The 1,153,433-nt window shown below is 43.2% G+C and overlaps 15 protein-coding genes, 13 long non-coding RNA genes, 1 other non-coding gene and 2 pseudogenes across 107 annotated transcripts in view; 17 read left to right on the forward strand and 14 right to left on the reverse strand.

Moving 5' to 3' along the window:
• Positions 1 to 25,571: 25,571 nt before the first annotated feature.
• LOC143270261 (putative Polycomb group protein ASXL2) lies at positions 25,572 to 105,229 on the reverse strand. 8 transcript variants are annotated; one of them, XM_076559545.1, is made up of 6 exons: positions 84,579 to 84,909; positions 69,949 to 70,057; positions 64,690 to 64,837; positions 54,681 to 54,796; positions 41,242 to 41,366; positions 25,572 to 28,554 (listed from the first exon to the last, which is right to left on the reverse strand). In XM_076559545.1, exons 1-6 carry the CDS (start codon positions 84,632 to 84,634, stop codon positions 28,542 to 28,544), a joined length of 567 nt encoding a protein of 188 aa, XP_076415660.1. In that variant the 5' UTR covers positions 84,635 to 84,909; the 3' UTR covers positions 25,572 to 28,541. The 8 variants fall into 8 exon arrangements, with proteins under 8 accessions (XP_076415660.1, XP_076415661.1, XP_076415657.1 ...); XM_076559542.1 differs by lacking the exons at positions 25,572 to 28,554; positions 41,242 to 41,366 and adding exons at positions 47,545 to 53,839; positions 105,093 to 105,229 and having other exon boundaries at positions 84,579 to 84,661; XM_076559543.1 differs by lacking the exons at positions 25,572 to 28,554; positions 41,242 to 41,366 and adding exons at positions 47,545 to 53,839; positions 93,315 to 96,159 and having other exon boundaries at positions 84,579 to 84,661.
• Positions 29,280 to 52,350, forward strand: LOC143270258 (spermatogenesis-associated protein 31H1-like). Of its 5 annotated transcripts, XR_013047384.1 has the most exons (3): positions 29,280 to 39,439; positions 51,072 to 51,351; positions 51,499 to 52,350. XR_013047384.1 is itself a non-coding variant. In XM_076559527.1 (2 exons), the coding sequence occupies exon 1, from the start codon at positions 38,342 to 38,344 to the stop codon at positions 39,407 to 39,409; it is 1,068 nt and encodes a 355-aa protein (XP_076415642.1). In that variant the 5' UTR covers positions 37,663 to 38,341; the 3' UTR covers positions 39,410 to 39,439; positions 51,072 to 51,391. The 5 variants fall into 5 exon arrangements, 1 of the variants encoding a protein (XP_076415642.1); XR_013047383.1 differs by lacking the exon at positions 51,499 to 52,350 and having other exon boundaries at positions 29,807 to 39,439; positions 51,072 to 51,391; XR_013047385.1 differs by lacking the exon at positions 51,499 to 52,350 and having other exon boundaries at positions 30,851 to 39,439; positions 51,072 to 51,391.
• On the forward strand, positions 105,097 to 109,854 carry LOC143270267 (uncharacterized). 8 transcript variants are annotated; one of them, XR_013047407.1, is made up of 5 exons: positions 105,287 to 105,427; positions 105,621 to 105,770; positions 105,936 to 109,361; positions 109,516 to 109,571; positions 109,657 to 109,854. It is a non-coding gene; the product is annotated as an uncharacterized LOC143270267 (long non-coding RNA). The 8 variants fall into 8 exon arrangements; XR_013047405.1 differs by having other exon boundaries at positions 109,681 to 109,854; XR_013047406.1 differs by having other exon boundaries at positions 109,520 to 109,571; positions 109,681 to 109,854.
• Positions 109,855 to 110,425: 571 nt separating this feature from the next.
• LOC143270272 (uncharacterized) lies at positions 110,426 to 111,541 on the reverse strand. The gene is made up of 2 exons (XR_013047415.1): positions 111,198 to 111,541; positions 110,426 to 111,065 (listed from the first exon to the last, which is right to left on the reverse strand). It is a non-coding gene; the product is annotated as an uncharacterized LOC143270272 (long non-coding RNA).
• Positions 111,542 to 112,976: 1,435 nt separating this feature from the next.
• LOC143270270 (uncharacterized) lies at positions 112,977 to 114,092 on the forward strand. Its single transcript, XR_013047413.1, has 2 exons — positions 112,977 to 113,320; positions 113,453 to 114,092. It is a non-coding gene; the product is annotated as an uncharacterized LOC143270270 (long non-coding RNA).
• Positions 114,093 to 115,018: 926 nt separating this feature from the next.
• LOC143270264 (uncharacterized) lies at positions 115,019 to 144,248 on the reverse strand. Of its 3 annotated transcripts, XM_076559562.1 has the most exons (6): positions 144,109 to 144,248; positions 120,934 to 121,165; positions 120,791 to 120,835; positions 119,823 to 119,874; positions 118,494 to 118,565; positions 115,019 to 116,979 (listed from the first exon to the last, which is right to left on the reverse strand). In XM_076559562.1, the coding sequence occupies exons 4-6, from the start codon at positions 119,868 to 119,870 to the stop codon at positions 116,749 to 116,751; spliced, it is 351 nt and encodes a 116-aa protein (XP_076415677.1). In that variant the 5' UTR covers positions 119,871 to 119,874; positions 120,791 to 120,835; positions 120,934 to 121,165; positions 144,109 to 144,248; the 3' UTR covers positions 115,019 to 116,748. The 3 variants fall into 3 exon arrangements, 1 of the variants encoding a protein (XP_076415677.1); XR_013047395.1 differs by lacking the exon at positions 144,109 to 144,248 and adding an exon at positions 127,101 to 130,208 and having other exon boundaries at positions 115,019 to 118,565; positions 118,731 to 119,874; XR_013047394.1 differs by lacking the exon at positions 144,109 to 144,248 and having other exon boundaries at positions 115,019 to 118,565; positions 118,731 to 119,874; positions 120,934 to 126,909.
• On the forward strand, positions 140,769 to 451,309 carry LOC143270260 (dual E2 ubiquitin-conjugating enzyme/E3 ubiquitin-protein ligase BIRC6-like). 12 transcript variants are annotated; one of them, XR_013047387.1, is made up of 14 exons: positions 140,771 to 141,180; positions 316,532 to 316,614; positions 331,130 to 331,238; positions 335,005 to 335,098; positions 336,351 to 336,498; positions 346,322 to 346,437; positions 372,492 to 372,717; positions 443,372 to 443,563; positions 444,315 to 444,638; positions 444,849 to 444,891; positions 447,174 to 447,389; positions 447,551 to 447,718; positions 449,441 to 450,518; positions 450,914 to 451,309. XR_013047387.1 is itself a non-coding variant. In XM_076559537.1 (13 exons), exons 8-13 carry the CDS (start codon positions 372,610 to 372,612, stop codon positions 451,088 to 451,090), a joined length of 903 nt encoding a protein of 300 aa, XP_076415652.1. In that variant the 5' UTR covers positions 294,266 to 295,908; positions 316,532 to 316,614; positions 331,130 to 331,238; positions 335,465 to 335,576; positions 336,351 to 336,498; positions 346,144 to 346,240; positions 346,322 to 346,437; positions 372,492 to 372,609; the 3' UTR covers positions 451,091 to 451,309. The 12 variants fall into 12 exon arrangements, 5 of the variants coding, with proteins under 5 accessions (XP_076415651.1, XP_076415655.1, XP_076415652.1 ...); XR_013047388.1 differs by having other exon boundaries at positions 447,177 to 447,389; XR_013047390.1 differs by having other exon boundaries at positions 140,773 to 141,180; positions 444,791 to 444,891; positions 447,177 to 447,389.
• LOC143270251 (uncharacterized) lies at positions 156,192 to 183,713 on the forward strand. The gene is made up of 5 exons (XM_076559494.1): positions 156,192 to 156,964; positions 164,995 to 165,043; positions 165,642 to 165,693; positions 166,459 to 166,554; positions 167,570 to 183,713. The coding sequence occupies exons 1-5, from the start codon at positions 156,830 to 156,832 to the stop codon at positions 183,477 to 183,479; spliced, it is 16,242 nt and encodes a 5,413-aa protein (XP_076415609.1). The 5' UTR covers positions 156,192 to 156,829; the 3' UTR covers positions 183,480 to 183,713.
• Positions 183,846 to 500,595, reverse strand: LOC143270259 (putative Polycomb group protein ASXL2). 8 transcript variants are annotated; one of them, XM_076559533.1, is made up of 10 exons: positions 497,780 to 500,595; positions 464,541 to 464,769; positions 462,542 to 462,627; positions 275,294 to 275,376; positions 260,663 to 260,771; positions 255,403 to 255,550; positions 245,456 to 245,571; positions 239,869 to 240,028; positions 194,034 to 194,211; positions 188,678 to 190,245 (listed from the first exon to the last, which is right to left on the reverse strand). In XM_076559533.1, the coding sequence occupies exons 3-10, from the start codon at positions 462,542 to 462,544 to the stop codon at positions 190,101 to 190,103; spliced, it is 942 nt and encodes a 313-aa protein (XP_076415648.1). In that variant the 5' UTR covers positions 462,545 to 462,627; positions 464,541 to 464,769; positions 497,780 to 500,595; the 3' UTR covers positions 188,678 to 190,100. The 8 variants fall into 8 exon arrangements, with proteins under 8 accessions (XP_076415645.1, XP_076415643.1, XP_076415646.1 ...); XM_076559535.1 differs by lacking the exons at positions 188,678 to 190,245; positions 194,034 to 194,211 and adding an exon at positions 203,125 to 207,816 and having other exon boundaries at positions 497,780 to 500,590; XM_076559530.1 differs by lacking the exons at positions 188,678 to 190,245; positions 462,542 to 462,627; positions 464,541 to 464,769; positions 497,780 to 500,595 and adding exons at positions 183,846 to 188,243; positions 295,985 to 296,119.
• Positions 200,904 to 227,066, forward strand: LOC143270248 (uncharacterized). The gene is made up of 5 exons (XM_076559491.1): positions 200,904 to 201,650; positions 207,359 to 207,407; positions 208,006 to 208,057; positions 208,845 to 208,940; positions 210,545 to 227,066. Exons 1-5 carry the CDS (start codon positions 201,516 to 201,518, stop codon positions 226,830 to 226,832), a joined length of 16,620 nt encoding a protein of 5,539 aa, XP_076415606.1. The 5' UTR covers positions 200,904 to 201,515; the 3' UTR covers positions 226,833 to 227,066.
• Positions 347,990 to 357,155, reverse strand: LOC143270274 (uncharacterized). Its single transcript, XR_013047418.1, has 2 exons — positions 349,775 to 357,155; positions 347,990 to 349,627 (listed from the first exon to the last, which is right to left on the reverse strand). It is a non-coding gene; the product is annotated as an uncharacterized LOC143270274 (long non-coding RNA).
• Positions 393,231 to 404,937, forward strand: LOC143270266 (uncharacterized). Its single transcript, XR_013047399.1, has 4 exons — positions 393,231 to 399,015; positions 399,114 to 399,158; positions 400,075 to 401,234; positions 401,400 to 404,937. It is a non-coding gene; the product is annotated as an uncharacterized LOC143270266 (long non-coding RNA).
• LOC143270072 (uncharacterized) lies at positions 407,958 to 409,317 on the forward strand. The gene is made up of 2 exons (XR_013046967.1): positions 407,958 to 408,545; positions 408,678 to 409,317. It is a non-coding gene; the product is annotated as an uncharacterized LOC143270072 (long non-coding RNA).
• LOC143270071 (uncharacterized) lies at positions 409,899 to 411,173 on the reverse strand. 2 transcript variants are annotated; one of them, XR_013046966.1, is made up of 2 exons: positions 410,390 to 411,173; positions 409,899 to 410,233 (listed from the first exon to the last, which is right to left on the reverse strand). It is a non-coding gene; the product is annotated as an uncharacterized LOC143270071 (long non-coding RNA). The 2 variants fall into 2 exon arrangements; XR_013046965.1 differs by having other exon boundaries at positions 409,899 to 410,237.
• LOC143270276 (uncharacterized) lies at positions 411,649 to 413,028 on the forward strand. Its single transcript, XR_013047420.1, has 2 exons — positions 411,649 to 412,256; positions 412,389 to 413,028. It is a non-coding gene; the product is annotated as an uncharacterized LOC143270276 (long non-coding RNA).
• Positions 414,199 to 449,444, reverse strand: LOC143270265 (uncharacterized). 3 transcript variants are annotated; one of them, XR_013047397.1, is made up of 7 exons: positions 449,067 to 449,444; positions 444,082 to 448,883; positions 443,318 to 443,521; positions 420,132 to 420,363; positions 419,989 to 420,033; positions 417,899 to 419,072; positions 414,199 to 417,733 (listed from the first exon to the last, which is right to left on the reverse strand). It is a non-coding gene; the product is annotated as an uncharacterized LOC143270265 (long non-coding RNA). The 3 variants fall into 3 exon arrangements; XR_013047396.1 differs by having other exon boundaries at positions 443,318 to 448,883; XR_013047398.1 differs by lacking the exons at positions 443,318 to 443,521; positions 444,082 to 448,883; positions 449,067 to 449,444 and adding an exon at positions 439,988 to 440,123 and having other exon boundaries at positions 414,207 to 417,733.
• On the forward strand, positions 455,404 to 482,835 carry LOC143270250 (uncharacterized). Its single transcript, XM_076559493.1, has 5 exons — positions 455,404 to 456,183; positions 464,201 to 464,249; positions 464,848 to 464,899; positions 465,606 to 465,701; positions 466,689 to 482,835. The coding sequence occupies exons 1-5, from the start codon at positions 456,049 to 456,051 to the stop codon at positions 482,599 to 482,601; spliced, it is 16,245 nt and encodes a 5,414-aa protein (XP_076415608.1). The 5' UTR covers positions 455,404 to 456,048; the 3' UTR covers positions 482,602 to 482,835.
• LOC143270327 (U6 spliceosomal RNA) lies at positions 488,877 to 488,980 on the forward strand. The gene has a single exon (XR_013047470.1). It is a non-coding gene; the product is annotated as a U6 spliceosomal RNA (small nuclear RNA).
• Positions 500,596 to 500,845: 250 nt separating the features above from the next.
• LOC143270262 (putative Polycomb group protein ASXL2) lies at positions 500,846 to 565,666 on the reverse strand. Of its 7 annotated transcripts, none has more exons than XM_076559556.1 (4): positions 565,435 to 565,651; positions 560,176 to 560,323; positions 550,155 to 550,270; positions 500,846 to 501,291 (listed from the first exon to the last, which is right to left on the reverse strand). In XM_076559556.1, the coding sequence occupies exons 1-4, from the start codon at positions 565,510 to 565,512 to the stop codon at positions 501,274 to 501,276; spliced, it is 360 nt and encodes a 119-aa protein (XP_076415671.1). In that variant the 5' UTR covers positions 565,513 to 565,651; the 3' UTR covers positions 500,846 to 501,273. The 7 variants fall into 7 exon arrangements, with proteins under 7 accessions (XP_076415671.1, XP_076415667.1, XP_076415666.1 ...); XM_076559552.1 differs by lacking the exon at positions 500,846 to 501,291 and adding an exon at positions 536,098 to 536,648 and having other exon boundaries at positions 565,435 to 565,658; XM_076559551.1 differs by lacking the exon at positions 500,846 to 501,291 and adding an exon at positions 540,971 to 541,093 and having other exon boundaries at positions 565,435 to 565,662.
• On the forward strand, positions 502,016 to 505,658 carry LOC143270268 (uncharacterized). 2 transcript variants are annotated; one of them, XR_013047408.1, is made up of 2 exons: positions 502,016 to 503,154; positions 504,368 to 505,658. It is a non-coding gene; the product is annotated as an uncharacterized LOC143270268 (long non-coding RNA). The 2 variants fall into 2 exon arrangements; XR_013047409.1 differs by having other exon boundaries at positions 502,016 to 502,757.
• On the forward strand, positions 527,198 to 547,817 carry LOC143270254 (uncharacterized). Its single transcript, XM_076559511.1, has 2 exons — positions 527,198 to 535,132; positions 546,539 to 547,817. Exon 1 carries the CDS (start codon positions 527,216 to 527,218, stop codon positions 531,476 to 531,478), a length of 4,263 nt encoding a protein of 1,420 aa, XP_076415626.1. The 5' UTR covers positions 527,198 to 527,215; the 3' UTR covers positions 531,479 to 535,132; positions 546,539 to 547,817.
• A 5,131-nt stretch (positions 565,667 to 570,797) lies between the features above and the next one.
• LOC143270257 (protein Red pseudogene) lies at positions 570,798 to 576,936 on the reverse strand (annotated as a pseudogene). The gene has a single exon (XR_013047382.1). The product of XR_013047382.1 is annotated as a protein Red pseudogene (transcript).
• Positions 576,937 to 605,501: 28,565 nt separating this feature from the next.
• LOC143270256 (protein Red pseudogene) lies at positions 605,502 to 640,173 on the forward strand (annotated as a pseudogene). Its single transcript, XR_013047381.1, has 3 exons — positions 605,502 to 605,649; positions 626,101 to 626,183; positions 634,280 to 640,173. The product of XR_013047381.1 is annotated as a protein Red pseudogene (transcript).
• A 5,141-nt stretch (positions 640,174 to 645,314) lies between these two features.
• On the forward strand, positions 645,315 to 674,901 carry LOC143270263 (putative Polycomb group protein ASXL2). Of its 5 annotated transcripts, none has more exons than XM_076559557.1 (4): positions 645,315 to 645,541; positions 650,658 to 650,805; positions 660,717 to 660,832; positions 670,092 to 670,238. In XM_076559557.1, exons 1-4 carry the CDS (start codon positions 645,464 to 645,466, stop codon positions 670,197 to 670,199), a joined length of 450 nt encoding a protein of 149 aa, XP_076415672.1. In that variant the 5' UTR covers positions 645,315 to 645,463; the 3' UTR covers positions 670,200 to 670,238. The 5 variants fall into 5 exon arrangements, with proteins under 5 accessions (XP_076415672.1, XP_076415673.1, XP_076415674.1 ...); XM_076559558.1 differs by lacking the exon at positions 670,092 to 670,238 and adding an exon at positions 674,351 to 674,901 and having other exon boundaries at positions 645,319 to 645,541; XM_076559559.1 differs by lacking the exon at positions 670,092 to 670,238 and adding an exon at positions 662,395 to 668,168 and having other exon boundaries at positions 645,319 to 645,541.
• LOC143270253 (uncharacterized) lies at positions 664,330 to 702,761 on the reverse strand. The gene is made up of 5 exons (XM_076559510.1): positions 702,592 to 702,761; positions 687,447 to 687,495; positions 686,800 to 686,851; positions 672,262 to 684,902; positions 664,330 to 664,649 (listed from the first exon to the last, which is right to left on the reverse strand). Exons 1-4 carry the CDS (start codon positions 702,724 to 702,726, stop codon positions 679,520 to 679,522), a joined length of 5,619 nt encoding a protein of 1,872 aa, XP_076415625.1. The 5' UTR covers positions 702,727 to 702,761; the 3' UTR covers positions 664,330 to 664,649; positions 672,262 to 679,519.
• Positions 702,762 to 705,455: 2,694 nt separating this feature from the next.
• Positions 705,456 to 708,772, reverse strand: LOC143270269 (uncharacterized). Of its 3 annotated transcripts, none has more exons than XR_013047412.1 (2): positions 708,384 to 708,772; positions 705,456 to 706,746 (listed from the first exon to the last, which is right to left on the reverse strand). It is a non-coding gene; the product is annotated as an uncharacterized LOC143270269 (long non-coding RNA). The 3 variants fall into 3 exon arrangements; XR_013047410.1 differs by having other exon boundaries at positions 707,987 to 708,772; XR_013047411.1 differs by having other exon boundaries at positions 707,553 to 708,772.
• A 45-nt stretch (positions 708,773 to 708,817) lies between these two features.
• Positions 708,818 to 890,442, forward strand: Ttc27 (tetratricopeptide repeat domain 27). 17 transcript variants are annotated; one of them, XM_076559521.1, is made up of 23 exons: positions 708,818 to 709,106; positions 710,225 to 710,397; positions 713,681 to 713,742; positions 741,203 to 741,298; positions 756,077 to 756,254; positions 759,172 to 759,301; positions 764,978 to 765,118; positions 769,803 to 769,905; positions 782,496 to 782,660; positions 785,774 to 785,907; positions 788,582 to 788,694; positions 791,374 to 791,440; positions 808,268 to 808,381; positions 816,576 to 816,671; positions 819,940 to 820,062; positions 837,222 to 837,449; positions 853,447 to 853,545; positions 860,223 to 860,275; positions 865,332 to 865,497; positions 882,898 to 883,095; positions 884,921 to 885,032; positions 888,738 to 888,838; positions 890,137 to 890,442. In XM_076559521.1, exons 5-23 carry the CDS (start codon positions 756,124 to 756,126, stop codon positions 890,257 to 890,259), a joined length of 2,397 nt encoding a protein of 798 aa, XP_076415636.1. In that variant the 5' UTR covers positions 708,818 to 709,106; positions 710,225 to 710,397; positions 713,681 to 713,742; positions 741,203 to 741,298; positions 756,077 to 756,123; the 3' UTR covers positions 890,260 to 890,442. The 17 variants fall into 17 exon arrangements, with proteins under 17 accessions (XP_076415636.1, XP_076415637.1, XP_076415632.1 ...); XM_076559522.1 differs by lacking the exon at positions 713,681 to 713,742 and adding an exon at positions 739,030 to 739,090; XM_076559517.1 differs by lacking the exon at positions 713,681 to 713,742 and adding an exon at positions 739,030 to 739,090 and having other exon boundaries at positions 741,203 to 741,288; positions 890,140 to 890,442.
• On the reverse strand, positions 720,759 to 748,739 carry LOC143270249 (uncharacterized). Its single transcript, XM_076559492.1, has 5 exons — positions 748,568 to 748,739; positions 739,553 to 739,601; positions 738,900 to 738,951; positions 737,943 to 738,038; positions 720,759 to 736,905 (listed from the first exon to the last, which is right to left on the reverse strand). Exons 1-5 carry the CDS (start codon positions 748,700 to 748,702, stop codon positions 720,993 to 720,995), a joined length of 16,245 nt encoding a protein of 5,414 aa, XP_076415607.1. The 5' UTR covers positions 748,703 to 748,739; the 3' UTR covers positions 720,759 to 720,992.
• Positions 890,443 to 918,265: 27,823 nt separating the features above from the next.
• On the reverse strand, positions 918,266 to 918,794 carry LOC143270297 (uncharacterized). Its single transcript, XR_013047438.1, has 2 exons — positions 918,687 to 918,794; positions 918,266 to 918,406 (listed from the first exon to the last, which is right to left on the reverse strand). It is a non-coding gene; the product is annotated as an uncharacterized LOC143270297 (long non-coding RNA).
• An 88,932-nt stretch (positions 918,795 to 1,007,726) lies between these two features.
• Positions 1,007,727 to 1,153,433, forward strand: part of Ltbp1 (latent transforming growth factor beta binding protein 1) — a 399,391-nt gene continuing 253,684 nt past the window's right edge. For 3 of the 7 annotated variants that reach the window (XM_076558653.1, XM_076558655.1, XM_016003424.3), the window contains exons 1-3: positions 1,007,989 to 1,008,571; positions 1,009,577 to 1,009,647; positions 1,067,462 to 1,067,753. In XM_076558653.1, the coding sequence (XP_076414768.1) occupies positions 1,008,096 to 1,008,571; positions 1,009,577 to 1,009,647; positions 1,067,462 to 1,067,753 (839 nt within the window). In that variant the 5' untranslated portion in view covers positions 1,007,989 to 1,008,095. Of the gene's footprint in view, positions 1,008,572 to 1,009,576; positions 1,009,648 to 1,067,461; positions 1,067,754 to 1,153,433 lie in introns of all 7 variants that reach the window. The other 4 variants (XM_076558654.1, XM_076558656.1, XM_006984834.4 and 1 more) reach the window with 3 other exon arrangements.
• On the reverse strand, positions 1,151,061 to 1,151,877 carry LOC143270057 (uncharacterized). The gene is made up of 3 exons (XR_013046930.1): positions 1,151,743 to 1,151,877; positions 1,151,567 to 1,151,638; positions 1,151,061 to 1,151,197 (listed from the first exon to the last, which is right to left on the reverse strand). It is a non-coding gene; the product is annotated as an uncharacterized LOC143270057 (long non-coding RNA).

Raw genomic sequence — 1,153,433 nt, forward strand, 5'->3', positions numbered from 1 at the left:
TGTGTGTGTGCGTGTGTGTATGCGCGCGCGTGCGCGCATGCGCGCATGGAGTTCAGAAGACAATATGAGGAAATTGTTTCTCTCCCAACATGTGGGTCCTGGGGATGGAACCCAGGACAGCAGGTTGGGCAGCAAAGCACCTTTACCTGCTGAGCCATCATACTAGTCTACAACTGATGTTTATTATTATTATTATTATTATTATTATTATTATCATTATCATTATTATATTTTAAAGAGTTGTTATTTTTATCCATGTATATGTGTGTTGGCACACATCTATATGTACCATGTCCATGCAGATACCCAGGAGGCCAGAGGGCATCAGATTTCCCAGCACTGGAGTGACGGGAGATTGTGAGCTATCTAATGGGGGTACTTGCCTCCTGGACCTCTGCAAGAACAAGTGTTTTTATCCACTGAGACATCGCTCTTGCCCCACAGCTGGTGCTCTTGACCACTGAGTCCACGATGCAGTCTAGCTTAAGAAAAGTCTAATGTGTGCTTATTTTAGTCCCATGGCTGTTTTTCTTACAGTGTGGTTCAAGGGCTACCTGCAGTGAAATGATTAACTTCAGTAGGGCACAGTGGCCCACACCTGGAATCCCAGCATTAGGAAGGCAGAAGCAGGATCATTGCCAGTTGAGGGTAAAACTGATCTACATAGCGAGTTGCAGGTGAACTGGAGCTATACAGTGAGACCCTGTTTCAAGAAAACCAATCAGTGTGGGGCTGGAGAGACTGTTTTTGTGGAGGAGCCAAGTTTGGTTCCCAGCACCCACATCAAGTGCCTTACAACTTACAACTTACAACTTACGATTCCAGCTCCAGGGATTTTGATATTTTCTTCCCAGGGCACTTGCATTCACCTACACACAGAGAGATACACACCCATAAACACGTGTAGCTGGAGTTTTCTCTCCGGGTCCCGCCAAGCCCCGGCAGTCCCTTAACCCACTTATAAAATAAACATACAGACGCTTATATTATTTAAACTGCTTGGCCATTAGCTCAGGCCTATCATTGTCTAGCTCTTACTCATATTTAGCCCATTTCTATTAATCTATACTTTGCCACGAGGCTCGTGGCTTACTGGTACCTTACATCTTCCTTGTCCTGGTGGCGGCTCCAGACAGTCTCTTCCCTTCCTGTACCCTCAATTCTCTTCTCTGTTAGTCCCGCCTATACTTCCTGTCTGGCTACTGGCCAATCAGTGTTTTATTTATTAACACATTTGCCTTACAGAACATCCCCCAAGGAAAGAAAGAAAGATGTCAGAAAGCTATCTAGGGCTGGGAGGTGGTTCAGTAGGTAAACTGCTCGGGCAAGCATGAGGACCTGAGTTTGAGTCTCAGTGCCCGCATAAAAAAAGCAGGCATGGCTACATGCACCTGTAATCCTAGAGTTGGGATTGGAGAAAGGAGGATCCCAGGGGACTTCCTGGCCAGCCAGGCCAGCCCATCAGTCAGCTCCAGGTTCAGCGAGATCGCATCTCAACCACTAAGGGTGGCGAGTCAAAGAAGGAGGTACCCTCCAATGACCTCTAGCCTCCATGGGTGCACACCCATGCCTCCTGCATACACACAAAGGAGACACACGCACATGCACACGCACACGAAGGCTATCTAGAGAGTCACACACAAACTGCATCTCCGAGAAAGGACGTTGCACAGAGGAAAGTGGAGTGGCCTTGGATTGAGAAAACGCTCAGCAGGAGGAAGTCGGGGTTCAGGGGCCCCCACTCCAGGCCTCCAAGACCTGGCAGCAAAGCTAGTTAAAACTGACCTCCAAACTCTCTTGGCTGATGCAGGAATTTCATGAATGTCATCTCTAGAAAGAAAGAAAAAACGTGATCTGCTCTTATTATTTATCTTGCTACTCAGTGGCAAACTCCCTCTCTCCACGGGGATTCTGGATGTTTTGCTCACCCTGGAAGCAATGATTCCTGCTTCAGATACCCTCTTCCACACCTCATGCGCATCCTCAGTTGAGGGATGTGACGGTCCCCTTTGATGTGCAAAGCAGACTGCTCTCTCTTCTTTGTTACCGCAGACATCAAGGCTGCTAGCTGCCGCTGTTGTGACAATTTACAGTTGTTCGTGGCCCTTTCTCCTTGTCAAATTAAGTACATATGTTGATTGCGTTTTGTTCCAGTTAGGGCTGAAAAAAAAAAAAAATGAAAAAGGAGTCGGGGCAGAGCCTGAATGGGATAAAGTGATTATGGCTCTCCGTGTCTGGTGCCCTCATCACTCAAAGCACGCACGGTTCACCTCTCCCACCAACTGGAGGCCCTGGATATCAACCAACCCTACACCTCCAGTCTCCAGAGCGAGGAGCTTGAGTCCACCACCACTCAATTTGCTTTACAAAGGAAAATTATTCAGAGGAGCTTCTGGAAAACTCTTCCATTACTCTGGGTGGGGATGAAAGAGGGTGAAGAGGGAGAGGGAGTAAGATGTTTAAAAAGTGAACTAGAGAATAAGGGTGGGATATAATATTAAACACACATGCGTACACGCGCGCGCACGCGCACACGCACACGCACACGCACACACACACACACACACACACACACAAGCAAAAACCCCCAATGAACATATCCACCCACACCCAGAAGCACCTATACAAAAGACTTGTTATCAACTAGAAAATGGAATCCAGTTGCAGAGAATGATTTACAATATTCCTCATTTCATCAGTAGAGTGAAAGATATGATCATGGCATTTCAGCAAGGAAGGGAGCAGCATTCATTCACTGATTATTAAATGACCACAATGTGAAAGGCCTTGTATTTGTTAACAATGCTTTAGGCAGCAAGTCCTGGAGTAACTCGAGTCCTAAGGCAGATTCCACTCTGGGGGTCCCAACAAATCGGGTCCAGACCCAAAACAAAACAAAAAGAATAATGGTGAAAATTAGGGGGGAAAAAGCTGAGAGGTAACTTAGTATGTTGAGTTGCCTGGCATTCGCAAGGCCCTGGGTTTGATCTTCAGCGGCACATAAAACTGGGAGGGATGGAACACTTAGACAACACAGGCAGAGGATCAGGAGTTCAAGACCATCCTTGGCTACATAGTGAACTCAAGGCCAGCTTGGGATACCTGAGATCCTGGCTTGACAATAAACGAGGAGAGAGGAGACATCACTGTGTGGGGAATAGATTTGTCTTGTCACAAGACACTTGGCCATCAGACCTGTTCCTGGGATCCAAGGTGATTGCTGGAGTGAGTGAATGACTCAGAGCAAGGGAGACATACAAAATAAAGGTATATGTACTCATGTTTTTAATCTTTTTTTTTTTTTTTTTTTTTTTTTTTTTAGCTACTCAGATATTTACAGGGCCCAATGAGCAGCCTGCTTTTAGCAAAAATAGTCTCCATGTCTCAGTTATACTCACTCAGCATGGCTATTTTTCACCAGGTTCACAGCCAACTACCTTTTTTTCCATTAATTTTTTTTTTCTTTTTTCTTAAAAAATTTTAAAAAAATAATTTATTTAACTTTATTTTATGTGTGTTGGTACGAAGGTGTCAGATCCCCTGAAACTGGAGTCAGAGATAGTTGTGAGCTGCCATGTGGGTGCTGGGAATTGAACCCAGGTCTTCTGGAAGAACAGTCAGTGCTCTTAACCACTGAGCCATCTCTCTAGCCCCTTTTCCTTTAAAACTTTTTAGATATATTTATTTTACGTTATGTGTATGAATGTTTTGCCTGCATGCATGTATGTGTATGAACCTGTTGAATCCTCTGAAACTGGGATTAAGGACAGCTGTTAGCTACCATGTAGATGCTAGAAATCAAACCTGAGTCCTCTTCAAGAGGTCTTAACTGCTGAGCCATCTCCCCAGTGCCCCCAAAATAGTATTTTTTTTTTTAAAAAAATAATGTCTCAAAAAACCAAAATAATAATAATAATAATAATAATAATAACAACAACAACAATAATAATAATGAGTCCTCCATTTACAGCCTTGGTTGGTATGGCATTTTTTCCTATGTAGACAGGCTGGCCTTGAACTTGTGATAATACACTTGCCTCTGCTTCCCAGGTGCTGGGATTAGTGTGCACCGATACAGTTGACTTCCCCGTTAAATCTTGAGCAGAATACTGCAAGAACCTCCTAAATGGTCTCTTAGCGTCTACTGTTGCTTTTACTCCCTGGTCTGTCCCTCTCATTCAGCCCATCAATGCTGTCCTCCATAGAATAACACACTATAGCTAGGCACTTGGGAGGCAGATGCAGGTAGATCTCTAAGAGTTTGAGGCTAGCCTGGTCTATGAGTTCCAGGCCAGCTAAAGCTACATAGTAAGATCCTGTTTTTCTTCTTCTTCTTCTTCTTCTTCTTCTTCTTCTTCTTCTTCTTCTTCTTCTTCTTCTTCTTCTTCTTCTTCTTCTTCTCCTTCTTCTTCTTCTTCTTCTTCTTTTCTTCTTCCTCTTTTCTTTTGAGAACCAATTTCAAAAAGGAAAAAAAAAAGGAGATGTTATAGCAAAATATATTTAAATTGTGGACTATGGGCTGAGAATGTCGTTCAATTGGTAGAGTACTTGCCTAGTTTGCATGAAGCCCTGGTTTCCATCCCCAGTACTGAGGAAGCAGAGGCAGGAGGATCAGAAATCCAAGGTCATGCTTGGCTAACATATCAAGTTTGGGGCTAGCTTGAGCTACATGAGATCCTGTATAAAATAAATAAAATGAAACACAAGCCATTTATAATGATGGTACAAATGGGAGGCTGAGGGTAGAGGATCACAGTAAGTTTGAGGCCAGCCTGGGCTACACAGTGAATTTCAGTTTAGCTTGGGCTATCAAATCCTGAAGGGGGGAGGGAAAAAAAAAAGTCTGGGCATCATGGTATATACTTGTAATCCCAGCATTCATGAGATAGAGGCAGAAGGATTGGAAAAGTTGGATGCCAACCTGGTCTCCACAGTGCATTTGAAGCAAGCTTGATCTTCTCTGGGGGAAAGAGAGTAAAAGAAGGTCTTATGATTACCTTGCTTAACGTTCCCCAAGACCTCACTGTATTTGATTTTGTGCCGGGGTCACAGGTGAGCAATACTTTGCCCAACAAAGAAACAAACAATGGTTGTCAAAAGACACTTGATTCGGGTTAGGTTTGTTGCCAGTGATAAGCAACTGAAATATGTATGTCCACAGAAGCTCTGGGCATTGTTTATTGCTTGGTGATTGCTGTTGAGGACATTAACACCTTGGCTCTTCTGGTCTGCCCTGTGAATGAGTCCAACATTCTCTGGTCAACAGGGAACCCTTTCAGACAGAGCATTCATGCTTTCGGGAAGGGGTTGTCAGCAAATACAGGAACTTGGGTGCTGGGCAGATATGACTGGGACCTGACACATTTGCAACAACCTCAGAACCTCTTTTTCTGCAGCTTAGAAACATGTGGACTCAGAAGTCTGAGACAGGAGGACTGCTGTGAGTTTGAGGTGAACCTGGACTACCTACTAAGACTTTGTCTTGAAACAAAACAAACAAACAAACAAAACCAAAAACCACTGTGTGGAGTGAAGACTGGAGAGAAAGAGACCCCTGTGAGGAGCCAAGAACTCTGGACGGATATAGCTCCAGGAGCCATGCCACCCCTGGGGGCGGGGAGAGGGGATAGGACAGACGCGACAATGTAGAGCGCCGGGGTGGGTCTATCAGAACCTCTGACTTTGGGTCTGATCTTGTTCTTTCCCACCTCGCTACCTGTGTGAGAGCAAGTGCTCACAGCTGATGGCCTGTGGTTAGATCCAAGTCTAGCTCTCCCCATCTCCCCATATTGCTTGAGCTTGTTGTTGCTCTCTGTTCCCTGGCTGCTGTGGCCCCTCTCATCCCTTCCCAGACTCCTCACTAGTCTCTCTCCCTCTCTCTGAGGATTTGTTGTAGTTCTAATTCTGGGTATGTATGTGTGTGTGCCTGTGTTCATGTATGTGCAGGTGTCCCAGGAGGCCAGAGGTGTCGGATCCCCTGGAACTGGAGGGACAGACAGTTGTGAGTTAACTGGTGTGGGTGCTGGGCATCGAACCCAGGTCCTCTGCAAGAGCAGCACACACTTTAACCTCTGAGTTATCTGGCTGGTCTGGGTCTTGCTATGCGGATCAGGATGGCCTTGAACTCAGAGATCTGCCTGTTCCTGCCTTCTGAGTGCTGGGGTCAAAGGTGAGCACCACAGTACCTGGCTTTATACAGATTTTTATTTTATTATTTTTAATTATATATGGGTATGTGCACCTGAGTGCAGGTGCCCAAGGAGGCCAGAGGTGTCGGATCCCCTGGAGCTGGAGGGGCAGGCAGGAGCTGCTCAGTATGCTGGGAACCGAATTTGAGGCCTCTTCAAGCACGACAAAGGCTCTTAACCGGTGAGCCATCTCTCCAGCCCTGATGGAGAGCTCTTGTCGGGAGTGAAAGGGACAGTGTATGAGGAAGAGTTTGGTATAAACCTGGACACCAAATAGTGGCAGGCCCCACCTCCAAGCAGACAAATTGGGTCAGCAATGCCACTGATCACAGTCTGCTGGCCCGAAGGTTTTAGACAGTTTCAGGACCAGGTCTGCCTAGAGACCCAAATGCGGAAGGCAGCTGAGAGGGAACCTCGTGATGGTGATGACATGATTTATGTTCAAGTTCGTCCTGTTCTGCTCACACCGACTTCGCTCTGCTCCAAATCAATGCTTTCCTGTTCTCAGGACTTCCAAAGCTTAGAGAAGGATTTTTCTTTTCTTTTCTTTTTAGAAGATTTATTTATTTATTATGTATACAGTGTTCTGCCTGCATGTATGACTGCAGGCCAGAAGAGGGCACCAGATCTCATTACAGATGGTTGTGAGCCACCATGTTGTTGCTGGGAATTGAACTCAGGACCTCTGGAAGAGCAGTCAGTGCTCTTAACCTCTAAGCCATCTGAGAAGAATTTTTCTAAAGACATTCAATGAGATGGAATGTCAGGACCTCTCGGGGTGAATTCCTCCATTACCACTTTATAAGGGAGAGTACAATAGATGTGCTGTCCTAGGGTCCAGACTTGTTCCCTGGTACCAAATGTTGTGAACTGACATTTCAGAGTATCTTGGAAGGTTACCAGAATACATTTTCTGAGCACTCAAAAAAAGATAAAAAGAGAGGCCAGGCCTGTCAGCAGCACACGCCTTTAATCCCAGCACTCAAGAGGCAGAGGCTGGTGGATCTCTGTGAGTTCGAGTCTAGCCTGGTCTACAGAGTGAGTTCCAGGACAGAGTCAGGACTACATAGTAAGACCCTATCTCAAAAAATGATTAATTAATAATTAATTAATAAAAATATTAGCGGCGTGGAGGACTAGGTAGATAGCATAGTTGCTCAAGGTTTGCCACAAGCATAAAAACTTGAGCTCAATTCTCAGCACTCACATAAACAAACCAGGCCAGGTGACTGTGGCGGCTGAGACAGTGTATCCTTGGGGCGCTGGCCAACCAGCCTAGCCTAATCAGCAAGCTTCAGGGCAATGAGAGACTCGGTTTAAAAAACAAGGTGGATGGCACTTGAGGAATGACCTCTGATCTCCACAGGAACACACACAAGCACATATACCTACCTGCATGCACACACAGGAACACACACAAGCACATATACCTACCTGCATGCACACACAGGAACACACACAAGCACATATACCTACCTGCATGCACACACAGGAACATACACAAGCACATATACCTACCTGCATGCACACACAGGAACACACACAAGCACATATACCTACCTGCATGCACACACAGGAACACACACAAGCACATATACCTACCTGCATGCACACACAGGAACATACACAAGCACATATACCTACCTGCATGCACACACAGGAACACACACAAGCACATATACCTACCTGCATGCACACACAGGAACACACACAAGCACATATACCTACCTGCATGCACACACAGGAACACACACAAGCACATATACCTACCTGCATGCACACACAGGAACACACACAAGCACATATACCTACCTGCATGCACACACAGGAACACATACAAGCACATATACCTACCTGCATGCACACACAGGAACACATACAAGCACATATACCTACCTGCATGCACAAAAAAATGAAGGGCTATTTCCTGTAGTCCCAACGTTCAGGAGATGAAGGCAGGAAAGTGAGGAATTAGAAGCAATCCTGGGCTACATCGCCCATTCTAAGCCACCCTGACCTCCATGACAAAACTGTCTCAAAAGGGGGGAAAAAAAAAAAAGGAAATTTTGTGGACACATGAAGATGAGCCAAGTTCCTGTATTTGAAATACAAGGAAGTGGGTCTACCAGAGACTGAATAGATTTACTTCCAGTTTATTAGACCACAGGAGCAAAACTTAGAACATTTTGTATCAGGTGTGCAAAGATACTCAGGTTACAAATATCCAAACGCACAAATGCACTTTCAAAGAAAGCCTTAAGCGGGCCGGAGAAATGGCTCAGAGGTTAAAAGCACTGGCTGCTCTTCCAGAGGTCCTGAGTTCAATTCCCAACAACCATGTGGTGGCTCACAATCATCTATAATGAGATCTGGTGCCCTCTTTTGGCCTGAAGGCATACATGCAGACAGAACATTGTATACATAGTAAATAAATAAATCTTAAGGGAAAAAAAAAACAAAACCCTCTTGTTTAGGGAAACAGTCTATGCTTGCCTAGCATCATAAAGCCTAGGTTTGATCCTAGCACTACATAATACTGGGCATAGAGGTACACACTTGCAACCCCAATGCTCAAGAGGTTGTGGGGCGTTTACCCACCACCCCCACGGTTCCCTAGAGTTTTCTTGAGTGCAATCAGCAGGAAATATTAGATAGAAGGATTTATTGCGGAGAATTTCGCAGAGATAAACAGATAGAAAATAAAGGATAGTCTTGAGAGGGCCTGGAACCTATTCCAACGGGCCCCGACTGTCTCTGGCCCAGGGTTTTTATAGAGACGCCAAGGGGGTGGAGCAAAAGACCTCCTCCCCCAGCACAGCCAAGTGCAGACCATCTCAGACACCTGCACTCAGGCCCGTGGTCCTGATCATCCTCTATTCGGACCTGCTGGGTAAAGCCACGAGGAACCCGAGAACGGGCTCCCACAAGAGGTGGAGGCATGGACATCAGAAAGAAGTTCAAGGTCATTCTTTGCTACAAAGTGAGTTCAAGGATGTCCCGAGACTCTATCTAAAACAAAACAACAAACAAAAACCAGGCAGCAACAATGAAAACAAAACAAAGACAAAAAGAAGAAAGGAGGAAAGACCTTTCAGTCAGGGATAATGCCCCACGCCTTTAGTTCCAGCACTTGGGAGGCAGAGGCAGGTGAGTCTGTGAGTTTAAGGCCAGCCAGTGAACTCACTGGTCTATATAGAGAGTTCCAGGACAGCTAGAGCTATATAGTGAGACCCTATCCACCACCCCAGCCCTCCCCTCCCCCCAAATCAAGCAAACAACAACCACAACAACAACAAAAAAACCCAAACCAAAAATCCTTTCATCTTAAATCAAAGATTAGAAGACGCGGTGTATGGCTAAGGGATTTTTTGTATATGATTTTTTAACCCTTTTTTTCAGTGTGTATGTATGTGTGTGTATACATGTGCCCATGCCACAGCATGCATATGATCAAAGGACAACTTGCAGGAATCAGTCCTCTCCTCCCATCATATGGATTCTGGGATCGAACTCAGGTCAACAGTCTTGGTGGCAAGCACCTGTACCTACTGTCCATCCCTCCAGCCCCACATGGTATACTCTTGGTCTCTCCTCTAGGTTGCCAGCTGTAGCAAAAGTAAACAAATTGCCTTAATTTTCTTTATTCCAATATATTCTGCCTGTTATGATAGGTAGTTAATTTTTTAGTATCCACATCAGAAACTTCCATTCATTTTATTTACCCTTGGAACGACATCCACCATGCCAGCCCGTAGTTTAATGACTACACAGCTTAGGTGGCTCTGTATGCTGCTAAGCAACCTTGATACACTCTCCCCGTATGCTTTCTCCTGTCTCTAAGACAACTGTGTCGTACGTTCTCTGTTCTCCCCAAAACCCATCTCCTCCTCTTCCTCAGGCCCGCCCCTCTTTATCCGATCTTCCCAGATGCCCCCTTCCCTTTGCCCCCTTGACTCTTTTTCTAAAAGCTTCTCTCTGTTCCATGCACATAGGGACTCTCTGCTCTGCTGTGAGACCTTTGCAAGTCCCCATCCCTCTACGCAAGTGGTTCTCAATTTTCCTAATGCCGCGACCCTTTAATACAGTTCCTCATGCTGTGGTGATCCCCCTCAACTGTAAAACTGTTTTCATTACTACTTCATAATCGTATTTGTGCTACTGTTGTGAATCATAATGCAAATATTCCTGGAGATAGAGATTTGTCAAAGGGATCTCTACCCACAGGCTGAGAGATGCTGAAATGTCTTCATGGATAGAATCTAGCTGGGATGTTCCATGCCTTGCTCTTCTTCTAGTTCCTTGCCTTCTCTGTCTTCCTCCTAAACCCGATGTCAAGTTCTGAGTGGTTTTCTTTGTGATTTATACATGCTCACACCCAGTCACAATCGAGCATACTAACTAGCGGGGTTTTGAGAATGATTTTTAAAAATCTGTGTGTGTGTGTGTGTGTGTGTGTGTGTGTGTGTGTGTGTGTGTGTGTGTGTGTGTATGTATGTTCCAAATGCATGTGGATGACCAGAGAAGCTTGTAGAGGGCATCAGAACCCCTGGAACTGGAGCTGTAGATAGTTGTTGGTTGCCATGTGGGTGCTGGAAAGCGAACCTGGGTCCTCTGGAAGAGCAGCCAGTGCTCTTCATGCCCAGCCATGTCTCCAGCCCTTGTAATCATTTTTTGAGGAATGGCCTCATGTGGCCCAGGCTGGCCTCATGTGTATGTGGCTGAGGCTGGCTTTCACCTCCCAACACTACTGCATCTGGCACCACACATGTGGTTCTCCAACACCAGTTCTCATACTGCCTCTTCTATTAATCACTCCCCAATGTTCATTCGAATCAAGTTTCATAACTATAGGGCTTCGTGCATCTGGCATATTTCTAAATTCTTAATATTTAAATCATAGTCTTTCACAAAATAACCAGTAAGCACTCCCTTTTTTCTTTTCTTTCCTTTTTTCTTTTCTTTCTTCCTTCCTTTCTCTCTCTCTCTCTCTCTCTCTCTCTCTCTCTCTCTCTCTCCCTCCCTTCTTCCCTCCCTCCCTCCCTCCCTCCCTCCCTCCCTCCCTCCCTCCCTCCCTTCTCCTCCTCCTCCTCTCCTTCTTCTCTTCTTTTTGGTTTTTCAAGATAGGGTTTTACTGTGTAGCCTTGACTGTCCTGGAACTCACTTGGTACACCAGGATGCAGGCAAAGTTTCTCTCCACCTACCTGTTCCCAAATACCCAGCTGCCACTTCCCAAATAATTGACGCAGAGGCTTAATATTACTTATAAATGCTCAACCAGTAGCTCAGGCTTATTACTAACTAGATCTTACACTTAAATTAACCTATAATTCTTATCCATGTTTAGCCACGTGGCTCGGTACCTTTTCTCAGTGTGACAGTCTCATCTTGCTTCCTCTGCCTCTGGCTGGTGACTCCTGACTCCACCTTTCCTCTTCCCAGAATTCTCCTAGTCTGGTCACCCCACCTATATTTCCTGCCTGGCTACTGGCCAATCAGCATTTTATTAAACCAATTTAAGTGACAAATCTTTGCAGTGTATGAGAGCATTAGCCCACAACACCAGTGTGTCCTTAAACTCACAGAAATCTGCCTGCCTTTGGCCCCAGAATGCTAGGATTAAAGGCATGGGCCACCACTACCTGGTTTCTTTTTTTTTTTAAATTTTATTTTAAAAAGTTTTTTTTTTTCATTTTACATACCATCTTTTTTCTCTTTTTAAAATTATTTTAACCTGGTGTGGTGTTGCACACCTCTAATCCCAGTACTCGAGGCAGCAGCAGGCAGGTCTCTGTGAGCTTGAGGCCAGCCTGGTCTACATAGTAAGTTCCAGGCCAGCCAGTGCTACATAGACGAGACCCTGTCTAAATATATATATAAAATCATGTGTCTCTGTGTGGTTATACACACATAAATGCAGGTGTCCCTGAAGACCAGAAGAGGGCATTATATCCCCTGGAGCTGGAGTTAAAATTGTGTATTTGTGAACCACATGATCTGGGTACTGGGAATTGAACTCAGGTCCTCTGGAAGAACAGCAAGTACTCTTAACCATCTAGCCATCTCTCGAGTCCATTCCTTTCTTTCTTTCCTCCTTCCCTCCCTCGTACCCTCCCTCCCTCCCTCCCTCTATCCCTCCCTCCCTCCTTCTATCCACGGCCCCAACCCATTCCTCTCTCCCTTTCTTTCTGTTTTTTGAACTTTTAATTCTCCTGAAACCTTCCTAGTGTTGAAATTCAAGTTGTGTGCCACCATGTTTTGTTTTATTTACTGAGACAGGGCCTTGAAAATCCTGGACTCAAGCCACCCTCCTGAGTCACTAGGACTTGAGGCATGCATCACCATGCCTTACTAAAGATACATCTTTGTGGTTTTATTTGTTTGCAGACAGACCTAGTTATATAGTGCGCACTGTTCGGAAACTTACTGTGTAGGACAGGCTGGCATGGAACTCATAAGAATCCTTTCTCCTCCACCTCCCTGAGTACTAGGATTGCAAGCATGAATCATCATGCATGACATAAAATTGAGTATTCATTGGGCAAGTCAGTCTATCTTTTTTTTTCTTTTCTTTTCTTTTTTCTTTTTCTTTTTTCTTTTTTTTTTTTTTTTTTGAGACAGGGTTTCTCTGTGTAGCTTTGGAGCCTGTCCTGGAACTTATTCTGTAAACCAGGATGGCCTCAAACTCACAGGGATCTGTCAGCCTCTGCCTCCCCAGAGTGCTTGGATTAAAGGTGTGCACCACTACTACCCAGCCTCAGTGCATCTTTTAAGAGATAACACCGAGGGCCTGAAAAATCTACATAAATTGCTCTCCGACCCTTACTGAGGAACAATGGCCTGGGCGGGGTGTGTGTGTGTGTGTGTGTGTGTGTGTGTGTGTGTGTGTGTGTGTGTCAGTTTTCTGTGAGGGTATGGCTTCTTGTAGTCACCCAAATCCAGTGGATGGCCCCACAGGCAGAATTATATGGTCAGCACATGTTTATGCTAAATGAAATTCTCAAAGAATTTAAAAAAATTAAAAAAATTTCTTATCAATCAGTAAATGACAATGTCAGGAGGAATCGAAACCTATTTAGGTCCTGGCTGCGTCTCCCCTCTATGTAAAAGATCTCTTGTTATAATGAGCATGTAAGGATGATTTGAGGACCAGATGGTGGTGGCACATAACTTTAACCCTAGCACTTCAGATGCAGAGGCAGGTGGATCTCTGTGAGTTCGAGGCCAGCCTGGTCTATAGAGTGACTTTCATTCAGGACAGCCAGGGCTACACGAGAAACCCTGTCTCGAGAAACCAAAAATAAATAAATAGATAGATAAATTAATTAATTAATTAAAAAATAAAAGAATGATTCGAGGGGTAGAGATATAGTTCAGTTTAGAGCACTTATCTAGTATGAGCAAGGCCCTCCATTCAATTCCCAGTACAACAAAAATTAACAAATTTGAAAAATGTATTCGGCCTCTGAGGAGTCCGTGTGATTATGAGGAACATTTGAGACAACTTCAGAATGAATAGTCAAATTCCTCGGGGGGGGGGGGGGGGGCGGGGGGGGACCAACAAGATGCTGAGGACATCTGGCTGGACAAAGCCTGTGCTAACTAAAGAGTCACACAGCTGGGCTGTTCCCAGATACTTCTGGCTGGCCTCCAGTTCCTCTGCTTTCCTTCCTGTTTCCTCCAGGCCCGCAGCATTTAGCCACCTGCAGCCCAGCTCAGCCCAGTCAGCTCTAGTTTTCTCTTCGTGCTCCTGTGTCTAGTTCCTCCTTATAAATAAGCAGTCAATAAAAAAAAAATGCATCTGTGGTAGTGAGACCATGTCTCAAAAACTAAAAACAATAGCAACCACAAAAACAAACAAAAAATGCATCTATTGGCCAATGAAATGGTTCAGCAAGTGAAGGTACTTGTTGCTAAGACTGATAACCTGAGTTTGATCTCTGGGACCCACAAGATGAGAGGAGAGAATTAACTCCTAAAAGCTGTCCTCTGACCTGCCACACGTTTGCCATTGCATACATGCACCCACACACATATAGAACAAATAAAATACAATAAAATACATAAATAAAAACAATGCAAATATAATAATGAAGACGCAGACATGTCCTTGTTCTCTTCCAGTTTCTGGTATTTAACTCATAGTTGAAAACGACTCTAGGGGAGACACTGCAGCCACCGCCATGACAAGCAGCATGTGAAGACGCCGAGTCCCAGCGGCGGCCCACAGAGGTAGACAGGCCCGGCGGCAGAGACAAGCAGACGCAGGTAGGCCTGCGGCGGGGGCCGGTGGAGTTAGAGGGGCCCAGCGGCGGCAGCCGACAGGGATATTCAGACCCAGCGGCAGCCGGCAGAGACATTCAGGCCCAGCGGCGGCCCACAGAAGTAGACGGGCCCAGCGGCGGCCCGCTGAGGTAAACGGGCCCGGCGGCAGCGGCCGACAGGGACATTCAGGCCCGGCAGCAGCCGGCAGAGACATTCAGGCCCAGCGGCGGCCCACAGAGGTAGACAGGCCCGGCGGCAGAGATAAGCAGACGCAGGTAGGCCTGCGGCAGCGGCCCACGGAGGTAGACGGGCCCAGCAGCAGCCCGCTGAGGTAGACGGGCCCAGCGGCGGAAGCCGACAGAGATATTCAGGCCCGGCGGCAGCCGGCAGAGACATTCAGGCCCAGCGGTGGTCCACAGAGGTAGACAGGCCCGGCGGCGAAGACAAGCAGACGCAGGTAGGCCTGTGGCGGCGGCCTGTGGAGGAAGACAGGCCCAGCGGCATCCCGCTGAGGTAGACATGCAGCGGCCGACAGGGACATTCAGGCCCGGTGGCGGCCCCCAGAGGCAGACAGACCCAGCGGCAGCTGACAGGGACATACAGGCCCGGCGGCGGATCGCAGAGGTAAACAGGCCCAGGGACGGAGACAAGCAGACACAGCTTGGAACAGGGACGCCCCTAACCCCAACATCTGGGGAAGAAGCTATCTCCGTGGGTCAGAACCAGAATGAATCTGAACACTCCGTCTGAGGACAACCCAGGGCCCAGCTGCTGATCCTGTGAAACCCAACAACTTGGAGGTGTTGGTGAGACTACCCTGCTCAGCTGAAACCCATCTGGGAGAGGATTCAGATGCCTACAGTTTAAAGTCTGAAGAAACAAGATCAGCTGAGGAGTTGACAAATGAACAAAAAGTGACCTGAGAACACAGAAGAAGGCGCTACCCAGACACCAAACCAGATCACCAGAATCATAAGTATATAATTCACCGATCGAAATCAGCTGCCCCTGAAGAAATAGCCCAAAAGCACCAATTTAACCAAGAACCCCTACTAAACCAAGACTAAAAATTAGAACAAGAGAGGCACTCTCAGACACAGACACCACCTGCACCTCACAGAGGAAGAGATGAATAGGCGCCAGTGCAAAAATACAGGCAACAACATAAAGACCTATATGGCAACATCAGAACCTAGTGATTCTACACCTGCAAGACCTAAACATACCATGACAGAAGAAACAGAAGAAATCAACCCTAAAAATGACATTAAGAAGATGATAGAGGCCCTTAAAGAAGAAATAAAACATTCCCTCAATGAGGAAATAAAAACTTTCCTTAAAGAGGAATTGAAAAACTACCTTAAAGAGGAAATAAAAACTTTCCTTAAAGAGGAAATAAAAAACTCCCTTAAAGAGGAAATAAAAACTTCCCTTAAAGAGGAAATGAAAAACTCCATTAAAGAGGAAATAAAAAACTCCCTTAAAGAAATGGAAGAAAAAAGGAACAAAAAATGGGAAGAAATCAAAGAAAGCCAAGAAAAAGCAATTAAACAGATGAAAGAATCATTCCAAGATCTGAAAAGTGAATTTGAGACAATAAAGAAAACACATGCTGAGGGAATGCTGGAAATAGAAATCCTGACAAAACGAACAGGAACTACAGAAACAAGCATAACCAACCGATTGCAAGAGATGGAACAGAGAATCTCTGACACTGAAGACACGATAGAGAAAATAGATTCGTCAGTCAAAGAAAACAATAAAGACAAAAAAGTCCTAACACAAAACGTCCAGGAAATTTGGGACACCATGAAAAGACCAAACCTAAGAATAATAGGGATAGAAGAAGGAGAAGAATACCAACTCAAAGGCACAGAAAATATATTCAACAAAATCATAGAAGAAAACTTTCCTAACCTAAAGAAAGAAATACCTATGAAGATACAAGAAGCTTACAGAACACCGAATAGGCTGGATCCAAAAAAAAAGTCCCCTCGCCACATAATAATCAAAACACTAAACACACAGAATAAAGAAAAAATATTAAGAGCTGCAAAGGAAAAGGACCAAGTAACATATAAAGGCAAACCCATCAGAATAACACCAGACTACTCAATAGAGACTATGAAAGATAGAAGATCATGGACAAACCTCATGCAGACACTAAGAGACCATGGATGCCAACCCAGACTATTATACCCAGCAAAACTCTTAATCACCATAGGCGGAGTAAACAAAATATTCCAGGATAAAACCAGATTTAATCAATACCTGTCCACAAACCCAGCCCTACAGAAAGCACTAGAAGGGAAAATTCAACCCAAAGAAGCTAAACACATCCATGAAAAATCAAGCAATAGATAACCCTACACCAACATACACCACAGAAGGACAACACAACACAACCAAAAAAATAACAGGAATTAACAATCACTGGTCATTAATATCCATCAATATCAATGGTCTCAACTCACCTATAAAAAGACACAGGCTAACAGAATGGATTAGAAAACAGGACCCATCCATATGCTGCATACAAGAAACACACCTTAACTCTAAAGACAGACACTACCTCCGAGTAAAGGGCTGGGAAAAGGTTTTCCAAGTAAATGGACCTAAGAAACAAGCTGGTGTAGCTATCCTAATATCTAATCAAATAGACTTCAAACTAAAATCAATCAAAAGAGACCAGGATGGACATTACATATTCATCACAGGAAAAATCCACCAAGATGAAGTCTCGATTCTAAACATTTATGCTCCAAATACAAAAGCACCCACATTCATAAAAGAAACACTACTAAAGTTTAAAACGCACATCAAACCCCACACATTAGTAGTGGGAGATTTTAACACACCACTCTCACCAAAAGATAGATCTACCAGACTGAAACTTAACAAAGAAATAAAGGACCTAACAGATGTTATGACTCAAATGGACCTAATAGATATCTACAGAATATTCCATCCTAACACAAAAGAATATACCTTCTTCTCAGCACCCCATGGAACCTTCTCAAAAATTGACCACATGCTTGGACACAAAACAAATCTCAACAGATACAAAAAAATTGGAATAACCACCTGTATTTTATCAGACCACCATGCCTTAAAGTTAGAACTCAATAACAACAAAAATTATAGAAAACCCACAAACTCATGGAAACTGAATAATACCCACCTGAAACATCAATGGGTCAAGGAAGAAATAAAGACAGAAATTAAAGAGTTCCTAGAATTCAATGAAAATGAAAGTACAACATACCCAAACTTATGGGACACTATGAAAGCAGTGCTAAGAGGAAAATTCATAGCTCTAAATGCACACATAAAGAAGATGGAGCAATCCCATACCAATGAATTAACAGCACAACTGAAAGCTCTAGAACAAAAAGAAACAAACTCACCCAGGAGAAATAGACGCCAGGAAATAATCAAATTGAGGGCTGAAATCAACGAAATAGAAAACAAGAGAACAATACAAAAAATCAATGAAACAAAGAGTTGGTTCTTTGAAAAAATCAACAAGATAGACAAACCACTAGCCAAATTAACCAAAAGGCAAAGACAGAACACCCAAATTCACAAAATCAGAAATGAAAAGGGAGACATAACAACAGACAATGAGGAAATCCAGAGAATCATCAGATCATACTTCAAAAACCTGTACTCCACAAAAATGGAAAACCAGGAAGAAATGGACAATTTTCTGGATAAATACCAAATACCAAAATTAAATCAAGACCAGATAAACCATTTAAATAGACCAATAACCCCTAAAGAAATAGAAACAGTCATCAAAAGTCTCCCAACTAAAAAAAGCCCAGGACCAGATGGTTTCAGTGCAGAATTCTACCTGACTTTCAAAGAAGAACTAATACCAATCCTCTTCAAAGTGTTCCACACAATAGAAACAGAAGGAACACTACCAAACTCTTTTTATGAGGCTACAATTACCCTGATACCCAAACCACACAAAGATGCAACAAAGAAAGAGAACTACAGACCAATCTCCCTCATGAACATTGATGCAAAAATACTCAACAAAATATTGGCAAACCGAATCCAAGAATACATCAAAACAATCATCCATCACGACCAAGTAGGATTCATCCCAGGGATGCAAGGATGGTTCAACATAGGGAAATCAGTCAATGTAATACACCATATAAACAAACTGAAAGAAAAAAACCACATGATCATCTCCCTTGATGCTGAAAAAGCCTTTGACAAAATCCAACACCCCTTCATGATAAAGGTCTTAGAAAGAATAGGAATACAAGGAACATTTCTAAACATAATAAAAGCAATTTATAGCAAGCCAACAGCAAACATCAAATTAAATGGAGAGAAACTCAAAGCGATACCACTAAATTCAGGAACAAGACAAGGCTGTCCACTCTCCCCATATTTATTCAATATAGTACTAGAAGTTCTAGCTAGAGCAATAAGACAACAAAAGGAGATCAAAGGGATACAAATTGGCAAGGAAGAAGTCAAACTTTCACTATTTGCAGATGATATGATAGTATATATAAGTGACCCCAAAAACTCTACCAGGGAACTTCTACAGCTGATAAACTCCTTCAGTAAAGTGGCAGGATACAAGATCAACTCAAAAAAATCAGTAGCCCTCCTATACACAAATGATAAAAGGGCTGAGAAAGAAGTCAGAGAAACATCACCCTTTACAATAGCCACAAATAATATAAAATACCTTGGGATAACACTAACTAAACAAGTGAAAGACCTTTTTGATAAGAACTTTATATCTCTAAAGAAAGAAATTGAAGAAGATATCAGAAAATGGAAGGATGTCCCATGCTCATGGATAGGTAGGATTAACATAGTAAAAATGGCAATCTTACCAAAAGCAATCTACAGATTCAATGCAATCCCCATCAAAATCCCAACACAATTCTTCACAGACTTGGAAAGAAAAATACTCAACTTTATATGGAAAAACAAAAGACCCAGGATAGCTAAAAGAATCCTATACGATAAAGCAACCCTTGGAGGCATCACCATCCCGGACCTCAAACTCTACTATAGAGCTATAGTAATAAAAACAGCTTGGTACTGGTATAAAAACCGACATACGGACCAATGGAATCGAATTGAAGACCCTGACATTAATCCATGCACATATGAACACCTGGTTTTTGACAAAGGAGCCAAAACTATACAATGGAACAAAGAAAGTATCTTCAACAAATGGTGCTGGCATAACTGGATGTCACTATGTAAAAGATTACAAATAGATCCATATCTGTCACCATGCACAAAACTCAAGTCCAAGTGGATCAAAGACCTAAACATAAATCCAGTTACACTAAACTTAATAGAAAAGAAGATAGGAAGCACTCTTGAACGCATTGGCACTGGAGACCATTTCCTAAATAAAACACCGACAGCACAGACCCTGAGCACAACCATTAATAAATGGGACCTCTCAAAACTGAGAAGCTTTTGCAGGGCAAAAGACACAGTCAATAAGACAAAAAGACAGCCAACAGATTGGGAAAAGATCTTCACCAACCCCACATCTGACAGAGGATTGATCTCCACAATATATAAAGAACTCAAGAAACTAGACATCAAAGCACTGAACAGTCCAATTAAAAAATGGGCTAAAGAGCTAAACAGAGAATTCACAAAACAAGAACTACAAATGGCTGAAAGACATTTAAAGAAATGCTCAACATCCTTAATCATCAGAGAAATGCAAATCAAAACGACTCTGAGATACCACCTTACACCTGTTAGAATGGCTAAGATCAAAAACACCAATGACAACCAATGTTGGAGAGGATGTGGAGCAAAGGGAACACTCCTCCACTGTTGGTGGGAATGTAAACTTGTACAACCACTATGGAAATCAGTATGGCGGTTCCTCAGAAAATTAGGAATCAAACTACCTCAAGACCCAGCCATCCCACTCTTGGGCATATACCCAAAGAATGCTGATACATACCATAAAGATACATGCTCAGCTATGTTCATAGCAGCACTATTTGTAATAGCCAGAACCTGGAAACAACCTAGATGCCCATCAACGGAAGAATGGATGAAAAAAATGTGGTACATATACACAATGGAGTACTACTCAGCAGAGAAAAACAATGAAAGCATGAAATTTGCAGGCAAATGGATGGAACTAGAAAAAATCATCCTGAGTGAGGCAACCCAAACCCAGAAAGACAGTTATGGTATGTACTCACTCATTGGTGGATTCTAGATATAAAATGAACAATCAGACCACAACCCATTGAACCATAGAGGCTATATATATAGCATGGAGGTCCCTAGGACGACTGTGGCATATAATAAATTTCAGTTTTACTCAATTATTGAAAAAAAAAATAGCCAAATGAATGGAAACACATGAACTATGAACCAAAGACTGAGGGGCTCCCAGCTGGATCAGGCCCTCTGAATAGGTGAGACAGTTGATTGGCTTGATCAGTTTGGGAGGCATCTAGGCAGTGGGACCAAGTCCTGTGCTCATTCCATGAGTTGGCTGTTTGAAACCAGGAACTTATGCAGGGACACTTGGCTCAGTCTGGGAGGAAGGGACTGGACCTCCCTGGACTGAGTCTACCAAGTCGATCACAGTCCTCGGGGGAGGACTTGTCCTGGAGGAGATGGGAATGGAGGGTGGGCTGGGGGTAAGGGGAGGGCGTGGGAGGGGGGAGAATAGGGGAACCCATGGCTGATATGTAGAACTGAATGGTATTGTAAAATAAAAAATATATATCACAAAAAAAAAAAAAATTAAAGGTGGTCTGATTAATCTTCATAGACCTGTTACTCAATCATTTTGAAGCAAATTGGAAATAATTTCATGGAAAATGTTTTATTTTTATTTTTAATTAATTTATTAAATTTAATTTTACATATCAGCCACGGATTCTCTTGTCCTCCCTTCTCCCCCCTACCTTCCTTCCAGCCCCCCCTCCCATTCCCATCTCCTCCAGGGCAAAGGCTCCCCTGAGGATTGAGTTCAACCTGGTAGATTCAGTCCAGGCAGGTCCAGTCCCCTCCTCCCAGGCTGAGCCAAGTGTTCCTGTATAAGCCCCAGGTTCCAAACAGCCAGTTCATGCACTGAGGACAGGACCCGGTCCCACTGACTTTTTGCCTCCCAAGCAGATCAAGCTAATCAACTGTCTCACTTAATTCAGAGGGCCTGATCCAGGTGGGGGCTCCTCAGCTATTGGTTCATAGTTCATGTGTTTCCTTTCGTTTGGATATTTGTCCCTGTACTTTTTCCAATCTTGATCTCAGCAATTCTCACTCATACAAACCCTCCTCTTTCTCACCAATTGGACTCCTGGAGCTCCACCTGGGGCCTGGTCGTGGATCTCTGCATCCGGTTCCCTCAGTCATTGGATGAGATTTCTAGCATGACAATTAGGATGTTTGGCCATCCTTTTGTCAGAGTAGGTCAGTTCCGGTTGTCTCTCTACCATTGCCAGTAGTCTATTGTGGGGGTATCTTTGTGGATTTCTGTGGACCTCTCTAGCACTTTGTTTCTTCCTTTTCTCATGTGGTCTTCATTTATCATGGTCTCTTATTCCTTGTTCTCCCTCTCTGTTCTTGATCCAGCTGGGATCTCCCGGTACTCTAAGCTCTCTTTCCCTCTCTTTCCCTTCCTTACCCCCACTCACGTCCATGTTGTTCATGTAGATCTCATCCATTGCTCTGTTATTGGGCGATCCCTGTGTCTGAGATACATCACCCTTTACAATAGGCACAAATGATATAAAATACCTTGGGGTAACACTAACCAAGCAAGTGAAGGACCTATATGACAAGAACTTTAAGTCCCTGAAAAAAGAAATTGAAGATGTCAGAAAATGGAAAGATCTCCCATGCTCATGGATAGGCAGGATTAACATAGTAAAAATGGCAATCTTACCAAAAGCAATCTACAGATTCAATGCAATCCCCATCAAAATACCAACACAATTCTTCACAGACCTGGAAAGAATAATACTCAACTTCCTATGGAAAAACAAAAAAACAGGATAGCCAAAAGAATCCTGTACAATAAAACAACCTCTGGAGGCATCACGACCCCTGACCTCAAGCTCTACTATAGAGCTACAGTAATAAAAACAGCTTGGTACTGGCATAAAAACTGACATGTGGACCAATGGAATCAAATTGAAGACCCTGACATTAATCCGCACACCTACGAACATATAATTTTTGACAAAGAAGCCAAAACTGTACAATGGAAAAAAGAAAGCATCTTCAACAAATGATGCTGGCATAATTGGATGTAAACGTGTAGAAGGCTGCAAATAGAGCCATATCTGTCACTGTGCACAAAACTTAAGTTCAAGTGGATCAAAGGCCTCGACATAAATCCAGCTACTCTGAACCTGCTAAAAGAGAAATTAGGAAGTAGTCTTGAATGCATTGGCATAGGAGATCACTTCCTAAATATAACACCGGTAAATGTTGTAGTATGTATATTTTGAGATAATGCCCCACTCCAGAAAGAAAAAAACAAACAAAAGAAAAACAGGTTAATCACAATATCATTATTACACCTAAAAATGTAACAATAAAATCTGAATAATTCCTTAATACCTCAAATACCCACCAGCATTTAAATTCAAATAGTCACACAGTCACTTAATGGCATAAATTAATATTTAGCCAAACTCAATATTGAATGTTGAACAACATATTGAATGTTGAACAATATGTTTCTGTATTCTACTCTACAGAGTCTCTCTTCTTTTATTAGTTTGATTCATGTATTGGATAAAAGGGTCATTTCTCTAGATTTCACAATCAACATTTTGTTGATCAAATACCCATGCTGTGTAGCCATACACATATAGGCAACACTAATTGGACTTAGTGGGTTATAAAAGAGAAAAGCATGAAGTTGGGAGGTGGATATGTTGTGAGATTATATGGGGGAAGTTGGAGTGGGGAGGGGTGGGTATGATTATATTTGATTGTACAGATGTCTAAAATATTCTGAAATTAGGAAAAATTATAATGCCCCCTCCATGTTGTCAGTTCACACACTGCTGTCTCTCATGCTTCATGTGAGTGAGTTGAGGTTTATCCAGAACTCCTGCAGAAATGCATTTGCCAGGGGAGCAGGGTTGGAAAGTGCGACCTTCAAGCGGGTTTAATGCCATTCTTTCTAGACTGAGTAAGGTTTCACAGGCATGGCTCCTCACTCTCTGAGGACTGGGTTCGCTGCCACAGGAGTCAGGACCCCTTTTGTCTTCCACACACATCCACTTGCTCCTCTGCCTCTGTCTGCTGTGAGTTGAAGCTACGCAAAGACCTCAGGTGAAGCTAAGGACATGCTAGCAATAGGACCTTAGACATCCTCAGGTGAAGGAAAGGACATACTAGTACTAGGCTCTTAGACATCCTCATGTGAAGGGAAGGACATGCTAGCACTAGGCTCTTAGACATCCTCACATGATTCTAAGGACATGCTAGCACTAGGCTCTTAGACATCCTCACATGATTCTAAGGACATGCTAGCACTAGGCTCTTAGACATCCTCACGTGAATCTAAGGACATGCTAGCACTAGGCTAAGAGACATCCTCACATGAAACTAAGGACATACTAGCATTAGGCTCTTAAACATCCAGAACCATGGAGCCAACTAAATCTCTCTCCCTCATAAATGAGCTGATCACAAGTATTCTATTTCAGTAACTCAATATGAACTAGAACCATGAGGAAGTTGGTTCTAAGATTTATCAGAATTTGTTTTCTGCTAGGGAGAGATGACATAGTTCATAGGTAATGATAATCATCAGGAGGCACATAATGTGTGATTTGGCATGGCATTTTATTATCTATCTATCATCTATATTTATCTATCTTTCTGTTATCTATATCATATATCTATCTACCCATCTACCTATCTATCTATCTATCTATCTATCTATCTATCTATCTATCTATCTATCTATCTATCTATCTATCTATCAACTATCTATCTATCAGCTATATCTATCTATTTACTTATTTTATTGCTAAGGATCAAATCCAGAGTCTTGTGCTCTCTGCAAGCAGTCCACCAAAGAACTACATCCACAGGCCTGGTATAATATTGTAAATACTGTTCTTTCTTTCTTTCTTTTTTTTTTTTTTTTTTTTTTTGGTTTTTCGAGACAGGGTTTCCTGTATAGCCCTGGCTACTCAGGAATCCATTTTGTAGACGAGGCTGGCCTTGAACTCACAGAGATCCACTTGCCTCTGCCTCCCAAGTGCTGGGATAAAAGATATGCACCACCACCACCCCTTGTAAATACCATTTTATACAAATGATGCCGAAACCTGAGAATACAACAGATCTTTTCATATTGAGCTGCTTAGAGAACCCTGCTAAGTGTATCATTTTGACTTTATTCTCCTGTAGGAATATTCTCTAAATTATGTCATGTGTAAATAACAACAGTTTTATTACCTCTTTTCTAATCTTATGTCTTGGTTCACCTTGCCTTCATATGATTATAACTTATGGGTACAATATTCAGTAGCAATGTGTTGTGGGCATCTGTCTCTTTACTAAGTCAAGAAAATTTTTCAATAATTCACCAGTTATGTATGTTTTTCAAATATTCTTTCCCAATTTAAGGAAGTTTTTAGCAAGAATTAGTGTTAATTTAAAAAAATCTTCTAAAATTTTAAATTAAATCTCTTTATACTGTGTGCTAAATATTAAGTATATTTCCTGCCTCTGTTTAGATGGTCATATATTTTTTTCTTGTTTGTTCAATCAATGTACTGAGTTGTTGAGAATGTAAGATAATAAACCAGCTGTGAATTCCTAGGATACGTATAACACATTTGTATGTTGGTCCCAATACTTTAATTAGATTCATTAGATTCAGTTTGCTGATATTTTGTTTGGGATTTATACATCTATGCATAAATATATTGATTGGTCAGGTCTGAATTAGATTTTAGAATGATGATTGTTCCAACTTCCTCAATTAAAAATCGAAGCAAATCCGAATTTCCATCTCATTAATGTAACAAACACCCTCAATACTCATGGAATTGCAAGGGTTTTTGGAGTTTGGTACCAAGAATCTGGACCAAAGACCAGGTTGTTCTTTATCACACACACACACACACACACACACACACACACACACACACACACACACACACCACACACCAAAGAGGATATACTAAGGTTAAGAAATAGGCTCTCATAGCTCCTCTGAAATTCATAGACAAACTTGGGTAAGAGTTAATGTCATTGTCCCAAGCCCAAACTCTGCAGGACAGGACAGGCTAGAAAAATGGGTACACTTTTGTGTGCTTCAGCCTGTGGAAGGATTCTTTCCTCTTCAGGGAGTTCTGGCCTCTGCTCTTAAAGCCTTCCGCTGATTGGGTGATGCCCACTCACAGTATGGAAGGCAATCTGCTTTAAAGTGTACTGATTTTAAATGTTAATCATATGTAAAATTACTGTCAAAGAAATGTTCTAGACTAATATATGGCCAAACAACTGGGCTCCATAGCCTAGCCAAGTCGGCATAAATTAACCATTACACTCCTTTCTCTTGCTTAGATTTATTATTATTATTTTTTAAAGGGGTGTGTGTGTGTGTATAAAATCATGTACTTGTGTAATTGTGAGTGTGAGCATGAGCACAGGTGCCAGCAGAAGCCAGAGGTGCTGGATCCCCCTGGAGCTGGAGTTACAGGGGATTGTGAGCCGTGTGATATGGATGCTAGGAATCAAACTTGGGTCCTCTGCAAGAGCAGTATGTGCTGTTGTTAACCGCTGAACCATCTCCCCAAGCCTAATTCTTCACCTCTTTTTAATCTGGAAAGAGTTTCATAACTTAAATTGTTCTTACATTTAGGTTTTTACTCCATCTCCAGTTCGTTTTTAAATATGATATGAAGTAAAAGGCCCAACTTCATTTCTTTACATGTGGTTATCCAGTTGCATCAGCACCACTGGTTGAAGCTTATTCTTTTTGCATTGAATGGTCATAGTGCCTATGTAGAGAATCAGCTGACTTTTAATATTAGATTCCTTTGATCCTATAGGTCTATTTTTTAAATATTTTTTTTTGTTTTGTTTTGTTTTTAGAGACAGGGTTTCTCTATGTAACAGTCCTGGATGTCCTGGAACTCACTTTGTAGACCAGACTGGCCTCGAACACACAGAGATCTGCCTGCCTCTGCCTTCCAGGTGCCAGGATTAAAGGCGTGCGCCGCCGCCAAAAACGCACCCTACTCTATAGGTCTATTTATTCTTAAACCAGTACCACAACTATTTTTGAGTATTGTATTTTTTTACACAGTTTTTTTTCTTTTTCTTTTTCTTTTTTTTTTCTTTTTTTTTTTTTTTTGGTTTTTCAAAACAGGGTTTTTCTGTGTAGCCTGGCTGTCCTGGGATTCATTTGTAGACCAGGCTGATCTCAAACTCACAGAGATCCCACCTGTCTCTGCCTCCCGATGCTGGGATTAAAGGTGTGTACCACCACTACCCCGCTCTGTACAAAGTTTTAAAATCAGAAAGTATGGGTCCTCTGACTGTTCTTTTTTTTTTTTTTTTTTTTTTTTTTTTTTTTTTTTTTAGCTATTTATTTATTTAGTTAGCTAGCTAGCTAGTTAGTTTATTTATTTACTGTGCACACAATGTTCTGTCTGCATGTATCCCTGCAAGCCAAAAGAGGGCACCAGATCTCATTATAGATGGTTGTCAGCCACAATGTGGTTCCTGAGAACTGAACTCAGGACCTCTCTGAGAGCAGCCAGTGCTCTTAACCGCTGAGCCGTCCCTCCAGCCCTGACTGTTCTTTATCAAGGTTGTTTTGGCTCCTGAGGGATTTCTGTAATTCCAATGGGATTTTTAGGACAGGGTTTTCATTTATGCAAAAAAGGTCACTGGGGTTTGGGTAGGGATTACACAGCATCCCTAAAGAATCTATAGATTCTGTTGGTAATGTCATTTTACCATCAAACCTTCTGATCATGAACAAAGGATGTCTTATTTACTATTTACTCTCTACAACAGTGTTTTGTAGTTTTTCCATCTCATGATATAGCCACCTCCCAAACACCCCATCTACTAATACCATTACCTTGGGGTTAGGATTTCAACATATCAAGTTGGGGGATAACATTGGATCCAATGTTGTTGGGGGGAGTTCCCAGGTATTTCTATTTAGTTGAGTGTCTTAAAAACAAACAAACCATATGAGTACATGTTTGGTTTTTCTGCACCACTGCTATGACCATAGCAACCCCACTTTGTTATTAGTATGGAATAGTGTGTTGACCACTGTGCTATGTTGAAACGGTCCTACATTATTTAAACATCATTTCACTGTGTGTATCTACTGTATCTGGTACTGTTACACTGCACACCGTCCCCTCCCTCCCCACTCTCCTTCACTGTCTCCCCACAGTGTCCTTAACTCTTCCAGTCAGTTCTACTTTCATGGCATGTTTACATCTGTGAGGTTATGTACTCTATGAAATTAGGACCCACAAAGGAGAAGAATCATTTGATGTTGGTCTTTCTGAGGCTGGCTTAGCTGCTTTATAGGATAAGATGAGATGTGTTGTCAATAAAATCCCCAAACCAGGACGTAAACCTGACTGGGTTTCTCTTTGTGTGTTTCTCTAGGCTCCTAAGCAACAAAACACATCTCTAAAACAGATTCGGAAACTCACAGGTCAGAAGGGTTCTATCCTTATGGGTCAGCTCAAGACTGATGACTGATCAACTGTGGACCTGCTTTAGGACTCTTTCCACTTGAAGGGGAAGAAAGTTGAAAAAGAGGGTGTGCCTGGAGAGTACGCCCATCTCTCTGACATCTTTCCTTCCAAAGTCAGTCAGACAGCTCCATACTCCATTGTTTCCTTTCCTCGGGCTTCTCTCTCCCTACATCTTCATGTAGAGGCCAAAGTATGGGAGAGGAGAATGGACAAAGATGAAGAGTTTGGTGCAGGAGGTCCATTACCTTTACTCCTCTACCACGGATGTGGATGTGGGATGGCCATCTTTGAAGGGAAGATGTATCAGGATCTCTGTGTCCCCCGGTGCTGTGTTCCCATTCCGGGCTTCTCATGGGTCACTTCTAGGACATGGTGAAGACAGGATAGTATGCTTTAGAAGCAAAACAAACCTCGATAGGTGTGCTGTACACTCCTCAGCTTCACGATGGGTGGGACTTCATCTTTGCTCCCCTAATTGTTAAATGAAGGGGGTTCTGTTAGATGACGTCATCAGTCACTATGCTAACAGTTTCTTTGCTCCTGTTACAGTTTCACAGTTGGAAAAACCAGAGATGAACGTCAGTGCAGCTGATCTGACACGGTAAGCAGAGCCTGTCTACAGACTGTCCTGTGACAGATACCCGTGCTGACTAGTTTCCTGTCAACTTGATACAAGCTGCCATCATTTTGGAAGAGGGAACCTTAATTTACACCCCCCCCCCAGATTGCCCTGTGGGCAAGCCTGTGGTACATTTTCATTCTTTTTTTTTTTTTTTTTTTTTTTTTTGGTTTTCAAGACAGGGTTTCTCTATATATAACCCTGGATGTCCTGAAACTCACTCTGTAGACCAGGCTGGCCTTGAACTCAGAGATCCACCTGTCTCTACCTCCCGAGTGCTGGGATCAAAGACATGTGCCACCATGCCTGGCTGGATTTTCTTAATTGATGATTGATGTGGGTAGGTCCAGCTCACTGTGGGTGGTACCATGCATGAACTAGTGGTCTCAGGGGGTACAAGAAGGCAAGGTGAGCAAACCATGAAAGCAAGCCAGTAAGCAGCTCCATGGCCTCTGCATCAGCTCCTGCCTCTTGGATCCATCTTGCCCTGAGTTCCTACCATGACTTCCCTCAGCAATGGAGTATGACCTGGGTGTTGTAAGCTGAAACAAAGCCTGTCCCCCCAAACGTTATATTCATTGGGGTTCCCCACAGGAATAGAAATCCTACCCATGACACCATCTTCATTGTGAATGCTCTACGTAAAACACCTGGCACTCTGACTTCATTTACTCTGAGACCAACTGCCTCCCTCCTAAATTATCCTTCTATTCCTTCTGTAATGTCACTTCAATCCCACTGACATCCTCTGCTGTGTCCAGTATTTCAGGACTTCCTACTGACTGGACCCAGGAATATGTATTCTGGTCAATAGACAGGAGTCTGCGACAGATCTTCCAACATCTGGATAATGCAAGGTCAGGAAACAGAGTTACTAGGCAGGGGACAGAGAGAGAAGAGAAAGAAAGAGTAAAGGAAGGAGGTAAAGGAAAAAGTTAGCTTGAGGAGCAGTGGAGAACTAATTTTTGAGTTTTATTTGTTTTATGTTTTATGTGTATGGATATTTTTCTTGCATGTAAGTATATGCATCACATGCATGCCTGGTGCCCACAGAGAACAAAAGGGGGTATATGAACCCCTGGTACTAGAGTTACAGATGTTTGTGGCCTACTATGTGGATGTTGGGATTCAAACTTGGGTCCTCTGGAAGAGCAGTCACTCAGTCACTGCTCTTAACTGCTGAGCTATTTCTCTAGGCCTCACTGTGTAAATATATATATATATATAATTCATTTGTATTTTTGTGCATGTGTGCACATAGGAGCCACATCATGTATGTGGCAGTCAGAGTACAAGCCACAGGAGTCAGTTCTCTCCTTCCAACATGTGAGTCTTAGGGCTCAAACTCAGGCCAAGCCAAGCACAGGTGTGTGTGTGTGTGTGTGTGTGTGTGTGTTGTGTAAAACTTGGGTGTCATTTCTGGGAGTCATCCAGCTTGGGTTGTGAGGTAGAGTCACTCCCTGGGACTCACTGATTAGCCTTGCCTGTCCAGTGAGGCCCAGGGCATCTATTTGTCTCTGCTTGCCCGGCACTGGGGCACTGTGTTCTTTTCTTTTCCTGTGGGCTCTAGGGAGGGAACTCAGCTTCTCTATTGGTATACCATGTACGCTACTGATGGACTCATCTCCTCTGCTCTTGGTGGAGGAATTCTTTACATAAATGATTGATGTTTGTAAATGCAACCCCTCTTTTCCCTCATTTCTCCCTTAGACCAGAAATATTTTGGGTTTGAAATAGCCGCTCCCTTCCTTCTCTCTAATTTCCCTACTGATTCCAAAGAAAATGAAAACATTTCTCTTTGTTTCTCAGATCAACGCTTATGGAGCTGAATGTTTCAGAATCCCGAGATGTGACTTCTTCCTCCGTCTCTGACGCTGTGGTTCAGGAGGCTGTCCCACCCAGCTGTTACTGTAAAAAGGGAAAGCCTTCTACTGATGTCCTCTGCATCATCCAACAACAGCTCCAGCCTGTCTTATCTTCCAATGTTTCCTGAAAGAACAGCTTGGCAATAGCAGAGCGATAGTGGACCTGTTTCCTCCCAGAAGGAACCATCTATGTCCAGGAGCCCTGGCACAGCCCTGCCTACTTCTCGGCTGACAGATCCTGAGAAATCAGCTCTTTCTCCGAATTTGGCACTTCTTCCTCCCTTACAAGCTCAAACTTCCTTCATTAGCTCTATTTTAGAATCCTTAGATCCTCGTGAGCAAGAGAAAACAAAAGATAAGGGAGAGACTCATTTTCAATCAAATCATGGGTCAGATTCTGATTTGGATGAGAGTCCAGGACCCCTGGTATGGGCTCCACTCCAGCTCTCTCCTTTGATCAGAGGAGAACTGGAAGGACATATGTCTCAGAAGGTTTCTACTTTGCAACAAGAAGTGGTGCCTCTGCCCGTGAAGAAATCCTGGAACATACTCAATCATTTGATGGATGTACAAGGAGTCCCTGAAGAAGAGCTCCCGAAAACTCAGTTACCTACACTCATTCCTCAGAGTGCTGAGCAAAATACCAACACATCTCCAGATCCTCCATCATTTCATCTCCACATGAACATTGGGGTGAATTCTGAAGTCCATAGGACGGAAGCAATCATTTCACAGCCATTTCCCTCAAACAGGCAGTCACAACCCCAGGATGACCGCCAAGAACTTAGATATAATCCTTTAGTTATATCACCAGGCACTCCATCTCCCAGAAATTTAGGGGTTAACATAATTCAGGAAGAACAAGCTGTAGTGAAAAAGGATTCAAAGCATGTGTTAGAGCTGAATATAGAGCAGAGGGTCATAGGTCTTCCAGAAAAAAGGGTACAGACACATAAGGAGCTGACACCCAAGATACCACGTTTAGCCACTGACAGCATAAAGGTCACACCACTGGCCTTGCTTCAGGTTATGGACTTAATGGGAATAAACCCAGAACCACAGTCGGAGGTGATAGACTCTGTGGGGTTTTCCCCACAGCCACCAAATCAAGCAGAAACAGTGAGTATAACTCCTCAGCCATTGAATGAAGTAATTGAACCGATAGAAGTAACCCATCATCAGGATCAAACCACGGGATTAAAGAGCATGGTCTCAAGACTGAGTCAAGTCACAGATGACATGAAGGTAACTCCTGTGGCATTGTTTCATGTCACAGATTCCATGGGGATGATTGACAAATTAAGTCCACATGGCATAGAACCAGTAGGAATAGCCCCAAAGCCACAATACCAAGTCATGGAATCAGTGAAGACGGATACATTGCATAACTATCAAGCCATAAGACCAGGAAGAATGAGTTGAGGGCCACAGCAGACAGTTGTGGAAGCTGTGGAAATGATTCCCCAGCCTCAGCATAAAGACATGGGAACACTGACCATGACCTTGGGGTCACAGAATCAAGCCACAAAACACATCAGGATTACTCCCAGTCCAGTACATCAAAATGCAATGGAAATTAGCTCAAGTGCACTGCCTGAAGCCACTGAAGATACAAAAGTATCTCCAGTGGCAAAACAAGCCATGGATGTCATGCAGATGATTCCACTAGGACAGACACACATTACTAAATCTAGGGCTTTGATCCGAGGCTCACAGGCTCCAGCTGAAAATTTGACCCCAGTGTCAGCTCAACCAGATGTTCCGACTACTACTGTCCCAGTAGGAACTGTAGAATCTAGAAGCGTACCTTCACAGCCACCATCTAAAGTCCTGGAACCACCAGGAATGATTGATGACCTACTACCGTCAGGTCAGTCCCTGCATGTTCTAAAGGTGACCCCGCTAGTCCAGGCATCTCCCACAGAAATGATCACACCACTACAAATTGTAGAGCCTCAAATCAAAGAGTCTCTGGAATTGCCTTCTGGGTTACAGGGTCAAGTTGGAGTCTCCATGGGGACTATGCCACAATCTCGAGGCACAGAGTGTGTGTCACTGACTCCAGGACTGTCTCATCAGGTCAAAGACCCTTCGGAGTTCACCCCATGGCACCAAGACTTAAGCTGTTCAGAGGTGAGCCCAAGGCAAAGTCACAACATGACAGAATCTATGGGGCTGAACTGGCCACAAGTGAAGGATCCTATGGAGACACCACAGTCACATCATCAAAGAATGGAATCCACGAGAACAATCCCAGCACCACCAGATCAAGGTGCAGTACCTATAGGAAGGGGCCAAAAGCATCAAGTTCCAGAAGCTGAAGTAGGGCCAGTCATACCACTGCTTCAGGAAATGGAATATTGCGGGGGGAGCAGAATCCCACAGCATAAGGTTAGGGATTCAGTGGACTTACCCCCAGAACTACAGAGTGTAAAATCTGAGCACCTAATCCCAGATCCAAGATTGCAAAGTATGAAATCTGTGGACATAACCACAGATTTAGTCCCAGAAATGGAAAAATATGGACCACCAACCTCAACAGTGGTATGTATAGATTTGGCCCCAGAACTGCATCAGCAGAATATGCAATATGAGGAATTAACCTCCATATCATAATTGCAAAGTGAGACATCTGTGCCATCGGCCCCTGAGTCTCAGTTTCAAGATGTGAAATCTGGCCAGCTGACAACTGAACCCGAACTCCAAAACAAAAAGTCTGCTGGATTGGCCCCAGGTCCACAGTTGCACAGTAATGTATCAGTACATTGGATCCCTGATTCTCAGTCTCAAGGTATGGAAGAAGCTCTTTCAGCCCTATCACAGGAGATACAAGGAGATATAAAAATGGTGGAGCTGACTCCAAGACTATTGCTTGAAGATATAAAATCTGTGAACTTGGCCCCAGAACCATGTTCCCAAAGCACCGGCTCTGATAAGATGGCCCCTGTACCACTGCTTGAGGATACAAAGACTCCATTTGTAGAAGGTAGGAGTCTACTTTCTGAGGCACTGGTGGAGAGTATGGAAGTTGGTGAACTGATCCCAAGCACACACTTTTATGCAACAAAATCTTTAGAAGCGACCCCCAAACCAAGTTATCATTTTCTAGAACCTGAAGGACTGACCCTACAGCATCCAGCCTCAGAAGCAAGGGTGACCTCTGACCCTTGCCGGCAGGTGGAAGAATCTGCTCCGTTGCCACAATCATCATTAGGAATGAGTCCAGCACCATTGAGCCAGACCTCAGAATCTGTGGAGATGAGCTCACCACCACTCCAAGAGACTCTTGAACCTGGGACCCAAGTTGTAAAAGAGATGGAAGAGATTCCAGAATCAGGAAGTGCAATTAAAGATACTCTGGATTTGCTACTAGATTCAGAAGTTCAAACTATGAGCTCAGGAGTGATGGCCCCAGAGCCACAGCCCCCAGATGTGAAGTTTGTTCAAGTGACTCTAGAACCAGGTTTAGAAGTTACTAACCCACCAGAACGAACTCTGAAACCGGAAGATGAAGACACAGAGACCTTCTGATTGTCATTCTCTAAAGCTGATGATACCCAGGGAGCCATCATAGACCTATATTCAGAAGTGAGATCTCTAGAGTTTAGTCTAGAACCAGGAGTTCAAGGTGAGAAATCAGAGTCCTTTGCCCAGAATTTGAAGTCTGCAGAAGTAATCACCGAACCACCTGTACAAGTTGTAGAAACTGCAGGACTAACTACAGGACCCAAACCACATATTAAAGATGTGATCCCAAGGCCACAGGTCCAGAAAGTAAAGTCTAGGCAAATGGATAGAGAATCACAGTTGCAAAATGAGAACTCTGTAAATGTAATACAATCTTCATCTGCAGGAGAGGTAGATCCTGAAAAGACAAAACCAGAGCCACGACTACAAAGTTTATCACCGAAGGAACGGATTGAGGGAACACAGTCCCCTAATGTGAAATCTGTGGATTTAAATCTAGGCCCACAACAGCTAAGTGTCAATTTGAAATTGATTCCAGGGCCCAAATTGCAAAGTGTCCAGTTTCCAATGTTATATTAAGGGCTACTTCTTCAAGGGGAAAACCCAGTAAATTTCATCTCAGGCCCCCCACATTATGGTGTGAAATCTCATGATGAAATACCATGTTCCCTGGGGCCAGAAACCAGATCATCAGATTTTATCCTGAGGCCAAAGCTTCCAGAACCACAACCACAACCACAACCACAACCTGGGAAGTCGGTAGACATAAACATAAGACCTTGCTTGCATCATGTGAGATTCTCTGATGCGATCCCAGAGCCCAAGTACCAAGGTTTCAAATGTGTACAGTTCATGCCAGGTGTTCAGCTTCAAGATAGGAAGCCTCAGGCATTGATACCAGAATCGTTTTTGCCATTAAGCCAAGAGACACAGGTTGAAGATAAGAAGCTTGTGTTGCCTCAGGAACTATCAGAGTTTTGCAGCATGAAACGCCCAATCGCAGCCTCTGAACTGCAACATCCAAGAGTGATAGCTAAGCCGGTTAATCCAGGACTGTGGCACCAAGATACCAAATTTTCTGAGTTGGCTTCTAGGCAGAAATATCAAAGAGTCAAATATGGGGAGCAAACCCCAGGATTATTGTCTCATGGTATAAGTCCTATGGCTCCAGAGTTAGGGATACATGATCCCAAATAAGCAAAGGTGACTCCAGGCCTACAAGATACAAGGCAGGTGAGTTTTAACTCAGGGCCATGGCTGCAAGATGTCAAATTTTTTGATGTAATTCCAGGAACTCAACCTCAAGGTGTGAAGACTTCAGGGTTAAACTCAGGGTCACAGTTAGAGTGTATACAAATATTTGAGTTGATTACACAGCCAGAGAGGCAAGGGATGAAGCCAGAGTTAATAGTACAAGAGCCAGCCTTTAAAGATATAAAATATGTCACAAAGAATCTAGTACCAAACTTTGAAGGCAAAATGTCTTATAAACTAGCATCTGAACCACAGATACCAAATGCAGAATCAAAGAAATTGACTCCTGGGAAACACTTAGCAGGTGCAGATCATTCTGGGTTGATCAGAAGAGCACAGGCACAAGGTGTAGAATCTTCTACATCAATCCACAGACAGCATTTGGGACATATAAAACCAGGAGAGAAGATCACAGCCTCAAAGCAAGAAGAGTTAACACCAGGGCCACATTTGGAAGACGTCAAATCTATGGAGTTAAGGTCAAAGTCAGAGCTGGGGAAAATCATATCTATGCTGGCAACCCTGGGGATACAAGCAGGAGATAAGGACATGAGGAGCTGCCTCCGGGCTCCACCTTGAAAGGTTTAAAATCTGAGTTACCACCTTCAGAACCACAGTTAGAAGACAGGAAATCTGCAGTTTTAACTCTAGGACAATGTCTAGAGAGGATAAAATCTACAGTGATATCCCCAGGTAGTTCCCAGTCAGATGGTATGAAATCTGTGAAGTTGATCCCAGGTTCAAGAATTCAGGATTTGAAAACTGTGGGGTGGGTTGAACCAAAGAAGCAAGGGGAGAGCCCCATGACTTTTGCACCAGGGATGCTGTTTCAAGATAAGCCTATGGAGGTGTTGCAAGAGCCTCATCAACACAATGTAAAACCCGTGGAACTGACTTCACGGTCACAAACACAAGATAGCAAACATGTGATTGTCTCATGTCTGAAGCAGCAAAGTCTAAAACCTGTGAATAAAGCCAAAACACAAGGTATCCAAGGAGTAAGATTCATGGATTTAGTCTCTACACAAGAGTATCAAGGGAGGGCACCCATGGATTTAACTCTTGAGGCTGGACAGGATGAAGACATAAGCTCATCTGGGTGGAAAAGTGGGATGTTCGACCAGCTCAACAAACAGTTGGAGTCAGAAGATATGTTCTCTATGGGATCAGATCAGGAACCCAAACCTGCAGGTAGAAAACCCATAGAGCTCAGCTCTAAACTACAATGTAAAGATGCACCCTCATTTGAATTGGCTCCTGAACCAGTTGTTCATAATGTAAAAGCTCAAGAGGTCCAATATGGGCCACAGGTACTAAGTATGAAACCTTGTCCATTGACCCCAGAATCAGAGGTGTACCATGTGAAAGCCTTGGAGCCAATGTTAGAGCCACTGCTTCAGGATTCGAGAACTGTGGCACTAAATACTGAACCACAAGGTGCAAGTACAAAATCTGTTCAGTGGATACCAGTATCTGAGTTTCAAAGGGAGAAATGTATAGGGTCAAACTTTAGGTTACAGTCTCAAAGTGCCAGCCCTACAGAATTGAAGCTGTCAACACAACGGAGAGGTGGGAGGTCATCTCATTTGACTGTCAGGTCAATAATTCAAGGAGAAAAATCCAGAGAGTCTCATCTTGAGTCACAGTTACAGCAAGTAAAAACCTCTCCGTTAGCACTAGGGCTGCAGAAAACCAAAACTTTTAACTTAACTTCCAAGCCACAGCCTCAAGGGATCAAAACTGATCAGCTAAACAAAGAGACACAGGTAGAAAGTATAAGATCCATCCAGTGGATACTAAGACCTGAATTCCATGGTGTGACATTTTTACGATTAAATAGTGGGTCACCATCTCCAGATGTCAAATCTACAGAACGGAAACCATCCATACAACTGGAAGGTGGGAAGACATCAGAGATGGCTCTAGGGCCAAAACCTCAAGGAAAAAAAATCCGTGGATTTTAACCTTGGGCCACAAGTACAGTGTGTGAAGACCCCTGAGTTGTCCCCATGACCAGAGCTACAAGAAGGGGAAAACATCACATCAATCTCAGAGCTACAGTCTCAGTGTGGGAAAAGTGTGGCATTACATCAGGGACCACCGCTTGAAAATACAAAATCTGTTCTTTGGATACCACTGTCTGACTGTCAAGTTAATAAATCTACACTGAATCTTAGGTTACCACCTCAAGATGTGACAGCTAAAGAGTTAAAACCCTCAGTACAACTAGATGTGAAGACATCCAATGAGTTGACTATGAAGCCGAAGTCACAAGGTAAACAACCTTCAGGGTCAACCCAGGAACATCAGCCTCAGAGGTCCAAAACTATTGATTTTAATTCTGAGCAAAAGTTTAGAAATACAAAAGCATGTGACCCAACCTTAAGGTCAAAGATCAATAATATAAAATTGACATTCAAACCCAGGTTTTGCTTAGAAGACAGGAGCTCTCTTGTATTGAACCCTGGAATACAGTCTCAATTCCTTAGGGTCATCCTCAAGACAAAGCCTCAAACTGAGACACCTTTAGTGTTTAAACAAGAGTCACAGTCCTCAGAAGTAAAATATGGGGCAATAAGCCAAAGGCCACAATCACAAAACAATGTAGAGTTGAAATGTGGAAAATCTGAGTTGGCACTTCAGACAAAGCCTCAAAGTATGAAATCTCAGAACAGCTCTAGGCCCCAGTGTCGACATGCAAACTGTTCTGACTTGACACCTGAAATAGAGTCCCCAGATATGAAATGTACTAAGTTAAGTCACAGCTCACAGTTGAAAGGTAAACCATGTATTAAGTTAGTTATGGGTACCAAAACTCGACCTGTCAAACTAGACTGTAAACCTGGGCCACAGTGGCAAGATATAAATCTAACTCATTTCTGAGGACAAAGCCTCAAGAAATGGAAATGGAAGACTGGGAATCAGGCCCAGTTTCCTGCCTTAATGAAGCCGGAGTCTTCTCTCAAGATACTTTACAACAGGGAAGACGCTGTTTCCAGTGATCAGAGTAAAGACTCACAGAGTGATTCACAGACAAGGCCTTCTGACTCTCACCACTCCCTCAAAGCAAGTTGTCTTTCCCAGGCCAAGAGGGATATCTCAGAACAGCTCCATCTGCTAAAAGATCTACAGCTCAAAATAGCAGCAAAACTCTTAGAGAGTCAAGTGCCCCACAATGTCCCTCCTCCTTTCTCATCAGGTCTTGTCCTGAAATATCCCATCTGCTTGCAGTGTGGCCGATGTTCAGGAATTAATTGCTGTCATAAGTTACAGTCTGCTTTTGGTCCATATCTTCTCATCTACCCACAGATCCACCTCTTAAGTACCCCTGAAGGCCATGGTGAGATTCGGCTGCATCTTGGCTTTAGACTGAGAACTGGGAAAAGACTTCAAGTCTCAAAGCATCGTGGAAGAAAAAGAGCAGATGCATGGAAGAGCACTACATCACCATCACGAAGGAAAGCTAAAATCTTTCCTCCAGCTTCCAAGAGTCCAACCACGCCAAGAGATTTCCAGGCTCGATCTCCCCAGGCTCCGGCTTCTGTACAAGTGCACATTAGAAAAAAGCAATCGGGAAGCCATGGTGTGGTCCGCAAGACAGACACCGAAGACTTTGAGCACCGTGAGTTCTGTCAGGTTCACTCTGTATCCGAGAGTGGCTTTGAAAGTAGTCAGGAAGAAAAATGGTCGAAATCAAGCCTCAAAAAGACCTTTGGCCTAAAATATCCAATGAAGGAAACCATCAAGGGACTCAAAACACAAAACACAAAGCTCTACAAGAATAGTGGAACCCCAGAAGAGAGTCCTTTTAGAATTATGTGTCCATCAAGAAGCAAGAGTGTTGAAACCGTTCAAACAAGCACTGCTTCTTCGAAGACACAAGCTAAGAAATCCTCCCAGTCCACATTATTCCAGCTGCTTTTCCAGGGCCCAAGGCAAATAGCTTTTAAGCCTCAATGCAGGGAGGAGGGTCTTGGACCTGCCTCAACTGAATATACCAGGGTCTGCTGACTCCCTATGAGAGACCTTGCCTTGGAAGAGGTGGGAATGGGGAATGGATTGGGGAGAAGGCTGGGGGGGCGGGAGGAGAGAGGGATCTGTAGTTGGTATATAAAATGAATAGAAACCTTTTTAATAAAAAAAAATTGTGGCTTTTACAGAAGCCTGAGGACAGGACAAGGCCAGACAATTTGTGGTCAACCAAATACTTGCACCCCAAACAAAAAGCCAAGGATTATTGTTTAGCAGGGTATAGCAAAGGAGCCAGCACACCAGTTGCCCAGCAAAGGTCAGCAGGTGTGAACCCTAAGCAAGAAGACAGATTGTAGGGAACTGGTTGTTGGAATTCCTGGCCACTCCCCAGCTAAGTGACTGCACACATGCATATCAGTAGCCGAGTAAGGGGCCTTGCACCCTACGAAGTCCCAACGCAGTGTGAGCATGAATGTGCAGGTGAATCCTTAAGAAGCCAGTACAGGCTCCTCCTCTTCCTCTTCTTCATCTTCTCCCCCCATCTCTCTCGCTGCACATCTTCCACAGGCCTGGTCACATTGTTTCCTGTCTCCCCCTTTTTAATAAAACTCTTACTGGCTTTTGTCATGCCTTGTGGCTGTTCTTGTATGGCTGTTCTTGTAACAGGGCGCTGACTCCACCGCATTAGAGCTAACATTGGCTGCGTGATGAAGCAAGCCCTCCAGGCGCTCTGTGCCCGGGAACTTGTGCCGAGGTTTTGCTCCATCTACGACTGCTCATTTTTTTCCTTTGCCTGGCCCAGGACTGCTCTGCACAACCCTGCCTCTCCAATTGGTGAGTGTGTCCTTGCACTCACTCCCTGGCCATTGTCCCAGGTACATCCTGAGATATAGTTCTAGCTGCCGAACCCCGGAGGTCCTCGGGCTGCATAAACTCCGGCCCTTACCTCCATCTTGAAGGGTGAGGTAACTTGTGCTGATTCACAGATCCTTCTCCAACCTCAGGGATACCCAGGACTAGAGTCTGATCCTGTTTCTTTATTTCAATTTTTTTATTTTTTTATTTTTTTTATTATTATTATTTTACAACACCATTCAGTTCAACATAATAGCCACAGATTCCCCTGTTCTCCCCCTCTCGCCCACCCCTCCCCCCAGCCCATTCCCACCTCCTCCAGATCAGGGTCTCCCCCGAGGTCCGGGGTTGACCTGGTAGACTCAGTCCAGGCAGGTCCATTCCCCCCTCCCAGACCGAGCCAAGTGTCCCTGCATAAGTCCCAGGATTCAAACAGCCAACTCATGCAACGAGCCCAGGACCTGGCACCAATGCACAGCTGCCTCCCAAACAGATCAAGCCAAATGACTGTCTCACCCGTTCAGGGGGCCTGATCCAGTTGGGGGCCCCTCAGCCTTTGGTTCATAGATCCTGTGCTTCCATTCATTTGGTTATTTGTCCCTGTGCTTTATCCAACCTTGGCTTCAACAATTCTCGCTCATATAAACCCTCTCAATTTTTTTATTTTTTATTTCTCTCAGCTGCAGTCATAGGACATAAGGCTTCCTCCTCTTGGTCTCACTCCTCCTCTGAGAAATGCCTTAAATATACCAATAAATATGGCCACACAATGACTGCTTGGACCCCGATATTTCACGTGAATTATCCACCTTCTGCCAGCAAATGGGCAAATGAAAAGTTACCTTATCCCCAAGCTTTCTACCTATGCTCTGACCCCTCCTCCTTCCCCATTTCTGATTCTGTGCCACATGCAACCACTTCTGCTGTCTGACTTCTGCTCTGCTCTCTGGTATCGGGCGGGCTCTCCAGTGTTGGCGAGGGGGGGGGGCGCACTTCTGCCCAACTCTGGCTCTCACCTTAACTCCTCACACTCTCTTCCTCTCACACTCTCAAGCTGCCCTGGGAGTGTAAAGCCCAGTTTACAACCTGCCTCCTGGCGGGTCTTCCTTTGGCTTCCCTCAAACAAGTAATCCATCAAAATCTAAAAAAAAAAAAAACATAATTCAAGAAACAGAATAAAACCTGTCTTGGCCGGGCGGTGGTGGCGCACGCCTTTAATCCCAGCACTCGGGAGGCAGAGGCAGGCGGATCTCTGTGAGTTCGAGGCCAGCCTGGTCTACAGAGTGAGTTCCAGGAAAGGTGCAAAGCTACACAGAGAAAACCTGTCTCGGGAAAAAAAAACAAAACAAAAAACAAAAAACAAAAACAAAAACAAAAACAACAAAAAAACAACCTGTCTCATGTCTCCCAGAGCTTCCTGGCATCAGGGCTAACTTAAGCATTTGGAGAGGAGGCCCCTGACCCCAAAGGCAGAGTCTCAGCTGTGGCATTTTAAGGTACCATGGGAGAGATGAGAAAGCCCGTGAACAGGATTGCCAAACGCTGGCACATACTATTGGAGCGGCTGCATAGAGGCTTCCTAGTCCCTGTTTTAAATGTGTGGCAAAAAAAAAAAAAAAAAAAGGCCAGGCAGGCTAGTGCATGCCCTGCGGGGGGCCATCAGTTGAGCCTTGCTCGAAGTAGCACCAAGAGGAACACTGGTGAGCTGACGGCCTTCGTGCACCTCGTGGCATGGGAGCATCAGACCAAAACCTCTTAGGCGTGGCCATGGGCTCACAGGGAACCTGAGATAGCCATTACAGCATGGGGCGATCCATTCCTTCCTCTTGGACACTGAGCCACTTACTCAGTCCTGAGGGAGTTTTTGGGGTCCCACCTCTCCTTCTCATTTCCCTAATGTTGGGCTAGGGAGACAACCTTACCCACCTCACCAGACCCCACCACTTAACTGTATTTTCAAGGGTCTTCCTCTCACCCAGAGATTTTCAGTTGTGCCAACCTGCCCTATGCCCCTAATGGGAAGAGATTTTCTAGCTAAGAAAGGAGCTTTATTTCACTTGCTCCCCATTTGCCTCATTCCATACCTGTCAGCAGGGCCTCCTCACGCACAGTGACATAGACAGGCCCCCCCCCCTCTCTCTCTCTCCCTCTTTCCTCTCTCTAAGTTCTAGAGGACGCCAGGATGCACTGCCTTGCCACCAGTTCCAGAACAATGAGGTCCAACCCACAAGCTTTTCCTTCCTGGTTCCCTCTAATTAACTACTGGGCTAATTGTTACAGGGCCACCATAGAGCTGGAGGACGAGAACCACCAGATATATCCAGGCAGGAAGGAACAGGAACAGTCAAAGGGTATTTACACCCCAGACTCAAAAGGGTTTGGACTCTGCAAAGAAACAGACTTTAATATAACAATCCATTACTGTTAAATGCCCTCAGCAATCGATCACCTGTGTCTCCTGGATGCTAAACTAATAAAGGAAATAGGTGCCTTAAAATCTGTCTCAGATGGGCTGGAAAGATGGCTCAGAGGTTAAGAGCACTGACTGCTCTTCCAGAGGTCCTGAGTTCAATTCCCAGCAACCACATGGTGGCTCAGAACCATCTGTAATGAGATCTGGCGCCCTCCTCTGTATACATAATAAATAAATAAATCTTAGAAAAAAAAAAAGAAATTAAAGATGCTATTGTATGAATCGTTTCTTGAAAAAAAAATCTGTCTCAGATAAGGCATACCTCAGGTAAAAATTAAAAGCATGTTCCAAATCTCTCTCTCTATCTCCCTCTCTCTTTCTCTCTCTCTCACTAACACCAACCAATATCCAATATAGCAGAGTACTAAACATTGTAGCATCATGGCCACCAGCTTAAGATTTTACATTTCCCATGGATGCTTCTTAATATGTTTAAAAATTCTTCTGAGCTCCAGAGAATCCACCTGGACAGGTCAGCAAGCTCCGGAGCCAGCTTGAATCCACCTGGACAGCACCTTGCCAGACAATTCCAAAGCAGCAGAGGACAATCCATTACCCCCAGGACGGCTGGCTACTTCAGAAGCTCCCTACCCCCCAAGAGTTAACCGACGCCCACCAAGTCAGCTGGAAGCAGTTCTCGGGAGACACAGCACCCCTATTTCTGTTCACCCACCATTTTTTATAACAAGCAAAGAGCTTGGAATGTTGGAATTCCTGGCTAAATGACTGCCCATGCAGTTCAGTAGCCAAGTAAGGGGCCTTATGTCCTACGTAATCTGTGTGCTGTGTGATCACGTAATTTGTGCACAGTGTGATCATGCAATCTATGTGCATGCATGGCTTAGCTCCGTAAGTCCATGCGCATGTGCAGGAGAGTCCTTAAGACACCGGTCACAGACTCCTCCTCCCTCCTCTCTCTCTGCATGTGTCTTCCACAGGCCTGAGCACCCCTTTCTGTCTTCTTCCCCTAATCTATTAAGAATGGGTTCTGTCATACCTCGTGACTTTTCTCGCATGGTAACAGCGCTGCTAACATTGCACTGCCACCACTTTTAAAACCAACCATCCCTGCTCCTTGTAAGTCACCACTCACCCACGCTCTTGTTAGTGACCCCAATACAAAACTCATTGGTTCATCAAATTGGACATTGGTTTCAAAATGAGGGGACTATTGAGGGTCTGGACTCCCATAGTCCCGATACCTGACTCCACGAACAGATTTAAATGTTTAGGTACTCGGTGGGGGTGGGGGTTGGGGGTGGGGTGGATGGGGTGGGTGGGGTGGGTGGGGGATATGGGACTGATAAGTAAGGTTTGGAGCATATCCAGGGAGAGAGGTATGGCTTCACAGAGGGTTGCCCAGTTAGAGGCTCGACTCTTCCAGAGGTACGATTTTGGGAGACTTCTGGAGTATCAGCTACAATCAGTCTTCACTGAAGGATGCTGCAGATCCCAGGGCCACCAACTGCCCCCCTCCCATTTGGAACGGCGAGTAGCCATGAATTACCCCCACCCCAAACTGTCAGAATGAGTCTGAAGAGAAACAGCTTCTGGGGGTTGGGGATTTAGCTCAGTGGTAGAGCGCTTGCCTAGAAAGCACAAGGCCCTGGGTTAGGTCCTCAGCTCTGGGAGGTGTGCGTTGGGGGGGCGGGGGCGAGAAACATCCTCTGATAGAAGTTACAGGGCACAGGCTTAAGACAGAAGGCATTCCGGTCAGTTTACAGGCTTAGATAAGGAAACAACAGACTATCTTAATCCCATAAGGCCTCTTAAAAAATGTAAGGAAAGATTAAGGAGACCCCTAAAAGCTGCCAACCTTATGAAATTGACTTACCATCAGACTATGATAAGTGGCACAGATTCTAACCCCTCCCTTCTAGGGAGAAACCTGCTGTTACTTCATTCGGGGTCTTACAAAGAGATCACCACACTACAAGACCTCCTAAGAGTGTAAACTAGAGCTAATGAAGTTCACTAAGTTCTCCATAGTAGCAGCAGCATCCTGCTACAAACAGCCTTTTTTGCTAAAACTACTGGAATCTAAGGGCTAACTTGAGCTGTAAACCTTCAAAACTGCCCTGTAGCCAGCTAGGAGCTCTGCTCCAGCAGCCTTCATTTCAATAATAATGCAAGCCTCACAGGCCTGATAGTGCCAGTTTAAAAACTAATCGCAACTCCCAACTTGTCTATTGCTGTATTTAAGAAAAAAAAAAGTGTCTTTCTCTCTCTCTTTCTTCTTTTTGGGTTGACTATTAAGTTCTTGGTAATTTACAAAAATCTTGGCCACGTACAAGAACTTCAGTCAACCCACTGCAAAAAAACAGGTCCTGGTTAGGGGACGCCCTAAGACCTGTATGGATTCATCAGACCCCCCAAAGATTGGGGGTTGGAATATTAAACATCTGCCTTCTTCTTCTCTCCAAACACGTCTGCTGTCTGCATCTCAGCTCACTTCAGTCTGTGTCTCCACCCCCCCTCCCCTCTCCATTTCTGGCGGCTGTCTGGCTAGATACGGACCGGACAAACCGGCTGCAGCTGCAACAACAACAAAACATTTCTCCTCCGTTTTAGTTTGGTTTTACCGTGCTTATCTCATTTCATGATACACCTTAAAGGATTTATTAAATTGTCACTTTCCTTATATACTATATTTTTAAATAAGAGCTCCTGTTTCTATATTAAAATAACTTCACCACAAACTTCATATTTTTAAGGCTATCCGGACAAGTATAAAACCTTATTTCTAAGTTTACAAAGACAACTAACTTATAAATTGTTAAGAATAAGTTTACTTTGGGGCTGGAGAGGTGGTTCAGTGGTTAAGAGCACTGACTGCTCTTCCAGGGGTCCTGAGTTCAATCCCAGCAACCACATGGTGGCTCACAACCATCTGTAATGAGATCTGGTGCCCTCTTCTGGCCTGCAGATATACATGGAGACAGAATATAGTATGCATAATAATAAATAAATCTTAAAAAAAAAAAGAATAAGTTTACTTTAACTAAAGATAATTAAGAAATAAAACTTATTGATTGATTGGTCAACCTAAACTGTAAACTGTTAATAATAAGTTGTACCAAAGCTATAGGCTAATAGAGATAATTATTAGGATACAAATTAAAACTTGATTATCTCATGAATGATCAAATTCTGTAATATATACAAAATCATATTTATATACATGCTAAGTATGCTAAGTTTCATATAATCAATTCATTACTTAGCCCCCTAACATTTAAAATGTTTAAGCTTTGGACAAAACTGCCATATCCCTTATTGCCAGGGTTTTGTCCAAACTATGCTTTGAGATCATTTAGATTATATTTCCATTTACCAGATATTTTAAAGATAATTTGCCTTACTATCCAATTTCAAGTAAAAGATAGCTCACATAACAGATTTCAAAATGACCTTTTACTGTTCCTTTATTAAAAGAATTTCATGCCAGGCAATGGTGGTGCACACCTTAATCCCAGCACAGAGCCAGAACCAGGTGGATCTCTGAGTTTGAGGCCAGCCTGGGCTACAGAGTGAGTTCCAGGAAAGGCACAAAGCTACACAGAGAAATCCTATCTTGAAAAAAACCAAAAAAAAAAAAAGAAAAAAAAAAAAAGAAAAAGAAAAAAATTCACTTTACATTGGCTATTCTCAATCATCAATTACCTATATCTCCTGATGAATTAAATACAAAAATGCTTTTAGATGTAAAGTTTTTATAAGAATATAAAGAATTAGATATAAAGAATGTTTAAGAACATTAAGAAATAATTTATATGTAGTGCAAGCCATTGGAATAGAAAAATATAAAAACATCTAGATATGTTATAAATGATACCTGAGTCTCAGTGAATGACCTAGAGATACTGAGAATGTAAGCCTAAGTTAGATCATAGTATGGATAAAGTTTTTATTGAGGTCTGAAATAGATATATAGGCTTTAAGAATGAACTTATGTATGCTTTAATACAAGAATCTACTGACCTCTCCAGAAGGGACACTGGGGCTAATAATAGGCTGTAGCTCCTCCACTGTACAAAATATTAAGGTCCTCCCTGGAGGGTTTGATTCCTGACCTTACTGAAGAAATTAAGATCATTGTACAACTCTCTACTAAAACATTTCAGATTCATGCAGGGCAGCGCCTAAGGGAGCTGATGGTGTGGATTCTAGTGATATGGCCTTCTGGGTTCAGGAAATTAAATATTCCAAACCAACTAAACACTTAAAATACAGGGAAAGAAAATAATTGGCTTGCTAGACATAAGCACAGATGTTTCTTATATTTTAGGAAAAGATTGGTCAAGTACTTAAGACGATTATTACTCTTTCATCTTTTATAGGCCTAGGTCAATCTAGTAGTATTGCTAGCAGCTCAAAAATATTAAGATGGTCAGATAGATAAAATTATGGCATATTCTGCCCATATGTCATCCTCCAAACCTAACACACTATGGAGAAGAGACATGCTGTAACTAATGGATGTAACTAATCTCTGCTGTGGACTAATATCAGCTCAAATGCTACAGATGGGTTTTAAACGTAAAGGAACTTGAGGAAAGAAGCTCAAGGCATAATTGAGCCCATTATTCCAGAAATCATAAATGGCAGACATGGCCTAGGTTATCAGGATTTGTCCTAGGAGCCACTATCCCCCGACTGCTGACCACATTTCAGAAAGATCTATTGCTCCTTTCTGGATCAAACAATGGCCTTTGAATACTGAGAGAATTGTAACTGTGACCTGTCTGGTGGAGGAGAAACGTAAAAATAGGGCATATAAAGCCTCCCACCAGTCCTTCAGTCACCCCAATATTTGTTGTTTAAAGAAAATCAGGCTTATAAACCATTACAGGATCTGAAGAAATTAAATAAAATTTATTAAAGCCAAGGGGATTCTCACAGCCTGGCTTGCCATCTCCCATTACCATCCCTAGGAATCAAAATAACAATGGTTATAAATTTACAAGATTGCTTCTTTGCCATACCTCCTCAACCTAAAGATTGTCAGCATTTCCCTTCTAGCTTGCCTACTCACCCTGCCATGATGGAGGCCAAAGCTCACATATAGAGCAGGAAATGCGAACTCTGTTTATCCAGGACTCATTTATTGAGCAGAGTTCCTCATTTTATATATACAGATTAACTATCAGAACTGTCAATTATAGCTTCCTCACAGTCCCCCAAACTAATAATAATATATGTGTATGTATATGTGTATATACATATATATTACAATACATTTATTGCACAGATGATATTACATTTATATCAAACTATGAAACTTATGAGTCTATAGATTGGCAGATAGCTCTACAGGATATACTGGCACCTTTTCATGTGTCTGTCCAACAATTATAAATTCAATTTAAATTATATTAAATATAATTTAAATTATAAATTATAAATGGAAGCTCACCCATGAGGCTTATGTCCTTATGATTTATGGTTATTAAATAAGAAGTAATACATCATTTATTTCACTGCTTTCCAATTTTAGGAAGGCCTAGAGCTCATTTATAGACAACAGCCTTACATATACTTCAAGAGCTCTTAAAAATTGGTGCTTAATTTTTCAGATCCCCCACTACAGGCATTCCTTATTACCCCCAGGCCAAGCCACAAAGTCACACCTAAGCCTCTGTGATCTTCTCACTGGTATTTGAAAAGGTCCTGATGTTTTCATACTGTCAGGAGGAGGATATGCCTACATGTCTTCACAGGATATTGACCCATCTTATGAATCCTGGATCGCCTGGTCACACCATATACTAGGCCACTGCAGGACAAAGGCGCTCTAAAGCTGCCAGTCCAAATACAGGCTGTTATTTACCTCTAGATTCTTAAATATTGAGCTTTGAATATGAATAAATAGATACAATTCCAGATCCTTTTGATGAACTTTCATCAATGGTATAAAACTTATAGAAATATGATTAGAAATAATAATTCTGTTCTAAATGTATTTTATTAATTTTTGTCAAAAGATAAATGAGACTATATATGTATGTACGTATGTATGTATGTATGTATATATCACATTTCATTCTCTGCCTATCCTGATGTTTTGTTGAGACTCCAAGGATTCATAATTTTGCTCTCACAAAATTTACTACTGTTATATTGCTAACATGTCTAAGATTTTGTCTATTAAGAAGGTTCTTGTAAGTTCTAGGAGATCAAAATTTGCCAATACTCACAAGCCAAAAAGACCAGGAGGAATGCAACCTGACTGCAGTTTACATCTCCCACTTACATATTTTCTTTTTCTTCTCTGGGGTAGGGAGGGGAACTTTCCTTCTCTCCTTGGCCTGATATCTCCTCTCACCTGCTAACCATGCATTTAATATTCCATAGGTACACCTAAGAGAAAAAGTTTCCTCTTTAAAACTCCTCGGCTGCATGTTCTACCATTAATACATACATTTGTTTCCAGCAGAAATTCTAACCATTTAAAGAGATACAGGTTGTCTACATCTGGACCACAGACATGTTGTCTAGCTGCAGATCTGCATCCCACCCTCCAGCCCACGAGACAGAAAATTCTGCTACACTGCGTGTCTCACAGAGTCTAAAACAGCCTGTGTTTCCTGGGTTTCCACTGCATTTCAGACCCCCACCTTTGCCCCCATATCAGCAGGAAATAACCATGAGAGATTTCTACAGCCCCCTTTGTCACGTACCCCTATTTCTGAACTGAACTCTCCAGCCCAAGGGCTGGACTGCCCTTAAAAAATGCTCTATTATTAATTGTATAAGTTCTGCCCATGATCCTGAAACTTATGTATTATCAGATATATCAGATATTCTCCTCATGTACAATTGTTCAGTATGTAAGTCTTGCCATGTATACCCTGACACAGGTTATTACTGTTTTCTCACAGCTAATAGTTTATTTAATATTGCATTGATTATAAATTTAAATTAAGTAAGCTTCAGCTGCAGCCTTATTCCCACAGATGCTCATGACTAACTCAGGTAACTCTTTAACTATCCCTCTTTAAAACACAGTTTAACCAAATTAATACCACTAATCAAAGATTAATAGAGTTAATGTTCCAAACTAACCATTTCTTTTTGCTAAGTCACAATCATAGTATTTAGACACTTTTGACCATATTATGCCATACTAGTTAATGATTGATTTTTTTATGTTACTCCTCTGCTCCCCTTTTGGCACAGATATATTCTAACTATATACAACTATACCTATTTTATTTATTTATTATGTTTATATATATAGAACCCATACTGTGGAAGAAGTGACTCCCAAAAGTTGTTCTCTGAACCCCATGTGTATGCATGTGTGTGCAAAGACAAAGACACACACACACACACACACACACACACACACACACACACACACACACACGGATGAAAAGGGCAGAGAAGATGATTCTTGCAGAGGATGCAGGCTCACTTCCCAACACCGACACAGCGGCTCTGTGTGTGACACTATGCCTCTCCTACAAACAACTTTCAATAAAACAACTTCTAAATACTTTAAAATTCACATAATTTAAAATGTTTGGGGATTCTGGGCCAGGAATGGTGGCCCACATCTTTAATCATAGTTTTCAAGAGGCAGAAACTCAAAATCTTTCTGAGTTTCAGGTCTGCCAACACGATACATTAACACTCAATCTCAAAAAATTAAAATTATGAATTCTAATCCTTCATAAAAAGCTAAAAATACATTTTTAAAAATTATTCATTTAAATTCAAAGCCAAATTCTTTTTTGACTATCACTTCAGTTTTAATGTGCAATCCAACTGCACTGGTCAATTTATTTTATTTATTAAACTTCTTTATACTTTCCCATACACACTTCTACTAAATACAGCACTACTTTTGTGCATTTTGTGAACAGCACTATTATCTACATACTGTAGTAAAACTTATCTAAGAGTATGTACAGGGGCATGAGTGTAGCAGTCAGAGGCTAACTTCTGGAGCTGGTGTTCATCATGTGGTTCCAAAGGATAAAACTCAGGTCACTGGGCTTGGCAGTATCTCTATCCAGTGACTCATGTCATTGGCCCTTAGGATTTACAAGTATTTTTTTTATCATGTATAGGCATTATACAACTAAGGATATTTTCATGTAAGTATGTACTGTAGATAAAGTGTATTTTACTTCTTATCTTTTCTTAGTAACCTAAACAGTTTTGTGTCTGTTCACAGGTTATATGTACAACCTTGGTATTATATGTCTATATACAGCCTAAGCACCAAAAACTAAGAGAAAAACTAGTATTTGCTTTTCATGGACTAGATTAATCCATTTATTTATCATCCATGTTTCTGAAAATGCTTTAAGTTTGTTCTTTGTATGGCCGAAAACAAATGACATTGTCTATACACTGTTTATCCAGTTGGGACACCTGGGTGGATCCCACAACTTCATCATTGGGAATGTGGCTGCAAGCAACACTGGATGCAGGTGTTCCCGCCAGAGTCCTTGGGCTAAATATTCAAGGATCTGTGACATTAACACCATCAAGGTGACAGCATCTAGTCTCCTCTAGGAGACAAATGTGGGACCAGTCCATGAGGATTTCTAGACTGGGTTCACTAATTTGAGAAGACCCTCCACAACGTAGGCGAGAGCAGCTGCCGCATGTCTTTCACATCAAGCCAGACCTCTCATGACAGGCATGTAAATGAAAACCAGAATAAACTGTTCCTCCCTTAAGCTGTTTAGACAGCGCTTTTCTTCCCCCTGGGGGAGAGGGTGTCACAGAACTGATACCAAGCTACTTAGCTGGGTTATATGGTAAATCTGTTTTTACTTTTCTTTAGGTTTATTTGTATTCTATGTGAATGGGTGTTGGGTCTGCATGTGTCTGTGCACATGAGTCTGTGGAGGCCAGAGAGTGCATTTGACCCCACTGGAACTGGACTGACAAGCGGGGGTTAGCCAGTCCTCGGCAAGAGCAGCCAGCATTCCTAACTGCGGAGTCATCGTTCTAGCCCTGCAATTTAAATCTTTTGGGAAACCTCTACTGATTTCAGAAAGTCCTTGCATATGCCCTGGAATTGTTTCTCCTTGTTCTTCTAAATGTTTCAAGTCTTATATTAGGGTCTTTCCATCCATTGGGAGTTAGTATTTCCAAAAGGGATCTAATCGTGTTCTTCTACACATGGATACGTAGTTTGCCCAGAATCATCTGTTAAGAGGCTGTCTTTTCTCCACTGTCTATTTCTGGTGCTTTTTCAAAAGGCAGAGGGTTACAGCTGTGGATTTACATTGTACGTCCTCTATTCAGTTTCATCGATCTGTATGTATGTCAGTATCATGTTTTTGTTACAATGGCTCTGTAGCACAACTTGAAATCAAGTACAGTAATGCTCCCAGCAATCTTATTGCCTAGAATTGCTTTGGCTATTCATATTCAGGGTCTTATGTTTCCATATGAATTTTAAAATTGTTTTCTAGTTCTGTAAGAAGGCACATGAGGGCTGGAGAGATGGTTCAGCAGTTAAAGAGCACTGGCTGCTCTTCCAAAGGTTCTGAGTTCAATTCCCAGCAACCACATGGTGGCTCACAACCATCCATAATGAGATCTGGTGCCCTCTACTGGCCTGCAGACATCATACATGCAGGCAGAACACTGTATACATAATAAATAAATCAATCTTAAAAAATAAAAAGATGGAGCCGAGTGGTGTTGGCACATGACTTTAATCCCAGTTAGGCCATTTGCTATTTCTTACTATTAATAAATTTTTATGCTAATATTTTTCTGTGTATCTTTCTTAACATAAGCACTAAAATGTTTAATCACATGTTCATGAAGCATGTACATTTAAAATTTAATAGGTATTATAAAATTTTCTCCAATAAAGCTATAGTGGCTGGGTATATAGCTCAGGGACAGAGTACTTGCCTAGCACGCACGAGGTCCTATATTCAATCATTTGTATTTAATGACTGTTTTTTACTATACTGCATCAGTACAGGAGTAACCATTGTCTCCTTACTTGTCAATTCTTGATATAATACAATCTCCTAGTTCATACCAAATTATGAGACTAAAATTATGTCAGTTTGTACTTATTGATTATTAGATTCTTCTTGGAAGAAGCTGCTATATAACCCAGGCTGCCTTGAAATTAGAATCCTCCTGCTACAGCCTCCGGAGTACTGGGATTATGTGACTATGCTGCCAGACAAAGCATTTCAAGAAAGAAAAAAAGAGAAAAAGAAGGGGGGAAAAGCAACCTGGAATGCATATTGAGCCAATCCAAACAACACAGCAAGGAGTTATCTTGAAAAAAAAAAAACCAATCCAAAGCCAGTTCTTTGAAAATTCCAATAAAACAGAAAACTCAATTGGCAATTAACAATGGGAACAAAGAAATGAACAAGGACAAATGAAAAAACAAAACATTATATAACTTTATAGCAGTACATGCAATAAATCAGGTAAAAAATTTTTTACTTTTTTATATTATTATTTATTATATTATAGAGTTGGGGGGGGGCATGTATATAAAAGTCAGAAACAATGCCAAGGAGGTAGTTTTCTTTTCCACCATGTGGGTTCCAGGAATCAACTCAGGGTTTCAGGTTCGGGGGTAAGTGCTTTTACCAGCTGAGCAACTTTACTGGCACAGAAATGGACCATTTTCTAAGAAAAATCTCCAAAATTGATACAAAAGGAGACAAAGCAATTGACTAATATAATAACAACAAAGAACAGTATAATTCAAGGAAAAGGAATCTTACATACTATTCATTCAACCTAGGGAGTAAAGACAATTTCTACAACTTTCTCCCCAAATCTAGAATAAAATAAACAACTACACAGTTTATTTTATGATGTATTTCAAAACTGCACTACAGTAGAAGAATGCTGCAAGACAGGGTCTTGCTACTGTACAATCCAGGATGGTTTCAACTCTTCCCTCCCTCCCTCAGCCTCCAATGTAATAGGATTACAGATGTGTGCTACAAAACAACAGCTGACTAGAAACTCAGTTATTATTTATTTATGGTTTTTTGAGACAGGTGTCTCTGTGTAACAGCCCTAGCTGTCCTGGAATTCACTTTGTAGTCCAGGCTGGCCTCAAATTCACAGAGATCTGCCTGGCCCTGGAGTGTTCTTAAAGGCATGCGCCACCACACCTGGCTTAAAAACTAAAATTTAAAAAAAAAATTTGCATAAGCTATTTTTTTTAAGAATAAACACATAGGTTCTATTCCATACTTAGAATTAGTACAATATTAAAAAAATCTAGCAATATGATTCTATATATAAGATTAAAAGTAAAAAATCTACCTAATCATTGCAGTAAGCTCCAAAGCAAACCAACCTGAGGATTGGGAATGTGGCTCAGTGTGAGAAGTATTTGCTCACTGAGTGATGGGTTTCATCCTCAGTACCCCCAAAATAACCAGACACACATAAGAAAAGCTCTTAAAATGTAAACACCTATTCATGATTCAGAACACATACCTCAGCAAACTAGGAAAAAATCTGGGTCTTCAAAACCATGTTAAACCCTACATACAATGGGTGATACAGAGTACAAAAATTACTAGCAGCAAATTAGCCGATTGCAGACATTTACCCTGTGAAGACATCAATCTAAAGTTTTCAAACAATTTTCAGTAATTAACAGAAGATTTGATGAAGTGTCTTATTGAAAAAGGACCTCGATACATCATTGTCCATTACACGACAGAACTAAAGGTGTGAAACACCATGTAGCTCTCATTATTATTAATTATTCGTTTTTTTTTGTTTGTTTGTTTGTTTTTTCTAGACAGGCTTTCTCTCTGTAGCCCTGGCTGTCCTGGAACGCATTCTGTAGACCAGGCTGGCCTCAAACTCACAGAGATCTTCAAAACTCATAGAGATCTACCTGTCTGTCTTCTGAATGCTGAGATTATAGGCATGTGCCACCACAGCCCAGCTTTCCTAATTACTTTTAATTGGAGAGATTATTCTTCTGATAAACAGAGACTTAATGCTTACCTGTTTTAATGCCTTTTTGCTGTGCTTCTGTGATGGAGAAATGACTTTACTTGCTGGAATGGTAGGTGATGGGCAGCCTGACTGAGGAGAGGATGGCTGTGACAGTCTAGATGATACTAGGGAAAAATTGACAAGGAAACATTTGTTATCAGAGTTGATATCAAGCACCACTCCTTCCCCAGATCATATGCTGCTACCTGTTAACAACTGTGACCAAACACTTTAGGAAAGGATCTTCTCTTTGGAGTTGTCCTGCAAACAGTCTCCCCTTTCAGTTTATTTCCTCAGAAAGTTCTAGTGCAGGATGATAGGACGGGGAAGGGGCGAGTATTAGTATAGATGACTTCTCATTGTTTACTATATTAGAACTGATTAAAGGAGCCATGTTATCAAATTAGAACTGTAGTATCTATGGTCCTAAGGTAAACTTGAAGATGAATAATGACAACATGGTGGGAAGTTATGAAAGGTTTAAATTGAAGACAAAAAGGCCATTTCTGCTTTAAAATTCTTCCACTGTTTCAACCCTGTCACTCCTTCCCTCAGGTCCCAAGTTTTCAGCCTATCTGTTCAAGACGGGTTTTGAAGACTTCTCTACTGGAAACAACCACTTCCTATGCCGTCCGTATCTGCTGTGCATAGCCTGAAATGGACCACACTGAAGTCATGGCAGGCACATGTTTATGCTCTATAAAACTTAATATCATGTGAGCACATTTTAAAATTTTATTTTTTACATCCATGTAATGCCTGTTGCCCACAGAGGCCAGAAGAGGGTGTGGCATCACCTGGAAAGAGGTTACAGATAGTTGTGAGGTGCCATGGGCGGGTGATAGATATTAAACCCGGGTCCTCTGGAAGAGCAGCCAGTACTCTGTTGAGCCATCGATCCAGCCCCATTTTAAAATAAGGTGTGTGTGTGTGTGTGTGTGTGTGTGTGTGTGTGTGTGTGTGTGTGTATGCACACACACATGATCACGAACACATATGCATACATCTGAGGACATTGCCCATGGAGGCCAAAAGAGAGCATCAGATCCTCTAGTGATGGAGTTATAGGCACTGTGGGCAGCCCAATTGTGGATGCTGGGAAACAAACTCATGTCTTCTACAAGATCAATGAATACATTTTATGTTAGTTAAGGAGAAAGATGAAAATTGTTGGTTCAGACATCTCATGTGAGAGCAAGGAAAGTTCAATTTAAGAGAGGAAAGAACCTAGAGATGACTCTTGAAGAATACACTTTGCCTAATATTTTCTTTTTAAATACTTGACCTGAAAACATTTATAGCAAAATGGTATTGGTTAAGACCATGAAGATTTAAGACACATGAAGTATGTGCTGCTAGATATCTAACTGACACAAAAATAAGAAATATACATAGTAAAATAAGCAACGCCTAGAGTACAACATACAACTTTACTCTTAAATGTTCTAATATTAAGACAATTTAACTTTGGTTCTGTATCCTCATCTTCATAACTATCATGTTTATATACATGGGAAGGAACTGATATAACAATCAGCTTTAAAAAAAAGCACCTTCTATGTTCTAACAAAAGCATAAGTTCTATTTTCTATTCCAAGCTCCTGAAATTCTATTTCCAGTGATAACTAAATCTAAATAACTAGGTTTGTATCATTACATTCTTTTCTGTGCAAATAAAATAGTACAAAGATACACACTGGCTGCTATATAAGTTCTCATAACCTATATTTACTTATCAAAAAACTGAATCAGCTTGAGAAAAGATACAAAGCTAGTATGGAGCAAAGGCAAGATTTAAATTTTATTTTCAGAACAATGAATAAGTACCTGGAATAGCTGACAGTGGTGACCACTGAAAACATGTGCTAATATCCGAATTCTCAGAGCCTGCGAACATTGCTTTATTGGTGAAAGGACTAAGTATCTTATGATTATATTACCTAGATTATGCCAGTCAGTCTTAACAACATATTTTTTACTTTTCAAGACAGGGTCTCAATTTACAGCCCTAGCTGGCCTTGAACTCAGAGAGATCCACCTGCCTCTGCCTCCCAAGCATTGGTATTAAAGTTGTGTGTTATCACATCCCACACAACAAAGTATTTTTATAAGAGACATAGTGAAGACAGATTCAGAGAAGGTGAAGAAAAAGCCAGGTCAGAATAAAGTGGCCATAATGCAAGTTAGTTGGCCATCACAGAAAGCCAGAAAAGGCAAGGAACAGAAGAGTCTCTCTGAAAGCCTCTGGAGGGATAGCTTCTTTGCTGACCCCTGGGCTTACAAACTGACTTTCAGAACTGTGAGAGAACAAATTTGTGTTACTTAAGCCACACAGTTTGTGGTAATTTGCTGCTTCAGGAACCATATAGTAACTAAGTTTTGTTTTGTTTTGTTCTGTTTCTGAGAGTGTTTCTCTGTGTAACCCTGGCTGTCCTGGAACTTGCTTTGTAGACCATGCTGGTCTCAAACTCATGGATATCCACCCACCAGCCTCTGCCTCCCAAGTGCTGGGATTAAAGGAGTGCACCATCACCACCACCACAACTGGCGTAAGTTTTTAAAGTATTACTATCAACTTACAGACATTTGAAACATACATTTAAAATGTTCAAATAAAAATCAAGCCTGGCCTGGTGGCACAGGCCTTTAATTCTATCACTTGGGAGACAGAAGCTTTTTCCCTTGCTTCTGGTTATCCTTAAAGCCTCAGTCCTAATAGTACAGCCATCTTTAACACAGGCTGTGCCCAAACCTTCACCTCAGCCACTATCAACAAGAACATCTCCCAGAAGTCTTTCAACCTAAGTTAACTTTGTCACAAGTTTCGTTTCTAGGATGTACTTGAAAGAGAACCCAATCTTCCCCATTCAGTAACTTAGCACATATAAAAAAATGCCAGAGGGCTAGTGGATTTACCATATTTTCTAACTCCTGTTAGCAAATTACTGATTAAAAAAAAAAAAAGTCTTGACTATATGCTAACAGTAATGTGCTCTGGGAAACAGGGATCCCTTACAATGAAAAGGAATATTTCACTGACTCTTTTTTTTTTTTTTCTTAAAAATAGCAAAAGCAAACCAAACCTCACAACTTTTCCTTATAACAAGATAAAAACTATAACCATGCAGCGTCTTAAATCCCAGCACTTGGGAGGCAGAGGCAGGAGAATCTGTCAGTTCAAAGCTAGTCTGTCTGCTCTACATAAGTTCCAGGACAGCCAGGGTTATATAACGAGATCCTGTCTCTAAGGGAGAAAACAAAACAAACAACAATTATCCATGCAGCTGTTTCATATTATAGTATTTATAACATATTTGGGGGGAAAGACAGAAATTTCCCTTAGCTATGACCAAAAAACAGTAAGAGAGACAGTTGATTTTATTAGTAGTTTTTCTGACATCATTCCACCTTACCTTGACTTGAAATTCCATTAAGCTCTTCTCTGAACATGTTTCCTGTCTGAAAGCTAAGAACCAAAGCTAGAAACTAGTAATTTCCTCTACTTTACATATAAATCAATAAGCTAGATTCAATACTGGACTGAGTTTCTGAGTTCTAGTCTGTTCCTATTTGGCTGAAAGGTATAAATATCAAGAGTTTCTATCAATTTTCAACTAAAAGTATCAGTTTTGCTGTCAGAGCTCTGTATTTTTGCACATAAAAAGGAAGTGGGTTTTTGATACTATCTCAATGTTCTTCCTGTCTTACAATGCATTTGAAATCATGATGTCAAACTCAGAGTCAAAGCCCCAAATAAGAAAAATGAACAGCAACAATTAGTATTGGAGAAATTATTTTGATAACTTCAGAGACTGTCTCATCAGAGTATAATTCAAGGAGAAACAGCCGACACGATACTCATTTCTAGAAGAGCGATGAATCAAAAGCAGATCAAAAACAATGCTGAATTTGCTATTACCTAGTTGTCAACATCTATTATTATGTAGGATGTAGAATAAGGTTATACTATTCAAATTTACCTACGGAGCTACTGACAGTGGAATTTTATGATTGTTATTTAAGGTATTTCTGCATTATTTGAACTTACCTTAATTTTTTGGCATGGCCATTAACAGACAAATGCACCAGCAACAAGAGCCACTGCTCAAAGGGTCGCTGCACCAGGTGTAGCTTTTTTCAAAAATTTATTTAAAAGAACAAAAAAAAAAAAAACCATCTTCATTTTACATGAACGGGTACTTTGCTTCCATGTATACCTGTGCACTGTGTGGGGCCAGGAAGGGGCATGGGATCCCCTAATGAACTTACAGATGGTTGTGAGCGGCTATGTGAGTGCTGGGAAAGGAACCAGATCCTCTGCGAGAACAACAAGTGCACTAACTGCTGAGCCATCACCCCAGCCCTGCATGTGTGACTCTTAAAAGGTAGGAATGAGCCCGGCTTATTGATATCTATTTAGCAAGTTCCAGGCCAGCCACAGCTACACAGTGAGACTTGTCTCAAAAACCAAAAAAGTAAAAATAAAGCCAGATGGGGTAATCTGCTTGTCACTCCAGCTCTTGGGAGGTAGAGGCAAGAAAGCTAGGAGTTCACAGCCAGCTCTGGCTAAATAGTCAGTTCCAGACTAGCCTGGGCTATGTGAGAACATGTGAGCACTCCATCCCCAAATAAAGATGTTCCAATACATTCCAAAGACAATGATTTTTGTTCACAGTTTAAACTGGCCACCTTTAATGTTGATCTTCTTGTTTATGAAGCCACCTAGAAAATATGAATCTTGCTAGGTATTTCCCTTGCCTGATGTCTTGGCTTTGTTCTATAATTTTCAAACTTATAGAGAAAAGTTGAAGCTGGAGAGAAGTGGAGAAAAGACAAAGCCCCTTTCACCTGTAGCATTAGCCTTCCCAAATCGGGGGTTTAAAAAATCTGCAGAATGGCCAGGCAGTGGGAGCCCAGCCTTTAGTCCCAGCACTTGGGAGGCAGAAGCAGGCAGATCTCTGTGAGTTTGAGATCAGCCTGGTCTATAGCGTGAGTTCCAGGATAGCCAGGCTACACAGTGGAACCATGTCTGGGGGGTGGGGGGATTTTTTTAGAATAAAAGACCTGGGCCACAGCTGCTGTTCATCATTATCAGGGATCATTCTGAAATTATTTATCAAGGATTTGCAAGAAGGCCCTATTTCATTTTGTTTTCATCTCATTTGTGTCTGATAACTGAAGTTTGGTGCCTCTCCAATGAACCTGTAAACTAAGATTATGGGATTAGTTTTCTTGAACTGTATGCATAGTAGTTATACCAGAGAACATAAATGAGTAAGTTAATGAATTATTTCCATGCTCCCCAAGAGTAGCACAACCACTAGATTGGGGATAAAGAGAAGGAAGTAAAAAAACAAAAACAACAACAACAACAAAAAAAAAAAACACCTATTTTTCTGATATGGCACATCAACAGTTCTCAAGGCAGTTAAAATTAACAAGTCTATGATTACGGGAAGCATAATTCAACTTAGAAGATATTAAAACTGGGGAAAACTGAATGTCTACTCTACGCAGGAAAATCAATACCCCATAAGGTATTCAGAAGTCTAAAATTTCCCCTCTTCAAACAGAATCTAACAAAAAGCTAGAGATTAACAAGAATAGATGGTAAAATGTTATTCATAACAGAAAAGCCTTCCAGGGAAAGGGTTGTCATATAGCCATTATTCCTTACGTGTCTTAGGTTCGCTATGAAAAGATATCAAATGGTATGAGAGCAAAGACAGGCAGACTACATCTGGTGTTAGCTAGTAGTAATGAACATTCTTTTCCTAGTAAGGAGAGAGCTGAGAACAGCCAGTGCTCCAAGCCTGGGACCAGAATCAGACAAGAGTTACAAATAAGTAATGGTAAAGCATCTATGACGGTCACAGCTAAGAATAAATTAAGGTAAAAATTTAGAATGTTGTCCAACTCATTTCACCATTTAAGTTAAATAAAAATAAAACTTGCACTTTTTTTTTCTTTTTTGTGGTAAGATCTCATTATGTAGCTCTGGCTGGCCTTGAATTCATATCTGTCTCCCGAGTGCTGGGACTAAAGGTGTGTGTGCACCACCATACCCAGCTAACTGCATATCCTCACTGCAAGATGCAGATTTACCTCAACAATGACCTCAAACTGAGGTTGGTGAGACGGCTCAGCAAGGAAAGGTGATGACGGCAGCATAAGCACCACGGTCTGAGGACGGTGCCGGAAATCCACAGAGCGGTGGAAGGACTGAACAAAGTCGTCCAATGACCTCCAAACTGCACCGTGGCGTAGACCCAGGCCAGCTAGTCCCTCTTTCGCTCTGTCTGCCCCCCATGCACACAGCACACACATACTCAACATTTTTTAACAATTAAAATTAGGACCTGGAGAAATGGCTCAGTGGTTAAGAGCACTAGCTGCTCTTCCAGAGGACCTGGGTTCAATTCCCAGCAACCACTTGGTGGCTCACAACCAACTGTAATGAGATCTGGTGCCCTCTACTGTCATGCAAACATACATGCAAATAGAATACTCATATGCATAAAATATGTAAATAAATAAATCTTTAAAAAAACAAAAAGAATTAAAATTAATCACAGACTTAAAACTCAAGATGATAAAACTTCTAGAAGATATAGAAGAAAATGTAGGTGAGCCTAGACTTGGTCATCACTTTTAGATACAATACCAAAGGCTCAAGATCACAAAACAAAGGACTGATAAACTGGACTACATTCAAATTAAAAACTTCTGCTTTGTAAAAAGAAACTGCCAGATCCAGGACTAGAGAGATGGCTCAACGGGTACCAGTCCTTGCCAAAAACCTGACAACATGAGTCAGATCTCTGAGACTCATAAAAAGCAGATCTGGAAGCACTGACCTACAATCCCAGCGTTCCGAAGGCAAAATGGAGGTAAAGACAGAGGAGCTGCCCAGAAGCTTCGGGGCAGTGGCAGAAATAAGAGAGATTCTGCCTCCAATAAGGTGTAAGTAGTGAGAGCCAACTCCTGAATGCTGTCTTCTGATCTTGACACTGGCATGCACGAGCATGTCTCATATCCACATACATACGAACACACACACATTTGGAGAGGGGAAAACTGCCAAAGGGGGAAGGACTATAGTTTTTGAGAAAATATACAGAAAAAAACCTTACCAAATAAAAGACTATAATCCAGGGCTAGAGAGCAGGCTCAGCAGTAAAGAGCACTGGCTGCTCTTGCAGAGGACCCAGGTTCAACTCCCACCACCCACAATGGCGGCTCATCACCATCCATAACTCCAGTCCCGGGGGGATCCAATGCCCTCTTCTGGCATCTGTGGGCACCAGGTACGCACATGATACAAACATACACTCAGATAAAACTTAAATACACATAAAATGAAAATAAATCTTTAAAAAAAATACTATTCAAAATGAACAATGAACTCCTGAAGGCCAATTATTAGAAAACAAAAAACAAACAAACAAAAAAACCCTGACATCCTAACCTTAACAAAAATGGGCCAAGAACCAGGGCACACTTCTCACCAAAGAGCCTATTCAAATGGAAAATAAGCATGCAGAAAGACTTCTCCATACATGCAATCAGGGAAATACAAATGACAGCAGTGACAGACAGATGCGCACCATTAGAATGGCCAAAGTCTAGAAGACTGGCAGACAATACGAACTGCTGGTAAAGATTCAAAGCAACAGCAACTGCCATTCACTGTAGTGGTGTGGCAGCGTTTTACAACATTTAACATACTCATCACAATGCATCAGTCACACTCTTGTGAATTTACACAAAGACAACATGTGCCCACAGAAAAACAAAGTTCATAGTAGTTTTCACTCATAAATGGTAAAACATGAAGTAACAAATACATCTTTTAGTTGGTGAATGGCTATATGCAAATCATGTCAAATACTATTTAGTTCCACAAGGCAATGTACCATAAGCCATGAAAATGCATGGAGAAATCTCCAACACACATTACTAAATTAAAGATGCCAATCTGGAGCCAGTGAGGTGGTTTGGTTGGAAAACACCTTGTCGCCATGCTTGACAATTGAGTTTGATCCCTAAGACTCACATGGTTAAAAGGAGAGAATCAATTCCTGTAAGATGTCCTCTCATCTGTATACAACTGTCATGGCACCAGTGCACATGTGAATGAAGGTGTGTACAAGAACACACTCAGAAAAAAAATTGTAATGTCAGTTTTAAAATAATGCCCATTTAATGCCAGGCAGTGGTGGTGCACGCCTTTAATCCTAGCACCTGGGAAGCAGGGGCAGGTGGATCTCTGTGAGTTCAAGGCAGGCCTGGTCTACAGAGCGAGATCCAGGACAGCCAAGGCTACACAGAGAAACCCTGTCTCAAAAAACAAAAAAAAACTAAAAATAAATAAATAAATAAATAAATAAATAAATAAATAAATAAAACAATGTCCATTTGAAAAGGTTCCAACTTTCTGATAGTCTCAAAAAGACAAAACCATGCAGATAGTAGAAAAGATCAGAAGTCAGCCAGAAGACTATGTGGACGGGGCAGTGAAAATACACTGTATGGCATTTGTGTGCACACATGTCTTTGTAAATAACGCATCTGTCCCAAGTTTTAGAAAGTACACTACCAAGAGCGAATTCCGGTGGAAATAGAACCCGGATGATAAGAATGTGCTAGTACACATTACCAAGTACAAGTAACAAACATAGAAGAGACATGGGACAAACCTGACTGCTAAAACACAACTCCAAAACATAACTTCCAGTCTGTAGTTTGAGCACTCAAGAGGCAGAGGCATGATGATTAACCAATTGAATGCCAGCCCAGTCTACATATCCAATTATAAACCAGTGCTACATGGTGAGACCCTGTTCCAAAAAGCCAAGAATATAACACATGTAAGCAAAAAAGCACAAAGCAGCAAAACCTGATGTGAGCAAGTCTGTGCATATGAACAAGTAGAAAGCAAATGGAAACACTGTACTTATCAACCCGAATTTAAAAGTGTTCTCCAAAAGGACATTTTTTGTGTGGATGCATGCATGTATTTAAGTGTCTATCGTGACCACTCTCCATGGGTTTTCTCCCTTATAGATGTATGTGTAGTGTGCAGGTCGGATGTGTGCAGAGGCTCAACATTGATGTTGGCGTCTTCCTTGAGTACTCTCCACTTTCTATCAAGGCAGGATCTCTCACTAAACCCTCAGCTTGTCGACTTGAGCTAGTCTAGCTAACCAGGATCCTGTCTTTGCTTAAGTGCTGGCTGAGATTACAGGCAGCTGTCATGCCTGGCCAACATTCTGGGACTCGAACTGTGGTCCTTATGCTCATTATATATTCCCGTATTACAGCTCCCAGAACAACCCCACCAACACACCCCCTCTTTCATCTCTCTCTCTCTCTCTCTCTCTCTCTCTCTCTCTCTCTCTCTCTCTCTCTCTCTCTCTCTCTGACAGGATCTCTCATTGAACCTGGAGCTCATAGTGCTGGCTAGGCTGCATGGCCAGCGAGCCCCAGGAAATGCATAATTCCTCATCCCCTTTACTGGTGTTATATATCCGTATGTGCTAGGGATCCAAACTCTGTTCTTTATGCTCACACAGCATATTAGCCACAGAGCAATCTCCCAGCTCCTAAAAGCATATATATAGATATCTACATAGAGAGAGATTTATATATAGATACAGATTTGTCTGTTTCATTTTGGTTTTTGAGACAGGGTTTCTCTGTGTCGCCCTGGCTGTCCTGGAACTCACTCTGTAGACTAGGCTGACCTCGAACTCACAGAGATCTGCCTGCCTGCCTCCCAAGTGCTGGGATTAAAGGCACGTGCCCCCATGCCCGACTAGAAAAGTCTATTTTTGAAAATTTCTCAGTCACACAGTCCAAAAGGTCCATGAAGCTGGCGGCTGCTGCACTGTGTCCAGCAGGTGAAATACAGACGCTTCCGCCCCTGCAGGCAACCAGGCAGAGCACTAGGCTACAGGGAAAGAAGAGGCGGATGGTCGAGAGCGAGAAGGCACTGCCCTGCAGCAGTGGGGATTACCTTTCCTCTTCCACCTGCTCTTTCTCCCCTCTTTGTGGCTGCCGCCATCACTGCTGCTGCTGTTCTCAGAGCTCTGAGAATCTGACTGACCATCACTGCTTTCTTCTGAACCTTCTGACAGCTCTTTCACTCCATCTGGCACATCTTTCTGAAAATGTAGGCATCCTGTTAGGATTATTACCATTTTAGCAAATCCAAACTAAATTTCTAGTATGTAATACAGTAACTTAACTGATTAATTTTTACTATTATAAAATAGTAAAACCACCAATATTAGCTGAAATCCTGATACTTCCCCCTTTTTTTGGTCAAATAAATTAATTTTCCACCTACACCCAGAAGATAAAAATTATACACAACATTCATATGCAGGTACCACATATGTTTAAGTTACAGAAAATTGGTAGCCGTAAATCCAGGTAAAAGACGTAATGTTCAGGTTTAAAAAGCTAATAATGATTTTGTTAGACATATTTGTGTCAGGGGTGGGGTGGGGTGGGGTGGGGTGGGTTGCCCTATGTATTCTGAATTCAATTCTAGAATTAAAGTCAGGAGAACAAGATTATCACATTATTTTCACCTAACTGGGTCCTCAATATTGGTTAATGAGTAGCATCAAGAAAAGGAGTTTTTGTTTCGTTATGTGGTTTTTTGAGACAGGGTTTCTCTGCGTAACAGCTCTGGCTGTCCTGGAACTCTCTTTTGTAGACCAGGATGGCTTCGAACTCACAGAGATCCAACTACCTCTGCCTCCGAGTGCTTTAAAGGTGGGCAATTAAAGGCGTGCGCCACCACCGCACAGCCTGTTGTTTGTTTTTTAAAGAATCACATCAATCTCTTTAGTTTCAGCTCTGAATAATGAGAATATTAAACAGACAGCATAACTATGACCATTTCATGTGAGAAAAGAGTAGCAGCATACGAAAGGCTAGTGATGCAGGGCTCTCTGGCTTCATCTTCTCCCAGTTACACAGCCTTAGTCTCAATCTCCCATAACCTCATTTCAGTGTCTAAGGTGGGGTGATAGCACCTACCTTAAAAGAGCACACAGAAATTAAATGAGCTAATTAATATTAAATGTTCACAACATAGCCTTTATGAGAGCTCAGTACTAGTTACTATGTGTTTACATAGTACAAAAAGCTTATATAAATAAATGGATAAATGAATGTTATTTCTTATGGATTTTCTTTCCATCAATACTTTGTTATCCCATATAATTATTTTTATCACATTAAAAATTGAACTGACAAACACAAAAAAATTGCCCTCCATCTAACTGGCACCACATGACATCTACCCAAGGCCATTAAGTCCGATTGAGCAAGAACAGTATTTTTCCACTTAAATTTTTCTCTCTAATCCATCTCTTATGTTATACACTTTCTTAAAATACAGACCCCATATTTTTATATTCCTTCTTTCAAAATGCAGGACAGCTTTTATAGAGTTAGTTGCCAGCCAGACATCTTGACCTGTAGGTTCAACAAGTATCTGAAATACAAATATAATTATCTTCTTTTTGCAAAAAACTTGTGATCCCCTTGGGATCAACGGCTCATGATCTTAGAATCATTTCTCACCCACTGTTTTACACATACCAAATGCAACGTGTTCTGTGCCTCAAATGTCTTGTGTCTACCTATATTACTACTCTGAGTTCCTACACCAAACTGTAATCTCCTTTTCATAAAAATCATAACACATAGATCTGATGACATGGTTCTCTCTGAAGACCTCTGCCATCTACTTACTCAATACCCCACCCAAACACAGAGCTCAGTCAGGGTAAAACTTTGTTAATTTATCAATTATCCCAACTACAGTGATTATCACTTAATCCAATTTCCTCTACTTTCAAATTCATCCAGAATTTTATCTGTTCCTTCATTTGAGCTACTTATCCTTGAAGGCCTTCACTCTTCTTATGTATATGTTCAAGTCCAACTTAAATCTTACAAGTAATAACACAAACTTTCTAAACCCCTTTATTCAAAACTAATCTTTATTTTGTGTCATTATAATGGAAGAGTTTCACAATATATTTTGTAAATATGAAAATTTTAATAACTAAAATGTAAGCATTACAGAGATCAAGAACTATAGATTATTCATCTTAGTCTATTTTTGGCATAGACTTGACGATATGATTATTTGAACTCTTAGTTTTTTTCTTTAAAGATTTTATGTATGAGAGTTTTGCATGCATGTATACACACACCATGTGTGTGCAGTGCCTGTAGAGGCCAGAAGAGGGCATCAGGCTAGAAACTGAATCTTGCTTCTCTGTAACATCAGCAAGTACTCTTAACTGCTGTCTACAGTGAACTCTGAGCTCTTGCTACAGAGTGCTGAAACTTTTGTACTTTCCTGATCAACAGCAGATTAGGAAAACCTATTGTTCTGCTATTTGGTCTTTGACTCTACTGATAATTAGATCGTCTGTTTGGATGATTCTTTGTTGGCTCGGAATGGTCTGCCTCAGAGTAGGGACTGACTACTAAGAGAAACAATTATGTAATTAGAAAATTGGAACTTTTAGTCCATCTTCTCAAGAACGAAGGTTGAGTTGATGGCCAATGACAAAAATCACACTCATATCACAAATCCTCCATAAAAACTCTAAAGACCAGGGGTTTGGATGAGCTTGCACATGGCTAAAGTCTGTGCTTGGAGACTGGTATGCCAAGACAGATTCTATACTCAGTGGCCACACCTCACTTCATGAATGTCTTTTATCTACATTACAATAAATAGAAAACTCAAAGATTTTTTTTTCCTCTAACATCTTTTGTAAGCAGTCCTAGAGCTTAGGTCTCATCCAAAGACTTGTAACTAATAGCTGAAGTGAAGGGTAACCTTTAGTACTGGGCCCTTTGACCGACACAATAGCCAAACAGTGAAAACTGAGTTAAATTAAAGGCAGCTAGCTGACTTCAGTTGGAGAACTGCTTGATATATGGGAGAAACCCCCGAACACATGGTATCAGAAGAACTGTACTAATTGGTATGTAATAACAGAAAATACATTTTGAGGATTTCTTTCCCTCTCTCTCCAACACAGTACGCATTTAATGAATGCAATTAAAATCATGGAAGATCTAGAATAGCTAAAGCATCAAAATGAGATCATGAAAGCTTCATTTAGGGCTAAAGTCCCATAACACCCACAAGTTAAACACTGCAGACAGTCAGAGGAAGTTAACATTAAAAGGCAGAATAGGGTTGTGCTATATATATTGCACAGATTGGCCTTGAGCTCACTATATAGGTCAGGGTGATCTAGAACTGGACAGGACCTTTTACCTTGGCCTCCTGAGTACTATGATTGATAACCATATGCCACCACATTAAGCTGCTAGATGTGGGATTTGTTCCTCTTTTGTTTTGTTTTGAGACAGGATCTCACTGGCTTGCCTGCCTAGAATTCAGAGATACCTACATCTGCCTCCAGAGTGCTTGGGATTAAAGGCATGCACGGCCACCAAACCTAGGTGTTCATTTTCTGTGTTTTGTTTTATGTTGGGTACCTGTGTGCCATAGCACACATATGAAAGTTATAGGACAACTTGTAGGAGTTGGTTCTGTCCTTCATTTATATGTGCCCAGGGAACCAAAAACAGGCTGTCAGTGCCTTCACATGCTGAACCATCTCAGCACCTCAGGTCAGAGTTCTTAATGTCAGTGGACGCAATACTGCCACTGAGCACCGTGATAAGCTCAGAGACAGGAGGCAGTGGGACAGACAGCGGTCTCTACGGACGTGTCACTTGGGGTACAACAGTCTGTCAAATAGTCTGCCATTCTGGTTTGCTGATAAACTTCCTTTGAGAAACAAGCCCTCTCCTAATTATCAGGCTGTCACAAGCTCAACTACAACCCCACATCAAGGATGACAACGATTCGACATTTGTCAACAGCCATAACTCATGAACGGTGGGTGTCACACGGGTCAGTCAGTCTGAGTGAGGTGGAGCCCTGCTTCAGTCTTGGACTCTTGTCTCTAGACTCTCAGTCTGTAGAACGGAGACTCGGACTGAATCCGTGGACGAGGAGGAGAAGCTGACTGAGAACAAAGTAAAAGAAAGAACAGACCAAGACCAGATGACACCTTTTGATCATCTGGACCCAGCCTGGATTTCCCATGAATGTTTAGTTTAGCTGTATGAGTTCACACATTTTCCAGCCTATTTACTAAGCTCATTTACATTGGTTTTCCTACTCATAAGTGAAAGGATATTGATGAGAAAAGGTCACCATTTCAGTGTACAAATGAGGTATTAGCCAGCTTGTTATGGAAGAAGAAATGTGGGTGTGGAATCGGATCAAAGTTCCTATTCTTCTTCTGATACAATACAGCCAACACTGGTCAGGAATTACATCTTTCAAACTTTACTTTTTCCCATTATTAAAAAACGAATAAGGGGTTGGGGGTTTAGCTCACTGGCAGAGCGCTTGCCTAGCAAGTGCAAGGCCCTGGGTTCGGTCCTCAGCTCTGAAAGAAAAAAAAGGAATAATAACCATAACTAAGTTTTAGTGGGGAAATTTATGAATAAAGAAAAGAATCTGGGCTAGAGAGATGGCTCAGTGATTAAGAGTACTGACTGCTCTTCCAGAGGTCCTGAGTACAATACCCAGCAACCACATGGTGGCTCACAACCATCTGTAATGAGACCTGGTGCCCTCTTCTGGCGGGCAGGGGTACATGCAGGCAGAACACTGTATACATAATAAATAAATCTTTAAAAAAAAAAGAAAGAAAGAAAAAGAAAAGAATCTATGGCTCTACGCAGTATGTTTCAAAAAAAGAATCCTCAATTTGTAATTGAAATATTTTGAAGTTCTGTAAAATAAGAAACGGGCTAGAGAAAGGGCTCAGCAGTTAACACTGACAGCTGCTCTTCCTTCCAGAGGACCTCAGGTTCAATCCTCAGTACCCACAGAGTCACTAGCAACCATCTGAAACTCTAGTTCCAGGGAATGAAACACCCCCTTCTGGCATCCATGAGTACTGCATGTATGTGGTACACGGATACACATAAAATAAATCTAAAAAAAAAAAACCCATGTTAAATAAGAATATATACAAAGGGTGCCTTCTTAGTATTCATGAGGCCCTGCCTTCAATTCCTAGAACATCTCCTCCCTCTCCCAAATTTATTTACTTACTTATTTTAGGGTTGAAATATTGAATTCTGTCTCTGTGACTCAATTATTATACATTGTCGCTTACTCTTTCTTGGCTCCCAAGCAACTTACCTTCAAAGTATATACTCCCATTCTACCTGGGACTTTATAGAAGATGCCCTCTTCACCTCGGGAGTTTGTGTGGAGCATTGCATTTAAGCATGCAAGAGGGGAAGTCCCACTACAAAGCAAAGCAGGTGAAGAGCATAGTGATTAGTTTATCTCTGAATATTCTTTGTAATGCTGACTTAATTTCTTTAATTGATCAATATTCCTGTTTTACTAACTGTAAAAAATATTAATACAGAAAGATATTGCCATGAAAAAAAATGAATGGAAAATTCATTTTTGAGTTTCTAAAGGGGAAAAAAATCCGTAATCTAACATTTAAGTAAAAGAAAAACAAAAAAATCAACATAGAACAATATCAAATTTATTTTGCAAACCTACTTTATTTACACACAAAACTTTGTAAGTATAATTAAAGTGGAAAGCATGTACACGCACGCGCGCGCGCACACACACACACACACACACACACACAGATTCAAATAAATCTCCAGCTTCTTGTGTGCTGCTGCACTAAACTAAATCTGATTTGTAAACAAAACTGCCGTGGTTTCTTGTACTTAAGCTTCACAGGAGATCATTTTAAAGACAATTTACAGACTTATTTTGCATGGATTAGCTTTCTTTCTCATTTTCTAAAATTTTATGTGCATAATAATTCATTATTATGATGAAAAAAGTTTTTTGAGTGGGGCATGATGGCACACAACTATAACCCCAGAATTTAGGAGACTGAGGCAAAAGAATCCCAAGTTCAATGCCATTCTCTACTATAAAGCAAGCTCCTAAGGGAAAAAATTCATTTTGAAGTGTCATCAGACTTTACTGTGCTCTCAAAAAAGGGCAATAAAATTCACTAACAGGCATCCTTATCTTGGTCTGTCACTACATTAAGGAAATGGAACTGGGATTGTAGAGATAAGACCACTGGCTGCTCTTCCAGGACCAGGGTTCAATTCCCAACACCCACATGGCCACTAACAACTTTTTGTAATTCCAGTTCCAGGGAAATCCAACATGCTCACACAGACACACATGCATGTAAAACACCAATGCACATAAAGTAAAAAGTAAATAATTTTAAAAAAGAAAAGAAAATGGGTCTAATGTTCTACCATAAGTCTAATGTTAAGCACTTCTGCATTAAGAAACAGGAAGGTATAGTTAACTGCATGCGTTTAATCCCAGAACTTGGGAGACAGAGGCAGAGGTCAAGGCCAGCCTGCTCTACAATCAGTACTACACAGAGAAACCCTGTCTCAAGAAACCAAAAACTAAAAAATGAAAAGAAAGAAAAGAAACAGAAAAGAGAAGTATAAGCAATGCATTTTTAAGCATAAAACCACATCGTGGTGATATTTTATCTGTGTCCCCCAGTAAAATAAAGCTTGCCTGGAGATCAGAGGAAGGCCAGCCACTATAGTAAACACAAAAGTCATGCAATGTTAGCACACATTAATCTGTCTGGATCTCTGTGAGTTCAAGGTCACACTAGAGAACAGAGCCAAGTGTAGTTACACACGCCTTTAATCCCAGCACCAACCATAGGAGGTCTGTACAGATAGACAGGAAGTGACAGAGCTGGGCAGGCAGAGGAAGTGATGTAGCTGGGCTGAGAGAGCCAATTAGAAAACAGAACGGAAAAGGCATATAAGTCTGCTTAGAAAGGAAGTCGCTCTCTTTGGAGCCTGGCAGCTGTTCCTACCCCTCTGATCTCGGTCAGATTTTCACCCCTATTTCTGGTTCTGTGTTTTTATTTAATAAGACCGTTTAGAAACTCATTTACACCACATGCTTTAAAAAGTATACCTGAGCATGGTGATCCACACATATAATCAAGCCTCTAGAGCAGTGGTTCTCAACCTTCCTAATGCTGCAACCCTTTAATACAGTTCCTCATGTGGTGACCCCCAACCATGAAATTATTTTCACTGCTCCTTCCTGTCATTTTACTACTGTTATGAATTGCAGTGTAAACATCTGTGTTTTCTAATGATCTTAGGTGACTCATAAGAAAGGGTCATTCAAATCCTCACATTGAGAACTGCTGCTCTCAAAACTGAGGCAGGATGAAAACAAGTTCTATGTTAGCCTGAACTACAGAGTAAAGACCTGGAAAACAAAAACAACAAAAAGGGGGTATGTTATAAAATATCGAATTATAGAGGCTAGAAAGCTGGCTCAGTAGTTTAGAACATTTGTTGCTCCTGCAGTGTACCCAAGTTCAATTCCCAGCACCCATTTAGAGGCTCACAACGATCTATAACTCAAGTTTAAGAAGATCCAATGTCCCCTTCTACACTCTGCAAACACCAAGCATGCATGTGGTGCAAATACACACACACAAGCCAAATATTGATACACGCTAGGCATGGCAGCACACACCTTTAATCCCAGCACTCGGGAGGCAGAGGTAGGCAGATTGTGAATTCGAGGTCAGCCCGGGCTACAAAGTGAGTTCCAAGACAGCCAGGTCTACACAGAGAAACCCTGTCTCAAAAACAAAAACAAACAAACAAAAAGAGGCAAACCTGCTCTGCATAATGATTATCAGGCCAACCAGAGATACATTGTGAAATTCTGCCTCAAAAACAAACAAATTCATACACATTAATTTTTTTAAGTCTTTTAAAAATCAAATTATAGACTGACTACCAAAAAGGAATAAAATTGTATGTTCTCAGATGATTAAGCCTGTGGATTTTATTCAACAGAAAAAAGCTAAGAAATAGCTATTAAAATAAAAGCTTCAAGCTGGATGGTGAACACGCCTTTAACCCTAGCCCTCAGGAGGTAGAGGCAGATTCTCTGAGTTCGAGGCCAGCCTGGTCTACAGGGGGAGTTCCAGGACAGCCAGGGCTACAAAGAAAAACTGTTTTGAAAAACAAAACAAAACAAACAAACAAAAGCTTGAAATTAAGAACAATATTAAAATGTAGGATATAAAATGATAGAAAATATTACTAAAAACCAAGTGTTAGTCTAAGGTCAAGGGCTATAGTGTTAAAGAAAGCACACTAATCCTTTTGTGTATGATTGGTAGGTGTTTCTGGTTTGTTTGTTTGTTTGTTTGTTTGTTTGTTTGTTTGTTTTAGGACAGAATCCTCATTCTGTAGCACAGGTCTGAAGTGGTGTGGAACTCTAGATGTAGCTTCTGGCATCAAACTCAAGGCAATCTTCCTAGTTCAATCTCTCAAGCATTAGAATTACAGGTATAGGATCTATGCCTAACATTGGGCGCTGCAACTCTTAAAGCAACACGTTCCTGTATCTAGGAAAACAGAAGTAATAAGAAAGCACGTTGAAAGTTCATATGGAAAGAAGTCAGGGAATGGTCTGGAGTCTGACTACAACTCCCTTACGTAGTTTTTGTTTTTCACAATTATTAAGGGGCAAAACAACTTAACAGGACATTCTCAACTCATCTTCCTCTCAGCTCCCTGCTGGTGATACTCAAAACCCTAAAACCAAATCTACTACAGAGACCACAAGCAACATGGACAGAAGTGGAGGACTGACATTAAGAAAGGCAGAGGCAGGTGGACCTCTGTGAGTTCAAGGCCAGCCTGGTCTACAGAGTGAGTTCCAGGGCAGCCAGAGCTACACAGAGAAACTGTCTCGAAAAACCAAAATATAGAAAGAAGAAAAGAAGAAAGGCAGATCTCGGGCTGGAGAGATGGCTCAGCAATTAAGAGCACTGGCTGTTCTTCCAGAGCACTTGGGTTCAATTCCCAGCACCCACATGGCATCTCACAATTGCCTGTAACTCCACCTCCAGGGGATCCAACACTCTCACACAAACATATATACAGGCAATGCACATAAAAATAAAAATAAATAAATCATTAAAATAAAAAAAGGCAGATCACTGGAGATCACTGGCCAGCCAGTCTAGCCAAACAGAAGAGTTAATGACTCTTCTGGGGAAAAGTAGGTGGTGGAAAAGGGAGCAGAATATACTTGATGTCCACTTCCGACCACCACAACACACTAATAAATACCAATAAAAATAAATAAATCACCAAGTATCCTGTATGTCTCTAATGGGCATGTGTTCATTCTTTTTTTGAACTGTGATAGGTGGCATATCAAAATGCAGAGAGAAAGCCACAACACAAAGGGTGCTAGGATTAAAGGCATGTGCCACAAAGCCCAGCTGAAACTGACTCTCACTCCCTCTCTCTCTCTCTCTCTCTCTCTCTCTCTCTCTCTCTCTCTCTCTCTCTCTCTCTCTCTCACACACACACACACACACACACACACACACACACACACACACACACACCCCTCCTTGTTCAAAGGCTGACAGAGTACTTGACTATCATGCCTTGTGAGACCCTTGGGTTCAATCCCTATTACCAAGGAGGCAAAGTAAGCTCCTTGCCCAATCACCTACCGTTCACACAAAAGTGAGGCAAAAAACAAGAGTTTACCTTCTATCATGACTAGCTCTGCAAGTCTTTCCTGTTCCACTGTCGATGAGACGTCTTTGTCTCATCGACACATACGAAATATCTAACTCCCATCTTAGCCAAGGTCATTTCAAATACTAGCTCATTATACCATCTAACTTTTAAATATTGTGATAAACAGGCCATAAAAATAAAAATTAGCTTTGAGAGAAACAGAATGCTTCTTCCTTTCTGTAATAAAGGTACTAACTACCTATCTATTTACTATCTTATTATAGATGATTAGGACGCCTAAAGTTTTTTTTTTTTTTTTTTCCTGGAGACAGGGTTTCTCTGTGTAGCCCTGGCTGTCCTAGATCTCACAGACCCACATGCCTCTGCCTTCCAAGTTCTGGGACCAAAAAGGCGTGAGCCACCACTGCTCAGCTGGGATGCTTAAAGTTCTTAACAGCTGGACCAAATCCCAAACAGTGTTTGTATCCAAACTAAGTACAAAAGGTTACACAAGATCTTATGATTCCAGGTAAAAGGAATGCCAACATGAACACAGAAATTGAAGCTCAGAATCTCTGTGAAGAAAATAAACTATGGGTATAATTATACAAGAACTGAACTGGAGACAATAAAAACACAGAAATCAGATAAAATTTTACATCACTGTCCTTATTGGGTAATTATTGCTCATTTAGCAATGCAATTTTGTATCTTAATAGCTAGTGCTGTTATAATTGCTTTAGGCTTTTTTATAAAAACTACTTTTTAGAAACTGAACTGGGTCCTCTGCAAGAGTAGCAAGTGCTCTTGCTGCTGAACTGTTTCTACACAGGCTTTGCTTCCTGCTTTTGTGAGAACTAGAATGCCACATGTGGATGTGGATATCAAAATTCTGAGTTTTTAAGTAGTAGTCTGACCTAATTATTTAACCAATTCATGATATTTTCTATCAGAAATTCTTTCTCAGAGAAGTAACTTAGATATGGTAAACCTTAGATTATATCAAATGGCTTTCACGTCAAGTCTCAAAAACAAATACTAAAATAGGAATGAGTTCTTAGGTGGTATTATGCATGTGGGGTAAGATCACAGAAAGTTGGGCATGGTGGCACACATCTCTAAGCCCAGCATTTCAGAGACAGATCTTAGTAAGATCCTGCTCAAAACAAAACAATTAAAAAAAAAAAAAAAAAGACCAGAAGACAAGAAACAGCTCAGTCTGCCACTCTGTCCTCAAAGATGAGACCACCACTACTACCTGCAAGTGTCCAACAGACCAAAATCAAAGATCTTGCCACAAGAGCGCCACGATACACATGTAACTGCATTCACACATCATACACACAAATAACTTAAAAGGTTAAATCTTAATTAAGCTTCATTCATAACCCATTACTTAAAAAATAAATTATAAATGAAATGAACAGATTAACTGAAGTTGAGAGATTAATCTGAAGCTGTAAGCAAACATGGCATTCTATGACATGAAAATACAGATAGAGTTCCCTGTCCTCAAGCCTCACATCAAAGTCATAGAACTGAAATTTTAAAACAAAACAAAAAAACCCCACTATACTATAAACGGGAATTGCTACAACCAACAGCTATCTAAAGAGACCAGCAAACATCGACAAAAAGCCAATTCAGTAAAGGATTCAGACTATGAATTTTCATCTGTTCTGCCTGGTTTAAAGTAAGTATCCTTTGGGTAAACAATTTACCAATTATTTTCTCTGTATCAGTCAAGTAAATAAATATATTTTCAATCTCACAAGCAACAGGCAACACACATTGCTCTATCTTCTAAGCATTTTCATTAATGCTGAGTGGTACTTCAGTGCTCTAAGACAAATGACAATTTTGATAGGCCTTAATGTCAACAATTTCTAAAATTATGGCCATGTAATGGTTACAAATTACAAAAATTAACAAACCAAAACAAAAAAGCTCATTTAGTAACTAACATTTATATAATATCACTATTACTTTATTTCTAGGGCAAATCATTTTATAAAGTAAAAACCATGCATACATTGGCACATTCAGTAAAACTTGTAAAAGACTACATTATAATTGCTTAATACTCCTTTAGAATAAAGTAATACTTCTTACCTTCTGGAGTTGGAATGCACCCCAAGAAAACAAGAGGAGGGAAAAAAAAAGTTTTTAATTTTCTTTACAAGTAACAATAAGCTCCCCCAATTAAGTTATACCTTGATCTCCCAGCACTATTAACAACTCTCAAATTAGTAACAATCCCCATTTTGCTACATAAAATATTAATTTTTTAAAAATGCAAATTAGTCCAAAATATCACTGTCTAAAATTGCACACTTAAATTCAGCCACATAGTCTAATTACTTTAGAAAAACAAGTGAAATACTTGAATTCTATGAAAAAGTGTAATTAGAGTTAAGTGTGAATTTTTCATAGTGTTCCCCCCCCCCCCCCCGCATCTGATTGCCAAGAGTCATCGTAAAGCCATCAACTAAGGCCCTTGAGCATTATTTTCTTCTCTTTGATCTATAACAGAATTTGATGCGAATTTAAACAACAGACAAGAATATATTGCTGCTGCTGCTGCTGCTGCTGCTGGGTCTAGAGGCACATGCTTGTACTCTTAGGAGAGCTATGGGTTCTAGGCTAGCATAGGCTCCTTAGTAAATCCAGCCTCATTAAAAAAACAACACAACAGAAAGCTGGGAAGCTGGTAGACACCGTGATCTCACCACTTACAAGGTTCAAGAGTTCTAGGACAGCCTGGGTATTGTGAGAGCCTACCTTCCTTCCACTAATCCCAGAACTTAGGGATCTTTATGAGTTCGAGGCCAGCCTGGACTACAGAGTAAGTTTCAGGACAGCCAGGGTTACACAGAGAAACCCTGTCGCAAAAAAAAAAAAAACCAAAAACCTACCAATATCGAATGGTTTTGTTTCTGTTTCTTAGAAAAATGTTAGTAACTTAATAAAAAATGTGCATATACACTTTTGGGAGTTGGCTTTCCCCTTCCACTCCTACCATGGGATGGATCCAGATTGGATCCATACACCAAATGCTTTTACCTCTGGTCATCTTACAGGCAAAAAAATGTTCTTCATTCTTTAGTTTGTTTTTATTTTATTTTTTTTTATGTGCACTGGTGTTTTTCCATGGGTGTCTGGTCCCGTGGAACTAGTTACAGACAGTTGTGAGCTACCATGTGGGTGCTGAGAATTGAACTTAGGTCCTATGGAAGAGCAGTCCGTGTTCTTAATCAGTGAGCCATCTCTCCAGCCCATGTTCTTCATTCTTTTTTTTTGTTTTGTTTTGTTTTTCAAGACAGGGTTTCTCTGTGTAGCTTTGCACCTTTCCTGGATCTCGCTCTGTAGACCAGGCTGGCCTTGAACTCATAAAGATCCTCCTGGCTCTGCCTCCCAAGTGCTGGGATTAAAGGCGTGCACCACCACCGCCCGGCATGTTCTTCATTCTTAAACTAGGGTCTTTCTAATGAAATCACTTTGGGGCAACTTAGCTTGGTAAGTAGTCAAAAAAGATCTCCTCTGCTGAGATAATGATTTCTGCCATAAAGTAATAACTATGAATTCTTTATTACCTCTGTTATGTATTTTTTTTGTTTATAAGAGGTGGAGGATAGATAGTTTTGAGATTTTTATGATATCAACCCTAAAAGTGCCTATGACTTTGGTATAAAGTAAAAAATAAACTTTGAGACCACTATAAAAAAAAACAGAAAGCAAAGGGTAATAATCAACAACCACAAATCTAATGCTATTATATGTAGCATACAGTGTAAGTTTAATATAAATGATAGAATATATTAATCAGAAAGAAAAATAAAGACAGTATGATAGACTAAAAACCCCAGAGCTAGTTGTGTGACTCTTGTCAACTCTCAAGATCTCTATGAGCCTTCATTCATTTGTAAAAAATGAGACATAAAACACATTATCCTTTCCAACTGTCTTTTGTGGCAGTTCTGTAACTGTGTGTCTATTCTGTAACTAAAATAATGTGACAGGGAAAGGTTATAGGAGAGAATGCAACCGATGACCTCTAATTGTACAGCTCATCAGAGACATCACTGTATTATAACTATTAGATAAGTTTCTGTGGGAAGGAATACACATCCAAGCCATCTGCTTATCCTCACAATTGCCAATTACTATGTATATAGTACTGTACCTCTTTCAGGTTACTTTCCATGAAAAGCCAATGATTTTTAAATACTCCTACTAAACTTCTTCCAAAGGTGAAAAAGGAAGAAAAAAAAAAAAACTAATCTAGAAACTAGGAAGTTGACCACAACCATTCATTAGCCTCACAATCTATCATATTGACCTATAAATATAAGATTCAAATTGATGCCACATCCAAACTACCTACTATATGGACTCTAATGAATGGTCTAGGTCAGAAAACAGCAAATTCATGGGTAAGATAAATTCAGGAAGAATCTGCTCAAGTGCAAGTATTTTTCCACTCTAGGAGGATGCTAGCATATGAGGGCTGCTGGACTGACTTGCCAGCACCGCTTTAACAGATAAGACAGACAAACTGTGACTCTAGAAGCAATGCACACTAATGTATACTCAGAATTCAAATAGAACACAACCAACAGTCACAGATTATTACAAGGAAACTAAGGCGGGTTCTGTCTCCCCTGTACTTTAAATACTGTGCTTTACACTTCTAAACAGGCATTGAAAGGTCTCGAAGTGCTTTAAAAAAATAAAAATAAACAGCTTTTGTTTTTGTTTTTGATTTTGAGACAGGGTTCCTTTGTATAGCCTTGGCTGTCCTGAAACTCGCTTTGTAGACCAGGCTGGCCTCAAACTCACAGAGATCTGCCTGCCTCTGCCTTAAGTGCTGGAATTAAAGGCTTGAGTCACCACTGTCCGGCATAAATGGCCTTTTAGTGTGTTAATTTATAAATGTTTACACACAAATTTTTCAGAAAGATAATACATCAAAATGAGGTATGCTCATTTATAACTTTTCATATCAATGAAATAAACTAATTTTCAACCTACTGATATGTGACCACAATCAAAGCTTCTTTTTCTGCTGCTGTTTGTTTTTCAAGTTTGTGTGGGTGGGTTTACCTGCACATGATAGGCACACACACAGAGGCCAGGGTACAATGTGCAGGAGGCTGATTCTCTCCTTCCACCATGTGGGTTCCAAGGATCAAACTGGGATGTCAGGCTTGGCAGCAGGCACCTTAACTGCTGAACTATCTCACTGGCCCCATTCTGATTTTTGGTTGTTTCTTTCTGAGATGAGGTCTTACTAGGTTACTCTAGCCAGACTGAAATGTACAATACTCCAGCCTCAACCTCCCAAGAAGCTGGGATACAGACATTCACAACAGCACTAGCTCAAAAGGGAAGGGCAGCTGGGTCTCCAACAGTCCACATGTCCAGAAATGAGCTCAAGCTCGACTACAGAAGAGACACTGATTGCTCTCTACTGACAGACATATATATGCCTGTGGCAGCTATCTACATATGGAAGCCCATGCTGGCCTCCAGGCTTCCTCAGCATCACAAATAGCTGTTACACAATTCAAAGTCCACATTAGCCTCCTGGCCCTCCTCCCTTCCCCCAGCTTCCTGTCCTCCTTACAACAGGCCTGTGTTTCCACTCCATGCTCTCTCACTTCTCCTGAAGACAGCCCTGCCTGTGACCAGTCTACTTCTTTCTCTCACTGCTCTGGACTCTTCCAGGTGCCTCTGGATAACTTCTCTTATTCACAATAAAAACCTTCTCCCTAATGAAGAAGCCATTTCAGTGGTCTCTTTACCATGCCCCTCACACAGAGGGGATATTCTTGCTCTAGAAAAGAACCAATTGAAAATATCTCAAGGGTTGGGTACATGACTCAGAGGTACATCTCTCACTTACATGGAATCCAATGATGCCTTATATTCAACCCCCAACACCACAAAAATAAGCAAATCTGAAGTATCACATTAAAGAAAATTAAAGTTGAAATCTAAGGAACACTCAAGGCCCTGGCTGGTGGGAAGACATCCACGGCCCCCTTTTGCAGTTCTGCTCAAGTGGGGGTTAGTCAGGTGCCGGGCAGGTGAGTGCCATAATGATGAGCAAATATGTGGTGGAGAAATGGCAGAGAAAGAGAAGCAGAGTGGTCCATGTGCTGTGGAAAGAGGCAGAAAGGAAGAAATGAAGATAGTGAAGAGTAGGCTGATGTTGGAGGCCTGATTGCCACATGGGGCCATGGTGCTGTCTGGGCCAACATTTGTGGCTCCTGTTGCAACCGAAGGCTGTGTGTGTGTGTGTGTGTGTGTGTGTGTGTGTGTGTGTGTGTGGTTGCCTGAAGCCTTTTCAGTCACCGGAACCATGTTGGTACCCAAAGGCCATGCTGCAGTCGAGCCCACACAGACCTGAGTAGCACATACTATTACCCAGTGCCATGGTAACATCTGGGCCAGGGCTACAGCTGGGAGCCATGTCTGGGTCCCCAGCCCTACTGCAGCCAAGGTCTATGTTGATATTCATACCTCCTGTTGCCATTGAGGACCATACTGATTCCAGTGATCTGGGCTGCCACCCAGGGCCATGCCAATTGGGTTGGCCTATGCAGCTACCAGGGTCCCTGGTGACAATTAGACCCAGAATGCTGCCCAATGACCATGTCTGGGTCTGTGGTCCTACTGCAGCTGAGGTCTGTGTTGAAGTCTGTGGTCCATGTTGCCACCAGAGGTCACATGGAGCCTGGGGTCTGGGCCACAACCTGTGGCCTTGTTGGTGTCTGGGGCCATGATGCTGCCAGAGCCATCCTGATCTGAGTTGCCAGTGCTTCCACCTGGACTCAGGATGTCGACAGACCGAGCTGCAGCCTGAGACAATTTGGGTCCCTGGTGGAGCTGTAGCTGGGGTCTGTGTTGAAGTCTATGACCAAGAATGCCGCTAGGGCCTATACAGAGGCCTGGGATCTCAACCACAGCCGATGGACTTGTTGGAGTCTGGGGGCATACAGATCTAGGTGGCCTGTGCTGCTACTTGGGGCCATGGTGTCATCCAGGCCCAGGCTACTCCCAAGGGCCAAGTCTGAGTCTGTGGCCCTAGAGCGGCCGGGGTCTGGATTGACATATGTGGCCTGTTGTCACTGAGGGCCATGAGGATGCCCAGGGTCAGATATCCATCTGAGCCCAGGTCGGTGTCCTAGGGCCATGCAGATCTGAGCAGCCTGCACTGCTGGCCAATGCCATGGTGATGTCTGGGCCAGAGTTACAGCTGAGGGCCATGTCTGAGTCTGTGCCCCTACTGCAGCCAGGGTCTGTGTTGATTTCAAAGGCTCCTGTTACCATAGAAGGCCGTGCAGACACTCGAGGGCGAAGGTCATGTTGGTGTCCGAGGGCCACACTAAACCACTGGGGCTCGGGCCAATTTGAGTGGCCTGCACTGCTACCTGGGGAAATTGTGACATCTAGACCCAGCTGCTGCCAAGGACCATGTCTGGGTCTGTGGTCAAGCTGCAGCTGGGGTCTGTGTTGATGTCTGTGACCCACATCACCTCAGGGGTCCAAAGTAACCCTGCAAGATGAAATCAGAGGGCCATGCTGAGCCAGCTCCACCCTTTGCTAGCTCAGAGAAAGCTGGCCTTGCCTCTCGATGGACATTGCAGCAAGAAAGCTGGCCTCAACCCTCATGGGAGAGATGGCCCCACCGCTCACCACAAGTGAGAGTGAAACAACCCTGAGGGCATGGGCGTAGGGGAGCTGATTCCACCCTCTCACCTGAGGTGGATGGCCCCAATGGCCTGGACTGACTAGCTCAGTTACCATCTGCTCACAGCAGGGCCTTGGGTTGGCCCACCCTAACATCTACCCCATCCAGGACCTGCTGGAGCTTGTGAAGGGACTGATCCTGTGGGACAATACCCACAGGGGCTCAATGACTCAGGGCAGCCACTGGATATCCCAGAGGAGTTCTGGTGAGTGATGATGATGTACCAGAAACCAGAGGCCTTGAACCAGACCCCAGATTCACTGCAATCAACATTTGCTAGTAAAGCAGGCAGGACAAAAGGGTGTACTGTATAACACAGAGGCCCTCGATGCCACCCAGATGAATGAAGAGGTGCTGAAGAGGTGGGAAAGAAAGAGAAGTGAAGAGGTTTTTGTTTGTCTTGTTCTTGTTTGCTCGCTTGCTTTGTTTTGATTTTTAAAATTTTCTTGGGTGGGGGGGAACACTGCAGAGCTGAGGGGAGGATTTGGGAGGGTGGGAGGTAAGTGGAACTGGGGTGCATGATGTGAAACTCCAAAAGAATCAAATTTTCAAAAAAAAAATTAGATCATACAATAGCTACTTATAAAAAGAAATTGCAGTCTATTTTTAAATTTTTTAGCACAATTCAGTGTTTCTCAAAGACGCATCACTGGCAACTCTTCAATGTGAGGAACTGTCCATGTAAGGTATGTGGTGTTCCTATTACCTGCCTATTAAATGATACAGTGTGTTCCTCTTCTCATCCAGTATTATCTTCAAAAATAGCTCCTCGCACACCAGAGTGATCCCCTGCCCACAATTAAGAACCACCATTAGCCAGGCCATGGTGGCACAGACCTTTAATCCCAGTACTCTCAGGAGGCAGAGGCAGAGGCAGATGGATCTCTGCTTTCAAGGCAAGCCTGGTCTACAGAGTGAGATCTAGGACAGCCAGGAAAGACTACATAAAGAAACCCTGTCTCAAAAAACAAAACAAAACAAACAAACAAACAAACAAACAAAAAAAGCACAAACTTTGTATCCTTATTTTGGTTTAATGTTGTGAAACAGGGTGTGGTAGTTTAAAGAAAATGGTCCCCATAGATTCATATATTTAAATGCTTGGTCCCCAACTGTTGGAAGTGTTTTAGGAAGGATTAGGAGGTGTGGCCTTCTTGGAGGAGTATCACTGGGCGTGTACTTTGAGGTCTCAAAACCCATCTAATTCCCAGTCTAGCTCACTCTGTCTCATGCTTGTGAATCCAAGAGGTAAGCTCTCAATTACTGTTCTAGCACCCTCTCTGACTGTAAACCCAACTGAAAGCTTTCTTTTATAAGTTGCCTTGGTCATAATGCTTTATCACAGCAACAAAGTAACTAATACACAGAGTTTGCTGGGTAGCCCTACCATCTTGGTATTCAATAAGTAGCTGAAGCTGGCCTGGCACTTGTCTCTATTTCCTGAAAACTGAGAAATGCGCCCCAGCCTACCTAACATTTTTTTTATTCAAATTTCTTATCTTAATGAAATATCTCCAATGTAGATGGCCAAATTTGTCTCAATATACACAATGAATTTGGCATAATTTTAACATTTCTTAATGACAGTCTTAATTATGCAAATAAGACTATTATAAGCTAACATAACAAGACTCTTAGAAATCGACGATTATCTTTGACCCTATTTACATATCTACTACATTTGAAGATTAAAAATTCATTTTTAAATGTGTGTGTCTGGGTGTGTGTGTGTGTGTGTGTGTGTGTGCGTGTGTGTGTCTGTGCATGTGTGAAACAGAATGCATGTGGAGACCAAAAGACAACCTCCAGAAATCACCTCCTTTCTTCCACAGTGAGCTCTGGAGACTGAACTCAGGTCACCGAACTGGCAAGAGCTTTACCTCCTTGAGACATTTTGGCAGCCCTATTTGTGTATTTGTTTGTTTATCTATTTATTTGGGGGAGAGGCTCTTGCTATGCTGTCCAAGCTGGTCTAGAACTCATAGGCTCGAGTGATCTTCCAGCCTTAGCTTCTCTCAAGCATCTTGGACTACAGGCATGTGTGATGATGCCCAGCAAAGACTTTCTCTTGACACACAAAGACCTTTTCCATTTCATTCTTTTTAAGAAATCTTATTTCTTCTTACACTGCCTACTTTTGAAGCTGCTGTGTAATAATTTTTGTCCAATTACCAAGCACAAAGTGATAGATGACAGCTTAAAGATGACTCCAGGCCTTCCTAAGAATCAAGGTGCATAGGCTTTGAAAATCAGCTACTTACTTTTTCATGAAGAATTTACTTTACTTACTTTTGATTTTATAAATGCTATGACTTAAAAAAAATCCAAGGACTGAGAGAAAAATGAACTAGAAGTTCATAAAGTACATTATACTAACCAATGAAGGTTTAAGACAAAGAATACCAAAACATACTAAATTTTATTAGATACTCTAAACATAATTATTACTAGTAATACTTTTAATAACTCACCTGATTTCCTTTAGTCCTTCTCTCTGGATAACTTGAAGAATTTCTTTATGACTCATAGGTGTATTGGGGTATTTTTCTAAGACCTGAGAAGCAAGGAATAACAATGAATTCTTATTTTAAGTTCTCATTCTTATAATTGTCTATTATTATTATAACTATGTCAATAATTAGATCTATAACATACATATCTAGAGACTTCACCCAGATATTTTCTGTTAATCACAAACAGTAAGTCAAATTATGAAGCAGAAATGGATCAAAAAGGTTAAAATTAACACTTTAATTAATCCTATTAATGAATATGGAATTGATTACTCTTAGTCTCCATTCCCATACCACATCCCTACCTGTGGTCTACCACTGCACACACCTTTAGATTATCTACTTTAGTAGGGTGTAGTGGCACAGACCTTTAATCCCAGAACTCAGGAGGCAGAGGCAGGTGGATTTCTGCCTCTGCTTTCCAAGAGTGCTGGGATTAAAGGCATACATCACCATGCCCAGCTAAATCCATGCTTCCTTTAAATAAAAATTAAAAATACAACAACAACAACTATGTTTTGGATACAACACGAACAGTAAGCTTAGTTTGTTCTGTCTTTCCCATTAAATTTAACTAAAAATCGGGACAGAATGAATGGAATCACTATTTGAAGACTCTGAAAATGGGAGCAGATAAAGCTAAACCACAATTAGAAAAAACACAGTATAGTCAGGAGTGAATTTCCTGGTTTTGATTTCTCTACAACCTCCTGTCCTGGACTCAACAGCAACCTGAAACCCAAGAGCACACTGATACAGACAGAAAATGTTCCAAGACAATCTGTCATTTTTGATCTGAAGCACAGTAAAGGGAGCCCTTCCTAATGTCAGAGGTAGAGAATTCTCCTAATTTGTTTTTAGGCTTTGGGTATGTCATGGTCCTTTCCCTCTCTATACCTGCCCAGGCAACATGGCAGCAGCTATAAACCAATACCACACTTGGAAACTAACCACTAGCAAACATAAATACAAAATAGATGTGAATAGCTGCCAAAGTTCTAAAAATTATGATGTTTTGAAATTTAATACACAGGAGATTGGTAGAAACTTGGGAGTTAAAGCCAATGTCAGGCATGGTAGGACATTCCTTTAATCCCAGAACTGGAGGTAGTGGTAGGCAGTTCTGTGAGTTCAAAGACAGCCAGGATACAACTTTTTTCTCAAAAACAAACAAAAAAATAATTTCTGGCCGGGCTGTGGTGGTACACATCTTTAATCCCAGCACTTGGGAGGCAGAGGCAGGTGGATCTCTGATCTGTGTGAGTTCAAGGCCAGCCTGGTCTACAGAGTGAGTTCTAGGATAGCCAGGACTGTTTCGCAGAGAAACCCTGTCTCGAGAACACACACACACACACACACACACACACACACACACACACACACACACAGAAAAAAACATAAAAAAAATTCTCATAGGATTTAAACAAGCATTTGATGTTGTTTTAGTTTGATTTGAGGACAGATTCTCTAGCCCAGGCTGCCCATAACTCCCCACATAGAGCCAAGAATGCTCTTGAACTTCTTTTTGATCCCCCTATCTGCCCTTCCCCATGCTCAGACACTCCACATCCACCTGGTTTTTGCTAGAGATGGACTCCAGGGCCTCTTATATGTTATTCAGCACTGTACCCAATGAGACACATGCCAGCCGCTCAGGGCTGTGGGATCCTAACAGCATCAGAATGTCAGATACATAATCTACAATCACTCAGCGGAACTCACAAAAGACAAACTACACACAACAGACCCCAAATGGCAACTGTTAAGATCAGACACGCACAACTATGCTTCAGGAAACAGTGGTGCAGGCCGTTAGCCCCGGCACTCAGCACGCTGAAGCAGGAGTCAGTGCCCTGCTCGTCAATAATCTTTGCCACATCCTATTTCTGATGTTAGCTTTATCAAAAATGTCACCCTCATTACTCAGGTGAAGTAAACAAAAGAGCATGCTTTCCTTGAGCTATTAGCCTTCTGTTTTTTTCTTTAGTTTTCACTATAAATAACTAATGGTATATTAATTTCTACTAATTAAAAAAACAAACAGAAAATAATCATAAATTCCAAAACTCACTCCTCTGTTCAGAAACTGCACTATACTGCAAGAAAAACCAAGAGTAAACTATCATGAGTGAAACACTTGTGTTTACACGCAACAGTCCTTTGGTTAAGCTGGACAGAATGGTATGTGACTCTAATTCCAGTGCTGTCAAGGGAGAGACAGCAGTACCAGTTAGAAGCCAGCCTAGACTACACATGGAGAGGGTGTCTCCCCCTCCAAATGGATCGTGCCTGTAATTACAGCACTTAGGAGAGACAGGAATACTGCAACAAACTGTTGTCAGTCTAGGCTACATAATGAGTTCCACGACAGCTGGGCAACAAAACAAAACAGAAACAGGACCTGGGACGGTGAGATGGATCAGCAAGTGAGAGCATTTACCCTGAGTTCAATCCCCCAGAGCCACATGAGAGAGGAAGAGAAAGAAGTGCCTCTTGCGTTTCAAGTTGCTTTCTGAGCTGTGTGCACATGACCTCACACATAAATACTAATAATAAAAAAGGACAGTTTCTCCTTTCGATAACCATTTTTGTTTATATTTAATTATCTTTTTTTTTTTTTTTTTTTTTTTTTTTTTTTGGAAAGGAAGTTCAAGACAGAATTTCTACATGTAACAGTCCTGGAACTCGCTTTGTAGACCAGACTTGCCTTAAATTCAGCCTTCTGATGCCAGGATTAAAGAAGTGCACCACCACAGCCTGGCTTATATTTAATTATCTGAATCTCCCTAAGAAAATATAAAGAATGAGAAAAATATATACATACACTAGAAAAACCTGAGAATCAAAACACTTCTGAGCAAAAATACAAAACTGTTACAATTTTTTTAAAAGTACAGCAAGTGTAGATTTACTAAGGAAAAGTGAGGAAAACTCTTTAAGGTGGGAAGGATCCAAGGAAGGCATACCATATTATATTCTTTTACCACAAGCTCAAGATGTAGGCTAGCAGTTTTCCAAAACAGCTACCTTATTCTGACCACAGGAGGGCAGTGTCTGTCTCACAAAAAAAAAAAAACAAACAAAAAATTCTACTGGAACTGTTCAAACTACAAAACACAATTTAAACAAACTACTCTTATGACAATATGATCAAACATGAAAAAAAAATTAGAAATCAACAGTATAGGGCTGGAGAGATGGCTCAGTGGTTAAGGGCACTGTCTGCTCTTCCAGAGGTCCTGAGTTCAACTCCCAGCACCCACATGGTGGCTCTCAACCATCTGTAACCGGAGCTGATGCCCTCTTCTGTCTGATGCCCTCTCCATCATGCAAATGGAGCACTCATATACATAAGATACATATATAAATAAATCTTTAAAAAATTAATAGTATAAAGAACTCAAGGGCACAGTTGGAGAGATGGCTCAGCTGTTAAGAGCACCGACTTACTGCTCTTCCAGAGGACTCGGGATCAATTCCCAGACGCCACACAGCCACAAACAACTGTTTGTATCCTAGTTCCAGAGGACCCAACACCCTCACACAGACATACAAGCAGGCAAAACAACAATGCACATAAAATATAAATAAATAATTTTTTAAAAAAGAGACAAAGAACTCAAGGGCAATGGACAAGGTTCCTAAAGGACTTACTAAGACTATTCCTCAGCCAGAAATAGTGGTGCAGGACTTTATTTTTTCAGCACCCAGGAGCCAGAGATGCAGAGGCAGGCACCGGATCCCTTTGAGTTCCATGCCAGCCTAGTCTACATAGCAAATTCCAAGTGGGCCAGGGCTATATAGTAAGACCCTGTCTCAAACAAAACAAAGCAAAGCAAAACAAAACAAAAAGCAGGATTTAAATTATCAGTCTCTAGTAAGTTCATTCAAGAAGTGAAAAGATGAATGAAGAGTCTGAATTTTGTGTAACGTGGATCATTTAATTTTACATTTAAAATGTTAATAACATAATAATCTCTTAATGTCTGGCATAAGAATTATTCACTATCACTTCTCGGCCTTTTGGCTAAGATCAAGTGAAGAGTTATTTACTGACCAAAAAGCCTTAAACAGGATAACTAATACTTTGTAGTCACAGAGATCAACCAGAACACAAGCAGATTAAGGTTTCGGAAGTCTGTGCTACACAAGATACACAAGATGACTATCAAACCAACTAGGTGGCTAATGGGACAGGAGGAAAAAAAAAAGTCAAATCTGAAATAAATTAAAAAAAAAAAGAAAAGTCAAATCTGAGTCAGGCGTGGTAGCACAGGATTTTAATTCCAGCACTTGGAGGTAGTGTCGTGTGGACCTCTGTGTTCGAAGATAACCTGGTCTACAGAGTTTGCTCCAGGACAGCCAGGGCTACACAGAGAAAAATCCTTATCTTGACCAAAAAAAATTTTAAAAATTAAAAAAAAAAGGGTGGGGGGGAGCCAGGCTGGAGAAATTTCAGCAGTAAAGAACAATGGATTATCTTCCAAATGATCCAGGTTCAATTCCTAGAACCAATATGAAGGTTCACAACCTCTGTAACTTCAGTTTCAAAGAATCCCACACCCTCTTCTGGCCTTAACAGCACCAAGTGTGCAGGAAAAACACTCAAACACATAAAAATAACATTTTTAGGCCGGGCGGTGGTGGAGCACGCCTTTAATCCCAGCACTCGGGAGGCAGAGGCAGGCGGATCTCTGTGAGTTCGAGGCCAGCCTGGGCTACCAAGTGAGTTCCAGGAAAGGCGCAAAGCTACACAGAGAAACCCTGCCTCGGAAAAAAAAAAAAAAAACATTTTTAAAAAAGGGCCAAAATGCTTCTGCAGTTATAGTGGTCAACAATGTCTAATCTGCAAGGTTAATAGAAACATTCTGTTTTTCAACAACAAAATTGCTTTAACTAGCTGTGAGAACTCAGACTCCATTTAATCAGGAAAAGGCATCAGATTCAGCAGACTTAGCAGTGAACTGGCATCCAGGTCAACAACTAACACTGAATTCTTCCTAGAACATCAAATCAAACAGGGAATGGGAGTCAACCAACTACTTTTGCCAATGACAGAAATGAATTTCCACACCAAGACAAAAGGAGAGCCTAGCCATTCCAAATTTTGATTCCCTCATGAGAAGCGGGTACAGTTTTGACATTTGCTTCATCCTCCAAACTTCTACTACCTGATATTTGAAACCGAGGAACCAAATGAAGTCAAGATGCTACTTTCCCACCTACCAAACTCACTATATACGAACACTGTGACAGCTTAGAAACTGAACTTTACACAGGAAAGTCATCCCGCTGAAGGAGGAACAGAAGGAGAGAGAAAGGAACACAGGCACTTCAAACTGCAAACACAACTAGCTAGGAGATGGTGGTGCACGCCTTTCACCCCAGCACTCCAGAGTCAAAGGTAGGGCGATCTCTGTGAGTTCTAGGCCAGTCTGCTCTACAGAGTGAACTCCAGGACAGCCAGGGTTATACTGAGAAACCCTGTCTCAAAAAAAGAAAAGAAAGAAGAAGGAAGGGAGGGAGGGAGGGAGGGAGGGAGGGAGGAAACAGAACTAAATAGTGAGGGGACTCTTGCACAAAGAACCAAGGGGAAGGAACTCTAACAAGTTTCTAAACTCCATTATGCCGACATTCTAATATCAGTCCTCTCTACTCAAGCCATACTCTTCCTATGTCTAGTGAATTGTGCTGGATTTCACCCAAAGTTAAGAAGCACTTATTCCTTCCAAGTAGCCAGTATTATTTCTTCAAGGTCAGTGACTGTTACATAGTAATGACGCCACAAACAGACAAGGTTACTCCAGGAGGAGGAGGAGGAGGAGGAGGAGGAGGAGGAGGAGGGGGAGGAGACAATTAAATTCAAGAAGGTAAGTTATACTATCAACAACACTGGCACTGAGCGGGATGATTAAAGGTTTTCTCCTTGTTTGTCCCCTCCGTATTTCCTATTCTGTACAAGTTTTTATTTTAACCTAGAGCTGTCTGCTTTATGTAATATTCCCTTTCATGGATTCTACCTTTATTGAGTCATACATGACATAAAAGTGATAAGGCTGGTACTATGTGAAGTAACATGCATGCATTCATTAACATAATCTGAAGAAAAGCCGGGAGTAAACAGGAAAACATTATCACACACAAAGTTGTCTGAGAAAAATCAATGAGAAAATACTTATTCAAAGAAAGCAATAGAAGAAAGAGCTCAGAATTGTATGCTGAGGCAGAAGGGTCTTGAATTCCAGGACAACCTGTGCTATATGGCAAGACTGTGTCAAAAGCAAGCAAAACATACCCCCTTAATATTTAGAGGGAAACTAATAAAAGGAAGAAATGTTAATAAATCAAACACAATTAGAAACACAAAAACAATTAGAATTTTATAAGAAAAATTCAGATGGAAATACATTTGTTTATAGTGTAAAGTTCTCTCATTATGCATGGTAATATTTAATCATAATTGAACATCAAAGTGCTCTTATCTTTTAAGCAAAAAAAAAAAAAAAAAAAAGTAATATTAGCCTTGGAACAGAACTCCAAAACTCAAAACCCTGGGTGTGGTAATGTACATATACAATCTCAGCACAAGAGGCTAGAGAAGATCAAGAGTCCAAATGTTATGTGTATTGATTGGTGTTTTGCCTGTGTGTATGTCTGTGAGGGTGTTGGATCCCCTGGAACTGGAGTTTCATACGATTGTGAGCTGCCATGTAGGTGCTGGGATTGAACCCAGGTCACCCTAGGTTATATAGTGAATTTAAAGACAGCCTGTTCTAATTTCAAAAAAAAAAAAAAATAGCAACAATAAAAAGCTAAAACTATGGCCTAGCAATTTATTCCTAATAAAAAATAACTAAAAGCATATACTGAGACAAAGAACTGTGCAAACATGTTCATAAAAACCTTTTCCAGGGGCTGGAGAGATGGCTCAGCAGTTAAGAGCACTGACTGCTCTTCCAGAGGACCTGGGTTCAATTCCCAGCACCCACATGGCAGCTCACCACTGTCTGTAACTCAAGTTCTAACACACTTACACAAACATATTAAAAAATACTAAATTATGTTTTACAAAAAACCTTATTCACCATTAAAAACTATGTAACATATTTAGAAAAATGATTTGAAAACTACACAGCTGTATGTGTCTCACTGGAAACAAAGGTCGACCTTTCAGTACCCATAGAAATGGACTACCAACCTTAAAATCTATACTCAGCAAGAACACTCAACTAGGAACGGTGGCCCCTGTTGGAATAGCAGAACTCCAGAGGCTAAGGCAAGAAGAACCAGCTGGGTTAGACCCTATCCAAAACAAAACACCCTTCTGGAATGAAAGTAAAATAAAGTTATTCTCAGGAGCTGGATAAATGCCTCAGTGGTTAGAAGCACAAAATGTTCTTCTGGAGGAGGTTCCTTTTCCAGCACCCACGTCAGGCAGCCCACAAATACCTATCTATGACTCTAGCTCCAGGGGAATACAATTTAACTCGGACCTCTGCAAGCACAGGCACACACACACTTAACAATTTTACAAGACTAAGTTGTTCTTGGCCAGGCAGTGGTGGTATACACAATTAATCCCAGCACTCAGGAGGCAGAGGCAGGTGTATCTCTGGAGTTCAAAACCAGCCTGGTCTACAGAAAGAGCTCCAGGACAGCCAGAACTACACAGCGAAACAATCTTAAAAAGCCAAAAAAAAATTTAAAAACAAAGTTTTTTTTTTTTTTTTTTTTTTTTTTTTTTTCTGGTTTTTCGAGACAGGGTTTCTCTGTGTAGCTTTGCGCCTTTCGTGGGACTCACTTGGTAGTCCAGGCTGGCCTCGAACTCACAGAGATCCACCTGGCTCTGCCTCCCGAGTGCTGGGATTAAAGGCGTGCGCCACCACCGCCCGGCAAAAAACAAAGTTTTATTTTGTTGTTGTTTGTTTTTTTCAAGACAGAGTTTCTCTGTGTAGCTTTTGGAGCCTGTCCTGGCACTCTGTAGCCCAGGCTGGCCTTGAAATCAGAGATTCTCCTGCCTCTGCCTCCCAAGTGCTGGGATTAAAGGTGTGAGCCACCACCACGCAGCTAAAGTCACTCTTACAGAGAATATGTGCAGAAAAGGAAAAGAACAGAGCAAGCCTGTAACTACTGTCCTTATTTTGTCCTGCCTCCAACAACTGGCCATTGACTGGTATATGAGAACTTGGACTTGGAGAGAAATTTTCCTGTACAAACCATGTGATTTATGTGAACATCTGCTTTCCTTCTAGAAATTCAGAATTGTGATATATGCTGACCTGTTCTCAATAAAAAAAAAAAAAAAAACAAAAAAAAAACAAAACTCCCTGGCACTGTTTCGTGACAGACGTTTTACTTTTATTCCTTGTCATAATTCACTCCTGGAGGCACTAAGTTGTGATCCTACTCAGAAACCACTTGAAACCTTCCTCCAAATTTCACCTCAAGCATATTTCCATCTATCTACCCACTTCAATTTGAATGTTTTGTATGTAAATACACATTCACACATGTGTACCTGTGGGTGGATGCCAAAGGTCAACCTCAAGTACATTACCCTTAGCAGCCCTCCACTGGACTTCCTTTTTGAGACATTCTCTCACTTAGGCCTGGGGCTCATTGCTGGCCAGTGGATTCCAGGGGTCTGCCTGTCTTCCTTCCCCAGTCCTAGGATTACAAGCATACATACCATACCTGGCTTTTTACGTGGGTGCTGAGGATCCAAACTCAGGTCCTCCTGCTTGTGTACACTTGACCAAGTGAATCATCTTCCCAGCCTTGTTGTTGTTTTCTCCTTGAAACAAAGTCTCAATCCAAATCCTGCCTCCATATCCCCCAAGTTTTGAGGTCACAGGCCCATGCACCATGTCCTGCTTCTACTGCACCCAGTTGTGACTGAATTCTACGCCATAATAAATGACAGTGATTAGTCTGACTAAAAGCCCAGCCCCGTGTGTTGTCTTACAGAATTACTAAACCTGGAGGTGGTATCAGGGATCTCTCCCACAAAAAAGAAACTAGGAGTCTGTTGCTAGGAGACCATGTTCTAAAAGACAGCTAAAAGTTTTCAAGGCAGAAGAGAAATACTATCAGAATCTGAACAATAAATAATGAAAGAACAAGTCGGACTCAGTGACGTACTCCAGCAGAAGTGGAAGGATCAGAAGTTCAAGGTCATTCTTGACTCCATAGGGAATTCCAGGCCAGTGTGGGCTACATGAGACTCTATCTCAAAAAAAATATAATATAAAAACAATATGAAGAGTTGGGAGCTGAAGAGATGGTTCAGAGGTTAAGAGCACTCACTGGCTGCTCTTCCAGAAGACTCTGGTTCAATTCCTAGCACCCACATAGCAGCTCACAACCATTTTTAACCTCAGTTCCAGGGAATTCAATGCCCTCTTCTGACCTCCAAGGGCACCAGACATGCACACAGTATACAAATATACATACAGGCAAAACATCCATACACATAAAATAATAAATTAAAAAAAATAATAAAGAGCAAATATATGGTAAGTATAATAGGCTTTCTCCTGAACTTTCAAAATTATTTTCCATGCCAGGTATGGTGGCTCACACCTTTAATCCCAGCACTTAGAAGGCAGATAGGGGATCTCTGTGAGTTCGAAGCCAGCCTGGACCACCAAGAGAATTCCAGGACAGCCAAGGCTATTACACAGAGAAACTCTGCATGGAAAAACTATATAGTCTTTTTTGTGTTTATATATATATATATGTGTGTGTGTGTGTGTGTGTGTGTGTGTGTGTGTGTGTGTGTGTGTATATATAAAAATTCATTCCATAGTTATATGCAAAATTATAATCTTTCATGGGCTTTCTAATTTGTAGTATCATAAGACAATGGCAATATATACAGGTTAGTAAGGGAACTATATGGTGATAAGTAAAACAATGATTCTAAAAGGTAGGTATACTCTCTTCTCTAGAGCAATGTGGGGTGACGACAAACACAAAATGAGACAACTTAGAAAGAAGGTGTGGTGGCTCACACCTACGATAATAGCGGAGGCCATGAGGCAAGGCTAGGAGGTGGAGGCAGAAAGATCAACAGGAATTTGAGGTCAGCCTGGACTAGCTCTCACAGTGAGAGACCCTATCTCAAAGAGCCAAAGAAGTGGAGAGTGGCCCCATGAGCCACCCCCTTCCTGGAAATCTTGGCTGTTAATGGCTGCCAGAGGAGGAGGAAGGGGCATTTTCTTCAGTGGCTACACTGGGAAGTGCCCACAATCCCGTCAATAACCCCTCCTCCATGCACCTGTAAGCAACCCAAATGAAAACTCACTGGGCCACCAAACTGTTATCAGCAAAGAAAGTACAAGGGAAAGGAGGGAAGAGGAAGGGCATCAGCAGGAGGAGGAGACAAGGCAGGATAATGGTGGATAAAATGATAAAAATTCATGGACATGGATGAAAATGTTGTAATGGAATTCATTATTATGTATAACTTAATGTGGACTAATAAAAACCATTAAAGATAAGTAAGCCAGGCATGAGGACTAAGAACTAAGATCCCAGCACTCAGGGCCAGCCTGGCCTACATAGCAAGTTCCAGGCCAGTTAAGGCTATAGTGCAAGACTCTACCTCACCAAATGAGCAAAAACGAATAATAATAAAGAAATGGTATAACTTTTGTGTGAAAGAAGCACACTAAAGCTCCTTACACTTCAGGAGACCAACAGAATTTGAGAACAAGGTCCAGCTGGAGAACTCCATGTGTAATACATGTGGGGAGAAGAAACGTAAAATGACAACCGTGTGAAGGAAGGCCAAGGGAGGAAACACCCAGCCAGGCACACTTGACTTTCCAACCTCTCTAACAAACCCCACACACGGCCCAACCACCTCAGACAGACATGCTAGCTCCTGCATAAAAAGCTACTATTCCCAGAAGAAAAACACGTCACGTCGATTTTTTTCAACCTTCCACCCTTGCAGCCTTTCTCTTCCAGTACTTCACAATACTCAAAGTTGAATTAGCAATATATCGGACATTTTTCAGTCTTCCTTCTCCTCACCTTGTGCCTCATTTTACAATGATCTGTAAATTTTCTATCCATCATCTTTAAGATTTTCACTTTTGTATGGGGACATGTGTTGTGTCTATACACGTGAATGCAGGTGTCTGTGGACTCAGGGAGTTGGATCCCCCTGAAGCGCAAGTTACAGGTGGTTGTAAATGCTAGCCATGGGTACTGGGGATCAAATATGGGTCCTCCGCAAGAGCATTCCATGTTCTTGCCCGGAGGTGTACTCAGGAGGCAGAGGCAGGCGGATCTCTGTGAGTTCAAGGCCAGCCAGGTCTACAAAGCAAGTTCCAGAACAGGCTCCAAAGCTACGCAGAGAAACCCTGTCTGGAGGGCAGGGGGAGCATTCCATGTTCTTAGCCATTGGGCCAAATTGCTCCAGTCTTTACTCACCATTTTTAAACACTGAGGCCTTGAACACTCAAATTTTATTAACTTACCACTACACAGCTTCAACAACATATTTATTCTTTTTTTTTTTTTTTTTTTTTGGTTTTTCGAGACAGGGTTTCTCTGTGTAGCTTTGTGCCTTTCCTGGAGCTCACTTGGTAGCCCAGGCTGGCCTCGAACTCACAGAGATCCGCCTGGCTCTGCCTCCCGAGTGCTGGGATTAAAGGCGTGCGCCACCAACGCCCGGCTCAACATATTTATTCTTATTCATGACTATACATTGTATTATCAAATTTTTGTTAAAGGAATATACATTTATCTCACAATTTCTATGTGTCATGGTTCCAAGCAGATGAAGTGGCCCTCTTAGAATCAGACCACGCTGTGAAAACCAAGTGTCACTGCAGAGTATGAACTCGGCTGAGCTGTGCGGTCCTCACTCCAAGGTCCTTCCCTGTCGTCTTTGCTGGACCTCAGCTGACACTCGCTCAACTCGTAAGGCCGCTTGCCACCTGTCCTCTTTCACACAGAGACCATAGCATGGCTGCTGGGCTTCTCTTGCTTGTTTTTTTGAGACAAGGTCTCACAACACAGTCCAGTACGGCCTAAAACTTACTATCTAACCCATGTGGACTCCAAGCTCCTGGCAAATCGGCCTCAGCCTCTCCGGTGTTAACCCACACCTTCTAGGATAAAAATTATTTCTCTATTTTACCCATTGCTTTTTACATAAAGACACAAAATACACAGTAGGGAAAACTTCATAGCATGCTCATGTATTTCACTGGAGTCAAGCTGGTGGCTCACACTGACTGTTGGTTTGGAGACCAAGCTGGGATGCATGGCAAATGCCAGGCCCAGCAGGATTACAAAAAAGACCCTATCTCAAAACCAAATCAAAAGCGAAGAAGGAAGAAAGGGAGCAGAAAGTACTAACAGCGCCCACAGGAACAGTGTTATTTGAAATTGAGTATCAATAAACCAGCTACTGCATAATTCAAACATCAGTGAGTTAGACTCCAGATGGAGGCCTGAGGATGTGGCTCGTCTGGCACATTGCCTGCCTGGCATACAGGAAGCCCTGGATTTCATTCCTAGCACTGCATGAGTCCAGGTACCACATAAACCTGTCGTGGTGGTGCCCACCTGAAATCCCAGCAGCACTCAGGAGGATCAGGAGTTCAAGGTCATCCTCAAACATACAGCCAGTTCGAGGCAGCCTAATCTACATGAGATCCTATCTCAAAATCTAAATGAATAAAATCACTTAATATCCCCATTTCTCACTCCTTCCCCCTCCCCAAAAACCCTCTCCCAAGGATCTCAAGCCCAGATGCCTCAAATTCATTATGAAGCAGAGAATAACTCTGACCCCTTGATTCTCCTATCTCCACCTCTTAAGCCCATACAAGATTATACCAACAACTCAGTTCATGCCATGAAACCATGCAGTGCTGGGGATAGAACCAATTCATTCTTGTTAGGCAAGCAATCTTCGGACAGAGCTACATCGCCAGCCCACAATTTATAATCTCTTAATGGTTTGAAAAATATTTCATAGGATTCCCAAAACCTAGAAAGAAGAAAAGTTAAAGACTGATCAATTTAATTCCATTAACATTAAATATATATGTGTAGATGTGCAGGGCTAGATAGAGAGATGGCTCAGCAGTTAAGAGCACTTCCTGCTCATGCAGAGGAACCACAGTTCAGTTCCCAACACCTAGGTCAGATGGCTCACAACCACCTCTAACTCCAGTTCCAAGAGGTCCTCTGTGGGCACCTGCACACACATGATACACACTCATACAGACACACACAAATAAAAGTAAATCTTGAAGTACTTATGTATGAGGGTGCACACTTGAGTACATGCCCAGGACAGGGGCCAATAAGATGGGTCAGTGTAGGTAAATGCCTTTGCCAAATAAGCCTGACCTCAGTCTGATCTTTTCCAAAACCCTCAGGAGGAGAGAACCAACTCACAAAAGCTGTCCTCTGCGCACAAACCCCAAATGAAGGTCAGATATCATCTGACTTTCTTTTTATAATACACACCAAACACACACAAAAAATCTGTACAGAAAAGAAAAATCTCCACAAATTCATTCAAAACAAAAAACAGGAAAATAGATCTGTAATATAACAAATTACCTTTATATATAAAAACACTCAGAAATTGACATGAAGGAAATCCCAACACTAGGGAGGTAGGGAGGTAGATGTCTTTAAAAAGACAGACAGACCAGGATATAGGAACTGGAGAGAGAACACAGTGGTTAAGAATATTTTGTTCTATACGGACCAATGGAATTGAATTGAAGACCTTGACATTAATCCACGCACATATGAACACCTGATTTTTGACAAAGGAGCCAAAACTATACAATGGAAAAAAGAAAGTATCTTCAACAGATGGTGCTGGCATGACTGGTTGTCAATATGTAAAAGATTACAAAGAGATCCATATCTGTCACCATGCACAAAACTCAAGTCCAAGTGGATCAAAGACCTCAACATACATCCAGTTACACTGAACTTGATAGAAGAGAAAGTAGGAAGTACTCTTGAACGCATTGGCACAGGAGGCCACTTCCTAAATATAACACCAGTAGCACAGACACTGGGAACAACAATTAATAAATGAGATGTTTTGAAACTGAGACGCTTTTGTAGGGCAAAAGACACAGTCAATAAGACAAAACTACAGCCTACAGAATGGGAAAAGACCCTCACCAACCCCACATCTGACAGAGCACTGATCTCCAAAGTATATAAAGAACTCAAGAAACTAGACATCAAAATACTGAACAGTCCAATTAAAAAATGGGCTAAAGAGCTAAACAGAATTCTCAAAAGAAGAATCTCAAATGGCTGAAAGACATTTAAAGAAATGCTCAACATCCTTAGTGTGGGAGCCCGTTCTGGGGTTCCTCGTGGCTTTACCCAGCAGGTCCGAATAGAGGATGATCAGGACCACGGGCCTGAGTGCAGGTGTCTGAGATGGCCTGCACTTGGCTGTGCTGGGGGAGGAGGTCTTTTGCTCCACCCCTTGGCGTCTCTATAAAAACCCTGGACCAGAGACAGTCGGGGGCCCGTTGGAATAGGTTCCAGGCCCTCTCGAGGCTATCCTTTATTTTCTATCTGTTTATCTCCGCAAGATTCTCCGCTATAAATCCTTCTATCTAATATTTCCTGCTGCTCACACTCAAGAAAACTCTGGGAAGCTGTGGGGGTGGTGGGTAAACGCCCCACACCTTAGTCATCAGAGAAATGCAAATCAAAACGACTCTGAGATACCACCTCATACCTGTCAGAATGGCTATGACCAAAAACACTAATGACAGTCTATGTTGGAGAGGATGCAGAGCAAAGGAAACACTCCTCCACTGTTGGTGGGAGTGCAAACTTGTACAACCACTGTGGAAATCAGTATGGCGGTTTCTCAGAAAATTGGGAATTGATCTACCTCAATACCCAGCCATACCACTCTTGGGCATATACCCAAGGAATGCTCAATCATACCACAAAGATACATGCTCAACTATGTTCATAGCAGCACTATTCACAATAGCCAGAACCTGGAAACAACCTAGATCCCTGTAATTGAAGAATGGATTAAGAAAATGTGGTACATATACACAATGGAGTACTACTCAGCAGAGAAAAACAATGACAGCAGGAAATTTGCAGGCAAATGGATGGAACTAGGAAATATCATCCTGAGTGAGGAAACCCAGACCCAGAAGGACAACCATGGTATGTACTCACTCATAAGTGGATACTAGATATAAAGTAAAGGACAATCAGACTGCAACCCACAGAACCAGGGAGGCTACATAGCAGGGGGAACCCTAGGATGACTGTGGCTTATAAGAAGTTTTTACTCAATCACTGGGCAAGCCTCAGTGAAACATTTCACTATTAGGATAAAAATTTGTACTGTATCAAGCTGATGATAGAAAATAATAATAATAACAAACAAACAAAAAAGAATATTTTGTTCTTCCAGGACCCAAGTTTGGGCTAGGCAGCTCACTGCTCCAGCTTTGGGATATCTAACACCCTCTTCTAGACTCTGCAGGTACCTGCACCACATGGCATACACACAGAGAGACAAACACATACATATAAATAAAAACTAAAATTTTAAAGATCAGGAATAACATAGAAAAAGACTAAAGATAAAATCTGAATAGCAAAGTTTACTGGCAAAAAATACAAATATTGTATTTTTGTAAGTTGAAGAACATCTACAATCTCAGCTACTCAGGACACTGATGCAGGACCAGCCTGGGCTACACAATAAGTTCAAGTCCAGCCTGGACAACTTAGTGAGACTGTCTCAAAACTTAAAATGAGGGTCAGAGGCATGACACTATGGGTGCACATGAATGTAGCACCTGGCTAGCAAACACAAGGCCCTAAATTCAATCCCCAGTTTGAATATAACAATAAATAGTCAGCTGGGTGGTGGTGGTGGTGGTGGTGGTGGTGGTGGTGGTGGTGGTGGTGGTGGTGGTGCATGCCTTTAATCCCAGGATTTAGGAGGCAGAGGCAGGCTCTGTGAATTCAAGGCCAGCCTGGTCTACAGAGTTCCAGGACAGGCTCCAAAGCTACACAGAGAAACCCTATTTAAAAAAAAAAATGTAATAATAGTCAATAAACATGGGAAATTACTTTAATTCTGTATTATCCAATAATAGCCATATACCGATATTTTTGTTTGTTTGGTTTTGTTTTGTTTTGGAGACAGGGTTTCTCTGTGTAGCTTTGGAGCCTGTCCTGGAACTCACTCTGTAGCCCAGGCTGGCCTTGAACTCTGGAGATCCGCCTACCTCTGCCTCTGCCTTTCGAGTGCTGGGATTAAAGGCATGTGCCACCACCGCCTGGCCCACATACTGATTTTTAGCAGTAATTAAGATTAAATAAAATGTTAAATGCAGTTTGTAATCACAGTGGCCATTTTAGGTGTTCAAAGGCCATGGAATATTTTTAGCACACGACAACACAGATACCATTATAATTCTGACATAAGTGTATCCCCAAAAGGCTCAAGTGTTGAAGACTTGGCTCCTAATGAGTCAGTGTTCAGGTGGGGGGATTCAAGGAAGTGAATGGATCATGAAGGCATGGTTTCATCAAAGGGCAAATTCACTGATGGATCTGCAATCTGATAGATTTATTATGCAGCGGAAATGTTAAAGAGGTAGGGCCTGGTTACAGAGTTTCTCTATGTAGCCTTGGCTGTCCTAGAACTCTCTCTGTAGACCAGGCTGGCCTCTAGCTCACAGAGATCCACCTGCCTCTGCCTCCCATCACCCGGCAAGGTCGGGCCTAGTTTTAAAAAGTATGTCATAAGCCGGGAGTGGTGGTACATTCCTTTAACCCCAGCACTAGAAGGCAGAGAAAGACAGATCTCGGAGCTCAAGTTCAAGACCAGTCTAGTCTACAGAGCAAGTTCCAGGACAGCCAGTGGTATGTAGAGAGACCCTGTCTCAGATAGATAGGGTGGGTGGGTGGATGGGTGGGTAGGTCCAATAAAGTAGGTCCTTGGGCATAGGGCACATGCACTACGTTGTCCCAGTTTGTCTCTGTGTCTGTGCACTGGCTTGCTAGCACTTGCACACTCTTTCCAACCCTGCCATCATGAGACTTTGTCTCAAAAAAAGGAAGGTGGCAGCAATTTAGTTATTACCATGAGAAGATATCCATGATATTCATAAAGAAATTATAGAACTTTATGTAATATACACCCTCCACCTGCTTGTATGTTTAGCAAAATGTCAATCTTAGCTAACTTGAGTAGCATTTTTTAAAACATTTATTTTATTTTATATGTATGAGTGTTTTGCCTGCATGTATGTGTGTCTGGTGTCCAGGGTCAGCAGAAAGCATTGGACCCCCTAGAACTGGAGTTATATAGATGGTTGTGAGCCACCATGTGGGTGCTGGGAACTGAACCTCGGTCCTCTGCAAGAGAAACAAGTGCTCTTACACTGAGTCATCTCTCCAGCTCCAAACTGAGCATCTCTAGTATTTTAGTATGCACACTTTTCAGTAAACTAGACTCATCTGAAATTACTTACTTACTTCTGTTTTTTTATTTAAATAAAGAGTTTATATAAATTTTATAGCATTGTTTTTTTCTTTTATTTCTGAGGGAGTTTCATGTAGCCTAGGCCATCCTCAAACTTTACATAGTTGAACCTGGCCTTGAATTTCTGATCCTGCTGAGAGTTTGGGTTATAGACATGAGGCACCATGGGGGCTTCTATATTTGATTTAAAGGGTGTAATTAATACTCTTTAAGTCATATTTTAAAAGTTTTTAAGTTTAGTATATTCAGTAACCTGGAACAAAGCACAACCATCTGTAACTGCAGTTCCAGAGGACCAGACACCCTCTTCTAATCCCAGGTGTGCATGTGGTGCACAGACATGCAGACAGGATATACATACACATGAAATAAATTTACAAAATTTTGAATTCAGGTGTGCATGGTGGCCCCATACAAATAATACTAGTACTTGGAAAGTGGAGATGGGGGAGGCCTGGGCAAGCTGGCCAGATACACATGTAGACCAACTGGCAAGCTTCCAGTTTAGTGGGAGACCATGTCTCAGTAAATAAAGGGGAGAGCAACTGAGAAAAGCAACTGACAGTAGCATCCTCTGGCCTCCACATGCACATCTAGATACACACAGACAGACATCCCTCCCCCAAAACGGCAGCAGAAAAGTAAAATAATTTTTTTTTAAATGGGGAGGAGATACTCTGTAAAGGTGCATTCGGGTACAAGTGCTCTTAAACACTGAGCCATTTCCCCAGCCTACTATTTCTCTGTGTTGTTTTGGAGCCTTTCCTGGAACTCGTTTTGTAGCCCAGGCTGGCCTCGAACTCACAGAGATCCGCCTGGCTCTGCCTCCCGAGTGCTGGGATTAAAGGCGTGCGCCAATACCACCCTGGCGTCTAATCTCGGTCTTTTAAACACTATTTTTCATATAGATATCTGGGGCACAAAATAAGTAAATGTTCTAATTTATTATTTCAGAAAATAAAACAGATGCAAAATTATTCTTCCTGGTTGTCACAATTTCCCAATCATTAAACTATTTAACCCAAAAGATAATTCACAAGGTACTGTACAGATTGAATCAGACATGGTAGTATGTGCTTATGATCCCAACCCTGGAGAGGCTGAGGTAAGAGATCACCTCAAGTTTAAGGCCAGCCTGGATTATACAGTGGGCTCTTAATTAGGCAGAGCTACAAAGAGTCCATCTCAAAAACCAAACAAATGCCCGGTGGCGGCAGCGGCGGCAGCAGCACATGCCTTTATTCCCAGCACTCGGGAGGCAGAGCCAGGCGGGGATCTCTGTGAGTTTGAGGTCAGCCTGGTCTACAGAGTGAGTTCCAGGAAAGGCACAAAGCTACACAGAGAAACCCTGTCTCGAAAAACCAAAAAAAAAAAAAAAAAAAAAAAAAAAAAAAAAAAAAAAAGGTTAACAAAAAGATATAAAGATTGCTGAGATTCCCGAAATCTTACTGCTTCCAATGCTAAGGCCTGCCTGGGCTACAAAGTGAAACCTGATCTCAAAAAACTAAAGCCTAATAAGTAAGTAAAATTAATTCACCTAACTAATTTTGGGATTTGCATACTTTTAACTAAAATAGCATCTTCTCTTTCATTAACAGGAAGCAGTCAATGAGGTGTCCCTGAAGTAGAAAGTAAAACTTCTGTGGAAGAGAAACTCCTCACCACCAAAATATTATTTCTAGAGATGTTTGTTAGGGGAAACTACCAATACTGTCACAAAGACAAATTCTAAGTGGGCGGGAAGAGCACCTGCCTAGTATGCATGATGCCCAGGTTCTATCCTGAGCATCCCATAAAAGTGGGCAAGGTGGTGCCTGCCTATAAACCCAGCACACAAGGAGCAGAGGCAGGAGGATTGCTGCAAATCGGAGACAACCATTAATGTGAGATTCTAGCCCAAAGTAAGCTAATAAATGTATATAGGGGAAGCATTCAACAACAACGACAAAAATGCAGATTGAATAAACCATATAATTCAGATTTGGGGAAACAAGACTAGGCAGTAGTAAAGGAGTGAACTGAGTTCTTTTTTTCTTCTTCATACTTTCCAATTTTCTCCATGATGAACATTACTTTTGAGTTCTGAAAGTCTCATTTAAAAACAGAAACCAGGATCCGGGCAATGTGGTGCAATCCCAGCACTTGGGAGGCAGACTCAGGGAATCTCTGAGTTCAAGGCCAGCCTGGTCTGTCTGCTAAAGGAAACAGTTATTTACAGTGATCTACAGTGTTATACGGTGGGCTCAAGGACTGCCAGGACTAGACAGAGAAACCCTGTCTCTGAAAACCAGAAAATAGATTAATAACTAAACCAAGACCAGCGAAGTTGCTCAGTGAGTAAAAGTGCTGGGCAGCAAGACTGAGAACCTGCAAACTCCCACAAGTTGTCCTCTCACTTCTGCATGTGCTCCATGGCCATCTGCACATGCCCCGCCCCTAAGACAGACAGACACACACACACACACACACACACACACACACACACACACACTTGTTTAAAGGAGAAAATAACACCTTATAACCTGTAAGGCTTCACTTACTAAGACCCAACTTGTTGTCCATTTATAAAAGAGGTTGAAATGCTACTAATGTTTAATGTCCTGTTATTTTTTTTACACTTGCAATGATGGAATTTCAATTTCTCCTTAAAGTAACGTTTCTTCGTAAATACACGTTTTTAACTTTTTTTTTCAAAACAAGACTTCACACTAACACTCATTCTGAAATGATTTCTAAATTCCGTATAACAAAATTGTGGGCGGGGGCGGGGTGTGTGTGCCCACTAAACACAATTTCGTCGGTCCACCTTCACTTTGGCTAAAGAAAAGTGGAGGCCCGGTAAACTACACGTCCCACCCATGCATTGCTGCCTTATTCAGAGTAGGTCTCTACGGAAACAGAAAACAAAAAAAAAAAAATTCTCCAAGTCCCACCTGTTACTTAGTTTCTAAACACCTCCTGCACTTTCAGCTCGGACGGCAAACACAAAAGCCTCGTGGCTCCCAGAGCCCGGGGCTGGATGCACGCACAGGGCAACCGCCAAGACGGTAAGGAGCCCCCGCCCCCCCCCGCTAGGAGCCCCCGCCCGCCCCCCCCCCCGCCCCCCCCCCCGCCCCCCCCCCCCCCCCCCCCCCGCTCCTTACCGTCTTGGCGGTTGCCCTGTGCGTGCATCCAGCCCCGGGCTCTGGGAGCCAACGGCAGGTCACGAGGCTTTTGTGTTTGCCGTCCGAGCTGAAAGTGCAGGAGGTGTTTAGAAACGAAGTAACAGGTGGGACTTGGAGAATTTTTTTTTTTTTGTTTTCTGTTTCCGTAGAGACCTACACACACACACACACACACACACACACACACACACACACACACACACAAGCACACACACCAAACTGGCTGTCCAGAGCCTTATTCACCCCCTCCACTACATCCATCATCTTCTTCACTTGTTTATGTGTTTGTTTCCAAAGCTGAGCATCAAACCTCAGCTAAGCGCCCGCCAGCACGGAGCCCCACTCAGGGGCAGCTAGCCTCAGCCACCATGTACTTCTGAGGATGCCTTGATCCCTCCTACTTCACAACCACCCGTTCACACGGAGGCAGCGCTGTGACTCTTGGGGGTAGGTCTTGTCCACACATCGTCGCGTCCCCCACCTCTGACCCAAACCTCTCAGCTAGTCCTATTCCCGCCAAGACCGAGATTCCGTCTCTCTGGCACCCGTGGCAGGACCACACCAGACGGACGGAAGCTACCGGCGGATTCATTTTCTCCTATACTCATGTAGGGAGCCATCGTGGTCCTCGGTACCCGTGGGCTGGAGAGGCGGCATGCCAAGGAGGAAAAATGCGGGTTTGAGGTGAGGAAGATGAGCTCCATCACTAGGTGGACAGGTACCCATTTCCCCAACTTGCTTCGGAAGGAAGGAGTACTCAGACTTTTGTGTGTTAAGTGGTATGGTCTCAAACCCAGGACAAATGGTTGAGGTGCCCATTAACATATCAAAGTGGACTCTGGATGCCAAGTTCTCCCAGCATCCCTCAGTCTTTACCCATTACAGGGCCCTCCTGACTGGCATGCCCCCGCCCCCCAACTCTCCAGTTACCTCCCCACACTCCTCTGGCTCCTATATAACTCAGCCAATTCCGCTATCCCACTATCCCTGCCAGCCTCCTGGCCCAGGCGGCTCCTCTCCCCTCCCCTCTCCTCCCATGTCCTGGCTCAGGCTTGTGTTTACTCTGGATTCTCCCAGATGTCTCCATAACTGCCTATGTTTTCCCTCATATCTAGAATAAACCCCCTCCACTGGACCTAGGAGCAATCATGTCCTTCCTTTTTCATTTCTTTTTCTTTTTCTTTTGGTTTTTCAAGACAGGGTTTCTCTGTGTAGCTTTGGAGCCTGTCCTGGAACTCGCTCTGTAGCCCAGCCTGGCCTCGAACGCACAGAGATCCGCCTGCCTCTGCCTCCCGAGTGCTGGGATTAAAGGCGTGCGCCACCACCGCCCGGCCTTGGACCTTATTTTAGAGTGCGCATGTGTGGATTCCTTGCCATCGACGTGGAGGTCAGAGGGTAGCTTGCAGGCATCGATTCTCTCTCCACACTACGTGTGGATCCCTGGGGATACAATCAGGCTGTCAGCTCTGGCAGCAGGCACTTTTACTCACTGAGCAATCCTACCAGCCCTGGCCTAGTAATTATCTTTTTCTTTCCTTCCATGCCAGGGATGGAACTGAGTGTGGTGATTGATATGTTGTGGACCCTAATAAACTTGCCCGAGGATCAGAGGACAGAGCCAGCCCCTAGATTAGACACAGAGGTCAGACACTGGTGGCACACACCTTTTTTTTGTTTTGTTTTGTTTTCCAAGACAGGGTTTCTCTGTGTAGCTTTGCGCCTTTCCTGGAACTCGCTTTGTAGACCAGGCTGGCCTCGAACTCACAGAGATCCACCTGGCTCTGCCTCCCGAGTGCTGGGATTAAAGGCGTGGGCCACCACCACCGCCCGACGGTGGCACACACCTTTAATCCCAGTACTGGGAAGCACACACGCCTTTAATCCCAAGAAGTGACGGCAGGGCAGAGGAAGGTGTATAAGGCGTGAGGAAACAGGAACTAAAGTAGTTCAGCTGAGACCCCTTCCGGTGAAGACTCAGAGGATTTCAGTCAGAGGATGCGTGGAGTTGGTGAGGTAACAGGGGGTGGCTGTGGCTGGCTGGCTCTGTTTCTCTGCTCCTCAAGGCAAGCTTTATTAGGGTGCACAGTGTATCACCACAACCGAAAGCCTTGAACACGCTACACAAGCACCCTGTACAGCCAACCTCGTCCCCCAGCTGCAACAGGTAACTTTTCATCGAGCAATCGTTTCTTCTCCAGTGGGCCGATCGATGCACGGGATCTCCAAATACTTTTAAGCCCTTGCTGAAGAAGCGAGAGAGAAAGGCAAAAATGAAAAGCGAACACGAGACAGAGAGGCCAAAGGAAGAGAAGCAGGCAGTCGACGACTCCGCAGTGACACTCATTCCTTTATTGTCAACTGTGTTCATCTCGACAGGGCTGAGGCCTGCAGGCTGCCGGCAGCACCTCGCCGGGGTGCATTTCAACTGAACAGAAAGGCTCCGTCCTAATCCAAGGGGACAGAGGCTCGGGTTTTATATATATATTTGTATTTATATATTTATATAGTACATATGTCCCAGACAGTCGTATGTATAGAGTGACAAGAACGGGCCACTTTGTACCTTTAAAGACCATAGCAACAGACATGGAAATTTGGTCCTTATTAAGGCCCTTACTTTATCAATCAAATGTCTGATACATTAAAAAAAAGTGGGGGGGACAGACTGAGACCCAGGACCTCTGGTGGCTCTGTCCCTAGGGTATCTTACATTGCATGTAGCGCCCCCTGCACAGGTAAACACGCACAAACACACACGCACACAAACACACATATACAATACCACAGGCGGGGGCTCCTCCTCTGACCACACCTTGGGCCTAGCCCTCAGGCTGGGGTGCTGAAGTGGGGTCTATTGTGCTATAAGACTGTGAGGGACAAGGGACTCAGACAATGTGGAGTCAGTGTGTCCAGGTGATGAGTGGGGTGGTACATGCAGCTTCATCTACAAATGGCAACGCGGTTAGGGGGAGGTCCCGCGCTGCCCAGGTCACATGGGGAGATTCCTACACACAACTCCTGCCCCAGATACAGCTAAACCTCTGATCCGAATCCTGAGTGTCAAATAATCACAGGGCTCTGCTGGAAAGCTAAGATTGCCTTGAAGGTCAGACAGCCAAGAGGCCCAAGGGTCTAGTCCAGCAGAACAATAGAAAAAACACAACAGTGGAATTAAAGCAAGTGATCCTCAGCCGGGCGGTGGTGGCTCTCGCCTTTAATCCCAGCACCCGGGAGACAGAGCCAGGCGGATCTCTGTGAGTTCGAGGCCAGCCTGGTCTACAGAATGAGAACCAGGACAGGCACCAAAAAACTACACGGAGAAACCCTGTCTCGAAAAAACAAAAAAACAAAAAAAAAAAAAAAAAAAAATGCAAGTGATCCTCGGAGGAGAACGTGATTGGTGTCAGAAGAGCTTAATTCCCAGAGAAGAGAATGGTCCACTGCCCTTTGCCACACACAAAACTTGCAGCAGATCTATCAGCTTCATGCATTACATAAATCACAGACCCGCGCATAAGCCAGGGAAAGGGACTCCCAACATTAGGGCACCTGAAATCCTAACTTCCTGTTCGCTCGCACCACTGAAATGACCCCTTACCACCCACCAAAATATACATCTTGAAAATAAATCAACATATTTGGCAGTATGATCCTTACTAGTAAGAGAATTTAGTTAATTTTTCAACCAATAGATAATAAAGTAGTAAACTGTTCAATGCTGACGGCAGAAATGACAATTCCTAATCCAAGAAATGGTGTGCTCATCAACATCTTTTGAGTAGCTCCAAGGCTTGAAAAAGATTAGATATAGGGCTAGGCATAGTGGTACACGCCTGTAATCCCAGCACTCTGGAGGCACAGGCAGGAAAATGGCTGCAAGTTTCAGACCAGCCTGGTCTACACAGTGAGTTCCAAGCCAGCCAGGGCTACACAGGGAGACCCTGTCTCAACATGAAACAAAGCAAACCAAAACAACAGAAACAGAGGATCATGGACGTTCCCTAGAGACACATCCAAGAAAGCAATTAGGGAAGGAATGTAAGTTTGTTGTAGGATAAATAGAACTGGATAAATTTAACTTAAATTTAAATATTTAAATTATTATTTATTTTCTCTCTCTCTCTCTCTCTCTCTCTCTCTTTTTTTTTTTTTTTTTTTTTTTTTTTTTTTTTTTTTTTGCTATGGCGCCAAGGAAGATCTTAAACTTCTGATCTGCCTACCTCCATCTCCCAGGTGCTGGGATTAAAGGTATGCATGCACCACCATACTCAGTTTAAACCTGAATGTAAGAAATGTATTTAATCTTTAGTTATTTGTAGGTCTGTGTCTGTAGGTGGGTATGTGCATGTGTGTGCAGGTCACTGCAGAGGCCAGAAGAGGGCGCCAGATCCCCTGGAGCTGCCTAATGCAGATGTTGGGAACTCAACTTGGGTCCCTCTGGAAGAGCAGCAAGTGCTGTCAATCATGGAACCATCTCTCCAGCTTTGATTTATTTATTTTTTTTTTTTAAATAAAGTTTCCTTATATAGAATGGGCTATCCTCATTGGCAATTTTCCTGCCTCAACCTGAGTGACTATAAGCAACTTTGTGGGACTGCATATATATAAAAGCATTTTAAAAATAAAAACTGGGTATCACAGCTCACATCTATAATCCCAGCACCTGGGAAGCCATAGCAGGAGTGCCTGAAATTTGAGGCAAGGGCGGGCCACATAGCAAGCGGATACTAGTAGCAGGCGAGGGCTACACAGAAAGGCCCTACCGAGAGAGAGAGAGAGAGAGAGAGAGAGAGAGAGAGAGAGAGAGAGAGAGACACAGAGACAGAGACAGAGACAGAGACAGACAGAGAGAGACAGAGAGAGAAAGAGAGAGAAAGAGGAGAGTTAGAGATAGCTCAGCAATTAAGAGCACATATTGCTCTTCCTGAAGACCTGAGTTCAATTCCCAGCACTCACAACCACCTGTAACTCCAGCTCCAAGGGGGTCCATGCCTCTGGCCTCTGCATCCATGTATACAGACACACATCATTTCAAAATAATAAAAATCAATCTTAAAAAAATACGTTTTATCTTGCATGTAAAAAATAAAGGTCAATGAAAATTAACTTTTTAAAATAGAAATTTACTTATCACTTGCAATACCTGGAGACATTTTGGGCTGTCACAGAGGAAGGTGAGGAAGAGCCGGTCCACACAAGTAGTCAAGAATGGATCAAGTTTCAACAAAACAGTGTCCCTCCCCAAGATGTGACTAAGAAATAGGGGTAATAGGTAAATCTGGCAAAGATTGTGCCTGGGTGTGTTTCTTGTACTAGCTGGAGGGAAAAGCGAAGGATTTTGCTATCTGTATTTAGTAAGGGACAGAATGACACTGATTCTTTCCACTGTGGACTGAGATCGGACAGCTTCAGGGAACAGTGACCAAGGCCACTGTGAGGAAGCCACACCTCCCATGAGGACAGGCAGTTTGTTCACCAAAGGAACTTCTTGGAGGAGACGGAAACAAAGGGACCCGAGGGGGACTTCCCTTGTTGACAGTCCACGCTGTTCCACACCGCTCTGTTTCCTGCAGGTCTCATGGTGGCCACAACTGCTTGGTTCACAATTCCCAGTACAAGGGTGGAGAGGGCTGGTAATGAAGTGGAGTTGGGGAAGCCATGAGTTCTTGCCGTGAGCCCGGGGATGAGTCTCGGTGAGGCTACTGAAAGTCCTTGGGGAAGAAACCTGGAGGCTGGAAGAGTCTGGGACCCAGAAAGAGGCGAGCGAGGCTTAGTCCACCAGAAGTGCCGGCCCAATGCCATTAGGCTATCGCTTGCCCTCCACGGACACCAGCAGTTTCCCAGCCCCAGAAAGTGGTGTCACGGGCTGCTCACCGTCAGACCAGAAGATGGAGACTATGGAATGGACGGGTAAAGGAAGTACTGTCTTCTCAGGCACTAGGCATCTTCCCTTCTGGAGGCAGCTGACATGAGGAGGAGCTTTGGGGCCTGACTGAGGTGTCTACCCAGTCAGAAGAAGGAGGCAGGCCCAGGCAGCTCAGGCGAGGGGATCTCTCCTCACTAACCAAGCTCCATGAATAAATAACATGAATTAAATAAAGGAGACACGGAAAACCAGCAGAGGCACCATCTGCCAGTTTCTCACCCCTTCACACACACTGGTATACACACATACACACACGCGCGCGCGCGCACACACACACACACACACATGCATACATACCACTCACACGCACCAAGCATCAGATGCGATGAGTCAGGGTTGGCTGCCCTGTCCTAGGAGTCTGTATGATGGGCAGCCTGACTGAAGGCTGTCAGTCATGGTCTACCACTGCTGCGGGGTGCAGAGGAGCGGAGGCCGTGGAGGCATGAGCGGTGGCAGATGGGGTCCGCTGAGGACTCTGGCACCTGGAGACAAATCAAAGGAGAGATCAGAAAACAGAGGACAGAAATTCAAGGTTTTTCCTCTCCTCTCCTCTCTCTCTCTCTCTCTCTCTCTCTCTCTCTCTCTCTCTCTCTCTCTCTCTCTCCCTCTCCCTCCCCCTCTCCCTCTCTCTCTTTTGGTTTTTTTTTTTTTTTTTTTTTTTTTTTTTTTTTGGGTTTTTCGAGACAGGGTTTCTCTGTGTAGCTTTGCGCCTTTCCTGGAACTCGCTTTGTAGACCAGGCTGGCCTCGAACTCACAGAGATCCGCCTGCCTCTGCCTCCCGAGTGCTGGGATTAAAGGCGTGCACCACCACCGCCCGGCCTCTTTTGGTTTTTTGAGACAGGGTTTCTTGTGTACCTTTGCGCCTTTCCTGGAACTCACTCTGTAGCCCAGGCTGGCCTCGAACTCACAGAGATCCGCCTGCCTCTGCCTCCCGAGTGCTGGGATTAAAGGCGTGCACCACCACCGCCCCGGCCCCACGCTCTCTTTTAGTTGCCACTCAAACCCTCTCCAGCCTTGACCAACCCAGGCACTCCCCCTGCATCCTAAAGTCCAGGGCTCACTTTCACCACAGTGGCACTAACCAGGATCTTGACTTTCGCACCTTCCACGTCGAAAGTGTGAGTGAGCTACAGAGTGAGTTCCAGGAAAGGCGCAAAGGTACACAAGAAACCCTGTCTCAAAAAACCAAAAGAGGCCGGGCGGTGGTGGTGCACGCCTTTAATCCCAGCACTCGGGAGGCAGAGGCAGGCGGATCTCTGTGAGTTCGAGGCCAGCCTGGTCTACAAAGCGAGTTCCAGGAAAGGCGCAAAGCTACACAGAGAAACCCTGTCTCGAAAAACCCAAAAAAAAAAAAAAAAAAAAAAAAAAAAAAAAAAACCAAAAGAGAGAGAGGGAGAGGGGGAGGGAGAGGGAGAGAGAGAGAGAGAGAGAGAGAGAGAGAGAGAGAGAGAGAGAGAGAGAGAGAGAGAGGAGAGGAGAGGAAAAACCTTGAATTTCTGTCCTCTGTTTTCTGATCTCTCCTTTGATTTGTCTCCAGGTGCCAGAGTCCTCAGCGGACCCCACCTGCCACCGCTCATGCCTCCACGGCCTCCGCTCCTCTGCACCCCGCAGCAGTGGTAGACCATGACTGACAGCCTTCAGTCAGGCTGCCCATCATACAGACTCCTAGGACAGGGCAGCCAACCCTGACTCATCGCATCTGATGCTTGGTGCGTGTGAGTGGTATGTATGCATGTGTGTGTGTGTGTGTGTGCGCGCGCGCGCGTGTGTGTATGTGTGTATACCAGTGTGTGTGAAGGGGTGAGAAACTGGCAGATGGTGCCTCTGCTGGTTTTCCGTGTCTCCTTTATTTAATTCATGTTATTTATTCATGGAGCTTGGTTAGTGAGGAGAGATCCCCTCGCCTGAGCTGCCTGGGCCTGCCTCCTTCTTCTGACTGGGTAGACACCTCAGTCAGGCCCCAAAGCTCCTCCTCATGTCAGCTGCCTCCAGAAGGGAAGATGCCTAGTGCCTGAGAAGACAGTACTTCCTTTACCCGTCCATTCCATAGTCTCCATCTTCTGGTCTGACGGTGAGCAGCCCGTGACACCACTTTCTGGGGCTGGGAAACTGCTGGTGTCCGTGGAGGGCAAGCGATAGCCTAATGGCATTGGGCCGGCACTTCTGGTGGACTAAGCCTCGCTCGCCTCTTTCTGGGTCCCAGACTCTTCCAGCCTCCAGGTTTCTTCCCCAAGGACTTTCAGTAGCCTCACCGAGACTCATCCCCGGGCTCACGGCAAGAACTCATGGCTTCCCCAACTCCACTTCATTACCAGCCCTCTCCACCCTTGTACTGGGAATTGTGAACCAAGCAGTTGTGGCCACCATGAGACCTGCAGGAAACAGAGCGGTGTGGAACAGCGTGGACTGTCAACAAGGGAAGTCCCCCTCGGGTCCCTTTGTTTCCGTCTCCTCCAAGAAGTTCCTTTGGTGAACAAACTGCCTGTCCTCATGGGAGGTGTGGCTTCCTCACAGTGGCCTTGGTCACTGTTCCCTGAAGCTGTCCGATCTCAGTCCACAGTGGAAAGAATCAGTGTCATTCTGTCCCTTACTAAATACAGATAGCAAAATCCTTCGCTTTTCCCTCCAGCTAGTACAAGAAACACACCCAGGCACAATCTTTGCCAGATTTACCTATTACCCCTATTTCTTAGTCACATCTTGGGGAGGGACACTGTTTTGTTGAAACTTGATCCATTCTTGACTACTTGTGTGGACCGGCTCTTCCTCACCTTCCTCTGTGACAGCCCAAAATGTCTCCAGGTATTGCAAGTGATAAGTAAATTTCTATTTTAAAAAGTTAATTTTCATTGACCTTTATTTTTTACATGCAAGATAAAACGTATTTTTTTAAGATTGATTTTTATTATTTTGAAATGATGTGTGTCTGTATACATGGATGCAGAGGCCAGAGGCATGGACCCCCTTGGAGCTGGAGTTACAGGTGGTTGTGAGTGCTGGGAATTGAACTCAGGTCTTCAGGAAGAGCAATATGTGCTCTTAATTGCTGAGCTATCTCTAACTCTCCTCTTTCTCTCTCTTTCTCTCTCTGTCTCTCTCTGTCTGTCTCTGTCTCTCTCTCTCTCTCTCTCTCTCTCTCTCTCTCTCTCTCTCTCTCTCTCTCTCTCTCGGTAGGGCCTTTCTGTGTAGCCCTCGCCTGCTACTAGTATCCGCTTGCTATGTGGCCCGCCCTTGCCTCAAATTTCAGGCACTCCTGCTATGGCTTCCCAAGTGCTGGGATTATAGATGTGAGCTGTGATACCCAGTTTTTATTTTTAAAATGCTTTTATATATATGCAGTCCCACAAAGTTGCTTATAGTCACTCAGGTTGAGGCAGGAAAATTGCCAATGAGGATAGCCCATTCTATATAAGGAAACTTTATTTCAAAAAAAAAATAAATAAATCAAAGCTGGAGAGATGGTTCCATGATTGACAGCACTTGCTGCTCTTCCAGAGGGACCCAAGTTGAGTTCCCAACATCTGCATTAGGCAGCTCCAGGGGATCTGGCGCCCTCTTCTGGCCTCTGCAGTGACCTGCACACACATGCACATACCCACCTACAGACACAGACCTACAAATAACTAAAGATTAAATACATTTCTTACATTCAGGTTTAAACTGAGTATGGTGGTGCATGCATACCTTTAATCCCAGCACCTGGGAGATGGAGGTAGGCAGATCAGAAGTTTAAGATCTTCCTTGGCGCCATAGCAAAAAAAAAAAAAAAAAAAAAAAAAAAAAAAAAAAAAAAGAGAGAGAGAGAGAGAGAGAGAGAGAGAGAGAGAAAATAAATAATAATTTAAATATTTAAATTTAAGTTAAATTTATCCAGTTCTATTTATCCTACAACAAACTTACATTCCTTCCCTAATTGCTTTCTTGGATGTGTCTCTAGGGAACGTCCATGATCCTCTGTTTCTGTTGTTTTGGTTTGCTTTGTTTCATGTTGAGACAGGGTCTCCCTGTGTAGCCCTGGCTGGCTTGGAACTCACTGTGTAGACCAGGCTGGTCTGAAACTTGCAGCCATTTTCCTGCCTGTGCCTCCAGAGTGCTGGGATTACAGGCGTGTACCACTATGCCTAGCCCTATATCTAATCTTTTTCAAGCCTTGGAGCTACTCAAAAGATGTTGATGAGCACACCATTTCTTGGATTAGGAATTGTCATTTCTGCCGTCAGCATTGAACAGTTTACTACTTTATTATCTATTGGTTGAAAAATTAACTAAATTCTCTTACTAGTAAGGATCATACTGCCAAATATGTTGATTTATTTTCAAGATGTATATTTTGGTGGGTGGTAAGGGGTCATTTCAGTGGTGCGAGCGAACAGGAAGTTAGGATTTCAGGTGCCCTAATGTTGGGAGTCCCTTTCCCTGGCTTATGCGCGGGTCTGTGATTTATGTAATGCATGAAGCTGATAGATCTGCTGCAAGTTTTGTGTGTGGCAAAGGGCAGTGGACCATTCTCTTCTCTGGGAATTAAGCTCTTCTGACACCAATCACGTTCTCCTCCGAGGATCACTTGCATTTTTTTTTTTTTTTTTTTGTTTTTTCGAGACAGGGTTTCTCCGTGTAGTTTTTTGGTGCCTGTCCTGGTTCTCATTCTGTAGACCAGGCTGGCCTCGAACTCACAGAGATCCGCCTGGCTCTGTCTCCCGGGTGCTGGGATTAAAGGCGAGAGCCACCACCGCCCGGCTGAGGATCACTTGCTTTAATTCCACTGTTGTGTTTTTTCTATTGTTCTGCTGGACTAGACCCTTGGGCCTCTTGGCTGTCTGACCTTCAAGGCAATCTTAGCTTTCCAGCAGAGCCCTGTGATTATTTGACACTCAGGATTCGGATCAGAGGTTTAGCTGTATCTGGGGCAGGAGTTGTGTGTAGGAATCTCCCCATGTGACCTGGGCAGCGCGGGACCTCCCCCTAACCGCGTTGCCATTTGTAGATGAAGCTGCATGTACCACCCCACTCATCACCTGGACACACTGACTCCACATTGTCTGAGTCCCTTGTCCCTCACAGTCTTATAGCACAATAGACCCCACTTCAGCACCCCAGCCTGAGGGCTAGGCCCAAGGTGTGGTCAGAGGAGGAGCCCCCGCCTGTGGTATTGTATATGTGTGTTTGTGTGCGTGTGTGTTTGTGCGTGTTTACCTGTGCAGGGGGCGCTACATGCAATGTAAGATACCCTAGGGACAGAGCCACCAGAGGTCCTGGGTCTCAGTCTGTCCCCCCCACTTTTTTTTAATGTATCAGACATTTGATTGATAAAGTAAGGGCCTTAATAAGGACCAAATTTCCATGTCTGTTGCTATGGTCTTTAAAGGTACAAAGTGGCCCGTTCTTGTCACTCTATACATACGACTGTCTGGGACATATGTACTATATAAATATATAAATACAAATATATATATAAAACCCGAGCCTCTGTCCCCTTGGATTAGGACGGAGCCTTTCTGTTCAGTTGAAATGCACCCCGGCGAGGTGCTGCCGGCAGCCTGCAGGCCTCAGCCCTGTCGAGATGAACACAGTTGACAATAAAGGAATGAGTGTCACTGCGGAGTCGTCGACTGCCTGCTTCTCTTCCTTTGGCCTCTCTGTCTCGTGTTCGCTTTTCATTTTTGCCTTTCTCTCTCGCTTCTTCAGCAAGGGCTTAAAAGTATTTGGAGATCCCGTGCATCGATCGGCCCACTGGAGAAGAAACGATTGCTCGATGAAAAGTTACCTGTTGCAGCTGGGGGACGAGGTTGGCTGTACAGGGTGCTTGTGTAGCGTGTTCAAGGCTTTCGGTTGTGGTGATACACTGTGCACCCTAATAAAGCTTGCCTTGAGGAGCAGAGAAACAGAGCCAGCCAGCCACAGCCACCCCCTGTTACCTCACCAACTCCACGCATCCTCTGACTGAAATCCTCTGAGTCTTCACCGGAAGGGGTCTCAGCTGAACTACTTTAGTTCCTGTTTCCTCACGCCTTATACACCTTCCTCTGCCCTGCCGTCACTTCTTGGGATTAAAGGCGTGTGTGCTTCCCAGTACTGGGATTAAAGGTGTGTGCCACCGTCGGGCGGTGGTGGTGGCCCACGCCTTTAATCCCAGCACTCGGGAGGCAGAGCCAGGTGGATCTCTGTGAGTTCGAGGCCAGCCTGGTCTACAAAGCGAGTTCCAGGAAAGGCGCAAAGCTACACAGAGAAACCCTGTCTTGGAAAACAAAACAAAACAAAAAAAAGGTGTGTGCCACCAGTGTCTGACCTCTGTGTCTAATCTAGGGGCTGGCTCTGTCCTCTGATCCTCGGGCAAGTTTATTAGGGTCCACAACATATCAATCACCACACTCAGTTCCATCCCTGGCATGGAAGGAAAGAAAAAGATAATTACTAGGCCAGGGCTGGTAGGATTGCTCAGTGAGTAAAAGTGCCTGCTGCCAGAGCTGACAGCCTGATTGTATCCCCAGGGATCCACACGTAGTGTGGAGAGAGAATCGATGCCTGCAAGCTATCCTCTGACCTCCACGTCGATGGCAAGGAATCCACACATGCGCACTCTAAAATAAGGTCCAAGGCCGGGCGGTGGTGGCGCACGCCTTTAATCCCAGCACTCGGGAGGCAGAGGCAGGCGGATCTCTGTGCGTTCGAGGCCAGGCTGGGCTACAGAGCGAGTTCCAGGACAGGCTCCAAAGCTACACAGAGAAACCCTGTCTTGAAAAACCAAAAGAAAAAGAAAAAGAAATGAAAAAGGAAGGACATGATTGCTCCTAGGTCCAGTGGAGGGGGTTTATTCTAGATATGAGGGAAAACATAGGCAGTTATGGAGACATCTGGGAGAATCCAGAGTAAACACAAGCCTGAGCCAGGACATGGGAGGAGAGGGGAGGGGAGAGGAGCCGCCTGGGCCAGGAGGCTGGCAGGGATAGTGGGATAGCGGAATTGGCTGAGTTATATAGGAGCCAGAGGAGTGTGGGGAGGTAACTGGAGAGTTGGGGGGCGGGGGCATGCCAGTCAGGAGGGCCCTGTAATGGGTAAAGACTGAGGGATGCTGGGAGAACTTGGCATCCAGAGTCCACTTTGATATGTTAATGGGCACCTCAACCATTTGTCCTGGGTTTGAGACCATACCACTTAACACACAAAAGTCTGAGTACTCCTTCCTTCCGAAGCAAGTTGGGGAAATGGGTACCTGTCCACCTAGTGATGGAGCTCATCTTCCTCACCTCAAACCCGCATTTTTCCTCCTTGGCATGCCGCCTCTCCAGCCCACGGGTACCGAGGACCACGATGGCTCCCTACATGAGTATAGGAGAAAATGAATCCGCCGGTAGCTTCCGTCCGTCTGGTGTGGTCCTGCCACGGGTGCCAGAGAGACAGAATCTCGGTCTTGGCGGGAATAGGACTAGCTGAGAGGTTTGGGTCAGAGGTGGGGGACGCGACGATGTGTGGACAAGACCTACCCCCAAGAGTCACAGCGCTGCCTCCGTGTGAACGGGTGGTTGTGAAGTAGGAGGGATCAAGGCATCCTCAGAAGTACATGGTGGCTGAGGCTAGCTGCCCCTGAGTGGGGCTCCGTGCTGGCGGGCGCTTAGCTGAGGTTTGATGCTCAGCTTTGGAAACAAACACATAAACAAGTGAAGAAGATGATGGATGTAGTGGAGGGGGTGAATAAGGCTCTGGACAGCCAGTTTGGTGTGTGTGTTTGTGTGTGTGTGTGTGTGTGTGTGTGTGTGTGTGTGTGTGTGCGTGTGTGTATGCGCGCGCGTGCGCGCATGCGCGCATGGAGTTCAGAAGACAATATGAGGAAATTGTTTCTCTCCCAACATGTGGGTCCTGGGGATGGAACCCAGGACAGCAGGTTGGGCAGCAAAGCACCTTTACCTGCTGAGCCATCATACTAGTCTACAACTGATGTTTATTATTATTATTATTATTATTATTATTATTATCATTATCATTATTATATTTTAAAGAGTTGTTATTTTTATCCATGTATATGTGTGTTGGCACACATCTATATGTACCATGTCCATGCAGATACCCAGGAGGCCAGAGGGCATCAGATTTCCCAGCACTGGAGTGACGGGAGATTGTGAGCTATCTAATGGGGGTACTTGCCTCCTGGACCTCTGCAAGAACAAGTGTTTTTATCCACTGAGACATCGCTCTTGCCCCACAGCTGGTGCTCTTGACCACTGAGTCCACGATGCAGTCTAGCTTAAGAAAAGTCTAATGTGTGCTTATTTTAGTCCCATGGCTGTTTTTCTTACAGTGTGGTTCAAGGGCTACCTGCAGTGAAATGATTAACTTCAGTAGGGCACAGTGGCCCACACCTGGAATCCCAGCATTAGGAAGGCAGAAGCAGGATCATTGCCAGTTGAGGGTAAAACTGATCTACATAGCGAGTTGCAGGTGAACTGGAGCTATACAGTGAGACCCTGTTTCAAGAAAACCAATCAGTGTGGGGCTGGAGAGACTGTTTTTGTGGAGGAGCCAAGTTTGGTTCCCAGCACCCACATCAAGTGCCTTACAACTTACAACTTACAACTTACGATTCCAGCTCCAGGGATTTTGATATTTTCTTCCCAGGGCACTTGCATTCACCTACACACAGAGAGATACACACCCATAAACACGTGTAGCTGGAGTTTTCTCTCCGGGTCCCGCCAAGCCCCGGCAGTCCCTTAACCCACTTATAAAATAAACATACAGACGCTTATATTATTTAAACTGCTTGGCCATTAGCTCAGGCCTATCATTGTCTAGCTCTTACTCATATTTAGCCCATTTCTATTAATCTATACTTTGCCACGAGGCTCGTGGCTTACTGGTACCTTACATCTTCCTTGTCCTGGTGGCGGCTCCAGACAGTCTCTTCCCTTCCTGTACCCTCAATTCTCTTCTCTGTTAGTCCCGCCTATACTTCCTGTCTGGCTACTGGCCAATCAGTGTTTTATTTATTAACACATTTGCCTTACAGAACATCCCCCAAGGAAAGAAAGAAAGATGTCAGAAAGCTATCTAGGGCTGGGAGGTGGTTCAGTAGGTAAACTGCTCGGGCAAGCATGAGGACCTGAGTTTGAGTCTCAGTGCCCGCATAAAAAAAGCAGGCATGGCTACATGCACCTGTAATCCTAGAGTTGGGATTGGAGAAAGGAGGATCCCAGGGGACTTCCTGGCCAGCCAGGCCAGCCCATCAGTCAGCTCCAGGTTCAGCGAGATCGCATCTCAACCACTAAGGGTGGCGAGTCAAAGAAGGAGGTACCCTCCAATGACCTCTAGCCTCCATGGGTGCACACCCATGCCTCCTGCATACACACAAAGGAGACACACGCACATGCACACGCACACGAAGGCTATCTAGAGAGTCACACACAAACTGCATCTCCGAGAAAGGACGTTGCACAGAGGAAAGTGGAGTGGCCTTGGATTGAGAAAACGCTCAGCAGGAGGAAGTCGGGGTTCAGGGGCCCCCACTCCAGGCCTCCAAGACCTGGCAGCAAAGCTAGTTAAAACTGACCTCCAAACTCTCTTGGCTGATGCAGGAATTTCATGAATGTCATCTCTAGAAAGAAAGAAAAAACGTGATCTGCTCTTATTATTTATCTTGCTACTCAGTGGCAAACTCCCTCTCTCCACGGGGATTCTGGATGTTTTGCTCACCCTGGAAGCAATGATTCCTGCTTCAGATACCCTCTTCCACACCTCATGCGCATCCTCAGTTGAGGGATGTGACGGTCCCCTTTGATGTGCAAAGCAGACTGCTCTCTCTTCTTTGTTACCGCAGACATCAAGGCTGCTAGCTGCCGCTGTTGTGACAATTTACAGTTGTTCGTGGCCCTTTCTCCTTGTCAAATTAAGTACATATGTTGATTGCGTTTTGTTCCAGTTAGGGCTGAAAAAAAAAAAAAATGAAAAAGGAGTCGGGGCAGAGCCTGAATGGGATAAAGTGATTATGGCTCTCCGTGTCTGGTGCCCTCATCACTCAAAGCACGCACGGTTCACCTCTCCCACCAACTGGAGGCCCTGGATATCAACCAACCCTACACCTCCAGTCTCCAGAGCGAGGAGCTTGAGTCCACCACCACTCAATTTGCTTTACAAAGGAAAATTATTCAGAGGAGCTTCTGGAAAACTCTTCCATTACTCTGGGTGGGGATGAAAGAGGGTGAAGAGGGAGAGGGAGTAAGATGTTTAAAAAGTGAACTAGAGAATAAGGGTGGGATATAATATTAAACACACATGCGTACACGCGCGCGCACGCGCACACGCACACGCACACGCACACACACACACACACACACACACACAAGCAAAAACCCCCAATGAACATATCCACCCACACCCAGAAGCACCTATACAAAAGACTTGTTATCAACTAGAAAATGGAATCCAGTTGCAGAGAATGATTTACAATATTCCTCATTTCATCAGTAGAGTGAAAGATATGATCATGGCATTTCAGCAAGGAAGGGAGCAGCATTCATTCACTGATTATTAAATGACCACAATGTGAAAGGCCTTGTATTTGTTAACAATGCTTTAGGCAGCAAGTCCTGGAGTAACTCGAGTCCTAAGGCAGATTCCACTCTGGGGGTCCCAACAAATCGGGTCCAGACCCAAAACAAAACAAAAAGAATAATGGTGAAAATTAGGGGGGAAAAAGCTGAGAGGTAACTTAGTATGTTGAGTTGCCTGGCATTCGCAAGGCCCTGGGTTTGATCTTCAGCGGCACATAAAACTGGGAGGGATGGAACACTTAGACAACACAGGCAGAGGATCAGGAGTTCAAGACCATCCTTGGCTACATAGTGAACTCAAGGCCAGCTTGGGATACCTGAGATCCTGGCTTGACAATAAACGAGGAGAGAGGAGACATCACTGTGTGGGGAATAGATTTGTCTTGTCACAAGACACTTGGCCATCAGACCTGTTCCTGGGATCCAAGGTGATTGCTGGAGTGAGTGAATGACTCAGAGCAAGGGAGACATACAAAATAAAGGTATATGTACTCATGTTTTTAATCTTTTTTTTTTTTTTTTTTTTTTTTTTTTTTTTTTAGCTACTCAGATATTTACAGGGCCCAATGAGCAGCCTGCTTTTAGCAAAAATAGTCTCCATGTCTCAGTTATACTCACTCAGCATGGCTATTTTTCACCAGGTTCACAGCCAACTACCTTTTTTTCCATTAATTTTTTTTTTCTTTTTTCTTAAAAAATTTTAAAAAAATAATTTATTTAACTTTATTTTATGTGTGTTGGTACGAAGGTGTCAGATCCCCTGAAACTGGAGTCAGAGATAGTTGTGAGCTGCCATGTGGGTGCTGGGAATTGAACCCAGGTCTTCTGGAAGAACAGTCAGTGCTCTTAACCACTGAGCCATCTCTCTAGCCCCTTTTCCTTTAAAACTTTTTAGATATATTTATTTTACGTTATGTGTATGAATGTTTTGCCTGCATGCATGTATGTGTATGAACCTGTTGAATCCTCTGAAACTGGGATTAAGGACAGCTGTTAGCTACCATGTAGATGCTAGAAATCAAACCTGAGTCCTCTTCAAGAGGTCTTAACTGCTGAGCCATCTCCCCAGTGCCCCCAAAATAGTATTTTTTTTTTAAAAAAAATAATGTCTCAAAAAACCAAAATAATAATAATAATAATAATAATAATAACAACAACAACAATAATAATAATGAGTCCTCCATTTACAGCCTTGGTTGGTATGGCATTTTTTCCTATGTAGACAGGCTGGCCTTGAACTTGTGATAATACACTTGCCTCTGCTTCCCAGGTGCTGGGATTAGTGTGCACCGATACAGTTGACTTCCCCGTTAAATCTTGAGCAGAATACTGCAAGAACCTCCTAAATGGTCTCTTAGCGTCTACTGTTGCTTTTACTCCCTGGTCTGTCCCTCTCATTCAGCCCATCAATGCTGTCCTCCATAGAATAACACACTATAGCTAGGCACTTGGGAGGCAGATGCAGGTAGATCTCTAAGAGTTTGAGGCTAGCCTGGTCTATGAGTTCCAGGCCAGCTAAAGCTACATAGTAAGATCCTGTTTTTCTTCTTCTTCTTCTTCTTCTTCTTCTTCTTCTTCTTCTTCTTCTTCTTCTTCTTCTTCTTCTTCTTCTTCTTCTTCTTCTTCTCCTTCTTCTTCTTCTTCTTCTTCTTTTCTTCTTCCTCTTTTCTTTTGAGAACCAATTTCAAAAAGGAAAAAAAAAAGGAGATGTTATAGCAAAATATATTTAAATTGTGGACTATGGGCTGAGAATGTCGTTCAATTGGTAGAGTACTTGCCTAGTTTGCATGAAGCCCTGGTTTCCATCCCCAGTACTGAGGAAGCAGAGGCAGGAGGATCAGAAATCCAAGGTCATGCTTGGCTAACATATCAAGTTTGGGGCTAGCTTGAGCTACATGAGATCCTGTATAAAATAAATAAAATGAAACACAAGCCATTTATAATGATGGTACAAATGGGAGGCTGAGGGTAGAGGATCACAGTAAGTTTGAGGCCAGCCTGGGCTACACAGTGAATTTCAGTTTAGCTTGGGCTATCAAATCCTGAAGGGGGGAGGGAAAAAAAAAAGTCTGGGCATCATGGTATATACTTGTAATCCCAGCATTCATGAGATAGAGGCAGAAGGATTGGAAAAGTTGGATGCCAACCTGGTCTCCACAGTGCATTTGAAGCAAGCTTGATCTTCTCTGGGGGAAAGAGAGTAAAAGAAGGTCTTATGATTACCTTGCTTAACGTTCCCCAAGACCTCACTGTATTTGATTTTGTGCCGGGGTCACAGGTGAGCAATACTTTGCCCAACAAAGAAACAAACAATGGTTGTCAAAAGACACTTGATTCGGGTTAGGTTTGTTGCCAGTGATAAGCAACTGAAATATGTATGTCCACAGAAGCTCTGGGCATTGTTTATTGCTTGGTGATTGCTGTTGAGGACATTAACACCTTGGCTCTTCTGGTCTGCCCTGTGAATGAGTCCAACATTCTCTGGTCAACAGGGAACCCTTTCAGACAGAGCATTCATGCTTTCGGGAAGGGGTTGTCAGCAAATACAGGAACTTGGGTGCTGGGCAGATATGACTGGGACCTGACACATTTGCTACAACCTCAGAACCTCTTTTTCTGCAGCTTAGAAACATGTGGACTCAGAAGTCTGAGACAGGAGGACTGCTGTGAGTTTGAGGTGAACCTGGACTACCTACTAAGACTTTGTCTTGAAACAAAACAAACAAACAAACAAAACCAAAAACCACTGTGTGGAGTGAAGACTGGAGAGAAAGAGACCCCTGTGAGGAGCCAAGAACTCTGGACGGATATAGCTCCAGGAGCCATGCCACCCCTGGGGGCGGGGAGAGGGGATAGGACAGACGCGACAATGTAGAGCGCCGGGGTGGGTCTATCAGAACCTCTGACTTTGGGTCTGATCTTGTTCTTTCCCACCTCGCTACCTGTGTGAGAGCAAGTGCTCACAGCTGATGGCCTGTGGTTAGATCCAAGTCTAGCTCTCCCCATCTCCCCATATTGCTTGAGCTTGTTGTTGCTCTCTGTTCCCTGGCTGCTGTGGCCCCTCTCATCCCTTCCCAGACTCCTCACTAGTCTCTCTCCCTCTCTCTGAGGATTTGTTGTAGTTCTAATTCTGGGTATGTATGTGTGTGTGCCTGTGTTCATGTATGTGCAGGTGTCCCAGGAGGCCAGAGGTGTCGGATCCCCTGGAACTGGAGGGACAGACAGTTGTGAGTTAACTGGTGTGGGTGCTGGGCATCGAACCCAGGTCCTCTGCAAGAGCAGCACACACTTTAACCTCTGAGTTATCTGGCTGGTCTGGGTCTTGCTATGCGGATCAGGATGGCCTTGAACTCAGAGATCTGCCTGTTCCTGCCTTCTGAGTGCTGGGGTCAAAGGTGAGCACCACAGTACCTGGCTTTATACAGATTTTTATTTTATTATTTTTAATTATATATGGGTATGTGCACCTGAGTGCAGGTGCCCAAGGAGGCCAGAGGTGTCGGATCCCCTGGAGCTGGAGGGGCAGGCAGGAGCTGCTCAGTATGCTGGGAACCGAATTTGAGGCCTCTTCAAGCACGACAAAGGCTCTTAACCGGTGAGCCATCTCTCCAGCCCTGATGGAGAGCTCTTGTCGGGAGTGAAAGGGACAGTGTATGAGGAAGAGTTTGGTATAAACCTGGACACCAAATAGTGGCAGGCCCCACCTCCAAGCAGACAAATTGGGTCAGCAATGCCACTGATCACAGTCTGCTGGCCCGAAGGTTTTAGACAGTTTCAGGACCAGGTCTGCCTAGAGACCCAAATGCGGAAGGCAGCTGAGAGGGAACCTCGTGATGGTGATGACATGATTTATGTTCAAGTTCGTCCTGTTCTGCTCACACCGACTTCGCTCTGCTCCAAATCAATGCTTTCCTGTTCTCAGGACTTCCAAAGCTTAGAGAAGGATTTTTCTTTTCTTTTCTTTTTAGAAGATTTATTTATTTATTATGTATACAGTGTTCTGCCTGCATGTATGACTGCAGGCCAGAAGAGGGCACCAGATCTCATTACAGATGGTTGTGAGCCACCATGTTGTTGCTGGGAATTGAACTCAGGACCTCTGGAAGAGCAGTCAGTGCTCTTAACCTCTAAGCCATCTGAGAAGAATTTTTCTAAAGACATTCAATGAGATGGAATGTCAGGACCTCTCGGGGTGAATTCCTCCATTACCACTTTATAAGGGAGAGTACAATAGATGTGCTGTCCTAGGGTCCAGACTTGTTCCCTGGTACCAAATGTTGTGAACTGACATTTCAGAGTATCTTGGAAGGTTACCAGAATACATTTTCTGAGCACTCAAAAAAAGATAAAAAGAGAGGCCAGGCCTGTCAGCAGCACACGCCTTTAATCCCAGCACTCAAGAGGCAGAGGCTGGTGGATCTCTGTGAGTTCGAGTCTAGCCTGGTCTACAGAGTGAGTTCCAGGACAGAGTCAGGACTACATAGTAAGACCATATCTCAAAAAATGATTAATTAATAATTAATTAATAAAAATATTAGCGGCGTGGAGGACTAGGTAGATAGCATAGTTGCTCAAGGTTTGCCACAAGCATAAAAACTTGAGCTCAATTCTCAGCACTCACATAAACAAACCAGGCCAGGTGACTGTGGCGGCTGAGACAGTGTATCCTTGGGGCGCTGGCCAACCAGCCTAGCCTAATCAGCAAGCTTCAGGGCAATGAGAGACTCGGTTTAAAAAACAAGGTGGATGGCACTTGAGGAATGACCTCTGATCTCCACAGGAACACACACAAGCACATATACCTACCTGCATGCACACACAGGAACACACACAAGCACATATACCTACCTGCATGCACACACAGGAACACACACAAGCACATATACCTACCTGCATGCACACACAGGAACATACACAAGCACATATACCTACCTGCATGCACACACAGGAACACACACAAGCACATATACCTACCTGCATGCACACACAGGAACACACACAAGCACATATACCTACCTGCATGCACACACAGGAACATACACAAGCACATATACCTACCTGCATGCACACACAGGAACACACACAAGCACATATACCTACCTGCATGCACACACAGGAACACACACAAGCACATATACCTACCTGCATGCACACACAGGAACACACACAAGCACATATACCTACCTGCATGCACACACAGGAACACACACAAGCACATATACCTACCTGCATGCACACACAGGAACACATACAAGCACATATACCTACCTGCATGCACACACAGGAACACATACAAGCACATATACCTACCTGCATGCACAAAAAAATGAAGGGCTATTTCCTGTAGTCCCAACGTTCAGGAGATGAAGGCAGGAAAGTGAGGAATTAGAAGCAATCCTGGGCTACATCGCCCATTCTAAGCCACCCTGACCTCCATGACAAAACTGTCTCAAAAGGGGGGAAAAAAAAAAAAGGAAATTTTGTGGACACATGAAGATGAGCCAAGTTCCTGTATTTGAAATACAAGGAAGTGGGTCTACCAGAGACTGAATAGATTTACTTCCAGTTTATTAGACCACAGGAGCAAAACTTAGAACATTTTGTATCAGGTGTGCAAAGATACTCAGGTTACAAATATCCAAACGCACAAATGCACTTTCAAAGAAAGCCTTAAGCGGGCCGGAGAAATGGCTCAGAGGTTAAAAGCACTGGCTGCTCTTCCAGAGGTCCTGAGTTCAATTCCCAACAACCATGTGGTGGCTCACAATCATCTATAATGAGATCTGGTGCCCTCTTTTGGCCTGAAGGCATACATGCAGACAGAACATTGTATACATAGTAAATAAATAAATCTTAAGGGAAAAAAAAAACAAAACCCTCTTGTTTAGGGAAACAGTCTATGCTTGCCTAGCATCATAAAGCCTAGGTTTGATCCTAGCACTACATAATACTGGGCATAGAGGTACACACTTGCAACCCCAATGCTCAAGAGGTTGTGGGGCGTTTACCCACCACCCCCACGGTTCCCTAGAGTTTTCTTGAGTGCAATCAGCAGGAAATATTAGATAGAAGGATTTATTGCGGAGAATTTCGCAGAGATAAACAGATAGAAAATAAAGGATAGTCTTGAGAGGGCCTGGAACCTATTCCAACGGGCCCCGACTGTCTCTGGCCCAGGGTTTTTATAGAGACGCCAAGGGGGTGGAGCAAAAGACCTCCTCCCCCAGCACAGCCAAGTGCAGACCATCTCAGACACCTGCACTCAGGCCCGTGGTCCTGATCATCCTCTATTCGGACCTGCTGGGTAAAGCCACGAGGAACCCGAGAACGGGCTCCCACAAGAGGTGGAGGCATGGACATCAGAAAGAAGTTCAAGGTCATTCTTTGCTACAAAGTGAGTTCAAGGATGTCCCGAGACTCTATCTAAAACAAAACAACAAACAAAAACCAGGCAGCAACAATGAAAACAAAACAAAGACAAAAAGAAGAAAGGAGGAAAGACCTTTCAGTCAGGGATAATGCCCCACGCCTTTAGTTCCAGCACTTGGGAGGCAGAGGCAGGTGAGTCTGTGAGTTTAAGGCCAGCCAGTGAACTCACTGGTCTATATAGAGAGTTCCAGGACAGCTAGAGCTATATAGTGAGACCCTATCCACCACCCCAGCCCTCCCCCCCCCCAAATCAAGCAAACAACAACGACAACAACAACAAAAAAACCCAAACCAAAAATCCTTTCATCTTAAATCAAAGATTAGAAGACGCGGTGTATGGCTAAGGGATTTTTTGTATATGATTTTTTAACCCTTTTTTTCAGTGTGTATGTATGTGTGTGTATACATGTGCCCATGCCACAGCATGCATATGATCAAAGGACAACTTGCAGGAATCAGTCCTCTCCTCCCATCATATGGATTCTGGGATCGAACTCAGGTCAACAGTCTTGGTGGCAAGCACCTGTACCTACTGTCCATCCCTCCAGCCCCACATGGTATACTCTTGGTCTCTCCTCTAGGTTGCCAGCTGTAGCAAAAGTAAACAAATTGCCTTAATTTTCTTTATTCCAATATATTCTGCCTGTTATGATAGGTAGTTAATTTTTTAGTATCCACATCAGAAACTTCCATTCATTTTATTTACCCTTGGAACGACATCCACCATGCCAGCCCGTAGTTTAATGACTACACAGCTTAGGTGGCTCTGTATGCTGCTAAGCAACCTTGATACACTCTCCCCGTATGCTTTCTCCTGTCTCTAAGACAACTGTGTCATACGTTCTCTGTTCTCCCCAAAACCCATCTCCTCCTCTTCCTCAGGCCCGCCCCTCTTTATCCGATCTTCCCAGATGCCCCCTTCCCTTTGCCCCCTTGACTCTTTTTCTAAAAGCTTCTCTCTGTTCCATGCACATAGGGACTCTCTGCTCTGCTGTGAGACCTTTGCAAGTCCCCATCCCTCTACGCAAGTGGTTCTCAATTTTCCTAATGCCGCGACCCTTTAATACAGTTCCTCATGCTGTGGTGATCCCCCTCAACTGTAAAACTGTTTTCATTACTACTTCATAATCGTATTTGTGCTACTGTTGTGAATCATAATGCAAATATTCCTGGAGATAGAGATTTGTCAAAGGGATCTCTACCCACAGGCTGAGAGATGCTGAAATGTCTTCATGGATAGAATCTAGCTGGGATGTTCCATGCCTTGCTCTTCTTCTAGTTCCTTGCCTTCTCTGTCTTCCTCCTAAACCCGATGTCAAGTTCTGAGTGGTTTTCTTTGTGATTTATACATGCTCACACCCAGTCACAATCGAGCATACTAACTAGCGGGGTTTTGAGAATGATTTTTAAAAATCTGTGTGTGTGTGTGTGTGTGTGTGTGTGTGTGTGTGTGTGTGTGTGTGTATGTATGTTCCAAATGCATGTGGATGACCAGAGAAGCTTGTAGAGGGCATCAGAACCCCTGGAACTGGAGCTGTAGATAGTTGTTGGTTGCCATGTGGGTGCTGGAAAGCGAACCTGGGTCCTCTGGAAGAGCAGCCAGTGCTCTTCATGCCCAGCCATGTCTCCAGACCTTGTAATCATTTTTTGAGGAATGGCCTCATGTGGCCCAGGCTGGCCTCATGTGTATGTGGCTGAGGCTGGCTTTCACCTCCCAACACTACTGCATCTGGCACCACACATGTGGTTCTCCAACACCAGTTCTCATACTGCCTCTTCTATTAATCACTCCCCAATGTTCATTCGAATCAAGTTTCATAACTATAGGGCTTCGTGCATCTGGCATATTTCTAAATTCTTAATATTTAAATCATAGTCTTTCACAAAATAACCAGTAAGCACTCCCTTTTTTCTTTTCTTTCCTTTTTTCTTTTCTTTCTTCCTTCCTTTCTCTCTCTCTCTCTCTCTCTCTCTCTCTCTCTCTCTCTCTCTCCCTCCCTTCTTCCCTCCCTCCCTCCCTCCCTCCCTCCCTCCCTTCTCCTCCTCCTCCTCTCCTTCTTCTCTTCTTTTTGGTTTTTCAAGATAGGGTTTTACTGTGTAGCCTTGACTGTCCTGGAACTCACTTGGTACACCAGGATGCAGGCAAAGTTTCTCTCCACCTACCTGTTCCCAAATACCCAGCTGCCACTTCCCAAATAATTGACGCAGAGGCTTAATATTACTTATAAATGCTCAACCAGTAGCTCAGGCTTATTACTAACTAGATCTTACACTTAAATTAACCTATAATTCTTATCCATGTTTAGCCACGTGGCTCGGTACCTTTTCTCAGTGTGACAGTCTCATCTTGCTTCCTCTGCCTCTGGCTGGTGACTCCTGACTCCACCTTTCCTCTTCCCAGAATTCTCCTAGTCTGGTCACCCCACCTATATTTCCTGCCTGGCTACTGGCCAATCAGCATTTTATTAAACCAATTTAAGTGACAAATCTTTGCAGTGTATGAGAGCATTAGCCCACAACACCAGTGTGTCCTTAAACTCACAGAAATCTGCCTGCCTTTGGCCCCAGAATGCTAGGATTAAAGGCATGGGCCACCACTACCTGGTTTCTTTTTTTTTTTAAATTTTATTTTAAAAAGTTTTTTTTTTTCATTTTACATACCATCTTTTTTCTCTTTTTAAAATTATTTTAACCTGGTGTGGTGTTGCACACCTCTAATCCCAGTACTCGAGGCAGCAGCAGGCAGGTCTCTGTGAGCTTGAGGCCAGCCTGGTCTACATAGTAAGTTCCAGGCCAGCCAGTGCTACATAGACGAGACCCTGTCTAAATATATATATAAAATCATGTGTCTCTGTGTGGTTATACACACATAAATGCAGGTGTCCCTGAAGACCAGAAGAGGGCATTATATCCCCTGGAGCTGGAGTTAAAATTGTGTATTTGTGAACCACATGATCTGGGTACTGGGAATTGAACTCAGGTCCTCTGGAAGAACAGCAAGTACTCTTAACCATCTAGCCATCTCTCGAGTCCATTCCTTTCTTTCTTTCCTCCTTCCCTCCCTCGTACCCTCCCTCCCTCCCTCCCTCCCTCCCTCTATCCCTCCCTCCCTCCTTCTATCCACGGCCCCAACCCATTCCTCTCTCCCTTTCTTTCTGTTTTTTGAACTTTTAATTCTCCTGAAACCTTCCTAGTGTTGAAATTCAAGTTGTGTGCCACCATGTTTTGTTTTATTTACTGAGACAGGGCCTTGAAAATCCTGGACTCAAGCCACCCTCCTGAGTCACTAGGACTTGAGGCATGCATCACCATGCCTTACTAAAGATACATCTTTGTGGTTTTATTTGTTTGCAGACAGACCTAGTTATATAGTGCGCACTGTTCGGAAACTTACTGTGTAGGACAGGCTGGCATGGAACTCATAAGAATCCTTTCTCCTCCACCTCCCTGAGTACTAGGATTGCAAGCATGAATCATCATGCATGACATAAAATTGAGTATTCATTGGGCAAGTCAGTCTATCTTTTTTTTTCTTTTCTTTTCTTTTTTCTTTTTCTTTTTTTTTTTTTTTTTTTTTTTTTTTTTTTGAGACAGGGTTTCTCTGTGTAGCTTTGGAGCCTGTCCTGGAACTTATTCTGTAAACCAGGATGGCCTCAAACTCACAGGGATCTGTCAGCCTCTGCCTCCCCAGAGTGCTTGGATTAAAGGCGTGCACCACTACTACCCAGCCTCAGTGCATCTTTTAAGAGATAACACCGAGGGCCTGAAAAATCTACATAAATTGCTCTCCGACCCTTACTGAGGAACAATGGCCTGGGCGGGGTGTGTGTGTGTGTGTGTGTGTGTGTGTGTGTGTGTGTGTGTGTGTCAGTTTTCTGTGAGGGTATGGCTTCTTGTAGTCACCCAAATCCAGTGGATGGCCCCACAGGCAGAATTATATGGTCAGCACATGTTTATGCTAAATGAAATTCTCAAAGAATTTAAAAAAATTAAAAAAATTTCTTATCAATCAGTAAATGACAATGTCAGGAGGAATCGAAACCTATTTAGGTCCTGGCTGCGTCTCCCCTCTATGTAAAAGATCTCTTGTTCAATCTACAGATTCAATGCAATCCCCATCAAAATCCCAACACAATTCTTCACAGACTTGGAAAGAAAAATACTCAACTTTATATGGAAAAACAAAAGACCCAGGATAGCTAAAAGAATCCTATACGATAAAGCAACCCTTGGAGGCATCACCATCCCGGACCTCAAACTCTACTATAGAGCTATAGTAATAAAAACATCCTGGTACTGGTATAAAAACGACATACGGACCAATGGAATCGAATTGAAGACCCTGACATTAATCCATGCACATATGAACACCTGGTTTTTGACAAAGGAGCCAAAACTATACAATGGAACAAAGAAAGTATCTTCAACAAATGGTGCTGGCATAACTGGATGTCAATATGTAAAAGATTACAAATAGATCCATATCTGTCACCATGCACAAAACTCAAGTCCAAGTGGATCAAAGACCTAAACATAAATCCAGTTACACTAAACTTAATAGAAAAGAAGATAGGAAGCACTCTTGAACGCATTGGCACTGGAGACCATTTCCTAAATAAAACACCGACAGCACAGACCCTGAGCACAACCATTAATAAATGGGACCTCTCAAAACTGAGAAGCTTTTGCAGGGCAAAAGACACAGTCAATAAGACAAAAAGACAGCCAACAGATTGGGAAAAGATCTTCACCAACCCCACATCTGACAGAGGATTGATCTCCACAATATATAAAGAACTCAAGAAACTAGACATCAAAGCACTGAACAGTCCAATTAAAAAATGGGCTAAAGAGCTAAACAGAGAATTCACAAAACAAGAACTACAAATGGCTGAAAGACATTTAAAGAAATGCTCAACATCCTTAATCATCAGAGAAATGCAAATCAAAACGACTCTGAGATACCACCTTATACCTGTTAGAATGGCTAAGATCAAAAACACCAATGACAACCAATGTTGGAGAGGATGTGGAGCAAAGGGAACACTCCTCCACTGTTGGTGGGAATGTAAACTTGTACAACCACTATGGAAATCAGTATGGCGGTTTCTCAGAAAATTAGGAATCAAACTACCTCAAGACCCAGCCATCCCACTCTTGGGCATATACCCAAAGAATGCTGATACATACCATAAAGATACATGCTCAGCTATGTTCATAGCAGCACTATTTGTAATAGCCAGAACCTGGAAACAACCTAGATGCCCATCAACGGAAGAATGGATGAAAAAAATGTGGTACATATACACAATGGAGTACTACTCAGCAGAGAAAAACAATGAAAGCATGAAATTTGCAGGCAAATGGATGGAACTAGAAAATATCATCCTGAGTGAGGTAACCCAAACCCAGAAAGACAGTTATGGTATGTACTCACTCATTGGTGGATTCTAGATATAAAATGAACAATCAGACCACAACCCATAGAACCATAGAGGCTATATATATATAGCATGGAGGTCCGTAGGACGACTGTGGCATATAATAAATTTCAGTTTTACTCAATTATTGAAAAAAAAAATAGCCAAATGAATGGAAACACATGAACTATGAACCAAAGACTGAGGGGCTCCCAGCTGGATCAGGCCCTCTGAATAGGTGAGACAGTTGATTGGCTTGATCAGTTTGGGAGGCATTTAGGCAGTGGGACCAAGTCCTGTGCTCATTCCATGAGTTGGCTGTTTGAAACCAGGAACTTATGCAGGGACACTTGGCTCAGTCTGGGAGGAAGGGACTGGACCTCCCTGGACTGAGTCTACCAAGTCGATCACAGTCCTCGGGGGAGGACTTGTCCTGGAGGAGATGGGAATGGAGGGTGGGCTGGGGGTAAGGGGAGGGCGTGGGAGGGGGGAGAATAGGGGAACCCATGGCTGATATGTAGAACTGAATGGTATTGTAAAATAAAAAATATATATCACAAAAAAAAAAAAGAATGCAAAAAAAAAAAAAACATTTTCTCAATAAACTCCAACTTGCTTCAAGAAAACAATGGAAAAATTTGTGTTAGCAAGATATAAAATCGTGCATAAGATTTTAAAAACATTTCAAAATGATTTGTCATAGAATGCTAAATAAATCTGAATTGTCAAACTAGAAAAAAAAAAAAAAAGATCTCTTGTTATAATGAGCATGTAAGGATGATTTGAGGACCAGATGGTGGTGGCACATAACTTTAACCCTAGCACTTCAGATGCAGAGGCAGGTGGATCTCTGTGAGTTCGAGGCCAGCCTGGTCTATAGAGTGACTTTCATTCAGGACAGCCAGGGCTACACGAGAAACCCTGTCTCGAGAAACCAAAAATAAATAAATAGATAGATAAATTAATTAATTAATTAAAAAATAAAAGAATGATTCGAGGGGTAGAGATATAGTTCAGTTTAGAGCACTTATCTAGTATGAGCAAGGCCCTCCATTCAATTCCCAGTACAACAAAAATTAACAAATTTGAAAAATGTATTCGGCCTCTGAGGAGTCCGTGTGATTATGAGGAACATTTGAGACAACTTCAGAATGAATAGTCAAATTCCTCGGGGGGGGGGGCGGGGGGGGACCAACAAGATGCTGAGGACATCTGGCTGGACAAAGCCTGTGCTAACTAAAGAGTCACACAGCTGGGCTGTTCCCAGATACTTCTGGCTGGCCTCCAGTTCCTCTGCTTTCCTTCCTGTTTCCTCCAGGCCCGCAGCATTTAGCCACCTGCAGCCCAGCTCAGCCCAGTCAGCTCTAGTTTTCTCTTCGTGCTCCTGTGTCTAGTTCCTCCTTATAAATAAGCAGTCAATAAAAAAAAAAAATGCATCTGTGGTAGTGAGACCATGTCTCAAAAACTAAAAACAATAGCAACCACAAAAACAAACAAAAAATGCATCTATTGGCCAATGAAATGGTTCAGCAAGTGAAGGTACTTGTTGCTAAGACTGATAACCTGAGTTTGATCTCTGGGACCCACAAGATGAGAGGAGAGAATTAACTCCTAAAAGCTGTCCTCTGACCTGCCACACGTTTGCCATTGCATACATGCACCCACACACATATAGAACAAATAAAATACAATAAAATACATAAATAAAAACAATGCAAATATAATAATGAAGACGCAGACATGTCCTTGTTCTCTTCCAGTTTCTGGTATTTAACTCATAGTTGAAAACGACTCTAGAACTTGTTATGTAGCCCAGGCTGTCTGGAACTCATAATCCTCCTGCCTCAGCTTCCCACTGTGTCTGGCTCTGGATTATGTGAAGGTTATAATTCAACATATTATCTGCCTTCTCCTTTGCTCTATGCTCCTGCTGGCCGTAGCCCTGCAGAAGCAAAGTCTTGTACTTAGTGAAGTGCCAAATCCCACAGAAGGGGAAGAAGTGGGGATTCGCCCTCTTTGATGACAAGGTATACTAGGATAGAAAGCTCACATTCATTGATGTGTATGTCCAAGTTCCCACATGTGTAATAAACTTAGATGGGAAGTCTGGCCCAGACCATCAAGTTTTGCCCTATATAGCTACTTGCTGAAGGTCACATTCCTTCTAATTGCAATATTCCCTCCAAATTGAAACATTTGCTCCAAGAAGGTAAAGGAGCCTCAGGAGCCTCAGATGATAACAGAAGGTCACATGCCCAGAGAACAAAAAAAAAACCTTGATTTTTGAAGGTGCCTACCAATGGTATAAATGGCGGTCAACAGTTGCTGGGATTAAGATTCTGATCAGGGAGGGCGGTGGTGGCGCACGCCTTTAATTCCCCACTCAGGAGGCAGAGGCAGGCGGATCTCTGTGAGTGTGAGGCCAGCCTGGACTACAGAGTATAGTCGGACTGTTCTTTGGGCCGCCAGCTCACAAATAACAACACGGAAACTTATTATTAACTATGAAAGCCTGGCCTTAGCTTAGGCCTTTTCTGAACTAGCTCTTATAACTTAATCTGTTTTTATTATCTAGGTTCTGTCAAGTTTCTCGGTTACGTCTCCTCTGTACCACATGTCTGACTTCTTCAGTGCCTTGCTGGCATCTCTCATAGGCCTAGATTCATCCCGAGTTCCTTCCCCTGCCCGGAAGTCCCGCATATTCTCTCCTGCCTAGCTATTGACCATTCAGCTCTTTATTAAATCAAGCACAGTGACACATCTTCACACAGTGTAAACAAATATTCTGAAACCTTTGCCCCTTTTTGTCTAAATAAAAAGGAAAGGTTTTTAACTCTAACACAGTAAAACTGTATAGAATTAGAGCAATTATCTGGGACTGGAGAGATGGTTCAGTGGCTAAGAGCACTGGCTGCTCTTCCAGAGGACCCAGGTTCAATTCCTAGCACCCACATGGCAGCTCATAACTATCTGTAACTCCATTTCCAGGGGATCTGACACCCTCACACAAACATGCAGGCAAAACACCAATGCAAATAAAATAAAAATACATTTAAAAAAAAGAATAATTGTCAAGTAAGGATTGCATTTACAATGTGCAGTCCATTTATATTTGGCAAATTTGAAGAAACTTCTATATTACCTATCCTATCTTGGCGAGTTCAAAGTTTCATACCTAAATTATTTTCTATCATAACTTCTATTACCAATCTCAAAATATTTTTTTGATGTTAAAATACTTTCTTTGATAAACAAGCTTTTATGTCCCTCAACCTCATAACTTTTACATCTCTTTTGTTAGTTTTTTTTTTTTTTAAATTTGGTAATAAGGCAAACTATAAAACTTTATCTAGTTTTTTAACCTCATCAGAGACCGCATACATTAACTGAGTAAATAAGAAGTGCAGGGCTGGAGAGATGGCTCAGAGGTTAAGAGCACTGAGTGCTCTTCCAGAGGTCCTGAGTTCAATTCCCAGCAACCACATGGTGGCTCACAACCATCTGTAATGGGATCTGGTGCCCTCTTCTGGCCTGTAGCCATACATGCTATATACATAATAAATAAATTAATTAAAAAAAGAAAGAAAGAAAGAAGTAAGTGCAGAGCAAGCAATGTGCAACCAAGCCCCCAAATGATGACAAACATTCTTAACCCATTGAATGACCAAAAACTACTCACCCTACCTCTTGGAAATGTGGGTGTTGTATATTTTAGGCTGCTTTTTGTTGTCTGGGGGTGATGACATTTTTATGGGACCTTGAGAAAACTGGGATAATGGTCAAGTCCTGGGAGAGCTAGCTGTATTATTTTTTGTTTAGTCTCTGTGTGATGGGAAAGTGAAGTACTGGGTGGGGTAGTCTGTGAGTGAGGATCATCTCAACTAGCAGCTTTAAAGTTGTTCTGGATGTAGAATTTTGAGGAAACTGTAACAGAGGCATTCTAAGAGGCTGGATCACTTGGGCTACTTGTTTTTACTGGTGTCTGGTCTTTTTTTTTTTTTCTGAAAACACGTAATTTTTTTCTCTCTGAGACAGGGTTTCTTTGCATAACAGTCCAGTTGTCCTGGAACTTGCTTTGTAGACCGGGCTGGCCTCAAACTCACTGAGATCCTTCTGCCTCTGGCTCCCAAGTGCTGAGATTAAAGGTACGCACCATCACCACCCGGCAAACTTTAAAGGTAACATATATATCAGCATCAACACAAGTATGGAATGTGCAGTGTGCACAAGTCAGCTAAAGATGATTTTTTTTTGTTTTATGTTTGAGCAGGTAAAAGGCATCTGTCAACTTTATAAATCCATTTGGACTGTATAACCAAATTGTCATTAGCACTCTGTAGCCAACAAGATTTATCATATTTCCTTTAGTCTCGGAGCTGTTCCCATGTAGAAGGATCAGTTTATATGTCACCTGTCTTGTAGCTAATTTTTGTTGTTTATGTTTTTCCTTTATGTCTGTAACCAAGATTTTTTAGGAGGGCTTCCCCAATCAAACATGATCTTTATTAATTTTGAAGAAATCCATAGCTTTTTGTTTTATGTGAAAACAAAGGCATAACCTCTCTTCCAATGCAACACAATTTTTGACTTTCATTCTAAAGTTAAGACATCCTTAATATTTATATGCTGGTTTAATTTAGTATTTTTTTATATATGATCTAATTATCTCTCAGCAATATTTGCCCTTTGCTCATCAGCATTTCAAACATTTAAAGTCAATAGAGCAACATACAGGATCAGAGCATCTTGTGTATTTCCCATCCTTACATGGCTATTTTTTTTATATTACTTCACTCCTTTTTTTTTTTTTTTAAAGATTTATTTATTTATTATGTATACAGTATTCTGCTTACGCACCAGAAGAGGGCACCAGATCAAATTACAGATGGTTGTGAGCCACCATGTGGTTGCTGGGAATTGAACTCAGGACCTCAGGAAGAACAGCCAGTGCTCTTAACCTCTGAGCCACCTCTCCAGCCCCTACTTCACTCCTTTTTAAAATACTTTATTTTATTATTTTTAAACTATTTATTTTATGATTGTCTATACTCATTTTTTCTTTCTTTAGCACCTAAGCATATTTTTAAGCACTCGGTAACCTGTTCAGAGGTTTTTTTTCTGGGCTGTACCTGGCTTTTGTGTGTATCTGTCTGTCTGTCTGTCTGTCTGTCTGTCTATGTGTATGTATGTGTGTGCACACCTGCACACGGTTTTCTGACTGCCACACAGCTCCGATTAACACATTGCACTGGCTGCTGGCTCTGCCCCCTTTGGGTCCCACATGCACGCCCAGAGCACTAAGCGTACCAGAGAGACTGTGGTTCACCAGGAAGCCGCATCCATCTCCATGTTTGGAACTTTTATTAGCTTTCTCAGGCACTATGTGGATTTATATGTCCCATGTTGGACGCCAAATGTAACTGGACTTTTCTTTGGGACATGGAGACTTATTATGAAAGCTTGATCTTAGATTAAGCTTTTTCTCAACTAGCTCTTATAACTTAATGAGTTCCAGGACAGCCAGGGATACACAGAGAAACCCTGTCTCAAAAAACAAACAAACAAACAAGATTCTGATCAGGAAAACCACCTAACAAGAGAGAAATTTGGCCAAGCTGGAGTTTTCTGAGCTTGCACTCATGATGGGCTCTCTGGTGATGCAGCTGCTTTTGTCCGTCATTCCTGCTCCTTCTAAGTCACCACTCACCCATGCTCTTGTTAGTGACCCCAATACAAAACTCACTGGTTCTCATATTGGACATTGGTACAATTCTTACTTTGGTCTGTTGTGGGCTCTCTTACTGAAGTGAGTAGATGAGCATGTTGTGTCTCTGTGTTTTCCCAGGAAATGTCTGTCACATAATACCATTGCTATTGCTCCATGTAGGGTCAGAGGCATGGATTCTGAGCAGAATCAATGTAGAGCCGGTTCCCAGTCATGACCTGACTTTAGGCAAGCATGTTAGAGTTGGCAAATTGGTCAAGACTGGTTAGGGTCTCAAGCTCTTAGAGGTCTCCCTGGTTTGGCTTGAGTTGGGCCTTCTTGAGTTGACTAGAGACAGGCTTTGAACTGAGGTGGCATGTACCATGAATCTTATGTATAGTGTTGTGAGTTATTAAAGGGATTGGTGAAAATATATATACGTATCAATTGCCAGAATCCTGTGATCAGTAGCTGATGGTCTCTCATCCTTTTTATTTTCTTTCTAGTTAATATAGCCCTTTTGAACTGAGAGGTAAGGATGTAAACTCAGTGGGTGAGCACTTGCCTACATGTTGAAGTCCTGGATTTGTTCCCTAGTATAAATAAGTAAAGATAAATTTAAAATTTGAGGAAAGGTATCAATCTTTTACTCAAAAAATCCACATGTAGGTTGAGTGTGATGATGCACCCCTTTAATTCCAACACTCAGGAGGCAGAGAGAGGCAGGTGATCTCTGTGAGTTCCAGGCCAGTGTTAGTCTCCATGACAGTCAGGGCTACAAAGAGAGACACCCTGTTTCAAAAAGCCACAAAGGAACCCACATTTATCTCACACACACACACACACACACACACACACACACACACACACACACACACACACTTTTTATTGTTGGTTCTTTTTTGACACAGGGTCTCTCATACAGCCAGGGCTGACCTGAAACTTGCTTCTCAGCAGACCTCATGGGCAACCTTAAGCTTCTAATTGCCTTAGTGCTAGGAAGCCAAGGATGGGCCAGGACACCGCTTTTGAGACAGGAAATATTGCCAATAAAAGGAGGTTGTATGAACTGCTGGAACCCATCTAGTGATCTCTTACGTGCTAGACAATAGGTTGTCTCTAGAGTTGTGCCTTCATGGTGAAGGCACTGGAAAGGCTGAGCAATGAGGAGGGCAAGTTCAAAGGCTGCCCAAGCTACAGACAGAATTCAAGAACAACTGGATAATTCAGGGAGACTGTCTCAAAAACAACAACAAAATGGTCAGGAGTATAGCTGAGTGGTACAAGGCTAACACAAGGCTGCAGGTTCAAAACCCAGTATCCAGGGGAGGCAGGAATGTTTGCACTGAGGTTTATTCCTAGCCCCCTATACATGCATTCTGTATCATTAACAACAAATACTTTCAGCCGGTGGTGGCGCGCACCTTTAATCCCAGCACTCGGGAGGCAGAGGCAGGCAGATCTCTGTGAGTTCGAGGCCAACCTGAGTTGATCGCCAGCTTTCTCGCCGGGCTACCGGTCTCCGGAGAAGGGAGGTCACTTGGCCCTGCGACCGGGCTGAGGGCCTCGAAAGCACGCGCAGAGGGCGGCGGTTAGGGTCGCCTTGGAGAGCCCCGATTGGATGCAGGCAGGAGGAGGCTTGTGCGTGCATCCAGCCCCGGGAAGGAGAGGGGAGCGCTGGAGCTCGGTGGCGTTTCCCCCCCCCGCCGAGACGCTGGTGCCACCAGACCCCGGGGCCCCCGCTTATCTGGCTCTAGGAGCCAACGGCAGGTCACGAGGCTTTTGTGTTTGCCGTCCGAGCTGAAAGTGCAGGAGGTGTTTAGAAACGAAGTAACAGGTGGGACTTGGAGAATTTTTTTTTTTTCTGTTTCCGTAGAGACCTACTCTGAATAAGGCAGCAATGCATGGTGGGACGTGTAGTTTACCGGGCCTCCACTTTTCTTTAGCCAAAGTGAAGGTGGACCGACGAAATTGTGTTTAGTGGGCACACACACCCCGCCCCCGCCCACATTTTTGTTATACGGAATTTAGAAATCATTTCAGAATGAGTGTTAGTGAGGTCTTGTTTTGAAAAAAAAAGTTAAAAACGTGTATTTACGAAGAAACGTTACTTTAAGGAGAAATTGAAATTGTTGTTTTGCCTGCTTGTATGTCTGTGTGAGGGTGTTGCGTCCTCTGGAACTAGAATACAAACAGTTGTTTGTGGCTGTGTGGCGTCTGGGAATTGACCCCGAGTCCTCTGGAAGAGCAGTAAGTCGGTGCTTTTAACAGCTGAGCCATTGAGTTCTTTATACTGTTTTTTTTTTTTTTAATAAAGATTTATTTATTTATGTATCTTATGTATATGAGTGCTCCATTTGCATGATGGAGAGGGCATCAGACAGAAGAGGGCATCGGCTCCGGATCCAGATGGTTGAGAGCCACCATGTGGGTGCTGGGAGTTGAACTCAGGACCTCTGGAAGAGCAGACAGTGCCCTTAACCACTGAGCCATCTCTCCAGCCCTATACTGTTGATTTCTAATTTTTTTTTCATGTTTAATCATATTGTCATAAGAGTAGTTTGTTTAAATTGTGTTTTGTAGTTTGAACAGTTCCAGTAGGATTTTTTTTGTGAGACACACTGCCCTCCTGTGGTCAGAATAAGGTAGCTGTTTTGGAAAACTGCTAGTCTACATTGTGCTTGTGTAAAAGAATATAATATGGTATGCCTCCCTTGGATCCTTCCCACCTTAAAGAGTTTTCCTCACTTTTCCTTAGTAAATCTACACTTGCTGTGGTTTTAAAAAAAATAAAGAATTGTAATAGTTTAGTATTTTTGCTCAGAAATATTTTGATTTTTCTTCTCTGGTTTTTCTAGTGTATGTATATATTTTTCTCATTTTTAAAATAACTTATTTAAATTTATTTTATGTACATTGGTGTGGAGTTGTCAGATCCCCTGGAACTGGAGTTACAGACAGTTGTGAGCTGCTATATGGGTGCTGGGAATTGAACCCGGGTCCTCTGGAAGAGCAGCCAGTGCTCTTAACCACTGAGCCATCTCTCCAGCCCTCATTCTTTATATTTATGTTTATAATTATATTTTGGCGTAAAAAATTAAAAATTTTATAATAAATAATTTTTGTATTTTTACTGGGTGGCTGTTGCACACGCCTTTAATCTCAAAGGCAGAAGGATCTTTGTGAATTAGAGGTCAGCATGTTCTACAGAGTGAGTTCTGGGACAGCCAGGGCTACACAGAGAAACCCTGTCTTGAAAAATGAAAACAAGGAGGCAGAGCCAGGCGGATCTCTGTGAGTTCGAGGCCAGCCTGGACTACCAAGTGAGTCCCAGGAAAGGCGCAAAGCTACACAGAGAAACCCTGTCTCGAAAAACCAAAAAAAAAAAAAAAAAAAAAAAAGAAAAAAAAAAGAAAAAGAAAAAGAAAAATGAAAACAAAACAACAACAAAAGGATATATGTATTTTGGCCTAAGTCTGTATTTCTTCCATAGAAGGACTTGAATCGTTCCTTTAACTGATTTACTGGATACCTTATTTAAGCAAGTGCCATTTCAACCTCTTCATTATAATGTAACAGGCCTCGTATCGCTCAGTGGTAGATACCAAGTGTGCTCAAGAGTCTGAATTAAGTTCCTAGTCCTGTCAAAGAAGCAGATCTAAAAATACCAACAACAGGAAACGTCACAGCTTATAACCCTGGGCTTTGGTTATAGAAAGGATAGAGTTTTAAAAGAATTTATCAGTTAATTTTAGTGTGTTGTCCTTCAAATTTTTCTTTGTATCTTTTCATTGTGGTAATAACCACTAAGTTTAGTTAATGAAGTGTGTTGATGACACTTCAGATTTAAAGTACATATATATGTATTGAGGTTCTAGTAAGGTGAAGATTGCTTTGTTTTCTTTTTTTGGTTTTTCGAGACAGGGTTTCTCTTGTAGCTTTGCCTCTTTGCTGGAACTCGCTTTGGAGACCAGACTGGCCTCGAACTAACAGAGATCCACCTGGCTCTGCCTCCCAGTGCTGGGATTAAAGGCGTGAGCCACCACCGCCCGGCTATGACTCAAATTTTTGATTTGAGATTTGAGATCTAGGACCCTCTTAGATCTTGAGTATCAGTATCGGTAACACTACATTGCAGTGTTCGTATGTATATGGTGATACTGGTGATTGAACTCGGGTTTCTGAGCCTTTTAGGCAAATGCCCTAGCACTGAATTGTAGCATGAATCTTAAAAGTTCTTATTAATAAAATCAAACCTGGAGCCAAGTATTGGGGTGAATGCTGGAAGGTCAGAGAGACAGAACAAGCCACAGCTAACCTCACCTGGCCAACTTCTCAGCTGGTCTTGTTTCCTCAGACTGGAAGCCTCTGTGTCCTCACATCCAAATGGCTCTCAGCTGAACTGCTGCTAGAAGCCTGAAAGCTTAACCAGCCAAATGCTTCTAGTTTCTGGTCCTCACGCCTTATATACCTTTCTACTTTCTACCATCATTCCCTGGGATAAAAGGCGTGAGTCACCATGCTTGGCTGTACCCTTGAACAGATGGATTTCTGCCTCTGGATTAAAGGTGTGTGCTACCACTGCCTATCCTCTATGTTTAATATTGTGGCTGTTCTGTCTCTGACCCCAGATAAGTTTATTAGGGTGCACAATATTTCGGGGAACACAATACCACCACACTGAATGAAATCCCAGCCTCTTTTTTTTTTTAAGTCACATACTGAATATAATTTTAATGTCAAATTATGTACTTTGACTATGTACCTCTGTGAGCCTTTTCTTCATCCTGGGTCTATGTTTGTTTTTTCCTTGTTTTAGGCAGTGAGTTCCTTCGGGGTTACTCCTGCAGTAGGTGGACTATCATCTGGGACAGCTGGGGAAGCCTCGACAGCCCTCAGTTCAGCAGCCCAGGTAGCTTTGCAGTCTCTCTCTCACGCAATAGCTTCAGCCGAGCAACAGCTACAGGTGCTGCAAGAGAAACAGCAGCAGCTTTTGAAGCTTCAGCAACAGGTTGGAGACTATTTGGCTCTTTGTTCATGCTGTCTCTAAACTTCAAAAGCTGAAAAGTACTGTAAAAATGACCATTATTTTCATAAAGGAAGTAGGTTGTTCAATCTGAGCTAATCGTTTGCAACAGAAAATTGAGGTAAAGTCTTTGTGATATGTTTAAATGTATTAAACTTATATGAATGCATTTTTAATACATGATTGAAAGAAAATGATACTTTTTGTTGAGTCTTGAAGTTAATTCTATTTTATGTTTAAAAACTCTTGGAGAAACATTGTAAAGTTACCAGTTACAATTTTCATGGAATAGAGAATATAGGACATTAAAAAGACCAATTATATTAATTCAATTCTAAGTATAGCAATAATGATAATATGGTTTATAGATTTAATTGCTGACTAAATGCAAACTTTGCAAATTGCTCTTGAGAACTTAGGTCAGTCAGCATTGATTTATTTTTGGTTCATTTTGTTTTTAGCAGAACTTGGTTTTATTATTTACATTTAATTGTTCTGCTTACTTTTCATCTTTTGCTCCATTTCTAGTTCCCTAACGTACAGGAAATTTGTAGACAGCATTTCAAGACGTGTCCTCGTGAGGCAGGGCTTCCTGTGCTGTTGAGTCCAGTTTCATCTTCATGTAACGAGGATCTAGTTGATCCTGTCTAACTTCATTATATGGAATCATAGAGTGTTCCTCACAACGTAGGTAGTCAGGATTCTTCTATAGGTGTTGCCTTTGTTTCTTTTACAGAAAGCAAAGCTGGAAGCCAAGTTGCACCAGACAACAGCTGCAGCAGCTGCAGCATCAGCATCAGCATCAGCAGCAGGTCCTGTTCACAACTCTGTGCCTTCCAACCCAGTGGCTGCCCCTGGATTTTTCATCCATCCATTTGATGTTATTCCACCTACTCCAAAAACAACACCACTTTTTATGACTCCACCACTCACTCCGCCCAACGAAGCAGTTTCTGTTGTGATTAATGCCGAGCTTGCACAGCTTTTTCCAGGCTCAGTCATTGATCCCCCAGCAGTGAATCTTGCTGCACATAACAAAAATTCCAACAAGTCTAGAATGGTAAATGGTGTTTTCAATAGATAATAACTTTTCTTTTATAACATATTTCAAAATGTGTATCAGGAAATGAGACTAGTTAGTTTAATGCTATGGTTAGATGGTTTTTTAGAGCAAGAGTAGTATCAGTACATTTACATTGTTTTCTTTTGTAGAATCCACTTGGTTCTGGTCTAGCCCTTGCAATTTCTCATGCCTCACATTTTTCTTCAGCCTCCACCTCACCAGTCCATTATTATAGAGCAAATGCATTCAGGTAATCTTTGCATTTTTCAAGTTATTTTTTTCTTTCCTAAATCTGTTGGCCCTTTTATGACTTATTGCAAACAAATTACATTTGCTACCAAGAATAAGAGCCATGGAAGGTGCAAGTTGTATAGGTTGGCTAATTACATTGAAAAAGTGAGACTATTCTATCTAAATCTTGCCTATTGAAATATGAATGATACAAACAGTCTGCTTGAACTGTAGTAGTTGCTCAGTTACCATTATGCCAGAAATAAGGCTGTAAGGTAGTGTCCTGAAGCTAGCATTATATCTACATTTCTGTCATGCAGTATTTCAGAAATCTGTAATTGGTGTGGGAGTATGCATATTTACAAATAAATCTTAGCTATCTTTTACCTTCTAATTCTATTCAGTTTTATACTAAAGCAACAGCAAAATTTTAATATCCTTAGGAGGAAAATGGACATATTATATCTGTGCTTTTCATTATATTAATAATTGAATCTTATTTGCTTTAGAAGAGGGAATTTAAAGCTTATAACATTCTCTTGGTATTTTCTGCACATTTAATTATTAATTGGTAGGAGCTTTGGTGCTAATAACATAGAGGGAAAATTGTTGCTCTGTATGGGTACAGTTGTTTATACTGTACATGAACACAACTGCATCCTACGAGCCTGTGAGGAAGTGAACTAGACTTTTATTTATTGTTTCGGAAACTCTTGGAAATTGCCTTTTCTTTTAATATAGTTCTGTCAAATCAGCACTATTCCTGTACATCTTAGTCATTTTTTTCTCTGCAGAGTGTAGATGGTAAAGATTGCTAAACTGCCCCTCATACCAATTCAATGAAAAAGAATTATGGTATTATTAATGATTTGCATTTCACTTCAGTAAAGGGATTTGCTTTTGTTGTGTATAAGACCAGAAATAGAAATCTGTTCTCAAGTTTTCTGATATGGTGCTGACCTAGAAAGACAGTGCTTGCTCTATTTATTCTGGGGCAGCCACTTGAGTTGTCTGTATCTTCTGGAGGCCTTGAGGCATTTTTAAAAAGCTTTCTTTTTAATTTGTGTAGTGTGCACGTCTGTCTGCATGAGTTTGTGAATGGATATGTGTGTGTGTGTGTGTGTGTGTGTTTGCATGCATGGTGTCTGTCTTATCTGGCTTTGTGCACATGAGTTCAGGTGCCCACAGAGGGTGGAGGAGTTGGATTTCCCTGGAACCAGAGTTAGAGTTGGTTGTGAGCAAGGAGCCTGATGTGGGTGCTGAGAATCAAATATGGCTCCTGAAAGAGCAGTATGTGCTCTTTTTTTTTATTTTGAGACAGGGTTTCTCTGTGTAGTAGTCCTGGCTGTCCTGAAACTCATTTTGTAGACCAGGCTGACCTCGGATTTAGAGATCACCTGCCTCTGCCTCCCCAGTGCTGGGATCAAAGGTGTGCGCCACCACCACCCAGCCTATGATTTATATTTTTTGATGGTACTGTTACTGTGTAATTTCAACCATGCTTTACCACATATTAAACCCAGTGTATTAGACTCTTGGCCCAGAAGTTAACAAGACTCTTACAAATGAAATTACATCTTGGTATAGCTAATCTATCTAGTGGAGAAACTAAGACAGAAAATGTTCTGTGTCTGAATAAAAGACAGGTACTTTATTAGATATACCTTTTAATGTATTCGCTGACTTAGTTGTTAAACTATAATGTTTGAAATAAATATGAGAATTTACTCTAGCTGAGTGCTTTCGAATTAACTGTCTTAAAATTTTTGACCTCAGGCTTTCAAAACTCTAGCATGTAGTGAGTAGTTGTTCCAGCTTTGACCCGGAAGTACTACCTGCATTGAGGCTTCTGGTAACTGTCATGCCTACGAGCTGGGATATGCTGGCTCTCTTGGTTCCTGGTAATCCTGGTTGTTGGATGGTAGATGAAACAGAGTTCTCCAGAGAACACCGCTGGGCTGCATTTCACCTCTCCCGGACCCTGTAACCTATCCTTTTACCTGTTGTAAATAAAACCCCCAAATAAACCTCCCTTTTAACTACATGGAGTTGCCTTAATAGTTCCATCATCACTAGCAGATTTTTGTTGAGAGGTCAAATCTTGAGCCTTGACATACTAAGCAACTAAGAGATTTTATGAATAAGTATTGATAAAGCTATTTTTACTTATCTACTTATTTATAGTTTAATAACTTGAATTTTTTTATGAAGAATTGCTTAATCTGTTTTTGAGTATATAATTTGGTTATTTGATCCCTATTTTGGTGGGTCACTTACTTCTTTTTCCTTCATAGAAGCCAGGAGATTTATGACCTTGGATTCTGGAAGACCTATACTATTGACGGATGTACTGATTCCCACTTGTGGAGACTTGGCCTCCTTATCAATTGACATATGGACGTTAGGAGAAGAAATGGATGGGAGGCGTTTGGTAGTGGCAACTGATATAAGCACCCATTCACTTAAGTCTTCATGACTTAATACCACCACCTGTGTGCAGATTCATGAAGGTAAAGAACTTCAGGAAAGTAAATGTGTATATTTTTCATGTTTCTTAGTAATACATTGACATATAGTTGAAGAAGTAAATCTGTATTTTTCCAAATATATAGCTCAGATTTTTTTTATTGTATCACATACGTGTTTGCTTATTTTTAACTCTTCATTTCAGATAACTGTCATTAGGATTTTACTATGGACATACCTATATCTTGCCTTGGGAAAGTAAACTGAAGTTGATGCATGATTCTCTAAGAGGTGAAGGCGAGTCTGCCAACCAGCCAGAAATTGACCAGCATTTAGCAATGATGGTTGCTTTACAAGAAGATATACAGTGCAGGTTAGTAAAAAATTGTTCATATATTATTAAATTATTTCTGTATCTACCTAGAAGGGAGAAAAGGAGTGTTCCCCTTGTTCTGAATTCTCTCCAACATAGATTGTTATTAGTGTTTTTGATCATAGCCATTCTGACAGGTATAAGGTGGTATCTTAGAGTCGTTTTGATTTGCATTTCCCTGATGACAAAGGGTGTTGAGCATTTCCTTAAATGTCTTTCAGCCATTTGAGATTCTTCTTTTGAGAATTCTCTGTTTAGCTCTATAGCCCATTTTTTAATTGGATTGTTCAGTATTTTGATGTCTAGTTTCTTGAGTTCTTCATATACTTTGGAGATCAATCCTCTGTCAGATGTGGGGTTGGTGAAGATCTTTTCACATTCTGTTGGCTGTCTTTTTGTCTTATTGACTGTGTCTTTTGCCCTGCAAAAGCTTCTCAATTTCGAGAGGTCCCATTTATTAATTGTTATTCTCAGTGTCTGTGCTACTGGTGTTATATTTAGGAAGTGATCTCCTGTGCCAATGTGTTTAAGAGTACTTCCTACTTTCTCTTCTGTCAGGTTCAAAGTAACTGGATTTATGTTGAGGTCTTTGATCCACTTGGATTTGAGTTTTGTGCATGGTGACAGATATGGATCTATACAAATTCATAGAGACAGAAAGATAAGACGTTATCTCAAGATGGAGAAGAAAGGAATATAGAGCAGTGATTTCTTAAGTACAGAGTTTCTGTTTTGTGTGATGGAAAAGCCCTACAAATGGACAGTAGTATCAGGACATAATATGAATGTAATAAATCATATCATAAATATAGTTATTGAATGAATACTGGGAATGTAATCAATGAATATCACAAATGTAATTAATATGAGTGTAATAATGAATATCATGAGTGTAATTAATATCTTGAATGTAATTCATGCCTCTGAATTGTGAACTTAAAAATGGTTACAGTTGCAAATATTATGTTCATTAAAAAAAAATAAGGTGGAATGTAATCACCATACATTATATGTGTGTATGAAATTGAAGACAGCGATGTTGTAAAATAGAAAGTGGTGATGGGGTCATGGGCCTATGAGGATGCTGGACTAAAGTCTATCAAATTGTGCAGACAGGCAAATTGTATACTCTGTGAATTATTTGTCAATAAGGATTTTATAAAACCTTAAAAAGCCGGGCGGTGGTGGCGCACGCCTTTAATCCCAGCACTCGGGAGGCAGAGGCAGGCGGATCTTTGTGAGTTCGAGGCCAGCCTGGGCTACCAAGTGAGTTCCAGGAAAGGCGCAAAGCTACACAGAGAAACCCTGTCTCGAAAAACCAAAAAAAAAAAAAAAAAAAAAACCTTAAAAAAAAAGGGAAAGGAGCAAAGGTACATTACAGCAGGATTGAAAGCATGAGAGTATTGTTAGCTAACTCGTATCATTTATTAATATTTGTCAACAGTAGTTTTGGTGTTTTGTTTTCTTTAAGACAGGGTCTTTATTTGTAGCTCTGAGGGACCTTGAATTGACTGTGTGGACCAGGCTGTCCTCCAGCCACAGATTGCTGCCCCCCTTTGCCTCTAGGGTAGGGGGATTAAAGGTGTTCTCCACAGTACCTGGCCCAACAATAATTCTTCATAGTAGTTGTACTTTAATGTATTTTAAGAGATGTGCTTTTCAGTGTGTAGCTCCAGAAGAAGACTGAAGGAATGACTTCATTTATTTTTACTCACAGATATAACTTAGCCTGTCATCGTCTGGAAGCTCTTTTGCAGAGCATTGATCTTCCTCCTCTCAACAGTGCAAACAATGTGCAGTACTTCTTGCGAAAAACCAGACAAAGCAGTTGAGGAAGACAGTAGGGTTTTTTCTGCTTATCAAGATTGTATTCGGCTACAGCTTCAACTAAATCTGGCTCATAATGCAGTGCAGAGGCTCAAAGTAGCCATAGGTGCAAGTCGGAAGACACTGAGCGAAACATCAGTTCCAGAAGACTTGATTCAGACATCGTCCACAGAGCAGTTACGCACCATTGTCAGATACTTACTGGACACATTGCTCAGCCTGCTTCACTCTTCCAGTGGTTTGTATTTGCTCAGTGACTTACTGAGACTAATTCATTATGTCTCTGTTGCTTGTTTTAGGTACATGGTATTAGCTTTCTGAGTTTTTTTTTTTTTTTTTTTAATGAGTGTATGGTGCTGGGGATTGAATTGATAGTTCATACATGCTAGGCATGTGCTCTTTACTGGCCTCTATTCCCAGACACTATTTTCTAGAAATTTTAATTTGATATCCTGTTTAATATGTTTATGAAATTTTTGTGAACTTATTTATTTTCTCCTTAAAGATGGGTGGCCTTGAAGGTTGCTACCATTGAGCATTGATCTATGGGGTTGTTGGATCGCAGCTGTAAATCTCACCAATTTCCCACTTCTCATGGGCCAGCCGTGGTCCACCACCAACTCCTTTAACTCAGTTTTTCGTTATACCTCGTGGTTATGGGATTGTCGGAGGGGACAAATTCTCCGGTGTCTTCTGCCAATCTTCAGGAGCCCAACACCCCGACCCTCACCCTCCCACCCCGCCCACCTCCTCAAATCCCTTCCTTCTCCTGTGGCACTGTTCTCCGTTCTCCTTGGCATCTGCCCGGACACGGACCTTACTACTTCGACAGCGGTTCTCTGGACAGTCCAAGGCTTGCTGCATCGAGAGCCTCCTCCAAGCAATCCATTTTCCCCAACCACTGTCAGATGATGTCCGGGCTGCTCCCATCTCCGGCCATGTCCAGGTTGCCAACGAGAAGGAAAAGGTATCCTTCCCCCTTGCCGGCTATTCAACCAAAACTTTCTGAGGATCTTAAACATCTATGGAACTTGGTGTGACACTGGATTTACAAAGCTCAGAGATCCGTGCCACATGGAGCTCCCATTTGGAGGGGTAGGTGGACGGGGGTAGGGGTGGGGTGGGGAGGCGTGACTGTGACAGAAACTACAGAGGCAAAAAAAGATACCAACAAAGGGGCTTCTGTTCTGCCTTGGAGGGGCATCAAGAAGGACTGAGAGGCTTTTGCACAGGACTTCTTTCTAGTCTTGGTAACAGCTTCCTATTCCTGCACCCACCTTACCTCCTGTGCCCAATTCTCTGCCTCTCCCAGGGTCTTTCTCACATAACCTTTTCTCCAGCTCGCCCTGCCCCTTCCCACAGGTGATCCCCACAGCCTTGCTGAGTCTGCTCCTCCGGTGCTCCATCGCGGAGGCTAAGGCACGCCTGGCTGCAGCTCCTTCCGTCTGCGAGGCTGTCAGGAGCGCCCTCTCTGGGCCGGGTCAGAAACGCACCACCCGAGCCCTTGGAGACCCTACAGCCTGGAGTGCACTGAATTGACGATTCTGGGACCTCGAAGGGGCAGAGCCGTGGTCCACTCCCACGAGGACTTGTGCCAACAATACACGTGGTGGTGGGACAAATCCAGTTTCGGGGAGTGGGGTGGGGGGAGCACTAACAACCCAGGATCGGGGAAGAGTCCCGCTCTCAGCCGGATCATTTCCACTTTTACTGGCATCTTCTGATCTCAGAAATAAAACTAAATGTCTTGCTTTGGAACCTAACCTTGCAAAAAGTCAGTTATCACAAACAAGGAAAATGGGGGCACCAGGTAATTTCGGGCAAGAGAGAAGGTACTATTCATTAAAGAAAGACAATCCCAATGAGACAAGATCCTTCTGACTAGAATGAATGCCACATCCACTTAAGAGACCAGTGAGCAGAAGGCTTTGACTGCATCCTCTCCCTGTGTTTGAAGAAAGAGCAAAGGAACTCTGGATGTGCTGGGGACCCTTTGGTGGTGGGATCCAAAGAACACTAGAAACTTGTCTGTACAGCTTTAGACTTCAGCTACCACGGGTTTTGATAAATAAAGGCACCTGGATTCATCCCAGGTGCAGTCTCAGTACCTGCAGCCACGACTCTTACGGCAGAGATCTGGCTCCCCCTTGTGGCAGAGAAATAGCCGATTAAGAGATACCCCAGGACCTCCCCTATAGAGAGAGTTAAGGAACGTTCATTGCTAGAATTATTTTGGGATATTAGAGGGGAAGTCAAGAATCAAGGAAAGTTTTGGAACAAATGAGGTTAAAATGAGGCAAATAAAACCTGAGACTGTTTTGAAGGCTTAAGTGGTTCTGTGGAGTGAACAACAGGGGGTTAGGTCCTTTTAGGGGATTCTGGGCTCTAGGCAGAGCTAAAATAGTTCAGAAATTTGTTAGAATTGGGTAAGGCACGGCGGTACGTGACTCTAATCCCCTCATTTTCGAGGATGCAGTAGGAGATTGTGAATCGGAGGCTACATGTCAAGAGCGATCTCTCCTAAAGAATTATTGAGACAAATGGTCTACAACCAGCCTCCACACTGCTAGCACTCTGGAGAAAGCAGACATCCGAGGAGATGAAAACAACTAGAACAGGCAGCCATGATGCTGAAATGTTGATGGGGGGGTGAGGGGGTGGATGGGTGGGTGGGTGGGGTGGATGGGTGGGTGGGTGGGGCTGACCATTGGGTTGAAGAAGATAAAGGCACGTGATCTCTTGGGCACCCATTTGCTGCATCAAAACCAGGAGGATTTAGGGTAGGCGACAGTTGGATACTGAACACACTGGAAGTCTAATATATTGAAAATGGAACTCACGACCATTCTTCCCGGTCAGCTAGTTGTTATTTTCACAACTTAGGTGGAACTGGGTTTAGACAGGCTAGCATGGGTCTTGAATCTGTCAAAGAGCTGGGTCCTCTGCAAGAACCACGGAGCCTGTAAGAGCTGGGCAGCGGTGGCCCACGCCTTTAATCCCAGCACTTGAGAGGCAGAGTCAGGCAGATCTCAGTGAGTTTGAGGCCAGCCTGGTCTATAGAGAGAGTTACAGAACAGCCAGAGCTGTTACACAGAGAAACCCTGCCTCAAACAACAACAACAACAATCAAAGCAAAAGAGTAGGGTTTGGGAGATGGCTCAGTGGTTAAGATCACTGGCTGCTCTTGCAGAGGACCTGGGCTGAGTTCCAGCACCCACATGGTGGCTCACAACTGCCTGTAACTCCAGTTCCAGGGGATCTGATGCCCTCTTCTGACTCTCTTGGGCACACATGTGGTACACAGACATTCATGCAGACAAAATATCTATACACATAAAATAAATTTTAAAAAAAGATGCTAAGGATAGAGGAGAAAGGGTAAATGGGGTTTAGTTACTACTATTACAGCTTTTGTGAGCACTATGAAATAAAAAGTGTATTAAAAAATAAAATTCCTGCCAGGCAGTGGTGGTGCATGCTTTTAATCCCAGCACTTGGGATGCAGAGGCAGGTGGATCAGTGAGTTCAAAGTCAGCTTGGTCTACAGAGTGAGTTCCAGGATGGCCAGGGCTATGCAGAGAAACTTTGTTTCGAAAAAACCGAAACAAAAACAGAATTCCCGATTATAATAGCATGTCATGTGTGGGAAGGCTAAATGAATTTAAATATTCTAAAGGCCCTGGATTATGCGTAAGAGGATAAATGTTCGATTGACCTAACACTCTGAGCAGTGTGTATAGTGCATTCTAGAAGACACCCAGGGCTGGTGAGATGGCTCAGCAGGTAAAGGCACTTGCTGCCAAGCCTAGTGACCTGAGTTTGAATCCCAGGAGAGAGCACAGGCATGAAGAACTGGATCCGGGGTCAAGAGCTCTTGTTGTTCTTGCAGAGGACCCAGGTTCAGTTCCCAGCACCCACACGGCAGCTCACCATCTCTAACTCCAGTTCCAGGGATCCGATGCCCTGTTCTGACTCCTTGGCACCAGGCAGGCGTGTGGTACACACACATACAGGCAGACAAAACACTTGTACACATAGAAAGAGCTAAATCTAAAAAAAAAAAATACTAAAAAAAGAGAGCTGACTATCAAGTTGTCCCTTGACTTCCATGTAGGCCACAGTGCAAGTACACGTACACACACACACACACACACACACACACACACACACAAATACACACATCACATCACATCACACAGACACATACAAGAAACAGACAAACAAGGCTAGAGAGATGGCTCATAGGTTAAGAGCACTGACTGTTCTTCCTCAGAGGTCCTGAGTTCAATCCACATTGAATCACAACCATCTATAATGGGATCTGATGCAGTCTTCTAGCCTGCAGGCATACACGCAGGCAGAACACTGTACATAACAAACAATAAACAAATGTAATTTGTAGAAAGGCATTTAGTAGGTGTAGCTTAATAGCAGGATGCTTGGCCAGCATGTGTGAGGCCCTGGGCTTGACACTCTCAGCACTGGGGGAAAGATATAAAGACATATATATGGTTTACTATGCTGCCATCTATTCCTTCAGCATGGCCACTTCATTGTGACACAGTGACATGAAAGCAACCATAGACACTAGGCAAGTGGACCGAATGGACACGGAGACTGTATTTATATCACTTGTACAGTATGTCTTGTTTTTGCGCACATGCGGACTGTTTTAACTATTGTAACTTTTCTATGTAATGCTATGGATTAAACTCAACTGCATGCATGCTAGGGACCTGCACTATGAATGAGCTGTAGGCATCCCTAGCATGGTGGTTAAATATTTAAGACACAAAGAATATCTTTTCTGGACATACTAGGCCACTTGATCAAGAAAAGAACTTTATTTTGGCTCTGAGTTGAAGCAGTGTTGACAGGTCACATCTGGTGACAGACCTTTTGCTGGTAGAGTCCAGATGTGGAACAGGGAGGATGTCACATGGCAAGAGACAGGGAGTTTATGTGTATGGATTTTCATTTTTATCTCTTCTTCTTCTGAGGCTACCAGTCTTCAACCATGGGGGCTCCACTTGCATAATTTTCTGCCTATGCCCCCTGAAAGGCCCCACTTTTAAACACAGTAGTTGAAGTCGGGCTAGTGGTGCTCACGTGCTCTCCCAGCATTTGGTTGATGGATGGAGGCAATAGGATTCAGAAGATCAAGACCAGCTTTGGCTACCTAGCAAATTTAAGGCCAGACTGGGCTACATGAGACCTGCCTCGAAAATATGAAATAAATAAAATGATAAACATTGTAGTTGAATTAAATTCCTATTCTCCTGATGGTTCACCATGGGATGAAATTTCACCCCACGAACCCTTAAGGGACACACTGACATCATATTTAAATGACAGGGCCTATAAAGGTCCTTGTGAGGGCTGGAGGCAGCACACTGGTGAGGTACTGAGTTCAGTACCCAGCACCCATGTTGTGTGGTTCACAAACATCTGTTAACTGCAGATCACCTCTAGCACCCTCACTGTGGCACTGCACTCATACACACATTCACATCATTTAAAATAGTAATAAAAACAAATCTTGAAAGGTTCGTGTTAAAGTGCACATAAATGTTTTAGGAAACCGAAGGGATATCTCGTTACTAATTCTTCACCAGGACTCCAGGCTGGTCTACAGCTAACACCTGCCACATAGCATGTGCTCAATGTACAAGCCAGAGCTCTTTATAATTAAAACCCTTGTAGAAATTGCATAGTGCTTCACAAAGCACGCACACCGTATTTATTTAACTATTTCTTTTTTAGTGGGCTTCCCAAGAATATTAATTGTACTGCCCCTATAGACAGAAAATACTGTGGGGGGAAAAGACTTGGTCTTCTGAAATGGTGCCTACCAGTCAGTGGTTCTTTAGTGTTCCTATATGAAAAGAATAATTTTGATCACATGAATTGATCATATCAATATTGTTTGCACTGTGTTGACTTGATAAGATGGTGTGGTGATACACGACTACTCTAAACTTGGCAGTGAGATTGTAGATCCTCTAAGGCCACTGCTTAGTGTGATGTGTGTCAGGTCAACAGCAACTAGGAAATATGGAGACCTGTGAACTTAGAAAACCAGGTGCCTCAAAGTCCCTGAGAGTTCCCACTTCAACTATCCCAACTCTCTTAGATTCCACTTGACTCTGTGTTCTAACCTACAGATTGAAATTTATGGCCATAGACCCAATCCCAATTTATGACAGTGACCGGCTCCAAAGAAAATGTGAGTCAGAACAAGTCATTTTGGAAGACCTTTGAAACTTTACCTCGCCACTCCTTCCTTAGTGACGAGTTTGTCTAGCTGGACCCTAGAAGATTCATAGATGGATTCTCCCCTGAGCTTTGGCTATTAGAGCTCAGAGCAAGGTCAGCCACAGGGAAGGGCATCAGCTGGGACCTGAGTGTGCACTGCTTTACCTGGCACTGCCTATTGTGATGTCATGAAATCTCAGTCTAGAGACAGAAACTCTGTAGTGGAGGGGGCATAGGCTTGAGAAATGTCTCTAATATGGGGGCTCGTTTTCCCACTGCCGACACATCTCAGCCTTATGCTACTTGGTTTCTTGGTTTGTGGAATATGGGTGTTGTTTTCTAGGTATCAGAGCCAGACAAAGGTGGCAGCCAAGACAGAGGTATGTGATAGCCACTCTCTCTGGATACTCACTCTCTCCATCCTGAAACCCTATAGGTTTGTCTAAATGCCCATCCTCTGGGCCGTAGGAAGAACTGGATGTGGGGGAGAGGGGGGTTGAGACAGCATTGATAGATGGCTTCCTCTTTTATTTTTCCTTCCTTGTTTTGGTTTTCTGAGACAAGGTTCCTCTGTGTATCCCTGGCTCTCCTGACTCACTCTGTATACTAAGCTGGCTTTGAACTCACAGAGATCTGTCTGCCTCTGCCTCCCAAGTGCTGGGATTGAGGGCATGAGCCACCACTGCCCACCTTGCCTTTCTCTTAATTCATTTCAAGAAGCCTTAGGATGGGCATGTTGCAGGAGTTTCTCTGAGTTCGAGGTCAGCCTGGTCTACACAGTGTGCTCCAGGACAGCCAGGAGTACACAGGGAGAGTCTGTCTCAAAAAAAAAACAAGAAGAGGAGGAAGAGGGAAGAAGAAAGAAGAAAGAAGGAGGAGGAGGAAGAGAAGGAGAAGGAGAAGAAGGAAGAGGAGGAGGAGAAGAAGAAAAGAAGGACGTAGTAGTAACGGTAGCTTTGGGATCTATTATCAAATAGACACTGAGGCAGAAGGTACTAGATACTGAGAAAGTGATGTGTAGGAGCTCGAGCTGAAGTGAGACATTCAGATGACATAACTTTGGGGAAAAGAATGTGGTAAGGGTGCTGTGGATATTGTCCATCACGGGATGGGAGGCAGACAGGAGAGTGAGTTTGTTTTATAAAGAAAGATTTATAATTATATGACGAGACAAAGAAAATCAAGTGGTACTTTGCTGTGGGATTTTTATTTCCAGGAGGAGGAGAATTGTTTGAGTTCATGGTACACGTGTTTAACGTTAGTAGGTCATGCCTCTTCTGAGTTTTCGATCATGTGAGCAGACCATGAGTGACTGGCTCCCCCACATCCTGCCATCTTGCCCAGACTTGGCACATCCACCTCTTATTTTAGTGATTCCAGTGAGTGTGTGGTATTGCATTGTGATTTCGTGTGCAACCCCCATAACTAAACTCTGAGCAACGTCTCAGGTTTATTAGCCATTTGGAAATTCTCTCTTGTAAACTGCCTATTCAAGTCATTTGTGCAGTGTGTGTGTGTGTGTGTGTGTGTGTGTGTGTGTGTGTGTGTGTGTGTGTGTTAGGTGTGTGTATGTAAGGATCAAATTCAGGTCATTGCTCATGCTAGGCAAAGCACTCTACCACTGAGCTTTATCTCGGGTCCATTTTTTTCCTTGTTTCTTGTTTTTTGAGATGGGGTTTCTCTGTGTAGTTTTGTGCTTTTCCTGGAACTCACTCTGTAGCCCAGGCTGGCCTCGAACTCACAGAGACCCACCTGCCTCTGTCTCCCAAGTCCTGGGATTAAAGGCATGCGCCACCACGACCCGACTTTCCTTGATTTTTATTAAGGATAATTTCAGGCAAATCAAAGGCACAAAGAATTGGTAAACGAGCCGAGTCTGAACAAGGCACTACATTCAATCCTTAGTATAAGAGAAAAAATTAAAGGTGGTCTGATGAATCTTCATAGACCAGTCACTCAATCATTTTGAAGCAAATCAGAAATAATTTCATGGTAAATGTTTTAGTATGTATATTTTGAGCTAATGCCCCTCTCAACAAAGAAAAAAAAGAAGAAAAGAAAAACAGGTTAATCACAGTATCATTATTACACCTAAAAATGTAACAATAAAATTGGAATAATTCCTTAATACCTCACATACCCACCAGCATTTAAATTCCAATAGTCACGCAGTTATTTAATGGCATAAATTATTATTTAGCCCAACTCAATATTGAATGTTGAGATTGAACAATATGTTTCTGTATTCTAATCTACAGAGTCTCTCTTTTCTTTTATTAGTTTCATCCATGTATTGGATAAAAGGGTCATTTCTCTAGATTTCACAATCAACATTTTGTTGATCAAATACCCATGCTGTGCAGCCATACACATATAGGCAACAGTAATTGGACTTAGTGGGTTATAAAAGAGAAAAGCATGAGGTTGGGAGGTGGATATGTTGTGGGGTATGTATGGGGGAAGCTGGAGTGGGGAGGGGTGGGTATGATTATATTTGATTGTACACATGTCTAAAATATTCTGAAATTAGGAAAAATTATAATGCCCCCTCCATGTTGTCAGTTCACACACTGCTGCCTCTGGTACTTCATGTGAGTGAGTTGAGATTTATCCAGAACTCCTGTAGAAATGCATTTGCCAGGGGAGCAGGGTTGGAAAGTGCGACCTTCAAGCGGGTTTAATGCCATTCTTTCTAGACTGAGTAAGGTCTCACAGGCATGGCTCCTCACTCTCTGAGGACTGGGTTCGCTGCCACAGGAGTCAGGACCCCTTTTGTCTTCCACACACATCCACTTGCTCCTCTGCCTCTGTCTGCTGTGAGTTGAAGCTACACAAAGACCTCAGGTGAAGCTAAGGACATGTTAGCACTAGGATCTTAGACATCCTCACGTGAAGGGAAGGACATGCTAGCACTAGGCTCTTAGACATCCAGAACCATGAAGCCAACTAAACCTCTCTCCTTCATAAATGAGCTGATCACAAGTATTCTATTTCAGCAGCTCAACATGAATTAGAACCATGAGAAAGTTGGTTCTAAGATTTATCAGAATTTGTTTTCTGGTAGGAAGAGTTGACGTAGTTCATAGGTAATGATAATCATCATGAGGCACATAATGTGTGATTTGGCATGGCATTTTACTTTTATCTATCATTATCATCATCTCTATCTATCATCTATCTATCTATCTATCTATCTATCTATCTATCTATCTATCTATCTATCTATCTATCTATCTATCTATCTATCATCTATATCTATCTATTTATTTTATTGCTAAGGATCAAATCCAGAGTCTTGTGCTCTCTGCAAGCAGTCCACCACTGAACTACATCCACAGACCTGGTATAATATTATAATTTCTTTTTTATGTTTTTGTTTTTCGAAATAGGGTTTTCCTGTGTAGCCCTGGCTGCCCTGGAATTCACTTTGCAGACAAGGCTGGCCTTGAACTCACAGAGAACCACTTGCCTATGCCTCCCAAATGCTGGGATTAAAGATGTGCACTACCACCACTCCTTGTAAATACCATTTTATACAAATGATGCCGAAACCCAAGAATACAACAGATCTTTCCATATTGAGCTGCTTAGAGAACCCTAAGTGTATCACTTTGACTTTATTCTCCTGTAGGAATATTCTCTAAATTATACCATGTGTAAATAACAAGTTTTATTGCCTCTTTTCCAACCTTATATCTTGGTTCTCCTTGCCTTCATTTATGATTATGACTTCAGGTACAATATTCAGTAACAATGTGTTGTGGGCATCTGCCTCTTTATTAAGTCAAGGACATTTTTCAGTAATTCACCAGTGATGTATAATGTTTTCTGTGGTTTTTCATATATTCTTTCCCAAGTTAAAAAAGTTTTAGCAAGGATTGGTGTTAATTTAAAAAAATCTAAAATTTTAAATTAAATCTCTTTATACTGGGTGCTAAATATTAAGTATATTTCCTGCCTCTATTTAGATGGTCATATATTTTTTCTTGTTCATTCAATGTACTGAGTTGCATGAGAATGTAAGATAATAAACCAGGTGTGAATTCCTAGGATACGTATAACTCATTTGTAATGTTGGTCCCAATACTTTAATTAGATTCATTAGATTCAGTTTGCTGATATTTTGTTTGGGATTTATACATCTATGCATAAATATATTGATTGGTCAGGTCTGAATTAGATTTTAGAATGGTGATTGTTCCATCTTCCTCAATGAAAAATAGAAGCAAATCTGAATATCCATCTCATTAATGTAAGAGATGCCCTCAATACTCATGGAATTGCAAGGGTTTTTGGAGTTCTGTACCAGAATCTGGAACAAAGACCAGATTGTTCTTTATCTCTCTCACACACACACACACACACACACACACACACACACACACACACACACACACACACACAGAAACAAACACACTCTCCAAAGGAGGATATACTAAGGTTAAGAAATAGGCTCTCATAGCTCCTCTGAAATTCATAGACAAACTTGAGTAAGAGTTAATGTCATTGTCCCAAGCCCAAACACAGCATCTCCAAAGAATCTATAGATTGTGTTGGTAATGCCATTTTACCATCAAACCTTCTGATCATGAACAAAGGATGTGTTATTTACTATTTACTCTCTACAACAGTGTTTTGTAGTTTTTCCATCTCATGACATAGCCACCTCCCAAACACCCCATCTACTAATACATTACCTTGGGGGTTAGGATTTCAACATATCAAGTTGGGGGATAACATTGGACCCAATGTATGTCGGGGAATTTCCCAGGCATTTCTACTTTACTGAGTGTCTTAAAAAGCAAACAAACCACATGAGTACATGTTTGGTTTTTCTGCACCACCTCTATGACCATGGCAACCCCCACTTTGTGTTATTAGTACGGAATAGTGTGTTGACCACTGTGCTATGTTGAAACGGTCCTGCATTATTTAAACATCATTTCACTGTGTGTATCTACTGTATCTGGTACTGTTACACTGCACACAGTCCCCTCCCTCCCCACTCTCCTTCACTGTCTCCCCACAGTGTCCTTAACTCTTCCAGTCATTTCTATTTTCATGGCATGTTTACATCTGTGAGGTTATGTACTCTATGAAATTAGGACCCACAAAGGAGAACAATCATTTGATGTTGGTCTTTCTGAGGCTGGCTTAGCTGCTTTATAGGAGTTCCAGTTGCATCCCTTTTCCTGAGAAAACTATGTAACCTTGTTCTTGGTGACAGAAAAAGTCCATTGTGTAGACACACACATTTAACATCCACTCCTCCATTGTTGGACACATAGCTTGGTTCCATAACTCAGTTATTATTTATAGTGCTGAAGGAAATGCTGATGGGCATGTGTGTCTGTCACATTAACCTCTATTCATTCTTTGGATAAATACCAAACACTCAGATTCATCATCATTCTGTAAGTTCAGGCCAGCCCAGTAGGTGTACTGCATTTATGTTTATTGACAAATTTTTCCACTCTATCTTACATTTTTGAGTAGTTCCACTAAGTACAAGTCTAGATAGGCATTTGTTTTCTTATAGCACATTCAAGAATTTATGCTGTTGTTTTCTCGTGCCCTGTATTTCTAAGAACACGGCAGCTCTTTCCCTACTGCTCATGCAGATATGGTAAGTCTTTTATTCGGGGCCAAGTATCAAGAATCTTCCTCTTCTGTTTTCAGCATTTTTTTTTTTTTTTTTTTGGATTTTCGAGACAGGGTTTCTCTGTGCAGTTTTGTGCCGTTCCTGGAACTCGCTTTGGAGACCAGGCTGGCCTCGAACTCACAGAGATCCGCCCGGCTCTGCCTCCCGAGTGCTGGGACTAAAGGCGTGCGCCACCAACGCCCGGCTTGTTTTCAGCATTTTTGAATCTACTTAATTCAGCTGTTCTTCGGCTTCTGCTGTCCTAAAACTTACATATCAGTGCTTCTCAGTTTTCACGAGTTTCTAGTTATTAAGTCAAAGAACAGACTGCTTCGAAGCAGTTTTTAGGGATGAGGAGATCCGTCAGTCAGTAAAGTACTTGCTTTGCAAGCGTGAGGTCCTGACTTCCATCCCTAGAATTGTGTAAGAGATCTGTGCTCAGTGGCACACACTTGTAACACCAGCACTGGGGTGGGGGTAGAGACAGGCGTATTCTTGGGGATCCCTGTCCAGATAGTTCAGATCTTGACAAGCTCCAGGCCAATGAGAGACCGTGTCTCAAAAGTCAAGGTGGGTGGCACCTGAGGAATGATGCCTGAGGCTAACCTCTGACCTCCACGTGCACATGCCACATAAGCAGGCACACCTCTGCACACTTGTGTACCTACGTGTACATGCACAAACCAAAAACTCACATTATTTTCCACACTTGAATTCTCTTATAAAAATAGAGATTTTTTGTATTTTATGTATATGAGGATTTTGCCTGCAAGTAAGTGTACATGCGCACCACATGTTGCCTGGTACTTCCAGGGGCCATAAGAGATCAGATCCTCTGACACTGGAGTTAAAGTTATAAGCCACCATGCGGGTGCTGGGAACCGAACCTGGGTCCTCTGTAAGTGTAGCCAGTGCTCTTAGCGGTTGAATCGTCTCTCCAGCCCCTCAACATTTGAATTCTCAACCCACTTAGAGCCCATCTCTGAATCCTGTATTGAGAAATGATCCACTTTTATTTTTCTCACTGTTTTCCACTGTCTTAGTTTCTATTCTGTCGCTGTGACAGAATGCCCTAACAAAAGAGCCTTAAAGGGGGGGGGGGGCTCACTTCAGCTCACCATCACCCAAGGTTATGGTCCATTGGTCCATCGTGGTAGAGGAGGTCACAGCTGCAGGGGCTTAGTCAACGTTGCATCTGCAGTAAAGAAGCAGAGAGGAGTGATGAGTCCAAACTGTAGCTCACTTCTCTTTCCCCACTGACACAGTCTAGGATCCCAGTAAGAGAATGGCGCCACCACAGTGGAGCCCCAGGTATGGTTATCAAGACGGTTCCCCATGGGCATGCTCGGAGGCACAGGTCCACAAGATTCTAGATTTTGGCAAGTTGACATCACTTATCACAGCTATGGAATCATTTCTTGTCACTATGTGGAGCTCTCTTCAATTAAGCTGACATATGTAAGTGAATTTATTTCAGAGCTGGGCTTTGGGTTTTTTGTTTGTTTTGAGACAGGTTTCTCTATATAGCCCTGGCTGTCTTGGAACTCACTATTGACACAGAGAAATCCTTCTGCCTCTGACTCCTGATTATTTCAGAACTTTTTTGTTTTTAAATCCCACCTGCCTGCTCCTGTTCTTATGAACTTGTTTTATGGTATGTCTTAATTTTTGGTCCAGTAAATTGCTCCCTTACACTTCTTTTTGTGGTTACTTTTGGTGACTAGCAGACCTTTCTTATTATTTATTTGTTTATTTATCTATATTCATGGTATTCATTAATTACACTCACGATATTAATTACATTTGTGGTATTCATTGATTACATTCGCAGTATTGATTCAATAACTGTATTTATGATATTCATTAATTATATTAATTGTATTGATTTATTATATTCATGATATTATGTCCTGATACTAATGTCCATTGTGGGACTTTTCCATCACACAAAACAGAGGTTCTGTACTTAGGAAATCATTGCTCTATATTCCTTTCTTCTCCATCTTGAGATATCGTCTAATCTTTCTGTTTCTATGAATTTGTATATTCTATATATTTCATGTAATACAATTCTATAGTATTTGTCCCTTTTTTTTAATGTAAAGCCATTTTATGTACAACTGCAGGAGAAATAATACACTTGAGCATAAAAATAGGTTATAATTCAAGTCCAGGGTTATTTTAAACAAGTCAGTTCTTTTCATCTGCCATACTGGCCACAGGGATTGAACATAGGTTGCCAACGCTTGGCAACAGATGCCTTCAGCCACTGAGCCATTTTGCTGGCTCCCACATGGCATCCTACCTGTTTACTTGGCTGTTTTCCTTACTAATGCAAGTCTCTAGAGCACAGGACTCATATTTACCTCTAGAGTCTCAGGTCTACACACAATAATCTAGGACTTAGGTTTGTTTAAACACTTACTAATTTGCATGTGGGTGCATGCATGGACAGATGGCATGCACGTGGAGGTGAGCATAACTTGTGCAAATGCTTTTCTCCTTTTACTATGAGGGCTCCAGAGATGGGACTCAAGTCATCAGAATTGGTGTCAAACACCTGTGCCCACAGAGCCATCTTGCTGGTCCCTTAGGATATTTAATCCATTGTTCACAAAGAAATAAATGAGATGGTAACTAATGATATGGTTGCAGATGACAACTGATAAAATATATCACTATCCCCTATGTAAGATTAGATGTGTTGTCAATAAAATCCCCAAACCAGAACGTAAACCTGACTGGGTTTCTCTTTGTGTGTTTCTCTAGGCTCCTAAGCAACAAAACACATCTCTAAAACAGATCCGGAAACTCACAGGTCAGAAGGGTTCTATCCTTATGGGTCAGCTCAAGGCTGATGACTGATCAACTGTGGACCTGCTTTAGGACTCTTTCCACTTGAAGGGGAAGAAAGTTGAAAAAGAGGGTGTGCCTGGAGAGTACGCCCATCTCTCTGACATCTTTCCTTCCAAAGTCAGTCAAACAGCTCCATCCTCCATTGTTTCCTTTCCTCGGGCTTCTCTGTCCCTACATCTTCATGTAGAGCCCAAAATATGGGAGAGGAGAATGGACAAAGATGAACCAGAGTTTGGTGCAGGAGGTCCATTACCTTTACTCCTCTACCACGGATGTGGATGTGGGATGGCCATCTTTGAAGGGGAAGATGTATCAGGATCTCTGTGTCCCCCAGTGCTGTGTTCCCATTCCGGGCTTCTCATGGGTCACTTCTAGGACATGGCGAAGACAGGATAGTATGCTTTAGAAGCAAAACAAACCTCGATAGGTGTGCTGTGTACACTCCTCAGCTTCACGATGGATGTGACTTCATCTTTGCTCCCCTAATTGTTAAATGAAGGGGGTTCTGTTAGATGATGTCAGCAGTCACTATGCTAACAGTTTCTTTGCTCCTGTTACAGTTTCACAGTTGGAAGAAACAGAGATGAACGTCAGTGCAGCTGATCTGACAAGGTAAGCAGAGCCTGTCTACAGACTGTCCTGTGACAGATACCCGTGCTGACTAGTTTCCTGTCAACTTGATATAAGCTGCCATCATTTTGGAAGGGGGAACCTTAATTGCTCCCCCAGATTGCCCTGTGGGCAAGCCTGTGGTACATTTTTATTCTTTTTTTCTTTCTTTCTTTTTTTTTTCTTTTTTGTTTTTCAATGTATAACCCTGGCTGTCCTGGAACTCGCTCTGTAGACCAGACTGGCCTTGAACTCAGAGATCCATCTGCCTCTGCCTCCCGAGTGCTGGGATTAAAGACATTTGCCACCATGCCTGGCTGGATTTTCTTAATTGATGATTGATGTGGTAAGGTCCAGCTCACTGTGGGTGGTACCACACATGAGCTTGTGGTCTCAGGGGGTACAAGAAGGCAGGGTGAGGAAACCATGAAAGCAAGCCAGTAAGCAGCTCCATGGCCTCTGCATCAGCTCCTGCCTCTTGAATCCATCTTGCCCTGAGTTCCTACCCTGACTTCCCTCAGCAATGGAGTATGACCTGGGTGTTGTAAGCTGAAACAAACCCTGTCCCCCCCAAACGTTATATTCATTGGGGTTCCCCAGAGGAATAGAAATCCTACCCATGACACCATCTTCATTGTGAATGCTCTACGTAAAACACCTGGACTCTGACTTCATTTACTCTGAGACTAACTGCCTCCTTCCTAAATTATCCTTCTATTCCTCCTGTAATGTCACTTCAATCCCACTGACATCCTCTGCTGTGTCCAGTATTTCAGGACTTCCTACCGACTGGACCCAGGAATATGTATTCTGGTCAATAGACAGGAGTCTGCGACAGATCTTCCAACATCTGGATAATGCAAGGTCAGGAAACAGAGTTACTAGGCAGGGGACAGAGAAAGAGGGAGAGAGAGAGAGAGAGAGAGAGAGAGAGAGAGAGAGAGAGAGAGAGAGAGAGAGTAAAGGAAGGAGGTAAAGGAAAAAGTTAGTTTGAGGAGCAGTGGAGAACTATTTTGTGAGCTTTATTTTATGTTTTATGTGTATGGATATTTTTCCCACAGGTAAGTATGTGCACCACATGCATACCCAGTACCCACAGAGAGCAGAAGAGGGTATAGGATCCCCTAGTACTGGAGTTACAGATGTTTGTGGCCTACCATGTGGATGTTTGGATTCAAACTTGGGTCCCCTGGAAGAGCAGTCACTCAGTCACTGCTCTTAACTGCTGAGCTATTTCTCTAGGCCTCACTGTGTGTATATATATATATATATGTTTATATATAAAAAATTCAGTTGTATTTTTGTGCATGGGTGCCACATCATGTATGTGGCAGTCAGAGGATAAGCCACAGGAGTCAGTTCTCTCCTTCCAACATGTGAGTCTTAGGGCTCAAACTCAGGCCAAGCCAAGCACAAGGGTGTGTGTGTGTGTGTGTGTGTGTGCGTGTGTGTGTGTGTGTGTGTGCTGTGTAAAACTTGGGTGTCATTTCTGGGAGCCATCCACCTTGTGTTGTGAGATAGAGTCACTCCCTGGGACTCACTGATTATTCTTGGCTGTCCAGTGAGGCCCAGGGCAACTACTTGTCTCTGCTTGCCCGGCACTGGGGCACTGTGTTCTTTTCTTTTCCTGTGGGCTCTAGGGAGGGAACTCAGCTTCTCTATTGGTATACCATGTACGCTACTGACGGACTCGTCTCCTCTGCTCTTGGTGGAGGAATTCTTTACATAAATAATTGATGTTTGTGAATGCAATCCCTCTTTTTCCTCATCTCTCCCTTAGACCAGAAATATTTTGGGTTTGAAATAGCCGCTCCCTTCCTTCTCTCTAATTTCCCTCCTGATTCCAAAGAAAATGAAAACATTTCTCTTTGTTTCTCAGATCAACGCTTATGGAGCTGAATGTTTCAGAGTCCCGAGATGTGACTTCTTCCTCCGTCTCTGACGCTGTGCTTCAGGAGGCTGTCCCACCCAGCTGTTACTGTAAAAAGGGAAAGCCTTCTACTGACTACAGCATGTCCTCTGCATCATCCAACAACAGCTCCAGCCTGTCTTATCTTCCAATGTTTTCTGAAGGAACAGCTTGGCAATTGCAGAGCGATAGTGGACCTGTTTCCTCCCAGAAGGAACCATCTCTGCCCAGGAGCCCTGGCACAGCCCTGCCTACTTCTCAGCTGACAGATCCTGAGAAATCAGCTCTTTCTCCGAATTTGGCACTTCTTCCTCCCTTACAAGCTCAAACTTCCTTCATTAGCTCTATTTTAGAATCCTTAGATCCTTGTGAGCAAGAGAAAACAAAAGATAAGGGAGAGACTCATTTTCAATCAAATCATGGGTCAGATTCTGATTTGGATGAGAGTCCAGGACCCCTGTTATGGGCTCCACTCCAGCTCTCTCCTTTGATCAGAGGAGAACTGGAAGGACATATGTCTCAGAAGGTTTCTACTTTGCAACAAGAAGTGGTGCCTCTGCCCGTGAAGAAATCCTGGAACATACTCAATCATTTGATGGATGTACAAGGAGTCCCTGAAGAAGAGCTCCCGAAAACTCAGTTACCTACACTCATTCCTCAGAGTGCTGAGCAAAATACCAACACATCTCCAGATCCTCCATCATTTCATCTCCACATGAACATTGGGGTGAATTCTGAAGTCCATAGGACGGAAGCAATCATTTCACAGCCATTTCCCTCAAACAGGGAGTCACAACCCCATGATGACCGCCAAGAACTTAGATATAATCCTTTAGTTATATCACCAGGCACTCCATCTCCCAGAAATTTAGAGGTTAACATAATTCAGGAAGAACAAGCTTTAGTGAAAAAGGATTCAAAGCATGTGTTAGAGCTGAATATAGAGCAGAGGGTGATAGGTCTGCCAGAAAAAAGGGTACAGACACAAAAGGCACAACTAACTAATGTGGAGCTGACACCCAAGATACCACCTTCAGCCACTGATGTCATAAAGGTCACACCACTGGCCTTGCTTCAGGTTATGGACTTAATGGGAATAAACCCAGAACCACAGTCGGAGGTGATAGACTCTGTGGGGTTTTCCCCACAGCCACCAAATCAAGCAGAAACAGTGAGTATAACTCCTCAGCCATTGAATGAAGTAATTGAACCGATAGAAGTAACCCATCATCAGGATCAAACCACGGGATTAAAGAGCATGGCCTCAAGACTGAGTCAAGTCACAGATGACATGAAGGTAACTCCTGTGGCATTGTTTCACGTCACAGATTCCATGGGGATGATTGACAAATTAAGTCCACATGGCATAGAACCATTAGGAATAGCCCCAAAGCCACAATACCAAGTCATGGAATCAGTGAAGACAGATACACTGCATAACTATCAAGCCAAAAGACCAGGAAGTATGAGTCGAGGGCCACAGCAGACGGTTGTGGAAGCTGTGGAAATGATTCCACAGCCTCAGCATAAAGACATGGGAACACTGACCATGACCTTGGGGTCACAGAATCAAGCCACAAAACACATCAGGATTACTCCCAGTCCAGTACATGAAAATGCAATGGAAATTAGCTCAAGTGCACTGCCTGAAGCCACTGAAGATACAAAAGTATCTCCAGTGGCAAAACAAGCCATGGATTTCATGCAGATGATTCCACTAGGACAGCCACACATTACTAAATCTAGGGCTTTGATCCAAGGCTCACAGCCTCCAGCTGAAAATTTGACCCCAGTGTCAGCTCAACCAGATGTTCCAACTACTACTGTCCCAGTAGGAACTGTAGAATCTAGAAGCATACCTCCACAGCCACCATCTAAAGTCCTGGAACCATCAGGAATGACTGATGACCTACTACCGTCAGGTCAGTCCCTGCATGCTCTAAAGGTGACCCCACTAGTCCAGGCATCTCCCACAGAAATGATCACACCACTACAAATTGTAGAGCCTCAAATCGAAGAGGCTCTGGAATTGCCTTCTGGGTTACAGGGTCAAGTTCGAGACTCCGTGGGGACTATGCCACAATCTCGAGGCACAGAGTGTGTGTCACTGACTCCAGGACTGTCTCATCAGGTCAAAGACCCTTCGGAGTTCACCCCATGGCACCAAGACTTAAGCTGTTCAGAGGTGAGCCCAAGGCAAAGTCACAACATGACAGAAACTATGGGGTTGAACTGGCCACAAGTGAAGGATCCTATGGAGATACCACAGTCACACCATCAAATAATGGAATCCACGAGAACAATCCCAGCACCACCAGATCAAAGTGCAGTACCTATAGGAAGAGGCCAAAAGCATCAAGTTCCAGAAGCTGAAGTAGGGCCAGTCATACCACCGCTTCAGGAAATGGAATATTTGGGGGGGAGCACAATCCCACAGTCTAAGGTTAGGGATTCAGTGGACTTACCCCCAGAACTACAGAGTGTAAAATCTGAGCACCTAACCCCAGATCCAATATTGCAAAGTATGAAATCTATGGACATAACCACAGAATTAGTCCCAGAAATGGAAAAATATGGACCACCAACCTCAACAGTGGTATGTATAGATTTGGCCCAAGAACTGCATCAGCAGAATATGCAATATGAGGAATTAACCCCTATACCACAACTGCAAAGTGAGACATCTGTGCCATCGGCCCCTGAGTCTCAGTTTCAAGATGTGAAATCTGGCCAGCTGACAGTTGAACCACAACTCCAAAATAAAAAGTCTGCTGAGCTGACTCCATGTCCACAGTTGCACAGTAATGTATCAGTGCATTTGATTTCCGATTCTCAGTCTCAAGGTATGGAAGAAGCTCTTTTAGCCCTATCACAGGAGATACAAGGAGATATAAAAATGGTGGAGTTGACTCCAAGACCATCACTTGAAGATATAAAATCTGTGAACTTGGCCCCAGAACCATGTTCACAAATCACTGGCTCTGATAAGATATCCCCTGTACCATTGCTTGAGGATACAAAGACTCCATTTGTAGAAGGTAGGAGTCTACTTCCTGAGGCACAGGTGGAGAGTATGGAAGTTGGTGAACTGATCCCAAGCACACAATTTTATGCAACAAAATCTTTAGAAGAGACCCCCAAACCAAGTTATCATTTCCTAGAACCTGAAGGACCGACCCTACAGCATCCAGCCTCAGAAGCAAGGGTGACCTCTGACCCTTGCCGGCAGGTGGAAGAATCTGCTCCGTTGCCACAATCATCATTAGGGATGAGTCCAGCACCATTGAGCCAGACCTCAGAATCTGTGGAGATGAGCTCACCACCACTCCAAGAGACTCTTGAACCTGGGACCCAAGTTGTAAAAGAGATGGAAGAGACTTCAGAAACAGGAAGTGCAGTTAAAGATACTCTGGATTTTCTACTAGATTCAGAAGTGCAAACTATGACCTCAGGAGTGATGGCCCCAGAGACACAGCCCCCAGATGTGAAGTTTGTTCAGGTGACTCTAGACCCGTGTGCAGAAGTTACTAACCCATCGGAAAGAACTCTGAAACCAGAAGATGAAGACACAGAGACCTTCAGATTGACATTCTCTAAAGCTGATGCTACCCAGGGAACCATCATAGACCTATATTCAGAAGTGAGATCTCTGGAGTTTAGTGTAGAACCAGGAGTGCAAGGTGAGAAATCAGAATCTTTTGCCCAAAATTTGAAGTCTGCAGAAGTAATCACCGAACCAACTGTACAAGTTGTAGAACCTGCAGTACTAACTACAGAACCCAAACCACATATTAAAGATGTGATCCCAAGGCCACAGCTCCAGGAAGTAAAGTCTAGGCAAATGGATAGAGAATCACAGTTGCAAAATGAGAACTCTGTAAATGTAATACAACCTTCATCTGCAGGAGAGGTAGATCCTGAAAAGACAAAACCAGAGCCACGACTACAAAGTTTATCACTGAAGGAACGGATTGAAGGGACACAGTCCCCAAATGTGAAATCTGTGGATTTAAATCTAGGCCCACAGCAGCTAAGTGTCAAATCGAAGTTGATTCCAGGGCCCAAATTGCAAAGTGTCCAGTTTCCAATGTTATATCAAGGACTACTTCTTCAAGGGGAAAACCCAGTAAATTTCATCTCAGGCCCCCCACATTATGGTGTGAAATCTGATGATGAAATACCATGTTCTCTGGGGCCAGAAACCAGATCATCAGATTTTATCCTGGGGCCAAAGCTTCCAGAACCACAGCCACAACCACAACCACAACCTGGGAAGCCGGTAGACATAAACATAAGACCATGCTTGCATCATGTGAGATTCTCTGATGCAATCCCAGAGGCCAAGCACCAAGGTTTCAAATGTGTACAGTTCATGCCAGGAGTTCAGCTTCAAGACAGGAAGCCTCAGACATTGATGCCAGAATCATTTTTGCCATTAAGCCAAGAGACACAGGTTGAAGATAAGAAGCTTGTGTTGCCTCCGGAACTATCAGAGTTTTGCAGCATGAAACGCCCAATCCCAGCCTCTGAACTGCAACATCCAAGAGTGATAGCTAAGCCGGTCAATCCAGGACTGTGGCACCAAGATACCAAATTTTCTGAGTTGGCTTCTAGGAGGAAATATCAGAGAGTCAAATTTGGGGAGCAAACCCCAGGATCATTGTCTCATGGTATGAGTCCTATGGCTCCAGAGTTAGGGATACATGATCCCAAATCAGCAAAGGTGACTCCAGGCCTACAAGATACAAGGCAGGTGAGTTTTAACTCAGGGCCATGGCTGCAAGATGTCCAATTTTTGTATGCAATTCCAGGAACTCAACCTCAAGGTGTGAAGACTTCCAAGTTAAACTCAGGGCCACAATTAGAGTGTGTAAAAATGTTTGAGTTGACCCCACAGCCAGAAAGGCAAGGGATGAAGCCAGAGTTAATAGTACAAGAGCCACCCTTTAAAGATATAAAATATGTCACAAGGAATCTAGTACCAAACTTTGAAGGCAAAATGTCTTATCAACTAGCATCTGAACCACAGATACCAAATGCAGAATCAAAGAAATTGACTCCTGAGAAACACTTAGCAGGTGCAGATCATTCTGGGTTGATCAGAAGAGCACAGGCACAAGGTGTAGAATCTTCTACATTGATCCACAGACAGCATTTGGGACATATAAAACCAGTAGAGAAGATCACAGCCTCAAAGCAAGAAGAGTTAACTCCAGGGCCACATTTGGAAGGCATCAAATCTATGGAGTTGAGGTCAAAGTCAGAGCTGGGGAAAATCATATCTAAGCTGTCCCCGGGGATACAAGCAGGAGATAAGGAACATGAGGAGCTGCCTCCGTGCTCTACCTTGAAAGGTTTAAAATCCGAGTTACCACCTTCAGGACCACAGTTAGAAGACAGGAAATCTGCAGTTTTAACTCTAGGACAATGTCTAGAGAGGATAAAATCTACAGTGATATCCCCAAGCAGTTCCCAGTCAGATGGTATGAAATCTGTGAAGTTGATCCCAGGTTCAAGAATTCAGGATTTGATAACTGTGGGGTTGGCCCGTGATGCACGTGTGCAAGATATAAATGCCATGGGCTTAGAACGTGAACCAAAGAAGCAAGGGGAGAGTCCCGGGACTTTTGCACCAGGGATGCTGTTTCAAGATAAGCCTATGGAGGTATTGCAAGAGCCTCATCAACACAATGTAAAACCCATGGAACTGACTTCACGGCCACAAACACAAGATAGCAAACGTGTGATTGTCTCATGTCTGAAGCAGCAAAGTCTAAAACCTGTGAAGAAAGCCAAAACACAAGGTATCCAAGGAGTAAAATTCATGGATTTAGTCTCCACACAACAGTATCAAGGGAGGGCACCCATGGATTTAACTCTTGAGCCCGGACGGGATGACCACATAAGCTCAGCAGAGTGGAAAGGTGGGATGTTCGACCGGCTGAACAAACAGTTGGAGTCGGAAGATATATTGTCTATGGGATCAGATCAGGAACCCAAACCTGCAGGTAGAAAACCCATAGAGCTCAGCTCTAAACTACAATGTAAAGATGCACCCTCATATGAATTGGCTCCTGAACCAGTTGTTCATAATGTAAAAGCTCAAGAGGTCCAATATGGGCCACAGGCACTAAGCATGAAACCTTGTCCATTGACTCCAGAATCAGAGGTGTACCAAGTGAAAGCCTTGGAGCCAATGTTAGAGCCACCACTTCAGGATGGGAGAACTGTGGCACTAAATACAGAACCACAAAGTGCAAGTACAAAATCTGTTCAGTGGATACTAGCATCTGAGTTTCAAAGGGAGAAATGTATAGGGTCAAACTTTAGGTTACAGTCTCAAAGTGCCAGCCCTACAGAATTGAAGCCGTCTACACAAAGGAGAGGTGTGAGGTCATCTGATTTGACTGTCAGGTCAATAATTCAAGGAGAAAAATCCAGAGAGTCTCATCTTGAGTCACAGTTACAGCAAGTAAAAGCCTCTTCATTAGCACTAGGGCTGCAGAAAACCAAAACTTTTAACTTAACTTCCGAGCCTAGGCCTCAAGGGATCAAAACTGATCAACTAAACAAAGAGACACAGGTAGAAAGTATAAGATCCATCCAGTGGATACCAGGACCTGAATTCCACGGTGTGACATTTTTACAATTAAATAGTGGATCACCATCTCCAGGTGTCAAATCTACAGAACAGAAACCATCCATACAACTGGAAGGTGGGAAGACATCAGAGATGGCTCTAGGGCCAAAACCTCTAGGAAAAAAATCCGTGGATTTTAACCTTGGGCAACAAGTACAATGTGTGAAGACCCCTGAGTTGTCCCCAGGACCAGAGCTACAAGAAGGGGAAAACATCACATCAACCTCAGAGCTACAGTCTCAGTGTGGGAAAAGTGTAGCATTACATCAGGGACCACTGCTTGAAAATACAAAATCTGTTCTTTGGATACCACTGTCTGACTGTGAAGTTAATAAATCTACACTGAATCTTAGGTTACCACCTCAAGATGTCACAGCTAAAGAGTTAAAACCCTCAGTACAACTAGATGTGAAGACATCCAATGAGTTGACTATGAGGCCGAAGTCACAAGGTAAACAACCTTCAGGGTCAACCCAGGAACATCAGTCTCAGAGGTCCAAAACTACTGATTTTAAATCTGAGCAACAGTTTAGAATTATGAAAGCATGTAACCCAACCTTAAGATCAAAGACCAATAATATAAAATTGACATTCAAACCCAGGTTTTGCTTAGAAGACAGGAGCTCTCCTGGATTAAACCCTGGAATACAGCCACAAGAAGGGAATCCCTTAGGGTCATCCCCAGGAACACAGCCTAAAACTGTGACACCTTCAGTGTTTAAACAAGAGTCACAGTCCTCAGAAGTGAAATATGGAGCAATAAGCCAAAGGCCACAATCACAAAACAATGTAGAGTTGAAATGTGGAAAATCTTCTGAGTTGGCACTTCAGACAAAGCCTCAAGGTATGAAATCTGAGAACAGCTCTGGGCCCCAGTGTCGACATACAAACTGTTCTGACTTGACTCCTGAAAGAGAGTCCCCAGATATGAAATGTACTAAGTCAAGTCGCAGCTCACAGCTGAAAGGTAAACCATGCATTGAGTTAGCTATGGGTACCAAAACTCGACCTGTCAAACTAGGCTGTAAACCTGGGCCACAGTGGCAAGGTATAAAATCTAACTCATTTCTGAGGACAAAGCCTCAAGAAATGGAAATGGAAGACTGGGAATCAGGCCCGCAGTTACAAGATCTGAAATCTTCAAGGACAATCATGGGTATAAAGGTCCATGATGTCATGTCTGTGGACTTTGGTCCTGGACCACACTTACAAGGTATGACATCTGAAGTCATTACAGGGAAGAGGGCTCATGGTATGAAATCTGTAGAAATCAAACCAAGATCAAAGTTACAAGGTAAGAAACATGATTTCACCCCGAGGAAGATGTTCTTAGGTACAAAATCTGTAGAGCTGGACTCAGGTCCCCCTCTGAAAGATTTGAAATATCCTGAGCTGATCATGGGTATGAAACTTCAAGGTGTGAACTCTATGGGACAACATGTTACAAGTATAAAATCTTCTGAGGTGGTAACACAGATAAAACCCCAAGGTGTGACAGCGGTGGACCTCAATTCTGGACCAAGGACACAAAATAAAAAGCCGTCTGAGTTGGCTCAAGGGCAAAGGCTCCTATCTAAGGAATCTGTAGAGTTTAGTCATGGCCCAAAGTTACAAGGTGTGACAGTGGAGTCCAAGCCCCCAAATGGGGAATCTGGGAAGTTAAATTCAGGCCCTCAGTTACAAGATGAGAAATATTCTCAGTCAGTTCTGGGGACAAAGCTTCAATATGGAAGATCTATGGAGGTCAGTCCTGGCCTATGCTCACAGGGTATGAAGTCTTCCAAAGTGATTTCAGAGGACAAACTTCAAAAAGAGAAACCCGTAGGCTTTGTGTATCAGCCACTGTGGCAAGATGTAAAATCTTTAAAATGGACATTCGGTAAGGCACTTGACAGGGAACCTTTGCAGTTGGAAACCGCTCATTTACAGGACAGGAAATTAACTATGTTAACACCAGAATTACATCTTCAAGGTATGAAACCTGAGTTGGTCAACTGTGGATCAAAGTTGAAAGGTGTGAAGTCTGAGCCCACATATGTCCAGACAGTAAAGGATACAGGGATCAATCCTGGTGCTGAATCACAGTTTGTGGGAATCTCTAAGCAGGCCTCAGACTCAAAGATTTATACAGTGGTGCCTTCTGAATTCAATGCCAGGAACCAGAAGCGAGATAGGAAGTCTCACAAATTAAGTCAAAAGCATCAACTTCAAAAAATAAAACAAATAGCGTTCAGGGATGAGCCACATTTGCAACATATCAAGTCATCAGAATTATGTACAAAGCTTCAAGACCTGAAATCTATGGAATTCAATTCAGAGCAACAGTTGCAAGATGTGATGTCCTCTGAATTGGGCATGGGAACAAGTCCTCAGTGTTTAGAGTTCAACCCTGGGCCACAGTTGCAAGATATAAAATCTTCTGAGGTGTGTACAGAAACCAAGCTGCCAGATGAGCCGTCTCCGGAATTCAAGCATAAGCCTACATTGCAAGATAGGGCATCCTGTGACCCGAGTACAGGGCCACAGATTCACTGTAAAAATGTTATGGCATCCAACACCAGAACACAAAATGTAGAATTGTCTGAGTTGCACCCTGGTCCAGACCTTCAAGGTATAAAATCTAAGGTGTTCTGCCTGGGGCAGCACTTGGAAGATGTGAATTCTGCATGCACTCCTAATGCAAATTCTCAATATATAAACTCCAGTGGGTGTAAATGTGAGCCATATTTACAAGATATAAATAACTCTGCATGCATTCCAGAGCCAGACCCTCAATGTATAAAGTCTGTGTGCAGTCCTGGGCCACATTTACATGGAACCAATTCTTCTGCATGCATTTTAGGACCAAAATTGCAATTTGTAGATACTACTGGATGCATCCATGAGCCAAACTGGCAAGATGTGAATTCTTCTATATGCACCCCAGGGCCAAGTCCTCAGTGTATGAGTTCTTCTGTATGCACCCCAAGACCAAGTCCTCAGTGTGTGAATTCTTCTGTATGCACCCCAGGGACAAGGCCTCGGTGTGTGAATTCTTCTCCATGTTCCCCAGGGCCAAGTCCTCGGTGTGTTAATTCTGCATGCACCCCAGGGCCAAGTCCTCAGTGTGTTAATTCTGCATGCACCACAGGGCCAAGTCCTCCTTGTGTGAATTCCACTGAGTGCCATCCTGAAGCACATTTGCAAGGTGTGAATCAATGGGCATCAATTCTAGGGCCACACATTCAGTGTGTAGGTTCTATTGGGTGCAATCCTGAATCACATTATCAAGGTGTGAATCCTTCCTCACCCACTCCAGGGCCAAACCCTCAGTGTGAACATTCCAATAGGTGTAGTCTTGAGCCACTTCTTCTTGGTATGAATCATGGTACAACATTTCCAGCACCACAAATTATGTGTGTAAATCCTGTTTGGTGCAATACCAAAACACATTTGCAAGATGTGGATTCTTCTGCCTGTACTGGAAGACAAGAATCACAGTCTGTAAATTCCACCGGATACAACCCTGGGCCACATTTACAAGCCCCGAAACCTCAAGATATGAATTTTTCTGAGTTGAACTCAGGGACAGGAATTCAAAGAGAGATGCCTATAATAGTTAACCAAGGACGACACATACAAGATTTGAAGCTTGAATCAACTCCAGGGTCATCTCACTTAATGGTAGGGGCAGAGTTTCAAGAGATCCCATTTTTGAAGGATCAACTTGGGTCGTGGCAGGACACTGCACAACCTGTGTTCACTTTGAGGCCTCCATCAAATGGTGTGAAATCTGTGGGAGTTTCACCAACCCCACTGCCTGAAGATAGAATGTCTCCAGAGATGAGCAAACAGCCCTTGCTTTGTTTGACAAATTCTGTAAAAGTGACACCTGGCTGCAGTCTGCAGGACTTGAGAAGTAAGGAATTTTCACCAGAACCTTGTTTCCAAAAAGTTAAATCTGTGAAGTTGAAGCCAGGCTCACCGACTCCAAGTGTAAACCCTTTAGAGTTCGCTCCATGCCACTGTTCTCAACGTACTAAGACTTCCTTTGCACAGAAGCCATGTGTTCATGAAAGAAAGCCTATGCAGCTGAGACTAGGCTCCCAACAGCAAAGCATGGATTGCCAACAGTTTCCTTTAAATGAGAAACCAGTGATATCAACACCAGAGTCCACTGGGAACTTCTTAGCCGGACCAGCACTGTCTAGTGTCAAATTTTCAAATTTAATTCTGGAATCACAGCAACAATGCATGAAATCAATGGAATTGGCTTCAGAGCCAAAGTGGCAAAGTGTAAACCATGTGAAATTGTCATCGGTGTCTCTGCCACAAACTGGCACCTCTGTGGGGTTATCACCAAGACCGTTCCTTCAAAATGTGACACCTGGGAACCAAAATTCCCAAACACGTGATCAAATCATAGAATCCTCTCAAGTGATACATAGACCAGAGCACCAGATAGCAGACTGTGCTGAGAAGATGAGGCGCCAAGTCTCTAAATTGGTGGATTTTATTTCACTACCAGTTTCTCAAGATGCAGGGTCTTCAGAAATGACAAAAGGGTTGCGACATAAAAGCCCAGAAACAACAGAGAAAAATATGAGGTTGACCCCCAAACCAACAGATCAAGACATAGAAGCATTAGGGATGCCTCAGCAGCTAGATCTTCAAGGACCAGAATCTGTTGATCTGACTCCCACACTAAGTGATCCAGATTGGAAGTCCTCAGAACTAACCCCACAGAAAGGCTACTGGAGCCCAGAAACTCTGCAGTTGCTGCCTTGTTTGTGGCCCCAATTTAAAGATTACAAGGAGTTACCAACAGAACAAGCCACAGGATCTCATAGAATGACCCTTGACCTCAAGAATCATGTTGCAGAAGTAAGGATGCTAACTTGTGAGGTAAGACCATGGAAAGAATATCTTAGTGTGCCTTCAAAGCCAGTAAATAGAGAGACTGGACATGTAGAAAAATCTCCAAGACCGTGTCCTCAAGACTTAGGACCTGTGGTGGTAAGCTCTGGGAAAAGAGCCCAAAGGGAACAATCTGTAGCATCACCACCAAGGCCATCGTATCAAGTTCCAGATTCTGTTTCAGGGATAACACCAGGGCATGGACCTCAGATTCCTGAATCTGTAAGTTTGACCTCTAAGCCATGGCTGCAAATAGAAGAATTCTTAGAGTTGTCAACCCAGCAAACCAGTCAAGTTGTAGAAGATACAGACTGTGAGGAGCTCACTTTTGAGTCATGGCAACCAGGGGAGGTAGCAAGTAGGCTAACAAAGGCCCAGGGTGCAAGCATGGGAACTTTAAACATAACTCCAATTGAATCACTGGATCAAATGATAAACTTTATAACAATCAGTCCAAAGCAGCTAGGTCAAGTGACAGAATCCACAAAGACACGGCATCATGTTTCTCAGTCAGCTGCTCTCCCCAAGGTTTCTGAATCTGTGGAAGTTATCCCTGGACCACCATTTCAAGTTATAGAGTCTGTGATGATACCGGAGCCAGCCTCTCAAGGGTCAAAACATGCTGATTTGACTCCCAAACTGCACGATGTGATAATGTCAGAATTTGCTTCAAGCCTTTGGTTACAAAATGTTCAATCCAAGAAATTAGTCTCAGCACCAACACATCAAATTTTAGAAACAATACAGTTGTCAGGCTTTCAAGTTATAAAGACTATATTGGTTCCCAAGCCACTGCTTCTGATTGTAAAATCTGAAGAGCTGGCTCCAGGACCAAATCCTCAGGCTATGGAACCAATAGGAGCTGCCACAAAATCTAGCATTAAAGTAATGGATGGTTTAAATTTACTCCCAAGACCACATCTTCAAGACATGATAAAACCTACGGAACAAACTCCAAGGGCAAATATTCAAGAGAATTTTGCAGAATTAATCTTACAGCAAACATCTCCACTTGAGGAACCTCCAGTATTAACTCATGAGCAAAGGCTTCAGGCTGAAAATTCTCTAGGGATCAGAACAGAATCTCCTAAAGTAATGGAAATTGAAGATTTGAATCAAAGACGGGTGTGTGAGGATAGAGACTCAGAAATGATAACATCAGAAAAGTTACAAGCACAGAATTACTTCTCTAGTTTCATACCCAGCCCTTCAATCCCACTTATTTCAAGTTGTGTCAAAACAACTGAGTTAGGACCCCTTCAGGGTTCTGGAATGCTGGAGGTATCAAGAGCCTTGGCTATGAAGAACTTGGCTGTTAGTATTTTGCCATCTCCAGAGTCCTATACAGACACTATTATGTTCCGTCCATCAGCCCTTCCCTTGGTTCTTCCCTCTGATATTGGGAACACTGTGGGATCCCTATATCCTGACATCTGGGAAGTGGATGTCCTATCCAAGGAAGCAACTGAAAAGAAGCAAATGGAAGAATTTGAGAATTCATTCCAGAGCTATTCTCCATATCCACTGAGATTACTACCCTCGGAGTTTCAGGCAGGATTAGGGGCTCGAAGAAATTCTATCCGTTCTTTCCTGGGTAGACAACAGAATGTCTGGGAAAGTCATGTCTGTAGGCAGCGACTCCCTAGGAAGTATCTCTCCAATATGCTGATGTTGGGAAATGTCCTGGGAACCACTATGGAAAGGAAACTTTGTTCTCAGCCGTTTTTAACAGAAGGAGCCACGATGGATATCTGTCAATTTATTGAGAATTTATTTGGGGTTCCAGCTGAACTGATGGCATTTTCCCAGAGCCCACTAGAGAGGGGTCTTAGGACGATTTCACAGACTTCAGTGGTCAAAAACTATATTCAGAGACATATTTTATGCCATGGTCATGAGAAAAGAATGCCCTTAAAGATGTGGACACGTGGATCCACATCTTCCATAATACAGCAATACTCCGGTACTCGATTGGGAATAAAGAAAACAAACTCAAAACTCAGTGATATATTCCAGGAAGTCACTCAGAACGTGTCTGTCTCGTGTACAAGGGCCCAGTTTCCTGCCTTAATGAAGCCGGAGTCTTCTCTCAAGATACTTTACAATAGGGAAGACGCTGTTTCCAGTGATCAGAGTAAAGACTCACAGAGTGAATCACAGACAAGGCCTTCTGACTCTCACCACTCCCTCAAAGCAAGTTGTCTTTCCCAGGCCAAGAGGGATATCTCAGAACAGCTCCATCTGCTAAAAGATCTACAGCTCAAAATAGCAGCAAAACTCTTAGAGAGTCAAGTGCCCCACAATGTCCCTCCTCCTTTCTCATCAGGTCTTGTCCTGAAATATCCCATCTGCTTGCAGTGTGGCCGATGTTCAGGAATTAATTGCTGTCATAAGTTACAGTCTGCTTTTGGTCCATATCTTCTCATCTACCCACAGATCCACCTCTTAAGCACCCCTGAAGGCCATGGTGAGATTCGCCTGCATCTTGGCTTTAGACTGAGAACTGGGAAAAGACCTCAAGTCTCAAAGCATCGTGGAAGAAAAAGAGCAGATGCATGGAAGAGCACTACATCACCATCACGAAGGAAAGCTAAAATCTATCGTCCAGCTTCCAAGAGTCCAACCACGCCAAGACATTTCCAGGCCCGATCTCCCCAGGCTCCAGCTTCTGTACAAGTGCTCATCAGAAAAAAGCAATGGGGAAGCCATGGTGTGGTCGGCAAGACAGACACCGAAGACTTTGAGCACCGTGAGTTCTGTCAGGTTCACTCTGTATCCGAGAGTGGCTTTGAAAGTAATCAGGAAGAAAAATGGTCGAAATCAAGCCTCAAAAAGACCTTTGGCTTAAAATATCCAATGAAGGAAACCATCAAGGGACTTAAAACAAAAAAAACAAAGCTCAACAAAAATAGTGGAACCCCAGAAGAGAGTCCTTTTAGAATCATGTGTCCATCAAGAAGCAAGAGTGTTGAAACCGTTCAAACAAGCACTGCTTCTTCGAAGACACAAGCTAAGAAATCCTCTCAGCCCAAGTTCTACCATCTGCTTTTCCAGGGCCTAAGGCAGGCATTCCAAATAGCACATAGAATTGTGGCTTATACTGGACAGAAGCCTGCGGACAGGACAAGGCCAGACAATTTGTGGTCAACCCAATACTTGCACCCCAAACAAAAACCCAGTAAGTATTGTTTAGCAGGGGATGGCAAAGGAGCCAGCACACCAGTTGCCCACCAAAAGTCAGCAGGTGTGAACCCTAAGCAAGAGGACAGATTGCAGGGAACAGGTGACCAATGTAGACAAACTCAACAGCCAAAACAAGTGAGCTCTCTCCAACCCAGACCTTTGCAATTAGAGACCATGGCTTCTGAAAGAGATGCCACTTTCCAAGTTACCTCAGTCATCCAACCTTTGAGTATAGTTCAAAATGTCAACGGCAGAGCAAAGAACAACTATGGCGATGAAATCTCCTGTCTGGAGTCTAAGAACTGTTCTCAAGTAGGAGCCAAATGTCAGGCCCAAGAGAGAATAGAACCTGACTCCCATTTGAAGAGATCCCTGCAGAGCCACTTTAAAGAGACACACACACCCAAGGAAGAACAACATGGCTTCTTCAGGGAGAGGGACCTCTGTAATAAGCCTTTTGAAAGGACCAATCGCATCCTTTTGGAGAGAATTCAGGAAAGTCTCTCTGAGAGGAGATACCGAAGTCCTTCTCAGAGAAGGCACAGCAGTCCCTCTGACAGAATGCTTAGACATCTCTCCGAGAGGAGACATTGCAGTCCCTCCCAGAGACAGGATAGTAGTCCCTCTGTGAGAACCCTTCAAAGTATCTCTGACTGGAGCCTTTACAGTCTCTTTAAGGGGGTAGGTCGCAGTCCCTCAGGGAGGAGCCGACCCAATCCTGGGAGACGCCCTCGGAGTCCCTCTAGGAGGTCTCTTAGTCCTCGAGAGAGAAGAGGACGAGAGAGAAGGGGACACAGTCCCTCAAAAAGGTGCCATCTCAGTCCCCTCCAGAGGACACGGTGCAGTCCTTCAGAAAGGAGCCATGGTAGTCTCTCTGAGAGAACCCCTTTCAGTCCCTCTGGCAGGAAAAGGCATAATTCTTCTGGGAGAGTCCACCACCTTCCCTCAGAGTCCAGGCTATACAGATCTTCTTCCAGACTCCACCGCAGTCATCCTGAGAGAACTCACTACAGTCCCTTTGAGATCAGACACAGTTATTCTGAGAGGAGCCGGCAAGGTCACAATGAGGGACCCCATCACAGTACCAAGGAGAGGCTCAGGGGTAAGGAGAAGCCCAGACATAGCCTGTCTATAAAGACTTCAAGACTTATAAACTCCTAGGGACTTATGCCTCCTAGGGACCACACCAAAAAATAATCCAGAAGCTGGACAAGTGTGGAGACACGAAGTTGTTAGATAAGGAGAGACCTGCCCCTGTTAATTACAGCCTGCACATCTTCACCTAGCCGCCCTTTCTGCTCAGCCACTGCCTGCACCCTCAGCAATCAAAGAGCTTTCTGGAGGGGACTGAGAATGGGTCTGTAATTTAAGATCAATAAAGGGGCAATAATCGAACTCTTTGCATCCCTAAGATCACTTGTGGGGTGGGTGGGAGTAGGTGTGCAAACTACCGGAACTCAAGGGTTGGGGTTCAGGAGGACCCCTTACTTAAACCTTCAGACTCCGCCCACTTGCTCCAACCCTCTGGCCCCATGGCCTCCCTAAACCTCCTGTCGCCATGGGGGCGGGGTCTCAAAAGCATCAGAACCGGCGTCGTCACGTGACTTTCCCCGCTGCAGCCCCCTCTGAATCTGCTAGGCGGAAGTAGATGTTCAGAACAGGACTAGTCGCCGCCGAGACCACATCCGGGAGAGGCGAGGAGAGCGGAAGTGGCGTTGGTCTGGCCGGAGCCCTTGGGTGAAATTGTTAGGCATGGAGGGGGAGTGATGTCTTCCAGACTCGGTGCAGTCACCGCCGTGAGTTTCTTGGTGTGACCATTATACTTTAGCGATAGAACTGTCGAGCCGCGAACACCAGGGCCCTTGCTTTTGTCCCGAACTCGGAGTTGGTTTCATCAGAGCCCATCGTAGGCCCCACCCTTTTATATCAGAGCCACTTGCCCCCCGTTTCCCCCCCATTTTTAGTTCTGCCTGTTCCCCGTGTCCTCGGACTCAGTTCCTCGGTAGATCGTAATTAGTTATCTTCCTCCAGCATCCCCAGTGCCTCCCGTACCTTTTCTTATTTTTTTTCTGTCTCCGTTTTCGATCCTTCCTCTAGGATAGGGCTTTGAGAATGGGCAAAAATGAAAGCCCCGGTATTGTCAGCCCGCCTTCACACTGTGGAAATATAGCATGGCACACGTTTCCTAGGAAGTGTCACCCACCTTCCTTCCATTTGAAGGAGTTGCCCGTGAGAGCTTCCCGTCTAGGCACAAGGGGGAGTCATCTCTTTGTGGATGAGGTTCAGAGGTCCCTGGCACTCACTCGTGTGCTTGTGATTTGCTAGACCCCGGGACCCACAGCCTTTAAGCCACAGAGGAGCACCAGGATCGTGGGAGCTAAGAAGTAAGTGAGGTTTTCTGGGGACATTTTTGAAATTGTGTAGACAGTGCTGAGAAAGATGTTTTGTGTCTGCACTTTGGAGCATCATAGCATAGATATTCTGCCACAGGTAGCAGATTTGACTCCATGTTCACTATGAATCCGATGTCCATTTTCCTCTATCTTAGTGAAGGACTCATGAACTTTCACCAGCACTGTGATGATGAATCTACTGCTGCTTAAAAGAGTTTCCTAAATGCCAAATGATAAGCTGCCAATGCACTGACATGCAACCCTCAAAAAGCATCTCTTCAGCTGGGTGGAGGTGGCACATGCCTTTAATCTCAGCACTCGGGAGGCAGAGGCAGGTGGAACTCTGTGAGTTCGAGGCCAGCCTGGGCTACAGTGAGCGAGTTACAGGACGGGCTCCAAAGTTGCACGGAGAAATCCTGTCTCAAATCCCTCTCCCCCCAGAAAAGCATCTCTTCTCCCTCCCACTACTCCAAGTCAGCCTGCCATTTAGCCACTTTCTACAATACCATGTTCTCAGATTGTACCTCAGAGTTTTGAACACTGGTTGGTGGATTTAACAGGTTACAACATAACACAAAACCTTTGCCATATTTACATTAAGCTGCTTATCTTAAAGCAGCTTCCCTGGAGATGCCAAACAGCATCCTTAGTCTTCCACTCCTTGAATGGGGGCACACAGAACCATCTAAAGAACCAGCTTGAGAATACTCTAGAACCCTTCTACTCGGTGTGGCCCATGAGCTGGGAACTTGTTGGAAATACACAATCCTACATGCAAGTGCTCCAGCACCCTGGGTAATGAGAGTCTGCATTCCTAGCAGGCAAAGCATCACTGTCCAGCCCCAGTCAGGAACAACTGGATCTAAAGCAGCAGAGGGGTCATGTGCATGGGCATGCGGGAAGCCTGGGAAGGGGCCCGGCAGCAGGAATAAGGACAGGCTCTCTACTTACATCACACTGCTGCAGAGTATGATTTCAAGGTTGTTACTTTTGTTCATGCTGCATTTAACTCTGTGAAGCTTTGTTACCGTGTCTGTCTAGAACAGCTGATGGTCTAATGAAGAACTGAATGGCCAACGACAAGGCAGGAGAAAAGGTGGGGCTAGCAGACAGAATATATAGAAGGAAAAATCCAGGAGGAGAGAAGGAGCCAGAGGAGGAGGAGGACTCCAGGGGCCAGCCACCCAGCTACACAGCAAGCCACAGAGTAAGATTTACAGAAGACAGAGAACAGGAAAAGCCCAGAGGCAAAAGGTAGATAGGATCAGTTAAGTTGAGGAAAGCTGGCTAGAAACAAGCCAAGCTAAGGCCTAGCATTTGTAATTAAGAATAAGCCTCTGTGTGAATTATGTGGGAATTGGTGGCTGGCCCCTCGAAGAATAAAGAAGAAAAACAAACCAACAACATCACAGACTTGCAGTCACTGCACTCTGAAAACTGCAGAGTGAACCTACAGCTGCTGTAGACACCACAGACTTTCTCCCCAATCTGTCATGGCAGAAATAAACCCTCAGCATGTGTTGGCTTACTCACCTCCAGCCAGCCCTCCCACCCCTGCTCACTTCCCAACTTCTTCAGGCTTCAAAATAAACCCATGGAAAAACAGAACCCATCACAGCAGCCCTCTATACCCCTCCATCTCTGCACTTATTGTGTACACCAAGCTTCTGGCTCGACTTCAGGAAATTCTCCCAATAACTTGAAGCAAGTGGTTTGCTGCTGCCACCTTACAAACTAAAAACCAAAAAAGCCAAACAAGGCTTGCACAAGTAATTGTCAAGGTAACCCAGCAAGGGACTTATCAAGTTGATTGGGGGGTGGAGGAGTACATATCCATGTATATGTATGTGAAGGTCAGAGGTCAAACTCGGGCATTTTCTTCTAATTGCACTCTATCTTTTTTACTTATTTATGGTTGTTTATCTTAAAGACAGAGTAACTGACTGGCCTGGAACTCTGCCATGTAGACCAGGCTGGCCTTGAACTCTCACAGAGATCTGCCTGCCATCACACCCCACTGTTTTGTAGGTCTCTCACAGCTGTTAGACTGCACAGCTGGCACACTCTTGGCACCTGTCCACCTCTATGGCCACCCCGCAGAACTACAGTCACAGATGCACACCTCCGTGCCTAGTTTTCATGTGGGTGCTGGGAACAGAACTCAGGACCCCCTGCTTGCACAGCAAGCGCTTTACCCCTGAGCAGCTCCAGGCTCTGGGGCTGAGCTTTGGTGAGGGGATGACACAGGAGCAGTGCAGTGGCTAGAGCGCCTCCTGCAGGCCAGCTCCATGTGCATACTCAATCCGGCCAGCAAGGTGTGCTGCCCTGTGCATTCTGCAGATTAAAAACTGCAACAGCTTCTCCAACGTCACACACATGGGGACACGTGTGGATTTGAACAACAGGAACAAAGCAGGACACCTGAAAAGAGCACGCAGCACGAGATGACCTGACCCAGTGACGAAGAGTTCAAGGGTCAGGCTCACAAATATCTACCTCACGGGGGTAAGAGAGAAATGGAAGGAAGGAATGAGACGCCCTAGGGAGCCTCACTACATGGAAGAAGATCAGTGAGGGGGCCACACTTCGGGACACTCTCCCAGAGAGGAAAGGGGAGGGGTGTGTGAACGAGAGTGTGTGTGGTGAGGTAAGAAGCAAGAAATTCCAAAACCAGGTGAAGAACCAGCAGTCAGCGGAGCCCCATGAGGCTGAAGGCCGGACATCAGCAGACGTGGCCACACACCCTGTCAGCTGCCCCTTCAGTCTACACTGAAGAGTTCTTCAGTCTGGATACTCTTCATGGGTCTTGACACCCTTCTGGACCTAATGAGAGTTTGGGACATTCCCCCAATTACGTATGTACCCATACACAATTTTTATCTTGGTATTTAATTTCATAATCTCCTAGAGCCTTCTTTAGAAATTCTGCTTTGTTCTCTAGGGCTCGGTGTTCCCGTGCTGTCTCTTAATATTACATACGAGCAAACACATGCCTCTTGTTTGACTTTGAAATATGAGTGTGTGTGGTGTATGTGTGTGCATGTGTGTGTGTGCGTGTGCGTGCGTGTGTGTGTGTGTGTGTGTGTGTGTGTGTGTGTGTGTGGTGTGTACACGCGTATGCCACAGCATAAACGAGGAGTCATTTCTCTTCTTCCACACTGTGGGTCCCAGGGATTGAACTCAGGTCCTCAGCCTTGCTGGCAGGCACCTTCACCCACTGAACCATCTTGCTGGCCCCACTTGTCTCTCTTTGAGGTTTATTATCTTCCTGTGAACTCCGATTTCCCCCCCAGTGCCGGCAACTGCACTCAGGACCTCACACACAAACACCCCATCTTCTACTGACCAGCCCCTGCTATATTCTTGGTATATCCCTGTTGTTCCTGGGCACCCGAACCCGACAGTGTCCAAAAGAAAGCCGCTGCCATGACTAGTTGAGGGTCTCTGGCTTCCCCTCAAGGTACCTCTGCTCACGTCCCCTCTGCTACTTCCCCCAGCCTCCAGTGAGGTGTTGGATCTGTTCTGGAGACTTCTGAGAGCCACACCACACTCTTACAGCCAGGCTTACAGCTGTTTTCCCCATGAAAGGGAGTATAACATTGTGGTAAAATAAAGTTTCTCCCAAATTCATGTCCACGCTGGGCCCCAGAATGTGAGTGTTTGGGGGAAATAGGGTCTTTGTAGATATAATTAGTGATGATGAGGTCATATGGACCAAGGTGGTCCCTCAGCCCAGTAGCTAGGACTGGAAGTCATTGATTCCTTCCATGTAAGAGGAGAAAACTCAGACAGCGAGGAGAGAATACAGACATGACCGAGTTTGGAGCCTCGGTACCACAAGAGGAAGGTCCAGGACCACTAGAAACTAGAATGACCTCTCCCCAGAATCCCCAGGAACATGACAAGTTCACACTCTGATTCTGGACTTCTGGATTCCAGAGCTGAACTACAACGACAAGAAGAAACTTCCACAGAAGACACCAAGTTTGTTGAAATTTGTTACAGCAGCTCTAAGAAGAACCAAGACAAAGTGTAAAACATTCAAATAAGCTCTTCCCAGGCACTCACCTGGCCAGGCTTAGCTTCAGTGCAGGAAGTCACAAAACAATGTCACCCTCATAGCCTGTCCCCCCATGGTTGGTGACCCCACACTTCACTCACTGATCAGAAGTACTTCCCCATGTGTAGAAGTTTTAAATGATAAATCTCTTCATCTTCTATGATGTCATGATTATAAGTCTTCCCCCCACTCCCAAGCTCATAAAAATATCTACCAAATTTTCCTTTAATGCTTTTACAGTTTTACCTGCTTGACAATAGTGACAGCTATTTTTAAATGCACTTGCATGCACCAGGCACCAGGCCACACCCATCACGTGTACTAACACATTTGATCCTCACAACGTCCCTCCTGTGAGGCGGCTGCCGCTTCATCCTTGTCTCATGAACTGAGGCATGAAGTGGTTAACTAACCTGCCCAAGGCCACATGGCCAGTGAGTCAGAGAGAGGCGGGACAAGCTCAGGCTGCCTAATTCCCACGTCTACACTCACCTACAGTATCATTCTGTTTAGAATTCCAATTTAAATGTTTTGTCCATCTGAACTTATTTTGGCTAGTGGATGCAGAACTTCAGTTTTTGGACCTAATGTCTGGCTAACAACTTGGTACACACTGAATATTCTGTTCTGACAACAAGGATTTTAAAATGTGTCACTATCATGAACTACATTCTCATCCTTACTTGAATGTGCTCGTGAATTCTACACTCAGTTCCCCTTCATTCCTATAGGAGATGTTAACTCTTTATATCATAAAGCTATTATTAGCTTGGTGCCTTTCTTATTTGTTATAAGTATTTGTCACATGTTTCTTTAATGTGGTCATAAAAATTCCTTCCAGTTTTCCTTTATTGCCTCAGGGTTCAAGAACTTTCTATGCATTCTCTCTCGTTCCTTGTTTTCTGGGAGACAAAGTACTTGGCGTATATGTAGTCCATTTGGGCTTCATTTAGTGCATCATTAGACAATCTAAATAAACACTGGAAGCCTGATGCTTAAGAGACTTTAAAAATGACGATGATGTAGCTTATTGTGATAAACATGGGACAGAGAAATAGAATAAAATCATCCGAATGAATCGAAATCACATTCTAGCTTTTGAAAGACCGTGCTGAAAGTGAAGACGGGCTCCTGCCCTCCCACGGCCAAAGCCCAAGCAAAGGCTCTGAAAACAGAGAAGACAGTGAGTGCTGAGCGGCGTCCACAACCAAGCACGAAAGAAGATCCCTTAGTCACCCACCTCCCAGCCCAAGACCCCGAGGCTCTTGAAGTGGCTCAAAAACCTTCTCAAGAGCATTTCCAGGAGCAACAAGGCTGACCAGTGTGCTGTCAGCACGTGTCCCCTGACCACTGAGTCAGCCCTGAAGAGACAGGCGACAAGTCAGGTGTGCCCGATGGGACGGCAAGGCCAACAGGCACCAGAGCAAAGAGGCTGTGAAGAAATTCTGTGACACTGATGACGTCAACGTCAGTCCTGATGGAGAGAGGAAGGTGTGTGTGAGGCTGGCTCCTGATTCGGATGCTCTGGATGTTAAACAAAACCAGAATCATTTCGACTGAGTCCATCTGCTAATTCTAAGTACAGTTCTCATCACACAAGTCTTTTTGGCTAAATATTTACTAAATATTTTCCTCCTTCTGAATATACTCTAAATGGAATTGATTGCACAATTTCTTCCTTAGACTGGTGTCTCAGTTAGGGCTTCTCCTGCTGCAGGAAAACACCACAACCAAAAGCAACTTGGGAGAGGAGGTTTGTGTTAGCTTGCATGTCCCGATCAGTCCATCACAAAAAGAGTCAGGGCAGGAACTTAAGGCAGGAACCTGGAGGAAAAACCTGACCAGAGACCACAGAGGAGTGCTGCTTATTGGCTTGCTCCCCAAGGATTGCTCTGCCTGTTTCCTTACTACATCCAGGACCAACAGCCCATGAGTGGCACTCAGGCTTACCTACAGGCCAATCTTTGGGGGCATTTTCTCATGGTGTTTCCTCTTCCAAATGACTCCAGCTCCTATCAAGTTGACAAAAAACTAATCAGGACAACTGGATATTGTTAGTATCTGAGACATAACTGACTTTGTACTGAATGGTTCTGTGTCAACTTGCCCCAAACTAGAGTCATCAGAGGAAGGGGTCTTAGCTGAGGAAAAGCTCCATGAGATCCAGCTGTAAGGTATTTTCTCATTTAGTGATCAATGGGGGAGGGCCCAGCCCATGGTGAGTGCTGCCATCCCTGGGCTGCTGGTCCTGGGTTCTATAAGAAAGCAGGTCAAGCAAACCATGGGAAACAAGTCAGTAAGCAGCACCCCTCCATGGCCTCTGCATCAGCACCTGCCTCCAGGATCCTGCCATGTTTGAATTCCTGTCCTGACTTCATTCAGTGGTCAATAGCAATGCTGAAGTGAAAGCCTAATAAGCCCTTTCCCTACCAACTTGCTTTTTGGTCATGGTGTTTTGTCGCAGCAATAGAAACCCTAAGACAGATTTGTACTGTTACTTTGCTGAATTAAATTAGTTCTAACAGCTTTTGTGTAATCTTTATGAGATTTTGTATATAAGATCTTATAATTGGCAAATACATGCTTTGGCTTCTTCTTTTTCTATGGCTCCCATAGGCTCATAGGGAGTGGCACTATTAGGAGGTGTTGCCTTGTTGGAGTAGGTGTGGCCTTGTTGAAAGAAGTGTGTCACTGGGGGGCGGGCTTTGACGTTTCAGAAGCCCAAGCCAGTCCCAGTGTGTCTCTCTTCCTGATGTCTATGGATCAGGATGTAGACCTCTCAGCTACTTCTCCAGCACCATGTCTGCCTGCATGCTGCCATTCCTGCCATGGCGATAATGGACTAAACCTCTGAACTAACTGTAAGCCAGCCCCAACTGAATGTTTCCCTTTAGCCAGGAGTGGTGGTACACACCTTTAATTCCCAGCCCTCAGGACGCAGAGGCAGGCAGATCTCTACGAGTTCAAGGCTAGCCTGGTTTACAGAGTAAGTTCTAGGACAGCTAGAGCTACACAGAGAAACCCTGTCTGGAAAAACAAAAAACAAAAAGGAAAAAAAAAAAAAAACAACAAAAAACCCCCCATCAAGTAATAGTTGAAACTATCCTAATCTGGTACAATTTATATCTGCAATGTCCAATAAATCCATTAGCCACATGTGGCTTTTAAATTGACTTTAATCTAGAGCTGTAGAGATGGCTCAGCACTGGCTGCCCTTCCAGAGAACCCAGGTTCTATTCCCAGCACCCACATGGCTGCTAACAACTGTCTGTAACTCATTTCCAGGTGATCTGCTGCCCTCTTCTGGCTTCCACATGCACTGCATACACATGGAGCACACTGGTATAGGCAAAATACACCCATACATATAAAATAAAAATAGATAAATCTTTTAAAAAATGTTAACATAGATGTAAATCTAATTTAACTTAAACTTAAAATGTAGTCTCCAGTCACAATTTCCCTATTTCAAGTACTCAATAGCCAAGTATGAAAAGTGGCTACCATACTGACTACAAGACACAGAATCTCCCCATCATCAAAACATTCTCTTGCAGAGTGTACCCTGAAAGACGTCATACCAAGTGCCTCTTTTCAAACTACAATTCGGGTGCACCTATGAATAATGCATTTGCGCGTGCGCGCGCATGTGTGGGGAAAGGAAGAGGAGGGATGCGAATGGACACCACGAGGCGAACTTTACTAAAGTAGAAACACATCAGCCAGCAAAGAAGAGTCGGACACAAAGTCAGGCCGTGTGCTGAAGCCTGCAGTCCCAGCGGCTCAGGAGGCTGAGGCAAGAAGATCACACATTCAAAGCCGCCCTGGCCAGCTTAGTAAGACCCTGCTTCACAATGAAAAGTAGAGAAAAGGGTTAGGGTTAGCTTAATGGTAGAATGTGAGAAGTCTGAAGTTCAATCCCCAGTGGCAAAAGAGGGAAAAAACAACAACAACAAAAAAAAAACCAGAATCAAAAATGAGCTGGAGCTGGGCATGGTGGTGTATCCCTGTAATCCCCCCAAATTTGGGGAGCTAAGGCAAAAGGATTATGTGTTTGAGGCCAGCCTGGAGTTTATTGCAAACCCCTGGCCAAATGTGTAATACACAACACGATCACAAACAACAACAACAAAATCAAGAATGACACTACTGGAAATTAGAAAAATGAAACAGAATTATAACTATTTATGAATCTGTGTTAGGTCTTATTTATCTTTACAACCTAACGAATTAGCTGGCTTATTCTTCGGACGACTGTCTGAAACTGTTCTGTAAACATCAGGGTAGAATGATATTATAGACATTTTGGAGATGGTTAACAATTCTAGACAGACATCATGGGTGGATGAGAAGAAGTAAGTTAACAACATATGACAATAAAACAGAAGCCTCTAGAAGGCTTATATTTAATCAGTATGCAGGCATCCTAACTGAAGAAAGGTAAACTGAGGGTCCCATGATAAACACATGGAGTTCTCTGATCGCTTCAGAGATAACAATCTGAGACACAGCAAATGGAAATGTAAGCATCTTTCAGTAACCCAGAAATAGCAGGATTCAAGGTACATTTACACGTTAAAAAAAATGAGCTGCCCCCTTTAAAGCACATGCCTTTCATCCCAGCCCTTGAAAGGCAGAGAAGCAGGTGGATCTCTGAGTCTGAGGCCAGCCTGGTCTCCATAGTGAGTTCCAGGACAAGGCTACATAGTGAGACTCTGCCCCAAAACAAAACAAAATGAGGAACAACAAGAAGCAAAATGACACAAGCTGATAGCTAGCACTTACCAAACCTAAGCTCTGGGGAGATTAGCAGTGACTACCACGCATGTGTCATTCTCATACACAAAACTCATTTTGATCCCGAACTACTTCCATTTCTCATTCTGGAAGATCTGGACCAGAGACCTCACGGAGATTACTTGACACATCGTGAGTTCAGGTTTATGGACAACTGCTAAATAGCAGATCCTTTATGATGCCAAGGAGCCATAAAAGTATCCAATATTTACTTATTCATTTGATGTATATGAGTGGTTTGCCTGGGTGTACATTTGCGCGCTACATATGTGCCTGGTACCCATGGGTGTCAGAAGATGTTGGATCCCCTGGAATTGGAGTTGCACAGTTGTGAGCCACCATGTGGGTGCTGGAAATTGGACCTGAGTCCTCTGAAACAGCAGTAAGTGCTCTCAATCACTGAACCATCTCTCCAGCCCTCTGCACAAGTGTGTTTCTCTGTGGAAATTTCAAATAAAATTCTACCTTCCAATGTCTTCCAAATCCGTAGAGCAATCCAGGAAATTTACTATCTGCTTCTCCAGGTAGCTGTCAATCTTTTCTCCAGCCATCCTTGTGGAGCTGAATATATTTCGTGTCACTGAATGTAAGAACATGGCCTCATAGCTCCCTTCCAACAGCAAGTCTAAGAAAACTCCAATATCTGTAATTAAAAAAAAATCAGGACCGCAAGCCAACAGAATGTAAGTGTAAATGACAATCCATTACATAGATATTTTAATATACAAAACGGTATAAACAGAATGCTGGCTATACAGGAATCACTAAGTCTTGAGCAAATCCTTCTCACTCTACCAACATCAACCCTCCTAGAATTACAGGATACCTACAATGACTACGAGCAGCAGAGTGGAGGTCACACAGAAATAGTAGTAGTAGTAGTAGTAGTAGTAGTAGTAGTAGTAGTAGTAGTAGTAATAGTAATAATAATAGGCATAGTACCGTTCTTTGGGAAATTCACAGAGATTCCAACGGACACAGAAAAGTTTCCTTTGCTGAGGTCCGACCTTCAATATTCTCCCCCAGGAGGCCAATCCAAACACACAGGATCTCTCGTGATTCCCTCATATTCCCCAGCTCACACCTGCCTCAATACTTTCACAACCCCGATTAATTTTTTTTCCTGACGAACTCTCTTACCTGTCAGTCCTAAAGGAAGAAAATCAGCTCAAGTCTGTCTCTCAGGAACTTTCCCAGACCACCAGATCTCAGACCACCGAACAACACTGCCCCCTCCTGCCCCCTCTCCGTACCCAGGGCCGGCATCCCCGTCCTCACAGCCCCCACCTGAGCCACAGCGCCCCTCCTGCCCCCTCTCCGTACCCAGGGCCGGCATCCCCGTCCTCACAGCCCCCACCTGAGCCACAGCGCCCCTCCTGCCCCCTCTCCGTACCCAGGGCCGGCATCCCCGTCCTCACAGCCCCCACCTGCCCCCTCTCCGTACCCAGGGCCGGCATCCCCGTCCTCACAGCGCCCCTCCTGCCCCCTCTCCGTACCCAGGGCCGGCATCCCCGTCCTCACAGCCCCCACCTGCCCCCTCTCCGTACCCAGGGCCGGCATCCCCGTCCTCACAGCGCCCCTCCTGCCCCCTCTCCGTACCCAGGGCCGGCATCCCCGTCCTCACAGCCCCTCCTGAGCCACAGCGCCCCTCCTGCGTGCACAGCCGCCGCTCCGCCTCCGTGGAGAAGCCCCTCAGCAGCGCCCGCTCCGGAGTCCACGTCACCCCCGGCATCACTGGACCCAACTCGGGGTCCCGCGAGGGTCCCTCGGGGGAGGAGGAAGCAGAAGGAGGAGGAGGGGCCAAGGTCGCCGGCGTCTGGTGGCCACGGGCACCGTCAAGACACCCACAGGACTAGCGTTCCCTGTGAGGATACAGGCACACGGGGGCAGCCATGACAGCAGCGCAGAGCATCCTGGGAAAACATCCCACGCTCCTAGGCGACCAATCGGAGACTCGGGTGTGAGCATGCGCACAGGATAGGATCGCGGCGGGGCTTGTCGGGGCTGTGGGGATGGATGGAGACGGGTCCTGGGGACTTGGGGGCGTCTCCAGGGGAGACAGAGGTGGGAAGCAGGTTCTGCGTGCAGACACTCGACTGTCTGAGGCAAAGGCAAGTCCTTGGAGGTGAACACGCAGCACCTTTTCCCCAAGCAGATAGGCGTAGGCCCTAGAGGTTACGACCCCGTAAGTGGAGCCCATGAACCCCAGGCTCGAGCTGCCTCGGCGTAGGCTATTCCTTCGGATGACTGAAAGGGCAAGACAGCCAAGCTGGAAGTGCACTCTCAGCACTGAGGAGACTGAGGCAGAAAGATCGCTGCAGTTTGGAGGCCAGGCTGAGCTGCACTGTGAGTTCCAAACTGGCCTCCCCGAAGAGTGTTCCCCTATCTCAAAGGGGGCAGTGGCAGGGCGCCTGGAGAGATGGCCCAACCGAGGACCAAGTTCTGTTCGCGGCACCCACATCAGGTGGCTCAGCACCACCCGTCCCTCCAGACGGTTGTCCTCCTCTGGACTTCTAGGCACCAGGCATGCAAGTGGTACATCACACCTGCCGGCAAACAGTTATACGCCTAAGGTAAACCATTTCTTTTAAGAAGCGGGAGGCCATCACATAAACCTGGCAGGGGTCAAGGACCTGGAAAGTTTTGCAGGTCAGTCTGTAGAACCCAAAAACACTTCGGAGAAGTGGGAAAAGGGAAAGAAATACATCCTCCTGACAGTATGGCCGCCGCTGAGAACAGAGTTCGCTGTGCGTCGCCTCTCTCTCTCTCTCTCATGAATGTTTTGTTTGTTTTTCACGAAGCTGCAAAGGTCCCTGCTTCACTGTGGAAAACAACAGCAGCCAATGCAGCTCAAGGTGAAATGAAGACAGTACTGTCCTTCATCTGACATTGTACAACACTTCCCTGTGCTCCCAGGCATTTCTAATGGGAAGAAACATCAAGTCTTTTGACCAAGACCCAAGAGTAGCTGGGCAGTGGTGGCACACGCATCTCAGCACTTGGGAGGCAGAGGCAGGCAGATCTCTTGTGAGTTCGAAGCCAGGTTGGTCTACAGAGTGAGTTTGAGGATAGGCAGGGCTACAAAGAGAAACTCTGTCTCGACAAAACAATAAAACAAAGATTCAGGGATAGATCTGGGTGAGTTATAATAGTATATGAGAGAACATAGTTATCCTGAAATAAGTCACTATTTTTTTGGTAGGGTCTCACTACATAACTCTTGCTATGTAAACCAGACTATCCTCAAAGTAACAGAGATCTGCCTGTTGGAATGCTGGGATTAAAGGGTGGTTCCTCATCAAACCCAGCCTCATAACTCCCCCACCTTTCCTTGAACTCACTCTGTAGCCCAGGCTGGCCTTGAACTCACAGAGATCCTCCTGCCTCTGCTTCCCTAATGCTGGGATTAAAGGTGTGCACCACCTCCGCCTGGCATTTTTTTAAAATTTATTTATTTTATGTATATGAGTACACCTTTATTTCAGAAGAGATCCCACTATAGATGGTTGTGAGCCTCCATGTGGTTGCTGGGAGTTGAACTCAGGACCTCTGGAAGAGTAGCCAGTGCTCTAAACCACTGAGCCATCTCTCCAGCCTGCCTCATAACTTTTAGCCATAGATAATCTCATGAATTCTGCACACCAGGGCTTAGCCTCTAGTCTAAGGTCTTACAAAAAATATGTACATTATGTTTATCTGCATCCACTGGGGAGTTGGGGACTTTCTTCAGTAGCACTGTTGAGAATAGTTCTTATTTATCCATTGGTATTGCTAAAAGTTATTTCAAGTCTTCTCTATTTAAGACAACCATGCTATCGCAGGTTTCTTCCCACTTTTATTTGGGGATGGAAGTGGGAGGTGCCATGGTCACTCCTCCTGGACTTCACATATTGCTCATATGCCTCTTCACTGTTAATTCGTCCAGCTCTAGAGGGTCACTCATCTTTACCAGCCAACCATCTTCATGACAAGATCTGTGGACAAGCCCTGGATTTTCTTGGAGCGCTTCATTGGCGTCTGTCACCTCTCCTGACAGGAGAGTGGACGTCATTGGCAGCCTTCCCCCATTCCAAAGCACCAAACTCAACTCTTTTTATTTTGTCCCACCTTGAGGCAGCCGATACAGTAAACAACATCTCCCAAAGTTTCGTGCGCAGCATTGCTGACTCCCACTGGTCCAGGACCACTCTCCTTTGATGTCCGTTCATGTTTCTGTGAATTGATGAACTGACAACATGGCAGATGTTGTCCTTTCTCTTTTACTGCTGAGAGAAAAATGAAGCTCCGGGAGCAAGGACTAGGACTGGGCATGGCCCCTGCAGCCTGACGCCTGAAGTGGGAAGTGCCATTCCAGACCCAGGAGGCAGCTCAGGCCAGCAGTTAACCACAAGATAGCCTTGGAAGAAATAACTACTGTGTGGGGATGGGGTGAGGTGGGGGAGGAGTATTGGGGAATGTCAGGAGAAATTCAGTGCTTCTTTTTAATTAATTAACTGGCTCTAATTTTTTTAATGATATATAATTCATACCTCACCCCACTTCTCAGAACCCAGAGTTCTCCAGACTGCTGAATGAAGCAGGCAAGCATAGGTGGTAGTTTGGCAACCTGGGACTCCACTTGGTTTGGGCTATGCACACACCCCTCTGCTAACAATGTGCTTGAAATCTGAGACATTTACCCACACATACAATACAAGTGTCAGCTCCTCTCCAAATAATGCACCTATCCTGCACTGAGATGCATGCACACCCTCTCTGAACTATAGAATAAGTTCCTCCTCCCCTTAACAATCATCAAACATAGACAGAGTCTATTGAAAAGTATTCTCAGTACATATGCCTGAATTGGTTTAGGGTAGATGCACAATAAGGTAAACTTTGTCTTCAAAGTGAACTTTTAGGGAAATCTATTTGCTATCTTACACATATTTATAATTGGGCTTGGATATGATTAAAATCAAATGTATTATAGGATGGGGCATGCACACTAGAGAAATAGTTATTTAACTTAATCTGTCAATCAAAGTAGAGGCATCCAAACTATCTCCCTTAGCAACCCAACTCCCCTTCTCTTGAACCCTATAAAAGAAGTCCCAAACAGTGACTGGAGCCTTTGAGGACCTCCATTCCTGTGGCTCATTGTCAATCCTGACTGGATATTCCTTTCTAATCTGTCCCATCAGTTTGCCTTGAATAAAGTTTGTGTTTCTTTGCAAATCTGTGTGAGCCCCTTATTTCAGTCTGGTGAATGAGAGGCCAAGAACCTGGAAACACCGGCCTAGACTGCAGCTGCCACTAACAAAGCCAGGGCTCTCACAGCAAAAGCTGGAAAATTTGAGCAACAAAATGAATAACAGCAGTATTGAGCCGGAACACAAAGTACAAAAGAAATATACACAAATCTATACCAATAAATATAAGTGAACAAATAGAATGTGGGGAGAGGGAGACAAATCTTTCTTACTTAAGAATCTCAAATATGTGTTGTGTTACAGTATTCCTCCAGGAGATGGAACTTAATCACGCCAGCCCCGTACCTCTAATAGGAGTTAGATTTATAGATTGGCCACTTTTAGAAGCAAAGTATGAACAAAAGAAAATAACTTCCAGTAGAGAAATGTGGCATGCACTCCCCTACAAAGTATTTGAGACTAGCTAGCAGGACATACTGATAACAGATCCCTCTTGGAGTGCTGGAATAGGGAGAGCATGCCACTGCTGTGTGTTCTCCATTCCCACACCACCATACACACATAATTTCAGTCTAAGCATAAAGAGAACATCACAGAGACTCAAATTCAAGGATTTCTTCCTCCTCCTCTTCTTTCTTCATTCTTCTCCTCCTCTCTTCTTCCTTCTTCCTTTTTTCTTCTTCCTCCTTCCTTCTTCCTTCTTTCTTCTTCTTTTCCTTCTTCCTTCTTTATTCTCCTTTTCTCTTCCTTCTTCCTCCTTTCTTCTTCCTTCCTCCTTCCTTCTTCTTCCTCCTCCTTCTTTTTCTTCCTTCTCATTTCTTCCTCCTCCTCTTTTTTCTTCTTCCTCCTCCTCCCCCCTCCTTCTTCGTGGTAGAGCACTAGAGAACTCTGGATTTAGTCTCTAGCAACATGGTACTATGCATTAGATCCTGAACATTGGTGGGAAAATATGAGATCCAAATGAAGGCTGAAGTTTAGTTAATAGTAAATGTGTAATGCTTTTATTTTATTTTTTGAGATGGGGTTTATGTAGCTCAAAGCTGGCTTTGAATTTGCAGTGTAGCCAAGGATGACCTTGGAATCTGGATAGCCCTGCCTCCACCTCCAAGGTTTAGCTCATGGTCTTGATAAGTGTACTAAAGTTTTATAATTTTAGGTTTAGAGTGGAGCTGGGGTTGGGCAGTGGTGGCACTTGCCTTTAATCCTAGCACTTGAGATGCAGAGGCAGGTGGATCTCTGTTTGAGGCCAGCCTGGTCTACAGATTGAGTTCCAGAACAGCCAGAGCTGTTACACAGAGAAACCCTGTCTCAAACAACAACTACAACAAAAACCAAAGCAAGCAAACTAACAAAAATAAAACAAAAGAGTGGGGTTGGAGAGATGGCTCAGTGGTTAAGATCACTGGCTGCTCTTGCAGAGGACCTGGGCTGAGTTCCAGCACCCACATGGTGGCTCACAACTGCCTGTAACTCCAGTTCCAGGGGATCTGATGCCCTCTTCTGACTCTCTTGGGCACACATGTGGTACACAGACATTCATGCAGACAAAATATCTATACACATAAAATAAAATTTTAAAAAGATGCTAAGGATAGAGGAGAAAGGGTAAATGGGGTTTAGTTACTACTATTACAGCTTTTGTGAGCACTATGAAATAAAAAGTGTATTAAAAAATAAAATTCCTGCCAGGCAGTGGTGGTGCATGCTTTTAATCCCAGCACTTGGGATGCAGAGGCAGGTGGATCACTGAGTTCAAAGTCAGCCTGGTCTACAGAGTGAATTCCAAGATGGCCAGGGCTATGCAGAGAAACTTTGTCTTGAAAAAACAAAACAAAAGCAGAATTCCTGATCATAATAGCATGTCACCAGGACTCCAGGCTGGTCTACAGCTAGTACCTGCCACATAGCATGTACTCAATGTAAAAGCCAGAGCTCTTTATAATTAAAATCCTTGTAGAAATTGCATAGTGCTTCATGAAGCACGCACACCGTATTTATTTAACTATTTCTTTTTTAGTGGGCTTCCCAAGAATATTAATTGTACTGCCCCTATAGACAGAATATACTGTGGGGGGAAAAGACTTTGTCTTCTGAAATGGTGCCTACCAGTCAGTGGTTCATTAGTGTTCCTATATGAAAAGAATAATTTTGATCACATGAATTGATCACATCAATATTGTTTGCACTGTGTTGACTTGATAAGATGGTGTGGTGACACATGACTACTCTAAACTTGGCAGTGAGATTGTAGATCCTCTAAGGCCACTGCTTAGTGTGATGTGTGTCAGGTCAACAGCAACTAGGAAATATGGAGACCTGGGAACTTAGAAAATCATGTACCTTAAAGTCCCTGAGAGTTCCCATTTCAACTATCCCAACTCTCTTAGATTCCAATTGACTCTGTGTTCTAACTTGCAGTTTGAAATTTATGGCCATAGACCCAATCCCAATTTATGACAGTGACCGGCTCCAAAGAAAATGTGAGTCAGAACAAGTCATTTTGGAAGACCTTTGAAACTTTACCTCGCCACTCCTTCCTTAGTGACGAGTTTGTCTAGCTGGACCCTAGAAGATTCATAGATGGATTCTCCCCTGAGCTTTGGCTATTAGAGCTCAGAGCAAGGTCAGCCACAGGGAAGGGCATCAGCTGGGACCTGAGTGTGCACTGCTTTACCTGGCACTGCCTATTGTGATGTCATGAAATCTCAGTCTGGAGACAGAAACTCTGTAGTGGAGAGGGACATAGGCTTGAGAAATGTCCCTAATATGGGGGCTCGCTTTCCCACTGCTGACACATCTCAGCCTTATGCTACTTGGTTTCTTGGTTTGTGGGATATGGGTGTTGTTTTCTAGGTATCAGAGCCAGACAAAGGTGGCAGCCAAGACAGAGGTACGTGATAGCCACTCTCTCTCGAAACTCCCTCTCTCCATGCTGAAACCCTATAGGTTTGTCTAAATGCCCATCCTCTGGGCCTTAGGAAGAACCGGATGGAGGGGAAGGGGGTTGAGACAGCATTGATAGATGGCTTCCTCTTTTATTTTTCCTTCCTTGTTTTGGTTTTCTGAGAGAAGGTTCCTCTGTGTATTCCTGGCTCTCCTGACTCACTGTATACTAAGCTGGCCTTGAACTCACAGAGATCTGTCTGCCTCTGCCTCCCAGGTGCTGGGATTGAGGGCATGAGTCACCACTGCCCACCTTGCCTTTCTCTTAATTCACTTCAAGAAGCCTTAGGATGGGCATGGTGCAGGAGTATCTCTCTGAGTTCCAGGTCAGCCTGGTCTACACAGTGTGTTTCACTACAGTCAGGACTACACAGGGAGAATCTGTCTCAAAAAACCAAGAAGAGGAGGAAGAGGGAAGAAGAAAGGAGGAGGAGGAAGAGGAGGAGGAGGAGGAAGAAGAGGAGGAGGAGGAGAAGAAAGGAGAAGGAGGAAGGAGGAAGAGAAGGAAAAGCAGAAGCAGAAGAAGGAAGTAGTAGTAGTAACGGTAGCTTTAGGATCTATTATCAAATAGACACTGAGGCAGAAGGTACTAGATACTGAGAAAGTGCTGTGTAGGAGCTCGAGCTGAAGTGAGACATCCATATGACATAACTTTTGGGGAAAAGAATGTGGTAAGGGTGCTGTAGGTATTGTCCATCATGTGATGGGAGGCAGACGGGAGAGTGAGTTTGTTTTATAAAGAAAGATTTATAATCATATGATGAGACAAAGAAAATCAAGTGACACTTTGCTGTGGGATTTTTATTTCCAGCAGAATAGTTTTGAGTTTGTGGTGCAAGTGTTTAACATTAGTAGGTCAGCCTCTTCTGAGTTTTCAATCATATGAGCAGACCATGAGTGACTGGCTCCCCCACAGTCCTGCCATCTTGCCCAGACTTGGCACATCTACCTCTTATTTTAGTGATTCCAGTGAGTGGTTGGATTCGCATTGTGATTTCGTGTGCAACCCCCATAACTAAACACTGAGCAATGTCTCAGGTTTATTAGCCATTTGGAAATTCTCTCTTGTAAACTGCCTATTCAAGTCATTTGTGCAGTGTGTGTGTATGTGTGTGTGTGTGTGTGTGTGTGTGTGTGTGTGTGTGTGTGTGTGTGTGTGTGTTGGGTGTTTGTTAGGTGTGTGTTAGTAAGGATCAAATTCAGGTCATTGCTCAAGCTAGGCAAAGCACTCTACCACTGAGCTACAGCTCAGGTCCATTTTTTTCCTTGTTTTTGTTTTTGTTTTTTGAGATGGGGTTTCTCTGTGTAGTTTTGTCCTCTTCCTGGAACTCACTCTGTAGCCCAGGCTGGCCTCGAACTCTCAGAGACCCGCCTGCCCCTGTCTCCCAAGTCCTGGGATTAAAGGCATGCGCCACCACAACCCGGCTTTCCTTGATTTTTATTAAGGATAATTTCAGGCAAATCAAAAGCACACAGAATTGGTAAATGAGCCTAGTCTGAACAAGGCACTACATTTAATCCTTAGTATAAGAAAAAAAAAATTAAAGGTGGTCTGATGAATCTTCATAGACCAGTCACTCAATCATTTTGAAGCAAATCAGAAATAATTTCATGGTAAATGTTTTAGTATGTATATTTTGAGATAATGCCCCTCTCCACAAAAAAAAAGAAAAGAAAAACAGGTTAATCACAATATCATTATTACACCTAAAAATGTAACAATAAAATCTGAATAATTCCTTAATACCTCACATACCCACCAGCATTTAAATTCCAATAGTCACGCAGTTATTTAATGGCATTAATTATTATTTAGCCCAACTCAATATTGAATGTTGTGATTGAACAATATGTTTCTGTATTCTAATCTACAGAGTCTCTCTTTTCTTTTATTAGTTTCATTCATTTATTGGATAAAAGGGTCAATTCTCTAGATTTCACAATCAACATTTTGTTGATCAAATACCCATGCTGTGTAGTCATACACATATAGGCAACAGTAATTGGACTTAGTGAGTTATAAAAGAGAAAAGCATGAAGTTGGGAGGTGGACATATTGTGGGGTATGTATGGAGGAAGTTGGCGTGGGGAGGGGTGAGTATGATTATATTTGATTGTACACATGTCTAAAATATTCTGAAATTAGGAAAAATTATAATGCCCCCTCCTTGTTGTCAGTTCACACACTGCTGCCTCTGGTACTTCATGTGAGTGAGTTGAGGTTTATCCAGAACTCCTGCAGAAATGCATTTGCCAGGGGAGCAGGGTTGGAAAGTGCGACCTTCAAGCGGGTTTAATGCCATTCTTTCTAGACTGAATAAGGTCTCACAGGCATGGCTCCTCACTCTCTGAGGACTGGGTTTGTTGCCACAGGAGTCAGGACCTCTTTTGTCTTCCACACACATCCACTTGCTCCTCTGCCTCTGTCTGCTGTGAGCTGAAGCTACGCAAAGACCTCATGTGAAGGGAAGGACATGCTAGCTCTAGGATCTTAGACAGCCTCATACGAAGGGAAGGACATACTAGCACTAGGCTCTTAGACATCCAGAACCATGAAGCCAACTAAACCTCTCTCCTTCATAAATGAGCTGATCACAAGTATTCTATTTCAGCAGCTCAACATGAATTAGAACCATGAGGAAGTTGGTTCTAAGATTTATCAGAATTTGTTTTCTGGTAGGAAGAGTTGACGTAGTTCATAGGTAATGATAATCATCAGGAGGCACATAATGTGTGATTTGGCATGGCATTTTACTTTTATCTATCATTATCATCTCTATCTATCTATCATCTATCTATCTATCTATCTATCTATCTATCTATCTATCTATCTATCTATCTATCTATCATCTATATCTATTTACTTATTTTATTGCTAAGGATCAAATCCAGAGTCTTGTGCTCTCTGCAAGCAGTCCACCACTGAACTACATCCACAGGCCTGGTATAATATTATAATTTCTTTTTTATTTTTTTGTTTTTCGAGATGGGGTTTTCCTGTGTAGCCCTGGCTGCCCTGGAATTCACTTTGCAGACAAGACTGGCCTTGAACAGAGATCCACTTGCCTATGCCTCCCAAATGCTGGGATTAAAGATGTGCAATACCACCACCCCTTGTAAATACCATTTTATATAAATGATGAAGAAATCCGAGAATACAACAGATCATTTCATATTGAGCTGCTTAGAGAACCCTGCTAAGTGTATCACTTTGACTTTATTCTCCTGTAGGAATATTCTCTAAATTATGCCATGTGTAAATAAGTTTTATTGCCTCTTTTCCAACCTTATGTCTTGGTTCTCCTTGCTTTCATTTATGATTATGACTTCAGGTACAATATTCAGTAGCAATGTGTTGTGGGCATCTGTCTCTTTATTAAGTCAAGGACATTTTCCAGTAATTCATCAGTTATGTATAATGTTTTCTGTGGTTTTTCATATATTCTTTCCCAAGTTAAGGAAGTTTTAGCAAGAATTGGTGTTAATTTAAAAAAATCTAAAATTTTAAATTAAATCTCTTTATACTGGGTGCTAAATATTAAGGATATTTCCTGCCTCTATTTAGATGATCATATATTTTTTCTTGTTCGTTCAATCAATGTACTAAGTTGCATGAGAATGTAAGATAATAAACCAGCTGTGAATTCCTACGTTACGTATAACACATCTGTAATGTTGGTCCTAATACTTTAATTAGATTCATTAGATTCAGTTTGCTGATATTTTGTTTGGGATTTATGCATCTATGCATAAATATATTGATTGGTCAGGTCTGAATTAGATTTTAGAATGATGATTGTTCCAGCTTCCTCAATTAAAAATAGAAGCAAATCTGAATTTCCATCTCATTAATGTAACAGATGCCACAATACTCATGGAATTGCAAGGGTTTTTGGAGTTCTGTACCAAGAATCTGGAACAAAGACCAGATTGTTTTTTATCACACACACACACACACAAACAAACACACTCTCCAAAGGAGGATATATTAAGGTTAAGAAATAGGCTCTCATAGCCCCTCTGAAATTCATAGACAAACTTGAGTAAGAGTTAATGTCATTGTCTCAAGCCCAAACACAGCATCCCCAAAGAATCTATAGATTCTGTTGGTAATGCCATTTTACCATCAAACCTTCTGATCATGAACAAAGGATGTCTTATTTACTATTTACTCTCTACAACAGTGTTTTGTAGTTTTTCCATCTCATGATATAGCCACCTCCCAAACACCCCATCTACTAATACCATTCCCTTGGGGGTTAGGATTTCAACATATCAAGTTGGGGGATAACATTGGACCCAATGTATGTCGGGGAATTTCCCAGGTATTTTTATTTTGTTGAGTGTCTTAAAAACAAACAAACCGCATGAGTACATGTTTGGTTTTTCTGCACCACTGCTATGACCATGGCAACCCCCACTTTGTGTTATTAGTACGGAATAGTGTGTTGACCACTGTGCTATGTTGAAACGGTCCTGCATTATTTAAACATCATTTCACTGTGTGTATCTACTGTATCTGGTACTGTTACACTGCGCACAGTCCCCTCCCTCCCCACTCTCCTTCACTGTCTCCCCACAGTGTCCTTAACTCTTTCAGTCATTTCTACTTTGATGGCATGTTTACATCTGTGAGGTTATGTACTCTATGAAATTAGGACCCACAAAGGAGAAGAATCATTTGATGTTGGTCTTTCTGAGGCTGGCTTAGCTGCTTTATAGGAGTTCCAGTTGCATCCCTTTTCCTGAGAAAACTATGTAACCTTGTTCTTGGTGACAGAAAAAGTCCATTGTGTAGACACACACATTTAACATCCACTCCTCTATTGCTGTACACATAGCTTGGTTCCATAACTCAGTTATTATTTACAATGCTGCAGGAAACGCTGACGGGAATGTGTCTCTGTCACATTAACCTCCATACATTCTTTGGATAAATTCCAAACACTCAGATTCATCATCATTCTGTAAGTTCGGGCCAGCCCAGTAGGTGTACTGCGTTTATGTTTATTAACAAAGAAATAATACACTTGAGCATAAAAACAGGTTATAATTCAAGTCCAGGGTTATTTTAAACAATTCAGTTCTTTTCATCTGCCATACTGGCCACAGGGATTGAACATAGGTTGCCAACGCTTGGCAACAGGTGCCTTCAGCCACTGAGCTATTTTGCTGGCTCCCACATGGCATCCTACCTGTTTAGTTGGCTGTTTTCCTTACTAATGCAAGTCTCTAGAGCACAGGACTCATATTTACCTCTAGAGTCTCAGGTCTACACACAATAATCTAGGACTTAGGTTTGTTTAAACACTAATTTGCATGTGGGTGCATGCACGGACAGATGGCATGCACGTGGAGGTGAGCACAACTTGTGCAAATGCTTTTCTCCTTTTACTATGAGGGCTCCAGAGATGGGACTCAAGTCATCAGAATTGGTGTCAAACACCTGTGCCCACAGAGCCATCTTGCTGGTCCCTTAGGATATTTAATCCATTATTCACAAAGAAATAAATGAGATGGTAACTAATGATATGGTTGCAGAAGACAACTGATAAAACATATCGCTATCCCCTATGTAAGATGAGATGTGTTGTCAATAAAATCCCCAAACCAGAACGTAAACCTGAGTGGGTTTCTCTTTGTGTGTTTCTCTAGGCTCCTGGGCAACAAAACACATCTCTAAAACAGATCCGGAAACTCACAGGTCAGAAGGGTTCTATCCTTATGGGTCAGCTCAAGACTGATGACTGATCAACTGTGGACCTGCTTTAGGACTCTTTCCACTTGAAGGGAAAGAAAGTTGAAAAAGAGGGTGTGCCTGGAGAGTATGCCCATCTCTCTGACATCTTTCCATCCAAAGTCATGCAGACAGCTCCATCCTCCATTGTTTCCTTTCCTCGGGCTTCTCTGTCCCTACATCTTCATGTAGAGCCCAAAGTATGGGAGAGGAGAATGGACAAAGATGAACCAGAGTTTGGTGCAGGAGGTCCATTACCTTTACTCCTCTACCACGGATATGGATGTGGGATGGCCATCATTGAAGGGGAAGATGTATCAGGATCTCTGTGTCCCCCAGTGCTGTGTTCCCATTCCGGGCTTCTCATGGGTCACTTCTAGGACATGGTGAAGACAGGATAGTATGCTTTAGAAGCAAAACAAACCTGGATAGGTGTGCTGTGTACACTCCTCAGCTTCACGATGGGTGTGAATTCATCTTTGCTCCCCTAATTGTTAAATGAAGGGGGTTCTGTTAGATGACGTCAGCAGTCACTATGCTAACAGTTTCTTTGCTCCTGTTACAGTTTCACAGTTGGAAGAAACAGAGATGAACGTCATTGCAGCTGATCTGACACGGTAAGCAGAGTCTGTCTACAGACTGTCCTGTGACAGATACCCGTGCTGACTAGTTTCCTGTCAACTTGATACAAGCTGCCATCATTTTGGAAGAGAGAATCTTAATTGCCCCCCCCAAGATTGCCCTGTGGGCAAGCCTGTGGTATATTTCCATTCTTTTTTTTCTCCTTTTCTTTTTTTGTTTTTTTTTTTTTTTGGTTTTCAAGACAGGATTTCTCTATATATAACCCTGGCTGTCCTGAAACTTGCTCTGTAGACCAGGCTGGCCTTGAACTCAGACATCCACCTGTCTCTACCTCCAGAGTACTGGGATCAAAGACACGTGCCACCATGCCTGGCTGGATTTTCTTAATTGATGATTGATGTGGTAAGGTCCAGCTCACTGTGGCTGGTACCACACATGAGCTAGTGGTCTCGGGGAACAAGAAGGCAGGGTGAGCAAACCATGAAAGCAAGCCAGTAAGCAGCTCCATGGCCTCTGCATCAGCTCCTGCCTCTTGGATCCATCTTGCCCTGAGTTCCTACCCTGACTTCCCTCAGCAATGGAGTATGACCTGGGTGTTGTAAGCTGAAACAAACCCTGTCCCCCCAAACATTATATTCATTGGGGTTCACCACAGGAATAAAATTCCTACCCATGACACTATCTTCATTGTGAATGCTCTACGTAAAACACCTGGCACTCTGACTTGATTTACTCTGAGACCAACTGCCTCCTTCCTAAATTATCCTTCTATTCCTCCTGTAATGTCACTTCAATCCCACTGACATTCTCTGCTGTGTCCAGTATTTCAGGACTTCCTACCAACTGGACTGAGGAATATGTATTCTGGTCAATAGACAGGAGTCTGCGACAGATCTTCAAACATCTGGATAATGCAAGGTCAGGAAACAGAGTTACTAGGCAGGGGACAGAGAGAGAGGGGAGAGAGAGAGAAAGAGAGAGAGAGAGAGAGAGAGAGAGAGAGAGAGAGAGAGAGAGAGAGAGAGAGAGAGAGAGGAGAGAAAAGAAAGAGTAAAGGAAGGAGGTAAAGGGAAAAAGTTAGCTTGAGGAGCAGTGGAGAACTATTTTGTGAGCTTTATTTATTTTATGTTTTATCTGTAAGTATGTGCACCACGTGCATGCTTGGTGCCCACAGTGAGCAGAAGAGGGTATAAGATCCCCAAGTACTGGAGTTACATATGTTTGTGGCCTACCATGTGGATGTTGGGATTCAAACTTGGGTCCCCTGGAAGAGCAGTCACTCAGTCACTGCTCTTAACTGCTGAGCTATTTCTCTAGGCCTCACTGTGTGTATATATATATGTATGTATATATATATATATATATATATATATATATATATATATATATATGTTTATATATAAAAAATTCAGTTGTATTTTTGTGCATGTGTGCACATAGGAGCCACATCATGTATGTGGCAGTCAGAGGATAAGCCACAGGAGTCAGTTCTCTCCTTCCAACATGTGAGTCTTAGGGCTCAAACTCAGGCCAAGCCAAGCACAAGGGTGTGTGTGTGTGTGTGTGTGTGTGTGTGTGTGTGTGTGTGTGTGTGTTGTGTAAAACTTGGGTGTCATTTCTGGGAGCCATCCACCTTGTGTTGTGAGGTAGAGTCACTCCCTGGGACTCATTGATTATTCTTGGCTGTCCAGTGAGGCCCAGGGCAACTACTTGTCTCTGCTTGCCCGGCACTGGGGCACTGTGTTCTTTTCTTTTTCTGTGGGCTCTAGGGAGGGAACTCAGCTTCTCTATTGGTATAGCATGTACGCTACTGACGGACTCGTCTCCTCTGCCTTTTGTGGAGGAATTCTTTACATAAATAATTGATGTTTGTGAATGCAACCCCTCTTTTCCCTCCTCTCTCCCTTAGACCAGAAATATTTTGGGTTTGAAATAGCCGCTCCCTATAGATGTAACCAACCGTTTTATTAAATAAGAAACACAGAAATAATGCAAAAGAGAAAGCCGAGAGGTCAGAGCTCAGAGCCAAAATCTCACCCTTCCGCCTGCGGTGTCCCAGCTTCCTGAATGAGGGCCCCTTTTCCTGTCTGTTAGTCTATTTAAAGAGACAGAACAAGCCACAGCTATCTCACCTCATCAGTTCCTCAGCTGGTCCTGTTTCCTCAGACTGGAAGCTTCTGTGTCCTCATCCCAATAGCTCTCAGCTGAACTGTGTTGCTCCAAAGCCTGAAAGCTTAACCAGCCAAATGCTTCTAGTTTCTGGTCCTCACGCCTTATATATCTTTTTGCTTTCTACCACCACTCCCTGGGATTAAAGGCTGGATTTCTGGGATAAAAGGCGTGTGCCACCACCGCCACACTTTTGCTATGGCTCTAATAGCTCTGACCCCCGGACAACTTTATTTATTAACATACAATCAAAATCACATTTCAGTATAATTAGATTACCACCACACGCTCCCTTCCTTCTAATTTCCCTACTGATTCCAAAGAAAATGAAAACATTTCTCTTTGTTTCTCAGATCAACGCTTATGGAGCTGAATGTTTCAGAATCCCGAGATGTGACTTCTTCCTCCGTCTCTGACGCTGTGGTTCAGGAGGCTGTCCCACCCAGCTGTTACTGTAAAAAGGGAAAGCCTTCTACTGACTACAGCATGTCCTCTGCATCATCCAACAACAGCTCCAGCCTGTCTTATCTTCCAATGTTTCATGAAGGAACAGCTTGGCAATTCCAGAGCGATAGTGGACCTGTTTCCTCCCAGAAGGAACCATCTATGCCCAGGAGCCCTGGCACAGCCCTGCCTACTTCTCGGCTGACAGATCCTGAGAAATCAGCTCTTTCTCCGAATTTGGCACTTCTTCCTCCCTTACAAGCTCAAACTTCCTTCATTAGCTCTATTTTAGAATCCTTAGATCCTTGTGAGCAAGAGAAAACAAAAGATAAGGGAAAGACTCATTTTCAATCAAATCATGGGTCAGATTCTGATTTGGATGAGAGTCCAGGACCCCTGGTAGGGGCTCCACTCCAGCTCTCTCCTTTGATCAGAGGAGAACTGGAAGGACATATGTCTCAGAAGGCTTCTACTTTGCAACAAGAAGTGGTGCCTCTGCCCGTGAAGAAATCCTGGAACATACTCAATCATTTGATGGATGTACAAGGAGTCCCTGAAGAAGAGCTCCCGGAAACTCAGTTACCTACACTCATTCCTCAGAGTGCTAAGCAAAATACCAACACATCTCCAGATCCTCCATCATTTCATCTCCACATGAACATTGGGGTGAATTCTGAAGTCCATAGGATGGAAGCAATCATTTCACAGCCATTTCCTTCAAACAAGCAGTCACAACCCCAGGATGACCGGCAAGAACCTAGATATAATCCTTTAGTAATATCAACAGGCACTCCATCTCCCAGAAATTTAGAGGTTAACATAATTCAGGAAGAACAAGCTTTAGTGAAAAAGGATTCAAAGCATGTGTTAGAGCTGAATATAGAGCAGAAGGTCATAGGTCTTCCCGAAAAAAGGGTACAGACACATAAGGAGCTGACACCCAAGATACCACCTTCAGCCACTGACAGCATAAAGGTCACTCCACTGGCATTGCTTCAGGTTATGGACTTAATGGGAATAAACCCAGAACCACAGTCGGAGGTGATAGACTCTGTGGGGTTTTCCCCACAGCCACCAAATCAAGCAGAAACAGTGAGTATAACTCCTCAGCCATTGAATGAAGTAACTGAACCGATAGAAGTAACTCATCATCAGCATCAAACCACAGGATTAAAGAGCATGGCCTCAAGACTGAGTCAAGTCACAGATGACATGAAGGTAACTCCTGTGGCATTGTTTCATGTCACAGATTCCATGGGGATGATTGACAAATTAAGTCCACATGGCATAGAACCAGTAGGAATAGCCCCAGAGCCACAATACCAAGTCATGGAATCAGTGAAGATGGATACACTGCATAACTATCAAGCCATAAGACCAGGAAGTATGAGTCGAGGGCCACAGCAGACGCTTGTGGAAGCTGTGGAAATGATTCCCCAGCCTCAGCATAAAGACATGGGAACACTGACCATGACCTTGGGGTCACAGAATCAAGCCACAAAACACATCAGGATTACTCCCAGTCCAGTACATGAAAATGCAATGGAAATTAGCTCAGGTGCACTGCCTGAAGCCACTGAAGATAAAAAAGTATCTCCAGTGGCAAAACAAGCCATGGATGTCATGCAGATGATTCCACTAGGACAGCCACACATTACTAAATCTAGGGCTTTGATCCGAGTCTCACAGCCTCCAGCTGAAAATTTGACCCCAGTGTCAGCTCAACCAGATGTTCCGACTACTACTGTCCCAGTAGGAACTCTAGAATCTAGAATCATACCTCCACAGCCACCATCTAAAGTCCTGGAACCATCAGGAATGACTGATGACCTACTACCGTCAGGTCAGTCTCTGCATGCTCTAAAGGTGATCCCTCTAGTCCAGGCATCTCCCACAGAAATGATCATACCACGACAAATTGTAGAGCCTCAAATCAAAGAGGCTCTGGAATTGCCTTCTGGGTTACAGGGTCAAGTTGGAGACTCCGTGGGGACTATGCCACAATCTCGAGGCACAGAGTGTGTGTCACTGACTCCAGGAATGTCTCATCAGGTCACAGACCCTTCAGAGTTCACCCCATGGCACCAAGACTTAAACTGTTCGGAGGTGAGCCCAAGGCAAAGTCACAACATGACAGAAACTATGGGGTTGAACTGGCCACAAGTGAAGGATCCTATGGAGACACCACAGTCACATCATCAAATAATGGAATCCAGGAGAACAATCCCAGCACCACCAGATCAAGGTGCAGTACCTATAGGAAGGAGCCAAAAGCATCAAGTTCCAGAAGCTGAAGTAGGGCCAGTCATACCACTGCTTCAGGAAATGGAATATTTGGGGGGGAGCACAATCCCACAGTCTAAGGTTAGGGATTCAGTGGACTTACCCCCAGAACTACAGAATGTAAAATCTGACCACCTAATCCTAGATCCAAGATCGCAAAGTATGAAATCTGTGGACATAACCACAGATTTAGTCCCAGAAATGGAAAAATATGGACCACCAACCTCAACAGTGGTATGTATAGATTTGGCCCCAGAACTGCATCAGCAGAATATGCAATATGAGGAATTAACCCCCATACCACAACTGCAAAGTGAGACATCTGTGCCATTGGCCCCTGAGTCTCAGTTTCAAGATGTGAAATCTGGCCAACTGACAGTTGAACCACAACTCCAAAATAAAAAGTCTGATGAGCTGACTCCATGTCCACAGTTGCACAGTAATGTATCAGTACATTTAATTTCCGATTCTCAGTCTCAAGGTATGGAAGAAGCTCTTTTAGCCCTATCACAGGAGATACAAGGAGATATAAAAATGGTGGAGTTGACTCCAAGACCATCACTTGAAGATATAAAATCTGTGAACTTGGCCCCAGAACCATGTTCACAAAGCACCAGCTCTGATAAGATAGCCCCTGTACCATTGCTTGAGGATACAAAGACTCCATTTGTAGAAGGTAGGAGTCTACTTCCTGAGGCACAGGTGGAGAGTATGGAAGTTGGTGAACTGATCCCAAGCACACAATTTTATGCAACAAAATCTTTAGAAGCAATCCTCAAACCAAGTTATCATTTCCTAGAACCTGAAGGACCGACCCTACAGCATCCAGCCTCAGAAGCAAGGGTGACCTCTGAACTTTGCCGGCAGGTGGAAGAATCTGCTCCGTTGCCACAATCATCATTAGGGATGAGTCCAGCACCATTGAGCCAGACCTCAGAATCTGTGGAGATGAGCTCACCACCACTCCAAAATACTCTTGAACCTGGGACCCAAGTTGTAAAAGAGATGGAAGAGACTCCAGAAACAGGACGTGCAATTAAAGATACTCTGGATTTGCTACTAGATTCAGAAGTGCAAACTATGAGCTCAGGAGTGATGGCCCCAGAGCCACAGCCCCCAGATGTGAAGTTTGTTCAGGTGACTCTAGAACCAGGTTTAGAAGTTACTAACCCACCAGAACGAACTCTGAAACCAGAAGATGAAGACACAGAGACCTTCAGATTGACATTCTCTAAAGCTGATGATACCCAGGGAACCATCACAGACCTATATTCAGAAGTGAGATCTCTGGAGTTTAGTCTAGAACCAGGAGTGCAAGGTGAGCAATCAGAGTCCTTTGCCCAGAATTTGAAGTCTGCAGAAGTAATCACTGAACCACCTGTACAAGTTGTAGAACCTGCAGGACTAACTACAGGACCCAAACCACATATTAAAGATGTGATCCCAAGGCTACAGGTCCAGGAAATAAAGTCTAGGCAAATGGATAGTGAATCACAGTTGCAAAATGAGAACTCTGTAAATGTAATACAACCTTCATCTGCAGGAGAGGTAGATCCTGAAAAGACAAAACCAGAGCCACGACTACAAAGTTTATCACCGAAGGAATGGTTTGAAGGGACACAGTCCCCAAATGTGAAATCTGTGGATTTAAATCTAGGCCCACAGCAGCTAAGTGTCAAATCGAAGTTGATTCCAAGGCCCAAATTTCAAAGTGTCCAGTTTCCAATGTTATATCAAGGGCTACTTCTTCAAGGGGAAAACCCAGTAAATTTCATCTCAGGCCCCCCACATTATGGTGTGAAATCTGATGATGAAATATCATGTTCCCTGGGGCCAGAAACCAAATCATCAGATTTTATCCTGGGGCCAAAGCTTCCAGAACCACAGCCACAACCACAACCTGGGAAGTCGGTAGACGTAAACATAAGACCATGCTTGCATCATGTGAGATTCTCTGATGCAATCCCAGAGGCCAAGCACCAAGGTTTCAAATGTGTACAGTTCATGCCAGATGTTCAGCTTCAAGATAGGAAGCCTCAGGCATTGATGCCAGAATCGTTTTTGCCATTAAGCCAAGAGACACAGGTTGAAGATAAGAAGCTTGGGTTGCCTCCGGAACTATCAGAGTTTTGCAGCATGAAACGCCCAATCCCAGCCTCTGAACTGCAACATCCAAGAGTGATAGCTAAGCTGGTCAATCCAGGACTGTGGCACCAAGATACCCAATTTTCTGAGTTGGCTTCTAGGAGGAAATATAAAAGAGTCAAATTTGGGGAGCAAACCCCAGGATCATTGTCTCATGGTATGAGTCCTATGGCTCCAGAGTTAGGGATACATGATCCCAAATCAGCAAAGGTGACTCCAGGCCTACAAGATACAAGGCAGGTGAGTTTTAACTCAGGGCCAAGGCTGCAAGATGTCCAATTTTTGTATGCAATTCCAGGAACTCAACCTCAAGGTGTAAAGACTTCCAAGTTAAACTCAGGGCCACAATTAGAGTGTGTAAAAATGTTTGAGTTGACCCCACAGCCAGAAAGGCAAGGGATGAAGCCAGAGTTAATAGTACAAGAGCCACCCTTTAAAGATATAAAATATGTCACAAGGAATCTAGTACCAAACTTTGAAGGCAAAATGTCTTATAAACTAGCATCTGAACCACAGATACCAAATGCAGAATCAAAGAAATTGACTCCTGGGAAACACTTAGCCGGTGCAGAATCTTCTACATTGATCCACAGACAGCATTTGGGACATATAAAACCAGTAGAGAAGATCACAGCCTCAAAGCAAGGAGAGTTAACGCCAGGGCCACATTTGGAAGACGTCAAATCTATGGAGTTGAGGTCAAAGTCAGAGCTGGGGAAAATCATGTCTATGCTGTCAACCCCGGGGATACAAGCAGGAGATAAGGAACGTGAGGAGCTGCCTCCGTGCTCTACCTTGAAAGGTTTAAAATCTGAGTTACCACCTTCAGGACCACAGTTAGAAGACAGGAAATCTGCAGTTTTAACTCTAGGACAATGTCTAGAGAGGATAAAATCTACAGTGATATCCCCAAGTAGTTCCCAGTCAGATGGTATGAAATCTGTGAAGTTGATCCCAGGTTCAAGAATTCAGGATTTGATAACTGTGGGGTTGGCCCGTGATGCACGTGTGCAAGATATAAATGCCATGGGCTTAGAACGTGAACCAAAGAAGCAAGGGGAGAGTCCCGGGACTTTTGCACCAGGGATGCTGTTTCAAGATAAGCCTATGGAGGTGTTGCAAGAGCCTCATCAACACAATGTAAAACCCATGGAACTGACTTCACGGCCACAAACACAAGATAGCAAACGTGTGATTGTCTCATGTCTGAAGCAGCAAAGTCTAAAACCTGTGAAGAAAGCCAAAACACAAGGTATCCAAGGAGTAAAATTCATGGATTTAGTCTCCACACAACAGTATCAAGGGAGGGCACCCATGGATTTAACTCTTGAGCCCGGACGGGATGACCACATAAGCTCAGCAGAGTGGAAAGGTGGGATGTTCGACCAGGTGAACAAACAGTTGGAGTCGGAAGATATATTGTCTCTGGGGTCAGATCAGGAACCCAAACCTGCAAGTAGAAAACCCATAGAGCTCAGCTCTAAACTACAATGTAAAGATGCACCCTCATTTGAATTGGCTCCTGAACCAGTTGTTCATAATGTAAAAGCTCAAGAGGTCCAATGTGGGCCACAGGTACTAAGTATGAAACCTTGTCCATTGATACCAGAATCAGAGGTGTACCAAGTGAAAGCCTTGGAGCCAATGTTAGAGCCACCACTTCAGGATGGGAGAACTGTGGCACTAAATACTGAACCACAAGGTGCAAGTACAAAATCTGTTCAGTGGATACCAGCATCTGAGTTTCAAAGGGAGAAATGTATAGGGTCAAACTTTAGGTTACAGTCTCAAAGTGCCAGCCCTACAGAATTGAAGCCGTCTACACACAGGAGAGGTGTGAGGTCATTTGAATTGACTGTCAGGTCAAAAATTCAAGGAGAAAAATCCAGAGAGTCTCATCTTGAGTCACAGTTACAGCAAGTAAAGACCTCTCCATTAGCACTAGGGCTGCAGAAAACCAAAACTTTTAACTTAACTTCCGAGCCTCAGCCTCAAGGGATCAAAACTGATCAACTGAACAAAGAGACACAGGTAGAAAGTATAAGATCCATCCAGTGGATACCAGGACCTGAATTCCACGGTGTGACATTAATACGATTAAATAGTGGATCACCATCTCCAGATGTCAAATCTACAGAACAGAAACCATCCATACAACTGGAAGGTGGGAAGACATCAGAGATGGCTCTAGGGCCAAAACCTCTAGGAAAAAAATCCGTGGATTTTAACCTTGGACCACAAGTACAGTGTGTGAAGACCCCTGAGTTGTCCCCAGGACCAGAGCTACAAGAAGGGGAAAACATCACATCAATCTCAGAGCTACAGTCTCAGTGTGGAAAAACTGTGGCATTACATCAGGGACCACCACTTGAAAATACAAAATCTGTTCTTTGGATACCACTGTCAGACTGTCAAGTTAATAAATCTACACTGAATCTTAGGTTACCACCTCAAGATGTCACAGCTAAAGAGTTAAAACCCTCAGTACAACTAGATGTGAAGACATCCGATGAGTTGACTTCGAGGCCGAAATCACGAGGTAAACAACCTTCAGGGTCAACCCAGGAACATCAGTCTCAGAGGTCCAAAACTACTGATTTTAAATCTGAGCAACAGTTTAGAATTATGAAAGCATGTAACCCAACCTTAAGATCAAAGACCAATAAAATAAAATTGACATTCAAACCCAGGTTTTGCTTAGAAGACAGGAGCTCTCCTGGATTAAACCCTGGAATACAGCCACAAGAAGGGAATCCCTTAGGGTCATCCCCAGGAACACAGGCTAAAACTGTGACACCTTCAGTGTTTAAACAAGAGTCACAGTCCTCAGAAGTGAAATATGGAGCAATAAGCCAAAGGCCACAATCACAAAACAATGTAGAGTTGAAATGTGGAAAATCTTCTGAGTTGGCACTTCAGACAAAGCCTCCAGGCATGAAATCTGAGAACAGCTCTGGGCCCCAGTGGCATCCTGCAAACTGTTCTGACTTGACTCCTGAAATAGAGTCCCCAGATATGAAATGTACTAAGTCAAGTCGCAGCTCACAGCTGAAAGGTAAACCATGCATTGAGTTAGCTACGGGTACCAAAACTCAACCTGTCAAACTAGGCTGTAAACCTGGGCCACAGTGGCAAGGTATAAAATCTAACTCATTTCTGAGGACAAAGCCTCAAGAAATGGAAATGGAAGACTGGGAATCAGGCCCGCAGTTACAAGATCTGAAATCTTCAAGGACAATCATGGGTATAAAGGTCCATGATGTCATGTCTGTGGACTTTGGTCCTCGACCACACTTACAAGGTATGACATCTGAAGTCATTACAGGGAAGAGGGCTCATGGTATGAAATCCGTAGAAATCAAACCAAGTTCAAAGTTACAAGGTAAGAAACATGATTTCACCCCGAGGAAGATGTTCTTAGGTACAAAATCTGTAGAGCTGGACTCGGGCCCCCCTCTGAAAGATTTGAAATATCCTGAGCTGATCATGGGTATGAAAATTCAAGGTGTGAACTCTATGGGACAACATGTTACAAGTATAAAATCTTCTGAGGTGGTAACACAGATAAAACCCCAAGGTGTGACAGCGGTGGACCTCAATTCTGGACCAAGGACACAAAATAAAAAGTCGTCTGAGTTGGCTCAAGGGCAAAGGCTCCTAGCTAAGGAGTCTGTAGAGTTTAATCAAGGCCCAAAGTTACAAGGTGTGACAGTGGAGTCCAAGCCCCCAAATGGGGAATCTGGGAAGTTAAACTCAGGCCCTCAATTACAAGATGAGAAACATTCTCAGTCAATTCTGAGAAGAAAGCATCAATATGGAAGATCTATGGAGGTCAGTCCTGGCCTATGCTCACAGGGTATGAAGTCTTCCGAAGTGATTTCAGGGGACAAACTTCAAAAAGAGAAACCCGTAGGCTTTGTGTATCAGCCACTGTGGCAAGATGTAAAATCTTTAAAATGGACATTCAGTAAGGCACTTGACAGGGAACCTTTGCAGTTGGAAACTGCTCATTTACAGGACAGGAAATTAACTATGTTAACACCAGAATTACATCTTCAAGGTATGAAACCTGAGTTGGTCAACTGTGGATCAAAGTTGAAAGGTGTGAAGTCTGAGCCCACATATGTCCAGACAGTAAAGGATACAGGGATCAATCATGGTGCCGAATCACAGTTTGTGGGATTCTCTAAGCAGGCCTCAGACTCAAAGGTTTATAGAGTGGTGCCTTCTGAATTCAATGCCAGAAACCAGAAGCAAGATAGGAAGTCTCACAAATTAAGTCAAAAGCATCAGCTTCAAAAAATAAAACAAATAGCGTTCAGGGATGAGCCACATTTGCAACATATCAAGTCATCAGAATTATGTAGAAAGCTTCAAGACCTGAAATCTATGGAATTCAATTCAGAGCAACAGTTGCAAGATGTGATGTCCTCTGAATTGGGCCTGGGAACAAGTCCTCAGTCTTTAGAGTTCAACCCTGGGCCACAGTTGCAAGAGATAAAATCTTCTGAGGTATGTACAGAAACCAAGCTGCCAGATGAGCCGTCTCCGGAATTCAAGCATAAGCCTACATTGCAAGATAGGGCATCCTGCGACCTGAGTACAGGGCCACAGATTCACTGTAAAAATGTTATGGCATCCAACACCAGAACACAAAATGTAGAATTGTCTGAGTTGCACCCTGGTCCAGACCTTCAAGGTATAAAATCTAAGGTGTTCTGCCTGGGGCAGCACTTGGAAGATGTGAATTCTACATGCACTCCTAATGCAAATTCTCAATATGTAAACTCCAGTGGGTGTAAATGTGGGCCATATTTGCAAGATATGAATTCCTCTGCATGCATTCCAGAGCCAGACCGTCAATGTATAAAGTCTATGTGCAATCCTGGGCCACATTTGCATGGAATGAATTCTGCATGCATTTTAGGACCAAAATTGCAATGTGTAGATACTACTGGATGCATCTATGAGCCAAACTGGCAAGATGTAAATTCTTCTGTATGCACCCCAGGGCCAAGTCCTCAGTATGTGAATTCTTCTGCATACACCCCAGGGACAAGTCCTCAGTGTGTTAATTCTGCATGCACCCCAGGGCCAAGTCCTCAGTGTGTGAATTCTTCTGTATGCACCCCAGGGCCAAGTGCTCAGTGTGTGAATTCTTCTGTAGGCACCCCAGGGCCAAGTCCTCAGTGTATGAGTTCTTTTGCATGCACCCCAGGGCCAAGTCCTCAGTTTGTGAATTCTTCTGTATGCACCCCGGGGCCAAGTGCTCAGTGTGTGAATTCTTCTGTATGCACCCCAGGGCCAAGTCCTCAGTGTGTGAATTCTTCTGTATGCACCCCAAGACCAAGTCTTCAGTGTGTGAATTCTTCTGTATGCACCCCAGTGCTAAGATCTCAGTGTGTGAATTCTTCTGCATGTTCCCCAGGGCCAAGTCCTCCTTGTGTGAATTCCACTGAGTGCCACTCTAAAGCACATTTACAAGGTGTGAATCAATGGGCATCAATTCTAGGGCCACACATTCAGTGTGCAGGTTCTACTGGACGCAATCCTAAATCACATTATCAAGGTGTGAATCCTTCCTCACGCACTGCAGGGCCAAACCCTCAGTGTGAACATTCCAATAGGTGTAGTCTTGAGCCACTTCTTCTTGGTATGAATCCTGGTACAACATTTCCAGCACCACAAATTATGTGTGTAAATCCTGTTTGGTGCAATACCAAAACACATTTGCACGATGCGGATTCTCCTCCCTGTACTGGAAGACAAGAGTCACAGTCTGTAAATTCTACGGGATACAACCCTGGGCCACATTTACAAGCACCAAAACTTCAAGGTATGAAGTTTTCTGAGTCGAACTCAAGGACAGGAATTCAAAGAGACATGCCTAGAATAGTTAGCAAAGGTCAACACGTGCAAGACCTGAAGTTTGAATCAACTCCAGGGTCAAATATTATACATGTAGCACCTGTAGAATACAACCCTGGGCCACAGGTACAGAGTGTGAATTTTTCTGAATTGAATCCAGGATTAAAATTACAATGCATAAATCCAGCAAAGCATAGTTCAGGGCCACAGTGGCAAAACGTGAAGTCCTTTGAGTTGACCCCTGGACCAGAATCTCAATGTCCAAAGTCTGTTCTGTTGAACTCTGGACCACCTTTCCAAGGTGTGATGTCATCTCACTTAATGGTAGGGGAAGAGTTTCCAGACATCCCATTTTTGAAGAACCAACTTGGGTTGTGGCAGGACACTGAACAACCTGTGTTTACCTTGAGGCCTCCGTCAAATGGTGTGAAATCTGTGGGAGTTTCACCAACCACACTGCCTGAAGATAGAATGTCTCCAGAGATGAGCAAACAGCCATTGCTTTGTTTGACAAATTCTGTAAAAGTGACACCTGGCTGCAGTCTGCAGGACTTGAGAAGTAAGGAATTTTCACCAGAACCTTGTTTCCAAAAAGTTAAATCTGTGAAGTTGAAGCCAGGCTCACCGACTCCAAGTGTGAACCCTTTAGAGTTCACTCCATGCCACTGTTCTCAACGTACTAAGACTTCCTTTGCACAGAAGCCATGTGTTCATGAAAGAAAGCCTATGCAGCTGAGACTAGGCTCCCAACAGCAAAGCATGGATTGCCAACAGTTTCCTTTAAATGAGAAACCAGTGGTATCAACACCAGAGTCCATGGGGAACTTCTTAGCTGGACCAGCACTGTCCAGTGTCAAATTTTCAAATTTGATTCCAGAATCACAGCAACAATGTATGAAATCAATGGAATTGGCTTCAGAGCCGAAGTGGCAAAGTGTAAACCATTTGAAATTGTCATCGGTGTCTCTGCCACAAACTGGAACCTCTGTGGGGTTATCACCAAGACCATTCCTTCAAAATGTGACACCTGGGAACCAAAATCCCCAAACATGTGATCAAATCATAGAATCCTCTCAAGTGATATATAGACCAGGGCACCAGTTGGAGGACTATGCTGAGAAGATGAGACACCAACTCTCTAAATTGGTGGATTTTATTTCACTACCAGTTTCTCAAGATGCAGGGTCTTCAGAAATGACAAAAGGGTTGCGACATAAAAGCCCAGAAACAACAGAGAAAAATATGAGGTTGACCCCCAAACCAACAGATCAAGACATAGAATCATTAGGGATGCCTCAGCAGCTAGATCTTCAAGGACCAGAATCTGTTGATCTGACTCCCACACTAAGTGATCCAGATTGGAAGTCCTCAGAACTAACCCCACAGAAAGGCTACTGGAGCCCAGAAACTCTGCAGTTGCTGCCTTGTTTGTGGCCTCAATTTAAAGATTACAAGGAGTTACCAACAGAACAAGCCACAGGATCTGATAGAATGACCCTTGACCTCAAGAATCATGTTGCAGAAGTAAGGATGCTAACTTGTGAGGTAAGACCAGGGAAAGAATTTCTTAGTGTGCCTTCAAAGCCAGTAAATAGAGAGACTGGACATGTCGAAAAATCTCCAAGGCCGTGTCCTCAAGACTTAGGACCTGTGGTGGTGAGCTCTGGGAAAAGAGCCCAAAGGGAACAATCTGTAGCATCGCCACCAAGGCCATCGTATCCCGTTCCAGATTCTGTTTCAGGGATAACACCAGGGCATGGACCTCAGATTCCTGAATCTGTAAGTTTGACCTCTAAGCCATGGCTGCAAATAGAAGAATTCTTAGAGTTGTCAACCCAGCAAACCAGTCAAGTTGTAGAAGATACAGACTGTGAGGAGCTCACTTTTGAGTCATGGCAACCAGGGGAGGGAGCAAGTAGGCTAACAAAGACCCAGAATGCAAGCATGGGAACTTTAAACATAACTCCAATTGAATCACTGGATCAAATGATAAACTTTATAACGATCAGTCCAAAGCCACTAAATCAAGTGACAGAATCAACAAAGACACAGGTTCATATTTCTCAGTCAGCTGCTCTTCCCAAGGTTTCCGAATCTGTGGAAGTTATCTCTGGTCCACCACTTCAAGTGATAGAGTCTGTGATGATACCAGAACCAGCTTCTCAAGGGTCAAAACATGCTGATTTGACTCCCAAATTGCACGATGTGATAATGTCAGAATTTGCTTCAAGCCTTTGGCTACAAAATGTTCAATCCAAGAAATTAATTGCAGCACCAACACATCAAATTTTAGAAACAATACAGTTGTCAGGCTTTCAAGTTATAAAGACTATATTGGTTCCCAAACCACTGCTTTTGATTGTAAAATCTGAAGAGCTGGCTCCAGGACCAAATCCTCAGGCTATGGAACCAATTGGAGTTGCCACAAAATCTAGCATTAAAGTAATGGATGGTTTGAACTTACTCCCAAGACCACATCTTCAAGACATGGTAAAACCTACGGAACAAACTCCAAGGGCAAATATTCAAGAGAATTTTGCAGAATTAATCTTACAGCAAACATCTCCACTTGAGGAACCTCCAGTATTAACTCATGAGCAAAGGCTTCAGACTGAAAAATCTCTAGGGATCAGAACAGAATCTCCTAAAGTAATGAAAATTGAAGATTTGAATCAAAGACGGGTGAGTGAGGAAAGAGACTCAGAAATGATAACATCAGAAAAATTACAAGAACAGAATTACTTCTCTAGGTTCATACCCAGCCCTTCAATCCCACTTATTTCAAGTTCTGTCAAAACAACTGAGTTATGGCCACTTCAGGGTTCTGGAATGTCGGAGGTATCAAGAGCCTTGGCTATGAAGAACTTGGCTGTTGGCATTTTGCCATCTCCAGAGTCCTATACAGACACTATTATGTTCCGTTCATCAGCCCTTCCCTTGGTTCTTCCCTCTGATATTGGGAACACTGTGGGATCCCTATATTCTGACATCTGGGAAGTGGATATCCTATCCAAGGAAGCAATTGAAAAGAAGCAAATGAGGGAATTTGAAAATTCATTCCAGAGCTATTCTCCATATCCACTGAGATTACTACCCTCGGAGTTTCAGGCAGGATTAGGGGCTCGAAGAAATTCTATCCGTTCTTTCCTGGGTAGACAACAGAATGTCTGGGAAAGTCATGTCTGTAGGCAGCGACTCCCTAGGAAGTATCTCTCCACTATGCTGATGATGGGAAATGTCCTGGGAACCACTATGGAAAGGAAGCTTTGTTCTCAGCCGTTTTTAACAGAAGAAGCCACAATGGATATGTGTCAATTTATTCAGAGTTTATTTGGGGTTCCAGCTGAACTGATGGCATTTTCCCAGAGCCCACTAGAGAGGGGTCCTAGGACGATTTCACAGACTTCAGTGGTCAGAAACTATATTCAGAGACATATTTTATGCCATGGTCATGAGAAAAGAATGCCCTTAAAGATGTGGACACGTGGATCCACATCTTCCATAATACAGCAATACTCCGGTACTCGATTGGGAATAAAGAAAACAAACTCAAAACTCAGTGATATATTCCAGGAAGTCACTCAGAATGTGTCTGTCTCGTGTACAAGGGCCCAGTTTCCTGCCTTAATGAAGCCGGAGTCTTCTCTCAAGATACTTTACAACAGGGAAGACGCTGTTTCCAGTGATCAGAGTAAAGACTCACAGAGTGAATCACAGACAAGGCCTTCTGACTCTCACCACTCCCTCAAAGCAAGCTGTCCTTCCCAGGCCAAGAGGGATATCTCAGAACAGCTCCATCTGCTAAAAGATCTACAGCTAAAAATAGCAGCAAAACTCTTAGAGAGTCAAGTGCCCCACAATGTCCCTCCTCCTTTCTCATCAGGTCTTGTCCTGAAATATCCCATCTGCTTGCAGTGTGGCCGATGTTCAGGAATTAACTGCTGTCATAAGTTACAGTCTGCTTTTGGTCCATATCTTCTCATCTACCCACAGATCCACCTCTTAAGCACCCCTGAAAGCCATGGTGAGATTCGGCTGCATCTTGGCTTTAGACTGAGAACTGGGAAAAGACCTCAAGTCTCAAAGCATCGTGGAAGAAAAAGAGCAGATGCATGGAAGAGCACTACATCACCATCACGAAGGAAAGCTAAAATCTATCCTCCAGCTTCCAAGAGTCCAACCACTCCAAGAGATTTCCAGGCCCGATCTTCCCAGGCTACGGCTTCTGTACAAGTGCACATTAGAAAAAAGCAATCGGGAAGCCATGGTGTGGTCGGCAAGACAGACACCGAAGACTTTGAGCACCATGAGTTCTGTCAGGTTCACTCTGTATCTGAGAGTGGCTTTGAAAGTAATCAGGAAGAAAAATGGTCGAAATCAAGCCTCAAAAAGACCTTTGGCTTAAAACATCCAATGAAGGAAACCATCAAGGGACTTAAAAAAAAAAAAACAAACCTCTACAAGAATAGTGGAACCCCAGAAGAGAGTCCTTTTAGAATTATGTGTCCATCAAGAAGCAAGAGTGTTGAAACCGTTCAAACAAGCACTGCTTCTTCGAAGACACAACCTAAGAAATCCTCTCAGCCCAAGTTCTACCATCTGCTTTTCCAGGGCCTAAGGCAGGCATTCCAAATAGCACATAGAATTGTGGCTTATACTGGACAGAAGCCTGCGGACAGGACAAGGCCAGACAATTTGTGGTCAACCCAATACTTGCACCCCAAACAAAAACCCAGTAAGTATTGTTTAGCAGGGGATGGCAAAGGAGCCAGCACACCAGTTGCCCAGCAAAAGTCAGCAGGTGTGAACCCTAAGCAAGAGGACCGATTGCAAGGAACAGGTGACCAATGTCGACAAACTCAACAGCCAAAACAAGTGAGCTCTCTCCAACCTAGACCTTTGCAATTGGAGACCATGGCTTCTGAAAGAGATGCCACTTTCCAAGTTACCTCAGTCATCCAACCTTTGAGTATAGTTCAAAATGTCAACGGCAGAGCAAAGAACAACTATGGTGATGAAATCACCTGTCTGGAGTCTAAGAACTGTTCTCAAGTAGGAGCCAAATGTCAGGCCCAAGAGAGAATAGAACCTGACTCCCATTTGAAGAGATCCCTGCAGAGCCACTTTAAAAAGACACACACACCCAAGGAAGAACAACATGGCTTCTTCAGGGAGAGGGACCTCCATAATAAGTCTTTTGAAAGGACCAATCGCATCCTTTTGGAGAGAATTCATGAAAGTCTCTCTGAGAGGAGATACTGCAGTCCTTCTCAGAGAAGGCACAGCAGTCCCTCTGACAGAATGCTTAGACATCTCTCCGAGAGGAGACATTGCAATCCCTCCCAGAGACAGGATAGTAGTCCCTCTGTGAGAACCCTTCAAAGTATCTCTGACTGGAGCCTTTACAGTCTCTGTAAGGGGGTAGGTCGCAGTCCCTCAGGGAGGAGCCGACCCAATCCTGGGAGACGCCCTCGGAGTCCCTCTAGGAGGTCTCTTAGTCCGAGAGAGAGAAGAGGACGAGAGAGAAGAGGACACAGTCCCTCAAAAAGGTGCCATCTCAGTCCCCTCCAGAGGACACGGTGCAGTCCTTCAGAAAGGAGCCATGGTAGTCTCTCTGAGAGAACCCCTTTCAGTCCCTCTGGCAGGAAAAGGCATAATTCTTCTGGGAGAGTCCACCACCTTCCCTCAGAGTCCAGGCTATACAGGTCTTCTTCCAGACTCCACCGCAATCATTCTGAGAGAACTCACTACAGTCCCTTTGAGATCAGACACAGTTATTCTGAGAGGAGCCGGCAAGGTCACAATGAGGGACCCCATCACAGTACCAAGGAGAGGCTCAGGGGTAAGGAGAAGCCCAGACATAGCCTGTCTATAAAGACTTCAAGACTTATAAACTCCTAGGGACTTATGCCTCCTAGGGACCACACCAAAAAATAATCCAGAAGCTGGACAAGTGTGGAGACACGAAGTTGTTAGATAAGGAGAGACCTGCCCCTGTTAATTACAGCCTGCACATCTTCACCTAGCCGCCCTTTCTGCTCAGCCACTGCCTGCACCCTCAGCAATCAAAGAGCTTTCTGGAGGGGACTGAGAATGGGTCTGTAATTTAAGATCAATAAAGGGGCAATAATCGAACTCTTTGCATCCCTAAGATCACTTGTGGGGTGGGTGGGAGTAGGTGTGCAAACTACCGGAACTCAAGGGTTGGGGTTCAGGAGGACCCCTTACTTAAACCTTCAGACTCCGCCCACTTGCTCCAACCCTCTGGCCCCATGGCCTCCCTAAACCTCCTGTCGCCATGGGGGCGGGGTCTCAAAAGCATCAGAACCGGCGTCGTCACGTGACTTTCCCCGCTGCAGCCCCCTCTGAATCTGCTAGGCGGAAGTAGATGTTCAGAACAGGACTAGTCGCCGCCGAGACCACATCCGGGAGAGGCGAGGAGAGCGGAAGTGGCGTTGGTCTGGCCGGAGCCCTTGGGTGAAATTGTTAGGCATGGAGGGGGAGTGATGTCTTCCAGACTCGGTGCAGTCACCGCCGTGAGTTTCTTGGTGTGACCATTATACTTTAGCGATAGAACTGTCGAGCCGCGAACACCAGGGCCCTTGCTTTTGTCCCGAACTCGGAGTTGGTTTCATCAGAGCCCATCGTAGGCCCCACCCTTTTATATCAGAGCCACTTGCCCCCCGTTTCCCCCCCATTTTTAGTTCTGCCTGTTCCCCGTGTCCTCGGACTCAGTTCCTCGGTAGATCGTAATTAGTTATCTTCCTCCAGCATCCCCAGTGCCTCCCGTACCTTTTCTTATTTTTTTTCTGTCTCCGTTTTCGATCCTTCCTCTAGGATAGGGCTTTGAGAATGGGCAAAAATGAAAGCCCCGGTATTGTCAGCCCGCCTTCACACTGTGGAAATATAGCATGGCACACGTTTCCTAGGAAGTGTCACCCACCTTCCTTCCATTTGAAGGAGTTGCCCGTGAGAGCTTCCCGTCTAGGCACAAGGGGGAGTCATCTCTTTGTGGATGAGGTTCAGAGGTCCCTGGCACTCACTCGTGTGCTTGTGATTTGCTAGACCCCGGGACCCACAGCCTTTAAGCCACAGAGGAGCACCAGGATCGTGGGAGCTAAGAAGTAAGTGAGGTTTTCTGGGGACATTTTTGAAATTGTGTAGACAGTGCTGAGAAAGATGTTTTGTGTCTGCACTTTGGAGCATCATAGCATAGATATTCTGCCACAGGTAGCAGATTTGACTCCATGTTCACTATGAATCCGATGTCCATTTTCCTCTATCTTAGTGAAGGACTCATGAACTTTCACCAGCACTGTGATGATGAATCTACTGCTGCTTAAAAGAGTTTCCTAAATGCCAAATGATAAGCTGCCAATGCACTGACATGCAACCCTCAAAAAGCATCTCTTCAGCTGGGTGGAGGTGGCACATGCCTTTAATCTCAGCACTCGGGAGGCAGAGGCAGGTGGAACTCTGTGAGTTCGAGGCCAGCCTGGGCTACAGTGAGCGAGTTACAGGACGGGCTCCAAAGTTGCACGGAGAAATCCTGTCTCAAATCCCTCTCCCCCCAGAAAAGCATCTCTTCTCCCTCCCACTACTCCAAGTCAGCCTGCCATTTAGCCACTTTCTACAATACCATGTTCTCAGATTGTACCTCAGAGTTTTGAACACTGGTTGGTGGATTTAACAGGTTACAACATAACACAAAACCTTTGCCATATTTACATTAAGCTGCTTATCTTAAAGCAGCTTCCCTGGAGATGCCAAACAGCATCCTTAGTCTTCCACTCCTTGAATGGGGGCACACAGAACCATCTAAAGAACCAGCTTGAGAATACTCTAGAACCCTTCTACTCGGTGTGGCCCATGAGCTGGGAACTTGTTGGAAATACACAATCCTACATGCAAGTGCTCCAGCACCCTGGGTAATGAGAGTCTGCATTCCTAGCAGGCAAAGCATCACTGTCCAGCCCCAGTCAGGAACAACTGGATCTAAAGCAGCAGAGGGGTCATGTGCATGGGCATGCGGGAAGCCTGGGAAGGGGCCCGGCAGCAGGAATAAGGACAGGCTCTCTACTTACATCACACTGCTGCAGAGTATGATTTCAAGGTTGTTACTTTTGTTCATGCTGCATTTAACTCTGTGAAGCTTTGTTACCGTGTCTGTCTAGAACAGCTGATGGTCTAATGAAGAACTGAATGGCCAACGACAAGGCAGGAGAAAAGGTGGGGCTAGCAGACAGAATATATAGAAGGAAAAATCCAGGAGGAGAGAAGGAGCCAGAGGAGGAGGAGGACTCCAGGGGCCAGCCACCCAGCTACACAGCAAGCCACAGAGTAAGATTTACAGAAGACAGAGAACAGGAAAAGCCCAGAGGCAAAAGGTAGATAGGATCAGTTAAGTTGAGGAAAGCTGGCTAGAAACAAGCCAAGCTAAGGCCTAGCATTTGTAATTAAGAATAAGCCTCTGTGTGAATTATGTGGGAATTGGTGGCTGGCCCCTCGAAGAATAAAGAAGAAAAACAAACCAACAACATCACAGACTTGCAGTCACTGCACTCTGAAAACTGCAGAGTGAACCTACAGCTGCTGTAGACACCACAGACTTTCTCCCCAATCTGTCAGGGCAGAAATAACCCTCAGCATGTGTTGGCTTTCTCACCTCCAGCCAGCCCTCCCACCCCTGCTCACTTCCCAACTTCTTCAGGCTTCAAAATAAACCCATGGAAAAACAGAACCCATCACAGCAGCCCTCCATACCCCCTCCATCTCTGCACTTGTTACGTACACCAAGCTTCTGGCTCGACTTCAGGAAATTCTCCCAATAACTTGAAGCAAGTGGTTTGCTGCTGCCACCTTACAAACTAAAAACCAAAAAAGCCAAACAAGGCTTGCACAAGTAATTGTCAAGGTAACCCAGCAAGGGACTTATCAAGTTGATTGGGGGGTGGAGGAGTACATATCCATGTATATGTATGTGAAGGTCAGAGGTCAAACTCGGGCATTTTCTTCTAATTGCACTCTATCTTTTTTACTTATTTATGGTTGTTTATCTTAAAGACAGAGTAACTGACTGGCCTGGAACTCTGCCATGTAGACCAGGCTGGCCTTGAACTCTCACAGAGATCTGCCTGCCATCACACCTCACTGTTTTGTAGGTCTCTCACAGCTGTTAGACTGCACAGCTGGCACACTCTTGGCACCTGTCCACCTCTATGGCCACCCCGCAGAACTACAGTCACAGATGCACACCTCCGTGCCTAGTTTTCATGTGGGTGCTGGGAACAGAACTCAGGACCCCCTGCTTGCACAGCAAGCGCTTTACCCCTGAGCAGCTCCAGGCTCTGGGGCTGAGCTTTGGTGAGGGGATGACACAGGAGCAGTGCAGTGGCTAGAGCGCCTCCTGCAGGCCAGCTCCATGTGCACACTCAATCCGGCCAGCAAGGTGTGCTGCCCTGTGCATTCTGCAGATTAAAAACTGCAACAGCTTCTCCAACGTCACACACATGGGGACACGTGTGGATTTGAACAACAGGAACAAAGCAGGACACCTGAAAAGAGCACGCAGCACGAGATGACCTGACCCAGTGACGAAGAGTTCAAGGGTCAGGCTCACAAATATCTACCTCACGGGGGTAAGAGAGAAATGGAAGGAAGGAATGAGACGCCCTAGGGAGCCTCACTACATGGAAGAAGATCAGTGAGGGGGCCACACTTCGGGACACTCTCCCAGAGAGGAAAGGGGAGGGGTGTGTGAACGAGAGTGTGTGTGGTGAGGTAAGAAGCAAGAAATTCCAAAACCAGGTGAAGAACCAGCAGTCAGCGGAGCCCCATGAGGCTGAAGGCCGGACATCAGCAGACGTGGCCACACACCCTGTCAGCTGCCCCTTCAGTCTACACTGAAGAGTTCTTCAGTCTGGATACTCTTCATGGGTCTTGACACCCTTCTGGACCTAATGAGAGTTTGGGACATTCCCCCAAGTATGTATGTACCCATACACAATTTTTATCTTGGTATTTAATTTCATAATCTCCTAGAGCCTTCTTTAGAAATTCTGCTTTGTTCTCTAGGGCTCGGTGTTCCCGTGCTGTCTCTTAATATTACATACGAGCAAACACATGCCTCTTGTTTGACTTTGAAATATGAGTGTGTGTGGTGTGTGTGTGTGCATGTGTGTGTGTGCGTGTGCGTGCGTGCGTGTGTGTGTGTGTGTGTGTGTGTGTGTGTGTGTGTGTGTGTGTGTGTTGTGTAAAACTTGGGTGTCATTTCTGGGAGCCATCCACCTTGTGTTGTGAGGTAGAGTCACTCCCTGGGACTCACTGATTATTCTTGGCTGTCCAGTGAGGCCCAGGGCATCGACTTGTCTCTGCTTGCCCGGCACTGGGGCACTGTGTTCTTTTCTTTTCCTGTGGGCTCTAGGGAGGGAACTCAGCTTCTCTGTTGGTATAGCATGTACGCTACTGACGGACTCGTCTCCTCTGCTCTTGGTGGAGGAATTCTTTACATAAATGATTGATGTTTGTGAATGCAATCCCTCTTTTCCCTCATCTCTCCCTTAGACCAGAAATATTTTGGGTTTGAAATAGCCACTCCCTTCATTCTCTCTAATTTCCCTACTGATTCCAAAGAAAATGAAAACATTTCTCTTTGTTTCTCAGATCAACGCTTATGGAGCTGAATGTTTCAGAATCCCGAGATGTGACTTCTTCCTCCGTCTCTGACGCTGTGGTTCAGGAGGCTGTCCCACCCAGCTGTCACTGTACAAAGGGAAAGCCTTCTACTGACTACAGCATGTCCTCTGCATCATCCAACAACAGCTCCAGCCTGTCTTGTCTTCCAATGTTTCATGAAGGAACAGCTTGGCAATTCCAGAGCGATAGTGGACCTGTTTCCTCCCAGAAGGAACCATCTATGCCCAGGAGCCCTGGCACAGCCCTGCCTACTTCTCGGCTGACAGATCCTGAGAAATCAGCTCTTTCTCTGAATTTGGCACTTCTTCCTCCCTTACAAGCTCAAACTTCCTTCATTAGCTCTATTTTAGAATCCTTAGATCCTTGTGAGCAAGAGAAAACAAAAGATAAGGGAGAGACTCATTTTCAATCAAATCATGGGTCAGATTCTGATTTGGATGAGAGTCCAGGACCCCTGGTATGGGCTCCACTCCAGCTCTCTCCTTTGATCAGAGGAGAACTGGAAGGACATATGTCTCAGAAGGCTTCTACTTTGCAGCAAGAAGTGGTGCCTCTGCCCGTGAAGAAATCCTGGAACATACTCAATCATTTGATGGATGTACAAGGAGTCCCTGAAGAAGAGCTCCGGAAAACTCAGTTACCTACACTCATTCCTCAGAGTGCTGAGCAAAATACCAACACATCTCCAGATCCTCCATCATTTCATCTCCACATGAACATTGGGGTGAATTCTGAAGTCCATAGGATGGAAGCAGTGATTTCACAGCCATTTCCCTCAAACAGGGAGTCACAACCCCATGATGACCGCCAAGAACTTAGATATAATCCTTTAGTTATATCAACAGGCACTCCATCTCCCAGAAATTTAGCGGTTAACATAATTCAGGAAGAACAAGCTTTAGTGAAAAAGGATTCAAAGCATGTGTTAGAGCTGAATATAGAGCAGAGGGTCATAGGTCTTCCAGAAAAAAGGGTACAGACACAAAAGGCACAACTAACTAATGTGGAGCTGACACCCAAGATACCACCTTCAGCCACTGACAGCATAAAGGTCACTCCACTGGCCTTGCTTCAGGTTATGGACTTAATGGGAATAAACCCAGAACCACAGTCGGAGGTGATAGACTCTGTGGGGTTTTCCCCACAGCCACCAAATCAAGCAGAAACAGTGAGTATAACTCCTCAGCCATTGAATGAAGTAATTGAACCGATAGAAGTAACCCATCATCAGGATCAAACCACGGGATTAAAGAGCATGGCCTCAAGACTGAGTCAAGTCACAGATGACATGAAGGTAACTCCTGTGGCATTGTTTCACGTCACAGATTCCATGGGGATGATTGACAAATTAAGTCCACATGGCATAGAACCAGTAGGAATAGCCCCAAAGCCACAATACCAAGTCATGGAATCAGTGAAGACAGATACACTGCATAACTATCAAGCCAAAAGACCAGGAAGTATGAGTCGAGGGCCACAGCAGACGGTTGTGGAAGCTGTGGAAATGATTCCCCAGCCTCAGCATAAAGACATGGGAACACTGACCATGACCTTGGGGTCACAGAATCAAGCCACAAAACACATCAGGATTATTCCAAGTCCAGTACATCAAAATGCAATGGAAATTAGCTCAAGTGCACTGCCTGAAGACACTGAAGATACAAAAGTGTCTCCAGTGGCAAAACAAGCCATGGATGTCATGCAGATAATTCCACTAGGACAGACACACATTACTAAATCTAGGGCTTTGATTCGAGGCTCACAGCCTCCAGCTGAAAATTTGACCCCAGTGTCAGCTCAACCTGTAGCTAGAGTTTTCCTGCCTTGGCCACAGTCAGGACAAATCTTTGTCACCCGCCAGTCCCACAGCCGCTCAGACCCAACCAAGTAAACACAGAGACTTATATTGCATACAAACTATATGGCTGTGGCAGGCTTCTTGTTAACTGTTCTTATATCTTAAATTAACCCATTTTTATAAATCTATACCTTGCCACATGGCTGGTGGCTTACCAGCGTCTTTACATGCTGCTTTTCCTGGCGGTGGCTGCAGTGTCTCTCTCTCCTTCTTCCTGTTTCCACAATTCTCCTCTCTCCTTGTCCCGCCTACACTTCCTGTCTGGTCACTGGCCATCAGTGTTTTATTTATATAGAACGATATCCACAGCACTAGCTCAACCAGATGTTCCGACTACTGCTGTCCCAGTAGGAACTGTAGAATCTAGAAGCGTACCTCCACAGCCACCATCTAAAGTCCTGGAACCACCAGGAATGACTGATGACCTACTACCGTCAGGTCAGGCCCTGCATGCTCTAAAGGTGACCCCGCTAGTCCAGGCGTCTCCCACAGGAATGATCACAACACTACAAATTATAGAGCCTCAAATCAAAGAGGCTCTGGAATTGCCTTCTGGGTTACAGGGTCAAGTTGGAGTCTCCGTGGGGACTATGCCACAATCTCGAGGCACAGAGTGTGTGTCACTGACTCCAGGACTGTCTCATCAGGTCACAGACCCTTCAGAGTTTACCCCATGGCACCAAGACTTAAACTGTTCGGAGGTGAGCCCAAGGCAAAGTCACAACATGACAGAAACTATGGGGTTGAACTGGCCACAAGTGAAGGATCCTATGGAGACACCACAGTCACATCATCAAAGAATGGAATCCACGAGAACAATCCCAGCACCACCAGATCAAGGTGCAGTACCTATAGGAGGGGGCCAAAAGCATCAAGCTCCAGAAGCTGAAGTAGGGCCAGTCATACCACTGCTTCAGGAAATGGAATATTTGGGGGGGGGGTACAATGCCACAGCCTAAGGTTAGGGATTCAATGGACTTACCCCCAGAACAACAGAATGTAAAATCTGAGCACCTAATCCTAGATCCAAGATTGCAAAGTGTGAAATCTGTGGACATAACCACAGATTTAGTCCCAGAAATGGAAAAATATGGATCACCAACTTCAACAGTGGTATGTATAGATTTGGCTCCAGAACTGAATCAGCAGAATATGCAATATGAGGAATTAACCCCTATACCACAACTGCAAAGTGAGACATCTGTGCCATCAGCCCCTGAGTCTCAGTTTCAAGATGTGAAATCTGGCCAACTGACAACTGAACCATGACTCCAAAACAAAAAGTCTGCTGAGCTGGCCCCATGTCCACAGAAGCACAGTAATGTATCAGTACATTTGATTTCCGATTCTCAGTCTCAAGGTATGGAAGAAGCTCTTTCAGCTCTATCACAAGAGTTACAAGGAGATATAAAAATGGTGGAGTTGACTCCAAGACCATCACTTGGAGATATAAAATCTGTGAACTTGGCCCCAGAACCATGTTCACAAAGCACTGGCTCTGATAAGATAGCCTCTGTACCACTGCTTGAGGATACAAAGACTCCATTTGTAGAAGGTAGGAGTCTACTTCGTGAGGCACTGGTGGAGAGTATGGAAGTTGATGAACTGATCCCAAGCACACACTTTTATACAACAAAATCTTTAGAAGCAACCCCCAAACCAAGTTATCATTTCCTAGAACCTGAAGGACTAACCCTACAGCATCCAGTCTCAGAAACAAGGGTGACCTCTGAACCTTGCCGGCAGGTGGAAGAATCTGCTCTGTTGCCACAATCATCATTAGGAATGAGTCCAGTGCACCATTGAGCCAGACCTCAGAATCTGTGGAGATGAACTCACCACCACTCCAAGATACTCTTGAACCTGGGACCCAAGTTGTAAAAGAGATGGAAGAGACTCCAGAATCAGGAAGTGCAACTAAAGATACTCTGGATTTGCTACTAGATTCAGAAGTGCAAACAATGACCTCAGGAGTGATGGCCCCAGAGCCACAGCCCCCAGATGTGAAGTTTGTTCAGTTGACTCTAGAACCAGGTTTAGAAGTTACTAACCCATCGGAAAGAACTCTGAAACCAGAAGATGAAGACACAGAGACCTTCAGATTGACATTCTCTAAAGTTGATGATACCCAGGGAACCATCATAGACCTATATTCAGAAGTGAGATCTCTGGAGTTTAGTCTAGAACCAGGAGTGCAAGGTGAGAAATCAGAGTCCTTTGCCCAGAATATGAAGTCTGCAGAAGTAATCACCGAACCACCTGTACAAGTTGTAGAACCTGCAGGACGAACTACAGGACACAAACCACATATTAAAGATGTGATCCCAAGGCCACAGGTCCAGGAAATAAAGTCTAGGCAAATGGATAGAGAATCACAGTTGCAAAAGGAGAACTCTGTAAATGTAATACAGCCGTCATCTGCAGGAGAGGTAGATCCTGAAAAGACAAAACCAGAGCCACGTCTACAAAGTTTATCACTGAAGGAACAGATTGAGGGGACACAGTCCCCAAATGTGAAATCTGTGGAGTTAAATCTAGGCCACAGCAGCTCAGTGTCAATTTGAAATTGATTCCAGGGCCCAAATTGCAAAGTGTCCAGTTTCCAATGTTGTATCAAGGGCTACTTCTTCAAGGAGAAAACCCAGTAAATTTCATGTCAGGCCCCCCACATTATGGTGTGAAATCTCATGATGAAATACCATGTTCTCTGGGGCCAGAAACCAGATCATCAGATTTTATCATGAGGCCAAAGATTCCAGAACCACAGCCACAACCATAACCTGGGAAGCCAGTAGACATAAATGTAAGACCATGCTTGCAACATGTGAGATTCTCTGATGCGATCCAGAGCCCTAGCACCAAGGTTTCAAATGTGTACAGTTCATGCCAGGTGTTCAGCTTCAAGATAGGAAGCCTCGGGCATTGATGCCAGAACTGTTTTGGCCATTAAGCCAAGAGACACAGGTTGAAGATAAGAAGCTTGTGTTGCCTCCAGAACTATCAGAGTTTTGCAGTATGAAACACCCAATTATCTCAAAACTATGGAGTTAAGGTCAAAGTCAGAGTTGGGAAAAGTCAAATCTAAGCTGTCAACCCCAGGGACACAAGCAGGAGATAAATGAGGAGCTGCTTCCAGGCTCTACCTTGAAAGGTTTAAAATCTGAGTTACCACCTTCAGGACCACAGTTAGAAGACAGGAAATCTGCAGTCTTAACTCTAGGACAATGTCTAGAGAGGATAAAATCTACAGTGATATCCCCAAGTAGTTCCCAGTCAGATGGATGAAATCTGTGAAGTTGATTCCAGGTTCAAGAATTCAAGATTTGAAAACTGTGGGGTTGGTTGAACCAAAGAAGCAAGGGGAGAATCCCGGGACTTTTGTACCAGGGATGCTGTTTCAAGATAAGCCTATGGAGGTGTTGCAAGAGCCTCATCAACACAATGTAAAAGCCAAGGAACTGACTTCACAGCCACAAACACAAGATAGCAAACGTGTGATTGTCTCATGTCTGAAGCAGCAAAGTCTAAAACCTGTGAATAAAGCCAAAACACAAGGTATCCAAGGAGTAAGATTCATGGATTTAGTCTCCACACAACAGTATCAAGGGAGGGCACCCATGGATTTCACCCTTGAGCCTAGACAGGATGACCACATAAGCTCAGCAGAGTGGAAAGGTGGGATGTTCGACCAACTGAACAAACAGTTGGAGTCGGAAGATATATTGTCTCTGGGGTCAGAACAAGAATCCAAACCTGCAAGTAGAAAACCCATAGAGCTCACCTCTAAACTACAATGTAAAGATGCACCCTCATTTGAATTGGCTCCTGAACCAGTTGTTCATAATGTAAAAGCTCAAGAGGTCCAATATGGGCCACAGGCACTAAGTATGAAACCTTGTCCATTGACTCCAGAATCACAGGTGTACCAAGTGAAAGCCTTGGAGCCAATGTTAGAGCCACTGCTTCAGGATGCAAGAACTGTGGCACTAAATACTGAACCACAAATTGGAGGTACAAAATCTGTGCAGTGGATACCAGTATCTGAGTTTCAAAGGAAGAAATGAATAGGGTCAAACTTTAGGTTACAGTCTCAAAGTGCCAGCCCTACAGAATTGAAGCCGTCTACACAACAGAGTTGTGAGGTCATCTGAATTGATCAGCCACTGTGGCAAGATGTAAAATCTTTAAAATGGATATTGAGTAAGGCACTTGACAGGGAACCTTTACTGTTGGAAACTGCTCATATACAGGACAGGAAATTAACTATGTTAACACCAGAATTACACCTTCAAGGTATGAAACTTGAGTCAGTCAACTATGGATCAAAGTTGAAAGGTGTGAAATCTGAGCCCATATATGTCCACACAATGAAGGATACAGGGATCAAGCATGGTGCTGAATCACAGTTTGTGGGATTCTCTAAGCAGGCCTCGGACTCAAAGATTTATAGCTTGGTGCCTTCTGAACTCAATGCCAGAAACCAGAAGCAAGAAGTCTCACAAATTAGGTCAAAAGCAACAACTTCAAAAAATAAAACTATGCTGATATTTTAATTGTACTGAAATGTGATTTTATTTTTATGTTAATAAATAAAATTGCCTGGGGGTCACAGCTAATAGCAAGCCATAGCAGAAACTGGTCGGTGGTGTGCACGCCTTTAATCCCAGCACTTGGGAGGCAGAGCTAGGCAGATCTCTGTGTGTTCAAGGATACAGCCAGCATGGAGACACAGGCCTTTAATCTCAATACCAACCATAGAAGACCTGGAGGTCTGTATAGATGGGCAGTGACGAGGAGGTTATATGGTTGGGTTTACAACCAATGAGAAGGTAGAATAGAAAGTCAATAAAAAGCACAAACACATAGGAAGTAGGACAGCAGCGGCAGTGAAGGGTAAGGTTTTTAATCTCAGCTCTCAGCTATTGCTCTGACCTCTTGGCTTTCATCTCTGAATCGGCTGTGTTATTTAAAAAGACGGTTACATCTACATAAAAGAGATACCGTTCAGTCACGAGCCACATTTGCAACATATCAAGTCATCAGAATTATGTACAAAGCTTCAAGACCTGAAATCTATGGAATTCAATTCAGAGCAACAGTTGCAAGATGTGATGTCCTCTGAGTTGGGCCTGGGAACAAGTCCTAAGTCTTTAGACATCAACCCTGTGCCACAGTCACAAGAGATAAAACCTTCTGAGGGGCGCACAGAAACCAAGCTGCTAGATGAGCCCACTCCGGAATTCAAGCATAAGCCTAGACTGCAAGGTAGGGCATCCTGTGACCCGAGTACAAGGCCACAGATTCACCGTAAAAATGTTATGGCATCCAACACCAGAACACAAAATGTAGAATTGTCTGAGTTGCACCCTGGTCCAGACCTTCAAGGTATAAAATCTAAGGTGTTCTGCCTGGGGCAGCACTTGGAAGATGTGAATTCTGCATGCATTCCCAATGCAAATTCTCAATATATAAACTCCAGTGGGTATAATTCATACATTGAGGACTTGGCAATATGAATTCTTCTGTATGCATCCCAAGGCCAAGTCCTCAGTGTGTGAATTCTTCTGTATGCACCCCAAGCCCAAGTTCTCTGTGTATGAATTCTTCTGCATGTTCCCCAGGGCCAAGTCCTCAGTGTGTGCATAAGGACCTATGTATGATCCTCAGAAACCACATAAAGAGCCAAAATAAGCACAGTACACTTGAAATCCAAGCGCCAGGAAGTGGAGACAGGAAGATTCCTGAGGTTTGCTGGTCAGCCAGTTTAGCCTAAACCACAAGTCCCAGGCCAGTGAGAGACCCTGTCCAAAATGATACAAAAAATAAGACCACCAAAAGATAGATGGTAGATGGTACAGGGAAATGACATGAGGCTATCCTCTGACCTCAACAAGCATGTACACACACATGTACCTGCCTACATATACACAGAGTTCACCTTGACCTTGGAAACAACAGATTCATAAGGTTAATGAATATAGGTTTCTAAATCTCACTCCTGCACTTTTAATCAAGTATACAATAATTTTATATGAAAATATTTCCTATTTATCTTAGGATTTTTTTGAGTGTGTTTTTTGTTGTTGTTTTGTTTTTTGAGATTGGGTTTCTCTGTGTAGCCTTGGCTAGTTCTGTAGACTAGGCTGGCCTTGAAGTCATAAATCTGCTTGCCTCTGCCTCTCAGTGCTGGGATTAAAGGCATGTGCCACCACCATCCAGTCCTATCCTAGGATTTATATCAGTTTTGTGGCAGCAGAAAGATTATGCTAGTAAAATAGCAATTTAAAAATAAACAATACAGTATAAAAATTCACAACATCAAAAGCACAAATATGCTGATAAAAAGAAACTTCTATTGGGGAGAGAAGACTAGTAACTGCCTACCAGGTTTGGCAGGTAGAGGGTCCCCAGCTGCTTTGATAGTCTTGAGAGAGAGGTGTTGATTGGAGATGGACATGCTTGGCCTGCATTGCTGCTGCTGCTGCTGCTGCTGCTGCTGCTGCTGCTGCTGCTGCTGCTTCTTCTGCTGCTGTTGCTTCAGGGCCTATAAAGTAAAACTGGTAGTAAGAACCAAGCTGGTGTTCAGTGAGTGGCATCTCTTATGTCGAGAACTACTCTGACATCCACTCAACACAAACAAAAGCCGAAATTTAACAAAACTGACACAAGCCTAAAGGACCTATGGAATTTGGGAACTTTGGGAGGACGAGATTATTCCATTATATACAGCAGTAAGGAAAAATCATTTGATTTTCTTCAGAACTTAAAATTCAGCAGTAAAGCAAGGGATTTACAATCTTCTAATTGAGAATTACACACTTTTATCATTTCTGAAAACAGAATTCTAAGCATTGATTCTACGGAAAAGAGCAATTATCTGTATTATTTATGCTTCACAGGTGTTTAATAAGTTTAATAAGTATCTGTATTACCTTGAGTAAGAGTGAAGAGACTTGCCCAAATGATAGTCTTAGTTACTTACCGCAATGAAATAAACAGAGAGCAAGGGACACAGCAGTGTAGGTCCTAACAACAGCAGTTAATTCCTTCTGGCCATTTCAGCTCATTTTTATTTCTAAGAGGTTCTTAATTAATAGAGATAACATGATACTATTTAGAGTGACCATTTAAAAAGAAAGAGGGTCTGGGAGACGGCTCAGTGGGTAAAGGCACCAGTCTTCAAACCTAGATGTCAGAGTTGGATCCCTAGAACCCATACTGTGGAAGAAGTGACTCCCAAAAGTTGTTCTCTGAACCCCATGTGTATGCATGTGTGTGCAAAGACAAAGACACACACACACACACACACACACACACACACACACACACACACACACACGGATGAAAAGGGCAGAGAAGATGATTCTTGCAGAGGATGCAGGCTCACTTCCCAACACCGACACAGCGGCTCTGTGTGTGACACTATGCCTCTCCTACAAACAACTTTCAATAAAACAACTTCTAAATACTTTAAAATTCACATAATTTAAAATGTTTGGGGATTCTGGGCCAGGAATGGTGGCCCACATCTTTAATCATAGTTTTCAAGAGGCAGAGGCAGAAACTCAAAATCGTTCTGAGTTTCAGGTCTGCCAACACGATACATTAACACTCAATCTCAAAAAATTAAAATTATGAATTCTAATCCTTCATAAAAAGCTAAAAATACATTTTTAAAAATTATTCATTTAAATTCAAAGCCAAATTCTTTTTTGACTATCACTTCAGTTTTAATGTGCAATCCAACTGCACTGGTCAATTTATTTTATTTATTAAACTTCTTTATACTTTCCCATACACACTTCTACTAAATACAGCACTACTTTTGTGCATTTTGTGAACAGCACTATTATCTACATACTGTAGTAAAACTTATCTAAGAGTATGTACAGGGGCATGAGTGTAGCAGTCAGAGGCTAACTTCTGGAGCTGGTGTTCATCATGTGGTTCCAAAGGATAAAACTCAGGTCACTGGGCTTGGCAGTATCTCTATCCAGTGACTCATGTCATTGGCCCTTAGGATTTACAAGTATTTTTTTTATCATGTATAGGCATTATACAACTAAGGATATTTTCATGTAAGTATGTACTGTAGATAAAGTGTATTTTACTTCTTATCTTTTCTTAGTAACCTAAACAGTTTTGTGTCTGTTCACAGGTTATATGTACAACCTTGGTATTATATGTCTATATACAGCCTAAGCACCAAAAACTAAGAGAAAAACTAGTATTTGCTTTTCATGGACTAGATTAATCCATTTATTTATCATCCATGTTTCTGAAAATGCTTTAAGTTTGTTCTTTGTATGGCCGAAAACAAATGACATTGTCTATACACTGTTTATCCAGTTGGGACACCTGGGTGGATCCCACAACTTCATCACTGGGAATGTGGCTGCAAGCAACACTGGATGCAGGTGTTCCCGCCAGAGTCCTTGGGCTAAATATTCAAGGATCTGTGACATTAACACCATCAAGGTGACAGCATCTAGTCTCCTCTAGGAGACAAATGTGGGACCAGTCCATGAGGATTTCTAGACTGGGTTCACTAATTTGAGAAGACCCTCCACAACGTAGGCGAGAGCAGCTGCCGCATGTCTTTCACATCAAGCCAGACCTCTCATGACAGGCATGTAAATGAAAACCAGAATAAACTGTTCCTCCCTTAAGCTGTTTAGACAGCGCTTTTCTTCCCCCTGGGGGAGAGGGTGTCACAGAACTGATACCAAGCTACTTAGCTGGGTTATATGGTAAATCTGTTTTTACTTTTCTTTAGGTTTATTTGTATTCTATGTGAATGGGTGTTGGGTCTGCATGTGTCTGTGCACATGAGTCTGTGGAGGCCAGAGAGTGCATTTGACCCCACTGGAACTGGACTGACAAGCGGGGGTTAGCCAGTCCTCAGCAAGAGCAGCCAGCATTCCTAACTGCGGAGTCATCGCTCTAGCCCCGCAATTTAAATCTTTTGGGAAACCTCTACTGATTTCAGAAAGTCCTTGCATATGCCCTGGAATTGTTTCTCCTTGTTCTTCTAAATGTTTCAAGTCTTATATTAGGGTCTTTCCATCCATTGGGAGTTAGTATTTCCAAAAGGGATCTAATCGTGTTCTTCTACACATGGATACGTAGTTTGCCCAGAATCATCTGTTAAGAGGCTGTCTTTTCTCCACTGTCTATTTCTGGTGCTTTTTCAAAAGGCAGAGGGTTACAGCTGTGGATTTACATTGTACGTCCTCTATTCAGTTTCATCGATCTGTATGTATGTCAGTATCATGTTTTTGTTACAATGGCTCTGTAGCACAACTTGAAATCAAGTACAGTAATGCTCCCAGCAATCTTATTGCCTAGAATTGCTTTGGCTATTCATATTCAGGGTCTTATGTTTCCATATGAATTTTAAAATTGTTTTCTAGTTCTGTAAGAAGGCACATGAGGGCTGGAGAGATGGTTCAGCAGTTAAAGAGCACTGGCTGCTCTTCCAAAGGTTCTGAGTTCAATTCCCAGCAACCACATGGTGGCTCACAACCATCCATAATGAGATCTGGTGCCCTCTACTGGCCTGCAGACATCATACATGCAGGCAGAACACTGTATACATAATAAATAAATCAATCAATCTTAAAAAATAAAAAGATGGAGCCGAGTGGTGTTGGCACACGACTTTAATCCCAGTTAGGCCATTTGCTATTTCTTACTATTAATAAATTTTTATGCTAATATTTTTCTGTGTATCTTTCTTAACATAAGCACTAAAATGTTTAATCACATGTTCATGAAGCATGTACATTTAAAATTTAATAGGTATTATAAAATTTTCTCCAATAAAGCTATAGTGGCTGGGTATATAGCTCAGGGACAGAGTACTTGCCTAGCACGCACGAGGTCCTATATTCAATCATTTGTATTTAATGACTGTTTTTTACTATACTGCATCAGTACAGGAGTAACCATTGTCTCCTTACTTGTCAATTCTTGATATAATACAATCTCCTAGTTCATACCAAATTATGAGACTAAAATTATGTCAGTTTGTACTTATTGATTATTAGATTCTTCTTGGAAGAAGCTGCTATATAACCCAGGCTGCCTTGAAATTAGAATCCTCCTGCTACAGCCTCCGGAGTACTGGGATTATGTGACTATGCTGCCAGACAAAGCATTTCAAGAAAGAAAAAAAGAGAAAAAGAAGGGGGGAAAAGCAACCTGGAATGCATATTGAGCCAATCCAAACAACACAGCAAGGAGTTATCTTGAAAAAAAAAAAACAATCCAAAGCCAGTTCTTTGAAAATTCCAATAAAACAGAAAACTCAACTGGCAATTAACAATGGGAACAAAGAAATGAACAAGGACAAATGAAAAAACAAAACATTATATAACTTTATAGCAGTACATGCAATAAATCAGGTAAAAAATTTTTTACTTTTTTATATTATTATTTATTATATTATAGAGTTGGGGGGGGCATGTATATAAAAGTCAGAAACAATGCCAAGGAGGTAGTTTTCTTTTCCACCATGTGGGTTCCAGGAATCAACTCAGGGTTTCAGGTTCGGGGGTAAGTGCTTTTACCAGCTGAGCAACTTTACTGGCACAGAAATGGACCATTTTCTAACAAAAATCTCCAAAATTGATACAAAAGGAGACAAAGCAATTGACTAATATAATAACAACAAAGAACAGTATAATTCAAGGAAAAGGAGTCTTACATACTATTCATTCAACCTAGGGAGTAAAGACAATTTCTACAACTTTCTCCCCAAATCTAGAATAAAATAAACAACTACACAGTTTATTTTATGATGTATTTCAAAACTGCACTACAGTAGAAGAATGCTGCAAGACAGGGTCTTGCTACTGTACAATCCAGGATGGTTTCAACTCTTCCCTCCCTCCCTCAGCCTCCAATGTAATAGGATTACAGATGTGTGCTACAAAACAACAGCTGACTAGAAACTCAGTTATTATTTATTTATGGTTTTTTGAGACAGGTGTCTCTGTGTAACAGCCCTAGCTGTCCTGGAATTCACTTTGTAGTCCAGGCTGGCCTCAAATTCACAGAGATCTGCCTGGCCCTGGAGTGTTCTTAAAGGCATGCGCCACCACACCTGGCTTAAAAACTAAAATTTAAAAAAAAAATTTGCATAAGCTATTTTTTTTTAAGAATAAACACATAGGTTCTATTCCATACTTAGAATTAGTACAATATTAAAAAAATCTAGCAATATGATTCTATATATAAGATTAAAAGTAAAAAATCTACCTAATCATTGCAGTAAGCTCCAAAGCAAACCAACCTGAGGATTGGGAATGTGGCTCAGTGTGAGAAGTATTTGCTCACTGAGTGATGGGTTTCATCCTCAGTACCCCCAAAATAACCAGACACACATAAGAAAAGCTCTTAAAATGTAAACACCTATTCATGATTCAGAACACATACCTCAGCAAACTAGGAAAAAATCTGGGTCTTCAAAACCATGTTAAACCCTACATACAATGGGTGATACAGAGTACAAAAATTACTAGCAGCAAATTAGCCGATTGCAGACATTTACCCTGTGAAGACATCAATCTCAAGTTTTCAAACAATTTTCAGTAATTAACAGAAGATTTGATGAAGTGTCTTATTGAAAAAGGACCTCGATACATCATTGTCCATTACACGACAGAACTAAAGGTGTGAAACACCATGTAGCTCTCATTATTATTAATTATTCGTTTTTTTGTTTGTTTGTTTGTTTGTTTGTTTGTTTTTTCTAGACAGGCTTTCTCTCTGTAGCTCTGGCTGTCCTGGAACGCATTCTGTAGACCAGGCTGGCCTCAAACTCACAGAGATCTTCAAAACTCATAGAGATCTACCTGTCTGTCTTCTGAATGCTGAGATTATAGGCATGTGCCACCACAGCCCAGCTTTCCTAATTATTTTTAATTGGAGAGATTATTCTTCTGATAAACAGAGACTTAATGCTTACCTGTTTTAATGCCTTTTTGCTGTGCTTCTGTGATGGAGAAATGACTTTACTTGCTGGAATGGTAGGTGATGGGCAGCCTGACTGAGGAGAGGATGGCTGTGACAGTCTAGATGATACTAGGGAAAAATTGACAAGGAAACATTTGTTATCAGAGTTGATATCAAGCACCACTCCTTCCCCAGATCATATGCTGCTACCTGTTAACAACTGTGACCAAACACTTTAGGAAAGGATCTTCTCTTTGGAGTTGTCCTGCAAACAGTCTCCCCTTTCAGTTTATTTCCTCAGAAAGTTCTAGTGCAGGATGATAGGACGGGGAAGGGGCGAGTATTAGTATAGATGACTTCTCATTGTTTACTATATTAGAACTGATTAAAGGAGCCATGTTATCAAATTAGAACTGTAGTATCTATGGTCCTAAGGTAAACTTGAAGATGAATAATGACAACATGGTGGGAAGTTATGAAAGGTTTAAATTGAAGACAAAAAGGCCATTTCTGCTTTAAAATTCTTCCACTGTTTCAACCCTGTCACTCCTTCCCTCAGGTCCCAAGTTTTCAGCCTATCTGTTCAAGACGGGTTTTGAAGACTTCTCTACTGGAAACAACCACTTCCTATGCCGTCCGTATCTGCTGTGCATAGCCTGAAATGGACCACACTGAAGTCATGGCAGGCACATGTTTATGCTCTATAAAACTTAATATCATGTGAGCACATTTTAAAATTTTATTTTTTACATCCATGTAATGCCTGTTGCCCACAGAGGCCAGAAGAGGGTGTGGCATCACCTGGAAAGAGGTTACAGATAGTTGTGAGGTGCCATGGGCGGGTGATAGATATTAAACCCGGGTCCTCTGGAAGAGCAGCCAGTACTCTGTTGAGCCATCGATCCAGCCCCATTTTAAAATAAGGTGTGTGTGTGTGTGTGTGTGTGTGTGTGTGTGTGTGTGTGTGTATGCACACACACATGATCACGAACACATATGCATACATCTGAGGACATTGCCCATGGAGGCCAAAAGAGAGCATCAGATCCTCTAGTGATGGAGTTATAGGCACTGTGGGCAGCCCAATTGTGGATGCTGGGAAACAAACTCATGTCTTCTACAAGATCAATGAATACATTTTATGTTAGTTAAGGAGAAAGATGAAAATTGTTGGTTCAGACATCTCATGTGAGAGCAAGGAAAGTTCAATTTAAGAGAGGAAAGAACCTAGAGATGACTCTTGAAGAATACACTTTGCCTAATATTTTCTTTTTAAATACTTGACCTGAAAACATTTATAGCAAAATGGTATTGGTTAAGACCATGAAGATTTAAGACACATGAAGTATGTGCTGCTAGATATCTAACTGACACAAAAATAAGAAATATACATAGTAAAATAAGCAACGCCTAGAGTACAACATACAACTTTACTCTTAAATGTTCTAATATTAAGACAATTTAACTTTGGTTCTGTATCCTCATCTTCATAACTATCATGTTTATATACATGGGAAGGAACTGATATAACAATCAGCTTTAAAAAAAAGCACCTTCTATGTTCTAACAAAAGCATAAGTTCTATTTTCTATTCCAAGCTCCTGAAATTCTATTTCCAGTGATAACTAAATCTAAATAACTAGGTTTGTATCATTACATTCTTTTCTGTGCAAATAAAATAGTACAAAGATACACACTGGCTGCTATATAAGTTCTCATAACCTATATTTACTTATCAAAAAACTGAATCAGCTTGAGAAAAGATACAAAGCTAGTATGGAGCAAAGGCAAGATTTAAATTTTATTTTCAGAACAATGAATAAGTACCTGGAATAGCTGACAGTGGTGACCACTGAAAACATGTGCTAATATCCGAATTCTCAGAGCCTGCGAACATTGCTTTATTGGTGAAAGGACTAAGTATCTTATGATTATATTACCTAGATTATGCCAGTCAGTCTTAACAACATATTTTTTACTTTTCAAGACAGGGTCTCAATTTACAGCCCTAGCTGGCCTTGAACTCAGAGAGATCCACCTGCCTCTGCCTCCCAAGCATTGGTATTAAAGTTGTGTGTTATCACATCCCACACAACAAAGTATTTTTATAAGAGACATAGTGAAGACAGATTCAGAGAAGGTGAAGAAAAAGCCAGGTCAGAATAAAGTGGCCATAATGCAAGTTAGTTGGCCATCACAGAAAGCCAGAAAAGGCAAGGAACAGAAGAGTCTCTCTGAAAGCCTCTGGAGGGATAGCTTCCTTGCTGACCCCTGGGCTTACAAACTGACTTTCAGAACTGTGAGAGAACAAATTTGTGTTACTTAAGCCACACAGTTTGTGGTAATTTGCTGCTTCAGGAACCATATAGTAACTAAGTTTTGTTTTGTTTTGTTCTGTTTCTGAGAGTGTTTCTCTGTGTAACCCTGGCTGTCCTGGAACTTGCTTTGTAGACCATGCTGGTCTCAAACTCATGGATATCCACCCACCAGCCTCTGCCTCCCAAGTGCTGGGATTAAAGGAGTGCACCATCACCACCACCACAACTGGCGTAAGTTTTTAAAGTATTACTATCAACTTACAGACATTTGAAACATACATTTAAAATGTTCAAATAAAAATCAAGCCTGGCCTGGTGGCACAGGCCTTTAATTCTATCACTTGGGAGACAGAAGCTTTTTCCCTTGCTTCTGGTTATCCTTAAAGCCTCAGTCCTAATAGTACAGCCATCTTTAACACAGGCTGTGCCCAAACCTTCACCTCAGCCACTATCAACAAGAACAGCTCCCAGAAGTCTTTCAACCTAAGTTAACTTTGTCACAAGTTTCGTTTCTAGGATGTACTTGAAAGAGAACCCAATCTTCCCCATTCAGTAACTTAGCACATATAAAAAAATGCCAGAGGGCTAGTGGATTTACCATATTTTCTAACTCCTGTTAGCAAATTACTGATTAAAAAAAAAAAAGTCTTGACTATATGCTAACAGTAATGTGCTCTGGGAAACAGGGATCCCTTACAATGAAAAGGAATATTTCACTGACTCTTTTTTTTTTTCTTAAAAATAGCAAAAGCAAACCAAACCTCACAACTTTTCCTTATAACAAGATAAAAACTATAACCATGCAGCGTCTTAAATCCCAGCACTTGGGAGGCAGAGGCAGGAGAATCTGTCAGTTCAAAGCTAGTCTGTCTGCTCTACATAAGTTCCAGGACAGCCAGGGTTATATAACGAGATCCTGTCTCTAAGGGAGAAAACAAAACAAACAACAATTATCCATGCAGCTGTTTCATATTATAGTATTTATAACATATTTGGGGGGAAAGACAGAAATTTCCCTTAGCTATGACCAAAAAACAGTAAGAGAGACAGTTGATTTTATTAGTAGTTTTTCTGACATCATTCCACCTTACCTTGACTTGAAATTCCATTAAGCTCTTCTCTGAACATGTTTCCTGTCTGAAAGCTAAGAACCAAAGCTAGAAACTAGTAATTTCCTCTACTTTACATATAAATCAATAAGCTAGATTCAATACTGGACTGAGTTTCTGAGTTCTAGTCTGTTCCTATTTGGCTGAAAGGTATAAATATCAAGAGTTTCTATCAATTTTCAACTAAAAGTATCAGTTTTGCTGTCAGAGCTCTGTATTTTTGCACATAAAAAGGAAGTGGGTTTTTGATACTATCTCAATGTTCTTCCTGTCTTACAATGCATTTGAAATCATGATGTCAAACTCAGAGTCAAAGCCCCAAATAAGAAAAATGAACAGCAACAATTAGTATTAGAGAAATTATTTTGATAACTTCAGAGACTGTCTCATCAGAGTATAATTCAAGGAGAAACAGCCGACACGATACTCATTTCTAGAAGAGCGATGAATCAAAAGCAGATCAAAAACAATGCTGAATTTGCTATTACCTAGTTGTCAACATCTATTATTATGTAGGATGTAGAATAAGGTTATACTATTCAAATTTACCTACGGAGCTACTGACAGTGGAATTTTATGATTGTTATTTAAGGTATTTCTGCATTATTTGAACTTACCTTAATTTTTTGGCATGGCCATTAACAGACAAATGCACCAGCAACAAGAGCCACTGCTCAAAGGGTCGCTGCACCAGGTGTAGCTTTTTTCAAAAATTTATTTAAAAGAACAAAAAAAAAAACCATCTTCATTTTACATGAACGGGTACTTTGCTTCCATGTATACCTGTGCACTGTGTGGGGCCAGGAAGGGGCATGGGATCCCCTAATGAACTTACAGATGGTTGTGAGCGGCTATGTGAGTGCTGGGAAAGGAACCAGATCCTCTGCGAGAACAACAAGTGCACTAACTGCTGAGCCATCACCCCAGCCCTGCATGTGTGACTCTTAAAAGGTAGGAATGAGCCCGGCTTATTGATATCTATTTAGCAAGTTCCAGGCCAGCCACAGCTACACAGTGAGACTTGTCTCAAAAACCAAAAAAGTAAAAATAAAGCCAGATGGGGTAATCTGCTTGTCACTCCAGCTCTTGGGAGGTAGAGGCAAGAAAGCTAGGAGTTCACAGCCAGCTCTGGCTAAATAGTCAGTTCCAGACTAGCCTGGGCTATGTGAGAACATGTGAGCACTCCATCCCCAAATAAAGATGTTCCAATACATTCCAAAGACAATGATTTTTGTTCACAGTTTAAACTGGCCACCTTTAATGTTGATCTTCTTGTTTATGAAGCCACCTAGAAAATATGAATCTTGCTAGGTATTTCCCTTGCCTGATGTCTTGGCTTTGTTCTATAATTTTCAAACTTATAGAGAAAAGTTGAAGCTGGAGAGAAGTGGAGAAAAGACAAAGCCCCTTTCACCTGTAGCATTAGCCTTCCCAAATCGGGGGTTTAAAAAATCTGCAGAATGGCCAGGCAGTGGGAGCCCAGCCTTTAGTCCCAGCACTTGGGAGGCAGAAGCAGGCAGATCTCTGTGAGTTTGAGATCAGCCTGGTCTATAGCGTGAGTTCCAGGATAGCCAGGCTACACAGTGGAACCATGTCTGGGGGGTGGGAGGATTTTTTTAGAATAAAAGACCTGGGCCACAGCTGCTGTTCATCATTATCAGGGATCATTCTGAAATTATTTATCAAGGATTTGCAAGAAGGCCCTATTTCATTTTGTTTTCATCTCATTTGTGTCTGATAACTGAAGTTTGGTGCCTCTCCAATGAACTTGTAAACTAAGATTATGGGATTAGTTTTCTTGAACTGTATGCATAGTAGTTATACCAGAGAACATAAATGAGTAAGTTAATGAATTATTTCCATGCTCCCCAAGAGTAGCACAACCACTAGATTGGGGATAAAGAGAAGGAAGTAAAAAAACAAAAACAACAACAACAAAAAAAACCACCTATTTTTCTGATATGGCACATCAACAGTTCTCAAGGCAGTTAAAATTAACAAGTCTATGATTACGGGAAGCATAATTCAACTTAGAAGATATTAAAACTGGAGAAAACTGAATGTCTACTCTACGCAGGAAAATCAATACCCCATAAGGTATTCAGAAGTCTAAAATTTCCCCTCTTCAAACAGAATCTAACAAAAAGCTAGAGATTAACAAGAATAGATGGTAAAATGTTATTCATAACAGAAAAGCCTTCCAGGGAAAGGGTTGTCATATAGCCATTATTCCTTACGTGTCTTAGGTTCGCTATGAAAAGATATCAAATGGTATGAGAGCAAAGACAGGCAGACTACATCTGGTGTTAGCTAGTAGTAATGAACATTCTTTTCCTAGTAAGGAGAGAGCTGAGAACAGCCAGTGCTCCAAGCCTGGGACCAGAATCAGACAAGAGTTACAAATAAGTAATGGTAAAGCATCTATGACGGTCACAGCTAAGAATAAATTAAGGTAAAAATTTAGAATGTTGTCCAACTCATTTCACCATTTAAGTTAAATAAAAATAAAACTTGCACTTTTTTTTTCTTTTTTGTGGTAAGATCTCATTATGTAGCTCTGGCTGGCCTTGAATTCATATCTGGCTGCATCTGTCTCCCGAGTGCTGGGACTAAAGGTGTGTGTGCACCACCATACCCAGCTAACTGCATATCCTCACTGCAAGATGCAGGTTTACCTCAACAATGACCTCAAACTGAGGTTGGTGAGACGGCTCAGCAAGGAAAGGTGATGACGGCAGCATAAGCACCACGGTCTGAGGACGGTGCCGGAAATCCACAGAGCGGTGGAAGGACTGAACAAAGTCGTCCAATGACCTCCAAACTGCACCGTGGCGTAGACCCAGGCCAGCTAGTCCCTCTTTCGCTCTGTCTGCCCCCCATGCACACAGCACACACATACTCAACATTTTTTAACAATTAAAATTAGGACCTGGAGAAATGGCTCAGTGGTTAAGAGCACTAGCTGCTCTTCCAGAGGACCTGGGTTCAATTCCCAGCAACCACTTGGTGGCTCACAACCAACTGTAATGAGATCTGGTGCCCTCTACTGTCATGCAAACATACATGCAAATAGAATACTCATATGCATAAAATATGTAAATAAATAAATCTTTAAAAAAACAAAAAGAATTAAAATTAATCACAGACTTAAAACTCAAGATGATAAAACTTCTAGAAGATATAGAAGAAAATGTAGGTGAGCCTAGACTTGGTCATCACTTTTAGATACAATACCAAAGGCTCAAGATCACAAAACAAAGGACTGATAAACTGGACTACATTCAAATGAAAAACTTCTGCTTTGTAAAAAGAAACTGCCAGATCCAGGACTAGAGAGATGGCTCAACGGGTACCAGTCCTTGCCAAAAACCTGACAACGTGAGTCAGATCTCTGAGACTCATAAAAAGCAGATCTGGAAGCACTGACCTACAATCCCAGCGTTCCGAAGGCAAAATGGAGGTAAAGACAGAGGAGCTGCCCAGAAGCTTCGGGGCAGTGGCAGAAATAAGAGAGATTCTGCCTCCAATAAGGTGTAAGTAGTGAGAGCCAACTCCTGAATGCTGTCTTCTGATCTTGACACTGGCATGCACGAGCATGTCTCATATCCACATACATACGAACACACACACATTTGGAGAGGGGAAAACTGCCAAAGGGGGAAGGACTATAGTTTTTGAGAAAATATACAGAAAAAAACCTTACCAAATAAAAGACTATAATCCAGGGCTAGAGAGCGGGCTCAGCAGTAAAGAGCACTGGCTGCTCTTGCAGAGGACCCAGGTTCAACTCCCAGCACCCACAATGGCGGCTCATCACCATCCATAACTCCAGTCCCGGGGGGATCCAATGCCCTCTTCTGGCATCTGTGGGCACCAGGTACGCACATGATACAAACATACACTCAGATAAAACTTAAATACACATAAAATGAAAATAAATCTTTAAAAAAAATACTATTCAAAATGAACAATGAACTCCTGAAGGCCAATTATTAGAAAACAAAAAACAAACAAACAAAAAAACCCTGACATCCTAACCTTAACAAAAATGGGCCAAGAACCAGGGCACACTTCTCACCAAAGAGCCTATTCAAATGGAAAATAAGCATGCAGAAAGACTTCTCCATACATGCAATCAGGGAAATACAAATGACAGCAGTGACAGACAGATGCGCACCATTAGAATGGCCAAAGTCTAGAAGACTGGCAGACAATACGAACTGCTGGTAAAGATTCAAAGCAACAGCAACTGCCATTCACTGTAGTAGTGTGGCAGCGTTTTACAACATTTAACATACTCATCACAATGCATCAGTCACACTCTTGTGAATTTACACAAAGACAACATGTGCCCACAGAAAAACAAAGTTCATAGTAGTTTTCACTCATAAATGGTAAAACATGAAGTAACAAATACATCTTTTAGTTGGTGAATGGCTATATGCAAATCATGTCAAATACTATTTAGTTCCACAAGGCAATGTACCATAAGCCATGAAAATGCATGGAGAAATCTCCAACACACATTACTAAATTAAAGATGCCAATCTGGAGCCAGTGAGGTGGTTTGGTTGGAAAACACCTTGTCGCCATGCTTGACAATTGAGTTTGATCCCTAAGACTCACATGGTTAAAAGGAGAGAATCAATTCCTGTAAGATGTCCTCTCATCTGTATACAACTGTCATGGCACCAGTGCACATGTGAATGAAGGTGTGTACAAGAACACACTCAGAAAAAAAATTGTAATGTCAGTTTTAAAATAATGCCCATTTAATGCCAGGCAGTGGATCTGTGAGTTCAAGGCAGGCCTGGTCTACAGAGTGAGATCCAGGACAGCCAAGGCTACACAGAGAAACCCTGTCTCAAAAAACAAAAAAAAAACTAAAAATAAATAAATAAATAAATAAAACAATGTCCATTTGAAAAGGTTCCAACTTTCTGATAGTCTCAAAATGACAAAACCATGCAGATAGTAGAAAAGATCAGAAGTCAGCCAGAAGACTATGTGGACGGGGCAGTGAAAATACACTGTATGGCATTTGTGTGCACACATGTCTTTGTAAATAACGCATCTGTCCCAAGTTTTAGAAAGTACACTACCAAGAGCGAATTCCGGTGGAAATAGAACCCAGATGATAAGAATGTGCTAGTACACATTACCAAGTACAAGTAACAAACATAGAAGAGACATGGGACAAACCTGACTGCTAAAACACAACTCCAAAACATAACTTCCAGTCTGTAGTTTGAGCACTCAAGAGGCAGAGGCATGATGATTAACCAATTGAATGCCAGCCCAGTCTACATATCCAATTATAAACCAGTGCTACATGGTGAGACCCTGTTCCAAAAAGCCAAGAATATAACGCATGTAAGCAAAAAAGCACAAAGCAGCAAAACCTGATGTGAGCAAGTCTGTGCATATGAACAAGTAGAAAGCAAATGGAAACACTGTACTTATCAACCCGAATCTAAAAGTGTTCTCCAAAAGGACATTTTTTGTGTGGATGCATGCATGTATTTAAGTGTCTATCGTGACCACTCTCCATGGGTTTTCTCCCTTATAGATGTATGTGTAGTGTGCAGGTCGGATGTGTGCAGAGGCTCAACACTGATGTTGGCGTCTTCCTTGAGTACTCTCCACTTTCTATCAAGGCAGGATCTCTCACTAAACCCTCAGCTTGTCGACTTGAGCTAGTCTAGCTAACCAGGATCCTGTCTTTGCTTAAGTGCTGGCTGAGATTACAGGCAGCTGTCATGCCTGGCCAACATTCTGGGACTCGAACTGTGGTCCTTATGCTCATTATATATTCCCGTATTACAGCTCCCAGAACAACCCCACCAACACACCCCCTCTTTCATCTCTCTCTCTCTCTCTCTCTCTCTCTCTCTCTCTCTCTCTCTCTCTCTCTCTCTCTCTCTCTCTCTCTCTCTCTGACAGGATCTCTCATTGAACCTGGAGCTCATAGTGCTGGCTAGGCTGCATGGCCAGCGAGCCCCAGGAAATGCATAATTCCTCATCCCCTTTACTGGTGTTATATATCCGTATGTGCTAGGGATCCAAACTCGGTTCTTTATGCTCACACAGCATATTAGCCACAGAGCAATCTCCCAGCTCCTAAAAGCATATATATAGATATCTACATAGAGAGAGATTTATATATAGATACAGATTTGTCTGTTTCATTTTGGTTTTTGAGACAGGGTTTCTCTGTGTCGCCCTGGCTGTCCTGGAACTCACTCTGTAGACTAGGCTGACCTCGAACTCACAGAGATCTGCCTGCCTGCCTCCCAAGTGCTGGGATTAAAGGCACGTGCCCCCATGCCCGACTAGAAAAGTCTATTTTTGAAAATTTCTCAGTCACACAGTCCAAAAGGTCCATGAAGCTGGCGGCTGCTGCACTGTGTCCAGCAGGTGAAATACAGACGCTTCCGCCCCTGCAGGCAACCAGGCAGAGCACTAGGCTACAGGGAAAGAAGAGGCGGATGGTCGAGAGCGAGAAGGCACTGCCCTGCAGCAGTGGGGATTACCTTTCCTCTTCCACCTGCTCTTTCTCCCCTCTTTGTGGCTGCCGCCATCACTGCTGCTGCTGTTCTCAGAGCTCTGAGAATCTGACTGACCATCACTGCTTTCTTCTGAACCTTCTGACAGCTCTTTCACTCCATCTGGCACATCTTTCTGAAAATGTAGGCATCCTGTTAGGATTATTACCATTTTAGCAAATCCAAACTAAATTTCTAGTATGTAATACAGTAACTTAACTGATTAATTTTTACTATTATAAAATAGTAAAACCACCAATATTAGCTGAAATCCTGATACTTCCCCCTTTTTTTGGTCAAATAAATTAATTTTCCACCTACACCCAGAAGATAAAAATTATACACAACATTCATATGCAGGTACCACATATGTTTAAGTTACAGAAAATTGGTAGCCGTAAATCCAGGTAAAAGACGTAATGTTCAGGTTTAAAAAGCTAATAATGATTTTGTTAGACATATTTGTGTCGGGGGTGGGGTGGGGTGGGGTGGGGTGGGTTGCCCTATGTATTCTGAATTCAATTCTAGAATTAAAGTCAGGAGAACAAGATTATCACATTATTTTCACCTAACTGGGTCCTCAATATTGGTTAATGAGTAGCATCAAGAAAAGGAGTTTTTGTTTCGTTATGTGGTTTTTTGAGACAGGGTTTCTCTGCGTAACAGCTCTGGCTGTCCTGGAACTCTCTTTTGTAGACCAGGATGGCTTCGAACTCACAGAGATCCAACTACCTCTGCCTCCGAGTGCTTTAAAGGTGGGCAATTAAAGGCGTGCGCCACCACCGCACAGCCTGTTGTTTGTTTTTTAAAGAATCACATCAATCTCTTTAGTTTCAGCTCTGAATAATGAGAATATTAAACAGACAGCATAACTATGACCATTTCATGTGAGAAAAGAGTAGCAGCATACGAAAGGCTAGTGATGCAGGGCTCTCTGGCTTCATCTTCTCCCAGTTACACAGCCTTAGTCTCAATCTCCCATAACCTCATTTCAGTGTCTAAGGTGGGGTGATAGCACCTACCTTAAAAGAGCACACAGAAATTAAATGAGCTAATTAATATTAAATGTTCACAACATAGCCTTTATGAGAGCTCAGTACTAGTTACTATGTGTTTACATAGTACAAAAAGCTTATATAAATAAATGGATAAATGAATGTTATTTCTTATGGATTTTCTTTCCATCAATACTTTGTTATCCCATATAATTATTTTTATCACATTAAAAATTGAACTGACAAACACAAAAAAATTGCCCTCCATCTAACTGGCACCACATGACATCTACCCAAGGCCATTAAGTCCGATTGAGCAAGAACAGTATTTTTCCACTTAAATTTTTCTCTCTAATCCATCTCTTATGTTATACACTTTCTTAAAATACAGACCCCATATTTTTATACTCCTTCTTTCAAAATGCAGGACAGCTTTTATAGAGTTAGTTGCCAGCCAGACATCTTGACCTGTAGGTTCAACAAGTATCTGAAATACAAATATAATTATCTTCTTTTTGCAAAAAACTTGTGATCCCCTTGGGATCAACGGCTCATGATCTTAGAATCATTTCTCACCCACTGTTTTACACATACCAAATGCAACGTGTTCTGTGCCTCAAATGTCTTGTGTCTACCTATATTACTACTCTGAGTTCCTACACCAAACTGTAATCTCCTTTTCATAAAAATCATAACACATAGATCTGATGACATGGTTCTCTCTGAAGACCTCTGCCATCTACTTACTCAATACCCCACCCAAACACAGAGCTCAGTCAGGGTAAAACTTTGTTAATTTATCAATTATCCCAACTACAGTGATTATCACTTAATCCAATTTCCTCTACTTTCAAATTCATCCAGAATTTTATCTGTTCCTTCATTTGAGCTACTTATCCTTGAAGGCCTTCACTCTTCTTATGTATATGTTCAAGTCCAACTTAAATCTTACAAGTAATAACACAAACTTTCTAAACCCCTTTATTCAAAACTAATCTTTATTTTGTGTCATTATAATGGAAGAGTTTCACAATATATTTTGTAAATATGAAAATTTTAATAACTAAAATGTAAGCATTACAGAGATCAAGAACTATAGATTATTCATCTTAGTCTATTTTTGGCATAGACTTGACGATATGATTATTTGAACTCTTAGTTTTTTTCTTTAAAGATTTTATGTATGAGAGTTTTGCATGCATGTATACACACACCATGTGTGTGCAGTGCCTGTAGAGGCCAGAAGAGGGCATCAGGCTAGAAACTGAATCTTGCTTCTCTGTAACATCAGCAAGTACTCTTAACTGCTGTCTACAGTGAACTCTGAGCTCTTGCTACAGAGTGCTGAAACTTTTGTACTTTCCTGATCAACAGCAGATTAGGAAAACCTATTGTTCTGCTATTTGGTCTTTGACTCTACTGATAATTAGATCGTCTGTTTGGATGATTCTTTGTTGGCTCGGAATGGTCTGCCTCAGAGTAGGGACTGACTACTAAGAGAAACAATTATGTAATTAGAAAATTGGAACTTTTAGTCCATCTTCTCAAGAACGAAGGTTGAGTTGATGGCCAATGACAAAAATCACACTCATATCACAAATCCTCCATAAAAACTCTAAAGACCAGGGGTTTGGATGAGCTTGCACATGGCTAAAGTCTGTGCTTGGAGACTGGTATGCCAAGACAGATTCTATACTCAGTGGCCACACCTCACTTCATGAATGTCTTTTATCTACATTACAATAAATAGAAAACTCAAAGATTTTTTTTTCCTCTAACATCTTTTGTAAGCAGTCCTAGAGCTTAGGTCTCATCCAAAGACTTGTAACTAATAGCTGAAGTGAAGGGTAACCTTTAGTACTGGGCCCTTTGACCGACACAATAGCCAAACAGTGAAAACTGAGTTAAATTAAAGGCAGCTAGCTGACTTCAGTTGGAGAACTGCTTGATATATGGGAGAAACCCCCGAACACATGGTATCAGAAGAACTGTACTAATTGGTATGTAATAACAGAAAATACATTTTGAGGATTTCTTTCCCTCTCTCTCCAACACAGTACGCATTTAATGAATGCAATTAAAATCATGGAAGATCTAGAATAGCTAAAGCATCAAAATGAGATCATGAAAGCTTCATTTAGGGCTAAAGTCCCATAACACCCACAAGTTAAACACTGCAGACAGTCAGAGGAAGTTAACATTAAAAGGCAGAATAGGGTTGTGCTATATATATTGCACAGATTGGCCTTGAGCTCACTATATAGGTCAGGGTGATCTAGAACTGGACAGGACCTTTTACCTTGGCCTCCTGAGTACTATGATTGATAACCATATGCCACCACATTAAGCTGCTAGATGTGGGATTTGTTCCTCTTTTGTTTTGTTTTGAGACAGGATCTCACTGGCTTGCCTGCCTAGAATTCAGAGATACCTACATCTGCCTCCAGAGTGCTTGGGATTAAAGGCATGCACGGCCACCAAACCTAGGTGTTCATTTTCTGTGTTTTGTTTTATGTTGGGTACCTGTGTGCCATAGCACACATATGAAAGTTATAGGACAACTTGTAGGAGTTGGTTCTGTCCTTCATTTATATGTGCCCAGGGAACCAAAAACAGGCTGTCAGTGCCTTCACATGCTGAACCATCTCAGCACCTCAGGTCAGAGTTCTTAATGTCAGTGGACGCAATACTGCCACTGAGCACCGTGATAAGCTCAGAGACAGGAGGCAGTGGGACAGACAGCGGTCTCTACGGACGTGTCACTTGGGGTACAACAGTCTGTCAAATAGTCTGCCATTCTGGTTTGCTGATAAACTTCCTTTGAGAAACAAGCCCTCTCCTAATTATCAGGCTGTCACAAGCTCAACTACAACCCCACATCAAGGATGACAACGATTCGACATTTGTCAACAGCCATAACTCATGAACGGTGGGTGTCACACGGGTCAGTCAGTCTGAGTGAGGTGGAGCCCTGCTTCAGTCTTGGACTCTTGTCTCTAGACTCTCAGTCTGTAGAACGGAGACTCGGACTGAATCCGTGGACGAGGAGGAGAAGCTGACTGAGAACAAAGTAAAAGAAAGAACAGACCAAGACCAGATGACACCTTTTGATCATCTGGACCCAGCCTGGATTTCCCATGAATGTTTAGTTTAGCTGTATGAGTTCACACATTTTCCAGCCTATTTACTAAGCTCATTTACATTGGTTTTCCTACTCATAAGTGAAAGGATATTGATGAGAAAAGGTCACCATTTCAGTGTACAAATGAGGTATTAGCCAGCTTGTTATGGAAGAAGAAATGTGGGTGTGGAATCGGATCAAAGTTCCTATTCTTCTTCTGATACAATACAGCCAACACTGGTCAGGAATTACATCTTTCAAACTTTACTTTTTCCCATTATTAAAAAACGAATAAGGGGTTGGGGGTTTAGCTCACTGGCAGAGCGCTTGCCTAGCAAGTGCAAGGCCCTGGGTTCGGTCCTCAGCTCTGAAAGAAAAAAAAGGAATAATAACCATAACTAAGTTTTAGTGGGGAAATTTATGAATAAAGAAAAGAATCTGGGCTAGAGAGATGGCTCAGTGATTAAGAGTACTGACTGCTCTTCCAGAGGTCCTGAGTACAATACCCAGCAACCACATGGTGGCTCACAACCATCTGTAATGAGACCTGGTGCCCTCTTCTGGCGGGCAGGGGTACATGCAGGCAGAACACTGTATACATAATAAATAAATCTTTAAAAAAAAAAGAAAGAAAGAAAAAGAAAAGAATCTATGGCTCTACGCAGTATGTTTCAAAAAAAGAATCCTCAATTTGTAATTGAAATATTTTGAAGTTCTGTAAAATAAGAAACGGGCTAGAGAAAGGGCTCAGCAGTTAACACTGACAGCTGCTCTTCCTTCCAGAGGACCTCAGGTTCAATCCTCAGTACCCACAGAGTCACTAGCAACCATCTGAAACTCTAGTTCCAGGGAATGAAACACCCCCTTCTGGCATCCATGAGTACTGCATGTATGTGGTACACGGATACACATAAAATAAATCTAAAAAAAAAAAAACCCATGTTAAATAAGAATATATACAAAGGGTGCCTTCTTAGTATTCATGAGGCCCTGCCTTCAATTCCTAGAACATCTCCTCCCTCTCCCAAATTTATTTACTTACTTATTTTAGGGTTGAAATATTGAATTCTGTCTCTGTGACTCAATTATTATACATTGTCACTTACTCTTTCTTGGCTCCCAAGCAACTTACCTTCAAAGTATATACTCCCATTCTACCTGGGACTTTATAGAAGATGCCCTCTTCACCTCGGGAGTTTGTGTGGAGCATTGCATTTAAGCATGCAAGAGGGGAAGTCCCACTACAAAGCAAAGCAGGTGAAGAGCATAGTGATTAGTTTATCTCTGAATATTCTTTGTAATGCTGACTTAATTTCTTTAATTGATCAATATTCCTGTTTTACTAACTGTAAAAAATATTAATACAGAAAGATATTGCCATGAAAAAAAATGAATGGAAAATTCATTTTTGAGTTTCTAAAGGGGAAAAAAATCCGTAATCTAACATTTAAGTAAAAGAAAAACAAAAAAATCAACATAGAACAATATCAAATTTATTTTGCAAACCTACTTTATTTACACACAAAACTTTGTAAGTATAATTAAAGTGGAAAGCATGTACACGCACGCGCGCGCGCACACACACACACACACACACACACACACACACACAGATTCAAATAAATCTCCAGCTTCTTGTGTGCTGCTGCACTAAACTAAATCTGATTTGTAAACAAAACTGCCGTGGTTTCTTGTACTTAAGCTTCACAGGAGATCACTTTAAAGACAATTTACAGACTTATTTTGCATGGATTAGCTTTCTTTCTCATTTTCTAAAATTTTATGTGCATAATAATTCATTATTATGATGAAAAAAGTTTTTTGAGTGGGGCATGATGGCACACAACTATAACCCCAGAATTTAGGAGACTGAGGCAAAAGAATCCCAAGTTCAATGCCATTCTCTACTATAAAGCAAGCTCCTAAGGGAAAAAATTCATTTTGAAGTGTCATCAGACTTTACTGTGCTCTCAAAAAAGGGCAATAAAATTCACTAACAGGCATCCTTATCTTGGTCTGTCACTACATTAAGGAAATGGAACTGGGATTGTAGAGATAAGACCACTGGCTGCTCTTCCAGGACCAGGGTTCAATTCCCAACACCCACATGGCCACTAACAACTTTTTGTAATTCCAGTTCCAGGGAAATCCAACATGCTCACACAGACACACATGCATGTAAAACACCAATGCACATAAAGTAAAAAGTAAATAATTTTAAAAAAGAAAAGAAAATGGGTCTAATGTTCTACCATAAGTCTAATGTTAAGCACTTCTGCATTAAGAAACAGGAAGGTATAGTTAACTGCATGCGTTTAATCCCAGAACTTGGGAGACAGAGGCAGAGGTCAAGGCCAGCCTGCTCTACAATCAGTACTACACAGAGAAACCCTGTCTCAAGAAACCAAAAACTAAAAAATGAAAAGAAAGAAAAGAAACAGAAAAGAGAAGTATAAGCAATGCATTTTTAAGCATAAAACCACATCGTGGTGATATTTTATCTGTGTCCCCCAGTAAAATAAAGCTTGCCTGGAGATCAGAGGAAGGCCAGCCACTATAGTAAACACAAAAGTCATGCAATGTTAGCACACATTAATCTGTCTGGATCTCTGTGAGTTCAAGGTCACACTAGAGAACAGAGCCAAGTGTAGTTACACACGCCTTTAATCCCAGCACCAACCATAGGAGGTCTGTACAGATAGACAGGAAGTGACAGAGCTGGGCAGGCAGAGGAAGTGATGTAGCTGGGCTGAGAGAGCCAATTAGAAAACAGAACGGAAAAGGCATATAAGTCTGCTTAGAAAGGAAGTCGCTCTCTTTGGAGCCTGGCAGCTGTTCCTACCCCTCTGATCTCGGTCAGATTTTCACCCCTATTTCTGGTTCTGTGTTTTTATTTAATAAGACCGTTTAGAAACTCATTTACACCACATGCTTTAAAAAGTATACCTGAGCATGGTGATCCACACATATAATCAAGCCTCTAGAGCAGTGGTTCTCAACCTTCCTAATGCTGCAACCCTTTAATACAGTTCCTCATGTGGTGACCCCCAACCATGAAATTATTTTCACTGCTCCTTCCTGTCATTTTACTACTGTTATGAATTGCAGTGTAAACATCTGTGTTTTCTAATGATCTTAGGTGACTCATAAGAAAGGGTCATTCAAATCCTCACATTGAGAACTGCTGCTCTCAAAACTGAGGCAGGATGAAAACAAGTTCTATGTTAGCCTGAACTACAGAGTAAAGACCTGGAAAACAAAAACAACAAAAAGGGGGTATGTTATAAAATATCGAATTATAGAGGCTAGAAAGCTGGCTCAGTAGTTTAGAACATTTGTTGCTCCTGCAGTGTACCCAAGTTCAATTCCCAGCACCCATTTAGAGGCTCACAACGATCTATAACTCAAGTTTAAGAAGATCCAATGTCCCCTTCTACACTCTGCAAACACCAAGCATGCATGTGGTGCAAATACACACACACAAGCCAAATATTGATACACGCTAGGCATGGCAGCACACACCTTTAATCCCAGCACTCGGGAGGCAGAGGTAGGCAGATTGTGAATTCGAGGTCAGCCCGGGCTACAAAGTGAGTTCCAAGACAGCCAGGTCTACACAGAGAAACCCTGTCTCAAAAACAAAAACAAACAAACAAAAAGAGGCAAACCTGCTCTGCATAATGATTATCAGGCCAACCAGAGATACATTGTGAAATTCTGCCTCAAAAACAAACAAATTCATACACATTAATTTTTTTAAGTCTTTTAAAAATCAAATTATAGACTGACTACCAAAAAGGAATAAAATTGTATGTTCTCAGATGATTAAGCCTGTGGATTTTATTCAACAGAAAAAAGCTAAGAAATAGCTATTAAAATAAAAGCTTCAAGCTGGATGGTGAACACGCCTTTAACCCTAGCCCTCAGGAGGTAGAGGCAGATTCTCTGAGTTCGAGGCCAGCCTGGTCTACAGGGGGAGTTCCAGGACAGCCAGGGCTACAAAGAAAAACTGTTTTGAAAAACAAAACAAAACAAACAAACAAAAGCTTGAAATTAAGAACAATATTAAAATGTAGGATATAAAATGATAGAAAATATTACTAAAAACCAAGTGTTAGTCTAAGGTCAAGGGCTATAGTGTTAAAGAAAGCACACTAATCCTTTTGTGTATGATTGGTAGGTGTTTCTGGTTTGTTTGTTTGTTTGTTTGTTTGTTTGTTTGTTTGTTTTAGGACAGAATCCTCATTCTGTAGCACAGGTCTGAAGTGGTGTGGAACTCTAGATGTAGCTTCTGGCATCAAACTCAAGGCAATCTTCCTAGTTCAATCTCTCAAGCATTAGAATTACAGGTATAGGATCTATGCCTAACATTGGGCGCTGCAACTCTTAAAGCAACACGTTCCTGTATCTAGGAAAACAGAAGTAATAAGAAAGCACGTTGAAAGTTCATATGGAAAGAAGTCAGGGAATGGTCTGGAGTCTGACTACAACTCCCTTACGTAGTTTTTGTTTTTCACAATTATTAAGGGGCAAAACAACTTAACAGGACATTCTCAACTCATCTTCCTCTCAGCTCCCTGCTGGTGATACTCAAAACCCTAAAACCAAATCTACTACAGAGACCACAAGCAACATGGACAGAAGTGGAGGACTGACATTAAGAAAGGCAGAGGCAGGTGGACCTCTGTGAGTTCAAGGCCAGCCTGGTCTACAGAGTGAGTTCCAGGGCAGCCAGAGCTACACAGAGAAACTGTCTCGAAAAACCAAAATATAGAAAGAAGAAAAGAAGAAAGGCAGATCTCGGGCTGGAGAGATGGCTCAGCAATTAAGAGCACTGGCTGTTCTTCCAGAGCACTTGGGTTCAATTCCCAGCACCCACATGGCATCTCACAATTGCCTGTAACTCCACCTCCAGGGGATCCAACACTCTCACACAAACATATATACAGGCAATGCACATAAAAATAAAAATAAATAAATCATTAAAATAAAAAAAGGCAGATCACTGGAGATCACTGGCCAGCCAGTCTAGCCAAACAGAAGAGTTAATGACTCTTCTGGGGAAAAGTAGGTGGTGGAAAAGGGAGCAGAATATACTTGATGTCCACTTCCGACCACCACAACACACTAATAAATACCAATAAAAATAAATAAATCACCAAGTATCCTGTATGTCTCTAATGGGCATGTGTTCATTCTTTTTTTGAACTGTGATAGGTGGCATATCAAAATGCAGAGAGAAAGCCACAACACAAAGGGTGCTAGGATTAAAGGCATGTGCCACAAAGCCCAGCTGAAACTGACTCTCACTCCCTCTCTCTCTCTCTCTCTCTCTCTCTCTCTCTCTCTCTCTCTCTCTCTCTCTCTCACACACACACACACACACACACACACACACACACACACACACACACACCCCTCCTTGTTCAAAGGCTGACAGAGTACTTGACTATCATGCCTTGTGAGACCCTTGGGTTCAATCCCTATTACCAAGGAGGCAAAGTAAGCTCCTTGCCCAATCACCTACCGTTCACACAAAAGTGAGGCAAAAAACAAGAGTTTACCTTCTATCATGACTAGCTCTGCAAGTCTTTCCTGTTCCACTGTCGATGAGACGTCTTTGTCTCATCGACACATACGAAATATCTAACTCCCATCTTAGCCAAGGTCATTTCAAATACTAGCTCATTATACCATCTAACTTTTAAATATTGTGATAAACAGGCCATAAAAATAAAAATTAGCTTTGAGAGAAACAGAATGCTTCTTCGTTTCTGTAATAAAGGTACTAACTACCTATCTATTTACTATCTTATTATAGATGATTAGGACGCCTAAAGTTTTTTTTTTTTTTTTTTTCCTGGAGACAGGGTTTCTCTGTGTAGCCCTGGCTGTCCTAGATCTCACAGACCCACATGCCTCTGCCTTCCAAGTTCTGGGACCAAAAAGGCGTGAGCCACCACTGCTCAGCTGGGATGCTTAAAGTTCTTAACAGCTGGACCAAATCCCAAACAGTGTTTGTATCCAAACTAAGTACAAAAGGTTACACAAGATCTTATGATTCCAGGTAAAAGGAATGCCAACATGAACACAGAAATTGAAGCTCAGAATCTCTGTGAAGAAAATAAACTATGGGTATAATTATACAAGAACTGAACTGGAGACAATAAAAACACAGAAATCAGATAAAATTTTACATCACTGTCCTTATTGGGTAATTATTGCTCATTTAGCAATGCAATTTTGTATCTTAATAGCTAGTGCTGTTATAATTGCTTTAGGCTTTTTTATAAAAACTACTTTTTAGAAACTGAACTGGGTCCTCTGCAAGAGTAGCAAGTGCTCTTGCTGCTGAACTGTTTCTACACAGGCTTTGCTTCCTGCTTTTGTGAGAACTAGAATGCCACATGTGGATGTGGATATCAAAATTCTGAGTTTTTAAGTAGTAGTCTGACCTAATTATTTAACCAATTCATGATATTTTCTATCAGAAATTCTTTCTCAGAGAAGTAACTTAGATATGGTAAACCTTAGATTATATCAAATGGCTTTCACGTCAAGTCTCAAAAACAAATACTAAAATAGGAATGAGTTCTTAGGTGGTATTATGCATGTGGGGTAAGATCACAGAAAGTTGGGCATGGTGGCACACATCTCTAAGCCCAGCATTTCAGAGACAGATCTTAGTAAGATCCTGCTCAAAACAAAACAATTAAAAAAAAAAAAAAAAAGACCAGAAGACAAGAAACAGCTCAGTCTGCCACTCTGTCCTCAAAGATGAGACCACCACTACTACCTGCAAGTGTCCAACAGACCAAAATCAAAGATCTTGCCACAAGAGCGCCACGATACACATGTAACTGCATTCACACATCATACACACAAATAACTTAAAAGGTTAAATCTTAATTAAGCTTCATTCATAACCCATTACTTAAAAAATAAATTATAAATGAAATGAACAGATTAACTGAAGTTGAGAGATTAATCTGAAGCTGTAAGCAAACATGGCATTCTATGACATGAAAATACAGATAGAGTTCCCTGTCCTCAAGCCTCACATCAAAGTCATAGAACTGAAATTTTAAAACAAAACAAAAAAACCCCACTATACTATAAACGGGAATTGCTACAACCAACAGCTATCTAAAGAGACCAGCAAACATCGACAAAAAGCCAATTCAGTAAAGGATTCAGACTATGAATTTTCATCTGTTCTGCCTGGTTTAAAGTAAGTATCCTTTGGGTAAACAATTTACCAATTATTTTCTCTGTATCAGTCAAGTAAATAAATATATTTTCAATCTCACAAGCAACAGGCAACACACATTGCTCTATCTTCTAAGCATTTTCATTAATGCTGAGTGGTACTTCAGTGCTCTAAGACAAATGACAATTTTGATAGGCCTTAATGTCAACAATTTCTAAAATTATGGCCATGTAATGGTTACAAATTACAAAAATTAACAAACCAAAACAAAAAAGCTCATTTAGTAACTAACATTTATATAATATCACTATTACTTTATTTCTAGGGCAAATCATTTTATAAAGTAAAAACCATGCATACATTGGCACATTCAGTAAAACTTGTAAAAGACTACATTATAATTGCTTAATACTCCTTTAGAATAAAGTAATACTTCTTACCTTCTGGAGTTGGAATGCACCCCAAGAAAACAAGAGGAGGGAAAAAAAAAGTTTTTAATTTTCTTTACAAGTAACAATAAGCTCCCCCAATTAAGTTATACCTTGATCTCCCAGCACTATTAACAACTCTCAAATTAGTAACAATCCCCATTTTGCTACATAAAATATTAATTTTTTAAAAATGCAAATTAGTCCAACATATCACTGTCTAAAATTGCACACTTAAATTCAGCCACATAGTCTAATTACTTTAGAAAAACAAGTGAAATACTTGAATTCTATGAAAAAGTGTAATTAGAGTTAAGTGTGAATTTTTCATAGTGTTCCCCCCCCCCCTGCATCTGATTGCCAAGAGTCATCGTAAAGCCATCAACTAAGGCCCTTGAGCATTATTTTCTTCTCTTTGATCTATAACAGAATTTGATGCGAATTTAAACAACAGACAAGAATATATTGCTGCTGCTGCTGCTGCTGCTGCTGGGTCTAGAGGCACATGCTTGTACTCTTAGGAGAGCTATGGGTTCTAGGCTAGCATAGGCTCCTTAGTAAATCCAGCCTCATTAAAAAAACAACACAACAGAAAGCTGGGAAGCTGGTAGACACCGTGATCTCACCACTTACAAGGTTCAAGAGTTCTAGGACAGCCTGGGTATTGTGAGAGCCTACCTTCCTTCCACTAATCCCAGAACTTAGGGATCTTTATGAGTTCGAGGCCAGCCTGGACTACAGAGTAAGTTTCAGGACAGCCAGGGTTACACAGAGAAACCCTGTCGCAAAAAAAAAAAAAACCAAAAACCTACCAATATCGAATGGTTTTGTTTCTGTTTCTTAGAAAAATGTTAGTAACTTAATAAAAAATGTGCATATACACTTTTGGGAGTTGGCTTTCCCCTTCCACTCCTACCATGGGATGGATCCAGATTGGATCCATACACCAAATGCTTTTACCTCTGGTCATCTTACAGGCAAAAAAATGTTCTTCATTCTTTAGTTTGTTTTTATTTTATTTTTTTTTATGTGCACTGGTGTTTTTCCATGGGTGTCTGGTCCCGTGGAACTAGTTACAGACAGTTGTGAGCTACCATGTGGGTGCTGAGAATTGAACTTAGGTCCTATGGAAGAGCAGTCCGTGTTCTTAATCAGTGAGCCATCTCTCCAGCCCATGTTCTTCATTCTTTTTTTTTTTTTTGTTTTGTTTTTCAAGACAGGGTTTCTCTGTGTAGCTTTGCACCTTTCCTGGATCTCGCTCTGTAGACCAGGCTGGCCTTGAACTCATAAAGATCCTCCTGGCTCTGCCTCCCAAGTGCTGGGATTAAAGGCGTGCACCACCACCGCCCGGCATGTTCTTCATTCTTAAACTAGGGTCTTTCTAATGAAATCACTTTGGGGCAACTTAGCTTGGTAAGTAGTCAAAAAAGATCTCCTCTGCTGAGATAATGATTTCTGCCATAAAGTAATAACTATGAATTCTTTATTACCTCTGTTATGTATTTTTTTTGTTTATAAGAGGTGGAGGATAGATAGTTTTGAGATTTTTATGATATCAACCCTAAAAGTGCCTATGACTTTGGTATAAAGTAAAAAATAAACTTTGAGACCACTATAAAAAAAAACAGAAAGCAAAGGGTAATAATCAACAACCACAAATCTAATGCTATTATATGTAGCATACAGTGTAAGTTTAATATAAATGATAGAATATATTAATCAGAAAGAAAAATAAAGACAGTATGATAGACTAAAAACCCCAGAGCTAGTTGTGTGACTCTTGTCAACTCTCAAGATCTCTATGAGCCTTCATTCATTTGTAAAAAATGAGACATAAAACACATTATCCTTTCCAACTGTCTTTTGTGGCAGTTCTGTAACTGTGTGTCTATTCTGTAACTAAAATAATGTGACAGGGAAAGGTTATAGGAGAGAATGCAACCGATGACCTCTAATTGTACAGCTCATCAGAGACATCACTGTATTATAACTATTAGATAAGTTTCTGTGGGAAGGAATACACATCCAAGCCATCTGCTTATCCTCACAATTGCCAATTACTATGTATATAGTACTGTACCTCTTTCAGGTTACTTTCCATGAAAAGCCAATGATTTTTAAATACTCCTACTAAACTTCTTCCAAAGGTGAAAAAGGAAGAAAAAAAAAAAAAACTAATCTAGAAACTAGGAAGTTGACCACAACCATTCATTAGCCTCACAATCTATCATATTGACCTATAAATATAAGATTCAAATTGATGCCACATCCAAACTACCTACTATATGGACTCTAATGAATGGTCTAGGTCAGAAAACAGCAAATTCATGGGTAAGATAAATTCAGGAAGAATCTGCTCAAGTGCAAGTATTTTTCCACTCTAGGAGGATGCTAGCATATGAGGGCTGCTGGACTGACTTGCCAGCACCGCTTTAACAGATAAGACAGACAAACTGTGACTCTAGAAGCAATGCACACTAATGTATACTCAGAATTCAAATAGAACACAACCAACAGTCACAGATTATTACAAGGAAACTAAGGCGGGTTCTGTCTCCCCTGTACTTTAAATACTGTGCTTTACACTTCTAAACAGGCATTGAAAGGTCTCGAAGTGCTTTAAAAAAATAAAAATAAACAGCTTTTGTTTTTGTTTTTGATTTTGAGACAGGGTTCCTTTGTATAGCCTTGGCTGTCCTGAAACTCGCTTTGTAGACCAGGCTGGCCTCAAACTCACAGAGATCTGCCTGCCTCTGCCTTAAGTGCTGGAATTAAAGGCTTGAGTCACCACTGTCCGGCATAAATGGCCTTTTAGTGTGTTAATTTATAAATGTTTACACACAAATTTTTCAGAAAGATAATACATCAAAATGAGGTATGCTCATTTATAACTTTTCATATCAATGAAATAAACTAATTTTCAACCTACTGATATGTGACCACAATCAAAGCTTCTTTTTCTGCTGCTGTTTGTTTTTCAAGTTTGTGTGGGTGGGTTTACCTGCACATGATAGGCACACACACAGAGGCCAGGGTACAATGTGCAGGAGGCTGATTCTCTCCTTCCACCATGTGGGTTCCAAGGATCAAACTGGGATGTCAGGCTTGGCAGCAGGCACCTTAACTGCTGAACTATCTCACTGGCCCCATTCTGATTTTTGGTTGTTTCTTTCTGAGATGAGGTCTTACTAGGTTACTCTAGCCAGACTGAAATGTACAATACTCCAGCCTCAACCTCCCAAGAAGCTGGGATACAGACATTCACAACAGCACTAGCTCAAAAGGGAAGGGCAGCTGGGTCTCCAACAGTCCACATGTCCAGAAATGAGCTCAAGCTCGACTACAGAAGAGACACTGATTGCTCTCTACTGACAGACATATATATGCCTGTGGCAGCTATCTACATATGGAAGCCCATGCTGGCCTCCAGGCTTCCTCAGCATCACAAATAGCTGTTACACAATTCAAAGTCCACATTAGCCTCCTGGCCCTCCTCCCTTCCCCCAGCTTCCTGTCCTCCTTACAACAGGCCTGTGTTTCCACTCCATGCTCTCTCACTTCTCCTGAAGACAGCCCTGCCTGTGACCAGTCTACTTCTTTCTCTCACTGCTCTGGACTCTTCCAGGTGCCTCTGGATAACTTCTCTTATTCACAATAAAAACCTTCTCCCTAATGAAGAAGCCATTTCAGTGGTCTCTTTACCATGCCCCTCACACAGAGGGGATATTCTTGCTCTAGAAAAGAACCAATTGAAAATATCTCAAGGGTTGGGTACATGACTCAGAGGTACATCTCTCACTTACATGGAATCCAATGATGCCTTATATTCAACCCCCAACACCACAAAAATAAGCAAATCTGAAGTATCACATTAAAGAAAATTAAAGTTGAAATCTAAGGAACACTCAAGGCCCTGGCTGGTGGGAAGACATCCACGGCCCCCTTTTGCAGTTCTGCTCAAGTGGGGGTTAGTCAGGTGCCGGGCAGGTGAGTGCCATAATGATGAGCAAATATGTGGTGGAGAAATGGCAGAGAAAGAGAAGCAGAGTGGTCCATGTGCTGTGGAAAGAGGCAGAAAGGAAGAAATGAAGATAGTGAAGAGTAGGCTGATGTTGGAGGCCTGATTGCCACATGGGGCCATGGTGCTGTCTGGGCCAACATTTGTGGCTCCTGTTGCAACCGAAGGCTGTGTGTGTGTGTGTGTGTGTGTGTGTGTGTGTGTGTGTGTGTGGTTGCCTGAAGCCTTTTCAGTCACCGGAACCATGTTGGTACCCAAAGGCCATGCTGCAGTCGAGCCCACACAGACCTGAGTAGCACATACTATTACCCAGTGCCATGGTAACATCTGGGCCAGGGCTACAGCTGGGAGCCATGTCTGGGTCCCCAGCCCTACTGCAGCCAAGGTCTATGTTGATATTCATACCTCCTGTTGCCATTGAGGACCATACTGATTCCAGTGATCTGGGCTGCCACCCAGGGCCATGCCAATTGGGTTGGCCTATGCAGCTACCAGGGTCCCTGGTGACAATTAGACCCAGAATGCTGCCCAATGACCATGTCTGGGTCTGTGGTCCTACTGCAGCTGAGGTCTGTGTTGAAGTCTGTGGTCCATGTTGCCACCAGAGGTCACATGGAGCCTGGGGTCTGGGCCACAACCTGTGGCCTTGTTGGTGTCTGGGGCCATGATGCTGCCAGAGCCATCCTGATCTGAGTTGCCAGTGCTTCCACCTGGACTCAGGATGTCGACAGACCGAGCTGCAGCCTGAGACAATTTGGGTCCCTGGTGGAGCTGTAGCTGGGGTCTGTGTTGAAGTCTATGACCAAGAATGCCGCTAGGGCCTATACAGAGGCCTGGGATCTCAACCACAGCCGATGGACTTGTTGGAGTCTGGGGGCATACAGATCTAGGTGGCCTGTGCTGCTACTTGGGGCCATGGTGTCATCCAGGCCCAGGCTACTCCCAAGGGCCAAGTCTGAGTCTGTGGCCCTAGAGCGGCCGGGGTCTGGATTGACATATGTGGCCTGTTGTCACTGAGGGCCATGAGGATGCCCAGGGTCAGATATCCATCTGAGCCCAGGTCGGTGTCCTAGGGCCATGCAGATCTGAGCAGCCTGCACTGCTGGCCAATGCCATGGTGATGTCTGGGCCAGAGTTACAGCTGAGGGCCATGTCTGAGTCTGTGCCCCTACTGCAGCCAGGGTCTGTGTTGATTTCAAAGGCTCCTGTTACCATAGAAGGCCGTGCAGACACTCGAGGGCGAAGGTCATGTTGGTGTCCGAGGGCCACACTAAACCACTGGGGCTCGGGCCAATTTGAGTGGCCTGCACTGCTACCTGGGGAAATTGTGACATCTAGACCCAGCTGCTGCCAAGGACCATGTCTGGGTCTGTGGTCAAGCTGCAGCTGGGGTCTGTGTTGATGTCTGTGACCCACATCACCTCAGGGGTCCAAAGTAACCCTGCAAGATGAAATCAGAGGGCCATGCTGAGCCAGCTCCACCCTTTGCTAGCTCAGAGAAAGCTGGCCTTGCCTCTCGATGGACATTGCAGCAAGAAAGCTGGCCTCAACCCTCATGGGAGAGATGGCCCCACCGCTCACCACAAGTGAGAGTGAAACAACCCTGAGGGCATGGGCGTAGGGGAGCTGATTCCACCCTCTCACCTGAGGTGGATGGCCCCAATGGCCTGGACTGACTAGCTCAGTTACCATCTGCTCACAGCAGGGCCTTGGGTTGGCCCACCCTAACATCTACCCCATCCAGGACCTGCTGGAGCTTGTGAAGGGACTGATCCTGTGGGACAATACCCACAGGGGCTCAATGACTCAGGGCAGCCACTGGATATCCCAGAGGAGTTCTGGTGAGTGATGATGATGTACCAGAAACCAGAGGCCTTGAACCAGACCCCAGATTCACTGCAATCAACATTTGCTAGTAAAGCAGGCAGGACAAAAGGGTGTACTGTATAACACAGAGGCCCTCGATGCCACCCAGATGAATGAAGAGGTGCTGAAGAGGTGGGAAAGAAAGAGAAGTGAAGAGGTTTTTGTTTGTCTTGTTCTTGTTTGCTCGCTTGCTTTGTTTTGATTTTTAAAATTTTCTTGGGTGGGGGGGAACACTGCAGAGCTGAGGGGAGGATTTGGGAGGGTGGGAGGTAAGTGGAACTGGGGTGCATGATGTGAAACTCCAAAAGAATCAAATTTTCAAAAAAAAAATTAGATCATACAATAGCTACTTATAAAAAGAAATTGCAGTCTATTTTTAAATTTTTTAGCACAATTCAGTGTTTCTCAAAGACGCATCACTGGCAACTCTTCAATGTGAGGAACTGTCCATGTAAGGTATGTGGTGTTCCTATTACCTGCCTATTAAATGATACAGTGTGTTCCTCTTCTCATCCAGTATTATCTTCAAAAATAGCTCCTCGCACACCAGAGTGATCCCCTGCCCACAATTAAGAACCACCATTAGCCAGGCCATGGTGGCACAGACCTTTAATCCCAGTACTCTCAGGAGGCAGAGGCAGAGGCAGATGGATCTCTGCTTTCAAGGCAAGCCTGGTCTACAGAGTGAGATCTAGGACAGCCAGGAAAGACTACATAAAGAAACCCTGTCTCAAAAAACAAAACAAAACAAACAAACAAACAAACAAACAAAAAAAGCACAAACTTTGTATCCTTATTTTGGTTTAATGTTGTGAAACAGGGTGTGGTAGTTTAAAGAAAATGGTCCCCATAGATTCATATATTTAAATGCTTGGTCCCCAACTGTTGGAAGTGTTTTAGGAAGGATTAGGAGGTGTGGCCTTCTTGGAGGAGTATCACTGGGCGTGTACTTTGAGGTCTCAAAACCCATCTAATTCCCAGTCTAGCTCACTCTGTCTCATGCTTGTGAATCCAAGAGGTAAGCTCTCAATTACTGTTCTAGCACCCTCTCTGACTGTAAACCCAACTGAAAGCTTTCTTTTATAAGTTGCCTTGGTCATAATGCTTTATCACAGCAACAAAGTAACTAATACACAGAGTTTGCTGGGTAGCCCTACCATCTTGGTATTCAATAAGTAGCTGAAGCTGGCCTGGCACTTGTCTCTATTTCCTGAAAACTGAGAAATGCGCCCCAGCCTACCTAACATTTTTTTTATTCAAATTTCTTATCTTAATGAAATATCTCCAATGTAGATGGCCAAATTTGTCTCAATATACACAATGAATTTGGCATAATTTTAACATTTCTTAATGACAGTCTTAATTATGCAAATAAGACTATTATAAGCTAACATAACAAGACTCTTAGAAATCGACGATTATCTTTGACCCTATTTACATATCTACTACATTTGAAGATTAAAAATTCATTTTTAAATGTGTGTGTCTGGGTGTGTGTGTGTGTGTGTGTGTGTGTGCGTGTGTGTGTCTGTGCATGTGTGAAACAGAATGCATGTGGAGACCAAAAGACAACCTCCAGAAATCACCTCCTTTCTTCCACAGTGAGCTCTGGAGACTGAACTCAGGTCACCGAACTGGCAAGAGCTTTACCTCCTTGAGACATTTTGGCAGCCCTATTTGTGTATTTGTTTGTTTATCTATTTATTTGGGGGAGAGGCTCTTGCTATGCTGTCCAAGCTGGTCTAGAACTCATAGGCTCGAGTGATCTTCCAGCCTTAGCTTCTCTCAAGCATCTTGGACTACAGGCATGTGTGATGATGCCCAGCAAAGACTTTCTCTTGACACACAAAGACCTTTTCCATTTCATTCTTTTTAAGAAATCTTATTTCTTCTTACACTGCCTACTTTTGAAGCTGCTGTGTAATAATTTTTGTCCAATTACCAAGCACAAAGTGATAGATGACAGCTTAAAGATGACTCCAGGCCTTCCTAAGAATCAAGGTGCATAGGCTTTGAAAATCAGCTACTTACTTTTTCATGAAGAATTTACTTTACTTACTTTTGATTTTATAAATGCTATGACTTAAAAAAAATCCAAGGACTGAGAGAAAAATGAACTAGAAGTTCATAAAGTACATTATACTAACCAATGAAGGTTTAAGACAAAGAATACCAAAACATACTAAATTTTATTAGATACTCTAAACATAATTATTACTAGTAATACTTTTAATAACTCACCTGATTTCCTTTAGTCCTTCTCTCTGGATAACTTGAAGAATTTCTTTATGACTCATAGGTGTATTGGGGTATTTTTCTAAGACCTGAGAAGCAAGGAATAACAATGAATTCTTATTTTAAGTTCTCATTCTTATAATTGTCTATTATTATTATAACTATGTCAATAATTAGATCTATAACATACATATCTAGAGACTTCACCCAGATATTTTCTGTTAATCACAAACAGTAAGTCAAATTATGAAGCAGAAATGGATCAAAAAGGTTAAAATTAACACTTTAATTAATCCTATTAATGAATATGGAATTGATTACTCTTAGTCTCCATTCCCATACCACATCCCTACCTGTGGTCTACCACTGCACACACCTTTAGATTATCTACTTTAGTAGGGTGTAGTGGCACAGACCTTTAATCCCAGAACTCAGGAGGCAGAGGCAGGTGGATTTCTGCCTCTGCTTTCCAAGAGTGCTGGGATTAAAGGCATACATCACCATGCCCAGCTAAATCCATGCTTCCTTTAAATAAAAATTAAAAATACAACAACAACAACTATGTTTTGGATACAACACGAACAGTAAGCTTAGTTTGTTCTGTCTTTCCCATTAAATTTAACTAAAAATCGGGACAGAATGAATGGAATCACTATTTGAAGACTCTGAAAATGGGAGCAGATAAAGCTAAACCACAATTAGAAAAAACACAGTATAGTCAGGAGTGAATTTCCTGGTTTTGATTTCTCTACAACCTCCTGTCCTGGACTCAACAGCAACCTGAAACCCAAGAGCACACTGATACAGACAGAAAATGTTCCAAGACAATCTGTCATTTTTGATCTGAAGCACAGTAAAGGGAGCCCTTCCTAATGTCAGAGGTAGAGAATTCTCCTAATTTGTTTTTAGGCTTTGGGTATGTCATGGTCCTTTCCCTCTCTATACCTGCCCAGGCAACATGGCAGCAGCTATAAACCAATACCACACTTGGAAACTAACCACTAGCAAACATAAATACAAAATAGATGTGAATAGCTGCCAAAGTTCTAAAAATTATGATGTTTTGAAATTTAATACACAGGAGATTGGTAGAAACTTGGGAGTTAAAGCCAATGTCAGGCATGGTAGGACATTCCTTTAATCCCAGAACTGGAGGTAGTGGTAGGCAGTTCTGTGAGTTCAAAGACAGCCAGGATACAACTTTTTTCTCAAAAACAAACAAAAAAATAATTTCTGGCCGGGCTGTGGTGGTACACATCTTTAATCCCAGCACTTGGGAGGCAGAGGCAGGTGGATCTCTGATCTGTGTGAGTTCAAGGCCAGCCTGGTCTACAGAGTGAGTTCTAGGATAGCCAGGACTGTTTCGCAGAGAAACCCTGTCTCGAGAACACACACACACACACACACACACACACACACACACACACACACACAGAAAAAAACATAAAAAAAATTCTCATAGGATTTAAACAAGCATTTGATGTTGTTTTAGTTTGATTTGAGGACAGATTCTCTAGCCCAGGCTGCCCATAACTCCCCACATAGAGCCAAGAATGCTCTTGAACTTCTTTTTGATCCCCCTATCTGCCCTTCCCCATGCTCAGACACTCCACATCCACCTGGTTTTTGCTAGAGATGGACTCCAGGGCCTCTTATATGTTATTCAGCACTGTACCCAATGAGACACATGCCAGCCGCTCAGGGCTGTGGGATCCTAACAGCATCAGAATGTCAGATACATAATCTACAATCACTCAGCGGAACTCACAAAAGACAAACTACACACAACAGACCCCAAATGGCAACTGTTAAGATCAGACACGCACAACTATGCTTCAGGAAACAGTGGTGCAGGCCGTTAGCCCCGGCACTCAGCACGCTGAAGCAGGAGTCAGTGCCCTGCTCGTCAATAATCTTTGCCACATCCTATTTCTGATGTTAGCTTTATCAAAAATGTCACCCTCATTACTCAGGTGAAGTAAACAAAAGAGCATGCTTTCCTTGAGCTATTAGCCTTCTGTTTTTTTCTTTAGTTTTCACTATAAATAACTAATGGTATATTAATTTCTACTAATTAAAAAAACAAACAGAAAATAATCATAAATTCCAAAACTCACTCCTCTGTTCAGAAACTGCACTATACTGCAAGAAAAACCAAGAGTAAACTATCATGAGTGAAACACTTGTGTTTACACGCAACAGTCCTTTGGTTAAGCTGGACAGAATGGTATGTGACTCTAATTCCAGTGCTGTCAAGGGAGAGACAGCAGTACCAGTTAGAAGCCAGCCTAGACTACACATGGAGAGGGTGTCTCCCCCTCCAAACGGATCGTGCCTGTAATTACAGCACTTAGGAGAGACAGGAATACTGCAACAAACTGTTGTCAGTCTAGGCTACATAATGAGTTCCACGACAGCTGGGCAACAAAACAAAACAGAAACAGGACCTGGGACGGTGAGATGGATCAGCAAGTGAGAGCATTTACCCTGAGTTCAATCCCCCAGAGCCACATGAGAGAGGAAGAGAAAGAAGTGCCTCTTGCGTTTCAAGTTGCTTTCTGAGCTGTGTGCACATGACCTCACACATAAATACTAATAATAAAAAAGGACAGTTTCTCCTTTCGATAACCATTTTTGTTTATATTTAATTATCTTTTTTTTTTTTTTTTTTTTTTTTTTTTTTTTTTTTTTTTGGAAAGGAAGTTCAAGACAGAATTTCTACATGTAACAGTCCTGGAACTCGCTTTGTAGACCAGACTTGCCTTAAATTCAGCCTTCTGATGCCAGGATTAAAGAAGTGCACCACCACAGCCTGGCTTATATTTAATTATCTGAATCTCCCTAAGAAAATATAAAGAATGAGAAAAATATATACATACACTAGAAAAACCTGAGAATCAAAACACTTCTGAGCAAAAATACAAAACTGTTACAATTTTTTTAAAAGTACAGCAAGTGTAGATTTACTAAGGAAAAGTGAGGAAAACTCTTTAAGGTGGGAAGGATCCAAGGAAGGCATACCATATTATATTCTTTTACCACAAGCTCAAGATGTAGGCTAGCAGTTTTCCAAAACAGCTACCTTATTCTGACCACAGGAGGGCAGTGTCTGTCTCACAAAAAAAAAAAAAACAAACAAAAAATTCTACTGGAACTGTTCAAACTACAAAACACAATTTAAACAAACTACTCTTATGACAATATGATCAAACATGAAAAAAAAATTAGAAATCAACAGTATAGGGCTGGAGAGATGGCTCAGTGGTTAAGGGCACTGTCTGCTCTTCCAGAGGTCCTGAGTTCAACTCCCAGCACCCACATGGTGGCTCTCAACCATCTGTAACCGGAGCTGATGCCCTCTTCTGTCTGATGCCCTCTCCATCATGCAAATGGAGCACTCATATACATAAGATACATATATAAATAAATCTTTAAAAAATTAATAGTATAAAGAACTCAAGGGCACAGTTGGAGAGATGGCTCAGCTGTTAAGAGCACCGACTTACTGCTCTTCCAGAGGACTCGGGATCAATTCCCAGACGCCACACAGCCACAAACAACTGTTTGTATCCTAGTTCCAGAGGACCCAACACCCTCACACAGACATACAAGCAGGCAAAACAACAATGCACATAAAATATAAATAAATAATTTTTTAAAAAAGAGACAAAGAACTCAAGGGCAATGGACAAGGTTCCTAAAGGACTTACTAAGACTATTCCTCAGCCAGAAATAGTGGTGCAGGACTTTATTTTTTCAGCACCCAGGAGCCAGAGATGCAGAGGCAGGCACCGGATCCCTTTGAGTTCCATGCCAGCCTAGTCTACATAGCAAATTCCAAGTGGGCCAGGGCTATATAGTAAGACCCTGTCTCAAACAAAACAAAGCAAAGCAAAACAAAACAAAAAGCAGGATTTAAATTATCAGTCTCTAGTAAGTTCATTCAAGAAGTGAAAAGATGAATGAAGAGTCTGAATTTTGTGTAACGTGGATCATTTAATTTTACATTTAAAATGTTAATAACATAATAATCTCTTAATGTCTGGCATAAGAATTATTCACTATCACTTCTCGGCCTTTTGGCTAAGATCAAGTGAAGAGTTATTTACTGACCAAAAAGCCTTAAACAGGATAACTAATACTTTGTAGTCACAGAGATCAACCAGAACACAAGCAGATTAAGGTTTCGGAAGTCTGTGCTACACAAGATACACAAGATGACTATCAAACCAACTAGGTGGCTAATGGGACAGGAGGAAAAAAAAAAGTCAAATCTGAAATAAATTAAAAAAAAAAAGAAAAGTCAAATCTGAGTCAGGCGTGGTAGCACAGGATTTTAATTCCAGCACTTGGAGGTAGTGTCGTGTGGACCTCTGTGTTCGAAGATAACCTGGTCTACAGAGTTTGCTCCAGGACAGCCAGGGCTACACAGAGAAAAATCCTTATCTTGACCAAAAAAAATTTTAAAAATTAAAAAAAAAAGGGTGGGGGGGAGCCAGGCTGGAGAAATTTCAGCAGTAAAGAACAATGGATTATCTTCCAAATGATCCAGGTTCAATTCCTAGAACCAATATGAAGGTTCACAACCTCTGTAACTTCAGTTTCAAAGAATCCCACACCCTCTTCTGGCCTTAACAGCACCAAGTGTGCAGGAAAAACACTCAAACACATAAAAATAACATTTTTAGGCCGGGCGGTGGTGGAGCACGCCTTTAATCCCAGCACTCGGGAGGCAGAGGCAGGCGGATCTCTGTGAGTTCGAGGCCTGGGCTACCAAGTGAGTTCCAGGAAAGGCGCAAAGCTACACAGAGAAACCCTGCCTCGGAAAAAAAAAAAAAAACATTTTTAAAAAAGGGCCAAAATGCTTCTGCAGTTATAGTGGTCAACAATGTCTAATCTGCAAGGTTAATAGAAACATTCTGTTTTTCAACAACAAAATTGCTTTAACTAGCTGTGAGAACTCAGACTCCATTTAATCAGGAAAAGGCATCAGATTCAGCAGACTTAGCAGTGAACTGGCATCCAGGTCAACAACTAACACTGAATTCTTCCTAGAACATCAAATCAAACAGGGAATGGGAGTCAACCAACTACTTTTGCCAATGACAGAAATGAATTTCCACACCAAGACAAAAGGAGAGCCTAGCCATTCCAAATTTTGATTCCCTCATGAGAAGCGGGTACAGTTTTGACATTTGCTTCATCCTCCAAACTTCTACTACCTGATATTTGAAACCGAGGAACCAAATGAAGTCAAGATGCTACTTTCCCACCTACCAAACTCACTATATACGAACACTGTGACAGCTTAGAAACTGAACTTTACACAGGAAAGTCATCCCGCTGAAGGAGGAACAGAAGGAGAGAGAAAGGAACACAGGCACTTCAAACTGCAAACACAACTAGCTAGGAGATGGTGGTGCACGCCTTTCACCCCAGCACTCCAGAGTCAAAGGTAGGGCGATCTCTGTGAGTTCTAGGCCAGTCTGCTCTACAGAGTGAACTCCAGGACAGCCAGGGTTATACTGAGAAACCCTGTCTCAAAAAAAGAAAAGAAAGAAGAAGGAAGGGAGGGAGGGAGGGAGGGAGGGAGGGAGGAAACAGAACTAAATAGTGAGGGGACTCTTGCACAAAGAACCAAGGGGAAGGAACTCTAACAAGTTTCTAAACTCCATTATGCCGACATTCTAATATCAGTCCTCTCTACTCAAGCCATACTCTTCCTATGTCTAGTGAATTGTGCTGGATTTCACCCAAAGTTAAGAAGCACTTATTCCTTCCAAGTAGCCAGTATTATTTCTTCAAGGTCAGTGACTGTTACATAGTAATGACGCCACAAACAGACAAGGTTACTCCAGGAGGAGGAGGAGGAGGAGGAGGAGGACGAGGAGGGGGGGGGGGAGGAGACAATTAAATTCAAGAAGGTAAGTTATACTATCAACAACACTGGCACTGAGCGGGATGATTAAAGGTTTTCTCCTTGTTTGTCCCCTCCGTATTTCCTATTCTGTACAAGTTTTTATTTTAACCTAGAGCTGTCTGCTTTATGTAATATTCCCTTTCATGGATTCTACCTTTATTGAGTCATACATGACATAAAAGTGATAAGGCTGGTACTATGTGAAGTAACATGCATGCATTCATTAACATAATCTGAAGAAAAGCCGGGAGTAAACAGGAAAACATTATCACACACAAAGTTGTCTGAGAAAAATCAATGAGAAAATACTTATTCAAAGAAAGCAATAGAAGAAAGAGCTCAGAATTGTATGCTGAGGCAGAAGGGTCTTGAATTCCAGGACAACCTGTGCTATATGGCAAGACTGTGTCAAAAGCAAGCAAAACATACCCCCTTAATATTTAGAGGGAAACTAATAAAAGGAAGAAATGTTAATAAATCAAACACAATTAGAAACACAAAAACAATTAGAATTTTATAAGAAAAATTCAGATGGAAATACATTTGTTTATAGTGTAAAGTTCTCTCATTATGCATGGTAATATTTAATCATAATTGAACATCAAAGTGCTCTTATCTTTTAAGCAAAAAAAAAAAAAAAAAAGTAATATTAGCCTTGGAACAGAACTCCAAAACTCAAAACCCTGGGTGTGGTAATGTACATATACAATCTCAGCACAAGAGGCTAGAGAAGATCAAGAGTCCAAATGTTATGTGTATTGATTGGTGTTTTGCCTGTGTGTATGTCTGTGAGGGTGTTGGATCCCCTGGAACTGGAGTTTCATACGATTGTGAGCTGCCATGTAGGTGCTGGGATTGAACCCAGGTCACCCTAGGTTATATAGTGAATTTAAAGACAGCCTGTTCTAATTTCAAAAAAAAAAAAAAATAGCAACAATAAAAAGCTAAAACTATGGCCTAGCAATTTATTCCTAATAAAAAATAACTAAAAGCATATACTGAGACAAAGAACTGTGCAAACATGTTCATAAAAACCTTTTCCAGGGGCTGGAGAGATGGCTCAGCAGTTAAGAGCACTGACTGCTCTTCCAGAGGACCTGGGTTCAATTCCCAGCACCCACATGGCAGCTCACCACTGTCTGTAACTCAAGTTCTAACACACTTACACAAACATATTAAAAAATACTAAATTATGTTTTACAAAAAACCTTATTCACCATTAAAAACTATGTAACATATTTAGAAAAATGATTTGAAAACTACACAGCTGTATGTGTCTCACTGGAAACAAAGGTCGACCTTTCAGTACCCATAGAAATGGACTACCAACCTTAAAATCTATACTCAGCAAGAACACTCAACTAGGAACGGTGGCCCCTGTTGGAATAGCAGAACTCCAGAGGCTAAGGCAAGAAGAACCAGCTGGGTTAGACCCTATCCAAAACAAAACACCCTTCTGGAATGAAAGTAAAATAAAGTTATTCTCAGGAGCTGGATAAATGCCTCAGTGGTTAGAAGCACAAAATGTTCTTCTGGAGGAGGTTCCTTTTCCAGCACCCACGTCAGGCAGCCCACAAATACCTATCTATGACTCTAGCTCCAGGGGAATACAATTTAACTCGGACCTCTGCAAGCACAGGCACACACACACTTAACAATTTTACAAGACTAAGTTGTTCTTGGCCAGGCAGTGGTGGTATACACAATTAATCCCAGCACTCAGGAGGCAGAGGCAGGTGTATCTCTGGAGTTCAAAGCCAGCCTGGTCTACAGAAAGAGCTCCAGGACAGCCAGAACTACACAGCGAAACAATCTTAAAAAGCCAAAAAAAAATTTAAAAACAAAGTTTTTTTTTTTTTTTTTTTTCTGGTTTTTCGAGACAGGGTTTCTCTGTGTAGCTTTGCGCCTTTCGTGGGACTCACTTGGTAGTCCAGGCTGGCCTCGAACTCACAGAGATCCACCTGGCTCTGCCTCCCGAGTGCTGGGATTAAAGGCGTGCGCCACCACCGCCCGGCAAAAAACAAAGTTTTATTTTGTTGTTGTTTGTTTTTTTCAAGACAGAGTTTCTCTGTGTAGCTTTTGGAGCCTGTCCTGGCACTCTGTAGCCCAGGCTGGCCTTGAAATCAGAGATTCTCCTGCCTCTGCCTCCCAAGTGCTGGGATTAAAGGTGTGAGCCACCACCACGCAGCTAAAGTCACTCTTACAGAGAATATGTGCAGAAAAGGAAAAGAACAGAGCAAGCCTGTAACTACTGTCCTTATTTTGTCCTGCCTCCAACAACTGGCCATTGACTGGTATATGAGAACTTGGACTTGGAGAGAAATTTTCCTGTACAAACCATGTGATTTATGTGAACATCTGCTTTCCTTCTAGAAATTCAGAATTGTGATATATGCTGACCTGTTCTCAATAAAAAAAAAAAAAAAAAAAAAAAAAAAAACAAAACTCCCTGGCACTGTTTCGTGACAGACGTTTTACTTTTATTCCTTGTCATAATTCACTCCTGGAGGCACTAAGTTGTGATCCTACTCAGAAACCACTTGAAACCTTCCTCCAAATTTCACCTCAAGCATATTTCCATCTATCTACCCACTTCAATTTGAATGTTTTGTATGTAAATACACATTCACACATGTGTACCTGTGGGTGGATGCCAAAGGTCAACCTCAAGTACATTACCCTTAGCAGCCCTCCACTGGACTTCCTTTTTGAGACATTCTCTCACTTAGGCCTGGGGCTCATTGCTGGCCAGTGGATTCCAGGGGTCTGCCTGTCTTCCTTCCCCAGTCCTAGGATTACAAGCATACATACCATACCTGGCTTTTTACGTGGGTGCTGAGGATCCAAACTCAGGTCCTCCTGCTTGTGTACACTTGACCAAGTGAATCATCTTCCCAGCCTTGTTGTTGTTTTCTCCTTGAAACAAAGTCTCAATCCAAATCCTGCCTCCATATCCCCCAAGTTTTGAGGTCACAGGCCCATGCACCATGTCCTGCTTCTACTGCACCCAGTTGTGACTGAATTCTACGCCATAATAAATGACAGTGATTAGTCTGACTAAAAGCCCAGCCCCGTGTGTTGTCTTACAGAATTACTAAACCTGGAGGTGGTATCAGGGATCTCTCCCACAAAAAAGAAACTAGGAGTCTGTTGCTAGGAGACCATGTTCTAAAAGACAGCTAAAAGTTTTCAAGGCAGAAGAGAAATACTATCAGAATCTGAACAATAAATAATGAAAGAACAAGTCGGACTCAGTGACGTACTCCAGCAGAAGTGGAAGGATCAGAAGTTCAAGGTCATTCTTGACTCCATAGGGAATTCCAGGCCAGTGTGGGCTACATGAGACTCTATCTCAAAAAAAAATATAATATAAAAACAATATGAAGAGTTGGGAGCTGAAGAGATGGTTCAGAGGTTAAGAGCACTCACTGGCTGCTCTTCCAGAAGACTCTGGTTCAATTCCTAGCACCCACATAGCAGCTCACAACCATTTTTAACCTCAGTTCCAGGGAATTCAATGCCCTCTTCTGACCTCCAAGGGCACCAGACATGCACACAGTATACAAATATACATACAGGCAAAACATCCATACACATAAAATAATAAATTAAAAAAAATAATAAAGAGCAAATATATGGTAAGTATAATAGGCTTTCTCCTGAACTTTCAAAATTATTTTCCATGCCAGGTATGGTGGCTCACACCTTTAATCCCAGCACTTAGAAGGCAGATAGGGGATCTCTGTGAGTTCGAAGCCAGCCTGGACCACCAAGAGAATTCCAGGACAGCCAAGGCTATTACACAGAGAAACTCTGCATGGAAAAACTATATAGTCTTTTTTGTGTTTATATATATATATGTGTGTGTGTGTGTGTGTGTGTGTGTGTGTGTGTGTGTGTGTGTGTATATATATAAAAATTCATTCCATAGTTATATGCAAAATTATAATCTTTCATGGGCTTTCTAATTTGTAGTATCATAAGACAATGGCAATATATACAGGTTAGTAAGGGAACTATATGGTGATAAGTAAAACAATGATTCTAAAAGGTAGGTATACTCTCTTCTCTAGAGCAATGTGGGGTGACGACAAACACAAAATGAGACAACTTAGAAAGAAGGTGTGGTGGCTCACACCTACGATAATAGCGGAGGCCATGAGGCAAGGCTAGGAGGTGGAGGCAGAAAGATCAACAGGAATTTGAGGTCAGCCTGGACTAGCTCTCACAGTGAGAGACCCTATCTCAAAGAGCCAAAGAAGTGGAGAGTGGCCCCATGAGCCACCCCCTTCCTGGAAATCTTGGCTGTTAATGGCTGCCAGAGGAGGAGGAAGGGGCATTTTCTTCAGTGGCTACACTGGGAAGTGCCCACAATCCCGTCAATAACCCCTCCTCCATGCACCTGTAAGCAACCCAAATGAAAACTCACTGGGCCACCAAACTGTTATCAGCAAAGAAAGTACAAGGGAAAGGAGGGAAGAGGAAGGGCATCAGCAGGAGGAGGAGACAAGGCAGGATAATGGTGGATAAAATGATAAAAATTCATGGACATGGATGAAAATGTTGTAATGGAATTCATTATTATGTATAACTTAATGTGGACTAATAAAAACCATTAAAGATAAGTAAGCCAGGCATGAGGACTAAGAACTAAGATCCCAGCACTCAGGGCCAGCCTGGCCTACATAGCAAGTTCCAGGCCAGTTAAGGCTATAGTGCAAGACTCTACCTCACCAAATGAGCAAAAACGAATAATAATAAAGAAATGGTATAACTTTTGTGTGAAAGAAGCACACTAAAGCTCCTTACACTTCAGGAGACCAACAGAATTTGAGAACAAGGTCCAGCTGGAGAACTCCATGTGTAATACATGTGGGGAGAAGAAACGTAAAATGACAACCGTGTGAAGGAAGGCCAAGGGAGGAAACACCCAGCCAGGCACACTTGACTTTCCAACCTCTCTAACAAACCCCACACACGGCCCAACCACCTCAGACAGACATGCTAGCTCCTGCATAAAAAGCTACTATTCCCAGAAGAAAAACACGTCACGTCGATTTTTTTCAACCTTCCACCCTTGCAGCCTTTCTCTTCCAGTACTTCACAATACTCAAAGTTGAATTAGCAATATATCGGACATTTTTCAGTCTTCCTTCTCCTCACCTTGTGCCTCATTTTACAATGATCTGTAAATTTTCTATCCATCATCTTTAAGATTTTCACTTTTGTATGGGGACATGTGTTGTGTCTATACACGTGAATGCAGGTGTCTGTGGACTCAGGGAGTTGGATCCCCCTGAAGCGCAAGTTACAGGTGGTTGTAAATGCTAGCCATGGGTACTGGGGATCAAATATGGGTCCTCCGCAAGAGCATTCCATGTTCTTGCCCGGAGGTGTACTCAGGAGGCAGAGGCAGGCGGATCTCTGTGAGTTCAAGGCCAGCCAGGTCTACAAAGCAAGTTCCAGAACAGGCTCCAAAGCTACGCAGAGAAACCCTGTCTGGAGGGCAGGGGGAGCATTCCATGTTCTTAGCCATTGGGCCAAATTGCTCCAGTCTTTACTCACCATTTTTAAACACTGAGGCCTTGAACACTCAAATTTTATTAACTTACCACTACACAGCTTCAACAACATATTTATTCTTTTTTTTTTTTTTTTTTTTTTGGTTTTTCGAGACAGGGTTTCTCTGTGTAGCTTTGTGCCTTTCCTGGAGCTCACTTGGTAGCCCAGGCTGGCCTCGAACTCACAGAGATCCGCCTGGCTCTGCCTCCCGAGTGCTGGGATTAAAGGCGTGCGCCACCAACGCCCGGCTCAACATATTTATTCTTATTCATGACTATACATTGTATTATCAAATTTTTGTTAAAGGAATATACATTTATCTCACAATTTCTATGTGTCATGGTTCCAAGCAGATGAAGTGGCCCTCTTAGAATCAGACCACGCTGTGAAAACCAAGTGTCACTGCAGAGTATGAACTCGGCTGAGCTGTGCGGTCCTCACTCCAAGGTCCTTCCCTGTCGTCTTTGCTGGACCTCAGCTGACACTCGCTCAACTCGTAAGGCCGCTTGCCACCTGTCCTCTTTCACACAGAGACCATAGCATGGCTGCTGGGCTTCTCTTGCTTGTTTTTTTGAGACAAGGTCTCACAACACAGTCCAGTACGGCCTAAAACTTACTATCTAACCCATGTGGACTCCAAGCTCCTGGCAAATCGGCCTCAGCCTCTCCGGTGTTAACCCACACCTTCTAGGATAAAAATTATTTCTCTATTTTACCCATTGCTTTTTACATAAAGACACAAAATACACAGTAGGGAAAACTTCATAGCATGCTCATGTATTTCACTGGAGTCAAGCTGGTGGCTCACACTGACTGTTGGTTTGGAGACCAAGCTGGGATGCATGGCAAATGCCAGGCCCAGCAGGATTACAAAAAAGACCCTATCTCAAAACCAAATCAAAAGCGAAGAAGGAAGAAAGGGAGCAGAAAGTACTAACAGCGCCCACAGGAACAGTGTTATTTGAAATTGAGTATCAATAAACCAGCTACTGCATAATTCAAACATCAGTGAGTTAGACTCCAGATGGAGGCCTGAGGATGTGGCTCGTCTGGCACATTGCCTGCCTGGCATACAGGAAGCCCTGGATTTCATTCCTAGCACTGCATGAGTCCAGGTACCACATAAACCTGTCGTGGTGGTGCCCACCTGAAATCCCAGCAGCACTCAGGAGGATCAGGAGTTCAAGGTCATCCTCAAACATACAGCCAGTTCGAGGCAGCCTAATCTACATGAGATCCTATCTCAAAATCTAAATGAATAAAATCACTTAATATCCCCATTTCTCACTCCTTCCCCCTCCCCAAAAACCCTCTCCCAAGGATCTCAAGCCCAGATGCCTCAAATTCATTATGAAGCAGAGAATAACTCTGACCCCTTGATTCTCCTATCTCCACCTCTTAAGCCCATACAAGATTATACCAACAACTCAGTTCATGCCATGAAACCATGCAGTGCTGGGGATAGAACCAATTCATTCTTGTTAGGCAAGCAATCTTCGGACAGAGCTACATCGCCAGCCCACAATTTATAATCTCTTAATGGTTTGAAAAATATTTCATAGGATTCCCAAAACCTAGAAAGAAGAAAAGTTAAAGACTGATCAATTTAATTCCATTAACATTAAATATATATGTGTAGATGTGCAGGGCTAGATAGAGAGATGGCTCAGCAGTTAAGAGCACTTCCTGCTCATGCAGAGGAACCACAGTTCAGTTCCCAACACCTAGGTCAGATGGCTCACAACCACCTCTAACTCCAGTTCCAAGAGGTCCTCTGTGGGCACCTGCACACACATGATACACACTCATACAGACACACACAAATAAAAGTAAATCTTGAAGTACTTATGTATGAGGGTGCACACTTGAGTACATGCCCAGGACAGGGGCCAATAAGATGGGTCAGTGTAGGTAAATGCCTTTGCCAAATAAGCCTGACCTCAGTCTGATCTTTTCCAAAACCCTCAGGAGGAGAGAACCAACTCACAAAAGCTGTCCTCTGCGCACAAACCCCAAATGAAGGTCAGATATCATCTGACTTTCTTTTTATAATACACACCAAACACACACAAAAAATCTGTACAGAAAAGAAAAATCTCCACAAATTCATTCAAAACAAAAAACAGGAAAATAGATCTGTAATATAACAAATTACCTTTATATATAAAAACACTCAGAAATTGACATGAAGGAAATCCCAACACTAGGGAGGTAGGGAGGTAGATGTCTTTAAAAAGACAGACAGACCAGGATATAGGAACTGGAGAGAGAACACAGTGGTTAAGAATATTTTGTTCTATACGGACCAATGGAATTGAATTGAAGACCTTGACATTAATCCACGCACATATGAACACCTGATTTTTGACAAAGGAGCCAAAACTATACAATGGAAAAAAGAAAGTATCTTCAACAGATGGTGCTGGCATGACTGGTTGTCAATATGTAAAAGATTACAAAGAGATCCATATCTGTCACCATGCACAAAACTCAAGTCCAAGTGGATCAAAGACCTCAACATACATCCAGTTACACTGAACTTGATAGAAGAGAAAGTAGGAAGTACTCTTGAACGCATTGGCACAGGAGGCCACTTCCTAAATATAACACCAGTAGCACAGACACTGGGAACAACAATTAATAAATGAGATGTTTTGAAACTGAGACGCTTTTGTAGGGCAAAAGACACAGTCAATAAGACAAAACTACAGCCTACAGAATGGGAAAAGACCCTCACCAACCCCACATCTGACAGAGCACTGATCTCCAAAGTATATAAAGAACTCAAGAAACTAGACATCAAAATACTGAACAGTCCAATTAAAAAATGGGCTAAAGAGCTAAACAGAATTCTCAAAAGAAGAATCTCAAATGGCTGAAAGACATTTAAAGAAATGCTCAACATCCTTAGTGTGGGAGCCCGTTCTGGGGTTCCTCGTGGCTTTACCCAGCAGGTCCGAATAGAGGATGATCAGGACCACGGGCCTGAGTGCAGGTGTCTGAGATGGCCTGCACTTGGCTGTGCTGGGGGAGGAGGTCTTTTGCTCCACCCCTTGGCGTCTCTATAAAAACCCTGGACCAGAGACAGTCGGGGGCCCGTTGGAATAGGTTCCAGGCCCTCTCGAGGCTATCCTTTATTTTCTATCTGTTTATCTCCGCAAGATTCTCCGCTATAAATCCTTCTATCTAATATTTCCTGCTGCTCACACTCAAGAAAACTCTGGGAAGCTGTGGGGGTGGTGGGTAAACGCCCCACACCTTAGTCATCAGAGAAATGCAAATCAAAACGACTCTGAGATACCACCTCATACCTGTCAGAATGGCTATGACCAAAAACACTAATGACAGTCTATGTTGGAGAGGATGCAGAGCAAAGGAAACACTCCTCCACTGTTGGTGGGAGTGCAAACTTGTACAACCACTGTGGAAATCAGTATGGCGGTTTCTCAGAAAATTGGGAATTGATCTACCTCAATACCCAGCCATACCACTCTTGGGCATATACCCAAGGAATGCTCAATCATACCACAAAGATACATGCTCAACTATGTTCATAGCAGCACTATTCACAATAGCCAGAACCTGGAAACAACCTAGATCCCTGTAATTGAAGAATGGATTAAGAAAATGTGGTACATATACACAATGGAGTACTACTCAGCAGAGAAAAACAATGACAGCAGGAAATTTGCAGGCAAATGGATGGAACTAGGAAATATCATCCTGAGTGAGGAAACCCAGACCCAGAAGGACAACCATGGTATGTACTCACTCATAAGTGGATACTAGATATAAAGTAAAGGACAATCAGACTGCAACCCACAGAACCAGGGAGGCTACATAGCAGGGGGAACCCTAGGATGACTGTGGCTTATAAGAAGTTTTTACTCAATCACTGGGCAAGCCTCAGTGAAACATTTCACTATTAGGATAAAAATTTGTACTGTATCAAGCTGATGATAGAAAATAATAATAATAACAAACAAACAAAAAAGAATATTTTGTTCTTCCAGGACCCAAGTTTGGGCTAGGCAGCTCACTGCTCCAGCTTTGGGATATCTAACACCCTCTTCTAGACTCTGCAGGTACCTGCACCACATGGCATACACACAGAGAGACAAACACATACATATAAATAAAAACTAAAATTTTAAAGATCAGGAATAACATAGAAAAAGACTAAAGATAAAATCTGAATAGCAAAGTTTACTGGCAAAAAATACAAATATTGTATTTTTGTAAGTTGAAGAACATCTACAATCTCAGCTACTCAGGACACTGATGCAGGACCAGCCTGGGCTACACAATAAGTTCAAGTCCAGCCTGGACAACTTAGTGAGACTGTCTCAAAACTTAAAATGAGGGTCAGAGGCATGACACTATGGGTGCACATGAATGTAGCACCTGGCTAGCAAACACAAGGCCCTAAATTCAATCCCCAGTTTGAATATAACAATAAATAGTCAGCTGGGTGGTGGTGGTGGTGGTGGTGGTGGTGGTGGTGGTGGTGGTGGTGGTGGTGGTGGTGGTGCATGCCTTTAATCCCAGGATTTAGGAGGCAGAGGCAGGCTCTGTGAATTCAAGGCCAGCCTGGTCTACAGAGTTCCAGGACAGGCTCCAAAGCTACACAGAGAAACCCTATTTAAAAAAAAAAATGTAATAATAGTCAATAAACATGGGAAATTACTTTAATTCTGTATTATCCAATAATAGCCATATACCGATATTTTTGTTTGTTTGGTTTTGTTTTGTTTTGGAGACAGGGTTTCTCTGTGTAGCTTTGGAGCCTGTCCTGGAACTCACTCTGTAGCCCAGGCTGGCCTTGAACTCTGGAGATCCGCCTACCTCTGCCTCTGCCTTTCGAGTGCTGGGATTAAAGGCATGTGCCACCACCGCCTGGCCCACATACTGATTTTTAGCAGTAATTAAGATTAAATAAAATGTTAAATGCAGTTTGTAATCACAGTGGCCATTTTAGGTGTTCAAAGGCCATGGAATATTTTTAGCACACGACAACACAGATACCATTATAATTCTGACATAAGTGTATCCCCAAAAGGCTCAAGTGTTGAAGACTTGGCTCCTAATGAGTCAGTGTTCAGGTGGGGGGATTCAAGGAAGTGAATGGATCATGAAGGCATGGTTTCATCAAAGGGCAAATTCACTGATGGATCTGCAATCTGATAGATTTATTATGCAGCGGAAATGTTAAAGAGGTAGGGCCTGGTTACAGAGTTTCTCTATGTAGCCTTGGCTGTCCTAGAACTCTCTCTGTAGACCAGGCTGGCCTCTAGCTCACAGAGATCCACCTGCCTCTGCCTCCCATCACCCGGCAAGGTCGGGCCTAGTTTTAAAAAGTATGTCGTAAGCCAGGAGTGGTGGTACATTCCTTTAACCCCAGCACTAGAAGGCAGAGAAAGACAGATCTCGGAGCTCAAGTTCAAGACCAGTCTAGTCTACAGAGCAAGTTCCAGGACAGCCAGTGGTATGTAGAGAGACCCTGTCTCAGATAGATAGGGTGGGTGGGTGGATGGGTGGGTAGGTCCAATAAAGTAGGTCCTTGGGCATAGGGCACATGCACTACGTTGTCCCAGTTTGTCTCTGTGTCTGTGCACTGGCTTGCTAGCACTTGCACACTCTTTCCAACCCTGCCATCATGAGACTTTGTCTCAAAAAAAGGAAGGTGGCAGCAATTTAGTTATTACCATGAGAAGATATCCATGATATTCATAAAGAAATTATAGAACTTTATGTAATATACACCCTCCACCTGCTTGTATGTTTAGCAAAATGTCAATCTTAGCTAACTTGAGTAGCATTTTTTAAAACATTTATTTTATTTTATATGTATGAGTGTTTTGCCTGCATGTATGTGTGTCTGGTGTCCAGGGTCAGCAGAAAGCATTGGACCCCCTAGAACTGGAGTTATATAGATGGTTGTGAGCCACCATGTGGGTGCTGGGAACTGAACCTCGGTCCTCTGCAAGAGAAACAAGTGCTCTTACACTGAGTCATCTCTCCAGCTCCAAACTGAGCATCTCTAGTATTTTAGTATGCACACTTTTCAGTAAACTAGACTCATCTGAAATTACTTACTTACTTCTGTTTTTTTATTTAAATAAAGAGTTTATATAAATTTTATAGCATTGTTTTTTTCTTTTATTTCTGAGGGAGTTTCATGTAGCCTAGGCCATCCTCAAACTTTACATAGTTGAACCTGGCCTTGAATTTCTGATCCTGCTGAGAGTTTGGGTTATAGACATGAGGCACCATGGGGGCTTCTATATTTGATTTAAAGGGTGTAATTAATACTCTTTAAGTCATATTTTAAAAGTTTTTAAGTTTAGTATATTCAGTAACCTGGAACAAAGCACAACCATCTGTAACTGCAGTTCCAGAGGACCAGACACCCTCTTCTAATCCCAGGTGTGCATGTGGTGCACAGACATGCAGACAGGATATACATACACATGAAATAAATTTACAAAATTTTGAATTCAGGTGTGCATGGTGGCCCCATACAAATAATACTAGTACTTGGAAAGTGGAGATGGGGGAGGCCTGGGCAAGCTGGCCAGATACACATGTAGACCAACTGGCAAGCTTCCAGTTTAGTGGGAGACCATGTCTCAGTAAATAAAGGGGAGAGCAACTGAGAAAAGCAACTGACAGTAGCATCCTCTGGCCTCCACATGCACATCTAGATACACACAGACAGACATCCCTCCCCCAAAACGGCAGCAGAAAAGTAAAATAATTTTTTTTTTAAATGGGGAGGAGATACTCTGTAAAGGTGCATTCGGGTACAAGTGCTCTTAAACACTGAGCCATTTCCCCAGCCTACTATTTCTCTGTGTTGTTTTGGAGCCTTTCCTGGAACTCGTTTTGTAGCCCAGGCTGGCCTCGAACTCACAGAGATCCGCCTGGCTCTGCCTCCCGAGTGCTGGGATTAAAGGCGTGCGCCAATACCACCCTGGCGTCTAATCTCGGTCTTTTAAACACTATTTTTCATATAGATATCTGGGGCACAAAATAAGTAAATGTTCTAATTTATTATTTCAGAAAATAAAACAGATGCAAAATTATTCTTCCTGGTTGTCACAATTTCCCAATCATTAAACTATTTAACCCAAAAGATAATTCACAAGGTACTGTACAGATTGAATCAGACATGGTAGTATGTGCTTATGATCCCAACCCTGGAGAGGCTGAGGTAAGAGATCACCTCAAGTTTAAGGCCAGCCTGGATTATACAGTGGGCTCTTAATTAGGCAGAGCTACAAAGAGTCCATCTCAAAAACCAAACAAATGCCCGGTGGCGGCAGCGGCGGCAGCAGCACATGCCTTTATTCCCAGCACTCGGGAGGCAGAGCCAGGCGGGGATCTCTGTGAGTTTGAGGTCAGCCTGGTCTACAGAGTGAGTTCCAGGAAAGGCACAAAGCTACACAGAGAAACCCTGTCTCGAAAAACCAAAAAAAAAAAAAAAAAAAAAAGGTTAACAAAAAGATATAAAGATTGCTGAGATTCCCGAAATCTTACTGCTTCCAATGCTAAGGCCTGCCTGGGCTACAAAGTGAAACCTGATCTCAAAAAACTAAAGCCTAATAAGTAAGTAAAATTAATTCACCTAACTAATTTTGGGATTTGCATACTTTTAACTAAAATAGCATCTTCTCTTTCATTAACAGGAAGCAGTCAATGAGGTGTCCCTGAAGTAGAAAGTAAAACTTCTGTGGAAGAGAAACTCCTCACCACCAAAATATTATTTCTAGAGATGTTTGTTAGGGGAAACTACCAATACTGTCACAAAGACAAATTCTAAGTGGGCGGGAAGAGCACCTGCCTAGTATGCATGATGCCCAGGTTCTATCCTGAGCATCCCATAAAAGTGGGCAAGGTGGTGCCTGCCTATAAACCCAGCACACAAGGAGCAGAGGCAGGAGGATTGCTGCAAATCGGAGACAACCATTAATGTGAGATTCTAGCCCAAAGTAAGCTAATAAATGTATATAGGGGAAGCATTCAACAACAACGACAAAAATGCAGATTGAATAAACCATATAATTCAGATTTGGGGAAACAAGACTAGGCAGTAGTAAAGGAGTGAACTGAGTTCTTTTTTTCTTCTTCATACTTTCCAATTTTCTCCATGATGAACATTACTTTTGAGTTCTGAAAGTCTCATTTAAAAACAGAAACCAGGATCCGGGCAATGTGGTGCAATCCCAGCACTTGGGAGGCAGACTCAGGGAATCTCTGAGTTCAAGGCCAGCCTGGTCTGTCTGCTAAAGGAAACAGTTATTTACAGTGATCTACAGTGTTATACGGTGGGCTCAAGGACTGCCAGGACTAGACAGAGAAACCCTGTCTCTGAAAACCAGAAAATAGATTAATAACTAAACCAAGACCAGCGAAGTTGCTCAGTGAGTAAAAGTGCTGGGCAGCAAGACTGAGAACCTGCAAACTCCCACAAGTTGTCCTCTCACTTCTGCATGTGCTCCATGGCCATCTGCACATGCCCCGCCCCTAAGACAGACAGACAGACAGACACACACACACACACACACACACACTTGTTTAAAGGAGAAAATAACACCTTATAACCTGTAAGGCTTCACTTACTAAGACCCAACTTGTTGTCCATTTATAAAAGAGGTTGAAATGCTACTAATGTTTAATGTCCTGTTATTTTTTTTACACTTGCAATGATGGAATTTCAATTTCTCCTTAAAGTAACGTTTCTTCGTAAATACACGTTTTTAACTTTTTTTTTCAAAACAAGACTTCACACTAACACTCATTCTGAAATGATTTCTAAATTCCGTATAACAAAATTGTGGGCGGGGGCGGGGTGTGTGTGCCCACTAAACACAATTTCGTCGGTCCACCTTCACTTTGGCTAAAGAAAAGTGGAGGCCCGGTAAACTACACGTCCCACCATGCATTGCTGCCTTATTCAGAGTAGGTCTCTACGGAAACAGAAAACAAAAAAAAAAAAATTCTCCAAGTCCCACCTGTTACTTCGTTTCTAAACACCTCCTGCACTTTCAGCTCGGACGGCAAACACAAAAGCCTCGTGACCTGCCGTTGGCTCCCAGAGCCCGGGGCTGGATGCACGCACAGGGCAACCGCCAAGACGGTAAGGAGCGGGGGGGGGGGGGGGGGGGGGGGGGGGCGGGCGGGGGCTCCTAGCGGGGGGGGCGGGGGCTCCTTACCGTCTTGGCGGTTGCCCTGTGCGTGCATCCAGCCCCGGGCTCTGGGAGCCACGAGGCTTTTGTGTTTGCCGTCCGAGCTGAAAGTGCAGGAGGTGTTTAGAAACTAAGTAACAGGTGGGACTTGGAGAATTTTTTTGTTTTGTTTTCTGTTTCCGTAGAGACCTACTCTGAATAAGGCAGCAATGCATGGGTGGGACGTGTAGTTTACCGGGCCTCCACTTTTCTTTAGCCAAAGTGAAGGTGGACCGACGAAATTGTGTTTAGTGGGCACACACACCCCGCCCCCGCCCACAATTTTGTTATACGGAATTTAGAAATCATTTCAGAATGAGTGTTAGTGTGAAGTCTTGTTTTGAAAAAAAAAGTTAAAAACGTGTATTTACGAAGAAACGTTACTTTAAGGAGAAATTGAAATTCCATCATTGCAAGTGTAAAAAAAATAACAGGACATTAAACATTAGTAGCATTTCAACCTCTTTTATAAATGGACAACAAGTTGGGTCTTAGTAAGTGAAGCCTTACAGGTTATAAGGTGTTATTTTCTCCTTTAAACAAGTGTGTGTGTGTGTGTGTGTGTGTGTGTGTGTGTGTGTGTGTGTGTGTCTGTCTGTCTGTCTGTCTTAGGGGCGGGGCATGTGCAGATGGCCATGGAGCACATGCAGAAGTGAGAGGACAACTTGTGGGAGTTTGCAGGTTCTCAGTCTTGCTGCCCAGCACTTTTACTCACTGAGCAACTTCGCTGGTCTTGGTTTAGTTATTAATCTATTTTCTGGTTTTCAGAGACAGGGTTTCTCTGTCTAGTCCTGGCAGTCCTTGAGCCCACCGTATAACACTGTAGATCACTGTAAATAACTGTTTCCTTTAGCAGACAGACCAGGCTGGCCTTGAACTCAGAGATTCCCTGAGTCTGCCTCCCAAGTGCTGGGATTGCACCACATTGCCCGGATCCTGGTTTCTGTTTTTAAATGAGACTTTCAGAACTCAAAAGTAATGTTCATCATGGAGAAAATTGGAAAGTATGAAGAAGAAAAAAAGAACTCAGTTCACTCCTTTACTACTGCCTAGTCTTGTTTCCCCAAATCTGAATTATATGGTTTATTCAATCTGCATTTTTGTCGTTGTTGTTGAATGCTTCCCCTATATACATTTATTAGCTTACTTTGGGCTAGAATCTCACATTAATGGTTGTCTCCGATTTGCAGCAATCCTCCTGCCTCTGCTCCTTGTGTGCTGGGTTTATAGGCAGGCACCACCTTGCCCACTTTTATGGGATGCTCAGGATAGAACCTGGGCATCATGCATACTAGGCAGGTGCTCTTCCCGCCCACTTAGAATTTGTCTTTGTGACAGTATTGGTAGTTTCCCCTAACAAACATCTCTAGAAATAATATTTTGGTGGTGAGGAGTTTCTCTTCCACAGAAGTTTTACTTTCTACTTCAGGGACACCTCATTGACTGCTTCCTGTTAATGAAAGAGAAGATGCTATTTTAGTTAAAAGTATGCAAATCCCAAAATTAGTTAGGTGAATTAATTTTACTTACTTATTAGGCTTTAGTTTTTTGAGATCAGGTTTCACTTTGTAGCCCAGGCAGGCCTTAGCATTGGAAGCAGTAAGATTTCGGGAATCTCAGCAATCTTTATATCTTTTTGTTAACCTTTTTTTTTTTTTTTTTTTTTTTTTTTTTTTTTTTTTTTTGGTTTTTCGAGACAGGGTTTCTCTGTGTAGCTTTGTGCCTTTCCTGGAACTCACTCTGTAGACCAGGCTGACCTCAAACTCACAGAGATCCCCGCCTGGCTCTGCCTCCCGAGTGCTGGGAATAAAGGCATGTGCTGCTGCCGCCGCTGCCGCCACCGGGCATTTGTTTGGTTTTTGAGATGGACTCTTTGTAGCTCTGCCTAATTAAGAGCCCACTGTATAATCCAGGCTGGCCTTAAACTTGAGGTGATCTCTTACCTCAGCCTCTCCAGGGTTGGGATCATAAGCACATACTACCATGTCTGATTCAATCTGTACAGTACCTTGTGAATTATCTTTTGGGTTAAATAGTTTAATGATTGGGAAATTGTGACAACCAGGAAGAATAATTTTGCATCTGTTTTATTTTCTGAAATAATAAATTAGAACATTTACTTATTTTGTGCCCCAGATATCTATATGAAAAATAGTGTTTAAAAGACCGAGATTAGACGCCAGGGTGGTATTGGCGCACGCCTTTAATCCCAGCACTCGGGAGGCAGAGCCAGGCGGATCTCTGTGAGTTCGAGGCCAGCCTGGGCTACAAAACGAGTTCCAGGAAAGGCTCCAAAACAACACAGAGAAATAGTAGGCTGGGGAAATGGCTCAGTGTTTAAGAGCACTTGTACCCGAATGCACCTTTACAGAGTATCTCCTCCCCATTTAAAAAAAAAATTATTTTACTTTTCTGCTGCCGTTTTGGGGGAGGGATGTCTGTCTGTGTGTATCTAGATGTGCATGTGGAGGCCAGAGGATGCTACTGTCAGTTGCTTTTCTCAGTTGCTCTCCCCTTTATTTACTGAGACATGGTCTCCCACTAAACTGGAAGCTTGCCAGTTGGTCTACATGTGTATCTGGCCAGCTTGCCCAGGCCTCCCCCATCTCCACTTTCCAAGTACTAGTATTATTTGTATGGGGCCACCATGCACACCTGAATTCAAAATTTTGTAAATTTATTTCATGTGTATGTATATCCTGTCTGCATGTCTGTGCACCACATGCACACCTGGGATTAGAAGAGGGTGTCTGGTCCTCTGGAACTGCAGTTACAGATGGTTGTGCTTTGTTCCAGGTTACTGAATATACTAAACTTAAAAACTTTTAAAATATGACTTAAAGAGTATTAATTACACCCTTTAAATCAAATATAGAAGCCCCCATGGTGCCTCATGTCTATAACCCAAACTCTCAGCAGGATCAGAAATTCAAGGCCAGGTTCAACTATGTAAAGTTTGAGGATGGCCTAGGCTACATGAAACTCCCTCAGAAATAAAAGAAAAAAACAATGCTATAAAATTTATATAAACTCTTTATTTAAATAAAAAAACAGAAGTAAGTAAGTAATTTCAGATGAGTCTAGTTTACTGAAAAGTGTGCATACTAAAATACTAGAGATGCTCAGTTTGGAGCTGGAGAGATGACTCAGTGTAAGAGCACTTGTTTCTCTTGCAGAGGACCGAGGTTCAGTTCCCAGCACCCACATGGTGGCTCACAACCATCTATATAACTCCAGTTCTAGGGGGTCCAATGCTTTCTGCTGACCCTGGACACCAGACACACATACATGCAGGCAAAACACTCATACATATAAAATAAAATAAATGTTTTAAAAAATGCTACTCAAGTTAGCTAAGATTGACATTTTGCTAAACATACAAGCAGGTGGAGGGTGTATATTACATAAAGTTCTATAATTTCTTTATGAATATCATGGATATCTTCTCATGGTAATAACTAAATTGCTGCCACCTTCCTTTTTTTGAGACAAAGTCTCATGATGGCAGGGTTGGAAAGAGTGTGCAAGTGCTAGCAAGCCAGTGCACAGACACAGAGACAAACTGGGACAACGTAGTGCATGTGCCCTATGCCCAAGGACCTACTTTATTGGACCTACCCACCCATCCACCCACCCACCCTATCTATCTGAGACAGGGTCTCTCTACATACCACTGGCTGTCCTGGAACTTGCTCTGTAGACTAGACTGGTCTTGAACTTGAGCTCCGAGATCTGTCTTTCTCTGCCTTCTAGTGCTGGGGTTAAAGGAATGTACCACCACTCCCGGCTTACGACATACTTTTTAAAACTAGGCCCGACCTTGCCGGGTGATGGGAGGCAGAGGCAGGTGGATCTCTGTGAGCTAGAGGCCAGCCTGGTCTACAGAGAGAGTTCTAGGACAGCCAAGGCTACATAGAGAAACTCTGTAACCAGGCCCTACCTCTTTAACATTTCCGCTGCATAATAAATCTATCAGATTGCAGATCCATCAGTGAATTTGCCCTTTGATGAAACCATGCCTTCATGATCCATTCACTTCCTTGAATCCCCCCACCTGAACACTGACTCATTAGGAGCCAAGTCTTCAACACTTGAGCCTTTTGGGGATACACTTATGTCAGAATTATAATGGTATCTGTGTTGTCGTGTGCTAAAAATATTCCATGGCCTTTGAACACCTAAAATGGCCACTGTGATTACAAACTGCATTTAACATTTTATTTAATCTTAATTACTGCTAAAAATCAGTATGTGGGCCAGGCGGTGGTGGCACATGCCTTTAATCCCAGCACTCGAAAGGCAGAGGCAGAGGTAGGCGGATCTCCAGAGTTCAAGGCCAGCCTGGGCTACAGAGTGAGTTCCAGGACAGGCTCCAAAGCTACACAGAGAAACCCTGTCTCCAAAACAAAACAAAACCAAACAAACAAAAATATCGGTATATGGCTATTATTGGATAATACAGAATTAAAGTAATTTCCCATGTTTATTGACTATTATTACATTTTTTTTTTTAAATAGGGTTTCTCTGTGTAGCTTTGGAGCCTGTCCTGGAACTCTGTAGACCAGGCTGGCCTTGAATTCACAGAGCCTGCCTCTGCCTCCTAAATCCTGGGATTAAAGGCATGCACCACCACCACCACCACCACCACCACCACCACCACCACCACCACCACCACCACCACCACCACCACCCAGCTGACTATTTATTGTTATATTCAAACTGGGGATTGAATTTAGGGCCTTGTGTTTGCTAGCCAGGTGCTACATTCATGTGCACCCATAGTGTCATGCCTCTGACCCTCATTTTAAGTTTTGAGACAGTCTCACTAAGTTGTCCAGGCTGGACTTGAACTTATTGTGTAGCCCAGGCTGGTCCTGCATCAGTGTCCTGAGTAGCTGAGATTGTAGATGTTCTTCAACTTACAAAAATACAATATTTGTATTTTTTGCCAGTAAACTTTGCTATTCAGATTTTATCTTTAGTCTTTTTCTATGTTATTCCTGATCTTTAAAATTTTAGTTTTTATTTATATGTATGTGTTTGTCTCTCTGTGTGTATGCCATGTGGTGCAGGTACCTGCAGAGTCTAGAAGAGGGTGTTAGATATCCCAAAGCTGGAGCAGTGAGCTGCCTAGCCCAAACTTGGGTCCTGGAAGAACAAAATATTCTTTTTTGTTTGTTTGTTATTATTATTATTTTCTATCATCAGCTTGATACAGTACAAATTTTTATCCTAATAGTGAAATGTTTCACTGAGGCTTGCCCAGTGATTGAGTAAAAACTTCTTATAAGCCACAGTCATCCTAGGGTTCCCCCTGCTATGTAGCCTCCCTGGTTCTGTGGGTTGCAGTCTGATTGTCCTTTACTTTATATCTAGTATCCACTTATGAGTGAGTACATACCATGGTTGTCCTTCTGGGTCTGGGTTTCCTCACTCAGGATGATATTTCCTAGTTCCATCCATTTGCCTGCAAATTTCCTGCTGTCATTGTTTTTCTCTGCTGAGTAGTACTCCATTGTGTATATGTACCACATTTTCTTAATCCATTCTTCAATTACAGGGATCTAGGTTGTTTCCAGGTTCTGGCTATTGTGAATAGTGCTGCTATGAACATAGTTGAGCATGTATCTTTGTGGTATGATTGAGCATTCCTTGGGTATATGCCCAAGAGTGGTATGGCTGGGTATTGAGGTAGATCAATTCCCAATTTTCTGAGAAACCGCCATACTGATTTCCACAGTGGTTGTACAAGTTTGCACTCCCACCAACAGTGGAGGAGTGTTTCCTTTGCTCTGCATCCTCTCCAACATAGACTGTCATTAGTGTTTTTGGTCATAGCCATTCTGACAGGTATGAGGTGGTATCTCAGAGTCGTTTTGATTTGCATTTCTCTGATGACTAAGGTGTGGGGCGTTTACCCACCACCCCCACAGCTTCCCAGAGTTTTCTTGAGTGTGAGCAGCAGGAAATATTAGATAGAAGGATTTATAGCGGAGAATCTTGCGGAGATAAACAGATAGAAAATAAAGGATAGCCTCGAGAGGGCCTGGAACCTATTCCAACGGGCCCCCGACTGTCTCTGGTCCAGGGTTTTTATAGAGACGCCAAGGGGTGGAGCAAAAGACCTCCTCCCCCAGCACAGCCAAGTGCAGGCCATCTCAGACACCTGCACTCAGGCCCGTGGTCCTGATCATCCTCTATTCGGACCTGCTGGGTAAAGCCACGAGGAACCCCAGAACGGGCTCCCACACTAAGGATGTTGAGCATTTCTTTAAATGTCTTTCAGCCATTTGAGATTCTTCTTTTGAGAATTCTGTTTAGCTCTTTAGCCCATTTTTTAATTGGACTGTTCAGTATTTTGATGTCTAGTTTCTTGAGTTCTTTATATACTTTGGAGATCAGTGCTCTGTCAGATGTGGGGTTGGTGAGGGTCTTTTCCCATTCTGTAGGCTGTAGTTTTGTCTTATTGACTGTGTCTTTTGCCCTACAAAAGCGTCTCAGTTTCAAAACATCTCATTTATTAATTGTTGTTCCCAGTGTCTGTGCTACTGGTGTTATATTTAGGAAGTGGCCTCCTGTGCCAATGCGTTCAAGAGTACTTCCTACTTTCTCTTCTATCAAGTTCAGTGTAACTGGATGTATGTTGAGGTCTTTGATCCACTTGGACTTGAGTTTTGTGCATGGTGACAGATATGGATCTCTTTGTAATCTTTTACATATTGACAACCAGTCATGCCAGCACCATCTGTTGAAGATACTTTCTTTTTTCCATTGTATAGTTTTGGCTCCTTTGTCAAAAATCAGGTGTTCATATGTGCGTGGATTAATGTCAAGGTCTTCAATTCAATTCCATTGGTCCGTATAGAACAAAATATTCTTAACCACTGTGTTCTCTCTCCAGTTCCTATATCCTGGTCTGTCTGTCTTTTTAAAGACATCTACCTCCCTACCTCCCTAGTGTTGGGATTTCCTTCATGTCAATTTCTGAGTGTTTTTATATATAAAGGTAATTTGTTATATTACAGATCTATTTTCCTGTTTTTTGTTTTGAATGAATTTGTGGAGATTTTTCTTTTCTGTACAGATTTTTTGTGTGTGTTTGGTGTGTATTATAAAAAGAAAGTCAGATGATATCTGACCTTCATTTGGGGTTTGTGCGCAGAGGACAGCTTTTGTGAGTTGGTTCTCTCCTCCTGAGGGTTTTGGAAAAGATCAGACTGAGGTCAGGCTTATTTGGCAAAGGCATTTACCTACACTGACCCATCTTATTGGCCCCTGTCCTGGGCATGTACTCAAGTGTGCACCCTCATACATAAGTACTTCAAGATTTACTTTTATTTGTGTGTGTCTGTATGAGTGTGTATCATGTGTGTGCAGGTGCCCACAGAGGACCTCTTGGAACTGGAGTTAGAGGTGGTTGTGAGCCATCTGACCTAGGTGTTGGGAACTGAACTGTGGTTCCTCTGCATGAGCAGGAAGTGCTCTTAACTGCTGAGCCATCTCTCTATCTAGCCCTGCACATCTACACATATATATTTAATGTTAATGGAATTAAATTGATCAGTCTTTAACTTTTCTTCTTTCTAGGTTTTGGGAATCCTATGAAATATTTTTCAAACCATTAAGAGATTATAAATTGTGGGCTGGCGATGTAGCTCTGTCCGAAGATTGCTTGCCTAACAAGAATGAATTGGTTCTATCCCCAGCACTGCATGGTTTCATGGCATGAACTGAGTTGTTGGTATAATCTTGTATGGGCTTAAGAGGTGGAGATAGGAGAATCAAGGGGTCAGAGTTATTCTCTGCTTCATAATGAATTTGAGGCATCTGGGCTTGAGATCCTTGGGAGAGGGTTTTTGGGGAGGGGGAAGGAGTGAGAAATGGGGATATTAAGTGATTTTATTCATTTAGATTTTGAGATAGGATCTCATGTAGATTAGGCTGCCTCGAACTGGCTGTATGTTTGAGGATGACCTTGAACTCCTGATCCTCCTGAGTGCTGCTGGGATTTCAGGTGGGCACCACCACGACAGGTTTATGTGGTACCTGGACTCATGCAGTGCTAGGAATGAAATCCAGGGCTTCCTGTATGCCAGGCAGGCAATGTGCCAGACGAGCCACATCCTCAGGCCTCCATCTGGAGTCTAACTCACTGATGTTTGAATTATGCAGTAGCTGGTTTATTGATACTCAATTTCAAATAACACTGTTCCTGTGGGCGCTGTTAGTACTTTCTGCTCCCTTTCTTCCTTCTTCGCTTTTGATTTGGTTTTGAGATAGGGTCTTTTTTGTAATCCTGCTGGGCCTGGCATTTGCCATGCATCCCAGCTTGGTCTCCAAACCAACAGTCAGTGTGAGCCACCAGCTTGACTCCAGTGAAATACATGAGCATGCTATGAAGTTTTCCCTACTGTGTATTTTGTGTCTTTATGTAAAAAGCAATGGGTAAAATAGAGAAATAATTTTTATCCTAGAAGGTGTGGGTTAACACCGGAGAGGCTGAGGCCGATTTGCCAGGAGCTTGGAGTCCACATGGGTTAGATAGTAAGTTTTAGGCCGTACTGGACTGTGTTGTGAGACCTTGTCTCAAAAAAACAAGCAAGAGAAGCCCAGCAGCCATGCTATGGTCTCTGTGTGAAAGAGGACAGGTGGCAAGCGGCCTTACGAGTTGAGCGAGTGTCAGCTGAGGTCCAGCAAAGACGACAGGGAAGGACCTTGGAGTGAGGACCGCACAGCTCAGCCGAGTTCATACTCTGCAGTGACACTTGGTTTTCACAGCGTGGTCTGATTCTAAGAGGGCCACTTCATCTGCTTGGAACCATAACACATAGAAATTGTGAGATAAATGTATATTCCTTTAACAAAAATTTGATAATACAATGTATAGTCATGAATAAGAATAAATATGTTGAGCCGGGCGTTGGTGGCGCACGCCTTTAATCCCAGCACTCGGGAGGCAGAGCCAGGCGGATCTCTGTGAGTTCGAGGCCAGCCTGGGCTACCAAGTGAGCTCCAGGAAAGGCACAAAGCTACACAGAGAAACCCTGTCTCGAAAAACCAAAAAAAAAAAAAAAAAAAAGAATAAATATGTTGTTGAAGCTGTGTAGTGGTAAGTTAATAAAATTTGAGTGTTCAAGGCCTCAGTGTTTAAAAATGGTGAGTAAAGACTGGAGCAATTTGGCCCAATGGCTAAGAACATGGAATGCTCCCCCTGCCCTCCAGACAGGGTTTCTCTGCGTAGCTTTGGAGCCTGTTCTGGAACTTGCTTTGTAGACCTGGCTGGCCTTGAACTCACAGAGATCCGCCTGCCTCTGCCTCCTGAGTACACCTCCGGGCAAGAACATGGAATGCTCTTGCGGAGGACCCATATTTGATCCCCAGTACCCATGGCTAGCATTTACAACCACCTGTAACTTGCGCTTCAGGGGGATCCAACTCCCTGAGTCCACAGACACCTGCATTCACGTGTATAGACACAACACATGTCCCCATACAAAAGTGAAAATCTTAAAGATGATGGATAGAAAATTTACAGATCATTGTAAAATGAGGCACAAGGTGAGGAGAAGGAAGACTGAAAAATGTCCGATATATTGCTAATTCAACTTTGAGTATTGTGAAGTACTGGAAGAGAAAGGCTGCAAGGGTGGAAGGTTGAAAAAAATCGACGTGACGTGTTTTTCTTCTGGGAATAGTAGCTTTTTATGCAGGAGCTAGCATGTCTGTCTGAGGTGGTTGGGCCGTGTGTGGGGTTTGTTAGAGAGGTTGGAAAGTCAAGTGTGCCTGGCTGGGTGTTTCCTCCCTTGGCCTTCCTTCACACGGTTGTCATTTTACGTTTCTTCTCCCCACATGTATTACACATGGAGTTCTCCAGCTGGACCTTGTTCTCAAATTCTGTTGGTCTCCTGAAGTGTAAGGAGCTTTAGTGTGCTTCTTTCACACAAAAGTTATACCATTTCTTTATTATTATTCGTTTTTGCTCATTTGGTGAGGTAGAGTCTTGCACTATAGCCTTAACTGGCCTGGAACTTGCTATGTAGGCCAGGCTGGCCCTGAGTGCTGGGATCTTAGTTCTTAGTCCTCATGCCTGGCTTACTTATCTTTAATGGTTTTTATTAGTCCACATTAAGTTATACATAATAATGAATTCCATTACAACATTTTCATCCATGTCCATGAATTTTTATCATTTTATCCACCATTATCCTGCCTTGTCTCCTCCTCCTGCTGATGCCCTTCCTCTTCCCTCCTTTCCCTTGTACTTTCTTTGCTGATAACAGTTTGGTGGCCCAGTGAGTTTTCATTTGGGTTGCTTACAGGTGCATGGAGGAGGGGTTATTGACGGGATTGTGGGCACTTCCCAGTGTAGCCACTGAAGAAAATGCCCCTTCCTCCTCCTCTGGCAGCCATTAACAGCCAAGATTTCCAGGAAGGGGGTGGCTCATGGGGCCACTCTCCACTTCTTTGGCTCTTTGAGATAGGGTCTCTCACTGTGAGAGCTAGTCCAGGCTGACCTCAAATTCCTGTTGATCTTTCTGCCTCCACCTCCTAGCCTTGCCTCATGGCCTCCGCTATTATCGTAGGTGTGAGCCACCACACCTTCTTTCTAAGTTGTCTCATTTTGTGTTTGTCGTCACCCCACATTGCTCTAGAGAAGAGAGTATACCTACCTTTTAGAATCATTGTTTTACTTATCACCATATAGTTCCCTTACTAACCTGTATATATTGCCATTGTCTTATGATACTACAAATTAGAAAGCCCATGAAAGATTATAATTTTGCATATAACTATGGAATGAATTTTTATATATATACACACACACACACACACACACACACACACACACACACACACACACACATATATATATATAAACACAAAAAAGACTATATAGTTTTTCCATGCAGAGTTTCTCTGTGTAATAGCCTTGGCTGTCCTGGAATTCTCTTGGTGGTCCAGGCTGGCTTCGAACTCACAGAGATCCCCTATCTGCCTTCTAAGTGCTGGGATTAAAGGTGTGAGCCACCATACCTGGCATGGAAAATAATTTTGAAAGTTCAGGAGAAAGCCTATTATACTTACCATATATTTGCTCTTTATTATTTTTTTTAATTTATTATTTTATGTGTATGGATGTTTTGCCTGTATGTATATTTGTATACTGTGTGCATGTCTGGTGCCCTTGGAGGTCAGAAGAGGGCATTGAATTCCCTGGAACTGAGGTTAAAAATGGTTGTGAGCTGCTATGTGGGTGCTAGGAATTGAACCAGAGTCTTCTGGAAGAGCAGCCAGTGAGTGCTCTTAACCTCTGAACCATCTCTTCAGCTCCCAACTCTTCATATTGTTTTTATATTATATTTTTTTTGAGATAGAGTCTCATGTAGCCCACACTGGCCTGGAATTCCCTATGGAGTCAAGAATGACCTTGAACTTCTGATCCTTCCACTTCTGCTGGAGTACGTCACTGAGTCCGACTTGTTCTTTCATTATTTATTGTTCAGATTCTGATAGTATTTCTCTTCTGCCTTGAAAACTTTTAGCTGTCTTTTAGAACATGGTCTCCTAGCAACAGACTCCTAGTTTCTTTTTTGTGGGAGAGATCCCTGATACCACCTCCAGGTTTAGTAATTCTGTAAGACAACACACGGGGCTGGGCTTTTAGTCAGACTAATCACTGTCATTTATTATGGCGTAGAATTCAGTCACAACTGGGTGCAGTAGAAGCAGGACATGGTGCATGGGCCTGTGACCTCAAAACTTGGGGGATATGGAGGCAGGATTTGGATTGAGACTTTGTTTCAAGGAGAAAACAACAACAAGGCTGGGAAGATGATTCACTTGGTCAAGTGTACACAAGCAGGAGGACCTGAGTTTGGATCCTCAGCACCCACGTAAAAAGCCAGGTATGGTATGTATGCTTGTAATCCTAGGACTGGGGAAGGAAGACAGGCAGACCCCTGGAATCCACTGGCCAGCAATGAGCCCCAGGCCTAAGTGAGAGAATGTCTCAAAAAGGAAGTCCAGTGGAGGGCTGCTAAGGGTAATGTACTTGAGGTTGACCTTTGGCATCCACCCACAGGTACACATGTGTGAATGTGTATTTACATACAAAACATTCAAATTGAAGTGGGTAGATAGATGGAAATATGCTTGAGGTGAAATTTGGAGGAAGGTTTCAAGTGGTTTCTGAGTAGGATCACAACTTAGTGCCTCCAGGAGTGAATTATGACAAGGAATAAAAGTAAAACGTCTGTCACGAAACAGTGCCAGGGAGTTTTGTTTTTTTTTTTTTTTTTTTTTTTTTTTTATTGAGAACAGGTCAGCATATATCACAATTCTGAATTTCTAGAAGGAAAGCAGATGTTCACATAAATCACATGGTTTGTACAGGAAAATTTCTCTCCAAGTCCAAGTTCTCATATACCAGTCAATGGCCAGTTGTTGGAGGCAGGACAAAATAAGGACAGTAGTTACAGGCTTGCTCTGTTCTTTTCCTTTTCTGCACATATTCTCTGTAAGAGTGACTTTAGCTGCGTGGTGGTGGCTCACACCTTTAATCCCAGCACTTGGGAGGCAGAGGCAGGAGAATCTCTGATTTCAAGGCCAGCCTGGGCTACAGAGTGCCAGGACAGGCTCCAAAAGCTACACAGAGAAACTCTGTCTTGAAAAAAACAAACAACAACAAAATAAAACTTTGTTTTTTGCCGGGCGGTGGTGGCGCACGCCTTTAATCCCAGCACTCGGGAGGCAGAGCCAGGTGGATCTCTGTGAGTTCGAGGCCAGCCTGGACTACCAAGTGAGTCCCACGAAAGGCGCAAAGCTACACAGAGAAACCCTGTCTCGAAAAACCAGAAAAAAAAAAAAAAAAAAAAAACTTTGTTTTTAAATTTTTTTTTGGCTTTTTAAGATTGTTTCGCTGTGTAGTTCTGGCTGTCCTAGAGCTCTTTCTGTAGACCAGGCTGGCTTTGAACTCCAGAGATACACCTGCCTCTGCCTCCTGAGTGCTGGGATTAATTGTGTATACCACCACTGCCTGGCCAAGAACAACTTAGTCTTGTAAAATTGTTAAGTGTGTGTGTGCCTGTGCTTGCAGAGGTCCGAGTTAAATTGTATTCCCCTGGAGCTAGAGTCATAGATAGGTATTTGTGGGCTGCCTGACGTGGGTGCTGGAAAAGGAACCTCCTCCAGAAGAACATTTTGTGCTTCTAACCACTGAGGCATTTATCCAGCTCCTGAGAATAACTTTATTTTACTTTCATTCCAGAAGGGTGTTTTGTTTTGGATAGGGTCTAACCCAGCTGGTTCTTCTTGCCTTAGCCTCTGGAGTTCTGCTATTCCAACAGGGGCCACCGTTCCTAGTTGAGTGTTCTTGCTGAGTATAGATTTTAAGGTTGGTAGTCCATTTCTATGGGTACTGAAAGGTCGACCTTTGTTTCCAGTGAGACACATACAGCTGTGTAGTTTTCAAATCATTTTTCTAAATATGTTACATAGTTTTTAATGGTGAATAAGGTTTTTTGTAAAACATAATTTAGTATTTTTTAATATGTTTGTGTAAGTGTGTTAGAACTTGAGTTACAGACAGTGGTGAGCTGCCATGTGGGTGCTGGGAATTGAACCCAGGTCCTCTGGAAGAGCAGTCAGTGCTCTTAACTGCTGAGCCATCTCTCCAGCCCCTGGAAAAGGTTTTTATGAACATGTTTGCACAGTTCTTTGTCTCAGTATATGCTTTTAGTTATTTTTTATTAGGAATAAATTGCTAGGCCATAGTTTTAGCTTTTTATTGTTGCTATTTTTTTTTTTTTTTGAAATTAGAACAGGCTGTCTTTAAATTCACTATATAACCTAGGGTGACCTGGGTTCAATCCCAGCACCTACATGGCAGCTCACAATCGTATGAAACTCCAGTTCCAGGGGATCCAACACCCTCACAGACATACACACAGGCAAAACACCAATCAATACACATAACATTTGGACTCTTGATCTTCTCTAGCCTCTTGTGCTGAGATTGTATATGTACATTACCACACCCAGGGTTTTGAGTTTTGGAGTTCTGTTCCAAGGCTAATATTACTTTTTTTTTTTTTTTTTTGCTTAAAAGATAAGAGCACTTTGATGTTCAATTATGATTAAATATTACCATGCATAATGAGAGAACTTTACACTATAAACAAATGTATTTCCATCTGAATTTTTCTTATAAAATTCTAATTGTTTTTGTGTTTCTAATTGTGTTTGATTTATTAACATTTCTTCCTTTTATTAGTTTCCCTCTAAATATTAAGGGGGTATGTTTTGCTTGCTTTTGACACAGTCTTGCCATATAGCACAGGTTGTCCTGGAATTCAAGACCCTTCTGCCTCAGCATACAATTCTGAGCTCTTTCTTCTATTGCTTTCTTTGAATAAGTATTTTCTCATTGATTTTTCTCAGACAACTTTGTGTGTGATAATGTTTTCCTGTTTACTCCCGGCTTTTCTTCAGATTATGTTAATGAATGCATGCATGTTACTTCACATAGTACCAGCCTTATCACTTTTATGTCATGTATGACTCAATAAAGGTAGAATCCATGAAAGGGAATATTACATAAAGCAGACAGCTCTAGGTTAAAATAAAAACTTGTACAGAATAGGAAATACGGAGGGGACAAACAAGGAGAAAACCTTTAATCATCCCGCTCAGTGCCAGTGTTGTTGATAGTATAACTTACCTTCTTGAATTTAATTGTCTCCTCCCCCCCCTCCTCCTCCTCCTCCTCCTCCTCCTCCTGGAGTAACCTTGTCTGTTTGTGGCGTCATTACTATGTAACAGTCACTGACCTTGAAGAAATAATACTGGCTACTTGGAAGGAATAAGTGCTTCTTAACTTTGGGTGAAATCCAGCACAATTCACTAGACATAGGAAGAGTATGGCTTGAGTAGAGAGGACTGATATTAGAATGTCGGCATAATGGAGTTTAGAAACTTGTTAGAGTTCCTTCCCCTTGGTTCTTTGTGCAAGAGTCCCCTCACTATTTAGTTCTGTTTCCTCCCTCCCTCCCTCCCTCCCTCCCTCCCTCCCTTCCTTCTTCTTTCTTTTCTTTTTTTGAGACAGGGTTTCTCAGTATAACCCTGGCTGTCCTGGAGTTCACTCTGTAGAGCAGACTGGCCTAGAACTCACAGAGATCGCCCTACCTTTGACTCTGGAGTGCTGGGGTGAAAGGCGTGCACCACCATCTCCTAGCTAGTTGTGTTTGCAGTTTGAAGTGCCTGTGTTCCTTTCTCTCTCCTTCTGTTCCTCCTTCAGCGGGATGACTTTCCTGTGTAAAGTTCAGTTTCTAAGCTGTCACAGTGTTCGTATATAGTGAGTTTGGTAGGTGGGAAAGTAGCATCTTGACTTCATTTGGTTCCTCGGTTTCAAATATCAGGTAGTAGAAGTTTGGAGGATGAAGCAAATGTCAAAACTGTACCCGCTTCTCATGAGGGAATCAAAATTTGGAATGGCTAGGCTCTCCTTTTGTCTTGGTGTGGAAATTCATTTCTGTCATTGGCAAAAGTAGTTGGTTGACTCCCATTCCCTGTTTGATTTGATGTTCTAGGAAGAATTCAGTGTTAGTTGTTGACCTGGATGCCAGTTCACTGCTAAGTCTGCTGAATCTGATGCCTTTTCCTGATTAAATGGAGTCTGAGTTCTCACAGCTAGTTAAAGCAATTTTGTTGTTGAAAAACAGAATGTTTCTATTAACCTTGCAGATTAGACATTGTTGACCACTATAACTGCAGAAGCATTTTGGCCCTTTTTTAAAAATGTTTTTTTTTTTTTTTTCCGAGGCAGGGTTTCTCTGTGTAGCTTTGCGCCTTTCCTGGAACTCACTTGGTAGCCCAGGCTGGCCTCGAACTCACAGAGATCCGCCTGCCTCTGCCTCCCGAGTGCTGGGATTAAAGGCGTGCTCCACCACCGCCCGGCCTAAAAATGTTATTTTTATGTGTTTGAGTGTTTTTCCTGCACACTTGGTGCTGTTAAGGCCAGAAGAGGGTGTGGGATTCTTTGAAACTGAAGTTACAGAGGTTGTGAACCTTCATATTGGTTCTAGGAATTGAACCTGGATCATTTGGAAGATAATCCATTGTTCTTTACTGCTGAAATTTCTCCAGCCTGGCTCCCCCCCACCCTTTTTTTTTTAATTTTTAAAATTTTTTTTGGTCAAGATAAGGATTTTTCTCTGTGTAGCCCTGGCTGTCCTGGAGCAAACTCTGTAGACCAGGTTATCTTCGAACACAGAGGTCCACACGACACTACCTCCAAGTGCTGGAATTAAAATCCTGTGCTACCACGCCTGACTCAGATTTGACTTTTCTTTTTTTTTTTAATTTATTTCAGATTTGACTTTTTTTTTTTCCTCCTGTCCCATTAGCCACCTAGTTGGTTTGATAGTCATCTTGTGTATCTTGTGTAGCACAGACTTCCGAAACCTTAATCTGCTTGTGTTCTGGTTGATCTCTGTGACTACAAAGTATTAGTTATCCTGTTTAAGGCTTTTTGGTCAGTAAATAACTCTTCACTTGATCTTAGCCAAAAGGCCGAGAAGTGATAGTGAATAATTCTTATGCCAGACATTAAGAGATTATTATGTTATTAACATTTTAAATGTAAAATTAAATGATCCACGTTACACAAAATTCAGACTCTTCATTCATCTTTTCACTTCTTGAATGAACTTACTAGAGACTGATAATTTAAATCCTGCTTTTTGTTTTGTTTTGCTTTGCTTTGTTTTGTTTGAGACAGGGTCTTACTATATAGCCCTGGCCCACTTGGAATTTGCTATGTAGACTAGGCTGGCATGGAACTCAAAGGGATCCGGTGCCTGCCTCTGCATCTCTGGCTCCTGGGTGCTGAAAAAATAAAGTCCTGCACCACTATTTCTGGCTGAGGAATAGTCTTAGTAAGTCCTTTAGGAACCTTGTCCATTGCCCTTGAGTTCTTTGTCTCTTTTTTAAAAAATTATTTATTTATATTTTATGTGCATTGTTGTTTTGCCTGCTTGTATGTCTGTGTGAGGGTGTTGGGTCCTCTGGAACTAGGATACAAACAGTTGTTTGTGGCTGTGTGGCGTCTGGGAATTGATCCCGAGTCCTCTGGAAGAGCAGTAAGTCGGTGCTCTTAACAGCTGAGCCATCTCTCCAACTGTGCCCTTGAGTTCTTTATACTATTAATTTTTTAAAGATTTATTTATATATGTATCTTATGTATATGAGTGCTCCATTTGCATGATGGAGAGGGCATCAGACAGAAGAGGGCATCAGCTCCGGTTACAGATGGTTGAGAGCCACCATGTGGGTGCTGGGAGTTGAACTCAGGACCTCTGGAAGAGCAGACAGTGCCCTTAACCACTGAGCCATCTCTCCAGCCCTATACTGTTGATTTCTAATTTTTTTTTCATGTTTGATCATATTGTCATAAGAGTAGTTTGTTTAAATTGTGTTTTGTAGTTTGAACAGTTCCAGTAGAATTTTTTGTTTGTTTTTTTTTTTTTGTGAGACAGACACTGCCCTCCTGTGGTCAGAATAAGGTAGCTGTTTTGGAAAACTGCTAGCCTACATCTTGAGCTTGTGGTAAAAGAATATAATATGGTATGCCTTCCTTGGATCCTTCCCACCTTAAAGAGTTTTCCTCACTTTTCCTTAGTAAATCTACACTTGCTGTACTTTTAAAAAAATTGTAACAGTTTTGTATTTTTGCTCAGAAGTGTTTTGATTCTCAGGTTTTTCTAGTGTATGTATATATTTTTCTCATTCTTTATATTTTCTTAGGGAGATTCAGATAATTAAATATAAGCCAGGCTGTGGTGGTGCACTTCTTTAATCCTGGCATCAGAAGGCTGAATTTAAGGCAAGTCTGGTCTACAAAGCGAGTTCCAGGACTGTTACATGTAGAAATTCTGTCTTGAACTTCCTTTCCAAAAAAAAAAAAAAAAAAGATAATTAAATATAAACAAAAATGGTTATCGAAAGGAGAAACTGTCCTTTTTTATTATTAGTATTTATGTGTGAGGTCATGTGCACACAGCTCAGAAAGCAACTTGAAACGCAAGAGGCACTTCTTTCTCTTCCTCTCTCATGTGGCTCTGGGGGATTGAACTCAGGGTAAATGCTCTCACTTGCTGATCCATCTCACCGTCCCAGGTCCTGTTTCTGTTTTGTTTTGTTGCCCAGCTGTCGTGGAACTCATTATGTAGCCTAGACTGACAACAGTTTGTTGCAGTATTCCTGTCTCTCCTAAGTGCTGTAATTACAGGCACGATCCATTTGGAGGGGGAGACACCCTCTCCATGTGTAGTCTAGGCTGGCTTCTAACTGGTACTGCTGTCTCTCCCTTGACAGCACTGGAATTAGAGTCACATACCATTCTGTCCAGCTTAACCAAAGGACTGTTGCGTGTAAACACAAGTGTTTCACTCATGATAGTTTACTCTTGGTTTTTCTTGCAGTATAGTGCAGTTTCTGAACAGAGGAGTGAGTTTTGGAATTTATGATTATTTTCTGTTTGTTTTTTTAATTAGTAGAAATTAATATACCATTAGTTATTTATAGTGAAAACTAAAGAAAAAAACAGAAGGCTAATAGCTCAAGGAAAGCATGCTCTTTTGTTTACTTCACCTGAGTAATGAGGGTGACATTTTTGATAAAGCTAACATCAGAAATAGGATGTGGCAAAGATTATTGACGAGCAGGGCACTGACTCCTGCTTCAGCGTGCTGAGTGCCGGGGCTAACGGCCTGCACCACTGTTTCCTGAAGCATAGTTGTGCGTGTCTGATCTTAACAGTTGCCATTTGGGGTCTGTTGTGTGTAGTTTGTCTTTTGTGAGTTCCGCTGAGTGATTGTAGATTATGTATCTGACATTCTGATGCTGTTAGGATCCCACAGCCCTGAGCGGCTGGCATGTGTCTCATTGGGTACAGTGCTGAATAACATATAAGAGGCCCTGGAGTCCATCTCTAGCAAAAACCAGGTGGATGTGGAGTGTCTGAGCATGGGGAAGGGCAGATAGGGGGATCAAAAAGAAGTTCAAGAGCATTCTTGGCTCTATGTGGGGAGTTATGGGCAGCCTGGGCTAGAGAATCTGTCCTCAAATCAAACTAAAACAACATCAAATGCTTGTTTAAATCCTATGAGAATTTTTTTTATGTTTTTTTCTGTGTGTGTGTGTGTGTGTGTGTGTGTGTGTGTGTGTGTGTGTGTGTGTTCTCGAGACAGGGTTTCTCTGCGAAACAGTCCTGGCTATCCTAGAACTCACTCTGTAGACCAGGCTGGCCTTGAACTCACACAGATCAGAGATCCACCTGCCTCTGCCTCCCAAGTGCTGGGATTAAAGATGTGTACCACCACAGCCCGGCCAGAAATTATTTTTTTGTTTGTTTTTGAGAAAAAAGTTGTATCCTGGCTGTCTTTGAACTCACAGAACTGCCTACCACTACCTCCAGTTCTGGGATTAAAGGAATGTCCTACCATGCCTGACATTGGCTTTAACTCCCAAGTTTCTACCAATCTCCTGTGTATTAAATTTCAAAACATCATAATTTTTAGAACTTTGGCAGCTATTCACATCTATTTTGTATTTATGTTTGCTAGTGGTTAGTTTCCAAGTGTGGTATTGGTTTATAGCTGCTGCCATGTTGCCTGGGCAGGTATAGAGAGGGAAAGGACCATGACATACCCAAAGCCTAAAAACAAATTAGGAGAATTCTCTACCTCTGACATTAGGAAGGGCTCCCTTTACTGTGCTTCAGATCAAAAATGACAGATTGTCTTGGAACATTTTCTGTCTGTATCAGTGTGCTCTTGGGTTTCAGGTTGCTGTTGAGTCCAGGACAGGAGGTTGTAGAGAAATCAAAACCAGGAAATTCACTCCTGACTATACTGTGTTTTTTCTAATTGTGGTTTAGCTTTATCTGCTCCCATTTTCAGAGTCTTCAAATAGTGATTCCATTCATTCTGTCCCGATTTTTAGTTAAATTTAATGGGAAAGACAGAACAAACTAAGCTTACTGTTCGTGTTGTATCCAAAACATAGTTGTTGTTGTTGTATTTTTAATTTTTATTTAAAGGAAGCATGGATTTAGCTGGGCATGGTGATGTATGCCTTTAATCCCAGCACTCTTGGAAAGCAGAGGCAGAAATCCACCTGCCTCTGCCTCCTGAGTTCTGGGATTAAAGGTCTGTGCCACTACACCCTACTAAAGTAGATAATCTAAAGGTGTGTGCAGTGGTAGACCACAGGTAGGGATGTGGTATGGGAATGGAGACTAAGAGTAATCAATTCCATATTCATTAATAGGATTAATTAAAGTGTTAATTTTAACCTTTTTGATCCATTTCTGCTTCATAATTTGACTTACTGTTTGTGATTAACAGAAAATATCTGGGTGAAGTCTCTAGATATGTATGTTATAGATCTAATTATTGACATAGTTATAATAATAATAGACAATTATAAGAATGAGAACTTAAAATAAGAATTCATTGTTATTCCTTGCTTCTCAGGTCTTAGAAAAATACCCCAATACACCTATGAGTCATAAAGAAATTCTTCAAGTTATCCAGAGAGAAGGACTAAAGGAAATCAGGTGAGTTATTAAAAGTATTACTAGTAATAATTATGTTTAGAGTATCTAATAAAATTTAGTATGTTTTGGTATTCTTTGTCTTAAACCTTCATTGGTTAGTATAATGTACTTTATGAACTTCTAGTTCATTTTTCTCTCAGTCCTTGGATTTTTTTTAAGTCATAGCATTTATAAAATCAAAAGTAAGTAAAGTAAATTCTTCATGAAAAAGTAAGTAGCTGATTTTCAAAGCCTATGCACCTTGATTCTTAGGAAGGCCTGGAGTCATCTTTAAGCTGTCATCTATCACTTTGTGCTTGGTAATTGGACAAAAATTATTACACAGCAGCTTCAAAAGTAGGCAGTGTAAGAAGAAATAAGATTTCTTAAAAAGAATGAAATGGAAAAGGTCTTTGTGTGTCAAGAGAAAGTCTTTGCTGGGCATCATCACACATGCCTGTAGTCCAAGATGCTTGAGAGAAGCTAAGGCTGGAAGATCACTCGAGCCTATGAGTTCTAGACCAGCTTGGACAGCATAGCAAGAGCCTCTCCCCCAAATAAATAGATAAACAAACAAATACACAAATAGGGCTGCCAAAATGTCTCAAGGAGGTAAAGCTCTTGCCAGTTCGGTGACCTGAGTTCAGTCTCCAGAGCTCACTGTGGAAGAAAGGAGGTGATTTCTGGAGGTTGTCTTTTGGTCTCCACATGCATTCTGTTTCACACATGCACAGACACACACACGCACACACACACACACACACACACACACCCAGACACACACATTTAAAAATGAATTTTTAATCTTCAAATGTAGTAGATATGTAAATAGGGTCAAAGATAATCGTCGATTTCTAAGAGTCTTGTTATGTTAGCTTATAATAGTCTTATTTGCATAATTAAGACTGTCATTAAGAAATGTTAAAATTATGCCAAATTCATTGTGTATATTGAGACAAATTTGGCCATCTACATTGGAGATATTTCATTAAGATAAGAAATTTGAATAAAAAAAATGTTAGGTAGGCTGGGGCGCATTTCTCAGTTTTCAGGAAATAGAGACAAGTGCCAGGCCAGCTTCAGCTACTTATTGAATACCAAGATGGTAGGGCTACCCAGCAAACTCTGTGTATTAGTTACTTTGTTGCTGTGATAAAGCATTATGACCAAGGCAACTTATAAAAGAAAGCTTTCAGTTGGGTTTACAGTCAGAGAGGGTGCTAGAACAGTAATTGAGAGCTTACCTCTTGGATTCACAAGCATGAGACAGAGTGAGCTAGACTGGGAATTAGATGGGTTTTGAGACCTCAAAGTACACGCCCAGTGATACTCCTCCAAGAAGGCCACACCTCCTAATCCTTCCTAAAACACTTCCAACAGTTGGGGACCAAGCATTTAAATATATGAATCTATGGGGACCATTTTCTTTAAACTACCACACCCTGTTTCACAACATTAAACCAAAATAAGGATACAAAGTTTGTGCTTTTTTTGTTTGTTTGTTTGTTTGTTTGTTTTGTTTTGTTTTTTGAGACAGGGTTTCTTTATGTAGTCTTTCCTGGCTGTCCTAGATCTCACTCTGTAGACCAGGCTTGCCTTGAAAGCAGAGATCCATCTGCCTCTGCCTCTGCCTCCTGAGAGTACTGGGATTAAAGGTCTGTGCCACCATGGCCTGGCTAATGGTGGTTCTTAATTGTGGGCAGGGGATCACTCTGGTGTGCGAGGAGCTATTTTTGAAGATAATACTGGATGAGAAGAGGAACACACTGTATCATTTAATAGGCAGGTAATAGGAACACCACATACCTTACATGGACAGTTCCTCACATTGAAGAGTTGCCAGTGATGCGTCTTTGAGAAACACTGAATTGTGCTAAAAAATTTAAAAATAGACTGCAATTTCTTTTTATAAGTAGCTATTGTATGATCTAATTTTTTTTTTGAAAATTTGATTCTTTTGGAGTTTCACATCATGCACCCCAGTTCCACTTACCTCCCACCCTCCCAAATCCTCCCCTCAGCTCTGCAGTGTTCCCCCCCACCCAAGAAAATTTTAAAAATCAAAACAAAGCAAGCGAGCAAACAAGAACAAGACAAACAAAAACCTCTTCACTTCTCTTTCTTTCCCACCTCTTCAGCACCTCTTCATTCATCTGGGTGGCATCGAGGGCCTCTGTGTTATACAGTACACCCTTTTGTCCTGCCTGCTTTACTAGCAAATGTTGATTGCAGTGAATCTGGGGTCTGGTTCAAGGCCTCTGGTTTCTGGTACATCATCATCACTCACCAGAACTCCTCTGGGATATCCAGTGGCTGCCCTGAGTCATTGAGCCCCTGTGGGTATTGTCCCACAGGATCAGTCCCTTCACAAGCTCCAGCAGGTCCTGGATGGGGTAGATGTTAGGGTGGGCCAACCCAAGGCCCTGCTGTGAGCAGATGGTAACTGAGCTAGTCAGTCCAGGCCATTGGGGCCATCCACCTCAGGTGAGAGGGTGGAATCAGCTCCCCTACGCCCATGCCCTCAGGGTTGTTTCACTCTCACTTGTGGTGAGCGGTGGGGCCATCTCTCCCATGAGGGTTGAGGCCAGCTTTCTTGCTGCAATGTCCATCGAGAGGCAAGGCCAGCTTTCTCTGAGCTAGCAAAGGGTGGAGCTGGCTCAGCATGGCCCTCTGATTTCATCTTGCAGGGTTACTTTGGACCCCTGAGGTGATGTGGGTCACAGACATCAACACAGACCCCAGCTGCAGCTTGACCACAGACCCAGACATGGTCCTTGGCAGCAGCTGGGTCTAGATGTCACAATTTCCCCAGGTAGCAGTGCAGGCCACTCAAATTGGCCCGAGCCCCAGTGGTTTAGTGTGGCCCTCGGACACCAACATGACCTTCGCCCTCGAGTGTCTGCACGGCCTTCTATGGTAACAGGAGCCTTTGAAATCAACACAGACCCTGGCTGCAGTAGGGGCACAGACTCAGACATGGCCCTCAGCTGTAACTCTGGCCCAGACATCACCATGGCATTGGCCAGCAGTGCAGGCTGCTCAGATCTGCATGGCCCTAGGACACCGACCTGGGCTCAGATGGATATCTGACCCTGGGCATCCTCATGGCCCTCAGTGACAACAGGCCACATATGTCAATCCAGACCCCGGCCGCTCTAGGGCCACAGACTCAGACTTGGCCCTTGGGAGTAGCCTGGGCCTGGATGACACCATGGCCCCAAGTAGCAGCACAGGCCACCTAGATCTGTATGCCCCCAGACTCCAACAAGTCCATCGGCTGTGGTTGAGATCCCAGGCCTCTGTATAGGCCCTAGCGGCATTCTTGGTCATAGACTTCAACACAGACCCCAGCTACAGCTCCACCAGGGACCCAAATTGTCTCAGGCTGCAGCTCGGTCTGTCGACATCCTGAGTCCAGGTGGAAGCACTGGCAACTCAGATCAGGATGGCTCTGGCAGCATCATGGCCCCAGACACCAACAAGGCCACAGGTTGTGGCCCAGACCCCAGGCTCCATGTGACCTCTGGTGGCAACATGGACCACAGACTTCAACACAGACCTCAGCTGCAGTAGGACCACAGACCCAGACATGGTCATTGGGCAGCATTCTGGGTCTAATTGTCACCAGGGACCCTGGTAGCTGCATAGGCCAACCCAATTGGCATGGCCCTGGGTGGCAGCCCAGATCACTGGAATCAGTATGGTCCTCAATGGCAACAGGAGGTATGAATATCAACATAGACCTTGGCTGCAGTAGGGCTGGGGACCCAGACATGGCTCCCAGCTGTAGCCCTGGCCCAGATGTTACCATGGCACTGGGTAATAGTATGTGCTACTCAGGTCTGTGTGGGCTCGACTGCAGCATGGCCTTTGGGTACCAACATGGTTCCGGTGACTGAAAAGGCTTCAGGCAACCACACACACACACACACACACACACACACACACACACACACACAGCCTTCGGTTGCAACAGGAGCCACAAATGTTGGCCCAGACAGCACCATGGCCCCATGTGGCAATCAGGCCTCCAACATCAGCCTACTCTTCACTATCTTCATTTCTTCCTTTCTGCCTCTTTCCACAGCACATGGACCACTCTGCTTCTCTTTCTCTGCCATTTCTCCACCACATATTTGCTCATCATTATGGCACTCACCTGCCCGGCACCTGACTAACCCCCACTTGAGCAGAACTGCAAAAGGGGGCCGTGGATGTCTTCCCACCAGCCAGGGCCTTGAGTGTTCCTTAGATTTCAACTTTAATTTTCTTTAATGTGATACTTCAGATTTGCTTATTTTTGTGGTGTTGGGGGTTGAATATAAGGCATCATTGGATTCCATGTAAGTGAGAGATGTACCTCTGAGTCATGTACCCAACCCTTGAGATATTTTCAATTGGTTCTTTTCTAGAGCAAGAATATCCCCTCTGTGTGAGGGGCATGGTAAAGAGACCACTGAAATGGCTTCTTCATTAGGGAGAAGGTTTTTATTGTGAATAAGAGAAGTTATCCAGAGGCACCTGGAAGAGTCCAGAGCAGTGAGAGAAAGAAGTAGACTGGTCACAGGCAGGGCTGTCTTCAGGAGAAGTGAGAGAGCATGGAGTGGAAACACAGGCCTGTTGTAAGGAGGACAGGAAGCTGGGGGAAGGGAGGAGGGCCAGGAGGCTAATGTGGACTTTGAATTGTGTAACAGCTATTTGTGATGCTGAGGAAGCCTGGAGGCCAGCATGGGCTTCCATATGTAGATAGCTGCCACAGGCATATATATGTCTGTCAGTAGAGAGCAATCAGTGTCTCTTCTGTAGTCGAGCTTGAGCTCATTTCTGGACATGTGGACTGTTGGAGACCCAGCTGCCCTTCCCTTTTGAGCTAGTGCTGTTGTGAATGTCTGTATCCCAGCTTCTTGGGAGGTTGAGGCTGGAGTATTGTACATTTCAGTCTGGCTAGAGTAACCTAGTAAGACCTCATCTCAGAAAGAAACAACCAAAAATCAGAATGGGGCCAGTGAGATAGTTCAGCAGTTAAGGTGCCTGCTGCCAAGCCTGACATCCCAGTTTGATCCTTGGAACCCACATGGTGGAAGGAGAGAATCAGCCTCCTGCACATTGTACCCTGGCCTCTGTGTGTGTGCCTATCATGTGCAGGTAAACCCACCCACACAAACTTGAAAAACAAACAGCAGCAGAAAAAGAAGCTTTGATTGTGGTCACATATCAGTAGGTTGAAAATTAGTTTATTTCATTGATATGAAAAGTTATAAATGAGCATACCTCATTTTGATGTATTATCTTTCTGAAAAATTTGTGTGTAAACATTTATAAATTAACACACTAAAAGGCCATTTATGCCGGACAGTGGTGACTCAAGCCTTTAATTCCAGCACTTAAGGCAGAGGCAGGCAGATCTCTGTGAGTTTGAGGCCAGCCTGGTCTACAAAGCGAGTTTCAGGACAGCCAAGGCTATACAAAGGAACCCTGTCTCAAAATCAAAAACAAAAACAAAAGCTGTTTATTTTTATTTTTTTAAAGCACTTCGAGACCTTTCAATGCCTGTTTAGAAGTGTAAAGCACAGTATTTAAAGTACAGGGGAGACAGAACCCGCCTTAGTTTCCTTGTAATAATCTGTGACTGTTGGTTGTGTTCTATTTGAATTCTGAGTATACATTAGTGTGCATTGCTTCTAGAGTCACAGTTTGTCTGTCTTATCTGTTAAAGCGGTGCTGGCAAGTCAGTCCAGCAGCCCTCATATGCTAGCATCCTCCTAGAGTGGAAAAATACTTGCACTTGAGCAGATTCTTCCTGAATTTATCTTACCCATGAATTTGCTGTTTTCTGACCTAGACCATTCATTAGAGTCCATATAGTAGGTAGTTTGGATGTGGCATCAATTTGAATCTTATATTTATAGGTCAATATGATAGATTGTGAGGCTAATGAATGGTTGTGGTCAACTTCCTAGTTTCTAGATTAGTTTTTTTTTTTTTCTTCCTTTTTCACCTTTGGAAGAAGTTTAGTAGGAGTATTTAAAAATCATTGGCTTTTCATGGAAAGTAACCTGAAAGAGGTACAGTACTATATACATAGTAATTGGCAATTGTGAGGATAAGCAGATGGCTTGGATGTGTATTCCTTCCCACAGAAACTTATCTAATAGTTATAATACAGTGATGTCTCTGATGAGCTGTACAATTAGAGGTCATCGGTTGCATTCTCTCCTATAACCTTTCCCTGTCACATTATTTTAGTTACAGAATAGACACACAGTTACAGAACTGCCACAAAAGACAGTTGGAAAGGATAATGTGTTTTATGTCTCATTTTTTACAAATGAATGAAGGCTCATAGAGATCTTGAGAGTTGACAAGAGTCACACAACTAGCTCTGGGGTTTTTAGTCTATCATACTGTCTTTATTTTTCTTTCTGATTAATATATTCTATCATTTATATTAAACTTACACTGTATGCTACATATAATAGCATTAGATTTGTGGTTGTTGATTATTACCCTTTGCTTTCTGTTTTTTTTTATAGTGGTCTCAAAGTTTATTTTTTACTTTATACCAAAGTCATAGGCACTTTTAGGGTTGATATCATAAAAATCTCAAAACTATCTATCCTCCACCTCTTATAAACAAAAAAAATACATAACAGAGGTAATAAAGAATTCATAGTTATTACTTTATGGCAGAAATCATTATCTCAGCAGAGGAGATCTTTTTTGACTACTTACCAAGCTAAGTTGCCCCAAAGTGATTTCATTAGAAAGACCCTAGTTTAAGAATGAAGAACATGCCGGGCGGTGGTGGTGCACGCCTTTAATCCCAGCACTTGGGAGGCAGAGCCAGGAGGATCTTTATGAGTTCAAGGCCAGCCTGGTCTACAGAGCGAGATCCAGGAAAGGTGCAAAGCTACACAGAGAAACCCTGTCTTGAAAAACAAAACAAAACAAAAAAAAAGAATGAAGAACATGGGCTGGAGAGATGGCTCACTGATTAAGAACACGGACTGCTCTTCCATAGGACCTAAGTTCAATTCTCAGCACCCACATGGTAGCTCACAACTGTCTGTAACTAGTTCCACGGGACCAGACACCCATGGAAAAACACCAGTGCACATAAAAAAAAATAAAATAAAAACAAACTAAAGAATGAAGAACATTTTTTTGCCTGTAAGATGACCAGAGGTAAAAGCATTTGGTGTATGGATCCAATCTGGATCCATCCCATGGTAGGAGTGGAAGGGGAAAGCCAACTCCCAAAAGTGTATATGCACATTTTTTATTAAGTTACTAACATTTTTCTAAGAAACAGAAACAAAACCATTCGATATTGGTAGGTTTTTGGTTTTTTTTTTTTTTGCGACAGGGTTTCTCTGTGTAACCCTGGCTGTCCTGAAACTTACTCTGTAGTCCAGGCTGGCCTCGAACTCATAAAGATCCCTAAGTTCTGGGATTAGTGGAAGGAAGGTAGGCTCTCACAATACCCAGGCTGTCCTAGAACTCTTGAACCTTGTAAGTGGTGAGATCACGGTGTCTACCAGCTTCCCAGCTTTCTGTTGTGTTGTTTTTTTAATGAGGCTGGATTTACTAAGGAGCCTATGCTAGCCTAGAACCCATAGCTCTCCTAAGAGTACAAGCATGTGCCTCTAGACCCAGCAGCAGCAGCAGCAGCAGCAGCAATATATTCTTGTCTGTTGTTTAAATTCGCATCAAATTCTGTTATAGATCAAAGAGAAGAAAATAATGCTCAAGGGCCTTAGTTGATGGCTTTACGATGACTCTTGGCAATCAGATGCGGGGGGGGGGGGGGGAACACTATGAAAAATTCACACTTAACTCTAATTACACTTTTTCATAGAATTCAAGTATTTCACTTGTTTTTCTAAAGTAATTAGACTATGTGGCTGAATTTAAGTGTGCAATTTTAGACAGTGATATTTTGGACTAATTTGCATTTTTAAAAAATTAATATTTTATGTAGCAAAATGGGGATTGTTACTAATTTGAGAGTTGTTAATAGTGCTGGGAGATCAAGGTATAACTTAATTGGGGGAGCTTATTGTTACTTGTAAAGAAAATTAAAAACTTTTTTTTTCCCTCCTCTTGTTTTCTTGGGGTGCATTCCAACTCCAGAAGGTAAGAAGTATTACTTTATTCTAAAGGAGTATTAAGCAATTATAATGTAGTCTTTTACAAGTTTTACTGAATGTGCCAATGTATGCATGGTTTTTACTTTATAAAATGATTTGCCCTAGAAATAAAGTAATAGTGATATTATATAAATGTTAGTTACTAAATGAGCTTTTTTGTTTTGGTTTGTTAATTTTTGTAATTTGTAACCATTACATGGCCATAATTTTAGAAATTGTTGACATTAAGGCCTATCAAAATTGTCATTTGTCTTAGAGCACTGAAGTACCACTCAGCATTAATGAAAATGCTTAGAAGATAGAGCAATGTGTGTTGCCTGTTGCTTGTGAGATTGAAAATATATTTATTTACTTGACTGATACAGAGAAAATAATTGGTAAATTGTTTACCCAAAGGATACTTACTTTAAACCAGGCAGAACAGATGAAAATTCATAGTCTGAATCCTTTACTGAATTGGCTTTTTGTCGATGTTTGCTGGTCTCTTTAGATAGCTGTTGGTTGTAGCAATTCCCGTTTATAGTATAGTGGGGTTTTTTTGTTTTGTTTTAAAATTTCAGTTCTATGACTTTGATGTGAGGCTTGAGGACAGGGAACTCTATCTGTATTTTCATGTCATAGAATGCCATGTTTGCTTACAGCTTCAGATTAATCTCTCAACTTCAGTTAATCTGTTCATTTCATTTATAATTTATTTTTTAAGTAATGGGTTATGAATGAAGCTTAATTAAGATTTAACCTTTTAAGTTATTTGTGTGTATGATGTGTGAATGCAGTTACATGTGTATCGTGGCGCTCTTGTGGCAAGATCTTTGATTTTGGTCTGTTGGACACTTGCAGGTAGTAGTGGTGGTCTCATCTTTGAGGACAGAGTGGCAGACTGAGCTGTTTCTTGTCTTCTGGTCTTTTTTTTTTTTTTTTTAATTGTTTTGTTTTGAGCAGGATCTTACTAAGATCTGTCTCTGAAATGCTGGGCTTAGAGATGTGTGCCACCATGCCCAACTTTCTGTGATCTTACCCCACATGCATAATACCACCTAAGAACTCATTCCTATTTTAGTATTTGTTTTTGAGACTTGACGTGAAAGCCATTTGATATAATCTAAGGTTTACCATATCTAAGTTACTTCTCTGAGAAAGAATTTCTGATAGAAAATATCATGAATTGGTTAAATAATTAGGTCAGACTACTACTTAAAAACTCAGAATTTTGATATCCACATCCACATGTGGCATTCTAGTTCTCACAAAAGCAGGAAGCAAAGCCTGTGTAGAAACAGTTCAGCAGCAAGAGCACTTGCTACTCTTGCAGAGGACCCAGTTCAGTTTCTAAAAAGTAGTTTTTATAAAAAAGCCTAAAGCAATTATAACAGCACTAGCTATTAAGATACAAAATTGCATTGCTAAATGAGCAATAATTACCCAATAAGGACAGTGATGTAAAATTTTATCTGATTTCTGTGTTTTTATTGTCTCCAGTTCAGTTCTTGTATAATTATACCCATAGTTTATTTTCTTCACAGAGATTCTGAGCTTCAATTTCTGTGTTCATGTTGGCATTCCTTTTACCTGGAATCATAAGATCTTGTGTAACCTTTTGTACTTAGTTTGGATACAAACACTGTTTGGGATTTGGTCCAGCTGTTAAGAACTTTAAGCATCCCAGCTGAGCAGTGGTGGCTCACGCCTTTTTGGTCCCAGAACTTGGAAGGCAGAGGCATGTGGGTCTGTGAGATCTAGGACAGCCAGGGCTACACAGAGAAACCCTGTCTCCAGGAAAAAAAAAAAAAAAAAACTTTAGGCGTCCTAATCATCTATAATAAGATAGTAAATAGATAGGTAGTTAGTACCTTTATTACAGAAAGGAAGAAGCATTCTGTTTCTCTCAAAGCTAATTTTTATTTTTATGGCCTGTTTATCACAATATTTAAAAGTTAGATGGTATAATGAGCTAGTATTTGAAATGACCTTGGCTAAGATGGGAGTTAGATATTTCGTATGTGTCGATGAGACAAAGACGTCTCATTGACAGTGGAACAGGAAAGACTTGCAGAGCTAGTCATGATAGAAGGTAAACTCTTGTTTTTTGCCTCACTTTTGTGTGAACGGTAGGTGATTGGGCAAGGAGCTTACTTTGCCTCCTTGGTAATAGGGATTGAACCCAAGGGTCTCACAAGGCATGATAGTCAAGTACTCTGTCAGCCTTTGAACAAGGAGGGGTGTGTGTGTGTGTGTGTGTGTGTGTGTGTGTGTGTGTGTGTGTGTGTGTGAGAGAGAGAGAGAGAGAGAGAGAGAGAGAGAGAGAGAGAGAGAGAGGGAGTGAGAGTCAGTTTCAGCTGGGCTTTGTGGCACATGCCTTTAATCCTAGCACCCTTTGTGTTGTGGCTTTCTCTCTGCATTTTGATATGCCACCTATCACAGTTCAAAAAAAGAATGAACACATGCCCATTAGAGACATACAGGATACTTGGTGATTTATTTATTTTTATTGGTATTTATTAGTGTGTTGTGGTGGTCGGAAGTGGACATCAAGTATATTCTGCTCCCTTTTCCACCACCTACTTTTCCCCAGAAGAGTCATTAACTCTTCTGTTTGGCTAGACTGGCTGGCCAGTGATCTCCAGTGATCTGCCTTTTTTTATTTTAATGATTTATTTATTTTTATTTTTATGTGCATTGCCTGTATATATGTTTGTGTGAGAGTGTTGGATCCCCTGGAGGTGGAGTTACAGGCAATTGTGAGATGCCATGTGGGTGCTGGGAATTGAACCCAAGTGCTCTGGAAGAACAGCCAGTGCTCTTAATTGCTGAGCCATCTCTCCAGCCCGAGATCTGCCTTTCTTCTTTTCTTCTTTCTATATTTTGGTTTTTCGAGACAGTTTCTCTGTGTAGCTCTGGCTGCCCTGGAACTCACTCTGTAGACCAGGCTGGCCTTGAACTCACAGAGGTCCACCTGCCTCTGCCTTTCTTAATGTCAGTCCTCCACTTCTGTCCATGTTGCTTGTGGTCTCTGTAGTAGATTTGGTTTTAGGGTTTTGAGTATCACCAGCAGGGAGCTGAGAGGAAGATGAGTTGAGAATGTCCTGTTAAGTTGTTTTGCCCCTTAATAATTGTGAAAAACAAAAACTACGTAAGGGAGTTGTAGTCAGACTCCAGACCATTCCCTGACTTCTTTCCATATGAACTTTCAACGTGCTTTCTTATTACTTCTGTTTTCCTAGATACAGGAACGTGTTGCTTTAAGAGTTGCAGCGCCCAATGTTAGGCATAGATCCTATACCTGTAATTCTAATGCTTGAGAGATTGAACTAGGAAGATTGCCTTGAGTTTGATGCCAGAAGCTACATCTAGAGTTCCACACCACTTCAGACCTGTGCTACAGAATGAGGATTCTGTCCTAAAACAAACAAACAAACAAACAAACAAACAAACAAACAAACCAGAAACACCTACCAATCATACACAAAAGGATTAGTGTGCTTTCTTTAACACTATAGCCCTTGACCTTAGACTAACACTTGGTTTTTAGTAATATTTTCTATCATTTTATATCCTACATTTTAATATTGTTCTTAATTTCAAGCTTTTGTTTGTTTGTTTTGTTTTGTTTTTCAAAACAGTTTTTCTTTGTAGCCCTGGCTGTCCTGGAACTCCCCCTGTAGACCAGGCTGGCCTCGAACTCAGAGAATCTGCCTCTACCTCCTGAGGGCTAGGGTTAAAGGCGTGTTCACCATCCAGCTTGAAGCTTTTATTTTAATAGCTATTTCTTAGCTTTTTTCTGTTGAATAAAATCCACAGGCTTAATCATCTGAGAACATACAATTTTATTCCTTTTTGGTAGTCAGTCTATAATTTGATTTTTAAAAGACTTAAAAAAATTAATGTGTATGAATTTGTTTGTTTTTGAGGCAGAATTTCACAATGTATCTCTGGTTGGCCTGATAATCATTATGCAGAGCAGGTTTGCCTCTTTTTGTTTGTTTGTTTTTGTTTTTGAGACAGGGTTTCTCTGTGTAGACCTGGCTGTCTTGGAACTCACTTTGTAGCCCGGGCTGACCTCGAATTCACAATCTGCCTACCTCTGCCTCCCGAGTGCTGGGATTAAAGGTGTGTGCTGCCATGCCTAGCGTGTATCAATATTTGGCTTGTGTGTGTGTATTTGCACCACATGCATGCTTGGTGTTTGCAGAGTGTAGAAGGGGACATTGGATCTTCTTAAACTTGAGTTATAGATCGTTGTGAGCCTCTAAATGGGTGCTGGGAATTGAACTTGGGTACACTGCAGGAGCAACAAATGTTCTAAACTACTGAGCCAGCTTTCTAGCCTCTATAATTCGATATTTTATAACATACCCCCTTTTTGTTGTTTTTGTTTTCCAGGTCTTTACTCTGTAGTTCAGGCTAACATAGAACTTGTTTTCATCCTGCCTCAGTTTTGAGAGCAGCAGTTCTCAATGTGAGGATTTGAATGACCCTTTCTTATGAGTCACCTAAGATCATTAGAAAACACAGATGTTTACACTGCAATTCATAACAGTAGTAAAATGACAGGAAGGAGCAGTGAAAATAATTTCATGGTTGGGGGTCACCACATGAGGAACTGTATTAAAGGGTTGCAGCATTAGGAAGGTTGAGAACCACTGCTCTAGAGGCTTGATTATATGTGTGGATCACCATGCTCAGGTATACTTTTTAAAGCATGTGGTGTAAATGAGTTTCTAAACGGTCTTATTAAATAAAAACACAGAACCAGAAATAGGGGTGAAAATCTGACCGAGATCAGAGGGGTAGGAACAGCTGCCAGGCTCCAAAGAGAGCGACTTCCTTTCTAAGCAGACTTATATGCCTTTTCCGTTCTGTTTTCTAATTGGCTCTCTCAGCCCAGCTACATCACTTCCTCTGCCTGCCCAGCTCTGTCACTTCCTGTCTATCTGTACAGACCTCCTATGGTTGGTGCTGGGATTAAAGGCGTGTGTAACTACACTTGGCTCTGTTCTCTAGTGTGACCTTGAACTCACAGAGATCCAGACAGATTAATGTGTGCTAACATTGCATGACTTTTGTGTTTACTATAGTGGCTGGCCTTCCTCTGATCTCCAGGCAAGCTTTATTTTACTGGGGGACACAGATAAAATATCACCACGATGTGGTTTTATGCTTAAAAATGCATTGCTTATACTTCTCTTTTCTGTTTCTTTTCTTTCTTTTCATTTTTTAGTTTTTGGTTTCTTGAGACAGGGTTTCTCTGTGTAGTACTGATTGTAGAGCAGGCTGGCCTTGACCTCTGCCTCTGTCTCCCAAGTTCTGGGATTAAACGCATGCAGTTAACTATACCTTCCTGTTTCTTAATGCAGAAGTGCTTAACATTAGACTTATGGTAGAACATTAGACCCATTTTCTTTTCTTTTTTAAAATTATTTACTTTTTACTTTATGTGCATTGGTGTTTTACATGCATGTGTGTCTGTGTGAGCATGTTGGATTTCCCTGGAACTGGAATTACAAAAAGTTGTTAGTGGCCATGTGGGTGTTGGGAATTGAACCCTGGTCCTGGAAGAGCAGCCAGTGGTCTTATCTCTACAATCCCAGTTCCATTTCCTTAATGTAGTGACAGACCAAGATAAGGATGCCTGTTAGTGAATTTTATTGCCCTTTTTTGAGAGCACAGTAAAGTCTGATGACACTTCAAAATGAATTTTTTCCCTTAGGAGCTTGCTTTATAGTAGAGAATGGCATTGAACTTGGGATTCTTTTGCCTCAGTCTCCTAAATTCTGGGGTTATAGTTGTGTGCCATCATGCCCCACTCAAAAAACTTTTTTCATCATAATAATGAATTATTATGCACATAAAATTTTAGAAAATGAGAAAGAAAGCTAATCCATGCAAAATAAGTCTGTAAATTGTCTTTAAAGTGATCTCCTGTGAAGCTTAAGTACAAGAAACCACGGCAGTTTTGTTTACAAATCAGATTTAGTTTAGTGCAGCAGCACACAAGAAGCTGGAGATTTATTTGAATCTGTGTGTGTGTGTGTGTGTGTGTGTGTGTGTGCGCGCGCGCGCGTGCGTGTACATGCTTTCCACTTTAATTATACTTACAAAGTTTTGTGTGTAAATAAAGTAGGTTTGCAAAATAAATTTGATATTGTTCTATGTTGATTTTTTTGTTTTTCTTTTACTTAAATGTTAGATTACGGATTTTTTTCCCCTTTAGAAACTCAAAAATGAATTTTCCATTCATTTTTTTTCATGGCAATATCTTTCTGTATTAATATTTTTTACAGTTAGTAAAACAGGAATATTGATCAATTAAAGAAATTAAGTCAGCATTACAAAGAATATTCAGAGATAAACTAATCACTATGCTCTTCACCTGCTTTGCTTTGTAGTGGGACTTCCCCTCTTGCATGCTTAAATGCAATGCTCCACACAAACTCCCGAGGTGAAGAGGGCATCTTCTATAAAGTCCCAGGTAGAATGGGAGTATATACTTTGAAGGTAAGTTGCTTGGGAGCCAAGAAAGAGTAAGTGACAATGTATAATAATTGAGTCACAGAGACAGAATTCAATATTTCAACCCTAAAATAAGTAAGTAAATAAATTTGGGAGAGGGAGGAGATGTTCTAGGAATTGAAGGCAGGGCCTCATGAATACTAAGAAGGCACCCTTTGTATATATTCTTATTTAACATGGGTTTTTTTTTTTTTAGATTTATTTTATGTGTATCCGTGTACCACATACATGCAGTACTCATGGATGCCAGAAGGGGGTGTTTCATTCCCTGGAACTAGAGTTTCAGATGGTTGCTAGTGACTCTGTGGGTACTGAGGATTGAACCTGAGGTCCTCTGGAAGGAAGAGCAGCTGTCAGTGTTAACTGCTGAGCCCTTTCTCTAGCCCGTTTCTTATTTTACAGAACTTCAAAATATTTCAATTACAAATTGAGGATTCTTTTTTTGAAACATACTGCGTAGAGCCATAGATTCTTTTCTTTTTCTTTCTTTCTTTTTTTTTTAAAGATTTATTTATTATGTATACAGTGTTCTGCCTGCATGTACCCCTGCCCGCCAGAAGAGGGCACCAGGTCTCATTACAGATGGTTGTGAGCCACCATGTGGTTGCTGGGTATTGTACTCAGGACCTCTGGAAGAGCAGTCAGTACTCTTAATCACTGAGCCATCTCTCTAGCCCAGATTCTTTTCTTTATTCATAAATTTCCCCACTAAAACTTAGTTATGGTTATTATTCCTTTTTTTTCTTTCAGAGCTGAGGACCGAACCCAGGGCCTTGCACTTGCTAGGCAAGCGCTCTGCCAGTGAGCTAAACCCCCAACCCCTTATTCGTTTTTTAATAATGGGAAAAAGTAAAGTTTGAAAGATGTAATTCCTGACCAGTGTTGGCTGTATTGTATCAGAAGAAGAATAGGAACTTTGATCCGATTCCACACCCACATTTCTTCTTCCATAACAAGCTGGCTAATACCTCATTTGTACACTGAAATGGTGACCTTTTCTCATCAATATCCTTTCACTTATGAGTAGGAAAACCAATGTAAATGAGCTTAGTAAATAGGCTGGAAAATGTGTGAACTCATACAGCTAAACTAAACATTCATGGGAAATCCAGGCTGGGTCCAGATGATCAAAAGGTGTCATCTGGTCTTGGTCTGTTCTTTCTTTTACTTTGTTCTCAGTCAGCTTCTCCTCCTCGTCCACGGATTCAGTCCGAGTCTCCGTTCTACAGACTGAGAGTCTAGAGACAAGAGTCCAAGACTGAAGCAGGGCTCCACCTCACTCAGACTGACTGACCCGTGTGACACCCACCGTTCATGAGTTATGGCTGTTGACAAATGTCGAATCGTTGTCATCCTTGATGTGGGGTTGTAGTTGAGCTTGTGACAGCCTGATAATTAGGAGAGGGCTTGTTTCTCAAAGGAAGTTTATCAGCAAACCAGAATGGCAGACTATTTGACAGACTGTTGTACCCCAAGTGACACGTCCGTAGAGACCGCTGTCTGTCCCACTGCCTCCTGTCTCTGAGCTTATCACGGTGCTCAGTGGCAGTATTGCGTCCACTGACATTAAGAACTCTGACCTGAGGTGCTGAGATGGTTCAGCATGTGAAGGCACTGACAGCCTGTTTTTGGTTCCCTGGGCACATATAAATGAAGGACAGAACCAACTCCTACAAGTTGTCCTATAACTTTCATATGTGTGCTATGGCACACAGGTACCCAACATAAAACAAAACACAGAAAATGAACACCTAGGTTTGGTGGCCGTGCATGCCTTTAATCCCAAGCACTCTGGAGGCAGATGTAGGTATCTCTGAATTCTAGGCAGGCAAGCCAGTGAGATCCTGTCTCAAAACAAAACAAAAGAGGAACAAATCCCACATCTAGCAGCTTAATGTGGTGGCATATGGTTATCAATCATAGTACTCAGGAGGCCAAGGTAAAAGGTCCTGTCCAGTTCTAGATCACCCTGACCTATATAGTGAGCTCAAGGCCAATCTGTGCAATATATATAGCACAACCCTATTCTGCCTTTTAATGTTAACTTCCTCTGACTGTCTGCAGTGTTTAACTTGTGGGTGTTATGGGACTTTAGCCCTAAATGAAGCTTTCATGATCTCATTTTGATGCTTTAGCTATTCTAGATCTTCCATGATTTTAATTGCATTCATTAAATGCGTACTGTGTTGGAGAGAGAGGGAAAGAAATCCTCAAAATGTATTTTCTGTTATTACATACCAATTAGTACAGTTCTTCTGATACCATGTGTTCGGGGGTTTCTCCCATATATCAAGCAGTTCTCCAACTGAAGTCAGCTAGCTGCCTTTAATTTAACTCAGTTTTCACTGTTTGGCTATTGTGTCGGTCAAAGGGCCCAGTACTAAAGGTTACCCTTCACTTCAGCTATTAGTTACAAGTCTTTGGATGAGACCTAAGCTCTAGGACTGCTTACAAAAGATGTTAGAGGAAAAAAAAATCTTTGAGTTTTCTATTTATTGTAATGTAGATAAAAGACATTCATGAAGTGAGGTGTGGCCACTGAGTATAGAATCTGTCTTGGCATACCAGTCTCCAAGCACAGACTTTAGCCATGTGCAAGCTCATCCAAACCCCTGGTCTTTAGAGTTTTTATGGAGGATTTGTGATATGAGTGTGATTTTTGTCATTGGCCATCAACTCAACCTTCGTTCTTGAGAAGATGGACTAAAAGTTCCAATTTTCTAATTACATAATTGTTTCTCTTAGTAGTCAGTCCCTACTCTGAGGCAGACCATTCCGAGCCAACAAAGAATCATCCAAACAGACGATCTAATTATCAGTAGAGTCAAAGACCAAATAGCAGAACAATAGGTTTTCCTAATCTGCTGTTGATCAGGAAAGTACAAAAGTTTCAGCACTCTGTAGCAAGAGCTCAGAGTTCACTGTAGACAGCAGTTAAGAGTACTTGCTGATGTTACAGAGAAGCAAGATTCAGTTTCTAGCCTGATGCCCTCTTCTGGCCTCTACAGGCACTGCACACACATGGTGTGTGTATACATGCATGCAAAACTCTCATACATAAAATCTTTAAAGAAAAAAACTAAGAGTTCAAATAATCATATCGTCAAGTCTATGCCAAAAATAGACTAAGATGAATAATCTATAGTTCTTGATCTCTGTAATGCTTACATTTTAGTTATTAAAATTTTCATATTTACAAAATATATTGTGAAACTCTTCCATTATAATGACACAAAATAAAGATTAGTTTTGAATAAAGGGGTTTAGAAAGTTTGTGTTATTACTTGTAAGATTTAAGTTGGACTTGAACATATACATAAGAAGAGTGAAGGCCTTCAAGGATAAGTAGCTCAAATGAAGGAACAGATAAAATTCTGGATGAATTTGAAAGTAGAGGAAATTGGATTAAGTGATAATCACTGTAGTTGGGATAATTGATAAATTAACAAAGTTTTACCCTGACTGAGCTCTGTGTTTGGGTGGGGTATTGAGTAAGTAGATGGCAGAGGTCTTCAGAGAGAACCATGTCATCAGATCTATGTGTTATGATTTTTATGAAAAGGAGATTACAGTTTGGTGTAGGAACTCAGAGTAGTAATATAGGTAGACACAAGACATTTGAGGCACAGAACACGTTGCATTTGGTATGTGTAAAACAGTGGGTGAGAAATGATTCTAAGATCATGAGCCGTTGATCCCAAGGGGATCACAAGTTTTTTGCAAAAAGAAGATAATTATATTTGTATTTCAGATACTTGTTGAACCTACAGGTCAAGATGTCTGGCTGGCAACTAACTCTATAAAAGCTGTCCTGCATTTTGAAAGAAGGAGTATAAAAATATGGGGTCTGTATTTTAAGAAAGTGTATAACATAAGAGATGGATTAGAGAGAAAAATTTAAGTGGAAAAATACTGTTCTTGCTCAATCGGACTTAATGGCCTTGGGTAGATGTCATGTGGTGCCAGTTAGATGGAGGGCAATTTTTTTGTGTTTGTCAGTTCAATTTTTAATGTGATAAAAATAATTATATGGGATAACAAAGTATTGATGGAAAGAAAATCCATAAGAAATAACATTCATTTATCCATTTATTTATATAAGCTTTTTGTACTATGTAAACACATAGTAACTAGTACTGAGCTCTCATAAAGGCTATGTTGTGAACATTTAATATTAATTAGCTCATTTAATTTCTGTGTGCTCTTTTAAGGTAGGTGCTATCACCCCACCTTAGACACTGAAATGAGGTTATGGGAGATTGAGACTAAGGCTGTGTAACTGGGAGAAGATGAAGCCAGAGAGCCCTGCATCACTAGCCTTTCGTATGCTGCTACTCTTTTCTCACATGAAATGGTCATAGTTATGCTGTCTGTTTAATATTCTCATTATTCAGAGCTGAAACTAAAGAGATTGATGTGATTCTTTAAAAAACAAACAACAGGCTGTGCGGTGGTGGCGCACGCCTTTAATTGCCCACCTTTAAAGCACTCGGAGGCAGAGGTAGTTGGATCTCTGTGAGTTCGAAGCCATCCTGGTCTACAAAAGAGAGTTCCAGGACAGCCAGAGCTGTTACGCAGAGAAACCCTGTCTCAAAAAACCACATAACGAAACAAAAACTCCTTTTCTTGATGCTACTCATTAACCAATATTGAGGACCCAGTTAGGTGAAAATAATGTGATAATCTTGTTCTCCTGACTTTAATTCTAGAATTGAATTCAGAATACATAGGGCAACCCACCCCACCCCACCCCACCCCACCCCCGACACAAATATGTCTAACAAAATCATTATTAGCTTTTTAAACCTGAACATTACGTCTTTTACCTGGATTTACGGCTACCAATTTTCTGTAACTTAAACATATGTGGTACCTGCATATGAATGTTGTGTATAATTTTTATCTTCTGGGTGTAGGTGGAAAATTAATTTATTTGACCAAAAAAAGGGGGAAGTATCAGGATTTCAGCTAATATTGGTGGTTTTACTATTTTATAATAGTAAAAATTAATCAGTTAAGTTACTGTATTACATACTAGAAATTTAGTTTGGATTTGCTAAAATGGTAATAATCCTAACAGGATGCCTACATTTTCAGAAAGATGTGCCAGATGGAGTGAAAGAGCTGTCAGAAGGTTCAGAAGAAAGCAGTGATGGTCAGTCAGATTCTCAGAGCTCTGAGAACAGCAGCAGCAGTGATGGCGGCAGCCACAAAGAGGGGAGAAAGAGCAGGTGGAAGAGGAAAGGTAATCCCCACTGCTGCAGGGCAGTGCCTTCTCGCTCTCGACCATCCGCCTCTTCTTTCCCTGTAGCCTAGTGCTCTGCCTGGTTGCCTGCAGGGGCGGAAGCGTCTGTATTTCACCTGCTGGACACAGTGCAGCAGCCGCCAGCTTCATGGACCTTTTGGACTGTGTGACTGAGAAATTTTCAAAAATAGACTTTTCTAGTCGGGCATGGGGGCACGTGCCTTTAATCCCAGCACTTGGGAGGCAGGCAGGCAGATCTCTGTGAGTTCGAGGTCAGCCTAGTCTACAGAGTGAGTTCCAGGACAGCCAGGGCGACACAGAGAAACCCTGTCTCAAAAACCAAAATGAAACAGACAAATCTGTATCTATATATAAATCTCTCTCTATGTAGATATCTATATATATGCTTTTAGGAGCTGGGAGATTGCTCTGTGGCTAATATGCTGTGTGAGCATAAAGAACCGAGTTTGGATCCCTAGCACATACGGATATATAACACCAGTAAAGGGGATGAGGAATTATGCATTTCCTGGGGCTCGCTGGCCATGCAGCCTAGCCAGCACTATGAGCTCCAGGTTCAATGAGAGATCCTGTCAGAGAGAGAGAGAGAGAGAGAGAGAGAGAGAGAGAGAGAGAGAGAGAGAGAGAGAGAGAGAGAGATGAAAGAGGGGGTGTGTTGGTGGGGTTGTTCTGGGAGCTGTAATACGGGAATATATAATGAGCATAAGGACCACAGTTCGAGTCCCAGAATGTTGGCCAGGCATGACAGCTGCCTGTAATCTCAGCCAGCACTTAAGCAAAGACAGGATCCTGGTTAGCTAGACTAGCTCAAGTCGACAAGCTGAGGGTTTAGTGAGAGATCCTGCCTTGATAGAAAGTGGAGAGTACTCAAGGAAGACGCCAACATCAGTGTTGAGCCTCTGCACACATCCGACCTGCACACTACACATACATCTATAAGGGAGAAAACCCATGGAGAGTGGTCACGATAGACACTTAAATACATGCATGCATCCACACAAAAAATGTCCTTTTGGAGAACACTTTTAGATTCGGGTTGATAAGTACAGTGTTTCCATTTGCTTTCTACTTGTTCATATGCACAGACTTGCTCACATCAGGTTTTGCTGCTTTGTGCTTTTTTGCTTACATGCGTTATATTCTTGGCTTTTTGGAACAGGGTCTCACCATGTAGCACTGGTTTATAATTGGATATGTAGACTGGGCTGGCATTCAATTGGTTAATCATCATGCCTCTGCCTCTTGAGTGCTCAAACTACAGACTGGAAGTTATGTTTTGGAGTTGTGTTTTAGCAGTCAGGTTTGTCCCATGTCTCTTCTATGTTTGTTACTTGTACTTGGTAATGTGTACTAGCACATTCTTATCATCTGGGTTCTATTTCCACCGGAATTCGCTCTTGGTAGTGTACTTTCTAAAACTTGGGACAGATGCGTTATTTACAAAGACATGTGTGCACACAAATGCCATACAGTGTATTTTCACTGCCCCGTCCACATAGTCTTCTGGCTGACTTCTGATCTTTTCTACTATCTGCATGGTTTTGTCATTTTGAGACTATCAGAAAGTTGGAACCTTTTCAAATGGACATTGTTTTATTTATTTATTTATTTATTTTTAGTTTTTTTTTGTTTTTTGAGACAGGGTTTCTCTGTGTAGCCTTGGCTGTCCTGGATCTCGCTCTGTAGACCAGGCCTGCCTTGAACTCACAGATCCACTGCCTGGCATTAAATGGGCATTATTTTAAAACTGACATTACAATTTTTTTTCTGAGTGTGTTCTTGTACACACCTTCATTCACATGTGCACTGGTGCCATGACAGTTGTATACAGATGAGAGGACATCTTACAGGAATTGATTCTCTCCTTTTAACCATGTGAGTCTTAGGGATCAAACTCAATTGTCAAGCATGGCGACAAGGTGTTTTCCAACCAAACCACCTCACTGGCTCCAGATTGGCATCTTTAATTTAGTAATGTGTGTTGGAGATTTCTCCATGCATTTTCATGGCTTATGGTACATTGCCTTGTGGAACTAAATAGTATTTGACATGATTTGCATATAGCCATTCACCAACTAAAAGATGTATTTGTTACTTCATGTTTTACCATTTATGAGTGAAAACTACTATGAACTTTGTTTTTCTGTGGGCACATGTTGTCTTTGTGTAAATTCACAAGAGTGTGACTGATGCATTGTGATGAGTATGTTAAATGTTGTAAAACGCTGCCACACTACTACAGTGAATGGCAGTTGCTGTTGCTTTGAATCTTTACCAGCAGTTCGTATTGTCTGCCAGTCTTCTAGACTTTGGCCATTCTAATGGTGCGCATCTGTCTGTCACTGCTGTCATTTGTATTTCCCTGATTGCATGTATGGAGAAGTCTTTCTGCATGCTTATTTTCCATTTGAATAGGCTCTTTGGTGAGAAGTGTGCCCTGGTTCTTGGCCCATTTTTGTTAAGGTTAGGATGTCAGGGTTTTTTTGTTTGTTTGTTTTTTGTTTTCTAATAATTGGCCTTCAGGAGTTCATTGTTCATTTTGAATAGTATTTTTTTTAAAGATTTATTTTCATTTTATGTGTATTTAAGTTTTATCTGAGTGTATGTTTGTATCATGTGCGTACCTGGTGCCCACAGATGCCAGAAGAGGGCATTGGATCCCCCCGGGACTGGAGTTATGGATGGTGATGAGCCGCCATTGTGGGTGCTGGGAGTTGAACCTGGGTCCTCTGCAAGAGCAGCCAGTGCTCTTTACTGCTGAGCCCGCTCTCTAGCCCTGGATTATAGTCTTTTATTTGGTAAGGTTTTTTTCTGTATATTTTCTCAAAAACTATAGTCCTTCCCCCTTTGGCAGTTTTCCCCTCTCCAAATGTGTGTGTGTTCGTATGTATGTGGATATGAGACATGCTCGTGCATGCCAGTGTCAAGATCAGAAGACAGCATTCAGGAGTTGGCTCTCACTACTTACACCTTATTGGAGGCAGAATCTCTCTTATTTCTGCCACTGCCCCGAAGCTTCTGGGCAGCTCCTCTGTCTTTACCTCCATTTTGCCTTCGGAACGCTGGGATTGTAGGTCAGTGCTTCCAGATCTGCTTTTTATGAGTCTCAGAGATCTGACTCACGTTGTCAGGTTTTTGGCAAGGACTGGTACCCGTTGAGCCATCTCTCTAGTCCTGGATCTGGCAGTTTCTTTTTACAAAGCAGAAGTTTTTCATTTGAATGTAGTCCAGTTTATCAGTCCTTTGTTTTGTGATCTTGAGCCTTTGGTATTGTATCTAAAAGTGATGACCAAGTCTAGGCTCACCTACATTTTCTTCTATATCTTCTAGAAGTTTTATCATCTTGAGTTTTAAGTCTGTGATTAATTTTAATTCTTTTTGTTTTTTTAAAGATTTATTTATTTACATATTTTATGCATATGAGTATTCTATTTGCATGTATGTTTGCATGACAGTAGAGGGCACCAGATCTCATTACAGTTGGTTGTGAGCCACCAAGTGGTTGCTGGGAATTGAACCCAGGTCCTCTGGAAGAGCAGCTAGTGCTCTTAACCACTGAGCCATTTCTCCAGGTCCTAATTTTAATTGTTAAAAAATGTTGAGTATGTGTGTGCTGTGTGCATGGGGGGCAGACAGAGCGAAAGAGGGACTAGCTGGCCTGGGTCTACGCCACGGTGCAGTTTGGAGGTCATTGGACGACTTTGTTCAGTCCTTCCACCGCTCTGTGGATTTCCGGCACCGTCCTCAGACCGTGGTGCTTATGCTGCCGTCATCACCTTTCCTTGCTGAGCCGTCTCACCAACCTCAGTTTGAGGTCATTGTTGAGGTAAACCTGCATCTTGCAGTGAGGATATGCAGTTAGCTGGGTATGGTGGTGCACACACACCTTTAGTCCCAGCACTCGGGAGACAGATGCAGCCAGATATGAATTCAAGGCCAGCCAGAGCTACATAATGAGATCTTACCACAAAAAAGAAAAAAAAAGTGCAAGTTTTATTTTTATTTAACTTAAATGGTGAAATGAGTTGGACAACATTCTAAATTTTTACCTTAATTTATTCTTAGCTGTGACCGTCATAGATGCTTTACCATTACTTATTTGTAACTCTTGTCTGATTCTGGTCCCAGGCTTGGAGCACTGGCTGTTCTCAGCTCTCTCCTTACTAGGAAAAGAATGTTCATTACTACTAGCTAACACCAGATGTAGTCTGCCTGTCTTTGCTCTCATACCATTTGATATCTTTTCATAGCGAACCTAAGACACGTAAGGAATAATGGCTATATGACAACCCTTTCCCTGGAAGGCTTTTCTGTTATGAATAACATTTTACCATCTATTCTTGTTAATCTCTAGCTTTTTGTTAGATTCTGTTTGAAGAGGGGAAATTTTAGACTTCTGAATACCTTATGGGGTATTGATTTTCCTGCGTAGAGTAGACATTCAGTTTTCTCCAGTTTTAATATCTTCTAAGTTGAATTATGCTTCCCGTAATCATAGACTTGTTAATTTTAACTGCCTTGAGAACTGTTGATGTGCCATATCAGAAAAATAGGTGGTTTTTTTTGTTGTTGTTGTTTTTGTTTTTTTACTTCCTTCTCTTTATCCCCAATCTAGTGGTTGTGCTACTCTTGGGGAGCATGGAAATAATTCATTAACTTACTCATTTATGTTCTCTGGTATAACTACTATGCATACAGTTCAAGAAAACTAATCCCATAATCTTAGTTTACAAGTTCATTGGAGAGGCACCAAACTTCAGTTATCAGACACAAATGAGATGAAAACAAAATGAAATAGGGCCTTCCTGCAAATCCTTGATAAATAATTTCAGAATGATCCCTGATAATGATGAACAGCAGCTGTGGCCCAGGTCTTTTATTCTAAAAAAATCCTCCCACCCCCCAGACATGGTTCCACTGTGTAGCCTGGCTATCCTGGAACTCACGCTATAGACCAGGCTGATCTCAAACTCACAGAGATCTGCCTGCTTCTGCCTCCCAAGTGCTGGGACTAAAGGCTGGGCTCCCACTGCCTGGCCATTCTGCAGATTTTTTAAACCCCCGATTTGGGAAGGCTAATGCTACAGGTGAAAGGGGCTTTGTCTTTTCTCCACTTCTCTCCAGCTTCAACTTTTCTCTATAAGTTTGAAAATTATAGAACAAAGCCAAGACATCAGGCAAGGGAAATACCTAGCAAGATTCATATTTTCTAGGTGGCTTCATAAACAAGAAGATCAACATTAAAGGTGGCCAGTTTAAACTGTGAACAAAAATCATTGTCTTTGGAATGTATTGGAACATCTTTATTTGGGGATGGAGTGCTCACATGTTCTCACATAGCCCAGGCTAGTCTGGAACTGACTATTTAGCCAGAGCTGGCTGTGAACTCCTAGCTTTCTTGCCTCTACCTCCCAAGAGCTGGAGTGACAAGCAGATTACCCCATCTGGCTTTATTTTTACTTTTTTGGTTTTTGAGACAAGTCTCACTGTGTAGCTGTGGCTGGCCTGGAACTTGCTAAATAGATATCAATAAGCCGGGCTCATTCCTACCTTTTAAGAGTCACACATGCAGGGCTGGGGTGATGGCTCAGCAGTTAGTGCACTTGTTGTTCTCGCAGAGGATCTGGTTCCTTTCCCAGCACTCACATAGCCGCTCACAACCATCTGTAAGTTCATTAGGGGATCCCATGCCCCTTCCTGGCCCCACACAGTGCACAGGTATACATGGAAGCAAAGTACCCGTTCATGTAAAATGAAGATGGTTTTTTTTTTTGTTCTTTTAAATAAATTTTTGAAAAAAGCTACACCTGGTGCAGCGACCCTTTGAGCAGTGGCTCTTGTTGCTGGTGCATTTGTCTGTTAATGGCCATGCCAAAAAATTAAGGTAAGTTCAAATAATGCAGAAATACCTTAAATAACAATCATAAAATTCCACTGTCAGTAGCTCCGTAGGTAAATTTGAATAGTATAACCTTATTCTACATCCTACATAATAATAGATGTTGACAACTAGGTAATAGCAAATTCAGCATTGTTTTTGATCTGCTTTTGATTCATCGCTCTTCTAGAAATGAGTATCGTGTCGGCTGTTTCTCCTTGAATTATACTCTGATGAGACAGTCTCTGAAGTTATCAAAATAATTTCTCTAATACTAATTGTTGCTGTTCATTTTTCTTATTTGGGGCTTTGACTCTGAGTTTGACATCATGATTTCAAATGCATTGTAAGACAGGAAGAACATTGAGATAGTATCAAAAACCCACTTCCTTTTTATGTGCAAAAATACAGAGCTCTGACAGCAAAACTGATACTTTTAGTTGAAAATTGATAGAAACTCTTGATATTTATACCTTTCAGCCAAATAGGAACAGACTAGAACTCAGAAACTCAGTCCAGTATTGAATCTAGCTTATTGATTTATATGTAAAGTAGAGGAAATTACTAGTTTCTAGCTTTGGTTCTTAGCTTTCAGACAGGAAACATGTTCAGAGAAGAGCTTAATGGAATTTCAAGTCAAGGTAAGGTGGAATGATGTCAGAAAAACTACTAATAAAATCAACTGTCTCTCTTACTGTTTTTTGGTCATAGCTAAGGGAAATTTCTGTCTTTCCCCCCAAATATGTTATAAATACTATAATATGAAACAGCTGCATGGATAATTGTTGTTTGTTTTGTTTTCTCCCTTAGAGACAGGATCTCGTTATATAACCCTGGCTGTCCTGGAACTTATGTAGAGCAGACAGACTAGCTTTGAACTGACAGATTCTCCTGCCTCTGCCTCCCAAGTGCTGGGATTTAAGACGCTGCATGGTTATAGTTTTTATCTTGTTATAAGGAAAAGTTGTGAGGTTTGGTTTGCTTTTGCTATTTTTAAGAAAAAAAAAAAAGAGTCAGTGAAATATTCCTTTTCATTGTAAGGGATCCCTGTTTCCCAGAGCACATTACTGTTAGCATATAGTCAAGACTTTTTTTTTTTTAATCAGTAATTTGCTAACAGGAGTTAGAAAATATGGTAAATCCACTAGCCCTCTGGCATTTTTTTATATGTGCTAAGTTACTGAATGGGGAAGATTGGGTTCTCTTTCAAGTACATCCTAGAAACGAAACTTGTGACAAAGTTAACTTAGGTTGAAAGACTTCTGGGAGCTGTTCTTGTTGATAGTGGCTGAGGTGAAGGTTTGGGCACAGCCTGTGTTAAAGATGGCTGTACTATTAGGACTGAGGCTTTAAGGATAACCAGAAGCAAGGGAAAAAGCTTCTGTCTCCCAAGTGATAGAATTAAAGGCCTGTGCCACCAGGCCAGGCTTGATTTTTATTTGAACATTTTAAATGTATGTTTCAAATGTCTGTAAGTTGATAGTAATACTTTAAAAACTTACGCCAGTTGTGGTGGTGGTGATGGTGCACTCCTTTAATCCCAGCACTTGGGAGGCAGAGGCTGGTGGGTGGATATCCATGAGTTTGAGACCAGCATGGTCTACAAAGCAAGTTCCAGGACAGCCAGGGTTACACAGAGAAACACTCTCAGAAACAGAACAAAACAAAACAAAACTTAGTTACTATATGGTTCCTGAAGCAGCAAATTACCACAAACTGTGTGGCTTAAGTAACACAAATTTGTTCTCTCACAGTTCTGAAAGTCAGTTTGTAAGCCCAGGGGTCAGCAAGGAAGCTATCCCTCCAGAGGCTTTCAGAGAGACTCTTCTGTTCCTTGCCTTTTCTGGCTTTCTGTGATGGCCAACTAACTTGCATTATGGCCACTTTATTCTGACCTGGCTTTTTCTTCACCTTCTCTGAATCTGTCTTCACTATGTCTCTTATAAAAATACTTTGTTGTGTGGGATGTGATAACACACAACTTTAATACCAATGCTTGGGAGGCAGAGGCAGGTGGATCTCTCTGAGTTCAAGGCCAGCTAGGGCTGTAAATTGAGACCCTGTCTTGAAAAGTAAAAAATATGTTGTTAAGACTGACTGGCATAATCTAGGTAATATAATCATAAGATACTTAGTCCTTTCACCAATAAAGCAATGTTCGCAGGCTCTGAGAATTCGGATATTAGCACATGTTTTCAGTGGTCACCACTGTCAGCTATTCCAGGTACTTATTCATTGTTCTGAAAATAAAATTTAAATCTTGCCTTTGCTCCATACTAGCTTTGTATCTTTTCTCAAGCTGATTCAGTTTTTTGATAAGTAAATATAGGTTATGAGAACTTATATAGCAGCCAGTGTGTATCTTTGTACTATTTTATTTGCACAGAAAAGAATGTAATGATACAAACCTAGTTATTTAGATTTAGTTATCACTGGAAATAGAATTTCAGGAGCTTGGAATAGAAAATAGAACTTATGCTTTTGTTAGAACATAGAAGGTGCTTTTTTTTAAAGCTGATTGTTATATCAGTTCCTTCCCATGTATATAAACATGATAGTTATGAAGATGAGGATACAGAACCAAAGTTAAATTGTCTTAATATTAGAACATTTAAGAGTAAAGTTGTATGTTGTACTCTAGGCGTTGCTTATTTTACTATGTATATTTCTTATTTTTGTGTCAGTTAGATATCTAGCAGCACATACTTCATGTGTCTTAAATCTTCATGGTCTTAACCAATACCATTTTGCTATAAATGTTTTCAGGTCAAGTATTTAAAAAGAAAATATTAGGCAAAGTGTATTCTTCAAGAGTCATCTCTAGGTTCTTTCCTCTCTTAAATTGAACTTTCCTTGCTCTCACATGAGATGTCTGAACCAACAATTTTCATCTTTCTCCTTAACTAACATAAAATGTATTCATTGATCTTGTAGAAGACATGAGTTTGTTTCCCAGCATCCACAATTGGGCTGCCCACAGTGCCTATAACTCCATCACTAGAGGATCTGATGCTCTCTTTTGGCCTCCATGGGCAATGTCCTCAGATGTATGCATATGTGTTCGTGATCATGTGTGTGTGCATACACACACACACACACACACACACACACACACACACACACACACACCTTATTTTAAAATGGGGCTGGATCGATGGCTCAACAGAGTACTGGCTGCTCTTCCAGAGGACCCGGGTTTAATATCTATCACCCGCCCATGGCACCTCACAACTATCTGTAACCTCTTTCCAGGTGATGCCACACCCTCTTCTGGCCTCTGTGGGCAACAGGCATTACATGGATGTAAAAAATAAAATTTTAAAATGTGCTCACATGATATTAAGTTTTATAGAGCATAAACATGTGCCTGCCATGACTTCAGTGTGGTCCATTTCAGGCTATGCACAGCAGATACGGACGGCATAGGAAGTGGTTGTTTCCAGTAGAGAAGTCTTCAAAACCCGTCTTGAACAGATAGGCTGAAAACTTGGGACCTGAGGGAAGGAGTGACAGGGTTGAAACAGTGGAAGAATTTTAAAGCAGAAATGGCCTTTTTGTCTTCAATTTAAACCTTTCATAACTTCCCACCATGTTGTCATTATTCATCTTCAAGTTTACCTTAGGACCATAGATACTACAGTTCTAATTTGATAACATGGCTCCTTTAATCAGTTCTAATATAGTAAACAATGAGAAGTCATCTATACTAATACTCGCCCCTTCCCCGTCCTATCATCCTGCACTAGAACTTTCTGAGGAAATAAACTGAAAGGGGAGACTGTTTGCAGGACAACTCCAAAGAGAAGATCCTTTCCTAAAGTGTTTGGTCACAGTTGTTAACAGGTAGCAGCATATGATCTGGGGAAGGAGTGGTGCTTGATATCAACTCTGATAACAAATGTTTCCTGGTCAATTTTTCCCTAGTATCATCTAGACTGTCACAGCCATCCTCTCCTCAGTCAGGCTGCCCATCACCTACCATTCCAGCAAGTAAAGTCATTTCTCCATCACAGAAGCACAGCAAAAAGGCATTAAAACAGGTAAGCATTAAGTCTCTGTTTATCAGAAGAATAATCTCTCCAATTAAAAATAATTAGGAAAGCTGGGCTGTGGTGGCACATGCCTATAATCTCAGCATTCAGAAGACAGACAGGTAGATCTCTATGAGTTTTGAAGATCTCTGTGAGTTTGAGGCCAGCCTGGTCTACAGAATGCGTTCCAGGACAGCCAGGGCTACAGAGAGAAAGCCTGTCTAGAAAAAACAAACAAACAAACAAACAAACAAAAAAAACGAATAATTAATAATAATGAGAGCTACATGGTGTTTCACACCTTTAGTTCTGTCGTGTAATGGACAATGATGTATCGAGGTCCTTTTTCAATAAGACACTTCATCAAATCTTCTGTTAATTACTGAAAATTGTTTGAAAACTTTAGATTGATGTCTTCACAGGGTAAATGTCTGCAATCGGCTAATTTGCTGCTAGTAATTTTTGTACTCTGTATCACCCATTGTATGTAGGGTTTAACATGGTTTTGAAGACCCAGATTTTTTCCTAGTTTGCTGAGGTATGTGTTCTGAATCATGAATAGGTGTTTACATTTTAAGAGCTTTTCTTATGTGTGTCTGGTTATTTTGGGGGTACTGAGGATGAAACCCATCACTCAGTGAGCAAATACTTCTCACACTGAGCCACATTCCCAATCCTCAGGTTGGTTTGCTTTGGAGCTTACTGCAATGATTAGGTAGATTTTTTACTTTTAATCTTATATATAGAATCATATTGCTAGATTTTTTTAATATTGTACTAATTCTAAGTATGGAATAGAACCTATGTGTTTATTCTTAAAAAAAATAGCTTATGCAAATTTTTTTTTTAAATTTTAGTTTTTAAGCCAGGTGTGGTGGCGCATGCCTTTAAGAACACTCCAGGGCCAGGCAGATCTCTGTGAATTTGAGGCCAGCCTGGACTACAAAGTGAATTCCAGGACAGCTAGGGCTGTTACACAGAGACACCTGTCTCAAAAAACCATAAATAAATAATAACTGAGTTTCTAGTCAGCTGTTGTTTTGTAGCACACATCTGTAATCCTATTACATTGGAGGCTGAGGGAGGGAGGGAAGAGTTGAAACCATCCTGGATTGTACAGTAGCAAGACCCTGTCTTGCAGCATTCTTCTACTGTAGTGCAGTTTTGAAATACATCATAAAATAAACTGTGTAGTTGTTTATTTTATTCTAGATTTGGGGAGAAAGTTGTAGAAATTGTCTTTACTCCCTAGGTTGAATGAATAGTATGTAAGATTCCTTTTCCTTGAATTATACTGTTCTTTGTTGTTATTATATTAGTCAATTGCTTTGTCTCCTTTTGTATCAATTTTGGAGATTTTTCTTAGAAAATGGTCCATTTCTGTGCCAGTAAAGTTGCTCAGCTGGTAAAAGCACTTACCCCCGAACCTGAAACCCTGAGTTGATTCCTGGAACCCACATGGTGGAAAAGAAAACTACCTCCTTGGCATTGTTTCTGACTTTTATATACATGCCCCCCCCCCAACTCTATAATATAATAAATAATAATATAAAAAAGTAAAAAATTTTTTACCTGATTTATTGCATGTACTGCTATAAAGTTATATAATGTTTTGTTTTTTCATTTGTCCTTGTTCATTTCTTTGTTCCCATTGTTAATTGCCAGTTGAGTTTTCTGTTTTATTGGAATTTTCAAAGAACTGGCTTTGGATTGGTTTTTTTTTTTTCAAGATAACTCCTTGCTGTGTTGTTTGGATTGGCTCAATATGCATTCCAGGTTGCTTTTCCCCCCTTCTTTTTCTCTTTTTTTCTTTCTTGAAATGCTTTGTCTGGCAGCATAGTCACATAATCCCAGTACTCCGGAGGCTGTAGCAGGAGGATTCTAATTTCAAGGCAGCCTGGGTTATATAGCAGCTTCTTCCAAGAAGAATCTAATAATCAATAAGTACAAACTGACATAATTTTAGTCTCATAATTTGGTATGAACTAGGAGATTGTATTATATCAAGAATTGACAAGTAAGGAGACAATGGTTACTCCTGTACTGATGCAGTATAGTAAAAAACAGTCATTAAATACAAATGATTGAATATAGGACCTCGTGCGTGCTAGGCAAGTACTCTGTCCCTGAGCTATATACCCAGCCACTATAGCTTTATTGGAGAAAATTTTATAATACCTATTAAATTTTAAATGTACATGCTTCATGAACATGTGATTAAACATTTTAGTGCTTATGTTAAGAAAGATACACAGAAAAATATTAGCATAAAAATTTATTAATAGTAAGAAATAGCAAATGGCCTAACTGGGATTAAAGTCATGTGCCAACACCACTCGGCTCCATCTTTTTATTTTTTAAGATTGATTTATTTATTATGTATACAGTGTTCTGCCTGCATGTATGATGTCTGCAGGCCAGTAGAGGGCACCAGATCTCATTATGGATGGTTGTGAGCCACCATGTGGTTGCTGGGAATTGAACTCAGAACCTTTGGAAGAGCAGCCAGTGCTCTTTAACTGCTGAACCATCTCTCCAGCCCTCATGTGCCTTCTTACAGAACTAGAAAACAATTTTAAAATTCATATGGAAACATAAGACCCTGAATATGAATAGCCAAAGCAATTCTAGGCAATAAGATTGCTGGGAGCATTACTGTACTTGATTTCAAGTTGTGCTACAGAGCCATTGTAACAAAAACATGATACTGACATACATACAGATCGATGAAACTGAATAGAGGACGTACAATGTAAATCCACAGCTGTAACCCTCTGCCTTTTGAAAAAGCACCAGAAATAGACAGTGGAGAAAAGACAGCCTCTTAACAGATGATTCTGGGCAAACTACGTATCCATGTGTAGAAGAACACGATTAGATCCCTTTTGGAAATACTAACTCCCAATGGATGGAAAGACCCTAATATAAGACTTGAAACATTTAGAAGAACAAGGAGAAACAATTCCAGGGCATATGCAAGGACTTTCTGAAATCAGTAGAGGTTTCCCAAAAGATTTAAATTGCGGGGCTAGAACGATGACTCCGCAGTTAGGAATGCTGGCTGCTCTTGCCGAGGACTGGCTAACCCCCGCTTGTCAGTCCAGTTCCAGTGGGGTCAAATGCACTCTCTGGCCTCCACAGACTCATGTGCACAGACACATGCAGACCCAACACCCATTCACATAGAATACAAATAAACCTAAAGAAAAGTAAAAACAGATTTACCATATAACCCAGCTAAGTAGCTTGGTATCAGTTCTGTGACACCCTCTCCCCCAGGGGGAAGAAAAGCGCTGTCTAAACAGCTTAAGGGAGGAACAGTTTATTCTGGTTTTCATTTACATGCCTGTCATGAGAGGTCTGGCTTGATGTGAAAGACATGCGGCAGCTGCTCTCGCCTACGTTGTGGAGGGTCTTCTCAAATTAGTGAACCCAGTCTAGAAATCCTCATGGACTGGTCCCACATTTGTCTCCTAGAGGAGACTAGATGCTGTCACCTTGATGGTGTTAATGTCACAGATCCTTGAATATTTAGCCCAAGGACTCTGGCGGGAACACCTGCATCCAGTGTTGCTTGCAGCCACATTCCCAGTGATGAAGTTGTGGGATCCACCCAGGTGTCCCAACTGGATAAACAGTGTATAGACAATGTCATTTGTTTTCGGCCATACAAAGAACAAACTTAAAGCATTTTCAGAAACATGGATGATAAATAAATGGATTAATCTAGTCCATGAAAAGCAAATACTAGTTTTTCTCTTAGTTTTTGGTGCTTAGGCTGTATATAGACATATAATACCAAGGTTGTACATATAACCTGTGAACAGACACAAAACTGTTTAGGTTACTAAGAAAAGATAAGAAGTAAAATACACTTTATCTACAGTACATACTTACATGAAAATATCCTTAGTTGTATAATGCCTATACATGATAAAAAAAATACTTGTAAATCCTAAGGGCCAATGACATGAGTCACTGGATAGAGATACTGCCAAGCCCAGTGACCTGAGTTTTATCCTTTGGAACCACATGATGAACACCAGCTCCAGAAGTTAGCCTCTGACTGCTACACTCATGCCCCTGTACATACTCTTAGATAAGTTTTACTACAGTATGTAGATAATAGTGCTGTTCACAAAATGCACAAAAGTAGTGCTGTATTTAGTAGAAGTGTGTATGGGAAAGTATAAAGAAGTTTAATAAATAAAATAAATTGACCAGTGCAGTTGGATTGCACATTAAAACTGAAGTGATAGTCAAAAAAGAATTTGGCTTTGAATTTAAATGAATAATTTTTAAAAATGTATTTTTAGCTTTTTATGAAGGATTAGAATTCATAATTTTAATTTTTTGAGATTGAGTGTTAATGTATCGTGTTGGCAGACCTGAAACTCAGAAAGATTTTGAGTTTCTGCCTCTTGAAAACTATGATTAAAGATGTGGGCCACCATTCCTGGCCCAGAATCCCCAAACATTTTAAATTATGTGAATTTTAAAGTATTTAGAAGTTGTTTTATTGAAAGTTGTTTGTAGGAGAGGCATAGTGTCACACACAGAGCCGCTGTGTCGGTGTTGGGAAGTGAGCCTGCATCCTCTGCAAGAATCATCTTCTCTGCCCTTTTCATCCGTGTGTGTGTGTGTGTGTGTGTGTGTGTGTGTGTGTGTGTGTGTGTCTTTGTCTTTGCACACACATGCATACACATGGGGTTCAGAGAACAACTTTTGGGAGTCACTTCTTCCACAGTATGGGTTCTATATATATAAACATAATAAATAAATAAAATAGGTATAGTTGTATATAGTTAGAATATATCTGTGCCAAAAGGGGAGCAGAGGAGTAACATAAAAAAATCAATCATTAACTAGTATGGCATAATATGGTCAAAAGTGTCTAAATACTATGATTGTGACTTAGCAAAAAGAAATGGTTAGTTTGGAACATTAACTCTATTAATCTTTGATTAGTGGTATTAATTTGGTTAAACTGTGTTTTAAAGAGGGATAGTTAAAGAGTTACCTGAGTTAGTCATGAGCATCTGTGGGAATAAGGCTGCAGCTGAAGCTTACTTAATTTAAATTTATAATCAATGCAATATTAAATAAACTATTAGCTGTGAGAAAACAGTAATAACCTGTGTCAGGGTATACATGGCAAGACTTACATACTGAACAATTGTACATGAGGAGAATATCTGATATATCTGATAATACATAAGTTTCAGGATCATGGGCAGAACTTATACAATTAATAATAGAGCATTTTTTAAGGGCAGTCCAGCCCTTGGGCTGGAGAGTTCAGTTCAGAAATAGGGGTACGTGACAAAGGGGGCTGTAGAAATCTCTCATGGTTATTTCCTGCTGATATGGGGGCAAAGGTGGGGGTCTGAAATGCAGTGGAAACCCAGGAAACACAGGCTGTTTTAGACTCTGTGAGACACGCAGTGTAGCAGAATTTTCTGTCTCGTGGGCTGGAGGGTGGGATGCAGATCTGCAGCTAGACAACATGTCTGTGGTCCAGATGTAGACAACCTGTATCTCTTTAAATGGTTAGAATTTCTGCTGGAAACAAATGTATGTATTAATGGTAGAACATGCAGCCGAGGAGTTTTAAAGAGGAAACTTTTTCTCTTAGGTGTACCTATGGAATATTAAATGCATGGTTAGCAGGTGAGAGGAGATATCAGGCCAAGGAGAGAAGGAAAGTTCCCCTCCCTACCCCAGAGAAGAAAAAGAAAATATGTAAGTGGGAGATGTAAACTGCAGTCAGGTTGCATTCCTCCTGGTCTTTTTGGCTTGTGAGTATTGGCAAATTTTGATCTCCTAGAACTTACAAGAACCTTCTTAATAGACAAAATCTTAGACATGTTAGCAATATAACAGTAGTAAATTTTGTGAGAGCAAAATTATGAATCCTTGGAGTCTCAACAAAACATCAGGATAGGCAGAGAATGAAATGTGATATATACATACATACATACATACGTACATACATATATAGTCTCATTTATCTTTTGACAAAAATTAATAAAATACATTTAGAACAGAATTATTATTTCTAATCATATTTCTATAAGTTTTATACCATTGATGAAAGTTCATCAAAAGGATCTGGAATTGTATCTATTTATTCATATTCAAAGCTCAATATTTAAGAATCTAGAGGTAAATAACAGCCTGTATTTGGACTGGCAGCTTTAGAGCGCCTTTGTCCTGCAGTGGCCTAGTATATGGTGTGACCAGGCGATCCAGGATTCATAAGATGGGTCAATATCCTGTGAAGACATGTAGGCATATCCTCCTCCTGACAGTATGAAAACATCAGGACCTTTTCAAATACCAGTGAGAAGATCACAGAGGCTTAGGTGTGACTTTGTGGCTTGGCCTGGGGGTAATAAGGAATGCCTGTAGTGGGGGATCTGAAAAATTAAGCACCAATTTTTAAGAGCTCTTGAAGTATATGTAAGGCTGTTGTCTATAAATGAGCTCTAGGCCTTCCTAAAATTGGAAAGCAGTGAAATAAATGATGTATTACTTCTTATTTAATAACCATAAATCATAAGGACATAAGCCTCATGGGTGAGCTTCCATTTATAATTTATAATTTAAATTATATTTAATATAATTTAAATTGAATTTATAATTGTTGGACAGACACATGAAAAGGTGCCAGTATATCCTGTAGAGCTATCTGCCAATCTATAGACTCATAAGTTTCATAGTTTGATATAAATGTAATATCATCTGTGCAATAAATGTATTGTAATATATATGTATATACACATATACATACACATATATTATTATTAGTTTGGGGGACTGTGAGGAAGCTATAATTGACAGTTCTGATAGTTAATCTGTATATATAAAATGAGGAACTCTGCTCAATAAATGAGTCCTGGATAAACAGAGTTCGCATTTCCTGCTCTATATGTGAGCTTTGGCCTCCATCATGGCAGGGTGAGTAGGCAAGCTAGAAGGGAAATGCTGACAATCTTTAGGTTGAGGAGGTATGGCAAAGAAGCAATCTTGTAAATTTATAACCATTGTTATTTTGATTCCTAGGGATGGTAATGGGAGATGGCAAGCCAGGCTGTGAGAATCCCCTTGGCTTTAATAAATTTTATTTAATTTCTTCAGATCCTGTAATGGTTTATAAGCCTGATTTTCTTTAAACAACAAATATTGGGGTGACTGAAGGACTGGTGGGAGGCTTTATATGCCCTATTTTTACGTTTCTCCTCCACCAGACAGGTCACAGTTACAATTCTCTCAGTATTCAAAGGCCATTGTTTGATCCAGAAAGGAGCAATAGATCTTTCTGAAATGTGGTCAGCAGTCGGGGGATAGTGGCTCCTAGGACAAATCCTGATAACCTAGGCCATGTCTGCCATTTATGATTTCTGGAATAATGGGCTCAATTATGCCTTGAGCTTCTTTCCTCAAGTTCCTTTACGTTTAAAACCCATCTGTAGCATTTGAGCTGATATTAGTCCACAGCAGAGATTAGTTACATCCATTAGTTACAGCATGTCTCTTCTCCATAGTGTGTTAGGTTTGGAGGATGACATATGGGCAGAATATGCCATAATTTTATCTATCTGACCATCTTAATATTTTTGAGCTGCTAGCAATACTACTAGATTGACCTAGGCCTATAAAAGATGAAAGAGTAATAATCGTCTTAAGTACTTGACCAATCTTTTCCTAAAATATAAGAAACATCTGTGCTTATGTCTAGCAAGCCAATTATTTTCTTTCCCTGTATTTTAAGTGTTTAGTTGGTTTGGAATATTTAATTTCCTGAACCCAGAAGGCCATATCACTAGAATCCACACCATCAGCTCCCTTAGGCGCTGCCCTGCATGAATCTGAAATGTTTTAGTAGAGAGTTGTACAATGATCTTAATTTCTTCAGTAAGGTCAGGAATCAAACCCTCCAGGGAGGACCTTAATATTTTGTACAGTGGAGGAGCTACAGCCTATTATTAGCCCCAGTGTCCCTTCTGGAGAGGTCAGTAGATTCTTGTATTAAAGCATACATAAGTTCATTCTTAAAGCCTATATATCTATTTCAGACCTCAATAAAAACTTTATCCATACTATGATCTAACTTAGGCTTACATTCTCAGTATCTCTAGGTCATTCACTGAGACTCAGGTATCATTTATAACATATCTAGATGTTTTTATATTTTTCTATTCCAATGGCTTGCACTACATATAAATTATTTCTTAATGTTCTTAAACATTCTTTATATCTAATTCTTTATATTCTTATAAAAACTTTACATCTAAAAGCATTTTTGTATTTAATTCATCAGGAGATATAGGTAATTGATGATTGAGAATAGCCAATGTAAAGTGAATTTTTTTCTTTTTCTTTTTTTTTTTTTTCTTTTTTTTTTTTTTTGTTTTTTTTCAAGATAGGATTTCTCTGTGTAGCTTTGTGCCTTTCCTGGAACTCACTCTGTAGCCCAGGCTGGCCTCAAACTCAGAGATCCACCTGGTTCTGGCTCTGTGCTGGGATTAAGGCGTGCACCACCATTGCCTGGCATGAAATTCTTTTAATAAAGGAACAGTAAAAGGTCATTTTGAAATCTGTTATGTGAGCTATCTTTTACTTGAAATTGGATAGTAAGGCAAATTATCTTTAAAATATCTGGTAAATGGAAATATAATCTAAATGATCTCAAAGCATAGTTTGGACAAAACCCTGGCAATAAGGGATATGGCAGTTTTGTCCAAAGCTTAAACATTTTAAATGTTAGGGGGCTAAGTAATGAATTGATTATATGAAACTTAGCATACTTAGCATGTATATAAATATGATTTTGTATATATTACAGAATTTGATCATTCATGAGATAATCAAGTTTTAATTTGTATCCTAATAATTATCTCTATTAGCCTATAGCTTTGGTACAACTTATTATTAACAGTTTACAGTTTAGGTTGACCAATCAATCAATAAGTTTTATTTCTTAATTATCTTTAGTTAAAGTAAACTTATTCTTTTTTTTTTTAAGATTTATTTATTATTATGCATACTATATTCTGTCTCCATGTATATCTGCAGGCCAGAAGAGGGCACCAGATCTCATTACAGATGGTTGTGAGCCACCATGTGGTTGCTGGGATTGAACTCAGGACCCCTGGAAGAGCAGTCAGTGCTCTTAACCACTGAACCACCTCTCCAGCCCCAAAGTAAACTTATTCTTAACAATTTATAAGTTAGTTGTCTTTGTAAACTTAGAAATAAGGTTTTATACTTGTCCGGATAGCCTTAAAAATATGAAGTTTGTGGTGAAGTTATTTTAATATAGAAACAGGAGCTCTTATTTAAAAATATAGTATATAAGGAAAGTGACAATTTAATAAATCCTTTAAGGTGTATCATGAAATGAGATAAGCACGGTAAAACCAAACTAAAACGGAGGAGAAATGTTTTGTTGTTGTTGCAGCTGCAGCCGGTTTGTCCGGTCCGTATCTAGCCAGACAGCCGCCAGAAATGGAGAGGGGAGGGGGGGTGGAGACACAGACTGAAGTGAGCTGAGATGCAGACAGCAGACGTGTTTGGAGAGAAGAAGAAGGCAGATGTTTAATATTCCAACCCCCAATCTTTGGGGGGTCTGATGAATCCATACAGGTCTTAGGGCGTCCCCTAACCAGGACCTGTTTTTTTGCAGTGGGTTGACTGAAGTTCTTGTACGTGGCCAAGATTTTTGTAAATTACCAAGAACTTAATAGTCAACCCATAAAGAAGAAAGAGAGAGAGAAAGACACTTTTTTTTTTCTTAAATACAGCAATAGACAAGTTGGGAGTTGCGATTAGTTTTTAAACTGGCACTATCAGGCCTGTGAGGCTTGCATTATTATTGAAATGAAGGCTGCTGGAGCAGAGCTCCTAGCTGGCTACAGGGCAGTTTTGAAGGTTTACAGCTCAAGTTAGCCCTTAGATTCCAGTAGTTTTAGCAAAAAAGGCTGTTGGTAGCAGGATGCTGCTGCTACTATGGAGAACTTAGTGAACTTCATTAGCTCTAGTTTACACTCTTAGGAGGTCTTGTAGTGTGGTGATCTCTTTGTAAGACCCCGAATGAAGTAACAGCAGGTTTCTCCCTAGAAGGGAGGGGTTAGAATCTGTGCCACTTATCATAGTCTGATGGTAAGTCAATTTCATAAGGTTGGCAGCTTTTAGGGGTCTCCTTAATCTTTCCTTACATTTTTTAAGAGGCCTTATGGGATTAAGATAGTCTGTTGTTTCCTTATCTAAGCCTGTAAACTGACCGGAATGCCTTCTGTCTTAAGCCTGTGCCCTGTAACTTCTATCAGAGGATGTTTCTCGCCCCCGCCCCCCCAACGCACACCTCCCAGAGCTGAGGACCTAACCCAGGGCCTTGTGCTTTCTAGGCAAGCGCTCTACCACTGAGCTAAATCCCCAACCCCCAGAAGCTGTTTCTCTTCAGACTCATTCTGACAGTTTGGGGTGGGGGTAATTCATGGCTACTCGCCGTTCCAAATGGGAGGGGGGCAGTTGGTGGCCCTGGGATCTGCAGCATCCTTCAGTGAAGACTGATTGTAGCTGATACTCCAGAAGTCTCCCAAAATCGTACCTCTGGAAGAGTCGAGCCTCTAACTGGGCAACCCTCTGTGAAGCCATACCTCTCTCCCTGGATATGCTCCAAACCTTACTTATCAGTCCCATATCCCCCACCCACCCCACCCACCCCATCCACCCCACCCCCAACCCCCACCCCCACCGAGTACCTAAACATTTAAATCTGTTCGTGGAGTCAGGTATCGGGACTATGGGAGTCCAGACCCTCAATAGTCCCCTCATTTTGAAACCAATGTCCAATTTGATGAACCAATGAGTTTTGTATTGGGGTCACTAACAAGAGCGTGGGTGAGTGGTGACTTACAAGGAGCAGGGATGGTTGGTTTTAAAAGTGGTGGCAGTGCAATGTTAGCAGCGCTGTTACCATTCGAGAAAAGTCACGAGGTATGACAGAACCCATTCTTAATAGATTAGGGGAAGAAGACAGAAAGGGGTGCTCAGGCCTGTGGAAGACACATGCAGAGAGAGAGGAGGGAGGAGGAGTCTGTGACCGGTGTCTTAAGGACTCTCCTGCACATGCGCATGGACTTACGGAGCTAAGCCATGCATGCACATAGATTGCATGATCACACTGTGCACAAATTACGTGATCACACAGCACACAGATTACGTAGGACATAAGGCCCCTTACTTGGCTACTGAACTGCATGGGCAGTCATTTAGCCAGGAATTCCAACATTCCAAGCTCTTTGCTTGTTATAAAAAATGGTGGGTGAACAGAAATAGGGGTGCTGTGTCTCCCGAGAACTGCTTCCAGCTGACTTGGTGGGCGTCGGTTAACTCTTGGGGGGTAGGGAGCTTCTGAAGTAGCCAGCCGTCCTGGGGGTAATGGATTGTCCTCTGCTGCTTTGGAATTGTCTGGCAAGGTGCTGTCCAGGTGGATTCAAGCTGGCTCCGGAGCTTGCTGACCTGTCCAGGTGGATTCTCTGGAGCTCAGAAGAATTTTTAAACATATTAAGAAGCATCCATGGGAAATGTAAAATCTTAAGCTGGTGGCCATGATGCTACAATGTTTAGTACTCTGCTATATTGGATATTGGTTGGTGTTAGTGAGAGAGAGAGAAAGAGAGAGGGAGATAGAGAGAGAGATTTGGAACATGCTTTTAATTTTTACCTGAGGTATGCCTTATCTGAGACAGATTTTTTTTTCAAGAAACGATTCATACAATAGCATCTTTAATTTCTTTTTTTTTTCTAAGATTTATTTATTTATTATGTATACAGAGGAGGGCGCCAGATCTCATTACAGATGGTTCTGAGCCACCATGTGGTTGCTGGGAATTGAACTCAGGACCTCTGGAAGAGCAGTCAGTGCTCTTAACCTCTGAGCCATCTTTCCAGCCCATCTGAGACAGATTTTAAGGCACCTATTTCCTTTATTAGTTTAGCATCCAGGAGACACAGGTGATCGATTGCTGAGGGCATTTAACAGTAATGGATTGTTATATTAAAGTCTGTTTCTTTGCAGAGTCCAAACCCTTTTGAGTCTGGGGTGTAAATACCCTTTGACTGTTCCTGTTCCTTCCTGCCTGGATATATCTGGTGGTTCTCGTCCTCCAGCTCTATGGTGGCCCTGTAACAATTAGCCCAGTAGTTAATTAGAGGGAACCAGGAAGGAAAAGCTTGTGGGTTGGACCTCATTGTTCTGGAACTGGTGGCAAGGCAGTGCATCCTGGCGTCCTCTAGAACTTAGAGAGAGGAAAGAGGGAGAGAGAGAGAGGGGGGGGGGCCTGTCTATGTCACTGTGCGTGAGGAGGCCCTGCTGACAGGTATGGAATGAGGCAAATGGGGAGCAAGTGAAATAAAGCTCCTTTCTTAGCTAGAAAATCTCTTCCCATTAGGGGCATAGGGCAGGTTGGCACAACTGAAAATCTCTGGGTGAGAGGAAGACCCTTGAAAATACAGTTAAGTGGTGGGGTCTGGTGAGGTGGGTAAGGTTGTCTCCCTAGCCCAACATTAGGGAAATGAGAAGGAGAGGTGGGACCCCAAAAACTCCCTCAGGACTGAGTAAGTGGCTCAGTGTCCAAGAGGAAGGAATGGATCGCCCCATGCTGTAATGGCTATCTCAGGTTCCCTGTGAGCCCATGGCCACGCCTAAGAGGTTTTGGTCTGATGCTCCCATGCCACGAGGTGCACGAAGGCCGTCAGCTCACCAGTGTTCCTCTTGGTGCTACTTCGAGCAAGGCTCAACTGATGGCCCCCCGCAGGGCATGCACTAGCCTGCCTGGCCTTTTTTTTTTTTTTTTGCCACACATTTAAAACAGGGACTAGGAAGCCTCTATGCAGCCGCTCCAATAGTATGTGCCAGCGTTTGGCAATCCTGTTCACGGGCTTTCTCATCTCTCCCATGGTACCTTAAAATGCCACAGCTGAGACTCTGCCTTTGGGGTCAGGGGCCTCCTCTCCAAATGCTTAAGTTAGCCCTGATGCCAGGAAGCTCTGGGAGACATGAGACAGGTTGTTTTTTTGTTGTTTTTGTTTTTGTTTTTGTTTTTTGTTTTTTGTTTTGTTTTTTTTTCCCGAGACAGGTTTTCTCTGTGTAGCTTTGCACCTTTCCTGGAACTCACTCTGTAGACCAGGCTGGCCTCGAACTCACAGAGATCCGCCTGCCTCTGCCTCCCGAGTGCTGGGATTAAAGGCGTGCGCCACCACCGCCCGGCCAAGACAGGTTTTATTCTGTTTCTTGAATTATGTTTTTTTTTTTTTTAGATTTTGATGGATTACTTGTTTGAGGGAAGCCAAAGGAAGACCCGCCAGGAGGCAGGTTGTAAACTGGGCTTTACACTCCCAGGGCAGCTTGAGAGTGTGAGAGGAAGAGAGTGTGAGGAGTTAAGGTGAGAGCCAGAGTTGGGCAGAAGTGCGCCCCCCCCCCTCGCCAACACTGGAGAGCCCGCCCGATACCAGAGAGCAGAGCAGAAGTCAGACAGCAGAAGTGGTTGCATGTGGCACAGAATCAGAAATGGGGAAGGAGGAGGGGTCAGAGCATAGGTAGAAAGCTTGGGGATAAGGTAACTTTTCATTTGCCCATTTGCTGGCAGAAGGTGGATAATTCACGTGAAATATCGGGGTCCAAGCAGTCATTGTGTGGCCATATTTATTGGTATATTTAAGGCATTTCTCAGAGGAGGAGTGAGACCAAGAGGAGGAAGCCTTATGTCCTATGACTGCAGCTGAGAGAAATAAAAAATAAAAAAATTGAGAGGGTTTATATGAGCGAGAATTGTTGAAGCCAAGGTTGGATAAAGCACAGGGACAAATAACCAAATGAATGGAAGCACAGGATCTATGAACCAAAGGCTGAGGGGCCCCCAACTGGATCAGGCCCCCTGAACGGGTGAGACAGTCATTTGGCTTGATCTGTTTGGGAGGCAGCTGTGCATTGGTGCCAGGTCCTGGGCTCGTTGCATGAGTTGGCTGTTTGAATCCTGGGACTTATGCAGGGACACTTGGCTCGGTCTGGGAGGGGGGAATGGACCTGCCTGGACTGAGTCTACCAGGTCAACCCCGGACCTCGGGGGAGACCCTGATCTGGAGGAGGTGGGAATGGGCTGGGGGGAGGGGTGGGCGAGAGGGGGAGAACAGGGGAATCTGTGGCTATTATGTTGAACTGAATGGTGTTGTAAAATAATAATAATAAAAAAAATAAAAAAATAAAAAAATTGAAATAAAGAAACAGGATCAGACTCTAGTCCTGGGTATCCCTGAGGTTGGAGAAGGATCTGTGAATCAGCACAAGTTACCTCACCCTTCAAGATGGAGGTAAGGGCCGGAGTTTATGCAGCCCGAGGACCTCCGGGGTTCGGCAGCTAGAACTATATCTCAGGATGTACCTGGGACAATGGCCAGGGAGTGAGTGCAAGGACACACTCACCAATTGGAGAGGCAGGGTTGTGCAGAGCAGTCCTGGGCCAGGCAAAGGAAAAAAATGAGCAGTCGTAGATGGAGCAAAACCTCGGCACAAGTTCCCGGGCACAGAGCGCCTGGAGGGCTTGCTTCATCACGCAGCCAATGTTAGCTCTAATGCGGTGGAGTCAGCGCCCTGTTACAAGAACAGCCATACAAGAACAGCCACAAGGCATGACAAAAGCCAGTAAGAGTTTTATTAAAAAGGGGGAGACAGGAAACAATGTGACCAGGCCTGTGGAAGATGTGCAGCGAGAGAGATGGGGGGAGAAGATGAAGAAGAGGAAGAGGAGGAGCCTGTACTGGCTTCTTAAGGATTCACCTGCACATTCATGCTCACACTGCGTTGGGACTTCGTAGGGTGCAAGGCCCCTTACTCGGCTACTGATATGCATGTGTGCAGTCACTTAGCTGGGGAGTGGCCAGGAATTCCAACAACCAGTTCCCTACAATCTGTCTTCTTGCTTAGGGTTCACACCTGCTGACCTTTGCTGGGCAACTGGTGTGCTGGCTCCTTTGCTATACCCTGCTAAACAATAATCCTTGGCTTTTTGTTTGGGGTGCAAGTATTTGGTTGACCACAAATTGTCTGGCCTTGTCCTGTCCTCAGGCTTCTGTAAAAGCCACAATTTTTTTTTATTAAAAAGGTTTCTATTCATTTTATATACCAACTACAGATCCCTCTCTCCTCCCGCCCCCCCAGCCTTCTCCCCAATCCATTCCCCATTCCCACCTCTTCCAAGGCAAGGTCTCTCATAGGGAGTCAGCAGACCCTGGTATATTCAGTTGAGGCAGGTCCAAGACCCTCCTCCCTGCATTGAGGCTTAAAAGCTATTTGCCTTGGGCCCTGGAAAAGCAGCTGGAATAATGTGGACTGGGAGGATTTCTTAGCTTGTGTCTTCGAAGAAGCAGTGCTTGTTTGAACGGTTTCAACACTCTTGCTTCTTGATGGACACATAATTCTAAAAGGACTCTCTTCTGGGGTTCCACTATTCTTGTAGAGCTTTGTGTTTTGTGTTTTGAGTCCCTTGATGGTTTCCTTCATTGGATATTTTAGGCCAAAGGTCTTTTTGAGGCTTGATTTCGACCATTTTTCTTCCTGACTACTTTCAAAGCCACTCTCGGATACAGAGTGAACCTGACAGAACTCACGGTGCTCAAAGTCTTCGGTGTCTGTCTTGCGGACCACACCATGGCTTCCCGATTGCTTTTTTCTAATGTGCACTTGTACAGAAGCCGGAGCCTGGGGAGATCGAGCCTGGAAATCTCTTGGCGTGGTTGGACTCTTGGAAGCTGGAGGAAAGATTTTAGCTTTCCTTCGTGATGGTGATGTAGTGCTCTTCCATGCATCTGCTCTTTTTCTTCCACGATGCTTTGAGACTTGAAGTCTTTTCCCAGTTCTCAGTCTAAAGCCAAGATGCAGCCGAATCTCACCATGGCCTTCAGGGGTACTTAAGAGGTGGATCTGTGGGTAGATGAGAAGATATGGACCAAAAGCAGACTGTAACTTATGACAGCAATTAATTCCTGAACATCGGCCACACTGCAAGCAGATGGGATATTTCAGGACAAGACCTGATGAGAAAGGAGGAGGGACATTGTGGGGCACTTGACTCTCTAAGAGTTTTGCTGCTATTTTGAGCTGTAGATCTTTTAGCAGATGGAGCTGTTCTGAGATATCCCTCTTGGCCTGGGAAAGACAACTTGCTTTGAGGGAGTGGTGAGAGTCAGAAGGCCTTGTCTGTGAATCACTCTGTGAGTCTTTACTCTGATCACTGGAAACAGCGTCTTCCCTGTTGTAAAGTATCTTGAGAGAAGACTCCGGCTTCATTAAGGCAGGAAACTGGGCCTGATTCCCAGTCTTCCATTTCCATTTCTTGAGGCTTTGTCCTCAGAAATGAGTTAGATTTATATCTTGCCACTGTGGCCCAGGTTTACAGTCTAGTTTGACAGGTCGAGTTTTGGTACCCATAACTAACTTAATACATGGTTTACCTTTCAACTGTGAGCTGTGACTTAACTTAGTACATTTCATATCTGGGGACTCTATTTCAGGTGTCAAGTCAGAACAGTTTGCATGTCGACACTGGGGCCTAGAGCTGTTCTGAGATTTCATACTTTGAGGCTTTGTCTGAAGTGCCAACTCAGATTTTCCACATTTCAACTCTACATTGTTTTGTGATTGTGGCCTTTGGCTTATTGCCCCATATTTTACTTCTGAGGACTGTGACTCTTGTTTAAACACTAAAGGTGTCTCAGTTTGAGGCTTTGTCTTGAGGATGACCCTAAGGAATTGAGACTGTATTCCAGGGTTCAATACAAGAGAGCTCCTGTCTTCTAAGCAAAACCTGGGTTTGAATGTCAATTTTATATTATTGATCTTTGACCTTAAGGTTGGGTCACATGCTTTTGTATTTCTAAACTTTTGCTCAGAATTAAAATCAATAGTTTTGGACCTCTGAGGCTGATGTTCCTGGGTTGACCCTGAAGGTTGTTTACCTTGTGACTTCGGCTTCATAGTCAACTCATTGGATGTCTTCACATCTAGTTGTACTGAGGGTTTTAACTCTTTAGCTGTCACATCTTGAGGTGGTAACCTAAGATTCAGTGTAGATTTATTAACTTGACAGTCAGACAGTGGTATCCAAAGAACAGATTTTGTATTTTCAAGCGGTGGTCCCTGATGTAATGCCACACTTTTCCCACACTGAGACTGTAGCTCTGAGATTGATGTGATGTTTTCCCCTTCTTGTAGCTCTGGTCATGGGGACAACTCAGGGGTCTTCACACACTGTACTTGTGGCCCAAGGTTAAAATCCACGGATTTTTTTTCCTTGAGGTTTTGGCCCTAGAGCCATCTCTGATGTCTTCCCACCTTCCAGTTGTATGGATGGTTTCCGTTCTGTAGATTTGACATCTGGAGATGGTGACCCACTATTTAATCGTAAAAATGTCACACCATGGAATTCAGGTCTTAGTATCCACTGGATGGATCTTATACTTTCTACCTGTGTCTCTTTGTTTAGCTGATCAGTTTTGATCCCTTGAGGCTGTGGCTTGGAAGTTAAGTTAAAAGTTTTGGTTTTCTGCAGCCCTAGTGCTAACGGAGAGGTTTTTACTTGCTGTAACTGTGACTCAAGATGAGACTCTCTGGATTTTTCTCCTTGAATTATTGACCTGACAGTCAAATGAGATGACCTCCCACCTCTCCGTTGTGTTGACAGCTTCAATTCTGTAGGGCTGGCACTTTGAGACTGTAACCTAAAGTTTGACCCTATACATTTCTCCCTTTGAAACTCAGATACTGGTATCCACTGAACAGATTTTGTACTTGCACCTTGTGGTTCAGTATTTAGTGCCACAGTTCTCGAATCCTGAAGCAGTGGCTCTAACATTGGCTCCAAGGCTTTCACATGGTACACCTCTGATTCTGGGGTCAATGGACAAGGTTTCATACTTAGTACCTGTGGCCCATATTGGACCTCTTGAGCTTTTACATTATGAACAACTGGTTCAGGAGCCAATTCAAATGAGGGTGCATCTTTACATTGTAGTTTAGAGCTGAGCTCTATGGGTTTTCTACCTGCAGGTTTGGGTTCCTGATCTGATCCCATAGAGAACATATCTTCTGACTCCAACTGTTTGTTGAGCTGGTCGAACATCCCACTTTTCCACCCAGATGAGCTTATGTCTTCATCCTGTCCAGCCTCAAGAGTTAAATCCATGGGTGCCCTCCCTTGATACTCTTGTGTAGAGACTAAATCCATGAATCTTACTCCTTGGATACCTTGTGTTTTGGCTTTATTCACAGGTTTTAGACTTTGCTGCTTCAGACATGAGACAATCACACGTTTGCTATCTTGTGTTTGTGACCGTGAAGTCAGTTCCACGGGTTTTACATTGTGTTGATGAGGCTCTTGCAACACCTCCATAGGCTTATCTTGAAACAGCATCCCTGGTGCAAAAGTCATGGGGCTCTCCCCTTGCTTCTTTGGTTCAACCCACCCCACAGTTTTCAAATCCTGAATTCTTGAACCTGGGATCAACTTCACAGATTTCATACCATCTGACTGGGAACTACCTGGGGATATCACTGTAGATTTTATCCTCTCTAGACATTGTCCTAGAGTTAAAACTGCAGATTTCCTGTCTTCTAACTGTGGTTCTGAAGGTGGTAACTCAGATTTTAAACCTTTCAAGGTGGAGCCCGGAGGCAGCTCCTCATGTCCTTATCTCCTGCTTGTATCCCCAGGGTTGCCAGCATAGATATGATTTTCCCCAGCTCTGACTTTGACCTTAACTCCATAGATTTGACGTCTTCCAAATGTGGCCCTGGTGTTAACTCTTCTTGCTTTGAGGCTGTGATCTTCTCTCCTGGTTTTATATGTCCCAAATGCTGTCTGTGGATTGATGTAGAAGATTCTACACCTTGTGCCTGTGCTCTTCTGATCAACCCAGAATGATCTGCACCTGCTAAGTGTTTCCCAGGAGTCAATTTCTTTGATTCTGCATTTGGTATCTGTGGTTCAGATGCTAGTTTATAAGACATTTTGCCTTCAAAGTTTGGTACTAGATTCTTTGTGACATATTTTATATCTTTAAAGGCTGGCTCTTGTACTATTAACTCTGGCTTCATCCCTTGCCTCTCTGGCTGTGTAATCAACTCAAATATTTGTATACACTCTAACTGTGACCCTGAGTTTAACCCTGAAGTCTTCACACCTTGAGGTTGAGTTCCTGGAATTACATCAAAAAATTTGACATCTTGCAGCCATGGCCCTGAGTTAAAACTCACCTGCCTTGTATCTTGTAGGCCTGGAGTCACCTTTGCTTATTTGGGATCATGTATCCCTAACTCTGGAGCCATAGGACTTATACCATGAGACAATAATCCTGGGGTTTGCTCCCCATATTTGACTCTTTGATATTTCTGCCTAGAAGCCAACTCAGAAAATTTGGTATCTTGGTGCCACAGTCCTGGATTAACCGGCTTAGCTATCACTCTTGGATGTTGCAGTTCAGAGGCTGCGATTGGGCGTTTCATGCTGCAAAACTCTGATAGTTCCTGAGGCAACACAAGCTTCTTATCTTCAACCTGTGTCTCTTGGCTTAATGGCAAAAACGATTCTGGTATCAATGCCTGAGGCTTCCTATCTTGAAGCTGAACACCTGGCATGAACTGTACACATTTGAAACCTTGGTACTTGGGCTCTGGGATCGCATCAGAGAATCTCACATGATGCAAGCAAGGTCTTATGTTTATGTCTACCGACTTCCCAGGTTGTGGTTGTGGTTGTGGTTGTGGTTCTGGAAGCTTTGGCCTCAGGATAAAATCTGATGATCTGGTTTCTGGCCCCAGGGAACATGGTATTTCATCATGAGATTTCACACCATAATGTGGGGGGCCTGACATGAAATTTACTGGGTTTTCCCCTTGAAGAAGTAGCCCTTAATATAACATTGGAAACTGGACACTTTGCAATTTGGGCCCTGGAATCAATTTCAAATTGACACTTAGCTGTTGTGGGCCTAGATTTAAATCCACAGATTTCACATTAGGGGACTGTGTTCCCTCAATCCGTTCCTTCGGTGATAAACTTTGTAGTCGTGGCTCTGGTTTTGTCTTTTCAGGATCTACCTCTCCTGCAGATGAAGATTGTATTACATTTACAGAGTTCTCATTTTGCAACTGTGATTCTCTATCCATTTGCCTAGACTTTACTTTCTGGACCTGTGGCCTTGGGATCACATCTTTAATATGTGGTTTGGGTCCTGTAGTTAGTCCTGCAGTTTCTACAACTTGTACAGGTGGTTCGGTGATTACTTCTGCAGACTTCAAATTCTGGGCAAAGGACTCTGATTTCTCACCTTGAACTCCTGGTTCTAGACTAAACTCTAGAGATCTCACTTCTGAATATAGGTCTATGATGGCTCCCTGGGTATCATCAGCTTTAGAGAATGACAATCAGAAGGTCTCTGTGTCTTCATCTTCCGGTTTCAGAGTTCGTTCTGGTGGGTTAGTAACTTCTAAACCTGGTTCTAGAGTCACTTGAACAAACTTCACATCTGGGGGCTGTGGCTCTGGGGCCATCACTCCTGAGCTCATAGTTTGAACTTCTGAATCTAGTAGCAAATCCAGAGTATCTTTAATTGCACTTCCTGATTCTGGAATCTCTTCCATCTCTTTTACAACTTGGGTCCCAGGTTCAAGAGTCTCTTGGAGTGGTGGTGAGCTCATCTCCACAGATTCTGAGGTCTGGCTCAATGGTGCTGGACTCATTCCTAATGATGATTGTGGCAACGGAGCAGATTCTTCCACCTGCCGGCAAGGGTCAGAGGTCACCCTTGCTTCTGAGGCTGGATGCTGTAGGGTCAGTCCTTCAGGTTCTAGAAAATGATAACTTGGTTTGGGGGTCGCTTCTAAAGATTTTGTTGCATAAAAGTGTGTGCTTGGGATCAGTTCACCAACTTCCATACTCTCCACCAGTGCCTCAGAAAGTAGACTCCTACCTTCTACAAATGGAGTCTTTGTATCCTCAAGCAGTGGTACAGGGGCCATCTTATCAGAGCCGGTGCTTTGGGAACATGGTTCTGGGGCCAAGTTCACAGATTTTATATCTTCAAGCAATAGTCTTGGAGTCAGCTCCACCATTTTTATATCTCCTTGTATCTCCTGTGATAGGGCTGAAAGAGCTTCTTCCATACCTTGAGACTGAGAATCAGGGATCCAATGTACTGATACATTACTGTGCAACTGTGGACCTGGGGCCAATCCAGCAGACTTTTTGTTTTGGAGTTCGGGTTCAGTTGTCAGCTGGCCAGATTTCACATCTTGAAACTGAGACTCAGGGGCCGATGGCACAGATGTCTCACTTTGCAATTATGATATGGAGGTTAATTCCTCATATTGCATATTCTGCTGATGCAGTTCTGGGGCCAAATCTATACATACCACTGTTGAGGTTGGTGGTCCATATTTTTCCATTTCTGGGACTAAATCTGTGGTTATGTCCACAGATTTCATACTTTGCAATCTTGGATCTGGGATTAGGTGCTCAGATTTTACACTCTGTAGTTCTGGGGGTAAGTCCACTGAATCCCTAACCTTATGCTGTGGGATTCTGCTCCCCCCGCAATATTCCATTTCCTGAAGCAGTGGTATGACTGGCCCTACTTCAGCTTCTGGAACTTGATGCTTTTGGCCCCTTCCTATAGGTACTGCACCTTGATCTGGTGGTGCTGGGATTGTTCTCGTGGATTCCATTCTTTGATGATGTGACTGTGGTGTCTCCATAGGATCCTTCACTTGTGGCCAGTTCAGCCCCATAGATTCTGTCATGTTGTGACTTTGCCTTGGGCTCACCTCTGAACAGCTTAAGTCTTGGTGCCATGGGGTGAACTCCGAAGGGTCTTTGACCTGATGAGACAGTCCTGGAGTCAGTGACACACACTCTGTGCCTCGAGATTGTGGCATAGTCCCCATGGAGACTCCAACTTGACCCTGTAACCCAGAAGGCAATTCCAGAGACTCTTTGATTTGAGGCTCTACAATTTGTAGTGGTGTGATCATTTCTGTGGGAGATGCCTGGACTAGCGGGGTCACCTTTAGAACATGCAGGGACTGACCTGACGGTAGTAGGTCATCAATCATTCCTGGTGGTTCCAGGACTTTAGATGGTGGCTGTGAAGGTACGCTTCTAGATTCTACAGTTCCTACTGGGACAGTAGTAGTCGGAACATCTGGTTGAGCTGACACTGGGGTCAAATTTTCAGCTGGAGCCTGTGAGCCTCGGATCAAAGCCCTAGATTTAGTAATGTGTGTCTGTCCTAGTGGAATCATCTGCATGACATCCATGGCTTGTTTTGCCACTGGAGATACTTTTGTATCTTCAGTGGCTTCAGGCAGTGCACTTGAGCTAATTTCCATTGCATTTTGATGTACTGGACTGGGAGTAATCCTGATGTGTTTTGTGGCTTGATTCTGTGACCCCAAGGTCATGGTCAGTGTTCCCATGTCTTTATGCTGAGGCTGGGGAATCATTTCCACAGCTTCCACAACTGTCTGCTGTGGCCCTCAACTCATTCTTCCTGGTCTTATGGCTTGATAGTTATGCAATGTATCCGTCTTCACTGATTCCATGACTTGGTATTGTGGCTTTGGGGCTATTCCTACTGGTTCTATGCCATGTGGACTTAATTTGTCAATCATCCCCATGGAATCTGTGACATGAAACAATGCCACAGGAGTTACCTTCATGTCATCTGTGACTTGACTCAGTCTTGAGACCATGCTCTTTAATCCCGTGGTTTGATCCTGATGATGGGTTACTTCTATCGGTTCAATTACTTCATTCAATGGCTGAGGAGTTATACTCACTGTTTCTGCTTGATTTGGTGGCTGTGGGGAAAACCCCACAGAGTCTATCACCTCCGACTGTGGTTCTGGGTTTATTCCCATTAAGTCCATAACCTGAAGCAAGGCCAGTGGTGTGACCTTTATGCTGTCAGTGGCTAAACGTGGTATCTTGGGTGTCAGCTCCTTATGTGTCTGTACCCTTTTTTCTGGAAGACCTATGACCCTCTGCTCTATATTCAGCTCTAACACATGCTTTGAATCCTTTTTCACTACAGCTTGTTCTTCCTGAATTATGTTAACCCCTAAATTTCTGGGAGATGGAGTGCCTGGTGATATAACTAAAGGATTATATCTAAGTTCTTGGCGGTCATCCTGGGGTTGTGACTGCCTGTTTGAGGGAAATGGCTGTGAAATGATTGCTTCCGTCCTATGGACTTCAGAATTCACCCCAATGTTCATGTGGAGATGAAATGATGGAGGATCTGGAGATGTGTTGGTATTTTGCTCAGCACTCTGAGGAATGAGTGTAGGTAACTGAGTTTTCGGGAGCTCTTCTTCAGGGACTCCTTGTACATCCATCAAATGATTGAGTATGTTCCAGGATTTCTTCACGGGCAGAGGCACCACTTCTTGTTGCAAAGTAGAAACCTTCTGAGACATATGTCCTTCCAGTTCTCCTCTGATCAAAGTAGAGAGCTGGAGTGGAGCCCATACCAGGGGTCCTGGACTCTCATCCAAATCAGAATCTGACCCATGATTTGATTGAAAATGAGTCTCTCCCTTATCTTTTGTTTTCTCTTGCTCACGAGGATCTAAGGATTCTAAAATAGAGCTAATGAAGGAAGTTTGAGCTTGTAAGGGAGGAAGAAGTGCCAAATTCGGAGAAAGAGCTGATTTCTCAGGATCTGTCAGCCGAGAAGTAGGCAGGGCTGTGCCAGGGCTCCTGGACATAGATGGTTCCTTCTGGGAGGAAACAGGTCCACTATCGCTCTGCTATTGCCAAGCTGTTCTTTCAGGAAACATTGGAAGATAAGACAGGCTGGAGCTGTTGTTGGATGATGCAGAGGACATCAGTAGAAGGCTTTCCCTTTTTACAGTAACAGCTGGGTGGGACAGCCTCCTGAACCACAACATCAGAGACGGAGGAAGAAGTCACATCTCGGGATTCTGAAACATTCAGCTCCATAAGCGTTGATCTGAGAAACAAAGAGAAATGTTTTCATTTTCTTTGGAATCAGTAGGGAAATTAGAGAGAAGGAAGGGAGCGGCTATTTCAAACCCAAAATATTTCTGGTCTAAGGGAGAAATGAGGGAAAAGAGGGGTTGCATTTACAAACATCAATCATTTATGTAAAGAATTCCTCCACCAAGAGCAGAGGAGATGAGTCCATCAGTAGCGTACATGGTATACCAATAGAGAAGCTGAGTTCCCTCCCTAGAGCCCACAGGAAAAGAAAAGAACACAGTGCCCCAGTGCCGGGCAAGCAGAGACAAGTAGATGCCCTGGGCCTCACTGGACAGGCAAGGCTAATCAGTGAGTCCCAGGGAGTGACTCTACCTCACAACCCAAGCTGGATGACTCCCAGAAATGACACCCAAGTTTTACACAACACACACACACACACACACACACACACACACACACACACACACACACACACACACCTGTGCTTGGCTTGGCCTGAGTTTGAGCCCTAAGACTCACATGTTGGAAGGAGAGAACTGACTCCTGTGGCTTGTACTCTGACTGCCACATACATGATGTGGCTCCTATGTGCACACATGCACAAAAATACAAATGAATTATATATATATATATATATATATTTACACAGTGAGGCCTAGAGAAATAGCTCAGCAGTTAAGAGCAGTGACTGAGTGACTGCTCTTCCAGAGGACCCAAGTTTGAATCCCAACATCCACATAGTAGGCCACAAACATCTGTAACTCCAGTACCAGGGGTTCATATACCCCCTTTTGTTCTCTGTGGGCACCAGGCATGCATGTGATGCATATACTTACATGCAAGAAAAATATCCATACACATAAAACATAAAACAAATAAAACTCAAAAATTAGTTCTCCACTGCTCCTCAAGCTAACTTTTTCCTTTACCTCCTTCCTTTACTCTTTCTTTCTCTTCTCTCTCTGTCCCCTGCCTAGTAACTCTGTTTCCTGACCTTGCATTATCCAGATGTTGGAAGATCTGTCGCAGACTCCTGTCTATTGACCAGAATACATATTCCTGGGTCCAGTCAGTAGGAAGTCCTGAAATACTGGACACAGCAGAGGATGTCAGTGGGATTGAAGTGACATTACAGAAGGAATAGAAGGATAATTTAGGAGGGAGGCAGTTGGTCTCAGAGTAAATGAAGTCAGAGTGCCAGGTGTTTTACGTAGAGCATTCACAATGAAGATGGTGTCATGGGTAGGATTTCTATTCCTGTGGGGAACCCCAATGAATATAACGTTTGGGGGGACAGGCTTTGTTTCAGCTTACAACACCCAGGTCATACTCCATTGCTGAGGGAAGTCATGGTAGGAACTCAGGGCAAGATGGATCCAAGAGGCAGGAGCTGATGCAGAGGCCATGGAGCTGCTTACTGGCTTGCTTTCATGGTTTGCTCACCTTGCCTTCTTGTACCCCCTGAGACCACTAGTTCATGCATGGTACCACCCACAGTGAGCTGGACCTACCCACATCAATCATCAATTAAGAAAATCCAGCCAGGCATGGTGGCACATGTCTTTGATCCCAGCACTCGGGAGGTAGAGACAGGTGGATCTCTGAGTTCAAGGCCAGCCTGGTCTACAGAGTGAGTTTCAGGACAGCCAGGGTTATATATAGAGAAACCCTGTCTTGAAAACCAAAAAAAAAAAAAAAAAAAAAAAAAAGAATGAAAATGTACCACAGGCTTGCCCACAGGGCAATCTGGGGGGGGGGGGTGTAAATTAAGGTTCCCTCTTCCAAAATGATGGCAGCTTGTATCAAGTTGACAGGAAACTAGTCAGCACGGGTATCTGTCACAGGACAGTCTGTAGACAGGCTCTGCTTACCGTGTCAGATCAGCTGCACTGACGTTCATCTCTGGTTTTTCCAACTGTGAAACTGTAACAGGAGCAAAGAAACTGTTAGCATAGTGACTGATGACGTCATCTAACAGAACCCCCTTCATTTAACAATTAGGGGAGCAAAGATGAAGTCCCACCCATCGTGAAGCTGAGGAGTGTACAGCACACCTATCGAGGTTTGTTTTGCTTCTAAAGCATACTATCCTGTCTTCACCATGTCCTAGAAGTGACCCATGAGAAGCCCGGAATGGGAACACAGCACCGGGGGACACAGAGATCCTGATACATCTTCCCTTCAAAGATGGCCATCCCACATCCACATCCGTGGTAGAGGAGTAAAGGTAATGGACCTCCTGCACCAAACTCTTCATCTTTGTCCATTCTCCTCTCCCATACTTTGGCCTCTACATGAAGATGTAGGGAGAGAGAAGCCCGAGGAAAGGAAACAATGGAGTATGGAGCTGTCTGACTGACTTTGGAAGGAAAGATGTCAGAGAGATGGGCGTACTCTCCAGGCACACCCTCTTTTTCAACTTTCTTCCCCTTCAAGTGGAAAGAGTCCTAAAGCAGGTCCACAGTTGATCAGTCATCAGTCTTGAGCTGACCCATAAGGATAGAACCCTTCTGACCTGTGAGTTTCCGAATCTGTTTTAGAGATGTGTTTTGTTGCTTAGGAGCCTAGAGAAACACACAAAGAGAAACCCAGTCAGGTTTACGTCCTGGTTTGGGGATTTTATTGACAACACATCTCATCTTATCCTATAAAGCAGCTAAGCCAGCCTCAGAAAGACCAACATCAAATGATTCTTCTCCTTTGTGGGTCCTAATTTCATAGAGTACATAACCTCACAGATGTAAACATGCCATGAAAGTAGAACTGACTGGAAGAGTTAAGGACACTGTGGGGAGACAGTGAAGGAGAGTGGGGAGGGAGGGGACGGTGTGCAGTGTAACAGTACCAGATACAGCAGATACACACAGTGAAATGATGTTTAAATAATGTAGGACCGTTTCAACATAGCACAGTGGTCAACACACTATTCCATACTAATAACAAAGTGGGGTTGCTATGGTCATAGCAGTGGTGCAGAAAAACCAAACATGTACTCATATGGTTTGTTTGTTTTTAAGACACTCAACTAAATAGAAATACCTGGGAACTCCCCCCAACAACATTGGATCCAATGTTATCCCCCAACTTGATATGTTGAAATCCTAACCCCAAGGTAATGGTATTAGTAGATGGGGTGTTTGGGAGGTGGCTATATCATGAGATGGAAAAACTACAAAACACTGTTGTAGAGAGTAAATAGTAAATAAGACATCCTTTGTTCATGATCAGAAGGTTTGATGGTAAAATGACATTACCAACAGAATCTATAGATTCTTTAGGGATGCTGTGTAATCCCTACCCAAACCCCAGTGACCTTTTTTGCATAAATGAAAACCCTGTCCTAAAAATCCCATTGGAATTACAGAAATCCCTCAGGAGCCAAAACAACCTTGATAAAGAACAGTCAGGGCTGGAGGGACGGCTCAGCGGTTAAGAGCACTGGCTGCTCTCAGAGAGGTCCTGAGTTCAGTTCTCAGGAACCACATTGTGGCTGACAACCATCTATAATGAGATCTGGTGCCCTCTTTTGGCTTGCAGGGATACATGCAGACAGAACATTGTGTGCACAGTAAATAAATAAACTAACTAGCTAGCTAGCTAACTAAATAAATAAATAGCTAAAAAAAAAAAAAAAAAAAAAAAAAAAAAAAAAAAAAAAAAAAAAAGAACAGTCAGAGGACCCATACTTTCTGATTTTAAAACTTTGTACAGAGCGGGGTAGTGGTGGTACACACCTTTAATCCCAGCATCGGGAGGCAGAGACAGGTGGGATCTCTGTGAGTTTGAGATCAGCCTGGTCTACAAATGAATCCCAGGACAGCCAGGCTACACAGAAAAACCCTGTTTTGAAAAACCAAAAAAAAAAAAAAAGAAAAAAAAAAGAAAAAGAAAAAGAAAAAAAACTGTGTAAAAAAATACAATACTCAAAAATAGTTGTGGTACTGGTTTAAGAATAAATAGACCTATAGAGTAGGGTGCGTTTTTGGCGGCGGCGCACGCCTTTAATCCTGGCACCTGGAAGGCAGAGGCAGGCAGATCTCTGTGTGTTCGAGGCCAGTCTGGTCTACAAAGTGAGTTCCAGGACATCCAGGACTGTTACATAGAGAAACCCTGTCTCTAAAAACAAAACAAAACAAAAAAAAATATTTAAAAAATAGACCTATAGGATCAAAGGAATCTAATATTAAAAGTCAGCTGATTCTCTACATAGGCACTATGACCATTCAATGCAAAAAGAATAAGCTTCAACCAGTGGTGCTGATGCAACTGGATAACCACATGTAAAGAAATGAAGTTGGGCCTTTTACTTCATATCATATTTAAAAACGAACTGGAGATGGAGTAAAAACCTAAATGTAAGAACAATTTAAGTTATGAAACTCTTTCCAGATTAAAAAGAGGTGAAGAATTAGGCTTGGGGAGATGGTTCAGCGGTTAACAACAGCACATACTGCTCTTGCAGAGGACCCAAGTTTGATTCCTAGCATCCATATCACACGGCTCACAATCCCCTGTAACTCCAGCTCCAGGGGGATCCAGCACCTCTGGCTTCTGCTGGCACCTGTGCTCATGCTCACACTCACAATTACACAAGTACATGATTTTATACACACACACACACCCCTTTAAAAAATAATAATAATAAATCTAAGCAAGAGAAAGGAGTGTAATGGTTAATTTATGCCGACTTGGCTAGGCTATGGAGCCCAGTTGTTTGGCCATATATTAGTCTAGAACATTTCTTTGACAGTAATTTTACATATGATTAACATTTAAAATCAGTACACTTTAAAGCAGATTGCCTTCCATACTGTGAGTGGGCATCACCCAATCAGCGGAAGGCTTTAAGAGCAGAGGCCAGAACTCCCTGAAGAGGAAAGAATCCTTCCACAGGCTGAAGCACACAAAAGTGTACCCATTTTTCTAGCCTGTCCTGTCCTGCAGAGTTTGGGCTTGGGACAATGACATTAACTCTTACCCAAGTTTGTCTATGAATTTCAGAGGAGCTATGAGAGCCTATTTCTTAACCTTAGTATATCCTCTTTGGTGTGTGGTGTGTGTGTGTGTGTGTGTGTGTGTGTGTGTGTGTGTGTGTGTGTGTGTGTGTGTGTGTGATAAAGAACAACCTGGTCTTTGGTCCAGATTCTTGGTACCAAACTCCAAAAACCCTTGCAATTCCATGAGTATTGAGGGTGTTTGTTACATTAATGAGATGGAAATTCGGATTTGCTTCGATTTTTAATTGAGGAAGTTGGAACAATCATCATTCTAAAATCTAATTCAGACCTGACCAATCAATATATTTATGCATAGATGTATAAATCCCAAACAAAATATCAGCAAACTGAATCTAATGAATCTAATTAAAGTATTGGGACCAACATACAAATGTGTTATACGTATCCTAGGAATTCACAGCTGGTTTATTATCTTACATTCTCAACAACTCAGTACATTGATTGAACAAACAAGAAAAAAATATATGACCATCTAAACAGAGGCAGGAAATATACTTAATATTTAGCACACAGTATAAAGAGATTTAATTTAAAATTTTAGAAGATTTTTTTAAATTAACACTAATTCTTGCTAAAAACTTCCTTAAATTGGGAAAGAATATTTGAAAAACATACATAACTGGTGAATTATTGAAAAATTTTCTTGACTTAGTAAAGAGACAGATGCCCACAACACATTGCTACTGAATATTGTACCCATAAGTTATAATCATATGAAGGCAAGGTGAACCAAGACATAAGATTAGAAAAGAGGTAATAAAACTGTTGTTATTTACACATGACATAATTTAGAGAATATTCCTACAGGAGAATAAAGTCAAAATGATACACTTAGCAGGGTTCTCTAAGCAGCTCAATATGAAAAGATCTGTTGTATTCTCAGGTTTCGGCATCATTTGTATAAAATGGTATTTACAAGGGGTGGTGGTGGTGCATATCTTTTATCCCAGCACTTGGGAGGCAGAGGCAAGTGGATCTCTGTGAGTTCAAGGCCAGCCTCGTCTACAAAATGGATTCCTGAGTAGCCAGGGCTATACAGGAAACCCTGTCTCGAAAAACCAAAAAAAAAAAAAAAAAAAAAAAAAAAAAAAAAAAAAAAAAGAAAGAAAGAAAGAAAGAACAGTATTTACAATATTATACCAGGCCTGTGGATGTAGTTCTTTGGTGGACTGCTTGCAGAGAGCACAAGACTCTGGATTTGATCCTTAGCAATAAAATAAGTAAATAGATAGATATAGCTGATAGATAGATAGTTGATAGATAGATAGATAGATAGATAGATAGATAGATAGATAGATAGATAGATAGATAGATAGATAGATAGGTAGATAGGTAGATAGGTAGATGGGTAGATAGATATATGATATAGATAACAGAAAGATAGATAAATATAGATGATAGATAGATAATAAAATGCCATGCCAAATCACACATTATGTGCCTCCTGATGATTATCATTACCTATGAACTATGTCATCTCTCCCTAGCAGAAAACAAATTCTGATAAATCTTAGAACCAACTTCCTCATGGTTCTAGTTCATATTGAGTTACTGAAATAGAATACTTGTGATCAGCTCATTTATGAGGGAGAGAGATTTAGTTGGCTCCATGGTTCTGGATGTTTAAGAGCCTAATGCTAGTATGTCCTTAGTTTCATGTGAGGATGTCTCTTAGCCTAGTGCTAGCATGTCCTTAGATTCACGTGAGGATGTCTAAGAGCCTAGTGCTAGCATGTCCTTAGAATCATGTGAGGATGTCTAAGAGCCTAGTGCTAGCATGTCCTTAGAATCATGTGAGGATGTCTAAGAGCCTAGTGCTAGCATGTCCTTCCCTTCACATGAGGATGTCTAAGAGCCTAGTACTAGTATGTCCTTTCCTTCACCTGAGGATGTCTAAGGTCCTATTGCTAGCATGTCCTTAGCTTCACCTGAGGTCTTTGCGTAGCTTCAACTCACAGCAGACAGAGGCAGAGGAGCAAGTGGATGTGTGTGGAAGACAAAAGGGGTCCTGACTCCTGTGGCAGCGAACCCAGTCCTCAGAGAGTGAGGAGCCATGCCTGTGAAACCTTACTCAGTCTAGAAAGAATGGCATTAAACCCGCTTGAAGGTCGCACTTTCCAACCCTGCTCCCCTGGCAAATGCATTTCTGCAGGAGTTCTGGATAAACCTCAACTCACTCACATGAAGCATGAGAGACAGCAGTGTGTGAACTGACAACATGGAGGGGGCATTATAATTTTTCCTAATTTCAGAATATTTTAGACATCTGTACAATCAAATATAATCATACCCACCCCTCCCCACTCCAACTTCCCCCATATAATCTCACAACATATCCACCTCCCAACTTCATGCTTTTCTCTTTTATAACCCACTAAGTCCAATTAGTGTTGCCTATATGTGTATGGCTACACAGCATGGGTATTTGATCAACAAAATGTTGATTGTGAAATCTAGAGAAATGACCCTTTTATCCAATACATGAATCAAACTAATAAAAGAAGAGAGACTCTGTAGAGTAGAATACAGAAACATATTGTTCAACATTCAATATGTTGTTCAACATTCAATATTGAGTTTGGCTAAATATTAATTTATGCCATTAAGTGACTGTGTGACTATTTGAATTTAAATGCTGGTGGGTATTTGAGGTATTAAGGAATTATTCAGATTTTATTGTTACATTTTTAGGTGTAATAATGATATTGTGATTAACCTGTTTTTCTTTTGTTTGTTTTTTTCTTTCTGGAGTGGGGCATTATCTCAAAATATACATACTACAACATTTACCGGTGTTATATTTAGGAAGTGATCTCCTATGCCAATGCATTCAAGACTACTTCCTAATTTCTCTTTTAGCAGGTTCAGAGTAGCTGGATTTATGTCGAGGCCTTTGATCCACTTGAACTTAAGTTTTGTGCACAGTGACAGATATGGCTCTATTTGCAGCCTTCTACACGTTTACATCCAATTATGCCAGCATCATTTGTTGAAGATGCTTTCTTTTTTCCATTGTACAGTTTTGGCTTCTTTGTCAAAAATTATATGTTCGTAGGTGTGCGGATTAATGTCAGGGTCTTCAATTTGATTCCATTGGTCCACATGTCAGTTTTTATGCCAGTACCAAGCTGTTTTTATTACTGTAGCTCTATAGTAGAGCTTGAGGTCAGGGGTCGTGATGCCTCCAGAGGTTGTTTTATTGTACAGGATTCTTTTGGCTATCCTGTTTTTTTGTTTTTCCATAGGAAGTTGAGTATTATTCTTTCCAGGTCTGTGAAGAATTGTGTTGGTATTTTGATGGGGATTGCATTGAATCTGTAGATTGCTTTTGGTAAGATTGCCATTTTTACTATGTTAATCCTGCCTATCCATGAGCATGGGAGATCTTTCCATTTTCTGACATCTTCAATTTCTTTTTTCAGGGACTTAAAGTTCTTGTCATATAGGTCCTTCACTTGCTTGGTTAGTGTTACCCCAAGGTATTTTATATCATTTGTGCCTATTGTAAAGGGTGATGTATCTCAGACACAGGGATCGCCCAATAACAGAGCAATGGATGAGATCTACATGAACAACATGGACGTGAGTGGGGGTAAGGAAGGGAAAGAGAGGGAAAGAGAGCTTAGAGTACCGGGAGATCCCAGCTGGATCAAGAACAGAGAGGGAGAACAAGGAATAAGAGACCATGATAAATGAAGACCACATGAGAAAAGGAAGAAACAAAGTGCTAGAGAGGTCCACAGAAATCCACAAAGATACCCCCACAATAGACTACTGGCAATGGTAGAGAGACAACCGGAACTGACCTACTCTGACAAAAGGATGGCCAAACATCCTAATTGTCATGCTAGAAATCTCATCCAATGACTGAGGGAACCGGATGCAGAGATCCACGACCAGGCCCCAGGTGGAGCTCCAGGAGTCCAATTGGTGAGAAAGAGGAGGGTTTGTATGAGTGAGAATTGCTGAGATCAAGATTGGAAAAAGTACAGGGACAAATATCCAAACGAAAGGAAACACATGAACTATGAACCAATAGCTGAGGAGCCCCCACCTGGATCAGGCCCTCTGAATTAAGTGAGACAGTTGATTAGCTTGATCTGCTTGGGAGGCAAAAAGTCAGTGGGACCGGGTCCTGTCCTCAGTGCATGAACTGGCTGTTTGGAACCTGGGGCTTATACAGGAACACTTGGCTCAGCCTGGGAGGAGGGGACTGGACCTGCCTGGACTGAATCTACCAGGTTGAACTCAATCCTCAGGGGAGCCTTTGCCCTGGAGGAGATGGGAATGGGAGGGGGGGCTGGAAGGAAGGTAGGGGGGAGAAGGGAGGACAAGAGAATCCGTGGCTGATATGTAAAATTAAATTTAATAAATTAATTAAAAATAAAAATAAAACATTTTCCATGAAATTATTTCCAATTTGCTTCAAAATGATTGAGTAACAGGTCTATGAAGATTAATCAGACCACCTTTAATTTTTTTTTTTTTTTGTGATATATATTTTTTATTTTACAATACCATTCAGTTCTACATATCAGCCATGGGTTCCCCTATTCTCCCCCCTCCCACGCCCTCCCCTTACCCCCAGCCCACCCTCCATTCCCACCTCCTCCAGGACAAGTCCTCCCCCGAGGACTGTGATCGACTTGGTAGACTCAGTCCAGGGAGGTCCAGTCCCTTCCTCCCAGACTGAGCCAAGTGTCCCTGCATAAGTTCCTGGTTTCAAACAGCCAACTCATGGAATGAGCACAGGACTTGGTCCCACTGCCTAGATGCCTCCCAAACTGATCAAGCCAATCAACTGTCTCACCTATTCAGAGGGCCTGATCCAGCTGGGAGCCCCTCAGTCTTTGGTTCATAGTTCATGTGTTTCCATTCATTTGGCTATTTTTTTTTCAATAATTGAGTAAAACTGAAATTTATTATATGCCACAGTCGTCCTAGGGACCTCCATGCTATATATATAGCCTCTATGGTTCAATGGGTTGTGGTCTGATTGTTCATTTTATATCTAGAATCCACCAATGAGTGAGTACATACCATAACTGTCTTTCTGGGTTTGGGTTGCCTCACTCAGGATGATTTTTTCTAGTTCCATCCATTTGCCTGCAAATTTCATGCTTTCATTGTTTTTCTCTGCTGAGTAGTACTCCATTGTGTATATGTACCACATTTTTTTCATCCATTCTTCCGTTGATGGGCATCTAGGTTGTTTCCAGGTTCTGGCTATTACAAATAGTGCTGCTATGAACATAGCTGAGCATGTATCTTTATGGTATGTATCAGCATTCTTTGGGTATATGCCCAAGAGTGGGATGGCTGGGTCTTGAGGTAGTTTGATTCCTAATTTTCTGAGGAACCGCCATACTGATTTCCATAGTGGTTGTACAAGTTTACATTCCCACCAACAGTGGAGGAGTGTTCCCTTTGCTCCACATCCTCTCCAACATTGGTTGTCATTGGTGTTTTTGATCTTAGCCATTCTAACAGGTGTAAGGTGGTATCTGAGAGTCGTTTTGATTTGCATTTCTCTGATGATTAAGGATGTTGAGCATTTCTTTAAATGTCTTTCAGCCATTTGTAGTTCTTGTTTTGTGAATTCTCTGTTTAGCTCTTTAGTCCATTTTTTAATTGGACTGTTCAGTGCTTTGATGTCTAGTTTCTTGAGTTCTTTATATATTGTGGAGATCAATCCTCTGTCAGATGTGGGGTTGGTGAAGATCTTTTCCCAATCTGTTGGCTGTCTTTTTGTCTTATTGACTGTGTCTTTTGCCCTGCAAAAGCTTCTCAGTTTTGAGAGGTCCCATTTATTAATGGTTGTGCTCAGGGTCTGTGCTGTCGGTGTTTTATTTAGGAAATGGTCTCCAGTGCCAATGCGTTCAAGAGTGCTTCCTATCTTCTTTTCTATTAAGTTTAGTGTAACTGGATTTATGTTTAGGTCTTTGATCCACTTGGACTTGAGTTTTGTGCATGGTGACAGATATGGATCTATTTGTAATCTTTTACATATTGACATCCAGTTATGCCAGCACCATTTGTTGAAGATACTTTCTTTGTTCCATTGTATAGTTTTGGCTCCTTTGTCAAAAACCAGGTGTTCATATGTGCATGGATTAATGTCAGGGTCTTCAATTCGATTCCATTGGTCCGTATGTCGGTTTTTATACCAGTACCAAGCTGTTTTTATTACTATAGCTCTATAGTAGAGTTTGAGGTCCGGGATGGTGATGCCTCCAAGGGTTGCTTTATCGTATAGGATTCTTTTAGCTATCCTGGGTCTTTTGTTTTTCCATATAAAGTTGAGTATTTTTCTTTCCAAGTCTGTGAAGAATTGTGTTGGGATTTTGATGGGGATTGCATTGAATCTGTAGATTGCTTTTGGTAAGATTGCCATTTTTACTATGTTAATCCTACCTATCCATGAGCATGGGAGATCCTTCCATTTTCTGATATCTTCTTCAATTTCTTTCTTTAGAGATATAAAGTTCTTATCAAAAAGGTCTTTCACTTGTTTAGTTAGTGTTATCCCAAGGTATTTTATATTATTTGTGGCTATTGTAAAGGGTGATGTTTCTCTGACTTCTTTCTCAGCCCTTTTATCATTTGTGTATAGGAGGGCTACTGATTTTTTTGAGTTGATCTTGTATCCTGCCACTTTACTGAAGGAGTTTATCAGCTGTAGAAGTTCCCTGGTAGAGTTTTTGGGGTCACTTATATATACTATCATATCATCTGCAAATAGTGAAAGTTTGACTTCTTCCTTGCCAATTTGTATCCCTTTGATCTCCTTTTGTTGTCTTATTGCTCTAGCTAGAACTTCTAGTACTATATTGAATAAATATGGGGAGAGTGGACAGCCTTGTCTTGTTCCTGAATTTAGTGGTATCGCTTTGAGTTTCTCTCCATTTAATTTGATGTTTGCTGTTGGCTTGCTATAAATTGCTTTTATTATGTTTAGAAATGTTCCTTGTATTCCTATTCTTTCTAAGACCTTTATCATGAAGGGGTGTTGGATTTTGTCAAAGGCTTTTTCAGCATCAAGGGAGATGATCATGTGGTTTTTTTCTTTCAGTTTGTTTATATGGTGTATTACATTGACTGATTTCCCTATGTTGAACCATCCTTGCATCCCTGGGATGAATCCTACTTGGTCGTGATGGATGATTGTTTTGATGTATTCTTGGATTCGGTTTGCCAATATTTTGTTGAGTATTTTTGCATCAATGTTCATGAGGGAGATTGGTCTGTAGTTCTCTTTCTTTGTTGCATCTTTGTGTGGTTTGGGTATCAGGGTAATTGTAGCCTCATAAAAAGAGTTTGGTAGTGTTCCTTCTGTTTCTATTGTGTGGAACACTTTGAAGAGGATTGGTATTAGTTCTTCTTTGAAAGTCAGGTAGAATTCTGCACTGAAACCATCTGGTCCTGGGCTTTTTTTAGTTGGGAGACTTTTGATGACTGTTTCTATTTCTTTAGGGGTTATTGGTCTATTTAAATGGTTTATCTGGTCTTGATTTAATTTTGGTATTTGGTATTTATCCAGAAAATTGTCCATTTCTTCCTGGTTTTCCATTTTTGTGGAGTACAGGTTTTTGAAGTATGATCTGATGATTCTCTGGATTTCCTCATTGTCTGTTGTTATGTCTCCCTTTTCATTTCTGATTTTGTGAATTTGGGTGTTCTGTCTTTGCCTTTTGGTTAATTTGGCTAGTGGTTTGTCTATCTTGTTGATTTTTTCAAAGAACCAACTCTTTGTTTCATTGATTTTTTGTATTGTTCTCTTGTTTTCTATTTCGTTGATTTCAGCCCTCAATTTGATTATTTCCTGGCGTCTATTTCTCCTGGGTGAGTTTGTTTCTTTTTGTTCTAGAGCTTTCAGTTGTGCTGTTAATTCATTGGTATGGGATTGCTCCATCTTCTTTATGTGTGCATTTAGAGCTATGAATTTTCCTCTTAGCACTGCTTTCATAGTGTCCCATAAGTTTGGGTATGTTGTACTTTCATTTTCATTGAATTCTAGGAACTCTTTAATTTCTGTCTTTATTTCTTCCTTGACCCATTGATGTTTCAGGTGGGTATTATTCAGTTTCCATGAGTTTGTGGGTTTTCTATAATTTTTGTTGTTATTGAGTTCTAACTTTAAGGCATGGTGGTCTGATAAAATACAGGTGGTTATTCCAATTTTTTTGTATCTGTTGAGATTTGTTTTGTGTCCAAGCATGTGGTCAATTTTTGAGAAGGTTCCATGGGGTGCTGAGAAGAAGGTATATTCTTTTGTGTTAGGATGGAATATTCTGTAGATATCTATTAGGTCCATTTGAGTCATAACATCTGTTAGGTCCTTTATTTCTTTGTTAAGTTTCAGTCTGGTAGATCTATCTTTTGGTGAGAGTGGTGTGTTAAAATCTCCCACTACTAATGTGTGGGGTTTGATGTGCGTTTTAAACTTTAGTAGTGTTTCTTTTATGAATGTGGGTGCTTTTGTATTTGGAGCATAAATGTTTAGAATCGAGACTTCATCTTGGTGGATTTTTCCTGTGATGAATATGTAATGTCCATCCTGGTCTCTTTTGATTGATTTTAGTTTGAAGTCTATTTGATTAGATATTAGGATAGCTACACCAGCTTGTTTCTTAGGTCCATTTACTTGGAAAACCTTTTCCCAGCCCTTTACTCGGAGGTAGTGTCTGTCTTTAGAGTTAAGGTGTGTTTCTTGTATGCAGCATATGGATGGGTCCTGTTTTCTAATCCATTCTGTTAGCCTGTGTCTTTTTATAGGTGAGTTGAGACCATTGATATTGATGGATATTAATGACCAGTGATTGTTAATTCCTGTTATTTTTTTGGTTGTGTTGTGTTGTCCTTCTGTGGTGTATGTTGGTGTAGGGTTATCTATTGCTTGATTTTTCATGGATGTGTTTAGCTTCTTTGGGTTGAATTTTCCCTTCTAGTGCTTTCTGTAGGGCTGGGTTTGTGGACAGGTATTGATTAAATCTGGTTTTATCCTGGAATATTTTGTTTACTCCGCCTATGGTGATTAAGAGTTTTGCTGGGTATAATAGTCTGGGTTGGCATCCATGGTCTCTTAGTGTCTGCATGAGGTTTGTCCATGATCTTCTATCTTTCATAGTCTCTATTGAGTAGTCTGGTGTTATTCTGATGGGTTTGCCTTTATATGTTACTTGGTCCTTTTCCTTTGCAGCTCTTAATATTTTTTCTTTATTCTGTGTGTTTAGTGTTTTGATTATTATGTGGCGAGGGGACTTTTTTTTTGGATCCAGCCTATTCGGTGTTCTGTAAGCTTCTTGTATCTTCATAGGTATTTCTTTCTTTAGGTTAGGAAAGTTTTCTTCTATGATTTTGTTGAATATATTTTCTGTGCCTTTGAGTTGGTATTCTTCTCCTTCTTCTATCCCTATTATTCTTAGGTTTGGTCTTTTCATGGTGTCCCAAATTTCCTGGACGTTTTGTGTTAGGACTTTTTTGTCTTTATTGTTTTCTTTGACTGACGAATCTATTTTCTCTATCGTGTCTTCAGTGTCAGAGATTCTCTGTTCCATCTCTTGCAATCGGTTGGTTATGCTTGTTTCTGTAGTTCCTGTTCGTTTTGTCAGGATTTCTATTTCCAGCATTCCCTCAGCATGTGTTTTCTTTATTGTCTCAAATTCACTTTTCAGATCTTGGAATGATTCTTTCATCTGTTTAATTGCTTTTTCTTGGCTTTCTTTGATTTCTTCCCATTTTTTGTTCCTTTTTTCTTCCATTTCTTTAAGGGAGTTTTTTATTTCCTCTTTAATGGAGTTTTTCATTTCCTCTTTAAGGGAAGTTTTTATTTCCTCTTTAAGGGAGTTTTTTATTTCCTCTTTAAGGAAAGTTTTTATTTCCTCTTTAAGGTAGTTTTTCAATTCCTCTTTAAGGAAAGTTTTTATTTCCTCATTGAGGGAATGTTTTATTTCTTCTTTAAGGGCCTCTATCATCTTCTTAATGTCATTTTTAGGGTTGATTTCTTCTGTTTCTTCTGTCATGGTATGTTTAGGTCTTGCAGGTGTAGAATCACTAGGTTCTGATGTTGCCATATAGGTCTTTATGTTGTTGCCTGTATTTTTGCACTGGCGCCTATTCATCTCTTCCTCTGTGAGGTGCAGGTGGTGTCTGTGTCTGAGAGTGCCTCTCTTGTTCTAATTTTTAGTCTTGGTTTAGTAGGGGTTCTTGGTTAAATTGGTGCTTTTGGGCTATTTCTTCAGGGGCAGCTGATTTCGATCGGTGAATTATATACTTATGATTCTGGTGATCTGGTTTGGTGTCTGGGTAGCGCCTTCTTCTGTGTTCTCAGGTCACTTTTTGTTCATTTGTCAACTCCTCAGCTGATCTTGTTTCTTCAGACTTTAAACTGTAGGCATCTGAATCCTCTCCCAGATGGGTTTCAGCTGAGCAGGGTAGTCTCACCAACACCTCCAAGTTGTTGGGTTTCACAGGATCAGCAGCTGGGCCCTGGGTTGTCCTCAGATGGAGTGTTCAGATTCATTCTGGTTCTGACCCACGGAGATAGCTTCTTCCCCAGATGTTGGGGTTAGGGGCGTCCCTGTTCCAAGCTGTGTCTGCTTGTCTCCGTCCCTGGGCCTGTTTACCTCTGCGATCCGCCGCCGGGCCTGTATGTCCCTGTCAGCTGCCGCTGGGTCTGTCTGCCTCTGGGGGCCGCCACCGGGCCTGAATGTCCCTGTCGGCCGCTGCATGTCTACCTCAGCAGGATGCCGCTGGGCCTGTCTTCCTCCACAGGCCGCCGCCACAGGCCTACCTGCGTCTGCTTGTCTTCGCCGCCGGGCCTGTCTACCTCTGTGGACCACCGCTGGGCCTGAATGTCTCTGCCGGCTGCCGCCGGGCCTGAATATCTCTGTCGGCTTCCGCCGCTGGGCCCGTCTACCTCAGCGGGCTGCTGCTGGGCCCGTCTACCTCCGTGGGCCGCTGCCGCAGGCCTACCTGCGTCTGCTTGTCTCTGCCGCCGGGCCTGTCTACCTCTGTGGGCCGCCGCTGGGCCTGAATGTCTCTGCCGGCTGCTGCCGGGCCTGAATGTCCCTGTCGGCCGCTGCCGCCGGGCCCGTTTACCTCAGCGGGCCGCCGCTGGGCCCGTCTACTTCTGTGGGCCGCCGCTGGGCCTGAATGTCTCTGCCGGCTGCCGCTGGGTCTGAATATCCCTGTCGGCTGCCGCCGCTGGGCCCCTCTAACTCCACCGGCCCCCGCCGCAGGCCTACCTGCGTCTGCTTGTCTCTGCCGCCGGGCCTGTCTACCTCTGTGGGCCGCCGCTGGGACTCGGCGTCTTCACATGCTGCTTGTCATGGCGGTGGCTGCAGTGTCTCCCCTAGAGTCGTTTTCAACTATGAGTTAAATACCAGAAACTGGAAGAGAACAAGGACATGTCTGCGTCTTCATTATTATATTTGCATTGTTTTTATTTATGTATTTTATTGTATTTTATTTGTTCTATATGTGTGTGGGTGCATGTATGCAATGGCAAACGTGTGGCAGGTCAGAGGACAGCTTTTAGGAGTTAATTCTCTCCTCTCATCTTGTGGGTCCCAGAGATCAAACTCAGGTTATCAGTCTTAGCAACAAGTACCTTCACTTGCTGAACCATTTCATTGGCCAATAGATGCATTTTTTGTTTGTTTTTGTGGTTGCTATTGTTTTTAGTTTTTGAGACATGGTCTCACTACCACAGATGCATTTTTTTTTTATTGACTGCTTATTTATAAGGAGGAACTAGACACAGGAGCACGAAGAGAAAACTAGAGCTGACTGGGCTGAGCTGGGCTGCAGGTGGCTAAATGCTGCGGGCCTGGAGGAAACAGGAAGGAAAGCAGAGGAACTGGAGGCCAGCCAGAAGTATCTGGGAACAGCCCAGCTGTGTGACTCTTTAGTTAGCACAGGCTTTGTCCAGCCAGATGTCCTCAGCATCTTGTTGGTCCCCCCCCGCCCCCCCCCCCCCCCGAGGAATTTGACTATTCATTCTGAAGTTGTCTCAAATGTTCCTCATAATCACACGGACTCCTCAGAGGCCGAATACATTTTTCAAATTTGTTAATTTTTGTTGTACTGGGAATTGAATGGAGGGCCTTGCTCATACTAGATAAGTGCTCTAAACTGAACTATATCTCTACCCCTCGAATCATTCTTTTATTTTTTAATTAATTAATTAATTTATCTATCTATTTATTTATTTTTGGTTTCTCGAGACAGGGTTTCTCGTGTAGCCCTGGCTGTCCTGAATGAAAGTCACTCTATAGACCAGGCTGGCCTCGAACTCACAGAGATCCACCTGCCTCTGCATCTGAAGTGCTAGGGTTAAAGTTATGTGCCACCACCATCTGGTCCTCAAATCATCCTTACATGCTCATTATAACAAGAGATCTTTTACATAGAGGGGAGACGCAGCCAGGACCTAAATAGGTTTCGATTCCTCCTGACATTGTCATTTACTGATTGATAAGAAATTTTTTTAATTTTTTTAAATTCTTTGAGAATTTCATTTAGCATAAACATGTGCTGACCATATAATTCTGCCTGTGGGGCCATCCACTGGATTTGGGTGACTACAAGAAGCCATACCCTCACAGAAAACTGACACACACACACACACACACACACACACACACACACACACACCCCGCCCAGGCCATTGTTCCTCAGTAAGGGTCGGAGAGCAATTTATGTAGATTTTTCAGGCCCTCGGTGTTATCTCTTAAAAGATGCACTGAGGCTGGGTAGTAGTGGTGCACACCTTTAATCCAAGCACTCTGGGGAGGCAGAGGCTGACAGATCCCTGTGAGTTTGAGGCCATCCTGGTTTACAGAATAAGTTCCAGGACAGGCTCCAAAGCTACACAGAGAAACCCTGTCTCAAAAAAAAAAAAAAAAAGAAAAAGAAAAAGAAAAAAGAAAAGAAAAGAAAAAAAAAGATAGACTGACTTGCCCAATGAATACTCAATTTTATGTCATGCATGATGATTCATGCTTGCAATCCTAGTACTCAGGGAGGTGGAGGAGAAAGGATTCTTATGAGTTCCATGCCAGCCTGTCCTACACAGTAAGTTTCCGAACAGTGCGCACTATATAACTAGGTCTGTCTGCAAACAAATAAAACCACAAAGATGTATCTTTAGTAAGGCATGGTGATGCATGCCTCAAGTCCTAGTGACTCAGGAGGGTGGCTTGAGTCCAGGATTTTCAAGGCCCTGTCTCAGTAAATAAAACAAAACATGGTGGCACACAACTTGAATTTCAACACTAGGAAGGTTTCAGGAGAATTAAAAGTTCAAAAAACAGAAAGAAAGGGAGAGAGGAATGGGTTGGGGCCGTGGATAGAAGGAGGGAGGGAGGGATAGAGGGAGGGAGGGAGGGAGGGTACGAGGGAGGGAAGGAGGAAAGAAAGAAAGGAATGGACTCGAGAGATGGCTAGATGGTTAAGAGTACTTGCTGTTCTTCCAGAGGACCTGAGTTCAATTCCCAGTACCCAGATCATGTGGTTCACAAATACACAATTTTAACTCCAGCTCCAGGGGATATAATGCCCTCTTCTGGTCTTCAGGGACACCTGCATTTATGTGTGTATAACCACACAGAGACACATGATTTTATATATATATTTAGACAGGGTCTCGTCTATGTAGCACTGGCTGGCCTGGAACTTACTATGTAGACCAGGCTGGCCTCAAGCTCACAGAGACCTGCCTGCTGCTGCCTCGAGTACTGGGATTAGAGGTGTGCAACACCACACCAGGTTAAAATAATTTTAAAAAGAGAAAAAAGATGGTATGTAAAATGAAAAAAAAAAACTTTTTAAAATAAAATTTAAAAAAAAAAAGAAACCAGGTAGTGGTGGCCCATGCCTTTAATCCTAGCATTCTGGGGCCAAAGGCAGGCAGATTTCTGTGAGTTTAAGGACACACTGGTGTTGTGGGCTAATGCTCTCATACACTGCAAAGATTTGTCACTTAAATTGGTTTAATAAAATGCTGATTGGCCAGTAGCCAGGCAGGAAATATAGGTGGGGTGACCAGACTAGGAGAATTCTGGGAAGAGGAAAGGTGGAGTCAGGAGTCACCAGCCAGAGGCAGAGGAAGCAAGATGAGACTGTCACACTGAGAAAAGGTACCGAGCCACGTGGCTAAACATGGATAAGAATTATAGGTTAATTTAAGTGTAAGATCTAGTTAGTAATAAGCCTGAGCTACTGGTTGAGCATTTATAAGTAATATTAAGCCTCTGCGTCAATTATTTGGGAAGTGGCAGCTGGGTATTTGGGAACAGGTAGGTGGAGAGAAACTTTGCCTGCATCCTGGTGTACCAAGTGAGTTCCAGGACAGTCAAGGCTACACAGTAAAACCCTATCTTGAAAAACCAAAAAGAAGAGAAGAAGGAGAGGAGGAGGAGGAGAAGGGAGGGAGGGAGGGAGGGAGGGAGGGAGGGAGGGAGGGAGGGAGGGAGGGAAGAAGGGAGGGAGAGAGAGAGAGAGAGAGAGAGAGAGAGAGAGAGAGAGAGAGAGAAAGGAAGGAAGAAAGAAAAGAAAAAAGGAAAGAAAAGAAAAAAGGGAGTGCTTACTGGTTATTTTGTGAAAGACTATGATTTAAATATTAAGAATTTAGAAATATGCCAGATGCACGAAGCCCTATAGTTATGAAACTTGATTCGAATGAACATTGGGGAGTGATTAATAGAAGAGGCAGTATGAGAACTGGTGTTGGAGAACCACATGTGTGGTGCCAGATGCAGTAGTGTTGGGAGGTGAAAGCCAGCCTCAGCCACATACACATGAGGCCAGCCTGGGCCACATGAGGCCATTCCTCAAAAAATGATTACAAGGTCTGGAGACATGGCTGGGCATGAAGAGCACTGGCTGCTCTTCCAGAGGACCCAGGTTCGCTTTCCAGCACCCACATGGCAACCAACAACTATCTACAGCTCCAGTTCCAGGGGTTCTGATGCCCTCTACAAGCTTCTCTGGTCATCCACATGCATTTGGAACATACATACACACACACACACACACACACACACACACACACACACACACACACACAGATTTTTAAAAATCATTCTCAAAACCCCGCTAGTTAGTATGCTCGATTGTGACTGGGTGTGAGCATGTATAAATCACAAAGAAAACCACTCAGAACTTGACATCGGGTTTAGGAGGAAGACAGAGAAGGCAAGGAACTAGAAGAAGAGCAAGGCATGGAACATCCCAGCTAGATTCTATCCATGAAGACATTTCAGCATCTCTCAGCCTGTGGGTAGAGATCCCTTTGACAAATCTCTATCTCCAGGAATATTTGCATTATGATTCACAACAGTAGCACAAATACGATTATGAAGTAGTAATGAAAACAGTTTTACAGTTGAGGGGGATCACCACAGCATGAGGAACTGTATTAAAGGGTCGCGGCATTAGGAAAATTGAGAACCACTTGCGTAGAGGGATGGGGACTTGCAAAGGTCTCACAGCAGAGCAGAGAGTCCCTATGTGCATGGAACAGAGAGAAGCTTTTAGAAAAAGAGTCAAGGGGGCAAAGGGAAGGGGGCATCTGGGAAGATCGGATAAAGAGGGGCGGGCCTGAGGAAGAGGAGGAGATGGGTTTTGGGGAGAACAGAGAACGTACGACACAGTTGTCTTAGAGACAGGAGAAAGCATACGGGGAGAGTGTATCAAGGTTGCTTAGCAGCATACAGAGCCACCTAAGCTGTGTAGTCATTAAACTACGGGCTGGCATGGTGGATGTCGTTCCAAGGGTAAATAAAATGAATGGAAGTTTCTGATGTGGATACTAAAAAATTAACTACCTATCATAACAGGCAGAATATATTGGAATAAAGAAAATTAAGGCAATTTGTTTACTTTTGCTACAGCTGGCAACCTAGAGGAGAGACCAAGAGTATACCATGTGGGGCTGGAGGGATGGACAGTAGGTACAGGTGCTTGCCACCAAGACTGTTGACCTGAGTTCGATCCCAGAATCCATATGATGGGAGGAGAGGACTGATTCCTGCAAGTTGTCCTTTGATCATATGCATGCTGTGGCATGGGCACATGTATACACACACATACATACACACTGAAAAAAAGGGTTAAAAAATCATATACAAAAAATCCCTTAGCCATACACCGCGTCTTCTAATCTTTGATTTAAGATGAAAGGATTTTTGGTTTGGGTTTTTTTGTTGTTGTTGTCGTTGTTGTTTGCTTGATTTGGGGGGGGGGGGAGGGCTGGGGTGGTGGATAGGGTCTCACTATATAGCTCTAGCTGTCCTGGAACTCTCTATATAGACCAGTGAGTTCACTGGCTGGCCTTAAACTCACAGACTCACCTGCCTCTGCCTCCCAAGTGCTGGAACTAAAGGCGTGGGGCATTATCCCTGACTGAAAGGTCTTTCCTCCTTTCTTCTTTTTGTCTTTGTTTTGTTTTCATTGTTGCTGCCTGGTTTTTGTTTGTTGTTTTGTTTTAGATAGAGTCTCGGGACATCCTTGAACTCACTTTGTAGCAAAGAATGACCTTGAACTTCTTTCTGATGTCCATGCCTCCACCTCTTGTGGGAGCCCGTTCTCGGGTTCCTCGTGGCTTTACCCAGCAGGTCCGAATAGAGGATGATCAGGACCACGGGCCTGAGTGCAGGTGTCTGAGATGGTCTGCACTTGGCTGTGCTGGGGGAGGAGGTCTTTTGCTCCACCCCCTTGGCGTCTCTATAAAAACCCTGGGCCAGAGACAGTCGGGGCCCGTTGGAATAGGTTCCAGGCCCTCTCAAGGCTATCCTTTATTTTCTATCTGTTTATCTCTGCGAAATTCTCCGCAATAAATCCTTCTATCTAATATTTCCTGCTGATTGCACTCAAGAAAACTCTAGGGAACCGTGGGGGTGGTGGGTAAACGCCCCACAACCTCTTGAGCATTGGGGTTGCAAGTGTGTACCTCTATGCCCAGTATTATGTAGTGCTAGGATCAAACCTAGGCTTTATGATGCTAGGCAAGCATAGACTGTTTCCCTAAACAAGAGGGTTTTGTTTTTTTTTTTCCCTTAAGATTTATTTATTTACTATGTATACAATGTTCTGTCTGCATGTATGCCTTCAGGCCAAAAGAGGGCACCAGATCTCATTATAGATGATTGTGAGCCACCACATGGTTGTTGGGAATTGAACTCAGGACCTCTGGAAGAGCAGCCAGTGCTTTTAACCTCTGAGCCATTTCTCCGGCCCGCTTAAGGCTTTCTTTGAAAGTGCATTTGTGCGTTTGGATATTTGTAACCTGAGTATCTTTGCACACCTGATACAAAATGTTCTAAGTTTTGCTCCTGTGGTCTAATAAACTGGAAGTAAATCTATTCAGTCTCTGGTAGACCCACTTCCTTGTATTTCAAATACAGGAACTTGGCTCATCTTCATGTGTCCACAAAATTTCCTTTTTTTTTTTTTCCCCCTTTTGAGACAGTTTTGTCATGGAGGTCAGGGTGGCTTAGAATGGGCGATGTAGCCCAGGATTGCTTCTAATTCCTCACTTTCCTGCCTTCATCTCCTGAACGTTGGGACTGCAGGAAATAGCCCTTCATTTTTTTGTGCATGCAGGTAGGTATATGTGCTTGTGTGTGTTCCTGTGTGTGCATGCAGGTAGGTATATGTGCTTGTGTGTGTTCCTGTGTGTGCATGCAGGTAGGTATATGTGCTTGTGTGTGTTCCTGTGTGTGCATGCAGGTAGGTATATGTGCTTGTGTGTGTTCCTGTGTGTGCATGCAGGTAGGTATATGTGCTTGTGTGTGTTCCTGTGTGTGCATGCAGGTAGGTATATGTGCTTGTGTGTGTTCCTGTGTGTGCATGCAGGTAGGTATATGTGCTTGTGTGTGTTCCTGTGGAGATCAGAGGTCATTCCTCAAGTGCCATCCACCTTGTTTTTTAAACCGAGTCTCTCATTGCCCTGAAGCTTGCTGATTAGGCTAGGCTGGTTGGCCAGCGCCCCAAGGATACACTGTCTCAGCCGCCACAGTCACCTGGCCTGGTTTGTTTATGTGAGTGCTGAGAATTGAGCTCAAGTTTTTATGCTTGTGGCAAACCTTGAGCAACTATGCTATCTACCTAGTCCTCCACGCCGCTAATATTTTTATTAATTAATTATTAATTAATCATTTTTTGAGATAGGGTCTTACTATGTAGTCCTGACTCTGTCCTGGAACTCACTCTGTAGACCAGGCTAGACTCGAACTCACAGAGATCCACCAGCCTCTGCCTCTTGAGTGCTGGGATTAAAGGCGTGTGCTGCTGACAGGCCTGGCCTCTCTTTTTATCTTTTTTTGAGTGCTCAGAAAATGTATTCTGGTAACCTTCCAAGATACTCTGAAATGTCAGTTCACAACATTTGGTACCAGGGAACAAGTCTGGACCCTAGGACAGCACATCTATTGTACTCTCCCTTATAAAGTGGTAATGGAGGAATTCACCCCGAGAGGTCCTGACATTCCATCTCATTGAATGTCTTTAGAAAAATTCTTCTCAGATGGCTTAGAGGTTAAGAGCACTGACTGCTCTTCCAGAGGTCCTGAGTTCAATTCCCAGCAACAACATGGTGGCTCACAACCATCTGTAATGAGATCTGGTGCCCTCTTCTGGCCTGCAGTCATACATGCAGGCAGAACACTGTATACATAATAAATAAATAAATCTTCTAAAAAGAAAAGAAAAGAAAAATCCTTCTCTAAGCTTTGGAAGTCCTGAGAACAGGAAAGCATTGATTTGGAGCAGAGCGAAGTCGGTGTGAGCAGAACAGGACGAACTTGAACATAAATCATGTCATCACCATCACGAGGTTCCCTCTCAGCTGCCTTCCGCATTTGGGTCTCTAGGCAGACCTGGTCCTGAAACTGTCTAAAACCTTCGGGCCAGCAGACTGTGATCAGTGGCATTGCTGACCCAATTTGTCTGCTTGGAGGTGGGGCCTGCCACTATTTGGTGTCCAGGTTTATACCAAACTCTTCCTCATACACTGTCCCTTTCACTCCCGACAAGAGCTCTCCATCAGGGCTGGAGAGATGGCTCACCGGTTAAGAGCCTTTGTCGTGCTTGAAGAGGCCTCAAATTCGGTTCCCAGCATACTGAGCAGCTCCTGCCTGCCCCTCCAGCTCCAGGGGATCCGACACCTCTGGCCTCCTTGGGCACCTGCACTCAGGTGCACATACCCATATATAATTAAAAATAATAAAATAAAAATCTGTATAAAGCCAGGTACTGTGGTGCTCACCTTTGACCCCAGCACTCAGAAGGCAGGAACAGGCAGATCTCTGAGTTCAAGGCCATCCTGATCCGCATAGCAAGACCCAGACCAGCCAGATAACTCAGAGGTTAAAGTGTGTGCTGCTCTTGCAGAGGACCTGGGTTCGATGCCCAGCACCCACACCAGTTAACTCACAACTGTCTGTCCCTCCAGTTCCAGGGGATCCGACACCTCTGGCCTCCTGGGACACCTGCACATACATGAACACAGGCACACACACATACATACCCAGAATTAGAACTACAACAAATCCTCAGAGAGAGGGAGAGAGACTAGTGAGGAGTCTGGGAAGGGATGAGAGGGGCCACAGCAGCCAGGGAACAGAGAGCAACAACAAGCTCAAGCAATATGGGGAGATGGGGAGAGCTAGACTTGGATCTAACCACAGGCCATCAGCTGTGAGCACTTGCTCTCACACAGGTAGCGAGGTGGGAAAGAACAAGATCAGACCCAAAGTCAGAGGTTCTGATAGACCCACCCCGGCGCTCTACATTGTCGCGTCTGTCCTATCCCCTCTCCCCGCCCCCAGGGGTGGCATGGCTCCTGGAGCTATATCCGTCCAGAGTTCTTGGCTCCTCACAGGGGTCTCTTTCTCTCCAGTCTTCACTCCACACAGTGGTTTTTGGTTTTGTTTGTTTGTTTGTTTTGTTTCAAGACAAAGTCTTAGTAGGTAGTCCAGGTTCACCTCAAACTCACAGCAGTCCTCCTGTCTCAGACTTCTGAGTCCACATGTTTCTAAGCTGCAGAAAAAGAGGTTCTGAGGTTGTAGCAAATGTGTCAGGTCCCAGTCATATCTGCCCAGCACCCAAGTTCCTGTATTTGCTGACAACCCCTTCCCGAAAGCATGAATGCTCTGTCTGAAAGGGTTTCCTGTTGACCAGAGAATGTTGGACTCATTCACAGGGCAGACCAGAAGAGCCAAGGTGTTAATGTCCTCAACAGCAATCACCAAGCAATAAACAATGCCCAGAGCTTCTGTGGACATACATATTTCAGTTGCTTATCACTGGCAACAAACCTAACCCGAATCAAGTGTCTTTTGACAACCATTGTTGTTTCTTTGTTGGGCAAAGTATTGCTCACCTGTGACCCCGGCACAAAATCAAATACAGTGAGGTCTTGGGGAACGTTAAGCAAGGTAATCATAAGACCTTCTTTTACTCTCTTTCCCCCAGAGAAGATCAAGCTTGCTTCAAATGCACTGTGGAGACCAGGTTGGCATCCAACTTTTCCAATCCTTCTGCCTCTATCTCATGAATGCTGGGATTACAGGTATATACCATGATGCCCAGACTTTTTTTTTTCCCTCCCCCCTTCAGGATTTGATAGCCCAAGCTAAACTGAAATTCACTGTGTAGCCCAGGCTGGCCTCAAACTTACTGTGATCCTCTACCCTCAGCCTCCCATTTGTACCATCATTATAAATGGCTTGTGTTTCATTTTATTTATTTTATACAGGATCTCATGTAGCTCAAGCTAGCCCCAAACTTGATATGTTAGCCAAGCATGACCTTGGATTTCTGATCCTCCTGCCTCTGCTTCCTCAGTACTGGGGATGGAAACCAGGGCTTCATGCAAACTAGGCAAGTACTCTACCAATTGAACGACATTCTCAGCCCATAGTCCACAATTTAAATATATTTTGCTATAACATCTCCTTTTTTTTTTCCTTTTTGAAATTGGTTCTCAAAAGAAAAGAGGAAGAAGAAAAGAAGAAGAAGAAGAAGAAGAAGAAGAAGAAGAAGAAGAAGAAGAAGAAGAAGAAGAAGAAGAAGAAGAAGAAGAAGAAGAAGAAAAACAGGATCTTACTATGTAGCTTTAGCTGGCCTGGAACTCATAGACCAGGCTAGCCTCAAACTCTTAGAGATCTACCTGCATCTGCCTCCCAAGTGCCTAGCTATAGTGTGTTATTCTATGGAGGACAGCATTGATGGGCTGAATGAGAGGGACAGACCAGGGAGTAAAAGCAACAGTAGACGCTAAGAGACCATTTAGGAGGTTCTTGCAGTATTCTGCTCAAGATTTAACGGGGAAGTCAACTGTATCGGTGCACACTAATCCCAGCACCTGGGAAGCAGAGGCAAGTGTATTATCACAAGTTCAAGGCCAGCCTGTCTACATAGGAAAAAATGCCATACCAACCAAGGCTGTAAATGGAGGACTCATTATTATTATTGTTGTTGTTGTTATTATTATTATTATTATTATTATTTTGGTTTTTTGAGACATTATTTTTTTTAAAAAAAAATACTATTTTGGGGGCACTGGGGAGATGGCTCAGCAGTTAAGACCTCTTGAAGAGGACTCAGGTTTGATTTCTAGCATCTACATGGTAGCTAACAGCTGTCCTTAATCCCAGTTTCAGAGGATTCAACAGGTTCATACACATACATGCATGCAGGCAAAACATTCATACACATAACGTAAAATAAATATATCTAAAAAGTTTTAAAGGAAAAGGGGCTAGAGAGATGGCTCAGTGGTTAAGAGCACTGACTGTTCTTCCAGAAGACCTGGGTTCAATTCCCAGCACCCACATGGCAGCTCACAACTATCTCTGACTCCAGTTTCAGGGGATCTGACACCTTCGTACCAACACACATAAAATAAAGTTAAATAAATTATTTTTTTAAAATTTTTTAAGAAAAAAGAAAAAAAAAATTAATGGAAAAAAAGGTAGTTGGCTGTGAACCTGGTGAAAAATAGCCATGCTGAGTGAGTATAACTGAGACATGGAGACTATTTTTGCTAAAAGCAGGCTGCTCATTGGGCCCTGTAAATATCTGAGTAGCTAAAAAAAAAAAAAAAAAAAAAAAAAAAAAAAAAAAAAAAAAAAAAAAAGATTAAAAACATGAGTACATATACCTTTATTTTGTATGTCTCCCTTGCTCTGAGTCATTCACTCACTCCAGCAATCACCTTGGATCCCAGGAACAGGTCTGATGGCCAAGTGTCTTGTGACAAGACAAATCTATTCCCCACACAGTGATGTCTCCTCTCTCCTCGTTTATTGTCAAGCCAGGATCTCAGGTATCCCAAGCTGGCCTTGAGTTCACTATGTAGCCAAGGATGGTCTTGAACTCCTGATCCTCTGCCTGTGTTGTCTAAGTGTTCCATCCCTCCCAGTTTTATGTGCCGCTGAAGATCAAACCCAGGGCCTTGCGAATGCCAGGCAACTCAACATACTAAGTTACCTCTCAGCTTTTTCCCCCCTAATTTTCACCATTATTCTTTTTGTTTTGTTTTGGGTCTGGACCCGATTTGTTGGGACCCCCAGAGTGGAATCTGCCTTAGGACTCGAGTTACTCCAGGACTTGCTGCCTAAAGCATTGTTAACAAATACAAGGCCTTTCACATTGTGGTCATTTAATAATCAGTGAATGAATGCTGCTCCCTTCCTTGCTGAAATGCCATGATCATATCTTTCACTCTACTGATGAAATGAGGAATATTGTAAATCATTCTCTGCAACTGGATTCCATTTTCTAGTTGATAACAAGTCTTTTGTATAGGTGCTTCTGGGTGTGGGTGGATATGTTCATTGGGGGTTTTTGCTTGTGTGTGTGTGTGTGTGTGTGTGTGTGCGTGTGCGTGTGCGTGTGCGCGTGCGCGCGCGTGTACGCATGTGTGTTTAATATTATATCCCACCCTTATTCTCTAGTTCACTTTTTAAACATCTTACTCCCTCTCCCTCTTCACCCTCTTTCATCCCCACCCAGAGTAATGGAAGAGTTTTCCAGAAGCTCCTCTGAATAATTTTCCTTTGTAAAGCAAATTGAGTGGTGGTGGACTCAAGCTCCTCGCTCTGGAGACTGGAGGTGTAGGGTTGGTTGATATCCAGGGCCTCCAGTTGGTGGGAGAGGTGAACCGTGCGTGCTTTGAGTGATGAGGGCACCAGACACGGAGAGCCATAATCACTTTATCCCATTCAGGCTCTGCCCCGACTCCTTTTTCATTTTTTTTTTTTTTCAGCCCTAACTGGAACAAAACGCAATCAACATATGTACTTAATTTGACAAGGAGAAAGGGCCACGAACAACTGTAAATTGTCACAACAGCGGCAGCTAGCAGCCTTGATGTCTGCGGTAACAAAGAAGAGAGAGCAGTCTGCTTTGCACATCAAAGGGGACCGTCACATCCCTCAACTGAGGATGCGCATGAGGTGTGGAAGAGGGTATCTGAAGCAGGAATCATTGCTTCCAGGGTGAGCAAAACATCCAGAATCCCCGTGGAGAGAGGGAGTTTGCCACTGAGTAGCAAGATAAATAATAAGAGCAGATCACGTTTTTTCTTTCTTTCTAGAGATGACATTCATGAAATTCCTGCATCAGCCAAGAGAGTTTGGAGGTCAGTTTTAACTAGCTTTGCTGCCAGGTCTTGGAGGCCTGGAGTGGGGGCCCCTGAACCCCGACTTCCTCCTGCTGAGCGTTTTCTCAATCCAAGGCCACTCCACTTTCCTCTGTGCAACGTCCTTTCTCGGAGATGCAGTTTGTGTGTGACTCTCTAGATAGCCTTCGTGTGCGTGTGCATGTGCGTGTGTCTCCTTTGTGTGTATGCAGGAGGCATGGGTGTGCACCCATGGAGGCTAGAGGTCATTGGAGGGTACCTCCTTCTTTGACTCGCCACCCTTAGTGGTTGAGATGCGATCTCGCTGAACCTGGAGCTGACTGATGGGCTGGCCTGGCTGGCCAGGAAGTCCCCTGGGATCCTCCTTTCTCCAATCCCAACTCTAGGATTACAGGTGCATGTAGCCATGCCTGCTTTTTTTATGCGGGCACTGAGACTCAAACTCAGGTCCTCATGCTTGCCCGAGCAGTTTACCTACTGAACCACCTCCCAGCCCTAGATAGCTTTCTGACATCTTTCTTTCTTTCCTTGGGGGATGTTCTGTAAGGCAAATGTGTTAATAAATAAAACACTGATTGGCCAGTAGCCAGACAGGAAGTATAGGCGGGACTAACAGAGAAGAGAATTGAGGGTACAGGAAGGGAAGAGACTGTCTGGAGCCGCCACCAGGACAAGGAAGATGTAAGGTACCAGTAAGCCACGAGCCTCGTGGCAAAGTATAGATTAATAGAAATGGGCTAAATATGAGTAAGAGCTAGACAATGATAGGCCTGAGCTAATGGCCAAGCAGTTTAAATAATATAAGCGTCTGTATGTTTATTTTATAAGTGGGTTAAGGGACTGCCGGGGCTTGGCGGGACCCGGAGAGAAAACTCCAGCTACACGTGTTTATGGGTGTGTATCTCTCTGTGTGTAGGTGAATGCAAGTGCCCTGGGAAGAAAATATCAAAATCCCTGGAGCTGGAATCGTAAGTTGTAAGTTGTAAGTTGTAAGGCACTTGATGTGGGTGCTGGGAACCAAACTTGGCTCCTCCACAAAAACAGTCTCTCCAGCCCCACACTGATTGGTTTTCTTGAAACAGGGTCTCACTGTATAGCTCCAGTTCACCTGCAACTCGCTATGTAGATCAGTTTTACCCTCAACTGGCAATGATCCTGCTTCTGCCTTCCTAATGCTGGGATTCCAGGTGTGGGCCACTGTGCCCTACTGAAGTTAATCATTTCACTGCAGGTAGCCCTTGAACCACACTGTAAGAAAAACAGCCATGGGACTAAAATAAGCACACATTAGACTTTTCTTAAGCTAGACTGCATCGTGGACTCAGTGGTCAAGAGCACCAGCTGTGGGGCAAGAGCGATGTCTCAGTGGATAAAAACACTTGTTCTTGCAGAGGTCCAGGAGGCAAGTACCCCCATTAGATAGCTCACAATCTCCCGTCACTCCAGTGCTGGGAAATCTGATGCCCTCTGGCCTCCTGGGTATCTGCATGGACATGGTACATATAGATGTGTGCCAACACACATATACATGGATAAAAATAACAACTCTTTAAAATATAATAATGATAATGATAATAATAATAATAATAATAATAATAATAATAATAATAAACATCAGTTGTAGACTAGTATGATGGCTCAGCAGGTAAAGGTGCTTTGCTGCCCAACCTGCTGTCCTGGGTTCCATCCCCAGGACCCACATGTTGGGAGAGAAACAATTTCCTCATATTGTCTTCTGAACTCCATGCGCGCATGCGCGCACGCGCGCGCATACACACACGCACACACACACACACACACACACACACACACACACACACACACACACACACAAACACACACACCAAACTGGCTGTCCAGAGCCTTATTCACCCCCTCCACTACATCCATCATCTTCTTCACTTGTTTATGTGTTTGTTTCCAAAGCTGAGCATCAAACCTCAGCTAAGCGCCCGCCAGCACGGAGCCCCACTCAGGGGCAGCTAGCCTCAGCCACCATGTACTTCTGAGGATGCCTTGATCCCTCCTACTTCACAACCACCCGTTCACACGGAGGCAGCGCTGTGACTCTTGGGGGTAGGTCTTGTCCACACATCGTCGCGTCCCCCACCTCTGACCCAAACCTCTCAGCTAGTCCTATTCCCGCCAAGACCGAGATTCCGTCTCTCTGGCACCCGTGGCAGGACCACACCAGACGGACGGAAGCTACCGGCGGATTCATTTTCTCCTATACTCATGTAGGGAGCCATCGTGGTCCTCGGTACCCGTGGGCTGGAGAGGCGGCATGCCAAGGAGGAAAAATGCGGGTTTGAGGTGAGGAAGATGAGCTCCATCACTAGGTGGACAGGTACCCATTTCCCCAACTTGCTTCGGAAGGAAGGAGTACTCAGACTTTTGTGTGTTAAGTGGTATGGTCTCAAACCCAGGACAAATGGTTGAGGTGCCCATTAACATATCAAAGTGGACTCTGGATGCCAAGTTCTCCCAGCATCCCTCAGTCTTTACCCATTACAGGGCCCTCCTGACTGGCATGCCCCCGCCCCCCAACTCTCCAGTTACCTCCCCACACTCCTCTGGCTCCTATATAACTCAGCCAATTCCGCTATCCCACTATCCCTGCCAGCCTCCTGGCCCAGGCGGCTCCTCTCCCCTCCCCTCTCCTCCCATGTCCTGGCTCAGGCTTGTGTTTACTCTGGATTCTCCCAGATGTCTCCATAACTGCCTATGTTTTCCCTCATATCTAGAATAAACCCCCTCCACTGGACCTAGGAGCAATCATGTCCTTCCTTTTTCATTTCTTTTTCTTTTTCTTTTGGTTTTTCAAGACAGGGTTTCTCTGTGTAGCTTTGGAGCCTGTCCTGGAACTCGCTCTGTAGCCCAGCCTGGCCTCGAACGCACAGAGATCCGCCTGCCTCTGCCTCCCGAGTGCTGGGATTAAAGGCGTGCGCCACCACCGCCCGGCCTTGGACCTTATTTTAGAGTGCGCATGTGTGGATTCCTTGCCATCGACGTGGAGGTCAGAGGGTAGCTTGCAGGCATCGATTCTCTCTCCACACTACGTGTGGATCCCTGGGGATACAATCAGGCTGTCAGCTCTGGCAGCAGGCACTTTTACTCACTGAGCAATCCTACCAGCCCTGGCCTAGTAATTATCTTTTTCTTTCCTTCCATGCCAGGGATGGAACTGAGTGTGGTGATTGATATGTTGTGGACCCTAATAAACTTGCCCGAGGATCAGAGGACAGAGCCAGCCCCTAGATTAGACACAGAGGTCAGACACTGGTGGCACACACCTTTTTTTTGTTTTGTTTTGTTTTCCAAGACAGGGTTTCTCTGTGTAGCTTTGCGCCTTTCCTGGAACTCGCTTTGTAGACCAGGCTGGCCTCGAACTCACAGAGATCCACCTGGCTCTGCCTCCCGAGTGCTGGGATTAAAGGCGTGGGCCACCACCACCGCCCGACGGTGGCACACACCTTTAATCCCAGTACTGGGAAGCACACACGCCTTTAATCCCAAGAAGTGACGGCAGGGCAGAGGAAGGTGTATAAGGCGTGAGGAAACAGGAACTAAAGTAGTTCAGCTGAGACCCCTTCCGGTGAAGACTCAGAGGATTTCAGTCAGAGGATGCGTGGAGTTGGTGAGGTAACAGGGGGTGGCTGCGGCTGGCTGGCTCTGTTTCTCTGCTCCTCAAGGCAAGCTTTATTAGGGTGCACAGTGTATCACCACAACCGAAAGCCTTGAACACGCTACACAAGCACCCTGTACAGCCAACCTCGTCCCCCAGCTGCAACAGGTAACTTTTCATCGAGCAATCGTTTCTTCTCCAGTGGGCCGATCGATGCACGGGATCTCCAAATACTTTTAAGCCCTTGCTGAAGAAGCGAGAGAGAAAGGCAAAAATGAAAAGCGAACATGAGACAGAGAGGCCAAAGGAAGAGAAGCAGGCAGTCGACGACTCCGCAGTGACACTCATTCCTTTATTGTCAACTGTGTTCATCTCGACAGGGCTGAGGCCTGCAGGCTGCCGGCAGCACCTCGCCGGGGTGCATTTCAACTGAACAGAAAGGCTCCGTCCTAATCCAAGGGGACAGAGGCTCGGGTTTTATATATATATTTGTATTTATATATTTATATAGTACATATGTCCCAGACAGTCGTATGTATAGAGTGACAAGAACGGGCCACTTTGTACCTTTAAAGACCATAGCAACAGACATGGAAATTTGGTCCTTATTAAGGCCCTTACTTTATCAATCAAATGTCTGATACATTAAAAAAAAGTGGGGGGGACAGACTGAGACCCAGGACCTCTGGTGGCTCTGTCCCTAGGGTATCTTACATTGCATGTAGCGCCCCCTGCACAGGTAAACACGCACAAACACACACGCACACAAACACACATATACAATACCACAGGCGGGGGCTCCTCCTCTGACCACACCTTGGGCCTAGCCCTCAGGCTGGGGTGCTGAAGTGGGGTCTATTGTGCTATAAGACTGTGAGGGACAAGGGACTCAGACAATGTGGAGTCAGTGTGTCCAGGTGATGAGTGGGGTGGTACATGCAGCTTCATCTACAAATGGCAACGCGGTTAGGGGGAGGTCCCGCGCTGCCCAGGTCACATGGGGAGATTCCTACACACAACTCCTGCCCCAGATACAGCTAAACCTCTGATCCGAATCCTGAGTGTCAAATAATCACAGGGCTCTGCTGGAAAGCTAAGATTGCCTTGAAGGTCAGACAGCCAAGAGGCCCAAGGGTCTAGTCCAGCAGAACAATAGAAAAAACACAACAGTGGAATTAAAGCAAGTGATCCTCAGCCGGGCGGTGGTGGCTCTCGCCTTTAATCCCAGCACCCGGGAGACAGAGCCAGGCGGATCTCTGTGAGTTCGAGGCCAGCCTGGTCTACAGAATGAGAACCAGGACAGGCACCAAAAAACTACACGGAGAAACCCTGTCTCGAAAAAACAAAAAAAAAAAAAAAAAAAAAAAAAAAAAATGCAAGTGATCCTCGGAGGAGAACGTGATTGGTGTCAGAAGAGCTTAATTCCCAGAGAAGAGAATGGTCCACTGCCCTTTGCCACACACAAAACTTGCAGCAGATCTATCAGCTTCATGCATTACATAAATCACAGACCCGCGCATAAGCCAGGGAAAGGGACTCCCAACATTAGGGCACCTGAAATCCTAACTTCCTGTTCGCTCGCACCACTGAAATGACCCCTTACCACCCACCAAAATATACATCTTGAAAATAAATCAACATATTTGGCAGTATGATCCTTACTAGTAAGAGAATTTAGTTAATTTTTCAACCAATAGATAATAAAGTAGTAAACTGTTCAATGCTGACGGCAGAAATGACAATTCCTAATCCAAGAAATGGTGTGCTCATCAACATCTTTTGAGTAGCTCCAAGGCTTGAAAAAGATTAGATATAGGGCTAGGCATAGTGGTACACGCCTGTAATCCCAGCACTCTGGAGGCACAGGCAGGAAAATGGCTGCAAGTTTCAGACCAGCCTGGTCTACACAGTGAGTTCCAAGCCAGCCAGGGCTACACAGGGAGACCCTGTCTCAACATGAAACAAAGCAAACCAAAACAACAGAAACAGAGGATCATGGACGTTCCCTAGAGACACATCCAAGAAAGCAATTAGGGAAGGAATGTAAGTTTGTTGTAGGATAAATAGAACTGGATAAATTTAACTTAAATTTAAATATTTAAATTATTATTTATTTTCTCTCTCTCTCTCTCTCTCTCTCTCTTTTTTTTTTTTTTTTTTTTTTTTTTTTTTTTTTTTTTGCTATGGCGCCAAGGAAGATCTTAAACTTCTGATCTGCCTACCTCCATCTCCCAGGTGCTGGGATTAAAGGTATGCATGCACCACCATACTCAGTTTAAACCTGAATGTAAGAAATGTATTTAATCTTTAGTTATTTGTAGGTCTGTGTCTGTAGGTGGGTATGTGCATGTGTGTGCAGGTCACTGCAGAGGCCAGAAGAGGGCGCCAGATCCCCTGGAGCTGCCTAATGCAGATGTTGGGAACTCAACTTGGGTCCCTCTGGAAGAGCAGCAAGTGCTGTCAATCATGGAACCATCTCTCCAGCTTTGATTTATTTATTTTTTTTTTGAAATAAAGTTTCCTTATATAGAATGGGCTATCCTCATTGGCAATTTTCCTGCCTCAACCTGAGTGACTATAAGCAACTTTGTGGGACTGCATATATATAAAAGCATTTTAAAAATAAAAACTGGGTATCACAGCTCACATCTATAATCCCAGCACTTGGGAAGCCATAGCAGGAGTGCCTGAAATTTGAGGCAAGGGCGGGCCACATAGCAAGCGGATACTAGTAGCAGGCGAGGGCTACACAGAAAGGCCCTACCGAGAGAGAGAGAGAGAGAGAGAGAGAGAGAGAGAGAGAGAGAGAGAGACAGAGACAGAGACAGAGACAGAGACAGACAGAGAGAGACAGAGAGAGAAAGAGAGAGAAAGAGGAGAGTTAGAGATAGCTCAGCAATTAAGAGCACATATTGCTCTTCCTGAAGACCTGAGTTCAATTCCCAGCACTCACAACCACCTGTAACTCCAGCTCCAAGGGGGTCCATGCCTCTGGCCTCTGCATCCATGTATACAGACACACATCATTTCAAAATAATAAAAATCAATCTTAAAAAAATACGTTTTATCTTGCATGTAAAAAATAAAGGTCAATGAAAATTAACTTTTTAAAATAGAAATTTACTTATCACTTGCAATACCTGGAGACATTTTGGGCTGTCACAGAGGAAGGTGAGGAAGAGCTGGTCCACACAAGTAGTCAAGAATGGATCAAGTTTCAACAAAACAGTGTCCCTCCCCAAGATGTGACTAAGAAATAGGGGTAATAGGTAAATCTGGCAAAGATTGTGCCTGGGTGTGTTTCTTGTACTAGCTGGAGGGAAAAGCGAAGGATTTTGCTATCTGTATTTAGTAAGGGACAGAATGACACTGATTCTTTCCACTGTGGACTGAGATCGGACAGCTTAAGGGAACAGTGACCAAGGCCACTGTGAGGAAGCCACACCTCCCATGAGGACAGGCAGTTTGTTCACCAAAGGAACTTCTTGGAGGAGACGGAAACAAAGGGACCCGAGGGGGACTTCCCTTGTTGACAGTCCATGCTGTTCCACACCGCTCTGTTTCCTGCAGGTCTCATGGTGGCCAAAACTGCTTGGTTCACAATTCCCAGTACAAGGGTGGAGAGGGCTGGTAATGAAGTGGAGTTGGGGAAGCCATGAGTTCTTGCCGTGAGCCCGGGGATGAGTCTCGGTGAGGCTACTGAAAGTCCTTGGGGAAGAAACCTGGAGGCTGGAAGAGTCTGGGACCCAGAAAGAGGCGAGCGAGGCTTAGTCCACCAGAAGTGCCGGCCCAATGCCATTAGGCTATCGCTTGCCCTCCACGGACACCAGCAGTTTCCCAGCCCCAGAAAGTGGTGTCACGGGCTGCTCACCGTCAGACCAGAAGATGGAGACTATGGAATGGACGGGTAAAGGAAGTACTGTCTTCTCAGGCACTAGGCATCTTCCCTTCTGGAGGCAGCTGACATGAGGAGGAGCTTTGGGGCCTGACTGAGGTGTCTACCCAGTCAGAAGAAGGAGGCAGGCCCAGGCAGCTCAGGCGAGGGGATCTCTCCTCACTAACCAAGCTCCATGAATAAATAACATGAATTAAATAAAGGAGACACGGAAAACCAGCAGAGGCACCATCTGCCAGTTTCTCACCCCTTCACACACACTGGTATACACACATACACACACGCGCGCGCACACACACACACACACACACATGCATACATACCACGCACACGCACCAAGCATCAGATGCGATGAGTCAGGGTTGGCTGCCCTGTCCTAGGAGTCTGTATGATGGGCAGCCTGACTGAAGGCTGTCAGTCATGGTCTACCACTGCTGCGGGGTGCAGAGGAGCGGAGGCCGTGGAGGCATGAGCGGTGGCAGGTGGGGTCCGCTGAGGACTCTGGCACCTGGAGACAAATCAAAGGAGAGATCAGAAAACAGAGGACAGAAATTCAAGGTTTTTCCTCTCTCTCTCTCTCTCTCTCCCTCTCCCTCTCCCTCTCCCTCCCCCTCTCCCTCTCTCTCTTTTGGTTTTTTGAGACAGGGTTTCTTGTGTACCTTTGCGCCTTTCCTGGAACTCACTCTGTAGCCCAGGCTGGCCTCGAACTCACAGAGATCCGCCTGCCTCTGCCTCCCGAGTGCTGGGATTAAAGGCGTGCACCACCACCGCCCCGGCCCCACGCTCTCTTTTAGTTGCCACTCAAACCCTCTCCAGCCTTGACCAACCCAGGCACTCCCCCTGCATCCTAAAGTCCAGGGCTCACTTTCACCACAGTGGCACTAACCAGGATCTTGACTTTCGCACCTTCCACGTCGAAAGTGTGAGTGAGCTACAGAGTGAGTTCCAGGAAAGGCGCAAAGGTACACAAGAAACCCTGTCTCAAAAAACCAAAAGAGGCCGGGCGGTGGTGGTGCACGCCTTTAATCCCAGCACTCGGGAGGCAGAGGCAGGCGGATCTCTGTGAGTTCGAGGCCAGCCTGGTCTACAAAGCGAGTTCCAGGAAAGGCGCAAAGCTACACAGAGAAACCCTGTCTCGAAAAACCCAAAAAAAAAAAAAAAAAAAAAAAAAAAAAAAAAAAAAAACCAAAAGAGAGAGAGGGAGAGGGGGAGGGAGAGGGAGAGAGAGAGAGAGAGAGAGAGAGAGAGAGAGAGAGAGAGAGAGAGAGGAGAGGAGAGGAAAAACCTTGAATTTCTGTCCTCTGTTTTCTGATCTCTCCTTTGATTTGTCTCCAGGTGCCAGAGTCCTCAGCGGACCCCATCTGCCACCGCTCATGCCTCCACGGCCTCCGCTCCTCTGCACCCCGCAGCAGTGGTAGACCATGACTGACAGCCTTCAGTCAGGCTGCCCATCATACAGACTCCTAGGACAGGGCAGCCAACCCTGACTCATCGCATCTGATGCTTGGTGCGTGTGAGTGGTATGTATGCATGTGTGTGTGTGTGTGTGTGCGCGCGCGCGTGTGTGTATGTGTGTATACCAGTGTGTGTGAAGGGGTGAGAAACTGGCAGATGGTGCCTCTGCTGGTTTTCCGTGTCTCCTTTATTTAATTCATGTTATTTATTCATGGAGCTTGGTTAGTGAGGAGAGATCCCCTCGCCTGAGCTGCCTGGGCCTGCCTCCTTCTTCTGACTGGGTAGACACCTCAGTCAGGCCCCAAAGCTCCTCCTCATGTCAGCTGCCTCCAGAAGGGAAGATGCCTAGTGCCTGAGAAGACAGTACTTCCTTTACCCGTCCATTCCATAGTCTCCATCTTCTGGTCTGACGGTGAGCAGCCCGTGACACCACTTTCTGGGGCTGGGAAACTGCTGGTGTCCGTGGAGGGCAAGCGATAGCCTAATGGCATTGGGCCGGCACTTCTGGTGGACTAAGCCTCGCTCGCCTCTTTCTGGGTCCCAGACTCTTCCAGCCTCCAGGTTTCTTCCCCAAGGACTTTCAGTAGCCTCACCGAGACTCATCCCCGGGCTCACGGCAAGAACTCATGGCTTCCCCAACTCCACTTCATTACCAGCCCTCTCCACCCTTGTACTGGGAATTGTGAACCAAGCAGTTGTGGCCACCATGAGACCTGCAGGAAACAGAGCGGTGTGGAACAGCATGGACTGTCAACAAGGGAAGTCCCCCTCGGGTCCCTTTGTTTCCGTCTCCTCCAAGAAGTTCCTTTGGTGAACAAACTGCCTGTCCTCATGGGAGGTGTGGCTTCCTCACAGTGGCCTTGGTCACTGTTCCCTGAAGCTGTCCGATCTCAGTCCACAGTGGAAAGAATCAGTGTCATTCTGTCCCTTACTAAATACAGATAGCAAAATCCTTCGCTTTTCCCTCCAGCTAGTACAAGAAACACACCCAGGCACAATCTTTGCCAGATTTACCTATTACCCCTATTTCTTAGTCACATCTTGGGGAGGGACACTGTTTTGTTGAAACTTGATCCATTCTTGACTACTTGTGTGGACCGGCTCTTCCTCACCTTCCTCTGTGACAGCCCAAAATGTCTCCAGGTATTGCAAGTGATAAGTAAATTTCTATTTTAAAAAGTTAATTTTCATTGACCTTTATTTTTTACATGCAAGATAAAACGTATTTTTTTAAGATTGATTTTTATTATTTTGAAATGATGTGTGTCTGTATACATGGATGCAGAGGCCAGAGGCATGGACCCCCTTGGAGCTGGAGTTACAGGTGGTTGTGAGTGCTGGGAATTGAACTCAGGTCTTCAGGAAGAGCAATATGTGCTCTTAATTGCTGAGCTATCTCTAACTCTCCTCTTTCTCTCTCTTTCTCTCTCTGTCTCTCTCTGTCTGTCTCTGTCTCTGTCTCTGTCTCTGTCTCTGTGTCTCTCTCTCTCTCTCTCTCTCTCTCTCTCTCTCTCTCTCTCTCTCTCTCTCTCGGTAGGGCCTTTCTGTGTAGCCCTCGCCTGCTACTAGTATCCGCTTGCTATGTGGCCCGCCCTTGCCTCAAATTTCAGGCACTCCTGCTATGGCTTCCCAGGTGCTGGGATTATAGATGTGAGCTGTGATACCCAGTTTTTATTTTTAAAATGCTTTTATATATATGCAGTCCCACAAAGTTGCTTATAGTCACTCAGGTTGAGGCAGGAAAATTGCCAATGAGGATAGCCCATTCTATATAAGGAAACTTTATTTAAAAAAAAAAAATAAATAAATCAAAGCTGGAGAGATGGTTCCATGATTGACAGCACTTGCTGCTCTTCCAGAGGGACCCAAGTTGAGTTCCCAACATCTGCATTAGGCAGCTCCAGGGGATCTGGCGCCCTCTTCTGGCCTCTGCAGTGACCTGCACACACATGCACATACCCACCTACAGACACAGACCTACAAATAACTAAAGATTAAATACATTTCTTACATTCAGGTTTAAACTGAGTATGGTGGTGCATGCATACCTTTAATCCCAGCACCTGGGAGATGGAGGTAGGCAGATCAGAAGTTTAAGATCTTCCTTGGCGCCATAGCAAAAAAAAAAAAAAAAAAAAAAAAAAAAAAAAAAAAAAAGAGAGAGAGAGAGAGAGAGAGAGAGAAAATAAATAATAATTTAAATATTTAAATTTAAGTTAAATTTATCCAGTTCTATTTATCCTACAACAAACTTACATTCCTTCCCTAATTGCTTTCTTGGATGTGTCTCTAGGGAACGTCCATGATCCTCTGTTTCTGTTGTTTTGGTTTGCTTTGTTTCATGTTGAGACAGGGTCTCCCTGTGTAGCCCTGGCTGGCTTGGAACTCACTGTGTAGACCAGGCTGGTCTGAAACTTGCAGCCATTTTCCTGCCTGTGCCTCCAGAGTGCTGGGATTACAGGCGTGTACCACTATGCCTAGCCCTATATCTAATCTTTTTCAAGCCTTGGAGCTACTCAAAAGATGTTGATGAGCACACCATTTCTTGGATTAGGAATTGTCATTTCTGCCGTCAGCATTGAACAGTTTACTACTTTATTATCTATTGGTTGAAAAATTAACTAAATTCTCTTACTAGTAAGGATCATACTGCCAAATATGTTGATTTATTTTCAAGATGTATATTTTGGTGGGTGGTAAGGGGTCATTTCAGTGGTGCGAGCGAACAGGAAGTTAGGATTTCAGGTGCCCTAATGTTGGGAGTCCCTTTCCCTGGCTTATGCGCGGGTCTGTGATTTATGTAATGCATGAAGCTGATAGATCTGCTGCAAGTTTTGTGTGTGGCAAAGGGCAGTGGACCATTCTCTTCTCTGGGAATTAAGCTCTTCTGACACCAATCACGTTCTCCTCCGAGGATCACTTGCATTTTTTTTTTTTTTTTTTTTTGTTTTGTTTTTTCGAGACAGGGTTTCTCCGTGTAGTTTTTTGGTGCCTGTCCTGGTTCTCATTCTGTAGACCAGGCTGGCCTCGAACTCACAGAGATCCGCCTGCCTCTGCCTCCCGAGTGCTGGGATTAAAGGCGTGCACCACCACCGCCCGGCCTCTTTTGGTTTTTTGAGACAGGGTTTCTTGTGTACCTTTGCGCCTTTCCTGGAACTCACTCTGTAGCTCACTCACACTTTCGACGTGGAAGGTGCGAAAGTCAAGATCCTGGTTAGTGCCACTGTGGTGAAAGTGAGCCCTGGACTTTAGGATGCAGGGGGAGTGCCTGGGTTGGTCAAGGCTGGAGAGGGTTTGAGTGGCAACTAAAAGAGAGCGTGGGGCCGGGGCGGTGGTGGTGCACGCCTTTAATCCCAGCACTCGGGAGGCAGAGGCAGGCGGATCTCTGTGAGTTCGAGGCCAGCCTGGGCTACAGAGTGAGTTCCAGGAAAGGCGCAAAGGTACACAAGAAACCCTGTCTCAAAAAACCAAAAGAGAGAGAGGGAGAGGGGGAGGGAGAGGGAGAGGGAGAGGGAGAGAGAGAGAGAGAGAGAGGAAAAACCTTGAATTTCTGTCCTCTGTTTTCTGATCTCTCCTTTGATTTGTCTCCAGGTGCCAGAGTCCTCAGCGGACCCCACCTGCCACCGCTCATGCCTCCACGGCCTCCGCTCCTCTGCACCCCGCAGCAGTGGTAGACCATGACTGACAGCCTTCAGTCAGGCTGCCCATCATACAGACTCCTAGGACAGGGCAGCCAACCCTGACTCATCGCATCTGATGCTTGGTGCGTGTGCGTGGTATGTATGCATGTGTGTGTGTGTGTGTGTGTGCGCGCGCGTGTGTGTATGTGTGTATACCAGTGTGTGTGAAGGGGTGAGAAACTGGCAGATGGTGCCTCTGCTGGTTTTCCGTGTCTCCTTTATTTAATTCATGTTATTTATTCATGGAGCTTGGTTAGTGAGGAGAGATCCCCTCGCCTGAGCTGCCTGGGCCTGCCTCCTTCTTCTGACTGGGTAGACACCTCAGTCAGGCCCCAAAGCTCCTCCTCATGTCAGCTGCCTCCAGAAGGGAAGATGCCTAGTGCCTGAGAAGACAGTACTTCCTTTACCCGTCCATTCCATAGTCTCCATCTTCTGGTCTGACGGTGAGCAGCCCGTGACACCACTTTCTGGGGCTGGGAAACTGCTGGTGTCCGTGGAGGGCAAGCGATAGCCTAATGGCATTGGGCCGGCACTTCTGGTGGACTAAGCCTCGCTCGCCTCTTTCTGGGTCCCAGACTCTTCCAGCCTCCAGGTTTCTTCCCCAAGGACTTTCAGTAGCCTCACCGAGACTCATCCCCGGGCTCACGGCAAGAACTCATGGCTTCCCCAACTCCACTTCATTACCAGCCCTCTCCACCCTTGTACTGGGAATTGTGAACCAAGCAGTTTTGGCCACCATGAGACCTGCAGGAAACAGAGCGGTGTGGAACAGCATGGACTGTCAACAAGGGAAGTCCCCCTCGGGTCCCTTTGTTTCCGTCTCCTCCAAGAAGTTCCTTTGGTGAACAAACTGCCTGTCCTCATGGGAGGTGTGGCTTCCTCACAGTGGCCTTGGTCACTGTTCCCTTAAGCTGTCCGATCTCAGTCCACAGTGGAAAGAATCAGTGTCATTCTGTCCCTTACTAAATACAGATAGCAAAATCCTTCGCTTTTCCCTCCAGCTAGTACAAGAAACACACCCAGGCACAATCTTTGCCAGATTTACCTATTACCCCTATTTCTTAGTCACATCTTGGGGAGGGACACTGTTTTGTTGAAACTTGATCCATTCTTGACTACTTGTGTGGACCAGCTCTTCCTCACCTTCCTCTGTGACAGCCCAAAATGTCTCCAGGTATTGCAAGTGATAAGTAAATTTCTATTTTAAAAAGTTAATTTTCATTGACCTTTATTTTTTACATGCAAGATAAAACGTATTTTTTTAAGATTGATTTTTATTATTTTGAAATGATGTGTGTCTGTATACATGGATGCAGAGGCCAGAGGCATGGACCCCCTTGGAGCTGGAGTTACAGGTGGTTGTGAGTGCTGGGAATTGAACTCAGGTCTTCAGGAAGAGCAATATGTGCTCTTAATTGCTGAGCTATCTCTAACTCTCCTCTTTCTCTCTCTTTCTCTCTCTGTCTCTCTCTGTCTGTCTCTGTCTCTGTCTCTGTCTCTGTCTCTCTCTCTCTCTCTCTCTCTCTCTCTCTCTCTCTCTCTCTCTCTCTCTCTCTCGGTAGGGCCTTTCTGTGTAGCCCTCGCCTGCTACTAGTATCCGCTTGCTATGTGGCCCGCCCTTGCCTCAAATTTCAGGCACTCCTGCTATGGCTTCCCAAGTGCTGGGATTATAGATGTGAGCTGTGATACCCAGTTTTTATTTTTAAAATGCTTTTATATATATGCAGTCCCACAAAGTTGCTTATAGTCACTCAGGTTGAGGCAGGAAAATTGCCAATGAGGATAGCCCATTCTATATAAGGAAACTTTATTTCAAAAAAAAAATAAATAAATCAAAGCTGGAGAGATGGTTCCATGATTGACAGCACTTGCTGCTCTTCCAGAGGGACCCAAGTTGAGTTCCCAACATCTGCATTAGGCAGCTCCAGGGGATCTGGCGCCCTCTTCTGGCCTCTGCAGTGACCTGCACACACATGCACATACCCACCTACAGACACAGACCTACAAATAACTAAAGATTAAATACATTTCTTTTTTTTTTTTTTTTTTTTTTTTTTTTTTTTTTTTTTTTTTTTTTTTTTTTTTTTTTTTTTTTCGAGACAGGGTTTCTCTGCGTAGCTTTGCGCCTTTCCTGGAGCTCACTTGGTAGCCCAGGCTGGCCTCGAACTCACAGAGATCCGCCTGGCTCTGCCTCCCGAGTGCTGGGATTAAAGGCGTGCGCCACCACCGCCCGGCTAAATACATTTCTTACATTCAGGTTTAAACTGAGTATGGTGGTGCATGCATACCTTTAATCCCAGCACCTGGGAGATGGAGGTAGGCAGATCAGAAGTTTAAGATCTTCCTTGGCGCCATAGCAAAAAAAAAAAAAAAAAAAAAAAAAAAAAAAAAAAAAGAGAGAGAGAGAGAGAGAGAGAGAGAAAATAAATAATAATTTAAATATTTAAATTTAAGTTAAATTTATCCAGTTCTATTTATCCTACAACAAACTTACATTCCTTCCCTAATTGCTTTCTTGGATGTGTCTCTAGGGAACGTCCATGATCCTCTGTTTCTGTTGTTTTGGTTTGCTTTGTTTCATGTTGAGACAGGGTCTCCCTGTGTAGCCCTGGCTGGCTTGGAACTCACTGTGTAGACCAGGCTGGTCTGAAACTTGCAGCCATTTTCCTGCCTGTGCCTCCAGAGTGCTGGGATTACAGGCGTGTACCACTATGCCTAGCCCTATATCTAATCTTTTTCAAGCCTTGGAGCTACTCAAAAGATGTTGATGAGCACACCATTTCTTGGATTAGGAATTGTCATTTCTGCCGTCAGCATTGAACAGTTTACTACTTTATTATCTATTGGTTGAAAAATTAACTAAATTCTCTTACTAGTAAGGATCATACTGCCAAATATGTTGATTTATTTTCAAGATGTATATTTTGGTGGGTGGTAAGGGGTCATTTCAGTGGTGCGAGCGAACAGGAAGTTAGGATTTCAGGTGCCCTAATGTTGGGAGTCCCTTTCCCTGGCTTATGCGCGGGTCTGTGATTTATGTAATGCATGAAGCTGATAGATCTGCTGCAAGTTTTGTGTGTGGCAAAGGGCAGTGGACCATTCTCTTCTCTGGGAATTAAGCTCTTCTGACACCAATCACGTTCTCCTCCGAGGATCACTTGCATTTTTTTTTTTTTTTTTTTTTTTTTTTTTGTTTTTTCGAGACAGGGTTTCTCCGTGTAGTTTTTTGGTGCCTGTCCTGGTTCTCATTCTGTAGACCAGGCTGGCCTCGAACTCACAGAGATCCGCCTGGCTCTGTCTCCCGGGTGCTGGGATTAAAGGCGAGAGCCACCACCGCCCGGCTGAGGATCACTTGCTTTAATTCCACTGTTGTGTTTTTTCTATTGTTCTGCTGGACTAGACCCTTGGGCCTCTTGGCTGTCTGACCTTCAAGGCAATCTTAGCTTTCCAGCAGAGCCCTGTGATTATTTGACACTCAGGATTCGGATCAGAGGTTTAGCTGTATCTGGGGCAGGAGTTGTGTGTAGGAATCTCCCCATGTGACCTGGGCAGCGCGGGACCTCCCCCTAACCGCGTTGCCATTTGTAGATGAAGCTGCATGTACCACCCCACTCATCACCTGGACACACTGACTCCACATTGTCTGAGTCCCTTGTCCCTCACAGTCTTATAGCACAATAGACCCCACTTCAGCACCCCAGCCTGAGGGCTAGGCCCAAGGTGTGGTCAGAGGAGGAGCCCCCGCCTGTGGTATTGTATATGTGTGTTTGTGTGCGTGTGTGTTTGTGCGTGTTTACCTGTGCAGGGGGCGCTACATGCAATGTAAGATACCCTAGGGACAGAGCCACCAGAGGTCCTGGGTCTCAGTCTGTCCCCCCCACTTTTTTTTAATGTATCAGACATTTGATTGATAAAGTAAGGGCCTTAATAAGGACCAAATTTCCATGTCTGTTGCTATGGTCTTTAAAGGTACAAAGTGGCCCGTTCTTGTCACTCTATACATACGACTGTCTGGGACATATGTACTATATAAATATATAAATACAAATATATATATAAAACCCGAGCCTCTGTCCCCTTGGATTAGGACGGAGCCTTTCTGTTCAGTTGAAATGCACCCCGGCGAGGTGCTGCCGGCAGCCTGCAGGCCTCAGCCCTGTCGAGATGAACACAGTTGACAATAAAGGAATGAGTGTCACTGCGGAGTCGTCGACTGCCTGCTTCTCTTCCTTTGGCCTCTCTGTCTCGTGTTCGCTTTTCATTTTTGCCTTTCTCTCTCGCTTCTTCAGCAAGGGCTTAAAAGTATTTGGAGATCCCGTGCATCGATCGGCCCACTGGAGAAGAAACGATTGCTCGATGAAAAGTTACCTGTTGCAGCTGGGGGACGAGGTTGGCTGTACAGGGTGCTTGTGTAGCGTGTTCAAGGCTTTCGGTTGTGGTGATACACTGTGCACCCTAATAAAGCTTGCCTTGAGGAGCAGAGAAACAGAGCCAGCCAGCCGCAGCCACCCCCTGTTACCTCACCAACTCCACGCATCCTCTGACTGAAATCCTCTGAGTCTTCACCGGAAGGGGTCTCAGCTGAACTACTTTAGTTCCTGTTTCCTCACGCCTTATACACCTTCCTCTGCCCTGCCGTCACTTCTTGGGATTAAAGGCGTGTGTGCTTCCCAGTACTGGGATTAAAGGTGTGTGCCACCGTCGGGCGGTGGTGGTGGCCCACGCCTTTAATCCCAGCACTCGGGAGGCAGAGCCAGGTGGATCTCTGTGAGTTCGAGGCCAGCCTGGTCTACAAAGCGAGTTCCAGGAAAGGCGCAAAGCTACACAGAGAAACCCTGTCTTGGAAAACAAAACAAAACAAAAAAAAGGTGTGTGCCACCAGTGTCTGACCTCTGTGTCTAATCTAGGGGCTGGCTCTGTCCTCTGATCCTCGGGCAAGTTTATTAGGGTCCACAACATATCAATCACCACACTCAGTTCCATCCCTGGCATGGAAGGAAAGAAAAAGATAATTACTAGGCCAGGGCTGGTAGGATTGCTCAGTGAGTAAAAGTGCCTGCTGCCAGAGCTGACAGCCTGATTGTATCCCCAGGGATCCACACGTAGTGTGGAGAGAGAATCGATGCCTGCAAGCTACCCTCTGACCTCCACGTCGATGGCAAGGAATCCACACATGCGCACTCTAAAATAAGGTCCAAGGCCGGGCGGTGGTGGCGCACGCCTTTAATCCCAGCACTCGGGAGGCAGAGGCAGGCGGATCTCTGTGCGTTCGAGGCCAGGCTGGGCTACAGAGCGAGTTCCAGGACAGGCTCCAAAGCTACACAGAGAAACCCTGTCTTGAAAAACCAAAAGAAAAAGAAAAAGAAATGAAAAAGGAAGGACATGATTGCTCCTAGGTCCAGTGGAGGGGGTTTATTCTAGATATGAGGGAAAACATAGGCAGTTATGGAGACATCTGGGAGAATCCAGAGTAAACACAAGCCTGAGCCAGGACATGGGAGGAGAGGGGAGGGGAGAGGAGCCGCCTGGGCCAGGAGGCTGGCAGGGATAGTGGGATAGCGGAATTGGCTGAGTTATATAGGAGCCAGAGGAGTGTGGGGAGGTAACTGGAGAGTTGGGGGGCGGGGGCATGCCAGTCAGGAGGGCCCTGTAATGGGTAAAGACTGAGGGATGCTGGGAGAACTTGGCATCCAGAGTCCACTTTGATATGTTAATGGGCACCTCAACCATTTGTCCTGGGTTTGAGACCATACCACTTAACACACAAAAGTCTGAGTACTCCTTCCTTCCGAAGCAAGTTGGGGAAATGGGTACCTGTCCACCTAGTGATGGAGCTCATCTTCCTCACCTCAAACCCGCATTTTTCCTCCTTGGCATGCCGCCTCTCCAGCCCACGGGTACCGAGGACCACGATGGCTCCCTACATGAGTATAGGAGAAAATGAATCCGCCGGTAGCTTCCGTCCGTCTGGTGTGGTCCTGCCACGGGTGCCAGAGAGACGGAATCTCGGTCTTGGCGGGAATAGGACTAGCTGAGAGGTTTGGGTCAGAGGTGGGGGACGCGACGATGTGTGGACAAGACCTACCCCCAAGAGTCACAGCGCTGCCTCCGTGTGAACGGGTGGTTGTGAAGTAGGAGGGATCAAGGCATCCTCAGAAGTACATGGTGGCTGAGGCTAGCTGCCCCTGAGTGGGGCTCCGTGCTGGCGGGCGCTTAGCTGAGGTTTGATGCTCAGCTTTGGAAACAAACACATAAACAAGTGAAGAAGATGATGGATGTAGTGGAGGGGGTGAATAAGGCTCTGGACAGCCAGTTTGGTGTGTGTGTTTGTGTGTGTGTGTGTGTGTGTGTGTGTGTGTGTGTGTGTGTGTGTGTGTGTGTGTGTGTGTGTGTGCGTGTGTGTATGCGCGCGCGTGCGCGCATGCGCGCATGGAGTTCAGAAGACAATATGAGGAAATTGTTTCTCTCCCAACATGTGGGTCCTGGGGATGGAACCCAGGACAGCAGGTTGGGCAGCAAAGCACCTTTACCTGCTGAGCCATCATACTAGTCTACAACTGATGTTTATTATTATTATTATTATTATTATTATTATTATTATTATCATTATCATTATTATATTTTAAAGAGTTGTTATTTTTATCCATGTATATGTGTGTTGGCACACATCTATATGTACCATGTCCATGCAGATACCCAGGAGGCCAGAGGGCATCAGATTTCCCAGCACTGGAGTGACGGGAGATTGTGAGCTATCTAATGGGGGTACTTGCCTCCTGGACCTCTGCAAGAACAAGTGTTTTTATCCACTGAGACATCGCTCTTGCCCCACAGCTGGTGCTCTTGACCACTGAGTCCACGATGCAGTCTAGCTTAAGAAAAGTCTAATGTGTGCTTATTTTAGTCCCATGGCTGTTTTTCTTACAGTGTGGTTCAAGGGCTACCTGCAGTGAAATGATTAACTTCAGTAGGGCACAGTGGCCCACACCTGGAATCCCAGCATTAGGAAGGCAGAAGCAGGATCATTGCCAGTTGAGGGTAAAACTGATCTACATAGCGAGTTGCAGGTGAACTGGAGCTATACAGTGAGACCCTGTTTCAAGAAAACCAATCAGTGTGGGGCTGGAGAGACTGTTTTTGTGGAGGAGCCAAGTTTGGTTCCCAGCACCCACATCAAGTGCCTTACAACTTACAACTTACAACTTACGATTCCAGCTCCAGGGATTTTGATATTTTCTTCCCAGGGCACTTGCATTCACCTACACACAGAGAGATACACACCCATAAACACGTGTAGCTGGAGTTTTCTCTCCGGGTCCCGCCAAGCCCCGGCAGTCCCTTAACCCACTTATAAAATAAACATACAGACGCTTATATTATTTAAACTGCTTGGCCATTAGCTCAGGCCTATCATTGTCTAGCTCTTACTCATATTTAGCCCATTTCTATTAATCTATACTTTGCCACGAGGCTCGTGGCTTACTGGTACCTTACATCTTCCTTGTCCTGGTGGCGGCTCCAGACAGTCTCTTCCCTTCCTGTACCCTCAATTCTCTTCTCTGTTAGTCCCGCCTATACTTCCTGTCTGGCTACTGGCCAATCAGTGTTTTATTTATTAACACATTTGCCTTACAGAACATCCCCCAAGGAAAGAAAGAAAGATGTCAGAAAGCTATCTAGGGCTGGGAGGTGGTTCAGTAGGTAAACTGCTCGGGCAAGCATGAGGACCTGAGTTTGAGTCTCAGTGCCCGCATAAAAAAAGCAGGCATGGCTACATGCACCTGTAATCCTAGAGTTGGGATTGGAGAAAGGAGGATCCCAGGGGACTTCCTGGCCAGCCAGGCCAGCCCATCAGTCAGCTCCAGGTTCAGCGAGATCGCATCTCAACCACTAAGGGTGGCGAGTCAAAGAAGGAGGTACCCTCCAATGACCTCTAGCCTCCATGGGTGCACACCCATGCCTCCTGCATACACACAAAGGAGACACACGCACATGCACACGCACACGAAGGCTATCTAGAGAGTCACACACAAACTGCATCTCCGAGAAAGGACGTTGCACAGAGGAAAGTGGAGTGGCCTTGGATTGAGAAAACGCTCAGCAGGAGGAAGTCGGGGTTCAGGGGCCCCCACTCCAGGCCTCCAAGACCTGGCAGCAAAGCTAGTTAAAACTGACCTCCAAACTCTCTTGGCTGATGCAGGAATTTCATGAATGTCATCTCTAGAAAGAAAGAAAAAACGTGATCTGCTCTTATTATTTATCTTGCTACTCAGTGGCAAACTCCCTCTCTCCACGGGGATTCTGGATGTTTTGCTCACCCTGGAAGCAATGATTCCTGCTTCAGATACCCTCTTCCACACCTCATGCGCATCCTCAGTTGAGGGATGTGACGGTCCCCTTTGATGTGCAAAGCAGACTGCTCTCTCTTCTTTGTTACCGCAGACATCAAGGCTGCTAGCTGCCGCTGTTGTGACAATTTACAGTTGTTCGTGGCCCTTTCTCCTTGTCAAATTAAGTACATATGTTGATTGCGTTTTGTTCCAGTTAGGGCTGAAAAAAAAAAAAAATGAAAAAGGAGTCGGGGCAGAGCCTGAATGGGATAAAGTGATTATGGCTCTCCGTGTCTGGTGCCCTCATCACTCAAAGCACGCACGGTTCACCTCTCCCACCAACTGGAGGCCCTGGATATCAACCAACCCTACACCTCCAGTCTCCAGAGCGAGGAGCTTGAGTCCACCACCACTCAATTTGCTTTACAAAGGAAAATTATTCAGAGGAGCTTCTGGAAAACTCTTCCATTACTCTGGGTGGGGATGAAAGAGGGTGAAGAGGGAGAGGGAGTAAGATGTTTAAAAAGTGAACTAGAGAATAAGGGTGGGATATAATATTAAACACACATGCGTACACGCGCGCGCACGCGCACACGCACACGCACACGCACACACACACACACACACACACACACACAAGCAAAAACCCCCAATGAACATATCCACCCACACCCAGAAGCACCTATACAAAAGACTTGTTATCAACTAGAAAATGGAATCCAGTTGCAGAGAATGATTTACAATATTCCTCATTTCATCAGTAGAGTGAAAGATATGACCATGGCATTTCAGCAAGGAAGGGAGCAGCATTCATTCACTGATTATTAAATGACCACAATGTGAAAGGCCTTGTATTTGTTAACAATGCTTTAGGCAGCAAGTCCTGGAGTAACTCGAGTCCTAAGGCAGATTCCACTCTGGGGGTCCCAACAAATCGGGTCCAGACCCAAAACAAAACAAAAAGAATAATGGTGAAAATTAGGGGGGAAAAAGCTGAGAGGTAACTTAGTATGTTGAGTTGCCTGGCATTCGCAAGGCCCTGGGTTTGATCTTCAGCGGCACATAAAACTGGGAGGGATGGAACACTTAGACAACACAGGCAGAGGATCAGGAGTTCAAGACCATCCTTGGCTACATAGTGAACTCAAGGCCAGCTTGGGATACCTGAGATCCTGGCTTGACAATAAACGAGGAGAGAGGAGACATCACTGTGTGGGGAATAGATTTGTCTTGTCACAAGACACTTGGCCATCAGACCTGTTCCTGGGATCCAAGGTGATTGCTGGAGTGAGTGAATGACTCAGAGCAAGGGAGACATACAAAATAAAGGTATATGTACTCATGTTTTTAATCTTTTTTTTTTTTTTTTTTTTTTTTTTTTTTTTTTTTTTTTTTTTAGCTACTCAGATATTTACAGGGCCCAATGAGCAGCCTGCTTTTAGCAAAAATAGTCTCCATGTCTCAGTTATACTCACTCAGCATGGCTATTTTTCACCAGGTTCACAGCCAACTACCTTTTTTTCCATTAATTTTTTTTTTCTTTTTTCTTAAAAAATTTTAAAAAAATAATTTATTTAACTTTATTTTATGTGTGTTGGTACGAAGGTGTCAGATCCCCTGAAACTGGAGTCAGAGATAGTTGTGAGCTGCCATGTGGGTGCTGGGAATTGAACCCAGGTCTTCTGGAAGAACAGTCAGTGCTCTTAACCACTGAGCCATCTCTCTAGCCCCTTTTCCTTTAAAACTTTTTAGATATATTTATTTTACGTTATGTGTATGAATGTTTTGCCTGCATGCATGTATGTGTATGAACCTGTTGAATCCTCTGAAACTGGGATTAAGGACAGCTGTTAGCTACCATGTAGATGCTAGAAATCAAACCTGAGTCCTCTTCAAGAGGTCTTAACTGCTGAGCCATCTCCCCAGTGCCCCCAAAATAGTATTTTTTTTTTAAAAAAAATAATGTCTCAAAAAACCAAAATAATAATAATAATAATAATAATAACAACAACAACAATAATAATAATGAGTCCTCCATTTACAGCCTTGGTTGGTATGGCATTTTTTCCTATGTAGACAGGCTGGCCTTGAACTTGTGATAATACACTTGCCTCTGCTTCCCAGGTGCTGGGATTAGTGTGCACCGATACAGTTGACTTCCCCGTTAAATCTTGAGCAGAATACTGCAAGAACCTCCTAAATGGTCTCTTAGCGTCTACTGTTGCTTTTACTCCCTGGTCTGTCCCTCTCATTCAGCCCATCAATGCTGTCCTCCATAGAATAACACACTATAGCTAGGCACTTGGGAGGCAGATGCAGGTAGATCTCTAAGAGTTTGAGGCTAGCCTGGTCTATGAGTTCCAGGCCAGCTAAAGCTACATAGTAAGATCCTGTTTTTCTTCTTCTTCTTCTTCTTCTTCTTCTTCTTCTTCTTCTTCTTCTTCTTCTTCTTCTTCTTCTTCTTCTTCTTCTTCTTCTCCTTCTTCTTCTTCTTCTTCTTCTTTTCTTCTTCCTCTTTTCTTTTGAGAACCAATTTCAAAAAGGAAAAAAAAAAGGAGATGTTATAGCAAAATATATTTAAATTGTGGACTATGGGCTGAGAATGTCGTTCAATTGGTAGAGTACTTGCCTAGTTTGCATGAAGCCCTGGTTTCCATCCCCAGTACTGAGGAAGCAGAGGCAGGAGGATCAGAAATCCAAGGTCATGCTTGGCTAACATATCAAGTTTGGGGCTAGCTTGAGCTACATGAGATCCTGTATAAAATAAATAAAATGAAACACAAGCCATTTATAATGATGGTACAAATGGGAGGCTGAGGGTAGAGGATCACAGTAAGTTTGAGGCCAGCCTGGGCTACACAGTGAATTTCAGTTTAGCTTGGGCTATCAAATCCTGAAGGGGGGAGGGAAAAAAAAAAGTCTGGGCATCATGGTATATACTTGTAATCCCAGCATTCATGAGATAGAGGCAGAAGGATTGGAAAAGTTGGATGCCAACCTGGTCTCCACAGTGCATTTGAAGCAAGCTTGATCTTCTCTGGGGGAAAGAGAGTAAAAGAAGGTCTTATGATTACCTTGCTTAACGTTCCCCAAGACCTCACTGTATTTGATTTTGTGCCGGGGTCACAGGTGAGCAATACTTTGCCCAACAAAGAAACAAACAATGGTTGTCAAAAGACACTTGATTCGGGTTAGGTTTGTTGCCAGTGATAAGCAACTGAAATATGTATGTCCACAGAAGCTCTGGGCATTGTTTATTGCTTGGTGATTGCTGTTGAGGACATTAACACCTTGGCTCTTCTGGTCTGCCCTGTGAATGAGTCCAACATTCTCTGGTCAACAGGGAACCCTTTCAGACAGAGCATTCATGCTTTCGGGAAGGGGTTGTCAGCAAATACAGGAACTTGGGTGCTGGGCAGATATGACTGGGACCTGACACATTTGCTACAACCTCAGAACCTCTTTTTCTGCAGCTTAGAAACATGTGGACTCAGAAGTCTGAGACAGGAGGACTGCTGTGAGTTTGAGGTGAACCTGGACTACCTACTAAGACTTTGTCTTGAAACAAAACAAACAAACAAACAAAACCAAAAACCACTGTGTGGAGTGAAGACTGGAGAGAAAGAGACCCCTGTGAGGAGCCAAGAACTCTGGACGGATATAGCTCCAGGAGCCATGCCACCCCTGGGGGCGGGGAGAGGGGATAGGACAGACGCGACAATGTAGAGCGCCGGGGTGGGTCTATCAGAACCTCTGACTTTGGGTCTGATCTTGTTCTTTCCCACCTCGCTACCTGTGTGAGAGCAAGTGCTCACAGCTGATGGCCTGTGGTTAGATCCAAGTCTAGCTCTCCCCATCTCCCCATATTGCTTGAGCTTGTTGTTGCTCTCTGTTCCCTGGCTGCTGTGGCCCCTCTCATCCCTTCCCAGACTCCTCACTAGTCTCTCTCCCTCTCTCTGAGGATTTGTTGTAGTTCTAATTCTGGGTATGTATGTGTGTGTGCCTGTGTTCATGTATGTGCAGGTGTCCCAGGAGGCCAGAGGTGTCGGATCCCCTGGAACTGGAGGGACAGACAGTTGTGAGTTAACTGGTGTGGGTGCTGGGCATCGAACCCAGGTCCTCTGCAAGAGCAGCACACACTTTAACCTCTGAGTTATCTGGCTGGTCTGGGTCTTGCTATGCGGATCAGGATGGCCTTGAACTCAGAGATCTGCCTGTTCCTGCCTTCTGAGTGCTGGGGTCAAAGGTGAGCACCACAGTACCTGGCTTTATACAGATTTTTATTTTATTATTTTTAATTATATATGGGTATGTGCACCTGAGTGCAGGTGCCCAAGGAGGCCAGAGGTGTCGGATCCCCTGGAGCTGGAGGGGCAGGCAGGAGCTGCTCAGTATGCTGGGAACCGAATTTGAGGCCTCTTCAAGCACGACAAAGGCTCTTAACCGGTGAGCCATCTCTCCAGCCCTGATGGAGAGCTCTTGTCGGGAGTGAAAGGGACAGTGTATGAGGAAGAGTTTGGTATAAACCTGGACACCAAATAGTGGCAGGCCCCACCTCCAAGCAGACAAATTGGGTCAGCAATGCCACTGATCACAGTCTGCTGGCCCGAAGGTTTTAGACAGTTTCAGGACCAGGTCTGCCTAGAGACCCAAATGCGGAAGGCAGCTGAGAGGGAACCTCGTGATGGTGATGACATGATTTATGTTCAAGTTCGTCCTGTTCTGCTCACACCGACTTCGCTCTGCTCCAAATCAATGCTTTCCTGTTCTCAGGACTTCCAAAGCTTAGAGAAGGATTTTTCTTTTCTTTTCTTTTTAGAAGATTTATTTATTTATTATGTATACAGTGTTCTGCCTGCATGTATGACTGCAGGCCAGAAGAGGGCACCAGATCTCATTACAGATGGTTGTGAGCCACCATGTTGTTGCTGGGAATTGAACTCAGGACCTCTGGAAGAGCAGTCAGTGCTCTTAACCTCTAAGCCATCTGAGAAGAATTTTTCTAAAGACATTCAATGAGATGGAATGTCAGGACCTCTCGGGGTGAATTCCTCCATTACCACTTTATAAGGGAGAGTACAATAGATGTGCTGTCCTAGGGTCCAGACTTGTTCCCTGGTACCAAATGTTGTGAACTGACATTTCAGAGTATCTTGGAAGGTTACCAGAATACATTTTCTGAGCACTCAAAAAAAGATAAAAAGAGAGGCCAGGCCTGTCAGCAGCACACGCCTTTAATCCCAGCACTCAAGAGGCAGAGGCTGGTGGATCTCTGTGAGTTCGAGTCTAGCCTGGTCTACAGAGTGAGTTCCAGGACAGAGTCAGGACTACATAGTAAGACCATATCTCAAAAAATGATTAATTAATAATTAATTAATAAAAATATTAGCGGCGTGGAGGACTAGGTAGATAGCATAGTTGCTCAAGGTTTGCCACAAGCATAAAAACTTGAGCTCAATTCTCAGCACTCACATAAACAAACCAGGCCAGGTGACTGTGGCGGCTGAGACAGTGTATCCTTGGGGCGCTGGCCAACCAGCCTAGCCTAATCAGCAAGCTTCAGGGCAATGAGAGACTCGGTTTAAAAAACAAGGTGGATGGCACTTGAGGAATGACCTCTGATCTCCACAGGAACACACACAAGCACATATACCTACCTGCATGCACACACAGGAACACACACAAGCACATATACCTACCTGCATGCACACACAGGAACACACACAAGCACATATACCTACCTGCATGCACACACAGGAACATACACAAGCACATATACCTACCTGCATGCACACACAGGAACACACACAAGCACATATACCTACCTGCATGCACACACAGGAACACACACAAGCACATATACCTACCTGCATGCACACACAGGAACATACACAAGCACATATACCTACCTGCATGCACACACAGGAACACACACAAGCACATATACCTACCTGCATGCACACACAGGAACACACACAAGCACATATACCTACCTGCATGCACACACAGGAACACACACAAGCACATATACCTACCTGCATGCACACACAGGAACACACACAAGCACATATACCTACCTGCATGCACACACAGGAACACATACAAGCACATATACCTACCTGCATGCACACACAGGAACACATACAAGCACATATACCTACCTGCATGCACAAAAAAATGAAGGGCTATTTCCTGTAGTCCCAACGTTCAGGAGATGAAGGCAGGAAAGTGAGGAATTAGAAGCAATCCTGGGCTACATCGCCCATTCTAAGCCACCCTGACCTCCATGACAAAACTGTCTCAAAAGGGGGGAAAAAAAAAAAAGGAAATTTTGTGGACACATGAAGATGAGCCAAGTTCCTGTATTTGAAATACAAGGAAGTGGGTCTACCAGAGACTGAATAGATTTACTTCCAGTTTATTAGACCACAGGAGCAAAACTTAGAACATTTTGTATCAGGTGTGCAAAGATACTCAGGTTACAAATATCCAAACGCACAAATGCACTTTCAAAGAAAGCCTTAAGCGGGCCGGAGAAATGGCTCAGAGGTTAAAAGCACTGGCTGCTCTTCCAGAGGTCCTGAGTTCAATTCCCAACAACCATGTGGTGGCTCACAATCATCTATAATGAGATCTGGTGCCCTCTTTTGGCCTGAAGGCATACATGCAGACAGAACATTGTATACATAGTAAATAAATAAATCTTAAGGGAAAAAAAAAACAAAACCCTCTTGTTTAGGGAAACAGTCTATGCTTGCCTAGCATCATAAAGCCTAGGTTTGATCCTAGCACTACATAATACTGGGCATAGAGGTACACACTTGCAACCCCAATGCTCAAGAGGTTGTGGGGCGTTTACCCACCACCCCCACGGTTCCCTAGAGTTTTCTTGAGTGCAATCAGCAGGAAATATTAGATAGAAGGATTTATTGCGGAGAATTTCGCAGAGATAAACAGATAGAAAATAAAGGATAGTCTTGAGAGGGCCTGGAACCTATTCCAACGGGCCCCGACTGTCTCTGGCCCAGGGTTTTTATAGAGACGCCAAGGGGGTGGAGCAAAAGACCTCCTCCCCCAGCACAGCCAAGTGCAGACCATCTCAGACACCTGCACTCAGGCCCGTGGTCCTGATCATCCTCTATTCGGACCTGCTGGGTAAAGCCACGAGGAACCCGAGAACGGGCTCCCACAAGAGGTGGAGGCATGGACATCAGAAAGAAGTTCAAGGTCATTCTTTGCTACAAAGTGAGTTCAAGGATGTCCCGAGACTCTATCTAAAACAAAACAACAAACAAAAACCAGGCAGCAACAATGAAAACAAAACAAAGACAAAAAGAAGAAAGGAGGAAAGACCTTTCAGTCAGGGATAATGCCCCACGCCTTTAGTTCCAGCACTTGGGAGGCAGAGGCAGGTGAGTCTGTGAGTTTAAGGCCAGCCAGTGAACTCACTGGTCTATATAGAGAGTTCCAGGACAGCTAGAGCTATATAGTGAGACCCTATCCACCACCCCAGCCCTCCCCCCCCCCAAATCAAGCAAACAACAACGACAACAACAACAAAAAAACCCAAACCAAAAATCCTTTCATCTTAAATCAAAGATTAGAAGACGCGGTGTATGGCTAAGGGATTTTTTGTATATGATTTTTTAACCCTTTTTTTCAGTGTGTATGTATGTGTGTGTATACATGTGCCCATGCCACAGCATGCATATGATCAAAGGACAACTTGCAGGAATCAGTCCTCTCCTCCCATCATATGGATTCTGGGATCGAACTCAGGTCAACAGTCTTGGTGGCAAGCACCTGTACCTACTGTCCATCCCTCCAGCCCCACATGGTATACTCTTGGTCTCTCCTCTAGGTTGCCAGCTGTAGCAAAAGTAAACAAATTGCCTTAATTTTCTTTATTCCAATATATTCTGCCTGTTATGATAGGTAGTTAATTTTTTAGTATCCACATCAGAAACTTCCATTCATTTTATTTACCCTTGGAACGACATCCACCATGCCAGCCCGTAGTTTAATGACTACACAGCTTAGGTGGCTCTGTATGCTGCTAAGCAACCTTGATACACTCTCCCCGTATGCTTTCTCCTGTCTCTAAGACAACTGTGTCATACGTTCTCTGTTCTCCCCAAAACCCATCTCCTCCTCTTCCTCAGGCCCGCCCCTCTTTATCCGATCTTCCCAGATGCCCCCTTCCCTTTGCCCCCTTGACTCTTTTTCTAAAAGCTTCTCTCTGTTCCATGCACATAGGGACTCTCTGCTCTGCTGTGAGACCTTTGCAAGTCCCCATCCCTCTACGCAAGTGGTTCTCAATTTTCCTAATGCCGCGACCCTTTAATACAGTTCCTCATGCTGTGGTGATCCCCCTCAACTGTAAAACTGTTTTCATTACTACTTCATAATCGTATTTGTGCTACTGTTGTGAATCATAATGCAAATATTCCTGGAGATAGAGATTTGTCAAAGGGATCTCTACCCACAGGCTGAGAGATGCTGAAATGTCTTCATGGATAGAATCTAGCTGGGATGTTCCATGCCTTGCTCTTCTTCTAGTTCCTTGCCTTCTCTGTCTTCCTCCTAAACCCGATGTCAAGTTCTGAGTGGTTTTCTTTGTGATTTATACATGCTCACACCCAGTCACAATCGAGCATACTAACTAGCGGGGTTTTGAGAATGATTTTTAAAAATCTGTGTGTGTGTGTGTGTGTGTGTGTGTGTGTGTGTGTGTGTGTGTGTATGTATGTTCCAAATGCATGTGGATGACCAGAGAAGCTTGTAGAGGGCATCAGAACCCCTGGAACTGGAGCTGTAGATAGTTGTTGGTTGCCATGTGGGTGCTGGAAAGCGAACCTGGGTCCTCTGGAAGAGCAGCCAGTGCTCTTCATGCCCAGCCATGTCTCCAGACCTTGTAATCATTTTTTGAGGAATGGCCTCATGTGGCCCAGGCTGGCCTCATGTGTATGTGGCTGAGGCTGGCTTTCACCTCCCAACACTACTGCATCTGGCACCACACATGTGGTTCTCCAACACCAGTTCTCATACTGCCTCTTCTATTAATCACTCCCCAATGTTCATTCGAATCAAGTTTCATAACTATAGGGCTTCGTGCATCTGGCATATTTCTAAATTCTTAATATTTAAATCATAGTCTTTCACAAAATAACCAGTAAGCACTCCCTTTTTTCTTTTCTTTCCTTTTTTCTTTTCTTTCTTCCTTCCTCTCTCTCTCTCTCTCTCTCTCTCTCTCTCTCTCTCTCTCTCTCTCTCTCTCTCCCTCCCTTCTTCCCTCCCTCCCTCCCTCCCTCCCTCCCTCCCTCCCTCCCTTCTCCTCCTCCTCCTCTCCTTCTTCTCTTCTTTTTGGTTTTTCAAGATAGGGTTTTACTGTGTAGCCTTGACTGTCCTGGAACTCACTTGGTACACCAGGATGCAGGCAAAGTTTCTCTCCACCTACCTGTTCCCAAATACCCAGCTGCCACTTCCCAAATAATTGACGCAGAGGCTTAATATTACTTATAAATGCTCAACCAGTAGCTCAGGCTTATTACTAACTAGATCTTACACTTAAATTAACCTATAATTCTTATCCATGTTTAGCCACGTGGCTCGGTACCTTTTCTCAGTGTGACAGTCTCATCTTGCTTCCTCTGCCTCTGGCTGGTGACTCCTGACTCCACCTTTCCTCTTCCCAGAATTCTCCTAGTCTGGTCACCCCACCTATATTTCCTGCCTGGCTACTGGCCAATCAGCATTTTATTAAACCAATTTAAGTGACAAATCTTTGCAGTGTATGAGAGCATTAGCCCACAACACCAGTGTGTCCTTAAACTCACAGAAATCTGCCTGCCTTTGGCCCCAGAATGCTAGGATTAAAGGCATGGGCCACCACTACCTGGTTTCTTTTTTTTTTTAAATTTTATTTTAAAAAGTTTTTTTTTTTTCATTTTACATACCATCTTTTTTCTCTTTTTAAAATTATTTTAACCTGGTGTGGTGTTGCACACCTCTAATCCCAGTACTCGAGGCAGCAGCAGGCAGGTCTCTGTGAGCTTGAGGCCAGCCTGGTCTACATAGTAAGTTCCAGGCCAGCCAGTGCTACATAGACGAGACCCTGTCTAAATATATATATAAAATCATGTGTCTCTGTGTGGTTATACACACATAAATGCAGGTGTCCCTGAAGACCAGAAGAGGGCATTATATCCCCTGGAGCTGGAGTTAAAATTGTGTATTTGTGAACCACATGATCTGGGTACTGGGAATTGAACTCAGGTCCTCTGGAAGAACAGCAAGTACTCTTAACCATCTAGCCATCTCTCGAGTCCATTCCTTTCTTTCTTTCCTCCTTCCCTCCCTCGTACCCTCCCTCCCTCCCTCCCTCTATCCCTCCCTCCCTCCTTCTATCCACGGCCCCAACCCATTCCTCTCTCCCTTTCTTTCTGTTTTTTGAACTTTTAATTCTCCTGAAACCTTCCTAGTGTTGAAATTCAAGTTGTGTGCCACCATGTTTTGTTTTATTTACTGAGACAGGGCCTTGAAAATCCTGGACTCAAGCCACCCTCCTGAGTCACTAGGACTTGAGGCATGCATCACCATGCCTTACTAAAGATACATCTTTGTGGTTTTATTTGTTTGCAGACAGACCTAGTTATATAGTGCGCACTGTTCGGAAACTTACTGTGTAGGACAGGCTGGCATGGAACTCATAAGAATCCTTTCTCCTCCACCTCCCTGAGTACTAGGATTGCAAGCATGAATCATCATGCATGACATAAAATTGAGTATTCATTGGGCAAGTCAGTCTATCTTTTTTTTTCTTTTCTTTTCTTTTTTCTTTTTCTTTTTTTTTTTTTTTTTTTTTTTTTTTGAGACAGGGTTTCTCTGTGTAGCTTTGGAGCCTGTCCTGGAACTTATTCTGTAAACCAGGATGGCCTCAAACTCACAGGGATCTGTCAGCCTCTGCCTCCCCAGAGTGCTTGGATTAAAGGTGTGCACCACTACTACCCAGCCTCAGTGCATCTTTTAAGAGATAACACCGAGGGCCTGAAAAATCTACATAAATTGCTCTCCGACCCTTACTGAGGAACAATGGCCTGGGCGGGGTGTGTGTGTGTGTGTGTGTGTGTGTGTGTGTGTGTGTGTGTGTGTCAGTTTTCTGTGAGGGTATGGCTTCTTGTAGTCACCCAAATCCAGTGGATGGCCCCACAGGCAGAATTATATGGTCAGCACATGTTTATGCTAAATGAAATTCTCAAAGAATTTAAAAAAATTAAAAAAATTTCTTATCAATCAGTAAATGACAATGTCAGGAGGAATCGAAACCTATTTAGGTCCTGGCTGCGTCTCCCCTCTATGTAAAAGATCTCTTGTTCAATCTACAGATTCAATGCAATCCCCATCAAAATCCCAACACAATTCTTCACAGACTTGGAAAGAAAAATACTCAACTTTATATGGAAAAACAAAAGACCCAGGATAGCTAAAAGAATCCTATACGATAAAGCAACCCTTGGAGGCATCACCATCCCGGACCTCAAACTCTACTATAGAGCTATAGTAATAAAAACATCCTGGTACTGGTATAAAAACGACATACGGACCAATGGAATCGAATTGAAGACCCTGACATTAATCCATGCACATATGAACACCTGGTTTTTGACAAAGGAGCCAAAACTATACAATGGAACAAAGAAAGTATCTTCAACAAATGGTGCTGGCATAACTGGATGTCAATATGTAAAAGATTACAAATAGATCCATATCTGTCACCATGCACAAAACTCAAGTCCAAGTGGATCAAAGACCTAAACATAAATCCAGTTACACTAAACTTAATAGAAAAGAAGATAGGAAGCACTCTTGAACGCATTGGCACTGGAGACCATTTCCTAAATAAAACACCGACAGCACAGACCCTGAGCACAACCATTAATAAATGGGACCTCTCAAAACTGAGAAGCTTTTGCAGGGCAAAAGACACAGTCAATAAGACAAAAAGACACCCAACAGATTGGGAAAAGATCTTCACCAACCCCACATCTGACAGAGGATTGATCTCCACAATATATAAAGAACTCAAGAAACTAGACATCAAAGCACTGAACAGTCCAATTAAAAAATGGGCTAAAGAGCTAAACAGAGAATTCACAAAACAAGAACTACAAATGGCTGAAAGACATTTAAAGAAATGCTCAACATCCTTAATCATCAGAGAAATGCAAATCAAAACGACTCTGAGATACCACCTTATACCTGTTAGAATGGCTAAGATCAAAAACACCAATGACAACCAATGTTGGAGAGGATGTGGAGCAAAGGGAACACTCCTCCACTGTTGGTGGGAATGTAAACTTGTACAACCACTATGGAAATCAGTATGGCGGTTTCTCAGAAAATTAGGAATCAAACTACCTCAAGACCCAGCCATCCCACTCTTGGGCATATACCCAAAGAATGCTGATACATACCATAAAGATACATGCTCAGCTATGTTCATAGCAGCACTATTTGTAATAGCCAGAACCTGGAAACAACCTAGATGCCCATCAATGGAAGAATGGATGAAAAAAATGTGGTACATATACACAATGGAGTACTACTCAGCAGAGAAAAACAATGAAAGCATGAAATTTGCAGGCAAATGGATGGAACTAGAAAATATCATCCTGAGTGAGGTAACCCAAACCCAGAAAGACAGTTATGGTATGTACTCACTCATTGGTGGATTCTAGATATAAAATGAACAATCAGACCACAACCCATAGAACCATAGAGGCTATATATATATAGCATGGAGGTCCGTAGGACGACTGTGGCATATAATAAATTTCAGTTTTACTCAATTATTGAAAAAAAAAATAGCCAAATGAATGGAAACACATGAACTATGAACCAAAGACTGAGGGGCTCCCAGCTGGATCAGGCCCTCTGAATAGGTGAGACAGTTGATTGGCTTGATCAGTTTGGGAGGCATTTAGGCAGTGGGACCAAGTCCTGTGCTCATTCCATGAGTTGGCTGTTTGAAACCAGGAACTTATGCAGGGACACTTGGCTCAGTCTGGGAGGAAGGGACTGGACCTCCCTGGACTGAGTCTACCAAGTCGATCACAGTCCTCGGGGGAGGACTTGTCCTGGAGGAGATGGGAATGGAGGGTGGGCTGGGGGTAAGGGGAGGGCGTGGGAGGGGGGAGAATAGGGGAACCCATGGCTGATATGTAGAACTGAATGGTATTGTAAAATAAAAAATATATATCACAAAAAAAAAAGAATGCAAAAAAAAAAAAAAAACATTTTCTCAATAAACTCCAACTTGCTTCAAGAAAACAATGGAAAAATTTGTGTTAGCAAGATATAAAATCGTGCATAAGATTTTAAAAACATTTCAAAATGATTTGTCATAGAATGCTAAATAAATCTGAATTGTCAAACTAGAAAAAAAAAAAAAAGATCTCTTGTTATAATGAGCATGTAAGGATGATTTGAGGACCAGATGGTGGTGGCACATAACTTTAACCCTAGCACTTCAGATGCAGAGGCAGGTGGATCTCTGTGAGTTCGAGGCCAGCCTGGTCTATAGAGTGACTTTCATTCAGGACAGCCAGGGCTACACGAGAAACCCTGTCTCGAGAAACCAAAAATAAATAAATAGATAGATAAATTAATTAATTAATTAAAAAATAAAAGAATGATTCGAGGGGTAGAGATATAGTTCAGTTTAGAGCACTTATCTAGTATGAGCAAGGCCCTCCATTCAATTCCCAGTACAACAAAAATTAACAAATTTGAAAAATGTATTCGGCCTCTGAGGAGTCCGTGTGATTATGAGGAACATTTGAGACAACTTCAGAATGAATAGTCAAATTCCTCGGGGGGGGGGGGGGCGGGGGGGGGACCAACAAGATGCTGAGGACATCTGGCTGGACAAAGCCTGTGCTAACTAAAGAGTCACACAGCTGGGCTGTTCCCAGATACTTCTGGCTGGCCTCCAGTTCCTCTGCTTTCCTTCCTGTTTCCTCCAGGCCCGCAGCATTTAGCCACCTGCAGCCCAGCTCAGCCCAGTCAGCTCTAGTTTTCTCTTCGTGCTCCTGTGTCTAGTTCCTCCTTATAAATAAGCAGTCAATAAAAAAAAAAAATGCATCTGTGGTAGTGAGACCATGTCTCAAAAACTAAAAACAATAGCAACCACAAAAACAAACAAAAAATGCATCTATTGGCCAATGAAATGGTTCAGCAAGTGAAGGTACTTGTTGCTAAGACTGATAACCTGAGTTTGATCTCTGGGACCCACAAGATGAGAGGAGAGAATTAACTCCTAAAAGCTGTCCTCTGACCTGCCACACGTTTGCCATTGCATACATGCACCCACACACATATAGAACAAATAAAATACAATAAAATACATAAATAAAAACAATGCAAATATAATAATGAAGACGCAGACATGTCCTTGTTCTCTTCCAGTTTCTGGTATTTAACTCATAGTTGAAAACGACTCTAGAACTTGTTATGTAGCCCAGGCTGTCTGGAACTCATAATCCTCCTGCCTCAGCTTCCCACTGTGTCTGGCTCTGGATTATGTGAAGGTTATAATTCAACATATTATCTGCCTTCTCCTTTGCTCTATGCTCCTGCTGGCCGTAGCCCTGCAGAAGCAAAGTCTTGTACTTAGTGAAGTGCCAAATCCCACAGAAGGGGAAGAAGTGGGGATTCGCCCTCTTTGATGACAAGGTATACTAGGATAGAAAGCTCACATTCATTGATGTGTATGTCCAAGTTCCCACATGTGTAATAAACTTAGATGGGAAGTCTGGCCCAGACCATCAAGTTTTGCCCTATATAGCTACTTGCTGAAGGTCACATTCCTTCTAATTGCAATATTCCCTCCAAATTGAAACATTTGCTCCAAGAAGGTAAAGGAGCCTCAGGAGCCTCAGATGATAACAGAAGGTCACATGCCCAGAGAACAAAAAAAAAACCTTGATTTTTGAAGGTGCCTACCAATGGTATAAATGGCGGTCAACAGTTGCTGGGATTAAGATTCTGATCAGGGAGGGCGGTGGTGGCGCACGCCTTTAATTCCCCACTCAGGAGGCAGAGGCAGGCGGATCTCTGTGAGTGTGAGGCCAGCCTGGACTACAGAGTATAGTCGGACTGTTCTTTGGGCCGCCAGCTCACAAATAACAACACGGAAACTTATTATTAACTATGAAAGCCTGGCCTTAGCTTAGGCCTTTTCTGAACTAGCTCTTATAACTTAATCTGTTTTTATTATCTAGGTTCTGTCAAGTTTCTCGGTTACGTCTCCTCTGTACCACATGTCTGACTTCTTCAGTGCCTTGCTGGCATCTCTCATAGGCCTAGATTCATCCCGAGTTCCTTCCCCTGCCCGGAAGTCCCGCATATTCTCTCCTGCCTAGCTATTGACCATTCAGCTCTTTATTAAATCAAGCACAGTGACACATCTTCACACAGTGTAAACAAATATTCTGAAACCTTTGCCCCTTTTTGTCTAAATAAAAAGGAAAGGTTTTTAACTCTAACACAGTAAAACTGTATAGAATTAGAGCAATTATCTGGGACTGGAGAGATGGTTCAGTGGCTAAGAGCACTGGCTGCTCTTCCAGAGGACCCAGGTTCAATTCCTAGCACCCACATGGCAGCTCATAACTATCTGTAACTCCATTTCCAGGGGATCTGACACCCTCACACAAACATGCAGGCAAAACACCAATGCAAATAAAATAAAAATACATTTAAAAAAAAGAATAATTGTCAAGTAAGGATTGCATTTACAATGTGCAGTCCATTTATATTTGGCAAATTTGAAGAAACTTCTATATTACCTATCCTATCTTGGCGAGTTCAAAGTTTCATACCTAAATTATTTTCTATCATAACTTCTATTACCAATCTCAAAATATTTTTTTGATGTTAAAATACTTTCTTTGATAAACAAGCTTTTATGTCCCTCAACCTCATAACTTTTACATCTCTTTTGTTAGTTTTTTTTTTTTTTTAAATTTGGTAATAAGGCAAACTATAAAACTTTATCTAGTTTTTTAACCTCATCAGAGACCGCATACATTAACTGAGTAAATAAGAAGTGCAGGGCTGGAGAGATGGCTCAGAGGTTAAGAGCACTGACTGCTCTTCCAGAGGTCCTGAGTTCAATTCCCAGCAACCACATGGTGGCTCACAACCATCTGTAATGGGATCTGGTGCCCTCTTCTGGCCTGTAGCCATACATGCTATATACATAATAAATAAATTAATTAAAAAAAGAAAGAAAGAAAGAAGTAAGTGCAGAGCAAGCAATGTGCAACCAAGCCCCCAAATGATGACAAACATTCTTAACCCATTGAATGACCAAAAACTACTCACCCTACCTCTTGGAAATGTGGGTGTTGTATATTTTAGGCTGCTTTTTGTTGTCTGGGGGTGATGACATTTTTATGGGACCTTGAGAAAACTGGGATAATGGTCAAGTCCTGGGAGAGCTAGCTGTATTATTTTTTGTTTAGTCTCTGTGTGATGGGAAAGTGAAGTACTGGGTGGGGTAGTCTGTGAGTGAGGACCATCTCAACTAGCAGCTTTAAAGTTGTTCTGGATGTAGAATTTTGAGGAAACTGTAACAGAGGCATTCTAAGAGGCTGGATCACTTGGGCTACTTGTTTTTACTGGTGTCTGGTCTTTTTTTTTTTTTCTGAAAACACGTAATTTTTTTCTCTCTGAGACAGGGTTTCTTTGCATAACAGTCCAGTTGTCCTGGAACTTGCTTTGTAGACCGGGCTGGCCTCAAACTCACTGAGATCCTTCTGCCTCTGGCTCCCAAGTGCTGAGATTAAAGGTATGCACCATCACCACCCGGCAAACTTTAAAGGTAACATATATATCAGCATCAACACAAGTATGGAATGTGCAGTGTGCACAAGTCAGCTAAAGATGATTTTTTTTGTTTTATGTTTGAGCAGGTAAAAGGCATCTGTCAACTTTATAAATCCATTTGGACTGTATAACCAAATTGTCATTAGCACTCTGTAGCCAACAAGATTTATCATATTTCCTTTAGTCTCGGAGCTGTTCCCATGTAGAAGGATCAGTTTATATGTCACCTGTCTTGTAGCTAATTTTTGTTGTTTATGTTTTTCCTTTATGTCTGTAACCAAGATTTTTTAGGAGGGCTTCCCCAATCAAACATGATCTTTATTAATTTTGAAGAAATCCATAGCTTTTTGTTTTATGTGAAAACAAAGGCATAACCTCTCTTCCAATGCAACACAATTTTTGACTTTCATTCTAAAGTTAAGACATCCTTAATATTTATATGCTGGTTTAATTTAGTATTTTTTTATATATGATCTAATTATCTCTCAGCAATATTTGCCCTTTGCTCATCAGCATTTCAAACATTTAAAGTCAATAGAGCAACATACAGGATCAGAGCATCTTGTGTATTTCCCATCCTTACATGGCTATTTTTTTTATATTACTTCACTCCTTTTTTTTTTTTTTTTAAAGATTTATTTATTTATTATGTATACAGTATTCTGCTTACGCACCAGAAGAGGGCACCAGATCAAATTACAGATGGTTGTGAGCCACCATGTGGTTGCTGGGAATTGAACTCAGGACCTCAGGAAGAACAGCCAGTGCTCTTAACCTCTGAGCCACCTCTCCAGCCCCTACTTCACTCCTTTTTAAAATACTTTATTTTATTATTTTTAAACTATTTATTTTATGATTGTCTATACTCATTTTTTCTTTCTTTAGCACCTAAGCATATTTTTAAGCACTCGGTAACCTGTTCAGAGGTTTTTTTTTCTGGGCTGTACCTGGCTTTTGTGTGTATCTGTCTGTCTGTCTGTCTGTCTGTCTGTCTGTCTGTCTATGTGTATGTATGTGTGTGCACACCTGCACACGGTTTTCTGACTGCCACACAGCTCCGATTAACACATTGCACTGGCTGCTGGCTCTGCCCCCTTTGGGTCCCACAGGCACGCCCAGAGCACTAAGCGTACCAGAGAGACTGTGGTTCACCAGGAAGCCGCATCCATCTCCATGTTTGGAACTTTTATTAGCTTTCTCAGGCACTATGTGGATTTATATGTCCCATGTTGGACGCCAAATGTAACTGGACTTTTCTTTGGGACATGGAGACTTATTATGAAAGCTTGATCTTAGATTAAGCTTTTTCTCAACTAGCTCTTATAACTTAATGAGTTCCAGGACAGCCAGGGATACACAGAGAAACCCTGTCTCAAAAAACAAACAAACAAACAAGATTCTGATCAGGAAAACCACCTAACAAGAGAGAAATTTGGCCAAGCTGGAGTTTTCTGAGCTTGCACTCATGATGGGCTCTCTGGTGATGCAGCTGCTTTTGTCCGTCATTCCTGCTCCTTCTAAGTCACCACTCACCCATGCTCTTGTTAGTGACCCCAATACAAAACTCACTGGTTCTCATATTGGACATTGGTGCAATTCTTACTTTGGTCTGTTGTGGGCTCTCTTACTGAAGTGAGTAGATGAGCATGTTGTGTCTCTGTGTTTTCCCAGGAAATGTCTGTCACATAATACCATTGCTATTGCTCCATGTAGGGTCAGAGGCATGGATTCTGAGCAGAATCAATGTAGAGCCGGTTCCCAGTCATGACCTGACTTTAGGCAAGCATGTTAGAGTTGGCAAATTGGTCAAGACTGGTTAGGGTCTCAAGCTCTTAGAGGTCTCCCTGGTTTGGCTTGAGTTGGGCCTTCTTGAGTTGACTAGAGACAGGCTTTGAACTGAGGTGGCATGTACCATGAATCTTATGTATAGTGTTGTGAGTTATTAAAGGGATTGGTGAAAATATATATACGTATCAATTGCCAGAATCCTGTGATCAGTAGCTGATGGTCTCTCATCCTTTTTATTTTCTTTCTAGTTAATATAGCCCTTTTGAACTGAGAGGTAAGGATGTAAACTCAGTGGGTGAGCACTTGCCTACATGTTGAAGTCCTGGATTTGTTCCCTAGTATAAATAAGTAAAGATAAATTTAAAATTTGAGGAAAGGTATCAATCTTTTACTCAAAAAATCCACATGTAGGTTGAGTGTGATGATGCACCCCTTTAATTCCAACACTCAGGAGGCAGAGAGAGGCAGGTGATCTCTGTGAGTTCCAGGCCAGTGTTAGTCTCCATGACAGTCAGGGCTACAAAGAGAGACACCCTGTTTCAAAAAGCCACAAAGGAACCCACATTTATCTCACACACACACACACACACACACACACACACACACACACACACACACACACACTTTTTATTGTTGGTTCTTTTTTGACACAGGGTCTCTCATACAGCCAGGGCTGACCTGAAACTTGCTTCTCAGCAGACCTCATGGGCAACCTTAAGCTTCTAATTGCCTTAGTGCTAGGAAGCCAAGGATGGGCCAGGACACCGCTTTTGAGACAGGAAATATTGCCAATAAAAGGAGGTTGTATGAACTGCTGGAACCCATCTAGTGATCTCTTACGTGCTAGACAATAGGTTGTCTCTAGAGTTGTGCCTTCATGGTGAAGGCACTGGAAAGGCTGAGCAATGAGGAGGGCAAGTTCAAAGGCTGCCCAAGCTACAGACAGAATTCAAGAACAACTGGATAATTCAGGGAGACTGTCTCAAAAACAACAACAAAATGGTCAGGAGTATAGCTGAGTGGTACAAGGCTAACACAAGGCTGCAGGTTCAAAACCCAGTATCCAGGGGAGGCAGGAATGTTTGCACTGAGGTTTATTCCTAGCCCCCTATACATGCATTCTGTATCATTAACAACAAATACTTTCAGCCGGTGGTGGCGCGCACCTTTAATCCCAGCACTCGGGAGGCAGAGGCAGGCAGATCTCTGTGAGTTCGAGGCCAACCTGAGTTGATCGCCAGCTTTCTCGCCGGGCTACCGGTCTCCGGAGAAGGGAGGTCACTTGGCCCTGCGACCAGGCTGAGGGCCTCGAAAGCACGCGCAGAGGGCGGCGGTTAGGGTCGCCTTGGAGAGCCCCGATTGGATGCAGGCAGGAGGAGGCTTGTGCGTGCATCCAGCCCCGGGAAGGAGAGGGGAGCGCTGGAGCTCGGTGGCGTTTCCCCCCCGCCGAGACGCTGGTGCCACCAGACCCCGGGGCCCCCGCTTATCTGGCTCTGGGAGCCAACGGCAGGTCACGAGGCTTTTGTGTTTGCCGTCCGAGCTGAAAGTGCAGGAGGTGTTTAGAAACGAAGTAACAGGTGGGACTTGGAGAATTTTTTTTTTTTCTGTTTCCGTAGAGACCTACTCTGAATAAGGCAGCAATGCATGGTGGGACGTGTAGTTTACCGGGCCTCCACTTTTCTTTAGCCAAAGTGAAGGTGGACCGACGAAATTGTGTTTAGTGGGCACACACACCCCGCCCCCGCCCACAATTTTGTTATACGGAATTTAGAAATCATTTCAGAATGAGTGTTAGTGAGGTCTTGTTTTGAAAAAAAAAGTTAAAAACGTGTATTTACGAAGAAACGTTACTTTAAGGAGAAATTGAAATTGTTGTTTTGCCTGCTTGTATGTCTGTGTGAGGGTGTTGCGTCCTCTGGAACTAGAATACAAACAGTTGTTTGTGGCTGTGTGGCGTCTGGGAATTGACCCCGAGTCCTCTGGAAGAGCAGTAAGTCGGTGCTTTTAACAGCTGAGCCATTGAGTTCTTTATACTGTTTTTTTTTTTTTAATAAAGATTTATTTATTTATGTATCTTATGTATATGAGTGCTCCATTTGCATGATGGAGAGGGCATCAGACAGAAGAGGGCATCGGCTCCGGATCCAGATGGTTGAGAGCCACCATGTGGGTGCTGGGAGTTGAACTCAGGACCTCTGGAAGAACAGACAGTGCCCTTAACCACTGAGCCATCTCTCCAGCCCTATACTGTTGATTTCTAATTTTTTTTCATGTTTAATCATATTGTCATAAGAGTAGTTTGTTTAAATTGTGTTTTGTAGTTTGAACAGTTCCAGTAGGATTTTTTTTGTGAGACACACTGCCCTCCTGTGGTCAGAATAAGGTAGCTGTTTTGGAAAACTGCTAGTCTACATTGTGCTTGTGTAAAAGAATATAATATGGTATGCCTCCCTTGGATCCTTCCCACCTTAAAGAGTTTTCCTCACTTTTCCTTAGTAAATCTACACTTGCTGTGGTTTTAAAAAAAATAAAGAATTGTAATAGTTTAGTATTTTTGCTCAGAAATATTTTGATTTTTCTTCTCTGGTTTTTCTAGTGTATGTATATATTTTTCTCATTTTTAAAATAACTTATTTAAATTTATTTTATGTACATTGGTGTGGAGTTGTCAGATCCCCTGGAACTGGAGTTACAGACAGTTGTGAGCTGCTATATGGGTGCTGGGAATTGAACCCGGGTCCTCTGGAAGAGCAGCCAGTGCTCTTAACCACTGAGCCATCTCTCCAGCCCTCATTCTTTATATTTATGTTTATAATTATATTTTGGCGTAAAAAATTAAAAATTTTATAATAAATAATTTTTGTATTTTTACTGGGTGGCTGTTGCACACGCCTTTAATCTCAAAGGCAGAAGGATCTTTGTGAATTAGAGGTCAGCATGTTCTACAGAGTGAGTTCTGGGACAGCCAGGGCTACACAGAGAAACCCTGTCTTGAAAAATGAAAACAAGGAGGCAGAGCCAGGCGGATCTCTGTGAGTTCGAGGCCAGCCTGGACTACCAAGTGAGTCCCAGGAAAGGCGCAAAGCTACACAGAGAAACCCTGTCTCGAAAAACCAAAAAAAAAAAAAAAAAAAAAAAAAAAAGAAAAAGAAAAAGAAAAATGAAAACAAAACAACAACAAAAGGATATATGTATTTTGGCCTAAGTCTGTATTTCTTCCATAGAAGGACTTGAATCGTTCCTTTAACTGATTTACTGGATACCTTATTTAAGCAAGTGCCATTTCAACCTCTTCATTATAATGTAACAGGCCTCGTATCGCTCAGTGGTAGATACCAAGTGTGCTCAAGAGTCTGAATTAAGTTCCTAGTCCTGTCAAAGAAGCAGATCTAAAAATACCAACAACAGGAAACGTCACAGCTTATAACCCTGGGCTTTGGTTATAGAAAGGATAGAGTTTTAAAAGAATTTATCAGTTAATTTTAGTGTGTTGTCCTTCAAATTTTTCTTTGTATCTTTTCATTGTGGTAATAACCACTAAGTTTAGTTAATGAAGTGTGTTGATGACACTTCAGATTTAAAGTACATATATATGTATTGAGGTTCTAGTAAGGTGAAGATTGCTTTGTTTTCTTTTTTTGGTTTTTCGAGACAGGGTTTCTCTTGTAGCTTTGCCTCTTTGCTGGAACTCGCTTTGGAGACCAGGCTGGCCTCGAACTAACAGAGATCCACCTGGCTCTGCCTCCCAGTGCTGGGATTAAAGGCGTGAGCCACCACCGCCCGGCTATGACTCAAATTTTTGATTTGAGATTTGAGATCTAGGACCCTCTTAGATCTTGAGTATCAGTATCGGTAACACTACATTGCAGTGTTCGTATGTATATGGTGATACTGGTGATTGAACTCGGGTTTCTGAGCCTTTTAGGCAAATGCCCTAGCACTGAATTGTAGCATGAATCTTAAAAGTTCTTATTAATAAAATCAAACCTGGAGCCAAGTATTGGGGTGAATGCTGGAAGGTCAGAGAGACAGAACAAGCCACAGCTAACCTCACCTGGCCAACTTCTCAGCTGGTCTTGTTTCCTCAGACTGGAAGCCTCTGTGTCCTCACATCCAAATGGCTCTCAGCTGAACTGCTGCTAGAAGCCTGAAAGCTTAACCAGCCAAATGCTTCTAGTTTCTGGTCCTCACGCCTTATATACCTTTCTACTTTCTACCATCATTCCCTGGGATAAAAGGCGTGAGTCACCATGCTTGGCTGTACCCTTGAACAGATGGATTTCTGCCTCTGGATTAAAGGTGTGTGCTACCACTGCCTATCCTCTATGTTTAATATTGTGGCTGTTCTGTCTCTGACCCCAGATAAGTTTATTAGGGTGCACAATATTTCGGGGAACACAATACCACCACACTGAATGAAATCCCAGCCTCTTTTTTTTTTTAAGTCACATACTGAATATAATTTTAATGTCAAATTATGTACTTTGACTATGTACCTCTGTGAGCCTTTTCTTCATCCTGGGTCTATGTTTGTTTTTTCCTTGTTTTAGGCAGTGAGTTCCTTCGGGGTTACTCCTGCAGTAGGTGGACTATCATCTGGGACAGCTGGGGAAGCCTCGACAGCCCTCAGTTCAGCAGCCCAGGTAGCTTTGCAGTCTCTCTCTCACGCAATAGCTTCAGCCGAGCAACAGCTACAGGTGCTGCAAGAGAAACAGCAGCAGCTTTTGAAGCTTCAGCAACAGGTTGGAGACTATTTGGCTCTTTGTTCATGCTGTCTCTAAACTTCAAAAGCTGAAAAGTACTGTAAAAATGACCATTATTTTCATAAAGGAAGTAGGTTGTTCAATCTGAGCTAATCGTTTGCAACAGAAAATTGAGGTAAAGTCTTTGTGATATGTTTAAATGTATTAAACTTATATGAATGCATTTTTAATACATGATTGAAAGAAAATGATACTTTTTGTTGAGTCTTGAAGTTAATTCTATTTTATGTTTAAAAACTCTTGGAGAAACATTGTAAAGTTACCAGTTACAATTTTCATGGAATAGAGAATATAGGACATTAAAAAGACCAATTATATTAATTCAATTCTAAGTATAGCAATAATGATAATATGGTTTATAGATTTAATTGCTGACTAAATGCAAACTTTGCAAATTGCTCTTGAGAACTTAGGTCAGTCAGCATTGATTTATTTTTGGTTCATTTTGTTTTTAGCAGAACTTGGTTTTATTATTTACATTTAATTGTTCTGCTTACTTTTCATCTTTTGCTCCATTTCTAGTTCCCTAACGTACAGGAAATTTGTAGACAGCATTTCAAGACGTGTCCTCGTGAGGCAGGGCTTCCTGTGCTGTTGAGTCCAGTTTCATCTTCATGTAACGAGGATCTAGTTGATCCTGTCTAACTTCATTATATGGAATCATAGAGTGTTCCTCACAACGTAGGTAGTCAGGATTCTTCTATAGGTGTTGCCTTTGTTTCTTTTACAGAAAGCAAAGCTGGAAGCCAAGTTGCACCAGACAACAGCTGCAGCAGCTGCAGCATCAGCATCAGCATCAGCAGCAGGTCCTGTTCACAACTCTGTGCCTTCCAACCCAGTGGCTGCCCCTGGATTTTTCATCCATCCATTTGATGTTATTCCACCTACTCCAAAAACAACACCACTTTTTATGACTCCACCACTCACTCCGCCCAACGAAGCAGTTTCTGTTGTGATTAATGCCGAGCTTGCACAGCTTTTTCCAGGCTCAGTCATTGATCCCCCAGCAGTGAATCTTGCTGCACATAACAAAAATTCCAACAAGTCTAGAATGGTAAATGGTGTTTTCAATAGATAATAACTTTTCTTTTATAACATATTTCAAAATGTGTATCAGGAAATGAGACTAGTTAGTTTAATGCTATGGTTAGATGGTTTTTTAGAGCAAGAGTAGTATCAGTACATTTACATTGTTTTCTTTTGTAGAATCCACTTGGTTCTGGTCTAGCCCTTGCAATTTCTCATGCCTCACATTTTTCTTCAGCCTCCACCTCACCAGTCCATTATTATAGAGCAAATGCATTCAGGTAATCTTTGCATTTTTCAAGTTATTTTTTTCTTTCCTAAATCTGTTGGCCCTTTTATGACTTATTGCAAACAAATTACATTTGCTACCAAGAATAAGAGCCATGGAAGGTGCAAGTTGTATAGGTTGGCTAATTACATTGAAAAAGTGAGACTATTCTATCTAAATCTTGCCTATTGAAATATGAATGATACAAACAGTCTGCTTGAACTGTAGTAGTTGCTCAGTTACCATTATGCCAGAAATAAGGCTGTAAGGTAGTGTCCTGAAGCTAGCATTATATCTACATTTCTGTCATGCAGTATTTCAGAAATCTGTAATTGGTGTGGGAGTATGCATATTTACAAATAAATCTTAGCTATCTTTTACCTTCTAATTCTATTCAGTTTTATACTAAAGCAACAGCAAAATTTTAATATCCTTAGGAGGAAAATGGACATATTATATCTGTGCTTTTCATTATATTAATAATTGAATCTTATTTGCTTTAGAAGAGGGAATTTAAAGCTTATAACATTCTCTTGGTATTTTCTGCACATTTAATTATTAATTGGTAGGAGCTTTGGTGCTAATAACATAGAGGGAAAATTGTTGCTCTGTATGGGTACAGTTGTTTATACTGTACATGAACACAACTGCATCCTACGAGCCTGTGAGGAAGTGAACTAGACTTTTATTTATTGTTTCGGAAACTCTTGGAAATTGCCTTTTCTTTTAATATAGTTCTGTCAAATCAGCACTATTCCTGTACATCTTAGTCATTTTTTTTCTCTGCAGAGTGTAGATGGTAAAGATTGCTAAACTGCCCCTCATACCAATTCAATGAAAAAGAATTATGGTATTATTAATGATTTGCATTTCACTTCAGTAAAGGGATTTGCTTTTGTTGTGTATAAGACCAGAAATAGAAATCTGTTCTCAAGTTTTCTGATATGGTGCTGACCTAGAAAGACAGTGCTTGCTCTATTTATTCTGGGGCAGCCACTTGAGTTGTCTGTATCTTCTGGAGGCCTTGAGGCATTTTTAAAAAGCTTTCTTTTTAATTTGTGTAGTGTGCACGTCTGTCTGCATGAGTTTGTGAATGGATATGTGTGTGTGTGTGTGTGTGTGTGTGTGTGTTTGCATGCATGGTGTCTGTCTTATCTGGCTTTGTGCACATGAGTTCAGGTGCCCACAGAGGGTGGAGGAGTTGGATTTCCCTGGAACCAGAGTTAGAGTTGGTTGTGAGCAAGGAGCCTGATGTGGGTGCTGAGAATCAAATATGGCTCCTGAAAGAGCAGTATGTGCTCTTTTTTTTTATTTTGAGACAGGGTTTCTCTGTGTAGTAGTCCTGGCTGTCCTGAAACTCATTTTGTAGACCAGGCTGACCTCGGATTTAGAGATCACCTGCCTCTGCCTCCCCAGTGCTGGGATCAAAGGTGTGCGCCACCACCACCCAGCCTATGATTTATATTTTTTGATGGTACTGTTACTGTGTAATTTCAACCATGCTTTACCACATATTAAACCCAGTGTATTAGACTCTTGGCCCAGAAGTTAACAAGACTCTTACAAATGAAATTACATCTTGGTATAGCTAATCTATCTAGTGGAGAAACTAAGACAGAAAATGTTCTGTGTCTGAATAAAAGACAGGTACTTTATTAGATATACCTTTTAATGTATTCGCTGACTTAGTTGTTAAACTATAATGTTTGAAATAAATATGAGAATTTACTCTAGCTGAGTGCTTTCGAATTAACTGTCTTAAAATTTTTGACCTCAGGCTTTCAAAACTCTAGCATGTAGTGAGTAGTTGTTCCAGCTTTGACCCGGAAGTACTACCTGCATTGAGGCTTCTGGTAACTGTCATGCCTACGAGCTGGGATATGCTGGCTCTCTTGGTTCCTGGTAATCCTGGTTGTTGGATGGTAGATGAAACAGAGTTCTCCAGAGAACACCGCTGGGCTGCATTTCACCTCTCCCGGACCCTGTAACCTATCCTTTTACCTGTTGTAAATAAAACCCCCAAATAAACCTCCCTTTTAACTACATGGAGTTGCCTTAATAGTTCCATCATCACTAGCAGATTTTTGTTGAGAGGTCAAATCTTGAGCCTTGACATACTAAGCAACTAAGAGATTTTATGAATAAGTATTGATAAAGCTATTTTTACTTATCTACTTATTTATAGTTTAATAACTTGAATTTTTTTATGAAGAATTGCTTAATCTGTTTTTGAGTATATAATTTGGTTATTTGATCCCTATTTTGGTGGGTCACTTACTTCTTTTTCCTTCATAGAAGCCAGGAGATTTATGACCTTGGATTCTGGAAGACCTATACTATTGACGGATGTACTGATTCCCACTTGTGGAGACTTGGCCTCCTTATCAATTGACATATGGACGTTAGGAGAAGAAATGGATGGGAGGCGTTTGGTAGTGGCAACTGATATAAGCACCCATTCACTTAAGTCTTCATGACTTAATACCACCACCTGTGTGCAGATTCATGAAGGTAAAGAACTTCAGGAAAGTAAATGTGTATATTTTTCATGTTTCTTAGTAATACATTGACATATAGTTGAAGAAGTAAATCTGTATTTTTCCAAATATATAGCTCAGATTTTTTTTATTGTATCACATACGTGTTTGCTTATTTTTAACTCTTCATTTCAGATAACTGTCATTAGGATTTTACTATGGACATACCTATATCTTGCCTTGGGAAAGTAAACTGAAGTTGATGCATGATTCTCTAAGAGGTGAAGGCGAGTCTGCCAACCAGCCAGAAATTGACCAGCATTTAGCAATGATGGTTGCTTTACAAGAAGATATACAGTGCAGGTTAGTAAAAAATTGTTCATATATTATTAAATTATTTCTGTATCTACCTAGAAGGGAGAAAAGGAGTGTTCCCCTTGTTCTGAATTCTCTCCAACATAGATTGTTATTAGTGTTTTTGATCATAGCCATTCTGACAGGTATAAGGTGGTATCTTAGAGTCGTTTTGATTTGCATTTCCCTGATGACAAAGGGTGTTGAGCATTTCCTTAAATGTCTTTCAGCCATTTGAGATTCTTCTTTTGAGAATTCTCTGTTTAGCTCTATAGCCCATTTTTTAATTGGATTGTTCAGTATTTTGATGTCTAGTTTCTTGAGTTCTTCATATACTTTGGAGATCAATCCTCTGTCAGATGTGGGGTTGGTGAAGATCTTTTCACATTCTGTTGGCTGTCTTTTTGTCTTATTGACTGTGTCTTTTGCCCTGCAAAAGCTTCTCAATTTCGAGAGGTCCCATTTATTAATTGTTATTCTCAGTGTCTGTGCTACTGGTGTTATATTTAGGAAGTGATCTCCTGTGCCAATGTGTTTAAGAGTACTTCCTACTTTCTCTTCTGTCAGGTTCAAAGTAACTGGATTTATGTTGAGGTCTTTGATCCACTTGGATTTGAGTTTTGTGCATGGTGACAGATATGGATCTATACAAATTCATAGAGACAGAAAGATAAGACGTTATCTCAAGATGGAGAAGAAAGGAATATAGAGCAGTGATTTCTTAAGTACAGAGTTTCTGTTTTGTGTGATGGAAAAGCCCTACAAATGGACAGTAGTATCAGGACATAATATGAATGTAATAAATCATATCATAAATATAGTTATTGAATGAATACTGGGAATGTAATCAATGAATATCACAAATGTAATTAATATGAGTGTAATAATGAATATCATGAGTGTAATTAATATCTTGAATGTAATTCATGCCTCTGAATTGTGAACTTAAAAATGGTTACAGTTGCAAATATTATGTTCATTAAAAAAAAATAAGGTGGAATGTAATCACCATACATTATATGTGTGTATGAAATTGAAGACAGCGATGTTGTAAAATAGAAAGTGGTGATGGGGTCATGGGCCTATGAGGATGCTGGACTAAAGTCTATCAAATTGTGCAGACAGGCAAATTGTATACTCTGTGAATTATTTGTCAATAAGGATTTTATAAAACCTTAAAAAGCCGGGCGGTGGTGGCGCACGCCTTTAATCCCAGCACTCGGGAGGCAGAGGCAGGCGGATCTTTGTGAGTTCGAGGCCAGCCTGGGCTACCAAGTGAGTTCCAGGAAAGGCGCAAAGCTACACAGAGAAACCCTGTCTCGAAAAACCAAAAAAAAAAAAAAAAAAAAAAAAAAACCTTAAAAAAAAAGGGAAAGGAGCAAAGGTACATTACAGCAGGATTGAAAGCATGAGAGTATTGTTAGCTAACTCGTATCATTTATTAATATTTGTCAACAGTAGTTTTGGTGTTTTGTTTTCTTTAAGACAGGGTCTTTATTTGTAGCTCTGAGGGACCTTGAATTGACTGTGTGGACCAGGCTGTCCTCCAGCCACAGATTGCTGCCCCCCTTTGCCTCTAGGGTAGGGGGATTAAAGGTGTTCTCCACAGTACCTGGCCCAACAATAATTCTTCATAGTAGTTGTACTTTAATGTATTTTAAGAGATGTGCTTTTCAGTGTGTAGCTCCAGAAGAAGACTGAAGGAATGACTTCATTTATTTTTACTCACAGATATAACTTAGCCTGTCATCGTCTGGAAGCTCTTTTGCAGAGCATTGATCTTCCTCCTCTCAACAGTGCAAACAATGCGCAGTACTTCTTGCGAAAAACCAGACAAAGCAGTTGAGGAAGACAGTAGGGTTTTTTCTGCTTATCAAGATTGTATTCGGCTACAGCTTCAACTAAATCTGGCTCATAATGCAGTGCAGAGGCTCAAAGTAGCCATAGGTGCAAGTCGGAAGACACTGAGCGAAACATCAGTTCCAGAAGACTTGATTCAGACATCGTCCACAGAGCAGTTACGCACCATTGTCAGATACTTACTGGACACATTGCTCAGCCTGCTTCACTCTTCCAGTGGTTTGTATTTGCTCAGTGACTTACTGAGACTAATTCATTATGTCTCTGTTGCTTGTTTTAGGTACATGGTATTAGCTTTCTGAGTTTTTTTTTTTTTTTTTTTTAATGAGTGTATGGTGCTGGGGATTGAATTGATAGTTCATACATGCTAGGCATGTGCTCTTTACTGGCCTCTATTCCCAGACACTATTTTCTAGAAATTTTAATTTGATATCCTGTTTAATATGTTTATGAAATTTTTGTGAACTTATTTATTTTCTCCTTAAAGATGGGTGGCCTTGAAGGTTGCTACCATTGAGCATTGATCTATGGGGTTGTTGGATCGCAGCTGTAAATCTCACCAATTTCCCACTTCTCATGGGCCAGCCGTGGTCCACCACCAACTCCTTTAACTCAGTTTTTCGTTATACCTCGTGGTTATGGGATTGTCGGAGGGGACAAATTCTCCGGTGTCTTCTGCCAATCTTCAGGAGCCCAACACCCCGACCCTCACCCTCCCACCCCGCCCACCTCCTCAAATCCCTTCCTTCTCCTGTGGCACTGTTCTCCGTTCTCCTTGGCATCTGCCCGGACACGGACCTTACTACTTCGACAGCGGTTCTCTGGACAGTCCAAGGTTTGCTGCATCGAGAGCCTCCTCCAAGCAATCCATTTTCCCCAACCACTGTCAGATGATGTCCGGGCTGCTCCCATCTCCGGCCATGTCCAGGTTGCCCACGAGAAGGAAAAGGTATCCTTCCCCCTTGCCGGCTATTCAACCAAAACTTTCTGAGGATCTTAAACATCTATGGAACTTGGTGTGACACTGGATTTACAAAGCTCAGAGATCCGTGCCACATGGAGCTCCCATTTGGAGGGGTAGGTGGACGGGGGTAGGGGTGGGGTGGGGAGGCGTGACTGTGACAGAAACTACAGAGGCAAAAAAAGATACCAACAAAGGGGCTTCTGTTCTGCCTTGGAGGGGCATCAAGAAGGACTGAGAGGCTTTTGCACAGGACTTCTTTCTAGTCTTGGTAACAGCTTCCTATTCCTGCACCCACCTTACCTCCTGTGCCCAATTCTCTGCCTCTCCCAGGGTCTTTCTCACATAACCTTTTCTCCAGCTCGCCCTGCCCCTTCCCACAGGTGATCCCCACAGCCTTGCTGAGTCTGCTCCTCCGGTGCTCCATCGCGGAGGCTAAGGCACGCCTGGCTGCAGCTCCTTCCGTCTGCGAGGCTGTCAGGAGCGCCCTCTCTGGGCCGGGTCAGAAACGCACCACCCGAGCCCTTGGAGACCCTACAGCCTGGAGTGCACTGAACTGACGATTCTGGGACCTCGAAGGGGCAGAGCCGTGGTCCACTCCCACGAGGACTTGTGCCAACAATACACGTGGTGGTGGGACAAATCCAGTTTCGGGGAGTGGGGTGGGGGGAGCACTAACAACCCAGGATCGGGGAAGAGTCCCGCTCTCAGCCGGATCATTTCCACTTTTACTGGCATCTTCTGATCTCAGAAATAAAACTAAATGTCTTGCTTTGGAACCTAACCTTGCAAAAAGTCAGTTATCACAAACAAGGAAAATGGGGGCACCAGGTAATTTCGGGCAAGAGAGAAGGTACTATTCATTAAAGAAAGACAATCCCAATGAGACAAGATCCTTCTGACTAGAATGAATGCCACATCCACTTAAGAGACCAGTGAGCAGAGGGCTTTGACTGCATCCTCTCCCTGTGTTTGAAGAAAGAGCAAAGGAACTCTGGATGTGCTGGGGACCCTTTGGTGGTGGGATCCAAAGAACACTAGAAACTTGTCTGTACAGCTTTAGACTTCAGCTACCACGGGTTTTGATAAATAAAGGCACCTGGATTCATCCCAGGTGCAGTCTCAGTACCTGCAGCCACGACTCTTACGGCAGAGATCTGGCTCCCCCTTGTGGCAGAGAAATAGCCGATTAAGAGATACCCCAGGACCTCCCCTATAGAGAGAGTTAAGGAACGTTCATTGCTAGAATTATTTTGGGATATTAGAGGGGAAGTCAAGAATCAAGGAAAGTTTTGGAACAAATGAGGTTAAAATGAGGCAAATAAAACCTGAGACTGTTTTGAAGGCTTAAGTGGTTCTGTGGAGTGAACAACAGGGGGTTAGGTCCTTTTAGGGGATTCTGGGCTCTAGGCAGAGCTAAAATAGTTCAGAAATTTGTTAGAATTGGGTAAGGCACGGCGGTACGTGACTCTAATCCCCTCATTTTCGAGGATGCAGTAGGAGATTGTGAATCGGAGGCTACATGTCAAGAGCGATCTCTCCTAAAGAATTATTGAGACAAATGGTCTACAACCAGCCTCCACACTGCTAGCACTCTGGAGAAAGCAGACATCCGAGGAGATGAAAACAACTAGAACAGGCAGCCATGATGCTGAAATGTTGATGGGGGGGTGAGGGGGTGGATGGGTGGGTGGGTGGGGTGGATGGGTGGGTGGGTGGGGCTGACCATTGGGTTGAAGAAGATAAAGGCACGTGATCTCTTGGGCACCCATTTGCTGCATCAAAACCAGGAGGATTTAGGGTAGGCGACAGTTGGATACTGAACACACTGGAAGTCTAATATATTGAAAATGGAACTCACGACCATTCTTCCCGGTCAGCTAGTTGTTATTTTCACAACTTAGGTGGAACTGGGTTTAGACAGGCTAGCATGGGTCTTGAATCTGTCAAAGAGCTGGGTCCTCTGCAAGAACCACGGAGCCTGTAAGAGCTGGGCAGCGGTGGCCCACGCCTTTAATCCCAGCACTTGAGAGGCAGAGTCAGGCAGATCTCAGTGAGTTTGAGGCCAGCCTGGTCTATAGAGAGAGTTACAGAACAGCCAGAGCTGTTACACAGAGAAACCCTGCCTCAAACAACAACAACAACAATCAAAGCAAAAGAGTAGGGTTTGGGAGATGGCTCAGTGGTTAAGATCACTGGCTGCTCTTGCAGAGGACCTGGGCTGAGTTCCAGCACCCACATGGTGGCTCACAACTGCCTGTAACTCCAGTTCCAGGGGATCTGATGCCCTCTTCTGACTCTCTTGGGCACACATGTGGTACACAGACATTCATGCAGACAAAATATCTATACACATAAAATAAATTTTAAAAAAAGATGCTAAGGATAGAGGAGAAAGGGTAAATGGGGTTTAGTTACTACTATTACAGCTTTTGTGAGCACTATGAAATAAAAAGTGTATTAAAAAATAAAATTCCTGCCAGGCAGTGGTGGTGCATGCTTTTAATCCCAGCACTTGGGATGCAGAGGCAGGTGGATCAGTGAGTTCAAAGTCAGCTTGGTCTACAGAGTGAGTTCCAGGATGGCCAGGGCTATGCAGAGAAACTTTGTTTCGAAAAAACCGAAACAAAAACAGAATTCCCGATTATAATAGCATGTCATGTGTGGGAAGGCTAAATGAATTTAAATATTCTAAAGGCCCTGGATTATGCGTAAGAGGATAAATGTTCGATTGACCTAACACTCTGAGCAGTGTGTATAGTGCATTCTAGAAGACACCCAGGGCTGGTGAGATGGCTCAGCAGGTAAAGGCACTTGCTGCCAAGCCTAGTGACCTGAGTTTGAATCCCAGGAGAGAGCACAGGCATGAAGAACTGGATCCGGGGTCAAGAGCTCTTGTTGTTCTTGCAGAGGACCCAGGTTCAGTTCCCAGCACCCACACGGCAGCTCACCATCTCTAACTCCAGTTCCAGGGATCCGATGCCCTGTTCTGACTCCTTGGCACCAGGCAGGCGTGTGGTACACACACATACAGGCAGACAAAACACTTGTACACATAGAAAGAGCTAAATCTAAAAAAAAAAATACTAAAAAAAGAGAGCTGACTATCAAGTTGTCCCTTGACTTCCATGTAGGCCACAGTGCAAGTACACGTACACACACACACACACACACACACACACACACACAAATACACACATCACATCACATCACACAGACACATACAAGAAACAGACAAACAAGGCTAGAGAGATGGCTCATAGGTTAAGAGCACTGACTGTTCTTCCTCAGAGGTCCTGAGTTCAATCCACATTGAATCACAACCATCTATAATGGGATCTGATGCAGTCTTCTAGCCTGCAGGCATACACGCAGGCAGAACACTGTACATAACAAACAATAAACAAATGTAATTTGTAGAAAGGCATTTAGTAGGTGTAGCTTAATAGCAGGATGCTTGGCCAGCATGTGTGAGGCCCTGGGCTTGACACTCTCAGCACTGGGGGAAAGATATAAAGACATATATATGGTTTACTATGCTGCCATCTATTCCTTCAGCATGGCCACTTCATTGTGACACAGTGACATGAAAGCAACCATAGACACTAGGCAAGTGGACCGAATGGACACGGAGACTGTATTTATATCACTTGTACAGTATGTCTTGTTTTTGCGCACATGCGGACTGTTTTAACTATTGTAACTTTTCTATGTAATGCTATGGATTAAACTCAACTGCATGCATGCTAGGGACCTGCACTATGAATGAGCTGTAGGCATCCCTAGCATGGTGGTTAAATATTTAAGACACAAAGAATATCTTTTCTGGACATACTAGGCCACTTGATCAAGAAAAGAACTTTATTTTGGCTCTGAGTTGAAGCAGTGTTGACAGGTCACATCTGGTGACAGACCTTTTGCTGGTAGAGTCCAGATGTGGAACAGGGAGGATGTCACATGGCAAGAGACAGGGAGTTTATGTGTATGGATTTTCATTTTTATCTCTTCTTCTTCTGAGGCTACCAGTCTTCAACCATGGGGGCTCCACTTGCATAATTTTCTGCCTATGCCCCCTGAAAGGCCCCACTTTTAAACACAGTAGTTGAAGTCGGGCTAGTGGTGCTCACGTGCTCTCCCAGCATTTGGTTGATGGATGGAGGCAATAGGATTCAGAAGATCAAGACCAGCTTTGGCTACCTAGCAAATTTAAGGCCAGACTGGGCTACATGAGACCTGCCTCGAAAATATGAAATAAATAAAATGATAAACATTGTAGTTGAATTAAATTCCTATTCTCCTGATGGTTCACCATGGGATGAAATTTCACCCCACGAACCCTTAAGGGACACACTGACATCATATTTAAATGACAGGGCCTATAAAGGTCCTTGTGAGGGCTGGAGGCAGCACACTGGTGAGGTACTGAGTTCAGTACCCAGCACCCATGTTGTGTGGTTCACAAACATCTGTTAACTGCAGATCACCTCTAGCACCCTCACTGTGGCACTGCACTCATACACACATTCACATCATTTAAAATAGTAATAAAAACAAATCTTGAAAGGTTCGTGTTAAAGTGCACATAAATGTTTTAGGAAACCGAAGGGATATCTCGTTACTAATTCTTCACCAGGACTCCAGGCTGGTCTACAGCTAACACCTGCCACATAGCATGTGCTCAATGTACAAGCCAGAGCTCTTTATAATTAAAACCCTTGTAGAAATTGCATAGTGCTTCACGAAGCACGCACACCGTATTTATTTAACTATTTCTTTTTTAGTGGGCTTCCCAAGAATATTAATTGTACTGCCCCTATAGACAGAAAATACTGTGGGGGGAAAAGACTTGGTCTTCTGAAATGGTGCCTACCAGTCAGTGGTTCTTTAGTGTTCCTATATGAAAAGAATAATTTTGATCACATGAATTGATCATATCAATATTGTTTGCACTGTGTTGACTTGATAAGATGGTGTGGTGATACACGACTACTCTAAACTTGGCAGTGAGATTGTAGATCCTCTAAGGCCACTGCTTAGTGTGATGTGTGTCAGGTCAACAGCAACTAGGAAATATGGAGACCTGTGAACTTAGAAAACCAGGTGCCTCAAAGTCCCTGAGAGTTCCCACTTCAACTATCCCAACTCTCTTAGATTCCACTTGACTCTGTGTTCTAACCTACAGATTGAAATTTATGGCCATAGACCCAATCCCAATTTATGACAGTGACCGGCTCCAAAGAAAATGTGAGTCAGAACAAGTCATTTTGGAAGACCTTTGAAACTTTACCTCGCCACTCCTTCCTTAGTGACGAGTTTGTCTAGCTGGACCCTAGAAGATTCATAGATGGATTCTCCCCTGAGCTTTGGCTATTAGAGCTCAGAGCAAGGTCAGCCACAGGGAAGGGCATCAGCTGGGACCTGAGTGTGCACTGCTTTACCTGGCACTGCCTATTGTGATGTCATGAAATCTCAGTCTAGAGACAGAAACTCTGTAGTGGAGGGGGCATAGGCTTGAGAAATGTCTCTAATATGGGGGCTCGTTTTCCCACTGCCGACACATCTCAGCCTTATGCTACTTGGTTTCTTGGTTTGTGGAATATGGGTGTTGTTTTCTAGGTATCAGAGCCAGACAAAGGTGGCAGCCAAGACAGAGGTATGTGATAGCCACTCTCTCTGGATACTCACTCTCTCCATCCTGAAACCCTATAGGTTTGTCTAAATGCCCATCCTCTGGGCCGTAGGAAGAACTGGATGTGGGGGAGAGGGGGGTTGAGACAGCATTGATAGATGGCTTCCTCTTTTATTTTTCCTTCCTTGTTTTGGTTTTCTGAGACAAGGTTCCTCTGTGTATCCCTGGCTCTCCTGACTCACTCTGTATACTAAGCTGGCTTTGAACTCACAGAGATCTGTCTGCCTCTGCCTCCCAAGTGCTGGGATTGAGGGCATGAGCCACCACTGCCCACCTTGCCTTTCTCTTAATTCATTTCAAGAAGCCTTAGGATGGGCATGTTGCAGGAGTTTCTCTGAGTTCGAGGTCAGCCTGGTCTACACAGTGTGCTCCAGGACAGCCAGGAGTACACAGGGAGAGTCTGTCTCAAAAAAAAAACAAGAAGAGGAGGAAGAGGGAAGAAGAAAGAAGAAAGAAGGAGGAGGAGGAAGAGAAGGAGAAGGAGAAGAAGGAAGAGGAGGAGGAGAAGAAGAAAAGAAGGACGTAGTAGTAACGGTAGCTTTGGGATCTATTATCAAATAGACACTGAGGCAGAAGGTACTAGATACTGAGAAAGTGATGTGTAGGAGCTCGAGCTGAAGTGAGACATTCAGATGACATAACTTTGGGGAAAAGAATGTGGTAAGGGTGCTGTGGATATTGTCCATCACGGGATGGGAGGCAGACAGGAGAGTGAGTTTGTTTTATAAAGAAAGATTTATAATTATATGACGAGACAAAGAAAATCAAGTGGTACTTTGCTGTGGGATTTTTATTTCCAGGAGGAGGAGAATTGTTTGAGTTCATGGTACACGTGTTTAACGTTAGTAGGTCATGCCTCTTCTGAGTTTTCGATCATGTGAGCAGACCATGAGTGACTGGCTCCCCCACATCCTGCCATCTTGCCCAGACTTGGCACATCCACCTCTTATTTTAGTGATTCCAGTGAGTGTGTGGTATTGCATTGTGATTTCGTGTGCAACCCCCATAACTAAACTCTGAGCAACGTCTCAGGTTTATTAGCCATTTGGAAATTCTCTCTTGTAAACTGCCTATTCAAGTCATTTGTGCAGTGTGTGTGTGTGTGTGTGTGTGTGTGTGTGTGTGTGTGTGTGTGTTAGGTGTGTGTATGTAAGGATCAAATTCAGGTCATTGCTCATGCTAGGCAAAGCACTCTACCACTGAGCTTTATCTCGGGTCCATTTTTTTCCTTGTTTCTTGTTTTTTGAGATGGGGTTTCTCTGTGTAGTTTTGTGCTTTTCCTGGAACTCACTCTGTAGCCCAGGCTGGCCTTGAACTCACAGAGACCCACCTGCCTCTGTCTCCCAAGTCCTGGGATTAAAGGCATGCGCCACCACGACCCGACTTTCCTTGATTTTTATTAAGGATAATTTCAGGCAAATCAAAGGCACAAAGAATTGGTAAACGAGCCGAGTCTGAACAAGGCACTACATTCAATCCTTAGTATAAGAGAAAAAATTAAAGGTGGTCTGATGAATCTTCATAGACCAGTCACTCAATCATTTTGAAGCAAATCAGAAATAATTTCATGGTAAATGTTTTAGTATGTATATTTTGAGCTAATGCCCCTCTCAACAAAGAAAAAAAAGAAGAAAAGAAAAACAGGTTAATCACAGTATCATTATTACACCTAAAAATGTAACAATAAAATTGGAATAATTCCTTAATACCTCACATACCCACCAGCATTTAAATTCCAATAGTCACGCAGTTATTTAATGGCATAAATTATTATTTAGCCCAACTCAATATTGAATGTTGAGATTGAACAATATGTTTCTGTATTCTAATCTACAGAGTCTCTCTTTTCTTTTATTAGTTTCATCCATGTATTGGATAAAAGGGTCATTTCTCTAGATTTCACAATCAACATTTTGTTGATCAAATACCCATGCTGTGCAGCCATACACATATAGGCAACAGTAATTGGACTTAGTGGGTTATAAAAGAGAAAAGCATGAGGTTGGGAGGTGGATATGTTGTGGGGTATGTATGGGGGAAGTTGGAGTGGGGAGGGGTGGGTATGATTATATTTGATTGTACACATGTCTAAAATATTCTGAAATTAGGAAAAATTATAATGCCCCCTCCATGTTGTCAGTTCACACACTGCTGCCTCTGGTACTTCATGTGAGTGAGTTGAGATTTATCCAGAACTCCTGTAGAAATGCATTTGCCAGGGGAGCAGGGTTGGAAAGTGCGACCTTCAAGCGGGTTTAATGCCATTCTTTCTAGACTGAGTAAGGTCTCACAGGCATGGCTCCTCACTCTCTGAGGACTGGGTTCGCTGCCACAGGAGTCAGGACCCCTTTTGTCTTCCACACACATCCACTTGCTCCTCTGCCTCTGTCTGCTGTGAGTTGAAGCTACACAAAGACCTCAGGTGAAGCTAAGGACATGTTAGCACTAGGATCTTAGACATCCTCACGTGAAGGGAAGGACATGCTAGCACTAGGCTCTTAGACATCCAGAACCATGAAGCCAACTAAACCTCTCTCCTTCATAAATGAGCTGATCACAAGTATTCTATTTCAGCAGCTCAACATGAATTAGAACCATGAGAAAGTTGGTTCTAAGATTTATCAGAATTTGTTTTCTGGTAGGAAGAGTTGACGTAGTTCATAGGTAATGATAATCATCATGAGGCACATAATGTGTGATTTGGCATGGCATTTTACTTTTATCTATCATTATCATCATCTCTATCTATCATCTATCTATCTATCTATCTATCTATCTATCTATCTATCTATCTATCTATCTATCTATCTATCATCTATATCTATCTATTTATTTTATTGCTAAGGATCAAATCCAGAGTCTTGTGCTCTCTGCAAGCAGTCCACCACTGAACTACATCCACAGACCTGGTATAATATTATAATTTCTTTTTTATGTTTTTGTTTTTCGAAATAGGGTTTTCCTGTGTAGCCCTGGCTGCCCTGGAATTCACTTTGCAGACAAGGCTGGCCTTGAACTCACAGAGAACCACTTGCCTATGCCTCCCAAATGCTGGGATTAAAGATGTGCACTACCACCACTCCTTGTAAATACCATTTTATACAAATGATGCCGAAACCCAAGAATACAACAGATCTTTCCATATTGAGCTGCTTAGAGAACCCTAAGTGTATCACTTTGACTTTATTCTCCTGTAGGAATATTCTCTAAATTATACCATGTGTAAATAACAAGTTTTATTGCCTCTTTTCCAACCTTATATCTTGGTTCTCCTTGCCTTCATTTATGATTATGACTTCAGGTACAATATTCAGTAGCAATGTGTTGTGGGCATCTGCCTCTTTATTAAGTCAAGGACATTTTTCAGTAATTCACCAGTTATGTATAATGTTTTCTGTGGTTTTTCATATATTCTTTCCCAAGTTAAAAAAGTTTTAGCAAGGATTGGTGTTAATTTAAAAAAATCTAAAATTTTAAATTAAATCTCTTTATACTGGGTGCTAAATATTAAGTATATTTCCTGCCTCTATTTAGATGGTCATATATTTTTTCTTGTTCATTCAATGTACTGAGTTGCATGAGAATGTAAGATAATAAACCAGGTGTGAATTCCTAGGATACGTATAACTCATTTGTAATGTTGGTCCCAATACTTTAATTAGATTCATTAGATTCAGTTTGCTGATATTTTGTTTGGGATTTATACATCTATGCATAAATATATTGATTGGTCAGGTCTGAATTAGATTTTAGAATGGTGATTGTTCCATCTTCCTCAATGAAAAATAGAAGCAAATCTGAATATCCATCTCATTAATGTAAGAGATGCCCTCAATACTCATGGAATTGCAAGGGTTTTTGGAGTTCTGTACCAGAATCTGGAACAAAGACCAGATTGTTCTTTATCTCACACACACACACACACACACACACACACACACACACACACACACACACACACACACACAGAAACAAACACACTCTCCAAAGGAGGATATACTAAGGTTAAGAAATAGGCTCTCATAGCTCCTCTGAAATTCATAGACAAACTTGAGTAAGAGTTAATGTCATTGTCCCAAGCCCAAACACAGCATCTCCAAAGAATCTATAGATTGTGTTGGTAATGCCATTTTACCATCAAACCTTCTGATCATGAACAAAGGATGTGTTATTTACTATTTACTCTCTACAACAGTGTTTTGTAGTTTTTCCATCTCATGACATAGCCACCTCCCAAACACCCCATCTACTAATACATTACCTTGGGGGTTAGGATTTCAACATATCAAGTTGGGGGATAACATTGGACCCAATGTATGTCGGGGAATTTCCCAGGCATTTCTACTTTACTGAGTGTCTTAAAAAGCAAACAAACCACATGAGTACATGTTTGGTTTTTCTGCACCACCTCTATGACCATGGCAACCCCCACTTTGTGTTATTAGTACGGAATAGTGTGTTGACCACTGTGCTATGTTGAAACGGTCCTGCATTATTTAAACATCATTTCACTGTGTGTATCTACTGTATCTGGTACTGTTACACTGCACACAGTCCCCTCCCTCCCCACTCTCCTTCACTGTCTCCCCACAGTGTCCTTAACTCTTCCAGTCATTTCTATTTTCATGGCATGTTTACATCTGTGAGGTTATGTACTCTATGAAATTAGGACCCACAAAGGAGAACAATCATTTGATGTTGGTCTTTCTGAGGCTGGCTTAGCTGCTTTATAGGAGTTCCAGTTGCATCCCTTTTCCTGAGAAAACTATGTAACCTTGTTCTTGGTGACAGAAAAAGTCCATTGTGTAGACACACACATTTAACATCCACTCCTCCATTGTTGGACACATAGCTTGGTTCCATAACTCAGTTATTATTTATAGTGCTGAAGGAAATGCTGATGGGCATGTGTCTCTGTCACATTAACCTCTATACATTCTTTGGATAAATTCCAAACACTCAGATTCATCATCATTCTGTAAGTTCAGGCCAGCCCAGTAGGTGTACTGCATTTATGTTTATTGACAAATTTTTCCACTCTATCTTACATTTTTGAGTAGTTCCACTAAGTACAAGTCTAGATAGGCATTTGTTTTCTTATAGCACATTCAAGAATTTATGCTGTTGTTTTCTCGTGCCCTGTATTTCTAAGAACACGGCAGCTCTTTCCCTACTGCTCATGCAGATATGGTAACTCTTTTATTCGGGGCCAAGTATCAAGAATCTTCCTCTTCTGTTTTCAGCATTTTTTTTTTTTTTTTTGGATTTTCGAGACAGGGTTTCTCTGTGCAGTTTTGTGCCGTTCCTGGAACTCGCTTTGGAGACCAGGCTGGCCTCGAACTCACAGAGATCCGCCCGGCTCTGCCTCCCGAGTGCTGGGACTAAAGGCGTGCGCCACCAACGCCCGGCTTGTTTTCAGCATTTTTGAATCTACTTAATTCAGCTGTTCTTCGGCTTCTGCTGTCCTAAAACTTACATATCAGTGCTTCTCAGTTTTCACGAGTTTCTAGTTATTAAGTCAAAGAACAGACTGCTTCGAAGCAGTTTTTAGGGATGAGGAGATCCGTCAGTCAGTAAAGTACTTGCTTTGCAAGCGTGAGGTCCTGACTTCCATCCCTAGAATTGTGTAAGAGATCTGTGCTCAGTGGCACACACTTGTAACACCAGCACTGGGGTGGGGGTAGAGACAGGCGTATTCTTGGGGATCCCTGTCCAGATAGTTCAGATCTTGACAAGCTCCAGGCCAATGAGAGACCGTGTCTCAAAAGTCAAGGTGGGTGGCACCTGAGGAATGATGCCTGAGGCTAACCTCTGACCTCCACGTGCACATGCCACATAAGCAGGCACACCTCTGCACACTTGTGTACCTACGTGTACATGCACAAACCAAAAACTCACATTATTTTCCACACTTGAATTCTCTTATAAAAATAGAGATTTTTTGTATTTTATGTATATGAGGATTTTGCCTGCAAGTAAGTGTACATGCGCACCACATGTTGCCTGGTACTTCCAGGGGTCATAAGAGATCAGATCCTCTGACACTGGAGTTAAAGTTATAAGCCACCATGCGGGTGCTGGGAACCGAACCTGGGTCCTCTGTAAGTGTAGCCAGTGCTCTTAGCGGTTGAATCGTCTCTCCAGCCCCTCAACATTTGAATTCTCAACCCACTTAGAGCCCATCTCTGAATCCTGTATTGAGAAATGATCCACTTTTATTTTTCTCACTGTTTTCCACTGTCTTAGTTTCTATTCTGTCGCTGTGACAGAATGCCCTAACAAAAGAGCCTTAAAGGGGGGGGGGGGGCTCACTTCAGCTCACCATCACCCAAGGTTATGGTCCATTGGTCCATCGTGGTAGAGGAGGTCACAGCTGCAGGGGCTTAGGCTAGCGAGTCAACGTTGCATCTGCAGTAAAGAAGCAGAGAGGAGTGATGAGTCCAAACTGTAGCTCACTTCTCTTTCCCCACTGACACAGTCTAGGATCCCAGTCAGAGAATGGCGCCACCACAGTGGAGCCCCAGGTATGGTTATCAAGACGGTTCCCCATGGGCATGCTCGGAGGCACAGGTCCACAAGATTCTAGATTTTGGCAAGTTGACATCACTTATCACAGCTATGGAATCATTTCTTGTCACTATGTGGAGCTCTCTTCAATTAAGCTGACATATGTAAGTGAATTTATTTCAGAGCTGGGCTTTGGGTTTTTTGTTTGTTTTGAGACAGGTTTCTCTATATAGCCCTGGCTGTCTTGGAACTCACTATTGACACAGAGAAATCCTTCTGCCTCTGACTCCTGATTATTTCAGAACTTTTTTGTTTTTAAATCCCACCTGCCTGCTCCTGTTCTTATGAACTTGTTTTATGGTATGTCTTAATTTTTGGTCCAGTAAATTGCTCCCTTACACTTCTTTTTGTGGTTACTTTTGGTGACTAGCAGACCTTTCTTATTATTTATTTGTTTATTTATCTATATTCATGGTATTCATTAATTACACTCACGATATTAATTACATTTGTGGTATTCATTGATTACATTCGCAGTATTGATTCAATAACTGTATTTATGATATTCATTAATTATATTAATTGTATTGATTTATTATATTCATGATATTATGTCCTGATACTAATGTCCATTGTGGGACTTTTCCATCACACAAAACAGAGGTTCTGTACTTAGGAAATCATTGCTCTATATTCCTTTCTTCTCCATCTTGAGATATCGTCTAATCTTTCTGTTTCTATGAATTTGTATATTCTATATATTTCATGTAATACAATTCTATAGTATTTGTCCCTTTTTTTAATGTAAAGCCATTTTATGTACAACTGCAGGAGAAATAATACACTTGAGCATAAAAATAGGTTATAATTCAAGTCCAGGGTTATTTTAAACAAGTCAGTTCTTTTCATCTGCCATACTGGCCACAGGGATTGAACATAGGTTGCCAACGCTTGGCAACAGATGCCTTCAGCCACTGAGCCATTTTGCTGGCTCCCACATGGCATCCTACCTGTTTACTTGGCTGTTTTCCTTACTAATGCAAGTCTCTAGAGCACAGGACTCATATTTACCTCTAGAGTCTCAGGTCTACACACAATAATCTAGGACTTAGGTTTGTTTAAACACTTACTAATTTGCATGTGGGTGCATGCATGGACAGATGGCATGCACGTGGAGGTGAGCATAACTTGTGCAAATGCTTTTCTCCTTTTACTATGAGGGCTCCAGAGATGGGACTCAAGTCATCAGAATTGGTGTCAAACACCTGTGCCCACAGAGCCATCTTGCTGGTCCCTTAGGATATTTAATCCATTGTTCACAAAGAAATAAATGAGATGGTAACTAATGATATGGTTGCAGATGACAACTGATAAAATATATCACTATCCCCTATGTAAGATTAGATGTGTTGTCAATAAAATCCCCAAACCAGAACGTAAACCTGACTGGGTTTCTCTTTGTGTGTTTCTCTAGGCTCCTAAGCAACAAAACACATCTCTAAAACAGATCCGGAAACTCACAGGTCAGAAGGGTTCTATCCTTATGGGTCAGCTCAAGGCTGATGACTGATCAACTGTGGACCTGCTTTAGGACTCTTTCCACTTGAAGGGGAAGAAAGTTGAAAAAGAGGGTGTGCCTGGAGAGTACGCCCATCTCTCTGACATCTTTCCTTCCAAAGTCAGTCAAACAGCTCCATCCTCCATTGTTTCCTTTCCTCGGGCTTCTCTGTCCCTACATCTTCATGTAGAGCCCAAAATATGGGAGAGGAGAATGGACAAAGATGAACCAGAGTTTGGTGCAGGAGGTCCATTACCTTTACTCCTCTACCACGGATGTGGATGTGGGATGGCCATCTTTGAAGGGGAAGATGTATCAGGATCTCTGTGTCCCCCAGTGCTGTGTTCCCATTCCGGGCTTCTCATGGGTCACTTCTAGGACATGGCGAAGACAGGATAGTATGCTTTAGAAGCAAAACAAACCTCGATAGGTGTGCTGTGTACACTCCTCAGCTTCACGATGGATGTGACTTCATCTTTGCTCCCCTAATTGTTAAATGAAGGGGGTTCTGTTAGATGATGTCAGCAGTCACTATGCTAACAGTTTCTTTGCTCCTGTTACAGTTTCACAGTTGGAAGAAACAGAGATGAACGTCAGTGCAGCTGATCTGACACGGTAAGCAGAGCCTGTCTACAGACTGTCCTGTGACAGATACCCGTGCTGACTAGTTTCCTGTCAACTTGATACAAGCTGCCATCATTTTGGAAGAGGGAACCTTAATTGCCCCCCCCCCCAGATTGCCTTGTGGGCAAGTACATTTTCCCCTGGCTGTCCTGGACCTCACTCTGTAGACCAGGCTGGCCTTGAACTCAGAGATCCACCTGTCTCTGCCTCCCGAGTGCTGGGATTAAAGACATGAGCCACCATACCCGGCTGGATTTTCTTAATTGATGATTGATGTGGGTAGGTCCAGCTCACTGTGGGTAACCACGCATGAGCTAGTGGTCTCAGGGGGTAAAAGAAGGCAGGGTGAACAAACCATGAAAGCAAGCCAGTAAGCAGCTCCATGGCCTCTGCATCAGCTCCTGCCTCTTGAATCCATCTTGCCCTGAGTTCCTACCCTGACTTCCCTCAGCAATGGAGAATGACCTGGGTGTTGTAAGCTGAAACAAACCCTGTCCCCCAAACATTATATTCATTGGGGCTCACCACAGGAATAAAATTCCTACCCATGACACCATCTTCATTGTGAATGCTCTACGTAAAACACCTGGCACTCTGACTTGATTTACTCTGAGACCAACTGCCTCCCTCCTAAATTAGCCTTCTATTCCTCCTGTAATGTCACTTCAATCCCACTGACATCCTCTGCTGTGTCCAGTATTTCAGGACTTCCTACCAACTGGACCCAGGAATATGTATTCTGGTCAATAGACAGGAGTCTGCGACAGATCTTCCAACATCTGGATAATGCAAGGTCAGGAAACAGAGTTACTAGGCAGGGGACAGAGAGGGGGGGAGAGAGAAGAAAGAGTAAAGGAAGGAGGTAAAGGAAAAAGTTAGTTTGAGGAGCAGTGGAGAACTATTTTGTGAGCTTTATTTATTTTATGTTTTATCTGTAAGTATGTGCACCACGTGCATGCTTGGTGCCCACAGAGAGCAGAAGAGGGTATAAGATCCCCCAGTACTGGAGTTACAGATGTTTGTGGCCTACCATGTGGGTGTTTTGATTCAAACTTGGGTCCCCTGGAAGAGCAGTCACTCAGTCACTGCTCTTAACTGCTGAGCTATTTCTCTAGGCCTCACTGTGTAAATATATATACATGTATGTATGTATATGTATATGTATATGTATATATATAAAAAATTCAGTTGTATTTTTGTGCATGAGGGCCACATCATGTATGTGGCAGTCAGAGGACAAGCCACAGGAGTCAGTTCTCTCCTTCCAACATGTGAGTCTTAGGGCTCAAACTCAGGCCAAGCCAAGCACAGATGTGTGTGTGTGTGTGTGTGTGTGTGTGTGTGTGTGTGTGTGTGTGTGTGTGTGTTGTGTAAAACTTGGGTGTCATTTCTCGGGAGCCATCCACCTTGTGTTGTGAGGTAGAGTCACTCCCTGGGACTCACTGATTATTCTTGGCTGTCCAGTGAGGCCCAGGGCATCTACTTGTCTCTGCTTGCCCGGCACTGGGGCACTGTGTTCTTTTCTTTTCCTGTGGGCTCTATGGAGGGAACTCAGCTTCTCTATTGGTATAGCATGTACGCTACTGACGGACTCGTCTCCTCTGCTCTTGGTGGAGGAATTCTTTACATAAATGATTGACGTTTGTGAATGCAACCCCTCTTTTCCCTCATTCTCCCTTAGACCAGAAATATTTTGGATTTGAAATAGCCGCTCCCTTCCTTCTCTCTAATTTCCCTCCTGATTCCAAAGAAAATGAAAACATTTCTCTTTGTTTCTCAGATCAACGCTTATGGAGCTGAATGTTTCAGAATCCCGAGATGTGACTTCTTCCTCCGTCTCTGATGTTGTGGTTCAGGAGGCTGTCCCACCCAGCTGTTACTGTAAAAAGGGAAAGCCTTCTACTGACTACAGCATGTCCTCTGCATCATCCAACAACAGCTCCAGCCTGTCTTATCTTCCAAGGTTTCATGAAGGAACAGCTTGGCAATTGCAGAGCGATAGTGGACCTGTTTCCTCCCAGAAGGAACCATCTATGCCCAGGAGCCCTGGCACAGCCCTGCCTACTTCTCGGCTGACAGATCCTGAGAAATCAGCTCTTTCTCTGAATTTGGCACTTCTTCCTCCCTTACAAGCTCAAACTTCCTTCATTAGCTCTATTTTAGAATCCTTAGATCCTTGTGAGCAAGAGAAAACAAAAGATAAGGGAGAGACTCATTTTCAATCAAATCATGGGTCAGATTCTGATTTGGATGAGAGTCCAGGACCCCTGGTAGGGGCTCCACTCCAGCTCTCTCCTTTGATCAGAGGAGAACTGGAAGGACATATGTCTCAGAAGGTTTCTACTTTGCAGCAAGAAGTGGTGCCTCTGCCCGTGAAGAAATCCTGGAACATACTCAATCATTTGATGGATGTACAAGGAGTCCCTGAAGAAGAGCTCCCGGAAACTCAGTTACCTACACTCATTCCTCAGAGTGCTGAGCAAAATACCAACACATCTCCAGATCCTCCATCATTTCATCTCCACATGAACATTGGGGTGAATTCTGAAGTCCATAGGACGGAAGCAATCATTTCACAGCCATTTCCCTCAAACAGGCAGTCACAACCCCAGGATGACCGCCAAGAACTTAGATATAATCCTTTAGTTATATCACCAGGCACTCCATCTCCCAGAAATTTAGAGGTTAACATAATTCAGGAAGAACAAGCTTTAGTGAAAAAGGATTCAAAGCATGTGTTAGAGCTGAATATAGAGCAGAGGGTGATAGGTCTGCCAGAAAAAAGGGTACAGACACAAAAGGCACAACTAACTAATGTGGAGCTGACACCCAAGATACCACCTTCAGCCACTGATGTCATAAAGGTCACACCACTGGCCTTGCTTCAGGTTATGGACTTAATGGGAATAAACCCAGAACCACAGTCGGAGGTGATAGACTCTGTGGGGTTTTCCCCACAGCCACCAAATCAAGCAGAAACAGTGAGTATAACTCCTCAGCCATTGAATGAAGTAATTGAACCGATAGAAGTAACCCATCATCAGGATCAAACCACGGGATTAAAGAGCATGGCCTCAAGACTGAGTCAAGTCACAGATGACATGAAGGTAACTCCTGTGGCATTGTTTCACGTCACAGATTCCATGGGGATGATTGACAAATTAAGTCCACATGGCATAGAACCATTAGGAATAGCCCCAAAGCCACAATACCAAGTCATGGAATCAGTGAAGACAGATACACTGCATAACTATCAAGCCAAAAGACCAGGAAGTATGAGTCGAGGGCCACAGCAGACGGTTGTGGAAGCTGTGGAAATGATTCCACAGCCTCAGCATAAAGACATGGGAACACTGACCATGACCTTGGGGTCACAGAATCAAGCCACAAAACACATCAGGATTACTCCCAGTCCAGTACATGAAAATGCAATGGAAATTAGCTCAAGTGCACTGCCTGAAGCCACTGAAGATACAAAAGTATCTCCAGTGGCAAAACAAGCCATGGATTTCATGCAGATGATTCCACTAGGACAGCCACACATTACTAAATCTAGGGCTTTGATCCAAGGCTCACAGCCTCCAGCTGAAAATTTGACCCCAGTGTCAGCTCAACCAGATGTTCCAACTACTACTGTCCCAGTAGGAACTGTAGAATCTAGAAGCATACCTCCACAGCCACCATCTAAAGTCCTGGAACCATCAGGAATGACTGATGACCTACTACCGTCAGGTCAGTCCCTGCATGCTCTAAAGGTGACCCCACTAGTCCAGGCATCTCCCACAGAAATGATCACACCACTACAAATTGTAGAGCCTCAAATCGAAGAGGCTCTGGAATTGCCTTCTGGGTTACAGGGTCAAGTTGGAGACTCCGTGGGGACTATGCCACAATCTCGAGGCACAGAGTGTGTGTCACTGACTCCAGGACTGTCTCATCAGGTCAAAGACCCTTCGGAGTTCACCCCATGGCACCAAGACTTAAGCTGTTCGGAGGTGAGCCCAAGGCAAAGTCACAACATGACAGAAACTATGGGGTTGAACTGGCCACAAGTGAAGGATCCTATGGAGATACCACAGTCACACCATCAAATAATGGAATCCACGAGAACAATCCCAGCACCACCAGATCAAAGTGCAGTACCTATAGGAAGAGGCCAAAAGCATCAAGTTCCAGAAGCTGAAGTAGGGCCAGTCATACCACTGCTTCAGGAAATGGAATATTTGGGGGGGAGCACAATCCCACAGTCTAAGGTTAGGGATTCAGTGGACTTACCCCCAGAACTACAGAGTGTAAAATCTGAGCACCTAACCCCAGATCCAATATTGCAAAGTATGAAATCTATGGACATAACCACAGAATTAGTCCCAGAAATGGAAAAATATGGACCACCAACCTCAACAGTGGTATGTATAGATTTGGCCCAAGAACTGCATCAGCAGAATATGCAATATGAGGAATTAACCCCTATACCACAACTGCAAAGTGAGACATCTGTGCCATCGGCCCCTGAGTCTCAGTTTCAAGATGTGAAATCTGGCCAGCTGACAGTTGAACCACAACTCCAAAATAAAAAGTCTGCTGAGCTGACTCCATGTCCACAGTTGCACAGTAATGTATCAGTGCATTTGATTTCCGATTCTCAGTCTCAAGGTATGGAAGAAGCTCTTTTAGCCCTATCACAGGAGATACAAGGAGATATAAAAATGGTGGAGTTGACTCCAAGACCATCACTTGAAGATATAAAATCTGTGAACTTGGCCCCAGAACCATGTTCACAAATCACTGGCTCTGATAAGATAGCCCCTGTACCATTGCTTGAGGATACAAAGACTCCATTTGTAGAAGGTAGGAGTCTACTTCCTGAGGCACAGGTGGAGAGTATGGAAGTTGGTGAACTGATCCCAAGCACACAATTTTATGCAACAAAATCTTTAGAAGAGACCCCCAAACCAAGTTATCATTTCCTAGAACCTGAAGGACCGACCCTACAGCATCCAGCCTCAGAAGCAAGGGTGACCTCTGACCCTTGCCGGCAGGTGGAAGAATCTGCTCCGTTGCCACAATCATCATTAGGGATGAGTCCAGCACCATTGAGCCAGACCTCAGAATCTGTGGAGATGAGCTCACCACCACTCCAAGAGACTCTTGAACCTGGGACCCAAGTTGTAAAAGAGATGGAAGAGACTTCAGAAACAGGAAGTGCAGTTAAAGATACTCTGGATTTTCTACTAGATTCAGAAGTGCAAACTATGACCTCAGGAGTGATGGCCCCAGAGACACAGCCCCCAGATGTGAAGTTTGTTCAGGTGACTCTAGACCCGTGTGCAGAAGTTACTAACCCATCGGAAAGAACTCTGAAACCAGAAGATGAAGACACAGAGACCTTCAGATTGACATTCTCTAAAGCTGATGATACCCAGGGAACCATCATAGACCTATATTCAGAAGTGAGATCTCTGGAGTTTAGTGTAGAACCAGGAGTGCAAGGTGAGAAATCAGAATCTTTTGCCCAAAATTTGAAGTCTGCAGAAGTAATCACCGAACCAACTGTACAAGTTGTAGAACCTGCAGTACTAAGTACAGAACCCAAACCACATATTAAAGATGTGATCCCAAGGCCACAGCTCCAGGAAGTAAAGTCTAGGCAAATGGATAGAGAATCACAGTTGCAAAATGAGAACTCTGTAAATGTAATACAACCTTCATCTGCAGGAGAGGTAGATCCTGAAAAGACAAAACCAGAGCCACGACTACAAAGTTTATCACTGAAGGAACGGATTGAAGGGACACAGTCCCCAAATGTGAAATCTGTGGATTTAAATCTAGGCCCACAGCAGCTAAGTGTCAAATCGAAGTTGATTCCAGGGCCCAAATTGCAAAGTGTCCAGTTTCCAATGTTATATCAAGGACTACTTCTTCAAGGGGAAAACCCAGTAAATTTCATCTCAGGCCCCCCACATTATGGTGTGAAATCTGATGATGAAATACCATGTTCTCTGGGGCCAGAAACCAGATCATCAGATTTTATCCTGGGGCCAAAGCTTCCAGAACCACAGCCACAACCACAAACACAACCTGGGAAGCCGGTAGACATAAACATAAGACCATGCTTGCATCATGTGAGATTCTCTGATGCAATCCCAGAGGCCAAGCACCAAGGTTTCAAATGTGTACAGTTCATGCCAGGAGTTCAGCTTCAAGACAGGAAGCCTCAGACATTGATGCCAGAATCATTTTTGCCATTAAGCCAAGAGACACAGGTTGAAGATAAGAAGCTTGTGTTGCCTCCGGAACTATCAGAGTTTTGCAGCATGAAACGCCCAATCCCAGCCTCTGAACTGCAACATCCAAGAGTGATAGCTAAGCCGGTCAATCCAGGACTGTGGCACCAAGATACCAAATTTTCTGAGTTGGCTTCTAGGAGGAAATATCAGAGAGTCAAATTTGGGGAGCAAACCCCAGGATCATTGTCTCATGGTATGAGTCCTATGGCTCCAGAGTTAGGGATACATGATCCCAAATCAGCAAAGGTGACTCCAGGCCTACAAGATACAAGGCAGGTGAGTTTTAACTCAGGGCCATGGCTGCAAGATGTCCAATTTTTGTATGCAATTCCAGGAACTCAACCTCAAGGTGTGAAGACTTCCAAGTTAAACTCAGGGCCACAATTAGAGTGTGTAAAAATGTTTGAGTTGACCCCACAGCCAGAAAGGCAAGGGATGAAGCCAGAGTTAATAGTACAAGAGCCACCCTTTAAAGATATAAAATATGTCACAAGGAATCTAGTACCAAACTTTGAAGGCAAAATGTCTTATCAACTAGCATCTGAACCACAGATACCAAATGCAGAATCAAAGAAATTGACTCCTGAGAAACACTTAGCAGGTGCAGATCATTCTGGGTTGATCAGAAGAGCACAGACACAAGGTGTAGAATCTTCTACATTGATCCACAGACAGCATTTGGGACATATAAAACCAGTAGAGAAGATCACAGCCTCAAAGCAAGAAGAGTTAACTCCAGGGCCACATTTGGAAGGCATCAAATCTATGGAGTTGAGGTCAAAGTCAGAGCTGGGGAAAATCATATCTAAGCTGTCAACCCCGGGGATACAAGCAGGAGATAAGGAACATGAGGAGCTGCCTCCGTGCTCTACCTTGAAAGGTTTAAAATCCGAGTTACCACCTTCAGGACCACAGTTAGAAGACAGGAAATCTGCAGTTTTAACTCTAGGACAATGTCTAGAGAGGATAAAATCTACAGTGATATCCCCAAGCAGTTCCCAGTCAGATGGTATGAAATCTGTGAAGTTGATCCCAGGTTCAAGAATTCAGGATTTGATAACTGTGGGGTTGGCCCGTGATGCACGTGTGCAAGATATAAATGCCATGGGCTTAGAACGTGAACCAAAGAAGCAAGGGGAGAGTCCCGGGACTTTTGCACCAGGGATGCTGTTTCAAGATAAGCCTATGGAGGTATTGCAAGAGCCTCATCAACACAATGTAAAACCCATGGAACTGACTTCACGGCCACAAACACAAGATAGCAAACGTGTGATTGTCTCATGTCTGAAGCAGCAAAGTCTAAAACCTGTGAAGAAAGCCAAAACACAAGGTATCCAAGGAGTAAAATTCATGGATTTAGTCTCCACACAACAGTATCAAGGGAGGGCACCCATGGATTTAACTCTTGAGCCCGGACGAGATGACCACATAAGCTCAGCAGAGTGGAAAGGTGGGATGTTCGACCGGCTGAACAAACAGTTGGAGTCGGAAGATATATTGTCTATGGGATCAGATCAGGAACCCAAACCTGCAGGTAGAAAACCCATAGAGCTCAGCTCTAAACTACAATGTAAAGATGCACCCTCATATGAATTGGCTCCTGAACCAGTTGTTCATAATGTAAAAGCTCAAGAGGTCCAATATGGGCCACAGGCACTAAGTATGAAACCTTGTCCATTGACTCCAGAATCAGAGGTGTACCAAGTGAAAGCCTTGGAGCCAATGTTAGAGCCACCACTTCAGGATGGGAGAACTGTGGCACTAAATACAGAACCACAAAGTGCAAGTACAAAATCTGTTCAGTGGATACCAGCATCTGAGTTTCAAAGGGAGAAATGTATAGGGTCAAACTTTAGGTTACAGTCTCAAAGTGCCAGCCCTACAGAATTGAAGCCGTCTACACAAAGGAGAGGTGTGAGGTCATCTGATTTGACTGTCAGGTCAATAATTCAAGGAGAAAAATCCAGAGAGTCTCATCTTGAGTCACAGTTACAGCAAGTAAAAGCCTCTTCATTAGCACTAGGGCTGCAGAAAACCAAAACTTTTAACTTAACTTCCGAGCCTAGGCCTCAAGGGATCAAAACTGATCAACTAAACAAAGAGACACAGGTAGAAAGTATAAGATCCATCCAGTGGATACCAGGACCTGAATTCCACGGTGTGACATTTTTACAATTAAATAGTGGATCACCATCTCCAGGTGTCAAATCTACAGAACAGAAACCATCCATACAACTGGAAGGTGGGAAGACATCAGAGATGGCTCTAGGGCCAAAACCTCTAGGAAAAAAATCCGTGGATTTTAACCTTGGGCAACAAGTACAATGTGTGAAGACCCCTGAGTTGTCCCCAGGACCAGAGCTACAAGAAGGGGAAAACATCACATCAACCTCAGAGCTACAGTCTCAGTGTGGGAAAAGTGTAGCATTACATCAGGGACCACTGCTTGAAAATACAAAATCTGTTCTTTGGATACCACTGTCTGACTGTGAAGTTAATAAATCTACACTGAATCTTAGGTTACCACCTCAAGATGTCACAGCTAAAGAGTTAAAACCCTCAGTACAACTAGATGTGAAGACATCCAATGAGTTGACTATGAGGCCGAAGTCACAAGGTAAACAACCTTCAGGGTCAACCCAGGAACATCAGTCTCAGAGGTCCAAAACTACTGATTTTAAATCTGAGCAACAGTTTAGAATTATGAAAGCATGTAACCCAACCTTAAGATCAAAGACCAATAATATAAAATTGACATTCAAACCCAGGTTTTGCTTAGAAGACAGGAGCTCTCCTGGATTAAACCCTGGAATACAGCCACAAGAAGGGAATCCCTTAGGGTCATCCCCAGGAACACAGCCTAAAACTGTGACACCTTCAGTGTTTAAACAAGAGTCACAGTCCTCAGAAGTGAAATATGGAGCAATAAGCCAAAGGCCACAATCACAAAACAATGTAGAGTTGAAATGTGGAAAATCTTCTGAGTTGGCACTTCAGACAAAGCCTCAAGGTATGAAATCTGAGAACAGCTCTGGGCCCCAGTGTCGACATACAAACTGTTCTGACTTGACTCCTGAAAGAGAGTCCCCAGATATGAAATGTACTAAGTCAAGTCGCAGCTCACAGCTGAAAGGTAAACCATGCATTGAGTTAGCTACGGGTACCAAAACTCGACCTGTCAAACTAGGCTGTAAACCTGGGCCACAGTGGCAAGGTATAAAATCTAACTCATTTCTGAGGACAAAGCCTCAAGAAATGGAAATGGAAGACTGGGAATCAGGCCCGCAGTTACAAGATCTGAAATCTTCAAGGACAATCATGGGTATAAAGGTCCATGATGTCATGTCTGTGGACTTTGGTCCTGGACCACACTTACAAGGTATGACATCTGAAGTCATTACAGGGAAGAGGGCTCATGGTATGAAATCTGTAGAAATCAAACCAAGATCAAAGTTACAAGGTAAGAAACATGATTTCACCCCGAGGAAGATGTTCTTAGGTACAAAATCTGTAGAGCTGGACTCAGGTCCCCCTCTGAAAGATTTGAAATATCCTGAGCTGATCATGGGTATGAAACTTCAAGGTGTGAACTCTATGGGACAACATGTTACAAGTATAAAATCTTCTGAGGTGGTAACACAGATAAAACCCCAAGGTGTGACAGCGGTGGACCTCAATTCTGGACCAAGGACACAAAATAAAAAGCCGTCTGAGTTGGCTCAAGGGCAAAGGCTCCTATCTAAGGAATCTGTAGAGTTTAGTCATGGCCCAAAGTTACAAGGTGTGACAGTGGAGTCCAAGCCCCCAAATGGGGAATCTGGGAAGTTAAATTCAGGCCCTCAGTTACAAGATGAGAAATATTCTCAGTCAGTTCTGGGGACAAAGCTTCAATATGGAAGATCTATGGAGGTCAGTCCTGACCTATGCTCACAGGGTATGAAGTCTTCCAAAGTGATTTCAGAGGACAAACTTCAAAAAGAGAAACCCGTAGGCTTTGTGTATCAGCCACTGTGGCAAGATGTAAAATCTTTAAAATGGACATTCGGTAAGGCACTTGACAGGGAACCTTTGCAGTTGGAAACCGCTCATTTACAGGACAGGAAATTAACTATGTTAACACCAGAATTACATCTTCAAGGTATGAAACCTGAGTTGGTCAACTGTGGATCAAAGTTGAAAGGTGTGAAGTCTGAGCCCACATATGTCCAGACAGTAAAGGATACAGGGATCAATCCTGGTGCTGAATCACAGTTTGTGGGAATCTCTAAGCAGGCCTCAGACTCAAAGATTTATACAGTGGTGCCTTCTGAATTCAATGCCAGGAACCAGAAGCGAGATAGGAAGTCTCACAAATTAAGTCAAAAGCATCAACTTCAAAAAATAAAACAAATAGCGTTCAGGGATGAGCCACATTTGCAACATATCAAGTCATCAGAATTATGTACAAAGCTTCAAGACCTGAAATCTATGGAATTCAATTCAGAGCAACAGTTGCAAGATGTGATGTCCTCTGAATTGGGCATGGGAACAAGTCCTCAGTGTTTAGAGTTCAACCCTGGGCCACAGTTGCAAGATATAAAATCTTCTGAGGTGTGTACAGAAACCAAGCTGCCAGATGAGCCGTCTCCGGAATTCAAGCATAAGCCTACATTGCAAGATAGGGCATCCTGTGACCCGAGTACAGGGCCACAGATTCACTGTAAAAATGTTATGGCATCCAACACCAGAACACAAAATGTAGAATTGTCTGAGTTGCACCCTGGTCCAGACCTTCAAGGTATAAAATCTAAGGTGTTCTGCCTGGGGCAGCACTTGGAAGATGTGAATTCTGCATGCACTCCTAATGCAAATTCTCAATATATAAACTCCAGTGGGTGTAAATGTGAGCCATATTTACAAGATATAAATAACTCTGCATGCATTCCAGAGCCAGACCCTCAATGTATAAAGTCTGTGTGCAGTCCTGGGCCACATTTACATGGAACCAATTCTTCTGCATGCATTTTAGGACCAAAATTGCAATTTGTAGATACTACTGGATGCATCCATGAGCCAAACTGGCAAGATGTGAATTCTTCTATATGCACCCCAGGGCCAAGTCCTCAGTGTATGAGTTCTTCTGTATGCACCCCAAGACCAAGTCCTCAGTGTGTGAATTCTTCTGTATGCACCCCAGGGACAAGGCCTCGGTGTGTGAATTCTTCTCCATGTTCCCCAGGGCCAAGTCCTCGGTGTGTTAATTCTGCATGCACCCCAGGGCCAAGTCCTCAGTGTGTTAATTCTGCATGCACCACAGGGCCAAGTCCTCCTTGTGTGAATTCCACTGAGTGCCATCCTGAAGCACATTTGCAAGGTGTGAATCAATGGGCATCAATTCTAGGGCCACACATTCAGTGTGTAGGTTCTATTGGGTGCAATCCTAAATCACATTATCAAGGTGTGAATCCTTCCTCACCCACTCCAGGGCCAAACCCTCAGTGTGAACATTCCAATAGGTGTAGTCTTGAGCCACTTCTTCTTGGTATGAATCATGGTAGAACATTTCCAGCACCACAAATTATGTGTGTAAATCCTGTTTGGTGCAATACCAAAACACATTTGCAAGATGTGGATTCTTCTGCCTGTACTGGAAGACAAGAGTCACAGTCTGTAAATTCCACCGGATACAACCCTGGGCCACATTTACAAGCCCCGAAACCTCAAGATATGAATTTTTCTGAGTTGAACTCAGGGACAGGAATTCAAAGAGAGATGCCTATAATAGTTAACCAAGGACGACACATACAAGATTTGAAGCTTGAATCAACTCCAGGGTCATCTCACTTAATGGTAGGGGCAGAGTTTCAAGAGATCCCATTTTTGAAGGATCAACTTGGGTCGTGGCAGGACACTGCACAACCTGTGTTCACTTTGAGGCCTCCATCAAATGGTGTGAAATCTGTGGGAGTTTCACCAACCCCACTGCCTGAAGATAGAATGTCTCCAGAGATGAGCAAACAGCCCTTGCTTTGTTTGACAAATTCTGTAAAAGTGACACCTGGCTGCAGTCTGCAGGACTTGAGAAGTAAGGAATTTTCACCAGAACCTTGTTTCCAAAAAGTTAAATCTGTGAAGTTGAAGCCAGGCTCACCGACTCCAAGTGTAAACCCTTTAGAGTTCGCTCCATGCCACTGTTCTCAACGTACTAAGACTTCCTTTGCACAGAAGCCATGTGTTCATGAAAGAAAGCCTATGCAGCTGAGACTAGGCTCCCAACAGCAAAGCATGGATTGCCAACAGTTTCCTTTAAATGAGAAACCAGTGATATCAACACCAGAGTCCACTGGGAACTTCTTAGCCGGACCAGCACTGTCTAGTGTCAAATTTTCAAATTTAATTCTGGAATCACAGCAACAATGCATGAAATCAATGGAATTGGCTTCAGAGCCAAAGTGGCAAAGTGTAAACCATGTGAAATTGTCATCGGTGTCTCTGCCACAAACTGGCACCTCTGTGGGGTTATCACCAAGACCGTTCCTTCAAAATGTGACACCTGGGAACCAAAATTCCCAAACACGTGATCAAATCATAGAATCCTCTCAAGTGATACATAGACCAGAGCACCAGATAGCAGACTGTGCTGAGAAGATGAGGCGCCAAGTCTCTAAATTGGTGGATTTTATTTCACTACCAGTTTCTCAAGATGCAGGGTCTTCAGAAATGACAAAAGGGTTGCGACATAAAAGCCCAGAAACAACAGAGAAAAATATGAGGTTGACCCCCAAACCAACAGATCAAGACATAGAATCATTAGGGATGCCTCAGCAGCTAGATCTTCAAGGACCAGAATCTGTTGATCTGACTCCCACACTAAGTGATCCAGATTGGAAGTCCTCAGAACTAACCCCACAGAAAGGCTACTGGAGCCCAGAAACTCTGCAGTTGCTGCCTTGTTTGTGGCCCCAATTTAAAGATTACAAGGAGTTACCAACAGAACAAGCCACAGGATCTCATAGAATGACCCTTGACCTCAAGAATCATGTTGCAGAAGTAAGGATGCTAACTTGTGAGGTAAGACCATGGAAAGAATATCTTAGTGTGCCTTCAAAGCCAGTAAATAGAGAGACTGGACATGTAGAAAAATCTCCAAGGCCGTGTCCTCAAGACTTAGGACCTGTGGTGGTGAGCTCTGGGAAAAGAGCCCAAAGGGAGCAATCTGTAGCATCACCACCAAGGCCATCGTATCACGTTCCAGATTCTGTTTCAGGGATAACACCAGGGCATGGACCTCAGATTCCTGAATCTGTAAGTTTGACCTCTAAGCCATGGCTGCAAATAGAAGAATTCTTAGAGTTGTCAACCCAGCAAACCAGTCAAGTTGTAGAAGATACAGACTGTGAGGAGCTCACTTTTGAGTCATGGCGACCAGGGGAGGGAGCAAGTAGGCTAACCAAGGCCCAGGGTGCAAGCATGGGAACTTTAAACATAACTCCAATTGAATCACTGGATCAAATGATAAACTTTATAACAATCAGTCCAAAGCAGCTAGGTCAAGTGACAGAATTCACAAAGACACGGCATCATGTTTCTCAGTCAGCTGCTCTCCCCAAGGTTTCTGAATCTGTGGAAGTTATCCCTGGACCGCCATTTCAAGTTATAGAGTCTGTGATGATACCGGAGCCAGCCTCTCAAGGGTCAAAACATGCTGATTTGACTCCCAAACTGCACGATGTGATAATGTCAGAATTTGCTTCAAGCCTTTGGTTACAAAATGTTCAATCCAAGAAATTAGTCTCAGCACCAACACATCAAATTTTAGAAACAATACAGTTGTCAGGCTTTCAAGTTATAAAGACTATATTGGTTCCCAAGCCACTGCTTCTGATTGTAAAATCTGAAGAGCTGGCTCCAGGACCAAATCCTCAGGCTATGGAACCAATAGGAGCTGCCACAAAATCTAGCATTAAAGTAATGGATGGTTTAAATTTACTCCCAAGACCACATCTTCAAGACATGATAAAACCTACGGAACAAACTCCAAGGGCAAATATTCAAGAGAATTTTGCAGAATTAATCTTACAGCAAACATCTCCACTTGAGGAACCTCCAGTATTAACTCATGAGCAAAGGCTTCAGGCTGAAAATTCTCTAGGGATCAGAACAGAATCTCCTAAAGTAATGGAAATTGAAGATTTGAATCAAAGACGGGTGTGTGAGGATAGAGACTCAGAAATGATAACATCAGAAAAGTTACAAGCACAGAATTACTTCTCTAGTTTCATACCCAGCCCTTCAATCCCACTTATTTCAAGTTGTGTCAAAACAACTGAGTTAGGACCCCTTCAGGGTTCTGGAATGCCGGAGGTATCAAGAGCCTTGGCTATGAAGAACTTGGCTGTTAGTATTTTGCCATCTCCAGAGTCCTATACAGACACTATTATGTTCCGTCCATCAGCCCTTCCCTTGGTTCTTCCCTCTGATATTGGGAACACTGTGGGATCCCTATATCCTGACATCTGGGAAGTGGATGTCCTATCCAAGGAAGCAACTGAAAAGAAGCAAATGGAAGAATTTGAGAATTCATTCCAGAGCTATTCTCCATATCCACTGAGATTACTACCCTCGGAGTTTCAGGCAGGATTAGGGGCTCGAAGAAATTCTATCCGTTCTTTCCTGGGTAGACAACAGAATGTCTGGGAAAGTCATGTCTGTAGGCAGCGACTCCCTAGGAAGTATCTCTCCAATATGCTGATGTTGGGAAATGTCCTGGGAACCACTATGGAAAGGAAACTTTGTTCTCAGCCGTTTTTAACAGAAGGAGCCACGATGGATATCTGTCAATTTATTCAGAATTTATTTGGGGTTCCAGCTGAACTGATGGCATTTTCCCAGAGCCCACTAGAGAGGGGTCTTAGGACGATTTCACAGACTTCAGTGGTCAAAAACTATATTCAGAGACATATTTTATGCCATGGTCATGAGAAAAGAATGCCCTTAAAGATGTGGACACGTGGATCCACATCTTCCATAATACAGCAATACTCCGGTACTCGATTGGGAATAAAGAAAACAAACTCAAAACTCAGTGATATATTCCAGGAAGTCACTCAGAACGTGTCTGTCTCGTGTACAAGGGCCCAGTTTCCTGCCTTAATGAAGCCGGAGTCTTCTCTCAAGATACTTTACAATAGGGAAGACGCTGTTTCCAGTGATCAGAGTAAAGACTCACAGAGTGAATCACAGACAAGGCCTTCTGACTCTCACCACTCCCTCAAAGCAAGTTGTCTTTCCCAGGCCAAGAGGGATATCTCAGAACAGCTCCATCTGCTAAAAGATCTACAGCTCAAAATAGCAGCAAAACTCTTAGAGAGTCAAGTGCCCCACAATGTCCCTCCTCCTTTCTCATCAGGTCTTGTCCTGAAATATCCCATCTGCTTGCAGTGTGGCCGATGTTCAGGAATTAATTGCTGTCATAAGTTACAGTCTGCTTTTGGTCCATATCTTCTCATCTACCCACAGATCCACCTCTTAAGCACCCCTGAAGGCCATGGTGAGATTCGCCTGCATCTTGGCTTTAGACTGAGAACTGGGAAAAGACCTCAAGTCTCAAAGCATCGTGGAAGAAAAAGAGCAGATGCATGGAAGAGCACTACATCACCATCACGAAGGAAAGCTAAAATCTATCCTCCAGCTTCCAAGAGTCCAACCACGCCAAGACATTTCCAGGCCCGATCTCCCCAGGCTCCAGCTTCTGTACAAGTGCTCATCAGAAAAAAGCAATGGGGAAGCCATGGTGTGGTCGGCAAGACAGACACCGAAGACTTTGAGCACCGTGAGTTCTGTCAGGTTCACTCTGTATCCGAGAGTGGCTTTGAAAGTAATCAGGAAGAAAAATGGTCGAAATCAAGCCTCAAAAAGACCTTTGGCTTAAAATATCCAATGAAGGAAACCATCAAGGGACGTAAAACACAAAAAACAAAGCTCAACAAAAATAGTGGAACCCCAGAAGAGAGTCCTTTTAGAATCATGTGTCCATCAAGAAGCAAGAGTGTTGAAACCGTTCAAACAAGCACTGCTTCTTCGAAGACACAAGCTAAGAAATCCTCTCAGCCCAAGTTCTACCATCTGCTTTTCCAGGGCCTAAGGCAGGCATTCCAAATAGCACATAGAATTGTGGCTTATACTGGACAGAAGCCTGCGGACAGGACAAGGCCAGACAATTTGTGGTCAACCCAATACTTGCACCCCAAACAAAAACCCAGTAAGTATTGTTTAGCAGGGGATGGCAAAGGAGCCAGCACACCAGTTGCCCACCAAAAGTCAGCAGGTGTGAACCCTAAGCAAGAGGACAGATTGCAGGGAACAGGTGACCAATGTAGACAAACTCAACAGCCAAAACAAGTGAGCTCTCTCCAACCCAGACCTTTGCAATTGGAGACCATGGCTTCTGAAAGAGATGCCACTTTCCAAGTTACCTCAGTCATCCAACCTTTGAGTATAGTTCAAAATGTCAACGGCAGAGCAAAGAACAACTATGGCGATGAAATCTCCTGTCTGGAGTCTAAGAACTGTTCTCAAGTAGGAGCCAAATGTCAGGCCCAAGAGAGAATAGAACCTGACTCCCATTTGAAGAGATCCCTGCAGAGCCACTTTAAAGAGACACACACACCCAAGGAAGAACAACATGGCTTCTTCAGGGAGAGGGACCTCCGTAATAAGCCTTTTGAAAGGACCAATCGCATCCTTTTGGAGAGAATTCAGGAAAGTCTCTCTGAGAGGAGATACCGCAGTCCTTCTCAGAGAAGGCACAGCAGTCCCTCTGACAGAATGCTTAGACATCTCTCCGAGAGGAGACATTGCAGTCCCTCCCAGAGACAGGATAGTAGTCCCTCTGTGAGAACCCTTCAAAGTATCTCTGACTGGAGCCTTTACAGTCTCTTTAAGGGGGTAGGTCGCAGTCCCTCAGGGAGGAGCCGACCCAATCCTGGGAGACGCCCTCGGAGTCCCTCTAGGAGGTCTCTTAGTCCTCGAGAGAGAAGAGGACGAGAGAGAAGGGGACACAGTCCCTCAAAAAGGTGCCATCTCAGTCCCCTCCAGAGGACACGGTGCAGTCCTTCAGAAAGGAGCCATGGTAGTCTCTCTGAGAGAACCCCTTTCAGTCCCTCTGGCAGGAAAAGGCATAATTCTTCTGGGAGAGTCCACCACCTTCCCTCAGAGTCCAGGCTATACAGATCTTCTTCCAGACTCCACCGCAGTCATCCTGAGAGAACTCACTACAGTCCCTTTGAGATCAGACACAGTTATTCTGAGAGGAGCCGGCAAGGTCACAATGAGGGACCCCATCACAGTACCAAGGAGAGGCTCAGGGGTAAGGAGAAGCCCAGACATAGCCTGTCTATAAAGACTTCAAGACTTATAAACTCCTAGGGACTTATGCCTCCTAGGGACCACACCAAAAAATAATCCAGAAGCTGGACAAGTGTGGAGACACGAAGTTAGTAGATAAGGAGAGACCTGCCCCTGTTAATTACAGCCTGCACATCTTCACCTAGCCGCCCTTTCTGCTCAGCCACTGCCTGCACCCTCAGCAATCAAAGAGCTTTCTGGAGGGGACTGAGAATGGGTCTGTAATTTAAGATCAATAAAGGGGCAATAATCGAACTCTTTGCATCCCTAAGATCACTTGTGGGGTGGGTGGGAGTAGGTGTGCAAACTGCGGGAACTCAAGGGTTGGGGTTCAGGAGGACCCCTTACTTAAACCTTCAGACTCCGCCCACTTGCTCCAACCCTCTGGCCCGATGGCCTCCCTAAACCTCCTGTCGCCATGGGGGCGGGGTCTCAAAAGCATCAGAAGAGGCGTCGTCACGTGACTTTCCCCGCTGCAGCCCCCTCTGAATCTGCTAGGCGGAAGTAGATGTTCAGAACAGGGCTAGTCGCCGCCGAGACCACATCCGGGAGAGGCGAGGAGAGCGGAAGTGGCGTTGGTCTGGCCGGAGCCCTTGGGTGAAATTGTTAGGCGTGGAGGGGGAGTGATGTCTTCCAGACTCGGTGCAGTCACCGCCGTGAGTTTCTTGGTGTGACCATTATACTTTAGAGATAGAACTGTCGAGCCGCGAACACCAGGGCCCTTGCTTTTGTCCCGAACTCGGAGTTGGTTTTATCAGAGCCCATCGTAGGCCCCACCCTTTTATATCAGAGCCACTTGCCCCCCGTTTCTCCCCCATTTTTAGTTCTGCCTGTTCCCCGTGTCCTCGGACTCAGTTCCTCGGCAGATCGTAATTAGTTATCTTCCTCCAGCATCCCCAGTGCCTCCCGTTTCCTTTTCTTATTTTTTTTTCCCATCTCCGTTTTCGATCCTTCCTCTAGGATAGGGCTTTGAGAATAGGCAAAAATGAAAGCCCCGGTATTGTCAGCCCGCCTTCACACTGTGGAAATATAGCATGGCACACGTTTCCTAGGAAGCGTCACCCACCTTCCTTCCATTTGAAGGAGTTGCCCGTGAGAGTTTCCCGTCTAGGCACAAGGGGGAGTCATCTCTTTGTGGATGAGGTTCAGAGGTCCCTGGCACTCACTCGTGTGCTTGTGATTTGCTAGACCCCGGGACCCACAGCCTTTAAGCCACAGAGGAGCACCAGGATCGTGGGAGCTAAGAAGTAAGTGAGGTTTTCTGGGGACATTTTTGAAATTGTGTAGACAGTGCTGAGAAAGATGTTTTGTGTCTGCACTTTGGAGCATCACAGCCACCAGCCAGGTATGGTTTTGGGGCACTTTAGATGTGGCTAGTGCAACTGAAAAACCGAATTATAAATTTTATTTAAATTTAATTGACTTAAATTTCAGTAGCCATCTGTAGCTAGTGGCTCCTGGATTGGACAGTGCAGGTATAAACCTAGTGTGGCCTGCAGTAAAAATGCACATTATAGTAAAAGTGGAATATGTGATTCAGTTAGTGGTAGTCCTGCAACCCCCTCCTCCACATCAGATGTGTGCTCATAATTAATTTGACGAACTTGGGAGGGAAAATGAAAACAGCTGTAAGGAACCTTTATATTTTCAAGCTATTTAATTGTGGCACTGATTAATTATTTTGTGTAGTGAATGTGCTAAGTTTTCTATGGCTAATACGAAAGAAAAGATCCCTGTTCACCTTGGACCTCCCTGATGAATTCCTTCATTTAGATAACATTTCTTAAATGTCCGCTCTGTGGCAGCTGTGTAGTAGTTTGGCCATACAAGCATGGGAAACGGAACGAGCTAGGTCAGCATGGCAACACAGTCTAGTGTAATAGGAAAAAATCAGTTCTGAGGTTGGGTCTCACTATCTGGAAACTCACTGTGAAGCCTAGGCTGGCCTCTAACTTGCAACAGTCCTGCATCTGCCTCCTGAGTGAGTACATGCCCGTGCCACAACACACGTGTTTTTTGTTTGAGACAGGGTTTCACTCTGTGGCTCATGCTGATTAGAACTGACTATGTAGCCCAGAATAGGCCACTGGTAGACTGAGGTTTGAAACTCAAAGAATAATGTCATTAGCTAGCTAGGAGACTCAACCCTCCTGTCCCAAGAGAAGAGCGTTTGAACAGGTAAAAGAAGTTGATACTAACTAGTTCTGTATCATTGGCGTGGAGGATGGCAGGGGGTGGAGGGTATTTTAGGGACATCCTTTAGAGAAGTTAGCAGGAGCCAGGTCATGGGGCATTATGGCATGCTAAGGTGTTAGAATTGTAATTATCTTGAGGGGAAAGGTCACTTTTGAAGAGATGGATTGAAAGGTGAGTGGAGACTGGTACCAAGACAATTATAATAACCTAAGAAAGAAAATAAAGCATGGTGCATGATGGTAACCATTTTAGGGATATGTATGATGATTGGAGGGGAGAGGTAAGGGGGCGGGACATAGGGTGTCTCCAGGTCTCTGTCTTTGGCGACGGTTGGCTTTGGATTCATAAACCAGACAATTTTTGAACAAGAGGCAACATTAGCAAAATGAATGGATTTGGACTTCATTTGAAGAGTTGATCTAAAGTACAGACTTGAGAATTATCTTCTGTAAAAGGAATTGGAAACATGTTATTTTCCTCCACGAGATGAGTGTATTCATAAGCTCGTCTAGGGATTATGGTAAAAGCAGTGTTTCTTAGTGTGTACCCTGGTTTGCCTGGAGAAACTTGTTAACTAATATGAAGGTAAATGGGCCGCCCGCTCATCTCTTAACCGGGATTGGACTCATCGGGAGTACTTAAAAACCTTTTCCGATTTATTCATTTATTTGATGTGTTCATTGTTTTGCTCACATGGATGTCTGTGGAGGTCAGGTCATAGGATCTCCTGGAGCTGGAGTCATGGATGACTGTGATCACCATGTAGGTCCTGGGAATCAAATCTGGGTCCTCTGCACCACAAATGCTCTTAACCACTGAGTCCTGTCTCCAGCCCGGCCAGACTCAATCTGACTTAATCATCTTCTTAGAGATTGCAGAGTTTGAGAGCTGACGGTCTGCAGTGAGACCTGAAGAGAGGGTGAAAGCATGGGGAATACCAGTCTTTAAGATAAATAGACTAGGGAAGGATTGCAGACGATGCTGAGGTGAACCAGAATGCTTTTTTAAAAAATGAAAGCTAAATATTTGCACCTAAAAGAATAGGCTAGAGGCTCTTAAAAATGCTTACTCTAAAAAGAGTTGAAAATAGGCTAACTTGATCATTTGTGTGATTAGGAGCTGAGACTTGTTACACCAGTGATAAATTATAAAGTTGCTAATCATGATAGGCGTTGCATCATAACAAAGCATTTTCTTGTTTAGGGTTGTCATTTGTGAAAGTTTGAGATTAGTATCGTTTTTAATAAATAAAACTGCCTTGGGTTGGTAGACGGCACAAAATACTTTAGACGTGTTTCTGCTGAGTATTTTAAAAATAAGTAACCTAGGAAAGAGAGTTTCTGCCATCTTGACTTAATCCACCATATATTAATCATACTGATCCTGTGAACTACTGATTTTTCCATGCTTATGCTTATTCATGAGATAGAAGTTGGAGGTTTCTGGTCCTCTGTTGATAGTAAAACAATTCTCCACAAGATTTTTCTAACAGGAATCACATGGGATTTGTCTCTTAATGGTCTGTTGGTGATGTGAAGTCTTTATTGAATAGAGATTGCTCCTGTTGTTTGGAATGCTGAGTTTCACTCCTAGAGGTCTGTCAGTTCCCATTATTAAGGTATAATTGACATACAGTAGATGCATTTGCTTCATGTGTATACTATGAACAATTTTGATAAGAATTGAATTGATAAGAACACATCTATAAAACAGCAATCACAAGGACAGACATTTCTGTCTATCCCCCAGTTTTTCTATGTTTATGTTTAATTTTATGTGTGTGTTTTGCTTGCTCATATGTCTGTACTATGTGTGTGCCTGGTGCCTGCCAAGGCCAGAAGAGGGCATCAGATTCCTGGAACTGGAGTTACAGACGGTTGTGAGCTGCTATGTGGGTGCAGGAATTGAACCTGGGTCCTCTGCAAGAGCAGCCATTGCTCTTAACTGCTAAGACACCTCCCCAGTCCCTCCAAAGTTTTTTTGTTTCCTTTTTGTTTTTTTTTTTTTTTTTTTTTGAGACAGGTTTTTTTTTTTTTCTATGTAGCCCTGGTTGTCCTGGAACTCACCCTGTAAACCAGGCTGGCCTCGAACTCACAGAGATCCACCTGCCTCTGCCTCTCAAGCGCTTGGTGTTAAAGGTGTGTGCCACCACTGCCCAGGTTTTTTTTTTTTTTTTTCTTTTACAATACAATTCAGTTCTATATATCAGCCAAGGATTCCCTTGTTCTCCCCCCTCCCGCCCCCCCCTTTTAAGATTTATTTTTACTATTTTAAATTATGTTTATGCATTTGTATCTGTGTAGTGTTAGGCATGTGAGTGTTGTGTCCACAGAGGCCAGAGGGGTTGGATCTCCTGGAGCTGGAGTTACAGGCAGTTGTGAGCCTCCCAGTTTGTGTGCTGGGAACTGAACTTGGGGCTTCTAGAAGAACAACAAATGCTATTAACTGCTGAGCCATCTTTCCAGCCCCTCCCCAAAGTTTCTTGTGTTCTTTTGCAGTCTCTTCCTCTCTTCACTCCTGTCCCTAGGCTATGGCCCTTTTGGGGGTCACATATCAGTTATCCTACATATCAGATATTTATATTACGGTTCTTTTTTTTTTTTTTTTTTTTTTTTTTTTTTTTTTTTTTTTTTTTGGTTTTTCGAGACAGGGTTTCTCTGTGTAGCTTTGTGCCTTTCCTGGGACTCACTTGGTAGCCCAGGCTGGCCCCGAACTCACAGAGATCCGCCTGGCTCTGCCTCCCGAGTGCTGGAATTAAAGGCGTGCACCACCACCGCCCGGCGAAAAATGCTATTTCTTAACAGAACAATAATTTTGATGTGTAAATAGTTATTCATTGCCAAGTAGAATTCCATTACAGGTACATCACCATTTGTGTAGCCATCTACCTTTATGGAAATTTGGGTTGTTGGGTTATTTTTCATGTGAGGAATTACAGTAAAGTTGTATGAGATTCATGTGTCAACCTTGTGTAGACAAGTGTTTTCATTTCACTTGGTAAATATCTAAAATAGCATTTACCATCCTGTGTTGATTGAGTCATATGACAGCATTGTGTTTCATTTTTGTTATTTAAAAATTGTTTCCATACCACATATTTTGATCATACTTTCCCTTCCCTGACTCCTACCAGACCCTTCCCACTTCCGTCCCCACCCAACTTCATGTTCTCTCTTTCTCTTTCCCTCTCTAAGAAATAAGAAAATAGGAAAAACAACAAAAAGAATATGATCTGGCTTCCAAAGTAGTGTGTGTGTGTGTGTGTGTGTGTGTGTGTGTACATATTTGCTAATAGTTGCATGGGATGCTCCTGTGGTTAACTTTTATCATAAGTAACACCGAGCATCTTGCTCAGTATCCCTACTGACCACTTTATCTTTTTCTGTAAAGAATCCATTTATATTCTTCATTGTTAGTCTTTTTTTTTTCCCCCTTTTGGTATCCCTCCGATTTTGGGTGCTAGAGATCAAACTCAGGCCTGAAGCATGCTAGGTAAGTGTTCCATCCACTGTACTACATCCTAGGCCTAATTAAAAAAAAAAAAAAAATCAAGATGTCTTATTTCTGATTTGTAGTGTATTTCTTCCCGGTTGTGGTTTGTTCTCCTTTTTTTTTTTTTTTTTTTAAGACAGGGTCTCACTATGTAGCCCTTGCTATCTTAGAACTCAAGATGTAGACCAGACTACCTTCAAATTCACAGAGATCTGTCTGCTTCTGCCTCCCAAGTGCTATGATTAAAGGCGTGCGCCACCCACCATGCCTGGCTTTTTCATATTCCCAGTGGTGTTTTTTGAAGAACAAAAGTTTAAAATTCATCATTAAAAATTATTCCGTGTGTTGGGGTGGTTAGAAGGCTCAGCAGGTATCTTACCTGTCACCACCAAGCCTGACAACCTGAGTTCCAACCCCAGGACCTTCATGGAAGAAAGAGAATGGGTTCCTGAAAGGTGACCTCTGACCTTCAAAACACACATGCCTCCCCCCAAATAAATACAAAGTATAATTTTTAAAAATTGGAGAAGGCCTTTTTAAAGTTAATTTTTGGACTACAAAATTTATTTTTTAAATAAAATAAAATGATAAAAGATAAGAACTAGTGTGATTGTTTTGGCAGCAATATACTAAAATTGGAACGATACAGAGAAGATTAGCATGGCCCCTGCTCAAGGATGACACGCGAATTCATGAAACGTTCCATATTTTTGGGCCCCAATCCTAATTCCTAAGTCCTGTGTGATTCTGGCACTCTAATAAAACCACTTTGCCCAGGGGGGAAAAAAAAGAGCCCAAGAGAAGGCACAAGAAACAGACCCACTCGTTCACACACTCAGAATCCCATAACAACACTACACAGGAAGCCATAATGTATACACACAGGACCTGGGGTAGACCCACTCGTTCATACACTCAGGAATCCCATAAAAACACTAAACAGGAAGCCATAATGTATACACACAGGACCTGGGGTGGACCCACTCGTTCACACACTCAGGAATCCCATAACAACACTAAACAGGAAGCTGTAATGTATACACAGAGGACCTGGGGTGGACTCCTGCAGACCCTGCACATGCTGCTTCAGTCTTTGTGAGTTCGTATGAGCTTTGCTCATGTTATTCAGAGGGCCTTGTTTTCTTAGTGTCTGTCATCCCCTCTGGCTCTTAGATTCTTTCTGCCTCCTCTTCAAGGTTCCCTGAGCCCTGAGAGGAAGGATTCATGGAGCCATCTCCTTTAGGGCTGAGTGTTCCAAGGTCTCTCACTCTGCATAAGGTCTGGCTGTGGATCTCTGCATCTGTTCCCGTCTGGTACAGGAGGAAGCTTCTCCGGTGATGGCTGAACAAGGCACTGATCTATGAGTCTAGCTGAATGTCATTAGGAGTCATCATTTCATTCTTTCTCCTTTTTATTTTTTTAGAACAGCAGTATTTGGTTTTTCCCCTAGGTCCCTGGGCTCCGGTCTCAGGTCCTTGGTCGGGTATGGGTTCCATCTTGTGGAATAGGCCTTAGGTCAGATCAGCCACTGGATGGTCACTCCCACAGCTTTGTGCCCCCTTTGTAGTACTGGCATACCTTACAGACAGGACCCATCGTCAGTCGGAGAAAAGTTTGTGGCTGGGTTGGTGTTTATGCTTCTCTTCGGACAGTGTGCAGAGAACCGTCCTGTACCACAGACGCTAGGACAGAGGGGTGAGGCTCTAGGTAGGCACCAGCTCATCTTCTCCATGTTCAATACATTGTGGAGGTCTTGTCTTCAGCGATGGGGCCTTGCCTTCAGCTTGTAGAGAGTAATCGATAGTCGTGGCAACAGCCTGGATTTTGGGGGGATTTCCTTGGGATCCCTTTGGCCAACAACTCAATTACATGTAACTCAATCATGTGACTAGAATCTTCATTTGGTGACAGATGGCCAGTTGGGACTGTGTCTCTCCTATTATTTGACAATTTCAGTTAGATGGCCTTCATATATGTATATATTTTAGGAAGCTTTTACTGTATTGGGTTTCCAGACTATCCCTCAAATGGTTCTTAAAATTAGTTGTCTCTCCCTGTATTCCCTCCCTGGTCCCCCTCCTCCCCATTTGATCCCCCCATTCAAGCTTCTTGACTCCACCCATCCATAACTACTTTACTTTTCTAGCAAGATCTGTCTGTCCTCTCTAGTCCCTTACTCAATATCTAACCTCTGTGGTTCTACAGTTTGTAGCTTGCTTATCATTGACTTAACGGCTAATGTCCACATATAAATGAATACTTAACCATATTTCTCATTCTGGGTCTGGGATACCTCACTGAGGATGACATTTTTCTAGTTCCATTCATTTACCTGTGAATTTCATGATTTTTTTTTTTTTTTTTTTTTTTTTTTTTAGCGGCTGAGTAATACTCCATTGTGTAAATGTACCATTCTTTATCCATTCTTCTGTTGAGGGAAGTCTAGATTGTTTCCAATTTCTGGCAGTTGTGAATAGAGCTGCAATGAGCATGGTTGAGCAAGTGTCTCTGGGGTAGGATGAAGCATCCTTTGGGTATATGCCCAAGAGTGGCATTCCTGGATCTTGAGGTAGATTGATTCCCATCTTCCTGAGGTACTGCCACACTGATTTCCACAGTGGCTGTACAAGTTTGCATTCCCACCAGCAATGGATGAGTGTTCCTCTTAGCCCACATCCTCGCCAGCATGGCCTGTCAGTTGTTTTATTGACCAGACATTCTGACAGGTGTAAGATGGAGTCAGAGTCATTTTGATTTGAATTTCCTTGATGGCTCAGGATGTGGAACATTTCTTTAAATGTTTTTCAGCTATTTGAGGTCCTCTTTGGAGAGTTCTCTGTTTAGATATGTACCCCATTTTTAAATTGGATTATTTGGTTTTTGATGTCCAGTTTCTTGAATTCTTGGTGTGACCATTATACTTTAGAGATAGAACTGTCGAGCCGCGAACACCAGGGCCCTTGCTTTTGTCCCGAACTCGGAGTTGGTTTTATCAGAGCCCATCATAGGCCCCACCCTTTTATATCAGAGCCACTTGCCCCCCGTTTCTCCCCCATTTTTAGTTCTGCCTGTTCCCCGTGTCCTCGGACTCAGTTCCTCGGTAGATCGTAATTAGTTATCTTCCTCCAGCATCCCCAGTGCCTCCTGTACCTTTTCTTATTTTTTTTCTGTCTCCGTTTTCGATCCTTCCTCTAGGATAGGGCTTTGAGAATGGGCAAAAATGAAAGCCCCGGTATTGTCAGCCCGCCTTCACACTGTGGAAATATAGCATGGCACACGTTTCCTAGGAAGCGTCACCCACCTTCCTTCCATTTGAAGGAGTTGCCCGTGAGAGCTTCCCGTCTAGGCACAAGGGGGAGTCATCTCTTTGTGGATGAGGTTCAGAGGTCCCTGGCACTCACTTGTGTGCTTGTGATTTGCTAGACCCCGGGACCCACAGCCTTTAAGCCACAGAGGAGGACCAGGATCGTGGGAGCTAAGAAGTAAGTGAGGTTTTCTGGGGACATTTTTGAAATTGTGTAGACAGTGCTGAGAAAGATGTTTTGTGTCTGCACTTTGGAGCATCATAGCATAGATATTCTGCCACAGGTAGCAGATTTGACTCCATGTTCACTATGAATCCGATGTCCATTGTCCTCTATCTTAGTGAAGGACTCATGAACTTTCACCAGCACTGTGATGATCAATCTACTGCTGCTTAAAAGAGTTTCCTAAATGCCAAATGATAAGCTGCCAATGCACTGACATGCAACCCTCAAAAAGCATCTCTTCAGCTGGGTGGAGGTGGCACATCCCTTTAATCTCAGCACTCGGGAGGCAGAGGCAGGTGGAACTCTGTGAGTTCGAGGCCAGCCTGGTCTACAGTGAGCGAGTTACAGGACAGGCTCCAAAGTTGCACGGAGAAATCCTGTCTCAAATCCCTCTCCCCCCAGAAAAGCATCTCTTCTCCCTCCCACTACTCCAAGTCAGCCTGCCATTTAGCCACTTTCTAGAATACCATGTTCTCAGATTGTACCTCAGAGTTTTGAACACTGGTTGGTGGATTTAACAGGTTACAACATAACACAAAACCTTTGCCATATTTACATTAAGCTGCTTATCTTAAAGCAGCTTCCCTGGAGATGCCAAACAGCATCCTTAATCTTCTACTCCTTGAATGGGGGCACACAGAACCATCTAAAGAACCAGCTTGAGAATACTCTAGAACCCTTCTACTCGGTGTGGCCCATGAGCTGGGAACTTGTTGGAAATACACAATCCTACATGCAAGTGCTCCAGCACCCTGGGTAATGAGAGTCTGCATTCCTAGCAGGCAAAGCATCACTGTCCAGCCCCAGTCAGGAACAACTGGATCTAAAGCAGTGGAGGGGTCATGTGCATGGGCATGCGGGAAGCCTGGGAAGGGGCCCGGCAGCAGGAATAAGGACAGGCTCTCTACTTACATCACACTGCTGCAGAGTATGATTTCAAGGTTGTTACTTTTGTTCATGCTGCATTTAACTCTGTGAAGCTTTGTTACCGTGCCTGTCTAGAACAGCTGATGGTCTAATGAAGAACTGACTGGCCAACGGCAAGGCAGGAGAAAAGGTGGGGCTAGCAGACAGAATATATAGAAGGAAAAATCCAGGAGGAGAGAAGGAGCCAGAGGAGGAGGAGGACTCCGGGGGCCAGCCACCCAGCTACACAGCAAGCCACAGAGTAAGATTTACAGAAGACAGAGAACAGGAAAAGCCCAGAGGCAAAAGGTAGATAGGATCAGTTAAGTTGAGGAAAGCTGGCTAGAAACAAGCCAAGCTAAGGCCTAGCATTTGTAATTAAGAATAAGCCTCTGTGTGAATTATGTGGGAATTGGTGGCTAGCCCCCAGAAGAATAAAGAAGAAAAACAAACCAACAACATCACAGACTTGCAGTCACTGCACTCCGAAAACTGCAGAGTGAACCTACAGCTGCTGTAGACACCACAGACTTTCTCCCCAATCTGTCAGGGCAGAAATAAACCCTCAGCATGTGTTGGCTTTCTCACCTCCAGCCAGCCCTCCCACCCCTGCTCACTTCCCAACTTCTTCAGGCTTCAAAATAAACCCATGGAAAAACAGAACCCATCACAGCAGCCCTCCATACCCCCTCCATCCCTGCACTTGTTACATACACCAAGCTTCTGGCTCGACTTCAGGAAATTCTCCCAATAACTTAGAAGCAAGTGGTTTGCTGCTGCCACCTTACAAACTAAAAACCAAAAAAGCCAAACAAGGCTTGCACAAGTAATTGTCATGGTCACCCAGCAAGGGACTTATCAAGTTGATTGGGGGATGGAGGAGTACATATCCATGTATATGTATGTGAAGGTCAGAGGTCAAACTCGGGCATTTTCTTCTAATTGCACTCTATCTTTTTTACTTATTTATGGTTGTTTATCTTAAAGACAGAGTAACTGACTGGCCTGGAACTCTGCCATGTAGACCAGGCTGGCCTTGAACTCTCACAGAGATCTGCCTGCCATCACACCCCACTGTTTTGTAGGTCTCTCACAGCTGTTAGACTGCACAGCTAGCACACTCTTGGCACCTGTCCACCTCTACGGCCACCCCGCAGAACTACAGTCACAGATGCACACCTCCGTGCCTAGTTTTCATGTGGGTGCTGGGAACAAAACTCAGGACCCCCTGCTTGCACAGCAAGCGCTTTACCCCTGAGCAGCTCCAGGCTCTGGGGCTGAGCTTTGGTGAGGGGATGACACAGGAGCAGTGCAGTGGCTAGAGCGCCTCCTGCAGGCCAGCTCCATGTGCACACTCAATCCGGCCAGCAAGGTGTGCTGCCCCGTGCATTCTGCAGATTAAAAACTGCAACAACCTCTCCAACGTCACACACGGGGACATGTGTGGATTTGAACTCAGCCAACAGGAACAAAGCAGGACACCTGGAAAGAGCACGCAGCACGAGATGACCTGACCCAATGACGAAGAGTTCAAGGGTCAGGCTCACAAATATCTACCTCAGGGGGGTAGGAGAGAAATGGAAGGAAGGAATGAGACGCCCTAGGGAGCCTCACTACATGGAAGAAGATCAGTGAGGGGGCTACACTTCGGGACACTCTCCCAGAGAGGAAAGGGGAGGGGTGTGTGAAAGAGAGTGTTTGTGGTGACGTAAGAAGCAAGAAATTCCAAAACCAGGTGAAGAACCAGCAGTCAGCGGAGCCCCATGAGGCTGAAGGCCGGACATCAGCAGACGTGGCCACACACCCTGTCAGCGCCCCTTCAGTCTACACTGAAGAGTTCTTCAGTCTGGACACTCTTCATGGGTCTTGACACCCTTCTGGGCCTAATGAGAGTTTGGGACATTCCCCCAATTATGTATGTACCCATACACAATTTTTATCTTGGTATTTAATTTCATAATCTCCTAGAGCCTTCTTTAGAAATTCTGATTTGTTCTCTAGGGCTCGGTGTTCCAGTGCTGTCTCTTAATATTCCATACGAGCAAACGCACGCCTCTTGTTTGACTTTGAAATATGAGTGCGTGTGTGTGTGTGTGTGTGTGTGTGTGTGTGTGTGTGTGTGCGTGCGTGCGTGCGTGCGTGTGTGTGTGTGTGTGTGGTGTGTACACACGTATGCCACAGCATAAACGAGGAGTCATTTCTCTTTTTCCACACTGTGGGTCCCAGGGATTGAACTCAGGTCCTCAGCCTTGCTGGCAGGCACCTTCACCCACTGAACCATCTTGCTGGCCCCACTTGTCTCTCTTTGAGGATTTTTATCTTTCTGTGAACTCCGATTTCCCCCCCAGTGCCGGCGACTGCACTTAGGACCTCACACACAAACACCCCATCTTCTACTGACCCAGCCCCTGCTATATTCTTGGTATATCCCTGTTGTTCCTGGGCACCCGAACATGACAGTGTCCAAAAGAAAGCCGCTGCCATGACTAGTTGAGGGTCTCTGGCTTCTCCTCAAGGTACCTCTGCTCACGTCCCCTCTGCTACTTCCCCCAGCCTCCAGTGAGGTGTTGGATCTGTTCTGGAGACTTCTGAGAGCCACACCACACTCTTACAGCCAGGCTTACAGCTGTTTTCCCCATGAAAGGGAGTATAACATTGTGGTAAAATAAAGTTTCTCCCAAATTCATGTCCACGCTGGGCCCCAGAATATGAGTGTTTGGGGGAATTAGGGTCTTTGTAGATATAATTAGTGATGATGAGGTCATATGGACCAAGGTGGTCCCTCAGCCCAGTAGCTAGGACTGGAAGTCATTGATTCCTTCCATGTAAGAGGAGAAAACTCAGACAGCGAGGAGAGAATACAGACATGACCGAGTTTGGAGCCTCGGTACCACAAGAGGAAGGTCCAGGACCACTAGAAACTAGAAGGACCTCCCCCCAGAATCCCCAGGAACATGACAAGTTCACACTCTGATTCTGGACTTATGGATTCCAGAGCTGAACTACAACGACAAGAAGAAACTTCCACAGAAGACACCAAGTTTGTTGAAATTTGTTACAGCAGCTCTAAGAAGAACCAAGACAATGTGTAAAACATTCAAATAAGCTCTTCCCAGGCACTCACCTGGCCAGGCTTGGCTTCAGTGCAGGAAGTCACAAAACAATGTCACCCTCATAGCCTGCCCCCCCGCGCCCCCCCCCCCCCCCGTGGCTGGTGACCCCACACTTCACTCACAGATCAGAAGTACTTCCCCATGTGTAGAAGTTTTAAATGATAAATTTCTTCATCTTCTATGATTTCATGATTATAAGTCTTCCCCCCACTCCCAAGCTCATAAAAATATCTACCAAAATTTCCTTTAATGCTTTTACGGTTTTACCTGTTTGACAATGGTGACAGCTATTTTTAAATGTACTTGCATGCACCAGGCCACACCCATTACGTGTACTAACACATTTGATCCTCACAACTGTTCCTCCTGTGAGGCGGCTGCCATTTCATCCCTGTCTCATGAACTGAGGCATGAAGTGGTTAACTAACCTGCCCAAGGCCACATGGCCAGGGAGTCAGAGAGAGGCAGGACAAACTCAGGCTGCTTAATTCCCACGTCTACACTCACCTACAGTATCATTCTGTTTAGAATTCCAATTTAAATGTTTTGTCCATCTGAACTTATTTTGGCTAGTGGATGCAGAACTTCAGTTTTTGGACCTAATGTCTGGCTAACAACTTGGTACACACTGAATATTCTGTTCTGACAACAAGGATTTTAAAATGTGTCACTATCATGAACTACATTCTCATTTTTACTTGAATGTGCTCGTGAATTCTACACTCAGTTCCCCTTCACTCCTATAGCAGATGTTAACTCTTTATATCATAAAGCTATTATTAGCTTCTTGCCTTTCTTATTTGTTATAAGTATTTGTCACATGTTTCTTTAATGTGGTCATAAAAATTCCTTCCCGTTTTCCTTTATTGCCTCAGGGTTCAAGAACTTTCTACGCATTCTCTCTCCCGTTCCTTGTTTTCTGGGAGACAAAGTACTTGGCGTATATGTAGTCCATTTGGGGTTCATTTGGTGCATCATTAGACAATCTAAATAAACATTGGAAGCCTGATGCTTAAGAGACTTTAAATATGACAATGATGTAGCTTATTGTGATAAACACGGGAGAAATAGAATAAAATCATCCGAATGAATCGAAATCACATTCTAGCTTTTGAAAGACGAAGCTGAAAGTGAAGACGGGCTCCTGCCCTCCCATGGCCAAAGCCCAAGCGAAGGCTCTGAAAACAGAGAAGGCAGTGAGTGCTGAGCGGCGTCCACAATCAAGCACGAAAGAAGATCCCTAAGTCACCCACCTCCCAGCCCAAGGCCCCGAGGCTCTTGAAGTGGCTCAAAAACCTTCTCAAGAGCATTTCCAGGAGCAACAAGGCTGACCAGTGTGCTGTCAGCACGTGTCCCCTGACCACTGAGTCAGCCCTGAAGAGACAGGCGACAAGTCAGGTGTGCCCGATGGGATGGCAAGGCCAACAGGCACCAGAGCAAAGAGGCTGTGAAGAAATTCTGTGACACTGATGACGTCAACGTCAGTCCTGATGGAGAGAGGAAGGTGTGTGTGAGGCTGGCTCCTGATTCGGATGCTCTGGATGTTAAAACCAGAATCATTTCGACTGAGTCCATCTGCTAATTCTAAGTACAGTTCTCATCACACAAGTCTTTTTTGGCTAAATATTTACTAAATATTTTCCTCCTTCTGAATATACTCTAAATGGAACTGATTGCACAATTTCTTCCTTAGACTGGTGTCTCAGTTAGGGCTTCTCCTGCTGCAGGAAAACACCACAACCAAAAGCAACTCAGGGAGAGGAGGTTTGTGTTAGCTTGCATGTCCCGATCAGTCCATCACAAAAAGAAGTCAGGGCAGGAACTTAAGGCAGGAACCTGGAGGAAAAACCTGACCAGAGACCACAGAGGAGTGCTGCTTACTGGCTTGCTCCCCAAGGATTGCTCTGCCTGTTTCCTTACTACATCCAGCACCAACAGCCCATGAGTGGCACTCAGGCTTACCTACAGGCCAATCTTTGTGGGTATTTTCTCATGGTGTTTCCTCTTCCAAATGACTCCAGCTCCTATCAGGTTGACAAAAAACTAATCAGGACATCTGGATATTGTTAGTATCTGAGACATAACTGACTTTGTACTGAATGGTTCTGTGTCAACTTGCCCCAAACTAGAGTCATCAGAGGAAGGGGTCTCAGCTGAGGAAAAGCTCCATGAGATCCAGCTGTAAGGCATTTTCTCATTTAGTGATCAATGGGGGAGGGCCCAGCCCATGGTGAGTGCTGCCATCCCTGGGCTGCTGGTCCTGGGTTCTATATAAGAAAGCAGGTCGAGCAAACCATGGGAAACAAGTCAGTAAGCAGCACCCCTCCATGGCCTCTGCATCAGCACCTGCCTCCAGGATCCTGCCATGTTTGAATTCCTGTCCTGACTTCATTCAGTGGTCAATAGCAATGCTGAAGTGAAAGCCTAATAAGCCCTTTCCCTACCAACTTACTTTTTGGTCATGGTGTTTCATCGCAGCAATAGAAACCCTAAGACAGATTTGTACTGTTACTTTGCTGAATTAAATTAGTTCTAACAGCTTTTGTGTAATCTTTATGAGATTTTGTATATAAGATCTTATAATTGGCAAATACATGCTTTGGCTTCTTCTTTTTCTATGGCTCCCATAGGCTCATAGGGAGTGGCACTATTAGGAGGTGTGGCCTTGTTGGAGTAGGTGTGGCCTTGTTGAAAGAAGTGTGTCACTGGGGGGCAGGCTTTGACATTTCAGAAGCCCAAGCCAGTCCCAGTGTGTCTCTCTTCCTGATGTCTATGGATCAGGATGTAGACTTCTGAGCTACTTCTCCAGCACCATGTCTGCCTGCATGCTGCCATTCCTGCCATGGCGATAATGGACTAAACCTCTGAACTAACTGTAAGCTAGCCCCAGCTGAATGTTTCCCTTTAGCCAGGAGTGGTGGTACACACCTTTAATTCCCAGCCCTCAGGACGCAGAGGCAGGCAGAACTCTACGAGTTCAAGGCTAGCCTGGTTTACAGAGTAAGTTCTAGGACAGCTAGAGCTACACAGAGAAACCCTGTCTGGAAAAACAAAAAACAAAAAAGAAAAAAAAAAACAACAAAAAACCCCCCATCAAGTAATAGTTGAAACTATCCTAATCTGGTACAATTTATATCTGCAATGTCCAATAAATCCATTAGCCACATGTGGCTTTTAAATTGACTTTAATCTAGAGCTGTAGAGATGGCTCAGCACTGGCTGCCCTTCCAGAGAACCCAGGTTCTATTCCCAGCACCCACATGGCTGCCAGCACTCTGCAAGAGAATGTTTTGATGATGGGGAGATTCTGTATGGTAGCCACTTTTCATACTTGGCTATTGAGTACTTGAAATACGGAAATTGTGACTGGAGACTACGTTTTAAGTTTAAGTTAAATTAGATTTACATCTGTGTTAACATTCTCTTGCAGAGTGTACCCTGAAAGACGTCATACCAAGTGCCTCTTTTCAAATTACAATTAGGGTGCACCTATGAATAATGCATTTGTGCACGCGCATGTGGTGTGGGGAAAGGAAGAGGAGGGATGCGAATGGACACCACGAGGCGAACTTTACTACAGTAGAAACACATCAGGCAGCAAAGAAGAGTCAGAAACAAAGCCTGCCGTGTGCTGAAGCCTGCAGTCCCAACGACTCAGGAGGCTGAGGCAAGAGGATCGCACACTCAAAGCCGCCCTGGAAAGCTTAGTAAGACCCTGCCTCACAATGAAAAGTAGAGAAAAGGGTTAGGGATACAGCTTAATGGTAGAATGTGAGAAGTCTGAAGTTCAATCCCCAGTGGCAAAAGAGGAAAAAAAAAACAAAACCAGAATCAAAAATGAGCTGGAGCTGGGCATGGTGGTGTATCCCTGTAATCCCCAAATTTGGGGAGCTAAGGCAAAAGGATTATGTGTTTGAGGCCAGCCTGGAGTTTATTGCAAACCCCTGGCCAAATTTGTAATACACAACACGATCACAAACAACAAAAAAAAAATCAAGAATGACACTATTGGAAATTAGAAAAAATGAAACAGAATTATGAACTATTTATGAATCTGTGTTAGGTCTTGTTTATCTTTACAACCTAAGGAGTTAGCTGGCTTATTCCTCGGACTGTCTGAAATTGTTCTGTAAACATCAGGGTAGAATGATATTATAGGCATTTTGGAGATGGTTAACAATTCTAGACAGACGTCACCGGTGGATGAGAAGAAGTTAACAACGTATGACAATAAAACAGAAGCCTCTCTAGAAGGCTTAGATTTAACCAGTGTGCAGGCATCCTAACTGAAGAAAGGTAAACTGAGGGTTCCATGATAAACACATGGAGTTCTCTGATCGCTTCAGAGATAACAATCTGAGACACAGCAAAAGGAAATGTAAGCATCTTTCAGTAACCCAGAAATAGCAGGATTCAAGGTACATTTACACGTTAAAAAAAATGAGCTGCCCCCTTTAAAGCACATGCCTTTCATCCCAGCCCTTGAAAGGCAGAGAAGCAGGTGGATCTCTGTGAGTCTGAGGCCAGCCTGGTCTCCATAGTGAGTTCCAGGACAAGGCTACTTAGTGAGACTCTGCCCCAAAACAAAACAAAATGAGAAACAACAAGAAGCAAAAGGACACAAGCTGATAGCTAGCACTTACCAAACCTAAGCTCTGGGGAGATTAGCAGTGACTACCACGCATGTGTCATTCTCATACACAAAACTCATTTTGATCCCACACCACTTCCATTACTCATTCTGGAATATCGGGACCAGAGACCTCATGGAGATTACTTGACACATCGTGAGCTCAGGTTTATCAACAACTGCTAAATAGCAGAGCCTTTATGGTGCCAAGGTGCTATTAAAGTATCCAAAATTGCCGGGCGGTGGTGGCGGCGCACGCCTTTAATCCCAGCACTCGGGAGGCAGAGGCAGGCGGATCTCTGTGAGTTCGAGGCCAGCCTGGTCTCCAAAGCGAGTTCCAGGAAAGGCGCAAAGCTACACAGAGAAACCCTGTATCGGAAAAAAAAAAAAAAAAAAAAAAGTATCCAAAATTTATTTATTCATTTGATGTGTATGAGTGGTTTGCCTGGGCGTACATATGTGCGCTACATATGTGCCTGGTACCCATGGGTGTCGGAAGAGGATGTTGGATTGCCTGGAATTGGAGTTGCACAGTTGTGAGCCACCATGCGGGTGCTGGGAATTGGATCTGAGTCCTCTGACACAGCAGTAAGTGCTCTTAATCACTGAACCATCTCTCCAGCCCTCTGCACAAGTGTGTTTCTCTGTGGAAATTTCAAATGAAATTCTACCTTTCAATTTCCTCCAAATCCGTAGAGCAATCCAGGAAATTTACTATCTGCTTCTCCAGGTAGCTGTCAATCTTCAGCCATCATTGTGGAGCTGAATATATTTCGTGTCACTGAATGTAAGAACATGGCCTCATAGCTCCCTTCCAACAGCAAGTCTAAGAAAACTCCAATATCTGTAATTAAAAAAATAATAATAATCAGGCCCGCAAGCCAACAGAATGTAAGTGTAAATGACAATCCATTACATAGATATTTTAATATACAAAACGGTATAAACAGAATGCTGGCTATACAGGAATCACTAAGTCTTGAGCAAATCCTTCTCACTCTACCAACATCACCCCTCCTAGAATTACAGGATACCTACAATGACTACGAGCAGCAGAGTGGAGGTCACACAGAAATAGTAGTAGTAGTAGTAGTAGTAGTAGTAGTAGTAATAGTAATAGTAATAGTAATAGGCGTAGTGCCCTTCTTTGGGAAATTCACAGAGATTCCAACCGACACAGAAAAGTTTCCTTTGCTGAGGTCCGACCTTCAATATTCTCCCCCAGGAGGCCAATCCAAACACACAGGATCTCTCGTGACTCCCTCATATTCCCCAGCTCATACCGGCCTCAATACTTTCACAACCCCGATTTTTTTTTCCTGACGAACTCTCTTACCTGTCAGTCCTAAAGGAAGAAAATCAGCTCAAGTCTGTCTCTCGGGAACTTTCCCAGACCACCAGATCTCAGACCACCGAACAACACTGCCCGTCCTGCCCCCTCTCCGTACCCAGGGCCGGCATCCCCGTCCTCACAGCGCCCCTCCTGCCCCCTCTCCGTACCCAGGGCCGGCATCCCCGTCCTCACAGCGCCCCTCCTGCCCCCTCTCCGTACCCAGGGCCGGCACCCCCATCCTCACAGCCCCCACCTGAGCCACAGCGCCCCTCCTGCGTGCACAGCCGCCGCTCCGCCTCCGTGGAGAAGCCCCTCAGCAGCGCCCGCTCCGGAGTCCACGTCACCCCCGGCATCACTGCACCCAATTCGGGGTCCCGCGAGGGCCCCTCGGGGGAGGAGGAAGCAGAAGGAGGAGAAGGGGCCAAGGTCGCCGGCGTCTGGTGGCCACGGGCACCGTCCAGACACCCACAGGACTAGCGTTCCCTGTGAGGATACAGGCACACGGGGGCAGCCATGACAGCAGCGCAGAGCATCCTGGGAAAACATCCCACGCTCCTAGGCGACCAATCGGAGACTCGGGTGTGAGCATGCGCACAGGATAGGATCGCAGCGGGCCTTGTCGGGGCTGTGGGGATGGATGGAGACCGGTCGCCCTCGGTCCTGGGGACTTGGGGGCGTCTCCAGGGGAGACAGTAGTTGGAAGCGGGTTCTGCGTGCAGACACTCCACGGTCCGAGGTAAAAGCAAGTCCTTGGAGGTGAACACGCAGCACCTTTTCTCCAAGCAGATAGGCGTAGGCCCTAGAGGTTACGACCCCGTAAGTGGAGCCCATGAGCCCCAGGCTCGAGCTGCCTCGGCGTAGGCTTTTCCTTCGGATGACTGAAAGGGCAAGACAACCAAGCTGGAAGTGCACTCGCAGCACTGAGGAGACTGAGGCAGAAAGATCGCTGCAGTTTGGAGGCCAGCCCGAGCTGCACTGTGAGTTCCAAACTGGCCTCCCCTAAGAGTGTTCCCCTATCTTAAGGGGGAGTGGCGGGGCGCCTGGAGAGATGGCCCAACCGAGGACCGAGTTCTGTTCGCGGCACCCACATCAGGTGGCTCAGTACCACCCGTCCCTCCAGACGGTTGTCCTCCTCTGGACTTCTAGGCACCAGGCATGCAAGTGGTACATCACACCTGCCGGCAAACAGTTATACGCCTAAGATAAACCAGTTCTTTAAGAAGCGGGAGGCCATCACATAAACCTGGCAGGGGTCAAGGACCTGGAAAGTTTTGCAGGCCAGTCTGTAGAACCCAAAACACTTCGGTGAAGTGGGAAAAGGGAAAGAAATACATCCTCCGGACAGTGTGGCAGCCGCTGAGCACAGAGTTTGCTGTGCGTGTCTGTCTCTGTCTCTGTCTCTGTCTCTGTCTCTGTCTCTCTCTCTCGTGAATGTTTTGTTTGTTTTTCGCGAAGCTGCAAAGGTCCCTGCTTCACTGTGGAAAATAACAGCAGCCAATGCAGCTCAAGGTGAAATGAAGACAGTACTGTCCTTCATCTGACATTGTACAACACTTCCCTGTGCTCCCAGGCATTTCTAACGGGAAGAAACATTAAGTCTTTTGACCAAGATCCAAGAATAGCTGGGCAGTGGTGGCACACGCATCTCAGCACTTGGGAGGCAGAGGCAGGCAGATCTCTTGTGAGTTCGAAGCCAGGTTGGTCTACAGAGTGAGTCTGAGGACAGCCAGGGCTACAAAGAGAAACTCTGTCTCGACAAAACAATAAAACAAAGATTCAGGGATAGATCTGGGTGAGTTATAATAGTATATGAGAGAACATAGTTATCCTGAAATAAGTCACTATTTTTTTGGTAGGGTCTCACCACATAACTCTTGCTATGTAAACCAGACTATCCTCAAAGTAACAGAGATCTGCCTGTTGGAATGCTGGTATTAAAGGGTGGTTCCTCATCAAACCCAGCCTCATAACTCCCCCCCCCTTTCCTGGAACTCACTCTGTAGCCCAGGCTGGCCTTGAACTCACAGAGATCCTCCTGCCTCTGCTTCCCTAATGCTGGGATTAAAGGTGTGCACCACCACCGCCTGGCATTTTTAAAAATTTATTTATTTTATGTATGTGAGTACACCTTTATTTCAGAAGAGGGCATCAGATCCCACTATAGATGGTTGTGAGCCTCCATGTGGTTGCTGGGAGTTGAACTCAGGACCTCTGGAAGAGCAGCCAGTGCTCTAAACCACTGAGCCATCTCTCCAGCCTGCCTCATAACTTTTAACCATAGATAATCTCATGAATTCTGCACACCAGGGCTTAGCCTCTAGTCTAGGGTCTTACAAAAAATATGTACATTATGTTTATCTGCATCCACTGGGGAGTTGGGGACTTGCTTCAGTAGCACTGTTGAGAATAGTTCTTGTTTATCCATTGGTATTGCTAAAAGTTATTTCAAGTCTTCTCTATTTAAGACAACCATGCTATCGCAGGTTTCTTCCCACTTTTATTTGGGGATGGAAGTGGGAGGTGCCATGGTCACTCCTCATGGACTTCACATGTTTCTCATATGCCTCTTCACTGTTAATTCGTCCAGCTCTAGAGGGTCACTCATCTTTACCAGCCAACCATCTTCATGACAAGATCTGTGGACAAGCCCTGGATTTTCTTGGAGCGCTTCATTGGCGTCTGTCACCTCTCCTGACAGGAGAGTGGACGTCATTGGCAGCCTTCCCCCATTCCAAAGCACCAAACTCAGCTCTTTATTTTTTGTCCCACGTTGAGGCAGCCAATACAGTAAACAACATCTCCCAAAGTTTCGTGTGCAGCATTGCTGACTCCCACTGGTCCAGGACCACTCTCCTTTGATGTCCCTTCATGTTTCTGTGAATTGATGAACTGACAACATGGCAGATGTTGTCCTTCCTCTTTTACTGCTGAGAGAAAAATGAAGCTCCGGGAGCAAGGACTAGGACTGGGCATGGCCCCTGCAGCCTGACGCCTGAAGTGGGAAGTGCCATTCCAGACCCAGGAGGCAGCTCAGGCCAGCAGTTAACCACAAGAAAGCCTTGGAAGAAATAACTACTGTGTGGGGGTGGGGTGAGGTGGGGGAGGAGTATTGGGGAATGTCAGGAGAAATTCAGTGCTTCTTTTTAATTAATTAACTGGCTCTAATTTTTTAATGATATATAACTCATACCTCACCCCACTTCTCAGAACCCAGAGTTCTCCAGACTGCTGAATGAAGCAGGCAAGCATAGGTGGTAGTTTGGCAACCTGGGACTCCACTTGGTTTGGGCTATGCACACACCCCTCTGCTAACAATGTGCTTGAAATCTGAGACATTTACCCACACATACAATACAAGTGTCAGCTCCTCTCCAAATAATGCACCTATCCTGCACTGAGATGCATGCACACCCTCTCTGAACTATAGAATAAGTTCCTCCTCCCCTTAACAATCATCAAACATAGACAGAGTCTATTGAAAAGTATTCTCAGTACATATGCCTGAATTGGTTTAGGGTAGATGCACAATAAGGTAAACTTTGTCTTCAAAGTGAACTTTTAGGGAAATCTATTTGCTATCTTACACATATTTATAATTGGGCTTGGATATGATTAAAATCAAATGTATTATAGGATGGGGCATGCACACTAGAGAAATAGTTATTTAACTTAATCTGTCAATCAAAGTAGAGGCATCCAAACTATCTCCCTTAGCAACCCAACTCCCCTTCTCTTGAACCCTATAAAAGAAGTCCCAAACAGTGACTGGAGCCTTTGAGGACCTCCATTCCTGTGGCTCATTGTCAATCCTGACTGGATATTCCTTTCTAATCTGTCCCATCAGTTTGCCTTGAATAAAGTTTGTGTTTCTTTGCAAATCTGTGTGAGCCCCTTATTTCAGTCTGGTGAATGAGAGGCCAAGAACCTGGAAACACCGGCCTAGACTGCAGCTGCCACTAACAAAGCCAGGGCTCTCACAGCAAAAGCTGGAAAATTTGAGCAACAAAATGAATAACAGCAGTATTGAGCCGGAACACAAAGTACAAAAGAAATATACACAAATCTATACCAATAAATATAAGTGAACAAATAGAATGTGGGGAGAGGGAGACAAATCTTTCTTACTTAAGAATCTCAAATATGTGTTGTGTTACAGTATTCCTCCAGGAGATGGAACTTAATCACGCCAGCCCCGTACCTCTAATAGGAGTTAGATTTATAGATTGGCCACTTTTAGAAGCAAAGTATGAACAAAAGAAAATAACTTCCAGTAGAGAAATGTGGCATGCACTCCCCTACAAAGTATTTGAGACTAGCTAGCAGGACATACTGATAACAGATCCCTCTTGGAGTGCTGGAATAGGGAGAGCATGCCACTGCTGTGTGTTCTCCATTCCCACACCACCATACACACATAATTTCAGTCTAAGCATAAAGAGAACATCACAGAGACTCAAATTCAAGGATTTCTTCCTCCTCCTCTTTCTTCATTCTCCTCCTCCTCCTCTCTTCTTCTTCCTTTTTTCTTCTTCTTCCTTCTTCCTTCTTTCTTCTTCTTTTCCTTCTTCCTTCTTTATTCTCCTTTTCTCTTCCTTCTTCCTCCTTTCTTCTTCCTTCCTCCTTCCTTCTTCTTCCTCCTCCTCCTTTTTCTTCCTTCTCATTTCTTCCTCCTTCTCCTTTTTTTTCTTCTTCCTCCTCCTCCCCCCTCCTTCTTCATGGTAGAGCACTAGAGAACTCTGGGTTTAGTCTCTAGCAACATGGTACTATGCATTAGATCCTGAACATTGGTGGGAAAATATGAGATCCAAATGAAGGCTGAAGTTTAGTTAATAGTAAATGTGTAATGCTTTTATTTTATTTTTTGAGATGGGGTTTATGTAGCTCAAAGCTGGCTTTGAATTTGCAGTGTAGCCAAGGATGACCTTGGAATCTGGATAGCCCTGCCTCCACCTCCAAGGTTTAGCTCATGGTCTTGATAAGTGTACTAAAGTTTTATAACTTTAGGTTTAGAGTGGAGCTGGGGTTGGGCAGTGGTGGCACTTGCCTTTAATCCTAGCACTTGGGATGCAGAGGCAGGTGGATCTCTGTTTGAGGCCAGCCTGGTCTGCAGATTGAGTTCCAGAACAGCCAGAGCTGTTACACAGAGAAACCCTGTCTCAAACAACAACTACAACAAAAACCAAAGCAAGCAAACTAACAAAAATAAAACAAAAGAGTGGGGTTGGAGAGATGGCTCAGTGGTTAAGATCACTGGCTGCTCTTGCAGAGGACCTGGGCTGAGTTCCAGCACCCACATAGTGGCTCACAACTGCCTGTAACTCCAGTTCCAGGGGATCTGATGTCCTCTTCTGACTCTCTTGGGCACACATGTGGTACACAGACATTCATGTATACAAAATATCTATACACATAAAATAAAATTTTAAAAAGATGCTAAGGACAGAGGAGAAATGGTAAATGGGGTTTAGTTACTACTATTACAGCTTTTGTGAGCACTATGAAATAAAAAGTGTATTAAAAAATAAAATTCCTGCCAGGCAGTGGTGGTGCATGCTTTTAATCCCAGCACTTGGGATGCAGAGACAGGTGGATCACTGAGTTCAAAGTCAGCCTGGTCTACAGAGTGAGTTCCAAGATGGCCAGGGCTATGCAGAGAAACTTTGTCTTGAAAAAACAAAACAAAAGCAGAATTCCTGATCATAATAGCATGTCACCAGGACTCCAGGCTGGTCTACAGCTAGTACCTGCCACATAGCATGTACTCAATGTAAAAGCCAGAGCTCTTTATAATTAAAATCCTTGTAGAAATTGCATAGTGCTTCATGAAGCACACACACCGTATTTATTTAACTATTTCTTTTTTAGTGGGCTTCCCAAGAATATTAATTGTACTGCCCCTATAGACAGAATATACTGTGGGGGGAAAAGACTTTGTCTTCTGAAATGGTGCCTACCAGTCAGTGGTTCATTAGTGTTTCTATATGAAAAGAATAATTTTGATCACATGAATTGATCATATCAATATTGTTTGCACTGTGTTGACTTGATAATATGGTGTGGTGATACACGACTACTCTAAACTTGGCAGTGAGATTGTAGATCCTCTAAGGCCACTGCTTAGTGTGATGTGTGTCAGGTCAACAGCAACTAGGAAATATGGAGACCTGTGAACTTAGAAAACCAGGTACCTTAAAGTCCCTGAGAGTTCCCACTTCAACTATCCCAACTCTCTTAGATTCCAATTGACTCTGTGTTCTAACCTGCAGTTTGAAATTTATGGCTATAGACCCAATCCCAATTTATGACAGTGACCGGCTCCAAAGAAAATGTGAGTCAGAACAAGTCATTTTGGAAGACCTTTGAAACTTTACCTCGCCACTCCTTCCTTAGTGACGAGTTTGTCTAGCTGGACCCTAGAAGATTCATAGATGGATTCTCTCCTGAGTTTTGGCTATTAGAGCTCAGAGCAAGGTCAATCACAGGGAAGGACATCAGCTGGGACCTGAGTGTGCACTGCTTTACCTGGCACTGCCTATTGTGATGTCATGGAATCTCAGTCTGGAGACAGTCTGTAGTGGAGAGGGACATAGGCTTGAGAAATGTCCCTAATATGGGGGCTCGCTTTCCCACTGCCGACACATCTTAGCCTTATGCTACTTGGTTTCTTGGTTTGTGGAATATGGGTGTTGTTTTCTAGGTATCAGAGCCAGACAAAGGTGGCAGCCAAGACAGAGGTACGTGATAGCCACTCTCTCTCGAAACTCCCTCTCTCCATGCTGAAACCCTATAGGTTTGTCTAAATGCCCATGCTCTGGGCCGTAGGAAGAACCGGATGGAGGGGAGAGGGGGCTTGGGACAGCATTGATAGATGGCTTCCTCTTTTATTTTTCCTTCCTTGTTTTGGTTTTCTGAGACAAGGTTCCTCTGTGTATTCCTGGCTCTCCTGACTCACTGTATACTAAGCTGGCCTTGAACTCACAGAGATCTGTCTGCCTCTGCCTCCCAGGTGCTGGGATTGAGGGCATGAGCCACCACTGCCCACCTTGCCTTTCTCTTAATTCACTTCAAGAAGCCTTAGGATGGGCATGGTGCAGGAGTATCTCTCTGAGTTCCAGGCCAGCCTGGTCTACATAGTGTGCTCCAGGACAGCCAGGACTACACAGGGAGAATCTGTCTCAAAAAACCAAGAAGAGGAGGAAGAGGAAAGAAGAAAGAAGCAGGAGGAGGAAGAGGAGGAAGAGGAGGAGGAGGAGAAGGAAGAGGAGGAGAAGAAGAAAAGAAGGAAGTAGTACTAATGGTAGGTTTAGGATCTATTATTAAATAGACACTGAGGCAGAATGTACTAGATACTGAGAAAGTGCTGTCTAGGAGCTCGAGCTGAAGTGAGACATTCAGATGACATAACTCTGGGGAAAAAGAATGTATTAAGGGTGCTGTGGGTATTGTCCATCACGGGATGGGAGGCAGACGGTAGAGTGAGTTTGTTTTATAAAGAAAGATTTATAATCATATGATGAGACAAAGAAAATCAAGTGACACTTTGCTGTGGGATTTTTATTTCCAGCAGGAGAAGAATTGTTTGAGTTTGTGGTGCACGTGTTTAATGTTAGTAGGTCAGCCTCTTCTGAGTTTTCGATCATGTGAGCAGACCATGAGTGACTGGCTCCCCCACAGCTCTGCCATCTTGCCTAGACTTGGCACATCCACCTCTTATTTTAGTGATTCCAGTGAGTGGTTGGTATTGCATTGTGATTTCGTGTGCAATCCCCATAACTAAACACTGAGCAATGTCTCAGGTTTATTAGCCATTTGGAAATTCTCTCTTGTAAACTGCCTATTCAAGTCATTTGTGCATTGTGTGTGTGTGTGTGTGTGTGTGTGTGTGTGTGTGTGTGTGTGCGCGCGTGCGTGTTAGGTGTGTGTTTGTAAGGATCAAATTCAGGTCATTGCTCATGCTAGGCAAAGCACTATACCACTGAGCTACATCTTGGGTCCATTTTTTTCCTTTTTTTTTTTTTTTGAGACAGGGTTTCTCTGTGTAGTTTTGTGCCTTTTCTGGAACTCACTCTGTAGCCCAGGCTGGCCTCGAACACACCGAGACCTGCCTGCCTCTGTCTCCCATGTGCTGGGATAAAAGGCATGTGCCACCACTGCCTGGCTTTCCTTGATATTTTTAAGGATAATTTCAGGCAAATCAAAGGCACACAGAATTGGTAAATGAGCCTAGTCTGAACAAGGCACTACATTCAATCCTTAGTATGAGAAAAAAAAAAATTAAAGTTGGTCTGGTGAATCTTCATAGACCTGTCAATCATTTTGAAGCAAATCAGAAATAATTTCATGGTAAATGTTTTAGTATGTATATTTTGAGATAATGCCCCACTCCACAAAGAAAAAAAAAAAGAAAAAAAGGTTAATCACAGTATCATTATTACACCAAAAATATAACAATAAAATCTGAATAATTTCTTAATAACTCAAATACCCACCAGCATTTAAATTCCAATAGTCATGCAGTTACTTAATGGCATAAATTATTATTGAGCCAAACTCAATATTGAATGTTGAACAACATATTGAATGTTGAACAATATGTTTCTTTATTCTAATCTACTGAGTCTCTCTTTTCTTTTATTAGTTTCATTCATGTATTGGATAAAAGGGTCATTTCTCTAGATTTCACAATCAACATTTTGTTGATCAAATACCCATGCTGTGTAGCCATACACATATAGGCAACAGTAATTGGACTTAGTGGGTTATAAAAAAGAAAAGCACAAGGTTGGGAGGTGGATATATTGTGGGGTATGTATGGGGGAAGTTGGAGTGGGGAGGGGTGGGTATGATTATATTTGATTGTACACATGTCTAAAATATTCTGAAATTAGGAAAAATTATAATGCCCCCTCCATGTTGTCAGTTCACACACTGCTGCCTCTGGTACTTCATGTGAGTGAGTTGAGGTTTATCCAGAACTCCTGCAGAAATGCATTTGCCAGGGGAGCAGGGTTGGAAAGTGCGACCTTCAAGCGGGTTTAATGCCATTCTTTCTAGACTAAGGTCTCACAGGCATGGCTCCTCACTCTCTGTGGACTAGGTTTGCTGTCACAGGAGTCAGGACCCCTTTTGTCTTCCACACACATCCACTTGCTCCTCTGCCTCTGTCTGCTGTGAGTTGAAGCTACACAAAGACCTCATGTGAAGGGAAGGACATGTTAGCACTAGGACCTTAGACATCCTCACGTGAAGGGAAGGACATGCTAGCACTAGGCTCTTAGACATCCAGAACCATGAAGCCAACTAAACCTCTCTCCCTCATAAATGAGCTGATCACAAATATTCTATTTCAGCAGCTCAACATGAATTAGAACCATGAGGAAGTTGGTTCTAAGATTTATCAGAATTTGTTTTCTGGTAGGAAGAGGTGACATAGTTCACAGGTAATGATAATCATCAGGAGGCAAAAATGTGTGATTTGGCATGGCATTTTATTTTGATCTATCATCATCATCATCATCATCATCTATCTTTCTAACATCTATATCTATCTTATCTATCTTATCTGTCTATCTATCTATCTATCTATCTATCTATCTATCTATCTATCTATCATCTATCTACCTATCACCTATATCTATCTATTTACTTATTTTATTGCTAAGGATCAAATCCAGAGTCTTGTGCTCTCTGCAAGCAGTCCACTACTGAACTACATCCACAGGCCTGGTATAATATTATAATTTCTTTTTTATTTTTTTGTTTTTCGAGACAGGGTTTTCCTGTGTAGCCCTGGCTGCCCTGGAATTCACTTTGCAGACAAGGCTGGCCTGAACTCACAGAGATCACTTGCCTCTGCCTCCCAAGTGCTGGGATAAAAGATGTGCACTACCACCACCCCTTGTAAATACCATTTTATACAAATGATGCCGAAACCTAAGAATGCAACAGATCTTTTCATATTGAGCTGCTTAGAGAACCCTGCTAAGTGTATCACTTTGACTTTATTCTCCTGTAGGAATATTCTCTAAATTATGTCATGTGTAAATAACAGTTTTATTACCTCTTTTCCAACTTTATGTCTTGGTTCTCCTTGCCTTCATTTATGATTATGACTTCCGGTACAATATTCAGGAGGAATGTGTTGCGGGCATCTGTTTCTTTATTAAGTCAAGGACATTTTTCAGTAATTCACCAGTTATGTATAATGTTTTCTGTGGTTTTTCAAATATTCTTTCCCAAGTTAAGGAAGTTTTAGCAAGAATTGGTGTTAATTTAAAAAAATCGTCTAATATTTTAAATTAAATCTCTTTATACTGTGTGCTAAATATTAACTAATTTTCCTGCCTCTATTTAGATGATCATATATTTTTTCTTGTACGTTCAGTCAATGTACTGAGTTGCATGAGAATGTAAGATAATAAACCAGCTGTGAATTTCTAGGATACGTATAACACATTTGTATGTTGGTCCCAATACTTTAATTAGATTCATTAGATTCAGTTTGCTGATATTTTGTTTGGGATTAATGCATCTATGCATAAATATATTGACTGGTCAGGTCTTAATTAGATTTTAGAATGATGATTGTTCCAACTTCCTCAATTAAAAATCGAAGCAAATCCGAATTTCCATCTCATTAATGTAACAGATGCCCTCAATATTCATGGAATTGCAAGGGTTTTGGGAGTTCTGTACTAAGAATCTGGAATAAAGACCAGGTTGTTCTTTATCACACACACACACACACACACACACACCACACATATAGATTCCACACACACACATAACACATGCACACACATACCACACACACACAACACACACACAGAGACACACACACACACACACACACACACACACACACACACACACCCCAAAGAGGATATACTAAGGTTAAGAAATAGGCTCTCATAGCTCCTCTGAAATTCATAGACAAACTTGGGTAAGAGTTAATGTCATTGTCTGTGGGGCGTTTACCCACCACCCCCACAGCTTCCCAGAGTTTTCTTGAGTGCGAGCAGCAGGAAATATTAGATAGAAGGATTTATAGCGGAGAATCTTGTGGAGATAAACAGATAGAAAATAAAGGAAAGCCTCGAGAGGGCCTGGAACCTATTCCAACGGGCCCGGACTGTCTCTGGTCCAGGGTTTTTATAGAGACGCCAAGGGGTGGAGCAAAAGACCTCCTCCCCCAGCACAGCCAAGTGCAGGCCATCTCAGACACCTGCACTCAGGCCCGTGGTCCTGATCATCCTCTATTCGGACCTGCTGGGTAAAGCCACGAGGAACCCCAGAACGGGCTCCCACAGGTCCCCCCTTCTTAATATATAAAAAAATAACTATTAATGGCTTACAGCAATCTCCATAGCTGTTACACCTCCCAGTATGGGAGTAGAGGATGATATAGATGGCATTTCTCTTTTGAATTAGGTCCAAGGTGACCACAGCAGTCTTAGCTGCCTCAAGCCCTTTCTAAACCAAAACTCTTTTTTTTTTTTTTTTTTGTTTTTTGTTTTTTGTTTTTTTTTTTTTTTAGTTTTTCGAGACAGGGTTTCTCTGTGTAGCTTTGCGCCTTTCCTGGAACTCGCTTTAGAGACCAGGCTGGCCTCGAACTCACAGAGATCCGCCTGCCTCTGCCTCCCGAGTGCTGGGATTAAAGGCGTGCGCCACCACCGCCGCCCGGCTAAACCAAAACTCTTAAGGCAACTACAAACTTAAAGAATCCCTTAGCTTCATCATTACCATTAACAGGTTAACATAAATATTGCTATACATAGTCACAATTCTCTCAATCTTACAACTCAAAGCAAACTCTTAACAGAACCATTAGAATTAGCATATATGGTGCTATATATAGTTAACAATTTTCTCTGTCTTACAACTTTAACTCAGTCATTTGAATTTTCTTGTTAACAGAACATAGGAAAAACTTCGATGTATTCACATCAAACTTAAACATTTCCTCAATTCCACAAAGCCAGGGTGCATTAATATCAATAGGTTTCTGCGAACATAATTCAATCTCATAGCTCCTTCTTTTCTTTATAATTTTTAAGCAAAATCTCAAGCCTAGTTAGAAAACCCAAATTTCTGTTTAAACAGTTCCATTTGTAACACAAAACCAGTTCCATAAGTAATTCCATTTTTACATAAACAGTTCCACAAAACAATTCATAAATCTCCAGTTAATAAAGCATATATGCATACACAAAATTGCATCTTGATTCTAAGTAGAAATACATTTCTTCATTTAAACAGTTCCATTTTTAACCCAATTCCAGAAAACCGTTCCTAGGTCATTACTATAAGCTCAAAATTGTCCCATTGCAATGAAATCTCTATTGTTCATTTCATTTAAGTACCAAAATTCAAATGATAAATATTGGTACTAGCCTTCCAAATTTGAAGAAATCCATAACCAAAATCTTTTTGTAATTTTATCTCATTTTAAGTTCAAAAAGTTCAAACAAGAAATAAATTCTGGTATCAGGCTTTCACTTCCAAATATGAAGAGACGTTTTACAACCAAGACTTTTTGCAGTTAACAATTTTAGTTCAAACAAGCGTCTCTGCAACTTTTGTTCTCACAGACAGACCTTTTTAGTTATAGTAAGATTTTAAACCGCACCGTTTTTGCTGTTAGCTCAGGTTTTTCTGTGCTGCGTTGATATTCCACGGATCTCAGCTGCGGATGCCTTGTGCTGGTTCTGGCGTCCGCCATTCTTAGCTTCTTAGCGGCTTCTGGAGCGTTTGAAACCATTCAGACTGCCTACTTTGCAGTCTACTAGGACACTATCTCCTGTGTCTCAGGTGTTTTCACCATATACATTAATAGACTCACACTTAACATTTACACTTTTTCACAAACTCACATATAACATTTTTTGCCTTGCAAAGCATTTAGACTCATATTCAACATTTACACGTTTTTACAAACTCACATACAACATTAACATCTACTTATTTATACTTTAAGGAAACTATAGAACTACTTTAGCAAATATATTTCTTATTAATTCTTATATCCATTCTATCTTATTTCTTATTTAAACTTACATTTACAACTAGCATCTTACAAGCTTATTACTACATGTCTTAAGACTACCTTAGATACTTCTTACAAGCTTATATTCTTAAAGGAACTCTATTGATCTATTTTACAAACTTATATAGGCTACCATTAGCATATATATAACTTAGCAAACACCTAAAGATTTCTTAACACATATAACAAGACAGAATTTTTACAAACTCACATATCTTATTTTCGTCTTTCTACTTCTTACTCTTAATTATTATCATTATCTATCAGGAAGATTCTCTTAACTAGACAGGAAGTACGTACATCATTTCTAAAGTTTACAGTTTATAGTTAGCTTTGTTATAAAGCACTGGGATTTAGTGAGTGTTGTCATTATAGAGTTGTGATACTTGTTGCTAGGGGATTGTAACATTCTCCGGACAAAGCCACACCCCAAAGTTGCCAGTTCTCTCAGCCGTTCCCGACCGGCAGAGATGCACTGTCAGCGGTAGATGGTTTTTAACTAGAGGCTGTCCCTTCACCCAAATTCATAATAGTTCCCCTAAGAACTTCAACTCAAACAAACATTTCTATCACAGCAGTACTTTTGGTTTGTTCTACTGAAAAACTTCACTTCACACTGAAGGTGAAATTACCATATTTAGCTGCTGTAAAGCTCTTCACCAAAAACTGCACAGCTATTAGGTGGTATTTTAAGGATTTTTAAGTGACTTGTTTGCTCTTATAGGTAGCTTTTTTGTCATCCAATTACCGTGAAAACTTTGCACAGCTATTAGGGTAAATAAGGCATTTTACCAACAGAGCCCCAAACCGCAAAGCACCTAGTTCCATATCCTTTCAATTTTTCATTGGAACTGACATTTAGACGATTTTCCTCCTTACTTTTTTAAAAGCTGTATTTTAAGTTTACCATGAACGTATTTTCGAGCTGACAAAAGTGTTTCAGGACAATGTCGCCATCTTTAGCAGAAAAACTACCTTTCCCAGAATGCATTTCCCTTATATCAGTCCATAATAATATCAGTCCCATATCAGTCCCTTATACCAGTCCCTTATATCATTTCCCATATTTCTTATCAGGTTTGAGAGTCAACTGGTTCTCTTTTACCAGACTTGCTTACAAATTCTTGCCCGGGAGGTTTGAACAACGTTTTTCGCTTTTGCAACGGGAGATTTGAACAAGCACTTTACATTTTCAGCTATGGCACATTGGGAGGTTTCTATTCTCCTCTGCTGGCTTTAACAGGTGTCTCTCCTTCGTTTGACACTGGCCCCGGATCAGAACCGCACCAGCCTCGTTAGCGAGCATTGAGGCTGGCATTTCTGATAGCAACTTTCCTCAGGGCTTGTGTTTGGTTTTAGCCAGTCAGTGAAAAACAAGATCATTTACAACAGCTTTTCCATAGCTCCTTCAGAGACATTTTCTCCCACTGATCTTATTCTCATTTTGCTTGTTCCTCCCCCCCAGATGCAGAGCTTCAGCTATCTGCGGCTCTGTACCTCTGCTAGCTGCCTTTGGAGGTAGGGGCTTTTTTTCTCCCCCCGAATCTGCCTCAAAATCTAGCAGCTTTGTCAGGTCATGCATTTTCTGGGGAGGAATCTGTCCCCTCTGTTTCTTCAGAGTCTTTCTCCCTCACAGTATCCAGTTTGGTCTCAGTTTATCCCCTCTACCCCAGAAACAGTTTCCGACACTACAGTGGCGGCTTTCCCTGCTCCTGAAGGTAGGGGCTTTTTGTCTGTTTTCCGGGTCTGTGTTGTTTGCGTACAGACTGAAAATCTAACAAGGGAGGTTTTTGCCATTTCTAAACTCCCATTAGGACAGGTGCTTTGCCTCATCAGGCCTTCACCTGGCCCAGTCCCCCAGTGGGTTGTGTTTGGGTGCTCAAGGACAGAGCTTATGCCAGAGGCAATCACCCCTCAGGGCTACACTCCCTCATCTCATCAGGAGTCAGTTGAAACAAAGCTTTTCTCAAAAAGGTGCTTTCTCTCACAGAAAAGAAAGCTTTACTCCTGGACAGTTCTGTTCTGCCCTGGCTGGGCTCTTTCCCCAGACAGCATTCTGACTCGGCAGCACGACTGCTTCAGACCCAGTTCAGCTTTACTGTTTTCCCAGAAAGGTCCTTTCTCTGATAGGAAGCTTTTTCTCAGATTTCCTTTTGCAGTTGTGGACCTATAAACCTGGGACTTGTAGGAAAGTGGATAACTGTGCCATTCCCACTGGCTTTAGTTTTGTTTGTTCATTAGCAATCTTCCCCTGGGTCCTGCACCTTCCTGCCTCAGCTCTGTGCTCCAGGAAGTTTACAACTGCAGGAACCCTAGTATCCCCGAAATGCACTCCAACTCAGAGACGCTGGCCAGTCGCCTCTGGGTTTTTGGTCAGAAGCGAGGATACAATGTTCAAGTTTGCATTGCTTCAGGGTATTCTTTGCATTGGACAATTAGGAGCACCTTTTCATTCTGAAATGCTCAAAACCTTTGCTGCCTCAGCTCAGCTGTAACAGAAAAGCTTGGTTTTTCTGCTTTTCTCAGGCAAAGTTTTCTGCCCTTTTGGGCTCTCTGTAGCTCTTCACCTACACTCTCCCAAGTGTTTCCCTCAGGGCACTCTGACCCACTGTCTTACTAGGTTGAAGAGATAGAGCTTAGAAGGGGTTTTTAGAAACTTTTTCCTGCCTCCTGCATTGCAGGGAGGATTGTTAAAGCTTGAAAGAACTTAGAGGTTTTGCTGTCTTAAGTTTGTTGTTTTCCCTTAGAGCTAATCACAGGTGGTCCCCATACTAATATCTTCAGGTGATTCTAATTTTTGTCATCTCCCAGAAGGACAAATTTAGTTTTTAAGTTTAAGAGAGCTTTTGAGAAAGATTAAGGCTTTTTAGAGATTTTTTCCCCCAAATTTTCCAAGAAAAGCTTTATAGTTTAAGAGAGATTTTTTCCCCCAGGAGAAAGACCAACTTTTCCCAAAACTTCCCAACTTTAAACTTTGACTTCTTACAACCCCATTTTTGCCTCAGGGAGAAATTACTTTCTCCTGTCGCTTGGACTTGGCATTTCAGCTGTCCCCAGGTCAAAAGCTTCCATAGGAACCTTTTTCTTCCCCATAAGCTCAAAGAAGAGCTTTTTTACTACCCATAAAGCCCAAAGAAAGATTTTTTCCCCAGTTTGCTTTCATTGCCCCAAAGTTAGAAAACTGGAGTTTTTCTGTCTAGTTGCCTTACTTATTTTTTCCTACACAATCTTACATTTCTAAGTTTTTCCTAAACTATATTACTACCCTATACCTTACTTATTTTTCACAGATAGAAATTGAGAAAGGGATAGAAGATAGAAAATTTTGACAGAAGAGAATTTCGCTGCAGCATCGGACATCCTTCCAGTCCGCTTTCCTTTTCTCTCGAGGATAAAACCCCTGCCTCACCAAATATATATATATATAAATATATATATTCCATAACACCGGCATGCCTATCCACTGGCAGGGCTGACTCAGCACTTTCACCAAAAACTCTGTAATAAAACTATTATTTTCCTTTATCTTTAGTCCCTATTACTTTGTCTTAAGTCCCTGTTCATTTGTCTTGAGTCCCCTCTTTTTTCTTTTTTCTTTAATCCCTTTTCTCTTTAGTCCCTTTTTTTCTTTAGTCCCTTTTTTTCTTTAGTCCCTGTTCACGGCGCCATTCTGTGGGGCGTTTACCCACCACCCCCACAGCTTCCCAGAGTTTTCTTGAGTGCGAGCAGCAGGAAATATTAGATAGAAGGATTTATAGCGGAGAATCTTGTGGAGATAAAAAGATAGAAAATAAAGGAAAGCCTCGAGAGGGCCTGGAACCTATTCCAACGGGCCCGGACTGTCTCTGGTCCAGGGTTTTTATAGAGACGCCAAGGGGTGGAGCAAAAGACCTCCTCCCCCAGCACAGCCAAGTGCAGGCCATCTCAGACACCTGCACTCAGGCCCGTGGTCCTGATCATCCTCTATTCGGACCTGCTGGGTAAAGCCACGAGGAACCCCAGAACGGGCTCCCACAATTGTCCCAAGCCCAAACTCTGCAGGACAGGACAGGCTAGAAAAATGGGTACACTTTTGTGTGCTTCAGCCTGTGGAAGGATTCTTTCCTCTTCAGGGAGTTCTGGCCTCTGCTCTTAAAGCCTTCCGCTGATTGGGTGATGCCCACTCACAATACGGAAGGCAATCTGCTTTAAAGTGTACTGATTTTAAATGTTAATCATATGTAAAATTACTGTCAAAGAAATGTTCTAGACTAATATATGGCCAAACAACTGGGCTCCATAGCCTAGCCAAGTCGGCATAAATTAACCATTTCACTCCTTTCTCTTGCTTAGATTTATTATTATTATTTTTTTAAAAGGGGTGTGTGTGTGTATAAAATCATGTACTTGTGTAATTGTGAGTGTGAGCATGAGCACAGGTGCCAGCAGAAGCCAGAGGTGCTGGATCCCCCTGGAGCTGGAGTTACAGGGGATTGTGAGCCGTGTGATATGGATGCTAGGAATCAAACTTGAGTCCTCTGCAAGAGCAGTATGTGCTGTTGTTAACCGCTGAACCATCTCCCCAAGCCTAATTCTTCGCCTCTTTTTTATCTGCAAAGAGTTTCATAACTTAAATTGTTCTTACATTTAGGTTTTCACTCCATCTCCAGTTTGTTTTTAAATATGATACGAAGTAAAAGGCCCAACTTCATTTCTTTACATGTGGTTATCCAGTTGCCTCAGCACCACTGGTTGAAGCTTATTCTTTTTGCATTGAATGGTCATGGTGCCTATGTAGAGAATCAGCTGACTTTTAATATTAGATTCCTTAGATCCTATAGGTCTATTTTTAAAATAATTTTTGGGTTGTTTTTAGAGACAGGGTTTCTCTATGTAACAGTCCTGGCAGTCCTGGAACTCACTTTGTAGACCAGGCTGGCTTCAAACTCACAGAGATCCGCTTGCCTCTGCCTCCCGATTGCTGGGATTAAAGGCATGTGCCACCACCACCCTACTCTATAGGTCTATTCTTAAACCAGCACCACAACTATTTTTGAGTACTGTGGTTTTGTACACTGTTTTTCTTTTTCTTTTTCAAAGCAGGGTTTCTCTGTGTAGCCCTACCTGTCCTAAAACTCACTCTGTAGACCAGGCTGATCTCAAACTCATAAAGATCCACCTGTCTCTGCCTCCCGAGTGTTGGGATTAAAAGTGTGTGCCACCACCACCCAGCTCTGTACAAAGTTTTAAAATCAGAAAGTATGGGTCTTCTGACTCTTGTTCTTTTTTTTTTTTTAGCTATTTATTTATTTACTTACTTACTTTCTTAACTTACTTACTATGCATACAATGTTCTGTCTACATGTATACCTGCTATTTATTATTTATTTATTTATTTATTTATTTATTTACTATGCATACAATGTTCTATCTGCATGTATACCTGCCTGCCACAAGAGGGCACCAGATCTCATTATAGATGGTTGTCAGCCACCATGTGGTTGCTGAGAACTGAACTCAGGACCTCTCTAAGAGCAGCCAGTGCTCTTAACCACTGAGCCATCCCTCCAGCCCTGACTGTTCTTTTTCAAGGTTGTTTTGGCTCCTGAAGGATCTCTGTAATTCCAATGAGATTTTTAGGACAGGGTTTTCATTTATGCAAAAAAGGTCAGTGGGGTTTGGGTAGGGATTACACAGCATCCCTAAAGAATCTATAGATTGTGTTAGTAATGCCATTTTACCATCAAACCTTCTGATCATGAACAAAGGATGTCTTATTTACTATTTACTCTCTACAACAGTGTTTTGTAGTTTTTCCATCTCATGATGTAGCCACCTCCCAAACACCCCATCTACTAATACATTACCTTGGGGGTTAGGATTTCAACATATCAAGTTGGGGGATAACATTGGACCCAATGTATGTCGGGGAATTTCCCAGGTATTTCTACTTTGTTGAGTGTCTTAAAAAACAAACAAACCGCATGAGTACATGTTTGGTTTTTCTGCACCACTGCTATGACCATGGCAACCCCCACTTTGTGTTATTAGTATGGAATAGTGTGTTGACCACTGTGCTATGTTGAAACGGTCCTGCATTATTTAAACATCATTTCACTACTGTATCTGGTACTGTTACACTGCACACAGTCCCCTCCCTCCCCACTCTCCTTCACTGTCTCCCCACAGTGTCCTTAACTCTTCCAGTCATTTCTACTTTCATGGCATGTTTACATCTGTGAGGTTATGTACTCTATGAAATTAGGACCCACAAAGGAGAAGAATCATTTGATGTTGGTCTTTCTGAGGCTGGCTTAGCTGCTTTATAGGAGTTCCAGTTGCATCTCTTTTCCTGAGAAAACTATGTAACCTTGTTCTTGGTGACAGAAAAAGTCCATTGTGTAGACACACACATTTAATATCCACTCCTCCATTGTTGCACACATAGCTTGGTTCCATAACTCAGTGATTATTTATAGTGCTGCAGGAAACGCTGATGGACACATGTCTCTGTCACATTAACTTCCATACATTCTTTGGATAAATTCCAAACACATAAGCAGGCACACCCCTGCACACTTGTGTACCTCTGTGTACATGCACAAACAAAAAATTCACATTATTTTCCACACTTGAATTCTCTTATAAAAATAGAGATTTTTTGTATTTTATGTATATGAGGATTTTGCCTGCAAGTAAGTGTACATGCGCACCACATGTTGCCTGGTACTTCCAGGGGTCATAAGAGATCAGATCCTCTGAACCTGGAGTTAAAGTTATTAGCCACCATGTGGGTGCTGGGAACCGAACCTGGGTCCTCTGTAAGTGTAGCCAGTGCTCTTAGCGGTTGAACCGTCTCTCCAGCCCCTCAACATTTGAATTCTCAACCCACTTAGAGCCCATCTCTGAATCCTGTATTGAGAAAAGATCCACTTTTATTTTTCTCACGGTTTGCCACTGTCTTAGTTTCTATTCTGTCGCTGTGACAGAATGCCCTAACAAAAGAGCCTTAACAGGGGGGGGGGGGCGCTCACTTCAGCTCACCATCACCCAAGGTTATGGTCCATTGGTCCATGGTGGTAGAGGAGGTCACAGCTGCAGGGCTTAGGCTAGCGAGTCAACGTTGCATCTGCAGTAAAGAAGCAGAGAGGAGTGATGAGTCCAAACTGTAGCTCACTTCTCTTTCCCCACTGACACAGTCTAGGATCCCAGTCAGAGAATGGCGCCACCACAGTGGAGCCCCAGGTATGGTTATCAAGACGGTTCCCCATGGGCATGCTCGGAGGCACAGGTCCACAAGATTCTAGATTTTGGCAAGTTGACATCACTTATCACAGCTATGGAATCATTTCTTGTCACTATGTGGAGCTCTCTTCAATTAAGCTGACATATGTAAGTGAATTTATTTCAGAGCTGGGCTTTGGGTTTCTTGTTTGTTTGTTTTGAGACAGGTTTCTCTATATAGCCCTGGCTATCTTGGAACTCACTATTTAGACGAGGCTGTCTCAAACACGGAGAAATCCTTCTGCCTCTGCCTCCTGATTATTTCAGAACTTTTTTTGTTTTTAAATCCCACCTGCATGCTCCTGTTCTTATGAACTTGTTTTATGGTATGTCTTAATTTTTGGTCCAGTAAATTGCTCCCTTACACTTCTTTTTGTGGTTACTTTTGGTGACTAGCAGACCTTTCTTTTTATTTATTTGTTTGTTTATTTATTTATATTCATGGTATTCATTAATTACACTCATGATATTAATTACATTTGTGGTATTCATTGATTACATTCGCAGTATTGATTCAATAACTGTATTTATGATATTCATTTTTTACATTAATTATATTGATTTATTACATTCATGATATTATGTCCTGATACTACTGTCCATTTATGGGCCTTTTCCATCACACAAAACAGAGATTCTGTACTTAGGAAATCATTGCTCTATATTCCTTTCTTCTCCATCTTGAGATATCGTCTAATCTTTCTGTCTCTATGAATTTGTATATTCTATATATTTCATGTAATACAATTCTATAGTATTTGTCCCGTTTTGTTTTTAATGTAAAGACATTTTATGTACAACTGCAGGAGAAATAATACACTTGAGCATAAAAACAGGTTATAATTCAAGTCCAGGGTTATTTTAAACAAGTCAGTTCTTTTCATCTGCTGTACTGGCCACAGGGATTGAACATAGGTTGCCAACACTTGGTAACAGGTGCCTTCAGCCACTGAGCCATTTTGCTGGCTCCCACATGGCATCTTACCTGTTTAGTTGGCTGTTTTCCTTACTAATGCAAGTCTCTAGAGCACAGGACTCATATTTACCTCTAGAGTCTCAGGTCTACACACATCTAGGACTTAGGTTTGTTTAAACACTAATTTGCATGTGGGTGCATGCATGGACAGATGGCATGCACGTGGAGGTGAGCATAACTTGTGCAAATGCTTTTCTCCTTTTACTATGAGGGCTCCAGAGATGGGACTCATGTTATCAGAATTGGTGTCAAACACCTGTGCCCACAGAGCCATCTTGCTGGTCCCTTAGGATATTTAATCCATTATTCACAAAGAAATAAATGAGATGGTAACTAATGATATGGTTGCAGAAGACAACTGATAAAACATATCGCTATCCCCTATGTAAGATGAGATGTGTTGTCAATAAAATCCCCAAACCAGGACGTAAACCTGACTGGGTTTCTCTTTGTGTGTTTCTCTAGGCTCCTGGGCAACAAAACACATCTCTAAAACAGATCCGGAAACTCACAGGTCAGAAGGGTTCTATCCTTATGGGTCAGCTCAAGGCTGATGACTGATCAACTGTGGACCTGCTTTAGGACTCTTTCCACTTGAAGGGGAAGAAAGTTGAAAAAGAGGGTGTGCCTGGAGAGTATGCCCATCTCTCTGACATCTTTCCTTCCAAAGTCATGCAGACAGCTCCATCCTCCATTGTTTCCTTTCCTCGGGCTTCTCTGTCCCTACATCTTCATGTAGAGCCCAAAGTATGGGAGAGGAGAATGGACAAAGATGAACCAGAGTTTGGTGCAGGAGGTCCATTACCTTTACTCCTCTACCACGGATGTGGATGTGGGATGGCCATCTTTGAAGGGAAGATGTATCAGGATCTCTGTGTCCCCCAGTGCTGTGTTCCCATTCCGGGCTTCTCATGGGTCACTTCTAGGACATGGTGAAGACAGGATAGTATGCTTTAGAAGCAAAACACACCTGGATAGGTGTGCTGTACACTCCTCAGCTTCACGATGGGTGTGACTTCATCTTTGCTCCCCTAATTGTTAAATGAAGGGGGTTCTGTTAGATGACGTCAGCAGTCACTATGCTAACAGTTTCTTTGCTCCTGTTACAGTTTCACAGTTGGAAGAAACAGAGATGAACGTCAGTGCAGCTGATCTGACACGGTAAGCAGAGTCTGTCTACAGACTGTCCTGTGACAGATACCCGTGCTGACTAGTTTCCTGTCAACTTGATATAAGCTGCCATCATTTTGGAAGGGGGAACGTTAATTGCTCCCCCAGATTGCCCTGTGGGCAAGCCTGTGGTACATTTTTATTCTTTTTTTTCTTTCTTTTTTTTCTTTTTTGTTTTTCAATGTATAACCCTGGCTGTCCTGGAACTCGCTCTGTAGACCAGACTGGCCTTGAACTCAGACATCCACCTGTCTCTGCCTACCGAGTGCTGGGATTAAAGACATTTGCCACCATGCCTGGCTGGATTTTCTTAATTGATGATTGATGTGGGTAGGTCCAGCTCACTGTGGGTGGTACCACACATGAGCTAGTGGTCTCGGGGTACAAGAAGGCATGGTGAGCAAACCATGAAAGCAAGCCAGTAAGCAGCTCCATGGCCTCTGCATCAGCTCCTGCCTCTTGGATCCATCTTGCCCTGAGTTCCTACCATGACTTCCCTCAGCAATGGATTATGACCTAGGTGTTGTAAGCTGAAACAAACCCTGTCCCCCCAAACGTTATATTCACTGGGGTTCACCACAGGAATAAAATTCCTACCCGTGACATCATCTTCATTGTGAATGCTCTACGTAAAACACCTGGCACTCTGACTTGATTTACTCTGAGAGCAACTGCCTCCTTCCTAAATTATCCTTCTATTCCTCCTGTAATGCCACTTCAATCCCACTGACATCCTCTGCTGTGTCCAGTATTTCAGGACTTCCTACCGACTGGACCCAGGAATATGTATTCTGGTCAATAGACAGGAGTCTGTGACAGATCTTCCAACATCTGGATAATGCAAGGTCAGGAAACAGAGTTACTAGGCAGGGGACAGAGAAAGAGGGGAGAGAGAGAGAGAGAGAGAGAGAGAGAGAGAGAGAGAGAGAGAAAAGGAAGGAGGTAAAGGAAAAAGTTAGTTTGAGGAGCAGTGGAGAACTATTTTGTGAGCTTTATTTATTTTATGTTTTATGTGTATGGATATTTTTCCCACAGGTAAGTATGTGCACCACATGCATACCCAGTACCCACAGAGAGCAGAAGAGGGTATAGGATCCCCTAGTACTGGAGTTACAGATGTTTGTGGCCTACCATGTGGGTGTTGGGATTCAAACTTGGGTCCCCTGGAAGAGCAGTCACTCAGTCACTGCTCTTAACTGCTGAGCTATTTCTCTAGGCCTCACTGTGTAAATATATACATACATACATATATATATATATATATATATATAATTCATTTGTATTTTTGTGCATGTGCGCACATAGGAGCACATCATGTATGTGGCAGTCAGAGGATAAGCCACAGGAGTCAGTTCTCTCCTTCCAACATGTGAGTCTTAGGACTCAAACTCAGGCCAAGCCAAGCACAGGTGTGTGTGTGTGTGTGTGTGTGTGTGTGTGTGTGTGTGTGTGTGTGTGTGTGTGTGATGTGTAAAACTTGGGTGTCATTTCTGGGAGCCATCCACCTTGTGTTGTGAGGTAGAGTCACTCCCTGGGACTCACTGATTATTCTTGGCTGTCCAGTGAGGCCCAGGGCATCTACTTGTCTCTGCTTGCCCGGCACTGGGGCACTGTGTTCTTTTCTTTTCCTGTGGGCTCTAGGGAGGGAACTCAGCTTCTCTATTGGTATAGCATGTACGCTACTGACAGACTCATCTCCTCTGCTCTTGGTGGAGGAATTCTTTACCTAAATGATTGATGTTTGTGAATGCAACCCCTCTTTTCCCTCCTCTCTCCCTTAGACCAGAAATATTTTGGGTTTGAAATAGCCGCTCCCTTCCTTCTCTCTAATTTCCCTCCTGATTCCAAAGAAAATGAAAACATTTCTCTTTGTTTCTCGGATCAACGCTTATGGAGCTGAATGTTTCAGAATCCCGAGATGTGACTTCTTCCTCCGTCTCTGATGTTGTGGTTCAGGAGGCTGTCCCACCCAGCTGTTACTGTAAAAAGGGAAAGCCTTCTACTGACTACAGCATGTCCTCTGCATCATCCAACAACAGCTCGAGCCTGTCTTATCTTCCAATGTTTCATGAAGGAACAGCTTGGCAATTGCAGAGCGATAGTGGACCTGTTTCCTCCCAGAAGGAACCATCTATGCCCAGGAGCCCTGGCACAGCCCTGCCTACTTCTCAGCTGACAGATCCTGAGAAATCAGATCTTTCTCCGAATTTGGCAGTTCTACCTCCCTTACAAGCTCAAACTTCCTTCATTAGCTCTATTTTAGAATCCTTAGATCCTTGTGAGCAAGTGAAAACAAAAGATAAGGGAGAGACTCATTTTCAATCAAATCATGGGTCAGATTCTGATTTGGATGAGAGTCCAGGACCCCTGGTATGGGCTCCACTCCAGCTCTCTCCTTTGATCAGAGGAGAACTGGAAGGACATATGTCTCAGAAGGTTTCTACTTTGCAACAAGAAGTGGTGCCTCTGCCCGTGAAGAAATCCTGGAACATACTCAATCATTTGATGGATGTACAAGGAGTCCCTGAAGAAGAGCTCCCGAAAACTCAGTTACCTACACTCATTCCTCAGAGTGCTGAGCAAAATACCAACACATCTCCAGATCCTCCATCATTTCATCTCCACATGAACATTGGGGTGAATTCTGAAGTCCATAGGACGGAAGCAATCATTTCACAGCCATTTCCCTCAAACAGGCAGTCACAACCCCAGGATGACCGCCAAGAACCTAGATATAATCCTTTAGTTATATCACCAGGCACTCCATCTCCCAGAAATTTAGAGGTTAACATAATTCAGGAAGAACAAGCATTAGTGAAAAAGGATTCAAAGCATGTGTTAGAGCTGAATATAGAGCAGAGGGTGATAGGTCTGCCAGAAAAAAGGGTACAGACACAAAAGGCACAACTAACTAATGTGGAGCTGACACCCAAGATACCACTGACAGCATAAAGGTCACTCCACTGGCCTTGCTTCAGGTTATGGACTTAATGGGAATAAACCCAGAACCACAGTCGGTGGTGATAGACTCTGTGGGGTTTTCCCCACAGCCACCAAATCAAACAGAAACAGTGAGTATAACTCCTCAGCCACTGAATGAAGTAATTGAACCAATAGAAGTAACCCATCATCAGGATCAAACCACGGGATTAAAGAGCATGGTCTCAAGACGGAGTCAAGTCACAGATGACATGAAGGTAACTCCTGTGGCATTGTTTCATGTCACAGATTCCATGAGGATGATTGACAAATTAAGTCCACATGGCATAGAAGCAGTAGGAATAGACCCAGAGCCACAATACCAAGTCATGGAATCAGTGAAGACAGATACACTGCATAACTATCAAGCCATAAGACCAGGAAGTATGAGTCGAGGGCCACAGCAGACGCTTGTGGAAGCTGTGGAAATGATTCCCCAGCCTCAGCATAAAGACATGGGAACACTGACCATGACCTTGGGGTCACAGAATCAAGCCACAAAACACATCAGGATTGCTCCAAGTCCAGTACATCAAAATGCAATGGAAATTAGCTCAAGTGCACTGCCTGAAGCCACTGAAGATACAAAAGTGTCTCCAGTGGCAAAACAAGCCATGGATTTCATGCAGATGATTCCACTAGGACAGCCACACATTACTAAATCTAGGGCTTTGATCCAAGGCTCACAGCCTCCAGCTGAAAATTTGACCCCAGTGTCAGCTCAACCAGTTGTTCCAACTACTACTGTCCCAGTAGGAACTGTAGAATCTAGAAGCATACCTCCACAGCCACCATCTAAAGTCCTGGAACCATCAGGAATGACTGATGACCTACTACTGTCAGATCAGTCCCTGCATGCTCTAAAGGTGACCCCACTAGTCCAGGCATCTCCGACAGGAATGATCACACCACTACAAATTGTAGAGCCTCAATTCAAAGAGGCTCTGGAATTGCCTTCTGGGTTACAGGGTCAAGTTGGAGACTCTGTGGGGACTATGCCACAATCTCCAGGCACAGAGTGTGTGTCACTGACTCCAGGACTGTCTCATCAGGTCACAGACCCTTCAGAGTTCACCCCATGGCACCAAGACTTAAACTGTTCGGAGGTGAGCCCAAGGCAAAGTCACAACATGACAGAAACTATGGGGTTGAACTGGCCACAAGTGAAGGATCCTATGGAGACACCACAGTCACATCATCAAAGAATGGAATCCAGGAGAACAATCCCAGCACCACCAGATCAAGGTGCAGTACCTATAGGAGGGGGCCAAAAGCATCAAGTTCCAGAAGCTGAAGTAGGGCCAGTCATACCACTGCTTCAGGAAATGGAATATTTGGGGGGGAGCACAATCCCACAGTCTAAGGTTAGGGATTCAGTGGACTCACCCCCAGAACTACAGAATGTAAAATCTGAGCACCTAATCCCAGATCCAAGATTGCAAAGTATGAAATCTGTGGACATAACCACAGATTTAGTCCCAGAAATGGAAAAATATGGACCACCAACCTCAACAGTGGTATGTATAGATTTGGCCCAAGAACTGCATCAGCAGAATATGCAATATGAGGAATTAACCCCCATACCACAACTGCAAAGTGAGACATCTGTGCCATCGGCCCCTGAGTCTCAGTTTCAAGATGTGAAATCTGGCCAGCTGACAACTGAACCCGAACTCCAAAATAAAAAGTCTGCTGAGCTGACTCCATGTCCACAGAAGCACAGTAATGTATCAGTGCATTTGATTTCCGATTCTCAGTCTCAAGGTATGGAAGAAGCTCTTTCAGCCATATCACAGGAGATACAAGGAGATATAAAATTGGTGGAGTTGACTCCAAGACCATCACTTGAAGATATAAAATCTGTGAACTTGGCCCCAGAACCATGTTCACAAAGCACCAGCTCTGATAAAATAGCCTCTGTACCACTGCTTGAGGATACAAAGACTCCATTTGTAGAAGGTAGGAGTCTACTTCCTGAGGCACAGGTGGAGAGTATGGAAGTTGGTGAACTGATCCCAAGCACACACTTTTATGCAACAAAATCTTTAGAAGCGACCCCCAAACCAAGTTATCATTTCCTAGAACCTGAAGGACCGACCCTACAGCATCCAGCCTCAGAAGTAAGGGTGACCTCTGACCCTTGCCGGCAGGTGGAAGAATCAGCTCCGTTGCCACAATCATCATTAGGGATGAGTCCAGCACCATTGAGCCAGACCTCAGAATCTGTGGAGATGAGCTCACCACCACTCCAAGAGACTCTTGAACCTGGGACCCAAGTTGTAAAAGAGATGGAAGAGACTTCAGAAACAGGAAGTGCAGTTAAAGATACTCTGGATTTTCTACTAGATTCAGAAGTGCAAACTATGACCTCAGGAGTGATGGCCCCAGAGACACAGCCCCCAGATGTGAAGTTTGTTCAGGTGACTCTAGACCCGTGTGCAGAAGTTACTAACCCATCGGAAAGAACTCTGAAACCAGAAGACGAAGACACAGAGACCTTCAGATTGACATTCTCTAAAGCTGATGATACCCAGGGAACCATCACAGACCTATATTCAGAAGTGAGATCTCTAGAGTTTAGTCTAGAACCAGGAGTGCAAGGTGAGAAATCAGAGTCCTTTGCCCAGAATTTGAAGTCTGCAGAAGTAATCACTGAACCACCTCTACAAGTTGTAGAACCTGCAGGACTAACTACAGGACCCAAACCACATATTAAAGATGTGATCCCAAGGCCACAGGTCCAGAAAGTAAAGTCTAGGCAAATGGATAGAGAATCACAATTGCAAAATGAGAACTCTGTAAATGTAATACAACCTTCATCTGCAGGAGAGGTAGATCCTGAAAAGACAAAACCAGAGCCACGACTACAAAGTTTATCACCGAAGGAATGGTTTGAAGGGACACAGTCCCCAAATGTGAAATCTGTGGATTTAAATCTAGGCCCACAGCAGCTAAGTGTCAAATCGAAGTTGATTCCAGGGCCCAAATTGCAAAGTGTCCAGTTTCCAATGTTATATCAAGGACTACTTCTTCAAGGGGAAAACCCAGTAAATTTCATCTCAGGCCCCCCACATTATGGTGTGAAATCTGATGATGAAATACCATGTTCTCTGGGGCCAGAAACCAGATCATCAGATTTTATCCTGGGGCCAAAGCTTCCAGAACCACAGCCACAACCACAACCACAACCTGGGAAGTCGGTAGACGTAAACATAAGACCATGCTTACATCATGTGAGATTCTCTGATGAGGCCAAGCACCAAGGTTTCAAATGTGTACAGTTCATGCCAGGAGTTCAGATACAAGACAGGAAGCCTCAGGCATTGATGCCAGAATCGTTTTTGCCATTAAGCCAAGAGACACAGGTTGAAGATAAGAAGCTTGTGTTGCCTCCAGAACTATCAGAGTTTTGCAGCATGAAACGCCCAATCCCAGCCTCTGAACTGCAACATCCAAGAGTGATAGCTAAGCAGGTCAATCCAGGACTGTGGCACCAAGATACCAAATTTTCTGAGTTGGCTTCTAGGAGGAAATATCAAAGAGTCAAATTTGGGGAGCAAACCCCAGGATCATTGTCTCATGGTATGAGTCCTATGGCTCCAGAGTTAGGGATACATGATCCCAAATCAGCAAAGGTGACTCCAGGCCTACAAGATACAAGGCAGGTGAGTTTTAATTCAGGGCCATGGCTGCAAGATGTCAAATTTTTTGATGTAATTCCAGGAACTCACCCTCAAGGTGTGAAGACTTCAGAGTTAAACTCAGGGTCACAGTTAGAGTGTATACAAATATTTGAGTTGATTACACAGCCAGAGAGGCAAGGGATGAAGCCAGAGTTAATAGTACAGGAGCCAGCCTTTAAAGATATAAAATATGTCACAAAGAATCTAGTACCAAACTTTGAAGGCAAAATGTCTTATAAACTAGCATCTGAACCACAGATACCAAATGCAGAATCAAAGAAATTGACTCCTGGGAAACACTTAGCAGGTGCAGATCATTCTGGGTTGATCAGAAGAGCACAGTCACAAGGTGTAGAATCTTCTACATCAATCCACAGACAGCATTTGGGACATATAAAACCAGTAGAGAAGATCACAGCCTCAAGGCAAGAAGAGTTAACACCAGGGCCACATTTGGACGACGTCAAATCTATGGAGTTAAGGTCAAAGTCAGAGCTGGGGAAAATCATATCTATGCTGGCAACCCCGGGGAAACAAGCAGGAGATAAGGACATGAGGAGCTGCCTCCGGGCTCCACCTTGAAAGGTTTAAAATCTGAGTTACCACCTTCAGAACCACAGTTAGAAGACAGGAAATCTGCAGTTTTAACTCTAGGACAATGTCTAGAGAGGATAAAATCTACAGTGATATCCCCAAGTAGTTCCCAGTCAGATGGTATGAAATCTGTGAAGTTGATCCCAGGTTCAAGAATTCAGGATTTGAAAACTGTGTGGTGGGTTGAACCAAAGAAGCAAGGGGAGAGTCCCGGGACTTTTGCACCAGGGATGCTGTTTCAAGATAAGCCTATGGAGGTGTTGCAAGAGCCTCATCAACACAATGTAAAAGCCAAGGAACTGACTTCACGGCCACAAACACAAGATAGCAAACATGATTGTCTCATGTCTGAAGCAGCAAAGTCTAAAACCTGTGAATAAAGCCAAAACACAACGATCCAAGGAGTAAGATTCATGGATTTAGTCTCTACACAACAGTATCAAGGGAGGGCACCCATGGATTTAACTCTTGAGGCTGGACAGGATGAAGACATAAGCTCATCAGGGTGGAAAGGTGGGATGTTCAACCAGCTCAACAAACAGTTGGAGTCAGAAGATATGCTCTCTATGGGGTCAGATCAGGAACCCAAACCTGCAGGTAGTAAACCCATAGAGCTCAGCTCTAAACTACAATGTAAAGATGCACCCTCATTTGAATTGGCTCCTGAACCAGTTGTTCATAATGTAAAAGCTCAAGAGGTCCAATATGGGCCACAGGTACTAAGTGTGAAACCTTGTCTATTGACCCCAGAATCAGAGGTGTACCAAGTGAAAGCCTTGGAGCCAATGTTAGAGCCACTGCTTCAGGATGGGAGAACTGTGGCACTAAATACAGAACCACAAAGTGCAAGTACAAAATCTGTTCAGTGGATACCAGTATCTGAGTTTCAAAGGGAGAAATGTATAGGGTCAAACTTTAGGTTACAGTCTCAAAGTGCCAGCCCTACAGAATGGAAGCCGTCTACACAACGGAGAGGTGTGAGGTCATCTGATTTGACTGTCAGGTCAATAATTCAAGGAGAAAAATCCGGAGAGTCTCATCTTGAGTCACAGTTACAGCAAGTAAAAAACTCTCCGTTAGCACTAGGGCTGCAGAAAACCAAAACTTTTAACTTAACTTCCAAGCCACAGCCTCAAGGGATCAAAACTGATCAGCTAAACAAAGAGACACAGGTAGAAAGTATAAGATCCATCCAATGGGGCTGGAGAGATGGCTCAGTGGTTAAGAGCACCGACTGCTCTCCCAGAGGTCCTGAGTTCAATTCCCAGCAACCACATGGTGGCTCACAACCACCTGTAATGAGATCTGGTGCCCTCTTCTGGCCTGCAGGGACATATGCAGACAGAACACTGTATACATGATAAATAAATAAATCTAAAAAAAAAAAAAAAAAAAAGATCCATCCAATGGATACTAAGACCTGAATTCCACGGTGTGACATTTTTACGATTAAATAGTGGGTCACCATCTCCAGATGTCAAATCTACAGAACAGAAGCCATCCATACAACTGGAAGGTGGGAAGACATCAGAGATGGCTCTAGGGCCAAAACCTCAAGGAAAAAAAATCCGTGGATTTTAACCTTGGGCCACAAGTACAGTGTGTGAAGACCCCTGAGTTGTCCCCATGACCAGAGCTACAAGAAGGGGAAAACATCACATCAACCTCAGAGCTACAGTCTCAGTGTGGAAAAACTGTGGCATTACATCAGGGACCACCGCTTGAAAATACAAAATCTGTTCTTTGGATACCACTGTCTGACTGTCAAGTTAATAAATCTACACTGAATCTTAGGTTACCACCTCAAGATGTCACAGCTAAAGAGTTAAAACCCTCAGTACAACTAGATGTGAAGACATCCGATGAGTTGACTACAAGGCCGAAGTCACAAGGTAAACAACCTTCAGGGTCAACCCAGGAACATCAGCCTCAGAGGTCCAAAACTATTGATTTTAATTCTGAGCAAAAGTTTAGAAATACAAAAGCATGTGACCCAACCTTAAGGTCAAAGATCAATAATATAAAATTGACATTCAAACCCAGGTTTTGCTTAGAAGACAGGAGCTCTCTTGTATTGAACCCTGGAATACAGCCTCAATTCCTTAGGGTCATCCTCAAGACAAAGCCTCAAACTGAGACACCTTTAGTGTTTAAACAAGAGTCACAGTCCTCAGAAGTAAAATATGGGGCAATAAGCCAAAGGCCACAAGCACAAAACAATGTAGAGTTGAAATGTGGAAAATCTTCTGAGTTGGCACTTCAGACAAAGCCTCAAAGTATGAAATCTCAGAACAGCTCTAGGCCCCAGTTTCGACATGCAAACTGTTCTGACTTGACACCTGAAATAGAGTCCTAAAATATGAAATGTACTAAGTTAAGTCACAGCTCACAGTTGAAAGGTAAACCATGTATTGGTTAGTTATGGGTACCAAAACTCGACCTGTCAAACTAGACTGTAAACCTGGGCCACAGTGGCAAGATATAAATCTAACTCATTTCTGAGGACAAAGCCTCAAGAAATGGAAATGGAAGACTGGGAATCAGGCCCAGTTTCCTGCCTTAATGAAGCCGGAGTCTTCTCTCAAGATACTTTACAATAGGGAAGACGCTGTTTCCAGTGATCAGAGTAAAGACTCACAGAGTGAATCACCGACAAGGCCTCCTGACTCTCACCACTCCCTCAAAGCAAGTTGTCCTTCCCAGGCCAAGAGGGATATCTCAGAACAGCTCCATCTGCTAAAAGATCTACAGCTAAAAATAGCAGCAAAACTCTTAGAGAGTCAAGTACCCCACAATGTCCCTCCTCCTTTCTCATCAGGTCTTGTCCTGAAATATCCCATCTGCTTGCAGTGTGGCCGATGTTCAGGAATTAGTTGCTGTTATAAGTTACAGTCTGCTTTTGGTCCATATCTTCTCATCTACCCACAGATCCACCTTTTAAGCACCCCTGAAGGCCATGGTGAGATTCGGCTGCATCTTGGCTTTAGACTGAGAACTGGGAAAAGACCTCAAGTCTCAAAGCATCGTGGAAGAAAAAGAGCAGATGCATGGAAGAGCACTACATCACCATCACGAAGGAAAGCTAAAATCTATCCTCCAGCTTCCAAGAGTCCAACCACGCCAAGACATTTCCAGGCCTGATCTTTCCAGGCTCCAGCTTCTGTCCAAGTGCACATTAGAAAAAAGCAATTGGAAAGCCATGGTGTGGTCGGCAAGACAGATGCCGAAGACTCTGAGCACCGTGAGTTCTGTCAGGTTCACTCTGTATCCGAGAGTGGCTTTGAAAGTAGTCAGGAAGAAAAATGGTCGAAATCAAGCCTCAAACAGACCTTTGGCTTAAAATATCCAGTGAAGGAAACTATCAAGGGACTTAAAACACAAAACACAAAGCTCTACAAAAATAGTGGAACCCCAGAAGAGAGTCCTTTTAGAATAATGTGTCCATCAAGAAGCAAGAGTGTTGAAACCGTTCAAACAAGCACTGTTTCTTCGAAGAGACAAGCTAAGAAATCCTCCCAGTCCACATTATTCCAGCTGCTTTTCCAGGGCCTAAGGCAATGCAGGGAGGAGGGTCTTGGACCTGCCTCAACTGAATATACCAGGGTCTGCTGACTCCCTATGAGAGACCTTGCCTTGGAAGAGGTGGGAATGGGGAATGGATTGGGTAGAAGGCCTGGGGGGGCGGGAGGAGAGAGGGATCTGTAGTTGCTATATAAAATGAATAGAAAACTTTTTAATAAAAAAAAATTGTGGCTTTTACAGAAGCCTGAGGACAGGACAAGGCCAGACAATTTGTGGTCAACCAAATACTTGCACCCCAAACAAAAAGCCAAGGATTATTGTTTAGCAGGGTATAGCAAAGGAGCCAGCACACCAGTTGCCCAGCAAAGGTTAGCAGGTGTGAACCCTAAGCAAGAAGACAGATTGTAGGGAACTGGTTGTTGGAATTCCTGGCCACTCCCCAGCTAAGTGACTGCACACATGCATATCAGTAGCCGAGTAAGGGGCCTTGCACCCTACGAAGTCCCAACGCAGTGTGAGCATGAATGTGCAGGTGAATCCTTAAGAAGCCAGTACAGGCTCCTCCTCTTCCTCTTCTTCATCTTCTCCCCCCATCTCTCTCGCTGCACATCTTCCACAGGCCTGGTCACATTGTTTCCTGTCTCCCCCTTTTTAATAAAACTCTTACTGGCTTTTGTCATGCCTTGTGGCTGTTCTTGTATGGCTGTTCTTGTAACAGGGCGCTGACTCCACCGCATTAGAGCTAACATTGGCTGCGTGATGAAGCAAGCCCTCCAGGCGCTCTGTGCCCGGGAACTTGTGCCGAGGTTTTGCTCCATCTACGACTGCTCATTTTTTTTCCTTTGCCTGGCCCAGGACTGCTCTGCACAACCCTGCCTCTCCAATTGGTGAGTGTGTCCTTGCACTCACTCCCTGGCCATTGTCCCAGGTACATCCTGAGATATAGTTCTAGCTGCCGAACCCCGGAGGTCCTCGGGCTGCATAAACTCCGGCCCTTACCTCCATCTTGAAGGGTGAGGTAACTTGTGCTGATTCACAGATCCTTCTCCAACCTCAGGGATACCCAGGACTAGAGTCTGATCCTGTTTCTTTATTTCAATTTTTTTATTTTTTATTTCTCTCAGCTGCAGTCATAGGACATAAGGCTTCCTCCTCTTGGTCTCACTCCTCCTCTGAGAAATGCCTTAAATATACCAATAAATATGGCCACACAATGACTGCTTGGACCCCGATATTTCACGTGAATTATCCACCTTCTGCCAGCAAATGGGCAAATGAAAAGTTACCTTATCCCCAAGCTTTCTACCTATGCTCTGACCCCTCCTCCTTCCCCATTTCTGATTCTGTGCCACATGCAACCACTTCTGCTGTCTGACTTCTGCTCTGCTCTCCGGTATCGGGTGGGCTCTCCAGTGTCAGGGGGCCACTTCTGCCCAACTCTGGCTCTCACCTTAACTCCTCCCACTCTCTTCCTCTCACACTCTCAAGCTGCTCTGAGAAGCACAGACAGGTCTGGAAGCAGGCGAGGACACATGCAAATGAGTTCACATCACATTGGGAGTGTAAAGCCCAGTTTACAACCTGCCTCCCGGCGGGTCTTCCTTTGGCTTCCCTCAAACAAGTAATCCATCAAAATCTAAAAAAAAAAACAAAAAACAAAACATAATTCAAGAAACAGAATAAAACCTGTCTTGGCCGGGCGGTGGTGGCGCACGCCTTTGATCCCAGCACTCAGGAGGCAGAGGCAGGCGGATCTCTGTGAGTTCAAGGCCAGCCTGGGCTACTAAGTGAGTTCCAGGAAAGGTGCAAAGCTACACAGAGAAAACCTGTCTCGGGGAAAAAAAAAAAAAAAAAAAAAAAAAAAAAAAAAAACAACCTGTCTCATGTCTCCCAGAGCTTCCTGGCATCAGGGCTAACTTAAGCATCTGGAGAGGAGGCCCCTGACCCCAAAGGCAGAGTCTCAGCTGTGGCATTTTAAGGTACCATGGGAGAGATGAGAAAGCCCGTGAACAGGATTGCCAAACGCTGGCACATACTATTCACGTGGCTGCATAGAGGCTTTCTAGTCCCTGTTTTAAATGTGTGGTAAAAAAAAAAAAAAAGGCCAGGCAGGCTAGTGCGTGCCCTGTGGGGGGCCATCAGTTGAGCCTTGTTCGAAGTGGCACCAAGAGGAACACTAGTGAGCTGATGGCCTTCGTGCACCTCGTGGCATGGGAGCATCAGACCAAAACCTCTTAGGCGTGGCCATGGGCTCACAGGGAACCTGAGATAGCCATTACAGCATGGGGCGATCCATTCCTTCCTCTTGGACACTGAGCCACTTACTCAGTCCTGAGGGAGTTTTTGGGGTCCCACCTCTCCTTCTCATTTCCCTAATGTTGGGCTAGGGAGACAACCTTACCCACCTCACCAGACCCCACCACTTAACTGCATTTCCAAGGGTCTTCCTCTCACCCAGAGATTTTCAGTTGTGCCAACCTGCCCTATGCCCCTAATGGGAAGAGATTTTCTAGCTAAGAAAGGAGCTTTATTTCACTTGCTCCCCATTTGCCTCATTCCATACCTGTCAGCAGGGCCTCCTCATGCACAGTGACATAGACAGGGCCTCTCTCTCTCTCTCTCTCTCTCTCTCTCTCTCTCTCTCTCTCCCTCTCTCCTCTCTCTAAGTTCTAGAGGACACCAGGATGCACTGCCTTGCCACCAGTTCCAGAACAATGAGGTCCAACCCACAAGCTTTTCCTTCCTGGTTCCCTCTAATTAACTACTGGGCTAATTGTTACAGGGCCACCATAGAGCTGGAGGACGAGAACCACCAGATATATCCAGGCAGTAAGGAACAGTAACAGTCAAAGGGTATTTACACCCCAGACTCAAAAGGGTTTGGACTCTGCAAAGAAACAGACTTTAATATAACAATCCATTACTGTTAAATGCCCTCAGCAATCGATCACCTGTGTCTCCTGGATGCTAAACTAATAAAGGAAATAGGTGCCTTAAAATCTGTCTCAGATGGGCTGGAAAGATGGCTCAGAGGTTAAGAGCACTGACTGCTCTTCCAGAGGTCCTGAGTTCAATTCCCAGCAACCACATGGTGGCTCAGAACCATCTGTAATGAGATCTGGCGCCCTCCTCTGTATACATAATAAATAAATAAATCTTAGAAAAAAAAAAAGAAATTAAAGATGCTATTGTATGAATCGTTTCTTGAAAAAAAAATCTGTCTCAGATAAGGCATACCTCAGGTAAAAATTAAAAGCATGTTCCAAATCTCTCTCTCTATCTCCCTCTCTCTTTCTCTCTCTCTCACTAACACCAACCAATATCCAATATAGCAGAGTACTAAACATTGTAGCATCATGGCCACCAGCTTAAGATTTTAAATTTCCCATGGATGCTTCTTAATATGTTTAAAAATTCTTCTGAGCTCCAGAGAATCCACCTGGACAGGTCAGCAAGCTCCGGAGCCAGCTTGAATCCACCTGGACAGCACCTTGCCAGACAATTCCAAAGCAGCAGAGGACAATCCATTACCCCCAGGACGGCTGGCTACTTCAGAAGCTCCCTACCCCCCAAGAGTTAACCGACGCCCACCAAGTCAGCTGGAAGCAGTTCTCGGGAGACACAGCACCCCTATTTCTGTTCACCCACCATTTTTTTTTTTTTTTTTTTTTTTTTTTTGGTTTTTCGAGACAGGGTTTCTCTGTGTAGCTTTGTGCCTTTCCTGGAACTCACTTGGTAGCCCAGGCTGGCCTCGAACTCACAGAGATCCGCCTGGCTCTGCCTCCCGAGTGCTGGGATTAAAGGCGTGCGCCACCACCGCCCGGCCCCACCCACCATTTTTTATAACAAGCAAAGAGCTTGGAATGTTGGAATTCCTGGCTAAATGACTGCCCATGCAGTTCAGTAGCCAAGTAAGGGGCCTTATGTCCTACGTAATCTGTGTGCTGTGTGATCACGTAATTTGTGCACAGTGTGATCATGCAATCTATGTGCATGCATGGCTTAGCTCCGTAAGTCCATGCGCATGTGCAGGAGAGTCCTTAAGACACCGGTCACAGACTCCTCCTTCCTCCTCTCTCTCTGCATGTGTCTTCCACAGGCCTGAGCACCCCTTTCTGTCTTCTTCCCCTAATCTATTAAGAATGGGTTCTGTCATACCTCGTGACTTTTCTCGCATGGTAACAGCGCTGCTAACATTGCACTGCCACCACTTTTAAAACCAACCATCCCTGCTCCTTGTAAGTCACCACTCACCCACGCTCTTGTTAGTGACCCCAATACAAAACTCATTGGTTCATCAAATTGGACATTGGTTTCAAAATGAGGGGACTATTGAGGGTCTGGACTCCCATAGTCCCGATACCTGACTCCACGAACAGATTTAAATGTTTAGGTACTCGGCGGGGGTGGGGGGTGGGGGTGGGATGGATGGGGTGGGTGGGGTGGGTGGGGGATATGGGACTGATAAGTAAGGTTTGGAGCATATCCAGGGAGAGAGGTATGGCTTCACAGAGGGTTGCCCAGTTAGAGGCTCGACTCTTCCAGAGGTACGATTTTGGGAGACTTCTGGAGTATCAGCTACAATCAGTCTTCACTGAAGGATGCTGCAGATCCCAGGGCCACCAACTGCCCCCCTCCCATTTGGAACGGCGAGTAGCCATGAATTACCCCCACCCCAAACTGTCAGAATGAGTCTGAAGAGAAACAGCTTCTGGGGGTTGGGGATTTAGCTCAGTGGTAGAGCGCTTGCCTAGAAAGCACAAGGCCCTGGGTTAGGTCCTCAGCTCTGGGAGGTGTGCGTTGGGGGGGCGGGGGCGAGAAACATCCTCTGATAGAAGTTACAGGGCACAGGCTTAAGACAGAAGGCATTCCGGTCAGTTTACAGGCTTAGATAAGGAAACAACAGACTATCTTAATCCCATAAGGCCTCTTAAAAAATGTAAGGAAAGATTAAGGAGACCCCTAAAAGCTGCCAACCTTATGAAATTGACTTACCATCAGACTATGATAAGTGGCACAGATTCTAACCCCTCCCTTCTAGGGAGAAACCTGCTGTTACTTCATTCGGGGTCTTACAAAGAGATCACCACACTACAAGACCTCCTAAGAGTGTAAACTAGAGCTAATGAAGTTCACTAAGTTCTCCATAGTAGCAGCAGCATCCTGCTACAAACAGCCTTTTTTGCTAAAACTACTGGAATCTAAGGGCTAACTTGAGCTGTAAACCTTCAAAACTGCCCTGTAGCCAGCTAGGAGCTCTGCTCCAGCAGCCTTCATTTCAATAATAATGCAAGCCTCACAGGCCTGATAGTGCCAGTTTAAAAACTAATCGCAACTCCCAACTTGTCTATTGCTGTATTTAAGAAAAAAAAAAGTGTCTTTCTCTCTCTCTTTCTTCTTTATGGGTTGACTATTAAGTTCTTGGTAATTTACAAAAATCTTGGCCACGTACAAGAACTTCAGTCAACCCACTGCAAAAAAACAGGTCCTGGTTAGGGGACGCCCTAAGACCTGTATGGATTCATCAGACCCCCCAAAGATTGGGGGTTGGAATATTAAACATCTGCCTTCTTCTTCTCTCCAAACACGTCTGCTGTCTGCATCTCAGCTCACTTCAGTCTGTGTCTCCACCCCCCCTCCCCTCTCCATTTCTGGCGGCTGTCTGGCTAGATACGGACCGGACAAACCGGCTGCAGCTGCAACAACAACAAAACATTTCTCCTCCGTTTTAGTTTGGTTTTACCGTGCTTATCTCATTTCATGATACACCTTAAAGGATTTATTAAATTGTCACTTTCCTTATATACTATATTTTTAAATAAGAGCTCCTGTTTCTATATTAAAATAACTTCACCACAAACTTCATATTTTTAAGGCTATCCGGACAAGTATAAAACCTTATTTCTAAGTTTACAAAGACAACTAACTTATAAATTGTTAAGAATAAGTTTACTTTGGGCCTGGAGAGGTGGTTCAGTGGTTAAGAGCACTGACTGCTCTTCCAGGGGTCCTGAGTTCAATCCCAGCAACCACATGGTGGCTCACAACCATCTGTAATGAGATCTGGTGCCCTCTTCTGGCCTGCAGATATACATGGAGACAGAATATAGTATGCATAATAATAAATAAATCTTAAAAAAAAAAAAAGAATAAGTTTACTTTAACTAAAGATAATTAAGAAATAAAACTTATTGATTGATTGGTCAACCTAAACTGTAAACTGTTAATAATAAGTTGTACCAAAGCTATAGGCTAATAGAGATAATTATTAGGATACAAATTAAAACTTGATTATCTCATGAATGATCAAATTCTGTAATATATACAAAATCATATTTATATACATGCTAAGTATGCTAAGTTTCATATAATCAATTCATTACTTAGCCCCCTAACATTTAAAATGTTTAAGCTTTGGACAAAACTGCCATATCCCTTATTGCCAGGGTTTTGTCCAAACTATGCTTTGAGATCATTTAGATTATATTTCCATTTACCAGATATTTTAAAGATAATTTGCCTTACTATCCAATTTCAAGTAAAAGATAGCTCACATAACAGATTTCAAAATGACCTTTTACTGTTCCTTTATTAAAAGAATTTCATGCCAGGCAATGGTGGTGCACGCCTTAATCCCAGCACAGAGCCAGAACCAGGTGGATCTCTGAGTTTGAGGCCAGCCTGGGCTACAGAGTGAGTTCCAGGAAAGGCACAAAGCTACACAGAGAAATCCTATCTTGAAAAAAACCAAAAAAAAAAAAAGAAAAAAAAAAAGAAAAAGAAAAAAATTCACTTTACATTGGCTATTCTCAATCATCAATTACCTATATCTCCTGATGAATTAAATACAAAAATGCTTTTAGATGTAAAGTTTTTATAAGAATATAAAGAATTAGATATAAAGAATGTTTAAGAACATTAAGAAATAATTTATATGTAGTGCAAGCCATTGGAATAGAAAAATATAAAAACATCTAGATATGTTATAAATGATACCTGAGTCTCAGTGAATGACCTAGAGATACTGAGAATGTAAGCCTAAGTTAGATCATAGTATGGATAAAGTTTTTATTGAGGTCTGAAATAGATATATAGGCTTTAAGAATGAACTTATGTATGCTTTAATACAAGAATCTACTGACCTCTCCAGAAGGGACACTGGGGCTAATAATAGGCTGTAGCTCCTCCACTGTACAAAATATTAAGGTCCTCCCTGGAGGGTTTGATTCCTGACCTTACTGAAGAAATTAAGATCATTGTACAACTCTCTACTAAAACATTTCAGATTCATGCAGGGCAGCGCCTAAGGGAGCTGATGGTGTGGATTCTAGTGATATGGCCTTCTGGGTTCAGGAAATTAAATATTCCAAACCAACTAAACACTTAAAATACAGGGAAAGAAAATAATTGGCTTGCTAGACATAAGCACAGATGTTTCTTATATTTTAGGAAAAGATTGGTCAAGTACTTAAGACGATTATTACTCTTTCATCTTTTATAGGCCTAGGTCAATCTAGTAGTATTGCTAGCAGCTCAAAAATATTAAGATGGTCAGATAGATAAAATTATGGCATATTCTGCCCATATGTCATCCTCCAAACCTAACACACTATGGAGAAGAGACATGCTGTAACTAATGGATGTAACTAATCTCTGCTGTGGACTAATATCAGCTCAAATGCTACAGATGGGTTTTAAACGTAAAGGAACTTGAGGAAAGAAGCTCAAGGCATAATTGAGCCCATTATTCCAGAAATCATAAATGGCAGACATGGCCTAGGTTATCAGGATTTGTCCTAGGAGCCACTATCCCCCGACTGCTGACCACATTTCAGAAAGATCTATTGCTCCTTTCTGGATCAAACAATGGCCTTTGAATACTGAGAGAATTGTAACTGTGACCTGTCTGGTGGAGGAGAAACGTAAAAATAGGGCATATAAAGCCTCCCACCAGTCCTTCAGTCACCCCAATATTTGTTGTTTAAAGAAAATCAGGCTTATAAACCGTTACAGGATCTGAAGAAATTAAATAAAATTTATTAAAGCCAAGGGGATTCTCACAGCCTGGCTTGCCATCTCCCATTACCATCCCTAGGAATCAAAATAACAATGGTTATAAATTTACAAGATTGCTTCTTTGCCATACCTCCTCAACCTAAAGATTGTCAGCATTTCCCTTCTAGCTTGCCTACTCACCCTGCCATGATGGAGGCCAAAGCTCACATATAGAGCAGGAAATGCGAACTCTGTTTATCCAGGACTCATTTATTGAGCAGAGTTCCTCATTTTATATATACAGATTAACTATCAGAACTGTCAATTATAGCTTCCTCACAGTCCCCCAAACTAATAATAATATATGTGTATGTATATGTGTATATACATATATATTACAATACATTTATTGCACAGATGATATTACATTTATATCAAACTATGAAACTTATGAGTCTATAGATTGGCAGATAGCTCTACAGGATATACTGGCACCTTTTCATGTGTCTGTCCAACAATTATAAATTCAATTTAAATTATATTAAATATAATTTAAATTATAAATTATAAATGGAAGCTCACCCATGAGGCTTATGTCCTTATGATTTATGGTTATTAAATAAGAAGTAATACATCATTTATTTCACTGCTTTCCAATTTTAGGAAGGCCTAGAGCTCATTTATAGACAACAGCCTTACATATACTTCAAGAGCTCTTAAAAATTGGTGCTTAATTTTTCAGATCCCCCACTACAGGCATTCCTTATTACCCCCAGGCCAAGCCACAAAGTCACACCTAAGCCTCTGTGATCTTCTCACTGGCATTTGAAAAGGTCCTGATGTTTTCATACTGTCAGGAGGAGGATATGCCTACATGTCTTCACAGGATATTGACCCATCTTATGAATCCTGGATCGCCTGGTCACACCATATACTAGGCCATTGCAGGACAAAGGCGCTCTAAAGCTGCCAGTCCAAATACAGGCTGTTATTTACCTCTAGATTCTTAAATATTGAGCTTTGAATATGAATAAATAGATACAATTCCAGATCCTTTTGATGAACTTTCATCAATGGTATAAAACTTATAGAAATATGATTAGAAATAATAATTCTGTTCTAAATGTATTTTATTAATTTTTGTCAAAAGATAAATGAGACTATATATGTATGTACGTATGTATGTATGTATGTATATATCACATTTCATTCTCTGCCTATCCTGATGTTTTGTTGAGACTCCAAGGATTCATAATTTTGCTCTCACAAAATTTACTACTGTTATATTGCTAACATGTCTAAGATTTTGTCTATTAAGAAGGTTCTTGTAAGTTCTAGGAGATCAAAATTTGCCAATACTCACAAGCCAAAAAGACCAGGAGGAATGCAACCTGACTGCAGTTTACATCTCCCACTTACATATTTTCTTTTTCTTCTCTGGGGTAGGGAGGGGAACTTTCCTTCTCTCCTTGGCCTGATATCTCCTCTCACCTGCTAACCATGCATTTAATATTCCATAGGTACACCTAAGAGAAAAAGTTTCCTCTTTAAAACTCCTCGGCTGCATGTTCTACCATTAATACATACATTTGTTTCCAGCAGAAATTCTAACCATTTAAAGAGATACAGGTTGTCTACATCTGGACCACAGACATGTTGTCTAGCTGCAGATCTGCATCCCACCCTCCAGCCCACGAGACAGAAAATTCTGCTACACTGCGTGTCTCACAGAGTCTAAAACAGCCTGTGTTTCCTGGGTTTCCACTGCATTTCAGACCCCCACCTTTGCCCCCATATCAGCAGGAAATAACCATGAGAGATTTCTACAGCCCCCTTTGTCACGTACCCCTATTTCTGAACTGAACTCTCCAGCCCAAGGGCTGGACTGCCCTTAAAAAATGCTCTATTATTAATTGTATAAGTTCTGCCCATGATCCTGAAACTTATGTATTATCAGATATATCAGATATTCTCCTCATGTACAATTGTTCAGTATGTAAGTCTTGCCATGTATACCCTGACACAGGTTATTACTGTTTTCTCACAGCTAATAGTTTATTTAATATTGCATTGATTATAAATTTAAATTAAGTAAGCTTCAGCTGCAGCCTTATTCCCACAGATGCTCATGACTAACTCAGGTAACTCTTTAACTATCCCTCTTTAAAACACAGTTTAACCAAATTAATACCACTAATCAAAGATTAATAGAGTTAATGTTCCAAACTAACCATTTCTTTTTGCTAAGTCACAATCATAGTATTTAGACATATTATGCCATACTAGTTAATGATTGATTTTTTTATGTTACTCCTCTGCTCCCCTTTTGGCACAGATATATTCTAACTATATACAACTATACCTATTTTATTTATTTATTATGTTTATATATATAGAACCCATACTGTGGAAGAAGTGACTCCCAAAAGTTGTTCTCTGAACCCCATGTGTATGCATGTGTGTGCAAAGACAAAGACACACACACACACACACACACACACACACACACACACACACACACACACACGGATGAAAAGGGCAGAGAAGATGATTCTTGCAGAGGATGCAGGCTCACTTCCCAACACCGACACAGCGGCTCTGTGTGTGACACTATGCCTCTCCTACAAACAACTTTCAATAAAACAACTTCTAAATACTTTAAAATTCACATAATTTAAAATGTTTGGGGATTCTGGGCCAGGAATGGTGGCCCACATCTTTAATCATAGTTTTCAAGAGGCAGAAACTCAAAATCTTTCTGAGTTTCAGGTCTGCCAACACGATACATTAACACTCAATCTCAAAAAATTAAAATTATGAATTCTAATCCTTCATAAAAAGCTAAAAATACATTTTTAAAAATTATTCATTTAAATTCAAAGCCAAATTCTTTTTTGACTATCACTTCAGTTTTAATGTGCAATCCAACTGCACTGGTCAATTTATTTTATTTATTAAACTTCTTTATACTTTCCCATACACACTTCTACTAAATACAGCACTACTTTTGTGCATTTTGTGAACAGCACTATTATCTACATACTGTAGTAAAACTTATCTAAGAGTATGTACAGGGGCATGAGTGTAGCAGTCAGAGGCTAACTTCTGGAGCTGGTGTTCATCATGTGGTTCCAAAGGATAAAACTCAGGTCACTGGGCTTGGCAGTATCTCTATCCAGTGACTCATGTCATTGGCCCTTAGTATTTACAAGTATTTTTTTTATCATGTATAGGCATTATACAACTAAGGATATTTTCATGTAAGTATGTACTGTAGATAAAGTGTATTTTACTTCTTATCTTTTCTTAGTAACCTAAACAGTTTTGTGTCTGTTCACAGGTTATATGTACAACCTTGGTATTATATGTCTATATACAGCCTAAGCACCAAAAACTAAGAGAAAAACTAGTATTTGCTTTTCATGGACTAGATTAATCCATTTATTTATCATCCATGTTTCTGAAAATGCTTTAAGTTTGTTCTTTGTATGGCCGAAAACAAATGACATTGTCTATACACTGTTTATCCAGTTGGGACACCTGGGTGGATCCCACAACTTCATCATTGGGAATGTGGCTGCAAGCAACACTGGATGCAGGTGTTCCCGCCAGAGTCCTTGGGCTAAATATTCAAGGATCTGTGACATTAACACCATCAAGGTGACAGCATCTAGTCTCCTCTAGGAGACAAATGTGGGACCAGTCCATGAGGATTTCTAGACTGGGTTCACTAATTTGAGAAGACCCTCCACAACGTAGGCGAGAGCAGCTGCTGCATGTCTTTCACATCAAGCCAGACCTCTCATGACAGGCATGTAAATGAAAACCAGAATAAACTGTTCCTCCCTTAAGCTGTTTAGACAGCGCTTTTCTTCCCCCTGGGGGAGAGGGTGTCACAGAACTGATACCAAGCTACTTAGCTGGGTTATATGGTAAATCTGTTTTTACTTTTCTTTAGGTTTATTTGTATTCTATGTGAATGGGTGTTGGGTCTGCATGTGTCTGTGCACATGAGTCTGTGGAGGCCAGAGAGTGCATTTGACCCCACTGGAACTGGACTGACAAGCGGGGGTTAGCCAGTCCTCGGCAAGAGCAGCCAGCATTCCTAACTGCGGAGTCATCGTTCTAGCCCCGCAATTTAAATCTTTTGGGAAACCTCTACTGATTTCAGAAAGTCCTTGCATATGCCCTGGAATTGTTTCTCCTTGTTCTTCTAAATGTTTCAAGTCTTATATTAGGGTCTTTCCATCCATTGGGAGTTAGTATTTCCAAAAGGGATCTAATCGTGTTCTTCTACACATGGATACGTAGTTTGCCCAGAATCATCTGTTAAGAGGCTGTCTTTTCTCCACTGTCTATTTCTGGTGCTTTTTCAAAAGGCAGAGGGTTACAGCTGTGGATTTACATTGTACGTCCTCTATTCAGTTTCATCGATCTGTATGTATGTCAGTATCATGTTTTTGTTACAATGGCTCTGTAGCACAACTTGAAATCAAGTACAGTAATGCTCCCAGCAATCTTATTGCCTAGAATTGCTTTGGCTATTCATATTCAGGGTCTTATGTTTCCATATGAATTTTAAAATTGTTTTCTAGTTCTGTAAGAAGGCACATGAGGGCTGGAGAGATGGTTCAGCAGTTAAAGAGCACTGGCTGCTCTTCCAAAGGTTCTGAGTTCAATTCCCAGCAACCACATGGTGGCTCACAACCATCCATAATGAGATCTGGTGCCCTCTACTGGCCTGCAGACATCATACATGCAGGCAGAACACTGTATACATAATAAATAAATCAATCTTAAAAAATAAAAAGATGGAGCCGAGTGGTGTTGGCACATGACTTTAATCCCAGTTAGGCCATTTGCTATTTCTTACTATTAATAAATTTTTATGCTAATATTTTTCTGTGTATCTTTCTTAACATAAGCACTAAAATGTTTAATCACATGTTCATGAAGCATGTACATTTAAAATTTAATAGGTATTATAAAATTTTCTCCAATAAAGCTATAGTGGCTGGGTATATAGCTCAGGGACAGAGTACTTGCCTAGCACGCACGAGGTCCTATATTCAATCATTTGTATTTAATGACTGTTTTTTACTATACTGCATCAGTACAGGAGTAACCATTGTCTCCTTACTTGTCAATTCTTGATATAATACAATCTCCTAGTTCATACCAAATTATGAGACTAAAATTATGTCAGTTTGTACTTATTGATTATTAGATTCTTCTTGGAAGAAGCTGCTATATAACCCAGGCTGCCTTGAAATTAGAATCCTCCTGCTACAGCCTCCGGAGTACTGGGATTATGTGACTATGCTGCCAGACAAAGCATTTCAAGAAAGAAAAAAAGAGAAAAAGAAGGGGGGAAAAGCAACCTGGAATGCATATTGAGCCAATCCAAACAACACAGCAAGGAGTTATCTTGAAAAAAAAAAACCAATCCAAAGCCAGTTCTTTGAAAATTCCAATAAAACAGAAAACTCAACTGGCAATTAACAATGGGAACAAAGAAATGAACAAGGACAAATGAAAAAACAAAACATTATATAACTTTATAGCAGTACATGCAATAAATCAGGTAAAAAATTTTTTACTTTTTTATATTATTATTTATTATATTATAGAGTGGGGGGGGCATGTATATAAAAGTCAGAAACAATGCCAAGGAGGTAGTTTTCTTTTCCACCATGTGGGTTCCAGGAATCAACTCAGGGTTTCAGGTTCGGGGGTAAGTGCTTTTACCAGCTGAGCAACTTTACTGGCACAGAAATGGACCATTTTCTAAGAAAAATCTCCAAAATTGATACAAAAGGAGACAAAGCAATTGACTAATATAATAACAACAAAGAACAGTATAATTCAAGGAAAAGGAGTCTTACATACTATTCATTCAACCTAGGGAGTAAAGACAATTTCTACAACTTTCTCCCCAAATCTAGAATAAAATAAACAACTACACAGTTTATTTTATGATGTATTTCAAAACTGCACTACAGTAGAAGAATGCTGCAAGACAGGGTCTTGCTACTGTACAATCCAGGATGGTTTCAACTCTTCCCTCCCTCCCTCAGCCTCCAATGTAATAGGATTACAGATGTGTGCTACAAAACAACAGCTGACTAGAAACTCAGTTATTATTTATTTATGGTTTTTTGAGACAGGTGTCTCTGTGTAACAGCCCTAGCTGTCCTGGAATTCACTTTGTAGTCCAGGCTGGCCTCAAATTCACAGAGATCTGCCTGGCCCTGGAGTGTTCTTAAAGGCATGCGCCACCACACCTGGCTTAAAAACTAAAATTTAAAAAAAAAATTTGCATAAGCTATTTTTTTTTAAGAATAAACACATAGGTTCTATTCCATACTTAGAATTAGTACAATATTAAAAAAATCTAGCAATATGATTCTATATATAAGATTAAAAGTAAAAAATCTACCTAATCATTGCAGTAAGCTCCAAAGCAAACCAACCTGAGGATTGGGAATGTGGCTCAGTGTGAGAAGTATTTGCTCACTGAGTGATGGGTTTCATCCTCAGTACCCCCAAAATAACCAGACACACATAAGAAAAGCTCTTAAAATGTAAACACCTATTCATGATTCAGAACACATACCTCAGCAAACTAGGAAAAAATCTGGGTCTTCAAAACCATGTTAAACCCTACATACAATGGGTGATACAGAGTACAAAAATTACTAGCAGCAAATTAGCCGATTGCAGACATTTACCCTGTGAAGACATCAATCTCAAGTTTTCAAACAATTTTCAGTAATTAACAGAAGATTTGATGAAGTGTCTTATTGAAAAAGGACCTCGATACATCATTGTCCATTACACGACAGAACTAAAGGTGTGAAACACCATGTAGCTCTCATTATTATTAATTATTCGTTTTTTTGTTTGTTTGTTTGTTTGTTTGTTTTTTTTTCTAGACAGGCTTTCTCTCTGTAGCCCTGGCTGTCCTGGAACGCATTCTGTAGACCAGGCTGGCCTCAAACTCACAGAGATCTTCAAAACTCATAGAGATCTACCTGTCTGTCTTCTGAATGCTGAGATTATAGGCATGTGCCACCACAGCCCAGCTTTCCTAATTATTTTTAATTGGAGAGATTATTCTTCTGATAAACAGAGACTTAATGCTTACCTGTTTTAATGCCTTTTTGCTGTGCTTCTGTGATGGAGAAATGACTTTACTTGCTGGAATGGTAGGTGATGGGCAGCCTGACTGAGGAGAGGATGGCTGTGACAGTCTAGATGATACTAGGGAAAAATTGACAAGGAAACATTTGTTATCAGAGTTGATATCAAGCACCACTCCTTCCCCAGATCATATGCTGCTACCTGTTAACAACTGTGACCAAACACTTTAGGAAAGGATCTTCTCTTTGGAGTTGTCCTGCAAACAGTCTCCCCTTTCAGTTTATTTCCTCAGAAAGTTCTAGTGCAGGATGATAGGACGGGGAAGGGGCGAGTATTAGTATAGATGACTTCTCATTGTTTACTATATTAGAACTGATTAAAGGAGCCATGTTATCAAATTAGAACTGTAGTATCTATGGTCCTAAGGTAAACTTGAAGATGAATAATGACAACATGGTGGGAAGTTATGAAAGGTTTAAATTGAAGACAAAAAGGCCATTTCTGCTTTAAAATTCTTCCACTGTTTCAACCCTGTCACTCCTTCCCTCAGGTCCCAAGTTTTCAGCCTATCTGTTCAAGACAGGTTTTGAAGACTTCTCTACTGGAAACAACCACTTCCTATGCCGTCCGTATCTGCTGTGCATAGCCTGAAATGGACCACACTGAAGTCATGGCAGGCACATGTTTATGCTCTATAAAACTTAATATCATGTGAGCACATTTTAAAATTTTATTTTTTACATCCATGTAATGCCTGTTGCCCACAGAGGCCAGAAGAGGGTGTGGCATCACCTGGAAAGAGGTTACAGATAGTTGTGAGGTGCCATGGGCGGGTGATAGATATTAAACCCGGGTCCTCTGGAAGAGCAGCCAGTACTCTGTTGAGCCATCGATCCAGCCCCATTTTAAAATAAGGTGTGTGTGTGTGTGTGTGTGTGTGTGTGTGTGTGTGTGTATGCACACACACATGATCACGAACACATATGCATACATCTGAGGACATTGCCCATGGAGGCCAAAAGAGAGCATCAGATCCTCTAGTGATGGAGTTATAGGCACTGTGGGCAGCCCAATTGTGGATGCTGGGAAACAAACTCATGTCTTCTACAAGATCAATGAATACATTTTATGTTAGTTAAGGAGAAAGATGAAAATTGTTGGTTCAGACATCTCATGTGAGAGCAAGGAAAGTTCAATTTAAGAGAGGAAAGAACCTAGAGATGACTCTTGAAGAATACACTTTGCCTAATATTTTCTTTTTAAATACTTGACCTGAAAACATTTATAGCAAAATGGTATTGGTTAAGACCATGAAGATTTAAGACACATGAAGTATGTGCTGCTAGATATCTAACTGACACAAAAATAAGAAATATACATAGTAAAATAAGCAACGCCTAGAGTACAACATACAACTTTACTCTTAAATGTTCTAATATTAAGACAATTTAACTTTGGTTCTGTATCCTCATCTTCATAACTATCATGTTTATATACATGGGAAGGAACTGATATAACAATCAGCTTTAAAAAAAAGCACCTTCTATGTTCTAACAAAAGCATAAGTTCTATTTTCTATTCCAAGCTCCTGAAATTCTATTTCCAGTGATAACTAAATCTAAATAACTAGGTTTGTATCATTACATTCTTTTCTGTGCAAATAAAATAGTACAAAGATACACACTGGCTGCTATATAAGTTCTCATAACCTATATTTACTTATCAAAAAACTGAATCAGCTTGAGAAAAGATACAAAGCTAGTATGGAGCAAAGGCAAGATTTAAATTTTATTTTCAGAACAATGAATAAGTACCTGGAATAGCTGACAGTGGTGACCACTGAAAACATGTGCTAATATCCGAATTCTCAGAGCCTGCGAACATTGCTTTATTGGTGAAAGGACTAAGTATCTTATGATTATATTACCTAGATTATGCCAGTCAGTCTTAACAACATATTTTTTACTTTTCAAGACAGGGTCTCAATTTACAGCCCTAGCTGGCCTTGAACTCAGAGAGATCCACCTGCCTCTGCCTCCCAAGCATTGGTATTAAAGTTGTGTGTTATCACATCCCACACAACAAAGTATTTTTATAAGAGACATAGTGAAGACAGATTCAGAGAAGGTGAAGAAAAAGCCAGGTCAGAATAAAGTGGCCATAATGCAAGTTAGTTGGCCATCACAGAAAGCCAGAAAAGGCAAGGAACAGAAGAGTCTCTCTGAAAGCCTCTGGAGGGATAGCTTCCTTGCTGACCCCTGGGCTTACAAACTGACTTTCAGAACTGTGAGAGAACAAATTTGTGTTACTTAAGCCACACAGTTTGTGGTAATTTGCTGCTTCAGGAACCATATAGTAACTAAGTTTTGTTTTGTTTTGTTCTGTTTCTGAGAGTGTTTCTCTGTGTAACCCTGGCTGTCCTGGAACTTGCTTTGTAGACCATGCTGGTCTCAAACTCATGGATATCCACCCACCAGCCTCTGCCTCCCAAGTGCTGGGATTAAAGGAGTGCACCATCACCACCACCACAACTGGCGTAAGTTTTTAAAGTATTACTATCAACTTACAGACATTTGAAACATACATTTAAAATGTTCAAATAAAAATCAAGCCTGGCCTGGTGGCACAGGCCTTTAATTCTATCACTTGGGAGACAGAAGCTTTTTCCCTTGCTTCTGGTTATCCTTAAAGCCTCAGTCCTAATAGTACAGCCATCTTTAACACAGGCTGTGCCCAAACCTTCACCTCAGCCACTATCAACAAGAACATCTCCCAGAAGTCTTTCAACCTAAGTTAACTTTGTCACAAGTTTCGTTTCTAGGATGTACTTGAAAGAGAACCCAATCTTCCCCATTCAGTAACTTAGCACATATAAAAAAATGCCAGAGGGCTAGTGGATTTACCATATTTTCTAACTCCTGTTAGCAAATTACTGATTAAAAAAAAAAAAGTCTTGACTATATGCTAACAGTAATGTGCTCTGGGAAACAGGGATCCCTTACAATGAAAAGGAATATTTCACTGACTCTTTTTTTTTTTTCTTAAAAATAGCAAAAGCAAACCAAACCTCACAACTTTTCCTTATAACAAGATAAAAACTATAACCATGCAGCGTCTTAAATCCCAGCACTTGGGAGGCAGAGGCAGGAGAATCTGTCAGTTCAAAGCTAGTCTGTCTGCTCTACATAAGTTCCAGGACAGCCAGGGTTATATAATGAGATCCTGTCTCTAAGGGAGAAAACAAAACAAACAACAATTATCCATGCAGCTGTTTCATATTATAGTATTTATAACATATTTGGGGGGAAAGACAGAAATTTCCCTTAGCTATGACCAAAAAACAGTAAGAGAGACAGTTGATTTTATTAGTAGTTTTTCTGACATCATTCCACCTTACCTTGACTTGAAATTCCATTAAGCTCTTCTCTGAACATGTTTCCTGTCTGAAAGCTAAGAACCAAAGCTAGAAACTAGTAATTTCCTCTACTTTACATATAAATCAATAAGCTAGATTCAATACTGGACTGAGTTTCTGAGTTCTAGTCTGTTCCTATTTGGCTGAAAGGTATAAATATCAAGAGTTTCTATCAATTTTCAACTAAAAGTATCAGTTTTGCTGTCAGAGCTCTGTATTTTTGCACATAAAAAGGAAGTGGGTTTTTGATACTATCTCAATGTTCTTCCTGTCTTACAATGCATTTGAAATCATGATGTCAAACTCAGAGTCAAAGCCCCAAATAAGAAAAATGAACAGCAACAATTAGTATTGGAGAAATTATTTTGATAACTTCAGAGACTGTCTCATCAGAGTATAATTCAAGGAGAAACAGCCGACACGATACTCATTTCTAGAAGAGCGATGAATCAAAAGCAGATCAAAAACAATGCTGAATTTGCTATTACCTAGTTGTCAACATCTATTATTATGTAGGATGTAGAATAAGGTTATACTATTCAAATTTACCTACGGAGCTACTGACAGTGGAATTTTATGATTGTTATTTAAGGTATTTCTGCATTATTTGAACTTACCTTAATTTTTTGGCATGGCCATTAACAGACAAATGCACCAGCAACAAGAGCCACTGCTCAAAGGGTCGCTGCACCAGGTGTAGCTTTTTTCAAAAATTTATTTAAAAGAACAAAAAAAAAAAAAAACCATCTTCATTTTACATGAACGGGTACTTTGCTTCCATGTATACCTGTGCACTGTGTGGGGCCAGGAAGGGGCATGGGATCCCCTAATGAACTTACAGATGGTTGTGAGCGGCTATGTGAGTGCTGGGAAAGGAACCAGATCCTCTGCGAGAACAACAAGTGCACTAACTGCTGAGCCATCACCCCAGCCCTGCATGTGTGACTCTTAAAAGGTAGGAATGAGCCCGGCTTATTGATATCTATTTAGCAAGTTCCAGGCCAGCCACAGCTACACAGTGAGACTTGTCTCAAAAACCAAAAAAGTAAAAATAAAGCCAGATGGGGTAATCTGCTTGTCACTCCAGCTCTTGGGAGGTAGAGGCAAGAAAGCTAGGAGTTCACAGCCAGCTCTGGCTAAATAGTCAGTTCCAGACTAGCCTGGGCTATGTGAGAACATGTGAGCACTCCATCCCCAAATAAAGATGTTCCAATACATTCCAAAGACAATGATTTTTGTTCACAGTTTAAACTGGCCACCTTTAATGTTGATCTTCTTGTTTATGAAGCCACCTAGAAAATATGAATCTTGCTAGGTATTTCCCTTGCCTGATGTCTTGGCTTTGTTCTATAATTTTCAAACTTATAGAGAAAAGTTGAAGCTGGAGAGAAGTGGAGAAAAGACAAAGCCCCTTTCACCTGTAGCATTAGCCTTCCCAAATCGGGGGTTTAAAAAATCTGCAGAATGGCCAGGCAGTGGGAGCCCAGCCTTTAGTCCCAGCACTTGGGAGGCAGAAGCAGGCAGATCTCTGTGAGTTTGAGATCAGCCTGGTCTATAGCGTGAGTTCCAGGATAGCCAGGCTACACAGTGGAACCATGTCTGGGGGGTGGGGGGATTTTTTTAGAATAAAAGACCTGGGCCACAGCTGCTGTTCATCATTATCAGGGATCATTCTGAAATTATTTATCAAGGATTTGCAAGAAGGCCCTATTTCATTTTGTTTTCATCTCATTTGTGTCTGATAACTGAAGTTTGGTGCCTCTCCAATGAACCTGTAAACTAAGATTATGGGATTAGTTTTCTTGAACTGTATGCATAGTAGTTATACCAGAGAACATAAATGAGTAAGTTAATGAATTATTTCCATGCTCCCCAAGAGTAGCACAACCACTAGATTGGGGATAAAGAGAAGGAAGTAAAAAAACAAAAACAACAACAACAACAACAAAAAAAACCACCTATTTTTCTGATATGGCACATCAACAGTTCTCAAGGCAGTTAAAATTAACAAGTCTATGATTACGGGAAGCATAATTCAACTTAGAAGATATTAAAACTGGGGAAAACTGAATGTCTACTCTACGCAGGAAAATCAATACCCCATAAGGTATTCAGAAGTCTAAAATTTCCCCTCTTCAAACAGAATCTAACAAAAAGCTAGAGATTAACAAGAATAGATGGTAAAATGTTATTCATAACAGAAAAGCCTTCCAGGGAAAGGGTTGTCATATAGCCATTATTCCTTACGTGTCTTAGGTTCGCTATGAAAAGATATCAAATGGTATGAGAGCAAAGACAGGCAGACTACATCTGGTGTTAGCTAGTAGTAATGAACATTCTTTTCCTAGTAAGGAGAGAGCTGAGAACAGCCAGTGCTCCAAGCCTGGGACCAGAATCAGACAAGAGTTACAAATAAGTAATGGTAAAGCATCTATGACGGTCACAGCTAAGAATAAATTAAGGTAAAAATTTAGAATGTTGTCCAACTCATTTCACCATTTAAGTTAAATAAAAATAAAACTTGCACTTTTTTTTTCTTTTTTGTGGTAAGATCTCATTATGTAGCTCTGGCTGGCCTTGAATTCATATCTGGCTGCATCTGTCTCCCGAGTGCTGGGACTAAAGGTGTGTGTGCACCACCATACCCAGCTAACTGCATATCCTCACTGCAAGATGCAGATTTACCTCAACAATGACCTCAAACTGAGGTTGGTGAGACGGCTCAGCAAGGAAAGGTGATGACGGCAGCATAAGCACCACGGTCTGAGGACGGTGCCGGAAATCCACAGAGCGGTGGAAGGACTGAACAAAGTCGTCCAATGACCTCCAAACTGCACCGTGGCGTAGACCCAGGCCAGCTAGTCCCTCTTTCGCTCTGTCTGCCCCCCATGCACACAGCACACACATACTCAACATTTTTTAACAATTAAAATTAGGACCTGGAGAAATGGCTCAGTGGTTAAGAGCACTAGCTGCTCTTCCAGAGGACCTGGGTTCAATTCCCAGCAACCACTTGGTGGCTCACAACCAACTGTAATGAGATCTGGTGCCCTCTACTGTCATGCAAACATACATGCAAATAGAATACTCATATGCATAAAATATGTAAATAAATAAATCTTTAAAAAAACAAAAAGAATTAAAATTAATCACAGACTTAAAACTCAAGATGATAAAACTTCTAGAAGATATAGAAGAAAATGTAGGTGAGCCTAGACTTGGTCATCACTTTTAGATACAATACCAAAGGCTCAAGATCACAAAACAAAGGACTGATAAACTGGACTACATTCAAATTAAAAACTTCTGCTTTGTAAAAAGAAACTGCCAGATCCAGGACTAGAGAGATGGCTCAACGGGTACCAGTCCTTGCCAAAAACCTGACAACATGAGTCAGATCTCTGAGACTCATAAAAAGCAGATCTGGAAGCACTGACCTACAATCCCAGCGTTCCGAAGGCAAAATGGAGGTAAAGACAGAGGAGCTGCCCAGAAGCTTCGGGGCAGTGGCAGAAATAAGAGAGATTCTGCCTCCAATAAGGTGTAAGTAGTGAGAGCCAACTCCTGAATGCTGTCTTCTGATCTTGACACTGGCATGCACGAGCATGTCTCATATCCACATACATACGAACACACACACATTTGGAGAGGGGAAAACTGCCAAAGGGGGAAGGACTATAGTTTTTGAGAAAATATACAGAAAAAAACCTTACCAAATAAAAGACTATAATCCAGGGCTAGAGAGCAGGCTCAGCAGTAAAGAGCACTGGCTGCTCTTGCAGAGGACCCAGGTTCAACTCCCACCACCCACAATGGCGGCTCATCACCATCCATAACTCCAGTCCCGGGGGGATCCAATGCCCTCTTCTGGCATCTGTGGGCACCAGGTACGCACATGATACAAACATACACTCAGATAAAACTTAAATACACATAAAATGAAAATAAATCTTTAAAAAAAATACTATTCAAAATGAACAATGAACTCCTGAAGGCCAATTATTAGAAAACAAAAAACAAACAAACAAAAAAACCCTGACATCCTAACCTTAACAAAAATGGGCCAAGAACCAGGGCACACTTCTCACCAAAGAGCCTATTCAAATGGAAAATAAGCATGCAGAAAGACTTCTCCATACATGCAATCAGGGAAATACAAATGACAGCAGTGACAGACAGATGCGCACCATTAGAATGGCCAAAGTCTAGAAGACTGGCAGACAATACGAACTGCTGGTAAAGATTCAAAGCAACAGCAACTGCCATTCACTGTAGTGGTGTGGCAGCGTTTTACAACATTTAACATACTCATCACAATGCATCAGTCACACTCTTGTGAATTTACACAAAGACAACATGTGCCCACAGAAAAACAAAGTTCATAGTAGTTTTCACTCATAAATGGTAAAACATGAAGTAACAAATACATCTTTTAGTTGGTGAATGGCTATATGCAAATCATGTCAAATACTATTTAGTTCCACAAGGCAATGTACCATAAGCCATGAAAACGCATGGAGAAATCTCCAACACACATTACTAAATTAAAGATGCCAATCTGGAGCCAGTGAGGTGGTTTGGTTGGAAAACACCTTGTCGCCATGCTTGACAATTGAGTTTGATCCCTAAGACTCACATGGTTAAAAGGAGAGAATCAATTCCTGTAAGATGTCCTCTCATCTGTATACAACTGTCATGGCACCAGTGCACATGTGAATGAAGGTGTGTACAAGAACACACTCAGAAAAAAAATTGTAATGTCAGTTTTAAAATAATGCCCATTTAATGCCAGGCAGTGGTGGTGCACGCCTTTAATCCTAGCACCTGGGAAGCAGGGGCAGGTGGATCTCTGTGAGTTCAAGGCAGGCCTGGTCTACAGAGCGAGATCCAGGACAGCCAAGGCTACACAGAGAAACCCTGTCTCAAAAAACAAAAAAAAACTAAAAATAAATAAATAAATAAATAAATAAATAAATAAATAAATAAATAAAACAATGTCCATTTGAAAAGGTTCCAACTTTCTGATAGTCTCAAAAAGACAAAACCATGCAGATAGTAGAAAAGATCAGAAGTCAGCCAGAAGACTATGTGGACGGGGCAGTGAAAATACACTGTATGGCATTTGTGTGCACACATGTCTTTGTAAATAACGCATCTGTCCCAAGTTTTAGAAAGTACACTACCAAGAGCGAATTCCGGTGGAAATAGAACCCGGATGATAAGAATGTGCTAGTACACATTACCAAGTACAAGTAACAAACATAGAAGAGACATGGGACAAACCTGACTGCTAAAACACAACTCCAAAACATAACTTCCAGTCTGTAGTTTGAGCACTCAAGAGGCAGAGGCATGATGATTAACCAATTGAATGCCAGCCCAGTCTACATATCCAATTATAAACCAGTGCTACATGGTGAGACCCTGTTCCAAAAAGCCAAGAATATAACACATGTAAGCAAAAAAGCACAAAGCAGCAAAACCTGATGTGAGCAAGTCTGTGCATATGAACAAGTAGAAAGCAAATGGAAACACTGTACTTATCAACCCGAATCTAAAAGTGTTCTCCAAAAGGACATTTTTTGTGTGGATGCATGCATGTATTTAAGTGTCTATCGTGACCACTCTCCATGGGTTTTCTCCCTTATAGATGTATGTGTAGTGTGCAGGTCGGATGTGTGCAGAGGCTCAACATTGATGTTGGCGTCTTCCTTGAGTACTCTCCACTTTCTATCAAGGCAGGATCTCTCACTAAACCCTCAGCTTGTCGACTTGAGCTAGTCTAGCTAACCAGGATCCTGTCTTTGCTTAAGTGCTGGCTGAGATTACAGGCAGCTGTCATGCCTGGCCAACATTCTGGGACTCGAACTGTGGTCCTTATGCTCATTATATATTCCCGTATTACAGCTCCCAGAACAACCCCACCAACACACCCCCTCTTTCATCTCTCTCTCTCTCTCTCTCTCTCTCTCTCTCTCTCTCTCTCTCTCTCTCTCTCTCTCTCTCTCTCTCTCTGACAGGATCTCTCATTGAACCTGGAGCTCATAGTGCTGGCTAGGCTGCATGGCCAGCGAGCCCCAGGAAATGCATAATTCCTCATCCCCTTTACTGGTGTTATATATCCGTATGTGCTAGGGATCCAAACTCGGTTCTTTATGCTCACACAGCATATTAGCCACAGAGCAATCTCCCAGCTCCTAAAAGCATATATATAGATATCTACATAGAGAGAGATTTATATATAGATACAGATTTGTCTGTTTCATTTTGGTTTTTGAGACAGGGTTTCTCTGTGTCGCCCTGGCTGTCCTGGAACTCACTCTGTAGACTAGGCTGACCTCGAACTCACAGAGATCTGCCTGCCTGCCTCCCAAGTGCTGGGATTAAAGGCACGTGCCCCCATGCCCGACTAGAAAAGTCTATTTTTGAAAATTTCTCAGTCACACAGTCCAAAAGGTCCATGAAGCTGGCGGCTGCTGCACTGTGTCCAGCAGGTGAAATACAGACGCTTCCGCCCCTGCAGGCAACCAGGCAGAGCACTAGGCTACAGGGAAAGAAGAGGCGGATGGTCGAGAGCGAGAAGGCACTGCCCTGCAGCAGTGGGGATTACCTTTCCTCTTCCACCTGCTCTTTCTCCCCTCTTTGTGGCTGCCGCCATCACTGCTGCTGCTGTTCTCAGAGCTCTGAGAATCTGACTGACCATCACTGCTTTCTTCTGAACCTTCTGACAGCTCTTTCACTCCATCTGGCACATCTTTCTGAAAATGTAGGCATCCTGTTAGGATTATTACCATTTTAGCAAATCCAAACTAAATTTCTAGTATGTAATACAGTAACTTAACTGATTAATTTTTACTATTATAAAATAGTAAAACCACCAATATTAGCTGAAATCCTGATACTTCCCCCTTTTTTTGGTCAAATAAATTAATTTTCCACCTACACCCAGAAGATAAAAATTATACACAACATTCATATGCAGGTACCACATATGTTTAAGTTACAGAAAATTGGTAGCCGTAAATCCAGGTAAAAGACGTAATGTTCAGGTTTAAAAAGCTAATAATGATTTTGTTAGACATATTTGTGTCGGGGGTGGGGTGGGGTGGGGTGGGGTGGGTTGCCCTATGTATTCTGAATTCAATTCTAGAATTAAAGTCAGGAGAACAAGATTATCACATTATTTTCACCTAACTGGGTCCTCAATATTGGTTAATGAGTAGCATCAAGAAAAGGAGTTTTTGTTTCGTTATGTGGTTTTTTGAGACAGGGTTTCTCTGCGTAACAGCTCTGGCTGTCCTGGAACTCTCTTTTGTAGACCAGGATGGCTTCGAACTCACAGAGATCCAACTACCTCTGCCTCCGAGTGCTTTAAAGGTGGGCAATTAAAGGCGTGCGCCACCACCGCACAGCCTGTTGTTTGTTTTTTAAAGAATCACATCAATCTCTTTAGTTTCAGCTCTGAATAATGAGAATATTAAACAGACAGCATAACTATGACCATTTCATGTGAGAAAAGAGTAGCAGCATACGAAAGGCTAGTGATGCAGGGCTCTCTGGCTTCATCTTCTCCCAGTTACACAGCCTTAGTCTCAATCTCCCATAACCTCATTTCAGTGTCTAAGGTGGGGTGATAGCACCTACCTTAAAAGAGCACACAGAAATTAAATGAGCTAATTAATATTAAATGTTCACAACATAGCCTTTATGAGAGCTCAGTACTAGTTACTATGTGTTTACATAGTACAAAAAGCTTATATAAATAAATGGATAAATGAATGTTATTTCTTATGGATTTTCTTTCCATCAATACTTTGTTATCCCATATAATTATTTTTATCACATTAAAAATTGAACTGACAAACACAAAAAAATTGCCCTCCATCTAACTGGCACTACATGACATCTACCCAAGGCCATTAAGTCCGATTGAGCAAGAACAGTATTTTTCCACTTAAATTTTTCTCTCTAATCCATCTCTTATGTTATACACTTTCTTAAAATACAGACCCCATATTTTTATATTCCTTCTTTCAAAATGCAGGACAGCTTTTATAGAGTTAGTTGCCAGCCAGACATCTTGACCTGTAGGTTCAACAAGTATCTGAAATACAAATATAATTATCTTCTTTTTGCAAAAAACTTGTGATCCCCTTGGGATCAACGGCTCATGATCTTAGAATCATTTCTCACCCACTGTTTTACACATACCAAATGCAACGTGTTCTGTGCCTCAAATGTCTTGTGTCTACCTATATTACTACTCTGAGTTCCTACACCAAACTGTAATCTCCTTTTCATAAAAATCATAACACATAGATCTGATGACATGGTTCTCTCTGAAGACCTCTGCCATCTACTTACTCAATACCCCACCCAAACACAGAGCTCAGTCAGGGTAAAACTTTGTTAATTTATCAATTATCCCAACTACAGTGATTATCACTTAATCCAATTTCCTCTACTTTCAAATTCATCCAGAATTTTATCTGTTCCTTCATTTGAGCTACTTATCCTTGAAGGCCTTCACTCTTCTTATGTATATGTTCAAGTCCAACTTAAATCTTACAAGTAATAACACAAACTTTCTAAACCCCTTTATTCAAAACTAATCTTTATTTTGTGTCATTATAATGGAAGAGTTTCACAATATATTTTGTAAATATGAAAATTTTAATAACTAAAATGTAAGCATTACAGAGATCAAGAACTATAGATTATTCATCTTAGTCTATTTTTGGCATAGACTTGACGATATGATTATTTGAACTCTTAGTTTTTTTCTTTAAAGATTTTATGTATGAGAGTTTTGCATGCATGTATACACACACCATGTGTGTGCAGTGCCTGTAGAGGCCAGAAGAGGGCATCAGGCTAGAAACTGAATCTTGCTTCTCTGTAACATCAGCAAGTACTCTTAACTGCTGTCTACAGTGAACTCTGAGCTCTTGCTACAGAGTGCTGAAACTTTTGTACTTTCCTGATCAACAGCAGATTAGGAAAACCTATTGTTCTGCTATTTGGTCTTTGACTCTACTGATAATTAGATCGTCTGTTTGGATGATTCTTTGTTGGCTTGGAATGGTCTGCCTCAGAGTAGGGACTGACTACTAAGAGAAACAATTATGTAATTAGAAAATTGGAACTTTTAGTCCATCTTCTCAAGAACGAAGGTTGAGTTGATGGCCAATGACAAAAATCACACTCATATCACAAATCCTCCATAAAAACTCTAAAGACCAGGGGTTTGGATGAGCTTGCACATGGCTAAAGTCTGTGCTTGGAGACTGGTATGCCAAGACAGATTCTATACTCAGTGGCCACACCTCACTTCATGAATGTCTTTTATCTACATTACAATAAATAGAAAACTCAAAGATTTTTTTTTCCTCTAACATCTTTTGTAAGCAGTCCTAGAGCTTAGGTCTCATCCAAAGACTTGTAACTAATAGCTGAAGTGAAGGGTAACCTTTAGTACTGGGCCCTTTGACCGACACAATAGCCAAACAGTGAAAACTGAGTTAAATTAAAGGCAGCTAGCTGACTTCAGTTGGAGAACTGCTTGATATATGGGAGAAACCCCCGAACACATGGTATCAGAAGAACTGTACTAATTGGTATGTAATAACAGAAAATACATTTTGAGGATTTCTTTCCCTCTCTCTCCAACACAGTACGCATTTAATGAATGCAATTAAAATCATGGAAGATCTAGAATAGCTAAAGTATCAAAATGAGATCATGAAAGCTTCATTTAGGGCTAAAGTCCCATAACACCCACAAGTTAAACACTGCAGACAGTCGGAGGAAGTTAACATTAAAAGGCAGAATAGGGTTGTGCTATATATATTGCACAGATTGGCCTTGAGCTCACTATATAGGTCAGGGTGATCTAGAACTGGACAGGACCTTTTACCTTGGCCTCCTGAGTACTATGATTGATAACCATATGCCACCACATTAAGCTGCTAGATGTGGGATTTGTTCCTCTTTTGTTTTGTTTTGAGACAGGATCTCACTGGCTTGCCTGCCTAGAATTCAGAGATACCTACATCTGCCTCCAGAGTGCTTGGGATTAAAGGCATGCACGGCCACCAAACCTAGGTGTTCATTTTCTGTGTTTTGTTTTATGTTGGGTACCTGTGTGCCATAGCACACATATGAAAGTTATAGGACAACTTGTAGGAGTTGGTTCTGTCCTTCATTTATATGTGCCCAGGGAACCAAAAACAGGCTGTCAGTGCCTTCACATGCTGAACCATCTCAGCACCTCAGGTCAGAGTTCTTAATGTCAGTGGACGCAATACTGCCACTGAGCACCGTGATAAGCTCAGAGACAGGAGGCAGTGGGACAGACAGCGGTCTCTACGGACGTGTCACTTGGGGTACAACAGTCTGTCAAATAGTCTGCCATTCTGGTTTGCTGATAAACTTCCTTTGAGAAACAAGCCCTCTCCTAATTATCAGGCTGTCACAAGCTCAACTACAACCCCACATCAAGGATGACAACGATTCGACATTTGTCAACAGCCATAACTCATGAACGGTGGGTGTCACACGGGTCAGTCAGTCTGAGTGAGGTGGAGCCCTGCTTCAGTCTTGGACTCTTGTCTCTAGACTCTCAGTCTGTAGAACGGAGACTCGGACTGAATCCGTGGACGAGGAGGAGAGGCTGACTGAGAACAAAGTAAAAGAAAGAACAGACCAAGACCAGATGACACCTTTTGATCATCTGGACCCAGCCTGGATTTCCCATGAATGTTTAGTTTAGCTGTATGAGTTCACACATTTTCCAGCCTATTTACTAAGCTCATTTACATTGGTTTTCCTACTCATAAGTGAAAGGATATTGATGAGAAAAGGTCACCATTTCAGTGTACAAATGAGGTATTAGCCAGCTTGTTATGGAAGAAGAAATGTGGGTGTGGAATCGGATCAAAGTTCCTATTCTTCTTCTGATACAATACAGCCAACACTGGTCAGGAATTACATCTTTCAAACTTTACTTTTTCCCTTTATTAAAAAACGAATAAGGGGTTGGGGGTTTAGCTCACTGGCAGAGCGCTTGCCTAGCAAGTGCAAGGCCCTGGGTTCGGTCCTCAGCTCTGAAAGAAAAAAAAGGAATAATAACCATAACTAAGTTTTAGTGGGGAAATTTATGAATAAAGAAAAGAATCTGGGCTAGAGAGATGGCTCAGTGATTAAGAGTACTGACTGCTCTTCCAGAGGTCCTGAGTACAATACCCAGCAACCACATGGTGGCTCACAACCATCTGTAATGAGACCTGGTGCCCTCTTCTGGCGGGCAGGGGTACATGCAGGCAGAACACTGTATACATAATAAATAAATCTTTAAAAAAAAAAAGAAAGAAAGAAAAAGAAAAGAATCTATGGCTCTACGCAGTATGTTTCAAAAAAAGAATCCTCAATTTGTAATTGAAATATTTTGAAGTTCTGTAAAATAAGAAACGGGCTAGAGAAAGGGCTCAGCAGTTAACACTGACAGCTGCTCTTCCTTCCAGAGGACCTCAGGTTCAATCCTCAGTACCCACAGAGTCACTAGCAACCATCTGAAACTCTAGTTCCAGGGAATGAAACACCCCCTTCTGGCATCCATGAGTACTGCATGTATGTGGTACACGGATACACATAAAATAAATCTAAAAAAAAAAACCCATGTTAAATAAGAATATATACAAAGGGTGCCTTCTTAGTATTCATGAGGCCCTGCCTTCAATTCCCAGAACATCTCCTCCCTCTCCCAAATTTATTTACTTACTTATTTTAGGGTTGAAATATTGAATTCTGTCTCTGTGACTCAATTATTATACATTGTCGCTTACTCTTTCTTGGCTCCCAAGCAACTTACCTTCAAAGTATATACTCCCATTCTACCTGGGACTTTATAGAAGATGCCCTCTTCACCTCGGGAGTTTGTGTGGAGCATTGCATTTAAGCATGCAAGAGGGGAAGTCCCACTACAAAGCAAAGCAGGTGAAGAGCATAGTGATTAGTTTATCTCTGAATATTCTTTGTAATGCTGACTTAATTTCTTTAATTGATCAATATTCCTGTTTTACTAACTGTAAAAAATATTAATACAGAAAGATATTGCCATGAAAAAAAATGAATGGAAAATTCATTTTTGAGTATCTAAAGGGGAAAAAAATCCGTAATCTAACATTTAAGTAAAAGAAAAACAAAAAAGTCAACATAGAACAATATCAAATTTATTTTGCAAACCTACTTTATTTACACACAAAACTTTGTAAGTATAATTAAAGTGGAAAGCATGTACACGCACGCGCGCGGCGCGCGCACACACACACACACACACAGATTCAAATAAATCTCCAGCTTCTTGTGTGCTGCTGCACTAAACTAAATCTGATTTGTAAACAAAACTGCCGTGGTTTCTTGTACTTAAGCTTCACAGGAGATCACTTTAAAGACAATTTACAGACTTTTTTTGCATGGATTAGCTTTCTTTCTCATTTTCTAAAATTTTATGTGCATAATAATTTATTATTATGATGAAAAAAGTTTTTTGAGTGGGGCATGATGGCACACAACTATAACCCCAGAATTTAGGAGACTGAGGCAAAAGAATCCCAAGTTCAATGCCATTCTCTACTATAAAGCAAGCTCCTAAGGGAAAAAATTCATTTTGAAGTGTCATCAGACTTTACTGTGCTCTCAAAAAAGGGCAATAAAATTCACTAACAGGCATCCTTATCTTGGTCTGTCACTACATTAAGGAAATGGAACTGGGATTGTAGAGATAAGACCACTGGCTGCTCTTCCAGGACCAGGGTTCAATTCCCAACACCCACATGGCCACTAACAACTTTTTGTAATTCCAGTTCCAGGGAAATCCAACATGCTCACACAGACACACATGCATGTAAAACACCAATGCACATAAAGTAAAAAGTAAATAATTTTAAAAAAGAAAAGAAAATGGGTCTAATGTTCTACCATAAGTCTAATGTTAAGCACTTCTGCATTAAGAAACAGGAAGGTATAGTTAACTGCATGCGTTTAATCCCAGAACTTGGGAGACAGAGGCAGAGGTCAAGGCCAGCCTGCTCTACAATCAGTACTACACAGAGAAACCCTGTCTCAAGAAACCAAAAACTAAAAAATGAAAAGAAAGAAAAGAAACAGAAAAGAGAAGTATAAGCAATGCATTTTTAAGCATAAAACCACATCGTGGTGATATTTTATCTGTGTCCCCCAGTAAAATAAAGCTTGCCTGGAGATCAGAGGAAGGCCAGCCACTATAGTAAACACAAAAGTCATGCAATGTTAGCACACATTAATCTGTCTGGATCTCTGTGAGTTCAAGGTCACACTAGAGAACAGAGCCAAGTGTAGTTACACACGCCTTTAATCCCAGCACCAACCATAGGAGGTCTGTACAGATAGACAGGAAGTGACAGAGCTGGGCAGGCAGAGGAAGTGATGTAGCTGGGCTGAGAGAGCCAATTAGAAAACAGAACGGAAAAGGCATATAAGTCTGCTTAGAAAGGAAGTCGCTCTCTTTGGAGCCTGGCAGCTGTTCCTACCCCTCTGATCTCTGTCAGATTTTCACCCCTATTTCTGGTTCTGTGTTTTTATTTAATAAGACCGTTTAGAAACTCATTTACACCACATGCTTTAAAAAGTATACCTGAGCATGGTGATCCACACATATAATCAAGCCTCTAGAGCAGTGGTTCTCAACCTTCCTAATGCTGCAACCCTTTAATACAGTTCCTCATGTGGTGACCCCCAACCATGAAATTATTTTCACTGCTCCTTCCTGTCATTTTACTACTGTTATGAATTGCAGTGTAAACATCTGTGTTTTCTAATGATCTTAGGTGACTCATAAGAAAGGGTCATTCAAATCCTCACATTGAGAACTGCTGCTCTCAAAACTGAGGCAGGATGAAAACAAGTTCTATGTTAGCCTGAACTACAGAGTAAAGACCTGGAAAACAAAAACAACAAAAAGGGGGTATGTTATAAAATATCGAATTATAGAGGCTAGAAAGCTGGCTCAGTAGTTTAGAACATTTGTTGCTCCTGCAGTGTACCCAAGTTCAATTCCCAGCACCCATTTAGAGGCTCACAACGATCTATAACTCAAGTTTAAGAAGATCCAATGTCCCCTTCTACACTCTGCAAACACCAAGCATGCATGTGGTGCAAATACACACACACAAGCCAAATATTGATACACGCTAGGCATGGCAGCACACACCTTTAATCCCAGCACTCGGGAGGCAGAGGTAGGCAGATTGTGAATTTGAGGTCAGCCCGGGCTACAAAGTGAGTTCCAAGACAGCCAGGTCTACACAGAGAAACCCTGTCTCAAAAACAAAAACAAACAAACAAAAAGAGGCAAACCTGCTCTGCATAATGATTATCAGGCCAACCAGAGATACATTGTGAAATTCTGCCTCAAAAACAAACAAATTCATACACATTAATTTTTTTAAGTCTTTTAAAAATCAAATTATAGACTGACTACCAAAAAGGAATAAAATTGTATGTTCTCAGATGATTAAGCCTGTGGATTTTATTCAACAGAAAAAAGCTAAGAAATAGCTATTAAAATAAAAGCTTCAAGCTGGATGGTGAACACGCCTTTAACCCTAGCCCTCAGGAGGTAGAGGCAGATTCTCTGAGTTCGAGGCCAGCCTGGTCTACAGGGGGAGTTCCAGGACAGCCAGGGCTACAAAGAAAAACTGTTTTGAAAAACAAAACAAAACAAACAAACAAAAGCTTGAAATTAAGAACAATATTAAAATGTAGGATATAAAATGATAGAAAATATTACTAAAAACCAAGTGTTAGTCTAAGGTCAAGGGCTATAGTGTTAAAGAAAGCACACTAATCCTTTTGTGTATGATTGGTAGGTGTTTCTGGTTTGTTTGTTTGTTTGTTTGTTTGTTTGTTTGTTTTAGGACAGAATCCTCATTCTGTAGCACAGGTCTGAAGTGGTGTGGAACTCTAGATGTAGCTTCTGGCATCAAACTCAAGGCAATCTTCCTAGTTCAATCTCTCAAGCATTAGAATTACAGGTATAGGATCTATGCCTAACATTGGGCGCTGCAACTCTTAAAGCAACACGTTCCTGTATCTAGGAAAACAGAAGTAATAAGAAAGCACGTTGAAAGTTCATATGGAAAGAAGTCAGGGAATGGTCTGGAGTCTGACTACAACTCCCTTACGTAGTTTTTGTTTTTCACAATTATTAAGGGGCAAAACAACTTAACAGGACATTCTCAACTCATCTTCCTCTCAGCTCCCTGCTGGTGATACTCAAAACCCTAAAACCAAATCTACTACAGAGACCACAAGCAACATGGACAGAAGTGGAGGACTGACATTAAGAAAGGCAGAGGCAGGTGGACCTCTGTGAGTTCAAGGCCAGCCTGGTCTACAGAGTGAGTTCCAGGGCAGCCAGAGCTACACAGAGAAACTGTCTCGAAAAACCAAAATATAGAAAGAAGAAAAGAAGAAAGGCAGATCTCGGGCTGGAGAGATGGCTCAGCAATTAAGAGCACTGGCTGTTCTTCCAGAGCACTTGGGTTCAATTCCCAGCACCCACATGGCATCTCACAATTGCCTGTAACTCCACCTCCAGGGGATCCAACACTCTCACACAAACATATATACAGGCAATGCACATAAAAATAAAAATAAATAAATCATTAAAATAAAAAAAGGCAGATCACTGGAGATCACTGGCCAGCCAGTCTAGCCAAACAGAAGAGTTAATGACTCTTCTGGGGAAAAGTAGGTGGTGGAAAAGGGAGCAGAATATACTTGATGTCCACTTCCGACCACCACAACACACTAATAAATACCAATAAAAATAAATAAATCACCAAGTATCCTGTATGTCTCTAATGGGCATGTGTTCATTCTTTTTTTGAACTGTGATAGGTGGCATATCAAAATGCAGAGAGAAAGCCACAACACAAAGGGTGCTAGGATTAAAGGCAATTGCCACAAAGCCCAGCTGAAACTGACTCTCACTCCCTCTCTCTCTCTCTCTCTCTCTCTCTCTCTCTCTCTCTCTCTCTCTCTCTCTCTCACACACACACACACACACACACACACACACACACACACACACACCCCTCCTTGTTCAAAGGCTGACAGAGTACTTGACTATCATGCCTTGTGAGACCCTTGGGTTCAATCCCTATTACCAAGGAGGCAAAGTAAGCTCCTTGCCCAATCACCTACCGTTCACACAAAAGTGAGGCAAAAAACAAGAGTTTACCTTCTATCATGACTAGCTCTGCAAGTCTTTCCTGTTCCACTGTCGATGAGACGTCTTTGTCTCATCGACACATACGAAATATCTAACTCCCATCTTAGCCAAGGTCATTTCAAATACTAGCTCATTATACCATCTAACTTTTAAATATTGTGATAAACAGGCCATAAAAATAAAAATTAGCTTTGAGAGAAACAGAATGCTTCTTCGTTTCTGTAATAAAGGTACTAACTACCTATCTATTTACTATCTTATTATAGATGATTAGGACGCCTAAAGTTTTTTTTTTTTTTTTTTTCCTGGAGACAGGGTTTCTCTGTGTAGCCCTGGCTGTCCTAGATCTCACAGACCCACATGCCTCTGCCTTCCAAGTTCTGGGACCAAAAAGGCGTGAGCCACCACTGCTCAGCTGGGATGCTTAAAGTTCTTAACAGCTGGACCAAATCCCAAACAGTGTTTGTATCCAAACTAAGTACAAAAGGTTACACAAGATCTTATGATTCCAGGTAAAAGGAATGCCAACATGAACACAGAAATTGAAGCTCAGAATCTCTGTGAAGAAAATAAACTATGGGTATAATTATACAAGAACTGAACTGGAGACAATAAAAACACAGAAATCAGATAAAATTTTACATCACTGTCCTTATTGGGTAATTATTGCTCATTTAGCAATGCAATTTTGTATCTTAATAGCTAGTGCTGTTATAATTGCTTTAGGCTTTTTTATAAAAACTACTTTTTAGAAACTGAACTGGGTCCTCTGCAAGAGTAGCAAGTGCTCTTGCTGCTGAACTGTTTCTACACAGGCTTTGCTTCCTGCTTTTGTGAGAACTAGAATGCCACATGTGGATGTGGATATCAAAATTCTGAGTTTTTAAGTAGTAGTCTGACCTAATTATTTAACCAATTCATGATATTTTCTTTTTTTTTTTTTTTTTTTTTTGAAGACAGCGAGTTTAACTAATTTTAATGGAACATGTTGGGCATGGTGCTGCATGCCATTAATCTTAGCACTTGGGAGGCAGATCTATAAACAAATAGTTATACAATAAAGATTTATACACATTCACAAAGAAAAACCATTTGCCACCTTTTTAGGAATTGTAGAAACAAACAACCAACAGAACAGCCGTGTGGTGACGGTTGGAACTAGATTAGTACTTTGGTCTTTTCACTTCAACCCCATCAGCTTCCATCTTCTTCCTCTTCTCAATGATCGCACTTATTTTCTTCCACTGGCGATCAAGCTCTGCCTTGTCATTGGTTTCTTTGAAGCGTCTGGTTTTCCGTCCTTCAGACATCTTGATACCATACTGGAATGCAGCCTTGGGCAAAGCCTCCTTGTTGTTCATATACTCGCTATATTCCTCCTGAGTATCAAAGTCCCAGCGGCCTAAGGGACCCTTCTTGTTACCCTGGTCCATTTTGCTATAATCTACCTCTTCATCACTATCGACAGCCATGTCATCCATCGTGGCTGGATAGCATTCTGCATAACTATTGGACATGCCAAAGAAATCACCCAGCTGCTTCTTGTCTTCAGGCTTCTTCAACGATTCAGTGCCTTCCCAACCAGCAGACCCAGCAAATTTTTCATTGATGGACTTGATCAACTCTTTGGCAGATCCAGGTCCTTTGTCAACATCCACGGGCTCATCATCCACTTTTGGCTTCTCAAAGTAGCTGTGCCTTTTCTTCTCTTCCTCTCGCTCCCGCTCCCTGTCTCGCTCCCGGTCTCGCTCCCGCTCCCGGTCTCGCTCCCGCTCCCGGTCCCTGTCGCGTTCCCGATCACGTTCCCGCTCCCGGTATCTCTCCCGCTCCTTGTCCCGAGGTGTCTTGGTTGTGGAGGGAACATAATCCCCAATGTCTTCAAAAATGTTCATGTCTGCCTCGGGAGGTTTCTTTTCTTCCAGTTTTCCTTTATCCTTCTTCTTGAGCTTCTTGTTCCGGGTGCCCTGCCTCAGGTATGACAAAATCTGGGTGAGCTTGCTGATAACAATGTCATTTGTAGTCAGTGTAGTCTGGGCCTCCATGGTGGGGCAATCAGCCTTGCTGCGGATAAGAGTGGTGGGGATATCCGTGTCTGCATACTCATCATCCAGGTCTACCACATAGGCCATCCGGCCTGGTAAGAACAGCTCATTTCGCTCATATGATTTACTCTTGAAAAGCATTCGATACACATTTCGGCCAAGTCGTGTTTTAAATTCAATTTTGTTTTCGGGATCCTCATCTTTCTTGGTTTCCTTTTGGGGCTTTTCCATGAGTTCCTCTTCCTCCTTCTCTTTGCTGGCAATCTCAGCGCGTACCTTTTGAAGCAAAGCAAAATCCAAGCCTTTCACCAAATGGGTGTGTTCCATATCACCACCCAAGAATTTGGACTCCTGAATCAACTGTCTTCTCTTCTCTGCAGCTGATTTGTCCGCCTCAGCAGTGGGGCCCACAGCCCGATAGTTGGCTGTGGTACTAATCAGCTCAGTTTCTTCATAATCTTTGTTCACACCATCTCTCCGTTCCTTGGCACGGTCCCGGTATTTCTCTGCAAGTTCTCTCTCTCTCTCAATTTCTTGTTGGCGTAGCTTGGCATAATAACTTTTCTTTTTCCTCCTTCGTGCAGCTGGGTCCTCATCCTCATTGTACTCTCTTGGCATCTCATGGTGACGTGATTTTGAAGGTGGTGCAGAAGTAGGTGCAGCCCTTGGGGTCATGAGAAGTTTCCTGAAGTCTTCATTGGTAAGTTTTGATTGGTGGAAGGAATGAGGATCGTCCACATCGTGGCCATCTGGGGCCAAAGGGTTGGAGAAGGGCTCACTGTCTCGTTCTGGCATTTTGGCCGCGGTCTCCCAAAGCCGGCAGTCGTGAAGCCTCCTCCACAAAACAACAGCACCCACCTTCCTCCCACAGTGCACCGCGAAAACTCAGCCTCCTGGTTTTAATGCTCCTATGACAGTGAACAGGGAGGAAGGCATAATGTTCCTGAACCTGCAGGTGACTTTCCAAATAGCACTGTCTTCCCTGTTTCTGAGCAGATGCCTTAGTGTCCTGTGTTCTTAGTGACAGCTGTCTGATGCATCAGAAATCCATGGAGCCACAGTTCTATTGCCTGCTGTGAAACCATTGAGCCCTGTGAGGGGCAAATCGGGACAAGCATGTTAAGATTTGGAAATTGCCTTTCACGAGGAGGTATTCCAGCAGAGCACCATAGTCTTCCCACAATGACTCAAGCAGCTGAGGCATTCTAGACTGGGGTCTGTTACATATGGCATCAGAAGAGAGCCTCAAAATGGGAGGCTTTGGTTGGAATAGATGAGTCTGTAGCAGGAATCTTAAAAGTTCTTATTAATAAAATCAAACCTGAGGCGAGTTATTGGGGTCCATGCTGGTAAATCAGAGAGACAGAACGAGCCACAGCTATCTCACCTTGCCATTTCCTCAGCTGGTCCTGTTTCCCCAGACTGGAAGCTTCTGTGTCCTCATCCCAATGAATCTCAGCTGAACTGCTGCTCAAAAGCCTGAATGCTTAACCAGCCAAAATCTTAACCAGCCAAATGCCTCTAGTTTCTGGCCCTCACGCCTTATATATCTTTCTACTTTCTACCACCACTCCCTGGGATTAAAGGCTGGCTTTCTGGGATTAAAGGCGTGTCACCATGCTTGGCTATTTCCAATGTGGCCTTGAACTCACAGAGATCCAGAGGGATTTCTATCTCTGGAATGCTAGGATTAAAGGTGTGAGTGCCACCATTTTCTAGCCTTTGTATCTAGTGGCTGTCTGTTCTCTAACCCCAGATAAATTTATTAAGGTACACAATATTTTGGTGAACACAATACCACCACATCTCTTTTTGTCTAAAATTAAAAAAGCTTATAACTAATACAAGAAAAACTATCTAATAAGCATATACAATATATACAGCCAAAAATTACATTAATGATATCTATTCCATTAACATTTGACAGATTCAGATAAAAACTCCATTATATATATTAACAATATCCAGTCCAGTAACATCTGATAAACTCAGACCAATAAATTTTCATTACTTATCTTATTTAAAACAAGTAGTTCCTTTTTAAAAGTAGATTCCATAATCTCCCTTTTTATCTTATCATGAGTCCAAGTTCTTTTTGTCTTGGGGCTGCATACCTTGACTGACTTGCCATGGTTTAATATGCTTTAACTTTCAATGACAAAATCACTTCCACATCAGTCACCATTGGTGAGGTCACATTAAACTCAACCTGTGAGATCCTGACTTGGAAGTCTTCACAGAAATCCTACATCGATATTTAAGGCCATATAGACTTGATTGCTGTCAAGGTCTTTAAGTGCCTGATAATGTCCTTTATATATAATGGATTTAGTAGTATCACAAAAATGATCCTCTAGGCCTCATGTGATGCTATATATCTACTCACTTAGAACATCAGTAGTAGGTTGCACACTTGAGTAGACATAATCACTGTCATAAGGAAATAAGGTTGACTAGCTTTCCCAAATATTCTGTGATTTTTTTGGTTTTTCGAGACAGGGTTTCTCTATGTAGCTTTGCGCCTTTTCCTGGAACTCACTTGGTAGTCCAGGCTGGCCTTGAACTCAGCGATCCGCCTACCTCTGCCTCCCGAGTGCTGGGATTAAAGGTGTGCGCCACCACCGCCCGGCTTGTGATTTTTTTTTTTTAAACTGGTAATCCATGCTTCACATAGAGGTCAAAGAGAAAGATGAATTGATGAAATAGCTGCTAGGTTTCCCTTGCCCTCCTTAGAACCATGGGGTAGAAAATGGAGCTCAATGTGAGAAATGGCTCCATGTCTGTCATAGGAACTTCTTTCTGGGAGCGTTTGCCTGGGCCTTCCAGCATGAGCCTCTGACAGTCTGTGTTTCTTCATGGCATGATCTGCTGAGCAGTACAATAACACTGATGTAGTGTACCCAAAGACTGCCCTCGGCAGATGTCCCACCAGATATTCCATGGATTAAGTAACTATCCTCAGGTGTTTACAGGGTGTGGAGACCCAGGAACAGATGAAAAGTTGGTTTTCAAGTATACTATTTACAGGTAAATGAGAGCACAGTTCTAGGTGCTTTCCTGTGGATCCACACAGTTACTATCTCTTCCTTCCTTATGTCAGGTGTCACACCTATTGTGGCAAAGTCTGGCAAGGAAATTCACATCTAAGTTCAGGCTCCTACTGTACCGGTGTCAATGATGGCAGCTCTGAGAGGGAGCTAGTTACAGCCTTTGAGGGTCATACTCACAGGTGGCTCATGTATACCACAAGAGGCCCACCAAAGAGTATCTATGCATATTTGTAGGACATGCTCAGGTTAGAGTGTTGTGCACTCTATCTCCTCTTGTAGCATCCTCTAAGGACATGGCTATTGTATCTCCATTGCTTGTGTTCCCGCTCTGCCTCATTTCTTGTGAGGATATCCTAAGTTAGAGCCACATCCATCCGTCAGGGTTCTCTGAGAGGGTGAGAATCCTGTAGTTGCTTGGTCCTTGTGGGAAGGAACCTGAGCATTGGGAGTAGCCCCACAGAGCAGACCATCCAGTCACTGCACAGTCCACAAGGCTGGGTGCCTCAGTAGTCCCAATGAGATCCCAGAAATCTGAAAGTTCCTTCCTCCTGCTGTCCCAGCTTCGCGAAAAGAGCTCATGATATTTTCTATCAGAAATTCTTTCTCAGAGAAGTAACTTAGATATGGTAAACCTTAGATTATATCAAATGGCTTTCACGTCAAGTCTCAAAAACAAATACTAAAATAGGAATGAGTTCTTAGGTGGTATTATGCATGTGGGGTAAGATCACAGAAAGTTGGGCATGGTGGCACACATCTCTAAGCCCAGCATTTCAGAGACAGATCTTAGTAAGATCCTGCTCAAAACAAAACAATTAAAAAAAAAAAAAAAAAAAAAAGACCAGAAGACAAGAAACAGCTCAGTCTGCCACTCTGTCCTCAAAGATGAGACCACCACTACTACCTGCAAGTGTCCAACAGACCAAAATCAAAGATCTTGCCACAAGAGCGCCACGATACACATGTAACTGCATTCACACATCATACACACAAATAACTTAAAAGGTTAAATCTTAATTAAGCTTCATTCATAACCCATTACTTAAAAAATAAATTATAAATGAAATGAACAGATTAACTGAAGTTGAGAGATTAATCTGAAGCTGTAAGCAAACATGGCATTCTATGACATGAAAATACAGATAGAGTTCCCTGTCCTCAAGCCTCACATCAAAGTCATAGAACTGAAATTTTAAAACAAAACAAAAAAACCCCACTATACTATAAACGGGAATTGCTACAACCAACAGCTATCTAAAGAGACCAGCAAACATCGACAAAAAGCCAATTCAGTAAAGGATTCAGACTATGAATTTTCATCTGTTCTGCCTGGTTTAAAGTAAGTATCCTTTGGGTAAACAATTTACCAATTATTTTCTCTGTATCAGTCAAGTAAATAAATATATTTTCAATCTCACAAGCAACAGGCAACACACATTGCTCTATCTTCTAAGCATTTTCATTAATGCTGAGTGGTACTTCAGTGCTCTAAGACAAATGACAATTTTGATAGGCCTTAATGTCAACAATTTCTAAAATTATGGCCATGTAATGGTTACAAATTACAAAAATTAACAAACCAAAACAAAAAAGCTCATTTAGTAACTAACATTTATATAATATCACTATTACTTTATTTCTAGGGCAAATCATTTTATAAAGTAAAAACCATGCATACATTGGCACATTCAGTAAAACTTGTAAAAGACTACATTATAATTGCTTAATACTCCTTTAGAATAAAGTAATACTTCTTACCTTCTGGAGTTGGAATGCACCCCAAGAAAACAAGAGGAGGGAAAAAAAAAGTTTTTAATTTTCTTTACAAGTAACAATAAGCTCCCCCAATTAAGTTATACCTTGATCTCCCAGCACTATTAACAACTCTCAAATTAGTAACAATCCCCATTTTGCTACATAAAATATTAATTTTTTAAAAATGCAAATTAGTCCAAAATATCACTGTCTAAAATTGCACACTTAAATTCAGCCACATAGTCTAATTACTTTAGAAAAACAAGTGAAATACTTGAATTCTATGAAAAAGTGTAATTAGAGTTAAGTGTGAATTTTTCATAGTGTTCCCCCCCCCCCCTGCATCTGATTGCCAAGAGTCATCGTAAAGCCATCAACTAAGGCCCTTGAGCATTATTTTCTTCTCTTTGATCTATAACAGAATTTGATGCGAATTTAAACAACAGACAAGAATATATTGCTGCTGCTGCTGCTGCTGCTGCTGGGTCTAGAGGCACATGCTTGTACTCTTAGGAGAGCTATGGGTTCTAGGCTAGCATAGGCTCCTTAGTAAATCCAGCCTCATTAAAAAAACAACACAACAGAAAGCTGGGAAGCTGGTAGACACCGTGATCTCACCACTTACAAGGTTCAAGAGTTCTAGGACAGCCTGGGTATTGTGAGAGCCTACCTTCCTTCCACTAATCCCAGAACTTAGGGATCTTTATGAGTTCGAGGCCAGCCTGGACTACAGAGTAAGTTTCAGGACAGCCAGGGTTACACAGAGAAACCCTGTCGCAAAAAAAAAAAAAACCAAAAACCTACCAATATCGAATGGTTTTGTTTCTGTTTCTTAGAAAAATGTTAGTAACTTAATAAAAAATGTGCATATACACTTTTGGGAGTTGGCTTTCCCCTTCCACTCCTACCATGGGATGGATCCAGATTGGATCCATACACCAAATGCTTTTACCTCTGGTCATCTTACAGGCAAAAAAATGTTCTTCATTCTTTAGTTTGTTTTTATTTTATTTTTTTTTATGTGCACTGGTGTTTTTCCATGGGTGTCTGGTCCCGTGGAACTAGTTACAGACAGTTGTGAGCTACCATGTGGGTGCTGAGAATTGAACTTAGGTCCTATGGAAGAGCAGTCCGTGTTCTTAATCAGTGAGCCATCTCTCCAGCCCATGTTCTTCATTCTTTTTTTTTGTTTTGTTTTGTTTTTCAAGACAGGGTTTCTCTGTGTAGCTTTGCACCTTTCCTGGATCTCGCTCTGTAGACCAGGCTGGCCTTGAACTCATAAAGATCCTCCTGGCTCTGCCTCCCAAGTGCTGGGATTAAAGGCGTGCACCACCACCGCCCGGCATGTTCTTCATTCTTAAACTAGGGTCTTTCTAATGAAATCACTTTGGGGCAACTTAGCTTGGTAAGTAGTCAAAAAAGATCTCCTCTGCTGAGATAATGATTTCTGCCATAAAGTAATAACTATGAATTCTTTATTACCTCTGTTATGTATTTTTTTGTTTATAAGAGGTGGAGGATAGATAGTTTTGAGATTTTTATGATATCAACCCTAAAAGTGCCTATGACTTTGGTATAAAGTAAAAAATAAACTTTGAGACCACTATAAAAAAAAACAGAAAGCAAAGGGTAATAATCAACAACCACAAATCTAATGCTATTATATGTAGCATACAGTGTAAGTTTAATATAAATGATAGAATATATTAATCAGAAAGAAAAATAAAGACAGTATGATAGACTAAAAACCCCAGAGCTAGTTGTGTGACTCTTGTCAACTCTCAAGATCTCTATGAGCCTTCATTCATTTGTAAAAAATGAGACATAAAACACATTATCCTTTCCAACTGTCTTTTGTGGCAGTTCTGTAACTGTGTGTCTATTCTGTAACTAAAATAATGTGACAGGGAAAGGTTATAGGAGAGAATGCAACCGATGACCTCTAATTGTACAGCTCATCAGAGACATCACTGTATTATAACTATTAGATAAGTTTCTGTGGGAAGGAATACACATCCAAGCCATCTGCTTATCCTCACAATTGCCAATTACTATGTATATAGTACTGTACCTCTTTCAGGTTACTTTCCATGAAAAGCCAATGATTTTTAAATACTCCTACTAAACTTCTTCCAAAGGTGAAAAAGGAAGAAAAAAAAAAAAACTAATCTAGAAACTAGGAAGTTGACCACAACCATTCATTAGCCTCACAATCTATCATATTGACCTATAAATATAAGATTCAAATTGATGCCACATCCAAACTACCTACTATATGGACTCTAATGAATGGTCTAGGTCAGAAAACAGCAAATTCATGGGTAAGATAAATTCAGGAAGAATCTGCTCAAGTGCAAGTATTTTTCCACTCTAGGAGGATGCTAGCATATGAGGGCTGCTGGACTGACTTGCCAGCACCGCTTTAACAGATAAGACAGACAAACTGTGACTCTAGAAGCAATGCACACTAATGTATACTCAGAATTCAAATAGAACACAACCAACAGTCACAGATTATTACAAGGAAACTAAGGCGGGTTCTGTCTCCCCTGTACTTTAAATACTGTGCTTTACACTTCTAAACAGGCATTGAAAGGTCTCGAAGTGCTTTAAAAAAATAAAAATAAACAGCTTTTGTTTTTGTTTTTGATTTTGAGACAGGGTTCCTTTGTATAGCCTTGGCTGTCCTGAAACTCGCTTTGTAGACCAGGCTGGCCTCAAACTCACAGAGATCTGCCTGCCTCTGCCTTAAGTGCTGGAATTAAAGGCTTGAGTCACCACTGTCCGGCATAAATGGCCTTTTAGTGTGTTAATTTATAAATGTTTACACACAAATTTTTCAGAAAGATAATACATCAAAATGAGGTATGCTCATTTATAACTTTTCATATCAATGAAATAAACTAATTTTCAACCTACTGATATGTGACCACAATCAAAGCTTCTTTTTCTGCTGCTGTTTGTTTTTCAAGTTTGTGTGGGTGGGTTTACCTGCACATGATAGGCACACACACAGAGGCCAGGGTACAATGTGCAGGAGGCTGATTCTCTCCTTCCACCATGTGGGTTCCAAGGATCAAACTGGGATGTCAGGCTTGGCAGCAGGCACCTTAACTGCTGAACTATCTCACTGGCCCCATTCTGATTTTTGGTTGTTTCTTTCTGAGATGAGGTCTTACTAGGTTACTCTAGCCAGACTGAAATGTACAATACTCCAGCCTCAACCTCCCAAGAAGCTGGGATACAGACATTCACAACAGCACTAGCTCAAAAGGGAAGGGCAGCTGGGTCTCCAACAGTCCACATGTCCAGAAATGAGCTCAAGCTCGACTACAGAAGAGACACTGATTGCTCTCTACTGACAGACATATATATGCCTGTGGCAGCTATCTACATATGGAAGCCCATGCTGGCCTCCAGGCTTCCTCAGCATCACAAATAGCTGTTACACAATTCAAAGTCCACATTAGCCTCCTGGCCCTCCTCCCTTCCCCCAGCTTCCTGTCCTCCTTACAACAGGCCTGTGTTTCCACTCCATGCTCTCTCACTTCTCCTGAAGACAGCCCTGCCTGTGACCAGTCTACTTCTTTCTCTCACTGCTCTGGACTCTTCCAGGTGCCTCTGGATAACTTCTCTTATTCACAATAAAAACCTTCTCCCTAATGAAGAAGCCATTTCAGTGGTCTCTTTACCATGCCCCTCACACAGAGGGGATATTCTTGCTCTAGAAAAGAACCAATTGAAAATATCTCAAGGGTTGGGTACATGACTCAGAGGTACATCTCTCACTTACATGGAATCCAATGATGCCTTATATTCAACCCCCAACACCACAAAAATAAGCAAATCTGAAGTATCACATTAAAGAAAATTAAAGTTGAAATCTAAGGAACACTCAAGGCCCTGGCTGGTGGGAAGACATCCACGGCCCCCTTTTGCAGTTCTGCTCAAGTGGGGGTTAGTCAGGTGCCGGGCAGGTGAGTGCCATAATGATGAGCAAATATGTGGTGGAGAAATGGCAGAGAAAGAGAAGCAGAGTGGTCCATGTGCTGTGGAAAGAGGCAGAAAGGAAGAAATGAAGATAGTGAAGAGTAGGCTGATGTTGGAGGCCTGATTGCCACATGGGGCCATGGTGCTGTCTGGGCCAACATTTGTGGCTCCTGTTGCAACCGAAGGCTGTGTGTGTGTGTGTGTGTGTGTGTGTGTGTGTGTGTGTGTGGTTGCCTGAAGCCTTTTCAGTCACCGGAACCATGTTGGTACCCAAAGGCCATGCTGCAGTCGAGCCCACACAGACCTGAGTAGCACATACTATTACCCAGTGCCATGGTAACATCTGGGCCAGGGCTACAGCTGGGAGCCATGTCTGGGTCCCCAGCCCTACTGCAGCCAAGGTCTATGTTGATATTCATACCTCCTGTTGCCATTGAGGACCATACTGATTCCAGTGATCTGGGCTGCCACCCAGGGCCATGCCAATTGGGTTGGCCTATGCAGCTACCAGGGTCCCTGGTGACAATTAGACCCAGAATGCTGCCCAATGACCATGTCTGGGTCTGTGGTCCTACTGCAGCTGAGGTCTGTGTTGAAGTCTGTGGTCCATGTTGCCACCAGAGGTCACATGGAGCCTGGGGTCTGGGCCACAACCTGTGGCCTTGTTGGTGTCTGGGGCCATGATGCTGCCAGAGCCATCCTGATCTGAGTTGCCAGTGCTTCCACCTGGACTCAGGATGTCGACAGACCGAGCTGCAGCCTGAGACAATTTGGGTCCCTGGTGGAGCTGTAGCTGGGGTCTGTGTTGAAGTCTATGACCAAGAATGCCGCTAGGGCCTATACAGAGGCCTGGGATCTCAACCACAGCCGATGGACTTGTTGGAGTCTGGGGGCATACAGATCTAGGTGGCCTGTGCTGCTACTTGGGGCCATGGTGTCATCCAGGCCCAGGCTACTCCCAAGGGCCAAGTCTGAGTCTGTGGCCCTAGAGCGGCCGGGGTCTGGATTGACATATGTGGCCTGTTGTCACTGAGGGCCATGAGGATGCCCAGGGTCAGATATCCATCTGAGCCCAGGTCGGTGTCCTAGGGCCATGCAGATCTGAGCAGCCTGCACTGCTGGCCAATGCCATGGTGATGTCTGGGCCAGAGTTACAGCTGAGGGCCATGTCTGAGTCTGTGCCCCTACTGCAGCCAGGGTCTGTGTTGATTTCAAAGGCTCCTGTTACCATAGAAGGCCGTGCAGACACTCGAGGGCGAAGGTCATGTTGGTGTCCGAGGGCCACACTAAACCACTGGGGCTCGGGCCAATTTGAGTGGCCTGCACTGCTACCTGGGGAAATTGTGACATCTAGACCCAGCTGCTGCCAAGGACCATGTCTGGGTCTGTGGTCAAGCTGCAGCTGGGGTCTGTGTTGATGTCTGTGACCCACATCACCTCAGGGGTCCAAAGTAACCCTGCAAGATGAAATCAGAGGGCCATGCTGAGCCAGCTCCACCCTTTGCTAGCTCAGAGAAAGCTGGCCTTGCCTCTCGATGGACATTGCAGCAAGAAAGCTGGCCTCAACCCTCATGGGAGAGATGGCCCCACCGCTCACCACAAGTGAGAGTGAAACAACCCTGAGGGCATGGGCGTAGGGGAGCTGATTCCACCCTCTCACCTGAGGTGGATGGCCCCAATGGCCTGGACTGACTAGCTCAGTTACCATCCGCTCACAGCAGGGCCTTGGGTTGGCCCACCCTAACATCTACCCCATCCAGGACCTGCTGGAGCTTGTGAAGGGACTGATCCTGTGGGACAATACCCACAGGGGCTCAATGACTCAGGGCAGCCACTGGATATCCCAGAGGAGTTCTGGTGAGTGATGATGATGTACCAGAAACCAGAGGCCTTGAACCAGACCCCAGATTCACTGCAATCAACATTTGCTAGTAAAGCAGGCAGGACAAAAGGGTGTACTGTATAACACAGAGGCCCTCGATGCCACCCAGATGAATGAAGAGGTGCTGAAGAGGTGGGAAAGAAAGAGAAGTGAAGAGGTTTTTGTTTGTCTTGTTCTTGTTTGCTCGCTTGCTTTGTTTTGATTTTTAAAATTTTCTTGGGTGGGGGGGAACACTGCAGAGCTGAGGGGAGGATTTGGGAGGGTGGGAGGTAAGTGGAACTGGGGTGCATGATGTGAAACTCCAAAAGAATCAAATTTTCAAAAAAAAAAATTAGATCATACAATAGCTACTTATAAAAAGAAATTGCAGTCTATTTTTAAATTTTTTAGCACAATTCAGTGTTTCTCAAAGACGCATCACTGGCAACTCTTCAATGTGAGGAACTGTCCATGTAAGGTATGTGGTGTTCCTATTACCTGCCTATTAAATGATACAGTGTGTTCCTCTTCTCATCCAGTATTATCTTCAAAAATAGCTCCTCGCACACCAGAGTGATCCCCTGCCCACAATTAAGAACCACCATTAGCCAGGCCATGGTGGCACAGACCTTCAATCCCAGTACTCTCAGGAGGCAGAGGCAGAGGCAGATGGATCTCTGCTTTCAAGGCAAGCCTGGTCTACAGAGTGAGATCTAGGACAGCCAGGAAAGACTACATAAAGAAACCCTGTCTCAAAAAACAAAACAAAACAAACAAACAAACAAACAAAAAAAGCACAAACTTTGTATCCTTATTTTGGTTTAATGTTGTGAAACAGGGTGTGGTAGTTTAAAGAAAATGGTCCCCATAGATTCATATATTTAAATGCTTGGTCCCCAACTGTTGGAAGTGTTTTAGGAAGGATTAGGAGGTGTGGCCTTCTTGGAGGAGTATCACTGGGCGTGTACTTTGAGGTCTCAAAACCCATCTAATTCCCAGTCTAGCTCACTCTGTCTCATGCTTGTGAATCCAAGAGGTAAGCTCTCAATTACTGTTCTAGCACCCTCTCTGACTGTAAACCCAACTGAAAGCTTTCTTTTATAAGTTGCCTTGGTCATAATGCTTTATCACAGCAACAAAGTAACTAATACACAGAGTTTGCTGGGTAGCCCTACCATCTTGGTATTCAATAAGTAGCTGAAGCTGGCCTGGCACTTGTCTCTATTTCCTGAAAACTGAGAAATGCGCCCCAGCCTACCTAACATTTTTTTTATTCAAATTTCTTATCTTAATGAAATATCTCCAATGTAGATGGCCAAATTTGTCTCAATATACACAATGAATTTGGCATAATTTTAACATTTCTTAATGACAGTCTTAATTATGCAAATAAGACTATTATAAGCTAACATAACAAGACTCTTAGAAATCGACGATTATCTTTGACCCTATTTACATATCTACTACATTTGAAGATTAAAAATTCATTTTTAAATGTGTGTGTCTGGGTGTGTGTGTGTGTGTGTGTGTGTGTGCGTGTGTGTGTCTGTGCATGTGTGAAACAGAATGCATGTGGAGACCAAAAGACAACCTCCAGAAATCACCTCCTTTCTTCCACAGTGAGCTCTGGAGACTGAACTCAGGTCACCGAACTGGCAAGAGCTTTACCTCCTTGAGACATTTTGGCAGCCCTATTTGTGTATTTGTTTGTTTATCTATTTATTTGGGGGAGAGGCTCTTGCTATGCTGTCCAAGCTGGTCTAGAACTCATAGGCTCGAGTGATCTTCCAGCCTTAGCTTCTCTCAAGCATCTTGGACTACAGGCATGTGTGATGATGCCCAGCAAAGACTTTCTCTTGACACACAAAGACCTTTTCCATTTCATTCTTTTTAAGAAATCTTATTTCTTCTTACACTGCCTACTTTTGAAGCTGCTGTGTAATAATTTTTGTCCAATTACCAAGCACAAAGTGATAGATGACAGCTTAAAGATGACTCCAGGCCTTCCTAAGAATCAAGGTGCATAGGCTTTGAAAATCAGCTACTTACTTTTTCATGAAGAATTTACTTTACTTACTTTTGATTTTATAAATGCTATGACTTAAAAAAAATCCAAGGACTGAGAGAAAAATGAACTAGAAGTTCATAAAGTACATTATACTAACCAATGAAGGTTTAAGACAAAGAATACCAAAACATACTAAATTTTATTAGATACTCTAAACATAATTATTACTAGTAATACTTTTAATAACTCACCTGATTTCCTTTAGTCCTTCTCTCTGGATAACTTGAAGAATTTCTTTATGACTCATAGGTGTATTGGGGTATTTTTCTAAGACCTGAGAAGCAAGGAATAACAATGAATTCTTATTTTAAGTTCTCATTCTTATAATTGTCTATTATTATTATAACTATGTCAATAATTAGATCTATAACATACATATCTAGAGACTTCACCCAGATATTTTCTGTTAATCACAAACAGTAAGTCAAATTATGAAGCAGAAATGGATCAAAAAGGTTAAAATTAACACTTTAATTAATCCTATTAATGAATATGGAATTGATTACTCTTAGTCTCCATTCCCATACCACATCCCTACCTGTGGTCTACCACTGCACACACCTTTAGATTATCTACTTTAGTAGGGTGTAGTGGCACAGACCTTTAATCCCAGAACTCAGGAGGCAGAGGCAGGTGGATTTCTGCCTCTGCTTTCCAAGAGTGCTGGGATTAAAGGCATACATCACCATGCCCAGCTAAATCCATGCTTCCTTTAAATAAAAATTAAAAATACAACAACAACAACTATGTTTTGGATACAACACGAACAGTAAGCTTAGTTTGTTCTGTCTTTCCCATTAAATTTAACTAAAAATCGGGACAGAATGAATGGAATCACTATTTGAAGACTCTGAAAATGGGAGCAGATAAAGCTAAACCACAATTAGAAAAAACACAGTATAGTCAGGAGTGAATTTCCTGGTTTTGATTTCTCTACAACCTCCTGTCCTGGACTCAACAGCAACCTGAAACCCAAGAGCACACTGATACAGACAGAAAATGTTCCAAGACAATCTGTCATTTTTGATCTGAAGCACAGTAAAGGGAGCCCTTCCTAATGTCAGAGGTAGAGAATTCTCCTAATTTGTTTTTAGGCTTTGGGTATGTCATGGTCCTTTCCCTCTCTATACCTGCCCAGGCAACATGGCAGCAGCTATAAACCAATACCACACTTGGAAACTAACCACTAGCAAACATAAATACAAAATAGATGTGAATAGCTGCCAAAGTTCTAAAAATTATGATGTTTTGAAATTTAATACACAGGAGATTGGTAGAAACTTGGGAGTTAAAGCCAATGTCAGGCATGGTAGGACATTCCTTTAATCCCAGAACTGGAGGTAGTGGTAGGCAGTTCTGTGAGTTCAAAGACAGCCAGGATACAACTTTTTTCTCAAAAACAAACAAAAAAATAATTTCTGGCCGGGCTGTGGTGGTACACATCTTTAATCCCAGCACTTGGGAGGCAGAGGCAGGTGGATCTCTGATCTGTGTGAGTTCAAGGCCAGCCTGGTCTACAGAGTGAGTTCTAGGATAGCCAGGACTGTTTCGCAGAGAAACCCTGTCTCGAGAACACACACACACACACACACACACACACACACACACACACACACACACACAGAAAAAAACATAAAAAAAATTCTCATAGGATTTAAACAAGCATTTGATGTTGTTTTAGTTTGATTTGAGGACAGATTCTCTAGCCCAGGCTGCCCATAACTCCCCACATAGAGCCAAGAATGCTCTTGAACTTCTTTTTGATCCCCCTATCTGCCCTTCCCCATGCTCAGACACTCCACATCCACCTGGTTTTTGCTAGAGATGGACTCCAGGGCCTCTTATATGTTATTCAGCACTGTACCCAATGAGACACATGCCAGCCGCTCAGGGCTGTGGGATCCTAACAGCATCAGAATGTCAGATACATAATCTACAATCACTCAGCGGAACTCACAAAAGACAAACTACACACAACAGACCCCAAATGGCAACTGTTAAGATCAGACACGCACAACTATGCTTCAGGAAACAGTGGTGCAGGCCGTTAGCCCCGGCACTCAGCACGCTGAAGCAGGAGTCAGTGCCCTGCTCGTCAATAATCTTTGCCACATCCTATTTCTGATGTTAGCTTTATCAAAAATGTCACCCTCATTACTCAGGTGAAGTAAACAAAAGAGCATGCTTTCCTTGAGCTATTAGCCTTCTGTTTTTTTCTTTAGTTTTCACTATAAATAACTAATGGTATATTAATTTCTACTAATTAAAAAAACAAACAGAAAATAATCATAAATTCCAAAACTCACTCCTCTGTTCAGAAACTGCACTATACTGCAAGAAAAACCAAGAGTAAACTATCATGAGTGAAACACTTGTGTTTACACGCAACAGTCCTTTGGTTAAGCTGGACAGAATGGTATGTGACTCTAATTCCAGTGCTGTCAAGGGAGAGACAGCAGTACCAGTTAGAAGCCAGCCTAGACTACACATGGAGAGGGTGTCTCCCCCTCCAAATGGATCGTGCCTGTAATTACAGCACTTAGGAGAGACAGGAATACTGCAACAAACTGTTGTCAGTCTAGGCTACATAATGAGTTCCACGACAGCTGGGCAACAAAACAAAACAGAAACAGGACCTGGGACGGTGAGATGGATCAGCAAGTGAGAGCATTTACCCTGAGTTCAATCCCCCAGAGCCACATGAGAGAGGAAGAGAAAGAAGTGCCTCTTGCGTTTCAAGTTGCTTTCTGAGCTGTGTGCACATGACCTCACACATAAATACTAATAATAAAAAAGGACAGTTTCTCCTTTCGATAACCATTTTTGTTTATATTTAATTATCTTTTTTTTTTTTTTTTTTTGGAAAGGAAGTTCAAGACAGAATTTCTACATGTAACAGTCCTGGAACTCGCTTTGTAGACCAGACTTGCCTTAAATTCAGCCTTCTGATGCCAGGATTAAAGAAGTGCACCACCACAGCCTGGCTTATATTTAATTATCTGAATCTCCCTAAGAAAATATAAAGAATGAGAAAAATATATACATACACTAGAAAAACCTGAGAATCAAAACACTTCTGAGCAAAAATACAAAACTGTTACAATTTTTTTAAAAGTACAGCAAGTGTAGATTTACTAAGGAAAAGTGAGGAAAACTCTTTAAGGTGGGAAGGATCCAAGGAAGGCATACCATATTATATTCTTTTACCACAAGCTCAAGATGTAGGCTAGCAGTTTTCCAAAACAGCTACCTTATTCTGACTACAGGAGGGCAGTGTCTGTCTCACAAAAAAAAAAAAACAAACAAAAAATTCTACTGGAACTGTTCAAACTACAAAACACAATTTAAACAAACTACTCTTATGACAATATGATCAAACATGAAAAAAAAATTAGAAATCAACAGTATAGGGCTGGAGAGATGGCTCAGTGGTTAAGGGCACTGTCTGCTCTTCCAGAGGTCCTGAGTTCAACTCCCAGCACCCACATGGTGGCTCTCAACCATCTGTAACCGGAGCTGATGCCCTCTTCTGTCTGATGCCCTCTCCATCATGCAAATGGAGCACTCATATACATAAGATACATATATAAATAAATCTTTAAAAAATTAATAGTATAAAGAACTCAAGGGCACAGTTGGAGAGATGGCTCAGCTGTTAAGAGCACCGACTTACTGCTCTTCCAGAGGACTCGGGATCAATTCCCAGACGCCACACAGCCACAAACAACTGTTTGTATCCTAGTTCCAGAGGACCCAACACCCTCACACAGACATACAAGCAGGCAAAACAACAATGCACATAAAATATAAATAAATAATTTTTTAAAAAAGAGACAAAGAACTCAAGGGCAATGGACAAGGTTCCTAAAGGACTTACTAAGACTATTCCTCAGCCAGAAATAGTGGTGCAGGACTTTATTTTTTCAGCACCCAGGAGCCAGAGATGCAGAGGCAGGCACCGGATCCCTTTGAGTTCCATGCCAGCCTAGTCTACATAGCAAATTCCAAGTGGGCCAGGGCTATATAGTAAGACCCTGTCTCAAACAAAACAAAGCAAAGCAAAACAAAACAAAAAGCAGGATTTAAATTATCAGTCTCTAGTAAGTTCATTCAAGAAGTGAAAAGATGAATGAAGAGTCTGAATTTTGTGTAACGTGGATCATTTAATTTTACATTTAAAATGTTAATAACATAATAATCTCTTAATGTCTGGCATAAGAATTATTCACTATCACTTCTCGGCCTTTTGGCTAAGATCAAGTGAAGAGTTATTTACTGACCAAAAAGCCTTAAACAGGATAACTAATACTTTGTAGTCACAGAGATCAACCAGAACACAAGCAGATTAAGGTTTCGGAAGTCTGTGCTACACAAGATACACAAGATGACTATCAAACCAACTAGGTGGCTAATGGGACAGGAGGAAAAAAAAAAGTCAAATCTGAAATAAATTAAAAAAAAAAAGAAAAGTCAAATCTGAGTCAGGCGTGGTAGCACAGGATTTTAATTCCAGCACTTGGAGGTAGTGTCGTGTGGACCTCTGTGTTCGAAGATAACCTGGTCTACAGAGTTTGCTCCAGGACAGCCAGGGCTACACAGAGAAAAATCCTTATCTTGACCAAAAAAAATTTTAAAAATTAAAAAAAAAAGGGTGGGGGGGAGCCAGGCTGGAGAAATTTCAGCAGTAAAGAACAATGGATTATCTTCCAAATGATCCAGGTTCAATTCCTAGAACCAATATGAAGGTTCACAACCTCTGTAACTTCAGTTTCAAAGAATCCCACACCCTCTTCTGGCCTTAACAGCACCAAGTGTGCAGGAAAAACACTCAAACACATAAAAATAACATTTTTAGGCCGGGCGGTGGTGGAGCACGCCTTTAATCCCAGCACTCGGGAGGCAGAGGCAGGCGGATCTCTGTGAGTTCGAGGCCAGCCTGGGCTACCAAGTGAGTTCCAGGAAAGGCGCAAAGCTACACAGAGAAACCCTGCCTCGGAAAAAAAAAAAAAAAACATTTTTAAAAAAGGGCCAAAATGCTTCTGCAGTTATAGTGGTCAACAATGTCTAATCTGCAAGGTTAATAGAAACATTCTGTTTTTCAACAACAAAATTGCTTTAACTAGCTGTGAGAACTCAGACTCCATTTAATCAGGAAAAGGCATCAGATTCAGCAGACTTAGCAGTGAACTGGCATCCAGGTCAACAACTAACACTGAATTCTTCCTAGAACATCAAATCAAACAGGGAATGGGAGTCAACCAACTACTTTTGCCAATGACAGAAATGAATTTCCACACCAAGACAAAAGGAGAGCCTAGCCATTCCAAATTTTGATTCCCTCATGAGAAGCGGGTACAGTTTTGACATTTGCTTCATCCTCCAAACTTCTACTACCTGATATTTGAAACCGAGGAACCAAATGAAGTCAAGATGCTACTTTCCCACCTACCAAACTCACTATATACGAACACTGTGACAGCTTAGAAACTGAACTTTACACAGGAAAGTCATCCCGCTGAAGGAGGAACAGAAGGAGAGAGAAAGGAACACAGGCACTTCAAACTGCAAACACAACTAGCTAGGAGATGGTGGTGCACGCCTTTCACCCCAGCACTCCAGAGTCAAAGGTAGGGCGATCTCTGTGAGTTCTAGGCCAGTCTGCTCTACAGAGTGAACTCCAGGACAGCCAGGGTTATACTGAGAAACCCTGTCTCAAAAAAAGAAAAGAAAGAAGAAGGAAGGGAGGGAGGGAGGGAGGGAGGGAGGGAGGGAGGAAACAGAACTAAATAGTGAGGGGACTCTTGCACAAAGAACCAAGGGGAAGGAACTCTAACAAGTTTCTAAACTCCATTATGCCGACATTCTAATATCAGTCCTCTCTACTCAAGCCATACTCTTCCTATGTCTAGTGAATTGTGCTGGATTTCACCCAAAGTTAAGAAGCACTTATTCCTTCCAAGTAGCCAGTATTATTTCTTCAAGGTCAGTGACTGTTACATAGTAATGACGCCACAAACAGACAAGGTTACTCCAGGAGGAGGAGGAGGAGGAGGAGGAGGAGGAGGAGGAGGGGGAGGAGACAATTAAATTCAAGAAGGTAAGTTATACTATCAACAACACTGGCACTGAGCGGGATGATTAAAGGTTTTCTCCTTGTTTGTCCCCTCCGTATTTCCTATTCTGTACAAGTTTTTATTTTAACCTAGAGCTGTCTGCTTTATGTAATATTCCCTTTCATGGATTCTACCTTTATTGAGTCATACATGACATAAAAGTGATAAGGCTGGTACTATGTGAAGTAACATGCATGCATTCATTAACATAATCTGAAGAAAAGCCGGGAGTAAACAGGAAAACATTATCACACACAAAGTTGTCTGAGAAAAATCAATGAGAAAATACTTATTCAAAGAAAGCAATAGAAGAAAGAGCTCAGAATTGTATGCTGAGGCAGAAGGGTCTTGAATTCCAGGACAACCTGTGCTATATGGCAAGACTGTGTCAAAAGCAAGCAAAACATACCCCCTTAATATTTAGAGGGAAACTAATAAAAGGAAGAAATGTTAATAAATCAAACACAATTAGAAACACAAAAACAATTAGAATTTTATAAGAAAAATTCAGATGGAAATACATTTGTTTATAGTGTAAAGTTCTCTCATTATGCATGGTAATATTTAATCATAATTGAACATCAAAGTGCTCTTATCTTTTAAGCAAAAAAAAAAAAAAAAAAGTAATATTAGCCTTGGAACAGAACTCCAAAACTCAAAACCCTGGGTGTGGTAATGTACATATACAATCTCAGCACAAGAGGCTAGAGAAGATCAAGAGTCCAAATGTTATGTGTATTGATTGGTGTTTTGCCTGTGTGTATGTCTGTGAGGGTGTTGGATCCCCTGGAACTGGAGTTTCATACGATTGTGAGCTGCCATGTAGGTGCTGGGATTGAACCCAGGTCACCCTAGGTTATATAGTGAATTTAAAGACAGCCTGTTCTAATTTCAAAAAAAAAAAAAAATAGCAACAATAAAAAGCTAAAACTATGGCCTAGCAATTTATTCCTAATAAAAAATAACTAAAAGCATATACTGAGACAAAGAACTGTGCAAACATGTTCATAAAAACCTTTTCCAGGGGCTGGAGAGATGGCTCAGCAGTTAAGAGCACTGACTGCTCTTCCAGAGGACCTGGGTTCAATTCCCAGCACCCACATGGCAGCTCACCACTGTCTGTAACTCAAGTTCTAACACACTTACACAAACATATTAAAAAATACTAAATTATGTTTTACAAAAAACCTTATTCACCATTAAAAACTATGTAACATATTTAGAAAAATGATTTGAAAACTACACAGCTGTATGTGTCTCACTGGAAACAAAGGTCGACCTTTCAGTACCCATAGAAATGGACTACCAACCTTAAAATCTATACTCAGCAAGAACACTCAACTAGGAACGGTGGCCCCTGTTGGAATAGCAGAACTCCAGAGGCTAAGGCAAGAAGAACCAGCTGGGTTAGACCCTATCCAAAACAAAACACCCTTCTGGAATGAAAGTAAAATAAAGTTATTCTCAGGAGCTGGATAAATGCCTCAGTGGTTAGAAGCACAAAATGTTCTTCTGGAGGAGGTTCCTTTTCCAGCACCCACGTCAGGCAGCCCACAAATACCTATCTATGACTCTAGCTCCAGGGGAATACAATTTAACTCGGACCTCTGCAAGCACAGGCACACACACACTTAACAATTTTACAAGACTAAGTTGTTCTTGGCCAGGCAGTGGTGGTATACACAATTAATCCCAGCACTCAGGAGGCAGAGGCAGGTGTATCTCTGGAGTTCAAAGCCAGCCTGGTCTACAGAAAGAGCTCTAGGACAGCCAGAACTACACAGCGAAACAATCTTAAAAAGCCAAAAAAAAATTTAAAAACAAAGTTTTTTGTTTTTTGTTTTTTTTTTTTTTTTTTTTCTGGTTTTTCGAGACAGGGTTTCTCTGTGTAGCTTTGCGCCTTTCGTGGGACTCACTTGGTAGTCCAGGCTGGCCTCGAACTCACAGAGATCCACCTGGCTCTGCCTCCCGAGTGCTGGGATTAAAGGCGTGCGCCACCACCGCCCGGCAAAAAACAAAGTTTTATTTTGTTGTTGTTTGTTTTTTTCAAGACAGAGTTTCTCTGTGTAGCTTTTGGAGCCTGTCCTGGCACTCTGTAGCCCAGGCTGGCCTTGAAATCAGAGATTCTCCTGCCTCTGCCTCCCAAGTGCTGGGATTAAAGGTGTGAGCCACCACCACGCAGCTAAAGTCACTCTTACAGAGAATATGTGCAGAAAAGGAAAAGAACAGAGCAAGCCTGTAACTACTGTCCTTATTTTGTCCTGCCTCCAACAACTGGCCATTGACTGGTATATGAGAACTTGGACTTGGAGAGAAATTTTCCTGTACAAACCATGTGATTTATGTGAACATCTGCTTTCCTTCTAGAAATTCAGAATTGTGATATATGCTGACCTGTTCTCAATAAAAAAAAAAAAAAAAAAAAAAAAAAAAAAACAAAACTCCCTGGCACTGTTTCGTGACAGACGTTTTACTTTTATTCCTTGTCATAATTCACTCCTGGAGGCACTAAGTTGTGATCCTACTCAGAAACCACTTGAAACCTTCCTCCAAATTTCACCTCAAGCATATTTCCATCTATCTACCCACTTCAATTTGAATGTTTTGTATGTAAATACACATTCACACATGTGTACCTGTGGGTGGATGCCAAAGGTCAACCTCAAGTACATTACCCTTAGCAGCCCTCCACTGGACTTCCTTTTTGAGACATTCTCTCACTTAGGCCTGGGGCTCATTGCTGGCCAGTGGATTCCAGGGGTCTGCCTGTCTTCCTTCCCCAGTCCTAGGATTACAAGCATACATACCATACCTGGCTTTTTACGTGGGTGCTGAGGATCCAAACTCAGGTCCTCCTGCTTGTGTACACTTGACCAAGTGAATCATCTTCCCAGCCTTGTTGTTGTTTTCTCCTTGAAACAAAGTCTCAATCCAAATCCTGCCTCCATATCCCCCAAGTTTTGAGGTCACAGGCCCATGCACCATGTCCTGCTTCTACTGCACCCAGTTGTGACTGAATTCTACGCCATAATAAATGACAGTGATTAGTCTGACTAAAAGCCCAGCCCCGTGTGTTGTCTTACAGAATTACTAAACCTGGAGGTGGTATCAGGGATCTCTCCCACAAAAAAGAAACTAGGAGTCTGTTGCTAGGAGACCATGTTCTAAAAGACAGCTAAAAGTTTTCAAGGCAGAAGAGAAATACTATCAGAATCTGAACAATAAATAATGAAAGAACAAGTCGGACTCAGTGACGTACTCCAGCAGAAGTGGAAGGATCAGAAGTTCAAGGTCATTCTTGACTCCATAGGGAATTCCAGGCCAGTGTGGGCTACATGAGACTCTATCTCAAAAAAAATATAATATAAAAACAATATGAAGAGTTGGGAGCTGAAGAGATGGTTCAGAGGTTAAGAGCACTCACTGGCTGCTCTTCCAGAAGACTCTGGTTCAATTCCTAGCACCCACATAGCAGCTCACAACCATTTTTAACCTCAGTTCCAGGGAATTCAATGCCCTCTTCTGACCTCCAAGGGCACCAGACATGCACACAGTATACAAATATACATACAGGCAAAACATCCATACACATAAAATAATAAATTAAAAAAAATAATAAAGAGCAAATATATGGTAAGTATAATAGGCTTTCTCCTGAACTTTCAAAATTATTTTCCATGCCAGGTATGGTGGCTCACACCTTTAATCCCAGCACTTAGAAGGCAGATAGGGGATCTCTGTGAGTTCGAAGCCAGCCTGGACCACCAAGAGAATTCCAGGACAGCCAAGGCTATTACACAGAGAAACTCTGCATGGAAAAACTATATAGTCTTTTTTGTGTTTATATATATATATGTGTGTGTGTGTGTGTGTGTGTGTGTGTGTGTGTGTGTGTGTGTGTATATATATATAAAAATTCATTCCATAGTTATATGCAAAATTATAATCTTTCATGGGCTTTCTAATTTGTAGTATCATAAGACAATGGCAATATATACAGGTTAGTAAGGGAACTATATGGTGATAAGTAAAACAATGATTCTAAAAGGTAGGTATACTCTCTTCTCTAGAGCAATGTGGGGTGACGACAAACACAAAATGAGACAACTTAGAAAGAAGGTGTGGTGGCTCACACCTACGATAATAGCGGAGGCCATGAGGCAAGGCTAGGAGGTGGAGGCAGAAAGATCAACAGGAATTTGAGGTCAGCCTGGACTAGCTCTCACAGTGAGAGACCCTATCTCAAAGAGCCAAAGAAGTGGAGAGTGGCCCCATGAGCCACCCCCTTCCTGGAAATCTTGGCTGTTAATGGCTGCCAGAGGAGGAGGAAGGGGCATTTTCTTCAGTGGCTACACTGGGAAGTGCCCACAATCCCGTCAATAACCCCTCCTCCATGCACCTGTAAGCAACCCAAATGAAAACTCACTGGGCCACCAAACTGTTATCAGCAAAGAAAGTACAAGGGAAAGGAGGGAAGAGGAAGGGCATCAGCAGGAGGAGGAGACAAGGCAGGATAATGGTGGATAAAATGATAAAAATTCATGGACATGGATGAAAATGTTGTAATGGAATTCATTATTATGTATAACTTAATGTGGACTAATAAAAACCATTAAAGATAAGTAAGCCAGGCATGAGGACTAAGAACTAAGATCCCAGCACTCAGGGCCAGCCTGGCCTACATAGCAAGTTCCAGGCCAGTTAAGGCTATAGTGCAAGACTCTACCTCACCAAATGAGCAAAAACGAATAATAATAAAGAAATGGTATAACTTTTGTGTGAAAGAAGCACACTAAAGCTCCTTACACTTCAGGAGACCAACAGAATTTGAGAACAAGGTCCAGCTGGAGAACTCCATGTGTAATACATGTGGGGAGAAGAAACGTAAAATGACAACCGTGTGAAGGAAGGCCAAGGGAGGAAACACCCAGCCAGGCACACTTGACTTTCCAACCTCTCTAACAAACCCCACACACGGCCCAACCACCTCAGACAGACATGCTAGCTCCTGCATAAAAAGCTACTATTCCCAGAAGAAAAACACGTCACGTCGATTTTTTTCAACCTTCCACCCTTGCAGCCTTTCTCTTCCAGTACTTCACAATACTCAAAGTTGAATTAGCAATATATCGGACATTTTTCAGTCTTCCTTCTCCTCACCTTGTGCCTCATTTTACAATGATCTGTAAATTTTCTATCCATCATCTTTAAGATTTTCACTTTTGTATGGGGACATGTGTTGTGTCTATACACGTGAATGCAGGTGTCTGTGGACTCAGGGAGTTGGATCCCCCTGAAGCGCAAGTTACAGGTGGTTGTAAATGCTAGCCATGGGTACTGGGGATCAAATATGGGTCCTCCGCAAGAGCATTCCATGTTCTTGCCCGGAGGTGTACTCAGGAGGCAGAGGCAGGCGGATCTCTGTGAGTTCAAGGCCAGCCAGGTCTACAAAGCAAGTTCCAGAACAGGCTCCAAAGCTACGCAGAGAAACCCTGTCTGGAGGGCAGGGGGAGCATTCCATGTTCTTAGCCATTGGGCCAAATTGCTCCAGTCTTTACTCACCATTTTTAAACACTGAGGCCTTGAACACTCAAATTTTATTAACTTACCACTACACAGCTTCAACAACATATTTATTCTTTTTTTTTTTTTTTTTTTTTTGGTTTTTCGAGACAGGGTTTCTCTGTGTAGCTTTGTGCCTTTCCTGGAGCTCACTTGGTAGCCCAGGCTGGCCTCGAACTCACAGAGATCCGCCTGGCTCTGCCTCCCGAGTGCTGGGATTAAAGGCGTGCGCCACCAACGCCCGGCTCAACATATTTATTCTTATTCATGACTATACATTGTATTATCAAATTTTTGTTAAAGGAATATACATTTATCTCACAATTTCTATGTGTTATGGTTCCAAGCAGATGAAGTGGCCCTCTTAGAATCAGACCACGCTGTGAAAACCAAGTGTCACTGCAGAGTATGAACTCGGCTGAGCTGTGCGGTCCTCACTCCAAGGTCCTTCCCTGTCGTCTTTGCTGGACCTCAGCTGACACTCGCTCAACTCGTAAGGCCGCTTGCCACCTGTCCTCTTTCACACAGAGACCATAGCATGGCTGCTGGGCTTCTCTTGCTTGTTTTTTTGAGACAAGGTCTCACAACACAGTCCAGTACGGCCTAAAACTTACTATCTAACCCATGTGGACTCCAAGCTCCTGGCAAATCGGCCTCAGCCTCTCCGGTGTTAACCCACACCTTCTAGGATAAAAATTATTTCTCTATTTTACCCATTGCTTTTTACATAAAGACACAAAATACACAGTAGGGAAAACTTCATAGCATGCTCATGTATTTCACTGGAGTCAAGCTGGTGGCTCACACTGACTGTTGGTTTGGAGACCAAGCTGGGATGCATGGCAAATGCCAGGCCCAGCAGGATTACAAAAAAGACCCTATCTCAAAACCAAATCAAAAGCGAAGAAGGAAGAAAGGGAGCAGAAAGTACTAACAGCGCCCACAGGAACAGTGTTATTTGAAATTGAGTATCAATAAACCAGCTACTGCATAATTCAAACATCAGTGAGTTAGACTCCAGATGGAGGCCTGAGGATGTGGCTCGTCTGGCACATTGCCTGCCTGGCATACAGGAAGCCCTGGATTTCATTCCTAGCACTGCATGAGTCCAGGTACCACATAAACCTGTCGTGGTGGTGCCCACCTGAAATCCCAGCAGCACTCAGGAGGATCAGGAGTTCAAGGTCATCCTCAAACATACAGCCAGTTCGAGGCAGCCTAATCTACATGAGATCCTATCTCAAAATCTAAATGAATAAAATCACTTAATATCCCCATTTCTCACTCCTTCCCCCTCCCCAAAAACCCTCTCCCAAGGATCTCAAGCCCAGATGCCTCAAATTCATTATGAAGCAGAGAATAACTCTGACCCCTTGATTCTCCTATCTCCACCTCTTAAGCCCATACAAGATTATACCAACAACTCAGTTCATGCCATGAAACCATGCAGTGCTGGGGATAGAACCAATTCATTCTTGTTAGGCAAGCAATCTTCGGACAGAGCTACATCGCCAGCCCACAATTTATAATCTCTTAATGGTTTGAAAAATATTTCATAGGATTCCCAAAACCTAGAAAGAAGAAAAGTTAAAGACTGATCAATTTAATTCCATTAACATTAAATATATATGTGTAGATGTGCAGGGCTAGATAGAGAGATGGCTCAGCAGTTAAGAGCACTTCCTGCTCATGCAGAGGAACCACAGTTCAGTTCCCAACACCTAGGTCAGATGGCTCACAACCACCTCTAACTCCAGTTCCAAGAGGTCCTCTGTGGGCACCTGCACACACATGATACACACTCATACAGACACACACAAATAAAAGTAAATCTTGAAGTACTTATGTATGAGGGTGCACACTTGAGTACATGCCCAGGACAGGGGCCAATAAGATGGGTCAGTGTAGGTAAATGCCTTTGCCAAATAAGCCTGACCTCAGTCTGATCTTTTCCAAAACCCTCAGGAGGAGAGAACCAACTCACAAAAGCTGTCCTCTGCGCACAAACCCCAAATGAAGGTCAGATATCATCTGACTTTCTTTTTATAATACACACCAAACACACACAAAAAATCTGTACAGAAAAGAAAAATCTCCACAAATTCATTCAAAACAAAAAACAGGAAAATAGATCTGTAATATAACAAATTACCTTTATATATAAAAACACTCAGAAATTGACATGAAGGAAATCCCAACACTAGGGAGGTAGGGAGGTAGATGTCTTTAAAAAGACAGACAGACCAGGATATAGGAACTGGAGAGAGAACACAGTGGTTAAGAATATTTTGTTCTATACGGACCAATGGAATTGAATTGAAGACCTTGACATTAATCCACGCACATATGAACACCTGATTTTTGACAAAGGAGCCAAAACTATACAATGGAAAAAAGAAAGTATCTTCAACAGATGGTGCTGGCATGACTGGTTGTCAATATGTAAAAGATTACAAAGAGATCCATATCTGTCACCATGCACAAAACTCAAGTCCAAGTGGATCAAAGACCTCAACATACATCCAGTTACACTGAACTTGATAGAAGAGAAAGTAGGAAGTACTCTTGAACGCATTGGCACAGGAGGCCACTTCCTAAATATAACACCAGTAGCACAGACACTGGGAACAACAATTAATAAATGAGATGTTTTGAAACTGAGACGCTTTTGTAGGGCAAAAGACACAGTCAATAAGACAAAACTACAGCCTACAGAATGGGAAAAGACCCTCACCAACCCCACATCTGACAGAGCACTGATCTCCAAAGTATATAAAGAACTCAAGAAACTAGACATCAAAATACTGAACAGTCCAATTAAAAAATGGGCTAAAGAGCTAAACAGAATTCTCAAAAGAAGAATCTCAAATGGCTGAAAGACATTTAAAGAAATGCTCAACATCCTTAGTGTGGGAGCCCGTTCTGGGGTTCCTCGTGGCTTTACCCAGCAGGTCCGAATAGAGGATGATCAGGACCACGGGCCTGAGTGCAGGTGTCTGAGATGGCCTGCACTTGGCTGTGCTGGGGGAGGAGGTCTTTTGCTCCACCCCTTGGCATCTCTATAAAAACCCTGGACCAGAGACAGTCGGGGGCCCGTTGGAATAGGTTCCAGGCCCTCTCGAGGCTATCCTTTATTTTCTATCTGTTTATCTCCGCAAGATTCTCCGCTATAAATCCTTCTATCTAATATTTCCTGCTGCTCACACTCAAGAAAACTCTGGGAAGCTGTGGGGGTGGTGGGTAAACGCCCCACACCTTAGTCATCAGAGAAATGCAAATCAAAACGACTCTGAGATACCACCTCATACCTGTCAGAATGGCTATGACCAAAAACACTAATGACAGTCTATGTTGGAGAGGATGCAGAGCAAAGGAAACACTCCTCCACTGTTGGTGGGAGTGCAAACTTGTACAACCACTGTGGAAATCAGTATGGCGGTTTCTCAGAAAATTGGGAATTGATCTACCTCAATACCCAGCCATACCACTCTTGGGCATATACCCAAGGAATGCTCAATCATACCACAAAGATACATGCTCAACTATGTTCATAGCAGCACTATTCACAATAGCCAGAACCTGGAAACAACCTAGATCCCTGTAATTGAAGAATGGATTAAGAAAATGTGGTACATATACACAATGGAGTACTACTCAGCAGAGAAAAACAATGACAGCAGGAAATTTGCAGGCAAATGGATGGAACTAGGAAATATCATCCTGAGTGAGGAAACCCAGACCCAGAAGGACAACCATGGTATGTACTCACTCATAAGTGGATACTAGATATAAAGTAAAGGACAATCAGACTGCAACCCACAGAACCAGGGAGGCTACATAGCAGGGGGAACCCTAGGATGACTGTGGCTTATAAGAAGTTTTTACTCAATCACTGGGCAAGCCTCAGTGAAACATTTCACTATTAGGATAAAAATTTGTACTGTATCAAGCTGATGATAGAAAATAATAATAATAACAAACAAACAAAAAAGAATATTTTGTTCTTCCAGGACCCAAGTTTGGGCTAGGCAGCTCACTGCTCCAGCTTTGGGATATCTAACACCCTCTTCTAGACTCTGCAGGTACCTGCACCACATGGCATACACACAGAGAGACAAACACATACATATAAATAAAAACTAAAATTTTAAAGATCAGGAATAACATAGAAAAAGACTAAAGATAAAATCTGAATAGCAAAGTTTACTGGCAAAAAATACAAATATTGTATTTTTGTAAGTTGAAGAACATCTACAATCTCAGCTACTCAGGACACTGATGCAGGACCAGCCTGGGCTACACAATAAGTTCAAGTCCAGCCTGGACAACTTAGTGAGACTGTCTCAAAACTTAAAATGAGGGTCAGAGGCATGACACTATGGGTGCACATGAATGTAGCACCTGGCTAGCAAACACAAGGCCCTAAATTCAATCCCCAGTTTGAATATAACAATAAATAGTCAGCTGGGTGGTGGTGGTGGTGGTGGTGGTGGTGGTGGTGGTGGTGGTGGTGGTGGTGGTGGTGGTGGTGGTGGTGCATGCCTTTAATCCCAGGATTTAGGAGGCAGAGGCAGGCTCTGTGAATTCAAGGCCAGCCTGGTCTACAGAGTTCCAGGACAGGCTCCAAAGCTACACAGAGAAACCCTATTTAAAAAAAAAAATGTAATAATAGTCAATAAACATGGGAAATTACTTTAATTCTGTATTATCCAATAATAGCCATATACCGATATTTTTGTTTGTTTGGTTTTGTTTTGTTTTGGAGACAGGGTTTCTCTGTGTAGCTTTGGAGCCTGTCCTGGAACTCACTCTGTAGCCCAGGCTGGCCTTGAACTCTGGAGATCCGCCTACCTCTGCCTCTGCCTTTCGAGTGCTGGGATTAAAGGCATGTGCCACCACCGCCTGGCCCACATACTGATTTTTAGCAGTAATTAAGATTAAATAAAATGTTAAATGCAGTTTGTAATCACAGTGGCCATTTTAGGTGTTCAAAGGCCATGGAATATTTTTAGCACACGACAACACAGATACCATTATAATTCTGACATAAGTGTATCCCCAAAAGGCTCAAGTGTTGAAGACTTGGCTCCTAATGAGTCAGTGTTCAGGTGGGGGGATTCAAGGAAGTGAATGGATCATGAAGGCATGGTTTCATCAAAGGGCAAATTCACTGATGGATCTGCAATCTGATAGATTTATTATGCAGCGGAAATGTTAAAGAGGTAGGGCCTGGTTACAGAGTTTCTCTATGTAGCCTTGGCTGTCCTAGAACTCTCTCTGTAGACCAGGCTGGCCTCTAGCTCACAGAGATCCACCTGCCTCTGCCTCCCATCACCCGGCAAGGTCGGGCCTAGTTTTAAAAAGTATGTCGTAAGCCGGGAGTGGTGGTACATTCCTTTAACCCCAGCACTAGAAGGCAGAGAAAGACAGATCTCGGAGCTCAAGTTCAAGACCAGTCTAGTCTACAGAGCAAGTTCCAGGACAGCCAGTGGTATGTAGAGAGACCCTGTCTCAGATAGATAGGGTGGGTGGGTGGATGGGTGGGTAGGTCCAATAAAGTAGGTCCTTGGGCATAGGGCACATGCACTACGTTGTCCCAGTTTGTCTCTGTGTCTGTGCACTGGCTTGCTAGCACTTGCACACTCTTTCCAACCCTGCCATCATGAGACTTTGTCTCAAAAAAAGGAAGGTGGCAGCAATTTAGTTATTACCATGAGAAGATATCCATGATATTCATAAAGAAATTATAGAACTTTATGTAATATACACCCTCCACCTGCTTGTATGTTTAGCAAAATGTCAATCTTAGCTAACTTGAGTAGCATTTTTTAAAACATTTATTTTATTTTATATGTATGAGTGTTTTGCCTGCATGTATGTGTGTCTGGTGTCCAGGGTCAGCAGAAAGCATTGGACCCCCTAGAACTGGAGTTATATAGATGGTTGTGAGCCACCATGTGGGTGCTGGGAACTGAACCTCGGTCCTCTGCAAGAGAAACAAGTGCTCTTACACTGAGTCATCTCTCCAGCTCCAAACTGAGCATCTCTAGTATTTTAGTATGCACACTTTTCAGTAAACTAGACTCATCTGAAATTACTTACTTACTTCTGTTTTTTTATTTAAATAAAGAGTTTATATAAATTTTATAGCATTGTTTTTTTCTTTTATTTCTGAGGGAGTTTCATGTAGCCTAGGCCATCCTCAAACTTTACATAGTTGAACCTGGCCTTGAATTTCTGATCCTGCTGAGAGTTTGGGTTATAGACATGAGGCACCATGGGGGCTTCTATATTTGATTTAAAGGGTGTAATTAATACTCTTTAAGTCATATTTTAAAAGTTTTTAAGTTTAGTATATTCAGTAACCTGGAACAAAGCACAACCATCTGTAACTGCAGTTCCAGAGGACCAGACACCCTCTTCTAATCCCAGGTGTGCATGTGGTGCACAGACATGCAGACAGGATATACATACACATGAAATAAATTTACAAAATTTTGAATTCAGGTGTGCATGGTGGCCCCATACAAATAATACTAGTACTTGGAAAGTGGAGATGGGGGAGGCCTGGGCAAGCTGGCCAGATACACATGTAGACCAACTGGCAAGCTTCCAGTTTAGTGGGAGACCATGTCTCAGTAAATAAAGGGGAGAGCAACTGAGAAAAGCAACTGACAGTAGCATCCTCTGGCCTCCACATGCACATCTAGATACACACAGACAGACATCCCTCCCCCAAAACGGCAGCAGAAAAGTAAAATAATTTTTTTTTTAAATGGGGAGGAGATACTCTGTAAAGGTGCATTCGGGTACAAGTGCTCTTAAACACTGAGCCATTTCCCCAGCCTACTATTTCTCTGTGTTGTTTTGGAGCCTTTCCTGGAACTCGTTTTGTAGCCCAGGCTGGCCTCGAACTCACAGAGATCCGCCTGGCTCTGCCTCCCGAGTGCTGGGATTAAAGGCGTGCGCCAATACCACCCTGGCGTCTAATCTCGGTCTTTTAAACACTATTTTTCATATAGATATCTGGGGCACAAAATAAGTAAATGTTCTAATTTATTATTTCAGAAAATAAAACAGATGCAAAATTATTCTTCCTGGTTGTCACAATTTCCCAATCATTAAACTATTTAACCCAAAAGATAATTCACAAGGTACTGTACAGATTGAATCAGACATGGTAGTATGTGCTTATGATCCCAACCCTGGAGAGGCTGAGGTAAGAGATCACCTCAAGTTTAAGGCCAGCCTGGATTATACAGTGGGCTCTTAATTAGGCAGAGCTACAAAGAGTCCATCTCAAAAACCAAACAAATGCCCGGTGGCGGCAGCGGCGGCAGCAGCACATGCCTTTATTCCCAGCACTCGGGAGGCAGAGCCAGGCGGGGATCTCTGTGAGTTTGAGGTCAGCCTGGTCTACAGAGTGAGTTCCAGGAAAGGCACAAAGCTACACAGAGAAACCCTGTCTCGAAAAACCAAAAAAAAAAAAAAAAAAAAAAAAAAAAAAAAAAAAGGTTAACAAAAAGATATAAAGATTGCTGAGATTCCCGAAATCTTACTGCTTCCAATGCTAAGGCCTGCCTGGGCTACAAAGTGAAACCTGATCTCAAAAAACTAAAGCCTAATAAGTAAGTAAAATTAATTCACCTAACTAATTTTGGGATTTGCATACTTTTAACTAAAATAGCATCTTCTCTTTCATTAACAGGAAGCAGTCAATGAGGTGTCCCTGAAGTAGAAAGTAAAACTTCTGTGGAAGAGAAACTCCTCACCACCAAAATATTATTTCTAGAGATGTTTGTTAGGGGAAACTACCAATACTGTCACAAAGACAAATTCTAAGTGGGCGGGAAGAGCACCTGCCTAGTATGCATGATGCCCAGGTTCTATCCTGAGCATCCCATAAAAGTGGGCAAGGTGGTGCCTGCCTATAAACCCAGCACACAAGGAGCAGAGGCAGGAGGATTGCTGCAAATCGGAGACAACCATTAATGTGAGATTCTAGCCCAAAGTAAGCTAATAAATGTATATAGGGGAAGCATTCAACAACAACGACAAAAATGCAGATTGAATAAACCATATAATTCAGATTTGGGGAAACAAGACTAGGCAGTAGTAAAGGAGTGAACTGAGTTCTTTTTTTCTTCTTCATACTTTCCAATTTTCTCCATGATGAACATTACTTTTGAGTTCTGAAAGTCTCATTTAAAAACAGAAACCAGGATCCGGGCAATGTGGTGCAATCCCAGCACTTGGGAGGCAGACTCAGGGAATCTCTGAGTTCAAGGCCAGCCTGGTCTGTCTGCTAAAGGAAACAGTTATTTACAGTGATCTACAGTGTTATACGGTGGGCTCAAGGACTGCCAGGACTAGACAGAGAAACCCTGTCTCTGAAAACCAGAAAATAGATTAATAACTAAACCAAGACCAGCGAAGTTGCTCAGTGAGTAAAAGTGCTGGGCAGCAAGACTGAGAACCTGCAAACTCCCACAAGTTGTCCTCTCACTTCTGCATGTGCTCCATGGCCATCTGCACATGCCCCGCCCCTAAGACAGACAGACAGACAGACACACACACACACACACACACACACACACACACACACACACTTGTTTAAAGGAGAAAATAACACCTTATAACCTGTAAGGCTTCACTTACTAAGACCCAACTTGTTGTCCATTTATAAAAGAGGTTGAAATGCTACTAATGTTTAATGTCCTGTTATTTTTTTTACACTTGCAATGATGGAATTTCAATTTCTCCTTAAAGTAACGTTTCTTCGTAAATACACGTTTTTAACTTTTTTTTTCAAAACAAGACTTCACACTAACACTCATTCTGAAATGATTTCTAAATTCCGTATAACAAAATTGTGGGCGGGGGCGGGGTGTGTGTGCCCACTAAACACAATTTCGTCGGTCCACCTTCACTTTGGCTAAAGAAAAGTGGAGGCCCGGTAAACTACACGTCCCACCCATGCATTGCTGCCTTATTCAGAGTAGGTCTCTACGGAAACAGAAAACAAAACAAAAAAATTCTCCAAGTCCCACCTGTTACTTAGTTTCTAAACACCTCCTGCACTTTCAGCTCGGAAGGCAAACACAAAAGCCTCGTGGCTCCCAGAGCCCGGGGCTGGATGCACGCACAGGGCAACCGCCAAGACGGTAAGGAGCCCCCGCCCCCCCCCGCTAGGAGCCCCCGCCCGCCCCCCCCCCCCCCCCCCCCCCCCCCCCCCCGCTCCTTACCGTCTTGGCGGTTGCCCTGTGCGTGCATCCAGCCCCGGGCTCTGGGAGCCAACGGCAGGTCACGAGGCTTTTGTGTTTGCCGTCCGAGCTGAAAGTGCAGGAGGTGTTTAGAAACGAAGTAACAGGTGGGACTTGGAGAATTTTTTTTTTTTTGTTTTCTGTTTCCGTAGAGACCTACTCTGAATAAGGCAGCAATGCATGGGTGGGACGTGTAGTTTACCGGGCCTCCACTTTTCTTTAGCCAAAGTGAAGGTGGACCGACGAAATTGTGTTTAGTGGGCACACACACCCCGCCCCCGCCCACAATTTTGTTATACGGAATTTAGAAATCATTTCAGAATGAGTGTTAGTGTGAAGTCTTGTTTTGAAAAAAAAAGTTAAAAACGTGTATTTACGAAGAAACGTTACTTTAAGGAGAAATTGAAATTCCATCATTGCAAGTGTAAAAAAAATAACAGGACATTAAACATTAGTAGCATTTCAACCTCTTTTATAAATGGACAACAAGTTGGGTCTTAGTAAGTGAAGCCTTACAGGTTATAAGGTGTTATTTTCTCCTTTAAACAAGTGTGTGTGTGTGTGTGTGTGTGTGTGTGTGTGTGTGTGTGTGTGTGTCTGTCTGTCTGTCTGTCTTAGGGGCGGGGCATGTGCAGATGGCCATGGAGCACATGCAGAAGTGAGAGGACAACTTGTGGGAGTTTGCAGGTTCTCAGTCTTGCTGCCCAGCACTTTTACTCACTGAGCAACTTCGCTGGTCTTGGTTTAGTTATTAATCTATTTTCTGGTTTTCAGAGACAGGGTTTCTCTGTCTAGTCCTGGCAGTCCTTGAGCCCACCGTATAACACTGTAGATCACTGTAAATAACTGTTTCCTTTAGCAGACAGACCAGGCTGGCCTTGAACTCAGAGATTCCCTGAGTCTGCCTCCCAAGTGCTGGGATTGCACCACATTGCCCGGATCCTGGTTTCTGTTTTTAAATGAGACTTTCAGAACTCAAAAGTAATGTTCATCATGGAGAAAATTGGAAAGTATGAAGAAGAAAAAAAGAACTCAGTTCACTCCTTTACTCCTGCCTAGTCTTGTTTCCCCAAATCTGAATTATATGGTTTATTCAATCTGCATTTTTGTCGTTGTTGTTGAATGCTTCCCCTATATACATTTATTAGCTTACTTTGGGCTAGAATCTCACATTAATGGTTGTCTCCGATTTGCAGCAATCCTCCTGCCTCTGCTCCTTGTGTGCTGGGTTTATAGGCAGGCACCACCTTGCCCACTTTTATGGGATGCTCAGGATAGAACCTGGGCATCATGCATACTAGGCAGGTGCTCTTCCCGCCCACTTAGAATTTGTCTTTGTGACAGTATTGGTAGTTTCCCCTAACAAACATCTCTAGAAATAATATTTTGGTGGTGAGGAGTTTCTCTTCCACAGAAGTTTTACTTTCTACTTCAGGGACACCTCATTGACTGCTTCCTGTTAATGAAAGAGAAGATGCTATTTTAGTTAAAAGTATGCAAATCCCAAAATTAGTTAGGTGAATTAATTTTACTTACTTATTAGGCTTTAGTTTTTTGAGATCAGGTTTCACTTTGTAGCCCAGGCAGGCCTTAGCATTGGAAGCAGTAAGATTTCGGGAATCTCAGCAATCTTTATATCTTTTTGTTAACCTTTTTTTTTTTTTTTTTTTTTTTTTTTTTTTTTTTTGGTTTTTCGAGACAGGGTTTCTCTGTGTAGCTTTGTGCCTTTCCTGGAACTCACTCTGTAGACCAGGCTGACCTCAAACTCACAGAGATCCCCGCCTGGCTCTGCCTCCCGAGTGCTGGGAATAAAGGCATGTGCTGCTGCCGCCGCTGCCGCCACCGGGCATTTGTTTGGTTTTTGAGATGGACTCTTTGTAGCTCTGCCTAATTAAGAGCCCACTGTATAATCCAGGCTGGCCTTAAACTTGAGGTGATCTCTTACCTCAGCCTCTCCAGGGTTGGGATCATAAGCACATACTACCATGTCTGATTCAATCTGTACAGTACCTTGTGAATTATCTTTTGGGTTAAATAGTTTAATGATTGGGAAATTGTGACAACCAGGAAGAATAATTTTGCATCTGTTTTATTTTCTGAAATAATAAATTAGAACATTTACTTATTTTGTGCCCCAGATATCTATATGAAAAATAGTGTTTAAAAGACCGAGATTAGACGCCAGGGTGGTATTGGCGCACGCCTTTAATCCCAGCACTCGGGAGGCAGAGCCAGGCGGATCTCTGTGAGTTCGAGGCCAGCCTGGGCTACAAAACGAGTTCCAGGAAAGGCTCCAAAACAACACAGAGAAATAGTAGGCTGGGGAAATGGCTCAGTGTTTAAGAGCACTTGTACCCGAATGCACCTTTACAGAGTATCTCCTCCCCATTTAAAAAAAAAATTATTTTACTTTTCTGCTGCCGTTTTGGGGGAGGGATGTCTGTCTGTGTGTATCTAGATGTGCATGTGGAGGCCAGAGGATGCTACTGTCAGTTGCTTTTCTCAGTTGCTCTCCCCTTTATTTACTGAGACATGGTCTCCCACTAAACTGGAAGCTTGCCAGTTGGTCTACATGTGTATCTGGCCAGCTTGCCCAGGCCTCCCCCATCTCCACTTTCCAAGTACTAGTATTATTTGTATGGGGCCACCATGCACACCTGAATTCAAAATTTTGTAAATTTATTTCATGTGTATGTATATCCTGTCTGCATGTCTGTGCACCACATGCACACCTGGGATTAGAAGAGGGTGTCTGGTCCTCTGGAACTGCAGTTACAGATGGTTGTGCTTTGTTCCAGGTTACTGAATATACTAAACTTAAAAACTTTTAAAATATGACTTAAAGAGTATTAATTACACCCTTTAAATCAAATATAGAAGCCCCCATGGTGCCTCATGTCTATAACCCAAACTCTCAGCAGGATCAGAAATTCAAGGCCAGGTTCAACTATGTAAAGTTTGAGGATGGCCTAGGCTACATGAAACTCCCTCAGAAATAAAAGAAAAAAACAATGCTATAAAATTTATATAAACTCTTTATTTAAATAAAAAAACAGAAGTAAGTAAGTAATTTCAGATGAGTCTAGTTTACTGAAAAGTGTGCATACTAAAATACTAGAGATGCTCAGTTTGGAGCTGGAGAGATGACTCAGTGTAAGAGCACTTGTTTCTCTTGCAGAGGACCGAGGTTCAGTTCCCAGCACCCACATGGTGGCTCACAACCATCTATATAACTCCAGTTCTAGGGGGTCCAATGCTTTCTGCTGACCCTGGACACCAGACACACATACATGCAGGCAAAACACTCATACATATAAAATAAAATAAATGTTTTAAAAAATGCTACTCAAGTTAGCTAAGATTGACATTTTGCTAAACATACAAGCAGGTGGAGGGTGTATATTACATAAAGTTCTATAATTTCTTTATGAATATCATGGATATCTTCTCATGGTAATAACTAAATTGCTGCCACCTTCCTTTTTTTGAGACAAAGTCTCATGATGGCAGGGTTGGAAAGAGTGTGCAAGTGCTAGCAAGCCAGTGCACAGACACAGAGACAAACTGGGACAACGTAGTGCATGTGCCCTATGCCCAAGGACCTACTTTATTGGACCTACCCACCCATCCACCCACCCACCCTATCTATCTGAGACAGGGTCTCTCTACATACCACTGGCTGTCCTGGAACTTGCTCTGTAGACTAGACTGGTCTTGAACTTGAGCTCCGAGATCTGTCTTTCTCTGCCTTCTAGTGCTGGGGTTAAAGGAATGTACCACCACTCCCGGCTTACGACATACTTTTTAAAACTAGGCCCGACCTTGCCGGGTGATGGGAGGCAGAGGCAGGTGGATCTCTGTGAGCTAGAGGCCAGCCTGGTCTACAGAGAGAGTTCTAGGACAGCCAAGGCTACATAGAGAAACTCTGTAACCAGGCCCTACCTCTTTAACATTTCCGCTGCATAATAAATCTATCAGATTGCAGATCCATCAGTGAATTTGCCCTTTGATGAAACCATGCCTTCATGATCCATTCACTTCCTTGAATCCCCCCACCTGAACACTGACTCATTAGGAGCCAAGTCTTCAACACTTGAGCCTTTTGGGGATACACTTATGTCAGAATTATAATGGTATCTGTGTTGTCGTGTGCTAAAAATATTCCATGGCCTTTGAACACCTAAAATGGCCACTGTGATTACAAACTGCATTTAACATTTTATTTAATCTTAATTACTGCTAAAAATCAGTATGTGGGCCAGGCGGTGGTGGCACATGCCTTTAATCCCAGCACTCGAAAGGCAGAGGCAGAGGTAGGCGGATCTCCAGAGTTCAAGGCCAGCCTGGGCTACAGAGTGAGTTCCAGGACAGGCTCCAAAGCTACACAGAGAAACCCTGTCTCCAAAACAAAACAAAACCAAACAAACAAAAATATCGGTATATGGCTATTATTGGATAATACAGAATTAAAGTAATTTCCCATGTTTATTGACTATTATTACATTTTTTTTTTTAAATAGGGTTTCTCTGTGTAGCTTTGGAGCCTGTCCTGGAACTCTGTAGACCAGGCTGGCCTTGAATTCACAGAGCCTGCCTCTGCCTCCTAAATCCTGGGATTAAAGGCATGCACCACCACCACCACCACCACCACCACCACCACCACCACCACCACCACCACCACCACCACCACCACCACCCAGCTGACTATTTATTGTTATATTCAAACTGGGGATTGAATTTAGGGCCTTGTGTTTGCTAGCCAGGTGCTACATTCATGTGCACCCATAGTGTCATGCCTCTGACCCTCATTTTAAGTTTTGAGACAGTCTCACTAAGTTGTCCAGGCTGGACTTGAACTTATTGTGTAGCCCAGGCTGGTCCTGCATCAGTGTCCTGAGTAGCTGAGATTGTAGATGTTCTTCAACTTACAAAAATACAATATTTGTATTTTTTGCCAGTAAACTTTGCTATTCAGATTTTATCTTTAGTCTTTTTCTATGTTATTCCTGATCTTTAAAATTTTAGTTTTTATTTATATGTATGTGTTTGTCTCTCTGTGTGTATGCCATGTGGTGCAGGTACCTGCAGAGTCTAGAAGAGGGTGTTAGATATCCCAAAGCTGGAGCAGTGAGCTGCCTAGCCCAAACTTGGGTCCTGGAAGAACAAAATATTCTTTTTTGTTTGTTTGTTATTATTATTATTTTCTATCATCAGCTTGATACAGTACAAATTTTTATCCTAATAGTGAAATGTTTCACTGAGGCTTGCCCAGTGATTGAGTAAAAACTTCTTATAAGCCACAGTCATCCTAGGGTTCCCCCTGCTATGTAGCCTCCCTGGTTCTGTGGGTTGCAGTCTGATTGTCCTTTACTTTATATCTAGTATCCACTTATGAGTGAGTACATACCATGGTTGTCCTTCTGGGTCTGGGTTTCCTCACTCAGGATGATATTTCCTAGTTCCATCCATTTGCCTGCAAATTTCCTGCTGTCATTGTTTTTCTCTGCTGAGTAGTACTCCATTGTGTATATGTACCACATTTTCTTAATCCATTCTTCAATTACAGGGATCTAGGTTGTTTCCAGGTTCTGGCTATTGTGAATAGTGCTGCTATGAACATAGTTGAGCATGTATCTTTGTGGTATGATTGAGCATTCCTTGGGTATATGCCCAAGAGTGGTATGGCTGGGTATTGAGGTAGATCAATTCCCAATTTTCTGAGAAACCGCCATACTGATTTCCACAGTGGTTGTACAAGTTTGCACTCCCACCAACAGTGGAGGAGTGTTTCCTTTGCTCTGCATCCTCTCCAACATAGACTGTCATTAGTGTTTTTGGTCATAGCCATTCTGACAGGTATGAGGTGGTATCTCAGAGTCGTTTTGATTTGCATTTCTCTGATGACTAAGGTGTGGGGCGTTTACCCACCACCCCCACAGCTTCCCAGAGTTTTCTTGAGTGTGAGCAGCAGGAAATATTAGATAGAAGGATTTATAGCGGAGAATCTTGCGGAGATAAACAGATAGAAAATAAAGGATAGCCTCGAGAGGGCCTGGAACCTATTCCAACGGGCCCCCGACTGTCTCTGGTCCAGGGTTTTTATAGAGACGCCAAGGGGTGGAGCAAAAGACCTCCTCCCCCAGCACAGCCAAGTGCAGGCCATCTCAGACACCTGCACTCAGGCCCGTGGTCCTGATCATCCTCTATTCGGACCTGCTGGGTAAAGCCACGAGGAACCCCAGAACGGGCTCCCACACTAAGGATGTTGAGCATTTCTTTAAATGTCTTTCAGCCATTTGAGATTCTTCTTTTGAGAATTCTGTTTAGCTCTTTAGCCCATTTTTTAATTGGACTGTTCAGTATTTTGATGTCTAGTTTCTTGAGTTCTTTATATACTTTGGAGATCAGTGCTCTGTCAGATGTGGGGTTGGTGAGGGTCTTTTCCCATTCTGTAGGCTGTAGTTTTGTCTTATTGACTGTGTCTTTTGCCCTACAAAAGCGTCTCAGTTTCAAAACATCTCATTTATTAATTGTTGTTCCCAGTGTCTGTGCTACTGGTGTTATATTTAGGAAGTGGCCTCCTGTGCCAATGCGTTCAAGAGTACTTCCTACTTTCTCTTCTATCAAGTTCAGTGTAACTGGATGTATGTTGAGGTCTTTGATCCACTTGGACTTGAGTTTTGTGCATGGTGACAGATATGGATCTCTTTGTAATCTTTTACATATTGACAACCAGTCATGCCAGCACCATCTGTTGAAGATACTTTCTTTTTTCCATTGTATAGTTTTGGCTCCTTTGTCAAAAATCAGGTGTTCATATGTGCGTGGATTAATGTCAAGGTCTTCAATTCAATTCCATTGGTCCGTATAGAACAAAATATTCTTAACCACTGTGTTCTCTCTCCAGTTCCTATATCCTGGTCTGTCTGTCTTTTTAAAGACATCTACCTCCCTACCTCCCTAGTGTTGGGATTTCCTTCATGTCAATTTCTGAGTGTTTTTATATATAAAGGTAATTTGTTATATTACAGATCTATTTTCCTGTTTTTTGTTTTGAATGAATTTGTGGAGATTTTTCTTTTCTGTACAGATTTTTTGTGTGTGTTTGGTGTGTATTATAAAAAGAAAGTCAGATGATATCTGACCTTCATTTGGGGTTTGTGCGCAGAGGACAGCTTTTGTGAGTTGGTTCTCTCCTCCTGAGGGTTTTGGAAAAGATCAGACTGAGGTCAGGCTTATTTGGCAAAGGCATTTACCTACACTGACCCATCTTATTGGCCCCTGTCCTGGGCATGTACTCAAGTGTGCACCCTCATACATAAGTACTTCAAGATTTACTTTTATTTGTGTGTGTCTGTATGAGTGTGTATCATGTGTGTGCAGGTGCCCACAGAGGACCTCTTGGAACTGGAGTTAGAGGTGGTTGTGAGCCATCTGACCTAGGTGTTGGGAACTGAACTGTGGTTCCTCTGCATGAGCAGGAAGTGCTCTTAACTGCTGAGCCATCTCTCTATCTAGCCCTGCACATCTACACATATATATTTAATGTTAATGGAATTAAATTGATCAGTCTTTAACTTTTCTTCTTTCTAGGTTTTGGGAATCCTATGAAATATTTTTCAAACCATTAAGAGATTATAAATTGTGGGCTGGCGATGTAGCTCTGTCCGAAGATTGCTTGCCTAACAAGAATGAATTGGTTCTATCCCCAGCACTGCATGGTTTCATGGCATGAACTGAGTTGTTGGTATAATCTTGTATGGGCTTAAGAGGTGGAGATAGGAGAATCAAGGGGTCAGAGTTATTCTCTGCTTCATAATGAATTTGAGGCATCTGGGCTTGAGATCCTTGGGAGAGGGTTTTTGGGGAGGGGGAAGGAGTGAGAAATGGGGATATTAAGTGATTTTATTCATTTAGATTTTGAGATAGGATCTCATGTAGATTAGGCTGCCTCGAACTGGCTGTATGTTTGAGGATGACCTTGAACTCCTGATCCTCCTGAGTGCTGCTGGGATTTCAGGTGGGCACCACCACGACAGGTTTATGTGGTACCTGGACTCATGCAGTGCTAGGAATGAAATCCAGGGCTTCCTGTATGCCAGGCAGGCAATGTGCCAGACGAGCCACATCCTCAGGCCTCCATCTGGAGTCTAACTCACTGATGTTTGAATTATGCAGTAGCTGGTTTATTGATACTCAATTTCAAATAACACTGTTCCTGTGGGCGCTGTTAGTACTTTCTGCTCCCTTTCTTCCTTCTTCGCTTTTGATTTGGTTTTGAGATAGGGTCTTTTTTGTAATCCTGCTGGGCCTGGCATTTGCCATGCATCCCAGCTTGGTCTCCAAACCAACAGTCAGTGTGAGCCACCAGCTTGACTCCAGTGAAATACATGAGCATGCTATGAAGTTTTCCCTACTGTGTATTTTGTGTCTTTATGTAAAAAGCAATGGGTAAAATAGAGAAATAATTTTTATCCTAGAAGGTGTGGGTTAACACCGGAGAGGCTGAGGCCGATTTGCCAGGAGCTTGGAGTCCACATGGGTTAGATAGTAAGTTTTAGGCCGTACTGGACTGTGTTGTGAGACCTTGTCTCAAAAAAACAAGCAAGAGAAGCCCAGCAGCCATGCTATGGTCTCTGTGTGAAAGAGGACAGGTGGCAAGCGGCCTTACGAGTTGAGCGAGTGTCAGCTGAGGTCCAGCAAAGACGACAGGGAAGGACCTTGGAGTGAGGACCGCACAGCTCAGCCGAGTTCATACTCTGCAGTGACACTTGGTTTTCACAGCGTGGTCTGATTCTAAGAGGGCCACTTCATCTGCTTGGAACCATGACACATAGAAATTGTGAGATAAATGTATATTCCTTTAACAAAAATTTGATAATACAATGTATAGTCATGAATAAGAATAAATATGTTGAGCCGGGCGTTGGTGGCGCACGCCTTTAATCCCAGCACTCGGGAGGCAGAGCCAGGCGGATCTCTGTGAGTTCGAGGCCAGCCTGGGCTACCAAGTGAGCTCCAGGAAAGGCACAAAGCTACACAGAGAAACCCTGTCTCGAAAAACCAAAAAAAAAAAAAAAAAAAAAAGAATAAATATGTTGTTGAAGCTGTGTAGTGGTAAGTTAATAAAATTTGAGTGTTCAAGGCCTCAGTGTTTAAAAATGGTGAGTAAAGACTGGAGCAATTTGGCCCAATGGCTAAGAACATGGAATGCTCCCCCTGCCCTCCAGACAGGGTTTCTCTGCGTAGCTTTGGAGCCTGTTCTGGAACTTGCTTTGTAGACCTGGCTGGCCTTGAACTCACAGAGATCCGCCTGCCTCTGCCTCCTGAGTACACCTCCGGGCAAGAACATGGAATGCTCTTGCGGAGGACCCATATTTGATCCCCAGTACCCATGGCTAGCATTTACAACCACCTGTAACTTGCGCTTCAGGGGGATCCAACTCCCTGAGTCCACAGACACCTGCATTCACGTGTATAGACACAACACATGTCCCCATACAAAAGTGAAAATCTTAAAGATGATGGATAGAAAATTTACAGATCATTGTAAAATGAGGCACAAGGTGAGGAGAAGGAAGACTGAAAAATGTCCGATATATTGCTAATTCAACTTTGAGTATTGTGAAGTACTGGAAGAGAAAGGCTGCAAGGGTGGAAGGTTGAAAAAAATCGACGTGACGTGTTTTTCTTCTGGGAATAGTAGCTTTTTATGCAGGAGCTAGCATGTCTGTCTGAGGTGGTTGGGCCGTGTGTGGGGTTTGTTAGAGAGGTTGGAAAGTCAAGTGTGCCTGGCTGGGTGTTTCCTCCCTTGGCCTTCCTTCACACGGTTGTCATTTTACGTTTCTTCTCCCCACATGTATTACACATGGAGTTCTCCAGCTGGACCTTGTTCTCAAATTCTGTTGGTCTCCTGAAGTGTAAGGAGCTTTAGTGTGCTTCTTTCACACAAAAGTTATACCATTTCTTTATTATTATTCGTTTTTGCTCATTTGGTGAGGTAGAGTCTTGCACTATAGCCTTAACTGGCCTGGAACTTGCTATGTAGGCCAGGCTGGCCCTGAGTGCTGGGATCTTAGTTCTTAGTCCTCATGCCTGGCTTACTTATCTTTAATGGTTTTTATTAGTCCACATTAAGTTATACATAATAATGAATTCCATTACAACATTTTCATCCATGTCCATGAATTTTTATCATTTTATCCACCATTATCCTGCCTTGTCTCCTCCTCCTGCTGATGCCCTTCCTCTTCCCTCCTTTCCCTTGTACTTTCTTTGCTGATAACAGTTTGGTGGCCCAGTGAGTTTTCATTTGGGTTGCTTACAGGTGCATGGAGGAGGGGTTATTGACGGGATTGTGGGCACTTCCCAGTGTAGCCACTGAAGAAAATGCCCCTTCCTCCTCCTCTGGCAGCCATTAACAGCCAAGATTTCCAGGAAGGGGGTGGCTCATGGGGCCACTCTCCACTTCTTTGGCTCTTTGAGATAGGGTCTCTCACTGTGAGAGCTAGTCCAGGCTGACCTCAAATTCCTGTTGATCTTTCTGCCTCCACCTCCTAGCCTTGCCTCATGGCCTCCGCTATTATCGTAGGTGTGAGCCACCACACCTTCTTTCTAAGTTGTCTCATTTTGTGTTTGTCGTCACCCCACATTGCTCTAGAGAAGAGAGTATACCTACCTTTTAGAATCATTGTTTTACTTATCACCATATAGTTCCCTTACTAACCTGTATATATTGCCATTGTCTTATGATACTACAAATTAGAAAGCCCATGAAAGATTATAATTTTGCATATAACTATGGAATGAATTTTTATATATATACACACACACACACACACACACACACACACACACACACACACACACATATATATATATAAACACAAAAAAGACTATATAGTTTTTCCATGCAGAGTTTCTCTGTGTAATAGCCTTGGCTGTCCTGGAATTCTCTTGGTGGTCCAGGCTGGCTTCGAACTCACAGAGATCCCCTATCTGCCTTCTAAGTGCTGGGATTAAAGGTGTGAGCCACCATACCTGGCATGGAAAATAATTTTGAAAGTTCAGGAGAAAGCCTATTATACTTACCATATATTTGCTCTTTATTATTTTTTTTAATTTATTATTTTATGTGTATGGATGTTTTGCCTGTATGTATATTTGTATACTGTGTGCATGTCTGGTGCCCTTGGAGGTCAGAAGAGGGCATTGAATTCCCTGGAACTGAGGTTAAAAATGGTTGTGAGCTGCTATGTGGGTGCTAGGAATTGAACCAGAGTCTTCTGGAAGAGCAGCCAGTGAGTGCTCTTAACCTCTGAACCATCTCTTCAGCTCCCAACTCTTCATATTGTTTTTATATTATATTTTTTTTTGAGATAGAGTCTCATGTAGCCCACACTGGCCTGGAATTCCCTATGGAGTCAAGAATGACCTTGAACTTCTGATCCTTCCACTTCTGCTGGAGTACGTCACTGAGTCCGACTTGTTCTTTCATTATTTATTGTTCAGATTCTGATAGTATTTCTCTTCTGCCTTGAAAACTTTTAGCTGTCTTTTAGAACATGGTCTCCTAGCAACAGACTCCTAGTTTCTTTTTTGTGGGAGAGATCCCTGATACCACCTCCAGGTTTAGTAATTCTGTAAGACAACACACGGGGCTGGGCTTTTAGTCAGACTAATCACTGTCATTTATTATGGCGTAGAATTCAGTCACAACTGGGTGCAGTAGAAGCAGGACATGGTGCATGGGCCTGTGACCTCAAAACTTGGGGGATATGGAGGCAGGATTTGGATTGAGACTTTGTTTCAAGGAGAAAACAACAACAAGGCTGGGAAGATGATTCACTTGGTCAAGTGTACACAAGCAGGAGGACCTGAGTTTGGATCCTCAGCACCCACGTAAAAAGCCAGGTATGGTATGTATGCTTGTAATCCTAGGACTGGGGAAGGAAGACAGGCAGACCCCTGGAATCCACTGGCCAGCAATGAGCCCCAGGCCTAAGTGAGAGAATGTCTCAAAAAGGAAGTCCAGTGGAGGGCTGCTAAGGGTAATGTACTTGAGGTTGACCTTTGGCATCCACCCACAGGTACACATGTGTGAATGTGTATTTACATACAAAACATTCAAATTGAAGTGGGTAGATAGATGGAAATATGCTTGAGGTGAAATTTGGAGGAAGGTTTCAAGTGGTTTCTGAGTAGGATCACAACTTAGTGCCTCCAGGAGTGAATTATGACAAGGAATAAAAGTAAAACGTCTGTCACGAAACAGTGCCAGGGAGTTTTGTTTTTTTTTTTTTTTTTTTTTTTTTTTTTATTGAGAACAGGTCAGCATATATCACAATTCTGAATTTCTAGAAGGAAAGCAGATGTTCACATAAATCACATGGTTTGTACAGGAAAATTTCTCTCCAAGTCCAAGTTCTCATATACCAGTCAATGGCCAGTTGTTGGAGGCAGGACAAAATAAGGACAGTAGTTACAGGCTTGCTCTGTTCTTTTCCTTTTCTGCACATATTCTCTGTAAGAGTGACTTTAGCTGCGTGGTGGTGGCTCACACCTTTAATCCCAGCACTTGGGAGGCAGAGGCAGGAGAATCTCTGATTTCAAGGCCAGCCTGGGCTACAGAGTGCCAGGACAGGCTCCAAAAGCTACACAGAGAAACTCTGTCTTGAAAAAAACAAACAACAACAAAATAAAACTTTGTTTTTTGCCGGGCGGTGGTGGCGCACGCCTTTAATCCCAGCACTCGGGAGGCAGAGCCAGGTGGATCTCTGTGAGTTCGAGGCCAGCCTGGACTACCAAGTGAGTCCCACGAAAGGCGCAAAGCTACACAGAGAAACCCTGTCTCGAAAAACCAGAAAAAAAAAAAAAAAAAAAACTTTGTTTTTAAATTTTTTTTTGGCTTTTTAAGATTGTTTCGCTGTGTAGTTCTGGCTGTCCTGGAGCTCTTTCTGTAGACCAGGCTGGCTTTGAACTCCAGAGATACACCTGCCTCTGCCTCCTGAGTGCTGGGATTAATTGTGTATACCACCACTGCCTGGCCAAGAACAACTTAGTCTTGTAAAATTGTTAAGTGTGTGTGTGCCTGTGCTTGCAGAGGTCCGAGTTAAATTGTATTCCCCTGGAGCTAGAGTCATAGATAGGTATTTGTGGGCTGCCTGACGTGGGTGCTGGAAAAGGAACCTCCTCCAGAAGAACATTTTGTGCTTCTAACCACTGAGGCATTTATCCAGCTCCTGAGAATAACTTTATTTTACTTTCATTCCAGAAGGGTGTTTTGTTTTGGATAGGGTCTAACCCAGCTGGTTCTTCTTGCCTTAGCCTCTGGAGTTCTGCTATTCCAACAGGGGCCACCGTTCCTAGTTGAGTGTTCTTGCTGAGTATAGATTTTAAGGTTGGTAGTCCATTTCTATGGGTACTGAAAGGTCGACCTTTGTTTCCAGTGAGACACATACAGCTGTGTAGTTTTCAAATCATTTTTCTAAATATGTTACATAGTTTTTAATGGTGAATAAGGTTTTTTGTAAAACATAATTTAGTATTTTTTAATATGTTTGTGTAAGTGTGTTAGAACTTGAGTTACAGACAGTGGTGAGCTGCCATGTGGGTGCTGGGAATTGAACCCAGGTCCTCTGGAAGAGCAGTCAGTGCTCTTAACTGCTGAGCCATCTCTCCAGCCCCTGGAAAAGGTTTTTATGAACATGTTTGCACAGTTCTTTGTCTCAGTATATGCTTTTAGTTATTTTTTATTAGGAATAAATTGCTAGGCCATAGTTTTAGCTTTTTATTGTTGCTATTTTTTTTTTTTTTTGAAATTAGAACAGGCTGTCTTTAAATTCACTATATAACCTAGGGTGACCTGGGTTCAATCCCAGCACCTACATGGCAGCTCACAATCGTATGAAACTCCAGTTCCAGGGGATCCAACACCCTCACAGACATACACACAGGCAAAACACCAATCAATACACATAACATTTGGACTCTTGATCTTCTCTAGCCTCTTGTGCTGAGATTGTATATGTACATTACCACACCCAGGGTTTTGAGTTTTGGAGTTCTGTTCCAAGGCTAATATTACTTTTTTTTTTTTTTTTTGCTTAAAAGATAAGAGCACTTTGATGTTCAATTATGATTAAATATTACCATGCATAATGAGAGAACTTTACACTATAAACAAATGTATTTCCATCTGAATTTTTCTTATAAAATTCTAATTGTTTTTGTGTTTCTAATTGTGTTTGATTTATTAACATTTCTTCCTTTTATTAGTTTCCCTCTAAATATTAAGGGGGTATGTTTTGCTTGCTTTTGACACAGTCTTGCCATATAGCACAGGTTGTCCTGGAATTCAAGACCCTTCTGCCTCAGCATACAATTCTGAGCTCTTTCTTCTATTGCTTTCTTTGAATAAGTATTTTCTCATTGATTTTTCTCAGACAACTTTGTGTGTGATAATGTTTTCCTGTTTACTCCCGGCTTTTCTTCAGATTATGTTAATGAATGCATGCATGTTACTTCACATAGTACCAGCCTTATCACTTTTATGTCATGTATGACTCAATAAAGGTAGAATCCATGAAAGGGAATATTACATAAAGCAGACAGCTCTAGGTTAAAATAAAAACTTGTACAGAATAGGAAATACGGAGGGGACAAACAAGGAGAAAACCTTTAATCATCCCGCTCAGTGCCAGTGTTGTTGATAGTATAACTTACCTTCTTGAATTTAATTGTCTCCTCCCCCCCCCCCTCCTCCTCCTCCTCCTCCTCCTCCTCCTCCTCCTGGAGTAACCTTGTCTGTTTGTGGCGTCATTACTATGTAACAGTCACTGACCTTGAAGAAATAATACTGGCTACTTGGAAGGAATAAGTGCTTCTTAACTTTGGGTGAAATCCAGCACAATTCACTAGACATAGGAAGAGTATGGCTTGAGTAGAGAGGACTGATATTAGAATGTCGGCATAATGGAGTTTAGAAACTTGTTAGAGTTCCTTCCCCTTGGTTCTTTGTGCAAGAGTCCCCTCACTATTTAGTTCTGTTTCCTCCCTCCCTCCCTCCCTCCCTCCCTCCCTTCCTTCTTCTTTCTTTTCTTTTTTTGAGACAGGGTTTCTCAGTATAACCCTGGCTGTCCTGGAGTTCACTCTGTAGAGCAGACTGGCCTAGAACTCACAGAGATCGCCCTACCTTTGACTCTGGAGTGCTGGGGTGAAAGGCGTGCACCACCATCTCCTAGCTAGTTGTGTTTGCAGTTTGAAGTGCCTGTGTTCCTTTCTCTCTCCTTCTGTTCCTCCTTCAGCGGGATGACTTTCCTGTGTAAAGTTCAGTTTCTAAGCTGTCACAGTGTTCGTATATAGTGAGTTTGGTAGGTGGGAAAGTAGCATCTTGACTTCATTTGGTTCCTCGGTTTCAAATATCAGGTAGTAGAAGTTTGGAGGATGAAGCAAATGTCAAAACTGTACCCGCTTCTCATGAGGGAATCAAAATTTGGAATGGCTAGGCTCTCCTTTTGTCTTGGTGTGGAAATTCATTTCTGTCATTGGCAAAAGTAGTTGGTTGACTCCCATTCCCTGTTTGATTTGATGTTCTAGGAAGAATTCAGTGTTAGTTGTTGACCTGGATGCCAGTTCACTGCTAAGTCTGCTGAATCTGATGCCTTTTCCTGATTAAATGGAGTCTGAGTTCTCACAGCTAGTTAAAGCAATTTTGTTGTTGAAAAACAGAATGTTTCTATTAACCTTGCAGATTAGACATTGTTGACCACTATAACTGCAGAAGCATTTTGGCCCTTTTTTAAAAATGTTTTTTTTTTTTTTTCCGAGGCAGGGTTTCTCTGTGTAGCTTTGCGCCTTTCCTGGAACTCACTTGGTAGCCCAGGCTGGCCTCGAACTCACAGAGATCCGCCTGCCTCTGCCTCCCGAGTGCTGGGATTAAAGGCGTGCTCCACCACCGCCCGGCCTAAAAATGTTATTTTTATGTGTTTGAGTGTTTTTCCTGCACACTTGGTGCTGTTAAGGCCAGAAGAGGGTGTGGGATTCTTTGAAACTGAAGTTACAGAGGTTGTGAACCTTCATATTGGTTCTAGGAATTGAACCTGGATCATTTGGAAGATAATCCATTGTTCTTTACTGCTGAAATTTCTCCAGCCTGGCTCCCCCCCACCCTTTTTTTTTTAATTTTTAAAATTTTTTTTGGTCAAGATAAGGATTTTTCTCTGTGTAGCCCTGGCTGTCCTGGAGCAAACTCTGTAGACCAGGTTATCTTCGAACACAGAGGTCCACACGACACTACCTCCAAGTGCTGGAATTAAAATCCTGTGCTACCACGCCTGACTCAGATTTGACTTTTCTTTTTTTTTTTAATTTATTTCAGATTTGACTTTTTTTTTTCCTCCTGTCCCATTAGCCACCTAGTTGGTTTGATAGTCATCTTGTGTATCTTGTGTAGCACAGACTTCCGAAACCTTAATCTGCTTGTGTTCTGGTTGATCTCTGTGACTACAAAGTATTAGTTATCCTGTTTAAGGCTTTTTGGTCAGTAAATAACTCTTCACTTGATCTTAGCCAAAAGGCCGAGAAGTGATAGTGAATAATTCTTATGCCAGACATTAAGAGATTATTATGTTATTAACATTTTAAATGTAAAATTAAATGATCCACGTTACACAAAATTCAGACTCTTCATTCATCTTTTCACTTCTTGAATGAACTTACTAGAGACTGATAATTTAAATCCTGCTTTTTGTTTTGTTTTGCTTTGCTTTGTTTTGTTTGAGACAGGGTCTTACTATATAGCCCTGGCCCACTTGGAATTTGCTATGTAGACTAGGCTGGCATGGAACTCAAAGGGATCCGGTGCCTGCCTCTGCATCTCTGGCTCCTGGGTGCTGAAAAAATAAAGTCCTGCACCACTATTTCTGGCTGAGGAATAGTCTTAGTAAGTCCTTTAGGAACCTTGTCCATTGCCCTTGAGTTCTTTGTCTCTTTTTTAAAAAATTATTTATTTATATTTTATGTGCATTGTTGTTTTGCCTGCTTGTATGTCTGTGTGAGGGTGTTGGGTCCTCTGGAACTAGGATACAAACAGTTGTTTGTGGCTGTGTGGCGTCTGGGAATTGATCCCGAGTCCTCTGGAAGAGCAGTAAGTCGGTGCTCTTAACAGCTGAGCCATCTCTCCAACTGTGCCCTTGAGTTCTTTATACTATTAATTTTTTAAAGATTTATTTATATATGTATCTTATGTATATGAGTGCTCCATTTGCATGATGGAGAGGGCATCAGACAGAAGAGGGCATCAGCTCCGGTTACAGATGGTTGAGAGCCACCATGTGGGTGCTGGGAGTTGAACTCAGGACCTCTGGAAGAGCAGACAGTGCCCTTAACCACTGAGCCATCTCTCCAGCCCTATACTGTTGATTTCTAATTTTTTTTTCATGTTTGATCATATTGTCATAAGAGTAGTTTGTTTAAATTGTGTTTTGTAGTTTGAACAGTTCCAGTAGAATTTTTTGTTTGTTTTTTTTTTTTTTGTGAGACAGACACTGCCCTCCTGTGGTCAGAATAAGGTAGCTGTTTTGGAAAACTGCTAGCCTACATCTTGAGCTTGTGGTAAAAGAATATAATATGGTATGCCTTCCTTGGATCCTTCCCACCTTAAAGAGTTTTCCTCACTTTTCCTTAGTAAATCTACACTTGCTGTACTTTTAAAAAAATTGTAACAGTTTTGTATTTTTGCTCAGAAGTGTTTTGATTCTCAGGTTTTTCTAGTGTATGTATATATTTTTCTCATTCTTTATATTTTCTTAGGGAGATTCAGATAATTAAATATAAGCCAGGCTGTGGTGGTGCACTTCTTTAATCCTGGCATCAGAAGGCTGAATTTAAGGCAAGTCTGGTCTACAAAGCGAGTTCCAGGACTGTTACATGTAGAAATTCTGTCTTGAACTTCCTTTCCAAAAAAAAAAAAAAAAAAAAAAAAAAAAAGATAATTAAATATAAACAAAAATGGTTATCGAAAGGAGAAACTGTCCTTTTTTATTATTAGTATTTATGTGTGAGGTCATGTGCACACAGCTCAGAAAGCAACTTGAAACGCAAGAGGCACTTCTTTCTCTTCCTCTCTCATGTGGCTCTGGGGGATTGAACTCAGGGTAAATGCTCTCACTTGCTGATCCATCTCACCGTCCCAGGTCCTGTTTCTGTTTTGTTTTGTTGCCCAGCTGTCGTGGAACTCATTATGTAGCCTAGACTGACAACAGTTGGTTGCAGTATTCCTGTCTCTCCTAAGTGCTGTAATTACAGGCACGATCCGTTTGGAGGGGGAGACACCCTCTCCATGTGTAGTCTAGGCTGGCTTCTAACTGGTACTGCTGTCTCTCCCTTGACAGCACTGGAATTAGAGTCACATACCATTCTGTCCAGCTTAACCAAAGGACTGTTGCGTGTAAACACAAGTGTTTCACTCATGATAGTTTACTCTTGGTTTTTCTTGCAGTATAGTGCAGTTTCTGAACAGAGGAGTGAGTTTTGGAATTTATGATTATTTTCTGTTTGTTTTTTTAATTAGTAGAAATTAATATACCATTAGTTATTTATAGTGAAAACTAAAGAAAAAAACAGAAGGCTAATAGCTCAAGGAAAGCATGCTCTTTTGTTTACTTCACCTGAGTAATGAGGGTGACATTTTTGATAAAGCTAACATCAGAAATAGGATGTGGCAAAGATTATTGACGAGCAGGGCACTGACTCCTGCTTCAGCGTGCTGAGTGCCGGGGCTAACGGCCTGCACCACTGTTTCCTGAAGCATAGTTGTGCGTGTCTGATCTTAACAGTTGCCATTTGGGGTCTGTTGTGTGTAGTTTGTCTTTTGTGAGTTCCGCTGAGTGATTGTAGATTATGTATCTGACATTCTGATGCTGTTAGGATCCCACAGCCCTGAGCGGCTGGCATGTGTCTCATTGGGTACAGTGCTGAATAACATATAAGAGGCCCTGGAGTCCATCTCTAGCAAAAACCAGGTGGATGTGGAGTGTCTGAGCATGGGGAAGGGCAGATAGGGGGATCAAAAAGAAGTTCAAGAGCATTCTTGGCTCTATGTGGGGAGTTATGGGCAGCCTGGGCTAGAGAATCTGTCCTCAAATCAAACTAAAACAACATCAAATGCTTGTTTAAATCCTATGAGAATTTTTTTTATGTTTTTTTCTGTGTGTGTGTGTGTGTGTGTGTGTGTGTGTGTGTGTGTGTGTGTGTGTGTGTTCTCGAGACAGGGTTTCTCTGCGAAACAGTCCTGGCTATCCTAGAACTCACTCTGTAGACCAGGCTGGCCTTGAACTCACACAGATCAGAGATCCACCTGCCTCTGCCTCCCAAGTGCTGGGATTAAAGATGTGTACCACCACAGCCCGGCCAGAAATTATTTTTTTGTTTGTTTTTGAGAAAAAAGTTGTATCCTGGCTGTCTTTGAACTCACAGAACTGCCTACCACTACCTCCAGTTCTGGGATTAAAGGAATGTCCTACCATGCCTGACATTGGCTTTAACTCCCAAGTTTCTACCAATCTCCTGTGTATTAAATTTCAAAACATCATAATTTTTAGAACTTTGGCAGCTATTCACATCTATTTTGTATTTATGTTTGCTAGTGGTTAGTTTCCAAGTGTGGTATTGGTTTATAGCTGCTGCCATGTTGCCTGGGCAGGTATAGAGAGGGAAAGGACCATGACATACCCAAAGCCTAAAAACAAATTAGGAGAATTCTCTACCTCTGACATTAGGAAGGGCTCCCTTTACTGTGCTTCAGATCAAAAATGACAGATTGTCTTGGAACATTTTCTGTCTGTATCAGTGTGCTCTTGGGTTTCAGGTTGCTGTTGAGTCCAGGACAGGAGGTTGTAGAGAAATCAAAACCAGGAAATTCACTCCTGACTATACTGTGTTTTTTCTAATTGTGGTTTAGCTTTATCTGCTCCCATTTTCAGAGTCTTCAAATAGTGATTCCATTCATTCTGTCCCGATTTTTAGTTAAATTTAATGGGAAAGACAGAACAAACTAAGCTTACTGTTCGTGTTGTATCCAAAACATAGTTGTTGTTGTTGTATTTTTAATTTTTATTTAAAGGAAGCATGGATTTAGCTGGGCATGGTGATGTATGCCTTTAATCCCAGCACTCTTGGAAAGCAGAGGCAGAAATCCACCTGCCTCTGCCTCCTGAGTTCTGGGATTAAAGGTCTGTGCCACTACACCCTACTAAAGTAGATAATCTAAAGGTGTGTGCAGTGGTAGACCACAGGTAGGGATGTGGTATGGGAATGGAGACTAAGAGTAATCAATTCCATATTCATTAATAGGATTAATTAAAGTGTTAATTTTAACCTTTTTGATCCATTTCTGCTTCATAATTTGACTTACTGTTTGTGATTAACAGAAAATATCTGGGTGAAGTCTCTAGATATGTATGTTATAGATCTAATTATTGACATAGTTATAATAATAATAGACAATTATAAGAATGAGAACTTAAAATAAGAATTCATTGTTATTCCTTGCTTCTCAGGTCTTAGAAAAATACCCCAATACACCTATGAGTCATAAAGAAATTCTTCAAGTTATCCAGAGAGAAGGACTAAAGGAAATCAGGTGAGTTATTAAAAGTATTACTAGTAATAATTATGTTTAGAGTATCTAATAAAATTTAGTATGTTTTGGTATTCTTTGTCTTAAACCTTCATTGGTTAGTATAATGTACTTTATGAACTTCTAGTTCATTTTTCTCTCAGTCCTTGGATTTTTTTTAAGTCATAGCATTTATAAAATCAAAAGTAAGTAAAGTAAATTCTTCATGAAAAAGTAAGTAGCTGATTTTCAAAGCCTATGCACCTTGATTCTTAGGAAGGCCTGGAGTCATCTTTAAGCTGTCATCTATCACTTTGTGCTTGGTAATTGGACAAAAATTATTACACAGCAGCTTCAAAAGTAGGCAGTGTAAGAAGAAATAAGATTTCTTAAAAAGAATGAAATGGAAAAGGTCTTTGTGTGTCAAGAGAAAGTCTTTGCTGGGCATCATCACACATGCCTGTAGTCCAAGATGCTTGAGAGAAGCTAAGGCTGGAAGATCACTCGAGCCTATGAGTTCTAGACCAGCTTGGACAGCATAGCAAGAGCCTCTCCCCCAAATAAATAGATAAACAAACAAATACACAAATAGGGCTGCCAAAATGTCTCAAGGAGGTAAAGCTCTTGCCAGTTCGGTGACCTGAGTTCAGTCTCCAGAGCTCACTGTGGAAGAAAGGAGGTGATTTCTGGAGGTTGTCTTTTGGTCTCCACATGCATTCTGTTTCACACATGCACAGACACACACACGCACACACACACACACACACACACACACCCAGACACACACATTTAAAAATGAATTTTTAATCTTCAAATGTAGTAGATATGTAAATAGGGTCAAAGATAATCGTCGATTTCTAAGAGTCTTGTTATGTTAGCTTATAATAGTCTTATTTGCATAATTAAGACTGTCATTAAGAAATGTTAAAATTATGCCAAATTCATTGTGTATATTGAGACAAATTTGGCCATCTACATTGGAGATATTTCATTAAGATAAGAAATTTGAATAAAAAAAATGTTAGGTAGGCTGGGGCGCATTTCTCAGTTTTCAGGAAATAGAGACAAGTGCCAGGCCAGCTTCAGCTACTTATTGAATACCAAGATGGTAGGGCTACCCAGCAAACTCTGTGTATTAGTTACTTTGTTGCTGTGATAAAGCATTATGACCAAGGCAACTTATAAAAGAAAGCTTTCAGTTGGGTTTACAGTCAGAGAGGGTGCTAGAACAGTAATTGAGAGCTTACCTCTTGGATTCACAAGCATGAGACAGAGTGAGCTAGACTGGGAATTAGATGGGTTTTGAGACCTCAAAGTACACGCCCAGTGATACTCCTCCAAGAAGGCCACACCTCCTAATCCTTCCTAAAACACTTCCAACAGTTGGGGACCAAGCATTTAAATATATGAATCTATGGGGACCATTTTCTTTAAACTACCACACCCTGTTTCACAACATTAAACCAAAATAAGGATACAAAGTTTGTGCTTTTTTTGTTTGTTTGTTTGTTTGTTTTGTTTTGTTTTTTGAGACAGGGTTTCTTTATGTAGTCTTTCCTGGCTGTCCTAGATCTCACTCTGTAGACCAGGCTTGCCTTGAAAGCAGAGATCCATCTGCCTCTGCCTCTGCCTCCTGAGAGTACTGGGATTGAAGGTCTGTGCCACCATGGCCTGGCTAATGGTGGTTCTTAATTGTGGGCAGGGGATCACTCTGGTGTGCGAGGAGCTATTTTTGAAGATAATACTGGATGAGAAGAGGAACACACTGTATCATTTAATAGGCAGGTAATAGGAACACCACATACCTTACATGGACAGTTCCTCACATTGAAGAGTTGCCAGTGATGCGTCTTTGAGAAACACTGAATTGTGCTAAAAAATTTAAAAATAGACTGCAATTTCTTTTTATAAGTAGCTATTGTATGATCTAATTTTTTTTTTTGAAAATTTGATTCTTTTGGAGTTTCACATCATGCACCCCAGTTCCACTTACCTCCCACCCTCCCAAATCCTCCCCTCAGCTCTGCAGTGTTCCCCCCCACCCAAGAAAATTTTAAAAATCAAAACAAAGCAAGCGAGCAAACAAGAACAAGACAAACAAAAACCTCTTCACTTCTCTTTCTTTCCCACCTCTTCAGCACCTCTTCATTCATCTGGGTGGCATCGAGGGCCTCTGTGTTATACAGTACACCCTTTTGTCCTGCCTGCTTTACTAGCAAATGTTGATTGCAGTGAATCTGGGGTCTGGTTCAAGGCCTCTGGTTTCTGGTACATCATCATCACTCACCAGAACTCCTCTGGGATATCCAGTGGCTGCCCTGAGTCATTGAGCCCCTGTGGGTATTGTCCCACAGGATCAGTCCCTTCACAAGCTCCAGCAGGTCCTGGATGGGGTAGATGTTAGGGTGGGCCAACCCAAGGCCCTGCTGTGAGCGGATGGTAACTGAGCTAGTCAGTCCAGGCCATTGGGGCCATCCACCTCAGGTGAGAGGGTGGAATCAGCTCCCCTACGCCCATGCCCTCAGGGTTGTTTCACTCTCACTTGTGGTGAGCGGTGGGGCCATCTCTCCCATGAGGGTTGAGGCCAGCTTTCTTGCTGCAATGTCCATCGAGAGGCAAGGCCAGCTTTCTCTGAGCTAGCAAAGGGTGGAGCTGGCTCAGCATGGCCCTCTGATTTCATCTTGCAGGGTTACTTTGGACCCCTGAGGTGATGTGGGTCACAGACATCAACACAGACCCCAGCTGCAGCTTGACCACAGACCCAGACATGGTCCTTGGCAGCAGCTGGGTCTAGATGTCACAATTTCCCCAGGTAGCAGTGCAGGCCACTCAAATTGGCCCGAGCCCCAGTGGTTTAGTGTGGCCCTCGGACACCAACATGACCTTCGCCCTCGAGTGTCTGCACGGCCTTCTATGGTAACAGGAGCCTTTGAAATCAACACAGACCCTGGCTGCAGTAGGGGCACAGACTCAGACATGGCCCTCAGCTGTAACTCTGGCCCAGACATCACCATGGCATTGGCCAGCAGTGCAGGCTGCTCAGATCTGCATGGCCCTAGGACACCGACCTGGGCTCAGATGGATATCTGACCCTGGGCATCCTCATGGCCCTCAGTGACAACAGGCCACATATGTCAATCCAGACCCCGGCCGCTCTAGGGCCACAGACTCAGACTTGGCCCTTGGGAGTAGCCTGGGCCTGGATGACACCATGGCCCCAAGTAGCAGCACAGGCCACCTAGATCTGTATGCCCCCAGACTCCAACAAGTCCATCGGCTGTGGTTGAGATCCCAGGCCTCTGTATAGGCCCTAGCGGCATTCTTGGTCATAGACTTCAACACAGACCCCAGCTACAGCTCCACCAGGGACCCAAATTGTCTCAGGCTGCAGCTCGGTCTGTCGACATCCTGAGTCCAGGTGGAAGCACTGGCAACTCAGATCAGGATGGCTCTGGCAGCATCATGGCCCCAGACACCAACAAGGCCACAGGTTGTGGCCCAGACCCCAGGCTCCATGTGACCTCTGGTGGCAACATGGACCACAGACTTCAACACAGACCTCAGCTGCAGTAGGACCACAGACCCAGACATGGTCATTGGGCAGCATTCTGGGTCTAATTGTCACCAGGGACCCTGGTAGCTGCATAGGCCAACCCAATTGGCATGGCCCTGGGTGGCAGCCCAGATCACTGGAATCAGTATGGTCCTCAATGGCAACAGGAGGTATGAATATCAACATAGACCTTGGCTGCAGTAGGGCTGGGGACCCAGACATGGCTCCCAGCTGTAGCCCTGGCCCAGATGTTACCATGGCACTGGGTAATAGTATGTGCTACTCAGGTCTGTGTGGGCTCGACTGCAGCATGGCCTTTGGGTACCAACATGGTTCCGGTGACTGAAAAGGCCTCAGGCAACCACACACACACACACACACACACACACACACACACAGCCTTCGGTTGCAACAGGAGCCACAAATGTTGGCCCAGACAGCACCATGGCCCCATGTGGCAATCAGGCCTCCAACATCAGCCTACTCTTCACTATCTTCATTTCTTCCTTTCTGCCTCTTTCCACAGCACATGGACCACTCTGCTTCTCTTTCTCTGCCATTTCTCCACCACATATTTGCTCATCATTATGGCACTCACCTGCCCGGCACCTGACTAACCCCCACTTGAGCAGAACTGCAAAAGGGGGCCGTGGATGTCTTCCCACCAGCCAGGGCCTTGAGTGTTCCTTAGATTTCAACTTTAATTTTCTTTAATGTGATACTTCAGATTTGCTTATTTTTGTGGTGTTGGGGGTTGAATATAAGGCATCATTGGATTCCATGTAAGTGAGAGATGTACCTCTGAGTCATGTACCCAACCCTTGAGATATTTTCAATTGGTTCTTTTCTAGAGCAAGAATATCCCCTCTGTGTGAGGGGCATGGTAAAGAGACCACTGAAATGGCTTCTTCATTAGGGAGAAGGTTTTTATTGTGAATAAGAGAAGTTATCCAGAGGCACCTGGAAGAGTCCAGAGCAGTGAGAGAAAGAAGTAGACTGGTCACAGGCAGGGCTGTCTTCAGGAGAAGTGAGAGAGCATGGAGTGGAAACACAGGCCTGTTGTAAGGAGGACAGGAAGCTGGGGGAAGGGAGGAGGGCCAGGAGGCTAATGTGGACTTTGAATTGTGTAACAGCTATTTGTGATGCTGAGGAAGCCTGGAGGCCAGCATGGGCTTCCATATGTAGATAGCTGCCACAGGCATATATATGTCTGTCAGTAGAGAGCAATCAGTGTCTCTTCTGTAGTCGAGCTTGAGCTCATTTCTGGACATGTGGACTGTTGGAGACCCAGCTGCCCTTCCCTTTTGAGCTAGTGCTGTTGTGAATGTCTGTATCCCAGCTTCTTGGGAGGTTGAGGCTGGAGTATTGTACATTTCAGTCTGGCTAGAGTAACCTAGTAAGACCTCATCTCAGAAAGAAACAACCAAAAATCAGAATGGGGCCAGTGAGATAGTTCAGCAGTTAAGGTGCCTGCTGCCAAGCCTGACATCCCAGTTTGATCCTTGGAACCCACATGGTGGAAGGAGAGAATCAGCCTCCTGCACATTGTACCCTGGCCTCTGTGTGTGTGCCTATCATGTGCAGGTAAACCCACCCACACAAACTTGAAAAACAAACAGCAGCAGAAAAAGAAGCTTTGATTGTGGTCACATATCAGTAGGTTGAAAATTAGTTTATTTCATTGATATGAAAAGTTATAAATGAGCATACCTCATTTTGATGTATTATCTTTCTGAAAAATTTGTGTGTAAACATTTATAAATTAACACACTAAAAGGCCATTTATGCCGGACAGTGGTGACTCAAGCCTTTAATTCCAGCACTTAAGGCAGAGGCAGGCAGATCTCTGTGAGTTTGAGGCCAGCCTGGTCTACAAAGCGAGTTTCAGGACAGCCAAGGCTATACAAAGGAACCCTGTCTCAAAATCAAAAACAAAAACAAAAGCTGTTTATTTTTATTTTTTTAAAGCACTTCGAGACCTTTCAATGCCTGTTTAGAAGTGTAAAGCACAGTATTTAAAGTACAGGGGAGACAGAACCCGCCTTAGTTTCCTTGTAATAACCTGTGACTGTTGGTTGTGTTCTATTTGAATTCTGAGTATACATTAGTGTGCATTGCTTCTAGAGTCACAGTTTGTCTGTCTTATCTGTTAAAGCGGTGCTGGCAAGTCAGTCCAGCAGCCCTCATATGCTAGCATCCTCCTAGAGTGGAAAAATACTTGCACTTGAGCAGATTCTTCCTGAATTTATCTTACCCATGAATTTGCTGTTTTCTGACCTAGACCATTCATTAGAGTCCATATAGTAGGTAGTTTGGATGTGGCATCAATTTGAATCTTATATTTATAGGTCAATATGATAGATTGTGAGGCTAATGAATGGTTGTGGTCAACTTCCTAGTTTCTAGATTAGTTTTTTTTTTTCTTCCTTTTTCACCTTTGGAAGAAGTTTAGTAGGAGTATTTAAAAATCATTGGCTTTTCATGGAAAGTAACCTGAAAGAGGTACAGTACTATATACATAGTAATTGGCAATTGTGAGGATAAGCAGATGGCTTGGATGTGTATTCCTTCCCACAGAAACTTATCTAATAGTTATAATACAGTGATGTCTCTGATGAGCTGTACAATTAGAGGTCATCGGTTGCATTCTCTCCTATAACCTTTCCCTGTCACATTATTTTAGTTACAGAATAGACACACAGTTACAGAACTGCCACAAAAGACAGTTGGAAAGGATAATGTGTTTTATGTCTCATTTTTTACAAATGAATGAAGGCTCATAGAGATCTTGAGAGTTGACAAGAGTCACACAACTAGCTCTGGGGTTTTTAGTCTATCATACTGTCTTTATTTTTCTTTCTGATTAATATATTCTATCATTTATATTAAACTTACACTGTATGCTACATATAATAGCATTAGATTTGTGGTTGTTGATTATTACCCTTTGCTTTCTGTTTTTTTTATAGTGGTCTCAAAGTTTATTTTTTACTTTATACCAAAGTCATAGGCACTTTTAGGGTTGATATCATAAAAATCTCAAAACTATCTATCCTCCACCTCTTATAAACAAAAAAATACATAACAGAGGTAATAAAGAATTCATAGTTATTACTTTATGGCAGAAATCATTATCTCAGCAGAGGAGATCTTTTTTGACTACTTACCAAGCTAAGTTGCCCCAAAGTGATTTCATTAGAAAGACCCTAGTTTAAGAATGAAGAACATGCCGGGCGGTGGTGGTGCACGCCTTTAATCCCAGCACTTGGGAGGCAGAGCCAGGAGGATCTTTATGAGTTCAAGGCCAGCCTGGTCTACAGAGCGAGATCCAGGAAAGGTGCAAAGCTACACAGAGAAACCCTGTCTTGAAAAACAAAACAAAACAAAAAAAAGAATGAAGAACATGGGCTGGAGAGATGGCTCACTGATTAAGAACACGGACTGCTCTTCCATAGGACCTAAGTTCAATTCTCAGCACCCACATGGTAGCTCACAACTGTCTGTAACTAGTTCCACGGGACCAGACACCCATGGAAAAACACCAGTGCACATAAAAAAAAATAAAATAAAAACAAACTAAAGAATGAAGAACATTTTTTTGCCTGTAAGATGACCAGAGGTAAAAGCATTTGGTGTATGGATCCAATCTGGATCCATCCCATGGTAGGAGTGGAAGGGGAAAGCCAACTCCCAAAAGTGTATATGCACATTTTTTATTAAGTTACTAACATTTTTCTAAGAAACAGAAACAAAACCATTCGATATTGGTAGGTTTTTTTTTTTTTTTTTTTTTTTGCGACAGGGTTTCTCTGTGTAACCCTGGCTGTCCTGAAACTTACTCTGTAGTCCAGGCTGGCCTCGAACTCATAAAGATCCCTAAGTTCTGGGATTAGTGGAAGGAAGGTAGGCTCTCACAATACCCAGGCTGTCCTAGAACTCTTGAACCTTGTAAGTGGTGAGATCACGGTGTCTACCAGCTTCCCAGCTTTCTGTTGTGTTGTTTTTTTAATGAGGCTGGATTTACTAAGGAGCCTATGCTAGCCTAGAACCCATAGCTCTCCTAAGAGTACAAGCATGTGCCTCTAGACCCAGCAGCAGCAGCAGCAGCAGCAGCAGCAATATATTCTTGTCTGTTGTTTAAATTCGCATCAAATTCTGTTATAGATCAAAGAGAAGAAAATAATGCTCAAGGGCCTTAGTTGATGGCTTTACGATGACTCTTGGCAATCAGATGCAGGGGGGGGGGAACACTATGAAAAATTCACACTTAACTCTAATTACACTTTTTCATAGAATTCAAGTATTTCACTTGTTTTTCTAAAGTAATTAGACTATGTGGCTGAATTTAAGTGTGCAATTTTAGACAGTGATATTTTGGACTAATTTGCATTTTTAAAAAATTAATATTTTATGTAGCAAAATGGGGATTGTTACTAATTTGAGAGTTGTTAATAGTGCTGGGAGATCAAGGTATAACTTAATTGGGGGAGCTTATTGTTACTTGTAAAGAAAATTAAAAACTTTTTTTTCCCTCCTCTTGTTTTCTTGGGGTGCATTCCAACTCCAGAAGGTAAGAAGTATTACTTTATTCTAAAGGAGTATTAAGCAATTATAATGTAGTCTTTTACAAGTTTTACTGAATGTGCCAATGTATGCATGGTTTTTACTTTATAAAATGATTTGCCCTAGAAATAAAGTAATAGTGATATTATATAAATGTTAGTTACTAAATGAGCTTTTTTGTTTTGGTTTGTTAATTTTTGTAATTTGTAACCATTACATGGCCATAATTTTAGAAATTGTTGACATTAAGGCCTATCAAAATTGTCATTTGTCTTAGAGCACTGAAGTACCACTCAGCATTAATGAAAATGCTTAGAAGATAGAGCAATGTGTGTTGCCTGTTGCTTGTGAGATTGAAAATATATTTATTTACTTGACTGATACAGAGAAAATAATTGGTAAATTGTTTACCCAAAGGATACTTACTTTAAACCAGGCAGAACAGATGAAAATTCATAGTCTGAATCCTTTACTGAATTGGCTTTTTGTCGATGTTTGCTGGTCTCTTTAGATAGCTGTTGGTTGTAGCAATTCCCGTTTATAGTATAGTGGGGTTTTTTTGTTTTGTTTTAAAATTTCAGTTCTATGACTTTGATGTGAGGCTTGAGGACAGGGAACTCTATCTGTATTTTCATGTCATAGAATGCCATGTTTGCTTACAGCTTCAGATTAATCTCTCAACTTCAGTTAATCTGTTCATTTCATTTATAATTTATTTTTTAAGTAATGGGTTATGAATGAAGCTTAATTAAGATTTAACCTTTTAAGTTATTTGTGTGTATGATGTGTGAATGCAGTTACATGTGTATCGTGGCGCTCTTGTGGCAAGATCTTTGATTTTGGTCTGTTGGACACTTGCAGGTAGTAGTGGTGGTCTCATCTTTGAGGACAGAGTGGCAGACTGAGCTGTTTCTTGTCTTCTGGTCTTTTTTTTTTTTTTTTTTTTTTAATTGTTTTGTTTTGAGCAGGATCTTACTAAGATCTGTCTCTGAAATGCTGGGCTTAGAGATGTGTGCCACCATGCCCAACTTTCTGTGATCTTACCCCACATGCATAATACCACCTAAGAACTCATTCCTATTTTAGTATTTGTTTTTGAGACTTGACGTGAAAGCCATTTGATATAATCTAAGGTTTACCATATCTAAGTTACTTCTCTGAGAAAGAATTTCTGATAGAAAATATCATGAGCTCTTTTCGCGAAGCTGGGACAGCAGGAGGAAGGAACTTTCAGATTTCTGGGATCTCATTGGGACTACTGAGGCACCCAGCCTTGTGGACTGTGCAGTGACTGGATGGTCTGCTCTGTGGGGCTACTCCCAATGCTCAGGTTCCTTCCCACAAGGACCAAGCAACTACAGGATTCTCACCCTCTCAGAGAACCCTGACGGATGGATGTGGCTCTAACTTAGGATATCCTCACAAGAAATGAGGCAGAGCGGGAACACAAGCAATGGAGATACAATAGCCATGTCCTTAGAGGATGCTACAAGAGGAGATAGAGTGCACAACACTCTAACCTGAGCATGTCCTACAAATATGCATAGATACTCTTTGGTGGGCCTCTTGTGGTATACATGAGCCACCTGTGAGTATGACCCTCAAAGGCTGTAACTAGCTCCCTCTCAGAGCTGCCATCATTGACACCGGTACAGTAGGAGCCTGAACTTAGATGTGAATTTCCTTGCCAGACTTTGCCACAATAGGTGTGACACCTGACATAAGGAAGGAAGAGATAGTAACTGTGTGGATCCACAGGAAAGCACCTAGAACTGTGCTCTCATTTACCTGTAAATAGTATACTTGAAAACCAACTTTTCATCTGTTCCTGGGTCTCCACACCCTGTAAACACCTGAGGATAGTTACTTAATCCATGGAATATCTGGTGGGACATCTGCCGAGGGCAGTCTTTGGGTACACTACATCAGTGTTATTGTACTGCTCAGCAGATCATGCCATGAAGAAACACAGACTGTCAGAGGCTCATGCTGGAAGGCCCAGGCAAACGCTCCCAGAAAGAAGTTCCTATGACAGACATGGAGCCATTTCTCACATTGAGCTCCATTTTCTACCCCATGGTTCTAAGGAGGGCAAGGGAAACCTAGCAGCTATTTCATCAATTCATCTTTCTCTTTGACCTCTATGTGAAGCATGGATTACCAGTTTAAAAAAAAAAAATCACAAGCCGGGCGGTGGTGGCGCACACCTTTAATCCCAGCACTCGGGAGGCAGAGGTAGGCGGATCGCTGAGTTCAAGGCCAGCCTGGACTACCAAGTGAGTTCCAGGAAAAGGCGCAAAGCTACATAGAGAAACCCTGTCTCGAAAAACCAAAAAAATCACAGAATATTTGGGAAAGCTAGTCAACCTTATTTCCTTATGACAGTGATTATGTCTACTCAAGTGTGCAACCTACTACTGATGTTCTAAGTGAGTAGATATATAGCATCACATGAGGCCTAGAGGATCATTTTTGTGATACTACTAAATCCATTATATATAAAGGACATTATCAGGCACTTAAAGACCTTGACAGCAATCAAGTCTATATGGCCTTAAATATCGATGTAGGATTTCTGTGAAGACTTCCAAGTCAGGATCTCACAGGTTGAGTTTAATGTGACCTCACCAATGGTGACTGATGTGGAAGTGATTTTGTCATTGAAAGTTAAAGCATATTAAACCATGGCAAGTCAGTCAAGGTATGCAGCCCCAAGACAAAAAGAACTTGGACTCATGATAAGATAAAAAGGGAGATTATGGAATCTACTTTTAAAAAGGAACTACTTGTTTTAAATAAGATAAGTAATGAAAATTTATTGGTCTGAGTTTATCAGATGTTACTGGACTGGATATTGTTAATATATATAATGGAGTTTTTATCTGAATCTGTCAAATGTTAATGGAATAGATATCATTAATGTAATTTTTGGCTGTATATATTGTATATGCTTATTAGATAGTTTTTCTTGTATTAGTTATAAGCTTTTTTAATTTTAGACAAAAAGAGATGTGGTGGTATTGTGTTCACCAAAATATTGTGTACCTTAATAAATTTATCTGGGGTTAGAGAACAGACAGCCACTAGATACAAAGGCTAGAAAATGGTGGCACTCACACCTTTAATCCTAGCATTCCAGAGATAGAAATCCCTCTGGATCTCTGTGAGTTCAAGGCCACATTGGAAATAGCCAAGCATGGTGACACGCCTTTAATCCCAGAAAGCCAGCCTTTAATCCCAGGGAGTGGTGGTAGAAAGTAGAAAGATATATAAGGCGTGAGGGCCAGAAACTAGAGGCATTTGGCTGGTTAAGATTTTGGCTGGTTAAGCATTCAGGCTTTTGAGCAGCAGTTCAGCTGAGATTCATTGGGATGAGGACACAGAAGCTTCCAGTCTGGGGAAACAGGACCAGCTGAGGAAATGGCAAGGTGAGATAGCTGTGGCTCGTTCTGTCTCTCTGATTTACCAGCATGGACCCCAATAACTCGCCTCAGGTTTGATTTTATTAATAAGAACTTTTAAGATTCCTGCTACAGACTCATCTATTCCAACCAAAGCCTCCCATTTTGAGGCTCTCTTCTGATGCCATATGTAACAGACCCCAGTCTAGAATGCCTCAGCTGCTTGAGTCATTGTGGGAAGACTATGGTGCTCTGCTGGAATACCTCCTCGTGAAAGGCAATTTCCAAATCTTAACATGCTTGTCCCGATTTGCCCCTCACAGGGCTCAATGGTTTCACAGCAGGCAATAGAACTGTGGCTCCATGGATTTCTGATGCATCAGACAGCTGTCACTAAGAACACAGGACACTAAGGCATCTGCTCAGAAACAGGGAAGACAGTGCTATTTGGAAAGTCACCTGCAGGTTCAGGAACATTATGCCTTCCTCCCTGTTCACTGTCATAGGAGCATTAAAACCAGGAGGCTGAGTTTTCGCGGTGCACTGTGGGAGGAAGGTGGGTGCTGTTGTTTTGTGGAGGAGGCTTCACGACTGCCGGCTTTGGGAGACCGCGGCCAAAATGCCAGAACGAGACAGTGAGCCCTTCTCCAACCCTTTGGCCCCAGATGGCCACGATGTGGACGATCCTCATTCCTTCCACCAATCAAAACTTACCAATGAAGACTTCAGGAAACTTCTCATGACCCCAAGGGCTGCACCTACTTCTGCACCACCTTCAAAATCACGTCACCATGAGATGCCAAGAGAGTACAATGAGGATGAGGACCCAGCTGCACGAAGGAGGAAAAAGAAAAGTTATTATGCCAAGCTACGCCAACAAGAAATTGAGAGAGAGAGAGAACTTGCAGAGAAATACCGGGACCGTGCCAAGGAACGGAGAGATGGTGTGAACAAAGATTATGAAGAAACTGAGCTGATTAGTACCACAGCCAACTATCGGGCTGTGGGCCCCACTGCTGAGGCGGACAAATCAGCTGCAGAGAAGAGAAGACAGTTGATTCAGGAGTCCAAATTCTTGGGTGGTGATATGGAACACACCCATTTGGTGAAAGGCTTGGATTTTGCTTTGCTTCAAAAGGTACGCGCTGAGATTGCCAGCAAAGAGAAGGAGGAAGAGGAACTCATGGAAAAGCCCCAAAAGGAAACCAAGAAAGATGAGGATCCCGAAAACAAAATTGAATTTAAAACACGACTTGGCCGAAATGTGTATCGAATGCTTTTCAAGAGTAAATCATATGAGCGAAATGAGCTGTTCTTACCAGGCCGGATGGCCTATGTGGTAGACCTGGATGATGAGTATGCAGACACGGATATCCCCACCACTCTTATCCGCAGCAAGGCTGATTGCCCCACCATGGAGGCCCAGACTACACTGACTACAAATGACATTGTTATCAGCAAGCTCACCCAGATTTTGTCATACCTGAGGCAGGGCACCCGGAACAAGAAGCTCAAGAAGAAGGATAAAGGAAAACTGGAAGAAAAGAAACCTCCCGAGGCAGACATGAACATTTTTGAAGACATTGGGGATTATGTTCCCTCCACAACCAAGACACCTCGGGACAAGGAGCGGGAGAGATACCGGGAGCGGGAACGTGATCGGGAACGCGACAGGGACCGGGAGCGGGAGCGAGACCGGGAGCGGGAGCGAGACCGGGAGCGAGACAGGGAGCGGGAGCGAGAGGAAGAGAAGAAAAGGCACAGCTACTTTGAGAAGCCAAAAGTGGATGATGAGCCCGTGGATGTTGACAAAGGACCTGGATCTGCCAAAGAGTTGATCAAGTCCATCAATGAAAAATTTGCTGGGTCTGCTGGTTGGGAAGGCACTGAATCGTTGAAGAAGCCTGAAGACAAGAAGCAGCTGGGTGATTTCTTTGGCATGTCCAATAGTTATGCAGAATGCTATCCAGCCACGATGGATGACATGGCTGTCGATAGTGATGAAGAGGTAGATTATAGCAAAATGGACCAGGGTAACAAGAAGGGTCCCTTAGGCCGCTGGGACTTTGATACTCAGGAGGAATATAGCGAGTATATGAACAACAAGGAGGCTTTGCCCAAGGCTGCATTCCAGTATGGTATCAAGATGTCTGAAGGACGGAAAACCAGACGCTTCAAAGAAACCAATGACAAGGCAGAGCTTGATCGCCAGTGGAAGAAAATAAGTGCGATCATTGAGAAGAGGAAGAAGATGGAAGCTGATGGGGTTGAAGTGAAAAGACCAAAGTACTAATCTAGTTCCAACCGTCACCACACGGCTGTTCTGTTGGTTGTTTGTTTCTACAATTCCTAAAAAGGTGGCAAATGGTTTTTCTTTGTGAATGTGTATAAATCTTTATTGTATAACTATTTGTTTATAGATCTGCCTCCCAAGTGCTAAGATTAATGGCATGCAGCACCATGCCCAACATGTTCCATTAAAATTAGTTAAACTCGCTGTCTTCAAAAAAAAAAAAAAAAAAAAAAGAAAATATCATGAATTGGTTAAATAATTAGGTCAGACTACTACTTAAAAACTCAGAATTTTGATATCCACATCCACATGTGGCATTCTAGTTCTCACAAAAGCAGGAAGCAAAGCCTGTGTAGAAACAGTTCAGCAGCAAGAGCACTTGCTACTCTTGCAGAGGACCCAGTTCAGTTTCTAAAAAGTAGTTTTTATAAAAAAGCCTAAAGCAATTATAACAGCACTAGCTATTAAGATACAAAATTGCATTGCTAAATGAGCAATAATTACCCAATAAGGACAGTGATGTAAAATTTTATCTGATTTCTGTGTTTTTATTGTCTCCAGTTCAGTTCTTGTATAATTATACCCATAGTTTATTTTCTTCACAGAGATTCTGAGCTTCAATTTCTGTGTTCATGTTGGCATTCCTTTTACCTGGAATCATAAGATCTTGTGTAACCTTTTGTACTTAGTTTGGATACAAACACTGTTTGGGATTTGGTCCAGCTGTTAAGAACTTTAAGCATCCCAGCTGAGCAGTGGTGGCTCACGCCTTTTTGGTCCCAGAACTTGGAAGGCAGAGGCATGTGGGTCTGTGAGATCTAGGACAGCCAGGGCTACACAGAGAAACCCTGTCTCCAGGAAAAAAAAAAAAAAAAAAACTTTAGGCGTCCTAATCATCTATAATAAGATAGTAAATAGATAGGTAGTTAGTACCTTTATTACAGAAACGAAGAAGCATTCTGTTTCTCTCAAAGCTAATTTTTATTTTTATGGCCTGTTTATCACAATATTTAAAAGTTAGATGGTATAATGAGCTAGTATTTGAAATGACCTTGGCTAAGATGGGAGTTAGATATTTCGTATGTGTCGATGAGACAAAGACGTCTCATCGACAGTGGAACAGGAAAGACTTGCAGAGCTAGTCATGATAGAAGGTAAACTCTTGTTTTTTGCCTCACTTTTGTGTGAACGGTAGGTGATTGGGCAAGGAGCTTACTTTGCCTCCTTGGTAATAGGGATTGAACCCAAGGGTCTCACAAGGCATGATAGTCAAGTACTCTGTCAGCCTTTGAACAAGGAGGGGTGTGTGTGTGTGTGTGTGTGTGTGTGTGTGTGTGTGTGTGTGAGAGAGAGAGAGAGAGAGAGAGAGAGAGAGAGAGAGAGAGAGAGAGAGAGAGAGAGGGAGTGAGAGTCAGTTTCAGCTGGGCTTTGTGGCAATTGCCTTTAATCCTAGCACCCTTTGTGTTGTGGCTTTCTCTCTGCATTTTGATATGCCACCTATCACAGTTCAAAAAAAGAATGAACACATGCCCATTAGAGACATACAGGATACTTGGTGATTTATTTATTTTTATTGGTATTTATTAGTGTGTTGTGGTGGTCGGAAGTGGACATCAAGTATATTCTGCTCCCTTTTCCACCACCTACTTTTCCCCAGAAGAGTCATTAACTCTTCTGTTTGGCTAGACTGGCTGGCCAGTGATCTCCAGTGATCTGCCTTTTTTTATTTTAATGATTTATTTATTTTTATTTTTATGTGCATTGCCTGTATATATGTTTGTGTGAGAGTGTTGGATCCCCTGGAGGTGGAGTTACAGGCAATTGTGAGATGCCATGTGGGTGCTGGGAATTGAACCCAAGTGCTCTGGAAGAACAGCCAGTGCTCTTAATTGCTGAGCCATCTCTCCAGCCCGAGATCTGCCTTTCTTCTTTTCTTCTTTCTATATTTTGGTTTTTCGAGACAGTTTCTCTGTGTAGCTCTGGCTGCCCTGGAACTCACTCTGTAGACCAGGCTGGCCTTGAACTCACAGAGGTCCACCTGCCTCTGCCTTTCTTAATGTCAGTCCTCCACTTCTGTCCATGTTGCTTGTGGTCTCTGTAGTAGATTTGGTTTTAGGGTTTTGAGTATCACCAGCAGGGAGCTGAGAGGAAGATGAGTTGAGAATGTCCTGTTAAGTTGTTTTGCCCCTTAATAATTGTGAAAAACAAAAACTACGTAAGGGAGTTGTAGTCAGACTCCAGACCATTCCCTGACTTCTTTCCATATGAACTTTCAACGTGCTTTCTTATTACTTCTGTTTTCCTAGATACAGGAACGTGTTGCTTTAAGAGTTGCAGCGCCCAATGTTAGGCATAGATCCTATACCTGTAATTCTAATGCTTGAGAGATTGAACTAGGAAGATTGCCTTGAGTTTGATGCCAGAAGCTACATCTAGAGTTCCACACCACTTCAGACCTGTGCTACAGAATGAGGATTCTGTCCTAAAACAAACAAACAAACAAACAAACAAACAAACCAGAAACACCTACCAATCATACACAAAAGGATTAGTGTGCTTTCTTTAACACTATAGCCCTTGACCTTAGACTAACACTTGGTTTTTAGTAATATTTTCTATCATTTTATATCCTACATTTTAATATTGTTCTTAATTTCAAGCTTTTGTTTGTTTGTTTTGTTTTGTTTTTCAAAACAGTTTTTCTTTGTAGCCCTGGCTGTCCTGGAACTCCCCCTGTAGACCAGGCTGGCCTCGAACTCAGAGAATCTGCCTCTACCTCCTGAGGGCTAGGGTTAAAGGCGTGTTCACCATCCAGCTTGAAGCTTTTATTTTAATAGCTATTTCTTAGCTTTTTTCTGTTGAATAAAATCCACAGGCTTAATCATCTGAGAACATACAATTTTATTCCTTTTTGGTAGTCAGTCTATAATTTGATTTTTAAAAGACTTAAAAAAATTAATGTGTATGAATTTGTTTGTTTTTGAGGCAGAATTTCACAATGTATCTCTGGTTGGCCTGATAATCATTATGCAGAGCAGGTTTGCCTCTTTTTGTTTGTTTGTTTTTGTTTTTGAGACAGGGTTTCTCTGTGTAGACCTGGCTGTCTTGGAACTCACTTTGTAGCCCGGGCTGACCTCGAATTCACAATCTGCCTACCTCTGCCTCCCGAGTGCTGGGATTAAAGGTGTGTGCTGCCATGCCTAGCGTGTATCAATATTTGGCTTGTGTGTGTGTATTTGCACCACATGCATGCTTGGTGTTTGCAGAGTGTAGAAGGGGACATTGGATCTTCTTAAACTTGAGTTATAGATCGTTGTGAGCCTCTAAATGGGTGCTGGGAATTGAACTTGGGTACACTGCAGGAGCAACAAATGTTCTAAACTACTGAGCCAGCTTTCTAGCCTCTATAATTCGATATTTTATAACATACCCCCTTTTTGTTGTTTTTGTTTTCCAGGTCTTTACTCTGTAGTTCAGGCTAACATAGAACTTGTTTTCATCCTGCCTCAGTTTTGAGAGCAGCAGTTCTCAATGTGAGGATTTGAATGACCCTTTCTTATGAGTCACCTAAGATCATTAGAAAACACAGATGTTTACACTGCAATTCATAACAGTAGTAAAATGACAGGAAGGAGCAGTGAAAATAATTTCATGGTTGGGGGTCACCACATGAGGAACTGTATTAAAGGGTTGCAGCATTAGGAAGGTTGAGAACCACTGCTCTAGAGGCTTGATTATATGTGTGGATCACCATGCTCAGGTATACTTTTTAAAGCATGTGGTGTAAATGAGTTTCTAAACGGTCTTATTAAATAAAAACACAGAACCAGAAATAGGGGTGAAAATCTGACCGAGATCAGAGGGGTAGGAACAGCTGCCAGGCTCCAAAGAGAGCGACTTCCTTTCTAAGCAGACTTATATGCCTTTTCCGTTCTGTTTTCTAATTGGCTCTCTCAACCCAGCTACATCACTTCCTCTGCCTGCCCAGCTCTGTCACTTCCTGTCTATCTGTACAGACCTCCTATGGTTGGTGCTGGGATTAAAGGCGTGTGTAACTACACTTGGCTCTGTTCTCTAGTGTGACCTTGAACTCACAGAGATCCAGACAGATTAATGTGTGCTAACATTGCATGACTTTTGTGTTTACTATAGTGGCTGGCCTTCCTCTGATCTCCAGGCAAGCTTTATTTTACTGGGGGACACAGATAAAATATCACCACGATGTGGTTTTATGCTTAAAAATGCATTGCTTATACTTCTCTTTTCTGTTTCTTTTCTTTCTTTTCATTTTTTAGTTTTTGGTTTCTTGAGACAGGGTTTCTCTGTGTAGTACTGATTGTAGAGCAGGCTGGCCTTGACCTCTGCCTCTGTCTCCCAAGTTCTGGGATTAAACGCATGCAGTTAACTATACCTTCCTGTTTCTTAATGCAGAAGTGCTTAACATTAGACTTATGGTAGAACATTAGACCCATTTTCTTTTCTTTTTTAAAATTATTTACTTTTTACTTTATGTGCATTGGTGTTTTACATGCATGTGTGTCTGTGTGAGCATGTTGGATTTCCCTGGAACTGGAATTACAAAAAGTTGTTAGTGGCCATGTGGGTGTTGGGAATTGAACCCTGGTCCTGGAAGAGCAGCCAGTGGTCTTATCTCTACAATCCCAGTTCCATTTCCTTAATGTAGTGACAGACCAAGATAAGGATGCCTGTTAGTGAATTTTATTGCCCTTTTTTGAGAGCACAGTAAAGTCTGATGACACTTCAAAATGAATTTTTTCCCTTAGGAGCTTGCTTTATAGTAGAGAATGGCATTGAACTTGGGATTCTTTTGCCTCAGTCTCCTAAATTCTGGGGTTATAGTTGTGTGCCATCATGCCCCACTCAAAAAACTTTTTTCATCATAATAATAAATTATTATGCACATAAAATTTTAGAAAATGAGAAAGAAAGCTAATCCATGCAAAAAAAGTCTGTAAATTGTCTTTAAAGTGATCTCCTGTGAAGCTTAAGTACAAGAAACCACGGCAGTTTTGTTTACAAATCAGATTTAGTTTAGTGCAGCAGCACACAAGAAGCTGGAGATTTATTTGAATCTGTGTGTGTGTGTGTGTGTGTGCGCGCGCGCGCGCGCGCGCGCGTGCGTGTACATGCTTTCCACTTTAATTATACTTACAAAGTTTTGTGTGTAAATAAAGTAGGTTTGCAAAATAAATTTGATATTGTTCTATGTTGACTTTTTTGTTTTTCTTTTACTTAAATGTTAGATTACGGATTTTTTTCCCCTTTAGATACTCAAAAATGAATTTTCCATTCATTTTTTTTCATGGCAATATCTTTCTGTATTAATATTTTTTACAGTTAGTAAAACAGGAATATTGATCAATTAAAGAAATTAAGTCAGCATTACAAAGAATATTCAGAGATAAACTAATCACTATGCTCTTCACCTGCTTTGCTTTGTAGTGGGACTTCCCCTCTTGCATGCTTAAATGCAATGCTCCACACAAACTCCCGAGGTGAAGAGGGCATCTTCTATAAAGTCCCAGGTAGAATGGGAGTATATACTTTGAAGGTAAGTTGCTTGGGAGCCAAGAAAGAGTAAGCGACAATGTATAATAATTGAGTCACAGAGACAGAATTCAATATTTCAACCCTAAAATAAGTAAGTAAATAAATTTGGGAGAGGGAGGAGATGTTCTGGGAATTGAAGGCAGGGCCTCATGAATACTAAGAAGGCACCCTTTGTATATATTCTTATTTAACATGGGTTTTTTTTTTTAGATTTATTTTATGTGTATCTGTGTACCACATACATGCAGTACTCATGGATGCCAGAAGGGGGTGTTTCATTCCCTGGAACTAGAGTTTCAGATGGTTGCTAGTGACTCTGTGGGTACTGAGGATTGAACCTGAGGTCCTCTGGAAGGAAGAGCAGCTGTCAGTGTTAACTGCTGAGCCCTTTCTCTAGCCCGTTTCTTATTTTACAGAACTTCAAAATATTTCAATTACAAATTGAGGATTCTTTTTTTGAAACATACTGCGTAGAGCCATAGATTCTTTTCTTTTTCTTTCTTTCTTTTTTTTTTTAAAGATTTATTTATTATGTATACAGTGTTCTGCCTGCATGTACCCCTGCCCGCCAGAAGAGGGCACCAGGTCTCATTACAGATGGTTGTGAGCCACCATGTGGTTGCTGGGTATTGTACTCAGGACCTCTGGAAGAGCAGTCAGTACTCTTAATCACTGAGCCATCTCTCTAGCCCAGATTCTTTTCTTTATTCATAAATTTCCCCACTAAAACTTAGTTATGGTTATTATTCCTTTTTTTTCTTTCAGAGCTGAGGACCGAACCCAGGGCCTTGCACTTGCTAGGCAAGCGCTCTGCCAGTGAGCTAAACCCCCAACCCCTTATTCCTTTTTTAATAAAGGGAAAAAGTAAAGTTTGAAAGATGTAATTCCTGACCAGTGTTGGCTGTATTGTATCAGAAGAAGAATAGGAACTTTGATCCGATTCCACACCCACATTTCTTCTTCCATAACAAGCTGGCTAATACCTCATTTGTACACTGAAATGGTGACCTTTTCTCATCAATATCCTTTCACTTATGAGTAGGAAAACCAATGTAAATGAGCTTAGTAAATAGGCTGGAAAATGTGTGAACTCATACAGCTAAACTAAACATTCATGGGAAATCCAGGCTGGGTCCAGATGATCAAAAGGTGTCATCTGGTCTTGGTCTGTTCTTTCTTTTACTTTGTTCTCAGTCAGCCTCTCCTCCTCGTCCACGGATTCAGTCCGAGTCTCCGTTCTACAGACTGAGAGTCTAGAGACAAGAGTCCAAGACTGAAGCAGGGCTCCACCTCACTCAGACTGACTGACCCGTGTGACACCCACCGTTCATGAGTTATGGCTGTTGACAAATGTCGAATCGTTGTCATCCTTGATGTGGGGTTGTAGTTGAGCTTGTGACAGCCTGATAATTAGGAGAGGGCTTGTTTCTCAAAGGAAGTTTATCAGCAAACCAGAATGGCAGACTATTTGACAGACTGTTGTACCCCAAGTGACACGTCCGTAGAGACCGCTGTCTGTCCCACTGCCTCCTGTCTCTGAGCTTATCACGGTGCTCAGTGGCAGTATTGCGTCCACTGACATTAAGAACTCTGACCTGAGGTGCTGAGATGGTTCAGCATGTGAAGGCACTGACAGCCTGTTTTTGGTTCCCTGGGCACATATAAATGAAGGACAGAACCAACTCCTACAAGTTGTCCTATAACTTTCATATGTGTGCTATGGCACACAGGTACCCAACATAAAACAAAACACAGAAAATGAACACCTAGGTTTGGTGGCCGTGCATGCCTTTAATCCCAAGCACTCTGGAGGCAGATGTAGGTATCTCTGAATTCTAGGCAGGCAAGCCAGTGAGATCCTGTCTCAAAACAAAACAAAAGAGGAACAAATCCCACATCTAGCAGCTTAATGTGGTGGCATATGGTTATCAATCATAGTACTCAGGAGGCCAAGGTAAAAGGTCCTGTCCAGTTCTAGATCACCCTGACCTATATAGTGAGCTCAAGGCCAATCTGTGCAATATATATAGCACAACCCTATTCTGCCTTTTAATGTTAACTTCCTCTGACTGTCTGCAGTGTTTAACTTGTGGGTGTTATGGGACTTTAGCCCTAAATGAAGCTTTCATGATCTCATTTTGATACTTTAGCTATTCTAGATCTTCCATGATTTTAATTGCATTCATTAAATGCGTACTGTGTTGGAGAGAGAGGGAAAGAAATCCTCAAAATGTATTTTCTGTTATTACATACCAATTAGTACAGTTCTTCTGATACCATGTGTTCGGGGGTTTCTCCCATATATCAAGCAGTTCTCCAACTGAAGTCAGCTAGCTGCCTTTAATTTAACTCAGTTTTCACTGTTTGGCTATTGTGTCGGTCAAAGGGCCCAGTACTAAAGGTTACCCTTCACTTCAGCTATTAGTTACAAGTCTTTGGATGAGACCTAAGCTCTAGGACTGCTTACAAAAGATGTTAGAGGAAAAAAAAATCTTTGAGTTTTCTATTTATTGTAATGTAGATAAAAGACATTCATGAAGTGAGGTGTGGCCACTGAGTATAGAATCTGTCTTGGCATACCAGTCTCCAAGCACAGACTTTAGCCATGTGCAAGCTCATCCAAACCCCTGGTCTTTAGAGTTTTTATGGAGGATTTGTGATATGAGTGTGATTTTTGTCATTGGCCATCAACTCAACCTTCGTTCTTGAGAAGATGGACTAAAAGTTCCAATTTTCTAATTACATAATTGTTTCTCTTAGTAGTCAGTCCCTACTCTGAGGCAGACCATTCCGAGCCAACAAAGAATCATCCAAACAGACGATCTAATTATCAGTAGAGTCAAAGACCAAATAGCAGAACAATAGGTTTTCCTAATCTGCTGTTGATCAGGAAAGTACAAAAGTTTCAGCACTCTGTAGCAAGAGCTCAGAGTTCACTGTAGACAGCAGTTAAGAGTACTTGCTGATGTTACAGAGAAGCAAGATTCAGTTTCTAGCCTGATGCCCTCTTCTGGCCTCTACAGGCACTGCACACACATGGTGTGTGTATACATGCATGCAAAACTCTCATACATAAAATCTTTAAAGAAAAAAACTAAGAGTTCAAATAATCATATCGTCAAGTCTATGCCAAAAATAGACTAAGATGAATAATCTATAGTTCTTGATCTCTGTAATGCTTACATTTTAGTTATTAAAATTTTCATATTTACAAAATATATTGTGAAACTCTTCCATTATAATGACACAAAATAAAGATTAGTTTTGAATAAAGGGGTTTAGAAAGTTTGTGTTATTACTTGTAAGATTTAAGTTGGACTTGAACATATACATAAGAAGAGTGAAGGCCTTCAAGGATAAGTAGCTCAAATGAAGGAACAGATAAAATTCTGGATGAATTTGAAAGTAGAGGAAATTGGATTAAGTGATAATCACTGTAGTTGGGATAATTGATAAATTAACAAAGTTTTACCCTGACTGAGCTCTGTGTTTGGGTGGGGTATTGAGTAAGTAGATGGCAGAGGTCTTCAGAGAGAACCATGTCATCAGATCTATGTGTTATGATTTTTATGAAAAGGAGATTACAGTTTGGTGTAGGAACTCAGAGTAGTAATATAGGTAGACACAAGACATTTGAGGCACAGAACACGTTGCATTTGGTATGTGTAAAACAGTGGGTGAGAAATGATTCTAAGATCATGAGCCGTTGATCCCAAGGGGATCACAAGTTTTTTGCAAAAAGAAGATAATTATATTTGTATTTCAGATACTTGTTGAACCTACAGGTCAAGATGTCTGGCTGGCAACTAACTCTATAAAAGCTGTCCTGCATTTTGAAAGAAGGAATATAAAAATATGGGGTCTGTATTTTAAGAAAGTGTATAACATAAGAGATGGATTAGAGAGAAAAATTTAAGTGGAAAAATACTGTTCTTGCTCAATCGGACTTAATGGCCTTGGGTAGATGTCATGTGGTGCCAGTTAGATGGAGGGCAATTTTTTTGTGTTTGTCAGTTCAATTTTTAATGTGATAAAAATAATTATATGGGATAACAAAGTATTGATGGAAAGAAAATCCATAAGAAATAACATTCATTTATCCATTTATTTATATAAGCTTTTTGTACTATGTAAACACATAGTAACTAGTACTGAGCTCTCATAAAGGCTATGTTGTGAACATTTAATATTAATTAGCTCATTTAATTTCTGTGTGCTCTTTTAAGGTAGGTGCTATCACCCCACCTTAGACACTGAAATGAGGTTATGGGAGATTGAGACTAAGGCTGTGTAACTGGGAGAAGATGAAGCCAGAGAGCCCTGCATCACTAGCCTTTCGTATGCTGCTACTCTTTTCTCACATGAAATGGTCATAGTTATGCTGTCTGTTTAATATTCTCATTATTCAGAGCTGAAACTAAAGAGATTGATGTGATTCTTTAAAAAACAAACAACAGGCTGTGCGGTGGTGGCGCACGCCTTTAATTGCCCACCTTTAAAGCACTCGGAGGCAGAGGTAGTTGGATCTCTGTGAGTTCGAAGCCATCCTGGTCTACAAAAGAGAGTTCCAGGACAGCCAGAGCTGTTACGCAGAGAAACCCTGTCTCAAAAAACCACATAACGAAACAAAAACTCCTTTTCTTGATGCTACTCATTAACCAATATTGAGGACCCAGTTAGGTGAAAATAATGTGATAATCTTGTTCTCCTGACTTTAATTCTAGAATTGAATTCAGAATACATAGGGCAACCCACCCCACCCCACCCCACCCCACCCCACCCCCGACACAAATATGTCTAACAAAATCATTATTAGCTTTTTAAACCTGAACATTACGTCTTTTACCTGGATTTACGGCTACCAATTTTCTGTAACTTAAACATATGTGGTACCTGCATATGAATGTTGTGTATAATTTTTATCTTCTGGGTGTAGGTGGAAAATTAATTTATTTGACCAAAAAAAGGGGGAAGTATCAGGATTTCAGCTAATATTGGTGGTTTTACTATTTTATAATAGTAAAAATTAATCAGTTAAGTTACTGTATTACATACTAGAAATTTAGTTTGGATTTGCTAAAATGGTAATAATCCTAACAGGATGCCTACATTTTCAGAAAGATGTGCCAGATGGAGTGAAAGAGCTGTCAGAAGGTTCAGAAGAAAGCAGTGATGGTCAGTCAGATTCTCAGAGCTCTGAGAACAGCAGCAGCAGTGATGGCGGCAGCCACAAAGAGGGGAGAAAGAGCAGGTGGAAGAGGAAAGGTAATCCCCACTGCTGCAGGGCAGTGCCTTCTCGCTCTCGACCATCCGCCTCTTCTTTCCCTGTAGCCTAGTGCTCTGCCTGGTTGCCTGCAGGGGCGGAAGCGTCTGTATTTCACCTGCTGGACACAGTGCAGCAGCCGCCAGCTTCATGGACCTTTTGGACTGTGTGACTGAGAAATTTTCAAAAATAGACTTTTCTAGTCGGGCATGGGGGCACGTGCCTTTAATCCCAGCACTTGGGAGGCAGGCAGGCAGATCTCTGTGAGTTCGAGGTCAGCCTAGTCTACAGAGTGAGTTCCAGGACAGCCAGGGCGACACAGAGAAACCCTGTCTCAAAAACCAAAATGAAACAGACAAATCTGTATCTATATATAAATCTCTCTCTATGTAGATATCTATATATATGCTTTTAGGAGCTGGGAGATTGCTCTGTGGCTAATATGCTGTGTGAGCATAAAGAACCGAGTTTGGATCCCTAGCACATACGGATATATAACACCAGTAAAGGGGATGAGGAATTATGCATTTCCTGGGGCTCGCTGGCCATGCAGCCTAGCCAGCACTATGAGCTCCAGGTTCAATGAGAGATCCTGTCAGAGAGAGAGAGAGAGAGAGAGAGAGAGAGAGAGAGAGAGAGAGAGAGAGAGAGAGAGAGAGAGATATGAAAGAGGGGGTGTGTTGGTGGGGTTGTTCTGGGAGCTGTAATACGGGAATATATAATGAGCATAAGGACCACAGTTCGAGTCCCAGAATGTTGGCCAGGCATGACAGCTGCCTGTAATCTCAGCCAGCACTTAAGCAAAGACAGGATCCTGGTTAGCTAGACTAGCTCAAGTCGACAAGCTGAGGGTTTAGTGAGAGATCCTGCCTTGATAGAAAGTGGAGAGTACTCAAGGAAGACGCCAACATCAATGTTGAGCCTCTGCACACATCCGACCTGCACACTACACATACATCTATAAGGGAGAAAACCCATGGAGAGTGGTCACGATAGACACTTAAATACATGCATGCATCCACACAAAAAATGTCCTTTTGGAGAACACTTTTAGATTCGGGTTGATAAGTACAGTGTTTCCATTTGCTTTCTACTTGTTCATATGCACAGACTTGCTCACATCAGGTTTTGCTGCTTTGTGCTTTTTTGCTTACATGTGTTATATTCTTGGCTTTTTGGAACAGGGTCTCACCATGTAGCACTGGTTTATAATTGGATATGTAGACTGGGCTGGCATTCAATTGGTTAATCATCATGCCTCTGCCTCTTGAGTGCTCAAACTACAGACTGGAAGTTATGTTTTGGAGTTGTGTTTTAGCAGTCAGGTTTGTCCCATGTCTCTTCTATGTTTGTTACTTGTACTTGGTAATGTGTACTAGCACATTCTTATCATCCGGGTTCTATTTCCACCGGAATTCGCTCTTGGTAGTGTACTTTCTAAAACTTGGGACAGATGCGTTATTTACAAAGACATGTGTGCACACAAATGCCATACAGTGTATTTTCACTGCCCCGTCCACATAGTCTTCTGGCTGACTTCTGATCTTTTCTACTATCTGCATGGTTTTGTCTTTTTGAGACTATCAGAAAGTTGGAACCTTTTCAAATGGACATTGTTTTATTTATTTATTTATTTATTTATTTATTTATTTATTTATTTATTTATTTTTAGTTTTTTTTTGTTTTTTGAGACAGGGTTTCTCTGTGTAGCCTTGGCTGTCCTGGATCTCGCTCTGTAGACCAGGCCTGCCTTGAACTCACAGAGATCCACCTGCCCCTGCTTCCCAGGTGCTAGGATTAAAGGCGTGCACCACCACTGCCTGGCATTAAATGGGCATTATTTTAAAACTGACATTACAATTTTTTTTCTGAGTGTGTTCTTGTACACACCTTCATTCACATGTGCACTGGTGCCATGACAGTTGTATACAGATGAGAGGACATCTTACAGGAATTGATTCTCTCCTTTTAACCATGTGAGTCTTAGGGATCAAACTCAATTGTCAAGCATGGCGACAAGGTGTTTTCCAACCAAACCACCTCACTGGCTCCAGATTGGCATCTTTAATTTAGTAATGTGTGTTGGAGATTTCTCCATGCGTTTTCATGGCTTATGGTACATTGCCTTGTGGAACTAAATAGTATTTGACATGATTTGCATATAGCCATTCACCAACTAAAAGATGTATTTGTTACTTCATGTTTTACCATTTATGAGTGAAAACTACTATGAACTTTGTTTTTCTGTGGGCACATGTTGTCTTTGTGTAAATTCACAAGAGTGTGACTGATGCATTGTGATGAGTATGTTAAATGTTGTAAAACGCTGCCACACCACTACAGTGAATGGCAGTTGCTGTTGCTTTGAATCTTTACCAGCAGTTCGTATTGTCTGCCAGTCTTCTAGACTTTGGCCATTCTAATGGTGCGCATCTGTCTGTCACTGCTGTCATTTGTATTTCCCTGATTGCATGTATGGAGAAGTCTTTCTGCATGCTTATTTTCCATTTGAATAGGCTCTTTGGTGAGAAGTGTGCCCTGGTTCTTGGCCCATTTTTGTTAAGGTTAGGATGTCAGGGTTTTTTTGTTTGTTTGTTTTTTGTTTTCTAATAATTGGCCTTCAGGAGTTCATTGTTCATTTTGAATAGTATTTTTTTAAAAGATTTATTTTCATTTTATGTGTATTTAAGTTTTATCTGAGTGTATGTTTGTATCATGTGCGTACCTGGTGCCCACAGATGCCAGAAGAGGGCATTGGATCCCCCCGGGACTGGAGTTATGGATGGTGATGAGCCGCCATTGTGGGTGGTGGGAGTTGAACCTGGGTCCTCTGCAAGAGCAGCCAGTGCTCTTTACTGCTGAGCCTGCTCTCTAGCCCTGGATTATAGTCTTTTATTTGGTAAGGTTTTTTTCTGTATATTTTCTCAAAAACTATAGTCCTTCCCCCTTTGGCAGTTTTCCCCTCTCCAAATGTGTGTGTGTTCGTATGTATGTGGATATGAGACATGCTCGTGCATGCCAGTGTCAAGATCAGAAGACAGCATTCAGGAGTTGGCTCTCACTACTTACACCTTATTGGAGGCAGAATCTCTCTTATTTCTGCCACTGCCCCGAAGCTTCTGGGCAGCTCCTCTGTCTTTACCTCCATTTTGCCTTCGGAACGCTGGGATTGTAGGTCAGTGCTTCCAGATCTGCTTTTTATGAGTCTCAGAGATCTGACTCATGTTGTCAGGTTTTTGGCAAGGACTGGTACCCGTTGAGCCATCTCTCTAGTCCTGGATCTGGCAGTTTCTTTTTACAAAGCAGAAGTTTTTAATTTGAATGTAGTCCAGTTTATCAGTCCTTTGTTTTGTGATCTTGAGCCTTTGGTATTGTATCTAAAAGTGATGACCAAGTCTAGGCTCACCTACATTTTCTTCTATATCTTCTAGAAGTTTTATCATCTTGAGTTTTAAGTCTGTGATTAATTTTAATTCTTTTTGTTTTTTTAAAGATTTATTTATTTACATATTTTATGCATATGAGTATTCTATTTGCATGTATGTTTGCATGACAGTAGAGGGCACCAGATCTCATTACAGTTGGTTGTGAGCCACCAAGTGGTTGCTGGGAATTGAACCCAGGTCCTCTGGAAGAGCAGCTAGTGCTCTTAACCACTGAGCCATTTCTCCAGGTCCTAATTTTAATTGTTAAAAAATGTTGAGTATGTGTGTGCTGTGTGCATGGGGGGCAGACAGAGCGAAAGAGGGACTAGCTGGCCTGGGTCTACGCCACGGTGCAGTTTGGAGGTCATTGGACGACTTTGTTCAGTCCTTCCACCGCTCTGTGGATTTCCGGCACCGTCCTCAGACCGTGGTGCTTATGCTGCCGTCATCACCTTTCCTTGCTGAGCCGTCTCACCAACCTCAGTTTGAGGTCATTGTTGAGGTAAATCTGCATCTTGCAGTGAGGATATGCAGTTAGCTGGGTATGGTGGTGCACACACACCTTTAGTCCCAGCACTCGGGAGACAGATGCAGCCAGATATGAATTCAAGGCCAGCCAGAGCTACATAATGAGATCTTACCACAAAAAAGAAAAAAAAAGTGCAAGTTTTATTTTTATTTAACTTAAATGGTGAAATGAGTTGGACAACATTCTAAATTTTTACCTTAATTTATTCTTAGCTGTGACCGTCATAGATGCTTTACCATTACTTATTTGTAACTCTTGTCTGATTCTGGTCCCAGGCTTGGAGCACTGGCTGTTCTCAGCTCTCTCCTTACTAGGAAAAGAATGTTCATTACTACTAGCTAACACCAGATGTAGTCTGCCTGTCTTTGCTCTCATACCATTTGATATCTTTTCATAGCGAACCTAAGACACGTAAGGAATAATGGCTATATGACAACCCTTTCCCTGGAAGGCTTTTCTGTTATGAATAACATTTTACCATCTATTCTTGTTAATCTCTAGCTTTTTGTTAGATTCTGTTTGAAGAGGGGAAATTTTAGACTTCTGAATACCTTATGGGGTATTGATTTTCCTGCGTAGAGTAGACATTCAGTTTTCCCCAGTTTTAATATCTTCTAAGTTGAATTATGCTTCCCGTAATCATAGACTTGTTAATTTTAACTGCCTTGAGAACTGTTGATGTGCCATATCAGAAAAATAGGTGGTTTTTTTTGTTGTTGTTGTTGTTGTTTTTGTTTTTTTACTTCCTTCTCTTTATCCCCAATCTAGTGGTTGTGCTACTCTTGGGGAGCATGGAAATAATTCATTAACTTACTCATTTATGTTCTCTGGTATAACTACTATGCATACAGTTCAAGAAAACTAATCCCATAATCTTAGTTTACAGGTTCATTGGAGAGGCACCAAACTTCAGTTATCAGACACAAATGAGATGAAAACAAAATGAAATAGGGCCTTCTTGCAAATCCTTGATAAATAATTTCAGAATGATCCCTGATAATGATGAACAGCAGCTGTGGCCCAGGTCTTTTATTCTAAAAAAATCCCCCCACCCCCCAGACATGGTTCCACTGTGTAGCCTGGCTATCCTGGAACTCACGCTATAGACCAGGCTGATCTCAAACTCACAGAGATCTGCCTGCTTCTGCCTCCCAAGTGCTGGGACTAAAGGCTGGGCTCCCACTGCCTGGCCATTCTGCAGATTTTTTAAACCCCCGATTTGGGAAGGCTAATGCTACAGGTGAAAGGGGCTTTGTCTTTTCTCCACTTCTCTCCAGCTTCAACTTTTCTCTATAAGTTTGAAAATTATAGAACAAAGCCAAGACATCAGGCAAGGGAAATACCTAGCAAGATTCATATTTTCTAGGTGGCTTCATAAACAAGAAGATCAACATTAAAGGTGGCCAGTTTAAACTGTGAACAAAAATCATTGTCTTTGGAATGTATTGGAACATCTTTATTTGGGGATGGAGTGCTCACATGTTCTCACATAGCCCAGGCTAGTCTGGAACTGACTATTTAGCCAGAGCTGGCTGTGAACTCCTAGCTTTCTTGCCTCTACCTCCCAAGAGCTGGAGTGACAAGCAGATTACCCCATCTGGCTTTATTTTTACTTTTTTGGTTTTTGAGACAAGTCTCACTGTGTAGCTGTGGCTGGCCTGGAACTTGCTAAATAGATATCAATAAGCCGGGCTCATTCCTACCTTTTAAGAGTCACACATGCAGGGCTGGGGTGATGGCTCAGCAGTTAGTGCACTTGTTGTTCTCGCAGAGGATCTGGTTCCTTTCCCAGCACTCACATAGCCGCTCACAACCATCTGTAAGTTCATTAGGGGATCCCATGCCCCTTCCTGGCCCCACACAGTGCACAGGTATACATGGAAGCAAAGTACCCGTTCATGTAAAATGAAGATGGTTTTTTTTTTTTTTGTTCTTTTAAATAAATTTTTGAAAAAAGCTACACCTGGTGCAGCGACCCTTTGAGCAGTGGCTCTTGTTGCTGGTGCATTTGTCTGTTAATGGCCATGCCAAAAAATTAAGGTAAGTTCAAATAATGCAGAAATACCTTAAATAACAATCATAAAATTCCACTGTCAGTAGCTCCGTAGGTAAATTTGAATAGTATAACCTTATTCTACATCCTACATAATAATAGATGTTGACAACTAGGTAATAGCAAATTCAGCATTGTTTTTGATCTGCTTTTGATTCATCGCTCTTCTAGAAATGAATATCGTGTCGGCTGTTTCTCCTTGAATTATACTCTGATGAGACAGTCTCTGAAGTTATCAAAATAATTTCTCCAATACTAATTGTTGCTGTTCATTTTTCTTATTTGGGGCTTTGACTCTGAGTTTGACATCATGATTTCAAATGCATTGTAAGACAGGAAGAACATTGAGATAGTATCAAAAACCCACTTCCTTTTTATGTGCAAAAATACAGAGCTCTGACAGCAAAACTGATACTTTTAGTTGAAAATTGATAGAAACTCTTGATATTTATACCTTTCAGCCAAATAGGAACAGACTAGAACTCAGAAACTCAGTCCAGTATTGAATCTAGCTTATTGATTTATATGTAAAGTAGAGGAAATTACTAGTTTCTAGCTTTGGTTCTTAGCTTTCAGACAGGAAACATGTTCAGAGAAGAGCTTAATGGAATTTCAAGTCAAGGTAAGGTGGAATGATGTCAGAAAAACTACTAATAAAATCAACTGTCTCTCTTACTGTTTTTTGGTCATAGCTAAGGGAAATTTCTGTCTTTCCCCCCAAATATGTTATAAATACTATAATATGAAACAGCTGCATGGATAATTGTTGTTTGTTTTGTTTTCTCCCTTAGAGACAGGATCTCGTTATATAACCCTGGCTGTCCTGGAACTTATGTAGAGCAGACAGACTAGCTTTGAACTGACAGATTCTCCTGCCTCTGCCTCCCAAGTGCTGGGATTTAAGACGCTGCATGGTTATAGTTTTTATCTTGTTATAAGGAAAAGTTGTGAGGTTTGGTTTGCTTTTGCTATTTTTAAGAAAAAAAAAAAAGAGTCAGTGAAATATTCCTTTTCATTGTAAGGGATCCCTGTTTCCCAGAGCACATTACTGTTAGCATATAGTCAAGACTTTTTTTTTTTTTAATCAGTAATTTGCTAACAGGAGTTAGAAAATATGGTAAATCCACTAGCCCTCTGGCATTTTTTTATATGTGCTAAGTTACTGAATGGGGAAGATTGGGTTCTCTTTCAAGTACATCCTAGAAACGAAACTTGTGACAAAGTTAACTTAGGTTGAAAGACTTCTGGGAGATGTTCTTGTTGATAGTGGCTGAGGTGAAGGTTTGGGCACAGCCTGTGTTAAAGATGGCTGTACTATTAGGACTGAGGCTTTAAGGATAACCAGAAGCAAGGGAAAAAGCTTCTGTCTCCCAAGTGATAGAATTAAAGGCCTGTGCCACCAGGCCAGGCTTGATTTTTATTTGAACATTTTAAATGTATGTTTCAAATGTCTGTAAGTTGATAGTAATACTTTAAAAACTTACGCCAGTTGTGGTGGTGGTGATGGTGCATTCCTTTAATCCCAGCACTTGGGAGGCAGAGGCTGGTGGGTGGATATCCATGAGTTTGAGACCAGCATGGTCTACAAAGCAAGTTCCAGGACAGCCAGGGTTACACAGAGAAACACTCTCAGAAACAGAACAAAACAAAACAAAACTTAGTTACTATATGGTTCCTGAAGCAGCAAATTACCACAAACTGTGTGGCTTAAGTAACACAAATTTGTTCTCTCACAGTTCTGAAAGTCAGTTTGTAAGCCCAGGGGTCAGCAAGGAAGCTATCCCTCCAGAGGCTTTCAGAGAGACTCTTCTGTTCCTTGCCTTTTCTGGCTTTCTGTGATGGCCAACTAACTTGCATTATGGCCACTTTATTCTGACCTGGCTTTTTCTTCACCTTCTCTGAATCTGTCTTCACTATGTCTCTTATAAAAATACTTTGTTGTGTGGGATGTGATAACACACAACTTTAATACCAATGCTTGGGAGGCAGAGGCAGGTGGATCTCTCTGAGTTCAAGGCCAGCTAGGGCTGTAAATTGAGACCCTGTCTTGAAAAGTAAAAAATATGTTGTTAAGACTGACTGGCATAATCTAGGTAATATAATCATAAGATACTTAGTCCTTTCACCAATAAAGCAATGTTCGCAGGCTCTGAGAATTCGGATATTAGCACATGTTTTCAGTGGTCACCACTGTCAGCTATTCCAGGTACTTATTCATTGTTCTGAAAATAAAATTTAAATCTTGCCTTTGCTCCATACTAGCTTTGTATCTTTTCTCAAGCTGATTCAGTTTTTTGATAAGTAAATATAGGTTATGAGAACTTATATAGCAGCCAGTGTGTATCTTTGTACTATTTTATTTGCACAGAAAAGAATGTAATGATACAAACCTAGTTATTTAGATTTAGTTATCACTGGAAATAGAATTTCAGGAGCTTGGAATAGAAAATAGAACTTATGCTTTTGTTAGAACATAGAAGGTGCTTTTTTTTAAAGCTGATTGTTATATCAGTTCCTTCCCATGTATATAAACATGATAGTTATGAAGATGAGGATACAGAACCAAAGTTAAATTGTCTTAATATTAGAACATTTAAGAGTAAAGTTGTATGTTGTACTCTAGGCGTTGCTTATTTTACTATGTATATTTCTTATTTTTGTGTCAGTTAGATATCTAGCAGCACATACTTCATGTGTCTTAAATCTTCATGGTCTTAACCAATACCATTTTGCTATAAATGTTTTCAGGTCAAGTATTTAAAAAGAAAATATTAGGCAAAGTGTATTCTTCAAGAGTCATCTCTAGGTTCTTTCCTCTCTTAAATTGAACTTTCCTTGCTCTCACATGAGATGTCTGAACCAACAATTTTCATCTTTCTCCTTAACTAACATAAAATGTATTCATTGATCTTGTAGAAGACATGAGTTTGTTTCTCAGCATCCACAATTGGGCTGCCCACAGTGCCTATAACTCCATCACTAGAGGATCTGATGCTCTCTTTTGGCCTCCATGGGCAATGTCCTCAGATGTATGCATATGTGTTCGTGATCATGTGTGTGTGCATACACACACACACACACACACACACACACACACACACACACACACACCTTATTTTAAAATGGGGCTGGATCGATGGCTCAACAGAGTACTGGCTGCTCTTCCAGAGGACCCGGGTTTAATATCTATCACCCGCCCATGGCACCTCACAACTATCTGTAACCTCTTTCCAGGTGATGCCACACCCTCTTCTGGCCTCTGTGGGCAACAGGCATTACATGGATGTAAAAAATAAAATTTTAAAATGTGCTCACATGATATTAAGTTTTATAGAGCATAAACATGTGCCTGCCATGACTTCAGTGTGGTCCATTTCAGGCTATGCACAGCAGATACGGACGGCATAGGAAGTGGTTGTTTCCAGTAGAGAAGTCTTCAAAACCAGTCTTGAACAGATAGGCTGAAAACTTGGGACCTGAGGGAAGGAGTGACAGGGTTGAAACAGTGGAAGAATTTTAAAGCAGAAATGGCCTTTTTGTCTTCAATTTAAACCTTTCATAACTTCCCACCATGTTGTCATTATTCATCTTCAAGTTTACCTTAGGACCATAGATACTACAGTTCTAATTTGATAACATGGCTCCTTTAATCAGTTCTAATATAGTAAACAATGAGAAGTCATCTATACTAATACTCGCCCCTTCCCCGTCCTATCATCCTGCACTAGAACTTTCTGAGGAAATAAACTGAAAGGGGAGACTGTTTGCAGGACAACTCCAAAGAGAAGATCCTTTCCTAAAGTGTTTGGTCACAGTTGTTAACAGGTAGCAGCATATGATCTGGGGAAGGAGTGGTGCTTGATATCAACTCTGATAACAAATGTTTCCTTGTCAATTTTTCCCTAGTATCATCTAGACTGTCACAGCCATCCTCTCCTCAGTCAGGCTGCCCATCACCTACCATTCCAGCAAGTAAAGTCATTTCTCCATCACAGAAGCACAGCAAAAAGGCATTAAAACAGGTAAGCATTAAGTCTCTGTTTATCAGAAGAATAATCTCTCCAATTAAAAATAATTAGGAAAGCTGGGCTGTGGTGGCACATGCCTATAATCTCAGCATTCAGAAGACAGACAGGTAGATCTCTATGAGTTTTGAAGATCTCTGTGAGTTTGAGGCCAGCCTGGTCTACAGAATGCGTTCCAGGACAGCCAGGGCTACAGAGAGAAAGCCTGTCTAGAAAAAACAAACAAACAAACAAACAAACAAACAAAAAAAAAAACGAATAATTAATAATAATGAGAGCTACATGGTGTTTCACACCTTTAGTTCTGTCGTGTAATGGACAATGATGTATCGAGGTCCTTTTTCAATAAGACACTTCATCAAATCTTCTGTTAATTACTGAAAATTGTTTGAAAACTTGAGATTGATGTCTTCACAGGGTAAATGTCTGCAATCGGCTAATTTGCTGCTAGTAATTTTTGTACTCTGTATCACCCATTGTATGTAGGGTTTAACATGGTTTTGAAGACCCAGATTTTTTCCTAGTTTGCTGAGGTATGTGTTCTGAATCATGAATAGGTGTTTACATTTTAAGAGCTTTTCTTTTTTTTTTTTTTTTTTTTTTTTTTTTTTTTTTTTGGTTTTTCGAGACAGGGTTTCTCTGTGTAGCTTTGCGCCTTTCCTGGAGCTCACTTGGTAGCCCAGGCTGGCCTCGAACTCACAGAGATCCGCCTGGCTCTGCCTCCCGAGTGCTGGGATTAAAGGCGTGCGCCACCAACGCCCGGCCTTAAGAGCTTTTCTTATGTGTGTCTGGTTATTTTGGGGGTACTGAGGATGAAACCCATCACTCAGTGAGCAAATACTTCTCACACTGAGCCACATTCCCAATCCTCAGGTTGGTTTGCTTTGGAGCTTACTGGAATGATTAGGTAGATTTTTTACTTTTAATCTTATATATAGAATCATATTGCTAGATTTTTTTAATATTGTACTAATTCTAAGTATGGAATAGAACCTATGTGTTTATTCTTAAAAAAAAATAGCTTATGCAAATTTTTTTTTTAAATTTTAGTTTTTAAGCCAGGTGTGGTGGCGCATGCCTTTAAGAACACTCCAGGGCCAGGCAGATCTCTGTGAATTTGAGGCCAGCCTGGACTACAAAGTGAATTCCAGGACAGCTAGGGCTGTTACACAGAGACACCTGTCTCAAAAAACCATAAATAAATAATAACTGAGTTTCTAGTCAGCTGTTGTTTTGTAGCACACATCTGTAATCCTATTACATTGGAGGCTGAGGGAGGGAGGGAAGAGTTGAAACCATCCTGGATTGTACAGTAGCAAGACCCTGTCTTGCAGCATTCTTCTACTGTAGTGCAGTTTTGAAATACATCATAAAATAAACTGTGTAGTTGTTTATTTTATTCTAGATTTGGGGAGAAAGTTGTAGAAATTGTCTTTACTCCCTAGGTTGAATGAATAGTATGTAAAACTCCTTTTCCTTGAATTATACTGTTCTTTGTTGTTATTATATTAGTCAATTGCTTTGTCTCCTTTTGTATCAATTTTGGAGATTTTTCTTAGAAAATGGTCCATTTCTGTGCCAGTAAAGTTGCTCAGCTGGTAAAAGCACTTACCCCCGAACCTGAAACCCTGAGTTGATTCCTGGAACCCACATGGTGGAAAAGAAAACTACCTCCTTGGCATTGTTTCTGACTTTTATATACATGCCCCCCCACTCTATAATATAATAAATAATAATATAAAAAAGTAAAAAATTTTTTACCTGATTTATTGCATGTACTGCTATAAAGTTATATAATGTTTTGTTTTTTCATTTGTCCTTGTTCATTTCTTTGTTCCCATTGTTAATTGCCAGTTGAGTTTTCTGTTTTATTGGAATTTTCAAAGAACTGGCTTTGGATTGGTTTTTTTTTTTCAAGATAACTCCTTGCTGTGTTGTTTGGATTGGCTCAATATGCATTCCAGGTTGCTTTTCCCCCCTTCTTTTTCTCTTTTTTTCTTTCTTGAAATGCTTTGTCTGGCAGCATAGTCACATAATCCCAGTACTCCGGAGGCTGTAGCAGGAGGATTCTAATTTCAAGGCAGCCTGGGTTATATAGCAGCTTCTTCCAAGAAGAATCTAATAATCAATAAGTACAAACTGACATAATTTTAGTCTCATAATTTGGTATGAACTAGGAGATTGTATTATATCAAGAATTGACAAGTAAGGAGACAATGGTTACTCCTGTACTGATGCAGTATAGTAAAAAACAGTCATTAAATACAAATGATTGAATATAGGACCTCGTGCGTGCTAGGCAAGTACTCTGTCCCTGAGCTATATACCCAGCCACTATAGCTTTATTGGAGAAAATTTTATAATACCTATTAAATTTTAAATGTACATGCTTCATGAACATGTGATTAAACATTTTAGTGCTTATGTTAAGAAAGATACACAGAAAAATATTAGCATAAAAATTTATTAATAGTAAGAAATAGCAAATGGCCTAACTGGGATTAAAGTCATGTGCCAACACCACTCGGCTCCATCTTTTTATTTTTTAAGATTGATTTATTTATTATGTATACAGTGTTCTGCCTGCATGTATGATGTCTGCAGGCCAGTAGAGGGCACCAGATCTCATTATGGATGGTTGTGAGCCACCATGTGGTTGCTGGGAATTGAACTCAGAACCTTTGGAAGAGCAGCCAGTGCTCTTTAACTGCTGAACCATCTCTCCAGCCCTCATGTGCCTTCTTACAGAACTAGAAAACAATTTTAAAATTCATATGGAAACATAAGACCCTGAATATGAATAGCCAAAGCAATTCTAGGCAATAAGATTGCTGGGAGCATTACTGTACTTGATTTCAAGTTGTGCTACAGAGCCATTGTAACAAAAACATGATACTGACATACATACAGATCGATGAAACTGAATAGAGGACGTACAATGTAAATCCACAGCTGTAACCCTCTGCCTTTTGAAAAAGCACCAGAAATAGACAGTGGAGAAAAGACAGCCTCTTAACAGATGATTCTGGGCAAACTACGTATCCATGTGTAGAAGAACACGATTAGATCCCTTTTGGAAATACTAACTCCCAATGGATGGAAAGACCCTAATATAAGACTTGAAACATTTAGAAGAACAAGGAGAAACAATTCCAGGGCATATGCAAGGACTTTCTGAAATCAGTAGAGGTTTCCCAAAAGATTTAAATTGCGGGGCTAGAACGATGACTCCGCAGTTAGGAATGCTGGCTGCTCTTGCTGAGGACTGGCTAACCCCCGCTTGTCAGTCCAGTTCCAGTGGGGTCAAATGCACTCTCTGGCCTCCACAGACTCATGTGCACAGACACATGCAGACCCAACACCCATTCACATAGAATACAAATAAACCTAAAGAAAAGTAAAAACAGATTTACCATATAACCCAGCTAAGTAGCTTGGTATCAGTTCTGTGACACCCTCTCCCCCAGGGGGAAGAAAAGCGCTGTCTAAACAGCTTAAGGGAGGAACAGTTTATTCTGGTTTTCATTTACATGCCTGTCATGAGAGGTCTGGCTTGATGTGAAAGACATGCGGCAGCTGCTCTCGCCTACGTTGTGGAGGGTCTTCTCAAATTAGTGAACCCAGTCTAGAAATCCTCATGGACTGGTCCCACATTTGTCTCCTAGAGGAGACTAGATGCTGTCACCTTGATGGTGTTAATGTCACAGATCCTTGAATATTTAGCCCAAGGACTCTGGCGGGAACACCTGCATCCAGTGTTGCTTGCAGCCACATTCCCAATGATGAAGTTGTGGGATCCACCCAGGTGTCCCAACTGGATAAACAGTGTATAGACAATGTCATTTGTTTTCGGCCATACAAAGAACAAACTTAAAGCATTTTCAGAAACATGGATGATAAATAAATGGATTAATCTAGTCCATGAAAAGCAAATACTAGTTTTTCTCTTAGTTTTTGGTGCTTAGGCTGTATATAGACATATAATACCAAGGTTGTACATATAACCTGTGAACAGACACAAAACTGTTTAGGTTACTAAGAAAAGATAAGAAGTAAAATACACTTTATCTACAGTACATACTTACATGAAAATATCCTTAGTTGTATAATGCCTATACATGATAAAAAAAATACTTGTAAATCCTAAGGGCCAATGACATGAGTCACTGGATAGAGATACTGCCAAGCCCAGTGACCTGAGTTTTATCCTTTGGAACCACATGATGAACACCAGCTCCAGAAGTTAGCCTCTGACTGCTACACTCATGCCCCTGTACATACTCTTAGATAAGTTTTACTACAGTATGTAGATAATAGTGCTGTTCACAAAATGCACAAAAGTAGTGCTGTATTTAGTAGAAGTGTGTATGGGAAAGTATAAAGAAGTTTAATAAATAAAATAAATTGACCAGTGCAGTTGGATTGCACATTAAAACTGAAGTGATAGTCAAAAAAGAATTTGGCTTTGAATTTAAATGAATAATTTTTAAAAATGTATTTTTAGCTTTTTATGAAGGATTAGAATTCATAATTTTAATTTTTTGAGATTGAGTGTTAATGTATCGTGTTGGCAGACCTGAAACTCAGAAAGATTTTGAGTTTCTGCCTCTTGAAAACTATGATTAAAGATGTGGGCCACCATTCCTGGCCCAGAATCCCCAAACATTTTAAATTATGTGAATTTTAAAGTATTTAGAAGTTGTTTTATTGAAAGTTGTTTGTAGGAGAGGCATAGTGTCACACACAGAGCCGCTGTGTCGGTGTTGGGAAGTGAGCCTGCATCCTCTGCAAGAATCATCTTCTCTGCCCTTTTCATCCGTGTGTGTGTGTGTGTGTGTGTGTGTGTGTGTGTGTGTGTGTGTGTGTGTGTCTTTGTCTTTGCACACACATGCATACACATGGGGTTCAGAGAACAACTTTTGGGAGTCACTTCTTCCACAGTATGGGTTCTATATATATAAACATAATAAATAAATAAAATAGGTATAGTTGTATATAGTTAGAATATATCTGTGCCAAAAGGGGAGCAGAGGAGTAACATAAAAAAATCAATCATTAACTAGTATGGCATAATATGTCTAAATACTATGATTGTGACTTAGCAAAAAGAAATGGTTAGTTTGGAACATTAACTCTATTAATCTTTGATTAGTGGTATTAATTTGGTTAAACTGTGTTTTAAAGAGGGATAGTTAAAGAGTTACCTGAGTTAGTCATGAGCATCTGTGGGAATAAGGCTGCAGCTGAAGCTTACTTAATTTAAATTTATAATCAATGCAATATTAAATAAACTATTAGCTGTGAGAAAACAGTAATAACCTGTGTCAGGGTATACATGGCAAGACTTACATACTGAACAATTGTACATGAGGAGAATATCTGATATATCTGATAATACATAAGTTTCAGGATCATGGGCAGAACTTATACAATTAATAATAGAGCATTTTTTAAGGGCAGTCCAGCCCTTGGGCTGGAGAGTTCAGTTCAGAAATAGGGGTACGTGACAAAGGGGGCTGTAGAAATCTCTCATGGTTATTTCCTGCTGATATGGGGGCAAAGGTGGGGGTCTGAAATGCAGTGGAAACCCAGGAAACACAGGCTGTTTTAGACTCTGTGAGACACGCAGTGTAGCAGAATTTTCTGTCTCGTGGGCTGGAGGGTGGGATGCAGATCTGCAGCTAGACAACATGTCTGTGGTCCAGATGTAGACAACCTGTATCTCTTTAAATGGTTAGAATTTCTGCTGGAAACAAATGTATGTATTAATGGTAGAACATGCAGCCGAGGAGTTTTAAAGAGGAAACTTTTTCTCTTAGGTGTACCTATGGAATATTAAATGCATGGTTAGCAGGTGAGAGGAGATATCAGGCCAAGGAGAGAAGGAAAGTTCCCCTCCCTACCCCAGAGAAGAAAAAGAAAATATGTAAGTGGGAGATGTAAACTGCAGTCAGGTTGCATTCCTCCTGGTCTTTTTGGCTTGTGAGTATTGGCAAATTTTGATCTCCTAGAACTTACAAGAACCTTCTTAATAGACAAAATCTTAGACATGTTAGCAATATAACAGTAGTAAATTTTGTGAGAGCAAAATTATGAATCCTTGGAGTCTCAACAAAACATCAGGATAGGCAGAGAATGAAATGTGATATATACATACATACATACATACGTACATACATATATAGTCTCATTTATCTTTTGACAAAAATTAATAAAATACATTTAGAACAGAATTATTATTTCTAATCATATTTCTATAAGTTTTATACCATTGATGAAAGTTCATCAAAAGGATCTGGAATTGTATCTATTTATTCATATTCAAAGCTCAATATTTAAGAATCTAGAGGTAAATAACAGCCTGTATTTGGACTGGCAGCTTTAGAGCGCCTTTGTCCTGCAGTGGCCTAGTATATGGTGTGACCAGGCGATCCAGGATTCATAAGATGGGTCAATATCCTGTGAAGACATGTAGGCATATCCTCCTCCTGACAGTATGAAAACATCAGGACCTTTTCAAATACCAGTGAGAAGATCACAGAGGCTTAGGTGTGACTTTGTGGCTTGGCCTGGGGGTAATAAGGAATGCCTGTAGTGGGGGATCTGAAAAATTAAGCACCAATTTTTAAGAGCTCTTGAAGTATATGTAAGGCTGTTGTCTATAAATGAGCTCTAGGCCTTCCTAAAATTGGAAAGCAGTGAAATAAATGATGTATTACTTCTTATTTAATAACCATAAATCATAAGGACATAAGCCTCATGGGTGAGCTTCCATTTATAATTTATAATTTAAATTATATTTAATATAATTTAAATTGAATTTATAATTGTTGGACAGACACATGAAAAGGTGCCAGTATATCCTGTAGAGCTATCTGCCAATCTATAGACTCATAAGTTTCATAGTTTGATATAAATGTAATATCATCTGTGCAATAAATGTATTGTAATATATATGTATATACACATATACATACACATATATTATTATTAGTTTGGGGGACTGTGAGGAAGCTATAATTGACAGTTCTGATAGTTAATCTGTATATATAAAATGAGGAACTCTGCTCAATAAATGAGTCCTGGATAAACAGAGTTCGCATTTCCTGCTCTATATGTGAGCTTTGGCCTCCATCATGGCAGGGTGAGTAGGCAAGCTAGAAGGGAAATGCTGACAATCTTTAGGTTGAGGAGGTATGGCAAAGAAGCAATCTTGTAAATTTATAACCATTGTTATTTTGATTCCTAGGGATGGTAATGGGAGATGGCAAGCCAGGCTGTGAGAATCCCCTTGGCTTTAATAAATTTTATTTAATTTCTTCAGATCCTGTAACGGTTTATAAGCCTGATTTTCTTTAAACAACAAATATTGGGGTGACTGAAGGACTGGTGGGAGGCTTTATATGCCCTATTTTTACGTTTCTCCTCCACCAGACAGGTCACAGTTACAATTCTCTCAGTATTCAAAGGCCATTGTTTGATCCAGAAAGGAGCAATAGATCTTTCTGAAATGTGGTCAGCAGTCGGGGGATAGTGGCTCCTAGGACAAATCCTGATAACCTAGGCCATGTCTGCCATTTATGATTTCTGGAATAATGGGCTCAATTATGCCTTGAGCTTCTTTCCTCAAGTTCCTTTACGTTTAAAACCCATCTGTAGCATTTGAGCTGATATTAGTCCACAGCAGAGATTAGTTACATCCATTAGTTACAGCATGTCTCTTCTCCATAGTGTGTTAGGTTTGGAGGATGACATATGGGCAGAATATGCCATAATTTTATCTATCTGACCATCTTAATATTTTTGAGCTGCTAGCAATACTACTAGATTGACCTAGGCCTATAAAAGATGAAAGAGTAATAATCGTCTTAAGTACTTGACCAATCTTTTCCTAAAATATAAGAAACATCTGTGCTTATGTCTAGCAAGCCAATTATTTTCTTTCCCTGTATTTTAAGTGTTTAGTTGGTTTGGAATATTTAATTTCCTGAACCCAGAAGGCCATATCACTAGAATCCACACCATCAGCTCCCTTAGGCGCTGCCCTGCATGAATCTGAAATGTTTTAGTAGAGAGTTGTACAATGATCTTAATTTCTTCAGTAAGGTCAGGAATCAAACCCTCCAGGGAGGACCTTAATATTTTGTACAGTGGAGGAGCTACAGCCTATTATTAGCCCCAGTGTCCCTTCTGGGGAGGTCAGTAGATTCTTGTATTAAAGCATACATAAGTTCATTCTTAAAGCCTATATATCTATTTCAGACCTCAATAAAAACTTTATCCATACTATGATCTAACTTAGGCTTACATTCTCAGTATCTCTAGGTCATTCACTGAGACTCAGGTATCATTTATAACATATCTAGATGTTTTTATATTTTTCTATTCCAATGGCTTGCACTACATATAAATTATTTCTTAATGTTCTTAAACATTCTTTATATCTAATTCTTTATATTCTTATAAAAACTTTACATCTAAAAGCATTTTTGTATTTAATTCATCAGGAGATATAGGTAATTGATGATTGAGAATAGCCAATGTAAAGTGAATTTTTTTCTTTTTCTTTTTTTTTTTCTTTTTTTTTTTTGGTTTTTTTCAAGATAGGATTTCTCTGTGTAGCTTTGTGCCTTTCCTGGAACTCACTCTGTAGCCCAGGCTGGCCTCAAACTCAGAGATCCACCTGGTTCTGGCTCTGTGCTGGGATTAAGGCGTGCACCACCATTGCCTGGCATGAAATTCTTTTAATAAAGGAACAGTAAAAGGTCATTTTGAAATCTGTTATGTGAGCTATCTTTTACTTGAAATTGGATAGTAAGGCAAATTATCTTTAAAATATCTGGTAAATGGAAATATAATCTAAATGATCTCAAAGCATAGTTCGGACAAAACCCTGGCAATAAGGGATATGGCAGTTTTGTCCAAAGCTTAAACATTTTAAATGTTAGGGGGCTAAGTAATGAATTGATTATATGAAACTTAGCATACTTAGCATGTATATAAATATGATTTTGTATATATTACAGAATTTGATCATTCATGAGATAATCAAGTTTTAATTTGTATCCTAATAATTATCTCTATTAGCCTATAGCTTTGGTACAACTTATTATTAACAGTTTACAGTTTAGGTTGACCAATCAATCAATAAGTTTTATTTCTTAATTATCTTTAGTTAAAGTAAACTTATTCTTTTTTTTTTTAAGATTTATTTATTATTATGCATACTATATTCTGTCTCCATGTATATCTGCAGGCCAGAAGAGGGCACCAGATCTCATTACAGATGGTTGTGAGCCACCATGTGGTTGCTGGGATTGAACTCAGGACCCCTGGAAGAGCAGTCAGTGCTCTTAACCACTGAACCACCTCTCCAGCCCCAAAGTAAACTTATTCTTAACAATTTATAAGTTAGTTGTCTTTGTAAACTTAGAAATAAGGTTTTATACTTGTCCGGATAGCCTTAAAAATATGAAGTTTGTGGTGAAGTTATTTTAATATAGAAACAGGAGCTCTTATTTAAAAATATAGTATATAAGGAAAGTGACAATTTAATAAATCCTTTAAGGTGTATCATGAAATGAGATAAGCACGGTAAAACCAAACTAAAACGGAGGAGAAATGTTTTGTTGTTGTTGCAGCTGCAGCCGGTTTGTCCGGTCCGTATCTAGCCAGACAGCCGCCAGAAATGGAGAGGGGAGGGGGGGTGGAGACACAGACTGAAGTGAGCTGAGATGCAGACAGCAGACGTGTTTGGAGAGAAGAAGAAGGCAGATGTTTAATATTCCAACCCCCAATCTTTGGGGGGTCTGATGAATCCATACAGGTCTTAGGGCGTCCCCTAACCAGGACCTGTTTTTTTGCAGTGGGTTGACTGAAGTTCTTGTACGTGGCCAAGATTTTTGTAAATTACCAAGAACTTAATAGTCAACCCAAAAAGAAGAAAGAGAGAGAGAAAGACACTTTTTTTTTTCTTAAATACAGCAATAGACAAGTTGGGAGTTGCGATTAGTTTTTAAACTGGCACTATCAGGCCTGTGAGGCTTGCATTATTATTGAAATGAAGGCTGCTGGAGCAGAGCTCCTAGCTGGCTACAGGGCAGTTTTGAAGGTTTACAGCTCAAGTTAGCCCTTAGATTCCAGTAGTTTTAGCAAAAAAGGCTGTTTGTAGCAGGATGCTGCTGCTACTATGGAGAACTTAGTGAACTTCATTAGCTCTAGTTTACACTCTTAGGAGGTCTTGTAGTGTGGTGATCTCTTTGTAAGACCCCGAATGAAGTAACAGCAGGTTTCTCCCTAGAAGGGAGGGGTTAGAATCTGTGCCACTTATCATAGTCTGATGGTAAGTCAATTTCATAAGGTTGGCAGCTTTTAGGGGTCTCCTTAATCTTTCCTTACATTTTTTAAGAGGCCTTATGGGATTAAGATAGTCTGTTGTTTCCTTATCTAAGCCTGTAAACTGACCGGAATGCCTTCTGTCTTAAGCCTGTGCCCTGTAACTTCTATCAGAGGATGTTTCTCGCCCCCGCCCCCCCAACGCACACCTCCCAGAGCTGAGGACCTAACCCAGGGCCTTGTGCTTTCTAGGCAAGCGCTCTACCACTGAGCTAAATCCCCAACCCCCAGAAGCTGTTTCTCTTCAGACTCATTCTGACAGTTTGGGGTGGGGGTAATTCATGGCTACTCGCCGTTCCAAATGGGAGGGGGGCAGTTGGTGGCCCTGGGATCTGCAGCATCCTTCAGTGAAGACTGATTGTAGCTGATACTCCAGAAGTCTCCCAAAATCGTACCTCTGGAAGAGTCGAGCCTCTAACTGGGCAACCCTCTGTGAAGCCATACCTCTCTCCCTGGATATGCTCCAAACCTTACTTATCAGTCCCATATCCCCCACCCACCCCACCCACCCCATCCACCCCACCCCCACCCCCCACCCCCGCCGAGTACCTAAACATTTAAATCTGTTCGTGGAGTCAGGTATCGGGACTATGGGAGTCCAGACCCTCAATAGTCCCCTCATTTTGAAACCAATGTCCAATTTGATGAACCAATGAGTTTTGTATTGGGGTCACTAACAAGAGCGTGGGTGAGTGGTGACTTACAAGGAGCAGGGATGGTTGGTTTTAAAAGTGGTGGCAGTGCAATGTTAGCAGCGCTGTTACCATGCGAGAAAAGTCACGAGGTATGACAGAACCCATTCTTAATAGATTAGGGGAAGAAGACAGAAAAGGGTGCTCAGGCCTGTGGAAGACACATGCAGAGAGAGAGGAGGGAGGAGGAGTCTGTGACCGGTGTCTTAAGGACTCTCCTGCACATGCGCATGGACTTACGGAGCTAAGCCATGCATGCACATAGATTGCATGATCACACTGTGCACAAATTACGTGATCACACAGCACACAGATTACGTAGGACATAAGGCCCCTTACTTGGCTACTGAACTGCATGGGCAGTCATTTAGCCAGGAATTCCAACATTCCAAGCTCTTTGCTTGTTATAAAAAATGGTGGGTGAACAGAAATAGGGGTGCTGTGTCTCCCGAGAACTGCTTCCAGCTGACTTGGTGGGCGTCGGTTAACTCTTGGGGGGTAGGGAGCTTCTGAAGTAGCCAGCCGTCCTGGGGGTAATGGATTGTCCTCTGCTGCTTTGGAATTGTCTGGCAAGGTGCTGTCCAGGTGGATTCAAGCTGGCTCCGGAGCTTGCTGACCTGTCCAGGTGGATTCTCTGGAGCTCAGAAGAATTTTTAAACATATTAAGAAGCATCCATGGGAAATTTAAAATCTTAAGCTGGTGGCCATGATGCTACAATATTTAGTACTCTGCTATATTGGATATTGGTTGGTGTTAGTGAGAGAGAGAGAAAGAGAGAGGGAGATAGAGAGAGATTTGGAACATGCTTTTAATTTTTACCTGAGGTATGCCTTATCTGAGACAGATTTTTTTTTCAAGAAACGATTCATACAATAGCATCTTTAATTTCTTTTTTTTTTTCTAAGATTTATTTATTTATTATGTATACAGAGGAGGGCGCCAGATCTCATTACAGATGGTTCTGAGCCACCATGTGGTTGCTGGGAATTGAACTCAGGACCTCTGGAAGAGCAGTCAGTGCTCTTAACCTCTGAGCCATCTTTCCAGCCCATCTGAGACAGATTTTAAGGCACCTATTTCCTTTATTAGTTTAGCATCCAGGAGACACAGGTGATCGATTGCTGAGGGCATTTAACAGTAATGGATTGTTATATTAAAGTCTGTTTCTTTGCAGAGTCCAAACCCTTTTGAGTCTGGGGTGTAAATACCCTTTGACTGTTACTGTTCCTTACTGCCTGGATATATCTGGTGGTTCTCGTCCTCCAGCTCTATGGTGGCCCTGTAACAATTAGCCCAGTAGTTAATTAGAGGGAACCAGGAAGGAAAAGCTTGTGGGTTGGACCTCATTGTTCTGGAACTGGTGGCAAGGCAGTGCATCCTGGTGTCCTCTAGAACTTAGAGAGAGGAGAGAGGGAGAGAGAGAGAGAGAGAGAGAGAGAGAGAGAGAGAGAGAGAGAGAGAGAGAGAGAGGCCCTGTCTATGTCACTGTGCATGAGGAGGCCCTGCTGACAGGTATGGAATGAGGCAAATGGGGAGCAAGTGAAATAAAGCTCCTTTCTTAGCTAGAAAATCTCTTCCCATTAGGGGCATAGGGCAGGTTGGCACAACTGAAAATCTCTGGGTGAGAGGAAGACCCTTGAAAATGCAGTTAAGTGGTGGGGTCTGGTGAGGTGGGTAAGGTTGTCTCCCTAGCCCAACATTAGGGAAATGAGAAGGAGAGGTGGGACCCCAAAAACTCCCTCAGGACTGAGTAAGTGGCTCAGTGTCCAAGAGGAAGGAATGGATCGCCCCATGCTGTAATGGCTATCTCAGGTTCCCTGTGAGCCCATGGCCACGCCTAAGAGGTTTTGGTCTGATGCTCCCATGCCACGAGGTGCACGAAGGCCATCAGCTCACTAGTGTTCCTCTTGGTGCCACTTCGAACAAGGCTCAACTGATGGCCCCCCACAGGGCACGCACTAGCCTGCCTGGCCTTTTTTTTTTTTTTTTACCACACATTTAAAACAGGGACTAGGAAGCCTCTATGCAGCCACGTGAATAGTATGTGCCAGCGTTTGGCAATCCTGTTCACGGGCTTTCTCATCTCTCCCATGGTACCTTAAAATGCCACAGCTGAGACTCTGCCTTTGGGGTCAGGGGCCTCCTCTCCAGATGCTTAAGTTAGCCCTGATGCCAGGAAGCTCTGGGAGACATGAGACAGGTTGGTTTTTTTTTTTTTTTTTTTTTTCCCGAGACAGGTTTTCTCTGTGTAGCTTTGCACCTTTCCTGGAACTCACTTAGTAGCCCAGGCTGGCCTTGAACTCACAGAGATCCGCCTGCCTCTGCCTCCTGAGTGCTGGGATTAAAGGCGTGCGCCACCACCGCCCGGCCAAGACAGGTTTTATTCTGTTTCTTGAATTATGTTTTGTTTTTTGTTTTTTTTTTTAGATTTTGATGGATTACTTGTTTGAGGGAAGCCAAAGGAAGACCCGCCGGGAGGCAGGTTGTAAACTGGGCTTTACACTCCCAATGTGATGTGAACTCATTTGCATGTGTCCTCGCCTGCTTCCAGACCTGTCTGTGCTTCTCAGAGCAGCTTGAGAGTGTGAGAGGAAGAGAGTGGGAGGAGTTAAGGTGAGAGCCAGAGTTGGGCAGAAGTGGCCCCCTGACACTGGAGAGCCCACCCGATACCGGAGAGCAGAGCAGAAGTCAGACAGCAGAAGTGGTTGCATGTGGCACAGAATCAGAAATGGGGAAGGAGGAGGGGTCAGAGCATAGGTAGAAAGCTTGGGGATAAGGTAACTTTTCATTTGCCCATTTGCTGGCAGAAGGTGGATAATTCACGTGAAATATCGGGGTCCAAGCAGTCATTGTGTGGCCATATTTATTGGTATATTTAAGGCATTTCTCAGAGGAGGAGTGAGACCAAGAGGAGGAAGCCTTATGTCCTATGACTGCAGCTGAGAGAAATAAAAAATAAAAAAATTGAAATAAAGAAACAGGATCAGACTCTAGTCCTGGGTATCCCTGAGGTTGGAGAAGGATCTGTGAATCAGCACAAGTTACCTCGCCCTTCAAGATGGAGGTAAGGGCCGGAGTTTATGCAGCCCGAGGACCTCCGGGGTTCGGCAGCTAGAACTATATCTCAGGATGTACCTGGGACAATGGCCAGGGAGTGAGTGCAAGGACACACTCACCAATTGGAGAGGCAGGGTTGTGCAGAGCAGTCCTGGGCCAGGCAAAGGAAAAAAAATGAGCAGTCGTAGATGGAGCAAAACCTCGGCACAAGTTCCCGGGCACAGAGCGCCTGGAGGGCTTGCTTCATCACGCAGCCAATGTTAGCTCTAATGCGGTGGAGTCAGCGCCCTGTTACAAGAACAGCCATACAAGAACAGCCACAAGGCATGACAAAAGCCAGTAAGAGTTTTATTTAAAAGGGGGAGACAGGAAACAATGTGACCAGGCCTGTGGAAGATGTGCAGCGAGAGAGATGGGGGGAGAAGATGAAGAAGAGGAAGAGGAGGAGCCTGTACTGGCTTCTTAAGGATTCACCTGCACATTCATGCTCACACTGCGTTGGGACTTCGTAGGGTGCAAGGCCCCTTACTCGGCTACTGATATGCATGTGTGCAGTCACTTAGCTGGGGAGTGGCCAGGAATTCCAACAACCAGTTCCCTACAATCTGTCTTCTTGCTTAGGGTTCACACCTGCTGACCTTTGCTGGGCAACTGGTGTGCTGGCTCCTTTGCTATCCCCTGCTAAACAATAATCCTTGGCTTTTTGTTTGGGGTGCAAGTATTTGGTTGACCACAAATTGTCTGGCCTTGTCCTGTCCTCAGGCTTCTGTAAAAGCCACAATTTTTTTTATTAAAAAGTTTTCTATTCATTTTATATAGCAACTACAGATCCCTCTCTCCTCCCGCCCCCCCAGGCCTTCTACCCAATCCATTCCCCATTCCCACCTCTTCCAAGGCAAGGTCTCTCATAGGGAGTCAGCAGACCCTGGTATATTCAGTTGAGGCAGGTCCAAGACCCTCCTCCCTGCATTGCCTTAGGCCCTGGAAAAGCAGCTGGAATAATGTGGACTGGGAGGATTTCTTAGCTTGTCTCTTCGAAGAAACAGTGCTTGTTTGAACGGTTTCAACACTCTTGCTTCTTGATGGACACATTATTCTAAAAGGACTCTCTTCTGGGGTTCCACTATTTTTGTAGAGCTTTGTGTTTTGTGTTTTAAGTCCCTTGATAGTTTCCTTCACTGGATATTTTAAGCCAAAGGTCTGTTTGAGGCTTGATTTCGACCATTTTTCTTCCTGATCACTTTCAAAGCCATTCTCGGATACAGAGTGAACCTGACGGAATTCACGGTGCTCAGAGTCTTCGGCATCTGTCTTGCCGACCACACCATGGCTTTCCAATTGCTTTTTTCTAATGTGCACTTGGACAGAAGCTGGAGCCTGGAAAGATCAGGCCTGGAAATCTCTTGGAGTGGTTGGACTCTTGGAAGCTGGAGGATAGATTTTAGCTTTCCTTCGTGATGGTGATGTAGTGCTCTTCCATGCATCTGCTCTTTTTCTTCCACGATGCTTTGAGACTTGAGGTCTTTTCCCAGTTCTCAGTCTAAAGCCAAGATGCAGCCGAATCTCACCATGGCCTTCAGGGGTGCTTAAAAGGTGGATCTGTGGGTAGATGAGAAGATATGGACCAAAAGCAGACTGTAACTTATAACAGCAACTAATTCCTGAACATCGGCCACACTGCAAGCAGATGGGATATTTCAGGACAAGACCTGATGAGAAAGGAGGAGGGACATTGTGGGGTACTTGACTCTCTAAGAGTTTTGCTGCTATTTTTAGCTGTAGATCTTTTAGCAGATGGAGCTGTTCTGAGATATCCCTCTTGGCCTGGGAAGGACAACTTGCTTTGAGGGAGTGGTGAGAGTCAGGAGGCCTTGTCGGTGATTCACTCTGTGAGTCTTTACTCTGATCACTGGAAACAGCGTCTTCCCTATTGTAAAGTATCTTGAGAGAAGACTCCGGCTTCATTAAGGCAGGAAACTGGGCCTGATTCCCAGTCTTCCATTTCCATTTCTTGAGGCTTTGTCCTCAGAAATGAGTTAGATTTATATCTTGCCACTGTGGCCCAGGTTTACAGTCTAGTTTGACAGGTCGAGTTTTGGTACCCGTAACTAACCAATACATGGTTTACCTTTCAACTGTGAGCTGTGACTTAACTTAGTACATTTCATATTTTAGGACTCTATTTCAGGTGTCAAGTCAGAACAGTTTGCATGTCGAAACTGGGGCCTAGAGCTGTTCTGAGATTTCATACTTTGAGGCTTTGTCTGAAGTGCCAACTCAGAAGATTTTCCACATTTCAACTCTACATTGTTTTGTGCTTGTGGCCTTTGGCTTATTGCCCCATATTTTACTTCTGAGGACTGTGACTCTTGTTTAAACACTAAAGGTGTCTCAGTTTGAGGCTTTGTCTTGAGGATGACCCTAAGGAATTGAGGCTGTATTCCAGGGTTCAATACAAGAGAGCTCCTGTCTTCTAAGCAAAACCTGGGTTTGAATGTCAATTTTATATTATTGATCTTTGACCTTAAGGTTGGGTCACATGCTTTTGTATTTCTAAACTTTTGCTCAGAATTAAAATCAATAGTTTTGGACCTCTGAGGCTGATGTTCCTGGGTTGACCCTGAAGGTTGTTTACCTTGTGACTTCGGCCTTGTAGTCAACTCATCGGATGTCTTCACATCTAGTTGTACTGAGGGTTTTAACTCTTTAGCTGTGACATCTTGAGGTGGTAACCTAAGATTCAGTGTAGATTTATTAACTTGACAGTCAGACAGTGGTATCCAAAGAACAGATTTTGTATTTTCAAGCGGTGGTCCCTGATGTAATGCCACAGTTTTTCCACACTGAGACTGTAGCTCTGAGGTTGATGTGATGTTTTCCCCTTCTTGTAGCTCTGGTCCTGGGGACAACTTAGGGGTCTTCACACACTGTACTTGTGGCCCAAGGTTAAAATCCACGGATTTTTTTTCCTTGAGGTTTTGGCCCTAGAGCCATCTCTGATGTCTTCCCACCTTCCAGTTGTATGGATGGCTTCTGTTCTGTAGATTTGACATCTGGAGATGGTGACCCACTATTTAATCGTAAAAATGTCACACCGTGGAATTCAGGTCTTAGTATCCATTGGATGGATCTTTTTTTTTTTTTTTTTTTTAGATTTATTTATTTATCATGTATACAGTGTTCTGTCTGCATATGTCCCTGCAGGCCAGAAGAGGGCACCAGATCTCATTACAGGTGGTTGTGAGCCACCATGTGGTTGCTGGGAATTGAACTCAGGACCTCTGGGAGAGCAGTCGGTGCTCTTAACCACTGAGCCATCTCTCCAGCCCCATTGGATGGATCTTATACTTTCTACCTGTGTCTCTTTGTTTAGCTGATCAGTTTTGATCCCTTGAGGCTGTGGCTTGGAAGTTAAGTTAAAAGTTTTGGTTTTCTGCAGCCCTAGTGCTAACGGAGAGTTTTTTACTTGCTGTAACTGTGACTCAAGATGAGACTCTCCGGATTTTTCTCCTTGAATTATTGACCTGACAGTCAAATCAGATGACCTCCCACCTCTCCGTTGTGTAGACGGCTTCCATTCTGTAGGGCTGGCACTTTGAGACTGTAACCTAAAGTTTGACCCTATACATTTCTCCCTTTGAAACTCAGATACTGGTATCCACTGAACAGATTTTGTACTTGCACTTTGTGGTTCTGTATTTAGTGCCACAGTTCTCCCATCCTGAAGCAGTGGCTCTAACATTGGCTCCAAGGCTTTCACTTGGTACACCTCTGATTCTGGGGTCAATGGACAAGGTTTCACACTTAGTACCTGTGGCCCATATTGGACCTCTTGAGCTTTTACATTATGAACAACTGGTTCAGGAGCCAATTCAAATGAGGGTGCATCTTTACATTGTAGTTTAGAGCTGAGCTCTATGGGTTTACTACCTGCAGGTTTGGGTTCCTGATCTGACCCCATAGAGAGCATATCTTCTGACTCCAACTGTTTGTTGAGCTGGTTGAACATCCCACCTTTCCACCCTGATGAGCTTATGTCTTCATCCTGTCCAGCCTCAAGAGTTAAATCCATGGGTGCCCTCCCTTGATACTGTTGTGTAGAGACTAAATCCATGAATCTTACTCCTTGGATCGTTGTGTTTTGGCTTTATTCACAGGTTTTAGACTTTGCTGCTTCAGACATGAGACAATCATGTTTGCTATCTTGTGTTTGTGGCCGTGAAGTCAGTTCCTTGGCTTTTACATTGTGTTGATGAGGCTCTTGCAACACCTCCATAGGCTTATCTTGAAACAGCATCCCTGGTGCAAAAGTCCCGGGACTCTTCCCTTGCTTCTTTGGTTCAACCCACCCCACAGTTTTCAAATCCTGAATTCTTGAACCTGGGATCAACTTCACAGATTTCATACCATCTGACTGGGAACTACTTGGGGATATCACTGTAGATTTTATCCTCTCTAGACATTGTCCTAGAGTTAAAACTGCAGATTTCCTGTCTTCTAACTGTGGTTCTGAAGGTGGTAACTCAGATTTTAAACCTTTCAAGGTGGAGCCCGGAGGCAGCTCCTCATGTCCTTATCTCCTGCTTGTTTCCCCGGGGTTGCCAGCATAGATATGATTTTCCCCAGCTCTGACTTTGACCTTAACTCCATAGATTTGACGTCGTCCAAATGTGGCCCTGGTGTTAACTCTTCTTGCCTTGAGGCTGTGATCTTCTCTACTGGTTTTATATGTCCCAAATGCTGTCTGTGGATCGATGTAGAAGATTCTACACCTTGTGACTGTGCTCTTCTGATCAACCCAGAATGATCTGCACCTGCTAAGTGTTTCCCAGGAGTCAATTTCTTTGATTCTGCATTTGGTATCTGTGGTTCAGATGCTAGTTTATAAGACATTTTGCCTTCAAAGTTTGGTACTAGATTCTTTGTGACATATTTTATATCTTTAAAGGCTGGCTCCTGTACTATTAACTCTGGCTTCATCCCTTGCCTCTCTGGCTGTGTAATCAACTCAAATATTTGTATACACTCTAACTGTGACCCTGAGTTTAACTCTGAAGTCTTCACACCTTGAGGGTGAGTTCCTGGAATTACATCAAAAAATTTGACATCTTGCAGCCATGGCCCTGAATTAAAACTCACCTGCCTTGTATCTTGTAGGCCTGGAGTCACCTTTGCTGATTTGGGATCATGTATCCCTAACTCTGGAGCCATAGGACTCATACCATGAGACAATGATCCTGGGGTTTGCTCCCCAAATTTGACTCTTTGATATTTCCTCCTAGAAGCCAACTCAGAAAATTTGGTATCTTGGTGCCACAGTCCTGGATTGACCTGCTTAGCTATCACTCTTGGATGTTGCAGTTCAGAGGCTGGGATTGGGCGTTTCATGCTGCAAAACTCTGATAGTTCTGGAGGCAACACAAGCTTCTTATCTTCAACCTGTGTCTCTTGGCTTAATGGCAAAAACGATTCTGGCATCAATGCCTGAGGCTTCCTGTCTTGTATCTGAACTCCTGGCATGAACTGTACACATTTGAAACCTTGGTGCTTGGCCTCTGGGATCTCATCAGAGAATCTCACATGATGTAAGCATGGTCTTATGTTTACGTCTACCGACTTCCCAGGTTGTGGTTGTGGTTGTGGCTGTGGTTCTGGAAGCTTTGGCCCCAGGATAAAATCTGATGATCTGGTTTCTGGCCCCAGAGAACATGGTATTTCATCATCAGATTTCACACCATAATGTGGGGGGCCTGAGATGAAATTTACTGGGTTTTCCCCTTGAAGAAGTAGTCCTTGATATAACATTGGAAACTGGACACTTTGCAATTTGGGCCCTGGAATCAACTTCGATTTGACACTTAGCTGCTGTGGGCCTAGATTTAAATCCACAGATTTCACATTTGGGGACTGTGTCCCTTCAAACCATTCCTTCGGTGATAAACTTTGTAGTCGTGGCTCTGGTTTTGTCTTTTCAGGATCTACCTCTCCTGCAGATGAAGGTTGTATTACATTTACAGAGTTCTCATTTTGCAATTGTGATTCTCTATCCATTTGCCTAGACTTTACTTTCTGGACCTGTGGCCTTGGGATCACATCTTTAATATGTGGTTTGGGTCCTGTAGTTAGTCCTGCAGGTTCTACAACTTGTAGAGGTGGTTCAGTGATTACTTCTGCAGACTTCAAATTCTGGGCAAAGGACTCTGATTTCTCACCTTGCACTCCTGGTTCTAGACTAAACTCTAGAGATCTCACTTCTGAATATAGGTCTGTGATGGTTCCCTGGGTATCATCAGCTTTAGAGAATGTCAATCTGAAGGTCTCTGTGTCTTCATCTTCTGGTTTCAGAGTTCTTTCCGATGGGTTAGTAACTTCTGCAAACGGGTCTAGAGTCACCTGAACAAACTTCACATCTGGGGGCTGTGGCTCTGGGGCCATCACTCCTGAGGTCATAGTTTGCACTTCTGAATCTAGTAGAAAATCCAGAGTATCTTTAACTGCACTTCCTGTTTCTGAAGTCTCTTCCATCTCTTTTACAACTTGGGTCCCAGGTTCAAGAGTCTCTTGGAGTGGTGGTGAGCTCATCTCCACAGATTCTGAGGTCTGGCTCAATGGTGCTGGACTCATCCCTAATGATGATTGTGGCAACGGAGCTGATTCTTCCACCTGCCGGCAAGGGTCAGAGGTCACCCTTACTTCTGAGGCTGGATGCTGTAGGGTCGGTCCTTCAGGTTCTAGGAAATGATAACTTGGTTTGGGGGTCTCTTCTAAAGATTTTGTTGCATAAAAGTGTGTGCTTGGGATCAGTTCACCAACTTCCATACTCTCCACCTGTGCCTCAGGAAGTAGACTCCTACCTTCTACAAATGGAGTCTTTGTATCCTCAAGCAGTGGTACAGAGGCTATTTTATCAGAGCTGGTGCTTTGTGAACATGGTTCTGGGGCCAAGTTCACAGATTTTATATCTTCAAGTGATGGTCTTGGAGTCAACTCCACCAATTTTATATCTCCTTGTATCTCCTGTGATATGGCTGAAAGAGCTTCTTCCATACCTTGAGACTGAGAATCGGAAATCAAATGCACTGATACATTACTGTGCTTCTGTGGACATGGAGTCAGCTCAGCAGACTTTTTATTTTGGAGTTCGGGTTCAGTTGTCAGCTGGCCAGATTTCACATCTTGAAACTGAGACTCAGGGGCCGATGGCACAGATGTCTCACTTTGCAGTTGTGGTATGGGGGTTAATTCCTCATATTGCATATTCTGCTGATGCAGTTCTGGGGCCAAATCTATACATACCACTGTTGAGGTTGGTGGTCCATATTTTTCCATTTCTGGGACTAAATCTGTGGTTATGTCCACAGATTTCATACTTTGCAATCTTGGATCTAGGATTAGGTGCTCAGATTTTACATTCTGTAGTTCTGGGGGTGAGTCCACTGAATCCCTAACCTTAGACTGTGGGATTGTGCTCCCCCCCAAATATTCCATTTCCTGAAGCAGTGGTATGACTGGCCCTACTTCAGCTTCTGGAGCTTGATGCTTTTGGCCCCCTCCTATAGGTACTGCACCTTGATCTGGTGGTGCTGGGATTGTTCTCCTGGATTCCATTCTTTGATGATGTGACTGTGGTGTCTCCATAGGATCCTTCACTTGTGGCCAGTTCAACCCCATAGTTTCTGTCATGTTGTGACTTTGCCTTGGGCTCACCTCTGAACAGTTTAAGTCTTGGTGCCATGGGGTGAACTCTGAAGGGTCTGTGACCTGATGAGACAGTCCTGGAGTCAGTGACACACACTCTGTGCCTGGAGATTGTGGCATAGTCCCCACGGAGTCTCCAACTTGACCCTGTAACCCAGAAGGCAATTCCAGAGCCTCTTTGAATTGAGGCTCTACAATTTGTAGTGGTGTGATCATTCCTGTCGGAGATGCCTGGACTAGTGGCGTCACCTTTAGAGCATGCAGGGACTGATCTGACAGTAGTAGGTCATCAGTCATTCCTGATGGTTCCAGGACTTTAGATGGTGGCTGTGGAGGTATGCTTCTAGATTCTACAGTTCCTACTGGGACAGTAGTAGTTGGAACAACTGGTTGAGCTGACACTGGGGTCAAATTTTCAGCTGGAGGCTGTGAGCCTTGGATCAAAGCCCTAGATTTAGTAATGTGTGGCTGTCCTAGTGGAATCATCTGCATGAAATCCATGGCTTGTTTTGCCACTGGAGACACTTTTGTATCTTCAGTGGCTTCAGGCAGTGCACTTGAGCTAATTTCCATTGCATTTTGATGTACTGGACTTGGAGCAATCCTGATGTGTTTTGTGGCTTGATTCTGTGACCCCAAGGTCATGGTCAGTGTTCCCATGTCTTTATGCTGAGGCTGGGGAATCATTTCCACAGCTTCCACAAGCGTCTGCTGTGGCCCTCGACTCATACTTCCTGGTCTTATGGCTTGATAGTTATGCAGTGTATCTGTCTTCACTGATTCCATGACTTGGTATTGTGGCTCTGGGTCTATTCCTACTGCTTCTATGCCATGTGGACTTAATTTGTGAATCATCCTCATGGAATCTGTGACATGAAACAATGCCACAGGAGTTACCTTCATGTCATCTGTGACTTGACTCCGTCTTGAGACCATGCTCTTTAATCCCGTGGTTTGATCCTGATGATGGGTTACTTCTATTGGTTCAATTACTTCATTCAGTGGCTGAGGAGTTATACTCACTGTTTCTGTTTGATTTGGTGGCTGTGGGGAAAACCCCACAGAGTCTATCACCACCGACTGTGGTTCTGGGTTTATTCCCATTAAGTCCATAACCTGAAGCAAGGCCAGTGGAGTGACCTTTATGCTGTCAGTGGCTGAAGGTGGTATCTTGGGTGTCAGCTCCACATTAGTTAGTTGTGCCTTTTGTGTCTGTACCCTTTTTTCTGGCAGACCTATCACCCTCTGCTCTATATTCAGCTCTAACACATGCTTTGAATCCTTTTTCACTAATGCTTGTTCTTCCTGAATTATGTTAACCTCTAAATTTCTGGGAGATGGAGTGCCTGGTGATATAACTAAAGGATTATATCTAGGTTCTTGGCGGTCATCCTGGGGTTGTGACTGCCTGTTTGAGGGAAATGGCTGTGAAATGATTGCTTCCGTCCTATGGACTTCAGAATTCACCCCAATGTTCATGTGGAGATGAAATGATGGAGGATCTGGAGATGTGTTGGTATTTTGCTCAGCACTCTGAGGAATGAGTGTAGGTAACTGAGTTTCCGGGAGCTCTTCTTCAGGGACTCCTTGTACATCCATCAAATGATTGAGTATGTTCCAGGATTTCTTCACGGGCAGAGGCACCACTTCTTGTTGCAAAGTAGAAACCTTCTGAGACATATGTCCTTCCAGTTCTCCTCTGATCAAAGGAGAGAGCTGGAGTGGAGCCCATACCAGGGGTCCTGGACTCTCATCCAAATCAGAATCTGACCCATGATTTGATTGAAAATGAGTCTCTCCCTTATCTTTTGTTTTCTCTTGCTCACAAGGATCTAAGGATTCTAAAATAGAGCTAATGAAGGAAGTTTGAGCTTGTAAGGGAGGAAGAAGTGCCAAATTCGGAGAAAGAGCTGATTTCTCAGGATCTGTCAGCTGAGAAGTAGGCAGGGCTGTGCCAGGGCTCCTGGGCATAGATGGTTCCTTCTGGGAGGAAACAGGTCCACTATCGCTCTGCAATTGCCAAGCTGTTCCTTCATGAAACATTGGAAGATAAGACAGGCTCGAGCTGTTGTTGGATGATGCAGAGGACATGCTGTAGTCAGTAGAAGGCTTTCCCTTTGTACAGTGACAGCTGGGTGGGACAGCCTCCTGAAGCACAGCGTCAGAGACGGAGGAAGAAGTCACATCTCGGGATTCTGAAACATTCAGCTCCATAAGTGTTGATCTGAGAAACAAAGAGAAATGTTTTCATTTTCTTTGGAATCAGGAGGGAAATTAGAGAGAAGGAAGGGAGCGGCTATTTCAAACCCAAAATATTTCTGGTCTAAGGGAGAGAGGAGGGAAAAGAGGGGTTGCATTCACAAACATCAATCATTTAGGTAAAGAATTCCTCCACCAAGAGCAGAGGAGATGAGTCTGTCAGTAGCGTACATGCTATACCAATAGAGAAGCTGAGTTCCCTCCCTAGAGCCCACAGGAAAAGAAAAGAACACAGTGCCCCAGTGCCGGGCAAGCAGAGACAAGTAGATGCCCTGGGCCTCACTGGACAGCCAAGAATAATCAGTGAGTCCCAGGGAGTGACTCTACCTCACAACACAAGGTGGATGGCTCCCAGAAATGACACCCAAGTTTTACACATCACACACACACACACACACACACACACACACACACACACACACACACACACACACCTGTGCTTGGCTTGGCCTGAGTTTGAGTCCTAAGACTCACATGTTGGAAGGAGAGAACTGACTCCTGTGGCTTATCCTCTGACTGCCACATACATGATGTGCTCCTATGTGCGCACATGCACAAAAATACAAATAAATTTTATATATATATATATATATATATATGTATATATTTACACAGTGAGGCCTAGAGAAATAGCTCAGCAGTTAAGAGCAGTGACTGAGTGACTGCTCTTCCAGGGGACCCAAGTTTGAATCCCAACACCCACATGGTAGGCCACAAACATCTGTAACTCCAGTACTAGGGGATCCTATACCCTCTTCTGCTCTCTGTGGGTACTGGGTATGCATGTGGTGCACATACTTACCTGTGGGAAAAATATCCATACACATAAAACATAAAATAAATAAAGCTCACAAAATAGTTCTCCACTGCTCCTCAAACTAACTTTTTCCTTTACCTCCTTCCTTCTCTCTCTCTCTCTCTCTCTCTCTCTCTCTCTCTCTCTCTCTCTCTCTCTCTCTCTCTCTCCCCTCTTTCTCTGTCCCCTGCCTAGTAACTCTGTTTCCTGACCTTGCATTATCCAGATGTTGGAAGATCTGTCACAGACTCCTGTCTATTGACCAGAATACATATTCCTGGGTCCAGTCGGTAGGAAGTCCTGAAATACTGGACACAGCAGAGGATGTCAGTGGGATTGAAGTGGCATTACAGGAGGAATAGAAGGATAATTTAGGAAGGAGGCAGTTGCTCTCAGAGTAAATCAAGTCAGAGTGCCAGGTGTTTTACGTAGAGCATTCACAATGAAGATGATGTCACGGGTAGGAATTTTATTCCTGTGGTGAACCCCAGTGAATATAACGTTTGGGGGGACAGGGTTTGTTTCAGCTTACAACACCTAGGTCATAATCCATTGCTGAGGGAAGTCATGGTAGGAACTCAGGGCAAGATGGATCCAAGAGGCAGGAGCTGATGCAGAGGCCATGGAGCTGCTTACTGGCTTGCTTTCATGGTTTGCTCACCATGCCTTCTTGTACCCCGAGACCACTAGCTCATGTGTGGTACCACCCACAGTGAGCTGGACCTACCCACATCAATCATCAATTAAGAAAATCCAGCCAGGCATGGTGGCAAATGTCTTTAATCCCAGCACTCGGTAGGCAGAGACAGGTGGATGTCTGAGTTCAAGGCCAGTCTGGTCTACAGAGCGAGTTCCAGGACAGCCAGGGTTATACATTGAAAAACAAAAAAGAAAAAAAAGAAAGAAAAAAAAGAATAAAAATGTACCACAGGCTTGCCCACAGGGCAATCTGGGGGAGCAATTAACGTTCCCCCTTCCAAAATGATGGCAGCTTATATCAAGTTGACAGGAAACTAGTCAGCACGGGTATCTGTCACAGGACAGTCTGTAGACAGACTCTGCTTACCGTGTCAGATCAGCTGCACTGACGTTCATCTCTGTTTCTTCCAACTGTGAAACTGTAACAGGAGCAAAGAAACTGTTAGCATAGTGACTGCTGACGTCATCTAACAGAACCCCCTTCATTTAACAATTAGGGGAGCAAAGATGAAGTCACACCCATCGTGAAGCTGAGGAGTGTACAGCACACCTATCCAGGTGTGTTTTGCTTCTAAAGCATACTATCCTGTCTTCACCATGTCCTAGAAGTGACCCATGAGAAGCCCGGAATGGGAACACAGCACTGGGGGACACAGAGATCCTGATACATCTTCCCTTCAAAGATGGCCATCCCACATCCACATCCGTGGTAGAGGAGTAAAGGTAATGGACCTCCTGCACCAAACTCTGGTTCATCTTTGTCCATTCTCCTCTCCCATACTTTGGGCTCTACATGAAGATGTAGGGACAGAGAAGCCCGAGGAAAGGAAACAATGGAGGATGGAGCTGTCTGCATGACTTTGGAAGGAAAGATGTCAGAGAGATGGGCATACTCTCCAGGCACACCCTCCTTTTCAACTTTCTTCCTCTTCAAGTGGAAAGAGTCCTAAAGCAGGTCCACAGTTGATCAGTCATCAGCCTTGAGCTGACCCATAAGGATAGAACCCTTCTGACCTGTGAGTTTCCGGATCTGTTTTAGAGATGTGTTTTGTTGCCCAGGAGCCTAGAGAAACACACAAAGAGAAACCCAGTCAGGTTTACGTCCTGGTTTGGGGATTTTATTGACAACACATCTCATCTTACATAGGGGATAGCGATATGTTTTATCAGTTGTCTTCTGCAACCATATCATTAGTTACCATCTCATTTATTTCTTTGTGAATAATGGATTAAATATCCTAAGGGACCAGCAAGATGGCTCTGTGGGCACAGGTGTTTGACACCAATTCTGATAACATGAGTCCCATCTCTGGAGCCCTCATAGTAAAAGGAGAAAAGCATTTGCACAAGTTATGCTCACCTCCACGTGCATGCCATCTGTCCATGCATGCACCCACATGCAAATTAGTAAGTGTTTAAACAAACCTAAGTCCTAGATTATTGTGTGTAGACCTGAGACTCTAGAGGTAAATATGAGTCCTGTGCTCTAGAGACTTGCATTAGTAAGGAAAACAGCCAAGTAAACAGGTAGGATGCCATGTGGGAGCCAGCAAAATGGCTCAGTGGCTGAAGGCACCTGTTGCCAAGTGTTGGCAACCTATGTTCAATCCCTGTGGCCAGTACAGCAGATGAAAAGAACTGACTTGTTTAAAATAACCCTGGACTTGAATTATAACCTGTTTTTATGCTCAAGTGTATTATTTCTCCTGCAGTTGTACATAAAATGTCTTTACATTAAAAACAAAACGGGACAAATACTATAGAATTGTATTACATGAAATATATAGAATATACATATTCATAGAGACAGAAAGATTACACGATATCTCAAGATGGAGAAGAAAGGAATATAGAGCAATGATTTCCTAAGTACAGAATCTCTGTTTTGTGTGATGGAAAAGGCCCATAAATGGACAGTAGTATCAGGACATAATATCATGAATGTAATAAATCAATATAATTAATGTAAAAAATGAATATCATAAATACAGTTATTGAATCAATACTGCGAATGTAATCAATGAATACCACAAATGTAATTAATATCATGAGTGTAATTAATGAATACCATGAATATAAATAAACAAACAAATAAATAAAAAGAAAGGTCTGCTAGTCACCAAAAGTAACCACAAAAAGAAGTGTAAGGGAGCAATTTACTGGACCAAAAATTAAGACATACCATAAAACAAGTTCATAAGAACAGGAGCATGCAGGTGGGATTTAAAAACAAAAAAAGTTCTGAAATAATCAGGAGGCAGAGGCAGAAGGATTTCTCCGTGTTTGAGACAGCCTCGTCTAAATAGTGAGTTCCAAGATAGCCAGGGCTATATAGAGAAACCTGTCTCAAAACAAACAAACAAAAAACCCAAAGCCCAGCTCTGAAATAAATTCACTTACATATGTCAGCTTAATTGAAGAGAGCTCCACATAGTGACAAGAAATGATTCCATAGCTGTGATAAGTGATGTCAACTTGCCAAAATCTAGAATCTTGTGGACCTGTGCCTCCGAGCATGCCCATGGGGAACCGTCTTGATAACCATACCTGGGGCTCCACTGTGGTGGCGCCATTCTCTGACTGGGATCCTAGACTGTGTCAGTGGGGAAAGAGAAGTGAGCTACAGTTTGGACTCATCACTCCTCTCTGCTTCTTTACTGCAGATGCAACGTTGACTCGCTAGCCTAAGCCCTGCAGCTGTGACCTCCTCTACCACCATGGACCAATGGACCATAACCTTGGGTGATGGTGAGCTGAAGTGAGCGCCCCCCCCCCCTGTTAAGGCTCTTTTGTTAGGGCATTCTGTCACAGCGACAGAATAGAAACTAAGACAGTGGCAAACCGTGAGAAAAATAAAAGTGGATCATTTCTCAATACGGGATTCAGAGATGGGCTCTAAGTGGGTTGAGAATTCAAATGTTGAGGGGCTGGAGAGACGGTTCAACCGCTAAGAGCACTGGCTACACTTACAGAGGACCCAGGTTCGGTTCCCAGCACCCACATGGTGGCTAATAACTTTAACTCCAGGTTCAGAGGATCTGATCTCTTATGACCCCTGGAAGTACCAGGCAACATGTGGTGCACATATACACTTACTTGCAGGCAAAATCCTCATATACATAAAATACAAAAAATCTCTATTTTTATAAGAGAATTCAAGTGTGGAAAATAATGTGAATTTTTTGTTTGTGCATGTACACAGAGGTACACAAGTGTGCAGGGGTGTGCCTGCTTATGTGTTTGGAATTTATCCAAAGAATGTATGGAAGTTAATGTGACAGAGACATGTGTCCATCAGCGTTTCCTGCAGCACTATAAATAATCACTGAGTTATGGAACCAAGCTATGTGTGCAACAATGGAGGAGTGGATATTAAATGTGTGTGTCTACACAATGGACTTTTTCTGTCACCAAGAACAAGGTTACATAGTTTTCTCAGGAAAAGAGATGCAACTGGAACTCCTATAAAGCAGCTAAGCCAGCCTCAGAAAGACCAACATCAAATGATTCTTCTCCTTTGTGGGTCCTAATTTCATAGAGTACATAACCTCACAGATGTAAACATGCCATGAAAGTAGAAATGACTGGAAGAGTTAAGGACACTGTGGGGAGACAGTGAAGGAGAGTGGGGAGGGAGGGGACTGTGTGCAGTGTAACAGTACCAGATACAGTAGTGAAATGATGTTTAAATAATGCAGGACCGTTTCAACATAGCACAGTGGTCAACACACTATTCCATACTAATAACACAAAGTGGGGGTTGCCATGGTCATAGCAGTGGTGCAGAAAAACCAAACATGTACTCATGTGGTTTGTTTGTTTTTTAAGACACTCAACAAAGTAGAAATACCTGGGAAATTCCCCGACATACATTGGGTCCAATGTTATCCCCCAACTTGATATGTTGAAATCCTAACCCCCAAGGTAATGTATTAGTAGATGGGGTGTTTGGGAGGTGGCTACATCATGAGATGGAAAAACTACAAAACACTGTTGTAGAGAGTAAATAGTAAATAAGACATCCTTTGTTCATGATCAGAAGGTTTGATGGTAAAATGGCATTACTAACACAATCTATAGATTCTTTAGGGATGCTGTGTAATCCCTACCCAAACCCCACTGACCTTTTTTGCATAAATGAAAACCCTGTCCTAAAAATCTCATTGGAATTACAGAGATCCTTCAGGAGCCAAAACAACCTTGAAAAAGAACAGTCAGGGCTGGAGGGATGGCTCAGTGGTTAAGAGCACTGGCTGCTCTTAGAGAGGTCCTGAGTTCAGTTCTCAGCAACCACATGGTGGCTGACAACCATCTATAATGAGATCTGGTGCCCTCTTGTGGCAGGCAGGTATACATGCAGATAGAACATTGTATGCATAGTAAATAAATAAATAAATAAATAAATAAATAAATAAATAAATAAATAAATAATAAATAGCAGGTATACATGTAGACAGAACATTGTATGCATAGTAAGTAAGTTAAGAAAGTAAGTAAGTAAATAAATAAATAGCTAAAAAAAAAAAAAGAACAAGAGTCAGAAGACCCATACTTTCTGATTTTAAAACTTTGTACAGAGCTGGGTGGTGGTGGCACACACTTTTAATCCCAGCACTCGGGAGGCAGAGACAGGTGGATCTTTATGAGTTTGAGATCAGCCTGGTCTACAGAGTGAGTTTTAGGACAGGTAGGGCTACACAGAGAAACCCTGCTTTGAAAAAGAAAAAGAAAAACAGTGTACAAAACCACAGTACTCAAAAATAGTTGTGGTGCTGGTTTAAGAATAGACCTATAGAGTAGGGTGGTGGTGGCACATGCCTTTAATCCCAGCAATCGGGAGGCAGAGGCAAGCGGATCTCTGTGAGTTTGAAGCCAGCCTGGTCTACAAAGTGAGTTCCAGGACTGCCAGGACTGTTACATAGAGAAACCCTGTCTCTAAAAACAACCCAAAAATTATTTTAAAAATAGACCTATAGGATCTAAGGAATCTAATATTAAAAGTCAGCTGATTCTCTACATAGGCACCATGACCATTCAATGCAAAAAGAATAAGCTTCAACCAGTGGTGCTGAGGCAACTGGATAACCACATGTAAAGAAATGAAGTTGGGCCTTTTACTTCGTATCATATTTAAAAACAAACTGGAGATGGAGTGAAAACCTAAATGTAAGAACAATTTAAGTTATGAAACTCTTTGCAGATAAAAAAGAGGCGAAGAATTAGGCTTGGGGAGATGGTTCAGCGGTTAACAACAGCACATACTGCTCTTGCAGAGGACTCAAGTTTGATTCCTAGCATCCATATCACACGGCTCACAATCCCCTGTAACTCCAGCTCCAGGGGGATCCAGCACCTCTGGCTTCTGCTGGCACCTGTGCTCATGCTCACACTCACAATTACACAAGTACATGATTTTATACACACACACACCCCTTTTAAAAAAATAATAATAATAAATCTAAGCAAGAGAAAGGAGTGAAATGGTTAATTTATGCCGACTTGGCTAGGCTATGGAGCCCAGTTGTTTGGCCATATATTAGTCTAGAACATTTCTTTGACAGTAATTTTACATATGATTAACATTTAAAATCAGTACACTTTAAAGCAGATTGCCTTCCGTATTGTGAGTGGGCATCACCCAATCAGCGGAAGGCTTTAAGAGCAGAGGCCAGAACTCCCTGAAGAGGAAAGAATCCTTCCACAGGCTGAAGCACACAAAAGTGTACCCATTTTTCTAGCCTGTCCTGTCCTGCAGAGTTTGGGCTTGGGACAATTGTGGGAGCCCGTTCTGGGGTTCCTCGTGGCTTTACCCAGCAGGTCCGAATAGAGGATGATCAGGACCACGGGCCTGAGTGCAGGTGTCTGAGATGGCCTGCACTTGGCTGTGCTGGGGGAGGAGGTCTTTTGCTCCACCCCTTGGCGTCTCTATAAAAACCCTGGACCAGAGACAGTCCGGGCCCGTTGGAATAGGTTCCAGGCCCTCTCGAGGCTTTCCTTTATTTTCTATCTTTTTATCTCCACAAGATTCTCCGCTATAAATCCTTCTATCTAATATTTCCTGCTGCTCGCACTCAAGAAAACTCTGGGAAGCTGTGGGGGTGGTGGGTAAACGCCCCACAGAATGGCGCCGTGAACAGGGACTAAAGAAAAAAAGGGACGAAAGAAAAAAAGGGACTAAAGAGAAAAGGGATTAAAGAAAAAAGAAAAAAGAGGGGACTCAAGACAAATGAACAGGGACTTAAGAAAAAGTAATAGGGACTAAAGATAAAGGAAAATAATAGTTTTATTACAGAGTTTTTGGTGAAAGTGCTGAGTCAGCCCTGCCAGTGGATAGGCATGCCGGTGTTATGGAATATATATATATATATATATATATATATATATATATATATATATATATATATATTTTGGTGAGGCAGGGGTTTTATCCTCGAGAGAAAAGGAAAGCGGACTGGAAGGATGTCCGATGCTGCAGCGAAATTCTCTTCTGTCAAAATTTTCTATCTTCTATCCCTTTCTCAATTTCTATCTGTGAAAAATAAGTAAGGTATAGGGTAGTAATATAGTTTAGGAAAAACTTAGAAATGTAAGATTGTGTAGGAAAAAATAAGTACGGCAACTAGACAGAAAAACTCCAGTTTTCTAACTTTGGGGCAATGAAAGCAAACTGGGGAAAAAATCTTTCTTTGGGCTTTATGGGTAGTAAAAAAGCTCTTCTTTGAGCTTATGGGGAAGAAAAAGTTTCCTATGGAAGCTTTTGACCTGGGGATAGCTGAAATGCCAAGTCCAAGCGACAGGAGAAAGTAATTTCTCCCTGAGGCAAAAATGGGGTTGTAAGAAGTCAAAGTTTAAAGTTGGGAAGTTTTGGGAAAAGTTGGTCTTTCTCCTGGGGGAAAAAATCTCTCTTAAACTATAAAGCTTTTCTTGGAAAATTTGGGGGAAAAAATCTCTAAAAAGCCTTAATCTTTCTCAAAAGCTCTCTTAAACTTAAAAACTAAATTTGTCCTTCTGGGAGATGACAAAAATTAGAATCACCTGAAGATATTAGTATGGGGACCACCTGTGATTAGCTCTAAGGGAAAACAACAAACTTAAGACAGCAAAACCTCTAAGTTCTTTCAAGCTTTAACAATCCTCCCTGCAATGCAGGAGGCAGGAAAAAGTTTCTAAAAACCCCTTCTAAGCTCTATCTCTTCAACCTAGTAAGACAGTGGGTCAGAGTGCCCTGAGGGAAACACTTGGGAGAGTGTAGGTGAAGAGCTACAGAGAGCCCAAAAGGGCAGAAAACTTTGCCTGAGAAAAGCAGAAAAACCAAGCTTTTCTGTTACAGCTGAGCTGAGGCAGCAAAGGTTTTGAGCATTTCAGAATGAAAAGGTGCTCCTAATTGTCCAATGCAAAGAATACCCTGAAGCAATGCAAACTTGAACATTGTATCCTCGCTTCTGACCAAAAACCCAGAGGCGACTGGCCAGCGTCTCTGAGTTGGAGTGCATTTCGGGGATACTAGGGTTCCTGCAGTTGTAAACTTCCTGGAGCACAGAGCTGAGGCAGGAAGGTGCAGGACCCAAGATTGCTAATGAACAAACAAAACTAAAGCCAGTGGGAATGGCACAGTTATCCACTTTCCTACAAGTCCCAGGTTTATAGGTCCACAACTGCAAAAGGAAATCTGAGAAAAAGCTTCCTATCAGAGAAAGGACCTTTCTGGGAAAACAGTAAAGCTGAACTGGGTCTGAAGCAGTCGTGCTGCCGAGTCAGAACGCTGTCTGGGGAAAGAGCCCAGCCAGGGCAGAACAGAACTGTCCAGGAGTAAAGCTTTCTTTTCTGTGAGAGAAAGCACCTTTTTGAGAAAAGCTTTGTTTCAACTGACTCCTGATGAGATGAGGGAGTGTAGCCCTGAGGGGTGATTGCCTCTGGCATAAGCTCTGTCCTTGAGCACCCAAACACAACCCACTGGGGGACTGGGCCAGGTGAAGGCCTGATGAGGCAAAGCACCTGTCCTAATGGGAGTTTAGAAATGGCAAAAACCTCCCTTGTTAGATTTTCAGTCTGTACGCAAACAACACAGACCCGGAAAACAGACAAAAAGCCCCTACCTTCAGGAGCAGGGAAAGCCGCCACTGTAGTGTCGGAAACTGTTTCTGGGGTAGAGGGGATAAACTGAGACCAAACTGGATACTGTGAGGGAGAAAGACTCTGAAGAAACAGAGGGGACAGATTCCTCCCCAGAAAATGCATGACCTGACAAAGCTGCTAGATTTTGAGGCAGATTCGGGGGGAGAAAAAAAGCCCCTACCTCCAAAGGCAGCTAGCAGAGGTACAGAGCCGCAGATAGCTGAAGCTCTGCATCTGGGGGGGAGGAACAAGCAAAATGAGAATAAGATCAGTGGGAGAAAATGTCTCTGAAGGAGCTATGGAAAAGCTGTTGTAAATGATCTTGTTTTTCACTGACTGGCTAAAACCAAACACAAGCCCTGAGGAAAGTTGCTATCAGAAATGCCAGCCTCAATGCTCGCTAACGAGGCTGGTGCGGTTCTGATCCGGGGCCAGTGTCAAATGAAGGAGAGACACCTGTTAAAGCCAGCAGAGGAGAATAGAAACCTCCCAATGTGCCATAGCTGAAAATGTAAAGTGCTTGTTCAAATCTCCCGTTGCAAAAGCGAAAAACGTTGTTCAAACCTCCCGGGCAAGAATTTGTAAGCAAGTCTGGTAAAAGAGAACCAGTTGACTCTCAAACCTGATAAGAAATATGGGAAATGATATAAGGGACTGGTATAAGGGACTGATATGGGACTGATATTATTATGGACTGATATAAGGGAAATGCATTCTGGGAAAGGTAGTTTTTCTGCTAAAGATGGCGACATTGTCCTGAAACACTTTTGTCAGCTCGAAAATACGTTCATGGTAAACTTAAAATACAGCTTTTAAAAAAGTAAGGAGGAAAATCGTCTAAATGTCAGTTCCAATGAAAAATTGAAAGGATATGGAACTAGGTGCTTTGCGGTTTGGGGCTCTGTTGGTAAAATGCCTTATTTACCCTAATAGCTGTGCAAAGTTTTCACGGTAATTGGATGACAAAAAAGCTACCTATAAGAGCAAACAAGTCACTTAAAAATCCTTAAAATACCACCTAATAGCTGTGCAGTTTTTGGTGAAGAGCTTTACAGCAGCTAAATATGGTAATTTCACCTTCAGTGTGAAGTGAAGTTTTTCAGTAGAACAAACCAAAAGTACTGCTGTGATAGAAATGTTTGTTTGAGTTGAAGTTCTTAGGGGAACTATTATGAATTTGGGTGAAGGGACAGCCTCTAGTTAAAAACCATCTACCGCTGACAGTGCATCTCTGCCGGTCGGGAACGGCTGAGAGAACTGGCAACTTTGGGGTGTGGCTTTGTCCGGAGAATGTTACAATCCCCTAGCAACAAGTATCACAACTCTATAATGACAACACTCACTAAATCCCAGTGCTTTATAACAAAGCTAACTATAAACTGTAAACTTTAGAAATGATGTACGTACTTCCTGTCTAGTTAAGAGAATCTTCCTGATAGATAATGATAATAATTAAGAGTAAGAAGTAGAAAGACGAAAATAAGATATGTGAGTTTGTAAAAATTCTGTCTTGTTATATGTGTTAAGAAATCTTTAGGTGTTTGCTAAGTTATATATATGCTAATGGTAGCCTATATAAGTTTGTAAAATAGATCAATAGAGTTCCTTTAAGAATATAAGCTTGTAAGAAGTATCTAAGGTAGTCTTAAGACATGTAGTAATAAGCTTGTAAGATGCTAGTTGTAAATGTAAGTTTAAATAAGAAATAAGATAGAATGGATATAAGAATTAATAAGAAATATATTTGCTAAAGTAGTTCTATAGTTTCCTTAAAGTATAAATAAGTAGATGTTAATGTTGTATGTGAGTTTGTAAAAACGTGTAAATGTTGAATATGAGTCTAAATGCTTTGCAAGGCAAAAAATGTTATATGTGAGTTTGTGAAAAAGTGTAAATGTTAAGTGTGAGTCTATTAATGTATATGGTGAAAACACCTGAGACACAGGAGATAGTGTCCTAGTAGACTGCAAAGTAGGCAGTCTGAATGGTTTCAAACGCTCCAGAAGCCGCTAAGAAGCTAAGAATGGCGGACGCCAGAACCAGCACAAGGCATCCGCAGCTGAGATCCGTGGAATATCAACGCAGCACAGAAAAACCTGAGCTAACAGCAAAAACGGTGCGGTTTAAAATCTTACTATAACTAAAAAGGTCTGTCTGTGAGAACAAAAGTTGCAGAGACGCTTGTTTGAACTAAAATTGTTAACTGCAAAAAGTCTTGGTTGTAAAACGTCTCTTCATATTTGGAAGTGAAAGCCTGATACCAGAATTTATTTCTTGTTTGAACTTTTTGAACTTAAAATGAGATAAAATTACAAAAAGATTTTGGTTATGGATTTCTTCAAATTTGGAAGGCTAGTACCAATATTTATCATTTGAATTTTGGTACTTAAATGAAATGAACAATAGAGATTTCATTGCAATGGGACAATTTTGAGCTTATAGTAATGACCTAGGAACGGTTTTCTGGAATTGGGTTAAAAATGGAACTGTTTAAATGAAGAAATGTATTTCTACTTAGAATCAAGATGCAATTTTGTGTATGCATATATGCTTTATTAACTGGAGATTTATGAATTGTTTTGTGGAACTGTTTATGTAAAAATGGAATTACTTATGGAACTGGTTTTGTGTTACAAATGGAACTGTTTAAACAGAAATATGGGTTTTCTAACTAGGCTTGAGATTTTGCTTAAAAATTATAAAGAAAAGAAGGAGCTATGAGATTGAATTATGTTCGCAGAAACCTATTGATATTAATGCACCCTGGCTTTGTGGAATTGAGGAAATGTTTAAGTTTGATGTGAATACATCGAAGTTTTTCCTATGTTCTGTTAACAAGAAAATTCAAATGACTGAGTTAAAGTTGTAAGACAGAGAAAATTGTTAACTATATATAGCACCATATATGCTAATTCTAATGGTTCTGTTAAGAGTTTGCTTTGAGTTGTAAGATTGAGAGAATTGTGACTATGTATAGCAATATTTATGTTAACCTGTTAATGGTAATGATGAAGCTAAGGGATTCTTTAAGTTTGTAGTTGCCTTAAGAGTTTTGGTTTAGCCGGGCGGTGGTGGCGCACGCCTTTAATCCCAGCACTCGGGAGGCAGAGGCAGGCGGATCTCTGTGAGTTCGAGGCCAGCCTGGTCTCTAAAGCGAGTTCCAGGAAAGGCGCAAAGCTACACAGAGAAACCCTGTCTCGAAAAACTAAAAAAAAAAAAAAACAAAAAACAAAAAAAACAAAAAAAAAAAAAAAAAAAAAGAGTTTTGGTTTAGAAAGGGCTTGAGGCAGCTAAGACTGCTGTGGTCACCTTGGACCTAATTCAAAAGAGAAATGCCATCTATATCATCCTCTACTCCCATACTGGGAGGTGTAACAGCTATGGAGATTGCTGTAAGCCATTAATAGTTATTTTTTTATATATTAAGAAGGGGGGACCTGTGGGAGCCCGTTCTGGGGTTCCTCGTGGCTTTACCCAGCAGGTCCGAATAGAGGATGATCAGGACCACGGGCCTGAGTGCAGGTGTCTGAGATGGCCTGCACTTGGCTGTGCTGGGGGAGGAGGTCTTTTGCTCCACCCCTTGGCGTCTCTATAAAAACCCTGGACCAGAGACAGTCCGGGCCCGTTGGAATAGGTTCCAGGCCCTCTCGAGGCTTTCCTTTATTTTCTATCTGTTTATCTCCACAAGATTCTCCGCTATAAATCCTTCTATCTAATATTTCCTGCTGCTCGCACTCAAGAAAACTCTGGGAAGCTGTGGGGGTGGTGGGTAAACGCCCCACAGACAATGACATTAACTCTTACCCAAGTTTGTCTATGAATTTCAGAGGAGCTATGAGAGCCTATTTCTTAACCTTAGTATATCCTCTTTGGGGTGTGTGTGTGTGTGTGTGTGTGTGTGTGTGTGTGTGTGTGTGGTGTGTGTATGTGTGTGTCTCTGTGTGTGTGTTGTGTGTGTGTGGTATGTGTGTGCATGTGTTATGTGTGTGTGTGGAATCTATATGTGTGGTGTGTGTGTGTGTGTGTGTGTGATAAAGAACAACCTGGTCTTTATTCCAGATTCTTAGTACAGAACTCCCAAAACCCTTGCAATTCCATGAATATTGAGGGCATCTGTTACATTAATGAGATGGAAATTCGGATTTGCTTCGATTTTTAATTGAGGAAGTTGGAACAATCATCATTCTAAAATCTAATTAAGACCTGACCAGTCAATATATTTATGCATAGATGCATTAATCCTAAACAAAATATCAGCAAACTGAATCTAATGAATCTAATTAAAGTATTGGGACCAACATACAAATGTGTTATACGTATCCTAGAAATTCACAGCTGGTTTATTATCTTACATTCTCATGCAACTCAGTACATTGACTGAACGTACAAGAAAAAATATATGATCATCTAAATAGAGGCAGGAAAATTAGTTAATATTTAGCACACAGTATAAAGAGATTTAATTTAAAATATTAGACGATTTTTTTAAATTAACACCAATTCTTGCTAAAACTTCCTTAACTTGGGAAAGAATATTTGAAAAACCACAGAAAACATTATACATAACTGGTGAATTACTGAAAAATGTCCTTGACTTAATAAAGAAACAGATGCCCGCAACACATTCCTCCTGAATATTGTACCGGAAGTCATAATCATAAATGAAGGCAAGGAGAACCAAGACATAAAGTTGGAAAAGAGGTAATAAAACTGTTGTTATTTACACATGACATAATTTAGAGAATATTCCTACAGGAGAATAAAGTCAAAGTGATACACTTAGCAGGGTTCTCTAAGCAGCTCAATATGAAAAGATCTGTTGCATTCTTAGGTTTCGGCATCATTTGTATAAAATGGTATTTACAAGGGGTGGTGGTAGTGCACATCTTTTATCCCAGCACTTGGGAGGCAGAGGCAAGTGATCTCTGTGAGTTCAGGCCAGCCTTGTCTGCAAAGTGAATTCCAGGGCAGCCAGGGCTACACAGGAAAACCCTGTCTCGAAAAACAAAAAAATAAAAAAGAAATTATAATATTATACCAGGCCTGTGGATGTAGTTCAGTAGTGGACTGCTTGCAGAGAGCACAAGACTCTGGATTTGATCCTTAGCAATAAAATAAGTAAATAGATAGATATAGGTGATAGGTAGATAGATGATAGATAGATAGATAGATAGATAGATAGATAGATAGATAGATAGATAGATAGATAGATAGACAGATAAGATAGATAAGATAGATATAGATGTTAGAAAGATAGATGATGATGATGATGATGATGATGATGATGATGATAGATCAAAATAAAATGCCATGCCAAATCACACATTTTTGCCTCCTGATGATTATCATTACCTGTGAACTATGTCACCTCTTCCTACCAGAAAACAAATTCTGATAAATCTTAGAACCAACTTCCTCATGGTTCTAATTCATGTTGAGCTGCTGAAATAGAATATTTGTGATCAGCTCATTTATGAGGGAGAGAGGTTTAGTTGGCTTCATGGTTCTGGATGTCTAAGAGCCTAGTGCTAGCATGTCCTTCCCTTCACGTGAGGATGTCTAAGGTCCTAGTGCTAACATGTCCTTCCCTTCACATGAGGTCTTTGTGTAGCTTCAACTCACAGCAGACAGAGGCAGAGGAGCAAGTGGATGTGTGTGGAAGACAAAAGGGGTCCTGACTCCTGTGACAGCAAACCTAGTCCACAGAGAGTGAGGAGCCATGCCTGTGAGACCTTAGTCTAGAAAGAATGGCATTAAACCCGCTTGAAGGTCGCACTTTCCAACCCTGCTCCCCTGGCAAATGCATTTCTGCAGGAGTTCTGGATAAACCTCAACTCACTCACATGAAGTACCAGAGGCAGCAGTGTGTGAACTGACAACATGGAGGGGGCATTATAATTTTTCCTAATTTCAGAATATTTTAGACATGTGTACAATCAAATATAATCATACCCACCCCTCCCCACTCCAACTTCCCCCATACATACCCCACAATATATCCACCTCCCAACCTTGTGCTTTTCTTTTTTATAACCCACTAAGTCCAATTACTGTTGCCTATATGTGTATGGCTACACAGCATGGGTATTTGATCAACAAAATGTTGATTGTGAAATCTAGAGAAATGACCCTTTTATCCAATACATGAATGAAACTAATAAAAGAAAAGAGAGACTCAGTAGATTAGAATAAAGAAACATATTGTTCAACATTCAATATGTTGTTCAACATTCAATATTGAGTTTGGCTCAATAATAATTTATGCCATTAAGTAACTGCATGACTATTGGAATTTAAATGCTGGTGGGTATTTGAGTTATTAAGAAATTATTCAGATTTTATTGTTATATTTTTGGTGTAATAATGATACTGTGATTAACCTTTTTTTCTTTTTTTTTTTCTTTGTGGAGTGGGGCATTATCTCAAAATATACATACTAAAACATTTACCATGAAATTATTTCTGATTTGCTTCAAAATGATTGACAGGTCTATGAAGATTCACCAGACCAACTTTAATTTTTTTTTTCTCATACTAAGGATTGAATGTAGTGCCTTGTTCAGACTAGGCTCATTTACCAATTCTGTGTGCCTTTGATTTGCCTGAAATTATTCTTAAAAATATCAAGGAAAGCCAGGCAGTGGTGGCACATGCCTTTTATCCCAGCACATGGGAGACAGAGGCAGGCAGGTCTCGGTGTGTTCGAGGCCAGCCTGGGCTACAGAGGGAGTTCCAGAAAAGGCACAAAACTACACAGAGAAACCCTGTCTCAAAAAAAAAAAAAAGGAAAAAAATGGACCCAAGATGTAGCTCAGTGGTATAGTGCTTTGCCTAGCATGAGCAATGACCTGAATTTGATCCTTACAAACACACACCTAACACACACACACACACACACACACACACACACACACACACACACAATGCACAAATGACTTGAATAGGCAGTTTACAAGAGAGAATTTCCAAATGGCTAATAAACCTGAGACATTGCTCAGTGTTTAGTTATGGGGATTGCACACGAAATCACAATGCAATACCAACCACTCACTGGAATCACTAAAATAAGAGGTGGATGTGCCAAGTCTAGGCAAGATGGCAGAGCTGTGGGGGAGCCAGTCACTCATGGTCTGCTCACATGATCGAAAACTCAGAAGAGGCTGACCTACTAACATTAAACACGTGCACCACAAACTCAAACAATTCTTCTCCTGCTGGAAATAAAAATCCCACAGCAAAGTGTCACTTGATTTTCTTTGTCTCATCATATGATTATAAATCTTTCTTTATAAAACAAACTCACTCTACCGTCTGCCTCCCATCCCGTGATGGACAATACCCACAGCACCCTTAATACATTCTTTTTCCCCAGAGTTATGTCATCTGAATGTCTCACTTCAGCTCGAGCTCCTAGACAGCACTTTCTCAGTATCTAGTACATTCTGCCTCAGTGTCTATTTAATAATAGATGCTAAAGCTACCATTAGTACTACTTCCTTCTTTTCTTCTTCTCCTCCTCTTCCTTCTCCTCCTCCTCCTCTTCCTCCTCTTCCTCCTCCTGCTTCTTTCTTCTTTCCTCTTCCTCCTCTTCTTGGTTTTTTGAGACAGATTCTCCCTGTGTAGTCCTGGCTGTCCTGGAGCACACTATGTAGACCAGGCTGGCCTGGAACTCAGAGAGATACTCCTGCACCATGCCCATCCTAAGGCTTCTTGAAGTGAATTAAGAGAAAGGCAAGGTGGGCAGTGGTGGCTCATGCCCTCAATCCCAGCACCTGGGAGGCAGAGGCAGACAGATCTCTGTGAGTTCAAGGCCAGCTTAGTATACAGTGAGTCAGGAGAGCCAGGAATACACAGAGGAACCTTGTCTCAGAAAACCAAAACAAGGAAGGAAAAATAAAAGAGGAAGCCATCTATCAATGCTGTCCCAAGCCCCCTCTCCCCTCCATCCGGTTCTTCCTACGGCCCAGAGCATGGGCATTTAGACAAACCTATAGGGTTTCAGCATGGAGAGAGGGAGTTTCCAGAGAGAGTGGCTATCACGTACCTCTGTCTTGGCTGCCACCTTTGTCTGGCTCTGATACCTAGAAAACAACACCCATATTCCACAAACCAAGAAACCAAGTAGCATAAGGCTGAGATGTGTCAGCAGTGGGAAAGCGAGCCCCCATATTAGGGACATTTCTCAAGCCTATGTCCCTCTCCACTACAGAGTTTCTGTCTCCAGACTGAGATTCCATGACATCACAATAGGCAGTGCCAGGTAAAGCAGTGCACACTCAGGTCCCAGCTGATGTCCTTCCCTGTGATTGACCTTGCTCTGAGCTCTAATAGCCAAAACTCAGGAGAGAATCCATCTATGAATCTTCTAGGGTCCAGCTAGACAAACTCGTCACTAAGGAAGGAGTGGCGAGGTAAAGTTTCAAAGGTCTTCCAAAATGACTTGTTCTGACTCACATTTTCTTTGGAGCCGGTCACTGTCATAAATTGGGATTGGGTCTATAGCCATAAATTTCAAACTGCAGGTTAGAACACAGAGTCAATTGGAATCTAAGAGAGTTGGGATAGTTGAAGTGGGAACTCTCAGGGACTTTAAGGTACCTGGTTTTCTAAGTTCACAGGTCTCCATATTTCCTAGTTGCTGTTGACCTGACACACATCACACTAAGCAGTGGCCTTAGAGGATCTACAATCTCACTGCCAAGTTTAGAGTAGTCGTGTATCACCACACCATATTATCAAGTCAACACAGTGCAAACAATATTGATATGATCAATTCATGTGATCAAAATTATTCTTTTCATATAGAAACACTAATGAACCACTGACTGGTAGGCACCATTTCAGAAGACAAAGTCTTTTCCCCCCACAGTATATTCTGTCTATAGGGGCAGTACAATTAATATTCTTGGGAAGCCCACTAAAAAAGAAATAGTTAAATAAATACGGTGTGTGTGCTTCATGAAGCACTATGCAATTTCTACAAGGATTTTAATTATAAAGAGCTCTGGCTTTTACATTGAGTACATGCTATGTGGCAGGTACTAGCTGTAGACCAGCCTGGAGTCCTGGTGACATGCTATTATGATCAGGAATTCTGCTTTTGTTTTGTTTTTTCAAGACAAAGTTTCTCTGCATAGCCCTGGCCATCTTGGAACTCACTCTGTAGACCAGGCTGACTTTGAACTCAGTGATCCACCTGTCTCTGCATCCCAAGTGCTGGGATTAAAAGCATGCACCACCACTGCCTGGCAGGAATTTTATTTTTTAATACACTTTTTATTTCATAGTGCTCACAAAAGCTGTAATAGTAGTAACTAAACCCCATTTACCATTTCTCCTCTGTCCTTAGCATCTTTTTAAAATTTTATTTTATGTGTATAGATATTTTGTATACATGAATGTCTGTGTACCACATGTGTGCCCAAGAGAGTCAGAAGAGGACATCAGATCCCCTGGAACTGGAGTTACAGGCAGTTGTGAGCCACTATGTGGGTGCTGGAACTCAGCCCAGGTCCTCTGCAAGAGCAGCCAGTGATCTTAACCACTGAGCCATCTCTCCAACCCCACTCTTTTGTTTTATTTTTGTTAGTTTGCTTGCTTTGGTTTTTGTTGTAGTTGTTGTTTGAGACAGGGTTTCTCTGTGTAACAGCTCTGGCTGTTCTGGAACTCAATCTGCAGACCAGGCTGGCCTCAAACAGAGATCCACCTGCCTCTGCATCCCAAGTGCTAGGATTAAAGGCAAGTGCCACCACTGCCCAACCCCAGCTCCACTCTAAACCTAAAGTTATAAAACTTTAGTACACTTATCAAGACCATGAGCTAAACCTTGGAGGTGGAGGCAGGGCTATCCAGATTCCAAGGTCATCCTTGGCTACACTGCAAATTCAAAGCCAGCTTTGAGCTACATAAACCCCATCTCAAAAAATAAAATAAAAGCATTACACATTTACTATTAACTAAACTTCAGCCTTCATTTGGATCTCATATTTTCCCACCAATGTTCAGGATCTAATGCATAGTACCATGTTGCTAGAGACTAAACCCAGAGTTCTCTAGTGCTCTACCATGAAGAAGGAGGGGGGAGGAGGAGGAAGAAGAAAAAAAAGGAGAAGGAGGAAGAAATGAGAAGGAAGAAAAAGGAGGAGGAGGAAGAAGAAGGAAGGAGGAAGGAAGAAGAAAGGAGGAAGAAGGAAGAGAAAAGGAGAATAAAGAAGGAAGAAGGAAAAGAAGAAGAAAGAAGGAAGAAGGAAGAAGAAGAAAAAAGGAAGAAGGAAGAAGAGAGGAGGAGGAGGAGAATGAAGAAAGAGGAGGAGGAAGAAATCCTTGAATTTGAGTCTCTGTGATGTTCTCTTTATGCTTAGACTGAAATTATGTGTGTATGGTGTGGTGGGAATGGAGAACACACAGCAGTGGCATGCTCTCCCTATTCCAGCATTCCAAGAGGGATCTGTTATCAGTATGTCCTGCTAGCTAGTCTCAAATACTTTGTAGGGGAGTGCATGCCACATTTCTCTACTGGAAGTTATTTTCTTTTGTTCATACTTTGCTTCTAAAAGTGGCCAATCTATAAATCTAACTCCTATTAGAGGTACGGGGCTGGCGTGATTAAGTTCCATCTCCTGGAGGAATACTGTAACACAACACATATTTGAGATTCTTAAGTAAGAAAGATTTGTCTCCCTCTCCCCACATTCTATTTGTTCACTTATATTTATTGGTATAGATTTGTGTATATTTCTTTTGTACTTTGTGTTCCGGCTCAATACTGTTGTTATTCATTTTGTTGCTCAAATTTTCCAGCTTTTGCTGTGAGAGCCCTGGCTTTGTTAGTGGCAGCTGCAGTCTAGGCCGGTGTTTCCAGGTTCTTGGCCTCTCATTCACCAGACTGAAATAAGGGGCTCACACAGATTTGCAAAGAAACACAAACTTTATTCAAGGCAAACTGATGGGACAGATTAGAAAGGAATATCCAGTCAGGATTGACAATGAGCCACAGGAATGGAGGTCCTCAAAGGCTCCAGTCACTGTTTGGGACTTCTTTTATAGGGTTCAAGAGAAGGGGAGTTGGGTTGCTAAGGGAGATAGTTTGGATGCCTCTACTTTGATTGACAGATTAAGTTAAATAACTATTTCTCTAGTGTGCATGCCCCATCCTATAATACATTTGATTTTAATCATATCCAAGCCCAATTATAAATATGTGTAAGATAGCAAATAGATTTCCCTAAAAGTTCACTTTGAAGACAAAGTTTACCTTATTGTGCATCTACCCTAAACCAATTCAGGCATATGTACTGAGAATACTTTTCAATAGACTCTGTCTATGTTTGATGATTGTTAAGGGGAGGAGGAACTTATTCTATAGTTCAGAGAGGGTGTGCATGCATCTCAGTGCAGGATAGGTGCATTATTTGGAGAGGAGCTGACACTTGTATTGTATGTGTGGGTAAATGTCTCAGATTTCAAGCACATTGTTAGCAGAGGGGTGTGTGCATAGCCCAAACCAAGTGGAGTCCCAGGTTGCCAAACTACCACCTATGCTTGCCTGCTTCATTCAGCAGTCTGGAGAACTCTGGGTTCTGAGAAGTGGGGTGAGGTATGAGTTATATATCATTAAAAAATTAGAGCCAGTTAATTAATTAAAAAGAAGCACTGAATTTCTCCTGACATTCCCCAATACTCCTCCCCCACCTCACCCCACCCCCACACAGTAGTTATTTCTTCCAAGGCTTTCTTGTGGTTAACTGCTGGCCTGAGCTGCCTCCTGGGTCTGGAATGGCACTTCCCACTTCAGGCGTCAGGCTGCAGGGGCCATGCCCAGTCCTAGTCCTTGCTCCCGGAGCTTCATTTTTCTCTCAGCAGTAAAAGAGGAAGGACAACATCTGCCATGTTGTCAGTTCATCAATTCACAGAAACATGAAGGGACATCAAAGGAGAGTGGTCCTGGACCAGTGGGAGTCAGCAATGCTGCACACGAAACTTTGGGAGATGTTGTTTACTGTATTGGCTGCCTCAACGTGGGACAAAAAATAAAGAGCTGAGTTTGGTGCTTTGGAATGGGGGAAGGCTGCCAATGACGTCCACTCTCCTGTCAGGAGAGGTGACAGACGCCAATGAAGCGCTCCAAGAAAATCCAGGGCTTGTCCACAGATCTTGTCATGAAGATGGTTGGCTGGTAAAGATGAGTGACCCTCTAGAGCTGGACGAATTAACAGTGAAGAGGCATATGAGAAACATGTGAAGTCCATGAGGAGTGACCATGGCACCTCCCACTTCCATCCCAAATAAAAGTGGGAAATAACCTGCGATAGCATGGGTGTCTTAAATTAGAGAAGACTTGAAATAACTTTTAGCAATACCAATGGATAAACAAGAACTATTCTCAACAGTGCTACTGAAGCAAGTCCCCAACTCCCCAGTGGATGCAGATAAACATAATGTACATATTTTTTGTAAGACCCTAGACTAGAGGCTAAGCCCTGGTGTGCAGAATTCATGAGATTATCTATGGTTAAAAGTTATGAGGCAGGCTGGAGAGATGGCTCAGTGGTTTAGAGCACTGGCTGCTCTTCCAGAGGTCCTGAGTTCAACTCCCAGCAACCACATGGAGGCTCACAACCATCTATAGTGGGATCTGATGCCCTCTTCTGAAATAAAGGTGTACTCACATACATAAAATAAATAAATTTTAAAAAATGCCAGGCGGTGGTGGTGCACACCTTTAATCCCAGCATTAGGGAAGCAGAGGCAGGAGGATCTCTGTGAGTTCAAGGCCAGCCTGGGCTACAGAGTGAGTTCCAGGAAACGGGGGGGGGGGGGGGGGGGAGTTATGAGGCTGGGTTTGATGAGGAACCACCCTTTAATACCAGCATTCCAACAGGCAGATCTCTGTTACTTTGAGGATAGTCTGGTTTACATAGCAAGAGTTATGTGGTGAGACCCTACCAAAAAAATAGTGACTTATTTCAGGATAACTATGTTCTCTCATATACTATTATAACTCACCCAGATCTATCCCTGAATCTTTGTTTTATTGTTTTGTCGAGACAGAGTTTCTCTTTGTAGCCCTGGCTGTCCTCAGACTCACTCTGTAGACCAACCTGGCTTCAAACTCACAAGAGATCTGCCTGCCTCTGCCTCCCAAGTGCTGAGATGCGTGTGCCACCACTGCCCAGCTATTCTTGGATCTTGGTCAAAAGACTTAATGTTTCTTCCCGTTAGAAATGCCTGGGAGCACAGGGAAGTGTTGTACAATGTCAGATGAAGGACAGTACTGTCTTCATTTCACCTTGAGCTGCATTGGCTGCTGTTATTTTCCACAGTGAAGCAGGGACCTTTGCAGCTTCGCGAAAAACAAACAAAACATTCACGAGAGAGAGAGAGAGAGAGAGAGAGAGAGAGAGAGAGAGACAGAGACAGAGACAGAGACAGACACGCACAGCAAACTCTGTGCTCAGCGGCTGCCACACTGTCCGGAGGATGTATTTCTTTCCCTTTTCCCACTTCACCGAAGTGTTTTGGGTTCTACAGACTGGCCTGCAAAACTTTCCAGGTCCTTGACCCCTGCCAGGTTTATGTGATGGCCTCCCGCTTCTTAAAGAACTGGTTTATCTTAGGCGTATAACTGTTTGCCGGCAGGTGTGATGTACCACTTGCATGCCTGGTGCCTAGAAGTCCAGAGGAGGACAACCGTCTGGAGGGACGGGTGGTACTGAGCCACCTGATGTGGGTGCCGCGAACAGAACTCGGTCCTCGGTTGGGCCATCTCTCCAGGCGCCCCGCCACTCCCCCTTAAGATAGGGGAACACTCTTAGGGGAGGCCAGTTTGGAACTCACAGTGCAGCTCGGGCTGACCTCCAAACTGCAGCGATCTTTCTGCCTCAGTCTCCTCAGTGCTGCGAGTGCACTTCCAGCTTGGTTGTCTTGCCCTTTCAGTCATCCGAAGGAAAAGCCTACGCCGAGGCAGCTCGAGCCTGGGGCTCATGGGCTCCACTTATGGGGTCGTAACCTCTAGGGCCTACGCCTATCTGCTTGGAGAAAAGGTGCTGCGTGTTCACCTCCAAGGACTTGCTTTTACCTCGGACCGTGGAGTGTCTGCACGCAGAACCCGCTTCCAACCTCTGTCTCCCCTGGAGACGCCCCAAGTCCCCAGGACCGAGGGCGACCAGTCTCCATCCATCCCCACAGCCCCGACAAGGCCCGCTGCGATCCTATCCTGTGCGCATGTTCACACCCGAGTCTCCGATTGGTCGCCTAGGAGCGTGGGCTGTTTTCCCAGGATGCTCTGCGCTGCTATCATGGCTGCCCCCGTGTGCCTGTATCCTCACAGGGAACGCTAGTCCTGTGGGTGTCTTGACGGTGCCCGTGGCCACCAGACGCCGGCGACCTTGGCCCCTTCTCCTCCTTCTGCTTCCTCCTCCCCCGAGGGGCCCTCGCGGGACCCCGAATTGGGTGCAGTGATGCCGGGGGTGACGTGGACTCCGGAGCGGGCGCTGCTGAGGGGCTTCTCCACGGAGGCGGAGCGGCGGCTGTGCACGCAGGAGGGGCGCTGTGGCTCAGGTGGGGGCTGTGAGGATGGGGGTGTCGGCCCTGGGTACGGAGAGGGGGCAGGAGGGGCGCTGTGAGGACGGGGATGCCGGCCCTGGGTACGGAGAGGGGGCAGGAGGGGCGCTGTGAGGACGGGGATGCCGGCCCTGGGTACGGAGAGGGGGCAGGAGGGGCTGTGAGGACGGGGATGCCGGCCCTGGGTACGGAGAGGGGGCAGGAGGGGCTGTGAGGACGGGGATGCCGGCCCTGGGTACGGAGAGGGGGCAGGAGGGGCGCTGTGGCTCAGGTGGGGGCTGTGAGGACGGGGATGCCGGCCCTGGGTACGGAGAGGGGGCGGGGGGGGGGCGCTGTGGCTCAGGTGGGGGCTGTGAGGACGGGGATGCCGGCCCTGGGTACGGAGAGGGGGCGGGGGGGGGGCGCTGTGGCTCAGGTGGGGGCTGTGAGGACGGGGATGCCGGCCCTGGGTACGGAGAGGGGGCAGGAGGGGCTGTGAGGACGGGGATGCCGGCCCTGGGTACGGAGAGGGGGCAGGAGGGGGCAGTGTTGTTCTGTGGTCTGAGATCTGGTGGTCTGGGAAAGTTCCCGAGAGACAGACTTGAGCTGATTTTCTTCCTTTAGGACTGACAGGTAAGAGAGTTCGTCAGGAAAAAAAAATCGGGGTTGTGAAAGTATTGAGGCAGGTGTGAGCTGGGGAATATGAGGGAGTCACGAGAGATCCTGTGTGTTTGGATTGGCCTCCTGGGGGAGAATATTGAAGTCGGACCTCAGCAAAGGAAACTTTTCTGTGTCGGTTGGAATCTCTGTGAATTTCCCAAAGAAGGGCACTACGCCTATTATTACTATTACTATTACTATTACTATTACTATTACTACTACTACTACTACTACTACTACTACTATTTCTGTGTGACCTCCACTCTGCTGCTCGTAGTCATTGTAGGTATCCTGTAATTCTAGGAGGGGTGATGTTGGTAGAGTGAGAAGGATTTGCTCAAGACTTAGTGATTCCTGTATAGCCAGCATTCTGTTTATACCGTTTTGTATATTAAAATATCTATGTAATGGATTGTCATTTACACTTACATTCTGTTGGCTTGCGGGCCTGATTATTATTATTTTTTTAATTACAGATATTGGAGTTTTCTTAGACTTGCTGTTGGAAGGGAGCTATGAGGCCATGTTCTTACATTCAGTGACACGAAATATATTCAGCTCCACAATGATGGCTGAAGATTGACAGCTACCTGGAGAAGCAGATAGTAAATTTCCTGGATTGCTCTACGGATTTGGAGGAAATTGAAAGGTAGAATTTCATTTGAAATTTCCACAGAGAAACACACTTGTGCAGAGGGCTGGAGAGATGGTTCAGTGATTAAGAGCACTTACTGCTGTGTCAGAGGACTCAGATCCAATTCCCAGCACCCGCATGGTGGCTCACAACTGTGCAACTCCAATTCCAGGCAATCCAACATCCTCTTCCGACACCCATGGGTACCAGGCACATATGTAGCGCACATATGTACGCCCAGGCAAACCACTCATACACATCAAATGAATAAATAAATTTTGGATACTTTTTTTTTTTTTTTTTTTTTTTTTTTTTTTCCGAGACAGGGTTTCTCTGTGTAGCTTTGCGCCTTTCCTGGAACTCGCTTTGGAGACCAGGCTGGCCTCGAACTCACAGAGATCCGCCTGCCTCTGCCTCCCGAGTGCTGGGATTAAAGGCGTGCGCCACCACCGCCCGGCAATTTTGGATACTTTAATAGCACCTTGGCACCATAAAGGCTCTGCTATTTAGCAGTTGTTGATAAACCTGAGCTCACGATGTGTCAAGTAATCTCCGTGAGGTCTCTGGTCCCGATATTCCAGAATGAGTAATGGAAGTGGTGTGGGATCAAAATGAGTTTTGTGTATGAGAATGACACATGCGTGGTAGTCACTGCTAATCTCCCCAGAGCTTAGGTTTGGTAAGTGCTAGCTATCAGCTTGTGTCCTTTTGCTTCTTGTTGTTTCTCATTTTGTTTTGTTTTGGGGCAGAGTCTCACTAAGTAGCCTTGTCCTGGAACTCACTATGGAGACCAGGCTGGCCTCAGACTCACAGAGATCCACCTGCTTCTCTGCCTTTCAAGGCTGGGATGAAAGGCATGTGCTTTAAAGGGGGCAGCTCATTTTTTTTAACGTGTAAATGTACCTTGAATCCTGCTATTTCTGGGTTACTGAAAGATGCTTACATTTCCATTTGCTGTGTCTCAGATTGTTATCTCTGAAGCGATCAGAGAACTCCATGTGTTTATCATGGAACCCTCAGTTTACCTTTCTTCAGTTAGGATGCCTGCACACTGGTTAAATCTAAGCCTTCTAGAGAGGCTTCTGTTTTATTGTCATACGTTGTTAACTTCTTCTCATCCACCGGTGACGTCTGTCTAGAATTGTTAACCATCTCCAAAATGCCTATAATATCATTCTACCCTGATGTTTACAGAACAATTTCAGACAGTCCGAGGAATAAGCCAGCTAACTCCTTAGGTTGTAAAGATAAACAAGACCTAACACAGATTCATAAATAGTTCATAATTCTGTTTCATTTTTTCTAATTTCCAATAGTGTCATTCTTGATTTTGTTTTTGTTGTTTGTGATCGTGTTGTGTATTACAAATTTGGCCAGGAGTTTGCAATAAACTCCAGGCTGGCCTCAAACACATAATCCTTTTGCCTTAGCTCCCCAAATTTGGGGATTACAGGGATACACCACCATGCCCAGCTCCAGCTCATTTTTGATTCTGGTTTTGTTTTTTTTTTCCTCTTTTGCCACTGGGGATTGAACTTCAGACTTCTCACATTCTACCATTAAGCTGTATCCCTAACCCTTTTCTCTACTTTTCATTGTGAGGCAGGGTCTTACTAAGCTTTCCAGGGCGGCTTTGAGTGTGCGATCCTCTTGCCTCAGCCTCCTGAGTCGTTGGGACTGCAGGCTTCAGCACACGGCAGGCTTTGTTTCTGACTCTTCTTTGCTGCCTGATGTGTTTCTACTGTAGTAAACTTCGCCTCGTGGTGTCCATTCGCATCCCTCCTCTTCCTTTCCCCACACCACATGCGCGTGCACAAATGCATTATTCATAGGTGCACCCTAATTGTAATTTGAAAAGAGGCACTTGGTATGACGTCTTTCAGGGTACACTCTGCAAGAGAATGTTAACACAGATGTAAATCTAATTTAACTTAAACTTAAAACGTAGTCTCCAGTCACAATTTCCGTATTTCAAGTACTCAATAGCCAAGTATGAAAAGTGGCTACCATACAGAATCTCCCCATCATCAAAACATTCTCTTGCAGAGTGCTGGCAGCCATGTGGGTGCTGGGAATAGAACCTGGGTTCTCTGGAAGGGCAGCCAGTGCTGAGCCATCTCTACAGCTCTAGATTAAAGTCAATTTAAAAGCCACATGTGGCTAATGGATTTATTGGACATTGCAGATATAAATTGTACCAGATTAGGATAGTTTCAACTATTACTTGATGGGGGGTTTTTTGTTGTTTTTTTTTTTTCCTTTTTGTTTTTTGTTTTTCCAGACAGGGTTTCTCTGTGTAGCTCTAGCTGTCCTAGAACTTACTCTGTAAACCAGGCTAGCCTTGAACTCGTAGAGTTCTGCCTGCCTCTGCGTCCTGAGGGCTGGGAATTAAAGGTGTGTACCACCACTCCTGGCTAAAGGGAAACATTCAGCTGGGGCTAGCTTACAGTTAGTTCAGAGGTTTAGTCCATTATCGCCATGGCAGGAATGGCAGCATGCAGGCAGACATGGTGCTGGAGAAGTAGCTCAGAAGTCTACATCCTGATCCATAGACATCAGGAAGAGAGACACACTGGGACTGGCTTGGGCTTCTGAAATGTCAAAGCCTGCCCCCCAGTGACACACTTCTTTCAACAAGGCCACACCTACTCCAACAAGGCCACACCTCCTAATAGTGCCACTCCCTATGAGCCTATGGGAGCCATAGAAAAAGAAGAAGCCAAAGCATGTATTTGCCAATTATAAGATCTTATATACAAAATCTCATAAAGATTACACAAAAGCTGTTAGAACTAATTTAATTCAGCAAAGTAACAGTACAAATCTGTCTTAGGGTTTCTATTGCTGCGATGAAACACCATGACCAAAAAGTAAGTTGGTAGGGAAAGGGCTTATTAGGCTTTCACTTCAGCATTGCTATTGACCACTGAATGAAGTCAGGACAGGAATTCAAACATGGCAGGATCCTGGAGGCAGGTGCTGATGCAGAGGCCATGGAGGGGTGCTGCTTACTGACTTGTTTCCCATGGTTTGCTCGACCTGCTTTCTTATATAGAACCCAGGACCAGCAGCCCAGGGATGGCAGCACTCACCATGGGCTGGGCCCTCCCCCATTGATCACTAAATGAGAAAATGCCTTACAGCTGGATCTCATGGAGCTTTTCCTCAGCTGAGACCCCTTCCTCTGATGACTCTAGTTTGGGGCAAGTTGACACAGAACCATTCAGTACAAAGTCAGTTATGTCTCAGATACTAACAATATCCAGATGTCCTGATTAGTTTTTTGTCAACCTGATAGGAGCTGGAGTCATTTGGAAGAGGAAACACCATGAGAAAATACCCACAAAGATTGGCCTGTAGGTAAGCCTGAGTGCCACTCATGGGCTGTTGGTGCTGGATGTAGTAAGGAAACAGGCAGAGCAATCCTTGGGGAGCAAGCCAGTAAGCAGCACTCCTCTGTGGTCTCTGGTCAGGTTTTTCCTCCAGGTTCCTGCCTTAAGTTCCTGCCCTGACTTCTTTTTGTGATGGACTGATCGGGACATGCAAGCTAACACAAACCTCCTCTCCCCGAGTTGCTTTTGGTTGTGGTGTTTTCCTGCAGCAGGAGAAGCCCTAACTGAGACACCAGTCTAAGGAAGAAATTGTGCAATCAGTTCCATTTAGAGTATATTCAGAAGGAGGAAAATATTTAGTAAATATTTAGCCAAAAAAGACTTGTGTGATGAGAACTGTACTTAGAATTAGCAGATGGACTCAGTCGAAATGATTCTGGTTTTAACATCCAGAGCATCCGAATCAGGAGCCAGCCTCACACACACCTTCCTCTCTCCATCAGGACTGACGTTGACGTCATCAGTGTCACAGAATTTCTTCACAGCCTCTTTGCTCTGGTGCCTGTTGGCCTTGCCATCCCATCGGGCACACCTGACTTGTCGCCTGTCTCTTCAGGGCTGACTCAGTGGTCAGGGGACACGTGCTGACAGCACACTGGTCAGCCTTGTTGCTCCTGGAAATGCTCTTGAGAAGGTTTTTGAGCCACTTCAAGAGCCTCGGGGTCTTGGGCTGGGAGGTGGGTGACTTAGGGATCTTCTTTCGTGCTTGATTGTGGATGCCGCTCAGCACTCACTGCCTTCTCTGTTTTCAGAGCCTTCGCTTGGGCTTTGGCCATGGGAGGGCAGGAGCCCGTCTTCACTTTCAGCTTCGTCTTTCAAAAGCTAGAATGTGATTTCGATTCATTCGGATGATTTTATTCTATTTCTCCCGTGTTTATCACAATAAGCTACATCATTGTCATATTTAAAGTCTCTTAAGCATCAGGCTTCCAATGTTTATTTAGATTGTCTAATGATGCACCAAATGAACCCCAAATGGACTACATATACGCCAAGTACTTTGTCTCCCAGAAAACAAGGAACGGGAGAGAGAATGCGTAGAAAGTTCTTGAACCCTGAGGCAATAAAGGAAAACGGGAAGGAATTTTTATGACCACATTAAAGAAACATGTGACAAATACTTATAACAAATAAGAAAGGCAAGAAGCTAATAATAGCTTTATGATATAAAGAGTTAACATCTGCTATAGGAGTGAAGGGGAACTGAGTGTAGAATTCACGAGCACATTCAAGTAAAAATGAGAATGTAGTTCATGATAGTGACACATTTTAAAATCCTTGTTGTCAGAACAGAATATTCAGTGTGTACCAAGTTGTTAGCCAGACATTAGGTCCAAAAACTGAAGTTCTGCATCCACTAGCCAAAATAAGTTCAGATGGACAAAACATTTAAATTGGAATTCTAAACAGAATGATACTGTAGGTGAGTGTAGACGTGGGAATTAAGCAGCCTGAGTTTGTCCTGCCTCTCTCTGACTCCCTGGCCATGTGGCCTTGGGCAGGTTAGTTAACCACTTCATGCCTCAGTTCATGAGACAGGGATGAAATGGCAGCCGCCTCACAGGAGGAACAGTTGTGAGGATCAAATGTGTTAGTACACGTAATGGGTGTGGCCTGGTGCATGCAAGTACATTTAAAAATAGCTGTCACCATTGTCAAACAGGTAAAACCGTAAAAGCATTAAAGGAAATTTTGGTAGATATTTTTATGAGCTTGGGAGTGGGGGGAAGACTTATAATCATGAAATCATAGAAGATGAAGAAATTTATCATTTAAAACTTCTACACATGGGGAAGTACTTCTGATCTGTGAGTGAAGTGTGGGGTCACCAGCCACGGGGGGGGGGGGGGGCGGGGGGGCAGGCTATGAGGGTGACATTGTTTTGTGACTTCCTGCACTGAAGCCAAGCCTGGCCAGGTGAGTGCCTGGGAAGAGCTTATTTGAATGTTTTACACATTGTCTTGGTTCTTCTTAGAGCTGCTGTAACAAATTTCAACAAACTTGGTGTCTTCTGTGGAAGTTTCTTCTTGTCGTTGTAGTTCAGCTCTGGAATCCATAAGTCCAGAATCAGAGTGTGAACTTGTCATGTTCCTGGGGATTCTGGGGGGAGGTCCTTCTAGTTTCTAGTGGTCCTGGACCTTCCTCTTGTGGTACCGAGGCTCCAAACTCGGTCATGTCTGTATTCTCTCCTCGCTGTCTGAGTTTTCTCCTCTTACATGGAAGGAATCAATGACTTCCAGTCCTAGCTACTGGGCTGAGGGACCACCTTGGTCCATATGACCTCATCATCACTAATTATATCTACAAAGACCCTAATTCCCCCAAACACTCATATTCTGGGGCCCAGCGTGGACATGAATTTGGGAGAAACTTTATTTTACCACAATGTTATACTCCCTTTCATGGGGAAAACAGCTGTAAGCCTGGCTGTAAGAGTGTGGTGTGGCTCTCAGAAGTCTCCAGAACAGATCCAACACCTCACTGGAGGCTGGGGGAAGTAGCAGAGGGGACGTGAGCAGAGGTACCTTGAGGGGAAGCCAGAGACCCTCAACTAGTCATGGCAGCGGCTTTCTTTTGGACACTGTCATGTTCGGGTGCCCAGGAACAACAGGGATATACCAAGAATATAGCAGGGGCTGGGTCAGTAGAAGATGGGGTGTTTATGCATGTGTGAGGTCCTAAGTGCAGTCGCCGGCACTGGGGGGGAAATCGGAGTTCACAGGAAGATAATAAACCTCAAAGAGAGACAAGTGGGGCCAGCAAGATGGTTCAGTGGGTGAAGGTGCCTGCCAGCAAGGCTGAGGACCTGAGTTCAATCCCTGGGACCCACAGTGTGGAAAAAGAGAAATGACTCCTCGTTTATGCTGTGGCATACGTGTGTACACACCACACCACACACACACACACACACACACACACACACACACACACACACACACGCACGCACACACGCACACACTCATATTTCAAAGTCAAACAAGAGGCGTGCGTTTGCGCGTATGTAATATTAAGAGACAGCACTGGAACACCGAGCCCTAGAGAACAAATCAGAATTTCTAAAGAAGGCTCTAGGAGATTATGAAATGAAATACCAAGATAAAAATTGTGTATGGGTACATACGTAATTGGGGGAATGTCCCAAACTCTCATTAGGTCCAGAAGGGTGTCAAGACCCATGAAGAGTGTCCAGACTGAAGAACTCTTCAGTGTAGACTGAAGGGGCGCTGACAGGGTGTGTGGCCACGTCTGCTGATGTCCGGCCTTCAGCCTCATGGGGCTCCGCTGACTGCTGGTTCTTCACCTGGTTTTGGAATTTCTTGCTTCTTACCTCACCACACACACTCTCTTTCACACACCCCTCCTCTTTCCTCTCTGGGAGAGTGTCCCCCAGTTGGCCCCCTCACTAATCTTCTTCCATGTAGTGAGGCTCCCTAGGGCGTCTCATTCCTTCCTTCCATTTCTCTCCTACCCCCGTGAGGTAGATATTTGTGAACCTGACCCTTGAACTCTTCGTCATTGGGTCAGGTCATCTCGTGCTGCATGCTCTTTTCAGGTGTCCTGCTTTGTTCCTGTTGGCTGAGTTCAAATCCACACGTGTCCCCATGTGTGTGATGTTGGAGAAGCTGTTGCAGTTTTTAATCTGCAGAATGCACAGGGCAGCACACCTTGCTGGCCGGATTGAGTGTGCACATGGAGCTTGCCTGCAGGAGGCGCTCTAGCCACTGCACTGCTCCTGTGTCATCCCCTCACCAAAGCTCAGCCCCAGAGCCCGGAGCTGCTCAGGGGTAAAGCGCTTGCTATGCAAGCAGGGGGTCCTGAGTTCTGTTCCCAGCACCCACATGAAAACTAGGCATGGAGGCGTGTGTCTGTGACTGTAGTTCTGCGGGGTGGCCGTAGAGGTGGACAGGTGCCAAGAGTGTGCCAGCTGTGCAGTCTAACAGCTGTGAGAGACCTACAAAACAGTGGGGTGTGATGGCAGGCAGATCTCTGTGAGAGTTCAAGGCCAGCCTGGTCTACAAGGCAGAGTTCCAGGCCAGTCAGTTACTCTGTCTTTAAGATAAACAACCATAAATAAGTAAAAAAGATAGAGTGCAATTAGAAGAAAATGCCCGAGTTTGACCTCTGACCTTCACATACATATACATGGATATGTACTCCTCCATCCCCCAATCAACTTGATAAGTCCCTTGCTGGGTGACCTTGACAATTACTTGTGCAAGCCTTGTTTGGCTTTTTTGGTTTTTAGTTTGTAAGGTGGCAGCAGCAAACCACTTGCTTCCAAGTTATTGGGAGAATTTCCTGAAGTCGAGCCAGAAGCTTGGTGTACCCAACAAGTGCAGAGATGGAGGGGGTATGGAGGGCTGCTGTGATGGGTTCTGTTTTTCCATGGGTTTATTTTGAAGCCTGAAGAAGTTGGGAAGTGAGCAGGGGTGGGAGGGCTGGCTGGAGGTGAGAAAGCCAACACATGCTGAGGGTTATTTCTGCCCTGACAGATTGGGGAGAAAGTCTGTGGTGTCTACAGCAGCTGTAGGTTCACTCTGCAGTTTTCAGAGTGCAGTGACTGCAAGTCTGTGATGTTGTTGGTTTGTTTTTCTTCTTTATTCTTCGAGGGGCCAGCCACCAATTCCCACATAATTCACACAGGGGCTTATTCTTAATTACAAATGCTAGGCCTTAGCTTGGCTTGTTTCTAGCCAACTTTCCTTAACGTAACTGATCCCATCTACCTTTTGCCTCTGGGCTTTTCCTGTTCTCTGTCTTCTGTAAATCTTACTCTGTGGCTTGCTGTGTAGCTGGGTGGCTGGCCCCTGGAGTCCTCCTCCTCCTCTGGCTCCTTCTTCTCTCCTCCCAGATTTCTCCTTCTATATATTCTGTCTGCTAGCCCCACCTTTTCTCCTGCCTTGCCTTTGGCCATTCAGTTCTTCATTAGACCATCAGCTGTTCTAGACAGGCACGGTAACAAAGCTTCACAGAGTTAAATGCAGCATGAACAAAAGTAACAACCTTGAAATCATACTCTGCAGCAGTGTGATGTAAGTAGAGAGCCTGTCCTTATTCCTGCTGCCTGGCCCCTTCCCAGGCTTCCCGCATGCCCATGCACATGACCCCTCCGCTGCTTTAGATCCAGTTGTTCCTGACTGGGGCTGGACAGTGATGCTTTGCCTGCTAGGAATGCAGACACTCATTACCCAGGGTGCTGGAGCACTTGCATGTAGGAGCGTGTATTTCCAACAAGTTCCCAGCTCATGGGCCACACCGAGTAGAAGGGTTCTAGAGTATTCTCAAGCTGGTTCTTTAGATGGTTCTGTGTGCCCCCATTCAAGGAGTGGAAGACTAAGGATGCTGTTTGGCATCTCCAGGGAAGCTGTTTTAAGATAAGCAGCTTAATGTAAATATGGCAAAGGTTTTGTGTTATGTTGTAACCTATTAAATCCACCAACCAGTATTCAAAATTCTGAGGTACAATCTGAGAACATGGTATTCTAGAAAGTGGCTAAATGGCAGGCTGACTTGGAGTAGTGGGAGGGAGAAGAGATGCTTTTCTGGGGGGAGAGGGATTTGAGACAGGATTTCTCCGTGCAACTTTGGAGCCCGTCCTGTAACTCGCTCACTGTAGACCAGGCTAGCCTCGAACTCACAGAGTTCCACCTGCCTCTGCCTCCCGAGTGCTGAGATTAAAGGCATGTGCCACCTCCACCCAGCTGAAGAGATGCTTTTTGAGGGTTGCATGTCAGTGCATTGGCAGCTTATCATTTGGCATTTAGGAACCTCTTTTAAGCAGTAGTAGATTGATGTCATCACAGTGCTGGTGAAAGTTCATGAGTCCTTCACTAAGATAGAGGACAATACATCAGATTCATAGTTAACATGGAGTCAAATCTGCTACCTGTGGCAGAATATCTATGCTATGATGCTCCAAAGTGCAGACACAAAACATCTTTCTCAGCACCGTCTACACAATTTCAAAAATGTCCCCAGAAAACCTCACTTACTTCTTAGCTCCCACGATCCTGGTGCTCCTCTGTGGCTTAAAGGCTGTGGGTCCCGGGGTCTAGCAAATCACAAGCACACGAGTGAGTGCCAGGGACCTCTGAACCTCATCCACAAAGAGATGACTCCCCCTTGTGCCTAGACGGGAAGCTCTCAAGGGCAACTCCTTCAAATGAAAGGAAGGTGGGTGACACTTCCTAGGAAACGTGTGCCATGCTATATTTCCACAGTGTGAAGGCGGGCTGACAATACCGGGGTTTTCATTTTTGCCCATTCTCAAAGCCCTATCCTAGAGGAAGGATCGAAAACGGAGATGGGAAAAAAATAAGAAAAGGAAACGGGAGGCACTGGGGATGCTGGAGGAAGATAACTAATTACGATCTGGCGAGGAACTGAGTCCGAGGACACGGGGAACAGGCAGAACTAAAAATGGGGGAGAAACGGGGGGCAAGTGGCTCTGATATAAAAGGGTGGGGCCTACGATGGGCTCTGATAAAACCAACTCCGAGTTCGGGACAAAAGCAAGGGCCCTGGTGTTCGCGGCTCGACAGTTCTATCTCTAAAGTATAATGGTCACACCAAGAAACTCACGGCGGTGACTGCACCGAGTCTGGAAGACATCACTCCCCCTCCACGCCTAACAATTTCACCCAAGGGCTCCGGCCAGACCAACGCCACTTCCGCTCTCCTCGCCTCTCCCGGATGTGGTCTCGGCGGCGACTAGCCCTGTTCTGAACATCTACTTCCGCCTAGCAGATTCAGAGGGGGGCTGCAGCGGGGAAAGTCACGTGACGACGCCTCTTCTGATGCTTTTGAGACCCCGCCCCCATGGCGACAGGAGGTTTAGGGAGGCCATCGGGCCAGAGGGTTGGAGCAAGTGGGCGGAGTCTGAAGGTTTAAGTAAGGGGTCCTCCTGAACCCCAACCCTTGAGTTCCCGCAGTTTGCACACCTACTCCCACCCACCCCACAAGTGATCTTAGGGATGCAAAGAGTTCGATTATTGCCCCTTTATTGATCTTAAATTACAGACCCATTCTCAGTCCCCTCCAGAAAGCTCTTTGATTGCTGAGGGTGCAGGCAGTGGCTGAGCAGAAAGGGCGGCTAGGTGAAGATGTGCAGGCTGTAATTAACAGGGGCAGGTCTCTCCTTATCTACTAACTTCGTGTCTCCACACTTGTCCAGCTTCTGGATTATTTTTTGGTGTGGTCCCTAGGAGGCATAAGTCCCTAGGAGTTTATAAGTCTTGAAGTCTTTATAGACAGGCTATGTCTGGGCTTCTCCTTACCCCTGAGCCTCTCCTTGGTACTGTGATGGGGTCCCTCATTGTGACCTTGCCGGCTCCTCTCAGAATAACTGTGTCTGATCTCAAAGGGACTGTAGTGAGTTCTCTCAGGATGACTGCGGTGGAGTCTGGAAGAAGATCTGTATAGCCTGGACTCTGAGGGAAGGTGGTGGACTCTCCCAGAAGAATTATGCCTTTTCCTGCCAGAGGGACTGAAAGGGGTTCTCTCAGAGAGACTACCATGGCTCCTTTCTGAAGGACTGCACCGTGTCCTCTGGAGGGGACTGAGATGGCACCTTTTTGAGGGACTGTGTCCCCTTCTCTCTCGTCCTCTTCTCTCTCGAGGACTAAGAGACCTCCTAGAGGGACTCCGAGGGCGTCTCCCAGGATTGGGTCGGCTCCTCCCTGAGGGACTGCGACCTACCCCCTTAAAGAGACTGTAAAGGCTCCAGTCAGAGATACTTTGAAGGGTTCTCACAGAGGGACTACTATCCTGTCTCTGGGAGGGACTGCAATGTCTCCTCTCGGAGAGATGTCTAAGCATTCTGTCAGAGGGACTGCTGTGCCTTCTCTGAGAAGGACTTCGGTATCTCCTCTCAGAGAGACTTTCCTGAATTCTCTCCAAAAGGATGCGATTGGTCCTTTCAAAAGGCTTATTACAGAGGTCCCTCTCCCTGAAGAAGCCATGTTGTTCTTCCTTGGGTGTGTGTGTCTCTTTAAAGTGGCTCTGCAGGGATCTCTTCAAATGGGAGTCAGGTTCTATTCTCTCTTGGGCCTGACATTTGGCTCCTACTTGAGAACAGTTCTTAGACTCCAGACAGGAGATTTCATCGCCATAGTTGTTCTTTGCTCTGCCGTTGACATTTTGAACTATACTCAAAGGTTGGATGACTGAGGTAACTTGGAAAGTGGCATCTCTTTCAGAAGCCATGGTCTCCAATTGCAAAGGTCTGGGTTGGAGAGAGCTCACTTGTTTTGGCTGTTGAGTTTGTCTACATTGGTCACCTGTTCCCTGCAATCTGTCCTCTTGCTTAGGGTTCACACCTGCTGACTTTTGGTGGGCAACTGGTGTGCTGGCTCCTTTGCCATCCCCTGCTAAACAATACTTACTGGGTTTTTGTTTGGGGTGCAAGTATTGGGTTGACCACAAATTGTCTGGCCTTGTCCTGTCCGCAGGCTTCTGTCCAGTATAAGCCACAATTCTATGTGCTATTTGGAATGCCTGCCTTAGGCCCTGGAAAAGCAGATGGTAGAACTTGGGCTGAGAGGATTTCTTAGCTTGTGTCTTCGAAGAAGCAGTGCTTGTTTGAACGGTTTCAACACTCTTGCTTCTTGATGGACACATGATTCTAAAAGGACTCTCTTCTGGGGTTCCACTATTTTTGTTGAGCTTTGTTTTTTGTGTTTTACGTCCCTTGATGGTTTCCTTCATTGGATATTTTAAGCCAAAGGTCTTTTTGAGGCTTGATTTCGACCATTTTTCTTCCTGATTACTTTCAAAGCCACTCTCGGATACAGAGTGAACCTGACAGAACTCACGGTGCTCAAAGTCTTCGGTGTCTGTCTTGCCGACCACACCATGGCTTCCCCATTGCTTTTTTCTGATGAGCACTTGTACAGAAGCTGGAGCCTGGGGAGATCGGGCCTGGAAATGTCTTGGCGTGGTTGGACTCTTGGAAGCTGGAGGATAGATTTTAGCTTTCCTTCGTGATGGTGATGTAGTGCTCTTCCATGCATCTGCTCTTTTTCTTCCACGATGCTTTGAGACTTGAGGTCTTTTCCCAGTTCTCAGTCTAAAGCCAAGATGCAGGCGAATCTCACCATGGCCTTCAGGGGTGCTTAAGAGGTGGATCTGTGGGTAGATGAGAAGATATGGACCAAAAGCAGACTGTAACTTATGACAGCAATTAATTCCTGAACATCGGCCACACTGCAAGCAGATGGGATATTTCAGGACAAGACCTGATGAGAAAGGAGGAGGGACATTGTGGGGCACTTGACTCTCTAAGAGTTTTGCTGCTATTTTGAGCTGTAGATCTTTTAGCAGATGGAGCTGTTCTGAGATATCCCTCTTGGCCTGGGAAAGACAACTTGCTTTGAGGGAGTGGTGAGAGTCAGAAGGCCTTGTCTGTGATTCACTCTGTGAGTCTTTACTCTGATCACTGGAAACAGCGTCTTCCCTATTGTAAAGTATCTTGAGAGAAGACTCCGGCTTCATTAAGGCAGGAAACTGGGCCCTTGTACACGAGACAGACACGTTCTGAGTGACTTCCTGGAATATATCACTGAGTTTTGAGTTTGTTTTCTTTATTCCCAATCGAGTACCGGAGTATTGCTGTATTATGGAAGATGTGGATCCACGTGTCCACATCTTTAAGGGCATTCTTTTCTCATGACCATGGCATAAAATATGTCTCTGAATATAGTTTTTGACCACTGAAGTCTGTGAAATCGTCCTAAGACCCCTCTCTAGTGGGCTCTGGGAAAATGCCATCAGTTCAGCTGGAACCCCAAATAAATTCTGGATAAAATGACAGATATCCATCGTGGCTCCTTCTGTTAAAAACGGCTGAGAACAAAGTTTCCTTTCCATAGTGGTTCCCAGGACATTTCCCAACATCAGCATATTGGAGAGATACTTCCTAGGGAGTCGCTGCCTACAGACATGACTTTCCCAGACATTCTGTTGTCTACCCAGGAAAGAACGGATAGAATTTCTTCGAGCCCCTAATCCTGCCTGAAACTCCGAGGGTAGTAATCTCAGTGGATATGGAGAATAGCTCTGGAATGAATTCTCAAATTCTTCCATTTGCTTCTTTTCAGTTGCTTCCTTGGATAGGACATCCACTTCCCAGATGTCAGGATATAGGGATCCCACAGTGTTCCCAATATCAGAGGGAAGAACCAAGGGAAGGGCTGATGGACGGAACATAATAGTGTCTGTATAGGACTCTGGAGATGGCAAAATACTAACAGCCAAGTTCTTCATAGCCAAGGCTCTTGATACCTCCGGCATTCCAGAACCCTGAAGGGGTCCTAACTCAGTTGTTTTGACACAACTTGAAATAAGTGGGATTGAAGGGCTGGGTATGAAACTAGAGAAGTAATTCTGTGCTTGTAACTTTTCTGATGTTATCATTTCTGAGTCTCTATCCTCACACACCCGTCTTTGATTCAAATCTTCAATTTCCATTACTTTAGGAGATTCTGTTCTGATCCCTAGAGAATTTTCAGCCTGAAGCCTTTGCTCATGAGTTAATACTGGAGGTTCCTCAAGTGGAGATGTTTGCTGTAAGATTAATTCTGCAAAATTCTCTTGAATATTTGCCCTTGGAGTTTGTTCCGTAGGCTTTATCATGTCTTGAAGATGTGGTCTTGGGAGTAAATTTAAACCATCCATTACTTTAATGCTAGATTTTGTGGCAGCTCCTATTGGTTCCATAGCCTGAGGATTTGGTCCTGGAGCCAGCTCTTCAGATTTTACAATCAGAAGCAGTGGCTTGGGAACCAATATAGTCTTTATAACTTGAAAGCCTGACAACTGTATTGTTTCTAAAATTTGATGTGTTGGTGCTGAGACTAATTTCTTGGATTGAACATTTTGTAACCAAAGGCTTGAAGCAAATTCTGACATTATCACATCGTGCAGTTTGGGAGTCAAATCAGCATGTTTTGACCCTTGAGAGGCTGGCTCCGGTATCATCACAGACTCTATAACTTGAAATGGCGGTCCAGGAATAACTTCCACAGATTCAGAAACCTTGGGGAGAGCAGCTGACTGAGAAACATGATGCCGTGTCTTTGTGGATTCTGTCACTTGACCTAGCTGCTTTGGACTGATTGTTATAAAGTTTATCATTTGATCCAGTGATTCAATTGGAGTTATGTTTAAAGTTCCCATGCTTGCACCCTGGGCCTTTGTTAGCCTACTTGCTACCTCCCCTGGTTGCCATGACTCAAAAGTGAGCTCCTCACAGTCTGTATCTTCTACAACTTGACTGGTTTGCTGGGTTGACAACTCTAAGAATTCTTCTATTTGCAGCCATGGCTTAGAGGTCAAACTTACAGATTCAGGAATCTGAGGTCCATGCCCTGGTGTTATCCCTGAAACAGAATCTGGAACGTGATACGATGGCCTTGGTGGTGATGCTACAGATTGCTCCCTTTGGGCTCTTTTCCCAGAGCTCACCACCACAGGTCCTAAGTCTTGAGGACACGGCCTTGGAGATTTTTCTACATGTCCAGTCTCTCTATTTACTGGCTTTGAAGGCACACTAAGATATTCTTTCCATGGTCTTACCTCACAAGTTAGCATCCTTACTTCTGCAACATGATTCTTGAGGTCAAGGGTCATTCTATGAGATCCTGTGGCTTGTTCTGTTGGTAACTCCTTGTAATCTTTAAATTGGGGCCACAAACAAGGCAGCAACTGCAGAGTTTCTGGGCTCCAGTAGCCTTTCTGTGGGGTTAGTTCTGAGGACTTCCAATCTGGATCACTTAGTGTGGGAGTCAGATCAACAGATTCTGGTCCTTGAAGATCTAGCTGCTGAGGCATCCCTAATGATTCTATGTCTTGATCTGTTGGTTTGGGGGTCAACCTCATATTTTTCTCTGTTGTTTCTGGGCTTTTATGTCGCAACCCTTTTGTCATTTCTGAAGACCCTGCATCTTGAGAAACTGGTAGTGAAATAAAATCCACCAATTTAGAGACTTGGCGCCTCATCTTCTCAGCACAGTCCGCTATCTGGTGCTCTGGTCTATGTATCACTTGAGAGGATTCTATGATTTGATCACGTGTTTGGGAATTTTGGTTCCCAGGTGTCACATTTTGAAGGAACGGTCTTGGTGATAACCCCACAGAGGTGCCAGTTTGTGGCAGAGACACCGATGACAATTTCACATGGTTTACACTTTGCCACTTTGGCTCTGAAGCCAATTCCATTGATTTCATGCATTGTTGATGTGATTCCAGAATTAAATTTGAAAATTTGACACTAGACAGTGCTGGTCCGGCTAAGAAGTTCCCAGTGGACTCTGGTGTTGATATCACTGGTTTCTCATTTAAAGGAAACTGTTGGCAATCCATGCTTTGCTGTTGGGAGCCTAGTCTCAGCTGCATAGGCTTTCTTTCATGAACACATGGCTTCTGTGCAAAGGAAGTCTTAGTACGTTGAGAACAGTGGCATGGAGCGAACTCTAAAGGGTTTACACTTGGAGTCGGTGAGCCTGGCTTCAACTTCACAGATTTAACTTTTTGGAAACAAGGTTCTGGTGAAAATTCCTTACTTCTCAAGTCCTGCAGACTGCAGCCAGGTGTCACTTTTACAGAATTTGTCAAACAAAGCAAGGGCTGTTTGCTCATCTCTGGAGACATTCTATCTTCAGGCAGTGGGGTTGGTGAAACTCCCACAGATTTCACACCATTTGATGGAGGCCTCAAAGTGAACACAGGTTGTGCAGTGTCCTGCCACAACCCAAGTTGGTTCTTCAAAAATGGGATCTCTGGAAACTCTGCCCCTACCATTAAGTGAGATGACCCTGGAGTTGATTCAAGCTTCAAATCTTGTATGTGTCGTCCTTGGTTAACTATTATAGGCATCTCTCTTTGAATTCCTGTCCCTGAGTTCAACTCAGAAAAATTCATATCTTGAGGTGTCGGGGCTTGTAAATGTGGCCCAGGGTTGTATCCGGTGGAATTTACAGACTGTGACTCTTGTCTTCCAGTACAGGCAGAAGAATCCACATCTTGCAAATGTGTTTTGGTATTGCACCAAACAGGATTTACACACATAATTTGTGGTGCTGGAAATGTTGTACCATGATTCATACCAAGAAGAAGTGGCTCAAGACTACACCTATTGGAATGTTCACACTGAGGGTTTGGCCCTGGAGTGGGTGAGGAAGGATTCACACCTTGATAATGTGATTTAGGATTGCACCCAATAGAACCTACACACTGAATGTGTGGCCCTAGAATTGATGCCCATTGATTCACACCTTGCAAATGTGCTTCAGGATGGCACTCAGTGGAATTCACACAAGGAGGACTTGGCCCTGTGGTGCATGCAGAATTAACACACTGAGGACTTGGCCCTGGGGTGCATGCAGAATTAACACACCGAGGACTTGGCCCTGGGGAACATGGAGAAGAATTCACACACCGAGGCCTTGTCCCTGGGGTGCATACAGAAGAATTCACACACTGAGGACTTGGTCTTGGGGTGCATACAGAAGAACTCATACACTGAGGACTTGGCCCTGGGGTGCATATAGAAGAATTCACATCTTGCCAGTTTGGCTCATGGATGCATCCAGTAGTATCTACAAATTGCAATTTTGGTCCTAAAATGCATGCAGAAGAATTCGTTCCATGTAAATGTGGCCCAGGACTGCACACAGACTTTATACATTGAGGATCTGGCTCTGGAATGCATGCAGAGTTATTTATATCTTGTAAATATGGCTCACATTTACACCCACTGGAGTTTATATATTGAGAATTTGCATTAGGAGTGCATGCATAATTCACATCTTCCAAGTGCTGCCCCAGGCAGAACACCTTAGATTTTATACCTTGAAAGTCTGGACCAGGGTGCAACTCAGACAATTCTACATTTTGTGTTCTGGTGTTGGATGCCATAACATTTTTACAGTGAATCTGTGGCCCTGTACTCGGGTCACAGGATGCCCTATCTTGCAATGTAGGCTTATGCTTGAATTCCGGAGACGGCTCATCTGGCAGCTTGGTTTCTGTACACACCTCAGAAGATTTTATATCTTGCAACTGTGGCCCAGGGTTGAACTCTAAACACTGAGGACTTGTTCCCATGCCCAATTCAGAGGACATCACATCTTGCAACTGTTGCTCTGAATTGAATTCCATAGATTTCAGGTCTTGAAGCTTTGTACATAATTCTGATGACTTGATATGTTGCAAATGTGGCTCATCCCTGAACGCTATTTGTTTTATTTTTTGAAGTTGATGCTTTTGACTTAATTTGTGAGACTTCCTATCTCGCTTCTGGTTCCTGGCATTGAATTCAGAAGGCACCACTGTATAAATCTTTGAGTCTGAGGCCTGCTTAGAGATTCCCACAAACTGTGATTCAGCACCAGGATTGATCCCTGTATCCTTTACTGTCTGGACATATGTGGGCTCAGACTTCACACCTTTCAACTTTGATCCACAGTTGACCAACTCAGGTTTCATACCTTGAAGATGTAATTCTGGTGTTAACATAGTTAATTTCCTGTCCTGTAAATGAGCGGTTTCCAACTGCAAAGGTTCCCTGTCAAGTGCCTTACCGAATGTCCATTTTAAAGATTTTACATCTTGCCACAGTGGCTGATACACAAAGCCTATGGGTTTCTCTTTTTGAAGTTTGTCCTCTGAAATCACTTTGGAAGACTTCATACCCTGTGAGCATAGGCCAGGACTGACCTCCATAGATCTTCCATATTGAAGCTTTGTCCCCAGAACTGACTGAGAATATTTCTCATCTTGTAACTGAGGGCCTGAGTTTAACTTCCCAGATTCCCCATTTGGGGGCTTGGACTCCACTGTCACACCTTGTAACTTTGGGCCATGACTAAACTCTACAGATTCCTTAGATAGGAGCCTTTGCCCTTGAGCCAACTCAGACGGCTTTTTATTTTGTGTCCTTGGTCCAGAATTGAGGTCCACCGCTGTCACACCTTGGGGTTTTATCTGTGTTACCACCTCAGAAGATTTTATACTTGTAACATGTTGTCCCATAGAGTTCACACCTTGAAGTTTCATACCCATGATCAGCTCAGGATATTTCAAATCTTTCAGAGGGGGACCTGAGTCCAGCTCTACAGATTTTGTACCTAAGAACATCTTCCTCGGGGTGAAATCATGTTTCTTACCTTGTAACTTTGATCTTGGTTTGATTTCTACAGATTTCATACCATGAGCCCTCTTCCCTGTAATGACTTCAGATGTCATACCTTGTAAGTGTGGTCCAGGACCAAAGTCCACAGACATGACATCATGGACCTTTATACCCATGATTGTCCTTGAAGATTTCAGATCTTGTAACTGCGGGCCTGATTCCCAGTCTTCCATTTCCATTTCTTGAGGCTTTGTCCTCAGAAATGAGTTAGATTTTATACCTTGCCACTGTGGCCCAGGTTTACAGCCTAGTTTGACAGGTCGAGTTTTGGTACCCGTAGCTAACTCAATGCATGGTTTACCTTTCAGCTGTGAGCTGCGACTTGACTTAGTACATTTCATATCTGGGGACTCTCTTTCAGGAGTCAAGTCAGAACAGTTTGTATGTCGACACTGGGGCCCAGAGCTGTTCTCAGATTTCATACCTTGAGGCTTTGTCTGAAGTGCCAACTCAGAAGATTTTCCACATTTCAACTCTACATTGTTTTGTGATTGTGGCCTTTGGCTTATTGCTCCATATTTCACTTCTGAGGACTGTGACTCTTGTTTAAACACTGAAGGTGTCACAGTTTTAGGCTGTGTTCCTGGGGATGACCCTAAGGAATTCCCTTCTTGTGGCTGTATTCCAGGGTTTAATCCAGGAGAGCTCCTGTCTTCTAAGCAAAACCTGGGTTTGAATGTCAATTTTATATTATTGGTCTTTGATCTTAAGGTTGGGTTACATGCTTTCATAATTCTAAACTGTTGCTCAGATTTAAAATCAGTAGTTTTGGACCTCTGAGACTGATGTTCCTGGGTTGACCCTGAAGGTTGTTTACCTTGTGACTTCGGCCTCATAGTCAACTCATTGGATGTCTTCACATCTAGTTGTACTGAGGGTTTTAACTCTTTAGCTGTGACATCTTGAGGTGGTAACCTAAGATTCAGTGTAGATTTATTAACTTCACAGTCAGACAGTGGTATCCAAAGAACAGATTTTGTATTTTCAAGCAGTGGTCCCTGATGTAATGCCACACTTTTCCCACACTGAGACTGTAGCTCTGAGGTTGATGTGATGTTTTCCCCTTCTTGTAGCTCTGGTCCTGGGGACAACTCAGGGGTCTTCACACATTGTACTTGTTGCCCAAGGTTAAAATCCACGGATTTTTTTCCTAGAGGTTTTGGCCCTAGAGCCATCTCTGATGTCTTCCCACCTTCCAGTTGTATGGATGGTTTCTGTTCTGTAGATTTGACACCTGGAGATGGTGATCCACTATTTAATTGTAAAAATGTCACACCGTGGAATTCAGGTCCTGGTATCCACTGGATGGATCTTATACTTTCTACCTGTGTCTCTTTGTTTAGTTGATCAGTTTTGATCCCTTGAGGCCTAGGCTCGGAAGTTAAGTTAAAAGTTTTGGTTTTCTGCAGCCCTAGTGCTAATGGAGAGGCTTTTACTTGCTGTAACTGTGACTCAAGATGAGACTCTCTGGATTTTTCTCCTTGAATTATTGACCTGACAGTCAAATCAGATGACCTCACACCTCTCCTTTGTGTAGACGGCTTCAATTCTGTAGGGCTGGCACTTTGAGACTGTAACCTAAAGTTTGACCCTATACATTTCTCCCTTTGAAACTCAGATGCTGGTATCCACTGAACAGATTTTGTACTTGCACTTTGTGGTTCTGTATTTAGTGCCACAGTTCTCCCATCCTGAAGTGGTGGCTCTAACATTGGCTCCAAGGCTTTCACTTGGTACACCTCTGATTCTGGAGTCAATGGACAAGGTTTCATACTTAGTGCCTGTGGCCCATATTGGACCTCTTGAGCTTTTACATTATGAACAACTGGTTCAGGAGCCAGTTCATATGAGGGTGCATCTTTACATTGTAGTTTAGAGCTGAGCTCTATGGGTTTTCTACCTGCAGGTTTGGGTTCCTGATCTGACCCCAGAGACAATATATCTTCCGACTCCAACTGTTTGTTCAGCCGGTCGAACATCCCACCTTTCCACTCTGCTGAGCTTATGTGGTCATCTCGTCCGGGCTCAAGAGTTAAATCCATGGGTGCCCTCCCTTGATACTGTTGTGTGGAGACTAAATCCATGAATTTTACTCCTTGGATACCTTGTGTTTTGGCTTTCTTCACAGGTTTTAGACTTTGCTGCTTCAGACATGAGACAATCACACGTTTGCTATCTTGTGTTTGTGGCCGTGAAGTCAGTTCCATGGGTTTTACATTGTGTTGATGAGGCTCTTGCAATACCTCCATAGGCTTATCTTGAAACAGCATCCCTGGTGCAAAAGTCCCGGGACTCTCCCCTTGCTTCTTTGGTTCACGTTCTAAGCCCATGGCATTTATATCTTGCACACGTGCATCACGGGCCAACCCCACAGTTATCAAATCCTGAATTCTTGAACCTGGGATCAACTTCACAGATTTCATACCATCTGACTGGGAACTGCTTGGGGATATCACTGTAGATTTTATCCTCTCTAGACATTGTCCTAGAGTTAAAACTGCAGATTTCCTGTCTTCTAACTGTGGTCCTGAAGGTGGTAACTCGGATTTTAAACCTTTCAAGGTAGAGCACGGAGGCAGCTCCTCATGTTCCTTATCTCCTGCTTGTATCCCCGGGGTTGACAGCTTAGATATGATTTTCCCCAGCTCTGACTTTGACCTCAACTCCATAGATTTGATGCCTTCCAAATGTGGCCCTGGAGTTAACTCTTCTTGCTTTGAGGCTGTGATCTTCTCTACTGGTTTTATATGTCCCAAATGCTGTCTGTGGATCAATGTAGAAGATTCTACACCTTGTGCCTGTGCTCTTCTGATCAACCCAGAATGATCTGCACCTGCTAAGTGTTTCTCAGGAGTCAATTTCTTTGATTCTGCATTTGGTATCTGTGGTTCAGATGCTAGTTGATAAGACATTTTGCCTTCAAAGTTTGGTACTAGATTCCTTGTGACATATTTTATATCTTTAAAGGGTGGCTCTTGTACTATTAACTCTGGCTTCATCCCTTGCCTTTCTGGCTGTGGGGTCAACTCAAACATTTTTACACACTCTAATTGTGGCCCTGAGTTTAACTTGGAAGTCTTCACACCTTGAGGTTGAGTTCCTGGAATTGCATACAAAAATTGGACATCTTGCAGCCATGGCCCTGAGTTAAAACTCACCTGCCTTGTATCTTGTAGGCCTGGAGTCACCTTTGCTGATTTGGGATCATGTATCCATAACTCTGGAGCCATAGGACTCATACCATGAGACAATGATCCTGGGGTTTGCTCCCCAAATTTGACTCTTTGATATTTCCTCCTAGAAGCCAACTCAGAAAATTTGGTATCTTGGTGCCACAGTCCTGGATTGACCTGCTTAGCTATCACTCTTGGATGTTGCAGTTCAGAGGCTGGGATTGGGCGTTTCATGCTGCAAAACTCTGATAGTTCCGGAGGCAACACAAGCTTCTTATCTTCAACCTGTGTCTCTTGGCTTAATGGCAAAAATGATTCTGGCATCAATGTCTGAGGCTTCCTGTCTTGAAGCTGAACTCCTGGCATGAACTGTACACATTTGAAACCTTGGTGCTTGGCCTCTGGGATTGCATCAGAGAATCTCACATGATGCAAGCATGGTCTTATGTTTATGTCTACCGGCTTCCCAGGTTGTGTTTGTGGTTGTGGCTGTGGTTCTGGAAGCTTTGGCCCCAGGATAAAATCTGATGATCTGGTTTCTGGCCCCAGAGAACATGGTATTTCATCATCAGATTTCACACCATAATGTGGGGGGCCTGAGATGAAATTTACTGGGTTTTCCCCTTGAAGAAGTAGTCCTTGATATAACATTGGAAACTGGACACTTTGCAATTTGGGCCCTGGAATCAACTTCGATTTGACACTTAGCTGCTGTGGGCCTAGATTTAAATCCACAGATTTCACATTTGGGGACTGTGTCCCTTCAATCCGTTCCTTCAGTGATAAACTTTGTAGTCGTGGCTCTGGTTTTGTCTTTTCAGGATCTACCTCTCCTGCAGATGAAGGTTGTATTACATTTACAGAGTTCTCATTTTGCAACTGTGATTCTCTATCCATTTGCCTAGACTTTACTTCCTGGAGCTGTGGCCTTGGGATCACATCTTTAATATGTGGTTTGGGTTCTGTACTTAGTACTGCAGGTTCTACAACTTGTACAGTTGGTTCGGTGATTACTTCTGCAGACTTCAAATTTTGGGCAAAAGATTCTGATTTCTCACCTTGCACTCCTGGTTCTACACTAAACTCCAGAGATCTCACTTCTGAATATAGGTCTATGATGGTTCCCTGGGTATCATCAGCTTTAGAGAATGTCAACCTGAAGGTCTCTGTGTCTTCATCTTCTGGTTTCAGAGTTCTTTCCGATGGGTTAGTAACTTCTGCACACGGGTCTAGAGTCACCTGAACAAACTTCACATCTGGGGGCTGTGTCTCTGGGGCCATCACTCCTGAGGTCATAGTTTGCACTTCTGAATCTAGTAGAAAATCCAGAGTATCTTTAACTGCACTTCCTGTTTCTGAAGTCTCTTCCATCTCTTTTACAACTTGGGTCCCAGGTTCAAGAGTCTCTTGGAGTGGTGGTGAGCTCATCTCCACAGATTCTGAGGTCTGGCTCAATGGTGCTGGACTCATCCCTAATGATGATTGTGGCAACGGAGCAGATTCTTCCACCTGCCGGCAAGGGTCAGAGGTCACCCTTGCTTCTGAGGCTGGATGCTGTAGGGTCGGTCCTTCAGGTTCTAGGAAATGATAACTTGGTTTGGGGGTCTCTTCTAAAGATTTTGTTGCATAAAATTGTGTGCTTGGGATCAGTTCACCAACTTCCATACTCTCCACCTGTGCCTCAGGAAGTAGACTCCTACCTTCTACAAATGGAGTCTTTGTATCCTCAAGCAATGGTACAGGGGCTATCTTATCAGAGCCAGTGATTTGTGAACATGGTTCTGGGGCCAAGTTCACAGATTTTATATCTTCAAGTGATGGTCTTGGAGTCAACTCCACCATTTTTATATCTCCTTGTATCTCCTGTGATAGGGCTAAAAGAGCTTCTTCCATACCTTGAGACTGAGAATCGGAAATCAAATGCACTGATACATTACTGTGCAACTGTGGACATGGAGTCAGCTCAGCAGACTTTTTATTTTGGAGTTGTGGTTCAACTGTCAGCTGGCCAGATTTCACATCTTGAAACTGAGACTCAGGGGCCGATGGCACAGATGTCTCACTTTGCAGTTGTGGTATAGGGGTTAATTCCTCATATTGCATATTCTGCTGATGCAGTTCTTGGGCCAAATCTATACATACCACTGTTGAGGTTGGTGGTCCATATTTTTCCATTTCTGGGACTAATTCTGTGGTTATGTCCATAGATTTCATACTTTGCAATATTGGATCTGGGGTTAGGTGCTCAGATTTTACACTCTGTAGTTCTGGGGGTAAGTCCACTGAATCCCTAACCTTAGACTGTGGGATTGTGCTCCCCCCCAAATATTCCATTTCCTGAAGCGGTGGTATGACTGGCCCTACTTCAGCTTCTGGAACTTGATGCTTTTGGCCTCTTCCTATAGGTACTGCACTTTGATCTGGTGGTGCTGGGATTGTTCTCGTGGATTCCATTATTTGATGGTGTGACTGTGGTATCTCCATAGGATCCTTCACTTGTGGCCAGTTCAACCCCATAGTTTCTGTCATGTTGTGACTTTGCCTTGGGCTCACCTCTGAACAGCTTAAGTCTTGGTGCCATGGGGTGAACTCCGAAGGGTCTTTGACCTGATGAGACAGTCCTGGAGTCAGTGACACACACTCTGTGCCTCGAGATTGTGGCATAGTCCCCACAGAGTCTCGAACTTGACCCTGTAACCCAGAAGGCAATTCCAGAGCCTCTTCGATTTGAGGCTCTACAATTTGTAGTGGTGTGATCATTTCTGTGGGAGATGCCTGGACTAGTGGGGTCACCTTTAGAGCATGCAGGGACTGACCTGACGGTAGTAGGTCATCAGTCATTCCTGATGGTTCCAGGACTTTAGATGGTGGCTGTGGAGGTATGCTTCTAGATTCTACAGTTCCTACTGGGACAGTAGTAGTTGGAACATCTGGTTGAGCTGACACTGGGGTCAAATTTTCAGCTGGAGGCTGTGAGCCTTGGATCAAAGCCCTAGATTTAGTAATGTGTGGCTGTCCTAGTGGAATCATCTGCATGAAATCCATGGCTTGTTTTGCCACTGGAGATACTTTTGTATCTTCAGTGGCTTCAGGCAGTGCACTTGAGCTAATTTCCATTGCATTTTCATGTACTGGACTGGGAGTAATCCTGATGTGTTTTGTGGCTTGATTCTGTGACCCCAAGGTCATGGTCAGTGTTCCCATGTCTTTATGCTGAGGCTGTGGAATCATTTCCACAGCTTCCACAACCGTCTGCTGTGGCCCTCGACTCATACTTCCTGGTCTTTTGGCTTGATAGTTATGCAGTGTATCTGTCTTCACTGATTCCATGACTTGGTATTGTGGCTTTGGGGCTATTCCTAATGGTTCTATGCCATGTGGACTTAATTTGTCAATCATCCCCATGGAATCTGTGACGTGAAACAATGCCACAGGAGTTACCTTCATGTCATCTGTGACTTGACTCAGTCTTGAGGCCATGCTCTTTAATCCCGTGGTTTGATCCTGATGATGGGTTACTTCTATCGGTTCAATTACTTCATTCAATGGCTGAGGAGTTATACTCACTGTTTCTGCTTGATTTGGTGGCTGTGGGGAAAACCCCACAGAGTCTATCACCTCCGACTGTGGTTCTGGGTTTATTCCCATTAAGTCCATAACCTGAAGCAAGGCCAGTGGTGTGACCTTTATGACATCAGTGGCTGAAGGTGGTATCTTGGGTGTCAGCTCCACATTAGTTAGTTGTGCCTTTTGTGTCTGTACCCTTTTTTCTGGCAGACCTATCACCCTCTGCTCTATATTCAGCTCTAACACATGCTTTGAATCCTTTTTCACTAAAGCTTGTTCTTCCTGAATTATGTTAACCTCTAAATTTCTGGGAGATGGAGTGCCTGGTGATATAACTAAAGGATTATATCTAAGTTCTTGGCGGTCATCATGGGGTTGTGACTCCCTGTTTGAGGGAAATGGCTGTGAAATGATTGCTTCCGTCCTATGGACTTCAGAATTCACCCCAATGTTCATGTGGAGATGAAATGATGGAGGATCTGGAGATGTGTTGGTATTTTGCTCAGCACTCTGAGGAATGAGTGTAGGTAACTGAGTTTCCGGGAGCTCTTCTTCAGGGACTCCTTGTACATCCATCAAATGATTGAGTATGTTCCAGGATTTCTTCACGGGCAGAGGCACCACTTCTTGCTGCAAAGTAGAAACCTTCTGAGACATATGTCCTTCCAGTTCTCCTCTGATCAAAGGAGAGAGCTGGAGTGGAGCCCATAACAGGGGTCCTGGACTCTCATCCAAATCAGAATCTGACCCATGATTTGATTGAAAATGAGTCTCTCCCTTATCTTTTGTTTTCTCTTGCTCACAAGGATCTAAGGATTCTAAAATAGAGCTAATGAAGGAATTTTGAGCTTGTAAGGGAGGAAGAAGTGTCAAATTCGGAGAAAGAGCTGATTTCTCAGGATCTGTCAGCCGAGAAGTAGGCAGGGCTGTGCCAGGGCTCCTGGGCATAGATGGTTCCTTCTGGGAGGAAACAGGTCCACTATCGCTCTGCAATTGCCAGGCTGTTCCTTCATGAAACATTGGAAGATAAGACAGGCTGGAGCTGTTGTTGGATGATGCAGAGGACATGCTGTAGTCAGTAGAAGGCTTTCCCTTTTTACAGTAACAGCTGGGTGGGACAGCCTCCTGAACCACAGCGTCAGAGACGGAGGAAGAAGTCACATCTCGGGATTCTGAAACATTCAGCTCCATAAGCGTTGATCTGAGAAACAAAGAGAAATGTTTTCATTTTCTTTGGAATCAGGAGGGAAATTAGAGAGAAGGAAGGGAGCGGCTATTTCAAATCCAAAATATTTCTGGTCTAAGGGAGAGATGGGGGAAAAGAGGGGTTGCATTCACAAACATCAATCATTTATGTAAAGAATTCCTCCACCAAGAGCAGAGGAGATGAGTCAGTCAGTAGCGTACATGCTATACCAATAGAGAAGCTGAGTTCCCTCCCTAGAGCCCACAGGAAAAGAAAAGAACACAGTGCCCCAGTGCCGGGCAAGCAGAGACAAGTAGATGCCCTGGGCCTCACTAGACAGCCAAGAATAATCAGTGAGTCCCAGGGAGTGACTCTACCTCACAACACAAGGTGGATGGCTCCCAGAAATGACACCCAAGTTTTACACAACACACACACACACACACACACACACACACACACACACACACACCTGTGCTTGGCTTGGCCTGAGTTTGATCCCTAAGTCTCACATGTTGGAAGGAGAGAACTGACTCCTGTGGCTTGTCCTCTGACTGCCACATACATGATGTGGTTCCTATGTGCACACATGCACAAAAATACAAATGAATTATATATATATATATATATATATATATATATATATATATATATATATATATTTACACAGTGAGGCCTAGAGAAATAGCAGTTAAGAGCAGTGACTGAGTGACTACTCTTCCATAGGACCCAAGTTTGAATCCCAACACCCACATGGTAGGCCACAAACATCTGTAACTCCAGTACTAGGGGATCCTATACCCTCTTCTGCTCTCTGTGGGTACTGGGCATGCATGTGGTGCACATACTTACCTGTGGGAAAAATATCCATACACATAAAACATAAAATAAATAAAGCTCACAAAATAGTTCTCCACTGCTCCTCAAACTAACTTTTTCCTTTACCTCCTTCCTTTACTCTCTCTCTCTCTCTCTCTCTCTCTCTCTCTCTCTCTCTCTCTCTCTCTCTCCCCTCTTTCTCTGTCCCCTGCCTAGTAACTCTGTTTCCTGACCTTGCATTATCCAGATGTTGGAAGATCTGTCGCAGACTCCTGTCTATTGACCAGAATACATATTCCTGGGTCCAGTCGGTAGGAAGTCCTGAAATACTGGACACAGCAGAGGATGTCAGTGGGATTGAAGTGACATTATAGGAGGAATAGAAGGATAATTTAGGAAGGAGGCAGTTGGTCTCAGAGTAAATGAAGTCAGAGTGCCAGGTGTTTTACGTAGAGCATTCACAATGAAGATGATATCACGGGTAGGATTTCTATTCATGTGGGGAACCCCAATGAATATAACGTTTGGGGGGACAGGGTTTGTTTCAGCTTACAACACCCAGGTCATACTCCATTGCTGAGGGAAGTCAGGGTAGGAACTCAGGGCAAGATGGATTCAAGAGGCAGGAGCTGATGCAGAGGCCATGGAGCTGCTTACTGGCTTGCTTTCATGGTTTGCTCACCCTGCCTTCTTGTACTCCCTGAGACCACTAGCTCATGTGTGGTACCACCCACAGTGAGCTGGACCTACCCACATCAATCATCAATTAAGAAAATCCAGCCAGGCATGGTGGCAAATGTCTTTAATCCCAGCACTCAGTAGGCAGAGACAGATGGATCTCTGAGTTCAAGGCCAGCCTGGTCTACAGAGCGAGTTCCAGGACAGCCAGGGTTATACATTGAAAAACAAAAAAGAAAAGAAAAGAAAAGAAAAGAAAAGAAAAGAAAGAAAGAAAGAAAGAAAGAAAGAAAGAAAGAAAGAAAGAAAGAAAGAAAGAAAGAAAGAAAGAAAGAAAGAAAGAAAGAAAGAAAGAAGAGAATAAAAATGTACCACAGGCTTGCCCACAGGGCAATCTGGGGGAGCAATTAACGTTCCCCCTTCCAAAATGAAGGCAGCTTATATCAAGTTGACAGGAAACTAGTCAGCACGGGTATCTGTCACAGGACAGTCTGTAGACAGACTCTGCTTACCGTGTCAGATCAGCTGCACTGACGTTCATCTCTGTTTCTTCCAACTGTGAAACTGTAACAGGAGCAAAGAAACTGTTAGCATAGTGACTGCTGACGTCATCTAACAGAACCCCCTTCATTTAACAATTAGGGGAGCAAAGATGAAGTCCCACCTATCGTGAAGCTGAGGAGTGTACAGCACACCTATCCAGGTTTGTTTTGCTTCTAAAGCATACTATCCTGTCTTCACCATGTCCTAGAAGTGACCCATGAGAAGCCCGGAATGGGAACACAGCACTGGGGGACACAGAGATCCTGATACATCTTCCCCTTCAAAGATGGCCATCCCACATCCACATCCGTGGTAGAGGAGTAAAGGTAATGGACCTCCTGCACCAAACTCTTGGTAGCTCATTATTTGTCCATTCTCCTCTCCCATACTTTGGGCTCTACATGAAGATGTAGGGACAGAGAAGCCCGAGGAAAGGAAACAATGGAGGATGGAGCTGTCTGCATGACTTTGGAAGGAAAGATGTCAGAGAGATGGGCGTACTCTCCAGGCACACCCTCTTTTTCAACTTTCTTCCCCTTCAAGTGGAAAGAGTCCTAAAGCAGGTCCACAGTTGATCAGTCATCAGTCTTGAGCTGACCCATAAGGATAGAACCCTTCTGACCTGTGAGTTTCCGGATCTGTTTTAGAGATGTGTTTTGTTGCTTAGGAGCCTAGAGAAACACACAAAGAGAAACCCAGTCAGGTTTACGTTCTGGTTTGGGGATTTTATTGACAACACATCTCATCTTACATAGGGGATAGCGATATGTTTTATCAGTTGTCATCTGCAACCATATCATTAGTTACCATCTCATTTATTTCTTTGTGAATAATGGATTAAATATCCTAAGGGACCAGCAAGATGGCTCTGTGGGCACAGGTGTTTGACACCAATTCTGATGACTTGAGTCCCATCTCTGGAGCCCTCATAGTAAAAGGAGAAAAGCAATTTGCACAAGTTGTGCTCACCTCCATGTGCAGGCCATCTGTCCATGCATGCACCCACATGCAAATTAGTAAGTGTTTAAACAAACCTAAGTCCTAGATTATTGTGTGTAGACCTGAGACTCTAGAGGTAAATATGAGTCCTGTGCTCTAGAGACTTGCATTAGTAAGGAAAACAGCCAAGTAAACAGGTAAGATGCCATGTGGGAGCCAGCAAAATGGCTTAGTGGCTGAAGGCACCTGTTGCCAAGCGTTGGCCACCTATGTTCAATCCCTGTGGCCAGTATGGTAGATGAAAAGAACTGAATTGTTTAAAATAACCCTGGACCTGAATTATAACCTGTTTTTATGCTCAAGCTATCTGTGTATTATTTCTTTTGCAGTTGTACATAAAATGGCTTTACATTTAAAAAAAGGGACAAATACTACAGAATTGTATTACATGAAATATATAGCATATACAAATTCATAGAGACAGAGAGATTAGACGTTATCTAAAGATGGAGAAGAAAGGAATATAGAGCAATGATTTCCTAAGTACAGAACCTCTGTTTTGTGTGATGGAAAAGTCCCACAATGGACAGTAGTATCAGGACATAATATAATGAATGTAAAATCAATACAATTAATATAATTAATGAGTATCATTAATACAGTTATTGAATGAATAATGCAAATGTAATCAATGAATACCACAAATGTAATTAATATCATGAGTTTAATTAATGAATACCATGAATGTAAATAAATAAACAAACAAATAAATAAAAGGAATGGTCTGCTAATTACCAAAAGTAACCACAAACAGAAGTATAAAGGAGCAATTTATTGGACCAAAAATTAAGACATACCTTAAAACAAGTTCATAAGAACAGGAGCAGGCAGGTGGGATTTAAAAACAAAAAAGTTCTGAAATAATCAGGAGTCAGAGGCAGAAGGATTTCTCCGTGTTTGAGACAGCCTCGTCTAAATAGTGAATTCCAAGATAGCCAGGGCTATATAGAGAAACCTGTCTCAAAACAAACAAAAAACCCAAAGCCCAGCTCTGAAATAAATTCACTTACATAGGTCAGCTTAATTGAAGAGAGCTCCACATAGTGACAAGAAATGATTCCATAGCTGTGATAAGTGATGTCAACTCGCCAAAATCTAGAATCATGTGGACCTGTGCCTCCGAGCATGCCCATGGGGAACCATCTTGATAACCATACCTGGGGCTCCACTGTGGTGGCACCATTCTCTGACTGGGATCCTAGACTGTGTCAGTGGGGAAAGAGAAGTGAGCTACAGTTTGGACTCATCACTCCTCTCTGCTTCTTTACTGCAGATGCAACGTTGACTCGCTAGCCTAAGCCCCTGCAGCTGTGACCTCCTCTACCACGATGGACCAATGGACCATAACCTTGGGTGATGGTGAGCTGAAGTGAGCGGCCCCCCCCCCATTAAGGCTCTTTTGTTAGGGCATTCTGTCACAGCGACAGAATAGAAACTAAGACAGTGGCAAACAGTGAGAAAAATAAAAGTGAATCATTTCTGAATACGGAATTCAGAGATGGGCTCTAAGTGGGTTGAGAATTCAAATGTTGAGGGGCTGGAGAGACAGTTCAACCGCTAAGAGCACTGGCTACACTTACAGAGGACCCAGGTTCGGTTCCCAGCACCCGCATGGTGGCTTATAACTTTAACTCCAGGTTCAGAGGATCTGATCTCTTATGGCCCCTGGAAGTACCAGGCAACATGTGGTGCGCATGTACACTTACTTGCAGGCAAAATCCTCATATACATAAAATTTAAAAAAAATCTCAATTTTTATGAAAGAATTCAAGGGTGGAAAATAATGTGAATTTTTTGTTTGTGCATGTACACGTAGGTACACAAGTGTGCAGGGGTGTGCCTGCTTATGTGTTTGGAATTTATCCAAAGAATGTATGGAGGTTAATGTGACAGAGACATGCGTCCATCAGCGTTTCCTGCAGCACTGTAAATAATAACTGAGTTATGGAACCAAGCTATGTGGGCAGCAATGGAGGAGTGGATATTAAATGTGTGTGTCTACACAATGGACTTTTTCTGTCACCAAGAACAAGGTTACATAGTTTTCTCAGGAAAAGGGATGCAACTGGAACTCCTATAAAGCAGCTAAGCCAGCCTCAGAAAGACCAACATCAAATGATTGTTCTCCTTTGTGGGTCCTAATTTCATAGAGTACATAACCTCACAGATGTAAACATGCCATAAAAGTAGAAATGACTGGAAGAGTTAAGGACACTGTGGGGAGACAGTGAAGGAGAGTGGGGAGGGAGGGGACTGTGTGCAGTGTAACAGTACCAGATACAGCAGATACACACAGTGAAATGATGTTTAAATAATGCAGGACCGTTTCAACATAGCACAGTGGTCAACACACTATTCCATACTAATAACACAAAGTGGGGGTTGCCATGGTCATAGCAGTGGTGCAGAAAAACCAAACATGTACTCATGCGGTTTGTTTGTTTTTTAAGACACTCAACAAAGTAGAAATACCTGGGAAATTCCCCGACATACATTGGGTCCAATGTTATCCCCCAACTTGATATGTTGAAATCCTAACCCCCAACGTAATGTATTAGTAGATGGGGTGTTTGGGAGGTGGCTATATCATGAGATGGAAAAACTACAAAACATTGTTGTAGAGAGTAAATAGTAAATAAGACATCCTTTGTTCATGATCAGAAGGTTTGATGGTAAAATGCCATTACCAACAGAATCTATAGATTCTTTAGGGATGCTGTGTAATCCCTACCCAAACCCCAGTGACCTTTTTTGCATAAATGAAAACCCTGTCCTAAAAATCTCATTGGAATTACAGAGATCCTTCAGGAGCCAAAACAACCTTGAAAAAGAACAGTCAGGGCTGGAGGGATGGCTCAGTGGTTAAGAGCACTGGCTGCTCTTAGAGAGGTCCTGAGTTCAGTTCTCAGCAACCACATGGTGGCTGACAACCATCTATAATGAGATCTGGTGCCCTCTTTTGGCAGGCAGGTATACATGCAGATAGAACATTGTATGCATAGTAAATAAATAAATAAATAAATAAATAAATAAATAAATAATAAATAAATAGCAGGTATACATGTAGACAGAACATTGTATGCATAGTAAGTAAGTTAAGTAAGTAAGTAAATAAATAAATAGCTAAAAAAAGAAAAAGAACAAGAGTCAGAAGACCCATACTTTCTGATTTTAAAACTTTGTACAGAGCTGGGTGGTGGTGGCACACACTTTTAATCCCAGCACTCGGGAGGCAGAGACAGGTGGATCTTTATGAGTTTGAGATCAGCCTGGTCTACAGAGTGAGTTTTAGGACAGCCAGGGCTACACAGAGAAACCCTGCTTTGAAAAAGAAAAAGAAAAACAGTGTACAAAACCACAGTACTCAAAAATAGTTGTGGTGCTGGTTTAAGAATAGACTTATAGAGTAGGGTGGTGGTGGCACACGCCTTTAATCCCAGCAATCGGGAGGCAGAGGCAAGAGGATCTCTGTGAGTTCGAAGCCAGCCTGGTCTACAAAGTGAGTTCCAGGACTGCCAGGACTGTTACATAGAGAAACCCTGTCTCTAAAAACAACCCAAAAATTATTTAAAAAATAGACCTATAGGATCAAAGGAATCTAATATTAAAAGTCAGCTGATTCTGTACATAGGCACTATGACCATTCAATGCAAAAAGCATAAGCTTCAACCAGTGGTGCTGAGGCAACTGGATAACCACATGTAAAGAAATGAAGTTGGGCCTTTTACTTCATATCATATTTAAAAACAAACTGGAGATGGAGTGAAAACCTAAATGTAAGAACAATTTAAGTTATGAAACTCTTTCCAGATTAAAAAGAGGAGAAGGATTAGGCTTGGGGAGATGGTTCAGCGGTTAACAACAGCACACACTGCTCTTGCAGAAGACCCAAGTTTGATTCCTAGCATCCATATCACACGGCTCACAATCCCCTGTAACTCCAGCTCCAGGGGGATCCAGCACCTCTGGCTTCTGCTGGCACCTGTGCTCATGCTCACACTCACAATTACACAAGCACACGATTTTATACACACACACACACACACCTTTAAAAAAATAATAATAATAAATCTAAGCAAGTGAAATGGTTAATTTATGCCGACTTGGCTAGGCTATGGAGCCCAGTTGTTTGGCCATATATTAGTCTAGAACATTTCTTTGACAGTAATTTTACATATGATTAACATTTAAAATCAGTACACTTTAAAGCAGAGTGCCTTCCATACTGTGAGTGGGCATCACCCAATCAGCTGAAGGCTTTAAGAGCAGAGGCCAGAACTCCCTGAAGAGGAAAGAATCCTTTCACAAGACTGAAGAACACAAAAGTGTACCCATTTTTCTATCCTGTCCTGTCCTGCAGAGTTTGGGCTTGGGACAATGACATTAACTCTTACCCAAGTTTGTCTATGAATTTCAGAGGAGCTATGAGAGCCTATTTCTTAACCTTAGTATCTCCTCTTTGGGGTGTGTGTGTGTGTGTGTGTGTGTGTGTGTGTGTGTGTGTGTGTGTGTGTGAGAGAGAGAGAGAGAGAGAGAGAGAGAGAGAGAGAGAGAGAGAGAGAGAGAGAGAGAGAGATAAAAAACAACCTGGTCTTTATTCCAGATTCTTAGTACAGAACTCCAAAAACCCTTGCAATTCCATGAATATTGAGGGCATCTGTTACATTAATGAGATGGAAATTCGGATTTGCTTCGATTTTTAATTGAGGAAGCTGGAACAATCATCATTCTAAAATCTAATTAAGACCTGACCAGTCAATATATTTATGCATAGATGCATAAATCCTAAACAAAGTATCAGCAAACTGAATCTAATGAATCTAATTAAAGTATTGGGACCAACATACAAATGTGTTATACGTATCCTAGAAATTCACAGCTGGTTTATTATCTTACATTCTCATCCAACTCAGTACATTGACTGAACAAACAAGAAAAAATATATGACTATCTAAACAGAGGCAGGAAATATACTTAATATTTATCACCCAGTATAAAGAGATTTAATTTAAAATATTAGAAGATTTTTTAAATTAACACCAATTGTTGCCAAAACTTCCTTAACTTGGGAAAGAATATATGAAAAACCACAGAAAACATTATACATAACTGGTAAATTACTGAAAAATGTCCTTGACTTAATAAAGAAACAGATGCCCGCAACACATTCCTCCTGAATGTTGTACCGGAAGACATAATCATAAATGAAGGCAAGGAGAACCAAGACATAAAGTTGGAAAAGAGGTAATAAAACTGTTGTTATTTACACATGACATAATTTAGAGAATATTCCTACAGGAGAATAAAGTCAAAGTGATACACTTAGCAGGGTTCTCTAAGCAGCTCAATATGAAAATATCTGTTGTATTCTTAGGTTTCGGCATCATTTATATAAAATGGTATTTACAAGGGGTGGTGGTAGTGCACATCTTTTATCCCAGCACTTGGGAGGCAGAGGCAAGTGGATCTCTGTGAGTTCAAGACCAGCCTTGTCTGCAAAATGGATTCCAGGGCAGCCAGGGCTACACAGGAAAACCCTGTCTCGAAAAACAAAAACATAAAAAAGAAATTATAATATTATACCAGGCCTGTGGATGTAGTTCAGTAGTGGACTGCTTGCAGAGAGCACAAGACTCTGGATTTGATCCTTAGCAATAAAATAAGTAAATATAGAAAGATAGATAGATAGATAGATAGATAGATAGATAGACAGATAATATAGATAAGATAGATATAGATGTTAGAAAGATAGATGATGATGATGATGATGATGATGATAGATCAAAATAAAATGCCATGCCAAATCACACATTTTTGCCTCCTGATGATTATCATTACCTGTGAACTATGTCACCTCTTCCTACCAGAAAACAAATTCTGATAAATCTTAGAACCAACTTCCTCATGGTTCTAGTTCATGTTGAGCTGCTGAAATAGAATACTTGTGATCAGCTCATTTATGAAGGAGAGAGGTTTAGTTGGCTTCATGGTTCTGGATGTCTAAGAGCCTAGTGCTAGCATGTCCTTCCCTTCACATGAGGATGTCTAAGAACCTAGGGCTAGCATGTCCTTTCCTTCACCTGAGGATGTCTAAGGTCCTAGTGCTAACATGCCCTTAGCTTCACCTGAGGTCTTTGCGTAGCTTCAACTCACAGCAGACAGAGGCAGAGGAGCAAGTGGATGTGTGTGGAAGACAAAAGGGGTCCTGACTCCTGTGGCAGCAAACCCAGTCCTCAGAGAGTGAGGAGCCATGCCTGTGAGACTTTACTCAGTCTAGAAAGAATGGCATTAAAACCCGCTTGAAGGTCGCACTTTCCAACCCTGCTCCACTGGCAAATGCATTTCTGCAGGAGTTCTGGATAAACCTCAACTCACTCACATGAAGCATGAGAGACAGCAGTATGTGAACTGACAACATGGAGGGGGCATTATAATTTTTCCTAATTTCAGAATATTTTAGACATGTGTACAATCAAATATAATCATACCCACCCCTCCCCACTCCAACTTCCCCCATACATACCCCACAACATATCCACCTCCCAACCTCATGCTTTTCTCTTTTATAACCCACTAAGTCCAATTAGTGTTGCCTATATGTGTATGGCTGCACAGCATGGGTATTTGATCAACAAAATGTTGATTGTGAAATCTAGAGAAATGACCCTTTTATCCAATAAATGAATGAAACTAATAAAAGAAAAGAGAGACTCTGTAGATTAGAATACAGAAACATATTGTTCAATCTCAACATTCAATATTGAGTTTGGCTAAATATTAATTTATGCTATTAAGTGACTGCGTGACTATTGGAATTAAAATGCTGGTGGGTATCTGAGTTGTTAAGGAATTATTCCAATTTTATTGTTACATTTTTAGGTGTAATAATGATACTGTGATTAACCTGTTTTTCTTTTTTTTTTGTGGAGTGGAGCATTATCTCAAAATATACATACTAAAACATTTACCATGAAATTATTTCTGATTTGCTTCAAAATGATTGACAGGTCTATGAAGATTCACCAGACCAACTTTAATTTTTTTTTATCATACTAAGGATTGAATGTAGTGCCTTGTTCAGACTAGGCTCATTTACCAATTCTGTGTGCCTTTGATTTGCCTGAAATTATCCTTAAAAAAAATCAAGGAAAGCTGGGTGGTGGTGGCACATGCCTTTAATCCCAGCACTTGGGAGACAGAGGCAGGCAGGTCTCTGTGTGTTCGAGGCCAGCCTGGGCTACAGAGTGAGTTCCAGAAAAGGCACAAAACTACACAGAGAAACCCTGTCTCAAAAAAAAAAAAAAAAAAAAAAAAAAAAGGAAAAAAATGGACCCAAGATGTAGCTCAGTGGTATAGTGCTTTGCCTAGCATGAGTAATGACCTGAATTTGATCCTTACAAACCACACCTAACACACACACACACACACACACACACACACACACACACACACACACACAAACACACACCTAACACACACACACACACACACACTGCACAAATGACTTGAATAGGCAGTTTACACAATTTCCAAATGGCTAATAAACCTGAGACACTGCTCAGTGTTTAGTTATGGGGGTTGCACACGAAATCACAATGCGAATCCAACCACTCACTGGAATCACTAAAATAAGAGGTGGATGTGCCAAGTCTGGGCAAGATGGCAGGACTGTGGGGGAGCCAGTCACTCATGGTCTGCTCACATGATTGAAAACTCAGAAAAAGCATGACCTACTAACGTTAAACACGTGCACCACGAACTCAAAATTATTCTGCTGGAAATAAAAATCCCACAGCAAAGTGTCACTTGATTGATTTTCTTTGTCTCATCATATGATTATAAATCTTTCTTTATAAAACAAACTCACTCTCCTGTCTGCCTCCCATCCTGTGATGGACAATACCCACAGCACCCTTACCACATTCTTTTCCCCAAAGTTATGTCATCTGAATGTCTCACTTCAGCTCGAGCTCCTAGACAGCACTTTCTCAGTATCTAGAACATTCTGCCTCAGTGTCTATTTGATAATATATCCTAAAGCTACCATTAGTACTACTTCCTTCTTTTCTTCTCCTCCTCCTCTTCCTTCTCCTCCTCTGCTTCCTTCTTCTCCTCCTCCTCTTTCCTCCTCCTCTTTCTCCTCCTCCTTCTTTCTTCTTTCTTCTTCCCTCTTCCTCCTCTTCTTGGTTTTTTGAGACAGACTCTCCCTGTGTACTCCTGGCTGTCCTGGAGCACACTGTGTAGACCAGGCTGATCTCGAACTCAGAGAGATACTCCTGCACCATGCCCATCCTAAGGCTTCTTGAAGTGAATTAAGAGAAAAGCAAGGTGGGCAGTGGTGGCTCATGCCCTCAATCCCAGCACCTGGGAGGCAGAGGCAGACAGATCTCTGTGAGTTCAAGGCCAGCTTAGTATACAGAGTGAGTCAGAAGAGCCAGGGATACACAGAGGAACCTTGTCTCAGAAAACCAAAACAAGGAAGGAAAAATAAAAGAGGAAGCCATCTATCAATGCTGTCTCAAGCCCCCTCTCCCCTCCATCCAGTTCTTCCTAAGGCCCACAGGATGGGCATTTAGACAAACCTATAGGGTTTCAGCATGGAGAGAGGGAGTATCCAGAGAGAGTGGCTATCACGTACCTCTGTCTTGGCTGCCACCTTTGTCTGGCTCTGATACCTAGAAAACAACACCCATATTCCACAAACCAAGAAACCAAGTAGCATAAGGCTGAGATGTGTCAGCAGTGGGAAAGCGAGCCCCCATATTAGGGACATTTCTCAAGCCTATGCCCCCTCCACTACAGAGTTTCTGTCTCCAGACTGAGATTCCATGACATCACAATAGACAGTGCCAGGTAAAGCAGTGCACACTCAGGTCCCAGCTGATGCCCTTCCCTGTGGCTGACCTTGCCCTGAGCTCTAATAGCCAAAGCTCAGGGGAGAATCCATCTATGAATCTTCTAAGGTCCAGCTAGACAAACTCGTCACTAAGGAAGGAGTGGCGAGGTAAAGTTTCAAAGGTCTTCCAAAATGACTTGTTCTGACTCACATTTTCTTTGGAGCCGGTCACTGTCATAAATTGGGATTGGGTCTATGACCATAAATTTCAAACTGCAGGTTGGAACACAGAGTCAAGTGGAATCTAAGAGAGTTGGGATAGTTGAAGTGGGAACTTTCAGGTACTTTGAGGCACCTGGTTTTCTAAGTTCACAGGTCTCCATATTTCCTAGTTGCTGTTGACCTGACACACATCACACTAAGCAGTGGCCTTAGAGGATCTACATCTCAATGCCAAGTTTAGAGTAGTCATGTGTCACCACACCATCTTATCAAGTCAACACAGTGCAAACAATATTGATGTGATCAATTCATGTGATCAAAATTATTCTTTTCATATAGGAACACTAAAGAACCACTGACTGGTAGGCACCATTTCAGAAGACCAAGTCTTTTCCCCCCACAGTATTTTCTGTCTATAGGGGCAGTACAATTAATATTCTTGGGAAGCCCACTAAAAAAGAAATAGTTAAATAAATACAGTGTGTGTGTGCTTTATAAAGCACTATGCAATTTCTACAAGGATTTTAATTATAAAGAGCTCTGGCTTTTACATTGAGCACATGCTATGTGGCAGGTGCTAGCTGTATACCAGCCTGGAGTCCTGGTGACATGCTATTATGATTAGGAATTCTGCTTTTGTTTTGTTTTTTCAAGACAAAGTTTCTCTGCATAGCCCTGGCCATCTTGGAACTCACTCTGTAGACCAGGCTGACTTTGAACTCAGTGATCCACCTGCCTCTGCATCCCAAGTGCTGGGATTAAAAGCATGCACCACCACTGCCTGGCAGGAATTCTATTTTTTAATACACTTTTTATTTCATAGTGCTCACAAAAGCTGTAATAGTAGTAACTAAACCCCATTTACCCTTACTCCTCTATCCTTAGCATCTTTTTAAAATTTATTTTATGTGTATAGATATTTTGTGTACATGAATGTCTGTGTACCACATGTGTGCCCAAGAGAGTCAGAAGAGGGCATCAGATCCCCTGGAACTGGAGTTACAGACAGTTGTGAGCACCATGTGTGTGCTGGTACTCAGCCCAGGTCCTCTGCAAGAGCAGCCAGTGATTTAACAACTGAGCCATCTCCCCAACCCCACTGTTTTATTTTTGTTTGTTTGCTTGTTTTGGTTTTTGTTGTAGTTGTTGTTTGAGACAGGGTTTCTCTGTGTAACAGCTCTGGCTGTTCTGGAACTCGATCTGTAGACCAGGCGGGTTTCAAACAGAGATCCACCTGCCTCTGCATCCCCCCACGTGCTATGATTAAAGGCAAGTGCCACCACTGCCCAACCCCAGCTCCACTCTAAACATAAAGTTATAAAACTTTAGTACACTTATCAAGACCATGAGCTAAACCTTGGAGGTGGAGGCAGGGCTATCCAGATTCCAAGGTCATCCTTGGCTACACTGCAAATTCAAAGCCAGCTTTGAGCTACATAAACCCCATCTCAAAAAATAAAATAAAAGCATTACACATTTACTATTAACTAAACTTCAGCCTTCATTTGGATCTCATATTTTCCCACCAATGTTCAGGATCTAATGGATAGTACCATGTTGCTGGAGACTAAACCCAGAGTTCTCTAGTGCTCTACCACGAAGAAGGAGCAGGGAGGAGGAGGAAGAAGGAGGAGGAGGAGGAAGAAGAAAAAAAAGGAGGAGGAAGAAATGAGAAGGAAGAAAAAGGAGGAAGAAGGAAGAAGAGAAAAGGAGAAGAATAAAGAAGGAAGAAGGAAAAGAAGAAAGGAAGAAGAAAGAAGGAGAATAAAGAAGAAGAGGAAGAGGAGGAAGAAATCCTTGAATTTGAGTCTCTGTGATGTTCTCTTTATGCTTAGACTGAAATTATGTGTGTATGGTGGTGTGGGAATGGAGAACACACAGCAGTGGCATGCTCTCCCTATTCCAGCACTCCAAGAGGGATCTGTTATCAGTATGTCCTGCTAGCTAGTCTCAAGTACTTTGTAGGGGAGTGCATGCCACATTTCTCTACTGGAAGTTATTTTCTTTTGTTCATACTTTGCTTCTGGAAGTGGCCAATCTAGAAATCTAACTCCTATCGGAGATACAGGGCTGGCGTGATTAAGTTCCATCTCCTGGAGGAATACTGTAACACAACACATATTTGAGATTCTTGAGTAAGAAAGATGTCTCCTCTCCCCACATTCTATTTGTTCACTTATATTTACTGGTATAGATTTGTGTATATTTCTTTTGTACTTTTGTACTTTTGTACGGCTCAATACTGTTGCTATTCATTTTGTTGCTCAAATTTTCCAGCTTTTGCTGTGAGAGCCCTGGCTTTGTTAGTGGCAGCTGCAGTCTAGGCCGGTGTTTCCAGGTTCTTGGCCTCTCATTCACCAGACTGAAATAAGGGGCTCACACAGATTTGCAAAGAAACACAAACTTGATTCAAGGGAAACTGATGGGACAGATTAGAAAGGAATATCCAGTCAGGATTGACAATGAGCCACAGGAATGAAGGTCCTCAAAGGCTCCAGTCACTGTTTGGGACTTCTTTTACAGGGTTCAAGAGAAGGGGGAGTTGGGTTGCTAAGGGAGATAGTTTGGATGGCTCTACTTTGATTGACAGATTAAGTTATATAACTATTTCTCTAGTGTGCATGCCCCATCCCATAATACATTTGATTTTAAGCATGTCCAAGCCCAATTATAAATATGTGTAAGATGGCAAATAGATTGCCCTGAAAGTTCACTTTGAAGACAAAGTTTACCTTATTGTGCACCTACCCTAAACCAGTTCAGGCATATGTACTGAGAATACCTTTGAATAGACTCTGTCTATGTTTGATGATTGTTAAGGGGAGGAGGAACTTATTCTATAGTTCAGAGAGGGTGTGCATGCATCTCAGTGCAGGATAGGTGCATTATTTGGAGAGGAGCTGATACTTGTATTGTGTGTGTGGGTAAATGTCTCAGATTTCAAGCACATTGTTAGCAGAGGGGTGTGTGCATAGCCCAAACCAAGTGGAGTCCCAGGTTGCCAAACTACCACCTATGCTTGCCTGCTTCATTCAGCAGTCTGGGGAACTCTGTGTTCTGAGAAGGGGGTGAGGTACGAATTATATATCATTAAAAAATTAGAGCCAGTTAATTAATTGAAAAGCACTGAATTTCTCCTGACATTCCCCAATACTCCTCCCCCACCTCACCCCACCCCCACACAGTGGTTATTTCTTCCAAGGCTATCTTGTGGTTAACTGCTGGCCTGAGCTGCCTCCTGGGTCTGGAATGGCACTTCCCACTTCAGGCGTCAGGCAGCAGGGGCCATGCCCAGTCCTAGTCCTTGCTCCCGGAGCTTCATTTTTCTCTCAGCAGTAAAAGAGGAAGGACAACATCTGCCATGTTGTCAGTTCATCAATTCACAGAAACAAGAACGGACATCAAAGGAGAGTGGTCCTGGACCAGTGGGAGTCAGCAATGCTGCGCATGAAACTTTTGGAGATGTTGTTTACTGTGTCGAGTGCCTCAAGGTGGGACAAAAAATAAAGAGCTGAGTTTGGTGCTTTGGAATGGGGGAAGGCTGCCAATGACCGTCCACTCTCCTGTCAGGAGAGGTGACAGACGCCAATGAAGCACTCCAAGAAAATCCAGGGCTTGTCCACAGATCTTGTCATGAAGATGGTTGGCTGGTAAAGATGAGTGACCCTCTAGAGTTGGACGAATTAACAGTGAAGAGGCATATGAGAAATATGTGAAGTCCATGAGGAGTGAATATGGCACCTCCCACTTCCATCCCAAATAAAAGTGGGAAGTAACCTGCGATAGCATGGTTGTCTTAAGTTAGAGAAGACTTGAAATAACTTTTAGCAATACCAATGGATAAATAAGAACTTTTCTCAACAGTGCTACTGACGAAAGTCCCCAACTCCCCAGTGGATGCAGATAAACATAATGTACATATTTTTTGTAAGACCCTAGACTAGAGGCTAAGCCCTGGTGTGCAGAATTCATGAGATTATCTATGGTTAAAAGTTATGAGGCAGGCTGGAGAGATGGCTCAGTGGTTTAGAGCACTGGCTGCTCTTCCAGAGGTCCTGAGTTCAACTCCCAGCAACCACATGGAGGCTCACAACCATCTATAGTGGGATCTGATGCCCTCTTCTGAAATAAAGGTGTACTCATATACATAAAATAAATAAATTTTAAAAAATTGCCAGGCGGAGGTGGTGCACACCTTTAATCCCAGCATTAGGGCATTAGGGAAGCAGAGGCAGGAGGATCTCTGTGAGTTCAAGGCCAGCCTGGGCTACAGAGTGAGTTTCAGGAAAGCGCACTGGGGGGGGGGTGTTAGGAGGCTGGGTTTGATGAGGAACCACCCTTTAATCCCAGCATTCCAACAGGCCTCTGTTACTTTGAGGATAGTCTGGTTTACATAGGAAGAGTTATGTGGTGAGACCCTACCAAAAAAATAGTTACTTATTTCAGGATAACTATGTTCTCTCATATACTATTATAACTCACCCAGATCTATCCCTGAATCTTTGTTTTATTGTTTTGTCGAGACAGAGTTTCTCTTTGTAGCCCTAGCTGTCCTCAAACTCACTCTGTAGACCAGCCTGGCTTCGAACTCACAAGAGATCTGCCTGCCTCTGCCTCCCAAGTGCTGAGATGCCTGTGCCACCGCCGCAGATCTTGGTCAAAAGACTTGATGTTTCTTCCCGTTAGAAATGCCTGGGAGCACAGGGAAGTGTTGTACAATGTCAGATGAAGGACAGTACTGTCTTCATTTCACCTTGAGCTGCATTGGCTGCTGTTGTTTTCCACAGTGAAGCAGGGACCTTTGCAGCTTCGCGGAAAAAAAACCAAAACATTCATGAGAGAGGGGAGGGGGGGGACGCACAGCGAACTCTGTGCTCAGCGGCTGCCACACTGTCAGGAGGATGTATTTCTTTCCCTTTTCCCACTTCACCGAAGTGTTTTGGGTTCTACAGACTGGCCTGCAAAACTTTCCAGGTCCTTGACCCCTGCCAGGTTTATGTGATGGCGTCCCGCTTCTTAAAGAAATGGTTTATCTTAGGCGTATAACTGTTTGCCGGCAGGTGTGATGTACCACTTGCATGCCTGGTGCCTAGAAGTCCAGAGGAGGACAACCGTCTGGAGGGACGGGTGGTGCTGAGCCACCTGAAGTGGGTGCCGCGAACAGAACTTGGTCCTCGGTTGGGCCATCTCTCCAGGCGCCCCGCCACTGCCCCCTTGAGATAGGGGAACACTCTTAGGGGAGGCCAGTTTGGAACTCACAGTGCAGCTCGGGCTGACCTCCAAACTGCAGCGATCCTTCTGCCTCAGTCTCCTCAGTGCTGAGAGAGCACTTCCAGCTTGGCTGTCTTGCCCTTTCAGTCATCCGAAGGAAAAGCCTACGCCGAGGCAGCTCGAGCCTGGGACTCATGGGCTCCACTTACCGGGTCGTAACCTCTAGGGCCCACGCCTATCTGCTTGGAGAAAAGGTGCTGCGTGTTCACCTCCAAGGACTTGCTTTTGCCTCGGACCGTGGAGTGTTTGCACGCAGAACCCGCTTCCAACCTCTGTCTCCCCTGGAGACGCCCCCAAGTCCCCAGGACCGAGGGCGACCCGTCTCCATCCATCCCCACAGCCCCGACACGGCCCGCCGCGATCCTATCCTGTGCGCATGCTCACACCCGAGTCTTCGATTGGTCGCCTAGGAGCGTGGGATGTTTTCCCAGGATGCTCTGCGCTGCTGTCATGGCCGCCCCCGTGTGCCTGTATCCTCACATGGGACGCTAGTCCTGTTGGTGTCTTGACGGTGCCCGTGGCCACCAGACGCCGGCGACCTTGGTCCCTCCTCCTTCTGCTTCCTCCTCCCCCGAGGGGCCCTCGCGGGACCCCGAATTGGGTCCAGTGATGCCGGGGGTGACGTGGACTCCGGAGCGGGCGCTGCTGAGGGGCTTCTCCACGGAGGCGGAGCGGCGGCTGTGCACGCAGGAGGGGCGCTGTGGCCCAGGTGGGGGCTGTGAGGACGGGGATGCCGGCCCTGGGTACGGAGAGGGGGCAGGAGGGGCGCTGTGGCTCAGGAGGGGCTGTGAGGACGGGGATGCCGGCCCTGGGTACGGAGAGGGGGCAGGAGGGGGCTGTGAGGACGGGGATGCCGGCCCTGGGTACGGAGAGGGGGCAGGAGGGGCGCTGTGAGGACGGGGATGCCGGCCCTGGGTACGGAGAGGGGGCGGGGGGGGGCGCTGTGGCTCAGGTGGGCGCTGTGAGGACGGGGATGCCGGCCCTGGGTACGGAGAGGGGGCAGGAGGGGCGCTGTGAGGACGGGGATGCCGGCCCTGGGTACGGAGAGGGGGCAGGAGGGGCGCTGTGGCCCAGGTGGGGGCTGTGAGGACGGGGATGCCGGCCCTGGGTACGGAGAGGGGGCAGGAGGGGCGCTGTGGCTCAGGTGGGGGCTGTGAGGACGGGGATGCCGGCCCTGGGTACGGAGAGGGGGCAGGAGGGGCGCTGTGAGGACGGGGATGCCGGCCCTGGGTACGGAGAGGGGGCAGGACGGGCAGTGTTGTTCGGTGGTCTGAGATCTGGTGGTCTGGGAAAGTTCCCGAGAGACAGACCTGAGCTGATTTTCTTCCTTTAGGACTGACAGGTAAGAGAGTTCGTCAGGAAAAAAAAATCGGGGTTGTGAAAGTATTGAGGCAGGTGTGAGCTGGGGAATATGAGGGAATCACGAGAGATCCTGTGTGTTTGGATTGGCCTCCTGGGGGAGAATATTGAAGTCGGACCTCAGCAAAGGAAACTTTTCTGTGTCGGTTGGAATCTTTGTGAACAATTTCCCAAAGAAGGGTACTACGCCTATTATTATTACTATTACTACTACTACTACTACTATTATTTCTGTGTGACCTCCACTCTGCTGCTCGTAGTCATTGTAGGTATCCTGTAATTCTAGGAGGGGTGATGTTGGTAGAGTGAGAAGGATTTGCTCAAGACTTAGTGATTCCTGTATAGCCAGCATTCTGTTTATACCGTTTTGTATATTAAAATATCTATGTAATGGATTGTCATTTACACTTACATTCTGTTGGCTTGCGGGCCTGATTATTATTATTTTTTTAATTACAGATATTGGAGTTTTCTTAGACTTGCTGTTGGAAGGGAGCTATGAGGCCATGTTCTTACATTCAGTGACACGAAATATATTCAACTCCACAATGATGGCTGAAGAAAAGATTGACAGCTACCTGGAGAAGCAGATAGTAAATTTCCTGGATTGCTCTACAGATTTGGAAGACATTGAAAGGTAGAATTTTATTTGAAATTTCCACAGAGAAACACACTTGTGCAGAAGGCTGGAGAGATGGTTCAGTGATTAAGAGCACTTACTGCTGTTTCAGAGGACTCAGGTCCAATTCCCAGCACCTGCATGGTGGCTCACAACTGTGCAACTCCAATTCCAGGGGATCCAACATCCTCTTCTGACACCCATGGGTACCAGGCACATATGTAGTGCGCATATGTACGCCCAGGCAAACCACTCATATACATCAAATGAATAAATAAATTTTGGATACTTTTATGGCTCCTTGGCACCATAAAGGCTTTGCAATTTAGCAGTTGTTGATAAACCTGAGCTCACGATGTGTCAAGTAATCTCCGTGAGGTCTCTGGTCCAGATCTTCCAGAATGAGAAATGGAAGTAGTTCAGGATCAAAATGAGTTTTGTGTATGAGAATGACACATGCTTGGTAGTCACTTCTTAGAGCTTAGGTTTGGGAAGTGCTAGCTCTCAACTTGTGTCCTTTTGCTTCTTGTTGTTTCTCGTTTTGTTTTGGGGCAGAGTCTCACTATGTAGCCTTGTCCTGGAACTCATTATGTAGACCAGGCTGGCCTCAGACTCACAGAGATCCACCTGCTTCTCTGCCTTTCAAGGCCTGGGATGAAAGGCGAGTGCTTTAAAGGGGGCAGCTCACTTTTTTTTTTTTAAAACGTGTAAATGTACCTTGAATCCTGCTATTTCTGAAAGATGCTTGCATTTCCATTTGCTATGTCTCAGATTGTTATCTCTGCAGTGATCAGAGAACTCCATGTGTTTATCATGGAACCCTCAGTTTATCTTTCTTCAGTTAGGATGCCTGCACACTGGTTAAATCTAAGCCTTCTAGAGGCTTCTGTTTTATTGTCATACGTTGTTAGCTTACTTCTTCTTCTCATCCACCCATGACGTCTGTCTAGAATTCTTAACCATCTCCAAAATGCCTATAATATCATTCTACCCTGATGTTTACAGAACAGTTTCAGACAGTCGTCTGAGGAATGAGCCAACTAACTTGTTAGGTTGTAAAGATAAATAAGACCTAACGCAGATTCATAAATAGTTCATAATTCTGTTTCATTTTTTCTAATTTCCAATAGTATTATTCTTGATTTTGTTGAGTAGTTCATAATTCTGTTTCATTTTTTTTTTCTAATTTCCAATAGTGTTATTCTTGATTTTGTTGTTCTTGTTTGTGATCGTGTTGTGTATTACACATTTGGCCAGGGGTTTGCAATAAACTCCAGGCTGGCCTCAAACACATAATCCTTTTGCCTTAGCTCCCCAAATTTGAGGATTACAGGGTTATACCACCACGCCTAGCTCAGTTTTGATTCTTTTTTTCCCCCTCTTTTGCCATGGACTTCTCACATTCTACCATTAAGCTGTATCCCTAACCCTTTTTTCTACTTTTCATTTTGAGGCAGGGTCTTACTAAGCTGTCCAGGGCGGCTTTGAGTGTGCGATCCTCTTGCCTCAGCCTCCTGAGTCGCTGGGACTGCAGGCTTCAGCACACGGCAGGCTTTGTTTCTGACTCTTCTTTGCTGGCTGATGTGTTTCTACTGTAGTAAAGTTCGCCTCGTGGTGTCCATTCGCATCCCTCCTCTTCCTTTCCCCACACATGCGCGCGCGCAAATGCATTATTCATAGGTGCACCCTAATTGTAGTTTGAAAAGAGGCACTTGGTATGACGTCTTTCAGGGTACACTCTGCAAGAGAATGTTTTGATGACGGGGAGATTCTGTGTCTTGTAATCAGTATGGTAGCCACTTTTCATACTTGGCTATTGAGTACTTGAAATATGGAAATTGTGACTGGAGACTACGTTTTAAGTTTAAGTTAAATTAGATTTACATCTGTGTTAACAGTTTTTAAAAGATTTATCTATTTTTATTTTATATGTATGGGTGTATTTTGCCTATACCAGTGTGCTCCATGAGCATGCAGTGCATGTGGAAGCCAGAAGAGGGCAGCAGATCACCTGGAAATGAGTTACAGACAGTTGTTGGCAGCCATGTGGGTGCTGGGAATAAAACCTGGGTTCTCTGGAAGGGCAGCCAGTGCTGAGCCATCTCTACAGCTCTAGATTAAAGTCAATTTAAAAGCCACATGTGGCTAATGGATTTATTGGACATTGCAGATATAAATTGTACTATCTTAAGATAGTTTCAGCTATTACTTGATGGTTTCTTTTCTTCTTTTTTCTTCTTCTTCTTTTTTTTTTTTTTTCCCAGACTGGGTTTCCCTGTGTATATCTGGCTGTCCTGGAACTCACTCTGTAAACCAGGCTGGCCTTGAACTTACAGAGATCCACCTGCCTCTGCCTTCTGAGGGCTGGGATTAAAGGTGCACACCACTATTGCCCAGCCTAATTTTTTTTTTCTTAATTAAGCTGAAATTAAGTAATATACGTACAAGCATATGGTGATGGTGGTTGATATTTGTTTATTTTCTGTGCTGGTTGGTTTCTGTCAATTTGACACAAATCTAGATATATCTGGGAACAGGGAATCTTAATTGAGAAAATGCCTCTGTAAGGTTGGCCCAAGCAAATCTGTAGGGCATTTTCGTGATTAATGATTGATGTAGGAGGGCCCCACTTACCATGGCCATACCGGGTGCATAGTCCTGAATGATTTTAGAAAGCAGGCTGAGGAAAACCATGGAGAGCAAGCAAGCAAGCAGCATTCTTCCATGGCCTCTGCTTTAGTTCCTACCTTCAGGTTCCTGACTTGAGTTCCTGTCTTGATTTATCTCACTATGGAGTGTGACCTGAGGATTGTAAGCTGAAATAAACCCTTTTCTCCCCAACTTGCTTTTGGTCGTGTACTTGTTTTTTTTTTTTTTTTTTTTAAATCCCAGCACTAGAAACCCTAACTAAGACCTTTACCATTCTTGTCTCCAGACAGCAGCTGGTTTTCTTACTTGGTGTGAGCAGCTTGCAGCTGTTTGTTCAGAGCAACTGGACTGGGCCTCTCGTGGACTTGCACCCTCAGGATTTCTTACCATCTGTTCTGCTTGAGCGGTTTGGTGAGGTACGCTTCTTGGACACGTTATGTATAGTTTCTTTTTTTTCCCCTAAATGTAGTTCTTTTCAAACAAGTGCTCGTCAATTGGAGTTAACGGTGGGCAGGGAAGAGATGACTCTGGTTTGCACAAACCGCTAAGAACGCTGCCTTCATTGATCTTCTGACCTCCACAGTGCTGCGGCATCTGCATTGGACTTACACATATGCACATGTAATAACACATGTACGGTACATGCATGCACACACACACAAAGACTATGTCTCCTTTGCACTCAGCACCTAGTTGAGAGAGTAGACGTGATCATTGTCATAGAGCAGGGCTTCTGATGGGTCTCTCTAGATCTTGAGCCCTGTCTTGATTCAGTAGTTGCATGGGCCTGGGGCTGGTGAGGTCCTTCCAGCTCTTTTCTTGTGGGTTTACAGCTTCCTCCTTTTGCCTGTTGAGTTCTACGAACAGTTGGCTCTTTTCTATTTTGATTGTACCGGGTGTCGAACCCATGGCTCAGCATGTTAGGCAAATACTCTACCACTGAGTTAAACTCCCATTGTGATACTGTCTTTTTGTGCTCTGATCTGGACAAATCTGGGCACACTGCAGTGGAAGACCCTGTGTGCATCCTGATAGCATCTCTGACTCCTACTTTCCTGATCTCAGCAGTTTCTTCTGGATCATTCCACGCTTTTATTCACGGTAACTGTGTATGGCTCCTTAGGAAACGTACTATTTAGTGTTGCCTGGTTTGGGTCCATAAGTAAATTAAGCAGTGTATGGATTATTTTTTTGACTTCTCTTATTGGTGATATGTTTGAAATTATACTTTTTATTATTATTATTATTATTATTATTATTATTATTATTATTATTATTATTATTATTTTTGGAATTGAGACAGGTTCTCACTATGTAGCCGTGGCTGATTTGGAACTCACTATATAGACCATGCTGATCATGTACTCACAGAGATTGTCCTGTCTGTCCCTCCCAAGTGCTGGAATGGAAGGTGCTATCACTACACCTGGCCTTGTTACTTTTTTTAAAAAGAACTTGGTATATGTGTGTGTTTGTGTATGTGAATGAGGGTGCCCGTGTGCATGTGGAGATCAGAAGACAACCTTGGGTGTTGGTCCTTGCCTTCACCTTGTTTGAGACAGGATCTTCTGTGGTTTGTACTGTGTGCTCCAGGCTAGCTGGCTTTTGAACTGTCGGAGTTCTCCTGTCTCCGCTTTCCTTCTCGCTGTAGGAATGCTGGAATACAGACTCTTGCTGCTGCCTCCGCCTTTCCATGGACTCTGGGATCCAAACTTGGGTCCTCCGGCTTGACCAGCTAAGTGGCCTCCCTAGCTGGATGGAAACTGTGTCCTAGGGGGCCTGTGCTTCCGTATTTTTATTTTCTTTTTAATAATTTTCTTTTCTTATTATTTTACATATTAACCACAGCCCCACTCACTCCCCTCCACCTCCCCTCACCTGCCCCCAACCTGATCCCCCATCCACTCCTCAGAGGGTAGCATGGGGAGTCAACAGAGCAGTGTTTTTCTTGCTGTCATTTGCCTGTGTTGATTTATGTTTAAATATTTACAAATATGCTTTGTACATATAGTTACATATAATTTCCCCTGCTTTCATCTATGATCTTGGCATTTGTAGAGCTGTTTTCCAGCCACTCATTGGTACTAACCAGCCTCAGACGAGCAGCAGGAAAGCCCATGTCAGACCAGCAGGTCGCCTCTAACACTGGAAGGTCGCCCCTCACACTGGAAGGCCATCCTTCACACTGAAAGGCTGCCCCTATGTAATCTGGCTTTATAAGCTTGACCCAGACTTCCAGATGTTGCATTTCCTACGCTGTGTTGATGAATGTGTATTTTCTGTATCTTCTGCTCTCTTGCCTGGAGGATTGCTGGTTTTTTTTTTGTTGTTGTTGTTTGTTTGTTTTTTACCTTTTGCTTTGTCTATTTTTATTGAAAATATAAGTAATCCTTTTAAAAATGGGCCATTCTGCCCTGCTCTTGAAGCACAGTTAGAACCTAGCTGTGAAGTCTGTGTGTGTACAGGGCCGAGGGCTGTGCACAGTACTTCCCATGTGGTGACCTAGGGTAAGGAGAAGAAGAGAACGTACCTCTAACTTAGCTATTCAATCAGCCAGTCACTGAATGTTATTTGTTAGGCCCATTTCCAGAGAGATGGACACTGAAGAGTAGCTTGGAACCGGCCCTGGGAATTGCTATCAGGACCATGATGTCATGGCTGTCTTGTCTAACCTATGTTAAACTTTTTTATCCAGGGGTTTTAGGTAGAAGACAGAGCTAGAACAGAACATGGTTCTCATCTCAAAGTGATGGGATGGTTCTTCCTCTTCCTCTTCCTTCTTCCTGCACTTCACCAGAGTGACTTGACCTTAGGAAATGTGCACTGGTAGCCATGAGCTCCAGTCTGATGTGGGGAGCACAGGTTAGCCACCTGAGTTCCTGTCTGAACTGAGGAGAACAGGCTAGCCACCTGAGCCCAGTCTGGTCTGAGGAGAACAAGTTAGCCACCTGAGCTGCATCTGTTGTGAGGAGCGCAGACTAGGCAGTTACTTTTTGAATTGTTCTTTAGTATTTTTATTTTATTTTATTTTTGGCATGGATTTTGCTATGTTGCTTAGGCTGATGTTGATTCTGAACTCCTGGGCTCAAGCCATCTTTCTGCATCAGTCTCCTAGAGAGCTGGGGCTACTTTCATACACCATTATAGCTATCTCGACATTTATGGATCTGTTTCCTCACTTTCTAAAAATTGTATTTTTACTTATGTTGTGTGTGCATCCTTGTGTGCGTGTGTGCCCCTGTATCAAGGCCAGAGGTTGACTTTGAATATTTTCCTCTGTTATTTTCTACCTTATAATTTTTTATTTTCATTTTTTTTTTAATTTGTTTGTTTTATTTTGTGTTTGAGTGTTTTACCTGCATGTATGGATGTGTACTATATGCATGCCGTCTGAGGAGGTCAGAAGAGGTTGAGTTTCTTGGAACTGGAGATATAGACGGCTGTGAGACATGATATGGATGCTGTGAACCAAGCCCAGGTCTTCTGCAGGAACAAGTGATCTTACCTGCCCGTTTCTCCTGTTTTTTGAGGCACAGATTCACTGAGAGCTCATTTTCACTGGAGCTCATTGACTTGACTAAAATGACTGAGCAGGAAGCTGATTGGCTCCTCCTGGCTCTGCGTCCTCAGCACTGGGATTACAGATACTTTCCACTGCACTGGGGCTTTCCTTTTTTTAAGGTGGGTGCTGGGATCTGAACTCAGGTCCTTATACTTGTGCAGAAAGCACTTTACCAACTGAATTCTCTCCACAGCCCCAAGCCTTCCTCTTTGGGGATCCTTCTATGCACTGTAGTCTGTAGTTTGCTCACTGTTTGATGTGAAAGACCTGGTTGTTAATTTTCATTGATGGAAATTAGGGATTGGGGATGTGCTACATAATAACCTTTGTGATGGAGCGAATCCTAAGTGAAATATAAGTATATAATACATACTTATATGTATAGAATATACTCTCCATGTAGGGTTACTTCTTGTTTTGAGACAGCCTCTCAGTATGTATAGTGAGAGCTACAGGCCTGGCCGTCCTGGAACTTACTATGTAGACCAGGCTAGCCTCAGAGCTCTGCCTGCTTTTGCCCCAAGTGCTAGGATTAAAGGCGTGTGCCACTACACCTGGCATGGATTACTTCTAATTGAAGTGGTATTTTATAGGAAATGTGAAGTGAATGCTCATTCATTGCTAGCATTTTCTCAAGTTCCCTTTCCTTCTGTTCTTTGTTGACACAGGGTCTTAACTGTGTTGCTTAGGTTTGCCATCAACCTTTGACCTTAAGATCTAATCATGATTTTTTTCCCCCTTTGACAAGTATAGAAGAGGCCCTGGACCTAACAATATGCATACACCTGTTGATGGCTCTAGAGGCAGTGGGACCTGGGAGAATGGAGCTGATAAATGAGATGGACTGAAGTGTCATGCAATAGTCAACTTTATTCAGAGTGTCAGACAGTTTGAACTTTGAGGGCTAAGAAGGTCACATGAGGAATGCATACAGTCACAAAGACAAGCTGCACATGGTGGGCAAGCCGCATGTGGCAAAACCCGATTTTCCATGGAGACAGCAATGGCCAGTTGTAATTAATAATCTGAAGCAAATTCACTCCTACCCACTACACTGGGAGAGGCAGAAAAACACATTCCAAGAACAATTCCGTGTTTTAAAGAAGCTGAGGTCACAAGGCTCTTGTTCTCTTGGAGTTTTCTCACAAGCACTCTGAATTCTCCTCGCATGACTCCATTGTTGGATGGTGTTTGAACATATACTTATTTAAACTTCTGGACTCAAGTGTTCAGCTTTCTGTGGCCCCACGTTGGAATGCCAAAATGTTGTTGTTTGTTTTTGCTCTTTGAGGGGTCCGCCACCCACCTCCCAAATAAATCACACATGGAAACTTATTCTTAATTATAAATGTCCGACCTTTAGCTTGGCTTGTTTCTTGCCAGCTTTTCTTAAATTAGCTCATCTGTCTTTTGCCTCTGAGCTTTTGCCTTTCTCTTACTTCTGTAATCTTACTTTCACTCTTACTCCGTGGCTGGGTGGGTGGCTGGCCACTAGTGTCCTCCTCTCCTTGTTCTCTTGCTCTTTCTTCTCTTTGCTTTTCCTCCCAGATTTCTCCTTCTGTATCTTCTCTCTGCCTGGCAGCTCTGCCTATCCTTTCTTCTGCCTCACTATTGACTGTTCATCTCTTTATTAGACCATCAGGTGTTTTAGACAGGCAGAGTCTGTCTTCATATATATTATCACTATCATTATCATTTTATTATCATTTAAAATAAAACGATGTGCTATCTTATTATCTTCATTATCATTTTATCATTTTTATCATATATTATCATTTATCATCATTTTATCATTTATCATTATCATTTATCATTTTATTATCATTATCATTTATCATTATCATTTAAACGATGTGCTATCTTCATATATTATCATTATCATTTATCATTATCATTTAAACGATGTGCTATCTTCATATATTATCATTTAAACGATGTGCTATCTTCATATATTATCATTTATCATTATCATTATCATTTTATCATTATCTTTTATCATTTATCATATCATTATCATTTATCTTTATCATTATCATTTATCATTATCATTATCATCATTATCATTATCATTTTAATGATAAATCAGCTTCACAGAGTTAAACAAATGTAACATGAAAGATGCAACACATCTTTGCATCATTAAAACAAACGTTCCACAGCATAAACAAATGTAACACAGCTTAAAATAATATTCTACTATACTCAAGTGATCCTCTTGCCTCAGGCTCTTGGGTATTTTGAATTATTGGTGTACCCCATGTACCCAGTCAATTAAAAACTGTCTTTAAACATTCTGGTTGGATTTCTGGTCCTCTGATTTTAGAACATCTCATGTGGCTGTCTGAAGGGCAGGATGGGTGTGGAGGTCTCTAGTGACATTTGCAAGATTGTAGTCACTTCTGGTGTCTCTTGCTGTGTAATTAATGAATGTTCTCATTTCTAAGCTGAATTAATTGAAATATCTGTGTGTTCTTATGACATATAACGGTGACTATTGTTAAACTGTGTAACCTTACACACCTTTTTTCAGGTCAAAGGACTGGATGCTATTATTCTGGGCCTGCTCATTCTAGATGGTGAATCTATCTACAGCCTGACCTCAGAACCCATACTGCTGTTAATAGCACGCATTGTGCTAGTGAACGTCAGACATAAACTAACAGCTCTCCAGGTAAGGCAAGGAGGGAAGGTTCTGTGAGCATTTCACCAGGTCCGTTTTCTGTATTTTCCTGAGAGACTTAATTTTAAAAGTCTCATGAAAATAAGTAAAAATATTTTCTTTTCTTGTGGGGTTAATCTTGTGTAAGATGAGATTATATTGAGCCTCTTTATTTAGTAGGAGAGTCTGTGTGTGTGTGTGTGTGTGCGTGCGCGCGTGCGTGCGTGTAAGTGTTCATTCTTTGAGTCTTAAGTAAAGCTTCAGAAGTGCCGTTCATGTCTGCTACAAATTTGAGCTGATGATAGTCAATAGCAGTGAGAATAGAAGGGATCAGAAGTACTGACTTCTGGTTTATTTGTGTTGAATGTATAGGACTCTCTGTCATGTGGTTTCTGCAGGTCGTGTACACCATTGAGCAGATGCAATCCTGCAGGAAGTTGATAGGCACTAGGAATGACACAATGGGAGTGCAGAGGTCTCAGGTTTAGGTGGAGGTTGTCAGCATGGACTGTGAAGTCTGCATGGTGACTGCTAAGCTCCTCTGTGTGGTGGTGTGAGAGCAGCCACAGTCTGTCAGCAGATGGGTTGAGTTGTGTTCCAATAAAGCTTTATTTGTGGCTGGGCAAGGTGCTGTACACCTTTATTAATCTCAGCACTCAGGAGGCAGACGTAGAGACAGGCATATCTCTGAGTTCGAGGCCAGCCTGGTCTACAGGGTGAGTTCCAGGCAGCAAGGGCTACACAGAGAAACCCTGTCTTAAAAAACCAAAACCAAAAAAACCGATTTATTTTTATGTGTGCGGGTATTTTGTCTGCCTTCATGTCTGCACCATGGGAAGCTGCAGCTCTCTAGAAGCTCAGCATATTTGTTATGTGTGGCTGAGCAGGGGGCGGGTTCAGCTGATATCTGTAGGAGCGCTCTCTGTAGGGGAAGCAGTCTTCAGGCTGTAAGCATGGACATGGGTGCGGGGTGTGGGAGAAAGTTACCATGGACGTTTTTTACACATGGTATCAACTTCCTCACACAGGCTAGGGGAAGGCTTTGCCATTTTCCATAGGTCTAAGGCATTGGAGTCTCTGACATGGCCGTGGCCATGTCACATAACACACTTTCACTCCGGATTTTACATGTACCCTCTGTGAGTGTGCATCACATGCATGCTTGGTACCCGCAGAGGCCAGAAGAGGGTGTCAGATTTCCCTGGAACTGCAACCACAGATGGTTCTTAGCCACTCTATGGGTGCTGAGAATCAAAGCCAGGTCCCCTGGAAGAGCAGCTAGTTCTCTTAATCTTGGAGCCATATCTCCAGCCTTCTCTCCATCCCTTCATGGCATGATGAAGATTTACAATACTCCCTCTTTTTGTTTTGTTTTGTTTTGTTTCGAGACAGGGTTTCTTTGTGTAGCTTTGCGCCTTTCCTGGAACTCACTTGGTAGACCAGGCTGGCCTCGAACTCACAGAGATCCGCCTGCCTCTGCCTCCCGAGTGCTGGGATTAAAGGCGTGCGCCACCACCGCCCGGCTAATACTCCCTCTTTTTATAGATTGTGTTTTTAAATATGTGTTTGTATGGGTCATGCAGTGCACAAGCCACAGGAGACCAGAGGTCTTGAGTCCCTTTGGAACTGAGGTTCAGTGGTCTGTGAGCCACCTGATATGGGTACTGGGAACCACGCTTGAGTGCTCTGCAAGCGCAGCAAACCTCTTAAGCGATGCTCCATCCCTTCAGCCCCTATGTGATTCTCTCAATGATGTTACTAAGACCGTTCTCTCCTAAAAGGTAAAGAGGCATCACATACTTATGTAAGGCTGTTTCAGCCTTTGAAGTTGTTATTTCAACCACGAGGAGCAGTCCCAGGGCCTTGCACCCATTTGGCAAGCTCTGCCCATGGGTTAAATAACAGCGCCATTTTCAATTAATTTTCGAGTGAATCATCTCCTTAAAGAAATGTATCCTGGTGTTTATTGTGATATTTGTGGATCCATATGAAAGACACACACTCTCCTCTTCCACCCTCTCTGCTCAGTCTATAGACTGGAATTAATAACATGTACATGCTGAGTAAGTCTCAGCCTTGATATCAGTCCACAGTTCTCTCGCCATCTCTCCTCAGCTGTGTGAACTTAGGCCGGGTGATCTCTCTAACTCACAGTTGCCTAGCCTGGTGAGGCTTGAGGATCATTGCCTAGCACTGAAAAAAAAAAAAAGAGGAAAGTTCAAACAGATGAGTTCCTTTTTGACTGTTTTACCGACTCTGCCATGGAGAAAGTTCTGGACTAGGGAGACCTCTCGGTCAGCCTGTATTGACTAGTGAGTGCCTTCACAGGAGGTAAGGCTGTCAGTTTTCATTTTTATCAACACTCAGTTTCTCTGCTGTGTACTTCGTAGCAAATAAAACAGGCCTTTGTATTTCCCAATAGTGCTGAAGGGAAAGCTCTACCTATTGTAGACGCTCACTTCAGAGTTAAAATCTTAGAATGACTTTAAAGAGTCCAGTGCCTTAGGTCATATGTTTTCTTAACAGCTCAGTCCTTTGGACCGGAGGCAGCTGAATTCCCTTGTCTGGAAAGGGAAGGAGTAAGCTGCCAGGCCTGACTCTGTCCTGATGCCAGATAAGGGGAGGTACTGAAATGTGGACTGACCTCACTAGCCTCAGTGACCGGAAGAGAGGAAAGTGAGGAAGCGCCTCTGGGAATTCAGCTAAAATAAAATGATTTGAAACTTCCTTCTTTGGATAATGCTGCTTTCCTTCCATGGACCTAAAAGCAGCATTAGTCATTTAAAGGATTTCATTGTGAAGTCAGAAATTCATCTGTGACCTTAGTTACACTGGTGTGTGTACCTGATTGGAAGGGGATCCGTCCCCTGTCTGTGGTGCTGAGGATCAAACCTAGGGACTGGAACGTGCTAGGCTCTACCAGTGAGCTGCTCCTCCAGCCATCTCTCTAAATTGCCCAGGCAGGCCTTGAACTTGGATCCTTCAGTTTCAGTCTCCCAAGAGTTCAGCAGACCTGCTACACCAGGTCTGTGAGAAAGGCACTCCTTAATCAAATGAGATAATAAATTCAAGTAAAATGCTTTTGATAGCTAAGCATGATCTGTTAGCAGCTACTACTACTGAAACAGAAAAATTAGTTTCTTACACATTGAGGGTACCAGTTCATTTTTTTTTTTTTTTAGATGAAATCAGAGGGTAGGTAAGGCTAACTTAAGATTGTGAGTCTGTCTCATGCTTCTGTTTCCTGAGTGCTGAGCTTGTGGGTATGAGCCATCTGCCTGACTACCTTTAACTTAGATGGCTCAGTATCTACTCATACTTGATAACACCTTTAAAAGATGTATTATGACTTGCACAGGTATACTAATATAGACAAGAATACATTCAGAAGATACATATATTATTAATCTTTGCTATGGCCTTTTCTAGAGGAAGGTAGGATTGAGGAGTAAAAGAGGAGACTGTGTGTGTGTGTGTGTGTGTGTTTGTGTATGTTTGTAGAGGCCAGAGGTCAGTGTTAGGTGTCTTTCTTCATTGTGTTTTGTTTTTGCTTTTGAGAAAGGGTCTCTCTGTGTAGCTCTGGCTGTCCTGGAATTCACTATGTAGATCAGGCTGGCCTTGAACTCAGATCCATTTGTCTCTACCCCTCAGTGTTGAGGGTGCAGATGTGTACTGCATATACTGGTGTATTACTTCTTCTTGTTGTGTTACTTCTTTCTTGTCTGTCTGTCTGTCTGTCTGTCTATCTATCTATCTAATCTATCGTGTGTGTGTGTGTGTGTGTGTGTGTGTGTGTGTGTGTGTGTGTGTGTGTATGGGTACCTGTGTGATTCATGGCGTCCAGAGGAGAATGTCACATGTCTTGTATTGCCTCATTTCCTCAAGACAGGAATCTCTCTTGACTGAAGTTCTGTTTCTGCTAGGCCCACTGCTGAGTTCCTGAGATCCTCCCAACTCTGCTCCACAGTTCTGAGTCACAGTTACGTGTGGTGTTTTTTTGTGGGTGGTGGTGATTTGAACTCTCAGGTCCTCATGTCTGAGCTATTGCTCTTACCTGCTGAGCCTTCTCCCTGGTCCTTGTTCTCTTCCTTAATAAGGATGTATTGATAAGCAAGAAGAAGCATGAGTGAATTAAAGAAAAAGCTGCTGTGTGCTCAATCCATACCTCAGTTAAGTTGTTGGTACTTGGGTTGTGAAGGGAATGGAGTGCCATGACAGAGCAGGGTGCTTGTCTTAGTCATTTTAGGGGAGATGGTAAGTCTGAAGTGTCTTCAGAAAGCATGAATGGAGACATGGCAGCGGGTTTTGATCCTGTTGAGAGCATAGCATGGATGATTAAGCTTATCTAGGAATAAGTTTCATGAGCGTGAAAATATTCCGAGAATTAGTCTCACTTTACATGTTTTTCCTAAGTCTCTTCCTTCCTTCCTTCCTTCCTTCCTTCCTTCCTTCCTTCCTTCCTTCCTTCCTTCCTTCCTTCCTTCCTTCCTCCCCCCCCCTTTTTATTTTTTGAGACAGGATTTCTCTGTGTAACAGTTCTAGTTGTCCTAGAACTCGCTCTATAGACCAGGCTGGCTTTGAACTTAGAGATCTGCCTGCCTCTGCCTCCTTAGTGCTGGAATTAAGGGTGTGCGCCACCACCGTCTGGCCACCTATGTGTCTCTTAATTTCAGCTTCTTTGGTGCTTTTTTTCTAGAGCTTGCCGTGGTGGACTTTGCGATATGTGAATATTCACCAGCAGTTGCTGGAGGAGCGTTCGCCTCAGCTCTTTGCTCTTGCTGAAAGCTGTATTGATCAAGGTATGTAGCAGATTTTAAAACATCTGTATTACTGTATACATGTGCAAACATGTATGCATATGAAGGTAGAGGACAACTTTAGAGTATACTCTTTCTCTCCTTTTTTTATTTTGGTTGGAGACAGAATCTCTCTGTTGTGTAGCTCTGGCTGTCCTGGAACTAGCTCTGCAGACCAGGCTGGCCTCGAACTCACAGAGTTCCGCCTGCCTCTGCCTCCTGAGTGCTTGGATTAAAGGCGTGCACCACCATGCCTGACTTGGACTAGACACTCTTATTCCACCTTTTGTGGAAGCTGGGACTCAAGCTCAGGTTGCCAGGCTCCCACAGTGAGCACCTTTACCTGCTCAGCTGGTTAGTTGTTTTTGAGATAGGTTTTGCTGTGCAGACCTGCCTGGCCTAGAATTCACTGTGTAATTCTAGACTGGCCTCAAACTCATAATCCTCCTGCTTCAGCCTGCGTTATAGATGCTCGCTACTGTGCCCAGCTTAGATGATTTTTGTTTGATATGTATATGTATCCCATTCTAATTTCTTGTCTGAGATGTTTCATTTGATCTATTTTTTGACTGATAATTGTGCTTGTTTAGAGTTGTTTCTTTTTCTTCTGGATGGGTACTCGTGAATTACCGGGGGTCCGAGTGCCGAATCCCTTCTTTTTCTTCTCTGCGGTATTGGAGACAAAGCCTAGGACCTTACGTGAGGCCAGCCTGGTCTACAGAGGAAGTTCCAGGACAGCCAGAGCTACACAGAGAAACCCTGTCTTGAAGCAAAACAAAACAACAACAAAAGAAACAAGGGCATGCAAGGCATGGTGAATACACCTTTATTCCCGGCTCAGAGGATTAATAGGCAGAGGCAGGGGGATCTCTATGAGTTTAAGAGCAGCCTGGTCAGCATAGTGAGTTTTAGGGCAGCCATTGCTATGTAGTTAGACCGTCTTAAAAAAGAAAAAAAAGATGATCAGTTTTGTTTCTATTACCTGCTTAGAAAGATGAGGCACTCTATGTAGGTCACTCTCATTTATTCATTTATTTGTTTATAAGAGAAAGGACCTTACTATATAGAGTAGGCTAGTCTCAAACGCAGAGATTTGCCAACCCCTGCCTCCTGCATACTGGAATTAAAGGTGTATGCCACTCTGCCCGGGTAGGTTACTGTTATTTTTATCACAAATTACTTAAAGATATATTTTTAATATCTTCTTCTGTTTTTTAGTATAAGAAATTGTATTGGAAACAAACATAAACTTCATTTATTATTATCTTTTTTTTTTGGTTTTTTTCTAGGCAGGGTTTCTCTGTGTAGCTTTGTTGCTTTTCTTGGAACTCACTCGGTAGCCCAGGCTGGCCTCGAACTCACGGAGATCCGCTTGTTTCTGCCTCCTGAATGCTTGGATTAAAGGTGTGCATCACCACCGCCCGGCTATTATTATCATTTTTAAAAGGCTTAACTGGAGCTGAAGTAAATTAAGCTAAATTATACCCAGGTTAGGAAATTGTTTTATTTCCTATGGAGAACCAGAAGAAAAGCTTCATTTTAAAAACATTTGATAGAACATACATTTTACTGCGGTTGACAGCAGGAGGCAGGTTTACATTTGTTTTATTGTTTTAATAGTTTATGATGTTGAACAGAAATTCTCCTAAAGACGACTGACCTTTCCCAGAGTTGCAAAGCAGACATGCTTGCCACTGCTTCCCACTGTGCTGCCCTTGGCTCCTCTCACGTTTCCTAGGAAAGCCTTCGAGGAGAGGAGAGCTGCAGGCACCTTGACACTTGCTGCCAGGCTCCCTTTGCTTGCAGAGTGGCTTTTCTTGCAAAGATTGCCCAACAGGGCCGGAGAGGTGGCTCAGTGGTTAAGAGCCCTGGCTGCTCTTCCAGAGGACCTGAAGTCAGTTTTCACTACACAGTGGCTGCTCACAGGAGATCCAATAGTCTCTTCTGGTCTCTACAGATACCTGCACTGATGTGCATATACTCGTGTGTGTGTGTGTGTGTGTGTGTGTGTGTGTGTGTGTGTGTAATTAAAATGAAAAATAAAATCTTAAATTGCCAAACAAAAGCAAAAGCAAACCTTTTGGTGTGAAAGAGTACTTGAATACAAATGAACTTGAACTTAGTAATGGATTTCTGTGGTTTGATTTTTAGCTGTGCCTGGTTCCAAAGCCCATATTCTTTCTTGTCCTGAATGTAGTGTGGATGTGAATGTGTGTGTGGATGTGTTTAGTAGGAGTCAAGGAAGTGGTGGTTGCCATAGCTTTGGTGGAGACACTGATTATTCATGAAAGCATCTATCATAACTGCAGGAATCTCCTGGATTTTTTTTTGATCTGTATATTAATAAGCTAGGCTAGTGATGCATTTATCTAATTATTTTTTAACAATAGAAACTCAAGAGTCAGATATTGGGATAAGAACCCGAATGAGCATAGCGGCATCAAAGTGACCAGTGATCTCCTCTCTCTCCCATTCATCCATCCATAAGGGCCAGGACCTCTGTCAGTCCTACCCTATTACTTCCTGTGCCTATCTGTCATCAGTCCTCCAAAAACTCTATGGTTAATTTTGGTCAGCTAGTAGCTAGCTCTGCTCTTTGATTCAAAACAAACTTTTTTGTCAGTCTCCAGAGCATCAGAATGCATTCAAAATATCACACAACTGGCTAGCATGTAGTGGGCAGGATTGTAGTGTACATAGTAATTTTGCCAAACTAGGTGATTGGTTAAAACTAATTTCCCAATTTTTGTTTTATTCTAGGACAGAAATACATAAACATGTGCTAATTTAGATAAAATGGACATCTATGCATGAGTTAAAAAGAAAGTAAGAAAATATATTCAGTCAGTATAAAAATTGATTTATTTATGTGTTTGTACCAAGTCTTTATGTTTTTTGAGGATTTTAGGTGATGTCAACATGTGGAACAAGTAACAAAATATTAAACCACAAGAACCTAAGTGTTGTATATATGTTGACAGTTATTCTGCCCTGGAACTTATACCTGAGTTGAGATAGCAGATTAATATAATGGTATGGACCTGGAGTACGATTGTGGATTGAGGCAAGATAATCTCTTGAGCCTAAAAAGTTCTGTCCTAACTTGGACAACGTAATGAAATCTTGCTTCAAAACTAAATAATAAAACCAAAACCAATTAATTTGCTTTTCTGTACAATAGTACATATTTAAATGAATCTATGTATGGGAGTTTTGTCTACATGTATATACATACACCACATGTGTGAGGTGTCCTCATAGGTCAGAAGAGGGCATTGGATCCTCTGGAACTGGAGTTACAGGTTATAAGCTGTCATGTGGGTGCTGGGAATCTGGGTCCTTTGGAAGAGCAGCCAGGGCCCTTAACCACTCAGCCATCTTTCTAACCTTGACAATATTTTTTTTTTTTTTTTAAAGATTTATATATTTATTATGTATACAGTGTTCTGCCTGCATGTATGTCTGCAGGCCAGAAGAGGGCACCAGATCTCATTACAGATGGTTGTGAGCTACCATGTGGTTGCTGGGAATTGAACTCAGGACCTCTGGAAGAGCAGTCAGTGCTCTTAACCGCTGAGCCATCCCTCCAGCCCGACAATATTTTTTTAAGTAACAAAACTGAACAATTATTTTATTTTCTTTTTAAAAGAACTTGACTTAATTGTGTCTACTTAGGGTAGTGCCTAGACTAAAGTAAGTAATGCCTTTGGATAACATGGAATGACAGCAGCAGACGTCTGTATATTTAACAGCTAGCAAATTTGGCAGCGGGGGCTGGGGGTGGGGGGGTTGTCGTGGTGCTGATCCCTGGGAATGACTGTCCTCCGTCTCCTTAAAGGTTTTTGAGTTAATTGAATCATAGAAGTTATGGGAAAAACAGGTCCTACATTAATGTGTGGCCTTCGAATCTTCTCAGTAGTGCTGCTTAGGTGTGACATTCTCTTCAGAATGGAGGATAAGATAGAGCTTGGAAAAAATGAGGACATGCTTCATATTTATCAGGCAGTGTGTTATCTTCTGTTTTTAGCAAGTGAGCACTATGTAAACTTGGTCTTTCTTGGTCTATGCCATTATGTTTTTGAAGTGAAGTGAGGTTTCTCTGTGAAAGAGCAGAGCAAGGGAACAGCCTTGTAGTTCGTGAAGCCAGGGATGCATTGAATGTCATAGATGGTTTTCCTGGAGGACAAGGATAGCATTTGAAACAAAATTCTACAAGAACCCAGGCCACTATTTAATTTTATAAAATGACCATTGCATTGTACTCCAAAGGCTGTTATTTAATTTCTTACACTTCAGTATGCTTTTGTGGAAGATTGATGGCTGGAGAGAAAGGCCAGGTGTTGTTACTAGGAGTTGTTCTTGTTTTTAAAGCAAACCTAATTTGGTGTAGTTTTTATAAAGTTACATTTATTCCCCTTCCATATTGTCCCTTATTATATACACCTGTATTTATTGCCAAATCTGTACCATATCTTGTGACTAATCTTTGTAAGGAATACCCTTCATTATCGAGGGGGGAGAACACAATCTTTTTGAGAGGTTAGAACCATATGGTATGTTTCAGAGGGAGTTAGTTTTTTTCTAGAAGTTAAAATTCAGTTCAAAATCAGGAATGGTTAACTGAGATAATTGGAAATCTGACTCTAGGTGACTCATCCTCAGTGCCTGTGGTGTTTCTGCAGTGGATTCAAGCACATCATTTGCTTTGTCCTGCAACCAAGTACTTTTATGTTGCTCTTGTACCAGGCTTTTTCTTTTGGGCCACTAACCAGCTCCCAAATCATGACACAGAGACTTATTACTAGTTTTGAATACTCAGCCTAGCTTAGGCCACATTTCTGGCTAGCTCTTTTAACTTAACTTGTTTCTCTTTATCTGCATTTTGCCCCGGGGCTTCTGACCTTTGTTACTTCTGTATGTCTTACTTTCAGTGCTTCTCTGTGTCAGGCTGGCTGGCATCTGTCTGGCGTCCTGCCCTAGGCATGTCCCTCATTCTCTCCTCCTTCTCTCGTTCTTTCCTCTCTCGAGCCTAGATTTCTCCTATTTATTCTCTCTGCCTGCTAGCCTCGCCTATCCCTCTTCTGCCTAGCTATTGGCTGTTCAGCTCTTTATTAGACCAGTCAGGTGCCATAGGCAGGCAAAGTAAAACAAATGCAACACGTCTTTTCATAGTTAAGCAAATGCAGCATAAACAAAAATAGCATATCTTTGCACAGTTAAAGTCATGTTCTGTAGCATAAACTAAGTAACACATCTTTGCATAGTTAAAATAATATTTCACAACGTGATCTTCTTAGATAATCAACATTTTTTCACTTTATCTAGTCACAAATTGGTGATTTGACATAATTAGACATTTTAGCCATATTTAAATTGGTCTGTAATATTCCATAAATAATTTTATTTAAAAAATATTTTATTCTTGGATCTGACCCAAATATTGACCAGTTAGTTATAACTGAGATACCATTCAATGTCCTGAGGAGAATGTTATATTTGAAATATTGCCCTTGAAGGTTCATCAAAAGTTGGCAGGAATTTTTTCAGTTTGTAAGACATAAGCAGAGGGTTTTGGGAACAGCTGAGATTGTCTTACTCTTGTCCAGGAATGTTACTTCACTGGAATGCAGTGAAGCAGAGCCTAGGGCAGCCGAAGCATCGCTTCGCTGGGCCTGTCACATTTATGAAAGGAGTAGGTTAGAGGCTTGAAAAGTATGTCCCTCAGCACAGCATGGGGCCTTCTTTGGGAGGTTGTACTGAATGCAGCCACAGTTCTGTAGAGACCACTTCCAGGCCCACAGCAGTTGTTTTTGGATCAGATACTGAAAATGCATTGCATGTAGGGCATGAGGTGGAATATTGCAATTTGAAGATGAACTCATGAAGTCACTGCCTAAGAAGAAACAGGTGAAAATACTTGGTGAGCAAGTTCTCTAGTGTCTTCTCCCAGCAGCTGTGTGACCCTGGGTTAGGTTGTTCTCACAGCCAAAGACTGATGTAGTCAGTGATGAAAATATTTTTTAGTAATTTGAAATGTGTTATTAAATATACCATTTTAACACAGCATTAAACAAATCTCATGGGAAGAGATTTTGGTTTTAGCTCATGTTTTATATTTACTGATTGACATTTGGTCCAGAAGGCCATGAATATGAATTTCCACAGAGGACTTTAACATAGTATTAAAATAATAAATGTATGTCTATTGGATCAGCCTGAGTCTTCCAGAGCTGAAATCTTTTTTCACAGTTGACTCAGTGTCTTCCATTGTCTGCATATCCAGCTGGTTCTTGAATCTTGTTAGTTCTTCCCCAAGGGTTCCATATCTGTCTCCGTTTCCATTCCTGTACCAGTTATCCTTGTCTGAATCTTTGGTTTGGAAGGCCCTGTAGAGATCTTCTTGTCCAGCCAGCTCATTTGACAAAGTCAAGACTCAGGGAAGTTGCTTCAGCAACAGAACCATGGCCTGGGCTTCCCAGCTTCAAACCCTCTCTCTCTTCCCGCTGTTTTTCGCCAAGAAAATTCTGGTCCAGATTTTAGTAGCTAGTAATAGTATAGCTAACATTTCTCTCTGCACACCACACCAAGTACAGCTCCAAGTTTTTTTTTTTTTTTATTTCTTTTTTTTCTTTTATTTTACAATACCATTCAGTTTTATGTATCAGCCACGGGTTCCCCTGTTCTCCCCCTCCCACGCCCTCCCCTTACCCCCAGTCCAACCCCCATTCCCACCTCCTCCAGGGCAAATCCTCCCCCGAGGACTGCGATCAACCTGGTAGACTCAGTCCAGGCAGGTCCAGTCCCCTCCTCCCAGACTGAGCCAAGTGTCCCTGCATAAGCTCCAGGTTTCAAACAGCCAACTCATGCAATGAGCACAGGACTTGGTCCCACTGCCTAGTTGCCTCCCAAACTGATCAAGCCAATCAACTGTCTCACTTATTCAGAGGGCCTGATCCAGCTGGGGGCCCCTAAGCCTTTGGTTCATAGTTCATGTGTTTCCATTCATTTGGCTATTTTTTTTTTTCAATGATTGAGTAAAACCGAAATTTATTATAAGCCACAGTCATCCTAGGGACCTCCATGCTATATATATAGCCTCCATGGTTCTATGGGTTGTGGTCTGATTGTTCTTTATTTTATATCTAGAATCCACTTATGAGTGAGTACATACCATGACTGTCTTTCTGGGTTTGGGTTACCTCACTCAGGATGATTTTTTTCTAGTTCCATCCATTTGCCTGCAAATTTCATGCTTTCGTTGTTTTTCTCTGCTGAGTAGTACTCCATTGTGTTTATGTACCACATTTTTTTTCATCCATTCTTCCATTGACAGGCATCTAGGTTGTTTCCAGGTTCTGGCTATTACAAATAGTGCTGCTATGAACATAGCTGAGCATGTATCTTTATGGTATGAATCAGCATTCCTTGGGTATATGCCCAAGAGTGGGATGGCTGGGTCTTGAGGTAGTTGGATTCCTAATTTTCTGAGAAACCGCCATACTGATTTCCATAGTGGTTGTACAAGTTTACATTCCCGCCAACAGTGGAGGAGTGTTCCCTTTGCTCCACATCCTCTCCAACATTGACTGTCATTGGTGTTTTTGATCGTAGCCATTCTAGCAGGTGTAAGGTGGTATCTCAGAATTGTTTTGATTTGCATTTCTCTGATGATTAAGGATGTTGAGCATTTCTTTGAATGTCTTTCAGCCATTTGTAGTTCTTGTTTTGTGAATTCTCTGTTTAGCTCTTTAGCCCATTTTTTAATTGGACTGTTTAGTATTTTGATGTCTAGTTTCTTGAGTTCTTTATATACTGTGGAGATCAATCCTCTGTCAGATGTGGGGTTGGTGAAGATCTTTTCCCAATCTGTTGGCTGTCTTTTTGTCTTATTGACTGTGTCTTTTGCCCTGCAAAAGCTTCTCAGTTTCGAGAGGTCCCATTTATTAATTGTTGTGCTCAGGGTCTGTGCTGTTGGTGTTTTATTTAGGAAATGGTCTCCGGTGCCAATGCGTTCAAGAGTGTTTCCTATTTTCTTTTCTATTAAGTTTAGTGTAACTGGATTTATGTTCAGGTCTTTGATCCACTTGGACTTGAGTTTTGTGCATGGTGACAGATAATGGATCTATTTGTAATCTTTTACATATTGAGATCCAGTTATGCCAGCACCATTTGTTGAAAATACTTTCTTTTTTCCATTGTATATTTTTGGCTCCTTTGTCAAAAACCAGGTGTTCATATGTGCATGGATTAATGTCAGGGTCTTCAATTCGATTCCATTGGTCCGTATGTCGGTTTTTATACCAGTACCAAGCTGTTTTTATTACTATAGCTCTATAGCAGAGTTTGAGGTCAGGGATGGTGATGCTTTATCGTATAGGATTCTTTTAGCTATCCTGGGTCTTTTGTTTTTCCATATGAAATTGAGTATTTTTCTTTGCAAGTCTGTGAAGAATTGTCTTGGGATTTTGATGGAGATTGCATTGAATCTGTAGATTGCTTTTGGTAAGATTGCCATTTTTACTATGTTAATCCTACCTATCCATGAGCATGGGAGATACTTCCATTTTCTGATATCTTCTTCAATTTCTTTCTTTAGAGATTTAAAGTTCTTATCAAAAAGGTCCTTCACTTGTTTAGTTAGTGTTATCCCAAGGTATTTTATATTATTTGTGGCTATTGTAAAGGGTGATGTTTCTCTGACTTCTTTCTCAGCCCTTTTATCATTTGTGTATAGGAGGGCTACTGATTTTTTTGAGTTGATCTTGTATCCTGCCACTTTACTGAAGGAGTTTGTCAGCTGTAGGAGTTTTTACTGAAGGAGTTTATCAGCTGTAGGAGTTCCCTGGTAGAGTTTTTGGGGTCACTTAAGTATACTATCATATCATCTGCAAATAGTGAAAGTTTGACTTCTTCCTTGCCAATTTGTATCCCTTTGATCTCCTTTTGTTGTCTTATTGCTCTAGCTAGAACTTCTAGTACTATATTGAATAAATATGGGGAGAGTGGACAGCCTTGTCTTGTTCCTGAATTTAGTGGTATCGCTCTCCGTTTAATGTGATGTTTGCTGTTGGCTTGATATAAATTGCTTTTATTATGTTTAGAAATGTTCCTTGTATCTTTCTAAGACCTTTATCATGAAGGGGTATTGGGTTTTGTCAAAGGCTTTTTCAGCATCTAATGAGATGATCATGTGTTTTTTTTTCTTTCAGTTTGTTTATATGGTGTATTACATTGACTGATTTTCGTATGTTGAACCATCCTTGCATTCCTGGGATGAATCCTACTTGGTCGTGATGGATAATTGTTTTGATGTATTCTTGGATTCGGTTTGCCAATATTTTGTTGAGTATTTTTGCATCAATGTTCATGAGGGAGATTGGTCTGTAGTTCTCTTTCTTTGTTGCATCTTTGTGTGGTTTCAGCTCCAAGTTTTTAGCCATGTTAGCATACTTTTTGTAACTCTGTGAGAGCTGAAGGTCATTTAACAGTGAGTATAAAATAAGTGGATTAAAAAAAAAATTAAAGGTGGAATCTTGCATTGTAGTTTAGATGGCCTCAAGCTTACTGTATAGATCAGGCTGGCCCACAACTTTGTGTGATCCTTTTTTTCAGCCTGCTGAATGCTGGGTTTATACTCAAAGCTCCATGCCTTTCACTCAGGTCCTCTGCAAGCCAGCATACTGTCTTAATCCCTGAGCCCCATCTCCAGACCTAAAAAGACTTGTTTGAATGATTATGTGCTACGTGCTGTGGATATCAGTGAACTTGGTGAGTTAGAGTCTGAAATACTGGTAGGAAAACACAAGCTAGACAATGTGATTAGTTTGAACTTTGATGTCAGAAGTTTTATCAAGTAGTCGCTATTTAGATTAAATCTTGAGGAACAAGTAGGAATGTTGGCTGTCAGACTTAGATTGGGAGTGCGGTGTGTGTACCAAGGACCACATACTTAGAGCATAGCTGTGGAGTGGGCAGTTCCAGTATTCAGAATGGCTAGGGCAGAATGCGGGTGTTAGGTGATGGGCCTGAACAGGGAGGGAGGAGCTAGAATTTGAGACAGTAGGTTTCTGACTTGTTAGGATCACCTTCGAAAGGCTTTATGTGTTCACACTAACTAGACATTTTTGAGCACTAACTGTGGTGGATTCCAGGTTACTGCTGCTTACTGCTTTTTACTGTTACTGTTAGTTCATGCTTTTATTAAGTTTTCACTCAGAGCCTTTTGTCTCTTCTGGACATAGTTTCTCTTGTGTCACCCTGGCAGGTCTTGAACCTGTGTTCATGTGGTCCTCCACATGTGGTTCATGTGGCCTCAGCCTCCTGAGTAGTTGTGATTATTGATACGCACCACTGTACCTGCTGTGTGAATCCCATTACTGTTTGTTTATAGTATTGTAATATGTAAATAGTTCATTCACCTAGTGCTCTGTTGACAGACATGAAACCTTTGGACAGCTTCCCTTTTCTTTCTGCCAGATTTTGATCCTAGAAGGTAGACTTTCAGGGAAGGAGGCAGGACCTGGTTTCCAGAAGTAGCAAATCATCACATTTGTACCCATCCCCTGTCCTGCACTTGGATGTCGTCTGGAAGTTTAGTTCCATTTTCTCACTCATGTCAAATTTTGCTGCCAAGTAAAGTCAGGTCACCTCCCCTCCCCCAATAAGTTACAAAACCCACTTTTTTTTCAGCGTTTTTTTGGCAATGTTACATCTAGGTTTTTTTGGTGGCTAGAGGGACAGCTGTGGGCGCTGGGAACCGAACTCTTATAGTTTTGGTTGTGAGCCTAGCCTTTAAAGGCTGAGCTATCTCTCCTGCCCACAGCTAGATTTTCGAGTTATAGTAGACTCAGGTAAAGATTGTGTAGTGGAGTTGGAGATGTAGGTGCGTTGGTAGAGTGCTTGCCCAGCGTTGATATAATCCCAGCACCTCATAAACCTGGTGTGGTGGCACATGCCCGTGATACCAGCATTTGGGAGGTGGAGGAGGGAAGGTTAGGAGTTGAAGGAGTTCAGGATCTACATTCTTAACTACAAGAGTTTGCGGCCAGCCTGAACTACGTGAGATTCTGTCTTTTTAGTGTGTGGATGATGGGATAGACTTGATAGACAGCCTGCATCACTGATGCAGAAACCCGGACCTTTGTAAACCATAAAGGCTCCCTGACCTGAGAGAGTATAATTGGCCGAAGGTCCAAAGGAAAGTCATTGTGGCTAGAGTAGAGGAAGTCAGGTGGGCAGTGGAGGTCCAGGATTGTGCAGGAAAGGATGGAGCAGCGTGGGGAGCTGTCTTCATCATAAGTGACTCTGATGTATTTACCGTAGGTGAAATCACAATGAGACTCTTAGGGTCTTTACCTGGGGTAGACTTGGTCAGTGGGGTTGGTCATGCCACGTATTTCGGTTGTCTCTGAGCCCTTGCTGCAGTTGTGTGACAGCAGTGTGCTGGCTGCAGGAGGTATAGACCGCTTTCCTGTCAGTGGTTCTTGTTCTCAGTGAGGTAGACTCCTCTCAGCTCGAATGTTGGAAAACCGTCACCAGCGTTCGGATGCTTGAAGCACATTTCCCATGCTTTCATTTGGCATTCACTCTGACAGACTGCTTTCTCAAAAGCTGACGAAGCCATTGCTGAAAACAGTTTAGAGAACAGCATGTCAAGGACGTGTAGTAGAGAATACTGTTTTGGGGTACCAGTTGGATGAACATCCTGCTATATGAGAAATCTTGAACCCTGGTGTGTGTAATAGTACTATGCTCATTAGTATATGTAATTAATTTTTATAGTCATTTTATCTCAGATGTTTTGTTGCTAGGTTATTGTTCTCCCTTGCTTTATTTATTTAAACATTTTAAAAATTACATTACACTAATTAATTAGTTTGCATGTGTGTGTGTGTGTGTGTGTGTGTGTGTTGTGTGTTGTGTGTGTATGTGATGTATGTGTAGGAGCCTATTTGATACTCATTTTCACACACATGTATGTTTCCATTCTTAAGGGAGAAAGTCTATATTTTCTATGAAATGAACTCAGCTAATTTCCCTTTCTTCAGATTTTCCATGGTGTTTAGTTTTCAGGTTGGTTTGACACCTTGTATCAACATCTTATGTTCCCATATTTCTGGCCATGGTTTTTTTTTTTTTTTTTTTTTTTTTTGGTTTTTTCAAGACAGGGTTTCTCTGTGTAGCTTTGCGCCTTTCCTGGAGCTCACTTGGTAGCCCAGGCTGGCCTCGAACTCACAGAGATCCGCCTGGCTCTGCCTCCCGAGTGCTGGGATTAAAGGCGTGCGCCACCACCGCCCGGCTTCTGGCCATGTTTTTATAGGATGGTTAAGACAGGCACCTAGGAGGGATCAGTGCTATGAACAGCATCTCCTAGGACTGAGTGTGTAGGTGCAGAATGCAATGTATATGGTCTTAACTGCCTATTTGGAGCATATAAGTGCTCAGAGAATGCTAGCTGTTAACTACTGTTGTGTTTGTGTTCTTTTATGTGTTTAAAGTTCTTTAAAACTTAAACCATGCAATGTATACCTCACTATTTTGGGACTCTACATTTACTCATGTTAATTTTTAATGCTTCATCTTTTGTCTCACAGTGATGAAACTAGAGAATTTATTTGAAGGTGATTCAGGCCGACTTTTAGCTATTCAATTCCATCTGGAATGTGCACATGTATTTTTATATTATTATGAATATAAAGAAGCAAAAGACCGGTTCAATACTGCTAAAGACATCAGCAGGTTACAGGTTGATCTGACAGGTAAGACTTTACTTTTCACAGGTAATTGATTTAATTTCACAAAAAAGCTAGTATGTATGTTGGCAGTTTGTGTTGTATTTCGGCATTTGAGGTTTTTTTTTTTTGTTTTTTTGTTTTTTGTTTTTTGTCTTTTTGGTTGTGAGGCATATCCTTTATTGGCTGAGCCATCTCCATTCCTTTTGGTTATTTATTTATTTTTTTTAATGTAGAACTAGACTGATCACAGGATAAAAAGCAAACTTGTTGGGCTGCATTTATAACCTTTCATTTCTAGTTTTTTCTTTATGTAGCCCAGCAGGCCTTGAACTCCCGATACTCTTGTCTTAGTCTCCTTAGTGTTGGAATTTGGGATGCTCTACCATACTTGGTCTAGTATTTAATTCCCCCCGCCCCCCGCAGACAGGGTTTCTCTGTGTAGCTTTGTGCCTTTCCTGGATCTCTCTCTGTAGACTAGGCTGGCCTCGAACTCACAAAGATCCGCCTGCCTCTGCCTGCCGAGTGCTGAGATTAAAGGCGTGAGCCACCACTGCCTGGCTTAGTATTTAAATTTTAGAGCCTATCGATTTTTTATTTCACAATACATTTAAAAGATTTTATTTAAAGTTTGTATTTTCAAACAAATTTGGAGTTACATGCTTTTTTTTTTTTTTCATAGAGTCCATTCCTCGTTCTAAGTTAGTGAAATATTTGGTAGTAATAGCAGCCAGTAGTACATAACTGGACCTTAGACCATTTGGTTCTGGTGTGAACCGTGGGAGCCTTTCCTGACTCTCGAGTTTAGCCCCCGCCCCGTGCATTGCCCATTCCTGTAAATGCCTCATGTTGTCTTTTTCCACACTCCATATTGCATTTCTTAGGTGTGTCTTTAGTGGTAGAGAGTACTGTCTGAGCCCTGTGTGGTGGCGCACACCTTTAATCTGCACTGGAGGCAGAGGCAGGGGGACCTCTGAGTTTAAGGCCAGCCTGGGCTACAGAGCGAGTTCCAAGATGGCCAGAGAGAGCTACACAGAGGAACCCTGTCTTGAAAAACCAAATCAAATCAAATAAAGAAATAAAAGAAATAGAGAGAATGAGAATACCATCTGAAATATAGTGGCACTCAGTATTGTAGGGAACAAGTGAAGTTCTGAGTGAATGAGTGAATATGTATTATTTGACAAGGGCACAGCCATGTTCGGGACTGATGCCTCAGCCCCGTGGGGGTGGCAGAGTCTTTCCTGGATGAGGCTCAGAAGCAATGACAAAGCCTTCCTCAAGTCCTAGTGTGAATGTTGACCGTGTCTGCAGAAAATGTCCATCGTAGCTTTCTCTGCCCAGATGGTTACAGCTTGCAGACTGCTCCCCTACAGAGCCTGTGCCTGCCCAGAGTAGCTAAGGCTGCCTCCTTGTTCAGCTATCTATAATAACCTTTCTTCCCTGTTTATCTGTATGTAATAACCCCGCCTCCTTTTTCAGTTGTACATAATGACCCTGCCTTCTTGTTTAGCTGAATATAACCACCCCATCTCCTTGTTTATCTGTATATTATAACTCCGCTTCCTTGTTTATCTGTATATAATAACCCTGCCTCCTTGTTTATCTGTATATAACCACCCTGTCTCCCAACTGCATATAATAAACATGCTGAGCATCTAGGGTACCGTGGCTTCTGCATCCTAGAGCCCAGATCGTCTGATCTCAGCTTTTGTGTCTGTCATTTTCTTTATCCCTCCTCCTCTCCTTAGTTAGGTCAGTCTCTGAAGCTGTACAGACATACACTGTATGTATATGCTGAAAGAATGAATGAGTTACAGAATTTCTCCTGAATCCTCTGTTGTCTCTTCCAAGTGCTATTGTACTGCGTGCCGCTCTATCCCCAATCTATTACAGTATAGTTGACGTTCAGTATGAATGAACTAATGACGCCTGCCTGTGCATTCAGTGACTGACACAATTGTCCCATGCTAGGCCTGGATCATCTCATAGGTCTGTTCTCAGCCCTGGCGTTCTGTGCTTCATATCGAGTCAATGTTAATTGATAAAATCCTCTAGGTGTACTGTGAATCAAATATGGCTCTGTGGGATCTTAGCCTTCTTTTATTACAGTGTTTGTGTGAGAAAAGTTATTACTATCTAGTTTATAATTTTTGGAATACTGCCATGAATAACTTGGAGTCTTGTCTGTATTTGAAAATATAGTTACATGTAATAAACTTGTGAGATTCATTTCAGAGATTTTTTTTTCAAATATTTTTGTTCTAGGAGACTTTTGGGGGATTATTTAAATATTAATGACACAGTGCTTTGTATGTTCAGCTTTAACTGGTGGTATATTTAATAGCCATTACAGTTTTTTATTTTTTCCCAAAGTTGAGGTGAAGAACTTAGAAATAGAAGTGTGCTCCCAGATAAAAAATGAGACCCAGATTATGTTTTTTTTTTTCCACCCAGCTGTGGACTTAGTATAAAAAAGTGAGCTGTTAAGCCACTTTGGTGGCCATCCAGAGCAGGACATGTTCATGGGGATGACAGTAACTCAGAGGCAGAGTCATCTCACTATAGGAAGTGGTTTTCTTAGGCTAGTCTTTGTAACCCCACATTTTCCAGAGAGTGGATGTTGAAACTTTGCTTCTTTTCAAAGTGGTCTGAAAATAGTTCTTCTGCAGCATATTATTTCAGAGACATGAAGAAAAACTGCTGTATGAAACCAGATGGAGTGCTCGCCTGGGTCTCAGAAGCCGAGGCAGTGACTGAGTGCTGGCTCTAACGTGGGGAGCCTGTGGTCCTGAGCGAGGGATGACGAGTGTTCACCTCTGTGTTTCCATGGGTGTCATTCATACACACATTTATGGATATAGTGTGTATGTGTGTGTATGCAGTACTTAATAAGTCACCTTTTTCAGAAGAGACTAAAAAATAAACAAAAATAGGGATTGAGATTGAGGATCTAGTGTCAGGAATCCTGGGTTTGAGCCTTGGCACCTTAATTCCTTAGCTTCAGGAAGTCATTTTTAATATCACTGGGTCTCAAGTTTCTCATACATGAATGCAGAAAACTATTCTGAAAATATTAGTCATCACGATTGTCCTATGACTTGGCAGATCTACAGGTAGGATTTTATTTTAATTTTCAGGAGCTTTGGGGAAAAGGACACGATTCCAGGAAAATTACGTGGCACAGCTGATTCTAGATGTCAGGAGAGAAGAGGACGTCCCTTCCAGTCGTGAGTTCAGCCCAGCACCCACCCCCCAGGAATACTTAACCAAGGTAGGTTGGTCAGAGTTACGCAGTTGAATAGCATAGTGTCAGTAGGGACTATCCCAGGAACTGAGTGGATGAGAAGAGACTGCGTGAGAACCCTTGGTAAGGTCTGTGTCCTCACGTCCAGGTCAAAATTCTCAGGACTTTTCTCTTACAAGTTTTCAAGGAGGGAAAGATCTATTCTGGCTTAGAGTTTGAAAGGACACATTCCATCATGGGGGGAGGGGACATCTGCCACACCGTACCCGTAGTCACACAGTCACACAGTCACAGTCACACAGTTACAGTCACAGTCACACAGCTGGCACACTACACCCGCAGTCACACACTCACACAGTCACACAGTCACAGTCACACAGTTACACAGTCACACACTCACACAGTCACACAGTCACAGTCACACAGTCACACACTCACACAGCTGCCACGCTGCACCCGCAGTCACACAGTCACAGTCACACAGTTACACAGTCACAGTCACACAGTCACACAGTCACACAGTCACAGTCACACAGTCACACAGTCACAGTCACACAGTAACACAGTCACAGTCACACGCTCATACACAAGTGCATGCATGTCTGTCTGCCTCCTGCCTGCCAGTGGGTATGTGCATGTGAATGTGGGTGCCTGTGGAGACCAGAAGTATCAGATCCCCTGGAGCTGAAATAACAGAAGGCTGTGAATCTCCTGATATGGCCACTGGAACTCAAACTTTGGTCTCTTAAAAGTCCCTTAGATCCTCTTAACTGCTGAGCCATTTCTCCAGGCCTGGCTTTTTCTTTCTTTCTTTGTTTCTTTCTTTTTTTTTTCCTTCCTTCCTTCCTTCCTTCCTTCCTTCCTTCCTTCCTTCCTTCCTTCCTCCCTCCCTCCCTCCCTCCCTCCCTCCCTCCCTCCCTCCCTCCCTCCCTCCCTCCCTCCCTCCCTTCCTTTCTATTTTTTTGTTTGTTTGTTTTTCAAGACAGGGTTTCTCTGTGTAGTTTTGGTGCCTGTCCTGGATCTCACTCTGTAGACCAGGCTGGCCTCAAACTCACAGAGATCCGCCTGGCTCTGCCTCCTGAGTACTGGGACTAAAGGCGTGCGCCACCACCGCCTGGCTCCAGCCCTGGCTTTTCTTTTTCTAGTAATTTTGCTTTTTGAGACAGGGTGTCAGTTGGTAGCCTGGGACCACTATTTAGATCAGGCTGACCTTGGATTCGGAGGTATCTGTCTGCTCTGCCTCCCTGGTCTAGTGCTGGATTAAGGTCCTGCACCACCATGCCCAGCGCAGAGCCCCTTCTCAGATGCCTGCTTCACAGTAGATCCTTTGGATCTGGAGCTTGGCCTTCATCTTATCAACCGTGTTTTCCAAGAGCAGATAGTTCTTTTTTTTTTTTTTATTATTAAATTTATTTATTTATTTTTCATCCTGACCCTAGTTTCTCCTTCCTCTTCTCCTTCCATTTCCACTCCCACCTTCTCTCTGCTCCCTGCTTCCCATCTACTGCTCTTCCATTTTTGTTCAGAAAGGAGCAGGCCTCCCATGGACATCAGCAAAGCATGGTCTGTCAAGTTTTGGTAGGACTCAGCACCTCCCCTTGCATTAAGGCTGGGCAGGGTGACCCAGTATGAGGAATATGCTCCCAAATGCCAGCCAAAGCGTTAGAGACAGCCCCTCCCTATGAACAGATAGTTTTAATTTGATAGTTATCTATATTGTTTTTCTCTAATTGTTTTTTTTATTGTTGTTTGTTTAATGAGGGACTTTTTGCCTATCTCAAGCTTGCCAAGGTTTTCTCTGATTTTCTCTCCCTTCCTTCCTTCCTTCCTTCCTTCCTTCCTTCCTTCCTTCCTTCCTTCCTTCCTTCCTTCCTTCCTTCCTTCCTTTCTTCCTTCCTTCCTTCCTTTCTTTTTATTTTTTCTTTTTGGTTTTTTGAGACAGGGTTTCTCTGTGTAGCCCTGGCTGTCCTGGAACTTGCTCTGTAGACAATGCTGACCTCGAACTCAGAGATTGGCCTGCCTTTGTCTCCTGAGTGCTGGGATTAAAGGCGTGCACCACCACCACCACCACCACCACCACCACCTGGCATGATTTTCTTTAGAAGTATTTTTAGTAGTATTTTTGACATCCAGATCTGTTGTTTATTATTATTATAAGGATGAGCAAGAGAATGTGTGGGAATTATAGCAGCAGAGGTGCTTTTGCATATGGGGTCCATGGTGATAGCTGTCATTCTCTGCCCTTGTCATTTCCACTGAGGTCTTGAGGTGCACATGGCAAACCTTCTCACAACTTAGGTTCCCACTGTGTATTCACAAGACCATATTCAGACACTATATCATCTTTAAGAAGTAAAATGGTGTGTTAAGCTGGACATGGTGCTACATGCCTTCATAATCTTAGTATGCAGGAGGCTGAGGCAGGCAGTTATCTGTGAGTTTAAGGCTAGCTTGGTCTACCTGGTGAGTTTGGGCAAGCCAGGATTGCATAGTGAGACACTGTTTTAAAAGCAAACAACAAACAAAACAGCAGACCAAACTAAACAAAAATAAAAACTCCAAAGTAAATCAAAACAAAAATAATATATCCCAGCCTCCCTTCAAAAACCCCATACATGAATGTCATCTCCTTTCGCAGTCTGTTGCATGAATGAATTAATTTAAGTTTTGGTTTTGAATAGTTTCTTCTGTGTTCTGCCAGAATCTTGAGCTCAACGATGATACTGTTCTGAATGAAATCAAGTTAGCCGACAGTGAACGGTTTGAGATGCCTGACCTGTGTGCTGAAGAGCTTGCTGTCATCCTCGGAGTCTGGTAGGTTAATGGCTGACTTGGCTGTGTTGAACATCCTGACCATTGTTCAGATTGGGAAGTTCTTCATCAGAACCTCCCGGTACAGTAGGTGGAGAATTCTTGGGCAGCGAATTTAAGGATCTGTGGTTCAGAGTCTGTTGAGTTTGTAGCTTGTTCTTCTCTTTTCTTTATGAGCAAATGTCTTTGGTTACCTTCAACTGGGTATAGATTTTTTATAAAATATTAAATAGAGGTGAGAATGACTGTGTAAGCTGCCTGTAGAAGCTGGAGGTGGTCTGTGGGTGTTTTCCACCAGCTCTCTCCATATCATCTTTTTTGAGACAGGGTTTCTCACTGAACCTTGTGCTCTCCTATTCACTGCCCAGTGAGCTCCGGGGATCCTGTCTCTGTCCCCTTGGACTAGGGTTCCAGATGCACATGAACACAAATGGCTTTTATCTGGGTGCCGGGTGTTTGAACTCAGGTCCTTATCCTTGCATGTCTGACTTCTCCAGCTGAGAATGACTGTTTTCCTTCCAAGAATATGTACTTGTTTCGGTTCGTTCTCACTCTTTCTCCTTTTCCAGTGAGCCTCTGGCATTCTCCTCATCGGTATTCTGTATCCACTGTCCCATTAGAAGTTTTGCAGAAGAAGTGGGCATTGATCGTTTTCTGTGAAGTTCTTACCCTGTCTTATGACTTTGTAATGCTCTTTTCACTCAAAGAACATAGTGTCTCGGGACTCGAGGGGTTAAGTGGATCATGTCGCTTGATACATAATTCCTTTGTGCTATAACTATGAGAGAGAGAGAGAGAGAGAGAGAGAGAGAGAGAGAGAGAGAGAGAGAATACATGTGCGTTTTAAATGATTTCTTAGTTCTGTTTCCATTTATTTTGTTCTGTTATCACCGACAATAAAAACAGGTGCAGGCCAAGTATATGGCACATTCCCCAGAGTTCAGGGCCAGCTTAGACTGCATAGTGGGTTCTAGACCATCTAGGGCTCTAGATCAAGACCTGCCTCCCCCCCCTTCCCCCCAAAAAAAGCTGGGGGCTGGAGAGATGGTTTAGTGCTTAAGAGCACTTGCTGCTGTTTCCCAGGACCTAAGTTCAGTTCTCAGTACCCACATTAGGTGGCTCACAACTGTCTGTAGCTCCAGTTTCAGGGGATCTGATGCTTCTGTCCCCTTAGGCACCTGTACTCATATGCATAAATCGACCTGATGAAAACACAGTCAATTAAAAATAATAAAAATCCTAAGTAGATTCAGTTAAAAGTTTTAACATTAACATTTCATGCTTATAAAATCTTTAATATTGAAAATTTTAAGGAAGTAGTACTATTTTACAGGATTATGTTTCCATTCTTTTTAAATTTTATTGTTTTAGATTTATTTTATAACTTTTCCCTACATTTATGTGTATGTACTCCATGCACACCTGATGCCCATGAGTTCAGAGGAAGGTATGGGATCTCCTAGAACTGGAGTTACAGATGGTTGTGAGCCACCATGTGGGTACTGGGAACAGAACCCGGGTCCTCTGTAAGAGCAACAGGTGCTCTTAACCACTGAGCTAGTTCTCCAGCCCTTTAAAACAGTCTGTTTGAGACAGGGCCTTACCTTGCAGCGTCTTTCAGTGTCAACCTCCCCAGTGCTGGGGTTTCTGGTGTGAGCCACCACATCTGGTTGTTGTCGTTCCTGTATGTGTAATGTTTGCGTGCAAAATAATGTATGTAATACGTGAGTTTAGGTTACACGTTTAGCAAGTGGAAGTGGTAAACTAGAGATTGCAGACATCGAAAGTTCAACCTGTGCGTTTTTTTCATGCCTCACTCTGCCCTTCTCAGAGAACATGCTACCCGAAGCTTTGTGTTTGTCGTTTTCTGGCCTTTAAAGATATGTTTACTCTTACATTTTGGGTCCCTGCAGGCTGAGGGTTTCCATTTGCATGTTTTCATCTTTCTGTGCTTGCTGTGATTGACTTCTCTCTCTGTTGTGTTTCTGTGGTTTGTGTTTTAGTCTGTAGCTGCACTTCAATCCGTAGGGCAGCATTCCACTGGGTGGGTATGTCACAGTTGGTCTTTTTTCCGTTTGGAGGTTTTGATTATTTGCAGTTTTCCTATTACAGTGAATATTTATGTGGATCATTCCTGGTCCACTCATTCACTGAGGTTTCTTGGCTCTATAATCTGGATGTAATTACTGGTTACATTTGGGGATATGTGAATGTTTGCACTGATTAGACTGTGTCTTCAGTGTCTTAGAGTGTCTGTTGTCCTACCTCTCTGGTGATTTACTGATTTTAACCTGTCTGGTGATTGTAATGGAATTTGTTTGTGGTAGAAGTTTAGTAAATGGGACTGAGCGCTGTAGTAATTCCTCTCATTGTCTTTGGTTGAGTGGTATCACTTTGATTTCTCTTTTTCTTTTACCATTTGCTTTTGGAGGGGCGCATATCATGGCAAGCACCTTTACCTGTTCAACTATCTTGTAGCCTTGGACTTCTTCTTTTTCCTAATAAGATAAATTATTTTGACACCAACCATTTTATTTTTATTATTGTCTTTTGAAAGCTTGCTTTTATGCCTGTAAAAATTGCATAGCATTATTGTATGTGAGTTAAAATATGTGCTATAAGAGATAGTGATTACAACATGTATTTTAGGATTAATTTAACTTTTTTTTTTTTAATTCAAAGCACAAATTTCCAGAAGAACAACCCAGTTCATAAGCTAACTGAGGAGGAGCTGTTGGCCTTCACATCTGTGAGTAATAGTGTCTCCTTCTCCAGTTCCTTCTTAGGCCTTGTAGATTATTTTGCCTCTGGTACGTTCTTGCTCACGCTGAAACCCTGCTGGCTAAGGGAATTAGGGGTGCTCATCCTTATCCTGCTGGGTCTCAAGCCACACATTTCCTGCTGCTCCCTTAAGCAGGCCTGTGTTTCTTTGTACTTGTTAGATTTGAAGAGTGTAACCACATTCTCATTCTCCTTCCTTCCTTCCTTCCTTCCTTCCTTCCTTCCTTCCTTCCTTCCTTCCTTCCTTCCTTCCTTCCTTCCTTCCTTCTTCCCTCCCTCCCTTCCTCCTCCCCTCCCTCCCTCCCTCTCTTCCTTCCTCTCTCTTTCTTTCTCTCTCTTTTTCTTTCTCTCTGTCTCTGTCCCTCCCTCCTTCCCTCCCTCCCTCCCTCCCCTCCCTCCCTTCTCCAGAGTCTACTGTGCATATAATAGATACTCAGTAATTGTTTGTTGACTGAATGAATGAGAGCCCAAGAGTTCACAAGTCTTGTGCATAAGAGCAATGGCCCATTTTGATGCCTACCTAGATGTCTTGAAAAAGAGTTGTGAGCAGGGGCAGCAGAGCAGTGGTCATGGAAGGAGACAGCGTTGGGAACATGGGGCGCTTGTCACTATTCCATACCATAGAATGCCAGGACAGAAGGGTGGACGGAGGAGTGGCTGTGGGATTTGAGGGGGTGCATGGCTGACCTGGAGCACTGTTTGAGTGGATTATGTGTGGTCACCTCGTGACAGCGGACTAAAGAGGGAAGATGGCAGGTCAGGACCCAGGCTGGGGAAGAGCAGAAGGAAAGGGGGCGGCGGGGGATAGATGTTGGAGATGTGAGACCAAAGAAAAGAGAAGTGTGGCATAGAGTGACTCACTGTGGGTTTGTGAGTGGAAAAGGGTACACATGTTCTTTATTTTTGGAAATGGGGTCTCCCTAGATAGCCCTGGCTGTCCTGTAACTTCCTGTGTAGACCAGGCTGTTCCTTCTGCCGCTGCGGACTGAGGGCCAGGGTCAAAGGTGTGCACCACCACTGCCAGCTTGGTCCATGCTTTCTTAAATGATTCCAATTCCTCACGACTCTTCCAGAGGCCTCCTGTTACCAGAGGATTCAGAACTCCACTCTCTTTCCTCCTTTGTCCTTTTTCATATAAGACAAAGAAAGGACTTTTATCTGGTAGAAAGAAAAGCTGGTTTGTTTTATAATAGGAGCTTTCCTACCCACTCCCACTCTTGAACGGGGAGATGCTAGTTGCTGGAGTCCTCTGGGTGTCTTTTATCTTCCCGCTCTTTCTGTTCCTCAGCGTCTTGGGTGTTAGCATTACATGGTAGGCTTTAGCTGACTGTACGGAAAGGCCTTATTTACTTAGGACATGTGCTGACAAGAATTTGGCAAGCACAGTTGCAAAATTGTTTTCAGTGCACATAAAATAACTTGTGCACCTTTCCTTCACTCAGCTAGCAACTATGAAATTTTATCATACACAGGTGTTGTGATCCTCATTGGGATACAACATTGGCAGTATCTTTTTTTTGTTCTAGAGTTTTAATTAATTTACATTCCTGAGGGGGAAATACACAAAGAGAGAAATTATATTTAATTGAAGTGCTAAGGAGGACTGTAAAGCAGGGTGGGTGTTGTTTAACAAGGTGGTCTAGAGTATCTCGGGGAAGGCGATGTTGAACACAGAGCCGCCCGAAATCGAGCACTGAGATGGGATATGGAGCTCTGGAGTGGCCATGATCGTGAGGGGGTGAGTGCTGGAAGGGCAGGGCCGAGAGAAGGCCAGTGTCGAGGCAGCTGGTGGCCTGGGGACTTGGTCTCCACTGACTCCTGAGATCTGCTGTGATGTGGCTGGAGGGTGACAGGGAATGTTCGTGCTGGGCTCCGTGGTGGGGTAACCATAGTAACACCACCGTGTACATCATCCCCAGTTACTGTGCACGCACCCCATCCCACTGTGTTAAAAGTACAGTTCTTGGGAGTGAGGGGAAATTTCATTCTGGTCTTCAGATTCTGTCCTTTATCTGCTCCGTTTTTGTGTCACAAGGCACTTGCGAGCTGATGAGCTGGTGGCTCTGGTGTGGCTGCTTCTCCTGCCTGCTTGCAGTGAAGGTCATAAATTCAAGCTTCATGCTTTCTCCACAAGGGCTTTCTCCTGCTCTCTTCTCCTTTGGCTCTTCTCCCGGTCAGCACTGGCCCGAGCACTGATGTCTCTGGGAGAAAGCGTGGTGAGTGTAGAGACTCAAGTGCCAGATCTAATTTTCCTAAGGCGATTCCTTCGTTAATTTCAAGTAAACCTTTATTTCCGAGAAGTACTGCAGTGGGCTGGGGGTCGCTCAGTTGGTAGAGTGTATGCCTAGTAGGCACGAAGTCCTAGGTTCAGTGTCCAGAAATGCATAAACCGGGGGTAGGGGTGCGTGTCTGTAATCCTAAAACTGTACATGGAATCAGGAGGGCCAGGAGTTTGTGGTAGTCCCCCATAAGCTTATAGGAGTGGCACTATTGGGAGGTGTGGCCTTGTTGAAGGAAGTGTGTCACTGTGGGGGCGGGCTTTGAGGTCTCTTGCTTAAGCCTCACTCAGTGTCACAGTCGACTTCCTGTTGACTTCGGATCAAGATGTAACTAGTACCATGTCTGCCTTCATGCGCCCTGCCATGCTCCCCACCAGATGATGGACTGAACCTCTGAAACTGTAAGCCAGCCACCCCAATTAAATGTATTCCTTATAAGAGTTGCCTTGGTCCTGGTGTCTCTTTACAGCAGTAGAAACCCTAACTAAGACATCATGCTTAGCTACACAGTGAATTGGAGGCCCCTATCTCCAACCACCCAAACTACACAACCACCCACCCACTAGGAAGAACTGCAGGAAACATTGTCATGTGGAGGTGTTGTTCGAATTTCAAAGGTCTTATAATAAAAAACCAGGAGCCAGATATTGGGGTGAATGCTGAAAGATCAGAGAGACAAAGGAACAGGTCACTGCCATGTCTCACCTTGCCAGCTCCATGAATCCTCTGACTGAAGTCCTCTGAGTCCTCACCTGAAAGGCTCCAGCCGAAAGAGCCTCTGGATGAAAGTCACGCTCCTGCTGAAACGCCTTTAGTTCCTGTCTGCTCACGCCTTATACACCTTTCTCCGCCCAGCCATCACTTCCTGGGATTAAAGGCATGTGTGTTTCCCAGTCCTGGGAGTAAAGGTGTGTGCCACCACTGCCTGGCTTCTATGTTTAATCTAGTGGCATGTTCTGTTCTCCTATCTTCAGGTAAATTTTATTAGCATACACAGTATATCACCACAGGAGGGCTTCAGGACTCTGAGTACTCTGGGCTCTGCACTGTCCTTTTTCTTCTCTTTCTCAAATGAAGTATACATAATACACCAGGAAAATTCAAGTCAGTCCCCCAAAACTGTCTGTTCTTCCTCTCGCCTCTTTTTGTATCTGATTCTGAAGTTAATAGCATCATGAATCAGGAATGGATTTTGACTCTAAGGAAGAGGGTTTTTGATACTGCTGATCTTTTATATCAGTAGATTTTGCACTCAGGTCCAGCCAACCAAGGACTTAAAATATTTGAATAAAGGATGCGTTTACTGCCTGTGTGCAGACCTTTTCCTGCCACTGTTCCCTAAAGAACACAGAGTAACCAGCTATCTAGTGGCTCCTTGGCTTTAGGCTTCACAGTAACCTAGAGGTGATTTAAAGTATAAGGAAGGATGCCTCTTGTAGCCTGTATGCAGATACCAACCCACTTCAGTGTTTTCTGGGACACCTGGACCCGACCCTCAGATCCTGAGGAGCAGGTGAATTCCGTGTAACTCCAGGTGTATCTGAGACAAGGCAGGTGGACACTTCCAGGTGCTGTCTCACCTCTAAACAAACGCTTGACCTTGTTTCTGTGTCTCTCCTGCCTGGGTCCTTTTTGTCTTGTAGCCATCGGTTGGCTGCGCATGTATCTTTCCTTCCACAGACTTTAAACCTGGCTTTCAGCCTGAGCTCTTGTGGTTTGGTCCTTCACAAGGTCTAGAGCAGGTGCCAGTGCTTTAGTCCTGGTTGTTGCTCCGAAGTCTGTGCAGAGTAAGAGAATGCGTGCAGTGGACTGCAGCCTGGGCATGGGGTTGACCTCTGTCCTGTACCCACATCCTTCTGCTTCTCCCCATAAGTTAGGTAACACTACATGATGGTACAGATGGCTACGTTTCCCATCTTCCCTCACTGAAACCTTGCTTTCAAATGTGGAACGTACGTAAAAGTGCCCCAGAAATCAGCCGGGCAGTGGTGGCACACACCTTTAATCCCAGCACCAAGGAGACAGAGGCAGGTGGATCTCTGTGAGTTCGAGGCCAGCCTAAGACAGCCAAGGCTGTTACACAGAAAAACAAAAACAAACAAACAAAAAAAAGACTGGAAGTCGCTGGAGAAAAAATTGACCCTGGGTATTTGGCATTTGGTAAACACACACATGTACACACATACCTTCACACACTTGTTTACTCACGCTTGGCTTTTTGAGGTAGGATGTAGTTATATGTCTCAAACTGGCCTCACACTCACAGTCCTCCTGCCTCAGCCTCCTTTTTGGGAGTTTTTTTATTTTTTGAGACAGGGTTTTGCTATGTAGTCTTGGAACTCACTCTTTAGACCAGGCTGGTCTTGAACTCACAGAGATCTGCCTGCTTCTACATCCCAAGTGCTGCGACTAAAGATGTATACCAGCACTGCCTTTTTTTTTTTTAAAGCTAAACTTGTTTAAAGTTTTTTTTTTTTAATTAAAATAAAAATCCAATATATTTACTGATGATTCTCAGCCAACTAGTTTGGCTTATTTTGGTTCTGTATTTTACTGAGTTTTAATGATTTGTCTTAAAGTTCCTCAAAATAATGGTTAGATCTCTTTTTGAGGAGAAATTTTTCCAGTGATTTCATGTTGGTGTAGCATGTTGAACTATATATGAGATATGTGAGATTATTTTTAAATTAAGGTATTTTAATAACCATACAAACTGACAGTTTTCCTTATGGCATTTTCATACATATGTGAAATATTTTAATTCAGCAATCTGAAGCTTATCCTGGAAGCCATAGGTCTCCTTGTTTAAGACAGAGTCATTATGAGGTGCTGTTCTTGAGAAATCATATCTGCACATTTCAGGAAAACCCAAGTCATAGTAAAATAACCAATATTGTTTGAGAGAACCATTTATGTTGTATCAGCTTGATAATTTAAAATTAGCTGTGATAACTGCGTTATTTTCTTTCAGATGAGCCAAGTCAGTGACATTTGTAATATTTTAATTTCCTTTCATTGTTGAAAATAGGAACAATTTAGTTCATACAGGTGTTTTAGTTTTCATTGGCAAAAGTTTTGTTCAAGTGTGAATTGATGCTGGCAGTTTGCCTTTGGGCTATCTGCCTGCGGTTCCAAGGTCTCCATGAGAGAAGAAAAGAGTCCTTTGAAAGTTTCATATTATATTTATGTATTTTTTTTCCTGATACTGATCTCCTGCCCTCCCCTGCCTTCCCCTGTCCTCCCCTCCCTTCCCCTCCCCTCCCCTCTCCTCAGTTTTCTTTGAGATGGAGTCTTTGGTTTTTGAAACAAGGTCTGAGGTAGCCTACTGCTGGCCTCACACCCACTGTCCTCAGCAGAGGATGGCTTTGATCTACCTGCTCTACATCCCAAGTGCCGGGATCCCAGACAGAAGCCACTAGCCCACTTTTGAGATGGAGTTTTGTTTTTGTTTTTAAATGTTGATCTAGTTGATCTCAAATCCATATTGTAAGTGTCCTTTTACCTCAGCCTTCTGAGTACAAATGTTTATACAAATAGCTGTATTACATACTGATGGATGGATACTCCAAATAAAAGTCAAAGGTTGTCCTAGTGGATAAAAGGCAAACCGTCAAAGATTAAGCTGGGCATGGTGGCATACACCCTTAATCCCAGCAGAATCAGGAGGATCTCTGTGAGTTCAAGGCCAGCCTGGTTTACGTAGTGATTTCCAGGACAGCTGGAGCCACATAGAAAGAGACAAAGGCCAAAGATGGTCCTGATGGAAGCAAAGGAGAGATGCAGGTCTACTTCTGGGAAGAGCTGTGTTAGAGGCTGTGTGTAGCTCTGCAGTATATACATTGTCCAGACAAAGTGCACAATGAACTTGAGTATATTCTAATGTATCAGATACATTTGCTAAAGAGGAGGCTGTTATTTAGACCTGTATTATTTAAGGTTAATTCACTTATCAAAATAGATCTACCTGTTAATATAGTTTTTTTTTTTGTCAAAAGTACAACACAAAATATTCAACCCATGTCATGTATTAAGTAAGTGGAGTTAGTATTAGAACAGATGTCCAATGTGAAATTGCTCAGTGTTCACATTTATGATATTTATCACTTTTCTGAGGCAAAAATCAGAATAGTTTTCTCAAGATTTATGAAATGTGTTAGTTGGATATGGTGGCACTCAGGAGGCAGAGGCAGGTGGGTCTCTGAGTTCAAAGCCAGCCTGGTCTACAGAGAGTTCCAGGATAGCCAGGGCTACATAGAAAAAAACCTGTCTTAAGAAAAGAAAGAGAACGGTGCTGTTTAGAGCTGTAGTTAGGATATATGTCATCCTTAGCATTTACGTAGGTTATTGATGTTGAGAATAGTTTGTTGAATTCCTGTTCCTTTCCTGATGATTGAGAGGCCAAGATGAGCAGGTTCTGTGGACAGGAAGCTTGAATATTAAAATAGTGTAGGTTAATTGACATCCATTAAATAAAGTGGAATTTTAATACATTAATAAACTAATAATTTTCAAGCAACTTCTTATGTTAACAGACACAAATTGCTAGTTAGTATGATTTAATTATTTTAAATCTGTAAATGCCATTTTTAGTACAAACTATTTTGGAAGAATTCAGAAAAGTCATGTAAGAATCCTTTATACTGTTTTCATAACTTTGCTGAAGGAGGAAAGATCTACATTGCATATGGCTAGCCATTCCTTTTTGAGTTGAAGACCAGAGCCGGTTCTCTGGGACATGTTCATATGGTCTCCGTCGACGTTCTGTCCATTGTCTGTAGGTTTAACCTCGTGTCTTGCCTAGAACGCTAATCCCTGCTACATCAAACATTTGCAGGGTTTTTAGCAGTGCCTTTCTCTTTGGAGACACTGGGCTATTGTCTTTAGTAGCATTGGACATAGGAGGGAGCTGAGCAATAAAGGGATATCAAGAAAAGAAGGGGAATAGATCAGGTACTGTAGACCTTCAGTACTGGCAGTGTGGCCAACAAGACACTCCGTGAGACCTGCCTTCCTACAGAACGGTTAAGACACTGCCAGACTCATGAGAGGTAGAAGAGGCACCAAATGCTTCTTCTTACTGACTTAGACACGCACAGACACCCAGGAGCTGGAGTCAGGGACTGACTCCTAAGCCCAGGCAGCAAGCAGCTGTGAGGGAGGGCTGGAGTCACTGGGGTTGCATGGGGTGGGGCAAGAGCACTTTCAGAACTTTTCACTGAGCTAAGACTTTCAAACGAGTCTGAAGTCACCTGAAATTCATGTGCTGCCCAGCCTATGGCTGCCAAACACAGTCTTCTTCAGGGGAAAGTACTCCAGTTCTGTACCGAAGTTGTGCCTTGAGCTCATGGTTAAAGCTGAGCATGTGGGAGGCCAGCGCTTGTGCCAGTAGAGTGCACAGAAGCGGCAGCAGCCTGCTAAAGCCCTGTGTAGACTGGAGCCCGGCGATCGGAATGGGGCCAGCACGGGTGTTGAAGGAAAAACGGTGAACTGCTTCTGTTCCTTATTAGACTTTCATGGCTTGGGAAGGAAATTGTGACTTACAGAAATAATTTGAAGAGTAAATAGTAGAATTAAAGACTGATTAATCCATGCTCTGCCACGTCACTGACCGAGTGTGGCATCAGGAAGCTGTGTAGTGCAGATTCCAGACGATCGTTCTTAGGTACCTGGGTGAGGCTCTTTCCTCTGCATCTGTGGACACACGCACGAGTGTTTAATAATGCGCATGTTTGTGATGGCCAAAAGCTCAAAGCAGACATTTGTTGACAGAAAGATGGATGCCTCATTGTGACTTTGTTGTGATTATGAAACATCCTGCAATAGTAAGTTTATGTATGTGGCGAACTAAAAAGCTAGTCCTATATGCATGGGTTTGCATTGTGTACTCTAGAACTTAGGTTTGCTTACTTTGAAATTCTGTATAGAGTGTAGGAGAAATACAATGTGGAAGAAGTAATGAGCCATGGAACTTACTTCCATGGAATTTTTAATTTAGACCAGGTCAAAAAAATTCATAAATTTAATTTCTAATATCAGGCAGTTTGAAAATTATGCAAATTGATGAAACCGATAAGCAAATCACCTAGTTGCTGAGAAAGGAAGAACATATTTGGGACTGAGCATCAAGAAAGGCTCTGTTCTCTAGGGCAGGCTTTGAGGCTGGCTGTGACAAGCAGACAGGGTTTTGACGGTGCCATGTGTTGGAGGCAGAGGATGGGCAAGTCAAGTCCAAGTGCAGTCTTCAGCCACACTGGCAGGGTCAGTGAGTAGGAAGGAAAAACAGGCTCAGGACAGACTTTTGAAGTGTTCTCACAGCAAAGGAAGAGGGTTTGGTCTGCTGTTCCATTTTTCCTGGGAACAATTTACAGCTTAAACTAGGAATTTTAAACTTACTGGCTCTGGGTACTAACTTTAATAAATATTCTTTTTAAGGCGGGAGATAGTTCTGCTTTTAATAGCATTTCTTTGTTCTTTGCATCGGTCAGCCTGACCTGGGTGGGCATCTTCCCTTTGGCGTAATGTGACCAAGTAATCATGGACCCAACAAAGAGAGCTCAGAGCTGGCTTTGATTTACCTGTGGAAAAAGCAGCTGTCCGAAAGCTCCTTTGTGTTCAAAGGCCTAGACTTCCTGTCAGTTGAATAAAGGTCCTCGTGACCTTTGGAAGAGTATTCAAAACGCACAGTTAGAAGGGTGAAAAGGAATCTTGTTTTTAATGGAAACGGTACTCCAGATCCTCTCTGATAGTGCGAAAATTCATGTTGCTTGTCTCAGGCATGAGAGAAAGAATGTTTCAGGTGGTAGGAAATTGTTAGCTGAATAAAATAAGTACAGATATATCCTTTACACACATAAGGAACTTTTGTTGCATAGCGTGAGTTCAAGTGGTGCTCACTGGCTTTTTAAACTTTTTCATTATTAGTGTGTGTGTGTGGGCATGCACACGTGTGTGAGCACATTCTTGGAATCAGAGGACAGCTCCCAGGAGTCACTTCTCCTTTCACCGTGGGTTCTGGGGACCGACCTCAGGCTGTCAGGCTCCCACAGAAGTCACTTTTACCAGTGGAGCCCTCCCCCCACCTCGCTGACGGTTTCATTTGGGGCACTTAGGCCTTTGCTCAGATGGTGCCTCAAAGGGAGTAAGCACTCCGAGCTGGCCGGAGATCCTCTCCATGTTTGTAGTGAGTGCCTCCCTCCTGTTCTCAGGGTGTCTCTTCACGCTTCTTATCAGAGATTGCTGAAGTGAACTCGTTCTTTCGCTGTAAACCATTGTGACTAGAAACAGCTAGGACTGTAGCTCTTGGTGGTTCGGTATCCACAGAAATAAAAACATGAAGAGCTTATGAAAATAGTACACATGCTAAAGCCTACTGGTCCAATGAATGACTCTGAATACTTTGGTTAGTAGAAGTTGAGAATGAGAGAGTGTGCGTGTTTGAAATAGCACGCACATGTGAATCTCAGTAAGTGGTTTCTGGTCTCTTTTTACAAGCAAAAGCGGAAGAAGTTCCAGCTCATCTACATGTATGGGGTTCCAGGCAGACTAAGATTTGTACGGGGTTCCAGACAGACTAAGATTTGTACGGTTCCAGACAGACTAAGATTTGTACGGGGTTCCAGACAGACTAAGATTTGTATGGGGTTCCAGACAGACTAAGATTTGTATGGGGTTCCAGACAGACTAAGATTTGTATGGGGTTCCAGACAGACTAAGATTTGTATGGGGTTCCAGACAGACTAAGATTTGTACGGGGTTCCAGACAGACTAAGATTTGTACGGGGTTCCAGACAGACTAAGATTTGTATGGGGTTCCAGACAGACTAAGATTTGTACGGGGTTCCAGACAGACTAAGATTTGTCTGTAGCTGTGCCTTACTTCTTCCTAACAGTGAGACTTGTTGGACACAAAATGTAATTTGTTTCAAACTACATTTGGATTTTTAGGCAATACTAGTAATTTAATGCGGTGGTATGTATTCAAATTGCTAAAGTAAGGATTATTTACTTATTTATTTTTAAAAGTAATTTATTTGTTTTTATTTTATTTGCATTGGTCTTTTGCCTGCATGCATGTCTGTGTGAGGGTGTCAGATCTTGGAGTTACAGACAGTTGTAAGCTGCCATGTGGGTGCTGGGAATTGAACCTGGGTCCTCTGGAAGATTTATTTTTTATACTCCTATATTTTTTCCAAGATACCATTTGCAGTAGCTTGATTCTGCTTGCCTTAGGTACCAAGAGTGGTCAAGTCCATAGGGCCAAGAAGTAGAATGCTGGTTATTCAGCCTTAGAAGAGGGAGGAAATGGGGAGCTGTTATTTAATGTAGACTAGAGTTGCAGATTTAAAAAAAAAAATCTGGAGATTGGTTGCACAACAAAGTGAATTTACTTTTTTGTTTGTTTGTTTCTTGAGACAAGGTTTCTCTGTGTAGCGATGGCTGTTCTGGAATTAACTCTGTAGACCAGGCTGACCTAGAACTCACAGAGATCTGTCTGCCTTTGCCTCTCGAGTGCTGGGATTAAAGGCGGGTGCTACCCATCACCTGGCAAAGTGAATATACTTAACATTACTGAACTGTGTGTTTAAAAGCTGGCTTGGTGATGAATTTTATGTTCTGTGTATTTATATCATAATTTAAGAAAAGTAAAAAGAGAGAAGAAAAGATTTGTAAAAGTGTCAAAACCCATCATATTCCTAGAAATGTATTTACCAAAAGATCGGTAAGATCTCAGTACTAAAATCTGTAGACCATTACTGAGAAGGTAAATGAAAGGAGGCACACATTTGTTCATGGGTGACTCAGTATTTAGCACTTCCAGGCCTCTCCACATTAGCCTATAAGTACAGTTCCTGACAAAATTCCAGCATTTGGATTTTGCTGTTGTTTTCTTTTTTTTTTTAAATGTGTGTGGTAGAACTAAAGGTGACTTTTTCTTTTCTTTTTTTTCCTTTTTTTTTTTTTTTGAAACAGGGTTTCTCTGTGTAGTTTTGGTGCCTGTCCTGGATCTCACTCTGTAGACTAGGCTGGCCTCGAACTCACAGAGATCCGCCTCCCGAGTGCTGAGATTAATGGCTGCCACCACCTGGCTAAAGGTGACTTTTTCAAAAGCTAATTTTCAATTTATACAGAAAGGCCAAGAGTGAAGAATTTCTTAGGCAGTTAGGAGGAGAGCTGGAAGACCCTCACTGTTTGAAGCTATACTGATTGAGGCAGTGCTTACCAGTTTGGCCTTTGAGTGGCGATCGGAGCACCAGCTGTGAGCCCTGAGAGTCTTCTGGCTCCACCCCAAATCAGGCTGATAGAGCCCTCTGGGGCTGAGGCCCAGGATTCTGCAGCATGCCCTCTGGCTGTTCATATGCACTTCAAAGCCTAGGAAATACTGAATAAAGACACGAGGACATACAGAGCAGCCAGTGGGGCAGATGGTCCAGAAGAGAGCCATTTGGATGTGGTTCACCAGGCTTGTCTCAGAGGAGGCATTGTCTGTCAGTGACCTTGGATAATTTCTACGTCCTTACAGAGCAGGCATCTAACCCCGGACCATACCACATTTAAAAAAAAAATATATCAACGCAGACAGACCTACTATATAAAAATAAAAGGCCAAACTCTAAAGCCAGAGAGGTCAAGTGCAGGAGACCTTAGGAGAGCTGAGCAGGCTAATAAAGTTCTAAGCATCAAAATGATAAACTGGACTATATGAATAGCAAGTGTTTGTTTCGGGAGTAGGGACTGAACCCAAGGCTCACGCATCACAAGCCACTGAGTTCCATGCCCAGCCTCTGAGCCAGTTCACAATTGTAAAATCCGTATCTTTACCGTTTTGGGTACTTGAACAAGTAGCTTTTCTCAACTATTTCTACCACTTCTTTTGAACATTAATGAACTCTGTGAGATAGTCAGTTGTGGTGGTATTCTAATTGTACTGAAATGTGATTTTGATTGTATGTTAATAAATAAAGTTGCCGGGGGGTCAGAGCTATTAGAGCCATAGACAGAGCATGGCGGTGGTAGCACATGCCTTTAATCCCATAGATCTCTGTGTGTTCAGGGATACAGCCAGCATTGGAGACATATGCCTTTAAGACTTGGGGGGGTGGGGGGCTGTACATACAGACAGTGACGAGGCAGTCACGTGTTTGGGTTTACAACCAATGAGATGGCAGAATGACTATGAAACGACTTACGCACAGGGAAATAGCTCTCTTTCGGGAAGCTGGGACACCGCAGGAGAAAGGGTGAGATTTTAGCTCTGAGCTCTGACCTCTTGGCTTTCTCTTTTACATTGGTTCTATGTTTCTTATTTAATAAGACGGTTGGTTACATCTACAGTCAGTATATGTGAAACCCAAAATAATTGAATTCAGCTTACTTCAGGATACAAAAAAAAAAAAAAAATTCAACAAAGGAAAGCATGGGTTTATGGTGTTATTGGGATTTTGGACATGGCATAAATGTAAAGTCAGCTAAATTTCATCCATTTTCCCCCCTTATAACTACAACATCTTAGTCTTTGATTCCACTCATTAACGGGTGCATAAGCAATGGCTGGCAAAGTAGAGGGACTCAGGCTAGTTTAGGGAAGAATTTGGTTTTGAGACAGGGTCTCATGTAACTCGGGCTGGCCTTGAACTCCCAACCCTTCTGCCTCCTGGGTGCTAGGAGTGCAGATGTGTGCTGTCATTCTTGTTTACGTGATGCTGCAGCTCAGATACAGCATCGTGGGTGCTAGGCCAGCACTCTATCAACTGATCCCTTTACAAAGCATCGTGAATTATTTGGAACCTTTCTGTATTGTCATTTGCCACAGAACAGATGGAATTTTAGAAAAACACATTTTTCAGAGCTGAAAGCATTCTTAGATGAGGTCCTCTCATCATTTGGGTGAGAAAAATGAGCTCTAAAAGTGACAGACATCTTTCTCAAGGGAGCTAATGCAGAATTTCGACAGGTACCCAGGTCAGTTTCAGTATGTTTTCCTGTTTTGTGCCAGTTCAGGATAGATTGGTTTTCAAGCAGCTTGTAAGAACATACTGTCTTAAAGAAAAATGAGTTTAAATTTCTGGGCTACTCCACAGTGCGTGCTTAAGCTGCAGATGATCTGATTTATAGTAATAAACATCGTTCACAGCAGCAGCTACTTGTCGTTTACAGGACTGGATTCTTGCTCGAGAATATTCCGAGTGCTAGCTAGGGAATGCTATTAAAAACATTTGTGAGTTTCAAATTTAAATTTAACCCCCCCCCACCTCTGGGGATTGAATTTGGGGCCTTGGGTATGCTGTGCAAATGTTGTACTGCTAAGACATACCCCTATAATCTGGGTGGGTTTTTTGTTGTTTTGGTTTTTATTAGTAACTTTGAGAATTCCATATGTAAGTACTGTATATCATTTATATTCTCCCTCCTCATTCCAACTCTTTCTATGCCCCCAGCTCCCTCTCAAATTCATGACCTGTTCATTAATTATTATTGTTATGTATATGTACATACACATCATGTACAACCTACTGAGTCTGTTTAGTGTTGCTCCTATGTACATGTCTTTAGGGTGACTACTTGGGATTGGATAACCTGTCGGGATCATCCCTAGAGAAACCTGATTTCTCTTTCTCATGGCAGATACTGATTGCCTATGACTCTTCATTTAGGGGTGGGGCCTTGTGAAACTTCCCTATAGAGTAACTACGCCACCACTGCCTGGTTTAGGAGTGATTCTTACCTCATGGCAGTGCTTCCTGCAATGTGCTGTCTACAGTTTGCAGTTTCCTCTTGGGAGGGGAATCACCTTCTTCACTTCCACCATGTCTGCTCCATCCCTCTTTCAAAGCCTTTGAAACGTCCATTTGTCAGATGGCATTCTGCTTTCAGTGTTTAGTGAAACAGCACATGCACGTCAAAGGCAGAGCCCTGTCCTCAAGCCTATGGTCTGTAAACCATTGAGTGGGTGCATCCCCGAGCCTCTCTGTTCTGCACACACTGTTCTTGTTGGCAAACTCATGGAGCGGTTGGGAGGGGGGTGACTTTCTGCACTTTAGCTAAGAGCATAGGAAGAGAGGCCGTGGGGTCTAGAGGTGCCTCTCAGAGGGGCTGCTCTCGTAGGTTTCCGAAGCCCCACTGTTCATATTTATTTCAGGTTCACACTTCTGAGAAGTGTGGGGGTCTCATTTTAGAGGGGAGGAAACAACTTCCCAGGGCTTGGCTGATTTGGAAGACTCTTCCTGCTGTGTGTGCTCTCTTCTGTCTCGTTACTGTGAGTTTACAGTAATCGTAACCTCAGTAATGGGATGAAAAGAAATTCAGTTGGCAGTGCCACTGACTACAGGGGTAGAACCAGGTGTTTGCAGATACACCTACTGAGAAGAGTTCTTTCCTCTGAAGATTCTGGAGAGCACGTTTAATAATAAAAACTTCTGCCAAATAGTGTTGTGTATTTGAAAGGATTCCTTTTCTGACTAGGATGTGGCTCAGTGGTAAAATGCTCGCCTTGCATGCATAAGGCACAGAGTTCAATTCTCAGCATTGATATATCCTTGGACTTCATCTTTAAATGTCTCTATTTCGTCATTCATGGCGTTAATAGTGATAAATATTCCTGTTTATGCTTGATAAATGCATTCTTTTTGTAGGATTGCTAATGGAAGCTAACAGAAGAAGGTTATACATTTTTCTTAGAAATTATATTTCAAGCAATAGATAAAACATTTTAGTTACAAAAGTGAGTTTGGAAGAAAATTATTTAATAGGACATTGCCTTAGGACCTGCAGGAGCTTTCTGGGTGCAGAGACTGCTGACTTGTCCAGCTGTTGTGAACAGTTCCTGCACAGAGCGAGGGCTCAGGTGCATTAACAAGCAAACTTCAGGAAGACCTCATCCCTTTTTCCCTCTCTTCGTGCATTTCTGTGTCTCTGTCCCCTCTTTCAGGTTCTTGCATGAAATTTTTTTCTTTTAATGTTACTCTGTTCTTTAGTTCTGACTTGGTAGTATCATCAATTTCTGAATGATAATTATCTTAAATTATTCACTTAAATGTGCATAATTTCATTTGGAAAATCTTATCAAATGACAGAGCGTTGCTTGGGACAGAATACTACTGTCGTCTTTTGCTGTTGTCTTCGTTTTCTTCATCGTAGGGAGACTGGTCTAGATTAAGGTGTCTGGGAACTCAAAGGAGGATCGTGAGAAGGGAGGGAGCCGTAGGGAGGGGGTGGAGGAGAGTGATGAGATAGACTTGATGAGGAGGCAGAAAAGGGGGTGTCTTGGGGAAGGAGGGGAGGCAGCCAAAGGATGGGGCCATGGGGGAGAGATGTGGGGCAGCAACCAAGGGGAATCACTGTAATTGCACACGTGTGTGCAACCACTCTGGTGAAACCCATTATTTGTATGCTAACATAAAAAGTTATTATTATTAATTTTTAATGAAAGGAAATAAAAGGCAAAGCTGCTCATGGGTAGGGTGAGTGGTGAGTGGAGAAAGCAGGTGCCTCTAGAGGCAGGCAGATCCTGTGAGAGTGAGTGAGTGAGTGAGTGAGCGAGCGAGCCAGCTGGACATGGGGCAGTGAGGAGTTCTAGGGACTTTGGTGCCACTAATATTTCCTTGACGGTCTTCATGCTAGCCTTTAATGAACACTGTGAGTTAATGGATAAATTTGACCAGAGACAAACTTGTATTATTTTTACCTAATAGTTCTTAAAGTTGGCTGCACTTAAGCATTACCTGTGGAGCACTTAAAAAAAAATATGGATGCCCAGATCCTCTTCTTCTTGAAACTGATTTACTTTTAAAATTCTACAAGCTTCCCAGGTGCTCCTAATGAGCAGCCAGGATGTGAATGACTAATTGGATTCTGACTAGGAGCTTTCCATACCTGACTTCTAGAGACAAGCAAATGCTTGTTTAGAAACAACCAACACACAGCGGTGAAGGATGGCATCAACTTCCAGACAGATAAACAAGCCCCTTTCTCTGTAATGAGCCTTAATGAAGGTTGTTGTTGGAATGCCCACCCAGGGATTAAATGTGTGCATTAAATGACTGCACTAAAGTGTGCCCATTATGCCAAGCAGTCCCCATTTACCACTGTACACTTTGTTTCCCCCAAACTTTCACTGCTGGTTCTAGTTCAAGTTTCTGCCCGAGTTCTGTTTGAGGACTGGTGTGGCTTTCTCTGCGGTTAGGTCTCAGTCTGTGCATATTTTAAGTCTCATTGTAGGTGAGTTTTGTTAGGATGTCCCTTTGAAGAAAGCATTTTGCCTGAAGTTAGGACATCTAACATGGAGGACTCTAACCACAGCTAAAAGGATTCTCCAAGTTTAAAATAATGTTCTATAATGTGAGTTGAAAGAAGATGAGAGCGCCCCCTCTCTTCTGCTTTGTTTGTTTGTTTGTTTGTTTGTTTGTTTGCTTAGGTTGTCAAATCTGCGTTTATCGGTATGTGATTTTGGGGGTTGGGGGCAACTCTAAGAGTTGTATCTGGCTTACCCCTTCTTTCTCTGCCCTCCCTCCTTCCATCAGTGTTTACTTTCACAACCGAAGTTCTGGGCCGTTCAGACGTCAGCCCTGATCCTGCGGACAAAGCTTGAGAGAGGAAGCACTCGGAGAGTGGAGCGGGCCCTGAGGCAGACGCAGGTAACGTGGTGACCCTCGCCCTCCCTCGGTTGCTGGGACAAGTGTGTGACAAGTGTGGCACAAGCGAGAGTGAGCTGGCGTCTGTTCACTCACATCTTGCTTCTCCTTAGGTTACGGCTTCTAGAGTGCGGTTTGGTGCAAAGCTCAGCTTTGTCTCTACTCTGTAGCTCTGTGACCTCAGCATTTAACCCCTGTAATCCCGAATCTCCTCTGGTGTCCATGCTGGCCTCAAACGCACTCTGCAGCCGAGAATGAACTCCTGATCTAGTCACCTTCCAAGTGCTGGGGTTGGCATGGGCTGCCGTGCCCAGCTTGGGTTTTGAATATTGGTTCTGGTGTCAGGTGGTGAGAATGCACTTTGAGTGGGGAGCGTAGATTTCAAAGCAGAGTGATGGTACTCTGTTGCCGGGTCTGTTCTTCCTTAGGCCTTCCTGTATTTGGGGGCTCCTCATCTTCTCAGCCTGTGCCACCTTATCAAGAGAGGTGGACATTTCTACCCGAGAAACAGAATGAGAGAGGTGTTAATCCTGCCTCTGCAGGGCGTACTTTAGGGGGGGAAATCTTTCTATTTCCCCAATTCCCAAATTTTGGAACTTAGCCAAATCATGTGACAGGATGAGTCCATGGTTTGTCTAATTTATGTCTTTGTGGAGCCCTTAGCTCATACTCTGAACTTCTGCCAGTTCCTCTGATTCACAGTGTGGTACTCAGTGTTTGTTGAAATTACTGCATCTCTCGAGAGTAAGGAAATGATTTAAAATAACAAATGTATATGTAAAACGAAGGTTTTTTTTTTTAATTAAACATGTCTTAATTTCTGTAAAGATTGGTTTTCTTCCAACACTGTATAGTCCTAAATGATGAACTACTGAAGTTGAGTGGGATGGTAAGGAGGCCAGAAGGGCTCTAAGGGACCGGCTCAATCACGTCCTAGTCCTGGGGAAGGAATGCAGGCGTTCTGAAGTCAGGTAACTTGTCCAGTCTGTATGGCTGTAACTTAGTTATGGGCAGTTACATTGAGGGCTGCAATGACAGGTCCTTTAAGGACTTTTAAGTGACAGGTGCCAGAATTAAGAAGAAAATGTTGCATCATGCATGGAGTTAAATAACCAAAGATTCTAAAAGCCACAAGAGACAGGGGAATTATAAACTCAGGACAAACTGTTAAAAAGTCTATCCCATGAAATCATCTAGGCTGAGTATTGTTGCCTGCTGTGGGATGGTCTGTATGTTAAATTGCTCTGATTGGTCAATAAATAAAACACTGATTGGCCAGTGGCCAGGCCAGGAAGTATAGGTGGGACTAACAGAGAGGAGAAAAGAAAGAACAGGAAGGTGGAAGGAGTCACTGCCAGCCACCGCCATGACAAGCAGCATGTGAAGATGCCAGTAAGCCACGAGCCACGTGGCAAGGTATAGATTTATAGAAATGGATTAATTTAAGATATAGGAACAGTTAGCAAGAAGCCTGCCATGGCCATACAGTTTGTAAGCAATATAAGTCTCTGTGTTTACTTAGTTGGGTCTGAGTGGCTGTGGGACTGGCTGGTGACAGATTTGTCCTGACTGTGAGCCAGGCAGGAAAACTCAAGCTACAGTTGCCTATTCAGGTTGAGAGTGTAGGTGAGGATCAGGTCGGTGCTTGTGGAGGCCCTGTTCACTGGAATGTGTAAGGTTTTTAGCTGAGTATATTATCATGGAATCACAGCTGTCCATACCCTGGTGGTTTGAATAAGAATGGCCCTCATAGGGTCACATGTTTGGATGCTTAGTCACCAGGAAGTGGCACTGTTTGAAAGCATTAGAAGGATTAGGAGGTGTGGCCTTATTGGAGGAAGTTTGTCGTTGGGGGTGGGCTTTGAGGTTTCAAAAGCCCCTGTCAAGGCCAAAGTCTCTCTCTTTCTCTCTCTCTGCCTACAGATCAGGATGTAGTTCTCCACTCTTGTTCCAGTGTCAGCCTGGGTGCTGCTGTGCTTCCTGCCATGATGATAATGGACTAAACCTCTGAAAGTGTAGGCCAGACCCTGAGTAAATGCTCTCTCTTCTAATAGTTGCCTTGGTCATGGTGTCTCTTCACCACAATAGAACAGTGACTAAGACAGTAGTTGTACTCTACTTTAAAAAAAATGTAGAGTGTAGCTTTTTATATTGTCATTCAGCTTTCTCTTCCTCATCAGAATCAATTTTTTGAGGTATTTCTTAGCTATTTTTGTTTCTTTATTTTGAAAACTTTATTCAGGTCCCAAGGCCAATTTTTGAATAAGTTGTTCGCTTTTTAAAGTTCTTTATATATTCTGTTGTATGATAGCGGGCGAAGATTTTCTCCCTCTCTGTGGTTTTCCTCTTTGCTTGCTTGCTTGTTTCTTTATCTGAGCAGAAGAATTTTATTTTAGCGAGGTCCCATTTGTCAACTGCCAGCCTTCATTCCTGGGCAAGTGGAGTCCTAGCCAGCAAATCTTTTCCTATACGTGTTTTCTTCTAGTAGTTTGAGTGTTTTTGTACAAGGTCATAGACATAGGCTAATTTCACTCTTCTTCATGTGGATGTCCGGTCCTCCCAGCACTGTTTGCTGAAGATTCTGCCTTTTCTCCAGTGTTTGTTTCTTTGACATCTTTGTCAAGTTTTGGATGGCTGTAGTTATGAGTACTCCTGTACGAGTCTTCAGTCTTGTTCCATACAGCTCACTATGGTAACTATTGAGTGATTATAATAACATGGAAGCACACTTCCTGTACAGTGGCTGAGCATGTTGCTGACTATGGCAGGTCCTGATTCTTGTGTTAGGGGCTTTGAGTGCAGTAAAGAATGGTCAAATACAGTTCTCTGTGTTTCTTCTGCAAGAAGCTGCTTTTCATTTCAGTCTGGGTTGTTCGAGTAGAGATGAGATAATAACTAGAAGCTGCCGGGTCAGTTCGCCTGCTCCACAGTCCTGGGGCTTTGACCTGGATTTTATTTCTCTCAGGTGCCATTGGCTAGTTATTATGTAGTACTGGTTTAGCATAGGTTTAAGGATGTTGTTGAAACTTAGTAAATTTTAATTCTAATTTCTCCGTCCCTTGGGGAATTTTATTATCCTTGAGAGTCTGAAGCGGCAATCTATTTGACTGCTCGGTTTGTAAATCACTGTCGACTTCAGGCTCCTGTCAAAAAATAGCTTTTCAACCCAGCTGTTGCTATATTTGTTTAAGTACATATTTTAAATTCTTTAAATAAGTCCTCTCCTGTACACCCAGACATGTATAGAGATCGCACAAGAAGCAAATCAAAGGTGAGCTAGTACGTGATCAGTCAGCCCTTTCAGATCATCAGCTAGTCTCTGTTTGGCCTTCAGAAGGTCCACAGACACTTTGATATACTTCTAGTGAGAATGGATTGCTTCAGTGACAGGGAGGGCCCCCTGGGACCAGCACTGCTCCTTTGAAGATGTATGCCCGTACTTTCAGATGCAAGCTCACCAAGTCTAAATCATACCAGACCTTGTGCAGAGTTGGCTTACGTACTAAATCATTCTCTGTGCTAACGTTAAATTTTCGTCTTGATCTTCTGTAGGTTTTTCTGGGAAAGTCTTTACTGAAGATGGTACCAAAGGAAGAGACAATTCTTTTTTTTTTTTTTTTTTTTTTTTGGTTTTTCGAGACAGGGTTTCTCTGTGTAGCTTTGCGCCTTTCCTGGAGCTCACTTGGTAGCCCAGGCTGGCCTCGAACTCACAGAGATCCGCCTGGCTCTGCCTCCCGAGTGCTGGGATTAAAGGCGTGCGCCACCAACGCCCGGCGGAAGAGACAATTCTTTACAGTCTGGGGTTTCATTTTTCTAGGCCCATTCCATAGAGACACCCTCTGACCCATGAAACTAGTTTCTGGGGATGTGGGCATTGTTATTGTGGGGGTGTGGGAGCTCCATATGCACAAATACTTTGCTGTTAGCGTGAGTTTAAGAGAAATGACCTTAAATGGAAATATTAAGACTTAAAAACAAGCCAAGTATATTGGTACATATCTGTATTCCCAGCCTCTGGGAAGGTGAGTCGGGAGGATTTCAGGAAGTTTGAGATCTGTCACGGTTACCTATGGGTAAGGGGAAGACCCCACTTTTTGGACATGTGGTTTTGCTCCCAGCAAGTATACATACCGATACTTGTGATTGGTGACTGGTGCTAACAATTAACCGACTTACCTTAAATATCTGAAATAAACAAAGCTCTTGGGGGCTGGAGGGATGGCTCAGTGGTTAAGAGCACCTGTTGCTCTTACGGAGGCCTGGGTTTGATTCCTTGCACCCACATGATGGATCACAACCATCTGGAGCCCTAGTTTTAGGGGCTCTGATGCCTTCTGAGCTCTGTAGGCACAAGGCACACCAGTAGTGCACATAAATACACGAAAGGCAAAACATCTTGTACATAAATAAAATAAAGCTACAAAAATGAAGAAAATTTTAAAACAACAGTAACTCTACCAAAGCTTTCTTCAGGAAGCCATCCTTGTAGATTGGCTGAAAATGCAGAAAGTATTTTAAAAATCCTCTCATGGATGAAGGCCTCTGCGGTTACGTGATCACTTCTTTGTGGGTGGACCTGGAAGAGAGCTCAGGTCATTGTAAACGTCAGCCTGGCTTTTCCTATTGACCGTGCCTGTGGGGATTCCAGTTTGTTTGAGTATGGTAGAATTGCTTCAGAACTTCCTAGAAATTAGCTTAGTCACCCACTGCTGCCAGCCAGGTCCCTGGGCTCAGAGACCCCCCCCACCCTTCCCATGTGATACCACCAGCTGGAGATCAAGTGTTCAAACCTGTGGGCCTGTGGAGGACATTGCACATCGAACCATGACAGGATTTGGTTAGGATGGGCTTGGAAATTAGCAAATAAAAAGAGAGTCCTTTGAGCTCAGTGGAGAGAATAGCAGTATACCACCATCCTTTTTTGTCTATTAGTTTAATGTTTTTAGTTATTTTGGTAGCTAAGCTTTACTTAGGTAAATGTCATGCTTAAGACAGCAAGAAGTATGTTCTGTGTAGGAGAGAAGTAGATAGGTGTTAAATTAATCTTTATCACGTGTGGAGCCAATTCAGCTCACACCAGTGATTCTCAACCTGTGGGTCACGACCCCACAGCTTGTATATTAGATATTCTGCACATCAGATATTTACATTACGATTTATAACTATGACTTTGCTACTGTTATTAAGTAGCAATGAAATCATTTTATGGTTGGGGGTCACATAACATGAGGCACTGTTTTGAAGGTTTGCAGTATTAGGAAGGTTGAGAACCACTGCTCTAGACAATGTGATGCATATTGGCTCTATTCCATGTGGTGGTCTTTGCTGTTTCAGAGAGTACTGACTGAGTACATCAGACACAGATACCTACAAGTCACCCAGAAGTATCTGAAATGCACACAGAAAATTGATGATTAATAAGCCAAGAATTACTTACTGAGTAGCTTAATGTTACCTCGTCATATCATCAAACAACATGGATTTTGTTTGAAAATAGTATTTTACATGTAACTGGAGCTTAGTAAATTAATCGTATGATGTTACTTTTAAATTTTAGATTATTAAGTAAAAGTTTCTTTTTCTTTTTGAAAATGTGGTATGTTGATTTTTTTTTTTAAAAGGCTTTCTTTTCATGAAGGAATTCTGTGATCTTTATTTTTGTATTGTGACCATATGTCTTCAGGCAGAAGTTGCTGTTCATTCTTTACCCTCCCTGCCTCCCTGCCTCCCTCCCTCCCTCCCTCCCTCAGTGAAATAGCCCTGGCTAGAGGCATGCAACCTTTTTGCTATTAAGTTTCTGTGAAGCAAGGCCAGGAAGCTCTGTCAGGATGGTTGAGGAGTGTGGTTATGTCTCAATTTGTTCGGACTGACTTTGATTGAATAGACTCTTGGGCTGCCCAAGAAGTGATGTGTGCTACTGCGTTTGTTCCAACACGTGAACTCGCTCTCTGAGATGCTGAACCAACAAGCGGATCTCTTCCCTTGCACATGGCAGAGAACCGGTTTCAGAGCTGCTCTGTCCTTAGGAACTGGCCTTCTGTGGTTAGCGCTGCATTGCTTACAGTTCTCATCTCTGTAGTAAAATACCCGACAACAGCAACTCGGGATTTATTTTGTCTCACAGTTTGGGAGATTTTAGTTCATCAAGGCAGGGAAGGCCTGGTGAGGGCAGCTCGGTCCGTGTTGGTGGGAGCGTGAGGCAGCATGGCTGTCACATTGGCCAACAAGGATGCAGAGAATTCTAGATCAGAGTTAAAGGCAGGTGTGGCCTGCTGTTGCCCGCTAGAGCTCTTGACTCAAAGGTTCTGCAGCCTCCCAATATTGCACTCGGCAGCTGGGGACCAAGTGTTCAGACCCTCGCGCCTTTGGGGGACATTTCACATCAAACCGTGGAGGATTTTGTCAGGATGTGTTAGATTCCTGTCCTTATCTTTCTTCTCAGGAAGTTTATTGTTGATCTTTAATTTATTTTTAATTTTGTAAATAATTGAAACAACTTGGAAGTAGACACCAGTATAACAACCTTCCATATCCTGATGTGTGAGAGAGTGTGGCACATGGTGCCTTGCCCTCCTCAAGTACAGGAAAGGCGTTATCCTACACAACAGCTTTTTCTATGTTAGAATTGGAAAATTAAGAAAGGTGGGTTAATAATAACTCGATCATTGTGGGGAAAAAAGCTAACAATAATTCACAATTGAAATTCTGATACCAAGCCTGGCATGGTAGTGCACCCCTTTAATCCCTGTACTCAGGAGGCAGAGGCAAATGAATCTCTGAGTTCGAGAACAGCCTGGTCTAGAAAGTGAATTCCAGGACAGCCAGTGCTACACAGAGAAACCCTATCATGAAGCCCCACTTCTCCACCAAGAAGAAAAAAACAGGGTCTGACACCAGAAAAAGCCTGTAGTTAGTACAAATCTGACACATCAGAGGCAGGCAGATGGCTGTGGTGATGGGGCTGTCATGTGTTTGTCTGGGATTCTAGACTATGTCTGTATTGACGTTGACATTTTGTATGGGAGCTTTTTTGATGACTAGTCACTTGATTACTAGATAGTGCCAGCTTTTGACTCTGCAGTTGGCCTGGGTTCCTGTTTTCAGAGAGCCATCCTGGTCATCTCATCTGCTTCTTGGTGTAGTCTCAGGGAGCTGTTTTTCATTACTAGGTTGGGAATTTCAGGACATCACAGGAATTCAGTTACATAGCTTGCAGCCACCCGCTGCACCATACAGATGGTCTTACATGAATGGATGCCCATCCTTATATCTCTTTTACTGAGGAATGAGAGTTTAGGAGTCCAAGAAAACATTGAAGAAGACCCCAGACTCAAATGGTAGGCAAGAGCAAGGAACGTTTATTTACCAGCATGCAGGATTGGCCATCTGTACAAAAATGGTGACCCAGGACAAAGGTGTGCAGGTCCTTTTAAGCATGGCTAGGGGAATTTTAGGAACAGTTAGGTCATCTCAAACATAATTGGCTAAACAGGCAGCAGTTATATTAATGCATTTTTGATAGGCTGAGGTTTTAGTTTTTTTAACTTTGGACATACTTGGGTAAGTTTCGAGGGGGTTGCGGGAACTGTCCTCATTTGGACATTGCTTTGAGATACTGTGGGGTGACTCAGGCCTTGTATGTTTCTTCTCCCTTGTCCTGCTGTCAGGGGTGTTGTTGATTAATAGCCCATTGTGTAAGACACTGAAACTTAGACCAGCTTGTAAAATGGAGGAAATTTAGACCTCTCAAGACTACTTGTTTGTAATTGGATAGACCTGCTTTTTCTCATTACTTAATTCCTAAGAAAAAACTCCCAAGTTTCTCATATAGTTACTCTCTCATTGACATTGGAGAGTGACATTGTCAAAATCGCATCATGGTGGAGGTAAATACAATAAAGAACAATTTTTCATAGAAAAAAATGAAAATTTTTAATAAGAAGGTTAGTTCTTTGAAAGCTTTATTATGGGAAATTTTAGTTTAAAAAGTTTCCTGGTAATATCTATGTGTGCGTGTTTATAGAACTATTGATTAAATTTCAATTTTAAAATACTTAAACTGAAAAGAAACTTCATACATCTCCGTTGGCCTTGACAAAATGACTTGAGTTCTTTATTTATATTAATTTTTATGTAGGAACTTCATTTACATTAAAATGACTCTACCTACAGATTGTGATTATTGTGTGTTCTTCAGGCTCTTGCAGACCAGTTTGAAGATAAAACTACACCTGTGCTGGAACGTCTGAAGATCTTCTATTGCTGTCAAGTGCCCCCGCACTGGGCTGTCCAGGTACTTCTGTTTGTCTTTGTGTGAAAAATGCTCGGAGTCAGAGAAGAAAATATGTTAGAAAGGGTTGACTTAAGTATAACTATTGAATTTTTAAATATTTCATTGAAATGAATAAAAGCAGTTGGGGATTTTCAATTGTTTCAAATTGCCGTTTTGATTAAAGTGGTAATGGATTTAAAAAGTTTTGAAATGGTTTTAAATTGGTAGTAGGTAGAATCCTAGAAATTAAGATAGGAGAATCATAAATGCTTTTGTTTTCCTTTTCATGAATTGGAGTTTATTAAGGAAAGGTTTTCATACAGATTTAAGCATAGGTGTGGAGAGAGGGAGGAAGCGTGGGAGGAGAGAGAATGCACTAGACAAGAATGGATTTGGGCTTCCTTTTCAAAAGGACATTTTCTATTAGCTTTTAAAAGATTTACTTTTATTTTTATTGTGTGTGTGTGTGTGTGTGTGTGTGTGTGTGTGAGAGAGAGAGAGAGAAAGAGAGAGAGAGAGAGAGAGAGAGAGAGAGAGAGAGAGAGAGAGAGAGTATGACCATGGAGTACAAATGTGAGCTGGTTGACATTATGCAGGGGACTGAACCCTCCTGTCCTTGGAAGAGGAGAAAGTGCTCTTAACTGCTGAGCCATCTTTCAAGCCCCAGCATTTTATATTCAAATGTCTTCAGAGACTTTCTACCAAACAATAAACCTTTGAACCTTTTAATGGTGTTTATAAAAAAAAAAAAAAAACAAAAGGAAAGCATTTATTTGATACGTTATGTTTTGAGATACCCCTGACTGTTCTCTTTCCAGGGTGCAGGGTGACTGGGGGAGCTCCTAAAGCCCCAAGCTGCTATGGGATAATGCTCTTCTACACTGTAAAGATCTGTCACTTCTGTTGGTTTAATATGCTGATTGGCCAGTAGCCAGGCAGGAAGTGTAGGCTGGGTGACCAGACTAGGAAAAGGCTGGGAAGATGAAAGGCAGAGATGGAGTCACCAGCCAGAGGCAGAGAGAGTTAGATGAGAATGTTGGACTGAGAAAAGGTACCAAGCCATGTGGCTAAACTAAACATAGGCAAGAATTATGGGTTAATTTAAGTGTAATAGTTGCCTAGTAACAAGCCTGAGCTATTGGCTGAGCATTTATAGTTTATATTAAGCCTCTAAGTCATTTATTTAGGCAGCAGCTGCCAGGTATTTGTGAACTGGCGGGTGGGAGAGATTCATCCATCTATACCAGACTGAGTTGGCATGCTGGCCTTTTGTCCCCATGATTCTCTTGGATTATAGATCTGCTCCCCCTAGTTGTTTCTTACTTGATGGAAAAGAAAATTGAGCCCCCAGTGCAGTGAACTTTGCACAAGAACTAGCTCCCGGTGTCTTGACATTTAATATAGCTTACCTTCTCTTACCTTTTTCCCCCATTTGAGACTGAATCCTAGTCTGTAGTCCCAGCAAGCCTGAAATGCACACAGCTTTGCCTGCCTCTGCCTTTCAAGTGCTGGGATTAAAGGCTCACTTAGCAGGATACATACATTTTGTTCTGCAGTTTCCAGTTATCTTATCGCACTAATGTTATCAAATGTCCCAGATTTTAGAGATGGGGCACTGTAGCACATAGATTAAATGATGTAGCCAGAGGTGTCTAGATGATTAGTGACGGCATTTTAGTCAGCTTCTTGACCTATCACTGTGTGTTTTACACACAAGAGGAATTAGAATTAGAGAAGCTGTCTAGTGTGCAGTGGCCAGAAGCCCTGTTAGGAGATTCCTTCAACTCGGAGGTTCATTTATTTCACTTTGGATGCTGTAACTCAGGAGCAGCTTCTTTATCCAGCAGAAGGTAACAGCTGGGGCCTTTGGTACACACTGACCCCAGTCTGTGGATTTGTGAATGCCTTGTCCTGTGTGGTTTGTGTCTGGTCAGCAGTTGAGATTCTGAGCTATTGTTAGAAGAAAGCGTGTCTGTTGAGCGTGTAGCTTCTGTCCTTTGGTTAGAGCCTGAGCCTTTACCACCTGAGCTCTCTCTCCAGCCAAGAGTGTGGCTGTTGTTGTTCTGAATGGACTACTGGGAAACCCAACTGCTGTCCAGAGAGACTTTAGACAGTTGTTTGTCTGCTTAGGAAGCTATGATTTCAGAGTCCTTAGGCAGTTTGAGAAAATGTAGATCAGTTTTCATGAAATTAAATCGCCCCTTTTCTTTTCATCATAGTGACTAGCCATATCTTTATGTGTTACTTTATTGTAAGAAAGTCTTTCCCTCGGTCCAGCTATATCATCCTGGCTCGTAGTCTCCACCTTTTAATAAAGATATTGAAGTACTTAATTAAAGTACTTAATTAAAGATATTGAAGTAGCCTGTATCTAGTTTCAGAAAAGATTCAGCCAGTGCTCTGAAATTGCCAAATTCTCCTATATTTTGTGGTACATAGAAATATTTGTAAGCCCTGTTGGCTTCTCTTTTTTGAGACGAGGTCTCACTGTATGTCCCTGCCTACCCTGAAACTTACTATGTGAAGACCAGGTTGGCCGCCAGCACACAGAGATCCACTTGCCTCTGCCCCCCAGCATTGAGATTAAAGGCTCACACCTCATGTCTAGCTTCCATTAAGCTTTTTAATTCTTCCGTGTGAGCTGAGTTTCAAAGAGCAGTAAAGATGTATTCAAAAGAGAAAACAACGCGGTTACCAATGACATGAAACCAGACCTTATTCAAAACATCATCTCCTTTATTTTCTCGTAATGTTGAGTACATTGTTTACTGGCCCTTACCTGCTTTGCTCGCTCATCTTGATATTCCAGGGGCTGGGGAATTAGGTGACGTAGATTACTAGACTGTGTCTAAAATAAGTAGGACTGCTTGAGACAGAGCCTGGGATGCCCTCATGTGTAAATTCCCAAGGATGAAGCACAGAGACTTTAATGGTGTCTGCATTGCTTCCTTGGAGCTTTAAACACTGGTTTATTGGATCTGACCTTTACAAATCAGAGCTTCTCATGGAAGGAATCTTTAGATAAGAAGGAAATAATTGATTTGGTTTTTTGAGTTCCGAGTTCTTAAAAATTTGATGTGTTAAGTATTTTGATCAGTACTTCATCACCCGTATTTGCTGAAGTAGTGTGGTTCTCACAGATTCCTAGACAGTAGAGGCTGAATTCCATAAATGATGTATGCATGTGTTACAATAAGCAGCCCTTTAAAAGGCAGGCTGGAGATCCAGGAAAGCAGAATGGATTTGCTTCCTGTTGAGGAGTGTTGATGACTTTCATTTGTTTTTCTAGCGCCAGCTTGCAGGTTTGCTCTTTGAGTTGGGGTGCACCACTTCAGCCCTTCAGATATTTGAGAAGCTGGAGATGTGGGAAGACGCGGTCATCTGTTACGAAAGGGCTGGGCAGCATGGGAAGGTAGGTAACAATCACGTCTGTGAATGGTGGGCCCCTTCTTCCTTCCACACGTCTCCATTGCTCTTGAGAAAGCCCGCTTCTGACAGTATTTACTCCCATTCCTTCTTTCATTAAAGACTTCTTAGTGCTTTCTCTGATTTATATTGGGCAGCTTATTTTATGTGTCCATAAAAGAGAAAAGCAGCCTGGAGTTGGTACGATGTTTGGCATTTAAGAAAGAATAATAAAAACTTTGAAGGCACTGAATGTTTTGATCTATTTTCCTGTTGATTCTTCTATAGGTCAGCTTTGAAGTAAAATATCAGGAATTAATTTTAATTGTCTTTGGGGTACCTGATGGTTAGAGGCTGTGGACATGAGGGAGTTACCTAGGGAAAGGCTATGTGAGCCCTGATGAGGCAGGAGCCTTATGAAGTGTGTGATACGTGTTTAATTCCACTCTTAAATTGGGTCAAGAGAGAAAATGCTGGAATGTTTGCATCTGTTATAAATCTGTTGTCTCTTTTTCTCATATTTGAACCATATTTTGAGACTTGTGTCTCTACACTGTGAGTAGCCATAAAACTGGATACATTGAAATCATATGTTAATTAAAACAATTTAGTTTTATTTTATGTGTAGGGGTGTTTTGCCTGTACATATGTATGTGCACTGTGTGTGTGCTCGGTGCACACAGAGTCCAGAAGAGGGTGTCGGATCCTCTGGAACTGGAGGTACAGGCGTCGTGAGCCACTGTGTGGCTGCTGGGAACTGAGCTGAGGTCCTCTGCAAGAGCAGCACGTGTGTTTAGCTGCTGAGTCAGCTCTGCAGCCCTGCTCGCTAATGCCAATTGTACTTTCCATGACTGAGCAGAGCACACAGCAGAGTACAGTCCTCAGGTTGGTCTCCACTCTCATCTTTACCCTTTCTGTTGTTATGGAGATGAGAAACAGTGCTTCGAGGGCACGGTTTTCTTCTCTCTCTTCCTAAGTGTGACAGTTAGAAGCGCTGTGACATTTACGTGTCTTTCATGAACTGGTCAATGACGGCGAAGCTCTACGCAGTCCAGTGTGGGGAGAGACCGGCAGTGTCCCGGAGATTCAAGGTCCCTTTCATAGGTTTTTAGTCTTGCAGATAAAAGAATTTAAGATGGAGCTGGCTTATTGGCTCTACAGGTAAGAATAATTGCTATGTGCTGGGGCGGTGGTGGTGCACGCCTTTAATCCCAGCACTCAGGAGGCAGAAGCAGGTGGATCTCTGTGAGTTTGAGGCTGGCCTGGGCTACATAGTAAGAGCCTGTTTCAGACAAAACAAAACAAAACAAACAAACAAAAAATTCAAAAGTTGACAAAGCTTTGTTTTATACTAAGCTATATAAACAGATTGCCATAGAAAATACCCACCAATGTTCTGAAGGCAGAAATAATTGTCAAACTTTACTGAATAGATTAGGGAAAAAATAATCAAAGTAACCAGAGGCTAGTGTGAATTACTCAGAGCATTAGGTCATGATCAAAGCATTTTTCTCTTTTATTAAGAATTTGTCTTATGATTGATAACATCTCAAATTTGATGAAATATAGAACTGTGTTCCTTCAAAAACTTAGATTTTGTTTTGTTTTGGGGTTTTTTTGGATTTTTTTGAGACAGTCCTGGCTCTGCTTTGTGGACCAGGCTGGCCTCGAACTCACTGAGATCCACCTGCCTCTGCCTCCTGTGTCCTGGGATCAAAGGTGTGCGCCACCACTGCCTGGCTCAAAACTTAACTATTTTTTAGCATCTGTTGTCTCAAATGCTTGTTTAAAGAAGGAACGAATGGGAGAATGAATGTCTTAGTTTCCAGTCCCATGCAGCTCCCGTCTCATCATTCCTTACTGTGTAATTCTTTTACATTGGTTAAGAAATAAGTAATGACTATAGGAAATATCGTTACCTTTGAAATGGTGGTATTTTTAAAATGACCTTTATTCTTTTATGTGAGTAGGTGTTTTGCTTGCATGTGTATCTGTGTACCGTGTATATATCCAGAGTGTGTAGAGGCCAGAAGAGTGTATCAGATTCCCCCTGGAAGTGGAGTTAGAGACAGTCCTAAGCCACCATGTGCATGCTGGGAATCAAAGCCCCGTTTCCTGGAGGAGCAGCCAGCACTCTTTACCGCCACGCTGTCTCTGCAGATGAAGTAGTGGTTCTTTAGACAGAAAACGTTGGAGGTTTTTAGAACATTAAGCAAGTGTGAGAATCACAAGTATTCAAAGCAAGCTTAAAATATTAATTTAGTTATTTTCAGAAAGTATGGGAAGCTGAGATTCTCTAATTGAAGAAAATCGTATAATGCATCCATGCCCATCAGGGAAGGGATTGATGCTTCCCCTAATAACTGTAATGCTATTGTTTTCTAAGATTTCAACATGATCTTGTAGGAATTAGAGTAGTGATAAATGCCTCTATTTCTAAATATTCTTGGAAATGTATATATTTTAATCTTTAGAAATGTAGTTATTTATTTTGTTGTATATTTTTGTGACTTATTGCTTACAAATGCCATCTTGATTTTTTTGAAATTATTTTTTGGATTTAATTTTTACTTTATGTGTAAGAATGTTTTGTTTGCATGTATGTGTGTACAACACATGTGTACCAGGTGCTTGCAGAGGTCAGAAGAGTATTATATCCCCTGGATCTAGAATTATGGATGACTGTGGGTCACCATGTGGGTTCTGGGAATTGAACCCAGGTCCTCTGCAAGATAAACAAGTACTCTTAACCTCTGAGCCATCTTACCAGTAACACCCACACCCACCCCCGTCTTGATTTTTTTTTTTATTTTTATTTTTTATTTTTCGAGACAGGGTTTCTCTGTGTAGCTTTGCACCTTTCCTGGAACTCACTTGGTAGCCCAGGCTGGCCTCGAACTCACAGAGATCCGCCTGCCTCTGCCTCCCGAGTGCTGGTATTAAAGGCATGCGCCACCACCGCCTGGCCCGTCTTGATTATTTTAAAAGTTGGTTTTAACAATTCATCTAAAAGAAAGAAGCACTTTTTAAAAAAGATTTACTTACTTTTATGTGAATGTATGTTTTGCCTGCATTGGTGCCCTTAGAGCCAGAAGAGAGTATTCGATCCCCTGGAACTGGAGTTACAGATTGTGGTGAGCCTCTTTGTGGGTGTTGGGCATCAAACCCATGTCCTCTGCAAGAGCAGCAGGCGCCCTTCACTGCTGAGCCCTCTCCTCAACTGTCCCTTCCCCGCTTTTCCACATTACATTTTCAGATAAAAGTTCTGCTTCAAGTTGGAAGCAAGTGCTTTTTTTCTGAACAGTTAAGCTTCTGGAACTTGGCCATGTGCCGGTAGTTTTCACTGCATTTTGATTTCGCTAGATGTTTGACACTTTAATCCTTGTATTTTCTGCTTAATGGAATAATTTATTTTTAAGAGGCTAATTTAGAGAAGTGCCCGAGTCTAATGGTTGTTGTGATGATCATGTTTACTCCTTGTCCTTGTAGGCACTTTGCCTTTCTAATTTAGAATACTGCTTGCTGACATTCTTGCTGTTTAATGGCCATTGGCAAAGCATCTAAGATTAATTTTGGTTGACCCTGGCATCAGAGCTGGTTCTCATCTGTTAGCATTAATTTTTCAGTTATTTGGCTCACTTGTCAGAGTTTCCTTCAGTTGATGGCAAAATCTCATTTTGCTGAGCAAACCTAGTTTGGTCTCTAAATAAGCAACAAAGACTGAGCTGGCATCAGCTAGAGGCGAGGCTAGAAGGTGAGAGTGTGGAGAGAAATAAGGATTGGGTCTCATTTCCTTATAGGAAGCCAGGTTTGCCTGAGATCACATAGCCATGTCTTGATTGTGCTACATTTTCAAATTACTGCAAGCATGGATTCTTACCATTTTCTTCTAAGATCCAAGTAAATGTGTTACTTTGAAAACAGCTGAGTGTTTTTAGTAGTCAGTTTAGTTTTTTGGGGGCAGGGGTGATTTCCAAGATTAGAGTTCCTTTATGTGCTTTGTGAGATTCCATCTAAGTTCTTTGCCAGAGTGGGCTTCCTAGTGCAGTGTCTGACCATGGCGGTCTAGCCAGTCAGTGACTTTGTCTCCAGGGTGGAGTGAATGGTTGCAGGTGTGTCATGGTCTGGCTGTTGCACGTGGCCTCATCCCTCCTAGTCTTTTGTTTGTGTTACTCCCACGGTTCCAGAAAGATGAAGCTCCTGTAGTTACCTGGCTTGGTGGCTTGGTCTTAGCTCATGCTCTTGTGTCTGGAACTCTTGTCCTCTGTAGCTGCCTCTTGCTTGTTCTTTGGGTCTCCTTTGGTGTCTACAGAGCGTCTGCCTCTGCTTCCTCTCCAGATCTGCATTGCTCTCCTGTCAACTCCTCAGCTCCCAGGACTACTCTCCTGTCTCATTTGCAGCCTCCTTTCCTCTGTGCTATTCACTCTATGTCATTTAGAGCTGTGTCCCCAGCCACCCCAAGCCCCATATGACAAATAGTTGAGAATGTACTAGGAAGCAGATACCCAGTGGAACTGACCATATGGCAGAACAACCTGTTTCGTTCTCAGTAGAGAGACCTGCCCCCACTTCTATTTTAACTTTAGAAATAGAGACTGGAATTCCAATTTTCACAGTGATGATCAGGATACCATAGTCTGTTGGTAGATGTTGCAGTTCCCAAGTGCTTCTTGTGGATTATTCTTTACCCGCTTGGTTTGTGGTTATTACATGCTACTTGTAAGAAACTACAAAATAGGAATCGGTTTCTGTCATTTTGTCATACTGGGTAGCATTGCTGAATGGTGTGTTTTGTCTTCAGAGAGCCATTTCTGTTAAAGCCCGTTCTTTCCCTACACCTGCCGGCCTACGTGGTTACTGTTACTCCCTTAAAAATTGGAGATTCGATTTTAAAGGCAAAGTAATTGAAAATGCTCCACAGCTGGGTAACGCAAATAGGAGGTGACCTGCTAATCGGATAACTAGGCCTGTTTTAAATTACTCTGTTTTATCTTGGACTTGGCGTGTTTGTGTTGGCAAGTACTCTTCTGAAAAACCCAAGCCGGAGCCTGGTGTTGTCACACACATAACCGTAAGAAGCAGTTAGTGAGGCGCTGGCTGGGAGCACGTGGCTGGGAGAAGCACCACGCAGGTCGTGAAGCTGGGAGGATCCAGCCGGGAGTGGAGCCCTTGCACTCCTCACTCTTGGTCCTTGCTCGTGGAACGTGTCTCTGTACCAGGAGGAAGCTGTCCTGCTCGGAGGCTTGTCTCTGTAAGAGGAGAAAGCACTTTGGTGTTAGCTAGCTCTGCCCTAGGCATCCTTCCTCCGTGTGTCAGGGGTGTACAGCACCTTCCAGCGGGCAGTACCCTGCTCCGAGAGCTAACTCCGACACAGTGGGATCAGGCACGTTTGTCCTCTGCTTCAGGGGAGAGGACTGGAGTTAGGGGAAACCCGTTGTGTGGGTCCCTGCACGTTTGCACTGTTAGACCTCGACACGCGCATGATTCTTTTGAACTCAAGTCTGTTGCCAAAGGCCACCTCTTTTTGTCTGATTTTTTAGTTGTTAAAAAATTATGTTCATGTATGTGTGTGTGCTGTGTTCACATGGCTGTGCATGGAGGCCAGAAGAGGGTATCAGATCCCCGGAGTTCCAGGCAGTTGTGAGCTTCGTGATATGGGTCCTAGGAACCATTCTCCAGGCCTCTGCAAGAGCGAGCACTCTTCGCTGAGCCACCTCTCCCGCTCCCTCGTAGCGCCATCTTCAGGGCTTGGCCTGTCCCCTCCCCCGCTTCAGGTTGGTTGTTAGGCCTAGGTCTGTCATTTCCATGGTCCTCAGGGTGTTCTTACAGTCAGAGCCATTCTGAGTCTGCAATTGTCTCCTCCTCATTAGGTTTGCTGGGAGGACTTCCCATAGTTGTCTGCCAGCTCCTTTCCTTGTATGCTGACCAGATGCAAGGCCAGACGAGGGTTTAACTCCTCCCATTAATCCACAATAATCAAGCTACAGCTCACAGCCAAGGAGAACAGTTTGTTTGAGAATTACTTCTGACTAAAGTTCAGAGAGAAAAACCTGGAGTGTTTCATGTCTTTTTTCATTTGGACTTGACCTTTACCCATGTTGCTTATCCCATCTCAAGGCCTGACAGAGTGCCGTCCATGATGGAAGGAGTAGAGTAGGGTCCCTCCCTCCAGCCTCTGAGTTCCCATTGAACAACTTTGAGTAGCATACCATAGAACTGTAAATGAAGACAGAGGGCCCAGTCACGTGCTTGTCCTCCCCAGGTCAGTCCCACCTGAACTACAGCGGGAGTGGTGGGACTCTTCCCCAAAGTACTAGGAGCTGATGGTCTGGATTTGAAGTTGCAGGTTGACCAGTGTGGGTGAACGTAGGCCAGCAAGACATTTTGTCTGTTTTTCACAGTGTGTGAAGAAAAAAGAAAAACGAGAGTACAAATGTTCAGGTTTCATCTTTTAAAAACTCCAGATTTCTTGGCTTCTCTTAGAGACCCAAAAGACGAAAACAAAACCAACAAAAAACCAAAACAACCCCCAAACCAAGAGCCAAAGCAAAACCCAACAAGCAAAGGAAAACAGGGCCCAAATCCTGTGTGGTGTGCTGACTGGTAGTGAGGGGCAGTGGGTTTCTCCTCCCTTGGGAGGTCACTCTACAGCTTCCCTTCACTCTCCAACCCTGCCTCTGGGCAGGTCACAGTGCCCCTTCCGCTAAGCAGGCAGTTTCCCATGTATTATTTTAACTGTAACTTCAGGTTCTGCTTAAGGCCTGGCCGTAAGTTTATGTTGAGATTCACTATTCATATGTAATTTCATCAAGAAAAGTAACTGTGTGGGATTGTAAAAATAAAATAGATTAATAAGCATCCTTTGCACATGTGGGGATACAATTTTATCTTACTTAATAGATATTTAAGTGACAAGTTTTCCTGTATCGATATAAAACTGTGTATCTGAGCTGTGTGTCATCCCAGGATTGAGGAGGCTGAGGCAGGAACGGGCTAGCTGTGAGTTTGAGGGAAGCCTGGGCTCCCGAGAGACCCTGTGTCAGCTTCTTCCTCCTGTCAATCACCCCTCATTTGTGTTTTCCTATAGGGAAGAGCAACTTGGAACTAGCTAGAAAGCCGCACTCTGGAGACCCCTGGTCGATCACATGTTGATACTGCAAAATGATGTTGCAGGGGCTGTGTATGGTGCCCAATGTGCACTGCCCATATCTCTTTTGGTTCTTTTTTAAAGTAATACGTTATGCAGATTTAGTGGATAAGTGGAGGAGGAAGGATAAACGGGCCGTGTTGGAGAGAATGCAGTGTGACTAGTGAGAGAAAGGGAATGTCTGCTGCCTTTGAGCCTGCCCTGGGGAGAGGGAAGTCTGTTGGCAGGAGAAGGAGGTGTCAGAGCTCAAGGAGAAAGAATGAACTTCTCTAAGACAAAAATCCTCAGCATTTATTGTGGGAAGAGGTCCGCCCAGACCAGGCCGGGTCACTGCTCTGGTGTCCTCCCTTCTCTAAGAAGCTGCTTCACTTTGACCCTCCACACCCATCTTCCAGATACTGAAACATCCCCAGTTGATGGAGTTTGGCAGTGACAAGTTACACGCCACTCACCATGTTCCTGCTTCTTAAAGAGTTACGGGGGTTGGGAGTGGGAGGCCGCAGTAAGAGCGTCCCTCAGTGTGTCCATCCTCCTGGCTCAGGCTTACTCTTTGTTTTGTCTCCTTTGCAAAGGTCCTGGACCCCAACAAATCTTCAGGTCTATAGAGCCATGGTTTTTGGTTAAATAGATACTGTTAGGGTATGATTTGATATTCTGAGCTTTGGATCTTACTTTGGGGTATCTGTAGAGTAGAGAATCTCTTACTAGCTTTGGTATTTCTGTAAGGCTAATAACAGTGTTTCCTCATTTATTTCTCTCTTTTTAAACCTTTACCTTTTTTTTTGAGATAGGGTTTCTCTGTGTGGTTTTTGGAGCCTATCCTGGAATTCGCTCTGTAGACCAGTCTGGTCTCAAACTCACAGAGATCCGCCTGGCTCTGCCTCCCGAGTGCTGGGATTAAAGGCGTGCGCCACCACTGCCCAGCTTCTCTTTAAACCCTTTTTTTTGAGAGACAGAGACAGAGAGAGAACAAGTGTACAGGTGTGGGTCTGTGTGTGGAAGCCTGTGTCTCTCTGAGTTTCTTTCCACATTGTTTTCTGAGGCGGGGTTTGTTCAACTAGGAGCCCATGGATCCGGACTGCTTAGTTACAGAACGACCTTGCTCCAGGGATCCTGGCGCCACCTCTGAGTCCTGGGATTACCGTGGCTTGTTTTTTTTTTTTTTTTTTTTTTTTTTTGAGCTGAGGATTGAACCCAGGGCCTTGTGCTTGCTAGGTAAGCGCTCTACCACTGAGCTAAATCCCCCCCCCACACACACACACACCCGGGCTTGTTCTTTACTTGGTTCTGGAGATCTGAACTCTGGGCAACACGCTTGTATGTCAAATGCTTTACCAGCTTGAACCACCTCCCCAGCCCCTCATTTCTAATTTCAGTGATTTGCGTCTTCAGAACTGTCCTTCTGTTTGGTGTTTTTCTGTCTTCTGCCTGATCTTTGTTCTTTCCTTCTGTCTACATGCTTTGGGATTAGTTTGCTCTTTTTTTTTTTTTTTTTTTTTTTGATACTTATGGTAGAAGATGAAGTTATTGATTGATGCTTTTTCTTTTTCAGTGTAGGCATCTAGAGCCGTAAATTTTCCTCGGCGCATTCTTTCGCCATGCCTGTAAGTTCTGGACTGTCTGTTTTGCTTCATCTCAAGGTGCTTTTAGTTTTGCTGTGATTTCCTCGTTGACTCATGGCTGCCTAGGAGTGTGTTCAACTTCTACATGTTTGTGATTCCCTTTATCCATTCACTGCATGACTGCAGGCCTTGGAGATTTGCTGGGCTGGTGTCGTGAGCCACCGTTTAGGACAGCCTGGAGGATGGATGTGCACTCTGAGAAGGGTGCATATTCTGCTCCTTGGCCGGGGTATTCTTTAGGTGTCTTTCAGTCAGTCAGTTTACAGCATTGCTCACGTTTCTGTCCGCTGTGTAGTGTTCTGTCCATTACTGTAAGCTGGGCATGAAGTCTCCGTACATCATTGCTACGCTGCCCACATCTCTTGCTAGTACTGTTGGTTTCTGCCTTATGTAATTTGGGAATGTGTTGTAGGCACACACATTTATAACTGTTACGTCTTCTTGATGGAATGAACAGTCTATCACAGGAGTCACCCCCCCCCCCCCATTAACAGTTTTTTTCTGGAGGTCTATTTTGTCTGATTAGTGTAGCCACCCTAGCTGTCTTGGTTACTAATCATTCCCTCTAGACCCTTTTACTTTCAGCCTATTAGTGTGCTCAAATCTGAAGTGTGTCTCCTGTAGATGACATCTTAGTTGGATAATTTTTATTCTGTCAGTTTCCACCCTTGGTTGGAGAATTTAGTTCCTTTATACTTAATCACTGATAATATAGGTTTATGTAAGTCATTTTTTTATGTCAATCATTTTTTTTACGTCACATCTTTTCTTCAATTTTATTGTCACTCTGTTATTCACCACCTCATGCAGCTATTATCTCAAATTGTTTTCGAGAGTTTTTCCTGAACAAACTGGGAGTTGGATGAGATGCACGTGGGCTCTCCAGCCTTCATCAGTGAGGCAGATACCGAGAACAAAGCTTTGAGGAAGCTCTAAACCCAGTGGGCTCCCTCTGGTGGCTGCCAGACCAGTTCTGACGGGGGCTGCAGCCTGTTGGTTTTCAAGGGTGCTACAGAGTTGGAGGAGAGGGGATAGGCACGGCCAGGTTACAGTGCCACAAGCCGGCTGTTATCATCAAGATGTAGCCATTTCTTTTGAGTGAATGGAGTGAGTGTGCTTTGTATTGTTGCATGTGTGCACTCGGTAGCTCTGAGAGTGCTAGAATAGCTGGTCCTCTCTCTGGTTGCTTTAGGGTGGATTTTCAGATGTCCTTGCCTTTCTTCTTCTTCTTCTTCTTCTTCTTCTTCTTCTTCTTCTTCTTCTTCTTCTTCTTCTTCTTCTTCTTCTTCTTCTCCTTCTCCTTCTCCTTCTCCTTCTCCTTCTCCTTCTCCTTCTCCTTCTCCTTCTCCTTCTCCTTCTCCTTCTCCTTCTCCTTCTCCTTCTCCTTCTCCTTCTCCTTCTCCTTCTCCTTCTCCTTCTCCTTCTCCTTCTCCTTCTCCTCCTCCTCCTCCTCCTCCTCCTCCTCCTCCTCCTCCTCCTCCTCCTCCCTTCTTCTTCTCCTCCTCCTCCTTCTTCCTCCTTCTTCCTCCCCCTCCCCCTCCTCCTCCTCCTTCTTCCTTTTCCTTTTCCTTTTCTTTGCTGTTGTCAATCCCTGGAGTAGTATTAAGCCTGGAGAGAGATTAAGTTTTACCTCTGTCTCACAAGGTTAATATCTATCTGTGTCCCAGTATTATGATAGGGATGGAGGTAATGCATTTACCCACTGATGGACTGACTGAAAATAACCTATGTGTCACCATTTAATGGGAGGATACAAAGTGACGCTGATGTAAAAAGTTAAAATGTCAGCAAGGTTGGACCCCCAGGCTTGCTTTATTTATGGAAGTAGTAGATGCTTTAAATCCTTTTGGGAATAAGAGGTTTCCTGGAGTGAGGGCTTGTTTAAATATGGAAGTTCTAGCAAGATTAAGTTGTAAGGAGAGAGTCAGAGGATTGGGAACGGGTCTTTCAGCAGTGGGTGTGAAGCGGTGATACCAGGAGATAAGTCGGACATTGAAGGGGAGTCGGAGAAGCCAGCTACTCCTCCTCTGAAACGAGACCATGAAGGGGAGCTTGAACAGAGGTCTGTGGAAATCTCTGGGAACTGTGTAGTCGGCAGCCCTGTGAGTTCAATGGGAGATTCCCACAGAGGGCCTGGAGTTGCTTTGATCAGCAGGCCTCACAGCTGGAAAGATCAGCCACACACACACACAAGGCAAGGGCCAGCTGGCTCTCTGTGCTGCCCGGGGGCTTGTTTGGCACTGTATTTGCCCATGACCATGTTGGCATTCAAAGGCTGTTTCCCAGTAGCCAATTCTAACATGGAAACAAAAGCAAAGGGGATTTTAGGGAACCCCATTGCATGTTGACAGGACATCAATGTCCACGTAAGGGTTTAGCCCTTTGACTTGGGAGTTTGGTTATCTGGAAGACGGCAAACTACTAGCAGATGCTTTGTAGATGATCTCACACAGTTAAAGGAGAGTTCTGACTTAGGGAAACTAACAACCATTTCTTTCTTTCTTTCTTTTTTTTTTTTTTTTTTTTTTTTGGTTTTTCGAGACAGGGTTTCTCTGTGTAGCTTTGTGCCTTTTCTGGAACTCGCTTTGGAGACCAGGCTGGCCTCGAACTCACAGAGATCCGCTTGCCTCTGCCTCCCGAGTGCTGGGATTAAAGGCGTGCGCCACCACCGCCCGGCAACCATTTATTTCTTTATCGGAGTTTAGAGCATATAAGAATAAGCATTTATTTCACAAATCTTGTATCTTAATGACTTGGTGTTGTGACCACAGAACCCAACAGAAGCAACTTGAGGGAGGAAAAATGAACTTTCATTTGATTTCAGAGGGATTTTGACCACCATGGTGGTGGAGGCATAACAGAGCTTGGGGCAGTGTGGGGTGTGGCTTGGTGACTGTGGGGGTATGGCAGAGGCATAATAGGGCTTGGGGCAGTGTGGGGGTGTGGTAGAGGCAGAAGTGCTTCGCAAGAAAGCGGAATGATGCCCAGATCAGGCTGGGTATCCCTGATAGTTTTTTTTTTTTTTGGTATCCCAGTAGTAGGTATTTCCACCGATGCAATAAGCCAAATCGAATCACACTGAAGAGTAAAGGACTAGGTTTAATGTGAGCAAAACATTCCCAGTGACTCTTTGGAAAGGGAGCAGGAGAGAAATCACATGGCCATTCTAAAGGGAGCACTTTAAATACCCCATAGGGGAACGGGATGATGAGTGTCCTAAGGTGGTTTCTTGCTATGGTAAGCTTTTGGGCGGAGTCTTGGGCCACCACCTCGGAACTGGGCTTTTGCTGGTTTCTCTGAGAGGGTGAGGTTTGGGGGAGGCAGGAATGGGGCTTTCTCCTCTGGGGCGAGCTGTTCCAGGTGAACAAGCCCCTTCAAAGGCCCTGTTTGCTAAAGGTTCCAAGATAGTGCTTATAGCTGTGACAAGTGTTAGAAACAAGAGCTCATACGCAACATTTTAGATTAAAACCATAACTACTTGTTTTAGTTAATAGGTAGATTCCTTGGTTAAAAAAAAATAGGTAAATTATGAAGAAAATTTTTATAAGTTGAGCATTTTCTCATAGTAAGCTATGGCATACAGCAGTTGATTTTCAGTTGGTTTTTAGTTGACATTGACACAATTTCTCATAATAAGCTATGGCATACAGCAGTTGATTTTCAGTTGGTTTTTGGTTGACATTGACACCATTTCTTATCTTGGTTTCGTGAATTCTGTCAGTATATTATCATCAAGGCCATTGACTGATGAGGTCTGATGGGCTGGTAAGACATTCAAAGCCTAAAGTTCATGTCATTCTCAGGCAGGCTAGGACAAGTGTATTTTCACTGTGCTCTGATCTGACAGTATGTAGCCATCAGATAGAGAGAAGGGCCAGGGCTTCAGAAAAGAGATCATGTCCTGGACAGTAGCTATAATCAGTACCACCCTATATTATTTATAATAATTCATGGTGCTTTCCAGGACCTACGCATGTTCTTAGTTTAAATAGATGTGTTAACTGTTTAGATGGAACGCTCTGTGGCCTTTGTAGACAGGCAATGCTGCTGGGTTTATTCCTTTAAATGGAAAGGTGAAGCCACAGGGACCATTGCTTTGCTCTCTTTGCTGGAGTCACACCCCTGAGGGGTTCTGCTGGCTACTCATTATATCTAGCTTGCTGTGTGTTCAGGAACTAGGGAAGTAATCATTGGTGGGTTTGGATACTTACTAGGCTTACTCTGGAATGGACTGACTCCTACAAGTTCTAAAGAATTAGCATTAACCAAAAACTAAATCTGAAAGAGGAGATATTGGCGTTTTCCCAGGATACAAATACCTAGTAATGGCTACGTTTAATTCTTAACAGCTGAACAGAAGAAAAGAATTTTGCCGGGAGGTGGTAGTACACGCCTTTAATCCCAGCACTCAGGAGGGAGAGGCAGGCAGATCTGTAGATGTAACCAACTGTCTTATTAAATAAGAAACACAGAACCAATGTAAAAGAGAAAGCCAAGAGGTCAGAGCTCAGAGCTAAAATCTTACCCTTCCTTCTGCAGTGCTCCTACCTCTCAGAAAGAGAGCTACTTCCTGTGTGTTTGTCTTTAATATAGTCTTTCTGTTCTGCCTTCTCATTGGTTGTAAACCCAAATACATGACTGCCTCTTCACTACCTGTAAGTACCGCCCTCCAGGTCTTAAAGGCGTGTATCTCCAATGCTGACTGTATCCCTGAACACACAGAGATCTACCTAGCTCTGTCTACCAAGTGCTGGGATTAAAGGCGTGCGCCACCACCGCCACGCTCTTGCTATGGCTCTAATAGCTCTGACTCCCGGGCAACTTTATTTATTAACATACAATTAAAGTCACATTTCAGTACAAATAAAATACCACCATACAGATCTCTGTGAGTTCGAGGCCAGCCTGGTCTACAGAGTGAGTTCCAGGACAGGCTCCAAAGCTACACAGAGAAACCCTGTCTCGAAAAACCAAAGGGGGAAAAAAAAGAAGAAAAGAATTTTGTTATGTACTTGGTACATTATCACATGGTCCTTTCTAAGTGGTAATTGTCCTCCTTTATGGTGTTTAAGAGACTGTGTCTTTGAAGATAATCCAGGGATAGGAACTGGGTGAGAGGTGGCATTTTGAGTAGAAGCTCAGATACTTTTTGAAGTGTTACATAGAGCAGGATTGACCGTTGTTGGCTGCCTGTCAGCTTTGGTTGTGATCAGTCAGCCACCACTTAGAATCCATGCTGGTCCAGCTGCTCTAGCATGACTTTAGCTGGCTGTGTCTGCTGCACATCACCATGCCTGTTGTGCTTGCTGTGCAGTTGGCAGGTCTCTGTGGCCTTGGGTCTCATCATCTCTGTTGTAATCCAAAAGCTCTGACAGCGGAAGTCCTCCCTCCCAAGCTTTCCCCTATTACACGGCACATTTATAACAGTCCTTCTCAGGGATGCTGCTTCTCCCATGTGCACTGTGTTTCTCAAAGCCAAGATGAAGGGAGCAACCCTTAGATCCTCTGGATGACAAAGTTGGGGTGGGTGAGCAGGTTGCACACAATAAATCAGCAAATCTCTCCATTCGGAATGTTGGATTCCTTTACATTACAGGAGGAATTTCTAGTATCTCAACTTTGCTTAGTTTTTGGCCACATTTGAGTCCAAGTGTAGTCATGTAGTTGAGCACATTCTTTAGAACCATCCCCAGGTGTTTGAATTAGCATTGTGAGTCAGAACTCTCCTAGGGGCTCAGCCTGATTTCAATTATGATCCCATTTGTCTCTGGTTTAACACCTTTAACATCTTTTTGATCCCAAGGTTTTCTCTGTATAAAGTAAAATCGTTCAGTGCCTTCTAAGTGTGAATTTATGTCTAGACGCTGTGACCGATAGAATGGTGGAGGCGCCAGTCCTAGTATCTTAAGGTGAAGGAGGATCCATCTCGACTAGAGAAGACTGTTGCCTCTGCTGGCATAAGGCTCAGAGGAAGTTGGGGGATTTCTGTTCCTTGACGAATCCAAAAGGTCTTGAGCCTGGTCTTTCGTGATCTTGGCCTCTTCTGCTCCTGCTGGTGATGGAGGAACTGGCTTTGGGGTTGCTCAGCAGTTACAGTCAGGTGGTGGTGAAGTGGGTGCTTCGTGGGCTTGGGACACTCATGCCAGCAGAAGCACTGCACACTAGGAGAGCTGGAGAGCAGCTGGAGTGGTTTCCTCAGCTCGTGCATTAGCTGAGGGGCAGTGGGACTGCTTACATGGCAGCCCAGGCCTCCAGCCCAGCATCCAGGAGAAGCTCCCAGCGTTGAAAGGCACTCAGTGTTATTTTTGCCCACCCAGAGCACTTGCTGAAGGATTAAAAAAAAAAAAAATGATGTGTAGTTAAAAGTCCATTGAGAAAATAAAAATCATAGAGTGAACCATATTTGATTAGCTCTGACTTTTACACAGAACTAATGAGCCTCAGTCTGCCCTACCTGTGCATCAGCAGTCCTGTAGGAGGCATCAGCCGGACAGCGACAAGCCGTCAGGCTCTCTGAGGTCATCAGAAATCCCCTGGTTCTCCACCTTGAGGATGAGAACACCCAGGACTATTTTCTTTCCTTCCACTGTCTAGTGAGTTTGGAAGCAGCTGACTTACCTCTCGCTAGTGTTCCTTCATAGTGTCTGTGCTTGTAGGTGATTTAGTCTGAGGCACCAAGGTGTCAATTCCAGAATTCTTTCTTCACTGGGGGTCATGGACTGCCAGTGTTTGTACCCTTCATAATCATGGCATCTTCCAACTCAACAGATGAGATGCGGTCACAGATTTCCAGGGAGACAGTGCCTACAATCACATCTATACTGAGTGACTATGATGTTTATTGCAGACCACAGACTCCACTATTACAGGGTAGAACAGAAAGGAATTTTAAGTGAGTCAGCTTTGGAATTTCTGGAATGGTGTGGCACAAAGTTTAAATGCCATCCTGTCAAGAGAAATGCTTTGAACTACACTGTAATCTTATTTCACCAAAGATGGTGTAGCTACTATCATTCGAAGTTTGGGTTAAATGTTTGTCTTTATGGGTCACAGAATTTTGGTCAGATACATTATTAACCAATATATTATTTATGAATAGAGGACTTATATTCTAAAACATTGAATTATAAAACTTCATGTTTGTTTTGGCTTTCAGGGACTTAGAATTATTTTCCCTTGGAAACTGCTTAATTAATTTTGATTCCATGTCCAGAGTAGGCTTGACAGTCTGTAAATTACCTGTACTATATCACAAATGCAAAAGTGCCAGCATCCTAAGACACTTTCAGAAGTGCATCCCTTGTTTAAAAGAGTTCACAAAATTAGACAGCTTAGTAATTACAGATATGTCTAACTTAACTTAAATCTAATATACAGGCTTTGAGCTTGCCGATTTATCAGAAACAGGACGGCAGACATGGGTGAGGTAAGTTGAGGATGTGTAGTAGTAATAAGCACAGAATGAGCTTACATGATCAGGTAGCCTTGCATTATGGACATTAGTCTTGTAAGTTCCAAAACTAATGGGCTGACTGTCTGGAACCACATGTGCCTGCCTGGTGTTGGTGTTACCAGTCAGGCTGGGTACCTTTTGCTCCACCCGGACACAAGTCATGGGTAAGCAAGGAGAACTTGGTTAAGTGATGGTCTTCAGCAGCTGTTGTACTGTTGAGCATTTACCAACAGTGATCAGGTAGACAGGTGTGAGCAGCAGCAGGGTGTACCTGCTGGAGTTATGGCTCCAGGCGAAGCCTTGAGGATCAGGCCCCCTGGCTCCGCAGCTTTTGTGTAGGTCCAGGGAGTCAGGATTCCTTAGCCACTGACAATTCCAGCTCCAAGCCTCGGAGCTTACCATTAGGACTCCGAGACCTTCGGTTCTAAAGAACTGCCAGCTTTTTGGAGCCCGTCCAGTGACTAGTGCCTGCTCTCTCTGCCTCCTTATAACCGGGCTTCTACCTCAGTTCTCTGTCCTTTCTACTTCGTGTATTGTCTCCTTTGGAACTGCCCTGTGCCCCCTCTTCGACAACTTAAATACAGAACACTTACACACCAATAATGCTGTGGGCGAGGGGAGGTAAGGACACTTCCCCAACAGCAGCAGTGGGGCCAAGCAAAGCGGGGAAGTCGTGGAGTGGTGGAATGAACCTCCCGACAGGCAGGAGGCTCCCCAGTGCCCGGGGACCCCGGGGCCTTAGAGCAGGCCCTGCTCTCCTGGTTCCTTTTCACTGGGGCCGCATTTGTTTTCCCTTGGGCCTTTCTCAGGCAGCCTGTGCCCTCGAGCCATGAAATGAGCAAATAATTGAGAATACACAGACTATGAGATAAAAGTTGTGCATGTGCTAAAAATAGCAGGTAGTCACAATTAAGCGATTTTGCTATTTTTGTTGTTGTTCCCAGGCAGAAGAGATCCTTCGGCGAGAACTGGAGAAGAAGGAAACGCCAAGCTTGTATTGCTTGCTTGGAGATGTCCTGCAAGACCACTCCTGCTATGACAAGGCCTGGGAGCTGTCTCGACACCGAAGTGCGCGTGCCCAGCGCTCCAAAGCCCTCCTCCATCTTCGGAACAAGGAGTTTCGGGAATGTGTGGAGTGCTTCGAACGCTCAGTGAAGATTAATCCCATGCAGGTCAGACCTCAGAAAACCTTCGATTCTTGGCTTGGGGTTTTCTGCCAATAAATACAGTAACGTGTACAGTGGACTATTGATCATTTAAGGAGAAAATGTCTAGATTTATACACACACACAAATACATCAGAACATTTGAAATCTGTTTTCTGTATGTGTGTATGCAGGTGCACGTGTCTGGGCACATGTGGAGGGCAGAGGCCAACTTCAGGTGTCGGGAGCTGTCGAGCTTTGTTTTGAGATGGGGTCTCTCATTGATCCAGAGCTCACTAAATAGGCTGTGCTGACTGCCCCTGAGCCTGGGGGTCCTGCTGTCTGTCTTCCCAGGGTTGGGATTAGGAAGGTGTGCTGCCACTTGGGTTTTCTTACAGGGTTCTGGGAGTCAGACTCGGGCCCTCATGCCTGGACACTTGACTGATGAAGTCATCTCTCCTGCCCGCACGAACAACTTTGTAACTTTATAAATGTGCAGGAGAGGTCCTGTGTCTAAGGGGAGGTTCCTTCATTACACGTAATATACTCGGTTGGTGGAGTGGTTTTCTGAGAGATGGCCTCTTCTCTCTCTGTCACACTTTATATTTGCTCTCATTTCTCTGGTCATGGCACCTGAGCATGCGCACCAACTTGAATAATTCACCTGCTGAAAACCCGGGTTGCATCCATCCCTTGCCTGTTCAAAAGGAAGCTGCAGTGAAAAGGGCGAGCCGAACCTACAGACTCAGGAACGTCTTTACACTTAGACTAGGGGAGGCCGCCGACCTTTTGGTTCATCAGTCACACTAGATGGGGAAGAACCGTGCCACACATTAAATATGCCACAAGCAATAATGAAAGCTCATGAGAACAAGCTTGTACAGTTTGTGTGACATTTGCTACTACAGAGAAGCGAAAAGGCCCTCACATAGTGATCCTGACCATGCGCTGCCTCCAGAGGGTCTTTTAAGGTCATTGAACAGGCCCGCCCCGTTTGTGACCACTAGTAAAGAAAATGAACATCTCTAACTAACAAACTGTTGATTAAAAAAAACCAAACAAACCATAAATGTAATATAGAGTTATAAAAGTAACAGACCTAGTGGGTCTTTTGACATGGCACTGAAAACCGAGTGAGCGCATCAGTATCTGGTTTGATGGAAACAGTTCTGGTTCTCAGGAGGCCCTCAAGGGCTTATCAGACAGTCTGGTTCCGATTTTACGCTCAGTGTGCTTTGTTGAAAATAGTGGCTCAACAGTTAGGAACACTTTGCCCTTACCAAGGACTGGAGTTTGGTCCTAGCAACCATTGAGAACTCCAGTTCCAGGGGGACCGACACCCTCCTCTGACCTGCTTGGGTACCAGGCACATACAGCACGCTTATAAAGAGGCAGGCCAAACATGCGTACACATACAATAAATAAATCTAAAATAATATTGTAAAGTAGTTGCCCACAAATCTAGGTGCTGTCAAAAATGACATGAATAATTCATGATGTTTATTATGAAGATAGTTATCTCTGAAGATAGGACCCGAAAAAAGCCTGGGAAAGCACGTGATCACAGTTTTCTCTTTACGTTGAATGTTAGACTGCAGCTTTATGCATTCCATTTGTAAGTTGGCAGGTAACATAGATTTGTGTCACCTGAAAATGGAGTCATGAATATACCAAATTACTGTTTTCATGGAAATCCTGAAATCTGTTTTTAAATTCTGTGTCAAAGTGAGAAGCAAGGCTGCATATTTTGTTCACAGGACAGTACTTAGCCAGTGTGTCAAGATGCGTAAAATTGTCTGCCTTAATCTGAGCTTGCCATATTTGCAGCTTGAACCATTGGTTTTTACCTCAAAGAAACATGTTTAGATCATTTGAGTGGTTAAATCCATTAAAAATGCTAAGATTATGAGTTAGATTTTGTTGTCAAGTTCTGGCATAACTTTTGTTTTGATAACTACAAGCAATGTGATGACGTGTTGAGAACCATGAAGTCTTTTTAATATTTGACCTTGACTTAGCCATCTTATTCCTGAAAAGTAGTGGTGTTCCCTAGACCTTTTTTTTTTCTTTGTTTCTTTTGTTAAAAAAAGCCTGGATGGACTGTTTTAAGGAATTCCTGTAATTGATGATTTAATCTCTTGTCCCTTATAAAATTCACAGTCTTGATAACAATTTGTATGATGTTTTGTTTTGTTTTGTTTTTGGATTTTTGAGACAGGGCTTCTCTGTGTAGCCTTGGCTATCCTGGAACTTGCTCTGTAGACCAGGCTGGCCTCAAACTCAGAGATGAACCTGCCTCTGCCTCCTGAGTGCTTGGATTAAAGGCATGCATCGCCACAGCCTGGCAGATGTTGCCCATTTTTAATGCTTTTGGCCATATGTTTTCTTGATGTACTGTGCAGTGAAACTTCATTGAATGTATGTTTGGGGCAATGATTGTATCATCTAATATTAATTTTATGAGACCTTGATTTTTGCCTACCATCTCCAGGGCAACCCAAGTAATTAACCAGATATGCTGACAGTAGACAAAGAAAATCACTTTAACATAACTTTTTACTGCTTTGTGTTAATTTAACTGTGCCTCTTAATGGCACTAAGAAGCCATCTCCTCAATGACATCATCATTGATATAATCAGTCATGTTTGTGGCTCGAGTATTGTCATCCACCCAAAGAAGAAGAGCACATATACACTGTGTGATGATGCAGTACAACTTGGAGAGTTACAGAGTTCACAGTCAAGAACCATGTAATCAAGTTCCAAAGACATCATCAAAAATCTCATAATGTAGTCGGGCAGTGGTGGCGCAAGCCTTTAATCCCAGTACTCGGGAGGCAGAGGCAGGTGGATCTCTGTGAGTTTGAGGCCAGCCTGATCTACAGAGTGAGATCCAGGATAGGCTCCAAAACTACACAGAGAAACCCTGTCTCGAAAAACAAAACAAAAACCCAATAACAACAACAACAACAAAAAATCATAATCTTTTAAGTAAATGCATGATATTTGCATCAGGCTATATTTATAGCCATCTTGGAGTCCATACAGCTCATGGGCTGCTGGTTGGATAACTCTGGTTTAAAACTGGTTATTGATGCTTTCAATAACACTACTACAGCCAGGTGCCTCTCTGGGCAACCTGCTGGTATTAAAATCCAGATGATATGACTATGGAGCCAACACTTTTTTTTTTCCTCTCACTAGCTGAGGTTAAAAAATACATATGTAACATGTAATTTGCCATCTCTGAATATGCAGTTCATTAATATGGAGTAGGTTCGTACTATTGGGCAACGGGTCTCCACAACCTTTGATTTTGTGAGACTGGAACTCTTAAGTCCATTGGCAGGGCCCCATTTTCCTTTCGCTTCAAGTCTGGCAGCCACCATTTGCTCTCCTTCTTATGGATTCTGCTATTCTGCATACCGCATAAGACCAGAGTCATACAGCATTTGTCTCTTTTTTCTCATGTGTATGAGTGTTTGGCTTGCATGTGTGCAAGTACATCACATGTGTGTGGTGCCCTTGGAGGCCAGAAGGCAGTATTGGATCCCCCAGAACTGGGATTACAGACATTTGTGAGCCACCCTGTGAGTACTGGGAACCTAGTCCTGCTTGTCCCCAGGAACAGCCAGTGCTCTTATCTTCTGACCGTCTTTCCAGCCTTCAGTGTTTATCTCTGATGACGGGCTTATTTCACTTAGTATAGTGTCCTCAGCGTTCATCCATGCTACAGTGAGATGAGACCCTCTTCCTTTTGAGACGGAAGACATTCCATTGTGCCGCATTCTGTTTGCCTACTCATTGGCTGGAGACTCAGACTGCTCCCACCTCTTGCCTGTTACGGATAGTGCTGAAATGATACAAAAATGCGCGTGCAAAAAAGGTAGACCTGGAAGTCTTTTACACTGAAAACAAACAAAAAACAAAACTGCATAATGCTTTTTAAAAAATAGCTCTTGAAGAATTAGGTTTCATTATGGTATTTTTCAAACAAAATTTAAGGTGTGTGTATGTGTGTGTGCATGCACATGTGTTGACAGGTTGAGCTAACCGCTTGCTTTCACTGTTCTGAATACTGCATACAATTAGTGTCCGCCAAGCTTGGTTGGTGGCATGTAGCATTCTGGAGAAGAGTAGGATGCATTCACATACCGTGAACCTACTGAATTTAGTGGGGATTAGTTGGCAGCAAAAATGCTTAATGTATAACTTTGGAGTTGGCTTTTGTTGGCAGTTGTACCAACTTAGCGATTCTAACTGCATGTGATTATGTAATTTCTGGAGATAATTTTGGTTTTCATAATGGGGAAGTGAGGGTATGTGCTGTTTGGCTTCTGAAAGGGAGAGACACCAGAGTTGCTGGGGAAAAATACTCATAACGTATAGCATAGCTATCTATGCTGATTTTCCTGGCCTGTCATGTCAGTAGTGCTCTGGTTGAAAAGTTGTACTCTAATTTAAATCACTCTTTCAGAGGATGTAAAGTACAACTTCAGTATTTTTAAATTTTTACTTTTCTAGAAAACTGCACTGAATCCTGCGGGGTGTAGTGGCCTCTGCCCAAAGTTTACCTAGCCGCAGACGCCATGCAAGCCAGGAAAATGAATTCTATATCTTAGCTTGCTGTAGCCGCAGTTACCGAGTGAGTGCCAGGTACCTTGGATCTATGAATTGAGATCTCAGATGCCCAGTCTGTTGTCAACACGCCAGCACCATCATCTCTCTCCTGCCTCAATGGCTGTTCCTCCTCAGTCCCCTTTGCGGGCTCCTGAGGCTAAGGCTTTAGTTCTTGTGTTTTGTTCTGCAGCCACTGCTGTGACTTCACCATAGCCCCATAGCTTTAAATACTGTCTGCAGCTTTCAACTCCCCAAATTTCCCTTCCTTCCTGACATCTCGGGACTCCAGACTCCTGCATCTAGTGCGTATTCTGGGCTGTTCTCCTCCCTAGTCCCCGTGCCCTACCCACCACCATCCCTGTTCTTGTTAATGTCAGTCCCACACAGCTCTGGTTGACTTGGGGGAGGTAGCAAGGGAAACTTGACAGGCTCGATGGCCCTACAATTTAGAACTGATTACTAAAGCAAAGAAATGATAGTTGTTCAAAGCAGACCCACAGTGCAGACAGATATCATAGGAGGCTACTTCGCAGCCTGCCCTGTGTCTTAAGTTCAGGCAGACTGAAAACAGATGCCATGTGCCACAGGCATTTGGTGCTCTGGTTGTGTAGAACTGCTACAAGCTGTAACTCCAACACCGCAGACTTGGTAACTTGTGACCCAAGGATGGATGTCCCTGAAGAAAGAGCTGTCGTCACACTGTGCTGTCTCCTTTAAGTGTCACAAGAAAGAGAAGCTAGAATTTAAAAATAAAAATGCTGCCACCATTTTCAGATCTAATATGAAATCTAGGTAAGTGGAGAGAAGCATCTGCAGAGCACTGGTATAAAAATGGCACTGTTTGGCTTCATGTCAGGGATGGGCTGCAATGCTGACACTGTTCACGGTGTGTTTCTTGGAGAGCGAGAATACCCACGGTTAACACTGGTGCTTTTGAGACTCCTAGCTACCATCTACTCATACCTGCCTGTTTCTTTTCCCATGAGACTCGAGAAACTAGTCAGATTGAAGCCTGGACTTCGGGGACTTGAGGTGCTAAAAGCTGAAGAAAGTAGGGGAGAAACCTAACCAAATCTCCAAGGCAGGGTTTGCTGGCATATAGACCGATTTAAAACTTGGGTTCTTGTGTCTGTTTTTTGCCGTTCTTCCCATTGTCCTGATTTTATGCAAACAATAAAAATGAGTTGATTAGATGTCAAACCAGTATGTGTCACATGGAAAAAGGAAAATGTTCCTTCCTGTCAAGTCCCAATCCAGCTCCACACATGTTTTTCCTTTTCTTTATTCTGTTCCTCTCTATTGAAAAGCTTTTCTCCTTAACTCTTTGCCTTAGTTAACTGATTTTTTTGTAAGGTCATATGATGTTACTGGACTTGAGACTGAGATAATCAAGATACTGGAGAGAGAAGTAGTCACCTTGCTGGATGGGTGGGGGAAGCATAGTGCTGATGTGAGGTGGGAGGTAGCTGTTGAATGGATAATGGGAAATACAAGATGGTTTAGAGAGAAGCTGGCTTCTCAGGTGGGCAAAGAGCTTGAGGAAAAGCATGGATTCAAGAGTTCATGTGACTGTCCCAGTGTATGCTTGCTATTTTGGTGGCTCTACCAGCGAGGGAGTGTAATTCTTTAAGGATTACAATTGTTTTAATTCTTTAATTAAAATCTTGAAGAGTTTAATTGCATTTTGGGCGCAGGGAGCTAAGGGGAGTGAGGGGAGGGAAACAGACCAGCTCACCACTGCCTGTAACTCCAGCAGATCAGTGCCCTCTTCTGGCCTCCAGCAGCTCCTGCACTCATGTGCACACACCTATACTCAGACACACATACACAGAACCAAAAACATACAAATAATTCTTTTGAAAAAAGGCTATATCCAAATGCAACTTGCAGCTGTGAGGGTTTGTAGTTGAAAGTTTTCTCCAGTCCTGCCCTGGTCTGTGGTCCCACAGTCGCTTATAAAATAATCACTCAGAGGCTTAATATTTACAACTGTATGGTTTATGGCAGGTCTCTTGCTAGCTAGCTCTTTTTTTTTTTTTTTTTTTTTTTTTTGAGCTGAGGACTGAACCCAGGGCCTTGTGCTTCAAGGCAAATGCTTTACCACTGAGCTAAATCCCCAACCCCACTAGCTAGCTCTTATATCTTAAATTAACCCATTTCTATTAACCTATGTTTTGCCATGTGTTCCATGGCTTACTGGTCTGCTGGCAGGCTGGCGTCTCTTTAGACTCTGCCTTTTTCTTTCTTGTCTCTCTCCTTCGATTTCCCACCTGCCTCTAAGCTGCCTTACTATAGGCCAAAGCAGCTTATTTGTTAACCACTGGGAGCAACATATATTCACAGTGTACAGAAAGACATCCTCCAGCAAGGGTTGAATTTTTTTGTTATTGTTTAACACTTCACTTTTTATGTAGAACAAATGAAAATGAGCAAAATATTTGTGTAGTTTTTTTATGTGACATTTGTCTTTATTTCTGTAGTTTTAATATATTAATTTTTCTTGTGTATATGTAATTTCTTATGTGTATAGTTTTCAAGTGTGGATATGAAAAATGAGGTCACACACTTAATGTACTAGCACTTTTAGTGAAAAGTCATTGATCAATTTCTTGTAATAGTCTTGTTTTTGCTGTATAAAAAGTACTGGGAATTTAGTCTGTCATAGAAATCTAACATTTCTAAATGCTATTATAAATTCATGTAAGCTATAAACAAACATTGGAGATGAAGTTTGTAGCTTGAATTTTTCCGCCTCGGCCACAGTCAGGACAAACCTCTGTCACCCGCCAGTCCCACAGCCGCTCAGACCCAACCAAGTAAACACAGACACTTATATTGCTTTCAAACCGCATGGCCGTGGCAGGCTTCCTGCCAACTGTCCTTATCTTGCTAACTGTGCTTTTATCTTAAATTGATCCATTTCCATACATCTATACCTTGCCATGTGGCTGGTGGCTTACTGGCGTCTTCACATGCTGCTGGTCATGGCAGCGGCTGCAGCGTCTCTGGTCATTGCGGCGGCTGCAGCCTCTCTGGTCATTGCGGCGGCTGCAGCATCTCCTTCTGCCTTTCTGTCCTTTTATCCTGCCTAGCCACGGCCGATCAGGTTTTATTTATTAACCAATCAGAGCAACTTGACATACAGACCATCCCCCAGCACAGCCAAGTGCAGACCATCTCAAACACCTGCACTCAGGCCCATGGTCCTAATCATCCTCTATACAGACCTGCTGGGTAACGCCACAAAGAACCTGAGAATGGGCTCCCACAGGACCTACAGAACATCCCACAGCAGAAGTTATTAGTTTTAGAGGACACAAATTACACAAAATAAAATGCAATTTTGATTTATGTATTTTCCATTAAGTAGCTTCTGTGTTATTAATAGTAGTAGTGGTGGTAATATTTTGAGATACTTTCTTACTTTGTAGCCCAAAATGGACCAGAACTCTTAGTCCTCTTGCCTTAGCCTCTTATATACCTACAGTACTTTTAGTTTTGAATATGGGTTTTTTAATACACTGATTTTAAATCCCCTGACAAAAGAAAACCAACAATTGGTTAATAGTTAATAGATAGGCTTTTAAAAATCATGTATTTTACATCGTTTTAGTGTTCTTGGTCTTTTTGAAAGGTTTATTGTTGGAATAGAACATTGTGTGGTTGCCTGACCTAACAGTACTGAGTACCTGCCGTATGCCAGATGCAAATGTGGGATGCAGTGGGCTGCACCAACCTATGAGCAGAGAGCAGAGAGTTTGTGCTGGAAAATGATAGAGGGAGAATCCGTTTTGAACCACTTATGGCCCTGCTTTAGGGGTATCTAACTTCATGGATAGAGGACTCTATTGTGATTTTGTGTAAATGACCAATATGTCACAAATGGTATTGTTGAAAATTTAAATGAAGAATGAATGTCACAGGCGAGTGTCAGGGACTTTAGCAGTAAGTATGAGCAGGAATAGGTTGAAGTTTGTTACAAAGGAACATTTTCTGAGTTTACTCTTGCGTTGAGGGAAGCCTTGGAATCATTTTGGATACCCAGTGTGTGTGTGTGTGTGTGTGTGTGTGTGTGTGTGTGTGTGTGTTTTACTGGGTGCTGGCACATGCTTAGTATACATTAGACCACTGAGCTACATCTCCAGACCCAGATATCTCTTAAATTAGCTCTAGGAAGTCCAGGAAGGGAAAAATAACTTTTTGCACGACAGGTGATGCAGTTCTGGATGTTGAATATAAGGTGGTTTAAGCAAAGATAGCTGATAGTCCCCCTAGAGCTAAAGTGAAGGCCTGAGTGAAGCCCCCTTGTGAGCCAGAGTGGATTGTGCAGATGGTGTTCTTTGGACGTGAGTTGGAACCACACTAGTAAGTGAATTCCTTAGAGAACATGGTACCCGCTGAGGCTATTAGGCAGAGTCTTGTACTCTGGGCATCTCTAGCAATTGGAGGGAGGTAGGAAAAAGGATACTACCAGAATACAAATCAAACAGAACACACTGGGGTCAACACAGCAGACTTGGCCAGAGGGGAAAGAGCCAAGGGAGAGGGATCATAGAAATTAAAGGAGGAACAAGCATCAGGGAGTGACACCAAATGCCACAAAATTCATAGAAGGTCACGAAGAGGTCACTGGTGACCTTCAGAAACACTCTGGAGACTGAAGAGTGAGTTGTAGGTTAGACAACAGATTAGCATCAGCAGAGTGCTTCCTTACAGATACACCCAGGAGATGAGGCTCAGATGTATCGCTGAACTTGGAGCAGAGGGGTTAAGTAAAGCTTTTGAGGTACTGGGGGTCTTTAGTTGGCTGTGGGCAGAAATGAAACCCTCGGGTGGACAAAGGTGGGTGAAGCCAGCTGAGGAGAGAGGCCAGTCACTAGGGGACAGTGGACTGGGGAGAGATGGAGTATTAGCTCTGAACCAGGGAGTAGCACTTTGTTGAGACTGGAGGAACATAGCTCCCGTTTGGTAAGCACTGCTGACCTAGCTGGTATGTAAATGTGGATGGGTTCCTTTTAGACCATTCAGTGATATCGAGAGATGCAGAAGATTACACTAAGATGCAGACTTGCACCCCTTTGGCTTATGTGTCTTAAATGGAGGGAGAAGAGGTGTGGGTCTAACCAGCGGTAGACTAAATGGGCGATGTGCTTTTGCTGCCTAGAGGTGAATGAGGCTGTGATGGTCAGAAAAGGCCTGAAGGAGAAGTAAGTATTGATATGCATCTAAAGAGCATGCTAGATTTGGACAGAAGTGAAAGCTGGGAACGTGTGTTCTGGGAACGAGAGCCTGCATATGCAAATAGAGTCATAGAAAACTTAGATTCTTGTAAGAAATCTTAGAAAACAAATATTCTTGGTAACTGTAGAGTTTGACTTTATTTTATATTTCGTAATAGTAATATAACAACTAGCATTGCATATGAGCAGCTTCCAGGAACTGGTTTGTAAGCACTCTGAGTATCCTTAACCAGCAGCACAATCACCAAGGTTCTTATGGAGAAGAAATAATTGAACCAGCCCCTGGAGTTCATGAGGACTGGAGCCGGTACTCAGTCTGTCCATTGAGTCCAGCTCCGGAGCTCTTCTTCTCTGAGGAGCTCATGGCAGGACACAATACCATGTTGGCCAAGGCCACGTTCTAGAGCCCTGAATACCTTAAGCTGTCAGCTTACAAGGTTTTTTCCCTTTAATGAAGAGTCACTGGGCTCTTGTTATGAGCAAAATGAAGTTGTAAGATTGATTTTCGGGAACCACTCAACACCTGATAACCCAGTGAGTCTCTAGAGGCTTCCCTGCCAGCCAGGCCTTCATAGCCCAGTCTCTGTGATTTCATCATCCGAAGGCCTGTGCTCGTCCTTCATTGATAGGGGCAGATGTTGTCTGTTGTTTTAGAGGTTTTTGTTTTGTTTTGAGACAGGGTCTTTCTAGATAGCCTAGGTTGGCTTTGAATTTGTCTTTTTCTTTTTTTCCCCCTCAGACTCTCTAACACTGGGTTTATGGGCATGTGCCACTATACCTGGCTCTTTAGTTTTTGAAAGGGTCAACTATCTTTATTTGAAATGTAATCGGATAGTTTCTGTTGTAAAGTTGTATTAGTTGTGGTAGAAGATCCTAGGAGGTTGGTACTTACATTCCAGTGGGCAGACAGGATGGACGTGTGTGGATAATATGTACAGAAAACAAAAGATTCTTTCCTTTCTCATATTGATAAGCAATAAGAAAAACCCAAACCCCTAAGGCCCAAGATGTAAAACTGCCAAGAGACACGGGCCCTGTGCTACCATCTGGGCTGTAACTGTAACAAGTCTAGTGGGGAGGGCAAAGCTTTGCTGCTGGAGACCTGCTTCTGAACCCCAAGGGGCAAGGCACAGGCCAGTCTGTTCTTGAGCCTTCATACGATGGCTTACTGTTGGAAGTTATCTTTTCAGTCAGAAAAATAGTCTCACCATTCTCCAGTGGCAGGTACTCTGTGTTGGCCCTGGGATGGCTAATTTCCATTTCAGGCATTGGAGTTTATGAAGTTCTGTACTGGTTCTCCTCACCACACACACTGCTGCTCCAGGAACTAGGAACCTTGACGCTTTGAACAAGCTTTTCTCTAGGCTGTGTTTGTATCTGGGCTTCTTTTGCATTAATGTCTAAGGCCTCTAATTGAATGAACTCCCTTTTTAGCTCTTCAAACCTGATTTTGAATACTGTTTTTATGACCAGTGTATTTATCCCACCGCTAGATGGCACCAGCGTACCTATGAACCCCGTCACTTCTGGGGAGTCTCAGAGCTTTCGAATTTTAGTCTGTTTAACACCCCCACCACACACACACCTTAACATCCAAAGACTCAGAGGTTCAGTATTACGGCTGAAGCCACAGAGGTGCTCAGAACCTCCTAAATCAGCCATTTTCTCACTTCTGTTGTGCTCTATGTGGCTCTGGGAGGGAACAAACAGGACCTATGTTCTTTTTTTTAAAAAAAAAATAAATGAATAAAACACTTAAGCAATCATTATTTAAATACAGGCATCATTTCATCCAAAAACCCAGAGTGTTGTGCTTTTGTGTTTCTGCATTGGCTCCCACACATTAGACTCTGGCTTCCCTAGGTCATGGCCAGTAGTAGCCACGGCCTCCTGACTTGCCCCAGATGTGTGAGCGCCATAGAAATCTCAGCAGAGTCTCTCTGACAAGCAGTTGCTTCTTTCCATTCTTAGCCAGACCCTTTCAGCTCTTCCCCCTGTCTGAACATGCCCACCCCCATGTTGCTGCTCCTCTGTCTGCATCAAGACAGCCTTTGGGGAAGGAGCTATGCACTGCGTGCTCTGAAGGTAGACAAGCAAACAGATGAGCAAATCTTTGGGGTGTCCCAGTGCATGTTATCTGCACTATTTTTTCCCTTTATTTCTTTACTGTTGACAAGTATGGTCCGCTTGTGTGTAGGATGGTATATTGGGAGGCAGTGTGACCAAGTGGAGTAACACTAGTGTGGTTGTATAGGTCCTGTTCGTTCAGCATTCCATTAATGGGTGACATTCCCTAGCAGAGTTTTTGTGGGGACTACATGAAGTTATAAATGGAAAGCTCATAGTGGAAATATATTTAATAGATGCTCCTTAAGTGAAAATTATTTTGACTAGAGAGAGGGAACAGGAGTGATTCTGGTATATGAAAGGTTGGATTGAATGTGGCTAGGCAAAGTTAATACATACTGTTGTTACCAGAAATTTGGGGGAGTACTGCCAGAGTCACCATATGATACTGGGGACATTGATGTTCTTAGGCCCATTAATAAAATAATTTGTGAATAGACTCAAATGGGAAAATTGAGTACAGTTTTATTAGCATTGAAAAGAAAACTCCCAGGGCGGGCAAGCTGTAAACTTCAGCAGCTGCCTGGAGGAGAGAAGGAAAACACTTTGCCCTTTGAGTTAAGCTGGCATGGAGGGGAGACACACAGTGACAGGCAGCCACACAGGAGGGTGGAAGTGGTGTTTAGAGAATAAGGAAGCCCGAAGTCCAAGACAGAGCATATTTAGGGTCCGGCCAGCACCCTGACGAGACAAGAGAGAAAAATGAAAGGGTGCACATTTATTTCTTCTTAGAAAGGTGCACACAGCTGCAGATCCTCCTGGAGGCTCTGGGCTGTGCTAGGAGGCAGGAAGGGAACTCTGCATCCCAGTGGGCTCGTCATCCCGCCAGTTTCCTTAGCGTGGTTTAAGGTGAGCTCACCTTCCTGGGGTGACCCTGCCCTAGCCAGGTCTTTGGATTTGCGCTTAAGGGAGGAGACAGTGGCGTGTTTCCTCCTAGGGGGCAAGACTGCAAGTCCTGGATACACATCAGAGTTAAAAGACTTAGTCGGCAAAAAGTGGATATAAAATAGCTCAGTCATTTTATATATTTAATAGCATGTTGATGCACTCTCATTTTATGTATATAGAATTAAATATTATTAAAATAAACTTTTTTTTAAAGAAATGTAGCCACCAGAACATGTAATGAAGCTGCTCTCTTACCCACCTGACATCTGTGGGCTAGATAATAGTGATCTTGGAGCTTACAGAATTCAACCGTAGTTTGGGGACTTTTGTGAAGGGTTCTGAGGCCTCTTGATTTGTTTATTCCATATATATCATATGGCGTGTGTGCAGGCACATGCATGTGTGACTAACGCAGCATGCATGTGGGGTCAGCAGACAACTCGCAGGAGTCAACGTCCTGTCATCTTGCTGAGAGAGTCTCTTGCCGCCGCTGCTCTGAGTATGTCGGGCTAGCACAGCCTCCCAGCTGTGCCTGTCTGGCTGTGGGACAAGAGCTGCTGCTCTCTGTGCCGTCTCCCCGGCCTCAGCAGCCATGCTTGATGGTGGTCGTTCAGGTAATCATTTCAAAGTAAAGGGAAAGAAATGCCGAGGGTTGTCCACAGTTCTTCACATTCTAAAGACCTCAGTTGAGAAATAGAAAATAGAAATGATGCAGTGAGTCAGCCGTAAGCAACTGGGAGACCCTGTGGTTTCAAAATGAGAGCTTTGCAGGATGTCTGAAGGCCTCTTCTCCCTTCGTGTACCTAGTATTGATGGGTGCAGGCCAGTAGTTAACTGATCTTGGGATTTAAATTATTAAAACAACTGCAAAAAAAAAAATAATAACCAAAGGTGAAGGACACAAGGACCATATTAATACTTTATATTAGGTTAAGTTATATGTCTAAATTTCCATTAAAATTTAAGACACTGAGTATAAGGCATTAGCTGGTCTTTAAAACTTAAAACTTAAAAGTAAATAATAAACCTCATCAGACCAGTGTGGGCAGAGCTATACCATAAGTGTTGTTATTTGAAGTATTTGTTCATCTTTTTCTGGTGGATTGGAAAATAAGGTTTTTCATTTGTGTCTTGATTTTACACAGCCTCTTTTTCTTTTTTCTTTTCTCTTTCTTTCTTTCTTTCTTTCTTTCTTTCTTTCTTTCTTTCTTTCTTTCTTTCTTTCTTTCTTTCTTTCTTTCTTTCTTTCTCTCTCTCTCTCTCTCTCTCTCTCTCTCTCTCTCTCTCTCTCTTTCTTTCTTTCTTTCTTTCTTTCCTCCCTCCCTCCCTCCCTCCCTCCCTCCCTCCCTCCTTTCTTTCTTTCTTTTTTTCTTTTTTCTTTTTTTTTTTTTTTGACAGGGTTGCTCTGTGTAGTTTTGGTGCCTGTCCTGGATCTTGCTCTGTAGACCAGGCTGGCCTGGAACTCACAGAGCTCCACCAGAGTGCTGGGATTAAAGGCGTGTGTCACCGCCGCCCAGCCCCAGCCTCTTTTTTTTTTTCTTCAAATCAACATGTGGGGAAGTATTTGGGTTTTTTGGCAACTGAGGCCCAGACATTTTGAGACTCTTGAAGGCAGTCTGCAATATTTCTAACTTAGTTCCGGAATATGATAAGATAATCCTAATTCCAAGTGATTTAGAATTCATTGCCTCTAACCTGCCATCTTGGAAGGGTTCCTTGCATTATAAGTAACACTTTGTATAAAACAAAACTTCTGCTGGCCAAACTCTCTGGAGGAATCGGGTTGTGTCAATGTGTGCCTGTGACCCTGGCACCTGGTTAGTGTTAGGGTCAGGAGAATCTGTGAGTTTGAGACCAGTTTGGGCTGCAGAATGGGACCTGTGTAATTAACCAGAACCAAAGCCAAGCAAACAAACAAAAGCCCAGATATGTCTTTGTTTCAGAGATGTTAAAGATAAGGCTGTATCGAGAACTGGGGAAATGCAGCCTGAAGGCTTCAAAACTTTGAACTTGGTGGGAAGGCGGGGACTGTTTTTACATATTGTCACATAAGTTAGGGTTGGACTTGGGGCCTTTCAGATTGTGTCACATCCAGGGAATGTGTTTGCCTTGAATGGTTCTTTTCATTCAGTCTATAAATAACCAGGTGAAAGCCAAGTGGTGAGCTGTCTCACCTTGAAATCCCATAGCTGAGGGCAGGGAACTAGTTTCCAGCAAGTTTTCCTCTTCCTCCCGGCAGATGCACACCTCTCTCTCTAACCTTCACCTAGCCTCTACCAAAATCTGTTCTGCAGGAAGGCCCTTGGTGGTTATTTATGGCCTCCTGTGCATTCAGAGTGAAGTGTTAAATTGCCTGAGGATGTTTGCTTTGGAAGCCTTCTCTCTAATTATCAGCTAAAAATCTTTATCTGCTTAAAGACCTTCCAGGCCTCTGCCTTCCATATGGAACAGGTTTTTGTGGGGCTGGTTAGGGAAGAGGGACTTGGAGGTAGCTCCTCCTCTGCCCACAGGGAAGGTGGGGCCAGATGTTGAGTTTGTCTTTTCCTTTCCCACTCCTTTCCCTGCCTCTGTGCTCAGTCTGTAGGAAAGTAGGCTTCCATCCCCTTAAAGGAAAACAAACCTAACCCATAATTGGTGCATTTCTGACTAATGCCATTGATGTTTTACCAGTTATATCTCCCCTTGACAGGTTCTATTGAATTTTAAGGAAACCATGCGTTGAAAAGAATTTTTTTGTAATTATCTGTTTTCTGAATCTCAGCCAGATTCTGACCCTTATATCTTCCAAGTTTTTTGCAGACGTGCCTACACAGACACATGCCAGGGAGGCTGTTCTTGGTTAAACAGTGGAGGTTATCTGAGGGAATGGAGGATGAAAGCAGATCTCTGTCCTTAGTTTGTGGTACATTGCTCAGTTGTGGTTAATATTAATATTGTATATGCTTTCATTGTTATAATAGCTTGGAAAGCTTCATAGTATACCTTATCTCCACTAGAGTTCCTACATTTAAACTCAACACAAGGCAAATAAAGTGTAGTTCTGCGTTCTTCATGGAAGTGTATCCTTTGATAGCATCTTAAATATGTTCAGATTGTATCCTCCAAATGTGTGTATGTGTTTGTATAACTCTGACTCTCGGTCTTTGCAGCTTGGGGTCTGGTTTTCTCTAGGCTGTGCCTACTTGGCCTTGGAAGATTACATGGGCTCAGCGAAGGCGTTTCAGCGGTGTGTGACCCTAGAGCCTGATGTAAGTACACTGGCCTCCTTTCCTTATTTCAGCTCCCTTCTGCTCTTTTAAGTTAGCTGAATTGTGCCGTACAGTCTGGAATAGCAGTTGCTTTTGTAGTAGACTACATATTTGATGGAAGGTCACACTCAAGGTATATGGTTTGTCAGTCAAAATGCTCTTTGGGGGAAATCATGTAATAGTTAAAACTAGATATGACTGACTAGTACAGCAAAGTGTCCTGCGTCTTGTATCATTTATTAACATGCTGCCTATGTTAATTGCATTACTAGAAGGTAATTGTTTTGGTGTGCTGTCTGTCACTTAGTGTTTAACAGCTTTGTGGAAATGATAGCTTACACACTGTGTAGCTTTTGAAACTAATAGTTGAGTATTTTAATTTTTTTCAGTATATTTAGAGTTACAAAGTTAGTACAATTTTAGAGCATTTTTTTTTTTCACCATAAAAGACCTGGCCGCCATCAGCAGTCATTCCGCATTCCTCCCTCCTCACACTCTTCTCTTCTGCAGCACTGTCTGCCGCTGTCTCTGTCGAGTCTCAGGTCCGGGCTTTTCATAGAAGCGGACTTGGTGGCTGGTCCCCCACTTACATTAGTGCTTTACAGCATCCGTGATGTAGTCTGCATCCGTGCTCCATTAGCTTTATTGACAGGTAATGCTCCATTGTCTGGGCAGATCACACGTGTCTACTGATCAGTTGATGGCATTGGGTCTTTTCTGCTTTGATGTGCTCTGAATACTTCTGCCATTAACATTTGTTTGCAGTTTCTAGTGGACTCATGTTTCTGTTTCTCTTGAGTACTAGAGGTGGAGCTGCTGGGTCATGTGGTCAGACTTTAGAGGGACTGACAGACTTTTCCAGAGGGCCTTTTTCTGTTCTTACCAGTGATGAGTAAGGACTCCAGTTTCTCAGCATCCTTGCCCACACTTGCTACTTTCTCTTTTTGTTGCAGCTGGCCTATTGGGTGGTTGGCTTCAATTTGTGTTTCTTTGATGGCTGGCTAATTATGTTAAATATCCTTGCATTTGCTTATTGGCTGATTGTCTTCCATGGGGAAATGTTTATTCACATTCTTTGCCCATTAAAAAATATGTTTTTGCTTTTTGAGTTGTAAGAGTTCTTTATGTATTCTAAGTCCCTTATGAATTGTAGATAATGCCCTCCTATTCTTTGTTTTTACTTTTTTAAAAGTTTTATTTATTTTATGTATATAAATGTTTTGTCTGCATATATGTATGTGTACCATGTGTATACCTGGTGCTTACATGCAGAAGAGGTCAGAAGAGGGCATCAGATGCTCTGGATTAGGGTTACAGATGGCTGTGAGCCACTGCGTGAGTGCTGGGAATCAAACCTAAGTCCTCTACAAGAGCAATAAGTGCTCCTCACTGTAGAGCTGTCCTTCCAGACCCTTTTCACTCAATAGTGCCCTTTAAAGCACAAAAATAAAAATAAACTGCCACACCATCTCTCCAGCCCCTCTGTTATTTTACTTTTAAGATTAATTTAGTGTGCATGCATGCATGCATGCATGTGCGTGTGCTGTGTGTGTGTGCTTGGTGTGTGTGTGTGTGTGTGTGTGTGTGTGTGTGCGCGCGCGCGCGCGCATCGTTTGTATGAGTGCCACAACATCTGTGTGGAGGGCAGATGACAGGTTGTTGAAGTCAGTTCTCTGCTTCCACTATGTGGATCCGGGGATGGAACTGAGGTTGTCAGGCTTGGCAGCAAATACCTTTACCACTGAGCAGCCCTTACTGTTATTTATTATTGTGTCTGGATGTGTTGTGTATGTATGAGTGTAGTGCATGGGTGGCATGTGTGAAGATCAGAGGACAATGCTCTGGAGTTGCCTCTCTCTTTGCATGAGTTCTGGGGTCCATCTCAGACCCTCAGGCATATATGCAGCGAGTGTTTTTACCTCCTGAGCCATCTTGTTGACTCTAAAGTTGAAAACTTTTTGTATTTGTTTGGTTTGGAGTTTTGGAGACCAGTTCTTGTTAATTGCCTGTACTGACCTGGATCTCACTATATAGCTCAAGCTGGCTGGCCTTGAACTCATGATCCTGTCTTAGTGTTGACATGTACTCATCTGTTCTTTTTCCTTTGTTTCTAATTCATTGCCAAAGCAAGGCCCTGATGACTAAAAACCTTTTTTCTGTCATTATTGGAGATTGAATTCAGAGTTTTACTCATGCTAGGCAAGTGCTCTATCACTGAGCTGTATTCCCTGCACTATTCCTACCTTTTCTTCTAAGAGTTTGTGTAGTTTCAGCTCTAGACTATCTTAAGAAGTTTTGCGTATGGCGTAAGGAAGGGTTCCAATTTCATTCTTTTACATATGGATGTCCAGTAATACCAGAGTCACTTGTTTCAAAGACCATTTTGCCCCCATGGAGTAGTCTTGTCATTCTGGTGAAAAATCAGTTGACCGCAAATGTGAGTTCCTTTGTAGACTGCCAATTAGATTCCATCAGCTATATCATCTGTGAGTGCTAGCACCACTCACAAAAGCTTCGAGATGGAGTTTAAGAATGGTGAGTGTGAACCCTCATACTTGGTTCTTTTTCATGATGGTTTTGGCTATTCAGGGTTCCTTAATTTTTATGTTGAATTTTAACATCAACTTCTGCAGGCACAAAACAAACAAACAAACAAACGTATAAGAGGTGTTGATAAGGGTTTCATTTAATCTGCACCTTGGTATTACTAATGTGAGTGTGGAAACCTAAAACTTGCTTTCTTTCTACCTTTTTCTAATACTGACTTTCTCCCCTCCCTCCCTCTCCCCTCTCTCCTCCCTCCCTCTCCCCTCTCTCCTCCCTCCCTCTCCCCTCCCTCCCTACCTCTTTGTATGTTGGGGAGAATGTGCATGACATGCATGCAAGTGGAAAGCCAGAGGACATCCTGTGGAGTTGATTTTCTTCTTCTACCTTGTGGGTCTCAGTGATTGAACTCAAGTTGTTAGGCCTGGCACCAAGCACCTTGACCTGCTGAAGCGTCTTGCTAACCCCCTGCTTCCTTTTTTTTTTTTTCTCTCTTTTCTATCTTCTTTCCCTTCTCCCTTCCCTCAAACACGTGATGCAAATAGTCTCTGACAGAAGTATGTTCCTGCATTAGGAATCAAACCCAAGCACCTTGTGCATCTTATTTCATTCTTTAGAGTATTACTGTCAATGTTCCACAGAAAACTTCCATGGAAATTATGAACAAAATTAAAGATTATGATGGCAGCTCATGTTTCAGATGTTTGATACTGTCCACAGTGGACTGTCTTCTCCAGCTTTCTAAATCATCACATTTAGTCTTTCAGAGTGCATATAACCTACTATAGTTGGTTTGATCTCTCTTTCTTACTCTCTCTCTCTGTGTGTGTGTGTGTGTGTGTGTGTGTGTGTGTGTGTGTGTGTGTGTTGGGGGGCATTACATGTATGAGTGTGTATGTACCTGTATGTGAATATGTAGAGGTCATAAATTAGCATCAAGTGTTTCTTTCATTCTTCACTTACTTTTTTGAGGCAGGGTCTCTCACTGAGCCTGGAGCTCACTGACTGACTAGACTGGCTGGCCACCAGCCCTAGAGACCCCTCTTTATGTCTCCCAGTGCAGGGTTCCAGACACAAATCACCACCCTAGGCTTTTCACAAGCATCTGGGCTTCTGAACTCAAGTGCAGTCATTCATCTTTGTAGCCTCTGCAGTTAGCTTTTATAAATGTCTAAATTGCTACAGTGACTTGGTTCTAATGAGAACAAGGAAGATCATATTGATAACAGGCATTTGCTTAATGGACTCCTGATTTTCAGAGTCCATCTTTCATCTCAAATGCATAGCAAATTGTATATTTGAAATGGTAACCACATGCCACCTGCCTTCATTTTCTTTTTCATCCTTTAAGTACAAGATAACTTAAAGACTGCATGCAAGTCTCAAATGAACAGTTTGGACAGGTTTGAAAAATGAGATGTCAAACTCCATTGCCCCCAGGAGCTCCCCCACGTCCTCCCTCCTGTCACCATGAACCCCCCTCCTGTGTGCCCAGTAGCTGTGCTGAAGTTTTTCTCCGCATGCTCTTCCATACCTTCAGATTAGGCAGCCTGTACACTTGGGACTCACTTGTTCAGGTTCTATCACGTGGGATGCAGTTCGGGTTTTGTGTGCTGTTAGTTAGAATAATAGCACATGTCTTTTTAATGCTTTGTGGCATGTATAGTGTGTGCATGCCTCATCCTGTTGAAGGATCTTTGTGTCATTTTTACTGCAGTAGAGTGAGTGAATAGTCCTGCTATGACATACAAATCTTTGTGTGGACATAATTTGTAATTTATTTAGGATGTAAGCCCGAATTGAGGTTGCTTGATCCTGTTATAAGTACTGCAGGGTTTAAATTTTATTTTGTAGTATATTATTTAACTTTTTTATCCTTTGGACATATTTCCCTTCTTATATATACTGTCTCTTTATTATATCTGCCTCTATGAATGTTCTTTTGACCCTATTTTTGTTTTGGTTTGGTTTTTTGAGACGGGTTTTCTGTGTAGCCTTTGCTGTCCTGAAACTCTCTGTGTAGACCAGGCTGGCCTTAAACTCACAGACATCCACCTGCCTCTGTCTCTCTAGTGCTGGAATTAAAGATGTGCACTGCCACCACCTGTCTTGACCTGTTTTAAAAAGCAGTATTGGTATGATTTCCTTTCTTCATATATGTTTTTCTTGGGGACTTAACATCTTTGGGGGTTTATGGACTTTAAGTTTTATCAAATTTGGGAATCTTCAGCTATTGTTTCTTGTACTGTTTATCCTTCTGGCTTTGTGATGATGAGAACTGAGTTTAGGGCCTCACACAGGCTGCCCACTCTGACTGGGTTGCCCTGACCTCTCTCTCTCTTTTTTTTTCTTCTTTCTTTCTGGCACTTTAACTGTTTGTATTCTTATGATGTCCGGCATGGTTCCCTCTTCGCACTTCCCATTGCTCAGCCTTGGGTGGAAGATGCTCTCCTTCTGTGATTCCCAGCAGGCCGTGCAGAGCATCCCTTGCAGGTGACGCATTTTCCTTGGTCCTTTCAGCATCTGGCATGCACTCGGTCCCCAACCATCATCTAATTGTGATCCTGTTTTCTAAGTCTTTGGAAGAACTTTAATAACCATTATCAAGTCCTTTTCTGCTTATGCCAGCAGCTCTTGCATAGTTTGTTCTATTTTCATTTTTATCCATCTTTGGTTATAGGTGAAATTTTCCCACCTCTTTGCATCTTTACCAATTTATTTGGTCTTCCCCCATTTCTTTCTCTCTCCTCTGCCTCCCTCCCACTCCCTCCCTCCCTCACTCCTGGCTATCTGTCAGTCATCTTTATTCCTCTCTTTTTGTTTCAGACAGTATCTTACTACATAGTTCATGCTGGCCTTGAACTCAATAGTGTAGTCCAGGCTGACCTCAAGCTTACTGTCCTCAGCCTCTACCTCCTGAGTGCTGGAATTTACCCCCACACCTGGCTCTGACCTGTCTTTTGTTTTGCTCTACACATTGTGTATGGTTGTTAAGTCTCTGCGTTTCCTTATTTTCCCTCTGGAAGACTGAGTTTTACTTTGGCATTCAATTAATTTGCTTGTGGATTATCTTGAATTAAGCTTTGTTAGAATAGATTCGGGGCTGTTATTTTCTAGGTTATAATAGTCCTGTTAGGAGGTAAGTTTTCTTGGATGAGTTGAATGTCATGGTTAGACAGTAAGAACTCTACTCCTGCTTGGTCAGAACTTGAAACTCCTGGCACGGTGTAACTTCCAGAATCTCCATTCAGCACGAAGCATTTGGCAGTTAGTTGTTTTTTTTCAGGCCTCAGAAAGCCTAGCGGTGTAGTAAAGCTTATTCCTCGCCTTGGCGACGCTTACTGAACTTGGTAGAACTTGCTCTTCACCTTTCTTCCATGGTGTTTTGCTGTAGACTGCATTTGCCTTCTCAGCCCTGTAGTCTGGTCCCCTTCCTTCATCTCAGTGGACTTGGTGTGCTGTGACAGTGTCTGCCTGTCTGGGTGGGAGCCCCGAGTGTGCCAGAGACAGCAGCTGGACGGCCTGCTGAGACCCCTGAGCGCCTTCCCCTCTCTGCAGGGCCACTCCTGTGCTGCTGTACCCAACTCCCCCTACAGGGCTTATTTTGTCTACACTGTAGGTTTTTATGGTGAGAAGGCAAGCCAGGCCCTAGCTTTGCCACATCTGGAAAGGGCGGTCAGTGCTATTTAACTTTAAAACCCTATGCGTGGCAGTTAAGAGCTATATTTTATTAAGAAAATAGAACAAAGTAAAATTCATAACATTCTTACTAGAATCAATATTTATGTAAGCCTTGATTTTACTTGAATAATAATAAATATAGACATTAGTTAAATTATATTGTAAATTTTCCAACAATTTTATATGTCAAAATTTGAAAATAAAAATTTAACTGAACTGAATCTGTGCTGTGATACCCATGTCATTGGGTTCTTTTTATTTCTTTTGTAAGCCATAAAAATAAAGTTTAATTTAACTTTATGCCATTTTTTTTCTTTCGAATACATTTTTGAAAGTTGTGGGTTTTTTTTTTTTTTTAAGAGTACATATCAGACTAGGAAAATGGGTTGTATTCAATTTTAGCAAATGTCTTACCTAAGAACAGTCTCTAACTGGATTATCCATTATTTCAGAATGCTGAGGCTTGGAACAATTTATCCACTTCTTATATTCGATTGAAACAAAAGTAAGTACACGAGTCCAATGTGAAGAACTTGGTTTCCCCCTAAAATTAGTAAGATTTTTCTCCAACTGAATATTTAAAATCTGTGTCTAGCTTTTTTTTCTCTTTTTTCCTACCCTTGTATATAAATTAGAGTAACTTAGTGAACCTTGAATTCTAATTGTATAGTTTTTTTCTTGAAAACATTTATTGTATAATGAAGTAGACATTATGAATAATAGAATAAAGAAATATCTCTTAAAATTTTTCCCTGCCACCAGAGTTTTTCACCATAAATTTCATGACATGATAAAAACAAACTCAACTGGTAATTTTCTTATTAATTGCTTATCTTAGACAATTTTGTAAAATATAAACATGGCCCTATTCTTCTGGAGATGTAGATTTAAGAAATAAATCAATCTGCAATATTGTTTTCAGAGCTGATTAGTGACACAAACTGTATGTGGTGAGCATCAGACGAGAATGCACAAGGCTGTGATAAAGTAGGTGCTGTCTGCTCTCCTGGTGCGTGTGTGTCAGGAACTTACTAGTCCTGTGAAGATCTCAGAAAGGAAGGCCTGTGAGCCTGGCCCAAAGGTGCTTGTCCTCTACTGAAGCTAGTTTTGAAGGACATGTAGAAGGGATAGAGGACACCTTGTAGGCAAAGGAAGTGACGTGGTCAAATGTAGCGTGACATAATTGAGTGAATTATTTTAGGAGGTGGAAGTAAAGTGGTCCAGCTGTAGAGTAATGTGAGGTCTGTAGAGAAAGGATGGATAGAAGAGGGCCACACTCAACTCACTGTATCTTCTAACACTGACCAGCACTTGGAGACCATCCTCTTGGGAATTGCCTAAGATGTCGGTGAGAAGCCACCAGAGAGAGAAAATTCGGGGGCCCTGCATCAGGAGAGCCCCCATCTGTATGAGGCAGAGTAGAGAGGGAGCTGGAAGCTGGGGAACCAGTTAAACAACCCAGACCTGAGCGAACTAGAGTGGAAAAAGAAAGGCAGACGCCAAACACAGCAGCCCAGTGGCTGTGGACAGCGAAGGGAATGGAAGAACCAAGAGCTGCTGTCGCCAGAGCTTAAATGCGGTCATGAAAGGGCCCTTCCATTTTTACTTAGCCTTATTTTCAGGCTTGGTATCTGCTGTGGAGTCACAAGATACTTGTGAAGCAATCAAGACCATTTTATATTGAGATCATGAAATGCTTCCTCTGCTCTTAGATAGCAGTCGACATAAATAGTTTCAGTTTGTTCTACCAATCTCTTCAAAGTAATACTATGTTCTTGATTAAAATGGACTGTGCTAATGCTTACCGGATACCTGTTGCTCTAGGGCAGTGGGTGTCTTGGTTACAGTGGGATTTTGTTAGTTTCTTCTAAGAGCCTAGATAATCCTGTATGTAGTGAGGCTTTTTTTTTTTTTTTTTTTTTTTTAAAGATTCAATTATTTTTACTCCATGTGTATGAATGAGTCTTTGCTTGCATGTATGTATATGTACCATATGTGCATGCATGGTGCCCACAAAGGCCAGAAGAGGACATTGGAACCCCTGGATCTGGAGTTCCAGTTGTGAGCTGCCATGTGAATGCTGGGGACAGAACCTGGGTCCTCTTTAAGAGCATCAAGTGCTCTTAACTGCTGAGTCATCTCTCCAGTCCCCATTGGGAGGCTTTTCATACTCCACAATGTCTTTATCATTCTTTGTAGGCAGTTCTCAAGCATTGTTGACTTCTTGGTGCTTTTTATTGTCTCCTGTCCTGTGAATAGATTTTGTGTAAAAGTAGGGGTGCAAGACCCAAGGGTCATCGTCCCCTTATTCTTTCATTTCTTTGCTGTTACTCTAGAGCAGTGGTTCTCAACCTTCCCAATGTGTAACCCTTTAATACAGTTCTTTATGCTGTGCTCACCCTAACCATAAAATTATTTTCATTGCTACTGCATAATGGTAATTTTGCTACTGTTATGAATCGGAATGTAAATATCTGTGTTTTCTGATGGTCTTAGGTGACCCCTGTGAACGGGGTATTTGACCCCCCAAAGGGGTTGTGACCCACTGGTTGAGAACCATTGCTCTCAACATAACTACTAGATTCATGAAATTATTTCAAAAGTAAATAACTACTGTCCCCCTCAAAACAGTATTTCTGCTCTAGAATGACCTCATCTATTCTGGCATGACCATGACAGTGCCCTTTTTACTTGTTCCCATATGATTTCCCCAGGTGTCAGGGCCTTTGGAAGCATTTCTCATCGTGTGTGTATATAACTTAATAGTTCAGCATCTCCACCATGGTGTGCTGGATAAGTGACTCCCAAGATGAAACGTCTTATAATAAAGCTATCCTTATCAAGAAAGGAACCCGAACAGTGTTCATTGCTAGTTCTCTGTGTGTGCATGTGTATATAGAGGATGGATGGCAACTTTGGTTGTCTTCAGAAACAGCCATCCACTTCCTTTGAATCAGTCCCTCATTGGCCCAGAGCTCACAAAATAGGTTAAACTGGCTGGCCAGTGAATCTCAGGATCCTCTGACCCCCCCCCCCCCCACCAGCTGAGATTACAAGCGGACACCTCTGTACCTGTTATTTTTGTGTGGGTTTTGGGGATCAACTCAGATTCTTATGCTTGCAAGATGAATGCTTTATAAACAAAGCCAGCTCCCCACTCCCACCCCTCAGGAGCCTGAGATTGGGAGGCATACAGATAGACCTCCTTGTGACATTGGTTATTGTCTATTGAGATGCTCTCCAGGAAGATGACCTGATGCCCACCTCTTTGTTGTGGGAGAACTGAGGAGTCTCAGCCCACCAGTTGTTGAAAATAGTTGCTGTCACATGGAAGACAGTGGTAAGGGGTAGAATGAAGAAAAGGGGTAGGGGAGAGTCCATACAAACAATTTGCTTGATTTTTGAGAAACTTTCTGTTTTTCTTCTCTCTCTTTTTTTTTTTTTTTTTGAAATCCCTTTTATTTTTGCAAGAAAGGATCCGTTAGTAGTTCCTCAAATTAGGATCAGTCAGTAATACCTCATTCTTGTATATTTAAATATGTTTGACTTTGCATTTCCTTTTGAGTGGCAAGTTTAGCTGGTTATAAAACTTTAGGTTAACTGTTACTTTCACTCAGCGTGTTAGAAGTAGTACACATTTTATTGTTTTCTGTCCTCTTACTGCTGATGAAATACCCACTGTTTCCCAGTTGTTATTCTTTTGTAAAATGTTAGGATATCTTCATGTTGCTTAGAATATGCAATGTGCTTGTTTGATCAAAGAATTTAGATCTTTGCTTGGAAAAATGTTCAGCCCCGATCTTTGATCCGTAGCGTCGTGCCATTTGCTTGCATTCCTTTACTCTGGAATTTCTGTCAGATGTATATCTAAGTCTTATCTCATTCTTTCTTGTTTCCTCACTCTTCATCTATGTGTTAATCTGAATTTTGGCAGACTCCTCACTATTCTATTCCACTTCACCAATTTTCTCTTGAATTACGTGCAGGCTGGTTTTAGACGCACATAAAGCTCTGTTTATTTTAATGTGTCTTTCAACTCTGAGATTGCTAGTTGTTTTTTGTTCACATTTACTTGGTCTTGTTCTGTTTCTACCTGGTTTTGTTTTACTGTCTCCTGTTGTAAATCACTGCCTTGTCTGTGTCAGTTTTGAAACAAATATATTCAAAGGCTTCATCGTTTACTTTAAAAAAATATTTCTAGCATACGAAGCATGAGATTTCATTATGCAATTTTTCAAACAAAATTTGTTTTTTTTTTCTCCCTCTGCTCCCCCTTCCACCTGTCTGTCTGTCCAAGTAGCCTCCTTTATGTTTTTATGTCATGTGGGTCCTTTTGCACACACCCCCACCTCTCCCTTCTTGGTTTATTTTGGTTTTTTAAGACAGGGTTTCTCTGTGTAGTTTTGGAACCTTTCCTGGAACTCACTCTGTAGACTAGGCTGGCCTCGAACTCACAGAGATCTGCCTGGCTCTGCCTCCTGAGTGCTGGGATTAAAGGCGTGTGCTGCCGCCGCCGCCGCCGCCGCCGCCACCACCACCACCACCACCACCACCACCACCACCACCACCACCACCCGGCTTGTTTTGTTTTTTCAAAACAGGGTTTCTTTGTGTAACAGCTCTGGCTGTCCTGGAACTCATTCTGTAGACCAGGCTGGCCTCAAACTCAGAGATCCACCTGCTTCTGCCTCCCGAGTGCTGGGATTAAAGGCGTGCGCCACCACTGCCGAGCTTAACACCCCTTGTTCCAGTCTTATGGCCTCCTGTTTTTGATAGACTACTTAGCTGTAGCTTAGAGTCTGGAGTGATGGTTGAGTGGTTAAGGGCACACTGACTGCTCTTCCAGAGGACCTAGATTCAATTCCTAGTGCCCGGGTGGCAGCTCACAGCCACCTGTAACTCCAGTTCCAGGGGATCTCTTCTCCTCTTTGGGCCTCCACAGGTATCAGGCATGTTTATGGTGAACAGACATACATAGAGGCAGATCACCCACACACATAAAATGACAACAACAACAAAATAATTTGTTTTAAAAATTAACCTTAATTCTAGTAAGTTTATGTCCTGTTGGGCAGCTTTGTTGACTGTCGCATCTTTGTGTAGGGCCACTCCTACCCCCACCCCCCGCCAGGCTCTAGAGTTTTGTTTTGCAGGTTTATTTAGAGGGTGAGGAGCCTGTGTTTTGTTTTGACCTCACATCTTTCTTGCCCACCTATGTGCTTCCCTCTGTCTGTCTGACAGGGTTACAGCCACACATAGTAGGCCACTCTAGGTTGGAGTCTGGAACCTGAATCGGCCTTTTCTTGGGGCAATATTGAGATTGATATTATGTGTTATAATGTCCTTGTTAGCAGTAAATAAATAAGGGAAGACATATTTCCATGGAAGGCTGTGTGTCCCTCATATCCTTATTGAACCATACAGGGAACTTGGTGGCTTTGTGTTATTATTTGGGTTCTGACTCCCAAGTGATGTATGATACAAGCAATTAAGGAGCGGCCATTCACATTCACATTCATAAGACTTCATTGTTCCTTTCTTTAAAATCTGACCTCCCACAGAGTCAAAGCTTTTAGAACTTTACAAGAAGCTCTCAAATGCAACTACGAACATTGGCAAATATGGGAAAACTATATTCTCACCAGCACCGACGTCGGGGAGTTTGCAGAAACCATTAAAGCTTACCACCGGCTCCTGGACCTACGAGACAAATACAAAGATACTCAGGTAGGAGATTCACATTTTTGTCAGTTCAATCTGTGCTTTGTACTGATTTCTCTACTCTGTGATAAAAGTTGTTTTCTTTAACGTTAAACACATATAGTATACGTAAACTGCACTTCTGTTCTTTAGTCAGCCATTTCCAGTTACTTACAGATCCTGCCATTTTGATGTTAAGTGTATTGGTGCAGTTACACATAGTATTCCTGCAGCTCAGTTACGCAAATCTGAGTTCATATGTACTGTCAGTATGCGGAGCTGAAATACAAGTCCTTTGCATTACTTACTACTTTGGGTAACTCCGGGCCTTCTGTGGTTTGTAGTAGTGGGAGTCAGTTCACGCAGCACTCACTACATGCTTCCCAAGGTTGAACGATATAGGGATAATGGTAGCATTTTGTTTACAGCACTGAAGAGAGTCTCTTTGGTTGGATGAAGTTAGTCTTGAAGAAAGTATTGCAGATTTGCAGCCACCCGGTTTGCTGTCTAGTAGCATGAGATAAACAAGACCTTTGGGTTGAATGACAATAGAAGGCGGTGTACAAAGAGAAAATACTCAGGAGTTTATGGGTTAGGGCGTCAGAGAGCTAGAAAACAGCACTTTATTCTTTAGCTCTTCTAACAGTCAACATGTGCTATTTCAAATGATGGCTTTGAATTTATAAAAACAATATCAAACAGACGAACACAGAAGTAACATCTGATATATGATAATACCTTGCAAATCTCGTGGCATAAATACTCAAGTTCTAAACACAACTTATCACAGTCCTGTTTTAACACCCCTGGGTTTGGCTCATGTACATGTCTTGAAAGTATAATTATGTAATTGCCAAGTTAGCTTGAAGGCTTTTGGTTCCATGTAGTTCACTGGGAAAATCTATAACTTCAGGTAGAATTTTCCACACAGAGGAGAGGTCCTAACTTTCAGTCAGTCCTCCTCCTCCTCTCTCTTTCATTTACATCTTCTCATTGTAAATACTGTCATTGTAAGAAGGGGTTGTAGTTAGAGTGTAGAGGTTACTTGAAATGCAAGCTAGGCTGAGAGTGTGGCTCGGTGACAGAGCACTGGCTTATGGCTTTCTCCTCCTGCACACTTTGCCCCTGGCACAGGGCACAGATGATGCTCGGGACAGATCTCATATATTACAGCCCACTCTTATGCAGGTATATTTCGTATGTTTCATCTGTGGTTTTAAGGTCTTTCTTGACTAAGGAAGATTTTAGAAACTTGTGTTTAAAGCCTCAGTGAAAGTATAAGTCATTCAAGTCCACAGTATTTTCCATCTTACACTGGAGATTAATTTTCTTGCATATGTATAGAAAGACACCAGCCTTGATCCTTTTCAAGTCACTGCTCTCTGAGCTCCACTGGGCTTGACTGTCACTGTTAGAGTTGGGTAGGAGATGTCGCCCACAGGCTTGTGTTTTGAACACTGTGTCTACAGCGTGCAACACTGTGTTGAAGAAGTGGGCACAGGTTGGTGGGAATGGGTTATGAAGGGTGGGTCTTGAAAGGTTACATCAGCCTCTGGTTCAGCCTGCTCTCTCTGCCTCCTGGTCAGTGCTGTGTAAGGTGTCTCAGCCACACGTTCTTTCTTCCATGAATGCCATGCCGCCCCACTGTCCTTGGATGAACTTCAATCCTTTGAAACTGTGAACCATAGACCTTACTTCCTTAACTTGTTTCTCTCGGGCGCTTGGTCATAGTGACTGCAGAAGTAACTAATAACAGTCAGGGCACAAAGGGACCTTTCTGGGTTTGTGTCTGTGAAGACAGTTTATTCTTGAGGCAGGGTCTTTCCCTGAACCCGGAACTTACTGATTTGGCTAACGGACTGGCTAACAAGCCCTTGGGATCCTCCTGTCTCTGCTCCTGCAGCCCTGCATCTACAGGTGTGTACTGTTGTGTCTGGCTTTTTACATGGGTGCTGAAGATTGAAATCAGGTCTTCATGCTAGCAAAGCAATTACTTACTTGATGAGCTACCTCCCCAGCCCCTAAGAGAACTGAGAAAAACTTCACAGGATAGTAAGTGGGGGTGAGGGTGGGGAGTGGGCACACTAGAAGATCTTGGTGTGGAGTCCTCTGGGGCTAGGCTGGATAGACTTATGTACCAATGCATAAGGAAGTGAGGCAGTCCCCTACTTCCTGTTAAGACTTACATGGACAGTCTCCAGTGGCGTTCTGCTCGTCAGTCAGTCACACTGGCTGCTTGGCCAAGCCATCTCCTCTTTAATGGCCCTAGGTGGCTGTGCTAGGTCAGTCTGACACCATTGTCTGCTGTCGTTTGCCTCTGGTTTGCCTCTCATCCACTTCCTTTCTGGGGTGAGTGGAATTGTTCTTCTAGGTCAGTCCCTTAACCCTCAGTAATCTGCAAATCCACCAAGGGCTAGTACCGTAGGCTCACTGGCTTTGAGGATCCAGGAAACGTCCTGATCATCCTTTCATGCTTAACACCAAGGAGCTAGCTGTATAAAGAGAATCGAAGGGGCCCAATCTAGAGCCTTCTCCTGGAAGAGAGTAGGAGCGGGACTGTGGTCTTTAAGCAAGAAATGGGGGAGGGGAAATTTCCTGTGTTCTCTGCCATTCTTCCCTGCTTTCTAAGGAACACAGGGACAGGCCAGACAGGACATGGTAAAGTGACAGCTCACATTCACTGAACGCCGCTGTGTGTTGGACACTATTCTGGTACTTTGCACATAGTAGCTCATTTAATTCACACTGCAGCTGTTGGGGGCTAGATGTGTGCTCTCATAGGCTATATCTGACTCTGGAATGTGGGTGTATTTATGTCTCCACTCCCTGTCAGTTTCCTTATTTTAAAGGAACTAATGGCTCAAATAAAATCGCCATCTAAAGATAATTTTGGAAAGGCATTTATATCAGAAAGGGTTATGAAGTCAGCAAGGTAATGCTGATTTTCAGTGACTTTGGTATATCAATTATGCTAAAACCGAGACACACGTATTTCAGAAAAAAGCAAGAAGATGTGGAACAATTGAACAGTTGTTTAGAAAGAAACAGGTTTTGTCTGGATGATTCCTGTCTCCTGCAGGTGTAACACTGAATGGGATTGGTGCTGTTTGAATTTCCTTTTCTGACCCATCACCAGCTCTGGAGCTTCCCTCTCTCAGGATGGAACAACTTGTTACCATGTGGAGCTGGTGTTGCCGTGTTGGTCTGTGAGTGTGTGGATGAGAGGAAAGGGACCCATGGTGCTAGGTTCCAACAAAAACACTCTGAGAGCAATTACTTGATTCTAAAGATAAAACTCTGACTTGTTTATTTGGCTAACAAATAAAAGGTAACAGGAGTAACAGGAAAAAGACTCGAGAAACACATTAAAGGTGTATACTTAAGCATTTTCCAGAAAAAGAAAAAAATCTCAAGCATGACTTTGCCAGCACACATTGACCTGCTGTAGCTCTCATCCTGTGCTGCTGAGGATCGAACCCAGGGCCTTGAACATGCCAGGCAAGTGCCCGACCACTGAGCAGCCACAGCTCCAGCCTTAGCTTTCATCTTAAATGGATTTTCAAACAAGTTTTAGTGGCCATATTCATAACTTCTCTCCCCTCTAATCATGTAAATTTCTTTTTTTGTTTTTCATTTTTGGGGGTGGGGGTAGGGTCTCTCTACATAGCCCTGGCTGTCCTGGAAGTCACTGTGTAGACAAGGCTGGCCTTGAACTACCCACCTCTGCCTACTGAGTGCTGGGATTAAAGGCATGTGCCACTACGTTCAGGTTCATATAATATTTTCAACCACAGCTAAATTGTGCTGGTTTCCATTTACAATTTTGTAATCCTATGTATGTCTTAGCACATTGTCCTGTGGGACAATTTTGTGAAAATTTGTTTGTGAGATAAAATTATTAGAATTTATTTACATTCATGGCCTGTTAACAGTTTAGATATTCTTTCTTTAATTTTTTATTTTATGTGCATTGCTGTGAGGGTGTCAGATCCTCTAGAACTTGAGTTATAGATAGTTGTGAGCTGCCATGTGGATGCTAGGAATTGAACCAGGGTCCTCTGGAAGAGCAGCCAGTGCTCTTAACCACTGAGACATTTCTCCAGCCCCCAGTTAACATTTTAAATTCTTATTTTTCCTCTTATTATTCCTTTATTCTCATTATTCCATTATTCTCAATAACAGAGTGTGATATAAACTTTGTCTCATAGAGTGACACTTTATCTAAGCCTGAATATTTATTTTGATGTGTATGAGGGTTTTGTCCAAATGTATGTGTACCACATGCATGCAGTGCCCATGGAAGCCACAAGAGGGCATTGGATCCCCTGAGACTGGAGTTATAGACAGTTGGGAGCTGCTGTGTGGGTACTGGGAATTGAACCTGGGTCCTCTGGAAGAGCAACCAGTGCTCTTAACCACTGAGCCATCTCTCCAGACCTGAAGCATGAATATTTTAATAACTTTGTAATTAGTTTCATTAAAAGTTGAACGGTTTTTGGAGCAGTCATGGGTTCTCTGGATTCTCGTGACTGCCCTCCTGCAGTCCTGCTGTGGGCCCCGGAGACCAAGCAGTTGGTTTGTGAAATGTCCGTGAAGCACGGTGAGCAGCATCCCAGGCTCTCCAAGTATCAGCTGTTAGAGCGGTCGGCTTAGTAAGCACGTTTGGACGTAATGGGGATGTATTACTGAGAACGTCGATTCTCGGTACCCAGCGACTTGCCCAGGTCGGATGACCCTCACTAGCACCATAGAGAACCCTCAGACATTCGGCTGTAGAAATAACATGGGAAGATCATGTATCTGTTTCTTGGGGAAACCCTGTAAGTGGCTCTCTGTAGAAATATTGTAGAGTTCTGATGGCACTGGTTAGCTTCTGCAGCCATGGGCAGGATCACTTCCTAGTGGGTAAGTCGTTCTTGGCAACTGAGTCCTGGTTATTAGCAGTAGGCTCTGGCATGTCCAGCTTTGTAGTGTGTTGTCTGTCATTACAGCGGTCAGTCAGTCTGCACCATGACAATTGGTAGATGGCCTGGAATGTTTTTATCTTGGGTAAAACTTAATTTGACTGGATATATTTGGTAGCAGTTGTCTTTCAGAAAAATTTCTGATATTCTTTTGTTTGACACTATTGACCTCATTCTATTTTAATTTGCTTTGAAATTCTTTTTGTCTGTTCCTTCCTTTGTACTTTTGATGGTTCTAACCCTTATACTTTTTTATAGATATGGATTATAGTGATTTAATTTTTTCCATAGAGAGTGTATAAAATGTATAAATTTGTATTTATTATAATACAGACAGTGGTGTAAACTAGATACAAATTATCCTGTTTTTTTTTTTTCTTATTCTAGTATTGTAAAGGGAATACGTGAATAGGTCTATAGCTTGTATATAATAGTTGTTTTTTCTGTAGCCTTAATTTTGAGTGAAGTATAGATTGGTAAAATTCGGGAATAACATTCTATAACAGCAGCACCTGACATGTTCTTTCTAACGTCTGTCCTTTATAACATCTGTATTTACGGACATACTCTTACTTACCAGTCAGTAAAGCAGATTTTTGTTTCTGTAATTGGTCCTTGTTCAGTTTCCAGATTTCTACTCTAGTGAATAGTGAATAGTAGGTGCACAAATCCTTGTGTGTATGCTTCTCTCCTTTGGAAAATTCTATGTGATCTATTATTTCTTCCTGGTTTCTTTTTTTTAGACTTTTTTTTCCCCCAGACCTGAGGACCGAACCCAGAGCCTTCTGCTTTCTAGGCAAGCGCTCTACCACTGAACTAAATCCCCAACCCATTTAGATATATTTTTAATAAGTTGGTGTCTTAGGGTTTCTATTCTTGTGAAGAGACACCATAACCACAGCAACTCTTATAAAGGAAAACTTTTGGGGAGTTTCTCTGTGTAGCCCTGGCTGTCCTGGAACTCACTCTGTAGATCAGACTGGCCTCTAACTCACAGAGATCCGCCTGCCTCTGCCTCCTGAGTGCTGGGATTAAAGGTATGTACCATCACTCCTGGCTAAAGGGAAACATTCAGTTGGCGCTGGCTTACAGTTCATAGGTTTAGTCCATTATCGCCATGGCAGGAATGGCAGCATGCAGGCAGACATGGTGCTGGAGAGGTAGCTGAGAGGTCTACATCCTGATCCATGGACATCAGGAAGAGAGAAACACTGGGACTGGCTTGGGCTTCTGAAACATCGAAGCCCGTCCCCAGTGATACACCTCTTTCAACAAGGCCACACCTACTCCAAGGCCACACCTCCTAATAGTGCCACTCCCTATGAGCCTATGGGGGCCATTTTCATTCAAAACACTACAGTTGGCAATCATTTGGAAAAGGAAATTAAGTTTTATATATTAAAATCTAATTTGTTTGGGGGATTAACACATATTGAGTGCTTAATATATTCTTGCCACTTAATTTCGATTATCTTTATAGAGCACACAGCATTTGGAGTGGACACTAAGGATTCTTCAAGGTGCAGACTATTACAGTGAGGCCAGACAGTATATATAGTTAGTGGGAATTGAAGGATAGATCACATTAAGTGTGCTTTGATGACTGTGGGAAGATTTATGTGAAGTATTTCCTCATCAGGCTAATGTTCATGTGAACTGTTTGTAACAAAGCTTTCTTAATTGACGTATACGTTACTTTAACTTCATGCATTTTGACTATTCTATATTCTAATGTAACTATGACTCCCATTTTCATCACTGCTGGGTCCTCTTATGTCCCTTTCTAGTCAGTGGAGCCACCACCCTTTCCCCAGCTAAGTAATTACCTTCAGATTTCTGTCACCACAGTTCACTGTTGCTTTTTCTTAAGTATCACATAACTATCGTCTATAGTTGTACACTGATATTCTTTATGTAGATTTCTGTTTGATATTTTCTTTAGAATCATGAAAAGGTGCTATTGATGGGCAGCAGGGCAGCTTGCCAGCCAAATTAAAGTCTTAGAATAAATGATGATTGAGTATTACCTGAGAGAAAAGAGAGAGGAAACAGATCCACTTGGTATAATTACAGCTTTGGAAAATAGATGCTATCTCCAGTCTACTGCCCAGGAATCTTAGGCTCAGCAAGGTAAGCTAATAAAGTTGATATGTTCTAGCTGACAGGCAGTAGAAAGTAGGGAAACCAGGGTTTGAGATCTGGCCCCTTTAACCTAGAGCCGTGTGTGTGTGTGTGTGTGTGTGTGTGTGTGTGTGTGTGTGTGTGTGTGTGTGTGTGTGTGTCTGTCTGTCTGTCTGACTGTCTGTGCATAAATGTATGAGTGTGTGTGTCTGGTTGCATACACGCATGTGCCTGTGTGCCTGTAGAGGCCAGAGGTCCATGTTGGTTCTCTTCTTCTGTGGCTTGTCACCTTGTCTTCTGAGACAGGGTCTCTCAGTGAACTGGAACCCCGTGTACTTGGCAGGAATAGGCGACCAGGAAACCTCAGGGATCCTCCTGTCTCTGCACCCCCAGTGCTGGGGTTACAGGTGCACACCAGCACTCCTGATCCATGGACTGGGGCTGTGGATTCGAACTGAGGGCCTCGTGCTTTTCCAGTAAGCAGCTTGCTGACTGAGCCATCTCCCTAGCCCTCCACTGCCACAACTCCTTACAGGTTTTGTTTTGTGATGCTAAGGATAACGCTAAGCTGGTTATCTTCTCCCCCTAACTGGGGTTTGGGGGAGCCAAGAGTTAGGGTTATCGGTCCAGGAAACAGCATCTTTCTTGGAGACCTCCAAGTGGAGAGCAAAGGTAGCCAAACAACGGAGGTGGGAAATTGCTTCATTTCTGGCCTGAAGCCCTCCTGGAAGTTTTTGTAACAGGACCCAAGGTAGTCCCATTCCTTCCTGCTAGGAAGACCTCCAGGATTCAGAGGGCTAAACTCTGCAGCAGGCCAAAATTGTGATGAGATTTGGCTGAGACCCTCAAGGTTAGTGTTAGGGAAGAGCTTTCCCATTATGGAAATGCTTTCTCTTTTGCCAAGATTCTCCAGCATTTGTGTTATAATTGCCTTTCCATTCTGTGAGGACTTCAGCTCTTTTTGGAGATCAGTGTGATCCCTCCCAGTCATCTGCACTTGGTGCGTTTCTCCAGCTTGGTCTGAGAGAGAGGCGAGAAATAGATGTTTTGTTTGTTTTTGTATATTCTACAACAGAAGGGCTCACCCAGCCAGGAATCCTGTATCTGACAAAGCTGGGTATCTGGGAATGGTGGTATGTGCCTGTGTTCCACGTATTGAGGAGGCTGAGGCAGAAGGATCAGAGTTTGAGGGCAACTCAGGCTAGTTAACAAGACCTATTTTAAAAAACAAAAATGCACAAACAAAGAAATGAGGGATAAATTATGACATTCTTATGGATTTTTAAGAAATCCGAGGGATTTGTTACCCCAAGCCTACCCTGTAGGAGGTTCTGGCAGGAGTGTTGAGTATTTGGACAAAATGAAAGAATACTGGATAATAACCAGATAAAGAAATACAGGTCACTCTAGACACAGGGCATGAGCATTACTGTAACAAGTTTGTAATCCTACTTGGTTTTCTACATGATTTAAAAAGCTCATATTGTTTAATTTTAATTTGTAAATCCATAGTTTGTTTTCTGTATAGTTTGAAAGCTAACTCATTTAAAGAATTTAGTTTACTTATAGGGCACACAGTATCTAAAGACTTAACTTACTGATGTAAACGATGGAAAGGGGCAGCTGCAGAGTTACAGAAGCAAAAGTTTTCATGATACTGATTTTTATATAGATACATGTAACACTCTGCCAAACGAAGACTATACCCTTCCATGTTTTCCTCAAGTGCACATGGACATTTTCTAGAAGGGGCCACTGTTAACTCTCAAATTAATCTCAGTAGATTTGGAAGGAATATTTTATAAAGTATCTTCTATGAACATCCCAGGATGAAATTAAAAATAGAAGTGAAAAACCAATAGTAAAACCAACAAGTTTACGGAATTGTGGAAAGTAGACAATATACTTTTAAATAATAAGTAGATGTGGTGGTTTGAATAAGAATGGCCCCCATAGGCTCATAGATTTGAATGCTTGGTCACCCAGGAATGGCACTACTTGAAAGGATTAGGAGGTGTGGCCTTGTTGGAGGAAGTGTGTCACTGGGAGCGGGCTTGGAGGTTTCAGAAGCCCAAGCCAGTCCCAGTGTCTCTCTCTTCCTGTTGTCTGTGGCTCTGGATGCAAAACTCCCAGGTCCTCCAGCACCACATCTACCTGCATGCTACAATGCTCCCCACCATGATGATAATGGACTAAACCTCTGAAACTGTATGCGAGTCCCAATTAAATGCTTTCTTTTATAAGAGTTGCTGTGGTCATGGTGTCTCTTCACAGCAGTAGAAAGAAACCTAAGACAGTAGATTAAAAATCAAGAAGTATTTAGAGACAAAATTAAAATACAACATTGGATCAATAGAAGTACTGATCAGTTGGACATTTATGGCTAGCTGTATATATTCGTTTTAAAACACAGGAGGATTTCAAGTCAACAGCTGATCTTTTTGTTTGCTTGCTTTTTGGAGACAGGGTTTCTCTACATAGTCCTGACTGTCCTGGATCTTACTATATAGACTAGTCTACCCTGAGCTCACAGAAATCCACCTGCTTCTGCTTCCTGATTAATGGGCTTAATAGGCTATTTTTATACCTAAGAAACAATTAGATGAAGAAAAACAAATAAACCCAAAGCTAGCAGAACCAGGGAAACAATAAAGATTAGAAGAAATAAGTGAAATGGACTAGAAACAGTACCTTTTTTTTTTTTTTTTAATGATAACAACATTGACAAAGCTTTAGATAGATGAACTAAGGAAGAAAGATCATTGAAATTAGAAAGGGAAATGGGGACATTGTTACCAATTTTAGAAGTAAAAAGGGTAGTAAGAGAGTACTGTGAACCCGTTTGACAACAGGTAAGATAACCTAGAGGGATTGAAGGATTCCTATGAGGACTAACTCACAAAGAAGAAGAAAATCTGACCAGAGATGCTTATTGCCACCATTTAACACCAGTTGGGGTTGTTGCCAGAGTAATTAGACAAGAAAAGCAAATAAATAAACCTATAGAAAGAGAAGAAGCCAAAGTATGTATTTGCTAATTATAAGATCTTACGTACAGAATCTTATAAAGATTACACAAAAGCTGTTAGAACTAATCTGATTCAGCAAAGTAACAGTACAAATCTGTCTTAGTTAGGGTTTCTATTGCTGTAATGAAACATCATTACCAAAAAGCAACTTGATAGGAAAAGGGCTTATTAGGCTTTCACTTCAGCATTGCTACTGATCACTGAAGGAAGTCAGGACAGGAATTCAAACAGGGCAGGAGACTGGAGGCAGGAGCTAATGCAGAGGCCGTGGACGGTGCTGTTTACTGACTTGTTTCCCATGGTTTGCTCAACCTGCTTTCTTATAGAACCCAGGACCAGCAGCCCAGGGATGGCAGCACTCACCATGGGCTGGGCCCTCCCCCATTGATCACTAATTGAGAAAATGCCTTGCAGCTGGATCTCATGGAGCTTTTCCTCAGCTAAGACCCCTTCCTCTGATGACTCTAGTTTGGGGCAAGTTGACACAGAACCATTCAGTACAAAGTCAGTTATGTCTCAGATACTAACAATATCCAGTTGTCCTGATTAGTTTTTTGTCAACTTGATAGGAGCTGGAATCATTTGGAAGAGGAAACACAATTGAGAAAATGCCCCCAACAGATTGGCCTGTAGGTAAGCCTGAGTGCCACTCATGGGCTGTTGGTCCTGGATGTAGTAAGGAAACAGGCAGAGCAATCCTTGGGGAGCAAGCCAGTTAGCAGCACTCGTCTGTGGTCTCTGGTCAGGTTTTTCCTCCAGGTTCCTGCCTTAAGTTCCTGCCCTGACGTCTTTTTGTGATGGACTGATCGGGACATGCAAGCTAACACAAACCTCCTCTCCCCGAGTTGCTTTTGGTTGTGGTGTTTTCCTGCAGCAAGAGAAGCCCTAACTGAGACACCAGTCTAAGGAAGAAATTGTGCAATCAGTTCCATTCATAGTATATTCAGAAGGAGAAAAATATTTAGTAAATATTTAGCCAAAAAAGACTTGTGTGATGAGAACTATACTTAGAATTAGCAGATGGACTCAGTCGAAATGATTCTGGTTTTGTTTAACATCCAGAGCATCAGAATCAGGAGCCAGCCTCACACACACACCTTCCTCTCTCCATCAGGACTGACGTTGATGTCATCAGTGTCACAGAATTTCTTCACAGCCTCTTTGCTCTGGTGCCTGTTGGCCTTGCCGTCCCATCGAGCACACCTGACTTGTCGCCTGTCTCTTCAGGGCTGACTCAGTGGTCAGGGGACACGTGCTGACAGCACACTGGTCAGCCTTGTTGCTCCTGGAAATGCTCTCGAGAAGGTTTTTGAGCCACTTCAAGAGCCTCGGGGTCTTGGGCTGGGAGGTGGGTGACTTAGGGATCTTCTTTCGTGCTTGGTTGTGGACGCCGCTCAGCACTCACTGCCTTCTCTGTTTTCAGAGCCTGTGCTTGGGCTTTGGCCATGGGAGGGCAGGAGCCCTTCTTCACTTTCAGCTCCATCTTGGCAAAAGCTAGAATGTGATTTCGATTCATTCGGATGATTTTATTCTATTTCTCTGTCCCATGTTTATCACAATAAGCTACATCATCGTCATTTTTAAAGTCTCTTAAGCATCAGGCTTCCAATGTTTATTTAGATTGTCTAATGATGCACCAAATGAACCCCAAATGGACTACATATACGCCAAGTATTTTGTCTCCCAGAAAACAAGGAATGGGAGAGAATGCTTAGAAAGTTCTTGAACCCTGAGGCATTAAAGGAAAACTGAAAGGAATTTTTATGACCACATTAAAGAAACATGTGACAAATACTTATAACAAATAAGAAAGGCGACAAGCTAATAATAGCTTTATGATACAAAGAGTTACCATCTGCTATAGGAATGAAGGGGAACTGAGTGTAGAATTCACGAGCACATTCAAGTAAGGATGAGAATGTAGTTCATGATAGTAACACATTTTAAAATCCTTGTTGTAAGAATAGAATATTCAGTGTGTACCAAGTTGTTAGCCAGACATTAAGTCCAAAAACTGAAGTTCTGCATTCACCCATAAATCAAAATAAGTTCAGATGGACAAAACATTTAAATTGGAATTCTAAACAGAATGATACTGTAGGTGAGTGTAGACGTGGGAATTAGGCAGCCTGAGTTTGTCCCGCCTCTCTCTGACTCCCTGGCCATGTGGCCTTGGGCAGGTTAGTTAACCACTTCATGCCTCAGTTCATGAGACAAGGATGAAGCGGCAGCCGCCTCACAGGAGGGACGTTGTGAGGATCAAATGTGTTAGTACACGTGATGGGTGTGGCCTGGTGCCTGGTGCATGCAAGTACATTTAAAAATAGCTGTCACTATTGTCAAGCAGGTAAAACTGTAAAAGCATTAAAGGAAAATTTGGTAGATATTTTTATGAGCTTGGGAGTGGGGGGAAGACTTATAATCATGACATCATAGAAGATGAAGAGATTTATCATTTAAAACTTCTGCACATGGGGAAGTACTTCTGATCAGTGAGTGAAGTGTGGGGTCACCAACCATGGGGGGACAGGCTATGAGGGTGACATTGTTTTGTGACTTCCTGCACTGAAGCCAAGCCTGGCCAGGTGAGTACCTGGGAAGAGCTTATTTGAATGTTTTACACATTTTCTTGGTTCTTCTTAGAGCTGCTGTAACAAATTTCAACAAACTTGGTGTCTTCTGTGGAAGTTTCTTCTAGTCGTTGTAGTTCAGCTCTGGAATCCAGAAGTCCAGAATCAGAGTGTGAACTTGTCATGTTCCTGGGGATTCTGGGGGGAGGTCCTTCTAGTTTCTAGTGGTCCTGGACCTTCCTATTTCCCCCAAACACTCACATTCTGGGGCCCAGGGTGGACATGAATTTGGGAGAAACTTTATTTTACCACAATGTTATACTCCCTTTCATGGAGAAAACAGCTGTAAGTCTGGCTGTAAGAGTGTGGTGTGGCTCTCAGAAGTCTCCAGAACAGATCCAACACCTCACTGGAGGCTGGGGGAAGTAGCAGAGGGGACGTGAGCAGAGGCACCTTGAGGGGAAGCCAGAGACCCTCAACTAGTCATGGCAGCGGCTTTCTTTTGGACACTGTCAGGTTCGGGTGCCCAGGAACAACAGGGATATACCAAGAATATAGCAGGGGCTGGGTCAGTAGAAGATGGGGTGTTTGTGTGTGAGGTCCTGAGTGCAGTCGCCGGCACTGGGGGGGAAATCGGAGTTCACAGAAAGATAATAAACTTCAAAGAGAGACAAGTGGGGCCAGCAAGATGGTTCAGTGGGTGAAGGTGCCTGCCAGCAAGGCTGAGGACCTGAGTTCAATCCCTGGGACCCACATGCTGTGGAAAAAGAGAAATGACTCCTCGTTTATGCTGTGGCATACGCGTGTACACACCACACCACACAAGCGCGCGCGCGCGCACACACACACACACACACACACACACACACACATGCGCACACACTCATATTTCAAAGTCAAACAAGAGGCGTGCGTTTCCTCGTATGGAATATTAAGAGACAGCACTGGAACACCGAGCCTTAGAGAACAAATCAGAATTTCTAAAGAAGGCTCTAGGAGATTATGAAATGAAATACCAAGATAAAAATTGTGTATGGGTACATACGTAATTGGGGGAATGTCCCAAACTCTCATTAGGTCCAGAAGGGTGTCAAGACCCATGAAGAGTGTGCAGACTGAAGAACTCTTCAGTGTAGACTGTTAGACTAGTCTCAGAGAAAAAGGCTGATGGACCTCCCCTTACAATTGCCAGGGAGTAGATTGGTCCTTTAATGTATCAGGTACAAACAGGAAAATATCACAGGGCACATTTCCTCTTGTTCTAGTTAGCAATGAGAGTTAGCCTTGTTTTCCAAGTTTGTGTAAGTAATTATAGCCGTAGAAACCAACCAAAACCCTTAGCTCCACTCTGTAGCCAACCCCTCTCTGTCCCTTATGGCCAGCTCTTGGTTTCCTAGCCTCTTTCACACACCCCTCCCCTTCCCTTCTCTGGGAGAGTGTCCCCAAGTGTGGCCCCTTCACTAATCTTCTTCCATGTAGTGAGACTCCCTAGGGCGTCTCATTCCTTCCTTCCATTTCTCTCCTACCCCCCTGAGGTAGATATTTCTGAGCCTGACCCGTTAACTCTTCCTCGTTGGGTCAGGTCATCTCGTGCTGCATGCTCTTTTCATGTGTCCTGCTTTGTTCCTGTTGGCTGTGCTTCCCTCAAAATGCTGGCGTCTGACTGATATGTACTGGCGGGAGAGGCTAACACTAAACTGGAGCTCTTGCTGGAACTGGGCCATGGGGGTGCTCACCCCATCACTCTCCCCTCCTGCCACTAGTTGACTGTGGTTCCTCAGGAAGCTCCTGACTGCCAGGTGTACACTTTCCCGTGCCCATCATCTGAACAGTCAGTTTTCCCTAGAATGTGGAAGATCGGTGAGGGAAGAGGAGCCAGGCTGCCAGGGCCTTTGCTTCCTGCCTGCCTGCTCCCCTGCAGTGAAGACCCCTGCCCTGAGGTGCTCACATGGTCCCTGGCTCGCACTGAGCTCACCCTGCTCTGAGTTGCGGTTGGGCCATGCTGATGGCACGTGGCCCACAGCAGTAGGTGAAGGAAGAAAGGGGCACAGTGCCCTCCCTGGGCAGCCGTCTCTGACCCTTCCCACCTCTCCCCTGCCTCCTGGCCACTTCTGTTCATTGGAGGATCTTTCTGTTAGTCACCTTCTCAGCCCGGCACCTGGATGCTTTTTCAAGTGGTGTCGCGGGCTGGCACTCAGAGGAGCTAGCAACATGTGTTAGTTTATAATGAGCAATAAAACTTTCACGTTGGGGAAAAATGAGGTCAATGTACATTAAGAATAATGTTAATGTCTTGGAAAGGAAGTATATTCAGTTCACAAACATTTGGAAATGTTTAAAGAAATGGTGAGGTTTAATTTCAATGATACCTTTAAAAAATTACCTTTTGTAGAACACTTTTCAGAGATTTTTCATCCAGTGATGGTAATACAGAGTAAAGTGAATATATCCATAAACAACCATAAATAAGTAAAAAAGATAGAGTGCAATTAAAAGAAAATGCCCGAGTTTGACCTCTGACCTTCACATACATATACATGGATATGTACTCCCCCACCCCCCAATCAACTTGATAAGTCCCTTGCTGGGTGACCTTGACAATTACTTGTGCGAGCCTTGTTTGGCTTTTTTGGTTTTTAGTTTGTAAGGTGGCAGCAGCAAACCACTTGCTTCCAAGTTATTGGGAGAATTTCCTGAAGTCGAGCCAGAAGCTTGGTGTATGTAACAAGTGCAGAGATGGAGGGGGTATGGAGGGCTGATGTGATGGGTTCTGTTTTTCCATGGGTTTATTTTGAAGCCTGAAGAAGTTGGGAAGTGAGCAAGGGTGGGAGGGCTGGCTGGAGATGAGAAAGCCAACACATGCTGAGGGTTTAATTCTGCCCTGACAGATTTGGGAGAAAGTCTGTGGTGTCTACAGCGGCTGTAGGTTCACTCTGCAGTTTTCGGAGTGCAGTGACTCATTGGAAGTCTGTGATGTTGTTGGTTTGTTTTTCTTCTTTATTCTTCGAGGGGCCAGCCACAAATTCCCAAGTAATTCACACAGAGGCTTATTCTTAATTACAATTAGCTTGGCTTGTTTCTAGCCAGCTTTCCTTAACGTAACTGATCCTATCTACCTTTTGCCTCTGGGCTTTTCCTGTTCTCTTTCTTCTGTAAATCTTACTCTGTGGCTTGCTGTATAGCTGGGTGGCTGGCCCCTGGAGTCCTCCTCCTCTGGCTCCTTCTTTTCTCCTCCCAGATTTCTCCTTCTATATATTCTGCCTTCTAGCCCCACCTTTTCTCCTGCCTTGCCATTGGCCATTCAGTTCTTCATTAGACCATCAGCTCTTCTAGACAGGCACGGTAACAAAGCTTCACAGAGTTAAATGCAGCATGAACAAAAGTAACAACCTTGAAATCATACTCTGCAGCAGTGTGATGTAAGTAGAGAGCCTGTCCTTATTCCTGCTGCCGGGCCCCTTCCCAGGCTTCCCGCATGCCCATGCACATGACCCCTCCGCTGCTTTAGATCCAGTTGTTCCTGACTGGGGCTGGACAGTGATGCTTTGCCTGCTAGGAATGCAGACACTCATTACCCAGGGTGCTGGAGCACTTGCATGTAGGATTGTGTATTTCCAACAAGTTCCCAGCTCATGGGCCACACCGAGTAGAAGGGTTCTAGAGTATTCTCAAGCTGGTTCTTTAGATGGTTCTGTGTGCCCCCATTCAAGGAGTGGAAGACTAAGGATGCTGTTTGGCATCTCCAGGGAAGCTGTTTTAAGATAAGCAGCTTAATGTAAATATGGCAAAGGTTTTGTGTTATGTTGTAACCTGTTAAATCCACCAACCAGTGTTTAAAACTCTGAGGTACAATCTGAGAACATGGTATTCTAGAAAGTGGCTAAATGGCAGGCTGACTTGGAGTAGTGGGAGGGAGAAGAGATGCTCTTTTGGGGGAGTTTGAGACAGGTTTTCTCTCTATAACTTTGGAGCCTGTTCTGGAGCTTGCTCTGTAGACTAGGCTAGCCTGGAACTCACAGAGATCCACCTGCCTCTGCCTCCTGAGTGCTGGGATTAAAGGCGTACGCCACCACCACCTGGCTGAAGAGATGCTTTTTGAGGGTTGCATGTCACTGCTTTGTCAATTTATCATTCGGCATTTAGGAACCTCTTTTAAGCAGCAGTAGATTGATGTCACCACAGTGTAGATAAAAGTTCACGAGTCCTTCACTAAGTAGAGGACAATGGACATAGGATTCATAGAGAACATGGAGTCAAATCTGCTATGTGTGGCAGAACATCGAGAGAAGAGAATGTAGGCTGATGCTCACGTTGCTGACTCTGCAAACAGTTCACCTTGAGACTGTAGGAAAGGGAAGAATGTGGGACCTGTTTCACTTTGAAGGCTGTGCAGGTGGGTGTGAGATGTTTGTGGAACTGCCCAGTAAGTATTTAGGCAAAATCCTGGGTTTCCAGAGAGAGTCCTAGCTGATGCTCCATGTGTTGGAAGCATATGTTGAAAGTGTGGGTCACCTCTTCAGAGTCCTCCAAGTGAGAAGAGATGAACTCCAGACACAAGGCACAGCAAAAGAGCCCTCCCAGGAGCCTGGCAGGGAACATCTAGAGAATGGGCAGCCTGACTTTTACTTCACTTTAAAACATGTGACAGTGATATTCAGTGTCTGATGGCAGAGCGGAGCCCTGGGCCTTCTGTTACTCTTGGATGGCTGCTAGCTCACTGTTTTCGTCTGTGCATTCTTGAAGGTCCTTAGGATTCTGGTCAGGGCAGTGGTCAGTGGTCTGAGCGATCGAAGTGGAGACGTTGCCTCCAGCCTCAAAGGGAAGCTGCGGGAGTTGTTTGGCAGAGTGACCTCAAGAGTGACCAACGATGGAGAGATCTGGAGGCTGTATGCCCAAGTACATGGAGACGGGCAGAGTGAGAAGCCTGAGGAGAACGAGAAGGTCAGTGCTGGGCCTCTGTCTGTGCCGACACCCGTGGATAAGAGGTCTGCTTTTTGTTTGGTTGGTTTCTTTGAGTGAAGGATGAGGTCAATAATATAAAACAAAACTAATATGCTTAAATTTAGAGAGAGAGAGAGAGAGAGAGAGAGAGAGAGAGAGAGAGATAGTGTGTGTGTGTGTGTGTGTGTGTGTGTACACACACGCATGTGTGTGCACATGACAGAGAACAACCTCAGGTGCTGTTTCTCAGATACCATCCACCTTTTTTGGACACAGAGCCTCCTGCTGGCTTGGAATTTACCAAGAGAGCCCCAGGGAATCCCAAGGGTCCCCTGTCTCTGCCTCCCCAGTGCTGGAATTACAAGCATGTGCTGCTATGTCTTTTTTTTTTTTTTCTTTTAAATGAGGGGTTCTGGGGATTGAACTCAGGTCCTTGTGTACTGGTGAAATTATTAAGGCCATTCCACATAGTTAAAGGGAGGTTTATTTTGTGAGGTAACTTACAAGTGAAGGGATAGGGTACAGGGTCTGGGAAAGGCGTGGCGCAGTCCAGCGGTGTTCTCTGGAGAACTGCTCGGTCTCCCTCCAGCGTCCAGGGTCCAGGGTCCAGGAACCAAGAGAGCCCGCGCATCTGGCACCCGGGTCTTCAGCGTGCTCTCTCGCCCCGCCTTGTAGGCGTGGCCGGAGCGTCATCCGGGTCAGAGCTGGAAGGGCTGCCCACTGTACTTGAGCTCCAAGGCGAGTGCTTTATTGACCTGGCCACCTCCCCAGCCTTCAAATTCAGTCTTGAGCACTTTGAACTGTGGGCGTGCTAAGACTTACAACAGTCATCATTTTCCAAGTCATGAGTTTTTCTGCGGCAGACATTGTGTGTCCTGCGGAAGGTTCCCTGTCCCGCTGTCCCTCCTGGATCTGTGGCAGCCAGATGCCCTGTGCCCTTCACTTGCATACCTTTCCGCAGGCCAGTGGTTAAAGACAAAACAAAAAGTGTTTAGATCTGAGATGAAGCTACCAAAGGGAAAAAACTGACTAAGGGGACAGAGCAGGAAATTGCAAGTGCGGACACATTGCAGGGAGCACCCTGCCCTTCTTGCAAGGCAGCAGGTTGCTAATCCCACCCCAGTTATGCGTTAGCCTCTTGTCTTCAAGCCCAAAGGAGCCCAGAGCTTCCAAGGTTGGGATCATCGGTTTGTGTTTCTTTTCAACAGATCACAGCAAATCAAATGTACTCCTTGCGTGGGTTTGGAATTAGCCACGGTCCAGCTAATCTATGGGATTCTTAGCTGTTCTCTCCTCCTCCTGTCCACACAGCCGGCTTCTACCATGGCCTTGTCAGCCCACAGAACACATATCTCAGGCCTGCATGCACACACTCCTATTCATGTCCTTCCATTTCTCCTGTACTCTGGAGCACATAAAAGCACTCTTGTGACTTCTCCATCAAGACGTTTTAAGATGAAACAAAAGAGCATTTAAACATCTGTGAGATTATATACTTGTTAGCCAGCCCATACTTTGCCCCAAGTTCATGCCTTATTCTCTCACGGCATCTCTCAGCTTGGTGGCTGGAGGAAGTCTGCACACTGGCCTTCGTGTTTTCCTGGTTCTGGAGAGCTGGCTGTCCAGATAACCTCCTTGGTTTCTCACGGTTGTTGGTTGCTATTGCATGTGCATCCTACCCCTTCTTTGATGGTATTTACAGAGATGCCTCACAATACAGATGCTGGCTTTTCAGTTTGGAATTAGTTCCATATGACTTCCAGGAAGCAATTTGAACTGTGAATTCTACTTGTTGTTTTGAATGTTGTTTGTTCTGTTTTCCTAGGCATTCCAGTGTCTCTCAAAGGCCTACAAGTGTGACACACAGTCCAACTGTTGGGAGAAAGACGTTACAGCGTTTAAGGAAGTTGTTCAAAGAGCCGTGGGACTCGCACATGGTATTTGATGTCCATATCGTATTTAATGCATTCCTCACTGATAAAATAGTGCTAGTCAGAAATCGGGTTCCACTGCAGGAACTTTGTGATTACTCCAGTATATGGAAATTGTTGTAGTTAATTCAGAAACCTTTATAGAGCTCCTGTTATGTAGCAGGCAATAGAGAAATAGGCACACAATGAAGATAACTCAGAGGCTCGAATGCTGCTTCAGCAATTGACAGAACCTAGAGAGAGTGACATATTTTACTCCCAAGAATCTTTACTCCACACAGAGTCCTTGTTGATTATGTCATATTGAGGAAAATCGTTAGCATTTCCTTAATTGACAGAGGTGCCAGAAAAGACTCATCAAAATGTGCAGATCTCTGGAGTTTTCATACATATATAAAAATACAAAATATAATATCATCTATAATTTGTTTGTTATATCTAACAAACAAACCTTAAAATGTTTGTTTGTTAGATATAGTTCAGACTTTCTTGCATTATCAAAAAGTACCAGCTAAATTCACTGCTGCATGTTATATTGATATTTGAGTGTGGGTGTGCTATGCCCTGGGAATATAGTTCCCATGAGTTAATAAAGTCCTGGCCTTGAGAACGGAGTCACACAGACTGTGCCTCCTGCCTGTGATAGTGACAGCAAGGAACAGTGAGAGGGCAGAGCTTTGGAACCAGGGACACTAAAGATCCAGGACCACCGTCACCACATGCTTGCTGGGTGACGCTGAGTCGGTGACTTGGTGTCTCTGGGCCTTTGGTTGGTTGTAGGTAGAATGGGAGAATACTTCCCTGTGTTGTTAGGAAGACTCAGCAAGGTCTTTCCCCGTACGTAACGGTATCTTACACGTCGTTTAAATGTGGATCTCTCCCACCCCCACCCCATTTCTCCTGAAGTAGAGGAGCTGGCCCACAAGGAACTCCAAAAGAGAAAAGCGAGGGACGGGGATAAAGTTTAACTGCCTATAAAGAAGTCATAGACCGTTCAAATGGCTCAGAGTGCCTTAGTAGTTAATAATTCTACTCGTGGCCTTTCAGATCTTTGACTGGAAGAATGTAAATGTCCAGTTTCCCAGACCATCTAGCCCCTGGCAGATAAGGTCGAGGGGCTGAACTCTCTCTGGAAGGTAGAAAGTTGGAGGTGATTGCAGGATACAGCTGTTTTCGGGGTGGCTGCAGCTCTATGGCCTGTGCTGGCCTCGTGGTAGAGGAAGCCAGAGGGGGTTTGGGCCTTTGCCTTTGGCCTTTGCAGATGTGGTATTATGTCTGGGGAGTCTCCACTGATGTGTATATGTGTATACCCAGCAGGGGGGGGGGGGTTTACTCTGAAGACTATCTTATTTTAACTTGCCCTCTCTGAACATCTCCTTGAGCAGCGAGCTCTGTGATGTAATCACAAGTGCTGGCTTCATACCTGTCCACCATAACTGTGCAGGCCAGAGGTACTCCAGAAGACCTGCTGCTGGCAGCTCGGCAGGGCTTTAAACCGTTGTTGGCACCTTTTCCGTAGGGTGACTCCCGGGGAAGAACAAGCGACTGTTCTCTGGGGTTTCCGTCTCCTACTTGCACGGGTGATGTGCTGCATTCCAACACGGCAAGCAGGGTTGAGTGGATGCTTTACATTTATCCCAGTGACTCTTACCTTCGTGGCATTGTACGTTGTGCTCAGAGAGTCAGCTGGGTTTCTGTTACTCCACCAACACTGTTTCTTCACACACACACACACACACACACACACACACACACACACACACACACACACACACCCCTTTTAAAGGAAATACGGCACTTCATAAGTCTTGGTGCCTGCTGGATTGCCGAGGGTAAGCTTTGCTGTGGGCTTCGTTGGGCATGATAAGGACAACCCGGCAGTCCTGGAGCCCTTGTGTTGTTTGTATCATCGCGAGGATGGCCATTTCCAGTCTCCAGCCCCATCCATCCCCCTCCCCTCCGCCCGCTGTCTCACTGCCTGTTGGGAGTGAGGTTGAGGTGGGAACTAACAGAAGGTGTGTCCTTTTTGTTTTCTTCAAATTGAGGGGGAAAAAAAACCAAAAACATTTTTTTTTGAGACAGGGTCTCTCTGTCTGTCTGTCTGTCTGTCTGTCTGTCTGTCTGTCTTGGCTGACCTGGAACTCAGTCACTATGTAGACCAGGCTGGCCTCAAACCCAGAAAGGTCTTGGGTTCTGCCTCTGCCTCCCAAGTGTTGGAATTAAAGGCATATACCACCATGCATAGCTTAAAAAGTGACGGACTTTTAAAAACCAGAACTACCAGTGGTGTTTCTGGTATCAGCTCCTAGTCATTAAGCAAATGGTGTACCTCTGCTGTGGTTGTTCGACAACTCCTCCCTCCAGAGAAAGAGTTCAGTATCCGATCGATTGGGCTCTATGAAATGGGCTTCACATTGCTAATCAGTATGCATCCAACATGAGAATAGTGAAGTCTAATCATTATTCTGAAATAGAAACATCAAACCCAGTTCTTGCTGGCCACAGATCTTATTAATTCATGTCAAAGCTATTTTGTCAGGCCATAGGCTGTTTCTCCTGATTGCTTATAGTTTGCGCTGTGGTCTGTGACATTGTGGTTTTAAAATAGGATCTGCTTTTCAATTTAGTGAATATAATTTTTAAAATGTGTTGTTTTATGTGTATGAATGTTTTTCTGCATATATGTCAGTGCCCTGCGTGAGTACAGTGCCCGCAGAGTCTAGAAGAGGGCATCACATCTCCTGGAACTGGACTCTAGATGGTTGCAAACCACCGTCTGGGTGCTGGTAATGAAACCCAGGTCCTCTGAAGAGCAGCAAGTGCTCTACCCCTGAGCCATCTTTCCTCAGCTTAGCTTGTGAATAATTTTAGAAAAGAAAAGCAGAAACAACAGAAAGAACCCAGACACCTGTTGGTGTGGAACCTTGTTCTTACAAGGCATTCACAACCAGCCTTCCTCCAGGGAGGAGTATGCTCCCTTCAGAATTCCAAGTCTTAGAGAAACAGGCTCCCCAGAATGCTTGGAGGCAGAGTTTCTAGGGTCAGGAGATTTCCCGCTGAGTTGATGGCAGATGTGGTTCAGGAGCCTGGCCTTGGTCACAGTCCCTAAATGAAGACATGTAGATTGTTGGTGCCAGTTCTCCCAGAATGCCATGCATATAATATTGGTGTATAAAAACGTAGCAAGCATTTGAGCTTGCCACATCTGGCATGTGACTTTGCTGGGCCAGTGAGCTCTTCGAACGTGAGTCCTCCATAGTGACTGGGAACCATGGACAGCCACACTGAGATGTGCTGCATTTGTTTTGGTCCTCTGAGTGTGCCTTGCTTTCAGTAAGGCTTTATTTGTGTGCCTAATTCACTAGTGCACACGTGTGAATGCATGCATATGTGTGTGTTTACATATGTGTGTGGGATCCCAGCGTAATGTAACTCACCTGAATGCACACATTTTCTTCAGAATTCTCCTTAGCAATGTTCTCCTATATAGAAGGATGAAGGCTAGCTGGGGTGTAACTCAGTGGTAAGGAGTGCCTACCCAGCATGCACAGGCCTGGGTTTGGCTTCCCAGTGCCACCAAGGAGAGAAAGTGAGAGGAGGATTTAGGGGAGTGAAACTTCTGACGTTGACTATTAAAAGTTTTTAGTAAGTGGCTGCTTTCGAACCCGCAGACGGTCAGGTCTACAGCGGTTCCCTGTGTTTTCCTTACAGTGGCTATAAAATGCAGTGAGAGCAAGTCCAGTCCCCAGGAAGCTGTGCAAGCACTCTCCTCGGTTCGGCTCAACATCCGGGGTTTGTTGTCCAAAGCAAAGGTGAGAATGACCCGGAAGTTCATCAGAGCTGTTGGGTGGAAGGTCATCGGCCTCAGGCCACTCCTGTGTAAAAAAGAGTTGTTCTCGTTAGGCCCCAGTGGGTCATTCGAAAATGGAAAGAATTGCCTGTGCACATCTCCTTGGAAACACCTTTTGATTGTGATGGGGCGGGTGTCTCTGGTTTTGTATCTGTAGTTTTGAACTGGGTTTGGTAACTGAATTGCTCTTCACAAAGTGAAAATGAGGAGAGAGCTAACCGTTAGAGCTTGAGGCAGTCTTGGTTTGCATGGGTCTGTCTTCTGTTGCCTGGCTAGAGACTTCAGAAATAAGCTGGAGAGCCCCCACCCCCACCCCACACCTCCAATTAAACAAAGAACTATCTTATCAGTACAAATGCACACACAGAAACTGTGCATTTGTAGGAAATTTAAACAGACTCCCTCGCAGGTCATTCAGGCCACGTCCTCAGGACAGAGTGACTCCTCTGTCCTCAGCTCCTTGTCATTGTTGCTGCCAAGGTTGTCATGAGGGCTGTGGGTGGAGATGAGTCAGATTTGATGCTCAGCAGATTGCTCATTCTTTCTAAGCCTCAGTTTCTCTCTGCTCCTCTTTGCCTCATTGAGAAGGAATGCAGGTTCGTTGTGATTTATAAGTACTGTGATTCCTATTGGAAATGTGCTGTGTCTGTTCAGGTTCTTTGCCTAAAAGATGTATTTTCTACTCAGCACACCATAGCAGTATTTATGTCAGTCTGTTAGGAAGTGCTGTTCAACAGTACAAATCTACTCAATTTGGATGAAAAAAATTTATAGCAAGCCAAATCACAGGCCTGTTATATGCACATGTATGTGAACCTACCTCTCCTTCCTGCCCATGTCTGAAGCTGATTTTCTTGGTTGCCTTTCCTGACTCACCAGACATGCAGAATAAATAGAATTTTTAAATTTATTTTATTTGTCGTATAACATTGACAAAAGCAATCAACATTTAAGGCAGTTGCTTCAAGAACAAAGCAAGGCTTGAACCCAAGGCCTTGGGCACTCTAGGCAAGTGCTCTACACTGAGCTGTAGTTGAGATCCTTTGCATCTGCAGGTTCAGGCTCACTGTTTAGATTTGCTAACTATTAGGCCTGTACCTTTCTGGGGTCTAAGCAAACACTGTGTTGCTGCTGCATTGTTACAGTAGCATCATGCCAACAGCGCTGGGATTCTAGTTTGCTGTGTTGGCTCGACATTGTATCTGGATTGCTTGGAAGACATTTTCATCTTTTGATAGTCATTCTGTTTTTACATTGCAGCAGAACTTTACAGATGTGGCAAGCGGAGAAGTCTCTGGAGAGCTAGCCAATGAAATAGCAGCTATGGATGCCCTGCAGGCTGAGCTGCAAGACCTCAGCAACCAGCTTCGAAACCGATACTGACTGTGCTAGAAGCAGTTTGCGGCTAAGGCACCTTTGACTTCTCCATTTCCTCCATTGCCTGTGTATCTGAAACACAAGATACGGATTTTTAAAATAAATTTGTTTGCTGGCAGACAGGCTTATTTTGTGATGTTCTCAGATGTTAGCAGTTCTGAAGTTCATTAAACAGAAATGTTGGTTGTACTCTTTGTCTGGTTATTGGTAAGTTCAGTGTTGGCGGTTTTTGAGGCGCTCCAGCACAAGGGGGCCAGCACAGGGATCCTCCTCGCTCAGCCTAGCGTGAGTGCATCATTCTTTGGAAGAGCTTAGTATAAATGGGGGGAGGGCACAGATACTACAAGCTTTGGAATCATTAGCTTGGCTATATTACTGTCCAAAAATGATAAAAGAGTGAACTTGGCAGTGGAATCATTTACACTTGTTGAGATTTTATGTCTGTGTCACAGGCATGGGCTTGTCTAAGTTGGAAGTGTGAGTGTGGTTTAATTTCCAGATCAAGAGAATGCAAGAAAAGAAATGATAGACCCAAATTAGGACTCCACCATTAGCCACTAGGAACCAGGCTGTTAGCTCTTGGTGGCATACACTGCCAGCCCCAGAGATATTGTTCAATCAGCTTATTGTGGTGAAGACAGCCACAAGTGGTGCCACACAACAGAAACGCCAAAAGAATAAAGTGCTTTTTAGGATGTCGGTGGAAACAGTTACTGGAGGTGGCGGCCAGTTTATAATCACAGAACGAAAGTCAAAGTGAGGGATTCTTAGGTTCCTGACTTGAGTTGCTCAGTTTTGGGTCCTATGTGGTCCCTTGTATTCCATGTTCTTATTTATAGGATATAAATAATTTCTACTCCCAGTTTCTTTCTGATTTCAGCGATCTTTGGAATTTAACATTTTATGATCCATCAACATAAAGTAGTCTGAACACTTAAAATTCTTTCATAAATGGATTTTGCTTATGGCTGCTTACTAGTTTTAAACACTGTGGTCCCTTAACCATCTGCTTCTCTTTTCTATTATCATACCAGCCTTCACAGGGGGAAAAATAGTCTGTCCCAGAGTTTCTCCTGTAAAAGACACTACTGCTAGAAAATTCCACTAAAACGAGGTGGTTACAGGAGTTATGATTTCGGGTCTAGTTAAATCTTTTAGGGAAGCCATTGAGGAGTGAGTGGATGGATGAACAGTGGGGCAGATAGACAGGTGGACGGTTGATAGTGGGTGGCAATGGTTGGGTGGAGCAAGGTTTTAAATTTTTGTTGGGAACCCCAGTGGGTAAAAGAGAAAGAAATGCCCCAAAGGACAAGGGTTTCGAAATCAAGTGGAAGACTGAAGCTCTCAATGTATTGTCCGTTGAGTTCAAGGTAGACGTGAACTCATGGCGGGAGCAGTCTTCTCCACAGCTGTACAGAATCACAGTCTCTCTTTTGTCAAGGGGTGTTTTCTCAAAGGAGAGCTTCCTTGAGGGGGTGTAGACCAAAGGAAACAGGAACAGTGTGGCATGGCGGTGTGCTCTCACCAGCTTCAGCTTCTGCCGTGAGGACCGCCCTCAGCGCCTCTGTACCCGTTGCCGGGGAGTCTCAGGGTTTCGTGTTCATCTCTTTTGGCTAACTAGTGTCTCCCCATGTGTCTTAGTTTTTGTAGCTTCCACTTTGGTTTTCTAGTATTAATGCCTTTTTTCAGAATCGTTCTTTTGCTTTGTCAACTGCAAGAATAGGAAAGATAGGATCCCAAAGTGGGGCTGACAGCAGCAGCCATGAGACACTGGATGCTTATTATACCCCAGCTGTCACCTCTCACTCTCAGAGCCCTGTCAGGTCAGTTGGTGATATCTGCAGGATTCCCAGGGTCACAAGCTCTGGAAAGAGAAACAGATTCCAGAGTTTCCCCTGCTGCTTCTACCAGATCTGTTGATGTGTCTTCTCTCTGGAACAGTGGGACAGTTTGCCTTTCTTCACTCAAAGTTCTCCAAGAGAAATTCTGTGAGGTCTCAGTTGATAACAGCATGTGGTTTGTTAGGATTGCTAATTAATAAATTCCTTGCCGGCCTTTTCCCAAATAGCATCATGACTGAGTCCTTAAGTACAGAGGAGTGAAAATGAACTCCGGTGAATAAGGATCCTTTTCGGTACCCAAAGCCAAACCATAGGATGCTTAGGGAGCTGCTGCTGAGTCTGGGAGGCAGAACTGTGGTCAAGGAGGCGTGTGGAAGGCTCAGACTACAGAGCCCTATAGACTGTTGTGGCCCATTTAAGGTTGGATTCCTTGGTCCCATGTCAGATGAAGCCTCGTCATGGTCGCGAGGTCCCCAAATGCTGAGGAAAATGACTGACTTCATTGTGTATCCAGACCACTCTTGCCATGCTGCCTTTGTTTATGTCGGATGTGCTGTTAGTTTTTCATTCACAGAAATGTGAAAGGAATGATCCCACCTGTCTTCCGGACCTCGTTCAAGAACTGTGATGTGCCACAGGTCCAGCTAGCTGGGGCGATTCAGGATCACTCACCCAGTTTATACCACTAGTTCTAGTCTAGTTTAAAGCTGCCCGGGGGAAGGGGTTTGGTTTTCTTTTCCATTTTGTTTTTATAACATCCATGTCAGTCTAAATTGCTGTTTAGATAAGGCAGCTCTGCTTTGCCGGCCAAGAGTGAGGAGTCCAATCTGCTGAGTGGATGCCACACCCTTCCTTTCTGCCTGTTCATTCAGCAGGCCCTGGAGTGAAATGGCAGAGCCTTTATTCCGATGGAGGGTGCCAGTGCTGTGGAAATACAGCCGGATTTCTCACAACGAGCAGAAGGGCTTATAAATAGATAGATTTCAATCAACACGTAGCTTATTCGGGCATGTGCTCAAATATAGTAGCTGCATTCATTAGACAGACATTTCCACTAATCCCAAGACTATACTAATAAAAGCATAATCCCTGTGGGCTGAAGGTAGCCTCAGTCTTTCACAGCCAAGGCCTAATAATAATCGTGGCTGTGTGTATGCTCTTCACCAAGTGAACTTAGAAGCTGAGCTTATCTCGACATGTTTCCTTTGCGTTTGCAGTTTGCAGTAGTTTAGATGTGTGGCTCGCAGCAAAGCCATTTAAAAGCCGTGTGTGGGGTTGTATGTGCGTCCTTGTTACTTGGTCATGATGCGCTTTCTCCTCTTCCTGTTCCCATAGTCTGTGTGAGTTTTTCCTTTGCCCGTAGGATCAACAACAAGTCCATCCACTCTGTGACTCCTTGTGTAATGTCATAGTTTGACTTTCTATGGACGATTTCTCGCCCCCGCTTCAGGCTTGGCTTTTTGAACACGCAGTGTCCCCTCCCAGGTCGTTCAGAGCTAGCCGTAATTAGTTCGCTTAACACAACACCAGAAAATTTTCCCTTGCCAGTGACGTCAGACCTGCCTTCCTTTTTATTCTTCTGACTTATAAACTGCGGTGACCTGTGAGTCACCCTCACCATCTCCTGGCCCCGTGCCCACATTGTGATCTATGAAAAGGGAATCCTGCCAAGGGCTACAAGGCGGAAAACTGATATTATTAAATGGTCTTCTGAACGGTAACTCTCAGCCATTTTTTAATCTTTTGTGATGTTGTTGCCAGAAAAGGGGGTGGGGAAGGTAAATCACGGCCACGTGAAGGAGCTAACCCACGCATTGCTAACTTTTTCCAGACTGGGGGCTCAAATGAGTATCAGTGTCTCTAGACATGTTGGAGTGTTACACAATGCTGCTTACACCCCGACATGTGCTTTCTGAGGGCTCTTCTTGCCATAAGCTCAGAGACTCATAATCTCCCGGGCCTGCGTCCTTAGCCATAGCCTGTTAGTGACCGATATTGTACAGCAGTAATAATACCAGTCAAAAAAGATGCATGCACAGGGCTTTGGAAATGAAGATATGCAATAGAAAAACAGCGCAAATAAACTATTTTTTGATAATCACTGGCGCTACCTTGCTCTTCCCCACTTGGGATCTCTGTGGCACCTAGCGCCCCTGGGCCCTGGCACCAGAGTGTTCTTCAGATTTCCTTCTCTGGCAAGCTTCCCCTGTTTCTGGGGAAGGATCAGTGGGCATGGTGGGTTTTTATTAGGTAAGGGAAGAAGAGAACCAAGTTAGAGAAGGATAGGGAGAGGTGGTAGGGATGGATGACTAGAAGTCAGAAGAGAGACTGAGAAGGACTGGGGAGGAGGTCAGGAGGAGGGAGGCTGCAGGCCAGAGAAGAGAAGGGGGTTCGGATGGGCAAAGCCAGGCGTCGCCTGTGGGACAGTGCCATCAGCAGGACCCGTTAGGTGAAGTGGGTAATTAGCTGCCTGGAGTTAACTAGACTGAAACCCCAGGTTTATTACTTCCAAGCTGTGACCACATCTGAGTCCCTGAACCTCTCTGACCCTCAATTTCCTGAGCTATGAAACGCAGATCTCTACCCTTGCAGGCCAGACAGAGTCATCAGATGACTCCTGTGAAGTTCTCCGTGAGCAATGAGCTAGGTAATTCTCGGTGTGATCAAGAGAAAGGGGCATTGTCGATGATCTGTCAGTTCTCAGGGGCTGTGAAGTCCCCAGGTGGGTGCAGTCAGCAGCCCTGGCTCCAGTTTCTGTAATCCCTAGTTGGGGGGAGGGGTCATAACCCTGTATTTTGAGAAACAATGGTGCGGAATATCTCAGTTGTCTGTGTGCCTTCAACACCACTTATTGAAATCATCGGCCTCCACCATGAAGTCTGGTGCCAGGGCTGATAAAGCAGTCTTAGTAATTCTACAGCTGCTTGGCCAGACACACACACACACACACACACACACACACACACACACACACACACACACACACACACTGCGCCCCCTCTTCCTCTCTCCTTCCCTTCCTCCTTCTCTCCTCTCTTACCCCCTCCCATACTTTCTGGACCCTTTCTTCCTAACAAGCCCCCCCCCCACTTCTATGTCTTTGTTTGTTTGTTTTAATGACCCACTGAATTTAATTAGGGTTACCTGCAAGTACATGGGTTCGAGGTTATTTACTGGAGCGTGGGCAACAGTGGCTGGCTGTGGCTGGCTATACCACTGGAGAAGATGACTCCCTGTCACCCAGCAGCCACTAACTATGGTAGCTCCCCAGAGGGTGGGGCCTCTGAGCCCCTCCCATACACCATGCTGGGAGGTTGACAGAGACAATTGTTTAGAAGATTGGACTGCATTCGAGTTAGAAGTTGTTTAAACACATGACAAGGAACCAGGTGTGGTGACACAGTCCTATAATCCCAGTTCTTAGGAGGCTGAAGCAGGGGGGTTAGATGTTTGAGGTCAGCCTGAGCTACTTGGGGGAGACTTCTAGCTCCAGAAAGAGGATGGGGCGTATGTGTGTGTGTGACCATTATAAGCCAATATAATATAAAGAAAACACAACAACCCAACTAAAAAAAAATTGAGCATTATGCTAAAAGAAGTAGCCGAATGAAAATACAAACAAGTACATAGACTCAATCATCAGTCATGGAAAGTTAAAATCAGGGATGATCATGGACTCCATCAATGGCTAATGGTTAAATGGTGGGGCCTACTGTGTGCACCTGAGGAGGGGAAGCAACTCCTGGGAGTAACAGCTTGACATAAACACTCTAGAGACCCTTGGGCAGTATCTGCCAACCTGTTGAAGATATGTATCCCCTAACACTCACCGATTTCACTCCAGACATAGACAAGCACGGATATGTCTGCATGAGTCCCACAGCTCTCACAGAGGCCAGTGAGCAGCAGCTTGTCTTAGAAGCACTCACCTGCCTACCAGCTGGAGAATGGGTGGACTGGCCATACAGTGGAATAGTCTTCATCAATAGGGACGAGTTCCCTGCAGCCACAGAAGCATCCGTGGATGTCTCAGACATGTTGGGCAAAGGAAGGTATAGACATGGGGAAGAAAAGTATGCAAGCATGCATGCATGCACGCACGCACGCAGTGTGTTTCCTGTGGACATAACAAAGGCTCAAAAAGCAATGGGATTAAGCTACATTATTCACTTGCGTGGTGTGAAATCAGGGAAGAAGGGGAGGCGGTGATTACCACAGGGCGAGGCTGCCGGCTCTTGTGGGTTTGAGTGGGTGATGGTTGGGGGGTACATAAAGGGCTCTGGAGAGTAGCACAGTCACCTTCACTAACTCGGGTGGTGGTTAATGTGGTTCTTTTGCCATGACTCATTGAGCTGAATGTTTTTGTTCTGTGCCTTGTTCCAAATGTGTGTTATATTCACAGTGAAAAACTTCAAACATGAATGGCAGTGAAGCCACTTAGTATGATCCTTGGAGTTTCTTTTCTCTCTCTCTCTCTCTCTCTCTCTCTCTCTCTCTCTCTCTCTCTCTCTCTCTCTCTCTCTCTCTCTCTCCCCCTCTCTCCCTCTCTCTCTCTCCCCCTCCCTCCCTCCCTCCCTCCCTCCCTCCCTCCATCCCTCCCTCTCTCCCTCTCTCCCTCTCTCCCTCTCCCTGTCCCTCCCCCCTTCTCAGGTAACTTTCTTTGCAGCTTACAAAGTTACTTTAGAGAAAATGCACTGCTTTTTTGAGGTGAGAGTTGATGATACAATCCCAAACTCCACTCCATATAACTTGAATCTCTCCATTCACCCCTACCACCAGACACCTTCTTTAAAAAGGGGTAGCATTTTACAACAAAACTTGTATTGTGTGACCTTGTACTCTAAATTTCTCACTTCTTTAGTGTATTTCAGTTCAGAGCCCATGCCTTTCCACATTGGTGTCTGGGGAGACAGTGGGGGGCGAGCCTAAGGGAGGCTGGCCTTTACTCACTGTAGGAGCATGCTCATCTTAGGGACCGAAGCCAGCTTCTCACATTTCTTGAAAAGGGTGGTGTTGACACATTTAATAACCTGTGGCGTTCCCACCAAGCTCTGCAATGTGATGGAAAAAGTCGGCGATCATGTTTGAAGGCCAAGTTGACTAACAAGGCCACGAGACACTCGGCTTCACAGCTCTGGCTGGGTGGTAATTTCTCTCTGAGCTGTCTGAGAAGTGCTGATAGTGGTATCTAGCAGGATCCACACAGCACACAGACCCAGGAACAGCGCTTGGGTGCGCCTGGATGGTTCTTGAACAGCAGCAACCACAAAGTGAAATCTCACCCTCTTAGGGGATGATAAATCCAAGTACAGTGCATTACACGAAGTAAGAAGAGAACCCTAAGGATTGAGGCTTTTCTGGAAGAATTCTAAGAATGTATATGGCAAGGAAATGTCTCAGGGCAACCCTCAAGGAAGCTGGTGACCTGTAGATCAAAGGCACTGTGTTTTATGAGCCATCATCGACCTTATCCTACCGCCCTCTGTCGCCTGTTCCTCCTCCATCTGTCTTAACTTTTCCTCCAAGAATCCCCAATCAGTCCTGGCAGCGTTTGGTTTCCCATCTTCAGGAATGTAGCTGGTACATTCTTCATGTGAGGGAAGCACTCCAGGGAAGGGTATGAACCAGACGGAGGAGCGAAGAGTATCTGATTTCGTCCGCACAGAACTACAGGGTCCAGAGCCTGAGCCGGGCTGAGGACTTCAGTGCAAGCAGGCCGGCTGAGCTTAGTTCTGTGGACAGCTATGCATACAGCTGCAGGGGAGGGGGGTGAGGGGGGGTGAGGAGAGGGGGTGTTCACTGTGAAGAGGGGCTTGCTTTCCTTCCTCTGTGATTGCCCTTACAGCAGAGCCCCATCTTTCTAAGGTGGCCCTCCCTGACACAGGGCTTTTTAATCTTCGACTGTAACATTCCATGGAGTAAACTGCTTCCCAAGATCTGCAGGTTCACTTGGCCCTAATTCTTTCAAAATTTCTCATCACTTCACTGTGGCCTAGGGATTTTGGGACGTGCTGAGGTGACAGACAAGCTCCCAGGATGGCACCGAGTGACCCCTGCCTCTTGTATTCACATTCCTGTAAAGTCCCTTTCCTTGAGGACATTGGTTTTTACAATAAAACACTGGCGAAGGATGTTTCTCCCGTGACAAAGTGATGAAAGGCCCGGCAGCTGTCTTCCTTGCGGTCTCCCTGTCTGCCTTTGATAAAGCCAGGCATCGTGTTGGAGAGGCATGCAGGGCCAAGCCACCTCCAAAGCCCCGAAGGAAGCGAGGAACCCAAGTCCCGTGATGCATCGGCTGAATCCTGCCAACAAGCACTCAAGCTTAGAAGCACATCCACTCCCAGATGAGCCTTCCATTGGCTGACACCCAATGGCAGCTTTGTGAGCTACCCTGAAAAAAGGAGCTGGCTCTCCCCACCACCCCACCACCCCACCACCCCCACCTCAAAAACAGATGTAATGAATGTGTGTTAAGTTGCTAAATTTGTCTTACCAGTGTGTTATAAAGTGATAGATAAGCCAACAGTGGATTCTGTCACCTTTGCCCCCCATAATATACTCCTCCGTAGTCATTAACAACTAACTACAGGGCTATGTTTTGCAATTTCAACTATGGTAGCCTGAGATGGAGCTCAAACTCAGTGTGCTTTCATCACGTGGCCTATTGCATCGCAGTCTGTCATCTTTTGAGTTACTGGGGAACTGACGGACAGCGTTAAGGATCTTCTGTGGCATAGAACACAGCTCTGGTTATAGCGCGACTCTGCTTCAAGACCCTGTGAAGTTGCCTGAAGCACAGGCTTTTCTGTACATGTGTAATGTGACGATCCACCACCTTCCCAAGCTCTTATCCCATTACACCACTTCCTGCTGGTACCTCACATGTCTACTGAAAGGATTCTCCCCATGCTGGAGCCTGCCCCTTTCTTTATCCATCATCTCTCCTGCCTACCTGTGAAAGAAGTGTGAGAGCCAGGCAGTGGTGGCGCACACCTTTCATCCCAGCACTCGGGAGGCAGAGGCAGGTGGATCTCTGTGAGTTTGAGATCCAGGACAGTCAGGGCTACACAGAGACCCTGTCTTGGGGGAAAAAAAAAAGTGTGAGGATTGCCAGTCAAAATGGCAGCACCTGTGTCAGCCCTAACAGCAACAGTAGCATAAGAAAAAGGAAAGAAAGTTGCGGGCGAGGAGGCCCTGCTGTTCTTCCTCACACTGGCCTGATAGCGAGCACCACAGAAGACTGCCGGAATCAGTCTTACACAGAGGTCACTGTAACCTAAAACAAGGGTGTATCTCCAAGGACATCTGCAACTGTCTGGTCACTGTGGCCAAAGATTATTGTTTCAAACTGTCTGATGTAACGCCTCATTTTCGTCTCCAGAAACTTCCCTGGCCCCACCTCTTGAATATGCCTATTGTTTACTGGGGCATGTGTACTCCCATGAAGTGCTTAGCTCTCCCCAAGTAAATGCCAGTATTTTCTGATAACCTCCCAGATTGTGTTTCTCCGTTTTTGTTTGTTTGTTTGTTTGTTTGTTTTTTAATTGATGTGACCTTCACAATACTCTCTCTTCCTTTTCCCACCTCTTGTCTGCAGTGGAAAACTCACTTTTGTATTCAAGATTGCCTCTTTCAGGGTTCTCTGGAACCCAGTCCACTCCTAAGCTGGATGCCCTGTCCCCATTTTTTTAACCTTCTCACACCGTATTTTGGGTTTTGCTTTGAGTGGTGGTTATTCTGACCATCATCCTGAGTGGCTTCCTGCCCCCTGGTCCTGCCTCTTCTGGTCACTCAAGTGTGAGCAACAGCTCTATGAGGATAGAGACATGTGGCCCTTCCTACATCTAGACAGCCTTGAGATAGTCACTCGGGGTGTGTGGAGTTCCCTTGGTGAATCTCATGATCGTGGTGTGGTATGTTTACATGCTATTAACAAAGTCTTAAAAAGGTCAGAGGAGTATGAGACCCAAGGGATATTCTTTCTCACCTTAAAGGTGACTAAAGTTTCTAAGAAGCTGTGCAGTAAAGAAATAGAGACATGGGGGCTGGAGAGATGGCTCAGAGGTTAAGAGCACTGGCTGATCTTCCAGAGGTCCTGAGTTCAATTCCCAGCAACCACATGGTGGCTCACAACCATCTGTAATGAGATCTGGTGCCCTCTTCTGGCCTGCAGGGATATGTGCAGACAGAACACGGTATACATAATAAATGAATCTTAAAAAAAAAAAAAAAAAAAAAAAAAAAAAAAAAAAAAAAAAAAAAACAAAACACACACACACAAAAAAAAACAGAGACAGCCCAGTTTCTGGCTTCCATAGTGCTATGATGGGGCAGGAGGTTTGGAAGTGGTCCAGTCACGTGTCCACTGAGGCCCTACCTGCATAGAGTTATTGCAAGTGGATGATGCGTGTTTCTGGCTTTTGTTCCCAGACATGAGTTGGTCATGCTGTATAGTTTGTGACATGATAATTGATAATGACATCCATATTTATTCTCATTGTTTAGTTATAGGCGATTCCAGAATAATTGCACCCAGTGATGCTTTTAGTGGACACTGACAAAGAGCACAGGTCCTACAGGGAGGCACCATGTCACCCTTCTTGGACTGAGGGTCACCTTGGATGACTAGTATGACAGGGCCCTGGTCCTCATGGAACGTTTTGCTCAAGACTCTATAGTCAGAATTTAATGATCTCTGATGTTAGGGACTCACCAGCCTTTGGTAAATTTAGTGTCACTTAATGGATGCTGAATGGGCCGGGCCCTGTGCTAGGTACTTCGGGCACAAAACTGAATTATCAAATGTTCTTGCTCTAAAGAATGTTTGGGTCTAATATGACTCCAAACACCAGCAGGTTATATCAGTCCAATGTCATGAGTGCTAAGACCCTCTGACCCACTGTCTACAGGCCGCTTGCTGACACCCACACCTACTCACCCCCACCCCCATTAACCACTGTCTACAGGCCGCTTGCTGACACCCACCCACCCCCGTTAACCACTGTCTACAGGCCATTCACAGACCCTGTTACCTAATGTCTTATTCAACATCAGCCTACGAAGGAAGAGAGAGTTACTTCAAAATGCAGAGAGTTACCCAGGACTCAAGGTATGAAAATCCAATCCAGTGACGTGTGTGTGTGTGTGTGTGTGTGTGTGTGTGTGTGTGTGTGTGTGTGTGTCACATGTACATGTGTGTGTTTCTCTTTTTCTCTCTCCACCCTAACTCACTGTCTTGCCAGCAGCCCTCTCTGGCAGATCTTGAGATGAATGAGGCACATTCCCTTCCCTTCCAGGATTTTAGCAGAGGGTGGCAAGACAAAGTGAGACTCATAGGGGTTGGTTAATAAAATGGAATCCAAAGTGTGTGATGAATTCCAAATGTAGGCCTAACTTCCAATCTTAATTTAATAGTCATTTCTTGCCTAATTCCCCTCACCCCTGCCAAGAGCTGCTATCATTCCTCTGGGTATTTTTCTTTTAAATTGTGTGTGTGTGTGTGTGTGTGTGTGTGTGTGTGTGTGTGTGTGTGTGTGTGCAGGATCATGCCACTGTGCACGTGTAGAGGTCAGAGGGCAGCCTTAGGTATAATTTCTCACCTTTCAACTTTGAGTCAAGGTCTCTTGTTTGCTGCTGTGTATGCCAGGCCAGCTGAGCCGTGGATTTCTGCGGATTCTCCTGTCTCTGCCTCTGACGGCAGTGTAGGAGACTGCAGATGCAGTACTGTGCCTGGGTTTTCCACGGGTTCTTGTCTTAGTTAGGGCTTCTATTGCTGCAATAAAAACACCATGACCAAAAAGCAAGTTGGGGAGGAAAGGGATTATTTGGCTTGTACTTCTGCATCATAGTCCATCATCCAAGGAAATCAGGACAGGAACTCAAGCAGGACAAGAACCTGGAGGCAGGAGCTGACGCAGAGGCCATGGAGGGGTGCTGCTTACTGGCTTACTCCTCATGGCTTGCTCAGCCTGCTTTCTTATAGAACCCAGGACCACCAGCCCAGGGATGGCACCACCCCCAATGGGCTGGGCCCTCCCCCATCAGTCACTAATTAAGAAAATGCCTTACACCCTTGCCTACCACCATCTCATGGAGGCATGTTCTCAACTGAGGCTCCCTCCTCTCGGATGACTCCCATTTTGTATCAAGTTGACATAAAACTAGTCAGCATAGTTCTGAAGATTCAAACTCGGGTCCTCACACTTGCATGGCCAAGTGCCCTACTTGCCCTTTGAGCCGTCTCCACAGCCCTTCTCTCTGGGTTTGTTCATTGAACCTCAGGGCGATGTGATCATTGGTCACCCAGCTCAGCAGAGAGTAAGAAGAAAGGCCGGGACAAGGATTTATGTGCTTCTGTTTCTTAATGACTGTCGCTAAGATTCCTTTTGGGGTCTATATGAAGCCAGGACAGTAGCTACTCCTGGGACCAGTGTCTATAGCTGGAGGTGTCTTCTGCTGTCAACACACCCAAGGGTCATAGTGTGCCCTCGGTTCTCAGGCTCTCAAGCTACCTCCTCTGTAAGGTGGGATAAGCGTATACCCTTCCTGGAGCCATATGTCGATGGGTGTTCGTGTCCTGAGCTACTGCAGGGGCATGGGAATGCCAGTCCTCACCCCGTTTCCTTGTTCCTTAAAGCTGGAGAAAGCACGCTCAGAAATTCTGCGTGTATAAACCGTTAATTTCCAGCTCACACATTCAGCCACCAGAACCACTTACTACAGTGTTTATAGATAGATTTTAGAAGATGACATGGTGAAGGATGCCCATGATCCCAGCACCTAGGACTCTAAACAAGAAGGATCTTGATTTCCAAGTCAGCTGGGGTTCTCTAGTGAGACTCTGTCTCACAGGGAAAACATACACACACACACACACACACACACACACACACACACACACACACACACACGGCCAGCTTTTTCTCCAGTGGTCCTGCCTGCATGTAGTTGATTCATCGTCCCAGTGAATGTGCTTGAGAACATCTGTTCATTGTATCTATACTTAAAGGAGTTCTCTGGAGCCTTCTCATTTTCTCCAGGTTACCTTGAGAAAGATAAGGGTATTTATGTTGGCATGCACAACCAAAAGAGAACAGGGGTATGGATGGAACATATAGTCAATCACAGATGGAGATGGGAATATTTTTGGCTAACAAGTTGATTTTCCTTTGCTATTATACTCAGGCCAAGTATACTCCAATTACTTCAGGACTTTCCTGGAGTAATTAATTTACCTGGACAGCCTTCCTCTCCTCCCTTCCTGTGAGTCCCTTCTTAGGAACATGCTCTTCATTATCCATTATTCTTCTTAGGTCGTTAAGGCAGGGAGTGCCTGTTCCGGAAGTGGGCTGTGTTTGGGGCACACAAAGACACAGGGGCTGAAGGAAGCGGAGAGCATGCCCATGTGCCCTCACTCTCTCCGATCCTCTTCTGAGGGATGCTCTGTCCTAGGCACATCTTTGAAATGTCCACAAAGGTAAGAAGGACAAAGGAGAAGAAGGGAGAGGGTCCACAGGGCAAAGGGGAAGAGAGGGTCCACAGGGCAGTGATGACAAAGCCCTCCCAAGTGGAATTTGCTTTTTTTTTTCTTCGAGACAGGGTTTCTCTGTGTAGCTGTGGAGCCTATCCTGGAACTCACTCTGTAGACCAGGCTGGCCTCCAACTCACAGGGATCCGCCTGCCTCTGCCTCCCGAGTGCTGGGATTAAAGGCGTGCGCCACCGCTGCCGCCGCCGCCGCCGCCGCCGCCGCCGCCGCCGCCGCCGCCTGGCTGAGTGGAATTTGCTTTAAAGACTGAAAAGCAGAGCAGACCCAGAATGGCTCGGTGGCACTGAGGACATGGAGCATTTAGAGAGGCAGCTCTGGTCAGCGGGTATGATGGCTCATATCGGTTGTCGATTGGTGTACTTGGGAAGAGGGAATCTCGGCTGAAGAATTGCCTCTCTCAGATTGGCATGTGGGACTGTCTGCGGCATTTTCTTGATTGTTAGCTGATGTGGGCGGGTCCATCTCACTGTGGGCCCATTACCATTCCTAGGCATGAGTCCGGGAGCAGGCCAATAAATCGTGCTTTTTTTTTTTTTTCCCCCTGTGGCCTCTGCTTCAGCTCCTGCCTCCAGGTTCCTGCCCTGACTTTCTTCAGCGATGAACTGTTACCTTGAAGCATAAGCTAAAATACTTTCCTCCCAATCGTGTTTTTGTTATCAGCACCATGTAAACAGAAAGGGTAAACAGCTACAGAAAAGCAAACTGAGGACTGATGTAGGGAAGTGGGAGGAGAAAGCCAGCTTACCTGGAGGTGGGGAGGCCCCTCTCCTGGGCCATCTCTGTGAGTCCGAGCCTTTGTGCATCGTTCGCTTCAGACAAGGGAGCCGCTCCATCCAAGCATCTAGAGAATACCAGCTAAGGGACCCTGCTCTGAGACTGGGCTTCAGTTACACACTGGTCCACACGGCTCCTGTGGCGTTCACAGCCTGGTGCTGTGTGTAAGGACCACCCCAGGACGCTCTTAGATGAAAACATGCTCTGTCTTTTGGGGAGGGGGGTACTGGGTGAGGTACTCTATGTGAGAGATGTTGAAGGTGGTGTGCTGGAGCATCGAGCCAAACGTGAACTTCCTACTTGCCTTTGGCATGCTTCAGAATCCACCATGGTGAGAATATTTACGCTATGGCTGCTGAACATCTGGGAGCCACGGCAGGTCACTCTCTAGAGAGCCAGCAACCAGAATACCGCTGTGCCTTTGTGTGTGTGGCCGCCGCTCATTGAATTTAATCTTCACGATAAACTTTAATTAAGTAACCAACAGTTGGTAAGTGTTGTGATTACTGTTATGTGGCTCTCAAATACCCCCTGAGACTATGTGGCGGTCATTATCCCGGTGTTAACAATGGCTTCCAGAGGACACGCGACCAGGAATTGGCAGGGCTGACACTGAACCCAGGCTCAACTCCTCTCTGTGCTTTTCCTACCATGGCGGACAGTGCCTTGACGGTCAGCTCTCTGGGACTGAGCCGGTGTCCTTGTCACGCAGGTTGGAGAGGCCAAATCTGACCCCATTCTCGGATGTCTCATAACAAAAGTTTCCCCCGAGGCCGGGAGGGTTTGTCTAATAAGTGACCCTCACACTCGGCTTGTTTTTGTACACTGACTTATTCTCAGGCTAACTTGAGGCCTAAACAGGCAGGCCCAGCAGAGGCCTCCAATCCAGAGGGTTTATTTTTTAAGGGGTCCAGGAAATGTGTCCCATGGAAAGAGGGGAATAAGAACTTTTAAAAGCTACCCCCCTTAAGGTCTTAGCCAAGACCTTGGGGACTTCCAAATGTGTCACGAGTGCTGGTTGAGAGAGCGTTGGGTATGTTTCAAGAGTACGAGGAATTTATGTCACATGGAAAAATCTCAGTACCGAGGAGCTGTTTCTAAAATGGTGCCAGCAGCGGCAGGCTGGAGTAGCATGTAACTACTGCCTGCTGTCAGATGGTGGATTGTGAGGAGGAAAGAGAAGATGCCCAGGTCACCGGGAGTCTCTTTCCTCTAGTACTTGTTGGGATAAACAGCTAAGTGGAAAGCTGGCTGTGTCGTGAAAAAAAAAAATCACCATGGAAGATCCTTTTGAGGTAGAAGTTTTCTTTATGTTTGGAATTGGGGCAGCTCAGTCTGTTCCATGGATGTGAACAGTCTGTGGTGTGTCCTCAGAGTCATGTGATGGAGACGTGGCGAGGTTGGGAGGGCTCTGTGAATGCTCTTATTCTTTTTTTTTTTTTAATTAAGAGATTTTCTATTCATTTTACATACCAACCACAGATTCCCTTGTCCTCCCTCCTCCCGCCCCCCAGCCTTCCCCCCACACAACCCACCCCCCATTCCCACCTTCTCCAAGGCAAGGTCTCCCATGGGGAGTCAGCAGAGCCTGGTAGATTCAGTTGAGGCAGGTCCAAGCTCCTCCTCCCTGCACCAAGGCTGCACAAAGTGTCTCACCTTAGGCACTAGGCTCCAAAAAGCTGGCTCATGCACTAGGGACAGGTCCCGGTCCCACTGCCTGGGGGCCCCCTAAACCGTTCAAGCTCAACAACTGTCTCGCTTATCCAGAGGGCCGAATGCTCTTGTTCTGGAGGGGGTTAGTTATGGCAAGGGTAGGCTCACTTAGGATGAATTCAGCCCCCTTGCTTTTCTCACACACACGTGCTCTCTGGTCCTTATGTCCTGGAATGATGCATCAAAAGGCCCTTTCCAGAGGCTGCCTCCTCCATCTTGGATTTCCCTGGGCTCCAGACCAGTGCAGAACAAATCTGTTCTCCCTAAGTTACCCAGTCTCTGGCATCCTGTTATAGCCACACAAGACTGAAGACAGGTACCCACTCGGATGGCCACACTCTGAATTTTGGTTTCTGTCATACTCTCTGATTCCCATCTGGAAATTTCCACACAGGATGTCAAATGTTACTTCCCTTACTTTCTGAACAATGCCCTACGTATTGGTCTGGTTTTGTTGTTGTTGTTGTTTGTTTTATTTGAGACAGGTTTCTCTGTGTAGTTTTGGTGCCTGTCCTGGAATTCCCTCTGTAGACCAGGCTGGCCTTGAACTCACAGAGATCCGCCTGCCTCTGCCTCCCCAGTGCTGGGATTAAAGGTGTGCGCCACCACCACCCGGCTTGGTCTGCTTTTTGTTGTAATGAAATACCCTTTCCTCGCTTACACGCACACCCCCATTACTCCACTTGGCCCCTTCATTACATCTTGTGGCGTCTTACCCAGGCTACTAGCTTCTCTGGACACATTTCCAGAAAGGAGCTAGTAAGTGAATCCACTGAGCTAAGTAAGCTCTCCCAGGCAGCCAGCAGGAAACATACCTCACCCATCCACCATCCTGACTGCGCATGCGACCCAGAAGCTCTTAGCCCCGTTTGACCAAGGAGGGCCGGGAAGTCCAGTGTGAACCGGCTTCCTGGAGATGACACACTTGGGGGTAACAAGAGGGGGGTACTGGGAGCCTGGTGGTCTGCTGCAGAGCCCGTGCTGGGACACACCTCCTGCTGGGACACAGTGGGCACATCAAGAGAGTGGCTGTGTGGGTTACATGCGGCCATCAGGGCAGTGATGCCGTGATGCCGTGATGGCCGCATATAACCGTGGGCCTGGCGTCTGTCCTCTGCTGGCCCGAAATAAGTTCTCGTCTCTTTTCCTAACGTGCGTAGAGATTGTGCAATTAGGAAAGACTTACATCTTAGTAGCTAGTCCTAGAGATTTTCTGCAATATGACAGAAATTTAGTTGCCTTTGCTTTTTCTCTTCTGAGTTTTCTTGAGATTAACATGTTCTTTTGTCATAAGAAATAAAGTGAAAACATTATAATTTTTTTTAAAAGAATTCTCTTTTATTTTTTGAGTCAGAGTTTTGCTGTATGTAGTCTGGCCTGTCCTTGAACTTGCTATGTAGCCCAGGCTGGTGTCTAACTCACAGTTCTGCTTCTACCTCCTGAGTACTAGGATTACCACCGCTCAAGGAGAAAGGAAGCCTCTTGACTGACAGCTGTCTGGCTTACTCCTTAGCTGCAGGAGGAAGGACAGAAGCCGCCGGAGCCTGAGCTGAGCTCCTATTGGTGGAAGCAGAAGATGCTTAACTCTGTCTTTCAGAAAGCAGCGCCCCCCAGCCCCCACCTGCCAAAAGCCACCACAAGTGGCCTGGGGACTCACACCAGGAACCAGAACCTCTGGGTACCAGGTTTCTCTCTGTGTCTTCCTGGCTCCACTACATCCTAAACAAACCTCTCAACCACAGACCTTTCCGTGTGTAAGGAGAGAGCATGGAAAAAAATGTGTGGATTACAGACTCCTGGTTAATGACTTTCTAAGCGTGGCGACGTTTCCCCTAAAGTGCTTCCAAATATAGAAGGCTTGCATAATGGCCAACAGGGCTCTGAGGTGCTGCTGCTGGGATCAGAATGAGAAAGGAGAAGAAGAAAGTTCCCACTCCCCAGAATGCCCGACCCTGACTCCTGGGCTACAGTGCGAATAGCAGCTCCACAGCTGCATCTATCCGGGGATTCTCTAGACACATGGAAGGATCCAGGCAGGAAAGTAAACCTATTACTTCTTTTAAAAGCGACTGTCAAATCCTTAGAATAAATTGCATTTCTCCTGGCTATTTGTGGTAGAAAATATCAGCAGCCATACTGTTCTGTGTCTCCAAAGGAGTTTAGTCTTAGGCTTGTTAGCAGTTGTTAAACACACACCTCTGGCACTTTACCACCCCCGCCCCCCAACCGCAGACCTGATGGACCCAAGGAACAAATAGAAACCAGCCTCCATTACATGGACTTCACTGAGTGGGATTAAGGCCTGTGATTGCCAGGTTGCCTTGTAAAACTGAAGGCTGCTTCCAGGCCTCCTGCGAAATCATCTTTAGCTTCTTGACAAGTGTGAGGCCCTCATCTCAGTGGGCGAAGGAAACCCATTGGGGTGCAGGAGATGGGAGGTCTCGGGAAACTTGCATTTCTTTATTTTCAAATTTTATTTTATTTTCATTTTTATTTATGTATATGCATATATGTCTTTGTGAGTGTATTAACAATTGTATTGGATACAAACAATAGGGAAAACCCTAAGAGTTCAGTTCTGGGTGGGAGCCTGAGGGTTGGATTCAGTCCTGATGGTCCATGCAAACAGGGCCCTTTGCATTTCAATGGTGCCTCCATGAGTGTCCCTGGTGATGGAGCATCAGAGTTTCATTCCAGAGTATCTTGAAAGACATGCTGGCTGAGGGAAGAATGAAGAAATGCAGAAATACTTCTATTTTAGGTTAACTGGCTATTGAATAAGACTGCCTGGGGAGTCTTAAGATTATCTCCCTCCTTGTTTAAGGATGTGCTGTCGTAGACTGAGGCCTATAGTTGACATACTTATGTATCTAGACTGTATTAGAACTCTGAGGACAAAAATGTGCCCATGGATAGCTTGGGGTCAAGAGATCAAAGCCCACATAGACAACCTCAAGGAGTTAAGGGTATAGGTAGTCTAGGGATACCTGGAGACAGAGGGTGATATGCTGTGAGCACGCTCTCAGCCTTTCCTTTTCTTCATTCACCTTGGCTTCAGGAATTGTTTTTTCAACATCTCAGAAAACCAAGCTCCCAAGAAACCAGGTGTTATAACTCACTCTGCATTATTAACCAAGAGTCACCTCTCTTTCCTTAGTTTTAAGCCAACACAGTCCAGAAAAGGGCTAGGTCAAGGGTATACCTCTAAAGGCAGGTGGCCTGGCCCCTCACTGGAGTGGTGTGGATCTGTAGCAGGGGAATCTGGTTCCAGAAAAGACTGAGCAGGCATGCTATTCCTGTCCAGCAGGACACCTCGTGGGACATGCAAGGTGGGCTGTGGAGCTGGAGGAGCAAAGAGAAAGCCATGGAAAAATAATGTGGGTCTGGAGGTGGGGTGGGCCTGGGAAGGGAGAGGAATGGGGGGTCATTCCATAGCATAAGCAAGCTAATTGAAAGGACATTTAGTTCCGCGCTTGAACCAAAGTGCCCTAGGCCATGCATTCCTTGCCAACTTCCTTTCAACCTTAACTAATAACCTTTCCTCTTTAAATTCTGTCGGAGCGAGTTGGCAAAGTGTAGTAGCAACACTTTCTGTTTGTGTGCGCTTGGTATAGCTGGAAAGATTCCTAGGAAGCCCCCCCCCCCCCCCCCCGCCGCCATTGTCTTGTCTATAAAGATCTATTCAACACGAACCATCTCTTAATGGCTAGCTGTGGTAATATCCACCAGAGTGATAGCTGTGTCTTGGTTCATTCTATCTTTCAACTGCGGATTCTAGCTGTGAGCCTAGGGAAGACATTTGCCGCTCGCCATCTCAGGAGGGAGCACAGGGCCTGATAAGGAGGTGGTTGGTGGCTATGGGGACATGGAGATGATCAGGGGGACTGCAAACCGTGAGTGTTGAAGGCTGCAACACACCACTCAGCCTTCTGACCTGCAGCTGTCCTTCCCCTGGCTGCCGAGGGTTTGATGCTGGAATCCCCGAACTGAGTCCCTTCCTGAGCATTGCCCTTATCTAACTTGAAGCTGCACTTCTTCCCACAGTGGCCTGGAATGGTTCAGGGGTCAAATAAAGGCCCCACGGTCTCACCTCAGTTGAGGATAATTCTGAAGCTCCTGCCGAGTTTGGTGGCTTCTGTAGGGACTGTACCAATGTTCAGCCTGACCCTGTGGCTCCATCACTAAGTAGGTATTGCAGGGAGCACTCCGAGCGCCCATCAAATGAATTTCTTCTACCTCAGCATCTACCGTGTAGGACGTGAAGGATTTTTCCCACCAACACTAAATGTATGTATTGAGCAAGGTGTCAATAACCAGGCTCCATGGAGTCCAGTCCTAGAGTTAAGCTACAATGATGTCAACTAGTCTTCAACCAGAGCTTGGATTATTCTATTGGGATCAAGATTTGTTATTACAAATTTACAGAGAAGCCACATGGGATCCATTTGAGGGAAATGTAGCACATCTGTACGTACATACAGCTAGTGGGAATGGCTTAGGGTTTTTTTTTTTTAACTCTTTACTCTTTGGGGGGCCTGCCACCCAGCTTCCCAGTAATCACGCGGAGGCTTATTATTACTTATGAATGCCCAGCCTGAGCTTGGCTTGTTTCTAGACAGTTTTTCTTAAATTATCCCATCTACCTTTTGCCTCTGGGCTTTTATCTTTCTCTATTCTATATACCTTTCTTTATTTCTTACCCCATGGCTTGCTGTATGGCTGTATGGCTGGGTGGCTGGCCCCTGGAGTCCTCCTCTCCTTTTCTCTCTCTTCAATCTCTCCCCCCCCCCCCCCCCGAGTTCTCCTCCTATTCTCTCTGCCTGCCAGCCCTGCCTATTCTTTCTCCTGCCTAGCCATTGGCCATTCAGCTCTTTATTAGACCAATCAGGTGTTTTAGACAGGCAAAGTAACACAGCTTCACAGAGTTAAACAAACGCAACATCGAAGGATTCAACACATTGTTGCATCATTAAACAAATATTCCACAGCATAAACAAATGTAACAGATATTAAAATAATATTCCACAACAGTTCAGGGACCTGTATGATTCAGGGTGAGCTGGGATGCATACCCGGATCCAGGGAATAGGAGCTATAGCCCACATTATCAGGCTTCCCACCCCCACCCCATGTGGAGACAGTGCCTGTTTTTTCTCACCTAGCTCATCAGTTTAGCAAAATTACTTCTCTGGTGTCTCCAAACTCCTAGAGTACAATAATCACTGCCATGTAACAGCATGCAGCTTCCTGTTGTGTGACATGGCATCCTGATGTTTGACCTATAAATCCCTAAATGTCCCTTCTAATGCCTCCTGTACTAGGGTTTCCCAGAAAAAACCCAGGGCCAATAGGATGTTTATGATGAACACACAGTTACAGAGCCTGGGAAATCCCAAGACCTGCAGTTAGTGAGATGGAGACCCAGGAGGGATAAAGCTGAGAGGCCAAGCTGAGCCCCAAAGCCTGAGAACCAGGAGTGTCGATCAAGTCTAGTCCAGTCCAAAGTCAACAGGTGCAAGACCCAAGAAGAGCTGATGGTTTCGGCTCAATCCAGAGTCGGGAGAAGAAGAGTGTCCCAGCGCCAGCCTCAGGCAGAGGGAGCTGGCTCTCAGTAGGTTTTTCTGTTGATTAAATCAGTGTATAGACTAGAAGGACTGGGAAGAAGCCAGTATGGAAATAGGGTTAGATTATAAACTGTTGACCTAACATATACCAATAGGGCCCTCCACTGAGCACAGCAGAACACATTTTTCTCATGTACCCATGCTGTTCCTGTTCTTCCAGGATAAATCATAGAGTAGCCCACAAAATAAGACTCAATAAATTAAAAAGAATTAGACACTGTGCTCTCTAATCACAATGGATGGCTTTAGAAACAAAGCATTTAGAAAAATCAGAAACATTTGGAAGTTGAACAACGCACTTCTAAATGACCAAGGAGTCAATATAAAATACAAAAGAAATTAGAAAATACTTTGAGATAAGCCAAAATGAAGATAAAACATAACAAAGCCCATGGGATGCAGTTTTTATAGCATAAACACCTATATTTTAAAAAGAAAGATATCATATCCTTGAAGTTTCATTTTAAGACACTGTTAAAAAGACACAGACTAAACAAACCAAAAGTAAAGAGAAATGAAAGAATTATAAATTAGGAAATCAGGGGCATGGAGAGATGGTTCAGTGGTTAGGAGTGAGTGCCGCTTCTCCAGAGGACTTGAATTGGGATCCTGGTAGCCATGTCAGGTACCGCCTGGAACTCCAGATCTAGGGAGACCTGACGTGCCCTCCACCCCGCCCAGCTTCTTCAGACACCTGTGTTCACATGCATATACCCATCTACACCATAATTAAAAATAAATATTCAAAGTAGAAAATCGACAAAGCCAGAAATTGGTTCTTAGAAAAAAAACTGGCAAAAATAAAGTTTTTTTTTTTAAGCTAAATTGAAAAAGAAAGAGAACACAACAACTAATAAAATCAGGAATTAAACAGGAAATATTGCCATCAATTTTACATAAATGAAAAAGGAAATCTGAACAGCTACATGCTAATAAATTCTATAACTTGGATGACAAATTCCTATTTTTTTTAAAAAGAGAGACTTATGGCCATAAAGAGATTGAATAAAAATAATCTTTTCATGCTTAGATGGCTTCACGGGTTCCTATGCATCACGGACCATTCTCTGTGACCATACAAACATCAGGACACTGGAGGCCTCATGGGGAGTTGTTTTGGAGACCTGCACCAAAGTCAACCTGCTGACAGGAAGGGGGACGATTTGGATATTGGAAGGGGACCAGCCAGAGGGCAGAGGAAGGTCAAAGGGAGGTAGCGAGGGGGCAAAGGACAATGGCATATGTGTGAAAGTGTCACAATAAAGCCCGCTATTTTGTATGCTAATGACATCAAAAGTGAGGGAAAAAAAATCTGCTTATAGAAAATTAACAGTTTTGGGCACGAAGCTGGCTACTTCCTGAAAGCCGCTGGAGGTTTTCTGTGTTTAGGCTTTGTGTCTTGATAAATACAGAGGATTTTTTTTGAAGAAGTAACATGCTAAGCTAAGTACATTAGTCACTTATGTCTTTGTAAAACCCATGACCCGAGAGATATGGGCTTGAATGATGTGACAGAGAAAGGAGACATTTCAGAGTGGAAAGCTGAGGATGTGTGGGCTCAGCTGGGTGTAAGATCAGACTTAGAAACTTAATTCACCCATTTTTGTAGTTTCCACCGCACCAGGCTTGCTTCATAGTAATAGCTGAGTCTCCTCCAGGGGAGCTTTAATATCTGCCCCTCTCTGAAGCCATGGAGCTGTGATAACTGAGTCTGGGACAGGTGTCAGCAGGAAGCGAATAGGTTTGAGGGTAGCAGAGTCTTCGGAGAGCCCACAAATCACAGATGGGCTCTGCGGTGTGGTCTGCTGACCTCCTTCCTAATGGCCACTCCAGCCAGTCACCAGAAGACTCTGTCCATTTCTATAAACGTTATGCTTCTCAGGGCAGAAGAGATGGCTCAGACGTCAAGAACACTTGATGGTCTTGCAGAGAACCCCAGTTCAGTTCCCACTTGGAGTGCCTAAGAGTCTTTGCAAATGCTGTATAAATATTGACATCATAGTTATTTTGACCCCAATAACCCAAGGCTACTACCAAAGGCAGAGGAACTTAAGGGTCTAGTGCAATCGGTCAGTCTGATAGTATTTCTCTTTCAAGTCAGCAGGCAAAAGATCCTAGAAACACTGATGCAGGGATTTTGGTATGAGTGATCTGCATCACCAGTATGTTGGGAATGGAAACCATAAAGAGAAAGTATTGCATTCCTTGTATGTGAACATCTCTCAACCGAGTCCCACATTTCAAGTCTAAGCTGGACCTAACTGTAGCCTTCGGGTGAAATGTTCCACAGAATCGAGTGGCTTGCTCACCTCTATTTTTCTGCACACACTCATTTGACTAAATCAACAGCAAAGGCTGTTGCTGGTTTAAGAAAAACAGGAGGCGTTCATCTCTGGCAAAGACTTCCAATTTGTGATGCTGGTGGTTACCATGCTGAAGTTTCCAACTTAATTGGGAACGGTTGAGTGTAATCTCGCTGTGGCTGTTAATTTAGTTGATTGGAATGGCTTTAATTTAATGGAAACAATCTTAGACTAATTAGCCAGTTCCTCCACGTGAGAGCCTTGGTTTCAAGTTGGATCTGTTGGGGCTTCCTTCACCCAAGTTTAAAGCAAATTCCACAAAACACCGGGCTCCAGCTCTGGGTACATTTGGTGTCTAGACTTCAATCCAGACCCTCAAAACTGCTAATGGTTGTAATCAAAGCCAGAGTCTAGCTGGTGCCTGAACACCGAGGCTGAGTTTTGTTTTTCTAGCTGCATTTCCAATGACAAAATGTTGAAGGCGTTTTTCTCCTGGCTGTTCCTAGGACATCTGCTAAGGTAAGAGAGGGAATCACAGCATTATAGCAAAAAGAAATCAGCCCCCTCAAAATCGTCCTCAACCAATCAAGTCGTGTGCACTTCCCACTTTGGCATTTTATTAAGACTAGTGATTTTCAAGATTGCTATTTTTCTGTCTGCTAATTCTTATGGGTTGGCTGTTTTTTTTTTTTTCAACTTTCTATGGGTTTGTAGGGCTACTTAGGCAGCTCTATGTTCCAAAATATTACAGGGCACAGATAAGGGACCATCTCAGTCATGTCCCGTCTTAGTTTAGGGTTAGTATTGCTATGGTTAAACACCATGGCCAAGAGCAAGTTGGAGAGGAAAGGATTTATTTCGCTTGCACTTCCAGATTGTAGTTTATCACTGAAGGAAGTCAGGACAGGAACTCAAGCAGGACAGGAACCTGGAGGCAGGAGCTGATGCAGAGGCCATGGAGGGGTACTGCTTACTGGCTTGGTCCTCATGGCTTACTCAGCCTGCTTTCTTATAGAACCCAAGACCACCAGCCCACGGATGGCACCACCCACCATGGGCTGGGCCCTCCTTCATGCATCACTAATTAAGAAAACACCCTACAGGGCTGCCTACAGCCCAGACTTATGGAGGCATTTTCTTAGCTGAGGTTCCCTCCCTCCTCTCTGATGACTATAACTTCCGTCAAATTGACATAAACCTGGCCAGCACATGTCCCAAAGGCAAGAGCACCCATCAGCTTGATCTTCATAGACCTGAGCCCTTGTGACCTGGGTTTTAGCCAGCGGGGGCAGTGCCCTTCCACCTTGCACCTGAAGCTGCGTGTCCCCCACACAGAGGCTCCCTCTGCAGGGCTGGATAAACTAGGGTTTGATTTTAAGTTGCAAATCAAAGTTGGTCAGTTTAGCTTCAGTGAGAGAACTCTGTGATTGCGCTCGTTGCAGCTTGGGCTACCCCACTCTCTGGTCAGCCAATCTCATGGGTGTTTTTACTTACACACCCACCCCCCACCCCAACCCTCTGGGCTCATCAAGCTGGCTCCTACCAGCAGCTCAGATGTGGGCAGATCTTGACTCTGCCTGGGAAATGGGATCTCGAGTTAGTGCCTTTGCTGCAGAGGTGAGACGAGGTTGCATGTGACCGGCAGCAACAGGAGGTATTTCACCAGCCACCTTGTGGTCTTTGGGATGAACACTGCTCTTTTTAATTCTGGCTTTCATTGGGCCATTGTCGCATTTGAAAATTCCATGCTTAGCTTACGGAGAGTTGGAGAGCTAAGGATGAACTCTTTACTCTCCTGTGAAAAAAACTATTTTCATTTCATTTACTTATTGTTGAACAGCCAGTTACTGAACATATCCCGGAACTAGATAGACTAGATTTTCCAAAATAACCCCACTTAAAGAAAATGTAATGTTTTCCGTAAAGGCAATTTATTAATTATATGTTAAATCTGGTCTTAATGCCAGCGATTCTTGCTTGTTTTGAGTTCGGGTCCATGCAGTGCTGTTGGCTTCCTAGAGGGCCGTGACACTACTCACTGCTCCTTTTCCTGGGCAGGGACTTTTTCTCCAGTTTTATAGAGAAGGAAAATGATGACCAACTTATGACTTTCTGGGTTTATTCAACACATAGATACTTGGAGTTGACAATCTGAAACTATTTCAACCTCTGAGTTTTAAAAAAGATTCATTCTTTGACAATTTTACACATGCTTATAATGTAATTGGGGTTTTTGTGAACAGAGTGAGTTAGGGCAGACCTTCTCCATCCCAGATGTGTGCACAAACCATTTGAGCTAGGAAGGCTACCCTTTTAGGCAGTGTTGAAGAACGGGTCTCACCATATAGACCAGGCTAGCCTTGAACTCACAGAGATCTGCTTGTCTCTGCCTCCCAAGTGCTGGGATTAAAGGGTGTGCCACCATGCCTGTTCTTTCTAAGTGTTTAATTCCTTTATATCTAATTCTAACTGTAGAATGAGGCTTGGCAGGTAGTTAAACTAGATTCTAACTTGACCCTGGAAACTATGGCCACTCCCAGGAGGATATATGATCAGGCATTCTTGGTGAGGGAAGGAGGAGGAGGAGGTAAGTGACTCTTCCAGACAGCCTGCTTCCTCTGATGGGAGGGTGAGGAGAATGTGAAGGGAATATGGGTCCCTTCATTGTTCCAGAAGACTCGTGTTTGCTCTTGGAGACCTCCAAAATCATCTTTGACACATACCCAGGGAAAAAGACTACTCGCCTCGCAGTGGCAAGCCCTTAAGCCCAGTCTGCGTAGTGTCTAGAGTCAGTTTGCAGTCGGGGAAGGTTCACACACCTCAAGGCTGTGGACCTCTGTGGCCAGAGTGAGAGCGGGGAGGGGGGGGTGGGGAGGGGGGGTGGGGGGGTGGGGGGTGCTGGCCGTGCCGTATGCCTGTGGCCTTGCGGACTGGCAGCCTCTCTCTTTGCTCTTTGTGGTCCTGTCACTTTGTTCCCTGTCACTACACGAGACCCTTCATTTTTGAGAAAACCAGTGGTGGCTTCACGTCAGCCCTCCTAGACTTTGTGTGGGTCAAGACATTGATCCAGTCCTCAAGGCTGGCTTTGAGACCCTGCTCCATAGAAGCACAAGGGAGCACTCGTGCCTTGGGGTGAGGGTGAGACTGGATCGCACTGTGTAGCCATGGCTGGCCAGGAACACATTTCGAGCTGTGTTTCTATAGAGACTAGATGTTTGTCCCGCTCCCTCTAGGGTACGGACAAGGTTGTAATTCTCTTCATGATTACATTTGTACGATGCAATCCTGCCGTCCACTTATTCTGGGTTTTCTGGGGTACCTTTTCCTGGGATCGTCAAGTCAGCCTGTTTCTTTGCATGGTTTAGCTCTGGGCTTCCGGGCCTTGCTCCTGAAGTCAGCAGCAGCTGGACCTGGAGAGCCTGGAGAAGGACTGGGCTCCATCTTGGACAGTGGGACCCTGCGCACTCCACATCCAGTGTGATCCTGTCTGAGCCTCACCAGGCTCTTACCACCCGCAGGTCCTGGAGCAGGAGGGCAGCCTCACGGTCTCGTGGGATTTTTGCCAGAGCGTGTAGCTTTAAAGGCACAGCATGTCTGATAGGCTTTGGCCAGGCAAGAGCCTCTCAGTGGGTGGAACTGGGACAGTATGTGACCTCCCTTCCAAGCCTCCTACAGCCATTTTTTTTTTTTTTTCATTCTCAGGGACATTCATGCCCAAGTCCAAGCCCAGGCCTCAGAAAGTCCAGCATGCTGGTCTCTGTCTGAGTTCACACCAGACAGTGGAGGCCTGGCATTAACTCTGTAGTCAGAGACGCACATCCTGCCTCCCTTAATCTTATAATGAGTCCCTACTGGTTGGGGAGTCCCTTGGGGGTCATTCTGAATCCAGTACCAGTTATTGTCCTAATTATAAGGCTGGGGTAACATGTGTAGGTTCTGGACTCGAACAGCCAGGAATCAAACCTCAGTTCCACCTAATTGTTACGGGGTCTGCTGGGCCATGCACCAATCTTTGTCTTTTCCTTGTGAGACCTTAGGCAGGTTGTGCACTCAGGAGAGCCTGGGTTCTTCGGCCATAAAGCACAGACAGGGCTGAGGTGTGAAGGGAGACGTGGAATGCAAAGGGAGCCCCTCACCCCGTGGGTGGCAATCGGGAGGCACCCAATAAATACTCGCCGTCACCACGCAATGATACTTATTGAATCATTAAGGGCCGTTGGGGGTTTTATTGGGAGCAAAGTAAACATGTCTGCTTCTGGGTCCCTCACCCCTCTGGGAAGCCAGACCAAGTTCGTAAATGCCAAATACCACATCCACCTGGTGGCCGCATCCCCAGATCTCTCATCGGGAACCTGGGAGGAAATGAAAAGGCTTGTAATTCATAAACCAAGGCTCCTCATGGGGGTGAGGGTGGGGGGATGGGGAGGGTGGGAGAGGGCAGGAGCGGGCAAGCACACACTCGGGGGTGCTACATGGGCAACTCGAAAACAAAGCAGGACTTTGTCCTGTGGCTTGGCTTGGCTTTTTGTCCTAATATTTAATTAATTTTGAAATTTCAAATAAAACATTAAAGTGTGAAATGTTTGCATCTAACAGCAAAACGGGCCCGCATGGAAGAGGTTGAGAAAGTACCTAGGTTCTTTCAAATGCAGCCAAGCTCACAGGAACATGACAGGTAGAGGGAGCCATCCGCCCAGCACCTTTCTGCCCACCCTGTCAATCTCCAGACAACCCCAAAGTGGCAGTGGGCAGGGGGAACCTTCTGCATAATTGGAAAAAGCTGGCCCTTGCACAGGGTGCTGTGTTCTAGAATCTTTCTTTTTGCTTTATGATGTTAATGAATGAACCTTGAACAAATGCTCACCAACACCAATGGAAAGGCAATGCCCCTCCCTCCTGGGGCTGGCGCTGCTGTCCTGTAGGACATGAGACGCGGATCCCTAACCCATTCTGAGAAGTCCGTTGGCCATTCTGGCTAAAGAAACCTCCTGGGTGAATCTCTCTTCCTACTTGAAAGTTTTCTACCCTATTGACTAAATAAAATTTGAGGAGTTAATTAAAGGGAGAGAAACATACTCCTAGAACCACAGTGCACAAGTGTCTGGCTTATTGAATAGTTACAGGCTGAATTTGAACAATTATGGTGCAGAACATTACCGCCTCTCTGCAGGGTCTCCATCCTCCTTCCTTGTACTTAACCACCCCAGGGGCCGGAGCCCAAGCCGGGCTTTCCCCAGCACTGAATTGCACGTGTTGAACTTACTATATGTAGAATCAGAGGGGGTGGTATTGGTTGGACTGGGTGGAGATGTGCCTAGACTGGTAAAGCACACCTCTGGGTAGGTCTGTGTGGACACCTCTGGGTAGGTCTGTGTGGACGTTTCCAGAGGGGATCGATGAAGGGCAAAGACTATCCCTGAATGTGGATAGCACCATCCAACAAGCTAGGACCCTGGATGGAATAAAGGGTGGGGTGGGGGTGGGGAGCCGGCTACACCAGGATTTGGTGCCTGTGTTTCCTGGCCACCTTGATGTGAAGTACTTTGCTCTGCTCCTCCGTGCCCTCCCTACCACGAGGACTGAAACCTTTGAGATCAGGAGTCAAAGTCAGTCTTTCCCCCTTAGGTTGCTTGTGTGGGGCATTTTTGTCACAGGTGAGAAAAGTAACCAATATAGACATACTGTGTTACCCTGGATGCATCGTGTGAGGGAGACTGATGCCTGGTTGGGAGCATTGTTATGGTCCCTTCAGGGTCACTGCTGTGTAGCATCCACCAGGTCATTTTTCGTGACTGGAGTCATCTCTGGCCGAGGTGGGTATGTGGTCTCTGATGGGGTTGGTCCCAGAGAAGGTGTCTTAGGGTTTCTATTGCTGTGAAGAGACACCATGACCGTGGAAACTTTTATAAAGGAGAACATCTAATTGGGGCTGGCTTACAGGTTCAGAGGTTTAGCCTACTACCGTCATGGTGGGAAGCATGGCGGCATGTAGGCAGACACGGTGCTGGAGAAGGAGCTGAGAGTTCTACATGTGCATCAGCAGGCAGCAGGAACAGAATGCCACAGTGGGCCTGACTTGAGCATCTGAGTCCTTAAAGCCTGCCCCCAGTGACACACTTCCTCCAACAAGCCCACATCTCCTAATAGTGCCACTCCCTATGAGCCTATGGGAGCCATTTTTTTTTTTTTGAACCACCACAGATGGGCATATGGTCTAGGATAGTCAGTTGGAATTTTCCCAGTGGGAAAGGCAGTAGTTGGCTCTCTCCCTCGTGGATAGCGATGCATCATAACAGACTCCTGCCTGTTCAACCCTTGCCATATCACCGACCAGTTGTGAGATCTGGCATGGGTTATTTAACTTCCCCCTCTCTTAACTTCATCTCTTTGTGTGTAAGTGGGGATTGTTCCATTGGGTTATTGCAGAGACTAAATGGGCACCTGGAACCATGCTGGGAACAATTCCACAAGTGCACTTTCATTCCTGGAATCCGAGACACAAAGATGCCAGACCAGGCTGAGGTGGCCTGTACACTGCCTGCATGAACACTGAGGTTGCTGTGGCATGCTACTACGTCCATCGTGTCTTTGAACCTTTGCCATTGCCCCTGTCTATGCTGCCCAGCTTCCCTTTCATGCCCATAGAAAACATCCATTCCTCTTTCGTGGAATGTCCCACACTTCTCCAGGCAGACATCCCCATCCCTCAGCCTGTAGCGCTGCCCCTGAACAGTTCTTGAGAGGGGGATTGTGGTATCATTGTCCTGTAACAGTTTCCTCTGAGATGGAACCATTCCATCCTGCAGGGAAGCTCCCTAAGCAGGAAGGTAAACAACCCAAAAAGAGCCTCAGGAAGTCCCTGAAACTGACCAGATTCACTAGGCTCCTCCCTGCCAGAGCAAGCAGAGTCGAGCTGCAAAGAAAAGATGCTCAGAAGAGCAAAAGCTGCAGAGAAGATTCCGAGATCAGACCAACTGCCTAGAAGAAGCAGAAACCAGACAGGCAGCCCAGCAGAGGTTTGGACCAACTGAGACACCTGGGAAGGATGCTCTCTAACCTGTTGAGCGGCCTGCAGGCTGTACAGTGGACTCCAGGTTTCCAGTTTTTGTGAGCTGTCACTCATGCTATAGTGGGCTTTGGTGATGCAGCTACCCGTGAGTCATTTCTGCTCCTCATCACCCATTCCTACACGTGACCTCAATAAAACTCACTGGTTCACCAGGCTGGACTTTGGTGGTGAAGGGACTCTTACACTAGCCGGTTTGAGTGTGGCGAGCATGGCTCTGGCAGGCCTTGTCCTTCTCTCCCACACCCCCTGCCTTGCTAAAAACCATTAGATTACGTTCGTAAAGCTAGCCCCCAAGGTCTATTCCCTTGTTTGGCCACTTCCTCCTCCTGAGGCTGACCACCAAGGTCCAGCTGTCAAAGTATTGAAGTCCAGCAATCAGAAGCCCCCTTTGGCTTACCTAATTAACATGCCCAATTAAAATTAAAGACCCCATCCTAACACGGGGTTCCCCTTGTACCTTTATAGACCGCCATTTTCCTATGGGCCACATCTGTCTCCTCTATCCAGAGGCTGTCCTTTGTCCCGTTGGGACAAATGTCCCTGCCTCCTTTCCCTGTCCCCTTTCCTCTGTCTCCTGTCTTTGTCTCTTATTCTCTGCTCTCTGTCCCTCTGGGGCAAATAAATCTCCTTTGTGCTGAACTTGGCCTTGGGGTTCTTCTCCTTTCAGGTGGTGTCTGTACTTCGGTCTGTTGTGGGCTTCCTATCGGGGTGTTCTGCCGTGTGCTCCCACCATGGCGCACTCAGCTCCTTCCCCAAATACACACGCTAGAAGCCTCAAAGCAATGTGTCCCCCCTGAACACGGGCCAGAACCTCCAAACCTTTGCTTTTTCTAAGTTGATTTGTCTCGGTTATTTGTTATCCTAATGGAAAGCAACCATGCTGTCTCAAAGAGAAGCCCCTTTGTGAACTAGCTATGAGCTGGACTTCCTCCCTGTGGGGTACACTTGATATTTGATAAAAAAAAAAAGTGACCATCAGACTCTGGTGAGTCAGATGTGGGTATTTGGCAGATACTTTCTAGAAAATGAACAAAGAGAACCTGTTACAGCGAAGAACGTGATAGAGAGCACTTGCTGCAAAGATAAAGCTGAAGCTTTCGGAGTCCTGATTAGAATATTGGAAAAATAAAGGCATCCCACCATTTTGCTATGTGGCAAAATCAGCGCATGTGGCAGAGCCAGGATCTTACGTCCCAATTTTCTACGTAATTAAACTGGCAGTTTTCATGAGGCACACTGTGATATCTGATGGGTGCATACACTGCAGAAATATTAAATTGAGGTAATTACCCTACCCTCTTACGTACTAATCATTCTTTTACAGTGAGAACATTGGGAACCACTTGCAATTTTGAATCCTGCAGTATATTATTATTAATTTGGTCATGTGATGTAATAGCTCATGGAAGCGTACCCTTCCTGTCTAACTGAGACTTCGTACATTTTACCAGGATTGTCCCCTTTACCATCTCCACCTCACGCCTTTGGCTCTGCTCACCGCTTTCTCTTCTGTTGTCATGAGATCAACTTATTTTAGATTCCCCATGGAAGTGAGATCATACAGTGTGTATTTCTCTGTATCTGGCTTATTTTACCTATAATTTCCTCCAGATTCACCCATGGTATCACAAATAACAGACTTTCATCATTTTTTAAAGGCTGGGTAGTGTTCAGATGTGTGTATATACCACGTTATTCATTTATCCTTTGTGGGTAAATTAGATTGCTTTCATATCCTGGGTATTGGGACTAGCATTGAAATAAGTGGAGTCAGGCATCTCTTTAGGATCAATTGCAACTCCTTTGGATACATACCCAATGTTGTGGAATAATCCTCTTGTACACTGTAAAGATGTGTCACTCAAATTGGTTTAATAAAACACTGATTGACCAGTAGCCAGGCAGGAAGTATAGGCAGGGTGACCAAACTAAGGATGATGGGAAGGAGAAAGGTGGAGTCATGAGTTATGAGCCAGATTCAGAGGGAAAGGAGTTGAATGTGCCATGCTAAATAAGGTACCACCATGTGGCAGAGCATAAATAAGGAATATGGGTTAACTAAAAATGTAAGAGCCAGTTAGTAATAAGCCTGAGCTGCTGGCTGAGCATTTGTGATTAATATAAGCCTCAGAGTGGTTATTTGGGAACAGGTGGATAGGAGAGGAAATGTCTATTTACAACCCAGTAGTGAGTTTGATGGGTAACATGGTGATTTTGTTTTGGGGGTGGGGGCGTTTAGAGAAACTTTCTTTTATTCCAAAGTCACTGTTGACTTACATTCTGACCACAGTGTCTATGATTCCTTTTACTCTACATTCTTACATACTCATCTTTTTTTCCCCCTGGAGCTGAGGACTGAACTCAGGGCTTTGTGCTTGCTAGGTAAGCACTCTACCACTGAGCTAAATCCCCAACCCCCATACTCATCTTTTTGATAGTATTTATTCCTTATGTTTTTGTTTGTATAGAAAAAAAAAATAAGAAGCTTTATTATCTCATAGTTCTGTAGGCAATAGTCCAAAATCTGAGGTATTGCCTGCCCCTCTAAAATCTATAGAGGCAAAGCCTTTCCCCCCTTTCCTACCTTCTTTTGGTTTGTTGGTACTCTTTGAGATTATATATTTTAAATTAATTTTTTAGCATATGAAATAATAGGTTTCATACATATTTATTACATTTTGCTCATATTAGCCCCTCATTGACCTCCCTTGTCCTACCCTCTCTCACTGGTCTCCTATCCCCCAAATGGTTTCCCTTCTGTTTTGACATCGCATGTAATTGAGATTATGCATAAGAGAGAACATGAGCAACATTGGTCTTGCTGACTGAATATTTTTTCTTAACACAGTGGTTCCCATCCACTTTCTTACAAATGAGGTAATTCCATGCCTCTTTACAACTCAGTGTGTGTATTCCACATTTCCCTTATCCACAAATCTCCTGAGGGATCTCTAGGATGCTTCCATGTCTGTGACCAGTGCAGCAGCAGACAGATATGTAACTATGTCTGTGGTCCGCTGGCTTAGATGCCATTGGGTATCCACCAGGAGTGGAATGACTTCGTCTATTTTCAGTGTTTTGAGGAACCTCCATCCTGGTTCCAATGGTGGCTGAAGTAGTTTATAATCCAACCCAACAGGGATCTCTTTTCCTACATATCTGCATCAGCATCTTTTTCATATTTCTAGTGTTTTAAAGTTAGCATATTTGTGAAGTGGTTGGTTTCATTTACACACACACACACACACACACACACACACACACACCACACACACACACACACACACACACACACACACGCCATTCCACGTTATTTTATTGATTTTTCCCATGGCCCTTCCTTCACTATAACTTGTTTTCTTGATGATAGGCATTGTTTGGACAAAGAATCTCAATGTAGTTTTAAGTTATATTTCCTTTATGGCTAAGAATGTGGAACACTTTTTTTTCCCCATATATATATATTGATCAGTTCTATTTCTTCTTTTAAGAACTGTTCAGTTCATTTTCTTTTTTACTGTTTAGATGATTAGGGTTTTTAATGTTTATTCATTTTTAGTTTTAATAGATTTGAAACCAGGTGTGGTGGCACACACTTTTAATCTGAGCACTCAGAGGTAGAGGCAGGGAAGTGAGGATGTTGTGGTCATCCTTGGCCACACAGTGAGTTGGAGGCCATCCTTGGCTACATGAAACCTTGTTTCAAAAAAAAAATTGTTTTTTTAGTCCAAATGTTAATCCCCTGTGAGATATGTGGCTGGCATATTTTCCCCGAGTCTGTAGATGCCTCTTCACTGGAGTGATGTTTTTTTTTTTTTTTTTTTTTTTTTTTTTTTTTTTTTTTTTTTTTTTTTTGTGGTACAGACACTGTGTTCACTGTTCAACACTACGTGAGCCCATTTGCCAAGTTTTCAAAGTCTTCCTTGAGCAGTTGGCACCCCTTTAAGAAACTACTTGACTGTACTTACATCTTAAAGTTATCACCCCTGTTTTCATCTAGCAGTTTCTAAGTTCTAGGCTTTGCATTTTTTTTGTATGTGTTAAAAGATAAGTAGCTTGCCTCAGTGCTCAACACATGACCATTTCATATTTACAGTACCACTCTTTGAAGAAGTGATCTTTTAGCCAGTTTATATTGTGGTGCCTTTATCGAAAGTTATGTGACTCTAGGCACATGCATTTATTTCTAGGTCTGCTAATCCTTTTTTTTTTTTTTTTTTTTTTTTTTTTTTTTTTTTTTTCTCAAGTATCTGTTTCTCTGTGACAATGTCATGCCGTCTTCAGTTGCTATGGCTCTGTAGTATAATTTGAGGTCAGATTTTGTGAAACATTCAACGTTGCTCTTCTGCTTAAGATTGGTTTGGCTATTTGGGATTTTATTGTGCTTCTTTATGAGTTTTAGGATTATTTTTTCCACTTCTGTAAAGAGTTTCCTTGGAATATTGATAAAGATTATATTGAATCTCATGGTAATATAGCTATTTTCACATTATTAATCCCACCAGTCCATGAGCATGAGTGGTCTTCCTATCTTCTAGTGTCTTTAATATTTTTTTCAGGGTGTTAAATTTTTCATTTCACATGGGCTACTTTAATAATGTGTCATCGAATTTGGTTTGCAAATATGTTGTTGAGAAGTTTTACATCTGTGTTCACCAAGCAAACTGGTTTATCATTTTCTGTTTTGTTGTGTTCTTACCCAGTTTGGGTATCAGGCTAATACTCTGGCTTCATAGAATGATTTTGGGAGTGTTTCTTTCCTTTGATTTCATGGAGTAACTTTGAGAACATTGGTATTGGCTCCCCGTGAAAGACCTAATGGAATTTGGCAGTGAGACCATCTAGCCTTGGGCTTCGTTGTTATTTTTGCTGTTGGGAGCTTCTTACTGTTTTTGTCTTTTTGGTCATTACAGATGTTTTTAAGTTGTCTGTATCATATTAATTTTTACAGATTATATATATCTAGGAGCTTATTTTATCTGTCTCTTCTAGATTGTCCACCTATTTGGAAATATATATATATATATATATATATATATATATATATATATATATATATATTACTTAAGGGGCAAAGGGATTACTTTGACTCACACTTTGAAGGTACAGTCCATTATTATGTGGAGGTCACAGCCACGGGAGTTTGAAGCCACTGGTCAAACTGTGTCCACAAAGAAGCAGAGAACAATGGATTCCTGTACTCAGCTCACTTCCTCCTTTTTTATACATCGGCCCGGATCCCAGCCTAGGGGATGACGCTGCCACAGTGAGCAAAGTCTTCACACTTCAAAGACAACCCCTCACAGGTGTGATGGGAGTCCCTTCTCCCACGTGGTTCCAGAGCTCATCAAGTTGACAGTAGAGATTGCCATCACAGCATCTGCTGTAATCATCCGCTTCTGTCTCTAGTTTTACCACCTTGGATCTTCCCTTTCTTTTGGTTTGTTTGTCTAAACTTTAGACTCTAAAGGTCTCTCAATCTTGTTTGCCTTTCCAAAGGACCAACTCTTCGTTTCGTTGACTTTTTGTGTTCTTTTTGTATGCAGGTCATTAATTTCTCCTTTGATTGTTGTGATTTCTCTTTCTATTGACATTGAGTTTTGCTTGTTCTTTGTTTTCCGAGACATTGAGGCATATAATTAAGTCATGTCTTCAGTATCTCCCTGAATTTTAAGAAATGTAATAGCTATAAGCTTCCATCACTATAAATATTCCTCCTCCCCTAATCAGTCCCAAAGGCCTGTGAACCACACAGCCAGGTTTATCATGGCAACACCGTTGGTAGTGCCAATTTTTTTTTTTTTGCATTGTTACTTTTCTAGGTGCTGCCACAAAATGCCTGAGGAAAGCAACTTCAGAAGGAAGGGCTCATTTGGGGCTACAGTTTGAGGGTACAGTCCTTCACAGCAGGACGGTCATAATGGCCAGAACATGAGGAGGCACAGTGCATTCACAGTCATAAAGCAGACAGAGAAGAATGCTGAGCCACCTTTCTTTTCTTTTTTTCTTTTTTTAAAGATTTATTTATTTATTTATTATACATACAGTATTCTATCTGCATATATGCCTGCACACCAGAAGAGAGCACCAGATCTCATTACAGATGGTTGTGAGCCACCATGTGGTTGCTGGGAATTGAACTCTGGTCCTCTGGAAGAGCAGTCAGTGCTCTTAACCACTGAGCCATCTCTCCACCCCCACCTTTCTCTTTTTTATGCAGTCTGGGACCCCAGCCCATGGAATGATGCTGCTTGTGGATAAAGTCTGCACATCTTCCCTCCTCAATGAACCTAATCTAAATAGTCCCTCACAGACAGGTCTGGAGGCTTGTCTGTTGGTTGATCTGAGATCCCATGTGTGATGATCTATATTAACCATCACACATGGTAAAAAGAAAAAAAAAAGGGAGAAATATGAGAGACAAAAGAAAAAGACATAGGTTTACTGGAAAAAAAACAAAAAAACTTCCTTCCAAATCCTCTAAAACTGGAATCAGCCAGGCGAGACTGGGGTAGGCATGGCGTCAGTGGAATGTGGGTTGTATACTATTGTATACTAATCCTCGTACACTGCTGCTCAAGTCGGGGTGGCCATGGTCTAGCTGGAGAATGGTCTTCCACATACCAGAGGAGTGGGGGAAGGGCCACAGCATGGAGATCTGTATGGGATGAGCACTCTCCGTGCTTTCAAAAGCTGGTCAGCATTAAACAGCCCACAGGAGCTGTGAGGTGATAAGTCAGGCACTCCGGAGCATCAGCGTTCTCCATCCAGCTGGCAGTGATATTTGATGTAGGTAAATGGCTCCAGAGGCTAGGCTACCTTCTGTTGGTCAGGCTTGGGGTTATCAGACTCCACGGTTATCCTCAGGTAATGGGCCAAGTTTCTATTCACTGAGGGCATCACTACCAACCACTGTACCTTTATTTTCTCATCTGAGACTCCCACAGGCTGAACTTCTAGGCATGTTGGCACCCTGCCCTCCCTGTCTCTGTGACCTCCCCATCCCTCTCTCTCCTACCCTTTGGGACTGTGGCAGGTTGACTCCTGTTTCCCTAACATTCATTTCATCCTTATTATCAGGCTACCAGGGTGGCTGTCCTAAAAATTGGTTCCTTGTCCATACGGTACCCGGGTCACAGCTTTCTCTAAGACATGGAGAGAGAGACATGGATCTCCATTTCACTGCTGACCCTTCAGATCTGTAAGAGTTACAGCCTCACTAAAACCACCAACCCAAGACTCCCTACTGAGGCTTTGAGGACTCGTTGTCTTGTTCTGTGAAAGGAACTGCCGGTCTCTTTCTATCAATCTTTCTGATTGGATGAGGAGTCTGCTTCCCTTCTGTCCCACAGGGACCATGTGGCATCACCTTTCTGCTCCTCTGCACTTGTATCTGTCCCACCTTATGGTTCACAGGGCTCTGCTGTGTGTCCTTTCTTTGAAATACAACGTTCTAGTTGGGGCAGATGGTGGTGGCACACACCTTTAATTCTAGAACAAGGGAGTCAGAGCCAGGAGGATCTCTGTGAGTTCGAGGCCAGCCTGGGCTACAGAGCGAGATCCAGGACAGGCACCAAAACCACACAGAGAAACCTTGTCTTGAAAAACCAAAAAAACCCCAACCAAACAAAAAATACCTTCTAGTCTTAGTTATTCTAACTCTCCTTATTCTCTGTTCATATGAAGGGAGTCTCTCTCTCTCTCTCTCTCTCTCTCTCTCTCTCTCTCTCTCTCTCTCTCTCTCTCTCTCTCTCTCTCTCCAGAGTTTCTCTGGGTAGCTTTGGGAGCCTTTCCTGGAACTCACTCTGTAGCCCAGGCTGGCCTCGAACTCACAGAGATCTGCCTGCTTCTGCCTCCCGAGTGCTGAGATTAAAGGCGTGTGCCACGCGCCCCCCCCCCCCCATGAAGGCAGTTTCTAATCAGTCATCTTGCTTCTGAAACCAAATGATATATATTCTAACAGGTTTGGGGCAGCATCATGTTATGGTTTAAATTTGCATTTTCCCATGATCGGAGGGGTTGAACATTTTCTTTTTTAATGTACATCTACTGGCCATTTGTCTATCTTCTAACGAAAGGCTGTTCACATCTGTGTTGGTTTTCTTGTTGCTGCAACAAAATGCCTGAGGCAAGCAGTTTCAGGAGGAGAAGGTTAGTTTGAGGGACGACAGCCCATCATCACACAGACTTTGTGGCGGTGGGAGCACTGAGATTCCTAATCACACTGTGTTCACAGGGAACCAAGAGCCCTGGATGCTGGTGTGCTCTGCTGGCTTCTCGCTGCCATTTATTCCGCCTTCTCCATCTGTGAACTAGTGACACCCACATTGAACATGGTTCATTCCCTCCTCCTCATTTAATCCCCTTGGGAATCCCCTTAAAGACACCCCCCAGAAGTGTGTCTCCTAGGCAATTCCAAACCCCATCAGTTGACAATTAGGACCAAGTGTCGCTAAATCCTTTTGCCCTTTTGAATTAGGTTATTTTTCCCCCCTTGATCGAGCACTTGATTTCCTGATGTATTGTAGGTATTATCCTTATCAAATGTATGGATTCACCCCCCCCTGCCCCCTACAACACATCGGTGGGTTTCTTTTAATTCTCTTCCCTCTCCTGCTTAAAAGCTTTTTAATTGAATCTGAATACAATTTAATTGAATTTAATTGAATTTAAGTTGAATACAATTTCAATTACCCTTTTTTTTTTTTTTTTGGCTTTTATTGCTTGTTCTTTGGGGGTTTTATCCATGCAGTCTTTGCCCAGGTGTGTGTGTCTCACATGTCACACACAGCTCCCCTCCTCCAGGTGCAGTCCTGTTCCCAGTGCGGGACCCTTCACCTGTCCCCAGTGCCACACCCTTCACCTGTCCCTAGTGCCACACCCTTCACCTGTCCCCAGTTCGGTACCCTTCACCCATTCCCAGTGCCACACCCTTCATCCATCCCCAGTACCACACCCTTCACCTGTTGCCTTCCAGCTGCTGTTCTGCCCTTCATTTCCAGCTCACTGGCTGCTCACTGACTGACAGCTGGATTCACCCGGGGAGGAGGAATTGGACTCACTTCCAAGACAGCTGCATCTGGGCCACAGGCTTGGGGAGGGAACACCTGCCATCTGGTTGATCCCTTAGCTTAGAGATCCTGGAGGGATTTATATCCTAATATTGGGAGGCTGAAGCCATCCCGGGAGGGGCACAACCAGGTCCTGGAAGCTTACAGGGAAGAATGATGCTCAGGTCCACATCAGGGCCCCTCTCCAGAGTCACACCCTTGCAGGGAAGCAGCGGCAGAGGAGGAGTAAGAGGAACATTTGAGTCTACCTTTTTTAAGAGGGAGAAGAGGATCGGGGTTATTTCCAGCATTAAAAAAAAGGTTTATTTTATTTTTAACTATGTGTATGTGTCTGTGTGTGGGTGTGCACACATGTGTGCCAATGCCTGTGGAGGACAGAGGGGTTGGGTTCCCCTGGAGCTGGAGTCACAGGTGATTGTGGCTGCCTGATGTGTGTGTGTGTTGGGGATTGAACTGGATCCTCTGTAATAACAGTCTGTACCTTGAGCCACTGATCTGTCCCTCAGGTCACATTTTTACACATTTTTATAAATATTAGAAATTTAGCTCTTACAGTTCAGGAGGTTAGGGAGTCTAAGCTCAAGGCATTTGGTTTTGGGTAAGAGATTTTTGTTTTGTGTTTTGTTTGTCAAGAACACTTATTTGTCTCTTGACGATTTTGTACATGTATAGATTATAGATTACATCTTGATCAGATCTACCCAATTCCCCTTCCCACTGTCTCCACAGTCCTCCTCCCGCCTTCATGCCATCTTTGTTACGTCACCAACCCACCAAGTCCAATTAGTGCTACCCACATACTCATAGGTGTGGGGCTTCGCTCCCGAATATGGACAACCCACAGTTCTTAATGTGAGTTAATTTTATTCTTCAGCTGGCTTAGTCAGTGTTCTATAGCTGTGAAGAGACACCATGACCACGGCAACTCATATAAAAGAAAGCATGTTACTGGGGTTGTTCACAGGTTCAGAGGTTTAGTCCATTCTCATCATGGTATGGAGCATGGCCGCACACAAGCGGACATGGTGCTGGAGAGGTGGAGAGTTCGACATCTGGATCCACAGGCAGCAGGAAGAGAGAGAGAGAGAGTCGCTGGGCTTGGCTTGGGCTTCTGAAACCTCAAAGCCTGCTCCCAGTGACACACTTCCTCCAGTAAGGCCACACCTCCTCTGACAAATAATGCCACTCTCTGAACATTCAAATATATGTGCTTACGAGGGCCATTTTTATTCAAATCACCACATTTGGCAAGTAAAAACATATTCCACTCTCTCTTTCTCTCTCTCTTACTTTGTTTTTCTCGAGACAGGCTCTATGTAGCCTTGGCTGGTCTGGAACTTAGAGAGATCCACCTGTGTCTGCCTCTCAAGTGAGAGGATTAAAGGTGGATGTCGCCAGGTCTGGCCCTTTAATTCCCTTTTGAAGATTATTTTCCTTAATATAGCAATCTCTTATGTCTCGTTCTTTTGTTGTTTAGGAAAATTCAAACATTATTTTTAAATATAATTTTATTTTCCAAAGGTATGAGTAAATTTTCCTGTCCTTGTCTCCAGTTTCTCCCAATAACACTTACCAATGAGATGATTTTATACTTTATCAAAACCAGGAAAATAACACTCGTCTAATATTAACTAAACCACAGACTTCAATTTATTGCTACAAAGAATTCCCTTGTCCTGCCTTCTTATAGGTGAACTCCAGCCATCTTCAAAATCAAATGTTTATTTTAATGAAAGTTATAGCTCATAAAAATACATATAATCAGAGTCATCGGAGCACAGTGCCCTGCATATGGTAAACTGTGATTACAAGATCAAGGAACCCAAGAGGCCTTTTGGTGAAGTTAGCTCTCTTGCTGTGTGGTTTTAGGCAAGGACACAACCTCTCTGAGTTTCAGCTATATCTACAGAATGCAATTACTGATCCTATGTAAGGATACTATAAGCATTAGATGCAAACCATATTGGAGTGCCTAGTATATCACAGCTAGAAGATCTGCCCATGATCGATGTCTTGACTCAGGTTGCCTTGGAAGTACAGTCTGGGATAAAGATGTACACGCAGGTGGTTTATTTGGGGGATGCTCATGGGATCAACAAACCAGAGAGTTGGGAGGGGTTCAGGCCTGGGCCAGCAGAGGAGTTTGATACACTTGCAACATGATACTCCTTCAGAGAGCTGGGATGGCTCCCAAGACCTTGTACCCCACAGCAACCTGAAAGTGAGTTGTTCTTGGGCAAGGGTGCAATCTCCTCCAGAGTGTAGCCTGAAGACAGACTCAACTGGGAGTCTCAGCAGCTAATGCTCCAACAGCTGGGGGACTGGGGCCTCTGAATTGATGGGGGAATCTGGGCAGTACATCACAGCATCGACCCTAGCCACTATTATTATGATGGCTTTGAGGAAGGGGGACATCAAAAGGGGAGGCAATTAATCATGAGTTTTTATCTTCTCCACATGTTAGCCGCATTAAACCCATGGCATATGGGAAAGGCTTGATATTCCAGAAAAGATGTTTCCTTTTTTGCTCTGGAATCGAGGGGGGATCTATTTACATCTTCAGGAAAAAGCTAATTGAGGGGACAGAAATAAAAACAAAGAGGGAAACAAAGGGTCCTGCTTTTCGTTATAGCGGCTAGAGAATTCCCCAAGTTCCTCTTGCCAACTTTACAAAAGACCCCCATCTTGTATGTTCCCACCACGTATGAAGATTCCCTTGAAGTGAGTCGTCCCGTCAGACTTTGAATGAATTTCAAGAAAGTGTTTCTTGGGCTGCCAAGATGGGTTGGTATCAGCCTCAGAGAGTAGTTGTTTGTCTAGTAATCGCTGTAACTCTCCTGGGAATTTTGGAGCCAAGCCCATGAGAGATGGCAAAGAAGGGATGTTGAGTGTTCAACCTACAAGTATGTAGGTTTGCTCATGTCTGCTCTGTGCGCAGCCACCCACCTAAGGCCCAGAGTATGGCTCCATCCCTGCAGACTGATTCAGACCCCAGCGCCTCTAGGTGTGATTCTGTATATTTGATTTATAAGTATCACCATTTCATGTCCCCCTTCCAAAGGGAAAGATATTAAGGTAAGAGCTGCCCTGGTTTCATTTCTGTTCTGTGACCACACACACACACACACACACACACACACACACACACACACACACTCGCAAAGAGCAACTTGGGGGAGCAAGGTCTTCTTTTAGCTCTCAGTTCCTATAGGGCAGTCACAGACCAGCAAATTGAGGCAAGCTGCTCACATCACATTCATAGTCAAAAGGACGAATGCATGTGTGCTCACTTATATAGCTCAGGTTCCCCCCTCCGATCCCCCCGCCTCGGGAATGGTGTCATCCATGGTAGTCCGAGTCTTCCCAATGAGCGTAATTAAGACAGCACCCCCACTGCTCATGAAGACATGTCCATGAGCCAACCCAATGTAGACAACCCCTTGTTGAGCCTCTTCTCAGGCCGTTCAAGGTTGTGTCAAATTGATGCTTAAAAGCGAATTGTCACATGCACTGTTGTTAATTTTGGGGATAAAATATGTTCTCCTGACTTACAAGTCTCTTTGGAGAGGGTTTCCTTAGTCAGTTATCTAAGCAACCGCTGGTCTTTGTTTATAAATATAGATACAGCCCATGGCACATAACAGAAATGGTAACATCAAATGTTCTCATAAGTTGAGATTTTTTTTTTCTGCCAGGGAGCTTATTAGACACAGTTGGTCTTTCTGAAATATCTGTGCTGGGTATTTGGTTACAGTGTTCTCACCAATACATAGTGGCACATCTGTGACAAAGCACAAGCCTTTAATGCCTCAGACTTGGGAAGCTTTGAACCTAAGCCTACGGGCCACTATCTGCCACCTTCCCTCCCTCCCTCCCTCCCTCCCTCCCTCCCTCCCTCCCTCCCTCCCTCCCTCCCTCCCTCCCTCCCTCTTTTAGCTTCTTCTTCCTTCTTGGTCGTTCCCTGGCTCTCTGCCTGAGAAGTACCCATGCTGGGCTGAACAACGTAATGGCCATCATCACCCTGGGGACGTAGACAGTAAGACTTGCCTCCTCACTCACAAGGATGTCTGGGGAGCAGGAGCCACATCCAGCTTCCCTTGCTGTCCTTGCAGGACTGTGGACAGGCATGGTGAGTGATCCAGGAATTGCTGGAGAGGGAACGGACTTTTCTGTTGCCCCCAATTAAAAGTTTTAGAAAGGGATGCTAGGAACTAACCATCTGTGACAAGCAGCACAAATTAGTCATGTTTAGAGGCCGCAAGGTTTTGATGATTCCATCAGGGATCTGGGCTGATTCCTAGAAACATGATTGAGCAATTTGTCTTTTAAACAAGAACCTTTACTGAATTCACCTAGTGGATGGGTGAAAATGTGCTGGTCTTGGAGTCATGCAAAGTCTGAGTTTGGAGGCTTTTGAAACCAGGGGGTGACATTAGGGATGTGGCTGCATCACTCGAGAGCTCAATGTCTTCCTCGGTGACACTGGTTGACATCCAACATTGCCTCTTTCCACATAGTCTCATTTTATGGTCCAATGAACTATGCTGGCAATGTTGGGCTCACAGCAAATGCTCAGTACAGATATTTCTTGGCTTCATGATAGGTTACATCCCGTTAGACCCACTAGAGATTGAAAATAATGTAAATGAAAATGAAGGGAACACATATATCCTACATCCAAGCACCCTAGATCAGCAACACGGTGATGAGCAATGTTGATTATTTCATCTCACAAGGGCTTGTCTGACTCGGAGCTGTGCTCACTGAGCTGCCCAGCATCTCAGAGAAAATGGGACTCACTATCTAGGCTGGAAGGATGGTCCAACTCAATTGTCAGTTGACTTGACTTGGAAACGCCTGGTAGCCACACCTCTGAGTGCATCTGTGGGTATTTCTAGAGAAGTTACCCTGAGAAGGAAAGACCCACCCTCAATGTGGGGAGCTGAGGGGGGGAGGGCGGGGGGCACCATCCTGTGCATGGGGGTTCCAGACTGAATACAGGGGGAAAGGGCTATAGCCAGCTGAATAGCAACGTTCACTGCTCATTGTTTCTTTACTGTGCACAAAATGTAACCAGCTGCCTCATGTTCCTGCTTTTCTGCCACTGTGGACTGTCTCCCTCCAAACCAGGAACCAAAATAAATCCTTCCTCCCCCACACTGCTGCTTCCCAGGTGTCTGGTGACAGCAAGGTGAAAAATTCTGCAGAACACACACTGACTTCACTCTGTCATAAAGTGAACCTGCTGCAAATTGGGGACTGTCTGAAAATAGTGGCTACCATGGTTTTTCAAGACAGGGTTTCTCTGTGTAGTTTTGGTGCCTTGCCTGGATCTCGCTCTGTAGACCAGGCTGGCCTCAAACTCACAGAGATCCGCCTGACTCTGTCTCCCGAGTGCTGGGATTAAAGGCGTGCTCCACTGCCACCCAGCTGGGTACTCAATCATTAAGGATGCCCTATAATGTGATACTCAAGTCAAGATACTAAGAAGTGAAGGAAATATTACAATAGAATATTGGTGACTTATCTGAAAGTCTTGCCTATTGACCAAAATAGATTTCTGTATTACAGATACAGAATGATTTAACCAAAAACTGTTTTCACAGATAAAGTTAATTTTTTTTAAAAAAATTATTAATTTTTAATTTTATGTGTATGGGTGTTTTCCTTGCATGTAGGTCTGCATACCATGTGCATTCCTGGTGCCCATGTTGCTTAGAAGAGGGTGTCAGATCCCTTAGAATTGGAATCACAGATGGGTTTGAGCCACCACATGGGTGCTGGAAATTGAACCCAGGTTCTTTAGACGAGCAGCCAGTGCTCTTAACCACTGAGCCATCTCTCCAGCTGCCTACCCCCTTTTGAGCAGGATCTCACTATGTAGCCACAGCTGACCAGGAACTCTGTGTGTAGAGCAGGCTAGTCTCAAACTTATAGAGATACACTTGCTTTTCCTCCCTGGTGCTGGTGTCAAAGTGGCTGATCAAGACAGTATTCAGGAGTTTACACCACACCACACTCGGCAAAGCTAAAGTTCGTTGAAGAAATAAATATTTACATATGTTAAAGAAGGTTTGAATTTTCCTTTATAAGCATTATTTGAATGTTTATAAAGTTTAGCCAGGATAATTATTCTTTTTAAAGATGTATTTATTTATTAATTTATTATATATGCAATGTACTGCCTGGATGCATGCCTGCACACTAGAAGAGGGCACCAGATCTCATTACAGATGGTTGTGAGCCACCATGTGGTTGCTGGTAATCAGGACCTCTAGAAGAGCAGTCAGTGCTCTTAACCTCTCAGCCATCTCTCCAGCCCCAGGATAATTATTCTTGGTGCATAATTGTGTACTCCATTGTACTTGCTCCTCAATATGTTTATTGGCTTATCTGTTTTGATACTTTTCTGCAGAAAGTATTTCTCACTAGTTGGACTTAATTTTTTTTTCATAAAATTGTTTGCGTTTGTGGTTCAAGCACTTGAAAGTATTGATGCTCCAGTTGACTCTCTCCTATAGACCATGGTATATATAATTGGGAAAACAGCCTATTCTGTGGAAGTAGCTTGTGAACTAAAAGCTGTGCCGAGATCTACCATGATACAACTTGAAAAATAAGCGATCTCTATTTCTAGTTCTTTTGAATTGTTCACCAGATTTAGATGAATCAAACACCGTGGGCCTTCTCAATTACAGTCTATTCTGGGATAGAATTTAGATGTCTCCTAATGAAAAGAGGATTACCACCAACATATTCTTACGGGTTGAGGCAGTCCAGGACACAATTACAGAATGTCAGAGTTAAGTCATGTGCTGTTAGAACTCACATGGCCCCTTCCCAGCTTTGCCTTTGGAAGATGAAGTTCAAGTTGGTCCTTGGACACAGGCTTGTGACTTCTGCCATCAGGCACACCGAGTACAGACCTTAGGGCTGAGAAGCAATGTACGCATGACCTAAGGCTCTATGTCACCATTTCAAAATTATTATCGTAATTTTTTTTTTCAGTGCTGGAGTTCAAACCCAGGGCCTAATGCATGCTGGACAAGCACTCCGTCGGTTTCTATTGTAGAGTTCTTGAGTTTTGAACAGAAGCACTATCCTGTTGTAGTGAGCGTTTACATTGTGGAGCTCATTTCATCTCTCAGTTGGTTTTCTATAATAAAAGTTCTAATTAAAGGTTCAAGTTCAAAAGTTGAAAACTTACAGTTAAATTTATTTTAACTGGTAAGTAGAGCTACATATTTATGGGGTAGCATATAATGCTTTGATATTCATATATATTTTCTAATGTTTAAATCAGGTTAAATATATCTCCTCAAATTTAATCTTTTTTATAGTAAAAACAACATTCATGACCTTATAGTTGTTTGAAATATAAAATACATTTGAAGAGTTGAGTTTCAAAACACCATTCACTTGATATTTTGTCTAAAGACTTAGAAACAAATTTGAATAAAATACAACCAAAATACAGAACACCACAGGACACTTGAAATGATTTTTATTGAAATTGTTTATTGTGCCAATTGGCAAGCAGCAAGGAGAATGGTGTGATTGTGTGTGTGTGTGTGTGTGTGTGTGTGTGTGTGTGTGTGTGTGTAAAATCTGACAGCTCAGCTTCCATTCCCTTTGGTGACCATGACAACCTGTTTGGACAAAGGCACTTCTTCCATACATTCTACTACAGTTAAGAATATTTTTTCAAAAAAAAAAAAAAAAGAATATTTTTTCATCTCCAAATTCTTGACAGAGTAAGCACAATATTTCCACCAGGATTCTCCCCACCAAAGTTTATTGTCTCAACAATAGTTTCTCTTTGATGATCAAAACTTGAAACTGTATTTAAAGGTTCCCAGCCTTTAAATCAGATGTTCATCTTTGACAGAAAGAACTTTCCAAAGTTTTTATTACATGAAGTTTTCTTTTTTTTTTAAACAATAAAGCATTATTGTAATCAACTGACTTCTTATTGGCAACCTCCTATGACCTCCATATAAAGCTCCTGGGTATGGAGGTTTCTCAAAGATTCTTGTTTTGCCATGCTGGAGACTGAGGCCAGGACCTTACTTGTGCTAGGCAAGTGCTGATCTACAGTGCTTGCCTTTTTGAAACCAGATCTTCCTATGTAGCTGTGGTTGGCCTCAAACTCAAAATCCTTTTGAATATTAAGGTTCCAGTTGTGTGCCACCACGCCCTCCTCAAAAGATTAAAAATCCAGCTATCATAGGACCTAGCAATCCCTCTGCTGGGTAAAACACCTAAAGGAGGTAAAACCAGAGCCTCACTGATATTTCTGTACTCTCGTGATCATTCCAGTGTTATTCACCATAGCCAAGCTTTGGAATCCATTTGAACGTCTATCCAGGCGTGAATGGATACAGAAGTTGTGATGTATCTGGGCAGTGGGATACTCAGGATGGCTTGAAAGTACGATGCCACTTTTAATAAAAGGAATGAGGTGGAGGCTCTTTTGCTAAGTGAAATAAGCCAGACACAGAAAGAAAAAAATGGTTATATGATCACTCTTTTATGCAGAATTTTAAAAAGTCAGCTACATGGAAACAGAGTAGAAGGGTTATCTATTAGGTAGTTACTAGACATCAGTAGGGAAGAGTTTGGAGGGTTGAGAGGTGTAGGTCAAAGGTGCAGTGATATAGAAGGAATGATCTAGAGCTCACTCATGAATGTTTGCATTAATACTAATGTACCATATGTTGGGTATTTTCTAAGAAGGTAGGTTTCGGGCATTCTTTGGACAAGTGCACAAGAGTTTGTCAGAGGGTTATGTACTGACTTGTCACGAGTAATAATTTTGTTTTTAAGTGAAGCATCTTATGTGTGACCTGCCTAGGATTGTCCTGGGAAAACCTGGGTGGAGTCATCCCAACTGCTATCAATGCCTTGGTTATCCTGTAGTGTCTCAAGGAGACATAATATCGCCCCTCATGAACAACTTCTGCATAATGAAAATGACTGTGCACTCAAACATAAAAGGGCAATGATGTTACTGTCCATCATGCAAATCATGTGATGCTGAAAGTCACATGGGTAGTCTATGGGCTCTTTCAGAGGTTACAGTGGACAACCTCCAATCATGTTTGTCCAGCTCTGGGGCTATTTCCAGTTAAAGCGCACAGAGTTCTTAATGGGGAGGAGGATCGAATAATTTATCTTCCTCTTGCTTCATACATCCAGGGCCCACATAAATTTAGGCCTACAGCATTGAAAACCTTTTAACAGTGCACCCCAATGAAATATCAGGAAACCACTGCTTTTTTTTTCTTTTGGTGGGGAAGGGGGTCTTAGAAATCCAGAGTCGTATTGGAGACCAGATGTATACAACTTGTGTAAACTTTATTGTTGGAGGGCTCTGTCACCTGTAAAATGGCTCTCCCAGCATGGGCTGCCAACACATCTGGGTCGCAACAGCTGGGAACGATTTTTAGTTGGAAAAATAACTAATGTGGAAAAGGAGCATAAACTTTCATCATATACTGGCTGGTTGTAAACTTAAGGCCATGTCAGCGAGACATTCTAATGACTTGTTTTTCTATTTGGTTGTAATCAGATATTCCTGGGGCACATGAGGCACACACACACCTCCCAGGCGACACTCCTGGTAATAAAACGAACTACATTATCATCTTCTTAGTTCTCGGAGTCCTTTATATATATGAATTTGGAGAAAGGGATGCTAAATGTGTAACACAACGTATATATAGCCTCATTCTGTTTTTACCATGTGACCCTGTCTACACAATGTGTCAGCATGGAAAACAAAACAAAACAAAAGCCATTTCAAATCCAACAAGGATGACATAACCCAGATGAAAATCTTGTTTCTTACTATCAAATAATGGCTTGTGGACTTGGGTGAGGAGATGACTGTGGCTAGAGATGTCCAGATAGGAGAAGACAAGAGCGAGGGTAGTGTCCAGGGGCAGAGTAGAACCATATTTTAAACTTGGCACCACTTAGCATTTTAATCAGCAGAGGCTCAGCTCTCTTACTGGTGAAGGAAACAGAATGTATCCATGACCTCAGCCCACAGAGCGTAGGGAAGCTAGACCAACACGCGATTCATGTAAACATTATCTTGTCAGCCCTGAAACTGCCCTTGATAAAAGGTGTAGTTTTTACAGTTTTTTCTTTGGACCTATTGTTCAACTGTTCTTTAAAAAGTTAAGGATTTCTAATTAAGAATTGCTGTGGCATTCTTTTGCAGTCATTTGCATTAAGTACATTCATAATACTGTAACAATCAAGCCACTATATCCAGAACATGATTTCTTCATTTTTAAAGCATCTCTAAGATGCAAATACAGTAATAACAGGGAAAATACGTGATTTTTTTTTTCTTCTGAGATTGAGCAATGGTCTTGCTTTCTGCCTGGGAAGGTAGGTCATTCCTAAGACTGGCTCTTGTCCCGTTTATCTGTATCTGTCCACATGTTATGTTTTACCTTTTTTTGAACTTGGCTTTTATTCTAGGGTGGTTGTAAAGTGGAGTAAAGCTTCATAAATCTATAAATACCCTAAAATGAAATTTCACCAGGGCTGTAGTCTGGCGTGGGAGCTGTAGGAGCTTTATGGTATTCAGATTTAGAGGAAAGGGGCTCAGACTCCCCCATAATTAGATACAACTGTGTGGGTTAATTATCAGGGAACACAGGAATTTAGTCTCTGAGCTTCTATATTTCAAGTTGTATATGGTTATTATATAAAATAAAGGTCCAGAATATGCATGCATTAAAGCCAGCCAGCAAAACACAGACCTAAGTAACTTGAGATTTTTTTTCCCCTCCATGAAACTTGTGGTCCCCACTTTGGTGCTTAGAGAACACTTATGTCTCTTTAATATCCCATGTGAGAGTCCTAACAGACTCTCGGCAGCCATTACCCGACTCCTGATAGCAGTGAGGCTTCACTGAAGTCCCATTGGGAGTATTGGTGGCCTATTCCTGGCCCGACCTTATTATGATTGCAAAAGGCTCAGAATGTTTATTGGAAACAACCCTTAAAAGAGAAAAATGAGAATGAGACTACTGATTTAACTTTATGAGTCAAATAGAGATATCCATCCTTACGTGGAATACAGATACTGTGAAATTCCAGCAGGAGGCAAATCTTGGTGGCTTTTATATGGGTGTAGGTTTTATTCTCTGTCCTTTGTCTGGACTTGGTAGGACTTCCTAATTCCCAGCAGTCATGTCTGCTCATCTTTGAAAAAGATGTTGCCTCCGGTCCACAGGACGATCTGGGTACTGTTGCTTCAGGAGCAGAGCTGCTTCCAGCGAATGCAGATTTCAACACCGACTGAAGATTGTCCCCAGGTTGTCTAGTTTGGAAGATGTAGTGGGTGAATTCAGAAAGCAAGTTGTTCAGTTTCTTGCTTTGAGCAAAATAATGGCTCTCCTTTAGCAATTAACATGCCTTGTTTGTTTTTCGTTCTTTTGAATGTAATCAAGGGAAGGAATCGGGGGGGGGGGCGGGGGGGGGAGAAGACGATCGTTCTCAGAAGGCTCCCAGGAGCACTTTGGCACTCACCAATGGACCCGGCGGATGAATAGCGCAGTGGGGGTATGTGGTTAAGTGGGTCCCATTTATGTGTTACTCAATGACATGAGGAAGCATGCTTCAGTTCAAAGCATCGTTCCCCTTCGAGTGCCTCCACCCAGCCCCATATCGCTTGGCAGAATGCTTTCAGTCATGCTGGAGTGATTCCCATGTGCCAAGTGTCTTTGAGTCGTCGTCTGAGGGGACAAAGCTGAGGAGAAGAAGAGGGCAGACAGAGGGCATCTGACCATAAAGGCTGAGAGTTTCATTGGTTAGTAGAAGAATTTCTTGGCCAGTTACCCCTGGGAATAGGGTGGTTTATTGCAAACATTCCCAGGCATACATGTCCTTAATAACAATCTTTGGGACGCTCTCAGGGAGGGCCTTTGAGCAGCAAACAACCATGGCGTAGAGGCAGGGTGACTTCAGATGCAAGGTGATTTATTATTTCATGTAATAAATCCTCACGTAGCCATGCTCCTTGTTGGCTTCTCTTCCCTGTTGGCTTCTTCCTGTAGCAATTTTAGTATAGCATTGATTCACAGCAGTAGCCGCAGGCCTGACTGGACAAGTGTAGATCTGCTAGGGAGCCGAGTCTTCTCCATGAGGAATGGCTGGAACCAGTTGCCAGGGAGGATGGTTGTGGTTGGAAGGACCACAGGGGTGCTAGAAACGAGAAAGGAATGTGCAGCTATGACTAGGTCACCCCGGTTTTGAGGAACATAGCCCTCTTTGGGACTTTGTGTGACTTCTGGGATGGTGAAAATGAGGTCTACTCCTTGGCTACTTCTGGATAATCTTGAGGGGAAAAAAATCTTTCACGTGATCTTAGGTGGAAGAGGCGACTGGAGGTAGAGAGACCTGTCATCACGTTAATGTGGCATCATTACCTTATATCCATTCATATAAGCCTCATCAGGACAGGAACTTCATCTTGGCTGCTTCCGGATCTCTGATGCCCAGAGCAACAAACTGTCACCTACTAAGTTCTCAGTAAATACCCCTGAAAATGATGAGTGATGATGGAGGCAGCTTGGTTCCCAGTTAAGGATGATCTTGGTTTCCATGCCAACCGTCATCACTAGTTGTGGATTCCCTTCTGTTGCTCACTCTTCTGTAACAGAAACTTGCTTTTTCAGGAAAAAATAAGAAAAGAAAGACGACCCGTATCTGCTTGTGAGAATTAAATGTGTTAGCATATCTAAAGTGCTTAGACCATTGCCAGGCTCACAGAATCCCGCAGGAAGAAGTACTTACTTATTTATGCATTTATGTATGTACTTATTTGTGTGTGTGTAGGCTAGAGATCAGTATCAAGTCTCTTCTATCGTTCTCCACCTTAATTTTATTACTTTTATTTTTTGAGATTACAATATAATGATGTCATTTCTTCCTTCTCTCTCCTCCCTCTAAAAGCTTACATATACCATTCCTCTTTCAAATTCATAGCCTCTTTTTTCATTAATGGTTGTTACATGCATGGATGCGTGTGTGTGTGTGTGTGTGTGTGTGTGTGTGTGTCTAGGTACAGACACATATCTTCCTAAATGCAACCTGCTTAGTTTATATAATGGTCTGTGTGTGTTTGTTTTTAGGGCTGCCCATTTGGTATTGAATAACCAGTTGGTGTTCTTTCCCCCAGAGAAGGCTATTTCTCCCACACTCGGCAATCCGTAGTTCTGTAGTTGAGCCTGTAGGTCTTTGTGTGGGGTTGAGGCCTTGTGGTCTTTTCCCTACCCACTTTAGTGTGTCTGTTGTCCTCGTTCTGCTTGGGTTTAGTCAGTCAATGTTGGTGAGTCTTTATGGGAATGGCTTATCACATTGCCAGGAGACATGAACTCACTGCAAACTCCCTGATCCGCTGGCTCTTAAAACCTTCCCATCTCCTCTTCCTCAGCGTTCCCAGAGCCTTAGGTGTGGGGGTTGTTTTGTAGGTGTATCCACTGGAATTGGGGAAGAAGTATCTTTTATAGGGGCTGCTAAGTTTCTCCATAAGCCTCAGTTCCCTCCTTTGTAGAATGGGGTTGTAAAAGCCATGCTATTTGGAGGATTAAATGATGGTTTCACCCTCGGTGTCAGGCGTGGATCAGAAATGGGGTCAAGGTCCTAATTATTTCACCTGTATATTGCATTTATTTTTTTTCCTTCTGTAATATATTTGATATCCACAGTTGCCTAGTGGGAGAACAGGTCAAGGGCCCTGGGACATGAAGTAACAAAATGCACCCGCTAACCCACTGCCCAGACAAGTGGCAAAGGCCAGGGCCAACACCATAGGGTCTCCTGCTTTCCAGGATACAGCTTCTACGCTCTACACTCTCTAAGACTCGTGGAGAGGTACCCACTGAGTAAATGCTCAGCCTTGGCTCAGGAGGGGTGGCCTCATAGAGGCTGAGGTGAAACCTGTCTAAGTGGGATGATTATTTTAGAGGGAAGGGTCAGGATGGGAGGTAACATTTTCAAAGAGGCACTATCAAAAAAAGTGTTGTTTTTCTAAGGTTAGCATTCAGGGTTTGCTCATGGCATCCTCATGTGTGTGGTTACACTTTGTTCCATCGATTCTCTTCCCTCCCTTCTGGCCCTCCCCTGCATCCTCCTTTCCTCTTGAGCTAGGTTCTCTTCCCTCTGCCTTTCAATTGCACATGTTCCACCACCCAGTCTATTTCCTACCTCACTTAAGATCACCTTTTCAGTTTTTCTACCTCAAGTTACACAAATATAAGCACAACATACACCTACATGTGCAACTTTAAGTGTGTGTTCTGTACGTGAGATTAAGCATTCTGAGCCTGGCTTATTTCACTTAACATTGTAGTTTCCAGGTCCATTTGTATTGCTGAAAATATCATTTTATTTTATCTTAGGGCTGAATAAAATTCCGTTGTGTGTATATATCACATTCATCTGCTGATGGGCATCTTAGGCTGGTTCGATTTCTTTCCTGTGTGAATAGTGTGATGATAAACATGAGTTTATCATAAACTCTGCATTGTGTTGACTTATAGTTCTTTGAGACTATAATGAAAGTGGGATCACTGGGTCATGTGGTAATTCTATTATCAGTTTTTTTTTTCCAAGACAGGGTTTGTCTGTGTAGCTCTGGCTGTCCTGGAACTCACTGTGTAGAACAGGCTGGCCTTGAACTCAGATATCTGCCTGCCTCTGCCTCCCAAGTATTGTGGAATATTTAACTATGTAATGATGTGTTACATTTGTTTATGCTGTGGAATATTACTTTAACTGTGTAAAGGTGGGTTACATTTGTTTCTGCTGCATTTGTTTAATGATGCAAAGATGTGTTGCTCTTGCACCTTGCCTGCCTAAGACACCTGATTGGTCTAATAAAGAGCTGAATGGCCAATAGCTAGGCTGAGAAGGGATAGGCGGGGCTGGCAAGCAGAGAGAATAAGTAGGAGGAGAAATCTAGGCTTGAGAAGAAGAAGAGAACAAGGGAGGAAGAGAGAGACTTGCCCAGGGCTGGAAGCCAGCCAGCTGCCAGCCAGCTAGATGGAGTAGGACATACAGAAAGAAAAGGTAAAAAGTTCTGAGGCAAAATCTACATAAGGAGGAACAGGTTAATTTAAGTTAAAAGGGCTAGCCAGAAATGAGCCTTAGCTAAGCCAAACGCTCAAAACCAATAATAAGTCTCCGTGTCATGATTTGGGAGCTGGTTGGTGACCCCAAAGAAAAAGCCCGATACACCAGAGTGCTGGGATTAAAGGTGTGCTCTCTTAGAAGAAGGTGTTCTTCCTTAGAAGGAAGTCAAAAGGACTTCCTTCTGATTCCCATAGTGGCTGTAGCAGTTTACGTTCCTACCCTTAGTGAATACAGAGTCCTACTTCCCAGATCCTTGCCAGTATTTCTAGCCATTTGTTTTCTTTATTCCGACTGGGATGATATGGATTCTCAAAACCATTTTGACTTGCATTTCCCTGATAGCTAAGGATGTTGAACATCTTTTCAAATATTTCCTGGCCACCTATATTTCTTGTTTTGAGAACGACTGTTCAGTTCATCAGCCCATTTATAGACTGGATGATTTGTTTGGGGGGGCATTTGAATTTTTGAGTTCTTTATTCCAGCTGTTAATCCCAGCTGGGGTGTGGTTGTCCGCGAGTTTTCTCCCATACAGCACACTGTCAGTTCTCGCTGGTGGCTGTTTCCTTCACTATGCAGAAGTTTCTTGTTCTTTTCCTGCGAAGCCATTTGTCAACTCCCAGGACTCTTTCCTGTGCTATTGGAGTCCCGCTCAGAAAATCCTTGCTTATTCCTTTATTTTGAAGTGTCTTAAATTTCCTAACAGTTTCAGATCTTCCCTTAAGGCAGTAGTTCTCAACCTTCCTAATGCTGAGACCCTTTAATACAGGTGTGGTGACCCCCAACCATAAAATGATTTTCATTGCTATTTCACAACTGTAATTTTGCTACTGTTATGAATTGTAGTGTAAACATCTGGTATGTGATCACTCTCAAAGGGTCATTCAACCCTTAAAAGGTCGAGGCCCATAGGTTGAGAACCACTTTGCCTTAAGGTCTCTGATCCATTCTGAATTGATTTTGTACATGGTGAGAGATACAGATCTACTTTTATTCTTCTTTATGTGGAAATCCAATTTTCCCAGGACCATTTTTTTTTTTAAAGAGACTGTCTCTTCCATGTTTTTAAAAGTTTGTCAAAAATTAGGGAGCTGTAACTGTGTGAGTTTATTTCTGGGCCCGCTATTCTGTTGTGTTGATTTTTCACATCTTCTTCCATGTCACAGTTGAGCTGGGTTTGTGGGGATGGCTGTGAAGCACAGTTTGAGACTGAACATTGTGATGTCTCCAGCACTGGTCATTCTGCTAAGGACCGATGATCTATTTGGGGTCTTTTGTGTTTCTATATGAATTTTAGATTTTTTTTTCTGGTTCTGTGAAGAACATCACTGGGATTTGGGTACGGATTGCATTAAATTTATGGATTGCTTTTGATAACATAGTCATTTCTACAATATTAGTTCACTCTAGTTATGAACATGGGGGGGTCTTTTTTTTTAAACTTTCTTTTTTTATTTATTCTTTGTGTTTTTCACACCATGCATCCTGATCCCACTCATCTCCCGTCCCCTCACATCCACCCTCTGCCCCTGCAACCTAATAAAACAAAATATAATTTAAGAGAAAAAAGAAAAGAAGAAAAACACAGAAGAAAAGGAAAATCTTGTCACGGAAGCTGCAATGTGACACAGGAAGTCACACAGTAAACCCTTTTATCCGTGTGTTTTTACATGCAGGCACTCATCACAAAGAGTCATTGGTTTGGTTTGAGGTCTCTGGTTCCTGCCACACTATGGATACTGGGTTCTCACTGGGACTTTTCCTGGACATCCCATTGCTGTCATGTGTCATGGATATTGGGTCCTCACTGGGACTTTTCTTTTCTTTTTTTTTTAAATATTTATTTATTTATTATGTATATGACTGCAGGCCAGAAGAGGGCACTAGATTTCATTACAAATGGTTGTGAGCCACCATGTGGTTGCTGGGAATTGAACTCAGGACCTCTGGAATAGCAATCAGTGCTCTTTACCTCTGAGCCATCTCTCCAGCCCTCACTGGGACTTTTCTTGGACATCCCATTGCTGTCATGTGTCATGGAGATCCTGTAGCCTTGGTTCTGCAGGACAGATACCACTCCCCACCCCCTACCCCTCCCCCCTTCTGCCAGCTCTCCCCTGTCTTCACTGTGGGGGTGAGCTCTCCAGCATTGCCCTGGCTAGTTCACCCCTTGCAGTGATGAGCAGGAGGCCAGGCCAGTTCTCCTGCTTTTGCATCCTCGGGGCAGTTCTCTGTAGGGGGTCTTTTTATCTTCTAGTACCTTCTTTTATTTCTTTCTTCGAGTGTAATGGGATTAATCCATGGAGTCTATTTAATGATCAAAGGAATTTATTTGGGGCTAAACTCACAACCACAAGAGATTTATTGTAGGGTCTAGGAAAGCTGAGCTATGTCCCACGATGAATGGCTAGGTCCAAGATCTCAGCATCAAAAACCACGAGGTAGCCAAGAGAGATGTACATGCATCCCAGGTCTTAAGGATCCCCAGTGGCCACGCCCAGGGGCAGGTACTTCGAGGTCACAGTTAGGTGTAACAGCTACAGTTGCTTCACTAGGGGTGGTACTTTAGGGCATGGTGAGAACAGCTGCCCACTACATAAGTGTCTTAATGTTTTTACTTTGGGGCTTGGGAGATAGCCCAGTGGGTAGAGTGTTTACTGCACAGCATAAAGATATAAATTCAGACCCCCCAGAACCCACATAATGCCAATACTCCTATGGGAGACAGGAAGTAGAGACAGGAGACTCCTTGATCTGGGGTTGTTCCCTTACCCCAGTAAGCATGCCCACACTCACATAACACATACACACAAGTGTACACACAAAGATCTTTAAAGAGTTGTTATGATAGAGGCCCTTTGCCTTCTTGCTTAAGCTTATTCCTAAGTCTTTTTGATGTTGCTGAAACTATTATGAGTGGTATTTCCTCTGCACCCCCACCCCCAACCCACCCCAGATTTCATTCCTTCCCAACCCAGGGTCTCATTGTATAGTTTTGTCTGGCCTAGAATTCTCTGTGTAGACCAGGCTACTCTCAAACCTACAGAGACCCGCCTGCCTCTACCTCCCAGTATTGGGATTGAAAGGCATGCACCACCAGCTTGACTCTGCTTTTATTCTTGGCGAGGTCATTATTTGTCTGTGGAAAAGCTATTGCTCGGTGCACATTGATTTGCTATTCTGACAATCTCCCTAATGTGTTTCTCAGTTCTAAAGGTCTTAGGGTGGAGGTCCTATAAGGTCTTCTGAGAATAAGACCGTGTTGTCTGGAAATAGGCATAATTTGACTTCTTCCTCTCCTGTTTGTATCCCCTTCATACATTCTTTCTATTGCCTTATTACTCTAGCTAAGACTTGGAGCTCCATATTGAATAAAAGTAGAGAGTGGACACTCTTGTCCTCTTGCAGGTTTTCTCCATGTGGTATAATGTTGGCTGTAGGTTTGTCAATGACATACTCTCTTTATCTATCTATCTATCTATCTATCTATCTATCTATCTATCTATCTATCTATCTATATGTATTTTGTGTGCATTGGTCTTTTGCCTGCATGTTTGTCTGTGTGAGGCTGTTGGACTGGATTTTCAGACAGTTGTGAGCTGCCATGTGGGTGCTGTGGGTTGAATCTGGGTCCTTAGGAAGGGTAAGCCAGTGCTTAACCACTGAGTCACCTCTCCAGCCTCATGTCAATGACACACTCTTTTTTTCTTTTTTCTTTTGTTTTTCATGACAGGGTTTCTTCGTGTAACAGCCCTGACTGTCCTGGAACTCACTCTGTAGATCAGGCTGGCCTCAAACTTACAGAGATCTGTCTACCTCTGCCTGGGTATTAAAGGCATGTGCCACCACTGCCAGGCCGATGACACACTCTTAAAGAGAAAGGTTTGCATGCCTGGAGTGCATAAAGTTGTAGACATTAGTATGAGTTAATGTTTAACTTAATAAATATATGGAGGTTATGCATAGAAATACTTAAGATGTGTGTAAATATGTATCCGCCACATAGATTTCCTCTGTATCTGAGAGGCTCTGGAATCAATAACATCCAGTGGGAATAAGTGTACCCAGAACCCAGAACGTGGTTCTAGTGCTGTTCTGTAGTTAAGGGAACCAAAGGTTCATGGAGGAATGCTGGTTCTAGGCCTGGACACATGGAGAGGCCATGAAGTGCCAGAAAGCAGGCAAAGTACTGAAATCAGAGCAAAAAAAGACAAAGTATTCAAAGGGGGGCAGGAGACAGCTGTAGAGAGAACCAGTGGCCAAAACTTGTATCATTTAAGCAATAATAGAAACAATGTAGTACTTAATTATAACCCAAGATGTAAGTAAGTCTGTGTTAATAAAGAGAAGTAATTGAATAGACATGCATGGAGGAAAGAGATACCCTTTCCCTCAAGGTGGCCTGTGTGTAATGACCTCCAAAGTCCAGGAGGGAGAGAAGGGAGGAAAAAGGACTTTAGAGTGGGGAAACTCTGCAAACTTTACCTCAGCCAGCTGACGAGGCCCCAGCGGCGGTACGTCATCGATATGGAATGTTCCCAACATGTGATGTCATGAGAACACTCTTGGTGACCTTCCTTCCGCAAGCCCATCCCCACAGTCCAGTCATGAGAAACCCAAGCGGCTGAAGTTTAAGAACAGTCTATAAATATGTGATAAGTAATCTTCAAAACTGTCAAGGTCACCAAAGACAAGGGAAGCCTGAGAAAGTGTCATAGTCAAGGGAAGCCAAAAAGATAACATTGGGTAACCTGGATATGATCCAGACACAGAGGAGAGATGTAGGTAAAACAAGTTTATAAAGAGTAAATTAACTCAGCTCAAAGGATAATAAAAAAAAATGACAAATAAGTATGACGAAGGAGGAGGGGGAGGAAAGGTAGGGGAGAGGAGGGGGAGGGGGAAGAGGAGGAGGAAATAACAGATGAGAAAACAGAAAACAGCAAGATGATGGAGGTATATACAATTATGTTCAATGCAAATGATCAAAATCTCCATTTAAAGGACAGGTATCAGTCAGGCATGGTGGTGCAGTCCTAACAGGTGGGAGGCCGAGGCAGGAGGATTACCACAAGTTCAAGGCCAGCCTGGGATTCTTAGCCAATGCCAGGTCAACCCGAGATATACCGCAAGACTTGTCTCTAAAAACAAAACGGGGGACAGTGATGTTATTTGATAAATTGAAAAGCAAGGTTCAGTATATCTGTTCTCTATATAAGAAACTACTGTCAATATATAAATATTGAGGTGTTAAAAGTAAACGTTAGCGACATACACCAGTCGAATAGTGCGAGAAAGCTGAAGCACATATGTTAAAATTAGACAAAGCAGAGGTAATAAGAGAGGATTTTTACCATGGATGAAGAAGGACAATTCTCTTCCCCTCAAATTCTTAAAATGTTCCATTGTACATGATACCGTGTTATGTAAGAACACTTTCACACAGGGGTACACTGTACATTGAGCCTACTCTGACCACACCCCTTCCTCTGTCCTCCCTGATCCTCTCCTATTAACTCCCTACCCTTCCCCCTAATCAATTTTGCTTTTAGTTTCAGCACGCACACACACACACACACACACACACACACACACACACACACACACACACACACACACAAACACAAAAGATGTTATGTATTTATATAAAAATCTAGGAATTATAAATGAAAGAAAACAAAATATTTGGCTTTCTGAGTCTGGCTTAAATCACTTAATATAATTGTCTCCAATTGCATAATTTTCCTGTATGTGACATAACTTTCATTCTTTTTGCATGAAAAATGGCATTGTGCATCTATATACCACATTTCCTTCACCGTTCCCCCAGCTGTTTGACTCCTGGGTTGAGTCCATGACTTAGTCAAACAAACAGTGTCGCAGTCCACATCGATGCACAGGTGTCTCTGTGGCATTTTGATGTGGAATCGTTTGGGTAGACACCCAGGCATAGTATAGCTAGGTTATATGGAAGATATATATTTTTATAAAAAAAACAAAAGGGAACTGAACTGTCATAATGACAAGGGGACCGAGGGACCCAGGAAGTGGTTCAGGGGATGCCCTGCTTGACACTTAAGCGTGAGGACAGGAGTTTGGCTACCCAGCACCCATGTAAATTTCCCATGGATGTGGTGGCCTGCTTGAAATCCCAGTGCTTGAGAGCAGAGGAATCCCTGAGGCCAGCCGGCTAGCTTGACTAGTTAAAAATGGGAAGCTCTGCGTTCAGCAAGATACCTTGTCTCAGTATACAAGGTGGAGAGCAATTGAGGAAGACACTAGAATCAAATCTCTCACTTCCACATGCACACATGTGTGAGCAGTCAGACACATGCACGAACATACCATGCACACATCAACATGCAGCATTAATAGTGATTACTGTGGGTCAGTTCATGGAGAGACATGAGAATCCTTCATCTGCATCTATCTTTAGAGCTTTGGATATTCAAAACAAAGATGGATAGAACTGGAAGCAGAGAGAAATAGAAAGTCTTAGTTGGATAGTCAATATTCATCTATTAGCATTTGATAGAACAATCCAAAAGAAGGAAAGAGAATCTGGGAGAATTGAAGAAAGCAAAAATGAAGGTCGGGATAAGTTCCTCCTGAAACAGCACACAGAACCTGTCCTAGAGGCTCCCCCTTTCAACTGCATGGTCTCTTACAATTGATGGGATTTCTGCCCCCGGTTTTCAGGAGCCATTGTGTTTTCTGCTTGTTTCATATGCTCTTTGTACCCTGGTGCCTTCTCTGAGATTAACTATTGTCTTCGTATTCCTTCCATGCCCCCTTGGTTTTAGCTGCACCCCAGTGAAGCCCACACAAGGCAGGACAACAGACCATCCAGTGTGGAGGAGGTAGAACAGGGTCCATGTTTTCCACTGCCTGGCCTGTGGTTGTGTGTGTGTGTGTGTGTGTCTGTATATATGCACGTGTGCATGTGAGTGTGCGTGTTGTGGTTTTTCGAGACAAGGTTTCTCTGTGTAGCCCTGACTGCCTTGGAACTTGCTCTGTAGACCAGGCTGGCCTCGACCTCACAGAGTGCTGGGATTAAAGGCTTAGCCAACTGGTTTACTTCTTGGTTTCCAAAGCCCATTCCCTGCATTCAATGGTGTGTTCCTACTCAGTCTCCTGATCCTCTTGAGCCAGCCACGCAAGCCACCAGTGAACATTGGCTGGAACAGCGTGTCAATACTTGATGTGAGTTCCAAAGAAAAGGAAAAGACAGAGATTTATGTTTCCCAACGTAGCAAACTTGGTCGTAACCTTCTCAAGATGCTCTCTGTTCCAGCTGCTCACCTCACGGAGGTACTGTGGAGAGCTTTCTTCTAGCTCGCCATCTTGACCCCTCCACTATGAACCATGGGAATTCCTGACTATTATGTCTGCACATGAAATTTTTCTCCTTCCTTTCCCTCTGGGACACCAGTTCCATGTGTATGAGAGTAGTTGCTAGTGATTTTATTTTTTAAATATTTTCTCTACAACTCTATTTTGCTGTTCTCTAATGATCTCTGTATTCCTTACTTCTCTGTGTGACTGATGCCCGGGGAGACACAACTCACAGGAGTAAGGATTCATTTTGGCTCACGGTTTCAAGGGACATAGTCTGTCATGGGGAAAAAAATCTTGGCAGCTCTGGTTCCATCATGGTGGCAGAATCTCGTGGCTGGGATTTCTTGTTACTTGGAGTGAGAGAGTACAGAAAGTGGGGTTGGGCTATACAATTTAAGGTCCACCCTCCACTCCCTCCAGGATGGTTCCATCTTCTTAAAGGTTCCACAGCCTCACAAATGAGTGTTCAGACATCTGAGCCTGTGAGAGAAATTTCTCATTCAGTCTTTGACCACCTGCCTTGAAATTCTTCAATCTCTTTTTCTGTCTACCTAATATTGGTAGATGTTAATTCATTTATCTTTCTCTTCACTGTTCAATTGTTTTAAAGATAGATAGAGAGGGGGCTGGAGAGATGGCTCAGTGGTTAAGAGTACTGGCTGCTCTTCCAGAGGACCAGGGTTCAATTCCCAGCCCCCACATGGCAGCTTACAACTGTTTGTAACTCCAGTTCCAGGAGATCTGACACCTTCACACCAATGCTCATAAAATAAAGTTAAATAAATAAAAAAAAACAAGTAAAGGTAGATAGATATGAATAGATATAGATAGATGATAGATGATAAGGTAGGTAGGCAGGTAGATTCCAACTACCCCTATATTTTGAGCAAATCTTTTCTAACACGTTTGTCTACGTGTTAACTGGGAGTGTAACCTGCAGTGATTTGTATACTGTCTTAGGTCACTTAAAGAACTTGTTAAAAATGTGCATTTCTGAGAGCTGTCATTAGACATCAGGCAATACTTAGGTTATTTAAAAATTCTCTAGGTGGTGGTCATGAAGGAGGCCCCAGAACCCTTTGAGAGGCAATAGTTTGTCGTTAAGAACTGAGTTAAGAGAAGTAGTTAAGGCTGGGCGGTGGTGGTGCATGCCTTTAATTCCAGCACTTGGAAGGCAGAGGCAGGGGGATTTCTGTGAGTTTGAGGTCTACAAAGCGAGTTCTAGGACAGCCAGAGCTGTTACACAGAGAAACCCTGTCTCAAACAACAACAACAACAACAACAAACAAACAAAATTAATAGATCATTAATGAGACCCTTCTTCGATTGCTCTGTTAAACTTAATTTTAAAAGCAAAGCCACTTACAGTGATTGTGGAAGCCAGCACGGAGGCACACCGAATAGGTAAAGTGAGAGCCACCGTGTAACCCAGCAAGCTCTCTGCTGGGTCTGTGCTCACAGGAACTGAAATCAGGAAACTTGAAGACATCTCCGCAGTTCTGTTACCTTATTCACAGCAGCCAAGATGTGATATTACTTGAGGTGCCCCTTGCTGGATGAGCAAAGAGAATTGGTACATACACACTCTGCCATGCTGTTTGTTCTCTGAAAACAAGACATCTCATCGTCTGTGACCTCATAGCTAAACCTGTAGGACATAGGGCTAAGTGAAATGAGCTGGACAAGAACGAGATGTGCTTCATGGGTTCCCTTATTTGCAGAATTGAAAAGCTGAATTCAGAGGCAGAGCACAGTGGTGGCTACTGAGGACGAGGGTGCTTGGGTGGAGGTAGATTAGGAATGGAGAATTGTTGATCCAGGGCTGAAATACTTGAGTCAGTGAGAATGAGTGAACTTTGAAAACACGTGACGTGAAGAGCACTCTAGGGTGTTCCTCTGTGGTAGCCAGCTTTTGGTTGCTGGAACCCATACAGAGCCAATCAGTTTATGAAGAGGAAAACTGTATATTGACTCATAGGTTTAGAGGAGTCAGCCTGTGGTCATTGTCCTTCTTGCCGTTAGGCCTGGGGTGAGGCAGCACACGTGGTGGGGGGCATGTGGTGAAGTGAACAGTTCACCTAACGACAGCTGGGAACAAAAGAGATAGAAACACAAGGATGTCAAATGACGTCATCCCCTCAAGGGTATATTCCTGGTGTCTTCAACTCCCGCACCTGGTCCCACCTCCTAAAGCTTATTTCACTCTCTAGGGTACCACAGTTGTGGTGGTTTGAATAAGAATGGCCCCAGAGGCCCCTATCTTTGAATGTTTAGTCGCCAGAGAGTGGCACTATTTTAAAAGGATTAGGAGGCATGGCCTTGTTGGAGGAAGTGTGTCACAGAGGTTTTGAGATTTCAGAAAAGCCTTTGCCAGGCTGAGAGTCTCTCTCTCTCTCTCTCTCTCTCTGTTTCTCTCTCTCTCTCTCTCTCTCTCTCTCTCTCTCTCTCTCTCTCTCTCTCTCTCTCTCTCTCTTCCTATGGATCATGATTTGACTCTCAGAGACTGCTCCAATGTCTTCCTGCACGCCACCATGCTCCCCGCCATGATGATAATGGACTGAGCCTCTGAAACTGTAAACAAGCCCCCAGTTAGATGCTTTCTTTTATTGGAGCTGCCTGGGTCGTGGTGTCTCTTCACAGCAATAGAGCAGCAACTAAGACAACAGCCCAGTAGCATCCAAGCTTTTACCACATGGGATTTGGGAGGCACTTCGGATCTAGCCTAAAGCTATGGTGACTACAGGTATTAATAATGTATTGTGTACTTAGAAATTTCTAGGAGAATAGATATTGAATGGTCTCATTGCAAAAAAATGGTAAGTATGCAGGATGCTGGATATGTCCACTAGCTTGATGTAATCACATAACAATGTGCACATAGGTCAAAATATCACATTGCACACCATAAATAGACACACATTTTATTTTTTTTCAATACACTTTGATAAAGCTGGGGGGGGGATTTAATTTAAACAAACTCATATAAATGGAGACAAATGTGTAGCTTAGAGATGCCAAAAGCCAGGTTGCTTTCCCACTTCATATGCTATTAATTTTATATTGGCCGAGACTCTTCGGTAAGCTGACTGAAGCTATGGATCGTTTGGGGAGACAAGAGTGCCTCTGTGATTTGTACTCCATTTGGGTAGTCAGGTGCGCAGAATGCTTTAGAGACTCTGAGGAGGAATGTGAATGATGAGATTGCCGAAACCTGCTATTTCCCAGTTGACCCCAAGACTCCATGTCCTGGGCCAGGCACCCAAAGCCAAAGCCTTTAGCTTGTAAGTAAAGTTAACTTACAAATACCATGTAGTTATCAAAAAGAGTCTCTAAGATTTAGACAAACACAGGAGAAATTCTTTAACATCATGTAATGTGAATGGGAAAATGAGTTGGCTAGTTACCCTGCTTCATTGGTTTGGCTGCCTGGAGTGCTTGCTGTGTTGGATATTCTGAGACTGATTGTAACTTAACAGGAGATAGTGCCTTCTTCCATATAGCTCTGCCGTCAACAAGGTTGGAGATGGTGGAAATGGGGTAATATGGAGTTGCCTTTCATTGATGTCAAGATCTTTCTGGCTTTGAGGACTTGAATGTGGCTTCTACTACTTACTAGCAAAACCACAGTATCAGTATTGATAATTTATTATTGAGATGTTTCTATTCTGTATTTTACAGATAGATATGTGATAATCTCTTTGTAACTTATAAGCACTAATAGTAATTTATTCTTTAAGGAATTGTCTCTGGTGGGCTGTGATCTTTATTCACACTACTTTATTCATCACACATACCTTGAGGAACATTTTGACCAGCCTGGAAAATAATGGTTTTGTGTCAACGTTATTAGGACAAAGGATGTCCACATAGCTGGCAAAATAGTATTTGTGGGTCTGTGAGTGTTCTTCTGGAAGTGATCAGCATTTTATAGAGCAGGCCAAGTGAAGAAACTTCCCCCTTATGGAGGTAAAGAGGAGCCATTTAATGACCTAAAGAAAGGGAGAAGACAAGAGTGAGTTTCCTTTCTTCTTGAGCTGGGAGAACTGTCTTCTCTGTCCTTGGAATCAGAGTTCTTGATTCTCACTCCTTAGACTCTGGGACTTACACTTGAAGCAGGAGGATTGCTGAAATTCTGAGGCCAGCCTGGGCTACATATTGAGGTATCAGGTTACCATGGGCTATCTAGCAAGACTATTTAGGAAAAAAAGCAGATAGATGATAGATAGATAGATAGATAGATAGATAGATAGATAGATAGATAGATAGATAGATATGATAGATAGATAGATATTATAGCATAGGCTTTTAACCATTTTTCCCAAAGAAGAATTCCAAACATTTATGTGATGGCAACCTCATTTGTATGGTCTCCCGAGGATGCTATGTTTAATACCAAAACTTAATTGAGTGTGAAAGATCCTTTTGGATTTATATTTAAGAACTCAGTAATTTTGCAGTATAAACTCATTGTAGCTGGAGACCTTCTCTCCAGCTCCCGCCAAGCCCTGGCAGTCCTGCAGCCCACTTATAAAACAAACACACAGACGCTTATATTATTTAAACTGTTTGGCCTAATGGCTCAGGCTTCTAGCTATCTAGTTCTTACATCTTAAATTAACCCATTTCTATAAATCTATACCTTGCCACATGGCTCATGGCTTACCAGTACTTTACATGTTGGTACTCATAGCAGCGTCTGGCAGGGTCTCCTGACTCAGCTTTCCTGTTCTCAGAAGTCTCTTCTCTGCTTGTCTCGTCTATACTTCCTGCCTGGCTACTGGCCAATCAGCATTTTATTTATACAGAGCGATATCCACAGCAACTCATGGTTTGAATAGCAATGCTACTCTGCTTTGAATTGAAATAATCACAGAGTGATCCTTGAGTAATATCCAGGAATATCTGTGGTGACAATAAGGTGAACCAGATGAACTTTCAGCTTCTATTAGAGAGGGAATCAGGGATTTCTGGTACTACTCTAACATCCAAGCAGCCAACTGTTGGTAACTCAGAACTGTGAGTTATAGATGTACTAGATCTATGAAAAGACTGTCTGTCTTTAAGTGACTACTGTCATTAGAAGAAGGTGAAAACTATCAGAAGGAAAGCAGCTAAGACATCCTTGGGAGGAAAGAGTGTCTTCCAGCATTGGAGGCTGGTCTGTGTAAAATTGGCAGAGTCCTAATCACATGCTGTCGTTAAGGAGGCAGAACCTCCTTCAGAATGTTGTGAGGGGAACATTTGCTGTGAACTCTAAGAGGCCAAACTCTGACTCTCCTCTCTCCAATGAAGAGAGGAGTCCAGAGAATCAAGGGGTGTGCTCACTGTAAACCCACTGTGGTAGGAAGAACTCAAAACAGTGTCCAAGTCCCGACCTTTGCATGGCCCCATTCCTTGCATGTGGGTGGGACCAATGGATATAATCAAAGTCATTAATTGGGATCATTTTACATTATGGAAGAGGAAGGGGAATTTTGCAAATGAAATTATGGTTTTTAATCAGTGAAGTATAAATTAATAAAGCAGGGTGAAGTTAATTTTCTTGAAGTCTGTTACGGATAACATTGACTCAATGTGGTTAAACATCTTCAGAGCGGATGAAGCCCTTCCTGCAACGGGCTTTGATGGAGTGAGTTCCTGTTGGTTGTACATTAACAAGGGGGTTGGTTCTGCTAACAGTCATATGAAGCTGGAAGTAGCCCCTGAGCCCCACATGAGACTACAGCCCTGGATGACACTGTGACACCATCTAGCGAGACTCTGAGCCAATGACTCAGCTAAGCCATGCCTGGGTGCTGTCGACCCACAGAAACCATGAGGTGAGGAATACATTATCAACTGCTGTGTCTGTGGTGACTAAAGATGCAGCACCCAGCCTTCATGCTCTTATCTAGTGGTCCAGAGTGTACTGTGTACACACTGAGTGGATGTTCTGTTCTTTTAGGGCAATTTGGCACTGGTGAGACATTTTAATTGTGTTTTGTAATAGTGTGAGTCTATAGTGTAAAGGGGATTTTAAAAAGTTTTTTTTTTTTTCTTTTTCCTTACCAAGAAGTCCCGTTTTAGTCATAATCTGCTTCTCTAGTTTCCCAAATTACCTGCTCAGATCCAAGCCATCTTCCAGGGCCTGCCCATTCTCTTTCCTTAGATCTGCCTAAGGGCAGAAGTACTGTTGATGAAATAATTTTAACTTTGTTTGGAGACAAGTCTGGGAGCCTGGTTTGTGTGGGCTGGTGTGTCGTGTGTGAGTGTGAACCCCTCATACTGCTATGTGGAGTTGGGGAGAGAAAAAAAGGCAAAGAAAGATGAAAGAAAGCCTCCAGGGGTTGGAGGCTGTGGCTGTCTCAGAGTTCCCCACCCAGGCCCAGAAAGCTGAAGGTTCCAGAGTCAAATGTGGCTTTCAGGTCATTGTGAAGGTCTCGTGGTAAAAGTGGGAGAATATATTTTGTCTACTCCTATGTTACCTTGACTTACATCCGTGTTTCAATATAAATTGTTAACCATGGCTAAGATTAGTAAAAAAGAAAGAAAATGAACCCCCAAAACCAGACCTACCCAATACCAACAGTAGAGATATTTGTACAATACAGTGACATTTTTCTTAGAACAGTATAAATTAGTTCACATGTATCTATTGGAAAACAGACGAAACTCACAGGCAGATTCTTTTAAACAGTCCCACAAAACCCTTCTATGGTGTAAAAAAATGTATTACACATTTTATCTTTTCTCACAATATTTTTTCATATTTTATCAGTTATTTTTGTTTTTTATTTTATCATATTCACCCCCAGCTTTTCCCAGATCCACCCACTCTCCTGCCCACCAAACTTCGTTTTTTTCTCTCTCTTTTTCTCTCTTCTCCTCCTTCCTTTTCTCACCCCCCCCATCAAGACCAATTTGTGCTGACCAAATATTTATTCTTAGATGTGTGATCATACACTGGACTGGTCAGCCTACCATGGGTTACACTCTTACAGGAAAACTGTCTGTCCCCCTCCCAGTCCCTGAAAACTTGTAATAGTACCACAGTAGGCGGTGGGATTTCGTGCCCAACTCGCATCCCCATGCTGAGACTTGGTCTGGTTTGGGCTTTTGTGTGTGTGCTGTCTTCTCTTACGCTCTTTCAGCCCCTCTTTCTCAGTGATCTCTGAGCCTTGGGGTGGGGTGTGTCATACACACACACACACACACACACACACACACACACACACACACACGGCTGAGCACAGTTATACCTGAACATCATAAGCATTCAAACACATACTAAAAGTGATTTCTCCAATTCCCTCAGTGAAAATTAAAAGTGATGAAACTCAATTACTTTTTATGACCAAACCTCAACTTTTGTCCTCATAGCTGATAGCCATTATCAGAAGCAAATGTCGTAGAAAACATTCCTCCCTGACAGCAAGTCCTTTTCAAAATGGAGATACAATATACTAAGATTATATCCTGACCAAGTTTTTCATGTAATAATTTTAATAAAAGAAACAATTTTTATTACAGAAAAATATAATAAAATCATGTGCCTTTCCATAATTTATAAATGAATAACTTATAACATTCTTTAAAAATTAGGAATAAGAGAAAATGGGTTTCAAATTGAAAATTAAAACTTTTTTAAAGATTATTTTTATTATTTTTAATTATGTATGTAGGTGTGTGTCTGTGTCTGTGTATATGAGTATAGGTCACCTTGAACTCTGGCAGAGACCTTGGAACTGAAATTATAGGTAGTTATGAGCCACCTGAAGTGAGTGTGGGAGTTGAACCCTGGTTTTCTGCAAGAACAACACTCACTTTTAACTTCTGAGCCAGCTCTCCAGCCCAAATGGAAAACTTTAATCCCAGGAAGGACACTTCCTTATTCCTTAAGAAGCGCCTCACTGTGTCGTTCAGTGTTAAGGACAGGAATGTGATAAGGATACTCCCTGTGATGACCCGCTTTTAAACATATAGACATATGCTGGCTTGGCCTTGGCTATTTATTTATTTATTTATTTATTTATTTATTTATTTATTTATTTATTTATTTATTTATTTATTTTTTGGTTTTTCGAGACAGGATTTCTCTGTGTAGCTTTGTGCCTTTCCTGGAACTCACTTGGTAGCCCAGGCTGGCCTGGAACTCACAAAGATCTGCCTGACTCTGACTCCTGAGTGCTGGGATTAAAGGCATGTGCCACCACCGCCCAGCTAGCCTTGGCTATTCTTATGCTAGACTTGCAAATGTTAGGAATGAGCTCTGAGTCCCCTTCCTGCTCACAGGACACTTCCAGATCCTTCCTGTGACTACAAGCCTAGAGTCCTGACCTACTTATGTGGAAGGTTTTAGAGTCTGTTTCCAATGACACCTCACTGTCATTAGCATGGAGGTTTTTTTACATTCTTTTATTTTTTTAAACAGTTACCCAAAACGAGGGCCAGGGACCTACAGGTCCCCCTTTTATTAAAAAATGAGCTTCTGACTTGGGTTGCATGGGATGTCAGCAGGTCACCTTACCCATCATGGAGATGCCTGCCCAGGCCACACAGGTACTCTGTCTTAGGTTGGTGAGCGTCCCCCAGGTATTACCCGTCTCTGAATACTCATTATCATACAGGCTCAATCGTGTGTGAGCTGCAGAGTTAACTGCTGCCAAAGATCTCGAAGTGGCACTGGGCTTGCAATCTGTGTGTTCGACACAGAAAAGACCAACAGAGGTCCTATCTCACCCATAGCCAGTATTTTTTTACATTCTTATACTTAGATTTTTTTTAGCCACTTTTTTCTCTCATTTGCCTGACAGGAGTGCTATGGCTTGGAGACAGAGGTTGAAAGAGCCAGTTTATATTCAGACAACATGGCACTGATAGGGTGTAGTGGGTAGATGACGCCTAGAAATAGATTTGCATAGTGCTTTATTAACCTTGAATTTTCTCAATGCTGATGAGAAAGGAGCAACAGCTGTGGAGAGACATTGGATGACAGACAAAACTCCTGAGCTAAACCAACCAGTGTATTTCAAGGATGTGCTGACCTCAGAATGGAAACCTGGATATGTTCTACATTGGGGAAGGGGTTTTGCCCTTGTTTCTGCAGGAGAAGAAAAGCTATGGATACCAACAAAATTAATAAAAATTTGATTCGAACAGGAAAAATTCCTTGATGAGGAGAAGTAAAATATCATCCACCAATGTGACATCTCTACACGTTGTAAGAAAAATTTAACAATCAAAGGTTGGGGTAGGGTTCTGTTTTTGTCTTTCTAGGATAATGGAAATACCCATCTTCCAAAAATCATAAGGCCTTGGATATCTGGATGTTTACAGCGGAAAGAAAGAATCTATTGGTACCAATTTACACATGGTAAAATCTCACTGTCTAACATCTATTTCTCTATCAATCTAGAACAGTTGTGGTTCCAATTCAATTATAAGCCAAGCTGGCTTTGGAGATGGAATTGGCTCACTCCTTCTCTAAACCCAAGCATATTGCTAAAAGGAAAGTTTGAGAGATTCTTCAGTCCTGTATCAGAAGAGCTCTCTGGTGTGGGACAGAAGGAAACCAATAAAAAGGGACCATTGTCTCCAAGATTCTAATTCTCTCCATGCTTACTCTTGAGTTTTCAGAATCCTTTCTTACATGCTATGTCCTCTTTAAATCCAAACCTTCCATTTTTGATAACAAATAAGTTTTTCCAATAGCAATCTCTGAAGTCTCCAGAAGGAAGATGAGGCCCCAACAACAACTCTACCCAATCTAGAATGATGCCATGGTAATCATCATCATACTACACTTCTTGCCAGAATTTCAGACAATCTTACCCATTACTCTAAGACTTGCTGCAGAACCTTCAGTTAGACTAACTGAGATTTAACTATCTGAGCTTTCTCACAGTACCCAACAGAGATAACATCACCCCCTAAACAGCAGGAAGCAATTCTAAGAAAATGACGCCCCTTCTCCCTTAGGTTTTATATTTCTCAGGGTTATGGATGATGGTTATAGGGTTGGGGGTGGAAGAAAATATTAGACTCAGTATTCTAAAAAAAAGGGGGGGAAAAGAAGAAATGCAATGGATAGGTATAAGATATTATGGTAGATTATTGTATATACTAGTAAACAAATTTAGTAAAATAGCAGCCTTAGATAATTTGCACTGTTATGGATTCTTATATGTTGATACAAATGTAAACTATTTTTATATTCCTGTTTAAGATAATTTGTATATTGATATAAATACAGAACTATATTTGTTATAATGTACATATATTTCTACTCTTATTTGAAATATTTGTATATTGATACTAATGTAAATTTATATCTGTCATACTTTATGTATGTTCTACTTCTGTTTAGGATATTCGGTATATTGATATGTATTTAAGATTATTGTCATATTGCATATCACACTATATATTCCTAACTCTGTTATAAATATCTTGTGTATTGTCACAATTTTAAAGTCATCGTTCTTTACCATACATTTGCTTATAGACTGTTTACCTTGTTTACATGAAACCTTAGTCCTTAGGTTATTTCGGTAGATAAGACTTATAGATTTATAGTCACCTATGCTTGTCATCTCTATAGTTACGTTAGTTAGGTTATCCAGATTTACAGATACATAGGTCAGATGGACAGGTAATCTTCAAACACTTCATAGACCTAGAGAATATGGCATTTAAATAACTTAGAATTCTGTTGACGTGAGACACAATTGCTCCTGGCAGCACCAATTTGACCCTGAGAGAAGAATGTTGGGCTTCTAAGACATTTCCATTTGGAAGTTTGTCTTCTTGGCACAGAATGGCCTACTGGACAAAGAACTGCCCTTGCCTCGACTGCTGACAGTACGAATGCAATGCTGTCCTTCCTGGACAAGCGGGACACAAGGAAAGCGACCACTGTACTCTGCCAAGACAAAGTAAGATGGTCTTTCAGAATTCCTGCTTCTGAAAATGGTCTGTCAGATATTCTAGGCCTGTAGCCAATTTGAATGCACCAACAATGCTGAGAAACATTAGGTGACTGTCCAGGCTGCCAGCTGTCTCTGTCTACTCTTGCAAGATTCCTGAAAGTTGCTTGCATCCATTTACCATTTCTCAGGTACCATTATATTCCTTCTCAGGTCTTTGATGGGATTGAAGACTAGCAGTTATAGTTACAACTTAGTGTATGTATATATATATATATATATATATATATATATATAACATATTAAGTATTAGATTCAGGTTCTTTAGGATGGGACACCTTTTGGAATGATCTTTGTAACATGCCATTTACCTATGCTCTAGACTTCTCTGGATTTTAGTATGTGTTTCTTGCTTGATATTGTTTGCATTGGTTGTAGTTCCATCTTATCTAGGTCATTATCCCTCATTATTCCTGGACAATATTTGATAACCATTCCTTTGTACATAGTCTTGTATTAGGTTAGAACCTTCTTATTTAGACAAAAAGGGGGAGATGTAGTGGGTAGCCATTCCAGCTTTGATCTGGAAGTTCCAACCCCCATTGAGGCTTCAGCAACTGTCACGCCTATAAGGCGGGGCCAAGGGAGGACCCTGGAGACCCTAGATCCAGACGGGCGAGCTCTCTCTCTGTTCCCGGACCCTGAACTGTGGAGGTTGACTGAGCAGAGCTCCAGAGAACACTGCTGGACTGCGATACACCTTCCCCAGACCCTGCAACCTACCTATCCCTTCATTTGTAAGTTACCCACTAAATAAATCTTCCTTTTAACTACATGGAGTAGCCTTAATAATTTCACCAATAATAGGGGTATCTGGTATGAGTCAGCTAAAACATGGCTGACAATGGACAATCCAGGGGACTGTAAGTTAGTAAAAAATGCTGACATTGGATGTCTGAAGACACCAAAGTAAAAAGATATAATCTATTATATAACTGTTTGGGGCAGAATGCCACGTTTGTGTGTACAAGTATGGCCTTCAGGTCAGAGGCCTGAGCCCTAGTCAAAGCCTTGGCTTTCATGAACCTGCTTGTGTGCGTCTATCTATAGGTCTGTATGCCCACCTCCATGTAGCCTGTGTGCTGGTGTGTGTGTGTGTGTCCATGTGTGTGTGTCCACCTGTGTGTGGCCAATGTGTTCATGTGTGTCTTTTTAAAATTTTTATATTGAATCCCAGCACTTAGGAGACACAGACAGGTGGATCACTGTGAGTTTAAGGCTAGCCTGGTTTACATAGCAAATTCCAGGACAGCCGGGGCTACATAGAGAAACCCTGTTTCAAAAACCAAATAAACAAAAACCCTGAAGAGGCCTGAGCAGGGCAGACATGGTACTGACAAGTCTGCGCCCCCCCCCCCCCCCCCCCCCCCCCCCCCGCTTTCCCTCCTTGCTAAAAACCATTAGATTACCTTCCAAAAGCTAGCCCCCAAGGCTCATTCCTTTATTTGGCCACTGACTCATTCCTGAGACAAAACACCAAGGTCCACCAATCAAAATTCATTATTTGGGTACACTGGCTAACCTGTTCAATCAGATTTACCAACTCACCCTAGCACAACCCCCCTTTTTCTCCTTAAAAACCCACTCCTGCAAAATACAACAACAACAACATCTGTTTGCTTGCTGCTATCCAGAGGCAGCCCCACCTCACCCCTGGGGAAATCTCCTTTGTGCGGAGAACTGATATCTGGATGTGTTTTGAGCCGACTCCGAGGGGCTTCCCTCCCTTACAAACCCAACCACAACCAACAACAAAAAATGTGTCTAGATGTTCTGCCTGCATGTATGTGTGTGCACCATCTATGTTGCTGGAGCCCACTGAGGTTGGAAGAAGGTGTCAGAGCCCCTAGGATTGGAGTTACAGGCGTTGTGAGCTGCCATGGGGGTGCCAGGAATTGAGTCCAGGACCTCTGGAAGACCAGCTCAACTCCAGAGCAATCTGTCCTGCCCCAGTAAAGTTTGTCCTGGTCTGGTCTACGACTCCTTGAGTTCTCTTCATCCTCCTGGCTTCCTGTGAATCTCCTCCTTTCCTGGCATCGAAGCTTAGATCTCATAGGTGACTTGGAGGAAACACCCTCTGGTTCCCCTCAGAGGGAGAACTTAACCCCTAGTGCAGGCATGTTGGGAGAAGGGACTAATGAGAGTTAATTACGCCATGGGAGTAAAGAGAATGGGTCAAAGCCATTGTCAAGAGAGTGAGTCTATCATGGCAGGTTTGGCTGGTCTCCTCCCTCACTTCTACTTCTTGGTATGGATTGTACAGCAAAATGGCTCTCACTGGGGGCCCACTCCTCCATTTTAGACTTCCCAGACTTTATTCCCACCAATCAATACATTTTTGTTTAAGTTATCCAGAGTCTGGTATTCTATTATATCAGCATTACAAAGGGACTCAGTGGTCTTTTCTGGATCCGTAGTATGCCAGGCAGAGCACAGGGGTGCCCTGTCTTTCCCAGCAGCGTTTCAGATCCACCGGAGGCAACTGTCACATGACTTTCCTTGGTGGGATATGAAGAAATGTCTGTCACCCTAGATAGGGCGTTGACAACTAACTAAGGAAGAATTCCATCCAAGTTCAGCATGGTAAAACAGCAAGTTCTCGGAGCGAGGAGTTCCCAGAGAACTCTGCTGTGTAAACAGAGACCCCCTTGCAGTACGGACAATTCGTGAAAAGCTGTGCCACTGAAGAATCCCCATGGGCGATGTGCAAGGCAGAGTTGCCGTGGAAGAGTCTCTGCCCTGTTGCATGAATCCTAAATGGCCTTATAGTAAAAACCCAGAAGCTAGATAATGGGTTAAATGATGAAAGATCAGAGAGACAAAAGAACAAGTCACAGCCACTTCTGACCTCGACAACTCCTTAGCTGATCCTGTCTCCACAAATCCTCAGTCTGAATGCTCCTGAGTCCTCAGCCGAAAAGGCTCTCCAGTTCCTGTCTCCTCACACCTTATATGGCTTTCTCCGCCCAGCCATATCACTTCCTATCTCAACCTTCCTAGTGCTGGGATTAATGGCATGCGTGCTTCCCAAATACTGGTGTTAAAGGTGTGTGCCACCACTGCCTGGCTCTGTTTCTCTTCTAGACTGAGTCAGTCTCATGTAGACCAGGGTGGCTTTGAGCTCACAGAGATCCAGACGGATCTCTGCCTCCTGAGTGATAGGATTAAAGTGGCTGGCTCTGTCCTCTGATCTGCAGGCAAGCTTTATTTCTTAGATTACAAATATCACCACAGGTGATACGCAGGCAGAGTTGCTGTGGAAGAATTTCTGCTCCTTCTCCCCAGTCAATGTTCCATTTATCATGTAGCTTCAGAGAGGGTAGGGACCTGGCAGATACCTTGTGAAGACTCATGAGCTCCTTAAGCAATGGAGCCAGTGAACCCCGTTAGCCTCCTGCCTCCGCAAAGGAATGCTGACTGACAGAACCTGATCTTGTGAGGCTCTGAGGGTGCTCACTGCTGGTCTGACTTTAGGCAGATCATGTTGGCTGGAGGAAATGGCTCTGCAACAGGGGCCTTTGCACCTTCCATCCATCAGTGTGGTAGTCCAAGTCACAGCCTCGAAAGATCTAGCTAGGTCCAGCGCTCAGAACCCGTGAATGCTACCTAATGTGTCAAGAGTGCAGATATGATAATGAGGAATTTTTGAAGAGGAGACTGCCCTTGGATCCTCTGGGTGTGTCCTAGGTACAATTACAGTTGACTTTCTAAGAGGAAGGCACAGCATTGGCATAAAGAGAGAGATGGGACAGCATTGGAACAAAAGCTTCCTTTCAAGATGGAGGAAGTGGCCAGCAGCCCAGGAATACAAGGCATAGGACCTTAGAATCTGAGAGAGACAGGAGAAGGATTGTCCCCAGAGCCTCCAGAGGGAGTGTAGCATGCCCCCCCCCAAGACCTTGATTTGGGCCCAGTGAAACTAGTTTCTGACATCTGAAACTAGAAGAGAATAAATGTCTTGTTTTAAATTGTTAAGCGTGCAGTCATTTGTTACAGCAGCCACAGAGAACCATATAAGAAAAAAAAAAAAAAGGTGAGGCTCTTTTCATCTAAGTGGAAAGCCTGAAGTTTCAGTGTGTGTATATGTCCAACTGCTCCTAGTTTCTAAGACTGCACTCTACAGGCAAGGAAGGCGTCATGAATTAGGCCATATAAGAAAGAATGAAGATGAGGATCGCATAGGCCCAAAGGGTGTGCTTCAAAAGCCATGTGAGAGGCTGGGTGCCAGCCACTAAGCTGGAACCCGAGGGTGTTTCCTCCAAGTCACCGTGAAAGAATTCTGGAAAAGGCCAGTATGTCCAGCGTTTCCCCCACGGTTAGGCATTTATGACGTATCAGTCTGTGTTCATAGCTCAACCGATGGACAATCTGAGGACCCAAAGAACTCATAAATAGCCCGAAGTACTCACTTCCCCCAGCGGTTAGTGGCCAGCTTTGGAACACAAGATAGATGTTAAAATTTGAAACTGAGAACAAGCAAATTCAGGGAGGAATGTAGGGCACACACGTTCTTGACCCAACTGTGGGAGCCCAGAATAAGTTACTAATCACTGCAGGAGGGCGAGAAGCCCCGAGTTTGAGTGACTGGGGTGTGCCTGCTGGAGGAGCAGAAGTACCTGGGTAAGGGAGGGGACTTTTCCACGGTCTCACTTCTGAATCACCTTTCCAGGGACCAGGAGCGGCTTAGGCTGCATGAAACAGCAGCTGCTGAATTTCACTCACACGGCTCACGTGGAACACGCTCTTAAACTCCGTCTCTGTTTCCCATTTAGGCGGGTATCCGTTTAAGCCCAGCCTGGGATAGTATAACCAGTAGTCCCTTGGGCAGAGTCTGGGTATCTGGTATCTGTGATGGGCTCTTTGCTGCGGCTTTCATCTCTTCTGGGCAGGTGGGTTCATTCTGCTCCCAACTCTCAGGCGGCCATGTTGTTCTCCAAACAGCTGCGGAATCGTCTCACTCACCCAGTCTTCGCTTTGGGTCTGATTTTTATTTACATCAGAAGGTAAACTCTGGGGGAGTAAGAGCTTGCTACCCTAAATTCATGTGCCTCCATTAGACTTGAGTGCTGCTGCTTGCGTTCAACAGTGGTCTCCACGGCAAGAGAAAAGCCTTTCACTAAGCGACCTGTGCCATTTCCCTTGGTGCTTTATGAGTTCCACCAGACACGAACTGCTACTGTACTTTTCTCCTTGTAACAGGGAGCATGTCATAGCCACAGTTCCCTCTCGTCTGCTGCAGACCACCTCCCCTTTGGCTCTGCACCAGCATCTCAATTAGGCGCTTACTAGCCAGTCCACCAAGTGACTGCTTTCAAATATGAGTTATTTACTAACTGGTAGAAAAGGCATTGGAGCTGGAAGGTTTCTCTCTGGTCCCGCACAGCCCTGCAGTCCTGTAGCCGCTCATAAAATTTAGAGGTGCTTGATACTGTTTACAAACTGTATGGCCTATGGCAGGCTTCTTGCTAGCTAGCTCTTATAGTTTAACCTAACCCATAACTATTAATCTATGTATCGTCATGTGTTCCGTGGCTTTACCTGCATCCCATCGCATGTTGCTGCCAGGATGGCAGCCTGGCGTCTCTCCACTCTGCCTTTCTCTTTCCTATCTCTCTCATTGGATTTCCCACCTGCCTCTAAGCTGCCTTGCCATAGGCCAAAGCAGCTTATTTATTAACCAGTGGGAGCAACATATATTCACAGTGTGTGGAAAGGCATCTCCCAGCAAGATATTGTGGATGTGTTTTGCACCTACACATTTTGATGCCCCTTTTGAAGTTAATGTCTCATTTTGTCTCTACAGAATCCTCTGGCATCAAGATAGCCAGAATTACTAGTAGTAATAGTTTCATTGGCCTTATTAGAAAATAAGAAGACTGAGGGAGCTATGAATAAGAAAGAATTCGTATTATAAATTATTGGCAGAGGTCTCTAGAATTTGTTTCCTACCCTGTCCCTGCCACCACACTATGGTGCTTTAGTCCAGGGCTTTTAAAATTTTTCCACTCGGGGCTGGAGAGATGGCTCACTGCTCTTCCAGAGGTCCTGAGTTCAATTCCCAGCACCCACATGGTGGCTCACAACCATCTGTAATGAGATCTGGTGCCCTCTTCTGGCCTGCAGGGATACATGCTGTATACATAATAAATAAATAAAAAAAAATCATTTGAAAAAAAATTTCTTTTCCACTCATGACTCCCCTACCCCCACCTGATTTTCATTCAACACTGGACATACAGGTATATAAAATATATATACATACAGGTATATAAAATAGGTATACAGTAAAACAATTGCTGATATAAATCACAAAATTATTTTGAAACAGTGTTTTGCATACAGAGAATCTCATGACTTATTAAAGATGAAAGCTAATTTGCATACTAATGAAATGGATGTGCTTTTTTTTTTTTTATAAAAAGAATTAAAACAAAAACAAAAAGAATCACGCCCTGGATGAATAGTTGACATTGTGGGTCCTAGAATATCTTCAGCATTTTTCAGAGCTGACTGGTATTTTGGTTTGTAGGAGTCATTGCTGATCATAACTGCCACACAGAATGACACAGCATGAAATAGGAGAGGCATTTTGGGGGCCTGCCTTAGTCAGGGTTTCTATTGCTGTGAAGAGACACCATGACCATGGCAACTCTTATGAAGGAAAACATTTAATTGGAGCTGACTTACAGTTCAGATGGTTTAGTCCATTATCATCATGAAGGGAAGCATGGCAACATGATGCTGGAGAAGGGGCTGAGAGTTTTACATCTTGATCAGCAGAAGGAGAACTGTGTGCCACACTGGGTGTAGCCTGGGCATAGGAGACCCCAAAGCCCGCCTCCACAGTGACACACTTCCTCCAACAAATCCACACCTCCCATTAGTAACACTTCCTATGAGCCAAGCGTTCAAACACAAGAGTCTATGGGGCCGTGCCTATTCAAACCACTACAGGGCCATTTTAGAAATTGTTGTAAGTTCTATTCTGACCTCAAAGCAAAAGCCCATCTAATGCTTTTTAAATGATGAGACTCAAAGCCAACAACTCAGACAGAAGGCTTTTATATTGGTAAAGATTTATTTTTTAGTTTATGTGCATGTGAGTGTTTGCCTACCTGTATGTATGCACACCATGTACATGCCTGATGCCCACAGAAGCCAAAAGAGGGCTTTGGGTCCCCTGGAACTGGAGTTTAGGTGGTTGTGAACCATCATGTGGGTGCTAGGAACTGAAACCCAGGTCCTCTGCAAGAACAGCCAGTACTTTTAACCACTGAGCATCTCTCCAGACCCAAACAACAAGTTTTAAAATCAAGTGTTCTAACACAACACAATCCAAACTAATTTGATCCTTCCATGCTGAAGAATAGCACTGAGAAAACATTAGGTTTTGGCTTTTGCATAATTAAATTATGCTTTATAAGGACAGCAATAATACTGCATTTCCTGGCATACCATCTTTTTAATCTGAGTTGGAGTTTTCAAGCAGTGTTTGCTGGTGTGATGTTATGTTATATCCCTCATCTCCTCTCTCTTTTTTTAAACAAATGAGGAAATTGTGGCTGCAAAGTTTAATCAATATAACCCCCAATTTCAAGCCCTGCAGCTATCATGGAATATTGACTTCAGAGGCCAGGATCTTAGCTATTATCCCAACAGAGATAGAGACAGCCTCCACATTAGAGCAAATTCAGATACGCAGTATGAATGGTAGAGAGAACAGGATAAGTCTCATAAGGGATCGCTAAATAGCAGTTGGTCCCTGAACACTGCCCTAGGGCAGTGGTTCTCAACCTTCCTAGTGCTGCGACCCTTTAATACAGTTCTTCATGTTGTGCTGAACCCCCCACACACACACACCATAAAATTATTTCGTTGCTTCCTCATAATTGTAATTTTGCTATTGTTATGAACCATAATGTAAATATCTGGTAGGCAGGATATCTGATATATGACCCCAAAGGGGTCAGGAACCACAGGTTAAGAATCACTGCCCTAGGGTGATGGTAAGGGAAATGTCCAGGAGAAGTAGCATGCTCTTGGAGTCACTGGTTGTCATGTCTAATACCGATTGTCATCTGCACAGGATTTAGAATGACTGGAGAGACCCGACTCACGGAGTGCCTTTCTGTGAGTGGCTATCTAGAGAGCTTAACTGAAGTGGGCAGAGCCACACTGCCTGAGGGAGCACCATGCAGTGGCTGAGGTCCCGAACTGGATATAAAAGCGAAAGTGAGCTGAGCTTAGGCATTCATCCTCCTCATCTCCTGACTGCAATGTGATCGACCGGCTGCTTCCTGTGCCTGTCACCCTGCTTCTCTGCCATGATGGCCCGCACTCTCTGACCGTGATCCTTTCTTCCTGAAGTTACTTTTGTCACGTGTATTGTTGCAGCAAAGGGAAAAATAATGAATGCCCTGGGCATTCCTCGGGATCTTGTGCCTTTTTTCGATGTGAAGAAGTCTTTGGAAGTCAGAAGGGAAGAGGGCTGTGGCTCGGAGTCATTCAGGTTATGGTGTTGGGGCACAGCTGGTAAACAGTGGATTCTGTCTAGATGTTCACTTAGAGGACACAGTTTGCCTTATTGTGTATGCACCTTAAACCAGCCTAGACTGGATTGCACCCCATGCTGGAGTATGATCGAATAAAACGTCTAAATTTGATGGCTGTTAGGGAGAGGAACATCTTATTCCATTGTTCAGAGACGAGTATGTGTGCAGCTGATGCCGGTGTGTGTGTGTGTGTGTGTGGGTCTTAGGTTGCTAAGTGTATCATTCAGAGAGGGATGTGCACGCATAGTACATGTGGGTAAGGGTACCATGCTGCCAAGTGCACTCTTAGAAGAGACGAAAGCACAAGCCAAGTGGAGTCCCAGGTTGCAAAGGTATTCCTTATGCTGGCCTGGCTTACAATGATCCCCCCTTCTTCATCCTGCCCCAGGTACTGGGGTTACAGGTGGGCCTCCATGCTCAACTTTTACGTAGGTGCTAGGGATCTGAACTCAGGGCTTCTTGCTTGTCCAATAGGGACTTTTCTGACCGAGCCACCTCCCCAGCCCCAACTCCCAAGTATTTACTTCTTAGTTTAAGAATGTATTTTAGGAGAAGGGGGCAGCTAACAATATGTTAATGTCTTCATTTTAACCTTTATCATCACACAAAAAAAAACTGAAGCTTTAAACATTTTTGTTTCCTCAGTTATTTGGAAGAAATGAATCCTCTCAAGAAAAACCAAAGAGATAGTGGAAATTGTAGCACGCGTGTCCAATCCCCCTTCCTCTGCTTGATGTCATAGTTCTGCTGCCTCCGTGGATAAAGATCCTCAATCATTCTGATGCCTGGGACCATACAAAAGAGGACCATATAAGCCTGTGTAGGGTGTAAAATATTCTAATAGCTACATTAAGATAGTAAAAAAAAAATAATTTAATTTAAACAAAATCTTGTTATGCTTCTCACTGCTGCAATAAAATGCTGAACAAAGGCAGTGTTAGGGAGAAAGGTGGAGTTTGGCGTATGGTCTTGGTAGAGACGTCACCTCAGCAGGAACTTGAGGCAGCTGGTCACATCGTCACATCCACAATCAGGAAGAAGGGAGCGATGAACACCTGTGCTCTGCTCACCTTCTCTGTTTCATACAGTCTAGATCCCAGGCTAGTGAAGAGTACCACTCATAGTAGCTGGGTCTTCTCACCTCGGTGTATTCAAGAGAACCCACCCCCCCATACAGATTCCCATTCCCAGAGGCTAATTTACCCAGGTAACAAGTGTTCCGGAAGGCTTGTTCCTTAGCTGAATCTAGAGTCTTGTCAAATGGACAATACTATCACAACTTATATATTCTATTTATTTCAGTATGTTCAAAATATTACCTCACCAAGTGGTCAACAATTTTTTTTAATTATTAGTGAATGCTGGAAATAATATATATGCCATCATATATATCATAACATTAAAAATTAGCATAAAATCAAGTGGAGTAGTGCTGGATCAGTTATGACTGAAAGTAAAATAATTTATAGTGTTCCTATTTTACAGTTATACTTACGTGAACTGATGTTAAATAACATTTGAGATCCAGTTCATTGATCAACACTGGTCACATTTAAGTAGCTTGTGACTAGTGTTGGAAGGGATAGCGTTGAACCTTCGGTGTGTGTTTTTGTGTTAACCTTAAAATATGGGACTGTATCTAAATCTATAGTCATCATCATCAGGTATCCATAGTTGAGAAAGTGGTTCTAGAACCTTCTCTGGGTAATATTAGAGCAAATCTATGGTTTATGTTATAACTTAAACTTTACTGTGGATTGCATCCATCTCAGCCTGATGGTCCCCTGTGGAGCTAAAGAAGAACCAGCTATTTAGGGCGGTGGAGTGATTGACGTCCCTGTCCGCAGTTGAAGGTCATTCCCAAGCAGTGTGTGTGTTAGGGGAGTCACGCTCACTTGACCTTTTCTCTAGAAATGTGCTTTTTTTCAAAAGGATGAAGAAAAGTGAACTCCTAAGGAAAAATTTCATGGGTGAGGCTGGAGCCAAAGCCGAGGGAGAGGAGAAAAACAGGGGTGAAGGGTTACTGTCTCTGAGGGATGGATGGTCGTCCCATTGCTGCAAGGGGGCCCCCGGACAATCATCAAAGCCTGGAGGGAGAAAGGGAACCTTTAAAAATTCAGGCAGAAAAATGTAGACACAAAGATGCAAGCCTGTGGCTATCTCCAGCTACTGTGAAATGCTCCATGGTCAGTACCTCTACTGACCCCTCTTGGCTATTCCAGAATATTCTAATAATGAGACACACCCGCAGCGCGTTTAGTATCACATCTGCGCTTCCTCTTGGCCGGCTTATTTGACATCATCTGATCCCAATGTTCGCCGTATTATTGGATAGCCTCTGAAATACAATCTAAAAATACACCTTTCCCCCTCCCCCCTCTCTCTAAATCAGTCCCGACTTTACAGCTGGGGCTGTAACCATAACCTTTTTCATACACATTTTCTTGCGCTTTCAGGGCATCCATAATCCGATCAGATTTCTCATCTCATGGTAGTCTCTACTTGAACTTTGCGTGGCATTTGAGGAATATATTTATACATTGAGCCATGCTCATTTTTATCCCGTACCAAGCCGCTCTGGGTTTTATAGTGTTCTCTTATCTCCCACTGCTGCCCTTCTGCCTTTAAACCCATCCAGTCTCTCCCCACGGACGCTCCTCGGCAGGGGTTATTTTCATCTTAGAATTTTGGAGAATGGTTTGTTATAGAGAGCAAAAGGACAGAGGCTCCAGGGCTGCCCCGAGTCAGGGCCTCTTGGAGCCCAGGCTGTCCTGCGGGATTTGGCTCCTTCCTTTACCTTGCAGAGGCAGAGCTCGGGGTAACAGGGGAAGTGGCCGCTTTGTTGGAGTTCAGCTTTGTTCTGGTGTGCCTGCTGGCACCAGGACTGTAGGCACCGTGTAAGAAAGCCAAGAAACCCAGTTAGAGATGTTTCTCCTCCAGTCTCTTCCTCCCTCCCCCACGGCTGTTAAAACTAGGGACTTTCAGAGCTGCCCGGGGCTTTTTGTGCCTCTGTGGTCCCGGATTGTCCACGCTGCTTTTTGCATTATGGTGACATTGTTGAAAGCCTTTGTTCTGTTGAGTCTGGTGAAATGGACCATCTTAGAAGAAAACAGAAAAGGGCTGAAATATTGACCCTGGGATCAATTTACAGAGAGAAACGTGCATTTCTAATTTCCTGAGTCTACAAAGGATGTCAATAACAGAGTGATTTTCCTCAGGCCTTTGTCTGTATGATTTTGTCTTTGGAGAGGTAGCACAGACGCTTTACTTCCAATTTAAAATATATACATATATATATTTTAAAGAAGTAGCCAGTTCCAAAGTTCGAGTCGTCTTTGACTTTTCTCTTCACCTGGTACCCCACTCTCCCTTCTTATCAGCCCTGTGTGCTACTGGTTTTCATTCTCTGGAAAGAGTTAAGCTTCTCACAGGCATTAATTCCAAATGGAAATAATTGGCCAACTGCCCAAGCTTGTTCTTTATGAGGAATACAAGACTCTGAGGGATTCCAGCCTGTTTTGAGCTGTTTCAGGATTGGCTTGGGGAACACCGACATGGCAGAAAGGGACCTGAGGTGCCATTTAGCCTATTCATCGGGACACAGAGCCTGGGTTTTACAAACAGGGGGGCAGCGTGCAGTCCGTGGATAGGGAAAGAGAAGGGAGTGTGAGCTAATTTAAACTCAGAATAGCCAAAACAATCTCGGAAAAGGATGGTAATGATGGAGGCCAGAAGGTACCATAAAGATGTTAATGTTGGTATATGGTTCAGGCACAGGCTAGACATACAGACCAAAGGACTGGAATTAAGACATCTAAATAAACCTGTACATCTGTGGGCGCCTGTGCTCAGACGTTCCAAGGGGAAGAACTTTTGAAAAGAAATGGTGCTGGTAACTCTGCAGATCTCTGTGCAGACAGAGGGATCCGAAGCCCCGCCTCACACCGAATAAAAAAACTAAGACAGATCAAAGACCTAAATGCAAAGGCTGACTATCTAAACATGAGGAAGAAACAATAGAGATAAATCTTTGAAACTTTGGATTCGACGGTGGTTTCTCAGATATGATGCCAAAAGCAAAAGCCACTGAAAAAGAGGGTACATTGGATTTCATAGAAGTTGAAAATGTTTGTGTGTCAAAAGATACTATAGAGGAAATTTTTGTTGTTGTTGTTAGAGAATGTGGGGAAAATATTTGCAAACCCTACAGTTGGTAATGGTCTATTATCTAAAATATGGAAAGGATGTTTACAATTCAATAACACAGAGACAGCATAATTTAAAAATGGACAGGGGTTGTGGATGGACCATCTTCCAATATTTAAGTGGCCAACATTTGAAAAGATGTTTCACATCACAAGCCATCAAAGAAAGGCAAATGCCTCGTCAACTATCACTTCATACACACCAAGAAGCCAAGGAGAATGTTTATTGATTTAGAGGATTATTATTATTAGAAAGTGGAGTCAGATGTCTGCCTTTTGAAGGCAAAATTTCACACATCAATAAGAGAGTTATTTCTTTGCAATTTTGTTTGTGGAGGATGCACATCTTATGGCACATATATGGAGGTTGGAAGACAATTTTGAGAGAGTACACACACACACACACACACACACACACACACACACACACACACACACACGGGGTGGGGCAGGCAGGCAGGCAGGCACACACATGCCGAGGATATCAAGGTGAATGTGTAGCACTCGAAGGATACTTTTTTCTTTCCACTGGGTTCCAGGGATCCAACTCAGGTTGTCAGGTGAGCACCTTTACCTGCTGAGGGGTCTGGCTGGCCTTACAATAAAAAAAAAAAATTTCAGCTGGGGAGTCAAAGGTCTTGGCATGGATGTCGAAAATGGAATCCTCATTCATTGCTAGTTGTAGCGAAATGGCGTGTTCAATCGCTAACACCACAAACTCAAAATAAAACAATAAGGATGGTTGCTGCCACGTTGGAAAAAGCTTGGCAATTTCTCAGAAAGTTAAAGTTATTATGTGACCCACAGTTCCCTTCCTAAGTACGTTTTCAAGAGCACTGAAGATGTTTGCTCACACAAAACCTTGGATCTGAGTGATCCTGGCAGAGCCAGTACTAATAGTCTCCAAGTGGGGAAAAAGACCAAACAACCAAATACCTGTGAACAGATGGACAAACGCACTGTGGTATATCCATAGCAGACAGCCAAAAGAGAGATACCTTAGCAGCCATCCCCATTCTCCCCTCCACAGGCTCTGGACGCCACTCTTTTGCTTTTGATCTGTATGAAGTTGCCTATTCTAGACGTTCAATTAAATGCAGATTCTTACAATGTGTGGCCCTCTGTGTCTGGCTTTGTGTGAGAGAGTCTGGTTTCTTTCATTTCGCATACTGTTTCAAAGTTCATTCATATTGTACCATACGTAAGTATTTTACTCCTTTTTATTACTGAAGAATATTACATTGTATAGACAGATCCCATTTTATTTATGAATATTTATTTACGAATTTCCAGAGTTTGGGACCTTGTAAGAAATGCTGCTATGTGCATGCATGCTCATGTTTTGTGTGGTTATATGCTTTTGTTGTTGTTGTTGTTTTTTTTTTTTTTTTTTTTTTTTTTTTTTTTTTTTTTTTTTTTTTTTTTGGTTTTTCGAGACAGGGTTTCTCTGTGTAGCTTTGCGCCTTTCCTGGAGCTCACTTGGTAGCCCAGGCTGGCCTCGAACTCACAGAGATCCGCCTGGCTCTGCCTCCCGAGTGCTGGGATTAAAGGCGTGCACCACCAACGCCCGGCTGTTGTTGTTTTTTGAGACAGGGTTTCTCAGTGTAGTTTTGGTACCTGTCCTGGATCTTGCTCTGTAGACCAGGCTGGCCTCGAACTTACAGAGATCCGATTGGCTCTGCCTCCCCAGTGCTGAGATTAAAGGCGTGCACCACCACTGCCCGGCTTGTGCACCACCACCGCTCGGCGGTCATATGCTTTTATTTTTATAATAGGTTTGCCTGCTTATTAAAGGTTGTAGAAACTTTTCTAATTTAGAAAACAATAACTCTTTGGGCTGCCGAGATGGCCCAGTGGATAAAGTGGCTTGCTGCAAAGCCTGGTAAACTCAGGAACCATGGAAAGGTAGGAAGAGAGAACAGACTTTGCAAAGTTGACCTCTGACCTCCTCACATATCCCCTAATGTGTATGCCACCCCTCAAAAATGTAGACAGTAAAGAAAATAATAACTTTTCTTGACGTGTGAAGTTTTATCCTCAAAAAGCTGACATCTGACTGCTTTTTAATCACAACATCACAATCTTAGAGCATTTGGCTCTTAAAGGAACTGAAGATACTTTCAAGGTGAGACCCTGAATTTAATGATAGAAAAGGTGATCTCACCAAGCCAGCCAGTGACAGAGGAGGTGATCTCATCAATCAAGCCAGTGATAAAAGGTGATCACCCCAAGCCATCCAGTGAGTGGCCAGAACAGACACAGAACAGTATTCTCTCATGCCTGCACTCCATTCCGTGTAGATGAGTATCATGAATGCTTGGCCCCATGAGTCTGGGATTCTTCAGGCTCGGTGGCCTCTCTAGAAGAAAACTGACCACTGCAGGGCAAGACTTTCAAAAGTGAGCACTGGCACCTCACTGTGGCATAAGCTCAGGGCTGGAGAAGCAGGGTGCTCCTTGAGCACCACAAGATGCAGCTACCCAGCACCCCTTTAACTTGGGGGAACCTTTGAGGAGGTAATGACTAATATACCATGTAAGGGCTAAAATCTATCCTAACTTGAATCATGAATATTGCACATGAGGCCCACCAAGCCCTGGAAATTCAGGGTCCATTTCTAAAGCAATAGTCACTGTTCACTGGGGACATAGAAGATTTTATAATCCAAGGGATTGATTGCTATGTGTTAATGAGCTAGGACTTTCTCAATAAGCATCCATCTTTGCTCTGCTGGCTTTGGATACGTTGCAGAACTCATTAGAGCCTCAGAGCAACTGGTCCTTGGTACGGCTAGGAGCCTTGCCATGAGCATTTGAATGCACAGATGACAAGAACAGATGTTGGAGCTCCTAGAAGATCAAAGCCCTGGCTCTGCCTTGGAAAATCTGCCTGTGCCACATAGTTCTCCCAGTCTGCATGAAGGCTGGGGTAAATACCCAATCCATATTTTCTCTGTTGACTGAACTTCAACACATACATATTCCTCACTCCTCCTACGGGGGGGAGGGGGGCTGAAGCTGGTGTCCTGATGGCCATGGCTGAGCACAGAGCCCTTCTTGAGATGCCATTGTCATTTCTGGCTCTGTCCCTGAGCAGTTGTCTATGTCCTTGGTATCGTAATTAATTTGCCACAAAGAAACACTTTCTCTCTTTTGCACTGGGATCACCCTAAGGTTGTCTTTATGGTTTGTTTGTTTGTTTGTTTTAGACCCCCAAATAGGAACACAGTGTCTAGTGATTCCAGAAAAGGGAAAACCAGGAGAGTTTCATGACTCAGGAGAAGAGAGTTCCCAGGGGATCCAGACTGCTTTTTTTCCACCCACCCCCATAACCCCCTTCATATTTTTTTTTCCTAGACTTCTTTTCTTCCACATTGATTCAAAAGCTTATAGTTACGGTGGATAAAAATGAGCCGAGTACCAGTCGTGGTTTCTGAAGTGACAGAAGTTCCCGAATGTCTACTCAAGCCTGAGCAGATTGATCTTGGGAGCTCATGTAATTGACATTACTGGAGATGTTTTGCTCCTCGGGTGAACTCCGTTAGTCTTCAAAGCGCGTCCTTCTCTGTGAAGATGTTTCACCAGCACAGCTGGACAGAAGGAGCTGTTGAATGGAAAGAAAATCAAAAGTAGATTTTTTTTCTAAGTGCTCTCCCAACATCATTAAGGTTATTACTGCCAAAATCTGCATCTGGTAGTAAAATCTTTCTTTTCCAAACATTGTTTTTCTCCAAAGAACCTTCCAGAAGTTGCTACTGGAGGAGAGTTCCGCAGCCATTTCTAGTTTGTGGTTTTTAACAAGCGTGTCTTCAAGGCTTACTCTGCCTGGGATGGGGGTGGGGGGTGTTGCCCATGACTCAGTGGGTGCTGGGTGCCGACAGGCTCATGACATTTGCTCTAAGAAATCACCTGTGGTCAAGGTTTCTATTTGATAAGACAATTCACGTTTTACCATTCGGCATGAGCTATTGCTGTCCCCCAAATATGTGCTTCTGATGGTGTGACGAATTGTTTATGGGACAACACATGCTACAAGCCAGACAGCTAGACAAAACACCCCATCGGAAAGGGAACCACATTCTAAGCCCCTGAATAAAGAAATATGCAAAATCACACCTGCTGGCCCATGTTCCTGATTGTGGCTTCATCTCTCTCTCTCTCTCTTTTTTCCCCCTTGCCTATAAATAGAATTAAATGAAAATGAATTTAATGTTGAGAAAAGGACCCAGGGTGAGTTCTCACATAAGCTTAATTCAGTCATTGATGTTTTGTGTGGTCCAGCTATAGACAGCTTGAGGGTGTGGCTGAAGTTCGGCTGCTGGTGAGGTGAAACCCTCATGAGGAATATAATGGCTGCTAACACAATTTGCTCTGAAGAGTTATCTGTAGCTTGGGTCTGGGGATGTTTAGTTCATGTGTGTGTCCATGTCTGTGGGTGAGGAGGACCTCAGCTACCCTCTATATCTTTCCTCCTTTTCCACTGAGGCAGGATATTTCGCTAAACCTGAAGGTCATCTTTGTTTTTACTGGGTTGGTGGCTGGCAGGCCTCAGAGATTCTCCCTATCTCTGCCCAATGGCCCAGTACTGGGGATACAGGTGTGTCCAGCCAGGCCCAGCTTCTTACATGTGTGCTGGGGATCCGAAGTCAGGTGCCCGTGCATGCACAGCCAACATCCTTACCCACTAAGCCATCTCCTCAGCCCTAAGGAGCTGGTGATCTTAAGATCTATATATTTCATCAAAGATTCCCGCCACAGTCAAATTCTCGTGAATCCTGCTGTTAGTATGTGATTGTGATAGTGATCATGTTCAGAAGCAGGTTTTTTTTTTTTTTTTTTTTTTTTTTGTTGTTGTTGTTGTTTTTACCATGGGTAGGAGATTGTTGAAAAAGGAGAGACTAGTTTTTGGAATTCATTCTGACATGGAAAGGTCTGAGGGTTATTAAGCTCCTAACCCTCTCCTTATAAAGGCGTAAGTTTCTCCTAATGGTGCGGGAGATGGGACAGAATGCATTCAAGTTCCTTAGTGTTGACAATAGTGTTTGCCGATTCCTGGCTTTTTCCTGTGCTTTAGCTTATAATTTTGCCTTTCCTCTTCTGCTTCAAGTATGTCCCCCTGATTCCTTTCACTCCTGGAAACAGAGCAAGCTGATTCAGCCTCAGGACCTTTGTGCCTGCTGTTTGCTATGTCTCAAAGTGCATGCCTAGGCCTACCCTTGTCTTAGTCCAAATGTCGCCCTGCAGAGACCTTTTCCTTCGCCTCCTCTAAAATAGACACGTCCTATTGCTTTTTTTTTTCTGTCTCCTGTTCTCTCTCATTTCTGCCTGGTGATTATGTTACCTGTCACTTTATTATTTGTTTCCTTCACAGGACTATAAATACCGTGAAAATGGGCAGCCCAGCTGTCATGCCTCCTTAGCACTTAGCACAATGCCACATGGAAGACGCTTCGTAAATAGTTGTTGGATGAATGAATGACCTGAAAGTCCTCTTGGATACTAAAGCGAAGGCTGTCTGTTTAAATTGTCTCCTGTGGCCTCCTTGTTCTCTAAATCCCTAGAAAATGGCTCTACAGCTCTGTACACATGCTCGTAATCCAGATCTTGACTGTGCTTCTTGGTTATCTTATCTCGGTGTTACCTCTCTCTATCTCCCTTTGGACGACCTTCCGGCTCCCTCATCACAGATATCATGCTGTTGCAAGACTGTAGCCTGACCACCACATTCATTTTTTTTTTTTATAAAGAAAAATCACATGTTCTGATGAACAGGGCCAAAGAGGATCCAAGTCACCTCCAAGAGCTGCAGCCTCCCCACACCAACGTATTTCAAAGCAGAACGCTTTCCAAAGTTCCTCCCCCCTTTCCTTTCCCACTCTCCACCACTTTTGCAAGTGTTTCTGCTGGCTCTGCGGTGACATTGGCGATCCTTTCACTGTCCTGGGCTGTCATCTGTCTGTACCTGGAGGTTTGAAGTCATTGGCTGATTATGCCAGGAGTAGTCCTTGTTCTCTACTTTACTGTGTGCTCCATTTCATTCCACTCCTTTTCCCCTTCTCTTTCTTTCTTTTTTTCTTTCTTTCTTTTTTTTTTTTTTTTTTTTTTTTTTTTTTTTTTTTTTTTTTTTTTTTTGGTTTTTTGAGACAGGGTTTCTCTGTGTAGCTTTGCTCCTTTCCTGGAACTCATTTTGGAGACCAGGCTGGCCTTGAACTCACAGAGATCCACCTGCCTCTGCCTCCCAGTGCTGGGATTAAAGGCATGCGCCACCACGCCCGGCTCTTTCTTTCTTTTTAAAGATAGGGTCTCGCTGTATAGTTCAGGCTAGCCTCAAACGTATGAAATCATCTCCTTCTTTCTTTTTAAAGATAGGGTCTCGCTACATAGCTCAGGCTAGCCTCAAACGTATGAATCACCAGTATCAGCTTCCCCAGTGCTCAGATTACAGACTTGAGCCACCCTGACTGGCTCTGTATTTCTCTTCTCCTTGGCTCTTTTGCTGCATGGTTAGAGTCAAGAAACTATTGTCCTTGCTCCAGAAGACAGGATTTGAGTGTTTGGTAGCTGGGGCTCTTCTTACCCCCAGTAGCACACCATTTTCTCGATCCTGTCCAGTCTTTTCCTTGTCCTTGTCCTACCATCTGTCTCTTTCCCTTTTTTAGTCTTTTTTCCCCCTTTCCTCCTCTCCACCCCCTTCTCTGACTCCATTCTGTCTCCCTGAGTTGAGCCTACCATGGAGTACCTTGTTAATCTTCATGAGCTGGGACACTTTGCCCTTCATCTTTTAGAACCAGCTCTTGGACACATATCCTTCGTTACTGCTTGTCAACATGTCCTTTTAAAAGAGGATGAGTTTGTGAGGCGTTTGCTAGGTGGCTACACTGTTTTATGGTTTACTTGTCCTTCCCTTCCACCGGGTCTGCTTATTATTACTTTACTGTGAAATTTACATGGTGCTCTCTTTCCTTGCTGCTATGAACTCCCAGAAGATACGGCCACCATCTCCCAAGGTCCCTATAATATCTAGATCAGAGTCTATTTTTTTTCTCATTGATTAAAACTATATCCAGAATATGTTTCTTCTTTTACCTGAGAGCTGACATGGTTAGTTCAGAATGCTAGAACATTCTATAAGCCTCTCGGGTTTGTAGAGAATATTTATTTTTGTTATTTTTTTAAAATCATGTGTATGCATGTGTCTGTGTGCAAATATGTGCGCATGTGATGCACATGTGAGTGCAGGAACCTGAAGAGGCCAGAAGAGGGCGTTGGATTCTGCGTGGAACTGGGCATTGATCTTAACTTCTCTACAAGAGCAGTGTATGCTCTTAACTGCTGAGCCAAGATTCTTACTTTGTTTTAGCAGAATGTAACCTCCAACAGAAGACATAAAGAAGGTTTCAGTCCCTGTCTGTGTTGCTGCTTGCTGTAGAAGAAAGACGAAAAGGAAGAAGTAAAGAAGATGAGGAAGAGAACAAGGATGTGATGGCTACAGGAAGGTATTATCAGGTTAAAAAAATCTATATTACCAAAACCAAAGTAGCTATATGGCCTACCTTTAGCTTCCTCATCTATTCCTGGCCCCCAAAGTCATCCCTTACTCGATGTCTTAGTTAGGGTTTCTATTGTTGTGATGAGACACTATAACCAAAAGCAGTGTGGGGAGGAAAGGGTTTATTTAGCTTACATATCCTGTGTCACATTGGATTGGGGGAAGCCAAGACAGGAACTCAAACAGAGCAGGAATCTTGAGGCAAGAGCTGATGCAGAAGCCATGGAGGAGTGCTGCTTACTGGCTTACCCCCCATGGCTTGCTCAGTTGGCTTTATTACAGAATCCAGGACCACCAGCCCATCCATAACGGGCTGGATGCTCCCATATCTCTCACTAATTAACAAAATGCCCTACAGGCTTGCCTGCATCCCAATCTTACTGAAGCATTTTCTCAATTGACGTTTCTTCTTCCCAGATGACTCTGACTTGTGTCACATCGACATCAAGCAAGTGGGTGGCAATTGTGTCCTAGTCACTCTCACCGAGTGGCTTTCCACGTGGGAGCATGCTGCCCATCAGTACTTCTCTCTTTAGTGTGTGCATTGTGTGATGGTGTGTGTTCACCTGTGTGTATGTGTGCATGCGGGTATGCATGTGGAGGACAAAGGGCAACCTCAGGTATCACCCTCAGGAACAGGAAGCACTCCCTTTGAGGCAGGGTCTCTCACTGGCCTGGAGCTCACCACTTAGGCTAGACTGTCTGGCCAGCGAGCTCCAGCTCTGGGAGTCCCAGTGGGCACCACCACGCCCATCCCAGCCTTTAACCAACCTAGCATTCCTCAGGCCAGGGACATTCTCCATTGTACATGAAGCATCTTCCTGTTCCTTTTGGTTTTCAGGAGTCCTGTCTCGCCTAGGTAAGGATGTCGTATTTCTTAAGTTAAAACTTTGCCTTCTTTTCTCGTTCTCTGTTTTCTTTGGATCAGCATCAGAGATATATTGGTGCATAGGGGGATTTCCTGGTGAGTTTCAGTTTCAACTAAGAATAACACATGAGGTGAGGCCAGCACTAAGCCAGCAGCTTCTCCAGATACTTCCTCCTTCTCCTATCTGATGCTGATTTTCTCCTCTGACTTCTTAGTGTTAGGTTCTCTCTATAGCCTTATTATATACTTAGCTAATAACCTACGATATGGAAAGCCCTTCCTCTTGGGTTTTACCTGCTCATCTGCCTCCCTTCCATGTCTTGTTTGAACATATTGTATTTCCAGGCTTCTCACTCCACCTACCTTGGCGAGCTCCCCTAAGACCTCAGGGAAACCTGTGGCTTCAGCTCCAATTTACCTAGGCTCATGACTCTCCAACCCACCCTTCTTGACCATACTCTTTTGTTCCCTAGAATCACCTCTGGCACCCCCATTTGTCCCAGATTTCCACACACTTTATACCTGAAGAAGCCCTTGAGAACTGACGCTTTCCGCTGACCATGTTAAGACATTTCATAAACCGCTTTAGTTTCAGCAGCATTATGATCTCTGGCCAGCAGCTCCTGTCCAATGTGGCAGATGTTTCTTGATGCTCATTCAAAGGCTCATGTACAGACAGGGTTGGGGAAGCAGACAGGATTAGAAGTGGGACAAACTGAGTTCTAGTCCAAATTTCGCCACTTTCCATTCAGCCATTCGATCATTCTGAGTCCTGGGAGACAATGATCCTAACTGTATACACAGTGGCATGTATTTTCACTGCTTCCCCATCTGTAAAGGGGATAAAATGGCATCTACCTTTTGCATTTATTTGGACAGCATAAGCAAGCACCATACATTGCATTCATAACTAATTAATAGGTCTTGTCATGAGAGGTGACTTTGGATTACTACTTAGGGTTATGAACTTGAAGTTAGATTAAGTTTGAGAGCTGGCCTTGCCACTAACAAGCTGTGTGATGCTGGAAGAAGATACTTTGCATTTCTAAGCCTTATTTCCCCCAATTATACAATAGGACCAATTATAGAAGCTACTTAGAGGATTGTCACAATTAGGCAATATAATATGTGTAGTGTCTAGTCTTGACCCTGGTGCTTAGCAAGGACTTCAGACTTGTCGCCAATATTAACTTCATCGTGATGGCCATTTTGTTCTGTCTGCTGCCCTCCTTGTCCTAAACCAGGAGAGAAAGTTGCATGCCTGTTGGGACAGGGAACACAGTGAGCAGAGGAACCGGGAGCTGTGAGAAGGAAGAAAATATGGTAAGAGCAGCCAGGAAATCCTAGCAGGAGAGGATGTGGCATTGGTCGGATGAGCACTGTCTTGTTTTATTTTTGTTCTATGCCTGTTCCATCACTCTGGGAGCTAGTCTGTAGACATTTGCCGGAAGGGCTGTCTCCCATGCGTCTCTTTGAACCCATGCGGTTTTTCTCTTCCCTGAATGGTTTTTCTATTGTAGTTAACTATATAAATGTTTGTTTGTGATAGAATTGTTCTGTTTCAGATTTCCCTTCCCAAGCTAAAGACTAGAGTTATCTACAACATTTGAGACAATGACTTGAATGTAATGCTTTGTATGACGAATATTTACATTTCCTATGGTTTACATTTCTTTTTCCTATTGAGGCTTTTGACTCCCTGGCTCTAGGTGGAGGCCCCAGAGGGCAGAGGGCAGGGTTTGTATTGTTGAAAAAGAGTTACTTTTGTCGTAAAAATTTCCACTTTCTAGAGAGAAGCCAGAGAAGAACCAGATGAGCAGAGGCAGCTTCGATAGTTTGGAAATACAATCATGATCTTTATTTTGATTGCTTAAAAACATCTACGGAAGGCAACATCTTCTGCCAAAATGACTTTTGCAAAGAAAATACTTGACTCCATTAACTGCTTATGGCAGCAACTTGTCTTGAAGGCAATGAGTGTAGCCGGTTCGTCGGCTCTGGCAACTAATAGGAGGGAAGGACGGCTCAGGGACAAATTAGAGTTTTATTTTACCACTTGAAAATGAAATATGGGCCATGTCTTGTTCATCAGGGAGATGAGGTGGGTCATTTAATTACTCAGGTGTGGTAAAGTGTGTGGAAGATGGTCTCAGCATCAAAAGCTTGGGCTCAAGCCCTTTTCTCCTGTGCAGTTATTTTCTTTCTTTTCTTTTTTCTTTATTATGTATACAGAGGAGGGCACCAGATCTCATTACAGATGGGTGTGAGCCACCATGTGGGTGCTGGGAATTGAACTCAGGACCTATGGAAGAGCAGTCAGTGCTCTTAACCTCTGAGCCATCTCTCCAGCCCCGTGTGCAGTTATTTTCATGAGGTGTAAATCTCAGTGTTTTTGACCATAAAATGGGAAAATAATGTCTAGATAGCAGGACTGGCCAATGACTGGTCCAAATAAGCCATGAGGGCGAGTAAGTCTTCCTCAAGTCATTTGTATAAATAATGATAATGTCTGAGGACTTTCTTTTTTGGGCAGCGGGGGAATAGCTAGAAGCGACAAGAGGAAAAAAGAAATCTCAGCCCTGTGCCCTTGTCCCCACACCAAGTGTCAGCTTTTATGTTCTAACATCATACACTCCCCACCCCCACCCCCCGCCCCCACAATGAATAGGGTTTGGAGTAGAGCACAGTCTTGGGGTCCAGATGACAGAATCTTCCCTCTGTGCTCGGGTCAAAGGGACTGTGTAGACTCAGAGCAAACACCAGCGGTGACGAGTTCTCAAATGGCCTGTGAGCCGAGAAACGGCAAGGAGACCAGGAGAGAAGAGGAACACGTGCAGATGTGTTCCTGCGCTGATCTGTGACAGCCTGCCTCTAGGATGCCTAGAAGATCCCTGGGGATTCTTCAAGAGATCAGTGGAGTGGGGATCCGGTTCTTAAGGACTCCGGTCCTATAGGTAGAGACTTATTTTACTAGTACGTCACAGATTGGTGAGGAGACATTTGATGTTGTTGTCTGTCATGGGCTTCCAGGGTATAGCTTCCTCTTGAGCTACCAGCAGTGACTCTGCCAAGGCCAGCTGCAAGTTGGAAACAGCAGGTCACAGGGGTAGGGAACCACCTTCCAAGGAAACCCATGGGAACTTTATTGCCCATGCGCGATGCCTCTGGCATTCCTACTAAGGGCTCAAGGTTGAATTCTTCTCAGTCTCTTCCCTTCAGGAGTTCATAGTCCTCAGAGGGTCTCCCTTTCTTCCCAGACCCCACATTCTAAGACATGCCTCAGAGGGAGGACTGGGCAGCTCACACAGCCCCCTGAGGGTCTCCGGCCTTGTCAGGCCCAGGCCACAGCAGGAGGACCACCTTCGCTCATGGATGGTTCGGCGAGGCTTCAACCTCTACCGCCATTAGCAGGAGGCACACAGTTATTAAAGAGCCACGTCTTTATGTTTTAAAGTCAAGACTATGTTTTCTCTGCTTCAGATCATTGTTTTGATTGCTACAGAAAAAGAACCAGCACCTGCAAAAATTTGTTCACAAAACTAGTTCATTGTGACTTCATAACTGTAATTTTGCTACTGTTATGAATCATGCTGTAAAGATCTGATGTGCAGGATATCTGACATGTGATCCCAAAGGGGTCATGACCCACAGGTTGAGAACCACCGCTCTAACAGAGGGTTGTCCTCTTCAGTCACAGGTGCATCTCTTGAGGGACATATGTGGAATGGAGATGATACTGGTCTTTCCATCAGATTAGCTGAATCAATGCTGACAATTGGTGAGGTAACAGATGCCAGAACCAGGCTGACCTCACCCCATTAGGTACCTTTGGAAGGCAGTCAACACAAGTTTGATGTGCCTGACACTCTTCCAGATCATCACACATGGGCTGGACATGCTCACTGCCCCCCAGTGACCATGGAGTGGGCACGGGGATTATTAAAAAATGAAGCAGAGACATCATAAAAATGTCAAATGGATGCTGAACGTCAAGGATCTTGCAGAAAGACTCTGAAGAAGTCACTCTAAGATTCTTTCAGTCGAGGAAGATGGCTCTGTGTTCACAATCATTGCTAAAGTGCAAAGGCCTATGGGATATGCCAGTGGACAGTCTCCCATCTGTTCTAAGGACATTGAGAGGGCATAAGAAGCCATGGAAATGTGTGGATGGGTCCAAAGGGGAAACACTAAGTGGCTGCCATAGCACTCACAGCCTGCTGCAGGGGTGAACAAGCTGTGGCTTGTGGCTTGACCCATCTCACTTACCACCCCATTTTTGTAAATAGTACTTCGCCGGGATCCAGAAAGACCCACTTGTTGACACATTTGATGGCGGCTTACCAACTGCCATAGTGATGAAGCTGGATAGTTGAGATCTTAGAGCCCGCAAAACCTAAAACATCAACTCTATAGAAAATGTTTTCCCACTCCTGGTCTCGTGGGAGAGGCATGTTAACTCTTGCGGGACATGTTTTGAAGAGGACGCATGGGTATCAATGGTGGTAAGGAGACATCTGGCTGCTTGTCACCCCGGGGGTGGCGAGGTGATGGATGGAGGTACACTCAGTCTGGTAGACCTGGCAGCGGGACTCCCTAGTTTCACTTAGACTTGCTATCGGCGTTTATGATGCTATGAAACACACCCAAATTACAGTCACTGTCCGAGCTAGACAGGAGTGTGTGCTGTGGGTCTCCCTCTTGGGGACCGGAGCGATACGGTCCTGCATGTCACACCACATACCTCGGTGTGGCTGGTTCTTCCCTATACTGATGAGCAGCATAGACAAGGAGGCTCTTGGGCAGTTAGTTGAGATCAAGGTGAGCCCAGCGGGGCAGTGCCACTCCAGTGCCTGGAATCTAACCTGCCCCTCCCCCCATCACACTCTTCTCACAGAACAGACCGGAAAATGCCAGAATCTGCAGCTCTTGGTTCCCTCACAGCCCTGCTCCCCTTAATTCGGCTTTTCTGGGGCCACCTTCACATCGCTGGCTAAACGCTGCAGCTGGTGGCGGTAAAAAGAGTTGGTCCACGAACCTCACAGCTGCTGGTTTTGTTTTGTTTTTTTCTTTTCCATTACATATTTTTTTTTATGGGCTCACTCCAGGAGGCAAGCCTTTCATCGTTCGTGCTCAGGCTATTGAGGGCTACCTCACGGTCACTCTCTTTCCCCCTGCCCTGCCTCCTGCACCTGATGGGGTGGGCTATGCTTTCACGGAGGCATGGTGAGGATGCCACCAAACTACGGAGGATGGCATTCCTTAACCGCAATTGGAGGTTTGGTAAAGGCTTAGAAACAGAGGTGGGTATGTTGAGATGCTGGTGGCGCCTGGACTGGGCTGGATGGAGCCTGGGAAAAGAAGAATGGCTGACTGGTAAGAAGAGGAGAAGCGCCGGGCGTTGGTGGCGCACGCCTTTAATCCCAGCACTCGGGAGGCAGAGCCAGGCGGATCTCTGTGAGTTCGAGGCCAGCCTGGGCTACCAAGTGAGCTCCAGGAAAGGCGCAAAGCTACGCAGAGAAACCCTGTCTCGAAAAACCAAAAAAAAAAAAAAAAAAAAAAAAAAAAAAAAAAAGAAGAGGAGAAGCTTGGCTTTACGAAGTTTCAGTGTGGACTGTGGTGGGTCGAGCGGCGAGCAGGTGGAAATACAGACAGGAAAAAAAAATCATGAGGTAGAGTGAGAAGCCGGAGCTTGATTTCCCAACAGAACTCATCTGGGGGGGGGGCGGGGATGGAGAAAAACAGTTTAAAAGGGGGAGAATATGGAACGGAACATGAAGTCTTGATAGCTGTCTTCCTTGAAGGCTGAGCAGATGAAGAGGAAGGCACAAGAGACTGGGGAGATTCATTCATTCATTCATTCATTCAACAATGGAGAGAGGAAGTGGACCAGTCCCTGTTCTCCAGGATGCTCACTGAGAGATGCCTTCAGAAAAGTGCAGTACAGATGGAGCCCCAAAGAGACTAGGAGTCAGGAAGCCCAGGAAGGCCAGGGTCTGCTAGTGTTGGATGTAGGGAGGCTGAGGAGGAGGAGGAGGAGGAGGAGGAGGAGGAGGAGGAGGAGGAGGAGGAGGAGGAGGAGGGAGAGGCATGGAGAAAAGGGATGGGTAAGAGGGACAAAGTACAGAGGCAGGAAGGATGGTTTGTCTGATTCTGCATTCTTCCAGACAGCACAGAGCCTCATCAGGCAAACCTCTGTTACCATAGCGACCTCTGGGCATCACTTTGTTGTAGTCTTGAAACTTTCAGGAAGTTACTTTATATCAAGTTACCTACTAATTAGGCTAGTGATTTTTCTGTTTCTTAAAGCATTTTAGATATACTTTCTCTTCCAGGAATTCAATTCATTTTTCAAATTCTTCATCATTGGGATTCTGGAGTAATCACACACACACACACACACACACACACACACACACACACACACACACACACACACACAGACAAGATTTAAAATGAAATCATCATGTCATGTGGTGATAAGACTACCCATTGTAAAAAAAAAAGAATTCTTGAGGAATAGACTATATGTAGAAAATACAAGTCATCCATTTCCCCAATATTTCTCTCCTAATTCTATTGCATTACAGCTAACATTACAGGTGAATATATTTGTTCCTGTGTATTTTCAGTTTTGCATAACTTTATATTAGAATTCTTGTGTCTAAACTAATCATCTTGATATTTCAAAGAAGGACATTAATAAGATTTAGTAGCCAATCAATCCCCTGTCTCCAAATGCAAGCAAATTTTGAAATATTTGTCCGATTGTCTTATAAATGCCATTATCAATGCAGACCTAAATGTGAATAGGAATAAATCATATTTACTTTTGACTAATACTGCTTAACTACCAGGTTTAATATTTGAGTGAATTCTGCAGGTGTGGATTGACGCCATACTTGTTTCTACTGTCTGAAGATATTCTGACCCTGGTTGTCTCTCTTTCCTCTCTCCCTGTTTCATTCTTAGGTTTATTATGCCAATTAGTGAGAATTCAGTGCTTACACCAGGAGGCAGACAGGAAGTTGGCTGTTTTTTTCCCCATTGGAAAAAATCATTTGCTTTATGCACTTTTTCCAATTGTGTTACTCTCTAAACATTTGGGGGCATTTCTGTTTCAAGTGTGTTTTTCACTTAACAAATATAGCTAGGTTTTAAAGCATTTCTTTTTTGCTAATAGACATGACTTGTTACTATTTTGTGGCCACTGATAAGTCATAGTGGATTTGGTTTTGCCTCCTTTTCATACATTCTATTTGTCCTGTAGAATTCTTCTCTTAGTCCATTTTCCTCTTCTAATTTTTTTAAATTAATTTTTTATGTGTATGGGTGTTTTGCTTGCATGTGTGTTTGTGCACAACGTGTGTTCCTGGTATCCAGTGAGACCAGAAGAGGGCATCAGATCCCCTGGAACTGGAGTTACAGAGCATTTTGAACTGCCATGTGGGTGCTGGGAATTGAACTAAGGTTCTCTAGAAAAACAGTCAGTGCTCTTAACATATGAGCCATCTCTTCTCTAACATTTTTAATGGGAAAAATTATTCTTTACCTTCTAAAACTTAGTGTTTTAGTTTTTTTTTCTATGTACAGCATATTTTATTTCTATGAAAAATACTCTGCAATATATTTAAGAGGGTATAGGATGCATGCATGTATATATATCAGTTTAAGAAACAGAAAGTGGGGGACAGGCCATGGTGACTCATGCTTATGATCCCAGCATTCCAGAAGCTGAGGCGGGGGACTGTCACAAGTTCAAAGCCAGCCTTGTCAACATAGTGAGTTTCAGGGCCAATCTGAGTTATGGTATGAAATTCTATCCCGAAAACAAACAAAGATAAACAAACAAACAAACAAACAAATAAAGGAAACCTATTAAAGCCTCTTCTTTAGAAGCCCTGATCTTCTTCTGGTTTTTATAATGTCACAAATTAGATGTAATTGTCAGCATTGATGTTTATTTTGATTTATTAATGCAATTACCATTTTTCTTTGATCACATAATTACCTTCTTAGAATGAAGATCTTCCTTCTGAATGCTTTTTCTTGTTTTTCTTAATTTGATGTGTGTGTGTGGGTGTGTGTGTGTGTGTGTGTGTGTGTGTGTGTGATTTCATGTGTCAGTGAGTGAGCGAGCGTGTGCATGCACACAGAGAACAGAGGTCAACACTATGTCCTCTATTGCATCTTATTTTTAGAGACAGGGTACTTCATTGAACCAGGTGCTCACTGATTCATCTACACCGGCTGGCCAGTGAGCTCAGGGGATACTCCTGTCTCTACCCCAGTACTCTTTATTCAGTTACGGACGTGGACATCCATGGCCAGCTTTTTTGTGGGTATTGCCATCCTAACTCAGGTCCTCAGGCTTGCGTGGCAGGCATGTTACCAACTGAGCCGTCCCCCCAGACCCCACTTTCCTTATTTCTGATACATATGCATTTCTCCTTCACTGTTGAACTTTTTCCAGTTGGTGCTGCTAGGCAAAGTGTTTTACTGCCTCCTCAGCCTACTGAGGATTCTTTTCTGCTTCCTTTGCTTCGCCTCTTGAACTCCTGATCCCCCACATCTCAAGTGCTGGGGTTACAGGTGTGCACCACACCTGGCTTCTCAAGATGTTTTGGAGGTAAATTATCTTGGCTTTTGTTCACTTGAGTACAATGCACTTCATCCTCATTCTTGAGGGCTAAGGGTTCTTCTTGTGTAATTATACACCCCTCACCTATTTCCTCCAGCACCCTGAAGACATTCTTCCTCTTTTAGCTTCTATTATTGTTGGCAAAAAGAAAAAAAAAAAAAGGAGTCAGAAATCGAGCTGATAACCTTTCCCCTATTTGCATGCTATCATCCTTATTTTTAATATTCTGCACTTTTGCCAGGATGTGTGCGGATATGAATCTATTTTGAAATTTTCTGGGACCCATAAAAATTTATGAATTGTGGGCTCACGAGATGGCCCCATGGGTAAAAGGGCTTGTCCTGAGGCTAATGACCTGAGTTTGATTTCCAGAACCTCCATGATGGAGAGAGATAACTGACTCCCTTGGCAGAGAACCTCCACACGAGTGTCATGGCATGCACATGTATGGACCCATATACAGGCACGCATAATCCCCACACCTACAGCTTCACACGGCTGGTTCTGATACTCGATGCTTCTGCTAACTCTGATACCTCACACTGTGAGCGGTTTTGTGATTTTTTTATTTTATTTTATCGCAAGCTCATTTTTTTTTTCTCAGTGAGAATTTTATGAGGCTCGGGTGGAGAGAGAATACCCCTTCTATTTTCATTAATACGTTTTTTGGCTTAAAATACTTTTGGAATGGGTATGTGGAGTGAATTTGGTGTGTTACCTCTGCTGGGGGTTGGGTAGAGACTTTTTTTTTTCCCTTCCAACTAACATTAAGGTTGAGACACAACATTTTCCTTGCTGGCTTACTTTGCTTAGCAAATATTTTTTTACTTTACTTTTTTACTGGGCACGGGGGCCTTTGGGGATTCATTCCAGAGCTCCAAGCTGACGCTGCACTGCCTTGTTGCAGAGGTCTCCCGTGCCCCGTCCTCGGGTGTTGTTAAAACTGAATGGTCTAATTTACAAAACATCAGCAAAGGCCCTTAGGGTACCCTGCCTGCTTGGGTGAGCTTCGCCAGCTCTCCTGGCTTCCACTCCTTTTTGACTCCTGAGGATTAAGATAACTTAATTTCCTGCCACACCCACGATTCATCTTGTCCAGTGTTTTAGAAGGTGCTTTTTAGGGAAACGTCGCCAGGATAGAATGTCATACTGCCAGAAGTACACATCAAGAATCTCTCGAGCCGGGTGTTGGTAGCGCACGCCTTTAATCCCAGCACTCGGGAGGCAGAGCCAGGCGAATCTCTGTGAGTTCGAGGCCAGCCTGGGCTACCAAGTGAGTTCCAGGAAAGGCGCAAAGCTATGCAGAGAAACCCTGTCTCGAAAAAAACCAAAAAAAAAAAAAAAAAAAAAAAGAATCTCTCTTTTTTTTTTTTTTTTTTTTTTTTAACAAAAGATGTGCGGTTAGGAAGGTGGGGACCGGAGGGGTTTTGTGAGACTCCCACCGACTGGAGACCTGACGCTTGCTTGTGTCTGTGTTCTGAATTGTGTCTGGAGACAGTTTCCAACCAAGCCCTGCCACTTAACTACTGCTGAGGGCGACAATAGTCAAACCTTCTCTGCAAAGGGCAGAGGACATGTATTTTTTTTGGGGGGGGGGGTACATGCAACTGTTTGTACCAACGTATCACAAAACGACTTACACCATGGGTGTGCCTGTGTTTGAGTAAAACTTTATTGACAATACAGTCAGGGGCCTGGGTGTGGCTTTTGGGTTTCAGTTTTGGCCTTGTGCAGTATTACCATTGTTGCCGATAGGTGGTTGTGAGTACTGAGCTAGTGAATTGGTGGTATCCTAATGCTTGCTACCATGATGCTGGGGGAAACGAGGAGGGTTGCATTGAACTAGTCTCCTGACTTGTTATTTATTATTAGGAGGCTTGCACTTAAATGTGTCAAAACGTTACTTCCTCTGCTGTTAGTGATGGTTCATAATGGAAAAGTGAGGTGTGATATTAACAGACATCTCCTATCTTGTTTCTGTGGTCTGTCAGCAAGAGTACCTGCAGTTGGACTTCGCAAACTCTCCATGGAGGGAAGAACTTATCTTCGATTAAAAAGCTCCGAGAGAAAGACCCATTTGCCCAGGAATAGCTTTCTCTTACCGGAAGAAGTTAGTTGAGGCTCTAACTCTGTAGAGACAAAGCGGGTGGCCAGGAAACCATTCATGATCACAGAGAAATCATTCAGCGTGCCGAACCAGAAAGTGATAAACTCAAGCTGTAGTCCCTACAGACCTCTTAAGATACCTAAGGCCGACATCTCTAACAGCTTCCAGCTGAGGATCCGTCCCAGGACAGCACTGAGCAACCTCCAAAATGTTCCCTCCTGAAAGTGGGGAATTCAAGACTTTAGTTCCTACCTGCCCATCCCAGATGCCCAAGGCCCCAGTTTCTTTTCCAGACTTAGCAAAGGAACCGGAAACAGAGCCCAGGTTGTTTGATGCCAAAGCTGACACTTGGCTGTGCCATGGATTCCCTCCCAGTGCACAAATAACTGGGTTGCATATCCACATTCTGCAAATGCTTGCACACATGCGCCTATAGAATTTTCTGGCAACTAGCTGCAGGAAGGCATTCTTCCCTAGTGCTTTCAAAGATAATTTCCTGCAGTTTTAGAGAGAGGCCTTGGGTCTTGTCAGTATTGGATCTTAAGCAAAAAAAAAAAAAAAAAAAAAAAAAAAAAAAAAAAAAAGTTTCAAATCTTTTCTTCATTCACAGTTGAAAAAAAATGTCCCTCAAAAATGGCTATTGACTCCCAGGTACACACCTGTAGTTCCAGAGCTCAGGAGGCAGGGGTGGAGGTGGGACGTGCGTTCAAGGCTGGTCTGGGCTACTTAGGGAGGCCATGTCTCAAAAAACAAAAACAAAAACAAAACAAAAAACCCAAACAACAGTTGAGGAGGTGGCTGGCTCAGTAGTAGAATGCTTATGGGTTCATCCCCAGCACAGCCACGATAAATAAAGAGAAATAAATAAACAAGGAATGGACGAAGCCTTGAGTAAAGGAAGGAGTCAATGAAGTCACCAACCTCTCGATTTTGAAACAAGGATGCCTGTCAGTCTTCTAACGGCTGGACTACCTGCAGCTATTGTGGGCGCTAAGGGTCGGAGCCGTTGTTTATTTAAAAACACCCAGCATTCCCCATGAATCGCGTACTGTGTTACGGTGGAACTATGACACACCAGGCCTCCCCGGTCCCCCGTCGCCACCCCCACCCCGTGCCCTCTGCACAGGCCTCCAGGCATGAAGCCTGAGGCATGGAAATCACTGTGGGTGAATGCGGCGGCGTCGTCCCCTGGGGCTTTGGCCAGTTACTCGTATATGGGGGAGAAAGCACTGGGAAAGAGAAGGATGCTGGTGGCATTTCTAAGAGAAGAGCGCCGCGGTCCAGGCGTCGGGAGAGCGGGCGGGCAAGGAAGGGTTAAGTGTGAAGTTGCTGGCAGCTGGCACATGTAACCCGATCCTGCTCAGCAGTAGCTTTTTAAACCTGAGTTTTAAAACCAGGAAACCCGAAGGACTCCAGACACTGGGCTGGTTTTACTGGTCTCAGCAAGCCAGGCTTTTCCTCCCGAGCTGGTGTGTCTTTGGGGGTGGTGTGAGTTACTTCTGCGCACGCCTCAATTCACCCACGGTTGCTGCTACGGTGGGTTTTGCTAGTTCCCTTCGCAGAGACCGTCCAGGTCCCCGTTCATAGGGCAAAACTAAGAAGGCAACCCAAAAGGATGTTATAAAATCGGGGAGTGTTTGAATGAGGGGGTTCTGTCGGTATGAACAGTGTTCCGAGCCAACCTCAACCAGATTCTTTCTATAGAACTTCTCAAACCCCAAGTTCAGGGTTAGGAAAACTCTCTCCACCCTACAGAGAGCCGCTGCTTGGTTTACTGGGAACAATTTCTGTTGAGGTGGCTTTGGTAGGGCCCTGAATGCAGACAGCTTGTGACAGACATGTCAGTGTCCTAGCCCCGATACCTGTGACCTGTTTTCACTCTCACTGGAACCAAGAATGTGAAAATAAAGTTGCAGGAAGTGTTCTTTTTTTTTTTTTTTTTTTTTTTTTTTTTTTTTTTTTTGGTTTTTCGAGACAGGGTTTCTCTGCGTAGCTTTGCGCCTTTCCTGGAGCTCACTTGGTAGCCCAGGCTGGCCTCGAACTCACAGAGATCCGCCTGGCTCTGCCTCCCGAGTGCTGGGACCGCCCGGCTGCAGGAAGTGTTCTTAATGTGCGTGTCCCATGTCCAGTGTCCGCCGCTGGATGAAAGGTACAGAGCTGAGAGAGAAGAATAGTGAAGGCTGGTCCCTCAAAGGGCTTAGGTGGTCTTCTGAAGGAAGAGGACTCCAGGGAGGGGATGAGGGTGTCTGAGAGAATGATTACCAGGAGAAGTTTGGAGGCAGGAATCTGGGCCTCATGTGTCTACTCACTGGTGGAGTGTCAGGGTCTTGTTTTTCTTTCAAAAAGAAGGAAAAACTGATAGGAAAATGTAGTTGAGACAGTCGAGGGAGCAGGCCAAAACTAGCCCCCCCCCCCAAAATGTGAGTCTTCGAAATGCAGCAACATCGGAGTTGATGTGGATTAGCGGTTGCTACCTTTATTCCCTTTTTTCCCTTTACTTAACACCTTCATCAGTCTGATGGGAGGCAAAGAACATATTTTGAAAAAAAAATTGTCAAGTGTTCATTTTTTTGTGTGTGTGTACATGTGTGTGCAGGTACACATGCATGAATGAATATGTGCGTGGTGGTCTAGAGAAAACCTTGAGTATTATTTCTCAGGTCCCATCCACCTTTTTATGCCTCTTCCTTCCTTTCCCCTTCTTCTTCTTCTTCTTCTTCTTCTTCTTCTTCTTCTTCTTCTTCTTCTTCTTCTTCTTCTTCTTCATTTTTTTTTTTCAGACTAGTTTTCTTGCTTCTTGGAGCTTGGCAAGTAGGTCAGGCTCCATGACCAGCTAGCCACAAGGAATCATCCTGTCTCCACCTCCCCAGTGGTGGGATTACAGATACATGCTGGGTACCTATTGTTTCCCCTCTCACAACTCTTTCCCACCGTCAAGTGTTAACTTTAAGTGGTGTCACATTATGGTGCTATTGTATGAAATCTTTACCATCAATGAAAGAAACGACATAGAGAATTCATATTGCTAGTGACTTGAAATTTCAGTAAAGCAGCAATTGCAGAAACTCAACCACCTGGGAAGCCTTGAAGGAAGGGAAGCAAGAATTTCCTTTTAAAACTGGGTCACCATTTATAAGTGACTGTATCTGGTTATAGAGAATATTATTACCCACCTGGCACTCAACCAATCTTGCAGCTGCCTGAGCATCTTTGAACTTTAATTTAATCAGAGAAACGAGGAAAATCCCATGGACTATGTCAAAGGACCCAGAAGTGCTTAACACAGAGATTCCAAAATGAAATAAAAACAACACAGGGAAACCCTGTCTCCCAAAACCACACTCACATGGTGCAGATATGAAAACATGTCACGGCATGTGTGTACGAATCAGACGACAACTTGTGGGAGTCAGTTCTTTCTTTACACCATCTTGGGGACTGGAACTCAGGTCATCGGGCTTGCCACCAGATGAGTGTGCACACACTCAGGCACACACACAAATAAATAATTAAATAAATGATTTTTTCCCCTTTGGTTTTTCGAGACAGGGTTTCTCTGTGTAGTTTTGGTGTCTGTCCTGGATCTTGCTCTGTAGACCAGGCTGGCCTTGAACTCATAGAGATCCACCTGGCTCTGCCTCCCGAGTGCTGGGATTAAAGTTGTGTATCACCACCGCCTGGTAAATTATATTTTTTTAAATGGGTTGTTCCTGTGTTGAGGGGGAAAAACACTTTGGATATACTCCAAACTGAGATGCATTTCAACAGAGAGAGCTACAAAACATGTGTCTTTTGAACGCAAGAACTCCTCCAACTTGTTTTTATTTCATTTTACCTATGTTCAACTATCCCACCCTGCCTCCTGCAAAGGACACCACCACCCCATGGCTTCTTTTTCGTTTCTGCACGTCTAAAGGTATTTCAAGTTAAACACAACAAGCTAGAAGTTTGAAGCTAGGGTCCACACAATGGAGAACATGAGGCACTTGTCTTTCTGGATCTGGGTTCCCTCCCTCTGGATGACTGTTTCTGTCTCCATCCAATCACCTGCCTATTACCCAGTTTTATTTTTCTTTACAGCTGAGTGAAATTCTATTGTGTGCATATACCACATTTTCATTATCCATCCATCAGCTGATGGACTTCGAGGCTGGTTCCATTTCCTAGTTCTGTGACTACAGCAGCAATGAATATGGATAAGTACGTGCTTCTACAGCAGGATGTAGGATCTTTGGGGTAGATTCTCAGAAGTGGTACATATTGTTCATATTAGCTCTACCCCCAGACTTTTGAGGAACCTCTGTGCTGATTTCCATAGTAACCAGCATTCACTCCCTCCAACAGTGAATAAAGGTTTGCATTTCCCTTCATCCTTGGCAGCTTTTGTTGTTGCTGTTTCTTGATGGCAACCCTTCTGACGTGGTGAGATGGAATCTCAAAGGGGTTTTAAATAGAATGTCTCTGATGGCTAATAATGTTGAACCCTTTTTAAATGTTGATCATCCATTTGCAGTCCTGTTGAGAACTCTCTGGTCAGACGTATAGCTCATTTTTTTTTTTTTATTGGTTTATTTGTTGTCTTGATTTTTTTTTTTTTTTTTTTTTTTTTTTTTTTTTTTTTAGTTCTTTGGTGTGTGCTACACTTTCTTTTTTATTGACTGTCTCCTTTAAACTGGTGTAAATGGTGTAAAGGCAGGCCTGAGGTCTTGACATTTTCTCCCTTATGATCTTGGCATTTTTCTCTCCTCATAGATCTTATTGCCCACTCCTTTTTTCTTCTTTTCTTTTAAAGACTTACTTATTTTTATTTTATGTGTATGAGTGGTTCCCCTGGCTGTATGTCTGTGCACCGTGTGCATGCAGGGCCCACAGAGGCCAGAAGAGGGCGCTATAGATCCTCTGGAATTGGATTATGGATGGTTGGAAACTGCCATAGGGGCGCTGGGAACCGAATGCCCTTCCTCTGTAAGGGCAGTTCTTAATCCCTGAGCCGCTTCCCTGCTACCCCTCCCCCAGTCTTTCCAGTGCTAGCCACATGTGGCATTACTCGTCTGCCTACGATATTAGCTGTACAATCTTCGTAGAGAAGATTCAGGCCTGTCACGGCCAGGTGCTCACAGCCAACACAAAGGCACTTCCTGTTGCAGGGGCAGCATTGACTTGCGAAGCAGTACCCTAGTATTTATGTAAAATGGAAGCTGGTTTTAACGTTTTCTTTTTCTATTTCTTTTTTAAAAATATAACATTTAAAAAAATTCTTTGGGAATTTCACACCATGCACCCCAATTCCACTCATCTCCCAGGCCGTCCGTGTCCACCCTCCACCCCATAGCCTCCCTGCAAAAAAGAAAAGGAAAAATAATAAAACAAACCAAACCCAGCTTGTTCCCCTATCTTGCCCACCTCTCCATCACAGATTCGCTCATCATCATAGTGGCACTGGGAGCTGCAGTGTGCCACACAATAATTGCCCTTTTGTCCACATAGCTTTACTTGCAAATGTTCATTGCAGTGAGTTGTTGGTCTAGTTCAAGGCCTCTGGCTTCGGCTACACCATCAAAACTGGATCCTCACCTAGGCTTCTCTCAGAAACTCTGCTGCGCCCTGAGTCATGGAGATCCTGCGGCTGTGGTTCCCCAGGACCAGTCCCTTCATACGGTCCAGCAGGTCATAGATGGGACAGATATTGGGGTGTGTCCACTCAAAGCTCTGGTTGTGTGTCTGGGTGGTAGCTGGATTGGTCATCGCGGGCCTCTGCTGGGACCCCCCTCTCCTCTGAGGTGAGGGGCGGAGCCAGCTCTCCTGCGCCCACGCCTTCAGGACTAGGTCTCTGGCAATCACACCACCACGGGTACCATCATGCTTCCTGGGGGACAGATCTCCTGGTAAGAGCAGAGCCAGCTCTCCTGCTGCAGTGACCCACACCCATGCCCCTGGGCTAGCTCACACCCATGCCCCTGGGCTAGCTCTCCCTGTGGGGGGCAGGACCAGCTCTCCCACGCACATGCCACTAGGGCCGGCAAGGGATGGGCTTGCTCAGCAAGGACCACGGATGTCACCACAGCTTTAGGGCCATCCACATGACCTTTGATGGTAACATGGACCACGGACATCAACATAGATCCCAGGTGAGGTAAGGCTACGGATCTAGACACGGCTCCTGACCGCAGCTCAGGCAGGGAAGTCACTATGGCCTCGGGTCTCTGATCTCTCAGATAAGTATGGCCCTGTCTGCAGCCAGGCCCTCTGACATCGACATGGTCTCAGGTGGTGGCCCAGACTACTGACATCCTCATGGTCTTTGCTGGTAAGGCGGGTCATGGACTTCAACACAGATTCCGACCGCGGTAGGGCGATGGACTCAGACGCGGCCCTCACTGCACAGGCCCCATATCACGTGGCTCCAAGTGGCAGCGCAGCCCACTCCCCTCAGCCATTTCCCCATGGTCATCGCATCTCTGGTTCTGCTTCTCTCCACAGCACATGAACGACTCCACTTGTCTTTCTGTCCCATTTCTCCACCACGTATTTGCTCATCGTAGTGATGCCAAGTGGAGGGCAAACCGCTCTGCTTTGATTTCTTTCTTTCTTTCAAAGGCTCCACAATTGCCAGTTTAAGGCCCTGGTGGATGGTCAACAAATGTTTGTTGGAGAACAATGAGAAGTACTTTAAAAGAAGGGAAGCCTGGCAGTGGTGGCACACGCCTTTAATCCCAGCACTCGGGAGGCAGAGCCAGGTGGATCTCTGTGAGTTTGAGGCCAGCCTGGTCTACAGAGCGAGATCCAGGAAAGGCGCAAAGCTACACAGAGAAACCCTGTCTCGGAAAAAAAAAACAAAAAAACAAAAAACAAAAACAAAAGAACCCTCAGGTCTTATTGCTGCCTCTGTTGGAAGTACCTTGTGTTTCTTTTCAAGGCAAACCTGTCTCTGTCTTGCTCACACAGCTCAGCAGACAGATTCTGACATCTCTCTCTATCTGTACAGCTTCATGTTATTTCTTATTGAAACTGAGCCAGGTGCAGGGGAGGAAGTTATACACTTTTAATACTTTTTTTCTTTTTTTTGGTTTTCGAGACAGGGTTTCTCTGTGTAGCTTTGTGCCTTTCCTGGATCTCACTCTGTAGCCCAGGCTGGCCTCGAACTCACAGAGATCTGCCTGGCTCTGCCTCCCGAGTGCTGGGATTACAGGCGTGCGCCACCACCGCCCGGCCTACTTTTAATCTTTTTACCTCCACTTTTTTATCTTTTTCAGGCTGTTTCACAGTGCAGCTCCAGATGGTCTTGAACTCCTGATTCTCCTGCCTCAGCCTTCCCAGGATTACAGGTGTGTGTCCCAATGCTTGGCCTTCTCTCCTGGTTTCTGACAGAACAGCTAGTTGACAGTACAAGAAAAGAAGGACTTCGAGAACAAATTAGGTACCTGCTTGGGATCTACCTGGAGTGGAAGATTCCCTCTTTGCCTCTCTGCCTATGCAGGGGCTTGGATTCCCTGTCTCTCCCACGTTGTGTCAGGCGCCCGGCAGCCAGCCACACCATATAGTTGTGGGTTTTTTTCCTGACCAAACCAGGATGAGCTGATCAGGTCAGAACTGGCTGATGTTCAGAAAAGGCTTCCAGAATCAGAGCGAGCATCCTGAGAAGCCATGCCCACAGGTAAGTCCTTCCTTCCTTCCTTCCCTCCCTCCATCTTCCCCTTCCTGCTTTCATCCTTCCCTCCCTCCCTCCCTTCTTCCTCCCTCCCTTCAGAGGTGTTCTCTCTCCCCCTCCTTTTCTCTCTCTTGCGCCCCCCCCCCCCCCCCGCGCATGCGCGCACCTTTGCTACTTTGCTAAAGTGCTGGACTTAGAGGCATGCATCACCGCTCTCAGCTTAGGTCTCATTTCTGTCCTCCCCATGTTTCCTGCTTCCCTCTCTTCATTCATCTCTGTCTGTGCCCGTCTCCATTCACTGATCTCTTGTCTTTCCCCTACTGTGGTTCACTCTTGTTTCAGCCTCCTGCTCCCTTTGCCCATTCATGAACTACGTATCTTTTCCCGGGAAACCATCTCCCTCTCTCTTGTGCTGCTCAGCTCTTGTTCAGTTGTTCTGACGAAATGCCTTGGATAACAAGCTTACAAGTGAAACGGCCTGTTTAGTTTATGGATTTGGAAGCCCCGGTCCGTGATTTCTCTTGGTCTCTGCTGAGACAGAACATCATGGCTGGAGCGTGTGTCCGAACAAGCGTCTCACCCCGTGACTCAGGAAGTAAAAAGAGCAACAGGAAGAGCTCATGCTCCCACAATCCCCTTTGATGGCACACCCCCAATGACGTATAGACTTCCTCCGAAGCTGCTTCCATGAAAGGTTCCATCACCTCGCTGTAACATCACTCTGGGGACCAAGCCTTGAAGACATGGGCCTTTGGAAGACACTCATGCAAACTGTAACATCACACATCCTCTGTCCCTCAACCTCGCTCTTCGCGTTGAGTACAGACTCATGACATTTTCACCTCTCCTTTGCTCTTTCTAGGAATTTCTTGGTGAGACTAGGTAGGACTGAGTTGGGGGGCTCCATGAAACCCTTGGCTGGAGAAAACTCACGTGGACGCATTTTTGAGCGCAGACAGCCACCAAAGTTGATTTGTAGCTAATCCTAAATGCAGGAAAAGATTTCCAATTACAAAGCTCATAAAGTGTAGAGATGAGGGAACCTGGCTGCGTGCTGCGTTTGACTAATGGTCTCAAAGTGCTTTGAAATCTTTGGCATTTGCTGGCCTCTCTTTCTTCCCTAATCTTCAAACCCACGGGTTTTTAATGGGAAACACGATCTTCTTTTCTGATTCATTTACACTTAGCTCATCTGAGTATTGTTTTCGAAAAACCATCTGACGTCCAAGAACTTTTATGAGATCTTTAAAGACTTGGTTTTCGAACAAGGAAGTTGTGTACTGCCAATATAAATGGGCCTTGAACCCTGGTGGGGTTTGGGTCCAGGGTCTGTGGCATTAAGCTGGGTTGAGACTTGGCAAAGGCCGGTCTCAATTCCTGACAGAAACTGGGCTTTCACTTTCAGGATTAATAGTGAGTTCAGTGTTTGAGATGAGCGACCATCTCGTGTGATATTGCGTGAGGGACACAGTGCAATTCCCAAGGATTGTCTTGCGAGTCATGTAAATAACAAGAGACTGTGGAAAACTGTGGCTCCAATGGTATCTGCCAGCAGCCCCCCGAGTAGGGCAACTTGCTCATGCATGTGCTTGTATATTCATGGTGGTGTAGACACGCATATGTTCCAGCATGTGTATGGGCTCCTCTAGTGAGCATTCCCACTAGAGAGTACTCATGTGGGAGGTTATAAATTGGCTGAAGATGCATCAGAAATGCTGCCCCCCCCCACTGCTGTCAAGAGAAAGAAAGATTGCATTGTGTATTTTCAATGGTAGAAGACATTTGTAATTTTTTTCTTTCTTTCTTTCTGATGTGGGCATGGTATATGTAAGTGGTATGGTGTGTGTGTGTGTGTGTGTGTGTGTGTGTGTGTTTGCCTTTATGTTTGTTCAGAGGCCAGAGGAGGACATTGGGTGTCCTGTGTTATTATTTCTGCCTCATTCCCTTGAGACAGGGTCTCTCATGGAACCTGGAGCCAGGCTGATGACGGGCGAGTCCCAGCATCCTCCGTTTCCTTCCCCCATACAGTGTTGGGCTTACAAGCTCCTGTGACCATGTTCTGCTTTCGTGTGGGTGCTGGGGATTTGAACTCAGGTCTTTGGGGTTGTGCAGCAGGTGCTCTTACCTCCTGAGCTATTTCCGCAGGAAACACTTTCCTGTGGAGCGGTAGAGCAGAGTAAAAATCAGCTTCATTGCAAATACAGCGATCCCGAGCAGAGCCCCAGATTATCTAGAGATTGAAATCCAGACAGGCGGGGTGACTTGCTCAACGTAAAGTGGCAAGGCTAGGTCCCGAGAGTCTGCTTCCAGCTGTGACTTCTGCAGACAGCTGCTTCTCCTGCCCTGGAAGCAGCATTGACACAGGTCATCCATCCCTCCTGGGCCTGGGAGACACTTGCCGGAAAGTCCCATCCGCTACTGAAGACTAGTAAAGACTTCTTGTTCGGGATGCTGCCCTGGGTCATTCTTCCCTAGTCAGCTCTCTTCCTCGCTTCCCACCCCATGGCCTCCTTCATCAAAATGTTCCCAGCCTTGCCTCATGCTTCCTTCTCCACTCCCTGTCCGCTGCAGCTAGCTGCTTAGAAAAATCCCTACAGGACACACAAAATCTTCATGGGCAGGTTTGGATTGCAGTTAGGAATTTTTTTTTCCCTGTTGTGAATTGTCCACAAGATGACAGAATTGTCGGCTATACTACGGCATAGGATCGTGGAGATCAAATCCTGCCTGGTGAGTAACAAATTCTGTTACTTTTCTCTAAGTGTTACTTAATTCAGTTGTTTATCTTCTTAAAGGCTTTATTTAGAGCCTGTTTCCCCAAACCAGATAGGTTTCCTTAACACAAAGGCTTTGTGCCTTGGGATACTTTGTAGCTCTAGATAGATACAAGGATGCTGACTGTGTATCTGTGTGCCTTTTGCACAGCAGACCCTTGATGGACATTTGTTCCTTTGTCTTATAATTCATACAGAACCCAAAGATGCAGACGCGAGACAGTGTCTTGGCCCCTCCCCCTCATTATGGTTCATTTTGACCTGGCTCTGAGGCTGAACTGTACAGAGGGACAAGCTGTTAGGGCGGGAAGGGACTTTTCACCCGTTGGTGTGTGTTGAGGAAGCAGGATTTCTGGGAGTAGAGGTGAAATGCCTGTGCCCTGTAGTAATTGGTAATCACTTTAGGCTGGGGCCCGGGTGTAGTTCTTGGATGACAGTGATTCTAAGACACTGCTCTCGGAGGAAGTGAGCGTTCAGGCAGCTGGAGGCCCAGGCTTCTCCGACCAAACCCTCACCAGTATTTCTGCAATGTACAGAGAAAAGCAGACCAGAGATTGCTTCCTCAACTTGAAATGATCTTTTTTTCATCATTAATATTTCTTAAATCATTCTCGCTTGCTACCACTTGTCCCAAGCTGATGGATGGAAAGCTAGCAAACAAAGGCAATCAAACTTATTAATAGGAGAGAAAATCAAAGCCCGCAAAAAGACCCTTATTAGTTTATGTTTTTAAAAATTTGTCTTTTTTTTTTTTTAATGTGTATTTTCACTGTTTTGTCTGCATATGTGTATGGGCACCTGGAGGTCAGAAGAGGGCATCAAACCCCTGGAACTGGAGTTACAGATAGTTGTGAACCAACATGTGGGTGCTGGGAATCTAATCCAGGTCCTCTGAAAGAGCAGCCAGTGCTCTTAACCACCGAAACCACCAAGCTATTTCTCCAGGCCTTTTTAAAAAATATACAGTTATTATCATGGACTTTCGATTTCAGGCGTGTAATAACAGCATGCATTCTGTTGATAACATTGTTTTAATTCCAATGTTAGCACTAAAGATGTCATTTCCTGGTTTTCTCCAAAACTCTTTCACCCTCCCTCCCTCCTTCCCTCCCTCCCTCCCTCCAACACACACACACACACACACACACACACACACACACACACACACACACACACACACACACACACACTACAAGGACCACCGCCTGGGCGTCTCTGAGGGTTTTCTTCATTTACAGGGCGCCCCCTGCTGCCCGCCACGCATTCCCGACCCTCCAATTCCAGAAGTAGGGTACCACCAAGTCACCCGGAGTTATCCTTAGGTCTAATAGGACTAATCACTTTCCAAAGGACAGCTCAGCCTACTTCGGATGGCCTTTTCTGGGGCCCGACCTAGTGTTTTAATCCAACTCCTGTCGACAATATCCGAGCAAACTCCGATAAGAAAGTGCCTGAGCTTCCAACTGTATCGCCTGAATCTACAGGGCTGCTAGAAGGAAAAGGCTGTTCCGGTACCGTTCTGAGCCCTTTGTCTTCTCCTGGGACCGGGGACCGAGGACTCGGGGAGCAGGGACCTCCGTCCACCCGACCCACAGCCCCAGTCTCTGGATGCGGAGGGTGGTGGCTCGTTCTCCCGGCTCATCTCAAGCTTTCCCCAATTAGGATTTGCTGCCTGACGTCACGTCTGTCGCAGATTGGCTGTTCAGATCTGACACACGGCTCCACCGGGGAGAAGAAACTTTTAAAAGACTTTGCAGCCGGGGCTGCCTCCGAGCGTCCAGCGCTCACGATCGTCCTCTCCCACCCTCGCGGGTCGGCGCCCGTGGTACCCCGGCTGCACCCCGCGACACCCCGGCTGAGCCAGGGGACCCTCACCTTGCGCAGCCCGCGCCCCTCCCCTACTCCCCACCCCAACTCCCGCCCCCTGCTCGCCACCGCTCCCGGCTGGGGTCCGCTGCCGCTCAGCCGCCCGCAAAGCTCCCTCCCCTGCGGCCACCCAGTCGGCCTCCACCCCGCCGCGTCCCGGCTCTCCGCGGAGTCCTCGGGGGATACGGAGCGAGCGCGCCGGGGCAGGGCGAGCCGCGCGGCCGGAGACTGGCCGCGATGGCGGGAGCCTGGCTCAGGTGGGGACTCCTGCTCTGGGCAGGGCTGCTAGCGTGGTCTGCGCACGGCCGGGTGCGGAGGATCACGTACGTGGTGCGCCCGGGCCCGGGGCTGGCGGCCGGAGCCTTGCCTCTGGCTGGGCCCCCACGGACCTTCAACGTCGCGCTGGACGCCAGGTACAGCCGCAGCTCATCGGCCACCTCCAGCCGCTCCTTGGCCGGGCCCCCAGCCGAGCGGACCCGGCGCACCAGCCAGCCTGGCGGCGCGGCCCTGCCGGGGCTGCGATCGCCGCTGCCACCCGAGCCCGCGCGTCCTGGGGCGCCCGGCCGGCAGCTCCACTCTAAGGCCGGTGCTCAGCCCGCGGTCACCCGCTTCGCCAAACATGGCAGGCAAGTCGTGCGCTCCAAAGTGCCCCAGGACACTCAGAGCGCCGGGGGCTCCAGGCTGCAGGTTCAGCAGAAGCAGCAGCTGCAAGGGTAAGCCCACGCTCTGCCCGCCTCCCGCGCGGGGGGACCCGCCGGGGCTCGGGGGACCGTCTCTTCCCCACCGGGGGCGCTGCGGGAAGGGGCGAGCGCGGGGGGAAGCCCGCTCACTTTTACTGGCGTTTAACTCCGAGTGCATTGTTACGGAGCTGCGGGGGAAACACAAAAGGCATTTATTTCTTCCCCGGGGCGTAACCTCCTGTGCGCGAACCCTTCTGCTCCTAGACCATGGGCGTAAACATGAAGTCACTAGAGCTTAATCCCAAGGCATCAATTAAACTTCTTGCAACACGGTTTTTTTTTTTTTTATTTTGGTTTACCTAATGAAAAAGGGATTGTGAGTGAAAGTTGGCCTTAAAGACCCAGCTCTCCTTGGGCATCCTGGAAATTGTAGACCTGGGTTTCCTGGCACCTGTGGGGGGTGGGCTGTCCTACTGTGGTAGGGGTTGGGGTTTGGAGAGCAGTGGGGCTTGTTATTGGGTGCTAGTAAGTATCCCCACGGCACTGCTTTCTCCCCATTAATCACAAGTTGGGGTGGGGGCGTCTTAATTTGGACATTTGGCTCCCCCCGCCCCACCCCCCCCCCCCCGCAAGGCTGGATCCCCTAGGGGTGATCTCACTTTGTGTGTGTGTGTGTGTGTGTGTGTGTGTGTGTGTGTGTTGGGGGTGGTGGTGGGAGGAGAGGATGCTTCTCTCTGAAGCAAAGTGGGTGGGCCCCGAGAATATACAGACTACATTTGACTCCGTTTTAATTTGGGGGTTAAGACAACCATAGTTTGGATTTTTATTCTCCGCCCTTTGGCTCCTCCATCCTTCGCAGGTGAATGGTCCCCTTATCCTTTCACTTGGGCAGCTTTGGGTTGGGCATCCTGAGTGCTTAGAGCACTCTCTAATCCAGAGGAATGTGGAAGCAAGAGACTGGCTTTTCAGGAACGCTCGGAAAGCGGGAATTCTTGGGAAGTGAGCGTCGTTGGACTCAGGGGTCTGGTTTTGTTGCAGGATCAATGTCTGTGGAGGACAGTGCTGCCACGGCTGGAGCAAGGCTCCCGGCTCTCAGAGATGCACCAAACGTAAGTCACGGTACTCACAGCAGCCTTGCACAATGGGCCAGGTGTGTGTGTGTGTGTGTGTGTGTGTGTGTGTGTGTGTGTCAGGGTGGGGTGGGGGAGGTTCTACAGGGGGCCTCTTGAAGAGGAAGGCGCTCCTCCCCACCCCCGGGGGGGGGGATTCGAAATCTGAAACACAGTCCACCTGCAGCCTGCATAACCCTCCAGGAAGGACTGGGTTATGCGGGTCCACCAGCATTATGTGAGCCAAGGTTCCTCGGCACTCAACCCACGTGTCCATCACTGTCTCTTTTGAGTCAGGTGCTAGGGGGAAAAAAATCCCATTTGAGGGTAGACTGTGTGCCAGAACCAATACGATTATTTTAAAGGTGGCGCCAACAATTAAGAAGCATCCTTTACCATGGTGGGAGAAGAGGGATGGAAAAGAGAGATCCTTTTCTGGAATAAGGCTGGGAGAGTTGCAGGGCTGGCGATTAAGTTTAAGGCTACCCAGGTGCTGAGCAAGCTCTCTACCAATGAGCTATTAATACACTGTGCATCAATACACACAGCCCCCTCTCCCCGGTTTCTAGAATTACAGACCTGATCTAACCAGGCACAACATTATAAGTGTATAAAGCTTTATGAAAAGAGCCGCCCACATTCTTCATCCTCGGGGTGGGGGTGGGGGTGGGGTCCAGTTCTTTTCCAGAATCTTCCTGCACTTGGGGTTTCTCCCAGTTAATATACATGCTTAATGGTATTGTTTTATTAATAATACATATAGATATGAGAACACTGAAGAATATTCCTTATGAACATAGTGAAGTTAAAGATGAAGCTAAATGTATATCAAGGCCCCCTTGACAAGTTAGCTGAGAATAAAAAAAAAATTACCTCCATTCCAGAACAAACAAGCATTAAAATTTGTATTATTTTTTAAAAAATTTTGTGTGTATGAGTGTTTTACCTGCACGTATGTCTGTGTACTAGGTATGTGCCTAGTACATGTAGAGAGGCCAGAAGAGGCTGTCAGATCCCCCAGAGCTAGAGTTACAGATGGTTGTTAACCATCATGTTGGTGCTGGGACCTGAACGCAGGCCCTCTGGAAGAGCAGCCAGTACTCTTACCCACTAGCCCCCAAAGTGAGCAATTCTAGATGTTCTCTTTGTAGAGTTTGAGCTATTATTGTGTGAACTGGAGTGGCCCCAAATTTCAGCTGCTAGTGACATATACTTCATGAATAAAGCCCAGCAATGTGCCCTGTGCATTAGTTTGGGTTTTATAATACTGGTGGGTGAGTAAAGACTTGATGCCATCACTCTGGTGACCTTATCTGTTAAAAAAATGCCTTTAGTTCATGAGGTAAACAGAGGGATTTTAAGTGGATCAAGAGGACTCATGTTGGTGTTTTAGGACTTAATCAAAGAACAATGACTGACTTAACAGACCTCCTGAGGGTTGAACTCCAGCTGCTAGATCAGAAATGCTTTGGTCTGTAGGCATTGTAAGTTAATACATGTATATGTATGTATTTAGACCAGGCTGGCCTCGAACTCACAGAGATCTGCCTGCTCTGCCTCCCGAGTGCTGGGATTAAAGGTGTGCGCCACCACTGCCTGGTTCCATTTTTCTGTTCTTAACTTTTTAGATTGATTACACCTGACAGAATTGACAGATGTGGTAGCAGTGTTATCCTGTGTTAGGATTGCTTCTCCGGATAACTGCATCTGCCTCAAAGCTTCTATGACATGTTTGGCCAGTAACATGGTGGGTAACCTTCTGTGACAGCACCAAGGCAATGAGGTATTGCTGTGTGAAGCCAGCCACACACAGGGCAGGAGCTGGGAAGATGGCTTACTTGATGAAGTATTTGCCATGCATGCAAAGGGCCCGAGTTTGATCCCTAGAACCTGCCTAAAAAAGCCAGGAGACAAAGACAGTAAATCCCTGGAGCTCGGTGGCTACACAGCCTGGCCTAATTGGTGAGTTCCAGGCCAATGAGAGACCCTGTCTCAAAAAATAAGGTGGAGGGCTTCTGAAGAATGACATTCAAGATTGACCTGTGGTCTTTGTGCATAGCACACACATGTACATGTACTGGTGCACATGTCCTCTCACACAAGCACTAACCCCACACACATACAAACCTGCCAGAGCATGCTCTGAGGTTTCACTAAGATTTTTTTTTTTTTTTTTGGCAAGTGGCAGAGTGCCTTTTCTGAAAAGGAGACAGCCCCAGAGATTCCCCCTTTCTGGGGGACCAGGGTACCCAAGAAGTCCTAGAAAGGGACTATCTGGATAGTGAACAGGTGAGTCATGATTTCCTGCTTCTCCAGGCCAGGGAGGGCAAGAACATGTGTCTGCCTGTGTGTAGCTGGCTTTGCTCCCTGCAGGTCCAGAAAGAGGGGTCACTGGCCACTTGTTGGTTGAGAGAGTTAGGGCTGCGTCGTTGTGGTTGGAGCTGAGGAAGTGCCTGTATGGTGCTCATCTCCTGATACCTGGGACATATACCTCTGGCTTTGAGGAGGAAGCTGTAGATAACACTGAATCTAGACAGGTCAGCACTCGAGTTTCCTTTCTGGTGCTTTTCTGACCAGTGCTAGAAACTCAAATCACAACAGAGCCTGGGCAGCTGAGTACACCATTCAAAGCATAGCATTTATGAGATGAGTGCTTTTTTTTTAAAGCTATTTTTTATTTATGTGCTTATTTTTTATTTTATAGCAATATATATGTACACACACACACACACACACACACACACACACACACACACACACAGTTCAATGCCCATGGAATCCAGGAGAGGGTGTCAGATCTCCTTGGGTCACAAGGTAGTTAGTTGTAAGTAGCCCAATGTGGGTGAACCCGGGTCCTCTGGAAGAGCATCAAGTGCTCTTAACTACTGAGTCATCTCTTGAGTCCAGAGATGGGTGTTTTTTAATGGGAGGCTTATTTCAGGTGTGTCCTGAAAGATGAAGGAACCTTTGTCTTTAGATAGGCCTATCAGAGTTAACATTGCTACTTTCCGCTTGTATCCATGGATTAGCAGCATGATGTCAGAAAGGCCTTGGGTTTCGGAGACCCATGTTCACATGCTGAACCCTCCATCAGCTGTGTGGCTTTGAGGAATTCACCTGGCCTCTCTGGTGCTACACTTTCTTCTACAGAAATGACTAAACTGAAACCAGGCTCCCCCTCTTGGATTGCTGACGGTGTCAAGGTGAAAAGCCACTCTGAAACCAGAGACTATTAGAGTTTAGTTTTGGATCAAGTCAAGTAAACTCTCATTTATAAATTACACGACTTTCTTCTTTCCTTGTGTATGCATTATTTCTTTTTTAAGTAATGTGGATGATTTTTTTTCTACTACAGTGTGTATCCATTATGTTTTGGGCCAAACAAGTGTTTGGGACTTTGATTTTATTTGATTATGTGTTTATATATAATGAGATATGGTGAGGATGGGACCCACATTCAAACATGAAGTTCATTTGTATACATCCTTTGTATATAACCGGAAGGTAATATATTTACACACTGTTTTTTAGTGTGCTTGCATTTTGATTGAACCGTTTCCATGAAGTCAGGTATGGAATTTTCCACTTGTGGTGTCTGGTTGGTACTAGAAAGTTTCAGATTTGGGATTTCGGGCTTGAAATGCCCAATCTGTTTTCCTTTACAGTTATTGGGTTGTTTTGTACCTTTGAATGATTTATTTTGAAAAGACTTTAAAGGAGACTAACTATGGAGCACAGGGAGATAACTCAGTCAGTAAAGGGTGTGCGATGCATGCGTGAGGAACGAGGTGCCCATCTTTGGCACTTCAAGCTGGGCATGGTGCTAGGAGCCTGTACCCAGCTCTGGGGAGGTGGCGATAGATAGATGTTTGGGGTTTGTTGGCTTGCCTATCTAGACAAATTGGTAAGCTCTGGGTTCAGGAAAGTCACTATCTCAACAAACAAACAACAAACAAACAAACAGTGGAAAACAATTGAGGAAGACATCTACCTCTGGTTTCTACATGCACTCACACACGCGTGCAAACTCACACTTACCCAAGTCCACACACCTGTGAACTTGTACACACACACACACACACACACACACACACACACACACCCCTATGAAACATTAAATACATGTCTCTAGTTCTCTTTGTGTTAAAGCCTGCTGCTTGGGGGACAGTACTTTAAAGTATTTGTAAAATGGATGGGGATTGATAGAAAGCACCCCGTCACCAGTTCTCATCAGTTTAACTGCTTCACTAAGTAGCAATGATATTCAGATGACAAAATAAATTGATGTGTGGTTCCCTTTCTCTCAGTATGGACAACTGTGCTTGGATGTAATCCATTATACAGGAATACAAAACCAGTGATGTGTCAACATCGCAAAGTGTATGGGTAGCTAACAATGTATAACCCACGGTATTTAATAGTTATCACATTTTAAGGATAATTTAAAGGGTTCGCATACGTTATGTCAACTGCGCCAAAAGAATCTCTGTACAGGCGATTGGATGTGTTTGTGGTCTCCATTGTTTGATTAATCCCATGAAGAAAATAATGCATTCCTTTGGGCCAGTTTGGATTGCTTTGAGTTGATTGGAACTTAATTTAAATGTTCCATGGGCAAATGCTTCTGGAGACAGACGGAAGATTTAGTGAACCTTAAATTGCAAACCAGAGATGAGAAACACGCAGGCAGCAGACCCACACGGGGCAAAGAATGCCTCTGTGCAGGCACCACGGTGGTCCTGGCGCTCCAGCCACTCCAGTCCCTGTGCGGAGATGCCAAACTGCACATTAATGCTGCTTTTACACACACACACACACACACACACACACACACACACACACACACACACACACAGAGAGACACAGACTCAGACACAGTCTGTCTGTCTGTCTGTGTTGGTGTTTCTGGGAGTTGTAATCATAGCATGGGATATATCTTTCGAACTTTTAATATTGGGGACCGTTAGTAGTGATCAAGAGATGATATAGCATGTGTTCTCTCTCCAAAGACAACATTCAAAGCAGGGTTTCGGGGCTTAGGGGACTGTCCTCGGAGTGGAAACATTAAGCCCCGGATGTGTGCCATCTCCTCCTTCTCATTTTTCCACTTCTTCCCTTTGTCTAAACTACCCCATCATTGTCTCTTTCCATCTTTTTTTGGTCCCTTCATGTTTTTCCAGAGTTAATGTGACTGAGGGACAGACGTTGCCAGCGGGTGCAGAGCTAATGAGGAGACTGCATGTGGGAACAGAAAACACAAAAGAATAAAGGTGAAGGCGAGCGAAGCCGGGCTGGCAGGGTGAGGCAGAAGAGAAACTACGGCAGACAGGACTGGGAGCGGGTGCCTGGCACGGTGCAGGCCCTTTGTAAACGCATGCACGGTTCTTTTATTTTTTTAGCGGATATCTGTTTAGTTTTTACCATGTGCCAGGTTCCATGAATAGGGGAGAAATGCAGCCAGCTGTAGGGAGTGCGGAGTCTGGTTTTACTCATGGAACTCATGGCACATCAAATGACTTGTTCTCTCCTTAGGAAGGAACAGAAAATCGATATTCCATTGCTTTTCCATTGGCGTTCAGCCCATACTGCTGGGGGGGGGGGACCAAAAAAACCCTGAAAACCAACCCTAGAAATGCTCACTAAGTTCCACGCAGAGGAGATCCTGATATTTGTACCCACGGGGTTAAGAGAGGCTGCCGTACACAGCATCATTCAGGAGGGTGCAGCTTGTGGAGGGTAGGTGACCGGGAGGACACCCTCAGGCTGTCTCCTGTCCCCCTTTGGCTCAGCTCACTAGCCCGGCGTGAGAGAGGGGCCCATGACGATCACACATTTTTCATAGGCCTGCCATGGCCATTGACAGCTGCTTTGCCGATCCATCTGCCGCAAAGTTTACCGTAGCAGCTGCTGGGAGGGCTGTTCCGTCTGTGTCCTCAGTGCTGACCCCAGTCCTGGGAGCTGGGGTGGGAGGCTCGACTGGAAAATCTCGTCCGGTGGCGCAGACACTGACGGGAAGGGAGAGGGACCCCGGGGTCAAGTTCACACCGGGTCAAATGTGTGTTCTCAACACTAGTTAAAACAAACATTTAGGAACCATAAATTCTGTGGGGTGGTAGTGCTTAAGCCTTCGGAGTGAAGCACTCCTCCAGCCCCGGCCAGTCCGCACGCAGCACCCGCTCCTGGTCACATCTACAAGACTGAAGCGTCCTAGTTCTGCGACAAGACCTTTGGCAGCCATAGGGGCTTGGCTATTGCTGACTTTTCATCCGTTGTTGAGACTCTTCCAGACACACTCAAATTCATTCCGGTATATGGATGACATTTTCTTAAAATGCACATTTCCTTCCAAGTTCTAGCAAGAAAGGAGCCAGGGTCACGGCGGGCTTGAGGGCTGTGTCAACCCCTCTTAACCCTTGACCCTATCGGGTCATACAAGGAGCAGGCATGGTGAAGCTAAGTTTTTGTGAGACCTCAGATGTCACAGGGCTTTTTAAAAAAATTTTTTTTAAATCGTCACATTCTGTGAATTTATTTATTATTTGTATTTCATAAATTTTATTATGTAGTTTATACTTTTCTCATTTATAGATAATTATAAATTTTATTTATTAAAGAAACTGTGGGGTTTATTGAGGCAGCAGGCATGATCCGTTACCTTGTTGCCATGGCAATCAGCGCTTTACTACCTAAATTGGCTCTCCCTGGTTTTCCAAACGACGTTAGCAATGCTCCACTGTAACAAAAACCACACACCCCAAACTAGATGCCCGGAAGCCACAGAAACTTATCGTCTCACAGTTTGGGTGGCCCGAAGCTGCAAACCAAGGGCTTCCAGGGCTGGTTCATTTGAAGGACCTCCCATTGCACGTCACGATTTCTCCTTGTGTTGTTCACACACGGCCTCGTTCTGTTTATGACTTTCATTGTGTCCAAATTCCCACTTCCTATAAGAGTCCCGCTCAGAATCGGGACTACTCTCAGCGAAGATCCTCCCTTCAAATCAACTCACAGTCTGAGGTACCAGGAGTCGGGGTGTCAATGGATCTCTTTTTGGGTTGGGGGAGAGGACCACAATTTAAGCTCATGAGTGCCCGCGCGCACAGGGGCAGGAGATGAGAGCTACTCCGAGGTGGGTCCCCCGCTGGGCATTTGGAGGTTTCCTTACAGTGTCTGAGGACTTCATCGCTCTCTTGCCAAGCAGCCCTTGACTATAGATTTAGCTTGGCTCCTTTTCCCCACAGCTCCCAGGAGTGTTACAAGAGACAAGGCGATCGTTGTAGGTGATTTGTTTACGCCTCTGGCCATTTTTCTCTGGCCCTGTTTTACAGAGGTCTAGATGAGTGATTCTCAAACATGATTATCTAGAAAGTTCTCTGCGGGAGCTATTGTTATAAAGTCAGAGATGTGGGAGTGCCAATAAGTGCCCCGAAGTGTGACATAGTTCACACTTGGAGACGATGATCCAGGAGGGAGCTAATCCCAGAGGTTGGTTTGACACTGGGTGTGGGCGATGAAAGGCCAGGGGCCACACTTAACAAATTAGAGAGAGAAAAAAACCCTCTACACTTGGATTAGCTCAGTTTTAAGCATAATTGTGTGCACTCTTTTCCATCTTTAAAAAATATATTTAGTTCCGTCTTTGCTGAATGTGTATGGTTTTGCAATATTTTGAAGTTTGGAAACATTTTTAATAGTGTCTAGATTAAAAGCTTTTTAAAATTTTTGTATTTGTCTCACTCTTGGTTTCTGTCTGTCTGTCTCTCTGTCTCTTTGAGTGTGTGTGTGTGTGTGTGGAGGTCAGAGGTCAACTTGGCTCTCTCTTTCCACCATGTGGGTCCTGGGGATTAAATTCAGGCTGTCAGACTTTTTGGAACATGACTTTACCAACCTAGCTATTCCATTGGCCCCCAAAAATTTTCACATTATTTTATTTTTAAGTTTTAAGCACTTTAACTCTTAGGAGGGCATGCATGCATGTGCGTTTTCGATTAAACACCCAATTTAAAAAAAAAACATTTATTTATTTGTTTATTAACGATTTTATGTGTGTGCGCGTGTGCCTTCCTGAATTTATGTGTACATCTTGAATGCAGGAGTCTGTGAAGGTCAGAAGAGGGCATCAGATACCTTGGAACTGGAGTTACAGGTGGTTGTGTGATGCTCCATGTCTGCTGAGTTCTGGACCTGGGTCTTTGGCAAGAGTAGTGAGTAGGCAGGCACTCGCTCTTAACTGCTGAGCCATCTCTCCGGCCCCAAACTTTCTATTTTGAATTATAAAACAGTTTAAACACACAAAGCCAGGAAGTAATATATCTAACGCTGTCCGTTAGTGTTAGCTTCTAAAAGCCCCCTGATGTGGCGATTAACCGGAATGATTTATAGGGGAGGGAGAGGCTATGGTCTTATTTTTCTCTAGTGCATGTTTTACTAATAATAACTCCTGCTCTTTTAGTTCAGAGAGAATAAAACACAATTTGTTGGTGTCACACCAACTGGTTATCGTTTGGGAACTTGTGGAAAAATACAGAGGGGCCATATTTGAGATATGTGTTTTCCTTTGCCTGTAAATTTGCTGTACTATTTATTATGGACGGAGCCCTTCAGGTAGCTAACATTCCATATACTGGGAGCGTGTACAGACCATGTGGCTATAAGACAGCAGTGTTCCTGGGTGCTTTCTCTCCCTTCCCAGCCTCATGGTGCTGGTTGGGTTCTTTCTCTTCCTCTTAGCTTGCCTTCATAGGATCTGCCTGAATGAGAGGCGGTGGGCCTCAGTTCTGTCTTTGGAATTGGAGTTCAGGGCTCGAATCTTGACCTTTTTGCTTCCCCACTGCGTGACTCGGATAAACCTCTGGGAATCTGAGCAAGGCAGGTTAACTCTGTTCGGCCAAATAGATAGAATAGTTTGACTATCATTCTGAGGCCGCTGCAGTGTGTGAGCTAATGCATGAAAAGCTGGAGGAGACTGGGCCCCTGCTTAACCGATTTGATGTCAATGGCTCTCAGCGGCTCTGGTTTGCTCAGGACTGCCCCCTTCTGGTTTCTTCCTGGAGCTCACACACTACTTAGGTTTTTGGTGAAGAAAAAAAAAAAATCCCACTGCTCGCTCACCCTTTGGGATTTTTCCTTTGCTTGGCTCTGCATCTGGCTGGGCATGTCTGTTGCTCTGTTGCTTGATCAGTGCGGAGCTCCCGGGCGGGAAGTGTGGTTTGCTCGGTTACTTTTTTTATGTGCTCAGGCCTCTTGGGTTGCCACAGTGCCAGTGCTAATGGAGTTGCATAGAATTACATTGACTGGCGAGTGTGACTTGGTGGGTTAGAAATACAGTCCCCGGAGCACCCTGTGGCGTCCGGCTTTCTCCTCTCTTGGTTGATTCGCATCTTTTTGACAGTCACCTCCATTTTCTTTGCTTTTCTGTGCGTGCTTATCCTGGCCCACCAGACGCTGCTGCTAATGCTGGCCGGCGATTCAAGGGCACACACCTTATTCAGTTACCCCCCCCCCCCCCTTTCTCTCTGTAAGGCCATCCTGGCATAGCCCAGCCTTTAAGATGACTTTTCCTTTCTCCCTGCCAATTTTAGAATCTTTCTGCTCAACATCATCTGATAGAGATTTGGGACTAAGTAAAATGAATGTGGTATGATTTTCCCCTGTAATTTTAGATCCCCAAATACTGCTCTTGGCCAACTATACTATTCCCTGTGGCTTTTTTCCCTCCACTGCGTTTGAGTAATATTGTTGGCAGGGCTGTCGGTAAACAGTTTGTGAAATGTTGTGTTTTGTAAATGAGAAGATGGATGGGTTGGTTTTTAAGTATACGCTCTCGGTTCTGCTGGGCCAGATAAAAGATGCGTTTGGCCGGTGCGTGGGGTGATGGAGTACAGGGAGGTGTTGTCGTCTGAAGTAGGTGAGGTCAACTCTCCTGCAGCCCCGTGGTTCCGTGCTATTTACAAACGAGAAAGCAAGAGGCCGGAGAGAAAACTTCAGAGGACTTTGGAAATGATTCAAGAGGGAATCCTCTTGCGTAAGGCAGAAGAGGTAGAGACACCAGAGGAAAGTATGGCTTTAAAAAGGAATAGGGAAAACGGAACAATTGTTAAGTCTTTGTAGACACAAGAATGCTGCATTTCTTGTAATATGGCCCAGCAGTTCCAAGATGGCTTCCAGTTCTTCATGAATTTCCACGTGTTGTTTTTAGTAAAAAGGGTATCTCCGTCCTTTTGTCTGTGTGCCACACTTGTGTCATTTATACACTGTGGCAAATGGATAGTTGAAATCCACATCTTCAGAAGTGTGTTTTAGAAGCCTTTGAAATGGACTGCCGCACACGGCGTCACCTTGCCCAGTCATTGGCTCCCGGGACGCAACAGTGGGGAGACTTTGGCCTCTGCCGATCAAGTGAATCCTTAGACATCTTCCCAACGTTCCAACAGGGGCAGAAACCCCCCTTCCCAAACCTCATTCAAGTCCCTGTTAGGAGTGTCAACCACACACACTTTTCCTCTCTCCACACATTTGATGCTGTGTCGCAACCCCTTGTGTGTCCGGCCTCCGTCCTTGAGTATGAGCTCGGGGTGGGTAGATGCCTTCCCACAGCCATCCGCCTCCGTACCTGTAAATGTAAGTTTCTGTGGAATGAGTGAGTGAACGCATGGCTTCATTGGGTGCGCTTTACCAGGCCCATGTAGCAGACGGAACCCAGATGGGTAATAGTCTAGAGGGAAGGGGGTGGGGCAGTTAGGGGAGGGCTCTCTAGGGTAGTGACTCATTATACTTGTAGGCTAAGGCAAGGTCTTGGAGAGGAACGTTTTAGGCCAGGAAAATGATAATGACAGGATGCTGGAGTGGAGCAACCTGGGCTGGTAAAGGATTGTCAGAGAGAGTTCCTGCAATACACAACAAGATAATTCAAATCTATTTTATTTTATTTTTTTAAGTCAAATTAGCAGGGATTGTCACATGGTAGTTTTTTTCTTTTAAGTCAAATTTTTAAACATCAGTGATAAATCATTTGGCTTTGATGAGGCCCAAAAACTCAAGAAAATGTAGTATTGGTAACAGTGAGCTAACAGTTCTGGAATATATTTGTAGGTCATTCTGCAAACTGGTTTGAGCTTTATTTTGTGGTAAAGAGTGAGTAAAATGAGCCGGGCGTTGGTGGCGCACGCCTTTAATCCCAGCACTCGGGAGGCGGAGGCAGGCGGATCTCTGTGAGTTCGAGGCCAGCCTGGGCTACCAAGTGAGCTCCAGGAAAGGCGCAAAGCTACACAGAGAAACCCTGTCTCGAAAAACCAAAAAAAAAAAAAAAAGAGTGAGTAAAATGAGATCCATGACTACCCGGTAACCAGAGCAATACATAGAGATTACGGTGCCATTGATAAGTCTTCTATGGAGATTCTGTGAATATTCCTTTCTACATTGTCTCAGTAATATTTGTCTTGAAAAAATAAGATACATAAGACCCACCCAGTGTCCATAGGTTTTCAAAGACTGAAGAACTTCTGTTCAGTCTTTGTGTTACACAGTGAGCTTCCTGATTCTGGGACACCTCCGGTTTGAAAAGAAGCAAACGTTTCTGCCTCTTCACTTAATCCCCCACCACCCCTGGCGATTTGCTTTATTCTCAAAGTGAAATGCAAAGACAGTCCTTCCCTCAGGGGACCCCTGCTTCCCTCCTTCTTGTGACAGTGGAAAGGTTAAGTTAGTCCACGATTTCATAGTAATTGGAAGTGAAATAATGCAGACGATAAGTAAATTACAGGCCGTCACTGTGTTTGGCCTGACTTCTTTATCCATTAGGAAGTTGGGCTGCCCTGCAGCGCTGCGCGTACAATAGACCCTCAGTGAGGGTCCGTGGTTAATAAGCACTGCGAGTCGCATTTGTTTCTGAGTGGAAAACCAGATGAAATTCATTTAAATCAACGGATACTGGGATTATGTCATTAAACAGTCCTTTTTCTTACCAGAGAATGTGAGTTGGGGCAGGCTGTCCCATGCAGCAGTTTTCAGGGTTAGAGGCTCTTTGCATGGTAACATTTTCTTCATTCCTTTCTTTAATACAGTTTGCTTGAATGCGGGCCATAAGTCGTTAGCCTCGCCATTCTGAGTGTAGATCTTGGGCCAGTGGCAGCAGCTGGGCTGAGGAGTTTGTAGAGCTGTGAATTCTCTTACCTTGCGTGGTGCTCGGAGGATTGCCAGTTGGAGAACAGTCTGGCTAGATAGTGTGTTTCTGGCTAGCTTGGGGGATGCAGTAAGATTTAGTCTCAAAGTAAGTAAGTAACAGAGGTTGGAGAGATGGCTCAAAGGTCAAGAATGTGTCCTGCTCTTGCAGAGGACCTGACCTGAATTTGGTTCCCAACACCCAAGCTGGATAGATCACAACTAACTGCCTGTAACTCCAGTTCCAGGGGAATCTAATGCCGTCTTCTGGCTTCCATGGGCACTATATCCACATGCAAACCCCAACCCCCATAAACATTACCAACAGCAACAGACAAAACAAAAAAAATTAAATATCACCATCAACAGTGGTGGAGATTCACAATTCTTGGGGGGCAGGGAGGGTGTACCTGTGTTTAGCTTGCAAAGGATCCTGTGTTCCTTTTCCACATCTCTTTTCTATCTGCTGCCCTGCAAAGAAGGAGAGGAGGAGGAGGAGAAGGAGGAGAAGAGGAGGAGGGGGAGGAGGAAGAGGAGGAAGAAGAAAGAAGAAGAAATAATATTAATTTCTCAGCCCTAATATACCTATGTTAGAATCAGGAGTGGTGAGGCGGGGCCCAGCCATCGGTTTTCAGTGATCTGCAGGGTTTCATAGAGCCTGTTAACCAGGGACTACTCGACTCTTCCCACCACTCAAGATCTGGCCTTCCTCCTATGGTCATTAGTGGTAGATGGAGGGAGACCAGGAAATAGGTTCCTTTGGGCTCAGACCTCAGGGATTAGATCCCTCACTTTCCCTCATTTCTGCCTAAGGATGAGTCTGCATAGTATAAAGCCCAGTGGGATGGACCAGTTTTCTCAGTTCCAGGAGGATGTTGAATTTGAGCAGGCGTAGCCATGCATGTTAAGCAGATTTTATAATGTGTGCTCACTGAGACCAAAGGAACCATTTGCTGCTCTGCAAATACGTCTGTGAATGGTGATTATGCTCCTTTCTGTATTGGTAGCGCTCTTAATTGTTCCTTTATGTGGGAGGTGCTTAAAGCATCCGCCTCCATATGCTTCAAAGCTATGTTTATGAAGGTGTGGTACCCAGACTCCCTGGATCAGAACCCATTATGGGATACACACACACACACACACACACACACACACACACACACACACACACACACACACATACCAGATACAGATTTTGGATCCCTGCCACCAGGCCTATCAATCAGAACCCCTAAGGAGGTAGATCCGAGGGGCTTCACTTTTGCAGGCACCCAGCTGACTGATGCACATCGAAGCTCAGAGGTCCCATGTAATTTGCACATCCTAGAATGAAATGTGTCGAAGGCAAAGGATGAGGAGAAAGATAGGAAGAAATTAGAACAGTGTTCCCATTATTCATTTCTCAAATAGATTCAGACTGAAGAGCTAGCATTTGCCCAGAGCATGGCAGACAATGGCAGAGAGAACTCTTCCCTGTCAAGATCGGGAAGTTCAGACCGAGAGAGAACAAGGTAATGAAGAAGGGACAGGTGCCCCCATGGGACTGTTGCATGGGATCACGATGGCTCAATCCTGGAAGGTTCTGGAGGAACACATCAGATGTTTGGAAACAGCCCAGCTGTTTCTGCAATGACACATACTTTTATTAGATGTGTTTTTAGGAAAGGAATGGCCTAGTTTTTAAGACCAGGACACTCTTTGTAGAAAGAGCTGAAGGAATTGCTATTTTCCTTCTATGAAATAGACTAGTTCCCTCCTGAATGTGTCTTTAAATTTTTTGTTTTATTTTATGAGTGTGGGTGTTTTTGCCTGCATGTATATCTGTACACCATGTGTGTGGAGTGCCTGTGGATTGTGTGTGTAGTGCTCACAGTTGTGAGCCACAGTGTGGTTGCTGGGAATTGAACCTGGGTCCTTGGGAAGAGCAGCCAGTGGGCCTAACCACAGAGCCACCATCTCTCCACCCCTGTGTGTGTGTGTGTGTTTTAATGTCTTGCTTTTTTTCTTTCTGCAAAATAATTTAATACACAAATGCTTTGCCAGAGTGCTGAAGAAAAATTAGGCCCTTTAAAAATGTCTGTTCCTCTTTAAGCAGAAAATGAGGTCTGTGTGTGTGTGTGTGTGTGTGTGTGTGTGTGTGTGTGTGTGTGTGTATCTGTGTGTCACTTATTTAAACAATCAGTTTTTACAGTAATGGCCCTGGTTCTTTATTTTATTCTGAATTTGAGAATTACTTAAATTATTTGTTTATTGTATACATAGGGATATGTGTTCCTTGGTGTGTGTGGGAGGTCAGAGGTCAACCTACTGGGGTTGGTTCCCTCCTTATACCATGTGTGTGTCTTTGGGAATTGAACTTCGGTCTTCAGGTTTGGCAGTAGGCACCTTTGCCCACTGAGTGGCCTCACTGGCTCTGCCTCTTTAATATTTTCTCATGCACGTAGCATCCGCTCTCTCTTAGCATTTACATGTTACTTTTTTGTTTTGTTTTTTGAGACAGGGTTTCTCTGTGTAGCTTTGGTGCCTGTCCTGGAACTCCCTCTGTAGCCCAGGCTGGCCTCAAACTCGCAGAGATCCGCCTGCCTCTGCCTTCAGAGTGCTGGGATTAAAGCTGTGCACCACCACTGTTTGGCTGCATGTTACTTTTGATGTGGCCTCCAAGTATTGCAAAATCTTGTAAAGGTCACAGACTTAGAAAATAGTGCTGAAATTACGAAATGACCCAAATTTGAAGAATTCCTTAAAAATACATGTTTAAACCCTCAGCTTTTATTCAGTTTCAGTGTGAGAAGATAGTTGGATAGAAAAGCAAAATTATGGACTAGAAGAGTAATCATGTGTGGATGTGGGATGCAATAGATTATTTTATTTTATTTTATTTATTTTCTTTAAATTTTTATTTGGTCTCACCCCCATTCCGTGTGTGTGTGTGTGTGTGTGTGTGTGTGTGTGTGTGTGTGTGTGTGTGTGAATGCATGTGCATACATGCCCGTGTGGGTCAGAGAACAACTTTCAAAAGTTGGTTTTCTCATTCAACTTTTACGTGGATTTGGGGTATTGAATTCAGGTCACCAGGCTTGCTCAGCCTGGCCCTATTTGTCATTTTAAAATTCATTTTGTGGAGAGCAAGGTTGGGCAGAAAATAGAGCCCTCATTTGTATCTTAGTTCCCACTTACCTACAGCCCCTCCCACCATCAAAATACTTATCGCTGAGTGGGACATTCACTGCCACTAGTGAACCAATAGAGACACGTCATTATCTCCTGCAGTTCATTATTAATATATTATGCATTAGGGATCACTTTTGGGGTGCTTACTGTAGATTTTGACAAATGTATAAAATGACAGACTTCGACCACTCTGTATCAAACAGAGCAGTTGTCCTGTCCTAAGAATCCATTGCTGTCTCCCTCATCGTTACTTTCTTTCACGTAACCCTTGGCAACCCCCGATTCCGGCTCTATAGTTGTCTTTTCTGAGACGTCCCATAGTTGGGATCCTGCCTTATGTAGCTTTTTAAGACTGGCTTATTTCACACAATATGGTTCCTCCCCCATACCTTTTCATGCCCTGGTGGCTCATGCTTTTTTAGCCTGAAATAATATACCATTGTTTGGATGAATTGGAGTTCATCTATTTTGCTTAGGTTTTCGTGTGATGTAATTTTTCATCTCGTTTGGGGAAATATCAGAGGGTTGTGATTGCTGGATGATGGTTAGAGCATGGATAGAACCCCACCCCCCACCCCCCACCCCCACCCCCGCCACACAAGATACTGAAACTGACTTTCTATGTGGCTGTACCATTTTAGAGTACCATCAGCAACAAGTGAGACTATTTTGGCTCTCCTTTTTTTTGCCAGCATTGGATGGTGTCAGCTAGATTTTGTCCATCCTGACAGCCATGCAGAGGCCTCTCAATTTAATTTTCGTTTAATACATGAACTAGATAAATTTGATAAACTCACTAGAACAGTGGCTATCATTTCCTGATCTCACTTGCCTTCTATGTAAGTTTAGTAAGGGACCTTTTAGTTCGTAAGTTGGGTTGGTTTCTTTCTGTTGGGGTATAGGGTAGAGAGCAGGCCATGACAAGCATGTGGAGGTTGGGGGACAACCCAGGGAGTCAGTTCTCTGCTATTGCGTGGGTCCCTAGGATCAAACTCAGGTCTCAGTCTCGGTAGCAGGTGCCTGTTACCCAGCGACTCATCTGGATGGCCCCCTTTTTCTTATTCTCTTATTTACAATTTAGATTCAATTAATTAATTTTGTGTGCATGTTTGTACATGCGCCCTGGCACCCATGTGTAGTTCGGAGGATAACCTGAAGGAGTTGATTCTCTTTGGCAGGAAGCAGGTTTGGCACAAGCGCATTAATCCACTGAGCCATCTTCCTGGCACTCTTTTTTTTTAAAATTTATTTTGACTTTTATTTTGTTTGTTTTAGTGTGGTTGAATCACAGTCTCATGTAGCCCCCAGATGATACAAACTTGGCTGTGTTGCACAGGCTGGCTTTCAATTCCTGATGCTCCTGCCTCAGATTTCCAGCTCTAGACATCTGGACTTGAGATGGGAAGGTGAATTTTTTTTTTTTTTAACTTTTATCTGCAGTTATTTTAGGCTGAATTTATTCCTGTGCCACAAGTGTTTCTTTAGTTTCCTTCTGGGTTATCTTCTTCTTCTGCACAAGCTCCTCTTCTGACTTTGGAACAATTTGTCCCTTTTCAGTGAGGACCATCTCGATGTGGCATGGGGAGCTCATGTACAGGCCAATCCGGCCATGAGCTCTTTAAGTTTGTCATTGCATCTCAGGTTCTTTTTTCACCTGGGTATGTTCAATGACCAGAGAGCCTACATCTAAACCTGTAAGGTCAGCATTACTCTCTGCATTTTTATGCATGTGCAGCAAAAATTCAGCACTCTTTTTTGGCTACTGACCCTGTATCTAGCCCTGTTTTTCCTGGGCGTACCTACCGACTCCATCATTATACCGCCGGAAAGGCACACATGGCTTCTTTAAAGTGAGATATTTCTGATATATGGTGGGCTTTTTGGATATGCATACCCTTGATGGCCTGGGCAGTTTCACAGGTGTTCTTAAAGAGAACACGATGATTTGACCCTCTTGATTTGGATGACTTTTGTAGGATTTTCTGGGTCAAGAGAGTAGTGGACCCTCTTCACAGGTCACCTCGGGCCACTTACAGGAAGAGACTAAAGTAGAATTTTAAGAACAAAAATGACAAATTATCAGACTTCTAAAGTATCCTTGGATAACCCTTCTCTTTAACACAGGTCTTAGATGAGATCAGTTTTTCACAAAAGCCTTGAAGAATTTGCTAAGACTCTTGCTTTAAGGTGTTTTTATTTTGAGGGGGGACATTTGGGATTATGGAGAAACTTCCATATGTTTTTAATGACTTCAACTTTTTAGGTCACTCAAGGGAGGTCTCCCAAGGACCTCCACTGAGGATGCCATTTACAGAAAGCACATGCCATGTGATAAGGTGGTGCCATAGAGAGGGTGGCTCTGTGTACAGCTCAGAGTCCTGGCATTTGTCAGCAGGGAGAGGCACCAGTTAATACCCCATGTCTTCTGGGATTGTCAAGCCAGTCAGAATTCCCACATGGAGGAATTCCACACCCCCCCCACTAGCTCTACTCCCATTGGAGGAGCTATTAGCAGTTGATGGCAGCCGAGGAGGAGAGGGTCATTCTCCTTTGGTGACGTGGCCACTGGTAGGTTGCTCTCATCCCACTGATGTGCTCATACCCCACCTGTGTGCATACGGGCAATACTCACTGGACTCAGTTGTTACAGTAATAACAATACAGACGAGGATGTGAAGTTGGGAGGGAGATGGGGAAGAAGTTGAAGGGGGGTGGTGGTGGATGATCAGTACATATTGTGCACATGTACAAAACTTTCAAAAAGTAAAAAGATATTATTTAAAAATAGGAGGCACCAGTGTGTATCTTCAGCTAGATTCACTTGTGTAGCTGGGAGTTTTCCTATGTCCTGCCTGGCCCTGAGGTCCCACAGACACTTATAAAATAATCACTCAGAGGCTTATATTAATTACTAACTGTATGGCCTATGGCAGGCTTCTTTCTAGCTAGCTCTTTCATCTTAAATTAACCCATTTCTATTAATCTATGTTTTGCCACGTGGCTGTGGCGTTACCCGGTCTGCTGGCATCTTGTTGCTCCATGGATGGCAGGCTGACGTCACCTCCAACTTCACCCTTCTTTTCTCTGTATCTCTGCTTGGATTTCCCATCTGCCTCTAAGCTGCCTTGCCATAGGTCAAAACAGCTTTACTTATTAGCCAATGGGAGCAACACATATTCACAGAAGACAGAAGGACATCCCACAGCACACCTGGATGGGGACAATGTTGTCTTTTTGTGACCATTGCTGATGACTGTAACTGTTCAGTTGTTCCAACTTCTAGTGGTTTCGGCCAAGTCAGTCTCTTGGGGTCAGTGTCCCTCTAGACCATCTCCACCTCCCTCCCTCTGTTCCGAATGAATTTTGGGATTCCTTTCATTTTTCCTGATGTTCATCACTGCTCAGGTTGGTAGTCGTAAGACTTTGTAGAGTGTGCTAATCATGTGAAGTTTTCTTTCTTTCTTTCTTTCTTTCTTTCTTTCTTTCTTTCTTTCTTTCTTTCTTTCTTTCTTTCTTTCTTTCTTCCTTTCTTTTTTCTTTTTTCTTTTTCTTTTTCTTTTTTCTTTTTTGGTTTTTCGAGACAGGGTTTCTCTGTGTAGCTTTGTGCCTTTCCTGGAACTCACTCTGTAGCCCAGGCAGACCTCAAACTCACAGATCTGCCTGCCTCTGCCTCCCGAGTGCTGGGATTAAAGCACCATCACCCGGCTGGAAATTTCCTTTCTTGGTGGTGGTTTTCCAGAGTGGGAAAACAATCCAGCATGTTGGAGCTCAGCCTCACCTGATGGGTCAGGATAAGCAGCTCTAAGAGTCTCTCAGAACCCCTGCTCCCATTCAGGAGAACAACAGAGTTATGAGAAAAGTGAGGCTCTCTGAGGTGCCTGGACTCTGATTGCCTTTCTCAATAAAGAGTCTGGAAATAGTCTACCCGTGATTCCCCTAGGATTGCATCATAACACGCAAGACACACTTTCAAGTTTCTTGAATTCTTTCAATTCAATTGTTATTATATAAGGCTGGGTGTGGTAGTGTACACCTATAATCCCATTGCTCAGAGGGATCTGAAGTTCTAGGACATCCTGGGCTACATAGTGAGACCCTGTTGGAAGGAAAAAAAAAGTACTATATAAATATTGGTCATAATCGATCTCACATTTTGTATAAGTTAGTCTATTTTCATTAAACTAGCCTGGATATATTTTTTACTATTATTTAAAATATGGAAAGGCACAGATGTTACCATGTAGAATGCAGAAGGTCCTCTGTGTTCGAACAAGTGGTGGTGCGCTTGACAGAACTCTGTTGTCTGGTAGCCTGGAACAGAATATTCTTCATTTTCTGAGAACATGGTGCCATATACTGAGCCCTAGCTGTACCAGAATGGGTGCTGTGCTAGCTGCTCCACCGGAACTTGGGTGGCTCCCCATATTTTATAGATGCATGAACTCCCAAGGCTGGGTCCAGACCCAGAGCCAGCCTCTTTTCATCCCTACTCGTCTCTGCCTCTCGGGATCCGTGCAGACTACAGATGGTGTTTGTCCCGCTTGGAGCTCAGCTGCCTCGCCTGGCGATGTTCCTGTGGGAAAATGAGCCTCAGATTCTCACTCGGGATCCCGGGGGGTGGAGGATCGTGCCTTCCCACCCTCCTAGGGTTGAGCAATACTCATTGGGTCAGCCAAGCACGTGTGGTTGTCTGCACCAACATCCAGGACTTTCTCTAGGAGCTTGCGATCTCCTTTGGGGTTAAATACTCCAAGGTACCCCCTCTTTCTCTCAAAGTTCCGGGTCCCTGCTGGCGCGGGTCTGGACGTATGCAGGGTGGGGATGCACACTCTCAGGGATGGCAGGGTCCTGTGTGACTTTGCAGGGCACATTATGGGCGTCATTTACTTCCTTTCCTTTCTTTTCAGATTCTTTGCATGGCTGGCCTCTGATTGCCTCTCCTTCTCTCCCCGTGTCCTCCCCCCCACCCCCACCCCCATGGCTTTCTGAGAGTCTTTCCAACCCTCACTTGTAAAGGGTCAAGTGCAAAAAGGTCCTTTAAGTCTTCCCTGTGCCTGGTGCATGACAGGTGCTCAGCCAGGGTTTTTTGAATGAATGAGTTTCTCATCATGCAATGTCTTCTGAGCTCATTGAGTTGATTAGGCTGGTCTTTTATATTTTAGTTATTTTGGTAATCTGAGTATAAAATGAACCCTACAGGTTCATGTGTTTGAATACTTGCTCCCCAGCTGGCAGAGGTTAGAGAACCTCCAGGAAATGGGCCCCAAGAAGTTAGTTGCTGGAGGTGGGCCTTGAGGTCTATATCCTAGACCTCCTTCCCAGCCCCTTTCTGCTCCCCCATCTGTCCAGATGTGAGCAGCAGCCTCGACACTCCAGCTGCTACGCTTTGCCTGACATGATAGACTATACCCTCACACAGTGGGCCAAAACAAGCCTTCTCTCTAATGGCTGCCTCTCATCAGCCATTTGACGGTAGCAACAAATAACTAATACACCTTATACATGTGGATCCTTGGATTATATTTGCATATATTCTGTGGGGGGAATCCCGACTCTCAGCTCTCAGGATAGAGCATCAGACTGGTGCCTTTTAGGGTGCTGTTGAGGGAGAGAATAGGTTGACTGAAGCCTAATGCAGAGGGAGTCAGAATTGGGGAAAGGAAATAGATAACCATGTTTTGGGATGAGAGGCTGTAGTAGTTTGAATGTAATTGGCCCCCATAAGCTCATAGGGAGTGGCATTCTTGGGAGGTGTGGCTTTGTTGAAGTAGGTATGGCCTTGTTGGAGGAAGTGTGTCACTGTGGAGGCGGGCTTTGAGGTCTCATATATGCTCAAGCCCCGCCCAATGTCTCAGTTCACTTCCTGTTGCCTGTGGGTCAATATGTAGGACTCTTGGCTCTGGCTTCAGCACCATGTCTGCCTGCACGCCACCATATCGCACCATGATGGTAATGGACTAAACCTCTAAAAATGCAAGCCACCCCAATCAAATGTTTTCCTGTCTAAGAGTTGCCATGGTCATGGTGTCTCTTCACAGCAATAGAAACCCCAACTAAGAAGGGAAAGATTGCATGGGATGGATGCTGCATGGACAGAATATTTTCAGATATGTTTGAAGCAATGCAAGACAGAAAAGTAGCCATCCCTTACCCATCCTGCGGCCAGAGCCATGAGTATATGTTGGAGTAAGGGATATAGATTGGGGGAGAATGTGGTTCTGGACTAAAGGTCGTTTGAAGGAGTCTAGCAAAAAGAGGAACAAGGGATAAAACCTGAGAACGGAGGTATGAAGGAGAAGAAAGAAGGGAAGTTCCCCGGGGCCTGTGGGCTGGGGTCAGGGTCGTTGTCCTTGGCTACCATTCCCTCATGAGTCACATCAGTTGGAGCCAGCCTGTTATCACTCTGGGCCAGGGGTTGGGGATTTTTATCCTTAGTGAGGGTGAGAGCCAGGCAGTTTCCCCTCAGTGTTCTTCCTCAAGGAAATGGAAGGAGCTGGAGACAAGTTTGCTTGGCGACAGTGGACTACCTGTTCTCCCCCATCCTAAGCTTCCTCTTGTCGTCTGTAAGGTGCGGGATCTCAAGAATTCCCAGGGTCTACTGGGAGCTGGTAAGGTTCCCATGAATGGTATTGTTATTCTGAATAGTTGTTTTAGGAAGTAAAGGTCGGGGCTGTGACACATCCTTGTACTGTCACGCCTCCAGGATGCCTCTGGCCACAATGGAGAATTTGACAGTTCTTCTTTCGTTGACACATTTCCCTCAAAAGATGTCAAATCTTAATCCCTCGAACCTATGAGTGATATCTCCGGTGGCCAAGAGTTGGCAGATGTAATTTGGCTAGGCATTTTGACATGTGGAGGTTTTCCTGGACTATCCAGGTGGACTCCGAGTCCCATCACACACTTATGAGGAACAGAGGAAGGTTTGATGGAGGCACAGAGATTGGAGTGCTGCAGCCACAAGCCAAAGAATGTTAGCGGCCACTGAACTAAAAAAAAGACAAGGAAGGGATTGTCTCTAAGAGCCTCTGGCGGGACTGTGGTCCTTGTGGCCCGCCGACACTGTGATTCCATCCCACCGAGATGAGGTTCAGACTTTTAAACCTCAAGGACTATGAGAGAATATATTTTGGTTTTCCTAAGCCAACCACTTGGTAGTAATTTGTTAAAACAGCCATAAAACCATAGACTTCTTAATAGTTCAAGAAAGATAAGGACTTTTAACTTTTTTTTTTTTTTTTTTTTTTTGGTTTTTCGAGACAGGGTTTCTCTGCGTAGCTTTGCGCCTTTCCTGGGACTCACTTGGTAGCCCAGGCTGGCCTTGAACTCACAGAGATCCGCCTGGCTCTGCCTCCCGAGTGCTGGGATTAAAGGCGTGCGCCACCACCGCCCGGCTGGACTTTTAACTTTTAAAGAATCTCTTTTTATTGCTTGAGAATTTCAGACATGCACATAAGGAATTTTGATCAAATCTATTTCCGAATTTAGTCTCCTCCAATTTTTTTTTCCTCTCCCCTCCCACAACAGTGTTTCTTCCCAACTTTATGCATTCTTAAAAACAGACCAACAAAACACCGAGACTACTCGGTGCTGTCTGTATGGGCATGGCTGTAGCCAGCCATCTACTGGAGCCGAATCCTGAAGAAAACAGAATCCCTCCTCCCTACACCCTCAGTAGCCATTCAGTTGCCCAGAGCCTCTCTCTCAGCTAGAGGTGAGACTTCATCATCCCCTCCCCAACCATAATCTATAGACCCTTTTTTGGGGGGGGGGTTCTTGGTTATTGGCTCTCATTCCTGTGTTTACACCCACCAAAGGAACCAGTGAGGTAGGTTATGGGGAGTTAGCTCTTTGGATGGAAGGTCTCTATGTATGATTACCACACTGGGGTGCTAGCGAGCCCCAGGAACCAATAGCATAGGTTATAGGGAGTTAACTCTTTGACTCCCAAGTGATGAGCCAATGATATGATTACAACCTAAGATGACGAGCCTCATGGCATGGGGCTGAGACTGAACACGGGGTGGGCTTTTTCGGTTTTCAGGGGGCAGTTTTCTGTTCTTGCAGCTCACACTGAGTGGATGTTAGTGACCGGATGTGAGGAACAGCCATGCATGTACCATTTCACCCGTTCCTCCATATTTAAAGGTATATACACGCCTTTTCAGCTTTGTTTTTCCCTCCTTCCACCCACTGAAGAGATCACTCAGCCAGTGGTGTGCACCCTGGGAAGCTTCTGCTCCGATCCTGTTGGTTCATTCTGTTCCCAACAGGAAGATAATTGTCACCTCAGATTTTAAAGTAAACAAAGGGACACTCGAGTCATTGGGTCCTTTTTGTTGCTTTGTTTTAAGGCAATATAGTATATAATTTCTCTCAAAGATTTTGGTTTCTTTTCTTCTTAAAGTTTTCTTTTGGAGGAACAGGATTTAATACTTTTGTGTCCCTATCAAACTTTGAATTGTAAAATAACATTTTTTTTTTTTTTGCCTTACATTTAGACAAAAAGATCCTTCCAGAAGGAGAAACCACACTGTTGGAACCTTGCTATCACTGAGCTTCTTCTTGAAGCCAGGTTCTCATCTCAGAAACCCATGTTGAAGGATAACTTGAACAAAGAGGCTGCTATCATGACTCATATGGATATAAAATGAGCATGTGCCAGAGATTTGATTTAGCACACATTTAAACGGGACAACCAGATAGATGTCATAAATGCTGCAGCAAATTTAGACATAACTGCAAAATGGTGCCACCCACAGGGCAGAAACCACTTGGGTTTCCTAGATACCAAGGATTTGCATTTTTATGGTCGTGAATCGTTTGCAATATTATCAGTTTTCTATAATTTACAGGGTTGTGCGTATTGCCTATGGGCATTGAGAGGCAGCGGTTACCCGGCAGCTGGCCTTCAGCACTGACAGTAGCATTTCTTGGCAGTCTCTTTCAAACTCCTTGGTAGTTTTTTCTGTGAAGTGCTGTGTCTTCTCCTCTGACTTTTGGATCGAACTCAACCTAGAAAAGAACTGATCTTATGGATGAGGGGATGCCCTGGGAAAGAGATGCCTGGGGATCAAGTTCCCTTTGTCCTCAATCCTGGGACTTACCAGTTGCTTAGGTTCTGAGGGACCAAGAACACCGTAGACCTGACATCAGGAGTAGTGAGTTTCTTTTTGAAAGACCACACAGTGTAGGAACTATGGACAGGTGTGCACTCACACTTGGCTCTGTACTTACTGGCTGTGAGTCCTCCCTGTCCTTAGCTTCCCTGTTGGTAAATGGGAATAATTATAGTTCCTCCTGTTAGCGTGGTGACTGAGGAACTGCATAGTCACCATTTAGTTAGGTAACTGGATAAGCGAGTACCCTTAAAGCAATGGGCGGTTCCTGATCTGAACCCAGGGCCAGGCAGACAGTGGCTGTTACAGATTCTCAAAGAATTGACAGCCATTTGTGAGCCTGCATCTTGCCATTTTGGGAGTCTCAGCAGCTCTGTGCATAAGCAGTAGATGAAGATCTCTGGGCAGTAAGCTCACACCCGTCATGTTCATTGGGAATTCTTACATCCAATAGGACTGGAGTTGTCAGGTCTTTGAATGTAGCTAGTCTCAGATTAAAAACATTTGGGAAAAAAATATGCACCTGTATTTTATATGTACAGATGATTTCCCCCCCTCTGGCTATCATCACTTAAACAATATAACAACTCACAGAAATCCACCTGGCTTTGCCTCCTGTGTGCTGAGATTAAAGGTGCACACCACCACCACCACCACCTTCAAAGACAGGGTCTCACTCACTACATAGCCCTGTAACTCATTGTGTAGACCATGCTGGCATTGAACTCACAACTTACAAAGATCCGCCTGCCTGCCTCCCAAGTGCTGGGATTAAAAGCATATATTATCTTGCCCAGCTAATAAAATAGTCTTAAAAATAAATTTATACACAAACATATGTGATTTTTTAGTGTGATGATAGTTTCCTCGACATTTTTTTTTTTTTTTTTTTTTTTTTTTTTACCACTGATAGAGTTTTGTTTAAAAATACATAGATTTGGAACCACACTGTGTGAATCTCATAAAACTTTAACCGTTGGAGCTCTGGTGCCCTTGACCAGAGCTTATAGTCCCAGAAACTCAGGACACCTGTCTTGTTCACATGAAAACTGGGACCAGGGGTGATGACAGCTGAGCGACTCACTGTGACTTCGTACATCTCCGTGTTTTTGGAGTCCTTTCTTCATGGATCCTTTGGGAGGATTGTTTTAGGAACTGCTAATGAAGGAATGACTGAGCGGGACCAATTGTCAGGTGAACTCACGTGACTCCCAGCAAGCACCACATGGCTGAGCATTTGTATGGGAGGAAAGCTGGCTTTCACTAGCATTTTTATGATTCACTTTGTTATCACGGGTCTACCTGTTTGTGCCACGTTTTCATCTGTGTGGGAGGCCGTTTTGAGATCATGCAGAGATGACAATCTCGTTTTCGATGAAACCACTCTGGTGGCGGAGGCTTCCTGGTTGGAGCCATCCTCTCTCTAGGGAAGCCTATGGCTGGGGATGTAACGCTCAGGGGTAGGATGATTGCTTAGCATGTTGGAGGTCCTGGGTTCAGTCCTTAGTCCCCACCCCCTCAGAAAGTCACGTGATGCTTATCTATGGTGGATGCTTATTGTCCCATAGAGAGTTTGCTTTCAGAGATGATACATTAACGGCCACTAGCTCTGGTCCAAAGTAGGGAAGACACAGTTAATAAAGATCGCTGTAGCCAGGCTTTGAGTGTGATGACAAGAGCTGACTGGAAGAAAAGAACACAGTTATTTTCCTTGGCTTGAGTGTGTTACTCACTTCATTGTTTTATCTCCTAGCGCAGAACTTGTTAAGCGTTACAGAACATAAACCCTGATCCCGTGTTACCTCATCATTCTCTCGGAATATTTACTCGTAAACACCTGCAGTTACAGAGAGTTCCAGCCAGCACATTTTAAAATGGATCTTTGTTATCTAGAATTGGGTTAATTATGCTCTCTGCTTCATTATATATTCTCAGGATTACTTGGAGATAAGCTGAGGAGTCTAATGTCCTGAATAGTTTCTTTTTTTCCCTTCTTCTTCTTCTTCTTGAGTTATAGTTGTGTAATTGAACTCGGTAAATCTTGCACCATAATTGCTGCCTAAACTGTCTAAATATTAAGATAGCTTTTGGCAGTTTTGGAAAGTTTGACAAGCGCGCAGACTTTTATGATAAGGATAAGGGTTTGGATTCAGAGGATGAAGTCATTGCGTCCTTCACATTTTCTGGTTGCACAACTTCAAGGTTAAATGATAGATGGGTACTCGGGGAAGTGATGGTTGGGGGTGGTGAGGAGTCTTCAGGAAACTGTTTTCCGTTGTTATAACATACTAGTCATCCTCAGAGGGCATCTCACACCCGGAAGGAGGTGGCTTTAGAATCCAATCTGGGGGTGTCCTAGGAGGACTGTGGTCTCATGTAGCAGTCTTGTTTTTTTTTTCTCCAGCCCAGGAATCCTCCAGGTTCTTATACCATGGAGCCATTTAACCTGGCTTTGAATCCTTCCAGGGGTAGGACACTCACCCATGATCACCCCTTTTCTTTCTTGAAGAACTTTAATTATGAAAAACAACATGGATTTTTCTTGAGCTTAACTGTGCTTTCTAAAAACTTAAAAAGCACCCCTTTGTCTCTACTTGACGAAAAGATTGTAGTGGTGGTTAGTTTTAATTGTCAGTTTGACACAGTCTAGAGTCACTTAGGAAGAGCATCACAATGAGTGATTGTCTACACTGGGCTGGGCTCTAGGCACGTCTATGGAGGATTGTCTTAAGTTAATTGACATGCAAAGATCCAGCCCACTGTGGGTGGCACCATTCACTAGGCAGAGGGTCCTGAACTGTATGAGTAGAGAAACTGAGCTGAGCCTCAGCAAGCGAGCATGTGTGCATTCATTTCTCTCTGCTTTCGACTCTGATGTCATGTGACTTTGTTGCTTCAAATTCCTTCCACTGTGACTTTATTGCGACGATGCATTCTAGCCTGGATTTGTGAGCTAAGATAAACCCTTTCTCCCCAGGATTTTTTTTTTTTTGTTCAGAATATTATTTTATCACAGAATCAGAAATGAATCTAGAACAATAGTCATCAGGTGCATCACAAATTCCTGAAAGTATTGGCAGAGGCAGGATGAGTCTATGTGCCTTTTGACTTGTGTTAGCTCAGTGTGAGTCTGCCTGGGTGATCTTATAGTGCTGCCTCAAGGCAGCAAGAATTTGTGGGGTATAGGAAAGGTGCTCTCCTCATTGCTATGGTGAAAGATGGGTGGCTTCTGCCAGTTAGTGGTGTGCTGCTGTGGGAAAGGGATCTGGAAGGTCCAGGTGCCATTGGTGTTCAAAGGAGAGAACCACGCCAATTTCAGCTGCATTAGACACCACCCCCCCCAGTCAGGAGGTGTTGGCATAAGTAGGCAGGACTGTTATTTTTGCAGACTGAGACTAGGAGAGAGATACTGCAGTCAGGCCAGTGTTGTCAAAAGCCCAGCAATGGGATGCATGAACTGTGTCCACAAGAGGGGTGGCGGGAGAATTCTGCTGGTTCAGCTTCTAGTATCCAGGAGGGTGAAGGAAAAGGACACACTGAGCTCAGTGCTCAGGCAAGCTTGGTTCATTGCCTTGAGTCTTTGTCTAGCCACAAGGTGATTCCATTGCAAGAACAGAGCCTTGGGTTCCTCATTCTGAATGCGGTGATCCCGTGTCCATCCTGCAGACTCCACGGCAGAAGTGAGGACTCAATCCCACGACCTGACATTCAGCAGAGGCTTGAAAACTGATGGACAGTTGTTATTACTGAGTTTGCCAGGCTCAGGTAAGCAGGAGCCAGCAGTAACGCCTGCCCCGGGGTGCTGCTATGAGGTGGATGTGAAAGCTTCCCAAAGGCTCATGTGTTTAAACCCTAGGTCCCTAGGTAGTGGTGCTGTGGTGGGAAGTTAGAGAACCCTTAGGAAGTGGAGCCCGGCTGGAGGAAGTGGGCTGCTAGGGCTTGGTTTCTCAGGATTATATAGGGCTCGGGTTCTGAGGATTATTTGGCGCAGTCTGTCCAGGTCAAGCCCTCTCTGCCTCCTGACCTACGAAGATGTGTCGTAAACTCCCACCACCATGGTGGAAGCTGCCCTGTACCAGGTGGCCTTTACCCTCTCGAACTGTGAGCCTAGATCAGCCCTATTCCTCGCCCCTTTCCAAAGTCATTTCTGTCAGGCCACAGTGATGGAGGAGGTCAAGTGAGTAGGACTAGAAGCGGGTTTGAGGCCTAGAGGAGGAAGAGGAGAAAGGTCACCTCAAGTTTTCGTAGACAAGACTGATAAATTGGGGGTTGGGCATGTTGAGGTGGAAGTAGGTAGTGGAAAACTGGAATGCAGAGAGAAAGAGAGCCCACAACAGCTGGAATGGGAGGCTGGACGTGAACGTGAAGGCTTAGCATGGAGAGAGTTGCTCCATCTCGGCCGTGAGCTAGGAACACAGGCCAGAGCATGGGAGGGCTGATGGGGATTGTGTGGCTCCTGGGACCCAGCTGGGCTCTGTGGAAAAGGAGCTGGTGTCAGACTGGGCTCTTCTGATAGCAAAGGAAAGGAGAGAACTCGTGAGAATCAGTGAAAGGAAAACTGGCGGGCACACCCTGACACAGTTTAGAGTATCTTAGAGTTCTCAGGAAACGAAAAGCTTGACATTGCTTTACACACACACACACACACACACACACACACACACACACACACACACACACTCTCATTCACTCATATACACAAAGTCAATCCAAACACCCTCTATTATTGAGACCCGTTGGCTTCCTTAGAAGAACTCGTCAGGAAATCCTCTGCCTTCCCAGGGAAATGTGTTTATATTTAGAAGGTTTTCAGAGAATGCCTATTGTTAAGCTTCATTTGACTGGGTTGTCATTTGGAGGCTGTGAAAATGTCACCCATGTGTCAGCTGTGACGAGTGGGCTTCTTTTCCTACTGAGGACCTGGAGGTAAGAGCATGACTCTGCCTTTGGTGAGTCTTTCTTCCTGGCACCATGACGGTGGCGACCTGGGGAGTTGCTGGAAGGGTTGGGGGCCACATGGTCGGCTTGGCCCGACCTTCTGTTTGCCAGATGAGAAAACTGAGCTTGGCTTGTTGAGAAGTGAAGGGACCAGACGAGAATTCCCAACAGGAGAGGGTGGGTATGTATACTAGGACTTATTAGGAACATCCAACCACAGAGCTTGATTTCGAGAAAGAGCAGTTGGACCTTCCTGATTATTGCAGTGCCCTTAGAATTCATTAGCAGACCTTTCTAGCAAGTGCTTCCTTTGGAGGAAAGAACTAAACCACCAGGAAGGAAACAGCTGTCGTTGGAGGTCTTTATAAAGTGTTAGCAGTCTTGAGCCTTCGTGGCGGACTGATGGCATGCCGGGCACTATTAAGTGTGTCTTCTATGGATTATGGCTCAGTTCAGTGTGATTATGAGAGAGGCACAATTATGCCAGTCTTTAAAATGAGGAAATTGAGGCTCCAAGAGGTGAGTTGACCTGCCCAAGGGGGTGGTTCTAATTTCCTTTCTGCTGCTGTGACAAACACCACGACCAAAAGCAACCTTTGGGAGAAAAGGGTTTATTTGGCTTACACTTCCAGATCACAGTCTGTTGTCAAGGGAAATCAGAGTAGACACTTGAGAGTCGGAATCATGGCGGAGTGCTGCTCTTAGGTTCATTCTTAGCCTTCTTACCCATGCCAGGACTGCCTGCTCAGGAACGGGGCTGCCTACAGAGGCCTGGGTCCTCCTCCATCTATTGACAATCAAGACAACCTCCCATGGACGTACTCATAGGCTGGTCCAATCTGGGCAACCCTTCAATTGAGACTTACTTCTCAGATGACTAGAGTCTGTGTCAAGTTGACAAAGTTAACTAGGCTCATGAGAGAGCCAGAAAATGGTAGAGTTAGAATTATACCCGTTCATCTTACCCTAGGACCTGCACATGTTATCTTTCAGCTTTTTACTCAATGAATCTGTTCAGAAGAATGTTTTTTTTTTTTCCTTTACTTCCAAGTTCTCAGGCCCCCAGTGAACTAGACTCTTTGTAGGAATACCTTTGCTTTAGTGTTTCAAAGCTCTGGAGGACCTTGCTCCTCAAACTGCTAGGAACTGCTATGTGTAGCCATCTCCTGACGGCTGTGTCCCTGGGCCTGGGGTGAAGACTTTGCATTTCTCACCAGTGCCTAGGTGATGTGGTGCTTCTGTCTTTGGATTTCCTGATTTGAGTGAAGGCGAATCTTCAATGTCCTTCCAAGCTGTGCGGCTTTATGGCTCTACGGATAACTGTCCCGCATTCCTGATTTTACTGTGTGTCGGCCTTCTGCTAAGAATGTTGCATACTGTCTCTCTTGTGTTCTCAACTGTCTGTAAAGGAGGACTATTCCCCCCTAGTTATAGATGAGAAAATGGCGACTTACTGAGTTCAGCCAAACCTAACGCCTGCATGATTGGCTACCACCTAGGTTGCCGTCCTGTGTCCTTGAGGGTGTCACCAGGGGAAAAATCTTCTACAGCCTTGGTTGTTCTAACACCATGGGTTAGGCTGAAAACTGTTTCCAATCAAGCTGCCATAACACTATTCCATAAACAGAGTGGCTTATAAGCAAGAACTTTTTATTTCTTACATAGTTCTCGAGGCAGGGAGGCCAAGGTTCAGGGCACCAGCCGGTGAGGGCCCACTCCCTACATGATGCTCTAATCTAGTGAAAGATGCAAGGGATCCTTTTGGAACCACCAGGGCCTCCAATCCTGCTTATCAGGGACTCTCTCCTTCAACTCCCAAATGCCCCACCTCCTAATGCCAACAGTTCAGGGATTAGGAGTTCAACATTTGCACTGAAATTTGGGGGTTCACAAACATTCCAACCACAGCAGGGGCCCAGATACTATTTCCTGGAAAACTAGCAGTTTTGGGGAATGTTTCTGGTTCCAAGTGTTTGTACTATATCCTTCCCATGTTACACCTGTAGCGGTCTGTGAGAGCACTTTTGGGACTGCAGAGGGGTCACTTTATGAGGGACATTTATGATGTTTGCATTCAAGTTTGTTGTAGGATCATAGAGGCTTACTGCATTTGTAGGAGCTAGTGAGCAGTTACTGGAAGAAGTCGGTGTAAGTTAGGATTGGAGCTTGTTCCCCATGAGCCACCTACCATTCAAGGCCTTGCTTCTGCAGAAAGGTACATTGCTTTTCACATGGACCCTGTCAGAACGGGTTATGGCCGTGACAAGGATCTGGCTGTGGCTTCTTATGGTTCAGGGGTGTGGTCCTGTATCATTGGGTACTGTCAGACAGGCAAGTCCAGCTTCTTTCCTGAAACAAATATTAAAGAATAGAAGTGACCCATATTTCCTTGTCTATGTAAGGGATTTTGTTCCCTGGAGTCCTGCACCATCACATGAGGTTCTGTTCAACCCGGCTCAGGAGTGATGGGCATTGCTGTTAAAGTCAGAAGCTGTCAAAACTTGGGTCAGGTCCTGTAGCAGTCTATAGCAGGCTTTATTTTAGACCACCAATCAGTGTCACAAATTGTGACACGTACATTATTAGTTATGAATGCTCAGCCTTATCTTAGCTCTTATTTTAATCTGTTTCTCTTTATCTACACTTTGCTTTGGTTTTTTTTAACTTTTCTTCCTTTTTTCTTCCTTCCTTCCTTCCTTCCTTCCTTCCTTCCTTCCTTCCTTCCTTTCTTTCTTTCTCTTCTGTATATTTTTACTTTCCTGCTGTCTCCATGGCTGGCTGGCAGCTGCCTGGCTTCTGGCCCTGGGAGTGTGTCCCCTCTCCCTTGTTCTCTTCTCCTTCTTCACTCTTGAGCCTAGATTTCTCCTCCTATTTATTCTCTCTGCCCGCCAGCTCCACCTATCCCTCTCTCTGCCTAGCTATTGGTTGTTGAGCTTTTTATCAGACCAATCAGGTGCCTTAGGCAGGCAAGGTGGAACAAATGCAGCACATCTTTACATCGTTAAACAAATGCAGCACAGACAAATGTAACACATCTTTACATCATTAACAAAGGCAGCTGAAGAAAATGTTTGAGTAATATTCTGCAGCATAAACAAATGTAACACATCTTTGTCTAGCTAAAATGATATTCCACAACAGCGGTCACTGATGGGGAGGCCCCTCAGAATCTTTCTCTCAGTTGTCGAGTGTTCTGATCAGGCAAATGACCACAATTATGGTCGGATTGCAGGAAAACAGGTCTGGAAAGTATAATGTTAAGTGAGGTGACCCAAACTCAGAAAGAAAGACTCCATGTTCTCTTTCATATGAAGCACCTGGCCCGTAATGTTGTGTGTGTGTGTGTGTGTGTGTGTGTGTGTGAGTGTAAATGCAGGTAAAGTCTAACACACTAGAAAGGAGAGCAGAAGGGGAAAAGATAAGTGAGGATGAAGGACAGAGGGTTGGCAGAAGGACAGTAGGACGTGAGAAAGGAGACGAGACCTGGGCCATGAGGTGACAAAGTGGGGACGTGAGGAGCAGCAAGTGTGCAGGAGACATGAGGGGAATGGAGAGTCTATCGAATATATTTTCTCCAAAAATGCCATGGTGACATCTACCGTCTTGTATACCGATTTAAAACATTCATTAGCAAAACCCTGCGGTAGTGGTTCAGCTGCCTGGTGGAGTCGGCCTGGTTTCAGCTTTCAGCAGCGTGCCTGGGTGACTGCGCTGTCCACTCTTGAACAAACAGAGCTGTCTGCAATGAGATCATTGCATTTGGGCGGGTGATGGGCAGGCGCCGTGTGCCACTACAAAAGGAGTGTGCTTAGAGTTCAGAAGGGTGGGGTGTGGCAAAATCATTCCCTCCTTTTCTGTCTTTGAGGCTGGGTCGAGGATTAGGGTAAATGAGAGTTGGGGTATATGCTTCTAGGGTGGAGCGAACATGGCCACCAGTAGGCTGTCTTTTGTACGTCAGGTTAGGCCCAGAACCTCTTCTCCACAGTGCTTTTATTGGGGACGGGGGCATTTCTAAGTTCTTTTTATCCCAGTAGTTCTCAACCTTCCTAATGCTGTGACCCTTTAGTACAGTTCCTCAGGCTGTGGTGACCCTCAACCATAAAATTATTTTCATTACTACTCCATAAATATCGTTTTGCTACTGTTAGGAATCTTAATGTAAAGATCCGTGTTTCCCACTGTGTAGTGGTGGTGCACACCTTTAATCCCAGCACTTGGGAGGCAGAGGCAGGTGGATCTCAATGAATTCAAGGCCAGCCTGGTCTACAAAGCGAGTTCTAGGACAACCAGGGTTACACAGAGAAACACTGTCTCAAAAATAAACCAAAACAAATAAACAAAAATCTGTGTTTTTTGATGGTCTTAGATGACCCCCATGAAAGGGTTGTTCAACCCTCCTAGAGGGGTCATGACCCATAGGTTGAGGACCATTGCTTTATCCTGTTTACTGAAGCAAGTAGCAGATATAAAACATAAAGGGTCCCAGGTATGATGTCATAACCGGTCTTTACCCTGTCCCACTTACCACTGGGCTATTCTTCACTGGGAAACCACTTCTGAAACATCTCAGGTTTTGTCTTTCTCCAACAATAGTAACAGCAATCAATGTGGGCTAGTTGCTTTACATTGAAGTGGGTTCTGTTTTCTTCCTGCCATTGTGTCATAGCTGGTTAAATGAAATTGAAATACTACATGTGCTTGGCAGAAACTAACAGCTCATTTGTGGATATTTTGAGAGCCAGTAGTCAAACCAAGAAGATTTGCAAAAGTAGTGTTTGTTGTTGTTTGTTTTTTGAGACAAGGTCTGGATATGTAGCCCAGGCTAGCCTCAAAACTTAAGATCTTTCTGCCTCAGCCTCTCTAGTGCTGGGATTACAGATGTGTATCATCATGCTTGGCAATTTTGACTGCAAGTGCTTAGGACGTGACATACACCCTAGCTTTTGTAACAGCAACAAGAACAATACAAATACAGTGATAGAACTCAGATGTAAACCCACGATTCTGACTCCAAAGCTTGAGTTCCTGAACAATACCAGGACATACTGTCCTATCCTCTGTGGTGGTAGGAATGAAAATGCCCCCATAGGCTCATAGGTTCAAGCACTATTGGGAGGTGCGGCCTTGTTGGGTTGATGTGGCCTTTTGGGGTAGGTGTGGCCTTGTTGGAGGAAGTGTGTCACTGGCGGTGGGCTTTGAGGTTTCAGAAGCTCAGTCCAGGCCCAGTGGCTCACTCTTCTCTTCCTGCTGCCTGCTAGTATGGATGTAGAACTCTTGGCTCCTCCTCCTCCGTGCCTGCCTGCTGTCATGACAACAATGGGCAAAACCTCTGACCTGTAAGCCAGCCCCACTGAATTGTTTTCCTTTATAAGAGTTGCTGTGATCATGGTGTCTCTTCACAGCAATAGAAACCCCAACTAAGACAGTCCTCTGAGCCATGCAGCCAGGTGGTGAAGGGACATGAAACAGTGTCCCTGGAAGGAGAAGTTTGCAAGAATGAGTGTACTGATTCGTAGGAAGAGAAGTCAGAGCTGGGTGGTGGTGGCCCACATCTTTAACCCCAGCATTTGGAAGGCAGAGGCAGGTGGATCTCCGAGTTCGAGGCCAGCCTGCTCTAAAGAGCGAGTTCCAGGACAGCCAGGGCTCCACAGAGAAACATCGTCTCAAAAATATAATAACAAAAAAAGAAAAGAAAAAAGGAAAAAGAAAAAGAAGTCACAGGTAGTGTGGTAGAGGTAGTGTGTCGAACTGCCTTCAAGCTGTGGGAAGGAGAGGCTGTGGATGAAAAGACAGATTTCAGTTCACTGAAAGGAAACAGCTCTGGTGAATGAGCCATTCCCAGATAAGCTGGGCTGTTTGGGAGGTCTTATCCTTGTTGCAAGTGCTTGTTTCAAGCAGGGTTATGGTGAAGGAATTTTAATCCTCGGATGAGTCTGTAATCATTCTGAGAGCCTGTGGCTTAGGCGTTTGTTGTTTGATGAAGCTTTCTGGGGAGACACTACAGGCATGTCTACTCACCACCGATAGGGAACCCATGACAGACCAAAGTCCAACTTGGAGAACTAATGAACTTGGTTGTGGTTACTTACTGTCTTAGTTAGGGTCTCTATTGCTGTGACAAAACGCCGTGACCAAACAGCAAGTTGGGCAGGGAAGGGTTTATTTGGCTTACACTTCCATATCACTGTTCATTACCAAAGGAACTTAGGACAGGAACTCAAATAGGGAAGATCCTGGAGGCAGGAGCTAGTGCAGAGGCCATGGAGGGTTTGCTTCCCCTGGCTTGCTCAGCCCACCTTCTTGTAGAACCTAGGACCAGCAGCCCAGGGATGGCACCACCCACCATGGGCTGGACCCTCCCCCATTGACCACTAAATGATAAAATGCTTTACAGCTGGATCTCAAGGAGGCATTTCCTCAGCTGCGGCTCCTTCCACTGATGACTCTAGCTTGTGTCCAGTTGACACACAGAACCAGCCAGTACACTGACTTACAGAGGGATATGGCTGAGGGGTTACTTACAGGACCAGATATTATTCACAGACAGCTGCATGACTGAAGTCCACCCCAGCAGAAGTGACAGCTCACAAAAGCTGGGAACCTGGAGCTCACTGCACAGCCTGTAGGCAGCTCAACAGGTTGGAGAGTGTCCTTTCCCAGTGACTGTGGTCTAAACATCTTCCAGGTCTGGTCTCAATCTTCTTTGCATCTTGGCTCATCTGAGAATCCTTAGCTTGGCATCTTTACTCTGGGAGGGAGGGGCCAAGTGAATCTTGTCTGTTTCAGGGGCTTCCTGAAGTTCTATTGAGTTGTTTACCTTCCTGCTTTAAGGAGCTTCCCTGCAGGATGGGATGTTTTACTCTCAGAGGAAACTGTTACCCAACAGCATTTGCCACAGCTGGACCAATTTGTTTGTACATGTCCTTATAAACATCTATATACTTTAAGATTAAGCTACTTGATGGCTTCATCGTATATGGGCATGCTGTGCTTTACAAAGCAACTTAATTGGGTCTGGAGAGATGGCCCAACAGTTCAAAAGCACTTGCTACTTTTCCAGAGGACCAGAGTTTGGTTCCTTATATGCATGTCGGATCAGATTTTGTTTCCTGGTACCAATGTTGTGCAGCTTACAACCTCTTATAACTCCAGCTCCAGGAGATCTGACACCGTCTTTTGGCCTCTGAGGGTATGTACTACACACATGTACATGTACATACTTTTGCACACATACAGAGATACACATTAATAAATTTTTTTAAAAAACAGGTTTATTGAGATATAATTCATTACTGTACACAATTCACCCATTTAAAGTATACAACTATATTTTTTTATGTATCACTTTAAACTGTGGCTGGATATATTTATACATGATGCAGCTCCTTTAGATTGTATAAAATAGCACAGGCTGTGGCTAGCATTATCAAATTTTAGAAGGCTGAGTTTACACTGGATCATATTCAGTGCCTGAAAACACAGAGATACAGAGCTTGTGTTGGGGATTCTCTACTTTATTAATCACATCTATAATTGCCAGGGCTCCAGTTCTTTTCTCCATGCACCTCTCTACATGGTTGCTTGGGCTTCTTTGTGACCTGGGAACCAGGTTCTGAGAAAGCAGAAGTGTTATTGCCTCCCTTTAATGCCTGGACTCACAGTTCACAGTGGCACTTCTACATTTCATTGGTTGGGACATTTCTGGCCCAGCTCAGATTCAAGAGTAGAGGCATCATCTCTGCCTTTTGATGGAGGGCAGAGAAGACACTGACAAGTAGGGATGGGGTTATTTATATATATAAAAAGAAAATTTTATATATATAAAAGAAATTTGTACATATGGTCTTTATATATATAACAAGTTCGTCTTTAGAGACTGGTGGTTCCCAGAGAAATGCCACAATGATCTTTCCCCTTCTTACCCTATAGAAGCCTGCTCCAAATTATGTCACCTACAAGTCATGACAATAATAGGAAGAAGTCGAAGGGGGAAGGGGATGTCAGGAATCCATGAGCTGTAGGGGCTTTCGGAGAGATTACTGAATAGCCAGTCTGGCAGACTGTTTGAGGCCCGTGATTAATGATGCAGCTCTCATGCCTTGTTAAACCTTCACTTACAGAACCGGTGGATGGGATTTCCTTGTTTTCTTTCTTGTAATTACCTCCTCCAGCTATGTGCTGGGAACATCGTAGCGGCTCTATATTGTAAGAAAACAAACAAGATTACTGTGAGCCCAAGCTAGTGAGGGCTTATTTTCAATGATAAAGAATTACTTAGATTAAAAGTTTAAAAGCTTCTTCGGCCATTCATTTTATTGGAAAACATACAAATACTGAAACATTCGAGAATAGTAAGATCATCGTTATTGAGTTCACCATCAGTTGTTGTTTAAAAAGCCGGGTCCAATGAGTTGGGTAGTAATTTATTTAAGAGCCAGCAGCTTCCAGCAGAAAGGTAGTTGTTGTTGGAATTTGATCTTAATAATTATTCAGACTTTTATTTGCACACTGATAATACACTGTTTTAGCTAGACTGCCTAGCCAGGGAGCCCTACGGGTCTCTGTCCCCCCAACCCTCGTGTTTAGTACATGCCTCCACTTGAGGCTTTTACATGGGTCCTGGGGATCTGAACTCAGGTCTTCAAGCTTGCAACAACTTTACCCACTGTGGTGGTTTGCAAAAAAAAAAAAAAAAAAAAAAGGCCCCCAAAGGGAGTGGCATTGTTAGGAGGTGTGGCCTTGTTGGAGGAAGTGTGTCCCTGTGGGGGCGGGCTTTGGGGTCTCTTTTGCTCAAGCTTCTCCCAGTGTGGCACTCAGTCTGCTTCCTGTTGCCTGCATGTCAACAATGCAGCCGCTACCTCGCCAGCACCATGTCTGCCTGCATGCTGCTGTGTCCCACCATGATAAGGAACTGAACTTCTGAACTGCAAGTGAGCCCCCACAAGTAACGCCTTCTTTATAAGAGTAGCCACTGTCATGGTGTCTCTTCGTAGCAGGGGAAACCCTAACTAAGACACCCACTGAACCATCTCCCCAGACTTCCAAACAGTGTGACCACATAAGGAAAGTCAACCTGGTATATAGATGAAGGAGCCTTTGATTTGTTGATAGTTTTGGATGCTTGGGATGGAATTCTAGGCCTTTGCACATGTGAAACATTCATTCTTCCACCGAGCTACACCCTCTGCCCTAGAAGGAACACTTTAAATTCATGTATTTATTAGGATAATTTCTCTATTTATAAAAATGTCAGCGATGAGAAAACCCGTTATAAAGTTTAATTTTATGGATTCTTGTTTTGAAAGGAGGGCTTTCCTTATTCCGTTCAGCTGTGCCCTCATGGGCCTTGGAGTCTACAGTTTTATTTCAGTTTTCGTTTCTGAAAAACGGTCAGGTTATATTTCACAGCAAAGGGTCAGTAGCCAGAGGATTAACTGCTTACAAAGAGGTCTCTGGCCTTGCTGCTCCCTTCCATTTGGAGGAGTGACCTCGGATTTCACAGTGAGGCGTCAACTGTTGGCCTGCCCAATGTCAGAGTTCAATTGTCACAGTCCTTGGGGCTGTGGCCATGGCTTGCCCAGTGTATGTGCTTGCTAATGACACTTGGGTATCAGTGACCTTTGGAAGCATTTTTATTTTAGGGAGGAAAAGCCTTGGCATGGCGTGGATGGCATTTCTTCCAGAGGGTTCCATCTGAAGTCATATAATACTGCTATTAATTTACCTTCAGGAATGCTGTCAGAATAACTCAAGCGTTGGTTTAGAAAGGTTTCGACTCAGCCATTTTTCATTCAGTTGTGAGGATCAGTTTGGAAATGTGTGGAGCCTGAGGAGGATCATACAGTGGGTTTTCTTTTCTTTTCTTTTTTTTTAAAGCTCTGTGCAGCTTACTGGCATTTTACTGCGGACAGTTTTTTACTTTGAATGATTAAGTGTGGTAGAGAAAGAAACAACAGTAGCTAAGTGTGTTTGATTCAGTGAGGAAGCCTGTTTTAGGTTAGTGTAAAATTCCAGTGGTTGAAATTAAAGCCTGTCTCTCTAGCTCTCCCTCACAAGCTGTGCTGGGGTGTGGGTGGGATGGGCTGGGGGGTGGGGCATAATGACTGACACCTGCCTGGTGCTGCCCCGAGTCAGGGATTATCCTAAGTGCTTTGCATACGTTAACGAAGCTACATAGAATCTCTTATTTTATCCTCCCCATTTTATAGATGAAAGAACAGAGGCACAAAGAATATAGAGACAGGCCACATGCTCCAGTCTGTGTTGGCTGGCTGGCTGGCTTCTGTGGAATATGGCTTTTAACCACTATGACCCTCCCTAATCAGAATAAGTTACATTTTATTTTCGATCATAGTTTTTCCTCACTTTATCTTAAAACAAGTTTGAGAGATTTAATTCTCAAGTTGTCTTACAAAGCTTTTTTTTTTTTGGACAGGGTTTCTCTGTGTAGTTTTGTGCCTTTTCTGAAACTCACTCTGTAGCCTAGGCTGGCCACGAACTCACAGAGATCCACTTGGCTCTGCCTCCCGAGTGCTGGGATTAAAGGTGTGTGTCACCACTGCCCAGCCGCAAAGCTTATTGTTTTTTGCTCTGATTTAAAAAAAAATTAAAAAGGCCTGTCTAGTTTAACTATTTTGGTTGATGAAAATAAAAGAAGCCAGCTCTTCAGGGCCAGTGAATGGCTCAGTGGCATTTGCTGTTAAGCCTGATAGCTGAATTTAATCTTTAGGACCCACGTGGTGGAAGGAGAGAACCTATTATTCCAACAAGTTTTCCTCTGAAATTCACACATGTGTTCTGGCATACTTGAGTGCACATGTGTGTGCGTACACAAACACACACGTGAACACTCATGCTACATAAGTAAATATATAAAAAGAAGCCTGCTTTCTGAATAAATTAAACATACAGATCATACCAGGTTTACTAACCTATCATAGTAGGTGAAGAGTTACTTTTAGAGTTAAAATACTGTGTCTCAATATAGCATAGTTATTGGAAAGTCTAGTGTATGGTGTCCTCTCTCCTACATTGTTTATGTTACGTAAGTTACAGTCTTAAAACTTGAAGTGCGTTTAAACTGGCCTTTTAAGCCAGCTAATGTTTCTTTTTTGAAAATGGAATGTTGACTCTTGCTGGACTGTAACAGTAAGAACAGACCATTAGGAAGTCTGCAAAGTGTAATATAACTTACGCAAAAGTTAATAAATGATATAATTTTGCCATCATAGGTAAATCATTCATGGTAACATTTGAGTATATTTTCTTTCCACCTGTATCCATGGACTCATTCTTCATCGGTGGTTTGGATGGTCATTCTAGCAGATGCTGTTGCCCGAACAAGGGTAAACGCACCCACTATTTCTCCCTTCCTGTGGACCTTCATCTCGGAGGGCGGCTAGCTAAAAATGGGACAGTGTCAGAGACAATAAAGGCAGAGAGTTGATGTTTTGGAGAAGAGCCGAGTGGCACCAGCAACCTGTGCGTGATCTAGCGAGGGACGTCCCAGGTGCAGGAGCAGCTCGGTGCAAGAACATTGCATCAAAGCAAGCTCGGGGCCTGGGACCTGGCGTGGGAGCCGATGTGACGGCCGTGATGACTTGGGGAGAAGCTGACCAAGCTGGCATGCTGTGGTTGCATTTCACAAGAGGACTCAGAGCAGAGAATGTCATCTGGTTTGGGTTGAACGTGCCTCCCCTGCTCTCCTCAGGAGACTAGAAATAGGGGACAAGGCTGCCAGAGAAGGGGTTTGTGGGAGGCAGTTAAAATGTTACTCCCTTCATATATTGAACCCCTGACCCCCAGTACCTTGGCTAAGGATCGTTGTCTCTAGACCTAGGGTCAATGCAGGTGTAGTTAGCTAAAATGGGGTCATGCTAGCCTGCATGCCAGGGAATGTTGTGGGTGGGGCTAACCCAGTGCGACTAAGCCCTTAAAAAAAGAAGATATGTAAGTGTAGCCGGAAGTTATCCTGTGTCCCGCAGCTGCTGGATCCCAAGTAAACACACAGAGGTTTATATTAATTACAAACTGTTTGGCCTATGGGTCAGGCTTATCATTAACTAGCTCTTACAACTCAATTCAATCCATTTCTATTAATCTGTGTGTTGCCACGTGGCCATGGCATTACCGGTCTGCTGGCATCTTATTGCTCCTTGGGCGGCTGGATGGTGCCTGCCAGACTCTGCCCTTCTTCTCCCTGTATCTCTCTTGGAATTCCCACCTGGTTCTTATCCTGCCTTGCCATAGGCCAAAACAGCTTCTTCATTAACCAATAGTAGCAACACATATTCACAGTGTACAGAAAGACCATCCCACAGCATGTAAGTATAGCAACAAATAGAGGAAAGACGTATGGAGGTGAGAATAATACCATCTGCAAGCCCAGGAATGCCCATTTGCCAGAAACTGGAAGAGAGAAATGGAATAGTCTTTCTCCCAGACATCAGCGGAGACCAGGCCCTCGGATACCTTGATCTTGATTGTGGCCTCTAGGACTGTGTGGCAGTGTGCTTCTGTTGCTTAAGCTACCTGGTTGGTGGGAGGTTGTTATGGTGGCTCTAACACGTGGACACACTGGGCTGGTGTCTATGTGTACGTATCTGTGCATGTGTGTGTGAATGTGTGTGAGTGTGTGAGTGTATGAATATGTGTGAGTGGAGAGTGGGGCTGTTCAGGAAGATGGATGCCAGGAAGCAGATCTTGTTAAAGTTTGGAGTGGAGAAAGGAGACACAATGTATGCTAAGTTTGAGAAGCTCCTCCTGTATGCATGGAGGTGACAGCTAGACACGGAAGTCTGAAGTTTAAACGAGAGGACAGAGTCCATCATCTAACTTGGGGGAAAGTCTTAACGGAAATTAAAGCTATGGTTCTAAGTGAGATCACTAGGAAAGGTGTCCATGGAGAAAGGCAGCATGGGAAATTGTAACACAGATAGAGGATGGGAAGAGAAAGGAGCTGGAGGAGTCTGGGACGGATCCGCCGGGAAGGTGGGGAGAAAGGTGACCATTGTGGCATCTCAGTGGTAAAAGGAGGGAAGTGTTGAGGATGAGGAACAGATCTACCATAGCCAGAACTGCTGAGGCCAAGAAGGGAGGGGACTACCCGGGATTTGGCAGCCTGACAAGATCAGGTTCAGCAGGGAGGCGGAGGTATAAGCCTGATTGGCAGGAGGTTCAGAAAAGGTAGGAACTTCAAAACAAAGTTGGCAAGACACCATAAGCTGTTTCATGTCAATGGAAGTTCTTAAACATTGCTTTTAATGACTGTATCACATTCCAGGATTCTTATCTGCTCTCTATGTGTTCTATGAGTAGAATGTTTGCAATTTTTTTTTTCCTTTTTTCAAGACAGGGTTTCTCTGTGTAGCTTTGCACCTTTCCTGGAGCTCACATGGTAGCCCAGGCTGGCCTCAAACTCACAGAGATCGGCCTGGCTCTGCCTCCCGAGTGCTGGGATTAAAGGCGTGCGCCACCACCGCCCGGGCAAATGTTTGCAAATTTTGCTGCCACGTTGATTGCGATACTGCAATGGGCGCATTTGAACATCATAAGATCTCCTACATTAGGAATGATGCAGTTCAGTAGGATGTTTGTTTTAGGGTTTGATCCTAAAACTGTAGCAGTGGGTGTCTCTCACGACACATTTCTCTTTTACATGTTATGTAGTTGACCAGAACACACAGAGTAGTGTTAAATCACCATGGTGATGGTACATGTGATAGGTTGAATTCTTCCTCCCCCCGGATTCACGTGTTAAAGTCTACATTAGTCTTTTTTTTTTTTTATTGCCATAACAAAATGCCAGAGGATGGGTAGACTATAAAAAAAATGTTTATTTAGTTCATAATTCTGGAGGCTGGGAAGTCCAAGGTTGGGTGGTCCCATTTGTTCCTCCTCTGTGAAGACCTCTTGATGGGAGCAAGGGTGAAAGGGGGGGTCCCAAGTCAGACAGAAAGCCAGAGGGTCACCAGGAGTTGAACACCCCACTCTGTGGGAACTACCTGGGATCCCTAGATGATTACTTCACCTCTTCTCCGGGCAGTGCCCCCATTGGCTTAGTACCGTCCACCCACCCTCCACTTCCTGAAGGCTCTACTACATCTGAACATCTCCTCACAACGAGGAGAACCTTTGGAGGATGCACTCATGTCCATACCAGGACCGCAGGGAAGACTGCATTTGGAACACGGTCTTTAAAGAGGTCCTTAGTGAAGGAGAAGTGAATAGGGCAGACCTCGATGATGCGGTGTTAATGGTGTCTTCCTAAGAGGAAATTTAGACAGAGATGCCAAGGGGAGATCACGTGACAACATAGGGAAAAGATGGCCGGCAAAGCTGGCCGGCTACAAGCTGAGGACTGAGGCCGCAAGAGGCCAGCTGTAGTCTCTCCTTGTTCATGTCCTAAGTTCACGGTCTCGGAGTGCTCGTTTCTAACTCCATGAATCTCCTGGAAATGCCCTCCGGATTGCACACTGCTCTCTTTGGTTGTCAGAGTTGGCTAGACTCCTTGTTGGCTATCTAGCCTGGGCAGTAAGGGGTACGCTTGCCTGTTTCCGGTTCTATCTCTGGGGTGTGTGACGGTGTCCAGTGCCACAGAGTGCAAAGTTCTTGCCCAGCGTTTTGTTGAAGGGACAGGTCAGACTTGACAAAAGGTATGGAGCTGGGGGAAGAGGCCATTTCTTCATTATCTGATGTATAGCATCCTGCCTTCTCACTAGTAGCTGAGTTTATGCAGGGCAAGTCAAACTTTTAGATTTTCTTTTGGTCATTGGCTCTCTCCCTCTAAGAATTCCTTGTATCTTTCTCTTTTATGATGATCTCTTTTATGTTTTAATTAAAGTGTGTGTGTGTGTGTGTGTGTGTGTGTGTGTGTGTGTGTGTACGTGCACATGCATGTGGAGGCCAGAGAGGACATTGGGAATTCTGCTGTATCACTGTATCCCTTCAGACAGGGTTTCTCATTGGACCTGGGTCTAGGTTTGTGGCCAGCAAGATCCCCCAACACTCTAGTCTTTGCCCCTCGTCTTGCTTTGGGGTTACAGGCATGTAGGACCACACCCAGATTTTTGTGTGGGTAGTGGTGATTTGACTCGGATTGTCCTGCTTGCATAGGAAGCACTCTTAGCCACTGAGCCATGTCCCTGGTCAGCATCCATTATTATCGTAATAGACACATTCACAGATATTGATCTGTTGCCTAATTAGGGGCCTCTTGCATAGATGGGTTTGTGTATGCCATGCGTGTGTTGGTACCTGCAGAAGCCAGAAGAGGGTGTTGGATCCCTTGGAGCTGGAATCCCAGGCACCTGTGAGCTGCCTTACATGGATGTTGGAAACCAAACTTGGGTCCTCTGCAAGAGCAGCAAGCACTCTTATTTTCTGGCTCCACATAATGATTAAAAAGGTTTTTTTGGGGGGTGTGTGTGTATTACATATTGGACTCTGATTTTCTGGAAAAAATTCTCCAGCTCTTTACCCAAAGTTCGTGGCTTAAAGCTAGCACCGAGGAGGGCCTCAATGTTCAGACTCACATGGATGGTATTTAAAACAAGCCTCAAGATTATTTAAGAATATGTTGTCTTCTCATTAGACATCCTCTAGAATGATTTCTATGCGCATCATAGTTGAAGTCTGTCAACACCAAGATTGCCAGGAGCTTGCATTTACCAGCTACCTACTGGCATTGACTACCATGAAAGCACAAAATAAATTCATTCTATTAATGGTAAAAGGAAAAACCTCAGATGGGTTTAATCTTTGCTTCTTTGAGCAAAGAGTGACTCATAAACCGGGCAGCCCTCAGAGCTAGAACAACTGAGAATGGCCGCCTGCAGTGTGGGCAGGTGACATTTCTGGACAGTACAGTTGGATTGGTTTCAGCGTGGCCCCACGCCTTCCTTGAATCAGCCGCCTGTGACCGAAACTCCGGGGCTGTCCGACTGACACTCAGCCGTTTTGTCACAAGAGTGGACTCCAAAGAAGGCTTTTTGGCTAGTTGACGTTCAGGTTGAGTGGCCCTGATCCAAAATGCTTGCATTTGGATTTTTTTTTCCTTCTGGATTTTGTTATATCTGCATATGCAGAATGAAGTATCTTCCGGGTTGGACTCACCTGAGGATGAGATCTGCTGAAGGTTCATGTTCCCATTATAAACATTGCCTGAAAGTTGTACTCTACGATATTTTTCGTACACCCCTGCTTTGACCCATCGTAAGGTATCAGATGTAGAGTTTTCTCCATGTGGTCGTGTTGGTGCTTTAACAGTTAGGGATTTTAGAGCCTCTAAGCTTTTGGAGTTTTGGGGATAGAGCGCTCGTCTGTACTGAGATTGCCTGCCAAGGGATTAAGGACTCAGTTGCAGAGAGAGTCCCTCTGGCCAATGAGATTAACTTGGAGGTGTCAAGAAGTGACTGAGTGAATCATGAAATCACACCATTCTAACTCACACTAGTATTTCCCAACGCTTTGGAAATTTGCATCACTTTATATTTCTGATTTTGAGTGGCTCTATGCCAACTGTGCTTTGCCCAACCTTTTACAATTCCTTTGAAATTTTGGTTGGTGGGAATAACACTGCTGAGGATACCAGGACATATGCATGGACATAGTAATTTTTTTTACATTGTTAGGGTACATGTCAATAAATTAGGCTGTTAACTTGTTTTCTAATGCGTCTGCCAGGAAAAGAGAGATGACTCACCCGTTAAGCGCCTGCTTTATAAGCATGAGGAACTGAGTTTGGAGTCCCAGCTCTCAAGTAAAAGCTGGGTACAATGGCATAGGTCTACAATCCCAGTGCAGGAGTACGGGGTGGGGACAACCCAGACAGCTGGATCCCTGGAGCTCGTTGGCCAGCCAGCCTGGCCTAATGGATGAGCTCGAGGTTCAGTGAAAGAACTTGTCTCCAAAAAATAAGGTGGAGATAGCCGCAAGGTGGTGGCTCAGGCCTTTAACCCTAGCACTCGGGAGGCAGAGGCAGGCGAATTTCTGAGTTTGAGGCCAGCCTGGTCTACAGAGTGAGTTCCAGGACGGCCAGGGCTACATAGAGAAAACCTTGCTTCAAAGGAAAAGAAAGTAGAGAATGATCAAGGAGTTCAAGGAAGGTGGCTGGGCCTGACACTCATGTATGCACCCATGCAGACACAAGTTCAAGGAAGGTGTCTGGGGCTGACACTCATGTATGCACCCATGCACACACAAGCTTCCGTCCGCAAACACACACATTAGAGGAAAAGACAGTTTCCTCTCACAACAGCAACCCTTGCTGATAGTTTACATGTCTGCCTAAAAAACTAAGTAGTCACAGTATTCCTCCCTGCTTTGTTTGAACTTCTTTGGATGGTGTCATTGATTTGAACAGTACCCACAGGTTTGTTTGAATTTCCCCCATTGTCTTGATTATTCTTCCTTCTTTCCTTCCTTCCTTCCTTCCTTCCTTCCTTCCTTCCTTCCTTCCTTCCTTCCTTCCTTCCTTCCTTCCTTCCTTCCTTTTCCTTCCTTTTTTCCTTCCTTCCTTTTCCTTCCTTCTTTCTTTCCAGTAATGTCTCACTGTGTAGCTCTGGCTGGCCTGGAACTGGCTGTGGTAGACCAGGCTGTCCTCAAATGCGCAGAGATCTACCTGCCTTGAAGAGAACCAAAGCCTTCTGTAGCATAGCTCCCAGGGTGCTGGACACATGAGGACTGCTAAGTTACATGAAGGCATCAAACTCCGGAAGGAGACTGAACTCAGAGATCCACCTGCCTCCATCCCCTCCGTGCTGGGATTAAAAGCCTCCAAGCATGGGTCTTTCTTTTTTTAAAGAAATGATTTTGGTCTAACTTCATTAAAGATAACACTATTTTTTTTTCTAATGGTATTTTCTGATTTTTTTCTGCTTTATTTTCTCTCTTTTTGCTATTTTTTAATTAGCAAGAGTCTGTAGAGTCTAAACCGTAGACTTTAACCCCCCCCCACCCACCCACTGAGCACCTGTAACTTAAAAACAAACAAACAAACAAACAACTTCATAAAACAGCATTGGTAAGACTAGGAACAGCCCAGCTAAGTGCATTGTTTTTCATTATGCAACATGACTTACTTTGTTATTTTCTGTGGGTGATTTTTGCAGTTATTGGTGGCATCAGGAGGCATGAGTTGGGCCCAACTAACCACTCGTTTTAAATTAAATCACATGGCAATCTACACTCCTTCTGAGCTCAGGGGAGAGAACCTGAAGCCTCTCCCACACTTGGAGGCTGCTGAGGGGCGTAAAGGTATCCAACTCCTGAGAAAGGCCCTGAGATTCTGGGTGCCGCCTTGGCCACCTGAGTTCCACGTGATTCAACCACCTACTTGAACCTATGTGAAGCTTTGCTGCTGAGAACATCAGGCCATGTGAGTGTTCAATGTCAAGAAGGTCTATGAGATGTGACAGTCAGATTTAGAGAGAGGTGGGGACAAGGACAGCAGACATACTGCTGAGAAGCCAGACAAACACATACACACAACCTCGTGTATTTCAAACGGATTTTTTCACATTGATGAAAACTCCGAAAGGTCAACTCGGTGTATTGGTACATGATGAAAGCTGGCTCCTCCCTCTAGAAAATTCAGTTCTCTTCACGGTTGCAGACAACTGGCTGGAACAGGCGCTGGGAGGTTATGATGCTATTATTTTTCTCTGCAGGGATGGAGAAGGAGGCAGACCCAGGACTGTTTACAAGGAAGTCACATTATTTATTTGGGTTTGGGTATCAGAGAAATTAGCTCCGTCTTCAACTTGTGACCTCATTCTAGGCTTCTTAGATTCCTTCGTATTGAATAACTTCAAAGGGCAGCTGGGCAGGGCCCCCGAAGCCACACAGGGAGCAACTTCTCACCTGCTGTCTTAGATCACTGAAGACACAGCTCAGCTCACATTTCTCCCTAGGACACAGGCGGCAGACATGCCGCAACTCGCAACTCGTTGGGAGCCAAAGGCAAGGGGCAGGAGCTGTGTGGGCTGGGACAGGCTTTAAATATCACCAAGGGCTGTGCTTTTAGATGAAAAAAAAAAAAAAGCACAGGAGGTTGGGCTTCAGGGCATGGGTCGCTTCCTAAAAATATAGCCACTGAACTTTGAGAGAACTTTAGGATTAGCTTTGTCAACCCGGAGTAGCTGCCGTTGGAGAGAAATTTGAAACTGTTTACCATTTGGGCCCAAAATGGAGCATTGATCCAGTTGTGACTGATTCAAATGACAAATGTGGTTTTGCGAGGCCAGCCTGGGAGGTAAGGATGGAGGAACTTTTGTAGCCCACCCGGCTCACCCAGTTCTTGGCAATGGTGATATTGTGCAAGTCATGAGTTCATTTTGTCAAATGGTGGCAATTTCTGCCAGCTGTGAGAGACCCCATTATATTATTACTCCATCACTTTGCTTTTGTTTGATAATTAAAGCACTGAATTTTTGAAAAGTCGAAAAAAAAATAAAAGGGTTAACAGCGAACATCTACACACCTGTTACCCAAGGTCAATGCATATCTGTTTATTATATTTGATACTCATCTTTCACTTTAATTATGTGTATGTGTGTATGTGAATTAGTGTATACACTTGAGTGCAGGAATCTTGGAGGACAGAAGAGGTGTTAGACCCTCTGTAACTAAAGTTACAGGTGGTTGATAGTTGCCTGATGTATGTGTTGGGAACTGAACTCTGGTCCTCGATAATAATAGTATGTGCTCTAAACCACTAGGCCATTGCTCCAGCTCCTCATCTTTTATTTTTTAAGAAAAAAAAATTGAGGCAGGTGTTATACACATCTGTAATGATGATACACATCTGTAATGTCAGCACTCAGCAGGCTAAGGCTGGAGGAACATGAGTTCCTCGCCATCTTGGGCTATATTGCAAGACCCTATCTCCAAAGAACAAAACAACAAATGAAGCGAAACAAAACTATAAGAATAATTTTCCATAAAGTGAAATATCTTTTCCTCTGGTATTATTTCTCTTCCTTCCCAGAGAGGATAATGTCATTAACTTAGTGTGATGCTAACCAGGCGTGTCCAACCTTTTGACATTGAAATACGACGTTGTCATCCACAATGTTTATACTCTGGCATTACAAAAGTAAACAAAAATTGCAAAACCAGTCCCAGACTGTTTTAAGTAAGTTCAAAATTTTGTGTTGGGCTGCATGATGGTTGCATATGGCCTGCAGGTTGGACACAAGTCTAGCATGTGTACATGCATCCATAAAAGCACATGGTGTTATCTTAAAATTTAATTGGCAAGTTACAACATGATCGTGCAATTAAAAACAATATTATAAAGTAGCATCCTGGGGTTGAGGATGGCTCAGTGAGTAAGAATTTCTTGCTTGACAAGTGTGAAGACCTTAGTTCAAATTCTCAGTGTCCCTGTAATAGCCAGGCATGGCCTTGTGTGCCTGGAACCACAGAGCTGGAGAGTGGAGACACGTGGACCCTGGGAGCTTGGTGGCCAGCAGCCTAGTAGAAATGGCGAACTTCAGGTTCAGTGAGAGACCCTGCCTCAAAGGTATAAAGTGGTGGAGAGTGATAGGGAGAGACACTACACTCAGCTCTTCTGGATCTTTCTCATCAGTTATGATAGTTTGTAGATTTTCCAGTGATTTGTATACGTAAAACTAGAGAAACTACGAAAATTGATAAATTGGTTTCTTGTTTTCTGGCATAATATAGACCTTTTTCTGTTTTTTGCTTCGTCATGTTGCCTGGGCCCGGTTAGAGATTATTATGAGCTTTTAGGCTTGTTTCCAGCATTGACAGGAATGTTTCTGCAGTGTGCTTGCAATATTTGCTGGGGATCTTGGTATGTTGTTTGTAGGATTTGCTGTAGATACCGCTTAGCAGAATAAGGAAATCCCTGTGTATTCAGGGTTGGCAAGCAGTTTTTATTTGTTGTTATGAGTAAGTCATGGATTTTACTGGAAGCTTTTCTGCATTCCTTGAGTTAAATTCTCATCTTTTTTTTTTTTTAAACATGGGGAATTACATTGTTTGGTCTGCTAACAGTAGGGCCTTCCTTATGTTTCTAGAACTAATTCCACTTACTTTTCTGCTTCTGAAAGACTGACTTATTTGGTCTATCAACAATTCACTTAGGTATTTTGCGTCTAAGTTTAATTGGAGCGTGTTTTCATTTTCCTGTGGGCACTACTCTTGTTTATTCTTTTTAATTTTTTTCATTAATTCTTAAAAAATTTTCATTCATTTTACATACCAACCATGGTTTCCCCTTTCATCCCTCCTCCCATTCCCCTCCCCTCTTGTCTCTTCTTATCTTGAGATACTGATTATTTCTCAACTCCCCCTCCTAGCTCCCTCTTTTAACAGGGTCTTACTTTATAGTCCAGGCTAGCCCAAAACTTGCTATACAGCCTAGGATTGTAGTGGTATTTGCTTCGCTCATGACCTTGGTCTATAGGGCCTGAAGGGGGCGGTGCTTCCTGCCGTTGCATGTGACCTCTTAAAAGGAGAGGGAGAAAGGTCACAGGCCCCTTCTCCCTGCTCCTGCCTGCGAGGTGGATTCACTCCCGGTCAGATCAGAGGATGACTTCAGCTGTCTACTCTGTTCTGTATTTGTGAGTGTATTTTCTTGATTTATATCTTAATAAATCCCTATTACCCATTAATAGGCTCACATGGATTGATCTTAATATGGGCTTGCTGTGAACATGTGGTAATCCTCTTTTTTTACCTCACCTTATACTGTCCTTTTCAAAGAGTTTAATTCTGGGTTTTGACTTCCTGTCCTGACTCCAGCACCACAGAAATCGATCTGCATCCTAGAGGAGATCTGGACGTTTGTTACCATGTCCAGGTCTTGATGTGGTTGTTCTCTGGTCTTACCTTGTGTCTGGTGACTTGGTATCAGGTGACAGATGGAGATCCATTTGCAGGTCCCTAAGGTTCCCCTTTCTCTGGAATGCTCTGTGCATTCCAGCCACTCCACCTCCTGAGGTGGGCTCTCATGCTCTGTGGTTCTCCTCCCCATGCCGTGTTCTTAGAGTGATACCTGCAGGAGGTCTCTGACAGTTGCATGCATCTCTCCCCTCAGGAATCAGTCCTGTGTTCTTGTTTGTCCAGCATGGCCCAGCGGACAGTTAATCTCTTGCATCCAGCCTTCTAAGGCTTGTTCCACCACAGAAGAAGGTCTCATTCTGTACCCTGGGCTCACCTACAACCAGCGGGACTTCTGTGTCCTGAGTTTTGGGATGAAGGCATGCATCACATGCCTGGCTTTAGAAACTGTAAAACACCCCCCCCCCTTTTTTTTTTCTGAAGTAGAGGCAAACTCTATGCTTTCTTGAGTTTTGAGCAGAAGTCTTTTATAGGGTCATCTACTTTATCCACCATTAGGGGGTTTATCCTTCCCTTTCTGTGTAACTCTTCAGAGCACTTTCTTTCTTTCTTCCTTCCTTTCTTCCTTCCTTCCTTCCTTCCTTCCTTCCTTCCTTCCTTCCTTTCTTTCTTTCTTTCTTTCTTTCTTTCTTTCTTTCTTTCTTTCTTTCTTTCTTTCTTTCTTTTTGGTTTTTCGAGACAGGGTTTCTCTGTGGAGCTTTGCACCTTTCCTAGAACTCACTTGGTAGCCCAGGCTGGCCTCGAACTCACAGAGATCCGCCTGCTTCTACCTCCCAAGTGCTGGGATTAAAGGCGTGCATCACCATCGCCCGGCAAAACCTCATTTTCTTAACATTATAGTGGTCCACATAGCTCAACACCGTAGCTCTAATAAGAGGACAATAGAAAACAAATGCTTTGATAACAGTGAAGAATTCAGTGATGTAAAAACAGTTATGGTATGAAAATAATAAACTTTCAACTTAAGAACTAGAGATCCTGTGGTTGAGTGTGACTCAGTGGTAAAGTACTTGCTGCACCATATAAGAACCTGTGGACAGATCCCCTGAACCTGCATAAAAAAGTTGGACGCAGTGGGTCCTTGTTTATAACGCTGTACTTTGGGGAGAGGCAGAGAAGAGCAGGTCCCTGGGGCTTGCGGGCCTGCCAGTCTGGCTAAGATGGCAAGCTCCAGGCTCAGTGAGAGACTCTGTCTCAAAAATAAGGCGGAGAGCGGCAGTGGGAGGCATACATAGTCAACCTCTGGCTTCCGCACACAGACACACACGAGTGAGCACACCGGTACACTCACCACACACAGATGTACACAGTGAGTACACAAACCCTTGCTGTTGGTATAGAATTTCCACAGGCTGCATGCCAGTGGTTCTCACATGTGAGGCTGGAACTAGTCACCTTAGTCACAATATGCCAGGCTCCAGGTTCAGATTTTCGGTCCCTGTCAACCCAGGCAGGACTGCGTATGCCCAGAGAGTTCCCCAAGAGTGCTGTTGCTCATTGTAGAGTGCTGCCCCCTACCCCAAGCAAAACATGCTTGCTTCCAAGAGACCACCCTGGTCTGGTTTGCTGACGTTCCCTTATAGAAGGGGGAGGGGTAAGGAGGGTCATTGGACCCTCACCTGAGGGTCCAGCTACTCCTCCCATCCATTTGCATGCAATTCTGCCCTAATCACATGTGCCCTTGGGATCTCTGAAGGTGCCAGGGTATACAGGCTGGGAGAAAGTAATGAAGAAGCCATCATCCATGCTGGATGAAGACTTTCTAACAGAGCCTCTTGAGTCATCCATGCTCTAAGTAAATCCAACAAACTCATTGGTTTCCCAGGTTGAACATCTGTATAATCATCCGTTTGTGGTTGGAACCATATTAGGAGCGGGTAGACATGGGTGGTTTATTTCTTGCCAGGGAAGGCATTCTCATAACAAGGCCATTTTCCCTTAAGTGTGAGCAGCACTGTGTATGTATCAAGCTTTCTTGTCCGACTATCTTTGGATGGCCAACCCCCAAACAATGACATAGAGATGTATTATTTATTATGGAAGCTTGGCCTTTAGCTTAGACTTGTTTCCAACTATCTCTTATAACTTAATTAACTGATTGTTTTTAATCTATATTCTGCCACATGGCTCTTTACCTTTCCACTGTATGGCACATCTGACTTTTCCGAGTCTGCTGGTGAAATCCTCGTGCCTAGATTCCTCCCCCTCTTCCTCTCTCTGCCTGGAAATCCTGCCTATTCTCTCCTGCCTAGCTATTGACCGTTTCCTTTATTAAACCAATCAGAAGGTGTTTTAGGCAGAGACTTTATAGTAAATAAATATTCCACAACAACACTGTGCATGCAGTCTCAATGGTACAGGAAAAAAATGCTCTGTAGAGCATGACCAAAGAGCATGGGTTTGGCATTTTCCTGACACATGAGGGCCTTGGGGGCTTGTATTGGGCATTAGGGCCATCTGTTCCTGCTGTCTTAGTTCAAGACAACCCCTGCCGAATGCTTCACGGGGATCCTGCCCCAGCCTTGGTAGGGCAACTGATAGATCTTCTTCAAAAATTTATTGCAGAAGGGAAGTTCTGGAGACATTTATTCTAATGCATGGAATATTCTGTTTCTTCTAATAGGATTTCTTTTTGAAATTTTTGTGTTTTCTTTGTATATGTAGTCCGTGTGCGTGTGAGCGCGTAAGTACACATGTAAGTGTGCACACACTCTTACATGCACGTGTGTAGATGTATTTGAGGCTAGAAATCAAAGTTGAATGTTTTCCTCTACTGCACCCCACCTCATTGTTTTGAGACTGTCTCCCACTGAACCTGGAGCGTACCAGTTTGTCAAGACTAGCTGGCCAGTAAGACCCAGGCGATCCTCCTGTTTCTGCCTCACCAGTACTGAGATCATAACACCCTGCCCAATATTTTAATATGGGTTCAAGGGATCTGGACTCAGGTCTTTACACTTGCATGGCATGTGTGTTACCAAGTGAACCATCTCCCTAGCCAGATGTTTTAATTAGTGTTTTTTTTTTTTTAAAATTACCTCCTTCCTGTACTCTTATTACATATAAAATTTGAAAAAAAAAAAAAAAGCAGTCACATCCCTTTTACATTCCAATTCATTTATGTTTTCCTGAAGACAGGTTCCTGTGATACACTGAGTGGAGTGCTGGGTGGTTTCAATCCGTGGCCTTTCCCTGGGTGCCAGCTCCTGCAAGCTGTGTTTTGTAGCCTGACTGACAGAGTAGTATCTATTTGCAGGATACCTTGGGAGGAAGGAGGAACGGAAATATGTTAGACTGATACCTGCTCCTAACTGATAGCATTAAGAGAATAATGCATATATGAAACTGCCCAGGGCTTGATCTCTGTCAGATGCACCCAGTGGAAAGTCCAGTACTCGCTCCTGGCTGCTTCTGTTCACTTGGGTGGAACCCATTCAGCCCTGTGACATTCCATACATAATAGTGGCCTGGCAAACCCTTGGGGCCCAGCATCTCAGGTCCGGCTACCAAGTTTGCTTAGTCAGGAACATGTTGACGGATTGACATCCTTAGCTCTGGAAGGGCAGAGCTTTTGAATTAGAATTCTAGAAGCCTAATACAGGAGGGGGCTCTCGGGGACCACTTTAGATTTAGCAGCAAGTGCTCTGAAACATTCATAGTTCCCTGGCCAAGGTTAACCGATGTCATATCATCTACAAAGCTGGTTCCATCTCTAATTTTCTTTTCTCTTCAAGTATTTTGCAAAAAAAAAAAAAAAAAAAAAAAAAATGGTGCCTGATATTCTGATATTCAAGGACCATTTTTAAAAAAAATTTGTTATGACTAATAGGAATCATATCACAGCAAGATGGAAAAACCATCTTTTCCTATGGAAAACTAATAGGTTTCCAGGGAGTTAGATGTTCATCATTCAGTTTTTCATAACCAAGTCTCTTATGATTCATTGTGCTGACTAGTTCTATGTCAACTTGACACAAACTAGAGTCATCTGAGAGGAAGGAGCCTCAATTGAGAAAACGCCTCCATAAGATGGGGCCGTAGCAAGCCTGTAGGGCATTTTCTTAATTAGTGATTGATTGGGCAGGGCCCAGTCCATTGTGGGTGGTGCCTTCCCTGGGCTGGTCGTCCTGGGTTCTAGAAGAAAGCAGGCAGAGCAAGCCATGAGAAGCAAGCCAGTAAGCAGCACCCCTCCATGGCCTCTACATCAGCCGCTGCCTCCAGCTTCCTGCTCCTGGCTTCCTTCAGTGATGAATAGTGGTCTGGAAGTGTAAGCCAGGTAAACCCTTTCCTCCCCAACTTGCTTTTGGTCATGGTGTCTCATCGCAGCAATAGAGACCCTAACTAAGACATAATGTCTCTCATCTCTTTTAAAATCATTTAGTGGACTAAACTGAGCAGGCGCTGAATTGGGTAGGAAATTTGGTAGTGTAATCTCAAGGTGAAGAGTTCAAGTCTGAAGCAGATTATCAGTAAAGGGGCAGCAGATAAATGAATTCCGACAGATACGGAAGGCTCCGACGGGAGCTTGCCAGAAACCTGTGACGTCATGTAGTGACTGCAGTTACTTCAGTGACCTCAGTTCTCCCAAGGGACCTCACCTGTGGTCAGATCCACTAACCCTGCCTGTGGCCCAGGTACCTTTGTAACTCTGCTGGGTCACATGCCGGGTGATCCAGAGTTCAGACACCCCAGCAGACAGGGGAAGAAGACCTTATTCCTTGTTGAGTGCACCCCAGTATGACATTAGGGGTGGCATAGCACTCACTAGAAGTTGGTACAGATTAGCCGGCAGATAGCCAGCCAATAACCTTGTCGCTATTCTTCTTCACGTAAAAAGAGTGAGTTGGACTGACCACTAAGTCTCTGGAAGCTCTGACAGCCTGGGAGTGTGCGGAAGAGTCCTTTTCTCAGGTGCTAGGGAATCTTTTTGGTCAAATCCTGGCAAAGGTATTTAAACATAAATTTAAGGGCCAGATGAGATGGCTCAGTGGGTACAAGTACAAAGACCTGCATCTGGATCCCCAGCCTCCACACCAAAAGCTAGGTGTGGTCATGAACTTCTGTAATACTGTCCCCAGCACAGAACAGTGGGGTCAGGGAGGGTTTCTGGAGTGTGCTGGCACCAGCCTGGCAAAAATGACAACTTCTAGGCTCAGTGGAGAGATTGCCCACCCCGCCCCCACAAATAAAATGGAAAACAATTGGGAAAGATATTCCAACGTAACTCTCTGTTCTCCATAGGCATATGTGCTTTCACATACACATGTACATATATGAATGCACAACCATACATGTACGGTATGCACCATACATACACCCATGGCTGCACAAACACACACACACACACACACACACACACACGCACGCACGCACGCACGCACGCACGCACGCACTCACGCACGCACGCGTGCACACACACACATTTAAATTTAAATTCATGCCACAGAGTGTAACTTAAAAACAGTGACAGGATGTGTCTTAATTAGGGTTTCTATTGCTATGAAGAGACACCATGACCACATCAACTATTTTTTTTCCCCCGAGATAGGATTTCCTTGTGTAGCCTTGGCTGTCCTAGAACTAGCTCTGTAGACCAGGCTGGCCTTGAATTCACAGAGATCTGCCTGCCTCTGTCTCCTGAGTACTAGGATTAAAGGTGTGTGACACAGCAACTCTTATAAAAGAAAACATTTAATTGGGTCTGGCTTATAGCTCAGAAGTTTAGACCATTATCTTCATGGTGGGAAGCGTGGTGGCATGCAGGCAGACATGGTGCTGGAGAGGTAGCTGTGAGTTCTGTATCCAGATCAGCAGGCAGCAAAAAGAGAGAGAGAGAGAGAGAGAGAGAGAGAGAGAGAGAGAGAGACAGACAGACAGACAGACAGACAGACAGACAGACAGACACTGGGCCTGGCTTGAACATCTGAAACCTCCAAGAACACCCCCAATGACACGCTTTTTGCAATGAGGTCACACCTACTCCAACAAGGCCACACCTCCTCATAGTACCACTCCCTACAGGCCTATGGGGGCCATTTCATTCAAACTATCACAGGATGCTTTCTTACAATTTTTTTTTTTTTTTAAATCTGTGGCGTACTTTGGGAAGGCAGTTATAATACAGTGGTTAAGAATGATGCCTTTGGAGTCAGCTTGATGGGGTTTGACTATTAACTCTTCTGTTTCCTAACAATTGTTTGATCTTTGTTAAGCTACTTAACCTTTGCATTTGTTCCTTTATCCATAAAATGGGCATAGTAAAATATCTACTTAAAAACGGTTTCTGGGGATTAAGTCTGTATATATATGTGTGTGTGTATAAACACACACACACACACACACACACACACACACACACACACACACACATTTATATATGTATGAAAAGCACCTGTCACATAGTTGGCCACTAACGGGTATCAGCTGTCACCACCACCATCATCATTATCATGACTCTCTCAGGGGAACATCCAATTGCACTGTTAACCCTTTGGAAGAACTAGTGAAGCATCTACTGTGCTTTTCTTCAAAACTGTGTCTTCTGTTGTCTTCTGCAGCAAGCTGTGTTCCGCCATGCCAGAATGGAGGGATGTGTCTCCGGCCTCAGCTCTGTGTGTGTAAGCCAGGGACAAAGGGCAAAGCCTGCGAGACCACAGCTTCCCAGGACACCGCGTCACCGGTCTTTGGAGGACAGAATCATGGGTCCTCTTGGGTCCCTCCTGAGCAAGCAGCAAAGCATACTTCAACTAAGAAGGCAGACACTCTACCAAGGGTCAGTCCAGTGGCTCAGATGACCTTGACCCTCAAGCCGAAGCCTTCAGTGGGACTCTCCCAGCAGATACATTCTCAGTGAGTGTTTCAACTTGCGCCTAGCCTAGATGCGCATTAGCTACCCTTGAACACACTGCTTTAAACCACTTTCCTTGGCACCTTTGCAGAGATCTCAGACAATGATATCCTTTCTCCTTCTCAAGAGTTTCCATGTGAGGCTCATGTTATCAAGACTCTTAAAGATACTTGGTTTGATGAGTGACTTTACCCTAAGTGCAAACCATAGTGGGGTGAGGATTATAGGGGTCAGGGTCGGAATGGACTAATAAACATAGTTGTTTGATTGTGGAGTTATAAGTTAAGGATTATTTTTTTGAGGGGTGTGTGGAGAGATGGCTTATCAGTTAGAGCACTGGCTTCTCTGCCAGAGGACTTGGGTTCAATTCCCTGCACCCAACATGTTGGCTTACAAGTGTCTGTTACCTCCAGTTCCAGGGAATCGAATGCCTTCTTCTGACCTCTGCAGGCACGAGGTATGCCCATGTTACACAGACATATGTGCAGGCAAAATCCCATAACACATAAAATAAAATAATTAAAAAAAAAAGAACTTAAAAATAATTCTTTTGTGGGGTGGGGGTGACTCAGAGTCCTGAAACAGTAATTTGCAAGGAGAAACACGTAGGTAGTTTCTTAGGATAATGGAAGAGGTAGGGATTTGGCTGTGCATAGGAGAGTGAGTCATTGGGAGGTAATTCTCAGGCTCAGGTTAAGTGTTTCCAGTCTGCACACCACGCAGTGTCTGCCTCACAGGGGCCATGCAAGCCCAGTTTGAGTGAATGAGGTTGCTTTCTATTCATGGGAACTTTTTTTTTTTCCTTCTTCTTCTTCTTGCTGTTTGGGAGCACTGAACACGACGTAAACTCAGGGATAAGAAAAATGGTCCCTGACCTCCTGTGACTTTTGTGACAAACGGCCCCGAGAGGGGCCTTGTCTAACTGTCTCCTCTTAATGAGCAACCACACATGGCTAATAGGATGCTGAAGTTACTGTGGCGACCACTTGTCCCTTGTGTAGGAATGTCAAATACAGGAAGCCCCCAACTTAAAAAGGGACTTGACCTCCGTTCGTTTGTAAGTCACTTGCTTGGAATTTAGAAGGCATTTCCCCCATGGAGATGGCACTTCCACACGGTGATTAGTGTTCTGTTAGCTAACCACAGAGGTCATTTGATCCGTTAGAAAATCCAACCCTTCTCATTCATACTTCTTATTTCAATTGGCCACCTATGGTGGCTGTAGACCTGGTCTCTTATTGCCTTTTCCTTTCTCTTATCTTCCAAATCTCTCTCTTTATTATTTTTTTTCTTGTAATAGAATGCTTTTTATTATTATGTGAATGTTCTGTCATGGGCTAGGTGGACACCTGGTGGTGTTGATAATGTTTTATATCCCTCAGTGAGATGTAAGCAATGGTTCCTCAGAGCTTCCCGTGCCAGGTACTAGTTTAGAAATTTCACATGAGTCACCCCTTTATAACGCACAGTGAGTCTGCGCTAAATAATAGACATTAACCCCATTTTCACAGGCGAGAAAAGCCAGCTTTAGAGTGGTTGCCTTGCTCACAGTCACACAGTTAATCGGTAAGTGGTCCCGTGGGAGCTTTGACAGAGGTAATCATGTCGCAGCATCCGTCTTTAAGGAACGGCATAATTTGTGAAGGAAGGGGCTTGGCAGACGTTTTTCTGTGGAGGATGAGATAGTGAGTATTTCTTGCTCTGTGGGACCAGTGGTTTCTGTGGTCAGTTGGGGCATGCAGCAGCCCCCAAACAGCATGGACCATCGGTGACATTCGTTTCATTCCCAAATCCCTTTAGTTATGGAATTGATATTTGAATTTCAAGTCACAAAATATTATTCATATTTAGATTTGTTTCTCAATCATACTTATCAATCCTGTGTGTGTGTGTGTGTGTGTGTGTGTGTGGTGTATGTGTGTTATATGTATGTATGTGTGTGTTATATGTATGTGTATGTTATATGTATGTGTGTGTTATATGTATGTGTGTGTTATATATATGTGTGTGTTATATGTATGTGTGTTATATGTATGTGTGTGTTATATGTATGTGTGTGTGTTATATGTATGTGTGTGTGTTATATGTATGTGGAGACCATTGGTCAATATCAGGCATCTTTCTCTATTGCTAGTTCCCCCCCAATCCCTTCTCTCTCAGACCAGGCTGGCCTTGAACTCACAGAGATCCACTTGCCTTGGCCTCCCCAGTGCTGGGATTAAAGGCGTGTGCCACCACTGCTACTCTGTGTGTGTGTGTGTGTGTGTGTGTGTGTGTGTGTGTGTGTGTGTGTGTGTGTATATGTGTGTGTATGTATGTGCATATATATACCCAACCCAGAGCTTCTGATTTGGCTAGACTAGATAGCCAGAGAGCTCTGGGCTACTCTTTCTCACTCCCCAACTCTGGGGTTACAGAGTGTGCTGCCATGTCCTGTTTTGATGCGGAGGCTGGGCTACTCCTCCGGTCTTCAGGCTTGTTCAGCAAGCACTTTACTGAATGAGCCATCTTCTAGTCCTTTTCTCAGCATTTTTGTTTCTTCGTTTGCTTAATTTCCTAAAAAATGTTTATATTTTTAATTATTTTCGAGTTACATACATGATGAAATATCATCATATCCATCTTCCATTTTCTCCAGAATGCCTTCTCTCCCAAGATGTCTCCCTCCCAATTTCATCTCATCCTCTTCTTTCTTCTTCCTCCTTTTTTTTTTTTTGTTTCAAATAAATGAACTAAGTCCAATCAGGGCTGCCCGTATGTGCATAGGTTGGGTGCCATCCACTGGAGCACGGGTAGCCTACCAGTGGCCACTCACTCAAAGAATAGTTCCACTTCCTTCGGCAGCTCTCAGCTGCCAGGAGCTCCCTGGTAAGGGGTGGGGCCTTGAGACCTTCTCCCTAAGCTACGCTGGAATTTTTGCTGGTTTGCTCTTGTTCAGGTAACCACAGTTGTGTGCAAACAGCCACATCGTACCCAAAAGACAGTGTTTCACAGCAGTCCTCCCCATTCTCCGGGTCTTCTATCCTTTCCACCCGCTCTTCTTCCATCTTCCTTGAGCCTTAGTGATAAGTGGTGGGATTAATCAAGATGTCTCATTTGCAGCCGAGCGCCCACAGTCACTTATTCTCCGCACTCTGACCAGTTTTGAATCTCTGTATTGACTGATGTCTGCTGGGAAAAAGAAGGTTCCCTGATCCAGGCTGAGAGCATCCCAGGTCGACGGCTAGAAGCGTAAATGTTTAGAAGGCAGTTTGACAGCCATGGAAAACATGGGACGGTCATTCTGAACCTGCACAAAAACAGGCTGTGGCCTGGATGAGTTTGCTCACCTCGTTCTTTAGAGGTTAATAGTGACTATTTTGGTGCTAGAACACAGATGTGACTGTGTGTCCCTGGAATGATTTATATCATGCTTAGACATCTCCCTTCTAGCATTGCTCTGATCTGAAGAACAAAAAATAGTTCTGCCGTGCATTCTGCTTTGGCGATCAGGAGTCAGATTACAGTGCGTTATTAAGACTTTTTTTTCCCCTAGCCTTATTACTTACGTAAACTGTGAAGTGAGTTACAAGAAATGGTATTCAACTTGACTGTCAACAGCTACCATTTGATTGTGATTGCACAAGTGGATTGTTTGCTGTGGGGGGCCCATCCCACCTTCCACTTTCCCTCAGGGTACTCTTGAGCAGGAGCAGCAGGAAATATTAGATAGAAATATAGCCAGAGCGAGACAGACAGAAAACACAGGATAGCCTCGGGAGGGCCTGGATCCTGATCCATCGGGCCCAGAGCTTTATTCAAAAGGGCTTCTTATAACAATGCCAAGGGGAGGGCCAAAAGACCTCCCCCTTGCTAGAGACAACCAAATGTAGACCCTTCCAAACACCTGGTAATCAGGCCCATGGTCCAATCACCTTCTTATGCAGTCCTGCTGGGTAAAACAAGCTCAGATCTCACTAGGAAACCGAGGTGGGCTCCAACAGTTTGCAAAAACCATTTGCCAGAGAAAGCCAGGGGAACAAGTTTTTAAAATCCTCCTTTAGGTGTGGGCATTGTAATTCAGACAAGGATGTTATGAGGGAAAAGAGAAGACTGTCTTGGTGTCTGGGGGTGCTGGCACCTTTGGAGGACACTGAGAAAATTAGAATAATGGTTAAGTTTTGGCTAGAATAGTCTGTGAGGCTGGACCATCTCAGCCAGCGGCCTTGAAGCTGTTCTGGATGCAGAACTCCGAGGAAACTGCAACAGAGATGCTCTCAGAGATGGGATCACCTGGGCCACCCATTTTCATTGGTGTCTGGTCCTCTTGCTCTGAAAACACACGAACTTTCAAAGGTAATGTACATCTCTGCAGTAACACAAGTATGGACTGTGCGTCGTACACAAGCCAGCCAAAGATGATTTTTTTTTGTTTTATGTTTGAGCGGGCAAAATATGTTACCTATCTTGTAGTTTTATTCCCCACTCCTCACCGGGGCCAATCTGATCTCTATCAACCTTGAATGAATCCACATCCTTTCATTTTCTGTGGAAAGAAAAGCATAACCTCTTCCCCAGTGTAACATATTTTTTGACTTCCATTGTGAAGTTAAGAAACTTTTAAAATATATAGGTTGGTTTAATTTAGCAGTTTCCATAATCCAATGTCTCTAAGCAGCTATCGCTTGTTCATCCGCAATAAAAAAATTTCATAGTCAACAAGACAACATATAGGATCCAGACTCTCTGTGTCTTTTCCCTCTCTATGTGGCTTATTCCTTTTCTATTATTTATAAACTATTTACTTTTTTCCATGACTGTCTATATTCATTTTCTTTTCTTTTTTAAGCCTACACACATTTTGAACACATTGTAACCTGTTTAGAGGCTTTTTCTGTCTGGATCTGTCTTTACTAAGCATCTGCAGCTTTCTCTGATAGTGTGGGACAAATGAACTGCTATATCAGCCACCGGGCATGGCTCAGCTTAGTACATGGCACTGGAGCATGACACTGGTGGCTGGCTCTAGCCTGCATGCAGGCAGTCTTTGTACACCAAGCCTATCCTATCCAAGCGAACTTGGTTACCAGGAAGCTGAGTTTGAGTTTGAGTTTGACATTGTGTTCTGAACTTTTTTTTTTTAAAAGCTTTCTCAGACCTTATGTGGATATACATGCCAGATGCTGGGTGACATCTATAATGAGTCTTTTTCTGTCCCACCAGCCAGCTCTCAAATAATGACACGGAAACTTAGTATTAATTATGAAAGTTCAGCTGGTAGCCTAGGCTTTTCTTAACTAGTTCTTATAACTTAAATTAACCCATATCTTTTTATCTACATTCTTTTATATGGCTTGGTTACCTTTACTCTGTGCTCCTCATCCTGCTTCCTCTCCATCTGCCTGATGACTCTGCCTTCTTCTTCTTCCCAGCATTCTCTCTGCCCCCAGCTATTGGCCATTTAGCTTTTTATTAAACCAATCACAGTGACATATCTTCACACAGTGTAAAGGAATATTCCACAACAAGGTTGCAGCTTCACATGGGACTTGGCTTTTGTAAAAGTAGAGTCATTAGGTAAATAGCTCTTGATTCTGTAGCTGCTGCATCCCGATTAGAGCTGCCCCTTGATTGGGTGTGTGCATGTGGGGTGAGATGGTTTATTCTGGAACTAAATATGAATGGCCATGAACTGTGAACACAGATTTAGGTTACTCCAAATTCCATGTTCAACCTGGAACCTTTGGTTGAGTTTTTATAGTAACTTAATAAAGAAGGTTCTAAACTAAGACATTTTTTTTTTAAAATACAGTGGTGGAAACATCAGGTAAGTGGTTTTAGCGAAGCAGGGGAAATCTCTGCTATAGCCTCCGATGCTATCCAGTAACACTTTTAGCTGTTAGATCTGTGACACTCTGGGCATGTCATACATTTCCAAGGAATTACCTAATCATTACATTAGATAATATAATGTAATTAGATAATGTGGACAGAGGATAGAAGAGGGCTTAGGATCCCCTGGCAGTTACAGACATCTGCTATGTGGGTCCTCTGGATGAGCAGCCAATGCTCTTAACTGCTGAGCCATCTCTCCAGGCCCCAAAGTCTTGTTTTTAGCAGGTGAAGTAGATTAAGAATCGTTAAAATGATCTACTTGTAGACATAAAGTTGTGAAAAATGCCTAAAGGAACCTTTTATATCTACTCTCTGAAGTATTAAGTCTTAATCATGGGTCCAAAGAGTTTGCATTTAGTGCATCCATGTAGAGAGACATTATCCGAGTGACAGGTGGGGTGGCACATGAACAGACACACAGAGTTCACAGTCCGCAGAGGGCAGAGGACTGATGAGCGATCCTGCAAAATATGTTGGTTGTAGTTAGTGCTACAGAGAAATTAAATTGCAGGTGGTCTCCCGGGAAAGCTGGGAAGGGTTGAGGTGGGGAGGGGTGCTTAGTAGACAAAGCCCCAGGGGTGGAGATTAAACAAAGAGCTGTGGGAGGTGAGGGCAGGAGCCTTGTAAATATTAATACAAGGGGTTGGGCAGAGGCCTTGGGGTTGGAGTTTGAGGAAAAGCTCAGTGTGATAGAACTGGTTTGTTCAAGCGGCACAGACAGGAGGCCCTGTGGGAGCAGGTGCAGTATTAGATTAGATTAGGCAGGCGGCTGTTACACAGATCAGTTTTTACCTTTAGCTTAGTCGGTTTTAGGGAATTTGACATTGAATGGGATACCCACAAGGCTCCTTAGAGACTTGAAGGAAGAAGCAGTTGTTTCCAGATGTTGGTGTATTGACAAAGTGGAATCCCAGAGCGCTCCCTGGAGAAGGCAGTCTGTAAATTTGCAATCCAGCAAACTTGGGTACGCAGAACTGAGAAGGGTGTTTCCAGAGAGGCAGTGGTTCAAGAGCTTGGTGCGCTAGTTGGCTTTGGTAACTCAGCAGCCTGAATCACCAAACATGTCTTGATGGACAGTGTGTGTGTGTGTGTGTGTGTGTGTGTGTGTGTGTGTGTGTGTGTGTGTGTGTGTGTGTGTAATTCTGTAGGCCTAAAGCTATGAGCTTGGGCTAGGTCTCTTCTGACGAGGCAGATAAGTGGTGACTAGGGCTGGCATCACCTGAAGGCTGGGCTGACACCGAGGCGTATCAATGAGCCAGGAGGACTCATTGCCAAAGTTGCTGATGGGAAGCCTCAACTCTGATACAGGAAGCTTCATTTCTCTCCTTGTGGACCTCCAGAGAGCTGCCCAGTATCCTCCAACATGGCTGCTGCCTTCTGATTGGCCCAAGAGCTAGAAAGCAGAGGGAAAGCCAGGGTACCTCTGTAGTCACTACTATTCAACGTGACAAACTCTCACTGCTTAGAAGTGGGTCATTAAGTTCTCATTCATTCACAGTAGAAGGGAGCATTGTTGAAAGGGAGGAAGAGGAGGAATTTGTGCACATATTTAAAAATGACAATAATGGTTGGAATCAGTTGTCAATTTGACAGAAGTGTAGAATTATTTGGGCAACAGGCCCCTGGGCATGCCTGTGTGGATTATCTTGAGTGCATAATTGAGGTGGGAAGACCCACCCACTGTGGGTGGTATCTGGCTGGGATCCTGGAGAATATAAATGGAGAATGGGAACTGAGCAATAGCATGCATTTATTGTTCTCTGTTCCTGATGGTGGATGTGATGTAATCAGCTGCTTCAACCTCTTGCCTTCTTGATTTCCCTGCCACCATGGGTTCCCTGCCATGATGGACTAAAACAACCCCTTTCTTCCTTGAGTTGCTTGGGTTAGAGAATTTTAACACAGCAACAATAAAAGAAACTAAGCCAGGCCACACAGAGGATATGAGTTGATATAAGTGAAGAGTAGTGGCAATACAGACATTAAAAGTTGTGTGATAACCAGGTCATTGGATAACATTTCAATAAAATAGTGCTCCCCCCCAATAAAGAAACAAACAAATGAAAAAACTCACACAAAAAACAGAGGGGAGAGGAGTTATAGTTTATAAAAACTTAAGGAACTCATTAGCCAGTCACAATAATTGGGTCACACTTCTGTTGAGATTTGAACACATTCCATCTAAAAGGACAAAGATGAGTTATAGGATAATCAGGAAAATGTTTATGCTGATTAGAAATCTAAGAGGATAGGTTTAGATTTGAGGGTCTCATGATGATATCGGAGGAAGATCATAGCAAAGCATCATCTATGAAGGTTTGTGGTATCTGAGATTTGAACCACACAATCCAGTGGATGGAGCTATGGTAGCTCAAGATCCGTTATGAGATGATAATTTTTGATGCTGGGTTGCACAAGGGCTTCTTACAAAATTCTCTTTGTATTTGGAAATATTTTTGTTATAGACCATTAAACAAAATGGACATAAAACAAAACAAAACAAAAAACCCAAGAAGGTTTCAAATAGGAGCAGTTTTTTTTTTTTTTTTTTGTTGTTGTTCTTTGGAAACTGCATGTGCCTGGGGCATCTGCAGTATATTAGAATCAGAGGTGACTCTTTTCAGGTGTGACAATCATGGCAGTTCAGAGGAAGGAAGTGAACCCAGTCATTACTATTGTGTCAACCTGGGCACCTGGCTGAACTTGCAAAGAGAACCAGGTGGAGCCCCTCCTACTTGGGACATGTGAGAAAGAGGATGCTGAGCCTTTGAATCCTGATGAGTTTTCAAGATTGTCTTAGTCTAGGGAAGTTTTCAATACTTGGTTTGAAAAGGAGGGTCTGTGATGGCACTTTGGGATGAAGTAGCTGAGACCACACCCTGCACCCTACGAATGACTCAGACAAGTGGGTATCAGTAGGACAAGGCTGGTAACTTGGTTCGGAAAGACTGCCGTACATTCTGGAAAAGCCACCACCATGGTTTGGAGCTTTATTCACACTTTTCTGTGAGGTTTATTAATGTGGTGTTGCTCTTCCTGGTTTTATTTTGTGCCACATCATAGCTACTGTATGAGCTGAAGCAATGGCCAGATAATGCTTCATTTTTCTGTACATGAATATCTGTAGTCACTTCAGATTCCTTTAAGTGTGTGTGCATGTGCGTGTGTGTGAGCATGTGCACGATTTTCACGGGAACTGAATACCTAGTTTAGGATGGCTGGTCACTGGACCCCAGGGATCATCCTGTTTCTGCCTCCCCCATCCTGAGATTAGTGCCACCACACCCAAGTTATTATTATTTTTTAATGTGGGTTCTGTGGGGATCAAACCCATGCTCTTGTGCTTGCAAGGCTACTGCTTTACCAATCAAGCTGTTCCCCTGAGCCCCACATTTCTTTCATCATTATTATTTTTTAACTACTTCATAATTCTGGAGTACACCTTAGGCAACTGTCACACTTGCATCTTATAGATGCTATTCAGATGTAAACTGTGGGTGTCACCGCAGAACAGCCACTGTTAGATTATAGGTCCATGCCAGGGTCTGTCTTTGATTCTTATGTGAATTAGTGTTAATGTATATGAGTTTTGGCTGTAGTAATAACTCACGAAGGAGCACCAATCAAAACGGTTTTTCAGCTTCCTATTGTCTTTCATTATATTACAAGTGCATTGACGTTTTCCAAAGATGTTTGTTTTCAACCCTCAGTGTCGCTAAAAAGGCTTGCCAACAAGTTTGTAAAATGCTCTTTTTTTTTTTTTTTTTTTTTTTCAATTCTTGTTACTCATGATGGGTGATACAGGCGCTGGCCATGGGAGCCTGACACAGAGCTCCCAAGGGACATTGTTTATTTGCTAGGTCCGTTAGTTGTTTGGAGAATGTTGGTACAGTGAGAGCCGTTTTGCCAAGTGCAGAGCTATTATCTGCTGTGTGAGGAGGAAGCCCTTAAGGAGGAGACAATGTGCCTGGTCCCCCTCTTTGAGCCTGAGGAGGAAGTCTGGTTTTACTCAGGATATAGATGTCAGATCTATCTGGAGAGCTCACATGCAGCCCCGTCGTTTCTTTTTCTGTGGTAATGGTTGGTCGTTTTTATAGTCTCTTGGTATCCTGCTCTAACAAAAGAGGGTGCTTAGCTGGTCTGGGAAAACTAGTTTTTTGCTGTTAAAGACACTGATAATTCTCTTGGCTGTCACTTCCTCTCATGGATGTGATGAAGGTAAAAGAAGCGAATTTGAATGTGTTCTTTTAAAAAGAAAATGGGACTGACTTGCAATGTGTTCTATATTTACCAAGTGAGTTTATAGCATACCAGATAGTTCTAAATATAGACGAGGTCTTTTAAAAGTCCACGCAGAGTGGACGCCTTCTACTTTTACAGTTCTTGAGAAACGAGCACTTGACATTTATCGTGTGGGTTGGTTGATAAGAGCACTGAGTGATGTCCCCACCATGAAGGAGAAAGGAGATGCGAAGCTTCAGCTCTCTCAGGTTCTTGCCTTCCCGGCAAGGAACTCCCGTGCTTGGGAATCTTCAAAACAGAAGTGTGCTACTTGGTGAAATAGTCCTTCGAGTTCTCCGCCCTCAACAATGACAGCAGCAGCCCTTGAGTTTATTCTCTTTATTTGATCTCTCAGACTAGTGGACCCTGCTTCGCTTTGACCCCTCACCCCGGCCTCACAGAGGTGACCCCACCCCTGTGGTGTTTCTGTTCCGAGCTTCCCTGTGTTTACAACATTCCTGACTTTCCATGCACTTTTTCTTCTCTGCACACAGAGGTAACCAGAGGGGCTCCAACAGAGATTCACATAACATTAAAAATATTTCCTGAAAAGCTAAACATGGTAGTGCCTCGTTATAATCCCAGTGCCAAGAGGTGGAGATGGGTGGATCCCTGTCTTGGGCTTGCTGGCTAACCAGTTTTGCCAGTCAGTGAGCCCCAAGCTCAGGGAGAAACACTATTAAAAAAAATAATAATAAGTTAGAGGGACTGGAGAGATGGTTCAGCAGTTAAGAGCACTCAGCTCTTAGGAGAGGACCCAGGTTTGGTTTCCAGAACCCACATGGCTGTTCACAAAGTTTGCAACTCTTTTCAGGAGTTCCTCTGCCCTCTTCTGGCTTCAGTGGTCACTGCACTCATATTGTGTACAGACATACATGCAGGTAAAACACTCACACACATAAAATAATAAATAAATCTTAAAAAAATAATGTAGATATGACAGAGAAAGACAATGATGTTGACCCCTGGTCTCAGCATGTGTACATGCAAAATCAGTAAAAGTCTTTAAATTTTTTCTCTGTTTTTGCCTGGAGAAGAAAGGTATTGGTAACGTTGAGCCCCCTGCCTGTAGCGTTCCATGGATACTTACAGCGCAGAAGTCACCTCTCCTCCTAGAATTATCCTGCCTGTGTTTGTAAAGTCCCAGGCACATGGATGCTGAGTTGGCATTCCTTACCGTACATCTTTCTGGTGAGTCTTTGCTATCTGCTTGATGATATGGAAGTAGAGACAAGATGTTATAAAGTTGGAGGTGAAGAACTCAATCAAAGGACTACCGGTGCTCATTTCAAGGTACCTTTGGGATAAGAACTAAAAATTTGAACCAAGGATTAGTTTTATCATCATATATGTCCTTGTTTTACCTTCCAAACTTGAGGTTACGTGGAACTTATAAGCAAAAGCAAACAAAACAAAAAACCCCAAACGTTTATTGTCTAATGATCACACCAAAGTGACTGCATACTGATGTGTGTGTCATGCATATCAAAGAACAGGACATTTAAGCACAGCTCACTGTCCCTAGACCTTCCTTCTTCCTCTTTCCCAAAGGGACTTCTCATATACAGAGAACTTTTCTGCCCATCTTTGAATTGTCTGTTAGTAACACCGTGGGTTTCCCCCTTAGTATTATGCCTCAGCTCTATCCGTGTAGTTGTGTGGCTGTAGTTGGTTCATTTATATTGCCAGTGATTATTTTACCATGTGTGTATACCACATTTCTTATTTATTATAGTCTCGGTGGATGTTTTGGGTTGTTCCAGTTTTTTGCTCCCCTTTTTTGGAAATATTTAGTTATTTTGAAGAACAGTTGACAAAAATTGTGTATATATAAGGTTGACTATGATGCTTTCATGGGTACACATTATAAAATGGCTATTGCAAACAGACAAATTTACATATCCATCTGTCTGAGTTAGGGTTTCTATTGCTGTGAAGAGACACCAAGACAACAGCAACTCTTAGAAAGGAAAACATTTAATTAGGGCTGGCCGACACTTTCAGAGGTTCAGTCTACTACCATCATGTCAGGAATTGGCGGCATGCAGGCAGACATGGTGCTAGAGAAGGAGCTGAGAGTTCTACATCTTGATTGGCAGGCAACAGGAAGTGAACTGTGACCCTGGGAGTAGCTTGAGCATAGGAAACCTCAAAATCCACCCCCACAGTGACACACTTCCTCCAGCAAGGCCACACCTCCTAATAGGGCCACTCCCTGTGGGAGCCATTTTCTTTCAAACCACCTCACCATCTTACAAGTTCCTTCCCCCCCCACCCCCATTGTAAGAATATTTAAGATCCACTCTTTTAGTGTGTTTCCAGTATACAATATGGTATTAACTGTAGTCCTCTGGCTCTTAGAGATCCACATTCTTTCCATTTTTGAAAAACTGAAATTTTGTATCTTTTGGCCAATATTTGTTTTTTTTTTTTTTAATGAGGATTTTTATTTAGGAATACACACATGAGGACCACAGAAGAAGGCGTTTTGATTCCCATAGGGATATAGCATTGTAGGCTCTGGAAAGGACTTCAGACTCCATGAAACTAACCTGAAGTTTGATCATATGGTTAGTTGTTGCTACGAGGTATTTTGTTTGAGAAAAACAGACCCATGGGGGTGACGTGCTGTGGTAATTTTTGTCTTTTTTCTTTCTCGGTGTGTTGTATATGTGAGTGTGGTATTCATCAATGTGTGTATGCACCAGTGTTTATCAATGTGTGTGAGCACCAGTGTGTATGCACCAGTATTTGTCAATGTGTGTGCGCACCAGTGTGTATGCACCAGTATTTGTCAATGTGTGTGTGTATGCACCAGTGTTTATCAATGTGTGTATGTACCAATGTGCTTGCCTGTGGAGGCCAGAGTGGGATGCTGGGTGTCCTTCTCTATCACCCTCTGCTTTATTCCTCTGAGACGAGGTAGCTAACGAAAACCTAGAGCGAAGCTGGCAGCCACCACACCCCAGCGATCCTCCTGTCTCTGCCATCCCGCAGCTCTGGGGTTACAGTTGCACATGTGGCCATGCCTGGCCTCTTCTCTTCTTCCCCTTCTGGCTTTGTTCTAAAATGTGGGTGCTGGGACCCGAACTCAGGTCCTCATGCTGAGCGGCAAGCACCCTTACCCACTGAGTCATCTCCCCAGCCCCTGAGGAACTGGAATTAAAGAGCTCTTGAGAGAGGCTTTGAAGGAAGAATCAACCAGAAAGCAGAGATGGGAGAGTTGGACATAAAAGGGCCGGCCATGTGTTCTTTGAGACCTGTGCACACTGCTCGGCCTCACAAGAAAAGAACGGCCCAAAGGAGTTTGGTGAAGAACCAATAACTGCCTTGGTTTGAATTCTGCTCACTTATGTTCAAAGATTTGCGATAACAAACTCAAAAGTTTCCAGCTAAAAAGGGCAAGTGCTAGTTTGAGCACGGTTTGTTCTCCAGTTTAATTGCTGGAGATCGGTATAGCGGCGGCCGCCGTGTGATGGTAACAGCTTGTGTTTACCGAGTGGCTAGTCTGTGCCAAGCATTGTTCTCATTGCTTTGGGGGATTATATTATTTAATCTTTTCAAGAGAATGCGAAATTGATACTATTTGTCATAGTCTGTTTTATGTCGCTATTAGCAAAATATCCAGAGCTGAGTCATTGATAAAGAAAAGAGGTTTGTTTACAGCTTTGGAGGGTGGCAGCCCAAGCCTGAGGAGCGACGTAGGTACGGAGGGAAGGGAAGGAAAGAAAAGAGGAGAGAGAGGAAAAATCATCGTATGTGGAGAGAAGCAAGAGGGAGCCAGGGTTACTCTGTAATTGTCCTTCTTTTGGTAATGAACTCTAGTTGCTAAACGGTAGAGGTTTTAAAAAACGCTGTTTTTGTTAGTTCTCTGTCACTGCCATGTTAACCGTCACAAGTTTAATCCCTGAACACACTTCTTTCGTCATTCTGAGGTCAGAAGTCCAGATGGGTCCCAGTGAGCTGCAAGGAGATGTCACTGGGGCTGCATGTTTCTGGTGTTGTAGAACAGATATGTCTTTGCTTTCAGCTTCCAGATGTTGCCTGCATTCCTGGTCTTGCAGCTCCTTCAAAGACAGCAGCGTTGGGCTGCATCTTTCTTGTGTTGGCAACTCTCTTCCTCCTCTGCCTCCTCCCATACCTTCTCCTGCTTCTCCTCCTCCTCCTGCTCTTCCTCCTTCTCCTCATCCTGCTCCTTCTCTTCTCCTCACCTTCCTGCTCCTCTTCCCTCTGCTCCTCCTCCTGCTTCTCCTCCTCCCCCTCCTCCTGCTCTTCTTCCCTCTCCTCCTCCTCACTTTCCTGCTCCTCTTCCCTTTGCTCCTCCTCCTGCTCCTCCTCCTGCTCCTCCTCCTGCTCCTCCTCCTGCTCCTCCTGCCGCTCCTCCTCTTCCTGGTCCTCCTCATCCCCCTCCACTCCTTCTTCCCTCTCTCTACCCTCCTCTTCTCCTCTCTACTTCTTTCACCCTTTCCCTTTCCTTCTTTCCTTCTTTTCCCCCTCCCTGTCTTGCTAAGTAGCCCAGGCTGACCTAAAAACACACAGTCCTGGCCTCAGGTGCCATGTCCTGGGATCCCTCATCATTCAAAGGCACTTATTATTATGTTGAACCTGTCTGGATAATGCATCCCAAGGCCAGCTGATTAGCAATGCTAAATTTATCAGCAATTTAAATTCTCCTTCTCTGTGCAACATCAACACTCACAGGCTCTGGAGAGTAGAGTAAGGGTGACTCTGGGTGTGGGGAAGAGGACTTTTTTTTTCTTTCTGCTCACCACAGTATTTTACCACAGAGCCAAGCTTGTTCTGGCAGTCTTCCTGCCTGCCACGAACGAGCTATAATCACAAGGTTAGTGAACAGCTGCCCGAGTGCCTTCCAGCTAGTCGCTAAGCCGACCTTTATGTCTTTAGGAAAAATTAGATTTAAGTACTTCACACAGGTTGACGCTTTAGATGTATAATTCCTTCGCATTGTCCTTTGAAATCTTTATGTAAGCACACCCAAGCACTTGCCAGGGAGGAAGAATGGGAATCCAGGAGACCAAGAGGCTAGAGATGGCCAGGACTGGGAGGAGCCCTGAGAAGTTGAGAAGACTACTTATAGGCGTGTGCCTTTTGGCACACCCAAACAACCTCAGCCTCTAGACCAGTGGTTCTCAACATGTGGGTGAAGACCCCCATAGGGGTTGCATATCAGATATTTACATTACGATTCATAACCGTAGCAAAATTATAGTAATGAAGCAGTAATGAAAATACTGTTATGATTGGGAGGGGTCAGCACAACACGAGGAACTGTATTAGAGTGTCGCAGCATTAGGAAGGTTGACAACCACTGACCAAGATAGTGGCTGAAGGCTCTGATGGCAACATTCTTGGGGGTGTCAGGTGTCAAAGGGTGGGCACAGGTGAACGGGATGGGGAGAGGGCTAGGGATTCTCACTCTATCAATAAGATGATGGCCACATCTTCTGTATTTGAAAACATTTGCGCACCGAGAATGGAAGTCCTTCGTCATCATCAGAGGACTTGCTACAAACTGGCAGTGGAAGTGGGATTGAAAACTCACTAAATATATTTACAAAACTCATAAATTCCCTGGTGCCAATGTGGCCGACCTGGACCCATCATCTTTAGACTGTGACTGCATGATTGACAACAGACGTCAGAACGCTGCTGAGCTTGACGTTGGTACTAATTAAATCAGTTAAAAACCTTCCTTCCCTTTGGTTGCGCTTTGCTAACCTAACCATAGCTAATGAGGTCCCCCCAAGCTTAGGCTAACCCTGCCTCCCTTATTTCTCTTGCCGTAAGAGTTGAGAAATATGTAGACTAACATTTCAGAATTGCCTGAAATAAAGACTCTAAAGGGTGGGTGTCCTGTGTGAGGTGGGTGTGGAGTGTACCTCAAGTCCCCTAAACTATGCAGCAAGTTGGAACTAAAAAGCAGAGCCCACTAACAGGTATGGTGGTGTATGTGGTTTACCTAGTTAACTTCCCCTGAAAGGCGCTCGAGTTGACCTAACAGGGCTCTTGGTCTTAGAGGTAAGAACTTCTAAGTGGGAGGAATGTTCACGTAAGCTCTATGGAGAAGAGAAATCTTAGATTCACTAATCTAGGGAAAAATGCCTCTCATTAGTCAGACCTGCTATTTTGGGGGAAGATGTGTGTATGTGTGATAGCGAGAGAAGCCAGAAAGACCAGGTAGAATTAGATAGCAGATAAGATATTTTATGCTTACAAATAGTGTGACAGAAATTCTTTCTTGGTGGCCAGATGATATGGGGATAGTCAGGGTCCCCTCTTGGGGTCCTCAGTATTATTAATCAAAGAACTTAAGAGTGGGCTCCAGTGTAAGCTCAAGAACAATTTTATTTGAATTGAAGATATGCTCGAGCTCTGGGTCTGGAGGGCCACTGCATGACAGCAGGCAGCCAAATTGGGGGCGGGGGCAAAGTATGAGAAAAAGCATAGTTAGAATCTGGCTAGCATCTAAAGAAAAAGCCAGAAAAAAGAGAAAAGAAAAAGTTATACCTGTTGGAGTTAGGGAGCGAGTCCAACAGAACCTCATGGTGGCATGTAGAAACTCTGTGCTGGGGGCAGGAATTCTGGGTGGCGAAGGTAGAATATTTCATTAAAGGGATAATTAACCTATCTATCCCTTAAATTGTGGCTTAAGGTGAACTTGCCTTCTTAGGTGCGGTGTGGTCTTTGGCCAGGAGATTGACCTAGTCCAACTGGAATGTTAGGTCTCTCTACCCAGGCCAGATATTTTAGTCTCTTGACCAGTTGTTTGTGTGACAAAATTTTTTTCCCCCTGGGGAGATGCAACACACGTGTCTACTCATCCCACATAGGGATCTCATGGCCAGAGTATGGATACCACCAAAGTCCAGCTTGGAGAACCATGGGTTTTATTGGGGTTGCCTACAGAAGTATGGGTGAGGGGTCACTTACAGGAGCAGAAATGACTCAAAGACAGCTACATCACCAAAGCCCGCTCCAGTACAGGTGACAACTCACAAAAAACCCCTGAGAACCTGGAGCACACTACACAGCCCGTGGCAGCTTAACAGGTTGGAGAGTGTCCTTTCCAAATGACTCTGGTCCACACCTTTTCCGGGCAGCTCTGCTGGTTTCTGCTTCTTCCAGGCAGTGGGGGGTCTGGTCTCAGGGTCTTCTATGCAGCTCTGTTCATCTGAGAGGGACTCTCAGCTTTTATTGCTTACTCTAGCGTGGAGGGGCCTATTGAATCTGGTCTGTTTCAGGCACTTCCTGAAACTATTTTGAGTTGTTTACCTCCCTGTTTCCCTGTAGGATGGAATGTTTGGTCTCAGAGGAAACTTAACACCAGTTTTCCCAGAATTCCTCTCTCTACTTTCTCTCTACTAGGGAGAAGAGGCTCTGGCTGTCTCCTATAGTTTTATAACTTGGGACTCTATGAAGAATGATTGAATGTAAACCCAAGCTCATAACTGTAGAGTCCCCCACGCCCAAATGACACCTGTTTCTTCTTGCTTTGTCTAAGGGTCTTGGCTGGCTTCTCAGAAGTGAAGATCAGAATCTTCTACACATTGGGGTCTGACTTCCTGGTCTCACCTGGTGCTCTTTCTCCTGGTCATTGTCAAGGTCACAGGCGGCTCACTCTCTGGCCAGCTACTTCCTGACATCAGCAGGAAGCATCTTCTGCCTTTAATCCGTCATCCACTTCTCTAGCTAATGCATACACATTCTGCTAATGTCAGCTTCCAAGGAGAATATTCCCTGACGCCTCAGTTTTTCCCTGCAAGGGGCCCTCAGGGCATCTTCCATGCTTCGCCCATTCACAGCATTCATTTGGATTTATATTTGATTTCTTTTGCCTGTTCATGCTTGATGAGTGATATCAGTGACTCGGTGGAATTCAAAGGTTGGCAATGCAGGTGTTATTCAGCCTTCTAGGCTGCCTCACTTTACCCAGAGTGATGCCAGGTGACCAGTCCAGGGAACTGACGATAACAGCAGAAGTTGACTCAGTCATTCATCCCATTGTCTGTTCTAGGGCTAGTAAGTAGTTCAGCCTGAAATTGCATTCTTCTGTGGTATTGCTAGGTATCAACGGACCCCTAGGTGCCCTGAGGGTTTTTCATGGATCAGACCCTAGTGAGTTTTCTGGGTCTTGACTTCACAGTGTTGGGTCTTTCTGCTCCTTGTATCTCCTAGCATGGCTCTGGTATGCATAAGACACTTCAGCAGAGTATGACAGTACAGCCAGCCAGACACTCTCTTGGGAGAATTCTGAGCACTGACACTGTAAAGTGGTTTTACGAGCCCGGAACTTCCTAGTGCCCGTAAGTATTAAATTACATATTGATTTGAACCTTGACACATTTGGCTCAAGCTCCTGGAAAGCCAGTAGGGATGATCAGGCCTACCCGAATTATTTTTCTCTAGAGCTCATGTGATTCCAGACTTGCATCACTTAACCAAGTTAGCTCCACCAAAATAACGAAGAGCTATTTGATTAGCGTTGATATCTATGGGCAGAATCGACCCCCGGTGTGCTTATCCCTTTGAAAGTTAATGTTTGAGTGCAATGGAAAATAGAATGAGAATTAGGCACAGTTCTCCCTCCCCATCTTCCAGAACTTTCTACCAATGCAAACCATAATGTTTTATAACTATGGTGTGGAGGAGGATCCTGAATGCTATGCCCAAAGTGACTCAGAGAGGGAGTAACAGAGGTGGGACCTGAACCAGGCTTCCTGACTGTTATTTTACATTATTTTCTATCATTCTGAGACTCCTTTCACCAAAATAATGGGAGGTGGTTAAAAAAAAAAAAAGGCTAGGAATGGCAGCTCTGATTTGTAATCCCAACACTTAGGAAGCGGAGGCAGGAGGATTGCCAGTATGAAGTCAGCTGAATTACACAGCGAGATCCTGTTTCAGAACCTAACAAATTCAAGGCAGTATTTTGAAGCTCCGCCCCCCCCCCCAAAGTGTGATACAGAGAATATTTTTAGTGAATCTCAAATTGTTGGAAAAAGATTGTTTATTTTCAAAACAGTTCAAGATTCACTGAAAACACAGTCTGTGCTGTGGAGTCGGTTGCCACTGTAGAAAGCCATTTTCAGATCTTTAAAAATTAGCCAGACCATCTGTTGCAGATGCAGAATGTATTAAAAAGCAGAACCCAGCCCAACCCATTCTAGGGCTCTCTTTGACACAGGCGTGACTTCTGTGCGTTCAGAGTTCTGTCTTTTCTTGAACTGGCGTTGGTATTCTTCCAGGCGCTGGCGTTTGGAGATTTGATGGACAGAGGCTGAAGCGAGGCATCCTTCTTTGTTAATTTGTCCATTGCCTCTCTGTGCAGCGGCTAATCCTTCCTAATTATATTTCTAGGAAGGATGTTCTTAACTCTAACAGGAAGATGACATGGACATGGTGTGATTAGGACGCACTAAGGGAAGTTATCAGGGAGTGCTGGGGTGGGCAATCCCCACCCCTCCCCTCCTTGGGAAGCTCTTTTCTCTTTCTCTCTGCCTTTCTTGGATTTCTTTGGCCCTTGTTTATCTCCTGGCTTAACTGAGGTATTTTGAAGGAGAAAAGCCCTTTTGTAAAAAACCCATTGCCACATAATTAGGTGGACTTTTCACAACTTAATGTTTTGGAAGGTGACCTGTGACCCTAAGTAATTAGGAACTTTAGTGTGCACGAGTATTTTCTATGAAATACTTTAAACTCCTGGATTGATTTCTTTACCATTAGGTTTCTCTATACTGACGGAGGTGGTGAATTTTATGGGCATGTGCTGCTGACGTAAGTATATCGGGTTATTTCAGATCTGCAACATTTTAAACAGAACCAGTGTGGTCACTGAACAATCAAGCTTCAGTACATCAAATAAATGGCAGTTTGTGAAGTTTTAATGGTTTTGTGTATTTTTGCAAGATGTTATTATTCCTACAGAATAATTTTAATTTGTGTTTTTAGATTTTGTTTTTAGTGAGGTTGAACATTTCACATTTTAGAATATAAGAGAATTTATTGTGTGAATAATCTGCTAATATTTTTTACAATCTTCTCTGTTACCTTTTTTATTTGTAAGTGTTCTTATGAAATAACCTTTAGTCCCACATTTCAAGAATTTTTTAAGGGGAAGACTTTTATGAAAAGAATGTTATTGAATATCTTATCCTCAAATTTGGAAGATGCTTTTCTTTTTGCCCTGTGCTCTAATTTCTGAGCTACGTCCTGAGCCTACTTCCTGATGAAGAAACATCATACACTGGCTTCTTAAAAATCCCTACTTGCCCATGAAGGCATAAATGCAGTTTGTTACTTGTTGACTGAGTGACTTATTTCAGAATTCTTCTACCTTATTAGAGACTTACTGATTTACATAGAAATAAATCTTTTTTCCCCCAGATTGAAATTGTATGTGTGTGTGTGCGCGTGGGTATGAGAAGGTCGGAAGACAACTGCCCAGAGTCAATTCTCTCCTTCCACCTTGTTGAAGCATGTATCTCTTGTTTCTGCTACTTTGTATACTTGGGGGTCATGCTCCTGTCTGTGCCTCCAGATCATAGTAGGAGCTCTGAGTTTCTAGCTGGGAGGCACTGCACCTGGATAGTGAGTTCCAGGGACTGAACTGAGGTTGCTAGGCATGTGCAACTGATGCTTTTGTGGAGCCGTCTCACCTGCCACATACACATGCGTGTTTATCTACTGAGGAGCCGTCTGTAATTTTCCAAGTCTAGATGATTTTCATTCATTCCTGATTGGTTGCCTTATTCTGGTTCATCACAGTGAAGACAGATTCTCACTGACCTCCACAATACAGATTTTTCGACATCTATCTATCTATCTATCTATCTATCTATCTATCTATCTATCTATCTATCTATCATCTATCTATCTATCTATCTATCTATCTATCTATCTATCTATCTATCTATCTATCTATGTTTGTTTTTGTTTTCCAAGGCAAGCTTTCCCTGTGTAGCCCTGACTGTCCTGGAACTAGCTCTGTAGACCAGGCTGGCCTCGAACTCAGAGATATACCTGCCTCTGTCTCCCGAGTGCTCAGATTAGAGGTGTGCGCCACCACTGTCTGGCCAGATTTTCAACTTTTAATGGTTGATTCATTCATTCCACCAGGAAGCATTTCTTGAGTGTCAATCACATGCCAGGCATTGGTCTAGACACACCAGATGAAGAGAATCAGATGCTCATATATTTGAACAATAGTGGTGACCATAAGACAGTACTAATTAACTACTGAGTTAAGTGGGCGCTGGTTACAAATTCTAATAGAGAATGAGGAAAGGGGGTTCAGCAAGGACTAGAGGATTGAGTTAAGAAGATTAACCGGAATCTGTAGGATTGGGAGATGTAAGGAAGAGGTGAGGCTTTAAGTAAACAGCAGTATCGAAGACATGTAGGTATGAGTGTGCTATTTCCATAACACTGTGGGGAGACCACTCTCTTTAGAGGGTATTAAAAATTAGTAGCAAACAAGGTTGGGTGGGGAGACTGGTATTTTGGATGTCCTTGACAATCTACAGGGGAGTCTTAGTATAGGGCTTAGAGAAGTAGGAAAAGACCCACAGCAGCCATTAAGGAAATACAAGAGTCACTTATGTGTTGTCTCTTCATTGAGGACAGAAGACCTAGCTGGATGGTGGGCACCTTCCGGGGAGGGATGACTGGTGGGCCTGCTTTATAGCCAACCTGCCTCTCACAGGAACTTCTTGAGAAAAAGAATTCAGTCTACTGATAAAGGAAACTGCTTCTGAGTCCAAGTTAAGAACTGTGTGTTATCTGTTTGTATGTCAGGGTTAAAAAAATTATGTACAGTGTAATGTTAATCTGTCTCTAGATCATTGGATGGATGGGAAAGTAGAGGCTTGTCTGAATGCTTCCTTTTCTTGGCTTTACTTTAGCCCCAGACTCAAATCCACCCATCAGAATCAAAACCAGATTTAACGTTCTTCTCTGTTGATCTGCTATCCATCCTCAAGCCATTCTGGATAACCAGTCCTTGTGCTATATAGGAAGAAGAAGGTGTTTTATTTCTGCTTTTCCAGATGTTCATCAGGCTTTGATTTTTGACCTTTCCTGATCTTTGACTGCATAGCTTTTAGCCTTAAAGAATTCATGTTATCTCTGCCCCTTCCTACATAAATCTCTGTGTGTTCTCATGTTAAGCCAGAAGCATTCCTGTATTCCTCCTCCTATGGGCAACAGAGTCCTGGCTTACGTCTTTCATGATAGATATCATGAAAGAATTTCCAGTTCTGTAAATTGGAAATGAGCCGTTGCCCCGTCCTACACGTCTATAATAATTCATTTGTTGCTTGTATTTATTCTTTTTAGTTAATAATTGAAATAGTTAAATATAAGATATTAATAAAAGTATGAAACAGATTACATATTCATTTTGTGACATTTATTCTGAAGTAATGTGGTTTTTGTTTCAGATGTGGCATGCATTTGTTTAATTATCTGTTAAGGTCTAAAGTTGCCAGGAAAGTTTTTATGATTTGCGCTGTGGACCACTCAGTCCAGGTGACGTCTACATGATAGAAATAACAGTATTGCCTCAGATTTGGAAACACTTTCCAAACCTAGTGGAAAAGTGCTGTTTCTTAAAAATAAGAAATAAAGCCCACATATCTTCATGTTCAAAGTAATTTAAGATATTCATTAAAAAATAAAGAGATAATCAGGCTTACAGCTATTTCTTCTGAATTGAAATCTTTCCTCCTGGAAGGAGCCTCATTAAGACTCAGGGAGTAAATGAAAATGTCAAGATTCAGGAAGTAAGCACAATGTATAAATCTCAGGAAGTTCCTAAAGTTTAGGAGAATCACAAGCCATCTCCCCAGGGTAACACAAGCAGGAACAGTTGCTAGGGAGAGGGGTGGCCAAATTGCCTTCAGGGGTAATTGTCCTCAGGCTGGTGTGGACTTTCTGGAGATGTGGTTGCCTTTGAGCCACCACCCACTCTTCTGCAATAAAATCATTGGTTCACTAAGCTGGCCTAGGAGGGAATTGTTTCTTTGGTGTTTTGTTAGTACCTTGTTCAGGGTGGAAAGACGCTTGTTCATGCTTTCCTAAGGAAAAGTCTCACAGCAAAGCTCTGTTAGGAAGTCTTTGATAAAAACAAACAAACAAACAAAACAGAATAATTGGGCATTTTCAATCTCCCATATATCATTATTTCAAATGTTCTAGGTGCTATGTGAACAGCTCATGTAAATATTCTTTCATTTCAACAAATAAGGGATAGCTGGGATTTATTTTTCCTTTGTATTATTTCTAGAGTAATTTAATAAAAGTAAGTACAGCTGTATTTTTAATTTTAAACCCTTATTTGCATGTGCATAAGTTTTTTCCTGCATGTACACATGTCCTGGTGCCTGCTGAGACCGGAAGAGGATGCTGGATCCCCTGGAACTGGAGCTACAGACAGTTGCGAATTGTCATGTTGGTGCTAGGAACTGAATCCTCTACAAGAATAAAAATTGTTCATAATTAAGCCAGGTAGTCATGGCATACTCTTTTAATCCCAGCACTCAGGTGGCACAGGCAGGTGGATCTATGTGAGTTCGAGGTCAGCCTGGTCAGTCTCCAATGCTACACAGAGAAACCTTGTCTTGGAAAATTGAAAAAAAAAAAATTGCTTTTAACCTCTGAGGAGTCTCCCTAAGCCCCAGAGCTATATTTTTAAAGGAAAAAAAAATTACATGTAATGTTATGTATGCCTTCTAGTAAAGTCATATATTTGTCCTATTTGGTCGAAATCTAGCTCTGGTGTTGATCGTCCTGGAATCAATAAGTGAGTGATTGACTGAATCCTTCCCTGTGTGCACAAGGTTCTGTTTCAAAGCATAGGTGTAGTACGTGAAGTGTAACTGAATGTGAGCCTTACAAACTCCAGTTGCTTGGTGTGGCCAATATGGGCAATTAGGTGAGAGAATGGAAGAGATTTGTGCTGACCAGAAGCATGGTAGCAGTAGTGCAGGAACTAATTAGCCGCTGTAAAGGGCCTTGGAGGATGCATGCTGCTCTTTCTCAGCAAGAGCCGCCTCTGAAAGCTAAGCGGTTGCCACTGAGCCGGCCTCTTTTTGTATGGAGACGCTGCCTCTAGTGTTGAGGAAAGTAATACCCGCTAGAAAATTGTACAAGATGATGGTGTCTGGAAAGTGAGCTGTTTTTTGCTGTCTGCTGTACAGTAGATTCCCAGATGAACAAAATACTTCCCATAGCTTTGGCTCTGTTGTGCATACAGGCAAGTTCAGCCTGTAACGGTGGGCCCCAGGACTTACCAGTGCTGTGTCATAAACCTGCTTTCCACAAGTCTTCAAGGGGCTGCTGGCCTATTCTTGGTCCAGAGCTCGGAGGGGCATAGGATGCATATGGTGTGTATAATAGCTGTTCTTGACAGCTTGTAGCTCACGCTAAGGCTTTTTTTTTTTTTTTTCCTCAGATGTCATTTTTTTCCCCTTTCTTCTTCTGGATTGTTTTTGAGATCCTGACCACATGGAATTACACATGTATAGAGTTAGAAGGCAGACAGTATTTGATAGTTGGTTGCTTTGGTTTTTTAAAAGCTAAAATTCATTTACTTCTCAGATTGTCTTAGAATCAATGAAAATGAGAGTGAATACTGATCCATCAGGAGCCTCTGAAAACACTAGTGAGTGTTAGTGTAAAGATGTAAAGAAAGTTAAAATGTTAAACAAATAGTTAGGATGATGGTAGAATTACTGAAAGTTTTTTTTATTTCCTTTTTGGTCAGCTGGGCCGCTACTGGGGGTTTTGTTATGTGAATGCTTATAAACTATTTATAAACTCGCTTAATGCAGTTATGCTTTAATGTTTGGAGTTTAAAGTCTGCGTGGATCCGAAAATGGATTTAGTATTCCATATCATATTAGAATGATGACAGGCCATGGGAGCATAGGACAATGCTGGCACATTTTCAAAGACATTCTTCGCCAGTCTGGATACTGTAATAAACACAAATGCAGTTTCTTCAGTATGTTATACACACAATGTGTGTAACAGTTTGGACCTGGTGTGTTTTTTTAGATTCCCTTTATTTTCTTTCCTTCTCTCTCTTCCTTCTTTTTCTTTCTCCTCCTTTTCTTCCTCCTCCTTTTTCTTTTGAGGCACCCTGGTTCTAGCTGATTGTGTGTAGGACTGGAAATAGTATCTGGTTAAAAAGCAGAAGTTAGGCTTGACGTTTTCTTTTAAAAGAAAAAAAAATGTAGCAAGAACTACTGGATGCGTACACAATCTGTGAGCATCCGTGACAGTCGGCTTGTGAAAGGACTCACATTCAAAAAAACGAGAGTGTAATTTGCACATGGATGATTTTGCTATCGGGCAGCAGGTGGCAAGCTTTGCTTTTTAGTGTTCCTTGGTCTTATTTTTTGTACTCCAGGATGCCAAGATTCGAAGAGGGTGGTTTGAGTCCACTGGAATATGTCATTTCTTGGCAGAACAGCCTTGAATCACCTCCTTTACTCACTGTGGGTAATTGCCTTTCGTTGGATACTGTTGCCGACCTTCGGTTCCCTGTGTTGCAGATGGGTAGGAGGAATTAATTCATATGAGCAATGCTTTATTCTCCTGTGATTTTAGCAACATGTTCCTAATAGAGAAAGTAAATTAGAAACAAATGAATTTAAAGCAGGCCCCGTGTGTGATTTATATGGATCTGGTCGTGTCATTTTCATTTAATAATAAGCGTGTGTGTGTGTGTGTGTGTGTGTGTGTGTGTGTGTGTGTGTGTGTGTATGTGTGTGTGTGTGGTGTTTTCACTTTGAATAAAAAAAAAAATGATCACTTCTAACTAGCTAAGCGGCCCGCTGTGGAAATGAGAGGTAAGCAGATCTGAATTGAGTTCTCGGAAAGTATTTGAAAATCAGAGAAGGAAAATACACTTCAAGATCAGAATGACAAATAGGCTCTCTTATGTTCTACCATGTGATTATTTTGAATTTTAATGCAAGGAGCTGAGGACCTCGTACAAACTCATACATACTCCTTGTACACGCTCCTTGCTCACAGTCCTTGCCCGGTTACTTTGCCACTGAGCTATATCCCATGCCCTACGATTTGAATTTTGAGTCTAGAAAAGAGTTGATGCTTCGAAAGGAGAATCACGAAGAGGCAGGCATCAACTCCTTCTATAGTCAGTTTGTACTTTTCCATATTAAAAGTCACATTTTAGATTATTTTCTGTGTTATGAATAATTGAAAATAATGAACAACCCCCCCCCCCCCATCACTGTAAGCGTTTATGATTCTCTCAGGAGTCACCTTCAGCTCTGTGCTCAATTCCTTTTTATTATTATTTATTTTTTTCTGTATTAAGAAATTCTCTACTCACTCCTCATGCTATCCACACACACCCCTCTCCTCCCTCCCACCCCCAGCCCTCTTTCCCAAGCCATCCAGCATACCCACATCCCCCAAATCGAGGTCTCCCATAGGGAGTCAGCAGAGCCCAGCACACTGAGCCTAGGCAGGTCCAAGCCCCTTCCCACTGCACCAAGGCTGTGCAAGGTGTCACACCACAGGCACCGGATTGCCAGAAGCCTGCCTGTGCTCAATTCTTAGAATTGACTTTGCATGAGATACTCCTGGCATTCATTTATTTTGTATATGTTCTTGTTTTTTTCTTTTCCTGTTTTAGCTCTTCATTTCAATTTTTCTTGTTTAAACATACATTATCTATATAGGCTTATATATATTATACATAGGCTTATATAGTGTGTATATCTATATTATATATAGATATATAGCATATAAGGCTAGTAGTAAATACCACGCTCTTGTACCTGCTTCCTAAGTGAGACCCTGAAATGCTGGCCACTTCCCTGGAGGCCTGCTATGTGACCTTTCATAACCTCCTTATCCCGTCCTTTCCCTGGAAGTAATTCCTGCCAGTCATTGCCTGCCTCAAGATACGCAGGCATTTTAGAACATGGTTCTACAGTATTTTGCTACCCAGCTTTTGGCTTCTAACCAACTGGAATCATATTCCTCATGCAGATGGCATTCAGATTTCCAGCTTTTCTCCTGCTCTCCTATTGAGCAGGCAAGAGCTATTATCATTTCTTCTGAAAGATGTCTGGGTTGTTTCCAGGGCCTGACCATTTACGGCATGGTTTCGGAGACCATTTTTTGCACAAATCTTATATTACACATTTTTCTTTTTTACATAGAGTTTTTATAAGCTGAAATAGGGATCAAAATGTTTCCCTTATGTTAAGGATTAGTCTTGTTTCATGAAACTTGTATTTTAGATGCCCATATTCTTGATGTAATACCCCTCCTGTAGTGATTTCTTACCAACTACATCGTGAAGTTCTTTGGCTATGGTACCATCATTAGCCACATCTTCTTCGTAAATGGTAGTTATGCTATTCTTCTTTTGTTGCTATAAAAACTTTTCTTTTCATAGTCACTTTAATGCATGGGAAATTGATTTATGAGTGACGTACGTGACTTCCTTTTCCACGTGGGTTCCCTGATGTCTTAGCACTATTTATTGAATGGAGATTCCCTCTCCAGCCCTCATATCTTTTACTATTCATTGTACTCATGTTTCATGCACGTTTGGGTCTCTTTCTGGGTTCTTTTTTCCAATGTGCTGTTTTGTTTTTTTTTTTCTCTGTCTTTGGGCCATACAAGGCTATTCCATTCTGCAACTATGTATATGGCAAGTCTTGATAGGAAAGTCCTCACTTTGGATTCTTCTCTGGCAGCATTTCTTTAGAACTGTACAATCAGCTTGTCAGGCTTTTATTTGTAAAGAAAACCTAGTTACAGTTTTGATTGGGATTGCATTGAATCAATCCCCGCCCCCAACAGTGTTGAAGCAAATGTACATAATTTGATATTGACTCCTTTTATTAATAAATGCACTCTGCCCCTGCATTTATTTAGGTTTTCTTTAGTATATTTCAGTACATTTAAATAATTCCTCATCAAGGTTTTTGCGTATCCATCGTGAGAGCAATTGGCCAGCATTTCCTGGCTGCAGTCAAAAATGGTGTCTCTCCTAAAAAAAATGTCATTTTCAAACATTCTTTCTTGGGGAAAATGGATCCTATTTTTTCCTTTGGTTGAAGGTTTGGTGAACTCACTACCTCTGGTGTGTTGTGCATTCTTCTGGATTTTCTGTGGAGAATTAAGCCATGTGTCACGATAAAATGATTCTCTCTTCTAATCTACAGCTGTCGTTTTATTTTTGTTAATTAATTAATTAGTTTTTTCAAGACAAGGGTTTCTCTGGGTAACTCTGGCTATCCTGGAACTCACTCTGTAGGCTGGGCAGATCCACCTGTCTCTGCCTCCCAAGTGCTGAGATTAAAGGCGTGAGCCACCACCACCTGGCTGGTTGCTCTTTTTAAGTGGGGCTCTCTTGGGCTTTTATCATGGAGAGCCCTGTCTGTCTGCTGGAAAGTCCAGCAGATTACCACCCTTTATCAAGCTAAGGAGCCAGGCTTCTAGTGAGAGCCAGCTGAGTATCCATTACAGATGTTGAGTTTGGTGATTTGACATGTTGGTTTGATCGTATTGTTTTCTTTCGTCTTTGATGTGGTGAATTATATTAGTAGCCTTGCCAGTGTTGGAACAGTTGTATAGTTCTATCATAAAGTTCGCTTGGCCCTGTTTTTTTAATCTTTCATTGAATTCAATTTAGCTTATATGTATGAGTGAGACTTGTATATAATTCCCCTTTCTCATACTGGTCATTTTTTTAAATTAAAAATTATAGTCAATTTTTTTTAAATTAAAAAAATTAGGGGCTGGAGAGATGGCTCAGTTGTTAAATGTGCTTGCTGCTTTTTTAGAGGACCTAGTTTAATTCACAACAGCCACATGGTGGCTTACAACTGTCTGTAATTCGAGTTCTAGGGGATCCAATACCCTCTGCTGGCTTCCAAGGGCACCTGGTGCACATATAAACATGTAGTCAAATACTCATACCCAGGAAAACATTTATTTTTTTTTTAAATAGCATCTCCCTGTATAGCATTGGTTAGTCTGATATTTGCTGGGCAGCCCAAGGTGGATCTGAACAAATAACAATCCTCCTGTCTCAGCCTTCTAAGTGCTCGTTCTCATACTATTTTGACATGATTTTGGTATTCATATTGGCTTAACAGTGTGAGCTAGGGAATTTTTTTTTTCATTGAAATTTTGGTGAGTGTGTCTGATAGGGAATGCTTGGTAGAACTTGCTTGTAAATCAGGTATTTCTATTTAATTTTTATTTCCATTTAAAAATTTGTACTTAAAACTCTTTTTCCCTTCCCTTCTCTTTCCGGTACCTTCCCTCTCTGCTCCTCTGCTCACCTCTATCATGGTAGAGTAAGTGTTTTCACCCCACCTTTCCTTCCTTCCTCAAACTACACTGAACTGTAGTTTTTATTCTCTTATTGATTGCTTCAAGAACTTTACCGTATGTTATTTAAAATAACGAAGGCAGTGTATTTTTACTCGACACCCAACAGACAGTCTTAGGACCACCTGGATTATGACGGTGCCCTCGGAGGTCTGGGCCATTCTTTTCCAACAGTCTAAAGAATGCTACTCTTGTCACATAGACACTGAGTCGCTTACTGTGTGTGTAGTCGTCGGCTCGCTTAGATTTTCCCACATGTTCACATTGTCCACCATTCTCACTTGCATTTTAGACATTCTTTCTGGGACAGTTTGTCTTAAATTGCTTCATTTTGAAATTCCTGTGGTAAGGGTCTTTCAAATGCATTTTATTCAAGTCTCCAGAGTGTACAGTTTTAGCTTGACCGTCATAATTTTCAAGATCATTTTTATTTTAAAGTGTTTTTTTCTTAAAAAGATTTATTTATTCATTCTTTTATTTAATGTGCACTGGGTCTTTTGCCTGTATATACTCTGTGTGAGGGTGTCGGATCCTTTGGAACTGGAGTTACAGACAGTTGTGAGCTGCCATGTAGGTGCTGGGAATTGAACTTGGGTCCTCTGAAAGAGCAGCCAGTGCTCTTAACCACTGAGCCATCTCTTCAGCCCCCAACCTTGAATTTCTGGTCCTCTGTCTCCACTTTCTGTGGGTGGGATTACGGGCATGCACCACCGCACTGGGATCATATGATCCTGGGATCGAACCCGGGCCTTGGTACATTGTAGACAAGCCCACCACAGCTGAGCGCTATCCCAGCCGTCTCGATATCTTTTAGCTTCTCTCACACTTCTTCCTTTCCCATGTGTAATACATTCCAGGGATTTCTAGTTTACCAGTTTTCCACTTGGGTCTGTTATCACTGATGCCCTCCTTTGGGGCGCCTATGACAAGCAGTATTTGTGTCTTTGTATCTGGTTCGTTTCCAGATCTCATTCTACCAGAGTCTCTTATGAGTCACAATTCACTGTCTACTTAAGCATAATGGAAAGATGCATCCTGTAACCTCTGATAGACACCCAGCTTGCGGATGTTGCCAGACTGACCATACTACACTCTTTGAGTTGTCTGCTAATGCTGGCTCATTTCTTCCTCATTCTGGGCTTTGATTCTAAGTGTTCACTGGACTCTCGACTCTAGAACTCCTTAATGTGTAGATTTAAGTTGGAGTCCTTCACTCTTTGTGCCTTAGTGAGCTTCTAAGCTGGGTGATACTGTGCACCGAGGATCCCTTTTAATGCAGAGTTGGGCTGATTAAATTGTTTTCCTCACCCAGGTAAGTTTAGTTGGACGGACCCTGTGTCAGGAGTTTTCACTCGAGAGTTTTGTTGTTTGTTTTCAGGGTCACTCAAATCCCAGACAGAGGCAGGGATAGCTCCTGAGCTCTCTTGTTGTGGGGTGGTGTGTTTTTTCAGGGTCACTTGCTCAGAGTTTCATGTGGCAGTCTTCCATTCAATACCTTGCCTTAGTGGTCATACAGCTCTGTCCCTGGGCCCCAACCTGGGAGTCCAGAGGCGGATGAATCTCCAGGGAGAATTGTTTCGCTGCTGCTGCTGCTGCTGCTGCTGCTGCTGCTGCTGCTGCTGCTGCTGCAGAATCCTAACTCTCTGGTTGCTTTCAGCCTCCCACGGGTTCTCTGGCTCTCCTGCCAACTCGGCCACATTTTCATATGATATACAGTCTTAGATGTTTTTGAACATCGAATCATTTGTCATAGTTAGAGAGCATGATTATTATGAAGAGATGTATTTCAGAGGAACAGACAATATTTGAAAGATGGACCATAACGTTTTTTATGCTGCGTGGAATTCATATCATGGTTGAGTAACTCTAGGCTGGCTCTTTGGAGGGGCTCAGACATTCTTTCCCTCGTCTCTTATAATGTTAGGAGCCTTATGAAAATGTCCTGGGGGAGGGGATCACTCAACCAAGAGGTCAGAGAGTCCAGGAAACCCCCAGATGCCCTGGAGAAGCTTCTCTTAGGTCTGGACTTTAGCACCCGCCTGGGGACACCTGTGCTTTGGGCTGTGCCTCTATTTTCTGCATTGTCCTTTTGTTCCCAGCCTGGTCATTGAGCCTTGTCTCCTGCCTCTTCATTTTTCTCATGCGTGTCTTTTGGGAAGTCTCTAGTCTTTCCCAAGCATGTGTTTCTAGAGTACCGTGAGTGTGCTCTGAGACTAAAGTAGCCCTTGGGTGCTGTAACTGTGCTTTTCTCTGAGGGGTTCAGTGAAAGAGAGTAGTTTGGCTTGGTTTTGCTCTGGAAGTAAGAAAAGGAAAAACACACAGCTGATACCTCCACTGTGGTGGCCTTGGATGGACTAAGAACATCATTGTTCTGAAAAGGGAGAGTTGATATAGACAAAAGACCCATGTCTCTGTATTTTCAGCTATGGATACTTGTGAATTTATTCTGTCAAATGGAAATAATATTGTATCCCTTTGGAGGGTTTGTACATACGCATGTATGTGCTTGTGCATGCTTGTGTGTGTGTGTGTGTGTGTGTGTGTGTGTGTGTGTGTGTGTGTGTGTGTGTGTCTTGCTGGTGGTGGTGGATAGGTTTTTGTTGAACTAGAGTTTGTTGATTTGGCAAGACTAGGTGGGCAGCAAGCTCCAGGGATCCACCTGTCTCTTCCACCCTAGAGCCAGAATTTCAGGCATATGCCATTGTATCTGGCATTTTATTTGGTTTTAGCGGTGTGAACTCAGGTTCTCATGTTTACCTGGTAAACACTTTACCAAGTGAACCATCTCCTGAGCCCCTGGAGGGTGCTTCTTTCTTCTTGAATTGAACTTACAATTTTTAATGTTCTATTTTGGCCTCATCCCTTTGTAATGACCACCTATAACTTGGCAGCCTGCAGAGCATTACCAGATATATCAGGACACCATGGAAGACATTTTTGGTAGCCAAAATTGAAATCAAGTAATTTTGGCTGACCAGTTCTAATCTAAGACTTGTCTAAATCATTGAGGAATTACATGTTTCTCAATGGGGAGGATGATGATAACATAATCATAGGTAATTAAGTTGAGGCAGCGAATGAAATTAAGGTTTTTTTTAAGCTTTGTATTATTTCTTTTTTAGAAGCCTGAGTTGGAATTTGATAACCATCAGTTTTAGATCATGATGATGATGGGTTTGGAAAGCAAGTCCTAGTCCAAAGTTGATAATGGCCCCTTAAAGTTGAGGTTTTACATGATGAACGTTTAGTTTTGTGAGCAATTTAGATTGAGGCTAAAAACAGGATAAGGAGTGAAAGCAGGTGTAGAAACCATAAGTTGGGGGAACGTTAAGGAGATGTCAGATGAGTGGGATCTTGTGGGGCAGGTTTTTAGGGTCTGGGACTAGTTAACAAAGCCTGGCTGAGCAGGAACCAGTAGGCAACCTATCCCCTGGGAAAATATGAGCTAGAATTATTTGAAAGACCATGGGATCTGCCATCCTGGGTGCTGGTTATTGGAGGCAATCATGAGTTAAGGAGAGCAGTTCATGGGGGAACTTCTCTGTTAGAGGGAATTTATGGGGATCCTGTGTGAACCCAGGTGTTTGGAACAGGGGTGTTGGGTGCTCCAGATATGGAAAGGACTAGATCCTAACACATGTGATTAGATTTTTTGCTATCAATGTGCTCACAGTTCAGTGGAAGGTATCCATACACACTTAGGATAGTATTTCATCAAGGTTAAAGTAATAAAATGCAACAGGTCATCTGGGAGACCCAAAGAGTAATATACTTTCCATTCCACCAAGCCCAAGTTCATTCCAAGACTTTTGTAAGTTAGGACTCTCCACTATCTATTGCATCTCATACTTTACCTCCCTCAGTTCATACATTACCTCTGTCATCAGCTCACACTATTTTTCACTCCATACATGGTGCTCTCTTTGCTTTCTCCTATCCAACTTTCCTTGAATTATGAGGCAAATTAAACTTGAGAGTCTGTCCTGAACTTTTCAAAATAGCCAACATTTACTGAGACGCACACAATGTTGAAAAAAATGTCAGGCATTGTAGATGCCCCATCATGAACTTGATGTTGTTCATGTGATTGAAGTGGCATCTAGCACAAATGTAGAGCCATCAAGGCAGAGGTGGACACCAGGCTAGGTAGCCTGATGTCCTGGAGGATATTTCTTTAGTGATGGAGATGGACTGTAGGAGTGTGTGAGGTGATGATGTCACACAGCCCTACAGAACGGCTTATCTTTGTTATCCCTTGTGGAAGAGAATTGGCAAGGGTAGCTCTGTGGTGGCACCGGCTAGATGACTGAAAGTCTCCTCATTACCACCCCACCATCAGTATCCTCCTTTAACACGTCAGGAAGATAGTTTCAGAAAGAGCAGATAACTACCAACGTGTCCGCTAATAAGTAAGGATCAAACATCAAACCCAAGCCTGTCTGACCCCAAAGAACCAGGAAGCATTCTTGACTACCACATCACATGGAGACTCTTGTGTTGCTCAGCCTTTCCTCTGAGTTTGCTTCCTCTAGCTTATTGGTTTCATAGATATGTAGACTGCACCAGGGAAGTATCCATTCTCGAATGTAGTCTGTAAACTCTTACCAAACGACTACTTTGTATCAAGCTGTGTGCAGGGAGATAAATGGGCAATTAGGGCAGAAGAAGGGCCCTTGGAGAAGTCTACTGGAAGCCTCAGTCTTTACTCCTTTCCCCATACAGATAATTATGAGATTATAATGCAATGTGATTAAAAAAACAGTGCATCAACTTGAAGAGGCCCAGTGGTCCAGGTTGTGGTAAACGTGTTTAAGTGTAAGATGCTGCTTAGCTGTTTTCTACCATGACCCCACCGTGCTACATTCTCAACAGTCAGATGTATTCCAGCTGTTTCACATCCTTGCCAGCACTTAGTATTGTCCGTTTTTAATTTATGCCGCTCTAATTGATGTGTAAGTAAGTGGTAGCTCATTGTGGTATTGATGTGAAAATTTCTAATCAATCATTTTAGATACTTGCGAGCTATCCACATGTGTTCTTTGCTGAGGTATTTGTTACTTTCTTTTCTTTTTTTTTGCCATACATTTAATTGTGCTGTTTACTTTCTTTTTTTGTTGATATGACTGACTTTTTTTCTCTCACCCAGAAATTGAAGAAAGGCTTTTGTTAGGAGTTAGGAAACACACAGAGAGAAGGACCCTCCACAAAGCAGAGGAGGACCAAGGAGGCTGAATCCAGGAGGCTGGATATTTTAAAAGTCTTTGGAGGTTTTCCTCCCCTAAGTTAGGGTTGGTCAGTTTTATGAAAGACAGGATGTCTGACTGGCCCACAACTGTTATGTAAACATGTCTTGGTCTGGCCTTAAACTTGTTGGGGGCATTCCCCCCCCCCCAAATATGATTTTAAACTGAACTTTCTGTTCAGAGATTTAGGTTTCTGCACATTTGACAGTTGACAAAGTGATGTGAAGGAGATGCAGTAGGAGGGGTTGCCATGGAGACTTGGTTGGCCTTTGGTACCAACTGGTATGTGAGCAGTGGGACCAGGCTTTGTGTGTGTGTGTGTGTGTGTGTGTGTGTGTGTGTGTGTGTGTGTGTGTGTGTGTTTGCCCACAATGCAAAGATGAAACAGGACCAAGACAAGGACGATAAGTAAAAACCAGAAAGCAGAGGTGAGACCTGGATCTTCAGTCTGCAAAGGAAAATGGGGCTTCTTTAAGTTGTCCGTGGAAGCTGGATGAGTTAAAAACACTAACATTGATGAGTTAAGCAACAGTTATTGGACAACAATAAGAAGAAAGGTGGTCAGACTTCAAAGTGTTTCTGCTCCTCAGCCTAGAGCTGGACCATGCAAGACAGATAGGGCTCTCATCAGTGGGAGAGGAGGTTCCAGGGTGGGCAAGGCAGCCAGAACTCTCCACCCCCCGGGAGAGGAAGTCTTGTTACTTCTAGAATGATACACTCAGGTATTGATAATTTTAGGATAGGTGAGCCTACCTGATTCCCACCTAGTGGTTACATCAATACACTAGTAAACTTTTTTGTTTGTTTTATTAAGTGGCTGATTATGGAAAACAAAATAAAAACCAAAACTCTTCTGGGAAGGAGGTCTGAAGAAAACTCAAGTTGTGCCCTTCCTGTTAGCCTACTTGTATGCCATTGGGGAAAACAGACAAAAACAAACAAAATTGGAGTCTGTAGAAAGTTCTAGGCTTTCTGTGCTTCTGACCCCCTGGCCCTGTCTGGATGGGTTTGTGTGTGAGTATTGTTAGGGAGACTAGTTCCATAGTCTCCTCAGTCTCAAAGTGGCCCGGAATCCCCAACAGCTGTGAACCACTGCACTAGGGGGTGTGCTTGGCACACTCACTCACACTCACTGTGCAGCGAAGGCACAGCAACCATGCCATGGCCCAGCTTGAAAGTATTATGGCAGGAAGTCCTGTGTCAGATGAAATTAGGTGTGTGCTAAGTTGTGGGATTGAGCCCAGAGTCTTTGCAGTTCTTATGCAAGGAATTTTGATTCTCTCCTTAACATAATTAATCTATAACATTTGGCCAGGGATAACTTTTTTTCACTTAGTAAAAAATGTTGATAATGTGGCTGTAATTATAAAAACCCATGTTGGTGGTGTTTAGGAAAACAAGAGAAGTTACAGGATTGGCCTAATGTTAATTCACGCCCAGAGTCATGTTCCACACTAGAGAAGACAGAATAGTGTAAATAGGATCCCGAGAAGACAGAAGCCATGTGCCCAGAGCTCGAATCCCAAGGGCTGCCGTTTTAAGGACAGCATTTCACACAGGGATGCAGGTTTTCACTGTGGACTGATGGGTAGTGTTGGACGTGAAGGAGAGGAACTGACGTTTCGTTGAGAGGAAATGTAATTGGACATTGGGCTGAGCATGCTGTCTACACAGAATGTTCCTGTTAAGAGAGATGGAAAAGGCCAAGAACAAACACAGGTAAGATGATATGTAACCACGAGGACATGAGTTTGGGTTCCCGGCACCTATGTTAGAAGTTAGGCATGGCAGTGGGCATCTGTCATCCCATCTGGAGGGGCAGAGGCAGGTGGATGCCTGGGCACACTAGCTAGCTAATCAAGCCAAACTTGATTGTCAGGCTCCATGTTCAATGAGAGAATTTGTCTCAAAAAATAAGATGGAAAGTGACTGAACAAGACACTGGGCGGTAACCTCCGGCCTCCTCACCCAAACCTGTACACATGCGTACACCACAAATACGAAATAAAAATGAACTACAAGAGTTGAATACGTTAAGAGTTGTGGTGCCGTGGGCATGGTTGCTACACAGAACCATGATGGAATGGAAGACCCAGCTCTATTGAGATCTTACAAAGAGCAAAAGGCAAATCCAGAACTCAGAAGCTGTAGAAGAGTTCATGTAGTCTTGCTAGAAATAGAAAACTCTTAGGGATGGGTTTTCTAATACAGGAGATGTGTGAGCATAGCTGATTCCATGTCTGTGTGTGTCAGCCAAGACCTGGCCAGAAGAACAGAACCAAGACCACCATAGGATTCTGGGAGTGCAGCAAAAAGTCTCCTGATTTTTTTTTTTTTGTTGTTGTTGTTGTTCCTGGAGAAGAAAAATTCTTTTGTTTTCTAACTGTAGAGGAAACCCAGTAACCCAGTAACCACGGTAGAAGTGGTTGTTAGAAGTGTTGAGCAGGCATGCTAATGCCTGGTGCTGTCTGGAGCCTGGAGCTCGCTCACACCCTGGATGTGTGTAGACACACACATCTTCCAGGGATGCAAGAAAAAGGAGTGAACGAACCATGTGCTTTTGTCTAAGTGTAGAAATTAAACTTGACTATTAGTGTGTGGACTGACGAGAGTGCCTTGTGTGGTCCAAATGCTAGAAGATGCTGCTTAGGAGTCTCTGCAGCACTGAACATGCCCTGCTGACGTGTGTGTGTGTGTGTGTGTGTGTGTGTGTGTGTGTGTGTGTGTGTGTGTGTGTTGTGGTGTGTGTTGTGTGTGTGTTGTGGTGTGTATGTATTGTGGTGTGTGTTGTGGTGTGTGTTGTGTGTATGTTGTGTGTGTGTGTTGTGTGTGTTGTGGTGTATGTGGTGTGGCATTGGTCTGTCAATGTTTAGGAGGGTTTATCTCCTAATTAGCCGGGCTTGCAGATGGTGGGGTTTTAAATAACCACCAATCTTGCAGTGCTTAGGGATAAGATAGAGAGCAATCCTATTGGGCTTCTATTCCACAGATGCCAGCTAGAACATATTTCTTCATTGGTTGTTGGGCATAATTGAGGCTTTTTTTTTTTTTTTTTTTTTTTTGCTATAGAAAGTCGCTTCTAAGTAGCTGCCCCATTGTGTTAGATGGTACGTGTCTCTGAGCAGTCTTCTTGCCCTACAGATATGAAATAAACAACATGGAGTCTCCTCTTTTAAAGTAAAGGACATTAACCATCAGTAAGGAAGGGATATTTCCAACTTCCATAAAGTCATCTTTGACTTTTTTAAGGTGGGATGTCAGCAGGTGGGTTAGGTCTTGTGAGTGCGTATCTTCTCTTCACTTCCGTGGGTCTTTGCCAGATATCATTTTGGCTAGTCTAGGCACTAAACAAACTAATGATGTGCAGTCAACTTGGGGCCAGACCTTTGACTTTGTGTATCATCGAGTAGTAAGCCAAGGTCTAGGGAAGCTGGGAAACCCATTCACTCACACTATCATCGAATAGTGAACCAAGGTCCAAAAAATTAGGGAAACGGTGAGTGAGAGACACAGATCCACAGAGAACAAAAGGATCAATGAAGTGAGTTTATTTGAAAATATTCATAATTTCATCTTTATCTCAGTCTCCTAAATGTCGATTTTATTATGCTTTGTAATCTGTAAATATGTCCATAGGATGCAAAGGCATATGATTTATGACTATCCAAAAATTTATATGTGTGCATATGTATGCATTTAAACTTTTCTTTATTTTTTTTTTGGACAAAAATAGCATATGATCAAAACCAGCAGAGGAGCATTTGTGTGCAGAAGGAACCTCTTGGGAAGCATGTTACAGAGTCATCTGGTCTCTGAGGGCTTGCGGTACTTTCCTATTTCCCACTTTAAAATGAGACAGGAGTGTTGGGTGAGGAGGAAGAGGTGACCACAGAGCTGGCCGAGCTCACAGCATGGGACCCTGCTCACCCGAGTGTTGCTATGGTACTCTCTAGTAGAGCTGTTCCCAAAGGAGGTGGAACTGAGCCCTGCTGGTGAGAATGTGGCAGGCTTTTTGGAATGGAGGTGGAGCAGGTTCTGCAGAGCTTGCTCCTCTGGTGACTGTGTCTGTTAGCCAACAGTTTTGGTCATGAATTTTATCCTCCCTGGGGCAATATTGAACAGAAATATAACATGAGCCACATAAGTAATTTTGGATTTTTTTTAAATGGCCATCGAAAAAGCAAAAGGCAAACAACAACTTGTTCAGTGAGTCATATTGAATCCCATACACCCAGAATATTATTATGCCACATAATTTCTATAAAGTAGTAATGCGATGCTTAATAGTCCAGGATGTCGTTTTGCCTACAGTGAGCATTATTTGGACTGGCCAGATTTCCAGTGTTCACCATGACTTGTGCCTGGTCTGCACCGGGTTAGGAGAGCTTTTGAATTCCAATTGGAAGCATTACAGCAAAGCTAGACAGAACTACGGATTGTCTAATTGGGTTTTCTGACTTTCTGGATGGCTCCCCACAGGGATGCTGGTTATGGGGTGAGTATTAGAGGAGGAGCAGCCTTGTTTTGAGGAATGTCCTTGTCCACTCTCTGCCAATGCCACTTAGCTTTGTGTATGTATACTCTGCCTAAAGTGTGGCTTTAGGAAATGGTTATGAACAAAATTTAAATTGAAATGAAAACCTCACTCAGTTCCCTTTTACACGTGAAGGCATAAAATCCAAATGATGCTAAGTCATCTGGCCAAGATCACCTTCATCTAGCGGACACATTCCTACTTATACTTTATACTTACAGTTTCCCTTTTCCTCTTTAGAAAACCAGTTATGTGTGTATTTGGAGGCCATGTGATAGTTCTAACTGCCTTGAGCACATTTTTTTTGGTGGCCAGCATTCAGGTCAGATGTGAATGATGTTTGGAATCTCTGAGTTTTCTCCCCGTGGAGAGACATTCAGACATTCTTCTCTTCCTGTTGACATCCACTCAGAAGGGCAGAGAAACTCGTCTGTGTTAGCCACCATCCATCAGGTACCCATGAGCCTGTATCATCTGAATGTGTCTCTGCTGGGGATAAGAGCGCTGGTCTCAGGGAAGCCCTGGCTTTGGAATCAGGACACACGCATGGTTCAGTGTTGTGCTTTACTCTCCCCTGCCTGTAATTTGGACAGACCATTGAACCTCATGATTAAATTTGCTCAGTGAGGAAATGAGCATGGTCATTGGTCACAGCCTGATGATGCAGCTCAGTGAGTCAGGAAGGAAAGAAGTGACATAAAATCATGGCAAAGCCAGAGCTGGGGGAACGGCTCAGTGGGTAAAGCGTTTGCTGCCTAAGTGGAGGGCTGGGGTTTGGATCTGCGGCGCCAACTTAAGTGCAGGGCACTTGGGAGGCAGAGACAGGGATTCCTGGAATAAGCTGGCCAGCTAGTCTATGTGGATCAGCGAACCCCGGTTTCTAACGAAAGACCCCGTCTCAATCGTAAGGTATAGACAAACTAAGGGAGACACTTGATATCAACCCCTCTCTTCCACATATACACTTACACACATTCACACATACATGTGTGCCCACACACGTGTGAGTACTCATTCATGCAAGCACACCACACACACATACACATTCAAAGGCAAAGCTTTTCCTTAATGAGTGAGGACTGGCAGAGATTTGGGAGGCAGTCACTCAGACCCTTTCATCAAAATGGTGGTGGTCCTGCCCCACATGAGGCTGAGAGGTCTAGATCTAGATATCCCCATAAAATATTTGTAATGTCCCCCGAGCACCATTCTGTCGTTTTTGATGGTCAGGGTCGCCATCTGGGCTTCTCTTAGGTCCCATGTTGTGCGATGTATCGCAAAGCGGCCATGGGCTTGCAGTATTGGCTTCCTGTGTGGTATGCAGAGGGTCCCAGGGTGCTGGTGACTCGTGATCAAAAGCCGCTTTATTTCTGCTTCCACGCTTTGCTCAGCCTGCTAGGCTAACAACCACCTAAACCCTAGAAGGCCGTATGGCCTCCCCACAGGAAGTGTGGGGCCCAGAGACATAGGCACACATTTTCATTTCCTTTTTCAATGAATACAATCTCTTTAAAAGTTTTATTTGAATACCGATCTGTGGTTTGCACAAGTGACTTGAATTTTAAACAGATGTGTGTGCAATGCTGGGCATCGGCTTGCATGGTTTCATCCAGTTTCATAGTCATTGGTTTTTTTAGAGGTGCAGCTGGGTCTCAGGCCTGTGCCTTCATTGGGCAAGCTGGTGAGGGCTTCCCTGTGCTTTTCTGTCCAGAGCCATGACACTCTAACTAGGACCGGGGTCATTTTCTGGGTGTCCAGGCGAGGGCTATTCCATTTGACCATTGCTATAGGAAATACCCATGCCCTCTCATAGCCTCTAATTGCCAAGACCAACAGTGCCTGGAATCTGGAAAACTGTAGGTAAAGAAGTATTTTCTGATGAGCTGGTCCTTGGAAAGTATCCACTAATGTTCACTTTTCTTAATTTCAAGGGAATTTGATAATGTTTCTAGCTAGATGAAATGAGATTATTCAAGCATGCATAAACATTGTTCGACTTTGAGTGACTCAGAAAGCAGTAGCTAAAAACAAACAAAGCCCTTATTAGTGGAAGCTAGCAAAATAGGTTCTTTGAAAACATCCCCATTAGAGGGCTGGAGAGATGACTCAGTGGATCAGAACACATACTGCTCTTCCAGAGTTTGATTCCTAGCATCCATATCAAGTAACTCACAATAAGTTGCCTGTAATGCCAACCAGAGAATTCAATGCTTTCTGCTAGCCTCCATGGGTACCTGCACACATGTGACATATACTTACAAACGTATACACTTAAATAAAAAAAAATAAATCTTAAAGGGACTTGCTTTATTATTTGACAACCATGTTTCTTTATCAGCAATACACTCACGTTGTTTTAAAAGAGAAATGCCATACAGAGTTGTATTTATTTCACTTGACAGAAACAAGCGAGGAAGGATTTATTTTGGCTCATGATTTCACAGGATATCAGTTCATCATGGTGGGAAGGCATGTCAGTTAGAGAGGCTCCCTCCCAAGGGGTGGAGGCTTGTGACATTGCTTGTCCCACCTTGGTGGATTAAAAGCAGAGAACAGGGTGGGAAGCCAGGTGAGCTATCCCAAGGCCTGGCCCCTAGTGGCCTGTGCTTGCCAGCTAGGCCTTGTTTCCTAAACTCAGCCTTTTAAAACAGTCCTCCCGGGTGGGGACCGAATGCTCAACCCCATGCGCCTGTGAGAGACAATTTTACATTCAAACCACAACAAAAGCCACGATATAGGAAAAGGGCCTGTGGTGTTAAGGAGACATGTTTTTATTGAGGAAGAATTAACAAGTTGGTTTTTAACTTAAGTTACGTTGTGTTAAAATCTGATATCTTAGTCAGATTCTACAGTTTTCAAATCTGAAAATCCACTTCTCTTGGGTGGAAATCTCCCTTCTCTTTCCTGCTTTCACCCTGAGAGTAGAGTGGATATTTGAGTGAATGGAAGGAGGAAGTGGGTCTACCCTCTGTCTTTTTAGGTTGAGGCAAAGACGAAGGATAGTTAAGGTCTGTTGATGGTTCCCGAGGGGCGGCCTGATCTGGTAGGATACCAGCAAAAAAAACTTAAGCAGTGTTAGTCAGGAAGGTTACACTGTACTGTGATAATCAAAGTCAATGGCTTTGCACACTCTACCACAGTGAAGTGTGAAGCACGTGAGTCAGATCGGCAGCCACCTCCCCGCAACTTCTGATACTGAGTCAAGGTCCCAGTTGCTTTTATTTTGAAACCAGAAACATGTCACTGTTGAATGGCGCTCATCTGATGGGTGACAGATGTCGAGTCTTTTCTTTTCATGATGTAGTTTGATTTTTTTTCCCCAGGAGACATACATCAATGTTTATTTGCCCCGGATAGGGGTACCCACGGCAGGCCCAAGAAATGATTGCATTCAAGTCTAGCTTGATGAACCAATGACTTTGTTATGGGAGTATGGGTTCCCAGAAGGCAATTGTGTCACTGGAAAACCCACCAGAGCATCATTTGAAGCTGTGTCCTACAGCTCCCTGAATGGCTGGATGGAGGATCTTTGGGAGGGCGGGGCCTTGAGGGTCTGGAAACTTTCATGAGCTTCCTGGGCCTTGTAAGTTTTATTAATTTCCTGAGTCTTATGAGCCATTCTCTAGACAGGAATGTTTAAACTCACAGAAAACAGCCATCCAAAAGCGTGGGAAATCCCCAAATCTGTACACAATGCTCACTAAGTACCTTCCTTCCCTTTACTTGTAGGAGGGCATCATGTCCCACCATACTGTGGATCTAAGACCTATTGTTTTTCTTTCTCTGTCCCCTCCATTATTGTTTGGGTCTGAGGTTATGAAAGTCTGTGTCCCCTGCAGCCATCACTTACATGGAAAGTCTGCTCTTAGGCAAAGTGGAAACATCTCCTATTTCATAGTTCCCCAAATAATGAAAAATTACAAAATAGGGGTTTATAATTATACTAGCATCATTTATATTCATTTTTTTCTCTTGCAACATCCGTAGAGTTCCAAATGTCGGTTTTATTGAATGTACTCCAAAATTTCTTGGATTCCTGGCACTTCTTTGGCTTGAATAAGTTAATATGAAGTTTTTGAGTCATCATGTAATAAGTTTTATTCTAAATATTTAAAACATTTTGATTAGTATTACTCTGTCAGAAAACTTAATTTTGAAGTAACTTTCAGCTCAGAGAAAAGTTATAAAGATAATGCAGGGGATTTTAACATATCTATTACCTACTTTCTCCTAATATAAACATTTTATATAATCATGCACACTTGTCAACCCTGACACAGTACTAACTAAACTACAGGTTTTATTCTTAAAAGTTGAATTTTATTTGATGGTAGTGCCTTCTCTCTGCCAACTAAGGTCCTTTTTATGTTTCAGGATCCAGTCTGGGATACCATTTATCTTTGAGCCAGGTTTCCCATAATCTGTGATGGTTTTATACTCTCCGTTTACTTTTCATGACTTGGACTTGTTGAAGGTGTTTTGTTGACTGTCTCTTCATCTGGTTTTATTGGATGCTCTCTCATCTGCAGACTGGTTTATAGAAACAAGGGTAGAGGTGGAATGACCTCATTGATCCTGACAGTCGAGTCTGATATCAGGCTGACTGTTGAGTCTGGAGAGACGGCTCAATCGATGGTTAAGAACATTTGCTTCTCTTCCAGAGGACCTGAATTCAGTTCCCAGGAGCCAAGTTAGATGGCTCACAACTGCCTATAACTCCAGTTTCAGGGGCTCCAGTGCATTTGTTTGGCCTCCATAGGCACCCGCACACACACTCACATGCACATAAATAAAACGCAAAATAAAATCATTGAAAAAATATAACTTGTCACTAACGGTAGTAATCCTCACCACTTGGTGAACGGAGGTAGTGTCTATAAAACACTTATTTCTCTCCATTTTTGTGCTGTTATGCATTCTTCCTCTTGTCCTTTGACAGGTCTCGTAGCCCGAGTTCGCTTCAAACTTGTTACGTAGCTGAGGACAAGCTTGAACGTGTACTACTCCTTGAGTGCTTGTATTACACATTTATACCAACGTACTTGGTGCATATGGTGCTGAGGACCAAACCTAGGCCTTCATGTATTCTAGGCAAGCCCACTGTCCACTTGGCTGCATCCCCCCATCCCTCTATAGTCTACCAGAAACAAATCACTAGGTATTGGCCTCTGTTTCATATTCTTTTGGAATTGGTTGGTAAGGAGGCTATGTCCCTCTCCTCTATGTATGATTTCTGCTTCACTTTTATTCTTTGGGTTATGACATCATTGTTTAGTTTATTGCTCCAATTATTCCACCTCTGTAATGTTGGGAACTCTTTCAGGTTGACTGTTGAGTCAAAAATACATTTTGTCCTTTCACAATCTTAATGTTAAAGGTGGGTTTAACATTATGGCAGAATTTGGAACTTTTCCATGTACCCTACCCTAGATGAACCTCTGCAATGTCCCCCAGCTTTCTGGTTGCCTCTTCACAGGTGATAACTATGCAGAGTCCATTCTTTATACAGAGTTCAGTCTAAGTGTCCATCTCATGCATTTGACAGACACGTCAACACAAAACCTTTTGTGTAAGTGGAGTGTTTTTACCCTTCGGAAGAACCCATGTGTTATTTTGATTTCTAATTACTTTGGCCTGGAGTAACTCTCTCAAAGTGATGGATGTTCAATGAAAAGATTTTTATAATCTTCCTTAAATCTCCACTAGCCGGTGAATAGCTTAATATGTGTGTGTGTGTGTGTGTGTGTGTGTGTGTGTGTGTGTGTGTGTGTAAATATGTTAAAAAATAGACAACTGATTCATGTGTAGCCTCAGAATTCAATCACTAATAAATGAATAAAATCATTGCCTTATTTCAAAGAGATGAATTCTTGCCAAGGACCATGTGGGTAGGTCCCTGGGAACTAAAAGGGAAAAATGAACAGCTAAAGCATCAGAGTTAAACTGATCTACTGAGTGAGGGTCATGCAAGATGAATCTACTTCTTCTAAATGTAGTAGTTCCTGTGAATAAAGTCCTTGTGTAGCCTTCCTATTGCCCCTCCCTCCCTCCCTCCCTCCCTCCCTCCCTCCCTCCCTCCCTCCCTCCCTCCCTCCCTCCTTCCCTCCCTCCTTCCCTCCCGCTCCCTTCCTTTCATTTGCTTCCTTTTATACAAATGAATATTCTGAAATATTTTCCAGATATGGAATCATAGTTGATAGGCAGTCAAAACTAAGGAAGACAATAAATTATATAGTCCCCCGGCTGGCATTCCAGGTTGATAGTTTGTAGTAATTGCACATCTACACTTCTTCAAATGACATGTTTTGATGGTGTTTTGGCACAGAAAAGCAGCTTCTCTCAATTTTTTTTTGTTAAAGATTTTGATTTTGATTTGATTACAGAAATTCTGATGAAGGGCTGCTAATTCAGTCTCCCCACGTTAACATTTACAGCTCAGTGTGATGGCGGCAGGAGAGACAGCCTTGGTTTTAAAACCCAGAGAGGGTTGAACATGACATGCATGCATGGAAATGCCAGGAGAGGATGGGGAGAGAGGCCGTGCCAACTTGTTAATTTCCCCCGGGCTTTACACAAATGTGGGCATTTACCGTGTTTTTATAGCTCCACACTTGCTGCCATTTGGAGTTATCCTTAAAAGCGATCAGTGTTAAATTCATCTTCCAGGGGCAGAAGGAGAAGGAGGATGTGAGTTTTACCTTTAAAAGGCAGCATCAGGCTGCAGAACCGTTAAGTGCATTTAGCCCCTGTCTGTAAAAGGCTTTGCTGTTCCATTACCTTGATGGATTTGCTACTTCGTGTCCCACGGAGTATAAAATGTGACCAATGTAGTTTGGATTCCGGGGGTCTTTTTTCTGGTTTGTTGAGCATACTGGTGCTTAAGATGATGATTTAAATTAGTTTTAATGTACTTGGGTAATCAACCATGCAGCATTTTGAAGCCACTAACTGAGAAGAAAGGAGAGAGTTGTTGCAGCCTTCTGCCGTAATGAGACACATAAATCAAAAGGATGAACATGGAAACTTCTACTGAGCCCTGGGGTCTGATTTCAGGCACCTTCGAGGGATGCCTCGGTTGGATCAGGCTTGCTGTGACTGTGCTGCTGAGCGTGTAGGTAAAAAGGAAAAATCTAGATGCAAAGCAGAGAACCTCTCAGGGGCTAACAAAAATAGGAGAAACAAATGAAGACACCAACCAAAACAAAAACCAAACCAGAACCCAACCAGACAGTCCTTGCCTTCTCCTTTAGAGTTGAGACCATGTGGTTAGGAAGTCTGGGTCTAAGGTGAGGACCCCAAGAAGGGTCTGATGTAAGGAGGCATTCATTTCTAGGTGTGTGTGTGCGCGCGCGCGCTCAGTTATTAAATGCAAGTTACCGATGGCAATCTAGCTTGGATATTCAAGAGACACAGTGTTTTTCACCGTGAGGCTGGGCGATCCAAGTTCTTCTAGATGTTAGCTCACACCAGGTCAGAAATTCCCCTCAGCTTCCTTCACACAGGATGACTTGGAACTGTGCACATGGCCCTCTTTTTCAACTATGGACTTCATCCCGTCGCTACATATTTTACCTTTCTGTTCAAGTGCTAAAAACAGGGATCACGTCAGTTAGTTTATACCCTGCTGCAGGCTGGAATGATGATCTAGGATTCTGAAATGGTGTAAGGTCGAAAGGCTGAGACGCGGGACATGAGTCTATTTTCTTTCAAGTCTTTTTTCTCTCTGTCCTTCAAAACTCACTGGAGTCCTAGAACATGCAAACACGTTTGACTCCCTGCCTGTGGGAATAGTTGCACTGAGGGTAGTTACATTTGGATTTTAGTAACAGTTGCTTTCGGAGAGTACTGAACATAATGTAAGCCCAAGGGACTTTTTTTTGCCAGTGAGGACCATGGTTAATTCATCTTGCGGGATGGGGTACAGGAAAGGGAGGGAACTTCTGAATGTGATTGGCTGCACTGAATTTAAAATTCAGGCTTTGTGTTAAGCATGGAAAGAAAGGTATTTACATGGCTAAATATTTGTAGTCTTTAAGGAGTGGGGGTGAGAGGCGGATGTAAATTATATTTGTGAGTGGGTAGAGACAGAAGTTCACACTTGTCTTCGACTCCAGCCAAACTGGGATTTGTGCCTTGAAGACGGAAAAGCATTTTAAGGACTATCCAGTATAATGAAGCAAATTTAGAGATTGGCAGGACTTGCGTAGGCCAAGGATACTACTACAGTCCTTAATTTTCACAAGTCATTTTAACCCGATAATTGAATCATAAGACCTCAGGTACGGTTAGAATTGTCTATGATGTGTCAGTTGGTGTATATCTTATCTCAAATTCCGATCAGTTTGAATTGGCTGCTTGGAGGGCTGTGTGGAAACGGCCTGAGGGGTGTTTGCAGGATGCACAAGTTGGTCCGTGCTATGGATTCTCGGTGGTGACATGCTTGCAATGCCTTTATCATTCCCTGTCTCAGTTCACATGACTCCACATAGTGGCTTGCCATGTTGATGTTTTGAAAGCCTCTCACGTCTATTCCTTTTGCTCTTTCTTTTACCAGTTGCCTCTACCTGATGCTTCCTTACATCTGGTTTATTTGAGTGCCATATGGAATTCGGGGCTTGCTGACTCGGCAGCAAGTGCTGTCCTGTTTGGTTTTCAGTGCTATCCCGAGTCATTTGCCTCTGGGATATCTAAAGCCTCGTAGACTGAAGTTCCTTAGCATAGCCAACAGCTTAAACCGTCACTTTCCTGATCACATGGACAGCTGCGGATAAGAAGAGGGAATATGGGTGGCGCACGCCTTTAATCCCAGCACTCCGGAGGCAGTGGAGCTCTGTGAGTTCCAAGCCAGCTTGATCTAGAAAGTGAGTTCTAGGACAGCTAGGGCTGTTACACAGAGAAATCCTGTCTCAAAAAAAAAAAAAAAAAAAAAAAAAAAAGAAAAGAAAAGAAAAGAAAAGAAAGAAAGAGAGAAAAAGAATAGGGAATATGGTACAGTTTGTTTTTGCCCCTCCCTTGTTGACAAAGATTGTCCAACTTGTTCAAAGTTCAGGACTCTGTTCTCCAAAAGGCCCCCAGCAGCTTGTGGTTCCAAGGGGACCGTGAGTTTGGCCCATTGATCATGCTGGAAAGTGAGCATGCCATGTGGGCCACAAGATGACTCATGGTTGGGACTTCACCACTGCCCTTATTTTAAACCCCCCCCTTCCCCCCGACAGCGAAAGTGTTACCCAGTTCTGAGTGAGATGGTTCGCCAGGGTTGGGCTGGTCTTTGACTCAGTGCTGTGTCACATTCTCTACCGGAAACTCACATTCTTAACACCAGTCATCATAAACTTGGCAAGAAACCTTCTGGAGAGGTGTTGGTATTTGGTCAATTTATTATTTTTTTTTCCAGCTGCCCATGAAAAACAAACTCAGAAATCTGTTTTATTTCCCCCTTCCCCTTTGAAGATTTGTTTTGGACTAATTTGTCATTCCTCTGTCTGGAGAATGCTCATTGTGGATCTGTAAAGAGCAGTTTGCTTAGGGCCATGGCAAGGTGACTGTGGCCCTGCATGAAGAGGGTAAAATAAACTGGGGCAGTGTGCCTGTTGGGGTGATGAAAACCTCTTAGCTGGTGCTAGGCGGTGGGTGGCTAGCCCTGGCTGGTGACCACAGGTCTGCACTTCAAATATGGCTGGGTTTTACTTGAAGTCTTCTGAGGTCTTTCAGCATGCCTGTCCAGTTACTCACTGAAGTAGGTAACTCTTTACTGTTCAGTGGTTTTGTGCTGAAGAGAATGCCCATATTTGCCAGGCCATGGCTAGGAACTTCCCAGAAGCCTAAAGGCCACACCCCCTTTACAAGAACATCAGCTACATTCTTATAGCTGATGAATGTTCTGATGGACTGTACTTTTAATCTGGTGTAAACAACTTGAAGGCATGGCTGTGTTTTACTCATCCATTTCCTGATGTTCAGGGAAACCTAAGCAGAGAAGACAGTGTGGAAGTGGGGGTCAGGGGGATAATCCTGGTTTTATAGATTATCCAAGAATTAGATCAAAACTGCAAGTTAGTTACTAGATGAGATCTTGGCTAGAAAATTCATTTCTGCATCACTGTATGAGCTTGGAAGAAAAAGATTCACTAAAGCAGTGGTTTTTACTTTTGCTGGTCACTAGAAACACTTGTGAACTTTTCATTCTTTAACTAGCATTCTAGGGTCCCATCCTCAAGACGGGCCTCAGTAGGTCTTAGTGGAGTTCTGAGGATGGGAATTTTTTTCCCCTCAAAGTTCCTTTTTGTCAAGGGCAAGGACTGTTACTTGTAACCCTTTCTGTACTCTGTGAGTAAGTTTAACAGCTGACTAGATAAACAGTAGGGATAAAGACTGTTGAGTTAAGTCAGTTCCCAAGTTCACTGATACAATTTTGGATAGGACTTGGCTCTGTGCTCACCACTGGGAGAAGACTTCATCTCATCCTCTGGACCTCTCCTTATGGCAACTGTGAAAATTTCTGGCCTCTTCAAGAGTGAGCAAGAGCAAGGGTGTATTAGTTACTTTTCTGTTGCTGTGGTAAAAATGCCATAATGAAAAAAGTGTCTTAAGGAAGGAGGAGTGTGTTTGGGTTCACAGTTCTAGAGGGCTGAGTCCATCATGGTGGGAAAACATGGCAGCAATTGGCAGGCATCTTGGCAGGAAAAGGAAGCCAAGAGATCACATATCCAATTTCCAACACAAAGCCAAGAGCAAACTGGAAGTGGGGTGAGGCTTTAAGCCTTCCAACCCTACCCCAGTGATGCTTTTCCTCCAGCAAGGCTGAATCTCTCCAAAACTTCCCCAAATGGGACCCACCAACTGGGGACCAAGTGTTTAAATGCCTGAACCTTTAGGAGAATGTGGTGGTTTAAATAGGGATGGCCCCCATTGACTCCTGTGTTTGAACGCTTGGCCCATAGGGAGTGGGCACTATTAGCAGGTATGGCCTTACGAGAGTAGGTGTGGTTTTGTAGGTATGTCGCTGTGGGGATGGGCTTTGAAGTCTTATATGCTCAAGCTATACCCAGTGTGATACACAGACTCCTTCCACTGCCTACAGATCGAGGTGTAGAACTCTCAGCTCCCTCTCTGGTACCATGCCTGTCTGCCTGCACACCACCATGCTTCCTGCCATGACAATAATGGACTAAACCTCTGAAACTGTAAGCCAGCCCCAATTAAGTGTTTTCCGTTATAAGAGTTACCTTTGCCATTGGTGCCTCTTCACTGCAATAGAAACCCTAATTAAGACAGAGACATTTCTCATTCAAATCACCATGATGGGCAAAGTGGAAACCATGACCTGTTTGTAACCTAGACTAAGAGATAAACATCCTATCACTTTTGCTATATGCTACTTGTTGGAAACAAGTCATTTGGTCTATCTTATACTCAAGTGTGTGTATTGACTATCAAGAACCATGGGCCACTAGGAGGCATCTTAGAGGATGCCCAACAAAGAATCTAAAGGGTGAGCTGAAGAATGTTGTGGAGCAGGAATAGTAGGAAGGCAGGTGAGTAGTCAGAGGGCAAGGAAAGGACAGATACAGGGTAAGTGATGTCATGACAATGATGAACTGAGATACTTACAGTAGCAGATTTGTTTGTGCATTTAATCCATCACAGATTGCTTTGGGTTCTGTGCCATCGGATCCCTGCATTGTGGGCCATTTGGGGATTCTTTTCCATGCCATATTAGCTGTGGGATCCAGGAGATAGGAACCATTCTATGAAATATTGATGTGTACCATGGCAAAGAGGGAAGGTACGGAGAAACTCTTAAAATTTCAAATTTCTGCCTAGGTTATTTCCTTTCTCATTTTGTTGGCCAAATTGTGCAATCTAGCCTGTCCCCACTTCAAAGGAAGCGATGATATCATGTATCTTCAGAGTGTAAATTCAGAGCTACATGGTCAGCACTTAATCAGATACTCGACAACCCCCCAGGGGACAGTCAGTATGCTACCTTAGACACTGGGAACCACCGATGGTTACTGGATTGACAGTGATGTGGTCACTGGAGTCTGAGTCTTGGCCAGGGCTGAGGTTGGGGAGGCCTGATGCAAAGTTTGACCACAGTGAGTCAACGAAAGCTGAAATAAATAGAAAGAGATGGGAGGGAAACATAATTTCTGTATCAGACACAAAAGAAGATTGAGTTGCCAGCCTTTCCCCATTCTTTTTATTTAACCGTTGAGTGGTATCATGGTGGTTTTTTTTGTTTTGTTTTTTATTTTAATTAACGGTGTGTCTATCAGATGTGTGACAGGAAATTTTTGCCTTAACCGTGAGCACTAGATTTATGTATTGATGATAAACTCAGAAATGACCAATGAAAATTGACTTTATTTTGTGAGTTTCTTCAATATCATGTTGAAATAAGAAATAGTCCCCTATCTACAGTTTTACTCTTAATGCCAACCAAATCAGGATAATATATCATGAAAACTACAAAAGCTTCTTGGAGAAAACTTGTGTACATTTGTTTTTAATTTTTTTTTTCATTGACTATTTTTGGAGGCTTGGAGATCATCAAATCTGTTTCTGTTTCAATCCCAAATTCACTCTGGAAGAACCAGCTTACCATTTTCTTTTTCTCAGTTCAGTGTTTCAAGCAATGCTCCAAGCACTTGGGGAATTGTAAAGTGATGTGTAGATACAGGGATTTCCCCCTGGAGCTGCTAATTCTGAACGATAAAATAGTGATGTTTGTTATGTGTATTTTATTTGTGAACCAGTGGTCTGACATCCAGGAGTGGATGATCTGAGACTGGATAATGTTTGACTTCACAGAATTTTGCTTCTATTTTCTTTCCTTTCTTGAGTGCTGGAGATGGAGCCCAGGACCCTGCATATGTTAGGTAAGTGCTCTGCCACTCAGCTACTCCCAGTGCCTGGCATTGAAGAGTCGATAGAGGATAACTGTAGTTATCTGAGGGTAATTGACTCAAGTGATGGTTCCTTTTGCCTCCATCTCTCATTTCTTAGTCTGACTTTTTCTTTTTCCTCCTCCAAGACTTTTACTTGATTTGTTTCTACTCTGAACTAAGCAGAGATACAGGAAAGAAAGAGTTAGCATTAACTCTCTCTAAGAAGGCCTGCTTTCTTCATTCATTCATTCATTCATTCATTCATTCATTCATTCATTAGAGATACAGGAAGGAAAGAGATAGCATTAACTCTCTCTAAGAAGGCTTGCTTTATTTATTTATTTATTTATTTATTTATTTATTTATTTATTTATTTATTTATTTTAGAATAATGTGGTAGTAGCATTTCAGGTAACAAGTGGGACCTGGGGGGATGATTTCCAACCTTCTCTAAGACCTGAAAGCTCATCCCCTCAGAAGGCTAACCTTACACATGATGGCTGGCGAAAGAAGCCAAGGAAAAGTTAGCATAGATTCTAAATATTTTGAAGTATCCTAACATTGCAGCTGTTTGGTGACCTATGGTAGTAGAGATTTGATATATGAGTAATTCAAAAATATTTGTGATGAAATTTTCTAAATTTCTAAATATTGGGCATATAGCTTGATTGATTGCTTGGTACTATTGTTGATACTATAATTTTTAACCTTCAAAATACAAAATTCAATAAAATCAGTATCAAAATTTAAAAATTATTAACTTGGGATATCTACAGCAAATATCTATTTGTTGGTTCTATCAAGGAGATTGATATTTTCAGCTCTAGGGGTGACGTTGGAATTATGCTTGTGAATAATTCCTTTGTTTGGCAACATACAAGAATGATAGGCTGTGAAATTAAACCCTTAAAACAGCCTTGTATGTGTGTGAACGAGCATACTTTGAAGTTCTTCGATAGTGCATTACCAATTTGCCTTTTTTACTGGGTGTTACTATTTTTTTTTCCAACTAGGTTATTAAAGTTAATTCTCTAAGGAGGTGATTTAATCCATACCTCTGAGAAGATTGTATCGTTCTGATAAAAAGTCAGTTCCGGGCATTTCCAAGTAAAATGCTTCAGCAGGCAAATCCTTCTATATCACACCCCCTCCCCATTAAATACATATGCTTATTTTTCTAGGCATTGGATTCCACCTTAGTGTATATGTTGTTCAGCTGCTCAATTATTTACATGCACACGTAGGTACCAAATCCTTCTGAATTCATAATAACATGTTTAACCTCTTTGAGTTGTAGATCTGATTTCTTTTCCTGTTAAAACACACAAACACACAAAAACAAAGTGGGGTATCAGCTATTTTGGTGGTTGTGTATTTTGTCTTTAAATGGTTGGGAGAAGTGAGTTCCTTTTGCTACTCCTGGGGGCAGGGAAGTGGTGTTGCTCCTGGTTTGCATGGAACACTGTCTGGATTCAGCCGTGACAGTGTGTAATGATGAAGGTAGATGGTCCATGTGAGCATCACAAATGCATGGCCAGGGCACTGTTCTCTTAACGGGGAAGGTAGCCGAGTTGCTGGATTGAACTTGTTCCTGGAGTCCAACTGCGTTAGACTCTAAAGAATTACTAAGGGTGCCGCAAAGCTTTTTCCACTTGCTGATAGGACTTTGGAAAGGCTCTAGTTTTCATCTTTAGTTTGAGTTAAGGCTGAAAGGCTATCATGTTAAAGAAAAATCCTGTTGAAACCATAACGTAGGCGATCCTGATAAATGCTGTCTTCTTGCACTTAGTGGACCTGAGCGTCGGTTTGGCAGACGTGAGCGGTGAGGTTAAGGCAGATGAAGTTGAGTTGTGTGGGTTCCAGGTCAGTGGCCATGGGGATACTGATGCAGGAGGTGAAGCTGATGAATTCCCTGCCGGGGAGTTGGAGGTTGAGTGGCCTTCAGGATGCTCATTCAGGTGGAGATCCAGCGTTGCTGCGAATCCACAGAGCTGGGAGAGAGGTCGTGTTTAGATGTGTCAATTCTGGTGACATTTATTTGTGACTGAAGCCTCGGAGGTGGTTGGGACTGCTCACACTCATCATGGAGTGTGAAACCTGTTACTGCAGCAGTGGGAACAGTTGCCCCCAAACATTATTATTCAGCAATATTAAATGGTGGGGGAAAACAATCAACATTTTCTCTGGAGGAAATGGAAAGCCCGTGTTGATGACCCTGCAGGTAAAACTCTGGATGGTAAAGTCAACAGCGGTTTAGTGGAGCAGCAATTATATCCGGCCTCAAATTAGCTGTGGTGTTAGAAGAATGAATAATAGTGTTAACTAATGTGACCAGTCGGGCTGACTTAAAAGCCATGCTTATTTTGATTACACATGAGAGGGATGATTGGCAGAAAAAAAAATAACTTAGAGTAGCAATGAACATTCTTTACTGATACTTTTTTTTTTTTTTTGGTTTTTCGAGACAGGGTTTCTCTGCGTAGCTTTGCACCTTTCCTGGAGCTCACTTGGTAGCCCAGGCTGGCCTCGAACTCACAGAGATCCACCTGGCTCTGCCTCCCAAGTGCTGGGATTAAAGGCGTGCGCCACCACCGCCCGGCTACTGATACTTTTAATGGAAAGTAAAATTATAGAGTAACAGTATTCATATTAGATTTGTGTTGTCACAATTTAACCAAAGGTAAATATGAGTTATTATTATTTTTTTAATGAAACCCTTTGATAGACATAATAGAAATTTAAGGCTAAGGGCCTATGGCAGAAAAGGAGATGGAAAGACAGTGAGAGCCAGAAGATAGGGAAGAGTGCTGTGACATGCTGTCCTCTGGACATGGTGTGACTAGTTCATTCACGAGTTTTCAGCTGCTGTGGTTGCCTACACAAGATCAAACCAGACAAAGTTCTAATATCAATGGGGTTGGTGATCTCCAGGTGCCAAACCATGCTCAGGAGCTGTTGGCAGTGGATAGGTCCTGGCGGAGGGGAGTCATTCTTTTCTGAGCATGTGACTACCCTTAAGTGGCTCATGCCCCACACCTGTGCACACAAGGCCATCACTTCCAGGGCTTGGTAGGGTACTTAACACAAAAAGATTTAGTACTGCGTTTTCACGCCAGAGTTGAGATAGTAGTCAACTTGGCAAGGTGGTTATTTTCACTCTTCTCTGGTATTGAGAGAACAACTAACTTTATATTTGATCTCCTTAGTTTTGTTTATGTTGGTTCTGCTATTCTGGTCTGATTAGTATTGAACTCTGATTCAAGCATCGTTAGTTGGAACACTTGCACCAGGCTTAGGCAATACAGGGATGAATAAGTGAGAGTATCGTTTATTAAGGATGAAACATTTAGTGGAGGACTGAGGTGAATAAACCAGAACTGTAAGAAAAAGCAAGGAGTTCCAGGAAGGAGAATGTCAAGCACCGGCATCGGGCAGGACAGTTTCTGGACGTTTCCGGCTATGTCACATGAAAACACTAAAGCCAACAAACAGGTCATAGTAGAGGAAGTCATTATAGAGGCAGATCATGCGCCATAAAACACTAGGCAAGCTGGTCCCTTCGGAACGTTAAAAACAGAACTGATGCTTGACCACCAGGGACTCACTTATCAATTAAAGGGATGGGAGCAATGAGACGTGGCGGTTCAGGCATTTTTGCTTTTACCAGGTGATAATGTTTGTGTCCTTCTTGTGAACATCTGTGAAGGTGGAGGCATGGCCGTGGCTGGGATCTCTTCCTGGACTAACTAACCCGTTGGTTGCTCTCTTGAGTCCTGTGTCCCGGCAGTCTTTTTTGATTCCTGTCTCAGGAAACACAAACCAGGCTGCCTTAGGCTGATAGCGCCACCTGGCTCCTGTCAAAGGAACAGCACCACCCACGGTTAGCTGGTCCCTTCTTTTCTTGCTCTTTAGGAAATGATGATTTCCCCTGCCGCCCTTTACCTTAATTATTTACAGGGTAGTTAATTCCCCAACAGGCTCCCTTCACTTTCAAGTTTTTCTTAATCCATAAAATTCTCTTCATTTTCTTCTTTTGGCCCATGACTTTCTTTCTCTGTGTTCCAGAAATGGACTAAACACACCAGTCATAAGCAGCAGCAATCAAAACAGTGTAAATGATGCTGTGTTGGGAAGAGAGATTGCATGTTTGGAGTCAGTCTCTCCTCTTGCTTAATCCTTGGAAAAACCCAGAAGCCTACTTTAAAATCTTTGACTTTCCTGATTTTTCTATTGCCTACTTGAATATAAAGGTCTTTTGATAGTATTGGTGTTCAAGATAAAAGAATCAAATATTCTTTGATTCCTGTTTTTTTTTGTGTATGTGTGGTGTGCATATATATGTGCACATTCGTGTGTGTGTGTGTGTGTGTGTGTGTGTGTGTGTGTGTGTGTGTGTGTAGTTCCAAGGTTGACCTCAGATGTCTTCCTCAGTTTCTCTCCACCTCACATATTGAGGCAGGATCTCTTACTTGAACTCAGAGCCTGCTGATGTAGATAGACTCACTAGCCAGGTTGATAAAGAGATTCTCTGTCTTTGCCCCTCTTGTGCTGGGGTTACAGGCCGGCCTTCATGTCCACCCGACATTTAAGAGGGGGCTGGGACTTGGCACTCCATTCCTGGTGCTTGTGCGGCAAGAGCCTTACCAGCCCAGCCATCTCCCTGGCCCTCATTCCTCTTTTATTTCTTTAAATATAAATGTTTTGGGACGTGCACATTTACAGTATTGTGCATTGCATCATACATGGAACACTGTTTCTACCACAGACCTGTTTCAGGCAGCTGCTATAGAAATTAGCCCTCGGAGGATAGTTGGTTCTTTCTCTGTTTTCTCTTGAATTTGTTTATTCTTTGAGGGGTTGCTGACAGCCCATGTTGTTCTAGTTTCCTGTCTGTTGTTGTGGTAAAGCACTCTTATCAAAAGCAATTTAGGGGAGGGAAAAGATTGATTTCACGTCACAGGTTAGGGCCCACCCTTGAGGGAGGTCAAGGCAGGAACTCAAGAAGGGACTTGAAGCAGAAACTAAGGAAGAAATGCTCAGCTAGCATTCTTTCTAAAAAAAAAATTTCATTTTTGAGGATTTCATGTATGCAGTGAGATGTGATCATATCTACCCCCTCCCACTTCTCCATGCATTTCTCTCCACGTCCCTCCCAACTTCACGTCTTTTTAGTTTCTTTGTTTGATAACCCAGTAAGTGCATGGATGTGTGTGGTGCCACCCACTGGCACTTGGGAAATGTACCAGTGACCACATCTCCAATAAAGAATGATTTCCTCCTACCCCAGCAACTCTCCACAGCCAGTGACTCTGTACTGTTGGATGGGGTGGCCGAAGAGGAGCTCTTCCATCTGTCCTGGCTCCTGGAAATCAAACTCAGCAACTCCGGCCAGTTTTCTTCCTTCGAGCCTCATCCCTCCGTAAAGACGATGGATGTAGGAACTCACCTTTTCTTGGATTGAATAAGGAGGAAAGAAGGCAGATGAAACAGGAAAGGAAAAAAGATTCATGTCTTCAAAATAATAATGGGTCTTCTTCTCATGCTCCCCGACGAGGGTCTTAGACATCAAATTTAGAGGTCTAGAAGGGAAGGGCCCAGGAAGCCTTGAGTGAAAAGGAACGACATGCTTTGACCTGACATGGTGGAGGCTGGATTAAGGGAGCCCTCTGGATGGGGAGTACCCACTGTGATGTCTGTTAGGGAGTTCCTGGGCTTCACAGAGGTTCCCTACCATGGAGAGATTAGGATAGCTCATGCCCTGTGGGCCCCACCCAAGGGTCTAACCAAGTCTTATCTATGTGTTATCTTAGGACAGAGCTGCTCTGGTTGCGGAATGTCACCCTTTGAATGGGAAGCTTCTGAGTCCAGGAGCCATCAGTCCCTCAAAAAGGAAGTTTAACAGAAGGTCATTCATGGAGGGGACATTCTTTCATTTAGTGACTTGTCAAAAGGAGGAAGTGTAAATGCCTAATGACTCTCTTGACCTCCTAGGACACTGGATACTCTAGAAGAGGAAGCTACACTAATAAGGTTGGGGCTCGCCTGATACGTTATATCTCATTAGAGTACAGAGTCTTGCTGAGTGTTAATTAAGTTGGCATTACAGGTAGAGGACTCTGATGTCTAGAAATACTTTCTCTTTCCATTCAGAGGGCGAGCAGTGGCACTCCAGGGCTCTCTTTGTGACTCTTAAGAAAACAACAGACAAAGGAGGCTTTTGTAGGGTAAAGAAACATGGAAAAGCTCTGGGTGAAACTTGATGAGGATACATTTACATGCATACGTGTATCAGATTTTTTTGTGTGTGTGTATATGCGCGCGTGCGCATACCCCGATAGGCATTTATGGTTTTAAGTTTTCAGCCGCCTCTGATTACCTTATTAGTTCAGATTGGCCTCTTTCAGGGAGACTAGGCTCGAGAGAGGCTTTGAAGTTGTGAATGGGACCATGAAACAGACAAGCCTCTGGGGGCTGGGAAGCAGCTGCCAGTGGGGGGTGTCTGGAGGGCTTCTGTCTCTATCTTCAAGGCTCCTGTAGGTTCATATGGATCTCTTAGGGATCCAGGCGACAGCAATAACCTGGCTTTAGGTTGTATAACCAGCAGGCAAACCAATAAAAAATATCAAACTGTTCAGAAGAATTGAGCACAGAAAGCCACCTTTCCCCAGCAGGCTCCCTCCTACTCACTCCATCCCGCTCTCCATTGCCACAATCCAGCTCAGCCTTTCCCACAGCTGCGGAGAAGTCTATACGGTTTACAGGTTATTTAATCAGGTCCTGCGGCAAATGCCTTGGCCATTTCTGTTTTTGATGTTTAATAAGTTGAGTGGTGCTTTCTTCCAACCTGTAAATGGGATCTTATTTAATGAATTCCATGAATGAATGGGTCTGAAGATGCACATCCTAGTTGACATGGCCCTAAATTCCATGCCAATTTTCCTTGTAAGACACCAAGAGAAGACACAGAGAGGGGAGGGGACCCTGTAAAGAGCGAGTAAGCCACAAAGCCACAAACACAAGGAATCTTAGGCCCTCAGAAGTAGGAGGAGACAAGGAAGCTTCTCTCTTAGAGCCTACAGAGGAAGGCGCAGTTCTGCTCAACACTTTGCTTTGGGGCTTTTGGATTCCTTAACTAGGAGAGAGAAATTTCTGTTTGAAACCACCCAGTTCATGGGCTAGTTGCCATAGCAGCCTCAGGAATCAGGTGCACGCTGGGAATTCTCATCAGTGGGCATCTCGGCTTCTGAAAGAGAATGCTTTGGACATAGCTACGCATATCTGCTGAATTTTAGTTCTGTGTCCTGATGACCCCACTCCTAACTCCAGTGCGTCCTGATGCCAGGAATAATTCTACAAGTAACCGTAGAAATGGCTGTGTACGTCAAGCATTGTTTTCTGTGATCTGCACAACAACCAATATACATGGTCAGGGTTCAGGCCAATTTCTTTCTAACTGTAACTTTTGTGCTCTCAGTCACGATGCTGGGCTGAGAGGATCAGCCACATTTTAGACGTCTGGTCCTGTGCTGTATGGTTGTGCTCTGTCACGTTCTGGCCACTGGATGGTGAGTCCTGGGAGGAGATAGATTTATGTTGAGGAAGAAATATGGTCTAGCTGGAAGAGTGTAAGACCTATGGGACATTGGGAGCATGGTGAAACAACACCAGGCAGATGGCCCATCTTGGAGCAATACACCCTGAGGAGTGGACTGGAAATCCATCATCATCAGTCTTGGGGCTGGGGAAGATGGCTGGGCAAGTATAAGGACTGGAGTTGGAGTCCCCAGCACCCCGCTAGGCGAGGTGGTCTACCTGTAATCCCAGTGCTAAGTGAGGAGGCAGAGGTAAGATCCCCAGGGCAAGCTGGGTAGCTAGGCTAGCTGAACGGAGCCCTGGGTTTGTGAGAGAACTTGCCTTAATATATGAGACAGAGAACAATGGAGGAAGACACACATGTGAGCCGGCATAGGCATGTACACCTACACATCTGTGTATCCACACACATGCAAATATATATCCAAAAATGCACACCACGTATACACGCAAAAAGCACCCCCTCAATCCTGAGAGTAAACCTTCAATTGTTCTTAGCCCTTTTGATGTGCCAGGTAGGTGTTGCTCTAAGTCTTTTATCTCTTTTTAAAGATTTATTTATTTTATTCTTTTATGTGTTATGGGTATTTTGCCTGCATGCACAGGTGTGTATACCACATGCATGCCTGGTGCCGCGAATCCCCTGGAGCTGGAGTTTCAGGCAGTTGTGAGCTGCCATGTGGGTGCTGAGAACTGGATCAGGGTCCTCTAGAGGAATAGCCAGTGCTCTTAACCGCTGAGCCATCTCTCCAGGCCCGCCTCTAAGTCTTACATGGACTCATCTATTGTGAAACGGGCTCAGTTAGTATAGAAGGTGTAATGTAGAACTGCTTGCTTGATATTCAGACACGAGTAAGTTGTTGACTGAGAGGACGATGAGAGGAAGAAAGAGCTCTTGTCTCCAGGGTGGAAGTTCTAGATAGGTTACCAAGAATGTCAGACTGGAAATATGGCTCTGGGGTGGGCTGGGGGGTGGGGTTAAGGTGCTTGCTCTCAAGCTTGACGACATGAGTTTCATTGCTGGAACCCATATTGTGGAAGGAGAGAACTGACTCCTGAAAGTTGTCTTCTGACCCCCACACATGCACTGTGACAGGCACGTGCACCCGCGCATGTACACACACACACACACACACACACACACACACACACACACACACACACACACACTCCTACACTGAACAATATAACAAAAAGAGGAAAGGGGTGTTTCTTTGGGGGCATCAGGGTATATGAGAGCGTATGATAGGCTCTCTTCTCAGGAGAGACGCAGAAGTGTAGTCATTAGAACAGAGGCCTGAGTGTATTCCTGGTGTGTACTAGGCATGATGCCATCGTGGAGCACTGTACATTTGGAGTGTGCCAGCACTGGCTGAGGATGGGGGCCGGGGAGATCTTGACCTTGAGATCCAGGGTTATGACCAGTGAGGGCCTGGCGTGCAGCTGATTAAGTCTCTGATGCCTGTGTATTTTATTCTCACTGCAGCTAAGGAAGGGAGGTTCCACTGGGCAGGACCACACAGCACACGCTCCATCAGCTGAACGAGGAGACCCTTGGTGTAGTGTTTACTTTAAATAACAGTATCCCCGCCCCCACCCCTGGCTTTATCCATACCTCCTAATTCATTAGGAGCACCAGACAGACAGGTTTCAGGCTGGGGATATATGTAGCTTAGCATGTATGCAAGGCCCTGGTTTGGACCTTTAGCACCACACAAAAGAGAAAGAATCAGACAGAAAAAAAAAAAGAAAAAAAAAAAAAGCCAGTTTCTGCAGATTCAGAATCATGTGCAGTCCCTGGTCTCCCTGCCCCCACCCCCACCCCCACTCCCACATCATCATCTCTTGTTACCTTCAGGCAGTGGAAACTAGAGTAGCATGTTGCCGCTTTCCCCCGGGTGGGAGAACATCTCCATCTTGTGGTTAGTTGCTCCCAGATTTAGACTCTACGCGTGTAAGTAGAAAGGGCCCAGCTCCCTCTGGTCTCTGGCTCCACTGTTGTGTCAGTTTCTGGACAGGCAGGGCCGGGCAGGCTCGCCTATGCTGACTCCAGTTACCTGCCCTCCATAGTACATTTTCAAAGTCCTCTCAGAATAATTGTTTCTTTTCTTCTTCCAAATAGTTTTTTTTTAAAGGTTTTAATTAGTATACACTAATTATATAATAATGGGTTTCATTCCGGCATTTCATACGTGTATATATTTTGATCATATTCACCTCCCATTGTCCTTTTTTGTCCCCCTACCAAGTGCTAGGTAAGACTCTTCTTTCCCAGTATTCCCCGCCCCACTGTGTATGCCTCCCAATGAGTTAAATTAGGGTCACTTGCAGGAACATGGATGAGAGATAATTTTCAAGCGTGTAGGCTCCTCACTAGTGATTACATCACAGAAGAATATGTCCCTCTGTACCCCAGTAACCATTACTCGCCTACAGGTCTTCAGAAAGAGGGGAGAGCCTTGTGTGACCCCCCTCCTGGCCGCCATTCACTGCCTATCAATCCCCTAGGATGCCTCGTATTCCAGGTTATATGAGGAAATTGCCTTTAACTTGAAGACCAGGGAGTTTGGTCAGTTAGACCCGAGCCTAGAAATCTGTGATGGTCTTATTTGTCAGAACACTTAACCACCCCCATACCCTGCTCTGCCCACCCCCAACTTCATAAGCACGGGAGAAAACAGCATGTAAATGACAACAGAAAGCTCCCCCAAGTGACTTTGTTAGAACGTGCCGGGGGAATTTATCTAGATGGTTTTCTTTGCCTTATTTACTTACTTGGTGCATTTCTCTAGTTCATGCAGCCTGAGGTTAATATACTTCAGAAGCTATACCATAATATTCTGATGACTACTTTGAGAAACTAGAGAACTCCAAAAATGGAATATAATTTAAAAGTAGGGTTGATGTTGTAGGATATCGTATTAGAGAGCGGGCTGATTTTTGTCTACCTAAGAAAATGAAATCTATTAAATATACTTAAACAGATTCTTAAAGTTTAATGCCAAAAGAATAAACTTCAATGTTTAGGCATTTGCTTTTGTAACATTTAGACATAGTTTGAGACATATGAAATGCTACTGAAGCCAGTGTGGTCATGCACGCTGCTAACATTTGAGAAGGTAAAGCATAAAGATCATGAGTAGTTCAAGGCTAGCCTCTCCTACCCAGAGGGTCAGGGTAGAGGATTTAAATGATTACATTCATTGCATAGAGTGATATAAAAAGAAGTGTCAGTGACTGCATCCCTGGGGACAGAGTCTTGAAGCAGAAGGTGCTAAGGCACATCCTTGATTTATATATGCCAATTCCTCCCTGTGCTGATTTCTCCTTGAAAATGGCTCAGGAGGGCTGGGACTATAGCTCACAATTGGTCACATGCTTGCCTACCAGGCACGCGAAGCCCTGGGCTTCAGGTCCCCTAGTGCTGTACAAAGTGAGCATGGTGGCATATAACTGTAATCCCAGTACGTGGGATGTGGAGGTGGGAGGGTCAGGAGTTCAAGGTCATTCTCAGCTATCTGGGGAGTCTGAGGCCAACTTGTGTTAGAGACTTTGTTTCAAAAAAAAAATTAAAATAAAAGATAAGAGAAGACTATGAGGCCACAAGTTCCACAAAGACAAAGCCCCATTCAGTGTTGATTTTTGCTGGATCTGTAGGGCCAGGGCAGTTTCAAAGCAGGGACTCTGCTGTTTGTGGGAAAATGTTAACAATGGGTGCGTCAGGGTGGTGAGACGTGCAGGTGGGTCTTTATTAGTTCAAGCAAAACTTAGAGTTCTAGAGTTGAGGACTCATAGTGTTGTTTGGTCATGACCACGATGCTAAGAATATGTCATTTGAAAATAACCAGGCACAGTGAAGTCAGGATAAAGTGGGTAACGTTTGAGGTCTGTAACCTTGGCTTTGCCGCCATGTCACTTTAGAATGTGGATAAAGTATAGTTGTGAGATTGGGGATAATGCATGTGTAATGCCTGAGTTCCAGAAACAATTATTTCCCATCATCATCATCATCATCATCATCATCATCATCATCATCATCTTCCTTGTAAGACATAGAAACAATCATGGAGCCTGTCAGTGGTTCTCAGGCTGAGTGATTTGGCCTCCCAGTGACATTTGGCTATGGTTAGTAGCATGGGTAATTTGTTACGGCTTTGGGAATAGTACAACTTGAATGTAGTGGGTAGAAGGTAGGGCTGCAGCTAAGCACACTGTGATTGGTAAGGTTATCCTGGTGTAATCTAGAACCACTGGGAAGGGAGTCTCAATGAGCGATTATCCAAATTAGTTTGAACTTTGGCCATGCCTACCCACTGTGGGTGGCACCATTCCCTTGGTAGAGCATTAAGAACTATGTAAGAGTGGAGAAAGTGAGGTGACCAACAGCAAGCATGCATGTGTTCATCGCTCTATTCCTGATGATGGATGTTACATGATGGCCTGTAATGTGGAAATGTGAGCCCTTTCTCCCTCAAGATTCTTTTGTTAGGTTATTTTTCTCCCTGCAACAGGAAAGAAGCTAAGACAAATACAAGAGTTATCTGACACATGGTATTGACAGTGCTGGGCTTGGGAAACCTTGTTTTGGTCACTTGTGAAGGCATTATGTTAAAATATGGAAGGGGCTGGAGGTATAGTTTAATGGGACAGTATGTACTTAGCATGTATGAATTCCTGGATTTAATTTTAAGCACTAAGCACTACTCACTTAAAGGAAAAAAAAATGACCCAAATAGCAAATTTGTATCAGTGAAATATCTTACTGTAGTCTTTATTTGTCTCACCTGCCAGCTCCCAAATCATAACATGAAGTCTTATTATTAATTGTGAGAGCTTGGCCAATAGCTTAGGCTTGTTTCTAATTAGCATTTATAACTTAAATTAACCCATTTCTATTCATCTATGTGTCGCCATGTGGCTCATGGCTTGTTACCTCATCTCCTTCATGTCATACTTCCTCTGCATTTCACTGGTGACACTGCCTTTTTTCCTCCCAGCATCCTCTGTGCTTGAAAATCCTGCCTAGCTATTGGCTGTTCAGTTCTTTATTAAACCAATCAGAGTGACATTTCTTTACACAGTGTAATCAAATATCTCACAACATCTTACATTAATTCAAATATCAAAGTCTGTTAATGCAGATCAAAAAAGTAAGGTTTTTTTTTTCATTTTTTTTTTTTGGTACTTAGGCTTCCAATCCAAATCATTATTTTTTAACTGCTGGTTTCTATCAGTATCAGAAGTTCTTTTGATTGATATATTTATAAAATTTAAAATCAATATCATGAATTCTTTCCATTGATTTATAAGATGTTTTAAATTTATTTTGTTGTCGTTTTTGCTGTTTTGAGACAGAATTTCTCTGTGTAGATGAGGAACTCTCTCTGTAGATGAGCCTGGCCTCAAACTCAGAGATCCGCCTGCCTCTGTCTCCTGAGTGCTGGGATTAAAGGTGTGCACCACCACTGCCCAAGTATTTATAAGATTTAAAACCTGTTGCTTGACTAAGGATGTAACTCTATTGGTAGACTGTTTGCCTAGCATGCATATGGCCTTGGGTTTGATCCTCATTACCATGTAACAGGGTACTGTGGTTCATGCTTGGAATTCTAGCACTTGGAAGATGGAGGCAGGAGGTTCAGGAGCTGAAGATTGTCCTTGACCTCATATCAGGTTTGAGGCCAGCCTGGGCTACAAATAGCAACAATAGCAGCCTATTGTTTGCTTTCCAAGTCCATTAAGCATAGGCCCAATGAATCTTATCCAAGCTCAGTTACAACAGCCACACAATAAAAGCGTTCTTAATTTGTTAAGTGATTGACTAAGTATACTTGACCAGTTGTCTGGTGCTTATTGATATGAAGTTAAGGCAAAGTTATCTGTCTCACATATACTTAACCTGGTTTAGAGTTGGTAGGTTTTTTTCTTTCCTTTTACTAGAGTTTCCCATTTTCTATGGAAGAATAATGTGAATTTCTGTGGAAGAGGAGAGTTGGAAAATTGGGGTAATTCCATTATTTCATTGACTTTCTCACAGATGTTGTGAAATGTATCATGTTGGAATAATTGTCAAGGGTGGAGAAAGCCTTTGAAGATACTTTGTGGTTGTGTTCATTGGCTTAAGAGCCGACTCCTTTTCCTGGACATTTCATGACACATCTGCAATTCACTTGGTAGGATCGCAGATGCTGCCCTTGGTGGTCTGAAGTTTCTCATTACAAGGAGCAGGAGCCGATACATCCTAAATCCATTTTCATGTCCGTGGGATTGTTATTAATGCTGGGTTGCCATCACAATTGTAGCTCGTTCTGACAAAGACTGATGCCATTGTTGAGCGCTTAGTGCTTCATTTGTGTCATACCCTGTTCTGGGTGACCTTCATGAATTACCCATCTTTACCACAGCGCCCTGAAGTCAATGCTATGATGTCCATCTTAGAGGTAGGAACCATGCTTGGAAAAGCAATTTGTCTACAGTTGTATAACCAGGGAGTAGGAAGGCCTGGAAAGATCGCCACTCCATTAATGACCTTTCCTGTCTTCAAAGGATGAGTTGGGGTGAAGTTGTACCGAGAAATCTGACCTTAGCCCTCAATCCCAACAGTGGAGTAGGATGATACCATCCCTTAAAGCTCGGCATGGCGAGAGAAGCCATCTGACGGCAGAAGTGGTAAAGTTGAAACAGGTTGACGCTGTTCAGACATCTTCCCCTCTTTGCCAGCACTGGGGACAGGATGTGAGACTTCAGGTGTGCACTGGTGTGTGCCAACGAAGAGGAGGCTGCTCGGGTCCACCTGGCTTCTGTAGTCCAGACCTCTGTACTCCGGGTGCTACTCTAGGTGTACCTGATGGCTTTCTGGGCTTGTGGGAGCGATGGACATCTGGGCAGCAGTTTCCTGGAGACACCCTGTCCATATCCAGGAAAACTGTGGGAATTGAGATCTGTTCTGGTCTTATCTCCCCCCTCCTCCCTCCCTCCTCTTTTTTGTGTACTTGCACATGTGTGTGAATGTTTCCATCACTCCCACTCTAGGTGATGGGGAACCTACAGTCTCCTCCCATGGACACTTGTCCCATGGACACCTGATAGGTCTCTGGTAGTCCCCCAGGGACTGTACTTAGTTAATTGCCCTCAGGCCCCTTTGGTCTGTGAACAGATTAAGTGCAGATGTATCAGTGGCAGCGGGGGCAATGCCTTTGAGTTTTAGGGTCTGTTTTACTGATGAAACAACTGAGCAAAAAGAGGGGCCGGTAAGCCCAAGAGTACTCAGCCAGCGCCAGAGAGCTGGCTTTCTACTTGGGACTGTCTGGTGTCAACATCGGTGCCACCGTCTGCAATGCCCTGACCTCTTTTATGTTTGCGTCTGGGGCACCTGATGGTTGATGAGTGTGAGTCGGGAGAGTAGGTGCTCCTCATGAGCACGCCCGAGAGGAAGCAGAGCATTGCTTGCCCTCAGTCTGATGCAGTTTGTAAGGAACTCCAGGATAGTGGCAGGAATCCTCGGGTCATTGATATTTGGCTGTGGCCAGAAGGAAGGCTTTTGTTCTCAGGACCTCTGGCCTGCGTGTGTCCCCACGGGTCTGGGTCTGGATTTCCTAGTTTGTAGCGGAATTTCACAATCTGTTTTCTCGAGCCGGTCCAGGAACACTTTCTGAATGTTCCCTAGTGCTGTTTAACTTTCACTTTCTGTGGCTCTTCCAGATGAATTGTCTCCCAATGGGGCTGTCCTGTGCCCTGGGAGGAAGGGATGCACCCTGTACGCAGCTCCCAGCACTGGCGCTGGCTCCGTGTGGGCACTTCTGGGGTGCTGTGTGGACTGTGTGACCTTCTTTGTGTTTCCAGCTTTCCATCTGAAGTGAGAGAAGCTTGAAGGGATAGGTAATCTGATTCTAGAGTTCCTTGCCATATTTTTTCAAGTATGGAACCTCTGTGAGAATGTGCTAAACACACACATCACACACATTAACACAGACAGCTCGTTACACACTTTCAAGGGATGCAGAGGACCTTAACCCTGCCTAAACCCCCATTACCCCATATCTAACAGATATGCTCTTTATTGTGTTTTATCTATCTTCGATGGGCTGCGTGTTTTATTTAGACTTGCTGCTCTGACAGAGCTGTTTGCTTGAGGGTAGAAATATTTGTTTTGGCCCCCAGTTTCAGAGGTTTTAGTCCATAGCCTGTTGATTTTATTGATTAAATAGAATATATGGCAGTGGGAACATGTGGCAGAGGCTACTCATGTCTCTCTGTCTTCTCCAGGCTATGTAGCCCTGGCTATCCTGGAACTTGCTATGTAGACCAGGCTGGCCTCGAAATTATAGATACTCACCTGCCTCTGCCTCCACAGTGCAGGGACTGAAGGCGTGCATCACCAAACCCAGCCAGTCGTAGGTGATTCTTTTTTTTTTTTTTTTTTTGGTTTTTCGAGACAGGGTTTCTCTGTGTAGCTTTGCACCTTCCCTGGCTCTTGATCTGTAGAACAGGCTGGCCTCGAACTCACAGAGATCCGCCTGGCTCTGCCTCCCGAGTGCTGGGATTAAAGGCGTGTGCCACCACTGCCCGGCAATGATTCTTAATCCAGTCCAGTTGACAAAAAATAGGTGCACTATAGCATTCCATGAAAAAGTTTTTTTTTTTTTTTAAAAAAAAATATGAAAAGGCATTCAAATAGTCTTATATTAGAAACTGTAAAACTTATAAACTTCTCAGCTGGGGTTTGAAGTAAATGAGGAAGGGTTAGAATTAGTGTTGATGGCAATGAAAAGGTTTTGACCCCTCCATATGGGGGGGGGTGTTTCAGATTCTTCTTTCCTCCCTGCCTTATGAACTTTTACCTTATACCTTCATTTGTATTCAATTGTATTAAACAAAGTGGGCAAGATCCCCTGCCTCCTGCCTGGAGGAACTGTTAGCGAAAGGGTATATTTCAGGTGACATTTTCATATCAGCAGGAATGTTGGGTAATTATTTTTCAGTCTTATTTTAGATAAAGGCCATTGGGAAAGCACTTGAGGAGCTCCGCATCCCACGGAAAAACCCGAGGCCAGCCTTCCCTTCCCTATTGGCCTTGGAATTGCACGTGGCAATTATCCCTGAAGTTCACATTTTTCCTCGAGTCTGCTGGTTCCCACATTCTTCATCATTTTTTCTACTCCGCCCTCCCAGTTAACATGGACTCATTGCTGCTAGTGTCTTTTCTTTTTTCTTTTGTTTTTGGTGTTGAAGGTTGACCCCAGGTCTTTAAATATGCTGAGCACACCCTAACCACTGGCTTATTCCTTCAGTCTACATTTTGTTCGTTATTATTCCAATGCCTCCTACTGGAGGGGCTGCTTCCCAGAGGTAGGCTCCTTTTTCTTTGGGAGGAGGCTTCAGGGCCCCATAAATTTCATTCCTGGGCCAGGTGAGAGGTAGGCAACTTGAGGGTGAGAGGCAGAGGCCCCTCCCCGTGGGATGCCGCGTGTTGGAAGACACATGGCGCCCATGCTCACTCTGTAGGCTTTTCTCAAGTGGAACATACCTTTCAACAAACTAGCGTTCTGTTCCTGACATTCTAACCGGTTTCTGGTGCATTTGAATCAAGCCTTTGTTTCGTGGACGTGTATTTTCAAAGGGAACTACGTGAGCAAAATCAAATATTTGATTTACAGCAGTTAAGATGGTCAAATGCAAAAGCTCCTGGCTCCCCACCCCTCCCATTTTCTCATCCCGGTCCTCTTTCTCGAGATAGCTGGTTGCTCAAGGACCCGGATGAGATTTTGTTTACTAGCTGGGTGGAAACAGTTGGGGGAAAACTGTAGTTAGAACAGAATACTTCTGCAACATTTTCTTGGCCACCCCTTCCCTCCCCTTGCTGGCAGCTAGGCTATGCCTGCTCAAAACATTTTCTATGTTTTCCCTTCATGGTCTCTGCGTTTCCCAATGTGAGCACTTCTAAGGTGTTCCCTTCCTTTCATTTTTAATAAGAACCTATGTCACACACACACACACACACACACACACACACACACACACACACACACACCATGTGAGCAGATAATTGCTTTTGTTTCTTTGGTTTAAAAATACAGTTATTTCTTTCAGGGAAAAAAAATCATGATAGTACAGCTTAGAAGCAGGTCGCTTGATCTCCATGCGGGGGAGCTGGAGCCGTGATGCTGCGGCTGCTGGCCTCATGGGGCTTAGGTTGGCAATTCTGCAAAGTCTCACGATAGCAGTACATCTCGGAGAGAGACATCAGCAGTGTTTAAACCGTTCTTTTCAACCTGTCAACAGAACAATGGGCACCCTGAATTTAGCACCTCCTGGGTCCCATGTGAGCAGAACTTGAACCTGCAAGATATGAAGGAGGCCATTACAAAGCAAATGTGTTCTGATAGGAGGTATCTGGCCACTGATCTTTATGGCTTCTCCTAGAGCAACAGAATGACCCTAGTTCCTCACATCTGTAAGCCATCTACAATAATTTTGTTAATCGTCCTATAGAACAACACTTTTGAAACAAGCCCCCCATCTTTTTGTTAATGATGCAATAGAGTTATTAATGTTAGTCATTCCCAGACCTTGAGAGAATAAGGATGTAAGTTGTTGTTGTTGTTGTTGCTGCTGTTTATTTGAGCCTCTTTCTTTCCTTAAGACTGTCTCAGATACATTTTAAGAAAACCAAAAAACATAATTTTCTGAAACACTTCTGGATCTAGGAGGGCTAGGGGAAGGTGAGGACTCTGGGACCATTTTTGTCATTGTTGACAATTATTTCATATTTTATTGGTAAGCTACATTACTTCTCTCATCCTCCATTTCCTCATCTGTAGAATGAAGTGACCAGACCCTGTGTTAGCCCAAGTTTCTGTTAGCTACCTGAACATGGCTTTTTATCATTGAGCTTATGAATGGCCTCGCTGAAGGATTGACTGTGGAACACCGGGCCATTATCCCATGAATTACATATTAAGTCTGGGGGAATTACATGAGCCCATTTACTGTAATTGGGTTCCAGTCCATTCTAAGTGAGCACCACAAGGTGATATTGCTTTATTCCTTATTGAGTTAGAGCTCACAAATTCCCTTGCTACCAGACATATGATCCCATCCTTTTGACGTTGGCAAACAGGCTGCTTTCATGAGGTTATGAACTCCATGAATTTCTGAGTTAATGTGTGAGGTAATGCCATCTTCTAAGTGAAAAACAAATACATTCACCCATTCCTTTAAAGAGAACATATTTTTTCCCCACTTAAATATTTCCATTACCAAATGTAAACATGCTTAAGAAGGTGGAAACATTTCCAAATTTATACCATATATTTTTGTTCTAGTGTAGGGAAAAAGTTGCTATGAGACTCAAAACTACTCTTTAGGTAACCTAGTTACTTAAAAATTAACAAGGAATGTTTCCATTCCACACTTCTTTAAAATAAAACTGTAATTATGCAAACTGATACTGATCTTGAGTGAAATATGCTTCAAAATATAAATGGGAGTTTTTTATTATTTGATGGATATATTATAGATAACATAAAATGTGGAGAAAATATCAAATCAGTGACATGAAGACATTAGAAAGACCAGAACCAGGAAGTGAAAGGGATTTAAGCTTGTAGAGAAAGAGACCCCAAATGTCTGTGTATAAACTCTGTCCAAATTCTTTGCAGGTCCCTGGGGCATTCTGAAGTTCCAAGTGAGAAACCACAGGTCAACAGCTGAAAGAGCTGATTAGATACACGACATAGTGACAATTCATAGTCAAAGTCCAGTCACGTGATTGTGTGGTCCAGCAGAACTATATCCTTCAAAAGGATATGCAGAGACTCCACAGTGTGATGTTCATGGCATCCTAACAGCAGAACAGCCATGAGAAGAAAAAGAAACCAGTTCCTTGTCAAGAGATAAATCAGTTCATAGAAATAGCCCTAAGATGAAGGGTATGCTGAAGTTAGCACGTAATGGCAGGTGTTATAAATAGGACCAAGGTCTTAAAGTATGGTCTTTCTAAAGCAGTAGGTGGAGAATTTTAATAGAAAAACAGAAAATATAAAAGTAAACACGGGAAAAAAACAAGGGGGACATGAACTTTAGATTATTTAATATAGCAATAAAAGAGAAAAGTTATTATAAAAGATTAAAGAGAAAAGTCAATCCCCCCATGCTGGGGGAATATATACTTTGTAATGATGTGTTCTCAGAAGCAAGAAGAGAAAGTGGCAGGGAAGCCTGGTGATGTGATGGCCAACAGTTGCCCAGAGAAGGTACAAAGTCTAATTTTACAGACCAAAGAAACTCAGCAAGTCCCAAGCAAGGTGAAAGGAAACCACAGTGAGATGATTCATCATAAATCTTCTTATCATAGTGTTTTCTTCTTATATTCCAGTTGTGACTATTGTTCCCTCTGGGTTTAGCTCTTCATTTGACGACCACTGTAGTGACCATCAAGTGGAATGTTCTGGAATAATAATTTTGTTCTCATTATCTGTGTATTTCTGAGACGCATAATTTCAGACAACTAGAATACTATGCTTTATAAAAGCATAGAAAGCTTTAAAATTCATTTAAAAAAAGATAGGGTCTCATTATTCCAGTCTTGATAGGCCTAGAACTCACTGTGTATGTAGGCTAGTCTTCAACTCACAGAGATCCTCTTGCCTCAGCCTCTGCTGTGCACCACCATGCCTGCCATTTTTTTAAATTTAAAAATTTTTATTATATGCACCTGTGTGTGTGTCCTTGTACATGCATGTATTCCATGGTACATGTGTAGAGGAGGTCAGAGGACAACTTTTAGAAATTGGTTTTCTCCTTCCACTTTGAGGATTCTAGGGGCTCAAACTCCTGTTAGGCTTGGCAACCAATGGCTACACCTGCTGAGCCATCTTGCTGGTCCCAGTTTGGTTTGTTTCTAGCTCACCTGATTCCATTTGAAGTCACAAACATTTGATCTTAATAATATGTTAATTTTTTTCTCTCTCCAGTTGAGGTAAGCTCTCAGCTACTGGCCAACACCCCCAGCATTTTCCTGCTTTCTCTTTATAACAGGCTCCACTTGCTTGAGGGGATATGGTACAAGATCCCTAGTTGGTGCCTAAGTAGTGCATAGAATTGAACCTTATGTATATTAGTTTTTCCTATAGGTACATTCCTATGATAAAATTTGCTTTATAAATTAAGCACAGTAAGAAGTTAAAAGAAATTAACATAGAATAATTATATTAGCTATTTTGTTGTGGCAAAAGTACTTGACCAAAGCAACTGAAGGAAGAAAGGAAGGAAGGGTTGATTTTGGCTTATGGTTTGAAGGGATACAGTTTGAATGATTGTCAGCAAAGGTTAACCATCATAGAAGTTACCTCAACACACTGTAACAGACACCTTTAGAGCTCTTAAGTTGTTTATGAATTTTTTGAATATAATCTTTTTAGACCACATTTGACAACATGTAACTGAAGGTGAGGAAAGTAAAGTGTGTGTGTGTGTGTGTGTGTGTGTGTGTGTGTGTGTATTATAATCATGTTTAACTTCTTCAATTATATATTAAAAACATTAGGAAATGTAATACAAATGTTTCTACATCTTGATTTTTCTCACCTAAAAAGTAAGTCCTAGAAATTCTTCTATAATATTATATTAATTATTTTTAATCATTTTATAGTAGTTTATGTTGTAAGTGCTGGTTTATTGAATAACTCTTGTGCTAATGGGCATTTAGTAATTTTGTGGCATTGTGTATGTGTGTGTATGTAGTGATTACAAGCAGTGGTGTGACAAACATTTTTAGTTGTGTACATACATTTTAGACTTTCATTGAAAGTAAGCTATAAGGAATATGGCTAGTACAATCATTTAAGTCTTTTAGTCTATTTTCCAGTATGTTTATAATTCATATTTTTATCAGGAATCCCTAAAAGTATATTTCTGCTCCTATTGTGTGCATGTGCATATGTATACACACTTGTGTTTAGGTGTGTATGCTGGTATGTGTGCATGCATGCAGAGGTCTGAAGTTGATGGCAATGGTCATTCTCAATGACTCTTTCACTTTATTCATTGAGGTAGGGTCTCTCACTCAAACCCAGAGCCAGTTGATAGCTAAGCTTGCTAGCCAGGTTCCTCTGGAGATGCCCCGTCTCCCTCATCTGGGGTTGGACTAAAAGGTGGGTCACCAAGCCCCTCTGACCTGTTAACATGGTTTCTGGGGATCCGAATTCCACTCCCGGAGCTTGCCTGTCAACTGACTGAATCACTGAGTCTTCTTCCCAGCTCTAGGGAGTAGTTTGTTTTTCCTTCAAATTTTGTGAATTTGAAAAATTCAGCTTAGTGGATCCAAAGTAGTCATGCTGAATTTGTTTTGCTGAGAACTGCTGGGGCCTCGCATCTTCTCACACACCATGATCATGGGGTTACTGGTCAGTGATAGCATACCCTGGACATTTACTCTGTTTTCCTATGTCCCCTCTGCGCTACTAATTAGTTTTGTTACTAATTTGTAATTGACGTTTGTATTGCCCTATTTTTCATTGCGTGTCCTTTTCCTTCTAGTCTGTTTGTTGTTTAGCTGTCGCCTTTATGGTGCCTTTTAATTTTTCTTATAAATAATAAGTTCCCTTTCCTGTTAACTCAGTGTGATTTTTCTCACAAGCAAATTTGGATGATTTGCTTAGGGAATTCTAATGCCAAATAGAGTAAGGAATGCCTGAGGAAGGCTGTGTGTGTGTGTGTGTGTGTGTGTGTGTGTGTGTGTGTGTGTGTGTACACAAACCACACTGGGGCTTAAATTGGAAGCATAGTGGTTACTGCACAAAGATCTGATGCGATGCAGGGGGATTTCCTTGATTACATCCTGCTTCCCAAAAAGTTTTGTTCTCAGCTAATTCTAGACATTATTTCAATGTGCCCCCCCCTCCCCAGCCCCTGCCACACACATGAACTCTTCCCAGATACACTAATGTTAGGAAAAGTATGGCCTGGTCTTGCAGGTCCTGTATGGCAGTGGGTATTTTCTGTGAGCTGGATGAAACCCTGAAAGAGAATTGGAACAGATGTTTGAATTTGGTTCAATGCTTTCAATATTTATTACCTAGGTGGCCTACTTTAACAGCAATTGTAATAGAAAAAAAACAAGGCCATTTGGGGAAAATAGACTTTATTGCGTTCATCTTAAAAATATTGGAAGAATTTCCCCCCTTTCTTCTCTCGTTCATTTTATTTAGCCCGAACTTAGGAAAATAAAGGCATTTGTATTCATATATTCTAGACTTTCACTGAAAGTCAGCTGTAAGGAATATGGCTAGTACAATCATTTAAGTTTTTTAGTTTGTTTTCAGGAGTTCTTGTCTTACTCTGAGAAGAGAGTTACATGTATGTCACACTATTCCCCTAAGATGTGTTCTCTTAGGGTGACTGGAAAATGGCTTTAAAGTTCTTGATGTACTGGGGAGCTCTGGCAGTCTTGTCAAAGCCCCCCCACTTGAGAAGTGAACATGTGACATGGAGACTTAGAAAGAGGTGGTGGTGTGGAGCCCAGGCTGTCACATCCAGGAACAGAGGCAGACATTGCCATTGAGTTTCACAGATCCCACCGAGGTCTCTTTGAGCTGCCTCCATCTTGACCTGTGCACTGATTGAGGGATCGGAAGGGGGTGTTTTATAGGTGAACTCAGGTATTCACACTTGACTCTTTGGGTGTCTGTACCAGGGCTCCATGTAGGGAAATGCAGCTAGGAAGAGGAACACTGTTTTGAAGAGCGCTTTTCTCCTGTGTGTTCTTGTTCTTCCAGTTTACAGGGAGGGAGAGGGAAGGCAGAGAGTTGGCCTCCTAAATACCAGTGTGTGCACGGGTCTTCCTGCTCTCCTGGGCAGAGCAATGGAGTGGTGGCTACACATTTCTGTGGGAGCAATAGCTGCAGGGGTGAGGCTGGGGAAGAGCAGAGGTGGAGCTGGGAAGGCTTCCCAGGCAGGTGCAGTGGTATGTTCTCTCTGCCACGCAAGCTGATGAACAAGCCTCATACTGTGTCTCCCTCCCAGATGTACCGAAGGACAGGGGCTGAGAAGTAAAAAGTCTGCCTCCTGTGAAGTATCCACTTCAGATCAGCCACAAAACTCAAGATGGTGGGATAAGCAATGTCTTAGTCACCGCTCTATTGCTGTGAAGAGACACCGTGACCAAGGTGACTCTTACAAAAGAAAGCATTTAATTTAATTGGAGGCTTGCTTTTCGTTTCAGAGGGTCAGTCCAGTATCATTATAGCAAGGTAGCATGCAGGTAGACATGGTGCTGGAACAGTAGATGAGGTCTGTCATGGGCATTTGAAACCTCAAAGTCCACCCATAGTGACACACTTCGTCCAACCAGGCCATACCTAGTCCAATGAGGCCACACCTCCAAATCCTTCTAATCCTATGAGAGAGTACCATTCCCTAGTAACTAAGCATTTAAATATATGAGCATTTGAGGGCCAAACCACCACAGCAGGTCTAAGGAGGAGCTGGGAAATTCAAAGGTGACTCTTGTTCTTTCAAAACTGTTTCTAATTGACATAAAATTCCTATGATTTTAACATGTAATCTGTCCCTGGAATTGCCTGTAAATAGGATGCTGACTAAAGCCCCAGTTAGGTTCAGACTTGTGCTTCGGCTGGACCACTTCCTAAGTGGCGTGAGTTCCTCTGTTAAGAGCACACAGTGTCTGGTCTATGTTACTGTGATGTGAGTGGTACAGATAATGGCTCCCTGGATCTCCTTAGGTGGCAAATGATGCTTCGGTGGTTATATTGCCATTGCTGCCATCTACTCACCTTCTTCTGTACCAAGCTTCTCTTTTCCTCCTTATGCCTTCGTCTTCCCTCCCTCTCTTCCACCCACTTCTTCCCCTCCCTCCTGATCCTCCACCTCATGATCATCTTCCAATTTTTTTTTTTTTTTTTTTTTTTTTTTTTTTTTTTTTTTTTTTTTTTTTTTTACAGAGGGGCTCATTCGTAGGGCTCCTCAAGGAAGCTGGTAGAGTGTATGTATATAGACAGTTCCCAATATGAAATGGTTGCACTTGTGATTTTTTTTTTTTATGTTTTGATGTCATAAAAGCAATACACTGTACATGAAAGCAGAAGCTGTACATTTGGATTTTGATCTTCTGAGCGATGGACACCCAAGCAGGAGCCTCCTAGTGAGCCCTCCTCCGCAGACAGCCTGTGATCTGGAAGGGAATCCCAACAGTGGACGTTTGGTAGTGGGCTGTGTTGCTCCTCTAGGATGCTCACTGTTTAGGCAAATGGAATACATCTCAACTAATGACAATTTGAGCACAAGGAGAGTGTTGGGCAGTAATTCCATTGTAATGAGCAAGCATTCGTATTAAAATAGACTTTTTTTTTTTTTTAAAAAAAAAAAACCAGGCATTGGCTGGTGACTCCAGAAGCTAGTAAGTCCATATATGGAGTGTGGGTTGACCTGGTGACCCAGCGGGAATGGAAGCTTCAGTCACATGATCAGCAAGTGGGGACCCAAAGCTACAGATGACACAGAGAAAGCCCAATGGCAATTTGCTGCATTCTCTCTTGTTCAGGGTGGCTGTGGGTTGGTTTGTTCTTTCCTAACCATGCAGGCCTTTATCCCTTTGGGTGTGCCCTGCCACATGTATGAAGGGTGCTCTTATGCGGAACACACCAATTTCAATGATACCATTACCCTCAAACCCTCTCCGAGTTGACACACAAAATCCACCATCACAGAGGGGCAGAGAATAAGTGAGTCTTCCCTTTCATCAACCAATTTAAATATAATTCACAACTGTTTGTAATTCCAGTTCCAGAGAACCTGATACCCGTGGCAAAATACCAATGCACATAAAATTTAAAAAAATTAGTTAAAAAACCTTCCAGAGTTACTATTTTTTCAAATGAATGGATAGATGTAAATGTGTTAGGAAAAACCCGTATTGTAGTCTTCTTATGCTTATGGTTTTCCATTTTTAACTCATAGTCTGTCTTTTAATTGGCTCACTAGACCTTTGATCCTAGTGGTCGCCAACACTACCCCTTCTTACCTTCATGTTTTTGCTATCAGTCCAGTTAGAGATTGCCTCTGGTTCCATTAGTTTTTCTGAATTGTTTTTGTATTTTATTTCATTGTCTTCTACTTTCTTGTTTTTTTTTTCTTTTGCTGGATTTGGGTTTCGCTTTCACTTTCTCTAGTTACATGGCAACAGACAGACACCAGTAGATGAGACCTTACTTCTTTCCCTAAGTAGGTAGTCAGCACTGTGAATTTATATTTTGATAATTGATTTGGTAGCATCCCATGGTCTTAACATGCTGTATTTCCATTTTAATTCGGTTAAGAATAATTCACATAGTGATTCTTTTACCCTCTGTGGTTCATTGTTGTCTTAGTTAGGGTTACTATTGCTGTGATAAAACACCATCACCAAAGCAAGTTGGGGAAGAAAGGGTTTATTTGCTTACACTTTCACATCTTAGTCCATTGTTGAAGGAGTCAGAACAGGAACTCAAGCAGAACAGGAGCCTGGAGGCATGAGCTGATGCAGAGGCCATGGAGGGGTGCTGCTTACTGGCTTGCTCATCACTGCTTGTTCAGTCTGCTTTCTTATAGAACCCAGGACCACCAGTCCACAAACGGCATCACCCACAGTGGGCTGGGCCCTCCCCCATCAATCACCAATTAAGAAGGTGCCCTATAGCCAGATCTTATTGAGGCATTTTCTTTTAGCTTCGATGAGTCTCACTTGTGTCAAGTTGACATAAAACTACCCAGCACAGCTGTATATACTACGATACTTAGTGTCCAACTATTTGGGTATTTCACAGGGCTTTTTACTATCTATTTCTGGATTCCATGATAGCGAGAACAAGATATTCTGTGTGACTCAAATCTTTTAAAATTTATTAAATCGTATGATATGTCTTAGAGTATTGTCTGTCTTGGTCAATATGCTGTGTATATGCTGGCAAACGAAGTATATTCCTCTCTAAATTAGTACAGTGTTGTGTAAATGTTGACGCGGGGAAGCTGGGATGCTGCTGGAGTCGTCTTTACCCTTCCGGATTGTTTACGTGCTCATATCTGTTAGAACTGAAGCTTTTAGACATTTTTAAAAAATGGCTTTTCTGACTTGTCTTTTGATGTCCTGTCCCTCAGTGCCCAACAGGCTCGGCTGCTGTGTTGTCTTGATGAATTAACCTTTTACCTTATGGCTCAAGCCTATTGGTCTTTGGTAAGAATCTCAGCTCTGTAATCATCTCCTCTGTGATGAGCGTGGACACTCCATCTCTTGTATTTCCATGACACGTCACACCCTTTCTCACCCTTTCCTGGTCACCCAGCTTGTCTCAGTGTTTTTGGTGGCTCTTTTGCAGGTAGGATATGGTTTGGTCTTGCTTTCTGTCTTTGCCTGGCAGCGTCTGACTTTTTCACAGGCTTGTTCAGACCATTTGTATTTTTCAAGCACTTACAGAAAAGGAAGCGATACAACATGATATACGAACAATCTGTTACCGGGTTATAGTCCCTGGATTCTTTCAAAAATTACAAATTTACTTATTATGAGTGTGCGTGTGTGCGTGTGTGCGTGTGTGCGTGTGTGCGTGTGTGCGTGTGTGCGTGTGTGTGTGTGTGTGTGTGTGTGTGTGTGTGTTGGTGTGTTTGCATGTGCCATGGAGTATGTGTGGAGGTCAGAGAACATCTTGCAGGAATTGGTTCTTTCCTTCAGCCATATGGGCCCTGGGGGTATCGAACTCAGGTGGTCAGGCCTGGTGCCACGTGTCTTTACCCACTGAACCGCTTCACCTGTCTCCACCTGCTTCTTAAAGTGTCCTCTCCACAGCTTAAACAACAACCACCACCAAACACGGGTATGGTGGTACACATCTTTAATTCTAGCACTCAGGAGGCAGAGGCAGGGTTTTTGTTTGTTTTTTTCCTTTTATTGTCCAATTTGTCTCTTATCTCAGGTGAAGTCCCTCTTAAGAATTTTTGCTGGATGATTCCTGCATTTATGTGGTTGGTGTGGTCACCAGCCTTCTGCTTTCTCTGTGTTTCTTTGATCCATTTTACTTGCAACAGTGATTTTGTTTTTTGGGTTTCATTGTGTTTTGTTTTTGTTTTTTGGTTTGTTTTTCTGGAATACTTCATTTCTTGCCTGTTCTGTTACGATCAGCATGTTTCATCCTGTCCTGTAGTCTCCTCAGCAGCAGCCTCTGGCCTCTGATATATTGGGTCCAATAGGTGATTCTGTCTGAATGCGGTCGCAGACCACAGATCCTGTCTCACTTTCCATGTGTTTATGTGTCAAGCCAGGTGGCATCTCCCCGGTGGTTTGTGTCGCCTCTGATGTTCCTGTGAGTACTCCTGGGAAAGCACATCCTTTACCATTGCTCACATCTTCTCTTTGCTCTAATGTCTTCGCTTCCCCTGGAGTAGCCGTCACCCACACTCGTCAGAAACTTGAAGGAAGCAGGACCTCCATGATGACTTGAATTCTATAGCCAGACACCAGTCCCCCAGCTGACTCCTCCATCACTTATCCCTTCTTCTGCCTTTTTGCACGGCTAGTTACAAACTCCGGGAAGCTCACCATGGGCGAAAGGGTCAGATGGTGTCAGACAGACCTTCTGTGGGAAAACATTTTATGGCTGGCTGGGGGTTCCCTTGTGTGAGGTCCAGGGCCCTTGTCTGAAGTGGAAAGTGCCGCGTCGTCTTTTGCCAGATCCTCCCACCCTCTCACAGGTCAGAGGATGGATTTAGTTAGAAATATGGAAAAGCTTAGTTAATCCGTGCACCGAAAATTGCCACTAGGAAGGCAGCGATGTAAACAGTGTGTGACTAATCCTTTCTTCTGAGCAGAGTGGTTCTGGGCAATTGTTTGCCCCGTGTTTACAGAGACACAGGGGTTTCCATAGATGCAGATCTCTGAGCAGCCAGCCAATACCCGCCCCCCCCCCCATGTCTCCTTCTCCCTTCTTCTCCTCTTCTTTCCTATTGGAATACCTCTCGTTCCTTCTGACCCCCTTCTGGTACTTCTGCTGTACTGTCTGTGTGGCCAGTGATCTGCTACCAAACCTAATGGCCTTTCCTAATTCTGTGTATCACGCTGCTCTGCAGCAATTTCTAAGTAATTTTTCCCCTTCCTTTTTGGAATCCTTTCCTGTTCATCATTTCTAGACCTATAATGTTTGGCTTTTAATCTCTTCTGATTCCCTATCTATTCTATGTCCTATCTCTCTCTCTCATCTATCTACCTATCTTTCTATTTATCTCTCATATATCTATCCATCTATCTCTCTATCATCATCTCTCATATCTATCATCTATCTCTCTATCTCTATCTATCTACCTATCTTTCTATCTATCTATCTATCTATCTATCTATCTATCTATCTATCTATCTATCTATCTATCTATCTATCCACCTACCTACCTTAATGAGTTGATTTATTCTGAGTTCCATGAACAATGATTCTTAAGTTCACTACAAAACGAAGAGGCTGGGGATGTGGCTCAGTTGATAGAGCGCTTGTATAGCATACATGATGAGGCCCTGGGTTCGAATCCCTGCACTGCAGAAGCTAAGTGTTTTCAAATATACCCGTAAGTCCAGCAGGTGAGGGGGGGGTGGAAGAACCTGAGACTAGATAGGCCATGGACCCTAGGGGAGGAGCTGTTTTATTAAATAGGAGTCTTGTACTCTTTCAGAGGACACGAAGATGTCAACCACCCTTAACTGTATGCCAGAGAGCAGAAAAGCTAGTCTGCCAACAACTGATTGTGGCTTACCCCCCTCAAAACTGTTTGTGACTGGGTCTCAAGTAGCCAAGGCTGGCCTAAAACTCATTCTGTAGCAGAGGCTGACCTTGAACTTCTCCTCTTTGTGCTTCTGCCTCTCAGCTGCTGGACTTAACGGGTGTGTGCTGCCACGCTAAGCGTCTGTAGTGCTGGATATACGGGTCTAAAGCAGGCAAGAATTCCAGCACTGAAAGGGGAAGTGGACACAAAGTCCCACCCCTAACCAAGAAGCTATTTGCAAACGATGCTGGTGGGAAAGGGAGAAGCCAGCTTTCTCCAATGGAGTGTCCCTGGGTATATCAACCACATTCCCATGAATAGTCTTAGACCCAGAAGCAGTCGGGCAACATAAAGCCGACTCCGGGGCTTTTCATTTTCTGTGCTGTTTTGTTTTGTCTTGGGTATTTTCTTTTTTGTTCTGATTTTGAGTTTTAATTTTTTTTAAAAAGAGAATGAATATGCCACTGGATAGGTAGAGAGGTGGGAAGGATCTAGGAATGAAAAGAATATGATTGAAATCTATTGCATGGAAACAGTTTTTCAATAGGAAAAAAAAAAAAGAAGAAAACAAACCCTAATCGTGAAAAATTTTGTGTCTATAAAATAAGTTGCCAAATTTTCTACTTAATGACCGGACATTTAAGAAAGGATGTTGGCTGTATGTAATCTATATGAACCATGCTTTTAATCACAGCACTTGGGAAACAGAGATAGGTGGATCTCTGTAAGTTCTAGTACAGCCTGCTCTATGTAGTGAGTTCCAGGACAAGCAGGGCTATGTAGAGAGACCTTGTCTGAAACAAACAAGCAAACAAACAAACAAGCAAACAGATTAATTTTAATATAAATCTCATTCTCACAGAATGTCTCCACAATTAAAAGTGACTATCTCCCAAGACTATGCGATTCCATGCTTTTAAATAAAAAAAAAATTAAAAATTCTTTTCAAATTTATTTAGTATGTGTGCACACGTGAATGCCACACTATGTGTCTGGAGGTTGGAGGACAACTTGCCGTAGTTGGCTCTCCTTCCTCAGGTGAGTCCTGACCATCAAACTCAGCTCATCAGGTGTGTGTGTGGGGGGGGGGGGGGCTCGAGCATCTTTACTGGCTCATCTTCTTGATGGTTCACTTTTTAATCTTTTTTTTTTTTTTTTTTTAACAGTTTTGCTTTTTGAAGGTGCTGACTCTTTAGAACAACACTGTTTCTCAGCTTGGAGGTCTTCCCCAACTGCTTTCTAGAGATCTACCTTGTGTTTCTGTCTGGAAATGAAGGTAGCCATCTTCTCCATAAACTGGCTCCTTCTCCTAGCCGCTTTTACCCAGTATATCTCTTGGCTCCTGCTTTTCTCTTTAGCCTTGAACTATCAATACTCTTCGAGGGAACTTCTCTTTACAGCTTCAAGTTTTCAAGGACCTCTTTCACTCCCATCCTTAACTCTTGCTGGCAGTTATCTTCACGTGGACCCTTCGAAGGGACAGTGACCGTTGTCTAACTAAGAATGTCTTAGTGAGTGAAGATCATGCTTACCCCTCCCAAAGTTACTGTTTTGTATGTGTTGGCTTCCTGTCTCTGTGGCCTCAAACAGTACACTCACCCTTGATTTCTTCTTCTAGCAGCCTCATGGGTCAAAGTCATGGTCATCAGTGTTACTTTATGACCTTCGATTGGGAAGGATGAGGGACTCTGCTTCCATTCTTCCTCTTTCAGGGTTTTTCAGCTTCCTCTAGCCAATCCTGGATCTTTATATCACCAGAGTTGGTGGTGCGACATGGGAGCTTCTAATCATTTGGTACTCTTTTGCAATTGCTCATTTGTAATACTTGTCTAGGGAAAGAGAGAGAGAGAGAGAGAGAGAGAGAGAGAGAGAGAGAGAGAGAGAGAGAGAGAGAGAAAGAAAGAAAGAAAGAAAGAAAGAAAGAAAGAAAGAAAGAAAGAAAGAAAGAAAGGAAGAAAAGATTAAAAAGTGAACCATCAAGAAGATGAGCCAGTAATCCCTAGACAATACTCTGCCCTGAGCCTTGGGAGGTGTTTGCTTTCTTCCTTCTCTCCAGGCCTCTTGGAGGACAATGCTCCCCCCACCCCACATCACATTTGAATGGGTTCTCTCCACTTTTTACTCTACCATGTCCTTCAGTATCCCTGACCGCCCCCATATCAGTCATATTTTCTATTCTAATGATTCCCGTTGTTTACCTTCTCCCATGCATCATGCTCTGATCATTCACTGTCATATGAGGTACCCGTCTTCATGTCTGCAGGAGAGGGCTTTATTGAGAAGAAGAATAAATGTTAGGATTTACCTCAGGTAGTTTCCTTCCTTTAGAGAACAATATTCTTTATTTTAACCTTGGAAGGTGGAGTGGGAATACCTTTTGACTTCTGGGTGGTTGGCTTGCTGAGTTGGAGAGAATAATTGTCTCCATATATAGACTTTCTAGGATGACACCAATCCCATCTGTCTTCATCATCTTTCACTTGGACTCAGTATCCAGAACCCTCGAGGTGCTGGGGGATTGTTTCATCTGCGCTTGAAGTCCTACAGGCATCTCTGACCAATGTCCCCATGCCTCAGTCCACGAACTGTCAGGAGTGAAATAGCCCAAGACTGCTTAAAAAACAGACCAGAGGAATACTAATGTCAGGATATCCTTCACAGTGATGATAGCTATTGTTTTGGGAAATTTATTTTGCCTGTGTACAAATACAGACATAGGTGGAGACATATACTACATTTCCAGGCAAAACATACTGTTTACTGTAGGCAACACCCTGATGTTGTGGGAATTTGCTCGGCCAATGACCTTGGAGTATCTGACCTGATAGAGGTGTTTTTTTTTTTTTTCTTCTGGGTATGTGACTGCTTAAAACTGAGGAGAGGATGTGTTCTCTCTCTCTCTCTCTCTCTCTCTCTCTCTCTCTCTCTCTCCCATAGGGCTGGTACCATTGACCCCCTGGGCAGAATGGAGGACAAGAATAGCTGTTTAGTTTGTTCTGTATCTGTGAGTGTATTTCTTCCCATTTATTATTATTATTATTATTATTATTATTATTATTATTATTATTATGTTTTTTTGAGACAGGGTTTCTCTGTGTAGCTTTCCTGGAACTCACTCTGTAGCCCAGGCTGGCCTCGAACTCACAGAGATCCGCCTGGCTCTGCCTCCCGAGTGCTGGGATTAAAGGCGTGCGCCACCACTGCCCGGCTTTTCCCCATTTTATATCTTTATAAATCCTTGATACACTTTAATAGACTCTAGTGGATTTGTATAACCCTGTGGGAGCCTGTGGGAGTCCAGCTCTGACCTGCTCCCACCTCTCGAAGGGTTCTTGGGTGGAGGAGCGAGGAATGAGGAAATATTAGGTAGAAAGATAGACCTAGACGAGGAGGAGAAAGACAGAGACACAGGACAGCTTCAGGAGGGCCCTGGATCAATACCCAGGCACCTAGAACTTTATTCAGAAGCACTTTTTATAGTATGCTAAGGATAGAAGCAAAAGACCTCCTCCTTGCAAGATCAAAGAACAACTGTACAGCCAAGTGTAGATCCTTCCAAACATCTGGTAGACACACCCATGGCCAAATCATCCCTTTATGCAGCCCTGCTGGATAAAGCAAGCTCTGATTCTTGGACCCTGAGTGAGGTCTCACTAGATAGCCTCTGTGGGTCTCCATATCTGACCCATGGAAGGCATCTCTTCTCTCACCTTGCTGTAATGGTCAGTATTTTTCACTATACCTTGACTATCTTACAAATCTGTTTTAATGCCTCTTAATGTTTATTGGTGGGTAATCCAAACTATGATAGCTGGGTGAGACAGGTGCTAAAGACTGCAATGGAAGGTGGACCCGAGGCCCCTGAGGGCTCCAGCAATGCCAAACACTAGTTTTTATGTACAGGATTAAGGAATTATCTTGTGGTGTGGATAAAATAGGGAGCTCCTCCAGTGGATGAACAACGGGGAGCCTCAGAGTATTAAATATTTGAACCTACCAGGGTGGCTGTATTTTAGAATCTGTAATTTTCCCTTTAACTATAGTTGTGAGGAAGGAGGAAGAAGA

Source organism: Peromyscus maniculatus, chromosome 22, assembly GCF_049852395.1.
Source record: "Peromyscus maniculatus bairdii isolate BWxNUB_F1_BW_parent chromosome 22, HU_Pman_BW_mat_3.1, whole genome shotgun sequence".
Classification (NCBI taxonomy): Eukaryota; Metazoa; Chordata; class Mammalia; order Rodentia; family Cricetidae; genus Peromyscus; species Peromyscus maniculatus.

Bases quoted from the DNA above. Each gene is read 5' to 3' on its own strand.
- LOC143270258 (XM_076559527.1), top strand. From the start codon at position 38,342: ATGAAGCCGGAGTCTTCTCTCAAGATACTTTACAACAGGGAAGACGCT.
- LOC143270261 (XM_076559542.1), bottom strand. From the start codon at position 84,634: ATGAGTCATAAAGAAATTCTTCAAGTTATCCAGAGAGAAGGACTAAAG. The intron at 54,797-64,689 runs GTAATCCCCACT...ATTTTTCCCTAG, and splicing joins GAGCAGGTGGAAGAGGAAAG to TATCATCTAGACTGTCACAG. The intron at 53,840-54,680 runs GTAAGCATTAAG...TTTAAATTTTAG, and splicing joins GCAAAAAGGCATTAAAACAG to TTTTTAAGCCAGGTGTGGTG.
- LOC143270264 (XM_076559562.1), bottom strand. From the start codon at position 119,870: ATGCAAGTGCCCTGGGAAGAAAATATCAAAATCCCTGGAGCTGGAATC. The intron at 118,566-119,822 runs GTAAGTTGTAAG...ATACTCATGTAG, and splicing joins AAATCCCTGGAGCTGGAATC to GGAGCCATCGTGGTCCTCGG. The intron at 116,980-118,493 runs GTGAGGAAGATG...TTTCTTCTCCAG, and splicing joins AGGAAAAATGCGGGTTTGAG to TGGGCCGATCGATGCACGGG.
- LOC143270251 (XM_076559494.1), top strand. From the start codon at position 156,830: ATGTCTCTAATATGGGGGCTCGTTTTCCCACTGCCGACACATCTCAGC. The intron at 165,694-166,458 runs GTAAGCAGAGCC...TGCTGTGTCCAG, and splicing joins AGTGCAGCTGATCTGACAAG to TATTTCAGGACTTCCTACCG. The intron at 166,555-167,569 runs GTCAGGAAACAG...TTTGTTTCTCAG, and splicing joins CAACATCTGGATAATGCAAG to ATCAACGCTTATGGAGCTGA.
- LOC143270248 (XM_076559491.1), top strand. From the start codon at position 201,516: ATGTCCCTAATATGGGGGCTCGCTTTCCCACTGCTGACACATCTCAGC. The intron at 207,408-208,005 runs GTCAGAAGGGTT...CTCCTGTTACAG, and splicing joins ACAGATCCGGAAACTCACAG to TTTCACAGTTGGAAGAAACA. The intron at 208,058-208,844 runs GTAAGCAGAGTC...TGCTGTGTCCAG, and splicing joins ATTGCAGCTGATCTGACACG to TATTTCAGGACTTCCTACCA.
- LOC143270259 (XM_076559530.1), bottom strand. From the start codon at position 275,349: ATGAGTCATAAAGAAATTCTTCAAGTTATCCAGAGAGAAGGACTAAAG. The intron at 245,572-255,402 runs GTAATCCCCACT...ATTTTTCCCTAG, and splicing joins GAGCAGGTGGAAGAGGAAAG to TATCATCTAGACTGTCACAG. The intron at 188,244-194,033 runs GTAGAATTTTAT...TGTGGCTCTCAG, and splicing joins GATTTGGAAGACATTGGAAG to AAGTCTCCAGAACAGATCCA.
- LOC143270260 (XM_076559536.1), top strand. From the start codon at position 372,610: ATGAGAAGCCCGGAATGGGAACACAGCACCGGGGGACACAGAGATCCT. The intron at 443,564-444,314 runs GTTGGAGACTAT...TTTCTTTTACAG, and splicing joins TTTTGAAGCTTCAGCAACAG to AAAGCAAAGCTGGAAGCCAA. The intron at 444,892-450,459 runs GTAATCTTTGCA...AACCACTGTCAG, and splicing joins TATAGAGCAAATGCATTCAG to ATGATGTCCGGGCTGCTCCC.
- LOC143270250 (XM_076559493.1), top strand. From the start codon at position 456,049: ATGTCTCTAATATGGGGGCTCGTTTTCCCACTGCCGACACATCTCAGC. The intron at 456,184-464,200 runs GTATGTGATAGC...GTGTTTCTCTAG, and splicing joins AGGTGGCAGCCAAGACAGAG to GCTCCTAAGCAACAAAACAC. The intron at 464,900-465,605 runs GTAAGCAGAGCC...TGCTGTGTCCAG, and splicing joins AGTGCAGCTGATCTGACACG to TATTTCAGGACTTCCTACCA.
- LOC143270254 (XM_076559511.1), top strand. From the start codon at position 527,216: ATGGACTTAATGGGAATAAACCCAGAACCACAGTCGGTGGTGATAGAC.
- LOC143270262 (XM_076559549.1), bottom strand. From the start codon at position 565,512: ATGCTCCACACAAACTCCCGAGGTGAAGAGGGCATCTTCTATAAAGTC. The intron at 560,324-565,434 runs GTAAGTTGCTTG...CTACATTTTCAG, and splicing joins TGGGAGTATATACTTTGAAG to AAAGATGTGCCAGATGGAGT. The intron at 549,304-550,154 runs GTAAGCATTAAG...TTTAAATTTTAG, and splicing joins GCAAAAAGGCATTAAAACAG to TTTTTAAGCCAGGTGTGGTG.
- LOC143270263 (XM_076559557.1), top strand. From the start codon at position 645,464: ATGCTCCACACAAACTCCCGAGGTGAAGAGGGCATCTTCTATAAAGTC. The intron at 645,542-650,657 runs GTAAGTTGCTTG...CTACATTTTCAG, and splicing joins TGGGAGTATATACTTTGAAG to AAAGATGTGCCAGATGGAGT. The intron at 660,833-670,091 runs GTAAGCATTAAG...GTATATCTGCAG, and splicing joins GCAAAAAGGCATTAAAACAG to GCCAGAAGAGGGCACCAGAT.
- LOC143270253 (XM_076559510.1), bottom strand. From the start codon at position 702,726: ATGTCCCTAATATGGGGGCTCGCTTTCCCACTGCTGACACATCTCAGC. The intron at 687,496-702,591 runs GTACGTGATAGC...GTGTTTCTCTAG, and splicing joins AGGTGGCAGCCAAGACAGAG to GCTCCTGGGCAACAAAACAC. The intron at 686,852-687,446 runs GTCAGAAGGGTT...CTCCTGTTACAG, and splicing joins ACAGATCCGGAAACTCACAG to TTTCACAGTTGGAAGAAACA.
- LOC143270249 (XM_076559492.1), bottom strand. From the start codon at position 748,702: ATGTCCCTAATATGGGGGCTCGCTTTCCCACTGCTGACACATCTCAGC. The intron at 739,602-748,567 runs GTACGTGATAGC...GTGTTTCTCTAG, and splicing joins AGGTGGCAGCCAAGACAGAG to GCTCCTAAGCAACAAAACAC. The intron at 736,906-737,942 runs GTCAGGAAACAG...TTTGTTTCTCAG, and splicing joins CAACATCTGGATAATGCAAG to ATCAACGCTTATGGAGCTGA.
- Ttc27 (XM_042266807.2), top strand. From the start codon at position 754,868: ATGCCGGGGGTGACGTGGACTCCGGAGCGGGCGCTGCTGAGGGGCTTC. The intron at 816,672-819,939 runs GTACTTCTGTTT...TTGTTTTTCTAG, and splicing joins CCCCGCACTGGGCTGTCCAG to CGCCAGCTTGCAGGTTTGCT. The intron at 885,033-888,737 runs GTATTTGATGTC...TTTTCCTTACAG, and splicing joins AGCCGTGGGACTCGCACATG to TGGCTATAAAATGCAGTGAG.